The following is a 1,009,590-nucleotide window of genomic DNA, read 5'->3' as shown; positions in this document are numbered from 1 at the left end:
TAAAAAGGTAGTAAATACATTTTTCTTAAACTACACCTAAACAACAATCGTCATCGTTTCATAGTCAACGCTTCGGAATTCCAATAGTATTTTTTTAAAGCTGCTAACAAAACCACAGACCTGTATTGAGGTAACTGCAGAAGTTGGACTGCAGCCAGCCTGAGTCACCTCGATATAGGGACTTTAAGTTTGTTAGTAGTAAAAAAGAATGGATATTGGATTGTTAGCTAAAAGACAGAAATAGAAGTTGATTGTTGTTAGAAATTTAGAATATAGAAAATGTATTACCTTTGATTCGGTTCAAGGCATAAAGAAATTATATTTGGAATGGTATTTTTTGATTTAATGGAATTTAACAGAATCAATTGAAATTTACCCAAAATAGATCTGTATTTATTCGTGACTTTGGTTTCTGTGGTGGCGGGTGGGATACTAAATAAGTTTTACAAGCTTCATTGGGAAATATGGTGAGAGATGAATCTTCTTGCTCCAATGCTGTGCAAAAATTAGAATTTGGATATTTAAGAAATCAATTCAACTGGATTTCAAAATTGAGAAATCTTTTATTAAACTTTGGTTTCTCTTAATGTTAGGGGTAAGAATTATGGGTTAAGAGTAATGATGAGTTTACAAAAATTAAGTATTTTTTTAGCTAATCATGATCTGATTTTCCGCTTTATAAGTTCTCATAAGTCTCTGAATATCTTTTCTGAGATTGAATATAGAAAATGAAAATAAGAAGTCTCTCCCTAAAACTGGGTCTTCAGGGAAAACGGCGGTTCCCTAACGTTCGAATAGTTACTGCCGGTTTCGATATCGCCGTGGCGCTTTAAATAAATTCGAATTTTGATTACCGTCCGTCTTTTTGTAAATCGTACCGTCCTTCGTGTTTTGTGAAAAAAAGTCGCCTGCAACAAAACCGTTTAACGCCGTTCTGCTATCATCCGTTCCGTATTCCGCGTAAGTTCGTGTTCTTATAGACCCGGCGTAAGAAGACATTTAAGGAAAAATGCTGTTAAGTTTTGATTTAAGAGAATTGGTACATGCTTTAGTCTGATTGTTATTTTAATTTTGGTTTTAATATGTAAACAAAAGATCACTCCTAATATTTTTATGTTAGATTGTCTCTGATTATTCAGTCTATAGAAATTTCTACATATTGAAACTGAAAGCCTCCACTTGCAAGACTAGTTGCTGCAGAAATTAGCAATACATATTTCGAGTTTTTGTTTTTGAAGTGTACATAATTTAATAACATGAGTTTTGGTTTGGAATTTGAGTTTACATAGTATTTTATCCCCGTAGTTTCTGTATGGCGTGAATTTATTGTGAAAGTTCATAGTTTGTTCTACACAAAGAAAGCATTATTATTGCCCACATTCAAGACTGCAGATTTACATCCCTGTTAGCTAAATATTGCTCTCAAAGTGTGTGTTATGTAGAGGATAATCGTTTCACATTTCTATGATTTGTCACTTCTAGTAAGTCTTCTAATGAAGTGTACAGTGATTAGGGGTTAGTGGGTATTAGAGTGATATTTGGAGGTTCATAGACCAAACTCAGTGCAATTGTCGAAGCAATATTTAATTTGGGATATTTTTCACTGCATATTTAATTACAGCTGAATTAGTTAGTATGTAATATTGAAGCAGAAATTTAATCACACATTACATTGCATTAATTTAAACTTAAGGATTGAACAATAGAATGTGTTATTCAGCACCGGATTATTGAATAAAAATACTTAACTGGGATTTATTGTTAATGGGGGAGATATTTATACTTCATTAATGGATAGCTAAATTGACAAGATGTTGAAGAAAGTATAAAGATGAACTGGAACACACGGATAGGCCTAGCAAAAAGAGAGATTAACTGGATTATAGGAATTGATTAGGGGGATTGTTGATGGATAGATTGCCAAGATTAGAGGGATTGATGTTGGATAGATTGTCGGGATTAGAGGGATAGATGATGGATAGATGAACTGGATTACTGGAACTGATGATAGATGACCTGGATTAAAGGGATTGATGATGGATACATTATCTGGTTAGAGGGATTGATGATGGATAGATGTACTGGATTATATGGATAGATTTTGGATGGATGGCCTGAATTATAGAGATAGATGAACTGGATTCGAGGAACAGATGATGGGTTGATTAACTGGATTGATGCTGATAGATGACGTGGATTAGAGGGATACATGAACTGGTTTATACGGTGTGATGAGGAATCGATGACCTGGATTAGGGGGATTGATGAACTGGATTACTGGAACTGATGATAGATGACCTGGATTAAAGGGATTGATGATGGATAGATTGCCGGGATTAGAGGGATTGATGATGGATAGAAGAACTGGATTATATGGATAGATTTTTGATAGATGGCCCTGAATTAAAGGGATTGGTGAACTGGATTAGAGGGATAGATGATGGGTAGATAATTTGGATTGATGCTGATAGATGACGTGGATTAGAAGGATAGATGAACTGGTTTATAGGGTTTGATGAGGAATTGATGGTGGATAGATGAACTGGATTAGAGGGATTGATGACGTGGATTAGAGAGACATAAGAAATGGTTTAGATGACTGGTTTATTTATAGTCTCGTAAATGAATAAATTTAATAGTTCGCTCTTATATCTAGTTTAATGTTATATGCCTATCATATGTAGCGTATAACATGCATTACAATCAGGCTAATTCTATTCCTTTATGAATTGAAGTCAATTTGTCTGATTTTGAGCCCAACTCTAAATGAAGCTGAAGTCTAAATAGCTCATCTATACTTTCTACACTAGAATACTGAGCAACTTCTTTTTATTGTTCTATTTTACTTCATTTTGTGATAGCCTTGGTGATTTATTATCAAATTGCTTTTAGTAGCTATTCTTATTTCAAACTTAGACTGAATAAGTAAAAATTGAGCCTATTTATGTTCGAACTGAACGCTAAATTGCTTCTAAAGTAAATGAATAATTTGAATGGCGTTATGAAAACTAATTCTCATTAATAAATTTAATTTTTCTTTTTTAGTAAAACAAAGAAGGAAGTTCTATTTTTATTATGTTGGTATTAATTCAACTTATGAATTATTCGCATATTGTTTTTTAATTTTCATAATTCAATACGCGTTGATCGCTTGGAAAACGCGAGCGTTTTCATCTAACAATGGGGTTAGATGGTTACACACTTGGAATAGAGGTGTGGTTGATTTAAAATAGGTTGATAGAGGACATCATTAGAGGTAAAGGTTTTATATGGATTTGTCCTGGTACTGGCCTGAAGTCTGACATGGTACTGGTCTGAATTCCTGACCTGGTACTGGCCTGAAGTCCTGACCTGGTACTGGCATGAAGTCCTGACCTGGAAGTTTACCAAAGCTGCCAATGACGGCTGCTAAGAACACTTCCAGGTGTTTCCAGGCTTTTTCACTCACTGTCACTGTACTGTTTTGAATCAACAGTTGCCGACCGTGTTGATAAAAAATAATTATCCTAGGGTTTTCAGATGGACAACATATTAGTTAAATTTTAAAACAATAACAAAATTCAAATTTAAATTGCTTTTTAGTTAGGGTTTTTAGGAGCCAATCATCCAACTTTTAATGTTTACATAGAATAGAATGATTATTGCAATACTCACGCTCATGGAGGAGGGCAGTTTTTAGCTTACAAGGAATGCTATGTAGATACTGGAATTTGGCCATTATACAAGTTTCCTTTGAGGAGAACTTAAAACGAACATTCACAAAAAATCAAAATGGCTATACAGGAATTAAAAAGGATAATCTTAGAAAACTAAACCTCCAAACCTTGAACTCGTAGTCTTAATATGTACACAACATGAAAGAAACAAAAAAGTTGTGACCGTTGTCAATATCTGGGTCAGATAGCTTGTTATGTATGGCTACATGAAAGTGTTTAAATTTCTAAGCTCTGAGTAAGGGTATCAATACATAAGATATAGGATGTGATCTTTTCAAGCATTAAGCCAAAGTTATAATTGCTTTCAGTAGTTTATTTTAAATATTATACGGTACAGCATTTTTCTACTATTTGTCATCTTAAATTGGAGGAAGAAGTCTTGAATTTCATTTTTCATATTTCAATCTACTAAAGGTTCATTGACTTATGGCAACTTATACAACGGTACTATAGCCGTTTCTTCCCCCTCAGTGTTGAGCAGGAACCAAGGTATGTAAAAGATTTTTTTCAATTTCAAACCTAGTTCTATGATAACGAGCCAGCTTGAGGGTCCAACTTTTTTTGAAACAGTTCAATGGAGCAAATTTGATTCCATTTCTCATCATTTGACTTTAGAGCTTTGTAACCACCGCTTTCTTAACGTAACAAATAGCTTGCGAGTAAATTAAGATCTATTTCTATAAAATCTAATCTAATTATAACTATTAATCTAATCCGATAAATATAAGAAAACAATTTTATGACATCAAGAAGTTTAGTTCCTTGCAGTAGTAAATTATAATATTCTAGAAATGTAAGATGAACAAAAAATAATGAAAACCGTGTGACTGTTACACCTTGTAGCACTCCAGATGTAAAAGATCACTACATTATTTTTGGGGATCACAGGCGGCTGAAAGGTGCTCTGATAATTTCAGAAATCTTATCTGTTTCACACTCTCCATCAAATAAACATTGTCAGGCTGAAGATTCCGATTCTCTTCAATTAATTCGAAAATATGATTCCATTTTCTTTCTTTGGTGTGTAATTGAATAACCAATATTGTTGTGACCATATATACATCATTCTTATATATGTATTATGTGTGCCAACATATTGACTAAAAAGGTAGTAAATACATTTTTCTTAAACTATACCTAAACAACAATCTACTTCGTTTCATAGTCAACGCTTCGGAATTCCAATAGTATTTTTTTAAAGCTGCTAACAGAACAACAGACTTGTATTGAGGTAACTGCAGAAGTTGGACTGCAGCCAGCCTGAGTCACCTCGATATAGGGACTTTAAGTTTGTTAGTAGTAAAAGAAATGGACATTGGATTGTTAGCTAAAAGACAGAAATAGAAGTTGATTGTTGTTAGGAATTTAGAAAAAAGAAAATGTATTACCTTTGATTCCGTTCAAGGCATAAAGAAATTATATTTGGAATGGTATTTTTAGATTTAATGGAAGATTTTGAATCCGAAGTCTAGATCAAAGTGATCCAGTTGGATGGTGAGGGTAAAATATAATTGAAAATATCAGTGCCTTTTTTTGCTGTCAGTGTTCCCCGAAAATTATCTGATAAACGGATAAGTGGAATCTATGAGGTAGTAGTCACTTTTCTTGTCTTTTTTTTTTAATCGACCCTTTTAGGAATACTGTAGGGTGTATTCATTTTGCAAGGAGCTTTAAATAATTTAATTGTATGCGGTACTGTAGCTCAATCAAGGGCTGATGCCCAAACAAATCTAGTTTCTAGGCAAATATTGATTTTGATTTCAAGTCTATCCGGGAATTTAACAGAATCAATTGAAATTTACCCAAAATAGATCTGTATTTATTCGCGACTTTGGTTTCTGTGGTGGCGGGTGGGATACTAAATAGGTTTTACAAGCTTCATTGGGAAATATGGTGAGAGATGAATCTTCTTACTCCAATGCTGTGCAAAAATTAGAATTTGGATATTTAAGAAATCAATTCAACTGGGTTTCAAAATTGGGAAATCTTTTATTTAACTTTGGTTTCTCATTATGTTGGGGGTAAGAATGATGGGTTAAGAGTAATGATGAGTTTACAAAAATTAAGTATTTTTTTAGCTTATCATGATCTGATTTTCCGCTTTATAAGTTCTCATAAGTCTCTGAATATCTTTACTGAGATTGAATATAATAGAAAATGAAAATAAGACGTCTCTCCCTAAAACTGGGTCTTCAGGGAAAACGGCGGTTCCCTAACGTTCGAATAGTTACTGCCGGTTTCGATATCGAATATGATTACCGTCCGTCTTTTTGTAAATCGTACCGTCCTTCGTGTTTTGTGAAAAAAAGTCGCCGGCAACAAAACCGTTTTACGCCGTTATGCGGTCACCCGTTCCGTATTCCGCGTAAGTTCGTGTTCTTATAGACCCGGCGTAAGAAGGCATTTAGGAAAAAATGCTGAGAAGTTTTTAATTAAAAGAATTGGTACATGCTTTAGTCTGATTGTGATTATCTATTTTGGTTTTAATATGTAAAACAAAAGTTCACTCCTAATATTTTTATGTTAGATTGTCTCTGATTATTCAGTCTGTAGAAATTTCTACATATTGAAACTGAAAGCCTCCAGTTGCAAGACTAGTTGCTCCAGAAATTAGCAATACATATTTCGAGTTTTTGTTTTTGAAGTGTACATAATTTAATAACATGAGTTTTGGTTTGGAATTTGAGTTTACATAGTATTTTATCCCCGTTTCTGTATGGCGTGAATTTATTGTGATAGTTCATATTTTGTTCTACACAAAGAAAGCATTATTATTGCCCACATTCAAGACTGCAGTTTTACATCCCTGTTAGCTAAATATTGCTCTCAAAGTGTGTGTTATTTAGAGGATAATCGTTTCACATTTCTATGATTTGTCACTTCTAGTATGTCTTCTAATGAAGTGTACAGTGATTATAGGGTAGTGAGTATTATGAATTGAAGTCAATTTGTCTGATATTGATCTTTACTCTAGATGAAACTGAGGTCTTTTCAGTTGTTCGTTGGTTGTATTCTGGGTTGTTGTTGTCACCCCTTTCTAAAATTCCCTAACGCGACTTATCCCGTATTCTACCATTCTTGCCAAAATCCCCTCAATAATTTCACGGTTAACCTCGGTATTCCTCAATCGTATTCCTTAATCCCTGGTTTTCACCCTGATCCTTCGCAGGTAATGCATGTCACAATTTTGACATCTGCTACCCTGCTCTAAACAGGGTCAAAACTGGCTGGAATACGGTTAGGCAAGAATGGTATTTTTTGGGGGGGCAGAAATCTGAGCTCTACCTCCTCGTGGTGCCCCCCGGGAAACTGCTCTTATGAGCAGGCTAACAGAGCCAGTACCAATACAACCTCAAATTTAAGCATTTGCAACCTTTGGATGTGGAAACAGTCCATTGGTTTGTGATGCACTGAGGAGTTGATACCTTTAACTATTTAAGATTCCCTCCATCAGCAGTGATTTAACTGCATCTAGGCAGATTGTCAAAAACATCTCCGAGAATTTTTATAATATCTGTAAAACCATTTTTGTCTGTCGTTGATACCAATTGGGATAAAGATATATAGAGAAATGCAAACAATTTTTCAGAAGAAAAGAAGAATCTAATTTAATTGTGAGTGCCAAATGCGATGAAAATTATCAGTTCGAAATAAACACAAGAGTTTTACTTGAAAGTCTTGCGTTCTGTTGCAGACTTACCAATAAGTCCTATAAATACTTGGGTGTCACGTTATCATCGAAACCGTCTTTGGAACAGTATTTTAAAAAGAAATTTGAGTGCACGAAATTTGCTTTGAATGCTTTTAACAAATTAACAGAACATAGAAAAATATCGTTTGGTTTTCAATTTAGTGTATATAAGGAAATTTTCAACTGCAATTTCATATTTTTTAGAAACATTAACCGGGACTACATTGAAATCATATTCTTGGAAATGTAATTCATTTTAAATATTAATTACATAACTTTTAACATATGTCGCACGTCATTCATTACATTGAACCTCCATCATCAGTTTGGTGCAGAGAATTCAACTACAACTAAGTTTCCGTCTCAGCCTGCACTTGCTGACCGAGAGAGGAAGGTATGTGAGTAATATAAAATGTAAATAAACAGTAACACATGAAAAAACAAGGACAGCAAAACTGTTAACTTCCTGGCTATACCACTTACTCGAAAGGCAACAAATTAGAATACGAAATATTCAATCGAAAGTAAACCGTCGTCCATTAATACACAGATGTTTCCACGATCCTGCAAAAGATAAACTAGCCACCCTCTGACACCTGACTAACTGAGTACCTCCTGCACCTAGTTAAGCGAGTTCTGTACAGAACAGAAATATCGGTCACATACCAACATCGTTAAAACTTAACTAGCATTGATTGCCCAAACCAATAAACATGTTCAGAAAAAAGAAAAAAATGTTCAGGAAGAGAAATGAATGGGAAATCTTCATTAGTTTTACTAGAGATTCCTTAATTTCTGTATCTAATATTCTATTACCAAGCCAGGCGTACATTGTACACATTAGGTCGGCTAGATTTGGTGGCTGAGGTTCAGAAAGTAAGAAAAAATTGGAAATCTTCATTAGTCTAGCTTAAACTTCCTTATTTTCTGTTTCCTATATTCTATTTCAATTACATTAGGCCGTCTTGTTTTGGATGTAGAAGTTCAGAAAAAAGGATAAAATGGGAAATCACCATTACTTTTACTATTTTCTCTTTCTGACATTATATTTGTAAACCGTGGGTACATTACACCTAATAGGTTGGCTAGTTAGTTATGTAAAAGTTCAGAAAAAAGGGAAAAAATTGGTAATCACTAGTTTTACTGGAAATTCCTTAATTCCTGTTTCTAAAATTTTGTCTCAAAACAAAGTCAAAGTGAATTTATTTTAGTTGTTTTTGTACACTCAAAATTAATCTTCTATTTTTTATTGAATACTAGGTTTAGAGCGGGTTTAAAACAAAATTAAGACCAAAAGGTAGAAAAAAGATATGTACTTTAATCAAAAATGTTTAGCTTTTGATGTTTCAGTTTACACCATAACCTCCCAACTACAAACAAAACTAGCTTGAACGAGCCATCTTTGCTTTATTAGATAGAGTAGTAGTTAAAATATTTTTTCAAGTATGTTTCGGCAAGTGAGTAATTATGGTGCGATGTAGCTAGTAAGATTGCTTTAAAGGTGTTCAATTCTATCATAACTAATATGTATGTTTTAGTTAATAACGGACCGAGAAATTAAAAGGTAATGTTTATTACTATTTTTCACAAATTTTCTTCCAGCATTTAACAGCGTCATTGTCCTGTTAATAATATAATAATAATATCGGTTGGTGACGGTGTTTGATGAAGACGGTTGCACAAGTTGAATTTGTTTTATTGTGTTTGTATTAGCAAATGTGTTCTTTGTATCTGTCTTTGATTTTGCCACCGCTCTGACCAATTTAGGTATTAATAGTCTTTATCTTATAAATATTACTGATGACATATGTAAGTGTTGTTAGTTTCGGGATCTGGATTTATCCTGTTTACCATTTTGTTGGTCCTAATCGTGGTTTTGAGGCCCTGTTTCTAAAAAAGGTTACGTAGTTTAACTGTCTCTTTTCCGACGTGTATAAGTAGAAGTGCCGAATATGTATCGGTGTTGGTATTAAGTAATTGTTTCATAATGTAAAACCATTATCTTTGGCTGTCGTTATCTTAGAATAGAGATTTGGGATTTAAGAAACAATGGGAAGTGCTTTCTTTCAGGTTAGGTGATGTGGGTAGGATTAATGGATACGTATTTTTGTGCTTTTTATTAGGTGATAGTCTTAATTTGATGATGGAATCGTGTAATCGGTTTTTGTTTTTTCTAAGTGCGGGTGTCGTATGTTTTTGTTGATGAAGTCTATCGTTTTGTTAACGTAGTCTGGGTGTGTTAAGATTATGAGTTACCTTTATCCGCTTTACTTTATACGAGATTATTATATCTTATTTTATTCTTAGATTATTTGCTGTTCCTAGAACCTGATAGGCTGCGTAGTTCTGTGTCTTCAGTTTTGTATGTATATTTTTGATAGTATCAGCAGCTAAGTGATTGCGTGTTCTTGATTATCATGAATACTGCCACTCCTGCGTGGTGTGGTTATTATTTTTGAGTGTATTTAAGTCCTTTGTCATTAGGAGTTGAGAATGTTGTTTTGGTAATGTTCAGACACTGAGCAAACACAAAAACACTAATTTGTAACGTTTTCATTTATGGCTTTTAAAATTTTACTTATTCATTCAAAAATAATTATTTCCCTAAACAAATAAAAAAAAGTACAATTTTGCGTTTTCTGCTCAAATTTGCAGCCCCCCTCAATAATAGAACTTCAACTTGACAATTAGAGACAAATAAAAATGCTGTAAACGTACCAAACCCTTAAAAAAGTACTATGTTTCTATGTGTTATTTGTTATTTCATTATTTTTTCAAAAGATTTTACGATTTAGTTAACATTTGATAACCACCATGTAACCTTCCTCACTAAGTCAGCAGGTGGTGTGCGAGATGGAAGCACGGCGTAGTAATACTTTATCAGTATAATATTTGTCTATCAAAGTAAAATCTTTGTTGGCTTATTGCTCAGTAATGCTATCATGTGGAAGTTGGAAAATATTAGATGGATTTCATCCTTCTTATTCTGGAGAGTGAAAAGGTCAAGGAAATCTGCCTACCACTTGGCCTTTGGAAATGATCTTCAGGTAAGCTTATCCATCATTTAGCACGTTTAAAGTATTAATTTATAAACTAACACCTTTTTTTTTATGGTGATTAATGTTTTCATTTGAATCGGAGTAAATAATATTTTCATTTTCGTAGAAGACAGTTAAAGATTTTTAATGAAATGAAACTTTTTCAGTCAATTTAAATCTTTCGTTAATATTATTAACTCTTTGATTTTTTTTTGGAGGAGGGGCTTAAAAGTTTTCTTTAATGGAATAAGTTAAATTGTATTCAAACGTTGTTTATAAAAAAATCTATTTTTTAGACAACTAAACCTAATTAACAATAAGGTAAAGGTTTTTTACGAATAAAAACTTCGTACTTTTAGAGTGTTAATTCATTGAATTTTAAATTGATTTAAATCTATATATTCTTCGCATTTACGCTCTCCAGAGTGCAGGTTTATTCATGTTAGAAAAAATTTACTATTTCTTTCGCGAAATTCATTAGTAATACAGTGTACTACTTCTACAACAATATTTCTTATATTGTGGTAACACTTGTAATAATGGTAGAGCCAGTGCTTGAACTGTCATTTTTTATTCCTTGCAGTTGATTGTTTAACAGTGTAACATCCTGTTGAACCATTTTCATTTATTTTACTTCTTAAACTTCTATTTTAGAAATTTTGCTGTGAGGTGGTATCAACTTTGTAGGTACATAAATAAAAGGCAGCTATTTTTAAATGCAAAGGTTTTTATTTACTCTTATACCATTTGTACATTTTTACATAAAACACAACTTTTAGGCAAAATTTTCACAACAGTCAGATAAAGTACGTGGCAAATTTTCAACTTAACAATAATAATACATTTTTTAAAATATTTTATTTGACTATTACATGATAGCGGTAGTAGGTGCATTAATTTCTTATGATATTTATTCTATAATCTTAATAAAAGTTAACGTCTTAAACCAAAATTAAATTTTTCTTTAATAAATTATTTTAATCTATACATCAATGTTTTAATTCAATTACAATCTTCTTTATTTAATTTTTATAATATACATAAATTGTTATACATTTTTTTCTGTAGCTTCTTAATGCTAGGTAAAAGTGTTCATCAATGGAAGCCCAAGTGAAAAAGACGTAAAACATCAATCTAGTATGAATATATCAACAAACATTGGTTAGGAATCTATGAAAAAATGTAAGTAGTTATTGTACGTAATGCATGTTTTTATCAAAATTAAAAAAATGCATGTTTTAGTTAATTTTGCATGTTAATTAATGTGAAAAAGTAAAAATAGAACGTAAAAAATTAATAATAATAAGCGATACATTTTACATTAAGGTGAAACATACGATAATATTCTAAAACTATTCTAAAAAAAAAAAATAAAATAAAATTTTTGTCAAGAAAACTGAATGTAGAGTGGTTTATTTCGATTGTTGCGGATTGGAACTGCTTGACAAGTGATTTAGTTAAACTGAAAAATAATTGATTGGTTATAACTAATTCGCATTCATTCTATTTCCGTTAATAAACTATGTTCTTGGGGGTAATTTTATCAATTATTTAATACGATTAAAGTAATGAAACAAAAAACTAATTTTTTTTAAAAATATTATTTGAATCTTTTCCTTTGTACCTGAAAAAGAAAGTTTAATATTTTTTTTGATTTTTTGTTGTTTCAATTTGGATTAAATATTAAACATCAAACGTGCGTGTTAATTCTGTATCATTTTCCAATTACATAAAGCTATAATTTAGTCGAGCTGATGATTTTTAAATTCATTTTCATTGAATAAACAGGTTTAAGTTCTTAAATAAAATATTTTAATCTATATATCAATGATTTAATTCAATTACAATCAACAATTATTTAATTTTTATGAACAATACTTTACCAATTGTTACAGTTGTTTTTCTCAAACTTCTAATTCAAGATAAAACTTAGTAAACACCGCTGATACTAGAGTACAGGTTGCAAAACTGTTTATCAATGGAAGCCAAGTGAAAAAGACGTAAAACATCCATCCATAATACATTTTGTCAAGAATCAATGAATAAAAGAAGTATGTAGTTATTATATGTAATTTGCTTGTTCATTTGTAGCTAATGCATGCAAACTTCTCGAGAGCAACAACTGATTTAGCCGTTAGTAAAATTTTTTAGTGTTCATCATTGGCCTTAGTCGTGATTAGCTTATAATTTTTTAATTCATTTTCATAGAAATAATTCCATAATAATAATGTTAGTAGATTATATGTGTTATTTTATTTTTCCAATCAAATTAATTTTATTCTAAAGGACTAAGTGTGTTTTATGGAAATTTATTTCATTATCAATGAATGAAAAGATTTAGGTTTTTTTAAAAAAAAGTCAATTCTTTAGGTTAATTACAGTTTTCTTTATTTAACTTATATAATATACATCAACTTGTTACTGATGTTTTTCTCTAGCTGCTTAATGCTAGGTAAAACTCACTAAACATTTTAATAGTTTAAATTACAATAAATGTTGATTTTTCAGAATCAATGCTGATGATACCTAGAGTACTGGCTGCAAGACTGTTCATCAATGGAAGCCTAAGTGGAAAAGACGTGAAACATCAATCTCAACATACATTGGTTAGGAATCTATAAAAAAAAAGTAAGTGGTTATTGTACGTAATATGCATGTTTTTATCAAAATTAAAAAATTGCATGTTAAAAAAAAAAGTGTAATTTTGTTGCTAAAAAAGTCTTAAAAATTATTTAATTTATTTTTCTATTTAATGTGTTAATTAATATGAAAAAGTAAAAATAAAACGTAAAAAATTAATAATATTTCATTAATATTTCAAATTGATGAAGAAAATGCGAAAAAATAAAAAGGATAACCTAACAGGAAGGTTACAGGGTCTAGAGAGTGGTAGAAGTAAAAAAGAAAACCTTGAGAGAAGGTTAAAAATGGCTGGCAGAGTCGTGAGAGTGTGCTAGAGCAACTGAACAGCTGGGCGATCTGGTGGGCACTGGCGATCAGGTGAGTTGACTGCCGCCATGTTGCTCTGGGAGGCTATATAACTAAGTTCGCTGGAAGGGTGGGGCAGGGTGGGGAGAACCGTCGAAGCGACAACATCTCCTTACCTACCTCACCTTCATGATTCTTTGGGAGAGAGGTGATGAATGTTAGACTAGACTAGATAAGATAGTTTTGTTTGGAGCGACAGAGCGACCTTCCCCCCTGCATCACTCAAGTCGTACTGACGAAAATTTCCTCTGTTGCCGTATATATAGGGAAGGCTACAGCACTGTTATCTACTTTTTAACAAACAGCTGGTAGGTGGCGCCCTCTGACGGATTTATTTGGAACTAATATTTGTTTCTGTTTTGTGGCGCCCTCTGACGGATTTATTTGGAACTAATTTTTGTTTTCGTTTTTTGTTACTTTTAACCTTTTTTAGCACTTCTTTTTGCACTTTATAATTGAAATGTATATATATTTTTGATTATAATTGAATATGTAAAAGAAGAGAGATGCAAATAAATAATTTTTTTAAAAAAATTAAAGGTTCTTTTCTTATTCTCCTACTAGATCATAATTTTCTTTATATAAAAGTAAAAAACTCATGCAAGATTGCAACATAAACATGCATATTACATATTACTACTAAATAATACCTTTTGTTGGGTTTGATTCAGTTTTACAAAAATTAAAACGTTATTTATTCTGACTCAAAGGAATAGATAATTTATCAAAAAAATACGATTAGTTTATGTTGCAATACTCAGAACGTATAAAATAATAGATAAGTCTACCTGAAAAACAATCCCACACAGGCAGAGAGGTAAGTAGAGATTTCCTTGACTTCTTCATTCTCCAGAATAGGTTAAATGAGAATCTCCTAATATTTTCGGTTGCTGGATGTGAAGTAGGGTCCACAGAGATAATCATTTCCAGATGAAAGCTCAGCATTACTAGGCTGCTACTTGGTACATATAGGGAGGTTACAGCACTCCTATCTGGTGGCAAATATTTACGTTTCCTTTTGTATTTCATTAATTTATATATACATTTCTTTAATAATACATTTAAAAAAACTATGTCCATGTAAAAATAGAACGTAAATAAATATATATTTTTTAACATAAAGGTTTTTAATAATGAAAAACCTAATCCACTAAATAATAATCATTAAGACAAAAAAGAAAAATCTCGAGTGAAAGTGGTATTAATTACACTATTGTCGAATCTTTCATAATTTAACAGTCATTTAATAAAAACGTAAATAATATAGTTAATAATTGGTTAGGTCACACTTTGTTGAAAAAAAAAGTTAATTTTACATAATCAGAAAAGTTACTTACTGAATAAGTAAGTGATGAAGAAGCAAAGTAGGGATGAAACTGACACTTTTATAACAAGATTCGTTCAAATGTATTGAAATAGTTTATTTTCAAAGATTTAACAAATAAAATTGCATTTAAAATATTTGCAGTTATTTACGTCGTATATAAAAATGAATACTAAATATATAAACACAATAAAAGGTTTTAGTACGGGTATTTACTACCCAACAATATAACAATGGAATGTTCACTCACCTAGAAATATAGGCCATCATTTTGTTTGAGAGAAAAACTCAAAATGTAAACCTTCGTGATGTAGAAGACGTTAGTGGTAACATGGGATCGAAGATTGAACCGCAGTATGGATTTTTCACAAGCTAAAATTAACCAATCTAAATTACTTGAAAAAATAGAAAAGAATATATATTTGAAATACAACAGTGAATAGATATCATAGACACAAGCGATTTGAAAAGATAGATATAATGAAAATATAAAAATTGACATGCCCGCACGATCTAGCGGCAGAGTTAGAAACTATATAACTATTTACAGTTTACAATTATTCCGCTAGATAGTGATCTATATACCAAGCTTTTTAATCTAAGCGAAAGCTCTGGACATAGAAAAAAGTTTTATTTTCTGTTAAAAAGAATCTAACTTATATTATCACGTTTGTTGGCAATCTTAGAAAGGAGTAGAGCTTCAGTAATAATAAGTCTTAAGAACAGATGAGTAAATAAATATTTTCTTACTTAATTCTCCAAAAGCCTGTCACCTCCTCATTTCTATTCGAGGTAAGTAGAGATTTCCTTGACTGCTTCATTCTCCAGAATAGGTTTAATGAGAATCTCCTAATATTTTCGGGTGCTGGATGAGAAGTAGGGTCCATAGAGATAATCATTTCCAGATGAAAGCTCAGCATTACTGGGCTGCAACTTGGTGGGGAGAATAGTTGCTTTCCGACCGTCGAAGTGACATCTCCCTAACTATTACACTACATCATGATTTTTTGGGAGAGAATTGGCTTTTTCTATCTGAAAATCATTATTATTCAATGAAATAAAGAGTTCATAAGAGTTAATCTTGAATTGAAAAGAGTTCAATTCATTGACACTACAAATTTTAACTGAACCATTTTTAAGTATGCATTTTTTACTTATTCCTTTAGGAATTTAAGGAATTAATTTTAAAAAAATGAAAATAAAAATATGAAGTTTAATCTTTTTCGATTATGATCTTTTCTTTTTCTTTGATCTTTTACGATGAACTCGTAGCATTGTAAAACATCGTAATAGTATATTATTTGAATCTGAATAGCTCCAACGTTGCAATTTTACTTTCTATTACACTTGTTCTAGTCAAGTTGCACTTACTGCCATAAATTAAGTTTTGATTAAGTTTTTAACAAAAATAAATCGTTTCAGTGTTAATTTCCAAGAAAAAAAATCAATTTTGTTCAAAATTATTTAATTTTAATTATAAAACCTACATTTGGTAAAGTAGTATTCATAAAAAAGTTAATAAATGTGAGTGTAATTTAACTAAAGCATTTATATGAAATTAAGATCTATTGGAGTAAAAAATACATCACATTTATAATATTCTAATATTTCTATTCTAATTCTATTATCTTATTATTATTTTTTTTTTCAAGAAAATGAAATAAAAAAATGTTTAACTGGACTAGAAATAGTTCAATCTGATTGAAAAGATATTCAGAATTCACATGCGCCTAGGACGTTGAATTTTTAAATCAAATTAAAACCTACTTTCCACAAAAATTAAAACTTTTTTCGAATTAAATAGAAAAAATTTAATATTTCTGGAAAAAAAGATTTATTTTCTGCTGTAATATATACATATTACATATATTACGCATATGAAAATACATAAATATACATATGAAATAATAGAAAAGCCTACCTGAACAACAGTTCCACAGACTGAGTGATAGATTTCCTTAACTTCTTTATACTCCGAATAGAATGAATGAGAATCGACTTACATCTACCGGCTTCCTGCTGCATGTAATGAAGAGACAATAGAGATAATAACTTCAGATGAAAGATGAACGTTACTGTGCTCAAGCTGGTTGGAAAGGTCCATGGATGAGAGCACTGGATAATGGACAAGAATATTGCATTAACAATTATAATTTAATTCTCATCTAGAGTAAGATTGTAGAAATCGGAGCATTTTCTGCTTAGGAAGCAGTTCTAGTCCGTGGCAACCAATATAATTCAGTTTTCTTTTTGTTGCAGATAATTAACTTTTTTTATTAAGATTATCAAATAAATAGCTAATTTGCATCAGTACAAAAACCAATAACAATAAGAAGTAGAAGTAGAGAAATTACAAAATAAAATTAGCTATTTTACGACAAACCTTAAGGAATATTCAAATTAAATGAACGGATTGAATAAAGCTAAAGCGTTAACATGTACCATAAAACTAGTTTTTAAGAAGTGCTCAAGCTGGCTGGAAAGGTACATGGATTAAAGCACTGGAAATTGGAAAAGAATATTACATTGTTTCATTACGAAAAGGTTTAATCTAGCTATGATTGAAAATGCATCAGCATTTTCCAATATTTCAAAGTTAAAAAAAATAAACATTGATTCAGATAAAAACGGAGAGATTATTTTATCTAATTCTAACTAAAGCCTCATTTACATGATGCTATTTTCTTGTACATGCAAGAGCAATAATTTAAGAGCAATCTTTAACTTCCACAAATTGTATGCAATTGTTTACACGCGGATATTTATATAAAATTGAATACAAATGTTGAATAGAAATAATTGTCACTTACTTTCGTTTACATCTGTACAATTATGCTGAGATGATCATTGCTTTCAAGTTGACTTGTCTAAACACAGACTTGTACATGTCTGTACTATTTACGACCGTTGCTTCCATTACTGCACGTATTTCCATTGGCGAACTGTAAATTACAACAATCGTGATGCAAGTAATGCTGCACCTACCAGCAACTGAACAGGAATTTGGAGTTTCTGGTTTCGGACCTAAGCAATCACAAACATAATAGGACACAGTAACGTAAAAGATAAAAGATTCAATGAGTACCGGTTCAAGTGTACTCAAAATAATTGTTACAATGTACTTAATGAATCTCCAATTGCCAAGTATTTTAGTGCTATTTCTAGTTACGTTCGAGCAGGAATAATATTTCGCATTGTAGTATTTTGCCTTTGTATAGAAGAACCAATTCTAAATATCAATTAATAAAACTGGGTTCTGTTCACACGAAACATGTTCTTAAAATCATCTTTATTTTCTGTTTGTAACCCCAAACAAAGATTATAGATGCTCCGAAAACTTCTCTTCTTACTATCCATTTTTTGACCCAACTCTTTTTTTTTTACGATGTTTTCTTAATATTTCTTGCCTCAGAAGTACAGTAACGATCAACGCACCCTCACTACATTCATAGATGCAAATAAGAGAGAATAAAATTGAACACAAGAACTGATAAGAAATTATTGTTTGTGCTATTTAAACCAGGACAATATTGAAAGGAAAGTAGAGCAAACATGTGACATTTTGTTCAAACGAAGCAACTCATTTATTGCTGCAATGCTGTTGCACGCAACGGGCAATCAATTTGCATAGTGAAAATGAGGCTTAACACTACAGCTGACTATGTGAGGGAGGTTACATACTGGTTACAAGATATCAGATGTTAATATATTTAAAATAATTATGAGCTGTAAAATATTTTTTGTAAAATAGTGAAATAAAATTAATAAAATCTAGTATGTAGACAGGTCTGATAAACAGGCAATGTTTTAGAACTGAATTTTATATGAGGGGGCACATTTTATGTAAGCAGAAATCACTGAATTTTAACAAGTTCATTTGGGATAGAAAATATTGTAAAATTAAAAGAAATTATTATAAATATATTCCTCCGGTGATTGTTGTCCAGGGGGGCAGTCTTTAATGAAATACATATATACTATTAATATTATTATTATAAAAATACATATATATAAACATACGGATATTACTTAATAAATAATGCGTAAGTATTAAAATCTGAAAAACCTTTAACGAGAATAAAAACTATTCACGCTATTTTATTTCTTGTATTATTGTGTTTCGGTAAAGTTTTGACTGAATAGCGTGTTCGAGTTATAGTTAATTTTGGTCGTTAAAAGTGTTTTTTTTTAAATGGCTTTCTGATTGAATTTCTATTCTTTCAATGATGTCCATACGTCTTCCTTTTCTTTCGTATGTAACAGTGTCATTTTTTATTGTAAATAACGCTGCCTCATTAAAGATTTTGTTTCGGTATGTGCACATATCCTGTTTCTTAGTTGGTTGAACCTAAACGCGGTATAAGGCCTAGCGAGGACAAGGTTACATACGTCCATACATACGTTGTACTTTGAGGAAATGTTGAATTGCTTACCGGTTTTAGCAATTTTATTTGTGCTTAGTATTATTTTAATAATATTGATGAAACTTTAAAGAACAAGCAATGACGAAACGTGTGAAACTGCTTTACATGGATAACACTCAAAATTGCCCATAGAACTGAAACGATTGATATACGAGTATAATAAAACCTATGTGGACAAACGGACTGCCAAACTTACAAACATACGGACTGTACAGATATTTCAATCAGAATTACTCTGATAAATAGTTGACGCTCCTTTCTACGTGACTAACCTCACTCTTCACAACGACCTCAACATCCCATTCGTACAACAAATTGTCGAGACAAACAATCAAAAGTTCCATGCTGTTCTATCTACTTGCTCTAATCCTCTCGGACAGTCTCTCGCCTCATCTGTAGATATCGACTGAATCGTCAATGGCCCCGAGACTTCCTTGAAGTCTGAAGACCATCACCATCAACGTCGGTTTCCTGTACAGTGCTACAGCTGGGTAGCTACACTTCTGCTATTCACGCACTAATTTATCTAATTTCCTATGTATTTATTGTACATATATATTTATACAGATTGTAAATAACTAAATAAATTAATAAACACGTTTATTATAAATTTCTTTATTTCCGAGAAAACAGAGATGTAGAAAATGTTACCCTGTTGCATCTACTCAGAGAAAAAAGACTTGATTAAAGCAGATAAATAATAATAGTAAGAAATAGTAATAATTCTAAAAAAAAATAGTTCTTAGATAAAAAGTAATTTACTAAAAGAAATATTCACAGAGTATGAAATTTGAGCCTTCAGGCAGCTACGAGTTACAGTTATCTGTGCACTTCTGGGCAAAAAACTAACAAAAATGTCTTTTTTAAAAATAATAACTATTTATTTATAAAGTATTTAATAACGATTGTCCTGCAAACTTTATTTCTATACTGGTTCTAACATAAGTAAGAAAAAGATAAAGTTTCAAATGTAGACCAAAATTAAAGTATAAAAAGAAAAGTGATTGAAATGCCAAAGCATTAAAACTTAAGGTATGGTCCTAACTTCCTAAAGTAAAAAACGCTAATCGGGCAATGTTGTGAAAGTAAAATACTATGTTGCTGGAGAAGTCTAAGTCTCAAAAAAATAATTGAAAAGTTGGAGAAACAAAAGAGTTGTCAAGTTAGGTCTCATAAAAAGGTGGTTCGACCATAAGGTGAAAAAGTCATAGAGAGGATGATTAAATAAATTTGGCGATTAAAATTAAAGTTGAATAAAATTCTGTTTTAATAATAATTTTTTGATTGGATTAAATTAGATTAACGAATAATTTTCATACTTTGGTATTAATTAAGTTTATTACATTTTAATAAAAATTAATCCATTTTAATTTGTTTATTTAATCAGTTTCTCTGGCTGTGATTTACAATAGAATGTTAAATGGAATATAAAAACAATTACAAAAACAGGTAAAAATTGTCAATCAAAAACTTAACTAAACTCACCCGGATTCCTAAGTCAGATTAAAATTGTGAGCTAGAGGATGTCTTTACCCAGCAAAATATACCGTTTTAGTATACCATTGGAGGAGATTTGGGCTTCCTAACCGAACCCTTTGGAATTTAATAACTCCAGGCTATTAAGTTGCTTTATCTCGTCTTATTTTTTCTGCGACAATAAAATATGAATATAGGCCAAATTTCTGGAAGAAGAGGAAAAAAGAAGATGTACGGAGAACAATACTAAGTTTAATTATTGTTTCTCATTAGGAAAACATTAAGATTACAATATTTTATATACATAATACATTCTAACGAATAAATGAAAATTTAATTAAAAAATAAAACAAAATTAATGCATTTCTTGCCATGATTGAACATTACACATAAGGCATATAAAAATAAAGATAAATATTGAGCTTAAAAAGCAAACCTTATCAAATTTAATAAAATAGAATGTATAAATATCACATTAAAATTTAATAGAATGATTGGATTTAATGTTAAAACTATGTAATATAAATTAGTAAACACGACAGATATAAGTTATTCGTTAATTTTATTTATTTTATTTTTCCATTAAAGCAAATTTATTATTAATGTTGATTCTGAACAACTTTTAGCATAATTATTTTATTTTTATTTACTCCACAAAGTTTGCTATGGAATAAAAACATTTTAACATTAAGTTTATTTTTTTGAAACAATATATTTTATTTTAAATTTTTATAAATCTATCAGGGAAATTTCATTAAATAAACTAAGGCTAAATTTATCCTGTCTTCTAACAAGTCTCAATTAAATAAACTCTATTGCACACTCTAATTGACGAAATACAATCTCTACAAGAAGTGACTTGTTCATAATTTTTTTTGCTATTTCATATTTGTTGGATATTTTTCTTTTCTTTTTTTCAACTAAGTATAATTTGATCAAGTTTAATTCATTTTAATAATGATCTCGTGGCCATAAATTACGTAGAATGTGTTTTGTCGAATAAGTAGAAAAAATATTGAAAATGTTAGGATGGACCAAGCAAATAAATAAATAAATAAATAAATAAATGGTTTACAGCATAGCCGACATTCAGGAGCTGCTGTAAGTTAGATAATTCACAACACAGATTAATTACAAATTTGGAATGACGTAACTTTGTTCAAGATTGCCAAGAAATATTTACTTAGAAACCTTTTCGGTCACATGGTTAAAAGTTGGGATTTATTCAAAGAAAAAAAGTAATTCTTCTATAATATTTTTGTGGTCAGAATTAAATATGGGTTTATTATCTCGGTTTGGTACTCTTGTACGGTTTTTGAGGCATTTATTATAGAGGAGTTAGAATTTAAAATAAAGAGATCTAGATGAATTGAAAGTTTCAATTTTTAAAACGAACTAATTAATTGTTTTCGTTAAAGATAATTTCAAACTTGATACCTTTCTCCGTTTGTACAATACAACTACTTTAAATCTGGTAAAGCTAATAATAGTCTGAACCAAACTAAATAAGGTAGCCTCCCTGGAACATCACTGAGCCATTATCAGAACATCAAGAAGTGAGTAGTTAGATGTGAGTAATGCCGGGAAGTACACTTAGTTAGCTCTAACTGAAGCCTATAATTTCTTGATGTTCCGAAGTTAACTGAGTTACTATAATCACTTCTTTTGTCTAAACTGCAAATAACAACTTTGAAATTAGTTTGGCACGGCGAAATGGAAATTTAAAAATGTAATTCTTACTTTGACATTGTACCGTGTTTTCTTAGCCTTCGAAAATAGACCACCTGGGTTGATTTTGCCCAATGTCATCTCATGCTACAGGAGGGCAGAGAAATGACAAGGCATATATTACTAACTATTAAAGCAATGAGATTCCTCAATTTAAAACATTGATAGACCATCAAGATGATAGTATCCAGGGCACAGGCTTCAATTAAATAAATAAAAAAAATTCACTTTTTTTAAAACTCTACTAGAAAGATTATAGAATCTAGTGCGCCCTAAATGGTCCAATAGCAATAACTGTTGGTAACCTTAGAACTACTTTCAATGTCTCAGAGAACCAGTCGCACTGTTTGATGCCCTGGACAGACTGATGAGAAAGAAGAAACCTGATAGAAAATCTTTAACATCCTATACAATATAGTCATCCTGAACTTTACTAAGAAGAAGTAATATAAGCCTTCTTTGTTTGTGGGTTTCCCTAAGAACTGGAGGACAACACCTGAAAACACACCATAATTCTGCTAGAAGAGGGTAAGTTTAATCTGGAAAAAATTAAACTAAATATTATAATAACTTTTTCTTAGAAAGAATTCATTATTTAGAACGACATTAATTTGGAAGTACCCAAAACATGCCTATTTATTCCTGAAAACGTGAACTATGTAACATATACCCCGGGGATATGTAATGCACTTGGCGTTCACTGCGATACGAGCTGTCCAGAAATATTTCTTCCGACCACATAAATGAAAAAAAAAATACCTATGCATTTAGTTTTTAAAATAAGTGTCTATTAACTAAAAATTTAAGAACATACGTATTCTCGGCGAAGTGTACCACACCTAGGTAATGTATGCTACAATATTTAGATGCAGCTACATTGAACCAAGAAAAAATTAAACCCATACGTCCGGGGAGAGATGCTAATCAGAAAGTTGTGCGTTTATATGATTTTATTTGAATCTTTTGTTTAATATTTATTATTCTATGTATTTTTTACAACAGTTTTTTTATTTTTATTTTTTGTTCTTAATAATTTTTAGCACTCATCAAAATGAAATTTTGTCCTTGCATATTAAGCACTACCAGATTGCGGTCCTACAGTTGCAGAATACCCCCTTCTGAAGTGACAGTAGACTGTGTTAAAACTAGAAATTTAAATTAACTACTAGCTGTTAATAACAAAAATTTAATGTAACCCGGGAATTCGTATGGGACTAAAAGTGGTCAAGTTACCAGATCCCGGGGATATGTAACGCAGGGAGGCAAAATTCACAATATCTATGCCGCAGTTAACGTGTTAAGGCCATTCTATACAAACTAGAATAAACCTCTATATAAAAATGTTTTTATATCATTTATAAAAGTAGAAAAAAAAGGCTGAAATCATTACCTAAAATTGTAAAAACATATAAATAATAATGTTTTAAAGCTTGTTTCTGGATACTGAAATTCTTTCTCTAACTTCCCTAAAGGAGAATGACTTCCAAAGCAGGCTGTACGAGTAAAAATAACTTATGTTATCCATTAAATTACATCGCTATAGAGCTGAAAAACTCTGCTATGATAGGTACGATAAACTCTCTGATAAAGATATTATAATTATAAAAAAAAAATATAACTATTAAAGGCGGAATTAATGTATTAGTAAAACCTAAGTTTGCATTGTGCAGTATTTGTAATTAATATGTGATTAGATCTAATTTCACAGAAAGAGAGAGACAGCAGAATATTAAACCAAAGATATAAAAATAAATACCAACTTAGGGAATTTCTGTGTAGTAAAACTAAACGAAATTTTTAAAAAAAAATCTAAACTCTAATTGACAACAAATATTGCTTTTGATTTTGCATTAAACATAAAATATGATCTTAAAGACGGACTTTCAGTTCTTCCATTCTTTGTTTGATTCGCTTTCTCATATCTCTATACCTGAAATACAAAATTAAAAATATGAAAAATAACACCTAGATTCAATTTTATTTTAAAAATCACAAAAAAACTTACTTTGAAAGAATCCTTCGTTCATCTCTGGCCTGTTGGCAGTTATACTGTTCCAATATTGCATTACATTCAGAAGTAGTAAGATTGAGAAATTGTGCAACTTCTGGAGAGATCTCTTCGGTCGTAGTTCTGTCCATTAAATATAATTTGGCCACATCCTCGTGGGGTCCAAGCATCACACGAGTCACTAGAGGATATTCATCTTCTCGTAGCATTCGTTGTTCTAAACATTTTTTTAACAATGATAATTTTAAAACGCATGGTTTTGTTTGCTTTTTTTGGATTTCATAGAATTTTTAAGTAACAAGCAAAAGAGATATTATATTTTAGATTTATTTATTAACAACATAAACCAAGATTATGTTAACCATAAACCCATATAAACAGCAAGATTCTAATTAAAAACTTAAGTAGACAGCTGTAAATGTGGACAAAAATAAAAAAGTTTACCAAATCCAAGGTTACTTTCATCTGAATTTAATGAAAGTACTTTGTCTTATGTCTTATATTCTTACATTAAAGCGTTAATATTTAAGTTCCTCAGTGCTGGGAAGTTTAAAAATAATAATAATAATAATAACAATGAAGTAGAGCCTCAAACTTAACCTTTTTCTATAATATTACTTTCACTTGCAAGTCGCAAGAGGAAATAACGTTTGGAATTTTAAAAGTTCGGAATTGTATTTAAGGAAAAAAGAGAATATTCGCATTAGTGCATAGTCTTTTCTTGGCCTAGAAGACATTTAAAATGAACAATCAAGAACAAATATAGCACTTTTTAAAACACTGTAGTAAGAGTGTGTATTCTTATGTATGATAAGGGATACGATACGTACGCTAATTATTCGAGAGAAGTTACAACTAAAGGAAATTATTGGAAACGAGGTTCTAAAATATATTTTAATGAAGGGAGACAACAAATATATGTAAGTATTGCGAGTAACAAAAGGTTACAAGTGCTAAAACTAAATATGAAACAAAGACTAAAAGAAGTACAACTGTTTACATGCAAAATGGCTGAGGCTGAACAATAATAAAAGAAGGACCCATGACTCCAACTTAGCGAAAACCACAGAATGGTCGTACATTAATTAATGATGGGTTAATTCTTTTAAATTGTTAAAAGTTCTTATATATACTTGAGACATTTTTAAGTTCTGAACTTTTTTTTTCACGTTTTAAATTGTAGTTCTAAATAATTCCTCAACCTAATTAATTATATGAACTTTTTTAAATAAAAATCATTGTATTAACCTCCATTGTCCCTGACGACGAACAAGGCGAAATAATCTGGTCTCGAGTCCACTTTGTACTTGTCCAGCATTAGATTGATCACTTCCTGTGTAGACACTAAAGATGTTACCCAGACGGACATTTGAGAACCAAATGGAGGGGTAAAAAACGAAGTTTCTCTATTATAAAAGTGTCCATTGATGGAACATCTTCTTCTGAGTCTTCCAGCCGCCCGACGACGCCTTGCCCCGCTTCGTCTTTTAATTGCTGTATCGCCTCTCTTCTTCTGTCGAGGGGCAACTACCCCAGCTTCTGATCTGGTACCTTCTTCTTCATCGCTATCGCTAACAGGCTTCTACAAGTAAAAGAAAGCAGTATATTGGAATATTGCAAGGAACGGGTCAATTAACGATTGTTAAGTAAGTTACTCTATTAAAAGACTGAAAAATTTCACTTAAAATCGATTATGACGGAGGTAAGAAGAATTGATTAAACCTAAGCAGTAAAGAGAATTGTCATCTCCATAAACCTTTTCTGAGTTGGCTAATAGTTTGGTTAAATGAATCTGGCTACCGCCAGAAAAGTTATCTCATACAAGAAACAATTACGCCAAGAAAGAAACAACAGTGATTTTACTATTCTGAGCAAAATGATAAGAATTTCATAGCAGGATATCAGCAGAACGAGGACAATTAAAGAAACCTGTGAAGATGGTATTGTCACCAAGTACTCAATCAGAGGAGAGAAAAGCAATGATCTTGGATGTAGGATGAAGGATTAGACAGTTAGCCAAGTAAATCAAGCGATATGTTGGACCTCTCACAAGCAGAACGTACACTCCAGGCCGTTGATAGCATTCTAGAGAGTCCAAGTATGTCCCCAACGTCTTGAATTTACTGGTCAATAGTATTAGAGCAGCCTTTCAGAAAAAAATGACGATTTCGGAATTAATTGGTGTCCCAACTTACGTTTTCAGTAGCGCTGATCTATGCTGCAAGTAGTTTTGTTTGAAAGACTGCCAGCTAAACTAGTTTACAGAAATAAATAGCCTGGCTTAACTCATTATTCCCTTTCTCCTATTTCGTTCTGAAGCAGTCCTAGTGCCGTAGAATCCAGACATCGCTTTATTCGGTGTGAGGGCTTCGAAAGATTTTTCGAAGTCATATTACAATATGACTGGAGCTAATAAAACCAGAGCAATTCGCCAGCTCCTCAGGTAGTCTTCAACGCTCCACCGCTAAGTGCATAACACAAGAAGCTTGCATTATTCTGAATAACCACTGCATTCTAACAATGACAGCTCTGGGGCTACAAATTAGTTATAGATATGAATCGAAGAGTCACAGCGAATGAGGATAGGAGTGAAGATTCTTCAACTGTTTGTAATCAAGGTAGAAGAGGTTTAGATGATAAGCAGGTAATACTATAGTTAAGCTTAAGTGACAAATTTATACTAACAGCAGCTGTCAGATTTTCCGGATTACTTTGGCTTCTATCAAAAGATCTAGGTCTTGGTTCCACGCTATCTTCAAAACTCTGAGAATATTGGTCATCTTGTGCACTAGAGCTAGTAGAATTAATGCTACGAGATTCATGCAAAGGGGAAGGAGTGCTGGAATCTTCTGAGCTTTGCCTTTGACTTGAAGTTGGCAGACTACTGGGCATCGTATTGTATAATTTGCTGCCATCATCAATTTGCCTTTCAACCTGAGTGCAATACAGATATTATTAGACTAATATTGTTATTGTTATTATTAATATTTTTCCAATTTAAGGCGCTTCAAAATATGTTCATTAGCATCCGGAGCTTTTTTCAGTACAATGTAAAATTATAATTACTTTCCTGTATATACTTTCTTTGGCACTCTTTAAAGGAAGTGCAGTCAGCTAGGGATCGTGCATATTTTCGATTGACATTTCCCCTGGAGAAATGCACGTTTTGAGGCTCACAGACCAGAAAAAATGTATTTTAAATTTATCTGTATGTATTTATGAGAATGTGAGTGGGACCAATCATGTCGTCAGTGAGTTCTATGTATTGATAACCATAAATTGAAATCGAGAAAACGCCGAGTTCGAACTTAATTTACATGAATCTATTTTCTTTTATCTTGCAAAAAGCACCAACGATTTCCTTTAAACTTTAGAATATTTATTGTATTCATCTAGATCTGTAACTTTTTATTTGAACCATTTTTGGCTGGAAAATTCATTCAAGGTCCTTTTTGATGAAGCGTTTTCCTAAACAGTCCCATTTCAGAGTAATTTACGCCTCAAAACTGCATATTATTGAAATTATTATTATTATCTATATAATATTTATTCACGAAATATCTAACTTCTGATTTGGTAGATTACAATTCACCTGAAGTGAAACTTGGTAGAACTGCTTTTTGTAGTTTTCTGTTATTAGCTAAACAGTTGCGAGCCCTAGCACTTGATAGTAACTTATGATAGGTCATTATTAAGCTTCCTTCAGCAATATCATCACATTATAGTGGACGTCTATACGAGTAATATTATCGTAATATTGAAGTCAACTGAATTTTTTTATACAAATTCTAGGTAGCAAGAAAATTTAAACAATTTAATGTAAAAGAGGAGAATGTCAAGTGTGTGTACACTGTACACATCTTATTTCAAATTAATTTTATTAAAATAATGATCCAAAACTTCTCGTAAAATGACAAAAATAAAAAAGTGCATCACCTGCAACAATTCATCCAGCTCATTCCAAGCTATATTTTTTAAATCAAGTTTTGAAGGAAGTGTGAGACATTTTCCTGTTAAATTTTGCGGATCTTCAACTGGAACAGTCTCACCATTTTTAACCTCCTTATTATTATTGTCATATGGAGGACAACCATTTTCAGAATTTTCATCAGTCTGAAATGAAATAAATGAAAAATAGATAACATTCTGTTCTCGATTTTTTTTTAAAAAAACTATTAAATTAATAAATAAATAATAAACTGAATTTTTTTTGCATTTTTTGGCCACTCGTGCCAAGCGAATCGGCCAGATAATCTGAAATTAATAAAAATAATAAACTAATGAATTAAAATTATTTTTCTTACCCATTAATAATTATTACCTTTATTCCAAATCCGTTGATTCCACTATATCTACAAGAATTTCGCTTCCTTATGGTTACGACGGTACGTTGATCTACATCCTCCTTTAAATGGATAACACCAGACACACCCCAATATATCCTCAGAGAACCTTCTAATACTAAACGACCGTTCACCTTAATAGTACACATTTATCTTAAAATGTTTTTCTTTGCTAAAATTTAATCAAAATAATACTAAAATTTACATTTACCTCTCGGCAACGAATTTCTCCACTTTTACCATCATAGTATTGATTGAAAACTTTTAATTTTGATTCAAGATGAGACCTTAAAAACATTTCATATATAGTGGGGATAAAATTAAGAATAATATTTGTTTCAGAAAATTGTGTTAAGAAATTACCTAGGCATATTTTTGGCAGCGGTTTTATTTTCTACCTTTCCAAAACTGGTATGAGATTCAACTCTAGTGCCGTGTCCATAGAGTTGAGGGCCGAAAAGCGCTCCATAACAAGGAACATGGCAGTATGGAACACCTTTATGCTGTTTTTTTTTTTAAAAAAAAAAAGAAAAAACCTTGTTACTATAAAAATGTAAGATATACAACAAATAAATAGTTTTTTCCAACGAAACAAAAGTCTTTTTTATTGGAAAAACGAAACCTAAAATTCTGACCTCAAAACAAATACGTGGCTAGTGCTAACTGGACAAAGAGCAAGACTTTTTCGCAAAAATAGACATCAATGGCGAAGTTTCTGTCAAACTTCTACAACACATTCGGTATAGATGAGCTAAAGAATGGGTTAATTAGTAAGGTTTTTAAAAGTTCAGTACAGAGAGATTCCATTCATTCATTTCGATAACAACACTCCGATCTTAGCTTATGTTGGCAAGTAGTTACATTCGATACCCACCAAATTCATCCCCTAATCTCGGCTGGTCAAAGCAAATGGCACGTCTCGACACTGCGGTTACTGAACGAGGTTCTGTAATTAGGGAATTAGAATAACATCCGTCGAAATATTGACTCGAATTAGCAAGGAAAAAAGCGAAGTAATCAGTAAGCATGGCAAAAGCACTTGTTACCCCAAACTTCATTTTAATTATTCCATTTAAGTGTTTTGAGTGCATTTTACCGAAATGAAATTTAATTAATTAAACCTTACAATTTTTTGTGTACTTTCGATTTCAACATGAAAAGAAAGAAATATTCAACTTAATAAAAATATAAAGTGCATCACAGATATTTTGTTACGTGTTTATTTAAGAAATAAACTTAATGCAATCTAAAAAATTGTGAAGCTAAGTCATGGTCATGGTCACGTTTAACATTAAATCTTCCAATGAGGGAAAGAAAATATTTCAATTCTTAGGTACGAATAAAATAAAAAGTATTGCAATGAATTCTTATAATAACAAGAAAAGAAAGCTTGAGATATTAATAACTTATGATGATAATAACTGGTGCAACAACAGCCTTTTAATGAAATAGAATGCATTTAGTGATCCCACTAAAAATATAGACACAACAGCAGCTATCGATTGATTATTCATGAACTAGAATAAAATTAACTAATCCGTGCGATAGAGTCTTTGTAAACAGTCACGAAATGATTAAGAGTCAACAAACTCTGGCATAGCTCATTAACAACATTGCACCGTTCCTTCAATTTTACACATACCTTTTTTTTAACATGATATCGATTTTACAAGGTAAAATTTTTGCTAAGTGCGTTCATTCATTTTTTGTCTTCTTTGTTATTGGCTTTCCACCTAAAAACCACTTATGTATACACTGGAACTACTCTCAGTTAGATTGAAGCATACAGCGGGGAGGAAAATTTATTGAGGACGGTTATTTGTGGTGGATGCAGAAAAGATAAGTTTGATTGAGCAGACCATCCTGAATAGCAACTAACTCTAAAAATAATGTGCGAGATATCTTCGTGGGCATTATACGTGATTTGTAAGTGGGCAAAGTAATGAAACAAAAAATGAATGTTCTGTAGTTCTGTTTTCATTTTTATTTTACGTACTTTAAAATGAATGATTCTATTTGCATGGATTTTCCATTCATCAGCTATAATTTCAAATTGCACGGTACTAAGAGGAACTGTCTTCAATCTAAATTAGCTGACAGATGAACATCCAATTTGATATATAATATATATTTTTAATATAAAGAATTAATAATTCTTTTTTCAAAAATTAGCTGGACAAATCTCTCACTGAACGAACAAAAACGAATGATAAAAAAAAAGCATGACTAATAACTGAGATATCATTGATTAAACTGGAAAAAAAGTTATCGAAAAGATAACAAACAAGTTTACGATTAAATAAAAATATTATAGAAAAATATAATAAATAATTAATCTATGTTGTACAATTGATCTTAATGAAATATATTTTAAAGCTATCTTCACAAACAGGGAGATAACAATCAGCGTCTTGATAATTCAATAAGTCCCTCACCTCAGCATGTTGTCCAGGATTCAAACGTTTACCACATTCCTCACAGCGTAAACATTCCGGATGCCAATCATATCCTAATGATTGTTTTCGTTCGGCTGAGAAATATAAAATTTAAAGATTACACAACCTATAAAAGTGAGAATATTAAAACACCATGTTTATGAATAAAACTTTCAATAACATACCAAAATAAACAGGTTTTCCACATTTGTGACACTTCCACATATTACAGCGAGTATAAAGTATACTTTTTTTGGCGAATTAACAACTAGAATGGAAGCACCCACAGAACTTAACGAGTGACGAACATTTTGTTTAAAATAAGAAACTTATTTATCAATAATTTACACGACTCAGATGAATGAATTATTACTAGACTAAATTAATTACCACAATAATCGTACAAAAACTACACTACATTTTGGTATACGAATAAACGAACTTCCTCCCACGAAAGCCACCCCAATTGTGCGAATTTATGAATCACTGAGTGTTCACAACAACGTTTTGATCAGAGCGCTTCATACGATAGCATTACGAACTAGCAGAATGCGGGTAATGATTTTAAAATTTTTAAAAAGCAATACTTGCTAACCGATTCAAATAAATTATTTATCTACATTAATGGAAGAAACAACAACTAAGATCTAGAATGAACTCTGACTTAGCCTCCTCTTCCAATCGCTTTCAAGCTTATAATTTTTACTATTGATAATAGACTTAAATTTAAATTCAGTTTATTAAAAGAAATTTTCTAATATTCCTGTAAATTAATTTTCCGAAATACATAGATCGAGAACCTCTGATAACGTAATATTCTGTTTATAACGCTTTCTCTTTGAACCTTCTTCTTAAACAAAACAAAACAAAATTTATTATCAATAACATTTACTTCGAATGGCTACATTTCAGAGGATTTAAAAAGTAACCGAAACCATTCGGACATTAAACTTTCTTTAACTAACATATAAACTAAAAATATATAAACTATTACCAGTTAAATTCGTATGAAACTCTATTTCAGAAAAAGATAACTGAGGAGGTTTAAGGGAGCAAAACATTCTGACATTCCTATGAAAACCTCATTGAATTATGTTCGGTATTCATAAAGAAAATGAAGGATAATTTAATATTTGGACTGGAGAACATTTTAAATAAGAATTTAAAGGACATTTTTATCAAAATGACATTAAAATTTTAACTAAAACCATTTTATAATTGTAGCTAAACTTCACTTATCATTTCGGTCACTGGAGCGCTGTGTGAAATGACGTAGTCCACAGAGGAGAAGGTAATGGCTGATGGATTACTTAAATATTTCTTGGTTGACAACTGATTGAGGTTACAGTTCAATGTTTCCGAAATAACGGAATGAATTCGCTACGTTTTATGTGTAATATGTTTAGAACTAGCTGAATATTATTTATTATCACTTTTTTTAACATAGACGTTATATAAAATCGCTTTTTTCGATTGAAATGCCGCCAAGGAAAAAGGTAACGTATATTTTTATTTTTTTAATAGCACTGAAGAGAAGCGTAAAACATTTTTAAGTTCTGGTTATGGTGACTTTATTTAACATAATTGCGCTCTTAGCTAACTCTTTTATTTGCAATAATTTCTTAAAGAGAATTTTGGAACTTTCCTAGAATGACTTTAGCTTTTTATTTTAGGACGCACCATCTTCTTCTTCAACCTCTAGCAGTAACAGTTCTTCTTCATCAACATCGTCGTCGTCGTCGTCGGGAAGTGATTCTAGCAGTTCTGATTCTGAAAATTCATCAACAAGTGTAGGAGGCAAAAGTGGCCAGCATTCTTCAGATTCTGATAAAAAACCTACTCCCAAAAAGAAATCAGCATCAGCAACCGTTACGCGAAGTAAATCTGATGCATCTGAACCCGATAAGTCAAAGGAGAAACCTAGCAAAAGTAAACCATTAATTACAACTACTACTTCAAATAAACCTGGAGCTCCTTCCAACACTAGTCGTGTTTCTTCATCTGACTCTGAAGATGAATCCCCTAAAATTAATTCCAAAAGAAAACCACCAGCAAAACCAAAATCATCTGCCACCGTTACACCTGTAGCAAAAGGACAGAATAAGACAACAACAAAAGTATGTTGAGCAGACTTTTATTGTATTTATACTCAGCAATTTTTTTCTTTATATATTTTTATTAATGTCAGTTTTATACGATCCAGGTTAGCACAAATAATTCAGGCGTAAAAAAAGTTAATCCACCTCGCAAGGCAGCTCAAAAATCTGCTAGCAATACTGGTAGTAGCTCTGGCCTTACTTCTAAAGAATTATCTTCAAAAGCAACAATAGGTCCAAAACTTGATGATCAGAAAAAATTGAAAACTAAAAGCATTTTTAGTCCTGATAATACGAGTGATGACAGCGATGACAAAGCCACTCCTCCCCCGCCAAAACTAACTGCTATTAAGTCATCTGCAAGTAAAAATACTCACAATAAAACCAAAACCAAACCCTCACCACAAACTAAATCACGAGCTAGTTCTGTATCTTCTAATTCATCGGATTCATCCAGATCTTCAAGTATGTTCTTACATTATCATGTTTATGTTTATGTTGTTAGTGTAACAAAGTCTATTTCTATTTTTACTTAATGTTTTTTTCTTCAGGAAGTAGCTCTGATTCTAGCCCTGATTCAAGTAGAACAAAAACAGATAATTCCTCTTCAGCTGCAAACAGGAAAGCAAATCAGTTAAAGAAAGAAAAAAAATTTACAGCACCTCCAAAACTTGAATCAGACACAGATGCACCTGTAGTTAGAAAACAGACAAGATCTTCTAGTATGCGTAAAAGTAAACATGTGATTTCGCGAATCGGTAGCGATTCTGATTCAGATACAGGTAAGTCTTATTGAAAATTGGACCAATTAATTTAAAAAAAATACCATTAAGAGCATTATGGCACATCTTTCAGTCTAATATTTGGTATTCAGTACCCTTAAGGAATCTTATCACATATGTACTAGTTCATGTACATGTGGTAAGCTACTCCACTTCTGCAATTATGTCAAAACTTTGATCTGCTCGCAAAACTTTCCTTGTCAGTAGTAAGAGAAAAGTAAACTAATGGAACTAATAATTATGCGCTGCAGTTTTACAGTGTAATAATAATAACAATCAATAGTAATTTATCATTGTTACAATGTAACTTGTAATCTTGTTGAACAAAGTAGTGCGGTGTAAATTAGGGATAGATGGTGTTTTAGTTTAGTGTTTTTAAACATCAGTCGGAAAGGTTTAAAAGGTGAAGGTACTTCTGTAATTGGATATAAAGGCAATTATTTTTAAACACTCAAATTGTATTACATTTTTTTGGCAAATGAGAAATATGGTAAATAAAATTTATTCAGGTACAAGGACCAGCGCAAGTAAATCTCCTGCTAAAAAAGTTGGACCTAAAGGTCCGCCATGTCTCAGAAAACCCAAAAGTGGCCTTGGGGAATACAATCAGCACATAGAATTTGAAGAAAGATCTTCATGTCCTTTTTCTGGATGCGATTCAATTGGCCATCTAAGCGGAAAATATGAGAAACATTATATTCTAGAAGCATGTCCAAGATATCACAATATGACTCCTCAGCAGTGTAAGGTAGAAGAGCATTTAGTTTTTATCTCTTGGTTTTTCTAAATTCTCATTGTATGGCACAAAAAATTGCTAAACTTTCAAATGTTTATTTATTAAATTTCTCATTTTTTATAGGATGCATTAGTTGAAAGAACTAAAAAAGAAGAAGAGCGAAAGAAAGCGCAAGTTCTAGTGAAAGGACAAGTACATGTGCCGACAGCCGATCAGAGAATGTACAGAGAAAAGGTGAAAGAGATGCGATCAAAACATGTGACTAGAGATGATACAAATTCTATTGGAGACTCTGAATCTAAGGAAAGGCAACCAGACTTATCCAAGTGGTCAAATAAGTATGATTTGAAATTATTTCAAGAAGCCCAGGCTGTTGCTAGTGAAGCAATAGTAAGTATACTTATTTCAGAGATATTTTTGTCATTATCTTAATTTACAATAATTGTCCCTTCTAAATTTCACAGGAGGAAGAACTGAGACAATTAGCCAACGTGAATTGTACTAAATATATTGAAATGGGTAAATTTGAAATGGAAGTTTGGTACCAAAGTCCGTATCCAGAAGATTTTGCTCGATTACCCAAGTTATATATTTGCGAATACTGTTTGAGGTACATGAAATCGAGGACGACATTGGAAAGACATGCAGCTAAATGTGTTTGGAGGCATCCACCTGGAGAAGAAGTTTACAGGTTAAGCATTTGGATATTTAACTTCTACTTTCTTTCCTTGAGAAAGTGTTGTGATTTGAGATGAAGAAATATTACCTTAGATATATTCACGCCATATTGTTTTATTAAGTACAAAAAAGTGCATTAAGTTAACTGTTAATTTTGTAAATATATTGTTCACAGAAAAGAGAAAATTTCCGTTTGGGAGGTAGATGGAAAACGATACAAATCATACTGTCAGAATTTATGCTTGCTAGCAAAATTTTTTCTCGATCATAAAACATTGTACTATGATGTGGAACCTTTTCTGTTTTATGTAATGACTATCGGTGACTCTGAAGGTTGTCATATTGTTGGATACTTTAGTAAGGTAAGTAGATAAAAAAATCAACATTAAAGACTTACTCAAAGGCAATATACACTGTAATCTTGAATGATGAACTAATGCTTACATGAAACACTGTGCGCTACATAGCGATAGTCATTGAACTAACGTGGAAGAGCATCTGGAGAGAAATAGATAAGAATTGAACCGCTGGTTTGGGCGATGTGAAATCAATCATGGGACACTGTTCTAACAAACTGAAATATGTTAAGATAATTCTGAAATATCGAGGTTTAGGGGACCGATAAAAAGTAAGATTTAAGAAAGAAATGACAACTATAGTTGATATTACAACAGCTGCATCATAATCTCTTTCAAATTGGCTAAAATAAGGGTGACAAAAGTGTTGGGTGTTTGTACAGCTACATGTAACGTTAACGTCCACTCCAACTTGTAAAGAACAGCGATACATTCAATCCTTCCTTAGCACTTCTCGAGCTGCATAATACGACAATCCTGTTCGCAGGCTGAGGACTTGGTCCAGGATCTTCTGAGTTTAGACCCATCGGCATAGAGTTGAAAGTTATTCACTACACATGACAATTTGTAAATAACACTGCAAAAGCTGTCGCGTAATTGAAGAAATACAAATGTAGGAACTATTATAACCTCAGACATACTAAGAATTATTTTAGGTTTCTGCATTCTTATAGATGGTATCTTTTACCTAAAACTCTCGTTATTTCCTGAATTACAATATTGATAATTTCTCTTATATTCAACTGTTCAGGACAATTACAATAAAATATTTTCTGTTTTCTTGATTGGTGATGACGTTCGTACTAATCTTTATAGCTGCCATTAACTTGACCAGCGTGAGAACTTTTCAATTCCTTTGTTAGCTATAATATCACATATTTATATTGAGTTACATGGATAATCTGTATTTGAGTAAAAGGAAAACAGCCTGAAGGAACTTTGAAACAGTTCTACTTGATTGGATGTTGAAATAAGTTGAATTAATTAAAGTACATGACTTCCTTAGTTGTGGTTGCTGAGTGTAATAACTTTGAAATTGGTGAGTCAAAATAAACTTGTCAACTAATTGGCCGAGAGAGGTCCTCAAGCCACCTACTGGCCCTAATCTATAGCGACTTCTTGTATGAGAAATGTTTGTAAGATTAGAATCCTGAACTAAAGTGCATCTTCCTAGATGTTTGTTGAAGTCCCAATATCCATTCCTTAACATGACATCTCCTTTAGATGAACAAGAGATTGTACAAAGACGGTCGAGGCTTCAGGGCAGGGTTCAGGCAGGATATAGTCACACATTGTTGGTCTCATGATGAATTCACTTTGTAGAAAGTATGGAAAAGTCCCAACTACCTTTTTGGCGAATTTTTGTACTTCCATCGAACCTGGTTCGTTTTGTTAGGCATAGAAGTACTGATATCAAGTTTGAAATCTAACTGCCCTTTGATTCATTCGATCTAGTCGTTCTACACAGGACTTAAATACCACACAACCTCATAAAGAGACCTTCAGTATAGATGGGAACTCAAATTCTAAGTAATATGATTTAAACAAGTTAAAAATTTCAATGATCTCCGATGTAATCGTAGTAATTTATAATTCTTTGTATGTTCTAGGAAAAAAATTCATTTTTGAACTACAATGTTTCATGTATTTTAACATTACCTCCATATCAGCGACAGGGTTACGGCAGACTTCTTATTGAATTTAGTATGTCTTGCGTTCTATGTCATTTTAATTTTTAATAAATATTTTTTAACATGTCCAAATTTTTCTTCATTTATATTATTTTTTAGGTTATCTTTTAACACGTGTGGAAAATAAAATTGGCTCGCCGGAGAAACCATTGTCCGATCTTGGCCTTATCTCTTACAGATCTTATTGGAAGGATGTACTATTGGAATATCTGTGTAATTTAGGAGGCAAACAAATATCCGTTAAAGGTTCAATATAATTTTAAAATGCCATTTTAGAAATATTCTTTCAAACATTTTTGTATAACATTTTTCCGCATTTCCTTTAGATATAAGTCAAGAAATGGCCATAAATTCCTATGATATTGTCAGCACACTTCAAGCCTTAGGCATGATGAAATATTGGAAAGGAAAGCACATAATATTGAAAAAACAAGTATGGTTTTAGTTACTCGTACTTCACTTTTCATAATTACTAATTTATAATTACTAATTTATAATTAAAATTTATTCAATTACGAAATTCAAAATTGTCTAACAAGACTAAATAAAAGTATAATTACTTGATTCTAGGATGTAATTGATGAATATGTAGACAGATCTAAAAGAAGAGGTGTTTCCTACAAAGAAATTGATCCAGAATGTTTAAAATGGTCTCCATATGTACCACCTGATACGCCTCCAGGTAGTTTGATCGCAGATGTTGATTCTGTAAATCCAAAATATGTATTTTTTTCTAATATTTAGTTTTTACACAATTTATCTTGATTTTTTTTTTTTCAATAAATCATGACTTCCAAAATCCTTCTAAAACTAAATATTTCTGTACACTGAAAGAATGGCGAGCACAACAAAAAAACAATTAGTATAGAATACAGCAGCTTAACATCTAATTAATCTTTCAAAGTATTTCTGATTTGAAAATACGTTTCTTTTCACAATTTTAATTAGTAAAAAGTAAAAATTAAGCACATATATTTTTATCTTTTTGCTCATAATATGATTATCGCTTACTGAAAATTGAAGATTAGAAATTTTTAAGTATTCATTGCTAATTGTGGATTGATAGGCCTACATCAAAATGGAAGTTAAAGTAATCTTATTGCCTAATTAGTTTATAGTTCTTGTTTTTCGTTCGTTTTTTAACGGTCTAAATTGCTCTGTGACCAACATATTGTGTCCATCACCTCAAGGCGAGATCACCCATACTATAGAACTCCATCCAAATATTTGAGAAGAATAAAAAATCGAGAGAGTTGACAGGATAGGTTATGTCTCTTCAACAACTGAATTCACTATTATCGTGACATATAAATGTACCTCGCATAATGGCATGCAATACTATGCGTACTCGTTAGGAGACGCAATTAAAGTTTATTTTATCCCTTCGCATAATCTGAAACTGCCATCTTGTTTTGTCAAGAGCTGTCCCCAATGAGCAAGCTCCCAAACCTATAGAATTAAAATTGCCAGACAGAGAATATGGAGAATATCCGTCTCCGTCCTGGTAGGTCATTGTAGAATTTAACTCAGTTAGCTTCCTTTCCCCTTGAGAAGTTGTTGCTTTTCGCTAAGGGCTTAGGCATTAAAAAGAGAGGTTGCAGTGCTTTCCAAGGTATCGGCCTACGCATTACCCGCTAATAATATCCTGACACCCAAGATAAAGTGACTTTATTTTCGTGGCAGTCATTGAGTTTGCCAGTGTACGCCCGAACAATATCTAAGTTGATTTAGATTTAGCGCTGTATTGGCTAGCTTCATTATGGATAGTGTTTGTCCTTCTCATTAATTAGGATATGTTACTGTGTATGTTCTGTTTTCTATTATATGAAGGGAGACAAAAAGCTTTGATGGTTCTGATCTCTTTACCAATATAATTTTCTCTTGCTCAGAGAAATTCCTATTTAATTAAATCTTTTCTAACTGGGTTGATAGACTTCATTTAAATTGCCCAAAATTTTCAATTACAACTAATATTTTTGTCATATTCGAATAGTAATCTGTACATTTTGCAGGCCCGAATTAGAAATTCGAAGGAGAAAAAGGAAAAGAGCTCAAGAAAATCATTTAGTTTAAACTTTATTTATGTTGAGTGTGTGTTCGTGAATAAGAAAGTGTTTTCACTGTTTTTAGTAATGATAACTACTGATTCTTTATAAACGGAAACAAATTAGACACTAATTACTTCCCATATTGCTTGCTTGACAAAATCACGTTGTAGTGTTCAAAATCATATGAATAATTTGTATATATAATAAAGTCAACGTAATTTATTTGTATATATATGAAGGCTACTAAGCATAATGTGATACCATTTGGATAAAAATATATATATATATAGTAATTCTTTTTTATAAAATATGTTTTATTTTGATTATCTTATTACGATCCTTTTTGTAAAAAATATATTGTAATATTAAATAAAATGAATACTATTTTGGCTTATTAAACCACACTTTTAATTTTTGGCAGTTGGCCGAAATAACATGCAGTTTAATATTTATTTAAGACATAAAGAAGAGGTGGCAATTTAACTTCCTTCTTTGGGGTAGAAGGTAAGAAAGTTTCGTTTTAACAAAACCTCAGAACAACATTTTGTTTAAAACATTTTAAAATTGGGAAAACAACAATTTACTGAGGTTACAGAACGCCTGATTGACTGAATCCCAAATGGGCTGGCATTCAATTAATTGAATCAATCAAGTTTACCTGATTGCTTCAAAACCAGGACTTTCAGAATGCACGGCGGCATCTAACTTATATTGTTTCTGAAAACTAACAGGGAAGCATAGATCAATTACTTTTCTATAACGATGACTTTAATTTAAATCAAGAGAAAATTAGAGAGAGCGAAATATGTAAATCTCAATAAGAGAAAAACTTTTAATAATTACTGAGAAAACTTACTTAAAGTTTTGAGCGAAATCAATAAGAGTTATTCATCACTATGTACAGATTGCATTGAAGAAGAATATCTCAAATATATGTAGTATGACATACCCATGGTACACAAACAAAAAAGAGAAACACCTGATACTTTGTACTACTAGAGGCACCCTTTCGGTACGAGGACATCTTCTCTAGCAAAGTTAGATGCTTCAATCCAAAGGAGATTTAACCAATAAAAACGAGTGATCTTAAATCGGCATAACCAGAAAGGACCAACGCGAATAGAGGTCATCAAGACAAGAATATTGAGTAGATGTAAGTAGTGCGCAAAAAGGATATGTGTTGGAATTTAGACTGATCCACATTGTGTTCATAGAAATTAGTAAATATCGCTATCTGGTTGGTAAAAATTGATGCAAAAAAATGGATCAGAGCATTTACTGCACATCATTTAGTAAATAAGAAATAACTAATCAAGTTTGAAATATTCATCTCTACCTTTCATTCAAATTTACATTCGATAAATATTTGATCATTCAAGAATACCATTGTTTATCTAAAGAAACCTGGTTTATTGTTTGTAATAAAGTGTACTAACAAAATAGTTAAATATTTAATAGTTTAAATAAGTTTTAAATTCATAAAATCCTATCTACAGTAAGAAAATTATATTTTTTAATACCAAACGTACCTCAAGGTAACAGCATTTAGCGAAAAATACTAAATTTTAAGTCCCAAAAAGGAGATAACGGTATTTATAGAAAAATTAAAAATTTTGAACTCTTTTGAGCTCCTGTATCAGTGTGCACACCTTAATATTATATTTTTTGTAAATTTGTTAGAAAAAGACTAAATTTGCAAAAAAGACTGTTGGCAGCGCTCTACACTGGGGATTTTACGAACTATATTTCTGCCACTCCTGGAAAGTGGTGCTACCTAGTGGAGCTTGTTATAACTAATTTTTATTTATGTATGAATGTTTTCTGTGTATACATATATACATATACATATACATAAGTATATGAGTCGTTCACTCGCAACTCCATAAAACGAATAATGGAGAGATACGATGAAATAATGTACTTTGTTTTTAATAATTCTTTAAATGATACAAATTCAAATAAATTTACCGTTATCATTTAGCTCGAGGGGTGCTGCAAGGTGATTCATTGAGCCCGCTTTTATTCTCACTATTTGTAAGTGATCTGGTTTCTTTTTTTAAAGAGCATGGCAGTTTGGGAATCGGTCTGAGTGGAGATCTTGATCTGGTGGCTCTCCTCTATGCGGACGATTTAGTTCTTGTAGATGACAGTTGGACGGGCATGAATAATAAATTACAATTATTATCTGATTACTGCAATTCTAATTCTTTAGTTGTTAATATTGCCAAAACTAATATCGTCCCGTTCAGGAGAGGCGGTAGACTGAGGACCAATAGAGCATTCTATTTTAATAATTCTAAAATCAGTATTGCAAAAAGCGTGAATTACTTAGGCGTCAGGTTCTCATCTTCAGGTGTATTCTCCTTGGCCGCTGAGGAATTTGTAAGGAAAGCAAAACTAGCCTCGTTTAAAGTTAAAGAAATTCTTGTATCCTCTAAATCTGACGCTTGGGAGACTAAATGTGAGCTTTACAGAGCGATGGCCAGTTCAGTCTTGTTATATTCTTCAGAGATATGGGCTCCTTTATATACCGATAAAATAGAATCCGTTCCGTTGCAATATTTTAAATCAATTTTCAATTGGCCTCTTCATACTCCTAACTATATTGTGCGCCTGGAAACAGGATGTTTTCATGTCGAGGTGGGATTAGCTGGTGGGCGAAGATTTTAAATATGAGTAATGAGCGACTCCCTAGAATATGTTTGGAAAAGTTAAAGTACTTGGATAAACTCTGCAACAATGACATAAGATTCAACTGGTTCTCGCAATTAAAAAATAAACTATTTACAATTGGTGCTAGCTATGTTCTTAATATTTCAGACCCTAATTTAGTCCATCGCGAAATTTCAAACATAGTTGAAAAAATTATAAACCACAAGGTATCCATAGATATAAATTCTGTTATGAATTCAAATTTCAGTCCATCCTACAGAAAAATAAGCAATTTAGGATTTGGAGAGCCTTATCTAAAATTTAGAACTAATATTTCAAAACAAAAAGTAATTAGCCAGATAAGAGTCGCCAAATTTAATTTCTGCAGACTGCTCTGTAAAGGAAAGCTTTATATATTTGATGGTGAACAACGTTGCAACCTTTGTGACGAACGCTCGCCGGATGATATTCGTCATTTCTTGCTCTCTTGTGCCCCACTCGCCATTATTAGAAATAGATTCCTCACTAGCTACATAGATAGTAATGTAAGTTTGGATGAAAATGTTTCTAATTTACTGATTATTGATAATGCGGACAAAATGGATAATGTTTATTTTTTTGTAATGTCAGGCCTATCTATTAAATTCTAAATTTTTTAATCCAAAAATTTTTTGTAATATCATTTTTTTTTATTTTTTATTTTTTTTTATTTTTACATAAGCAGAATGTCAATTGAATTTTATTATTTTAATTGAAATTTGAAAAAGATAAATTTATTACTATTATTATTTTACTTTGTTTTAAAGAGCATATAATATATTTTATTATATTATAAATTTATATATATATATATTTTTTTTTATTTTGTATTTATTTTCAAGAAATGTATTCTGTTTTGTCACTCAACTCCATTTGTATGAGGAATTCCTCAAAACAAAATAAATAAATTATTATTATATTATTATTATCATTTAGCGGCTACTCCTGTATTTGAGTTGAATTATGGCAACGACGTACATTAGAACATGGAATTAATCAAACTGGCTTCTAAAATAAATTATATATTATTCAATAATCAGAATATTTTTGCAGTTAATCTTTATTATTTGGGAAATTTATTACAAATATAAAAAGCTATGACTGAACCAAGTCAAGCTTTGACACTTAAATTTAAGATATTTCACAAAGTGGAGTTAACGAGTTTGAGCAGTCAACTTCTCATAAATGGCCTAAAAAACTAGTTTAAGAATTTTTTCGGCGTAAATATCAGAACAATTGAAATCAATATTGACTTGAATGTACTTGCACTGTAGCCCGATAGATTACAGACTAACGCTCTTTTTTTCCCCCAACGAGTGTGCATTCCAACCGACATTTTCATGCTCGCAAAGAGCATCATGCCCCTTAAGTATATGCAATACTTCAATTTGAATGTATGGGGTTTTCTTTGATTTTTATCCTTTACAGCACGTCTGTTTATTGTATCCCTGAACGGTTTACGACTTTCGTTTAAAATCAAAGTTACATTCATCAGATTGGCATAGAGATTACAAGTACATTTATGTTTCTTTATCGCGCTACACTTTCTAACTGACTGAGGAAGGTTATATCAAAATGTGATCTGTATGTGTGTTAATCAAAATGTTAATAAATCCTAAAACATTTTGTAAAAATAATAAAATATAAAATTAATGAACCTAGAAATTGTTTAAGGGTACTGTACGTTTCGTGAAGGTACGTTTTAGAATTGTAAAATTGGAGATGAGAAAAGTAAAGTAATCGCCTATTTTTTCAGGCGGGGCTTTACATCCAACTACCAATTAGGTGCCGTGGACGGAGGCGACTAGCAAACATACTTTACTATTAAATTTCTTTTATTAACCATTAAATAAAATCCAAGGCCTACGACCGGGAATCGAACCCAGTACCACAATACATATTAGCATCGCAGGTCTCGCCTCTAACCGCTCGGCTACCGTGGCGTCTTGAGATAGAGATTATTGCCAATTTCAGTCATAATTTTTAATTTATTTGCCAACTTTGCCGCCTATGAACAACTAGCATTTTCCTTCAACAATAACAATTTTTACATGAGCATGTATTATATTTAAGTCAACTAGCTTATTAAAACAAATTGTTTAAAAAAAAAAAATAATAATTCAATTACATAAATTGTGTTAAAAGAATATCGTGTGAGGATTAATAGATTTTTCATTCAAATATCAGTCAAATTATTTACAAAAGAATTGTGCTACTACAAGCTCAAATCTAAAGCGCATGCTGCAGTAAGTAAGGGCTCTTAAAAACATTCAGAGCTGTTCTCAAATTGAATTGCATCTTGAGATCTCTCAAGTGTTAAATCCACAATGTTTTATTTAGTTATTAAGAAGATGGTATGTAGCTTGTTAATTGTAGCAGATTGAGAATGTTCTTTATTTCTAAAAATTTCAATAATTGACAAAATTAACTAGGTTTCATCTTATTGTATGGATATTTCAGTTGATATTAGTACTCGAAATAATTGTAAACAGGTTTCCATATTGAAGTAGCTAACTTGTAGAGAATCAACTCGAGGGCCACGTGCCTTTAAAAGAGAATTCCTTCACGATATTGATTCTATTGTACATTGTAAGTGAGTACGTGCTTCTTTAGTGCCATCGTACTTAACATGCCAAAGAAGAAGAGCACTTCTTTTACACCATGGATGTTTCTAGATAAAAAAACAAAAACAAAAAGATGCCCAGAGAAACTCTCTGAATAAAAATAGAAGTTGAAATTTCGTTTTCGAAGCATCAAACTAGGAATGTAAAAGATAGTAAAAGAGTGAACTAATACTAAATACAAATGAAAACAGAATAGTTATTTGGGCGACCGGTACGGACAGTAATTATTTTATTTTTTAGCATAGAAAATTGAGACAAAAGTGAAAGGAGATTGTTATAATCGCAAACACAAGATATTTTTTCACGGAGAAAACAAAAAATTAAAATGATCTAATCATTTCAAACACAATCTTAGGGTAGGCGCGCGAAGACGCCTACACCCAGAAGTGGAAAACGCGAGAGTTTTAGAGAGAGTTAATCTCTAGTGCCCTTAGTGCGTAAGCCCCACCACCTCGTCAAGGTTGGGCACAAAGTGGGGTCAAGGCTGGAATAGGCCAGGGCCATAAAGAGGGCAAACAAAAGACACCGAGACAACCAACCCCTGCAAGATGAAGATGGAGAAAAATTGATGCTGTAGAGAAGAATATGTAATGTAAAGGATACAGGAAGGCGGTTGTTGCTCCTTCTTCTTGCCGATGAACGAGAACAGCAAAGGTTATAAGATGCGAGGCTACAGAAGTTTGGCGGGAACCAAAACGCGGGAAAAGCATGGCGGGAAATTTAAAAAGAGGGGGCGCCGAGAAAAGCTGAGTTCGACTGAACACTTAGCTTGAAATAAGTGTTATCCATAGGAAGATATCGATTCACTTTATCGAACAATGTAGAAGAGGAGGTTACAGTGGTAAGTGATTGTTGTTGTACGTGTATAGTGTTCTTTGATGTGATACCCATTAAAGCTCTTATAGAAAGGATATTCTGTGTAATTTTGATAACAGCAAAACTGAAGCCATTCTATTTTCCAAACCTAGACCCGTACTTTGGAAAGAAATACACTTGCGAGGGCAGTCAATGCTATGGTCAAGTTTTGTCTGTTATCTAGATCTCACTCTTGGCCGGAAACTTATCTTTGCAGTTCAAGTAAAAGAAATCTTATTAACACAGCGAAAGGCGGCAATCTGAGCATTATTCCCGCTAATCTGCAGATAGTCTAAAGTGACCACAAGTAATGAAGTTGTTGATGTATAAAATAGAAGTCAAATCAAATTTAGTATTTGCCTGCCCCTCATGGTGTATCACCAGCAAGGACCAATATTGATGGTCTCCAGATAATGCAAAAGAAGTTACTAAGGCTGGCAACGAACTCGCCACGATATGAACAAGATTAAAGACTTGCACGACTCCTTATAAGATGGACAAAGTGGGAAAATGGTATTTTTCACGCCACTGAAAAGTTTTTTTTTCTTCTACCAGCGGTTTACAGCGTTTTGTAGAAGCATTGGAAACTACAATGTTGAAGATGGGATCTCAAGCAGTCAGCTTACGGTGCTTTGTTTTTTTATTTTGTAAATTGTCTGATTTTAAACTAAATAGGAAGTTATAGTGAATTTTGAATAGGGTTTTCAAAAATTCTCCCAATGCACACTTGGATTAGGAGCCCTCAGTTAACTGTATGGATTTCGAAGAATGTAACTAGGTAAATTGTTTAATTTTTTTTTAAATAATTTCAATCAAAACAATGTAATGCTCTAATTTTCCGACGGCCTAATGATCCCTTTAGTATTTAATTTCTTTTTGATTTACTCGTATCTTCTCAGCAGGTCTCACAACAAAGGGAATCGTCTAATTATCATTAATTTGTTTTTTATTACTGTTTTATTTTCTTCCTGAATTCCGTTATACTAAAAAGGCAATAACTAGTGTAGGAATTACACAATTTCACCTCTAATAGTTGGCAATAGTTAGTTACACACCCACATCCTCTAACCGCGGTATTTTACCCATGGGAACAATCGACTGTATGAAAGGCAGAAGCTGAAATTAAGTACCTAGTGCTATTTAAATAGCAGGTGCAGTCTGTGTATTATTTGTGACCTCCGGCACAATTGAGATTTTTGTTCCAATGAAAAAAATAAAAGGAAATCAATTCTCCTTACACCGGTGTCCTGCAGGGATTGTTCAACTAACCTCGAAACGAATGTTTGCGGTAAATACAGAATTTCGAAAATTTGTTATGATGCAATAACTATTTGTGACTAGGCTTGGGAAATGGTTGGGGGAATCGCCGAGCTGCAGCTTGCCTGTGCATTAACAAACTGCGCAGAGCTGAGTATCCCGTAGAGATCTCACAAGTTGGCAAACTTTCCGGAAGTGGGAGGCCAAGAATTTCTTTAAATGGCTTGTTAACCTGCTAGGCGCAGTGAAATATCCACTAACTGAAATTGTTCTGCACTAAGATTTTAGTTTTTCTTTTTTCTTTTTTTTTTAGGACATACAACGAATCATGTTCAGAAAAGCGTGCAATGCCTTAAGTACTTATTAAAAATATTAGGTATCAAACAATATGTAATCAAGTTCCTAATTGCAACCCTCCACCTGTCAATTACTTTTTAAAAGTTAAAAAAAATAAAATAAATACAGTATACATACATAAGAATTTCACGTGATTTCAGTTATTAAAGTTTTAATTTTCAAAATTTGCTTCAGACTTGGAATTTTTACTAACTATTACTCTGCTTTAGTGAAACAACTTACTAAAGTAAAAAAAAATTAGTTTTTTTTTAAAGTTCGTATTTCAGTTCGGTTTTTTGGTAGACATTTCATTTAGTTCTGATGTAAAATAAAACACTTTATCCTCAATAGTTTTTTTTTTCTTTTTTGGCATTGGCTTCCGCCATCCAGCCATCATCGTCTAGGTGCTTATCACTAGAATATCACTCAATCTCCATTCTTACTTATAAATACATTCGCTTCACACATTCATCCCTCTACTATACAGGGTGTTCAGCATAAGACTACGGTAACTTCGGGAGGCGATTCTGGGCATCATTTGCAACAAAAAATTCCATATAAACTATGGCTCGATTCGGCTCCGTTTTATAGATATTTTTAATTTTATGTTTTTTCAAGGTGTTACTACTTTTTAGCAAAAAGTTGTCTATATTTCTCAAACTATTAAAGCTACAGCTATTTTAATAAGCTCATTAGAAAGAAGGTTAAATTTCCTTTTAAATAAGCTAATTTGTATTCCAAAATAATAATATTAAGTATTTTACCTTGTGGCCCAAACATAAGAAATAGCAAGTTTCTATTTTTTTCCAAAAACTTTGACTTCATTTTTCTCAAAAACATTTCATATGAAAAAACCGTGCACTATTCAGGAAAAACATCTACATACGATCATCTTTCGAACGGTATACAATAATTGGGGTTATGTTAAACATTGATGCAGAAATCTGTGATTAATTGCAAAAAAGTAGGCCTCAAAACAGCGTCGGCATTATGAAAGGAATTCACCTACCATAAGAATATAGCTGATCAGAATCATCAAATCCAGTACGATTTTTTGCAAACGTGTAATTTAATAAGCGTTCGGAACTCCCTATCAGGAAAACATCTAGAATATTCCTGCCTAGCTTCTCCACTATTCCCATCTACGAAACCGTAGATGTATAACATATCGCGATATTCAATATTCGAATACGTTGGCATAATGATAGCAAAATGACAACTAAATATCTAATAAAATGTAGGCTTTAAACTATCTTTTCTTCTTCTTGTATTTATTTGTTTTTATAAGCCGTATTAGGATAAAACAGTCAGTTTTTAACTTGGAGATTAGAGCGATAAGTAAGTTCTCGGCTTATTCATTAGCTCTTCAGTACCTGTTAATTCCAAAAGTTTATTGAGTAGTTCAAAATGATGATTTATTCACATTATTTGGCATATTTCTTTAATTAACTAAAGAATATCACACAGATCTAAACTCGTTAATCGAAAATCCTTTCTTTTGAAATTGGTACCTAACACTCATTTAACACCATATTCATTTTTCTTCTTTTTATTTTATTTTATTATTTATAATGTAAATTTTATATTTTTGAATATAGTTCTTAAATTAATTAATTATTAAATTACACGTTTGCAAAAAATCGTACTGGATTTGATGATTCTGATCAGTTATATTCTTACGGCAGGTGAATTCCTTTCTTAATGCCGACGCTGTTTTGAGGCCTACTTTTTTGCAATTAATAACAGATTTCTGCGTCAATTTTTAACATAACCCCAGTTATTGTATACCGTTCGAAAGGTGATCGTATGTAGATGTTTTTCCTGAATAGTGCACGGTTTTTTCATATGAAATGTTTTTGAGAAAAATGAAGTCAAAGTTTTTGGAAAAAATTAGAAACTTGCTATTTCTTATGTTTGGGCCACAAAGTAAAATACTTAATATTATTATTTTGGAATACAAATTAGCTTATTTAAAAGGAAATTTAACCTTCTTTCTAATGAGCTTATTAAAATAGCTGTAGCTTTAATTGAGAAATATAGGCAACTTTTTGCTAAAAAGTAGTAACACCTTGAAAAAACATAAAATTAAAAATATCTATAAAACGGAGCCGAATCGAGCCATAGTTTATATGGAATTTTTTGTTGCAAATGATGCCCAGAATTGCCTCCCGAAGTTACCATAGTCTTATGCTGGACACCCTGTATACAACTATTTACATACAAACTTATAACTAATGGATGGATCAGTACTCTATATTCCTGCCATCCTTATAGCTTAACCAAAATTAAAATCACGTAATCCTTCTCTAATCATTTTCTTCCATTCATTCTAATCGGCTATAACTTTTAAATACATTCATATTTCTTTGCTAGCTCTGCTACAGATTTAAGCACTTAGATGTTGCTGGAGAATATTATGTCTTCGTAGCGAAATGGTGCATCTAAATATTTGTATGTCGTCAAACATTCGTTTCCTTTCTACCACATAACGTGGACATATCATTATTACATGTTTGAAATCATCCTCCTCCTCATTGCAATCTACGCAAAGAGGAGAGAGGACCTTTTTGTTGATCCTGTGAAGATACGATCCGCACACCGTAGTTCGCTCTCAGCCTGCTTATTGTCGTACACAACCCAATTATTAGTGACAGTTCCCCTTAAACCATGTTGTCTAGGTAACTGATCTACACATAGTTTTATAGAATCCCCTTTATATTACCATTACTGTAATCTGTCTGCTATTTTTGTAGTGCTGTTTTGCAATTGTGCACTTGATATCCTTATTTACTTAGAAAACTGTTTAAAATAAAATGTTTAAATTAACATTGTGTTCACAGTTAAAACAAAATAGTTAATTTTTCTCCACAATGAGGAAAGAAAATCTTTAAAAAGTGATAAATTCATTCATTAAACAAGGAATACTTCCGTTTCAGATATTTGGACCCCTCTGTTACGGTCGGATCGGTTATGGGCGGAAGAGATCCAATTTAAAATATAAAGTTTCATGCTTCTTCGATTTTTTTTTTCTCCCGTTTTCGAGATTTTCGTTTTAACGAGAGAGAGAGAGAGAGAGAGAGAGCATTCTCTAACGACTTTTTCTGAGAGAAAGTAGAAAAAAAAAGAAAGGGAAAATTTAAACTTTCCCTACTGCCTCACTGAGCCAGTAATAATTGCTACTTAGTGTTTAAAACAACTTGAATTAAGTTAATTCTTAATTGTTATTACTTAAAAGATCCATTAGTTGGCAAAGCACATTCCATTGTTTTTTGTATTTAAAAATAAAAAAAAATCCTCAATAGAAAACGTACATTACCTTGCTTAGCATCTCTCCAGTATTTCCGGTGAAGCACAATTTGATAATTGTTCACCGGAAGGTGAAAGAAAGATGAAAATAGTTTCTTTAAAGCACTGAGGAGGGCCCTATCATTGTAATAATCCTAAAGTTAAATTGACTCGAAACATCGAAGTATCACGCAAGAAAATTCTATTAAGGGAACTACTCAGCGATAAGTTTTCCTTTAAAACGACATTTTAGAGTATCTATAGGCTTCTATAAAAACTATAAAATATAAATAAGCCTTAAGGTTTGAATTACTTGACTTAAAAATATTAATAATAGACCAAAAAAAAAATGTTTAATAAACATAGATTAAAATAAAAACAGTAATATAGCGAAGCAAGTTTTTATTTAAGTTCTATTCAAGGAAGGTTGGCAATGCTGTATATTGCTGGCTCCCCCACTCCTACCACTTTTGAAAGGCGCAGTAAAGCTTCTCAGAGAATCTCGTTTCCACTACTTTAAAACGTTACTGCACGCCTACCAGAGTGTACTGCATGTTAGTTTACAATATATTGCCGCCGTCTTATCACTCAAGTTTTTTGTTGTTTTTGTTTACAATAAAATATTATTGTAACATCGATGTGTTGTTACATTAATCACTTCATTTATTGCTCTTTAAAGAGTTGTTTTCAGTGAGTGTTTTACATTAACAAAAATTTTGAATATTGTAATTTTTGAAAAGTGTTATTTAAAAAAAAAAAAGAATAACCTAACAATTATGTGTAGTTTTTGTTACTGTTAAATTCAGTGTTATTTTCATTTTTATTTATTTTTTAATAGAAATAAATATCATTGGATAAATTTGACTTATTGTTAAGGTAAGAAGATAATGTTTTTTTTTTATCAAATATGAATGCATGTAGGGTATCTAGTTATGAAGTGTATTTTTTTGTATTAATTTGGCATTGACAAATTTTTAGCCAAAACTTTACTTGTCATCTTGATAAAATGTATGCAATTCATGGTATCATCAATTAAATTACGTTAAAATGATCAATTTTTTCAATTTAATGTAAGTTAAGTAATTTACGGTGCGATATTCATTACTGCCTTCTTGATATATGTTACAAAATAATAAAATAAATATAATTTTGTATACTGGACATATTTTTACTAACCAGACATTCATATCAGCTAAATAACTTTTATGTGGGTAAACTATTTTGCTGATTCAAGTTTTGACTTTTTATTGTTCAGCAATTCTCATTTTTATTGATAAGAACGACGTTCTGGGGAAGGGATTAGTGAAAAATAGCTTGTGTAACTGGGCTCTGGATTTCCCGCGCAAAATATCCTTTGGCGCGAGGGTTCAGCCTTCTTATTATTAGAGTTTTTCTCTTTTACTTTTTGTAAGTCTCTGTTCAGGTGCAGGACAGTGATTTTGATGGCAAGAAAACACCATTGAAAAAGACCATTCATATGCTTAAAGATAAAAAAAAAAAAAAAATCTCAGTTATTTCCATTTATTGGCCATCAATGTTTATGAATGGGAATTGATTTGGAATCACTTTGTTTTTAATCAATGCGCCCACTGAAAACGATTCTTTTACATTGTTTATAGTTGTTAAAAGATTGAATTGATTAAATAAAAAACCGGAACTTCTCTAAATCGGAAACAGATGGTTCTAAACTTACGGCTTTTGATTTTACTAATAAAATATTTATCTAGATTTACTAAGATAAAGTAAAATTTAAATTTAAAACTAATCTATAAGTAAAATTTTAGAGTCAACTGCGATTGGCTTTTGGAATGGTTTTTAAAGTCCTCTTTCCAGTCCAAAGTTAAATGAGTCCGCTAATTGAGTCTACAGGAGGCTGCAAGTCTACCAGATGCGAATTAGAAGGAGGAGCTTCATATTTACTCTGGAGATTTCGGTATTTGTAACATAATTGGGCAAAAACGATGTGGGAAACAAAGGAAATATTACCTTACAATAGTATAGGTGGGATTGTGTTAGATTTCTTAGGGGTCCATTGTGGTCTTCTTGAGTGAGAGTACATCCTTCATTTCTATCTTTATTAAGAGCTTAAGGCTGAGCTCCTGAGAATACTTTATATGCTAAAGTTTTTCACCTTTGAAAAGTCATTCACTGATTTCGAGACGCCCTACACAGTGAAGAGTCTGCCGTTACGTGCAAAGCGATTTCCTCATCATCCTGGCAACACCGACACTGGCCATCATCTCATGCAGTTGCATATGCTTCAATGTCCTTCAGTGAGCCCTAGAACAATTAATTAATTAATTAGCCACCGATCGTTATTACCATACCGCTTTCGGCAGGTCCATCTTCATCAATGAACTTTTATGCCAGTCCTAGGGCTAGGATTTTACACTAGCCCATCTATCTTAATTGATAGAACTAGGCTTAAATTATGTTAATAGATAAAATATGCTGCACCTTCGCAGTTAAATTGTAATTACAGTCAAGGCAATAGTTCTGTTAAAAAAAGACATTACGCGTATGCAAGACTATTTTTTTTGGAAGACTGTGCGCGCGTGTATTCAAGTAAAGATAGTCTTTAGTAACAGGAAATCTTATGTCTGGATTCGGCTTGTCTAACGGTTGTGTCCCTATCCATCCGGCACTGGTGTGTGACTGGCTTTAGGTTGGCCTACCTGCTTCTTCCTTTTTGTTTACTTCCTTTCCGTGAACTTGGTACACTAATTCTTTTTTTCTCTCTGTATAAATATTATTTGTTTACTTTTTTTTAATCAACTTATTATTTTAAAAAAATTTAGATCAAAAAATACAAATATGGAGTTAAGTTTTCGTTATTTTAATTTATACATTCATTATTAGTATTATCAGATGTTTATAATTAATGGAGAGCCTCTGTTTTATGTCAAGTTTTTATCAATGACAGCACCATGCACTGCATACTTAATACGTTACTCATTTACTTTTAAATAGAATTATACGTATTGTTTAATTATTTGTAAAAAAAACTGTCCAACATTTTTATCAATACAAAACTTTATTATTATATAGTTGACTTCAATTTGTATAAAAGTTCATATTACTTTTGGCAAAAAGGTGACATCACAACTATTGCAGAATCACGCTATATTCTCTGAGAAAACGTAGAAAAACACAAACTGATAGGCCCGTAACACACTTTTGGTCCACGATCAAATAAATGTCTACCCAAAAGCTAAGAAAGTTACAGAAAACACGAATGTTGAAAATCAGGTATTTACGAAAATTCTTCCTACACGTAATTTTGGTTAAGCACTTTATAAACAAAAAATATCATACAGGTATTTGAAACGTAAAATATTTAAAGTAGCATTTTAGAGGGCTTTACATTCTCACAAATTATCGAGAAAAATGTAGCAATTAAATAAAATAATACTAAATGTAGGATAAATTTCTTAACTAAAGAAATCATTGGACCATTTTTGGCGGGGAAAAAGAACGCAAAAAAATGAGTAACACGCTCAAATAAAACGCTACTTCCGTTCAGCTGATCTGATTCAATACTTGAGTTTCCTGTTTTTGTAATGACGAGGCCGGAAATTGCATTTTAGTGAGAAGTCCCTCTCCCCTTTACCCAAAATTGCCCTCGTTTAAATTTTCTTGGAAAATGTTTAAAGAAAAGGTTATAATAGGTCTATGTATATGCAATTAGTATGTCAGTTGAAAAGGACACCCCAAAAAAAGCAGAATCTACTCAGTAAAGTGACACTTCGAGCTTACCCATTTTATCCTAAAATTGACACAAACACAGCCCAAATTGTAAAGATCACTATTTTGGGCACAAAAAGCCTCAAAAAGAAGGATATTTCTGGGTAAGAATTAATTTTGGATACGATCACAATACTTACAATACCCTTATACAGTAAAAAAAAGAGTAAAAATGTGACGTTATGTCTAAAAATAATAATAAATATAACTTAGTTTATTGTAATAAAATAAAATTTAAATGTGGATCCAAATTTTTTTAAAAAAAATAGCAGTTATTATTTGAGTAAGAAATAAGAGTGTTAGAATACAATGGGGCCGCGTTTGGGGGAGAACTCCTCCTGTGGTATTTAGGTCATCGTCTAATATGCTGGCCTGGATTCCTCCTGGTTATATCAGAGATACAAGGAGATGTAAGAGATCTTTCACCGGAGTATGCAAGCAATCTGTCTAGACCACAGTAACCTGTTAAGTTAGTTTTTTTTTTTGTCTGTTCGCTTTAGTGGAGAAATCACAAAATTACAGTTCATCTTATAAACTAATCTTTATTAAACAGAAATTTTGCCAAAAAAATCTTTTTAGGTACTTATGAGTATTGCACAAAGCAGTGATTGAAAATTTTAAATTCTCCACTAAATTTAGAAACTAAAATAGGACTAGTATTTAGTGATTGCGAGGAAAATACGATTATTATGCAAAAAAATTTGGATAAAATGGATACAAAATGTTTATGCCTAACACTTATTTGGTGGCATCCATTCTAACAGCTTATTACAATCCAAATTATTAATGAACTGGAAGGAAAATTTATAGATACACTTATTCCAAAACAGCTGTTAAACAGGGAGCCAGTTTAACAAACAAAACAAAACAAAAAATTATTCAAAAAACAATTTGTTACTGAAAGTGCAGAAAGATTTGTAAATCAATCATACTTTAATTCATAAAAAAATTATCGTTATCTTGCCAAGATAAAAATGCAAATAGAATAACTGCTGGGTTATAGGTACGCACCTTGTTCTGTTTAGAAGTTATCTACTCCAAATTCGCGATAAGTATTATTCATTTTTCGATTAAACAATTCAAAAATATCTGTACTGAACACTCTCTAAAACACAATTTGTGTCATTGAATTCAAGGCGAACTGAAATAAATTCGATTCTAAAAGAAGTTTGATTTAAATATTTTTGTATTTGTTCAGTATGTTGAACACGAAAGAAAATAATTTTTTTTTACTGTGCATTTATTGTAGTAAAATATTACTATAGAAGGAAAGGTGACGTCATAGCTCCCCCTGAGAACTACCCTCTGTTCTCTGTGGAAGTTTCATAATGCACTTTGTTTATCCGAATAAATCTTTGGCAGCTGTTTAAAAAGTTACGAAACACGCAAAAAAGCATTTTTTTAGACACTCATTTCCGGTGTACTGACAGTTTTTTTTTAGAATTTTTGGTTAACAGTTTTCGAAATTAAATATTTTACTGAACAACATCCCAAGGGAGAGATCCCAAGTTCGAATCCAGCAGCTAGCCCTTAGAATTTCTCTTTCTAGGAGCTTCTTTACAGTTCACTGTCCGGTGATTGACAAGTGTTGTCTGTAACGAGAGAACACTTCCGGAGGCCCAACAGTGCACTGAAAAAAAAAGCTCTGCTCGCTTCAGATGTTGACGCACAAATTACAAAAAGGCATCCACAGTACTTCCGTTTTATCGACTTCAACACGAAACGTTTATTTTGGGCATCCTCTTAAGCGAAACATTTTAGAGCTTACAACTTCGCGTATACAGGAAATTTCCCCCCCCCCCCCCAATCTTCTAAAAACCACTTATCTAACTTAAGGGGAATCTTAAAGCGGATATTCTCAGCGATAAAATGCTGCCAGTCGAGTGGAGTGAAAGTGCTAAAATAGATCCTCTGGGGTCGCTTGACCCTTTTCCAGAAGCTAGAAGAGAAAGGAAAAATTGAGATTTATTCCATTAGCAGTGATTAGTAGTGCCATTAGTTATCAGCGATGACGATTCTAACTAATTCTGGCTCTGCTAATACGTATTTTTTGGGCTAGAATTTCATACTTAAGATCATTTCTGTAAACTTACCCAGATACATAAGCAATTTAAACGTTTTATGTTCACGAACTAATGCATTTTTGTAGGTAATTCTGTTTTGAGATTATTATTTCTATCTAATTAGGAGAGTGCCTTTCACCCAATGAGAAACATTACTACTCAGGATTGTAAGAATGTTCTACTCGTGGAACTAATTACACTTTGCGATTACTGGGCCTCTAATTGCGTTGTACCGTTCACATTGGCAACAAAATGTGAAAATTTGTCTAGACGAATTTGTAATGGGCTTTTAGACGTTCAGCTAGCTTCACTTACGAGTACATTTACCGTTCAACGTCATTATTTTCTTTGAATCTCATTTCGGTCCATGTTACTTTCATCTTTTACTTTTTATAATAGACATTAATTTTTTTGCCGGACTGTAAGTGATTAGTGCTCATATTAAATCACCAGGAGTCTTTTTTTGTGGCTCAAGGCATTCAACTTTGTGAAGTAAATTAGGCAAAATAATGCCTATTTTTTTTTTTTTTTTGTAGGCAGGCTTTACGTCCAACAAAAGAATCAGATGATGTTAATCATCTCGAGATTATTAATTCGGAAGTGAAATCTAAGGCTAAGACTTGGAACCGAACCGTGTACCGCAATACTTACAAGATTTGCAGTCGGCGCCTCTAAAAGGCTAGGCTGACGTAGGCAATAGGCGGGCGTTAAAAGGGTTCCCCGCTTACAAGTTCCGAACGTAAAATGTACACAGTCCTTTGTCTTGTACATTCTAAAAGACAGTTAAATGACTTGGAAATATTCTGATTTTGTAAATTTAAATGCAACAACTGGAGGTACGAAAAAACTTTACTTGGTATAAGTGCATTTTTGCAACAATGCAGATTAGACTTTTTTGAAAAAGGAAAATTCGTTTTAGGACATGCTGAAGGGGTGAATAATTAAAATATTTTTTAAAATTTGGCGTTTGAAAAAAGTATTTGTTTGTTTGTCTGATATTTTTTGAATAATTTCATCTGCAAACTGGAGACTCTGTAGATTGTTATAGTATACTTTATTTCCGGTAGGAATTGTAGCAGCTATAACTTACGCTTTTTTTTGGAATCGATCTATAATCGATCAGGATTATCATAGAATTTGGGGGAGATGAATGTTAATAAAATTACAAAAAATTGGGTAGAGATTGAATTTATAATTCTCTGCTACCCAAAATAGTAGGATTATTGAAGTTAGTTTGTGAAAGATCAGTAATGGCGTCTTCAGCCGACAGATATCGGGTCACCGTGAATGGTTGTACCTTCTTCTCTTCAGATCTCGCCGATGGGGGGATAGCGTGACTTTTTATTACCTTTTTGATTTGATAGAGCGGAAATAAATTTTGCTATCTTTTATTTTCTATTAAACTGATCTACAGCGAGAGATATGGTTGGTTAGACATTAGTTTCTCTGAAGTAAAGTAAACAAGGATTTGATTTGACATTTCTTAATGCTGTCATGCAAACTTTACTAGTTATGTTTTTCTCCGGACTCTGTAAAGTATAATAGTTCATCGTATTATATCATTTCATGCTGAATAGAGCGTAGTGTTGGCAGAATTACCTTTTTTTCCTTATCTGCATCTTAAACTACATTTATAGTTCTTATCTTCCAGAGATTGTTACTTAAGATAATAAGCTTATGTTCTTTCGTAAATCTTATTCTGTACAAATCCAGAATTAATTTAACACTTTTTTCATTCATTCTTGGTTTCCCGTCCGAGACACCTAATTGGGTAGTTTAGACGTAAAGCCCGCCTCAAAAAAAAGGGCACTAGCTTATTTTTTTTAACTCATTCTTGGTCTCAAAAATTAGAATATGTATATAGTTTCGTGGTAATACTCGAAGCAGCTGCCTAACATTCATTTTTTTGTCCAAAGCTAAAAACTTCCTCAGAGAATATTGTCTGTAGTGAGGAACTGTGATGTCACGCTTCTTATACAAAAATTTCTCGTATTACAGTAACCATGTACCCAATATTGAAGTTAACTGACTTTTGTTTTGTGTTAATTCTAATTTTCAAGAAAATGACTGTAAAAGAGTCGTATTTATTGTAGAGTCATATTACTGTTTTAATTCTAAGGCAGTATGAATGGGAAAGTAATATTTACTCTGCACCCCAAAAAGCAATTTAACGGAAGTAGAAGAGAAAACCAAAAAATGAATAAATAAAATGCAATTTCTCTTGGTGAATGCATAAATTTTGCATTAAAAAAAAACATTGAGGCACCGGAGCATGGTTGTAGTAAAAAGTAGCCAGTGTGCTGTAGAGTTGAGATGAGATGGAAGAGTGGGTGGTATTAAGTTTTTGAAAAGGTGGTGTACTCGTGGTGGGGGGGCTCCGCCAGGTAGAGGACACAGAAAGAGGTCCTTTGTTCATCTGGCAGTCTATGGTGGGATTAGATGTCCCTTCTTGCTATAGCTCGACAGCTTTCTTTGTCATTCGTCACATTTTTATTTGACATTCTCTGTAAATTCCTAGTTTCAGTCTGCTTAAAAACAAATAGGTAAATAAATACCAAGTTCTGGTTTGAAACCTATTTACGGTAACGCCCTCAAGTTCTATCTTAATACACCGTTTTCGCGAGACTGCCCATAACCGCCTTTTTTTCTATCTTCAGTTTTTCCTCCAGAAATCCAAGTTTTAAGGGTCGCCTTAGAATGAAAAAAAAGTCATTTAAACAAATTAATCTGTGCGAATTAATGTCTGACAGTCTGTCCTCGGAAGTTCTTATAACTTAGAAACAGCTAAACAGGAAATTACAAACAGTGTTCCACTTACTGAATCTATTTTTCGGCTTTTTACTCTTTTTTTTACAAAAATAGTGCTCTCTATCTGTTTCTGTACATACTGCATACCACTAGTGCTCATTTAGTAAGCTCTATTACTTTTATTGAAGGTGCTCAGCGTGCTCTCTTATTCTGCAGCACCCATTGTAGCACCCAGAAAGAAACATACGTTGTTCTGAACACCCTTCCTTCATCATATTTTTAGCATTCTCTCAGTTCCTCTCTTAAGTGACCTCAGGTTTTATGATTTATTTTATAAATAAGTACCTTCGCTCTGTCTGGCAGGCCACTAATCTTCAGCTGTTTCAGAAGAGCCAAATAGTGCTTGTTGCCGATATCCTTTCTGGCTTTAATCTCTTTCATTTTCTGTGACAAAAACTCCTAAATATTTGAACTCGCTGACTGTCTTAAATTCGTGGAGTCTAAAACGCAAATTTTTTCTCCAATTCTTCTGCAACTTCTTGTTATTCTCAAGTACAACATCTTCTCATCATTTCCTTCTAATTGCCACCCTTTCAGATTCTTAAAAAAAAGACTCCTGCTAGCGCTGCTCTTGAGTGAGCCGATATCACAGGACTTCTTGTAAGCAAAATGTTCGAGACATCCTGGCCATAAATTGTACCATTTTCCTGGGTACGATTTACTCTAATTGAGTATTCGAGCGCTAGATTGTAAGTTGTGGTGAGCAGTGGATCAACTTTTCTCTTCGCATTCCCTGAACCTGCATCTTACAGCAGTAAGTACCATGAGAAAATACCCATTAATAAAATCACAATCCACAACGTTAATCTGGACCATTTCGCTATTTAATCCCTTCCCCAGCTGATATTCTATTTGAGTGACCACAAAAGTTGGAGAAAAGTCCAAGATGACTTCATGACATATAGAAACTAGCAAAAATGATTGCCAAACGCTATTGCTCTAGCTACAGTAAGAGGCTGAGTTGAACGTAATTCTGTAGTAATTGTAGTAATGTACGTTCACTGGAGATTGAAAGTGAATAAATCGATATGCAGAGACAGGCGGTTACGCAAACTCTTCTTCCCTTTCCTTTGCACAACAGCTGAAGGAGTTATTACTTTCTTCGAGTTCTTCAGATGTTCCCGTTATGTTCAAGATAATTGGAATGACCCTATATTAAGGATGAGTGTCCAGATCAGATTTTTTCCAAGGGTTTTGCGGCCTATTGGACTGTGACACTGTGACACAAGCACTAATATTAAGAAGCCCTCAGATTGGCAACAGAATTTCCCACGTGTCCAGTTTTGACCAGGGAGTTTATTCTCCACTTTCCCTAATCCATGGTCTGTAGAAGTTTTTAGTTCTCATGGAAATTCCAAAAACAGTTTATTACTTCCGTACGTGCCTAGCCACTAATTGCTGAAATATTTGAAAACATAACTTTTCCTCACATACCCATATTTAACCAATAACCTTTAGCCCAAAGGTCATTTTTCATGTTGTTTTTCCAGCCAATGTTCACACAGCAATATTGGTGTAAATAGGGTCACAAGCACAAATACTGTTCGACAAATATATTTGTTCCTACATAGAGCAGTCGAAGGTTTGTTTGGGCCGTGCTATACTATTATTTGTACGTGCCTAAACATTAACTAAGAGCGTTAGCATTATTAGCGAACTATAACTATACACTTCTACCAGTTATAGTTTCTACAACTAACTACCTTTCCAGATTGTTCTATAGAATCTTTAGCTTCCACACCTGGAGTTCTGGTACGAATTGCTCCTGTACAACGGGAACTCGAAGCTTATTTCTCTTTTATCAGAGGATATAGTTGAGAATTTTTAATTGTGCAAGGAGTTTACTGATTTACGAACGCGTCATTTTTCTCTAAATTGCGTATTAATTAATAATAATAATTTTTAAAAAGTTTCAAAGATCTTGTGATTTGTAAGACAAAAATGAGAAAGAGTAAAGTTGTAATTTGATATGAAAATCTATCCTCTAAAACAAGATATGTTCCAATAATTCCCAGATTTTTTGGGTTTTATTATTTATTTATTTTGAGGAAAAGACCCAGTTTTGAGATCAATGGATTATGTAAAAGTCACCTGTATGTACGTTAGGGTGTTGATTTACTACCAATCAATCAATTTCAAATTATAACAATAAATGCAAAATATTCCCTAATTTAGACGTTTCACTAACCAAAATTATTTGTTTTTTAAATTCTGTACGAAATACATTAAAAAAGTGAATTGATTTTAACGTTAATTAATCGAAATTTTTCAAAAATGTATATTTTTCTTAATATTTTTTTTTTAAATACAGCTTCTTTAATTACTCATAACTTTGAAAGTAAAAAGGCCATCAAAATGATTCCAACTGCATTGTCCTTTATAGCAGATTATATTTAAAAAATCTTTGTACAATTAAATGTTTTGCTAATAATTTTAGAAGATACAAAACATTTAATTAAGATTTTTTTCTATATATAAAAAAAAAGCAAAACGAAAATTGTTTGATCGATAGTAGCGACCTCTAAAAACATTAATCGATTTTGCTCTAATACGGATGAAACTTTTTTGTTTTTAAAATGAACTTTTATATTCCGCCCGGGGCTTTTGAAAATTTGAAACACCCTAATGTGCGTGTGAATGAGATTCGGTCTCTCCTGAGTTGGTTTTAGGTGCCAAGATTTAACTTTGGCGAGCTTTAGGACGAAAATAGCCAAACGAAAGTGCCACTTTTCCTAAATTGATTTTTTTTTATTTATTTATTTTTAAATTTTTTCGACCCCACACTAGACTTAATAGAACAGAACTAAACAGACGCTATCGACTACTTAAAAGGTTCTTAGACGATAGATCAAAACTTTCTCTGGACAACCAAAGACTGATTTATACTTCTATTTTGAAACCCATCTGGGCGTATGGAATAGAGCTGAGGGGTTCAACCAAACGCTCCAATCTCCAAAGGATTCAATCTCTACAATCTAAAATACTTCGAACTATTGTACACGCTCCTTTTTATGTCTCCAACCTGGACTATATACACTGGACCTTAACATTCCTTTTGTCACCCAAGTTGCTGAAAACACGATACAGAAAACTCCATTTCAGCCTGCAATCTCATATAAATCCTCTAGCTAAAAATCTTTCTTCAAGCACTCTTCCTGATAACCCGGACAAGACGTCTTAAGTGACAGTGTGGCCTCGGTGAACTCCTCTCAAGTGAAGAGAGTGACTAACCATATAATGTTTTGGGAGTGTTACCACTGCGGTAACTTCTCCACTCATTTACTTCGACATGTTCACTGTTATCATTGTTACTTATAGCGCTAACGCGCTGATTGTAGCACAATAAACGCAAAAAAAAGAAGAAAAAAATTCGAAAACTCTCTGATTCTCTTAAAATTTTGTAAACTTAAGATTCATTAAAGTAGCACTTTAAGTTGACAGATTTTTGTTTTTCCCCAAAAGTATAGTTTTAGGTCTAATGGTGACACCTAAACCAAATATTAGTTTTGAACTTTTTATGCTTACTAAATATTCCACGGCCTAGCAAACTCGACTAACATAAATTTGTTAAAATCGAATTTTGTGAGTGCAGGGCATCTTAAAAGGGAAGTAGACACAAAATTTATTTTCTCCATTATTCTTTAATAATATCCAGGAGCAAAGTAACCAACCATATAGCTTTTTATGAAGGTTGCTTCTACCATAAGTGCAGCCCCCCTTTACATTAAAAATGTCCCCCTCCCATGTACTGGGGGGGACTGTTTTATGTGTCTTACGAACCACCTCCGCGAAGTTATTGGTTATAGAGCTAGCTCAGAGGCGGCAGGTCCTCTTCTCCAATATAAATATTTTACTTTTTTAACAAGATGGGAAGAAGTAAGTTTGTTATTTAAGGTACTATATTTACTGCAGGGTTAAAATAGCCCCTTTGATTAATTTATTTGAGGCCATAAAGGGCCGTGCCTGCATTGCGCTGCACATGTTGGCGAAAAAAGAGGAAGGTCTGCCCGTAGCAAAGTCCGTATAAACAGGAAACTGCACGTTCATACGTTACCTCTCAATATTTAATTTACAAAAAGACTCACATGACTTCCTTTTTTTCAGGATTCTAAATCATTTATCATCTTTCTAACTTCGAACGTTTCAGTCACATTTAAATTCTCATCACTTTAGAAGTAATCACCACAGGAGCCGTTTGCCAGGAGATCTCAAAATAACGGATAATTCTATACGTTAAAGCGGTCAGATTTCCCGGTTAGATTTTCATCAAATTTGGAAATTCAGTCTAGACATTTGATTCTCAACAACATTCTACAAGTACAGTACAATAAACACTAATGGCACTTTAGAGTAAAGTCTAAACATCTCCCCTTTCTCTTCCTCACACACCTAAAAGTGGCCTTAATCGATTTTACTGGACAAATTGTAGCCAATCAGATTTATAGATCGAAGTTGACCCAATTATTATAGCAAATCGTGGAGCCGTTTAGAGGAAATATTTTAATAATAACAATAAACTACTGTGACATTTTCGATTGACCGAAATCAATGTGAATTTGATAAACTGTACACATTAAATGTTATCATTTAGAATGTAATAGGAAAACGTTTTGTACATTATTTATAGTTAATTAAATATTAGTTTTAATTTTTTAAAGGAGTACTACAGAAAACAGATGGACTGTATTTTTGGACGTGACTTGGTAGCGAATTATTCTTCTTTGCCTTCAAAATAATGCTTCCATTTACCTTGCTGTTAGACATGAACTCGTGTCTATCATATTTAAATTTATCTATATTCTATTCTCATTTCCATTGTGTTAGCTTCGTCATTTTATCTACATTTTAAACAGGTATTTAGATGTGTTTTTCTTTGTGTTGTACGTTTAATGAACCTTCCTCTATCTATGAGAAGAAGCACGAACATCTACCAGTGCTAAATGCAAGATGGTGAGCGTTTATTTACCCGTATGAAAGAAAAAAGATATGTTGGCATATCCTTTACACTAATACGGCCCAAATGCTTACAGTGATCGACCCAGTGAGGGCTTTAAAAACTAGGTCCTTGAGAATATTTTTGCTGAATATAGCAAGAGCTAGGGCTACAGCATCCTTTCATACAATCGAGCATGATTAACCCTAGAGTACTCGAGGTTTAGCATAATAGATACTTCTTGCCTTTGTTCCTTTTACCATAATTCAAGAAGATCTCAGTAATACGTCATCATCAGCTGAGTTTAAAAATCTTTGCCAGGAAAACAACCGGAAGGAGTTTCTTTCAAAGTTAAAGAGGGGAGGAAGTACTTAAAATTTTACTGCTAAAACAAGAAGTGGGTCAATCCATGAGCATCATGATTAACTTTACCACATTTTATTAATAAGATTGTTTGCTTAATCATTATATCCGTCCTGAATACTAATTGATTATAGTGCTTAGTATCTTTAATAGTCAGAGAGAGAAATGGTAAATAAAGACAGTGAACAAAATATGCTTAAAAACAACGGTTTCCAATCTTGACGTAGTACTACTCCTCGTAGTATGGATAATATATTCAAAAAGACGTGTTTAGAGGTTTTGGACCAGGTAGTAAATAAGCACCTGGACGTGCACAAGCTAGGCGGGAGGACATACGATCTCGGTGAGGTAGGAAAGTAGAAGACAAAAAGAGAAAAAAGAGTCGAGCCTTTTAAAACCGGTTGGCTTGGCTGCAAGTAGACCGGTTTGAGTGAGAAGCTGCGGTTCTCCTGGAGGTTGCTGGAGTGGCCACCATCTTAGCTGAGCGCGTGCTAGAGTACCTACCTAGTGTTTTTGTTTATTTACTGCTACATCATCTAGGATGATGATTCGTTTTGCCTTTTACTACGTCGCATCCAATTGTAGGTAACAACAGACACGATGGACTGTTCAAATTTGAACAGAACTAATTAGCACTTAGATTGCTTGAAGTAAGTGGCCATTGTTTTAGTTACAACTCCCTCCAATCGCTGTTTAGGTAAATTTTCAGTTGAAGAGTGTGGAGCTGCTTCTCGTGAAAGAACTAACGATGGTTCATTTGAGAAAGCAAGCAAACTTTTTAACAAAGGCCACCCTTATACCCTAACTAAGTTGGTAACAATGTGCCTATCTTTATAGTCTCAAAAATTTTGCTACCTTTGACTAATTGAATTTGGCGACCAGTGCCTTAATATAATATATATCTTTTGTATCATTACATATAAATTATTTAATTTCCCTTTTTATGCAAAGTAAAGCGTTTAAAGTTTGCACACAATAAGGTAAGTAAGTGAAGCAATTTGTTTTTGCAAAGTTTTAAGTTTAAATTAGGGATATATTTCAAATTAACTTTCAAATTTATTCGATGTTTGTTGTTGAACCAAATTGAATTGCATCGTTTTAAATTCTTTCTGAACTTAAAAATACTTTATTTAAAAAAGAAAAACCTTTCCTAATACTGAAAATCTATTACATATTGCGATCTATTAAATTAATTTCAGTACCTACTGCACACGTGTGCAAAATACGATACATCAAAACGGTCAATAATCGCCCTAAGTTTCTCTTTAGACCGAATTCCCTCCCTAGGGAGCTTTTCCTATTAAACTTTTAAAGCAGAATTATTTTCCTTCTTTTAAATAACGATATTGCATTTTTTTTTAAAAAGTTAACTAATCTGTCCTTATTTTCGATATTTTTAAATTGAATTTCCGGTTTGATGGATCCTGTTTTTGACGTACGATGTTTTAATATAATGGACGACAAACAAAAAAAATGTTTCTTCCTCACATCGACCATCTGGACATCTTAAATAGAACTAAAAATTCCGGTTTAATAGAATATAAACAAAATGTCGCACAGTCACACAACATTTGGCTGCAAAGGTCAGATATTTATTTAATATCCAATATTCCGTTAGGTTTCATTGAATGATTCCCAAATCTGCTGTGAATTATAAGTGTCTATTGTGGTTCCCTTAAGTGACGAGTGTTGATTTGTTTTTGTAAAGTGCACATTATGTGTTAAAGATGAAGTAACTGTGAATGAAGATGGGTATTTGTCTGTGTGTACCACTAAACCTAAGTAATTGTACCTCATTTATCGACAGATGTCAGCATGAATCCCCAGGTACAGTCAGATCAGAAACTCTTTGAAGAAAACAAAAGGGAAACAGGAGAAAAAGTCCCCAGTATTAGAGTTATGGCCGCCTTTGTAAACAGAGACAAAACATTTGATATTGGTAAACTTTATTAGTGTTTACTTTTTAGAAAGATAACAGAAATACTGCTCTGGCTTTTCTAGACTGCAATTTACTTTTCGGATTAATCCTTTGTTTACGAATATATTCCTTTGTTCCCAATGAAAACAGTTTAAATATATATTATATACACAAATGTCTGGAACATTCCCACTGCATAAGATATAAGATCTTATCCAGCTTTCTTGTTCCTCTTGTAGTATCGTTTATTGTGATTGAAGAGCTTGGTGCAAAAAGGAGTTATCTACAGTTTTTTTAAAATTTTTAGTAGGGACAAAAAACTAAATATGCTTTAAGATGTATTCCTTATGTTAGGCGCCACGGTAGCTGAGCGGTTAGAGCCGAGACCTGTAAAGCTAATATGTATTGTGGTACTGGGTTCGATTCCCCGGTCTTAGGCCTTGGATTTTATTTTATGGTTAATAAAAGAAATTTACAGTAAAGTATGTTGGCTAATCGCCTCCGTCCACGACACCTAATTCGGTAGTTGGACGTAAGCCCTCCGGTATTCCTTATGTTGTGTCTACTGTAAGGATTAGTTGTGATGGGGTCATTTGGGGCTCAATTTGAACATTCTAGGGCATTTTTTAAGCTTCCTATAAGCAAAAGTTATTTGGCAGCTAACTCTTTTTTGCACCAAAATCATAATTTTCAGTAAAACTTGAGTACATATTAAGTACTTTAGTCAACAGATTTCTTGTTTTTGAGCTTTTAAGTGGCATTTTGTGTCTTGTCGAAGCGAATGTTAGATATATTATTATGCCTGTCAAAAAGAAAAATAATAATCTCTACCTAATATAAACATTAAGTAGACCTAATAAAACATTTTTTGTTTGATTGATGGCGTCATCTTTTCTGTTTGGAGCGAAAGAAAGTTATCTGCAGTAGAAAACTCATTTTTGCTCCAAATCTAACCTAGGTTAGAGAATAAGTAATAATAAACGAGTCTGCATAAAGACTCGTTTATGCACCAAAAGATGTAGAATTGAACCGTACAATATGGGGGCGCCACTAAACACATTTTCTGAAAAAAAAATGTAGATAACTCCTTTTTGCACCAAGCTCTTCAATTGAACTCTGTTTTGGCATTTTGTTGCCATGTTTAAGCGCTGCTCTCTGTAGCTTTAATCTTTATTAAATAGCTACACATTGAATCCTGAGGAAAGATAGGGATAGAATGAAGGAAGAGGACAATCTAAGGCACTACGTCTGGGTCTTTCTTTATAATATTTTGTACGGATTAAAAATGATTTAAATTACAATTCCAAACAAGAAGACAATTGGTTTTTGAAATCAGAAGTACCGCTTTGTCGTGAAAATTTGGAGTTTGGAGAAAATTCTAGCGATTTTTCTGTGGAAATTCCCCCCCCCCTCAAAAAAACCTATCAATATGTGAATCGTGATAAGAGTAATTCTTTGTTAATGTTATCATTCATACGCACTTAAAATTTTCTTGTCATCTTTGACTACCAGTGAAATTTGTCGCCTATCAGCTGATCATTCAGAGTTTAAAAATATTTCCTTGCTCCAATTTACCTACTATATATTTTATAAAAAGAAAAGGTGGCCTTCTATTTAAAGATAAACGAGGGTGACTCTAGATATTCACCTGGAGAATCTTTATGGAAACCACCTTGATATTGTGTCGAGCCTACGGTCACATCCATATAATCAGTTTCCTGCCACTTCGTTTTTTTCTCTTAGTCTTTACACACTTCATATAATCTTGAAACGGATGCACTTTATATCTTTTTTTACTGATTTTCTTTAGGTAATTAAGTATTTTTTTCTGTATTCTTTGTTTAGTGGTAAACGTTTAACGATTCAGAAGTACAACCAGAAGACTTTATAGGGGCAAAAAAAAAAAGTGGAAATGAGGTCTATTGTTGAACTTTAAAAAATAATAAAATGTAAATAATTTTTTAGCCTGAGTCACGATGGTAATTCTCTCTTTAATTTTAGACTTGGTTGATTTCCATTTAATATTAATTCATTACACCGTAGTCAAGTTATTTATTGGTTCTTATTTTAAACATTTTCATTAAAAATAATTTTGGGTGATATTTTAAAGGATACCATTTCTAAAGTTTTTTATTTTTTAAGAAGGAAAGTATTTTCATTACAGTCAGTATAGTCGGCAACAGGTCACTCACTTCCTGGAAGGTAAATCTAAATCTTAGCCCAAAGTTACCACCATTCTTCTTTGGTAACTGTCGAGAAGTAGGGATAAGGTTACATTTAAATGTAATGGGTGGACAAACTGTTTATAAAAATTTGAAATTTGACTTAGAAAGTTTGGAATTGATAGTAAAATTTTTGAGTTAGAACTTTTGAGACAAATTGGCAGAACAAGTAGTGTGGTTTTTAAAGCTAATTTTTGGGTTTTGTAAGGAGTCTGTGTAGTTAACTCTTTGCGGCTAGGTGGGTTAAAAACTGACCCCCTTTTGCTTAGCTTTTGCTGCATGGTGGGATATATTTTAACCCACCTCGAAAAGTTGAAGTTATTCATACATACAGCTTAATATGTTATTTAAAGTTGTTCATTCAGTTGGCAGTGCTATGCACCAATGGTAAATGCGTAAATAAGTGAAATAATTTTTTTATCTATTATAAACTTGACCGATAGTAAAAAATGGTGGCACCGCATACTGTTCTATTATTTGGATGCAGCTGTTGTTAATTCATATATTGTTTATAAACAATTGGGTCAAAACATGGAACTTAAACATTTCAAGGAACAGTGCGCTGAAGGACAGTGCTGTACTGTCTGCAAAGTTCCGCTTTGTTTTGGTAAAAAGTTGTGTTTGAATGAACATCATATAAAGCAATAGTTGCATAGTGGTATTATACAATACCAGGGTCCCGCACTAAAAAAGGACTATTGGAATGGTATTAATTTTTTCTTTTCTTTTTGTCGTATTTCGAGAGTGATGATTATTTGAGAGGGATGATTATTTGAGAGGGATGATTACATATGTAAGATAATGGGAATGAATGTTTATTTCCATTTTCTTTATAATAAAAGAAATTCTGTGCAACTAGGGCTTTTATTTTCTTCAAAATCGTGGGCCTCAAAGAGTTAAATGCAGTCTGTAAATAGTTTTCTTTTAAAATTTCACAATTTACTAGCAAAATTTAAGAAAATCTGCTCATTAAAAACAAAGAAAAGCAGATTTTATTGGCCACTAGTTCCTGAGATGTCAATTAAATTGATATCACTGAATTATACAAAACAAAACAATACAAAAACCCATTATAGAAGTGGTATTATTGAAAAAATGGGGGAATTTTCATTTATCAATAACGAATTGAGATATATTATTCTAAACAGACTCGAAATGTTCAACGTTAATTAACGGTAAGGTAGTATTTAGAAGGTTATAGCTAGCTGGAGATGAGAGTAAGAGAGTGATGAAGGGAGGCGAGGAGTGTGCAATTAAAACGGTAAATTATTTTTAGCACCAGGTAGACCAGATGATGAGCAAGAAAGTAGACTGGCTGTCCTTATATCTCATCAATGCTGGATAACTGTTTTATTCTATTAAAATAATAAATAATTTAATCCCCCCAAAACAATTTGTAACTATCGCTACTTTTTGGTAAATAATTAAATTAGTTTAAATAATGATGTTAAACTATTTGTTTGCACTATGTTCTTGAGTATATTTATTGTTACATCAAGTTACAATTATTGTTTGAAGTAAGCAGAGCTAAAACTAAATGAGAGTCAAGTTTCTGGCTGACTATAATATAAATGTGCTTACAGAATATTTAATTTCGACTTATCATTCAGTCAACGTTATTCTTAAAACCGACTAGTTGTTTTGTATGTAAGTTGTTTAGCTGCCTTTAGAAATGAACGAGTCGCTTCTCTTTCTACTTCCAAACTGGGCAAACAAAATTTAATAAGACTCATCACTATAATTTAACAACCTATTACCTAAATTACTACTAAATATTAAACAACGTTCATTACATTTTGATCAAAACATGTGTAAAATACTCTCCCCCACACTTCTACCATGTAATTTGCATGCACAATTTTTTTTAACACAAAACTAATTCCTTAAATGAGTATTAATTATGTTTAAAGAACCCAACTGGATTGATTTTCATCCAATTAATCTCGAAAAACTAGAAAATGCATTCAGTTATGTGCACTTGCAGAAACCATCAATTTCTATTAAAATTTAGTCAATGATTTTAATCTTTTTTCAAGTAATTGAAATACTCATACATTACTCTAAAATTTTAGGACACCATTGTCTTGTTGGGAGCCCAAAAATTAAGTTTTCCAGAAAACTTTTTACAAATAAAAGTTACAGAAGAATCTCTATGTTTGTGAATCCGTTTATTGTGAATCGTTTCTTGAGAAAGTAGAAAAAGTTGTGAGCATTGGATTTAGAAAAGCGATACATAGATTTTGATCAAAAAAATCTAATAAAAGCAGTTAGCATCTTATCTAAATGTTGTTCAGTTCGTAGGTTCTGTAGCCCAAAGATAGACCAATAATAAATCTGTTTTTTAAAAAACTTATTTTGTCTTAATCTAAGCTTCTAAAAAAATGAGGATTTCAAGTGCAAACTGATAATAGAAAATCTACAAGACGGCTAAATTTCCTTTTTTAGAAGTTAAAATAAAAAATACATGAATCCTGTACTGTTTATTAACCTAAACTAGTGTTAACTATTGCAAATTACAATTTAAACATTACTGGGCACTAATTGTAAAATTATAATCAAATAAAAAGAAGAGATTGCATTTAAGAAAGCATTAGAACGTTTATAAATTGGTTAAAAAATGTTTTAAGTGTTAGAAATGAATTCAAGAAATAACTGTTCCCTGAAAGCAGCCAAGCACTTCAGTTATAAGTAATATTTAAATAATGAATTATTAATTTCGGTAGAGAAATATAAAAAGTTATTGGTATTTACTATTAAAAATACATGCTAAAGTAAGTCTTACCTTCTTTTAATGTTATTCCCTAAGTTCAGCTGTGCTGTCCAGAACATAGACATAATTTTTAGAATAATTTAACAACAAAAATCAGAACACTAGTTACACTAAAACTGAAAGTCACACAATTAGAATAATTTAAATACACTTTATGCAACAAAATTTTACTACAAAAATTGATGATAAATTTTTAAAAAAAGGCAAATTAATAAAGGTATAATAGAAAGTAAATGGCGAGGTAGCAGTAACTGGCGAGATCACCTATACCAATCACTATTACCAACTTAACTTCCATAATTGAATTTAAGATTGCTGGAAGACAAACTAAACAAACTCCACCAGTTTTCATAGAACTGGCTTTGTTTCCTAATTTCTTTCAACTTCAGAGAATAAACACATTTAATTTTATTTGATTTAAACCTGGAGAACTATCAATGTTTTTACAATCATTTGCAAACGATATCATCATCACTTTGAGATTTTAAAAAAATAGTAGAATAAATTAGAAGTTTATTGGGTACTAAAAGCGGCCACTTAACTTGCAATTGTATTTTTAATTTTTAAGAATTAGAAGCTATCAGCTAGTTTGGACAAGGAAAGAGTGTTTTCTGACAAAGATAACCACTATTTAGACTAGCCCAAAATATAACTACAGGGGTAGACATTATTCATTTCACTCAGTGCAAAAAACGAAGGAAAAATTAGAAACTAGCATCTAGATTAGAGAGGAAAAGGGGGTTTCCAGTAGTGATAACGGCTATTTAGCTCAGAATTAGATTTTACAAAAGGGGCAGACCCCATTATTTCTCTTATTATGGAAAACGAAGGACAAATTAGAGAATATTATCTTGTTTCACTAAAATAAGGGTGTTCTGTAATAAGAATCTCAGCTATTTGGGTCAACACTAAGTATTACAACAAGGGTTGTCTTTTTTCATTTCAATCAATGCAAAAAGTGAAGGAAAAATTAAGAAATATCGGCTAGTTTGGTCCTGGAATAAGTGTTTTGTGATAAAGATAACAGCTATTTAGACCAGCCCAAAATATAACTACAGGGGTAGACATTATTCATTTCACTCAGTGCAAAAAACGAAGGAAAAATTAGAAACTAGCATCTAGATTAGAGAGGAAAAGGGGTTTTCCAGTAGTGATAACGGCTATTTAGCTCAGAATTAGATTTTACAAAAGGGGCAGACCCCATTATTTCTCTTATTATGGAAAACGAAGGACAAATTAGAGAATATTATCTTGTTTCACTAAAATAAGGGTGTTCTGTAATAAGAATCTCAGCTATTTGGGTCAACACTAAGTATTACAACAAGGGTTGTCTTTTTTCATTTCAATCAATGCAAAAAGTGAAGGAAAAATTAAGAAATATCGGCTAGTTTGGTCCTGGAATAAGTGTTTTGTGATAAAGATAACAGCTATTTAGACCAGCCCAAAATATAACTACAGGGGTAGACATTATTCATTTCACTCAGTGCAAAAAACGAAGGAAAAATTAGAAACTAGCATCTAGATTAGAGAGGAAAAGGGGTTTTCCAGTAGTGATAACGGCTATTTAGCTCAGAATTAGATTTTACAAAAGGGGCAGACCCCATTATTTCTCTTATTATGGAAAACGAAGGACAAATTAGAGAATATTATCTTGTTTCACTAAAATAAGGGTGTTCTGTAATAAGAATCTCAGCTATTTGGGTCAACACTAAGTATTACAACAAGGGTTGTCTTTTTTCGTTTCAATCAATGCAAAAAGTGAAGGAAAAATTAAGAAATATCGGCTAGTTTGGTCCTGGAATAAGTGTTTTGTGATAAAGATAACAGCTATTTAGACCAGCCCAAAATATAACTACAGGGGTAGACATTATTCATTTCACTCAGTGCAAAAAACGAAGGAAAAATTAGAAACTAGCATCTAGATTAGAGAGGAAAAGGGGTTTTCCAGTAGTGATAACGGCTATTTAGCTCAGAATTAGATTTTACAAAAGGGGCAGACCCCATTATTTCTCTTATTATGGAAAACGAAGGACAAATTAGAGAATATTATCTTGTTTCACTAAAATAAGGGTGTTCTGTAATAAGAATCTCAGCTATTTGGGTCAACACTAAGTATTACAACAAGGGTTGTCTTTTTTCATTTCAATCAATGCAAAAAGTGAAGGAAAAATTAAGAAATATCGGCTAGTTTGGTCCTGGAATAAGTGTTTTGTGATAAAGATAACAGCTATTTAGACCAGCCCAAAATATAACTACAGGGGTAGACATTATTCATTTCACTCAGTGCAAAAAATGAAGGAAAAATTAGAAACTAGCATCTAGATTAGAGAGGAAAAGGGGTTTTCCAGTAGTGATAACGGCTATTTAGCTCAGAATTAGATTTTACAACAGGGGCAGACCCCATTATTTCTCTTATTATGGAAAACGAAGGACAAATTAGAGTATATTATCTTGTTTCACCGAAATAAGGGTGTTCTGTAATAAGAATCTCAGCTATTTGGGCCAACACTAAGTATTACACAACAAGGGTGGTCCTTTTTAATTTCATTCAGTGCAAAAAGTGAAGGAAAAATTAGAAACTAGCAGCTAGTCTTGAGAGTAATTAGGGTTTTTCTCGGCAATGACCACGACTATGGAGGCCAGAATTAAAAAGTACAATGAAAGTTGATGTTTTTCTTTTCAATCATTGCAAAGAATGAAGGATTGATTTTTGGGAATAACAGCTAGTTTGGACAGAAAAATAGTGTGTGGCGATAAGGACGTTTACTATCCCAAAAACTAACCTTTACATTCCGTAATAATGGACAACTATTTACAGTTTTCTTTCTAAACTTACAAAAAGGGATTTACACCGAATTCTGTAGTTCCTTAACAGTAATATACAAATAAATGTCGATTATACTCCATAAATGTAGTCAATTAAATAGAATAGGACCTAACACTTCTTACCACTAGATATAAACAGTAAATTACCATCCGGTGATAACAATTTTTCGCAATATATCTTTGAGCTTACAAGCAAAAAGAGAAATATGTAAGAGGATTTAAGTATTTTTTGGGAATCTCTAAAGATGAGGGATAACTGTCGATGGAGGATTAATAAGCTGACGGTATAAACTCCCTAACTGCTTTACAAACCTTTGGTTTATTATCAGATGTATCTGATAAGCCTTTGTAAAGGCTTCTCAGGTATCTTAGAAAATTTGAAGAAATTTAGGGACTGGCTCTGTTGGCCTGCTCAGAGGAGCAGTTGCCCGGGGGGCACCACGTGGAGGTAGAGCTCAGATTTTGGCCCCCCAAAATAATACCATTCTTGCCTTTTTAAAACCGCATTCCAGCCAGTTTTGACCCCCTTATAAAGCAGGCTTATTAGCAAATGTCAATATTATATTGGCATCCATCGCCTGCGAAGGCAACGGGGTGAAAACCAGTGATTTTGGAATACGGTTAGCCGCGAAAAAAAATTTGGCATGAATGGCGGAAAATAGATTATTCGCGTTTTGGGGGAAACAAAAGAAATAGAACAACAAAAACCAACAATACAACAAACAACAACTGAAAATCGAAAAACAACAGGAATGAAACAACAAAATGGAATGAATCAACAAAACAACTGAACCAAAACCAACAACAAAATACAACACAAAAACCTGAAAATACAATATAAAAACCTGAAAATACATAGTAAAAATACATAATATATAAAAATACACAATATACATAAATACATAATATATAAATATGAATAAATATTTGAAATAATCATGCAAAGAAAGAAAACATGCTTAGTAATATAAGAATTGACTGACCTGGTCTGCTCTACTTGGACTGGAAGTTCCGAAGAAGGATATTAGTAGTGGCCATATAAATGAATAATTATGATTCCATTTATTTATAAAATGACTAGTGTCACTTTGTCGTGCACAAAATATATATCATGCACTAAATAGAGTGGCTGGTTGATGTGTAGCTGAAAACCCTATCTAAAAAGCAAATTCTAAACTTTTAATTTTGTAATTACTTTAAATTATCTAACTAATATTGGTCCACCTGAAAACCCTATCTAAACAGCAAATTCTAAACTTTAATTTTGAAATCACTTTAACTATCTAATGTGTTATGTCATCCTTCTTCTTGAAGTTCCTAACATGCCCTAATAAATGGAATCATAATTATGGATAAATCCGAAGTATTTATCGTTGACGGAAAAGATAGTTCGCAAATAAAATTTGGCCAAGTATAAAGAAAAAAAATTTCGATAAGAAGATTTTAGCGTGCCACTCGCTGTAGGCGAGCCTAGAGCGAGTGACACGCTACTAATCGCGGCCGAACGTCATCAATATAACCACTATAACTCCCCAGCCTACCTGGTCTGCTGTAGGTTGGGATATGTAACAATATCTTGCAGTTACATATCCATCGATGTTGCTTCTTCTTCTTCTGCACCGCATCAGGGTAACGCAAAAAAATCTAACGCAAAACATTGTAGCGCATTATATTGCGGAATTTAGAAAAATGTGAAAAAATAAAATAAGAAATGAAAATGAAAAAGTTGAAAGCAATCTCCGATAAAAACACTCCCGGAATTTTAACACTCCCGGAACTTTAACACTCCCGAGCTGAAACAGAGAAAACAAAAAAAAAACAGCCTCCCTTTGGAGGCGGCAAGTGGTTTGTGTCATGTCTGTATGTGTATATTACTTTTGTTATAAAGAGTGCATGGTATACTGAGCTGGGGTAACCGTGGGGTCGCTACTCCCCAGGTAGCTGCATGCATCAGCTACCCCTTGCAGCATTTAATACAGATTTTAAGATTTTTTTTGTTATGCAACTTTTCAGAAAAACAGAAAGTAACCTTTTTCGACACTAACGATGCAAAAAGTTCGAAATTAATGCTGAAGGAAATCTATACTACTATTTCCGGTCTGCAATAGTTGGTTTAAAACATTTTAGTGGGGATATTAACCTGGAAAGCTGGAGTGAAGTATGTATGCCCTTTGCCTATTCAGCTCTTCTGTTGGTTGTCCAAGTTGAAACTCCAGGACCAGGACTTCGGTTCAGGACCGTGTTAACAAAGTATAAACCAGTTTATTAACCGATGAAAATAACCAAATCCACCTAATTCAGATTCAGATCATCTGCCCACTTAATAAAGTTAATATATTCCTGATCGTACGATTACAACCGAACTCTCGACTTTGAAAAACACAAATAACAAATAAAGAAATTCCCAGCAAGTTAAATATCAATATAATGACTTTTTCTTTTCATTAAAGTGATATTTAGAAGTATTACTTTTTTATAAAGCCTTCTAAATTATAAATTTACTTTTATTCCTATATTTATGGTGCAGGTCGAACAATATAGGGTGCGTTCCACTTGGCGACCACAACGACCAAAACATACTTTCAGGCGTTCCACTTGGCGACCGCGGTCGTTGTGGTCGTGGCGAAAACGTCACTAATGACGTCATTATTTTCGCCCACACAACGACCACAACGCCCCATCTATAGAGCTGGGTCGAAGTGGGCGTTCAGAGTTGGCGCAATTTTTAAAACAAAATATGGCGACCGAAAAAATTATCTCATGTAAATGAAAGTATTATTTCATGTAAATAATAGAATGTGTTTCTCGAAAGTCTACAAAAAATAAATAAATAAATAATTACTTATCCCTTTACACACTAAATCACTGAATAACACAAAATCATTTACCTGAAATAACTTTTAAATTCTTCATCTGAATAAAGACCAATTACTCTGATAGCTAATAATACGTGGCCTAAGTTTTCGCTTTTTATCATTGCGATTTTGTAAAATTACATTCCACTCTAATCGGAACTAGATAAAGAACTTTCTAAAGCATTATTAATAAATATCCAACTGTTGCCACAAAAGACATTTTAATTTTATTTAAACGTAAATTTTATAAATACTCCACTAAAATGTAATATAAAAAATTGAATTATATATATTCTTTTAATATAAGTCAACTTTACCAATAATTAATAAAGTTTATTATAACTGCTTATAAATGGGGTTTAAATTAAAAAATAATCTCTTCAAGCTTCTAACTTATTTTCGAGGCCGCCATATGCAATGTTTACATGAACGGTTAAAACGCCCACAGTCCGTTCCACTTGGGTTTTCGATCGCAACGCTCACAAGCAAGTGGAACGGCCAAAATCGCGGTCGTGGTCGTGGTCGTTGTGGTCGCCAAGTGGAACGCACCCATAATAGGTTTAAATGTTAGCTGATTATTCTTAGTTTAAAATGTGAAAAGTCTAGCTTAAATGTTAGCTGATTATTCTTAGTTTAAAATGTGAAAAGTCTAGCTTTGATACCAAAGGATCAAGTCGCTTAATAAAGTGGGATAAAATAGAACGTAAAAAGTATTTCTCAGAAATGTGCTACAAAATTATGTAAGTGTTAGCATTCACCTTCGACTAGCGTTGAGCTAAAAAGAAGGCAAAGAGATCAATTCAAAATGAAATCGGAGTAGCTTTTTTCCGCTTCGTCGTACAAAGGATAATCTGAACTATTTTTACCATTCCATCTTATTCAGTAAATCTATCCCATCTTATCCAGTAAATCTATCCCATCTTATCCAGTAATCTATCCCATCTAATCCAGTACATCTATCCCATCCAATCCAGTACATCTATCCCATCAAAACCTGTACCTATTCCGTCTGATCCAGTACATCTATCCCATCTAATCCAGTACAACTATCCCTCCTAATCCAGTACATCTATTCCTCCTAATCCAGTTCATCTATCACTTCTAATCCAGTACATCTATCCCTCCTAATCCAGTACATCTATCCTTCCTAATCCAGTACATCTATCCCTCCTAATCCAGTACATCTATCCCATCTAATCCACTTTACCTATACCCACTCTGCCTCTAATCATCGTATATTTCAAAATAAAATTTACCAGATGGGACAAATCATTTAAGTGACAAATGAATATTCCAAACTGTTTGCAGTTATATAACGTAATATTTAGCCTACTACGATGCAAATCTTCAGTCTTGAATGTGTGCATTAACACAGCTTTCTTTTAAAAGACAAGCTTGATTAGGCTACCGCATTTTCTTAAACTTTATAAAAACCAAAATAGTTGAAGGTCATTGTATATTTCCAGGTCAGTTGGTCTATGTGTTAGTTTTCTGTTTGAATGTGTAAAAATTAATAACTTACTGAATTTGTAGGACAATTTTTGCATAAAATATTGAACGTGATCTTTTATTTCATATTTAAACCAAAATTTTTGATTGCTAACAGACTGAAACTTGTAAATATCTTTTAAATAATACTTTACAGATTTTTTTCTTATTTGCCTCCTTACTAGGCTGGATCTAAATGAACTCGAACTAAAACGAGAAATCGCAGAAACATTACGAGACAAACGCAGCGACTAATACCGTGCAAATCGATCCCGATACCCGATATGCCACGAGCGACGCGCTTTTCTTTGATGTACTAAAAACCGACGCGAATTATATTCGTCGTGGTTTCAAAAGATATTACCGCGCGGATTACATCGTCGAACAATAGACCCAGCTTTAAGTTTACAGATATTTCTCAATTTCATTATCTTTCAATTCGATCTCAGAAAACAACATTCACAGAATCTTATGAGAACTTACAGAACGGTGAAATCAAATCATATGAGAAGTTTAAATACTTAGTTTTTCTAAGCTTATTTCTGTTCATGACTTAGTGATTTCCAACCCACCTTTGAGAGAAACCCAAGTGTATAAAAGGTTTATCAATTCTAAACATCTTTAAAGAACACAGCTTAAGAAGAAGATGATACAAAGCACAATTTTATCTCTTTAACGATTCTCCCATTTAGAGCTTAAAAAAAATTATCCATTTATCTTTACTCGCAACTAGAGTAACAAACAGCTCGCGAGTAAATCTGTTTCTAGAGAAAATTTAATGGATTTTCTTAATATAAAACTGTTTTGAGCAAACTTTCAGCCCAAGAAGTAAAACTGATTGTAAATTACCAAAGATCAAGTGGCTATACTATTATAGTTAGTTACTATTATTCTCTAAACTATTCCTTCCTATACTCGATTGTAGATACGAATAAGATTGAATTCACTAAGATTCTAATTACGATTCCCGTTCATTAATTTGCATCTTTTATAATAAGTGCAATACTTCATACTTTTAATATAGTACTTATTCGTGGTTGTCCTCAGATGGAACAACTTCTTGCCGAATTTGACAAAAACATTTGTTACCATCCTCAGGACTATAATAAACAGTGCAAAGATCGAAATACTGAGCAAATGATCGATTATTTTAAATCAAATTCTATTTGAAATAGTTTCTCTTAAATTAAAATATTTGTATCAACTTTATATACTAAAACCTCACTAGTTTTCTTTTTTATTAAAACTTAAAAGTTTATTTTTCTTAGTTATATTGCAGACTATACTAGTGTCGACTTCTGATAGCTTTTAAAAGACTAATAGAAGAATGACAATTCTAGTAGACTGACATTAAGATTAAAATGATGTGATCTTATATGTATTTAACATTCAATAAAAAAAAATGAAATCTAGCATCTTTGAAAGAAGAATTTGCTTATTAACAAATTAAGATTATATAATATAGCCTTTTGAGATAAAAATTGAACTTAAATTTAGTAAAGTTTCACGACAAAAAAAACAGAAAAGTATATGTTATTATATATTATGCGTACATACATAATGTATAAAAATATATTGTATTAAGATTAAATAGTTTTAATAAAATGAGTTTATTTCATTGATATAAAACTTAAAATACAATATTAAATCAATAATTGCATTTAATCAAGGCAAGCTTTATTTGAAGTAAGTGGTTATGACTTAATCTTGAATGAGAAAATAATGGATGGATTTTCGAAAAAGTGAAGTTACAAGCATGAGCGATCTTATTTCTGTAAAATGTTAAATGTTTGACTCACTGTTTAGTATTATTTTAGATTAAGTCGAGTAAATATTTAATTACTGACATTGTCAAGTGACTTGTTTAGTTTTCTTTTGTTAAGTTTTTTCTATTTGGGTAAAATGTTTACCACTGTTTTTATTGCATAGTCTGCCGAGTTCATTCAGAATTGTAGATTTAACGGAAGTGAAATTGTGTGCCCAAAAGGATATTTTAAAACACAAAATTTGTGTTTAAATATTTTAATTTTTAAATGTTGTGACACTTACCAAGGTATACTGTGAACAATCATCGGAACCATCTATTCAACTCAATCGTACTGCTTTGATTTCATGTTACTAAAGTCAAAGGAAATACATATTCCTTATTTCTTAACTCCTAACAACAAGCATCATCACAATATGTCTTTTAGCTAACAGTATCCATAATCAACTTATATATATACAAAATATTGTATATATTTTTTTTAAGCTATCAAAACATTTTAAGCACCTCGTATCTGAGATAACTCAGGATGACTGCAGTCCAACTTATGCAGTTACCTCGATACAGTTGCCTTTTGTTTAGTTAGCAGATGAAAAATGTGATATTAGATGTTTATAGCGTAGACTATAATCTGTGATGCTTGCTGCTTAAGTTAAGTTAAACAAATTTATCATTAAGCAACATGAAATAAAAAAGTCCCAATTGAGTGAAGAAGTTAAAATTTATTGTCCTGATTGTTCTAAAATATACGAAGGTTACAAATAATATCTTTTTTTTAAAATAAAATATGTAGCCACAAAATTTGATGTTATTTTAACCCTTCTGTGAAAGCCACAATTTACTTTCCCTAAAATCACTACCTTAATGAACTCAAAACTAGGATATAAATAACAAAGCAATGGTGAACAATAACCGAACAGAAACACAAGACAAAACAAAGACACTTGATAGTCTCAGCAGATTTTTTTCTTCAACAATTTCCTATTTAAATAATACAAAACATATATCCACACATTTACATTTATATAATCTCTTGTTGCTTGCACATCCCTTTTTCAAATACCCAAAATAGATCAATATTACTTTTGCTCAAGATTTAGCCAAACCTTTACCCCAAACACAGTTCCCTTTAAAATGTATTTTGTAATTTTAATAATGTATTTTTTAGTTTGAACCTAAATAAATAAACTCCTTTTTTTCAATGTTATTTTATTAAAATTTATCTTATTTGATGCTCCACATACTTTAATGTAATTTTGTAATTTAACTATTTTATCTCAAAACATTTTTATGTATGTTATCTTAGTTTCTTGCTAAATATATTAATTTATTGAATGTAGATAAAAGATACACTTAATATAAATATAAGATCGTCTTATTTTAATCTGTTACTAAGTCAGAAGAACTCTCAATCTGTATTTAGAAGTCAACAGTTGAGCAGTTCATTGCAATAATCTAAAGTAATAAACTTTTACGTTAAAACAAATTTGTGTTTAAGTTAATAAAGTTGATAAAAATTATTTTAATTTCAAAATAAATTGTTCAAAAAATCTATTGTTGCCTCAGCATTCACTGTACCTCCGAATAAAGTACTAAATAATGTACGAAGTAATATAACGGAAACTGAACCATTAGTGAAATTAATCAAAGGCGTGTTCTAAATTAATCAAGTATAGGATAGGAATCGAATAACGCTAGAAAACTAATAGTAATACTGCAGTGTATCAGCTGAAAACTATGCAATATTTTACAATCAGTATTACAGAATTGTTTGAAAATTCGAATTAAAAGTGCCGTTTTCTATTCAAGAAATACCATTTTGTATCAATAAAACTAGTGAATATAAAGCTGTTTGTTACATTTAGAAGTGAATAAATACAAAGCTCAAAATGTGAAATGTTGAGAGATGAAATATGTCATCTCACTTCACTGAGCTGTTTTCAAATTGTTGGACCTCTGATAGGGCCTCTTTCTAAGTCATAGAAATGGGTTTATGAATTGAGAAAATCGATTATACACTTAAGATGGTGGCGGAAACGACTAGACTACGATCAGTAATAAGTCTGGATAAAAAACATGGCGATAAACCTCACTAATAATCTGATTTACTATTCTGTTAGTTCACCTAAGTGTGAACCCTTTCTGCGATTAAAAATACAATGAAATTAAGACTTCTTCCTCCAACTTAAGACGACAAACAGAGATTCTGTTAAGTTTATTATTTAAAACTGAAGTTTCAGTCTTTAAACAAAATTAAACTTTGGTATATTGCTAAAAAAAGATCACGTACTATATTTGCCCTAAGGCCTACCCAGAATTTAGAAATTTAAACACATTCAAAAAGAACATCCTATGGAAAACAAGACCAGCTGATTTAGCACCGGAATTCTAGCTGGTAAATTCATCAAATTGTTTTTTAAAAATAAATTTCCAAGTAGTTGAAAGAACAAGGTTTGAAATTTTAGTCTGTAAAAGTTAAACTTTTTTTTAATACCTGTATTTCCATATTGTTATTTATGTAAGTTCGTTAAATGTTCTGTTCAAATGAAACAATGACATTGTTTAAATCTCAGAACGAAGATTGCATTCCTAATTGACCAAATATATAGCTTACTACAGTTTTGGAATAATCTTTTCTAATATAACAAATTGTCACGCGTACAACAGGAAATATGACTTGAAACTTGATTGGCGGGGGACTGACTGAAATGAAATTGATTGAAAGTAGTTGGATCTTGAACGGAAGTTGTTAATGAGGAGAGAAAAATGGTTGGACAGTCATTTGAATATTGCTTTCTTGATCTCTTTCAAATTGGTGAGAAAGATAATCGCCTTGAGATTAATTCCGCCTGATTGAAGAAGTAGATGTATCTTGAACGCAAGTTGTTAGTGATGTGAGAAAAGTGGTTGGACAGTCATTTGAATCTTGCTTTCTTGATCTCTTCAAAATTGGTGTGGAAAATAATCGTCTTGAGATTAATTCTGCCTGATTGAAGAAGTACGATTGAAAATAGTTGGATCTTGAACGGAAATGGTTAATGAGGTGAGAAAAGTGGTAGGACAGTCGTTTGAATCTTGCTTTCTTGATCTCTTCAAAATTGGTGACTTTATGTTGGCAAGATTAATTAATATTAATGTTTTGACCGATTTCAAACTATGAATAAACAGCTAACACCTAAAACCTAACTCATTTCGATGTGTACCATAAATTTGAAGAACTGTACGATGTAAAAAGATTAAGTATTAATCAAAATTACTATAATAATTTTCCTATCTTTCTATTTTTAAATATTCCGTTTTTAATGTAGCAACAAATGTATGTACAATACATGTGGTATAGAAATGTTAGACTGCTCACAAATTTTCAAAGAAATCCTCTGAACTTCTCAAAAGAGCTTTTCCGTTTCCTTGTTTTGAATTTGTTTCTTTTGGTTCTCGACTAAAATTCAGATGATTGGATATGGAAAAAAACTATTATCAAAATGGTGTGAAGAAGTATTCGACGTTCAAACTTCAACTAAACTGATCAGTACATAAAATGAATCTCTGAAAGTGGATCAGTTCATCTGAAAGCTACGGTCCTTTGTTGGCTTTCAAAGTTTTTTTGGATAACATCTTGCTGACTTAAGGTTAAATAATGCGTCGAGAATGTCAGCCTATCGGATCAGTAATTTGACACAGAACTATTTTCTCTCACTTAATACCCAATGAAAATTGTCTTAAACCAACTTTGCGACAATTTAGAAAAAGAGTAGTCATGTAACAAAGAAGCTGTTAAAATCATGAACACTAATTTAATCACGAATTAAAATGAACACTATTTATTCAATGATCATTGTCCATTACAAATCATACGCTGCCAGGAGTCACTGCTGACATCGATCTTAACTTGACACTTAACATTAATTCGTATAATTCTTTCGCACCACGAGAAATACAAGTATGTTAAGCAGTAAGTTTTATAAAAGTCACGCGAAGAAAAACTTTACAACAATCAAATTAAATATAAAAATAAATTGGTTCCTAGTTTAAAAAATTTTCCACACATTTCTAGTCATCAAATCTAAAAATTCCATGCGACCTAACTACTTCCGGATTTCTCCAGGTGTTTACTGTTTTATTTTCTTAGAATGCAGTGATGTTTTGTGTAATGTTGTTATACTGGTGACTGTTGATATGGTGTCAGAGTATGAGTGTTTTTTGTGTAAAATACCAAAAGCCTGGGAACCTGAAAACCCTAACTAATAAAAAGCAAATTCTAAACTTTAATTTCGAAATTACTTTAATTATCTAATATATTGTATTGGTCCACCTGAAAACCCTAACTGAAAAGCAAATTCTAAACTTTTAATTTTGAAATTACTTTAAACATTTTAACTAATAGGTTGTCTATTTCCAAAGTAGCTGGTTGATGTGTAGCTGAAAACCCTAACTTAAAAGCAAATTATAAACTTTAATTTTGTAATTACTTTAAATTATCTAACTAATATTGGTCCACCTGAAAACCCTAACTGAAAAGCAAATTCTAAAATTTATTTTTGAAATTACTTTAACTATCTAATATGTTGTTTTCCAAAATAGATGGTTGATATGTAGCTGAAAACCCTAACTAAAAAGCAAATTCTAAACTTAAATTCTGAAATTACTTTAAATATTTAACTAATATATTGTATTTTTCCACCTGAAAACCCTAACTAAAAAGCAAATTTAACTTGAATTGAACTTAAATTTTGAAATGACTTTAAATATCTAACTAATATGTTGTATTTTCTGCTGTAAATAGAAAAATAATCATGCAAAGAAAGCGAAGATGCTTAGTAACATGCAGAATTGACTTACCCCTCTGCTCTACTTGGACTTGAAGTTCCGAAGAAGGATATTAGTAGTGGCCATATAAATGAATAATTATGATTCCATTTATTTATAAAATGACTAGTGTCATTTTGTCATGCACTAAATATATATCATGCACTAAATAGAGTGGCTGTTTGATGTGTAGCTGAAAACCCTATCTAAAAAGCAAATTCTAAACTTTAATTTTGTAATTACTTTAAATTATCTAACTAATATTGGTCCACCTGAAAACCCTATCTGAACAGCAAATTCTAAACTTTAATTTGGAAATTACTTTAACTATCTAATATGTTGTTTTCCAAAGTAGATGGTTGATGTGTAGCTGAAAACCCTAACTAAAAAGCAAATTCTAAACTTTAATTTTGTAATTACTTTAAATTAACTAACTAATATTGGTCCACCTGAAAACCCTATCTAAAAAGCAAATTCTAAACTTTAATTTTGAAATCACTTTAACTATCTAATGTGTTATGTCATCCTTCTTCTTGAAGTTCCTAACATGCCCTTATAAATGGGATCATAATTATGGATAAATCCGAAGTATTTATCATTGACGGCAAAGATAGTTCTCGAAGTAACAGCTAACCAAAATTTGACTAAATATAAAAATTTTTAAAGAAGAGATTTTAGAATGTCACTCTCTCTTATGGAGAGTGACACTCTATTAATCGGCGCCCGGGCGACATTTATATGGCTCACTATAATTCCCCGGCTTACCTTGTTTGCTGTAGGTTGGGATATGTAACAATATCTTGCAGTTACATATCCATCGATGTAGTCCAGAGCGTCTTGGCGGTGGGTGGTGGGAGCAGGAGGCCTCACTCAACTCGTCAATTGGCACTGGACACTTGACACTAGTTAAAAATATTTATATCGCAAACAAATACTTTGAGCGCATGAAATTTTGTTGCGGAATTTGGAAAAACCCGAAGCAATTATTTACTAAAACGCACAGGATAAAATATCAATGATAATAGTTAATAAAAGGTAAAAAAAAGTTCCGAAGCAATCACTCCCGGGGATTTTAACACGAACTCGGTTCCTGTAACAATAGGGAAAAAAGATTAGTGTCACATAGTTTGCATAAAAAAAATAGATTAGATTACGATTAACTATCTAACAATCTAAAGAAAGTAATAGGAGACAAAAAGTTTTGCATTTTGTAGATTGCTACGATCTAAGCAAGAAGGTTGCAGCTCCAGTGGATTCGCAGAGTAATGCGAAAAGTAAAAACTAAACCAAATATAAAAAATCTTTCTTAATTCAAAATTAATCTCTCACATTTATTCGAGATTATAAATAAAAATGTATTTTTAAATGTGTAATTCTTCAGCCAGGAATGTCTAAAATAAATTTGTCGAAACTAAATTATTCAAATCATTTAGGATCTCTACTGTTTGCTCTAAATATATAGATGAATTTTGTATTTAATCTATGTTCAATAAATTAAGAGAAATCCATTCTTATCTGAACTTTAATATTATAACATACCTTTTAAGCTTAATTTTTAATTATAACTTTGATAGGTTCTCTCTTGGTTTAGTATTTATGAATAGTTTTACAAACTATTGAAACTCAAAATGGTGCAATTTCATTGTGGAAACAAGGCAATCTTTCAATCTACTGAAAATTATCAGCACTCAGCTAGAAGGACCAATATGTCCAAAATTAATCTGTAGAAATTTAATTCAACTCTTATAAAAAGGTTCTCTCTAGTTAACTTAAAAAATATATTTATATTCCAATCATTTAGTAAAAGAATTTGAAAATCATCGTAGTTGAAAAAAGGACAGTCTAAATTTAATCTTACTTATTGGAATAGTATAAATCAACATTATTTAAATAAATTAATGCTAAAACTTAAAAAAAAAGTATTCTGTAAATACCTATCACAAATTAATTAAAGACGTAGTATCTTAAGGTTCACTTACTTCTTACAATTTAAACCAAAAGAAATCCTTTAAATTACTAATTTACTCAACTTTATTGAAGATAGTTTTATTCAACTAAGTCTATTTTTACCATGCAATCAATCGAATTAATTGAATTTTATGATTACTTAAAAAAATCCATCAAACTTTTATTACTAAGACTATTGTGCCTAAAAAAAGTCAACAACAGTTTAAAAATATAGAAAATTAAAAAAATATATTCATGTAAATTCAATGAAGTTACCATTCATGCCTGTTGAGACATGTACATATGTAGTGGGTCTATTCTATTTGTTTCTTAGTTTCTTTAAATAAAATTATGTAAAACTCTAATTTTTTTATGTATTATTCTTTCTTTTATAATACTTTATTAAAAAATATAAAAATTTGATGGATTATTATCAATTTAAATTAAGAAAATGTACTTACTGCGTAGAAGTGATGTTACCTCTACCAGAACCAGAGTTAAACTGGTATAACAGTTTCGTGAAGGTAATATAGCCATTGGTACTTTTATTATTATTATTAAAAATATTTTACTAAAATGTAGATTGATTTTTTTTTAATTTCCTGTAATCTAAAAATAGTTTTCTACAACTAAGAAATTTTTTAAATAATTTTAATAATTAATATATTATATTAGGGAATACTTTATGACGTCACACACAAATGGTAACTGCATTATTTTGAGAATAAAAAATTAAATAATTTAATGATTATTAAATTATTTTTATTTATTAATTTTTTTTTTTAATTCAAGTTTTTAAGACGAAGTTAAACAGCTGATCCTCGGATTTTTTTTTTTTGAAACATTTTGTTAAAATCTACTCAATAGATTATCTTTAATTTTGGAAGTTTTCTTATTAAGTATTGAATATATTTAATATTTGACCGGTTTGTGAACTGTAATTTAAGTTTAAGGGCCAGATAAGAGGGAAGTTCTAGAGATAGATCTTTCCCTTAAAACCCCTATGAAATCACGTCACAGGAAGTCGTTTTCAATAACAATGATGGAATATTATGAAGGAAGTTAGGTTACAAAGATAGAAGTAAATTGTTGCAGCTTGTTGCTGATATTATAGTAGTAGTTGTGAGTCAGAAAAATGGCAAATAAAGTTTATTCAAGGTTCTGAGACATTTCTATAAAAACTATCTGAGCCTGACTTAGAAATACAATGTTAAAAACAGAAACTAAGGAATTTCCAGTAAAACTATTAAATTTTTTTTGCATTGTTCTTCTTTACTGATCCTCTCCTAGCCAGTATAATATAGATAAAGTACACCTGGATCTGAAATAGAATGTTAAAAGCAGCGAAATAAGTAATATCCAGTAAAACTAAAGAAGATTTCCTATTTTTCCCTTTTTACTAAACCACTACATCGAAAATTACCCTACCCAATGTGCATAATGTATGCTTGGTTTTCAAATAAAATGGAAACCGAAAAGAAAAGGAATTTTCAATATAATTAATTAAGCTTTTCCATTTTGTCTCTTGTTTCTGAGCTTCTGCTTTGAAGACGAAACGACCTTTTGAGTATGTACAATGTATGCCTGGCATTAAAATAGAACATTACTAACAGAAAATAGGCGTTTTCTTGTAAAAATAATAAAGATTTTCTATTTCCAACATAAAACAAGCCGACCTTTGGTTGACATTGTATGCCTAGCTTTAAAGTGGAATGTTTGAAAGAGAAGAAAAGGAATTTCCCGTTAAACTATTGAGGATTTCCTAGGTTTTCCTCTCTTCTGAACCTCTACATCCAAATCTAGCCAAACCAATGCTAGTACAGAATGCTTTGAAACAGAAAATGAGAAATTTCCAGTAAAACGAATCATGATTTGGTATAGTTCCCTTTTTTATCAGAGCACATGCATCCCAAATTAGCCGACTTTATGTGTGTAATGTGTAGCTTTCCTTCAAAAACCTCTTCTATATACGGGAAATAGAAAATTTTATCTAAATTTATTGAAGACTAACCATTTTTCCCTTTTTCTTAAAGCTCTGCATCCCAAAATACCCCACCCGTTATATATAATGTATGCCTTGCTTTGAAAATGAAATATAGAAACTGCAAATAAGGATATTCCTGAAAAGTCAGTATAGAATGTCCATTTTCCCCTTTTTTTATGACTCCACATCAAAAACTAGTCGAACTAATGTGCATAATTCACGCCTGGAAACAAAAAAGAAAAGAATTTACAGTAAAACTAAAGAAGGTATAACCTTTTTGTCTGTATCTCCGAATTAGTTTATAGTTTACCTAATGTGTGCCTGGCATTAAAATTAAATTTTACAAATAGAAAATAAGGAATATGTATGATAATTTTACGATTTACATCTACATCCAAAACAAGCTGACATTTTGTGTAAAATCTATTGCCTGGATAAAAAATGGACAGTTACAAGCTGGAAATAAGGAATTACATAGAAAACTATGCAATCTTAACCATAGAACATTTTTTTCTAAACCTCTGCGTCCAAATTTAGCCGAACTAAAGTGTACAATTTATGCCTATAATCAGTATATAAATTTAGATATTTAGGGAGAGAGTACTAAGACATTTCTGCAAAACTAACAAAGATTTCTTCCACCATCCTCATTTTCCGAAACCTCCATATTCAATACTAGTCGACCTAATAGGTAAAATGGTTCCGAAATCAAAAGTTAACAACAGAAAACTAAGAAAATTTAGTGAATCTAATGAAGATTATTCTACTTTTTCTCTACTTTGAGTAACTCTGCATTCAAAAATAGTCGACCTAAGATGTACAATATTCGGCTGGCTTAAAAATGCAATGATAGAAACTAGAAACGAGGAAATTCCTTTATAACTGAGTAAGATTATGGCATTTTTCCCATTTTTGAGTTACTCTACATTCAAAAATAGTCGACCTAAGATGTACAATATTCGGCTGGCTTAAAAATGCAATGATAGAAACTAGAAACGAGGATATTCCTTTATAACTGAGTAAGATTATGGCATTTTTCCCATTTTTGAGTTACTCTACATTCAAAAATAGTCTACCTAAGATGTACAATATTCGGCTGGCTTTAAAATGCAATGATAGAAACTAGAAACGAGGATATTCCTTTATAACTGAGTAAGATTATGGCATTTTTCCCATTTTTGAGTTACTCTACATTCAAAAATAGTCGACCTAAGATGTACAATATTCGGCTGGCTTAAAAATGCAATGATAGAAACTAGAAACGAGGAAATTCCTTTATAACTGAGTAAGATTATGGCATTTTTCCCATTTTTGAGTTACTCTACATTCAAAAATAGTCGACCTAAGATGTACAATATTCGGCTGGCTTAAAAATACAATGATAGAAACTAGAAACGAGGAAATTCCATTATAACTGAGTAAGATTATGGCATTTTTCCCATTTTTGAGTTACTCTACATTCAAAAATAGTCGACCTAAGATGTACAATATTCGGCTGGCTTAAGAATGCAATGATAGAAACTAGAAACGAGGAAATTCCATTAAAACTGAGTAAGATTATGGCATTTTTCCCATTTTTGAGTTACTCTACATTCAAAAATAGTCGACCTAAGATGTACAATATTCGGCTGGCTTTAAAATGCAATGATAGAAACTAGAAACGAGGATATTCCTTTATAACTGAGTAAGATTATGGCATTTTTCCCATTTTTGAGTTACTCTACATTCAAAAATAGTCGACCTAAGATGTACAATATTCGGCTGGCTTAAAAATGCAATGATAGAAACTAGAAACGAGGATATTCCTTTATAACTGAGTAAGATTATGGCATTTTTCCCATTTTTGAGTTACTCTACATTCAAAAATAGTCGACCTAAGATGTACAATATTCGGCTGGCTTAAAAATGAAATGATAGAAACTAGAAACGAGGATATTCCTTTATAACTGAGTAAGATTATGGCATTTTTCCCATTTTTGAGTTACTCTACATTCAAAAATAGTCGACCTAAGATGTACAATATTCGGCTGGCTTAAAAATGCAATGATAGAAACTAGAAACGAGGATATTCCTTTATAACTGAGTAAGATTATGGCATTTTTCCCATTTTTGAGTTACTCTACATTCAAAAATAGTCGACCTAAGATGTACAATATTCGGCTGGCTTAAAAATACAATGATAGAAACTAGAAACGAGGATATTCCTTTATAACTGAGTAAGATTATGGCATTTTTCCCATTTTTGAGTTACTCTACATTCAAAAATAGTCGACCTAAGATGTACAATATTCGGCTGGCTTAAAAATGCAATAATAGAAACTAGAAACGAGGATATTCCTTTATAACTGAGTAAGATTATGGCATTTTTCCCATTTTTGAGTTACTCTACATTCAAAAATAGTCGACCTAAGATGTACAATATTCGGCTGGCTTAAAAATGCAATGATAGAAACTAGAAACGAGGATATTCCTTTATAACTGAGTAAGATTATGGCATTTTTCCCATTTTTGAGTTACTCTACATTCAAAAATAGTCGACCTAAGATGTACAATATTCGGCTGGCTTAAAAATGCAATGATAGAAACTAGAAACGAGGATATTCCTTTATAACTGAGTAAGATTATGGCATTTTTCCCATTTTTGAGTTACTCTACATTCAAAAATAGTCGACCTAAGATGTACAATATTCGGCTGGCTTAAAAATGCAATGATAGAAACTAGAAACGAGGAAATTCCTTTATAACTGAGTAAGATTATGGCATTTTTCCCATTTTTGAGTTACTCTACATTCAAAAATAGTCGACCTAAGATGTACAATATTCGGCTGGCTTAAAAATGCAATGATAGAAACTAGAAACGAGGAAATTCCTTTATAACTGAGTAAGATTATGGCATTTTTCCCATTTTTGAGTTACTCTACATTCAAAAATAGTCGACCTAAGATGTACAATATTCGGCTGGCTTAAAAATGCAATGATAGAAACTAGAAACGAGGAAATTCCTTTATAACTGAGTAAGATTATGGCATTTTTCCCATTTTTGAGTTACTCTACATTCAAAAATAGTCGACCTAAGATGTACAATATTCGGCTGGCTTAAAAATACAATGATAGAAACTAGAAACGAGGATATTCCTTTATAACTGAGTAAGATTATGGCATTTTTCCCATTTTTGAGTTACTCTACATTCAAAAATAGTCGACCTAAGATGTACAATATTCGGCTGGCTTAAAAATACAATGATAGAAACTAGAAACGAGGATATTCCTTTATAACTGAGTAAGATTATGGCATTTTTCCCATTTTTGAGTTACTCTACATTCAAAAATAGTCGACCTAAGATGTACAATATTCGGCTGGCTTAAGAATGCAATGATAGAAACTAGAAACGAGGATATTCCTTTACAACTGAGTAAGATTATAGCATTTTTCCCATTTTTGAGTTACTCTACATTCAAAAATAGTCGACCTAAGATGTACAATATTCGGCTGGCTTAAAAATGCAATGATAGAAACTAGAAACGAGGAAATTCCTTTATAACTGAGTAAGATTATGGCATTTTTCCCAATTTTGAGTTACTCTACATTCAAAAATAGTCGACCTAAGATGTACAATATTCGGCTGGCTTAAAAATGCAATGATAGAAACTAGAAACGAGGAAATTCCTTTATAACTGAGTAAGATTATGGCATTTTTCCCATTTTTGAGTTACTCTACATTCAAAAATAGTCGACCTAAGATGTACAATATTCGGCTGGCTTAAAAATGCAATGATAGAAACTAGAAACGAGGATATTCCTTTATAACTGAGTAAGATTATGGCATTTTTCCCATTTTTGAGTTACTCTACATTCAAAAATAGTCTACCTAAGATGTACAATATTCGGCTGGCTTTAAAATGCAATGATAGAAACTAGAAACGAGGATATTCCTTTATAACTGAGTAAGATTATGGCATTTTTCCCATTTTTGAGTTACTCTACATTCAAAAATAGTCGACCTAAGATGTACAATATTCGGCTGGCTTAAAAATGCAATGATAGAAACTAGAAACGAGGAAATTCCTTTATAACTGAGTAAGATTATGGCATTTTTCCCATTTTTGAGTTACTCTACATTCAAAAATAGTCGACCTAAGATGTACAATATTCGGCTGGCTTAAAAATACAATGATAGAAACTAGAAACGAGGAAATTCCATTATAACTGAGTAAGATTATGGCATTTTTCCCATTTTTGAGTTACTCTACATTCAAAAATAGTCGACCTAAGATGTACAATATTCGGCTGGCTTAAGAATGCAATGATAGAAACTAGAAACGAGGAAATTCCATTAAAACTGAGTAAGATTATGGCATTTTTCCCATTTTTGAGTTACTCTACATTCAAAAATAGTCGACCTAAGATGTACAATATTCGGCTGGCTTTAAAATGCAATGATAGAAACTAGAAACGAGGATATTCCTTTATAACTGAGTAAGATTATGGCATTTTTCCCATTTTTGAGTTACTCTACATTCAAAAATAGTCGACCTAAGATGTACAATATTCGGCTGGCTTAAAAATGCAATGATAGAAACTAGAAACGAGGATATTCCTTTATAACTGAGTAAGATTATGGCATTTTTCCCATTTTTGAGTTACTCTACATTCAAAAATAGTCGACCTAAGATGTACAATATTCGGCTGGCTTAAAAATGAAATGATAGAAACTAGAAACGAGGATATTCCTTTATAACTGAGTAAGATTATGGCATTTTTCCCATTTTTGAGTTACTCTACATTCAAAAATAGTCGACCTAAGATGTACAATATTCGGCTGGCTTAAAAATGCAATGATAGAAACTAGAAACGAGGATATTCCTTTATAACTGAGTAAGATTATGGCATTTTTCCCATTTTTGAGTTACTCTACATTCAAAAATAGTCGACCTAAGATGTACAATATTCGGCTGGCTTAAAAATACAATGATAGAAACTAGAAACGAGGATATTCCTTTATAACTGAGTAAGATTATGGCATTTTTCCCATTTTTGAGTTACTCTACATTCAAAAATAGTCGACCTAAGATGTACAATATTCGGCTGGCTTAAAAATGCAATAATAGAAACTAGAAACGAGGATATTCCTTTATAACTGAGTAAGATTATGGCATTTTTCCCATTTTTGAGTTACTCTACATTCAAAAATAGTCGACCTAAGATGTACAATATTCGGCTGGCTTAAAAATGCAATGATAGAAACTAGAAACGAGGATATTCCTTTATAACTGAGTAAGATTATGGCATTTTTCCCATTTTTGAGTTACTCTACATTCAAAAATAGTCGACCTAAGATGTACAATATTCGGCTGGCTTAAGAATGCAATGATAGAAACTAGAAACGAGGAAATTCCTTTATAACTGAGTAAGATTATGGCATTTTTCCCATTTTTGAGTTACTCTACATTCAAAAATAGTCGACCTAAGATGTACAATATTCGGCTGGCTTAAGAATGCAATGATAGAAACTAGAAACGAGGATATTCCTTTATAACTGAGTAGGATTATGGCATTTTTCCCATTTTTGAGTTACTCTACATTCAAAAATAGTCGACCTAAGATGTACAATATTCGGCTGGCTTAAGAATGCAATGATAGAAACTAGAAACGAGGAAATTCCTTTATAACTGAGTAAGATTATGGCATTTTTCCCATTTTTGAGTTACTCTACATTCAAAAATAGTCGACCTAAGATGTTCAATATTCGGCTGGCTTAAGAATGCAATGATAGAAACTAGAAACGAGGATATTCCTTTATAACTGAGTAAGATTATGGCATTTTTCTACTTCTAAACTATTCGGCGTGAACTACAAAATGTACGCTTGGCTTAAGGATACAATGTTTTGAAACATTAAACAAACAGAATTCTTTACAAACTAATGAAGATTATAGTATATTTCTGTTGTCTCAGAACCTTTACTTCCAATACAAGCCGTCCTAAGGTGTACAAAGTATGCCTGTTATGAAAATGCAATGTTAGAAACTATAAGAAAGGAAATCCCTTTAAAATCAGGGAAGATTGTGGCATTTTTCCCATTTTTAGGAACCTCTACATCCAAAATTAGCCGACCTAAGGTGTACAATGTAGGCGTGGAATAAAAACGCAATGTTAGAAACCATAAGGAGACAAATCTACATGCAGTATATATGTATGTATCAGAACGTAGGTCACGGAAAATTAATTTTTCAACCACAAAGTAAAGAGAGTTTCTTATTTTCATTGCTTCTTTTCTGTTATATACTTCCAAAACTGGCCAATCACACATGTACGAACAACCATTGGCCTGGAAATAGTATGTAGATGACGGGAAATTCACTTTTCGCCCTCAAACTAAAGAGAATTTCCTATTTTCATTCCTTCTTTCCTGTTATATACTTTCAAAAGTGGCCAACCAGACATGTACGAACCACAATTGGCCTGGAAGAAGTATGTAGATGACTGAAAATTCAAGTTTCATCCCCAAAGTAAAGAGAATTTCGTATATTCATTGCTTCTTTTCTGTTACATACTTCCAAAACTAGCCAATCACACATGTACGAACCACCACTGGCCTGGAAATAGTATGTAGATGACGGGAAATTCACTTTTCGTCGCCAAAGTAAAGAGAATTTCGTATTTTCATTGCTTCTTTTCTGTTATATACTTCCAAAACTAGCCAATCACACATGTACGAACAACCATTGGCCTGGAAATAGTATGTAGATGACGGGAAATTCACTTTTCGTCGCCAAAGTAAAGAGAAATTCATATTTTCATTGCTCCTTTTCTGTTATATACTTCCAAAACTGGCCAACCAGACATGTAAGAACCACAATTGGCCTGGAAGAAGTATGTAGATGACTGAAAATTCAAGTTTCATCCCCAAAGTAAAGAGAATTTCGTATTTCCATTGCTCCTTTTCTGTTATATACTTCCAAAACTGGCCAACCAGACATGTAAGATCCACAATTGGCCTGGAAGAAGTATGTAGATGACTGAAAATTCAAGTTTCATCCCCAAAGTAAAGAGAATTTCGTATTTTCATTGCTTCTTTTCTGTTATATACTTCCAAAACTAGCCAATCACACATGTACGAACAACCATTGGCCTGGAAATAGTATGTAGATGACGGGAAATTCACTTTTCGTCGCCAAAGTAAAGAGAAATTCATATTTTCATTGCTCCTTTTCTGTTATATACTTCCAAAACTGGCCAACCAGACATGTAAGAACCACAATTGGCCTGGAAGAAGTATGTAGATGACTGAAAATTCAAGTTTCATCCCCAAAGTAAAGAGAATTTCGTATTTCCATTGCTCCTTTTCTGTTATATACTTCCAAAACTGGCCAACCAGACATGTAAGAACCACAATTGGCCTGGAAGAAGTATGTAGATGACTGAAAATTCAAGTTTCATCCCCAAAGTAAAGAGAATTTCGTATTTCCATTGCTCCTTTTCTGTTATATACTTCCAAAACTGGCCAACCAGACATGTAAGAACCACAATTGGCCTGGAAGAAGTATGTAGATGACTGAAAATTCAAGTTTCATCCCCAAAGTAAAGAGAATTTCGTATTTTCATTGCTTCTTTTCTGTTATATACTTCCAAAACTAGCCAATCACACATGTACGAACAACCATTGGCCTGGAAATAGTATGTAGATGACGGGAAATTCACTTTTCGTCGCCAAAGTAAAGAGAAATTCATATTTTCATTGCTCCTTTTCTGTTATATACTTCCAAAACTGGCCAACCAGACATGTAAGAACCACAATTGGCCTGGAAGAAGTATGTAGATGACTGAAAATTCAAGTTTCATCCCCAAAGTAAAGAGAATTTCGTATTTCCATTGCTCCTTTTCTGTTATATACTTCCAAAACTGGCCAACCAGACATGTAAGAACCACAATTGGCCTGGAAGAAGTATGTAGATGACTGAAAATTCAAGTTTCATCCCCAAAGTAAAGAGAATTTCGTATTTCCATTGCTCCTTTTCTGTTATATACTTCCAAAACTGGCCAACCAGACATGTAAGAACCACAATTGGCCTGGAAGAAGTATGTAGATGACTGAAAATTCAAGTTTCATCCCCAAAGTAAAGAGAATTTCGTATTTTCATTGCTTCTTTTCTGTTATATACTTCCAAAACTAGCCAATCACACATGTACGAACAACCATTGGCCTGGAAATAGTATGTAGATGACGGGAAATTCACTTTTCGTCGCCAAAGTAAAGAGAAATTCATATTTTCATTGCTCCTTTTCTGTTATATACTTCCAAAAATGGCCAACCAGACATGTAAGAACCACAATTGGCCTGGAAGAAGTATGTAGATGACTGAAAATTCAAGTTTCATCCCCAAAGTAAAGAGAATTTCGTATTTCCATTGCTCCTTTTCTGTTATATACTTCCAAAACTGGCCAACCAGACATGTAAGAACCACAATTGGCCTGGAAGAAGTATGTAGATGACTGAAAATTCAAGTTTCATCCCCAAAGTAAAGAGAATTTCGTATTTTCATTGCTCCTTTTCTGTTATATACTTCCAAAACTGGCCAACCAGACATGTAAGAACCACAATTGGCCTGGAAATAGTATGTAGATGACGGGAAATTCACTTTTCGCCCTCAATGTAAAGAGAATTTCTTATTTTCATTGATTCTTTCCAAAAGTGGCCAACCGCCTGCCTTAATGGTACAATCTTGGAAACAGGGAACAACGATTTTCCTTTAAAACTACCTGAACTGTCCAAGACTTTTCTCTCTTTGGTGTATCGCAATATCCAAAATTACTCTTTTGGTTTGTGGGGTATATATGCAGTGGTAAATAAAGAAAATAAGGACATATCTGTAAATTTTATGAAGATTTTAGTAATTTCCTTATTTTTTTCAGAAATTTTAACTTCAAATCTAGCTGTTTCAATGTATACATTGTACGCCTGTTAATATAATTTTGTATAGTTTCTTATAATTTTACAATATAATTTTTTCCCCTTTTATTTCGGAAGTCCCTTATCCAAAAGTAGCCAATCTGCGGTGGTGAATGTACACCCCTTGGTAAAATAGGCAATAATAGAAACTGGGAACTCGAAGTTATAGTCAAACTATGTGAGTTTATTCTTTTTTTCTCGTTTTTGAGAAACTTTCCTTTCAAAATCAATGGACCTATGGTGCATAATATTTGCCTGGCTTGATGATGCAATTTTGGAAATAGATAATAAGGAAATTGCTACAAAACTAATGTAGATTATGGAATTTTTCCTTTTTTTGGGTACTTCTACTTCCAAAACAAGCCGACCTACGATGTACAATGTATGCCTGTCACGTAAATGAAATGTTGCAAACTAAAAACACGGAAATCCTTATAAATCGCAACAAGATTATTGTATTTTTCCCTTTTTTACGTAAAATAGACAACAATAGAAACAGGAAACAGGAAGTTCTAGTAAAACTGTCAGAGTTTATCCCTTTTTTTTCGTTTTTGAGAACTTTTACTTCCAAAATAGCCGGCCTAAGGTGTACAATGTCTGCCTGCCTTGATGGTACAATGTTGGAAACAGGAAAGAAGGAAATTCCTTTTAAACCAATGAAGATTATTGTATTCTTCCCATTTTTTGGAACCTCTACTTCCAAAATTAGCCGGCACAAGGTGTACAATGTTCACCTGGCATAAAAATGGAATTGTAGATACTAGAAACAAGGAAATTTCTTGTTGAACGAACGACGGTTATGGTATTTCTCCTTTTTTTGGAACTTCTTCGTCCAAATTCAGTCGACCTAAGGTGTGCAATGCCTGCCTAACTTGATAATACAATATTGGACAAGGAAAAAGGAAATTCCTTAAAAACCAAGGAAGATTATGGTATTTTTCTCTTTTTTGAGTAACTCTACATTTAAAATTAGTCGGCCTAGGATGTACAATGTACGCCTGACATAAAAATGAAATGTTAGAAACCAGAAACAAGGAAATTCCTTAAAAACCAAGGAAGATTATGGTATTTTTCTCTTTTTTGAGTAACTCTACATTTAAAATTAGTCGGCCTAGGATGTACAATGTACGCCTGACATAAAAATGAAATGTTAGAAACCAGAAACAAGGAAATTCCTTAAAAACCAAGGAAGATTATGGTATTTTTCTCTTTTTTGAGTAACTCTACATTTAAAATTAGTCGGCCTAGGATGTACAATGTACGCCTGACATAAAAATGAAATGTTAGAAACCAGAAACAAGGAAATTCCTTAAAAACCAAGGAAGATTATGGTATTTTTCTCTTTTTTGAGTAACTCTACATTTAAAATTAGTCGGCCTAGGATGTACAATGTACGCCTGGCATAAAAATGAAATGTTAGAAACCAGAAACAAGGAAATTCCTTAAAAACCAAGGAAGATTATGGTATTTTTCTCTTTTTTGAGAACATCTACTTCCAAAACAAGGCGATCTACGTTGTAACACAATATCTGCCTGGCTTGATGATACAATGTTAGAAACCGGAAACAAGGAAATTCAATTAAATCCTGGCAAGATTTTTCGATTTTACTCTTCTTCTAAAACCTCATCTAGAACTAGTCGGCCTTAGGTGTACAATGTCAGCCTGGGTTAATGATAGAATGTTTGAAACAGGAAAGGAGAGAAAATAAGTCATTTTAAATTATACAGCTGGAAAATTTATTTTCCCTAATATCTACCGATATAACTGTCCGAATTAATGGATATAATGAACTCTTTTCTTTGAAGTAAAATGTTAAATACAAAAACAAAACATTTTCAGTAAAACTAATGAAGCTTTTCCAATATATTTTTGTTTCTGAACTTCTGCATCCAAAACTGGGCCACCTAATATGTTTGTCTGGCTTTAAAATGGAATTTCAAAAACAGAAAATAACGAGTTTCTAGTTACCATTTTACTATTTTTCATGTACCTCTAAATAGCATAAGTTTCGTATGTGTTATCTCCTAATAGACATATTATTTGCTAGCAGTAAAAATTAATCTAGGCGATGATTGTAAGTAATAGTCAGGACTAACATTAGTCTTGCTTGACTAATTAAATCTTGGTTAAATGTGGACACAATTGTATTATTCAGGACAATTTTTTTAATCGCAATTTTTGTCTTTTTCCCAGCTCTGGGCAGTGTTACAATGATAAATCACTATTTCTTCTAAGTTGTCATTTTGGACCACATTTCTTCAGTCAAGTATTGTACACTATAAAAATTGGGCGTTTATGTTTCCAAACAGGATTTTTAATCATATAAAATAAGAATTGTCAACGGTGAAATGGTTTTATTGTGTTTGATAAAACTATCAAATTTGTTAGTATGTAGAGTTCAAAGGTGGACTATTTTAAAGGGTTAACCATTATTTCGAATTACAAAATAAATAGCAAGAAATGTTTAGAAGTGAATAGTTTTTTTTGTGGAGGGGCCAGATTTTAATTAGATAGATGAATATTCTTAAAAATACATGGTATTTTCTTTTTGAAAACATTTTGTTATTTTTGTGAGATTATAGCAATCACCACCAGGTTGCATTGCTAGTTTTTTGTATTGTGGCTGCCATTTTGAATTAAATTTCTTCTGTGAAGTGTTGTACCCCTATTGTGTGTTTAGTGGTTTTAAAATGTTTTTTTTAAATAGATCTAGGGAAGAAAAGTTACTTTTTGCCATTTCTATTACGCTACATGTTAACAATAATCTCCTATTGAAAAACACGTTAAAAATGAGATAATGTTATCAGGTAAGAAATCAGATTTGTTTTTAGTACAGTCTAACCTTTAATTCGGTAACTCATAAAAATCTGTCAGAATAGTAAACAAATTGTATTGTGTTGCTCAATTAATTGAGGTTACGACTATTCTTGTTCTATTTATTAGAGATTGGGTCTTGAATTTTCAATTTAACAACTTAGTTTCTTTATTAAAACTCAGTTTGAGTGTCTATTGTTTGTTAATTTGACCATATATCTGACTGGTGAAGTTTCTCAAAATATGGTCTTATTAGAATTTTATGGTCAGTATGTGGATTCTATGATTAAAAAAAATAAGATCCTCTGAGTTGTAGGATTAAGGTTACTAACTGTTGAGTCAATGGATTTAAAACAGTTCGAACAGCGCAAACAAATTTTATGTGATAAAAGGTTATGGATCTTTTAAGATTTGAATTTCTGCATGTACAAAATTCTCTTTATTGTATGAGGTACTTAAAAGCCATTACCTCAACTTTTTAGAAAAGCTTGCTTCCTCAATTTAGAGTATCCCAAAGAGAACTTTCGAGATGTGATGTGATGGATGCGTTTACCTCACTTTAATTCTTGTCTCCCAATGAAGGAACCATTTATATGATTCTTCAATTTAATTAAATATTAAATTATTCTGTTATTTACAGATGCTTGCTGATTGATTTGTTATGGCTCCGCTCAAGGATACATCATTCAATTTTTCCAAGGGCCTGCTCAATGGTCCAGGACAGAACAATTGTTTTCTGAATAGTGCTGTCCAGGTATGTATTTCTTAAGAATTGTATCTTTAGCTATATATAAATACATGTTGCAGGGTGATTAGAAAAAGAATTTTTTAATTGAAATACCTCGGAATCTAATTAAAACCGGCTTTGGAAAGCAAATCAATCATATTTCAAATCAGTAACCGATTACCATAATTGTTTTGAAATAAGAAGTGGTACCTTTTAAAATAAAAATAAAATGATAGAATTCGTTTTAATTTCATTGTGTGCCAGGATTTTGTTAAACCGTCCTTGGGTTTACAAATCTGTATTTAATTATAATATTGGTTGATACAGGATTATAATCTGTATCATTAACCAAATGAAATCTCAAGAATTCGGTCAGTTGAGGCATTCAAAATACTTTTAATTTAAGATACTACAAAACAAACTAGTGAATATATAATATAAATATTATTATTATTATTTATACATATATCATTCTTAATATTATGTAGCATGTTTATGATTGATTACTAAGGGAAAACGTTTTGTTTTTGAGAACGTGAGAATGTTAGCCATTTTTATTATAAACACAATTGTTTACTGGAAAGCCAGTTTTGTTTGGAGCTGTCTAATAGAAATGTTATTTACTGAGTAAATAATGTTGCCATTTTATATTTAAATTTTGTATACCTGAAAGGATTTTTTTTTTGTATTTATGGCGGTCATTTGGTTGTGAACACTTTTGTAGTATTTACTTTAATTTTCCGTGCAAGAAGTACAACGGTCGCAACTTGAAGTGGCCTTTTACATAATCTTGTATTTTTAAATACTTAAAAGTTTTTCACGGAAACAGCTTTCGAAGGGGAAACATAGAAGGCAAAATAAATCTTTGCAAGTTATTAATTAATCGGAAGTATAATGTTGTTTGTTCCCGAGATTTCTAAGGAACATGTTTACATTTACCTTTCCGTTTTGGTTTAAAATTTGATCAGAGAACAATGAACCTAGAATGGTTATATGGTTTTGGCGAAGCTGTGAGGAGATTTCACTGTTTCTAGACTAGATTAATTTTACGAGTATTCTAGTAGAAAGTCGATAGGTCCACGTTCTGATCCACTAACATACTACGTAATTTCAAAATTCTTGCCTAAGATTTATAGCTCTGCTTATTAAAAATAGAAGGCAGTAGTCTGTATGAATAACCCATGTCCCCAGGGAGCTATTGTAGATCTCCCATAAGTTTCGAAGTGGATATCCCTTTTGTAACCACTTCCTTGTACCCTTGAACTAGGAGTGTGCGTGGTAGGACCCAACCCTAAAAAAAAAACTGATGTTTAGGGTGAAGGTTAATAGGGCTCAGTGATTGGTTTCATCCATTTCCCAGTACGAACGACGTGTTTACATAAACTGATGAGCATGATTGCAATATGTGTACAAACTAATTTGATGCGCCAAACGGTTCACTGACTATTCAATATTATGACTCATCAAGATATATATATTTGTACCTGTGGGATATAATTATAGGTTTATATAATAATGACACCTGCTGCTTTGTTCTCATAATTTCTGAACGTCAATTTCGGCCGCGTGTGTAGGGCTCACTTTTAGTCAACACGTGTAGTTAAGTTAGTTTTTTTTATTGACAAATAGGGTGCAGTGCTGTCGCTTATACTGATCTAACTAATCTAACTTACTACCCAAATTTAATTGTAGTATTTTTAGAATGTCATTTTTTTTTTTTGTTTAAGTGCTTTAACTAAATAAAAACTACAATAAATAATATAACAAAAATGATTTAAAATATAATAACTTTGCTGTCCAAAATGGAAGTAGAATATAGATGGTGTTTTACGAGCTGTAGTCTAATATATCTAGACACTTTTTTTTTTTCTTCTTATGGAAGTTGAGAAGCAACACCAGACAACAAAAAGAAATCCTGCCGATACAGTGTTATCTAATCCTGTGGCAGTAGGAGGAAGAGGAGTTAGGACGTACAGCATCATCTTTCATAAGTAATAACTAAGCATAGTGACTCCTTCTACACAAGCAACAAGTGAAATGGCTTACTTATCACTTTTTAATAAAACTGAACAACTGTAGCTTGCATGTTATTTAAATTCTTTGATAAAGAGTTGAAAGGATTTTCTATTTTTTTAAGATCGCTCTGGATCTTAAAATTGCTCCAATTTTGGGACTCGGTAAGTGAAAACTCCCACTTGTTACAAAATAAATGTTTTTTCCAAAAACTTTGACTTCATTTTACTCAAAAATATTATATATATGTAAAAAAAAAAACAAAAACGTGCACTATTCAGGAAAAACATACAGTCACCTTTCGAAAGGTAAAAACTGCATTGGGGTTATTTTAAAAAAAATCGATGCAGTCATCTTCGGTGCTCTCTCAGCCTTCAGAAAACCGTTTATACCATTCGGAAAACAAGCGCATGAGATAGAGAATTTTCACCATAGGCCTCTTTCAACAACTTATAGCACTCAGTCGGAGTTTTTTTTTAATTTAAAGCGAAATTTCACGTTGCTCGTGTTTATCGTCACACATGGTTATCGGCACGAGACCTCTGCAGAAAAAATACTACTACTACGACAAAAACGTGTTTTCATCCTGGAATAGTAGACACTTCCAGCTATCCAACGCTTCATTCGTTTCCCACTTCTGCGCGCGCAGTCTCGTTATTTAATAGCCAGATCTCGTAGTTATAGCAACAGTTAAACTAATAAAATCAGCCAACTAAGAAACTATTACAAGTAACTGTAATGGAGGCTTAAAGAAAGACTGGTAATGACTATTTCCTGTAGATCACCTGCTTCTTATCTAGCCGTAATACTTGTGTTCGGTTTAAATAAAAAATGGCAGAAAATAAAAATTAAATGTTGTAACACTGGTTACGTGACTTCTACACTATGAGTGTTAATTCTATTTTGGGAATTGCGGAAGTTATATATACATATGATTGGAAACAGGAAATACACGATTAGATTTCAACGTATTAGGTTACTTCGGGCGTAAACCCAATGGAACATTTTAGTAATCACTTTAGTATTTATGGCTCATAATAAATGATTTGAATTACATTATACGATCAAAATAGTAAGTTATAAGCTGTTGACTTTTCTAAAACAATATAAGTTAGAGAATAGATGTAGCCTGAAGAAAGGCTATGGAGCGTAAAGCTGGGAAATTTATGAAAGAGGACAGTGGAGGGAGGGGAAATACAAAACAACACAATTCAATGTCTTTAAAGACAGCAGGTTCTCTTGTTAAGTTCTAGCTTCCTTCCGGTTTGTATGTGGTATGACTCACACAGTGAGCTAGCTAGTGTGTCGCTCACTTAAAGAAGAAAAAGCAGGTGAACTGTGTTTTGAGTGAATCATTTATACTTTTGAGAACATCTGCTCTTTTTATGAAGCAAAGTTCTTGCTTCTTTTTTTTTTACTTTGGCGACTCACTTTTGAGTGTTACAATTATGTTATTAAGTTTGGCAGATTTCACTTTTGGTTGCGGATCTGTTCTGGAGATGCTGCTTAATCGCCCTCTCCCTTTTTTTTGGAGGGTCACGGCTTATCTTTTCTATATTTCTTTGTGTCCCATCTCTTTTATTACTTCGTAACTTTATCTGGTCCATAGCTCTCATGGAAGATTCTAAAGTACCGTAAATTAGGGAAATTTAAAGCATAAAGTGTTTGCTGTAGGAAAGCGGCAAAAATGTATTTTCCATTTACTTGCTTGCTTGATTTATGGAAAAGCCTATTTATTTTCAACGATGAATTACGTGTACGAGGGTCGTTTGAAAAGTCCGTGCAAAGTCAGAGAGATAGCACTACTGGCGCGTATCGAGGTTATGTTTAGTTAGTAGCATCTCTTGGAAGAACACACACCAAGTTTCAGCCAGATCGGTCTATTTCTTTGTGTTTGGCATTCGTTTGAATCGAGGAAGTCGAGTGATTTTCAAAAAATGGACGAAAAAGAATTTCGTGTGTTGATTAAACACTACTTTATGAAAGGCAAAACGCCTCAGGAGACTAAAGAGAAGCTTGATAAACATTATGGTGACTCTGCACCTTCGATTAGAACAGTTTATAAGTGGTTTCAAAATTTTCGGAGTGGCCATATGGGCACAAGTGACGCTGAACGTTCTGGACGCCCTGTTGAGGTTACTACTCCAGAAATCATTGATAAAATCCATGATATGGTGATGGATGACAGAAGAGTGAAGGTGCGTGAGATTGCTAGTGCTGTGGGCATCTGGAATGAACGGGTACATAATATTTTGCATCAACATTTGGACATGACAAAGCTATCCGCAAGATGGGTGCCGCGATTGCTCACGCTTGACCAAAAACGAAATCGTGTGAAGTGTTGCAAGGACGGTTTGCAGCTGTTCCAGAAGAATCCGCAGGACTTTAAGCGTCGTTTCGTCACTGTGGATGAAACATGGATACATCACTACACTCCTGAGACCAAAGAACAATCTAAACAATGGGTTACCAAGGGGGAATCTGCGCCAAAAAAGGCGAAGACCGTTCCTTCGGCCGGAAAGATTATGGCGACTGTCTTTTGGGATTCGCAAGGAATAATCCTCATCGACTATCTGGAAAAGGGTAAAACTATTACAGGTGCATATTATTCATCGTTATTGGACCGTTTGAAAACCGAGCTGCAAGAAAAACGCCCACGATTGGCCCACAAAAAAGTCCTTTTCCATCACGACAACGCACCAGCTCACACCTCAGCAGTTGTGGTCGCAAAATTAATGGAAATAGGGTTCCAACTCGTTTCACATCCCCCCTATTCTCCAGACTTGGCTCCCTCGGACTACTAATTGTTCCCCAATATGAAGAAATGGCTGGCGGGAAAAAGATTTTATTCAAACGAGGAGGTGATTGCAGAAACGAATGGCTATTTTTCAGACTTGGACAAATCCTATTATTCGGAAGGGATCAACAAACTAGAGCAGCGTTGGACGAAGTGTATAAGCCTAAAAGGAGACTATGTTGAAAAATAAAAAAGGTTTACCCAAAAAAATTAAGTAGTTTTTATTTTTGCACGGACTTTTCAAACGACCCTCGTAAAAGAAAATCAGATGAAAGCTAATATGGGTTTCTTAAAATTCAGTCAGCTGAAAAAGTAAAGTAATTGCCTATTTTTTCAGGCGAGGCTTTACGTCCAACTACCAAATTAGGTATCGTGGACGGAGGCAACTAGCAAACATACTTTACTACTAAATTTCTCATATTAACCATTACATAAATTTCTAACCATATATCACAATTGCTCGAAGTGTGACCTTAGGGAAGCCGAGGATGTTTTCCACTTCTTGGGCCGTTGTAGAACTCTTAAAATGATAAGATTGAGGTTCTTTGGTGCACAGTCCTTATCGGAAGATGAAATGTTAGGGGTATTTGAATGATGTAAATTTGGGGCTGGCTTTATAAGAGACGCTCTAGCCTTATCGTTCCATTTTGGTTAGCCAATTCAGTTACTAATTGGTGGATGGATTTATGATGGTGTAAAATAAAAATATAATTTTAAAGGGAAAAATTCTGTTACTTTTTTATTATTTACCTTCTTTTTTTTGATTGTACAGTTTTCAGTTGAATCTAAAAGATATACTTTCCTTTCAATTATCACTCCTGACAGACCCAATGGCTATGTCAGCTATTACTTTAGTAAAATTTGTTCTTTGTAAATTATCTATGGCTTAAATATATGTTTATCTATCTATCTAAATAAAATCCAAGGGCTAAGACCGGGGAATCGAACCCAGTACCACAATACATATTAGCTTTACAGGTCTCGCCTCTAACCGCTCGGCTACCGTGGCGCCTCTATCAGCTGATTAATTCTATTTTATTTTTGTATTAAAATAAAAATAAGATAATGTAATCATGAATAATAAATTATTGAAGAGACTAGTCATTTAAAAGGGAAATCCTTTTAGAAACACCCTTCTAATTTAGTCACCACTTACTCTGAACTTTCACCAGCGTTATCGGATTCTCTAGATTACCACAGAATAATCGTACAGAAATGAATAAAAATTAAATTATACGTTCTGCTTACCCACATTTTTAGAGGCGGATCTGATCGGGTAAAATAGAGGTCTTTTTTTTTCCTCTGTCCGACTTGTTTTATATTCTAAACAGATGTACCATCCTTTCAGCTGTTAGCGCTACTTCTTTACGTCATCAACTGTTTCCTCTTATTGTCTGTTTCTGTTAATATTAAGGTACAGACAAACCCATAATGTAATGCCATCTGACACCTGCATTTTTAACAGTTTACTAAGATTGCAAATAATATTTACTATTTATCAGCATTGGATGTTGACTCATTAAGTCTCTCTCTCTCTCTCTCACCAGCTCACTTTAGTCACATTATTAATTTATGATAATTTTATGGTTAATATCATGGCCACCTGTTATTGATGTAATTGGTCTAGTTGAGAGTGCGTAGAAATAAGCAGGTTTCAATGATATCTCTAAAAAGACCATCTTTCTTTCACATCTTCCCTAGTTCTTCTTCAGTGGACCTAGCTTTTGTGGTCAGTTGATCTTTCCGTGTCATTGCACCGCTCATTAAAGGCTGTTGGTATAGGACGGAGAGGACAGAGTGGATGGTGCACCAGCTGATGAGAAATATAGTAATTATGCACGCCAGAGGATCTGGCGTTTTATTGTCGCGCCTTTTGCGGCTACCATTTTTCTGCTTACTTTAACCTCTCGACTTATCAAAGACTTTAACGTTCTATAATATTTAAAAAATTATATATTCTATCAAAACTGTTGTAAACTAATTTATTGAACTAGTTTAGTTTTTATTTTGCAAGTTCATTTATAAAGTTAAACCATCGCTAGCTGCACAATTAGTTACAATGACAATTATATTGACACTACTACATTAACCGGCCCTCGGTTAACCGGGATTCGAATTAACCTGGATCATGTTGAGTCATCATACGAACACCTCAGATCGGCGCCGAAACAAAAGTTAATTTTCGGTGGCGATAGGAAAATTTTTTTGTCTTCCAATGTAACATAATTGTAGGCGCGGCAGCGACTCTTTTATGACCTGATTTTCTTGAAGGGTCAAAAAAAGGATTGCCGTCTAAGATAGGAGTTTATCTCTGGGACGAAACAGTAATGTATTAATATGTAATACTGTGTATTCGGTTTAACCGGGATTTCAGTTTTCCGGGGTGGGTATGGCCGGAGGTCTGCCCGGTTAATCCAGATTGTACTGTACTCTTACTGACTGAGATAAGAAGTTACCAAGAGATAACACTCTCTAAGCCATCTCCAGGATTAACTACTCTCTTCAGATGAGAGAAAATCGCGAGGTTCACTGGTGTTTTAATCGCCTAGGACAGTGGTTTTCAACCTTTCTAATGCCGTGACCCCGCAATACAGTTCCTCATGTTGCGGTGACCCCAAACCAGAAAATAATTTTGGTGGCTACTTCATAACTGTAATTTTGCTACAGTTATGGTTCGGAATGTAAATACCTGAAATGCATTATGTATTCTCATTGCTACAAATCAAACATAATTTAAACACAGTGATTAATCACAAAAACAATATTTAAATTATATATTGATAAATATTTATTACTAATTCCAGTAAACAACATTAACGGCCATGACGGCGTGCGTTCCAGCTGAATAGCGCTTCTGCAGACGGTAGCGCGGCTTCTCAGCGGCTAAAGTCATTGGAAATATGTATTTTCCAATGGCTTTAGGCGACTCCTGTGTTTTGGTCCTTCGACCCCCGCCGGGATCGCGACCCACAGGTTGAGAACCGCTGGCCTAGAAGGATGTTCTAGAAGGTGATGATGCGATCAATGGCAGACAACAAGAGGAATGAGATTGTAAAGTTCTGACGAAAGTTTTCATAATAAATTCGAGCTGACAGGACTTACAGATGGAATTTTCGAAACTCTCTCCTTCTCTCTCTACGATTTTATTTTGTCGTCATGCTTTACTTTTTTGTCTTTTTTTTGTCTGGACTGCATGAAATCACCTTTAGCAAATCGATTCTTGACGGACATGACTATATTAAAAAATTATGTTGGATATTGTTGATTACAGTTAATAAATACTGTAAATATTAATACTTCCGTTATATTTTATATATTTAGAAAATAAAATACTTTTGTCTACACAGAATCAGCCAACCGGAAATCAGTTTTCTAGTTACATGAGACTTCTACAATACGATAATTTATCTTCCAATTTTCTGCCTTTTTATAATTGTTTGATTTTGCACCCAGGTATTCTATCAAGAATATCAACTATGGTTTTCTTTCCTACTCATTTTATCTAAATATCACTAGCAAATATCTTACCGGGTCCATCTGATTCAGAGCATTATGTCTCCGTACTTATTTGATGAACATTCTTAACATTTTAGAACTTAATAAACTCTTTAGTAATTAAAATGTTTAAAGAAAACAACCAAGGCCATGGCCTTGAATGATTCAATTAAAAAAAAATGAAAAAAAAAATAGACCTACTCAAAATAATAAAATAAATGATTCACTTTGTTACAATACTTAAAATCGTCCTTGTCAATGACTCATGATGCAAGTATGTCTTCTATTTAAGCTTTGAATACCTTTTAGTAGTACAGATAGACTTCTTGTTATCTAAGTATAAGGTTACACTTCTTTTTTATAAATATATCCACCACAGGCGCATACCTTTACAGCAAAATTCATATTAACTTTTTATTACTAAGCGCTTCATAATTCATATAAGGAGATGGTTACCCAACATCGGAATTGTGAAGATTCCAGCATTATTTAAACTCTCTTCCTGGATATAATGGTTTCAGAATTTCGATATTTTTGCCAGAAATAGTTTGGGAATTTTGGAGAACGTGAGAGATGTGTTTAGAAGATGACTAGTCCAGTATATTGTGAAAGAGAAGTGACTCAAAAAGGTGCCTGACTTACTCAATGGAAGGTCTTTAAATGTTGACATTTTGCCTGCCGGAATTACCTTCCATGTTGGACAAGTGAACAATTACCATCTAATTTCCATTTCTTGTAATCCTTAACTTTGATTCTGGCAACTACAGGTTGAGGAGAACCAGCTCGCCTCCTTCGACAACCCATCGGCTTTATCGTAATCTGGGACTTCCTGTGGTTTGCTGAACCCAAAAAGTTATGGATTTTTTTTTGTTGTTTTTTTTTAGGCTGAGATACCTTCAGGGACATCAAGATTCTTGAAGAATTAGGCTAGTCCATTCCTTCTTTAGAAGTTTTTCAAATTTTGCTTTAGAACTGTTCTTCCTTCCTTATCCATATAAGTAAATTTACATTTAGAATATTATTTGTAGCAACACTCCTCTGTAACAATGTCACAAATTGACAATTTTCAGTATACGTGTAGGTGGGCATTTGATCTATAAGGGTGATCATTGTTCTGTCCATTGTCTAGTATTGGCTGGAGAACTATAGTTCTGTAGTGTTTGTACTATAGTGTGCTATAGTGTATGTACAGAGTACTCAATACCTCCATCCCACTCGATTTTCTCTCTTGTAACCTCCTTCTTTGTCTTCCAGGATTGCCACATTTATTAAGTTCAATATTTTCTTAGCTCTATCTTGTTTTCTTACTTCTTTATCTAGGTGTGTTCGATGGTTTACCTAACCCACAAAGCGGAAGTTTACATAGAAAAAATATATACAAACTTTTTTTAATTTTAAGACAAAGATATATGGTGTGAACTTCAGTTCCTGTTACTTTAATTAGTTGTAAAGCGACTTTAACCGTGAAATAATAGATTCTTCGAAGTACAGACAGCCCTCGGGAAATCATTTTGTGTGGAAAAGTGCTGTGTGGATAATTGATGAAGATTAAAGAAAAAGAAAAAATTATACATCCGTTTTCTAGAATGACGTGAATTATCGTTTCTGTTAGACCAGCCCAGTAAGTTGGAAGTATTTTGGCAAAAACTTTATCGCATGGAACTTCTTCATTTTGTAAAACCTTAAAAAAAAATTATCAAATTGGAACGTTCGTTTATTGCGAATTTTACGCTATCTATGGGCTAGAGTATAAAAAAAAAGTAACGGTTTCCGGTAGAAATTGAAAGTAGGAATCAGGACGATTGCAGTACTTCCTATTTCAAAGGTCAAGAGAAAGTGAAAATTAAGAGATATGGCTAATCAAACAATTTACCTAAATAATTAAACTTCCTGACTGCCTCCAACTTTTGGAAAGGTTGGCCATTACACTTCTTCCACGTATTAAGTCATATTAATACCAGGCTTCTTGATAAGACTAAGGAATTAAAACTGTCCGGTAGGACAGTTGTATAAGGGTTGATCGTCAAAAAGTGCACGAAAAAGCGTAACGTTGAAAAACACCCAACTTTGACAATTTTTTTCTCTTTTTCTACTAAAGATAAAATTCCCAAATTTTCTTTAAAATATGGGGCAAATCCTCCTTTATAGCTGTAATTTTTTTGCAACAACCCAGATCTAATAGGTTTCGAGAAAAAAGTTGCCGAAAATGAGCAAAAACGGCTTTTTCAAAAAATGTTCTTGTTCTTGTTCTTCTTCTTGTTGTTGTTGTTGTTGTTGTTGTTGTTACCTTTTTTGTAAACAACGTACAGCCTAAACGCGCGAACCGATTTTCATGAATGAGGTGTCATTCGATTCGGAATTTTATGTAGATGTGCCTTTTGGGGGTCTCGACCCTGTACATCGAATGGGAGAGGAGTTAGCCCCCTTTATGTAAGGCCCCCTTCAAAATTATTATTACTAATTACTCTGTAAATCTTGGCCCGATTTTGATAAAATTTGGTAGGATGATAGGGTTAGGGCTCCCCTACGTAACATTAAAGCGGCGATCAGCTCTTACACTTGTTAAGGGGAAGTATAGGAATCGTTTCAAATTATCGACACGTGAACCGATTTTCATGAATGAAATGTCATTCGAATCGAAATTTTGTACAGATTTGCACTTTAAAAGTCTCGACGCCGTGCCTCATAAGGAGGGGAGTTTGCCCCACCCAAATAAGGCCCTTTCTAAAACTATTATTACCAATATTTCTATAACGCTTAGTCCGATTTTGATAAAATTCAGCTCGAATAAGTGGTTAAAGCTCCTCTACATTGCTGATGCTCTTGCACCTACTAAGAGGAAGTACTGCAATCGTTTAAATTATCAATGAGTGAACCGATTTAAATCAATGAATTGTCGTTCGATTAAAAAATCTTTGCCTCTTTGCCTAGAAGTTCTGCAATCGCAGTTTATTTTTTTTACTCCTCTTAAAAGGAAGTAATGAAATCGCAGTTTAATTTTGTTATTCACGCACAAATACCTTCCTATGTTATTCAAAACGCTTTTTCAAAAAAAGTTGTTACTGAGGATGGTTTGAGGGACCTTAACGATAATCATTCTTTAAAAAGATCTCTCTAGTGGTAGTTACGGTTCCGACTTACCATCTTATCAGGTTATAATGATAGAATTGCTTATTCCAAATTTAAAAAAATCTGTAAAGCAGATATGTAACTTTGTAAAATAGACAAAAAGGAAAATCTATCCAAAAGGTACAAAAATCTCTTTAACAAAAACTTACAGTTTAAAATGTTAAGTATAAGGGTTGATTAAACGCCAAAAGGTACACAAATCAGCAAGCACCCAACATTTCATTAATTCTTCATTAATATTTAAGTAATTTTACTGCATTAATATTCATTAATATTTTTTAGAATTTATTAGATGTCACAGACCCTTATGCTGGCCACTTCATTTATAATATTTTTTTTGTTATAATTATGATAAATCACACATATGTACATGCATGTTAAAGTAGAAAAAGACAAAGTTAGAGTAGGCTACTGTCTTGAATTCGTCTTACCGAAATATTCCAGAGCACAAATAACACACAGTTATAACAAGTAGATTATTCAACAACAATTATTGATTTCTCTATTGTAATTTAATTTTACTTATAGTAAAATACTGGAATAATTAGCTGTCCTAAAAATATACATATCTTATTTACTTTATATTACATATTACATTTTTTTTTATAAAAAAAAGTTTTGAATTTTTTAGCCTCATAATTTTTTTTTATTTTTTATAACGTTTTTCTTTTTAACCTGTAATTAATAGTTTGATTATTATAAATAACTAGATATTACAGTCAATCTACAGTGCTACTTGAACAAATATTTTGTAGACGAAAATGGCCAGCATAAGGGTCTGTGACATCTAATAAATTCTAAAAAATATTAATGAATATTAATGCAGTAAAATTACTTAAATATTAATGAAGAATTAATGAAATGTTGGGTGCTTGCTGATTTGTGTACCTTTTGGCGTTTAATCAACCCTTATACTTAACATTTTAAACTGTAAGTTTTTGTTAAAGAGATTATCATTAGCATTGCCTTTGGAGATAATCTCATTTTCAAATCTTTCCTGATAGTCTAACAACAAATAATCTGCCACCGCCCTGTTTCTTTTTTTTTTTTTGAGTGTAATAATGAGAGTAAAACAGAACGCTAATTTTTGGTTTTCGACTTTTCTTATTTTTTGTCTAGTAGAGGAGATCTGCGAACAAATATTTTCTATGAAAATTCAGTTTATAAAATTAACTCCATCGACATACATCCTCTGATTAAGAAAAAGGAAAAAATTGCTTTAAATTTTCCATATTTTGGCCAATAGTAAAAGATTTATTAAAAAAAATAAAATAAAGTACATAATCTTTGTCATCAGTGTAATAGTAAAATGTTTCAAAAGATGGCTAAACATAATGGGAGTGATATATATTCTATCTTTAAAATAATACAAGAATAAATTGAATTCAAATAATCCTAAGAAATAATATTCTATTAAGAAATTAAATAAATGTAACTTTGTTTACTTTATTGATATTGTCAAACTACACAGAAGAATCTAGACGTTTAAGGTTAATAGGAGGGTCAGGTCACTTCTTCAAATTGGCGCGTTTTGTATTAGTTGTATACCAAACACATGGCCAAAATATTTATTTCTCTTATATTAGATAATTCATTTATTCAAAAGTTGGCTATACTGCTAGATATAGGGCCAATTTGTACTGTGGGTTTTTGCTTAGTTTAGTAGCCGGCAGCCATCTTGTTTTCATTTTGTTCGTAATTTCTTATAACTTTTTAATTGAATAGGAAGATGAAGTGCCTATTTTAAAGTGCTAATTGTTTATTAAGTGTTCGTTTACCTTATTTTAAATTGAATTACTCTAGTAAGTTGTTTTAATTGTTAAATCCGAGTAAACTTTAAGTGGACAATGAGTGAGGGGAATGATGAGTCAATTCAGAATCAATGATTTCACATTTTTAACAGGTAGGAATGTTTCATGTTTTATTAGCTTTGTTGAAAATTCATTCATCCTTTATACGCTACAATTTTATTGCCCAGCTAACATTTAAGTACTTTTAGTACAAACATTAGAGAATGCAAATTAGTACTTAGTAACGTATGTTTCAATTTTTATCATTTTGATATTTTTAAGATTGAACTGTTACAGTTCATACGTTTCCTTTAACATTGCTGTATGTACTTTATATTTCAAATTATTTGCAATCCAACTGATTTAATGCATACCATATGTTGAATTGCATATCAGAAAATGTTTCAGTTTAACTTTAATACCGCCATTAGAGCTAGTGTCCCTTCAAAGTCTAATTTTCTTTTATAGGTTATGATTATGAGTTTCTAGAGTTCTGAGTTTGGTTATTTCACTGTAAATTGTGGTGTCCCCCCCCCAAGAAGTGTTTTTAATTTTGAAACATGGTTAGTGTTCAGTCCAATTACTAACGATTTTTGTTAACATTAGTAAAACTTGTAGATCTAAAATGATTATCAATGGCTTTATTTTGAGTTTCACTGGAGGTATATTTCCTTTGTCTTGTTTCCTTGAGATCAACTGGAACGTTGTGTTACTGAATTATTGAGTTTTCCCCATAACTTCTATATGATTTTCTGGAATTGAAAATCTTAAATATGAAACATTTTTTTTCAGATAAATTCCAAATGTACTTCTGGGATAAGAAAGTGGTTAAACCTTCCCACTAAAGAACTATTTCAGTGCATTTTCAAGCCTCAGCAACTACTTATCCTTAATTCAAAATTTAAGTAAACTGCTAAATGTGGAAAATATAGGTTGACCGGAAAATAACTCCCTGATGAGTAGTTGGTTTATTTCTAGTATGACGTCATTGATTTCCTTTTTAGCTCTCATTATTTACCTACCTGCAAGTCTATTACTGTTATTGAAAACATTTTACCTAAAACTCAAAAAATGAAGTGAAGTTCCAGTGTAGTGTACAATTCCAAAACCCCATTTGTGAGTATCTGATCAGATAATGAAAGTATGAGTTGAAAAATATGTTGTGCAGAACAATTTTTTACTTATTCTCTTTCTGACAACTTATTCTTTTTAGTGTAAATTCTTGAGTTTCAAAACTATTTCATTACGTATATTGCGACATTTTAAAAAAAACTTCCTCTCCAAATATTCACACGTCATTCATCATGTATGAATGACGTGTGCACTTTCCTAAAATAAATGAATAAATAAATGATTATTTACTCAAGGCTGAGGTGACATTTTTTTTATCATTTCTTTAGTTGGTTTTACCCATATTTTTCTTCTATGTGACTAACGGAAATGTTAAGCTTTACTCATTTTGTCAAGCAAAGTTTTTGATAGTGCCTCAACTTCCTTAATTTCTTAATTTGAATCATAACCGGGATTACTCACTCAAAGGACTGACCAACCATTACTCAGTTCTTACCAATTTTTGGCTCCCTTTTTTCTCTCGAAATCTGGGTAAGATCTGGGTTGTAGTAAAAAATTCGACTTATAAAGGAGGATTTGCCCTATATTTTAAAGGATATTTGGGAATATTATCTTTTATAGAAAAAGAGGAAAAAATTGTCAAAGTTGGGTGTTTTCCTACAGTACGCTTTTTCGTGCACTTTTTGATGATCAACCCTTATACAACTGTTACAAGACGGTTTTAATACCAATGAATGTTGCTGCAGTTGTAAGATTTCAGATCTTTTCGTATTTTCCATGAGTTGTTATTAGTGATTCATTACAGATGTTCTTTTTACAGTAAGATCCTTTTATTAAAAATATTTTTTCAGAAAAAAATTATTAAAGACTCTACTAGGAGATATAATATACGTTTTTCTTTCCTATGATATTATAAAGAAAAATTAAATATGTTGGTAAATGTTGTTCATTCTTTTTGGTGACTTATAGTTTCAATAGGATGAAAAAATAATTACCATTTCAGCCGTGATACATTTATTCTGCCGAGCTTACGACCTAGGGACTAAATCATCTTCAGGGCTAGTTTACAACTTTCAGAACAGACAAGACTGTCCATGAACAGACAAGACAGAAGACACAACAACCCTGTAATGTAAAAAATATTACTTTGTAAACTAGCCCTGAAGATGACCTAGTCCCTAGGTCGAAAGCTCGGCAGAATAAATGTCATCACGACTGAAATGGCAATTATTTTTTCTATCCTATGTTGGTAAAGTTTCCTAGTTTGACGAAAATTCCACAATCGGTAATACTACTTCATCGAAAGGGTAGTACCACTTCATTATTTGAGGTTTTCTCATTGGCTTCTAAGATTTTCTCTAAATTTTCGATGTAGGTGTTAAAGGTTTCTTCGAAAAATTGTAACAATCAAGAGGAAGTTAGTGTTCACGCCCAGTTCTGTTTAGAAAAAGGTTTTTAAAACATATTCTTAACCAGGAATTTTTAGAATAATTATTAATTCCTTTAGGTATATTTTTTAATTTCATAAATAATGATGTAAAGTGTTACTAGATTTATACTGTTATTGTTAGAAGAGGAGAATAATTTAAATATTTCTGAATGTTAGCCTACTTATCGTTCATTAAAAGGGAAGAGTACGTGTTTAAGATGTTCCTGCATGTCCTGTTCGAGCACGCATTGTCGGTAGAGAGCGCTTCACAGAAGTACCATGTATATTATTAACCAGAGTGATGCTTGAAGATGTTTAGTGGTGCTTGGTCGGAAAAAAGAAACGTGTAGCTTACAAATTAGCGAAAGAACTGTTTAGTGCGCATGTCTGCTCTAGCGGGAATGATGTACGTACATTACCTGAACATTTAACTCACCTTTTTTTTTGTGACTAATTAGGTTTTTCTTTTTGTGGTACTATTTGGTCTACGACTCGTTACAAGGCTATCCATTAGATGAGTCATAATCTAACATCTATGGCCGTCATACGTCACCCAATTTCTCTTTCTTCTTTTTTATTCTCTCTCGTTCTTATTACTAGAGTAGAAAATGGTGCACCTAGACAAATGGTCCAGCCGTAACTCTAGTTCTTGACAGGACGTCATCTCCATTAAACAATATGCCACGACTCGTCCGCCTCTTCCTAGTACAACTCACGCTTAGACCGCCATCAAGATGAAGCTATTAACTGAGTGGTTTCAAAGTTTTCTTTAGAATTCTGGCGGCATCTTTTTTTTTCTCTTATAACACCTACTAGTTCTCTTTTCTCTGGAACAGTTCCAGCCAAGGCCGCGACGGGGCAACAAAGGAGCGATTTTACTAAGAACCTCTTTTATATCTTTGGAGAATGATTCTACTATTTAATAGACTATGTAATATCCCAAAGTGACAAACTGTTTACAATAAATCACCTACAATTCTTATGACAGTAATTACTGGAATAATATTTAACGATTCACGACGATTTAGCCACTTCTCCGGTGGGCAGTTTCTGTCCATTAAGTGATTATTAATCTTTTCCAGTTATAATCACCTAACCTACCATAAATTAGGTTTTGTGGCTGTTATATTTTTTTGTTTTTGTTTTTTGGTTAATGAATTTCTTTAAACATTCTGCTTTGTAACATTCTCAATATCCTTTGTTCTTCTTATTCGTCCAAGTGTTTCGCTATATCAGGGTTTTTTGCAAATACCAAATACATTGGAAATACAGTCGAACCTCTCAATAACGGCCACTGGCGGGGGAAAGCAAAGTGGCCGCTGATTGGAGGTGGCCGTTAGAAGGAGGTAGGCAAGTTTCATAATGAAAATATATGGGTTTTTTCCAAACATCTATTTAAAAATTGTTTATTATTAATAGATTTAAAAACGTACATAATTGTATAATTATTGCAGCTATATGATATGCATCAAAATTTTCTTAATTATTCAAAGAAAATTGATCAAAAAACTACATATTATTGACTTAATTAATAATTTTTTATAGTAATCATCACATTTATTCATAACAATAATTATTATTATAATAATAATAATTATCATCATACTATCATCAATTATTAGAAAAATAGGAACAAACCTTTCGGCAAGTTGACGACGACTCGATTTTCGTTTTTGCAAAATCATTCCAACACATTTATTTTCTCTTCTAGAGTTAACCACTTTCGTTTGAGAGACATATCGGAACAAAATAATACTGTTCGTCCAAATAATATTGAAAAATGATTAAAATGGTACAAGATGTATGAGAGCTTATATAGGAAACTTTAGGAAAAACCAGAAAAAAACAAAAACTTGAGAGGGGATAATTATTTTGATCACCGCGTCAAACGAACTTTTAATAATAAGGTGGTCGTTGGTGGGAGGTGAAACATTTAATCCGTTACCCAAAATCTCAATGCCCGCGGTCGTTATGTAGAGTGTCCGTTAGACGGTAGGTTCTTTTATATAGAAAGTGTTTTAGGGGTAAAACGGGGAAATCCAAAAACTGTCCGTAAACGGAGGTGGTCGCAAGTGAGAGTGTCCTTTATGGGAGGCTCGACTGTACTAGAATTAGAACAAATAAACGCACAGGTAGTCATCAGCTGTATAATAATCTCTTATTAACAGCTGTTAACAGCATAAAAAATTAAACCAAACTAACCCAAAAAAAGAATGCACTATTATGCAAACAAAACTACTATTTCTGTTTATGTTATTAGCTGACTTCCTGTAAACTTTCCTAATTCTTTTAGTTTGTGATCTTTACTCGGGAACTATTTTTAAAGTATAATTCTTAAGTAGCCATCACTAACTCACAGACACACATGTTTCCGGTCTATTATTCATTTTTTGTTTTTTGAATAAAATATTGTGTTAGCTATGATTTAAATAGTTGTAAAACAAATCATATCTTTCAAAACAATCATATCAATACTCAGCTTCATTTGCAATGTTTTACGCCATTCATTTGTAAGTAGTCTATTTTTAGTTCGAGACTTTGTAAGGAGGTTAAAGAGGTTCCACTATTATTCTAGAATATTTACAGCCAGCTATTTTTATGACGTAAAATACATTTAGAAACAGGAAACGTTGGATAGAATTTCTAACAAATCTAGCTAGACTTTTTTTTTCAATATCACTAAATTTAGGGCTAATATTTACATTTTATTAACGCGGTAATTATTGATTTATTTTTTCAATTTAAGGTGCTTTAATATCTGAGGTCTTTTTTAATCACTAACGTGTTCTCTCGTCCATTACCGTATACTGAACTGTAAAAGTAAAGGAAAGTAATTGGTGTCGTGGACGGAGGTAACTAGCAAACATACTTCGCTGTAAATTTCTTTTATTCACCATTAAATAAAAATCCAAGGCCTAAGACCGGGAATCGAACCCAGTATACCACAATACATATTAGCTTTGCGGGTTTAGCCTATAACCGCCTAACAAACTTCACTGTAAATTTCTTTTATTAACCATTAAATAAAATCCAAGGCCTAAGACCGGGGAATCGAACCCAGTACCACAATACATATTAGCTTCGCAGGTCTCGCCTCTAACCGCTCGGCTACCTACTGTACTATAAGAAGCTCGTCGGAAGTGAAAAATCTAAGAGCCAAGCTAGAACTCGGGATCTCCAAGTTGGAATCCAGTATTCGCTAACCTCTCAGCTAGCTCTGAATAAGCCTCTTTTGATTCCGGTGTCTCTTTTGAAGACATTTTTACTGTAATGGAGAGTTACAACCTAGCCTTCATCACAAAATTGAAGTAACCACGCTGTACTACCGCACATCATATGAATCTATCACTTTTATTTGAAACATCAACCCTTTTTTGGGGACTGAAGATGATGTGTGGGGGGGATTATGAATGTCTTAGAAACTATAGTAGAGGAACGTAGGAGGCTAAGTTAGAACTATTCATTAAGCCACTCTGGTAAAAATGATTGATCATTATGCTTGATTAGTGGACACATAGACAAGGATCTTATCAACTTTCATGTTTGTAAGTTATATATTACTTACATACATCACTCGCATCATTCATCATCAACATTTCATTAATGTCTCTATTCAGCGTGCTGCCTTTCCTCTTAACCCTTCATTCCTCTAATGATGCTGCTACAGATGTGATTCCCATTTATAACGAACATAACTCCTCTTGCATTGTGCAAGCATTTTTACCATTTTCCAGAATTTTCCGTTACTTTGCGGCATTTTCTTCTTCATATATGTGTGTTGTTGTGAGCACGTTTTTACTCCCGCCGGATTCACACGTCTTATTGACTGGTTAGTATTGGACTTTCTTTCTGTGTCTTAAGGATGATTTCTAGGCTGGTGGTGGAGGGGAAGAATATAGCTTGACAAGTGGATGATGGGTTTTCAGTTTAATATAGGATTAGCTTCGCACGATCTTCTAACAAAGAAGCTCTGGAGTCTGTAGAGTTGATGGTGAAGAAGTGGCCAGTTTCCTTGGACTCGATTATTGTTATTGGTTGTGTTTGGTTAGCAGGGAAAATCTATTGAAAAAGAAAAAGTTAATATAGTTAATATAGATGGTGAACATGATGTTAAAATGCTGTTAATTATTGCAAAGATATTCTGCATTCTTTTCCCACAATATACGAGGGTCGTTTGAAAAGTCCGTGCAAAAATAAAAACTACTTAATTTTTTGGGGTAAACCTTTTTTATTTTTCAACATAGTCTCCTTTTAGGCTTATACACTTCGTCCAACGCTGCTCTAGTTTGTTGATCCCTTCCGAATAATAGGATTTGTCCAAGTTTGAAAAATAGCCATTCGTTTCTGCAATCACCTCCTCGTTTGAATAAAATCTTTTTCCCGCCAGCCATTTCTTCATATTGGGGAACAAATAGTAGTCCGAGGGAGCCAAGTCTGGAGAATAGGGGGGGATGTGAAACGAGTTGGAACCCTATTTCCATTAATTTTGCGACCACAACTGCTGAGGTGTGAGCTGGTGCGTTGTCGTGATGGAAAAGGACTTTTTTGTGGCCCAATCGTGGGCGTTTTTCTTGCAGCTCGGTTTTCAAACGGTCGAATAACGATGAATAATATGCACCTGTAATAGTTTTACCCTTTTCCAGATAGTCGATGAGGATTATTCCTTGCGAATCTCAAAAGACAGTCGCCATAATCTTTCCGGCCGAAGGAACGGTCTTCGCCTTTTTTGGCGCAGATTCCCCCTTGGTAACCCATTGTTTAGATTGTTCTTTGGTCTCAGGAGTGTAGTGATGTATCCATGTTTCATCCACAGTGACGAAACGACGCTTAAAGTCCTGCGGATTCTTCTGGAACAGCTGCAAACCGTCCTTGCAACACTTCACACGATTTCGTTTTTGGTCAAGCGTGAGCAATCGCGGCACCCATCTTGCGGATAGCTTTGTCATGTCCAAATGTTGATGAAAAATATTATGTATCCGTTCATTCGAGATGCCCACAGCACTAGCAATCTCACGCACCTTCACTCTTCTGTCATCCATCACCATATCATGGATTTTATCAATGATTTATGGAGTAGTAACCTCAACAGGGCGTCCAGAACGTTCAGCGTCACTTGTGCCCATATGGCCACTCCGAAAATTTTGAAACCACTTATAAACTGTTCTAATCGAAGGTGCAGAGTCACCATAATGTTTATCAAGCTTCTCTTTAGTCTCCTGAGGCGTTTTGCCTTTCATAAAGTAGTGTTTAATCAACACACGAAATTCTTTTTCGTCCATTTTTTGAAAATCACGGACTTTTCAAACGACCCTCGTAGATTGCTCTGCAAAATATTTAAAGATTTGTTAATTAAATATGTTACGAAAAAATAGCCTGCTTACAACGAATGTCTATTATGTAAGAAAGATTGATTTTAACCTTTTACATCCCGGAAGTCCGGTTCAAATAATTCCCCCTCTCCACCAAAAACAAGGATTAGCTAAGTGCTTAGTATACTTAATTCCCACGCTGTGATCCCTGGTTTGAATCAAGCTGCCGGCGCTTAGTAGAGTTTCTCTTCCCAGGAACTTCTTACAGCTCACAATGTTGTTTACGACGAGAGAACACTGTCCGGAGGGCGGCAGTGCACTGAAAAAAAGATGGCCGGAAATGCCACTTTACTTTTTTCTTTCTTTTTTTTAGTCTCTTAACTTTTTCTTCGACTATGATTTCATTAAAGTGAAGTTCTCATAGAAGTCCAATACTTTTTAGTACACATTGTAAGTTTCAACTTAATTTAATTACGTAAAATGCGGTAAAAGGAAGTCCGGTAAATGTTCACATTTTTTTCTAACATCCGGTATTGATTCCATTTACGTACAATTTTCATTTATATAAGGTTTAATTTTGAACAAAATAAATGCTTTTCATTTATGAATCAGATTTCAATTCTGAGATATTTTTAGTGTCTCAATGTTGATGGAACCACATCCCGATCGCGATAGATAAGTCCAATCTATTTAAGATTTATTACTGGCCATTCCAGGGTCATCTATCTTACTTCGTGGAGGTTTTATCTGTAGTATGTTGTACGGTTTCTAATCCTGTAAGCTATTATAACTTTACTTTTTATAGATAAAAAATCCATTAATATTATCGCAAGCATTTTTCTCCGTTAATAGTTTTAATATGTTTATTTAATGTCGGGTTTTCTATATTTAGTTACCAAAAATAGTTAGAAAACTATTGGAATTTTTGTGTAATTGAAGTAAAAGTTGAGCTGGTACAAATAGACTATAAGTAGTTTCTGTATTTATAAGTTATTCCGTTGATACAGAGGACAACTTTCTCCTGTCGCAATACTAATTGACCAGTTGTCTTCAATGTTAGACTATTTATTTAACTGTTATTGTGTATTAAATTTAATAAATAATTAATTGGGCGATCCCTAGATTGGGTTAAATTGCACTTAGAGATGGATACTCTAAACAGTTTCATTTGAATTTTATTATTATTGCATTTTTTTAAAAAATGATTTAGGGCGCATCAACATTTAAGGTTATTGGCGCCCGGAGCTTTATTTCAGTGCACTGCCGGTTATCTAGAGAGTGTTCTCTCGTTACAGACAACACTGTCCATCACCGGGCAGTGAGCTGTAAGAAGCTCCTAGATGGAGAAAATCTAAGGATCAGCAACTGGATTCGAACCCGGGTCTTCCGCCTGGAAATCCAATACGCTAACAGCATCCCTTTACTTATTATTGTTATTATTATTATGGCGCTACGAATCCAGGAGAAAAAAAAAGTTACAATTTTGGCCTTAGACACTTTCGTTTAAAACACCTCAAGCAATTTTTACTGTAGCCTGGCAATGCAGTCAGTATTTAGTAGATCTCGTGATTTTGATAGACTTTCTGATCGCTCTTAAACCAGCTTGTTGAAGCTCATAATTTTGATCTCTTGCAAGAACTTTCATCTTACAGTCTTCCATCATATTGTTTGTCCTCCACCTTCATCATGTCTGATCATTCTTTCCAACATCCTTGACGTTTAAGTCAAAACTGGACTAAATTATTCTAGTGAAGATCATAATCTTCTTGCAGAATTACCTAACTGGTAGAACCACAATTAAGCAACACCATTGGCCGGAAGGATTCAGCGTTTTGTATCCTCTTTCTAGCTGAAGTTCCAAAATCAGCAAACTCCTAGGATACAGTACTACCGTTTATTTCATTTCAGTAACCTTTTTCTTGTTTTTTGTTTCATTTTTTATTAATGAAAAGTGTTTGAACTTCAGTTTTTCTCACGAGAAGCTTTCCTGTCTACATTCCCACGTCATTAATTTTACTGCGATTGTTTAAAGAAAAAGTCGCGTGCTGCTAAAAATAATAACATTAATTTATGGACACACAATTAGAGAGAGGTTTCATTTTGTTTTTCCCCATTTTATTAATTCAACTAAAGCCCATCTATAAAATAATATAAATCACTAGTATTTTTTAAAATGTTTTATATAAACATGAATTGCCACTTCCTTTTCTTTCACTCTCTGTGATTCATTGGCAATGATTAGATTTGATTCACAATAAATTCTATACATTGGACAGGATTGCCAACTCAATCTAATTATTGTTATTTTTCAGTTTTTGTTTGCAAAAGACAGGAAATGGGCGGGATGATAGAAAATTAAATAAAAGAGCGGATGCAAATATTAGGCCGGATGTTGGACTGGAGTATCATTGAATTTTGTCTTTTGATGAAATTTTAAAGTGTATGTTTGTTAATTTAGTTTTTTTTTAATGTTTCGAAATTATAGTCCTTTTTATTATGAAAGTAAATAATATTAATATTATTCAGTACGGGTTAAGAATGGGCGTGTTTTAATGAAATCGCCAATCAGCTTCATGTTTCGGGTCTAGCCCTTTAATTTCTTGGATTTTCTTTCTCCCTTTTCCTCTCTCTCTTTTCTTGAAAATCTTCATGCAAACACTCCGTTAACCCCCAGCTTCACACGCAAAGTAACTCTGCGTTTTTAGTTTCTTGCCTAATTTGATGTTTTTTTCCTTTTGTTTTAGCTCATACATTTATTTCATTTTTTTTTTTTTTAATAAATAAAAGCTAATCTATCAACATATTTTATTTGATTTTCTGAAAATCCTACTCTACAACTCCCCGCGCGCAGTAGCTCGACAAAATTTTGCTGTGTATGGGGAAAAATTATCTTGTTCCAAGAGTAGCTCCAAGTTTATGTGAAGTGTCATTGAAGAAAAAAATAAAATAAATGCAATTTTGCATCAATGACTCCCTGCACTCTGTGCTGTCTTCTCGTTGGGTCATCAAAGGAATCAGGCTGCAACAGGATAGATTTTCTAAGTACATTTAATCACACAGAATGGGACGGGCCAATCTTTTTGCCGGGCTAAACTTTTATCCAGGGTGTTGAATTCGAGACCATTCACTTATAGTTAGGCAATTACATTCTAAATTTCATTTTACTTTGTAAATTACATAGTCTTGGCAATGCCACAATGTTTAGATCTGTTCTGGTTTTTAAGTTATTTACATCTCTTATCATTTCATTTGATCGCCATTCCCTACTTCTACTGTATTCGTCGTCTCTTTTGTATGCAAAGATTAGTATTTTGATATTTGCTTTAAAATAAGTCTTTTACTTTCTGTTCCTTGTTCATTCATTCTCTTGGTCAGTGTGGAGGGGTGAACTTTTTTATTTCTTTTCCTGGTATATGTATCTTTATGAATATTCATTGAAGCAATTAAAAAAAAAAAACAGGATAATTAGAAGAAAGGAAACCAGAGGAGATGCTGAGAATATGGAGATAGGAGCTCCATGAAAGTGGTGTGGGATAATACCTAAATATTGTTTAATTAAACTAGTGAACCTCTTCCAGTAATAATTGCCTGTTATCACTGGTGAAAATCTTGTTTGTAGGCGAAAGAAGGTCAATGACCTGCTTATTATCCATTCTCTAATAACTTCTTTCTTCTTTTTCAAAGATTTTTACCTGAGGAATTACCGTAGCGTCCCTGTTCATCCTTCTCTTCTACCACAGAGTTCTTTAACTTTCCATTATTTCAAACTAAAAAAAGAAATCCCATCTTCCCACATTTTTCTTTTCTATAAGATTGTCTTTATCTTGTGTTCTGTCTTGGGGAAGAGGAGCTTGGCTTCGTAGTTCTTGATGCCACTTTGGTAACTGCACGCATAAGTGTATAAGCCACCAAAGTGTAGTTTGAGCTCTATAGTTAATTAAATCTTTGTCCATCTGCAGCGAAAAAAAAATATTAGACTTATACGATGATTTGTAGACTAGAATAGACTTGTGCTCGGCCACCTGTTTAGGAAGCGACGTTAAGTGAGTGTTGTTGCCTAGAAAGGAGATCAAATAAACTCAAAACTCAAATAAGAGAATATTGCTGACAAATAAGAGAATATTGCTGACAAATAAGAGAATATTGCTGACAAATAAGAGAATATTGCTGACAAATAAGAGAATATTGCTGACAAATAAGAGAATATTGGGTTCGCAAACGTTTTCAATTTGGGTACATTTTTCTTTTCTTTTTAACATCTTTCGGTTAAGAATTACTGAATGCTTTTAAAGCAACAATGGCACTGCTCTTTAATTTACAGAGTGTTTATATGTTGTTGTTGTTTTTATAATAATAGGGCGGGCAAGAAGGGAGAGAGAGGTTAGCTGATGCTGCCGACGTAGAGACCCCTGGCCACGGCCATCTATTATCTAAAATAATTATTATATTTGTGGGCTTTTAGTGGGGACCTACAACAGAATGCTGTGAGCCTGATGCGCTCTTACTTCACCATCAGGTAGCCTCCACATCATGCTGCCTCCACCCTGCTTAAGATCGTCCCTTCTCTGCCGTTTTTACTGTTCAAGTGACTTGGAAACTGTTGGAGTTATTACGATAGTTCGAAATATATTTAGGTCTACGCTCATTGTTTTTTCTTTTCTTATTGGGTAACAACCATTTAAGAGGTCTGCTCTAATTTTTTTTTCTATGTGCCCATTTCTATTCTTTAGTCAACTCTTTCTATCTTCTACGAAATTTCTATTATTCTAAGAAGGTTAATTTGTTTGCTTGCGAAATTGGCTACCTAATTTGTATCTTTCTTTATGCTGCAGTTGGAAATTTATTCAGAAATTAAGAATAAAACTTGCAAATCGAATAAACATTGGCGCTACTGGATTCTTTTCAATGATTCGTAGCCAATCCATCCCTGTTTCCGCCCTTTGCTTTCATCTCTGTACTCTCATCTTTCTCAGATCCATCTCAGGCGGAGTCATCTCTATTTTCAGGCTCCTTAGGCTGGAAACATAGTGGAACGGCGAAAACAAACACAAGTTAACATATGGGACCGCGCATAGTGGGGAGCAAAGCGAAGATAGAGCAACGCTATCTATATAGAGTAGAGCAACGCGTTATGACATGTTCGATTTCTTCGCTCTTATCGCGCTCAATTTTCTAGGTTAAAATGGGATATTACTGCATTTATTGGTGTAGTTTTTATTAAAGAAACCTCTGTGGGACCAAGAAGGATCTTCTACATCACAACTGTTTGGTGTTGGATAAGAAATGAGACTGGATTAATGGGGTTAACATTGAAATTCGTCTTTTTCTTGATTAATATGCCTTCAACACTGGTTAGTATGTAATCAAATGTTGAAACAGACATTCGAAAATACGCATGAAACTTGCCAGTGATGGAATTCACCATGTTCATGTCCTAGTCCTGTTTATATCATGAACACTACAGCTCCTGCTACTAAGCTGCTGCAAATACCAAATTTTCAAGGAAGAATTTTCGTATAGAAATAATTCCTCCATCATGTTTCGTCGAAAGGAGAACGCGACTAAACTCGTCACTATGTGCATGCGACTCTTTGCTCGCTGCTCGTCGCTCTCTTTGATCTGAAGCAGCTATCATCGCCGCTTTGCTCCACTATGTTTCCAGACTTAGTCTGCTGTACTGCATCCGTTTAGGGAATCTTTCTCCTCCAATGGGAGTCCTAATTTCTGAAAGCCTATATTCTACTTCACTTAAAATTTAGTTGGTTATCATGTCTTAGAACTGTATTCTATTAATCTTGGCTTTACAGTGGCCTCTGTTCCTCCAAAGCTGAGAACCCTCATTCAGTTAGCCTAGAAAAGGAAAATACCAGTTATTCAAGAACCTCAGATATTGTGGCACATAAAGAAAGTAAAAGTAAATGTCCGTGGCATGTACTCTGATATTCATGTGGGCCATTAATGATATTTGCCTATCAAGACGATTCTAGTCTGTGTTGGTCTACGTTTAGACCTCCCATACCGAGTCAGAGAGCTGTATGTAATTCGCTCAGTTTATTCATGTTGCTAGGACAAGCGGAATCTGTTAGGCTATGAGAAGACGGTCGAATCGTAGCCCTGATATGTTCAAACCAATCAGCTAATAAAGTTCTATTTGTAAGTGAAATTGCTAAATAGTTTTAGGTCAACCTTGACCAGAAATTTAGGACACCCAATTATTTTTTTATGCATCTTTACTGACCCCAAAAATAATGCTCTCAAAATTGGTGCAACAATGGCGTTGCACACAGTTCACCAAAGTTGTAATGAAAGCGTTTAGAAAGCCACAATTCTGTAAACTGAACAATATCATTGGCTAATTTCTAAAACTTCGAGTTCGTAATAACCGAACCGATGTACCATGTCGGCCATTATTGAAATCTATTGTACGGTGGCCTTGGGAAAGAATTGTTTTTGTTTTTTTTTAGTAGATAATTGTTTCCCAATATTCCGGATGTTATTTTGATCTGAAGGAATGTCCGGTCTATCCCCTACACAAACTGTGCACTAATCCTCCAGCTTCTATCTCTCGAAGATCTTCTTTCTGAAAGGAAGGTTTCCATGGAAATATTGTTTGATGTATATAGTACACAGTGTATTGTAGATTACTATCAACTTTCTAGATTACGTAGCTCGTCTAGTGTTCTGTGCTAATGACTTGTATAGATTGGGATGTATAGTACATTATTATAACTTGTGCTATTGTTATATAAATCTATTGATAAGATAGTGGATAATAGCTTACAATATATTGTACTTAAATATTACAATACTTTATTATTTATTGTTAATAGACGATTCGGCTTAATTCTATTTTCGCGCAGCTGTCGTAACTCATTGTCTTCTATAAATAATTAAAAATATTTGTTTTAAATATGTAACGGAATTCTTTGTTGAGAGCGCGCACAATAAAATCGCTCGAAGCTACTATTTGAAATTTTGTTTGGATATCGAAGTCGATGATTAAAAAAAATATATATATACCTTCTCCTTGAAGATTCTCATGGAAACTAAACATTTCTGTAAAATCTCTGTAATGGTAAGTGTTAGTACAGTGTACAGATCTAACAACTACAGAATTTTTAAGGCTCATTAAATGTATGACAATGGATAAGCAGGGTGCTTGTGGATCAAAACTAAAGATATGCTCTTTATTTTAATGGAAAATTTTGGGAATCGCATGTTTTACCGGAAAAGAGGAAAAACTAGTTATAGTTAGGTGTTTTCCAACAGATCGCTTATCGCGTGTCCCTTATAGTACAGTTCTATAAAGAAGAGTTCGCAGGATAAGTTTCAATTGAAGGACGCGTCTCTTGCGGGAGGAATATATTTTTGGGAATCTTTGAGGTAACTGAAATTAGAACCACCTGTTTGGTGATAGTGTTGCTTTGATTAGAATAGAGAGATTAGCGAATACTGCATTCCAGTAAGCGGAGATCATGGGTTCGCATCCAGCTGCTGGCCCTTAGATTTTCTCTTCCTAGGAGCTTCTTACAGCTCACTGTCCGGAGTTGGGCCGTGTGTAACGAGTGAACACTGTCCGGAAGCCGGGTAGTACACTAAGAAAAAAGAAGCTCCTGGCTCCAATGGCCTCAAATGTTGACGCACCTTACAAGAAAAAAATTGTTCACAGTTACGTAACATCTAACATGATATCTGAATCATTAACTGAACAGTAGTTACTATCAGTGCTATTGTGAGCAGCGGATAGATTGGGGTTGCCCTAGAGAGCTGTAGAATATCCGCATCATACACATTCCATCAGCTTATTATACCGTCACAAATTGAGACACTTTCCAAACTGTTAAGAATTGGCCGCCGCTACCAATAGCATTGAATAAAAAAAGAGCTATACAAAAAAATTAGGTCATCTATTCTCTCCTGCACAGACCACATTCTTTGCTCCGTCTACCAACATCTCTTCTAAAACTTTCTTCTCCAATCGCTTCTCGCCTTAAATGTCTGTGAATTAGATGTTATTATGCTTTTTTTAATTAGATATTTTTGATTCTGTAGAATCGAAATTCTTGTAGCAGGTTGACTTTCTTTTTATTGATTGTAAAAACTTACCAAATGTGACATTTATTACTGTTCATTATTTTTGGTGACTGAATAATAGTTTCAATAGGATGAAATATGACTTCGTTACATTATACATATTCATTGTAACATAATTAATTGGTAATATAATTGTTAATACTCTGTAAATATGTTCCACAGCCCTGAAGATGATCTAGTCCCTAGGTCGAAAGCTCGGCAGAATAAAGTTTATATTGACTGAAACTGGCATTAATTTTTCATCCTATTGTGACATTTAGTTTAGCCTCAGTAATCTTTTTACAAGAAAATATTTCTTTGTTCTTGGAATAAGTGCACGTCACATAAATATTATTTCTTGTATCTCAAATTTGAATATAATCGGTGAGCGGGAAGTTTCAAGGAAATTTATTAATCAGCTTATTGGGTTTAAAGTGAAACTCTCAATAATTAATTTGGTTTTGTCGCATAAAAAATTAAAATTAAAATAGAAAATTTAATTAATAAATTTTGGTAAAATCCGAATCCTAGTGGCACTTCCTTTTTCCTCTTTTCCTCGGTTGCAGCTGCGTGGATGAAGTGGAAAAAAAATAAAGGATCTCTTCACTTTGGCTGTGGAACACCTGCGGTTACTCTTTGCCCACTATGGTTCCTAACTAACTTGTTTTCCTTCTATTTTTAGAGCTACCAAAAAGCAAACTCTGACTGGCTAGCTTCCAATGTTCTTGGGAAATCTTTTTTGTACTTTGTGGACCCTTTAACCAGTTAAGCGCGTTTGACGTGTATACATGTCAAATCAAATCTCTATTACGGTGCGTTCGACGTGTATGCTCGTTGTGAAAAATATAAAATTGCCATTAACTATAAAAACTAGATATTTTAATAAAATACAATAAGAATATTATTTGGTGGGATGTTCCCTTTATCTTACCAATAGAACAGCCAAGTACTTTATACGGAGCGGGGAGTCAGCCAAATGATAAGTGGTTGGTACATGTTTGGTCTCCGCATTAGAGATTGGGGAATTACGCACACAAATAGAAGCCGTTTTTACCTTAGATAGAGATTCAGACCTGACAGTACGAGCATGATTTCATTTTGCACCGAATTCAAAGCTCTTGCGTCCCTAGTCAACTAGGGGGCCAATGCATACGTGAAGCGGTGCAAGATTTTGAATGAGCACAGAATGCTCTGGTAATCTCAGGCCCCAGAAAAAGTCGCTTGCAGTGACTATTACGACGTTGTAATATTTTGGTTGTTTTGCCCTGGCGTTCGACGTCATTATACACGTCATTGTCTGATTTTAATTCCGCACACTGTGGTGGTGGTGGTGGGGGGGGGGTTAAAACTAAATTTCACGCTAAACTGGTTAAAAGTTTTTAATAAAGTGACACTATTCATCATCTCGCCATGCAAAAATTCATAACTCTTTCTTTTTGTGACTGTCCGCTTCCCATGGTCCGGTCAGAGTATGTAGTAGTTGCCGTAGACAAATTGTTCCCTATATTAAAACTGTCCGGTAGGACAGTTGTATAAGGGTTGATCGTCAAAAACTGCACGAAAAAGCGTAACGTTGGAAAAACCCAACTTTGACAATTTTTTTCTTTTATAGATGCATTTCCTAGATTTACCTCACTTTCGCATATTTTGTCTCTTATTAATATAATAATAATAATTTTTCTTCAAATTCCATATTTATTATTTATGCTTTCCTTCGTCTGCTCAAAGTTGCAACCTTGAGTTTTCCAGATGAATCGTTGGCTACAATTCAAGGAAATTCATTTTCCTCCTTGTCTAGATCTTTATCGCAATAAATTTTTTCATTTATTTCACTAAATAATTATTCATGTTCCTTCGTGCTTTTTTCCCCCTGTGTCCATGATCTAAATATTATTATATTCTATAAAATTATGTGATTATTTTACTTATTTAAAAAAAAAAACTACTGTATAGGATGAGAAGAGAGGGGGGCTCTTGTTGATTGTATTGTTACAAATACTGATTGTGTGCAGTTTTTCTAGTTGATTGGGCGTGGTTAGACATGACCTTAACAGACAACAGACTGTTCGTTCCATTCTTCTAACGATATAATGCAACAACACATGGCTCAAGGTCTCTTCAGCAATATGGGATTGGTCTATTCTAGTTTTTGCGAGTAAAATTTGAATATTATTAAAATAACATTGAATTTACGTGCTTTTGTCAGATTATTTTTATTTGATTGGCAAAAAAAAAAAAAAATTGTTGAGTTTATATGATTGTTTAGTAGTCGTTTTTAGCGATAAACTCTTGATATTGAAGCAATAGTGACCAATTAAAAGGTACAGAATGTGTGGGTTGAGTTTGTATTGTTACCAATCATATTACTTCTGATTTTATGCATCATTCATCATCAGATATTGATTCATTAATCATGGAGTCAATGGCGTGATGTTTGCTGCATCTTTTTTTTGCAATTTGATTTCCTGGAGTTCATTAAAATCACGGATATTAGCTCAATCAGATTGGTCAGCCACCTCAACGATTCAGTTGTTTTTTTCCAGAAGGAAAGACTATTTTAAATAGATTCCCCCACACTAGACTTAAAAGAACATAACTAAACGGACGCTATCGACTACTTAAAAGACTCTTAGACGATAGATCAAAACTCTCTCTGGACAACAAAAGACTGATCTATACTTCTATTTTAAAACCCATCTGGGCGTATGGAATAGAGCTGTGGGGTTCAACCAAACGCCTCCAATCTCCAAAGGATTCAATCGCTACAATCTAAAATACTTCGAACGCTTCATTTTATGTCTCCAACCTGGACTATACACACTGACCTTAAACATTCCTTTTGTCACCCAAGATGCTAAAACACGATTCAGAAAACTCCACTTCAGCCTGCAATCTCATATAAATCCTCTAGCTCAAAATCTTTCTTCTAGAACTCTTCCTGACAACCCGGACAAGACGCCTTAAAAGACAGTGTGGCCTCGTGATCTCCTCTCAAGTGAAGAGAGTAACTAACCATATAATGTTTTGGAGTGTTATCACTGGGTAACTTCTCCACTCGTTACCTAACCATTTATTACGCTATTGTATCATTGTTACTTATAGCGCTAACGCGCTGATTGTAGCACAATAAACGCAAAAACAAAAATAGATTCATCTCCTTTAGTTAAATTAATTAATATAATTAATAAAATATTATTGTATAGGCGCCACAGTAGCCCGATAAGTTAGAGACGAGACCTGCGAAGCTAATATGTATTGTGGTGCTGTGTTCGATTCCCCGGTCTTAGGCCTTGGATTTTATTTAATGGTTAATAAAAGAAATTTACAGTAAAGTATTGTATGCTAGCCGCCTCCGTCCACGTCACGTAATCGGTAGTTGGACGTAAAGCCCGCCTGAAAAAAATAGGCAAAAAAATATTATTATATATAATAACGTATTAGTGATTGTTTTCCTGTTCTAATGTAAGTGGACTATACATTATTTTACAAAAACTTGACTCCGGCTATACTTGGAGAAATAGTTTAAATAGACAGGTGTACCAACAGATTGCAGAGCCGTGTGTATGATGGATGCTTTGATCGGCTGATCTGAGGTTTTTTTTTGGAAGAAAACTACTTCGCTAAAGAGCTAGAACTACCCAGATAGACTGGCGGTAAGGTGGGTACGGTGTTTGGTAAAATGATATCCGTTTTGGAGGCCGGCAGATGTTTGCTGTAAGGTGGTTTGGTCGTACTGAGAAGCTGCAGAGAGAGAAGAACATCTGCTGCACTCCCACAAACTGATGGTTTGGTGGCCTGGACTGCACCATCTACCTGATTCTCTGTTCTAATTTCCATCCCAATTTTTTTTTAGAGAGAGAAACACGTGCTCCAGCCAGCTTCTTGTTCGACTTCCTTTATTTTTAGAATTTCAATATATTTCTTTCCACTTTCACTTTTTTGTGTTTGGCTATTCTTATCAGATCACAATTTTACTTTCATCTTTTTCGAAAAAAAAGAAGGAAGTTTTGCAGTTGTATCAATTTGAGCTCACAACGGAAATACGTTTTTTCAAGGTCCTTTATAAAAGAAATCGTATTTGTTACAAATATATCCTTGTTTCTGAATCTGCATTCATAAAAGTTGCTGCAGTCCACATGACTTTTCATTCATGAAAATCTTTTTATTTTTTTATTTTCTTGTACCTTAGAAAATATATGAAAATAGGAAATCGTTTACCACAGAATTTAATTCAATAAAATGGTACTTTCGCTTGTAACCGAAGACTGGTTATAGATGGCAGGAGTTGCCTCATTAATATAAATTTAGAGTGACCCTTGAACTGCAAGAGCGATATGCTGTTTGCCGCTGACATTTTTAAAAATAAGAAATTCTTTCTCGTGCGCTCGGCCTGGCCAGTGCCTTGGATATCGTTATTGTCACTGTGAGTCTTGTATTTTCTTAATATTATTTTGTATTTAGCGTAATTATTCTCTTTTGTACACTTTTCATTCTACCTTGCTTTAGTTTAGAACATACCTACAATTTTCTCTGTAATAAATCTCTCAAATCTTTTCTGTATCAATCTTTCCTTAAATAAAGGTATTCTTTTGTTTGTTCCAGTACAGTACAAGAGAGAATTTTATTTTGCTCCCTGTCGCCCTGGGTGATTGTCTACAGGACCCTCCCTCCTATCACGAGTGAGCTATCCCGCCAGAGGCGCCCTTAAGGGCATTTCTCTGTTCGGGGCTGGTTAGGGCTATCTGGTGCCCGTAAGGATACCGTCCCTTTCTCTCCTATCCGGTCACACGCTTTATATCAAATTTGTACTTTGACTTACATATTCAATTGTACATTAATGGAAGCACTAAATTGCAGTTAAATGACATTATAAGGCAGGGATGCACAAACTTAATAAAGGTTGGGAATTAGAAGGGCCAAAAACCGCGTCCTATAATTAATTAATGAGAAAAATCCTTTTTTATTTTTAGCCTTTTTAGACCACCTAACCTGACAACCTATCGTGTGCCTTGAAATACCGTTCTTTGCATTCCAAAACATATCAACTGCTTTTTGAAGTATCTTTGGAAATGACCATTATAGTAACAATTACTGTACGTAACAGTTGTTGGTTGTTTGCAAATAGTTTTCTTTTGTTTCAAAGCTCTGAAAATTGATTGTCTTTTTCCTTTTGGACTAAGGGAATGCGGCGAAAACCAGAAACCTCCACGTTTTCTACCATTATCAGACTATCTGTAAATAGTAATTGCTACAAATTCCTAGAGTGTACGTATTTCCTCAAGCGTGAACAATGTTGGCCCTAGGAGATTTCTATTAGAATTTTTTTATTGACCAGTCTAGATCGATTTCGCTTTAGTATTAAAATAAGAAGTAGAGGCTCGCATTTATATTTGATTTATTGAGGGGATTTTGAGTGTGTGTGTAATTTTGAAGGTAATACTTTGAACAGTGAATGTAAAGGAGTAGATATTGATTGTTCTCCAAGAGTAGAAGGATGGTGATACCTACAAGTTACAGGATATGGCGCTACTTTTGGGGATTCGAATTACTGTCAGAATACAGCTAAAGAATACTCTGTTCGAGATGATCGATTTTGATCTCTAATTAAAAAATAAAATAAATAAATTTATTCAGAAAAACGAGAAATCAACGAGAAGATAATCAATATCCAGAAATATTTGGGTCTCTAGAAATTCAATAAACGTGAAACCCTGTCAATTTAACACCAGCTTTTGGGTGTAGTTTTTCACTTCCAAGATAGCTGGACAGCATTCTATCAAGATGAACGGAAGCAGTATAGGGTATTATAAACCCCCGGATAGGACTAGATCTCTTGGTGGATGGCCCTTTTGTTGTCCTTAGTTGGCTAGATCTAAATATGATGCATGATGCTGAAACAGATGTCTTAATATTTACACTTTAACCGAACTAAAAGAGTATAAACTATCTTATTTAGAGTAATATGCCCTTTGATTTCATTTCATAGGTTATATAAAAATACTTACCAACGATTATAACAACCAATGACCAAATGGTGTTGCCCGGCTGGGACTGATTGTGTAATCTTAAAGAACAGTTGGCGTTCCGTTTCTATTTCGTAAACTTGTTCTTTTCATTTCTACAGCTTTATGTGTTGTGTTGTCTGCGGCTGGTCACAGCCTCCTAGGTGGCCTGGCTAAGAGGACCGGGTGTGCATAATCTCTAATCTCCTCCCAACCGCCCACCCTCGGCCACTGTACAGAGTGGTGCAATATGGACGGACGCACTAGTTCCATTTACTGGGAATTACTGTGAAATTCGTAATTCTCTGCCAACAGGCGTGATTCTTCATATCTTTTTCATCTCTTCATTGTTATAGTTCTTTATTTTTGAAGCTTTTTTTTGGGGGGGGGGGGTAAAGATGTAATAAAATCAGATGTTTAACTCTCACGTAACTTGCCTTTACTGCAGCATCCCTAGGTGAAAACAAAACCTACTCAGTCAGGTTCTTTTAGGTTAGTTTTATGAAGAAATAAGGCCGGCCGATAAGGATACCCTTATCCTAATATCAATGAAACCATTTCCCTACGTAGGATATATTCTCCTCCTACATCTTCTCACCCAGGTCCTTCAGGAAGGACCTAAGATACGAGGTGTGGCTATTAAATTACGAGACTATTGCTATAAAACACTTTATTTTAAATTTATAAATATTTAGTTATTATCACCTTCAATATACACCACTCCCCTATCCCTACAACGCTCCACAGCGAATTTACCATTGTTCGAAACAGTGCTGGAAGTCTTTTTCTGTGAACTCCTGCATGACGCGTGCCGCTTTTTCTTTCACAGCTTCAACGAACACTGAAATCGTGTTCCTTTTAATGCAGACTTTGACTTTAGGGAACAGATCTAAAGTCACATGGGGCCAGGTCAGGCGAATAAGGCGGATGGCCTAAAAAACTGGGATGTTGTACTTGGCTAGAAACTTCTTGACAGACAATGCAGTTTAAGCCGGCGCGTTGTCTTAATGGAGAAGAACCCATGACTTGTTCTTCCACAAATCGGGGCGTTTTTTTCCTTATTCTTTTACGGAGTTGAGCAAGCACCTCACCGGTAGTAATGTTGGTTAATTAAAATCGATATTTTCATCCGTTTTTGACGTGGAAGGGCGACCCGGGCGGTCATCATCTCCGACGTCTTCTCTGGCCATCTTGGAAACGCTTGAACCACTCAAAAAACTTGCGCACGCGATACAACATTCATCGCCATAAACTTTTTTTAATAAAAGATAAGTTTCAGTAGCGGTTTCATCAAGTTTCATGTGAAATTTCACGACAATTCGTTGCTCTACTACATGTGTACGTATAGTATCATGTTTTCGGCAAAACGAAACTAACACTTCTTACACAAACGACGGTTCAGGTCAGATGAGATTTTTCTACAAACACGTGAGACGGCCGCAATCGAAAGAGAAGGCTTTACGCTGTGCACAGCTGTCGGTGGTTAGGATTTGGCGCATGCATAGTTCTTCTGTAGCAGCATCAGTCTCGTCATTTAATAGCCACACCTCGTATAGCCGGGAGTTAGTAGTTAAGGATAATCACTCCTTAAAGCTATCCTAAATGTTCTCTTTTTAAAACGTTTCTGACACGAAGAGAGCTCAAAAAAAGGATTTTGATTTTTAAAACTTGGTATCACCAAATTTTGAAAGATCGCAGTGCTTTCCTGGTCTGAATACAGTGGTAATAAATTGCTGGAAAATCTATTTTCAGTAAAATTTACACATCCGATGTGTCAATTTTAGATTAAAATTTTAATGGCGACTGCCATAGAACACTGAAACTTGTACGGAGAAAAGTTGTACTCATTTTTATTGGATAAATTGTATTATTATGAAAAATAATTTCTGCTAAACTTCTATGTTGTTATTGGTTCTAAAACTAACGAATAATTTTGTGAACTTCTAAGCCAAAATAGAAAAAAGAACTACAACAAAAAATCTTGCCATGTCATTCAGTTGGGGGCTTCATGTTGAAGTACTCGTACTTTGTGAAACGTCATCATAACTAAGTCCCTTACTTACATGCCTCTCCTCTCATCAAAACTTCTCTTTTTTTTTTTTTTGCTCGATTTTGTGGGTGGATGTTTTGTCTACTCCGAGAGATGTCATCTTAAATTGGTCCCCGTCTATTTTATTTTTTGTCCCTATCCTTTTCTTCAGTTTTGTTTTGAACAAGTGACATTTTCAACTAAATTATTACAGTCTGATTTGATTTAAATGACAATGGCGCATTCCCCAGATCTTTGTTTTTATTGTGTGGCCTACTTAACATTAGCCTTTTTTTTTAACTTTTAATTTTAGGATCACTTAAAATTTTTAAATAATAAAATAAGCGATGAAAACGTTTTTTTAAATGACTCCATTCTTGAATTAGTTTCAAAATTAAAAATTATAGTTTGGTTTTGGCACTTATCACCACTATCAATGCAGGAAATAGCACTTAAAAGGTATTCCTCCATAAATTCATTTTTATGTTGATCCTGACAAACTATCGATTTCGATATTTCCAGAGTCCAAAATGTTTCGTGACAATTGATCTATTGAATTTATCGAATGGGGGGTCACTAATTCATTGTTTTTAGTTCAGACATTAATTTTTAGTTATAAGATTATTTTTCAATCTTTTCTCAGTAACCTTGAAATTTTTTTCTGCGTTTGAAGAATTGATTTCTGGACACGTAGACACGTTTGAACATTAGGGAAGTATAGTCAATTTATTTTGATTGTAAACAGATTTTTAAAAAAACCAGTTTAATTCTGTCACACCCAGTTTAAGATTATGTTTTTTTTTTATTTATTGAGCCTGTAAATACCGAGTAAGTATCGATAAAATTCGATCCTTCGCCGCTTTTAACAAAATCGATTCCTTCCAACCTCTCTCTATCTATTCCCCCCCAAAAAAATTGTGTGTGTGTGTATGTGAGGGGCTATCCCAGGCAAATACTTGCATATCAGTTTGTAATTGTTAACAGTATTTACAGAGTCTGAAATACAGTACTGATTCCCTCTGATCGCAATTCTCACAGTTCTAAGTGTGGATATTGTTGATTTAAGAATGTTGTGGGTCTGTTTACTGTCCGGTGGAATTAGGCCCAGCTTCTGTAGCTAGCTGAACTAACTCTAGAAGGATTGAAATCTTTATTATCTCTGTTATACCTTGCTTTCTATATAGTTAAGGTTCACTTCGTAACTACTTAGCCAATTTGAGCCATTTTATTTTTAAAACTAGACAAAGATCTGATGTAGGGGGAAGTAGATTAGCCACTTCTTCAGGGTAATTGGCGTCCCTGCGGGTATCCCAGCCTAGCGACATGAGCAACATATACTGTTTCACTCTAATACATTTACACAGTACACATAGGGCATAGTCATCTGCACAAGATGAGGGCATATTAGCTCTCGCGACCGTTGTGCAGATTATGTCATGATGAGGAGGAAACGGCCTCTCACTGGCTGTTCGACAGCGTTGCAATCTAGTGATTGCGCTATGCATCTTTGAGACCAAAGGAGATAGCAGTGCAAAAAGAACTAGTAGGGAAAGTCCTCAACCTCTTCAGAAGGGGAGGTTTCGTCTACTAGACCCAAAAAAGAGGAAGGCACAATAAGCCTCTTTTGGCTGCGGTGCCACGGGCACAGGTCCCACTCCGATAATCTAATCTTAATCGTACTACTTATCCGATTTAAGCCACTTTATTTTTAAAAGTAGACAAAGATCTGGAAAGCAGATTTAGGCATCTAGAAATGTTGCAGCTTCTTCAGAATTTATTTATTTTTATTAAGCGAAATTTTACTCGCAATAACTCATTTGTTTTATTGTCTAGTTTTTATTTTTATTTCTTAAATATATAGTTCTTTGAGTTGACTCATGACCTCTAGACAGCGCTGACTCTGTCTATGGCAGCTAGGTACCTTTTAGAAGGTTTGCGTCTTGTAGCCTTGAACTTAGCAAACAAAGAGGTATACCCCCGACCATTCCTTGTCTTTCTCTCCCACTTAGCATCCCCTATCTTGCCCTTTCTACTTCAATCTACTTTATTATTTATCACTGATATATTTTATATCTTTCAGCCACCATGTACAGTTATTATTATTAGTGACTAATGATTTCACGTGGTATTGTTATCTTTGCTGCAGTTTCCTTAATAATAATAAAAAGACTTTTTGTTTTTTAACCTTCACCTTTCTACATCTTTACTTTCCATTTACTTGTAACCTCAGAATTGTACTTAACGAAAAGGTGGTCTTTTGAAGCATATTAATTTTATAGTACTTAATTCAAAACTTTAAATTTAGAAGCTTAAAATATGGTTTCCAAATCTTTTAAAATATAAGTTGGAATAATGCTCATGAAATCCATACGCTCTATTCAAATTTATTTTGAGATGTAGCGTTATTTAGAGGCACAATATGTAGCATCTTTATACTATAAAAATTAGTTGTCTTATATACATTTTGAAGGTACCATTTCCGGCGGGAGAGGAGAGAGAAATCGTTAAAAATTAACTTTTAAAAATTAACCTTTACTAAAGTTTGTACACGCGTTCAGCCAATGTACCACTCAATTTGAAGAAATTTGATAGGACCACAATTTGGAGCAAAAATTGAAAAATACATTATTTGGTAAAGTAGTATTTTTGATTGGCGATTTTAGTCTGAAAAAATATTGTCAAGTTTGATGATGGGTAGCTAATCCAGATTTTAAAATTTGAACGGGATGAAATTATTCCTTTTCTCTTTTTTTTGGGGGGGAAACTCGTTGGGCCTCAAAATCGATATTTCCCCTGTGAAAACTCGAAATCGATACTTCCTCTTTACTTAGTAAACTAAGAAAATGTAAAAAGAAAATAATTGGTAGTAATTTTTAGAATAAAAGTTCAGAAAATATCATCTCATTGTTAGTTTGCAGTAATAGCATTAATCAAGATGATTAATTGCTTTGCTGAATTAGTGGTACCGCAATTATCTAGTTAGCAGTGAATTACGTGCTGCGGAAGGAACGATGCCATTTGTTATATTTTTATTTGAAGTAGGTGCTGACATCTCTGACGTGGTCTTATTGAGTTCTGTGTATACAATATTCTCCATTCAACATCTTCTCTATTGAATTCTTTTGTTTAAATAGCCATTCGGATTCTTTTAACTCATTCTTTTTTGTAGCAATTGCAGGTGTACGTGAGCTATCATGTGTAACTTGCCGCCGAACAGCTGATAGGGAAAAATTTAGCGTGACAAATTTTAATAACGGTAAATTCAAGTTTATCTGTTAAACTGTCTACGCCGTGTCATGGGGGTGTTGAAGGAAACGGTAGTGATTGGCGGGGGGGGAGAGGTCGAAAAGAGAAAAACTCAGCGCATTTTCACTTTCTTTTCCCCTCAGAAGAAACGTGCAGATTTTTCTTTCTCATACTGGCAATGCACTTTTCCAGCTTTTCTGGAAATAAAAAAAAGTGATTTTCTTTTACTCAGTGGGTCTGAGTGAGGTTGTGTATCTGTCTGTCTGTCTGTCTGTGTGACGTCTCTTACAGCTTCCATTGGGAAGTATTATGGAGCCAAGAGATGCTGCAGCAAATCTATCCTCTCTTCTACCATTTTGCCGAAATTGGAAAGCGAGCTGCAAGTTATTAATTAAGAATTAAATTTGTAGATACATTTTAAGGAAATCGGTTTACCGGAAGTTCTCCCTTCACTTAAATAGATTTTCCACTTTTTAGTTATTTTATTTATTTTTTAAGATTACCATAATTTTTTTTATAAAAAACTTTTTTCAAGCTTAATTTTGGCTAGGTTCTTAGAGATGGGAGAAGTTAAGCTCTCCTCTGCCAAAATGCCTATTCGGAATAATGTTCTGTTCTGTTCTGTTCCTACCGTACAGTTCTATAAGGGTTGATCGTCAAAAACTGCAGGAAAAAGCGTAAAGTTGAAAAACACGCAACTTTGAAATTTCTTTTCTCTTTTTCTATAAAATATAAAATTACCAAATTTTCTTTATAATATAGGGCAAATCCTCCTTTATAACTGTAATTTTTTTGCAACAACCTGGATCTGATAGATTTTGAGCTAAAAAGTTGCTGAAAATTAGAAATTGTTCTTGTTGTTGTTCACCGTTTTTTTTTTGTAAACAACGTAGCGCCTAATCGCGCGTACCGATTTTCATGAATGAAGTATCATTCGATTTGGTATTTCATGTAGTTGTTCTTTTTTGGGGGGTCTCGACGTTGTATATACATTAGGAGGAGGAGTTTACCCCACGTATGTCAGGCGGCCCCCCTCTATAACCATTATTACTAAATAAATAACTCATTAAATAAGTACCTGATTTTGATCAAATTTGGCAGAATGAAGGGATTAAGGCTCCTCTACGTAACATTAATGCACAATGCCCTGCTCTTACACCTGTTAAGAGGAAGTAAAAGCATTCTTCATCGACACGTGAACTGACTTTCATGAATATTTTTGCGTATGAAATGATAACCCTATCCCGAGTAGGATGGCTCTTTACTCTAACTAAAGTATCCTCTAAAAAATGTATTTTTTAAGTTATCTATTTATTAGAACATTAGTCAAAGCGTTCCTTTTTCTTTGTAACTTAGTTATAACGTTTAGTTGTTTAGTAACAAATATTCTTATTAATTCAATCTTATTTATCTAATGAAAACCTCTCTAATTATCCACTTTGTATTGTCTAGTCAGGTAGTCTCTTTCAACCATTAACTAATCGATTGTTTCTTTGATTACAGGTGAGTACGCAGTTAACCTATCGATGTAAATTACTAAGTAGTGAGTAATTCTAGAATTTTTACAAAATTACGTCGATGTCTGTTTTCAAATTATTCGGAGTATCCAGGTTTTAAGTTGTTTTGATGTATTTTTTAGTTCCGAGCTAGAGGCAGCCTTCTTTGACTTTAAAAACCAAAACACTGAAACCTAATGTCGTAATCAACCCATCCTGACAAGCTTTTAGGAGTCTGAAACTCAACTCTGTAACTGGTTTATTAATGAAAGATTAAGGTTGATATTTATAAAATTCAGTCGTATTTTTACCTACCAGTCGTGCGTTTGGATTAAAAACCATCTACTAGATGTCTCATCACAATCTAAATGTTTAACTCTGCTCCAGTCACAATTTTCACAGAGGTGGGATCCTTCCATAGTAGGGCGACTGACGCTTCACTTAATCTGTTGGGCTTACTTACGCGGGACTAAGTCTGGAAAGGGCACTCATCGAGGTCCAGGTATACCGTGTGTATTGGCCAGCAGATGCTAGTAGGATTGATTTTTAAGTTGCACGTAAATAAGTTACCTCTTCATCCTCCCTCAAAAAAACCTTCAAGGGTCTTAAGAAATTAGTTCCTCATGATAGCGGCCAGGACTTCGCTACTGGTTCCGCGTAACTTCCTCAAATGCAAGATATTCAGGATGTCCCAAAACACTTCCCACATCGACCCAAATTTAGGGGTCAAAGCATTACAGATTAGAAAGCTATCCCTAAATTCCAGTTTCTGCTTCCACTTCTTGACACGAAGATATTGAAGAAGAGGAAACTTGCTCCTGGAGATAGTAGCAGCTTTTTCTAAGAAGACCGATCACCAAGCAATGCTTTTTAACTTATTCTAAGCACATAGAATTAAAAAATGCAATAATTCTACGCTTATAATAAGAAAAGAGCTCATTCTACAGTCTTGTGTAGTTTTGGTGAATATTAATTTTAGTTAGATTATGCTAGCTGAAGTTCAGGTTCAAAGGGAAGCTGCGTTCCTCTAATTGTCTTCATCTTTGATTTCCGTCATTTCCTTAAAAAGCAGAGCATCTCAATATTTTGGAAGGAAGTTAGTTTACAACTAGATAAAGCTGCAGATCATAGTAATGATGCTCGCTTGATTTGCTAGCTAAGGTGTTGTAGAAGCCCTACAATATATGCCCTTCCTTTTCTCCTACCTACTGAAAGCGAGTCCCTGGAGTCCCCCTTCTTAGTATTCAGTTTTAGCCCTTTTCTACTTCGCTTGATTTATTTATTACTGCTGCTTGCTGGATTCCCATCTTCGTTTCGGTCTGATAGTGCATCAATATTTTATTGGTTAATCAAATGACTTGTCTCTGAGATTAATTTTACTCATTTATTGTTAGGTGCTTGCTTTTATTGTAACTTTTGACGAGAATTTTTTTCTATTTTTATCAAGTCCAAAAGAATATTTTCAAAAGGGATAAAGTAATATTTGAAAAATTAGAAAGTTGAGTTCCAGCTCGTTTTCCTAGACACGCAATAGTACTTAGAGACGTGCCACATATCTCTGGAAGGCGTGCCTTCTTCTCCTCTTTGGAAAGTTAGTGTGTCTGACTTGAGATGATGAGGGAAACCTTTTTCTCGGATTTTTAATAATAATAATAGATCATTACTGACTCAAACTGTTCATCAACTATTTTCTGTTAAAATAATAAAAAACTAAAATTGAAGATCTTACCTACTTATCTAGTAAGACTTAATTTGATTTTTAAATCTACTCTCGCTTCCTCTCACTTCATCGCTCCTCTCTCACTCTCTCTGCCTACCTACTTTTCTGGGGACTACTTTACCTGATATTTTAATAATAAATTTATTGATCTACCTCTTTTTTTTATTTTATTTTATTTCTTAAAAAGGATAAAGAACTTAATGGCCTGCTTAAAAGATTTTTGAATCAGAATCTCTCAACCGGAAGTGACATTTAACTTATTTATTTATTATTTGAAACATTTTTCCAAAAAAAAATGAGATTTATATTTTGTAAAGGGGTGTGGTTAGCTTAAAGTTTCTCTATTGGGCCACATCGATCTAGTTATCTCGCCTATAAATAGATTAAGTAGGATTAATTCAGTGTGACTGACATTCTAAGTTAGAGTGGGATTTTAAGTACCTTTAAGTAGTGGAAGGTTTCGAAAACTTAATTTATTTATTTTTTTTTACTTTTGTGTAAAATATTAAAACTTTCATACTGCCAGAAACATAGTCTGAACTTTGGACAATTTGGATTCAATATAATTGAATGTGAGAGAAAGGAGGTCCTATGAAGGTCTAGTGAGTCTCTAGCATGATTAAGTTTGAGTATAAGGTGGTCCTGCATATGTCTAGTGATTTGACAACATGGTTAAATGTGTGTGTAAGATAGTGATTTATAAGTCTAGTGAGTCGCCAACATGGTTAAATGTGAGTGTAAGGAGGTCCTATTTAAGTCTTGTTAGTCGTCAACATGGTTAAATGTGAGTTTAAGGAGGTCCAATCATGGTTAAATGTAATTGTGAGGTGGACCTACCATGGTTAAATGTAATTGTAAGGTGGACCTACATTAATCTAGTGAATCGCCAACATGGTTAAATGTGAGTGTAAGATATTGCTACATAAGTCTAGTGAGTAACCAACATGGTTAAATGTGAATGTAAGATAGTCCTATTTAGGTCTAGTGAGTCGTTAGCATGGTTAAATGTGTTTGACAGTCCTACACAAGTCTTGTGAATCGCCAACATGGTTAAATGTGAATGTAAGATAGTCCTATTTAGGTCTAGTGAGTCAAAATGGTTAAATGTGAGTGTAGGATAGTCCTATTTAGGTCTAGTGAGTTATCAACATGGTTAAATGTGAGTGTAAGACAGTCCTATACAAGTCTTGTGAAACGCCAACATGGTTAAATGTGAATGTAAGATAGTCCTATTTAGGTCTAGTGAGTCGTCAGAATGGTTAACTGTGAGTGTAGGATAGTCCTATTTAGGTTTATTGAGTCGTCAACATGGTTAAATGTGAGTGTAAGACAGTACTATACAAGTCTAGTGAGCCGTCAAAATGGTTAAATGTGAGTGTAAGACAGTGTGACTCTCTAGATCTAGAGAGTCGTCGACATGGTTAAATGTAAATGTAAGATAGTCCTATAAAGGTCTAGTGAGTGGCCAAAATGGTTAAATGTGAGTGTAAGTTAATCCAATACAGATCTAGTGAGTCGTCAACATGGTTAAATGTAAATGTAGAAACTGTATTTAAGTTTACAGAAATTGCCGCTAGAGTTCTCCACCGAATGGAGTATAAAGTAAGATTACAACCTATTTAATGGCGGCTTACCAGTCTAGAATATGCCTATTTCTCTATTATCTATTTTGCGATTAAACAATTTAAATTTTCAACTTTTTTGCTTCTGTTAACGTTAATTGTGTAAAACCTGAGGTATCATACCAAAAGAAATATTATTTATGGTATTTTTAAGGAAATTTTTTTTTATTGCTTTAATGGAAAGTTTATCAAATACCTATGGGAGAAATGTTGGAAAAAAATTTTAAATTAATTATTTCATTGAAATTTAAGCACTAGCCAATCACAATGCAGTACGGTGGCTGACTGTGGGCGGGCCATGCCCACCTCTAGTGTAGCCACGCCCCGTCCAATGATAACCAGTTATGGACTGGTCACATTCATACTAACAATGGTGCTGCAATACCTTTCTCTTATTTTTCTAAATCTTTTGTTATTTTCTCATATTTTATCAACTTTTCATTCTTATTTTAGCAATAATATTAATCTTTCGTAGGTATTGAGAAATAATGCTAGCAAATTATTAGGAAAAAAAATCATTCTCAATTTTCAGGAATTATTTTTTTAAGTTAAGATCGTTTTCGAATAGTTTTCTCTAATATTCGACAGTTTCACTTCACTTTCTCATGAAAAGAATCTCGTGTGAAGACTCACATGACTTTTTCTTACTATAATTTACGAATATAATTGAGTTTTCTTGTAATTTAGAATTGCATTAAGAAAAAAGAGCAATGTAATAATAATGCTGATAGAATGCGACACATTCCCTCTGAACCAAACTATTAATTAAGCAATAAGTGCAAGCCAAACTGGCATTTAAGGCTTAAGTACGCCATTAGACCAGCTTCAAATGAATCCGTTTTTCTGATTTGAATTGATTTTCTTTCTTCTTGGAAATTGTTAGAGAAAGTGAAAAGTTTTATCGATATCTTGCTTTAGTGAGTCGTACGCTTGTGTAGTCCGAGTCTGGAAAAATTAATCGATGAGTTTTAGTTGGAGATACTTAGGAAAAGTGGCGTCGCTAAAACGTGGTCCGAACCATTAGTTGAAAAGACATATAGTAAGTGATTAAATCAATTTGATTATCGATTAAATTTGAAATTTAGTTCACTAATTAGATGCCATATGATTAAAAGTACGATTAATTTCGCCGATTAAATGCTGATTAAAATTAAAAACTTTAATCTATTAAATTTATGATTAAATTGTATTCTTAATCAGTGCCCATCTCTGAATCAATGCATAAAATATGTTTCAACAATTAAAGAAATCAATAAAAATCTAACAGTAACAATAATCAAAAATTTCTTTTTATTAGAGCATCAGTCAAAAATTGGCAGACCTGATTTAGGTTCTCATTTTGTCTGTGTCTTCCTTAAATATGAGGTATTTCTGAAAGGTGGCTTTTTACTTAGTCGTCTTAATCTATGTTATGCTAATAAGAATAAATGCATTTCTGAAATCTCGAGTTTTCACGCTTGCCTGAATACAATACTCCAACTTTTAAAGAAAAATCTTTAGTAATTTCCCAATGTATGATTTACTAATAATTTAGAAGAACTGTCTTGTTGTACAAAAATTCTAGGCGAAGTTCATTATTACTTTTTTAATCTCCAAAGTAAGAAATAAATAAATAGATGAAGATATGTAACAGAAAAACAAAAAATTAAGTTTCTATTTTTAAAAAAAAATATAGCGTTACAGACACACCTTCTTAAAACGTTTTGAAATTATCAGCGTGTACAATATATGGGCTTACACATTAAGATAGCGGAGTGCTAACATTGAAACATTACCTTGGCAACAGCTGTACCGTTCCTCTACCCTCACTCAAAACTCGTCCAAGGACTTTGTAGATGGTTTTCTGATTGTAGATCTTAATCTATAATTGTTATTAATACGTAAATTATAGTTTAGTTTGCAATCATAGTTATTATTTTTAATGTTTCTGTTGAAAATAGGTGTAAATAGTTACAGCTGCTTGGTGCGCTGAATGTTTGTAAGTGGTTAATTGTTAATTAGAAATGTTTTCGGGATATCTCTTGGGATATTTATCGTGGAAGGGGAAGGAGTGTATCTCTACTGCCTCGAAACAGAGATGACCAGTTTGGGGTGGAACTATGAAGTCTTGTAAGGGATCATATCATGTTCAGAGTGCTGGTCCACGTAACAATGTGCCTTATAAGCTGATGGTTCCAGACAGGAGCGTTCTGGAACTGAAGCTTGGTAATGGGGGATTGACAAAGAGGAGTCTGTGAGTCTTGAGGATACGGGAAGGCCAGGAAATCTGCAGTAAATTTTAACTGATTGTAAATTGAAGGTAATTGTTCCCCCTACTGGCAGTTAGTAATGTCAAAACTAATCTATATCCCGTACACTTTGAAGCGTAACGTTAAGCAAAGGTCGCACATTAATTTCCACGATTGAATTCATCCAAAACAAGACTTTACTTAGCTCTCTGGGTAAAATTTTTAAAAAATGGGGGGGAAGATGGAGACAAGACTGATCGTTTAGCTCTAAGTACTGACAAGACTGATCGTTTAGCTCTAAGTGCTGCTTTTAGTCCTAAAAACGTTTGAATCATTAGACAGATGTGTGCTCGCTCATCTGTCAAAAAATTGGCCCAAGTCATATTGCATACAGGTCTCTCCTCTGTCTTGTCAGTCAGTCCCTTTATCGTCTTGATAGATTTATTAGTTCCTCTTACTTCTAAGCAAGGAGTACTGCAATCGTTTCAAAGTGTAGAAATCGAAGTATAATGGACAAATGTAAGTTTTAAGGAAACCCAAATTGTGGAAGAAAATGTTATATAATATTGGCGCTCCAATTAACTCATACTAGGCAATTTTATTTTGATATTATTGTCGCTTCCGGTAAAGTGCTGTACTTGAGGGAGAGGAACTTTAGAAATTCTTTTTATCTAAATATTCGATTATAAGGACATTATTATGTTCGGCATTATATCTTGAAACTAACTTGAAGTGGATGACGTAAAAAAATAATTTAAAGCCAATATATTTGTGAATTCAATTACGTAAGTTTGATTACGATTATCATTATTACTGGTTGGTTGTCACTAATTGGACTAGTTTCTGATTACATTTCTCACTACATTTGCTCATACAGTTGTGACGTAATAAATATTAATGCTTTTAATCGTTCGCAATTTACATTCCACTTTTTTATTTTATTTTTTTAATGCGAAGTAGTTATCTTTTAATAGATATTATTTTTATAATAGATTTTAGAATATCAAGGATTATATTTCCGCAATCGTACAGTTTAGTCGGTGTTTTAAATTTTACCTAAAATTTTGTGTTCATCTAACCGGGGGATATGATTTAAATAAATTTTCTCTCATTCTGAATGAAATACTGGGAAGCTGAAAAAATCTCGAAATCTATGTTACATCTCAATAGTTTGTTTTTTAAACTTCCTTTTTCCTGTTTAGACTTCTTTTTTTTTAAATAATAATTATTAGGTTCTAACTTTGTTTTTTAATTTCCGGTGAGTTTTATAAGATTTTAGTTATTGTGGACAGACAAACTTAATTAAGTGATAAAAATAGGAGAACAGAAAGATGTGTACTTTAGAATAGAATAGATTATATTAGGGCGACCTCAAGGCCTACGCCACCGCGAGCCCTTTGGATCTATTGTGGCTCACCCTCCAGACCCGTCCGCTTAATCAGACTCTTAATTCTGGAGAGCGAATCTTGGGTAAAGCTCCTCAGGTCTTGGTTTTTTCATCCCCGAGAAGTAACGTCCTTAGCAACACGAGCCCCTCACACTGACACAACACATTGCAGTGCCGTTTCCTCCTCTTCCTGACAGAACCTACAAAGGCTATCATCTTCCAGGCCCATGCGATGCATGTGTTTTCTGAGCCTGCAGTGACCGGTTAATAGGCCTACAATTATCCTTATAGCCCCCACAGCCTTAGCGGATTAATTCTGCAGTCAGCCTTGGCTAATAGCCTCTAATGAACTCTTTCGCCTGTCTCTGCCTAATGGTGGCAAGCCACAACTCCTGAGACCTACTCTGCACTCATAAGTTAATGGCCGCAGACCTTAACACACTTCAAACCCCCAAAACAGGGCTCCGGGCCATCGAAGTGTCCCGCAGAGCCTTCCCGGGCCAATAGATTTGCCACTTCGTTTCCCTTATATCCTGAATGACCAGGTACCCAAACTAGAAAGATCTTATTTTGGTCACTAATTTCCTTCAGGGCACCCAGACAGTCCCAAACCAGTCATGTGTACTTTAAGAAAATTTATATTTTAGGGCAACAAAATTTTTTTGTTTGGAAATTTAGAATGACACTAATCATTATTAGAATTTCCTTTTTCCTTAGTAACAAGAAAAAGGAAATAAGAAAAATTATAGTTAAAGAAAATGAAAAAGGATAATGCTAATGCATCAAATTTTTGATTTGGTATTTTTTCCCAGAAAGTGAATTTTTCTATTTAATTGAAAATCTATTTCCAAAAAAATGCGAATTTCCTGCATGATTCTTCTCAGTTTTCCCAAAATTTTCTTGAAAAATTAATCGAACTATTTAAAACTCAGTATACGAAATACTCAAATAAGTAGATTTCTATAAGTTTTTCTTGTACGTGAGTTAATCCCACTACTTGATAGTAAGAAAACAGATCTCTTCCCTTGTACTGTTCTTTCACTTTTATTCAATGTACAACACTGATGAGGCAATTTCATGGGCGATCTCAAGAAAAGGAAGAATAATAGAGAAAAACTAGAGTTGAAAAAAAAGGATTGTTTAGTGAAGTGAAGATGAAGGGTTGGTCCTTCACAATGAAAAAAAGAAGAAGGCTAATAGTAAATGGGATATGAGCTAGAACGAAGGTTAATGTGAGCGACGAACCCGTGTCTACAGGAAGTGCAATGGGGTGGTGTTTTCCGGAAATGGAAGCAAAGAAGGGTGTACTCCACCGGTCTGTAAATAGTGTCCTAGATAATGGGCGTTATCCAAGAGATAGTTTCTCGCTTCAAAACTTTATTGTAATCTGTATCCGTTCGATTGGAGAAACAGGTTTTACCTTTTTGTAATTGGCACCTGTCATGATTATTTAATGAAGTTACCTAGTAACCATCTATTATCTCCAAGTCTCCTGCTAACTCTGTCCTTTTGCAGTCGCTTCTTGGTTACTCTTTCAATCGCTTCCTGCGCTTCCTTAACAAACCTCAGTCAGCGCTACAGGTGCCTGATGTGGGCTAAGAACTGTTTTCAAAAGAATTTTTGCACCTCCGTAAGTTGCTAATAAGAGTTTTCTTTTCATTTTCTCCGTACTACAGTGAACCCAAACAGTTGCATACATCTATTAACCTGGCTGATCCCTATGTCTAGGAATCAGGCTGAATTCGTCTGGACAGGTGCGCGTATTCCTCTAAAGAAATGAGCGCCACAGACTCAAGAGGCCATTATCCTCTCACATCGCCTCACTTTGTCTTATTAACAACCACAGCGACCTACCACCACGATTACCACAATAGAATGACATCTTACTAATATGTGCCATTCTTTTACGTTTCTGTGGTTATGGGGGGGGGGAACTGGCACTGAATATTTGTGTCAAGCCACACTCGGTCTTACGCGTCATAATGTGTACCTTAATGTCAATGTGTTTGGGTAACTCTAGGACTAGGCCAGAAGAATGTTTTGCGGGTAATAAAGTGCTTTGAAAAAATATTAGCTAAAGATAAAGCTAAAGCAGAAAGAGTTTCTGATTACTTGATCTTTTTCTATAAAATTGTGAGTGTAGATGTAGATTTATTAGAAGCTGCTTCTCACAATTTTGGAATCTGTGAATCAAATTTTACTCTAAATTGCTGATAGAAGTTCTATTGAGGGAAGAAATTCTGTACTAAATTTTGTACTTCATTACAATTCTCTAATGAAAGTATGAGAAATTTTAATAATTTCTAGTTAGTATTTAATATACAAACAAATTTAGGCGCCATGGTAGCCGAGCGGTTAGAGACGAGACCTGTAAAGCTAATATGTATTGTTGGTTAGTGGATTCGATTCCCCGGTCTTAGGTCTTGGACTTTATTTAATGGTTAATAAAAGAAATTTACAGTTTGCTAGTCGCCTCCGTCCACGACACCTAATTTAATAGTTGGACGTAAAGCCCGCCTGAAAAAATTGGCAATTACTTTACTTTACAAACATATTCTCTTATTAAATGCAATCTCAGTTCTTGATTAGAACACAAGTTAGCTAAACGTTAAAATGCTTCGTACAAATCTTTGAAAAATGAACTCTTGGAATACAAACTAAGCAGCAATTATACACATATCAACCCGCATGCGTAGGAAGAAAACGTAATCATTTGTGGATACACTAGCTGACTCACAAATCCTGAACTGGGAGCGGAGGAATACGAGGGAGATTATATATTTTTTTATAATATTATGTATGCGCGAGTATAATCACTTAACTATACCACATTCCTGTTGGAAACGGTCTTAATTCAGTACACAAGGCTGCAGGAACAGATGAAGAAGAAGGGAGTGGCTGATATGTCTTCTCTTGGAAGAACTACATCAAGTCTGCAGCAGCTCCATGAGATGATGGTGATGGCGAGATGCTGTTATAGTCGCGCGGCCTACTATATCTTTCTCTCTCATTTCTAAACAGCTCTTGTCCTCTCTCTCCTGTTCTGAGGCACTAATTCTACCCTGTAACACTGTTGATTATAAACCAATTTGCTACATTCCACACAATCTGGATCAACCACAAAAAAACAACTAGATTTTGTTGTTCGACTTCTTTAACTACAACTTTATTACATTCTGTGGAAATTTTTTGTTTCAATACCTTAATGAATTAAGGAAGAATAACTCGTGTGAGACATAGGCATCGTTTACTTCCTTTTTCTCTCAATCTCTCTTGCTTCATTTCATGACTCTCTAGCACAACGGGGACATGGTGGAGCCGCTACATTCCTTCATTGATATCTCTTACTACGTTATTCAAAGTTCCTTGATAGAAAATTATTCTTAATAAAGTAGCCAAAAAACTTCAAACAAAAAATGCGCTATTCTGGTCACGCGATTTCCATTAATAACTTGTGCATTTTCAAAGTAATAAGATCGCTAGAGGAAGTGCCTACATGAGCCGGTAATGAAATTGTCTCATCAATTTGGAACACAAATACAACTCTGTAGTTTCTAAAAAAAGGTAACAAATATAACTAGAACAATTTTTTTTTTAAATGCTGTTTTTGCCCATTTTTAGGTAATTTTTCCTCAAATCCTCTTTAAACTGCGTTGTTGCAAAAAATTACAGTTATAAAAGAGGATATGCTCTTTATTTTAAAGAAAATTAGGGAATTTAAACTTTTTATAGGAAAAGAGAAAAAAAAAATTGTAAAAATTAGGTGTTTTTTCAACATTAGAATAGAAAAGAAATTTATTATTCTAGGACAATTGTCCCCTAAGAATAAAAACAGGTACAAATAGAGGCCTTAATAGTTTGGCCTGTGATTATACAGAAAATAAATAAATAAATAAGTATTTACAAAAAGTGAAAATCAAAATAACAGCAGAAATTAAGGAAATAAATTAAAACAATTAGAATTTCGGAGGAAGCTGAATAGACAGGAGATAACTGAATAGAAGGGATTCAAAGATAGAAAGGGTAGGAGCATGGCGGACAGATGAAGGCAAGGAGTTCCAGAGAGAGAGGTAGCACGTATTAGGAAGGGTTTGTCAAAGGATGAGGTACGGTAAGAGGGAATATAGAGATCAGATGAGTGAGATCTGGTATTACGGGAATGTATCGAGGATTTAAACTTAAGGAGTTGAAAAATATAGGATGGCCTTTGAGACTGGATGACTTGGAATAGGAATGAAGCCAAAAAATACTGGCGGCGATAGACAGGAAAAAGCCACTTCAACTCATCGTAGCAGTGCGAAATGCGGGAGTCTCTCGGGAATGCTAATAAATCTTATTTATTACGCTTTTTCGTGCAGGTTTTTTTTGCGATCAACCCTTTACGCAACTATCCTACCTAACTGCTTTAATTTCTCTACCAGCACTTAATTTAATATTATATTGGAGGGAGACCCCCCCCCCATTCATGACATTTAGCAAATGGAGAATCAGAAATACAAAGAACTACACCGAACAAAACAGCATTCCAAATAGGGAAAGGTTAACAATTCAGCCACTCCCGAGTAAATTTTGAATTTGACCCGCATTAAATTTGTTTTCCCCCCAAAAATTAACCACCTGGAAAATAGAAATGGCAGATTGCAAGTTCTGGTTCACTTCTAAGCTATCAATAACGGAAACGTATTGAGGTTACACAACTTTCCTTTGCTATTTCCGGCTTATTATTATTTGATTAATTGCGTTATTTATTCCAACCAAAAAAATAAATTAATATATTGAAAATATTGAAAGTTTTAGTGATTTTTTATTCATTGATATGTCCTTCCTTTTACAAGTCTTAGAAGGAAGTATTGCGGTCGCATTTTCTTTGTGTTTTGTCATTGCCCTTTTTTTTTTCTTTTTTTTTAATTTAATTGATAGCCTAGGGGAGAAACAGCAGCTCTCTAGCTCTGTTTTCCTGTTTAAGGGACCTATGGACAGGAAATATATCCGGTAATTATTCACGAACACGATTAAAAATAATGCTGCTGCAAATAGTTTACAATAGTCGCCGAGGCTTTATTATTGTCATTAAAAATTGCTTTAAAAAAAGATAGTAAATATCTACATAACTTTTTAATTTATTTTTTTATTAAAAAATGACAAATGAAAATATTTTGTTTACGGTGGTTATAAATTGTTCATTCTAGGGGGCCCCAAAAAATTCTGAAATACGTAGATAATAGTTATAAGAGCACCAAAAGGGAATATCATTATCATTAGTAAAGCACTAGGACTTTTTACACGAATGTTTCGGGTTCACTTCTAGCTAGCTGCGTTTGTCCTGGTGTTCGGCAGTGCAATAAGGTACTGAGGGCTATATCCTTGATTAAAGGATGGCAGGAAGCTTTCAATAAATCTGCGAGGCGGAAAATGTATGATTTATCCTGCATCCTGTATTGTGCTATACCGTACACGGCCCTCGTATCACCTTTATTCTACTAAAAGGAAGTAATTTCATTGTTAAAACTTCCAAGTGTAAAGAAAATTCACTACCGGAAATACCGCTTTTCCCCAATTTTTCTCGAAAATGGTTCGCTCCTATTATTTTCTATAATCTGCATAAATATATATTATACAGACACGTAGATCTATAAATTTTTTTTCTGAATAAATTGTTTATGAAAGTTTGTTTTTAAACGAATAAGGCGAATGGCCTAAAAAAAAACTAGGATGTTGTACTCGGCTAGAAACGTCGTCTTGACAGTCAATGCAGTGTGAGCCGGCTCGTTTTCTTGTTGGAGAACCCCGTGACTCGTTCTTCCACAAATCGGGTCGTTTTTTTTCCTTACTCTTTCACGGAGTTGAGCAAGCATCTCACCGGTAGTAATGTTGATTAATTGTAATCGATATTTTCATCCATTTTGGATGTGGAAGGGCGACCTGGGCGGTCATCATCTCCGATGTCTTCTCGGCCATCTTGGAAACGCTTGAACCACTCAAAAAACTTGCGCACTTGATAAAACATTCATCGCCATAAACTTCTTTTAATAACAGAAAAGTTTCAGTAGCGGTTTTACTCAGTTTCATGTGAAATTTCACGACAATTCGTTGCTCATGTTTTCGGCAAAACGAAACTAACGCCTCTTACACAAACGACGGTTCCGGCACAGACAGATTTCTCTACAAACACGTGAGACGCTGCAATCGAAAGAGAAGGCTTTACGCTGCACAGCTGGATTTGGCGCATGCGTAGTTCTTCTGTAGCAACGCCAGTCTTGTTATTTAATAGCCACTCCTCGCATATTGAAATTGAGGAAATCTGTGAACGAGATATAAGTATCACAGAGTTTTTCCCAATCCTAACACAGAAACAATTTTTCTTGCAATAATCTCGTTCATTAAAATATAGGAGTTATTGATTATTAACCAGATATTATAATTAAAATATTCACACTAGTGACTTTACCTATATTATATTTACTTAGGGCCAATAACCTGAATAGTGATATGTAACCTTATATCTTGGGGCCCGTATTGACTATTTCAACCAATCATACTACTTTGATATTGATACATAATGCATATCTTATATAAGTTCTCAGCATAACCTGAGACACCTGTTATCTTGTAGTACGGCACATTTAAGAAAAAAGAAGAAATAATCTATTTATACATCCTGGTGTAGACTGTTTTTACACAGGATAATATCGATTGTCAGTAGTGCAGTAGATCGCTAGTAATTTCGTCTTCTTGTTTTGTTGAATGACGTTTCTGCCGAGCTGTTCTCACGTTAAGAAGGCTGTAGAAGAACAGGCCGAGTAGTTAGAAGATATCTCTCCCATCTACTACATTTCCCACACATACACAAGCACACACTTGGAGCATCACAAGTGTGGGTGGGTAAGTTATCCCTATCCTATGTGCACAGTAATTACAATCCTCTAATGCTGATCTCATTACTGATATCCATTTTTATTGTTACCATATCATAATTGGTAATGTAATATTATTTTACTACTTTAAAACTGTGGTGGTAATTAACTAACTTGAATACTAAAACAGTTCAATTAACAGTTCTTTTTATTCTTATTAAGGAACACCCCAAAATTTTTCTTGTTCATACATTTTAGGGGAGTCCTAGGATCAAATCGCGGAGTACAGTGTAGGGGAAGTAGCTTCTTCTTTCTGGGATCCTGGCGTCGCTGACACTGATCTGGTGATACCCTGAAATACTGGGGTAATATAAGATATATGGAGGATGCAGAGATAGATGTTTACAACTATTAGGGTTTAACCAACCTCTCAGGCAAATCTCACTAACTTAACGGTATGTCTATATTCCATATACAGAAATAATCGTCGGGAAATATCGTTCATTTTAACTGTTGTAGCGTGCATGTTTATTGTATTCCTGACCGGATTCAGATTTAAATCCATCATCAGAAGTTGATCAATCAGTTTGGTGTTGAGATTTCGTCATCACTTACGTTACCATCTCGCATTACATCGCACGCCTCCCTAATAAAAATGACTACTTACTTTAAAAATAAAAAGTTTAATGCATGAAGAAGTGGATGGTCACATGTTAGCTGCCAAAGAGATCCAAATGATTGTTCCCTTCTCCATGCCTGCATTGTTTGACCTCCTGTTTCATTTCCTGTAGTGATCCGTTCGCAGTCCCATCAGGCCCAGGTAATACCAGATTATCATAGCCCAAGCCCAGCTAGTTCCCTAGCTTTGCTATTGGGGAGAACTCAGACAATCAATTTCAGTTCATTGGTTAAGGTCGCGAATATGAATGGAACCAATAATGATGATTGCACAAGAAGTGGAAGTCCAAGATTACAACAATAAGACGACACCTTCTTGTACATATTAAAGTTATTGACTGGAAGGTTATCTTTCTCAATACGTCTTATGTTTTAAACAATAAATTCCCATAATGCTTTGCGTTGTTATATTTTAAGTAGTGTGATTGTATAAGTATTAAGTACTTAGTTGAAGTTATTTGGGTTACTTTAAAGAGTCTGCCGTACACAGTTTGTTTATGAAGACTTCGATTGTGTGAAAGACAGGAGAGTTTGAAGAGAGAGTTGGGACACAGATAACTACATACATCATGTATTCCTGATGTACGTTTTATATGCACACATTGGCTGTCACATCTCATCGCTAGCATACAAACTGCGTATATCTATATGATCAGGAGAGCACGATCAGATGGAGCTAGTCGTGTTTACATATTGGCCATTGTAATATCTATACTTTAATGTTCCTTTATTATGCATAGATGTTCACGTATGTGTTGTGATATGTGTTGAAGTTAGATTGTTTTATTTTAGAAACGATGTTGCAGCTCTGTGAGAAAGTGTTCATGTTATTTTCTCAGTTGTGCTTTTTTCCCCTTCGGTGAGAAAGAGATATATAAATGAATAGTGAAATCATGTTTTCAATTTCTTCAGAGCATTTAAAAACCTAGTTCAAATTCTTCGATTTATTTGATTATTTATTGTAATGATTTGAGGCGCGTCAACATCTGAGGGTTATTGCCGTTATTGAGCTTTTTTCAGTGCACTACCGACCTCCAAACAGTGTTCTCTCGTCACAGACAACTCTGTCCACCATCGGACTAAGTGAACTGTAAGTTGCTCCCATGGGAAGAGAGAAAAAAATCTATGTGCCTCAGCAGCTGGATTCGAACCCGTGATCTCTGCGTTAGAATCCAGTATTCTCTTACCACTCAGCTAATCCCTTCCCCGTTATAATTTCCATTTAGTTGTTTAGTTGAGAGATCACAGCTCTTATGAAAGATTTGGGGCAAACAGCTAAAACCTCATTTCAATCCTTTCATTTAAAAGTTTGTGACAAAAATCATGTTCTATAAAATGGCATTTCAGCTAAACCAATATATTTTTTTTCTGAAATTTGACTTAAATATTGAATTTAAGCAGATCTGTACTAAAACTTGCCGGTGGAACAATCATATAGTGGTTGAGATCGTCTAAAATTTCCCGAAAAAGCGTAACGTTAAAATACACCCAACTTTGACAATTTTTTTCTCTTTTTCTATAAAAGATAAAATTCCCAAATTTTCTTTAAAATATAGGACAGATCCTTCTTTATAACTGTAATTTTTTTTTTTGCAAAAACCCAGGTCTTATAGATTTTGAGCTAAAAAGTTGCTGCAAAATTAGAAATTGTTCTTCTTGTTGTTCACCGTTTTTATAAACAACGTAGCGCCTAAACGCGCGAACCGATTTTCATGAATGAGGTATCATTCGATTCAGAATTTCATGTAGAAGTACTTTTTTGGGGGGGGGGTCTCAACGCTGTATATACTTTAGGAGGGGAGTTTTGCCCCATTTATGTTAGTCCCCCGTCTATAACTATTATTACTAAATAAATAACTCATTAAATAAATGCCCGATTTTGATCAAATTTGGCAGAATGAATGGATTTAGGCTCCCCTAAGTACCATTAAAGCGCAAACCGAAAATGGACAAAAAAATGGTATTTCAATTGTTATTGTGGTCGTATTACAATATTTATAGTTACTAAATGGCACTGACAACTGTGTACGTATTAGATTAAAATGTTTTTATATTTTGGGCTTTGGTAAAAGTTCAACTTTTAGAATTACCGCAGTAGATGCACATGATAAAAGTGATAGAAGCTTTAAGATTTGTGCAACAAAAATTAGCCAGCTAAATTATTCAAGTCTAGAATAGATATTTGGTAGAAAACTTACGAGATCTATTTTTGTACACAATTTCCGTTGGTGCAATAGAGTTTCTCACAATTAGTGGAGTATCTTTTTATAGTCTGGTGTCAGTGGTGCACAATATATCGTACACAAGATGCACAATATATACACTTGTCTTACAATTCTCTCACACGCGCTACAGACCATGACCATGAGTTCTCCCCCATTTTGCAGGAAGTACACCTGAGGATATGTAATTTGGCAGGTTACCTTTCACACAGTGACTTAACCTTCTCCATTATTCTTACTACGCTCATTCTCACATGAATTAAAACTTATCCCACCCCCTTCTTCTTATAATCTACTTTATTATTTTCCTAATTTCTCTTGCAAGTTTTATACATCTTCCTCTACCTTTACTTCCGGAATTGTACTGTTTCATTTCAAAAGTTTAGGCGAAATGTAGTATTCCTTGTTTAATAATTACTTTTTATCTAAATAAAGATTTAATTCATTAATTCTGTTTCTCCTTAAAAGTAGCTGAAGTTCATTGACATTGCATGTAGTACAATTTTATTGCTACTTTTTACTTCTTAATTACTAACGGTATAGAGTTAATTGCGATCATGCTAAGTTTTGAAAAATTTATTTTCCCCGGAGAGGAGACGTTTTGGAGTTTTGTGAAGTGGAAAAAAAGTTGTTTTTATAGAATTACGTCTGTAGAATCATGTTCGCTCTAAAAGATAAATCAAAAGTAATCGAAGTAAGCTGAAAATTAAATTTAAGCCCCTCTGGGGGACTTAGTGAGTCTAAATCCCTTAATCGGAATTTGATAATACATTTTAACATTAATTTACAGTAATTTTATACCTTAACTCTTTGAGGCACACGATTTTAAAGAAAATAACAGCCCTAGTTGCCCAGAATTTCTTTTGTTACAAAAAAATGGAAATAAACATTCATTTCCATTATTTTCCATATGTAATCATCCCTCTCAAATAATCATCACTCTCAAAATAAGAAAAAAGGAAAAGAAAAAATTAATACCATTTCAATAGTCCTTTTTTAGTGTGGGTCACTGGTATTGTATAATACCACTGTGCAACTAATGCTTTATATGATGGTCATTCAAACACTACTTTTTGACCAAAACAAAGCGGAACTTTGCAGACAGTACAGCACTGTCCTTCAGCGCACTGTTCCTTGAAATGTTGTAAGTTCCATGTTTTTGACCCAATTGTTTATAAACAATATATGAATTAACAACAGCTGCATCCAAATAATAGAACAGTATGCGGTGCCACCAATTTTTACTATCGGTCAAGTTTATAATAAATATAAAAATTATTTCACTTATTTTCGCATTTACCATTGGTGCATAGCACTGCCAACTGAATGAAAAACTTTAAATAACATATTAAGCTGTATGTATGAATAACTTCAACTTTTCGAGGTGGGTTAAAATATATCCCACCATGCAGCAAAAGCTAAGCAAAAGGTAGGACAGTTTTTAACCCACCTAGCCCCAAAGAGTTAAAACGAAGTCTAATCGACCTTTCTCTTTGCTCCTCAAAAAATGTGCCCTGGAGCGATGTGTTAACTTAGTTGAAAGGGAACCCAATTTTAACTATAGTCAAACAAAAAGTGTAATTGGGAATAAAAATGTGAAATAAAGTAAATCATAATTTTGCTTACACTACAACTAAACAATTTTGATAACAAACCGGAAGTAATTAGCTGAGTGGTTAACGAATACTGGGTTTGAATCCAGCTAGTGGCTTTTAGAATGCTCTTTTCCTAGGAGCTTCTAACAGCTTACTGATCCGGTGACTGATGTAACGTGAGTGAACACTGAACTAGCTAAAAGTTATGGGCGCCTAAAAGTATTCAGATGTTGACGCGCTTTGAAATTAAAAAACAAAAAGATACTTAAAAGTAAAAACCACTCATCTATTATCATGAATATGGGGGAAAAAAAGCAGATGTAATTAGTTAGGAAAGGGAAGGGATTAGCTTTGCGCGGTTAGCGTATTGGATTCCCAAGCGGAAGTTCTGGGTTCGAATCCAGTTGTTGGCCCATAGATTTTCTCTTTCTAGAAGCTTTTTATTGCTCACTGTTCGGTGATGGACAGTTTCAGTGCACTGGAAAAAAAACTCTGGGCGCCAATAGCCTCAGATGTTGGCGCGCCTTAATAAATCATTAAATTAATAAAATGTAAAAATAGGAAACGGTACAGTACAAAATATTAAAGGTAAAAAATTATTCATATTTTTAAAAAATTATTACGCGATCAGTAAATGTTAGGTTATCTTAAGTTCCCTCGCTGTTTTTTGTATTAAAATAAATTACGACTCTATTTTTGTATCTATTACTATAAAAAATAGATAAGCTAAATTAAACTGAATAGATTTACAGTGGCTACAAAAAGTATTTGCACACCTACGATTTTTGTTATTTCCAAAAGGCAAATGAAATAAATTATATCGTACTGTCTTATATTTTTTTGTTAGTCATTTTAGATACATATTTTATAGAAAAAATTATTTAATTATATTTATGTTTGCCAAAAAAAATTAAAAACTACATTTTAAAACACAAAAAGTATTTGCACACCAAACAATATTCTTGTTTGTTTAATTAATAAATCCGTTCAAAGGTTGATTTAAAATTTTAAATTAGAAATAATTATGTTTTGGTTCCAATTCAGTTGTTAGCAAGATTAACATGGCAAAAACAGCAGAAATTTCAAACACAATTCGCTTTAAGGTAATTAAATTGCGGAATAACAAAAAAAGTTATCGGATAATCGCTAGTATCTTAAATATGAACATGTCCACGGTGCGATACATCATTAAAAGGTACGAAGATAGGGGAACTATTGAAAATAAACGAAGAACCGGTAGACCTAAAGTGTTAAATGAAAGACAAAGAAGAGGCATTGTTCGTCAGGTAAGGGCCAATCCATTCACAAGTGCGGGCGAGTTGGCGAATATGGTCGCGACAACATCTCAGCGAGTGAGTGAAAGCACTATAAGGAATGTTTTGCACTTGACAAATTATTACGGTAGAACTGCTAGGAAAAAGCCATTCATTAGTGAGAAGAATAGAAAAAAAAGACTAGAGTTCGCAAAGAAATATTCAGGCAAGTCAATAGAATTTTGGGAGAATGTGCTCTTCACTGACGAAAGTAAATATAACATTTTTGGAAGTGATGGCCGGCAATATGTTTGGCGAAAGGTAAATGAGGAATTTAAAAATCAAAATATAATTCCGACAGTGAAACATGGGGGAGGCAACGTGATGGTTTGGGGCTGTGTTTCTGCAAAAGGTGTGGGTAAACTTGTGTTTATTGAAAAAAATATGAATGCTCGAATGTATGTAGATATTCTGCGCCAAAATTTGGGCCAAAGTGTTCGTAAGTTGGGTATGGAAAATTCATTTTTATTCCAACACGACAATGATCCGAAACACACAGCGAGAGTTACAGAGGAGTGGATGCTCTATAATGTGCCAAGGAGACTTCACACACCTCCTCAATCTCCAGATGTGAACATCATTGAACATATTTGGCAAATGCTACACGTTAGAATACGAAAACATACAATTTCTAATAAAGATTCACTGAAAAAGGCTTTACTAGAGGAATGGGATAAAATAAGCCTTGATGATATTAAACCATTAATTTGTTCGATGCCTAACAGACTCAAGGCTATAATAGAAGCCCAGGGATTAAATACTAAATATTAAAATTAATTTTTTTATTAAATTTTATATAGAATCAAGATGTGTGCAAATACTTTTTGTGTTTTAAAATGTAGTTTTTAATTTTTTTTGGCAAACATAAATATAATTAAATAATTTTTTCTATAAAATATGTATCAAAAATGACTAATAAAAAGATATAAGACAGTACGATATAATTTATTTCATTTGCCTTTTGGAAATAACAAAAATCGTAGGTGTGCAAATACTTTTTGTAGCCACAGTAATTGTGAAAAGTAAGTTCATGAAGCAAAGAAGCAATTTCCCAAACTCTATTCACATTATGAAAGATCTGAGCCCATATCTTGTAAGAAGAAACGGTAAAATATCAAACAATTTAAACATTGAATTAAAATCTCTCTATTTTAAAACAAAAACAATCAATGAATCATGTTATTAATGAACTTTGGTGGTGATGGGAACATTTTGATAAAGCGCTAATTGCTGTGTTATGCTTCTTTTTTTTACTCTTGATGTTGTGAAAAACTTGTGTGTGTTTGTTCGTGTGTGTGTGTACGTACGTTAGCGTTTTAGTGTCTGTCAGTCTGGGAAATGTGCTATTGTTTGCAACGATACATTATATTCACACCATGTATTCACATATGTATGTATTTATTTTAATATTATTTTTTTGTTTAACAATCACTTGGGATTAATAAACTCTGGTTTAAATTTCCATGAAGCGTAGTAGTCAACATTTCATATTTATTTGGTATCTTGATCGATCTGCTTGTCGAAGCCATCAATTTTGGAAATACAGTTAAGGTTCTTTTTAATACAGTCGTTTATTTGTAAAGTTTATACTTCTTGATCTTAATATAGAGATTCTCAGTAGAACTTAAAACAAGTTTTCACACTTTCATCAACATTTCTATACAAATTCTGGCTTTCAAAAGTAGGTGCACCTCTCTGAATACGAAGGGTGTTTTGGGGTCGATCTATGATAGGTAACAATAATTGAAGGCGCCTGTTCCAAGACACGCAATTACAGCATGTTATGCTGGTCTGTATAACTCCTGTATTTATAGGCGCTGTCTAGCTATACTTTAGCTTTCCATTTTTATCCATTTTTATTTAATTTATTGTGTGAATGTAAATAAATACATCCTTCTCATTAAAAATAATTTAACGATTTTAATGCAAAACATTTTTTTATGGTTCTCTAGTTTTACAATAAAATTTTATTTGTGATAATTTAAAATAAAATTTAGGTATATTTGTTCTTTTATTTTTAAAAAAGTTTTGATATTGATTTGATGTTTTAATTGCTTTTATAATTATAAATATTTTTCTAAATATATAAGCCTAAAATTAATATACGGTTTTTCTATTTTTACAAACTTCAATTTTTTGCCTGTTTAAAAAAAATTGAGGATAAATTTAGCGGTTTTACGGACTGATGTTTTCATATTTAAGCTTTTACGAGGGTCGTTTGAAAAGTCCGTGCAAAGTCAGAGAGATAGCACTACTGGCGCGTATCGAGGTTATGTTTAGTTAGTAGCATCTCTTGGAAGAACACACACCAAGTTTCAGCCAGATCGGTCTATTTCTTTGTGTTTGGCATTCGTTTGAATCGAGGAAGTCGAGTGATTTTCAAAAAATGGACGAAAAAGAATTTCGTGTGTTGATTAAACACTACTTTATGAAAGGCAAAACGCCTCAGGAGACTAAAGAGAAGCTTGATAAACATTATGGTGACTCTGCACCTTCGATTAGAACAGTTTATAAGTGGTTTCAAAATTTTCAGAGTGGCCATATGGGCACAAGTGACGCTGAACGTTCTGGACGCCCTGTTGAGGTTACTACTCCAGAAATCATTGATAAAATCCATGATATGGTGATGGATGACAGAAGAGTGAAGGTGCGTGAGATTGCTAGTGCTGTGGGCATCTCGAATGAACGGGTACATAATATTTTGCATCAACATTTGGACATGACAAAGCTATCCGCAAGATGGGTGCCGCGATTGCTCACGCTTGACCAAAAACGTAATCGTGTGAAGTGTTGCAAGGGCGGTTTGCAGCTGTTCCAGAAGAATCCGCAGGACTTTAAGCGTCGTTTCGTCACTGTGCATGAAACATGGATACATCACTACACTCCTGAGACCAAAGAACAATCTAAACAATGGGTTACCAAGGGGGAATCTGCGCCAAAAAAGGCGAAGACCGTTCCTGTAAAACTATTACTGGTGCATATTATTCATCGTTATTGGACCGTTTGAAAACCGAGCTGCAAGAAAAACGCCCACAATTGGCCCACAAAAAAGTCCTTTTCCATCACGACAAGGCACCAGCTCACACCTCAGCAGTTGTGGTCGCAAAATTAATGGAAATAGGGTTCCAACTCGTTTCACATCCCCCCTATTCTCCAGACTTGGCTCCCTCGGACTACTATTTGTTCCCTAATATGAAGAAATGGCTGGCGGGAAAAAGATTTTATTCAAACGAGGAGGTGATTGCAGAAACGAATGGCTATTTTTCAGACTTGGACAAATCCTATTATTCGGAAGGGATCAACAAACTAGGGCAGCGTTGGACGAAGTGTATAAGCCTAAAAGGAGACTATGTTGAAAAATAAAAAAGGTTTACCCCCAAAAAATCAAGTAGTTATTATTTTTGCACGGACTTTTCAAACGACCCTCGTATTATACAATCATGTGACCTTAAATCGACTTATAGCCTAATCATTAGGTGTTAGGATATAAGAAAGAGGTCGGCTAGAAATTTTTTACTTTAAAAAGGGGGTCGCGGTCGCAAAAAGTTTAAGAAGTTCTATAGTGTCATTTCTGTGCAATGTGCTGCAAACATTTATTAAATATTTATAAGAAATTTATATGAAATCAAAATTCCCAAATTATTGGAAATTGGTTACCGAATGAAATGGAATTTATTTTTTTGTAGTATTTTAGATAAATGGTATTTTTAAATTTGATAACACTATTTTGACCTATATTTACCATCTTGTGAATATATTTAGGTTTGGATAACTACAGTTTAGTTTGCATGTATTGATTACTTTAGGTCTTCCTCACGAGTCTCTGTAAGGTTTCCTTTTATCTGCTGTACTTTCAGGTTATTCTATCTAATAAATTCGGAAAAAGTATTAATGAAAAATTTACACAGAAAAAATTACTTAAATTATATCAATGAGAAGTATTAATGAAATGATGGGTATTTGCTGATTTGTGTACCTTTTGGCGTTTAATCAACCCTTATATTTAAATTTGTAAACTGTAAGGTTTTGTTAAGGAGATTTTTTGTACCTTTTGGAATTGATCTTCCTTTTTGTCTATTCTGCGAAGTTTATAAGATAACATAAGATTCTAATAGGGCGGCCCTTTAAGTCCTACGCCACTGCGGCCCCTTTGGATCTATTGTGGCTCCCCCCACTCTAAAGCTCGCCCTGCAGACCCGTCCGTTTGATCAGGCTCCTAATTCTGGAGAGCGGCTCCCTGAGTAAAGCTCTCAGGGCCTTGGTTCTTCCTCCCCCGAGAAGTAACATCCTTAGCCACAAGAGCCCTTTGTACTGACAGAACACATGCAGTACCGTTTCCTCCTCTTCCTCCTGACAGAACCTACAAAGTCTATCATCTGCCAGGCCCATGCAATGCATTTGTTTTCTGAGAGTGCAGTGGCCGGTATTATCCTTACAGCCCCCACGACCTTGACGGATTAATTCTGCAGTCAGCTTTGGTCTGCAAAGTTAAACATCTTCTTTACAGATTTTCTTAAAATTTTAAATAAGCTAAACAATTTATGATATCCTAATATGGTATTAAATTGGAACCATAACTACCACTTGAGAGTTCTTGCAAAATTTAACCTTCTAATATCTTAATAACTATTTTTCTATATGAAATTCCGAATCGAATGACACCTCATTAATGAAAATCGGTCCGCGCGTTTAGGCTGCTACATTGTTTACAAAAACGTTAACAAGAAGAAGAAGAAGAACGATAACAACAAGAACAAGAACAATTTCTGAAAATCCAATTTTTTCCCATTTACGGGAAGACGTTTTTCTGTAATTCTATTTGAACTACATAGTTTCCAAAAAAAAATTACAGTTATAAAGGAGGATTTGTCCTATATTTTGCAGAAAATTCGGGAATTTTATCTTTTATAGAAAAAGAGAAAAAAATTGTCAGAATGGGTGTTTATCAACGTTACGTTTTTAAGTGCATTTTTTTGACGATTAACTGTTATACAATAGCCCTACCCGACAGTTTTAATAAGTACATTTAAGTTGTAAAATTGATGCTTGGTTATATATTTTATATATTTAATAATAAGAGAAGTGACTCGGTTTCTATACAACAATAGGACTATTTGATGACTCACGGCAGACAGTTGTCTAAAACAAGAAATAATAATAGAAGAACGTTATTGCCTACGTCTATATAAAGATGGCGGACAATCTGCAGTCATGGATACGATAGACTACAAGCAATTTAAACACCCACACCACTATAATCATATCTCTAATCGCTGTTGTAGTAACTGTTGATTATCTTAAGCTACCAGTTTCTCCAATTACTTTATACCATTTTAAATGTATAACAAGGCTAAAACATAATTTTGATTTCATAATATAAGAACGCCTATGCATTTTTTTTACCCACTCATATTTTCGTGTTCTGTAATATTTGCCAATAATCATCTCGATGTATTCTTTCTAGCTGAGAATAAGAGTTTGTCGACTTAGAATATTCTTAACGAAACTGCCTTAAAAAGTTACCGTTAATCTTTCAGAGGTTGTTAGATAAGAATTTCTTTAAAGTGTAAAAGATAAGTAGGTCCTAACCAAACCAGAATTTTTCCTCCAAATTGCCTATACAGTCGAGCCTCCTATAAAGGACACTCTCACTAGCGGCCACCTCCATTTACGGGCAGTTTTTGGATTTCCCCGTTTTACCTCTATACCACTTTCTATATAAAAGAACCTCCGGTCTAACGGTCACTCTAAATAGCGACCGCGGACATTGATTTTGGGGAACGGATTAAATGTTTCACCTCCCACCAACGACCACCTTATTATTAAAAGTTCATTTGACGCGGTGATCAAAATAATTATCCCCTCTCAAGTTTTTGTTTTTTTTCTGGTTTTTCCCTAAAGTTTCCTATATAAGCTCCATACATCTTGTACCATTTTAATCATTTTTTAATATTACTTTGGACGAACAATATTATTTTATCCGATATGTCTTTCAAACGAAAGTGATTTACTCTAGAAGAGAAAATAAATGTGTTGGAATGATTTTGCAAAAACCAAATCGAGCCAAAAGTCAACTTGCCGAAAGGTTTGTTCTATTTTTCTAATAATAGATGATAGTATGGTGATAATTTTACCATAAATTATTACTTATATGAATAAATGTGATGATTATTATAAAAATTGTTATAAAAATTATTAAATATGTCAATAATATGTAGTTTTCAATCATATAGCTAAATAATTATGCAATTATGTACGTTTTTAAATCTATTAATAATAAACAATTTTTAAATAGATGTTTGGAAAAAACCCATATTTTTCATTATGAAACTTGCCTACCTCCTTCTAACGGCCACCTCCAAATAGCGGCCACTTTGCTTTCCCCCGTCAGTGTCCGTTATTGAGAGGTTCGACTGTATTTTCTCTAGCTACAACTTTTAGCTAGTAATCAATGATGTTAGAAAATGAAAGGCAATTACTCATTCATTATTTATTACAAAAAAATAAAAGTCCATTAAAAAAAAACAGTCTCTGAATGACCATTGTGTGTAAACTATCAATTACATTGTGAAAAACTAGTATTTCTTGTCTCATCCCGTTCCTTGTCTTGATGTTCCTTGTCTTTATTGTTTGCTAGCACTTTTCTTCTGCATTAAAGGTGTGTCACAGTTTCCAGGTAAACAGTAATTTGGTCAGAAGTTGTTAGTGTTTTGTGATTTGCACATACCTCTCCCCATTACTTTGACATTTACACTTAATGGGACTTTTTTTTTTCTTTTTTTTTTTTTTTTTGAACGTAGCTTACATTTACACTTGGCGCCAGCGCTTGTAGAATATCTGAAGAATGTTAGCTTTAGAATATTTGTTTTTTGATGTTACTGAGCAATTGTAGAGCAATATTTGTTCATGATTCTAGATTTTAACGACAAATTTCTGCTCTGCAAATTTTTGGGATTTTTAATAGACTGTTGGATCAATGTTTTGGTGTTCCCTAACTATTAAAGAACCAAAAAACTTTAAAACTTGATTTCCGCCTGCCATATCATCGTCCTCCTGCTCAATTTCCTTTTATTTTTAATTATTCTTCAAATATTTCAAAGAAAACACATTAAATTGAATCGAAAATTTTTCCGTTTTCCGTCAATATGAGATATTAGTTTCACCAACTTCTAGAAGTATTTCTGTTATCGCTCATTCTTTATTATTATTCCCTGAATGCATTCATCAAGTCTGTTGCATAAATCTCCGCTTTCCCTGGAAACAGACTGTATGACTGGACTATATGAGGGAAATTAGGATGATATCCAGAAAATTCTGCTCCCTTTTGGCATTGTTTCTCCTCCAACCATCTGGCACTAAAGTTCACAACTCTATGGCATTTTTCAGCCTGAATTTATCCAAGAGATTATTGTCAAAATCATAGTTCTTTAATAAAAACTATCGAATTATAGTATCGATAGATAGTTTGTTCACACATTCACTTACACAGAGGCCATTTACTTAAAATCACTTTATTTATTTATTTTCTTTATCAGAGAGAACTCAAAACAGGATTTCTAGAATACGCGGCACGATCGCATTACCTCCCTAATAGATGCAAAGAAATGATAGTTTTGATTTTCGAAGGGTTGTTAATTGATGATTTTGGGGAATATTGGAGGTGCGGTCAATAATTTCATAAATAAATTTGGTTTCTTCATACCAACGTTTCGGTAAATATATATTACCTTCTTCAAGGTATTGTAAAATTTGTGGAGATTAATGTTAACATGAAGAAACAAAATTTTGTTTATGAATTTGTTGACCGCACCTCCAATATTTCCCAAAATCAGGAGTAAAGAATAAGACAAGGTCAAAAATATATTAAATTTTGAAGAACTTACGATAGTTACAATAGGATGAAAAATTAATGCCAGTTTCAGTCATTATAAACTTTATTATGCCGTAATAAATACAAACATAAATATACCCGACGAAGTATCTTACTTATTGAGTCTTGGACCTAAATTTGCTCTACAAAATTCCTGCAACAGACTTCATAAAATACATTGAATACATCATCAGCGACTCACCTTTAAACGAAAACATGAAAAACATCATCCGAGGAAATACTACAAATATCATCACTAACAGCACACAAAAACACACAAAACATAACACATATCAAACCACAACAAATAAAGAAAACAAAATAATTCCTTAAAGACAACCCAAATATTATTATTACACGGCCTAATAAAGTTTATAATGACTGATACTGGCATTAATTTTTCATCCTATTGAAACTATGATTCAGTCACCAAAAATAATGAACAGTAATTACGATGGTTACCTTTCTAACTAGGACTTAAATTACAAGAAAAAAAACTTGGCTGCAAAGTTAAGTAGTATTAAAACACAGAATTAAAATGTGTTAATATAAAAAGGGACTTAGAAAGAAGTTAGATCTAAAAATTTTGCCAAGGTCTAGAAGTTTATAGAGCAAGTCTATTTTAAAGGGGGTCATTACTGCTAGGTGAACTTAGTAAAGTCACGAATATACAAACTTCGTTCAGTGTACACCGGCGTAGAACGTTCCAGATCATCTCTTTTACCAATAGAAATACTTTTGCTTGATATCTGAAAAAATTAATCTAATTTTTTTGCCGTTCATTTATAATTGATGGTTATGATAATTAACTTTTTCTAGAAATCTATCAGATCTATGTAATTAGGAAAAAATTACTGATATAAAGGAGGATTTGCCCTATATTATAAAGAAAATTTGGGAATTTTATCTTTTATAGAAAAAGAGAAAAAAAATGTCAAAGTTGGGTGTTTTTAAACGTTACGCTTTTTCATGCACTTTTTGACAATCAACCCTTATAAAACTGTCCTACCGGGCAGTTTTAATAATAATAATAACAATAATAATGATCATTTTCGTCTAAGTAGTGAATTTCTAACACTAAGAGAGCATTTACTTAACTAAAAATAATTGGTCCTATTGTATAGAAGAAGGAAGGTAGAGTCCATTTGTAGGGAAGGCAATATCCCCAATTGTAAGGGCACTTAAGGGACAGGTAGTACATGGGGCTAAACACCTGAACTTACCCATCTGTCGGCCCTTACCTTGGCTGTACCTTCGTGTCCAGCATTTCGTGTGTATATACATCACCTGTTAGAGTTCTCCCTGTCTTCTTTGTATCTGTAGTAAATATTTTTCTTTTAATGCATCTTTCTGAATTTGGGTAATGGGAAACTGGGCGACAATCTGTATACTTTTCTATTAAATTCTCAAGGCTTAGACCGGAAATCGAATCCAGTACTCCAATTCATATTATTGTTGCTTTCTAGTTCTTAAATTTTTCCTCAAAGTCCGAGAATTGTAAGAAAAAGTCATACAAGTATTCTCTCCTGATATTTTTTTGATTATTAATATTGACTTTTTTCGAGTACCTTTAAATGATTTATTAAAGGATAACTGTTACTGTCGATGTTGTAGTACTATCGATATTAAGAATTAATTAATCGATGATGATGTAGAAGCGATGTTACTAGGTTATTTATAATTAGAAGGCTCTTAAACTGTTTTGATTTATAATTTTTGATTTCTTGAATAGTAAACAATAAAAAGTACTAATATATAGGTTCGTAATTGTTATAGACATTGAACAGATGTACAGACAAAATAGAAGAAAGAAACAAGTTGAAGGAGTAGAGTCCGACTCGTGCGTGTATCTCCGCCACATCGCGGTAGCCACCCAAACACAATCTTCTGGCCTTTCTTTTATATACCTTCTTCCTTCTTCTTCTACCTTATGTTTCCCGCCAACGTCTGGCAACTTACTTTCCCGCCATTTTTTTCGCGCCCACTCTCTTGTATTCTGCAAAACTTTTACTACTTACTTTAACAAACTTTGGTTTGCAGTTCAACCAATTTCTTCTTTAATACGTCCAATGTTTTTTTTAATTTCTTACATCATTATTTAATAGTGACAATATTTTGTTCTTCTACGTGTTCCATTTCAATGTTAGTAATTTAATTATAATTTACTCGATCAGATGTTTGTAATTAGAGATACGGGCTGGTTACCAAAATAATCCCCTCCTAATTTATGTCTAGGTAAATTTCCCCCACCATTACTTTCATACGATACTTTAAAGCGTGGGTGTCAAATTCAATTAAAACATGGGCTATTTGGTGCAAGAGACAAGATTCATGTTGGCCACATCGCAGTTACTAATTTGATTAAAACTGCCCGGTAGGACAGTTGTATAAGGGTTACACGAAAAAGCGTAACGTTGAAAAACACCCAACTTTGACAATTTTTTTTTTCTATAAAAAGAGAAAATTCCCAAATTTCCTTTAAAATATAGGGCAAATCCTCCTTTATAACTGTAATTTTTTTTTTTTTTGGCAAACCCAGATTTAATAGATTTCGAGAAAAAAAAAGTTGCTGAAAAGGAGCAAAAACGGCATTTGATAGGTACATCATTTCATTGGGACATCACATCCCAAAATGCTCTTTTTTTTAACCTTTGTGATAAGTTTACACATTACACGATACTGAGAGTGACAGAACGTTGCCGGAACTGAGTCAGCGTGTTTATATACACGGCCACAGGCCTTCAGGTAAGGCACTGGGCCATGTGTATACTCGTCTTCAGTAGCTAAAAGGAAATTGTGAGTACGTTATTGCCTGGATCTACCCTAAGCGCTATTTGCTTCGTAACAATTTTTATTTTATTTCAGAACAAAGTGGGCCTCAAAAAAATTACCCCGGGGGCCGCCTAATTGACTCCCCTCTATTAATATGTACTGATGGACAAAATTAGCGCACCATTCAGTTTTTGTTTAGTTAGAATTAAATAAACTATCTTCCGCTTTTGTTTTTGACTACATCACTTGTCTAAAGCGATTTAGGGAGACAAGAGGTCATTCAAGAAGAGATGTTCAGCAGAGAGAGAGAGAGAGACGATAGGTACATCCTAGCTTTGCGAAACAGGAGCATAACGAGAAATGAGATAAAAAGTCTCATAAGGCAAGTCCGAAATGTTTCCATCTCCAGCAGGACTGTTAGAAGAAGAATTAATGAAAGAAAACCTTAGAGCCCGACATCCTGCTCGTGGTCCTCTCCTTACCACAGTTCACAAAATGTCCAGGCTACAGTTTGCACGTGAACATGTGAATTGGACTTAAGACAACTGGAAGAGAGTTCTCTTTACCGATGAGGTGAGAATAGGCCTAAATTCTTCAGATGGCCGTAGTTACAAATGGCTTATTTTTTCAGCCAACAATATTTTGAAAGTCCAAAATTTGCACAAATTGGAAATAATAAAAAAAATAAGGGTGGTGCGTTAATTTTGTCCATCAGTGTAGATAGAATTACCTACCTGTATTTTTATAATCAATTATCAAGATAAAAAGTGAAGTAAATAAGCTCTTACTAGGTTAGTGAAGATGTTGGGTCCTTGCAGATTTTCGACCTTTCGACCTTCTCGATTCCTACACCGGAAGTGTCCGTTTTACAGGAATCTTGAATCCGGAAAAAAGTTATTTTTTAAAAACTGATGTGTTTAAGCGCAGCACAGCTCAGAAATGGTAAAGCTTGGGAAGCTTGGGAAATTTGATGTTTTAAATAGGCTCCACTTTGGGACCAGGTAGATAAGTATTAAGACATCAGGTAATCGGACGTAAAATTATTGTCTTTAGATGGACGTGTGCGTGTGTGCATCACACATTTTAATTTGATTTAGCTGCGCCATTGCACCAAATTTAAGTAGAATTTAATGTACTTTGCCTTGCCTTTGTCTATTGGCTAAATTAGTTTTTAATAACCAGAACGAACAGTTCGTTACAATTTGTGGCTGTAAAAGATGTAATTAAAGTACCACTCCTATTTTTTAGATCGAAGAACAAAAATGGAACAAAATCCCCAGCCTAATGTTTGTCATATATCACGGCGAAATAAGTTCGAGGACATAGTGCACGCTTCCAAGTATTATATAGGTGGGTGATACTTAGAAAAAAAAAATATGAACCTACTTGAATAGAAAGGTCAGAAGGCGGCTGGCCCCCACCAACCTCCTTAAGTGGCCCGAACTAAGTTTCACCTTGATAGCAGCACCATGTTTTCAAAATGGATAGTAAAGTTATAGTAAGAAACCGGTTTTTTCTCCTCCCCACCCCCTACTCGCCATCATCTTTGTTACGTCGCTGTAGCATGTCGCGTAGTAAGTTCGTAGTAAAAACTACGGCCACTATAATAGCCCTCAGGCAGAATGGACAACGTCATCAACTTACGTCTTTTTAGCCGCCAAAATATATATTTTCTAAGGAAAACAAAAAAGTTGTAAGATATCTGGAAGTTCCCCCCAAAAAACGGAAGTTCGGTGTAATAAAATGCATTTTACTTTTATTTATTTAATTATTTATTTAAAAACTTTTCGTCGGCTTCCAGTTTAGCACCTAAATTGAGTAATAAAACTTATTTTTCGTGTATGAATTATTTTAATTAATTTATTTATTTGTGAAGCCTCAGCCATACAAATGAGTGCAGTATTTACGAGGGTCGTTTGACAGAGAGATAGCACCACTGGCGCGTATCGAGGTTATGTTTAGTTAGTAGCATCTCTTGGAAGAACACACACCAAGTTTCAGCCAGATCGGTCTATTTCTTTGTGTTTGGCATTCGTTTGAATCGAGGAAGTCGAGTGATTTTCAAAAAAATGGACGAAAAAGAATTTCGTGTGTTGATTAAACACTACTCTATGATAGGCAAAACGCCTCAGGAGACTAAAGAGAAGCTTGATAAACATTATGGTGACTCTGCACCTTCGATTAGAACAGTTTATAAGTGGTTTCAAAATTTTCAGAGTGGCCATATGGGCACAAGTGACGCTGAACGTTCTGGTCGCCCTGTTGAGGTTACTACTCCAGAAATCATTGATAAAATCCATGATATGGTGTTGGATGACAGAAGAGTGAAGGTGCGTGAGATTGCTAGTGCTGTGGGCATCTCGAATGAACGGGTACATAATATTTTGCATCAACATTTGGACATGACAAAGCTATTCGCAAGATGGGTGCCGCGATTGCTCACGCTTGACCAAAAACGAAATCGTGTAAAGTGTTGCAAGGACGGTTTGCAGCTGTTCCAGAAGAATCCGCAGGACTTTAAGCGTCGTTTCGTCACTGTGGATGAAACATGGATACATCACTACACTCCTGAGACCAAAGAACAATCTAAACAATGGGTTACCAAGGGGGAATCTGCGCCAAAAAAGGCGAAGACCGTTCCTTCGGCCGGAAAGATTATGGCGACTGTCTTTTGGGATTCGCAAGGAATAATCCTCTCGACTATCTGGAAAAGGGTAAAACTATTACAGGTGCATATTATTCACCGTTTGAAAACCGAGCTCCAAGAAAAACGCCCACGATTGGCCCACAAAAAAGTCCTTTTCTATCACGACAACGCACCAGCTCACACCTCAGCAGTTGTGGTGGCAAAATTAATGGAAATAGGGTTCCAACTCGTTTCACATCCCCCCTATTCTCCAGACTTGGCTCCCTCGGACTACTATTTGTTCCCCAATATGAAGAAATGGCTGGCAGGAAAAAGATTTTATTCAAACGAGGAGGTGATTGCAGAAACGAATGGCTATTTTTCAGACTTGGACAAATCATATTATTCGGAAGGGATCAACAAACTAGAGCAGCGTTGGACGAAGTGTGTAAGCCTAAAAGGAGACTATGTTGAAAAATAAAAAAGGTTTACCCCAAAAAATTAAGTAGTTTTTATTTTTGCACGGACTTTTCAAACGACCCTCGTATACACAAAAAAGTAAAAGTAATAATAATAATTAATAATAATCATAATTAAGGAACGGATTTTTATGTATTTAAAAATGCCAAATATTTAATTAAAATATGCATTTATTTTCGTCAATTATGTGGAAAATATGTGATTTTCTTAAAATATTTTCTGGAATATTTAAGTAAATTGGACATTTTTTTTTATGAAAATGGATTTTTTTTGGGGGGGGGCAAGTTATAATTATTTATACAAGAAAAGAATATTTTTACAATTTATAATAATTTATTAGGAACAAAATAATTTGTTTTTACAAGTTATAATGATTTATACAACAAAGAACATTTTTACTATTTATAAAAAGATGTGTTAAATGTTCAATTTTGAAAACTTCACTCTTCGAAATTGTTTGCAACCACATGAAATCTTTATAGATATCTTCCAGGTAGTTTTTCCGCAGAGTGCTCTCGTCAGGCATTTTTTTTCCCAATATAGGTCTCCAAGAATCCTTTGAAATGAGGATTTTTAAGTTTGTGGAAAGGGATATCTGCTCTAACCAAAGCCCGACACAGATCTGTACTCAGAGTAGACTTACTTGATGATGGAGATGTAAGGAAGGCTTGATAGGACGTCCTCTCTTTCTTTCTGTTTTTATTCTCTATGTGCGATCCGGTGGCTATATGTTGGGTGACTTGGGAACGTCGAGAGCAAGAAACGCGCTTGTCACAAGCTGTGCAGTACAAAATGTCTCCATCACTTCGAAAAAGTTCTGCTGGAAACTCGCGAAGATATTTAGCAACCAGTTGTTTGTTTGAGGCCGATGTTCGTGGCATTTCACCCAAAAAAGAATACACTAAGTGACCGAACGAAATGAATTGGACACTTCAACGAACGAGCTGAAAGAACAGACAACGTCAGACAACTTCAAAGAACTAACAAGTGCCCGTCAGTGTTTAGCAGCATTCTGTGTAAATTACAATAACCATTGTACCCACTGTGGTTCACAGTTCCTGTCAACCATCTCCCAATTAAGAAAATATGCCCAAAATGAAAAATATGAAAAAATATGTACATATTTTGATTAAATATGTAGAAATATTTATTTATTTTAATCAAATATGTATAAATATGCGATAACATCCAAATATGTGGAAATATGTGAAATAAAAGTAGACTCAAACGGCTTAAAAAGTGTCAGTATGAATACTTCTAGTTGAAAAACGTCTGTAAATTGCCTAGAAAAAAATATGAAAATACATACGAATCCGTTCCCTAATCATAATCTTCTATAAAAATGAATATAAATAGGCATCAAAATCAATTACTTAACCCCCATACTGTTGAAAAATAAAATAGAAAAGAAAACAGGTAAATTAAATATTAATTAAAATAAGTTGGTATTATTAAAAAGAAAGGAATAAACCCACTTCTTAAAATCAAAGAGAATATTAAATCAATATGACTACTGACAAAAATAATTTAAAAAAATGAAAAACACTAATCATACATAAACTATTCATTCAAAATGAAGGACCTCAATTTATCGTGTATGAATTATGTGGTGATAGATACTTTAAGATGCACTTTAAGGCAGAACTACGTCACAAGTTGCTGAAATTGTGTATCTCCGGTGAAAATACAAAATAGAGGAACTGCTTGATTGCAATACTTGCTCTTTATAATCAGTAAGAGAAGGTAATTATTTAAAGCAGTGGGAAAACCTAGATATATCGTTATCAAAGTGTAGAATAGACGCTAGAAGAGGAAAGTTTTGATTAGCGTTTAAAAATAAAAAACATCCTAATTCGACGAGGTTTTAGTTATGAATGGTAACAATTTTACATGGCTTATTATACTCGTACCAAAATTTCCATTTCTTTGCAAAACAAGAAAGTATTCATTCGCTTGACCTATTTCTTTTCTTTTTCTTTTTAATGTGATTTTAACTAGAAAATTTAGTTTAAAAAGAAATGGAAAATAAATACATAACTGATTTCCACATGAATCGTTCAGTTTTATACGGATCCAATAAATGGACAGACAAACATATTTAGTGATGCAGGGAATTTAAACTTTTATAAGCGTTAGTTGGCAACCTTGCGAAAAGGGTCGGCCAGCTGTTCGATTAATATTTAAATAATAAACATAACCTTTAAGGTCTTAAAAATTAGGATGGCGTGTCCGCTCTTAAAAGAACAGCGTGCTGTGGATTTTCCTGTGTATCAGATTTTATTTAGATTAAGTGAAGTTAAACTGAATTTAGTGACGTTTTATTTTCGGTTAAACCAATTTTCTTCAAATACAAAATTTTAGTTTCAAATTTAATTCTAATTAATGTTTAATGAGGTAGTAAGTCCATATATTACTGGGAACTGGCCTTCTACCTGACTGCCCTACCACCCCCTCCCCCAAAAGTGGCCTTAATCGAAGTATTAGAGAAAAATGTTTCCTATAAAAGTTGTAGAACTATTTGTGAGCTATAATTATACCAAGTTTGGAAAAAATCGGAGAAGCGGTTTTTTAAAAAAGTTTAAAAAAGTGAAAAATCTATTCAGTAAAGTGGTATTTCCGGTGGTCCAATTTTTACTAAAAATTAATAGTCGCTTCCTGTAGTGTCACTTAAACGAAATACCAAATTTGAACATTCTGCGATTCTTCGTTCCCGAGATATAGCGAATAAACACACTGCAGTATAGTAAAGTCAGTCCAAACCTAAGCTATCAAGGCCCGATAGGTTAGACTGAGCAAAATTCTAGGAATTACTTGATCTCTAACCCATCTAGCCTTAGCCGTACTTTTTTAATATAACATTATTCTCTTTTCTCTTTAACAAGCCGAAGGCGATCGGTTTTTGTCGGCAATTTTCGGCACAACTGACCCATGATTTTATTTACAATTTAATATTTAACTTCTAACATGCATACTCACACGACTTTTTTTTACTAATACGTACAATGTTAAATTTACTTGTAAACTATAATTTTGTCCATAGTAGTTAGGAAGACTTTTTCTTACGGCTAGTTAAAAGATTTAAAAATTTAAGTAAAGACATAACTATTTAAATTGAAGGAGAGAAGATTTCAACTGCAATTTAAATTGTGTTCAGACACTTCTTGTCGCTTCAGTTCTAAGGGATTCCATTCTTGAGTTCCACATACATTCTCCAGGGTACAGTTGAATAAACAAGATGACAATAGTTCTCGCTTGATCCCTTTTTGCAGCTGGAAGATGCTGTGCTACCTTAACCTTGCCTTACACTTGTTTATAAGCAGTTAAAACAGTCTTACCAGCTTAATACATTACATCCTGATAGGATAGATGAACGTTCAGAAGAATTCAATGTTTTGTAAAAACTAGCCTAATTAAAAATTGTGAGATATTTAAGTGTTTTCTTTTACAGAGTTACAAGTTATTGTAACATCATTATTTTGCTTTTGATTTTATTCTGATATCGGTTGGTTATTGAAGACTTCTTTTTTTTGTAGAAGGTACAAAATATAGTTCTGTAATAACTAACAGCAACCTTTAACCTCATTTTTCATCTTTTGTTTCGTACTCTTGTTGGAGCTGGAGGGGATGGGAGTTTGGTATTAACCAGCCTGCCATCGTGACATAATGAACATCACAATGGAGTAAGACGTAGAAGATGCTCCCTGAACTCGTGAGCTCAGCGTACGTCTCTATAGAGGGTTCCTGTCTATGTAAGGCCATCTCAGTGCTGCAGTATTGTTCCACTGTATCCTGTAATAGTGCACGATTTTTTTTGTACATATATATTCCTAAGGAAGTATTCTTTTTGGAAATCATGTGCAATTTACGTCACTAATTCTTGGTATTCTGCGGTCAGTCACTTACAGTTTGACCGTCAGACTCTTGTAACTTTTTTCTTTTTCTAAGCCTGCCTTAGTATTAATGTAAACCATATGGTACTTGCCAATGTCGAGCTTCTTTTAACCTTATATTCTGGAACATTCCTATCTATTATTTTGGTTCCCTTCTTTGATTCTTCGCATATCCACCACTAATTATCGTGCTGTCCGTCTGTGGCTTGTCCAGTTGTTGATCTATAGTCGTGTATTTGCAAGCTCCCATTTCTGTGTGGTTTGTTCCATCAACATAAGCGTGAAGAATTCTTTGTTTCACTTAAAAAGTGATCTAGGCTCTTTCCTCCTCGTTAATAAGGATCAACTGAGGCCATTGACTTTTCTTTTTTTTTTTTTTAGTGCATTGCCAGGCTCGGGACAATGTTCGCTCGTTTTTGGCAACACTGTCAGTGAGCTGTAACTCTAAAGCGCAAGTGATGACTGGACTCGGATTCTGGGTCTCACCAGGTCTAAGCCAGTTCCTTGATAATCTTCTACTAGGGCCTCTCGACTAGTTTTATGACGTAAACCTTGTTACCCAAGTCATCATTTCTCCCTCTTAAGCCATTCGTAATATTTTAAAATATTTTTTTAGCCATTTGGCCAAGTTAAAGAAACTTGTTTCTCACTGTTTCTCTGACCATCTGAATTTTTATAGTTATACCCACCTTTATTTCGCTTTTTTTTAAAAAAAAATCGAAATGCTTGATAAGCCTCGTGATGACTATTCGGGCAAAATGGGCTCCAACAAGGTTTTTAGGAACCAATCCAACTTTTTGCAGCCTCCTAACTGTGAGTAGAACAAAAGTACTCTCAATAAACCGCCTACCAATTTTCTAGTGCTTGCTGAAGCCACAGCTTTCTATAGCTTCCCTTAAAAACAGTTTTTGCGAAGGAAAACGGAGAGTTCCAGGTCTAGCCTTACTTTCAATGCACTTTTCCAGTAATTTTAAACCAGTAGCATCCCGCACAATTTTACTTAAGAGGGGACAAAACTCGACTAAATATTGTTTGATACTGAAAAGTAGAATATACGTATAGTAGTCAGTATATTAGGTAAAACTTTTCATTTACTCAAGTAAACAATGCTAAGACTTTCAAACTGGAGACAAGATTTAATGTTGACGCTAGCGTTTTTTTTCCCCCAAAGCAAGCTGCGTGTTTTTTTTTGAACCCATAACAATTTGGGTATTGCTGAAAAGTGGCTTGAGAAAAAGAGACAAACTACGCGATGGGTAAAAAAACGCTCAGCTTCTTCCAGCAATCTCTTTAAAAACGTCCTTTCCCTTACTGTTTGTCCGTCTAAAAATAAGTAAAAATAGAAAACAATTTTTTCCGAACTGCCTTGTTTTCCCTCTCAAAGCAGGAAACTAGAAGAAAACGCTTCTCCTAGAACCAAAGTAAATCTTGTGTATAAAATAAAGGTGAACCTTCCTTGGTTACAGTGTGGTGCGCTCTCCCATTTTAGTCTCCATTTCCAACACAGCCCTACCTGGTTTATTGTATTATAACCCCCACCTACTACTATACAGGTAACTACACTGTTACCTCTCCTCTCCCCTCTATCCAAGCGGATCTCCTCGCTGGTCCCCAAGCTAGTAAACAACTGACTGCCGTACAGTGTGTCCGTCCGTCCGTTTTCAAGTTTTTTGTCCCCTCTATATTAGCACAATGATTTCTTTTATTGGTGTAACTGCTGTGTAACTCTTTTACGTGTATTAAATGATCAAGATGAAGGATCGTGTCAGGACTAAGAAGGCTTTGTTTCAAATTTCTAAGGTAAAAAAACATTTTGTATTCTACCTTCACTGCAATCTGTGGGACTAACACTGCCCCTCCCACTTCTACTCCTAGCGCCATCTATACTCTTCTTACTACACTCAGAACACAAACCAACCTCTCTGTTGTTGTTGTTGTTGTTACCAACATCTACGGCTTCAATCTTGGTTTCAAAAATATTTACTAAAATAATCTTAGATTCGTATAAAATAAATTGAGATTTCAAGATGGTAGTTTTTGCTGCTTGTGTATCATATAAAGTTAGTTCCCCTTATAGCTCGTTAAGGCTAGTGGAATAATTCAACAGGTTGTACATTAATAACTTAAGGAAACCATATGAATTTTAATATAAGAAGGCAGGGAGATTAATTGATCTATTTTGTTTCAACTGTTTCATTCAGCTGATGCAAAGATCATGATTTTCTCAGCGTCTGAATTATCTAATTTGCTTTACAATCTCTCAGTTTTCCAAGTCAACCAATAATAATTTAAATTTATTATTTATTTGTATTTGTGTAATGTGTTTCCTACTCAAATACATCAGCCCCACAAATTAAGATACCTCATAATCGGGAAGGGTTTTAACAAAAAGAGATGTTGTGGACACCATCCTAGTTTCTCTAAAGCGGATTGCAGAATTCCTGCCGACAGAACCAAGGAGGATACACTCTACTCCAGCAAATGCAGAAACTACTAGGGGTTAGGATAAACTACTTTGGGAATCTAGGAGTTCATGCAGGAATCCCTTAATATTAACACCTCCTCTTACTTAAAAAATGCACTTTGAGTTATTCAAATCAGTACAAACTCTTTATCTAATCGACAGCCCCTCTCATTCACATTTACAGATTGTACACACTTTTACAGTCATTCTAATTTCATGTACACGCCCTGGACACTTAAGGTAGTCCAATAGACCTTATGGTGCTTGTTACGCTTCTCCTACTGTAATCCGCATACGCTATGAACACCCATGCTTTTAAGTAGGGTCGTTTCCAGAGCGGGAAACCTTCACTTAACCATCATAGCCTCGATGAACAACCCCCCGCTCTCTGGAAAAGTTTCAAAAACGGGGATCCGGAAGTCAGGAGTAACCATTTCCGTTTCCAATACACCTCTCCTTTCTAATATGTTATCTGGATTCATTCTGAGAATGACTTCTTTTACCAATCTCTCCCAATTAACGAGGAGAAGATTGAGGAAATCGATTGTTGCACAGTCCTCTTACTGTGCTAGCCAACTACTGGTGGCAGTTGGCTATTTGAAACCCTTCATAGAGACCCTTTATTATTGCAATTTTATTATATTTATATTAAAACCTAAATTTTTATATAATTTTCTCCAAATAAGTATGAATTGGGACGGCAGTTTATTTAATAAAATAGTACAGCTATCTGCCACGCCCCCCTAGTAGCAGTCAAAATTGTATATGAATATGATTATCCGGTTTTATTTAATTACTTTAAGTTTCACAGAAATCTCCATACTTTCTCATGCGAGAAGTAAGAGAAACTAATATAGCCTCTCTGCTTTCTCTTTTAATTCTTGAATCTTTTATTTAAAAAAACAAAAAATCTCCACAATAAATTATTAGAGAATCAGCAGACAGCCTCCATGAAAGAAACGGAAATAGATATTGTTTTCTGCATACAATTGCCTAGTTTTCCCACGTGATTTGTTTTTTATTATTCTTTAAAAAAAAATTGTGGGAGATGGCTGAGCTGACTAATTGTCGATGAGAAACGAGCGAGTCTGTCCGTATTGTTAGAGAGGAGCTGTTGCAGAGTGTCCAGTGTACGGCGAACAAAGAGGGGAAGTCCACAGTGCTGGTGGGTGAATGCACCTGTAGCGTAACAGCATTGATGTCCCTTTTTTTGATGACGCTTCTTCGCCCCCCTACCACTCTACTACTCTGGAGTGTTTTTTATTGCTCTAATTACCCTTTGTGTTGGTAGCTTGGGGGAGTTACTGCTATATACTAACTTTCCTACTGCATTCACTCTTCGTAAACTATTGGGTGGAAGAAGGAAGGGACTTTTTGTTAAAATTAGTGAGAAAAAGAATTACAGTCTTGCAGGTTTTCGGCTTTTAATGTACCGGAAGTACGTATTTTTTTCAATTCTATTTAATTTACAACTATCTATTGGCAACAAGTAAATCGGATTGCTTACATAAATAATAAATAAATACATAAATAATAATGGCTTGAAAGATCTGAATGAGTGCCATCCAACGATGACCATCATGAGTCGGCTAACACAAGATGCCGTTGAAGTGAATCCCTTTTCTATGATGCGATCAGGTCTCATCGCGAGGCTATCGACGCTTCAGTCTTCGGCGAGGATTTGAGGGAAGACTAGTTTGGGATAGATTGTTTATGAGCGGGTTGAAGTGTTGAGAAATTTGGTGTAACGGGATTTGGCTAGGTCAAGGACAAAAGGGATTTTTAGATTATTGTAGATAGTGTGATTGCTTACGTAGAAAGGAGCGTTAAGGATTGTGCGTAGGATTTTCGATGGAAAGGATTGGATGCGGTTAAGATTAGCACCTTTGTAGTACCGTACAGTTCAAGTCCGTATTACCAGATTGGGGCTAGTAGAGCTAGCAGAAGTATTTTTGTTGGTAATAGGCAATTTGGAGCGTTTGTCGAGGAGTCTTTTGGCCATCCGGTAACTTAAGTAAAGTTCTTGCAGCTTGAGTCGGGTATGGACGGTTCCACGTAAGGCGTTTGTCGAGGAAAAGCTCAAGATATCGTGCTGTATTTGCCGGAGGAATATGAATTTAGTTCAGATAAACTGGCGGGAGTACCTTGTAGAGGTTGTGCAATGTGATTTAGCCTCGTTGACCTTTATTCTCCATTTGCCAAACCATGGTTCGAGAATATGAAGATAAGACTGGATGGAGGGAAGGGATTAGCTATGAGGTTAGCATACTGGACTCCCACGCGGAGGTCCCGGGTTCGAATCCAGCAGCTGACCCTTAGATTTTTTCTTCCTAGGAGCTTCTTACAGCTCACTGTCCGGTGATGGACAGTGTTGTCTGTAACGAGAGAACACTGTCCGGAGGCCGGCAGTGCACTGAAAAAAGCTCCGGGCGCCAATAACCTTGGATGTTGACGCGCCTTAAATCATAAAAAAAAAAAAAAAAAAAAAAAAAGACTGGATGGATCGGATTGCGTTCACTGAATCTGAATTATGGGATAGGATGTCCATATCATCGGCATATGCAACTGTCTACTTAATTTAAAAATGAAGAAGTAGAAGGTCACATGTTAGCTGCCATCGAGACTCCAAATGGTTGTTCTCTTCTCCGTACCTATAATTTTTTTACCTCCTGCTGTTTCTTGTTGTTCGTAAGAGACAATTTAGAGCGGGAAGTACATCTAATGCAGATGCAGAAGTCTGTTGCAAAGAATCCAATCAGTACGCTGGATTAGTGCTAAAGATTTTTAAGGAATATTTCATTCTGCAGAAAAGGAAGTGAGAAGCTGGATTTACGGGCGGATAATGAAGGATCTGTAATTTGTTTTTTGCCTACAGAAATCCATATCAGATTACTCTGGTGGATAGAAGTAGGACTAGCCACTTCTTCAAAGGATCTTGACGAGTCCATGGAGATTACACTTGCCTAAAAACACACAAAACATTTTTGCATCCACTTGGATTTTAGCTTACTGTGCTTAGCTTTAGCTTAACTTTACACAGTTAGTTTGATTTTGTACACATTACTACCGCCTTCAATTCTATGCACTAACAATTCAAATTAATGGGACCATCAGCTGATCTTTTTGGTCACAATGGATTTGCTATTTCAGACAATCCGAGAGCAAATAGCCTCCGTGGTATTCTGTCCCAAATAAATTAGAAGGAAGTGCCATTCTCCACGTTGATTGGAATCTTGGCATCATTGCAGGTATCACATACAAACCACGAAAATTTGCAATACCTACTGACATTCCTTACTCCATAAATATAGATAATATTTATTAGAATCATCTTACTGAATATTACTGATTTTAATCGTCGTTTTAAATATTTATTGCCAATTTGAGACTTCCCTTCATTATCTGTGGTTGATTGGTGTAGAGAGAGACTTCAACCATCGTAAATTTTCTTTACACTGGTTAAGTGTTGGTAAGGTAGCGTGTGACGCTATTACAATCATGATCAGGAATGTAAAATCAGCGATAATTCTTGCTCAAGGGAGATGTGCAACTATCTAGCTCAATGCACTGACGCAGAAACTCGTATATTGTCATCTTTTTTCTTTTATTTTTTGACATCTTCAAGTTCATTTGCAGGCTGAAAGAGGAAAGAAGTATTGGGAACAATTCACGCTAAATTTCTTAACTAACTTTTTTTATTATTAACCAAAAAAGAATACTGTGTAATTAAATTAAAATTATTTACTGAAGTATATTGTTTACAAAGTACAATAGTATTTACTTTCCAAATTAAAAAAAGAGAAATTTATTGAATAAATGAACAAAGAAATGGGGTACAATTAGGGCGCAACGTTAGCGTAAAATTTCTTTTAACAATACTTGTATTAACATCAGCATTTCTGGTTGCAACAATATTTCGGATAAAAATTAATGAATGAACTGCAAGGTTAATAGTTAATAATTAAGTAAAAATTAAAAAAAAGAAGAATTAATAGTCTAGTAGAGGCTGCCTGCAATCCTAGGTTCCCTCCCACCATAACAGTAAATACTTAGACTTGTGCAAAAAGGCGGTTACTAGGCACAGAAACAAGAGAAACCAGGTAAGGGACTTCAACGCTCTGAAAAATGATGCTAGGTGCTTATTAAAACACCTCTACCTTCCAAACAAATATTTCTTCAGTTTTTTGGGTTATTGCCTCTCTTTGTGCAGGAGGCTATATAGCTTTTGTAGAGATCATATATTCTTTGCTTTTATTTCCATTACGATCGATAATCGTAGGTTTGGGTGCTGAAAATAAGCTACTCTATCGTGTTATTCCATTCTTTAGATTAAATTAGTACCCTATCCCCGTAAATTAAGCAATTTGTTATTAAAAATTCCTTTACAGATGTTGTCATTATAACTTTATCACCAAATTGCAGGTTGAATCAATATGGTTACTGTTTAGTCAATAATTTTAATGGCAAAAACACTTCCTTCTTAATTATTTCTTTGATGAACAGATGGGATTAAAAAAATACTTATTTGAAAAGAAATAGAGTAGATTACATTGTAAAACTACAGGAGGGAGAGCTAGTAACTGGAATTGCAAAATCTCTTACCATCCTTGAACTGTGAGCCTGTGACGTCAGCCTACAATACGAGTATACCACAATCCTGGGCCAAGGTTTTTTCCCAATCACTAAAAGTGTGGGTGTTATTGTTCTGCGTGTGTCTGTATTTGTGCGTAAATGAAGCGAGTTTTGTAAAAATTCAGTGTTGTGTTATTTTTTTCTCAAAATTCTGTTCGTAAACTGTTCGTTTTCAAGGACGCTTTTAATATAAGTCGCCGGAAGTCATTTTTTTGCGATGATTTCCTAATTTTGAAAATATTCTCCAAATCTTTTGATTGGTATAATTAAGATAAGTACTGTACAAAAATAGAAAAAAAAAAGTCGATTATTTCCACTGTATCTCGAATTGTTGTGATGTCAACTCCGTCCATTAACGAAACTTTTGTAGGGCAACGGGAAAATTGTGAATGCGTGATAATCGAAATAGTATTTCCATCTATTTAAGAGCTTACAGCCTAAATTTGTTCATTTAAATTCAGGGTTAGTAGCAAATTAGGCCATTAGATTTGTCATTGTGTGTAATTCATTAAGTAATTATGTAATTAAATTTAGGATGAGAAGATGAGGTAAGTGTAATACCAGAAAATTACAATTTTTTTTTTTGTTTTTAATTAAATTTTATCTTTCGTCATTTCCGCATGACTGGACGATCTCTCATGACTCGACTGGAACTTTGCAGCACAATGACACAGCTAGTACAGTACAGCAAATTACTTCTTTGTTCTTTTCCATACAAACCACTCTGGAGTTTTGTTGGCAATGATTTTAGTATAATCAAATAATCTTAGGTAGTTTAGCTTAATAATAAAATAGTATCCAAGAATGAATTTTATTATTGAGAGGGAACGCGGGCTTACTGGACCGTGTACACATGGTTTTTTAAATAAAACAACAACACTAAAACCCCAGTATACATTGTCATTCATAAGGCACTGGCAGCTACATACAGTGAATTAGTATTAAATAAACAGATAATTGTTATTCTAAAAGCATGTACTCTGCGTACCTGCCCGTTAATGTCTGTATCTTTCATTCAATAAACGTTCCACTTATCCCCATTCTTACCAATCTAACAACTTCAGTTACAATTAAACACTTAATTTGTATTTGTAGTTAAAAAAAAATAATTTAGATTTCGCTATTTAAATAAAATTGCTTTTAGAAATTCGCACAAACCGGTTTCTGTAATGGTAATTCTGTTTATCCAAATGGACATCCATTTGCTCTTTGTTTTTTTTTTTTAATTCACTTAATTCTGATTGCGCTAATATCAATTAAGTTTTCCCTTCTTTTTCTGTAACCGTTCTAATAATTTTATGGTCGTAATCAACTTTCTTTGTTTTTTATTTCTAGGTATTATGGCATCTGGACATCTTCAGAAGAAGTTTTCGAGAATTATCTGGCCACACTTGCATGCTAGACTCATGTATATTCTGTGCGCTTAAGGTATGTAAAATCTAATATTTTTTTAAATAATTATTTCTTATTTTAAATTAAAGAACATTTTCCACTAGACATAGTTATAATAATCCTCTTAAAGGCGCCACAGTAGCCGAGCGGTTATAGGCTAGACCCGCAAAGCTAAGATGTATTGTTGGTTTAGAGGGTTCGATTCTCCCGGTCTAGGCCTTGGATTTTATTTAATGTTTAATATGAGAAATTTATAGTAAAGTTTGTTAGGCGGTTAAGAGACTAGACCCGCAATGCTAAGATGTATTGTTGGTTTAGAGGGTTCGATTCTCCCGGTCTAGGCCTTGGATTTTATTTAATGTTTAATATGAGAAATCTACAGTAAAGTATGTTGGGCTATTATAGGCCAGACCCGCAAAGCTAAGATGTATTGCGGTACTAGTCTATATTCCCAATGGTTAATATGAGAAATTTATAGTAAAGTATGTTTGTTAGTCGCCTCTCTCCACGTCATCTAATTAGGTAGTTGGACCTAAAGCCCGTCTGAAAAAATAGGCAATTACATTACTTTTTTTTGTACTTTTCTCATCCTCTTTTATGAGAGAAGTATGCTGAATAACATCTTTTTACTAAATGACTGCCTCTATAGAAATCTTAGAAATAAATGATTTTAGAAAATAGTTCCAATTTAAAAATTTATATTCTCTACAAAATGAAGAAGAAATTTAAGTGCAAATGAAAATAGAATAACCTATAATTAATTGCACTAAAGACGGAAATCAGAATGTAAAGTTTAGATGGCCTTTAAAAGACTATTTTAAATTAATTTTACAAGGTCAAAATAAAATATAATTTTTTTAGTAATGTGTAGTACGTAGTATGTTTGTTTTTATTAATTATTCAAATAAGATGGTTGACATTATTAATATCAGGTGGATCTGTTTTAAGTTTTAAATAATGTTGACGTTGGGGATCATGTGTTAAATAGGTGACGTCACGCTTTAAACAGATGTTCGTGTTATTTATTTATTCGTAATCTTGTAAGTGTGTTATCGTGTGTATTTTGGTGATAGTTTTGGCGTCTTTCATTGGGTCCATGGATACTATTTTTGGTTTGTTTACAGTATAGTTAGACTTGACAGTCGAATCTTTGAATCGATTGGGTTGATTTTATTCTAAAATATAAGGCTACATGAGCATCTTATTTCTGATGTACTGGTTGTTAAGTTTGGTAAAGGCACAAGTATAATTGGGCTAAAATAGAAAGAATATTCAAGCAGGGTCTTTATTTTAACGTTTATAAGGTTGATTACTTGAATGATGATTAGAAGTAGAAGTTCTTTGATACAATATTGTGCAGAGAAATTCACTGATGATGATGATGGGGAGATGAATGGAACAAGACAAAATGGAAGTTAGTGTGTAAATAAAAAAGGAATATGTGAAGCAAGACCGCTGAAAAAAACCGTAAAAACCGTAACCTTGCATCTCCTAGCAGAATGAGCAATTAGCATGCTACACTTCCAAGATGCTTGGCTCAACTAAGATTCATCATACTCTCTCTAAAAGATCTCCTGATTCCTCATATTTCCTGCAAAATGACGTAGGTGCTTTGTGCGGATTTTTAGATGTGATAAGTGTATTTGATCGTGTTGGGCGTGGATATTCTCAAGTGATAACAAGATCCACTAGCCTAAGTAATCCAGATAATCCAGCAGTGGGTATCCACTTCCAGATTCTTTTTCTCCCCAGGGTTAGCACAGACCAATCTGCAGAAGTATGCAGCATATAATTGCACACATTGAATAGAATAGCCTGGTATCCTCCTTACACTGTACGGTTGGTATTTAGTGAGAATAGAAAGATATGCACCGTTACCTCTGCATGTCTTGTTTTGTGCTCAATTCGTTCAGCTTTAGATCAACCAGACAGGAGAGTTGCATTCTTATGAAACTCCAGCAAAGATCTCTTGGTATTCTGCTCCATTCTTGGATCTACAATACCTCAATTACACTTCAGAAGAGAAAGTGTAAATCCTCGCTAGTTTAATAACGAGAACGCTTCATTTCCCCATTAGTTCATGTAACATTGGATGACAATAGTATTGCTGAGAGAATCGTTGCTAACGCTACAGAATAGTGGGCGCTGTTCTCACCTATCTTAGATTCAGATCTATGTTAGATAAGATCAACTTTCTCCTAAAAAATAATGTGCAGTAATTAGTGCAATCTTCCCGACTTCAAGGGGATTACATTAATAGTGCTACCAGCTGCAGCATTAATTAGCAAATTATAGATTAATTATTTTCTAGAGGATGGAGGATCATTTTCTGTTTTTGAAATTCTTCAAATCACCATCCAAATTCAAAATATGAGGGGTGTGTCTCCCTTACTGCGGCTTACTGTGCCAAACTCCTGTCTAGTAGGTAAACCACTCTTTTTGTGGTGTTACATTTCACCACAGCGTTTACAACGGAAGTGAGTAATCAAACAGGAAGTGAGTTGCCACTTCCTCTTGATCCTGACATAGTCTGCTCAGAGGTTCTTCTTCCTGTCTTTGATTCCTAGCTAGGAACTTTCAACTTACCTATTTGATCCATGGAATTGTACACCCTTGTTTGCCGTACTCTTTTAACCGTCATTACCTTAAAAGACGTTCGCCCTGAGCACTTGGTTTTTACAGCTAGAACACATTCGAGACCAATCGAGTGGCTGCTCCATTTCAAGCAAGTTATTCGGTTGGTAACTTCATTTTCTCCTGATGCCAGAAACCTTTCAAGTGATACTTTTTTTTTTACGCCGGAAAAACTGCATCAAATCTGCTAGATATGATGGATGATTAAATAAAAAGAAAATTTAATTTTATAAAACACGTAATCTTAAATTCTCACTAATTAAAACGGAAATTGCTAAATTGTTCGTTTAATGCTAACTTCCTTACTAAAATACGAAAGATGTTTGTATATATATTTACTAAGGAAGTTACATAGACAGTATTACATATATTGGAACAAATGCGATATAAATCTTAATTATTACATTTGCGATAAACAACTATATTTAACGCAGGAAGTAAATGAGAGGTTATGATGTAGTAATTAGTTTTGCTCGTGCTTTGCATTTATTATTATTTCTCCTCTTACCGGTGAGAAAAGTGTTCTGATCATCGGGACAAATTTTCTTGTAGGTTTAGGACAGGTTTTATAGGTTTCGTGAGTCTGAAAAAGGAGTTTTGTCTTTCTCTCTCAGTTTGTGAATACTCATAACTCAAAAACAAAAAACCTGGGAGGAAGTTCAAAATTGGCATTTTATTAGGGTAAGTATCGTGGGAGAGCGGGGAACAGAAAGCGATCACAATATGTTTATCGGAAGTCACTTATTCAACTATTTTTTTGAAAAACGGTTCAATGAATTTTCTTGTTATTTTTTTTTAAACTAAGGATTCAAGATTGGCGATGAATCGGTCAAATAAAAAACAAACTCGTCTTTTTGCCAACGTTTCGACAAATATATTGACTTCTTCAGGGCCTGGATATTACAAATACAAAACAATTTACAGAGTCAGTAACATAGAAAATCAGTAATACAAAAATAAACAGTAAAATACAATAAATTCTTTATAATTATTGAAAACTTACGTGGCTAAGCGGGTTGGTTGAGTAAACACAGAAACTAAGAGCCAGAACTGGAGAAGCAGGTATATACAGGGTGTCCCAAGCTATATGGATAACGACTTTTTCTCGGAAACTAAGATAGCTAGAAAAAAACTAAAAAATACGTGTTCCGTTAGTTTTTTGTTCGGAATCCAAATTTAATTTGTAAATTTTTTTCGCTGGTTCCAGAAGCGAGATACAGGCACCAACTTCATTCTTTCAAATGGGAAGGTACGGTTTTTATTTCAGAAATAGATTCCTCTATTTTTTAAAAGAAAAATTTACTTGAACGGTTTTTATCTGTGAGCGATATTTTAGAAGTTATGAATGAAAACATGATTCTTATAAGAAATGTCAAAATGATAATATTATAACGGTTTTTTGATAGAATAAGAAGGAAAGTACTATTTTATTATAAATTTTACTCCTCATTAATATTACAGATCATGCTCGAAATGGCTTCCACCATTAGAGATGCATAGACATGCTCTTTCCTGCCAATTGTCCCTTACTGCCAAAGAAATAGATTCGGCTTTAACCGAGTTACAGGCATCTACTATTCTTTGCTTTAGTTCATCTACAGATGCCAACCCGAGCGAGGTGTCACTGAATCGCCCCCCGTGTCGATATAACACGCCCATCAAATTGCCTATCGAGATATCTCTTTACATGCCTGATGGTGTTATATCCATAACGGGGGCTATTCAGTGGCCATCTCTCTCACCGGATTTGACACCTATGGACTATTTCCTTTGGGGATACCCGAAAAACAAGGTGATTATTCATAACTTTTTTCTTTCTTTTCTTATTTCTGCTTATCTAAAAGCATCTCTAAATCTAGATGCATCAGAATCAAGCCGGAATAGCATCTGTAGATGAACTAAAGCAGAGAATAATAGATGCCTGTAACTCGGTTAAAGCCGAATCTATTTCTTTGGCAGTAAGGGACAATTGGCAGGAAAGTGCATCTCTCTGATAGTGGAAGCCATTTCGAGCATGATCTGTAATATTAATGAGGAGTAAAATTTATAATAAAATAGTACTTTTCTTCTTATTCTATCAAAAAACCGTTATAATATTATCATTTTGACATTTCTTATAAGAATCATGTTTTCATTCATAACTTCTGAAATATCGCTCACAGAAAAAAACCGTCCAAGTAAATTTTTCTTTAAAAAAATAGAGGAATCTATTTCTGAAATAAAAACCGCACCTTCCCATTTGAAAGAATGAAGTTGGTGCCTGTATCTCGCTTCTGGAACCAGCGAAAAAAATTTACAAATTAAATTTGGATTCCGAACAAAAAACTAAGGGAACAGTATTTTTTAGTTTTTTTCTAGCTACCTTAGTTTCCGAGAAAAAGTCGTTATCCATATAGCTTGGGACACCCTGTATATACAGATATAGCGGGACTCGAATCCTCGCCAATCTTGAATCCTTAGTTTAATAATTTACGTTCACGTTTTTTTTTGGTATAATCATCGTGTATTTATTGATCTGTAGCGTTTATATGGAACGTTAAGTAAGCAAATTCAAATAAAGGCAATTTAGGGAGAAGGAGAGATTATGCTTTTCTTCAAGTGCTATTTAGTTAAATCTTTTGCTTTTGCTATTTCTAGCTTGAAGAAAATTCTGTTAGGAATGGAGTTTTCTTTTTTTACCTTCACTTATTATGTAAGGAAAGTATAATTGAAAATTTCACGTTTTCGCTAGAGATATCTCCCTATTTAAGTCCCTTCAGTCAGAACAAGTGGTTTCTAGATCGTAGGATATGTGTAAAGAAAGTGATTTCTTGAATTAGAAGTTCGGAGTTAAATAAAAAACCCTTGTTTGACAAAAATTAGGTAGTTAACTGGAACAAAAGGAAGTTATTTGGGATAATACACATTACTGGCTGGGCTGATCCTTGGAGACAGTTCACCTGCTAAATAATATTTTAAATATAAATATATTGGTACATCTAATCTGGATTAAAGGCTAGGAGGAAATGAAATAGTGGATTTCATTGCAATATGTACCCAACTCCTTGCAAAACTCAGATATAAAGAATTACGCAAAAATGATCATTTCTGTGAATGGCAAAGGGAATACTAACTGTCTAAACGATCCCAGGGGCAATTTTATGCAGCCATACACAACCAAGCATACCCAAAGCACCTTGGTTCAACAAGTACAGCAGGCAATTCTACACCATCACATAGAGGTTAAGATTTAACCATAATTATTCACCACATCATCTAGATAGAATTGGCATAGAGATCAACCCAAACTGTTCATCCTTAAAAAAGTTATCTTTAGAGTTGATATTTTGTTGAAATTAACAGCTGTAAGATTAAGGAAGTTTCTATTGTTACAAAGATGGAGGCTGTTTCAAATCAAGGTCGACCTACATCTGTTGCGTAGTCAGTTGAGAGTATAATGAGTTCATCAAGTTAGACATAGAGAATATTTTCAGAAAACACCCTTATTCCGATCTAGGAATCGTAAGAAATAATTCGGACATATCCGGAGGCAATGCGATTTAGCATCATCGTAATATTTTCCTTACTTTATAAGGTTTAACTAAAACTTGAGAATCAGCTTTTCGGTTGATGGATTTTGAAAGAAATTTTGGCTTCTTTTTGTTCTCACTTTCCACCTCCACACCGAAGAGAGAGAGATGCCGAAGAGAGTCGCTAAATCGCTGCGATCTAAATCTGAACAGCCAATTTACAGATAGTTTTTTGTCTTAATTTATTTTTCAGTTGTTCTCATCGAACAGAGACAAACATTTTAAATGTCATATTCTGGTAGACTTTTTTTTTCTTTTCATAACATTAAAATGGAACAGATCTGGCGGCCAACTTCTTGCCATAAAGCTTGGGTGATGAAGAATTCTATTATATCTTTGGCAGTAGACCCGCTGTCATTGCACACCTCATTAAACACCTGTTGTATTCCACAACATAAAATACAGCTCGTCCTCCCGGTCGATCACCAGCTGACACCGTCTTTTTTATTTTAATATTATCATCATAATTTATATTCATTATATTGTCCATAAGATCAAGTAGGCGATTGTTCTTTACTCGGAAAAATATATAGCAAACTGTTCGCTAAAACCAATCTCATTAGAAATATGTAAATAGGATTTACAGTTACTTTTTTCATTTAGAATTATTATTAATATTCATGAGTAACGTTTCTGAGTGCAGAATAATTGCAGTTAATAGATTCTTTTTGATGTTGTTTGTGTAATGATTCGAAGAGTTTACATTATTTTATTGAAGCCTGTACGTACTAAGGCTGCATGTATACCATCAGAGCCATCTGTGGTTGACAATAGGAAACATTCTTCCATTTCTTACGCTTTATTTTACTTTCTTAGCTTCTCAAACAGGAATTATTGCGACATTTTCATATTTTTAAAATTAATTTACACAGGAAATGATTATTTTGAACTTTACAAAATTGAAAAATATTTAAACATGGTTAGGGGGGTGTTTACTGTAGTAGGTCAGATCACAGTCTTTTAGCAGAACTAATTGAAAAATTCTTACTCCAAAGTTGTCATCTTCACAGACATCCAAGCTGATGGCCCTGCAGGCTAGCTACGTTTTAAGAAGCTGTTGTGGGAATGCTTAGAGGTCTCGAACAAAAAATCGCTAACCAATATCCGAATTTAGCGGTTGAAAGAGACCTCTAGGTTAGGATCCTATGTAGCCTTCATGGGGCCTTAACCATTTTAAGACATTCCCAAAATTGTTCACTAGTTAAGTCCATAATAAATATAGCCATGATTCCACCCGGAGCCTCTAGGTTAGGATCCTATGTAGCCTTCATGGGGCCTTAACCATTTTAAGACATTCCCAAAATTGTTCACTGGTTAAGTCCATAATAAATATAGCCATGATTCCACCCGGAGCCTCTAGGTTAGGATCCTATGTAGCCTTCATGGGGCCTTAACCATTTTAAGACATTCCCAAAATTGTTCACTGGTTAAGTCCATAATAAATATAGCCATGATTCCACCCGGAGCCTCTAGGTTAGGATCCTATGTAGCCTTCATGGGGCCTTAACCATTTTAAGACATTCCCAAAATTGTTCACTAGTTAAGTCCATAATAAATATAGCCATGATTCCACCCGGAGCCTCTAGGTTAGGATCCTATGTAGCCTTCATGGGGCCTTAACCATTTTAAGACATTCCCAAAATTGTTCACTGGTTAAGTCCATAATAAATATAGCCATGATTCCACCCGGAGCCTCTAGGTTAGGATCCTATGTAGCCTTCATGGGGCCTTAACCATTTTAAGACATTCCCAAAATTGTTCACTAGTTAAGTCCATAATAAATATAGCCATGATTCCACCCGGAGCCTCTAGGTTAGGATCCTATGTAGCCTTCATGGGGCCTTAACCATTTTAAGACATTCCCAAAATTGTTCACTAGTTAAGTCCATAATAAATATAGCCATGATTCCACCCGGAGCCTCTAGGTTAGGATCCTATGTAGCCTTCATGGGGCCTTAACCATTTTAAGACATTCCCAAAATTGTTCACTGGTTAAGTCCATAATAAATATAGCCATGATTCCACCCGGAGCCTCTAGGTTAGGATCCTATGTAGCCTTCATGGGGCCTTAACCATTTTAAGACATTCCCAAAATTGTTCACTGGTTAAGTCCATAATAAATATAGCCATGATTCCACCCGGAGCCTCTAGGTTAGGATCCTATGTAGCCTTCATGGGGCCTTAACCATTTTAAGACATTCCCAAAATTGTTCACTGGTTAAGTCCATAATAAATATAGCCATGATTCCACCCGGAGCCTCTAGGTTAGGATCCTATGTAGCCTTCATGGGGCCTTAACCATTTTAAGACATTCCCAAAATTGTTCACTAGTTAAGGCCATAATAAATATAGCCATGATTCCACCCGGAGCCTACAGGCTAGGCGAAAACATTCATTACTAACTTCCTGACTTAATTCACCTACGTCATTACTCCAATAAAAGGCTGGCGGCCATTCGAATGATTGGTAGATCTCCAAATGGGGCATGCAGACTGAGAAAACATGCTGTCCTGGTTTTGTTAGAAAGAAGGAAAATCATTGCAGATGTTATAAGCTTTTACGGCAAAGAAATAGGGGGTGGGCAGTTTACTGGTTGGAAAAATTCTATTTTCCAGTAAATTTTATCTGCTAAAATTCGATAATAAAAGCAGATCGATAGTTGCTTTGAGTTTTTTGAGCGTTTCAAATTCGATGTATCAGTCGTTCTGTTGTTAGCATGTACGTAATCTTTTAATTAATTTCAAGATATGAATCATTACACTCAAAATCCTGCCAATATTACAAGGAAATTGCCACTTTATTTAGGAATTATAGAAATAGTTCAAATACAAATTGAATCAAAAATAAAAAGCGGTTTAAGGTGTATTCAAGAACGTTTGAGCAGTTTTGGAATTAAATTCTGCTTAAAAGAAATCCAAAATGGAAACAATGCGATCTATTTCTGGAAGCTAATTAGGAAGTCTGTGGAATTGATCATCTCAGGTGATGAATGTTTTACTTCCGTTTCCCTTATTTTTATCATAGTGTTCTGTGATATCTACATCCGGTGGATTTTTCGTGAGAGATCATCTAATTATTTACATTATAATACTACTTTTGTATTATTGTATTTTTCATACTTCTTCCTGTTTTAACTGTTTGCTCAGTAATCTTTCCTAGGCCTTCCTTCATGAGTATAATGCTTTAAGAGTTCTGCGATGAGACCAGATATTTCTGTGTGCAGGTAGGTATGAATAGAAGGAATCTATGGTAATGTCACAGATAATCTTAGAAAGTAAAGTGACAGTGGACCATTATTCTCACTATTTCTGTGTCGTTCTTGGTTTTCCTCCCTTAGTGTCTAATATATTTTCTTTTTTAGCTGATCGCTTTGTATTCTGGAAATATCATCCCACACCTTTCGATTAAATTTCAAAATATCTTTTCAGAACTTTGGGTATTCGATACGAGGTCAATTCAAGAAAAAAAAAATTGTTTGAAAATTGTAAGAAAAAAGACCAGAGCCTCCCAGGTGTTCAGTTGGAATAATTATGCGTTGCTGGATATTTAGCGATTTCAGCCTGCCAATCAATCGTCCCTAGAAATGACGGAAACCTAAACCTATTGCATTTTAGACGCAGCGTGGAAGTGGTTGAAGGAATACATCTTTTGGAAACGCGTATACCCACAGCCGGAACTTGCCTGGCCAAAGTTGAAGAAATCTTCAATTCCTGACAATGCCTAGTATAATTTTTATTTATTTAATTATGTATTTTTTTTGTGAGTTCTTTCCTAGGTTTTGGTTACCAGCCACCGTGAGAATTTTGACTTTTTTACTTAGCTTGGCCTAATTGTGACTGGTTTACGTTATTTATTTTTTTACTCTCTCCACTGTAAATTTGTTACTAGTCACATTTACTACTTGGACTTCTTCCGAGAATAATTGACTTGCAGGTGTATTTATTGCGTGCTTCATTTTAAAGATTTCATATTGGGTAAGGTCATACTGTAGAATAACGGCCATATTGTAGAATTATGAATTTATTAAAGAGGTACACTGGTTTGAACTGTTTTTTGTGTTGTTGTATTTAGAATAATTTTCTGTATTAGTAAAATTTATTGTACTTGAATACTGTGAGTTAACTTATTAATTGCCATTACAAGTTCTAGAGCCGGAATACAATCATATTCTCGTAAATCTTCAGCTCAATTATTCGGAAAAATTGTTTCGCACATTTTTTTGTTTAGATTACCTGATCGTTTTCCAGCCCCTAATAAACACTTTATTAGCGGTAAGTTTATCGATAATGCGCGTTATTTAATTGATTATTAGAATCGAGTTTTTTTTTTTTTTTTCTCCTCGAAATAAATCTCTTGTCCTTTCTTTTTGTCTGTCTGTCTGAAGTAGGTAATGAGGAGGAAGTGCTAGTGTCCTCTTTCACACACACACACTGGTGACCCCCAAATGCTAGCTCGTCACCTTTTGCCTAAAGATTGTGCCTGCCTGCTTGATCACGAGTATTCATATGCGTCTATACTAACTGAAAGTCTAGTAACTGTTTAGGCTAATATAACAGCAAATATCCTCCTCTGGTAGCAGATAGAGATGTGTTTTGTAGGAGAGTAGTAAAGAGAATAGAAGTTCACCATGTGATTTGCTTTTTTTTTTGCAAAGATAATAGCTTGTAGTAGTGAGGTAAATCTAAGAGAAAGAGAGAGAGAGGAGTGTGTAAAATCTTGAAAGAGGTCACCGTGCTCAGAAAACCAATCACAATGTCTCTACTAGACGGAGTACCTTAACCTCGCCACTGATTGGCTGGCCGGCCTGATGCTGTAATACTTACCTATACCACCTCCATCGCCACAAACGTCTCTCGTATTCTCTCTCTCTCTCTCCAGCAGCAGACATAACCAAAGCTTGTGTTTTATAATTTTCTAAAAGACCTTTTCCCTCCCTCTTAGCCGTTTAGACGTCGTGGACGTCGCAATATACGTACAAGAAGAGACCTAAAAACCGGTTCTACTACTCTTTTACACAACTCCCGCCAAGAACACAAAATCCCGCTGCTAAAAGGCGCGCCTAGTAAACATTATATACTATCCAAACTGATTTATTTTTTAAAAAAAGTGTTTTTATTATTTTTATTTCTTTTACCCCCTACCTTCTGTAACAATCTAATTGAAAACACTCTTACCTAGCCGCAGTTCGATTTGGTGACCTTATTGCCTTAACCTATTGAACGCTATCCAGCGTTCCCTAGTAAATATATACAAAAATTAATTTTATAAAAACCATTACGTGGAACATTCACCAAACCGTTTGGTTAGGAGAGGTGGATAATCCTTTTGGTCCTCGATCTTGATTAGCCTCAGGGACATCTACGGGAAGCATTTAAGCCCTACACTATTCACTACTCTAAGGGCTCATGGCTGCCCTTTCTAATTTTTAAATCTTCGTCTCTAAAACTACTGTAAAGTACTGGAGTATCATTCAAAAAATATGGGTCGTCGTGCTTACATTGCTCTCTGTTGGCCTTCTTTTGAAGCGTCAAATCAGGAACATACGAGGTCTGTAAATTAAGTAATGTAATGAGACTGATTTTTTTAAATTTTTTTATTAAAAAAAAAAATTACAATTCTATATTGTCACCTTCAAAATAACTTCTTCCATACAGCGCTGGAGACGTTTCTTCCACTCCTCATAGCAGTGCTCGAACTCCGATACTGGAATAGCCTTCTGCTGGCCGGTTACAGCCGTTTGAATGTTTTCCACTGTCCCAAAATGAGTTCCCTTGTGGTGATTCATCAACTTCGCGAAGAGAAAAAAATTTAAAAACCTCAATAAACACTTTTACCGAGAGGTTCTTTGAAAAACTTCGAAAAAGGGTCATTCGTGTGAGACTAAACATCAAGAACAATTTGGGTGTTGCAACACGTTAATGCTCCTTGTCACACAGCAATTTTCAATAAACAGAGTTTTTGGCCAGTAAAAACATCCCTGTGGCTTCTCAGTCTCCTTATTCGCCTGACTTGAGTCCTTGTGACATTTTTTCTCTTCCCGAAGTTGCAAAAATCACCTCAAGGGAACTCATTTTGGGACAGTCGAAAACATTCAAACGACTGTAACCGGCCAGCAGAAGGCTATTCCAGTATCGGAGTTCGAGCATTGCTATGAGGAGTGGAAGAAACGTCTCCAGCGCTGTGTGGCTTCAGAAGGAAGTTATTTTGAAGGTGACAATAAAGAATTGTAATTCTTTTTGAATAAAAAAATTTTAAAAAAAATCAGTCTCATTACTTAATTTAATCTTTTAAAGGTTAAACGCACAAAATACTCTAAGCAGCGAATTAGTTACTCCAAATCTATTAGTACTCTAATGTCTCAACCAATAGGATCAGCTAGGGTAGTAGATATATGCATCTACTTGGGTTTAACCGTACCCAAAGGCGTAATACTGCCTGGAGGCACGTTCCAGAAGATTATATTAACCCGTTGCCGTACACTTTTAATTTGATGATCGTGCTCAGAAACACACTTTTTTTTTCTCAATTGTTTATGACTGCCAGATGGAATCAAGTGTAAGTTGTATGTTTGGAAGTAAAAATTATCACATTTGGCCACGGTTTTTCCAAAAAAACTCTCGACGGCTATAACCGTCATTTGCTCATCATGTCATTTTTTCTCTTTCCAGAGCAAATGACGGCTATGACCGTCGTGACGACTATACAGCATTTGCTTTACTAATTCAATAATTAACAAGTGTATGCGTTAGTACACTTCGTACTAACGCTGTACTTTTTTTTTATTAATTAAAATGTGCACGACGGCTATAGACGTCGTTTGCCTACATATCAACAAAGATCGGACGGCTATAGCCGTCATTTGCGGCAACGGGTTAACACTTTCACTTTTAAGGAAACCACTTATGATCTTTTTGAGCGCAATGAGCTTGGCTTCAATTCACTTCCTGTTAAAATATAATTTAATCCATTCGTTTTCAAAAAAGAATTTTCACTTTTATGGCGCATTTCTTGAATTTACATTTGACTGTAGCTAGAACTAAATTGTCTTTTATTTATTACAGAACATTACTATTAAAAAAAAGGGTTACAAGTTAAAGCAATTAAAAGTTAACAATTAATTAACAAATTGGTATTTTATTACGCCAACGTCACACCAGATTTTATTTTAAATATTTAGAGAAAAAAAAATGCATATTTATAAATTTAAACAGTGTACCAACTTAACTCGATTTTTGTTCAACTCGGCTATTACCTCTTTTTTTACGTTTTGATCTAAGTTATGATTTACCCACTTATTTAATATTTCAAATTTCATACAGAGACAGCGTTCGAGACTTGTAATTTCATTCTTGAATTTAAAATTTGGCCAAGAGAGTGGGCTTTCAATATTAACAGTTTCGTAACCATAGCAATTCCGCCTTAAGATTTTTTTTTATGATCACTCATTTTATTTTTTGGTTATAAGAGTATTGCTTAAACTGGCCAGACCAGGCGCTCCACATTAGTTACGTAATCCGCTAATAGAGTGTGTTTTAAAGTAAATAAATAAAAATTAAATTGTGTGGGAAATTGTTTTTAAATAACTTTTTATTAAATTGTTTGAATAGTACAAAAAAATAACCTTCCCACGGCTTCCTGTGTCTTAATAGTTACTTAAGAGTAAATGACAAATGGGGGTCTATTGGTCAAAGGGTGCTCAAGCAAGTTTTTGCAAATTACTTCACTTTACGCCAAAAAAGGTGACTAGGACTCTTGGTTATATACTGATAAGGCTCCTTAATCTGAGTAGATTTAAAATTAAAGTGGTTATAAAGTGAGACCACCTGCAACCTAAAAGATCCAACAGTGGCACCATTAATTGTCAGTGTTTTAGTAAATGGTATTACAAAGTCTGTAAGAATGTACAATGTATTGGTGCATGTGTGTGAGATAAAAGTCACACGCGTTGCTTTTTTTTTTTCTTTCGCCATCTTTTTTTTTCCTTGCATTTTCAGTTAAAAAAAAAAAATAATGCACTTCACCCATTCAATAAAGGCAATATATAGATCGAGACGAATTGATTCTCTTTATAGCAGCATTCAGCATAGTGGGCGTCGTTGTCCTCAAGTCCAAGGACAGTTTCCATTGTTTAGTTTCAAAAAGTTCTACGTCCTTTTAGTCTTTCTTAAATATACCACATGTTTGCCTCTGAGATAGTTGTGGTTATACATAACAATGCCATCTAACGGACAACACACGAACTAATTATTTGCTGACAATTTTGTTTTGTCATCCCAATTTATTAGTAGATTTTCATTACATTTATGAAAGAGAAACGTTCCCCTCTTCAGATCCCAAAACCTACATTTTTGTGGGTTTTCCGTTTTCAAGAAGTCATGATATTAAAACAAGATAAGTGTACGAGGGTCGTTTGAAAAGTCCGTGCAAAGTCAGAGAGATAGCACTACTGGCGCGTATCGAGGTTATGTTTAGTTATTAGCATCTCTTGGAAGAACACACACCAAGTTTCAGCCAGATCGGTCTATTTCTTTGTGTTTGGCATTCATTTGAATCGAGGAAGTCGAGTGTTTTCAAAAAATGGACGAAAAAGAATTTCGTGTGTTGATTAAACACTACTTTATGAAAGGCAAAACGCCTCAGGAGACTAAAGAGAAGCTTGATAAACATTTTGGTGACTCTGCACCTTCGATTAGAACAGTTTATAAGTGGTTTCAAAATTTTCGGAGTGGCCATATGGGGCAAAAGTGACGACGCTGAACGTTCTGGACGCCCTGTTGAGGTTACTACTCCAGAAATCATTGATAAAATCCATGATATGGTGATGGATGACAGAAGAGTGAAGGTGCGTGAGATTGCTAGTGCTGTGGGCATCTCGAATGAACGGGTACATAATATTTTGCATCAACATTTGGACATGACAAAGCTATCCGCAAGATGGGTGCCGCGATTGCTCACGCTTGACCAAAAACGAAATCGTGTGAAGTGTTGCAAGGACGGTTTGCAGCTGTTCCAGAAGAATCCGCAGGACTTTAAGCGTCGTTTCGTCACTATGGATGAAACATGGATACATCACTACACTCCTGAGACCAAAGAACAATCTACGAGTAAACAATGGGTAACCAAGGGGGAATCTGCGCCAAAAAAGGCGAAGACCGTTCCTTCGGCCGGAAAGATTATGGCGACTGTCTTTTGGGATTCGCAAGGAATAATCCTCATCCACTATCTGGAAAAGGGTAAAACAATTACAGGTGCATATTATTAATCGTTATTGGACCGTTTGAAAACCGAGCTGCAAGAAAAACGCCCACGATTGGCCCACAAAAAAGTCCTTTTCCATCACGACAACGCACCAGCTCACACCTCAGCAGTTGTGGTCGCAAAATTAATGGAAATAGGGTTCCAACTCGTTTCACATCCCCCCTATTCTTCAGACTTGGCTCCCTTGGACTACTATTTCTTCCCCAATATGAAGAAATGGCTGGCGGGAAAAAGATTTTATTCAAACGAGGAGGTGATTGCAGAAACGAATGGCTATTTTTCAGACTTGGACAAATCCTATTATTCGGAAGGGATCAACAAACTAGAGCAGCGTTGGACGAAGTGTATAAGCCTAAAAGGAGACTATGTTGAAAAATAAAAAAGGTTTACCCCAAAAAATTAAGTAGTTTTTATTTTTGCACGGACTTTTCAAACGACCCTCGTATAGGAGTGATTTGATTTACAGAGTTATTAGAAAATAGATTCACTTGGTTTTCTACGTTTATTTATGATTAATCAGAAATCAGATATGTAGTCTTAATCCATCGATAGACTGATGTATTATTATTTTTATATTAAATTCCTTCATGATCTTATATTTTGAAACTACATTACTAATTATATGTGTAAAGGATTGGCTTATAAAAATCCAATGCGACGAAACATCTGTGTATTGCCTTCTTCCGTAATTTTTTTCATAGAATGTAGATTTAGGCTTTCATAAAATGTACAAAATGTTACTCTAAGTTAGTGTGAGATGATTTTTAGGGAATATCGAGGTGTGATCATCAATAAAAAACAACTTTTTTGCTTTATACCAACGTTTCGGTAATTTTTACTACCTTCTTCAGGGTATTATAAAAAAGTTTGTGAAGTTTAATGTAGAGCTTATATCATCATAAATGTTGAATTCAACAGTATTTAATGTATAGCTATATCATCAACAGTTATGATGATATAGCTATACATTAAACTTCACAAACTTTTTTTTATAATACCCTGAAGAAGGTAGTAAAAATTACCGAAACGTTGGTATAAAGCAAAAAAAGTTGTATTTACGGTCGAAATAAACCAAAAACCCATTAGTGTGAGATGTTGTTGATGATGATTTTTGGTAAGCTACAGTTGGCTGAGGGCTCAGTTTCTATAACTCAAAAATATACCATCATCTACCTCTACAGGACTCTCTTACAAATATAAATTTTGAAGATGTCGGTGTTTGGTGTTGCATGACCTCTCCTGGGGCATCATTGGTTAGACTAACACGACTGTGGGTTGTTGATGAAACAGAAATAAACTTCTGGGACTGGCTGCAAGTTCACCGTAATGTTAGAAGAGTAAAGAAATTGTAACAGTTAAAATATAGATAATAAATTGGAATTGCTAATAATTAAAAAATAAAGAGAATATCATCATACAGTAATTAAGAAATCAATATTTTTGCTAAACTATTCTTGCGTAGCTGGTAAATTAAATCTGTAATCAATCTTGGTCCTATCTAATTTTAATTTAGTTAGCTTCGTCTTTGTCCAGGGAGACATGTAATTTATATAAATCCGGCTGCAACAAACCAGTATGCAATCGTTGAAGGGAAAAATAAAGGTATAAAAACTACACACAGCAACTTCTTCCAAGGTTGTCCAGACTGGAGGCGGCCTAGTGTTTAGGCGGGAATGGAAAAGCGCGGGAAGAACCGCCTACTCTTAGTTTTGTTTTGTCTCCTTACTGTTTTGCGCTCAAGTGTGCCCTTGTCTTTTGTTTTTTAAATACTTTCCTTTTTTTGGGGCCCCCCCCCTCAGGCATGTAAAATACAAGTCTTTTTTTGCTCTCTGGCGGCTAAAATAATAATTAGTTTTTAACTTCCTCTTTTAAAGTTAATTAAGATTTCATTTCTTTCAGTGGGTGAAACAGAAATGAAACTTATTCTTGTTTCTTAAATTCTTTAGACAAACTTTTAAAGGAACTGCTGACTCTTCAGAAAAACTGAAACCACTTCCAATTTCAAAATTTAAAAAATTATTTTTAAATAAAGCAGTATTTTCTTTCAACGATTAAAAAGAAAACTATCGTTAAATTTTTACTCGAATTTAATTTTCCAACTTCCAATTTATTGTCTAGAGAAACTTCTAGGTCTTTGGTCTACCTTTTATTTGAAAGCTCAAATTGAAACTATAGACTCAGCAAAATGTATAATATGAGTTACTAAGAATCGTTTTGGAAACTGGAGGTCACAAATCACGTTGTGCTTACCACCTGCCTTCCAATTACATCTCCAAAGCAGGGAAGTGGGGTAATGGTTGCTATCATTTCTCCTCGAAAGTCCAATAATCGATAAATGGTTTTTGGTTACAAGGTTCTTGCACTTAAATTTAATCCACCGTCCACTTGATCGATAGTTAGAATTAAAAACATTTTCTTAAATAATTGCCGTTACGTTTAGATCGGTTAGGTCCTGTTCCCAAGATGTCGCAGTCAAAAGAAGCAGTGACGATTCCCCCTCCATGCAGATCTAGAAGGATACTCTCTCTCTGTTTTTTTTTTTGGCAAGTTGTAGAAGGGTTTTCACCAGTCGTTTTTGCTTATCATCTTCTCTGTTCCTGAAGTCTTATACCATTAAACTAACAACAGGACACCGTTCAGGTAGTCCTATAGGAGAGTAGCTATTCGTTTAATAGGTAAGAAATAATAGGATGAAAAAATAAATGCCAGTTTCAGCCATGATAAACTTTATTATACCGAGCTTTTCGGACCTAGCTCATCTTCAGGGCTATGGAACAATATCTAAGACAGAAAACAGTCTAAATTTCAAAAACTGACACCAACAATTTAAACAACATATACGGCCAACTTTCTGCAAAATACTTGACAATTGGCAACACTGACTTCCTCACAACCAAACACACAGACCGATCACACTCAGTCCATGAGCAGACAAGACAGATGACACACCGACCCTCTAATGATGTAAAATAGTACATTGTAAATTAGGTAAATAATTTTGTAAATTACGTTACATTATACATATTCATTGTAATACGAGGGTCGTTTGTAAAGTCCGTGTGAATTGTTGCAAGGACGGTTTGCAGCTGTTCCAGAAGAATCCGCAGGACTTTAAGCGTCGTTTCGTCACTGTGCATGAAACATGGATACATCACTTCACTCCTGAGACCAAAGAACAATCTAAACAATGGGTTACCAAGGGGGAATCTGCGCCAAAAAAGGCGAAGACCGTTCCTTCGGCCGGAAAGATTATGGCGACTGTCTTTTGGGATTCGCAAGGAATAATCCTCATCGACTATCTGGAAAAGGGTAAAACTATTACAGGTGCATATTATTCATCGTTATTGGACCGTTTGAAAACCGAGCTGCAAAAAAAACGCCCACGATTGGCCCACAAAAAAGTCCTTTTCCATCACGACAACGCACCAGCTCACACCTCAGCAGTTGTGGTCGCAAAATTAATGGAAATAGGGTTCCAACTCGTTTCACATCCCCCCTATTCTCCAGACTTGGCTCCCTCGGACTACTATTTGTTCCCCAATATGAAGAAATGGCTGGCGGGAAAAAGATTTTATTCAAACGAGGAGGTGATTGCAGAAACGAATGGCTATTTTTCAGACTTGGACAAATCCTATTATTCGGAAGGGATCAACAAACTAGAGCAGCGTTGGACGAAGTGTATAAGCCTAAAAGGAGACTATGTTGAAAAATAAAAAAGTTTTACCCCAAAAAATTAAGTAGTTTTTATTTTTGCACGGACTTTTCAAACGACCCTCGTATAATCATTGTTAACACACTGTAGATGACCCAGTCCCTAGGGGTCGAAAGCTCGGCATAATCAAGTTTATTATGACTGAAACTGGCTATAATTTTTCCACCATATTGAAACTAGGATTCAGTCACCAAAAATAATGAACAGAAAGAAATAATCCCAATTTTGAAAGTGTGGAGATCGGCGACTTTTAAACTTTTAACAGTCAATATTTTGCAAAAATCAAATAGGTCCTCGTTCAATTAAGACTGATGAGTAACATCAAAATAATTATTAACTTTTAATTATGACTGCTGAATGATAAAAATTTGTTATGAAATAGAAAATAACTTCTTAGAATTTAAATTCATCAATAAATTCTTGACTACATTCTTTAAATAAAAAAATAGTCAGGGTATTATTACTCAATACAAATAGAGTATTTATTGGTTACAAAAATTAAATTCAGTAAAATGTAATTACGCATCGTAAATAGAAAAAAATCCTATCCAAAAAGTATGTAGAAGTTATGAACGAGAGCAAGGAGAGAGCGGGTTGAATGGAAAGAATCGATTTTACTACCGATAGTACAGGAGTGGAGAATGATTCATAAAACTGGACGGAAATTCCCGCTTGAATAGTTTCTAGGTAACCATTTAAAATATCTGACGAATGCACTTCCGAATACCTTTTAATACCTAATGCTGAGAATAGCTAGATTTATTTTATTTTATATTTCCTCAATATTAATTTAAAGAACCGGGTTAAAAGATTGGATCTAGCTGAGAATAACAGTGTGTAGTCCTAGGCGGACAGCGTGAGACCGGAAAATGCTATTATAGTTCTCATTACTACAACCGAGGACCATTCCCATGAACTTCTATTGTTCCAGCCCTGAGTTAGAAAAGAGAAGGGACTCTAGTTGGAAAATGTTCTAAAATCTAAAAACTTATTTACTATTTATCATTATTATTATTTTGTTTACTTAAATAAATAAATTATTTCTAATTTCAGGAGTTATTCTCTCAGTTACAATTCAGCCATGAAAGTGCATTACCTCCTGATGCCTTACGCAGAGCTTTGGCAGAATCTTTCTTTGATCAGCAACGATTTCAGCTGGGCTATATGGACGATGCAGCCGAGTGTTTTGTGAGTATTAATAAGTTGTTCTTATACGATCACTTTCCTGGTTAGAGCAAAATCAGTATCACTCACGCAGCTCGTAAGCTCTGACTAAAACATTCTCAACCGTCAGATTAGAGACGGTTATTTGTGCGATGGATCAACGAGCCACGTGGAATTTCGGGCAAATAATTTCGAAAGATACCATTAATGCAGCCCCCAGATAAACAGGTTTCTCTCCATGCCGCAATACGTCATTGATGATTTTTATAAAAGTGAGAGAGTGAGACGTAGGTAAGGGACATTTCGAGAGCGGACGTTGCGAAAAATTGAGTAACCGCGTGAGTTGATTATTAACTGACCTTATCATGAAGTCAGTACCATCATTTTGTACATTTCTGGAATGGCGAAGTGGATATGGACTATCTCAACGAATGTGCGCCATTGTTAGCACATGAGAAAGGTCTGTGTCGTCATTTCAGCGCAGCGGAGGGGGCCAATAATTATTTTATGCAAACAAATGGCCAATAAATTAGACCTATGCTTCAGTTTAGACCCAATTTAAGTTTTGAAGTTTTTTTTTTGTTTTTAAAATAGATTTTAATTTGTCCCACTTTAAAAATCAATCATAATGTTACAGGAAAACATTCTGCTACGCATCCATTTCCATTTGGCCAGTTCTGAAGCTGAAGACCTCTGCAGTGCTAGACATTGCATACCGCATGTTAAATTCGCCATGACTCTGGTGGAGCAAAGTGTTTGCGGTGCTTGTGGTGCTACATCAGAACCTCTACCTTTTACTCAGGTAATTTTTTTTTTGTTTCTACTTATTAACTGGACACCTTTGGTTAATTCTGAGTTAGAATTTTGTTTTTACTAACCGCACGGCCAAGTCTCTTTTCGGCAGAGCGAGAAACATCATTTTGAAATAAAATCCTTTTATAACTCGATGATTATTTTGATTTAGATGGTGCATTATGTCTCAGCATCCGCTCTTATATCTCAAGCCAAGCAAGTAGCTAGCCCTACACATCCTGATTTATTTGGACAGTTGCTCAAGAAAGCTGGTGGCATGGGAGACATTAGAGATTGTCCGGTAAGGCCAATTTCATTTCCTTCAACATTAACTTGGAGTAGTATTTTTTTTTTTTTTTTTGCTTTTTTCTTCTTTATGTACTCTTTAAAAACAAAACTAATATAGCTTTTGTTCTTTTTATTTGTTCACAGAGCGCATGTGGTGCTAAAATCCAGATAAGACGTACGCTGACCAACCATCCGGAGATTGTTTCTGTAGGCATTGTATGGGACTCAGATCGTCCATCTTTGGAACATATAATGTCATTGCTGATGACTTTGAGGACTACATTGAGATTATCCGATGTGTTTCATACACCATCTCCGGTGCCAACAGCTTCAAACAGTATGCATCAACTTGTTGGCGTTGTCACTTACTATGGAAAACATTACTCTACGTTTTTCTTCCATACAAAATTAAAAGTGTGGATCTATTTTGACGATGCAAATGTCAGAGAAGTTGGATCTAAATGGGAACAGGTAAATATTCTTCGACATTCTTTTTTGTTGCTTTATAATAAAAAAAGGAAAGATAAAACAAAAATAATACCAATACTGTTATTCATAACATCATTTAAATGTCTGCAGGTTGTAGAAAAGTGTCGACGTGGTAGATATCAGCCATTGCTATTACTATTTGCCGCTCCTGATGGCACCCCTGTTGATCCATCTACAGCCCCTAGTACCACTACTATAGCTCCAAGAGCTATGGCCATTGCAGCAGCTAGATCGGCGCCTGCTGGCCAAGTCCCTACTTTGGGCCGAAGATCCTTAACTCCAAGTCCAGAGAAGCCCAGTCTTGCAACTCTATCGCAAAGGAGGGCTGTTACACCAAATCCGGAACAATCGAATGAAAATTCCGCTCAGGTAAAAAGCACTGTTTATTTACTTTTATTGTTTTATTTTTATTACATCTATCAGAGAAAGCTGGCATTTTGCCTTTCAGGCAGGTATCTTATGTAGGAGATATGTACGATATAAAACTCAGTGTTCAGTTTAGTTTAATCACTCAGTTGTTAAATATTTAGCCTTAACCATTAAAATTTCAGAACTACTAACAGGGTAGGATTGATAAATTTATAAAAAAAATCCAAAGTAATTTCTCTTATTTCCCGAAAGAAGCTGCACTTTATCGAGTAGATAAAGTAAATAAGTCCAATTTCAGCTTAATTTATATTACTTTTTTGGTTTAAATTTTAAATACTTAAATGTTTTACAGAGAGTCCTCAGTGAATATCAGAATCTTTCTCAAATGCAAAAGATGATCGTTAACAGAAACCAGTGGGCACAACAAAATGGAAACAATGGTGTGAGTAATGGAGGTGGTAGTACTGAGTTAGTTAGAAGAGATTCCGGTAATTGGAGTGGAGATAGAAACAGTGCATCTTCCTCTTCTTCAACTTCTCTTGAAAATCCTTATCAGTATATTATCAGCAAAATGCATAACAGGTAATAATGGTTGGATTCATTTAACGAACTGTTGCTTTTGATTTTAAAAACAAAGACATTGTGAAATTAACCATACTTAATTTCTTTAGAGTACAAATAGTACCTCGAAGTCCGACAAGTTTAAAAGGAGGCGAATCAAGTTCTAGTGGCAGCCAGTGCGATCCTGGATACGATTCCTACTCATTGTCATCAACAGACAGTCTTCCACTACAGCAGACTCTGAAACATAATTTACAGGTTTGTATTCCTTTAATTGTAAATTGATACAACTTTTTTTTTAAAGGATTATGTGACTTGGTTTAACCTATATCTAGAGATTATTGTGGCACCCGTATGAAAGAGTGTATTCCAGTACTGTATTTCCCGTGTTTTTTAAATTTTTATCAAAATTATTGTTTTATTAAATTTATTCTAAAAAAAATATAGAAAAATCTTTGTAAACGAAAAGTTTATTGGATTATTTCCCTTGGGGGTCAAAATTCAGGATCATTTCTACCTGCATTTTTTAAAGTCTTTAAGACCTTTACGAGTTCTAGATAAGTAATAGTTCATTTTAATTCATTTTCCAGCAATTGGTCGCGGTTAACGGTGAGAAAATTGTTAATGCACATATGGAGTTTACATTTTAAATTCATGTTTTTCTATGCCGTTCTTTTCCATTCGCATGTGCTAAAATCACAGTCTCTAGAGTAACCGTGGTCACACTACATCACAAATGACCAAACATTACGAGCGCAAAGTTTAGGCTAGAGTTTATAAGACATCCTCTGTCCACAACGTCCGCCTAGGTAGGACTGTAAGGATGTTACTTCTCGGGGAGGAAAAACCAATGCCTGTGAGCTTTACTTAGGAGTTGCTCTCCGGAATTAAGAGTCTGATTAAACGGACGGGTCTGGGGGGGGGGGGCGAGCTCTAAAGTTGGGGAGCCACAATAGATCCAAAGGGGTCGTAGTGGCGTAGGCCTTGAGGCCGCCCTATCTAATCTAGGTAGGACTGTGTAGGTTAGATGCTATGAAACAGCGTGGAACCTAGTTAGCAGCTAGAGGAACACACTTATACTTGTGCAAATAAATGACTCATTTGCCACAATTTAAATGACTTCCATTACCTTTAGACTTTCAAGGGTTTAATTTCTTCCGGCCGCTGAGGTTTCAGGGTTCTCTTATGTACTTATTCTAATATTTTCCATTTGGAAAAATATATTTTTTAGGTTTTAGAATAGCTCTTAAAAAAATTTGCGTGTTAATCAATGTTTACTACAATGGGCATTAATGGCTTTATTACATTTCAGCTGGCTCAGATACCTGAAGGGCATCAGTCCCCAGCTTCTTTGGGAAATATGCACTGTTCCAATCGAATTGGACCATCAGGTAACAACTTTTAGAATTAATTGAACTATTTTAAAATATTTCAATAATTACAATTCACAATTGAATTTATTTAATAAACTTTTGATATTAGCTGTTTATACCTTTTTACACGCGTAAATATTTGTTGTTTACAGAATGTGAACGTTTATGTGAAGAAGCAGATATGTTACTGAAACATTCACAAGCAACCGATGACCTGGAAAAGGCATTATCTTATGCAAATGCTGCAGTTGGGAAGGCTCGACAAGCAATGGATGCACCCTACAGCAATCCTCAAGCTGCTTCCGCAGCGAGAATGAAACATAACACGTGCATTATGCAAGCTAGGAGCATCCACAAACGATTAGAAGATCCAAACGGACCAAGGCGTAATTAATTTTAATTTTGGTTGCATTATTTTTGCTCGTTATTTCGTTATTTCAATTATGATGCATTCACAGATAAATATTTTCTGCTTACAGATGGTGAAGGACGTCACAGTCGTGAAGGAAGTGGATGTAGTGCAAGAGGTTCGACAGGCTCTCATTCAAGGCAGAATTCTCGGGATAAAGGCAATCATTCCCGCCAGAATAGTAAAGAAATGCTTATTAATCCCGTCCCAGAGACCAAGTCCAAAGAAATACCAGAGAAATCATCAGAAAAAAGTATTGAGATATATGCAACTTTACCAAAAACAAGAAAAGGTCTTCTTTCCAGAGCAACAAAAACCAAGAATACAGTAGAGGATGAAGAATATTTGTTGTATGACCGTCCTGGTAGAAGTCTAAACAGAAATAATAAATCTCCGAACGGCAAGAAAGAAGAAAAGAGAGCGCGCAGTGAGGATAGAAGTGTCAAAACTCAAAAAGAACAAAAAGAAAAAGAATTTGTTTCAAATCAAATATCAAAAGATGCGAAAAAACAGGTAAAAGCAGAAGAACAAAAGCAAGGCAAAAAGCAGCATAAAATTAGAAGAAAACTTCTTATGGGTGGCCTAATTAGAAGGAAGAACAGATCTATGCCCGATTTACGGGAAGATGAAGTGACTGTTAAAGGTGTGTCAAAGGATGATTCAAATCTTGGAAAAATTGATAAACCGGGCGGCCTTTCAGGATACCTGTCTGAAGGACATTTAGAATATTCTGGCAACCCTAACCTGGAAAAAAGTAAACTAATGAGAAAAAGTTTCCACAATAGCAAAATACTTCATCTGGCTAAAGTCCCTCCGCCGCCACCATTGCGTACAACTTCACAATTAAGCAAATCAGATCGTTCTGGCCTCTTTCCTTTGTCAGAAAATTTTCACCAGAATTGGCAGGAACAACCACAGAGTTTACCACCCATGCATAATTACACAGAAAAGAGTGCTGAGGTTGTTACCTACGCTAATGGCGGATATTTACTAAACTCTAACGCTCACTTGGAAAATAACTACCAGACTACTTTAGTTACAACAGCGCAAGTACATCAAGTAGGATCTCCGCCCATCAGTGATTTTAATAAAGCAGATTTGGAAGAGGATTTCATACTTCCGCCATATCCATCTCCCCTCAACTCAGTTACTCATTCAAGGCAAGCTAGTGAAGAGTTCCCACCTCCGCCTGTAGATATCCAATCATTAACGCCCAGTACACTGCTAGAGCAGTTGCAACAAAAACGCCAGCAAATCTTAAATGAAAATGGTTTTAAAGAGTCATCTTCTTTTGATACCGTTGATAGCACGAATCATAAACAATCAGGAGGTGAGTCTTGGTTGAGAGAATTGCAGGCTAAACAAGCAGCTATCAAAAGTAAAGATAACATTGAGTCTTTGCACGCACCAATAACTCATACAATTGAAAAGCAGTCACCACTGCCTAATCAGGAAACTAACTTTAGAAACCATACAGGGTTTAATAAAGCAGATGGCAGGAAACTAGAAATGGAAAAGCCAGAGGAACAAGTGAGTTCTGTAAAAGATTTGAAATCACGTTTCGAAAATATAAGTGTAAAACCAGTTGAAAAACCATCCACCAAAACAGTTGAAGTTTCCACAGCAGAGAAAATTAAAAGTTCATCACCATCAACATTATCCAATGGAACATCCTCATTACCTTCTGTCGAAAACAAAGTAGAGCAGGAAACTAAATCCGAGGAAATAAAAAGCAATTTAGTTAGTAGCGCTAAGCTAGAGGAACTAAAAAGGAAACCTAGCAAGAAGAAGAACGTTACATTCTGCGAACAGGTAGTATTAGTTGCTACGGCTGAGGAAGACAAGGTTAACAGTTACATACCGAATCCAATTTTGGAAAGAGTTTTGAGGTCGGTGCTTCATCGTGATTCTCCCCATCAAGAAACAAAAGAAATAGCTGTACATTCCGTAGTACCTTTAAAAAGAAACGATTCAGGAAGTTATGGGCAATGTTCAGCTAGAAATCAGCCAGAAGCAAAGGAAAATGGGCAAGAAGACAGAATTATTACAGATTCAGACAAGAATGATAAGACTGTTGATAATGTTGCAAGGGTGAATGGATTCCAAAGAATGTTACCTTCTCCAGTTCCAAGTAGGCAAATAACAAGGACTCAAGCACCTAATCAATTAACGCATTTGCATCAGAATATGTACAAACCTCAAAATGGGCTACCAATAACATCTCAAGCTTCCCTTGTACATAACGGTTTACCTGAACAGCAGATAAATTCAGGGTCAGATTCTCAATATGAAATGCATTCATTGCAGTATTATCCTGAAGATCCAGTTTCTCACTCAAACTGCAACGGATCTCTTCAAAGGGATTCATACATCACTAAACAGATGCCAGACATTGACATGACAAAATATAATTTGCTTACTTCTAGTGGCTTAAAATCAGATTTTAACTCTTTGTGTCAAACAGATTTGGAGCAAAAGAATGTTGTCATGGACCATATGATAAGTGGAATTCCTACTGTTGAAAATGTGGTATATGAACCTAGTGCAATCGCATCTCAAAATTCAAACCCAGGAAATAGTCAACTTCTCATGCAAAATGGGCAAATCCACAATTTACATCCTGTACAACATCAGATAGTTTACAATCAAAATTATTCTAGTCAGAGTGCAAGTAGTTTAGCTTTACCACCACTTAATGTATTGCAAAGTAAATCTCACCCTGTGAATATGGCAGTCTCTCAAACAACTAGTCCACTGTCTCCGAATGCAATGCAAAGTCCTTATCAGCATGTTCCATTTTCAACAAGTAACCAATACGGAACAAATGTACAGCAAAATATCTTGCACGGCCAATTAACCCAACCAAATCAACAAATTCAAAATTTAAGACAGCAACCATTAACTAATTCTCAACAAACAGTAAATTCATTATCTCAGTTACATCAACCGCAAAGAAATATACCTTCGCCTAATGTGCACAATCAAATGTTACAGAATCAACTAAGACAGCCTATTAACAATCATAATAGCTGCTTAAATGGTCAAAATATGCAGCAACATTATCAGATAAATCAAAATCATCAACTGAGTAACGGTTATCAGCAGAAGAACAATTCAGCGATTCAAACAGCGTTGATGGATCAGCAGCTTAATTCAGCATATTCAAGTATTGCGCATAATCAAGTTCCAACTAGTTGTTCTCAGTCACGACCGTATCACCAAGTACCATTGAGTTATACATCCCATCAACAACACATGTTGCCAGCAAATATTCATCAACAGGCTCAGATAAACCACAACAACCATGTAAATGGAACTCCTGCCCAAAATATAAGTTCTAACGCTGGTTTACCGAGCCAAACAGGACAGTTATGTCAAGGAAGTAGTAGTGGCGCACCATCTCCATCACTTCCGCTTAAATCACAATCCTTACAATTCTCTGTACATCAAACACAACAACCTTCACTACAACAGCCATGTTACATGCCATTGCCTCAAAAGGTTCGACCCCATCTCTCTAACGGACTGACGCTTCAGAATAAGTCTCGGCCGGCTACTTTGTATCAACATGAAGCGCCTATACAAGAATATAATCAACAACAGTTGCAGCAGCAGTTACAGATAAAGAAGGATGTTCAGCAAAGATCTGAAGTGTATCAGAGGGTACCTAATCCTTTGCTGAATGAACAGTATGCTCTACAGAATCAATTTGCTGGTAATTCAATTAATTGTACTTACCAAACGACACAAGTTCCTAATAATCAGTTGACAAACTGTAATCAACAACAAAATTCCCAGGCCACTCAACAGCCGGGAATGAAATACTCTCCCTATCAACATCCACCTCCTCCGAGGCAGATGGACCCTGCGAAAGTGCAGAGTACGGTGCGCAGTACAGTGTGCAATCTGTGTAAAAAGAAACAGATAGTTCCGCCAGCCGTTTATTGTACGGATTGTGATTTTTATATGTCAAGGTTTAAGCCAAGGAACAATTTTTGATTTTCTTTTTTTGTTTTTATTACAAGGCTTTTCAAATGTAAATATGTACATTTAATTATGTAAATTATTGTATAGTAATTTTAAGTTTATTTTTTGTACCTATTTTAGGTATGTTAATTTAAAAAAAAAAAAAAAAAATATGTAGAAATGTGATATTCATTGTACTGTTAGGAGTCAAATGATCTCAGATATTATTACTCCCATCTTTTCTTGTAAGTAAATTTTATACATAAATAGAAAGTAGCAAGTAATTTTATAATGCTCTGTTCTAAGGGCTGATTTTTATAATTAAACAAAAATACTATATTAAATTTTGTTGTTTATTTAACTCAACTTGATTTTTACTGCTTAAACATATTTAAAACACCATCAATTGCCCAATATTACTAACAATTTATTTGATAAAAAATTATTATTTGATTCAGTCCTTTTACTTATTAGTTTTTTTTTCCTCTCTCTAAAAAAACTAGAGCTCTTCATAGTATTTAACCAATCTGAACAAATAACTTGAAAAATTAGTTATGAAAAATTGAATAAAAGAAATAAATAAACGTCGTATAAAAGTGAAAATAATTTATATGTCCACTACGATTTTGACAGTTGGAGTAACAATACAATATCTTTTATTGAACTGAATTATTTATTAAATTCAATATGCAACAATGTTACTTTGCAAGATTTTCACTTATAAACTCATAAATAAATTCTTACCGATGAGTATTATTAACACTATTGCAATGTTGCTTATTTGGTTTTTCATACAAATTCAGCTCTTCAGGTACAGTTTATTCAGATCTAAAATGGTAAGTGTTTTGTACGTCATAATTTATGAAGGTACAGACCATATCTTCCAACTGGCTTCCTGTGCTTATCATTTAAAATAAATAGTTCAAAATTGACTTTAAATATTTCCCAGGCAAGACGCAAGCTTTTATTTTGTATACAAGAATTTATTGTACCTGGTTTTAATCTCTGTAAAGAGGACAGAATTGGTTGTGCGTCATTCTACTGTCCGTTTTCCATCTACTACCTTAACAATTTGACGAAAATCAAATGAAAGTAACAAAAAAAAGTTTACCACCATAAAAAAAAGAGTAAAATACCAACACTAGTTGATCTTATTAGTTGTAAAAACAAATGTAGAATATCAAACCAGTTATTTAAGAAAATCTCTTACTTTTTCGACAAACATAACAGTTATTTCACGTACAACGTGAAAGTGGAAATTAAATTCCTCTCACAAAATGATAATTGAACCTCTGTTGATGGAAACAAAACGGAACCCTCCTAGAAATAAATTAAAAAAAAAAATTGAGCTATGATGGATGAAATCAACGAGATCGATTAGACAAGGATTTTGTTTATAAAAATGAATCTACATAGGTAAGTCAGAATATTTTATATTCCAATAAAATATGTTTCAAATTTTCAAGCGTGTTTTTCGGAATTCATGGGTATTCTGTGAACATCCCTAATAATTTTTTCTAGAATAGGCAGCAACTTAATTGAAAGTTTATGTTTCTAACATGACGATTTAATATTTTTCAAATCTTTCGTTAAAATAGATTAGTGGCTGATGTGAATTGGGTCAGTCATGTGAATTTATACTTCATACTCGTATCTTAATTCTAGAAAAAATTTACTTTTAAATTTAATAACACTAATTGAACGATGGAAGTAATAAAAGAGTGGTAAAATGACCTTATTTATTTGTTAACTTAAGTGAAAATTTACCTTCTTGGTTATTTATATTTTCGAACAAATTTTGGCAAACAAAAAATCTGCTCATAAAACTAGGAGCTGAATTTTCAGAGCGATGCTCCGGCATACATATCATATTAATGCACTTTTCTTTAAAACTCTACTAAAACTGGTTATGGGCAGTAAAATGTTGCTGTGAAATTTCATTTCACCAGCTAGGGAAGGGGGGTTTAATTTTTTAAATTTAATTTAGTTACATTTTATTTCTTTTTCATTCATTTACTTGTTATTTTTGAATGAAATTTGTCGGGTTATTAAAAAATAAAATTAGTTTTTTGAGAGAGAAAATAATTTTTTTATTGACAGGTTAGCCAATATTTTTGAGAGAAAGTGCGCGTGTGTACGTCTGCGAAAATGTAGTGAGAGGGAGATGATCATCTGCTCGCCCTGCTGGTAAGCTCGGGAATCTTTTTTCCTGCAAGTCCTGTTGAAACTTGAAAGTTGTGTTTTAAATGATGGGCTACTCAATATTTTTACATAATGTGCGCGATGGGGCAAACTTTTCGCATTGATTTATCAATTGTTCTAGTTTAAAATTGTTTACATGTGAGTTATCAATGCATCCGAATCACTCATTCAAACATCTGGGAAGCCGCTACAATGTTTGACATAGGTACAAACTATGGCTGAAGAATTGCTTGTCGTTTTAAATAAAAAAGATCCTACTTGTGGGCTAGGATTTTCTCTCCTAGGAACACCAGGACTTCCACCTATCATCTATGATATTGTGGAGAATTCCCCAGCTGCCGAAAGTGGTAACGTAAGTAAACTTTCCCTGAGCGGTTTTTAATAACTTTTTTTTGTTACAAAATAAAATGTACGAGAGTTTGCATGGTCTCTATTGAATTGAATTTATTTATTTTGAAAACATATTTATGTTTTTTAAAAGAAATAAAGTTGTTTATAACTTTATTGTGAGGTTAATTTCTTGTTTTTCTTTTGCTTTATTGATTTCTATTCTTATAATGTGTTTATTGGAAGGTTTCCTTAATTGTAGGCGTTGTCATTATTTTCTTTGCTTCTCAGGTTTTTTTTTTTTTTTTTAAACAATTTCATTTAAATAAGCTCCTTAGAAAATTATTTACGTAATGGTTTTAGCACATTTGTATTCCCACAGGAATTTATATTGATTTTTTATCCAGTCAATGCCACTTTGAATTTCAGTTACTTAGCATTCTTTTACAACTTATTTACATATTTTATAATTATCTACTTCTCAAATGGTGCTATTCGATTTAATTGATATTAAATCTTAAAAAGGCTAGCTATTTTTAAATTGTTCATCTGTCAAGTTATTTTACCTTGAGATAATGAGGAAAAGAATAGTTTAGATTCATTATTAGGGATTTTCGTATTATATTTTCACTTTTTTAACAAGGATTTTTGATGTAATAAGACGTATCCTTATATTTTAAAAATTAGAAAGTGAGTCATAGGGATTTAGATGATTCATAGATAATTGTTGAATTAGTACTTGAAAATTGAAATAAATCAGAACCATTTAGAAAATATTAACTAAAGCTGAATTTGATCCATTTTTTGGTTTATTCCTCTCCTCTTCAATACCCGGCAAAATGGATGTTTTCTTAATGTTAATATTTGTTGATAAATCATATTATTTGCTTAATGTTATAGCATGTTCTTGCTTTTGTGAAAACATTGTAAAGGTAATAATGAATGTATTCAGTTTTTTGTTTTTGTTTTGAAATTGAGCTGCTATTTAAATAATTGTTTCTTTTTGAAAAATGCACTGATCATTCAAGAAAAAAAGTGCTGCTTAATTGATTTGAATAATTGCATAGATCCAAACTTTTTTTTTCCTTCTCAGATATCATGCTCAAGAATTTTCGATAATTTCTAAACGTTTAACGTTTTGGTATTATTATTATTATTATTTCTTTGTTACAAAAATTAAATATTTAAGTGAAAAGTGGACACTGAAAGTTGTACATGAATGATTTAGAACTTTCACTTTTTTTTTTTATTTGTATGAATTAAAGGAGAGGAATGGTTTCTAATTATGTTTTCTAATAAACTATAAATCTTATTAGGTGCTTTCTTAAATTGAAAACTATTATAAAAGCAGATCTTGTTTGGAATTTTATTTTTTGTTTTATTTATCCCCATCTTTGAACGCATCTAATAATCTGCGAGGTTGATCGTTAATGCCTTATTTTTATTTTATGAGTATGTAGGATTGTACAAAGTCAATATATATTTTTTAAATGAGTGTTGTTCACGAGTTGAAAATATTTGTTGAATGATGTGGGTGAGTGGTTTAAATGTGAAATAAAGAAGTATATTCCAAAAAGTTATCCGCTGGGAATTGGCAGGATTCTCTCTCTCTCTAAAAAAAAAATCGAAGCTCTTGATACTGGCTTGTGGCTTGACGATTTGCAGAAAATGAATATCTTGTTTGCTGTACAAGACAACGGCTAAAACTGAAGCCCTAAACGATGTGTTTATAACCCAGAAATGCCGAATATGACCTTCGGTTTTGTTTGAATTTGCTCTAGGCGCCACTTGATATAGTGCACTTACTTTAATAGACGTGCTAACGTAGCAAACATTTATCGGTGATTGCAGCAGGTCTTCAAAGTAAGCGCAGTCCTTATTATAGCTATAATCCCAGTATATAATTGAAGTCTTTACTGAAATGAAACAATAAATAAGTTGTGCACTTGGTCCCATTACACACCTACTTCCTTTTAGATATGGACACTTCCTTAAATAGCTGAAATGGATCTCTTGATTTTTCGTGTTTATTTATGGTGGCTTTTATAATAAGTAGAATTTGAATGTAAAGTCATGTGTTTGTGTGTGTAAGATGTGCTAAAGCAGGGAAATCAAACTACTACTTGTCGAATTTGGTCCTCCTGCAATTATTTGACAATTTTTGTGCGATAAAAATGAATCTGAAGCTCTACTTGCCGTAAAAGGGTTAACTTAAGTGATGGAAGGTTTGTTGGAAAATGATTGCAGGTGAGGCATTTCATGATCATAAATATAGGGAACATATACTGGGATGAGCTTATCTCAAATTAAAGTCATTATACGAGTAGAGGATTTATGATTGTATGTTTGCTTTCAATGTGGAATTACAGTGAATTTCGAAGTATCATCGGCATTAGAGAATTTGAAAGATTACCGTATAAGTATGTTTTATCACGGAGCACCATTAGCATGTTTTTGTATCCCGCCTACCAGAAGACAGGGGAGTTCAGAGCTAGAGTTTGCCTAGAATATCCCCAAGTATCTCACATCAGTTACTTCTACAGGCTCCTTTGTTTATTATGTTGGAGAAGCCGTACTCGTAACCGTGGTTTCAAATGTTAGGTAGAGATACCTGTAATAATGCTAAGATTCGTGAAGAATCTTCACATTCACAAGAAGTTCACATTCCCTTAATCGCGTGATATTTGAGATTTTCACAGTGGTTCGAAACAGTAGTTTCAGTTAAATTCGTTTAACGAAGATGTTCCACTTTTCTTATTATTTATTTAATTTATACTTTCAATTTCGTCTAATAAGAGTGTCGAAATTTATTTCTAACTGAAAGAAGAAGTCTTTTGGTCGATTGAACATGATACACAAATTTAGCGTGAAATGTGTGAGGAATATCTCAAAAAAGGAAAGGTCGTGTAATGTAAAGTTGGTATCTACGATTAAGCAATATTGGAGCTTCTGATTCAAAGGTTTGGTCCAAATTTGAGGAAATCAATTGTTGAATAAATGTAATGTTACAGAATAGAATTTTAAGTTGTTTGCATTGTTTTTGGTTGAAAAATTATTCAAGGAAAATTGATTCAGAGGTAGTTTACAGGTTTTACTCTTAAATAAAACCATTATTCTTGGTTCTGTGACAAGCCGTAGTATAGAAAAGAATATTTATTCAATTTTAATTGGATTTATGTTTGTACTCAGTTACATTTAAGATTTCAGTTTTTTCAGTCAATACAAAATGGTGTCTCTCTCTCTCTTTTTCTTCGTGAGTGTGTTTCTGTCTAGATCTGCACCAGAGAAAGTACAAGGGTTATGATGTGGAATCAATGATCTCGACGTATATATAAACAGGGTTGAAACTTTTAGAAGTATCCTCAAAGCTGAGGTTTTCCCTCAATCGAAATTTTCTCTTAGACATTTCTTTCATCTCTCTGTGTCCTTTGCATCCTTCTCTCGCGAATCATTTCTTTGTAGGCTTTCGTCTAGTAAGTCCCTCCATGTTAACTTGGGTCTCTCTTTTTTACCTTCTGCTCTCCACCAAGATTCTCCTCGCTATCTGTTCTCGTTCCATCCTCACCACATGTCCAAACCATCTCAATCTCCTCTCCTCTATACGCATTAACACGTTGCCTCTCACCTCCATTATCTTACTTACTTCTTCGTTCTTTCTTCTTTCCAGTCTAGAAATCCCTGCTAAATGTCCCTCCAAAAATTCTACTTAATAGCAAGGAGTTTCCTTCCATTGGCTTTGAATATTGTCCAGGTTTCTGCTCCGTACAGTAACATGCTTTCCACTATACTGCTTTTTTGTTCTTCTCAGTATATTACTGCTCCACAAAATCGAGTTCAGCATGCCTATCACTTTCCAACCGGAGCTTCTTTTCATTTCTTCAATTGACGAGCCGTTTGCTTCGATGATCGAACCCAGATACTTGAAAGAATTCTCCCTTTTTATTGTGTTCTCATTTACTAAGAGATCCTAGCTGTTGTTTCTGGTAGACATCTACTACGTTTTCCCATAGTTAATTTCCTCTGTAACTTTTCTGATCATAAAGTGAAACTGAGAAATTAAATTTCCGTTTGTCAGAAATATTTTTCTAAGAAAAATGAATCAGTGTTCAAGTGAAAAAATGATAATCTGAATATTGAATTTATATTTCCTGAACCCTGTATTTCAGGCAGTTTATATAATGTTTGGTAAACTTAAATATATTTTGATTGAATGGTCTGTTTATAGAAAAGTGAATGAAAGTTAAGGATGCGTTAAAAGAAAGTTGTTGTCAGGTTGCATATCAGGTTTATTTTGTTACCTGTATAATATAGTGCGAATTTTATGTTGGAAAAAGTTTAATAATTAAAATGTGTGTGTGTGTGTTGTACTTTTTCAGCATAATTCAAAAAGGAAAATTACGAAAAGTTCAAATTTAATATTTTGACTCGGTACACAGTAACACTGATGGAACTGACAATAAGATTTTAGACAGTACCCATGTGGGTAATACACAGGAGGCTAATCGCCTTGATGGTGATGCTCAAAAATAAATAAATAAATAAAAATTAGCAAAACCACTTGGCCAGAAGTGTCACTTAACTGAAAGAATTTTCAAGTTTTCTCAAGAAAAGCTCCCACTGTTTTCTTTAAACTGGGTCCTGCCTTTACTATATATATATTTTTTTTAGAACGTTTTTAAGGCAGTTTAACTGGAGAGATATTTTACAAAAATATCACCTATCTCCTAGTTACCTGTACAATATTATTTAGAAACTCAATATGCAAGGGACATACCAAATTTATTTTCACTAGTTTTGTATTGTGCCATTAGTGTTTTAGCAATTTGTTCATACAAATGCAAGTTAGAAGTAGGAGAGAAGTAGAGAAGTCTTATTGGTGTCCGCTCCTTTATGTTTTCATTTTCTTCGCTAAAATTCTAGAATAAAAAAAAAAATGTATGTATATCAGAAAAAAACGAATAATTAAAAATATTCTTTTATTTCGATATCAATTCCAGTCCCTGCATAAAGCAGAAAAGAAAGTGGGTGAAATGTAATGCATTGCGTTTCTTGTCTGATTCGCCATATCTTTCTTTCCTAAAATTTTTCATGCAGAAAATTTAAATCAAACCAGTTCTTTTCTTTATTTTTTTAATTACAGAAAGTGTTCTGTACTTATTACGTTGATGAAACGTCTGGTATTATTAAAACTTACTGTTTATGTTCACTTTTAATATTCTGTTCGCAGCAAAATGAAAAGTTTTATGTCATTAAAAAGACTAATATTCATTTATATATATTTTAATTTTATTGTTATTATTATATTATTTACAGAATCTTTTTGTATATATTAAACAAACAAAAAATAATACAATTATTGCAGGTTGAAGCTGGCGACGTCATATTAAAAGTAAATGAAACTGATGTAAATAGGCTTAACACAAAAGAAGGTATTAGTATTGTTTATTTTATTTTTTCTTAAATTCGTCCACAATTGTATCAGTATAATTTTTTTACTCATTTTTTCTTCTTGCTAGAATGAAGTATTACAATCGAAAACATATTAGATTCAGAATAAAATTGCAAAATGGAAGAATATCAAACTAACTTTTTTTTTTTTAGTGCTTTCTTAATTGTCTAGACACTCGCTCAGGGTTTTCATTTCAACTTAAACGTTACATAGATTAGGCCTACTTCAGTCATTATGGTTTGAAACTTTTACTCAATAAATATTTATTTTAGTATGAATCGGCAACGTCATACTTCCTTTAAAATTGTCCTTTATTATAGATAACATATTATTTGAATTCATTATCATTTAGTCATTCTAAATATCAATAAAAACTCTGCTTCGATATTTCTTTTATATTTTTAAAAATAAGTAGTTATTGCTGGTTTTTCAGGTATGATTGATTCATTTTTATTGTTTACAGTACTAAAATGTCTACGTTTATGCGAAAATCCAGTTTCACTAAAGTTAAAGAGGGGTAAGTTGCGTCATTAATAACTATTATGGTAATAATTTTATTTTAATTTAAATTCTCTCGCTTGAGGGAGGATAAAACACTTATTAAAACTAAGTAGATTTAGGACATATTATACATATTACACAATATAGAAAATTAACGATAAAATAACTCATAACATACTTATGATTGTAGTAATTAAATTTCACGATAAGTGTTATTTTGGAATTCCTTCGAGAATTCTTACTGACGTCTTTACTAAATAAATTTGCAAAATGTTGTGTCAAATTTCAATCCACCTCCCTCACATTCGATTATCTTTAACATAACTATAACATGACGTGAAGTTGATGCATATTTCTCAATGAAAATTTTATCATCGTTTATATAGTACAGTTACTTAGGATTGATCAAATATCTTCCTTTGACTGTTTTCACAAGTGTTACCATTGATCGCATTTGAAGCTGCAGTTTCATGTTCTCTGGAAAAGTCACTTAGGTAAACGCATACATTTTTCTAAAAATTATATAGTGTTTGAATAAGTAAATCATTTGTGGCTGTTAGCTTTCCCTGAAAAAACAATTTTTTAAATAATTATTTTGCTGTTTTGCGCTATTTCCTCTAGGATCTAGCGCCACAATCAGTGAGGCGTGTTGAGAGGAGTCAGCCAGTGCTGGAACTCTCTGGAAAGGAATTAGGAGCTAGAAGTTGAGAATTGTTAGGATAGGTGGTTGTAGAAAAAACATTAATGAGTAATTAACATTAATTTTACGATTGTGGGGAACATAAAAATAACTGAAGTAAAAACAGATGTAAATTATATGTATATTTAAAAAAAAAACTTCATGTTAGATTATTTCATCTTCTATAAATTGCGAAATAATACCCTTTTCGTTGGTAATGTTACTTCGGCATATTTTACTAAACTTAGTCTATTCATTGACGAAAATCCTACATACGGCATAAGTATATTTTTCAGTGTATTCTAATTGGGTAATGAAACTTTCTTTGTTCATTATAAACCTTTACTTATTTGTACGTTTGTATTAATAATTTAATTCAAGTAATTATTTAACTATGTACACACTTTAAAAATAATTTATTTCTATAAAAAGTAAAGATCTTCGACTCAAATTGTTTTGAGTTTTTTCGGTCATTAAATTTAGATAACTGAAAGTTATCATAAGTGCAATATTAACCATAATTTGTGAAATCAGTCGTGAAATAACAAAAAATCATGAGTAAAAAGTAATTTGATAAATTAAGAAAAACGTTTGGTTACATAACTCAGAATGTAGAGACTAATTATTGCAGATCCGGTGGTGAAGGCACGAGTAAGGCATTATTTATCGTTACCCGTACAATATCGAGGTGAGATGAACTTACCAGAGCTAATCTCTGAGGCTGGTGATTCTGGAGATTACTCACCGCCGCCAATAGTAGAACCACCGCCTCCCGTACATCCTCCACCCCTGGAAGATGTTACCAGAACCAATGGAGATGCAGCGATGAAAGGATCCCAACCAAAATTCGAAGCATTTGTAATGACAGGAGATCGTGTACTTAAAATATGCAGAACACAGCAAGGTGGGTTATTTGAATTATTTTATTATTATTAATAAATGTATATTATTCATAATTATAATATTATGTAATATAATGCAATAACAATATACATTTTTAATATATTTGCAAAAAAAATGACCATTCTTTTAAATTTTTATTCTTTGGAAGTGCGTATTTTTGAAGTCTCATTCGTAAATATCATTGAGGTAAAGGTTCTAAATGAATAAACTTTCTATATTTTTGTTGCTTAGAAAACCTGAAATCAAATCTGAAATTGGAAAATTACAGTAAACTTAAAATTATGGAAATGATTTGGGAATGGGTGGTGAATTCTTTTTTAGAGGACCCTTGAGGTCTAAGTATTGTTTGTTGCCAATGGAGGTCCCAACTCTAGATACAGTTAATATTGAAAAAAAAATAAAATTTTGTTCAGCCTTACTAAATCTAAATTAATATACCATGTATTTACAAAAAATTTTCACTTTTTTTTTCAATCTACAGATAATTGATTTTTGAAAGAGAGATTGTGGATAATCTGTAACATTAAATTTTAAATGATACCACGGGCACCATAATCAGATGCTAGTTGGAAATCACACTCAAAATCTAAACATAACTGCTGAGAGCAATAACTTAATCCCTTTTATCTGTCTCGATGAAAGCAGTATTCAGAATTTACAATTTATAAGGCTAGGGTACAATTAGTAAATGATTAATAATTCAAGTTGAAGAAAAATTTATTATTAAAATCTGATATTTTTTCCAGCTGAAGAACCTAACCGCCAACCAATAAAGGTTAGGAAAATTTAAGGAAACTGAGAATCATGTATTGAGCTTTGAAACAGCTTGTTTCCAGTTTTTGAATAATCAATTATTTTTGAAATTTGCCCATGACCATAACTGTTGAAAAAAATCAGCAGCGTTGTTATTTTTGGTCGCATATCTGAGCTGAGAATAGAGACCAAACCATAGTTCCTTCCCTTATGAATTTTAGATCTTTAATCTGACAAGAAGAGTGTATAGGGACTAATATTAGTGGGTGGTCCAGAATATTGTGGGGACTGGCTAAAGAATTAAAGAATTGAGGCAAAGAGGAAGAATAGTGGATTTTTTGAATTTTAAAATAAATGTTGCAGTTGAATGTAATTGTTAAGTAAAGTAATCGCCAATTTTTTCAGACTTTTAACGTTCAACTAACGTGCGGTTTAATGATTACAATCAATGAAAAAGAGGATTCAATAATAATCAAATTTTCAATTAAAAGTTAATTTTGTTAATCATAAGTATTTTTTGTTTGAAAGAAATCTTAATTAATAACATTGAAATAAATTAAACCATTTTTTTGTAGGATCTGTTCTTCCGAAACAACAACGAAAAGTTGATTCGTTGCGAAACAATATGCACAATTACAATAACCATCAAAGGCATAACTCAGTACCAACAAGTCCTATAGAGGCTGAACGTCATCCAAAACTAAGAACCAATTCAGCTGGTACATCGCCAACACCGCCAGTTGGCGGACCTTGCCCAGTTGGAGGCGGCGGTCCAGCTTCTTTATACGTAGTTAGAACCTCTAAATCGGAGGATCATCTACAAAGTAATAAAGATTCCCTGTCGGCTGTGTCTATTGAAATTGATGACGATGTTACTTCTTCGTTGAATACTTTACTGGATACACGACAGGAAACTGAGACTGAAGATCAAAGAATTGTTTGGACTTACAATGCACCACCTCTTACTGATTCTTCCACAGAGCACACGACATCATCTCCGCATAGGTATGTAAAAATCATTTCTTTTTTTTATAATAATCAAACATCGTGCCGAATAATAATATTTTTTTTAAGTTATGGAGAAAAAGTAGTAGTAAACTTTATTTATTTTTTAATGATTTGATATCTCTGCGATGCTTAATTAACCTGTTTCTTAATTTCTGAAAATAATCTTTATTTTTAAAGAACATTATGATAAAGTATAGTAGCTCAGTTTCACACTCACAAATTCTATTACCTGTTTGTTTATTCACTGTTCTGAAAATTTATAAAACTTTAAAATTTTCTGATGAAGTAATCACTGTAAAATAGCCTGATAATTATTTATATACTTCTTAGTGGCCCTGAGTATTAGATAATTTTGCATGTGACGCATGATCTAGTCATCCTAGATTTTTTAGTACTAATTTTCTATATGAATGTACGAGCAATAGTTCTGTTCTCAATAGATACAAATTTAGTCACCATTTTTTATTCACACTTAGTAAATGTCTAGATGCATCTTTAGAGATTTAATATTTGTACCAAACTTATGTACTCTAGATTATAACGTGTTAAATTGTTTTTTATTTTTTTCATCAGAAAAGTGGAAAGTTGGAACTTTACACTCCGTTTTTTCGTTATCTTACTTCTTATTATATTATTATTTTTATTTCTATCCGATTTTACCTCATCCTTAGTTAACGAAAGAACGTGTGGAATTAACCGAAAACACCATCCATAATCCGATTTCTGATTATATTTCTTTTTATATATAATTATGTGTCAATTGACTCCAAGCCCCTTTAAAGGGTTTTTGAGTCACGTTTCTCTTCCTCGAAGAGATCTGTATTTTTTATAATTCATAAAAAAAAAAAAAAAATTAGAATACTAATTTCAGTACAAAATACGTTTTTTGGTTTGCGGACAGTGAAAAGAATCGCAAACTATATGAAATGAAACACATTTTCGACACGCGGTAATAACCTAGCAAGTTTGAATGCTAATGAAAAACATGTCAAATAAATGCTGGATAACTATTAGCAGTCAGAGTTATGCCTCCTAGAGGAAACATCATACATAACAGGTGGAGCATGTTTTTGGGTAAACCCAAGAAAACAGATGAATTATTTAGCGATGATCTAAAAGATAGTGTTGAAGATTTGTGGTGTCCATTTCTTGTCTGCTAGGCTGAGAACATTATCGAAGTATATTTTCAGATAAATTACGTTATCTAAAATCAAAATGTTAAGTTTTGATCTTGTATCTCATTTCGACTACTTATTTGAAGGACAGTTAAACTTGAAAGATTTTATTAAAAAATAATGTTTGACGGCTGATTCGTTTCCTTTTTTTTTAAATTTTTTAATCACACTATTTTGGTATTCATTATTGATAAAAATAATCTTGAACACAATTTCATTTAGTAGCTGGTTTCATACAATTTTGATTACTCAAAATGTTTTGGCCTTATTGCATTTGTACTGAATTTGTTTGGGTTTTTTGGTCACGAATATTCAATTTTTGTTCGCCTTAATATATTTTAAATTAAGATAATATATATATTTGTTTTTATATGTTTAGTATTAATTTTTTTCAATTGTTAGAAGTAAAGTTCGAATGATATGCATGACTTAAAAATTTCCTTTTTTTTTATTTTTCAAATTAAAGAGGACTTTGTGGGTATTATAGACGAAACATATTTTGAAAGTTATTCCACCTTTACATTATTAATGAATTTTCTTTAATTTAACTTTACTAATACAAATGTAGAAATTGTCCTCAGCTTTTTAGAATTTGCGCAGAATGTAACATGATTTTTTTTTTTTGTATTATAGGTCAGGATCGCCTGCGTCACCCACATCGGTGAGCAGTTCAGTAATGTCTTCATCAACATCATCCGATTCAGATAAAAGAGGTGTTGGTGGAAGTATAGACGCTGGTAGATTAATGCCGGGATTGTGTAGTACCCAGACAAATAATAACAATACTGATCTATCACAATCGGAAGCTGTATCAAATATATCATCACCAGATTTTATTGAAGAAGATTCTGAGATAATAGCGAAAGATTTAGTAATGGAAGTTAGTGATCCAAGCGACAGCGATAGCACTTTACTAGTAAGCGAGACTACGAGACGAAAACGGGCTGGCTCTGACGGCGCCGGTGAACATAGGATTGTAATTCAGGTAATAATAACTAACTTTTTTTTCTACGTATATATAATTTCGTGATGGCTTTTTATATCTATTGGATCTAGATATACAGAAAATGCCAGTCCACAGAATGGATAGAAACTAGCGAATCCGTTCTTAATTTACTAGAACTTCTTTCTTTATTCTACATAGACATACTTATTCTATTCCTAAATATTTAAAGGAATTTAAATATTTACTTAAATATTTATTCACTTTATCCACAAATCTTTATTCCTATTCTATGGATAAAAATTAAACCACAAAAAACAAGAAACGTATAAAATTGATCATCATGCCGATTTTACTCTATATTACCAGCGAATAATAGTTCAAAATTTCTTTATTCTTATAATTATAACAATTAATAAAAAAACAGTGTTTAGATTTTAATTACAATTTAAGTAAGAAACTAGTCTTTTGGTCGGTTAGTTAGTTGCTTTCAGCAACCATAGAATTCTTTATGAAGACTTATCCGGCATCTTTTGCTTTTTAAGCTGGTCCTTCCCAGATAAAGAACTCGTTTCTGGTTAAAAAATTGTTTTCCCTCACGAAATTGATTTTCAAAGAAGTTTTCAGAGTAAACTAGAGTTATAAATATTCAGAAGGGCAGAAAACAGGTCTCTCGAGGCATGTTTTCTGACTTTTGGCAGTCAGTGTTTAACAAGATACGTTACTATGTACGGTGCCAGATTCAAAGTGGAGCCATATGTTGTACCTAGTTCAAGACCATGTTTTAGCTGCCTTCGATATGGAAATTCTAGCTCACAATGTAAAGGTCAACCTAGATGCAGTAAATACTCTGGCACTCATAACATCGAGCAATGCGATATTAACAACAAGAAAAGTTGAAAACAGATATCTAGATTTTCCATAGTGGCATAAAGTATACTCACAGATGGACGAAATTCTGGTCATGTCTTTTATGAATTTCACAGAAATTCTGATTAATATTTCGTTAGATAATTGAAAAAATAATTGTTTCCATGGAATATTTTTATTTATATTTAATAATTATTAATATTTAGATTTTATTTTAATGTTGGATGTACATTCTGTTTTGTGCCGTTGAACCTGATGAATGAGAACAAATCTGGTATGCGGCATTATTTAAAATCCCCCCACTTTTAAATTTTATCAATGTTTATAAGTTTCGGTAACACGGTCTTACTCACCAAATCCTTTCCATTATGATGTTAGACACTGTGGACAACACTTATTCGAGTAATTAAAAAACGTTCTATACTCTGTAAATAGTAAATGTTTTGGATTATTTTTTAGTTGTTTGAATGTAGTGCTTATAATTGTTATTAACAGTATATACAAATGCATTGTAGGTGAAAGGACCTGATAAGCAAAGTGATAGTAGCAGTCGATCTAATAGCCCCCGAGGAAGTGGTCGATACAAGGGCAACACTAGGGAAATGGAGTTATATTCGCCAGATAATTATGAGGTATTTTTATCAGAATTATTCTAGTCACTATGTTTATCTTACACTTATCGTTTTATATTAATGTTCAAATATAACTATTGAAAAATTAATCATATCTTGAAAAATATATATTTTATAAACAGTTTTTAATTATCTTTACTAACTCACTTTTAACTAACTTTTATTTGAAAATATTAAATTTTAAGAATGTATTTTTTTTCTCTAATATTTTCCGTGGTTTTTTGGTTTTATTTTTTAATATTTCTCAATATTTTAAGGATGATGAAAGATTAGTTCAATTAACAGAAGGAGCAGCAAATCTTGCCAAATCTGTTTCTCCTCCTCCTGTAGCTTCTGGAAATGTACATACTTCTGGAGGTGAAGAGGATTCTGATGTTGAATCATTACATAGTTATCATTATAGTCCTAAAGCTGTGGATATTCCATCAGCTGTCAGACTTGCAAAAAGGTTGTATACTTTGGATGGATTCAAAAAGTCTGATGTATCAAGACATCTTAGTAAAAAGTATGTATCATTTAAAAGAAATTACATTTTTATTAGTTAATAAATTATAAAATAATAAAGATATAAGGTTAGCACTTTGTAAGGCAGATTTGAGAATTGAGGAAAATAGTGCAGTTATAGGATTAATGTTTTGTGGGCCGGTAAAAATTCTGAAATGTTATCGAGGATTGGTTCTCGGGGGCGGTTGGGTCTATCTTCCCTTTAATAAGCAATTTTACATTTTAAAATTAGGTATTTAGAGAGAATGTCTAGCCTTGAGAGTTGTTCTTAATAGAAAATAAATCGAACCTGTGTTCATAAAGATTTCTTTTTGTTTACAGCAATGAATTTAGTAGGGCTGTAGCAGAAGAGTACCTGAAATATTTTTCATTTGGTGGTGATACCCTAGATGGAGCTTTAAGAAAATTTTTGACCCAGTTTTGTTTAACTGGAGAAACTCAGGAAAGAGAAAGAGTACTTGTACATTTCAGTAAAAGGTATTTAGACTGTAATCCGGGCATCTATTCATCGCAAGGTAATTTATTAATGTAATTAGATATATGATAATCTGTACTTTTTATTAATAAATTTTTTGTTCTCTCAAACAGATGCGGTACATACCTTAACCTGCGCAATAATGTTGCTGAACACAGATCTACACGGTCAAACGATTGGTAGAAAAATGACATGTAATGAATTTATTGACAATCTTTCAGAATTAAATGACGGTGATAATTTCCCAAAAGAAATACTCAAAAATCTTTATCAGTCAATTAAAAATTATCCTTTGGAATGGGCGTTGTGAGTATCTTTAGATTTATTTAAATTTTTTATAATTTTTTAATAAGCTTCATTAACAGAAGCTTTCAGTTCAACATTAGTTCTTGCCTTTCCTTACGGTGAGTTATAAACCAAAGAAAAGAGGTTGGCTCTCCTTCCCGCTCCTTTTTGAAATTATTTATTAAATCTCGTGTAAAACTACTAGTAAGGTAGCGTTTACTTTAAGTTAAAGTAATGGACTAACCTTTATATCGTCCCGTTTTGATAGTAGTTAGAAAAAAAATATATTTACAATACTTTTGTACCTTCTAAGAACCTATTTCGTGTTCTAATGGGAGAGGTACCAAATCTGCATACAATTGGATAAGATCTATGGATATAAAATCGCAGTGCTTAGCGCTACATTACTAAATTGAATGCTAGTCTTTGTTGGGCGTTGTTGATAAGCCGACAATAGCAGCACTTGAATCTACAAAGACAGCTTCTCTTGCGAACACACCAGGGCATTTTATTACTATGATTCCTAAGCAAAAGTCAATGCCAACCTGCAAACAGGCATGGAGATTTGAAAAACACCCGTCCAAACGTTTTCTCTTGCTAAATTGTCCATGCGTCGGAGTAAATGTGGGTTTATAAATATCCTTGATTAGTTGACCAAAATTCCTTGAGTTCAGTATGATAACTGCGGATAACTTCTCTATAAGCACTTAATTAGGATCTAGATAGTCTCAATTGCCAGCTCTGTATGTAGAATGGAATGGTCGTACAACATTTACGACTGTTCCTAAGTTGCATGATTGATTGCCAAACCTTGGCGAAATTATTTAGGATTACGGGACCTACTTGTGAAGGAAATTCAAGGCGCAAGACTTTTTTTTTTAACGAAACATTTTTTAATACCTATCGTAAATATTCTAAAATACTTTTAGGGACGACGATACCGAAGATCAAGGTTCAGCGAAAGTGGTGAACGAACGAGAAGGATCTACAATAGTACAAACTTCGAAAGGTTTATTCGATGTACCTTCTTCAGCAGCTGCTACTGAATACAAAAAAGGATATGTCATGAGAAAATGCTGCGTAGAACCTAATGGAAAGAAAAGTAATATTTTTAAATACAACTTTACATTTAAATCATTAAATCATATTAAAAAATGAAACTTAACCATATTTACAGCTCCTTTAGGGAAACGGGGTTGGAAAATGTATTATTGTACTCTAAGGGATCTTGTACTGTACCTGCATAAAGATGAACACGGTTTTCGCAAAACGCAGTTTAGTGATAATCTACACAATGCTATCAGAATACACCATTCCATGGCTACAAAAGCAAATGACTATACTAAAAAGCTACATGTGTTCAGACTAGAAACCGCAGATCAGGCAGTTTATCTTTTCCAGACCAGGTAATTAGTTGATTTTTTTTTACATTTTAGAGCCTAGATGGAAATGTAGAACTACGGATAATCTTATGTTGACTTTATTATTTATTTCCGTCTTAAATCAGGATCGGATTAGAGAAATAAGTACGAAATCTCCGAAGAAAAAGTAAATCGTAAATCTCCGTAGAAAAAGTTTTGTTCGGAATTCTTTGAGTGGTTCTTAACCTGAAAACTTTTAGCATGGTTCTTGACTTTTCGTTGCGAAGGTACAGTTAATGGTCTTGAAAATTATTCACAAAACTTTCTTCAATAAAGAAAGATTAAGTGAATATTTTTGGGTTTCATTTTTTCGTCACAGCTTCCTGAGTGAATAAAGACGAACATCTCATTAAGTATCTGTTTGTAAGTATCCCCAAGAGAGCTTAAATGGTGTTCATCAAAATAATCGATAAATTATTAGAGAATTAAGCTTAAAATTCTCTAATTAAAGTAAAGATATTTCAAAACTTAAATTCATTTCCAATAAATTTCTTAATGTTTAATATTTTTCTAATCATTTATTTCATTTTATCATTAATTTCACAGCGATTCGAAAGAATTACAATCGTGGATAGATACGATTAATTTTGTATGTGCAAGCTTCTCTGCCCAACCGTTGCCTGGGGCTGTGGGTTCGCAAAAAAAGTTTCAACGGCCTCTGCTTCCTTCAAGTCTAACTAAATTGAATCTCGTAAGTAAAAAACTTACCAAGAATTTATTTTCAATTAAATTTCAAACAGATTAAAATTAAACCATTAATTTTTGCTTATTACTTCTTCTTTGATGTATTTACATATGATTTTAAACATGAATAATTTATAATTAGTTACCCATTTTTTAGAGGGAACAGTTACGTGATCACGAAACAGTGGTACAAAGACTAGAGCTTGAACTTGAATCTCACAGGAAACACCCTCCAGAAAGAGGATCCAAGCAGTTAGTGTTATATAATTTCCGAGAGAAAGACAACTATTTACAGTATGAGGTAAAGTGAGAAAAAATAATTTTACTTTTTGATTTTTATTCGTACGGTAATGCGAGCGGAAAATTCTTATAGTGTCGTAGCCTAATGGCTGTTTTAGTAAAATAGCTTTTGCCTAAGAAAACAGCAAAATTGACAAGGAAATTAGCTGCGCCCGGTGGGAAAAAGGTATAATTCAAGCAAAATTTTGAAATTGAAGAAAACCCTGCGTACTTAATATTTGTTGCCATATCCGAATGTTTGGTTGATTGCTTCCTATTCCTCCATAAAACTTACCAGTAAGCAGTAATATTGCCATTAAATGTTTGCTAAAATATTATTACTAATTTCATTTTTTTCTATTTGTTTTTGCCACTTTCTAGGTCATCTTCAGAAACCGAAATCTCTGAACTGAAAGCCCTGAAGATGACCTAATCCCTAGGTCGAGTGGTTGGTAAAAATAACTGAAATTGGTAACAAAGCTCTTCTCTGACGTATAAAAATATTATTTTTTTAATTTTTATTTATTTTATTGTATTTATTTATTTATTTTGGCGCATCAACAGCCGAGGTTATTAGCGCCTTGTATTATTTTATTTATTTATTTTAATTCCTGAAAAATGTTTTGAATTGGAAATAACTAACTTGGAAGAATACTTTGGAGTGATAGTGGTACTGCAAGGTGATGGGTAGTACATCTAGTTAATTTATTTACCTACTAACGTAATTTATGGGAGGCCCCAATATCTCTTAGGCAGATTAACAAACACGTTCAGCCAATTTCAGTATAGTTTTTGGTGAAAAATTTGGAATTGTCGAATTTTTCTTAATTGCAGAGTTCAAGCATAAATTTGGATATTCGGTTTTGAAACTTTTTTAATTTAAGGTGCTCAACAACTAATGTCATCATTACCGTCCTTAGTCTCAATGCAATGATGACCTTTATTCTCTGGCCACTGAAAACACTTCTGTCATTGGATTTTATAATTGCAGAAATTTATTGTTTGCAATAAAAATAAATTAATAAATTTTATACTGTTTACTTTAGATTTTTGTTATTAAATTAAATTTGATTTATAACTGTAGTTTGTTGTTTACAGTTGAAACGATACAAACTTTATGTATATCTACTGAGGTCACGAATGTGTCAACTACCAGATATGATCGAAGGATCGGTAATAGAAAGTATAGGCGAAAGTTGCGAAGAACAACCATTAACAGGTGAAGATCAACAGAGAAGAAGCGGAAGTCCAGCGACCAACAGGTACAGTTATAGAGCTGCAATATACGCTAGAGATCCAGTGCCAGATATAGGCTGACGGTTCATTTCAGCATGTGTACTATAAAATATAATTTATAAATATTTTTTTATTATTATTTAATACATTTGAATTTACTCAAAACATCGTATAGGTTAGGATCAATATTCCTGCATTATGGTTAATAATTTCGGATGCAATTACAATTATTTTCATTTAAAATTGATTGCACATTATTGTAATAGATCCACGTAAATATATATTATTAACATATAACAGCACGCAGTAGACTTTAATTAAAGTAAACAAAATTTTAATTTATTGTATTTTTCTACACTGCATAAAAAGTGTAATTACGAGTATTACAGAAAAATTAATATTAATAAAGAGAAAGAGAGTTTGGATGTATGTGAGAGAGAGTGAGAGAGAATAGCTACAAGTTAGGTTACGTACTTTCTAAAATAATATATTAACTCTCCCAGTTAAAAAGAAAGCACCATAATTTTGAAATTAAGTTCTTTAGATACATTAATAGTTAAACAAAATAAAGAAATAAATACAGAGTAGAAACAAAATGTCAGTTTAGTGAGTAGATAAGGTGAAAGTTATTAATTGTTCGATAACATTTGACACAATTTAAAATCACACTTTTTTTTTAAATTGCACTCAAATTGGAAACATTAAAAACATTTTTTAAACTGTTTTTAAAAAATTTAAATAAGAAATTATCTTGTCATATTTTTTAATAAGATAATAGTGAATATAATAGTAAGGTGATAATTGATTAATATGAGTGAATTTACTTTCTCTTCAAATTACTATTTTTCCCCTTTTTATTTTCGATTTTGATAAAATAATTTTGAATTAAATTCTAGTTTGAAAATGTTGATTCAAAGGAATTTTGCTTCACAAAATCATTGATCAGAAAGTTTTGACAAATTCGAGATATTAAGTAAGTTTTTAATTTTCTATAATTTTTTTCAACCCTAAACTGCAGTATTTGTTTTCTTTTTTATAAGTTTCTTCAATCGAAGTCATAGTTATACGTTAACAACTATTCGCTCGGTTTATTCTGAAATTCGGTTCCTCAGAAGTAGCGTAAGAACGCCAAGAGGCTTTATGCAAAATTCATAAAAATGTACATAGAACATTCATTTGCTTTAAAGTGTTTAAAAAAAATTAAAACAGATTCATTAACTGATATTTCTAGTGTTTCTTTGCATATGTAATATTACTACAGTCACAACAAATTATAAACATTTTATTCTTGATTGGTGCAATTTTATTATCTTCATTTAACAATATTTGAGGCAACTCCAATTTGATTTTCTGAGGAATTAATGTCAATTTCAAATAGGATAGGCTTGGTAAGGAAGTGCGAGACAAATGCAAAGTGCTTTGATTTTTAGTAGATCCTTGCGGACCTTCTCAACTTGAGCAAATGTAATAATATGTGTACACTCCCGATAGGTTTGTTAAGGTTAGGAAAATTTCCTTTCTAATTCATGTTAAGAACTCGTATGTATTATTTGCCAGTACTGCACGTGCATGATCGATCAAGACATTTCATAAGAGTATTAACTGAAGAAAAATAAAATCTATTTCCCGTTTCAAGCGCGAAACAATCGTACAGTGCTTGCCAAAAAGTACCTTATTGGTATTTTGGAATTGTTATAACGTAATATTGGAAATTTTTTACCTTCTCTGGTTTTCTAATGAAATAGTTATTCGTTTAGCAAAGTTGATAAAAATAAAAATCCAAAGAAAATAAAATATCTTTCTCCGACATGCGTATAAAGCAACAAAATTTTCTTTTTTCAATCTTAACGACATCGTCATTTCGTCTCGGATATAAGGAAATAGATTATTCTTTAAAGAGAACAGTTTATATTATTTATATTGTTTTCTTAATATCATAGACAAACTGCTGCTAGCTTTTTAATTTTATTACTTTTTTTTTTAAAAAAAAAAGAAGATAAAAATGCGGTATGATCGCATTGCAATAGTATTTTTAATAATTAGAATGTTATCTATTTAAAAAATATATATAAAAACAAAGTTAATGTTTTAGGGGTTCTTTAACATTAGTTTAAATAAACAAAAAATTTCCAAATATATTTATCAAAATAATAAATGTTCCAAATAAAACATAATAAAATACAAATTATAATGTAAACTATTTATTTTGTGATACAAACATCGGATTAAAAACCTAGAAAGAGAAATAAATAAAAAAAAAAAGAAAAAAAAAAGATTTTTGTTAAACAGTAAAAATGAAAACTCCAAGATGTTAAAACTGTTTACAGTTTTGAAGGAAAAAAGTAAAGAATAACGTAGAATAATATTAGAGATAATAAAATATCAGTATTTTTAAGCTTCTATTGGAAAATTTTGATAAATATTTTGGTCATTAACTTCCTTTAATAACATTGTTTTCCAATTTTAGATATGTATTTTACACTGAAGAACCTTAAAAAAATAAATAAAAGAATATATGTGCAATTTTTTGTTTGAAAGGTACAGTTCACTGCGACCTCTCTAGAGCTATTGTATCATTTGCCGCTGGTAGGGAAGCACCCCGTCCGTTTAGATATTTCAGTAGACTCACAGTCTGGCAGGATATGACCTCCTTCAATAATATCTGCTAACGTCCTGGCCATCTAAACTTTTCTTGAATGGTTGTAACATCGAAGTGAGAAGATTTATTGGAATCTCCTCCATCTTCCTCACAGCATTTCCAGGTCTAGGCCAAGCTTCTCAGTCGCTCTCGTAAGTCGACAATGCCTCTAAAGCGAAACTCCGTTACCTAGTGTGCAAAGTTAATAAGCTTTAAGCTAAATTTTTACACAGATCAGTTATACTTGCAGAGTCAAATCCTACCTTCCTCAGTCCTGAGAGGTTGGTCCAGAGCATGAATTTGCTACAAATCTCCTCTTCCTCCTTAAGAGATCTGTCTCCTACACTGCAAAAGTTATTAAAAGAAAGTATTTGGCATCTTACCTTGCCAGGGCGAAGGCATTCTCATTGTCTTCCAAAGCCAACACTTCCAACTCAGGCACAGTTAAGTGCATATAATCTTTTTTCTTTTAATTCAGAATATCGTTATTCGATACAAAAAATAAAGAGAAACTTGAAATGATAATTTTCGCGCAGTTTCTTTGAAAAGATATGACCTGTAATTTTCTTCGCTTCTCTTGAATTTTTAATTTTCATTAGCAAAAGACTGAAACTTTGATCTCATTATTTTATGAATTTATAGTTTTTGTCTAGGTTGTATCTTGAGATAAATTAATTGGAATAATTTTATTAATTTTTTTATGTAGTTGAGGGTTTTTTATATATTTTTATATAACTGATTTTTCTGGCTTACAAAGTTACTTCCTTCCACGTAACTCTGATTTGTCATTCTATTTTATTAATTTAGATTATTTTGAAACCAAATTATTTTTTTCTAGTGTGTAGATATTGAAATACTTTCAAGTTGTCATATGCTACATATGTACACGAAGAAGTAGTTCAATGTATATGTATGTCTTATCTAGCTGCCTAATTAAAGCGGATCATCGTAGTAAGTTTGGATTTGATATTTGGTTTTGGCGTTACAACGGTTGAAGTGCCATTGAACTAAATTGATTAGCACTTTTTGGTGACTTTCTCAATAACGGCTTCAATGAAAAATTTTCCCACGAATCATTTAAGGGTACTTTCAGGGAGGGAGAACGCTTACTTGTAAAATGCCATTTATAATGTACTGAATTATATGAATATAAGTTAAATATTTTACTAAAATTCCAACTTTGAAGAAAGTCAGATGACCAAAAGAATTGCTTTACAAAATTAGATATTTCATTTCTTTACTACTTTTCGAAAATAGTAATTTTTATTCTAAAAATTCATGTTACTATGAATGTCTTTTGATTATTATTCAATGACTTCACGTTACTTAAAGTCACAGTGACGATTCTAGAACTTTTTTCAGCGTCCAGTCATCCAAAACGTTTGATTTAATGGCGAATATGATATAACTGTGAGAATAGTTATGGTTATCAAATTCAAATACTACAATAGAATAATTTTTTTTTTTTTTTGCACAATTAAATATGACGAAAACATGTTGAGCTTAAACATAGATGATAAATATAATTTTAAAGGTAGCAGTGAGCTAAAGAACATTTGAGTTGTTGGATTTTAAGTTTTACTCAGCATAAACACCTTCCTCATTTGCTTTCTAAGTTAAGTAAATTTTGAAAGTTCATGATTCTTCAGGTCTCAAATTATTAGGAGAAGATTGTTTTTTCGGCCATAGTTAGATAAAGTATTTTTTGAAATCTTGTATTAATGTTTTCCGTTTCGGTTACCATTGGTGCCTTTTTTTTAGGACCTTCTGGAAATTTGTAACAATTTATTTAAGAAATATTAAAATAATAATAATGCGAACAGCAAGGAAGAAAATAAAAATAATTCTCTCTTACTTTTCATTTCTTTAAGAAATATTTCCATTTTTTTTTTCTTTGCTTTATTACTAATTTGTCTTACTTTCAAGTAAATGAATAGTTCTTCCTTGTAGTTTTTAAGTGAATTCTGTTATTATAAATTACAGAAGCTCCAGAATAAGGGTACACTATTAAGATTCCAAATTTTAATTGATTATTAAGATGTTTAAAAAGACTAACCACAGCTGAAACATAAAATATAATTTGGGATGATTTCAACTCATGAAATTATTATTTATGAAGCAAAAAAAGAGATCCGTTTACTTCGAAAACACAAAATTGTTTCTATTTTTTGGTTTTGAATTTTACCTATAATTTTATCAATATAAACTTGTTTATTATGGTTTTTAAATTAATAAATTTATTACAAACCTTTTTTAATTTAAATATTTTTTTTTTTTAGTTTTTGTTATTGGTGATTTTATAAATTATTTTTTGGATAATAGGGTACGCAAACAAGGGGCAAATTCTGCAGGTTAAGATAACTGATTGTTTAATCATTGATTGAGATTATCTTGAAAATTATGATTAAAACAAACATTGGCAGTTTTGCTTCACCAGGAATAAGTTTTCCATCTTCTGCTACTTAGCATGTTGCCTATAAATTGGATAGTTTTTTCCATAAAGGTATGTTGTTTTTCTTTCTTTTTATTTTATTATTTTGTTTGTAAATTATTAGTATTTTTATTATTATTTTCATTTTTGTATTAAGTGCCATCTTTGTATTGTTACCACCTATTTTAAATTTCCTCTATTTGTGTGTTTTTCTTTAAATTTTGTTTACCTAATAGTTTTTTACTTTCTCTTGTTTATTTATTATAATTTTTTTAATTAATGCAGATTCTTATGAGGCATCGAAGCGATACAATAATATTTCTTGTATTTTTATTTACAAATTTTTAGTTAAAACGTGAAATATTTACAAATTTTCACTATATTGCTATCAGTTATCCGTCTGTTTTGGGAATAAAAGCTAAACATAAGAATATGCAACAAAATAAATAAATAAAATGCTTTTTATGAAAAAAGATATTGTACATAAGAAAAAAATAAAAAAGTTACATAGAACAAATCTTTACAAAAATTTGATTACAAATCTCACTGATCTAAATTAAAATAAATAAGTAAATACCCATGCACAGCACCCGCATAAAAACATTTGATAAAAAGAAGGTGCTTCTTCTTTAGTTTATTATATTATTATAATAGACTCTATAGAGTTGTAAAATTTAATTGTTTTGCACTTTTATAGAACAAAGAATACCTATTTAAGTAAACATGCAAAAATTTGGTCTGTAGAAGGTGCCTGCCTGTGTTTGATATGCACTTTTTGTACACTTTTATTGTTTTAAAAAAATGCTGTACATATCAACCACTATTCCTAAAATGACCCTTAACCATTGACTATGAGCATTTTAACAAAGTAAAAAATGACTTTGGATCCTAAAAATTGAATCTCACATGCATAGTTGTTCAGACAAAAATCTTATAATTTTTTTTATTGGAATATATTAAACAATAAAAATACTTAAAGAAATCAAACTCTTTTGCAACAGACTTATTTATAAGACCTAGGATGTCTTTTTCTTGATAGGTTGCTTCAATGTTTTTTTTTTTTTTTTTAATCGACTGGTGTCTAGGGTGTCTTTAAATGAGGTGTTGATGGGTATGCCAAACATATTACTAGAAATTAATGTATTCAACTGTACCTTTGCCTTAATCTTTTCATTTATTTGAACATTTTTTTTATGCTAATCTTCTTTCTAAGTTTCGCTGTAATTTTAACTGCCCCGGCTAGATTATTGTTTAAAAAATCGTTGGACTTAAAAATTTGTTTCTTAAAAAAAGTATTGTATTAGAACTAAGGTTTCTATGCGATGGTTAAAGCTAAAGATGAGAGCATTTTTGCTTTGGTCAGCATTACGGTATTTATTTATTGATATCTCCACGCCTTCAATGCTTTAACCCGCAAAGTACTATGTGAGCAGTACATTTTTGTGTCGTTTTGGACGTGATTAGCTACTAAATCCTGCAGTTTAATCTAAATAAGAAGCCTTCTTCTCTCTACAACTGCACAATGTACAAAATGGACATCCATCATAGTTTGAGGCATGTTGGTGGCAGTTTATTCTGGAGTCCAGGGAATGTAGCCACGACTTGTCCACAGATTGAATTATGACATTTTCTTGAAGCTTTGCCCAGCCTGCCTGCCTTTTGATATTTTTTTCCCGCCGGAGAATATGGATACAGTATCTGGCTGATCGTTTATTCTTCCCATTTTAGCCAGCATCCCTCTTATTTGCCTTACGTCCTGCATGAGAAGGAACCCACGGAAAATGATAAAATGTCGAAATATGGAATATATACTTGAATATGTACCTACATTTGGAATGTCCGCTTAGAAGCTAACGTGGTTTAATTTATCGTCAACTGTGAGCCATTAAAAGTCATAGCAGTCTTTTTTGAAGGGTCAAATTTTAAATGCACCATCAATATTTGTCACTCTTCTTACTATAGCCGCTTGCCCATAGTTTTAAGAATTCTGAGAAGGCCTCCTGACTCGTATTTTTAAATAACGTTGACACCATAATATTTCCCAATAAAATAATTACAATCTTTCTAAACAGTCAGACTCTTACTAGTTAAAAGAAGAGGGATTCATTAAAAAAATATGTTACGTACATTTTTTAGATAATCTATAGATATATTTACAAGCAAAATAAATTTTTCTAAAAATTTAGTTGAAAGAAGAACTACCATCCTTAATTAGTTCCTAGTCAAAAAAAGGTTTTACTAACATTTCTAATCATTGTTTTACAACGATCTAAAAAAAATAAATAAAGGAAAAAGAAATGTTGATCTGTAAATACTTCTAGAGCCTGCTTACAGTAACTCGCTCAACGAAAATATTTAAAAATGTTATTGTTTTTTTCCAATCTCTCTTTTTAAAAACTTAATTCGTATAATACAAAAAATTTTGATTTAGTTTATGTTTTATTAGTTTTAATTTATTCCTTATTTTATTTTTTGTAGCTACCAATTTTGCATTTAATAAAAATAATTGTATTACTCGAAGGCTGTTATTTAAATTTATATACTATAAATAGAATAAAATTTTTGACTTAAGAAGAAAATTTAAAATAAAATTACATCTTTCACCTGATTACTTAATAAAATAAAAAAGTAATTATAAGAAAGTTTCAATTTTTATAATTATTATGTCAGTTAGCTTCCTTTTTTGAACTTAAATGCTGCTTTATTGAAGTTTTACTTTTTTGTAAATATATTTGACTGGGAAAAAATCAAATAATTGTTAGTTGTTAATTTTTGTGTATATTATAATTTGCTTTATTTTTTATATTAAATACTCTGATAAGTACTCGTTTTTTTTAATGATAATATTTATTATTGAATCATTTATTTAAAATATTTTTGTGAAGAGGGGATGAATTTTTACCCAACTTTTTTTTTTATTACGCACAAGTTCGTAATTAAAAAACAAAAAGAAAACTAAGTTAAATTAGTGAACTTACATTATAATATGAATAACTATTAAATTTACAAGATTTACTCTTAATCTTTTCTATAATTTATAGAAAAGAGGTACTGTGTGTAATAAATTATAAAATATTGTACAGTTTTAGATTATAAAATATTGTATACATTTATAAATAAGGAAAAACAAAAATGAAATTAAAAACGCCGTTTCTTTTCTTATTAGGAAACAATTCATTGTAATACTTTTTTTAATGAACGAATATGAATGTAATGCACAGTGTCATTTTGTAAATGTAAAAATGAAAATTATATATATTTATAAAACATGCGAAATAAATGTATGTATGTGTATTTATGTGCGCAAGAAAAAAAAAAAAGAAGAAAACAAGATGAAAAGAATTAAGCATTTTGTTCTATGTTGCTAAAAAAAAGTTCATATGTAATAGCACTTGTGTAATGTTTAATTTTATGTGAAGTTCTTTTTATTTATGTTCTTTTTCCAAATTTTGTGTTGGTGTTTCAAGAAATATAGGGTGTTTGAAGTTACTAGTATGCTCTTTTTTTTCGTGAAAACCGGAGAAAAATTAAAAACTTCGAATTCGATACGTTTTTTGTTTATTGTTTTTTTTTTTTAATTTATGGAGTGCCATGTACTAGAAAACAAAACAAAAAAATATTAAACTAAAAAACTTTAATTCAGCTGGTATTGGTAAACAGTTTTCATATTATAACCTGTTCGTGTGAACTCTTCCAATTGGTTTTAGAGTGCCCTAAGTTCTGCGTGATTTCAAATACTTAATCTGTTCAGGTAAATTCAATATTTATATATTCAGTTTATTTAATTTTTTTTTGTTTACAATGCTTTTTCATATTATATTTTTTGTTTTGTAAAATTTGCATGCACTTATTTTAAAATGAATCTAATTGATGTAATAAGATCTTTTTTTCTTGTCATTCTTAATAATGTTACGTAATGCAGTAACTTTTACTCTTGGAACATTGAATCCAACATTTATTTTGGAAACTTGAGTAGTACATCTTTTGAGCAGTTAAAAAAATTATTGAGTATTTTCCTCGGAAGACATGATTCCCTCCATGAAAAGAATGTAGAGCATTGCAAGGTTGATGATGCCTTGGTTTATTTTAAAGTAAGAAACTAGTTACCCATAAAGTGAGGGCTCGATGCAGTGACATTCTGTGACTATCTCAATTTCCTTGTGCCAATCAGGATTTTTTTCATTACCACCATTCTTAACGAAAGTTCTGCTGAACTGGCAAAACTAATACAAAGCCGTTGCACTCGTCATCCCATCACCTAATTACCTAATTACTTTGGTCTTTTTTCTGAAACCCAAACTCCTCTATTAATAAGAATGCCTCAGCTACTTATCTTATTCAATCTCTCGAACCATTTTTCATTTCCCTACTTTCATTACCTCCGCGTACATGTAGTACTGTACCTTCTTTTTCAAGTTCACCACTTCTCTTCTTGCACAGCTTTGTTTGACGAGGGCAGCATGCCTTTTTGGAAGTCTTCATTTAGTCGCAGTTTACCTAATTAAGCCAAGAATCTGCTGCTTAAGAACCTGTTCCAAATCTAATATTCTTTCAGTCTTTAAAGTTGGTTATACATGGATGATAAAAGGACTTGACGTATTTTTTTTCCACTTCTTTTAGTGTATGCACACAGTACGAAATACAATTAATTAGCTCAGGTGAATCCATGATCTATTTACTTTAGTTAAGGAGCGGGTGTAGGTGTAGTGGTTAGGAAGCGTGGATTTATTTATTAGTGATAGATCCTCCGTTCGAATCTTGCGTTTGGCTACTTTTTTGTTTGTTAGAAAAAAATGTTAGTAAGTATGTGCTTTTCCTTTCTGGTAGTTGACGTTAAGCCCTCTCCACAAATGAGTGTTTACTTAACTTTTACTTTAGTTAACATTCAGCTAAATTAATAAGAAGCTAGAAAATCAGAATTCTTCTTGAAAAAAAGATAATTCCAGACAATTTTTATTGATAAAGCATTTACAAAATTAAAATATAAATAATTAATTTAAACACTTTATTATGAAAGGCTTAAAATTTTATTTTACGTTAACAATATTCTTTTAATAGTACTAATATCCTTCTTTACTTCGTTTTTGCGAAAGGAAACGCTTAACTAGTAACTAAAGCACCCAATAAAAAAAATTTCCTATTCATATAAAAAAATGTGCGTCTTTGTGAAAAAAATAAAAATGTTATTGAGTCATACAAATTTTTTATTGTGCCAATAATAAAATGTGGACTAATACAAAATATTTCTTAAATTTATTTATTAAAATATAGAAAAAACAAAAATATTTTTTCAACATTGATTTTTAATTGACCAATTCATTAAGCATAAAATATAATCATTGAACATTAAATTATTTAATTTGGATATATTCAAGAAGAAACTATAAGGGGATGTGTTTTATGCATTTGTCTTTCAGATGTAGACACATTATTTGTTTTTTAATTTTATAATTAAAGGAATTTATTTTTAATGATATTATTATTTAACCAATTTTTCCTGAGAAATAAAATTTCTTGAATTTAGTTTTTTAACATTTGAATTTTAAGCTTAGTACACACTTCATAACAGAACCGTGGAACACGGAGAAGTCTTAATCAATAATAAAAGTCTAAAGTTGCATGCTCAAATCGTATAATTTCTTAGTCGTTGTGTTTGCCCTATTAATTCCAACCAAACCAATAAAAACGTTGCATTAAAAATATTATAAAAAGTTTTTATGTACAATATGAGCAAATTAATTAGAAGAATATTATCTGTGCAAATTTCATATTTAAATAGTTAATTAGAAGTAAAAAGTTCTTCATGGTTTGATTTTTTGACTTATTGAATGTTATTTCATTAATTATTGATCAGCTTTTGTTAAATTCCGTATGGTGAAGTGTCTTTGTTATATGTGGTACAACTGGCGTATAAAGTACGATCTGGCTAGCGTCTTCCATTTAGGACTTAAAAGAATGCACTATTTTTAATCTCAATTTGTTCTTTTGTTTTTTTTTTTAAAGGACCTTAATATCTCTTTCAGTATTATTTCGTATGCAGGACTATTTTCAGCAGATAACATGTTCTGGGTTCTGAACCCAAACTAGAATATATGTTGCGTTCCGAGATGTGGTCGCTAGGTGTGTACTAGGCTTTAACAAAAAACTACATCTTAATATAGTTTATCATTTATAATGCAAAACTTAAAACATTTACTTTCTTCCTTAGAGAAATAAAGAATGGTTAAGTAATATTGAAACCATAATGTACGCTAAGAATCTGTGTTCTACATTTAGTTCCTTAAAAAATAAAAAATAAAACAGAAAAATGAGGACTAAAATAATTGAAAAAACAAATCGACTGTTTAAAATATTTTTTTTATTTTAATATTTTGTTTGTATATACTAAATTTTAACATTTGTGATTTTAGAAATAATAATTAAATAATAAAAATAAATCTAGTGGAGTAGTTGATAATTACAAAATAATTAATAATATAAAATAATTCATAATTAGTTAATAAAAATAATTAAGAAAAGAAAACAAAAAAATAATTAAATCTCAGAATCTTGAATATATTTATAGGTGCTATGCACTTTTTTTTTTGTAATTTATTTGGTTTATTTCAAGTTTATTTTTTATTTTGTTATAACATTTTTATTTAAAATGCACAAATTGTGTAATAAAGGAAAAAGAAAATTTAAACCTGTACCATTAACATTCCATTGTTGGTATTTGTTCTAACCTAATAAAATATATGATTAGTTTGAAACATTTATTCTTACAGTTTGATTTTAGGAAACTTCATTCTGTTCCATTTTTTATTAAATACCTATTTATTAATATTTATTTTCATAACTGGGATAATAGGTACTCCAATTTCGTGTCCTGAAATTCTAGATTTTTACGTTTGCAGTGAATCTTGTTTCCACGCAGCGCACCCAGAAAAGGCATATAGTGCCAAGATTTTTTTACCACTCATTTTTGCTTATTATCTGTTCTAAAATAGTAGTGATTGGTTGTGTCCGTCTATACTTGATGGAACTCTAACGATACGCACTTCATTTCCTATTTCTGGTCGATACGTATATTTACTGCTTTTTACAGTTTAATATGTAAAAAAAAACAAAAAAAAAAAAACAAGCTATCGAATGCGTTAAAGCAGGTATTTTGTCAGGTCTCTTGACATAGGTTTTGTAGTTACGGGCTATACATTGGTATACTAGTATCCGACAGGAAAGTGTGTGGATTTTAGGGACCTGTAAAAGTTGGTGGAGTTAACGACATGCAAGCAGAATGGTTGATTGCAGCTTCTCGCTATTATATACTATACCAGGAATCATGGTCCGAGATCAATGGACTATCACATCTTTCTTTTTGTTTTGGTGCGTTTTTCAATATAAAAGTAGTTTTCAGAGAGCCTCCATGTAAATAGTTCAACGGGAACCCGGAATCTCTGTGCGGGAATCTAGTGCACTAATGCTTCCTTGAAAGTTATTATCTTTTTATTATTTTATTATTTACTGCACTATCCAGACAACGGAAGTTCCGAAAATATCATTTACATATTAAAAAATATGATTAGAACTTCTTTTCTTAATAATATTTGATCTTGGTTTACATACAGGAAAATCAAGAGTTTGGGACGAGAATAATTGGACAGTTTAGTAAATAAGGCAATAAAATAATTATGAGAAGTTGGTCAGTTTCGCGTACTGGATAAGATATTTGATTGTAACCGTCGTAGGACGCATGTTTATCCTATCTCTTGACTTTTGTCCATCGTCAAAGATAGATTTATCAGTTAGCGTAGAGATTTCGACTTTATTACGTTACAAGTTCGCACTATACTTGCAAAGTAGGTAGTGGTAACGGTACATATGTAAAGTCCCCATCTCTTCTGCACCAAACTGAATTATCCACCTAATCTGATGAAGCTGAGCAGATTTTTTTTTGCGTTTTGCTAATTAGTTAAAGTGATTTTCCTTAAACTTTTTGTACGCACTGCGTATATATCAATATAAGCGTTACATATATTTGGAACATTTTTCTAAAGAACCTTTACATAAGCAAGACACTTAAGGGGAGTGACAATAAGCGTTCTTCTTAATTGCTGTTCCAACACCTGCTTTAAATTTATAAATATGAAATTTCCGAGTTAGAAAATTTTCAGTTTATCGGAAGTGCTCCTCTGCAGATAGCAGAAAATTCGTTAATTTTCTGGAATTTTTCTAGGCAAATATAACTGTCATTCAAGTTTCTCAGCAAATCGTAATTATAATTTATTTTTTACTGGTCTGCAACAGCCTCGCCTGTTGATTGTAAGTATTTCTTTTACATCATACAAGATCTTACTTAAATTGGTATAAGATAAAAGTCATCAAAAATTAAAACTAATAATCACTTTATTAAACAAAATATCCCAGATAATAAAACAGCATACGTTAAGCAAAAGCCAGTATCCATTTTTTGTTTTGTTTAATTGGCGCATGTAATTTTGACATAAAAAAAAAGAAAACTATATTAAATAAACGTATTATACACAATTTACGACTAGCAAAGTAACAAAATCCTCTATATATATATATATTTATATAAAAAAAGATAAATTTATTTGTGCCACTGCAACTGTCGGCTCCTGTTGTTTACAAATAAAAATAATAAACTTTTAAATACGTTTTGTACAAATTTTCAATATTTATAAACTTAATAGTTTATATTCAGTGTAAATAAATGAACAGAAGGAAATTGTTTAAAAAGAAATTCTTAAAATAAGAGGTTCTCTGTAAACATTTTATACAATTATTTTTGTATACCGACATGATTAAGTGGACTTAATTTTTGTTTAACCCATTAGGTACCATTAGGAAATTTTTGAGGTTCAAACTAGAGTATTTTTATTTCTTAGTACAACGTTGTTGGACGGCACGGCAAGTTTCATTCATCAAGTCTAAATGGCTTATTTCAATATTGTCTAAATGTTTTACGTTGTCATTTTCACAAATTTCATATTAACTCCTAGCTGATAAAACATTTGCTTCCTGCATTTTGGTAAGTCGCTAAACTGCTTTTATGTGTTTAGTCAAGTTCATACATTAAGTAGGATAACAGAGGACTAACTAAATTAGACTAGCAGAGCAATTGACATGGCATTTGCCAACACTTATAGTCTATATATATAACTTGTTTCACAAGCGCTATATACTATGTGAAAGAATGCAGGAGGTAATTGCTGTTTATATTTTAAATAATAGCGCTCTAATAATGGTAAACGGGTTGTTCGAGGGAGGCGTTCAGCATTAACAATTTCTTCCCACGTAAATGTGCTTTTGATATATTTGACGGAAATGGCACAATCTCAAAGGATACATAAGAGAGAAACAAAGATGTCAGCAGACATTATGTACCAGCAAGCCATGTTTAACACTTTTTGTGCTAAATGTAATGTCGCACACTCCGTAGTGTGTTCTTTACTTCTTTAACATTTTAATTTGCATTTTTTTTTTGTAAATACATTATTACAAAACATCTACTTTCATTATTGCTGAAACGTTATAACCAAGTCCCAGCTCTCCACACGAACACACTACGTGTAAAAATCAAATAATTTTTATCATCAAACATAAAGAATACTCAATTGGACTAGTTTAATGAGTTTCCTTTAAAAAAAAATCGAAGAAGACTTAATTTGGAGCATAATGGGTTAAATTAAAGCCTTTAAGTTTTGACATTTCCTAATTTTATTTTAATTTAATTTTTGACTTGGAAGAACCTCTCACACAGTATTGATGAAAACTATTTATTTCAATTCGTCTTTGAAATAATTTGTTGTTTTGATGCATTTTCTTTTTTACCAGGAGATCCTGCTCTGGACGTAAGAGTTGTAGGTATGACCACACAGGCGCAACATGAAGGCAATTGAAAGGAATCAGTTACTGTTTTACCGTCTTCGTTCAATGCTAGTAATCGTCGATAGATATGTTTCTGTTGACATTCGGTTCTGTAACCAATAGGGAAACCTTCGGTGAAGGCACAACTCTGAGTTCCGCTTGGTGCTCTGAAAAAATAATGTAGAATAAATTTAATTATCAAATAAATTAATTAAAGATTTGCTAGCAATCTACTGCAGGTAAGAAATATAATTTTATTTCAAAAGACTGGTTTTTCTATAGTATAATTGTTTAATCGGCTATCAAACTTACAATGGAATGACCTATCCCCGAAATTTAGCTTGGCATCTTTATCTTATTATTTAATAATAAGAAATGAAACTTTCCTTCTATTCTTTATTAATGTCGGCAATGATTTTATAACCTCTTTTAAAGCAGCGACGCCAAATCGCCGAAATTTGCAAACTCAACTCAAGCATAAACTGAAATGTTGCAACTAAGAACGCTCGGTAACACTAAAAAAGTGCTTATAGTTTGAGAGAAAAGCAAACACATACTTTTGTTAGAGAATATAATGTAATGTAAGCTACCAATAAACTTACACGCATTTTTCAATCCTAATTCCTTGTCTATATTCTCCTTGATTTACAACAAATAACCATTGATTATCTTTATTCTTAGCTGTTTTTGGATAAACAACTTGCTCCTATAAAACAAAACAAAAAATGCCATTATTAAAAGTGTAATCACCAATATATGTAATTGAATGATAAGACACATGCATGGGGTTAATCGGTCATACGAAAATTGCCTTTGAAAGTATTAAATAAAATTTTAGTTTTGTCTTTATATATGTAGATTTAATTTTCGAAATTGACTATTCTTTGGAAATATATTGCTCAATACAGAATATAGAAGATAAATTTTTAAAAAATAAATGTGAATGTTACAGTCAAAAGGAAGACAAAAGCAGTCGTCCAAATGTCAGTAAGTTACTCGCCAACAACGAAGAATGGGTAATGGTTAGACAACGTCAGAAAGAAACTTATGAAACAAAGACAATCGAAGTTTATGGGAAATGATACATACAAATTGTCAAAAGAACCAAACCAATGAATTTTATTGCAAACACAAATAATTTAAGTAATGTACAATATCCATGAAGAGGGAAGAAGAGAGGTTCAAGTTAGCGAACTGTGGACTCCCGAGTCCGAATCCTGCTGCCAGCCCTCAAGATTTTTCTTTTTGGAGCTTTTTGCAACTCACTGTAATCACCGTTGATGGACAGTGTTGTTTCTGTATCAAGAGAATAAAAGTCCAAAAGCCGGTAGTGCATTGAAAAAAATTCCAAACGCCAATGATAATAAAACGCATTAGAGTAAAAAAAAAATCAATGGAGAACAGGTTAAAAAAACATCAATCAAGATGGTTATTGCAATATCTTTTGTGCACAACTATAACCTTAAATAATCTTAAACAGAATGGCTCCACATCAAAGCTAAACCGTTTAGTTGCCGTCTAACATTATTTGACAAAACGGATTAAAATAAAAAAAGGAAATATTATGTAGTGATCGTTCCCTGTATTTAATTATCAATTCATCGAGGTAAAGCTTTAATATTTTAAATAAGAGAAACTATTATAAATTTAGTTTAAAATATAAATCAAAGATAACTTACTACAGATTGGCAGAGTGGATTTTCATCAAAATCAAGACGTTGGGTAAGAGAGTTGTTCAACAAATCATTACCGAACAGTCCATTAAATTGTTTGCCAGAATTTGCTAAAATATTCTCAAGATATTGGCTGGAAATAAAGAAGTAAAATTAAACTTATTTTGTGATGTTTAATTTTCTAAAGTAAGTTAGAGCTGTTTTTACGAATATACTTCAATTTGTACAGTGAATATTTACCTTGGGTAACTGTCCACTGTTTCACAAAAAGTAGTGCCATTGGCACATGCAGGAGTTACTTTCCCAAATTTGGGTGTAAATTTTTGAGCACCGGTATCATCCGGAAATATTAGAGAATCAGATCCTTCGTTTGTTGCTTAATAAAAAGTAATATTGATTACAACAATAATATTAATAAAGTATTAATGCACTGTCACAAAAATATTTACCTCTACTGCCTTGATTACTCCACATTCCCGCTGGAGCTCTGTAAAGCAGTTATTACTCAATTAATTCAGTATTTATTTATTTTATTTTATTTTTTTATATGTTACAAAATTTAATATATCTATGATTATCTCACTAATCAAAGTTTAAAGGTAAAATTGACTCTGGTTAAGTGGTTCGCAAGATAGTTCACCTTCTAATAATCTTCTTTTCAATGGGTTTTATTAATAATCTCAAATCATAAAATGTGTTCCTAATAGTTTAAAATGAAAGAAATTAGTTATAATGCAGGTAAGCACCACTTGACGATCGCTTGATGAAATATTGTTCATCATTGGAAAACTTGTTATATTTGAACAATGTCGTAAGTTCCTGACAGTGCCCAAAAGTCGTAATTTGTCAGAGATATAGCCAGAACATAAAATGGCACATCTTGGTTGCTGAGAAAACGATATGAGTGTTTCAGATATTTACTACATTTTTTTGACAAATGTAAAATTGATTTTATTATTTTGTTGTAGGGTTTGGAGAATGAAATGAGATAATAAACTTAAAAGTTAAACCTTTCCGCACTTTAGCAACAGACGTTAGTAATACATACTATCTCTTCGTTTTCTTTTGTGTGTGGTTCCGGTTTTTATCACGGAATTGCTTCCTGCTTCTCTTTGTTAAGTCTGAAAATTTGAGCAGCGATTGTATCGCCTGTTGAGAATGGCATTATTCGTACCATGTATGGTTAAAACAAAATTTGATCTTTTTTTTATAGTTTATGAAAAATAATGACTGAAGTTTTTTTTTTTTTGGATGATTCAAATAACAGTCTGTCAATTCAGCTGAAAGAACTGGAACCTATGCGCATTTATCAAAACGTGGCCAAGTGCAGAACTATGGGACGGAGAGTAACCATGGTTCGGATCAGCACAGCTAGAAATCTGAAAAAACCTCAACTAGACTAGATCGTGTTGGTTTCCTAGAAGTGCTAGTAATCACACTTAGCTGAAATGAGTAAGTACTTTCAACAGTTCTCATAAATTTATCTTTGCCTTAGTCAAGAGGTTTCCTCTGGAGTTCGTAGCATGAGTAATTATATGTATTAACATTCACTTATGTCTGTAGTCCTAACTTACTACATCCCAGAAGTTTTGAAAAAAATAAACAATGCTTGCCATTTTTTGAAGAGATTGAAGTTTATCTATCATAATGCGCTTGAACTCTATATTCTTGGTGTGGAAAGCTTCGCTGGTTAGAATTTTCAAATTAAATCGTTTCTGGAGTGATAGCTTTTAGTTACTTCTGACGTTACACTGATGGTTCCAGAATAGATGGGAGGGTCTGCAGCAGGTTCTACATTGAAAAGAGATTTCATTTGGCATTGTCTTTAAGTTATTGAATGGAAAAATATTTTACTGGCAGAGATTTATGATATTCTTTATTGTTTTTCCGATGTGCAGGTACGGAACTCGTCTTCAGAAATGTTTTGTTTCTGCTTGGATAGTCAGACGTGCAGTACGCATTAAACTTTTGTGTCTCCACTGGGCAATAGATTCTGGTATGTTCTAATGAAACTGGGGATTTTTTTTTTATCAATTCTGTTCTGCTAGTTCAATTGGCGAGTAAATTGGTGCTTAGGAAAATTAGTTAGAAAATGGGCTGACCAAATTAGGCGCTCATTTCACTCTAACTATAGTGTTACCACTTCAACGTTTTTCATAACTTAGTCTTGTACGTAACTAATTAAGTACAAGTATCTGAAGTTAAAGTTATAAATGATCTTTTGTCTGCTAATAATAAAAATGGAAATTCTTTTAAATTCTGCAAATTACTCTGTGCACCAGATGGTACATTTTATTTATCGGTAGAAGCGCAAATTACAAAACATTATTCTAATTATTATTAGTTTATTTATTATAGTTAATTATTATTACTAGTAAATATTATTGGCTATTTGAGCGTTCTTCATTTTCTGATTGAAAAATGGAATAAAGTCAAAGGCAACTTGACATGTTCTAACCTGTTTGTTTCTTCATTAAGTTGGAGCTTAGCAATAGGTCACGTTTACATTCGTTGAAATTTTATCATATTGTTACTAATTATTTTTTTTTTAAATCTCCTTTTTCTGAATAGAAATCTTTCTTGATAAAGTGTATACTTTAGATTACACTGGCGATACAATTAAATATCTTAGTTTACGGCTTTGTGAAAGCCCTTGAGAAGAACCAGGGTAGGTTCTTCAAGGACACGTAGTTTTACATTTAAAGTTTAATCTTGACTCAGTTAACGACACACTAACGACTTAACGATGTTTTTCTAAATTACTTTCGACATCTCACTATTTAAGTTTAATAATTTTACCGCCGTCATCGTAGACCTCTATATTTATGTTTTAAATGACATAATGCTTTAGCATACATATTATTAAATTTATATTATTCTTAAGATAGCATCCCTTTTCGAGTAGCATTATAAATTATGAACATTGAAATCGATGCCTTTTCTACATTAACAAGCAGTATCGTTTTTCTAAATTTTTGCAGAAGGAATACATTGTATTAAATGAATCACTATTGATCGTTCATTTGCCACATTCCAGATTATCTAATCATTCATTTACTCATTGATTTTTAAACATAATAATCATGTAAAAATACACTGCACTGAAATTTTAATGAAATATGAAGGTAAATGAGCGATAAGCTGGGAAGCTTAAGCTGAAGATAAAAGCATTAGAAAAGCTAAGCTAATGATTTTGAGAAAGTTAACTATGTTTATGGGCAAGCAGGTACCTAACAAAATGACCAGGACTAATCGGAAGTATATTATTGTTAGGAAACTTGATAGGAGATCTGGCATCTATTTCTGACCTTCTCACAAGGCGTGTCTTCATACTGGAGGCGCTTAGGTCGTTGTCTTCGTCTGCCGCAGTTGGTAGCAAGTTAAACGAGCATGCCTGAACAATAAACAGTAAGTCAAAATATGTTCTGTATGAGATAATTTAAATTTTAATTAAATTAAATTTATATTACTTATTAGATTAAGTTATTAGAATGTATTATTAGTAGTTTTATAATCAGGGCAGAAAGTTTAGGTTGGAATTCTTTTCAATAATCCCGGGATAATCTACTCAATTGGAATTAGAACGACAAAGGCAGGCAGGTTCATGTTGGAAGGCATAAGTTTCCATTAATGGCGTAATGTCACTACAAAATTGACCCTACAATTTCGGGTAAAATCCATCTGTAGGATTTGCTACTTCATTATTTCCTTCGTTGTTATTTTTTTAAAATATTTTTGAGGAACATTTTCTTTTCCAAAAATTTCTTTAAACATGGTTAAACTAATGTTGAGATTGTGGTTACCCGCAGGTGTGCCGGGGTGAAACTATTCTCTCAAGCTTATAAATTTTAATAATTTAGAGATCCTTAACCAAAATCTTTACACCCATTCTTTAGATTTAGGTGAAAAACAATCGTAAGCTTTCAAGTACTGGGCGATTTATTGTTTTCCCTTCTTCAGGATGCGGAACTGTTCTAATATGGTGTGTTTTAGTGCGGATATAGAATCTGCAACTCAAATAATACTTATAAGTATACTACAACTGCCCTGATTTAGGTGAGAGCATATATTTTCTTTTTGCCATAGGTTTATCCATAAATGGCTGTAAAAGATGTTGCGGAGATTACTTCTCTCGGTTTTTTTGAGGTTTTTAGTTTACTATTCTTACTACCCATACGAGAAAATCTGTACCTTTGTTATTTGACATTTTTTGGGAACTAATTTATTTCGAGGACCTGTTCGAACTAAGTTGGCATTGCCTTCGCATATTGATAGAATCAATACAATTTAATTTTTAATCTGATGACCGGTCATATAATTGCAATATTTTTCTTCCTCCCCCTATTATATGAAATAGTTAATAAGCCAGATTGTTTTGACTTTACACAAATGTAATTACAGCGATCGTAGCTCAAGGTTAGTAGCTCGTCACTTGTAATAGTACCATGGAATACAGATACCCAGTTATTAACTTGTTTTATACATATAAATTTAGTCTTTTTGGTGCAGTTTTTGACGATCTACTGAACGCTATACCGAACAACTCTAACTCTATACAACTGTCATACCGAATAGTTTTGATTTATTAACAGAATTTATCAGTAAATTTGTTACTATGTATATTATTAGATAGCTTTTGATATTATATTGATTAAAATCCATGTTTATCTGCTTTTTTTTTTAATGTGATCTTTAATTTCATTTCAGCATTTATTATTATGGCAGCATCATTTTGGTTTTTTTTATTTTGTTTTTATTTCCTTCCTCATACTAATGATAAGAAGATCGTGTCAAACATTTGAAATAGATATTTAACCGCAATACCGGAATTTTTGTTTTAATGTACGAATACGTGTGTTAACAGAATATCTCAAAAGAAGAAAGTAACATTTTATTCAAACTTCTTGGTATCGATTTTACTTTTATTGTCATTTCAGTTGTATAAGTTTTGGCCAGAATTTGTAACCATAAGTCCCAACTTCACTGAAGTGATTTTTTTTTTAGTCTTTCAATACTTTTGTTTGAAATGGTTTTCTTTAAACTTCGTGTTCAAATAATACTAATACAACAGGTTCGAAAATTGATGGCTCGTAAGAATTCAAAACTTTAAGCTCCTCTTCTATTCACTTCAAGAGAGAGAAAAAAACAAAACTCAAGTTTTATTGTTCGGTGGGTTGGTAGATAACACTTCCCAACAATGCAGTGGTCATTTAAGCAGTAAAAGACCAAATATAATCTGTATTTTTATTATCGCTGAGACCTGCCTGTACTAGGGTACAATTTGTTGATTGTAAGAATATGGGCTGAATCCACTTAATTCTTCTTTATTTTTCAGCTCAATTAGTAAAGTTCTATTGATCAATTTTATCTAATTCAGACTCCATTCTAGTGTTTAGTAACCCTTATCTAAGCATGTGATTTATGTGTTTGCCATTAATAAAACTACAAATAAGTTAATAGGACTAGTTTGATTACCCACCAACATTCAGCGCCACACTAGTCTCAATTCTTCAAGTTATATCTAATCGCTTCCCAAAATAATTTAATTATTTCTTTTCCTGAGATTACTCCAGCTTAATAATTCCAACAACACTGATATTGCCCACCCTCGTACAAAATAAAGCTTTTAGGTCGCAGTTGATTTGACTCGCAGTTGTTAAGACTCGCATTGTCTTACTTCAAAAAAAGTATAATTTCACTTGACGGTTTTTGAGGAAACCTTTGTTGGAATCTAAAAGATTGCTATCCTCCTCCAATGTGCCATACCTCTGAAATGTCAACTCAGAAGAAAACATATCGCTTTTGTTTGAAGTTCTTTTCATTATAATTGATTTTTAGGGGAATTTTACATTAGCGAAGCTATATAATAGCCAACAAAGAAAAATTCCTTAATTTTAATTCATTTATCTTATTTTTATTATACATTAAATGAAATTGGAGTAAGAAAACGTCGTGTTAGTACTCTACTTAGATTTTACACTTAAAGTGAATGATTTCCCAGGAATATATTTGATAGAGATAAAAAGTAAATGGTATTTCCATTTCCTAGTTTGATATTGAAAATTAATATCACAATCAACTCTAAAGCAGAACAGAGCTTATTACTATAAACTGATGTTAACTATTAACTTTACATTAATATTATTATTTTATTAACAAAGATGTCACTTGACTTCTGTTCTATTAAAGTGTTTACCTTTCTGTATCTCTTCTCATGTTATTCTAACTTCTACGTATTAACATTTTGCGCGGTTATCTTTCTACGTATAATGAAGTTTCTTTATATTGGAACGGCACGAAGTTTATAGCTTTTTTATTTTCTTCAAATATTGTTATGGGAAAGTAACTTCTTTATGAGGAAGTTCTTTTAAACGATGTGTGCAACTGCTTTGATTCTAACCTTGGATTTTCCATTGGAAGTCCAGCAGATACCACTAAGGTGTTCGGTTTCTTCGCCTTATTATTGAGTAATATGAAATTAAGTTTTTCAGGCGGGCTTTACTCTAAGATGTAATGGACTGGTCGAAGGCGGGTATCAGATGTGATTCATTATAAATTCGTTGTTTCTTCACATTAAATGAAATCCGAGATCAAACCTAGTACCGCAGTCATCTTTCGCAGAAACAGATTTCTTTAATTTTCGAAATTCAGAACGTTTTTGTCTTATTACTTTACTAGCCATCAAAACATTCAAATTATTTGTAGTCCAGCCATAAATAATGTTCCACAAAGGAAAAAGTAAAAACAGCAAGTTAGTACCAAGACCTAATAATTCCGTAGGGGGAAGTGGATCGATCAGTCATTTCTTCAGGGATCTTTGCGTCCCTGCCGGTATCCCAGTCTAACCAGAACCCTCACACAATGTACACATAATTCCTGCAAAGATATTGTCTGCAGCTGTTTTGGTTTAAGTATACACAGGCAAACTTATTTTAGTAGAGTATTGTTCATTTTTTTTTTTTTTTTTTTTTTGTGACTGATCCATTAATTCAAGGGAATGAAAGATTACCAATTTCAGTCTTAATTTTTTTGTGGGTTCTATGTCAAAGCTTTCGACTTAGGGCCTTTAGATTTTAGGTTTTACCCTTAATGGTTCGTATATTCTGTCCAGACGGTTTATTTACACAAATTAAAATTGTTTATAAGGATAAGCCCTGAAGATAAGCTAGTTCCTTGGTTGAAATTAGTAAAAATCTTCCTTCCATTGATTTGAGTAGCTTTGTTGACTTATTACGTTCAAGCACTCACATCACATACACATTCACATTTAGCCCTTTGCAGTGGTCCACAATCTTGTACAAACACCTACACTGACACAAACAGTTGCTGCTGCAGTTGAAAGGATTTGATTTTTTGCCATTTTACTCCCTAAGGTCAATATTTACTTAGTATAGCAAAAGTTTGTGGTTTGGCATTAGTTACATAGGAATGGGAAGGACATGTAAATTGCTGCCTAGTGTCTTTACTTTGTAAATTCTATCCTTATCAATAGGTCCAAAGATTAGTTTTTGTCTTGACCCTTGGGTCACCCTTAGAAATCGAATGACCTCATCATTGGCTTACCACATCGCCTACTGATCTTTATTAACTTTTTTTGTAGATGCAGATTTGGGTATAGTGAATAAAATTTTTGCGATCAATTAGTTTCTGTAATTGCAGAAAGAAAAAAAGTCATGTGAGTTTATCACGCCAATAGTTTCTGCCTTCAAATTTAAGACAGAGGTCAATTGAAGAAAGACTAATGTATTTTAAAGATTTATGTAGGCTGTATTTATTTAGAGAAATATTTTAACAATATTTAAATTCCTGTGATTTTTATTTTTGATTTATTTATTTTATTTTCACATATTTATTTCTGCGATACAGGTGGTGAAAGAACTAGGTTATCTAGTCAGCTGATACTTACTCACCACGCAGGCAAGATTCCAAAAATGGAGATTGGTGAGCAAGCAATGTTGTGCTTGTAGGTGGAAATAATGATTTAATATTTGAAGTTCATGATGATTAAGGTACTTTTTAATTTATGTTAAGGAAATTATTTTTATTTTAAGCACGATTGTTCCGAAATGATTATTTTGTTATTCAATTTAAATTTATACAAATTTTATAATGAACTTCCGTACTTGAAAAATATTTGGATTAATTAATTGACATCGGCTCTTGGTGAATAGATAATTGTCTTTCAGGATGATGACGGGTAGCAGCAACTCTGTTGATGTCCAGGTTTGGGACGAAATAGAATAGGGCTGGCTTTTCATGGATTTGTTTCATATTGTTTATATTGGATCCCTTACTGGGCACCACTTTGCTGGATCGATCTTTTTTTTCGGAAACGGCTCGAACGATTTTCTTAAAAAGTCGGATAGATTACATACATGTCAATCGATAACTTCTATTTGAATCTCTTTTCCCCGGAAAAATTCATTTACAGGAACTTTTAAATGAAGAGAGAAGTTTTCTTTTAAGGTACCTTTTCCGTAAAATGTACGGGGCTTCTATAGTATACATTAATAACAATTAAACTTACTTGTATATCAAATTCTAAATTTGAAAAAAGTTGCTAAACTAAAGTTCCTCACACCTAATAGTAATAATAAATGGATTAATTTTTGGATTTGTATTCTACATTTTCAACACTGTTATGTAGCATTTAAAACTGTAGGGTAGGACAATTGTATAAAAGTCAATCAATGCGTCAAGTTTTTAAAATATTGTCTGCGTTTATTAGAAAAATTACTTGTTTTTCAAGTAATTACCATAAGAGGGAGTATTTGATAATATAAGTTATCGCAAAAGATAACATTAAAATTTAGTACTAATTTGTTTCTAATTTTTGATAATACTGCTACTAGTAGTTCACATTAATACAAGAACTTTCCTAGAATCTTACTGAAGGATCTTTTGTTTACAAAATTAAATAAAATTCAGATGCGTTAAATTAAAATTTTCTGTTTTTACCATATTGCTTAATTAAAAAAAAAAAACTTAGTAAATGGGATGTTCAATTAGGGTATTTTTACTGAAAACTCAAAAATCTGTTTTTTGTAATAAGGCATTTTTGACAAAATATTAAAACCTCCTCAGATAACTTTTAATCAAGTTTGATTTGTTATCAGTGCTCACTAGTGCAATTTTTATTATCAGTAATGTTACATGGGGGAAAACTCACGCTTTTCTCTGGACAAACACGTGAAAGTGACAATTAAAAACAATAAAACTAAGGGGCAAAGTTTACGTGCTGCAAGTCCTCTTTTCTCTTTTAATATTTCCGGTTGGGAGAAAAATATTTTTGAATGGAACGAACATGAATCTATTAAAAAGGTTATTGTACTTAAAGTGACAAATCAAATTGGATAAGATAAGTAACTTGTTAATTGTCTTATAAGGTAATGATTATGTCAGAATGTCTAGTTACTTACTGACATTTAATAGACAGCAATAGTACTTCTGATTCAAAATGTCGTCTACGTTTATCATTAGCATAATAACACATTTTTACTGCATTTATGACTATTTTTACAGCTTTGAAATGAAACTATATTTCATAAACTATTAGAAGCTTTATTTTACTTTAAAAAAAAATCTGATAAGTCCCTCACGATATCCTTTTGCCAGATTTCAAGGTTCTATTGTATACATTTTCTTTAAACCAAGAATTTTAAAAAACATTTAACTTTATTAAAATCCAGATTGGTAAAATGTTCATTTAACTAAAATTGACACTTCAATGAAGTCTACTCAGCATTCCAGAACTCTCCTAAAAGTGTATACATTACAAATTATTCAAAGAAAAGTTGTAAAACTATACGTGAATGTATTAGTTATATATAAACTTTGAAGAAAAAAAAATGATGGAACTATTTTCGACAAGATCTCAGAAAAATGAAATCTATTCATCAAAATGGTACGTTTAGTTGAATCTATTTTCATTTAGAAAAGATCTTAACTAATTTTTGAAATTGATTTGAGAAATTGAAATATTTTTCTGAGTTTAAAAAAACAAAGTGTTTGAGAGATAACAACACTCAAAATCATAAAATCGCAGGTAGCTCGTTAAAATAAAATTTTAAAAAAATATCGTAATTTATAGTACTTAAGTGTGGAATTTTTAAATTTGTTTCAGATTTTTCTCGAAATGACTCCTTCGGTTCTCTTTAAACTTGTTGCACTTCATTGCACATGTTAATCCGCAACTTTTACTAGCTGCATTTTTCCTGGAAAATAGGGACATATCTGAGAGGAAGCGAGGATTAGACTTCCCACTAAAGTGCTGCTTAACTGTAATTATGTTTCTGCCAAGCATATAACTTTTAAGAGTATTCAAAGTGCAAATTTCCTCAAGGTTTTCCAGTTTTTTTGCAAGTATCTCTAAAACCAATTGAGCTGAACTGCTTATAATAAATTCTAATGGAGGATTTATCACCTTTACTTCAAACTTTTTTCGTGAAAATTTCATTTACGAGGCTTTCCGTAGAAAAGGATATTCTTGGAATTTTTCGTTCTTATCACCTGTTTGCCTTTACTACCTATTGTTTTTTTAGGTGTGCTCAAAAAATTGTGAGCTATGAAAACCATCAGAATATCGCCTCTTAAAACTAAGAATTAGAAAAAAAAAAGTGTAAAAGAAAGTCGTGTGAGTTTAATGCCAATATTTTATTTATCAATAAGAATTTTTGTTACTGAAAAAAAGTACAATAATGTTAAACAACGAAATTACAAAATATAAATTACAATATAAATTTTTATGAGTTCTGCCAAGTACTTGTTTTAGGTCATACTATACATAAAAAATGAAATTGTTCGTAAAGTGAGCTGACAGCTTTGAACAATAACTATGATGGATTAAATGTAAAGAAAAGAAGTGCATTATTGAGGCAGGTAGGTTTTTTTACTGCTTTGCTATAAAGGTTAGTTTTGATACACGTATTACCTTTTTATTGTTAGTTTACTACAATTATTTTGCCTTAAATTAGGAGCCCTTAAAGTCGTCGTCTAAACATTAGGGGAGGTTAGACAGTTATGTACAAACAATGGACAGTCTTTATTTAGAAAGGTTAGTGACAATTGATGAAGGATGTACTGTTAGAATTTTACTTGAATACTTTTTAGTTAAGTCAACAGACTGATGACATCGGTAAATATTTGCAGTTTTTCTTCTTAACCATTTTTTTTTTCTTTTTAGCATGAGATATTCTTTCGCGATTCCTGGTGCATTTTTAACGTTTTTGGCCTTCTAAATGCTATATTTTAAAAACCCTCCTCTTATACAAAATTGATTTAATGTAATTATTATCAACTTTATCCCATTTTTATTAATTTATAGGCATTTTTTTTGTGTAAGGTGCAAAGGCCTAGTCAAAATAGTTGTATATTTTAATTGGATAATCCTTTAAGGACGATCTCAGGACAATAAATAGCAAAAAAAAATACTGGTCATCAGAGTTGTGATAGAAAGTGCTCATCATCAGCTATCATACCGGTAGTACAATTTCCATTGAAACTTACAGAAATGTTGTGTTGAGGGACTGTGTTATGCGTATAAGTTTACTTTAGAGGCCTTGGATAAACTTGTTTGCTTTTGAATGCGATGAATCTAAATAATAGGATAAAGTAATAACCTCACATAATATATACGTATATACAGAAAACAGAAATAACTATTCCTCGCGGCCTTATGTGCATTGGGTGAGTTTTGACTGTCTGTAAACCCACTCTTTGCAAAGGCACTATCATATACCGTTTGCCAATCTTTTGTGGATACAGTCAACGTTACTTTGTTCTGTGCCATAATATTCCAGCAATGCAATGGACCGATCGGCATTTTCATAAAAAAAAGAAACTTTCGCCCCTTAAAATCAATATTCCTGAAAAATGTTTAAAATAAAAATTATAGTAATGTAAGAAGTTAAGAGTATTTTGTCCGTGCATCAGCTACATCTTCAGAAAGTTTGGCGCCCCGTTAGATATCACAGCCTAACAACTTACTTGACCGAACAGTAAACAGGTATTGATGTGAGCTTTTTGTCACTCAGTTACAGTCTTCAATATCATGTGTATTGCAAATCGTTATTACTGCTCATTTTTTCTATCTACTACAAGCTATTAAATTTCCAACTAAGAGTTTTATCTATCTTTTAAATATGACATTTGATTTATTGCAGAAAGTAATTATCAGTTTCTCCCAGTTTTTACCGAAAGCACTTCTACTGTGGCTTTTAAAATTGATATTAGACTAGAATTATAATCTCAAAAACTTTTTTTGTCTGGAAAACTTGTTGAAAGGGCAGGATGCTGGAATATAGTGCAAATGTAGCCTTTCCTCTGAAATTGTGAAAGTTGCTCATAGATAAGAACTAATCGTAAGAGTGTCTCGCAGATTTTGTTTTCATATTAAGTGAGTGTTGCAGCACTAAATTGCAGCAGTAAATAAAATAAAACACGTATGTGCTTCCACTGCCTTTTTCTTTTTCTTACTGTTATTCTCAAGGTTCTTCTGTTACATTTTTCACCATCAAATTTTCGAAACATATTTATCGATTAAATTAAGCAGATTTTAAAACTGTTCTCTAATCTGAAATAGCCATTCCGAGAGAAGCCCATTCCCAACTCTTTCCTAGAATTGATAAAATTAAAGTTGGAAGGCTTTAAGTACGCAATGGATATATGAAGTAAGAGGAAATTTTAAGAAAAAAAAAATTAAAATAAATTAGCCCAGAAAAGTGATCTGAGGCATTTTCCTTACAAAGTTACTGTCGTATCCCATTTGATTACCCAAAAACATATGTACACATTAAGACTGAGCTTCCTACGATTTGTGATTTCCGCGCTAATGTTCTCACACACAGGTATTTTTTTTACCAGAGGTGAGAGAAATTTAAAAATTCTTAAATAATTTGAACACTAATTCCATTCGAAAATTTTGCAACCTTTTTGTAAAGTATTTACGCATAATTCTGATCAAAATACCGCGTGATAAAATTCATATTTAGATTATGACTGTTATGTATCCCTTATTAATCTGGTTTATTTATACACATTATAGTTAATCTAAAAAAAAAATAGGACCTGTGTAACTGACTTCACTGTCGGTGTAGTTGCAGAATTTTATCCAGAGTATTTAATCATTTTATGTAATATTTACAGTATTTAATCATTTACAGGTAATAACATCTATAGTGGAAAAGTAAACAAACATACGAACCAGAATAAGTAATCCTAAAATTTCAGGATGATATCCCATAGTTAAGTGTCAGATTTCACAGATTTACACGATCACAGGTACACAATTCAAAACAGTTTTTACTTTTTTTATACTCTTAAATTAAGATTTCCTATGATAGGAAATATTTCTGTGTCTACCAAGATTGATAGCAGATCGTTAACTAAGAAAAAAAGCATACCTTGCTAGCTATATAAGATTGGAATTGAGTTCCCCCACCAGAGTGTATGTTCAGTGTTTGCTTTCACCCCTTCTCCTTAAAAACGGAATAATGTTGCTGGTTTAGTATGTTGTTTATTCAAGTAATTAATTAATTTAATTAGGGTTCTTTGTTAATTCACTTTGTGAATCTGATTCTTATCCGATCTTATTTGTCAAGAAATTTAACGCAAAATAGATCATCGTTTTTACGATATTATTAGTGTTCTCTGAGTTATTAGGTAATTGCATTATTTTTTACATTGTATTAGTATTATTGTCAGCAATTTATCTCTGTCTAGTGGAATTTGTTCTGCCTTTTTTTTTTTTTTTTGATATCAGATATTATTTTCAAATTTCCGTTGTGTTTTTAAAGGAAATGTCCGTTTTGAGTTTCTCTAAGTTAAAAAAAGTTCTAGAAAATTGTCTGTTTTGAATAAGAGAGAGAGAGAGAGAGAGCTGTATTTGTGATTAAAGTAACTGAAATACTAAAGATCGTTGGATGCTCAAAAGGATGTAACAAAAATGTGCGTTCTTTCTTTCATATATTGATTAATTTGGAAGGAGTGATTCAATTCAAGTTGGTTCCTGATGGGTGAGCCATCACATTTAAATCTTTATCTATATCTTGGATAGGATCTTTACTGCCTATAGTATCCTCTTTTAGACTACCGGAATATACGAGTGTATATATATATATATATATATATATATATATATCTTTGTTAATAGGCTAATCCAAGACCACACACTCACGTCAGATTGCCTCAGAAAAGAATTTTTGTTTCCAAAAACCCTTCGTACCAAAAAAAAAAAATTGAATTTTTCGCATAAAGTGGATTATTCTTTGAAGAATTAATTGGTAATTCAATTTTTTAAGTCACATTTTTTTGTTTATTATGTAAAAAACCTACGACTTTTGTTGCACCTAAGAATTATGTTTGAGTTTTTGCCAAAGATCCCGACTGTAACTTAGCGATCCAAATTTTACCATCGCAAGAATCATTTTGCTGAAAGATTTTCATTCTTAGATTTTCTAGAACATGTTTCCAATAACTTCTTATGCTCTTGGTTCTTATGCTGGTCTACAACTTGTAATAATTTTCCTAGAAAAATCGATTTAAAGATTCTGATAAGGTAATTCTCTGATAAGGTATAGGGAAACTAAAAAGAGTTTTTCTTTACCTGCTAGCTTATTAAACCTTAGCATATTAAATAAAGAGAAATTATTAAATTTTCTTTCCGCAAAGAAAGCATAGCATAAACTGCATCGAGCAGATGAAGCTTGAGACTCGACTGTAGGGTTTATGGCCGAGCGTTAGTTCTTGCCGAAATAAAACATGTTTGGATGTGAAGCTAATTGGGATAACGCTGGGCCACTTAAAATGTATTCTTTCTAGTTGTTGGTTGTAAATATTTGAATTCAAGGGAACATAGATGGAATTTTTCAAAGTTACAAATAATTTAGAACCTTTTTGGTCAGAGTATTGTTCAAATCATCTTATTTGCGACAAATGCCATTAGTCCGTGATCCAAACTATTGTCCGGCTCTTAGATTTCCCCAATAAATCCACACGCTTCACATTTCCCTAACACTGCTCTTTTGTGTCTGTTTTTTGTTTTGTTTTTTGTAAGAAAAGTAACTTTCATTTGCAATAAGTTGAGGTGTAACACAGTACTGTACTTTATCTTATCTTGACTTTTCCTATACTTTGCGTAGCTGACAGCTAAAATGAATGGATAGTTTTGTGAGTGAAGACGTGAACGCGTTGCTTAATGTACGGAACTAGAAAGCTTTGCAATTGACAGAGAAGATTGGTGAAGGCGAATAGAGAAGTGCAAGTAGTGGGCTATAGCCCAATGAAGAAGTGTTGCACTGGCTCTTTAGTTCTTTTTTCAGATCTGTACTTGGCGAGTACTTGTGGTTGAATTTAACTGGACTATTTCCCATAAAGTTTAACTCTCCTTCTAAGTTGTGACGTCAATGTAAAATTTATAAAACTATCACCGAACTGTTCACTGAACAAGACATCCTTCATTTCGTTTTCACGCAGAACACGCATGGCTCGCGCAGTAGTCTTTTAGGATCCCTATTACTTCATCACCACATGCTTTCTATTGAACTGGAACAAATTGCACATAGTATTGATTCATAAGATTTTACTGAGCTTAATTATTAATACATTATGTTTTTAATCAACGGACTATGGTGAGTGGGTGATGGTTTTAGGTTCCGTGCAATTTTTATTATTAAAAAACAATATATTCATGAATATGCCAAAGGCTGAGAAAAATATCTTCTGAACATTTTAAAATCTTAATGCCATCCATATCTCTTGACTGAATATTTTTGCGTTTATTTTGAGTTTAAAGATGACCCTTAATTTACCCAGGATAGGTTATTGTTAGGTTAAAGGAGCTTTATTTTTAGATTTATCGTGATTTATCAAGAATTGTGGGCGAACAAATAAACGAAAAGAACCCTTCTATTTTTCCTGGGTTAATCTGCTACGTTTTATGCTACGTTTGTTAACAAATTATTATAAAATTTCCAACAGATAAACTAAATTATAGTTTTATCTTTTTCAAATGCCTACTATATTTATAAAAAGGAATTTACTTTGAATATGGAGGTCAATACATAATATGGCCTACCTTTTCACTGTGACGATGCAAACTGGCCATTCAGGTACAGTCTTCTTTATAAGATTATCACCTAAATAGCACATAACCAGTTCAAAAATAAAAAGAAATGTTTTTATTTTTTTGAAGACCTTAACATTGTGAGGGAAAGTTGAGATGAAGGAATATAATAATAGTGTGTTTTATTTTGATCGCATTAAATAGTACATTTAAGTTAAGTAGAACATTACAATCTTAGAAGTGCTAGCATGGAGAACAGTCCATCTGCTGAGTCCATCTACAATTCGGCTTACTTTTCTATTTAATAGATTCATTCATATTTTAATTTAATTATTTTCTACATTTACTTACCATCTTTTTTTCCTTTTACTTTATAATTTTCAAATTTCAATGTAGTGTGTATTTTACCTTGTATTATATTTTTGTACAAGAAAATTTCTATAATTGTACGCTCTGTGGTAGTTATACTGTTTATTCCAATTACGGCTTTTTAGATATTCAATACACTCCTGTTCAGGTAGCTCTCACTTAACAAAGGATGTTTTGTTCCACTTGGTACATAAATGTATATTTTGATTTCTTGTCAAACTATAATTTAGCTTTAATCATGAGTAATTGTTTGGCAGTAGATGATACGCTACTCTGTATAAGTGTCTCTCCTGTGTGTTATAATTAAGACAGATCATTCTTTATACCAGAAGAAGTTCCTTTTTTTAATAATTTCCTCAGCCACAATCTTTGGTAATATGTGTTTAGGAAGCAATAGGACTAACTGAATATAACAGCTGTACTGCAATGTTGAGAATGTGGTAAGGTCAGTACTGGATAATATCTTTGATTTTATTCTTGGTAGCACTCAAGTTTATTGGATACCAAGATAGCGGATTAATAATTGTGGAGATTTCGACTTCACTTTTGTATCCATCCACACTCATCAGCATGTGTTGTGCATAGACCGTAACGTTCTAATGTAATGTAATTTTTTTTTTTCCGGCTCATCGTCTGCGTTGGTCATTAGCGCCAACGTTGTAATGTAATGTGTTTAAATAAATTTGAAGCTACATCGGCTGAACAGAAGTACCAACATACTGAATAGATTTTTCTTTTTAGTTAAAAAAAAATTCTAAAATGGTTTCATTAAAGTGGACATTAATGAATTATTGATATCGTTTTGGTTCGAATTTTAATTTTCAAGTTACTTACAAAAATTGCTATAAGTGGTGTACGTTAGATTTGTTTTCAATAATAATAATACATTAAAAAAAAAAATCTGTATAACCAGAAACAGAATAGAACAGGATTTGTTGTGTCCCCGTCATTGACCTTCCTGGATATACCAAAGGGTTACGTAACTTCCATTAGATATATATCTGTTATAATTTTAACTTTGTTCATATTTTTATCACAAGTGAGGTCTTTTACTCGGAAATTCCTCTTCTGTTTTTTCCCGTCAGTTTTGGCTCTATTACGTCATTGTAAGTTGTACACACGTTGGCTGGATGTTTAGATTCTAAGAATAAATTTAGTTTTATTATGAATGTTTTTTTTGTTTTTTACGGTGAAGGTAGAATTCACAGAGCGGGGTCGGATTCCCAGCGGCGTTCTCATCACAGCAGAGGTCCTTGAGAGCTCGATAGGCGAAATAGATAAATATAATTAACCAGTACTGATAAAATGCAGGTGCGAGGTGTAATAAATAGCAGATTTCAGGAGTTTTGTTACTTTCTCTTCAAGCTTTTAATATTACTTGATGTTCTACAGGCGGCGAAAATCTATTTAGTTCTTTTGATTCTTTGGAAGGGGGGCTTAAAGTTGGAGTTTCGTGATAAAAACTCAATAACCAATGTTCTCGGGAACACGTGCTAAGTATTTAGGCGGTTAAGTTATAAACGTATTGGTAGAAAGTATTGTGATGGCTTCAGATTGTCAAAGTGTTTGTGTATAACATATTAATAATTAAAGAATTATCACAGTCAAGATATATTAGATATATTCAAGGCCTTTAATTAGAATGATACACAGTGAATAGATTAATTAACAGTGAATAAATTAGAATTAAATTAATGCAGATAACTGGAGAAGTATAACAATTAGTCAATATATATACATAATGTCTACTCATTTCTAATTAATTGAAAGTGCTCTAGACATATATAACGCTGTCCTTCCTGTAAAGTTTTTGATTCTGGTTTCTTAAGTTCCGTATGGATTTTTAAATTTCATATGAATCACGGTACTCACAAGGCGATATGTAGCACGTCACTTAGAACATGATCTGAGTTAAAATATGTTTGTATATAGCTTAGCGATTTAAAAGATTTTTGTCAGTTAATTAGAGATTAGAGCTGTCTGAGATTCTGATATACATTTCTTAGGTGAGTAGTTGGTGGGAAGTCTGATACCTTGTTCAAAGCCAAGCTATTTTTAGATCTCCCCTGTACTTTGTCACTCTATACCATTGTATTTAACTGTTCAAGTTGTGGTTAGATGAATCTAAGAGGGAATGATTTTTGCCTGATCTGTACAATTATGTTTTCATATGTGGAATCAATCTGTTACCCTTGTTTAACGATATTTGGGTGTTCTTAATCAATTCGAAAGATCATTATTATTAACAGAAGCATTAAATGTGGAAATTGAAAATAACAAAAGCAGAAGAAGCGTATTAGCTATGATAAAATTAGTCAAAAATCTAAACCTCAATTAGTTAGCGTAGATATAAAATATAGTGCAGTCAAATATCGTATCGCAATAAAAACTCACATCTGTGTCGAACTGAACCCCATCATTCTTATTTAAAAATACAGAAAAATTGACAAGGAAAGTAAGCAATTTAAATGTACTCGAATTCTGACATGTTTTTTTCGAAAGCTATCATTTTACCCTTGTTTTCCTTTTTTCTTCTTTCTTTCTAAGGAACCTCACTTTTGGTCGAATCTATATTTCAGGTAAATGTTCCGTCCGAAATTTATTTAGTACAGTTTAAAGAGAAATCTTAATTTAACGTTAAAATGTAACATAGAAATTTGCTTCCTTATTAATGGAACTTTCCGAAAGTGTTTGCCCTGTTAATAAGTATTATAAATACAGATATTTTTTTAATTCGAAAATATGACTGGCAGATTTAAATTAGGCAATGTACAAGTAGATTTATAATTTGTAATATTCCCCAGCTAATTACGTGAAAATCAAACATGTTTATACCCACGATCTATTCACATACTTATTACGAATCATTCAAATTAATGGATCAATCTTAATGGATGTCATTAAATTTTAGTTTCTTTAATTTTATTCCATCATTTACCAAGATAATAATAAATGGTTTTATATTTTATTGCTTGTGTTACAATTTACAGGGTGAACAACAAAGAGTTCGAGTTAGACCCGGCATAAAACCGCCAAGGACTTTCTTAATTATGAGGAAAAACAGTCATAGGTCTTAGAATTCAGAACTTGAATGAGGTAGGAACTTTCCAGGTGATTTTTTTACGTTTTTATTTAATGGATCTCATTGTACTAATCATCTTTTGAAGTTAATGTTTCTATGAATTTTTTATTGTACTATAACTTAAATAGTCAAAGGCGATAGTATTGAAAACTATTGATAAATAGTTTAAAAATTGTATTGAATAAATTAGAAAAAGCGGAGGAGTTCGGTCACCAGATTAAGATACTGTATGCTACTGTTAAATATCTTTGTGGAATATCATTGATTTCATTTTTGGATCACTTAATCCAAAACATTATATTATACATAATCCGCGTAAATGAGGAGTAAAAACACTTATTTGGAGGAAGATTTTGTGGCAGCCATAAAGCTAGGAAGGATACGGTGATTCAAACCTTACGCAGTAAGTGTGTAAGGGTGGGATGAAGGTGGTCCAGAAGAGGACATGAGGAAGATTCAGTTTACGTTAGTTGCAGGACGTGGAAGATGATTTTGTGAAGAAGAGTAGGTAGTAGAGAAGTCTGGCAATTATTTTGGAGAGAACAAGGATCCACTTCGGTACGTTGAAAAGAAAAAAGAGGTGACTTTAAAATGAGGAAACTAATCTTATAAATATATTTTTTTACGTACGATATATGGAACTTGTGTTAGTTTAACTAATACTGTACTCTCTATACGAAGAAGTGGCCCTACAGATTTGTGCGGCGTGTTGATGTAGTTTAATGTACCCATTAGGAATTAAGTATAGCGACAATACCAAGTTTAAATTCCAGACCCAATATATTTTCCTAGTTAATTCCTTACACTTAGCGGAGAGAAAACTAAGTTCATGAAGAATTTACTTTCCACTTCTTTAGGGATCTTGGCATCCATACCAGCCTAGCAGCGTAATTTAAATTAATTTTGACAAAAATAAGAAAAATATTTGCAAATTTTAGTCCTAATAAGCCGTAATACGGCTTATTTCAGCATAAGCCCCGAAGTCCCAAAGTCGAAAGCCTGGCAAAAAATAATAAAAATATTATGACTGAAATTGAAAACAATTTTTTTTATCAGTGTTTCAGTCATCAAAAACTATGAATGTTTTCTACAATTAATTCTTATATTCATCTCCTTATACAATCTAAAGGAGCTGACAGTTCTAGGCGTTGTTTTTTCAATTACCTTGTATCGAATCATAATCAAAGATCCCTGTAACAATTAATTACAAATTAGATCCGAAAAATTTAAACCAAATATTTTATATAATCAAAATACGATAAAGAAGGTGTTGGTGCAATATTAGTCACCTGATTGCCACTATAATCGAGTATAACCTACCTGTCATATCGTACAGTAACAATAACAGCTAACGGTTGAAGCGATGCACCCGAATCGAAACTTTTGGCAATTAGATGTTAACCCACTTAGATAGATAAATCTTAATTCACGTTTATATGGAATCTAGACCGTAAAGATCAATAAACATGAAAACTAAAGTGGAATTTCTAAAATGCAGGTGTTTGTGTAGTATCGAAGAGGAAAATTATATTATTTTAAATAAAGATCAGTTTGCAGCAGTAAAAAATGAAGGAACTTTAAATACCGTTGAAATTGAGTTTCTGGTTTTATAATAGTTAATAGGCGCACAAAAATTGTAATTCAATAGGCTTGTTTTCCTTGAACAGTTTAATTTAATTGTTTACTAATTATAGAGAAAGGAATAGTTTGGGGTTTATTTATTAATTTATTTATCTCTTGTAGGTTACTTAGCTCAAGTTCATAAGGTGTTAATGTAAGAGCGAGGATACGGGAGCTGTCTAAAAGGTCTGATATAACTTGGAAGATTTCTTATAAAAATAAAAATATTAGGAAACCGCTTCAGTAATTTGAAGGAAGTTCAGAAGGATGTATATTGCAGAGATGTGTTGTTACAGGTGCTTGAAAACAAAAAATGAGACTGTTTTGTTTATAAACTTTGGGATCTCTGTCTTAAGCAGTGGTTAGTATTATTGCTTTTCAGTCTATGATCTTTAAATATTTGTTACTCCTATATATAAGTAAATGTTATTAAAATCTTTTAAAGTTACATGTACTTACATTGATAGCATATTTCTTAAATTTTTAAAGGACTTTTCCTTATTTTCAAAAGTAATTGACCTTTCTTTGGCGGTAGAAAAAACTTTAATTGCATTTTATTCAGACTGTCCCGTAATGTTGAAATCGTGACTTTTGTAATGCGCTTAATTAGAATTTTGCATGTCATATGTATTTTTAAAAGACGTTACTGAGTTGTAAAACCTAACGATTAGGTAGTTAATACGCTTAAAATTCATGTACATTTATTTTTTAAACTTAATGAAGTATTTATAATTCTATCGTTCATAATTTTGGCTTTAATCCAAATAATCCTGTAATTAAAAGTTATTGAAAGTCCAAGCACGACTATTTCTTGCAACATTTCTAACTTAGTCATTTCCTTCCACGTGTGTAAATTTCGCTGTAGTAATTGTAAAAGAGGAGGACAACTACTTCTTGTTTAAATTAATATCCTTACAAAGTAGCAAATTAATCAAATCAATCAAATATTGCCACAACCTCTTTTTATCTTATTTCATTGTCGAACTCTGCTTTTATGCGAGCTGAAATCTAGGCATCTGGGTACTTTTACACACGTTGCTCTGTTCTTTATGCCAGTCACCAGTCACTGAATCAGAAAGATGGAGTACCGCCATCATATATTGCGTTCAACCTTGATTCAGAATGTAGTTCTAGTAGTTTCCTAAACTCGTAGGTTAAATTGTATCGTAAACGGGAATTACTACAAGTTAGTTACCAAATTACAAGGTATACTGGATCTCTACTCTCTATATTCGAAATAATGTTATATAAAATTATCCAAATTGAAAAAAAGAAAAAGGCGCCTAGATATTACGCGGTTAATTAAATTAAGCGCTGTCAAGGTAATTGTAGAAAGTGCTCAGAGGATATTTTTTTTTATTAATAGCAACTCAAAATCGGGGAATTTTAGGTTATACTTATGTGGTTTGGTAGGTTCCGTAAGTATGTCGTCAATCTATTGGCTTTCTGTGACGTAAGTAAAATGTGACTCCTTATTCAAAATGAATTTTTTATAATTTCGTATATTTATTTCAGATATTGAGATTGTATTGAGCGAAACTGTTCTAGGAGCAAGCCTTTGGCAGATGATACATGTAAGTAGCTTTATATATATATATATCGTATATATATTATTTCATCATTGCCGTAATGTTAGTATCACTCAGTAATGAAATTCAGGATGCAGTATATCCTATGGTACAACCTTAAGGCCCAAAGAAACATAACTTCACTCTCCGTAGTCAAAAAGGTTACAGAAGTCCCAGCATATTGGATAATTAATTATCGTAATAGAAAACGAAGGCGTGGAATCAGAAGTACGGCCTTTGACTCCAAGTCTGCTCGTTTTAATCTGGCGATTGATTGAGGAAGCCAGTCCTGCATATTAAAGTTATTTTGTGAAGAAATTTCACAGATAATTCTTTCAGATAGCTCTCGATAATTCAATTAGGTAGCTCCCAATAATTCACTCAGATAGCTCTCGTACAGAGTTCTGAAGTATTATTTTAAAGGAAAGCGTAACCTCATAATTGAAATGCTTCTTACAAATTTACTTTTGGATGTTATTATAGAAGTGATAGGCTACGTGTGCGTAACAAAAGCACCATCAGAGATATTTTTTCATGATAGTTCATTTTATTTATTTCTTTTTTGCTCGTCGCCTGCGAAGGTTATTAGCTAGCACCCTAACTTCAGTTTCCTTCTTATTCATAAGCCACTCGAGCTAGATGACACATGCTATTGTATTATAAGCTTCTACATGCAGTACCTTATTCAGCAAGGTAGAGTGCAGCCTAGTTGATAGGGCATCTTTCCGACATCTCCTCTTACTTCATCGCACTTGTCGATGAGGGGGAGCGTGGATTACTTCATTTTATTTATTTATTTATTTTCGTCAATCATTGGCCACTCTCCCTTCTTTAGGGTTTCTTTATAACTAATGAGGTATCTTAGAGAGAACTAATCTATGTGTTACACTGAAGAAATGCGTCACTTTCAAAGTAAACGCACGTAAGTTTTTTGTAAGATGTATTTTTGAAATTCAGCAAATTTATGTATTAGAGGAAAATGATGTATCAAATTGCCTTGGGTGAAAACAAAAAATAAAATAAAAAATAGAAAAACTTATCATGTGATTTATATGCAGAGATATTCAGCATTAGAGTTTTAATTTTTTTATTTGCTATTCTATTTTCTTTAAAAGTGTGTATGTGTATATAAAAGCAAAATTGACCTTCGCATAATTTAATATTATTCTATAATAGATATTTCTAAGAAAGCTTTCGCTTCTTCTAATAGATCACGAATTGTTTATTCCTCGAAATGGTTTTATTTTATTTTGGCTGCAATCTAATCTCATACGCAGCGCTGCTATCTTCTCTTTTGTGTTTCAAGATTCATTTTCTATTTATCTTCTGAGAGTTAATCTATAATTGTGGTTTTTGTTTTTTAAAGTAGAATGGACCATCCAAAGTAATAAATGATTTTTTGCAATCTTTAATTACTAGTTCTATTTCTGAAATTGCTTCCATTGCCATTTCTAAATACCTATTGCATAATTATAAATTCTAATCAAATTCATAAAATCGAATTAACAAATTGCCTATAAACTATTTGTCGAAAAGGAAGGACTCCATCAAAATTTTTCTTAAAACTTCATGTAATATAAACCTATATTGAAGCCTGTCATTTGATTTGAAACTTTTTTTTGTCTAGTGAGAGAGAAGTGACTTTTAAGTGGTTACCTTTTGATTTAAGAGAATCTAAGACGTTGACTTTACGGATTTCGGAACATGTTGCGCATGCTAGCGTAACTACATTATTTCATAGTTATAGTATATATTTTAATTGTGATAATTGTTGCAAGAGAAAATCTATGATGTTCACATAAATTTTTACTAGCAATCACACGAATTTACAGCACACGTAGATTTACAGAGCATGTAGATCTGATAAAACAATCAAAATTGTAATAGCGAATGTTTAATGATCGTACGTTATAACAGGTACAAGATTTTAGCAAACATCAAACTTAATTTGAAAAATTGTTGAACCACCAGAACCACAGTAATTGATCGATCAAGTTGCTTAAACAAGGAAAGTTTGACTTTATTTCAATGAGATGAGATGTTAGTCTATCAAGGTGACATTTATGCAATATATTGTTCAAAAAAAAAATAATAATAAAAAAAATTAACATTACTGTCGGGCATTATTTTACTTATAAAATAACCTTGAATAACTCTTAAGTATTTGAAAAATCAAGGAAAATATAACAGATACTTGTATTATGGCTATTTAAAAAAAAAATCGTAATTATTTTGCAAATTGCTTTTAATGTGGAGAATTTAATAATTTTTTGTTTCCTTTATTACTTCAGCACATTATTTTTTTAAAAAAAAGAGATCACATATGATTATGTTTTTTCTTATTGTAAATAATTATTGTGAGCTCGCGTTCTTATTATACGTTCCTAAATCTTGCATAAAAGAGGAAGTGTTACGAAAGTGCTGATTTTAAATTTTGAGTTTGTGTACTAAAAAGTTGTTTTTCCCCCATCCCTTCTTTTTTTTGGAAAAGGGATAGTTTTACTATTCTAAGTTTTCGAGTTTTCTAAAATGGCTCTAATGATTTTCTTTCTGAAAAACATTTTTCCATGAAACTTTGTTGAAGAGGGGAGATGCTTAGAAAGAATTGAAGCTAAAATCTTCCTAAATTGCTGTTTTAGTGTGCATTTGTGCAGTATTTATGACTATAAAATGAGTAGCCAAAATTCAGAGTTGGAAAATTATTATTACTTCAAATTATGATCATACTGTACGGCATTTTGTGTTTTCTGTAATTTGCTTGACCAGTGGTCGGCAAACTCTTTAGTCATCAGAGCACAACGATTGAAATTTTTTTTGAGAGTCAGATTTTTTTAAACTTACTACTATTCAGGTAAGGTATATTGTTAATAACTTAATCATGTTAAGTGCCAAAGTGTTGAGAATTTAGCAACACATTATGTTAAAAAGAAGGTAAAACAAAGAAAATGCCTTTTTTTAACAAAACCTATCTTTCGTCAGTGGAAATGATAGTAGCGCCAATCTGTCCCCGGAGGAACAGAGCCTGTGTACTTCTCCGTCCCCAATTCAAAACCTAGTCGCTAATGACCCTCCCTCCAATCAAACCCTTCCGGTGTTATGCAATTATCTTTATATCAATATATCCCGAACTTTTAAGAGGACGAACACTAGAGATTCACTTTTTGGCAGAAAGTATTATCAATTGACAATTTGGTGACTACTAAGATAAACATTGTTACAGGTGAGTGAGTGTAGGTTGAGCTGAGACCAATGGATAAAAGATGAGTTTTGGCAACTTAAGGAATTCCACCTTATCTTGAGAACTGACTGGACGAACTAGTGATCACAGCAAGGTGTTTTTTATTCCTAATACATTACCACAGTTAATGTATAGTTTCGTTTTAATTAGAAATAATCATGTCTCAAATAATTTCCTAAGAACATTTTAATTTATCAAACTTAGAATTAAGTTCTCGTAATGTTTTAGTGGAATAGATTTAGATTAATTACGTAGTTTTTTTGGAGAATAGTTTGGCATGTTTGTCTTGTCTCATAATTCTTTTGTCTACAAAGCGATCAAAGAAGCGTACGAAATTCGTGATCTTTGGATGTAGAACTACAAACACATTTAATTGGGCAAAATTCTCTGTCTGAGTTGTCATCTTTTTTTATTTACATATCAAAAACATTTTTTACTAGATTGATTGGTGAAATGTCATTGATTGTCGACAAAATGTAAATTAATTTTCAAAGTGGCCACACATCCAAAAAATTTGGAAACTTTTGTACTTTACAAATAAGATAGTGGATTAGTGGAAGATTAATGTTAATAATGATTTATTTGAATATTAGTCTTAATTCTGTAGAGGCCTAAAATTCATCTCTATCAACTTAAAAAATTGACAGAAAAGAGTAGAAGCCTTATTTTAAAAACAAGTAAGGCCGCAACAAAATTAGATACATTTTTCCTGTAATTAATAATATCTATAAAAGACATTATTTTTAGTTTTTCATTCTTGGACGTCAGCATATGTGGTGATTTGTTTTCATTTTTGTTTTTCCTTTTTCATTTTTCAATCATATTTCATTGAATGATTCACTGATTGAATTTCAACCTTTATCTGCTATTTTTTTTTAACTTTTATTAAGTATTAGGAATTATAATAATAAAATGACGACCTCATAAACTATCCTCTGTATAATTTTTTTTTAAATTCATGATAATGATGGCGTTTATTTAATACAAAATGTTTACATCGGATAGTTAGTATATAAAAAGCCCTGGTTTTTTAAATTAAAATTTTGATTTGTTAAATTTTCTTATAAAAAATTATATTTTACACAATTATGCCCATGAACACATTTATTTGTTTATTTATAGATTGGACCATTTACCGTAGAATCCAAGAATATTGGTGACTTAGCAGATTTTCAAGAATATTAGTTTATTGAACTAACTCCTAGTCTTATATCTGATGTACCACAGCAGAGTGGATAATGACAGTCTTATGAAATTTTGTAGAAGGTATTATTGGAATATTTGTTTTTCTTGCCAAATACAAGAAAACCGATTATATGTTTTCATAGATAGAATTAACTTTTAAAAAAAAAATCAGTTATTATTCTATAATATAATGATTCAGAAAGGTTAGTTGATTCTTGTTTTTAGTTTTGGCAATGATATTTTATCTTACAGACAAATTCTGGAAGGTTAAGCTGATCGTCCATTTCTTTCAACATAGCTTATCTGGATACAAAATAGAAATGGTTGGAAGTATTCGTGGAGGGCCTAAAGTTCGATGCTCAAAATATGAGGCCTGCGCTGCCTGATCAGGTTGAATAAGTATTTCGCTTTATGCATAGAAGAAACAGTTTGCTAACTTAGTGACAAAGTAATTTGTTTAATTGTGTACATGACAACAAATATTTGTTACATCCAATGTTTAATTGGTACTTTAGGTTAATGTGGGAGATGAAGGAGTTGAAACGTGGCCCTCCTCAGATCACAAAGTTGCTCACGTCCACTAAATTATCAGCGAAACAGCCAAATGAGTCGTTACCTGAAATGTGAGAAACATTATCTCTAGAGATGCCCAACAAGTGGCGTAATAAAGTAGTTTAATGTATTTTTAGTATTTTATTAGTATTTTTTTTAAACTTTATTCTAGTAATTTGACCATTTTAGGTTTTAGTTTGTAAAATATGAGTTACATTTTGATTTATTCCACAATATTAAATTAGGAGTTTTTATTTTAGATGATGTCAATTAAATAATAGAAAAAAAGAAAAAAATTGTCAAGGTAGGGGTTTTTTCAACGTTACGCTTTTTCATGCATTTTTTTACGATCAACCCTTATACAACTGTCCTATCGGACAGTTTTAATTTATTAATTTCAAGTGAATGTATTAATTTTATTACTGTTATGGCAGTCTTGCTTCGGTGAAAGGATTTTGTTTTTTAATAATTTTTATAAAATCACTTAGTCATGAGGAACATGGAGTATATACCAAGTAATTAGAATGTTACAGCTTAATCTACGCCCTAAAAATGGCCTGTTTAAATGTATACATTATGTTGCGGCCTTAGCCGAGCAAGTTTTTTTTGTGTTCTTATACAATATAAGAGAAAATAAGAATTTTGATAGATAGATAGATAGAATTACGATTAGCAATCATGTCAGTATTCATGCTTTCTACATTTATATTAGTTCATGTAATATTGATTTGTGAAATAAAGTAGGTTTTCTATCTATCTATCTAGAATTTTGAAATTTTTGTTGGAAAAATTATGATGAAACCCTAACTCGACTTTATTTTCAATTTCTCAAGCTTCTAACTTACTAACTTTTTCAATGTCCGAAGGTTAAAACATTTTTAACATCAAAAACAGTAATTCTTTACACTGTTTAATGGTAATTGATCCGTTAAAAAATAATTTTTAATAATAATCATATTGAAATATGAGAACTATAGGTATAAACAAATAAAGATAGCGAAAATCAGATACATTGTATTAGAAGTGAAAAAACCCCTTCTAGTAACCCTAGAAGAGAACCGTTTATTCTGTATGTCACAGAAGTATACACAATTATTCATCATAAAATACACAAAGTACAAAAGAAATATAAAATATACATTATAAACAATATATAGTACATATACAATAAAATATAAGACAATATAAAATAATATACCTTAAATATACAATATATAAGCTAAATATACAATGAAATATACATTACTTACATATTTCTTAAAAATTAAATTTTTATTTCAATAGTTTACTTAATTATTCATAAAATATACAAAATCAAAATTTACTAGGATTAATGGTTAATAATTTTGCAGTGAAATGCTATGAATTAATTTTTTTAAAACCTCATAACAGTCTCTGCTTAATAAAGTACTGTGTTCAGTTGGCCATCTACCTCCTTCTAGTAATATCTTTCTAATTAATGGACCGTTTTTGTTCCCAGAGCCTGCAGTGAAACAGAATGTGGTCCGGAGACTGAAGAGTTTCACTGGCGCAAGAACAAGCGGGCGAACGAAGTAGTTGCAACCTAAACAGATATTCACTGACTGCACTGTGTCTGGTTACTTATTGTGTTATAATGTAATCAGATTTGTAGTGCAGTGCTTGCAATCTACTTCTCATGGAAGGAAAGTATTTTCTTGTAACAGCAGCTTTTGGGCTGTTGCTCCATAAATGTTCTCATGAACTTAAGTGTATTTTCCTGTAGTACTTTTTTAAGGTTGGAAGTGGGGAATCTGTGATATACTACAGGTAGATGATCATCCAAAGCAGCATTCTTAGCTTTGATATACGCCATTTCGTTGCCATCAATCCCAGTATGAGCTTTTACTTTTACTCTTGGACAAGAATCCCCCAAGCTTCCAGTCTACTTATACATTGGTCTGTTCAATTAAGAATGAATAATAACTTTTAACAGCAATTTAAATGTTACTTCACTGTCAGTTTTAATAACGTAATAATTTACATTTGTTCCTTGCTCAAGGATCCATTCAGTGGCTTTATGCACAGCCAGTTTCTTCGGCCTGATTTAAGGAACAGTGTTGTTCTAATGTTGTGTTTCAACATCTCAATCGGCAATATATTTTTCGATGAGTTTACAGCCACGAATGCACATACTATTTTTGGTCCCAACTTACTCCTATTAAAAACATCTGTTTGATGTTGATACTTTTACTTAGTATTATGTCCTCTCTTAATATGTGAGGCAACCCATTTATTTTAAATTTATTATTTTTTTCTTAGTAGAGAAAAGATAAAAATAATGCATTTTGATCTCACTTGTTATCATTGTTAATTTTGTATAATAAATTATTATGTGTTCTACAAATGTTTTTTCTTTCCACTGAGTTCTTTGGTCTAACTTATTTGAATCAAGTACAAGTAATGAGAGTTTAAATTTTCAAGGAACCTTCTTTAATTTGGTGACAATTAGGTTTTAGCTAAATGGCGATAGCAATCATATAAACCCCATTGGATTTTCATAACGCAGTATTTTTTTAATTTGAAATTAAATATAGATTTTAAATTTAATTGTATTTATTTTTACTGAGTCTGAATATTTAATAAATTTTGGTTTATTTTTTATCATGGAAAGCTAGTTGTACTGAATTTTAATGTTATAAATTTTGTGAAATATAATTTTTATTGTTTTCATGCATAAAAATCTTCCTGAATGGGAAATACCTTTGCAAATCTAACATTAGTCTAAAAATCAAACGATGATTCTAAATGGAATTCAAATCAAGCATTTGAAAAAAGTATTAAACTTATAATTATGATCAAGAATGTGACTTCAGTTTCTTCTTCATGATCGAATCCTCCAACAAAACAATTTATTTCAAATGGTCACAAAATTCACAGCAGGTGTAATTGTGAAGTATACAATTTACTTAGCTGTTTTGAATGCAATTAAAATCGAAAAGATTACCATAATTCGGTTAGTTAAATAGATTATTCGTCACCTCTATGTTTATCAAGAGAATTGTGTACTTAACAGCCATTTCTGCAATATTTTTCGTACAAAAATTTTTTAAAAACATCCAACAATTAGTTGATTAATATTTTTATAAACGGGGAATTTATTTCAGGGGAAAAACTTGAATGAATAAGATCATATGTATTTGTTATCATGTATCACGCATGTGCTAGCAAAATTAAAGGTTAGTTTGTAGGTTACATTGAATTCATTTAATTCAAGGCTTTTACTCCAAATTAGTGTGCCTTTTACAAATCAGATGGATGCCCAAAATCCCCCTACATTTGCAGATTCTGACAGTCCACTTCGTTCTTTATGTGAGTTTGTTTTTATTTAGAAAATAAATTCTTGAAATTTCAATTGCTTAACTCAGTGTTTATTTGCAGTGCAACCAAAACAAAATTTAGTGAAATCTCCATATCTTAATTTTGATCCTGAGTACGTTGCGAAACCGGAGTTTATTTTCCCCGAAGGCGCTTCAAAACAGAGGGGTAGATTTGAATTAGCCTTTGGTCAAATTGGAGCTTCGTGTTTGATAGGCGGTGCTGTCGGCGGAACTAGTGGTTTTTTCAAGGGTCTTAAGCAGACAACACTAGAAGGGCAAACTGGAAAACTTAGAAGGACTCAGTAAGTACTATTTGATTAAAATTAAAAAGTGAATGTTTTTCGGTATTAGTTTGTTTATTTTGTGTTTGTATAAAGTATTTATCTTTTTTGAATTTCTCGTCCACTACGATTTTCTTTTTCTTTTTTCTTTAGTTTATATTTTTAATTTAGTTTATGAGAAATTCAATTACGGAACAATTTGTTTAGATTATTGAATCATGTAATGAAACAAGGCGCCGCTCGTGCAAATTCCTTAGGAGTTCTGGCAGTAATGTACAGCGGTTTTGGAGTGATCATGTCTTGGGCTAGAGGTGTTGACGATGAACTCAATACAGTTGTTGCAGGAACTGCAACTGGACTACTTTACAAGTCAACAAGTAAGTAATTATTTAATGCTCGTATTCAACAAAATACAATTTGTGTGTACAAACAATAACTTTTTTTATGCTGACAAGTTATGAACCTTGTAAAAGCCAAGAAGGACATTCGTCTGATTAATTTAATGTGACATTATATCGATCTTAAGATTGTGTAGAGCAGTGATGGCAAATCCATGGCACGATTCAAACCTTTTATAGATAAAAATAATTTTTTTTTATAAATTTAACAATATTTCATTTCTCTTTTTAATCACTTGTTTTAATATAAATTGTTCTTTTAATGTACATTTTTTTAAATTATACAACCACATACTATTAAAAGCTAAGTTAAGACTTTCTTGAGAATAGATAAGATCTATTGAACAAATAAATTATACTAAGCAACGTGTAACGTTTAAATAAAATTTACTTATGAAAAACTACTTGGCACCTATACACGTCAAATAATATTTTCAAATTTTTGGCACGTATATCTAAAACGTTTTGCTAAGTAGAGTGTTTCTGTGCATATTATGCCTTCTTTAAATTGTGAATTCATTCGTGAACAGTTTCAAAGTACCATGGTTTTGTCTAGTGATATTGATTTCATTGTGTGACTAAAAAAAAAACAACATGTACATCTACTAAAGCTATGCTTGTTATAAGTGAATTTAGGGGAAGTTGTCTTAAACAGCATTCTTTCCAGGTTGTTCGCAAACAATTTATGGTGACATCTTTGGGAAACGGATATAGGGCAGTAATCTGTAAATGGTGTCAATAGTTGGACGCATTCTAACGACTTTTTCGATTAAAGGGAATTTGGAAAAAGTCAATATTATGCAAATTGAGTAATTAATCTCGAATACCTTCACAAACTTTCCATAAATTCCGTTCTTTTCAACGAAACACTGGATAGGATGTAATCTGAAATGATTCAGCTTATCAAGTTTTGGTTTAGTCATTTGTAAACTACTCACTATGTTACAATAGATATCTAAGGTTCACAGTGAATGTGGGTCGTTTTGCTCAAAACCCCCTTTTAAAATCTCTCACTAGTTCAGACCAACTGACTACAAAAAGTTATTTTCTTACATCGTATTTTATTTAGTAAATCATGATAATTTATTGATGTTATTATCAATTCAACATACAACTGTATTACTTGAATATGAACAATTTTTTTTAAATAATAATGAAACACAGGTGGTCTGAAGAAGTGTGGCATCGGAGGAGCGGTCGGCCTGGGTCTTGCCTCTCTGTATTGTTTCCTAACCTCAAGAGATAGATTACAAAACATGGTAAGCACATCGTATTCTCCTGCTTGAGCGATGTGGAATCACAAGTAAGTTTTACTAATCCACCCTGAATGTAAAATTAGTAAACCATTCTTTAAAACAGTAGAATCAAATACGACTAATATTATTCTTTTCACTTAAATTTTGAACCTAACTATTCAATATAGCCAAATGCTAGTAAGAAAAGTAAAGATTCAAAGGTAGTTTTATTGTGTCATACAGAGTTTAGGTAATGTTTTCTTTGATAAAGAGGTTTTGTTATTGCATGCATTTGTTTTGTAGGATGAGGTTTTGGAAAGTGGAATTAAAATGGTTGATTTTCCTTGTTACAATTCACTTTTATATTAAGTTCATTTGTTTGAGTTTTTTAATATAACTGAATTACAGATTTATACATGTACATTAGATGCCTTAGAACGAAACACCCTAATGCATAATTTATTGAAATTGAGGCTGTTCTGATTAGTAATTACAACTATCTTATGAGATAATCTTTATTTGTTTGGTGGATGAAGCCTTGGGCTGCAGAAAAATGATTTCTGGCTCGTTGTTTTTAAAAATTTTCCAGTGTAATTATACTTTGTATTGGGCTTCGAGTTTGTCTTTAGACATAACTTGAGATTTTTCGCTGATGGCTAAACCATATGACGACCTAGGTACACTTGTGCATATCGGACCATTTAATTATACTTAGTTATGCATAAGTAGAAAAATAGTTGTATAAAATGAGGGGGATCATTGTAAAATTGTCTTAATGCGTATGTGGAGAAATATAAAAGTTGTATTGCAGAATTTTCTCTGATATAATGCCGTCAATACAAGTTTTACTTTCTATTTAAGATAAATAACTCTGTAAACTTGCCATAGCTTCTGAATTGGAATTATATCTGCCTCATTTGAAATGATTATAAAATTTAAAAAACTCAGCTCCATGATGCATTGATAATTTCATGCATTTGAATCTGGGTAGTGTAACGAGTAGCTTCCGTTGTTAGTTAAATGCTGTTTGGCTACTATTATTAAAAATTGAAATAAAATGTGTAAATCATTAAGTTGATTTCACTCAGCTTACTTAATTTGCTAAACCAAGGACATTATTAACATCGAATAAATCTCTTTGTGTAGAAGAGGGGTAGTAAGTAGTATGAGAACTCTTACTGGATATTCAGAAGAAAAAAGCCTGATCAACGAATGCGGGGGAAAAAGATTTATGAGATTCTAGATGAAGAGAGCAATGGTTTTTTTTTCTAAAAAAACTTTGTGGACCAACCACCCGAAAGTAGATGTTAGTAACCTTCTTCAGTGAACCTTGATTAAAAAGAATTCATGGAGAACTAGGACATCACTTGTCCCTCTTTATTGTAACGTTCTAATATAGTGAATCCATATAAAATTGAAGTACTTTTAATTTAGCAAGAGATGAAATTACTTATGTGAACAAGTAAAGTTTCACACACTTTATTAGCTGCAGGCTTAGTTTAAGGTCCTATCTTTTTGTACCCAATTAGTACAATTGTGGGTCACACTAATTAAATAAAAATTAACTAATTCTAAAACTTTACTTATATTCCACTGCTTGTTTCAGATGTGACCAGAACTTCTCTAGTCTTTCTTCCTAAAGTAATATTAATAATTAGTACCAGTGCTAATTATACAAAACGGCTCCATTTTGAATGACAAAGAAAATTCTTCTACCTTATTTAACACGTATTCTTTCTATTCAAATTTTTGTAAATAGCTGTAAAAATTAAATGAATTCTTTGAGTTAAAAGTTTTTTTTTTTTTCTCACAACATATATATTAGAATATGTTGTTGCATTCCTTGGTGTAATTTGTGTTCTTTGGACAGTCGTGATAGTAATTGTTGAAATGTAAAACTAACCAAAATCATTATTGTTTATAAAATATATTTTTCAGTTATAAATTATTGCATTGAAATTTTTATTATATTGATGTACATATTTGAAGTTTTATTTTTCATTGGTGTGAGTTATAGTTCTCTCAAATCAAATATTCACTTTTTTTTTATGATTCTATAGATAATTCTATGTGGTTTGTCTTGACAAGTGTAAATAGCAAAGAAAAATACTGTTTAAACAATGGATACAAGTTTTTGTGTAATTAAACGGTGAGTTCATAAATTTATTGGTAAGTTTGGACATTTTCGAAGCTTTTTAATTTTAACTGTGATCCCATGTTAATTGCTACGGATTGTAAAACTAATAATCACTTTACTCGTATCCTTTAGTTTCTAAAACGCTGTAAAGGATTTGTCTGAGAATTGAGTAACACCAGAAAAATTATTTTTTTAACAGGCGTGATCCCTGGGGTACTCCCTATTATGCTCAGCTAGTCAATGCTCGATATCATCTACTCCACCTCTACTCAGATCCTGCTGGTAAAGTAGCATCTCCAAAGGAATGCTTTGCAAAATTCTAAGCGTGATGTTTTGTACAGTGCATGCTGAAAGGTAGATGTCATAAAATGCTCAAGCTGAATCCTTCCCAATCCCTCCTTGGGAAATTCTGTCAAAATGAAGTATGAGGCGCACTAAAAACCGATACTGAGATTTTTTTGCTCTCCATCGATTCTGGTACAATGACCATCTACTACTCCTCTGATCTATATATATAATTTCATATGTCCTACTTTATGTGATCATTAAAGATAACAGAAATTCTCATTGTCCAATTCATTTAATTTTTAAAGTATTGCCGAACACCATATGATCCTGAGCGATAGTAACCTGGAGGTCAGCAACTTGCAAGAGTTCTGTTCGCTAACAAGGACTCTTAACCCAGTTACCATCTCATTCTTTTCTTGTAAAGAATTGGTACACACAGCGTTCCTGCCTTTGCCCTTTGATTGGCGGATGTAGACACTGATGCAAGAGCCCAATAGTTAGTAATTTGGTACATTTATGTAAAAGAGTCAAGTTTATTATTTAATTACAAAAAAAAAAAAAAAATAGATGTTTTAAGAATTCTCTTTTTTCTTTTTTTGGTAGATTTTGTAGAGTGAGTTTCTAAAATGGAATATAAGCAACATTTAATTTGCTATTAATTAAATTGGTACACAAATTTCTAAAGTTTATTCTTTCATTCGTCACATTATTTGAGGCTTTAGTTTTAGGGGACAATTAACTATTCTAAGATTCTAAATTTTATTATATGTTGCCTAATAAACCAATTAGATTATTTAGGAAGATGACCTAGTATTTTTTATTTATTTATTTTTTAATTTTAATAAAAAAATTTGAAAACTAGTCTTCTACTGTGAAGTAAAAGATGATTCATAAACAACTGGCGACGTTATCATAATTCGGTTGTTATCATATCTTACGGGTGAATTTGTCACAGATAAGCATTTATTATCTGTAAAGAGATAGAATTAAATAAAGAGTGCCGTCAGTACAGATAGTGTATTTAAGTAAAATTATTTTGAAAATTTATTATTTTCTTCGTCAAAGTAATTTCAGTGTGTGCACATTAAGAAGTGATTTTATAACTTCTAGTAATGATATTGGATCGCCAACTGTTTCTATTGTATTTGTTTGCAACTGTTAGTAGCTTAACTAGCTTTGTTACTACTATAATTGCTTGGCTTTATTGGCAGAACTCATTAAACACATGCCACATTTATGAGCTAGATCAGCAAAGAAGTTGCGGATGTATTCTTTATGGTAAATGGGGTTTACAGTACTTTAGAGGAGGTGATATCCGTTATTGTCAATTCGTTGGTCTAGCCCCGACAATCATTATATTGTGGTCAGGTTTAATGGCTATGTATCATGGATATCGTGCCCATTGTTCAATTAGACCATCAAAAGTGACGTTAATCTCGAAAGATGGGCAAGTATTTAATACGTATGAACGTAAATTGAAAATAAAGCGGTGATGTCTGTTTAGTAATTAAATTTTATATTTATTTTATAGAGTTAAAGTAATCAATCCCCAAGTTTGGTCAAGACCTGTTATCATAATCACTTTTATAATGGGCATTCTCATTTCCATTCTATTATTTTCTACTGGGGTTGTCTTTACACATGGTTATGTCACAACATGCAAAGAATATAAAAAGACTGTTGTCAAACAATTGTCAGTAAGTATTTATTACTATTATGAAAACAAAAAAAACATTTTTCCATTTCAAATTAAAAACAAACATTTATTGTGAAAGCATAATGTGCACGAATCAAGTGATTGCCACTTGTTATTATACTGAAAACTGAAGCTGAATACTGAAAATTTATGATTGGTTAAGGAGTAAAAAGTAATTTTTAATACCTATCGTGCGTTAGACGCTACCACCACCTCTATTCGAGTCTTATTCTATTTACTCATGGGCTTCCAAAGCTCCTATTTTTCTTCTTAACTTTGGTTCTTCAAATTTTTGTATCTTTAGTATAATTTGTGTCCACATCCTCAGGTGGCTCTGGCATTACTTAGGTCTTTACATATGTAAAATGTATCATGAGAACAAACAAACAAAAATAGAAATACATTCAATAAAGACTCACCTTTCTGAGTACACATACCTTAATGAGAGATAATTGAATGATAAATATTAAAGTGCTTTTTTTTTGGAAGAAATTCTTACGATGTAAATAAAAGAGACGGATTAGAGACATTTAATTAATTTCGGCTCTAGTTTGGCAAAAACAAAAGTAATTGGAATTTCTTGAACTCGAATTAAGAGTTTGACAAGAATTTGTGGCTGATTCTCATCATATTTAAGCCCACATATCAAATTCAGTACTGAATTTTGTATTTAAAAAATTTATTAAGAAATAAAGTTAGCAAATTCTTACAATATTATTACATTTGCTTCTAATTTTAAGATATTTGTGAAAAAAAAAATTGCGTTTGGAATTTTTTACAAGTTACAAGTTAGGCATTTTCAGTTCACTTTTGAACATGGTTTGTTTGAATTTGTTGAAAATTACTTTTATTTTTAGGCAAGTGGGAATCTAGCAAACTTAGTACTTGATCGATTCACTTGTGGAACAGTATTCGATTTTATAGATTATTTGCAACCAGATCCTGACTTCCTAGAACTAAAATATAGACGGGGAAACTGGATACTGCACACCGACCTTTCATTAACCATTGGTGTGTGGACAACTTGGTTCACTTTAGGACTTTACCTTTGTATTACATTAATTTCTTTTAAATGTACAAGAATTACAAAACATAGAGCAGTTTTAAATACTGATCTTTAGTAAAAGAAAATGTTCTATAGTTAAGTAAGAATGCAAACCTATGATTGGGCTAAAAATTAAACTCGTAGACGTGTTTTTTAAATTTGATTGATTAAATTGTATAGCCTGAAACTACCCTGCAACAAATTTTTGTATTAAATAAGAATTGTTTAAATATATCAATAATGAAAAAGATAGGTAGAAAGTAAGGTACATCTTTACATAAAAATAGGTTTAATTTATTAAGAAAATAGAACCTAATCATCAAAATTTGTGTACATAAATCTCTTTAATGTGTTATTGCATTGTTATACATTGTTATAGTAGTTTTTCTAAATTTTCTTTTATAAAATTGTGCTTATTCATTTATTAAACATTTGCTTTATTTATATAACACTTTGTTGATGAAACTTTGTAATGCTGATACCACTAAATCAGTTATATCAAAAATTAAATAAATACACTTTTTTATTTATTTTACATATATGTTTACATATTTATATGTATATTTACTTGTATTTATTTTTTCTTAATATAAACTAATTATAAAAAGAAATAATTAATCATTGCAATCATTTTTCGAAATGAAAAAAGTACGAAGAAATTAAAAGAAAACCTAAAAAAGAGGTTAAAAATGGCCGCCAGAGGCTAGAGTGGAGAACGAAGAGCAGAAGCCAGCAGCCTAAAACAAGAGTAGTAAACAATTGTAATTACTTCTTAGTATTTTTTATTAATTTTACTTCATATTATGAAATTTTATAAAATTATATCGATACATAAATTGTATTAAAAATGAATCTAAATTCTAAATAGCATGTCTGATTTTCAGATGAAACGAACGTATTAATATTCTTCACTATTGTTTTTCCTAGTAATGACTGCATCAGTACAAAATGGACTTCAATGCAATACTGTGTTATTTGTGGCATTTTCTCTTTTGAAATACTGCCTGTCCATTGGACCCAACAGCAATACATTCATGTAAGTAAAATTGAAAACATTATTAATTGCTTTTCAAATTACCGACAGTACTCATCCGATGAGACAATATTATCAAAGACTGTCATCTGTCATAATTGTATTATCATTTATTATATTAACATTGTGTTTAGCTTTATTGTATTAGAATCTAACTTTAAATTGAACTCACTAGTCTTGAAATTTTGTGCAAAATCTAAATAATCTCTTTTCCCCGAAAGAAGTTAAGATTTTCTTTAACATGACTCTTCTTTTAAATTATAGATTGAGTCACCTAAAATACCATATTCATTGGGCGAAAACCCAACCAAAATAGATTCCCCATATTGTTAGCTTTGAATTAACTGAAATAATTAGTAACCTTACCATATAAAAACTAAAATAGAATAGATTGACGTTTAATGAATCCTCATTGCCTGTTGATAGTTTTTAATACCTTAGTAACTACCAAATTTTTAGAAATAATTCTTGGAAAAAAACGTATCAGATAAATCCTTAAGAGTCATTATTAATTTTACTTAAAATTTTGAAGAGGGAAAAGTATTTTTGATCACTTGATTGTTTTCAGGAGAAATGAAAAAAATAATCTTCGCTACTGATCTTCTTGTAGACTGCCTTTTGTACTTTGTACAAAAACTTTGTACAATCTTTGTTGTCTTAAAATGCATCCCAATGTAGAGTGTGGTGAAAACTTTCTGTTCTTTGGCCTCAAACGCAATACATTCATGTAAGTAAAATTGAAAACATTAAGAATTGCTTTTTTTCAAAAAGAATTAATTATCGACATAATTCATGCGACAATATTGAATATTTTCAATTATTGTTAAATTTCCTAGGTATGGTAATGGTCTGGTGGTCAAGTGGGAGATTCCGAGTTCGAATCCCGTGTATTTTTTATTTGTTAGAAAAAATTGTTTGTAGTAAAGTCTGAGCTTTCGCCTCCGTCCACGACACCTAATTGGTAGTTGGATGTTAAGCCCACCCGAAAAAATAGGCCATTACTTTACTTTATATTTCCATATTCAGTTAGTTGAAGTTAAAAAACTGATTCACGCATTTTCGTGTTTAATCAGTTGAATATCGCACACAACTCAAGACACCCACATGTAAAAAAAAATCTGATACAATGTATTGAACTGTTTCGGAAGTTGCGTTTGATTAACATGAAGGTACCTACGAGTTAAAAACTTAGGATTTTAATATCTTCTTATTCAAATAGACCTTTTTTCCACTACCTTTATGACACCGGAACAATTTAACTATCAATGGTGGTTTTTAAAGATCTGCGACTAAAAAGCTGTTTGATTATTTTCGTCTAAAAGGGGATTTGTGGAAGTCTTGTGCAAGCTGCTCAGGCAAGAAGCTGGGTGTACCAAATACCCTTGCTTTCTGTGTTTAAGGGACAGTCGAGACCGACAAAATCACTGTAACACGAAGAGTTGGCTCACAACCAACTATCTATCGTTTTGTTAAATAGTATTATTTAACATAGTATAATTGTTAATATTTCTTGTCTTAGGTTACTTACTGTTCGTAGTTACTGATAGGCGGCATAGTTCTAAGTCTTCAGTTTTGTATGTATATTTCTTATAGTATCAACCGCTAAGTGTTCTTGGTTATCATGAGTGGTAATGTTACTGCCACCCCTGCGAGGTTAGTTAGTAATGTTTTACGACATTTTCGTAGTAACAGACACTGAGCAAACACAAAACCACGAATTTCTCGCATTTTCATTTGTCTTTTAAGATTTTACTTATTTAAGTATTTGTTCAAGTTATTTGAACCATTATTTCATTTAAAAATAATTATTTCCCAGAACAAATAAAAAAATACAATTCTGTGTTTAATGCTTAAATTCGCACCCCCTATTTAAAAATAAAATTCCGACGTTTGTATTTATAAAAATTAAAAATTTCCTAAACTTACTGAACTCTTAAAAAGTACAAGGTTTCGTAATTTTTATTTAATTATTTTTACAAAATATGTTACGATTTAATTAGCATTTGAATAACCACCATGTAACCTTCCTCACTAAGTCAGCTGGTGTAGTGCAAGATGGAAGCATGGCGTAGTAATACTTTGGACTAAAGTAAAGTCTTTGTCGGCTTGCAGCCCAGTAATGCTGAGCTTTCATGTGGAAGTTGGAAAATATTAGATGGATCTTATCCTTTCTATTCTTGAGAATGAAGAAGTCAAGGAAATGTACCTACCATTGGCCTTTGGAAATGATCTTCAGGTAAGCTTATCCATCATTTAGCACGTTTAAAGTATTAATTCATAAACTAACACCTTTTTTATGGTGATTAAAGTTTCCCTTTGAGTGTTTTTAATAGGAATAAGTTTTAATTGTATTCAAACGTTGTTTATAAAAATGTTACTTAATTTTTTAGACCACTAAAACTAATAAACAACCTTAACAAAAACTTACAGTTTAAAATGTTAAGTATAAGGGTTGATTAAACGCCAAAAGGTACACAAATCAGCAAGTACCCAATATTTCATTAATACTTCATTAATATTTAAGTAATTTTACTGCATTAAATTTCATTTATTTTTTTGAATTTATTAGATGTCACAGACCCTTATGCTGGCCATTTTAATCTACAAAATATTTGTTCAAATAGAACACTATTTCTTAGATTGACTGTAATATCTAATCAACAAACTATTAATCACAGGTTAAAAAAAAAAACTTAATAAAAAAAAATATGAGGCTAAAAAATTCAAAAACTTTTTTCAAAAATGCTTGCACCAACATTCATCAATGATTTTGTTTATTTTATTTATTTATTTTTATTTTTAAATAAAAATCTTCGGTTTAAGTTCGTAATTCGATTAAAGCAATTGTTACTTTATTTAGTAGTCAAGCGTTTTTAATAATAGGTAATAATTAATCTGGCTTTATCGCAAATAATATAGTTTTCTTCAATTCTCAATCTAGGTATTCTTACCGCAGTGTTATATATTTGGAATATAAGATATGCATATTTTTATGACAGCTAATTATACCAGTATTTTACCTACTATAAGTAAAATTAGAGGGACTACATTAAATTACAATTGAGAAATGAATAATTATTGTTGAATAATTTACTGGATATTACCTATGCGTTATTTGTGCTCACAAATACTTCGGTAAGAAGAATTCTAGACTGAAATATTGTTTTAAATCCGTGATTCAAATTTAAACAGTAGCCGACTCTAACTTTGTCTTTTTCTATTTTAACATGCATGTATTTGTGACTACTCAGAATAAAGGGCCTAATAAAGATAAATCAGAAGAATAATTTGGAATAAAGCTATAATAAAGTACCTATTTAATTAAGAAGATATAATATACATTTTATCATAATTATAACAAAAAATAAAATATTATGAATGAACTAAGGGAAGGGATTAGCTATGCGGTTAGCGTATTGGATTCCCACGTGGAGGTTCCGGGTTCGAATCCAGCTGCTGACCCTTAGATTTTCTCTTCCTAAGAGCTTCTTACAGCTCACTGGCCGGTGATGGACAGTGTTGTCTGTAACGAGAGAACACTGTCCGGAGGCCGGCAATGCACTGAAAAAAACTCCGGGCGCCAATAACCTCAGATGTTGACGCGATTTAAATCAATAAAAAAAAAAATTATGAATGAACTGGCCAGCATAAGGGTCTGTGACCTCTAATAAATTCAAAAAAATAAATGAAATTTAATGCAGTAAAATTACTTAAATATTAATGAAGTATTAATGAAATATTGGGTACTTGCTGATTTGTGTACCTTTTGGCGTTTAATCAACCCTTATACTTAACATTTTAAACTGTAAGTTTTTGTTAAGGAGATTTTTGGACTTTTTGGATAGATTTTCCTTTTTGTCTGTTTTGCAAAGTTACATATCTGCTTTACAGATTTTATTAAAATTTGGAATAATAAATTCTGTCATTATAACCTAAAAAGGTGTTAAGTCGGAACCGTAACTACCACTGGAGAGATCTTTTTAAAGAATGATTATAGTTGCGGTCCCCCAAACCATCCTCAATAACAATTTTTTAGAGAAAGCGTTTTGAATAAAATAGGAAGGTATTTGTACGTAAATAGCAAAATTAAAAAGCGATTTCAGTACTTCCTTTTAAGAGGAGTAAGAAAAATAAACTGCGATTACAGTACTTCTCCCTAAAAGGCAAATATTTTGAATCGAATTCATTGATGTAAATAGGTTCACTCATTGATAATTTTAACGATTGCAGTACTTCCTCTTAGTAGGTGTAAGAGCATGGTGGCACTTCACAGCCACGTAGAGGAGCTTTAACCACTTCTTCGTGGTAAATTTTATCCAAATCGAACTAAGCGTAATAGAAATATTGGTAATAATAGTATTAGAAAAGGCCTTACTTGGGTGGGGCAAACTCCCCTCCTTATGAGTCATAGCGACGAGACTTTTAACGTGCAAATCTGTACAAAATTTCGATTCGAATGACACTTCATTCATGAAAATCGGTTCACGTTTCGATAATTTGAAACGATTACCATACTTCCCCCTAATAAGGGTAAGAGCAGAACGTCGTTTAAATGTTACGTAGGAGTGCCCTAAACCTTTCATCCTGCCAAATTTTATTAAAATCGGGTTAACATTTTCAGAGTTATTAGTAATAATAATTTTGAGAAGGGGCCTCACATATATGGGGCTAACTCCTCCCCCATTTGATGTACAGCGTCGAGACCCCCAAAAGGCACATCTACATAAAATTCCGAAACGAATGACACCTCATTCATGAAAATCGGTTCACGCGTTTAGGCGCTACGTTGTTTACAAAAAAGGTAACAACAAGAAGAACAACAACAACAACAACAACAACAAGAACAAGACCAATTTTTGAAAATGCCGTTTTTGCTCATTTTCAGTAACTTTTTTCTCGTAATATATTAAATCTGGGTTTTGACAAAAAAATTACAGTTATAAAGGAGGACTTGCCCTATAATTTAAAGAAAATTTGGGAATTTTATCTTTTATAGAAAAAGAGAAAAAAATTGTCAAAGTTGGGTGTTTTTCAACGTTACACTTTTTCGTGCAGTTTTTGATGATCAACCCTTATACAACTGTCCTACCGGACAGTTTTAATAAGGTAAAGTTCTTCTACGAATAAAAAGTTCGTACTCTTAGAGTGTATTTTGTTGAATTTTTAATTGATGTACATGTATATTTTTCACATTTACGCTCTGCAGATTGTAGTTTTATGTTTAACAAAATTTACTATTATTTCACAAAACTTAACAGTTTGTTACATTGGTGCAGCACTTAAAATTTGACAGAGCCATTGCTTGATTTTATTTGATTTTTACATTTTTGGTTGCTTTCGGTTAATTGGTTGTCAGTGTAAACTTCTATTTTGTATTTAGAAATATTACTGAAAAGAGGTATTAACTTTGTAGGTAAATAAATAAAAGGAATTAGTTTTTAAATGCAGATTTTTATTTACTCTTATACCATTTGTACATTTACATGTTTTTACATAAAACATCATTTCCGTCTGTATCATTTTCCAATTGCATAAAGTTATTTTTAATCGAGCTGCTGATTTTTTAAATTAATTTTCATTCAATCAACAGGTTTAAGTTCTTTAATAAATTATTTTAATCTATATATAAAGTCTTTAGCCTGTTTAGGCTCAGCCATGTCATATACTAGGCTTGTACCATTAATGTTAAGTGGTATATAAATGTTTTGTATCAATTACAATCTTCTTCATTTAAGATTTATAATATACATAAATTGTTATAGCTTTTTGTTGTAACTTAGTAAACATTACAATATTACAAAAAACATTACATTACATTAAATAACAATTACAATACATTACATACAATATTACATTACAATAAATGTTGATTTTTCAGAATGAATACTATTGATACCAGAGTACTGCAAAACTATTTATTTATCAATGGAAGCCCAAGTAAAAAAGACGTCAATCCAATGTGAATATATCAACAAACATTAGTTAGGAATCTATGAAAAAAAAGTAAGTAGTTATTTTACGTAATGCATGTTTTTATAAAAATTAAAAAATTGCATGTTTTAGTTAATTTTGCATGTTAATTTTTTAGTGTTCATCATTAGCCTTAGTCGTGATTAGCTTATAATTTTTTAATTCATTTTCATAGAAATAATTCCATAATAATGTTAGTAGATTGTGTTATTTTATTTTTCCAATCAAATTAATTTTATTCTAAAGGAATAAGTGTGTTTTATGGAAATTTATTTCAATATCATTGAATGAAAAGATTTAGGTTTTTTAAAAAAAAGTCAATTCTTTAGGTTAATTACAGTCTTCTTTATTTAACTTATATAATATACATCAACTTGTTACAGATGTTTTTCTCTAGCTGTTTAATGCTAGGTAAAACTCACTAAACATTTTAATTGTTTAAATTACAATAAATAATGCTTTTCAGAATCAATGCTGGTGATACCCAGAGTACTGGCTGCAAAACTGTTCATCAATGGAAGCCTAAGTGGAAAAGACGTGAAACATCAATCTCAACATACATTGGTTAGGAATCTATAAAAAAAAAAGTAAGTGGTTATTGTACGTAATATGCATGTTTTTATCAAAATTAAAAAATAGCATGTTAAAAAAAAGTGTAATTTTGTTGCTAAAAAAGTCTTAAAAAATTATTAAATTTATTTTTCTATTTAATGTGTTAATATGAAAATGTAAAAATAAAACGTAAAAAATTAATAATATTTTATTAATATTTCAAATTGATGAAGAAAATGCGAAAAAATAAAAAAGATAACCTAACAGGAAGGTTACAGGGTCTAGAGAGTGGTAGAAGTAAAAAAGAAAACCTTGAGAGAAGGTTAAAAATGGCTGGCAGAGTCGTGAGAGTGTGCTAGAGCAACTGAACAGCTGGGCGATCTGGTGGGCACTGGCGATCAGGTGAGTTGACTGCCGCCATGTTGCTCTGGGAGGCTATATAACTAAGTTCGCTGGAAGGGTGGGGCAGGGTGGGGAGAACCGTCGAAGCGACAACATCTCCTCACCTCACCTTCATGATTCTTTGGGAGAGAGGTGATGAATGTTAGACCAGACTAGATAAGATAGTTTTGTTTGGAGCGAACAAGAGCAACCTTCCCCCCTGCATCACTCAAGTCGTACTGACGAAAATTTCTTCTGCTGTCGTATATATAGGGAAGGCTACAGCACTGTTATCTACTTTTTAACAAACAGCTGGTAGGTGGCGCCCTCTGGCGGATTTCTTTGGAACTAACATTTGTTTCTGTTTTGTGGCGCCCTCTGACGGATTTTTTTGGAACTATTCTTTGATTTCTTTTTTTGTTACTTTTTTTTTAGCACTTCTTTTTGCTCTTTATAATTGAAATATATATATTTCTTTCCTTATAATTAAATATGTAAAAGAATAGAGATGCAAATAAATAATTTTTTTTAAAAAATAAAAGGTTGTTTTCTTATTCTCCTACTAGATCATAATTTTCTTTATATAAAAGTAAAACATTCATGCAAGATTGCAACATAAACATGCATATTACATATTACTACTAAATAATACCTTTTGTTGGGTTTGATTCAGTTTTACAAAAATTAAAACGTTATTTATTCTGACTCAAAGGAAAAGATAATTTATCAAAAAAATACGATTAGTTTATGTTGCAATACTTAGAACGTATAAAATAATAGATAAGTCTACCTGAAAAAGAAAGGCAGAGAGGTAAGTAGAGATTTCCTTGACTTCTTCATTCTCCAGAATAGGTTTAATGAGAATCTCCTAATATTTTCGGTTGCTGGATGTGAAGTAGGGTCCATAGATTTCCTGATGAAAGCTGAGCATTACTAGGCTGCAACTTGGTGGAGTAGGGTGGGGAGAATAGTTGCTTTCCGACCATCGAAGCGACATCTTCCTAACCATTATACTACATCATGATTTTAGGGGAGAGAGGTGATGAATGTTAGACTAGATGGCAAGATATGTTGGAGTGACGAGCGATCTACTCCCTTCGTCACTCAAGTCGTGCTGAAGACTACAGCACTGCTATCTGGTGGCAAATATTTACGTTTTCTTTTGTATTTTATTAATTTATATATACTTTTCTTAAAAAATAAATTATAAAAACTATGTCTATGTAAAAATAGGACGTAAATAAAAATATTATTTGTAACTTTAAGGTTTTTATTACTGAAAAAACCTAATCCACTAAATAATCACTAAAACATGAAAGAAAAATCTCTAATCACAAGTAACTTTGTGATCAATACAGAAGCAAAGTGGTAATGGCTCTTTTTACAGAAGGGCTTTACACAACTACCAAAATGGAACGAGGCGACTAGCAAACGTACGTATGAGAAATTTCTCATATTAACCATTAATAAAATTCAAGGCCTAGATAAGGAATCTATCTCAGTACCACAATACATCTTTTGATCAATATAAATGAACGTAGTTTAAAGTTACAGTACCGACGTGTACTTTAAATAAATACTTTGAGAACCCGGCTTTCTTAATTTACCAGTTACTTGTCTAAAATATATAACTTTTATTTAAATATTAACATTTTTCTAAGAAATTTAATGTTAATACTAATTTAATATTCTGAGGAAAAGATATTTAATTTGGTCAGATAATAGATTATTAGATCGAAAATACTAGTCTACAAATGTACGTTGAATATTTCAACCAATTTTAATCCTATTTTTGAAAATGAGGAATACCTAGGTTAATTATTTCTATTCATTTTCTAAATGGAAGATAGTGGAACTGTATTTAATACTTTACAAAATATTAGACTCCTTGTAAAAGTTCAATTGGCGTTTTTTATATTATTAATTTTTCTTAACTATTTAACTTTTCCAAATTTTCTTCTGGACAAGAACTCAACAGTTCTTTTTATCTTTTTTATTACGAAAGAGATAGTGGATGTAACATAATCATGCAGATACAATATTTTCATAGTTTACCTTAATCAGTATTGACAATTCATTTAATAGTAGCTGAAGTACAGGATAAATCCATTACAAAAAGCCTTTTAAAGCAAGAGACGTCTCTTAATGAACTATCACTAGACTGTATAGAAGAAGAAAAAATAGATAAGCCTACCTGAACAACAGTTCCACAGACTGAGTGATAGATTTCCCTAACTTCTTTATACTCCGAATAGAAGGAATGAGAATTGACTTACATTTACCGGCTTTCTGCTGCATGTAATGAAGGGACAACAGAGATAATCACTTCAGATGAAAGATAAACGTTAGTGTGCTCAAGCTGGTATAGGAAAGGTCCATGGATGAAAGCACTAGATAATGGAAAAGAATATTGCATTAATAATTATAATTTAATTCACATCTAGAGTAAGATTGTAGAAATCGGAGCATTTTCTGCTTAGGAAGCAGTTCTAGTCCGTGGCAACCAATATAAACCATTCAGTTTTCTTTTTGTTTCAGATGATTAACTTTTTTCATTAAGATTATCAAATAAATAGCTAATTTGCATCAGTACAAAAACCAATAACAATAGGAAGCAGAAGAGAAATAGTAGAGGAGAAGTAGGAAAATAAAATTTTGCTCAATATTTTTAGCTATTAAATCTTAAGGAATATTTAATTGAAATGAACGGATTGAATAAAGCTACTGCTTTAACATGTACCGTAAAACTAGTTATTAAGAAGTTTAAACTTTTTTCATTAATAAAACAAAATATACATGGATAAAATTTGATTTTATTAGCGATTGGGTTAAACTGTGATAAATAAATTATACATAAATTGTGTGAACCTCATAAATTAAATTTTTTTAAGTATAAAAAAAAAAATTTACACGATATGTAAAAAAATGTTTTGCTTAATTCAAAACAGAAAGTTTAAAGCAGCAGAATTACCAAAAAAAGATTTAGTTTTTTGTGGTAACACTTCATCACAATTAATAATTGATAAAACTGTCTGAAGGACATTTCCACAGGCAAAGAGAATAGACGATGATAGACTTTGTAACCAAAATAATAGAAACCATAATAAGGCGTATACCAGTTAAAGTAATCAACTAAAGCAAATTTAAGAAAAATGTTGCCTTCAATCTTTTTTCCATTTAGGAGAGTTTGTAATAGAAGAAAGTATTAATTTTTAAATAATATCTTAAAACATGCTAATTTCGAAATATCACTAAGCATTAATATTTATTTACCTGAATGAAAAGTGTATCACTGATTTTGTCCATTGTGTGGATGGTAATAGTGCACATTAATAACAATAATAATAATCCAAATAGTGCACTATTTGTTGAATCCCTAATAGGTTTTGTACTTTTATCAATTATGAGACGATAATAATTCATTTTAAATACATACTGGTTGGTTTATCCTCCTTGCAACTATGTTCCCGACTCACACTACACTTACTAACTGTGGAGGTTACATTCATGGCTACAAGATATCACATGGTGTTGGTGTGTAAGATAATAATATGTAAATGATCTGTAAATCATTTTTGGAAAAATAGTAAAATAAATTAATGAAAATTAGTATGTATTTAAGCTTGCTTAATTTTTTTAATTTTAATAATTTCTTGGAATTGTATTTTATATGAGGGGCACGCTTGTGTGAGCAGAAGGCACTGCATTATACCAAGTTCATTTGTACTTAGAAATATAGTAAAATTAAAAGAAATTATTGTATATATGTGATATTATTTAATAAATCTAATGTAAGAATTTTATCTTAAAAGTTGCATGTATTCTCTGAAATATGATATTATTAAATAAGATTCATTTATTCGCAAAATTATAAGTTGAAAATTTGAAACATGTTTGTTTTAATCTTCAAAGTTAATTAAGAATATAGAAAGAAAAAGAAGAATGGTTTTGGAAAAATGCTGGTATAAACAGTGATTGTACTGCTTCCTGGGAGAGACAGCATAAAGTTGATTTGTTAGTAATTTTCATTGTTTCTATTAATTACCCTTTCTCTGTGTTTTTATCAAACAAGGCATTATGGCAGTTAGTTGGCATTAGGTAAGTGTTAATTAATGATACCGGAAGTGAGCTGAAATAAATTGTTTTATGTTGAGAAAAATACCAAAAAAGAATCTTCCTTGTCGAGTGTGCAAAAGTACATTCAGGCTATATAGGTAAGTTATTTTTGCAGGGCGGGGAGGGTGGGACGAACAGTTTTTAAGGTTATGATAAACTGTAAAAGGTATATGATAAAGATGTTAGACTCGACAGGCATTTGTTGTGTGAGATACTTTCTATCTCCCTAACCACTACTCTACATCATGATTCTTTGGGAGAGGTGAAGAGTGTTAGACTTAAAATGTGAAGAGCAAAGGCGCGATCTATCCCCCAACATCACTAAAGTCGTACTGAAGAGAATTTTTTTTGTTCACTAATATATATTGGCGCAGCAGTGCTGTCTGGCGGCAAATATGTGAACTCCTTTTTTAACTTTTTCAATATTTTACGCTCTCTGGCGAATTTTTTTACAACTAATTCTTATTTTTTAACTTTTTCAATATTTTACGCTCTCTGACGATTTTTTTTAGAACTAATTTTTTATTTTTTCATTTTTTTCAATATTTTACGCTCTCTGACGATTTTTTTTTAGAACTAATTTTTATTTTTGAAGTTTTTTATTCAAATCTCGTCAGTTTTTTTAAAAATATTAAATGTTTTATAAGCACTGCTATTTGCATTTTATTAATTAATAAATATTAAAAAAAAAAATTGAGGTTTTTCTTTATTCTGCTACTAAATAATACATTTTATTTATTTTACATAACATAAAACATAACTTTACAATATGAATTCCTAAAGTTAATGAGGATGTACAGGAAATAACATTCCAACTTCCTTCATTTGATGTTCAAAAGAATCTGCCCAGTTTCACTTTACTTGCAACATTGTACAAACCTGTAAAAACACAATAAAGTTACCCTATAAATACGACACTAGTCATTACGTCTAACAAATGTTTGTTCATGATCTTTTGTTGGATTTTCACATTAGTATCTATACTTTGCTAATATTATTATTATTTTTGTCAGGTACCTAATCCACTAAATAATAATCATTAAGACAAGAAAGAAAAATCTCGAGTGAAGGTGGTATTAATTATTCTATTGTCGAATCTTTCATAATTTAACAGTCATTTAATAAAAACACAAATAAAATAGTTACTAATTGGTTAGGTCACTTTGTTGAAAAAAAAGGTTAATTTTACATAATCAGAAAAGTTACTTACTGAATAAGTAAGTCATGAAGAAGCGAAATAGAGATGAAACCGACACTTTTATAACAAGATTCGTTCAAATGTATTGAAATAGTTTATTTTCAAAGATTTAATAAATAAAATGGCAATTAACATATTTGCAGTTATTTACGACGTATATAAAAATGAATTCTAATAATATAAACACACCACTAAGGTTTTAGTAAGGGTATTTTCTACCCAACAATATAACAATGGAATGTTCACTCACCTAGAAATATAGGTTATCATTTTGTTTGAGAGGAAAACTCAAAATGTAGACCTTCGTAATGTAGAAGACGTTAGTGGTAACATGGGATCGAAGATTGAACCGCAGTATGGATTTTTCACAAGCTAAAATTAACCAATCTAAATTACTTTACATATTTTAAATACAACAGTGAATAGATATCATAGTCACAAGTGATTTGAAAAGATAGATATAATGAAAATATAAAAATTGACATGCCCACACAATCTAGCGACAGAGTTAGAAACTATATAACTATTTACAGTTCACAATTATTCCGCTAGATAGTGATCTATGTATATTATGAATTTTTCTAAACCATTTGTTGCTTTTCCAAATTTTCTCCTGGACAAGAACTCAACAGTTCTTTTTATCTTTGTTAACACGAAAGAGATAGTGGATCTAACATAATCATACAAATACAATATTTTTATAGTTTACCTTAATCAGAATTGACAATTCATTTAATTCCTTCGCCCCCACACCCCGTCCGTCACTACCCAAGTAGTCCACATACAAAACTCTAATTTGTAATTCAGTTACATGCCTCATTACATTATGAAAAACAAATGTATAAAATAAGAGTTGGGCGTTATTACCTATTTTCCTTAACTTTTCGATGAAAAATTAAAATAAACTACACAGAACTATAAAAAAGAAGTTAAAACTGCTGGTATAAAATTCAAGTATTAGATCACTGAACAATCTCTAAAAAAACAAAAAATAAATAAATAATGCAGAACACATTTACACTTTTATCTGTTTCACTTTCAAACGTGTTCAAAAGTAAGTTTGAAACAGATTTTAGAACAAATGTATATATGAACATCAAAGATAGCTCATTAATATGCATGTCTAATTATATTTTAATGTATCAATAAATTCGATATGTATTTTAAAAACTTTTTTGTTTTAAGAGCTATCTTACCTTAAAGGAGTCATTCAAGTAGTAAAGTTTGCCAACACTTTCATTTTCTAAAAAATAAGTTACTCGCCATTTTTAATCTAACATTTGCGGTCACAGATAACCCTATAAGTTAATCTGCATTCATATTAAGCTAGCAATTTTTGCTGTAACAGAATGGAAACACTAGTTTTTCAAGAAAATTTACATGATAACTTGATTTTCTTTTACAAACACCCCAATGACCCAATTCATACAATTACTTTAGATTTTTCAACTAGAAATTCGTGTATAGGTAAATAAAAAAATCAAAACGAACTAATTAATAAAAGACATGTATTAAATGTAATTTAATTAACATAATTAACGTTTCCCTCCAACTCTTGGAGCAGATTTCTGTTGAATTTTGGTGGCTTTGGCCTTTTGAGGCTGCTTGACCTGAAAAAAGTAGCATAAAATAAATATGAATATCTAGGTTTCGTGACCGTAAATTATTGAACTAAGGATTCAAGATTGGCGAGGAATCGGTCAAATAAAAAACAACTCGTCTTTTTGCCAACGTTTCGACAAATATATTGTCTTCTTCAGGGCCTGGATTCTACAAATACAAAAATGCAAACAATTTAGAGAATCAGTAACATAGAAAATCAGTAATATAAAAATAATAATAAAAAAATAAATTTTGTATAATTATTGAAACTTAAGTGGCTATGCGGTTTGGTTGAGTTACAAAAACTAAGAGCCAGAACTGAAGAACAGGTATATATATACAGATCTAGTGGGACTTACATGGGAATTTTGGTACTAACAATGGGACAGATACAATCCCAATATCTATTTTATTTACTCTTTTGCCAAAATTGAACATTGTAATTAGTCTCACTATACCTGTTCTTCAGTTCTGGCTCTTAGTTTCTGTAACTCAACCAACCCGCATAGCCAATATATTGTATTTTATTTTTATGTTACTGACTCTCTAAATAGTTTGAATTTTTGTATTATGTACAAAACAAAAACAGAATACAAAAACAATTCTATACAACTTGTCAATTCTATACAATACCATCAGCCATACATACGTAAATAACTAAATTAGGATACACGCTGGGGAAAAATTAAAAGCTGACTAGTTACTGCAGTCGTTTTAGTAAGTTCTTTAAATGCTTAACTGTAGACTTTAAGAAAATAATGATAAATTAAAAAACAATAATTATCGCTTACGAAGTTATCTTAGCTAAGTGTATCGAAAATTCGAATGTTAAGTTAACAAACAATTATCAAATCGAAAAACATTAAAGCATGTCGAAATTCAGACAAGAAAAGATCGATACGTCTGTCCAAAAATCATAAGAGCATCTCCTTTAATCTTAATTCTATAAACATACACCAGCGATCTGTATTTAACGTTTTTTTTTTAAATAATTGGGGGTAAGTTGCTTATTTCTTTGTAGCTTGTTATTGCCATACATATAAATTTTGATAAATCAAGAAATTTGGATTCACTTACTTTGGGTGCTGCCTTCTCTGGTTTCTTCGCTGCTTTAATTGCTTTCTTCTGTTCTTTTGCAGCCCTAAAACCATAGGAAACATTGTAAATAACTCAAGAAATCAACATCAACGCAGATAATTCTTACTCCTGGAATTAGCTCAGATATTAAAATTGTAGTTTTAGAATTAACAAGTTATTTATTATAGGAGAAATACTGCAACAGAAAAAGTTAATATAAAATGGTACAATGCAGCAATAAATAATCAATTAACCTAGTAAAATAATAAACAAAAAATAATAAAATAGTAAAAAGATCAGATCGTCCATTTAAAAGAAACTATTTATTATACTGCATCTCCTCCCCTACTTTTATAACCAAAACTATTGTTCAAAACCAAAAAATAAAAATAAAATCGCAAAAGAAATCTTCATGTACAAATACACACACACACACACACACTTAAATGTATGGAACACTTTAAACAAGTAGGAAATAATTGAATTGATGGTATACCCTTACAATCCCACATTTGCTATTAAGAACAAGTTACTTGGTTTTAATAAAACATTTTATTAAACTGTGGTATTATTTACTTTTTTAATTAAATCTAGAGTTTAAAATTATTTCATACCACTTCGCACACACAGTAACTGCCTTGATGGATAGTAGAATCGTATGAGAAGAATAATTTAAAAGTAGCATTTTCATATGAATAAAGAGGGCCTGACAACTGCATGCAAAAAAAATATATCGTGAAACATTAACTGTCACGCAAGTTAATCTATATCAACAGTTAAATCTTCTAAAAAATAATTACATTTTTAGAAATCGAATAATTCGTTGTTCATTGGTAAGGCGCTGGTAGATTATTTTTTTCCCCCAATGACCAGTGATCGCATCCTAAATTTTTAGGAACCGGTTCCATAAAGTCAAGTGATATCTAGGAACCTATTCTTTATCTTTAGGAGTGAAAACATATCACTTACCTAGCCTCACTTTGCCTTAAAAATACCATTTTTTCACCCAATATACCATTAAAATATAAAATCTTATTACAAAAGTGACGTCTACACTGACTACGGCGGAAGTTCAACCGATCGAAAAAGAATTAAATATCCCTAGATTTTTACAAAATTGGGTTTATTTATCGTAAGCATACAAGCATTAATATTGAAAGGTTAACATGATACATAGTACATGACAGTTTTACATCAAGATTATCTATTCATTCTATTGTATTTATTGTACAAAATATATTTGTAACCCAGGGATATTTCTTTTTTTTCGCCTATAACGAGAGAACAAGTCCGGAAGCGCCTCCAATTAATATATTTTTATTACTAATATTGGGATCTTGGATGGATCATTACGGACCCAAAACACGAACCCAGGGCTCTCAAAAAAGCAAAACAAATACCTTAAATACCCCAGAAGAAATCTCTCGGTTTGCTTACATCATGAGAAATACAGTGCTCAAATTCTCCTAAGGGAAAATAAAAGCAGAACGTTCGTTTGATATGCAGCTTTTTCCTCAAATAATGTTTTTTTCTTTTGAAATGCAATGATTTTCATAAAACTTCGAACACTAATGAAAATAAATCATTAAAATTAAAATTTTTATTAAATGTTGAGACTTTAAGATTCTCTCTCTTGCATTCTAGAAAATAGCAAGACGTTTCTCTTTCTTTCAAGACGTTTAAGCTTTTTATAATTAGTGCACAGAAGATTCTTAACTGTAGCGGAAAAATGCCATTATGCATTTTTTCTTTAAATCAATGAAAGTAATTAAATTATTAATTACAATATTGGAATGCCAACTAATAAGTAAATACATACATTAACATTTTGCAAAAATGAAAAAATAAGTGGTTTTAGTATTGTTTTGAGAAGGAATTCGGGAACTATACTTGTCATGGGAATACCAAAATAGATATTTAATGGTGGAGGGTAAATCTACGGTATTGGGTTACGGTTCTAAGATGTAAGAATGAGAATCTGACCTTCGACATTCGGTTTTGGGGTAATACATAACAATGCGTAATCTTATATAGCAAACTGGGGTAGTCATCCTTCAACCAAAGTTATACAAAAATTTTCCTTAGACTACGAAAAGTGTAGAGAATAATATTACTTACCTAATTGCCTGTTCTCTTTGCGCCTTCCTCACTTCAGGTTTCATGTTTCTTTTGGCCAAGATATCCGTAAGGGAAGCTCCTACAATTGCTCGCTGGAACTTTTGCGTCCTACGTGTTCTTTTCTTGCTTTGTTCCTCTTCTTGCCCTTTTTTGTGTTTTCGCCTACAAAAAAAAAAATGAAAATGAAGCAAATTACAGATTAAAACTATTATAAGGTAGATATTTTCACAAAAGTAGAAATGAAACATACCTGTACAATACTGTCCATGTCACTTTCCTGGGATTTCTTCTCATTAGATGTGAGGCTTCACACTTAGCGTTCAGGAACGTAAATGTCTTAAAGACAATCATGTAATTCATTAGCAACATTAAAAATGAATGCTAGCCATGAACACTTGTCTAGACTGTTATCGTACAAGTGTTCAGATTAACATTTTTCGAAAGTAAATAACCACTTTTCAAAATTGATAGCATTTGAAAATAATGTAATGAAAAACCACCAAAATAGAGTTAGAATATGGATACGAACACTTCAACTTTGGTTCGTAACAACAAAACAATTGCAACTGTTTAACAATGAAAACTAGCAGTATTCTGTGGATGCCACTATTAAAGTATTTTTCCAAGATAATAATTATTTAAATAATTTGTTAACGAAATTTACCTTGCCATCAGATTTGACCATGGTTTTCCCATGGCCAGGATATATCTTATATCCACTATAAGCACACAATCCTATTCTGAAAATTAATTATTAGCATATTATTAAATACATTATCATAAATAAGTAACAAAATAATACAAAGATGTTTTTAATAAATAACGATAACTAAGTGGTAAAACATACTTCATCTTGCTCGTAAGTTAACCTCACTAACACAACTATCGAAAGAATCTGCAGCTGGATAGCAAGTAGCAAGTTACAAATTCGGTGTTGTGTATACCTTTAAACTTTTTTCTTTTTTAATAATTTTATTTATTATCAAGCTGAAAAATAATAAATTTAGATAACAAATAATATTAAAATTAATGTGATTAAATTTTAATGTTTATATTCATTTTAATCAATTTGTCTGGCGCGAAATTCAATTTGAAAAGAGGATTGTCTGTATTCAACGGGTTGCTGTGGCAACTTCTAATTCAAAACATACAGTGCAGCAGCTATTTGTGATGCGATGAACACTGGCTTTCGATTATTTTACTTTATATATTTTTTCTAACTTGAAAAACATCTTTATTGCATGTTAATTTATTTTAACAGAAACTAACTTAGAAATACGTGATAATGGCTACTGTAGGACGACTACACTTGGCAACTCCTACCAGAGAAGATGATGACCTTTACTCAGGTTATGATAATTACCATCCAGCCTACAATACAGCTAATATTGAGCAAGACGAATTCTTACAAGAAGCTCTGAAATCTTCGCATGGAAAAAGAAGTCGTTTGGTCAGTAATTTACCTTTGAAACGCTTATTTACTATCATGAATAACGAAGGATTTTTAATCGCTTATTGAGAAAATATTTCCAGCTTGAAACTAATGACAATATCCCTAAGAAATGACCGTTTTTCTACAGAAGAAATCCAACGATTTATACCTTATCCATCTACATTTAAGTTTACAAAATCTATTTTTCTTTAGGTTAAGAAAGTTCTATACACAACGTGTTCCATTCAGTTATTTCGATTTTATTTTTTGTACTAGTACTTTACAAAAAAAACTAGAAATGGTGTACCATTAAAGCTATAACTTACTTACTACTTGGTTCAGCAGTCCTTAAAGTAGGACCTGGACCTCCTCAACAAGTTTTTCCCATTCACCACGGTCTGTGCCCTTAAGGCGCTATCTTCTCACTCCAACCCTACGGAGATCTTCCTCCACATCATCCAGCTATCTAAGTCGAGGGCGCCCTAATTTATTTAATTTATGGTTCAACAGTCTCAACTGGATTTAGGTTCCTCCATAATATTGACGCATTCCACTTGACCCAAACCTTTATCTTCTAAGAACCATCTTTTGAAGGCCATAACATCCTTCAGCAAGTCGATTGACGTTATATCTGTTATAATAAAATCGAAGGGAAGAATGTTCTTAATCAGCATTTTGTAATATCTCCAAAGTAAGAGAATGATTCAGAGTGGCCGTCATGGAACTTTATATAAGTTTGTAACTCTTGAAGTGCTAGTTAAATGGTATAGAAGAACCGGATTAATTCCACGTTTATACGTATTATTTAGCAACATGAGCCGGAAAGCAAGAGAGCACAAAACTTCTTAGAAAGAAGCTAGACTAAGCATGATGTTTGTGAATTTCAGGTCACAACGGAGAGTGAGATGATGAATAGGATAGATTCTGATATGCAACAGCCTAATAAGCTTACTTCCTTACTCGCTGCCTCATTTACCGTCAGGTGTAGAGGCTGCCGAATAAGCAAATATCCTATACTTCACAAAAAAATTTATAAAGCTAGTTTGAAAGATATTAGCAAATTGTAAAGGCTAATCAACGGGAAACAGAAAGAATAGCCGCTACACTATTTTATATCCTGTTTCAAGTCACTTACTAACCTTGATTATTACCTGCATCGTGTAGATGTCTTTTTATGTGAGCTCAGAGCCCAAGCTCAAGCATTTTAGAAGAGTCCCCTCGCACATTAGTGTTCACAAAGGGATAAAAGCTTTAAAGGAAGCTGCAAAATATAATGTAACTACTAGTACTTGTACACTTTCAGCAGAACTAGCAGTACCTATAGCACTCTCACTCTCTGACCTGGACTACATTCAAAAATGATAGTTCCTAAACAGCTAAAAAAATGTTCTCATAAATAAAAATCTATAGAAGTATAGAAGGACATGTAATAAGTGGTGAAATGACGAAATATTTCAGCTGTCAATGGTTGGTTCTTAATCCAACATTGATGCTTCAGGGCAATTTGAGAAAAAATAGATATTGCAAGTTTTCTGGAACAAAGGAGTAATCCATCAAGACTTTCCCATTGGATTTAGATTTTACTTGCAACACTGCGTATAGTATTTAGATAAACAGAACAATCACATATTTTCCATAAGATGAAATTAGGCCACATTCCTGCAAGCGCACAAGAGAAAACAAATTGTCAAAATTAAAGATTGATTTCTTTTTTACACTCACCTTATAACCCAGTCTTAACTTTACCCTATTACCAATTGTTTAGCAGTTCACGTTTTTTTTTTTAAGTTGAACAAATAATAATTTCCAAAGTGCAGGTCTTTTTTATTATATACCCAAAGTATCGGGCATCAGCATGGAGTCCAAATCAGACTGAAGATGCTTTCACCAGTCAATCACCTTGTTTTTCACAATTCGATCCATTAATAAAAATAAATACTTAAATTGCGTGTTTAATAAAAACCATTATTTTTCTACTGTACCCTCGTGTACACACCATAATTTTTAAATTGAATTATTAAACAGTACTTCTACATTTTAAGTAGCAATATGTAGTAATAATTTATTGGCATGCTTTATTGACATCCATTTTTTTAAGGATGTATTAATTCTGTTTCAGTATACGGGGTATAAAACCCCTGGAACTGCGATGCGCCTTGGTACTTCAACAGGGGTATGGATTATTCAATTTTTTTTCCTACCTTTAAATTCAGCTGAACATTTTGCAGATTAATTATAATAATATTATGTATATTTACTTTTGAAGGTTTCCGCATAAAAATATTAACTATCAATAAAATTAAAATATTTCAAAATAGGTTTTACTTAATTTTAATGTGACAGTATCGTGAAGGAGGTATGCGACCCGTGACGGGATCACTGGACAAAGTTAGCAGACCGATGACTGCAGTAAGAGGGGCCGGTTATACTTCACAACGTGCAGAAGCTGTAACTACTCCTCGTACGATGATGGGCAGTATGCCAATGAGTGAAAGATTTGAAGAACGGTGAATTTTTTGAAGTATATTTAGGACCAGTTTAATCTAGAATGTACATTTCATTATTCAATTTAATATTTCACTTGTTTAGATTAGAAGATAAGATTCGGCGGGTAGAAAAGTCTATTACTGAACTTGTAGATGATTCATGCACACAAGCAAGTTTAGGGGAATTTACTAGAGCTTTAGAGCGAGCTAAAGAGGCTTCAGCAAGAGAGAAAAGTCTAATAAAACTACAGGAACAATCGGGATTAAGTGAATCGCACAATATGGATATAACATATCTGGTAAGAATTAATTTATTTTAAAATTCAATTTTCAGTCACGTATGTTATAATTAGTCAACAATGTTCATTCAGTACATTCTAATAAAGATGAGAATGAAATAGGTACTAAAAAAATATTGTTCAACGTTAATTTGAATCAAGTTGCAAATCTGATCTTTTTCTACAAAAATAAAATAGTTTTTAAAGAACTGTTGATAGTAGGTCCACTTGACACAAGAATGCTTACTTCACTGCCTGCATATGGATTAGATTTTTAGTTAAATCAACTTACGAATCTCTAGTACAATATAAATATCTGTAAACATTACCTAGTCAATGTTATAACACCATATTTCTTATTATTAGGTACTGTTTAACTTGGCCACACAGTATACTAATAATGAAATGTACAATGATGCACTAGGAACGTATACTGCCATAACAAATAATCGCATATTCCAAAATTCAAACCAATTGAAGGTAAATATGGGAAACATTTACGCTAAACTTGGACAAGTGGCAAAAGCTATTAAGATGTATAGAATGGCTTTGGATCAAGTACCCAATACACATAAAGACCTTAGGTAGGTACTTTGTGCTTTGCAGTGATGGACAGAAAATTAAGTGAAATTTAACAAATCAATAAATACAGATAAGGACAAACAAAATTGTCTTAATCCTAACAAGGATGTTGTAATACTATTATTATTTATAATATTTTTATGACTGTTCATTTCTAATCAGGGTTAAAATTATGCATAATATTGGTCTTCTGTTTGTAAAAATGGGACAGTACAACGATGCGTGTGACAGTTTTGAATATATAATGCAAGAAAGACCAAATTTTAAAGCAGGTATATTATTTTTGTTAATCTAGATGAGAGAATTTTAACTTACTACATGTTAATAAGAAAAATCTTGTCACCACTTTCAATACTAGTTGTACCAAGGGCTCCTACTTTTACGTTTCTTTCACATACAACTTTCAATTTATTACAATGATTTTTCTTATATGTTAGATTTCCAGTCGCAATTCTCACTCCTGACAGAATGTTTTAATTAAAAGAATCATCTTTTTAGTACACAGTGGTAAGATAGGTTGATTCTAGAGCACCTGACAAGAGCTAGAGATTTCTTTAAGACTTCAGTCTTCATGACAACATTTTAGGAATACGATCTCTTTCGTCAGATAATTTTTCTTTTAACAAAAACCAAATAAAATATTATATTACTAGCATTTTACAATAATATAAAAGCATTCTTATAGGATTGTATACAGTTCTTTGTTATTACGCAATGGGAGACAAAGACAAAATGAAGGAAAGTTTTTCAAAACTTATATCCGTACCTTTAGATGTGGACGAAGATCGATATAATCTAACAGTATGTTTCTTCACAGATATTAAACTAATTACTATTTATAAAATATGACGTAAATATTTATTAATTAAAACAAGATGATATTAATTCAAGGACGACGATACTACTTTAAAACTTGTGCTAGAAGTTATAAGGGATGATGGATTACGAAAACTGGAAAGAGAACTGCGAGATCAAGCACACAATAGTATACTTACAGCGGCAAAACTGATTGCACCAGCCATTGATAGTAATTTTACCGCAGGTAAGTTCTTTTCCTTAAAGAGTATAAAATATATATACATAATATTTACTATTCTTGAATAGGCTACAACTGGTGTATGGATGCTGTAAGAGGTTCGTACCATTCTACTTTGGCTGGTGATCTGGAAGTAAACAAGGCGTTGATGTATCTGAAACAAAGAGAATTAAAAAACGCCATAGATACTCTAAAAGTTTTGCAAAAGAATAATGAATCCAGATTGGCTACAACTGCTGCCACAAATTTATCATTCATTTTTTACCATGTGAGTTGGTTATCTTTTATCCCCATCACCTTCTTTAGGAATCAAAAAATGAAATTTTAATATAGCCAGTTCGGTCTTGCTTTTTAAATTTGCTGGAGTTAAATGAACTATGTATAACTAATAATTTGTAAAAATCTATGAAGCATGCGATTTAATAAAAAAAAAACTCTACTATGGTAATAACTAAGGAATAATAATAATTGATCAAGAAATACAAGCGACAAGAAACCTTGCTATTCATTAACTTGTGTTAAGAATTTTTTCGATGGTGAAGCAAGTAGAACTTGGTAAGAGCAGCTTTTCCTAAACAACCTATGACATTTTTGCCACAATATTTGGAGTTTTCAGGGCTGAGCACATTTTTAGGTACCTTAAAGGAATTTTCCAGTTAGAATGAGCCATCAGGTTTATATAGAAATTTGACTTCCACTTAAAAAGCTTCTGTCTCGTTTTCATTAAACGAACTGTAAAGAAAAGTGGTGATGACAAAGGGATAACAGCTTTATGAAGAGATCTAAAATTACTCTTCACCTGAAAAACTACCTAATGTTGATGAAGATGGACGAAAATCTGAAATCGCTGGAATAATAAAAAAAAAGATGAGATTACGGATGAAAATCATTATATTGCCAGCATTGTGGACCAACTTTGTGTATAACTATTTATTTATAGGTGACAACAAAGGCTAATAGCACTTCTGAATTTATCTTGAGAAATCCTAAGTGAGACAAATAGATGAACTACAGTCACTAGACATTTTTGTCTCCAAGTTTTTTTTCCCCAAGAGCTTCTTAGATATTTGAGGTAATAACCCTCTATTCCAAATAAATTTTTACATGTTCATTTTTAGCAAGGAGATCTTGATGAAGGTGAAAAATATGCAGAATTAGCACGCATATCTGATGCTTACAACTCTGCAGCTTATGTCAACTTAGGCAATTGTTATCTTGCAAGGGGAGAACACGAGCGAACAAAAGAACTCTACTTGGCTGCTTTAGACAACGATCCATCCTGTATTGCAGCACTTTACAATTTGGGTATTTTTTTTTCTTTAATTTTGTTCCACTAAATTCATTTTTACAGAGAAAAAGTTACTTAATTTATATACTTAACTTATAATTACTCAGGGCTGCTCCATAAAAGATTAGAACAGTATGAAGATGCTTTGGATTACTTCTTAAAACTGCACGCAATAATGAGCAGTCATCCTCCAGTATTATATCAGCTAGCGCACTTACATCAACTAGTGGGCGACATTGATCAAGCAATTGAATGGTAAATATTTCAAATTTCATAAAATTTCAAGAAACGTAGTCTGCACATTTTTGGCAACTAATTTTCTGTCCGAAAAAGGTTTTTACAGTTACTTAGTATCGTTCCAGCAGATCCTAGTATCCTACAAAAACTTGGCGAAATCTACGACAGCGATAATGATAAACAACAAGCTTATCATTATCATTTTGAGGTAATTATTGTACTAAAGAATGTTTTAAACGGAAGGATTTCATTACTATTGTTTGCTTTGTTACTTTAAGGCCTATCGGTATCTACCATCAGAAATAAAAGTTCTAGACTGGTTAGGAGCATATTATGTTACTCATCGTGTACCAGAAAAAGCTATACCATTTTATGAACGTGCAGCTTTAATGCAACCATATGAAACTAAGTGGCTGTTGTTGATTGGATCCTGTCATCGTCGAGCTGGCAACTACCAAGCTGCTCTCAACACTTATAAAAATGTTTTGGAAAAATTTCCAGATAACATTGATTGTAAGCTCTTTCTTTTAAAATAGAAAATTATTTTTTTAAAGTTAGTTCTGTCAGGCCAGGAAAGTAGAATATTTTAGCCAATTATCTTTTACGTGCCACCTTACTTACTAAAACCAGAATGAAATTGGATCAATGGAAGTGTCTAAGTGTTCTAGCGAATACAACCAAATGGTGATACACTTGGTCTACCCAGAGAAAATTTATTAATAATTAAATAATTTTATACATAATATTTCAGATAAATTATTTTATTTTTCCAATTGTCCATATCAAACGCCTGAAGAGGCGTCGGATGTGAACTTTTAAGAGAATAAATAGATGCTAGATAAATCCAATGATAAAAAAAAAAGACAATTGGTGAATTAGCAATATTACCAATTAAAAGACCATCCCCGAAATTTCCAAAGAATTTTCTCTACTACTATATGCTATATGTATAGGCATTCATCAGTCTCAAAATAATTATTTCAGAGCGACAATAAAATCTTGACATTTAGCTATAGGTTCATATAAATATTCATGTAATACATGCAAACTATAAAATAAATAGCAAACACTTGAGGTACTCTGTTTGCGAATATCGAACGATATCTAACAACTCACATATTGCAGAAAACATAAACAAACTCTGTTATAATTTGGGTCAAAATTTGGTAATACAAGCTTTCTTACGTTTTCTAAAATATGTAATATATAGGTAGAAGATCATTATCTTGAAGACTGACAGCGATAGATTCCATTTCAGGAATATCAATATCAGTCGCTTGTCAACTTTAGTCTCTAAATCGCGTGATTCCTCTCACTCATATTTTTTACAATGGATAGAGTTCCACTGATCTCTTTTTTCGCTTATAATAACCTTGAGAATGACCTGTCGCTCTTAGTCGCAGGAATTTTGAATTGTACCAGAAAATATCCAGTCAGAAAACCTTACTAAGATTCTTCTCTTTACAGGTTTAAAAATGCTGGTAAGACTTTGCAGTGACCTAGGATTGAAGGAAACAAATGATTATGCAATGGAATTGAAAAGAGCAGAAAAAGCTAAGGAGGTTCGAGAAAGGATTAGCAGTAGTAGATCGGGTAAAAAACATTACTGGCAATTAATTATTATTAATTAATAATTTGCACAAATTTTGCATCCCAGAAAATACCGCCACACACAATCAGCAACTTTACACTCAAGATTCATTTGTAGATCTGGGACCTGGAAAGTAAAACGCTAATAAATCAATCCTTTAACTTGTAAAAATACGTACCCATCTGCAGTCCCTATCTACGACAAATAACAAACGATACCCAGGACGGACATTCCAACAGGGAAATGCCATTCCATATAAGCACTAAACAGAAAAACGGAATTTGGAAAACTAAAATCTGAAGGTTAACATCAAGGATTTCATTTACCATCGAAATGGACATTGAGCTGTGAGGTACAATCAATAAAAAATCAACGCAGCTCGATTTTAAGCGACGCAGTCGATTACATTAAGACATTTGACAAACATAAATACCTCATTTACTCACGAAAATCGACTCTTCCATAACCAACTTACTGAAAACGGTTACTCTATCCCATTCTATCAGCGCTTTCACAAGCTGCTCTACCCGAAATAATTCAGAGCACAGGTTGAAGAGGACCTTATATAAAGTTATTTATTTTATTTTTTCTTCCCAGCACATCGACAACTTGATCATTAGCACCGGATGGAGGGTTATTATTTGCAAAACAAAACAAATAAATAATGATAAAACTAACCACAATGTAATCAAACTGCGGCATACAGGTTCTCGAAGAAGCAGTGGAAGATCTTCAACAAGCGGTAGAGGAGGATTCAGTCCAGCGAATATTGATTCCCCGTTGCCACCATCTAGAGGCAATACGTCTCGCTATCAGTCACCTCAACAGCAACATATTGGTTAGACAAATTATTAGATTATTAGATAACTATTAGATTTATTTTTAAGGATAACAGCTTTTAAAACTCTAATATGCAGAAACAGAATTGTTACTTATAATATAATATTGAATACTCTACCAATAATGTAATCTTATTTATTACGTTAACTACTTATAAATAATTTAATCATAATACTCCAGAGATACTTGTTTGAATTTTATTTCTTAGAACGTATCTTAGATTTTAATTATAACCACTGATTATAAGCAAATCAAGCGAAATAGGTCAATACAAGATAATAAATTAATTCCAGATGTGTTCTAATTTAAAGCGACATCTGTAAGAGAAGCTTTTAATCTCACTTCTTTGGTGTGGTATTTAAACATTCTGAAGGCACCTGCGGAGCGGAACCTTGAAAGGAAATTAGGTTCAGCCATAAAAACGAACAGATTAGAACGGATGTCATGCAAGTTACAGAGTGCAATTTTAAAATAAATATGAAATTTCGTTTTGTTTTTTTTAACACTTAGTACTTTACCTAAATGAAAGCTACATATCAAATATTTGAAAATAAAATGTTCACTGAAAATGCTAGAGTGATTTTATTGAATAGTTTTTTCGCTGGTCCATTATTTTTGATTAGCGTCTACAACGAGTGTAACGCCAATAGCATATAAACCTGAAAGTTTATATTCTTGTCATTCCAAAATATTATGAAAATTAATTCTACGCCTTACTTTTAGACGCCAGCTACAGTGATCCCCTGGGTCCAATAGAAGAACGTCCAAGAACAGGAATGGCAATACCAAGAACATCAGCTACGGTGCCTCGTACACCATGGGGTGGTAAACAAAGTTTGGATGATGATTTCGCTGATGAAGAGATCACTACGGATCTGTTACCAGAATGAAGAGTTTTACCTAAAACATTGTCTATTATAAAATATTTGCAAAAAAAATATATGGTAGCTAATAAATGAGTTTATTTAAACAAACAATTATTATTTTTGTGAGCTGCATTTGTTCATCCAATTGCTTTACTAACTAGTTAACAAAGTCAACTCTATCTTAAGCTTTCTAGAGTATTTAAAATGTGATTATTGTTTGAAGAAATTCAGCTCTGCTATCTATCTCTATCCTAACTAATGATATGAATGTTCGAATAATATAGTGGCGATAGGTTATTGCTAAGTGTAGTTAATTCTTTTTTTTTTAACAAAAAAGATTTTAAAGCGTCCAAAAGGGAACTGTCGCGAAGAACGAATAATTTCTACCAAATTAAGTCGGACAAACTAATGCTGATCCAGGTCTGACATGCATTAGAAAAAGGGCGACTTGGAAAAACTTTTGACAATTTTTAAGATCTACAAGAAGATTTAAGATCTATCTGTACCTACATCATAATAGAATAAAATATCTATAAAATGATTACAGTATTTTCTATTAAGAATCTTGTTCATTTTTAAAATATCAATCATCCAATTTAAAAAATATGCACCAATAATTCTTTACGCTATTGTTTTCTGCCCGACAAGCAAACCCATTATAACCAGTCCTGACGCTGTTAACAACAATAATCTATACTTATGTTTTTTATTCCGATACTAGATACAATTCTAATTCACGCCCGTATTATGTCATAAATTCTTTTAGATTATTCGTAATTGATTTACACTGGTTCAATGCAGAAATCGTTCACTTTGAATCTTTATTTATTATTATTTTTAAAATAATAATAGTTTTTTCCTTTAAGTACAGATTTTATGGAGTTGTAAACATAGAATTATAATTAAAAGAATGTCTTTTAATCTATCTAAATATTTATAGAACTAATAGTCAAATGTTCCAAACCAAACCTTAAAGTATGGAACTAGTAAGTGAACCAAAAGCACGATGCTTGATCGGAGATAACATAGTTACTTTACATTTAGCCTAGTTTTGTTAATTTGAATAAGCAAATTTACGGATTAAAAGTTTTGACCAAAATGATTACCAACTTCAGTGAATAGGTTTTTTCATTTTTTTATATTTTCTCAAAATAGTCTCTACGATTTACTAACAAGCAAATTTCTACATAACAGTTTTTTACTCCCTTGTTCCGTTTTTAAAAAGCAAATGTAGTTTAGTACAATTTAGAAAATATTAACTAAGAATAAAAACATATGAAGTTTCAAAAACATTTTACTTAACAGATTTTAGTTTTTGTTTTTAGAAATTTTAAGTACAATAAAGTGAAATAATATAAAATTGAAGTCAATAAAACTTGGCTAAAAAATACTAATTGTAAGTTTCAAGAAAACTTAATTAAGTAAATAGCGGAAAGAAGAGGTCAAATCATTGGTGTTTACACGATTTCAAAACAATAAAAGTACGTTTCACAATTTCAAGTATGTAGTTATTCACTTAGAAATCATACCTTCCAGTCAATGTTATATTACAGTGATTATTTTTTTTTGTATTTGGAAATAGAATAAGTTTTACATCACCATGCGATTGACTAAGTTACCAATATCTTCAGGGGTTTAATGAAATTCAGAGTTAAAATTTAATAAAAGTACACAATATTTTTGTAGTAAATGGTTTAATGCATGCAATGTACAAGTTATGATTTAAACATATTTTTAAAAAAGGGCAATTTTATCCGTATAATATTGGTACCATGTTGACCTAGTTAAGTGTTACGGATAATTAGTATTTATTAGAGATTTGCAATGTACTCTTACCTTAAAGAGGGGAGAAAGTTAGATACTTCATTCCATCTAATATCAACCATTTTTGTAAGCCACCTTTTACATATTTCTATATTATTGATGAGAAAACTAAGATTTTCAGTTATAATAATTTCCATTCAATAATTTTTTTTATCTTACTCAGTTCTCTGTAACAAAGTGTGGCAATTAATTTATAAGTTTTTTAATACTCAACTAGTACTTCTGACTCAATTCAGCCAAATTAATCTGACTGCAATATCAATATATTATAAATTATTTATGTGCATTTTAATAACGCATGATATCAGTTGTACAATGAATAAGACCTCTTGTGTAGGTGTTTTTGTTCTTGTAAATTGTATTTTAGCAAATCTCTATTATATCATCGTTAACATTAGTTCTCCGTATACTATTATAAGCAAATATTATTTTTTTACCATTGTCTTTTTTAATCCAGATGCCACCACGCAAGATCTTGCATACATCAATACAAATAGTTTCAACTCTCACTTCAAGATATGTGTAGGCAAGTTTTTAATGAAAAGTTATTTGTTAAATAAAAAAGATTTTAGTGTTATTATATTTGTTTGTCGATAGGTAATAAGATGCGACTGGAGGCAGAGGCAGCAACTGGGCCATTACTTTTGTTCTTTATGAAAGTATTTTTGGCGTGGTTACAAAAATAAACAGTTCAAAAATCATTAATCTATTGAAACTGAGTAATATTTATGCTTGGGTACCTAAGCAGTACAGAAGGCAGAAGACACACCAACCTTGATGTAACAATATAACAAATATGATTAGGTAATGTCTTTAGGTGTAGGACGATTAGTACAATTTTTTTCTCCGTAGGTATTTGCATCGTATGCTTGTGCAACGCTACCTCTCGGTATCTAGGTACAAAACGAGTAAAATGAGACTTTCTACTGTTCTGTGGAATAAATTATTGCAATAAAATCATTATCATTTTCAAGCATAAATCAGATCAGAGTATTGTGGCCCTATTTTCATAATACTGAAATGATATTAGGGCTAACTTTATCGACTTACTCGGGGTAACTATGCTTCAATTATACAAGATGGAAGAAACATATGGAAACTGCTAGTGGTCGTAGGAGGTATCAGAGCAGGTGGGACTGTTTCTGTTATGTAGCAATTAAAATTCAGTAACCAAATTTTTTGAATTGATGTAATACCAAACTCCTTGCAGACGTTTAATACCCACTGCTATATTGCTTTAATTATTAATGTGTTTAAATATTATAATAAGAATAATTTAATTTATATAAAGCGATTATTATTAATATTAAAGTTTGACTACCAGCAATTTTTGTTTTGGACATATTTAGTTTCGCACCTTGCAACGTTAAAGAAAAGCATTTGTATACAATGTAAATTTAACGACTTCTTTTGAATAAAAGTCTAAAGTTTGGTTTTGTCAATCTTGGAAGGAAAATCTGAAATATAATTTGTGGAATTGTGCTATGGAATAAACAGTATGACTATAAAAATATTATAAATTCTATTATTTTAAAGACAGCATACTTTCCTGTCTTAAAAGAAGTATATAAGAAGAAGTATTAAAGAAGTATAAGAAAGAAGACCATAGTTATAACTGTGTATTGTTCATTAGCCAAGGATTAACTCCCATTTTATAAGAACTAAGACTTCTTTTAGATTTTATTTAGATAGTAAATAAGTTCAAAGCAAGTTACTAATTAACAAAAAGCAAACTATTTTAATATATATATATTTTTTTAAAGCAATTCAAACTGAAATTCAATAAATCAATTTTGCTCTTGTATCATATTGAAGCACTATTATAGTAACAAGTGATTCCGCTAGATCGTGTATAAGTCTTAAAAATTCTGATAGTTAATAACTAAGCTCGGGAACAGGTTTCTTTGAATTGCTTAATTAAGCTTAAATGCATAAATCTTGTTTTTTTTTTGTATCTAGCACACGGCTACCAAACAGATTTTTCTAATAGAAAAATAAATAATTACCTTCATTTTGTGAATTAAAAAAAAATTTTTTTGGACATGCTTTTTCGTTAGAGAACACTGCGGTTTACTGGACTGCATCTCTTAAGAGGAAACATCTAATGGCAGAGAACTGCACTCGCATTTGGGACCTCCAATTGCATCTTATACAGATTCACTGAAAGAAAACAGTAGTTCAGAAAAAACAACTTTATAACAACGTCCTCACAACTCCTCTAAAAAGTATTTAGACATATATAACTATGTAAACTTTAAAGAGCAAAGATGAACAGTTTTCGTGAAAAATCGCCAAAACCTCAAATTTGTTGTCTCACTCAAGATAAGATCAACCTATTATTAAATTCTTAATTTTTACTACGTATTAGACTAGTAATTAATATTATATACGATGTACAATCGAGTACAAATGTTTATAAAACGGCATTTCAATTTAAAGAGGATTACTTCCCCTTCAGTGAACGTACGAATGAACTGAGTGATCAAAATAAAAGAAAATATTACTCACCATTTTTGAGAAAAGCAAAACGGACAAAAAAAAACTAACACAGTAATGTGGCACTTTTGATTAACCTCACTTGACAAAAACAATATTTTGATTAAATGAAATATCCAGTTTGACCTTATTGCGACTTTCCTTTTGTAAAAAATCAAATTTAAATCTGAATTTCTCAGTTCAAATCATAACTAATGCAATGAAAAACTATATGAAGTTAAGAGAAATAAGCAGTAACATAAAGTTCAAACCTTTTCTTGAAGGTCACTAAACATTCAAGAACCTGTTGTAGAAATACCTCTTACATGTAAGTTACAGGTGTGTATTAATACAGTACCTACATATGATTACAATAAATAATACTCGATGTGGTAAACTACGCATTCCATTTAAATGTCTATTATATAACAGAAATTTATTTTCCTTCAGTGCCCCTGAGTATTGCGATTGGGAAATTACCAAGAATTTGAAATGTGATTTATTTAAATGTATATAACAAATTGCATTATTTGTAGTAATTATTAAGTCACAAACCATGTTATTAGTTTCAAAGAAAATGTATTTTGTACAAAACCAACTTTAAACATAACTTTTTCACGCAAAATCTGAATTTCGTAAGAAATCGAACCTTGGAATTGCCGTGCGGTAAAAGAAAATAATTTGATTTGCATTGATTCAACCAAATATTCATTACCTCATAATTTTAACTTATGAAACAGCACGAACCAAAGAATTGTGATAACAGGGAAAGTAAAAAAAGAGAGTAGATTTTCAAGTTCAGTTATTTTTAGTGACCTCGGGACTCTTATTTACTGATAATTACTTTTACTTAGTCAGCTGAATAACAAATGGGTTATTCAATGCCGCACAGAAATTCCTAATTTCAGACACTAAGAAATTTATTTAGATAAAGATATGTTCTGCCACCGAAGCAGGGCAACTGAATCTATTTTTTAAGCTATTTCTGGAAGTAGAACTGAAACCGATCAGAAACACTTCAGGCGATATTTATTAAGAATAATTTAAGCACACGACATTCCCTATGTACGTTACACAGAAGGGGTTATCTTAAGGAAGGTTACTGATGGTTATTTTGAATCATATGTTACCGGTACAAATTTAGAAGCATTAATTACAGATTTCTACTAATGGGATCATATCAACTCATTGATAGTTTATAATTAAAGAAAGGGGCGGAAAAAGGGTAGTCTTGTATACTGGAAAGTGTGCTAGTCTCATAAAAGTACATATATGATGAGAGATGTAGGAAAGTGGAAATGTGCATTTATTAGTATCTTAGAGTTGCATGTTAAACAAAGATTATACCTAAATCAAGTATTTCTACAGGACCTACAGGTTTAGAACTCTTGAATAGAACGTCTTTAAAGTGGGAATTGTGTAAATGTGAATGAATGATAATACGTGCAGGTACCAACTAAGAAGTTGCACACAACTACCTCTGCATGAATGTTGGGAGGTGTAATATTGAGTGTTTTTTATTGATAGGCTAACGAACAAAACAAGATCCCAAAATACTGCTGCGGATTAGCTGAGAAGGTCTATCCCAAAAAAAGATACTCTTTATAAGATGTATCTCCTAAAGAACTAAACATACCAAACTTATAAGGTAAGTAAACTGAATCAGTTAACTGCTAACCACGTACACTTAATTGTAAACTCTGTATAAAGACTCACTCTTTTCGTTTTGTTAAAGACACGTCAACACTTGATGTGCGGAGCTTTTTTCAGCATAGTGTCTCCGTACCCACCCAGACATTGGTGATCTCTCGTTACAGGCAACACTGAAGTAGAACTGCTTGTTTTATTTTGTAACATAGACATCTCTGAAATAAAATAAAAACATTAAAACATAAACTGAAGAGAACAGTCTAGTCTGTCTTGCCACCTATTCAGATTAAAAGAGAACTCAAATTGTCTTTTTTTCCCTAGAATTTTAATCCTTCTCTTTTGTACCAAGCACTGTCATGAACAGTATATTTAGTATTTCAATCGGCAACCCTTGAATTTTCAGAAACAATGGCTTGAGGAAGCTTGAAAAGACGTTTGTAAAATATATAACATAAAATACTAAAACTTATAGTTTATTCAATGATCTAACTCTTAAATGAGTTAAGATAAATACTATTTTTAAGAATAATAGTAATTGGTGTATGTGATACATTTTCATGGCCTGAAATTTTGAAATATGTGCATTTAGAACAAGTAAGCGCATACACCAAAAGCCCTGACATTTTCAATTCATGAAGAGAGTATTTCGAAATCTTATTTAAAACACATGCCTAAATAAAATAAATGTTACATTTTCTTATTTATCATATTATTTAAGAGCACTCTGATTTTAAATAAAACACCACCGTCTCCATCAGTTAGACTATAGAAAACTTCACCGTAATTTAATTTTATTTAATTTTTTTATCGATCCAATCCAATTGACAATAAAAGTAAGAATTTTACTAAACCAATAATTGGTGTTTTACAGTACTAATTCAGATTTTAGAGTCTCGATCTAAAATCAGTTTTCCAGAAACGTATAAGAAAAGATGAAGACAAAAGAGGAGAGAGAAGCTTTGCATCTACTATGCAATAAAGCTCAAATAAATCTAAACCTTATAAAGCCAAAAGCTAGATACATGGAGTACATGTAAAAATGTAGCTAGGTACATGTACATGTAAAAAATTATATTTTTAGGAACAGTTCCATGTTTTAGAAAATTTGTCCAAGCTGCTATAATTCTAAAATGAAAAAGGTATAAAGTTGTGTAATTTGGATCAGATTGCTAGGAACTCAAATACATAGAAAATTTTGTTAAAATCCTAGTATCAAATTTATTAAAAATTAACTTACTCTGATCTGTAGGATACAAGCAGAAATCAGATGAATTGTAAGATGAAGGATGGACCAGGTTAACCAGGGCTCCAGGCAAGGTCAAACTATTCTGGTCAACGGTTCCGAGAATTTTCGACATTGATCAATTAAGTCTTGAGTACACCCTTTTCACAACTGTAGAATCTTACAACTGTAAATTATCAAAATACACACGAAATTACATTAACTTATCAACAACTGCAGATTCATGATTTCTTAATATTGGTTACAACGAAAAACACTCGGAGAAATTCTTTTTATTCAGGGCCCTTCTACCAGGGTTTTTGTGCTATTGTCTCCTAAGTTCTCAAAGTGCTAAATGTTTATCGCGAACTGAAGAAAGTAAGATAATCAATTGGATATAAGACAGTGAGTGCCCTTCTCCCATATTCACAATCTGCATAGGGCTTGGCAAAAAAATTGTCTAATCGGCAGTAAAGAACTTTCCTGAACTTTAAAAGAGCTGAAAAAAGCATAAAGCTAAATATAGTCGCACCATATCTCAGAAAGCGCGCAGTAATGACGGAAATGGATTTTGCAACTTTAAGTAAAAAAAAAAGTACTGCAATGAATGAATACTAATATAAGCAAAGGAAACGTTGACAGCGAAAATTGAAAAAGGGAATCAAGCTATATAAGAATGCCTCTGATAGATGGCCAGAACTGTTAGGAAAGAAACAGGGTAAAATAAAATCCAGCAAGGGAGGAGGTAGATGACATTGGGAAGCCAGTCTGCCAAAAACCTGATAGATATATTCTAATAATACGATAGTAGGATCATGGCGAGTGTACGACGGTAATCTGGTAGGTGGATTACTCGTATATTTGACAAGGAGTGGAACCCAGGTGGGGCCGCGAGAAGAGCTATCTATCTCGTGGAAGCAGCTAAAGGTTTGGACATGTAATGTACAATTTGACTCTAAGTAAGTACCGCTCGAACTGTAAAAGGGGGAGGTAGCTCCACCGCAGAAGGTAAAGGGTTACTTTGAACTGCCGCCGCCATTTCAGGCCAGACAAAAATCGCACATCGCCCAATGACAACTTCACATTAACTAAAATTTAGAAATCAGACGATTTTCAGACTAGTTACGAAACTTCGTGTTTCACCGCTTCGTGCACTATTGCAGTCTTGGATACAAAAAGAAAAATTGAGGCATGAATAGTATAGCTTCTTCACTTCATAAGTTAGTGCTGGTTTCCAATTATCATCCAGCTTGCAATAGAAAATTTGAAAGTCAAGAGCACTAAACAAAACTTTTGAAGCTATTTCTGGTAGCAGAACTGAAAGCGGTCAGAAACACTTGTACAAAAGCACTACAGACGTTAAATAAAAATAATTTAACAAAAAACAATATAACAATATAATCCTTATAAATTTATTAATCAACAAATAAATATAAAAATCACTTTATGTTTTAGTACAGGAAGTTAATAAAATTTTTAACTAGATACTGCACTGCCACATAGCAAAGTCATGTTTCCGGTTTAGTTTATTCCAAACCTTGATTTTGTTTTATTAGTTCAGAGTTTCATTATTAAAAAGATCATAAAAATGGTTGTTTCATTAAATTTTGTACAACAAGGACTCATTATCAAATATAATGATTGATTTCATTATTTCAAACAGTCATTTAACATGCTCAGATTCTAAGTCTTTTATCGCTACTGTTAGTCTAGTCTTTATTAAGATAAGCATATTCTATTTCTATTCTATTCTATTCTTGGCTTATTGCAAACAGGAACTAAATTTTATATATTAAGATTTTTCTTTGAAAGACACGATTAGAGGTCTCCATAATCCAAAAAAAAAAGGTTAATGTGCTCATTCTAACTCAAAATCAAAACATCAAAGGGAGGGCAAACTTAATATTTATTTTATTCGAGAAGTCTCATGTGGCCGTTCAACTTTAGTGTAACTTTAAATCTCTTATACTCGTACAAGACTATCAGGTGGCGATTCTTCTTTTTGAAAAATCACTCCATCTTTTAGACGGAATTGACAACCAGCTGAACAGATAATGGTCTATCCTTCATGCGAGTAAAACGAGTTCAAAGTTACCAAATGGTAGGTAATTCAGCGTCATAAAACGATAACGAATTGTTGGGTAGGCTTCAATAATTACAATAGGACTGTTGGGCATGGAATAAAACGGGAATTACTGCCCATAAGTCCCAACTAGAATAACTTTTTTTACGAGGCCTTGGCCCTTTCGGGAATGAACGCCTTGGTTTATATAAAACAGATTGTAGCAGAATAGTTTTTCGTCATTTATTAAAAATATTGAAATCTATTCTGCACAACCCGTATAGCTGTTACCCAATTTTACTCAAATTTATCAGCCAAAAAATGCTTTAAATAATTACCTGATATAGAAATTAGCTCAGTTTAGGTGCACTGGACTCCCACATTGAGTTCTGCGTTCAGCCTCTAGATTTTCACTTCGTACAAGCCTCTTCATTTGTTTGTGTAATTTTTTTTTTTAAATTGTTTAGATGACGGACTGAAAAGCACTCTTTCGATTAGCCGAATTTATCCAAAAATCTTATTGCTGGGAGGGATCCCATCCATGGAGGCTGAAAAAAAAAAATAGATATTGTCTGCTAGTTTCTATGTCTAGTTGTGCTGACGGAAAAACAGACAGCCCAATTTGTAAAAGCAGACCTCCAAAATAGTATTTCCGGCGAGAATTCAAAATGGAAAATGCACATTCGCTCTATTTCTACAGCTCTTGTGCAAAGGAAAAGTAACAAGTAAAAAGACGAGTTTAAAATCTTTGCGTTTGATTCTTAATAGACCAACATTTATTATTTTTACGGATCGCAAGAAGCACTTTCAGGAGAGAATTTAATAATAAATCTGCAGCAATTGGTTTGGTACTTTTGGCTAGTCATTGCCCTAAAAACTAAGAATCCGCAACTTTCTTTAACGACAAACATTGTAATTTTTTGTAATGGAAGTAACCTTTAGGGTGTTAATATTTTTAAATCTACATCATTATTGAGAATAGTAAACATTGATATTAAAAATAATAATGATGTTATTATAATTTGAGATTAATAATTTATATACTGTATAAATGCATATATAACAATAATTTCAACCTCAGTGTTGTTTGGAGGTCATTAAGTTGTTGGTGGTTTGACTAGAAGTTGTGGCAATGTGGGCCAAGGTGCTCCTCTCCACCCCTCACTATGATACTGTTCTGACTCCCATCGCATACATATTACTTGAGACAGTTTAATTCTGCAACTGGATGCTGGGAAAATGCAACTCCTGCAACGATAGCTTCATATTATGTTTTATATAACATATTTGGTAATAATACTTCCATATATTTGGGGCGACACTATTAGCTGCTGACTTTGTCTTTCATTAATTGCCTTTAACTCCACTTATCGCAGTAAATCTGTCTTGTTAACAATGGATCTGTTAAGTACATTTACTTACTTTTAATACCTATTGAAATTTAGAACAAATTAAGACAACTATTTGAACTTAATTAACAAATCAAATGTAAAAATATTTTTATTTTGTATTTTAAGACACGACAACATCTGAGGTTATCTTGGATCTTTTTCCAGGGCCCTGTCGGCCTCCGGAAAGTGCAGTTACAGACAACACTGCCAATCACCGGACAGAGAGCTGCAAGAAGCTCCCAGAAGAAAAAAATCTAAGGACTAGAAGCTGGATTCGATCTCCACTTTAGAATCTAGTGTTCGTTAACCACTCTGCTAATCCCTTCCTTAATGTAGAACTATTGCACTTAAAATAAATGAACTGAATTCATTAATTTACTATTGGCAAACGATATCAGTTAATGGAACCTGCGCAGGAACTGAAACCTCTGCGAAGTTACTGTAAACTCCGCAGTTAAAATAAACAGATTCAGTTCACAGCTTGGATTCAACCAAAACTTTTTTAACACAAAGCAAAGTTGCAAGTAAAAAACTATGGGGCAGTTCAGTGGCATCTGAGCCGGGACCTCGGGCAATTGAGTTCAGGGCGCTTCCAAGAACTAATCTTTGTGGCTTATGATAGAGAGTACCTACCACTTTTGTTGGTTTATAGCAAACTATAACCAACCCAGAAGGTTAACATTTAGAAATTTATCGGCCATTTCCAGTGACCACAGCAGTTATTATCTTCAACACAAGTGCGATCTGAAATCTAAGAAATTTTTTAATTCCAAATAAGAAATCTCTAGATAAAGGCGTATTCCTACCGAATTTTGTACTGTTGCACACCTATACTTTTTTTTTAAAGTCCCCCTTCCCAAATAGAATTAAATACCGATATGTCTAATATTATCTAATATCCTTCCAACTACAAGATAACTAAATACATCTCCACCGTCCTACCAGTAAATTTTAAACAATTGTAGGTGAGAACTATAAAATACATGAACAATTTTATAATTTCTTGTAATTTATACTGCACGACATATGAAAGTGTATTTTATCTCTTATTTTTCTAACCATGGAATGTAAGATATTAAACGTTATTTTAAATACGCTAAGAGAAAAATAATAGCACGTTTTAAATTCACAGGAAAATTACTGCAAATATGATATTATTTTACTCTAAGCAGAATTTTGGTGGATTCACTTTGGGAGTTTATTCTTTATAATTCATTGTACAACAGAAATTGCATTAATTCTGCATCATATTTTTACTTTTTATTCTTGTTCTACTAAAATATTTCTTTTTAGGAAAATGAGGATTAGTCATCGAATTATTTAATAACATTTGTACTTAACATTTTGTAATTTTTATGTGTGTTACAGAAGACAGTTCAAGGTAGACTTTAGTCCTTTTTAAACTAAACAAGCTTTGTGTGTTACTGGATCTGGGCGAGTTCTTTTATGTGTTTAATAGAAAAAAAAAAAATAAAAAATTCAGTTTCAACTAAGACCGTACAGTCATTAGATCTTGGGACAATTAGAGAAATAAAATTATTACAATCTAATTTAATATGAATTCTTAATGTTGAATAATAAAATACTGCTGCTTTTAACTGCATAAAATGAATAAAACCTCGGACTGAATCGATGTTTTCATTGATATAACATTTGTATTCTTTTAGTTCAACTGAAGAATCTGATGTAACTTTCTCATGGTTCAAAATTATTTTGTAATTTTAAGAGAAAAATATACTTTGGATGTAGTATTTGTAACGACCCTCAGAACTACAATAACTGAGAGCATTTTCTTCATTCCCTCTTATCCAAGAAGTAGTTACTTGGCATTTTTTGTGTGTGTGAGAGAGAGGTACCAAAGATTTGTTCAAAAATTAGTTCGACAGAAATGTCTAGTCAAAATAAATTAGGAAAATTTATGAATATAAAAACATATACATTCAACTGCTACATAAAAATATCTGGAGAAATGCAGGTAATGGAAATGCCTTATTAGCTAACTGTTATAATGGGCGTGAGTGAAATCCAACCTGCCTGAGAGAAAACCGTGAAAGACATAGAACTTACACTGCTACACTGATTTGACTATAACTATGAATGCTGTGAATCAATATATGCCTAAAAATTAGATCCCTCATTGTTCTTATTCGGGGGAAACCTCAGCTATTAGATGAGAAACAGGTGATGGATGTCAAACAATCTTTAGATATCAGGTTATCTGCAAAGAAAGGAATAAACTTTTCCGGAACGAGGGGGTGATTATAGCCGGGCACAGGAGACAGAGGGTAGATAAATCTTTTTCTTGATAAAATCATAGAGTTGGTACCTGTTCTACTTGCGACACTATATTAAAAAAAATAGGTGGTTAGGACGCAATGAGGGCAAACTACTTCTTTTTTTTTGGAGTGGGGTGATAAACAGCGGAAGATTGCTGATACCTAAATCAATATCAGGACTAGATCTGGCCGAGAAGCAGCTCTGGATCATGATATACTGGAATTGCTCTAGATCGACTGCCACGAATCGTAACATATGGTAGCATATGATTTGTCATCAAGTTTCAAACTCTTACGTGAAATTATGAATGAGGAGTGCATATGTGAACAAGATATCCGATTCAAATTGACATTTGCTTCTTCCATGAGATGAGTACTTTAGCTTCCATTACTGTTCTAAATGTAGACTTATATCAATATCCTTACCCGATACTAGTTAATGTTATTGTAATATCATTTACACAGGATTTACATTTTCATTCTAACAAATACCCGGGATACACAGAATCCCTAAGGCCCTCCAGCCTTAATTCAAGCTACCAACCCTAAGCCCACTATTGATCTAAATAAACTACACCATAAACTAACCTCATCTCACTAAGAACTCTACCGTGATGTAGGCGCCTCAAAACTTATCTCTGAACCTCTGAATCCGTTGTGGATTCTCTTCTCAATCACATTTAAAATTGATGGTGCAAACTAAAAGTTTGCAGACTTTACAAATTTTACCAAAAATAGGACACATCAAAACAGTACTACCTGAAAATAATCAAAGGAAACCTAGTTTACCTAAACCTATCACGAAATATGTAACAAAACTTAATTCTAACTCTTATAAAATACGACCTTTGACTTAGCCAAACTAAAATTTAAAACCATTCTTAAAAGTAGATTGTTTTTAAAAAAAAAGATGTGGATAAGTTTCTTTTAAAACGCCTCAGGCTTTAGACAGAAGAAAGGTGTTCTCTAACTTACACCCTGACCTACACTACTAAATTTTTACGGCGAGAGAGATTGAGTAAAAGTGTTTTATTTATCAACTATTTGGATAACTAAAACAAAAACAAAAGATTGAATTAAATAGGATACCTCCCCACTACTGTTATAATTTAAAACGAAAATAACAGCAGATAATGAGAGTTAAATTTCCCTCTCCTATAATTTAACATCAAGTACATATCGATAGACTGCAGTAGAACCACTCAGAAACTAAGAAACGCCTGTGTCTCTCTTCTTGCATTCACTGACTGACTGTCTGTCTGTCAATGAGAGAAGAGAGAAAGGATCTCCCTCTCTTCAGCTAGTTTTTGAATGTTACTGTCGAGGAACACATTCAGCCAGACCGGCTGACTACACGATATGTTGTTTCTCCTCTCTCTCACTCTCCCCTCACAGACCACCACTACTACAACCAACGACACAATAAACTCCCTGGCTAGATGGTGGAGTTTAGTACTTTCTTTGCACTCGTCAAGAGTTTGTGTTTCCAAACACTTTACCGAGCGTGTATATTTGCAACAGATAATTTCAATAATACTTATTTTATTTTGATTGTAATTTATTCATTTGTTCTTAAATTTTCTTACTTACCTGTTCTAGTGTTTTTTTATCGAGTGTTTTTTATTTTTTTATCTATGTTGCAAAATTCATTGTGGTGTCTCGTGTTCAGTAGACCAGCATAGAGCGTGCAATTTTTTCCCCAGAATCGCGGAGATTTTTTTGTTTTTCTTTTTTACCTCTTCTTTTAAATTTTCCATTTAATTGTGGATTTACTGCAAGCAGATTAAAACGGATTAATATAACTTGTTGCGGCCACTAAGGTAATTAATATAACTCTAATAAACTGACATTTAAAACAAAGGTTATGGTTTAAACACAGAACAAAAAATCAATATTTAGGTTAGTGTTGCTAGTTTGAAATCTATAAACTGTAGATTTCGCTGCAAATTTATCAAAAACTAATCCTTAATTCTGGAATTCATTCTTCGAGGCTATAAGGTAGATTATAAACATTAAATCTTAAATAAATTTACTCCTAGCAATGTAATGGTAAAACAAAGAAGCTAAGGTGTTGAAACACTCAAGCGGCTGTAATTCTCTTAGTTTTTTCCAAATTGTAAATTTCTATTTCAAAATTTAGTTTACCTAAATGCAGGACAGAGAAATATGAAAGTCAAAATGTATAAAGTATCCTGAAATCGAGCTATCCGTTAAGTTAAACAGAAATTATGAACTTACATGATTAAATGCAGCATGTGTACAAATTGCTGAAGATGTTTGCAGTGGAAGTCTCTAAGTGATTCGTATAGTGAATGGGTGACACTATATTCCGATAGAATGAAAAGGTATATTGGCCGATATCTAATTTACTCAAAACAAGGATAAACTCAAATCACATCTTCCATTATAGCCAAATAATAACCTCACGCTTTGCACAGCAGAAAATAGTGGGGATAATTCGAAGGATTGGATCTGGGATTGGAATTATACTATTTGCATAACTACACCACTAGATCCCCGGCTAATAGCAATTTTTTTTTTTTATGATCAAATCTAGTTGATGGCGATAAGAGACTTTGAAGGATGGTTCCAACCACAGACTAAATAACAAAATTGCATATAATTTCAAAATCGGATTTTAAGTTTTTCTTCTATTCATGGATTACAAAATCACAACTCTTTAAGATATGTTTCTAGCACCAATGTGTTTTCTATGTAAAATACTATTTGAAAAACCTGACACAAATCTTAAATCGTAAAAGTAATTAAATTACAATACATCAAATCAACAATTTAAAATAACTTTAGAATAATTCGCTCAAACTAGAAAAGTTTGAAAGTAATACTTGTGCATTTAATTATTAGGCAATCCTACTTTATATTGCATGCATTAGGCCATATATATGCTCATTATTTTGATTTTCTGCGCTTTATAGAACGGAGTGATTCTTGCCGCAAAGAACTTCCCTTAAATAAATAGAAAAACACAAAACGATTTCAAAACTATGACCTGATCTTCTTATTTTAGTAAGTGAAAAGTACTCAGAATTATATAGAATAACATGTTATCAAGACCAAAACATTCGTATAAAATATATAACGTAAACAAATTTAAACATCTGCATTAATTGAACATCGTTGATAAAAGAACTAAATGCAGGCAAATTTTGGTTACATAATATCATAAAAATAAATAAAATTATGATAATAAAAGAAGAGTAAAGGAATGATTATGTGGCAGAGATGGTTGATATTACACCTAGCCCAACCAGATCATAGCGACAGTAAGTCTACTCCTAGCAAACGTTACGTTCCTCCTAGTTCTTGTTTGGTCTAGTTTCTATTAGTTCATTAGTCTAGTAGTCAAAGTTCTTAAAAGAAGCATTATTATCTGTGAAAACTGGTTCTCTGAATTCAAATCGATTTTTTTTGTCACAAAAATTTTTTAAAAACTTGCAATAAGTTGAAATTTCTGATATTTTACTATTTTATTTACAACTTATATGGATAAAAAAAAACTTACGATTTTTCTTACTAAATCGGGCAACAGGTTGTCCTGCTAATTCTAAGTTTTCTTTTTGTGCAAACGCTTCTAACTGAGAATGTTCGATTATTAAATTTCATCTAAAATAGTTATTACTTAAGTCAAAAATCCAGAACTACAACCGCCTATGTCGGGCTGAGAAATTTTTAGCGGTAATGATACATAAGCCTATTGCAAGATTAGCAACCACATGCTTCAAGAAGAAAAAGAAATATGACATGGTATATTGACATCTTCGGAAACAGAGAACCACTTACCTTGCTCCTTACAAGTGCAAACTAACCTTCCCATTCCTACACAAATATCAAGGCAATTATTTTTGCCAATCTTAGAGAAGATGGTCTACTTCTGTTGTCCTATTTAAAAATCGGAATCGACGAAGCTTCCAAAGATCATATCCACAAAGAGGATATCAGTTTTATTTCAAATTAATTCTAACAGTATTCGATATTGTTCAGTACTACTTTACAAATAAAAGAAGCATATTTGAAATTAAGGCCTAAAAATGGTATCTCCTGATAATTTTTACTTGATTACGAATAATATCACAACTCAGATGAAAGTAGTCTGATTCAATTGTTACCATAAACCCAACACGATGTATAACTTACTCTGCAAATGTAGTTTTGAATATAGTTTATGAGTTAATTTCCTGGGTTTATGGATATTAGGTTCAAGAATCTCATTCGGAATAATGATCTGTGGAAGAGTTCCTCTGCATCTTTATAAAAATTTTCTGACTGTTATTCTGGCATTTAGCTTATGGCCTCGATGTAAGATTTCTACTTGAGATTCGCCAAAGTTTTAGTGTTTCTTCGCTGTTGTTACATAGTTGATAGACGCTTTATGAACTGCAAGCTCTAGTCCTTCCTAAAAAAATATTAACAATAATATATTAATAATAGATTTATCAAGCGAGGAAAAAGCTAAGTTTTCTGAAAGAATAGTAAGTTATTATAAGTATATGCTTCTGCCCCATCCATGGACCCCTAATTGGTAGCTGGACGTTAAGCTCCGTCCAAAAAAATAGGCGATTACTTTACTAATGAGACAGAGTAGTTACGATGTAAAAAAAAAAATATCAATTCGATGGTGTGTACATAGTTAAAAATTCTATTACGATACTTATCTAAAACATCAAGGTTAAGACTTATAGAATTAACGTACGAGTACTTCTCTTGTCTCCTTTTTACTTTTAATATGGTTTTGTACTTTTTGGTAATAATAAGAACAAAAATATGACATCATTATTTAAATGAGTTCATTTTTATAATAAATAAGACCATCATTAGAATGTTTATTAAAATACGTAAGCTAAGTGATTTGAACGCAGCTCAAAAGAACACTTCATTTCGTTTTAAGTTGGCCAGTCCTTTCATTTTGTTAATCGCTATACAAATTAAAATACATGTATTTTATTACTGTAATTTTTTTAATTACAAACTTGATAATGTGTAACATAAACAGATAACAATTTTATCACATTCAAGTATAGAATATTTCATATTCAATTTTTATTTTTTTTAAAGAAGTTTTAAATAAGTTTGTTATGCATAACATGATATAATGTGTGTATAGTTTTCCTGACTTTTTTTTTCCAGTTTCTGAGATTTTCTCAAAATCCATTTTAGCCTGATCCTATGGTTTTCTCACCCGTCATTTTTGGGTATTATTTACCCTCGTCACCAAATGCTAGATATCTCATATGGCAAACTAGCTATCTAACAGGATATAAAAGCATTTCTCTCCTCTCAACGTCTGCAGGAACAGATATTTTCTGATACGAGAGAATTATTTATGTTTCCTTAGAGTCCTAATTTGAAAAAGATTCACTTTATCACAATTAATGAAACGATAATTTTTAGTTTCCAATATATCCAATGCTCAGATTTTTTTTTTTTTTTATTTAAGGCGCGTCAACATCTAAGGTTATTGGCGCCCGGAGCTTTTTTCAGTGCACTGCCGGCCTCCGGACAGTGTTCTCTCATTACAGACAACACTGTCCATCACCGGACAGTGAGCTGTAAGAAGCTCCTAGGAAGAGAAAATCTAAGGGTCAGAATATTGTTTATGAAAACTGATCCTCGCTTTGTTTTAATGCAGATAGCTAGTCTAAATCTAGGGTCAGGTCAAGAGTAATTTGACTTTTTGGAATAGTTTCCCTTTCTCGTTAAAAGCAATTAATATTTAGTAAAATTGCATAGTCTGGAGAAAATGGGCCACATACTACTTACTGATTGTTATTTTTTTGTATTACAATATTATTTTCATATCAATTACAAAAACATCAATATATTATATATATATAAAATCTTCAACTGAAATTTCCATTAATGGCCGTCAATAATGACTAATATCAGTTTTGACTGGACAGGTTCGAGAGAAAGAAAGAGAGAGAGAGAGAAATGGCAGCCAGAACAAGTTGCCGAAAGGTCGGTGCTCCTGTGAACTCTCGCGAGAGTACCGGTCGTTCTTGTGCTGCAATGTAGTGAGCTCTCTGGGCGTGGTGAATTCTCCCTCCAACGGGATACACTCTCTGTTCGCTAACTTCCAACATTTAAAATAATACAGCGGTACTCTTTTCAATAGAGCCACACGCATCTTCAAAAGCATCCTCTTTTGAGTATTATAACTACTTTATTCCTTACAGGATTACATTTTTGTAAGTTAATAATTCAGTCAACAGGTTTCCCGTGCTTGGTTCTGTTATTTGGCCAGCGACTAGAAATGATAGCACCTAATTAATTGAAATATTTTTACCGAAATTTTAAGATTGTCCAAATATGTAAAAATAAGGTAGGCCAATGCGCGATTTTTTTTTTCTTTAATAATAAAAACAGGTTTGTTACACTTTCATTTTTTTTTTTTTTTTAAAGCTATGTCCATTTCCTTATATTCATTAATTTGGGCACTTTCTTCAATTTCAAGTTTAATGTATGTACACTAAACTCCAGGAAAACATGTCCAAAATTGAACGCTTTCTACATTGTCTTTAACAATCGGCCCAAAGTTTCTTTTCGAAATCCTTTAATTTAACCCATTGGTAATTTGGCCATTTATTTCTTTTTTCATTGTTTAGATGTAACACGCAAACGTAGTTAATAAAAGCAATACCTTAGATTAAATACTTTTCTTGTTCCATGCATTTTGTCTAGGCGAATCCCTTCAAATCGTAATTTAATAGTCCTCAAAAACTTTTACAGAATCGCTATATTGCTGTCCTTCCTTATTTGCCATTCAACTATTTACCTGTCCTTGAGGTACATCCTATAAAAAAAAATTGACTGAAAATAATTTTAATTTAATTAATTCTTAATGTTTACTGCTATTGACAGCATGTAAAACTATTACCGAATCGCCTTAGTATATCTATGAACTAGTGAGCAATGCAGTGGGTACGAAATTTACATATAAAATCAGCTGAATTATATTTTAAGTTTCAAAGATTATATGAATGCTAAATTCTATATGATTTATTCAACTAATATTAATCGATTAAGCAATCAAAAATAGCATAAACAAAATCTAATACCTTTATCTTGCTCCTTTGAGCTATTGACTAGTTATTCACATTCGATAACCAAAAATATCAAAACTTTCTGAACTAGATTATTAAAATTATTTTAAATTCTTTAATTATTTAACAAAAACATAAAATGAATAGGATTGTTTTCTGTTTGGAATTATTTTCCACCAAAGTTACTTAGAATTTTGTAATAAACATTGGGAATTTGTGCGATTTCAGCTGAAAATGAAGGTCTATTATGAAGAAAACGTTTTTAGTAGATACAGAAAAGCAAAAAATAATAGGTCTATTTCTAAATTCAATACAAATACTGATTTCTTTAGTGAGCTTTTTAAAACAATGTAAACTAAATTAATATTATTATTTATTATTAAGTGTTTAAATACAGATGTATATAACAGTGAAGTTTGACACTGTAAACAAAAAGAAAAAAAATTAAACAGTATGGATTACTTCAAACATAGAGAGTAAAGTACGTAACTTTTTATAAACATAATAGAATATTCCTAATAATAATCTTCCTTCTTTTTTTTCTCTCTCTCTGTCTCTTATATATTGACAAATAAAAGGAATATGCAATACTGAGGTGAACTAAATCAATAAACTTTATAATAAGAAAAAATAAAAGTTATGGCAAATTAAATGAATAAAAAAATAGCCCACTTTTTGATAACTAATACATAATGCTATCTAAATGTTATATTGTTGAATATTTAACAAACATTTGAGCGTATCCCTTAAATGGAGAGCTTTCACAGTGAAATAAGAGATATTATTAATTTTCTGCAAGGTGTCCACAGTTAATAACAAAAAAGGCTCCGCACTACCAGTTATAAATCTGTGTAAATATTTCTTCGTAAGGTAGTTAAGAGATGGGCAAGCTAAAAAGAAGTGGAATAGGTCATCTGATTCCTTCAAGTTACATAATATACAATACCTGTTTACATCAAATCTAAATTTACTTCCTTGAATACATGGATATATTTTCGAGGCAACTAAATTAATATATAAAACGTGATTTGCAAAATGCAGCATAACTGTTAATGATCTAAAAATAAATGTCTACTTTAAATATATTCGTAAATATTTACTGAGAGCCCACACTTACTTTACTTTTAAAACAAATATTAAATCATAGATGCAAATTTAACCGAAGTGATTTGTATGGACAGGCTTATTATGGGGGATTAATGTACTAATAATTTTATGCAAATTATTATTTTTTTTATTTAAGTACATCTTACTTTAAATACTTTAATGTTTGAGCATTTACTTAAGTGAATGAGACTTTCTCAAAAACGAGAACGGGATTTTCTTCAAACAAACTTACTACTTAATTCTCAAAACTGCAAAGATCTCCTATTTGAATCGAATTTCAGTACACAGTGTAGTTCTGCTTACTACTTAATTTAACAAGAATAAGAAAGACATGTTGCAGAGAGCATCATATTTTTAATCAAAAAATTATTTCGCTAAATTATTTCAGAAAGTTTCAACTCTTTCGCCATCTTCAATTTACACTGATGCTTAATTGATGAAATAAAAATCTTTTTTTGGACTCTAAAAATACTGGATTAATTTTTTGTTTAATCATTGTTTAACTGTTTAATGCGTTATAAATGCATTTAAAAAAGTATATTTCAATTCAAGAAAATTCTTTACGAACCTCTACTTGCACTTTCCAGCAGTTGTACAAGGAAGAAAGTGCCCAAATATTCATGGTTAAATAACTTTTCTTTCTATCGCTAAAGATTGAAATTATAACTTTATTCTCTACATTTGATTGATAATTGACGTATTATTACACTGCAGAGAAAAAAAAAATTATTTCTTCGATAATATTTTTATAAATACATCCATTAATATGAATGATTCTGAATGAGTAAAATATGGAGATCAGGAAACACCTGTATAGGCAATAATCGCCTTGCTCACCTTGGATTCTCCATCGAATGTAGAGCTATTATCAATGATCAAGGCACTGATTTTAACTGGACCCTCCTTTCAACTCTCAGAAATTCGTATAGCCTACAAATAAGTTGATATGCTGTAGATTAATGTACATATTTTTAATTTCATTAGCAATTAATTTGTTTTTACATAATTTTAATGTCAGCATCGATTAAACTTGTGTATTCTATTTTCATAACTGGAGTAAAAGAATTTCCGGAGCAAAATTATTAAAGCTAAATCTAGTTTTATTAGAAAACAAAAATACTTATCATATTCTTAGCTAAAGAAGAACCAAACACATTTGATGTTTATGTCAAACTATATGAGTAAGGTTTGTGAAGACATTTACGAGTTCCTAATTTATTATTACTATTTTAAAATTTTATTTTCAAACATCAAAGATTTTTTTTTTAAAAAAAACTAAATTGCTTGCGTCCTGTATTTTTATTCAATATTTTTTCTTTGAATCTTTTTTTTTATAGTTGATTTACAAAGAATAAAGTTGATGATAAATTAGAATTTGTTCTTTTTAATCAGTATTTTATATACATAATTTTATAATAAACGAGCGGTCTTTTAAATCATCCTCACATTTGCTAAGAACTGTACATGCAGTTTTAACTGAACTAAAACCAACTCTAAAATATCTAAATACTTGTTAATCTGTAGTGACATCCTACAACAATATCAAGTGTTCTATCTTTAAATTGTGTCATAACATTCTATTCTGAACGCAAGATGTGTTTGTTTTCTTTAACCAATGTGTATGAGATGCAATTTATACTTTCTTTCTAACCTGGACAAACGTAACGATTTGTTTTCACAATAGAATTACCAGAAAAGTAGAGAACCGAGAGCAGAGAAGTGAGCACAATAACACTGAGAAGTTCCCGACTGCATACTTTCCCAAAGAAACACAGCCTTCCAACGAAGCTTTCGATAAATAAAGTGGCTTCTTGAATGCGTTCTACTATTAGTTTGTTTGTATTTTTGCTCACGTTTTCACGTACAATAAACTGCTGATTATCAATAGCTCTAGTAATGGATAAGACCATTTTTCCAATAAAATGTATCGCATAATAGTTATAGATCTACGAGTAATCAATTATTATATTAAGTTTCATGAAAACCGTAGGAACTGTTTTCGTGAAAAACACCAAAACTGGAAAAAAAAAATGCAGTAAAATCACACATTCGGATGTCAGATTCTGTTTAGAGGCTTTCTGGCACAAAAGCTTTCTGACTAGTCCGTGGTGGTGGCAATAAAAATGAATTTGAAATTAGACCTTTCTGCATTTTTTTTTTTCGATTTTTGAGTTATGCACCACTCTCTTAGAAAACCAGATACACACAGAAAAGCAATCAGTAAAAAAAACCGTCTTAATGGGCAAAGATGATCTTAATTCTAAAAAGATGTTGCCTGTGCTGCGATAGACAATTCTAAGATAACAATGTGTTGAACAGATGGTAAAGAGACGGATTCGGAGTATTAAATTCATGCATGCTGGGTATTCTACAAAAAAAGACTAAGTTAGTCTCAATTTGGAGAGAAAATACAAACTGGAGCGGACTCAGTATACAAAAATGAAATAACAACACTAATTGCAATTATTCTACTGCATTTAAGTTTGATATGGACTTATTTAAGCAATATTATTTACATAAAGAAATGCTTTATCTTGTTCTAATTCCTATTAACCAGTCATTTTCTCTAAGGAACATTCAATGAAATTAATTGACCTTTGAGGTAGTGTCTAATTACTACAATAATATTGTAATAATACTCAAAACTTCTAAACCTAATTCATTGAAATAAATAAAAGAAAATAAACAAAACATAAACGTTCTCGCTTTCAATGATTTAGTCTTTCAGACAATTACAAATTTATGATAACCTGCCTTTAATTCCTTCACATTTAAACTTGCCTTCACATATGCCTTACAAGGCAACTAATTGAATTTAATAATAATATAACAAATACGTCCCTGCCTTGATTTGTCAATTAATAGAATGTCATACCGGAAAATATTTATATACTTTGTTTTCTTTTGTCAAGGTCTCAGTTAAAAACAAAAACACGAAACAAAAAATTACTTTTTTTGTTTAAACATTTTGTACGCCTTTGTTTGATGTATGTAAATAAAAACAATCTGATAGAAACATTATTGCGAAACTCTTTATGTATTTCTCGAGTACAAGATAGTAATTACTCTTTTACGAACATTTTAAAAGTACAAACTGAACTTTTAGAGGGAGCTCACAAGCAGAGGAAATCATAGCTCTTAGAAACCTAAAATCTATTTGAACTTTATCTGCTAGCAAGAAGAAGTATAGCAACTGTCTGAAATTGAGTTATGCTCGAATTTTATGATGTCCTAAGAGAAAATATACAACAAATTTCATTTTAAAAACAGTTTAATCTTGCGGTTTTGGCAATGTTAAAACCGTTCTGAATCCACAATTGTCGATAGTGAAACTAGTAACTTTACCTGTAACTGTAATTAGTAGCAGGTTGCTTTAGCTTCTTAGTATGACTAAAAACCGTACAGTGCAATTCTCTTTAAGTAGAAAATCTATATATTTGACTTGAAATTAATGAAATTTTTAAAAAAGTCGTGAGTTTAAAGAAAAAATACAATTACTTAAAGGATTACAGATTGCTGCTCGGATATTGTGAAGAGTAGTTCAGCCAGTCTGCTTTGGAAGTAGCTAACCGAGATATTGATATGCACGTTGCCTAATTACGGACATGCAAATAACAGCATCCGGCGTAGTAAGCGAAAGGTGAACGTCCCTAAGATCTTGGCTTATTGAAAATTCATGGACTTAGACCTGGCTAGCACTCTTCCGATTGTTCCATAAGACGAGGGGCACAAATGCTAATTTGACAAATTAGCATTATAACCTCAAAGCAATTTTGGATTTCTTCTACAACATTTTTGCTATATTTGGCAAATAATTTGGTTTCTGTTCTAAAAACAAATTTATACTCACTAATTTTTGAAGAGGCTAAAACAAGTTATTATTTTCTTTTAAACTGATAGGTTCGAAACACTTTCTTCCAATCTCCTCTCTCCTATTTTTGAAAAGATTCTGAAAATATGTTAAAAAAAATATTGTACAATTTCTTATAAGTTTTCAAGTTATAAAATAAGCAATAATTTTATCAAAAGCGATAATCTAACTATATTTTTTTTGGATCAAATGTTTCTATTAAAAGATGATTGTATAATATACAAGTAATCCAAGTTTCACATGAACTGTTCCAGCCGTTTTTGAGAAAATTAAACATATATTAAAACTATCCGGTAGGTGCCTTTTGGGAGTCTCGTTGCTGTACGTCAAACGCGAGAGCAGTTAGCCCCATGTATATAAGGCCTCTCCAAAATTATTATTACTAATAACTCTATGTATATATATATATATGTAAGAAAATCTGGAGACATTTACTTCTTCTGGAGAAAAAAAGAAAAAATCGATTTCTAACTTATCAACCTTACTTTTCAGGATAAACATTCGAACATAATAATATATAAATAACGAAACAGTGTACTTTTGATTTGAATTAAAAAACAACGCTACTAAAAAGGCAATAAAATTTGATTGAATGGAAGCTGTATTCATTGGCTCTGATTACAGTTCTCTTTTATAATAATGGTTGCCAATATGAACAATTAAGGTAATACTCAGTATCCAATCAAGCTCACTGACACAATCGAAACATATAAATAGTAAGTGATACAAAATTTGTATCTGTTTAAGCCGTTCTTATCGTAACAGAAGAGAGATATCAAGCTGGCCTTTTAAATGGAAACTCAAAAGCTGATTCAGACCTTTCTCAGAATAAATTGCGTTAAATATGAGAAAGTGGTTTTAATGATAAATAATACTGTACATTATTTATTTATTAACTCTTGTATCTAGAGTGAATGATTTCAATGGAGACTTGTAATTCTATGTTTGGTAATGTTGGACTGTTGGTCACAGCTAGAAGTTGCTGTTGATACTCCAGCGCCAAGTACAGAGACACTATCACAATTCATACTCGTCGGTATTCAATTTAGAACGCGTTCAACTTTCACAAATCATTAAAAAAAAATGTGTATATTCAATTTGCATCTTTCTTCCTAATTTAGAAACTGTATTTCTTTTTTCCCATCATTTCTCTATTTTAAATAGTGAATAATAAATAATAATTGTTAGCAAAATTGAGAGAAATTTGGTGAGACACACCCACATTACTTTTTCTTACTGAAATAAACACAATTAAATTGACAAAGAATTATTGGAGGGAGTAACATTCAATATGATCTGACTAATAACTTACCCAAAGTGTCGGAGAATCTAAGTGACTTAAAGCAAAGTTCCAGATTTCAACTCTAGCACATGCTAGTATTACTGATAAATTGACACATCTTCTTATTTTGTCCCGTGCTTTTTGGGACAGCAGCATAACTTCATAACATTTCTGCAGCGCTGTGATAGACCCAGCTTTGTGATGAATAACTCAAAACTGAAATGAATCAAAAATATATTAATCCTTAATTTTGCAATAAATTAATCTGACATTTAATAAAGGGGTTAAAAATCACTCCGACAGACAAAATCTCAAGAGTCTCGAACTGAAATGACGGAGTAGGATTCTCATTAAGAATTAAAAAAAAAACACCTTTCGAGGGCGTAGGATCACAAAACCGTAACTTCATCCATTGAAAACAGAAATTCACCGCGATTGCATTACTTCCACTTGAGTGGTGAGGGAAAGAAAAAAACATATATTTAATACACGAACATTAATAATATTGGATTGGCAAGAAATGTTTGAAGGTTAAGATTATGGGATTATTGCACTGTAATCAACCAATTTTCGGATGAAGGATAAATAAATGCTATTTAGGTTATGTCCCCCACTCGACAAAAGTACTGATTATGCAATAAAAATTAATAATTCCTGATAGTAAACACATACCAGATAGAAATAATTATATTTCCTGACGTCCTTTATTTTTCCTTCTATTAAAAATATTTCCAATTTCATTAAGCCATGTTCACACGATGATTTTTGTTTCTTGCATCTAATAGATACAGTTAAGGAGCTGTATGCGTCAGGAAATGAAATGCAGCAGCAGGGGGTCTAGATGGTGCAAGTGATCCAAAATCTCCATGCGTTTCTCTTTTCTATTTTGTGAAATTATTCATTTTTTGTCGGCTTTTTTTCCTGCCATTCCTTGTAAAATTTATCTATCTTTAAGTTAATTACCAATTTACATAAAAACTTTCTTAATTTCACGCATGATTTAAAAAAAAAAAAATTATTTATATTTTTCTATTATTGAGGTCATATTCTATTTTGCAACCTAATCTTACAAAGATGGAGCAGATAGTAAAAAAACATTTAAGGAAGCATTTCGACGAATAAAGGCTTCGTCTATTAAATTCTATCTCTGCTGAAGTTTTGCATACGTATATAGAGAGGCGACATTCGATGAAGTATAACAACATATAAATTTAAGATGGGCTATAAACATACCCTAAAAACCTTAACGTTTGCTTTGCATTAATTGAGATAGATGAAAAGATAAATAAGTACGAGTATATCTAGTAACACGAATTGACACTTAGTAAATGATTTAAAAGTGATAGATGCGTGTGTTTACTGAAATTGCTTCTCTGTAAATAGAACCGCCACTCTGGATAGGTATCATGTAATAAACATCAATGCGAAATATGATACATTCACAACTATGTTTTGGAATAAATTGTCAACCATAATTTCATTAAGAATGTCAGTTTGTTTAAATAATTCTGTAAAATTTTCTATTTTTTTTCGCTAATATTAATATCTGAGGCTGCTATCGTTGCTATTCCACTTTTTTCGGACATGCAAAAAGAAGAGTAGCACAGCAACAGGTCTTTAAAGTCATTCGTGTGAAAAGGAGAGATTAATACCGGGGGAAAACGTGACTTTGTGCGCTTAAAAGCATGCTTCATTGCAAAATGGATAAGAGACAAGATGCTCCGAGTAAGACATAAATTCCATGAAGCATGAAGATAAGGTTAACTTGTAAAAAGTTCTCTTACTTTAATGACTAAACGTTGTCAATTATAAAATCATTACACTTATTAATCCTCTTTGAAAGTAAAAATAAAAGTATACCTTCATTGCCAATATGAAGAAAATACTCAAGATTGGACCATTTTCAATCAATTATTTACTTTTACTTGGGACGATTGTATACTTTTATTTCTAGGAAAAAGGAAATTCGATAATTATAGGGGAAGTTTTTTATCTTACAAAATTACTGACATGTATTCAGCATCCATTTAGAGAAAGAAAGTGTTAACGACACTACTAAAGATGTTTTTGGGTATACAATTATCACCACTCCAATTCTGTGCGTTACAAATTAATGTTGAGAAAATGGAACTTTCAAACGATTAACAAAAACATTGTTTCGCATCTCTTAAAATTGTCTACGTATCAGTTCGCAATATGTTGGCAATAAATACACAATTAATACTGAAGATTTCTAAGCAACATTCTTAAAGTTTCCTTTCTTTTGACCAAAAAGATTAATTACAAAAGACCATTCTTCATCTCAATTGTTTAATATACCTGAATTTACCTGTTAGTTGCTTGTTACTTTCGGCAAGTGACCTATTGCTTCTCAGAGCAGTTTACTAGGCCAGAATTATACATTTTATATAATTGAAGATGGTTGAGCAACGAATTTTCTAATTTTTCACCTTTTCGCACCTCTAACAAATTTAGACAGTTGAAATTTGTTATATGTTAAAGCTTTGAACAAATCTAAAAATTAAAAGAGAAAATTTTAGAACCATTAAAATGCCTAAAATCCGAATTATTAAACTTAGGTATTCCAGGTGTTATCTAGCGGCACCAATCAAAGTAAACCCAGGCAACTGTAGTCAAAAGTAAATTATGTCAGGAATAAGATCAACCGCATATTAAAAGACACTCACTTAGAAATGAACCCTTTAACCTTCCTATTTCATAACCTACAACCCAGTGATAAGAGCACTCTATCTTTTCAATTGCTTATTACTCAGTTGGGGCTTATCTTGTATTCTTCTTTCTTTCTGATTATCCCTGGTAAGAGAAGGTGCAATATGTTGCATTTTTACTGGAAATATGTAGATATATGTATCTTTGAAATATTTTATATGAAATATATTTTTTTGCTACTTTCTTGAAAAGACTAATAACATCCATAACTCCTATCTCTTTTATTAAAAATATTTTCCCACGAAAATTTATTTTCTGGGTCGTTCTAAGGAAAAAATCTCCTCTAAAGTGCCACTTCCGTACAATATACCGTTTTACAAAGGGATGCAATTCTGTTAAGCGTAAGAGTGTGACTGCGTGTAAGAGGGTTTCGAATATTTTGCAATGTTCTCAAAGTGGCTCCAACAATTTTTATCCAACTACGTGAAACTTTGAAGATAGTTCAAAACACATGTATCTGGGAAGTTGACTGAATGAACAATGGAATCACTAACACGAAATTATTTTTAGAATATAAATTGTAAGAAATTGCTTTCTTAAAATAAGTATTTGTTATGCATTGAGAATTTAATTTAGAATTCAGGCAGAATTTTGAAATATTATATCTTCTCTGTTTTGTCAAATGGAATAAGAAAACACAAATATTAAATACGAGTACAATAAAGAAGAGAAAAGTAGAGTTTGGGGTAGTAATGAATGGAGAAAAAGTATTGCACGTGATTATGCAAGAGAAAAACAAGGAAGGCGTAGACGTAGGCATTCTTGGTTAAGGGATCTTCGAGAGTGGTAGTATTTATTTCAAGTGCGGATAAAGTAAAAATAGCCATGAAGAGTAGCCATCCTAACACTTGCTTATAGGAATACTTTTTCAGAAAAACTGTTTAAAGCAGGTTCTAGAGAGAGAAAATTAACACTTAAAACTACGTTTTGATATTAGCATAGCAAGGAGCACACTATGTATACAAGCTTTGTGGCGTGAAAGCGTTCACACAAAAATTTTGATATTTCATTTTAAAGCTGATATAAAGCAATATGGTTTCTTTAAATTGCTAAGTTATGACTATACATGGATATAATAATTTTTATTTTATTTTTTATTTGATGAATCATTCAAACGCATGATTTGAAATCTCTAAGTGTTAGAACTGCTCTTAACCCTTCGTTAATTTAAAACATATAAAAGAAAACTTATTTTACAATTAAATTTAGAAAGGAAAAATAAATTTAAGTATTTGGCAAATGAAATTAAAATTGTGCAACATTTTATAAATAAGTTATGGAGGCACACGATTTACTATCTCGAATACAATAAGTGTACAAACTAAATGTCACACATGTTAGAGTCTTATTGTTTGTCCTTCCACTCCGTCAGATCAGAGTATAATTAGTTTAGAATTATAAATGCTACAAATTGGTATAGATATACACTTATGTAAGAATAGAAAAAATATAAGTCAAGGAGAAATATAAGCATCTAGTGAAGTTATAAATTTTGGAATTGCATAATTTTGAATGAGTTCAAATTAATTGTTTAGTTTTCTCGAAAAATACTTATTTATGTAAGTATATTAAAGCCAGTCTAATGGCATCGATCTGTGGGGTTCAACCAAACGCTCAAACCTCTCCAAAGGTTCCAGGCTTTGCAGTCTAAAATTCTTCGCTCTATAGAAAACACTCCCTTTCTACGTCACCAATCAAACCATTCACACAGACCTAAACAGTTCCTTGCGTCCCACAAGTTGCTAAAACACGATGCATCTTAACACGTCCATCTCATCAATCATTTAATCTCATCACAGTCCACTGATACAACATCTACCTTCCAAAACATTTCCAGACAACACTTCTGAGACGTCTTAAAAGACAGTTGCCTCGCGATCTCCTCTCTGATGACGAGGGTCAGTAGAAAGTAAAATGTTATTGGAGTGTTACCGCTGGGTAACTTGTATATGTTGTTTATTGTTAACGGACAAATCGAAACCCAAATATTAGAAGTGAAATGATAATTCAAAGAAAACGTCAAATTCCAATTTTCCTTAACTTTTTATTTTTACAGTAAACTTGTCATGATGATACTTCTGTCGTCGACCAGCAGGTGAAAATGGAAAAAAAGATAACGTCCCTACTAACCGATACTTAATTTCATTTATGATTAATTGTACATGTTAAAAATACAATTGCATTCCATTCGGTCCTATACTTATGCTCATTTAATTCATTTTGAAAGAATCAAAAAGTAACATGTAAAAAATATAATTGCACTAACATTTTAATTTATTAATCACAAAGACTATTCGAACTTTTTAATCATTAAATGTAATTACATTAAGGTAATTTATGATTAACAAGATAAATGCCAACAAGAATATAATGGTAACGATATAGAGACGTGTTTTTTAATGAAAAAATTAAATAAATAAAGTTGCATACGTTGACATTATTATCTTGCCTAAGTTGATTACAGAAATATTAATTAACATTTTCATTTGAATCCTAGAAAACACTGCAATGTAAACTTTTACAAATAGTTTTATTTTAAAAAAATTATTAATTTTTAAGTAATGAATGATAAGTGAAAGTAGTAACTACTAAACAGTAGTGAGGTTATACAGAAATACTAGTTTTACAATGTAGTTTGTAGAGGGTATTGCAAATAAATAACATTTATGTCCACTCCAATTATTGCACATGTGTTTTCTTCAACATTCCAATTTCGTTTTACAATACAGAATTATATTTGTTTTTAATTTATTTTTATTTATATCTTTAAATATTAAATTTGAAGATCAAAATCACCGATAAAAGGCTGACTAGCAAAGTAACCTAATAGGGACAGTACCGCTACTGTAACACTCAGTAATTTGACTTGGTCTAATTCATTGAGTGTCTGAAAATTTGAACTGATTGGAAATAAACAAGTGTAAGGAACCCACACATTGCGCGGTAAAAAAGAAACGTCAGATATGAAAATGATGCCTTTTTTAATGTGTCTCTGGAAGGCCATACATATTTTCACGTTTACGGCCAAGATAGTATTCTCTAGAATTGTCCATCCTTCTTCCTCTGAAAGATGATATCTAGAATGTCCTCCGCACATTATAAACAACATAATTCAGCAACTTACATTCCAAAACATTACTACGTTTGGGAATTTTTATTGTCTTTAGAGTAATCTTTTTTTATTTAAAAAATTGTCTATTCCTTCTTTTTTTGAATACCAGAGTTTAAATATCTATTCTCTTCTAGTTTGATGGTTTCAATATGACTTACTTTCACTATGTCCTAATTAAAGAAATTTGTATTATAGAATTACCAATTTAGAAAAAAAAAACTTGTAGAAAATATCCTTAAATGTGAATTTTGCAAAACAAGTTTCATGAGTACATTTTAAGTTTAATAAACTTATTTGAAACAATTTTAAGAAAAGACTACTTAAACTTTACCTTTATCTTTTCTCAACCAAGGCGAAAATTTATTACTAGAATCAATACAGAAGATACAAATCTCAATGCAATATAATTTTGTAATTCAGAAAAGTAATTAAAAATTGGAGCAGAAAATATTCACATAACTTTTAACCAAGTAATTAATGGGAATTTTTACATTTCTAATTTCCTCGACTGCTTGTAAGCAGTCTGTAGAACCAGTTCACTATCACAATGGTTATTAGCAAGGGGTTAAACTTGAAAGCGGACGATATCCTTTCACCATATGTTTATAACGAATAATATATCCGCATCTTACAACAAACTTTCATGAGAAATGGGGTAGTCAAATGAAGAATCAAAAATGTCTAATAACGTTCATCATTAATAACTTCAGCTGCATCTTGAATTAGACTGCACTTCCCTACGCAGTCACCGAATCATACTTAGGACTCTACATCGATAAATGTTAAATCGAAACTCAAAAAACTTAGCATTGAACAAGAAGTAGTGATTTACTATACACTAATGAATCTAATCGAGTCGACTCAAGGACTCGAAAGGTAAAATCGAGCATCCTTTAATCTGCAGCTCAAAATTGTTCGCCGAATAATCAATACCTCCGATAGAGAAACTATTCTTAACACCCAGACGTACCACTCAAACATTTTTTAACTCAGCACGCAGGTGATAGTATTCTCAAATCTCTGATAATACCAATGATCTCACTAAATTACTTCTAATTATTATCCGTTCTAGAGAACTCCAGTCGACAACAGAAACTATGCTGGACCCGCAATTTCCTCTATCGAGGAGACCAGTAAACAGAGAATTCGGAGAGTGGCAAAACAAAATCAATGATTTTGGGTAAAAAAAAAAAAACTGTCTCCTCACCAATCCTTTATCCACTTTCTCCAATGCACATACACTTTAGTCACTATGAGATTCCTTAGAAGATACCTAAAAAACCGCCAAAAACAGTTAATAGCTAATTTTTAAGAAGAGTTAAGTTGGAAAATGGAAATTCTTTTAAACATTACAATTTTTGCATTTATAAATATGGATTCACAAATTTTATAATCAAATTTACTGAAGAAAACATCAAAGTGTATTTTTGGGGTGGATCTGTTAAAGTTGACCTATACTTTTTGCAAGAGGACTAACAAACATTAAATGAAGAGGTTAATGAATTTGTTACATAAGTCGAACTCTACGAACGTTGGTTCATATTTCATGCTTCATTTAAGAACATACTCATTACTTCAACATGGTAGTAGCATATTTGTTATTTCAGGTGTATTAAAAACAAAGCGATTTTTGCTGAGTTAGTGTGATATGTGATAGTACCTCTATTACATAAAACTGAACATTATATAACAAAAACACCAGTAGTAAAGTTTCAGTTTGTATCAAGTCCGCTAGGTGAAAAGTGTAGCCTCGAGTTGGTCAAGAGCATGAGAGAAGTGAGTCAAGAGAAAACAGTCTTTGTTTAATGTCACACTACAATATCGGTTTACTCAACTGCGGGGTAATTTTTCAGGAAGGCGAAAACAGAAGTTTTAGTCAAATTTTATGTAAATTAAAAAAAACAAACAAAATGGGCAGTCCATTAACACTACAAAATAAAACGTTCAGCAAAGTCATTCGGTCACTGAATAGAGTTCACCAAAATAAGTACCTAACATACATGTAATTTAAAAATTGAGAATTTAAACATATTTCTTTGTACAATCTTTCAGAAGGGCATATTTAGAAGCCCTCTATTTTATCCACGTGAACAAGTCCGCCCTTAACCTCGTCGTATCAACTTTCGTACAAATAATTTTGCTCATAATTACAAAACCATTAATGGAACTATACGAAAGATAATTTTCGTAGGCCATTTCTAGTCTGGATAATCCCTCGGTTATAAAATACACTAATGCGAGACTAATCATTAATTCAGGAAACTTGGTATTTTTGCAGATAACACAACCCATATTCAAACACAATTCATATTCTATAAGCACATTGGAATGCACATATGTCTGCCTGAAGTAGTTCGATTTTTGCAAAACTGTGAGGCAAACCGTCACGTATACTTAAATCAACTATGTAGAAGACCACGTCCTGTGAATGGAACACTGTCGTCCAATACACTACAATAGCTCTTTTATGCCACAGTGGGATGGTGTTGTAACAACTACATGTCTAATATCCAGTCGTAAAATACCTTTATATCGGTTGTTCTACATCCAAACATATACAATAAACATAACTAGTTATGTTTTAGATCTTTGCTCAATCGGAACGTATGGACGATGAATATGTTCCTACATTCTCAGGGATTCGCTGAGAACTTATTTTGTAGTAACATTTATTTTGGTGTGTTAAGTTTTACCTTGATGAAATTGCCTTAAATAAAAATCTTTAAACTCCTTGCAAGACGAAAGTATCATGCTATAATGCAGTTTCCTTCAACAGAATCATTTTGATACAATGAACATTAATAACTCTGAAGCCATCTCTAATTTAACCATAAATTCCACGTTTAAGAGTATTTAAGATTCAAGATTATTTAATCACATAACATTTGGTAAGAAAATATCTTGTTAATGTTCAAAGTTTTTTTTTTGCTTCTATTTTCATCTTTTCTTATATTTCCATCATCTTCATCAGTATCCTCTAAGTAACGTAAGCTGCGACTGCGAGTCTGGGGAGTTAATGGAGACTTAAATTCAAATGAATCCCTTGAGTCGGACTCTGATTGCCAAATAAACAAAACTTGGATGCTCTTTTAACAAACAATCTTAATATTTCTTCCATCAGGAAAGGATTCTCAACAAGATATAGGCATACTCGTCTTTCTCCCTCCCTCTATAAATGTCCTTTCAATAACCGTGATCTTTAATATAAAATCTGTCCTTTGAAACAAAGGATGTCCTTGATATATCTTATCTGTTTGCCTTACATTCCCATCACGTTCTGTGTCTTATCTTCATCAAAATTTTTTTAGTTGAAATGTTTACACAAAATCTTAATTTGTTTTCTTATGCTTTGCGCTAACTGTTATTCCCAGAAATATCTTGTGTACGAATATGATCTGGTGAATTGAAGGGAACTACCATGATTGATAGAGAGTTCGGTAGATAGGCTCTACCGAGTATACCTCTCCTTTGTGATGCTAGAGTGTTCACCAAAATTTTGGGTGATTTCTAAAATGTTTGTACTTGGAAATCTAATAAATAATTAAACGAAGATTAATTATTACCTACAGAAAAGTAGTTACTTTCACAGGTTAGACATAAATTTAAAAGGAAGTAATAATCGTTAATCGTAGGACCAATAAAAACTATTTTTTATATCTCATTTAAGATTATGATCTCAGAATTATAAAGTCAATTTCTTTAGCTCATTCTAAATTTCTCATAATAAACAATTTTTGGTCCTCCAATATCCAAATCTCCGCGAAAGTCATTTCATCGATTTAAACATAATTCTTATATAATTCCTTCAAGAGTGTTTCAGCCTATCCTACCAGTTGTCCCATTCTTATTCTTTAGGCTAGCCTTTAAACTCAGGCTTGGTAATGGTAGTATATTTTTGTATCCTTTTAATATAATTTGCAATTTATTTTACTTGAAGCATTTTTTGGTACAACTCGTAGTTTCTGAGTTGAAAAATGTAGTGTGAAATGATAGTTTATAAATCAAAGTCAAACTATGGAACTACAGATAAGTCAATCTCTAGTAATAGAAGGAAATGCAAAACCGTCCACAATTATGTTAAATCTAGTATGTAAAAACCCATTTTCAATCCTCTATTTTTTAAATTAAACATTTTTCAATCACTGAATTTTAAAGGACACATTATCCAAGCATTATATAGGTTATAAAAATGCACATAAACCGAAATGACGTCGTAAGGGCTCTCAAAACTACTTCCCAAATTGGCTCAATGAATCAAACATATAAAATTATCATGCTACAGTTATACAATTGTACTTACGAAATTTTGAGACAATCCTTCAAAAGATTTTCTAAAAAACATCAGAAAAGTGTAAAATCCATTCAATAAAGTTGTACTTCCAGTTGTTGAATATTGTACAATCACTTAGCAACAAATTTATCCTTCCTATTATGTATATAAGAACAGGTACTTATTTTAAAAAGGTATTTTAAAGAGTAGCCTGCCAACCTTCCTCAATAACAAGTGACCTTAAGAGAACTGACCTGAAAAAATGTTTCAAATAAACGTTACAGATTAACATGAGTACATAAGAGTATGTACTGTACATGAGTACTAAGTTTCATAAAAATTGGAACCAATTTTTGAGAAAATTAAAAAAAATATAAAAAAGATAAATCCTTTCAAATCATGTAGTACAGTACCTTAATAAGTGGTTGAGGGATTTTCCGTTTACTCGTGGAACTAATAAGGTTTCATGTTCTTGCAATTTTTTTTTTTTAAGAGATGTTTGGTAAACTTTCTCTCTCTCTCTGACACACACAAAAGAAGACAATTAAGATAAGTTCATTAACATGGAAATCTAAACCAAATCTATGTACTAAATTCTACATAATGAATATTATTTATTTACTAAAATAAAAATCTTATCTAAGTGAAAGAAAAAATTAGCGCAACTCTAACCTAATATAAAGTAAACAGCTTAAAACAAAAAAAAAATTACCACGTCTTTGTAATTATTTTGTTTGTTTTAACAACAGTAAGAAATAAAAAGATGTATAGCTATTTATTACGTCACCCAGTGTTAAAAGTGTTCTTGTTTCCGACCATTGACGTCATTTTTTACTATTTATAATACTTATTACTCTAGCGGATTAAGTAAAACCTATTATTTTACATGATAACGCAAGTTTTAAGTTAAGAGGAGATTTGAGTGTAGGTGTCAATGGAATTGACTATCGTTTGAGAATCTTGGTTTAATAACGGAAAAGACCTTGAAAAAATAACGAAAGGAGTGCCCGGTTATAGAGTTGAAGTTCTTTCTTTTTCTAGGACTTTTCGTAGAATTTCTATTAATAAAGGAGCCTTATATCAAAATCCCAGTTTAGTTTTCTGATGTCCATCAGATAAAGAGGGGCGCACATCGAACTTTTTAAAGGTGTGAATGTTACGAGAAGCAAATGCATTACTTTTACTTTTTAATCTATTCAGGACACCTCAATCATTTTATATCACGAGAATGTTTCAGAGAATATGTTAAAATAATTTAGGTAGCATGATCTAAAAGAAGTTATAAAATAAAAAATAATTGACAGGTTCTCCAATGATTCGGTCGGCTCTAAGACAGAAGAGCAGAGTGCCTATCCGTCACAGCCGTCACCGTAAGCATCCTAAGAAAATCTGGAAACAGTCTTTCAGACAGAGCTGGTTGCAAAAAATTTGTGCTGCTGAGATTATAAGAGAAGGATAGTAAATTCCAGAATCTTAATTGTCTCAAACATCTAACTGGCGCTAATTATTGCTTTGTCCGTATCTGATTCTACTTTAACTGTAAAAAAGTAAACTAGTAATTCTTTTTCAAGCAATTAATATTTATGTTTACATTTACCTGAATAGAAACATAACCATGACCACGTAACCTTGAAATAATGTTGAAACTGTTCCTTTCTTTCTTTTTAACTTATATGTCAGCTAAATTATTGTAATTTTTTTTCTTCAATTTTATAGTTTCCTATTTCTTGAACTATAACAACAACAACATAAAAAACAAAATGGAAACTGTTGTCTAATTATTTTTGATAGTTATTTTAAATTTCGTATCCTTTGGATTGTCTTGCATCCATAGATTCAGTTAAACAGAATTTACTTAAGGATTTGAAGAAGAAATTAAATTTAAATTAAGAAAGAGGATGTGCATTACCTTTACATAAAGCCCATTATTGTAAGCATTTCATGGCTCGATCGCTTTTTCTTATTTGTGATTCAAAGAACTCTGGTTGGCAAGATGAAGATCTTAAAAATTATTAACTGGTCTATATGATAAGACCAACCGGCCATTATGCGGGTACAGTATGATTCCATGATGAGGTTATACTCTGTTGTGGTTACAGAACAATGGCTGTTGCCGCTACCTTCTTGATTAGGTTTGGTTATGTGGTTACATATTTGATTTAAATTTTTGTGTCTGTTCGTAGTTTAGATAAGTGAAGGATCTTTGACTGTGTGTATCGCCTCTAAATTATATTTATTTTGTTTTTGTTATTTTCTTTGTTCATAATCCTAGGGTGTTGATGTAGAACGTTTGCTAGAGTATTATGAAATGGGATGCTAATACTGTATTTTCTTATCTGTTACACCATTTTTCTTTCATGTCATTTCACTGAGGCTACTGACTACTTTTAGGCCATTGCCAATATCACCTCTTCATCGCTGTTTACGAAGGAAATAGATTTTAAGGATCTCATTTGAAGAATGAAAGAGAATAAGGAGGTGTGATGTGGTTTTAAACAGTCTCTTAAACGGCGGATAGCTCTCTTATTAACTTTGCTAGAAATCGTTTAAGATGTTTCTAAACACTAAACTTCTCTTTCTCTGACATTCCCTCACTTTAAGTTAGTATCCTTGTCTTTTCTTTGGTACTTCTCTTGGCCTTAACTTTCTCTTGCAGATGTAAATATTAGATTAAGGGATTTAGTTTTGTCACGTATTAGCTTAAATTTAATCTTACCATTAAGTTCGTACATTCTCTCACGGTATTTTTAATTAGTTAATAATCATCTTCTCCGCCAAAAATCAGTCCTTCATGACAATATTAGTTAATTCTTTTCGTTAGATTAAATGCAATGTATACAAATGATTATTCTAGATTTTAAAATGACTTCATTCAATTATAAACCCACTTCAACGATTACAGAACTTAAAAATTCAGAGTTAACAGACTAGCCCAGTTTTTCTTCTATCGTCAATGGAGAGTGAATTCCTTAAATTTTATTCTATTTGGCAGGAAAGCTTAACAGACATTAAAACGACTTTTTGTGAGAAAATTTCTGGGTAACGTAGTGTCAGAAACTAGGTAACGTGAAAGAATGCAACGTAGAGAGTAAAATTACTTAGAAACATATATTTTTTTTTTATCCAATCTAACGAAAAGAATCTTAGTCCCTTTCGAATATTGGTCTTCTCCAACCTGAGAAGTGATTTCTTATTAATAATAAACTTTTCCATGTCAGGAGGCTCCGCTACCTTTTTTCCTTCCTTTTTAGCAAAAAGCGTCCATGGGAACACTTTACATCCTTCAACTTCTTTCATCACTTTCTTTAACGACTTCCGTGAAATAACTTTGGTATTTTCTTCTCTTCCATGGATGGGCGAATCCTTTACGCTGAGTCCCTGCTTGTGTCCTAGTCTAACAACCCGAGATCAAGATTTACACTGACATCCTAAAAACTCACACAATACACATAAGGCCTAACAAAGATAGTAACTAAATGAGTGCAACTGCTTATGATCAATGGATTTTACTTATAGCCACTCCCTTCAAATCCTACAAGAGTAAATTTTGTGAAAGTGGAACTTTGTGAGCCGCAAATCCAATCCATTACTACTTTGTGAGCCCGGAAAGTTTTTATGATGTAGAAGTGTAGGTACCTCTAGGAAACTAAGGAGCAGTTAGTTTGGAATTAAATAATTTAACTCAAATTTAATGTTATTAAAATTTTAATTTAATAATTACTTATACAATCATTAAATGCAATTATTTTATTTTTTAATCCTTGTCTGATTCTCAAATTAATTCAAACATATTGAAATCTCTAAATAATGAATAATATTAACATATTTCTAACATCATGATATTAGAAGTTTGACCCCCAGGTGTCGTTCACTTATCAACAGTCATTCTAACTAATAGTAACAACCATTTAGGTCATTTTAATGCAAACATGGATATTTCATTTCGTCCCTCAGTTAATTTTTATTTATTTGTTTTTATATTTACATTTAGATTTACTAGGCAAATTATCTATATTGTGTTGACCTTGTAATATTTAGTTTCATATTTTTTGGTTATTAAATTTTTGAAAATTGATCTCCAATTTGGATTTTTGTTTTATAAATAAATGATTTCCTAGAACTAGAGCTCCTCTATACATTATTAAAGAAAATTACTAAATGAATATTAATATTAAAAAACTGCTTAATCAAATAAAAAATCTCTTATTTTCAATGAATAAAATACTTTGTGATTTACTAGCAAAAGCTGCTTTAGAATTTAAACTATAACTAAGTAACAACATGATTCATTCATTTTAGAATCTAATCTAAAATTTAGATAGTCGGAGCTTTCAACGAAAAAACATAGACTCACTCGACATTCTTATATTGCATAAAAGGCGTCATTAAATTTCGTTGAAACTTAGAATTTGAAATTTTTAAAAATTGTTTGCGTCAATTTTGTTTTTTACATATTTACTAAAATAATACCGTTCATTGACGAGTAATGAGCCAAAACTTTGGCAGAAACTCAACAAAAGATTCAACACTCATTATGAGATATCCATTTCCTTCAGAAATATTATTGTCTTTTGAGGGTAAATTTTGATAGTCCTGCAACTTTATTTTTCTTAAAAACTAATTCGTTTTCCATAATACAGGACTATAGTTACTGAAATGTAAACAAGGGTACATTAAAATTTAAGATACAATTATGTTAACATGGTAAACAAATTTAAAATGAACTGCAATTTTTTCAGTTACTGAAAAATATCTTTTCTTTTTTATATACGAGGGTCGTTTGAAAAGTCCGTGCAAAGTCAGAGAGATAGCACCACTGGCGTGTATCGTGGTTATGTTTAGTTAGTAGCATCTCTTGGAAGAACACACTCCAAGTTTCAGCCAGATCGGTCTATTTCTTTGTGTTTGGCATTCGTTTGAATCGAGGAAGTCGAGTGATTTTCAAAAAATGGACGAAAAAGAATTTCGTGTGTTGATTAAACACTACTTTATGAAAGGCAAAACGCCTCAGGAGACTAAAGAGAAGCTTGATAAACATTATGGTGACTCTGCACCTTCGATTAGAACAGTTTATAAGTGGTTTCAAAATTTTCGGAGTGGCCATATGGGCACAAGTGACGCTGAACGTTCTGGACGCCCTGTTGAGGTTACTACTCCAGAAATCATTGATAAAATCCATGATATGGTGATGGATGACAGAAGAGTGAAGGTGCGTGAGATTGCTAGTGCTGTGGGCATCTCGAATGAACGGGTACATAATATTTTGCAACATTTGGACATGACAAAGCTATCCGCAAGATAGGTGCCGCGATTGCTCACGCTTGACCAAAAACGAAATCGTGTGAAGTGTTGCAAGGACGGTTTGCAGCTGTTCCAGAAGAATCCGCAGGACTTTAAGCGTCGTTTCGTCACTGTGGATGAAACATGGATACATCACTACACTCCTGAGACCAAAGAACAATCTAAACAATGGGTTACCAAGGGGGAATCTGCGCCAAAAAAGGCAAAGACCGTTCCTTCGGCCGGAAAGATTATGACGACTGTCTTTTGGGATTCGCAAGGAATAATTCTCATCGACTATCTGGAAAAGGGTAAAACTATTACAGGTGCATATTATTCATCGTTATTGGACCGTTTGAAAACCGAGCTGCAAGAAAAACGCCCACGATTGGCCCACAAAAAAGTCCTTTTCCATCACGACAACGCACCAGCTCACACCTCAGCAGTTGTGGTCGCAAAATTAATGGAAATAGGGTTCCAACTCGTTTCACATCCCCCCTATTCTCCAGACTTGGCTCCCTCGGACTACTATTTGTTCCCCAATATGAAGAAATGGCGGGAAAAAGATTTTATTCAAACGAGGAGGTGATTGCAGAAACGAATGGCTATTTTTCAGACTTGGACAAATCCTATTATTCGGAAGGGATCAACAAACTAGAGCAGCGTTGGACGAAGTGTATAAGCCTAAAAGGAGACTATGTTGAAAAATAAAAAAGGTTTACCCCAAAAAATTAAGTAGTTTTTATTTTTGCACGGACTTTTCAAACGACCCTCATATTACTCTTAAATTCAATGACTTCATAAAGACACTTTTTAAATTTTATAAAAGAAATAGACCTTTAATTAACGAAATATATTTGAAACAATAATTTATAACCGGTACCCTAAATAGAACTCTTTGAAATATTTAAAAAAGCAAAATTTTCCAGAATATTCATCATCACCAGACCATATTATTTTCTAAAATAATCACCAAAGTAATATTTACACCTGGCCGTTTATTGTATAACAAGGTGTGGCAATTTTAAGTGAAAACAAGTAATTATAAAATATTAAATATCAACATCTCAAAATGATATGTGTGACCCGGATTTTGTATTTAAATACATACGTACTTATATAAATGTAAGTTTACTCGCTGTTCTATTATAATTTTTTGTACTTTTCATTAGCAAAAAAGTAATTTATCAATCGATAGTAATTTTTTCCATTTATTTCATGTTTTCAGTGTTATCTTGTAGAAGCAAAACATGTTCTTGTGCTTTTATGGGGCAGCCATTGATGGATATGCCGCCCGCCTCAATAGCCGTCTTCTTAAGATCCTGTTGTTCCTTTTTAGCAAAAAGCGTCATGGGAACACTTTACATCCTTCAACTTCTTTCATCACTTTCTTTAACGACTTCCGTGAAATAACTTCGGTATTTTCTTCTCTTCCATGGATGGGCGAATCCTTTACGCTGAGTAGAATGACATCTTGAAATGCGGATGACAATTTTAAGTCTTGGCAAAGATCTTACAACTAATAGACAAAATATACTTGGTTTAGAAGATGTTAAAGTGACCTAACTGTTCTCTAACACTTCGGTGACTCCTTGACAACTGCCGCTGATAGGAAAGTACTGCCTCTCTCTCTTTCCAGCACCTCCCTAGCCCAATTCAAGTGGTCATTTTACTCTTCCCGAAGGTCGATGGTTCAAGGATGAATGTGTCGAAAGCAGAGCTACTAAGGTAGCGGAGCCTCCTGAAATAAATAGTCTTACCCGCTTGACGCAAGTTTGGGAGGGCATTTGACTTCCCTCTCTTGCTGGTAGAAGTGATAAGGATTTTAGGAAGTTGTTGCTCCCGATATATTGGCCACTAAACCCTTGAGATTCACCAAAAGAGCTGAGGCGGTTCTAAGGGTGGTGGTGTACATAGCTCCGTAGAAATACCTAACCTTTCAATTTAAGCCAAATTTCGACTAACTGGGAGATCATATCTGACTACTGGCTTCCCACTTTTTCTAGAACTTTCTTGGGGGTTTATGGTTCCCTTTTGATCTAAGAATACCTAGAGGATTGGGCGTGTGTTCCTGAGTAACTTACCCAAGTGTTATAGGGGAATATGCCTTCCTAGAATCGACTTCAGGAAGTTTTCTTCACAATATTTGTGAGTGGGCAATGGAGGAGTGAACTAGCTCCAGAAACTAGTTAACAGAGTTGTTTCATCACCGGGTATTTAGCGATCCCCCTAGGCTCTAGTGGAGGGGCAAAATAAATCTAATTAAAGATTTAATGATAAATTAATGACCCGCAAAAAAACAAACAAGAATCTAAAGGAAAACGTTAAGCTAATTGTTTATACAGAGAAAGGCTTATAATATCTTCTATTAAAAAAACCTGCCTTACAAGTCTGCACTAACATGAACCTGTCGCATGTATTCTACATTTGAAAATTACAATAATTATAGCAAACTATGTTTTATTTTTTGCAAAAAAATAAATTATTATTTATTTATTCTAAAAGTATTATTATTATAATAAAAGTTGCTGGTTTTTATTATTAATAAAAATGCTGGTCACGTAGTTTAAATAAAAGTTGACTTTTTAAAAAGATCATAATGCCAAAATATTAGCAGTATAAATGGAATATATTTGTAACATTTAAAACAATACTGGTAACAATATAAATTATAACAACCTCCTAAATACAGAACCTAGACTATATTCAACTAATAAAGGTCCTTGTGATTATTCTCATCTGTTAGCTAGGATCTTGAGGAATAAAATCAAAATTAACATGACACCTACACAAACTAGTCAAACGTGCAACGCATTCTGGTGTCTGCAACAGACACTTGCACAGATCTTTTCTTTTCTTTGTGTAGGCAACTATGTTACAGTAATTTTAAATTTTATTTTATTTAGATTTATCAGGTCAAGGTATTTTTTGTCTTTATGATGAAGAATGCATTAATTAGATTGTGAATCTTAATAGAAAAGAACTCCCAATGTTAGATTCACATTACCGCTGACTCATACACTCTTTAAAGGCTAATTTAAAAAAATAAATAAAAATAACAATTAGCAGAAAATAATGATTAACTTCTGCCAAAAGGTTAGCTATTTGTCTATATTTTATCTAGATTAGAAAGAAATCTAAGGATAAGTTAACAAACATTCACCCTACTTGCGCTTATTGTAATTATTAAACTTTTATAAACTCAAGTTTTATAAGCAAACTAAGGATTCAAGATTGGCGAGGAATCGGTCAAATAAAAAACAACTCGTCTTTTTGCCAACGTTTCGACAAATATATTGTCTTCTTCAGGGCCTGGATATTACAAATACAAAAATATAAACAATTTAGAGAATCAGTAACATAGAAAATAAAAAAAATAAAATACAATATATTGGCTACGCGGGTTGTTTGAGTTACAGAAACTAAGAGCCAGAACTGGAGAACAGGTATAGTGAGACTAATTACAATGTTCAATTTTGGCAAAAGAGTAAATAAAATAGATATTGGGATTGTATCTGTCCCATTGTTAGTACCAAAATTCCCATGTAAGTCCCACTAGATCTGTTTATATATACCTGTTCTTCAGTTCTGGCTCTTAGTTTTTGTAACTCAACCAAACCGCATAGCCACTTAAGTTTCAATAATTATACAAAATTTATTTTTTTATTATTATTTTTATATTATTGATTTTCTATGTTACTGATTCTCTAAATTGTTTGCATTTGTAATATCCAGGCCCTGAAGAGGACAATATATTTGTCGAAACGTTGGCAAAAAGACGAGTTGTTTTTTATTTGACCGATTCCTCGCCAATCTTGAATTCTTAGTTTAATAATGTACGGTCATGAAGCCTATATATTCATATTTATAAGCAAAGTTAGTCCTAGCAACTTGCTCGATAAAGGGACTCTAATTGTATTTATAATTAAACTTAATAGTTCAACCAATCCCTTCCACAAATATCCTACTAAAAGCTGGTTATTACACTTACAACAGACAGTGTTACTAATATTTCTTAAAATTTTGAACACAAATAAAAACAAAATCTTAAAACTCCGGGAATTTGAGTCATATTTAATATTTAAGAAACTTGTTCATTACTGTGAAATTTTTATCTTTAACTTGGGAAGCCTATGCCAACCTCTCCTCGAGAACAGCTCTTCATTGAATTTTCTGAGCAACATACGTATTATGTTACTTTAAATAGAAGTTTCAAATTTATAATCACAATATGAACTTTAATGAAAATTGAGGGAGCCTTTCTTTAGTAAATTTCAAAATCTATCTATTCATAAAATCTATTCATCAAGAGGTAATTTCGCTTAGTATTTTATTTATTTTTTTTTCAATTTGGAAATCTATTTCCATATAGATAATTTTTATATTTTTCTACCAGAAGTGCCTTTCAATATTTTCTTGAATAATCTTTTAAATCTATATCTAAATGTGGAATTATTTTAATCTAAATTTTGTACAATTAATAAATTAAGTTTTAGTAAAGTAAGTGTAATGCCTATTATTTCTGGGTGACTTTGTGTCTAACTTGGTGTAGTGACGGGAGGCGACTAGTAAATATACTTTACCATTAAATTCTCAAAATAACTATCACATAAAATTTAAGGCTTAAGGCCGAGAATCGAACCCCACAATGCTTCTTAGCTTTGAAGGGGGAATTTCGTTAAACTATCTTTAAAATAAGTTTTTTTTTTTTTTTAATTTATTTTGTAATTTTTCAATCTGTATACATTGTATACAATCAGTAAATATGGAGATAGTGATGAACTGTTGCGGGAGGAGAGCAGAAGGAGAGAAACTACCCAGCGGTAGCACTCTCTATAGGAGAGAGGAGAATGTGAGGAGGAGAGAGTGATGAACTGGTGCTGGAGGAGAGCAGAAGGAGAGAAACTACCCAGCGGTAGCACTCTCTATAGGAGAGAGGGGAATGTGAGGAGGTGAGTGTGAGGAGGAGAGAGGAGAATGATGATTTAGGTCTTCAGACTACAAGGAAGTCGCGGGGCCACTGGCGATTCAGTCGGCGAGGAGTATTAGGGATGCCAAAGGAAGCGAGAGACAGTACAAGAGGATTAGAGCTAGTCGAGAGAGTAGTGTGGAAATTTTTGGTATTTAGTCTTGGCGAGTTGGTCTATAAAGGGAATGTTGAGGTCGAGTGTGAAGAGTGAGGTTAGTCACCGTAGAAAGGAGCGTCAGCTATCTGTCGGAGGAGTTTTAACTGAAATGTTTTGTACTGTCCTTATGTTTGTAGGTTTGGCTGAAGCTCACAGCTCTAGTCCGTAAGTCCACATAGGTTTGAGAATAGTGTTGTATATCAAGCGTTTGAGTTCTATGGGCAATTTAGAGCGTCGTCCAAGTAGTCTATAAAGCAGTTTCGTACGTTTTGTCATTGCTTGTCTTTTAAGTCTAGTGTGTGGGTTCCACGTGAGTCGTTTTGTCTATGTAGAGCCCAAGGTAGCGCACTAGATCTGTGTACAAGGAAGAGGATTGCTGTTGAAGAGGACCAGGTGGACAGGAGCCCCGCCGGAGAGTAAATGTGGCATTTCTGTGGGTTCCATTTCAATCCGCCACTTCTTTGCCCAGGATTCTATTTTATGTGAGTGTTAAAATAAGATCAAACAATAAAATAGCGATAAATTCTTTTCTAGCTACGTACGCAGCTGAATATAAATCGGTTAAATTAAAAAAAAATTAATGTATACAAATTTAGCACAAATATTTGATTGGCCAATAATAAGCGCCAAACCTAAATCCTTTATTTGTATCCGTGATTTTAATTTGTTCTAATTTAATACAATATTTTTTTGCAATATGTGATTACAGCCATTTTGCAAACCTTATAATAAAATATGTAAAATAAATCACGACTAAAAAAAAAGAAAAAGGTGTACAATTAGTAAAATAAAGGGCGTATAAGAAATATACATTATAGATTAGTTGTACCTGTTAAGATAAGTATTAAATTGTTATAATATTTATTATGTTAACACTCCATGCTTATAAATATGGAGTACAATATGAGTCATTATCATTGGTATCGCGAACACACACACCTTACCTCTAGGGTAAAATTCTTCAACCCCTTTAATTTTTATGACCTACTTTTACCCACTCGTCACTTAGTTCAATCATTTCAGTAAAAGACCTTTTTCTTTTTTTTTTTAATTGAATACAAATATTTAGCAAGATCCGCATTGATGGCCTCTAAAACCAATCGCTAAGAAACATACGTGCCATTTTGCTTTTACGATTCTTTTTTGCAAGGACCTGGAATGAAATTATTATTATTTTTTTAATTACTATTATTTATTAAATTTCTTTTCATTTTTATCAATTTCAATAGGCAATTTCTTTATCTGATTTTCCATTGTGTTTTGAAAAGAAAAAAACAAAAAAAAATGATCAGTTGGTAAATTAAATTAGATTTACAATTTCTTTCATGATTTAAGAACTATAGATTAAGATTTCTGATACAAGTTGCAGAAAAAAGGTATAAAAGGCTAATCTATTGTGACCTACATTTTGTTCTTTGCAAGGAACTGTTGTTTAGAAAAAGAAGGCCTGGGTTTCAACTTTGCAGGCCAATCTCAGTTTTAGCTATTTTGCTTGAAAATGCTGGCTTTAATTTATTTTTAGCATTTCTGTTCTGAGCTATTTTTTTTTTTGGGTGGGGGGGTCTCCATTGCCTGATTTCCAGCTTTCTGAGTTCCTCTTTCACTTCTTCAGTATATCTCCTTCTCTTTCTAGGTCTTCCTACTTTCCGTCTACCCTCCGGTTGGTTTTTATCCAGTTTCTTAACTCCTTGATCATTCTCCATTCTCTTTATATGTCCCAGTTTACCTCTCGTTTCTTTCTATAAAATTTAGGATTACCCCTAAGTATTATGATAAGATTTTACTGTCAGTTATCGTCTCGGGTGGTACCCCCTTCGTGGTATTGACCAACAGGGGCTTTGTATGACCTGATTGACGCATATTGGTCCTAAGGAACTTTATCTACAGTCCAAAATGTTCTATGGGCCTAGATGTCGAGGGCGTCCAAAGAACAACTGCCCAATCCTAATCTAATTATTTTAGTGTTTTTTTAATTTAGAAAACTCCTATCTATTCAATCCTTCCTCTCAATTTTTTACATTCCCAACATGGAGATAATATCTTAGCTATTCCAACCTTACACCTCACTAGTTGAGACAAGAAGGAAATTGACAAAAAAAGGATCGAATAATGTTCTTCAAGAGCACTCGAGCTTTTGTTCAGTTCTAATCAAAAAAACAATTGACAACTAATTAGAAACAACTTGCTGCAAGCAATCATCTTCTAAACAAATCCAGTATTCATAGAACTTTGATTCCAGAAATATTTAAACGCTTCAAAGAGATATCTAGTAATATTATTGGAACTCCTAGGCTGTTTTAAATTAACTGTATATACCCCAGGAAATATTTTCCCTAATTATAGTCCGTTTAAGGAAGAACAAAATGTTAATTAAATTAATTCTATGAATTAGTAAAAAAACTTGATCAAGGGTAATTCTATTTTTTAAATTATTTAATTATTCCTCTTTACGGTCAAATAATCGATTAAACTTGTTGAGTTTTCAGTCTGTTGATTAATTAATCAATAATCATTTATGTTACCGTTTGCTTAACGATTATCAACTGAATACTGAAGAGGCATTGGAGCTTGTTGCAAAGTAGAACAAATTGTAGTCTTGTGTTTGTCTCAAGAAAAGGTCATTTCGCCATTAATCTGGTTTCACTTTGTCCCAGTTCTTTTTATTATTATTATTTGCTCTGTTTGTTTATTTGTAATTTTATTGAATATGGCATTATGATGATGCAAATTAAATAGAAAATGGTTTTATGATGTTAAGCTAGTTATTGCCCATATAGACATCCATAAGTTTGATTTGGAACGCCTTCTCAGTAATTCCCAAAAAGCGAAAGGAGGGATAGTTAGGATTTCCTCTAAAGAACATTTTTTATCCAGATATTTGGATGCCTAAAAGGAGGAACTACGATCCCAAGTTGGATAGATAGATGGATTAGAATAGGGCGGCCTTAAGGCTTACGCCACTGCGACCCCTTTGGATCTATCACTCTAAAGCTCACCCTCCAGACCTGTCCTTAATGATCAGACTGTTAATTCTGGAGAGTGGGTAAAGCTCTTCAGGCCTTGGTATTTCCTCCCCTGAGAAGTAACATCCTTAGCCAGACAAGCCCCTCCTCACACTGACACAAAACGTGCAGTGCCGTTTCCTCCTCCTCCTGACAGAACCTACAGAGGCGATGCATGTATTTTCTGAGCCTGCAGTGGCCCAGTTAATAAGCCTACAATCATCCTTATAGGCCCCACGCCCTGGACGGATTAATTCTGCATCCCGAGTTGGAAGGGAATTTCAGAATCGTTAATTTTATTAAACGGATTTTCCGCTGTGACTTTTTACAAACTTTTCTTTTACACTTAACATTACATATGACAGCTTTTTATTTAGATACTTTTAGGAGCAAAATTTTGGTGTAGCGGTATATAAATAAAGCTTAGCTTTTTAAGTGAGCGATTCCCAGTTCGACTCCACATTTTATTATTATTATTATTATTATTTTTTTTTAGAAAAATGTTAATATTAATAAATATCCTCACCCTTTCACGAAACCTAATTTGGTAGTTGGACGTTACTTTGTACTCCGTATCAAGGCTTACCTTATGCAATATCTATTGGAGAAAAGGCAAGCAAAGTTGCATTTGGGAAGAAAGAAGATGAGTCTGCGCCTGTCTCTGTTTGGTTTTATTTGCACAAAAATGTGCAAGAAATTCTTTGTTTATTTTGTGATGATTATTATTTTTGTGCAGCTATTTGTACAGCTTATTCTTGCATCAGATAAATTTATTTATTCATTTTTTAGTTTATTCCCTTTAAATTATTCCTTAGTCTTTTCTTTTATTACTCTACAACGGTAATAAAACATGGTTTATTGTTTAATTTCATTGGTTGCATAATATGTTGGTTGTGCAGGTAAAGAGGGGTATAGCTACATTATTGCCAAATCCGTTGTGAGAGCTTAGAAGAGTTGACGTGGGTGGTATAGTCCACCAAAGGTGACAATTCTGTTCAATATGTTTGGGAGGATCAGTTCAAGGAAGTGGTGAATGGAAGGACGCCGTCGTTTGGTAAGTATTTAGAGATCTCACCTGTTGTACCTGTTCAGTTCAAGGAAGTGGTGAATGGAAGGACGCCGTCGTTTGGTAAGTATTTAGAGACCTGTTGTAGGCAACAGGAATGCCGACCGCGAAAAAGAAGGCTATTTAGGAAGAAGTTAAGGGACCAGTGCGGTGATAGTTCACAGTTCTAGGGTTTTTGGAACGGTGCGCAGGGTACGGTGTCGATAAAAATCTGAGTTCTTCACAATAGTATCGTCCAGTCGACAATGTCTAAACTGTACAGTCAATTATCAAAGAATTTCAGGGAATGTTAAAGATCCATGTCTACAGAATCTGATCAACGATTTGGATGTTTAATTTGATTTTGTTTTTACTTTTAATTTGTTGTATTTTAGCTAACCGTTTTTAGAAATTACTTACTGCTTCATATTTTTAGGTTTGTTTGACGAAAGATGGAGTAATTCTTTTCAGCAATTTTGGAATATTGGCAGCCGGGATTGATCAGTTACAGAATCTGTTCATTTGTAGAGTATAATGTGTAATTGTGATAGAATTTGGTTGATAAGAGTTTATCTGTTGGTACCCTTAATGAATATATAGGTTTCGTGACCGTAAATTGTTTAAACTTAGGATTCAAACTCGTGTTTTTTATTTGACCGATTCCTCGCTAATCTTGAATCCTAAGTTCCCTTAATATTTATACACAACAACTACAAACTGCAGATTCAGTCTTATCGGAAATGGTCTAACCACTACTTCAGGAATCTAATGGGTACCCCAGCCAAAATATAAACTATCATTGATACTGTCACTTAAAAATCTGTCTCTCACAATACACAGGACTTGCAGATGTAGGTGATGTCTCCATTGGGTTTGGTAAAAGATATGAATACCCCCCCCCAAATAAGAGTGATTACGCTTCTTTGGATTTCAAGATCCTATATCTGTATATGGCGACTCTAAATGTGGAGGCGATAATGTTGCTTCTGAATTCAATATCCTAATATCTCCTTCACTAGTTTATATTTTAGATTGATGTTTCCCTCAATTGTACAATTAGAAATATAGTTTCGAATCCTTAAAACGTGAATTTTAGGTGAACAGCCAAAATAAAAAGTCACCACGATTACATTACTTCCGCTTAAGACAGACGTGAGATAGTAAATAGACAAAAATAGATCTACGAGGGTCGTTTGAAAAGTCCGTGCAAAGTGAGAGAGATAGCACTACTGGCGCGTATCGAGGTTATGTTTAGTTAGTAGCATCTCTTGGAAGAACACACACCAAGTTTCAGCCAGATCGGTCTATTTCTTTGTGTTTGGCATTCGTTTGAATCGAGGAAGTCGAGTGATTTTCAAAAAATGGACGAAAAAGAATTTCGTGTGTTGATTAAACACTACTTTATGAAAGGCAAAACGCCTCAGGAGACTAAAGAGAAGCTTGATAAACATTATGGTGACTCTGCACCTTCGATTAGAACAGTTTATAAGTGGTTTCAAAATTTTCGGAGTGGCCATATGGGCACAAGTGACGCTGAACGTTCTGGACGCCCTGTTGAGGTTACTACTCCAGAAATCATTGATAAAATCCATGATATGGTGATGGATGACAGAAGAGTGAAGGTGCGTGAAATTGCTAGTGCTGTGGGCATCTCGAATGAACGGGTACATAATATTTTGCACCAAAATTTGGACATGACAAAGCTATCCGCAAGATGGGTGCCGCGATTGCTCACGCTTGACCAAAAACGAAATCGTGTGAAGTGTTGCAAGGACGGTTTGCAGCTGTTCCAGAAGAATCCGCAGGACTTTAAGCATCGTTTCGTCACTGTGGATGAAACATGGATACATCACTACACTCCTGAGACCAAAGAACAATCTAAACAGTGGGTTACCAAGGGGGAATCTGCGCCAAAAAAGGCGAAGACCGTTCCTTCGGCCGGAAAGATTATGGCGACTGTCTTTTGGGATTCGCAAGGAATAATCCTCATCGACTATCTGGAAAAGGGTAAAACTATTACAGGTGCATATTATTCATCGTTATTGGACCGTTTGAAAACCGAGCTGCAAGAAAAACGCCCACGATTGGCCCACAAAAAAGTCCTTTTCCATCTCGACAACGCACCAGCTCACACCTCAGCAGTTGTGGTCGCAAAATTAATGGAAATAGGGTTCCAACTCGTTTCACATCCCCCCCTATTCTCCAGACTTGGCTCCCTCGGACTACTATTTGTTCCCCAATATGAAGAAATGGCTGGCGGGAAAAAGATTTTATTCAAACGAGGAGGTGATTGCAGAAACGAATGGCTATTTTTCAGACTTGGACAAATCCTATTATTCGGAAGGGATCAACAAACTAGAGCAGCGTTGGACGAAGAGTATAAGCCTAAAAGGAGACTATGTTGAAAAATAAAAAAGGTTTACCCCAAAAAATTAAGTAGTTTTTATTTTTGCACGGACTTTTCAAACGACCCTCGTATTTTAAATTTATTAATAACAAAATACAGATATTACAGATAGTTAATAGTAATAATTTTTTTTAAAATTTTTAAATAAAATTAAAAAACAAAATCAATAGTTTGTTAAAGCATTTAATGGTGACCCCATGTAAATATTATACGATCCATTTCCGGCCTTCAGTTTCCGTTCGTAACATTGAATAATTTTATGGAGGTCATTAAAATAACCATATGATTAGAGTTTTAAAAAGAATTCTATTCGCTCGTTATTGGAAATCGTGTTTGTCTCTAGCTGAATGTTAGATATTGCCTTTTACTATTATTTTTTTAGTAAAAATTATGTTTTACTATATTTTTTCGTGAATACAGTAGATTCTCTTCTTTCTTTTTTTTTTCCAAAAAGAGGTAGTTTTTAAAGATCAGACCAAGTTTAAGTCCATCTATACAACAGTATTCAAGGCATGTGTCGTTTTCAATATCAAGACAAAACTTGAGTTATATCACCTTGACCCTATTCTCATCTCTGTTACTATTGCACTCACATGATCATCCTATCCTTTTTTTTTTATCTATATATATACATTTATATGTGATTCAGCTTATTTCCGGGAGCTTTTTTGTTTACTCACCTTTAATTCATTCATTCGAAACGTTTCAGGAATAAAATTATTTGATTAGTCCTTTGGATAGTGTCGTTAAAATTCAATTCTTCATTTTATTTTTCCCTTACTAAATACAGGAATGTCTTGCAATCAAGTCGAATTTCCTCATTTCAAAATTTAACCGGAAGTATCCATTTTGACGATTTCCAAAAAGGAAATGGACGTGTGTGTGTGTGTGTGTGCGTACGTGATATCTTAATAATTACAGATAGCAGGAAGCTGTATCTTTATATTGAAAATGTGGTTAGGTTGGCAGTACTGGATAATATCTTTGATTTCATCCGTTGTAGTGCGCTTCTTTTGTCGTAATCCTGACCGGTTTCAAGCCTTTCATTCATCTTCTGAGTTTGGACTGAGTTATTCAGTTTGGGAGTACAGATTTCCGCTTAACTTTTCGCACTACTCTTGCTGGCTACAAAACTTTACATTTTGATTTGGTCCCTCCCCGTGGGACACGACTGTAACTAAGAGATCTAAATCACTTTGCCGAAATTACCATACTATTTCAAAAGTTTTGCGCATTATGAACATGAGTGACAACCGAAACGCCTAAACAAAGCATTATATAGAATGACGTGGTTTGAATCAACAAGCGGATAGCAATGTTGAGTGGAATTGGTTCTCTCAATTGCAGCAATGGCTTTTGCTGTTATTGGCGAATCTGACTTTGTTCATTTGTCGATAGCGGGAAGTGAATAAAAACAGAGGGTACCAGATTTGATTGGAAAATGGTCTAATCATGTTCTTTCGCTCGATGTCGATAGGGCTGTTCATTCTGGCTTCAGTCGCTTGTATAGAGATATCAGTTTATTGGGTCTTAATGAGGAATATATTTATTATCACTCGCGTTTTAGACAAACTCAGGGTGGCCAGCCAGATTTGAGTATCGAGTTATAAGGCATTGAGAATCAGGTTATCATCACATAGACACTAACTCAATCTGCACAATGTGCAATTTAAATAGAACTGAAACTCTAGAACACTTTCTCTCTTTATATGTCCGCTATATTCACCGCTGAGAAGACACTACCTGGGAGGGTTCCCCCATCAATCAATATTCTCAAAGTAAACTCATATGATCGCCTAAATAAGAGCTACTCTTATGAGCCCGTACCGGAAGTGCGGAACGAATAGTTTTCCTCTTAGAGGTATATTTCAATATAATGTACGGTTTTGAAACTTATTAAAGTAAAGATAGCCTTACTATTTTCCTGGCAAATTTTTGAAACTCTTTTGTCAAATGAGATTTACAATATAAGTAATAATAAAAAGCGTGCATTCAGCGATATCTGAATTGCTGATGCCAAGTACAAGTATTATTCTTATAAATAAAAAAAATATATATTATATAATTGCAATATTTTAACAAACATTAAATATAATGGAAATAATTTTAAAAGAACCTTTTAATTATATTAGATAATTGGTCTGTACTCAGTTTGATGGTTGATAATAGCAGTAATCACGGCAATTGGATTGGATAAGAAGTGTAATTTCAGTCAAGTATCCAGGATGGCCACAACCATGACCTTGGCTTTTAGATAACCATCAAGGGCCATTAAACAAAGGAAATGTAAGGATATAATTGGATTAGAAAACAAAGTGATGAGTTTGGCTCCACCAATCAGAGGTTTTTATTGAATCTAAAATGATCAGTTTGTTGCTTCAATTAGATGATCCCCTCCTCCCAAAAAATGCCCCCTCACTTACAATGTCATTTTAGCGGAAACATAATAATGGGAGTGCTGACTATATTGATGCTTGCATCCAAGAGAATTATATAAGAAACGATTTTTTTTTATTTTTTTATCATTGGCTGCAATTATCACCTGGCTTGCCAATTATATCTCTTAAAACAAATAAAATTATTTTTTCACTTTTACGAGTTGGTTTGTATTTAATAGACTTTGTTCTAAGTTGGTTAATTCTTGTCTGCTTATTGGTAAAAAGTGTAGCTTCTGTCTACTTATTTTTGTTAAAGATGCAGGCCTTAATTTTAAAGTCTAATTTTCTGCTTAATTATAAAGTCTTATATTACATTTAAGGCCGGGACATACTTTGGAATACCATAACAGGGAACAATTTGGAACTACCTACAAATTTACAGCTGATATTGATAGTAGCCAATCCAGTAACACTCCAGGCCAATATTCAAACATATCCAAACTAACCGAATCCTCATACAAATATTATCAACAGGTTTATTAAATATCTCCCCCTTAACACCGTAATAATGGCTAAACTGCGGGTATAGCAGGCCCCAAAAAATAAAAAAAGGTCTTATATTTTGTAAAAGTAAAGTAACGCCTATTTTTTCAGGCGGGGCTTTACGTCCAACTACCAAGTAGGTGCCGTGGACGGAGACGACTAGCAAACATACTTTACTGTAAATTTCTTTTATTAACTATTAAATAAAATCTAAGGCCTAGAGACCGGGAATCGAACCCAGTACCACAATTGTATATTAGTTTCGCAGGTCTCACCTCTAACCACTCGGCTACCGTGGCGCCTAGGCTTATATTTTGTTAATTAAACTTTAATTAAGTAACGATTGTTGGCTTATAAAAGGGTTTAACAGATTCAAGTCAGTTAAAAGCCTTTGTGAACCGATTCATATTGGAATACATTTGAGATTTGTGTTATCTGTTGACAACTAACCTTTATAATCAGTTTTGAATGATCAAATGTTTTAATAAATTGAAAAAAAAGTTTATTTCTATTTTTTGATTTTGTTTTTAAAGTAACAATAGCGAGATATAATGAAATAGGACCGTTTGAACACAACCATACCTTGGCAAGTACCTTGACATTACCTGGACACCTCACAGACATTAAGTCAGGCTTAACCAAACTCTTAGACAGTTGTATCCTCTAATTTATTAAAAGAACACCACTGAAATCACGATTCTCAGTTCTCTAGTGACTTACCTGTTTGCCCTATTTGGATTGGGGTTGGGGCGGAGCTAATAAGACTTCCAGGAATAAGTTGCAGGTATTACCAAACAAAGTACAGCGCATCGTCTGGCTAGAAACCATGTGATCAAATACGCAGGAGAAAACTAGAAGCTGGAACTTTCAAAGATTTCATAGACAAGACAGCACATTCCCCCTAGCTTCAGAAGCTGGGCATTATCGCCTACTTGGGCAGAAAACTGATCAATAACCATTAAAACTGAAACTGCCACAGGATGCACTAAATTGCACAACTGCAAAGCTAATATGTATTTGTGGTACTGGGTTCGATTCCCGGTCTGTAGGCCTTGGATTTTATTTAATGGTTAATAAAAGAAATTTTGCAGTAAAGTATGTTTGCTAGTCGCCTCCGTCCACGACACCTAATTGGTAGTTGGACGTTAAGCCCCGCCTGAAAAATTAGGCGATTACTTTATTTTTTTGACTAAATTACACAATAAATTCAATGACCTAAGCCTAAGCGTATAAAAATAGATTTTTTTTTTGTAATGTCTTTTGTAAAGTTTTGTGAAAAGCACGGTTTACAACTTTTTAGAAAACATAATTATTTGATTCTTTAATTAACATGTACAGTTTTAATTGCGACAGCCACCAAGTTATGCGGAAATAATATGTTCTAATGTCCCTTAGCTACTGTTTTTTTATTAAACAATAAAATCTTTATTCACTTATTTACTGTGGTTTCATTAGATTGTAAAGTACCAAGGTGATTGCTGGCAGCCAGACCCGGTGGTGGGGACACAGAGGAGCTTAGAACAATTACAAGGACAATTAAACCAACGACAGAGAGAAAGAAAGCCGTTATTGCAGCTGTAAACGTAGAGACAAATATTGCAATTTATAATCTAATCATCTGTTCTTTTATTGCTACGGAAATCTACGATATTGAAATATTAAATTAAAATTTAATGAACTATTTATATTCATGAGTTATAAATGAGACTTTTTTATCTTTGAAATGATTCATATTTAAAACAAATAAGGTTCGTACCGTCATACGTCATAGGACCTTATTTATTGCAGCTGATATAAACATGATTTAACATTCATAAAAAGAGTTCATCCTTTAACATCAAACTGGCGCTAAACTTTGAAAAATTAAGTCAGTAATAATTGAGTAAGAAAAAGCCGTGCGGGAGTTTCGAACTCAAATCTCTAAGTCTAGCAAAGTTGAAATACGTACAAAAGTAAAAATAATAAGAGACCTTTGCAAAAAAAAAAAAAAATCAAGTTAACTGATGAACTTTCTGTGCTAAGTTCTTTCTACACTTCTAGACATCGCATGACTTCAAGTAAAATACTGATCAAGGAAGTTGGCAGGTTGTGCAATAGATTTGAAATAATGGATAAGAAGTCAGTTTAACGTGAGCTTAGTTCAACTCTTTATAATAAATGTTAATAAGTCTTTTAAAGTAGTTAGCCAGCTGTGACCAGCCAACCGGAACTTGCCTCCCAGCTAACTACCGAACATAATTATGTTAATTGTTTTATCTAGATTATTCTATTTTATTACAAAATATATGTTTATTTTTTTTCTTTTTTACGAGGCGACGTTTAATAAAACGAAACTGTCAAAATATTTATCAACATCTTTATAGAGTCGCGTGAGAATACGTAGATTGCATCTAGTGCAATAATTTCGTATTTACTTTCTCTTTAGGTTCCGTGCTAAATGCATTTCACCGGAAGTCACTTAATTTGTTTTTTGTATTTTTTCCCTTCAGTTCGTGATATTATCCAAAAGTCTTTAAAAAAAAAAAAAAAAAAGGTAATAATAACTCGGAAGTTAATGTGGTTTATTCTAGAGAAAGTAGAATTCTGTCTGGGCAGTTATGGTGGCCATGGCAATTCGACCAAAAGTCTGCTACATTCAACATATTTTCGCACGGGAAGATCATAGATTGAGGGTAGCTCTATAAGATGTATTTAGAATTAAGTAACTACTCAGAAAACTTTTTTAGATGGAGAAGTCTTGATGGTACAAATTCTACCAAGCATTTAAGCAGGAATTTCGCACAGATGCTTCCTGCAATGTAGGTTTACTGAGTGCTTTTCCGGCTGGGACGCAATCTTCGGCACCAGTCGAGGACTCGTACAAGGCTCCTTTTATTCAAAGTGCACTAAACTGTCAGAAAATGTTTGTAAAAAAAAACATCTTATCACAACTTTTCTGTGTATAACAATTAGTATAGTCTGTGGTGAATCTCCAGGTATACATGAAAGAATTTTGGAATGTTTTGCCTGTTAATACTGTTGCCAAGTGCTCTTTTCTCTGTCGTAATGGTACTACGTGGTGTGATCAGTCGGAGGACCTTCTTATATTCGGACAAACAACAACAATAACCCACACCGAAGAAAAGAAAAGGCCTAGGTATAGAAAACTGTGATTCTGAAGTCCTAGGAGCTAGCCTTTTTTTGGTTAATGATGGTTTAGAAGTGTATTTGACCTTCCTAGAAGCTTTATAGAAATCGGGTGGCTGAGGAGAATGTTTCCCTTCTGTGGAGGGAGAGGTGTTAAGGCTTTAAAGTCACTACCCTTTCAACCTAGGGTTATCCTAGAGAGCCTGAGTGGTTACTAGGTGATGGGAAGTAATATGTCTTCTTAGTTGGAACTGGAAGAGAGAGTTTTGCTGCAGAAAATAGTGATCCCCTGGGGTTTTCAAGAACACTAACCAGTGTTCCCTTCTTAGAACACTCTGAATCTTTGAATTTTTTGTAATAATTTTGGAATATCAGGGTAACTCTCTATCTTTAAATACTGGTTCTCTTTCAACAACTTCAACAGCTTGGTTCTGTTTGATTTTCCTTTGATCTAAGACATCTTGTAAGCGAGCTTCCCTGCTTCATGCACAGCAGCATTATTGGCTGGTGGTTTTGCGACACCTGAAACAGCTGAGACAGGAAACTAATGGCACTGGCAGATTCTGTCGGGAGATGGAGAAAACTGCTGCTATCTATTAGCAATCTGTCCAACAAAGATTTGAACATCTAAAATGTTACTAGTACTGGTAACTAACTAACTACTAGTTACTGGAGAAGAATGTACCCAGAATCCTCAACAGTTTACAGAAATTCCTAAATATCTTGGACTGCTGCAGGTATTGTAGAATTTCGCTCACGTGCTTAATATTTTCAGTTATGTAAACATTTTTTTTTTTTTTAATTTATTTGTAATTTACAATCTGTATACATTGTATACAATCAGTAAATATGGAGAGAGTGATGAACTGGTGCGGGAGGAGAGCAGGAGGAGAGAAACTACCCAGCGGTAGCACTCTCTACAGGAGATATGGGAATGTGAGGAGGAGAGTGTGAGGAAGAGAATAGGAGGAGGAGAGAGTAGAGATAGGAGAGAGTGATGAACTGGTGCGGGAGGAGAGCAGGAGGAGAGAAGCTACCCAGCGGTAGCACTCTCTATATGACAGAGGAGAATGTGAGGAGGAGAGAGGAGAGATAGGGGAATAATGGCGTTTAGGCCTTCAGACCTCAAGGAAGTCGCGGGGCCACCGGCGATTCAGTTGGCGAGGAGTATTAGGGATGTCAGAGGAAGCGAGAGACAATACAAGAGGATTAGAGCTAGTCGAAAGAGTAGTGTGGAATTTTTGGTATTTTGTCTTGGCGAGTTGGTCTATGAAGGGAATGTTGAGTTCGTTGTGAAGAGTGAGGTTGGTCACGTTATTTAAACGATATTCTCGATAGTATTAAACACATAATTTACACTAATACAGTTATGATGACGTTAGTTCAGATAATGCAAAAAGAGATTTGAGGTTTTAAAGCCTTTAAAGGAACAAGAACTGAGTCAGGGAGATCCATTGTCACCCTGATTGTTCACCTCTAAAATAGGACTAAATAATAAACTATACTTCCTTTCAAAGTAATCGGTTAGGAAACGACTACGAAGTTATAAAAATGAGCAGTAAATTACAAAAAAAGAGGACACTCCTTAAGGAGAACCAAAAGGAAAGTATTATCTCTACTTGCAAAGAGAAAGGAACTTACTGCGTACACTGTAAATAAATGATTCACTTGATTGAGATATTACTTAGCAGTTTACCAGTAATTTAGTTGTAACAACTTCCTTTTTAGAATGAAGAATAATAATCTTTCGACAGGGAAGAAATTAGCGCAGTGTTAGAGTTCTGGATTCCTCACAGAAGATATCGGATTCGAATCCAGCTACTGGGCCTTAGATTGCCTCTTTCTAGAAGCTTCTTAACACTCTCAAAGTGCCTTGTCCGTGAACTGATTTCGCAAACCTTGAATTGACGTATAAAGAAAAGAATTCAAATTCCTTCGCTCCTGTCCAGGATGCACATGGCTGTACCAATCCACTATTAGGTATCCTTTGGAGATATTTTCTAAGCTTAATGTTCCTGTAACTGGATGATCGGCCCTTGTCTGGAATAAGGAAGAATCCTCTAGTGCTTTGCGTTTTTTTTCTTGAACCAGAAGAAAACTTGTATGTCGGCCGCTGGTCCCAAGTAACTGTCAGTCCAACTCTATAGCTTCCAGGCGATAGATTGATGATTCAAATCGAGAATAAGCTCCAGGAGCTTAATCCAGAATTACGCAGTGCTGGACATCCAAACAACAGTACCCTCCCAGCTCAATCATAGATAGCAGACATCACAAACTATCCTAACATTAAAAAGCTAGTTCCTGCAACTTCCTTCAGGGCTGACCATAGTCACGAAAAACGAAGGAGGATACAGCAAGAAAAGGTTGTCATATCGAAGTCCAATAGCATGGGTTGGAAATGTTGGTTTTTTTCAAGCAAGTGTTTTTTTAAAACACAAATGAGCGAACTAGATGGGATGGAAATAGACTTGAGTGATAAAACAGTAATATTGGAACAAATAAATGTCAGGTAAATGTCAGATTTGTGTTTTCGAAATAGATGGCGCTCGGCAAGAGCAATGCTTCCGTTGTAATCGGTTGAACTTCTAACAAAATTTTCTATTAATTGTGCTTTTAATGACGTATTATAAAAGCAAATCGTTTACAGTATCAAACGTTTTAGGAATAAACGTTTATTGTTAGTTAAAAGTGTGGAAAAAACAAATTATCAACACGTTTCCTTTATTAGTAATTCACATTCGTGAGTTACTTAACAGTTTAGTGATATTTAGCAATAAACTTTTACAAAATAATAATTTTATACGTTTGTCCACATCCGTTTCTTGTTCAACATCTTAGCGTTCTGCATACTTGATATTAAAATCATTTCTCTCGGATTTTACTTAGCACTTTTTTTTTTTTTTTGTATTTTTAACCTCTTTTCACCGGATATGTAACATATGTGTGTAAGTAAATTTGTCGCCCAGTTTTTCAGGCAGGGTTTAACATCGAAGTACCAAATTAGGTGTTGTGGAGATGGAAGGAACGGAAGGAAGCACCTTTATTATTACTATTAGGATTTTGCTTTCCAAATCAAAAAATGGCCACACGGTAACAATCAAAGTCACACTTCCAATAATCAAAATTGTAAGAAAATCGATTGGGCGGAAGTACTTTTATTTGAAACAAATTTTCAATGAACTTTATTTAGACGAGGTTCAAGATGAAGTGAAGTACCTTCTATGGTGTCGTTTTCTCGATTTTTTGTCGTTCTAATTGTCTTGTATTATTCTGTTTTTGTTCTATACTTATTCAAAACTTGTTAATAAATTAATTAATTAATTAATAAAGTAAAGCCAAATTGTGTTATAGTAGAGTTTCAACAGTACCCCTGGATCTTTCAGCAATTTTAGGGCTAATTCCAGTGCGACCAAAAAGAGCCATTGTGGCTTCCAATAGGCGCCAATGTTTTTACATAGAATGCAGGGTCTGTGAAGTGTACCAAGTGTGGATGTGAATGTATGTAGTTGAGGGTTTGTCAGTGGGTACCTAGCCAGAAAGTAACACAGGCATTAAGTATCTCTGAGTGATAAAATAGACTTGAGTGATAAAACAGTAATATTGGAACAAATAAATGTCAGGTAAATGTCAGATTTGTGTTTTCGAAAGTAGTGAGTATCTCTGTATTAGTATCTCTGGAGTAGTGAGTAAACTTTTAGGGATTCCAGGGTAGGTACGTGTATTATTGAGGATGGTGTACCAGCAAGACGCCCAGAATCCTGAAAATGATGGGTGTAATTCCCCTCTACAACGATAATGATCCTTAACATTCAATCGGGCAATATCGGGTAATATCGGGACATATTCTTACGATAGTAAGAGAAAGTTATTCATAATAAATTTCTTGTTTTATTAAAAAAAGAAAAAAAGGCAAATTAAATAGCAATTATTTATTGTGAGGCCTAAAAACAAAAAAATTCAATATCTTACATAAAAAATGTAAGTGAATCATGTAACAGAGAATGATGTCATGACATGGGCTGCCAGGTTGGTAGTTAACAAAACCAAAACTCCCCAAGACGTTATGTAAAATGTGATGTGCCAGTTGGCAGCTCTTTGACGTGTCAAGAAACTTTATTCATGCCTAATTTCTCAATAGATATAACTTCTAGTTTTTTAATTTTTTGGTAATTGGTTCAAAATAAGTGGGTTTGGCACTTCAAATGATTGGTTTTATTGACGTTCTGTTATCGTGATTTAGTTCTTATTTTCTTAAAGGATGAAATTTTTACTAAATATTAATGCATTGAACTAAACAGGTGGTTGGTGTTGCAGTATAAAGTAAACGCCTTAATGTGGTTATATCTGCTGCGTTAGTTAAGTGCAATTCAGTGATATCTGCCTCATTTCTGACTTCAAAATTTTGACCCTTCCTCACTGTGCAAGTGTAGTGCGAGATGGGGACATAAATGAAATCGAAATCTCTACATTAAACTGATTAATCTACCTCTAATGATGCATGTGAATCCGAAAACGGTCAGGGATGCTTGCCACGACGGATAAAATCAAAGATAAACGCCAAAATTTGACTGCTTCTTAGCTCTTCCCCTCCAAATTCCTCCCAATTCCATACCAATATTCTGGAAAAATTGAATGGCCGAAGGAAAATTTATTTAAGGAGAGAAAACTTTCTGACTCATAGCCTCTTTTTCTTGTTTAGTAATTTATGAACTGCATTAAATATACGAGTATACTATAAGTAGATATGATGATAGTGATAATATATATGGTGCGTGATGAGCTGTAAGAGAAAAACTACCCAGAAGTGGCACTTTCTACAGGATATCGATGATGATTTTGATGATGATGATGATGATGATGATGATGATGATGATCTTCAGGACTCAGGCCACTCGCGGGACGATTCAGTAGGCATGGTGGTCTGTCAGGAATGACAGTACAGGCGAGAGCAGTATGGAACTTTTGATATTTCGTCTTGACGAGTTGGTGTACGAGTGGGGATGTTGAGATCATTATGAAGAGTGAGATTAGTTACGTGGCCATTGGCGATTTAGTCGGCGAAGAGGATTATTAGGGATGTCAGAGAAGGCGAGAGACAGTACGAGAGGATTACAGCAATTAGAGAGAACAGTAAGGAACTGGAGATATTTCGTTTTGACGAATTGTTGGAATATTGAGGTCTTAATGAAGAATAAGATTAGTCACCGTAGAAAGGAGCGTCAGCTATCTTTCGGAGTAGTTATGACTGGAATGTTTGTACTGTCCGTATGTTTGTAGGTTTGGCTGAATCCCACAGCTCTAGTCTGTAAGTCCAGATAGATTTGAGTATAGTATTGTGTATTAAACGTTTGAGTACTATGGGCAAATATGGGTCTGTAAAGAAGTTACGCACGTTTTGTCATAGCTAGCACTCTTACGACTAGTGTTGTAAGTCGTCCGACTATGTAGAGCCCAAGACAGTGCATCAGAAGAGGATTGCTGTCGAAGAAGACAGAAGCGATAGGACCCCAGTCCTATAATAGAAATATTATTCTTTAATTTGCTAGGTATTGATAAATTATTCAAGAAACATAGTTCATAGTTATTTTAATTAGTGCTTTTACAACGTCTATCTTAATTATCTCTGGCTTTACTTATCTAATCTCTGTTCAAATCCATACTCCCTAAGCGTTTACGTATCAATCTCCACCAAACATTAAAATTCCTTCTGAATAACTAATCAAAAATCTATTTATGGAAATTTATAAAAAGAGATATTTCATAAGAATAAGGAAAAGCTGGACCAAAAATTACTGAAGATATAGGTTATAATTCCACTACGCCCTCAAATATAAAGTATAACCTTCCTTTATTTATTTATTTATTTTTTTTATTTTAAGGCGCGTCAACATTTAAGGGCACCCAGAGCTTTTTTTCAGTGCTCTATCGTCCATCACCGAACTATAAGCTGTAAAAAAAGCTCCTAGAAAGAGAAAAGATTAGGGCCAACAGCTGGATGCCTTCTTTATTTTTATTTTATTTTTTAAGGGCGTTCCCTCCAAGAATACATATACGTATGCTAAATAGGCAATTAATTCTGGTTCTTTATAGAAATTAAATTATAACTAGAAAAATTGGTTAACAACTTTCTCTACTTGTATTCTAGTTTTCGGAACATTTTTGTTCGACTTTTTTGGGGTGGGAGGAAAGAGTGAGACAGAGAGAGAATTAATTGTTAATAAAATAAAACAGCGTCGTTGGGTTCAAAAAAAAAAAGACAGATAAAGTTTTAAAAATAAGTAGTTTTCATTTAATAATCTTATTTTAAATTAAAGTAAAATGGCCTACTTTTTTTTTTTAATTATAATTAATATCTCCCCAAAATTCCCAATTTAAAGAAAAAAAACCGCACTACCGGAAATGCCAGTTTACAGAAAGAATGTTAAATGTTTTTGGAACATTTAAGCGTTGATTTTAATGCAACAAGATTTTTGCATTGTGCCCAAGAATTACGCTCAGACAGTGTGTATCTTTTCCAAATATCATTCTCGCCTCAAAACTTCCTTCATGAAAGATCTACTTCTAATTGAAACTTCTGTAGAAAAATGTATCTTTATTTTCTGCAACCACTCCAGGTTAGAGGCGCAAAAAAAGTAAGTTTAAGTCTAAGTAGCCACATTTTGGGTTAAAATTTAGTAAAGAAGATTAGATTAGATTAGACTAGGGCGGCCTTTAAGGCCTGCGCCACTGCGACCCCTTTGGAAAACTATTGTGGCTTCCCACACTCTAAAGCTCACCCTCCAGACTCAGACCTTTTGATCAGACTCTTAATGCTGGAGAGCGACTCCCTGGGTAAAGCTCTCAGGGCCTTGGTTTTTCCTCCCCCCCCCCCGAGAAGTAACATCCTTAGCCCCAGACAAACCCCTCACACTGACACAACACATTGCCTTGCCGTTTCCTCCTCTTCCTTCTGACAGAACCTACAGAGGCTATTATCCGCCAGGCCCATGCGATTAATGTACGCTTCTGAGCCTGCAGTGGCCCAGTTAATAGGCCTACAATCATCCTTATAGACCGCACGACCTGGACGTATTAATTCTGCAATCAGCCACGGCGAATCGCCTTTTAAAAAAACTCCTTCGCCTGTCGCGTAAAGAAGATACTTTGCGATTACACCAAGACCCAATTTCGCCTACTCTTCACTTCCTTTCTTTATTTTAATATTGCTTTTTTGTACGCAGTTAATAAATCTACTAGTAACTTGTTCGTATTTTAACCTCCTGAAGAATACACAACGACCTGTACAGACTGACGTAATGGCACGTTCATAGATAAAGTTTTCTTTTAAAATTAACAATCAATAGTGTTGTTTTAAGAGCCTCTCTTTATTGTTACAAATGGCTCTAAACCACTTCAGATAGATAAATAAAAATCAATAATAATCAAACAGTTGCATGATTCTATCAGGGAGCGCTTACCTTGGAATAATAACACCCATGTTTTAACTAAACTAAACAACTCATGTTGCATAATATTTCTTTCTAACTGAATACAAAATTTAGCAACAGTTGTACATCTGTCTGTCTGAAGTATACTTTAAAAATCATTTCTTCACTTTGGGTTGCCTAAAATTACTAGGCAATTTTTGTTCATATTATTTAAAGATGAAGATTCATTATTTGTAAGTAAGAATGGTTATATAATCTGTTAAAGTGATGATCTTATCGAGCTGTTAAAATATTTTCATGAAATTGTAAGTTCAACTTATAAAAAAAAAAAAACTATCTCGACTTAATTTCCAATCTTCTCATCACAGCCACTTGTTTTCCAATTGTTCATAACGTAAATGAAATACAAAGAAAATACAGTGGTACCCTCGGTTAACTTGACTTCCGAACAAATCGGTATTCGACCAAGAAATTCGAGAAAATATTGTCCTGAAATGCGAACAAACATTTGGAACTCGAACACCCGAGATGAGCCGAGTTGTGTCTTATATTTACACTTTTAGATCTTATTTCTTGTTTAGATACATTTTTTTACATAATATAAAAATTAGGCCAGTAAAACGGCATATTTCTGGGGCTTAGAAACGAAATAAACTGGCATAGTTTACATTATTTCTTATGGGATAAATTGTTTCGGTTCTCGACCAAATTGGTTCTCGGAACTGCACTTTCGGAATGAATTGTGGTCGAGAATCGAGGTACCACTGTATTTGGAACTTCTTTATAAAAAAAAGAAAAAAGAGTAAGAAAACACCCCAAAAAAGAATCGCAACTTTAAGCTGCATATTGCTCATTCACATACAAACAAACTATATTGATTAAAAGAAAAGCTTTGAAATCCAGTGTGAACTTAATTGAGAAATAAATTCTATTAAAGCCCACTTTCCCTGACTTCTCAGTTAGAGAAAGTAAATACAAAATACATAAATGATTACAAATATATATAATAAAAACACAATGGCTAATTAGACTACACTATAGTATTATATTTGCGCTGCACACTGTGAGATTGGCCTGTGCACATTGGTTTGCTCTAATAGTAACGGTACATACATTCCTCTGTAGACTATTCAATGTTGCCATACTTACCTACCTACAAGTACGTATATAATAATGCAATTGAAAAAACCATTGTAATTTATTATACTATTCAAGCTAGGTATTGCAATCGTGCAAATTTAAAATTTTGAGTATCAATTTAAACCGGAAGTATCAATTTCGGATATTTTTTAGATAAAATCAGCAAACCGGAACTTCCATTTTACGAAATCGATATATTTTTTTAAGTGTTCAGAAATTTTGTTAAATCAACAACAATGATTCTCTTTTAACAACTTTGTATGCTCGTTGCACACGTGTAGATTCATTACTTTTTTCGTTTTCTCAACGTTTTCTCTCGAAAAATGTTTTATAAGAACAGCGCGGAAGTAAAGATGGTGGTTCAGCTTTCCTCTAACGCAGCGTTTCCCAACCTGTGGTACGCGAAAAATAATCAATAATGGCGGACATAAAAAATTAAAAAAAAATTAAATCATAAAAATATAGAAACGTTTTTTCCTATATAATAAATAAAAATTATTTTAATTAATAATATTATACAGTAAAGTTGTTAATATGTACAGTAATAAGGTTGGTCTGCCTCAAGATATACGAGAAAATATGATAGCACATTTAACAGGATTAAAATTGTCTTTCATGGAGTATTTTCCAAAACCCGAAAACACAAATGATAATTGGATTTCAAACCCCTTCTATAAAGAAAATTTAGGAAAAGCTACAACATTATCGATAAAAGATAAAGAAAATTTAATAGAATTATCATGTGACAGAACTTAAATGATAAACTCTGCTTAAAGACTGGATTGTATTGAGTAAGCTCTATCCAAGTAACATTAGATTTAATAGGTACTTGCAGGTAGTTAAATGCCAAATTAATTTAGAAGATTTTGGGCACAAATAATCCTTAAGAAGAACTTTGTAAATTAATTAATAATTTTGAAGAGAAAAATATGTAAGCAATTTTTAATTATTTAAAAAAAGGTTTTAAAACTAAGATCTTACTGTTTGCAAAGTTTATAAAGTGAACATGAACTTGAACTCCTTTGAAACAGATATATTGGTATCTCTATACAAATAAAGATGATAATAATAGTAAAATAACACACTAATAATAATACAATTTAACATGATGTACCACCAAGTGGTACGCGAGCCAAAAAAGGTTGGGAAACGCTGCTCTATCGTGTCATCTAAGTGTATTGAGCGATCTTGATATCCTCCTCCTAGGTAATATTATCAAAAATCCCAAATTTCAAGAAAATCGATTAAGTAAAACTTCTTCACTGAATAAATTTTCGCACAAATTTCAAGTTCAAAAAAAAAAATATATATAAACGTTTTAATTGCGATCAGTGGGAGCCGTGAGAGGATTCGAAGAAGAGATTTTCTTTTATTATAACTTTTGTTCTAATTTAATCACTTTCTAATTTGTTAGAAGATAACCCTAATCAAATAAGGGTTTGCCAATTAGACATTTTATTCTAATTCGGATTTCACTCTGGCTTTGATAATCTACTTTGCAAATTAATGGACGGATTTGTAAAGTATATTATTTGCCTTTCACAATTATTGTCACTTTAAATGCACATTTTCTCCTTGAATATTATAAGATTTCAAAGTTTGTACAGTGTTTTTAATTTTTTTTTTTATTCTATTTGAATTTGTAAGTTTTAATCTATAAGTATTAAGGATGTTTTCTGGACAAGATCCGCAGCACAGATTCTTCTATTAACAGATAGACAAACAGACACGGTCTTCTTCAACATAACTGCTAGTTAGGCGAACTGGGTTTGGCATCATCACCAATTTCATGACCACAGAATCTCTTCTATACATCTCCCAGCATCTCCTCCTCATCTTTTAGGCTTGTCCGTCATATAGTATCACTTTGCAACTCAGCAGACTTGGGCTAACTCTTCTAGTGAACCTCGTGATGCCGTTGGTTTTTTTTAATTAAGAATTAAATAAACGAACTCAAACGCTTTAAACAGCAAGTTTTTCAGCAGCGTTTTATTATCATTAATGGAAGGCATTTTCTTTCATGGTTGGTTGACTGACGTCAATTTTTTAGTATAAACTCCAGATCAAAGAAATTTTAATGAAGTAAATTGATTAAGAGAACACTTTACCTTTTTCTGCTCTAAAAGAAGAGCAAAATACAATGGTATTTACCAAAGTACGGCTAGTCATTAATAATAAACCAATAAAACGAGATACACATGTTTTTCGAACTATTTACAATCTTATAAAATATCAGATCAAATAAAAAGACCATCTCGGCTAGTAACCTTTATATTCTGAAACACTCTTTTCTTTCTAGTTAGTTTGGAAGACATTTTTAAAATGTAACTTGTGCCAAATAAATACATTTTTTTTTTAAATTTTAAGATATTATGCAACTGCATTTTCTCCTCTGATTTAACAGGGTTTGAACAATATGTAAATTGATTTATAGAAAGGTGCCATACAACTCAAGTCTTGGGCTATAAAATGTACGACTTACTGGAGAAGGTCAACATTTTTTAAAAAAAAATTTTTAAACCAAGAACAAAGTTACAAAAGTTAAATTAACTGGTAGCACAACAAAGTATGTTTAGCAAGATATGGCCATGTTTACATTATGTTCCATATTCATGCTTAAATTAACTTTGGTTTTTTTTGTCAAACAATTATTTTTTCAAAGTTTTTGGACCAAAGATTGCCCAAAAATAAGAGCTTATGAATGATTGGAAATCTGGTTCTAGGATGGAAAAAGCTGAGAAAATTTACAGTTCCAAATGTCTGTCCATAACGACAATGAATTAAACGAGTTTAGGAAACGTCTAATTTTTTGGTTTTGCTTCCCAATGCTACACTAAGAACTATTTTTATTTTGTCCATCTGGATGTTATATAAAAATCTACAACGTATTGTAGTTATAAAATAAGTCTCGAATAGATCCTTTTGCCCCTTCTACGAGAGAAGCTTCTTTCAACATCATCTTCTTTAGCCTGTCTTGTGTTCCTCAGAGCCACCGGAACTAGGCTACTCTGGTGATTTCCTGCTTCCATTCTTCTATAAGCTCTTAAGGCTGGACCTCCTCTTTTCCAGAGTTGAGCTCATATCTGGTGATACTGCTTCTTTTGTTGGTACGCAAATATCAGATGATTCAGATTTCTACTCTTTTCCTGGATCTAATCCTGGATTTTTTTTCTTCTCCTCTACATGCGATAGTTCGTGATAACCTATCTTTAAAATCTCCAGTGAAAACCAGCCTCTCTCTTGCATTCATTCCCACTTGGTAGTTGATTAGTGCTGTTTCTTTGTACTAAACGTTGCTTTACACCCTTAAGTTCTTTATTCTCTTGGTTTCTGACGAGAACTAACTTCCGATCTTCAACTATTGTTTCATTCTTTTTAGAGTTTCACTTTTCTTTGGGTTCCTTTTGTCCTTCCTAGTCCTTCTCAGATTCCTACCTTTTTCGTCTTGCTTTTATTATTATTATTTTTATTTATCTCTCTTTTTATGGTCGAGGTGGCGAAAACTATTCCTTCTACACTGTTGCTTATTCGTGAAATTCATTTTATAGGAAGAATAACCAATGGAAAATTATGATTTCTATTTCTTAATTTCAAATTTCGTATTATTTAGACTATTTAGAATATCTAGACAGAAAACAAATACTCTAACCGAAAAATAATAATAATTTTTAATGTTTGGAAAGCAAGAAAATTTTGGCGCTATTTTCTATTGAAACACAAATAATTTTACTTACTTCAATTCGCCAACAGCTGGCCTCCCGTATTAATAGAAAATTAGATAAGAAGTAGAAATAAAAACAAAATGGAACCGCATTGCACACCTAAATATTCTAGAATGTTTTTTTACTATAAACAGATAAAGAACACATTTACCATCAAGGTTAACTTGTGGAAAACCAATTATAATTGTCATAATAAAAGCGATTAATGTGACGTCAGATTGCAATAAAAGTAGGTATTTATCTTTTATAATTTAAATATTTATCTTTTTAAATTTTCATAATAACTTATTCTATTATATTTATTAATGATCGATAAACATTCCTGGTTATTTTGGTAAATATTGACTAATTACAATTTCCCTTTTGGTATTGTTTGGTTAAATGTGAGGAATTTTAACTAGAATTTTGTTTTATGTTTAATACTTCCGTCTGTAGTCACTATGTACGTCATCTTCAGCTAACTAATTTAATATTAATAATTTAATACTAAAGTACGACTTTAATATATTTTATTTAGATACAGCCATGGGGCTTTAACCAATAGATTTTTCCAATATTTTGAGTTTTCCTTTAAAGACTTTTCTTTCTTTTTTTGAAAATTGTAATGATTACTTTACTTCATTTTAAGGATACTTCTGAGAAAGAGGATAGCTAGGTACCCCTCATTAGGTGCTCCATAAGTAGTATGTATCGAAGCATAACTGGGCGTCTGAAATTCCAACAATGAGAAAATTGAACCAGAGTTTAGTTTTCTCGAAAACCAATGAAATTGATATCTTCAAGTTTACAAGACGAAGATAGTTTTAGAGGTCCACGAATCTAAACTTTTTTTTTTTTTTTTGACATTCTACATCGAACAAAATTTTTACCCCTATCATTGTGTACATAATACAAAGAGCACATTTTCGTAAATTCCAAGCAAAGAAACATGCATGAAATTGCAATAAAATTAATATTGTAAATGTGTAAAGAGAATTATTGGATTAAGGAATCTCTGAATAGCAAAGTACTGCCATTGCTCTCCGATGAAGAGAGCAACTGTACAGTAAAGATTTTTTTAAAAATATTTTTCGACGTAGAACTATAAAAAAAACTCATAGTCATCGATAAGGTCCCCCAAGACTAAAACCAGAAAGACTAAAACTTTGAAAAAGGCGTTTCTGGATCAGAAAAAGACTAACACCGATCGCGATTGCAATTGCATCGTGCTCCAGCTGAACTTATCAAGACTATTGTGGCAAAGATTCTGGATTAACTCCTCACTTAAGCTAATTTTTTTTTTGTTTAATGATTTAAAGCGCGTCAACATCTAAGGTTACTGGCGCCCGGAGCTTTTTCCAGGGCACTGCCGGCCTCCGGACAGTGTTCTCTCGTTACAGACAACACTGTCCATCACCGGACAGTGAGCTGTAAGAAGCTTCTGGTAAGATCTAAGGGTCAGCAGCTGGATTCAAACCCGGGATCTCCGCGTGGGAGTCCAATATGCATCCCTTCACTTAAGCTAATATTATATTAATAATAATTCCAGGTTGATTTTTATTATTTTAATCATAAATACAATAAATGATTGATTATCCAATAAACAATACTGTAAAAGTCATTAGCATCAACACAATTTTAATATTTTAAAGTAACTGCACCGAGAATCACGAATAAAACAAGATTGCATTTTTTCTTTGACTTATTATTTGGTTACAATGCGATGGCAGAGGGGAGAAGAGAGAGAGATTGAATTGCATTGTCTTTCAACTTTAATAATTGTATAAAATTTATTTTGACTGACAGCTGGCAGTTTTGATTTCCTTTGTTACATTCCAAAATTGTACAAATTACAGAAAACAAAAATTGCATCAATCATATAATCAATTATTATCTATATTTAAATATAAAATTTAAACGTTTCTCTACGTTTTATTGGTGAATTTATTGGCGTTTTATGTTATTTTTTGGACAGGTTTCAGGCTTTAATACGCAGTCGAGTTTTCACGGGTAATTCTACTTTTAAGGTCCCTTTGAACACTAAATATATTTTAATCTTTGAGTGAGTTTGTGTGTAAGAGAGAGAGGAAGGAAGCACAACTCAAAAACGAAATGACGCAGGAAGCGGAAAGGTGGCAATCCATTTTTGGGGGGGAAGGGGGGTCAAATTTAATAACTACTGGGTAACTTCTCCCCTCAATTAGTTAGTTCGATGTCAGCTATTGTCATTGTTACTTATAGCGTGTCTAGCGCTGGTGTAACTTTACAAATAAATTAAAAATAAAAATAAAAAATTTTTTGTAATCAAAAAAGATCTATTATTTTTATTCCCCACACTAGACTAAAAAGAACAGAACTAAACAGACGCTATCGATTACTTAAAAGACTCTTAGACGAAAGATCTAAACTCTCTCTGGACAACAAGACTGATTTATACTTCTACTTTGAAACCCATTTGGGCGTATGGAATAGAGCTATGGGGTTCAACCAAACGTTCCAATCTCCAAAGGATTCAATCTCTACAATCTAAAATACTTCGAACTATCGTAAACGCTCCATTTTATGTCTCCAACCTGGACTATACACACTGACCTTAACGTTCCTTTTGTCAGTCAATTCGCTAGAAACAAGATACAGAAAACTTCATTTTAACATGGAATCAAACGCATATCCTCTAGCTCCAAAATCTTTCTTCAAGAACTCTTCCTGGCAACCCGGACAAGACGATTTAAGAGACAGTGGCCTCGGTGATCTCCTCTCAAGTGAAGAGAGTGACTAACAGCCTAATGTTTTGGAGTGCTACCACTGGGTAACCTCTCCAATCGTTTCTGTTATCGCTGTTACTTATAGCAACAAATTGTAGCATAAAAAAACGCAAAAAAAATGTTTATTCTATTTCCTTCGCTAACATAACTAATAAGGACTAAATAATAACTAATTATATGTTAAATTAAATTGTAAATAATATTAAAGGTTATTTATTTGTTTTAATAATTTATCCCACTACCATAGCTGACCTTTTAACATTGAACGTTTCAAAAAAATTTGAAGATTCTCCATCTAGTCGACCTTCAATTGATTCTATCGGTAAATATATTATTAGAGGTTACAGAAGTTTTTTTTATTTTATTTTAATTGTCAAGGATTTTTATTTATTGAAAATTTAGTTAGGTCCGCAATGCTGGATTACATCCGTTGGTTTTTTATCCGCCGTATTTTGTAACATCTCAGAAATTTTATTTAATTAACATTGATCATTATTGATTATTTATTATATTAATTAATATAGTACGAGGATAAGAATTTATGTTTTCAAACTGATAAATTTGTGAAGTCAAATGAATAAATTAACTATTTTGTAAACGATATTAAAAATTTAGCAAACACTTTAAGAAAAAATAAACCTGTGCTTATTTCATGGTTGGTTATTTCTATAGAATTGCATATTTATGATAATTACAGGTATAGTTCACTCGTAGGTAGGTATGTGTGTTGGTTACGTAGGAGAAGACTTCCACAACCTTGGCCATGAACGCTTTCAGCAGTTGTAACAACAAAACCATGAAGGCAATGAAGAACTTTCATTTCTTCCGCCGGCACGCCTACTATTTCCGGTCATCTACCTTATTTTTCTTCTTCCGTCTAACTTTACGATAAAGTAGTGCTGGCCAATAAGATATCTACAGGATACTTCTGAATTATTATTGTTTTTCACAATCTATTTGAGGACAGTTTTAATATTGTTAGATCTAATCTGAAAAGTTTCTGTTTGTAGTTCGGATGGGATACTCGCAGAGAGGTTGAGTTCTTTAAAAAAAGTCGACTTCACCAATGAGAGGGATCTGTTCACTTTATTTCTGAAATTAACTAGGGGCGCCACGGTAGCCGAGCGGTTAGAGGCGAGACCTGCGAAGCTAATATGTATTGTGTTACTGGGTTCGATTCCCCGGTCTTAGGCCTTGGATTTTATTTAATGGTTAATATGAGAAATTTACAGTAAAATATGTTTGCTAGTCGCCTCCGTCCACGTCGTAATTTGGTAGTTGGACGTTAAGCCACGCCTGAAAAAAATAGGCGATTACTTTACTTTACTTTCTGAAATTACCTATTTTTAGGCCCCTCACAGCCAAGTTTAGATTACTGGCTGAGACCAGCACTAGGAGTTGGTAAGGTAATTAGAAACCTTGTGAAGATATTTACAAATAAATTATTTTACGAACAAATGTTACTTCACCAAAATACTAGCACTCTGAAGTATTTCTTATGTGTTACTAAACTTTGAAAAAGCTTTGTTATGTTTGACAATGTTTATTTTGAAATTATTAGAAATACACAATCACAAAGTTGATTTGAAATCATTTTAGTGTTTTAGAGATATGATGATGTCGCATGATTGATTGTGAAAATTAAATTCTTAGATAAAACAAAACAAAAATCTTTCGCAAGAATTTAAATCTAATCAAATTTGATAAAAAAAATAATTACGATTAATAATATGAATGTTAAAAGTAAAAAAAAATTATTTTCATTAATAATGTCCTAAGAGAATTATATAAGGGGGCAGCAGACCAGTTCGCGCCTCAGAGAGGAAGTCAAGTTACTGGATTGGCGGGTGAAAGTGTTTGCAAAGATATTGCAATATATTTTGCACTTTAAAAATGAAAATATTAAAAAGTAAACTTATTTTAAAGCGATCAGTGCTCTCTGCTATTCAGCAGGGGCTACGGTGATAAGGTGCACAGCACTCTTCAAGAGCAATTTGCGCTTTTAGGACCGTTTCCCCCTTGATAATCACCAGTTCATAGATCGTTTCCTCTTCAGTACAGTAAAATCCAGTCAATAAACAATATTAAGATACCCTGAACTCTTCAGTGTTCAACAAATCGAGGCAAATTATCGGAAATGTAGTTCGACTTCCTTCTTTAATTTCTTTTACTGCCCCACCAGAAAAGATGAGGTGTAGAATTTCTGGAGGTCTCCACCAGAGACAGAACAATAAAAATCACAAATTGTAACAAATATTATTAAGACAGCGTACGTAGATATATGAAACAGATATAAACTATATTTGAAAATACTTATATTCACTAAGATATCTTACAAAAAAAAAGAAGTTCCCACTCTTAGAAACCTTCTTTCGTACTTTACGGAGGTTCTAGAATGGGGCAAGGAGGTTATTTTCATCACCAGCAGTTATTAAAGAAAATAAGAAGGATATGATTAATTTTTTTTTTTTTTTGTCTGCAGTCAGCATAAACTCGAAAACGGAAAAATCTGGAACTTTCGAATTTGATATTTCTAATTGGTCCTAAGATGTGGCCCGGAGAAAAAATATTTTGAGCAAAATATGGCAAATGGAAATGTCATTTTACTGAATATATTTTTAACTATTTTAAGATTTACAAAAAACCTTAAGACAGTTCTGAAAGAGAATAGGGTTCCAGCTAACTATACAAGGCCTAAATTTTTCACTAGATCGTTTTCGAATAGTTTTCTCTAATATTCAACAGTTTCACTTCACTTTCTCATGAAAAGAATCTCGTATGAACACTCGCATGACTTTTTCTTACCATAATTTACGAATATAATTGAGTTTTCTGGTAATTTAGAATTGTATTTAAAAAAAGATCAATTTAATAATAATGCTGATAGAATGCGACACATTCCCTCTGAACCAAACTATTAATTAAGCAATAAGTACTAGACAAACTGACATTTAAGGCTTAAGTACACCATTAGACCAGCTTCAAATGAATCCGTTTGGCAAATTCATAGTAAATTGCAGAAAAAGTGAAAAAGGTTTTTACGACCCCGATTATTGCGAGCTATCTATGTTTTGTATGATTCCGAATTTCAATCGATTCACTTTGATCGGAACTATGAATTTCTTTAACGATTTCATTGTCAACAGCTTTCGCAAGAAAATTGATTAAAAGGAGAATTACACTGATCTGTGTACTTGAACAGAAGAAATCAAATGAGCACAGCTGCTTTAGACTGTAAGCAACAATGTCTTAATAGTTTAACAATTAAAAAAAAAAATATTATAATTACTTCTACGAGCCCAAACTGTGGCTAACAATATTTAGGCAGATAATCGATTTTTCAAAAACTACTCTATCTTTATTGATTTCAAAAATCGATAAAAAATATCCTGAATATTAAGTTTTTGATTTATCCACTCATTTTCTTTTTTGGATTTACTTTCACTAATATTTTGACTGAATTATTGATACATATAGAAAGTAGAAAGAAACTACTTATTTAGGGCAAACAAAACAAATTTTGGGCGTAGCTTTTAAAGCTAAAATTAATTTATTCACGATGTTAATCAAAGATTTTACTACAAGCTTTCTAACTTTGAAGTTCTGAAATCACGTTTATTCCAAACGCTCAAACTATTTTTATTTTAATAAACTTATTAAGAAATTAACGAATAATTTTTAGGTTAAATGAATTTAAATTCTTTTAAGAACACTTGTGAGAGAGGATTGTGGGTGGAATTTAATCTTTATAAGCGCTGCTTCAGGTTATGAAACAGTTCTAACACTGTTGACGATGGTTAAGTGCATTGATACCCAATTTGAAAAAACTGAGTTGATTTAAATTTTCGAATAGATTTTCTGAAACTTCGTGTAGATTTAACTAGTGTATAAATATTGTAGTAATATAATAATTTAAATAAGTAGATACTTGTAAATAGATTTATAACTTTTAATTTCAACTATTTCACAAAGAAATTCATTTTATGTTGTTCTAAGGAATCTGAAGAGAATCTATGAGTTAAAAAGCTCTAGAATCCAGAATTCCATTTTGTGGTGGGACCAAACCGTGTATTAATCCAGATTTTCAATGAACGAGAAGAGATTTTCTTCAACTATTATCACCACAATCAGCTGATCCATCAAGTGCAGCCTCTTTTTAAGGGACAAAAAATTTTTCTCAGCAATTTCCAGGCATTGTATCCTCTGTTTTTCTAATTTCCTTTCCCAGATTCCATATATTCTTTCACTTTTTTTTTGTCGTAACTGACTGGTTAATCGTTGGCTTAAATAATCTCTGGGTCTGTTTATCGTTTGAAATATAATAAATTCCGCCTACCTAGTGAGTGGAAGCCAAACTATAATTGAATAGCGTAATCTTGCCGGCAGCTATTCTGCCTTTGTCTGTTCATGGTTACAGCTAAAACTCATAAATTGCTTGGATAAACTATTACTATAGCTATACCTATATATTGAGTCCAAATGGCTGTGTAAGAATTGTTAGGCCACGACGACCACCGCAGAATCGCCGATCTCAAAATGGCTAGTCTACTTTCTGCAACTAATAACATAAGATAGACACTTCTCTTCAAGTGTTAGAGTGACTAAGAAATCTCTCCCCAAGATAGCCTGCCTCAATTTTTGGTCAGCAATGGTTTTCAGTCATCAAAGAATGTTTTGACTGACTGTACGTTTCTTTTTTTGGCTAAAGTGGGGGCCATTTAATATTATTAAAAAGATAACCACGTTTTTGGGTGTTTTAAAGAATGGTATAGAGGCTTTGAATTTGAAATTGTTATAGCCAACTTTGAAGAAGGTTAAATTACTATAAAATGAAGTAAGAGAAAGAATGGCGTTCACGCAATATTTCGTTTGTATATCTACTTTAGATACTATAACATCCTTTAAATGTACTGACTTTCTTGAAATTCCAGGTGGTGCTAAAGGTGTAAAGTCTATGGGCGTGACTTAGGTGCAACAGCGATCTGCGGCCGGCCACACGATGCTAAACTGTACTGACGTGGCTTGTATACTACATCACCATGACAACCATCTGCAGAGTCATCTACAGGACCACAGGGCCCACCACGAACATCAAGTACACGGTAAGATAATTAGTTTATACTTTCGGTTACTTTTGATAGAATTATATAAGATAGTGCCGCCTCTTATGGTACAAAAGGAACACCCAGAAGCTTCACGCAGCTGACTAGAGTTACGCCGTAGTGAATTTCGCAGTAACACCGCAATTATAGAAGCAACGGAAGTAAGCTAGGCCAATTACTTCCGCCTGGCAAGGGCAGGACTGTTCTGACAACATAAAGAATACTTTTCAAGCATGTTACGATTGACCTTACAAGTCTGTGTACTAGTTATAAGCTCTAACATTGTTGCACAAATCAACTTATTCGAACTTAATGCTTATTCAATTTCAACTGAAATCGAAAACATAAAGGGCAATCGATTTTAATTGATTTAATAATATTTTATACATACATTTTTCTTATTCATATACTCTCTCAACACAAAAAGAAAGTAATGTATTGCAAATTCCAGCGCCATTGCTTATTTTAGTTTGACCGGGGATTCCCACGTTCTGAGCAGTTAAAATTTGCCACCAATTCTTTCCTCATACTGCCAGATAGTTCACATATATTAATACAATCTATTGCCTTCACTAATTCTAATATAATAATCAAATCTTATCAGGCTGTAAGAATGATAAACAATTTTGGAATATTCCATAAATTGACATTGCTTTTACAAAGAATTAATTTTTTTTTTTTGTTGGCATTGGCTTCCTCCATACAGCCAGCATCGTCTAGGTGCTTATCACTAGAATATCACTCTCCATTCTTGCTTATAAATACATTAGCTTCACACATTCATCCCCCTACTATATACCGCTATTTACATAAACTACTGCTAATGGATGGAGCAGCACTCTGTGCTCCTGCCATCCTTATAGCTTAACCGAAATTAAAATCACGTAATCCTTCTCTAAGCATTTTCTTCCATTCATTCTAATTCGGCTATAGCTTTTAAATACATTCATATTTCATTGCTAGCTCTGCTATCGATTTAAGCATATAGATGTTGGTGGAGAATATAATGTCTTCGTAGCGAAATGGTGCATCTAAATACCTGTATATATCGTCAAACATTCGTTTCCTATCTACCACATAACGTGGACATATCATTATTACATGTTTGAAATCCTCCTCCTCATTGCAATCTACGCAAAGAGGAGAGGACCTTTTGTTGATCCTGTGTAGATACGATCCGCACACCGCGTGGTTCGCTCTCAGCCTGCTTATTGTCGTAACAACCCATTTATTAATGACAGTTCCCTTAAACCATGGTTGTCTAGGTAACTGATCTGCCATAGTTTTATAGAATCTACCTTTACCACCATTATTGTAATCTGTCTGCCAATTTTGTAGTGCTGCTTTTGCAATTATACCCTTGATATAGGTGTATGGAAATTTATAATTAGCCATTTCCCCACTATTGGTGGCTTCCTTTGCAAGTGTATCAACAATTTCATTCTCTTTTTATATAGGGGCAACAATTAAAATTTTATAAATATTATTATTTGTAATATTTAAATTTATTTAATCAAAATTTATTTATTAATAATAATATTATTAGTCACCAACAGAAGTAAAAATTAAAATCATCTTATGAAAATTCGTATTAAGAGAAACTGGCTCCTCTTCTGCAAAAGATGTTTCTCAAAAAAGTACCCAATATCGTCACGCCATCTGGAACCTTTTCTTTGAGATGAGAATACTGGGGCGGTTGATCGCTTTGTCCATCTAGTATCCGACCCTATACTTGCATTGTTTCCTGCCTATGGCCATATCAAGTTCACCGCCGTCTTAACAGCTGACAATCCTCTTCCTTTAAGACGGAACTCTTGACTTTGTCCGTTCTTCTAAGTCCTCAAAAGCCTTCATTTAAATGATTACATTTATTAAATTTATTTTTTTATAACTGATGCACTGATGCTAGCGGAACCAGCTACGAGCAAATGTATTGGTGTATATTCGCAGCGAAGAAGAGATCTCCCAGCAGTTATACTCCGCACTATTTTAGTGAATACTAGCCAAACACTATACTATTTCACTGTTGACACGTTTTGAAAGATCGCGTACCTACTCTTGCCTCTGTCGTCGAAGTGGATGATGAGAATAATTTGTAGACTTAATAATTGTAATGACGTGAAAGAAGGGAATTGAGTTTACGATAAAGCATTCGGATCATAATTGATGAATGAGATGTGAGAATCGAAATGAACTCTTATGCGTATTGTTATACAATCGAGTAGTTTTTAAATGAAGGAATTGGTGGCAATGAATGTGAGAACGTTTGGATGTACCCCCATAAATCGAGTCCAAAGATCCAAATTGATTTCCACAGTTGATTGAAGAGAAACATTTTATTGTGAAGTGTTAGTTCCGAGCGTTTTACAAATAGTCGCTAAAGTATAGAGTTATTTTAGACTTATTTAAGTTAACATAAATAGTAGAACAAAAATTATACGTTGGATATTCCATAAATAGCATTTAGATTCTGCAACAGTTCGTAATATCAGTACGAGGGGGTACCCAAAAAAAACCGGAATTATTTTTTAAAAGCTATTTATTTACAAATTTTTTTACAGAACAACCTTATCCCCTTCAAAATACTCTCCATTACAACTAATACATTTGTCCCACCGGTGCTTCCACTGTTCGAAACATTTTTTGTAGTCATCTTTAGAAATGGCTGACAGCTCCTTCTTCGTTTTTTTCTTGACCTCTTCAATGTTATCAAATCGGTGACCTTTCATGCCCTTTTTCATGCGTGGAAATAAGAAAAAGTCGCACGGAGCCAGGTCAGGCGAGTAAGGTGCGTGGGGCAGCGGAACCATGCCATTTTTAGCCAAAAACTGTGTAACAGAGATGGCTGTGTGTGCAGGTGCATTGTCGTGGTGGAAGAACCAGTCTCCTGTTTGCCACAAATCGGGTCTTTTTTGGCGAACACTATTGCGCAATCTTTTCAAAACTTCTAAATACAAGGTTTGATTGACGGTCTGACCTGGGGGGACAAACTCTGAATGGACTACGCCTTTGGCATCAAAAAAGCAAATCAGCATTGTTTTGATGTTTTGACTTGACGACATTTTTTTGGTCGGGGTGAAGATGACGTCTTCCATTGGCTCGACTGTTGCTTTGTTTCTGGGTCATAACCATAGCACCATGACTCATCACCAGTAATGACCTTTGACAGAAAGTCAGGATCAGTTTCAAGATGTTGTTTCAAAGCACGACATGTTTCAACTCGATGTTCTTTTTGATTGTCAGTCAGAACTCGAGGAACAAACTTGGCAGCAACCCTTTTCATCCCCAAATCTTCCGTTAAAATTCGCTGAACCGAGCTCCAAGATAACCCACTACTATCTGACAGTTGATCAATTGTCTGTCGACGGTCTGTGAACACCAGCTCTCGAATTTTTTCAACATTTTCGTCGATTCGGGCAGTTGATGGACGTCCAAAACGAGGTTTGTCATCAATCGACATGTCGCCATTTTTAAACCTCGTATACTAATAGGTTATATCAGGGGTCGCCAAACTTTTTGATCATGGACCCCTATATAATTTTTAGAAATCTCCATAGACCCCCATAAAAGTAATTTTTTCAGTTAATTAAAATAAAACTATCTATTAGAAATTAGGTAATGTGTTTGTATATTTATTTTATGATTTTTTAAACATTTATTAAAGTAATTTTACATTGTTTTATGAAAAATATCTTAATGTTGAAATTTAAATACCTTAATATTTTTTTTAAATGATAAGTAATTATAAATAAGACCCTCAATCGACTCCCTGGCTCAGATCGACCGCTAATTTTGTTAAATAGACCCCTGTGGTTCTATATGGACCACTTTGACGACCTCTGGGTTAGATGAACATCAAAACCTCATCAATAAAACCGTGTGTTATTTAAAAAACAAGAAAAGTTCTTGGTTGTTATATTGATTAAACGCCCGCACACCTTTAATTATTACCGAAAATTAATCAAACATATTCGAAAATTTTTTCGATTATGACGGGAAGAGCGAACTAAAGACGAAAAACTCGACTCCATGTATTAATTATTTTCAATTAGGAGTAATCAATGGTTTAATACAATTGCATTGTTATTTGTGTAATTGTATTCCAAGGATGAGATGATAATAGTTTCTCAACTACATCTTAGCGCAATATTATTTATAATTGGGACAAATTTAATAAAGTGTCAAAGCAGACATGATGTCGCGGCAAACCTTTATAAAAAAAGACCTGTCACGCAAAATTTATTTTAAATTACGTAACATCCAATATAAATCCAATATACAACTTACAAATCATTAGGCAATAAAATTTTTAATTATATAGTTAGGCAATTAAAAAAAAAGAAAAAAAAAGGGAATTTCTTATTTTATCGACTTATTTCCAGCTGTCTTGAACCCATTCATGTTAATAGTCGTTAAAACAATCCCAACGCTGCAGTCCTGAGCCGTTCTGGGCTTGGCATCATGGACCAATTTTCTGTGGCAGGAAGGAAAATTGAGAAAAACTGGAGGAGCAGAAATCGGGGACGTCTTCCAGGCTGAAAAGGTTTATAGATACGAAGTAACTTTGCTACCTATTTAAGAGGTTGAGTAATGGACAACGGTAGTGGTACCACCAGTTACTCAAATTCAAGGGAATACTTAAAGGTTTAAGCTTAAGACTGGGTTACGTTAATTTAGGCAGGTGTTGTGTTTTCTAAACAGCCAAGGCTAGCCTTTAAATTGTAATTTCTTTGCAATCCCAGCCAAAAAATAGTTTTCTAAAAATATAACTTGGTCTCGCCACTTTTGAAATGGTTTCTATTTTATTATATCATATTGCAAATAAATCTTTTATCCCCTCCAGTTATAACACAAGTTTATTTTTTATTTTTAAACAACTTTAGTCTGTCGTTTAACGATTATGAAATGAATTTAAAAGATTATGTCACAGATTTCATTAATGTAACTGTTCTAATAATTAATTAAAGTATCCAGCACACTCTTAGCTACAGAATCGCATTCCTATATTGACAAGAATTCTATAACATTCATATCTTTGCATCATCGATTCCTGTAAATTATTCACTCAATTAGAACACGTTTATTTCTACCAAAAGATTTGCTTTTTTTTTTTGACTTTGTAGACTTTGCACGACTTGCAATCTCCGCTTTGTATTCTCCGACAATCAGCTAGGAAAAGGGTTGCGGGGGGCCGCAAAGATTAGGATGACGTCATTATTGATTGTACCTATCACTATTCAACACTTTGTACCAAGTATTGGGTACCATATAAGGTATATAAACGCTCGTGTTCAACTGTTCTGAAGATGTCACAACATTCTTTTACAGAAAGGCCAATCGTGAATCTCTCTTTAATCAATTACCTTCTATTAAAAATAGTAATAATTTTATAAAACATTAATTCTGCCAATCGGTAGGGAAAAAAAACGATCTAAATAGAAATAAATAGATATTTCAAGTTTGGAAGAGAGCCAATTTAGTAAATTAGTATTGAGACAACGTAAAATAATTTAACTGCTATTTAGTAGTAGTAGTAGGGGCATCATAGTTTCAGAAATGTTCAAAGTGCAATGACACTTAACTAAATAGCCTCAGAGTTTCCTTATACAAATATAACTGGACATAAGGATGGGACTGGATGAGCTTTAAAAAAATTTGTTTATAGTTACAAAAATGTTCTCTAGTTTCTGGTTAAATTATGGTAAATTAATAATCAATAATTAACGAAAAACAATAATAATCAGGCTTTAAATATACAATAAGTGCGTTCAACATAAAAACGCGATAGAACTAAAAGTGTCAATTTAATTATTCACAATAAAAGATTACTGGTATGAGAGCTTGCAAACTAAATATTCTTATAGTCTGATGTCAACACTGTGTAACGGTCTTTCGCTTACACTAAATTAATAAGTGTGAAGCCATCTTGGAAAATTCTTAAACGAATCATGCAGAAAAAATGATTTAGATAAATGTTATCGATCTATATGTTTGCAGTAGAATAAGGATAAAGAAAATCCGAGGAACCGTTTTCGGGAAATCTCAAAAAAAGAAAAGAGTGAAAAATCTAATCAGTAAAGTTGTACTTATCCGGAAAACTTTTGTGCTAAATGTATCCCATTTCCTTGGTCTTCTTCGGCACTACAAGGCTGGAAGAACTTCCGACCTCCTCTGCCAATTTTTCTCGATTTTGAGTTTAACTCTTCACCAACTTTGGATCTTCAATGTCTTTAGATTCTTTCCGGCTCTCTACCACAGCATGGAGGACCTAGAATGAGTCCTTTTCTAATTCTCCAAGCACTCCAAAATAGCCTAGCCACTTTTTAGTCTTTCCTTTAACACTAATGCCAACTCTGATCGGTTCACATCCTGTTGTGCTTATCGATTCCTGGTCTCTCTCTCTCTCTCTCTCTGTTGGTTCTTATCCTCTCTATTCATCGCCTTCTTGATTTTGGGCCCCAACGTCTTCATGAATTAAACAGCCGTTCATATTCTTCAGTTATAGCCTCTGTTTCACTCCCATAGATCACTGTAGGTCTTAAAATCGATCTATAGTTTAGCAACTTGGACTCCCAATAATCCGTCAAAGTTATAATCCTTGAAGCACTTCCTGAAGGAATCACAAGCTTGTGCTTGCTCCTGTATTTCTTTACTGCCACCTGTAGCAAGCGTATTTAAAGCAGTTGACTCTCGTAAGCATGTAAATGCTTCAAATTGATAATTAAAAACAAAAATAAAAAAATATAATTATAATAATGAATTATTGTAATTAAAAAAGGTTGAAATTGGCCATGATTTCTCTTCCCTCTTTTTTGGTAAGCTTAATTCCCTAATCCAAAGAAGCTGCACGTTTCTATCGTAAGCTGACGTAAGCTTGATTGAGGAAATATAGCCCTTCATTATGCCAACACAGATAGTTCCGGTGATAAAGATGATCTTGAAAAATGATACAAGATTGCTGAAACTATTTCTAAATAAAAGAGAAATTCAAAACAAGTACCAAACACGAGTTCAAAACCTGAAGAATGTACATGCACATCATCTGAATCAGATCACTTCACTGCACTATTACACTAACCTGTTGAAACACGCTTACCGTGACAAACGAAATTAGTTATTGTTCACAATTACATATCTATTTTTAAAAACCTTGGCATTTACCAGTAATGCTGATAACTACTTTAATAATTCTACATGACGAGATGATATTCATATGCAGCTGGAAATTGCATATAAATCAGTCTAGCATAATGATGTTAAAACTTAGGCAAACATAATGTGTTATTCACTAAACCAAATAGTATAGTAATGAAATAGAATGTAACGATAGAATGCTTGTTATCAAGATGGTTGGCGCATCGATATAACATCTCCTTATGAATGTACCTTTATTGCATTCAGGTCATGGGAATCGATGATTAGATATACTCACTCTATAAGGATTTGACTCCATTTTCTAAGGAGATTTGTACACACTGGTGCATGTATTTAATGATAAATAATAAATACTTGTGCTTATTTTCTTGATTACATTTACCAACTATTTTAATTATTTGTAACAATTTAGCATATTTTTTTTTAAAATTTAGTGATTTACAATTTGTTTATTTTATAAAATAAGTAAATATGATGATGTAAATGGAGCGTCAAAGAGAATGAAGAGAAACTAACCAATGGCAGCACACTATAGGGAGCTCGTTATTAATGATGTTGATAATCTTTAGGCCTCAAGGAGGTTCGGGTCCGTTGACGAGTCAATCAGCGAGGAGGATTGTTAGGAATGGCAGAGGAGGCAAGAGTTTGAAGGAGCAAGCAGAGAGAGCTGTATGGAACTTTTGATATTTCGTCTTGACGAGTTGGTGTACGAATGGGATGTTGGGTTCAATATGAAGAGTGAGGTTGGCCACATGGAAAGGAGCGCGGTCATTGGCGATTTAGTCGGCGAAGAGGATTGTTAGGGATGTAAGAGGAGGCGAGAGTCAGTACAAGAGGATTAGAGCAAGTAGAGAGAGCAGTATGGAACTTTTGATATTTCGTCTTGGCGAATTGTTGGAATATTGAGGTCTTAATGAAGAATAAGGTTAGTCGTTTAGAAAGGAGCGTCAGCTATTCTGTAGGAGTAGTTTTGACTGAAATGTTTGTACCGTCCGTATGTGTGTAGGTTTGACTGAACCCCACAGCTCTAGTTAGTAAGTTCACATAGGTTTGAGGATAGTGTTGTATATTAAGCGTTTGAGTCCAATGGGCAATTTGGAGCGCCGTCCAAGAAGTCTGTAGAGCAGTTTCGCACGTTTTGTCATTGCTTGTCTCTTTAGTCTAATGTGTGGGTTCCAAGTGAGCCGGTTGTCTATGTAGAGCCCAAGGTAGCGCCACCAGGTCCGTGCAAAGAAGTTCATTATTATTAGGAGGAAAATAAAATCAATTTTCCAATCTAGATATTTCCTAGAAACAAAAAACCTACACTTATTTCCTTGCAGGAAGAAACTTGTTACATTGAATTATCTTCTACAAGGAATAAGAAAATACAAGGAACTGCAAGAAAGAAGCAGGAAAAACTTTAAACTGTTCCTTGTACAAGTAAAAATTCAAATTTTCCAGTCAAACTTATGCTCTAGAGAGCCCCAATAAGTCCCATGATGAAAATGAGGACAGATCGCCCCTTCCTTCTAATTCTACTTTCTAACGCCTCAAATTAAATAACTTTTTTGTAAAATAACTATTATTAAAAAAAAAAGAAGTTTTAATTAATCAGGAAAAAAAAGCTGTAACTAATTTAAATAAAATAACTATAAAAATAAGGCAATGTGAGAACCTTGCTGCCTAATTCGTATTCTTTTAGGTAGGCCCTAAATACCTCCATGTAAAGCCTATTAGTCATAATAATAATAATGAAACAAAATAGTTATTTTTTTATTAGGTTCTTCTAAATATTAGTTTGGGAAGTGAGGTGGAATAGTTATAATAGGTCGAGGTAGTTGAATCTTTAAGAGTATAATGACAAGGTTATCGTATTGTAAAATATTTTTACGTATATCTCTATTGATTAATAGTTTATTATCTTTTATATTCAAATAACATATTTGATTTATTTTTATAAATAAATTTCGTATTTTTTAAAGTAAGTTTTTTAACTAAACTGTAATTAACTAAAGGAAGTTAAAATAAAAATTCTCGTGAAATATTTTTTAAAATACGAGTTTTAAAATATACCCAATTCTTAATAACATTATCCCGATAGTAAAAATGTACTAACGCCGAAAGGCCACTTTGATAAAAATGAAAAATCTATACGGTGAAGTTTAATAAATAAGACAAAGGTCCGTAGAAAATGTGGATTAGATCCGTAATGGTGGATATCGTGGGCATTATCCATCGTTGCATGCATTTCCGCGGTATTCTTGACCGGTTTCAGACTTTTCTTCATTATCCGAGGTAGAATTATCAGTTTGGCGTAAAGAATTCGACTTCATTTATGTTTCTATCTTGCACTTGCACTTGCTGCTCTCAGTCAGTGTTAAAAATTAAATCAAAATAAATGATAAAATAATATTGCCCCATTTATTATTTGATAAAATTTTATTAGAATTTAGCCAACAATATACATACTTTGGTCAAACGGTAGCCAGTAAAACTTTTACTAAGGCATGCCCAATCCCAGCAATCCAGGGTATATCCAAAACAACCATTGCAGACCATCAAATATTTCGCTCATCTAACTCATCTAACATGCCGCTACAGAAACCAATCTGCCCATAATTCAGTTACACAAAGATTGTCCTCTCTTAAAATCCCCAATAATAGCACCTAAGACTATAACACCGTTGTACGTTCATACACACGTATAAGAAGCCATTTCTTGTTCTACCCGTCACAGTTGCAAGAGATTGAAAAAGGGTCCATCATGTGATGATGTTTTCTGAGCCTATCTTTTACAAAAAGGCCCGTTTAAGTTGAATTGGGTACTAAGATTGACCAAGATCAAAACTTGTATCTAGATTAAGTCGACTTCTCCATTGGAGATCTACCAATTGCCTAGAAGGGCAGAGACTAATAGAATGGTCTTATAGGTCGCATATCTAACTCACACTTTGTTCAATAGCTCCAGCCCAGCAACTGCGACCGATATTTCTGTACCGGAATAGCCAATTTCCGCCCAAGAGGCCTCCAACTATTAGCAGGCAGCCTAGACCGAAAAGGTAACTCTAAAAAAAGCAGTCCTGCTACCTTCCTCTTCTTGATGCTGCCACAGTCTCGGAAATAAAGTGAGACAAAGTTAAGCATGGCTCCAGTTCATCAATTTCTTTGTCTAATCCGGCACTTGTTTCTGATAACGAATAATTCTTTTACATATCTTATTTCAATAATGCATCCATTAATATGCATTACGTCGGCGGAAGCTGTTACTCGGTAAATCGTTGTCTTCACTGCAAAGGCGATTATTCTTGTTCCAATAAAATACTCATACTATGTAAATTAATGGAGTTATAAGAATGAATGGGTATAATATCTTAGCTATTCCCATTTAAGGATACATTTTTAGGTTAATTTGCCTAGAAGAGCCACAAAAATACTACACACATTAACATAAAATTATATTTAAAATACGGTGGAGAGTTAATCGCCCTATATAAGAAGATGGATTGATATGTTGAATGGTGGGTGTTAAAGAAGGTTTGATATGTACCCGAAGAATATTTTTATGGTAATTTTAGTGGACCCTCCGGCTAGCCCCTCCATAACTACTGGTTTGATTCCCATAGATGTCTGTTACAAAAAGCTCGTCATCAGTTTAGGGTCATCGGTTAAAGCAATTTTTATTTTTATTGATGTTTTTAAAACAAAGAATATTAAACCTGTGTTCTATGAGTCACCTGGACCGAAAAAAAAATATTTTAGTTGTACATTAAGTTACATTTAGGCCATTTTCTTAGATATTTTCTGTCGATTCTAAATTATCTTTCGTTGGTTCTCTGGAAAAGGGGAACACATTAATGACGGACAGACATATTAATTTACCTAATTTACGCTTCAACAAGTTGAGGAATAGAAAAGTGGTTATTGGTTTCCGCTATCGTTCGCTTAGTTACAGATACCCCACCACTATTATGTTACCATTGTAATTTAAATCTCAATTAGAGAGCGTTACTTTGAAGTAGGCAATGCTGACTAGATAGATCGCGTAATCAAGCACATTCGTCTATTTACAGAGTTTGTATTATATTTCCCAAAACGCCCATTTGCTTTCTCTTATTATAATAACTAAAGAGGAAGTAATAAGAGTAAGAATCAATTGGTCTGCACATCTGTGAGTGTGTTTCAGTGTCTGTCTGTCTGTGAATGACCTTGGCAGCTTACCTCAAAGACGAAACATCACAGAAATTTTAATAATTCGAAAAATTTTAATCAAAGTAAACTACGGTTAGAGAAAATCATAACAGATCGTTTTTTTTCCTATGTCATGCAGGAAATCGAGAAAATGAATATCAATTTCCACGTTATGGAGTTTGGAAAGGAGTTTCTATATAACCGGAAGTCACTCTCCTCTCTAAAAAATGAAGTTACCAATAATTACTACATTTTTATGGTAACTTTCTCATTTGAAAGTCTATCTATTAAGGAAGCCATAAAAGTCTAGACAAAGTTTACGGTTTCCTATTACCTTGTTATGATTAATAAAATTCAATGTAAGATGAAAATAAATAGGTGTAGTAATTACTGTAAGAGAAAGTCGAGTGAGGGCTCCCACCAGAATTCATTTTTTTGAAAAAAATCTTATGTGAAGACAAGACTTTGTCTAGCCACAGTTAATATGAATTAATTTTCTATTTATACTAAAAAGTCGTAGATATAAAATTGCATTCGCTTTGAAAGAACCATTTTCGCTATAAATAAAATAAAAATCTAGTGAAATGTAATTCCGCTCAGCCAATTTTTGTTTTAAATTTGGAAATTTGAATAGGTGAGTGGGGGCACCTTGGAACAGTTTTAATTTCCCGCCAAATAATTGAAACATTTATGATTGGTAATTTTCTCCATATGTTGTGGTAGACCTGTTTTATAATTGACAGAGTTCCCCTGCGTTTTCATTGTTTGTAAAGGCAGAATTAAGGAATGTTATATTTTGTAAGGTGGAAGTAAAATTTTTGTGGCATCTTTGGAAGTGTATTGTGAAAATTGTAGTGGACAAGGTGTTAGCATTATTAGACCATATTAACGTTTGGAATTCGTATTCTTAAATCTAGTATTTTTTAAAAAAAATATAAAGTAAAGTAAAGTAATAGCCTTTTGTTTTAGGCGGGGCTTAACGTCCAACTACCAATTAGGTGTCGTGGACGGAGGCGACTAGCAAATATACTATACTGTAAATTTCTTTTATTAACGATTAAATAAAATCTAAGGCCTAAGACCGGGGAACCGAACCCAATATCACAATACAAAATACATATTAGCTTTGCAGGTCTCGCCTCTAACCGCTCGGCTACCGTGGCGCCCTAAAAAAACGCGGTACATATACTAAAATTGGAACGATACAGAGTAGATTAGCATGGCCCCTGCGCAAGGAAATCTAGTATTTACAAAAGTCTATTTGCTTACAAAAAGTGTTGGATATTATATTTTCTTTTATGGAAGGAGAGGGGGCACATTTCAACTTCACAGTTAAAATGTGCTCTCTACCGACCTGCAAGTTTGTGACGTTTTTTTTGTTTAATCGCAGAGAAGGGGAATATGGTCCTAAGCTACATTAAGAAGCGCAACAAACCGAATATTTTGTTCAAACTTCCTAAACCCATCACTTCGGGTGGCCCGAACTGAATCATTCTTGAATTTTTGAACTAGAGTTCAGTGGTTTAAAAAGAGAAAGTAATGCAGTAGTCGAGAGAAATAACTGATAGAAGGTTAGTTTACACCTAAAGAATGTTGTGTGGTACGCGAGCTTCTCAGACCTAAAGTATAAGTCGTGGGCAAATGAAGAATCCTGAAATTGGGCACTATGTGTAAATTTACATGATAGAAAAGAGTGCTTTACACTTTTTTGGGCCATGTGCGTATACATCACGGAGTGTAGAAGGGTTATGTAGCTTGTCAAGGCTTAGTTGGCTATTGGCGAATTAATTTGCCTTTTAAACGGAAAGAACAGCTGGTACCCGCTGTATTTATTTCTAGAAACCGCCTCCACAGAGCTAGAGTCATACATTAGGCCCATAATTCAGATATCTAAATTCAAATAAAACAAAACTTTAAAGTTATTATCTGTAAATGAAAATGAATGCAGGTTCAATCTTTAGTATTATTCTCTATTTTGTTCTTTACAAACTCCTTTCAAAAAAATAAATATTTTTTGCAAAATTCAGTCAAGGTACTAAATATTTACATAGAATCCTATAAACAGTAGAAATAAGTTATTTGTTTTGCGTACAAATGTTGAGGTTAACTTTAAAGAAATAGGATAAGAATCAAATTAACCAGTTTGAACATGTTCCCTTATTGGGTATTTTCAAAATGCCAGCATGTAAATTATTATCTTTATGTTAGATCTAGTTTATTGTTCTGCAATAAAGTTTTGTTTATTTTTGGAATATTTTGATTATTTTGGATTTGGCACAGAAGTTTAAATTTACATTCTTCGATATTTTACTTAAAGAAAATATTAGACGGTCTCAAAAAACTTTGGCAGCCTTTTTTTATCATGATCATCAACTTCCATCTGTGGGCATTTATTTATGTTTTCAAGGGCGCCACGGTAGCCGAGCGGTTAGAGGCGAGACCTGCGAAGCTAATATGTATTTTGGTACTGGGTTCGATTCTCCAGTCTTGGGCCTTGGATTTTATTTCATGATTAGTCAAAGAAGTTTACAGTAAAGTATGTTATTGCTAGACGCCTCCGTCCACGACACCTAATTGAGTTAAGTGGGAGGTAAAGCTCCGCCTGAAAAAATAGGCGATTTCTTTACTTTACTTTATGTTTTCAAGTTCTTATTCTTCTACTGCATCCACTTGGGTGATTGAGATCAACCCTTTTTTTTCTCAGTTTTCTCAGCGGTTTTCTCATAAATCATCTCAATGGAACTTAATCCATGAATTCTTTATTCTCTTCTTCTTCTTCTTCATGGTGCTACAGTCCTATAGTAAGAGGACCTGGACCTCATTTAAGAGAGAGTGCCACTCTTTCCTATCCTCGGCTTTTAGGCGCCATTTTCTAACACCCACCTTTCGCAGATCTCTTTCTACGTCATCCAACCATCTTATCCTGGGACGACCTCTACGTCTTGCGCCCGGGTGTCCATATACCTAGTACTTTTTTAGGAACTCTATTTTATTCTCTTCTTCTAACAAAGATATGCGTCTAAATTTTCTATTAAGAAGTTTTGCTGTGCATGGACCGTGCCTACGTGCGATTATATACTTTTTTGTCCACAAATTCGGCCGTCATAAGTTGACCGGAAATACGAGTTTTTAGTGATACGATTTTTTGTTTTCACTTTTTTTTTGCAATTTTCTCAAAAGTGAATTTCAATTAACTTTTGTACACTATTTCCCAACTTAAATGTCGGTATTTGAATTTGTAAATTCTTCAGAGTAAACTGTTTTTTTTGTGCGTGTTTTGTGTTTTCAATCCCGTTTTAAAGACTGAAGTGAAAATTGAATTCTCCGACTGAAGAACTGTGATTATTTAGGAAGTGTTACGTCATCAACTATTTTTACTTGTCTTTTCGTTGTGCATTCATTATTTGTATTGTCCTTTAACAATAGCCTACATATATGCATTACAATAACCGCCTTTAACAATGCACAGTATAATGAAGTTAATACCAGAAGGGCGCACTGTGTTTGTTATTACCTCCGGGTTGACTAGACCATTCCAGAGAAAATAATGATGGAATTCTTCTTATTTTTTGTTTTGTTTTTAGGTTTTAACCTTCCTGGACAGTAAAAACTGTTGGTTTTCACTAGAAGAAAGTAGAAGTCATAAGAAGGGCCTCGGTCCAAGACACCGTATTGGAAGTCGAAGTGCTTCAAGAGTTTTTCGTCACAATTATTTCGCCGAACAATTTCATTTTGCCACTTTAATAGATGTACGTATTTCCATTATTCAGAAGCGCACGCAGCGTCTGAGGACTGTCTCGACGAAGATGGCACTTTGCTGAACAATCTCTGCGCTGATCCTGACAATATTTTCGGTTGACAAGCTTCCAATCTCGTCCCCTAAGTCTTTGCCTTTGTGTGGTGTACATTATCGAGACCCATGTTACCGAAGATCCAACATATCTCCATCTTCTTCATCCTGCATATGGGCGAAGTTAAACCGTAATGAATTTGGTGAGGAAATACTTAACCTGTTCACCTGTAGAAGATATTCTTTTTCATCACTTCGTTCGTCAATTTCGCGTTTGTTGTTTTCTTTAAATATCATCTACCGAACACGGTGATCGTAGAATTGGAGAAACATCCACCTAGGTAGTAACATCCCAACACTATCGTAGATTCATCAACCTTTCAAATTAATCTTCCCCATCTTCACTTTGCCAATGACTGGCTCAAGAGTTAAATAAATTATTTCAAATAAAATTACTCTAAATTCTATTTCCAATATTTGTGATTGGCTGTGTTAAGGTGGCTGTTCAAGATCAAAGGAGATTTATTGTATCTTAATGGTGCTCCTATCTTGACGATAGAGAGGTTGTTTATTTGCTCGTTATGTAATGCGCGTGTTAAAGAGGATATGGTGCCACTTCATGGCCGAGTGCACCATCCTTGCAGAGATTCGTCGGTTGCACTTGAACTCAGCCTCTTTAACAAAAAGCCAATTCATTGATCAGCTGAATAAGAACTTAAGGAATCTAATTAAATTTGCCCGACATGCTTGGCACTATCGTTTCCAATCAGTTTTGAAATTTAACTTCTGATTTACATTTGTTATTATTCAATTTTTTCACCACTTCATTTTGTAAGATTTATATATTTCTTTTACTGTTTATTGTTGGCCCAAGGAAGAAACTTTTATTTGGTTTTAATCTCTGATTTCTTGTATTCACATCGACCTTCAGCAGATGGACTCGCTCCATGCTGTTCAATACTTTTTTTTTGATGTTCTTTATATTTTCTTTTTCAGTTTTTTTAATAAAGTAATATTATTTTATTATTATTATAATAATATTAGTGATTTTTCTTAAATTAGAAAATATACTTCAGGTTAATCACTTCTTTGATCAAATTAGAATCAACTGTTTTATAGCAATTAATAGGAAATCTTTTACTAATTATTTATTTCCTATCAGATATTTTTATGTCTTAAAAATATTGAAATTAACTTATGATTTTACTCTTTTTTTGCCGTTTTACTTCAGTGAATCTATCCACTGCAATTAGTAAATTAGCTACAAATAGAATATTCGATTGCAGTAATGAAAGAGATGCAGCTAGTTTGGCAGTGCAGGTTGATCATTCAGGCGCAGAGACTGGGGAGTCTTGTTTCGCAGTCTGTTTCTTTTTTTAATGGGGTGGAAATCCGTCGTCTTCTAGAACCGGTTACAGGTGTAGCCAGCTTGGAAGATGGCCTTATATTTAAAAGATATATTCTTCACTATTCCTCCATATCCTCAGAAATCGGGTGGCTAAAAAGAAGCCCAATTAAACGAGCTAGGACTTCAGTCATTAGTACAACTCTTCAAAATATTGTATTTCTGGTTGCTTACGTATTACCAATTTACTTGCACACGTTAAGAATAAGATGAACTAGATAATCTTTCAATTTTAACACAGAATTTATATGGCGTAATGTTTTATTAATGGAATCCTTCAGGGCGTATGGGAACAAGGTATAGGAACCAACCAGTCGTACCAATCGCCAAAGAATTTATTCTCTCCAATCTGAAATATTTTGTTCCGCAAAAAATTCTTCTTACGAAACCAACATCTCCTAATTCTAGAGAAGTTTCCTTCTATCTCGTCCAACCATCTTTTCTTTTTTTTTTTGGTCTGCAAACTTTTCTTCTTCCTTAAGACTTATCCTTGAACACTGCTTAAACAAGAATTGCTTCATCCATTCAGTTGCGATGATTAGAGTCCTTTTTATATAACAACTTCCTTGATGATCCATACAGTCCATTTAGATCCAGATTCTGTCCCCCCCCCTGTTCAAATTGTAGACTAATAATTCTTTTCAGAAATTTTTATTTCCGAACTCTAACCAATCGCTATCACTTTACTTTAAGTAGCCTTGCTTCTGTCGCGTAAACATCACGTAACGGATTGCTGGCTTATAAAATTGATGGTTTTTTGGAGGACCTAATAAAACTGTAACCATGACAATGTACGTTGTAAACATGAAAACAAAACCCATAAAAAAAAAATAAACAGAAAACTCTTCATCCTTAACACAATTTATTATCTGATTGAATTATAATTAGAAACAAAAATGATTGAGCCGCCATAATTTAAAATACAAATAATTGACAAAACTAAAAGAAAATCATTTATTTAAATCAACCTAAACTAGTATTAGTTTTTTAATAGTTTCATAAACATAAAACTAGTTGAATCTATTTAAACAGAAAATAGTAATACTAGTGGGCCGTGACATAATTTTTAAACAAAAATCTAATATTTTTAAATAATTAAATTATAATATTCAAGAGCAATAAATCTTATTTTTTTGGATATAACAATAAATTTCATTTAATGGAGTGAAAAATGAATTTTTCAATTTGTTCGTTAATTTGCTCCATTTTTTTAAAAAAATACGGGGGCAATCAAATTAGGTACAAGTTCAAAAATGGAAACTAAGAAATTCTACTAAAACAGATCGACGTCCAAAGCTTAATAGTTGCACTACATCCGGTGGTAACTTGATATACGCTAAATGAATGGAGGAGGTGCACAAGTTCACCCATCTTTTAGGGTACTGACTTCTGGGAAAGTGCATGCGCAGTCTAACAGTAGATTTTCTGCGCATGAAGGGTGGAAAAAGAGCAGCAGTAATCCCTAACCATTAAAAATGGACGACTTTTCTGGGGTTTAAAACTGAAAATAGTTACGTGTAAACGTTTTGTAATGAATTTTTCGTCTTTGGGGAAAAATTCACATTAATATGAAAATAAATAAATGAAATTTTTCAATCGCTATTATCCGCATAAGAGTGCTAGTTTACAATTTGCAGTTTTCCCAAGAGATTTCCAAAGCAAAAAAATAAAATAAGATAAAAATAATAATCAAAGAAGTAGAAGTAATCGCCTATTTTTTGAGGCAGGCTTTACATCCAACTACCAATTAGGTGTCGTGGACGGAGGTGACTAGCAAACATATACTTTACTATAAATTTCTTTTATTAACCATTAAATAAAATCCAAGGCCTAAGACAGGGGAATCGAACCCACTAAACAGCAATACATCTCAGCATTGCGGGTCTAGCCTATAACCACCTAACATACTTTACTGTAAATTTCTTTTATTAACCATTAAATAAAATCCAAGGCCTAAGACCGGGGAATCGAACTCACTAAACAGCAATACATCTCAGCATTGCGGGTCTAGCCTATAACCACCTAACATACTTTACTGTAAATTTCTTTTATTAACCATTAAATAAAATTCAAGGCCTAAGACCGGGGAATCGAACTCACTAAACAGCAATACATCTCAGCATTGCGGGTCTAGCCTATAACCGCCTAACATACTTTACTGTAAATTTCTTTTATTAACCATTAAATAAAATCCAAGGCCTAAGACCGGAGAATCGAACCCAGTACCACAATACATATTAGCTTTACAGGTCTCGGCTCTAACCACTTGGCACCCGTGGCGCCTAAAATAATAATAAAAATGATCTTTAAAAATTGTTTTGCAAGTGTGTCCACTGTAACACAAAAACGGTAAATCACAAAAAAAATAAATTTAAATTTAATATTTAGAATCAGTGCGTTACGGGATCACGTAATAAGGTAATGGACTAAACCAGCCAATCAGAAGCGGAAATTGGATAGAATTTTACGATTTATTGGGATTATTTCTATGATATTCTTCTATGATGATTTCCATACACGATCTAGGGACAATGAAGATCTATCTATTAATCTTTTCAAGAAATATTTTTTCTAGATAAATTCTATTTAGGTTTTCGAAGACGTGGAACAGCTAGACTTCCCTTTGAGGTGTCATTTAGTGGGATTCATGGTAAATGTAAGTAATATTTACCAAAATGAAACATGTTGCTAAAGTTTAAAGATTTTAAGAAAATTTCTTGACCGTAAGTGTGAATTTCCCAAAGGGTTCTCAACAGTTTTCCAATATTTCCACGAAAATGACTCTGGTTTCTTTAACTTTAGATTACTAACTACTTATTCGGCACGGATATTTGTGTAGAAGTTATAAGCGTAGATCTGTAAGTCAGATATTTCCATTCGAATCCTACTTTTTATTAGCTAGACAAAAAAACGTAAATATTAACGAATGACTTCCGTCGCCGCCATTAACATAACTGCTCATTCATATTAATTACTTTTTTTTAAAAACCGTTTTCCGGTAAAAATTCTTTATTGACAGTTTTGACGTAGATGCAAATAGTGGAGCATTCTTTATAAAGGCATTTCAGTGAATTGTTAATACGTAATATTATTGAGAATTAAATAACGGGTTAATCAATTTCTAATCTTGGGAGATACTGACTCACAAAATAGCTTTTTACCTTTTGTTAATTTTTTTTGAAAATAATTTTTACGAAATAAGTAATATACAATTTTAAACTGTCTTTACAATTCCGTAGGCCGTAGAAAACAAAAATGTACTACTAAAAAAAATTCTGACGTCACTTACGGGGGTGCCCTTTTTTTTTAGGAATGCAGCGTAGGGAATATGCGAAGGGTATTTTTTAAATTCCCTAAACGTTGGCAATCCTGTGTAGTAAATTTTGACTTACCGACTCTCCTCTACTTGGGACTGGAAGTTCCGAAGAAGGATATCAATAGTGGCCATATTAATGTATTTTAAATTTAATAAATTAATACTTTATGTATTAAAGTATAGCAATAAGTCCACGCTAAATTGCTAAACTTTATTACTTGTATTAAGAACAAAGAAGAGCCGTTCGGCGAGCTGCTCTTTCCACCTACATAAATATGGCTACTACATTCCTTGTCCTACCTTGTGTTGTTGTAGGTTGGGATAAGTAGCCAAATTCTCTTGCAGTCACTTATCCACCGATGATGATCACCTGCAGCATCCAATCCGTGCCCACTTGACACTTGACACAGTTTAAAAAAAACAAATATTGTATACAAAACGCAAAACAAACTGACTTCCTAATTAATTATCTCTTTTTTAAACGGAATTTTGAATATCCGCATTATTTGTTTTTTGTACGCACTGGTTAAATAATTGGTTTTAGTGAGGAAATATGCACTCCGGAAATGAAACACTCCCGATTTTGTTTAATTCACGCACTTCCTGGAAAAAATAAAAGTTAAAAATTAGATTGCAAAATAGAAATTCACATTATTAATAAAAATCAAAGTTGGTAATTAATACAGAAGAATGTGTATGGGGTAATCAGCATTTTGAATACGATAATTGCTTAAAAAATGTTTTAATTAAGTAAGAAAATTATCGTATATTTCTCTTACTATGTATATTAAGGAAGAAAAACATTTTGAATGTCAAATTTTCGTTATGAAGTTCTCACTGGATAATTTTAATTCTTGGTCCAGTGAGTCCAAAATATGGTTAGTTTTGGTCTATGCGTGTGTCTTTCAGTCAATCTGTCTATGAAGAGTAGGGTCAGCAAAATTTAATCGTTCTCCTGTCTCACAAAGCTTTATGTATTCCCAAACCAAAATGAAGTTGTCCTACAAACAGCTAGCGCTTTTAGCACAGTCGTGGAATCTACGCCAGAATGAGCATCTCTTTATCAATAAAGCTCCATTTCAAGTTCTACTCAGCTTAGATTTAATTACAATAATATCAGCTGTGGATTAGCTGCTCAGTGAACTTCTTATTTATTTATTTAATGCTTTATAGAAAATACATTCTGTAGCAAGAGAGTTGGCCTCTGCTAGATAATGGAAAATGACTATACATAAAGTAAATTTTAGGCCTTAAAATACGAATATATAAATGTTACAAGACAAAAACAATATATTAAAATGATTTTTTTATAAATGCCACTTGGTTTTAGCCTAAAACTTTCAGTGCCATGTTGAAGCCATCTGAAAAACAGATGGATCACTTTGGTCACTGAAGCCTGAGCCTTTAAGTGACTTTACTTACGTCCAGCTAGGTTTCAGAATGGGAGGGAAAAAAATCAAAATTTATGATCACTCGCAATACTAAAATGAAACTGCATTCATCGCTTCAGTCCACGATAGCCAATTTGGCTGGTATTTCCTACTTACAATTTTTAACCTTGCGCTCACTTCCTTTCCAAAGCAGTTTATTTTTGATCAATCAACAACACGAGCAATCTAATGTGGGGAAAATCAATTATTTGCATGATACTTATTTACATATCTAGTTAGCCATGTAAAATACAACCATCTTAATGGTGACCACATCCTCTCTAGATATACATCTTCTTTTATTAGATTATTATTATTTGTTTTGAAAAGTGAAAGATAGAAGGTTATTTTTTTTTGTACATGACATTCTAAATACCTGCAAGCTATCATCTAATTAACATCTATTTTAAATAGGTAATAATGATACTACACAAAAACAAAGGCGTTAGTTTGATCAATGGTATTGCATAATGCATTCAACATGCAAGTCTGCCAGTAAACTAACATGGTTGGTATATTGTAATCAAAGACACTCTGCTATTTGTACACGTTTACCAATTAGTTTTTTTTTTTTTCTGTTTGATTTGTTTTGTAAATCTAATCAGATTCTAAATGTGGTCAAATTTTTGGTAATTATCTGAATTACGAGGGTCGTTTGAAAAGTCCGTGCAAAGTCAGAGAGATAGCACCACTGGCGCGTATCGAGGTTATGTTTCGTTAGTAGCATCTCTTGGTAGAACACACACCAAGTTTCAGCCAGATCGGTCTATTTCTTTGTGTTTGGCATTCGTTTGAATCGAGGAAGTCGAGTGATTTTCAAAAAATGGACGAAAAAGAATTTCGTGTGTTGATTAAACACTACTTTATGAAAGGCAAAACGCCTCAGGAGACTAAAGAGAAGCTTGATAAACATTATGGTGACTCTGCACCTTCGATTAGAACAGTTTATAAGTGGTTTCAAAATTTTCGGAGTGGCCATATGAGCACAAGTGACGCTGAACGTTCTGGACGCCCTGTTGAGGTTACTACTCCAGAAATCATTGATAAAATCCATGATATGGTGATGGATGACAGAAGAGAGAAAAGGTGCGTGAGATTGCTAGTGCTGTGGGCATCTCGAATGAACGGGTACATAATATTTTGCATCGAAATTTGTACATGACAAAGCTATCCGCAAGCTGGGTGCCGCGATTGCTCACGCTTGACCAAAAACGAAATCGTGTGAAGTGTTGCAAGGACGGTTTGCAGCTGTTCCAGAAGAATCCGCAGGACTTTAAGCGTCGTTTCGTCACTGTGGATGAAACATGGATACATCACTACACTCCTGAGACCAAAGAACAATCTAAACAATGGGTTACCAAGAGGGAATCTGCGCCAAAAAAGGCGAAGACCGTTCCTTCGGCCGGAAAGATTATGGCGACTGTCTTTTGGGATTCGCAAGGAATAATCCTCATCGACTATCTGGAAAAGGGTAAAACTATTACAGGTGCATATTATTCATCGTTGTTGGACCGTTTGAAAACCGAGCTGCAAAAAAAACGCCCACGATTGGCCCACAAAAAAGTCCTTTTCCATCACGACAACGCACCAGCTCACACCTCAGCAGTTGTGGTCGCAAAATTAATGGAAATAGGGTTCCAACTCGTTTCACATCCCCCCTATTCTCCAGACTTGGCTCCCTCGGACTACTATTTGTTCCCCAATATGAAGAAATGGCTGGCGGGAAAAAGATTTTATTCAAACGAGGAGGTAATTGCAGAAACGAATGGCTATTTTTCAGACTTGGACAAATCCTATTATTCGGAAGGGATCAACAAACTAGAGCAGCGTTGGACGAAGTGTATAAGCCTAAAAGGAGACTATGTTGAAAAATAAAAAAGTTTTACCCCAAAAAATTAAGTAGTTTTTATTTTTGCATGGACTTTTCAAAAGACCCTCGTATGTGTTCACTTAGTTTTCTTGCCTTCACCGCCCTAATAGGTCGTGTTACAGACGCTTTTATCTTAATGTTTTTCTTCCGATGTACCACAAGCAAATTACAGATTATATTTATTTTGGATATATGTATCAGGATAGCCTAGCGGTTAACAGACTAGACCCGCAATGCCAATATGTATTGTTGGTTTAGTGGGTTCGATTCCCCCTTGTCAAGGCCTTGGATTTTATTTAATGTTTAATATGAGAAATTTATAGCAAAGTAAGTTAGGCGGTTATAGGCTAGACCTGCAATGCTAAGATGTATTGTTGGTTTAGTAGGTTCGATTCCCCTGGTCTATGCCTTGGATTTTATTTAATGGTTAATATGAGAAATTTATAGTAAAGTAAGTCAGGCGGTTATAGGCTAGACCTGCAATGCTAAGATGTATTGTTGGTTTAGTAGGTTCGATTCCCCTGGTCTATGCCTTGGATTTTATTTAATGGTTAATATGAGAAATTTATAGTAAAGTAAGTTAGGCGGTTATAGGCTAGACCTGCAATGCTAAGATGTATTGTTGGTTTAGTAGGTTCGATTCCCCTGGTCTATGCCTTGGATTTTATTTAATGTTTAATATGAGAAATTTATAGTAAAGTATGTTAGGCTGTTATAGGCTAGACCTGCAGTGCTAAGATGTATTGTTGGTTTAGTGGAGTTTGATTCTCCTGGACTAGAGGTGGTGAGTGTAGACAACAGATTCTCCCCCCACCCTTGGTAAAACAATAGAGCATTTTCAATACATTGATAGTTTCCAAATCTAGGATATCTTGATTAATGTTAATTAAATGAATTGTTTTATTATAAATGATCAATGTGGTAGTTATGTGTAATATTTTTTGTGTAAAATACATATTAGTAAATATTGATTGGCAACACATGAACTATGTCGAAAAGAGGCCTCATTATGTTCTATTTATTTACTACAACATCAACATAGCATTGTTTCAAATATATCTTAAAATGATTTGGTTTTGGTACATTGAGAAATAAATATTGTAGTTTCCCATAGTTGATTTTTTATAATCATTTTTGCTTCATTTAAGTTTCAAAAGCCTTTTAAGCACGTATCAATTAAGTAGATTTTGTAGTCTAGTTTGTAAAAAGGTATAAAATTATCCATTAAATAACTTTTTAAAAATAATATTTCGGTCGTGTTTTATTTGGATGTTGAAAGCGCAGCCGAAAGATCTGTTATTGGAAATATTCCGCAGCGGACTGCATTGCTCTCATTAAAAGAATAATGAAGAAGAAATGGAGTCAGAAATAGCATGAGTAATTCTAAATTTAAAGTACTGGATAATTTTTTTGTTTTTAACTATTACAAAATATGGTAACATCAGATTTTTGTTAAGTCGAGGAAAGGACAAATATGGCGACACTTTATCTGTAAGAGCGTTTATTAAGACATAGCTGACGTAGAAGGACTGAGGATGCGCGAAGAAATCTACAGATTTGGCAAGTATTTGCCAGTTAAATTGCATCATTTATCTTCAGAAAAATTATTTCAGAAAGATGTAACAAAAGATGTATGCTATATCTCGAAATTATAAGGAACTAAATAATAGGAGAGAATACTTTCAAATGGCAAACATTGAACAGATGAATACTCACTAATTTTGTTTAAGAACAAGGAGTATTTATTGTATCCTTGCATTCATGAAGAATTTGATATCGCTAGGGAGAACTTTGATCCTAAATGTACCTTAAATTGGTTTAACTCGCTTTTGAAAATCTTCAAAAAAACGGTTTATATCATGTAATTTTATATACTAGAAGATTTTTAAACTGTTTTTTACTGTGGCGCAAGTACACATGAGGGCCAAGGTCTTTTAGACTGTGGTCTTTTGTTTTTGTTTTGAATTTTTGTGGTCAGCAATGTAACCATTTCCGTTGTCTAAGTGTTCCTTAAAATCTAGCCACTACCTGATGCAGTTACTACTGCACTTAAGCTCACTTGCTTAAACATTCAGATCAAACTTTACTCCTAATTCACTTATTTTCAACACCAGGTTACTATCCAAGAATCGGACATTTCTCAATACAAAATCTCCACAGTCTGACAGAAGGTGAACTGGAAACACCTTCATTTCCTCACAGAATCTGCGAGTATTGTCGCGTTTTAGGCCCAGTTTTTTTTAGGTCTCGTACGCCAAGGCAAGCTACAGATCATTTCCGGTTATAATTACCCTAGGCAATTTTCGCGCCTGGTTTGAGGTCTTAGAAGTAACTCCCAGAGCTTAGTTCTGCTGGCTTCCTTTCTTCTACTTGAGCTCCTATAACTGATTCCATTTAAGTATTCGTGCGCCATGAAGTAGTTTAGAGCTCCTATAAATTCTCCCTATCACTTCTATATCCCAAATCTTTAGTATTTTCTTATCTGTCTTTTTTTTTTGACTCCAGTATCAAGGCTATTTTTATAAGGGATCAACATCTGAGGGTCATTGAAGCTCGGCCTCTTTTTCAAGCTGGCTTAGTCTTCTACCGTTAAATTAGAGTCATTCTTTCAACGCCGGACAATGCGCACTAAATTTCTCCTCATAGATTCGAGGACCATCTTGTGCACAGCTGCGCCTCTTCTTTTCTTTTTAGCACGCACGTGATAGGAGAATAAGTAATAAGTTACAGAATTGTACAATTTATGAAAGTGTATAATAAGGGGAAAAAACAAATGGAAAACCGTCAGCTGATAAGAAAGATTTCACTTCAGGGAGTCCTTAACTCTCCTGTGCCTGTGCACCGTGTCCACGCTATAGTCCCCAATTAGTCTGCATAGATGGTTGGGACTTAATACGCACTTACTGAAGAAACCAGCAGCTAGGTACTTGATGTAGTGTTCTACATAGTCCATGTTGGTGTTATAGTGTTAAAGTAACATGGGCCTAACCACTACCTTGTACTGGAGGAGTTTATTCTCTGGAGACAGTTTAGAGTCCCTGCAGAACTGTGGGAATAGTACTCGAATGGCTGCCTTACCTTTATTGACTCTGTCCTTTATGTGGGGGGGTAAAGGTCAGCCCACGATCCAGTTATATCCCAAGATAGTGGCAGCCCACGGCACAATATACCTTTCAGGTCGTCGAGAAATATTGGGCTTTAGAGCCTATCTCATCCTAGCAAATACTTTTTAAATCATTAAACCCAGTAGAAATATAATTCTTTAAACGGAAAGGCTACAAAGGAATGGATTATGAAAGCTCATTCTAACGTAAAACATGTGTTTTCACTTAGGTTGGGGATGCCTGATCAAATTCAGTGAAAAAGAATGACACCAGAACTATAATGGCGTCGAAATTGATATGTTGGCTCTTTTATGTCGAAAAAGAAACGTTTAAAATCATAATAACGATGATGAGCAACTCATGTGTATGAATTATGAGCTCCCCTCCATTAGTGGTACATCTTAGAACTCTCTAAAACCGACAGGTTTTTATTGTTTACTTTTCTTTTGCATTACCTGTCCTTGTTCAATATAATTAACCTGACTGGGGACTTCCTGCTTTTAAAACAGTTTGTTCAGGTTTGCACTGATTATACACAGGAATAATTTCGTATAAGATCTAATTATTATCTTATATTATTAGTTGGGAAATACGCAAACACCTGTTTAAGAAATTGTTCTTTGTGGGAGTTTTTTATTGGAAACAAAAAGAAGAAAAATCCGGTTATTAATTATTTGTTTTCACAGCGGGAGTCAGTTTTTCTTTTATTTGTCTTAAAGCAAGTTCTCTTTGCTTGTCTACACCAAGTTTCAAGGACTACCATTGGCTGGAAATAACTCGGAGACACTCTAAATCGATTCTCCCACGGATAAGCGATGCCTTTTTATTGTCACAAATATTTTTGTTGCAATATTCTCTGAACGTGTTGGTAAATTAAAAATGTTTTATGCACCCTAGTACATAGATCGCTGAAGCTCTCGAAAAATAATTGTATATATTTACCGTGAAGCCTACGAATTATGGGGGACCATTACTTTGGTAACTAAGAAAAATGAACACCGAATGTGTGTAACAAAAATAATATAAAGGAACCTTAACAGCTAAAACTGTTGGATACTCAGCCCGCAAAGCTAAGATGTATTGAGGGTCTGCATTCTAATCCCCTAGTTTCAACTTTGGATTTTATTTATTGGAATTAAAACTCCTAATATATAGTGAAATATCTTAGCTATTCCCCCTTCAACTACGTCCCCTGATTGCTAGTTAGATGTATTTTGTTTTTGTACAACTATCCATCGCCAGTGAGTGGGAGCAGTTTTATCTGTGACTGCGACATTATTCTGTATTAAATGTTAAGTGAAGTGATGTTTATTTTTACAGAATAGCATTACGCCCAACTACCAAATTAACATGGCATTAAATTGGCAGGATTTCTGTTCTGCCTGTAAGCCAGGGCCGGATTTTCCTATAGGCTAACTATGCTTCAGCCTAGGGCGTCAACATCAAGAGGGGCCTACATTCAAATTGTTAGCAAAATTAAAATTAAGCTATCCTAAAAACAGTACCAATAGCAACATGTTTCATTTAGCATAAATGACACAGTAGAGAGGTATTTTATTATCTCTCATTTACAAACTTAAAAATGGGAGATGAAAGGGCCTCATAAGTGGAATAGCCTAGAGCCTCTTTTCATCTAAATCTGGCCCTGCCTGTAACCTATATAGATTTTACTCATTTTGATGAGGCGCTACGGAAGCCCAGCGGTTAATAGTCTAGACGCGCAAAGCTAAGATGTATTGCGGTAATAGTCTATATTCCCAATGGTTAATAAAAGAAATTTACAGTAAAGTATGTTAGGCGGTTATAGGCTAGACCCGCAAAGCTAAGGTGTATTGCGGTACTAGTCTATATTCCCAATGGTTAATATGAGAAATTTATAGTAGTTAGGCGGTTATAGGCTAGACCCGCAAAGCTAAGATGTATTGCGGTAATAGTCTATATTCCCAATGGTTAATAAAAGAAATTTACAGTAAAGTATGTTAGGCGGTTATAGGCTAGACCCGCAAAGCTAAGATGTATTGCGGTACTAGTCTATATTCCCAATGGTTAATAAAAGAAATTTACAGTAAAGTATGTTAGGCGGTTATATGGAATTAAAACTCCTAATATATAGTGAAATATCTTAGCTATTCCCCCTTCAACTACGTCCCCTGATTGCTAGTTAGATGTATTTTGTTTTTGTACAACTATCCATCGCCAGTGAGTGGGAGCAGTTTTATCTGTGACTGCGACATTATTCTGTATTAAATGTTAAGTGAAGTGATGTTTATTTTTACAGAATAGCATTACGCCCAACTACCAAATTAACATGGCATTAAATTGGCAGGATTTCTGTTCTGCCTGTAAGCCAGGGCCGGATTTTCCTATAGGCTAACTATGCTTCAGCCTAGGGCGTCAACATCAAGAGGGGCCTACATTCAAATTGTTAGCAAAATTAAAATTAAGCTATCCTAAAAACAGTACCAATAGCAACATGTTTCATTTAGCATAAATGACACAGTAGAGAGGTATTTTATTATCTCTCATTTACAAACTTAAAAATGGGAGATGAAAGGGCCTCATAAGTGGAATAGCCTAGAGCCTCTTTTCATCTAAATCTGGCCCTGCCTGTAACCTATATAGATTTTACTCATTTTGATGAGGCGCTACGGAAGCCCAGCGGTTAATAGTCTAGACGCGCAAAGCTAAGATGTATTGCGGTAATAGTCTATATTCCCAATGGTTAATAAAAGAAATTTACAGTAAAGTATGTTAGGCGGTTATAGGCTAGACCCGCAAAGCTAAGATGTATTGCGGTACTAGTCTATATTCCCAATGGTTAATAAAAGAAATTTACAGTAAAGTATGTTAGGCGGTTATAGGCTAGACCCGCAAAGCTAAGATGTATTGCGGTACTAGTCTATATTCCCAATGGTTAATAAAAGAAATTTACAGTAAAGTATGTTAGGCGGTTATAGGCTAGACCCGCAAAGCTAAGATGTATTGCGGTACTAGTCTAAATTCCCAATGGTTAATATGAGAAATTTACAGTAAAGTATGTTAGGCGGTTATAGGCTAGACCCGCAAAGCTAAGATGTATTGCGGTACTAGTCTATATTCCCAATGGTTAATAAAAGAAATTTACAGTAAAGTATGTTAGGCGGTTATAGGCTAGACCCGCAAAGCTAAGATGTATTGCGGTACTAGTCTAAATTCCCAATGGTTATTATGAGAAACTTACAGTAAAGTATGTTAGGCGGTTATAGGCTAAACCCGCAAAGCTTAGATGTATTGCGGTACTAGTCTATATTCCCAATGGTTAATAAAAGAAATTTACAGTAAAGTATGTTAGGCGGTTATAGGCTAGACCCGCAAAGCTAAGATGTATTGCGGTACTAGTCTAAATTCCCAATGGTTAATATGAGAAATTTACAGTAAAGTATGTTAGGCGGTTATAGGCTAGACCCGCAAAGCTAAGATGTATTGCGGTACTAGTCTAAATTCCCAATGGTTAATATGAGAAATTTACAGTAAAGTATGTTAGGCGGTTATAGGCTAGACCCGCAAAGCTAAGATGTATTGCGGTACTAGTCTAAATTCCCAATGGTTAATATGAGAAATTTACAGTAAAGTATGTTAGGCGGTTATAGGCTAGACCCGCAAAGCTAAGATGTATTGCGGTACTAGTCTAAATTCCCAATGGTTAATATGAGAAATTTACAGTAAAGTATGTTAGGCGGTTATAGGCTAGACCCGCAAAGCTTAGATGTATTGCGGTACTAGTCTATATTCCCAATGGTTAATAAAAGAAATTTACAGTAAAGTATGTTAGGCGGTTATAGGCTAGACCCGCAAAGCTAAGATGTATTGCGGTACTAGTCTAAATTCCCAATGGTTAATATGAGAAATTTACAGTAAAGTATGTTAGGCGGTTATAGGCTAGACCCGCAAAGCTAAGATGTATTGCGGTACTAGTCTAAATTCCCAATGGTTAATATGAGAAATTTACAGTAAAGTATGTTAGGCGGTTATAGGCTAGACCCGCAAAGCTAAGATGTATTGCGGTACTAGTCTAAATTCCCAATGGTTAATATGAGAAATTTACAGTAAAGTATGTTAGGCGGTTATAGGCTAGACCCGCTAAGCTAAGATGTATTGCGGTACTAGTCTAAATTCCCAATGGTTAATATGAGAAATTTACAGTAAAGTATGTTAGGCGGTTATAGGCTAGACCCGCAAAGCTAAGATGTATTGCGGTACTAGTCTAAATTCCCAATGGTTAATATGAGAAATTTACAGTAAAGTATGTTAGGCGGTTATAGGCTAGACCCGCAAAGCTTAGATGTATTGCGGTACTAGTCTATATTCCCAATGGTTAATAAAAGAAATTTACAGTAAAGTATGTTAGGCGGTTATAGGCTAGACCCGCAAAGCTAAGATGTATTGCGGTACTAGTCTAAATTCCCAATGGTTAATATGAGAAATTTACAGTAAAGTATGTTAGGCGGTTATAGGCTAGACCCGCAAAGCTAAGATGTATTGCGGTACTAGTCTAAATTCCCAATGGTTAATATGAGAAATTTACAGTAAAGTATGTTAGGCGGTTATAGGCTAGACCCGCAAAGCTTAGATGTATTGCGGTACTAGTCTATATTCCCAATGGTTAATAAAAGAAATTTACAGTAAAGTATGTTAGGCGGTTATAGGCTAGACCCGCAAAGCTAAGATGTATTGCGGTACTAGTCTAAATTCCCAATGGTTAATATGAGAAATTTACAGTAAAGTATGTTAGGCGGTTATAGGCTAGACCCGCAAAGCTAAGATGTATTGCGGTACTAGTCTAAATTCCCAATGGTTAATATGAGAAATTTACAGTAAAGTATGTTAGGCGGTTATAGGCTAGACCCGCAAAGCTTAGATGTATTGCGGTACTAGTCTATATTCCCAATGGTTAATAAAAGAAATTTACAGTAAAGTATGTTAGGCGGTTATAGGCTAGACCCGCAAAGCTAAGATGTATTGCGGTACTAGTCTAAATTCCCAATGGTTAATATGAGAAATTTACAGTAAAGTATGTTAGGCGGTTATAGGCTAGACCCGCAAAGCTAAGATGTATTGCGGTACTAGTCTATATTCCCAATGGTTAATAAAAGAAATTTACAGTAAAGTATGTTAGGCGGTTATAGGCTAGACCCGCAAAGCTAAGATGTATTGCGGTACTAGTCTAAATTCCCAATGGTTAATATGAGAAATTTACAGTAAAGTATGTTAGGCGGTTATAGGCTAGACCCGCAAAGCTTAGATGTATTGCGGTACTAGTCTATATTCCCAATGGTTAATAAAAGAAATTTACAGTAAAGTATGTTAGGCGGTTATAGGCTAGACCCGCAAAGCTAAGATGTATTGCGGTACTAGTCTAAATTCCCAATGGTTAATATGAGAAATTTACAGTAAAGTATGTTAGGCGGTTATAGGCTAGACCCGCAAAGCTAAGATGTATTGCGGTACTAGTCTATATTCCCAATTGTTAATAAAAGAAATTTACAGTAAAGTATGTTAGGCGGTTATAGGCTAGACCCGCAAAGCTAAGATGTATTGCGGTACTAGTCTAAATTCCCAATGGTTAATATGAGAAATTTACAGTACAGTATGTTAGGCGGTTATAGGCTAGACCCGCAAAGCTAAAATGTATTGCGGTACTAGTCTATATTCCCAATGGTTAATAAAAGAAATTTACAGTAAAATATGTTAGGCGGTTATAGGCTAGACCCGCAAAGCTAAGATGTATTGCGGTACTAGTCTATATTCCCAATGGTTAATAAAAGAAATTTACAGTAAAGTATGTTAGGCGGTTATAGGCTAGACCCGCAAAGCTAAGATGTATTGCGGTACTAGTCTAAATTCCCAATGGTTAATATGAGAAATTTACAGTAAAGTATGTTAGGCGGTTATAGGCTAGACCCGCAAAGCTAAGATGTATTGCGGTACTAGTCTAAATTCCCAATGGTTAGTAAAAGAAATTTACAGTAAAGTATGTTAGGCGGTTATAGGCTAGACCCGCAAAGCTAAGATGTATTGCGGTACTAGTCTAAATTCCCAATGGTTAATATGAGAAATTTACAGTAAAGTATGTTAGGCGGTTATAGGCTAGACCCGCAAAGCTAAGATGTATTGCGGTACTAGTCTAAATTCCCAATGGTTAATATGAGAAATTTACAGTAAAGTATGTTAGGCGGTTATAGGCTAGACCCGCAAAGCTAAGATGTATTGCGGTACTAGTCTAAATTCCCAATGGTTAATATGAGAAATTTACAGTAAAGTATGTTAGGCGGTTATAGGCTAGACCCGCAAAGCTAAGATGTATTGCGGTACTAGTCTAAATTCCCAATGGTTAATATGAGAAATTTACAGTAAAGTATGTTAGGCGGTTATAGGCTAGACCCGCAAAGCTAAGATGTATTGCGGTACTAGTCTAAATTCCCAATGGTTAATATGAGAAATTTACAGTAAAGTATGTTAGGCGGTTATAGGCTAGACCCGCAAAGCTAAGATGTATTGCGGTACTAGTCTAAATTCCCAATGGTTAATATGAGAAATTTACAGTAAAGTATGTTAGGCGGTTATAGGCTAGACCCGCAAAGCTAAGATGTATTGCGGTACTAGTCTATATTCCCAATGGTTAATAAAAGAAATTTACAGTAAAGTATGTTAGGCGGTTATAGGCTAGACCCGCAAAGCTAAGATCTATTGCGGTACTAGTCTATATTCCCAATGGTTAATATGAGAAATTTACAGTAAAGTATGTTAGGCGGTTATAGGCTAGACCCGCAAAGCTAAGATGTATTGCGGTACTAGTCTATATTCCCAATGGTTAATAAAAGAAATTTACAGTAAAGTATGTTAGGCGGTTATAGGCTAGACCCGCAAAGCTAAGATGTATTGCGGTACTAGTCTATATTCCCAATGGTTAATAAAAGAAATTTACAGTAAAGTATGTTAGGCGGTTATAGGCTAGACCCGCAAAGCTAAGATGTATTGCGGTACTAGTCTATATTCCCAATGGTTAATAAAAGAAATTTACAGTAAAGTATGTTAGGCGGTTATAGGCTAGACCCGCAAAGCTAAGATGTATTGCGGTACTAGTCTATATTCCCAATGGTTAATAAAAGAAATTTACAGTAAAGTATGTTAGGCGGTTATAGGCTAGACCCGCAAAGCTAAGATGTATTGCGGTACTAGTCTATATTCCCAATGGTTAATAAAAGAAATTTACAGTAAAGTATGTTAGGCGGTTATAGGCTAGACCCGCAAAGCTAAGATGTATTGCGGTACTAGTCTATATTCCCAATGGTTAATATGAGAAATTTACAGTAAAGTATGTTAGGCGGTTATAGGCTAGACCCGCAAAGCTAAGATGTATTGCGGTACTAGTCTATATTCCCAAAGGTTGATACGAGAACTTTATACGAGTAGTTAAATGTGTTAGCTATTCGCCTCCGTCTGCGTCAACTAATTTGATTGTGGGACGTACAGCCAGTCTGCAAAAATAGTCATTATTTTACTTTCACCCATTCCTCTAAGAACCCCGCCTAAAGTTAGCCGCAAAAATGATAAAAGGAAACGAACAGTCCAGAAGTTTGTACTTATAATCGGAGTAGGTCTCCTGGCATTTGGTTATTCTAAGCACTTTATTTTGGCCTTTATCTGGTACTGTGAAATAATTTTCTGAAACTATTGATACTACCTCTTAAAAAGTACATAGGTCTTTTAAGTAAGAGGTTAATAGATGATGATTTTAATTCCTGTATTTTTGCAATAGTTTAGTTTTGTCAAAACTCTCTCTAACATCATTTGGAAGCGAATTTTAAGTCTAAAACACGGCTAACCACCTTCGGTAGAGGCTACCGATGGCCACTGGGTACAGGATTTCCTTAATTGGCAAATAGAAATTCTTTGTTTTGGTGGGTGTGGCCAATTTATTAATCTTATGTTTTTTAATTGGCTCTTCTTTTCCGTACTGAAGATCTATCCAAACTTCCAGTAATTTGAAGAGCCAATTAAAAGCCCTAAATATTACTACAATGGCCTCGTCCACCATAGACTAACATAAAAAGAAAGAGATCAAATGATTTTCATACCTAGAAAATGGGAAATATTTGTCTTAATCATTAAAAAAACCCAAGAAAAACTAAGGTTTGGTGGTAGAGTCGAAACAAAAGTTACCAACAGAAGTGACAAACAACGAACTTAATTTTGATAATTTCTCTGTAAACTAAACTACATTATCAGATGTAGATGACGTGATGGGATAATCAGATTGCATTGTAACCATTTAAATATACAAACTTTCCTTTTTAGCAGTGTTCATATTAATATTATTAGATAAGGCGAATTAAATGCAGCGATTACTTTTACTAATTTTATCAGATACGATCTTGTTGTTTTTTTAAAAGATAATGTTCAGTAACCATTTACTTGTATTTAATCGTTATGAGGTTATTTTATCTCTTAATTACAAATAATTGTGAATGCGTTTGTTTTTAATACGAGTATGTTAATATTGGACAGAGTTATGCAATTTTATGGTAGGACAGATGAAGGAGAATTCCGTAGGTATATATGATAAGAAGTGCGGAAGTATGCGGTAAGTCCTTGAACAAAGAGTGAAGGGTAAATGGGCCTTGATTAAACTTGGAGTAATGTTATCTGGGTGGGGAGATATCACACCTCCAAGAACTACTCAGCGGACCAATGGCCATTGTCAATCAGGGTTATATAATTAACAGCAAATAGAAGTGTAAATTCTTTTGATTTTTTGCCCAACAATGTTGTAAATTCTTCTAAGTATATTTTATAAAAATTTAAACAGCGTTGAGACTCGTAGACAGCCAAGTACCGCCGTTGGAGCTATCCAAAGATATGACTCCCTAAACTTGATCTCCCACCAAATTGCCAATAATTACAAAAAAAAAAAAGAAAACAATGATTAAGTATGTACAATATGTTGGTCACAACGTTCAGCTTCTTGTGAGTTTGGTTTTTGGGAGAGAGGGATTTCTAGGTTCCACACCTAACTCAACATATAACCCAAAAGTCCACCTCCACGAAAACAATTACCGAGAGGAAATAAGATAGTTGTTCTTCCCAGTTCCTATGCAACTCCTGCAACTGTGATTTCTCTTTTAAACCTTACAGAATACAAACTGCAACACATTGGTAAAAGTCTTCAACTAGCACATCGAAACCTGTAAAGGTAATAAGTATTGTGGTACTGGGTTCGATTCCCCCGGTCTTAGGCCTTGGATTTTATTTACTGGTTAATAAAATAAATTTAAAGTCAAGTATGTTTGCTAGTCACCTAATTTGGTAGCTGGACGTAAAGCCTGCCTAAAAAAATAGGCAATTAATTTACTTTACAAACTGCAACCCATTGTACGCTCTTTGATTTTTATCTATTGTGGCGCGCATGTTTATTGAATCCCTGATAGATTGCAAATTTTTGGCATCAGAAGAAGATTAATTAATTTTATGTAGATAGACGTTACCATCCTACCCTTGCTGACTCCAGTACGAGATGGTAACATAAGCGAAGTCGAAATCTCTATACAGGGTGAACCAGTAAGTATTGTCCATAGGCCTACTGTGTGAAGTACATCTAAAGTGGAGTTCAATGACGTATTGGCCAACTTCATATTTTCCTCCGTTCTTGAGTGACGTCACTTTAAAGTTTTTTTCTAAAATCATTACTTTTTTCCAATAAAAATGTTATTACTCAGAAAGTTTTAGTCCGAATTCGATTCTGATGACACGGTTAGAAAGACAGATAAATTTTATAAAAATTGATTCCATTTTGAAGCTTATGTTATTCTCCAAACTGCCTCAATCTTTCTCCTGCATACTGGAAAAATAAAAGTAATAGAAAATTTTTGAAGAAAACTCATTAGGCCCTTACGTGATCATTATCAGACCTAGGTGCTGGCACTTTTTATAAAAGTTTCCTTGTTTAATGGGCTTTAAAGCGGTATATCATTTTCCAGGATTCCTTTCATCTTCGTATGAGAAATTACGTTTGTTTTGCAAGAAAACGTGTTCACGAGCACTCACCAGTGTTATGGTACGATAGAAAATTTTGAAACCAGGGTAACAGATAAGTGATTTTTTGTAAGGCACCTAGTTGTACTGGTTAATACCTAATTCAGATAGAACGATTATCTGTTAGTGGGTTCAAAGGGTTGTTAAGACTTATTTACATTTTTTTCTTTTTCAACAGTGTATTGTGTGTGAAATTGTAATTTGGAGTAAATACAAACTATATGATTTTTTTTTTTATAAAAATAGTACTGGTTTAAAATATTTCCTGACATTTTCTCAAATATTTCAGAATTTAGATTTTTTTTTTAGTGCAATTTGTAACTTTTGACTTCCTAATTTAAGGACAGTCTACATTAAAATTGACTACTGGTCCATCTAAAAGAGTTTTCAATGAATTAAACAACTTGATAAACTAACACTGTGAGTGCTGGTCAACACGTTTTCTTGTAAAACACACGTAATTTCTCATAAGAAGATAAAAGGAATCCTGGAAAATGATATACCGTTTGAAAGCCCATTAAACGAGGAAACTTTTATAAAAAGTGCCAGCACCTAGGTCTGATAATGATCACGTAAGGGCCGAATGAGTTTTCTTGAAAATTTCGATTACATTTATTTTTCCAGCATTCGGAGGAAGATTGAGGCTGTTTGGAGAATAACTTATGCTTCGAAATGGTATCAATTTTTAGAAAATTTATCTGTCTTCCTAACCGTGTCATCAGAATCGAATTCGAAGTAAAACTTTCTGAGTAATAACATTTTTATTGCAAAAAAGTAATAACTTTAGGAAAAAAACTTTAAAGTGACGTCACTCAAGAACAGTGGAAAATATGAAGTTAGCCAACACGTCATTGAACTCCTCTTTAGATGTACGACACACAGTAGGCCTATGGTCAATACTTACTGGTTCACCCTGTATAAAACTGATTAATCTGTCTTTGATATCACATTTTCAATATTGTACGGTCATTGATGGGTAAAACCTTAATCAGTGCACTGCCGATCTCAGAATAGTATTCCCTCGTCGAAGAAGAGCACATTGTTAAACAGCTGACCATGAGCCACAAAAGACTTTTGTGAAGAGAAAATCTTTGAATCACCAGCTGGGCGTTTTAAAATTTTTAATTAGAAAAAATAGGTTCCGTAAATAGGTTAAAGTTATTAAAAACACTTATCAGTCAAAAGATGCATTGCATAAATAGAAAGAACAATGCTAACTTCTGCAAACAGCTGTCATACAACAAAAGACGATGAGAAATGGCTAGAAAAAAAAAAAATGAAAATTATGCAAATTGATTATTTCACATAATGGCTACAATAAACGTTAATTATGATGGCTTTCTAAATTACATTGGAGATGGATATCCGGTTTAATTTTTAAATTTTAATTCTCCCAAGACATAAGGAATGAGAGAGATGGGAAGATAAACCCCAAGACTTCAATCTGTTCGCGTGCACATGCAGTTAGTTAGAAGTGGTGAAACAGAGACAAACTAATGTTTGTTTTACAGTTAAATGTATTTTCTTCCTCATTAATTGCAATAATTGTAATAACTGTAATTATATATAATAACAATTTCTGTTAACTGAACGTGAATAGTGCAGAATTATCAGAGAAATTTCTTGTATCTAATGAATTGCTTTAGTAGGTTTATATCGATTTCAATGATTGGATAATAGTTGATTAATATTAAATATAACTGATCTTTATTTTTTCTATTTACTTCCTCTTAATTATTGCTAACGTGTGTCCGATTTAGGAAAGTTTCGTGAAACATTTCCGTCTTCCGGTCCTCTGAGTGCAAAAAAAAAAAGTGGGGTTCTGTTATCAGTCAGCGGGTTTGTGCGAGCATGGGGCTGTAAGTATGATTGTAGGCCTATTAATTGGCCACTGCAGGCTCAGAAAATATATGCATCGCATGGGCCTGGAAGAGCATAGCCTTTGTAGGTTCTGCTAGGAAGAGGAAGAAACGGCACTGCACGTGTTGTGTCAGTGTGAGGGGCTCGTGTGGCTAAGGATGTTACTTCTCGTGGGAGGAAAAACCAAAGCCTGAAAGCTTTACCCAGGAGTCACTCTCCAGAATTAGGAGTCTGATCAAAAGGAGGGTCTGGAGGGCGAGCTTTAGAGTGAGGGGAGCCACAATAGATCCAAAGGGGTCGCAGTGGCGTAGGCCTTCAGGCCGCCCTAGTCTAATCTATCTATCTATCTTGTGCAAGCATAACGGAAATGAAAACCTCAGCAACTTCAAATTTAATATTTAATTTCGATTCCACAATCGGTTTAGTTACCCAACAATCGAAATTTCGCTGCCAGAGGAGTTCTATCATTTCTTTGCTATCTGACCATTCTCGACATTTTAACTCCCTCGATCAATTATGACGAAATTTTATTACAAAAAATTAATAAATTGTACATTATTTTTTTACAAAAAATTAATAAATTGTACATTATTTTTTAAGTGGGGGTAACTAAAATGTGGTAACTAAATATTTGTAAATTTACATGAAATTCCGTTTTAAAAAAAATATCGATTGATAAAACAAATGTTTAAAAACATGGAAATAATAAGTAAATTTATCACTTACAAATTTAAGTAAACTTTTTTTTACGGCTACGAAACGTGCACTCCGTTGAACGGTTGGAGGGCTTCGTAGAATCCTATGTATCAATACGCGATGGGCAGCATTGAACAGTAAAGGCATAATCGAGAAGTCTGTTTAAGGAGCTGTATATCTTCTGTAAAAGCATAAAACTCAGAAGACTAAGGGCGTGGGCTGGGCATGTAGCGAGGATAATGAAAAGCGAAGAAAACCCAAGTAAAATTATGGAGGAAATTGTACAAGGTTTTTTCGGCAAACCAAGGTTGTGATGTCAAGCTTGTGTGGCGGGTGATGGCAGTGGCAATGCTTGGATTTCCCAATTGGAGGGCGGTTCCGTAGGAACAGAACCTCTGGTGAGCCCATCTTGAGATGGCCAAGCCTCTGCTTGAGTTCTAGTGCCATTAAGAAAAATAAAAAAGGTATTCTTTATTTTTTTGGCAAAAGGTTTCGACTTAGGGACTCGGTCATCTTCAGGGCTTCCCCTTATTGACAATTACGAGTATGATTTGTTTTACATTCTTAAAACAAGAGTTTGGTGAGTCTTCTACTCTGACTGTACAGGGACTAGATAGTCAATAATACACTACTAAATAACAGTCAAGTCACAAATTTCCCACACTTAGAGAAAGATTCGCTTAATTAGTTTTTCTTCTACCCTACTAGGAAGTTGCAATTAATTGCAATAGAAATTATGTGCACTCTTCTTGTCTTTATTATCCTCCAGAATAATTTCTCTATTCACTTTCCCAGTATTATTCCATTTTTTCCAGGACTTCCCTTCTGTTTTACTTAATTATAATTAAAATTTTATCGTATTTCCGTCATTTGAACAGACTCAATGATGAATGACGTCATGGAGGGTACACGTTTTCCAACGAGAGAGAGAGAGAGAGAGAGAGAGAATTATATGTGAGAGAGCATAACATTATTTCAGATTTCTGAATTGTATAACTTCATTCATGCAACCCCCACTCGATACAATAGACTTAATTTTAAGACGAATAACACTTCTGTAGGTGTCTTTCATACTAGCACTAGTTTTATTTCTGCAACTGACGTTACGTCACACTATGTGTAGTAAGTTAACGGGAAATCCAAGGAGCTATTTACGAGAAAATATGGAAAATAGTGAAAAATCCCTTGAACAAAAAAGTAGTTTTTGGCAAAGATGTTTTCTTTAGTCTCGAAACCCAAACATTTAACGCTCCTTAATAGAGTTATTATTCTTCAATGATATTTTTACCGTAATCATATTATCATTCGACAATAGAATCTGTAAAATACCCAAGCTGACTGCCCACTGATGGATAGTATTGTAACAAAAGGACACTCCTGAGGCTGGCAGTGGCAAAGAAAAAAAGCTCCAGGCGTCAATGGCCTCAAGATGGTAACTTGCCTTAAATTCCCCCCCCCCCAAAAAAAACCTCCAGCGGAAACTTGTTAGCTCCTTCACTGACCAAAGATCCTAAACCTAGCCTTCTCACAACCTTAATAAGATGGATGGGTTCCCTTTCCAAAAACGAAAATGGCATGAATCCCAATTTTGACAAGATGTATTCCCCTCAACGACTCGAATGTCCTGTGAGGGAAACCAACCAGTTGTTTGGCAGAGGTCCGTGACATTTAATTCCTAACATCTCACTAATGACTCTTGGCCTGGCTCCGTATTCTTCAATATAACAAAAATGATATGACCGAATATTATTCAGAGAGAGCACTTAAGAGTAGAGTAAACCCACCCGTTTTTGGACTGACAATTTAGCCAATTACATTACTTTTAAACCCATCCTTTCCCAAAATGGTCCTTAGTAGAATTTTACAGTAAAATTCTTTAAAAGGAAATTCTTAGATTTATATGTGTGGTAATTAAAACTGTCCGGTAGGACAGTTGTATAAGGGTTGATCATCATCACTATATAAGGTTTAATATATAAGGGCTGAATCGTACCAGCCCTTTTCCCTAATTAATCTAAATTGTTTTTCTAAACCTTCACTGTACTTCACAGGGTAGTCCTAGATAATGTAGCCTCCCTCTATAGAATAGAAACAAAAAATTTATACTTTAAATAAAACGAGTTAAAACGTCCAGAAATTCAAGGTAAGAGTATTTCACGTGGTTTGATTTCTGACGTTCTTCAAGGAAGTTAATCTAATACCAAGCGCCCAAAATTTGGGCGGGCAAACTCACGGCGTCATTGGTTAGTATATGAATGGATAAATCTTGCCGAAATTCTAACTTAAATGAGGTTACGATAATTAACAATTATTAGAAAAAAATTATAAATGCTGCTACCTGGAGGCCAACCTAGGTACCAGTTCTCGTCGAATTTATCTTCCATTATAATGCCAATAATTATTTAAATAAGAAATTAATAATTATTAACCAAAAAAAGATTACTTTAAGATGATTTATTTTAAAAACAAATTAAAACGGAGTCTAAAACATCAATTTACACATTTCCCTTCCTGCTAATGGCACCTGTCAAGGTCTCCACATTGTTGTTAACTTTTAGTGATAATTTAGAAGTTAGAAAGCCGACTGACTGAAAGACATTGGCCATCAGACCCCGGCTAGACATGTACAAGTTGAAATGGTATTTCGTGACAGTTTAAAGCATTCACCAGGGCTGCCTTTGATTGATCCAAAGCAGCTCTTAAAGTGTTATGCCCACTTTTCTTTCATGTTCTATGCTTTATAATCGAAATTATATGTTACTCAATCGATGAAGGTCGTTTAGAGTTTAGAAAGGTTCTTTCCTTATGGGAGTATCTTAAACTGATGAGAACTTCGGGAACAGTTCTTTACTTTACAAGTCGTGGGAGGAGTTTCTTGTATGTGTAAAAGGAATAACACGTAGAAATTACAGGAAGTTCAAGCCCTATATTTCGATAGGATGCCATCTTGGGTCTAATGCCTAACTTAGTGGACACAATTTCTCTACGGGAAATAGCAGTTTCTTTTAGAATTAGGGATGAGATTTCACAGGAATATCTTAGTAAATTGGATTCTCACTCTGTGATACCGGGTTTAAGACGAGCCTGACCTTAGATTTGTTTCCTACTATGAGCCTTCTACAGCTCACTGTCCGGTAATGGATGCTGTAGCTACTAACAAGAGAACACTGTCCACTGTTCGGTGATTAAGGAGGTTATGTTTGGGGCAGAGAATCTTTTAAGTTTTATCATAGGTTGTCGAGTTAGATCAATCTGCAACTACTGCAGTTGCAGAGTTGAAATCTAATATACGAGGTATGTAAATTAAGTAATGAGACTGATTTTTTAAAAAAATTTTGTTCAAAAAGAATTACAATTCTACATTGTCACCTTCAAAATAACTTCCTTCTGAAGTCACACAGCGCTGGAGACGTTTCTTCCACTCCTCATAACAGTGCTCGTACTCCGATACTGGAATAGCCTTCAGCTGGTAGGTTACAGCCGTTTGAATGTTTTCGACTGTCCCAAAATGAGTTCCCTTGAGGTGATTTTTCAACTTCGGGAAGAGAAAAAAGGTCACAAGGACTCAAGTCAGGCGAATAAGGAGGCTGAGGAGCCACAGGAATGTTTTTACAGGGCCAAAAACTCGTTTATTGGAATTGCAAGGATTGCGAAGTCGAAGATCATTGCATGCTGATTTGTTTTTTCGATATCCAAGGAATTGTCCACAAAGAGGTTCTAACTCAAGGTCAAATGGTCAATTAACACTTTTACCTAGAGGTTCTTGAAAAACTTCGAAAAAGGGTCATTCGTGTGAGACCAAACATCAAGAACAATTGGGTGTTGCATCACGATAATGCTCCTTGTCACACAGCAATTTCAATAAACGAGTTTTTGGCCAGCAAAAACATTCCTGTGGCTCCTTAGCCTCCTTATTCGCCTGACTTGAGTCCTTGTGACCTTTTTTCTCTTCCCGAAGTTGAAAAATCACCTCAAGGGAACTCATTTTGGGACAGTCAAAATCATTCAAACGGCTGTAAACGACCAGCTGAAGGCTATTCCAGTAGGAGTTCGAGCACTGCTATGAGGAGTGGAAGAAACGTCTCCAGCGCTGTGTGGCTTCAGAAGGAAGTTATTTTGAAGGTGACAATGTAGAATTGTAATTCTTTTTGAATAAAAAAGAATTTACAGACCTCGTAATGTACTTAATATAAGATTATCTTATTAAGTGGGAGAATCAATCAAAAAGTGGATGTAAATTTAAATTGAATACAGTTGAATAAATAAAATGCATTTACTGCACGTTACATCGAAGGAAGTTGAAAATAAGTAAACAATTACGTGTTCAGAGCTGCATCCTAGTTAGCTATCTAGAGAAGATCAATTATTAGATATTTAAAAAGAATTTAAATTCATTATTAAAGTTTTAATTCTTTGTTATTATAAATATTGTTATTATAAAATACATTAAATTTTAGTATATTGCAATACAATTATCCGAGCAGCAATGTACGTAACGAGGCTTGGGCAATGATGCAAGAAAACGAAGATCTATTTAGGATACAGGAAAAAGTGTTGCGGAAGATAGAGGGCCCGTTATACCTTAATGATAAATGGTGAGTCTGTAAGATAACGGGATAACTGAAGAGACTATTCGAAGAAACCGACATAGGAAGAAAGATTGAAATGGTTTGGCCACGTTGAGCGGATGTTCAATCAACGAGTACCAAGAAAAAGTTTTATACCAGGAAGGAGAGGCGCTAGATGTGGAAGTTTTCCGAGAGTAGATGACGTAGAAAGGTATCTGCAGGGATCAGATGATGGCGGAAAGCCCGAAGATCGGGATGAATGGCACGCTCTCTCTCTTGATTGAGGTCCAGGACCCAATACAGGATTTGCACCATAAATAATTAATAAACTACTACAATTATGTCTTCAGTATTAAAAAAATAATTATAAAATAAACTCAGAATTGTAATATAATAATTGATAACTTATTAATTTCTGTTCATTTCCATTTAGTTCTTTCATAAAGTCTTATGAAAGAGACTTTCAGATGAACGCCTTGAAATAAAAGAATCGATATATTCCTGACCGTAAACAACAAAAGGTTTAAACTTCCTTGAACACTTATATCACGATCTTATTCAAACCAAATCCCAAGCTGCGTTGTTTTTTTGAAGGTGTACAACAACCCTACCCGTTGCTAGAGACGAAGTTGTAGTTATTAATTTGCTCACCATGTAGTGTTAGTGTACACGGCAACTGAATGTGCGAATTAAAAATAAATTATCTAGAAAGTAAAAATTAAATAGATAATAAAAGGTCACTTAATTTCACCTTCAATTTTATTATCATTTGTGTGGTTAGAGTTTAAATTTAATTATTGTTTGAAATGTCAATAATCTTCATAAGGCGTCAATATAATCAAAGGTGATGGTGCACCTTGGGTTCAATTGTCAAAACATTTTACTACACAATAATCTTTTGGTAACAAATGGTCTTCATGCTCAAAAAAAATTGAGTCATATACAGGGTTATACGGAGGAGTGGTCGAAACTTGGGGAGGTGATTCAGCAGCTTAAATGCAACAAAAAATATTCTCTTCACTTTGGTCCGATTCTCAATAGTGTCCAAGATATTTGCATTTTTAACTTTTCCGTCGATATTCGCGTTTTTCACCATAAAAACGGCCGTAAAGTTTTTATCCCTTATCCTAGATCAAATCTGCTTATTCCAAACGAAAGAGCATTAAATTTCCTATAAATCTGCTTAACCCTGAGCCTCAAAACGTTTTTTATAACAATGAAATTTTTACTTTAATGCCTAAAAATTTCGTTCTCGATGATTTTGTTAAAATTTTCAACTGCATTTTCTCAATGGTTAACGAATCAAGGAATCACATAATTTCAGAAAAAGTTGCACATTTATTGAGCTTCAACATCATATGAATTAACAGAGGGGTGTAAATGCAGAAAACTGAGATTTTGCGAACTGACTTTTCATTACTAATTTACTCAAATATCAATTTTTGGAGAAGGAACAAAAAGAAAAGTAACCATTTTAGTTTTTAACAATTTTTATTTAATAAAACGGAAGTAAAAAATAAAGTAGCAATAAAACGCAGTAGTTGACTACAATTGTTGGTGCAACTTATTTTAATTTTTGTTTTTTTGATCAAAGTTAATTAATAATAATTCAAAAATAAAATGGTTATTTTCTTTTTGTTCCTTCTCCAAAAATTGATTAGTTTTGAATTATTATTAATTAACTTTGATGAAAAAAAACCTCCATTATGTCGTTCAAATATGTTGCTCAAACAATTGTAGTCAAGAAACTAAAAATTTGCCACAATTCTTTCCCACTTCCTTGTTTGAATAGTTCGAACGATTTTTGTAGCAATTTTAACTAGGCACCTGCCTATTGTACTTTTTCACTTCTGTGTTTTATTGCTACTTTATTTTTTACTTCCGTTTTATAAAATAATAATTGTTCTAAACTAAAATGGTTACTAAAATGGTAAAAATTGATATTAATAATAATAATAATAATAATATTTTTATTTGTTTCAAGAATTAACTTATACAAAGGGTTGGTGTGATTGCAATAAACATTACAGTTCATAAAAAATAGAAACATAAAAGAAACTGAACAGAAAGATCTAAGTTCTCAAACAGAATATTTAAATAATACTGAAATATCAATCCTTATCAAAAAATAATAGTTCTAGTCAAAATAAAAATAATAATAATAATAAAAATAAAAATAAAATAAATAAAATAGACTCCATAACAAATTAAAAAAAAAAATACATCTTTCTTTTACAATTCAAATTTTGAAAATGGCAAATTCAGATATTAATATGGTTCATTGATCTAACTTCCAATCCCTTTAAAATATATAAATATATGTCATTAATTTTGCTAATATCAATTTTATACAGCAAAGTCTCCATAGACACATATTCTCCCTGAGTTACAGGAGAGGGATTCATATATTTAGCCAAATATTTTTCTCTAATTTTATTAAATTTGCAACAATAAAAAAGAAAGTGGTAGATATTATCATTATGGTTTAACGAACAAAGAGAACATATTCTGTCTGGAAAAAATTTATAATTTTTAAAGTTAAGGTATAGAGAGGGATATTTTTTATTGAATAATCTTAGTTGTGCAATAATTCTTATCTTATTAACATGACATCTATTAGTTAATAAATACTCCTCTCCAAAAGTTAACGAACTGCAGAGACGGAAATGTAAATTAAACGAAGAGTTCACAACAAATTCAATATCTTTACAAATTAGAGAGTTTTTAAAAGATTCACAGAGACCATTTTTGATATTTAATACTTGCGAACTACTTTGCATGTTCAACACTTCTGCTTTACCAATAGAAATTAAATAAAATTTAAATGTGTTGTACCAATTAAATAGAAGATTAATTTTCTCTAATGCTGCCATTCTATTATAAACTATTTTAGGTAAACAATCTGAGTTCATATTTAATATTTTAATATACCAGTTTACCATTCTTTTAAATAATTTCCATCTACTATGGACTCTGCCTGTCTCCACACGAACATAGGAATCAGGAGTTGTTCGAGTTAAACCTAGGATAGATTTTAAAAATCTAATTTGGCCTCTTTCTATTAGATCGGTGTAGTTACAGGCCCACACCTCAGATACATAAAGCAGGACACTCTCTGCTAGTGAGTCAAATAAACCAACTTTAGTCGACCACTTATCAGACTTGCACTTTCTTAAAATATTTATCACAACTGAATTTGCTACATTAAATTTCTTAATAAACTCATCGCATGCAGCTCGAAATTTTAGGGAACTTGTAAACACGACACCCAAATAAGTAAATTTTTTCACAAAATTAAGTTTAGATGACTTATAACATAAATGTTTAATATCACCCATTTTTGTACCTCTCTGGAAGGGAAGAACAACAGTCTTATCAACGTTCACAGTTAAACCCCACATCTGACAATACTTTTCTAACAAATCTAATTGACACTGTGCATCATTTCTGGTACCAGACAGCATAACAATGTCATCCGCGTATAAGATCATGTTCAGACTTTTATTAGGAGCAACATCAATACCTGAAGACCCATTACTATTAAAGAAGCATACAATATCGCTAAAGTAGAGGGCGAACAGTAGCGGGCTTAAAATTTCTCCCTGTAAAACTCCCTCGGTAAACGGGATCTCCGAAGAAGAGGAATTATCTTGCGAGATGACAATATTCGTGCCATTATAAATAGACATTATTATTCTCAATAACTTGCCATTAAGACCAATACCATTTAATTTACTCCACAACTGAGAGTGAGGAACCGAATCGAAAGCACGCTTTAAGTCTACAAATGTTCCAAATACACGCCTTTTCTTTAATCTTAAATTTATGCTGATGGCTCCAGCCAAGGCGAATATCGCATCTCCACAACCCCTCCCTCTCCGAAACCCCATCTGTTCCTGGGGAATCAACCCTTTGCTCTCCACCCACAGCACAAGTCTATTATACAAAATACTAGTAAATAACTTTGTTATGGAATTGACTAAGGAAATAGGTCTATAATTATACGGATCAGATACATTATTTTTTTTGTGCAAAAATTTCAGTTTAACTCTTAACCAGTCCTGAGGAATTGTCTCATATTTCCAGACAACATTGAAAAGATTCAACAAATAATGTAACCACTGACAATTTAAATACTTAAAACACTCATTTGGCACACTATCCAAACCTGGTGCTTTGTTATTTTTTAAACTTTTTACACAAACCATTAGCTCCTCTAACGTGAAATCTGAATCTAAATCTGGATTAAAAACTGTTAAAAAATTTGAATCTTTATCTATTATCGGCCTAGGCGGAAGAAGGGATCTGTAAAACAATTCCCATTGTTCTACTGAAATAGGACAATTTATATTTCTTCGGTTTCGAAATTTATTAATGGTTTTCCAAAATTCTGACGAGTTTTTAATATTACAGAGTGATTCCCTAATATTATTAAAATAAGAAGACTTACAGTGACTAATGAGCAATCTATATGACTTTTTACAATTAAGATAAATTGAGAGATTGTTCAAATTTTTATTCTTCCTATATTTTCTGTAATATTTATAAGTTTCTCTTTTCTTTATTAGACAATCATAAGAGAACCAAGGTTGATTTTTGATTTTATTTTTTCTAAAATGACACTTTACAATAATATTACTGTTACTCATAGCGTTTAAAACAGCGCTTTTAAAATTATCAGACAGTAAATCAGGAATTTCACTATTATAATAAACAGAAAAATCATTTCCTAAAATTGAGTTATACATAACCAGCTTAGAATTTTGTCTATCAATAATAGTATAAACATTATCAACCGAATCTGAGGCCAAATCAGCCAAGGAAAAATTATCAAGGTTATTAACATTAATACTTAACAATGCACCAAAATGATCAGAAATATCTGAAAAATTCTTAATCTCAAAGTCACAAGTGAATTGCAAACTATTATGAGAGCACCAAATAAGATCTATAGTACTGCATCCATGATCTGATAAAAAACTAAAATTACCTGGCGAATCACTTAGTGAACGACCATTACAAACGAAGTAACCATATTCTTCCATTAAATTCACTAATTTAACACCCCTCGATGACACTACATCATCAAGCACAGAGCGTGTTCCACACATCAACGAGCCTTGAAAGACTTCATCGCTTAAGGAGTTAAGTGCTGCTATTCGGGCGTTGAAGTCGCCACCAACAATGACAGTATTTGAACCAAACATTACTGATATATCATGAAGCTCAGAGGCAAAAGAGTTCAAAAGGACGTCATCAAGGAGTGCGGGTCTCCAGTAATTCACACACAACACAATAATCTCTTCAAAAATTTTCAAACGAACAGTAATCCAATTTTCAGTGCATGATAGAATTTCTATATCAGATCGCAGGATATTTTTCTTAACCAAGATCATTAGTCCACCGCTAGCTCTTCCTCTATTATAGACTTTAATAGCTTTATTAACTACACACTCATAATCCTCAAAAAATTTTGGTCGACAGAAGTCCTCAGTCAAAATCCATGTTTCTACAAAACATAGGATGTGGCAATCTAACATTGAAGATAATTCTGAAGAATTCATACAGAACATGGTTTTAAAGCCCCTAATATTCCAGAAAGCAATTCGTACTTGAGAAACGGTTTCCTGCTGAAAGCTAAAATTATCTGTTGTATTTAACTGAGAGTTTATTGTTTTAATGATCTTCTTTTCCTCCAAATTATTCTTTCCCAACTTTATTAAATTATCATTATTTTGAATTGAGTTTAATAGTTTTTTGGCTCCTTAGAAGATGTACTTTGTTCAAAAAATGCCGGTATTGTGCGTGCTTTAATGTTCGTAATTTTACGTTTTTTAGAAGAACTAAGATCAGATCTGTCAGTACAATCAGTTTCAGAGCCTTCAGAAATTACAGACGCTCCATCTTCCGCTAAATCAGTATCTTTAATTAATAGTTTCAAATCCTGATCCTCTCTGATATTAATAATATCAGCCTGTTCCTGCTTTCTAACTTGAATTAATCCATTTCTTACCCACACATACTTTAATTTTCCTTGTTTCTGTAATTGCTTACATTTTTTGAATAGTTCATAAGTCTCTTTACACATATCCTCTTCTATATAAATTGGAATTTTTTGAGGTGAGAGTTCTGGTACATCAAATAATTCACTCCATAACTTACGTTTATTTACTCTATATGCTTTAAAAAATTCATTTTTTTTTTTTTTTTTACTCTAAGGAATTTGAATATTATGGACGGGTTAAAGTTAGAAAGATGTTTTTTAGCCCTCAATAAGTAATCAATATCATTCATCTCTATTTCAACACCAATGGCGGAGCTTATTACTTTTAATTTTTCAAATAAGTTCTCATTATCATTAAACGGCACATTTTTTATTTTAATTCTATTAGAGTAGTGCAAATTCATAAGATTATTTAAATTTACTTTACAATGTTTCAGTTCTAATTTTAACTGTTGATTCTCTTTTTTTAAAATTAAATTTTCTTTCTTTACTTTTTTAAAATCCTTTTCGAAATTTGAGAAACGCTTATTAATGTTTTCATCCAGTAATTTTATTGAAGAAACAAGATTTTTATTTTCAGTTTTACATTCATTAACGTCTTTTTTAAAAGATAAAAGTTCAGAGTACATATGCTCAATTCTATCCAGCACGGTGCTTATTGTTGCCTCATCCCCACCGCTTACCTTATCAACAGGCATGTTCCTCCCACTAACTATTTCCAACAAATTCAACAAAAATAGATTCTGTTTCTTTTTATTCACAATTAATAAATTAAAAATTGAAATACACTAACGCATAAAACACATTTTAAACTGTAATATAGAATAAAAATCTAATTAGTTTTACAACTGCAACACAACAAAAATTGTAAAATAGTACGGAGCACTAATAAACACGTCTGCACAGTTCAAGAGCACAACACCAACTTGATATTAGAGTAAATTAGTAATGAAAAGTCAGTTCGCAAAATCACACTTTTCTACATTTACACCCCTCTGTTCGGGGTAGGGTTTTATTAAAAACCAAAAAAAAATCCATATGGTCTTGAAGCTCAATAAATGCGCAACTTTTTCTGAAATTAAGTGATTCTTTGATTCATTAATCATTGAAAAAATGCAGTTGAAAATTTTAACAGAAATCATCGAGAACGAATTTTTTAGACATTAAAGTAAACATTTCATTGTTATAAGAAACGTTTTGAGGCTCTGGGTTAAGCTGATTTATAGGAAATTTAATGCTCTTTCGTTTGGAATAAGCGGATTTGTTGTAGGATAAAGGATAGAAAAGTTACGGCCGTTTTTATGGCGAAAAACGCGAATATCGACGGAAAAGTTAAAAATACAAATATCATGGACACTATTGAGAATCGGGCCAAAGTGATGAGAATATTTTTTGTCGCATTTGAGCTGTAGAATCACCTCCCGAAGTTTCGACCATTCCTCCGTATACACCCAGTATAATGGTGGTACGAACGTAGTTTAATGTCTTTATGGATAATAAAACCATTGAGATTTCAGCTTACAAATTGAAGTTATAGGTATATGTGGGTGCATAAGTTTTACATTAGATGATTTTTGGGAATATTAAGATGCGATCAATAAATGCAAAAGCAAATTTCTTTCTTCTTAGCAACGTTTCAGTAAATTTATTAACTTCTTCAGGGTATAGTAAAATTTATGGAGTTATAATAATCATCATAACTGTTATGATGAAACGTTGGCATAAAGAAAGAAATCCGTTCATGAATTATTGGACCGCACCTCCAATATTCCTCAAAATCATCAATTAACAATCGGTCGATAACCAAAACTATCATTTTATATTAAAAGTTTTTGGAATGTTCCGGAAGCCAATTTCGTGAATATAACAGAAAAAAACCGTTGAACCAATGAAAAAGGTTGTTAATAAGCTGTGTGTTAATGTAGTAGTCTTGACTGCAGTGTTGTTAATCATATGGTTTGTAGTATATCAGAATTATTTCTTGAAGAGTAAGAGGACCATGGTGAAGACGAGCAGAAGGGTTTTTAGGTGAGAGCCTGCAGATCTTGTTGGTGCAGATATTCTTCTAGGTCTCACGATTCAACCAACTTACACTTTCAACTATCGGTTAAGGAATTTTCTATTAACACTGAATTCCAGCAACACAATTAATCTTCCTTGTTTAGTGCAGCAAGAGAATGAATTGTTGTTATTTGTAGCTGAGGTTGGTGATAGTTTATCAGTGAAAGAGGCAAAGAATTTTAGAAATGAGAACATTTCATGTACATAGCGAGGTGTTTTCTTCACATCAACAAGCATGAGGAAAGTCAATAAAACCTAATTACTACAATAAACTACACAACAGTTGATGGTTTAACATTTTTGAGAGATATAACAGCCATAATTGTATGAACGTTAAACGAGACGAATTCTCTTTTTGTATTTTTTGAATCCAATTTTTGTTTTTCTTTTTATAACGTTTTGAATGAAACAATTCAAGGAGAAACGGAAGAGTTCACTATTATAAACATCATAGAAGGTTAATTAAATAAAAATTAATTTAAAAAAAAAGCAAACACTTTTATGAATACCGTGTTATTCAAATTAATGTTTTGTATAAGTCCTAACTACTTTCTCTTACTCTTAGAAAGAGGAGAGTACTGTAATCGCGTAGAGTACCGCTTTTGAGATTTTACAGGATGGAACACAATCGAAATATTTGCTGTGCTCCAGGCAATCTGCAGTAGCAAATGATTACATGCAGTCGACAGCTTTAAATACTTAAAGTCGCTTGTTCCGGTTATCCATATTGAAGCTCTTTTGGTCTCTTCAGAAAATATTTTAAAGGATTGTTAGAGAGTGGCCAAGTTCATTAATGTACAAATCTACATTTTGTAAGATTTACAATAGACTATGGCAGTGAAAAGTAGGCTGTTATACGAAACAAGATGGTCACTGCTTAAAATACATGGTGGCGTAAAATTCTTAGAATAATTTATGACCCACTCGTGAAGGGGGATGATTGGAAGATAAAAGCTAACAGAGAAGACAGAGATCTGTAAGCGGAGGAGTCTGCAGTTGGCCTAATCAAAAAGAGAAGACTGAAATGGACAAGTTAATTTTTTTTTCAGCCATTCGTAATATATTCTCATGAAAAAGCTAGTTAGGTTTCAAATGAATCTCAAAGACAAAGCTTTTGCCTAAATATTGGATTTACTACAAGATTCTAACTAATGTCTGAAAGATTCTGAGAGCAGCTTAAAGTATAGATCAAAGTCTAACTTGATTCCGCAAGACGTGCTTAAAATAGACGCTTCCATATCCGCTCTAATTCTAGTAATGAAAGAAATCTCAAAAAGGTCTAATACTCGCCAAGACTAAATATCAAAAGTTCCATACTGCTCTCTCTACTTACTCTAATCCTCTTGTACAGTCCCTCGCCTCCTCTAACAGTCCTTTTTTCTTTTCTTTTTTTATCTACGCCACCCGTAAGTCACGGCAGTTCCGCCATCCGACGTCGGGCTTCCCAGTACACAACTACTAACAGCCCTGACAATCCTCCTGGCCGACTGAATTGCCCATAGCCCAGCGACTTCCTTGCAATCTGAAGTCCATAACCATCAATAACATCCTGTAGAGAGTGCTACAGCTGAATGGTATATCTCCTTCTGCTCTTCCCGCACCAGTTCATCATATTTACCTCCTATTTACTCGTTGTATACATGTATACAGATTATAAAGTACTAAATAAATGAATAAAAAGTCTACTTATTCTGTCGCTTATTCTCATTCAAGATATGTACCATCAAAGTTTGCTCTTCTTGCAAAGAATCATACACTGGAATTGGCTGGCCAGAAGTGACCAAGAGTTCATTTACTCCTTAGGGAACCCTATTCCAGTTTTTTTTCTTCCATTGTTTCTAAATTATCTTTGCCCAGCATCAAAATTTTTATTCTTAGCAATCCATTTTATTTTTAATTCTTATACTTCAACTTCTCAAAGAACATCTTGTACACTATTTGATGAACATCTTTGTGCTTGTTAAGCAAAGAACATTTATATTTCTGCAGATTTTTAAATAACAGCAATTATTCACCAAAACATTCTTACATCAGCATTAAATATCTTGCTTTTAGAAATAATAACACTTAAACTTAATAACGCTTATTGTCTTAGTGCCAATAAAATATAAAATAGAATGATTCTATTTAACTGTACTTAATCGAAAGATAATTTTTTATAATTACATATAACTGGCTATCTCATTCTAGATAATAACTTAGATTAAATATTGAAAAGTAGTATATTTTTTTAATGTTATTTTATGTAGAAAATGCAATAATCTTGAGCAGGAAATAATTAAGAACTGAACTGAAAGCAGATACTAATTTGCAGAGCGAAAGTATTACAAAAACTGCAACTAGTTTGTATCGTACATGTGAAAGATGACATTTTAAATCATCCAATGTTGTCACGATTTCACTAATCTTTTCTAAATCGTAATTAACCAATATGCGCGACTATAACAATCCTAGAAAGTCTTAAAATTTAACATGCCAGAAGAAAAACTAGGATAAAAAAATTCTAGAGTGCATCACTTTCACTAACTTGTAACTCTCTTCCTGTTCCCAGAGCACAGTTAAAAATGATTGTTCTTGGAAAAGCAGAAGGAAATAAATAAATAAAAGAGTACTTTTATGAAGTGTAAAGAAAATTTTTTGGAGTAAGGAGAAAATTAGGAAAAACTGAAAGCACAGTAAAGTTGTTGGTTAACGAGAGAAAGAAAGATTAACCCCATTTTAAGTCAAAATATATTTTTTATCTATTTATTGCCAAGCTTTCCTTCTAGGGACTAGATCATCTTAACGGCTGATATTAATGAATGATTGTAATATGGTTTACAATATGGGTGTAGACTTAAAGCTTGGTGTCTTCTGTTCTGATTGTTGAGATATCCACTACAAATATATTACAATTGTTGATAACTATAAGCCTTGAAGATGTCCCAGTCACTAGTTCGAAAGCTTGACTATAAATCAATAAATAAATTGTGACTGAAATTGGAAATTGTCTCTCTTTCTTTTGGATTGAAACTCAATAAAAAATAAATAAAAAAATGAACAGTACTCTAAAGTCATTTGTCAAGTTTTTAAGATGGTGTTTCTTTAAATAAAATACTATTTCTTTTTAATAGTAGGTAAAAAAAAATAAATATAATAAAAAACTTATAAAAACGTAAAAGCTAGCAGAACTCTTAATGCGAGGAAATGAATTCCGAAGAGAAGAATGAAGAAGTAACAAAGAACAGGATATAAAACAACAATAACAATTACAATAGCTGAAGATGATGCTGATTATGTCGAAACGTCTAATATTTTAACGAATTTATTGTAAAACATGACAAGAAAAAGACCAAAAAGTAGGTGAGGTTTCTGCATGTATTTATAAATATAGTTCTTCTACTCTACGCCATGGCAGTTATGGGCAATCCGGTTTATAGGTAGCCCAACACATTTTTAGAGACTAGTAACCTGCAATTTAGTGCAGCTGCGTCCAGGTGTGTGAAGCGATCATCCCCCTACGGTTCTCATAATGGTGCAATTAGGAGTAGAGTTCGCGAATTCCAAATCGGTTTAGGTGGCTCAAGTAATCATGTCCAGTCCAGCATGCTAGAAAGACATCACAACTCTTAAGAGTCATGCTGGAGCGGGTTCCATCTTAGTACATCTTAGCCTTACTATGACCCGTTTCACAATGCTTCTCTGCAGCATGCTATCTAATCACTTTTATTATTTCTCCAGATAATGTGAATACAGTGTGTCACGCTGACTCTCACATTTTAGCAAGTCTTTGTCCGCCTTCTGGTTGTAATGCGATCTGCAGTTTTGAAGGAACCTACTGCAGAGCCTTAAAAAAAGCCTCTTGCAACTTTAAACATTGTTTATAGAGTTATCAGATAAATTGGTGATTTATTTTCTATGCTTAATTTATTGATAAAGCTTCTAACAAAAATATACATGAGCAATTAAGTTAATAAACTTATTTAAAATAAAAAAAGTACACAGTCTGAACTTTATTTTTTATCAGCTTTTAAAACTTAATATGGTTAATTTTTATTACCGAGTTTGACCGAGTTAGAATTTCCTTTCTATTTATTTTTTATTTCACAAAATCACCAGAGAAAATAGGCAATAAACTCACTACGCGGTCATTTAAACTTTACCGGAAAATAGGCTAATAGTTACTAAAACTAAAATAGTTGGTGGCTGAAAGGTAGTTGACTACCCAAGACTAGAATACAATACTTAGGTTCAAATTCAAAAATATGAATGAGACCCTATAAAATAAATAGTAAATTTATGTAGCCTAGGGAACGGAACAAACTTAGAGGCTTTCTCTGGTCTGAAAACAGGGTACTTTATTCTGTCTGGTACTTTACGATGTCCAAGTCTGAAAAATAGCCATTCGTTTCTGCAATCACCTCCTCGTTTGAATAAAATCTTTTTCCCGCCAGCCATTTCTTCATATTGGGGAACAAATAGTAGTCCGAGGGAGTCAAGTCTGGAGAATAGGGGGGGATGTGAAACGAGTTGGAACCCTATTTCCATTAATTTTGCGACCACAACTGCTGAGGTGTGAGCTGGTGCGTTGTCGTGATGGAAAAGGACTTTTTTGTGGGCCAATCGTGGGCGTTTTTCTTGCAGCTCGGTTTTCAAACGGTCCAATAACGATGAATAATATGCACCTGTAATAGTTTTACCCTTTTCCAGATAGTCGATGAGGATTATTCCTTGCGAATCCCAAAAGACAGTCGCCATAATCTTTCCGGCCGAAGGAACGGTCTTCGCCTTTTTTGGCGCAGATTCCCCCTTGGTAACCCATTGTTTAGATTGTTCTTTGGTCTCAGCAGTGTAGTGATGTATCCATGTTTCATCCACAGTGACGAAACGACGCTTAAAGTCCTGCGGATTCTTCTGGAACACCTGCAAACCGTCCTTGCAACACTTCACACGATTTCGTTTTTGGTCAAGCGTGAGCAATCGCGGCACCCATCTTGCGGATAGCTTTGTCATGTCCAAATGTTGATGCAAAATATTATGTACCCGTTCATTCGAGATGCCCACAGCACTAGCAATCTCACGCATCTTCACTCTTCTGTCATCCATCACCATATCATGGATTTTATCAATGATTTCTGGAGTAGTTACCTCAACAGGGCGTCCAGAACGTTCAGCGTCACTTGTGCCCATATGGCCACTCCGAAAATTTTGAAACCACTTATAAACTGTCCTAATCGAAGGTGCAGAGTCACCATAATGTTTATCAAGCTTCTCTTTAGTCTCCTGAGGCGATTTGCCTTTCATAAAGTAGTGTTTAATCAACACACGAAATTCTTTATCGTCCATTTTTTGAAAATCACTCGACTTCCTCGTTTCAAACGAATGCCAAACACAAATAAATAGACCGATCTGGCTGAAACTTGGTATGTGTTCTTCCAAGAGATGCTACTAACTAAACATAACCTCGATACACGCCAGTGGTGCTATCTCTCTGACTTTGCACGGACTTTTCAAACGACCCTCGTATTGTGGTACTGGGTTCGATTCCCCGGTCTTAGGGCCTTGGATTTTATTTAATGGGTAATAAAAGAAATTTACAGTAAAGTATGTTTGCTAGTCGCCTCCGTCCACGACACCTAATTTGGTAGTTGGACGTTAAGCCCTGCCTGAAAAATTAGGCAATTACTTTACTTTACTTAATAAAATAAGCATTTAATTTTAATAATTTAAAAACAATACTTTTACTTAAAGAAGTCTCCAGAATTAAGTATCCATTGCTTTAAAGTAAATAAGAAATATTCTTCAAATAATTCATCTCTCACATTTCGCACAATTCCTCTTTTACAAAAATAATGAAAAAACTTAGTTAAATAGGGGCAGTGATTATAGCTTTATAATGTAGTAGAGATACGACTTGTAACTTTCAAAAGAAATAAGCTATTAAAAGATAATCCCAAAAAGGCATAAAAATGTATTTGTATTATTAGTATTTTTTCTATATAGTTAAAAAAGATAAATATTGGTTAACGCAATCTAATGACAGCTTTAAAATTGTGCCGACAAATTTATTGTTAAGGAAACAACTGTAAAAATAAATGAACTCTAGTAAATTCTTTACTGTTTCTTAGTAAATTAAGACGATAAATAAAAATTTATAAAACCCAATTAATACTTATGTAATTATGTGGAAATATATGCAAAAAAAAAAAACTGAGCGACTAACTTTATATACCTGGAATATAACAACTTTCCTAAAGTAAATAACTTTTTTAGCTTGAAATATCACTCTCGCAAAAAGATTAGATTGCATTAGAAAGCTGTAAAATGACCTTAAATACATTGCATTTACTTTAATTTCTTTCACCATTTAACTGCAGACTGTAAAAATAATAAAAAAGGTAAACTTAATTCATTTTTCTTTTTAGGAAAATACTAGAGCGATTGACTTTTAATACTGGTTCTGACATCTAGCGGTGAAACTATATAAACAGTTTGACCTTTTTGTAAAATAATTCAACAATAATTTTGTATTGACCCGTTATTAATTAATTTAATTTTAAAATTAATTTTAAATTAATTATTTCACTTAAAAATTTAATAAACAGTTCCTCTTTTAAAACTTAAATCAAATTAAAATTCCGTTTTTTTTTAGTTACTAGTGACGATACTAGATCGCAATATATGTCGAAACTGGAATCATTTTTTTTTACTTTTGATAAACTAAATTTAAATATTGACATTTAACTATATCAATCTGTCGGTCGATCACTGTGATTACCAGTGAAGACCTTGACTTTACGTTTTTACTTAAATATTCCGTTTCTAATCTCTTTATCCGCTATCATCTCGATTCCGTTGTACGAGGAAGTGCTCTCGCATTCAGATTTGTAGTTAGTTTAGCAGTTGATAGCAAACAAAATTTGTAGCCTTAGCAACGGTAATCTTGGCCTACATTTATCATTTGAAATGAACTGATTGGATGGATTATGAAAAATGTCTTAAAAAAGGAAAGAGTTTGTTCGCAAGGGCCCTCAGAGAAAGAAGTGGACCAGTCATTACTTCAGGGATCTTCGCGAACCTGTTGATATCCTAGACTAAGTTGGCCCTTTAACTCTCACTTCTGTTTACAAATGGCCTGCTGAAATAGTGGACTTGTACGGATTTAAATTTCTCGCAGAAGTTGCTCCAATAAAAAAGGCCAATAGAAAGGCACTGGGATGAGCCAATAATTACGGGTTATAAGTAGGTGCTAAGTTACCATTGTATAAAACCACTTTTTTATTATGAGTAATATTTTCTAGAACTTTTAGATCTTAGAAGTATTCTGATACCATCAGGTTTTATTCTCAGTACCAATAAGTTCCATCATTTGTTGGATGTTAAAAGATAATCAGTTTAAGAAGTACTCCAAATTTTTCAGAAATTATATCAAAAAGAGCTTAAAGCTTTCCGAGTAAGAAGAAGTCTTTTAAAGTTTACACCGTCACTTAGAACAAAAGTTCTATCCTATTTTCTAAATTTGTCACTTCCATTTCTGATTCATATATTTTGATAAATATTATGAAGGTTTTTCTTGTGTAAATCCCTAGATGTTATAAGATTTTTGCTTTCAAAGATGTATAAATATTTTATTTTAGCAGTTGTTTAATTATCATTTAAAATAACTGGAATAATAATTTATAATTGAAGGTTAAATTAGATTGCATTAATTAATTAAAGCAAAACTTCTTTTTTTTAAAAAAGAACAGTTTTATAAATAATATTGAATTAATGTCTGTTATAACTAGTAATCTGAAAGAAATAAAATACACCATTTTGTCTCACTACATTCTGCCAATTGTTATTGAAAAGTTGTCTTCATTCTATGAACTCTTACTACATGCGAAATTAAGTAATGCCCATTTAATCAGGCGGGCTCTTGTCCAACTAACAAATTAGGTGTCGTGGATGAAATGAATGGCAAAAGTACTACACTATAAATTTCTCATGTTAACCATTAAACAAATCCAAGACCTAGAAGTGGAATCGAACCACAAGACACAAGACAACTTAGATTGGCAATTCTTGCGTACTCTATTTTCAATTGTAGTTAATACGAGTAGTGGAAGCTTAGAATGTTATACGAAATAATTTTCTTTTCTGATATGAGACTGCTATGAAACTGTTAAGCTGAAAAGTTTGTCCTATCGAAAATTATAAGCCAAAATAAGATCATTCTCGTCTAAGTACCTGGGTAAATCATTACCTTTGCGCAGGCCAATTACCCTAGTCGAAAGGGGTTATTGATTTCTGAAATCGTTTTGGGAATCGCAAGCTTTAAAGTTAATATTATGAATGAGGTGAACAAAAGTTACAGAGGAGTATGTAAAAATTTAAAGTATTTCTCTAAGAACATCAAATGCATTAAGATTGTGAAATTACTTAGGGCAAGAGGATGCCATAAGATTTCTTACTGGCCCACTGGAGACTTAAAAATACCAGCATTACATGAGCTAGGCAACGTAGATCGGTTCAATACAACAACAAAGATTTCTTCAAAAAAAATGTACCTAAGTCAGCACTCGAATGGGAGCACTAATTCTAAATGAATAGTCAAAACAAGGTACTCATCTTCCTGTAAATAGCGTGGATGTTGCCTGAATTAAAGGATCACTTAAAACTCACAACTTAAAATAAACTTTTTTAGAATTATTCAGCTTTTGAATAAACGATGTTCATAGAAAACCCAAATTGAATTCTTTGCTGATAAATAGATACAAAAACACTAGTGATTTTGCATAATTCAGCAATCATAAATGCACATTTGAAAGAAATATAGCTCAACCATATTTTGTTTCCCACAAATTCGAAATTTCCACCAAAGCCACAGGGTCAGAAAACCTCCTCAAATCTAGAAGGCCTATTTTGGGCACATAAAACCCAAACTGAACTATTAACCTAAGAGAATAGTTTAAAGAAAACACTTGAACAAGTCATTTCCCTGGCAAACTAACAAAATCTTGGATTACTATCTAAAGAAAAATTATTTAAATTCTCTGCGTATCCTTCCCCATGAACATCAAACGGAATTGAAATTTTTGAAAATCTAAAACTCACCATAAAACTTCAGTAATAAATACCAAACAACTAAAGTGAACAGAAAATCATCTAATTTACTGAGAAAGAAACAAAAATATAGAAATTTAAGATTGTAATTTTTATTATCATTAAATCCTTTTCAAGTAGTTCGTTTTAATATATTATTTTACTAATTTTTACATTATCTGTTTCAGGTATGTTACCAAAGTTTTAGAAGTACACGTTGTTTTTCCTCCTACAACAAAAAACTATTGTCCACTAACCTTGAAATACTTGTAAGTAACTATTATTTACTTCTTTTTTTTAATTTCACGGGAGAAGGGAATTTCCTTGCTCACTCTTAAATCAAATAATGACTAGACAACTTGGTATTTTTATTATATTTGCTGTCGTATATTAATGTTTCTTATCACTATTTCACCAAAATAGGTTTCTAAGTGGCCGTACAAAAATTATAATAGTTATAATTGAACAACCTAAATGGTTTTATAAGGGCCTCTATACACGTTTGACTTTTAGATAACCATAAGTACGTCAGCACCCTATGCTTGACGTAATGCAACACTGACTAGTGTAAAAAACTTGATATAAATGAATTCTCTTATTAGCGAAATTTGCTTAATTATAAGTATCCATATTTTTTAAATTTATTGATAGAAAAAAATTGTAGCAAAACGACAATGAGATTACTAAATTGGCATCACCTGTTGGAAGTAAAATGTGACATCATAATTGCATTATTGCTATAACGATTACCGCTTCTGTACAGAGGAGTCAAAATTCATATTATTGCTCAGTAGCAAAAGTGTATGTGATGTATTTGATTGAGTTTTAAAAAAGATTACGAAAAGGATGACTAAGTGATATAATAATTCTTTGATTTGAGATTTGGTTTCCTAACAAATAGCAATTATACAAATACAGATAAAAGAGCTATTCTTTTTTTTTAGATGTACATACATTTAAAAAAAAGGTAAGTAAAAAACAAATTAAGTATAAAAATAAAGTTGCATGAAATAGATTTTTAACATCTCCCATTTAGGAGAATCAATATAAAGAATAATTCATTTTTACCTTAAACTTTTGAAGGTTAGTTTTGTTGCCTTCATTCAGCTGCTACAATATTCCAGCTAGAACGCACTGCACTTTTCCATTTATTGCACCAGCTGCATATTTCTTTTCCCTGTAAGTAGATTTTGTTTTGAGTTCAAAAAAAGAAAAAATTTTATATTTTATTAGCCAAAATCATGAGATTGATCTGTGGACACTTCACATCCATTGTGGCTACGAAAATGAATATTGCTTTGTAGTAATGTTCAGTGTAATCAACTTTGATTTCATTGTCTTTTAGATAGAGGATTTTCATTGAAGAATCTTAGTTTTGAAGTTACAAAGAGAAGTCCTTAGGTATAAATAGCCTTTCTACTTTCACTAGTTATTTACTAAAAGAAGACAATGTATAAGTACCAACACAAATCATTTATGTCCTTAGATAGTGGACCTAGGTTTCGATTGCAGGTACGTTTTATAACTAATTAATCAGTATTTATATTCACTAATGACTTATCTCATTTTATGAGCTAAAACCATAAGATAGATCTTCACATCCATAGTGGATAAGAAGATAAAAATGTATTTAAGCAATTAATGTAAATGTAATTTTACGTTTTTGTTGAAGTAATTACTTTGTAGAATATTGTTCTTCGTTTTGGTGACTGATTCATTTATCCGATAGGAAGAAACATTACCATTTTCAGACATAATTATTACTTATTGTGTAGTAAGTACTCCATTTTATTAGGAATTTCCTTTCTAAATTCTTGTATTCAAAAGAAAGAAAAGAAACAATTCTTTGTCTTAAATCATTATTAAGATTATTTATTTGATGAATTATTAAGAATAAAAAACTATATAAGGTATTACTGCCAGCTAATTTGGCTCCATGAAATCTAAAGCCCTGATTTTACTTCCATTTTATACATAATTATTAGATATAAATGTTAAATAACTTAATTTAATTCTTAAGTAAGTCTATTAAATTTAATTTTCTTACAATACAGGATGAATTCTGCGATTATTTCTTCCAGATTGTTGAAAATTATAATATCGAATCTCTGAACTTGAAATTTAAGGACACCATGAAAATGAGGTCAGTTGACGTCATCGGCAAAAATTTGTCTGCCACCGCCTCTTCCTTTTAAATTTAAATTTCACAAATAAATATTAATTTAAATTATAATTGAAATATTAATATTAAAATATTTTTAAAATAAAATGAAGTATTAAATTAGTTAAACAAAAAAAATAAATAAATCGAAATTGGTTATTATTAAATAATTACTCGTTTTAAAGATTTACTGTTTGTAATCATTATAATAATTAATTGATTTTTTTAACGTACACTATTATTAACTATTACTTTTTAAATAATTCAAAAAAATATATATTTCTCTGTTCCAGTCATTGAAAAAGACGCCATAGTTCGGTGTACCTTACTGGGATTGAGAGATATCCATAATTGAAAATTATAATTATTTTTTTAGTGGGCCATTCAGTCATTTTTTTGTTAAGTGAAAATGTTAATTTCAACTAATAAAATAAGTTTTCATTACAGTGAAGTGTCGTTTAATTAAATTAACTTTTTAGGATGCTGAATAATTATAAGGTAATGTACGATCAGATTTCAATCTGAATTTTTTTTTCAACATAATTTTTGGCAATTTGATTTGTTAAATATCGTATATTTTTCTTTTTACCACGATATACGTGATATTATTATTCAAAAAGCATTTTATCAATTCACATTATGTCAAGTTATTTTTAAAACGACATAATATTCATTATTCGCCACAAATCTGTCATGATCTTGTTCCAAGATTAGTGCATAAATTGTAGTAAAAATGGTGTGAAGAAACACAAAATTATTGGGGGAAAAAATGGAAAATGAAATTGGTTACAAGATTCTGAACATTTTCATTGAATTGCTTATTTTGAGGCTGTTTTTTTTTTTAGAGAATTATTTTTAAAATTAGTTATCATTATCTAAAGTTAAAATTTAAAGTTCATAATCTAAAGTTTAAAATTAGTTATCAAATTATCTATTTGTAGAAGTAAAATTGTTTTCATTATTTTAATAGTTTAATAGTTAGTAATAAAAAGTGCATTCAGACCATTTCAGATATCATTTAATACTTATTCACTTCGGGCTTTTCCAACTCGCTAAATCATAGACTTAATCCAGAATTTGTTCTTTAACAATTCTGCATTTACTTTTCTTGGTTATTACTAAAGAGAAGTAATAAAATGTACAGAAATCACATATAACTGGTACCACATCCAAAACAGGGGAATGTTGGATAAATTTGTGCAGACTTGTATCCCATGTATGTTGAACCATTATTATGCTGTGAATATATATGTAAATATTCAATAATATCACTCTTTTAATGAGCCTAATTTTTGTATACTGATCATATTTTAGATTTTTGTATATGTTAACTCAATCTAAGTTAGTAACTATTCTTCAAATTGTAATGTTTATTCTTAATTCTTACTCTATCGTGTCATTTATATAACTCATGTATGACTATATTGGAATGTTGGAAATTGTGAAGTTACTGAAGCATTACATTTATTTTTATGAAGGAGAATGGGTATGGAATTGCTACCATTAGATCGAAGATAACTTTTTACTTGAAGTACATGCGTTTTAGGTACTGAGATCTCTTAACATTTTGGGTTTTTAAATTGTAATGATCCCTTAAAAGCATAGGAGTTTTATTTAATTCTTTTATGATAACAAAAAGAACCTTTTATTATATTAATTTTAAACTAATTGAAAAGATTTAAAAACATTCTTTCCTTTTTTTCAGATTTATTGACGTTTCTAAAAAGAAATTGTTACATAATTAAATTATTTAAAAAATTCATAAATTTTTTACAGTAATGATGATCTTTAGTTTTGAATTGAAACTGTTTCTCTTCAAAAAATGTTATTTTATGAGTTTTTTAAGAGGGGACTGCGGTCTTTATGATTAAAAAGAATCACTTCTTAATAAAGCATTCTATTTTCATTATAATGCTATTTTGATTTGTGGGTAAATTGACAATATTTCGAGCCTAAAGAGATTCTTATCTATACATTATGCTAAGTTGATATTGAACTGAAGAAATTCGGAGCAATGAGTCACATAATACGCAAAAAAAATGCAGCGAAAACCTTACGGGGAATTAAGAAAACAATTATCATAATTTAGATTGATTGATTAGACTTTTTTATAAGAGTATCCAACGTTGAAGTCGGATCTGTGGAAGATTTTCCTTGTCAGAAGTTGCATTGGTAACCCCTCTCACTCACTCTCTCACTCTAACAGATAACACACATACACACTCTGCTTACGGATAATTCGTTGAACAAAATAGGGTTAAAGAGAATAGTAAATCCTGTAGTTGTCGTTGAATTACAAGTAGCTTATTCAAAAGCACTTGTCGTGCAGCTAACTGGTGAAGTGATACGTTCCTGACTAATCTACTTGAACATTTGTACCATCTTTTTTTGTATTTAGCTATATAATTTATTTCCGGATTGCTTTACTTCACATTTAATGAATTAACTTGCCTATTAATAAAATTTAATGCATAGTTTCTCTGGTTAAATTTTTGTTTTTGACCTTCAAGTTTCTAAATTGTTTTCCCTTACTAGTTTTCATGTTTTCACTAAACTTGATGGTTTATTTTCCTCATTTACTCATAATTAGGTGCTACGTTTCTGCAGTATTTTAAAAAAAATACTTTCATTTTCTTTCTACCCTACATTATTCTAGGTCTGGCCAATTGTGGGTTAATACACATAGAAATTAGGTAGGCCCCAACATACTCCAGTCTCATCTTAAGTTTAACCTTAAGCATTTATTCGTACAGGTGTAAGGCAAAAGGCCTACAATTTGGCTAAGGGAAAGCGCTTTTTTGAGGCCACCTACTAGTCTTAAACCTTCTTCCTGCATTTCTTAACAATAAGATATTGAAAAGTAGTCTTGGGAAGAAGTGAATTGCGTCCCAGAAAAATATTTTAGGTCAGTGGCACTCTAGGATAACGCTGATGGCCCAATAATTCATTTCAACGCGTCGTATTTCCTCGGCAGTAAATAAATGCATTGTTTTTTATTTTACTGGTAATTAAGATTTCTTTTTTAGAGAGATTGCTACTAGAATGTTTGAGACCCCGCTTTGCTGGGAAATGATTGTGTTTCTCTGAGGTGGGATCATTGTCACCAGGAATCTTTTGCCTTCCAACCTTCATATTTATTTGCTGTTAGAATGAAAGTAAATAAGCATGATAAGTAAGCCAAAATCAGCCTCTAACAGTTTGTTTTATATGCTTTCCAAGACGTTTTGGATTTCATAAATTCCATTTTAAATCACACAAAATCTATGAATTGACTCTTTTTAAGTTTTAAAAGCAATGCCAAAGTATCCTCTAAGATAGCTCCATTCTTTTACTGTTAGTAAATAAAAGCTACTTTCACCTATTCGTGTGGTGAGCTACTCGATTCTTTGTTGCATATTTAAGCACTCTTTAAATCTGAAATTACTGAGTGCCACTTACTCATATTTGTTTTGCAAAAAAATCGGTGACGTTTTGATTATTAGAGGTTTGTAAAGAAAATATTTCATATTCCGTTATTTAAATGTTGCTTTACTAAATAAAGGAAATGAAGGAGCAATCTGAACTGCAAAAATCTTGGTCAGGAACGTATCTCCTGAGATTTTAGTAGTCGCATATAAAAAATTTGCTCCAAAATAAAACGTCTCCAGTTATCCTGTTATGGACTCCAATTAGAGACCAAGAATTGCTTTCTTAAGAATTATTCTCGCTTTTATTTTTTGTATTTTTTTTTTTTAAACAAACGTTCATATAAAATTGAAAGTTAGAAACATTTTTAATAAAATTATAAACGCCATTACTGAAATCAACGAAAGAGGTAGAGGTGCAAGAGTTTTCTAAACGGGCTTCCCAGGTCTGATTGAAAATACACCTAGTGTGGATTACTGTAAAGTACACAGTGGATTTCAACCACTCTGGTCAGCCTTGAAGTCTCTAGTCTTTTGGATTCTCAGCACCGCTGTTAGTAGCTGCAAAAGGGTACCCTTTAAACTAGCACCAGAAACCTTTAGGCTAATTTGCATGTTCCATTCACTCGCCTAAGATTTTCGCTTCTTCAAACTATTATTTGAATGAAAAGTGGATTTATTTCGAAATCCGTATAATCCATTTGAGTCTTAAATTTATCTTATACAAATGGATTTCATAGAACATAGTTACGTTGTCCTCCTTCACTTCAAATTTCTTTTCTGTAGGTTTGTTATCACAATTATCATTTTTCCTTAATTTCGTATCATTTGTTGTAAAATATTAAATGGATTAATTATTTTGAAAATATCAGACGAAACAAATCTTATCCCTGAGAGCGTCCACTTGTCCGCTCCTAACGGCGGTCGGTCCTGCATTTAAAAATGTTTAAGAAAGAAAGAGATGCCTGTGGTTTTTTTTAATGATTAATTGAGATTAATCAAAAAAGAGGAAGTTGAAAACGGAAAGGAATAAACACTCATAATAATAATAATAATACTGGACTCCCACGCGGAGGTCCCGGGTTCGAATCCAGCAGCTGACCCTTAGATTTTCTCTTCCTAGGAGCTTCTTACAGCTCACTGTCCGGTGATGGACAGTGTTGTCTGTAACGAGAGAACACTGTCTGGAGGCCGGCAGTGCACTGGAAAAAGCTCCGGGCGCTAATGACCTCAGCTGTTGATGCGCAAAAAAAAAAAAAAAAAAAAAAAAAAAAATAATACATGCCCCATATTCAATATTCTTCATGAATAAATAACAACATTCTTGCATAATTTAAATTGGGAGGAATAAATAATAGATTCAGCCACTTTATAGTTGAAACAAAAGCAAACGCGTACTGCTGAAATTTTACAAAGTTGAATTTCCTTATTTAGTAAATTAGTTTCCTTTATAAGATATTGTTTCAAAATGTTTCGATTTTTTATTTTTTGCTTTTTTAATTCAGTTTCTTGAAGTGTAAATTTTATATCTTTTAAATGTCATTGGATCACTTAATGACGTGTAAATCGCTAATAAATTATTATCTTAATAAATTTATGTACGGGAAGAAAATGTCGTATTTATTCCTTTAGGAAAAATTTAAAGATTCATAAAATGAGAATTAAATTGAGGAAGTGAACAATTTTGTTTGTTTTTTTAATACACAGTCTTTGGTTCTTGCCTTGTTTGTGAACCATTACATATATACTTCATATTTTAACTGTTTAGGTAGCAGACTTGTTAAAATATTATTTATAGGTATATTTTATAATGTGTAGAGAGAGAGGTATAATCATTGTGACCTCGAGATTTCTTCTTATATCCTGTATCCTGGCCACTTGACATTTTCTAGACCTGCCAACATCTCAGAATTTGACCTCTAACCACCTGACCAATCAATAGGTCAATAGATAACACATATTACGACGTTTTACTTCTGGAGATTATATTTAAAAAATAATTTGTATACAAAAAACTAAGCGCCTGATTTTCTAAGAAAGTTTAGTTGGCAATGAATTTACAATTAGGTATTTAAATTTGTAATGACGTATTGTTCCTTATTTATTATTTTTTTCGGTAATGGTGCGCCATTTAAGAGTTAATTAATTGCTTATATTATTGCGTGTTCAGTAGAAGTATTTCCATTTAAACAGTGACTTTTTTTTGGAATCACAGGAAAGGAATAGTTAGCGTGAATTCAAATTTCGCAGGAATTTTATTTAAATTTTTTTAAAAATTCGCCTTAACAATTACCATTATTATTAATATAAAAAAATCAACAATTTATGACTCGAGAATTCTGCTTTTCGCTCCTGTATGGCTCCAACATGGTATACAAAAAATCTTTTATAAAATGTAACCTGTTCTGCATTGATTTGAAAAATTTCTACAACCCACTTGGCCTTCACTGTACAGGGCAAGAGCATTTTGTGAACTACAGCTTTTGTTTCTTGATAATTATAAATTGCTTTTTAGCCAAGCCTCAGAATTGGTATGTTATGCTGATTTTTTAAGAGAAATGATTCGATTAGCTTCTTATGTGGTTGCTGTTATATTTTATGAACTGTAATATAGAATTTTGACATTGCGTGAGTTTCCACAAGAATAATTACAATAGATAATAATAACTCTCCCAAAAAATAAAGTAACAAACTCTATAGAGGGTCAACTGTTCCAACTGATGAAGTTATTCGCTAGAAAAAAAAAGTTATTTCTACATTCTCTAAAACAGTTGCAATGATTTTCTTCATAAGGTGTCCATTGTCTGACAATGTAGGCTTATCATTGTATTCAAAAATAAATTTTACTGCCATAATTCTTTTGCTGGCCTTCAGAAAGATGCTTATCTCTAATTGCTCATGCCATTATTATTTTTATTTGATCAATTATTTCTTTATTGTAATAGAATTCAGGATTCTAAAATTCTTAAATTAATTTTCTGGCCTTTAAGAAAGTTTGTCTTAACGGCGCAAGGAGAATATTCTTTTAAGAATGTAGCCTAGCTGGTTTTATTAGAAATAAGTCTTTTATTTTCTATAGTTCTATTCAATGTAGTGTTGTGAAACACTGCTTAATTTTTTTTAAAAAAGAAGATATCAGACAAAAATCTGCTGGAGCTAGATATTATTAATAATAAAAAATTCCAATGACACAAGTGATAATGGCGTCTAAAACAAATTGATTGTAATTATTAAAACTATTGTCAGTTAATATTATCGGTAAAAAATATCAGAAAATAGATTAAAGATTCTTTACAGTAATTAATTAATAACAAACCGGGAAAATCAGAGAAAAAGCCACAGAACAGGCAAATATAAAATTGAATAAAGATTTGGATTCATAATTTCGCTCTCAAAGTTAACAGCCAATCAGATTGTTCTATTTGCCATCTACCCATTTCGTCCATTTGAAAACATTAACCTATCTTTAAGGTTAACTATTTCCATTAAAAGCTTTAATTATTACTTTTTAAATAAAAAAGAACAAAATTATAATAAAGTAAATATATAATTTAAGTTAAAATAGTTAAAAGTGCATCGTAAAAATCTCCTTAACAAAAACTTACAGTTTAAAAAGTTAAGTATAAGGGTTGATTAAACGCCAAAAGGTACACAAATCAGCAAGTACCCAACATTTCATTCAAGCTTAGTTGATATAATTTAAGTAATTTTGCTGCATTAACTTTTCCTTCACATTTTTTAGAATTTATTAGATGTCACAGACCCTTATGCTGGCTAGATCATTCATAATATTATTTTGTTATAATTATGATAAAGTGTATATTATATCTTCGTTTTTAAATAGGTACTTTATTTTAACTCCATTTCAAATTATTCTTTGGATTTATCTTTAATATGCCCTTTATTTTTAGTAGTCACATATACATTCATGTTAAAGTAGAGAAAAACAAAGTTAGAGTCGGCTACTGTTTAAATTTGAATCACGGATTTAACAGAATATTTCAGTCTTGAATTCGTCTTACCGAAATATTCGTGAGCACAAATAACTCACAGTTAATAACAAGTAGATTATTCAACAATTATTCATTTCTCAATAAATTGTAATTTAATTTAGTCTCCCTAATTTTACTTATAGTAAAATACTGGAATAATTAGCTGCCCTAAAAATATGCATATCTTATTTATTTTATATTACATATATTCAACATTGTGAGAAGAACAGCTACATTGAGAATGTAATTGAAGAAAACTATATTATTTGCGATAAAGCCAGGTAATTATTATCTATTATTATAAACGTTTGACTACTACATAAAATAACAATTACTTTAATCGAAGAATAAACTTAAACAGACGATTTTTATTAAAAATAAAATAATCGAAATCATTGATGTATGTTGGTGTAAGCATTTTTTTAAAAAAGTTTTTAAATTTTGTAGCCTCGTAATTTTTTTTATTTTTTATAACGTTTTCTTTTTAACCTGTAATTAATAGTTTGATTATTATAGATTAATAGATATTAAAGTCAATCTACAGTGCTACTTGAACAAATATTTTGTAGATGAAAATGGCCAGCATGGGTCTGTGACATCTAATAAATTCTAAAAAATGTGAAGGAAAAGTTAATGCAGCAAAATTACTTAAATTATATCAACTAAGCTTGAATGAAATGTTGGGTACTTGCTGATTTGTGTACCTTTTGGCGTTTAATCAACCCTTATACTTAACTTTTTAAACTGTAAGTTTTTGTTAAGGAGATTTTTGTACCTTTTGGATAGATTTTCATTTTTGTCTATTTTGCTAAGTTACATATCTGCTTTACTGTTTTTTTTAAATTTGGAATAAGCAATTCTATCATTATAACCTGATAAGGTGTTAAGTAGGAACCGTAACTACCACTGGAGAGATCTTTTTAAAGAATGATTATAGTTGCGGTCCCCAAACCATCCTCAATAACAATTTTTTTGAGAAAGCCTTTTTATATAAAATAGGAAGGTATTTGTACGTAAAAAGCAAATTTAAACTGCGATTTCAGACCTTCCTTTTAAGAGAAGTAAGAAAAATAAACGGGCGATTACAGTACTTCTCCATAAAAGGCAAAGAGGCAAAGATTTTTAATCGAACGACAATTCATTAATGTAAATAGGTTCACCCATTGATAATTTTAACGATTGCAGTACTTCCTCTTAGTAGGTGTAAGAGCATGATGGCACTTCACAGCCATATAGAGGAGCTTTAATCACTTCTTCGTGCTAAATTTTATCAAAATCGGACAAAGCGTTATAGAAATATTGGTAATAATAGTTTTAGAAACGGCCTTACTTGGGTGGGGCAAACTCCCCTCCATATGAGGCATAGCGACGAGACTTTTAAAGTGCAAATCTATACAAAATTTCGATTCGAATGACACTTCATTCATGAAAATCAGTTCACTTGTCGATAATTTGAAACGATTGCTATACTTCCCCTTAACTAGTGTAAGAGCAGATCGCCGCTTTAATGTTACGTAGGGGAGCCCTAACTCTATCATCCTACCAAATTTTATCAAAATCGGGCTAAGATTTACAGAGTAATTAGTAATAATAATTTTGAAGGGGGCCTTACATAAAGGAGGCTAACTCCTCTCCCATTCGGTGTACAGCGTCGAGACCCCCAAAAGGCACATCTACATAAAATTCCGAATCGAATGTCACCTCATTCATGAAAATCGGTTCTCGCGTTTAGGCGCTACGTAGTTTACAAAAAAGGTAACAACAACAACAACAACAACAAGAAGAAGAAGAAGAACAACAACAACAATTTCTGAAAATGCCGTTTTTGCTCATTTTCGGCAACTTTTTTCTCAAAATCTATTAGGTCTGGGGGGTTGCAAAAAAATTACAGTTATAAAGGAGGGTTTGCCCTTTATTTTAAAGAAAATTTGGGAATTTTATCTTTTATAGAAAAAGAGAAAAAAATTGTCAAAGTTGGGTGTTTTTCAACGTTACGCTTTTTCGTGCAGTTTTTGACGATCAACCCTTATACAACTGTCCTACCGGACAGTTTTAATAATAAAGTTTTAAATAAATTGCCTTCATACAGATGGCACTGGCAGGTCATTAGTTTCAATGGCAGTGTTTTACGTGGTTGTGAGATGATTCAAATTGGAATTTGCAAAGTTAATTAATAAGTTTTAAATGAACAAAATGTATTGTTTAAGTGAAATATAACTAATAGAAACATTTTATAATAGTTTTTGGAAACAATAATAGTTTTAAAATGGAAGTTCTCTTATTTCAATGAATGTTAAGTTTGCCAGTGCTTAGAATTTTTTTCGGTAGTGATTTCTTGTTTTAAAATTGAAAATCTTAGTGTTATGTAGTCGTGTTTCTTTTTTTATATCGTGTAATTATTGACGGATTATGTTTATTATAAGAAAAAGTGTTCTGAATCGAAAAATTAACTTAAATTGTAGAGTTCGGGAATGTTCAAACCAATTTAGAATTTCACATTTGTGTGTTGTAAGTTTGAACATTATATTGATTGATTATCATCCAAATATGTTGGAATTTGTTGAGGATCTTGTTACTCATTCCATTTCAAGGTAAGATTTAGTTTTTCGTTTACGTTTTATAATTTTTGAATTGATTTTTTATTAATTTTAAGAAGAAAAAAAAAAAATTGGGTTAAGGTGCATTATGGGATCGTCAAACTGCGCATTCTGGTGTACGTTTTTTCAACTAATGTATACTCTAATTTTATTTTTTTACCAATTCCTTGATTATAATGGTACTTTTTAGGAACTTTATATTGAAAATGAGAATCAATAATACCTGTTGCTTTAAATAAGAATAAACAATTTTAATATAACAATGATCACAACTGTAAACCATTTTTTATTCAACACTTCGAAGGTTGAATGATTTATGAATAATTAGAGAAGATTCTGAATGAGTCGGCCAATTTTGTTATTTTATTGAATTATTAATAATGTGAACATGGTTTAGATGCAGGAAATTATTAATTATCATATCAAGTATTAATTCAGTTTTTCTTTTTATACTTATTTCCTGAATATTTTTATTAAAAAAATAAATTTGAATATTCACTTCTATATGGAATGAATTCATAGAAACATTTAATTGAAATAATATTTTTATCTTCTGCTGTCATGTTTTGATGTTCGAACTTAGATATATTTTTAGATCTTTAGAATTCGATTTGGGCCTAGAATGTGAAAGTACCTATAGATTCTGCGAGACAGATTAAGAGTATTCCAATTATTATCTCTTAGCAGACTAAGTGATGTGTTCTTCCAAGAAAGATTTGGGACTCTGCACTCTCCGTGGATACCAACTGTTGCGAAAAGATCTCATTATGACTATCTATATTGGTCTTAAACATTTAATTAAATCCCGCAACAAAAAAAAAAAAAAATAAGGAAAGCTACTTTTCCGAAATTTTCTTTGAACTCAGGATTCAAACAATTCATTTAGTAAAAAGAGATGGTAAATTATACGGAAGTTTAGATGGAAGTTATCCTTTTTTCCTACGATTTTTCATGAGACAAACTCATACCCATCTACACAGGTCATTTTGTTGTTTGAAAAATATACTATTCTTGACTTATACCACTTGAAATCTAAAATCTGTATGACCGTAATGCTTTTCTTGTCCTGGCCGGTTAAAGAAAGTAAAAAATTAATATACAGGGTGAACCAGTAAGGCCTACTGTCTGAAGTACAACTGAAGTGGACTTCAAAGACGTTCAACTTCAGATTAGATTAGATTGCTTAAGACGGGCGGTTCCACCAAAAAGGGGAAGGAACGCAGGCAATCCAAAATGCCCATTGTTCCCCGCCCACCCCTCACCTCATAAGAGATACCGGGGTTTAAAAACAAATCCGGCTTAAGTCGTTCAACTTCATATTTCGCACTGTTCTTGAGTGACGTCACTTTATTTTTTTTTCTAAAATCATTAATTTTTTGCAATAAAAATGTGTATTACTCAGAAAGTTTTAGTCCGAATTCGGTTCTGATGACACGGTTAGAAAGACAGATAAATTTTCTAAAAATTGATACCATTTCGAAGTATAAGTTATTCTCCAAACAGCCTCAATCTTCCTCCTGGATACTGGAAAAATAAAAGTAATCGAAATTTTTAAGAAAACTCATTAGGCTCTTATGTGATCATTATCAGACCTAGGTGCTGGCAGTTTTTACAAAAGTTTCCTTGTCTAATGGGCTTTCTAACGGTATATAATTTTCCAGGATTCCTTTTAGCTACATACGTTTTGCAAGAAATCGTGTTCACGATTAGTATTAGTTTATCAAGTTGTTTAATTCAATGAAAACTCTTTTAGATGGACCAGTAGTCAATTTTTAGAGTAAATCGTCTTAAAATAAGGAATTCAAAGATTACAAATTGCACTTTAAACATTTACTTTTGATCTTACTGAAATATTTGAGAAAACACTCTTGAGTGCTCGTAAACACGTTTTCTTGAAAAACAAACGTAATTTCTCATACGAAGATAAAAGGAATCCTGGAAAATGATATACCGTTTGAAAGCCCATTAGGCAAGGAAACTTTTATTGATAAGTGCCAGCACCTAGGTCTGATAATGATCACGTAAGGACTGAATGAGTTTTCTTGAAGATTTCCGATTACTTATATTTTTCCAGCATTCGGAGGAAGATTGCGGCTGTTTGGAGAATAATTTATGCTTCAAAATGGTATCAATTTTTAGAAAATTTATCTGTCTTTCTAACCGTGTCATCAGAATCGAATTCGGACTAAAACTTTCTGAGTAATAACATTTTTATTGGAAAAAAGTAATGATTTTAGAAAAAAAAAAATTTAATGTGACGTCACTCAGTGAACAGTGGAAAATATGAAGGTGGCCAATACGTCATTGAACTCCACTTTAGATGTACTACACTCAGTAGGCCTATGGACATCACTTACTGGTTCACCCTGTAGAGCTCAGAATACTTGGTCCTTCACAGAGCTATAAATCTTGCTAATCTTAAATTACGTTTGAGGTAAATGCTCATATAATCTTCTCTATTGTCCAACTATTAATTCTAATTCAATAACTATTTGTAGTTTCAAATTAGAATGGTTATAATTTTCATTTCTAAAATAATTCCACTAACAACAAGAAATAGTTTTGATTGAGTATTAATTTTTGTAGAAGGGCAACATAAATATTCTCGGATACAAACACTTAACATTTATTTACTAGTTTTTATGTACAACACATGGTTATTCCTTTTTGGAAGGGTTAATAATCAATTTACGGATTCTTTTTTTTGACAACTCAAGGACTCCCATTTTGTCACGCTTATTTTTAAATTAGTATATTTATGGGCTGTAATTCTTCTTCATTGCTTATCGTGAACTTGAAACTGGACAAGGAAGTTGTGGGGCTTTATTTTTTATTTTCTTGATAAAATACATTGGAAAGGTGTGCTGATTGCGTGCAACGCATGTAACAGTGACCTCTTTTTGTTACTACCGGGTCACCATTCTATTGTCATTGAATGTAAACTATTAAATATTTTGGCTAAATATTTGTTTAAATAGAAATTTTATTTCACACTTATTGCTTTAACTTCTTTTTTTTTAAATTTTATTATAGTTAGGTTTTCAAATTTGTATTCTCTTTCGCTAGAGTAGTTTCTGTTCATTCTCTAAAACTCTCTCTTAAGTTCTATCTTTGTATCTGAGAAGCTGTAATATGACGTTTTCGAGGCAGACAACCAGAACTGAAGTTTTATCTCATCTACGCTTCTTGCCCGTTGGAAGTAATCTTCACATCTTCTGAGCTAGCCGAAATTGGTGAGATGAGTTAAGGAAAATAGATAAGAGGACCTAGCACCTCGAATTCTCGATTCTCTAGTCTTGACTACAACCGGAATTTTATAATTTTTCATCTTGATATTTTTCTCAAAATCTATTGGGCTTTTTCGAAGGCAGATCTTTCTTTTTTTTCCCCCTTCATCAGGCCCTTCTAGCTCCTTGGGCTTCTTTAGCACACACGATTCCCCAATCCCATCTCATTCCGCGGCCTTCCTTCCTACTATAAACTGTCTCATGGTAATCTTCAGCAATTCTGCTTCAACATCAGCCCATTCCTCACTGCAACTTTGGCCAACCTCTTGGATTCCTTCTGCAAATGACTTTTCTTCTTCTTTTTTTTCTATCTCTTCAATGGGCGCTTTTTTCCCCCGTCCACTCTTTGCAGATAACCTGGCCAGTGCAACATTTCCAGTATGAATGACAGTCAAAATACGTTTAAAATGTTACAATTATTCAATGTTTTTCTTGTGTTGGTGATGAAATCATCTCTGGCAAACTGCCCAGGGCGTACTTTTAGTGTTGCTTTTCTTACTTTAAGATGTTTTAACTTCCTCAATTTCTTCCTTGTTCGCATTACCTATAATCCATTTCTAAGAACTTTAGCTTTGAGAGATGCGAATTTTGGTGAAAGGCAGAATTACAATTTAATTGTTTATTAGCTCTTTTACTCTAGATGCAACATTTATATTCGTAGTGATTTGCTTTCAACGCTTCTTCGTACTTGTCTTGAAGCCAAACTTTCGAAACTCTCTATTCGTTCGGATTTCTTCTCGTTTATGTCCAAATTCTGCTCTTCATTTTTTTGATGTTCCCTCATTCTTTGTTTCATCACAGATTTCTTGCATCAAGGTCCTTACAAGAATTATTTTACAATTATAAGGTGTTATATTTTTTTTTGTGGGTTAACTAGAGTCTAGCCTTATCATAAATCAGTCATGAAATGCCTGGAACTAGGAATTCCATTCATACTGCTCATATTTATATTAACGCTACAGAATCTAAGCTAAGACATTGAAATAAAGTAAATTGACTCTTTGCTATCCGATGTTACAACTCTTATAATTGTTTTCATAAATTATTCAATTACCATCACGCAAACATTTGCATAAAATAGGAGGAGTTGCAGTATTTTTAGTGCAAAACTGATTCACTGCAATTTATTAAAAACATTAGCATTATTAAATTATTATGAAATTTTATGAACGTCCTTCAATAAAATGATTGAATATTTATGCGAAACAAATGATTCATTAAAATTGTGTAGGTTATACTATAATCACTGTTACTATAACTGAAATAATTGTTTTCTTTTATGGTTTAGATGTGTTGTTGGTTGATCAATACTGCCAGCTAAACTAATCTTATGCTAACTAAACTTTTCTATAGATTTTAAATTCAGTGCTTAAATCTGCTCTGAGAGCTAGAGTCAACTTAATTCCGTTTGTACCTCTTAATCGTAGTTCCAAAATATAACTTCGTTGTAATTTGTGGGGATTAAAATGAACCCACAGAAATGCCAACATGCCACGTTTACTCTCTGGCGGGGCTCCTATCCACTTGTCTTCTTCTACAGCAATCCTCTTCCTTGCACAGACCTGGTGCGCTACCTTGGGTTCTTTATTGACAAGGACTCACTTGGAACCTACCATACACTAGACTTAAAAGACAAGCAATGACGAAACGTGCGTAACTTCTTGCTCATAGAACTCAAACGCTTAACATACAGCACTATCCTCAAACCTATGTGGACTTACTAACTAGAGCTGTGAGGTTCAGCCATAGCTACAAACATACGGACATTACAGGACATTTCAGACAAAACTACTCCAGCAGATAGTTGACGCTCCTTTCTACGGTGACTAACCTCACTCTTCATAACGACCTCAACATCCCATTCGTACAACTCGCCAAGACTAAATATCAAAAGTTCTATACTGCTCTCTCTACTTGCTCTAATCCTCTCGTACTGTCCCTCGCCTCCTCTGACAATCCACCACGTCGACTGAATAGTCAATGGTCCTGAGACTTCCTCGAGGTCTGAAGATGTTCGTCGTCATCATTATTCTCCTGTAGAGAGTGCTACCGCTGGGTGGTTTCTCTCCTCTTGCTCTTCACGCTCTGATATATCTTAACTACTTCCCTAAGTACTTATTGTGTATATTATAAGATCGTAAATAACTAAATAAATTTAATAAAACAAAATTTTCCTAATTGGCTGCGGATTTGGAAATTTAACTTTTTCACAACTCTTTTTCTATGTTATTCACTTTCTTCAGTCGTTATTGCGTACTTCTCGCAATTCAGCAGATCAGCATTCAAGAGCCAGCAGTAGAATTCAACTCCTATCCTTGTGGAAATCCACTTAATCTTGTTTAATTGATAGTATTTCCCAAAAGTTGAAATTTATAATAAAACAAATGTGAATTAGAGTATAAATTCTGTTTTAAAACATTTTTATCTGCAAATTCCATACAAAATAGTAATACATTTTTACCGCAGTATACGTGTGAATCTAAAGTAATTGAACCGTGAAGGACATCCATATATAGTTTGTTATCTGTTTGTGTACATGTGTCTGTATGTGTTACATAAATTAGACACAAACCTAACCGACATTGTTCCATCTTTTACTAGAATATGTTTTATGTTTTTTAAACATCAAGGTTGTAAATTTTGTAAATTAAAAAGTCGTGTTGGTTTTAAATTTAACATTACCTCAGGGGGGCCACCCCAGGAGGAGAATGTATGATTTTTGGTAAAAATCGTTCTACCGGATATCCCACTATCGCTGAACTTTTTTGTTTACAGTTTTTGAAAAATAGTTTTCCACCTTTATTCGATTTAATATTGGAAACTGGATACAATTTTAACATTTTCGCTAAGTAAAAAGTAAAAACTACTTTAAACAGCCATACTTCTTTTAAGGCAAATTTCTTTATCACACATAATTACTGTAGATGATGTCTAAGTAGGTCACGTCTGCCTTGAGTATTCAGTAAATAAATTCACAAAGACCAAGCAAAACCAGTCGCTAAAACTAGAGTACATAGATAGCCAAGATAGAAGTAAAACGAACGCGAACTGCGCTGTCCACCTAAAGATAACTGATATTACCCATCGCGAAGTTATTGCACCTGGCCTCAAACTGTTCACTAATCATCTTCTTATCATTCTCTTCAGTTAGATAAGATCATCCTGGACATTGACCTTATTTCAGAATTTTATTTTTAAATCTGCTTTTGAAAAATAGTTTGATTTTTTGTTCAGAGACGAGAATTCTATTGCTTTTTTTTTTAGTATTGTACTAGTTTTACTAAATAGTTCATCTGATTTCCTCTTTCTTTAGTCAAAGGAAGTTTGCTATCTATTACTGAAATCAGTTTTTCAATGGAAATATCTGTTTAAGACATATCTGAAGACCAACTCGTCATTTCCTTAAAACTTTACAATTTGTACAGAAACGAAAATTCAGTGTAATAAATGCATATCAACATTATTTAATGTGTATATTACATATTTACAAATTAAATGCTAAAAGATTTACAAATATTGATACATCTTCCAAATGGAGTTTAGTTCTTTAAAGATCTTGATACAGTCTTAGTATCAGTCTTCAAGTAGCTGTAGGCTCGCCTAGATGGTAATGAGATGTGGATGGCAGAGTGTGAAGGATGAGGAAGAAGTTGTCCGTTAGTTTGGTCAAGTGAGTGTCAATGTCGAGTTCTATGAGTATTAGTGTGTTCGTAGTAAAACATGTGGTGGGCGTTCAGTGCAATTCTCTAGTACTTTATGTAGTAAGTCTGTAGTCTTTTCGCTGGTGTGTTGCTAGCTGTGGGCAAGCTGGATGTTAAAAGAGGTCTAAGATGCATCTTGTAGAACCAGAACAGTGCCAGGAGTGTTTAGAGCGTTGTGTTCCAGTAATTAACTGTTTCAGTCGAGTGTATGCTTGTATGTTAGTATGTATTATATACTTGTATGCTAGTATGTTTTGTGTTGATGTGCAGTCTCCAAGTAGCTTATCAAGGATTACGCCAAATTAGCGCCCTTCTCGATCCTTTTGTTTCCAGGGCGTTTCCCTGATTGTTGAGTTTTACATTAGGATCACTTTATTTAAGTGGTACTGAAAAAGAAAATGCGTAGTCAATGGTTCTCTAGAACTTTATCTAAATCATTATCTAAGAAACAGTTCCAAATCAAAGTTATGGGTTTAATAAACGCATTATCCAAGTTCATAAGAAACCCAATGCGTTCTATAAAATAAGAGAAAACTCGTGAAAGTGGTTCTGCCCATTTAGAGCGCTTCCAGGAGACTGACATTTAATTTTTTAAAGTCGTAGTAGCAGCCAAGTGCAATTAGCAGCACTGCAGAACTAGAAAACGTCATTTAAGTCTAATCAGTGTGTCTGGCCAGTCATGCCATTTAAAAATCATAGAACAGTGGGACAAGCTTTGGGCAACCCAGAAATCAAGAAGGAATTATTGAACGAAAAAAGTAGGGACGGAAATAGTAAGACTAATTATTAATCTATGTCCCCCTAAGAATGCGTTCATCTATTTTTTTGTTAATGACCAGCGCATCCTCCTGGGATGATAAAGTGGCTTTAACTCATCCCGTATATCCCTTCAGTCGAGTCATAACGACCTGACTCTTTCGACTATCACCCTGGAAGATCCAATTTGTGGGAAAATAGGGCTGAGAATAACCTATCACTAGGCTGTCAGGTAGCCCCACAAGAGAGGAGTTGGGTGATCTTGTTTATGAATTTAACACGCCGTGTGCTCTATAAGATTGAAACGCATACAGCCTCGAGATCCTGCGGAGTACAAGCACTTCTCGGGGTAGTTTTTTTTTTTTCCAAAGCCATTGCATTCTCTACAGAATTGGAAAATCCAAGTTGATATCGCGTGTTTCTTCGAGGGCTTCCCGTGTCGCCTTAACTGGAAGAAACGCGCCGCAACACTCACTGTGTACCTTCTAAACTATTTTGCTAATTTTCTAAAACATTTTTACTTTCCCGTTTTTACCATTTCATGATTTCATGCCATCACTAAATGGCAAAACGTTACCCTGGAAAGCGCTCACGTTTTCTAGTTGCGCTGCCAACCTTGCATGGCTGTCACGATGCATTTTAAAAGGTCGCGTTTTTTTTTTTGCTCTCATCTCTTTATTGCGATCAATCTCTTTTATTTTAAAAGGGGTGGGAGGTTTCGAGGAACAAAGATTAAATTTTAAAAATTCAAAACCGGATTTATCGTTGCATTGTTGTTTGCGGAGAAGGGTAGTACAACCATCACTCATTGATTACCTCCTAAAATTTTTAAAGACAACTTCCGTACGATTCATTTTAGAGATTATTTCCTTTATTAAATTCTAATAATTAAGCACCTTCGAGGGGAGGGAGGGAATTTTGGGAGAAATTCATTTTGATATTGAAAAAGTCTTTAATGACTCTGCAAACATGTCAAATGAAAACATTAATTAATTAAGAATTCTTAAAATTTTATTTCAATACTGACATTGAGGGTCAGGTTCAGATAAAAGTTTAATTTTATGAAATTTAATTTCTTTTTTGAATTAAATAAATACAAAAAATGGAAATCCCTAATTTTAGTGTACTTGTTTAATAAAAATAATATCATCATCACTTCTAACTTAGTGATTACTTAGGAGTGATTACATCAGCACACTTAGTGAATTATTCTGCTTTTCGCTTTATGTTTTGTGAAAATTAGGTTTTTCAATAGAAAATATGTTATAAACTCGAAATTTCCTTTAGCGTCTATAAAAATGAAAAAAGAAAAGACTGTTGAATATTGTTTACAGATTTTCTTCACCAGAATATTGTTAGTTAATTTATTAACGAATTATTACATCAACTTTGGAATGCTGGTCTATAAAGATGTGTTGTTTTACAATTACAATAAAATTTTATGATCCTCTAGTTTCGAATTCGTAAAGTGGTCTACCATACTTTAGACAATAATGGTGTATCCACTACAGTTGTACAGTAGCCTCTTGAGAACCGGACCAATAACTCTAGATTCATGTAAACTGTACGCAAGTCATCCTGGATAATTGTTTTCTCTTCTACGTCATTATTTAATTGTTTTTCCTTTGTCCAATTACTTATAATTTCTAATTAATATTTCAGTATTGATTAAGAGTTTTTCAATAACTTTGAATTCACTATACGGATTTATATCTGATGTAAACAGCTTTCACGATGGAGTCTCAGGTTACGAGACGCAGTATGGAATCTATTCGTAGAATAGATTCCATACTGCGATCTTAAGTACAATGGTGGCCTCCGGAGAGTGTTCTCTCATTTCATACAACTATCCATCAACGAATAGTAAACTGTAAGAGGTTTCCAGGGAAAAGAAAATGAAAAGACCTCCACCTGGATTGAACCCGAGATTTCCGCGCGATAGTCCAGAACGCTAACCACAAAGTTAATCCCTTCCCATTTATATCCCTAATATTATTTAAATGGTTAATGTCCAAATAATATTTTAATGAACGATTCCACTATAACAATTTTTCCTTTAGTATTAATTTATTTTTAAATTTATAATAATTTTCCTTTGCCCTCGACATAGTACCAGATTAGCATAAAAGTATTCAAATTACTTGATGATTTTTCGATACTAAATTGGGGTCAGATCATGTGGAAATCATTGATTGCAATTTTCTTGTTCATTCATCGCGTTTCCTGAAATTAACCGTGAAGGGTGTCCTATATGTATAAGTATACATTTTCATAAATTTCCCGTTGGAAAAGGCGATTTTCTTTTTCGATTTATTTTTAATGCATCGACATTTTTCTTCATTAGCGCCTCTAAATGTTGATTAATTTCGATCCGGTCATCCCAAAGGTGGGTAGGTCTGTCTGTTTGGCATCCAGTACAGCATCTTGGTCAGCAAGATTTGTGAAAGAGCTTCAGGCGATTGAACTGTAGCTCTCACAAGCTAATCAATCCAATTGACGTGGGGCCTTCTCCTTGATTTTGCCTACCATTGAAGGGATAGCATTTTCAGGCAGTTTTATCATGTTTACTTTTGCAGGAGTTCGCTGTTGCATGCAGCTTCCTCAGGGTCCCAAGGGTTTTCCATTACTTTCACTAAACAATAGGGACACAATACACTTACGCTACATTCACGTAAATAAGCACTGCAACTAAGGCACACGCACTGCACACCCACGGGCCATCTTCCCTTTTAAATCCAAGGTCCTGCAGTGTAACAGGGGTTGGTCCAACAATTCTAACCTGCAAAATCTTAATACCTCTGGAAACCTCAATTGGAAAATCTAGGAGGCTTAGGGTCCTTGGATTAAAAGGATGTAATGCCAAGAAGAAAAGAAAGATTATCTTATTACAGACCGTCTTACGACGTCGGGTAACCTAAACCTGGAACCTTCGCAGACATAAGTAGCTCTGTCTACATGTATGACATGATTCTAGAAAGTATTACGTATTCGTTACACTAACAAGATGTAATGAGGGTTTTAAGTAATCAAAGTTGAGACAATTATTATCATCAGATTTCTAATGATTCTTTATTGGATTTTTTTATTTTTAATTAAATAAATTTGATAAAATCAAAAACTTTGTTGATATTACTCAAATACTTGTTGCTAATGGAGTCATTATATCGAATGATAAATTAGAACACTAAAATTACCTGACGTAAATGTTATATTTATTTTAATTTTTCAAAATTGACATAAATGCCACAGTCTCCTAGATATATTAGTTGTCGATTGATTGAAAAAACCAGTGATGCAATTATTTATTTAATAATTTATTTATAATTCTGAATGCATTAAACCACACCTCTATAACTATCTATTACACAGTAAATCTTTTCTACTCCTACAACTTCTAAATTTTATTTCAATTATTAGATTATTTTGATTTTCAATATGAACTATTAGTTTAATTAAGAAAAAAACTATTTTTACCTGTAACTTACAACCAACTCACATAATCATACCCTAAGGAAGACGGATAAATTTGTCGAAACGTTGCCGTAAAGACAGAGTTGACGTTTTTTCGTATTTTTGACCGAATTCTCGCTATTTCATTCCTATATACTGATAGTTCACGGCAGGGGTCCCCAAACTATGGCCCGCCGGCCCTCGCCGCACTTCCGGAAGGGACACCTCTTTCATTTTGGTGGTCAAGTAAGAGAAGCACAGGATGCATCCTCACCTACAGTACTAGTTCCGGTGACGCGGGACGCACACTTCACGGCTCCGAAAGCAGTGTAAAATAACAGCAGAAGTAGGAAGAAAGACAAAGCACTATAACTTAACCGGATATTGACCATCTCATTAGCCAAAAGCAGGTCCATAGTTCCCACAGAAATTTACTTGTTCTTTATTTGAAATATTCTATTTGTTCCCATTTTGTTATTAAAACTGTCCGGTAGGACAGTTGTATAAGGGTTGATCGTCAAAAACTGCACGAAAAAGCGTAACGTTGAAAAACACCCAACTTTGACAATTTTTTTCTCTTTTTCTAAAAAAGATAAAATTCCCAAATTTTCTTTAAAATATAGGGCAAACCCTCCTTTATAACTGTAATTTTTTTGCAACCCCCCAGAACTAATAGATTTTGAGAAAAAAAGTTGCCGAAAATGAGCAAAAACGGCATTTTCAGAAATTGTTGTTCTTCTTCTTGTTGTTGTTGTTGTTGTTGTTGTTGTTGTTGTTACCTTTTTTGTAAACTACGTAGCGCCTAAACGCGAGAACCGATTTTCATGAATGAGGTGACATTCGATTCGGAATTTTATGTAGATGTGCCTTTTGGGGGTCTCGACGCTGTACACCGAATTAGAGAGGAGTTAGCCCCCTTTATGTAAGGCCCCCTTCAAAATTATTATTACTAATTACTCTGTTAATCTTAGCCCGATTTTGATAAAATTTGGTAGGATGATAGAGTTAGGGCTCCCCTACGTAACATTAAAGCGGCGATCTGGTCTTACACTAGTTAAGGGGAAGTATAGCAATCGTTTCAAATTATCGACAAGTGAACTGATTTTCATGAATGAAGTGTCATTCGAATCGAAATTTTGTATAGATTTGCACTTTAAAAGTCTCGTCGCTATGCCTCATATGGAGGGGAGTTTGCCCCACCCAAGTAAGGCCGTTTCTAAAACTATTATTACCAATATTTCTATAACGCTTTGTCCGATTTTGATAAAATTTAGCACGAAGAATTGATTAAAGCTCCTCTATATGGCTGTGAAGTGCCATCATGCTCTTACACCTACTAAGAGGAAGTACTGCAATCGTTAAAATTATCAATGGGTGAACCTATTTACATTAATGAATTGTCGTTCGATTAAAAATCTTTGCCTCTTTGCCTTTTATGGAGAAGTACTGTAATCGCCCGTTTATTTTTCTTACTTCTCTTAAAAGGAAGGTCTGAAATCGCAGTTTAAATTTGCTTTTTACGTACAAATACCTTCCTATTTTATATAAAAAGGCTTTCTCAAAAAAATTGTTATTGAGGATGGTTTGGGGACCGCAACTATAATCATTCTTTAAAAAGATCTCTCCAGTGGTAGTTACGGTTCCTACTTAACACCTTATCAGGTTATAATGATAGAATTGCTTATTCCAAATTTAAAAAAAACAGTAAAGCAGATATGTAACTTAGCAAAATAGACAAAAATGAAAATCTATCCAAAAGGTACAAAAATCTCCTTAACAAAAACTTACAGTTTAAAAAGTTAAGTATAAGGGTTGATTAAACGCCAAAAGGTACACAAATCAGCAAGTACCCAACATTTCATTCAAGCTTAGTTGATATAATTTAAGTAATTTTGCTGCATTAACTTTTCCTTCACATTTTTTAGAATTTATTAGATGTCACAGACCCTTATGCTGGCCATTTTCATCTACAAAATATTTGTTCAAGTAGCACTGTAGATTGACTTTAATATCTATTAATCTATAATAATCAAACTATTAATTACAGGTTAAAAAGAAAACGTTATAAAAAATAAAAAAAATTACGAGGCTACAAAATTTAAAAACTTTTTTAAAAAAATGCTTACACCAACATACATCAATGATTTCGATTATTTTATTTTTAATAAAAATCGTCTGTTTAAGTTTATTCTTCGATTAAAGTAATTGTTATTTTATGTAGTAGTCAAACGTTTATTACAATAGGTAATAATTATCTGGCTCTATCGCAAATAATATAGTTTTCTTCAATTACATTCTCAATCTAGGTATTCTTCCCACAATGTTATATATATGTTATGTAATATAAAATAAGTAAGATATGCATATTTTTAGGGCAGCTAATTATTCCAGTATTTTACTGTAAGTAAAATTAAATTACAATTGAGAAATGAATAATTGTTGTTGAATAATCTACTTGTTATTAACTGTGTGTTATTTGTGCTCACGAATATTTCGGTAAGACGAATTCAAGTCTGAAATATTGTTTTAAATCCTCCGTGATTCAAATTTAAATAGTAGCCGACTCTAACTTTGTCTTTTTCTACTTTAACATGCATGTATAAGATGTGACAACTTCAGAATAAAGGGCATATTAAAGATAAATCAGAAGAATAATTTGGAATAGAGTTAAAATAAAGTACCTATTTAAAAACGAAGATATAATATACATTTTATCATGATTATAACCAAATAATATTATGAACGAACTGGCCAGCATCTGTGGCATCTAATAAATTCTAAAAAATGTGAAGGAAAAGTTAATGCAGCAAAATTACTTAAATTATATCAACTAAGCTTGAATGAAATGTTGGGTACTTGCTGATTTGTGTACCTTTTGGCGTTTAATCAACCCTTATACTTAACTTTTTAAACTGTAAGTTTTTGTTAAGGAGTTTTACTATAAAATAAGTTATGTGCAGTGTGCATAGGAATTAGATTAGATTAAATTAGGGTGGCCTCAAGGCCTGCACCACCGCGACCCCTATGGATCTATTGTGGCTCCCCGGCTTTAGAGCTCACCCTCCAGACCTGTCCGTTTAATCAGACTCTTAATTCTGGAGAGTGGCTCCCTGGGTAAAGCTCTCAGGCCTTGGTTTTTCCTCCCCGAGAAGTAACATCCTTAGCCATACGAGCCCCTGTGCATAGGAAGTAGTTCTTAGTTGTTTTTTTTTTATAGTCCGGCCCTCCAACGATCTGAGGGACAGCAAACTGGCCCCCTGTGTAAAAATGTTTGGGGATCCCTGGTTTACGGTCACTAAATGATAATACAAATTCATATTTGCTTAGTTCGGTTTAGAACCGCCATAACTTATGTCCACGGTCAGCTTTATTTCTAGAAATTTATTCGATTTTTGAAGTTTATAGCACTGCTTTCATATATTTTTGGACGATTTCTGACAGAGAAAAATTCATCCAAAATTACCAAAAAGTTTAAAAGGAGTTTGCTTTAGTCAACCTCAATATTGGAAAAAAAAAATTGGGCAGCTCAACTTAAATTTGAAGGACGGACCAAAAATTTAAAGAACTTACTACAGTAATTTGAAATTTTGAGTGGATTTACTACCGCGGATTTGACCATAGTTCCAGCACTACACTCTAGAGCAGTGATGGGCAAAGTACGGCCCGCGGGCCAACTCCAGCCCACGAAAGTATTTAATCCGGCCCGCCGAGGGTCCATCGACATGGATAGTATATGGCCCGCTATAATTACGTTTTGACGGTCGAGAAGTATAAAGTAGATTCTACTTAGTAGAATAATAGATGCATAACCTATAGGTGAAGCTAAACTAGCCGCGTAGTTACACAATTGTGTAATGCTGTAATGTTTTTATAATATTATGATTAAAAGCTTTAACACAAAATGCATTTTTTCTATAATTCTGGCCCTCCTCTAGAATTTCTTAAACTTTGTGGCCCCCCATTAAAAAAGTTTGCCCACCACTGCTCTAGAGTAACGAAACAGCAATCAAAAATAATGCTATTGGGGTTTCTGCAGGTCGAAAAAAAAAAGTCGAAGTCAATTTCATCTCCCTGAAAGACTGTTATTTATAAAACAAAAACGAATTTATATTTGTGGACATTGATTAGATACTGTTTCCCTATTGGTTAGCAAGTAAAAATTTAATTTAGTTTTTTATAGCCAAATAAAAATGCAATAAATGAAAATGAACATTTCAAAAAGAATTTATTTCTTTTAAATTGTTTTTGTTATTGAATAATTGCATTTAAAATTGGTTGCATTTTTTTAAAGAGAAGGAAAATATTGCTGCATAAAAACCTTCAGTTAAGTAATTTTGCATAATTATTATTTACATTCTTCTTTAGTAATTTTTGTGTATTATTTAAGTGAAAGGTTTTATTGCCATTTAGAAAGAAAATTAAATAAAGCTACCGTAATAATTGGCTTCCATTTTATTATGTTGCTTTAGTTTTTCCTTTTTACTTCGATAAGCTGTAAAGTTGTTGAGTTTATTGATTTAAAACAACGTTAAGGTTAAACCATCTATCGTTAGTGGGCTGATCGTTGGTAGGGTGCTCGATCTTTGAGATTTTAGGTATTTACAACTGCGCAAAAGCAGAAGTTGATATTGAAAGCTTATGTAAATAACTTTAGAAATGTGAATGGCTAACCAATTGGATTGATCAACTATTTACCAGTTAAGCGTGGAATTTAGTTATAAAAAAAAACCCACAGTGTGCGGAATTAAAATCAGACAATGACTTGTATAATGACGTCGAACGCAGGGCAAAACAACCAAAAGTTTACAATAGTCGTAATAGTCACTGCAAGCTACATTTTCTGCAATTTCTGGGGGCTTGAGATTACAGAGCATTCAAAATCTTGCACCGCTTTACGTATGCATTGGCCCCTAGTTATAACTAGGGACGCAAGAGCTTTTTTTCACAAGGAAGAAAAGAGCTTTGAATTCTGTGCTGAATGAAATCATGCTCGTACTGAGATCTGAACCTCTGTCTAACATAAAAACGTCATTACGTACACTAGGGTTGAGAGCTTCTACTTGTGTGCGTAATTCCCCAATCTCTAATGCGGAGTTCTAAACATGTACCAACCACTTATCATTTGGCTGACTCCCCTCAACCCTCTCCGTATAAGATACTTGGCAGTTCTATTGGTAAGATAAAGGAAACATCCCACCAAATAATATTCTTATTGTATTTCATTAAAGTTTCGAGTTTTTATCGTTAATGGCAATTTTATACAACGAGTGACGGGTATATACGTCAAACACGCTTAACTGGTTAATGATCTCCACTAGACGACCAGTTGGTGTCAGATTCTTAGCCGCCATTGAGGATTAAGTAGAAGTGTGGTTCTTAAGGAATAACTGCAGATAGAAAAAGGGATGTTTAGGCAAGTCTTAGATGGTGATACTGTTGATGGTCAGCTGGTGGATTAAGACTATCACAGATCAGATCGTTTTCTTCCTATAGTGTAATCTAAATCAGGCCTGCTTCACCATCTCACTTATGGAGAACATCTGAACGTCCAAGCAAGATTAAATGTTAAAAGGAAGTTGGTATTACTGTTCATAAGTCAATGAGCAGACAAGACAGAAGACACACTAGCCCTTTAATGATGTAAAATATTACATTGTCAATTAGCCCTGAACATCGCCTAGCCCCTAGGTCGAAAGCTCGGCATAATAAAAATATATCATGACTGAAACTGGCAGTTATTTTTTTCATCCTATTGAAGTTGGTATATATTGTTTTTTGTTTAAACATCATTGGGGCCTCCTCCAATAGTCTTCTTCCGTTATAACAGACCACAATGGACAGGGAGCTTTAAGAGGCTCCTAGGAGTGGAGAACTGAGGGCATGCAGAACTTGAACCCGGGATGCAATGCCTTAAACCCGTGCGCATGTCTGTTCTCCTCTAGTTTATGGTACTGTAGTTATTGGGGGTAGTAAATCTGTAATATTTATTACCCTTATATTATAGTTAATTTCATTAAAATGTAGCTAAACCACCAAATTTACTGAATTAATTTATATATTTATTATGAAAGAACATTAATAAAATTTATTTTTGTTTCAGGTGAGTTATTTAAGCTGCAAAATTTAGGTCCCCACTATTTTTGTATGTAAGTAAAACTATTCTGTTATTGTCTGAAAGTTTATTACGATTTGCAAATCGAAATTTTTGATCGATTATTTTTAACTTTTTGTCATTTAGTCAACTACTCTTATATTAAATTTTTTTATTTATTTTTTATTTATCCTTTTAATGTAATTTACACCTGTACCTACAGGGTACAATAGGTAAATGGGATAGGTGTAAATGAATAGCGTGTCAGACGTGAATGACGGTCATCCAGTGATGGCCGCAATTAGTCACCCAGTTGGTCACGGGGCCAACGTCGCCTCAGCCGTCTTCGAGGATTGGAGGGTAGCGTAGTTGTAGACAAGTTTGCAGCTAGAGGGTTGGGATGAAATGAGAGTTTTTGATGAAAATTTTTATATCGGATTTTGGCTAGTTCGGAGATGAGTGGAATTTGGAGATCTGTATGGATTGTGTGTTGCTAATATAGAATGGAGCGTCTACTATGCGGCGGAGTATTTTGGATTGGAGTGTTTGCAATCTATTGATGTTGGATTTTTTAGCTGTTCCGTAAAGTTCGAGTCCGTAAGTCCATATTGGCGGTGAGAAGAGCTGTACAGAGTCGACAGTTTGTTCTGTAGTGAGAGTTTTGAGCGTTTGTCGAGTAGTCTAGCTAGAAGTTTGTATCTTTTGTTTAGTTCGGTACGTTTAAGTCTCGTATGGAGGTTCCAGGTAAGTCTCTTGTCTAGGTACACCGCACATGGTCGGCTGGTGGGATAGGTGTATGATGTAAGAAGACAGGTGGTGGAGTTTGACGTTTGAGTGTGAAGACTATGTATTTTGACTTAGTTGGATTAATTTTTATACGCCAGTTTTCTAATATTAAATTGTTTAAACTGAAATTTTGTGTTAAGTATTTTGAAAAAATTATTTAAATACTAACTTACGTCACCTGTATTTGAAAAGATTTTTTATTTGTTTTATTCTTGATTTTGAATGGGAATTCTCAAGTATCTATTATATGAAGATCGATGATTCTTTTGAATAATCAAGGAAAAAAGAACGATTCTAAGTATTTATATAACTGTTGTAATGGATTCACTACTCCATTGAACTATTTAAGATCCATGCTATTCTCTATTCCAAGTGGTTCTAAATAATTATTGCCTAGTTTTTATCCATTTATTCAATAAAAAAAGATGAATAAACTAAAAACGATTCTACTTTGGAGTCGAATAGAAATGGTTGTGCAGGTGAATATTTGCTATAAATCGATCGCCTCTCTTTGACTTTCTAAAAATCAACTCTGTACAGTTCATAACTTACGGTCATCTTAAACTTTAATTTGCATATCATTATCCCCAGACATACAGACAGCTGACTAGAGCCTTGTTACGTAGCAAGGCATCTCCCCACAATCGCCCCCTTTGACGTCATCCAATGGATGGTGTCCAAGATTATATATTTTTCTCACAGTTCCTCGGTACCACGGACTTCCCTCAGATGTTCTAAATTCTCTTGATTCTCTCTCTCTTTTAAGTCTTTCTCATTTTACTCAGAGAATTTTTTTTTTTTTATATATATATTTATTCATTTATTGAAATTTTTTCGTTGAAATTTTCGCAAAAAATATTTATCTTTGTGACGTTCTTTTTGTTGTTATTTATCCTATAACACGTAGAATGAGCTTTCTTTAAATAATTGTTTTCCTGATAAAATCTAATTATAATTTTTCAAATATTTTACTTAATTTCACAAATTTTTCCTTTCCAATAATTTCCACAAGTTTATACCTTAAATATTATTTATGAAATTTAAAATTCCATATAGACAATTTAAGTAGTTACAATTATCTTTATTTACCTCAATGTTTTATTGAATTTATTTGTATTTTATTTTAAATAAAGATAACGGGCAAAAATAAGTTCCTAAAAAATAAAGCACACGTCATTCTTTCGAACTTATTTTTTATCCGAAATTTAATGTACGTCATTGTACTTTCTTCTACCTCGCTGGAATTCCCGAATTTCTTTCTGTCTATCCCTCTCACAAACACGAACCCAAAAGAGAGTACTTGTGAGTGGCTACACACAAAAATCTCTGGGATCTCCAGTTTGCCCTGACCATCAAGAGGCTTAGTGTTTTGCTACTTTAGTTTCAAGCTCCAAGAGCTTGTAGGTTAAGTTTGTGAGTTATTAAGGCGGGTTCAGAATAGCCGCCATATTTTTTCGTCATTTGTTCAGAATTAATGGAACCGATAGGTGAAAGAATTAAGTATATCCAGGAAACGATGCAGTGCATTTCCTCGTGGAGCGGAAATAGTTTCCTTTTAATAACTAACCATCCAAATTGTTTGGAACAGTGTTCCGCAAATGGTGATCCGGAAGACCTTCTGGGGCTTTGTCTACTCATTTAGCAAAAATGGTTAAAATAAAATTTATCCTGATCATAAAATTCTTTCTTTCTTTATTTTAATCTTTTATTGCAATTTACCACTGCAACAAGCAAATATGGTAAAAGAAAAAAAGAAATAAAAGAAAATCATGATTGAAGAAGGCACCCAGTGGTGCCACTCCAGTAACGTGCTTAAGATAAGAGAAGATCACGAGGCCATCTTCTCTTCAATCTCCTTAGAGGATTACCTGGTAATGTGGAGGAAGATAAATGTTCTATGAGAGGGTTAGGATGAGCTGCTGTAGAGTGGAATGAAATTTGAAGAAACGAGTGTTAGCAAGATCTGTAATGAAAGGAATTTTGAGGTCATTATGGATAGTGAGGTTAGATACATAGAACGGAGCGTTTTCGAAGTTTTGCGAAGTATTTTCTGACTGTAATGCCTGGAGGCGTAGTGAGTTGGAACGCTTAGTCGATCCCCATACTTCGATGCCGTATGACCAAATGGGTCGCAGTAACAGTAGATATAAGAGTCTTTTGTTATGTAGGTTAAGTTTCGAACGTTTGTCAAGTAGTCTGGCGAGCAGTTTGTAGCGTTGGTTAGTTTCTTGTCTTTTCAGTCTAGTATGGGGATTCCATGTCAACCGTTTGTCTAGGTGCAGTCCAAGGTAGCGTACTTTGTCCACAGCTGGTATAGGAGTTTGGTTCAAGATGACAGGAGGTAGGATTTTCCGTCTGAGAGTAAATACTATAAACTTAGACTTCGTAACGTTGGTTTTGATTCTCCATTTGAAAAGCCAGTCCTGTAAGTGGTTGATGTGTGTTTGTAGATAAGGGATAAGGGATAAGGGTAAGGATAAAATTCTAAAAAAAACATTCAAAATTGTAACCAATACAGTTGTCTTAATTTTACTTCGAACTCTTACATCGGAAAAATTATTAAGAAACTTTGATTCTAATTGTTCTGAGGATGCACTTAACCATTTATATTATCGATAACACTCATGAATATAATGTTTTCATTCTAAAAAGTTCGCCATATTTATTTAATCTAAGAAATCAAACCGAAGAAAGGAAATCTATCTCAGAATGCACGTGAGCGCTGGCACTTAAGATAGTTTTATTAACGCAAAATATTCATGAACAATAATCAACATTAATTATTATGTTCTTTCTGGAGTTGTTGTTATTAAGCTAAAACTTTTAAAAAAATAGAGGTTTTAATAAGATATTGTCATCACAAGGGGTCCCGCAAGACTTCACGGGGGCGGAAGCCCAATTAGAAGCCAATTGAATTGCGGAACACCCGGTCTAAAGAATTCTAATTACGTTGTTTAAATATAAACTTTAAAGAAAATCGATGTGATAATTAGTTGATATTTTGGAGGGAATACTTTGTCAATTTACTCGGAAATCGTTGCTTCTAATTTTACTAAACATAAGCCTAGCATCCAAGAAAGATGGAAGTTCATCCAAGCATACCAACTTAACTATACTCGTACTTAAAATTCTTTTTTTCTCTAGGAAACTGGATTTTATTTACAAGTTCTGAGGGGGAATTGCGAAGTTAGGTTTCATTTTGAAGGTCATTTCAATGTTAAGTGCAGTTCCAGCTCCATTCTAGTTTTTTTTTTGGTGAGGCAACTGGACGTTTAATAGGAATTCCTGTTGGAGATACTGTCAGTTAGGGTTGTGAAGTGAGCAGCAAGAGGAGCAAATGCGATTCTTTCACAGTAGATTTATATTTTAAATTTATTTATATATTCAAATTCTTAATAAACTGCTCCATTGTTATTTGTTAAACAATACTAGTCTTAAATTAAAACGCACTATTTCTAAGAATGTTAGTAAATATTTTGAAATTTTTCTCTTGATTGGATCACAATTTTTTTGACGTGCTTTATAGTGTTGCTTTTGTTATTTTAATTTTTCCTCCAATAAAACAGAAAATACTTCCCGCAATTATTTTATAAACAAAACACAATAATTTAAATAACGCGTAACTTTTCTTAGAATCTAGAAGTTTTTTCTTTTTTGAAATGCGCAAATTTTGTTGTTTTCTATTTGTGTCCATGACGTGCAAAGTTTTGGTTTCCTATCAAGTGACATCGTCTTGTAGCAGCTGTTAAAAGATAAGAGTGGCGCTTTAGTGATGTATTATTCGACCTAATTTTCTTGCAGCTTTTAAAGTTTCAACTCAATTGAGTTTTTACTCTGTTCAAAGAGTATCAATGTTTTCTTAGTGTCAGCTTAATTCAAAATTAGTTCGAATTTCGTATTTCAAATGACACTTTTCTTAGTAAATTTATTAGCCCCCCACTTCCGCTTCAAACTAAAATCTTGAGGAAAATTGTAAAGTTACCTGGTAAGTAGCTAACCTGACCATTCATTATGTTCCTCTAAAGGATACTTCACCAGGGATTCCTCCACAAAAACCCAACCATCACCCAAGATGGCTGAAAAGATTGTCTTTAGGCTTTAAAAATGAATAAAAACACTCTTGAGGAGTGTCTCACACCCACTCTTCTTCAGTCCTCCCTAGATATCTTCAAAGAATGCTTTGGATAAACGCTCTTGGAACTTCTATCTTGCTACGCACAATCCTCTCATTTGTCGCCACTGAGGTACGGAAATCCACTTGGGAATCCAGTTTGCTAACCACCGGAGCTAATCCCTTCTTTTTTGTGTTTTTTTTTCTTTCTCTGATTGATTTCTTCCTCATTTCCATTGATCATTTCCAGATCACCAATATTATCTTCAGAACTATTGTGTTTTGGAAACTTATCAAGACTTTAATTATTTAAATACAATACGGACAATCACCCAGTTACAAAGAAATATAATTTAAAGTAACATTTAATAGTAACATATCATATAATAATTTATAGAATATACATATATCATACATATATACATATATAGTCATAGAATGTACATATATTGAAATAGAAATAAAATATAGACATACTTTACTTAGTAGATATGCTTTAAAATATATACTATAAATGTACTTTAAAAATAGATATTCTTTACTTAATTAATAAAATTAATGGTATCACAAATAAATGGTAAATAACTGGTACTAAAACGTTTCAATTTGATCGTGTTGGTGTTGAATAAATCGAAATCAGCGGCCCGATCCGCAACTCTTGGAGAATAACTGAACCTACGATGCCATTAGTACCATGGCACACTTTAGAAAACGCTTGTTTTTGTCTAGAGTACTGTTTGTTGGCACATGAAAATTTAACAATGATAACAGTTCAGGGCAGTTAATATTTTGAAAATAAAAATTAAGTCTGTGGCTTGCCTATGAAACTGTAAAGTATTCAAACCAGTAAATTCCATTATGTCATCGTAGGGTACTTCCGTCATGGCTTTTGTCTCTCGATACCAGAGCGATCTTAGGAATCTTCTTTACGGCCTTTTAAGAAATTTCCATAGGATTTTTAACTATATATATATTTATACATATATTTCTTTCATTAAAAACTTAACAATGAACGTATTTAATCATGAACAAATATTACTTCCTTGTTCATTATGTTCAAGTTGATCTACGATGTCCTTACTGATATCACAATAAATGTTTCAGTAAATGATTTGTTTCTTGTGTGCTACAGCTCAGAGAAACGTTACTCCTATTCCGTAATTAAACAAAAGACAAGAGTATTCGCTCAGATGCGCTTAACTCTTTTAAGTGGAACTTGAATTAACAATAAAACTAACAATTTTGTGTGAATAGCGGAGTTTATTTTTCATTTTTCTCTAACTTCTATCATTCTCGAAGTTCTAATTTAAATATTTGCTTCGAAGTATTTATTAGTTCGATTGAGATTTGAGTTATTTGGCATTCTGTAGCCAGAGGAGATCATATCACGACGGAAACTAGTTAGATCCTGGAGCTAGTAAGTTTACCTACTAGATCACCTAGACCTACGGGATGGTACAATAAGCCTCTTGGCTGCATTGCCTTCTAAACAGATAAATTTTTTATTATTTATTTTTAATTCGGAATCTCACTTACACTATTCCTTTGTAATAATATTTTATAGGGTTATGAGACCCAACTCCATTTTTTGTCACATTATAAATTTAATGAATATCCAGTCAGTTCAACGTAGACATTTTTCATAGAAATAAATAATTTTTTGTAAACATCATCTAAGTAATTTTCTTCTTTAAATAATGTAGCCAATTATAAAAACAGGACTTTAATTAAATAAATAGAAAATGATTTTCTTATTATTATGATTATATTGCATAATAAATTATCGATTGCCATTACTTTTCGATAAATCTAATGTCCATACAACTATAATAATTCATTTCCTTTCGCATGCACAGATCGCTGTATCATTGGCTTTGAATACGATTTAATATTTTTATTTCATATATATTATGTAATATAATGCTCAATTCCAAACCTTTCCTTAAAAAAAAAGATAAGTTGATCTAAATCTTTACGAGATTCTTAAATTTTATTTTAAAAAAATAAAAAATAAATAAATAAAAACTCATATAAACAAGATGGCCCCCTCCACAGAATTATTTTGACAGTTTCTAAATGATGGAATTGATGTTTTATAGTAGTTTTAAACAAAAACCACAATCGACCTTTCCTTAAATCGAATGACCTTCTGAGAAAATCTCGATAATTTCTATCCATTAACTAAATAATTGAGATGATTATCAATGAATTTTAAAATATTTACCATTTTTCTATTATAATATGTAAAGTGGAACTATTAATTGAAAAGAAATAACCTCTGGTTCTAGTCTTCTTTTATTTCCGCTCTGACGTCAACCGATTCTTCCTGCACCAGCCTTACTCTGAGCTTCTTATTGGATGAAGGACGTTCAATCGGAAGTTTGCAGATAGAATTTAACAGTTTACTCAAATTTAAAATGGCTCCAACTTACTTCCTTTATACTCGGTTCTCTCGTTGCACTAATTTAGATCTAGGAATTTTTAATTTTTGTATGTTTTACCCAGTTGTCTTTTACTAGTCGCCGCCGCATCTTTTATCTGGACTATCATTTAAGAATTATAGATATTCTTCTTGTATATAACAACTGAAGACTTGATTATCTGGTTATTCTAAAATCTTAATACTTTGATTAAGTTGGCCTTGCTTCAATAATCAATATTGATTCTTCTATATTTTCTTGATTTTTTTAAAAATTATTATTATTTTAGTTAGGTTGTAATATTTTGGCAAATATTTGTGTGCCTATTAGCTAATATTTTTTGAAGACTTTTTGGGAAGATCTAATGTCGTCCCTGCTCTCCATTAGCCTAGGAATGTTTTTTTTGCCTTTTTTTGGCATTGGCTTCCGCCATACAGCCAGCATCGTCTAGGTGCTTATCACTAGAATATCACTCACTCTCCATTCTTACTTATAAATACATTCGCTTCACACATTCATCCCTCTACTATATACAACTATTTACATACAAACTTACAACTAATAGATGGATCAGTACTCTGTGCTCCTGCCATCCTTATAGCTTAACCGAAATTAAAATCACGTAATCCTTCTCTAAATCATTTTCTTGCATTCATTCTAATCGGCTATAACTTTTAAATACATTCATATTTCTTTGCTAGCTCTGCTACAGATTTAAGCACATAGATGGTGGTGGAGAATATTATGTCTTCGTAGCGAAATGGTGCATCTAAAATACCTGTATATATTCGTCAAACCTTCGTTTCCTTTCTACCACATAACGTGGACATATCATTATTATATTTTTGAAATCCTCCTCCTCATTGCAAATCTACGCAAAGAGAAGAGAGGACCGATCCGCACACAGCGTGGTTCGCTCTCAGCCTGCTTATTGTCGTGAACAACCCATTTATTAGTGACAGTTCCTTTAAACCATGGTTGTCTAGGTAACTGATCTACACATAGTTTTATAGAATCTTAGGAATGGTTTCTCACTCCCGAGGGAAGCGCCTCCTATAACACCTCGGAGTCTCCAGTTTTAACACAATTCCATCTTCAACACTGGTCACAATTGATTGGTCTTCAATTGGGCTAGGGAAGTACTGAGAAGACCACATCTTGCTCCCTACGGCGCCAAAATGCTAACTTCTTTTCCCTAAACTGTTCTGATGTCAATCAAAGATTAGGATCTAGGAGAATGAACTATACCTCAATACCCAGATACAGAACAATTTTGTCTGACTTTTTTTTGGTAGAGCTATGAAGAACGCTGTTTTCAATTGTAACATTTTATTATGGTTATCAATAAATAATAAGATAGGCGTTCACTAAGTTTTTAGTAAAAATACCAAGTTTTAAGTAAATTTAATTGCTTAATCTATGGCAAGAGAACTTTAACAGAAGAATTTTGTTACCTATTTGCATAATATGATACTGAAATATCGTTCATGGTTATTATTTTTTTTAATTTTTTTTACTTTAATTATTCTATATTTTCATTAAAATTCAGAAAAATTGACAAATAAAGTATAAAAAATTTAAAGAAAAACTATTTTCCATTTTCCCATATTGTTTTCCCTTACTATCTTTCACACATACACGTGCAGTTTTGTTGTTTTTAAATAAATAAATAATGGCGAGGCCAAATTGTAAGAGTGAGAAAGAGAAAAAGGTAATACAAAACAACAGGTGTGTTTAGTACATTACCTGTCCGCTAGATTGTGTTGATTATAGTGTTGTGTGTATTTAATAGGACCGCCAGAACATTGCTGTACTCGGAGTGTCCAAGTATAAACTAAAGTGCTCTAAACCGGCTTTCCCGAACTGTTCTTCTCCTAGCTGAGATCCTCCTTAAGACATTGTCTTCTTCTTCTTCTTCGTCGTACGTTTCTTCGTACTTCTTCTTCATCTTCAAGTTTTCAGTGCTGTTCGTATATATGTGTGCATTTGTTCATAATTATAATTATTGTAATTTCCATTCTTTGGGTTTTTAAAGTTTTTTACTAGTGTTAAAATTTGATTTAGTTTTTTTTTGGTAATAAATGGTACAAATGTGTTTTAGTGATATGTTAACAACTATTACTTTATCTCATTTTGGGACATTTTCATTTAATTGTCCCAATTTTTGATTTTTTTTTTGTTCTTTGTGTTCATCATCAAAAACACAAACGTCTCATTTGGATTATTTTTTCAATAATTAAGTGAGTATTTATTATTTACAATTGTTGCTTTCCATTGTTAATTTTTCAAATCTATTATAGTTTTAATTTTCTACTATTATTTTGGGTTTGATATATGATTGTATTAACAAAGAGGATCAATATTTTGAATTTTCGTTATTCTGATTACGTATCTTTCGCCGGTCTCAGCTTTTGTCCTGCTCCAATGAAATTTTTTAAAAAAAATCATGGTGAATTAACAAAACGATAAGATTTATATTCAAATTGCCTAAGATAAATTTTTACTTTAGTCATAATCACAATTCTTGTCCGATTGCTGGGGTATTCTTTATTTTTTGGCGAAGCCTAAAATCAATTATTTGTTGTCAATTATTGTGCGATACAGAGTTATTGTGTAGACAAGCGTTGGTGAGCAAAGAACGGCTCGTGGACCCGCAATATTTCTCGTAGAAGCTCTAAATTTGGCCCGCATTACAAGCATGTAGTTGAATTTTAAATTCAAATTCAAATTACTCGTATTTTAAAAGTTTTTGATATAAATTGATGAAGATTTGAAAGTTATTTAGACCCTTTTTCTCCCTTGCCTTCTAGCACCTTACTCAAAGCCAGCAGTTCCGTACAAACAATCAGATTTTACCGTGTCCATTTTGCCAATCCGGCACAATATGCTACTGGGAGATCTCCAACACACATCCCAGATCTCATTAATGCTTGATCAGGTACCCATACCCAGGAGCTTAATCTGAAAGTTCCTACAGCCTCGGCTAGTTGTTGGGGTATCTTCTCTCCCGGGGCGGGCGCAACGTTTTCATAGGAAATTCTCGTTAGGTACAATTTTGCAGTAGCAAAACCTGAAACTGGTCACAATTAAAGGGAAACACGTCATACTATGTGGACATGTAATGTGAACAGAATCTGAGGAGCACTTCATAAATATAATAATTTTTTTAACTTAATTCTTGTTTGTCTGTCTGTCGGCTGTTTAAAAAAGAAAAACAATAAAAATATAGTAGTCGGTCAAAATCCTTTCAACTAGAAATGCCGGTTTATTTTTAGAATACTAATTTTATTTTGGAAATTCCAAAGAAGGAGGAGCTAGGACATCAGTTTCAAAGAATTTATTCCCGCCCGTGCCAATATCTTCCACTGTCAGCGTAAAATATGAGAAAAACTTTAATGTCTGAAATTACCAATTTCCTACTTATTAGAAAATGCTTAAGAGAAACTTTGATGTATCTCAAAATAATTTAGATGACTTAAATTTAAACTTAAGCAAGGATAAAGTTTATTGGCAAATTCTTCTTCTATTTTCCTTTTGTGGAAGGGCATTAAGTTTTAGGCGAAGGCTTTCCTTTTGATTCGGCTAAAGAGATCCTTTGAAGTGTTCATCTTGAAGTCAACCTCACTTTCTAGATTGCCAGCCTTCTTTCACATATACGAGTATTCGTACCTTTCTTTTGTTAACCTCATCTTTTCCTCGTAATAGACATATGAATGTCCTCCTCAATGCCAATCTGCTACTGTATCCTCTTTTCTTTTTGAACTGCCTTTTGTGGTTAACTTCTAAAGATAGTACAAGAACTTGCTGGTAATGATTGCGTTTTTCTACAAATTTCACGAAAGGAGGTTGTAGCTGTTTTTGGTTAATAAACTAGTTTAAGTCCAGCTTCCCTGCGTCAATAATTTCTTTTCCTAGGAGTCTCTTACTGTTTTTACAGTGTGGTCATTAAAGAAAGAGCACTGTCCAGTGGCCGGCAGGTTTCTGGAAAACGCTCCGGACACCAATGATCTCATATGTTGACACGCCTAAAATTAATATGGCTACACATAGTTGATTTTATTGGTCATATTATGAATGTTTTTTTCATTATTTTTGATCACTTCCGGTTTATATCATTGCCAAACGTTGATTCATCAGATTAGAGAAAATGACTTCCACTGTGTTTCGGCCACAAAATGAACTTGCTATCAAGTCCAGCCCTGTGGATTTTAGCCTCTCTTTTATTATATATAGTATACATAAGTATATATCAAAGTGCCCTTATATAATATAGTGGTATAATATACAGGCCGTACGTAATAGAGGTATAAAAATATAAACGGGGATTAAATGAGTTGGGAGGAGATTTGTATCCCTGGAAGTGCCAGATTTCCTTAATGGATTTTCACGATTTTTTTTTTTCAAATTTGATTCTCTTTGCGAATTTTCCCCAAAATTAAATAAATAAATTTAATTTATTATATACTTTAAATTATAGACAAAATCATAGAACAAATTTCGTGCACATATTTTTCCCCATTTTCCTACCAGCACTTTTTCCAAAAGAACTTTCTTAAATAGCATAAAATTAAGAATTTTTTTATTGCTTAAAAATTTTTTATTATTGCAATTAATCTTGGGCATAATAAAAATAAAGACAACAAACAAAAAGTTGTTATTTTTAATTTAAATTTTTATTACGTATTGTTATCAAAGTGTTGGCAGATTACATTGCTGCTCCCCTCCACTCCAATTATCGTACCCACCCTCTTACTTTGGCTTTCAGTTTCCTTTTTTTGAAAGTTTTCCTTTTATTTTTGTCAACAATTTAGATTTCTCTCAGTTTTTTCCAACGCTGGAAATGTTAAGGTCAAATAAATAAGAATATATTTTATTAATTTGTATAAAGTTTCTTTTAAATTTTAATTTATTGCAAATATATACAAACAGCACGAAGTTTTCTTAGTGTGCTTCTTATCGGAACTTCTCCTTTTTTTTGGCTTTTATTCTGAAATTAATTTATTTTTATTTTTCTCAAATTTTTACCAACCTGTCCATGGGAGTATGGAAATGCCAGCCAATATTGTGGACCAACGTTTTCTTAAATACTTTTTCTTTTCTTTTTTCAAGATTTTTCTTCTTACATCTTCATAGTTCTTGGGATATTCGTAGGGAATCCCCAGCCCAAAGAATGCTTAGTCTTGGAACTTGTAGAGAAGTAATTAATGTGTTTAATTACTTAGATTTTGTTTAAATTCTAATTTAACTCTGAAAGAAGTCGTAAAAAAATATATAAGAATATCTACAAAAAAATATCTATTTGAAGAATTTAAATTGGAATCTTTGATAATAAAATATTGAGGCGTTTCAAACATTTACGTCATACGAGGGTCGTTTGAAAAGTGCGTGCAAAAATAAAAACTACTTAATTTTTGGGGGTAAACCTTTTTTATTTTTCAACGTAGTCTCCTTTTAGGCTTATACACTTCGTCCAACGCTGCTCTAGTTTGTTGATCCCTTCCGAAAAATAGGATTTGTCCAAGTCTGAAAAATAGCCATTCGTTGCTGCAATCACCTCCTCGTTTGAATAAAATCTTTTTCCCGCCAGCCATTTCTTCATATTGGGGAACAAATAGTAGTCCGAGGGAGCCAAGTCTGGAGAATAGGGGGCGATGTGAAACGAGTTGGAACCCTATTTCCATTAATTTTGCGACCACAACTGCTGAGGTGTGAGCTAGTGCGTTGTCGTGATGGAAAAGGACTTTTTTGTGGGCCAATCGTGGGCCTTTTTTCTTGCAGCTCGGTTTTTAAACGGTCCATTAACGATGAATAATATGCACCTGTTACTAGTTTTACCCTTTTCCAGATAGTCGATGAGAATTATTCCTTGCGAATCCCAAAAGACAGTCGCCATAATCTTTCCGACCGAAGGAACGGTCTTCGCCTTTTTTTGGCGCAGATTCCCCCTTGGTAACCCATTGTTTAGATTGTTCTTTGGTCTCAGCAGTGTACTGATGTATCCATGTTTCATCCACAGTGACGAAACGACGCTTAAAGTCCTGCGGATTCTTCTGGAACAGCTGCAAACCGTCCTTGCAACACTTCACACGATTTCGTTTTTGGTCAAGCGTGAGCAATCGCGGCACCCATCTTGCGGATAGCTTTGTCATGTCCAAATGTTGATGCAAAATATTATGTACCCGTTCATTCGAGATGCCCTCAGCAATAGCAATCTCACGCACCTTCACTCTTCTGTCATCCATCACCATATCATGGATTTTATCAATGATTTCTGGAGTAGTAACCTCAACAGGGCGTCCAGAACGTTCAGCGTCACTTGTGCCCATATGGCCACTCCGAAAATTTTGAAACCACTTATAAACTGTTCTAATCAAAGGTGCACAGTCACCATAATGTTTATCAAGCTTCTCTTTAGTCTCCTGAGGCGTTTTGCCTTTCATAAAGTAGTGTTTAATCAACACACGAAATTCTTTTTCGTCCATTTTTTGAAAATCACTCGACTTCCTCGATTCAAACGAATGCCAAACACAAAGAAATAGACCGATCTGGCTGAAACTTGGTGTGTGTTCTTCCAAGAGATGCTACTAACTAAACATAACCACGGTACGCGCCAGTGGTGCTATCTCTCTGACTTTGCACGGACTTTTCAAACGAACCTCGTATCTGTGTTATTTTCGCAATAATTAAATTTTCTGCATGTTATAGAGTGGTTTATTACTAAGAGTTGGCTCGTATATAATTTGTTTTGAGTCTTTTGTTAGCAAAGATATATTTGCATATATATATATGACGAGAGAGCACTCCCGGGGGGAGCGGGTGTGCAGTGGAAATTGAATTGAATGAATAATAAAATTGAAATTCAATGACGTCATTCTTTTATAGCTTTTAAAGATTCAAATTCTCTAGAATTCCCTTTTGACTATCTGCTAATGTAAACTTGAGCAAGGATAACAGTAGATAGTAGACAAAAAAAAATAAAAAAAAAATCAGCGCAAACCATATTACTTTTAAAAGCACATATTTTTTTGGATTTATAGAATATATTAACTTTTTGTATTCAATTTGTAAAGTGCATTATTTGCATAATGCATAATTTCTGCCCATTAAAGAAGAGGAATATTAAAATAAATCTTCCTTCTCTCTCAAAGTAATTCTATTGCTTTTCCTCTTCAAAGCCTTCTCCATTATACATGACTTTTCACAAATTGCAAACTCTCGATATGTACATATTTTCAGTCTTTTCATATAGTGAATTTGCAGCGGAAATGGGTTAACTCAAAATTGCAAACGGGAAAAACTGTTGTTGTTATTGCTTTTCCAGGAAATGATGGTGATTTTATTATTGCAAATTACAAGTGTAACACTTGACTAATGATATCATGTGCGGAGCAAGAGATTAGCACAATAAATCATGAGTGCCGTTCAATAGAATAGTGGAAACGCGTAGTTGTTTTGACTCGGTAGTTCATTAAAAAAACTGGTCAGAGAGCTTTAAGTCGACTCCTGGTGATACTGTCTGTCGAATTAATAACAGTAGCTAGTCGATATATTGCTTCTTGCTTCTTTTCAGCTAGTTCAGCGAACTAGATACTGAACGTATGAACTTTCTGGTTACTTATCGACTCTTCAAACTTGCACTTTTGAGATTTAACTCTCCAGTTTGAGAACAATTATGCTTCTAGCAGATAGTAAGTTGCTTTTTAATGATCCAAAATTGCAGAGAGTGATTCACAATCGTATTAGATCTTCCAACCTTTGTTTTATAAGCGCACGTCATTAAATGAAAAGAATAGCTTACATTATTTCGCCTTATTTGTACTGCTGTTTTTCTTTGTGAGCAATCTTCGTCGTGATAAACGTCATGGAGCCGTTTTGTTTGGAGCTCCTTCCTCTTTTGTCTCGTAAAGGTAAGGAAAAAAAAAAAAGAAGCTGCAGACAAATTTCGTAAGCTTTCATCTCCAACTTAGGGAGTGGAGAAGTCAGCGAACACTCATGGACAAGTCAGCAAAGCGATTCTGTGGTCACACGCTTTTGTCAAAATTACTAATCAGTGCAGCATTTTTAGTTGTTTAATGGTACGTGATGCATCGATTCTTCTTAATCGATTTGAGAAGATTTCTCTTGATGGGTTACTAAAATAAATATATTCCATGACTTGTGCTATTCCTCTACATCCCCCTACTACGTACATAGGACCCTTTAGGAGGCTCAGCTCACAAGAACATCCCACCGAAGACAATACTTTGTATTAATACCTAAAAATAATGTGCTTTTCCTCAGGCACCTATATGTTCATTCTAAATTCCACAGTGAATCCACAAGATCCTGCCATTGTGGTTTTTGCAAAGATATTCCTCCATACCATACTTCTACATGCCATAAACCCTGTGAAATTCCTCACCCTTAACAAAACAGAAAAATCTAACTCATCATTTTCTTTTAATTTTTCATCTTTTTACTGGAATATTTATTTTTAAGGAGAAATAATTATTTTTTTGCAATTTAATTTAGATAATTCATTTTCATGTTACGCAATTAATTTGATAGCTTTTTATATTAGTTTAAGTAGTCAAATCAATTTTAAAATCTACTTTTTTTTTAGAAAATCATTATCAGTTCGCTAAAAAAATGTTTTATTAGAATTTTGCAACAGTCTCTAGTGCCACAATTAAATCTGTTCAGAAGTTATACAAATATAAAACGGTAAGTGCTATCAGCACTTACTTATCAGAGAGTTGAGTAGCTAGTGGCATTTTAGCCGCAAAGGTGGGTTGTTAGGGAGAGTTCAGAATAAAAAGAGACAGACTAGAGGATTGGAATTTGAGGATTAGGTACTACGGAATCGTATAGTATTTCAGTTTGTTGATACATAACGAGCGATTACTGTTTTACGCAAGATTTTGGGGTTTAGTTGAACCCCAAAGGTCGTAAATGCAGATAGATTTTGATTAGTAATATATATATAAAATAAGCTTTTGTCTTGTAAATGACCTGATCTAGATCTGTAGTCTAGAAGTAGATTTAGTCGTTTTTTGGGATTGTTTATTTCCTCTCTTTTTAGTCGATTTTGGGCGTTCCAAATAAGTCTCTTGGTCCGATGTACGTACATTCCAAAAATAGCTGATGAAAACTGAGGCAGAATATGGATTTTTGGTTGAATTAAAGGAGGAGGGAAAATAGTTCTTCTAAGAGTAATTGTAACACGATGATGTTAGCTCAATTCTCCATTTTGAGATGGTTCTAAGTATTTCTGTGGGAAATAACTGTATCAGGATCTGCGGAGGGTTTAGGAGGGTCGTGTGCATAGGTAGAAAGGGGTTTTAGATTGGGTTGGCTGGAGTGTAAAACTATGTGTAGGATGGTGCCTAAGGTGTTCTCTTGAGGAAAACTCCAGTTACGTTTTTTTTTTGGAAAGTAAGAGATAGAAGGTCCTCCATTTCTTGAAAGTAGCGGTGATTGAGGTAGGACTGGAGGATAAGGTAAAGAGTGATTTGGAGATAATGAGCCCAAGGTGGTATATCCGATAGAAGGTTTGCTTCACATCTAGGAAACCACCTGAACAACATTATCTCCTCTCCTTGGTCATATAACTGTAGTCATTCTGCACAATTCTTTCCTGTCTAGTGCCATTCTTAGCCAGGACGAAGTTCCTCCCTTATTTCGCTATCCCAGTCCCGCAATGTGGGCATCTTCTGCTTCTTAGAGTCCATTCTACAATCCTTTAATTGTGCTCTCTCATTATGTGACCTTGTGTTCGGCTCATACATCCGGTTTTTGGCGCCCTGGTTACTAAGTCTTGTACACCCTCTTTTTTTTGGGTTAGTACATCCCAGATATTTCTTCTCCTATCTATCCTATTATTCCAGTTCTTATAGTCCTGATAGTTTTTCTCACTTTCTGGATTATTGTAGTTTAATTATTTTTATAAATTCATTCCATATTGTGGGGAGTTATTTATTAAGACACAATAAGGTTGTTTATTTTTCATTAGTTGATTTTTTTTCTTTGGATTATCTAACAAAGTGATTAAGATATGACATACTCCTTAATTGCCCTCTTTTGTCAAGAGTGATGCACTTGAAATTCACACACACACATTGTTTCCTGGTTTAGTTTTCTTGGAATTTAATTTGATTGACTAATCAAGAAAAATGACACCATTACTATGAAACCAAATTTAAAGTGCTTCAATATTTATTCTCTAATAAAAGTAAAACAAATTATTTATGAATTACGTTCTTAGATGATCGGTTTTTTTTTTTGAAGATATTGCCTCCACATTGCACACAGTATTCCATTATTTCTAATTTCATCCCTGTTAGTTATACTAAAATTTACTCTGTTCGGTGAAAAATAAAGAGTTAATTCAAATTTGGCACTTTTCTAAGATAGTAGGTAAATCTTCCTCACTTATTGTTCTTGTATCTGGGTAATCTTAAGAAGATATCTTAAAGATGATCCGGGAGCGTTTTCCAGTCCAGTTAGATTTAACATTTTAATTTTTAGGGCATGTTACTGGTCACAAGGAAGAGTACGGTCGTGTCAAATTTTTGAAACTGAATTTACTTTGTTGACTTGGAAACCCGCTCCAAACGACTTAAACAAACTGAACTTAACTGGCGCCATCGACTGCTTAAAAGACTAAGAGACTGGTCCACGATCTAATCTTTCACAAAATAACAAACTGTTTGATTTACACTTCTATACTAAAAACCATCCTGTACATAGAAGTATTGAAACTGTTGGGTTTAACGAAACGCTCCAATCTTCAAAAAAATTCAATCTCTTCAGTCGCCAATTCTTCGCAGTGTCGTTAAACGGCTTCAATTTATGTTTCAAAATCTAACCATTCATTCAGAATTTGTAAGTCCTGGTTGCTCGAACTTGTTAAAAATAACTTTCATCAAAACTTAGAGTCTCATCCCAAAAAAAAACTCTTTTCTGCCATTGATCGCATCATCACATTCCAGATCATCCTCCAAGGCGAATAAAACGTCAGTGACTGTCGCGATTTTCTCTCCACTGAAAAGAGAACTTTAACCTGGAAATGACTTAAGGAGTGTTACCCTAATCCCTAGGAAACTACTCCCCTCAGTTAGTGCATCTGTATTAGTGTCAATATTATTGTTATTGTTACTAATAGTGCAGCTAGGCTAATATTACTTTCAAAATGAGTAGGAAAAATAAGAATTATCTTTGAAAATATCCGTTTTGAGATACCCTGATCCCTAAATATGAATATTGGGACAAAAATCCCACATCCGCAAGTACCAGTTTATTAAATGGATTTTTCAATTTTCTGATAGTTTTCCAAAAATTCGTCGCATGATTTTTGTTTTTTTAAATTCATATTGCACACACGTAAATCGATATTTTTTTTGGGATTACACTTTTTGCTGGTCCCTGACGCCGGATGACTCTCTATGTGTCATTTCAGTGAAGTTTTACATTCTGAATAAGGTTGGTAAGAATTAAATATGTTTCCAAATACTTTAGTTTCGAGAAATTGTATGCTAATGGTCGAGAATCGTAATAAAAGAATGCACCCTAAATTTTTTAATTAATTCATAGTCTAAGTTTGTACAAATAATAATCAAAGACTATGTTCTATTTTTTATTTTTTGTTTTTTAGATAATTTAAATTTGCAACTTCGTAAATTTTTTTTAAAAAACCTTTCATAATATTCTACGATATGATGGTTAAGTAATCATGGCCTTGAAAATATCAGTAACAATGCTAGAAAAACTATTTCAATATGAATACATAAACTGATATTACATAACTAACTACTGAATTATTTCAAAATATGACGTAGAATCATAATGGTGTTCCACTAATTCAGTAATTACTTATGTAGATTTGTTCAACGGTTGACACTTTTACTCTCATTTTGTTCATAATGAGTCATTCATACTTATTTTATAATTAATGATCGGAAAATGATAATAGATCAATGCCAATAGAGGAGAGGGGGAAATGAGAAACTGAATCTCAACTTGTTAGCCAGTTTTTTTTTAATTTAAGGGCGCGTCAACATCTGAGATGATTGGCGTCTGGGAGCTTTTTACTGCATACCGGATTGTGTTATCTCGTTACACTATCGACCACCGGAGTGAGCTAGCTGTTAAGAGGTTCCTAGGAACGGAAAATTTATTTACTAGTTGATACTATATCTAGGCGAGGTTTAGATTGGATTTAAATGTTGTTTAAAGTATAATCTTTATTCAGGTAAAAAAAAAATTCTGTTAATTGCTTTGATTGGAACGTTTCGGGCTATTTGAACTTCGCGCTCCATCTACCAGTCTACCAATAAAATTCATTACATTATAATACATAGACCAAAACAATGTTGGCCAATAATTAACATACAGGAAGAATTGGACATGCCTCTTCTAGGTCTCCTGTGGGTGTCCCATCCTAACAATACAAACAACTCATTCCGAATGCCCTAACTAACACTCAAAAACAAAATACACTTAGAGCTTGCAATTAATGTGGGTGCGTTTAATACAGGGATCCCCAAACTTTTTTACACAGGGGGGCCAGTTCACTGTCCCTCAGACCGTCGGAGGGCTGGACTATAAAACAATTGCCACTGTCTTTTAAGGCGTCTTGTCCGGGTTGTCAGGAAGAGTTCTAGAAGAAAGATTTTTGAGCTAGAGGATTTATATGAGACTGCAGGTTGAAGTGGAGTTTTCTGTATCTTGTTTTAGCAACTTGTGTGACAAAAGGAATGTTAAAGTCAGTGTGTATAGTCAGGTTGAAGACGTAAAAAGGAGCGTGTACAATAGTTCGAAGTACTTTAGATTGTAGAGATTGAATCCTTTGGAGATTGGAACGTTTGGTTGAACCCCACAGCTCTATTCCATACGCCCAGATGGGTTTCAAAATAGAAGTATAAATTAGTCTTTTGTTGTCCACAGAGAGTTTTGATCTGTCGTCTAAGAGTCTTTTAAGTAGGTGATAGCATCTGTTCAGTTCTGTTCTTTTAAGTCTAGTGTGGGGGTTATTTTAAAGTAAAAACAAAAAACAAAAAACAAAACGGGAACAAATAGAATATTTCAAATAAAGAACAAGTAAATTTAAATCAACAAACTGCTCTGTATTTCTGTGGGAACTATGGGGCCTGCTTTTGGCTAATGAGATGGTCCAATGTCCGGTTTAGTTATAGTGCTTTGTCTTTCTTCCTACTTCTGCTGTTATTTTACACTGTTTTCGGAGCCATGACGCGTGCATCCCGAGTCATCGGAAGTAGTACTGTACATGAGCGACGCAGCGCTTTGCGACACCGCCACATATAGTGCTCCTCCTCTCACTGACCACCTAGTGAAAGAGATGCCCCTTCCGGAAGTGCGGCGGAAGCCGGATAAATGTCCGCGGGACGTATTTTGGGGACCCCTGGTTTAATACATGGAATTTAATGCAAACAATTAAAATTAAATAATCAGAATTTTAATTGTTTTGATTTAATTTTCAAATTTAATCACTTTGGACGATCAAATTCTGGGAGAAGGGAGGAATTGATTAGGGTTTTCCTCAATAATGACAATCCTTTTTACGATGAGTTGAAGTGGCTTTTTGCTGTCTATCGCCGCCAATATTTTTTGGCTTCTTTCCTTTTCCAAGTCATCCAGTCTCAAAGGTCTTCCTATATTTTCCAACTCTTTAAGTTTAAATCCTCGATACATTCCCGTAACACTAGATCTCGCTCATCCGATCTCTATATTCCCTCTCACCGTACCTCATCCTTTGACAAATCCTTCCTAATACGTGCTACCTCTCTCTGGAACTCCTTACCATCATCTATCCGCCATGCTCCTTACCCTTTCGATCTTTAAATCTCGTCTATTCAGTTATCTCCTTTCTATACAGCTTCCTCCGAAATTGTAATTGTTTTAATTTATTTCCTTAATTTCTGCTCTTATTTTTATTGTTTTATCACTTTTTTGTAAATACTTATTTATTTATTTATTTTCTGTTTAATCACAGGCCAAACTATTAAGGCCTCTAATTGTACCTGTGTTTATTCTTAGGGGACAATTGTCCCAGAATAATAAATTTCTTTTCTATTCTGTTCTATTCTACTTTTTATTTCACTTGCTTGCTGTTGGGTCACATTAATATTATATTAATTCTATAATTTAACTTGAATAAAAATCAAATGTAAGACTGAATTACATTTGAAGAATAGAAGTGGGAGATACTTTGTGTTGAAACTCCAGATTGTTTTTATGGATTCTTATTCCCAGAATGGAAGATGGATGAATTGTGTTGGCGTATGCATTTAAAATGTATTTTAGGAGCGGCGGTCAGTTGAGCGTGACTTTTTCTCCGTCATTTCTCTTCCAAAAATAGAAAATCCATTAAAAATCAATTCTCTTATCATTCTCACCATTATCAGCTCTTCACAATTAACATAAACCTCCTCACCACCCTCTCTGCTTAAGAAGTACTCTTCCCGTTTCTTTCTCCTTAAATCTTCACGCTCCATCCATCCAGAAAGCCTAGGGCAAGGTTATTTAGTCAAGGTCATTCATTACAGATTGCACACACACACACACACACACACACACACAACCAATTGATTACAGTAAGAGTGTATGCTGTGCATACTACCAGAGGACTTAACCAGTCCCTCCGTCACCGCAAGACATAATCAAGCAGCATGAATGGGTAGTTGTTATCCAAGAGTAGGGAGGAGCATTTCTTGGTTGTTGTTTGTAGATTGATGTTTTGTTTGCTCAACTCTCACACTGGACATTGTTCCCTGGTTGTTCTCATTATTTATTTAATGTATATATATATATATAAAATATTACTACACGCCATGTTGTGTCTTCTATTTTGTTGATTAAACTACTCAGCATGACTGATTGACGTATCTATATAAAATATATATCAAGTACAACGAATGGCTCCTCAATATTGCGTAATAATATAATAATAATAAAAATTGTAATGGCTTTATTATTTAATTCATTTTATTATTTTAATTAGTAAATATATGCTTTTAAAGCCATAATCAAATTTTGGGAAATATATATTATTCAACGTATTACGTATTATATGTTGCAGTTTATTTAAAAAAAATAACAAAATCTACCTCAAATAAAATCAGCGAAATTAAATAATTTATTAAAAAATATTTTATAGAATTTTGCCATTTTCTAAAATTCTTTATTTAGAAAAATATTTCACTTTTATTTGTATTTATATTTTAATATATCATTTTGAATGATAAAAAATTCATTATCTTATCAAGAATTTGCTTTTAGTGCATCGTAATTATTGTTAGCTGTTTACAAACTGAAAAAAGTTAAAGTTAAAAAGTTACTTTGGTTAGTTATTTAGGGTATATATAATCAATATGTAACTTCTTTTGTGGAGGGGATATTATGATAAAGAAGTATTGTATTGGTTTCCTTATTTTCGATATAAAGCTTACATCCTGCTTGGAACAGAAAGGGTTAACAGTCTTGTTAATATGATTATTTTGACTTTTCGCCCTTATTATTTACTATTTTCTTAAAAGTTTGCCCTTAATAACGCGTAGTCTATAACCGGCAACGTGCAGACCAAGAAGAAAGGTCATTTAGTTGACGATAGCATGACCTAGACACGCCATTGTTCTAGCTGCATAAATAAAATTATTTATTACGTCATTAATGCTTGGATTAGATAATTATTTAGCGGTAACTACCGCAGAACTCTATATAGAACTCTATATGTTCGAATAGATTCAGAACTTAGATTCTACGAATCCTGCTCAAATAAGAGGACAAACGTTAAAACGTAAAATACATTATTCAGCCATTTATTTACGATTCCCTTTGGTTGGTTGTGATGATGCGCCGCAGTCTAGGTCAAGGTTTGCCTCGGCTCTTCGTCGTCTTTATTTGGTAAAAAGGAATTACGTTAGTATTTTCTCTCTCTAATTTATTTGTAAGATGAAATGATTTTTGTATATAAAGGTTTTTAAAGGAGAATCGAAACTTGTTTTAATTGTTAGTTAAAATATTATTGGATAATTGGGTTTAAAATGGTTTTTATAATGAGTGAGCACAAGGAAAATATTAGTAACTTGTATAATGTAACTGTTTCGAGACCTTACTTTAGATTTTAGGCGATTGCGATTTTTTTTAGAGAAATGAGGGAATTGTAAATAGCAAGAGTTATAAAAGAAAACTGAAAATTTATATGATACTAACTATCGATTAATTTCTCTCTCTAATCATATCGAATACTTTGTGACTAACTTCATTTCAAATTTTTTAGACGTAGTTCTTCTAAAATTTATTAAATTGCTCTTTTTTCTTACTATCCTGGGTTATGAGATTCTAATTAATATATCCTAAATTTCGGATCATTCAATTTTTTTTTAAAAAAGGTTATGTACCGGAAATATACGATTTAAAGGTTTCCTGATTCAAAAAAAAAGTTCAATAAGTTGGAACTTTTAATTGTGAATTATTTCTTAAACTCACAATTTTAAGTACTCATAAAATAATTGCAATTCCGAAAAGGAATCAGCTCTTTCCGTATGGGAATCTTAATAGAAACTGCAGAGCAATTTCTTCGGCTATGCATCACTAAGAATTATTCCGTTTGGGAATCAATTCCCATCAGATAGTCCCCCACAATAGCCTGAAATTGCTCTCTTGAAGACTTGGATAACTTGGCTGGCTGACAACTCTTGGAATTGGACCTCAACTTCCCATATGATTCTTGCAACTAGCACTCTAGTGGCTAGCTTTTTTTTTTTCTTTACCTTTATATTTCACTATCAGTTTTGTCGGCGTGCGCCACCTTGATCTATCACGGTTACTGCTACTTTTTAGATAATTACTCTTTACTAGAACGATCGGTTCCGGGCGCCAATAAACTCATGAGTTTGAACACTCCTTGATTTAAAAAAAAGGTACTATTACACTTAGCGGCGGCCACTTTGATCTAGAAATAGGTTTTCTTATCTGCTTATTTTGTCAGTAAAATCAGAGGAATTGGTGGCGAATACGTAGTTCATTCTCAAAGGGTGTTCACATTGATTAGCAATTGAAACAGTTGATTAAATAATCAATCAATGAGTAAATGATTGATAACATTTATCAAGTTATCATTTTTTCAGTATTGATAGGAATTTATCAATAAAAATTATTGATGACATTTTGTTTTATTATTTCCAATCTTGTTTTATTTAATTTTAAATTATTATTTAAATGTAACATTTTATATGAGCATGCGCAAAACAAAATTGACTTTCCTCCTTGCTATTCAATACTTTAATCCGATTATGCAAATTATTCCTTAGCAGGTATGGTGGGTTACTATCCTGATACCCAATGATTGGGGGGTTCTTTCTTACCCGTCCGTTTTGCACTAGTCGGGCTGCTATATGGTGGTATTCTTGACTATTTGCACCAGAAATTTAGATCAATTTAGGTGGGATGCATGTTTTTAAAAATTTATTAATATTACTTATTATTTATTTTTTTGTGTGTGTTTGTTTAACGCGTAGATTCGATTATTCTTTGCTAAAATATGATGCAGCCTTTCTTAGTTTTGTCGATCTTAAGTTCGTACAAATCTTGTCTTGGAAATAACAATGTCTCCCAATTCTTAATAACAAAATGGGGAGTGTCCACATGACTTCCTCTTACAGCTTACGTAATTAGATTTTCTTGAAACTTCCGGTTTATACTAAAAAGTAGTTCGTTCAGTTTAATATTACTATAGAAATGTTCCACATTATGGGTAGATCAACAGTGCTGGATAATATTTCCGATTTTATTTGTTTTAGCATGCTTTCATCCATCATTAGGATCGATTAATGAGTTTTGTGTGGAGGATTCGACTTCATCTATGTTTCATCGTACCCTACAATTGACTTCTTGAGTTAGCAAGTAAAGTAAAGGAACGGGCCAAACTGATTGATAAAATGAGCGATGTAGATGTTCTTTTTTTAAAAAAAAAAAAAAAAAAAAAAAGAAGCATTTTCGATAAAAAGAAATATATATATCGATGAAGTACTATAAGTGGTTCTTCCGATCAATCGATTTCTTTCAGTATAAGTTCACCAAAACAAAATATTTTTTTTTATCGAGGAAAAACCAGGTGTCCCTGAACCTTTACTTAAATCAGTTTTCAAGAAAAGAGTTTCAAACAAATGCTATTGTTCTTATTTGGGTAGAGGAATACGAAGACGTCACGCTTCCGGCCATGCGATTTCCTGCCCATTGGTTATTATTTATTTTTCTTTTCGTTTGACTTTTTATAGCATCCAGTAAATCCATTCTTAGGACGTACGTTTTTTTTTTTTTTTTGGTACATAGTCTGTGGATTCTGTGTACCTAAATCTGTTTCTAACAAACTACCTTTAACAATTTACCTGTCTTCTTGTCTTTTGTAATTTCGCCCTGAAGATGCAAGGAGCTTAACGCCTACTTGGTGCAAACGGATATTTGAATGGCAATTTCTCAAGTGAGGTTCGAGTTATTATTGGAGAGCTTCGAGTCAAGCAAGCTATAATTCCTCATCTATTCATTCTCTACATTCTTGTCCAGTGTTATCCAAAATTTATTTCAAAACATAGTGTCCTAAATTAGTTTGATCCTTTTAGATCTCAACACGGTTTCCACCTGTAAAATTTCTGTTTTCGAGATTTGAGAGACAATTTCTCTGATGTCAGAAATTTGATACGAATGAATAAATTGAAAATAATATACAACACAATATAAATAATACATGTATAGGATGAACTGTAGAATGCTCTGAAATTTATAAATAATGCATCTTAAGATTATTCTATCAGATAGGAACTTCAACATTTACTCTATTACGCTAAAGAAAACTGAGTATATTTTAAATTTGAAACCAAAAAAAAATCTATATAATGCGATATTTCAGAGCATTAATTTTAAATAAACTGGCCAGTATAAAAAGCTTTATTTATTTATTTTTTCAGTAAAAATGTGAAAAATAAAATAAATATTTTCAGCATATTAGGAGTCCAGAAATAATAAAATTGGAAATTCAAGTAAACATCTTAAAGGTTAGCCATCGCTAACCGTTGTCGTCATATTGTAGATTTTTATTTTTATTTTTATCTGATTAAATGTTATATGTTTTTCACATATATAATTCATTAAACGCAATCATAATTTATGTCCAAAAAATGCGAAGTTGATCTAGGACGATGTTAAAAGAGAAAATAATAGTGTTGTAAGGCAGCCGAGCGGTTATAGGCTAGACCCGCAAAGCTAAGATGTATTGTTGGTTTAGTGGGTTCGATTCCCCTGGTCTAGGTCTTGGATTTTATTTAATGATTAATAAAAGAAATTTATAGTAAACTATGTTAGGCGGTTGTAGGCTAGACCCGCAATGCTAAGATGTATTTTTGGTTTAGTGGGTTCGATTCCCCTGGTCTAGGTCTTGGATTTTATTTAATGATTAATAAAAGAAATTTATAGTAAACTATGTTAGGCGGTTGTAGGCTAGACCCGCAATGCTAAGATGTATTGTTGGTTTAGTGGGTTCGATTCCCCTGGTCTAGGTCTTGGATTTTATTTAATGATTAATAAAAGAAATTTATAGTAAACTATGTTAGGCGGTTATGAGACTAGACCCGCAAAGCTAAGATGTATTGTTGGTTTAGTGGGTTCGATTCCCCTGGTCTAGGCCTTGGATTTTATTTAATGATTAATAAAAGAAATTTATAGTAAACTATGTTAGGCGGTTGTAGGCTAGACCCGCAATGCTAAGATGTATTGTTGGTTTAGTGGGTTCGATTCCCCTGGTCTAGGTCTTGGATTTTATTTAATGATTAATAAAAGAAATTTATAGTAAACTATGTTAGGCGGTTGTAGGCTAGACCCGCAATGCTAAGATGTATTGTTGGTTTAGTGGGTTCGATTCCCCTGGTCTAGGTCTTGGATTTTATTTAATGATTAATAAAAGAAATTTATAGTAAACTATGTTAGGCGGTTGTAGGCTAGACCCGCAATGCTAAGATGTATTGTTGGTTTAGTGGGTTCGATTCCCCTGGTCTAGGCCTTGGATTTTATTTAATGATTAATAAAAGAAATTTATAGTAAACTATGTTAGGCGGTTATAAGACTAGACCGGCAAAGCTAAGATGTATTGTTGGTTTAGTGGGTTCGATTCCCCTGGTCTAGGTCTTGGATTTTATTTAATGATTAATAAAAGAAATTTATAGTAAACTATGTTAGGCGGTTGTAGGCGAGACCTGTAAAACTAAGATGTATTGTTGGTTTAGTGGGTTCGATTCCCCTGGTCTAGCTGCTTACATTTTATTTAATAGTTAATATGAGAAATTTACAGTAATGTATGTTTGCTACTTGCCTCCGTCCACGACACCTAATTTAATAGTTGGACGTAAAGCCCGCCTGAAAAAAATTAGGCATTTCTTTACTTTTACTTTAGCCATTAAAGGACGCGATATAAAGTTTTGGCCAAACTCGTTCTATCGGATCACTTAAATACTCCCAAATTAGGTTTTTAAGTGGAAGAAAAAGAAGAAAAATTTCAATCTTAAGCTCCTCATTCTACTCTGAAATTCTGGATACTAGATAGTTTTTAAGGTAGAGATTTCTTCCTTCAACATCTGGCCAGGTTTTCCTGCATCTTTTCTGAATGAAATGGTAGTCTTGCTGAGATGCAATCTTAAATAGTGTGTCTGTCTGTCTATTCATCTTAAAACTAGGGGCCGACTTTTCAGCCTATTCTATTTTTGTTTTACAAAGCTCGCGTGAACAGCCGATAATTCCTTTAAATGCAGTTTTAGCTCAATTTTGATGATAGCTCTCCAAATATTTCTTGATCAGTTCTTGGATGAATAGATTCTCTTGATTTTATCACCTCTTGGAGTGCCAGGGGTATCCTATTCCACTTTTAGACGCTGATGGAGCGAAAAAGACAGAAAAAGAAACTCTAGAAAACGTTAATCTTATTTCCAAGCAGATGTGTATTACGTAAATATTTTTATTGAAAGTTTTCAGATTAGGTTTGAGTAAAACTATCCACTTGTTATCTGACTTATTACTATAGAGGGGCTACTCCCATTAATAGTAATAAAATAAAATGAATAGAAAACTCTGCACAATAGCTAAAAAGAAATAAATAAAATCAGCTACAATAGCAGGTATACAAACTGTAGTTCAAACTCGAATGTAAATTGATTTACCTAGAACTGCAGCTATAACTGGTAGATACCATTCTCACGGACAAGTGATGACGTAGTTTTATGGGAATTTCATTTTCACACTTTAAAAACAAACAGTTTTTCAGTCGGTATTTTATCGGGAAGGGGGGAGAAAACTGTATTGTTTTCATTTTTAAAGTAACTTAATTCAAATTTGATTTAATTTTTAATTTTTAATTTTTAATTACAAAACTAAATTGACTTTGTCGGCTCCTCAGTGATTGCATGTATGTCGACACTGGGATCGATGTTGAAGGCTAGCCCAGCATTCAGAGCTCATGGTTTAGAGGCATATACTCGTATCTACATCTAAAATTTCCCTTCTCTGTTTTCCAACTGAAGAAGCTTTTAAAGCTTTTTTTATTTTTACTATGTACCAATCAAAAAAGTTTTCCTACGAGGTAGCAGATCAGCACTGTTACCTAAAAATCAAAATTAGGTAGCAGATGGTAAGATGCACAAGTTCAGGATAGGTTCAGGATAGTGGAGATGAATCAGACTTCATTACAATGAATGGATTTCTTGGATTGCTGGATATGACTGTACTTTTTCAAGCAACTAAGCTTCACTTCATGTTAAATTCTCTTAGATACTTAAACTTTAAGCTGGAAGTTATTAATAGCAAGATGGCGAAGATGTTAGCTACTTATTATTGATGCGTAACGTTTAGTGACTGGCACCGCTACGTATAGAAATGATATTACCACTTTGCGTACTAGAATCATCTTATTGACTTATTGCCCTAAATTTGAGGCTTTCCTTGAGAATGTTTACAGGCCTCCTCTTCTATACTTTGAGAGACAACCTTTAAATTTCTTTTCATCTTAGAATAGCAACCATCGCATTAGCTATTGTTGTGTGAGGATTCAAAGAAACTAGATTGATTGCTCTTAATAATGCACTTTAAATGAATCAATTTGTGTTGAATTGCCCAAAATACTAAAATATCATTGGTTTGTTTCAGGTAAGTCATTTACATCATTCTATTGGACTAATCCTTGAATATTTGTAAGTAAACCCACTCTTTTGGCATTTTAACTCAATTTAAAAGAACATCAGATTGCATTTGTGTCTGATTTAGAGTCGAAAACTAAGATTTATTGTTGGTTAGTGGGTTCGATTCCAGGTCTAGGACTTGGATTTTATTTAATGTGGTAAATATGAGAATTTAATAGTCGTCTCCATTCACGGCACCTAATTTGGGGTAGTTAAAAAAAGTAGGCATTACTTTACTATTGCCTTTTTTTCATTTCCTGGTGAAGAAGGAAGTCTTAATATTAAACCTCTTTCAGATCATAAGATTAATGCAGACAAATTTAGGAAGTGACGAAATTTTCCTTTTAGAAATTTAACGCAGTAATGTAACATCTAAATTTTTGTGTATTTTCTTTTTTTGGTTCTGCGTAAATACAATACCTCAAGGACAATCAATCGATCATGTTTAATTTGATTATTCATTCAATCAGAAATATCCGTTAGATTATATTTCTTATCTTGAATATTCTTGGTTTTACCAGTAATTTTTTTATCAATGATCTTATGATAACATCTTTCAAGAATTTTTGTTTTTTTTGGAAAGTTTCCTTTAAATTTCTTTTAGAATATGCGGTTTCTCTATTTCCGTAAAGCGATTTTTCTTAATAGCCTAATTTATAAAATTCAAGTATTTTCTATAGAACTATGACGTCATAATTATGAAATAATAAAAATAAACTAAAAAATAATTAATACTGCGTTTTTAATTTCAGTCTATCCAGTCTTGATCTGGTAACAGTAAGGTATATTTAGAGTGTTTAAAATGGTACCAATTAAGTGAACGCTGCGAACTCAGCGGCGCTTTGAACCGTGAAGGTCTATTCAAAACTTTTAGTTTATTTTCCCCTATTATTCATTAGATTTACTTAAAATGGAGTTCTAAAATTTTTTTAACATGGATTTTAAAATTTTTATTTTAGCAGTTTTATGACAATTTACAGTTTTTTTAAAAAAATTATTATTATCGGATATTTATCTCAAACACGAAGACCTTGTAGCTTTTCACTTGCAACTCTTTTTCTTTTTTTTTTAAGAAAATTTTATTTTCGGGTAGTTCTGAGGATGAAAGAGAATTCAGGCTTTTCCAACATATTTTCGCGAAAATTGTTTCTAATTTAAAAGATAATTAAATTGACTAAATTAAAAAGGATTGATGTATTATTGAGATCAATTATTAAGAGATGAATATTAAAGAGATTACTAAGAGATAAATAAGGTTTTTTTTTTTAAACAATCAATAGCCGAAGCCAATCATATTACCTTGGCCTGCAGCAAGAAACAAGAACAGTTGGGGCAATATTACAGACGAACTGCCAACTTCCGGCGAACTTATAAATATAATATTGACACCCTGGGTTTACCCAGACTTAAGTAACTTACATAAGGACAAATTTAAAAGTATAATTCTCTCGCAACCAAACCAGACAGTGACTTTAAAACTATACATACTAACAGACAAACCATCCACTACTTAAAAGCCGAATGGTGGCTAATTTGTAATAACCATAAGGACAAGAAAGAAAAAGAATAAATAAATATATACATATAGATGTATATACAATGACGAGCTTATCCTCCTTAGGTTCGAAAGAAAAATTCTTCGAAGGATCTATGGAGCCATTTTGGATGGCGTAACATGGAGACGGAGTAGTAACGCAGAACTAAGGAGTTTGTACGTGGTAAATGAGGTGAAGCTTGGACGCCTTCTTTTGGGCAGGACACGTAGGCGCAGAATGAATCCCGAGGAAATATCATAAGATAATTAAAGAAAATATATATGGTACGCGACCGAGTGGGCAGTCCGAGGACTGATGGTGTTTCGAAGGATGCAAGAACTCTCCTTGGTGCCCGAAACTGGATGGTGGCCGGCAGCATTGGGCCGGGACAACTGGCAAACTTTAATAGAGGAGGCCAAGATTCGCGCAAGCGAGTTGTAGCGCCAGTTAGAGGAAGAAAAAGATATATACTCGTACACTAGAGACCTGTAAAGCTAAGATGTATTGTGGTACTGGGTTCAATTCCCCGGTCTTAGGCCTTGGATTTTATTTAATGGTTAATAAAAGAAATGAGTCGCCTCCGCCCATGACACCTAATTGGTAGTTGGACGTTAAGCTCCGCCTGAAAAAATAGGCAATTACTTTACTTTAGATGTACAGTCTAGCCTCCCATAAAGGACACTCTCACTAGCGACCACCTCCATTTACGGACAGTTTTTGGATTTCCCCGTTTTACCTCTATGTACTTTCTATATAAAATAACCTCCGTCTAACGGACACTCTACATAGCGACCGCGGACATTGATTTTGGGGCACGGATTAAATGTTTCATCTCTCACCAACGACCAACTGATGAGTATTCTTAAAAGTTCGTTTGACGCGGAGATAAAAAGAATTTTTGTTTATTTTCTGGTTTTTCCTAAAGTTTCCTACATAAGCTCATACATCTTGTACCATTTTAATCATTTTTCAATATAACTTTGGACGAACAATATTATTTTTTCCGATATGTCTCTCAAGCGAAAGTGGTTAACTCTAGAAGAGAAATAAATATGTTGGAAGATTTTGCAAAAATCAAATCGGATAATTAAGAAAACTTTGATGCATATCATATAGCTGCAATAATTATGCAATTACGCACGTTTTTAAATCTATTAATAATAAACAATATTTAAATAGATGTTTGGGGGAAAAAAACCATATTTTTTCATTATGAAACTTGCCTACCTCCTTCTAACGGCCACCTCCAAACAGCGGCCACTTTGCTTTCCCCCGCCAGTGACGGTAATTAAGAGGTTCGACTGTAAATATTATAAGATCTAGTTTATTAAAAACTTATCACCGTGCGTCTGCAGTGTTTTTAAGAGAAGATCAAGAATAGTTGCAACTAGTTTTAAGCTAACTAAAAATTTGTCTTCTTTTTTTTAAATCCAACCAAGTTAAATGACCTTAACACAGAACGGCACAATAAGTTATGTGACCGGTAGAACATGGAACTCACCTCCTCTCCTTAGTACGTACCGACAAATTGCCATGTGCGGAAATTAAATATTAGTTATAAATGCCATTGTTATCAGCGAACAGTTCTTCTTCATTCGCAGCGCATTCCTTCTTTACATGATTTCTTACTCAAATTATTAAGTAGTGGTTCCTCCCCTCTCCCTTTATTTCCAACCAATAGTTTTTTATTTTTTTTATTTTTTTTTAAACAGCAAACTCTTTAAAATAGAAAAAAATAAAGAGAAGCATTTATCTGCTATTTCTTTTAATTCCATAGTAACTGTTAGTACGCACTTGTCCATCAGTCTACAGCGATTCAAATGGCTATTGTTGTATTTACGCACAAACATCAAACAGTCGAGTTAAACTTTCCATGAAAATGAGTATTGATTTTTCCTCTTTAATTAAATACGTCACTAGAGAGATATCTACTCGATTTTTCGGAGCCAAATTTACTTACATATTTCCCTAACACTAAAAATATACTCAGACTTATTTAAAATAAATAAATAAAAATAACTTCCTTACTTAGGGAACCTGAAAACCAATAATTCCGCTTTTAATATACAGGGTGAACCTGTAGGTATTGTCCATAGGCCTACTGTGTGTAGTACATCTAAAGTGGAGTTCAATGACGTATTGGCTAACTTCATATTCTCCACTGTTCTTGAGTGACGTCACTTTAAATTTTTTTCCCCTAAAATCATTACTTTTTTCAAATAAAAATGTTATTACTCAGAATGTTTTGGTCTGAATTCGATTCTGATGACACGGTTAGAAAGACAGATAAATTTTCTAAAAATTGATACCATTTACCTTTGAATTCCTTATTTTAAAGACAGGCTACTTTAAAATTGACTACTGGCCCATCTAAAAGAGTTTTCAATGAATTAAACAACTTGATAAACTAACACTGTTGAGTGCTCGTGAACACCGTTTTCTTGTAAAACAAACGTAATTTCTCATACGAAGATAGAAAGGAATCCTGGAAAATGATATACCGTTTGAAAGCCCATTAAACAAGGAAACTTTTATAAAAAGTGCCAGCACCTAGGTCTAGATAATGATCACATAACGGCCGAATGAGTGTTCTTACAAAATTTCGATTACTTTTTTTTTTCCAGCGTTCAGAGGAAGATTGAGGCTGTTTAGAGAATAACTTATGCTTCAAAATGGTATCAATTTTTAGAAAATTTATCTGCCTTTCTAACCGTGTCATCAAGAATCGAATTCGGACTAAAACTTTCTGAGTAATAACATTTTTATTGGGAAAAAAGTAATGATTTTAGAAAAAAAAAAATTAAAGTGACGTCACTCAAGAACAGTGGAAAATATGAAGTTGGCCAATACGTCATTGAACCGCACTTTAGATTTACTACACACAATAGGCCTATTGGACAATACTTACTGGTTCACCCTGTATATAACTCAATTTCGAAACTTAGGCATTATTTCAGTGCCTGCACCTACGATATAATAGAAAATGCAAACCTAGTAAAAACTTTTACCTTCCCTTTCTTTCAGACTTTTTCGCTTCCTACCGACTTTACAATTCCCACTTCCGGTATGTCCCTTAATATTACTGCAATTCGTAACTCCTTGAACTAAATTCAATAGCACATCAAATGTTGAACATTAATGTATCTTTAAAAAGTAAAAAAAGATATGCGTAATTATTATTTGCAAAAAGTCATTTTAAGGTACGTTATTTTTATAATCCGTTTAACACTTAATAATAATAAAAAAAGGTTGTCTTTGGTACACTTATGACCTAATTCCCTTTCAATAATTTGTCCTCGCATTATGTATGAGACCATTCTAAATAATGCTCCGGAAATTCGTTTTATGCCCCTTAAAGGAGTTCACACAGACAATTTTTAAGATTTCAAGCTGTTCTAATTATCGCTGGAATCTGTATTTGAAGGTTATCGTTCTTCATCATACCAAAAGTACCACTACCGCTTTTCCTGCTATCACTGCTTTAGTTTTGGGCCAACATCTATCAGCTAAGATGTTACCTTATCGATCTCAATTAGTATTATGCATTTTCTTGTAAACAGCTTCGGCGATTTCTATTAGTTATGTTAAGTATGGTGATTAAAATATGTGTAGAGAGATTCGTAATTTGACCCAATATCGAAATAAGTTGTTTTTTCTGTTTAAAGCGCGTTAACATCTGAGTGTTGTTGGACGCCCGTTTTTTTTTACCTTTTCAGTGCTCTGTGGGTCTCTGGACAGTGTTTTCGTCTCATAATGAATTTTTGTTATTTAGGTTAATTTTCGATCGATTGTGTCAAGTAGTCTGGCGAGAAGTTTTGTATCGTTGGTTAGTTTCTTGTCTTTTCGGGTCTACTATGGGGATTCCAGGACAACCGTTTGTCTAAATCAGCGTTTCCCAACCTTTTTTTGGCTCGCGTACCACTTGGTAGTACATCATGCTAAATTGTATCACTTCGTAAAAATGATTGTATTTCGTGAAATTTGTTATTTCGAGTGTGCTATTTTATTATTATTATCTTTATTTGTGAAGAGATACATTGTATCTGTTATAAAGGAGTTCAAGTTCATGTTCACTTTATAAACTTTGTGAAGTGTAAGATCTTAGTTTTATTTAGTTAACAATTAAAAATTGCGTACATATTTCTCTCTTCAAAAATTTTATTAATTTACAAAGTTCTTCTTTAGGATTATTAAATTTGTGCCCAAATCTTCTAAATTAATTTCTTTTAAGCATTCAACTACCTGGAAGTACCAATTAAAGTTAATGTTACTTGGATAGAGCTTACTCATTACAATCCAGTCTCTTTAAGCAGATCTTTACATAGTTATCATTTAAGTTCTGTCCCATGATAATTCTATTAAATTTTCTTTATCTTTTATCGATAATAATGTAGCTTTTCCTAAATTTTCTTTATAGAAGGGGTGTTCAAGCTCATTCCTACTCCTTTCTGTCCTCCAATGAATGCTAACCGCATCGCACGCATAGACCTCGGCAGTTGTCGTGCTTACAACAGTTCTCGGCTGCTCTTTGCTCTGTGCAGTCACCTCTCAGTATGTGAGTGAGTCTCTCTTCGTCGTTTACCGCAGTCTGTTCGTAACGTCGGTTCTCTGGCGCTCGTACGGAAGTGTTTTCCGTTTTCCGCTATTCTCGTTACACCGCACGTTCACCGAAACTGTACGAGTGCTAAGTTTACTACTCTTCCTGTTACACCGCAATTTCAAGTGTTATCCCGTGTTCACTTCTATTCATTACACCGCATGCTCACGGGTACGCAGTTTTCCGCTATTCTCGCTACACCGCATGTTCACCGCTATAAAGAATATTAATGCCTATTTGGCCTTCAATCAGCTCGCGTTTAGTCAAGAGGACATAATCTACGCTCACAAAGGTATCTGGGGCTGGGGGGTGGGGGAGTCGACTCTCTTTTTCCTTTGGGGTTTCCATTTCCTTAGAGCTGTGTCACGCCAGTGTCCACATCTTGCAAGGTAAGCCTTATTATTTCATTCTATGTGTATAATTTCATTTGATTGCCCGCTTAACGAACTACACCCTATTCTATACAGTCCACTTACCGCGTTTGTTTGCAAAGACCAAACAAGGGGTTTGAAATCTAATTATCATTTGTGGTTTCGGGTTTTGGGAAAATACTCCATGAAAGACAATTTTAATCCTGTTGAATGTGCTATTATATTTTCTCGTACATCTTGAGACAGACTAACCTTATTACTCTGTACATATTAACAACTTTACTGTAAAATATTATTAATTAAAATAATTTTTTCTGAATTATAGGGAAAAACGTTTTTATAATTTTTGTGTGATTTAATTTTTTTTAAAAAATTTTAATGCCCGCCATTATTGATTATTTTTCGTGTACCACCAACCAGCAACTCGCGTACCACAGGTTGGGAAACGCTGGCCTAAATAATACCTAATTAATTTTTATTAACAAAAATATTTTTAGTCTCCTTTCTCTTAAAATCTTTTTAAGAAGACAAGAATTGATAAAAGAAAATTTTGACATAGATAGGAAGGATAAAAACTGGAAAATTTCCAGTAAGTCCCTGGAATCAAATTCTTCTAAGAAATCATGCAAAAAATAGAAATAGTTTACGCATAAAACTTTCCAAAAATTTGACTCATTTATGAATTTTATTAATAATAATAATAAAAAAAAAAAAAGATTCTAAGCTACGCAGAGAAATAAAATAATAAAACTAATTCTTGATAGTCTTCAATCTGCCAACTGTTTTAGTGGAAACAATCGGATGACCTCGTCCCGCAGTTGAATAAATATTTTCTTTTAATAGTTCAGACTCTTTCTTACCATCAAATTACAACGAAATAATTCTATTGTCTAAATAGTCATTCTTTTTGGGTAAAAACAGATTTTAGTTTCAAATAGTTTCATCTAGGAAATATTTTTCATTGTGTAGTATACGTACTCGTAGAATAGTTATTAGTGTAGAATTTAGTTTTAGGGTTTACATATGTCACAATCGTTTTTAAGGGGAAGAATTTTTTTATAAAAAAAACAGGCGCACTATGGCGGATATCTTTGATTTTTATTATCCTAAATTTCGCGTAAATTCTCTAGAAAATTGAATGAATTTGATTTATCGCATCTCAAACATCCTGAGGAGTGGCCATAACTGAAGCTGTGTTGATGTTGTTGCTGTCAGTATGAGTGTACTTATATTTTGAGTTGTTTTGATCTGTAAACCAAAATTTAATACAAATGACATTATTAATATTAAGGATTTAAAAAAAAAAAAAAATTATTTCGTTATTTACAATCTGTATAATATAACACATACAGGTTGATCCATTTAAAACGCACCAATCGCTAATAACTTTTTAGGAAAGCGGAATTTCGAAAAAACCCACGGAGTAAACTATATGTTTTTTTTTGTTTAGTTTTCAAATTTTCTACCTCCGATGCTGTATCTTTATTTTTGGCGGAGTTACGGCCAAAAACCCAATTGGGGTTTCATAAAAGCCACTGGTTTTGACAATGATTATGAAAACTACATAAAAAACTGTGAAAAATGACGTTAATTTCGTTTCGATATGCCTAATATTTGTTGAGATATTTAAGTTCAAAGTTACAATTTTATCTATTCGTGAACGGTTTTCAATATTAATTTTCCACCAGAAATACACGTTTTGGGAGCTCCTCTAACTGACAAAAAAAATGTTATTGGTGACGCAAAGTAAAAAAATAATAATAATAATTAAAGATTTTAAAAATGTAGTACAATGTAATGGTTATGGGTGAGTCAGAATACATTTGTTTTATCATCAAATAAAAGCAACTTACACATCATTTTAATGTACCCATTATGCAAGACTTCATGACCTATGATTACGGTAAGAATATCTTGTACAATGAGTAAATAGGGAGAATGAAGGATAAATGGATTCGTGAAAGGCAGGAGGATAGAAAGTGCCCAGCGGTAGCACTCTCTACACAAACTTTTTTGACCCATGGGCCCCTTTTTATAGTCAAAACTTGCCCATGACCCCCAAGTGAAAGAGCTACATAAATGCATAGTATAAAAATAACAAATTTAAAAAAACATTTTGTGATGAGGTTCATAACGGCTCTGAATCCAGGTTCTACCAAACAGGAAGACGGGAAAGCAGTAAACAACTTCTGTACAACAACCCATAATGCAGGATATAAGATTGGGATCTGTTTTTGTAACTAGAATTTGTGGTATCCTTGTTCAAACATTGGTTTAAGTTCCTCATTTGTGGATATTTCAATAAGCTGCTTCTGTATTAGTATGGATTCATCTGAGTTTGTCCACGCGCAAAAGGGTTCAACACCCATTCGGGAATATTCAAGTGAAGAATACTCGTATCTTCAAATCCTTGGTTCAGGTCTGTCGTTAAGTGTTCGACAGTGAGCAAGCAAATCTCTACTTTGCAATTTCGAAAGATTTGGAAACTGAGAACATTCTCCTCTTCCCAAGTTTGGCTTTACAGAAAACGTTTTGCAACAAACACAGATACAACGCTTTTAGTTTTGATTAAATTTAATTGGTCACCTTGTTAGTTTCTAATTTCCATAATAATAAAAATGGATCAAAGTTTTATTATTTTATATTGAACCTCGCGCGGACCCCCTGACGTTGTTCAGGGACCCCCAAATCAATTTGAATTTTCCACGGACCCACTGAATGATACCGGGGACCCCTGGGGGTCCGTAGGGACCACTTTGGGAACCACTGCTCTACAGTATATGGTTTTTAGGCTTTCAGACTGCGAGGAAGTCGCGGGGCCACTGGCGATTCAGTCGGCGCGTATTGTTAGGAGGAATGTCAGAGGAGGCGAGAGACTGTACTAGAGGATTTGGAGCAACTGAAGAGAGCAGTATGGAATTTTAGATATTTAGTCTTGGCGAGTTGGTTGTACGAATGGGGATGTTGAGGTTGTTGTGAAGAGTGAGGTTAGTCACCGTAGAAAGGAGCGTCACAGCTATCTGTCGGCAGTAGTTTTGACTGAAATGCCTGCACAGTCCGTATGTCTGTAGGTTTGGCTGAACCCCACAGCTCTAGTCCCGTAAGTCCACATAGGTTTGAGGATAGTACTGTATATTAAGCGTTTGAGATCAATGGGTAATTTGGAGTTTCGTCCAAGAAGTATAAAGGATAAAATAGACGATATTATCTAGCACTGCGGGCCCAGCCAAAATTTAAAATAATCTAATTTTATTTGGTATTTGTTTTGTTTTTGGGAGTGGGGGGAGAATTTAAATAAAGTTCTTTGAGGAGAGTTCTGCCTCACTCAACATGTTTTAATAATTTGGAACAAAAATTAGAAGAAAAGAAGCTGATCTATTTTCAGGAGCGAATTGTTCACTTATTTTTTTTTACGATTTCCCAAATTTTACTCTATTAAAAACATAAGTAAATTAAATAGGGGCAAAATTAAAAATTTTTATTTTGAATAAATGCCTTTTATCTTCGTTAAAATTAATTTTAGTGAACTTCTAGGGAGAATATACGACGTTCACAATCATTATTGTCAATGAACATTGATTTTAATTGACTCCCCAGAGTAGGATTAGTTAGAAAATTAGTTTGAATCTAAGTTTAGAAGAAATTAATTACATCATTTGAAAAATGAATCTGCATTGAGACTGTTCATGCCCCCCGGTTTTTTAATTCTTTTTTAAATTAATTGTTAATTTGTGAATTTTGTTGTGAACATAAAATATAATATTTACTACTAAGTGATAAGGAGACAAGGAATTTACTTTGTTACGTCTTTGTTTTAAATTGGCTGTAAATTTTCAGTTGAATATTTAAATTAGCTCTTAAAATAAATCATCAAAACGTGTCTTATTTTATTTTTCACCTCAAACGTAATTTTCCTTAACAGGAAAAATATTTGCACATATATTCAACTTTGATTTCTATTCGATCGTATCCAACAGTAGCACTTCTGGTAGGAAAACGGATGTTCTTCTTCTGTCTCACTTACCATTAATATTCATTCATTATTATGTGATAAAATTTTAATTGTCTTATTAACCAGTTAAGCGTGTTTGATGTGTACGCACGTCAAACCAAATCTCTATTACGGTGCGTTCGACGTGTATACTCGTAAAGAATATAAAATTGCCATTAACTCTAAAAACTCGAAATTTTAATAAAATAAGAATATTATTTGATGGGATGTTTCCTTTATCTTACCAATAGATATCTGCCAAGTATTTTATACGGAGCGGGTGGAGGGAGCCAGCCAAATGATAAGTGGTTGGTACATGTTTAGTCTCAGCATTAGAGATTGGGAATTAGGCACACACAAATAGAAACTCTCAACCCTGGTGCAATGCCCGTTTTTACGTTTTAGATAGAGGTTCAGACCTCACAGTACGAGCATGATTTCATTCAGCACAGAATTCGAAGCTCTTTTCTTCCTTGTAAAAGCAATTTGCGTCCCCTAGTTAACAAGAGCAATGCATACGTGAAGCGGTGCAAGATTTTTTGAATGAGCACAGAATGCTCTGTAATCTCAAGATCACAGTGATTGCAGAAAAAGTCGCTTGCAGTGACTATTACTGACGTTGTAAACTTTTGGTTGTTTTGTCCCCTGCGTTCGACGTGTATACACACGTCATTTGTCTGATTTTAATTCCGCACTCTGTGGGGGTGTTTTTAAAACTAAATTCCGCGCATAACTGGTTAACTAATACTTTTAATAAAATCCAAGGCTAAGTCCGTGACTAGAAACTAGTACCGCAATACATCTCTGCTTTGCGGTTCTCAATTTTAGTCGCTTTTAGCTATTTAAGGCGACGTGCCTTATATTAATGTAGTAAGTACCATAATTTTATGTGCGCCTGAAAATTCGTATCACCGTTTGCAGTTCTCCAGAGATTGTGTATATTTATTTTTCTAATTTTATTTATTTATTTTTTGTAAATGCATTTAATTTTTGTAAGCAATAATATTATTAATACGTAACTCTGGGCATGGTAAGAAAGAGATTAACTAAGTGGCCATTGCATGCCTTCCCAAAGTTTGAATCCTCCTTGATACTTTTCTATAGTGTTTTTCTTTTTTCTCGCTCTAAAAGGAAGTCCTCAAAGAGAGTTTTCAGTAGCCCCTACCTGGTGACGTAGCAGGAGAATACCATTTTTTCTTTCCACCCAGGCGGGCTTGACCGTCCAACCTCCAAATTAGGAACCATGGACGCAGGCGACTAGCAAACATACTTTACTATTAAATTCTCGAAATTAATCGTTAAATAACGGAACCCAGTGCCACCACAATACTTCTTTATACGTCACTGCTTCCATGTTGCCTAGTAAAGACTGAACTTCGCCCGGCGGTTGGTTATAGGGAAGGCTTCTTAGCCAAACATCCTAGAATCTTGAAGTGCTTTAATTGCAATAATAATTAAAACATTTAGATCCATGAGCTCCACAGTGCACCGAAAAAGATTAAACAATCTTTACTTTATTTTTATCGATGTTATTCAAAAGCGATAAGGATTTACCTTCGGGCGACCAATCTAATGGGCTACATCAGTAAGTAACTAACAGCAGCTAGCATTAGCTACACTCTTTCTTGTTGAAACTGTTGTTACTAACTCTTAATCTTGGTGATTTGAATGAATAAAACTCAAAAGAAACTACATTTTAGATTTAATTAACCTTGTCAATTTTTAAAGGAATTTTCCCCTAGTTCTTGTTTTAAAAAGTTTCATTTCATCTGTTTATTTATTATTATTTTGCTTTTATTTATTTTTTAACGCGTCAGTGTCAAAGTGTTTTAAAGTGGTCATAGTTTTAGATTCTTCTTTTAAGTAAGGAAATCTTAGTATATTATTTATGGTATTATAATAATATCCGATTCCGGTCAGGGATACCATATACACGCGTGCTACTCTCTGCCTCCTCATACCCCTATCGCAGCAGGCGTTCCCCAAGGTTCCATCCTAGGTCCTATCCTGTTTATCACCTACATAAATCCTCTACCCAAACCTCCTCATGTCAACCTTGCCTTGTACACTAGATGACGTGGCCTTTTACACGTCATCTAGTGTAAAAGGCCACGTCATCTAGGAGAATGGACACCATCACCAACAGACTTTTACTCTTGCAATATACAGACTTACAAAATTCTGCAGCTCATTCCGTGGTCTACCCACGTGAAGTACTTAGGGCTAACTTTAGACAACAAACTGACTATCACTAAGCACGTTCAGGACAAAGTAAACGGCAGGCAAACTGGACTATTATTTCCTCTTCCTTCACGTGACTCCAAAATGACTGTGGTCCAACAAACTCCTCCTCTGCAAAGTAGTCATTAGGCCGATGTTGCTTTACGCTTGCTCCGCCTGGAGCCTCTGACTTGTAGTAGCAACATCAAGAAACTTCAGGACAACGCAAAACGAATTTCTGAGACTCTCCATGACGCACTAGAATTGACTCACTCCACGGAGACTGCGTCCATTATTCACCTGTACACTCCTTTATCCAAAAATCGTCTGCTCAAACTCCTTTCCATCCTAGGCTGCCATCATAATCCACTCCGCCGCGACATTGTCTCCTACAGATCCTTCTACAACATACAGACACAGAAGACTAAAACATATCCCACTCTAACTCTCTACACCAGCTGCAGGCTTTTCCTCTCCTTTTTTCCCTGCATTCCAATCCTCCTCACCAACCTTTTTCTTACCACACTTAGTTGAGAAGGTTGAAATGTATTATACATTTATACTTCTATATTTATTCTATGTATATATTTATTATAATAAATATTTATTCTATTCTATTCGCGTGCTACTACTAAAAGAATCAAAGTTAAATAATATTACTTTAGTTCCTGAAGCAACTTGAAACAAAATAAAATATGCATTTTATTAATAAAGACCTTGGTCCAATGCTAGTTGACACATATTTAATTTTGCAATATAAGAAGCAGTTCAAGTGAAATTAAAAAACCAATATAACGTTAGATTAAAGAAAAAAAATACATTTATAGGGGCGCTTTATTTGATAGCGATTTTGGTTGGGTAATTTATTTATCATTTATTAATGTAAATCGAGTGTATTAATTAGAACGGAAGTTAAATGAGTTAGCTGGAGAGGGGGGGAGGGCGCACTTTAGACGGAGCGGAAATCATTGAAAGTTCAAGGGAGATACAAGCCGATAGATGTCTATGTGTGGTAAGATAGTGGTGACAGACAGACAGAGAGAGATACAGAGACCACTTTCCATTGCTCACCGCCAACTTGATCTTTATCACAGTATCTTCCTTTACCCCCACCACACATTTTGTGTTGTTTGTTTGTTTGTATTGGCCGTAAAAGAAATACACATTATAGTGCCCAGGTTTAATGTCAAGGTGAACATTTCGCGCCAGATTTTTTTTTTTGGAATCGTCTTTTTTATTTACAATTTTTCTTGTTATTCTGTCACATTATTTAGTTCATCTTTTATTATTAACAAGAATATTTTTTTTACTTTGTTTTTATCTTTTAATGTGCCATTATTACGATTAAAGAAATTTAAAGTTTACACTTTTATCTGTCCTATCAGTAACTGAAATAGCGCTCAAGCTGAGCTGCTGTTAAATCTAAGTTAAGTTGCTGTTACGCAACTTACAATCGTGATTTCTTCACAATTAAACGATAATATCTTTGGATAGCTAAACTTTTAAGATATGAATTCCATAATAATATTAACTGTAATCGCATCTCCCACTATTTTTACTGCTGCTTTAACGACTGAAACTTCACTTACCAGCTTGGATCTTGGGTTTGAAAAGATCTTTGGTTTCGAGAAAATGAAGTGTAGAAATTCGGGCGGAAGTTCTGCTGTTATAACTTCGTAGATAAGTACAGTTCCACCTTTTCCGCTTCCGTGCCAAAAGTGAAATATTAGTTATTTCCTAGACCTAGTGCCCTGTAGTCCCTTTTATTGGAGGTGTTCTTCAGGCTTGGAGAATTACGTTTGATTCGACCACGGATCTCACCTTAAAATTTAATCTATGTTGTTGCAATAAAATTACAGTCATAAAGGAGGGTTTGCCCTATATTTTAAAGGAAATTTGGGAATTTTATCTTTTATAGGAAAAGAGAAAAAAATTTGTCAAAGTTGGGTGTTTTTCAACGTTACGCTTTTTTGGGCACTTTTTGACGATCAACCCTTATACAACTTTCTTTCTTTGAAGCTTAAAATTTTGTATTTATTTATATATTTTATTTTATTATCTAAATATTAGTTTAGTTTTCGTCTTTATTTCAGTTTCCGTTTTGGTCTCAGTGCTCAATGTTGTAAAGAAATTTTCATTGAGCCATTTCCGTTTCAATTTAAATTTTCTTTCTTGCATATTTTCCATTTAATTACATGTGTTTTCTCAAATCTCTGTCCAAAAATTGAATAAGTCATCTTACTCCCTAGACATCTCGCCGACTGATTTCAGCTCCTTTTTTACAATGATGAGAAAATAATTATCGACTATTTTCTTGTTGGCAAAGCTGTTGTTGATGATGATCATTTCGATTAAACTGAACGAATATTAATCGATTTAAACAACTCCAAAAAATCCCTTCTTAAATATGCAAAATTTTCCTTCTAATTGAATACTTTAGACTTTCCTCTAAATGTGCGATTTCAGGATGCTTTACAGTCCTACCATAATACAATATTATACATGCTAATTTCAGATTTTAAGAATATCAGTAGACCGAAACTTGATACTTTGACAGAATTACTTTCCATTATTTCCTTGTCCTTTTTTCTTTCTTTAAGGCGCGTCATCTTCGAAGATTATGGGTTCCTGGAGCTTTTCTCAGTGCACTACCGGTCTCCGAATAGTGTTATTTCATTACAGACAATGCTGCCCTTCACTGTTCGTACAGTAAGCAGTAAGTAGCTCTTACAAAAAAAAAAATCTAAGTGCCAACAGCTGGTTTCGAATCCCCGGAGTGGAGTGGACTCCACGTGGAGATACTCAGCTAATCCCCTCCCATTACATTCTCATTTCCAGATCATGACATCACTGGGCCTATATCGCATTTTGTTGACAACTATCAGGGGACATTGATTTTAGGGTAGTTTCTAGGTCAGTAGGACTGATCGTACTTCTCTTAAATTTTTTGTTATTTTTTTAATGTTTTGTTTTCTATCAAAACAAAATCTTAAAGTGATTTTTTATAAATAAGTGATGCGCACTGGCAGACTGACACGTCATTTCCCGAGACTTTTTACGTACAATAAAAACATCTACCAAATAAATGGGAAAACAAAGCGAAGACTAACGAATAATATTATATTTGTCTTATTGAAAAAACACGTAAATAATTTTTATTATTTTTTTTATATATGATTATATTTAGTCGTAATAACAGGAAGTCAAATTTTGTTATTGAATTTTCTCATAAAATACAAGTTTCTCCATTTTCAAACAATTACAGCATTTCCCTTTGTGGTTTTAACCATCAAAGAAAACACTTCCACGCTTTTTGGTTTCAAATCTCAAGAAATATTATTAGAAATTTTTTTTATCTTTGGGCTGCTAACAAACTTAGAATTCATCAGTATCGATAATTAATAGTTGTTCACCATGTAACCAGATTGGCAGGACAATTTATTTTGAATCGATTTCACCAGAATATCGTGCAGATTTATAGTTCTTATCATATATCAACAGAAAGTGCATAGACTTGTTCTACAATCAGAACGTTTCATGTTCTAAGAACCTGTTCCAGGCCATTCTCTCGGGAAACTGATTTAAAAAAAAAAAACGTTTAATTTCATATCGACCTATTTAAAGTAGAAGAGTTTTAAGAGAGATTTAAAGTAGATCTCATTAATGTTTTTTTCCATAATAATTTAAAAGTAATTAAAAAAATCATAATATATACTTCTGTAGATCGTGTCCTGCAAGGAGTTTTTAATACCGATCAAGGAACCCTAAAATTTGCCCCCTGAAAAGCGTGAAAATTTTGTACAAACGCATGAACAAACGAACGACCGTCTGTCGTATGTATGTACTTGTTGTAGTTCACTTTATTGTTCTCTCATTCATGCATTGTCCGGAGACCGGAACTAATGCAAGCAGTTCCGGCCTCTATTTTTCACCAAACAACATACTTCCTGTTTTAACTATTTTGTTGTCTCTTTTATGCAAATAGGAAAAATTAGATTATTGTGTTGATTAAACAAAAATAAATAAATAATCTTGTGCGAGTACACTCACACGAATTTGGCTATCTCTCTCTCTATCTTTTTAAGCGTTAAATCTGAGGTCATTGGCGCTTGGAGTGCACTGCCGGCCTCTAAACATTGTTCTCTCGCTACAGAAAATACTGTCAATCACCGGACAGTGAGCTGTTAGAAGCTCCTAGGAAGAGAAAATCTAAGGGACAGCAGCCAGGATTCGAACCTGGGATCTCCGCGTACTGGAATCCATTATCCTCTAACCACTCAGCTGATCTCCTCGATTTTAATTCTGATTAAAATTAAACTGGTAATAAGGCCACTCAATTCACCCAGACAGCTCTTCAAAGAAAGGGCTGTACTCACTTTAACCACAGTTAAGCGTAGAATTTAGTTTTAAAAAACCCCACACAGTGTGCGGAATTAAAATCAGACAATGACGTGTATACACGACGTCGAACGCAGGGGGCAAAACAACCAAAAGTTTACAATAGTCGTAATAGTCACTGCAAGCGACTTTTTCTGCAATCTCTCTGGAGGCTTACAGATTACCAGAGCATTCTGTGCTCATTCAAAAAATCTTGCACCTCTTCACGTATGCCATTGCTCTAGTTAACTAGGGACGCAAATTGCTTTTACAAGGAAGAAAAGAGCTTTGAATTCTGTGCTGAATGAAATCATGCTCGTACTGTGAGGTCTGAATCTCTATATAAGAGGTAAAAACGGGCATTGCACAATGGTTGAGAGCTTCTATTTGTTTGTGTAATTCCCAATCTCTAATGCGGAGACCAAACAAGTACCAACCACTTATCATTTGGCTGGCTCCCTCCACCCCTTCTGCGTATAAAATATTCGGCAGTTCTATTGGTAAGATAAAGGGAAACATCCCACCAAATAATATTCTTATTGTATTTTATTAAAATTTCGAGTTTTTTTTATAGTTAATGGCAATTTTATATTTTTCTCAACGAGTATACACGTGGAACGCACCGTAACAGAGATTTGGGTTGACATGTGTACACGTCAAACACACTTAACTGGTTAAGTAGCGCATTCCTGAGAAAAGATTCATTTCTTACGTTCTTTGTTCATTTTTATGAAACTACAAAAATTTTGGGAAACATATTCAATACCTTACTAACATCCTCCAGAACCTATAAAACTACACATTACACCGAAATTACACTTTAGAGGCAATCTAAATCCTTTCTCATTTTCCTCTATCTCAAAAAAATAAAAAAAAATCCTGATAAATTATTGGTAAAAAATAATAAAGAAGTTTAAATCAAAATTTTTCGGAAAAATGAGAAATCCAATCTGTTCGGTAGGCATTTCCGGTTGTGGAATTATTTTTCAAATTTAATTTTAGTACGCATTTATACCTCCTGAACAATGTATAAGGAAGGCAGTGGTCTCGTACATTGTACTGAAATGGTACCTTAGAGAGAAGCCTACCCAACCCTCTTTCAACTGAATTTTCTTTAATACGAGTAGAATTTCCCATGAAAAATCATTCAAATAAGAGTTATAGATCAATTTTCCAATATTTATTCCTTTTTCCAGAAAGTACGAATACATAGATCGTGTTTTTGTATCGTATATTTTGCCTGTTAAATGGACAACTTTCAAGGCAGTCTTAAGGTTTTTAATATATTTAATTTCAAAAGTTGTTTTTTTCATTTTTGTGAGCAACCGGAATAAAATAGAGGAACAACTTCTACAATATTCTAAAAAAAAGCAAAAACAAATGCAGAACCAAAATATTATATAATGGAAATAAATAAAGTAAAATAAGTAGATAAATTATTTGGAAAGAAATCTGTCGGTATTTGACAAGTGTATAAAATGTATGTTTTATTTGCAAAATGGCCTCAACCTGTTCGGAATCTTCAATATCCTCCCTCTTCCGTTTTAATTCTCACTTTGACATTTTGATACATTAACAGATACATTATTATTAATAGCTTCTTCTTTTCTTTTCTTTTTTCTTTTTATTCTAATTTTCGCTCGTCTTGGAAAAGGGCAGCAGCCATCGGGCTACAAGAAGCCTGGATGGTCTATCTTCATATAAAACGCGGGTTTTTTGTTGATGTTTATTTACCATACCAAAATGTACGCCGTTCCCATCACAGCCTTCTGCATTTATTATTATTATTCTATTCATATATTAAAAAATACTGCCTTTATTAAAGAATCTATGGCAGATTCTAAAGAATCTATACTAGAATGTTTTTAGTGGCAAATTTCAATGATTAATTATTATTACCAACCCGTGTCTTGGATGTAGCTTTGATTATTATTATTATTATATTATTATTGTTATTTATTTTTTTTTTGGGCGCATCAACAGCTGAGGTTATCAGCGCCCGGAGCTTTTTCCAGTGCACTGCCGGCCTCCGGACAGTGTTCTCTCGTTACAGACAACACTGTCCATCACCGGAAAGTGAGCTGTAAGAAGCTCCTAGGAAGAGAAAATCTAAGGGTCAGCTGCTGGATTCGAACCCGGGACCTCCGCGTGGGAGTCCAGTATGCTAACCTCATAGCTAATCCCTTCCCTTATTATTATTATTATTGCTATTTATTTCTTTCCTTTAAAGCCCGATTCCCATTTCTTCAATTGAAAAGATTTGTATTCATTTATCTATTTTTTGTAGTACTCGTATAATAAGATTTGTATTTTTATTTATTTATTTATTTTTTAATTTACAATCTGTATAAATATATACAATAAGTAAATAGAAGGTGAATGAGATGAACTGATGCGGGAAGAGCAGGAGGAGAGAAGCTACCCAGCGGTAGCACTCTCTATATGAGATAGGGGAATGTGAGGAGGAGAATATGAGTAGGAGAGAGGAGAATGTGAGGAGGAGAATATGAGTAGGAGAGAGGAGAGATAGGAGAATAATGATGTTTAGTTCTTCAGGCTGTAAGGAAGTCGCGGGGCCACTGGCGATTCAGTCGTCGAGTAGGAATGTTAGGGATGTCAGAGGAGGCGAGAGACTGTACAAGAAGATTAGAGTTTGTCAAGAGAGCAGTATGGAATTTTTGGTATTTTAGTCTTGGCGAGTTGTTCTATGAAGGGAATGTTGAGCTCGTTGTGAAGCGTGAGGTTAGTCACCGTAGAGCGTCAGCTATCTGCCGGAGGAGTTTTGACTGAAATGTTTGTACAGTCTGTATGTTTGACTGAACCCCACAGCTCTTATGTCCACATAGGTTTGAGAATAGTACTGTACGAGTATATTAAACGTTTGAGTTCAATGGGGAATTTAGAGCGTTGTCCAAGTAGTCTGAAAAGCAGTTTCGCACGTTTGGTTTTCGTTTGGAAGTCATTGCTTGTCTTTTAAGTCTAGTGTGTGGGTTCCACGTGAGTTTTTTGTCTATATAAAGCCCAAGATAGCGCATCAGATTTGTTCAAGGAAGAGGATTGCAGTTGAAGAGGACAGATGGACAGGAGCTATATATTTCAATAAGCTTTGAAAATGTTTTTCCTTTAAAATGTTAGCCACAATTTCGTGACAGACGATTATTATTCATGTCAGTATTCATGCAGTTCAAAAGTTCACTTTTTACTTTTTGTAAATATATCAAGAAAGTATGTTTTCTATCTATCTATCTATCTATTAAAAAAAACACACTTGACAGGGGACCCAGTTTAACTACCAGACGACGTTTTGGTTTATTTCAAATAATTTGGTATGTTAAATACTTTTCTGATTATTTTAACCGAGAATGTAGCTTTCTAGATATGTGCAATTCTTGCAAAAGGGAGCCAAATATTTTCTATATCTTCCAGTGTAGTTTTGGGAACACCATAGTTCGTGGAGATAACAATGTTCCAGCTTCTCCGCCACCTACAGGTGTATTTCCTAGCTTTCTGAACATTCAAAGCACCTATGTTTCCATCACTAGACAGCGCAGTGTCCATTATATTAGCTTTCATTGTCTGTTTGTCTGTTTGGTGTGTATTTGGTATATTGTGGCTCAAGGAGCGATTATGAAGCTTTAACTGGAAACTAAGAGCTTGACGACATCAATTCTCAGCAATTGTGCTTGTGTAGGTCTTTTGAAGACGGCAACAACTCACACTCATTTGAAATTTATGGGTTCTTTGAGTTTTGAGATAAAGAAGTCTTTCGGACACTCAAATCTTTCAATAAATTCTGCTGGGCGCTCTTGTATCAATTAACAGGTCTTAAGTGGATAGCGTAAAGCGCTTAAAAGTCCAAAAAAAAAAAAAAAAAAACACCCGATCCAATATCAAGCACCTGGCCTGCTCTATCCCGGAGGAGATCTTCCATGAATCTCCTTAGCCTCCCCAAAATCCTGCTACCCTCTCGCCACCTGCATCTTCCAAAATATTCAAAAGATTCAAAGCAGTTTAGTCCACAATACTGCCTCACTAATAGAGTTGGCAGTAGCGCGAAATTACGAACGTAACCCCCCCCGCTACGGTGACTGTTTCCTGTGTACATTGTGGTGGTGTGTGTGGACCAGCGAGAGCAGAAAGGAGATCAGGTGATCCTGGATGGATGAATATATATAACCTTGGGAATAGTTTTTCCTTGCCATTATGTTCACTACGACATCAGTGTAGTACATAAACATCTAAGCAGCACCAGTATATTGTGTTCAGATCCACTTATACGATGCCAGAAGCATGTGAGCATATTAAATAACTATGTGTTTGTGTTAGAGTATGCGCGGATTCCTTAGGCCACTTGTGATGTTTTTTGTTGGCCCCCCCTCTCTCATTATTCACGAGTTTTTTGCCTCTAACGTTCTTTTTTTTTGGTTCACTCGTTTTTTTTGGTTCCTGCATACACTCTTCTCTATAATAACATTTCTTTAGCGAATATTGTGAGGTTGGGCCTCATAAAAAGCGCTTTGAAAAGAAATTTGTCTCCTATAGCATTTTTTTTTATTTTTTATAGGTAATTTTATCAGTTTTATGCATTTCATTTCCTTAGATTGTGGAGAAATAAAGTTTTTTTTGCGTGATGCAAGAGCTTTAATTTCTTTAAATGCATTTTTTTCTTATTCTTAATAGAAAACAAAAATTGTTTTTTGTTTCTGGGAGACAGAGAGAGAGAGAGAGAGAGAGAGAGCGGTGAGATACTGTTCCCTTTGAAATCTGGTCTCATTCCACTGCACTTTTAAGAATAACTAAGAATTAATATGCTTAATATATGATAGGAGAAGAAATCAGATTACTCTGATTACAGGCCTATTCACCGGGCATAGTAAGTTCAGGAAGCATCTGTACTAGGTGGGGGCTTGCTAGCTTGGAACCGTTGCGGAGATTGTGTCAGGAAAAGGTCTCTCTTATCTGTTGTTCAATTGCGTTGAAATCGAATGGTTGCGCTATGAAACCTTAGGTACGTTCACAACGTAGCTGTGAGCATAGATGATTGCTCAGAGATGATAGGAGTGATGCATCAGCGCTTAAAGAAAAACATAATACATTCGAATGTGAGCGTGCACAACGAAGCTGCGACTAGTGACTCATACGCGCTCCTATAAACGAGCATAGATGATAGAATTAAATATTTCATTTTTCCGCTAGCTGAACTCCAGTATCGGAACTTCAAAATGGACGTAGAAAAATTATTTAGTGGTGTCTTTACTCATTATTTTTGGTTATTATTTTATTATTTACTTTTAAACAATATTTTGTTTTTTAAATCGTGCTTACATTTATTTTCATGTGTATTTATTTGTTGTTTTTTTTTCAATAAAATCATTACTTACCTAAGAGTAATCACCAGTTTTTCTTCTATGGTTATAGGATTTCCATGACAATTTTTCCTACGTTTTCTTAATTTTGACCTTATTTTTTCTAAAATATAGTCGAATGTGGGTGGACCCATCCTCACATATTCAAAAAAAACGATCCGGATAATTTCTAAGTTCCTTATATAAATAGTGAAATTCGCCCAAAGTACTTCGTTTTTTATTTATGGGCTGTACATGATATTTTCTAAAGCGTTTTTTCTTTAAAATATACCTTTTTGTTGCTGTGAACATAAAAACTCTTCTTCACTACTCGGGCATGTTGCATGTATCACAGCTCCGTTGGGCACACTTATCAGCGATTATATTTTACTCTAACAGTTATCATCTCTGCTATCATCTATACTCACAGTTCCGTTGTGAACGTACCCTTAGACACTTTGAGAGCAAAGGAGGAACTAGTAGAGAAAGTCCTTAACCTTCTTAGTAGGGGAGGTTTCTACTATTAGACTCAAAAAGGGGAAGGCACAATAAACCTCTTGTGGCTGAGGTGCTGTGGGGCATAGGTTTCGTCCCGCTATCATCAATCTTAATCTTAATATGAGAAGAAACAGTCTTTCATTTACAAAAGTTACGAATATAAAATTACATTCTTTACTTTGTTTAAATAGAAAATTAAGCTAAAATCAGTCCCATAATTTAACAAAAAGACTAAATTATTGTAACTAAAATAAAGTAAATGGGATTTATATGGCATTAAATGAATCGAAAATTAAGACAAACTCATGTTCTTTGACCTAAAGAGGATATTACGTATTAAATGCTTAGTGATTCGGAGTTGGGTGCAATATCTGGACAGACCATTCCTACGACAAAGTTTCTTTAAGTCATTTTAAAGTCTTGACCCTCTAGAATGGAACTAACCCCACTCCTCCTCATATGAGTACCCACAATAAAACCAATGCTTCTTGAGTTAGATTTGAACTCACAATAGAATATTAGCAGGGGGGCCCACCAAACAGTTTGAGGAATACTGATATTTACGAGTATATTAATAGAAATTATAATCGAAATTCCCCTAAATCAAAAGTTCGAGCACCACTTTACTGAAGAAGTTTTCTCCTTATTTTATTTTTTTCAAGTACTCCTTCTTGTTATTTGATTTATTTTTCTAAGAAAATGGATTCTCGATGGGGTTTCGGATTGTGTGCGTGTATTTCCTGTACTAAATACCTTTTGCAATTGATTCTACTGAAGGCCCTTACCAATGATCACGAGGATACGAGAGTACACAAGTTGGTGATTGTTAATGTGCGCTGATGTTCTAAAGGAAATCGCTTGCGTCATAATCATTTCTTGAAAGAAATTCTGTTTAATAATTAATTGCACTTCAAAATTATTATAAAATTGACAGGTAGTTAGATAACCTAATACTAGTAATGTTTCGAAGATTTTTACCCTTGAAAATGAGGCTAAGCCGGAGCCTTATCTCAGTATAGCTTGATGAACGTGCTAAACCTGAGACGTACCTTAAATGAGTGTATTGTCTAAACCCATAATCGATTAGGAGTAGGTTATCAATATAAACTTTCTGATTATAAATTGAGGTTAAGTGATTTTAGTTATTTATTTATTTTTTGCAAAGGAATTTATTTCACAGCCTTTGGGCAGTTATTAAATTGAATTCCTATTAATTATTATTATTATTATTTACTGCACCTGCACAGTATTTAATCTCTTAAACTAATAGCAGTAAAAAATACTTTAAAACAAATAGGTGACATCAACAATCCCACTGAAATTAAGAACAGCAATAAGAGGGTTTCTTCTTAAATGTTTTGAGATCAAATGAAAGCAAACAATGCCATCAAGAGTTTCAAATTCTTGTTTATATACAGCTGATATTTCATGGTGGCGTCTATACTTTCAAATTTCTTGGAGGTTATTAATATCAATAATAGGCTACCCGTTAGACGAAAGACGAATTCGGCAAATAAACCTGATTTTACTAGAATTGAATCTAAATTGGTGTTTATTGCTGAATCTATTTACTTGAAGGGAGGTATTTTTTTTTGTTTATCTAAGCATTAATCCTAGCTTGAGAGGATAGAATTTAAAGTTGACCCAACCAAATAAGGAAGTAATACTAGATCTTGTTGCTCCGATCTCTCTATTCCCTCACACCGTACTTCATCCTTCGACAAATCCTTCCTAATTCGTGCTACCTCTCTCTCTGGAACTCTTTATCTTCATCTTTCCGCCATGCTTCTACCCTTTCCATCTTTAAATCCCTTTTGTTTAATCATCTCCTTTCTACCCAGCTTCCTCCAAAATAATAATTGAATGGATTTACCTATTTCCTTAATTTTAATTCTTATTTTTGAAAATACTTGCCTATTTTTTGTTTATAAATGTCTGAAATATAGGCCAAACTAATAGGGCCACCACTTGTACATGTTTTTATTCTTAGGAGGCAATGGTCCCAGGATAATAAATTTATTTTCCTTCTTTCTTTCTTAATTTCCTTCCAATTTTACTGCAATTTTCTTTTCACTTCCGGAAACGAGAGCATTTCCGTAGAGGATAGTCCAAATCTTCGCGGAAATAGTCCTCCAGCTGAATTAAGTTCGTCTTTATCATCTATACCAGCGCAATGTTACAAGCATCCACCCTGGAATTACTGTCACTTTAGAGGACATATCAGGGAAAGAGGTTATCCCTATTCGGCGATGATGGGATTACAAGTAATCATGCCCCCCTAGCCAATCGGAAGGTCATAGTCGATTGGTTTTTCGTTAAAGAGTTTTGCCACTTCTCGGAGCTGTATTCATCCAGAATACTATCAACACACTCTTTGATAGTTTTAGTTAATCTCTCTTTAACAGTTTGATGAAACAATGATGGGTCTTCAGGCGTAGGAAACTGACAAATCTACTTCGCCATCACTTGCTACTTCCTCGTTACCCAAGAACATTACCAACTGTCAAGTTCAGCTAGCTCTCTGTATACTTTTTACCTTATTTAAAACTGTCCGGTAGGACAGTTGTATAAGGGTTGATCGTCAAAAAGTGCACGTAATATTGAAAAACACCCAACTTTAACAATTTTTTTCCTCTTTTTCTATAAAAGATAAAATTCCCAAATTTTCTTTATAATTTAGGGCAAATCCTGCTTTATAACTGTAATTTTTTTTCGATATAACATAGATTAATTAGTTTTCGAGAAAAAAACGATGCGAAAAATGTGCAAAAACAATATTTTCAAAAATTGTTGTTGTTCTTGTTTGTTACCTTTTTTGGTAAACAACGTAGCGCCTAAACGCACAAACCGATTTTCATGAATGTGGTGTCTTACCTATGAAGTCCAGACATTCATTCAGTTTTAAGAAAAACAGTTAGCAGGTCCAATCAACGATCCAGCTGATATCTCCATTGCCTTAGTTCAAAGGTGCAGCAAGCTTTTTTTTTGTTAGGTATTAATGTGTACGCTTCATTGAGTTCCTGCCCATTATCGTTTAGTTTGGGTAGCATTGGCCTTGTCTTAATGGGAACCCCTTATACACCAACCTCTGGAGCGTAGATTTAGAAATAATAAGAAATGTCCACGATCAAGCTAGGCTGTTGGAATGGCGATTCATTATTACGTATCGGACGGGAATGTTAGGTTTAGAATGTCCAATAATCTTATCTTTTGTTTATTCTCTCTGTAACAGTACTGTAATTTCATTTATTTATGGTGCAATGACCTGTAGGTTTTTTCTGTACGTGTAAATACATTCTGTAACTCCGTGGATTATAATTACATAATTAACGCGTTACTTATTTCTGCCCAAAACTTTCCACTGATTATTATTAATTAATTTTTAATTGCTGTCGATTTTCATTGTCATCGTTTTTCTGTAATCACCGTTGTTCTTGATTTAATTTAATTGTTGAAGCACAGTTGAATTGCTTTTTGTTGCGGTTGGTGTTAGTACAATTAGGAAGGATTGAATTGATTATATCCGGCCAATCCCTAGTCATTATATTAACTGTATAGAATGCAGTCGTGAGAGGGTCCACACTGTCTACTTTTTTTGTAAATAGAGATTCCATTTTTGTTTTTTCTGTTCTCCTTAAAATCAGCTTTTTTTTTCTGATTGGTTAAATCAATAGAAAAATTCGAAGATTGTTCTTTCAAATACTGAGTGCATAACTTTGTACAATTACTACCTCACTTCTCTCCTACGATCTTACAAGTGCACCTCGCCTATGAACAGACAGACAGACACTCTAACAGCTACTACAAGCAGACAAGTGGCTCTAACTGGCCACAGGTCAAGGTTATAGACGTGCGCTTTGTAACCAATTACCACTTATAATAATTTTTGTTTTTTGTCTATATTTTCTAGCTGCAATTTTCTTATTGAGGATATTATTGATCGGTCATCCGTCAACAGTTTTAAGGTCGTTTTCACTTCATTGTGTTCGTCCCTAAATACTGTTCCATTTTCTTTTTTTCCTCCTTAAGAATATGTCCTTAACTTAGATTAACTTCTTTTTTTCTAATTAAACTGTCTTACTTTTAATTAATGGACCGTAGAATATACCCATGTTCGTGCCAATATTCAAGGCTGAATTTTCATCTTAAAAGTCTCCTACGTAATAAAAAGTGGTCCATACAAGATGGTCCCCTCTCGCACCCTCCGTAACACGTCATATATTGTAGCATAACTCCGGAGAACCAAAATCGTGGAAAATTGATATTTCAACTTTGTTCCATAAAGGAAAAATAACCAAACCGGAAGTAACACTTAACTAAATAGATTTTCCAGTATTTTAGTTTTTCCTAGACAATCAAATGTTTTTCCCCCATTTAATGCACCCGAGACTTTTATTAGATAGATTTATTAAGGAAAAATTTCATTTCTCGTTGAAAGGAAAGCTTGAACTGCCCTATAATGGGCCATTTCAGTAATATGGACACCTTTATTTCCTCTAAAACACTAATAGGATTTCAATATGTTACTAAGAGCTCTAAGAAGAAAATCGGATATCTGAGAGTACCTTATTTCCGGATAGATTTTTAGTTTTTAGCATTTTAAGTATTTTTTTGTTTTTTTTTTAATGATTTAAGGCGCGTCAACATCTTAGGTTATTGGCGCCCGGAGCTTTTTTCAGTGCACTGCCGGCCTTCGGACAGTGTTCTCTCGTTACAGACAACACTGTCCATCAACGGACAGTGAGCCGTAAGAAGCTCCTAGGAAGAGAAAATCTAAGGGTCATTTATTACTTATTATCATAAGAAAATATAATCTAAATTTTCTGATCAACTTAAGTAATTAAAAAAAAAATCAAAGAAAATTGTTATATTAACCAATATTTTGTGTTTTTAAACGTGTTTACGTAAAACGGAAACGGAAAATTTGCGAATATTGATTATTTTTTTTGGTTGAAAAAAATATCGATAAAAGAAAATTGGAAAAATTTTTTAAACTAACCTTTTAAGTTTCTTTATACAAGGCTACCAATTACCAAAATACAAAAATTGGTTATTGATTTCCTGTAATACGTAACTTATTAGATGTAGTTGACTTTGAAAAAAGAGCCACTATACGCGTTTCTCTTGATACATTTCTCATCGTTGAAATCTAATTTTATTTTTAAAAATGACATTCAAATGAAGGCGATAGATATAGCGATAACGAGGAAATAGTCCTGCTAATTCATTCTTGATAGTACTGCCTGGAACTGAAATTGAATACAATCATTAGAGAAGGCATTAGTCAGCATACTGGATTCGAACGCGGTGATCCCGGGTTAGTATCCAGCTGCTGGCCCCCATAGGTTTTTCTCTTCCTGTAAGAAACTTCTTACAGCTCACTGTCCAGTAATGGATAGTACTGTCTGTAACGAGAGAACACTATCTGAAGGTCTGCAGTGTCCTAAAAAACAATACAATGCTCCGGGAGCCAATTATCTTAGATTTCGACGTTAAATTTAAAAAAAATAAAAATACCTTTATATTATACAGGGTGACCAAAGTTATATGCTCCACCCACTTTTTTTTTAAACGGCGGGAAATTTCGAAAAAAATAAAAAACACGTATTTAATCATTTTTAGTCTAGTTTATTTTCAGTGATTGACCCATTTTTTTTAAACCCCAATATCTCGAGATTCAGCATCCAACTTTTTTTGTTTAGTACATTAGTCAAGGAAACTTTTATAAAAAGTGCCCAGCACCTAGGTCTGATAATGATTTTTTTTTTTTTAAATCATTACTTTTTTCCAATAAAAATGTTATTACTCAGAATGTTCTAGTCTTAATTCGATTCTGATGACACGGTTAGAAAGAGAGATAAATTTTCTAACAATTGATACCATTTACCTTTGGATTCCTTATTTTAAGACAGCCTACTTTAAAATTGACTACTGGTCCATCAAAAAGAGTTTTCAATGATTTAAAAAACTTGATAAACTAACACTGTGAGTGCTCATGAACACGTTTTCTTGTAAAACTAACGTAATTTCTCATATGAAGATAAAAGGAATCCTGGAAAATGATATACCGTTTGAAAGCCCATTAGGCAAGGAAACTTTTATAAAAAGTGCCCAGCACCTAGGTCTGATAATGATCACATAACGGCCGAATGAGTGTTCTTAATAAATTTCGATTACTTTTATTTTCCCAGTTTCCGGAGGAAGATTGAGGCTGTTTGGAGAATAACTTATGCTTCAAAATGGTGTCAATTTTTAGAAAATTTGTCTGTCTTTCTAACCGTATCAACAAGAATCGAATTCGGACTAAAAATTTCTGAGTAATAACATTTTTATTGGAAAAAAGTAATGATTTTAGAAAAAAAATTAAAGTGACGTCACTCAAGAACAGTGGAAAATATGAAGTTGGCCAACACGTCATTGAACTCCACTTTAGATGTACTACACACAGTAGGCTTATGAACAATACTTACTGGTTCACCCCTGTATATACAAGCCATTCACTGTACAACTCGATTAACTGCGATGAAATAATGGTACATTGTTTTTTTAAAATTCTGTTTATAATATAAATTCAAATAAATTTACTGTTATCATTCAGCGCCTGCCACTGAATTTGAGTTGAATTATTGCAACGACTTACATTAGAGAACTGAGTTAATCAAAATGGCTTTTGAAATAAATTATTTATTATTCAATGGCCGCAATTGTCGTTTAATGGTGTTAATATTTATTATTTGGAGAAATTTATTATAAATAATAAAAAGCTATGGTCTGAACCGACTGTTTTTGACCCTTATATTTAGGATATTTCAAAAAATGGAGTTAATCGATGAAATGAAAGGCTCATATGTAAATATAGTACGAGGGTCGTTTGAAAAGTCCGTGCAAAAATAAAAACTACTTAATTTTTTGGGGTAAACCTTTTTTATTTTTCAACATAGTCTCCTTTTAGGCTTATACACTTCGTCCAACGCTGCTCTAGTTTGTTGATCCCTTCCGAATAATAGGATTTGTCCAAGTCTGAAAAATAGCCATTCGTTTCTGCAATCACCTCCTCGTTTGAATAAAATCTTTATCCCGCCCGAATCTTTATCCCGATGTGAAACGAGTTGGAACCCTATTTCCATTAATTTTGCGTCCACAACTGCTGAGGTGCGAGCTGGTGCGTTGTCGTGATGGAAAAGGACTTTTTTGTGGGCCAATCGTGGGCGTTTTTCTTGCAGCTCGGTTTTCAAACGGTCCAATAACGATGAATAATATGTACCTGTAATAGTTTTACCCTTTTCCAGATAGTCGATGAGGATTATTCCTTGCGAATCCCAAAAGACAGTCGCCATAATCTTTTCGGCCAGGAACGGTCTTCGCCTTTTTTGGCGCAGATTCCCCCTTGGTAGTGTAGTGCTCAGGAGTGTAGTGATGTATCCATGTTTCATCCACAGTGACGAAACGACGCTTAAAGTCCTGCGGATTCTTCTGGATCAGCTGCAAACCGTCCTTGCAACACTTCACACGATTTCGTATTTGGTCAAGCGTGAGCAATCGCGGCACCCATCTTGCGGATAGCTTTGTCATGTCCAAATGTTGATGCAAAATATTATGTACCCGTTCATTCGAGATGCCCACAGCACTAGCAATCTCACACGCACCTTCACTCTTCTGTCATCCATCACCATATCATGGATTTTATCAATGATTTCTGGAGTAGTAATCTCAACAGGGCGTCCAGAACGTTCAGCGTCACTTGTGCCCACATGGCCACTCCGAAAATTTTGAAACCACTTATAAACTGTTCTAATCGAAGGTGCAGAGTCACCATAATGTTTATCGAGCTTGTCTTTAGTCTCCTGAGGCGTTTTGCCTTTCATTAAGTAATGTTTAATCAACACACGAAATTCTTTTTCGTCCATTTTTTGAAAATCACTCGACTTCCTCGATTCAAACGAATGCCAAACACAAAGAAATAGACCGATCTGGCTGAAACTTGGTGTGTGTTCTTCCCTAGAGATGCTACTAACTAAACATAACCTCGATACTCGCCAGTAGTGCTATCTCTCTGACTTTGCACGGACTTTTCAAACGACCCTCGTACATTAACCAAGTATTATATGCAATTTTAAATATTTCAGTTCTCTTTAGTAAGTTCACAAGCATATGACCTATATAAACAAGAATTAGTTATTAAGTGTTTCTCATTTTTCAAGGTTAGAGGTGATAAGATTTCCTCAAGGTTTCCCATATTGCTTGGCAAAATAAAAAGAAAAAGATAAAGATAACCATAGATAGTTCTCTTTCCAGAAATAAATTCTTTGTAAAATAGATTTATTTAATTTTTGATTATATTTAAATATAAGATTTCACTTGTTTATTATATGAAAGGCAAAAATGTTGGATCTTAATTGGGTCTAAAAAAGGAAGTCGTGTTTTTCTTTAGACGTGTTTTTCTGTGACGTCACCTTTTTTTGAAAAATCTTAGTAAACATCAGTTACTTAATATTTAATTATAAAATCCATTAATTAATTACTAAACATAAGGTATTCAGGTTTATAGCTAGCTCTATCCTCCATTCCAATTGTTCTATTCACTCTATGGTTTATTACCATTTTCTATTTACCATAAATGATTGTTAGAAAAATAATTAAATCACATAAACTGAAAATTATTGATGGTTCACATTTTATTTTGAATTTTTCTGTCTTCTCTTTTGTATATCGTTTATTGTTTTATAATTTCTTTAAAACATTGCTATTATATTTCTTTTATTTCATTTTTTTACTTCTGAGTCGTCATTCCTTTTTATCATTTGATGATAACATACATCGTTTTTTTGTATACATATCTATTCACCTTCAAAAATTTCTAGTTTTTCTTAGAAACATTTATTTAAATTATTTTCTTTGTTATTGTGCTGTAAAAGGAGCACTCTAATTTGGAAATGGACTTTCTTTTTTGGGGGGTGACTGGTCCTTATTTCCTGTGCCATTATATTCCCTAGTTCACGTAATGATACGTTTTTTAAATAATTATATATTTTCGAAGAAATTATTGTATTCACAAATACTAGTAACCAAATTCGATAGCATTTTTCCGGTAAATATTCCCATAATAATAAACATTTTATTATTGCGTCAGATGTATAAAGGACTTAGTAAAAGAAGTGAAACCCACTGCAAGATATGATTTAAACAGATAGAAAATTATGGCTACCTATATACCATTGCATTGTCTGCATTGTATTGCTTGTAATTAGGGTAGAGTCAACAGGTGTGAGCACTGGATTTGCATCTTTTAAACTTCCTTCGTGTACCCCCCCCCCCCACCCAGGAATAAATGTTGAGTGAATATTTGGAGAATATGTTCTTGCTTCTAGGCTTAATATTGTGTCGAGTCTCAGAAATTCCATTTAATCCTTAAGAACTTTAATCCAATTAATTCTTAGCCCTTTTTCTAAAATAAAGGACTCAGATTTAATGACCTACAAAAAAATAAATAACCATCCGCTGATTTAATGTCACCATAACGCACCAAAGTTCATAATTCTACTCAACCTTCAAAATAATAAGCGAATTAAGCATCGTAAAAGTTTAATGTTCTAAATAACATATTATTTTTTACCGTACGAAACTATAAATTATTAATAAAATCAGTATTTCTCTCTCACTCTCTCTCTCTAATAATATCTGTTTTAAATTAGTGACGATTACTGTGACAACCAATAAAAAGAACGTTTCCGGTCGAATAATCAGCCGTGCACATTTCCTTAGACCTTGACCTGATCTAAAAAAAAAAAAAAAATCATTCTACCATTAAACAAAATTAATTGAATTTATTTGTCTGAATTTTCTTCTATACATAGTTTAAATGGATACCTAAATGGTTAAATGTGAGCGTAAGGTGGCCCCTATTTAGGTCTAGTGAGTCGTCAACTTGGTTAAATGTGAGTGTAAAATGGACCTATTTAGGTCTAGTGAGTCGTCAACTTGGTTAAATGTGAGTGTAAGGTGGACCCTATTTAGGTCTAGTAAGTCGTCAACTTGGTTACATGTGAGTGTAAGGTGGACCCTATTTAGGTCTAGTGAGTCGTCAACTTGGTTAAATCTAAGTGTAAGATAGTCTCATGTAGGTCTATTGAGTCGTCTATTTGGTTAAATGTGAGTGTAAGGTGGTCCTACATAAGTCCAGTGAATTGTCAGCATGGTTAAATATGAGTGTAAGGTGGACCCTATTTAGGTCTAGTAAGTCGTCAACTTGGTTAAATGTGAGTGTAAGGTGGACCCTATTTAGGTCTAGTGAGTCGTCAATTTGGTTAAATGTGAGTGTAAGATAGTCTTATGTAGGTCTAGTGAGACGTCAACATGGTTAAATGTGAGTGTAAGGTGGACCCTATTTAGGTCTAGTAAGTCGTCAACTTGGTTACATGTGAGTGTAAGGTGGACCCTATTTAGGTCTAGTAAGTCGTCAACTTGGTTAAATGCGAGTGTAAGGTGGTCCTACATAAATCTACTGAATCGTCAGCATGGTTAAATATGAGTGTAAGATAGTACTAAATAGGTCTAGTGAGACGACAAAATGGTTAAATATGAGTTAAGGTAAACCTATATAAGTCTAGTGAGTCTTCAACATGGTTAAACATGAGTGTAATATAGTCCTACATAAGGCAAGTGAGTCTCCGACATGGTTAAATGTCAGTATAAGTTGGCGTCCTTATAAGTCCAATGAGTCGACAACATGGTTAAATGTAAGTGAAAGGTGACACTACATAAGCCTAGTAAATCGCCAGCATGGTTAAATGTGAGTGTAAGGTGGTCCTACATAAGTCCAGTGAATCGTCAGCATGGTTAAATATGAGTGTAAGATAGTACTAAATAGGTCTAGTGAGAAGACAACATGGTTAAATATGTGTGTAAGGTAAACCTATATAAGTCTAGTGAGTCTTCAACATGGTTAAACATGAGTGTAATATAGTCCTACATAAGCCAAGTGAGTCTCTGACATGGTTAAATGTCAGTATAAGTTGGCGTCCTTATAAGTCCAATGAGTCGACAACATGGTTAAATGTAAGTGTAAGGTGACACTACATAAGCCTAGTGAATCGTCAGCATGGTTAAATGTGAGTGTAAGGTGGTCCTACATAAGTCCAGTGAATCGTCAGCATGGTTAAATGTGAGTGTAAGGTGGTCCTACATAAGTCCAGTGAATCGTCAGCATGGTTAAATATGAGCGTAATATAGTTCTAAATAGGTATAGTGAGACGACAACATGGTTAAATGTGAGTGTATGGTGGACCCATATAAGTCTTGTGAGTCACCAACATGGTTAAATGTAAGTGTAAGTTGGTCCTATATAGTTATAGTGTGTCTCCAACTTGTGTAAATCCAAGTGTGAGATAAACCTATATAAATCTAGTTATCAACATGGTTAAATCAAAATGTAGAAATGGCATTTATGTTTACAGAAATTGCCACTAGAGTTCTCCACCGGATGGAGCGTAAAGTAAGCTTACAGCCTATGTAATGGCGGCCTACCAGGCTACAGTATGCCTATTTCTCTTAAGTCTATTTCACCATTAAAAAATACAAATTTTGAAGTTTTTTGTTTCTGTTAACGATAATTGGGTAAAATATGAAGTATCATTCCAAAAGAAATATTATTTATAATTATTTTAATGAAATTTTTTTTTATTGCTTTAATGGAAAGTTTATCAAATACCTATGGGAGAAATGTTGGAAAAAAATTTTTAAATTAATTATTTCATTGAAAATTAAGCACTAGCCAATCACAATGCAGTACGGTGGCTGACTGTGGGCGGGCCATGCCCACCTCTAGTTTAGCCACGCCCCGTCCAATGATAACCAGTTATGGGCGGCCACAGCATACTAACAATGGTGCTGCAATACCTTTCTCTTATTTTTCTAAATCTTTTGTTATTTTCTCGCATTTCATTAACTTTTTTTTCTTATTTTAGTAATAATATTAATCTTACGTAGATATTGAGAAATAATACTGACAAATTATTCGGAAAAAAATTATTTTCAATTTTGAAGTAATTTTTTATTAAGTTAAGATCGTTTTCGAATAGTTTGCTCTAATATTCGACAGTTTCACTTCACTTTCTCATGAAAAGAATCTTCTATGGACACTCACATGACTTTTTCTTACCATAATTTATGAATATAATTGAGTTTTCTTGTAACTTAGAATTGAATTAAAAAAAGATCAATTTAATAAGAATGTTGACAGGATAGACCTTTCCGGTTGGTTTAATTTTAACCCAAATTAAGTCAAATATATGAATCTAATCTAAGTATTAAATTAGATAATGTATTTTCGTTTTGGAGAGTATTTTGACCACACGCACACCCACAAATTTGTTAAAACCACTGGTTTGGGCCCTGAAGATCTCAAAACGGATACTACCTGTGAACAGTCGATATCGAAATTTCGATTCAATCGCAAAGCTTTTACTAGTTGTAAGTCAAAGTATACTATTTATTGATTAATTACTTATTAGCCAGCCCCAGTATTGTTAGATATTTATGCCAATAAATTTTGAAGAGCCTAAAATTTGCTAATTTCGTGTTCCCAAACTTAGATTGCAGTTTGAACGGAGTGTAGCCAAATTCACTTACTGCACACAGAATGAGGCTTGTGTAAAGCATGCTGCGTGGGTAAAATTAGCTGGAGTTATGTTCCTTTAGGATACAGCTAAACCAGAATAGGTTCAAATAATGTAGGCTCTTTTGTTCTATATGTTGTTGGAGATGTCAGGGTTGGACGTTGTTTTTGTTGCTAGGCTGGGTCACCCTCAGAGACACCGTTAGATCCGTGAAGAATTAGCTAGTCTATCCCACAAATACTGTATTTATTTTCAGCATTTCCAGAGACTCTCGCATTTCGCACTGTTACGATGAGTTGAAGTGGCTTTTTCCTGTCTATCGCCGCCAGTATTTTTTGGCTTCTTTCCTTTTTCAAGTCATCCAGTCTCAAAGGCCTTCTTATATTTTTCAACTCTTTAAGTTTAAATCCTCGATACATTCCCATAACACTAGATCTCGCTCATCTGATCTCTATATTCCCTCTCACCGTACCTCATCCTTTGACAAGTCCTTCCTAATACGCGCTACCTCTCTCTGGAACTCCTTACCATCATCTGTCCGCCATGCTCCTAACCCTATCCATCTTTAAATCCCGTCTATTCAGTTATCTCCTTTCTATCCAGCTTCCTCCGGAATTTTAATTGTTTTAATTTATTTCCTTAATTTCTGCTGTTATTTTGATTTTCACTTTTTGTAAATTCTTATTTATTTATTTATTTTCTGTTTAATTCAGGCCAAACTGTTAAGGCCTCTATTTGTACCTGTGTTTATTCTTAGGGGACAATTGTCCCAGAATAATAAATTTATTTTCTATTTCTATTCTAATTCTGTACCTCGGAGGGAAAAGGACCATGTCCATTTTTTCGATTTTCAGATTTTGGCATCATTTTACAAATTTTTTGTTGCTCTTTCTACAGGTGTAAAGCACTATGTCCTATGTTTACTATTAAGCGATTTATGTATTTTTAAAAAGCGCTATGATACTTCATTACTTAAGGGTAAAAGGCACTACATGGGCATATATTTTTTTCACAATGGAGATCAAAATAAAATATTTTAAAATATGGGAGGTTAAGTGGCCATACCAACTGTAATAATTATGGTGAAGAAGTACAGGAAAGAGTACAACCGGAAAAGTGGAACAAAAAATGAATTTGGAAAAATGTCTTCATTTGGCTCCCCTGTAAAATTTACTTTTTGTGACATGGTGCCTTTTCCCTCCGAGGTACAGAATTGTACTTTGTTCTTTTAAATTAATAACTCAATCAACTTTTTTGAAAATTCACTTCAAATACAAGCATCCAATGTCTTCTACTCTTATCAAACAGTTTTACCACAATCTACTCTTGATATTAAAGTTCTGTAAAATATTGATTGATTGTCTTTTACGTTATATCTCTAAAAATAAAATTATATATCAAAATTATCATACCGATTAATATTAATAAAACCACATTTACAATAGATATTTGTGATTTTTGTATTTGTTTTTCTGTGTTGTTTTAATGGTGACAAGTCGAGTCAAATGCAAACATTTTAATGGAATCCGTTGATCAAATATTTCATACCTGGAATTCAAACAAAATGTTAAGTTTCACAAGAGTTTATCATTGGAGTTCTAAATGTATTTGTTTCCCATACCTTGATCGAACATCTTTAAAATAACTTAATTTAATAACTTAATAACTCCTAAACTTAAATTTTGCAATAATATTTTGGTATTTTTTAAATAAAATATCTGTCCGGTTTGGTAAAATATTTCAAAAATTCCTGTTTCTTTGAAGTCTAGGCCCGATCACTGTAATAGCATTTCTTTTATTTTTTTAACTAATATTTTTGGTTTTTGCTATATTTAATTCTAACAGCCATCGTGGGAACAAAGAATTTTTGGATAGTTTTCTGTCTAAAAAAATATAAAATGAACGATCTATATCTGTGTACATATTTTAGCAAAAATATCACAGATTTTTTAATCAATTACCTAAATCACTCAGTTTTATCAAACCAATTACAGTTTATTTATGTTATTTTCTTGTGTATTACATTTCTGTTTAATACAAAAAAATAATTATTTATTTAAATTCTAATAATAAATTAGAATTTGAGGCTTTGTGGTGTAAAGTCCACTGTCTCTCGGTCAAAGTTAACGGAGCATTTAGTTAGGACAGAGCCTAGAGAGCTCTAAAAGTCTTGTGGTGGGCATGCTGACCTGGCTTTGCACGCTGAGGAGATCCACGATTCAGTCGATGGTGGTCATTACAGGTTTAACTTGACCAAGAAATGGACACCACCACACGTTTTTTTTTGCTATTGCAAGGGTGATTTAAGAGCAATTCTGTGGGCTATGCAAAGGCGGCCGGCTTTGGAGGCTGCTTGTGAACGTTGAGCTTTCAGCAACAGGTTAGCGCTATCCGGATATTGTTTGTATAAATCCCTTCGAGTTGCTGTGATTGTGGGTCGGTTGGCTCATTTTCCCTATTCAATATTCTAGCTTAAGACCTGTGAAAGATCACTTATCTATCGAAACGTTGGCAGTTGGGACATACTAAGTAGGTAGGCCCTTTATCTAATGAGTAAACAAATCGGAATAAAGGGAAAGAAACGCCCTCCACGGCCCTTAAAGGTTATTCATAAAAAAAAAGGGCTCCTCACGCTCAAAAAATACCAAAAAGATTTCATTCAAATTTAAATTTTTCTTCTCATTTCCATAAAATTATTTGGCCCAAAAATTATATTCTGGATTTTAATTTATCTCTGTTTATATTTGGAGCATTTATTTTTATATACAGTCTAAAAAAATTATCTGTAAATAAATAATCCAGAGTACTCCAGTTTTTCTGTTACATAACTTTAGTTACATAAAAATAAATTTACCTTTCTTTCCTTAAATTTCGTTTAAAGATTTATTCTCAAAACTTCCAAATATTGTTCATCATTACGGGGGTAATTTTTTTTAAAAAAGATTAGGCCATATTTAGACTGTGAGCTGTTATAGATTTCTTAGGAAAACAAAAGGATTAGAATCTTGGATGCCTGTTTGGAAGTCCAGTGTGCTAACTCTTTCCTAAAAGAAATACGAGTATCTCTAAGGCATCGTTTATTTAGTAGTCTATCAAAAAAAATAAAATAAGATCAAAAATCAAAAATTAAAAAAAAAAATTTAACACCATAGGCCCTTAGAAAGCCTAGACCTCAAATCTTCTAGATTACAGTGTACGGCCTTACTGTTGAAAATGACTTGACAAAGATTTAATGACTATCTGATTGCCTAGGAGAGTCTACAGTGCTTGCCACTTTAATTTGACTTGGCAATTCCAACTTGACTGATAAAATAGGTCAATGAAACTTAAAAATGTTGCTGTACTTAATATTATTTTACTCATTAATTTTGGCGTGGAACGAAGTCTTACTTTGTACAAAGCCTCAATGTACCTTAGAAGCTTTCCCGTTGTATGTAAATATCTGTGGGTTTATGGTAAGGTGATAAAGAAGCTAGAGTTCACCTGTGGGTCCCCTAAGCCCGAATAATTGCCCATCCGAAGTTCCCCATATAACTGTTGTTAGACTAGGGTTACCCCATACCAAGATCCGACGGTTTTCTTTTCTTCCTAACTCCCTGGGGTTCTCTACGAGTAATAGTAGTTATGGCAGGGATAGAAAGCTACAATTCTTGAACACATCATCACCATTAAATATTTATCCCAGTTTTTTTTTTGCTAGTTAACTCCAAGGTTAAAACAAAAAACAAATCCATAATCTTGTTAATGTCTATCCCATACATATTCAAGCGCTAAGAAGATAGACTTTGACGGTGTCCTTCAAGAACTACTCTCTAATACTGTATCCGTGTAAACATCCGCTTCCTTCTTCAATAACAGATAGAGAGTGCGAATTAACCAATATTAGTGAGGGCTAAACTAATAGCAGCATCTTTAAAGAAGGATGTGGAAACAGGATTAATAATTCTTAAGGAGAGTTGATGTAGGAGGTAATGCAAGTTAAACAGGATCTTCAGGCACGCATATTGCAGAGTTAATTATAATATCTTGGTGTCTAATTTATTATTATAGAGGTTCGAACAATTTCCAGTAGTGTGCGCATAAAATGGTTTCGAAAGTTTATAAATCTACATATTTCCTTTATACAAATTGTTATATTAGTGAGATTCAATATTATTTAGCTTTTTAATATTATTAAGTTGAACTTTATTCAGTTTTAAAGACACACTTTAAGAAAAAGGTTACCAATTACTATAAAAAATCAGATGAATTTTTGTCAATTTTTCCCAGTTTTAAAGTGCCAACTTTCATATGTTACTGATAAAAACAAAGTGTTAAAAAATGTTTGTTTGTATTCTTTGTTGCTAATAATGTTATAGTTATTTACTTAATGTTTTATCTGAATTGTGTTTAATTTTTATCTTTATCTTTGTCAATTGTGCGGTCAAAATTCAAAATAAGTTTATAAATTTTGACTTTGCTGATGAATTGCCTCCACGAAGTTGTTCAATACGGAGACAATCTGGCCCAAAGAATAGCTCACATTACGGAAACAAACGTCAATATTTTCTAGTAATTTATTTCCTGAAGTTTAAGCACAGTGATAAGCCTCGAGTTAAACCAATAATCTAGGCAATTCTTCAAACTGTAGTTGATTTTTTTTTTTAATTATTGAAAGATGGAAACTAAAATTTAACATTAACTCTCCTGGAAGTGGACAAAGCCTTCTAAACTCTTCAGGAAAGTGGACAATGCCCTCTAAACTCTTGAGGAAAGTGGACAAAGCTTTCTAAACTCTTGAGGAAAGTGGACAAAGCCTTCTAAACTCTTGAGGAAAGTGGACAAAGCCTTCTAAACTCTTGAGGAAAGTGGACAAAAGCCTTCTAAACTCTTGAGGAAGTGTACTCTTGAGGGTAAAAACCTGGATTCGTGCAGTAAACAATTAACTTCCCTGACACTCGTGTGTGATAATTAAATATTAAACTACTAATTTTTGTGAACAACCAAAACTGCTTTTTGTCTACGAATTAACACGCATTCGATTATTTCCAAGATCAAGCCCTACCCAAAGCAACCCTCAACTATTATATTTCGGGGGAAAAAGGGTTATAATCTAAATTTTAAAGTATTTATTTAAATTTAAATTACAATTGGGGCGGGTAGCGTGCTTCGCGTGAGTTCGAAAATAAAAAAACAAATTGCGATCTCCATCAACGAAAATCGCTGCCTGGTCCTTCCAGCCACTTGTACCTTGTGCTGATTATTACGCTCAGCACTACGCTACGTTCTGACGGAGTAAGTTATTAAAAAACAAAAAAAATTAAATTCTATTCACGCAAAAGCAAATGAAAACTTAACTATTTATAATATTTGTTATCGCTTGAATGGGTCTATAATTAGACCATTTATATACTCTTTGTACCGCAGTAATACCTCTTTCAGCATAATGTATCATTTCATTTTACTGTACAATAACTCTGACGTCAATTCTTCTTTTTTAAACTTCTTCCTCTTTAAAATAAATAAAAAAAGTTAGTTTACGTGAAGGACATCACGTAAACTAAAGGTTTAGGGTATTTTGAAATAATTAATTATTTTTTATAAGGGAGAGTTTTAAATAATTATCTGCCTATTTAAATAAATTAAAAAAGAAGATTAATTTTTTTTAAAAAATTGCAAATTAATACCAAATAATGGATACAAAATATGTTAAAGAAGTTAAGGGTTGAATGATCATTGCCAAGTTCAGGGGTAATGTTTTCTTTATTTTGTTTGCAAAGCTTTCAACATCTTCAAAGTTTGAAGTTATTAAAAATTATAATTTGTTTTACTTTGTTAACATTAAATGTTGATGAGACTTCTTTTCTCACTGTTCACGTGCCTAAATATTTAAATTTAAATTAAATGTTTGATTTTTTTTTGCAAATTTTAATTCTACATTTAGTTGGATTTAAGGCGTAAATACCTGTATGCTTTCTAATACAGTCGACTCTCGATAAATCGAAATCCAAGGGACTACAAGAAAAATTCGAATTATCGAGACTTCGAATTATTAAGAGTTTTTATTATGTATATATGTATGTAGATACGTATATTGAAAATACGTATGAGCTTACCTAAGTTTTAGACATATATAGCTTCAAGTAAAAAAGTAAAAATAATGAAAACGTCAAAAAAGAACAAAAAAAATTAAATATGTATTAACATTTCAATAAATAATAATATACATATGTACCTAATTAAAAAAATGAAGAACAGTTTTTTGTTACAATGTGGCTTGACTTAGTCAAGTGGCTTAGAATTGTAGAAAGCGTTGATGGTGGAATATTGAAAGTTTTGGCGATATCTTTTTCTTTTCGAACCACTTTTCACGGCCGCGATTCTGTTTTCTTTCTCAGACACAGTAAGGGAGACGTGCTTCCCATCGTGACAAACTAAGAAAGAGATCTGGAAAGTTAAACTGGGCTGAAAGGAGGGAAACATTACGCAGGAAATGAACGATAAGCGGAAAATGAGAAGTAAACATTACTAGGGAAAATTCGAATTATAAAGAGGGGAAGGTGGCCTCGTTCGAATTATAGAGCCTTCTCTCCCCCTGTTGTTAAGAAAAGGATTTCGAATTATCGAGCGTATCGAAATACACTGAATTTTTTCGATTTACCAAAGTTAACAGCTGTAGAGTTCGAATTATCGAGTTTCGAATTATCGAGAGTCGACTGTATTGCAACCAACACCTTGCATCCATTTCCTTAATTATAGAAATTATGGGAAACGAAAATTAGAAAGGAAACGAGGGAGAATTTTAAGGGAAAAAAAGATAATCAAAAAGTACGAATTGGCTTTGATGAAAGAGTCTTTTTAATATTGAAAAATGTTTTATGGGAAGGTGATTTAATAAAAATAATAATAATGACGTAACGACATGACGACACTCTGTTGGTGTGGGGGGGTTAACATTTCCGCTGAAACTTTTTCTAACAGCCCCAATTGGTGAAAAAGAAAACCGTTTTATTAGGGGGGGTCTCGGGGGAGACGATGTAGGGGCAAAAGAGTAATCTTTGTAGATAAAATAAAAAATATGACAATAATTTAAAAAAAAAAATAAAGTACTTTTTTTATTATTTTTTTAAAATCACTAAAATAACAGAATATAAACTTTTTACAATTTTAATATTTTGAACAACCAGGAATGTAAAAATTTTCCCAGGCGATGATGTGCATGGTGACCTTTTCCTTCTGCAAATCCTGTTAAAAAACATTTAAAAAAAATAAATAAAAGAACAATTTAAAAGAAATGAAGAATATTATTCATATTTATTTTTTTATAATATTTTCATAAAATCATTGTGCTGAATTAAATACATTTTTGAGATAATATTGATGGTGGTTTTAATAAAATGTTTGTGTACAAGAAAATATTGAAAAGAAAATAATAACTTTAAAAAAAAAATAAATCAAGAAGCTCCAAGATTGGCACTAGTCCAACATTTATTGTGATGACTTTTGACCTTTTGGGATTGTCTTTTTTTAATTTTATTTGTCTTAAAACGAAGTAGTGCTGTGAAGGCGTTTGGTCAGACCGGTCTGACAGATATGTATTGCGGGTCATCCAACCTTATACCAATTGGAGAGACTCTACTGTGTATTATATTCGTCACTTTTTTTTCTGCTAAGAATTTGTTTGGTCGTACTTTTATTCTGATTTTTATATTTTCAACTTTTATTATTCCTCAACTAATAACTGGTTTACTGCATTCTTATGCAATTATTTTGCAATTATCTATATATTTTATCAATTATATTTAATTATCTAAGTTAAAATTTTTTTTTACACATTTTTAAAATGTAATCTCCCCCCTCAAAAATATTAAATTTTTATTTTTTCGTACGAGGGTCGTTTGAAAAGTCCGTGCAAAAATGAAAACTACTTAATTTTTTGGGGTAAACCTTTTTTATTTTTCAACATAGTCTCCTTTTAGGCTTATACACTTCGTCCAACGCTGCTCTAGTTTGTTGATCCCTTCCGAATAATAGGATTTGTCCAAGTCTGAAAAATAGCCATTCCTTTCTGCAATCACCTCCTCGTTTGAATAAAATCTTTTTCCCGCCAGCCATTTCTTCATATTGGGGAACAAATAGTTGTCCGAGGGAGCCAAGTCTGGAGAATAGGGGGGATGTGAAACGAGTTGGAACCCTATTTCCATTAATTTTACGACCACAACTGCTGAGGTGTGAGCTGGTGCGTTGTCGTGATGGAAAAGGACTTTTTTGTGGGCCAATCGTGGGCGTTTTTCTTGCAGCTCGGTTTTCAAACGGTCCAATAACGATGAATAATATGCATCTGTAATAGTTTTACCCTTTTCCAGATAGTCGATGAGGATTATTCCTTGCGAATCCCAAAAGACAGTCGCCATAATCTTTCCGGCCGAAGGAACGGTCTTCGCCTTTTTTGGCGCAGATTCCCCCTTGGTAACACATTGTTTAGATTGTTCTTTAGTCTCAGGAGTGTAGTGATGTATCCATGTTTCATCCACAGTGACGAAACGACGTATAAAGTCCTGCGGATTCTTCTGGAACAGCTGCAAACCGTCCTTGTAACACTTTGCACGATTTCGTTTTTGGTCAAGCGTGAGCAATCGCGGCACCCATCTTGCGGATAGCTTTGTCATGTCCAAATGTTGATGCAAAATATTATGTACCCGTTCATTCGAGATGCCCACAGCACTAGCAATCTCACGCACCTTCACTCTTCTGTCATCCATCACCATATCATGGATTTTATCAATGATTTCTGGAGTAGTAACCTCAACAGGGCGTCCAGAACGTTCAGCGTCACTTGTGCCCATATGGCCACTCCGAAAATTTTGAAACCACTTATAAACTGTTCTAATCGAAGGTGCAGAGTCACCATAATGTTTATCAAGCTTCTCTTTAGTCTCCTGAGGCGTTTTGCCTTTCATAAAGTAGTGTTTAATCAACACACGAAATACTTTTTCGTCCATTTTTTGAAAAATCACTCGACTTCCTCGATTCAAACGAATGCCAAACACAAAGAAATAGACCGATCTGGCTGAAACTTGGTGTGTGTTCTTCCCTAGAGATGCTACTAACTAAACATAACCTCGATACGCGCCAGTGGTGCTATCTCTCTGACTTTGCACGGACTTTTCAAACGACCCTCGTATTGCTCTCAAATTAGTTCAAAGGGTGAACGTTAAACTGGATTTTTGGATAAAAGTGACTTGGGTTGAGAGCACATTTAGAGTTTGTTAAATTGAGATCCTCTAGATCTTTTTCTAGTTTCCAGCTATCGGTGGACACAAGAACTATTTGGCGATGTAATAGTTAACAAAAAATTTGAAGCATATAGGAACTGATAAATCCCTAAATAATTAACTTGTTAAGATGATGTAGAGTTTAATGTACGGATTACAAAAGGCTAGAAGGTAGGACAGTTGTATAAAGGTAAGCATATTAGTAAGATGCTGCATCAATATAGCTTCTGGCGGAGAATTCTCTTCACTCGGGGTCTTGTTTTGGCTCTTTGGAAGAACTTAACCCAAGACTGTCTCCAAGGCCTCACAGCATATCGGTTATGGAGTTCTTTAACTTTCCATTCTTTTGACCTATCTTCGTTAGTGCTCAGTCGTGGATCTCTTTTTGCAAGTTGAGTGCTGAGAGTACCTTCTATCTGTACTCGCTTGACGTGCCTTAAATTTAAAAAAATTAATAAAAAAATTGGAGTATAAGCTGAGAGAGTAGTAAAAAATCAACTAATTATTTATTAAAACCAAGCAGAGACTGGCCTGGCTTGTTGATTACCGGGGTCTTTAGCTGGGAATCACCAACAGTCCACTGTTCACAGACTGGCTCTCACAGACTGGTTCTGGAGAGAACATGAATAGAACTGGGCGATATGTCCTGGGGGTCAAACACACTAAGACTATGATGCCTTGGCTGTGTAAACAAGGAACCGAAGGGACTCTGTGCTGGGGTAGAAATCAGATTACTCCTGATTACAGGGCTATTCACAGGGCATGGGCAGTTTCAGTAAGCATCTGTACAAGGTGGGGGCTTATTAGCTCGTATCCGTTGTGCAGATTGTGTCAGGAAGAGGAGGAAACGGCCTCTTACTTGTTGTTCGATTGCGTTGCAGTCAGTTTTGAGAGCAAAGAAGATAGTAGCGCAAAAAGAGCTGAGTAGGGGAGGTCTACTAGATCCAAAGGATAGGGCACAGTAGGCCTCTTGTGGCTGCGGTTCCGTGTGGCATAGGTCCCACCCCGATAATCTAATCACTTATAATAACCAAAACCAATTTTTGTCTTCTTAAAATTGTCGAAAAATTGTTTGGGAAATCCAAACTGAAAAATGTCTCATCTTTCTACGTCGTCGCCTGGATATTGTACTGATAACTTTTTTTTTACTTTAATTACAAAAATCTGGACTGGCAAGCTTCAGCATCTGGTTCTACATCTTGGTAGTTCTTACTGTAAACAATGTGGATTTCCCTCAATGTGGTCCATTGAATGGTAAACAAGAAACTGTATTTTTTTTATAACCTTAAAGTTTCTTGGAACACGTACTACAGAGACCACCTGTTTCTTGAACGTCCTTGAACCTCCTTCCAGTCCTTCACAATTGGACGTACATACTCCTTTTTATGGTATCCTTTATGGTATGGAGTTCTCTGTTTATGTAAGTTTGCATTCCTCTTGTAATGAGAGTGGTTAACACAGTGATGGTGTTGTTTTGCTACATCAGAAGAAACTACCACACCACTTTTGTCTTCAGACTTTGTAGACAGTTCTGTAGTACGTTTGCAGCACCTGGTTTTGTAGCTTCTGTTTAGATAAATTCTTCCCAGCTTCTTCTAATCTTTCTTTAATTCTCTTCATCTGTTCAAACAATTGTGAAAGAAGTCGTTATGTTGATTATGGCGGGCATTGCAAACAACCATATCCGGTTGAACGTCACAAAAACTAGCTAATAGTGTGTTGAAGGTTTAACTTGAATGTTAGATAAAATTTGCCAAATTAGATTTGTAATAATCGCCAAAGATTAAACTGGCCCTATGATCTAGTAAACTATTTAAGATTGTCTCCCGCCTGGAGGGTAGAAATTTACCTGAACTATTTATACCACTTATTATCTCTATTTCAAATAAAGAAATAACCCAATTACAGACTGTTTACTTGAAGCGTTATATAAGTACACACACATATAGCTAATTACAACTAGCCAAGGTCAAAACGTTATGTAAATATACAAATATCTATTTTTTTCATAAATTTTATTTAGGCCACTTAATATGAATACTAATTGGAGAAAAAAGAAAATTATTCATGTCTTTGTTTCACAAGTTTCTTGTAAATTTAGCTGTTAGTTCGAATTTATTATATTAAAACCCTACCCCGGAACAGAGGGGTGTAAATGCAGAGAACTGGGATATTGCGTAACCGACTTTTCACTGTTATCAAATAATTAATTTTTGGAGAAGGAGCAAAAAGAAAAGTAACCACTTTAGTTTTGAACAATAATTATTTAATAAAACGGAAGTAAAAAATACAGTAGCAATAAAACGCAGTAGTTGACTACAATTGTTGGTGCAACTTATTTTAATGACATAATGGAGGTTTTTTTTCTTCAAAGTTAATTAATAATAATTCAAAAATAAAATGGTTATATTCTTTTTGTTCCTTCTCCAAAAATTGATTAGTTTTGAATTCTTATTAATTAACTTTGATGAAAAAAAACCTCCATTATGTCGTTAAGATAAGATTGTCAATAATATTAGACGTGTAGATTCATCATAAATTAGACATAGCGACAATTTGAACAATTTTTGTAGCGATTTTAGGTACCTACCTATTATTGTATTTTGTTACTACTGTGATTTTAACAAAAATCATCGAGAACGAATTTTTCAGATATTAAAGTAAAATTTTCACTTGTTTATAAGAAATGTTTTGAGGTTCTGGATTAAACAGATTTACAGGAAATTTAATGCTCTTTCGTTTGGAATAAGCAGATTTGTTGTGGGATAAAGGATAGAAAAGTTACGGCCCGTTTTTATGGTGAAAAACGCGAATATCGACGGAAAAGTTAAAAATGCAAATACCTATTATCTTGGTCACTATTGAGAATCGGGTCATATTGGATAGAATATTTGTTCCATTTGAGCTGCTGAATCACCTCCCAAAGTTTCTACCTCTCCTCTGTGTACACTCTGTATAATTATAAAAAAAAAGTAAAGTAATGCGTATATTTTGCTCTAACGTGAACAGTGGCGATTAACAAACCAACTTTACTATAAAGTTCTCATATTAAACATTAAATAAAATCCAACGCCTAGAACCGGGAATCGAACCCACTGAACCAACAATACATCTAAGCTTTGCGGGTCTAGTCTCTTAACCGCTCGGCTACCGTGGCGTGGCGCCTGTATGTATTTATGTAAAAGTGAAAATCGCCGAACGCTGAACTTGATGGATTTGGTCCCATCAGGTGACCTGTGTTTAACTTCTCGGCCAGCATCCTTCCACTTATCCTTCTAAAATGTGCCATTTTATTGAAGTTTTCTCGGAAATGATGCCAACTATTTTTTTTTTATCCCTGGTATGAGAAAGAACAAATTTAATGCCTTCATACTTTTGCCCCAGCAGCCTTTCAACATAGTTACAGGTCTAATCAAACAGGAAGCGGTGCTTCAAATATTGGCCACAATCGTTCTTCGCTTTTGCTTAGACTCAAACTCTCATTGAATCTGATCTTATTAATAAATTTCTCTATAAACTAGAGGCAGTTGAACAGATTTTCTCAATTAAAGAGATTTGCGCCAATAAATAGTTTAAAAAAAAAAAAATTATTGACACCAGATTGTATATAACAACTAGAATATAATCACAATCTGTATTCTACAATGGATCTACTCAGCGATGTCTTGTCTTACTTGCATTCTAAATTCAATAATAAAGCTTCATTTGAATATCATCCTTCAGAATATAACATAAATATGCTAGAAAAACTAATATTTCCAGTTTTAAAGTCCATAACTTGTATTACCTGACCACGATAACTTGTCAATCAGCAAAATGTTTCTTCAAGAACTAAAGATGTTATCTCTTGATAAAATGAACATCAAAGTGCTTTTTTTTTATAGCTTTTATTTAAACCTTACAAAGGTTTATCTCATTGCATTTTTTTTTTTTTTTAAATAAAAGAAAATCAAAATTAAACAATAGCGCTTTATTTGAGGAGTAATTTCACTGATGAGATCTTTAGTGAAGCACTTGGTATAAAATATAATTCCAGATATTGACAAGAATCAAATCAAATATTCTTTAAATTAAATTTATTATTATTAAATTACGCATTTAAATTGTTATGTCTTATTTTATTTTTCGTATGCAATCTAAAAACTTAATACTCCAAAATCAAACAATCTATCACCCTTGTTGATACATAAATATTAATACCTATTCGGTTAAAAAAAACAAAAAAAAATTATTGTTTACAATATTTAATCTAAAATATCAATTACCTGGCCAGATATCAATTAAGGCTATTATCAATTCGTCTGATTAAAAGTAATTTCAATAGTGGATATAAAATCAAATCGAAATGTTTACCTTAATTATTAATTATCTCTTACTTTTTATATAACATAGTGCATTCCTCTGACAAGTGTTTCAAGAGTTTCCTATGTGTACACTGAATACACTGAACAATATCCTAGAATATATTCGAATATTAGGATCAGAACTCGTGTATTCATTGTTAGGCTGTAATATAAAATGTAGGTCGTTACAATATTGAAAGAATTAAATTTTCTTTTATTAATTAATCTGATTTCTGAATTCTCCTCCAAAGGGATGTCGTGAGGTCTCGTGAGATCTGTGAGGAGAGGTGAAATAATAAAACATTCTTTAGGGATAAATGTACTTATAATTGGAAATGGGAATTTTAAAGATATTATCAACTTTAACAATGAATAAAGTTTTTTATTATTATTATTATTATAAGAATACTAAGTTTCACAATAAATTTATAGCAGAAGATTGAGCTTTTTGGTCAGTCTGGAGAGTAAAAACATTTCTCACAGCTCTAAAGCTCACTTACAAGCTTTACTATTTCATAATACCAAAAATATGATTATATTTCGGGCAGCCTAAAGGTCTTAATATCTTTAGACTTTTCACCCAACCATTTAAAAAAGTCATGCCCTTTGGATCAATGAAACCCTACCCAAAGGGGAGGCGACCAAGAATTTGACCTACAGCTAACTGTTCCTTAGTTCTGTCCAACCTTGGGAAAGTCGGAATTCGGAAGTAATATATTATATTTCAGAAAATAAAATAATACCTAAAAGAAATAAATTATTAATTTGAGTACACATTACAAGATAAATTCCATTTTTACAGAAAGTGCGGGAGATAGTTGATTTTCTTTTCAATTTCCTGTCAAGAAAATTTACAAATTTTCTTGAAAAATTGTCATCCTCCTTAATAAGAAAACAATATTACGTAAGGTGTTGATACTCACAATGCTAATTAGTTTAGAAATTAGTAGTTATACTGAAAAATATTTGGATTTAATTTTTTTTCTTTTTTTACCATTGGCTTCCGCCATACAGCCAGCATCGTCTAGGTGCTTATCACTAGAATATCACTCTCCATTCTTACTTATAAATACATTCGCTTCACACATTCATCCCTATACTATATACCGCTATTTACATAAACTACTGCTAATGGATGGAGCAGCACTCTGTGCTCCTGCCATCCTTATAGCTTAACCAAAATTAAAATCACGTATTCCTTCTCTAAGCATTTTCTTCCATTCATTCTAATTCGGCTATAGCTTTTAAATACATTCATATTTCATTGCTAGCTCTGCTATCGACTTAAGCACATAAATGTTGGTGGAGAATATAATGTCTTCGTAGCGAAATGGTGCATCTAAATACCTGTATATGTCGTCAAACATTCGTTTCCTTTCTACCACATAACGTGGACATATCCATTATTATATGTTTGAAATCCTCCTCCTCATTGCAATCTACGCAAAGAGGAGAGGACCTTTTGTTGATCCTGTGTAGATACGATCCGCACACCGCGTGGTTCGCTCTCAGCCTGCTTATTGTCGTAACAACCCATTTATTAGTGACAGTTCCCTTAAACCATGGTTGTCTAGGTAACTGATCTGCCATAGTTTTATAGAATCTACCTTTATCACCATTATTGTAATCTGTCTGCCATTTTTGTAGTGCTGCTTTTGCAATTATACCCTTGATATCGGTGTGTGGTAATTTATAATTAGCCATTTAAATTAGAACTTTACAAAAAACCTTCTGCATTTGATGCACAAAATACCTTATTCACTCCTAAAACTACTTCGTAATTAGATGTTTCAATTTTTCCTCTTCTTTATTTCTAACATTCGCGGAAAATTTAAGAGTAAACTAACCCAAACAAAATATTGATTAGCATACGAAATGTCTAAATCATTAGGATGGCACTGGCGTCTTCAGTTCAACAAGTACTGTTATGGACAATGAAGTGAGGAGTACAGTTTGCGCGCCAGCGAACAATATCTTCTTAGTAAAGGCAAAAGTAGCTGCAGTGAATACTAAATCTAAATGGGTAACACTGGCGGTAGGCGCCCTATCGCTTAGAGTGTGTACACTTTCAAGTTTAAAAAATAAACAGACGATTCTAACTAACGAAGAGACGAATGAAATTCTAACATATACTGGCAGTCTCCAAACAACTGTCACTGAATAAGGAATTATTATCATCAAAAGAAATAAAAAAAATGTCTTGTAAAACCAATATTGGTCTTTAGCAGAGCTTCTCAAACTTATTTCGTCTACCGCCCACTTTTTGAGAATTCAATTATTTTCTAGCGCCACCTTAAAGTTGTTAACTTTACCACATCTTAAAAATCACAATCGCAATCATTACTTTGACTTAATTATAGCAGGCCATATGAGTCTTATCCTGTTTCTCAGTACGAACTTGCATTTTAAATGCTACTATTCTAATGAGAGCAATAAAATGCCACTTTATAAATAATATTTAGAAAAACTAGTATTAATTTTATTTTTTTTTTTAATCGTTTATTGGAATTTACCACTGCAACTGTTGTTGCAACAAGCAAATATGGTAAAAAAATAAAAGAAATTCATGAGTGGAGAAGGCACCCAGTGGTGTCACTTCAGTAACATGCTTTGCTCTCACGATAAGAGAAGATCATGAGGCCATCTTCTCTTCAATCTCCTTAGAGGATTACCAGGTAATGTGGAGGAAGATTGGTGTTCTATGAGAGGGTTAGGATGAGCTGCTGTAGAGGAATGAAATTTGAAGAAACGAGTGTTAGCAAGATCTGTAATGAAAGGGATTTTGAGGTCATTGTGGATAGTGAGGTTAGAAACATAGAAGTTTTGCGAAGTATTTTCTGACTGTAATGTCTGGAGGCGTAGTGAGTTGGAACGCTTAGTCGATCTCCATACTTCGATGCTGTATGATCAAATAGGTCGCAGTAACGGTAGATATAAGAGTCTTTTGTTATGCAGGTTAAGTATTAAAATTAAAACGAACATTTCAATTTAAATTTTAATACTAATATAATGTGAAGGGATGAATCTGAAGATTTTTAACAAGTTTGGTTAATATCAGGCTCGAATTTACTACAAAAAACAGCCGTAAGTCTCCGCTGTTCGGTAACATGCAAACGATTTCCCTTTCTAGTTAGCAGCGTTACCACAGCACTAAATCCACGTTTAACACAAATACGACCATGGGAATGCCATCAAAAAAATCGTTGAACAATCGTCCACAATCCAGAGTACAATCGCGGGGGATTGGCTTTTGTAGCGAAAAAATCAGTCAGAGCGATTTTTAATTTCCATTTGGAGATCTTAAAAAAAAAAGAAGTGTTTTTTAGTAACGTGATTCTTCCAGCTGAGGGATTTGGGTTTATTTAATTTCATTTATTTATTTTTCTGATCCAATATGCAAGAGTGGTAATTTATGATTTGCAGCGATGGACGGTGCTAGAAAGTAAACAAATACAGTATATATGTGTAAAATACTAGCTTCTCGCAGGATGAAGGGCATTGATCTCTGCAGAGAGGGAACCACGCCGAGAGAAACGGCACTTGGCCAGTAGTGGAGACTGCGACAATCTCCTCTCATAATATTCTCTTCCAAATGTCCTGCCAATCTTATCTCCTTTACATTCCTTCGGCATTAGATAATAACTTCACTTATTGAAGGTTTGACTTCTTAACGTTAAGCTTTCTTTCGTCACTTCAAGGCTCTCCATTTTTAAATTTGTTTTCCTTTTAGTTTATCTTATTTATTTAATTTATATCTTTGGTTGAATTAGGAACTTTATTGGCGTTTTGATATGTGTTCTTTAGATAGCGTTATTCGGTAAGTTTGCAGATAGAATTTAACAGTTTACTCAAATTTAAAATGGCTCCAACTTACTTCCTTTATACTTGGTTCTCTCGTTGCACTAATTTAGATCTAGGAATTTTTAATTTTTGTATGTTTTACCCAGTTGTCTTTTACTAGTCGCCGCCGCATCTTTTATCTGGACTATCATTTAAGAATTATAGATATTCTTCTTGTATATAACAACTGAAGACTTGATTATCTGGTTATTCTAAAATCTTAATACTTTGACTAAGTTGGCCTTGCTTCAATAATCAATATTGATTCTTCTATATTTTCTTGATTTTTTTAAAAATTATTATTATTTTAGTTAGGTAGTAATATTTTGGCAAATATTTGTGTGCCTATTAGCTAATATTTTTTGAAGACTTTTTGGGAAGATCTAATGTCGTCCCTGCTCTCCATTAGCCTAGGAATGTTTTTTTTGCCTTTTTTTTGGCATTGGCTTCCGCCATACAGCCAGCATCGTCTAGGTGCTTATCACTAGCATATCACTCTCCATTCTTTCTTATAAATACATTCGCTTCACACATCCATCCCTCTACTATATACAACTATTTACATACAAACTTACAACTAATAGATGGATCAGTACTCTGTGCTCCTGCCATCCTTATAGCTTAACCTAAATTAAAATCACCGTATTCCTTCTCTAATCATTTTCTTCCATTCATTCTAACCGGCTATAACTTTTAAATACATTCATATTTCTTTGCTAGCTCTGCTATAGACTTAAGCACATAGATGTTGGTGTAGAATATTATATCTTCGTAGCGAAATGGTGCATCTAAATACCTGTATATATCGTATTTAATCTTCATAGTTTAAAAACAATTGTGATATATCGAACAAAAAAAAAAGGGGATTTCGAAACTAATTATCATTTATGAGTACAAAGCTCAAAGCTCTGTTGAGATGCATTAGCTTGTCCCTACATTGCGTAGTGCACAAATAGTGTTAGTGAAAACACTGTACATCGTAGGTTTTTCAGAAATTTCTGAGGTCTGTAGATTTTGGCCACGATGAATCTGCTAACATTGGCCTGAGGAAGTGGAAATTGGAGATTAAAGGAAGCAGACCTATCTGAAATGTTTCGAGGGGTTTTTCGGAGATGATTTACAGTGCAGTGGAAAGCTGGGGAAAAAATCCGAGAAGCTGATGCGCCTCATAATTTGTACTTTTATTCTTCACCACTATTGGCGCAAAAGGACCCATTTTTTTTTTACCGATTCATGACTTCATTGAAAAGTGATTCCTGCACAGTGTTTGGACAACCTTTAAATTCCCTAACCACTTCTCAAAGACCAGAATCCATCCCCTCCCCGTCCCAGAAAAACTGGTTACAGAATGTGGTGGTCGGCGACTGAGTCACCCACAACCAATCAAATTAATAATCTTTTATTTTTAAAAGAAAGATCAAATATTAATAAAATGCCGGAAGTGTTGATTCATGTTTTTATCGATAGCAGAACTTAACAATAAAGCGGTACGGGGGTTTACTCTTAGCACCAGTCGTGTTTATGAATGAACGGAGAGAAATAGTTCATGTTTCTGTGTTTAGTAATTTGTATGTTTTATATATGAGGCTAGTCTTTTGCTTTATTTTCTTTAGATCCATCGATAGGTTGGCACAAACAGGAACAATATCGATCTTGGTGGTAAGGTCATGAACTTACGTAGATATGTACAAATCGATTGGTGATTCCTTAGCTCTCTCTCATTCGCTAGCCCTTAGACACTGATTCATTTTATATTCTTAGTTCAAACAACTTTGTTGAAAAATTGTTGTTGCTAGTGTTGCTGAGTTTGTCCATCGTAGCACGCGTTTCTTTTATATCCCTAAATGGTTTTCGGATTTTCATCCATCACCAGAGTTAATCTGATCAGTTTCCTGGAGAGATTTCGACTCCAATTATGTATCCGTCTCACCTAAACTTGTTCAGTGAGAATCAAAACTCTTAAAAAATTACTAGGTTTTATTAATTTTCATTTTTGAAAAATGTTTTAAGATTCATTCACATTTTGATAAACACACATACAAACCATGTAACCACCTTCCTCGGACGGAAACGCAAGTAAAGTCGAAATCTCTACACCAAACTAATTAATCTACATGCGCGTTTTGACGTGTAAAATCAAAGAAAGTAAATATGAATTTATCTGCTTTAAAAATGGTGTTCTGTGATAGTTATTTTATTTACTAAAGAAAATAATATTTATTTTTACTAATATTAACACACCTTTTTTTTAACTTGAAATCCATCAATTAGTACATATTTACATCTAAAGTAAATATTGGTGAGGAGAGTTACCTTTTTGATACAAATATAGTGTGTAGTGTAACTAGAAATGATGGAAATACTCCAGAAAAGAAGTTAACAACGTTATTTCACCCTTGAATTATAGTACCATCCAAAATTGAGAGTAACATTAAATTAAAATTTGCGTGTACGAGGTGTGGCTATTAAATAACGAGACTATTGCTGTAAAACATTTTATTTTAAATTTATACATATTTAGTTATTATCACCTTCAATATACACCCCTCCTCTATCCCTACAACGCTCCATGCGAATTTACCATTGTTCGAAACAGTGCTGGAAGTCTTTTTCTCTGAGCTCCTGCATGACGCGGGCCGCTTTCTCTTTCACAGCTTCAACGGACTCAAAATCGTGTCCCTTTTACTGCAGATTTGACTTTGGGGAACAGATCTAAAATCACATGGGGCCAGGTCAGGCGAATAAGGAGGATGGCCTAAAACTGGGATGTTGTACTTGGGCTAGAAATGTCGTCTTGACAGACAATGCAGTGTGAGCCGGCGCGTTGTCTTGATGGGGAACCCCGTGACTTGTTCTTCCACAAATCGGGTCGTTTTTTTCCTTACTCTTTCACGGAGTTGAGCAAGCACCTCAGCGGTAGTAATGTTTGATTAATTATAATCGATATTTTCATCCGTTTTGGACGTAGAAGGGCGACACGGGTGGCCATCTTGGAAACGCTTGAACCACTCAAAACCTGCGCACATGATACAACATTCATCGCCATAAAGTTCTTTTAATAAAAGATAAGTTTCAGTAGCGGTTTTATCAAGTTTTGATGTGAAATTTCACGACAATTCGTTGCTCTACTACATGTGTAGTAGTATCATGATTTCGGCAAAATGAAACTAACTCCTCTTACACAAACGACGGTTCCGCTCAGACAGCTTTCTCTACAAACACGCTGCAATCGAAAGAGAAGGCTTTACGCTGCACAGCTGTCGGTCGTTAGGATTTGGCGCGTGTATAGGTCTTCTGTAGCAGCATCAGTCTCGTTATTTAATAGCCACACTTCGTATTTCAAATAATAAGTATGTTAATAAATAAACTTATTTGAAACATTTCGCCAAAAATATTAATACTACTGCTTCATTAGAACTTATTTAAGTAAAAATGAACAAAATAATTATTTTAAAAACCTTCATTCAGTATTATTATCTTAGCCAAATTATGTAATCAGAATGATGTATATTTATGTGAACCCACGGGATTACCCAAACAATAGCTAAGAGAAAATTAGTTTAAAATACTATAAAATATGGGGAGAGCTACTAAGATTGGCGTGCTGGACGTTCCGAGGTCGTATGTCCCGTTATAACTTCTGAGGATGCGAATCTCTAGCACGCAATTAGTTATAAAACTACATTGAAATTACCAAAAAAAGAGCTAAATTTTACAACTACAAATAGAATATTGTAGAAATTCATTAGCATTCATTAAAATTTATTATTATTTATTTTTGAAAATATATTTAAATTTTGCTTAAATTTGAAGATAACAGTCTTAACATTGTCTCAATTAAACAACCTTTTTTTATAAATGTTGCTAAACATTATTATTATTACGTACTGATTATACAATAGTGATGTTTTTCAGAATGTCGTTTTCTCATAAGTTATTTTGTAAATAAGTTACATAATACCAGAACTTAAGGGTGCGCAAAATTTTGATGTAAAATACGCAGAAAATTCTATTAAAAATAATATTTAAAAAAAACACAAATGATGAAAAGCGTAGAATATTTACTAGGAAAGACGTATTTTAATTCTTGTATTACAGATGTTCGTGCTGCAATTATGTTAATATTACGTGGTAAATAGAGTTTTTTTTTATTAAATGAGAGATGTTTGTATTAATTACAAGCTCTGTTCTTAGTGAAATTGAGTTTAATATAACTTGATATTACGAGGGTCGTTTGAAAAGTCCGTGCAAAGTCAGAGAGATAGCACCATTGGCGCGTATCGAGGGTAGCATCTCTTGGAAGAACACACACCAAGTTTCAGCCAGATCGGTCTAATTCTTTGTGTTTGGCATTCGTTTGAATCGAGGAAGTCGAGTGATTTTCAAAAAATGGACGAAAAAGTATTTCGTGTGTTGATTAAACACTACTTTATGAAAGGCAAAACGCCTCAGGAAACTAAAGAGAAGCTTGATAAACATTATGGTGACTCTGCAACTTCCATTAGAACAGTTTATAAGTGGTTTCAAAATTTTCAGAGTGGCCATATGGGCACAAGTGACGCTGAACGTTCTGGACGCCCTGTTGAGGTTACTACTCCAGAAATCATTGATAAAATCCATGATATGGTGATGGATGACAGAAGAGTGAAGGTGCGTGAGATTGCTAGTGCTGTGGGCATCTCGAATGAACGGGTACATAATATTTTGCATCAACATTTGGACATGACAAAGCTATCCGAAAGATGGGTGCCGCGATTGCTCACGCTTGACCAAAAACGAAATCGTGTGAAGTGTTGCAAGGACGGTTTGCAGCTGTTCCAGAAGAATCCGCAGGACTTTAAGCGTCGTTTCGTCACTGTGGATGAAACATGGATACATCACTTCACTCCTGAGACTAAAGAACAATCTAAAAAATGTGTTACCAAGGGGGAATCTGCGCCAAAAAAGGCGAAGACCGTTCCTTCGGCCGGAAAGATTATGGCGACTGTCTTTTGGGATTCGCAAGGAATAATCCTCATCGACTATCTGGAAAAGGGTAAAACTATTACAGGTGCATATTATTCATCGTTACTGGACCGCTTGAAAACCGAGCTGCAAGAAAAACGCCCACGATTGGCCCACAAAAAAGTCCTTTTCCATCACGACAACGCACCAGCTCACACCTCAGCAGTTGTGGTCGCAAAATTAATGGAAATAGGGTTCCAACTCGTTTCACATCCCCCCTATTCTCCAGACTTGGCTCCCTCGGACTATTATTTGTTCCCCAATATGAAGAAATGGCTGGCGGGAAAAAGATTTTATTCAAACGAGGAGGTGATTGCAGAAACGAATGGCTATTTTTCAGACTTGGACAAATCCTATTATTCGGAAGGGATCAAAAAACTAGAGCAGCGTTGGACGAAGTGTATAAGCCTAAAAGGAGACTATGTTGAAAAATAAAAAAGGTTTACCCCAAAAAATTAAGTAGTTTTTATTTTTGCACGGACTTTTCAAACGACCCTCGTATAAGTGAAGCCACAACAGTTTTATCTTTGATTTTGTACGTCGTAGCTAGGAGTCAGGCTGTTCCGAAGAGGAGTCTTGGCGGATATCCTCCGGCCGCCAACCTTTTTTGCGGTATTTCTGCCTCCTGTGGGGTCATTGAAAAATTCTTTCTCCCAGAAGTTCACTTCTACTGGTGGTTGTGGCATCTCCAAGTCTTCTTGAAGGGGGCCTACCAAGTTCCTTTTAATCACTAGAGCTTTAAAATGGAACTTCCCTAAATAAAATCAGTGCAATAATGGGTCCTTTATTTAATGATTGCTAAATAAATTAAAAAATCTACCTTTAAACAATACATATATTGTACTTTAAAGAGAAATAGGTGATCAGAATATTATATTTATTTATTTATTTTTATTTTTTTCATAACTTTTTAATTTCACTGAACAACACTAGTTAATACTAGGCGATAATAAACTAGAAAGACTCCATTACTGTGGTAAATAATTTAGGTAGTTTTCTAAAATGAACGATAATTGTTAGTGTTTAAAGAAAAAAACCAAGATCTATGTGTACAGTAAATATTCTAAATTAACCATAATAATGTCATGAAAGAAAATACATTATGAAAATTAATACACGTGTATTATTATTATGGAAATTGTTTTTTTTTTAAGACTCGGATCGTATTGTTCCACACTTTTAAGAAAATCCTTTCCCGCACTAATTACGCAAATATTAATTAATAAATCCAGACGATAAGCATTTAAAAATTAATTAGAATTGCCCGACAGGACAGTTGAACGTCAAAAACTGTACAAAAAAAGCGTAACGTTGAAAAACATCCAAACGTTGACAATTTTAAAAAAATCTACAAATTATAGGGCATATTTATTCTTGGTAATAAGTTTTTTGTCCCCAACCATATAGATCATACAGATAATTTATATGAATGAATGCTCACCTTGTTAACATCAATGTTCAATGAACATGTACGTATTTTCAATCCATGAATTGAATGGAACATATATCTTAACTTGAATGGATTGATTCAATAAGTAGTAAATTAATTCCTCATAATGGTAATTTGCCAGGTCATGACCTAAATAATTTTTTTCTCCAATTGTTTTATTACCTCCTCTTTATTCCATTAAGGCCGTTATTGTTGTGGTCCATAAATTGCAGCATCAATTAAATCATGACAGTATTTAATTGTCCGTGAAATTGTTCGAATTAGGAAATTGTGATTGAAGAAGAAAAATAATGCTATCTATGACTTTTTCTTTTACGCAGAAGAATTTGAAGTAGAGTTCAAATTAACTTCAAAGATGGACATCTTTTTTTTTTTCGTAATTAAGAGTTCAAATGATTGATAATTATAATCTCAATGCAAGTTCAGTGAATGCTGAGTGCAATAAATTATTAAAATTTGGCTTATAGTTAATCTCCTTCAATTTGGGGGTGGCTTTAAGATGTTTATGATGGGATTACATATATTTTAAAGCAGGGGTATCAAACTGGTGGCCCCCCGAGGTGATTTCTTGGTGTCCCACGATGTACTGAAATAAAATGAAAATAGAAAAAGATTTTATAAAGGAAATAGCGCTTAGGGGAGGATCGAGGCAATGTCGTACACACAATTCCCAGTTTCCGGTAACTACTGAAGACCAAGTATACACGTGGCCCCAGGGCTTGTATAAACACGGTGACTTAGTTCCAGTGACTTTTGGAAGCGATATGTCTGCCACTCTCAGTGGAATTCCAGAATCATTTGGTTTTAAAAGACGAAGTAGGAATTCCCAAAATATATTCTTATATATAGGTGAGAAATATTCAAAAATGTTTGCCGTACAAATTTTGTGTTATTTTTGGAGTATTCCCTTGGGTGAGCATCTATTTCCGTCAATGAAATTAAATAAAACGGCATACAGATCAAGATTTACTGGATAAACATCTATCTGCCTTAATGAAGATTGTCCGTTCTCAGTCTCTGAATCCAGATACTATTTTGGAAACTATGAAAAAAATTGTAAATATGTTGTGGCCCGCCTGTTGCACCAAGTGGCCTGTGGTTTAATTGAGAGCAACATTAAATGATGATAATTTCAAAAACAAATTTGTATGTAGATTGTGTAAAGAAGAGGAGCTAAGACACTTCCCTTCTCCGACTTACCTTCAAACCTTAATACTTACCTCTATTTACACCTTCGCTGACTACACTGCCATTCTCTCCACACACTCTGCCCTATCCTCGCAGTACGCTCACTACAGTCCGACCTTCACTCAATAGAACCTTGGTTAGAAAACAACTAAGTCTAAATACATAGTCTTCACACTCAAACATCAAACTCCACCATCTGACTTCTTACATCAACACCTATCCCACCAGCCGACCATGTGCGGTACCTTGGAATGTACCTAGACAAGAGACTTACCTGGAACCCACATACGAGACTTAAACGTACCGAACTAAACAAACGATACAAACATCTAGTCAGACTACTTGACAAACACTCAAAACTCTCACTACAGAACAAACGACGCCATGACACCCCTGTTGTAAAGAAAACAGTTCTCATAGCCAGAGTTAGCATTGAGTAGACTAATCTTTCCTAATTCGGAGGACTTCATAACATTTCTCTGAAATAGAAATGAAAAGCGGTTTTCGTTCTTTAAAAGAAGGAAAACTCTAGAATTATATTTTTCACCACTTTGTAAATTAGTTTTATAGGAAAAAATGTGTTAAAAATGCGGAAAATTGGTACAAACAGAATTGGCAACCAAGTGAGAACAGATTGTGCCATCAGAATGCGCTCATTACCAATTTGTTTGCTTTTCTGGTTCACACCAGAATAGCAAAAAACATGAGTATCGTTAATTGTTAGCAACAAATATACCAGTTACATTATGTTAACTGTTGCTAATATGAAAATAATTAGGATTTTAAGGATTTAGTTAAATAGTATTTGCTTGTTTTTATGTTCATCTATTTTTATTTTGTTAATTAGCATTAAGTTATTTTTAATGCTATTATTCAATCAAAATGTGCTAATAAATGAGGTGTAGTTAAGAGAGTGGGGATGCTGTGGTCCATATGTGATTTGGAGACATGCAGTCTTCTACTCTCAATCTGTAGCGTTACGTTTACTTTGTGCTTTTACCTGCCGGGTAGTGCTGTAATTTGTAACAGTGCACTATAGTTCTAGTTTATAGTGAAATGTAGTGCTGCTTGTGTGGCTACCTCATGACGGAACTATGCTCCTCAATCATAATTCATTAGATAGTAGGTGAGTAAGTCAAAAATATGGTACCTATCTATGGAGAATGTTGGCAATCGTGTTAAGTTGGTTGAAAATGTATTTAGATCAAACTTGTCTTGTGGTTCCCAAAAAAAACGAAGCTTAAATTCTATTTAGAACGAGTGTAGGTACGAGTCTGTTTTGGTGGTTATTGTCTTTCTGTAAAGCAATATTCTTAAAATATCGAAACGTCTGTGTTTTTGCCGTCTTTTTTTTAATGGTTTAAACCATTAAAAAATTGAATAAAAGAATACCCACAAATAAATTGAATCGTTACACATTAAGGAGCTAAAAATGTTTTTCATTTTCTTTTAAAACTCTCAATATTTTGATAATTCAAAAGATTACAAATTGAATTACACAGGAGGTACCTATTTTTTAAAATAAGTGCAGTGCTCTACCGATGGTAAATGTAAACAAAATGAGCTCCTGCTGTTTTCCCCTCCACTCTGATTCTTAAAATCGCTATACTTTGTTCCTTTAAAGTGTAGGATCAATGTGTAAATGGAGGTTATTTTATATCACAGTAGATGTGAAGTTCAAATTAGGTGGACGGAGTCAAATAACTGACCATACTTAAGTACAAATTTCTCATATTAATATTAAGTTAAATACCTAAATCTAGACCACGATTCGAACCCAATACCAATAAATACATCTTAGATTTGCGGGCCTCACCTCTAACCGCTCGGCTACCGTGACGACACTGTTACGTAATAGAACGTCTTGTAAATGGTTCATCTAATTCTGTACAGGAAGTTTTCAAATTTCTTATTGATTTCCCTCTTCACCATTTTACCATCAAGATCATTTCCACCCGTAGACATCTTGAACAATTCAAATACTTAAAGCTAGTTATGGGGGACATTAAATTATGGCTCGGCTGTGTCCTAATAACCTACTAGCCCAAACACTTCATTTATCTAAATCACTTCAATACCCGTTAAATTAATTTAATTATTTTATTTGATTTACTGCACGTGAACTGCATTCAACTGATTTTTTTGTTTTATATTGCAATAATTTGTAGTAAACTTTTCTTTACTTTATTTTTGTCTAGACTCTCGTGTAAAATAAATTTTTGATTGCTATTTATTAACCAATTCCTTACTTTACTTTGTAATTCAAATTTTAGGTCTTGTCCTAAAGCAGTTAAATTACACTGTTAATTGTAAAAATATTTTTGTAAATAATAGGATCTTTGCGTGGTTTTCGTAAAGCCTCCATGCTGCAGGGAAATTTAGGTGCATGCAAATGAATTTTCTTTGCTCTACCAACACAATCGTTAAATAAAAATTGAATGATATTGTAGATCATCTTTCTAGAGCTAAATTTTTTCTTAATAGCTCATAGAAACCTTCAGTCTCACCTCACCTCCTTAGAAAATTGGTTCAAAAAATGGGCTATCAAACTGAACGAAACAAAATCTCAAAATATTACCTTCCCTCTTCGACGCATCACTCTTCCTCCTGTCTTTTACAATCTTATTTCTTTACCAGTAGTCAACGTAGTCCGCTACCTTGGGCTTTACCTTGACAGAAGGCTTACATGGAACCCTCATACTCGTTCTAAGAGTACAGAACTCAACAGACGCTTACCGACAACTGAAAAGACTACTCGACAACAGATCAAAACTCACTTTGGACAGCAAAAGACTTATATATATGTAAGTATATTAAAGCCAGTCTGGGCTTATGGCATCGAACTGTGGGGTTCAACCAAACGCACAAATCTGCAAAGGATCCAGTCCTTGCAATCTAAAATTCTTCGCTCTATAGTAAACGCTTACTTTCTACGTCACCAATCAAACCATTCACACAGACTTGGAACATTCCTTTCGTTGCTATAAAACACGATACAGAATATTCCATCTTAACATTCAAACACATCATAATCCACTGGTACAACATCTATCTTCAAGAACATTTCCAGACAACACTTCCAGACGTCTTAAAAGACAGTGGCCTCGCGGTCTCCTCTCTGATGAAGAGAGTCAGTAGAATGTAGAATGTTATTGGAGTGTTACCGCTGGGTAACTTCTCCACTCTGATATGTGTGAATGTTATTTATTGTTATCATTGTAGCTTATAACGCAAAATGTGTTGATTGTAACTAAATAAATGATTTAAAAACAAAAACAAAATTTCTTTAAAGTTGAACTTTATGCTAGATTTGGCATAAAAAAATGGTTATTGAACAGAATTTAGCTACAAAGTAAAGGTAGGGTACGTAATAAGTGAGTCGCAAATCACTTCCGGACAACTGGAACCAAAAATACTGTAATGCAATCAGAGTGAATTGAAAATTTGCTTTGCTCTTCATTGCTGGTTGACATCACTAAATCATAATATCGATCTAAAATATCTGATTAATAATAATAATAATACCCTTAGATTTTCTCTTCCTAGGAGCTTCTTACAGCTCACTGTCCGGTGATGGACAGTGTTGTTTGTAACAAGAGAACACTGTCCCGAGGCCGGCAGTGCACTGGAAAAAAGAAAAAAGCTCCGGGCGCCAATAACCTCAGATATTGACGTACCTTAAATCATTAAGAAATAATAATAATTTGCCTTCTAGATTTCCTGTAGTGATTTTTCAGAACAACTGAAATCTTATTGTTTCTAAACGGAAATAGAAGAGAAATTTTTTAATAAAACAATGGCGTGCAGCCAATATTTCTCTCAAAAAAATTGAAAGTGGATCTTTGTCTTACTCGTAAATAGGTTTAAACAAACCGGAACTCGGATCTCCATTTAATTCATTACTTAGAATGAAAAAAATATATAAATGGAAAGCTAAATAATAATATTTTGTTTGTTACAGTTATGTCCGGCGACGCAGGAGATGATAATCTTATAAGACAGAATATTCTCAATGGAACTACAGGTAAATCAATATTTTGTGTATAACCTAAATGATTTTAGTGTGACAGTTATTTGATTAGGGAACAATTATTCTACTGCACGTGCACTTATGATGCAGTAGAATAATTATTGCACTGAAAAGAATTAAAGCTAAATGAATCCATGAATGAAGCAAAACCCCTACTTAACAGACCTAAGAACTCCTCCTAGAAATTTGGTATCAGCCATCCCAGATTACTTAAAATAAAAAAAAACCTAAACCTAAAGTCTAAAACTTAACCTCATTATGATACCTACTAACGTAGCCATAGAAATAAAGGCTCCTTACCAAAAAAAGGGATTTTCTAGATCGATTTATGGAATGTAAACATATTTTCCCAAAACCAGGATTCGAGTATATTCACTTATCTATCTGGTCACAATAAATCCGCCAGTTTGTGCTGATAAACATTTCTCAGCTGGTAATTACCAGGTTAATACCGTTACTCTGTCCTTCCTCATTGATCGTACTATACTAAACTATCCATTAAATTATTTCGCTGAAACAGAATTGGATAGTACTTTATTGATGAAGATAACATAGATGTAGGCAGAGATAGCTGTGATTATTTTATTGAAATTATAATTAATAATAACTGTTTCTAATTGATATCAACAAACAAACTGTGCTAATAGAGTTCAAAGTTCAAAACTACTACCTAAGGTTTTTGTTTAAAATAGTTCTACCATCAAAATTCTTATAATAATCATAGCTCTTACACTTCAGGTATTATTTTGTTTTTTCATTTAAGGCACGTCAACATCTGAGGTCATTTGTGCACTACCAGGCTTCGGACAGTGTTCTCTTGTTACAGACTAAACTGTCCATCACTTAATAGTGTGCTGTAAGAAGCTCCTAGCAAAAAAATTAAAAAAAAAATTAAAGACAAGCAACAGGATTCGAACCCGGGATCTCTGCGTGGGAATCCAGTATAAGCTGATCCCTTCCCTTTTAAATACTATTAAAATGTTTGTTATTACATTCATAATAGCTTCTTCTACTCTTTTAATTGAATAACTACCTCTAAAAATTAATTAGGAAAGGGATTAGCGAATATTGGATTCAAACGCGGAGAGGATGAGTTCGAATCCTACTACTAGCACTTAGACTTTCTCTTCCTAGGAGTTTTCTTACAACTTACTGTCCGGTGATGTCTGTAAAGAGAGAACACTGTCCGGAGGCCGGCTGCCAACACTGAAAAAAAGCTCCGGGCGCCAATAAACTTCATTATAGTTCTATTTGTAAAAGAAAAACTAAATTCCTGCAAGGAACAGAATACAACTTACAAAAATTAGTAATTTCAAAAGTGATCGGTCAACAATCGCAGAGTTAGAATTTCTGAGTATCCCCACCCCTCTACACAAAAAAATAAAAGTCTGTGAAAACCATTATTGCAAAATCATCTCACAATGATGTCTCTTCTGCCATCAGAAGAACCTCCTTTACCCAGCTGCACAAGAAGTCTGTGTAAAAAACTAAATTCAGCGCTGATTCCAATTTTACTGCGGAGCCTGTGAATTTCAATAATTTAAACTAAACTATTTAGTTAGCACAGGATAACAGAAAACCCTGAAATTGCAAAGTTAAATGAACCCCCAACCACGTGATGCTCCTATTAAAAGATCTGGTTTCCATTTTGTAATTTCCAATTTATCTGGGACTTCCCAGAGTCTTTTTTTTTTTTTTCTACATTTTTTAGTTTTATTTAAAAGATTTACAAAACTCAATACCTTCAGGATAAATCCCATCCTATCATTCTATTTATCTTAGTGTATTCTATTTATTTTAATTTTGGGAAAATATGGTAATTCCAAAGATGTGGATGGTGTCGCTGAGTTTATCCGTCGTAAAATTGCTGTTTTTTTCTCTACTTCTGACAGGATAGGAATTTGCAATTTTCAGTGAAGAGAATTTCACTTCAACTATATTTTTGGTCACACTTTATAATTGCTGCCAAAATTGATCAAGCGCTTCTGAGTATATCTTTAGTACTCTAAAATAGTCTTTGCGCAGACATCTAACTTGTTATGTGCATTTCTTCTTTTTTCTGTGTCAGTGAATTCACATTAAAAAAAAAAAAAGTTTAAACCAAACTCTCTACATAAAACTGTTAAATCAACCTCTGGTGATGGATGAATATACTAAATCTGTCAGGAATTTATAAAACATACTTTTTCTATGAAGGATAAAATACAGCAATATCATCCCAGTAATGCGGATTTAACCATATTTGCATAAGAAAATAAAATATTCTAAGATAAATAGGGCGCCACAAGGCCTAAATGTTTTAAGCTTTTTATCTTTTAAATAAATACCAAAAATTAAAAATTAAAAATTGGGTAATTCCCAGATAAAATACAAAAATTAAATCCAAATCTAATAATTAGTGATTTGATTTTCTTGTTTTATTATTACGTCACCGTAATATTATAATAATTTGGAATCAGTGAGTAGTAGTTAGGGTAATCATAAAGCTAGTTATGGCCGAAAGGTTGGCGAAAGAAATAATTAAAATTAAATGAGTCCATTATCATAAGACTGCCCAGAATAAATAAATAGATATTTATTTAAAATTTTACACAGAATAGACTTTTTTTTTAAAAAAAAAAAAAAAATTAGGTATTAGTATCTCACGTGACTAGACTTGAAAGACAAGCAATGACAAAACGTGCGAAACTGCTTTACAGACTACTTGGGCGACGCTCCAAATTGCCCATAGAACTCAAACGCTTAATATACAGTACTATTCTCAAACCTATGTGATTAGAGCTGTGGGGTTCAGCCAAACCTACAAACATACGGACTGTGCAGACATTTCAGTCAAAACTACTGCCGACAGATAGCTGACGCTCCTTTCTACGGTGACTAACCTCACTCTTCACAACGACCTCAACATTCCCTTTATAGACCAACTCGCCAAGACTAAATACCAAAAATTCCATACTGCTCTCTCTCTATTTGCTCTAATCCTCTTGTACAGTCTCTCGCCTCCTCTGACATCTCTAATACTCCTCGACGACTGAATCGCCAGTGGCCCCGCGACTTCCTTGAGGTCTGAAGAACTAAATCTCTCCTCTCTCCTCCACATATTCTCCTCCTCACATTCCCCTATCTCAAAATAGAAAGTGCTACCGCTGGGTAGCTTCTCTCCTCCTGCTCTTCTCGCTCCAGTTCATCTCATTCACCTCCTATTTACTTATTGTAAATACAGATTGTAAATTACAAAATAAATAAAAAAGGTATTAGTAACTAGTTTTAGGGCACCCAGAATGTGAGGCAATTCCTCCGGCTATAGGTTGTGGAATTGTTTGAGGTTTATAACTAGTTCTTAGGGGTGTAATAGTGGTGGCAGAGGGGAGGGATTGAAATTGAAAACTATAAAGGAAAAGGTCAAATAGCAAAGCCAATTAGTACCGTAGCAATGTACTGGTTAGAACTGGTGAATTTATTATTTGGATGACATTTCTAATTCGAGATAGTATTAGATAGGTAATACAAAAATTCTGTAGAGGTTGATGTAAGGTCGGTATTTATCTTATAAAGTTTTAAATAAACAAGGATCGATCTTGTATTGTATTTCTAATTTCTTTCACTTTCTTCTTCTTCTTAGTCAATCCTCGTCTACCTTTCAGTGTCGAGGTACTTTTAATCTATAAATTTTCGGTCGTATGAGGGATTGGCCTATAGCAACCTATCCTGATGGAGGGGCTGCCTCCTTATGGCTATCAGGTTCGCCATAACTCCTTAGGGACGGTAGCCCTAAGTTGTGTACTGTCTGTACCTTGTGTGTAGTGTAGGAGTTTTTGTGGATATGTTTAGTGTACTGTTCTGGTGAGTGTGCATGGTGTACTGAGCTCAGGTTACCCCGTGAGGTTGCTACTCCTTGGGGGGATTCTTTCACTTTCATTAGATAAAAAAAAAAAAGTTGTCTAACTTGGACGCTTTAGCCAATCATATTTCAATGTCAATTAAAACACACACCACTTAAAAAATAGCACTAATTTTCATGAATGTAACAAAATACAACTTCTATTTCATTTAAATTACAAAAAAAAAAAAATTAAACCCTAAAATCTCCTCAGAACCTGCATTTTAAAAAATAAAACTCTCATTAATGCAAACTTATATTTATTATATGATATAAGAAATGTGATAGACACCATTTATACTAGATGGTTACTTAAATATTTAAATGCCACAAATTTAATTACTTTGATACATCATGCAATCATTAAAAAAATAAATAATAATAAAATGCTGTCTGCATTTTTCACCAGTGAAACTGATATTTCATTTTCTTTTTTAATACCTTAGATGTTTGCAACTATATCACTTCGTTTTTTTTAAATATCTTTGCCAATACTGAATTGATATGTTAGTAGGTAATTAGATGTGTTCTTAACTTCATCTCTAAGTTTTTCAGCTTCACCAGGAGTGACGACGACTCCAGACTATACTGACAATCTTATCAGACAATCATATTTCAATATTCTTTTTTCTGTTACTGTTAGTTGACTCAGGGGAAGACTTAACCTTCGGGACTCACCTCCTTTTAGATTCCTTCTGTTTGTTACTATCATTTTGATGTTTTGTTAAGTTTAGAGGAGATATTTTAATTACAATAGAAATATTGTTTATATTCACCTCCTTATTATTATTACACTACATTATCATCATCTCCAGTACTACTTTTTTTGGGCATTGGCTTTCGCCATACAGCCAGCATCGTCTAGGTGCTTATCACTAGAATATCACTCACTCTCCATTCTTACTTATAAATACATTAGCTTCACACATTCATCATTCTACTATATACAACTATTTACATATAAACTTACAACTAATTGATGGATCAGTACTCTATATTCCTGCCATCCTTACAGCTTAACCGAAATTAAAATCACCGTAATCCTTCTCTAATCTTTTCTTCCATTCATTCTAATCGGCTATAACTTTTAAATACATTCATATTTCATTGCTAGCTCTGCTATAGATTTAAGCACATAGATGTTGGTGGAGAATATTATGTCTTCGAAGCGAAATGGTGCATCTAAATACCTGTATATGTCGTCAAACATTCCAGTACCATACAATCCATTGCCTAACTTGTAGATACTAAACAGTTTTGTGCCAATGTAGGTTCTTCATATACAACATGCATGATATTTACAACGTAAATATCATGTCAATTATAAGAATTTATTTTATTAATACATATATACATTTGTCTTTATTTTATATTATTATTATTATTATTTCTTTATTTATTTTTAAATTAGGAGATTATTGGTTTATTCAAATACGAAGTGTATATTTAAAATAAAATTATTTAAGATAAGAGTAAGCAAAGAGACGAATAAGTACGAAAAGTGGCCGCTAGGAAACGCCAGCTCCTAGTTAACAATCTTATAATGTACATGCAGATTAAAATTATGGAGAAAAGATGTAGCAATTAAATCACTGAGCATTTTTACCTTCTGTTAGAATATTCCCATCTTGTTAAACTTACAATATATCGAATGTAATTTATCATCTTTCAGGACAATTATTAAGTATTTTCTTGTGTAATCAAATTGTAGTTTATCTAAATTGTATCTTTCATTAGAGAACCCACTCCATGCCATTGTTGGGAAAACCCAAATAGTGGCCTCGCTTTTCCTTGGGTAGTTCGAAATTTTATTATTATTTTTTTTTTCTGGAGCCCGTATAAGAACCTGGCTATCTTAATTGTCTTAATTAAAGCTGTCCCTATTCCTTAGGAAGGAAATACACTTGCTACTGCTTCTTGAAGATACTAGGAGGTTCTCGCTTTACAACATCCTGTATTATCAGTAATAGGCAAAACGAATTCCCCCCTCTAAGACCAGATTAGATGACTTAAGTCTTCTACCACAGTTTAAAAACATGAATCTATCAGCGGCGACCGCATTCTAAACGTTATTCTCAGATCTTAAAACTGAATTAATTGGGCTAAAGTTTTCTGGATTTATCTGAAAGTTTTCTGGATATATCTGAAAGTTTTCTGGATATTTCTGAAAGTTTTCTGGATATTTCTGAAAGACACAAATTTTCCAATATCTATCTCTCAACCAAAAACTTCTTCAAACTGACAGTGAACTCTCAAGAAGTGTACTGCCGTTTCTTCTACTTTCTGTCAAACATACTTCGTGGCCAAGCCTTTGCTATTCCATGTGCTTAACAAGTTGCTATTGCCCATCAAGAAGAGTACGCCGTTTCTTCTACTTTCTGTCAAACATACTTCTTGGCCAAGCCTTTGCTATTCCATGTGCTTAACAAGTTGCTATTGCCCATCAAGAAGAGTACTGCCGTTTCTTCTACTTTCTGTCAAACATACTTCGTGGCCAAGCCTTTGCTATTCCATGTGTTTAACAAGTTGCTATTGCCCATCAAGAAGAGTTATCTTCAGTAATGCTGTACACAAACATGTCTTCAGGGGCTCAAGAAGTAGTTTGATGTTGGTTCTATTTTGGGTTTAAAGCACCCTGTATAATCTAGTTCATTATCACACTTCATTCCTCGCCCCAATATATTATACTCTTACCAAACTAGTCTCTACTTCCTTTATTTAGTAAACCCTTTTATATCAAGATTTTACTTAGGAGGCTGTGAATCTTTGGTTTTATAGCCTTTCTCTGCACAAACATGTAAAGTAGCCACTCATTCCTGTCATTTCTACCGCTAACAGCATAGTTTTATGTATCCTGCATGACTATGAACGCGGCATATGCATGACTATGTATCCTATATTTAATACCCGAACTTAAAAAGTATATAACAAACACTAGAGCTGGTACTGAACAAATACAGCGAAGTGGTTGCTTTGTTATTGAGGGTTCTTTGTTCTTTGTTGAGGGTTTTTGTTTTTTTTAATTTTTACTGTTCACCATAAAAAGGGTTAGAGAATAATTTCAATTATTTTTCTGCAGATTTAAAAACTTATTTTGGGAAATTTCTTTCCCCACTCCTCGAAATCAACCTCACACCAATAGTTAGAGAAAATTAAAAATCCAGAATACCTACAAAAATAACAGAATAACCTTAACCTCTTTTGTTTAGGGTTGACGTCGTAGTTAGCTGACCTAGATCTACTTTCCCGACCTTGACCTTAGCCCTTCTACCTTGATCCCTTGTAGTCGAATAGAGTAAGCACGATTTTACACATGAATTTATCTCACGGAGAAAAGCTCCCTTTTTTCTTATTTAGTTTTTCCTCCCAAGGTCACCTCTCCCAGTAATCAATTTGATGTTCGTGCTAGGTTTGACTTGAGTCACTCAAAACATTAATCAAGTTCAAATTATCATCAATCTTGCAAATATCATTTATATTATAATGTTATAATATTGTACCTTCTTTAAACTAACCAAATGTGGGCGGGTTTGGTGATGTTGTTACGAGTTCTGACTAGTAAGAGAGAGAGCCCAACGTGTAACTAATTTATATTTATATCTAATTGGAAAAATATTAATAGTAAATATGAACTTCTGTCCGTGATATCTAATTTGGTAGATGGAGCTCCGCCTAAAGAGAAATAAACGATTACCTGCAACCAGGGCCGGGTATAGATGAAAAGAGGCCCTAGGCTATTCCACTTACGAGGCCCTTTCACTTCCCATTTTTAAGTTTGTAAATTACAAGAGAGATAATAGAATACATCACTAAAACAGTGCTTTAGTGTTCACTGTTTTTAGAATAGTGTAATTTTAATTTTGCTAACAATTTGAATGTAGGCCCCTCTTGATCTTGAGGCCCTAAGCCTAGTTAGCCTATAGGAAAATCCGGCCCTGCTTGCTGCTGTAAACAACATGGCTGAAGTGATAAAGTTGAAGCAATTAGGAAAATCTAAACAATAAAAATAAAAAAAGATGGACATCTTGGGTTCCCATTGGATGTTTATTAACGCAAGGTGAATTATTAGCAAGAACTCAACGTTTTCTTATTAAATTCTGGAGGAGTGAGACACAAAAATAGCTCTACTAATGATCCAATTTCTTAATTGATTTCCTACCTAGCTTGTTTTTCAACTTTTCTCAACAACAGCGATGCTGTAGGGCCATTTGGCTGTCTAACTTCCAAAGTGGGTAGTTACTTATAAAATGGTTATTAAGGAGGCTGTCTGTGATTTGGTTATACCTTTATCAGATCCCTTACGGTCTTTGAGTTTATGAAGGTATCACTTATTAATCGGGCTCATACCTAAGTTTATTTTTTCGGATTAACGAACGCGAAACTTAGAACTTCATAGCCATTAACATTTCCCATGTATTTGAAAGATTAATGGACACAGTACAACCTAAACCCCATTGAAAAGTGTACTGCCACAGAACCACAAACTTATACTTCATTTGCGTAGTATCTTTGATAGGATCACTACAATATATATCCCCAACTACTTGCTGAACGTTCGCAAGTTACAGAAGTAAACTAAAAAGTCTTGTTTTTTCCATTTACTAGTTACTAAAATGTTAATGAGTGAATTAATTTATCAGTTCACAATATATTTTCCGCGACCTCCCCGTGGGGTCACGACCCATAGTTTAAGAAGCACTGAACTAGAGCATTAATGTTCTTAGATCAAACGCATTTCTGCCGAGGAGAGAGATACAAGCCTCTAACAGAAAAAACTGAAAGTATATTATCCTTGTCAGAAAGCAAACTCAGTTTTTGTCTTCAGAAAGAGCTGCGGGAACTCGAATATTATCTTAAAAAAAAAAATAAATAGTTCAGAGTGTTATTTTTGGCGTACGTTAAGCAAACAGCTTTCCTGAGGGAGTTTTCGCTTTTCTACAATTAAATAAACAGAAATACAATAACAAAATCTGATGGAATGTGTATAAATTTCTACAAGTAGTGAATTCTCTTTTTTAAAATCTATAAAATGGAAAAATTCACTAATCTTTATCATTAATAACAGTGGAAAGTGATAATAACGTTGTTATTCACAACAATTGAAATATATTCAATTTTAAGATAATAAACAACATAACTTTCTTGCTTTGCAATCTCAATATAATAAGGTATACTGTTAAACAATCGAATGTATGTCATTTTAATTAAAACAAATGGTAGTTTGCGGTCTTTTCCTTTAAGCTAGCCACTAGTTATTTTCCTTATTTCAAGGTCTTTACCAATAACAGTAATTACTTCCTGAAGATACTTCTTCATTTAATTTTATTACCGCTATAACTTATTATTTATAACATAATAAAAATAAAAATTGTTGATATTTCACTCTGTTGCTTCGAGAATTATGCATTCTTTAACTAGTTAATTTTTAGCTCTTTAATTTTAGACATTAATAGCAATAAATTTTACAGAAATTTGAAATTTATTACTTGTCAGTACTTAAAATAACTCAAATTTATTTATTATTATTATTTTTAGCATTTTCTAAATGCTAAATATGTAAATGAAAATAGTAAGACAACTACACACTGAATAGTTAAATTTAGTACATGTCGTGCTACCTAGTGGTGAACATTGTAAACTACGTTTCCATAAATCGCCGCTAGGAGCAGCAGTAACTGGGGAAGGTTTTAAATTCAATTTTCCTCACTTCAACTGACTTAGGAATTAAATGACTATCTTGAGTGTAAAAAATAAGTACATATTCGTTAAGAAAGGAACTTGTTAATCTAAATTCAGCTAAATAAACAAATGTGCTATTTAAACGTACATACTTAAAGGTACATAATGCATTTATTTCTTTTTTTATATTCTTTCTGAATCCAAACTACTTTACTTTGAAGTGCTCTAGGTTTCGTTTTTTTAACTGATATATTAATAAAGATCTTTCATCTACTGATTGCTATTCATTTAAGAAGTTAATTAATCTTTCTGTACTTTGTCTTCCACCCAGTTGGAATCTTAAATTATTACTCTTTTATAAAGTGTATTACAAAAGTTAATGAATTAAGTTTTGATCACCGTCTAAAGAAGTATTTTTCAAATTGTGTTTCTGTTATGAACAACCGAGTTGAATAGTTGGTCGTCGGCATTAGCGTAGTGTAAAAACATAAGTGAAAATAAACCTTTATCGACCGTCTTATGTTTTGTAAAGCATTCAGAAAGATGATGAAGTATGGATAAGAAGATGAAATTTGGGCGAATAAGTTCACTGCGAACGTTTAATAACAGAATGTATAGGTCAGTGTTTAGTTTTAGTTAATAGTTTCCCATTAATGATAGTAAATGTTAAGAAAAACATTAAGTGTACTTGTTCTCTTGTATTTCTTCTCTATTAAGGCAAACAGCCATGAACTTTAGCAAGCTTCAAACTTTAAAGAAAATCCATATGTTATTTTCAATCTTAAATCTGAACTACCTCTTCATTAAATAGATATTAGTTTTATGCTTTGAAAACAGTTAAAATTTCTTTACATTTTGCTAGTACCTTCCAGTTACTAACTATTCTCTGATCTTTGACTCGGACCAGCCCTAGTGCTCATGTGTACTTAATCTGGCCTTAAGCCTAGGTTTACCTAAGTAAAATTTGATTAAATATAAATTGTAGATTACATTTACAAGTGTGTCAGGCATATCTGGTCCCAAAGAAAGTGTGTTTTCAATAATGAATCTCATATAGTCTGAAGAAAGAGTAAGATTGTTGGAATCAGTAGTAAAAGTTTATTGTGCTTCAAATACAACTGTAAACTAAGCGGTACTGAATTTGTTTGCAATTAAAAATTAATAATTTTTTAAACAGTTTGTGCTAATGATAAGTATCGAATAACTTTTTAATATAAGAACATGTCCAGCTAAGGGTAACTTGTCTTTTAAGAACAGAAGTGCACTTAATTTTGGCAGACAGTTTCTGCCATGCTAAGTACGCCATTAAGCAAAGACAAAGTTTTAAATTTACAACATTTACTGGCTGTTTGGTAAGTTTGCAAGACCATTCTAGTGATAGTTTATATTTTAGTTGCCGTCGACATGTTTTCTTTTCGAGTTGGTGGTGTCCAGTCTCTTCTAAAGACATGTGGTATTGTCCTGTCCATAAAGTCTTTTATTTTAGGTTCTTCCAGCTCCAGGTGGATTTGTTTGAATCACAGGACTCTCCCAAGGCGCGTTGCACTGCTTTTTATTTTTGGGTAACTTGAAGGTTATTCGTTGGGAGTCTTACCAGCGCCCATGCATACGGAACAAGCGTTACTTTTTTAAAGACTAAGTATAGATGTATGCAAGATTCTAGTGCATTGAGGTTTCACAGCTATCGGTCAGTTAATTTTGGATAGAGCTGTCTGAGAGTTTGGGTAAGTTTGTTTTAATTTCAGTGAAAAGTGTTAAGTTCTGATTTGTGCCATGTCGAGTTTAAGAGTAAATAAAGATTATTACTACTGATAAATAATTGTTGCCTATGGACTTCTTACTTGTAGCCGAGTAGCGAGGCTTACTTTCTATTTTGAAACAAACTCTCAGAATGGAGGCTGAACACTGCAATCATTTAGATTATAATAAATAATTATGAGGGAAGGGATTAGCTATGTGGTTAGCATACTGGACTCCCACGCGGAGGTCCCGGGTTCGAATCCAGCAGCTGACCCTTAGATTTTCTCTTCCTAGGAGCTTCTTACAGCTCACTGTCCGGTGATGGACAGTGTTGTCTGTAACGAGAGAACACTGTCCGGAGGCCGGCAGTGCACTGGAAAAAGCTCCGGGCGCTAATAACCTCAGCTGTTGATGCGCCAAAAAAAAGAAAAAGAAAGAAATAATTATGAAGCAACTTTTTGATATTTTGTATTTATTATTTAATGCTGAATTCCTAGTTCTCCAATAAATAATTATATTGAATTGTTTTGCTTTCAGATACAGAACTATCCTCGCTGGAACATGTCGGTAAGTACATAAAGATTATATTTATTATTTTGAAGCAAATTCTTCTATTCAAGGGACCTTATTAAAAGAAATATATGTGTGTAAATTAATCCGATTCTAATTGACAAATATTCTTTCGTCTTTTCTTTTTTTTTTTTTGTCTTGCCTTATCAGGACTCCTCAACTACTTCTTTTCTTTCCAATTTCTCCAGAGCAACAAGATCCTTACAGTCTCTCTTCTCTCGTATGGCCCACTGTATAGCCCCTAAAGCAGTCTAAACTGTTCACGTGCAGTTTTTATGTAATCATATCCCTCTTACTTCCATCGTATCTTACATCTCAAATATTTTCATTAAGACCTTGCTTTCCTACACCCTGAGAGGTCATTCTCTTTCATTGGCAACCAGTTTATGTAGTAGCCATAGATGGTTAAAGCTCTTAATCTGATTTTACAGCAATTTGGCTTCCATAAATAGTTCAGAACTTTTTCCCTGGTATAGAACCAATTTTAAAAATTGTTTTGAAATCGCATTAATTAAACATTGTGGTTATTTTATCGATTCTGAGTCATTATTTGATAATTGATGTTCAGTAGTCGAAGCTAGCACACTTCTTTGTCAAACATCCCTTGGTATCTTTTCTTTGCTCTAGGTTTGTGAAAATTATTTTGAATTTCGTTGTACTTTTTTTTTGCTTAGACAGAAACCATTTCTATTTTAGTATTAAAGGATATTTAGACCACAAAGGAGCCAGGAAAGGAGCTAGTACTCCCTTCATTGGCCCGGAACCAGTCCTGGGGATCACTAGGGGTGCAGTTCGTGAGGCTCTCAGAGACTGGATCTGGAGAGAACATGAAAAGTGACTCTAGGTTTGGGCAGGAATCAGATCACTCTGATTACAGGCCTATTCACAGGGCACGGAAGGTTCAGGAAACACCTGCACAAGGTAGGGCTTATTAGCTCGGAATCGTTGTGCAGATTGTGTCAAGGAAGAGGAAGAAACGGCCTCTCACCTGCTATTCGATTGCGTTGCACTCGAGAGACTGCGCTACGAAATCTTTGGTACCTTGAGACCAGGGGAGATTGTAGCGCAGAAGGAACTGGTAGGGAAAGCCCTCTACCTTCTCAGAAGGGGAGGTTTCACCTACTAGACTCAAGGGAAGGCACAATAAGCCTCTTGGTGGCTGCAGTGCCGTGGGGCGTGGGTCCCGTCCTGTCGAGTAAATCTAAATCTAGACCACAAATTATATTTTTAAGTTTCGAACACTGAAAAATCGAATTCCATTAAAAGTATACTCGGTTATTTCCTTTTTTTTTTTTAAATCTCAATCTAAAACTAAGTGCGGACCTACAGCTGTTCTTTTTTAACACGCCTTTCCAGAAAACTTATACAAGAGAAGGGCATCCATTCTTAATCCAAAAATGGTAATAAATGAACGTTTCCACACTAATAGAGGTATATGGTTCCCCATGCCTTCAACAGATACCTTACCGCTACCTAAGATTTCACAACTTCTTTTTCTCTCAACACTTCTTCGTTTGATTTAACAGATCTCAAGTCAGTCTTTACTCCATTCAGATTACTGAAGGCCGCATAATTCCAACGCCATGAAGTAAATACCTACTGTGTATTTCCTCCATTTGTCCTAATTACACTGATATCGCATTTGCTTTCTGTATTTCTTGTACAATTGTAAATAATTTCTTTAATATAGAATTACTGATAATCATCTTTGAATTTCAATAATTATTACAGATTCCTAAGCTAGGTTTATCAAATTTCTTATCTCTTCTTATTGATAATATAGAGCTGCTAATATTATTAAGTTCGGTAATTAACTATAATTACATAACAGATGTGAAATGGAGATTAAAACTTTTTTAAATTAACTCGAAAAACCAAAATAAATAGAACCAATAAACAGACTTTTTTTATTTTTATTTTTTAGAATCCTTATATAAATGTCCTTATATTAGGTTACATATAAACACTTTTTCGGAGAAAGAAAAATTATTTTTAATAAACATATTCATATAAACAAACTTTATTAATACTTTTTATTGTTTACATATCAATATCAATGATATTATTATATATCTTATGTACTTATAGTGGGGATACATTTTAATGTTATTTAAGTGTGAAATTTAAAGTGCCTAATTTTAAAAAATAAACAAAAGTTAAACAGCATGGAATAGTGGAGAGCTTTATTAATCAGTTAGCCAGTGGTAATAGCCAAGTGAACTTCTTCACATTTGAAAAGTGTCTGATGAATTTATGGATAGTATTGAGAGATCAACAAGTGCAACGCCTCACACTACATCAACACCTCCTCAGTGGCAAGTTGTGTCTAAAGACTTATTGACAACATCAGCTTTAAGTGATTTACCAGCTTTATCGTCGAAAATGTTGTACAAACTGGAAAGAAAGGATAGAGTATTCGATAAGAAATTAATTCAGTTGATAAAGAAACGTAGAATACTGTATGATGTAGTTTATCCAGTTGGTATTAATCAAAATTTTAAAACAACAGTGAAAATGAACTGGTTTTCCATTGGTAAAATTATGAAAACTACAGGTAAGCTTTAAACAATTATAAGTTTAATGCCCTTAATATTGCAAAGCTCAGAGCATTTTTTTTCCCTGTAATGTATGCTACAAAGCTCCTAATAATGACAATGTAAACGAAATACCTATTAGTACACGGGACTCCAACACGAAAGTCCCCATCGAAAATTGTAAAACATGCTTATCTAACTGTCTTCTTATTCTCCTGACAAATAATCCGTTCTAAAATAATAGTTGCTGCAATACCTAACAGTGAACTCCTAATCAATTCAGTTCTCAACATCTATCCTTTGCAGCCACAACCACATGAACTTACAGGCCAACTTTTTTAAGTTGTCCAACCCTATTACCAAAATCGTCCATTGAAGTTCATCCCGATTACTTGAACCGCAACTCTTATTGAGGCTGTCTTGTCGCATATCTAGCTCAATTCGGGACCAATAGCTTCTTCGTTTCCTTTAAAACACTCTTGAATGACGTTTCAATCCCCAAAATTACGCCTTACAAATAGATAAATTCATCCGGAATGTAGGTTTTGTAATTTTGATTTTTCAAAACAACTTCTTTCTAGTAAAAGATTCGCAGCTTCTTAGATTTTTGGATCCCTATTGTACCTAAGGATATCTACTGCTTATACACTACCTCCTAAACAAAAACTTACCGTTTAAAAAGTTAAGCATAAGGGGTTGATTAAACTCCAAAAGGTTCACAAATCAGCAAGTACCCATCATTTCTTTAATACTTCATTGATATCATTTAAGTAATTTTACTGCATTAACTTTTCATTAATATTTATTTAAATTTATTAGTTGTCACAGACCCTTATACTGGCCATTTTCATCTACTAAATATTTGTTCAAGTAGCACACCGTTTGTAACAACAAGAACAAGACCATTTTTTGAAAATGCCGTTTTTCAGCTCATTTTCAGCAAATTTTTTCTCGTAGTCTATTTAATCTGGGTTTTGCCCCCCAAAAAATTACAGTTATAAAGGAGGATTTGCCCTATTTTATAAAGAAAATTTGGGAATTTTATCTTTTATAGAAAAAGAGAAAAAAAAATTGTCAAAGTTGGGTGTTTTTCAACGTTACGCTTTTTCGTGCAGTTTTTGAGGATCAACCCTTATACAACTGTCCTACCGGACAGTTTTAATTCTCTTGTTGGAATTATTCCAATAGGACATTTATAACAATTTTTTACTGCAGGTAATGTGGGTTTTAAAAAAGTGAAGAGATTTAAAGTTTGCCTTATTTAGTCACCTTTCCAGAATTAGATCGAATCTGTAACAGTTTTATACAGGATGAGCTCTGCAATTTTTTTTTAAAAAAAATCCTTGCGAAGTTGTGTCAAGGCTAGTGACGAAAGTGATTTAAAATACGTGATTTATTAGGGCTAATGATGATTCCATTATGTATTTTATATTAATATAATAAATATAGTGAAAGCTGTTCAAACAAGATGGTTGAAAATTAGAAGAGACTATATGGAAGATAAATTTGAAGGAAGGAGCGAATTTGAAAGAATAAGTCCTTATCATGCTCAACTTGAATTTCTGGATCCTTATATTCTAGATTCAATACAGTTAGTTATCTATTTTTTTCAATAATAACCAAAATTTTCTTCCTAGGAGCTTCTTACAGCTCACTGTCCGGTGATGGACAGTGTTGTCTGTAACGAGAGAACACTGTCCGGAGGCCGGCAGTGCACTGGAAAAAGCTCCGGGCGCTAATAACCTCAGCTGTTGATGCGCCAAAAAAAAAAAAAAAAAAAACCAAAATTTGATAAATTTAAAAGAATCTGCTTTTTTAATAACGAGTTTCTTGAGTTATTATTGTCATTAAATTTGTAGGTGGGCATCAACTAGCGATGAATGTTTTATGTTACAATACGTTATGGATGAATCTAGTTTTGATGATTATTGTTATCACAACTATCTATTCAATGATCCATTCATAACAACATTTGAAGAATTTCTGGAATTTGCACATCAATTTCTAAGGATACCTCTACATCCAGAGATTTTACGTCACAATTTAAAAGCAGAAATTCGTACAAATAATGTTGAATTGAAAGATTTAGTCGAACATTTCAAATGTTGTTGTAAACTAAATCATGAAAATTATTATAGACATACTTTAAGAAGTAAACGATATTAATGAATTTTCAATTTGTTATTTTCGACTTTGTTTTATGTTATTCCATTTGATTAGAGAATTTTTGAAATAGTTTCTATTTTTTAATGTGCACTTTATATTCTTAATAAAATTTTATGTTATGTTATATAAATTTTTGTGAAAATAAATAAAGTTTATACTCAGTGTTCACCTATTCTTTCAAATCTATTGTAATTGGAAAAATAAGAATATTAAATAAGAATGCCTAAAAAGAAGTATAAGTGCTCATACTATATAGTTCATAGTTCAACATAGTGAAATATACTATGTACGCTCATTTTAAAGAAATACATTCTTTTGAATGTATCCGTAGTCTGCCTCTATTGCCACATTCTTGTCATGACTTGTCAGAAATTAGATGGCCAGGTTTTTTAAAGTATTGATTTTAATGTTAGCCATTGGGTAATTCTTCACACTAGGTATATCAACTTCTTCTATTGCTCCAAGCTATCTAACTTCACTCCAAAATAAGACATTCTTCAGAATGTATGGTTAATTTATTTTGTCATATTTCTTCTCATCAGCTTCTGTATAGATCATTCTCAGATGCACATCTCGTAAGATGACTTTTCATTTCCCTGATTTCCACGGGCTAGCACAACCTCATTGGCAGTGACGTTTCAGTGATATGTTTGTTAGGAATAATGTTCTATCATCTATCATTGAATTAATTTTTTTCCATTAGATAACAATAAAGTAATTATATAATTTGTTTATATGAATTTTTCGATAAAATTATGCAGGGTTACGTCAAGGGAGATTTGAGATTTAAAGCTCCCAAAAATTCTATTTAAAGTAACAAAATTTCATTCTTCTTTTAACCCTTTAATTTATTAACAAACAAATAAAATTAAACATATATTAATTTTCTTAAATTAAAGTTAATTTTTTAATTGTCTTTATCAATGTATACACATAAATATTGAAAAAACAAAAACAAAGCTTAAGAAAATTAAAATAAAAATATTTAATATTGGTGCCTTGATTCGTGGCGCAGTCTAGTGTGGAAAGTTAATACTTTGTTAGTTTTACTGTTCCCCATCAGACAGCGCGAGAATGCTTAACTCGTTTAATTTTCATAACCTTCTCTGTTTTCATTATTCGTAGTGAAGTCAGCATAAAATTATACTTATAATTATGATTATTTTATATTACTAATGTTACTTCCGTTTAATTAAAGAATGCATTTATCATTTCTTTAATGTTTCTACTAATTCTCTTCAATATACAGGTAAGAACATTAAAATGTATAGAACAAGTAATATATAAATGTCTTAACAAATATTTGGAAAAACGAAAATATTTATGATGTAACTTGTGATGAAACAATAGCTATTATTATTCTATCGGTTGATTCGATAATAAAGAGGTTTTACTCTTCTCAGTTCTGAACAGAATTTTCCATTGTAGTAACTGGGCATCATAGCTTTAACCTTTTGCCTATTGTACATTTAATTTAGTGTCATTATTTGACTGAAGCGTTAAAATAATTTCATCGTTTCTCCGTTACCATTACAAAAATGTTCTCAAACTCTTGATGAAATTAGTTGGAATGAAGACTAGGACAGGGAATTGGTTTGGGTTAAAAGATAATATAGCCTCTACTTTTGTTTAATGTTAAAGGCTAATATGTTTATTAATAAGGAGTTTAAGTAATTGTGGACTAGCTTTGGAGCATCAAGATATACCGTTTGGAATTATGTTTCTGTTAAGGTTTTCTTTTTAGTGATTACTTGTTTATTTACTTTTGTTTAAAGTTTGCAGATTTATTTATGAAGGATTGCGTTCTTTTGTTGTGAATTAACTTATTTTGGATACAAAATTAGTAGTAAATTGTTGAAATATGGAAGCAGTTAATCAAAATTTTATTTGATAGTTTACCTATTGTCTGTTTTAGCATTGGCGTAATAGATAACATAGTTTGTTTCATTATTGTTTTGGCAATATTTACAACGAAAGAGAACACATTATGGGAATTCCAGGTTTTATTTGGTAAGTTGTAAAAAAAATTCGCTGCTCAAAATGATAGGCGAACGGATTTTGCAGTTTTAAAAGGCTGTCGAAATCATGTTTAGAGCCGTTAAGTTTCACAATTAACGCAGTATTTTACATTATTTCTTCTTGTACGTATGTCCAAAAACTTAGGTTTATGTTGATGTGTTTCTCACTTTTTTTTGGGCTCTTAGCCACTACCACAACTTGATAAGCTTTCAACTTAGCATTCGTTAGTGGAAAATGCAATTTTACTAAGTTATTCCAACGATTTTTCCTTTAAGTTGGTTTAGTAGCTAACAGGCCCACATTAAAGTTGCTTTTTTTTTTTTGGTGCAGTTCTGGGTTGAAAAGTTGGGTTTGTCATTTGCATCCTTGGGTTTCATTCTTTTGTCGTAACGTTTCAGCCAGAGGAAATCTATTAGCTAGTTGGAAGCGAACTTGGGTCTTCTTCAGTCCACTGGACATAAATCAAATAAGTCAAAATAGGAAGAAAGAATTTCTAGTGAATGTAGATGAGAAAAAGTTTGTTACGATCTTCTATTTGATATCGTCCTCCAACAAATTTGAAGCGTATCTCTCCAATACCGACTCTACACCCTATTTCTATTCTATCCTCCTAACATATCCATACGTTGTTGGCGGAGTTTCCATCCCATTATCTTATTTCTGGCTCTTCGAGTAAGTTATTTACTTATTCTCGTTATTTGAACATATTTTAAAAATAGTTCATCATTGCTTTGCATGCAATTCTTTTTTGTGAACTCGCGCTTTAATGTTTTTCATGCTATTTTTAATTTTCTGTTTCTAATTTACTTACCAAACCATCTTGTATTTTCCATTTCCGACTGGAAAATCTTCATTCCCCATTGTGACTTCTACAGAAATCCTTCTATGCTCGGAGATATGATCATTAAAATAGTTTAAAAGAAAGCTGTACTTCTTAAATTTGTACAATTGTGTATGAAACTAATTTTCCATAATAATGTGGATCCCATAGCGAGTATATAACGATACACTAGAATTGTATAGATAACTAGAATTACTTCCCCTTCATTTTGTTTTGTATGTCGATGGGAGTCACCATTTAAAGTGAAAGCCCGTTCCCAAGAGTTTTTCAGTAAAAAGGAAATCAAAAATTACCAATTATAAAAGATCAAGTAGTGTAAAAGGAAAGTAGTAATTTAGTTAATGAAAGGAAAAATTAATTATTCTTAATAAGAATTACGCAAATAATATGTCCGTTAAATGATTGTTTGCTAGCAATTTGTGTTCATAATTTGAAGATTCATTGAGCATGATGGTCAGTGGCTGGATAATAAGATTTTAGTGATTCACTTTCCACCTTGAATTCTGGCTGTATCAAATTCCATTTTTGTTTGTTTGTTTTTTTTTTTTTTACTTCCGATTACTTATGGTTAGCAAAATTATTAAAAATCTATGCTGCGAAGGCCTCTCCCTCGAATGATCTGTGTGAATTGGAAGTGAACAGTGTGCAGGAACTAGGAACTTGGAGATGAGGTTAGGTAACATCCTGGATTTAGTAGCATGTTGCTGGTCAAAATATGTACCTTAAAACGAAAGAAGAACTATTCTATTGAGAGTGTCTCGAAAGGCCTGTTTTGTTGTTCTGTTGCAATCAAGCGAAAGAGGCGATCAACCTGACCTTACCTTACCATCTATACAACAGTTCCTTAAGATTTTAATAACATAACAGGCCTGTTAATCATATGGAATACAGTAAGTATAAGTTCTTAGTAGAACAAAAGAAATTTATGGAGTTCAGAATTCTTAAGCAAACTGTGTCTTCAGACTAAAATTTAACCACGTATAAATAGAATCAATCTTGACCTAGACCCAAAATGTCTTTGCAATTAGGAATCTATTATAGACGCTAACGCTTAATTTTAACTTGTGCACAGTTCTCCCAATACGAGAGAATAATTTTGGAATACATCAGCAACTCTTGAGTTTCTATTACCGCCACATTTCACAACATTTGTAAACAGTCGACACAAATCATGGATTATTCTTTAAAGATAATAACATTAAAATTTAAATTATTCCTTCAGTAATTTTAAGGGCAAAGACCCAGTTGACTAAGTTGCAATTTATAAAAGATTTAAAAAAAACTTATTTGCAACATTTTTCTTGAAAATTAATTTTAAATCTATTCGGGGAGCACAAAGAGATCGCTCCCACTACAATGTATAATACACATCTTCCTTCTGAACGTAATGCATAATGGATAGAGGCTTTTAATCAGACAGGAGGACTACTAGGTTATTTGAAATCATGGATATGACCGGAGGGATATGTAGTTCAGTTTAACCAGCGCATCTTCAGAAAATATCCTTACATTTTTCGAAGATTTTCTCGTAAACTACGTCACAACTATTTTCTTCGATCCTGAAATCTGATTAATGTAAAAAATCAATGGATTTTGAAAAGATTTTGGAAGAGATGATTCCATGTGAACTGCTATTTTCATAATAATGTCATTTTATTTTTATGTAGGCAAATTAGGTAAATAATTAAAATTTGAAGAAACTTATAACAAGGACAAGACATGGAAATATCGCATGAGCGTTACTCGCCAGATGTATGTGTATATTCCCCCCCCATTAACTAGTTCGTGAACTAATTCTGTGTTTACATAATCTCGAGTTATCTCACGAATGTGAAGAGGTCATGTACTTTGGAACTCGGATAGGCGTTGTTGGCAGGCTTTTTTTTGTGTCATGAAAAGCACGTTCATGTTCCCTGTATCATAATGGTGAAATTGTTATACTGGTAAATAATTTCACGACTGATTAGAGAGATAAATGTGTTATCTATTTCTTTCAACGGGTCAGTCATCTTCTTTTTATCTTATCAGTAATGCACACGTATTATCTTTTATTCTACATTGGTAATTATAATAATGCATAATTTTCTAATTTCATTTCTGTGTTAGTATTGGTTTCAATAGATAAGATAAACAAACTTCATTGTAGATTTGTACAATTAATAGCAAACATAAAGTACCAATGAACAATTTCAACGGTACGCTTAGGATGGTAAGAATAGAGAATGCAGAGAAAAGGATGGAAAAAACCTGCAGCTAGAGGAGAAATATGGAGTAGGATGTGTTTAATTCTTTTGTCTGTAGGGAATGGAATGATCATAGGTGGTTATGTCCGTGATGATATTTGCAGAGTGGGTTAGGATGACAATCTAGAGTGGAAAAAGAGTTTCTGCAGATGATTTTTGGATAAAGGGAGTGTACGAGGATTATGGATACCGTCTACTGGTGTGAGTTGATTCTATTATGTCGTAGAGCGTCTGTTGCAAATTTTGAGACATTGGTTCTACATTGTCTGGAGTTACTTGGTGTTACAACTACAGGACCAGGCTTCAAGGCGTAGAGTAACAACAGGCTAATATCTGCTTTGTAGAGGAGGAGTTCGTTCGGTATAGTCATCTTCGAGTCTCGAGCGTTGTAGTCAGTTTTTTACCAGAGAATTCAGGTGAGTTTGTAGTTCAAAGTTGAGCTGAGATACTTGACGTGGTTTAGAATACAGGATCAGAGTATTGTTATGTCTAACTTGTATGATGAGAAAGCGTCTACGTTTAGTTTAAGAGTACGGCGATAGTCTTCGCATGGTTCATTTTGATGTTTCCTTTCATTTGCTTCCACATGCGGTGTTTCCATGTCTTGGCCTTGTTATAAGTTTCTTTAAATTTTAATTATTTACCTAATTTGCCTACATAAAATAAAAAGGTGGTAACTTACATTACTGTGAAAATAGCAGTTCACTAAGAATCATCACTTCCAAAATCTTTTCAAAATCCATTGATTTTTATATTAATCAGATTTCAGGATCGAAGAAAAAACTACGTTGTGACGTAGTTTATGAGAAAAATCTTCAAAAAATGTAAGGATATTTTCAGGAGATGCGCTGGTAAAACTGAACTACATATCCCTCCGGTCATATCCATGATTTCAAATAACCTAGTAGTTCTGTCTGATTATAAGCCTTTATCCAATCTATTTTGCATTTCATTAAGTGATGCTAAAGTAAGTCTGTTGGTGATGGTGTCGATTCTTCATGATGACGTGGCTTTGTATACGTCAGGGTAAGATTAATTTGTGAGGAGATTTAGGGAGAGGATTCATGCTTATGATGGGATCAGGGATAGAACCTTGAGAATGATTGTTGCGATTGGATAGGAGTATGGAGAGACAGATTTTAGGCGGATGACAGACTTAAGTATTATGGGCATACATTGTTTTAGAGGATTCGTTTGAAATTTTGCTTATTACTAGATTTTATTTATTTATTTATTTTTTACATTAGATGGAGTGGAATTAGGAGAGAGTTACAACTAAGAGCATCTATAGTTAATCTTTTATTCTGTCCCACAGATCATCATCAGATGATTTTAACAACTTTAAATGAAACTTTACCAGGCGGTATTTTTAAAAAAAAATATTTTTGATGTAATTAGATGAATATTAGGTAGTCAGTCTACTCAGTAACTTATTTTTCTGTGGGAACAAAGTAAAAACAATCTGATTTTACCACTTTTACATGAAATGATTATTACATGATTTCTCAGTGGCTGTTTCCTCTTCTTTCTTTCAAATCTTGTGTAGAGGTATCTTTGCTGCTATATGATTCTTAAGGCAGTAGTTGCCAAGTAAGAAGTTCTGCCTTTTTTTGGTATAATTCTTTAGTAAATTTAGCTGAATACTAATTTTTTAAATAAACATTTTAGCTGTTTCTATCTAGAGTTACCTCCCACATATTAGAAATCTTTGTCCATACGATTTGATTGCTGCACTCTTGCAATGCTTTCAAAGGATAGGTGCAGTGAAAGTTCCATTGTCTTAAGAGGGTCCCTGCCTCGCTATCTTTTCCCTGAATTCTCAGTTCAGTTTCCAAACAATCTTAATTTTAGTTAGGCCCTGTTTCTTGTCAGAATGTCCAAGCAGCTCCTTGTCAGTTTTAAGTTGGACTTAGCTGGTTGGCTGTTTACCCGGTTATTAAAGTTCCATCCTGGAGCAGTTAACGTACTGTAAAGAATCGGTAAAATAGGCTCCTCCGATCCGAAAGTGTTTATCGAAGCACTATTTAGAGGTAATTGAACTAAAAGTAGACATCAGATTTGAATGGCTCTAGTTATTTGGTCGCTCCTTGATCTTCATCTAAACATTTCAGGTACCCAGTCACAACATCTAAGCTCTATAGTGCAACTAAATTGAATTAAATGAATCCCTTAGAGCTTTCTACTTAAATAGATAACTTTTTCTAAAATATTTATTTAAATAATCGTATATTGGAATTATAATATTAACTTAGAACATAGAGTAGGCTATGTTCTTCAAGTATATTGTAATTAGTGAAATAATGTTATTACGCTGTAATATATCTATTGTAACAAGGCTTTCACCTTTAGTTTATTTTCTGTTTTAACCAGATATGTTAAAATATAATACTGTGGGGAATGATGAGTATGTAACAGTGCTAACTAGATGGGCCCTCTTTACTCATCGGCGCTTTATTTATTTAGAAATTTTTCCAGGCGTCCTCAATGTTTACAGACGTCTGTCACTTCTCTTTGGCTCCGTCTTGACCCATTTTTACTTTATAAATATTAACTAAGCCCATACATATATTTACATTTTAAATATGGTAATAGTCGAAAAGTTTTTTTTTTGAATTATAGGATTTATTTATTTTTTTTCTTCTACTTGAAGTATGGCCTTAATAACTTTTTTTATGATGATGTGCTTTTACAACCGTGATTCCTTAACTGAGAGCAGTTGATGTACTCCGTTTGGGATACTCACCTTGTCCAATTAACTGCTGCTATAGGAGGACCTCTCGTAGATGTTAGGTCTCGGTGTTTGGGAAAAAAACCTCGTTCTTATACTTTTTCATTCGGACATTGAAGCTAAAGCGCAAATTTTTTCTTAAAAACTGGATTTGGGGTTGTTAAATGACAAAAGAGATTATGATGATTAAAAACAGGGAGAAGACAAAGTCATTTCCTTTTATTTTCCAAATTTTCTACATTTGTTATAATTTGCTCTTCAAGTAGCTCCATCATTAGGGCTTTTGTTTTATTTTATTTTTTTGTTTATAAGAAAATTTATAACTGCTGCTCCGCTGGCCAAAAAGATATGAACAGTCTGACGCGGGAGAAATCACCTAGTGGTTGACACTCACTCCACACTAATTCAGTGGACATTAGCCAAACACTACACCACTTTATTGTTGATGTTGTGGAATGTTAGTGCGAGAAGTGAGTGGAATTTGCGATGATCGGTTCAGAGATTAAGTCACACATGAATGGGCTCTGGAGATCAGAGCAAATTGTTATGTTTCGTATGATCCCCATAAATGGAGTCTGTAAGTCTAAGTTGGATTTAGGAGTTTAGACAGTAGAATAGTACAGTACTTTGTGGTGCTTAATGTGTGTGTCGAGCGCTTATCCAATAGTTTCTTGTGTAAGAAGTAACGTTTTTTACTTGCGTTTTCTTTTTAGCCTTATAAGTGGGTTCTAGGTACAAGTATTTGTCTACAAAGACTTAGGTACTTCACTGAATCAATGTATATGTGATGTGAAAGACAGATGAAGGTTATATTTCTACTTGTATTTAACTTATTCTGCGTCTAAGAAACCTCTGAAAGGTGTTGTTGAAATTTAGGTGGGTTTAGGACCGAATAGGGATATACTCGTACCTCATGAACCCTCAGTAAATCCATTAGCACAAACTTAATTTTCTCCTCAATTTTTCAGTCCACAATGTTAAACCTCTTAAAAATGTATTTACGCACTGTTTTTGGGAAAGACCAATCGCCGTCAGGGTGACGATTTTCTCTGTCACAACTTGGATTATATTACATTTCAAATATAATTGAATATTTGAAATAGTTTTAGGCATAGTCGAGGAACTTATCGAACTGAGATTATTTATTTATGATCTTTCTAAATTGCATGAGCCCATGATCCATGGTTCTCCTCAAGGTTTTCTTCATGAACTATACCAGTTCATTACAAAGAGGGTCAATTATCTCGATTAACTAAAACAGAAAAAAAAGTTATTGTAACTTTATGATGCAATCTCGTTCAGGAAATCACCTCTTTTAATTACCAATTAGAATGGTAGAAAATATAATGTTCCTCAATTGCAATTAGCAATAACAATTAGCTTTTTAATTTTAAATTTAATTAATAAACATCCCTCGTACTAGGTTTGAGTTTATATAAAAAAAAAATATTCCAAAATATTATCTTGTTTGGAAGAGTTATTATCGTCTGCCATTTATCAATTAACATTCAATATTGCTTTTAACCTCAATTGGACACACGCTGATTTATACATAACATGTCCTCAACATCGATTTAACCTCAGTTTTGCGTACTTAACTATCTCTAAATGAAATGCTAAAATTTTCTTGTTGAATTTGGTTTCGGATCAATAATTCTTCAAGAACTGTGGGCAAAAAAAAAAATATTAAGATTTTAATCAAGTTTAGTTTAACATGATGTTTAAATAAAATACTTAAATACGTTTAGTTCGATACAAAAATAGAAAATACTACGATCGGACAATAAATTTCATTTTAGTCTACACATTAATAAATTTAGTGATCTTTTTATTTGATCTATGTATGAGACTGATTTATTCTATTGATTTATTTGATATCATTAAACGTACAGATCTTCAAATTTTCTGTTGACGTGCTCCTTTCCATTGCTTCCCCTGTTAAAGTGAAGTATGTTATTAGTGTTTTAACATGCCAATAATAGATGAGTCCCTCAAAGAAAGAACAGTCGCCTTAAATTTATTTAATTCATGATACTTCCATTTAGAAGTAAAAAATAAAAGTAGATAATTATTACAGGTGCTTTTTTTTACTATTTTAATGTTATTGGTGTCGATTTGGGCAAGTTATTTCTATGAGACAGAAATAAAAAAATGGCCCCCCGAAAAATTAAATTAAATAAAAGCATATCTACCTGAAATTATGGGAATAAAAGTCAACATTTCGTTCAAAATATTGATTCATAAAATCCAGTTATTCAGAGGCACACATTGCATTAGACTTTTTACTTAACTCTACTATTCGTTCTTCAGGAGGTCCAAAAGATTCTAGTTAATGTTAAACAATTTCTTCAGGGGCTGTCTTTCATCTGTCATTGAATTTCTTGGAAGGGCAGTTAAAACGGTTTGTCTGATCCAGGAATATTGTGGGTCCTATGGAAGGTGTTTTAAAGAGAAAATGAAGCAGCATGTATTGTATGAAATGTGCATCAACTCAACGTAGGCATAATTAATAAGGTTGAAAGTAAAGAAAAATAACTTTAACTTACCTTTCTAAGTGTCCTCTTTGGAGATTTATTTTTATGGAACTTAGTTCGAATCTTATTTATGAGCGCAGCATCTTTTGAATAGCTCTGAACTGAAGAATTGCCGTTAACCGATTTTCTCATTATGTTCTCTGTATTTATAACAAATTTTCTTGTTCATTTGCTTCTTCATATTTGCTTTCTAACTCCCAACATGCCCTTTTACTTTGACCTGAAATAATAAAAAAATTGAACTTCAAGCAAAGCTTCAATTTTAAAACCATTTTTGAATGTTACCGTGTAATATTGTACGTAATATTTTAGTTTTAAACTATCTGTAAATAAATGCAAGCAGATGAAAGACATCTACTTCAGTAATCTTGGCATCTATGCAGGCGTTCAATCCACAAACTTAACCGAAAACATGTTTAAATCACTAATGGTCACAGAATACACTGGGCGGATATACTGGTACTTGGAAAAATGCTTGTTTGCAACTGCTTGGGTTTGCGTACTTACAATAATTGAACACTAAGTTCAACGTAATACACGATTTGCAAGCGGCCATATAGTCCTGACCTATTTTTTAAATTGCACTTTAGGAAAAAAAACTTGAAGACTCACTTTTCATCAGGAATACTAGTAATTTGACTGGATTGTACCTACCTCATTAAAGATATTTATAATATGTACCAAGCTTGTATTATTTTATTATGTCCAGTTTCAGATTTTAATAAATCTCCGAGATTAGTTGATGCAAAACAACTATCTTTCAGTACTCACTTATTCACTATATCTGATTTAATTCTATCTGGTACTTGAGCACATGTTGATTGTTTACTGTTGAGGTTTCCTTTTATTCCAAACCTAACCTACAAGACTTTTATAAGTACACTTGCTTCCAATAGTTGGCAACACTGACAAAGAGGCTATCAAGTTTTTGATTACAAGATGGCCGTGATACTTCCAAAGTCATTGTGGATCCGTATTTAAATTCAATTTTATTGTGACTATTCATTGTTTTGATGTATATTACCACAGTAGAATTGCTTCTCAATTGCTAACGATATTATTGAAACGATCTGGTAATAAATTTGCTATTGGCATTTTAGATAAAATGTACTATTAATTGGTAAGTGTTTCTAACTTGAATTATAGAATTAACATTAAGTTTTATTAGGCTAAATCCATTTTTTTAAATAGGCTTTTCACTGATATAATTAAATAATGAATATCTTTCATCGAGAAAACTTACAATCAAAAAACTAAATCATTCAGGAATGATCTCGAATAAGTTTTGTAAATAAGTTCTTGAAATATTTTGTTATAAATCAATAATCAAGTAAAATTTTCTTTACATACTAGGTTTTTCAATGTCGTTAGTCATTCTTATTTCAGTTTTATTATGTTTTAACAGCTGGATGCATATTTACAATTTTACATTTTTACAGACTACGTCATATCTATTGTTTAATTCATGGTAGAATCTGTAAAATCTTTATGCGTTAATAGTTTCTAATGTAATCGGCAATGGCGACTGCTTATTGTTTTAATGCATTATTTTCATTGATTTATAGATTTTTTTACATTCTCTTGCTAGGTAAGGAAAGTGCTGTTTTTACATCTCTCCTTTTTATACTTCTTTTCCTGATTATAATTCGATTTTTATTAGACATTATTTTACTGAGGTATAGGGCTTTCCAAGTAGATGGTTGCTAATTGTTGCTTCTACATATTATGACGTTTTAAATGAATATGTTCATTATTTTAAAGAATCGTTGAGCATATATAATCTGAAACGTAGTGAAAAACTGCCCTAAGCAAAGCGTGCCTTTCATGATTGCAAGAGATTCCTCCGACGTTCCTGATGCTTTAATATTGAAGTTGTAGGTCAATTTTTTCTTTAAAATATTTATTTTTTTTTTATATTTTCCGTAATCGTTTCATCAATGAATTGATTTCCATAGACCTTGATTTTCTGTTCCGTTTAACAAATGTTGAAAGCTCATCATGCTGATAACTAGGTTAAGGCATAGGAGAACTTGGCTTTTAAAGTTCCACTGCGATCTTAAAGTATCTGCTGAGGCTGCCTTATAATATCGATTGCTTTTTAGATCTTATTTGTGAGATTATTAATGTACTGGGTTGAGCTAGTATTTGCCTGTGAGATTCGCATAAACCAATTATATTTGCACGTATCCATCTACCAATCAGTTAGAATCACAATGCGGGCAATTATTTGGTTTTAAGCTTAATCCCAGCTTATGTGAGCTGCATACAATTCATAAATTAAGGTTGATACAGTAGCTAGTTTGTCGTAAAGATCGCTGTTTTAAACATCTTCAAATAAGTTTAAATTATTGTACTTTTTTTAAAAAAAGAACATTTTGGGTGACTTACCTTATAGTGGGAATGTATATTTCGGTTTTAATTTTGTATATTTACATTAAAAGAGTAACGTCCAATGTTTTGGCTTCATGAATATCATGCCAGAATTAGACTAGCCATGCCTAAGATAACTGCAATAACTTCTTTTTATTACTGGAAGTAAACGCATCTATAAATTTAAAGAACATTTATTTTTAGTTTTATGATCTATTACTGATGGCACACTTCTCAAACTGTTATTGGCTCGCCTACGCTGATCCGCATACTTTTGATTTCTTTTCTCAATTCCTAGGTTAGAATAATTATAATCCAACATAATTCTTAATCCTAGGCTTTTATAGTGTCGAGGCTAAGCAAGTATTTGTTTTTTCTCTCTCCAGAGCTTTTGCAATTCTATTGTTACTTCTCTGTGGGGCAGGAGCAACTTCTTTCTTCGCCAAGCTTTTCCAAGCGTACATAGCTATCCCAAACACAAACAAACGATGTATAGGATAAAAATCAAGTCCAGAAAGATTCTTAGTTGTCCGAACATACCATAACCATAACCTTTCGTAGGAAATAACCAAAACTACTCTACCATTAACCTTTTCCAAGCGAAGATCCTGAACTGTTCAGCCTTAAGCTATTCGTCTGAAGATGAATAGGTATTTTTTTCTTCTCACTAACTCTTGAAAAAGTTGTGTAATTCCACTCTGGTGGTAATTCCTGTACCCAAGTTTTACAAAATGGTTTCCTCTTTTCTTAGAATTTATAATCTTGGTTCAATATAACTTCTTGCCAATGTTCACTCCTTCATTCTTAAAACGTGGTTAAACATCGTTCTTGGCCTATTGTTTACGACCTTCGCCCCAGTCTTTACATTTCAAATTCTTTTGTTGCATTCATTCCATGACTTATTTTCTCAAGTAGCGCATTTCCAGAACTTGGAACACCTTTTAGTTCTTCACCGTTATAGTCCTAAGATCGGTATGAATACAGTCTTCAAAGCGATCTTGATCTCTTTCTTTTCCTAAGAAAGTTCATCCTCTAGTCTTTTTCCGCAGTTGTCGCTCTTTATTCTGAATAGGTTTTTAATAGAGCCCTAGATACTTAGAGGACCACCTGCTGGCTTTCTAACCATTAGTTAATCTCTATATGATGCTCTTCTTGTTCGTTTGCCATCGCCTCGGGTTTTAGGGCGACAAATACTTCTGTTTTCCCTAACCTGTAATACTGATCAGAACAAATATGAAGGCTTTTCGTCTTCTCCGGATACAGCTGTAACTTTGTACTTCACGCCTCTTTCTTAATGCACTTTAAAACTCATTAAAATTATTTCATAATACATTTCCCCTCTCATGAAGAAATGCATTATCGTCGCACACTAATCTTACTAAATGGTCATGTCGACATTCTTAAGTAGACCATCCACTAAATATTCTTTCTTTCCACACCGACTTTTTTTTTTATAGTTCCTCTTTGTTAAAGTTCTTTTAGTACTTTCTTATGTTTACTTTTAAAGAACCAAACTTTGTTGTATGCATGTTTGCGTTCATTTAACACTGTCTTAGTGTTTTGGCTGGTAAGATTTCTAAGCTTCTTGGAAGATGTAACTGATAACCACTTTTCCCTTTGTTTTCTTTGAGGAAATTGAGTTCCTATAAATGTTGGAAAGTTATTGTAGCTATTTCCGGGTACTAAATTACAAAAAAGAAAACATGTTCATCCGCTGAATAGATAGCAAGAGAATAGCAATTTTTAGCATTATTATCTATACGATGGAGAATATTTAAGCGACTCTAGAAATCATAGGTCAGACAGTGATTGGAATGACGTCATTTGTCAATGGTAAATCAATCGAAGAAACAATTCTCTTAATAATAACCATACCCAATTAAGTTTACATCAGTACTGTCTTGATAGATGTATCTATTTTTTAATTGAGATATCTTTTTATTTCTTTTAGTTCATTCTCTAATTGTAATAATAGTTTCTGTTCAACTAGAGATATAGATAATGTTGTTCATCTATTTATATCGTCCTTATTAATACTAGATATAGTTCGAAGTCTCTAAATCTTTCTATTATTACTGTCTTTTTATGGATTTTTTACTATGATTTATTAAATTTATCGCTGATAGAGAACTTTCTAGTTTTCATGTCATTTGTGATTATTTCAGTACTGAATGAATATATTATGGGCAACAAGGTCTATAGTTAGGAACTGTACTATAGAGGGGTGCCTTCCTAAAAACTCCGCAAAAATAATAGAATTGGTCCAAAAAATATTTAGAAATAGCAGAGCTAGCTTAGAAATATGAATGTATTTAAAAGTTGTAGCCTATTATAATGAATGGAAGAAAATGATTAGAGAAGGATTACGGTGATTTTAATTTCGGTTAAGCTATAAGGATGGCAGGAATATAGAGTACTGATCCATCCATTAGTTTGTATGTAAATAGTTGTATATAGTAGAGGGATGAATGTGTGAAGCGAATGTATTTATAAGTAAGAATGGAGAGTGAGTGATATTCTAGTGATAAGCACCTAGACGATGCTGGCTGTATGGCGGAAGTCAATGCCAAAAAAAAAGACAAAAACAAAAAAAAATTCAATAAATGCAATCGCATTGCATGCATATGTTTGTTCTGGTAGTTGCGTGGATAAGTATAGTTCAATTTGAATGATTGGCCGTCAGGAGTAACTGTGCAGTTAATTAACCAGGGAAGGTAAATTGCTGAGCTATCCTATTTTCTGAATCTATTTCTGGCTTCCACTGTAGCCCAGCAGCTGAAGATGTTCTTGTTGAAGAGAATTATCCCTGGGGAATCTTTGATAATATTACTAAAGCTTTAATGAGCTTCGCTGGTGTCGTCACTTAAAGTACTGATAGAATCTGCATTAGAATTAACAATCAATAATTTGAGACAAATAATCAAACTGTAATCTCTTGATGAAATCATGTTGAAATTACATAAAATCTCAAAACAGGTTATATTTTTATTAGGTACCGCTTATTTTCAAAACTTTTACCACACGCCTGTGATAATTCTTAAAAATAAAGAGATTGGATTTCCCCAGCCATTTCACAGAGCTTGACTCTCTCTACACTTTGCCAGACAGTCTTATTTAACTACAGCCAATAAACACACTCCTTAGGACTTTAGAAAGAAATGTTATTAACACTTCTTTCCTGTAATAAATAAGTGAATATTAAATCACAGCGTTCTCCTGTAGTTGCTTACTCAAATTATGTTTTCGGGAATTTATTATTAAATGACATTAATTTTATCTTATTTCTTTCAGAGTTAACTTTATTAGAAGATTTATAGTGTTCTCGTGGTTCATTTTACTAGCTAATAATTTAGAACATCTGATCGCGTGATTTCATCACGTGGAATGGGGAAGGGGCACAAACTTGTACGTTTTTTATACTTTACTATTTTTATAAATAGATCCATAAATTGTCTGTTAATATATTGTTCATCCATTATCTATTTTATAAGTTTGTGGTGACTTCGTAGCTTCGAACCACTTCTTCTATTATGTACTGTTACTTTCTCAGGTTATTCAGTTATTTATTTTTTTCTTTTAATTTTTCTCTCGCCTCTACTAAAGAGAGAAAGTGTTTTGCGATCTGTTGAATTTTTGCAATTTAGGTTTTGCCGGAAGTATAGGGATTTTTTCTTTTTTTAAAAATACTTTGTAATTTTGTTTTGCTTGTTAGGTTGAATTCTTTGTGAACTAATTTTTATAAACTCACAAATCTCCATAACATCGAGTACTTTATACCGGAAGTCACTCTTAAAAAAGGGAAATGAAATAGCTTATCAACTGGCCAGGAATGGAGCTAACACTCCTTTCATTGGCCCAGAACCAGTCCTGGATGTTTCACCAAGGTTGCAGTTCGTGTGGCTCTCAGAGATTGGATCTGGAGAGAACATGAAAAGAACTGGGTGATGCTTCTTACTGTGTAATCAAAGAACCAAAGGCCTAATCGCAGGGCACGGCAGGTTCAGGAAGCACCTGCATAAGATAGAGCTTATCAGCTCGGAACTGTTGTACAGATTGTGTCAAGGAAGAGGAGGAAACGGCCTCTCACTTGTTATTCGACTGCGCTACGATATCTTTGGAACTTTCGAGGCCAAGGGAGATTATAGCGCAGAAGGAACTGGTAGGGAAAGTCCTCAACCTCTTTAGTAGGGTAGGTTTCATCTATCTATCTATCTATCTCCCTGGCTCAACAACCCTTAGTGGGTCCTGGCCTCCTCTATTAATTTATGAAAGTCGGTTAATTTATACGTGACGGTTTTGTGCTGCCGCTCTCCAATTAGAAACCCCCAGTAGGCTTCTTGCATCGTTGGCTACTCCATCTTGCCATCTTAATTTGGGTCTACCAACCTTCCTGCTCTGGCCCATCTCTCCGTTCAATATTTTTGGGATGGGGACTGCCTCTCCCATTCGGGCTACATGCCCCGCCCAGCTAAGCCTACTAAGTTTTATTATCCGCCCAACATCCGCTTCCCCAAACAGCTCATATACCTCCTGGTTCTTTCTTATTCTTCATCTGCCCTCCTCCCTCACGGGTCCAAGGATTCTTCTAAGAATTTTCCTTTCGAAGGCAAGAAGGTTGCGCTCACTTGCTTTTGGAAGGGTCCATGTTTGGGATGCGTACGTGAGAACTGGGCGGATTAATGTTTTGTACAGCCTGAACTTCGACTTTCTAGATACTAGACAGCTTTTAAAAAATTTTACCAGGCCGAAATAGCATCTATTGGCAGTCATGATTCTCCGTTTTATTTCTTGATTAATTTCATTGGAGGAATTGACTTGAGAACCAAGGTAGATGAACTCATTCACTCTTTTGAAAGAGGATGCTCCTATCTGGATACTTTCTCCCCCGGGGCCTCCACCACCCCCAACGTATAGATATTTCGTTTTTTGTTCATTTACCTCTAGGCCCATAGCGGATGAGGCATTTTTCAGGGCAAGGAAGGCATTCTTCATTGCAGGGAGAGACCGTGCTATAATATCCAGGTCATCCGCGTAGGCCAGCAATTGGACGGTTTTGTTGCAAATAGTGCCCGTGGTCTGAATTTGGGAATCTCTTATAACTTTTTCTAGAGCAAAGTTGAAAAGGAGACACGCGAGAGCATCTCCTTGCCTAAGTCCTTTACTCGTTCCAAACTCAGGGAATACATCTGATTGCACTCGTACCACGCAAAAAGCTGCTGAGGTTTCATCTACTAGACTCAAAAGGGGGAAGGCACAATAAGCCTCTTGTGGCTGCGGTGCCGTAAGGCATGGGTTCCGTTCCCCTTTCTAATCTTAACTCTTAAAATATGGAACCTAAATTAAAGTCTTTAGAATGATCTAAAAAAATGTCTACCTTGAAAAATTAATGCCTAATATAAATGGTAAATAAGAAACTGAAATAGTACTTTACAGAGCCACCCAACAAACCTACCCGACTTCCTAAAATCTCCTTAATCGCATTATCCTGGAAAGATGTACATTAATAACAATCTTAAGACAAACTTCCGTTCAGGTGGAGCAATACAGTAACAATAGAATTGGTAAAAATAACCAAGATTAGTTAGATCAATCAGTTTTATAAATAGAAGCAATAAAAATAAAATTAATTAATTAAGAACGTTTTACTATCTGCGATATGTATAGGCAAATCTAATCAAAATGGTAAATATAGAAACATGATTGGTCTGATAAGGTAGAGAATATCAGCAGTGACCGCACTTGCTATACGTATATCGTATTTATCATTCTCATTCATTGATCGCAAAGTTTATTATTTATTAAATATTTGTTTTTGTCCTTGATTTTATTAATAATTCAATATAATGGAGAAGTGTTGTAGTTAATTTTGGGGTGAAAATGAACCGGAAGTGTCGTAATGGTAATGTGAGTGGATAAGGGAAGGTTGGATAGACTGTATGAGAGAGTGAGATTGTCTAGTAATAGACATAGTAGTGGTAACACTAGACTAGCCAATAGTATTAGGGAGGTTATTTATTTATATAATGCTAAATGTATTAAATTTAGCCCATTTAGAAATGCTATTAACAAAATTTAAGGACAATATTCTAAAAGTATAATAGTATTTGGCACACATTTTCTGATAGTTGAGTCTAATCATTAATATCGCTGTCTCACTCCCTCTCTCCTGAAATAGGGTTCTCCCCTCCACACACTCTCATTATCCCTCTTACATGTCCTTTGGACCAGTAACTTCTTTTTTAATGAATTTAATAAGATTTGTTAATCCTTCTTCAAACAACTTTGTTGGCTATCGGCCATGTTTTCTGGCAAAAAAAGATCTTTTTAAATAATTGCTTAATTCAATTTGTTTGTTTATAAACTACTATTTTGAACCAAAATTTTTGTTCTAACAAGGGAACAATATATATATATTTATACGAGGTGTGTTCAAAAAGTAATGGGAATTTTCGTTTTTTGAAAAAAATATTTATTTATTCATCTACATTAATATTGTCGCCTTCAAAGTAGTCCCCTTCGCATACAATACACTTGTGCCAGCGCTTTTTCCAATCCTCGAAACACTTCTGAAACTCGATCTTTGTGATAGCTTTCAGCTCTTTCAGCGATTCGCTTTTAATGTCATCTACGCTTGTAAAACGACACCCTTTTAATGTTCTCTTTATGTTTGGAAATAGAAAAAAGTCACATGGAGCCATGTCTGGCGAATATGGAGGCTGGGGCATCGTTAAAGTTTTGTTTTTGGCCAAAAATTCACGAACAAGCAATGAAGTGTGAACAGGTGCATTATCGTGGTGCAAAATCCATGAATTGTTTTGCCACAAATCCGGGCGTTTTTTCGGATTGCTTCACGCAAACGGCGTTGAACTTGTAGGTAGTACTCCTTATTGATTGTTTGACCTTGTGGCAAGAATTCATGATGCACTATGCCATTAAAATCGAAGAACACAGTGAGCATAACCTTCACATTCCACCGCACTTGTCGAACCTTTTTCGGTCTTGGCGATCCAGAATGCCTCCACTGGGACGATTGATCCTTAGTTTCGACATCATATCCGTAAACCCATGTTTCGTCACCTGTTATAACACGTTTCAGTAGATCCGCATCGTTGTCGACTTCATTGAGTGACTCTTGAGCAACTTCCATTCTCCGCTGTTTTTGTTCGAAATTCAACAATTTTGGAACAAATTTTGCTGCCACACGTTTCATACCCAAAACATCCGAAAAAATTTCATGGCATGAGCCAATTGATATGGCAACATCATCAGCGACTTCTCTGATTGTGATTCGGCGATCGTTCATAACCATTTCTTTCACTTTTTTCACGTTTTCATCGGTTGTTGATGTGCTTGGACGTCCAGGTCGTTCGTCATCTTCAACGTTTTCGTGGCCATCTTGGAAACGCTTATACCACTCGTAAATCCTTGTTTTACTCATAGCAGACTCACCATATGCCTTTATTAACATTTCACACACTTTATTACACTTTATTTCATTTTTTACGCAAAATTTAATACAAATTCTTTGATCCATTTTTTTTAACAAACAAAAATCGCCAAGCTCGAAAAACACGTCTAACCTTAACGGCTGCCACTTAAGAAGTAAACAATGAATATTACTGAAAATTTTATCGTACTTCAGGGGCATGTGTACCAACATAATAAAAAAAAAAATTTTACAATCAGACTCTCCAAACCCGCGAAATTTAAAAATTCCCGTTACTTTTTGAACACACCTCGTATATCTAGCAATAACAAACAAATCTTTATCTGAATTTATGTATGTGCGTGTACTTGCCAATCTGGTTTCCTGCAAATGATATGGAATTGTTGGAAGTTTATGGGGTATTTCCTAGTTATTGAACCCCCTAATATAAACAAGAAGTTTATCTCCATGACGATTTGGTTTTTCCTTTAATTAATTAATCTATTCATTTTAATTTTTAAAATTAACTTAAAAATTGTTAAAAAAACAAAAAAAAAATTATAATTTTCAAATCTTTCGAAAATCGTGCCTATTTGTGGAATGTTTTTAATGCAAGGTCTTTAATATATTTAAATTTATCAACCATTTTGTGATTTAATGGACAAGATATTGCTTGATCTGGAATTTACGAGGGTCGTTTGAAAAGTCCGTGCAAAAATAAAAACTACTTAATTTTTTGGGGTAAACCCTTTTTATTTTTCAACATAGTCTCCTTTTAGGCTTATACACTTCGTCCAACGCTGCTCTAGTTTGTTGATCCCTTCCGAATAATAGGATTTGTCCAAGTCTGAAAAATAGCCATTCGTTTCTGCAATCACCTCCTCGTTTGAATAAAATCTTTTTCCCGCCAGCCATTTCTTCATATTGGGGAACAAATAGTAGTCCGAGGGAGCCAAGTCTGGAGAATAGGGGGGGATGTGAAACGAGTTGGAACCCTATTTCCATTAATTTTGCGACCACAACTGCTGAGGTGTGAGCTGGTGCGTTGTCGAGATGGAAAAGGACTTTATTTGTGGGCCAATCGTGGGCGTTTTTCTTGCAGCTCGGTTTTCAAACGGTCCAATAACGATGAATAATATGCACCTGTAATAGTTTTACCCTTTTCCAGATAGTCGATGAGGATTATTCCTTGCGAATCCCAAAAGACAGTCGCCATAATCTTTCCGGCCGAAGGAACGGTCTTCGCCTTTTTTGGCGCAGATTCCCCCTTGGTAACCCATTGTTTAGATTGTTCTTTGGTCTCAGGAGTGTAGTGATGTATCCATGTTTCATCCACAGTGACGAAACGATGCTTAAAGTCCTGCGGATTCTTCTGGAACAGCTGCAAACCGTCCTTGCAACACTTCACACGATTTTGTTATTGGTCAAGCGTGAGCAATCCCGGCACCCATCTTGCGGATAGCTTTGTCATGTCCAAATGTTGATGCAAAATATTATGTACCCGTTCATTCGAGATGTCCACAGCACTAGCAATCTCACACACCTTCACTCTTCTGTCATCCATCACCATATCATGGATTTTATCAATGATTTCTGGAGTAGTAACCTCAACAGGGCGTCCAGAACGTTCAGCGTCACTTGTGCCCATATGGCCACTCCGAAAATTTTGAAACCACTTATAAACTGTTCTAATCGAAGGTGCAGAGGTCACCATAATGTTTATCACGCTTCTCTTTAGTCTCCTGAGGCGTTTTGCCTTTCATAAAGTAGTGTTTAATCAACACACGAAATACTTTTTCGTCCATTTTTTGAAAATCACTCGACTTCCCCGATTCAAACGAATGCCAAACACAAAGAAATAGACCGATCTGGCTGAAACTTGGTGTGTGTTCTTCCAAGAGATGCTACTAACTAAACATAACCTCGATACGCGGCAGTGGTGCTATCTCTCTGACTTTGCACGGACTTTTCAAACGACCCTCGTATTTGCGGTAGTGAACATGAAAATTTGTTTACACACTCCGATAGAAACTAAAAGATGCATTTACTCGTATATGCTCGACTGGTATCATTTTTTTAATTGTACTTCTAATCGATCATATTTTTATAAATATTGATAATGTTAATTCTTTAATTTTATTCTTCTTTGAAAGTTATTTTAATCTTAATTAATACGCTTAACTCGAATGTTGAAATCAGTTAGCGGCTTTCTTTTCCCCATACTTAACTCTTGTCTTGGCCTTTCTATATACGTTTGTATTGACCTTGAATAAAGTATAACAGTCGCATTTGTTATGTCTGACTTGTGTTTATATTGTTATTTTGTGTGTGGTTGTAGCTGGTTCTTTTTTCCTGTATGTCAGTTTGTAACGGGACTCCCGTGTGCTGGAGTTCGTAGCGGTTTTTAAAATTCTTTGAATTTTCATGCTTTCAACTTTAACTTCTTTATAATTATAATATACCTTGGCGAGATGGGCTTAATGTAAATCTTTTCTTAAGGAATAAGGCTGGTAGCCGAGCGGTCAGTGATTTACCATGTGGTAGTCATCATCTTTCTTTGAAGTCCACTAGTGATTAATTTTCAAGTTCTGGGTTGGCAGCAAATGGCGGTAACACTAGCTAAAGATATGGGAAGAAGCTCTTTCACAAAAAAAAGGAAATGGTGTCCATTCTAAAGCAAGATCTTGCTGGATAACCAGTGCCTCTAGTAAGCTCTAGCTTCTCTCCTTAAATGAGAAGCCTTACTACGTTTTCTATTATTGCGGAAATGAGATGGCTGCCCTCAAGTAATGCGGCAGTTTTGTGAAGGCGTGTTAGAGGAGGTGTGATTCTTTTAGCTGCCTTCGGCGCTGGTTAATTATGGTTTAATAGTGGAGTAACCCAGAGTTATCGCTTTATGAGCCTCCATGCTGTCAGGAATTGGACTCCCCTATCCTAGATCTTGTTCTGTTCCAATCATCATGTGGGCCACTCTGTTTTTTAAGTAACACTGGTCATGGGTACGATTGTTGCCAAAAAAATGGATGCCTCAATTATCTTCGAATTTCGTTCGGAAACCATCTGTACTATGATCTGAGTCTCATAAAGTTGCATTTAATTTTAACCTACTAATTAATATGAGTTGGCACCCCGGTCCGGAATCGTCGCACGGTTATTTTCAACAGTTGTTAATACTCATATCGATGTAGGTGGCAACCTTGTATTTCTTAAATGTTCGAGTTTTTCAAGTGGTTGGGTTGGCCCTATAGCTGCTAAAACTGCTGCCTCCTTGTCGTTCTAACAGCAGAATTCCTTTGAGCTGGATCCAGGTTTTCTTAAGCCGTTTTTTTTTTCGTATCATCTTCTCTGGTCTCAAGATGCCACCAGTTTTTCCTTTCCAACCCCAAATCAAAGATACACATTCTGGATATAAGAGTTCCTTTTCTGTTCGCACTGGCAGAACGACTGCCACAAAACATTGTCCTATCTTCTAGGCTACACCTAGCAGAAATATTTTCTAAGTCTATCGATCGTACAAAGAAGGTAAGGCCAAATCATGGTCGGCTAGGGCTCATAGATGGATAAATATTGTATAGCCCCAAAGTGGGGCTACCTGTTCTGCTCAAATACTCAACAGGGCGGTTCTACCGGATCTAAGCCACCATATTTGGAAAATTGTTGCAATGGTGTGTACAAAACCTAAGCCTATTAAAGCCGTACTGTATCCGTAGTGCTGTGGATGTACAGTCAGTACTAATAGACGTAAGTAACTAGGGACCTGTGCATGTTCAATCATTCAAAAACTAGGGATCTGTACATGATCAATCATTCAAGAACTAGAGACCTGTACATGATCATCATGCAAAGCAATACATCTCTTTAATCCGATATTTTCTACTGCTGTATTTAGGTGTGGTTAATATTTTTTGATCAATATTGAAATTAACTATTTAGGTAGGACCAGCAGCACCTGTTGTACGTCATTACCTAATTAGGGCATCATGATATATCATTTCTCTAAATATTATCATTTAAACTATTATCACGGACAATAGATCTAATAATATTGATGCGTGGGAAGTAATTCTTTCAATCTTTCCTTCCTTTGTATTCACAGTGAAGCGGAAGTGCTCATTTTGGATAGTCCTTCGGGTTTGGAGGACTTCCTTTTAGATTGTTATTAAAAATCTCCCTCACTCTCTCTAGTTCTAAAGTGCAATTTAATCATCATAAATAAATTACAGTTATTGCAATTTCCATTCAATCAATTTGTCTACAGAATATGTCCAGTGAATGACGTCAGATTTCAAATAGTTATTGCTTAATAATCTCCATCCAGTTTTATATTATGCAGTTCTTTCTTTTTTTAAATGTATAACTGTGAATTTTATTGCATAATACGTGTTTTAGTGTATGGCAGGTTTGTTATTATTTATACAGTCATACTTTACATAATTGCCACTATATTATCCAAATTTAATGTAGATAAAAATCTTGAGAAGTTGATAAAATGAGGAATATTTAGATTAAACTAGGGCAATATGGCTGTGAAAATATGTAACTAGGATTGCTTTCAATCTCATTTTGTATAACTGCTGATCGTATTGTGGCCAGTTCTAACGGTGGGCTCCAGTAAACCATAAGTTTAAAAGAGTTTACATAACAGTAAGCTATAGTTTGTCGTATGAGTGCCCAAATAATTGTATCTACAGGCATTTTCGTAAGGAATTGCTCTTCATATTGTTAAGTATTGTGGTACTGGGTTCCATTCCCTCGGTCTTAGGCCTTGTATTATATTTAATGGTTAATAAAAAGAAATTTACAGTAAAGTATGTTTGCTAGTCGCCTCCGTCCACGACACCTAATTTGGTAGTTGGACGTTAAGCCCCGCCTGAAAAAATAGGCGATTACTTTTACTTTTACTTCATATTGTTACGCTTGAATACCCTCAAGAGAGGTCACGGCTCTGAAAGACAATCTGGGACTACTTCCTTACAACCTCATCTAAAATGAGACCTGGTTGTTGCGTACGGTTCTTGCTAGAATTCTTAGTTTATCAAATAGAGCGGATGAACATGAATTTGTATATCTTTGTTCTGAACTTTGATTTGCTGGATATAGATCTAGAAACTCGTCCGCCCTTATCAATTTGATAAGGATTCGAAAGGATGTGTTCTATGGTACTTAGAGTACGTTTACAACGGAGCTGTGAGTATAGATGCTAGCAGAGATGATAACTGATAGAATAAAATATAATCGCTGATTAGTGTGCACAACGGAGCTGTGATACATGCAACATGTCCGAGTGAAGTTTTTATGTTCAGCAGCAACGAAATGGTATATTTTAAAGAAAAAACGCTTTAGAAAATATCATGTACATCCCATAAATAAAAAACGAAGTACTTTGGGTGAATTTCACCATTTATATAAGGAACTTAGAAATTATCCAGATCGTTTTTTTGAATATGTGAGGATGGGTCCACCCACATTCGACTATATTTTAGAAAAAATAAGGTCAAAATTAAGAAAACTTTGGAAAAATTGTCATGGAAATCCTATGACCATAGAAGAAAAACTAGTGATTACTCTTAGGTAAGTAATGATTTTATTGAGAAAAAACAAATAAATACACATGGAAATAAATGTAAGCACGATTTAAAAAACAAAATATTGTTTAAAAGTAAATAATAAAATAATAACCAAAAATAATGAGTAAAGACACCACTAATTAATTTTTCTACGTCCATTTTGAAGCTCCGATACTGGAGTTCAGCTAGCAGAAAAATGAAAAATTCAATTCTATCATCTATGCTCGTTTATAGGAGCGCGTATGAGTCACTAGTCGCAGCTTCGTTGTGCACGCTCACATAAGAATGTACTAGGTTATTCTATAAGCGCTGATGCATCACTGCTATCATCTCCGCTACCATCTATGCTCACAGCTCCGTTGTGAACGTACCCTTAGTTATGCTAGATGAGAGATTTATTGTCTGTGCGAAGTTAATGATGAGGTTCTTCGCAGGATACTTTACTGGCGGTCTAATCCTGATTAAGCCTTCTTAATGAGTTTTGATTATATTGTTTTATATTTGTTTTAACTTATTTTCTAGCTGTTCTATAAATTAATTAAACTAAAAACTCCAAAATTAAAGGCAAAGAAAAAAAATAATAAAAACAAAAGAAATGTGATAGAAAAGTCAAAAAACGTACTTCAAATTAATTACGGAACACAAATTAATATATAACCATTCAAATCGAAGCTTAATTGTGAAGGCGGAGGTCACCATTGCAGTCAGCTGATTGTAACCTTATCAGAGTATAACCTTTACACAAAACATATGCAACACTCCTTAGTACTCTAGATTGGGCTTTGTTTTGTACGTCGCACCTCGAGTTTTCTGTTCTTTTAACTAGTTGTACTTAACCGGATCTGAAGACGAAGCAGATATGGTTAAGATACGTCACAGCCCTTAAGAACTAAACCTTGAATTGTGTATCCAATATTTCTCATTATATCCATCTTTTGATTCACACTCATTCTAATAGCATTCGTTTTGAGCTATCCACAAATAAGTATATAGATGCTATTAATTTCTCTGTTGAAAATATGAATATTAAAAAAAGTAAAACTCTCCAAAATATAAGAATAATTTTGTTGTTGATAACTAATGATTACATTATTGTTTTATGTTGATAGACGCTCCAAATGAGGGCATGTACATGTTGTGCGGCGTGTTCATCGCCATGGTGTTGGTGGCACTCATCATTATACTACTGGCTGTCACCATCAGGTAAGTGCATTCTTATTTTCAACATTGTTTTCATCAGTTTCCTGACCCAATAAATATTCTTTTCAGATTGTTATTTGGATAAGTAAAACACTGCCAAAATTGTACAAATCTATTTACATTATTATTTAAAGATTTCTTTATATATTTTCTATTGAAGCTTCTAAAACATTTGCTGATAATTACTCATCTTTTTTAAATTTTGGAAAGTAGGTACATTTTATAGTTTTTTTGAATAAACAAATTGTAATTTATAGAAATGATTAACGTACACGTTTCCTGTTTGTGACGAAAAACAGTCGGTGATTTTTTTTCTCTCATCTTAGAATCATGAAATATTAAAAAGTTTTACGCTTGGAACGAATGGATAGTTCACAAAGTGATGCACGAGGTGTCTTGATGCTGCTTTTGAAGATCTTTTCTATTTTGGTTCTAGTGTTCTCGTAGTTAACCTTTCTTTTTATATATGGTCTTAGGTTAGGGGGTTGCCAAAGTGATCGATATCGACCTTTAGCGATCGATCCTGGTTTGAAGGTCGGTGGAAAAAAAAAGTTCCATTATAAATTTCACATCCAACGATGTAGAGTTTTTAATAAGTTATACCAAATTTTAAGTCTGAATGAACTTATTTTTAAATTTATGATTTATAGTAAAGCACCAAATGTCTCTTTAACTTTTAGATCGTGTAGTCAATATTGCTTTTTTTTTCTATTTTAAAACGTTTTCACTGAATGAAAGCGAATTCAGTCCAGAGGTTTACTGAAGATATGTCTGAAAGCGTGGCAAATATTTCAATTTGACATTGAAAACTGCAAGTTTTCCGTCCTAATACTTCTTTTCTTTTTAAAAAGCTTCAAGAGACAAAATTTCATTTTTTTTTCTTTTTGTGGTAACTCAAAGTGCATCATCTAAAGTTTTAGGCGCCAAGAGCTGTGTTTTAGTGCACTGCTAGCCTCCGGACATTGTTCTCTCGTCACAGGCCAATACTGTCCATCATTGGGCAAGTGACCTGTAAGCAGTGTAGGTGTAGGTTTTTAGAGGTTTAAAGGGTACTGTGAAAATATTTGAAAAAAAAACAAATTTCTTTAATTTGTGACATCACAAAGAACATATTTCGTCATTTTAAAAATCATCTCGTACATCCTCTTGTGTTCCCATAACCTAGAAAATATTGGACAAATTCCTCTTTTAGTGTAACAACTAGGTGACGTCACCTTTTCTTCCTAAAACCCATTTTTAGTACAATTTTCCCTTCAAATATGATCAAATAAAACCTTGCGTGAAGTACTTCATTCACCTTTAATATATTTTGACATCGTATTTTTTGTACATAAATACAACCTTTGCCATTGATTGGAAAATATCTAAGAAAGCCTGAATGTACCACGCCCACAAACTGTGTGTAGGATGATGCCCTTTTCTGTGCCCTTTTAAGGATAAAGGAGATAATTTTTTTTATTTAAAGGGAATTTCCCTTAGGGCAAGAAAATTATGGATTATTTGTTCTAAATTTTTCTCTTTTCAATATTTTTAATTACTTTTAATGTTTATTGAACCGCATGTTAGGAAATCCTTCACCGCCATTGACATTGCCACTTGTGCCTGTCTGGTAACTTTTTTCCACTATTTAGTTAGCATAGATAAAAATATAAGCATTAACATTTATCTAGACGTTCGTCTAAGTCTATAATTTATTTTAAATATTAATAAAAGTCTCGTTTAAACACTCTAAAGACTTCCTTTACAACTTTACTAAACGTTTTTAGGTAACCATTTGAGTCACATTAAATTCTTACCAATATTAGACAGTTTGTTTGCGAATCTAACCACCTTTTTCCCAAAAAACCCTATTCAACCCACCAATTGAAAAACCACCATACTTGGCTTCAGTAAATCTAAACCCAAACACGTGTCAGGATCTTCTTTTTTGTAATAGTTGCCGGCCTATAACTAGTGAGCCAAATAGTAACTTAAAATGGGAATAGTGCCAACACTAATTGTTATATCTATTTCTATAAAAAACTATTTTGGCGCTTTTGTCTCTACTAAAATAAATAATTTGAATCTAAATTAAATCTTAAAAGTTCTAATATTACCTTTACTCACTCTGAATATAGATTACATATGAGTTTGTAGACCTTCTACCATATCGCCAGCTGCCACGGGCAGCTAATTTTTGATTTCCCATTGTAGAGTATTTATTCATCGTTTGACTGATTCATTCATCCAAAAGGTAGAAAAAAAGTATTGTAAATTTCAGTCATTTGACTGAATAAATTTCAGGATATATGGCTGAAATTGACCATATTCTTTAGTTCTTTTCCTCAATAATATTCAAGACTATAAAATATAAAATATTTCGAAGTGCGTCTTATAGAACGGTTGTTCGAATGTTCTAGAATATTTTAGGCTGTCCTTTCTACTCCCTGAACTGGGCGCCGATTGAACTTAGTTCATTTGCTCAGAGAATATTTACTTTTTCTACACAGCTTCACTTCATTGTTTACCATTATATTGGCTGAATTTAACAATATTTTTAGTGCAAATTCCAATTTGAACAAATAATAATTACGTACATTGTGATGAGAGACAATCGTGTGTGAAAGAATTCACGATTGATTTTCTTCTACCAATATCCATCAATTAAACGATCAAGTTATTTTAAAAGTTTGAAGTATCCTATAGTTTAAATTCATGTCGGAAATCGAATGTTTTATGTTGGAAAATCGATAACTTTCGATGTACTAAATTAGAAGCAAGATTTAATAGCAGCGTAATATTTGTTGTTTTCTTCTGTACACATGTCATGTTTGGGTCAGGAAGTTAATGTTGGCTCGCTAAATATGAGTAAAGGAAGTTGGTAAACACTCGAGTTCCTGTTTAAGCCAAGTTTTTGTTTTGCAATTTTATATCCGTCAAACATTAAGCACGCAAACTTCATTTTTAAAGTTACAGAAGTTTATAGTTTGTTTCATGTTAGTCGGACTTAGTTGTGTCCCTTCAAAACTTCAAATTATTAAGTTCGAAACTAATTATTTAAAATGGTTTATCTGTTGTATTAAGCCGACCGAAATCATTTGTTGGCCTCTCAAATCATTGGCCGTCACCGTTGGAAATTGGCCATCGTTAAAACTTTAAAAGAAATTGGCCTTTAAGGCTGCCAAAGTTTTGCTTCGTTTTTATATAAATATAGCCCATTTTGCATTTATAAACTTTTAGTTATTAATTTTAGGCTGTGGCTAAATTAATTTCTGTGGATAGTTGAAAGTGGAGCTACTTTATTAAGAATTTCAACCAAGAAAGAGTGTTGGCTGAAAATTTACTCTCATGGGCTTCTAAACCTGATGGGCTGTCCTAGAATGTGTTGTGGTCACTGAAATCGGGGTGTTGGTAGAGGTCAGAAGAGGAAAAATCTTCAGCCGACCTTGGGTGTGAGGGGATTATTATTTTTTTTTTTTTTAATTCCAAACACATGTGTTAAGATTAATATTATCGATATTCATCGTCCAGCCAGCGGATATTTACTTTTATCTGAAATCTAAATTCTAGCACATCTACTTGCTTCACAGTAGCTGTTCATTATTTTTGGTGAATGATTTATTGTTTCAATAGGATGAAAAAAACAATGTCAGTTTTCAGTCGTGATACATTTATTCTGCCGAGCTTTCGACCCCTAGGGACTAGGTCTTCTTCAGGGCTAGTTTACAAAGAAATATTTTTACATTACAGGGTTGGTGTGTCTACTGTCTACAGTCCATGTCTTCAGTCCATGAACAGACAAGACAGAAGACACACCAACCCTGTAATGTAAAAATATTACTTTGTAAACTAGCCCTGAAGATGACCTAGTCTCTAGGTCGAAAGCTCGGCAGAATAAATGTATCACGACTGAAATGGCAATTATTTTTTCATCCTACTTGCTTCACTTTACTGTTACTTATCCTAAACCTTCAACACACCGGTGTATGGCGTACTTAGCATACTTATAGCCCCGCACTAATTCATCTTCTTGCCTATATGATATCTTGTAATTACGGTTCGTCCCTTATAATTATTATATCGACTTAATCAACTCGTATACAACGAATTCGAAGCATCTAACTTTGTTGGAGAAGATATAAGGTCTTCGTACCAAAAGGATGTACGAGCATTTTCCTTTCTTTTTCTTGGGTAGCATGAGCAAATCATTATTTTATGTTTGAGATCCTCCCTTCTTCATTGCACTCTGCATATAGCGAGTTGAAGATCTCGTATTGCATTCTGTGCACCAGATATAGCCACAAACTGTAGAATTAGATCTCAGCCTATTTTAGCAACTAGCCTTGCTCGTTTTGGTAATTTGGACAAATCTTGCTCGCTTAAAATGTTCCCTTGTTGCTATTTTTTGTAGCCTGCAGGTATTGCATTTTGTAATCTTAGATCCTGTGTTGGTAACATGTAATTTATACTCTTATACGAGGGTCGTTTGAAAAGTCCGTGCAAAGTCAGAGAGATAGCACTACTGGCGCGTATCGAGGTTATGTTTAGTTAGTAGCATCTCTTGGAAGAACACACACCAAGTTTCAGCCAGATCGGTCTATTTCTTTGTGTTTGGCATTCGTTTGAATCGAGGAAGTCGAGTGATTTTCAAAAAATGGACGAAAAAGAATTTCGTGTGTTGATTAAACACTACTTTATGAAAGGCAAAACGCCTCAGGAGACTAAAGAGAAGCTTAATAAACATTATGGTGACTCTGCACCTTCCATTAGAACAGATTATAAGTGGTTTCAAAATTTTCGGAGTGGCCATATGGGCACAAGTGACGCTGAACGTTCTGGACGCCCTGTTGAGGTTACTACTCCAGAAATCATTGATAAAATCCATGATATGGTGATGGATGACAGAAGAGTGAAGGTGCGTGAGATTGATAGTGCTGTGGGCATCTCGAATGAACGGGTTCATAATATTTTGCATCAACATTTGGACATGACAAAGCAATCCGCAAGATGGGTGCGGATGACCAAAAACGAAATCGTGTGAAGTGTTGCAAGGACGGTTTGCAGCTGTTCCAGAAGAATCCGCAGGACTTTAAGCGTCGTTTCGTCACTGTGGATGAAACATGGATACATCACTCCTGAGACCAAAAAAGGCGAAGACCGTTCCTTCGGCCGGAAAGATTATGGCGACTGTCTTTTGGGATTCGCAAGGAATAATCCTCATCGACTATCTGGAAAAGGGTAAAACTATTACAGGTGCATATTATTCATCGTTATTCGACCGTTTGAAAACTGAGCAAAATTAATGGAAATAGGGTTCCAACTCGTTTCACATCCCCCCCTATTCTCCAGACTTGGCTCCCTCGGACTACTATTTGTTCCCCAATATGAAGAAATGGCTGGCGGGAAAACGATTTTTTTCTAACGAGGAGGTGATTGCTGAAACGAATGGCTATTTTTCAGACTTGGACAAATCCTATTATTCGGAAGGGATCAACAAACTAGAGCAGCGTTGGACGAAGTGTATAAGCCTAAAAGGAGACTATGTTGAAAAATAAAAAAGGTTTACCCCAAAAAATTAAGTAGTTTTTATTTTTGCACGGACTTTTCAAACGACCCTCGTATTTCACCATGGCTTCTTTGCAAGCAAGCTTACTATTTTGCTAGCCCTATCACCACAGTGACCCCTTAAATGTTTTGAGGTGACAACGATAGAGTAATCTCAGTAATATTCATTGTTTACGGGCCAAGCAATTCTTTCTTCAAAAACTTAAGATTGTTTGCATCATATTAAATTTTCAATAAATTCCGAATAAAATCGTACAATTCAATGAAAAGGCACTTTTTTCCCCCAAATAAATTATATGTATTCTCGACGAACTTTTAAAAACATCGTAGGAATCATTTTTGGAGAAATTCTTTAAAATAAAATAGTGAAAAACTTCGTATAATATTGCTGAATGCTGTGTAACAAGTAGAGAGGTACCGAACAAAAAATCAAATATGTTTACCAAATTGTAATATACTCGTATATGTATATATATTGAAGATCAACAAGTCGTATTTTGCAATCTTTTACAATACATTTACGTGTATATATGTCTTTTTTTATGTATATATTTATGTTCAATGCCACCAAATGCGTCTTTGTTTAATTATATGTATCAGTATCGTAAACAATCAATAATTAATTAAAAATGGGTACTGACAAAGCAGGAGCGAGTATGGCGTGATTGATTATTTTAACATCGGTTAATTTTGCTTAACTTTTACTTAGAATACTTAGATAATTAGTTTACAAAAAAAACCGGAAGTAGGCTCGATCGTATTCATTTCTGGTAGCTAAAGTGTGCTTGGGACTACGCTAAAACTGTTACTAGAATTTGGTAAGCGTACTTTCAAGAAAAAAATTCTAACAATTAGCCTTCAACAAGTCGAGGGATTCTAGAAAGAGATTCTATGGCGGGAAGCTGGGTCCAAGTTACGGTTCCTTTCACAGTATTATTGTATTTATAGCAAACAAATAGTCTTGAAATATCTTTTTTTTTTTGTAAATTCTAAGTTTCAAGGCAACTTAATTACGTAAGCTCTGCGGTAAGAGAAAGTTGCATAAGCGAACAAAGTCAGGTTCTTTATTTAGTTGTTTGTAGTTGTAGTTTCATAAATCGTTCGTAATTTAATAAGTATAATTAACAACATATATATTTTATTAAAAAACTATGAACGAAAAATGCAATATAAGGCGGACGAACGGTCACTCGGATTTTGTTTTTACTGCAATTTTTAGCTATCTACGTAATTGGAATTTTCTTCAAATAATTTTGGGCGAAAAAATTGCCTATTGCCAAATTTGCTTGGTATTTAGCATTTCTGGTCTATCAAATTCTTTCAAAATGGGAAATAGCACTCGCATTAGTCAGTTACTGAGCTGGTACATCACTGGTACACATCCAAACCTTTCCCTTTAGAACTACCTTAAGGAGTATTTTCTTTGGGAAATGGTTAAAAAAAAATTATGGATCTTCATGTGAACTGTGAACGAACATATGAATTTTAAAGAATATTGTTTTAGTCATTTAATAGAGCAAATCCTTCCCTAAAAAATAACGTTGCTGTAAAACGGTAACTTCTTGTAGGATGCTGATTTTGTCAACAAAAAAAGGTTTTATTTATTGGATGGCCCTAATTTTGTAATATCGAATTTTGAACTCTTTTGATTAGGGGTAAGGGATTAGCTATACGGTTAGCGAATTTGGATTCCCATGCTGTGGTCCCAGGTTCAAATCCAGCTGCTGGCACTTAGATTTTTCTCTTTCTAGTAGCTTGTTTACAGACAGCACTGTCTGCCAGTGTTGTCTGCAATGAGAGAACTCTGTTCCGGAGGCCAGCAGTGCACGGAAATAAGCTCCGAACGCCAATAACCTCAGATGTTCTTTCGCTTTAATCGTAACTCTCTCGATTAAACTCGAGACTGACTCACACACAAAGACAGTGTAATGGAAACTTTACTTGAATTGTGTTTTTTATTTATAATAAATGCAAATTTTCTTTACTGCGTGATGATATTAGAAATAGTGATATTCATCTATTAAAAAAATAAAAAGTTTAATCAGTGAAATACGAGTCGTCTGGCTTATATCTGTCAAGCTGGGCAATTTTCTCCTAGTTTAAAGACAGACTAGACATTTATCTATGCAGCACGGCGTACCCGGCTGAGATCTCAGACCAGCACAGGGACTATCTGCGAGCTCCCCTCTTTCTAGGAACTCTCCGCCGCTGACGTCAGTACACTTGTCGGAAGTTTATTATCTTTTTCTAAAAAAAAACAAAAAAGTAAACACCAACGTTTGGCCAGCTTCCACAATATTTAGATATCAGATCACTTTAGACGGTAGGACGCCTGTTTCTGCAATTGGATGCTGCATCTGTCTCGTTTCCTCTTTCCAAAACAAATCATTAATTTCCTCCCCCGGCATATTTTGTTTATTTATTAACGTTTTGATTTAGGTTACTAGTAGACATGTTCATGTTTTATGTTTTGCGTCACTAACTTTTTTGAAAAAAAAAGGACTTAAATGTGTTGAAGTCAATTCTGAAGCTTCTATTTCAATGTTGTGTAATTTAAAAAAATTACACGTTATCGCAGAACTTTAATAATGAAATCCATCACAAACTAAAGACAAGGTGTTAACCAAAATTTTACCACAAAATAGGTAATTTTCGTCCATTTACTCCCTGGATATAACATCAAAAGATATTGCATTTTAGTTGTATTCCCCTGCATTTGATTCACTATCACCCATTTTTCCGAGATAAAACAAATATTTATTTATAAATATAAATCATAATAAATAATATCCGAAAACCTTATATTTAGAAATTGATTAAATTTGGACCAGTACATTGATACGGGATGTACTGATCTGAGATCTTGAGTTTATTTTGGTTCTTATTTAATATTACGCTGATCACGGTTTTAGTTCGTTAACCCTAGACACAGATATAGATTATACTATCAGAGCGCTGCTATTTTCAGCTGTTCTAGATACTACAGCATTTCGAACACATAGACTTGCATTCGTCATTGGATTTTATGTGACGTGTTACGATCTGAGAGGGTATTTTTAAATAAATTTGTAAAAAAAAACAAATTCTGGCATAGTTCTTACAAATATTTCTTTTACGACGTCTTCATTTTTAAGTTTTCGTGTATTCATTAAACAGGAAATGATACATATTTTATTAATATCAATTGATTAGCTCCGAATTTTCTAATAATTATGACAAGATATAATTGGCTGGCATTATAAGAAGTCCCGGAATTAAATTCTTATTTAAGGCGCTTCAATATCTGAGGCCATTGGCTGGCACCCGGAGCTTTTTCTCAGTGCTTTGCTGGCCTACGGCGGCTCATCTCCTTATTCTACAAGAAGAGCTTTCAGCTGAATTCAAACCGGAAATCTCCGCGAGGGAATTTTTGAGTTTATTCATAAGTTTCATTATCCTATTTTGATTTGACCAGAACTGAAACTACATTTCGTATTCAAAACTAAAAATACAATTATACTAGTCTATTCTCAGCTATTTATCTGCAATCTGATTATGGGTGCATTGTTCTAAAGTTATAACAGCATCTTTAGCTGTTTAAATTATGATTCATTGAGTAACATGTGTTTTCCAGTTTTAAATATTCTCATTCGAAGTGTGATAAAATGGAAATAGCTTTCAACACTGTATTAAAAGCCCTAGAGCGTAGTTAATAGCATATTTCAATTAATTATCTGTACTTTGTAAGAGTACTAAAAATATTAGAAAAATACTGATCTATTTTAACTAATTAGTTCTTAAAACTAGGAATATTTACTCTTTGCAACAAGAATAAATGGGCAAATAGCTAGTACGATTGACTAGAAAAAAATATATATTTATGAAATGAGCGTGATAAAACTCCCAGCATCCCTTCTCAAATGACATCTATTTAGAGCGCATTCAAGCACACTGTTCCAGAACATTGTTGGGTGCAGTTTCCTCATAAATCGTCGATAACAAATGAGGAAATATTCCACACAAAAATTGCAATTTCTCTTCACAGATTATTTAACTTGCGTACCTCAGATCGTGAATCTGGACGAATTCTTTGTATTATTCAGAATAAAATCAATTTATTTATCAATTAAATTATTAAAACAAATATTGGTTTGTTAATTACAATAATTAGAAGATTTGATTCTTTAATTTATTTAAAATAAAAACATATTAATACACATGTTACAAACATATTAACTTCCTTTGACGTCATTCCAAAAAAAAACGGAACTTATGTTAGGAGTTTCACTAAATCAGATATTCAATGATTATTTGCGGAAGCTGTGTTTTTGTTTCTTTGTTAGTTAAATATCTTTTTCTGTGGTTAATTAAGAATTACCTAATTAATTACATATTAATCTTAATATTTAGTGAAATCCAATAATTATGCTGCAAAATATTAAATCAGATATTCGATAATTAATATTCTTTGTTATCGATTAACTAGTAGCTAATCAGTTTTATTCGTTACATAATTGAGAATTGTCCAGAAGTATTGGAACGTCCCAATAGTCTGACCTCAACCTTTTCAATACTTTTTATTCCAATTCGATGCATTTACTTTCTTAGCTATTAACACAATATTATTATTATTTTGTAATGGCGCCGTATTATCTGCACGCATCTTATAGCTTGCTTTCTACGTCCTCCGTTGGTAATAGTGAACTCTGCCTTTCAGTTTTTTGGTTCCTTCTAGAACGAGTGTCGTATTTGTAGTTTTGTTATTACTTTTTAAATAAGATGTTATTCAAAATGAAGTATTTGTTTTAATTGTTTCATTTATTTTATAAATAATTAAATGTTTAAGGAAAAATTAAAAAAAAAGAAATTGCTGACAGTAAATAATAGATATATATCCTTGAATATATAGGTATATATTTGTGATGTAGATTGTTCTAGTACATTACAAAATAAAAAATGAAAATGTGACAATTAATGCATTTTATTTTAATTTTTTAAACTTGATTTTCATAACTTCACAACATTTCTTTCAACAAGTGAAACTGATAAGTAGCATAAAAACATGAGTAGCATTAGAGAGGAGAATTCACCCAATGGTAAAGCTCCCAAAAGAAGAGTAGTTCACTATTGTGCCTCTGGCACTTACTTCATTGAGAAGATCTCGTGGCCACCGGCACTTCAACCTTCTTGTAAGATTTCCGGGCGGTTGCATTGAGTTAGGGTGCAGGTTAGGTTGTGAGGGGATTGAGGCGACGTTCCGAGATCTTGCAGCTTCAGAAACATTAGGGAACAAGGAGATCTTGATGTTAGGTCCAGATAGATACAAAGTAAGAAGCATTAGCGATTCGATGGAGTGTTTTTGATTGAAAAGTTTGTATTCTATAGATATTAGAAGCTTAGGCTGAGCCCCAAAGTTCCATTCTGTAAGTCCAGACAGGTTTGAGCCTCATTGTGTAGATAAATCGTTTATTGTTCTATAAAAGTTTAGATCGTTTGCCGAGAAGTCTGAGAGAGAAGTTTGAATCGCCTGTTTCAATTCTTTCCGTTTAAGGCTAGTGAGTTGATTCCAGGTTCAATTCTTTGTCCAAGATGAATCCTGGGTACCTAACACAATCTGTTGTGAAAATTAATCGTACTTCTAAAAATAAATAAATATAGTTACGTATAATTCAATTTTTCACTTCATATTTCTTTTGAGATCTGGTGCTTTTAGTAAGGGAGTTCAAAAACCGATCTTATCTTAAACCTAACGACGAAACATTCAAACAACAGAATACTGAAAGTTAAGATTCTTATTATCTAGTAATATATATTTATTTGTGGAAAATTCACCAATAAGGCTACAGTTTGTGTTTGGATAAACCGATTTTCTATGAACTACCTTTTTCCTTTTTAAATTTTATGTTTCTTTATAATTAATAACTGCTTTAAAATTGTATAATTTACGAGAATAGCGCTTTAGAGAGAAGCCAAAAAAAAAATCTGTTTTCCCAGAATTTCATTTAAGATCAGACTTTCCCATCACGGTTAAGTCATGTCGCTTGTTTGTTCTTGGAAGAAAATTACGATTATAATTTGATTATTTAGGCGCCACGGTAGCCGAGCGGTTAGAGGCGAGACCCGCAAAGCTAAGATGGGCTCGATTCCCCCGGTCTTAGGCCTTGGATTTTATTTAATGGTTAATAAAAGAAATTTATAGTAAAGTATGTTTGCTAGTCGCCTCCGTCCACTGTCACCTAATTTGGTAATTGGACGTAAAGTCCGCCTGAAAAAAACAGGCAATTACTCTACTTTTTACTTATAATTAGCTTATTTAATACTGTTACTGGCTTTTGTTAGTAATTTCAGCAGAAATTAGTAAGCTAATAGCTTAGTAAGCCCCTTCTCTTAACCATTAACTGATTCATCTAAATTATGACTCATCATTATGTGAATGCCCTCGGCCCCTTTCTAAAATTAATTGTTTTATTATTTTTATAATATTTATACTATCTAATTAATCTCTTACACAACTTTCTCTTGCCGAGGTTTCTCAGTGTTCTAGCTCATAAAGGTTGTTTTTTTTTTTTTAAACATGGTCTTTTTATCGGCACATTTAATGCTCTTTAACCGTATATAAGTGATAAGTAAACAGTCTAACCAACCATCTCTTCTCTCTCCGATGTACACATTAATAGGATATTCCGGGACAAAATGTTCCTTCAAATTATTGCTGTAGATCACAATGAGCGCCAAATAAAATCTCAAATTACGGAACAGTCGTTATAGTAAACTGCTATTTCCGGATTTTGGGCCAAACCAGAATTATCTTGTTCTCCTGATGTATTTACGATTCCGTTTTGGTGGTTACTCTTTTTTTTGGGGGGGGGATCCTTTGTTCCCTACAATTTCTCTACATTTTGTTTTAGTCTTTCTTTAAATAGTGGGTGGTCTACATTTATTGTGCAATTTTAAAATAATTTTTAGTGTGAATGTCTGACAGTTGATTGCATTTTTTATTTTTATTAATGTTTATTAGATACAAGAGTCTGCTTAAATGCTTGGGTAAGTCAGTATCGTGTGTAATATTGTGGAAACACCTTAATCCTACCATAAAGCATATGCCAATCAATTATAGACCAACTTTTAATACTTAAAGGATCGCCAAAAAAGATATTTTACTTAAAAAAAAAACAAAAAAAACAGAAGGCTACCCAGTTGAAATAACCACGCTTACCATGTAGCTTGCAACTGATTCTAGAAACAATCATCATCTCACTAAATACCTGATCTTGTTACTACAATAATTCCTACTTAAACCAAAACAAAAATTGTTAACTTTTTTACAACCTTTTTGTACAATAAATTTGTCCTCATAACGGTAAGGGAACTAAATCGAATCTAGCTTCTTTTTTTTATCGATGTGTTCAAAACCCAATTTCTAGATAAGGTTGATAAGGTTAAACTTCCTCGTTAAAAAAATAAATAAATAACTGGTCAGAGAAAGAGACAGAGAAAGATAGAAACAGAAAAAAAGACAAACCTTCAACGTTCAATCAAAAAAGAAATAATATTTATTTAAAAATAAAATAACTTATAGTCATAATCTTTAATTACTGATGTTAAAAACGTGATGCAACTAATTGAATATATGTGAATATGACTGTTTGGGAATCGAATGGCATAATCGATAAATGCGCCTTACAGAGGTAATTTTTTCTTTTTTTAATCATTTACTAGAGTTATTTTAGTTGATGACAAAAAAAATCCATGGCAACTTCACAATATGTCGTACGTAATCTCATTTTTGTGGGTCAATTCACTTTAGATTAACCAATTTTTGAGAATCTTTTTCCTTGATTTTAAACAGACTACAATCGATTTGGTGTTCCGCTTCATCGTGAGACCTTGCTGATGGATGATACCCATTATGCGTCTATCAAAAAGATAGTTCTTCTTTATTGAAATCTGTGGCTAACTTGAAACTCACCTAACTCCTCGGACATTCTCTCTAACTCCTCTACCTACTGCAAACGTACAGTTCTCATTTTTTTACACAAAAATAATATAGATATTGGTCTTGTGATCTGTCGCTAGCTGGGTGCGGTAGGGAGGGCCTTGAAAATAATTGCAGTCAGACAGACCACGCCTGTTTGCCACATGTGAAACGTTCTAGTAACAGATCTCCTAGAAACTACTGTCCACCGGAAATCGTTTATTTGGAAATAAAAAGAAATTAATATTAAAAAAGAAGAAGAGATAAATGACTAGCTGGGCTTTTTTTTATGATTCTGTACTTCAAACTCTGTTTTGTATCTCACAATTGAGACTGAGTTGAATTATTGAACAGTAAAAATTTTATATTTTTAAAGATTCTGTAATTTTTAAAGTTAGACTAGACACAGTAACGCTATACATCAGGCATGTGCTGATTTGCCTAGACTTCGGGCCAGGAACTACATATTACATCAAATCGCGGGCCGGATTTTGTTTATAATATGTATAATAATAAAATTGAATGTGAACTGATTTCCATCATTTTTATGTTACTTATTTATTATAATATATAATAGAATAAAATTTATAATAAATAATCTACCTGGTATAAGTTTGGGACGTGGATGGACGAATAAATAAGTAATATACGTTGTTTACTAAAAAGGTAACAAGAACAAGAACAATTTTTGAAAATACCGTTTTTGCTCATTTTCTCAAAATCTATTAGATCTGGGTTGTTGTAATAAAATTACAGTTATAAAGGAGGATTTGCCCTATATTTTAAAGAAAATTTGGGAATTTTATCTTTTATAGAAAAAGAGAAAAAAATTGTCAAAGTTGGGTGTTTTTCAACGTTACGCTTTTTCGTGCTGTTTTTGTCGGTCAACCCTTATACAACTGTCCTGCCGGACAGTTTTCATTATATTATTTTAATTATTATTTTTATTATATCTTATATATAATTTATATTGAATACATGTTAAAATATCTTTAAGTTTCCGAGGTCCATGTACGTATATAGTAAGATTTGAAAACTCTTACATAGCCCGGATGAAATCACATCGAGGGCCTTATATTTGCACATGTCTGCAATACATCTTAGCTTTGCGGGCCACAACTCAAAATCTAACTTGGACGCCCTTAAATCAATTTAATCTCCAGTCTTAAGTTTCCTTATATTATTACAAATTAAATAGCTCCTAATGTAAATGGTTTGCAAATATTAGGTAAGAATTCTTATATTTTGTTTTTTTTTTAGTTCTGACAGATTCTTGTGTTTGTGTACAGATTGTTCTTTTTGATGCTCTTTACTGGGCATTTCTGATACATGTTTGGACATGTCTGATAGCATAATCTCTCTCTCTCTCTCTCACTCTCTCTCACTCTCTCTCTGTCACACACACACTTACAAACGACAGTTACCTTAAAACAAGTTTTTCGTTCTTAGTAGACCTCCTACAAAAAAAAAAAAAAAAATTAAACCAAGCATGTCAACATTTTTTTAAGAAACAAAATACTAATAGGCCGTCTTTGATTCTACAAAATTCTGCCCATACTAGGAGGGATTCCGTTTAAACTGAGTGAGTGGTTTGCAAGGGCCAGATTTTTCTTCCAATAATTGTTGTTAATCATTGCTTGAATGGTAACAGTTGACATTTTTGGATGCTGCATCTAATCACTTTGCACAGAACTATATTCTCTGTATTGAATGTCTAAGATGTTGCACTGTTTTTCCAAGAGATCCTCAAAAGATACATAGGCGAACGCGGCCAGACCAAGAAGCTGCAGGCTTTTGAAGGAAATGATCTGATACCTTTTTCTCTGTACTGAGTGAACTCGAACTTATATTTTACTCTTATAATTATTCACCTTAATGGTATTTTGTTAAATTAATTACACACTTTCAACAAATTAAGGGATTAATGCTAGTTATTTGAAATAAAAAATAATGAAGAACACGATGTCATAATGAATCATGAATAGAACGCAAACGTTGGCTATAAATAGTTAGGTGTGGACATGAGGGTGGGGTGAAGACAGGGTTTGATGATGAAGTAACAATAGAAGCGACACGTGTGGTGTTACCTCGCGCTTCTTGGCACACACCGCCCTGCTGAACTAAGCATTCTGCTTACCGCCATTATCTGCTGAGACTAGCTATTGTTCAATTAATTCGGACGCAGCGTTCCTAATTTTAGACCTATACATGCCTGAAAACCTCAATTAATTTTCTTTTCTTTTTTTGCTCGGCAATTTTCTGGTGTTTCAACTTTTTTGGGGCCAATGGAAAGTTTTTACTCGGTAACAATAAAGATGTGGTTTAAAAAGCTCGCCTTTATTACTTTATTTTTGAGCGGTTATCCCCCACTAACTTGAATTAACGTTAAACCCAAGAGCATCCTTCCATTTCTTTCTGTGTCTTCAGAGTCGACGTCCTGCAAGCTTTTCTTCATCCTTCTCGATATGATTTTTCCATCTCTTGCCCTACAACCCCCTTCGTTTTTCCCAATTTCTTACACGGTTTAAAAAAAGACTTCATGGTTTAAATGAGAAAAAAATATATTGGATAAAACCTCGTGTGAATTTTTGCGGTAAAAAGCATTTCTAATGAGAAATCCAGGTTGAATGCATTTCAGTTTAATTTTACAGTCGATACCTCAATTTTTTTGTGGTTAAAAAACTACTCCGTTTCACTAATTTAATAAGCACCACGATAGCTGAGCGGTCAAGAGACTAGACCCGCAAAGCTTAGATGTATTGTTGGTTTAGTGGGTTCGATTCTCCCTGTCTAGGTCTTGGATTTTATTTAATGGTTAATATGAGAAATTTATAGTAAAGTATGTTAGGCGGTTATAGGCTAGACCCGCAAAGCTTAGATGTATTGTTGGTTTAGTGGGTTCGATTCCCCGGACTAGATTTTGGATTTTTATTTAGTGGTTAATATGAGAGAAATTATACTGAAATAAGTTAGCTAGTCGCCTCCCCTTGTACGCGGCCCCTATCTTGGGTGGTTTTGACGTTAAGCCTACCTTAATAATTTGAACTATAGAAAATTGTCGTACTTAAATTTGGGTTGGTAGAACTTCTATTTTGGATATCGATTACGCCTTGTATTCATATTGATATTTAAATAACGCTTGATCTTATTATAGTTTTTCTAGTTTAATTATTTTTAGTCAAACTACCTTATCTACCCATCTTGAGCAGCGTGGAAATGTAAATAAAAAAGATAATCTTTATGTTAGATATGTTCGTTGACAAGTACTTAATTCCGTTCTTTGAAATGTTCATTTAAGTACTTCCTTATCATGTATCCTAAATCCTCTTCTCCTTAGCAGTTTATGCAATAGTCAAACGTCAAACCAATTCATGTTCTTTTTCTTATCCGCTTATCTCCAATTTAGACGTTTTTTTTAATTATTTACTTCTCTTGACGTCAGACTGAGTAATTTCATGCTTAGATTGGGTAAGTTGCTATTTTTACCAATTACCCAGCTGCCTGTCAGTAAGATAAACGGCATTGATTAAATTACACGATTTGATGTACATAATTTAGTAAGGTGATCGTCTAAAGCTTGCTAATCTGACGTATTGCCTGTAATACTCATCATCCCGTAATACTACTAGATCTCTAATTCCCTCACACCGAGCCTCATCCTTTGACAAATCCTTCCTAATACGTGCTACCTCTCTCTGGAACTTCTTGCCATCATCTGTCCGCCATGCTCCTACCCCATCTATCTTTGAATCCCTTCTATTCAGTTATCTCCTTTCTATTCAGCTTCCTCCGGAATTTCAGTGGTTTTAATTTATTTCCTTAATTTCTATTGTTTTTGTTATTTTCTCTTTTTGTAAAAACTTACGTACTTATATTTTCTGTTTAATCATAGGCCAAACTATTAAGGTCTCTAATTATACTTGTTTTTATTCTTAGGAGAAAATTGTCCCAGAATAATAAATTTATTTTCTATTCTATTGCTTACGTTAAGCTAGAGCTTCCTTTTCCCTGTTCTCATTGGTGGAAAAAAAAACATCAATTAATAACTCATAGAAGTCCATTTTTAAGACCCAGGCCATACCACCTAGCTAGGCAATTTCCTCGAGGATGACTGCTGACAAAAATATCTTTAGAGGAAAGTATTGCGACTGTGGAAATTTTTCTGTTACTAGTTTTTCATATTCTTTTTGTCGTCTTCTGAGTCTGGAAAATTGGTGAGGTTGTGTAAGCCACAGCATAATAACATCTTTCTTTCTTTCTTCTTATCTAAATATTTTGTTTTTAAAATATCATTTATCTTTTACAACTGCAGTATATTTCTGCAACAAGTGAAGCTGTTACAACATGATACTTAGTGTAAATACATGAGTAGCATTAGGGAAGAATTCACCCATTGGTGGGGAACTCCCAAAGACATTTTTATTTCACTGGTACTTACTTCAAATGTCCACCTGCGCTTCACACTTCTTGTAGGATTTTTCTGGCAATGCATTAAGTTGGGAAACTAGAGAATCACGGGATCTACCAGCTTCAGAAACGAAGGGAACAAGGAGATCTCAATGCATTTTTTTATTAGTTAAATTTTTCTACAAAGAAAGAATTTCAGCATTTTTAATTGTATTAGGGAATACAACTTTTTTATTACATTTTAATTAACAAAAAACAGCGCTGTTTTTAATTGAGTAATAGTAGATTGAATGAATCATCAGTTGATAGATTATCTTCGCAGATAAATATTACGTAGTTCATTTGTTTTTAAACATAGCCTAACAAATGGAAAGTTCCTACGTTTTAGCGTTGCTTTAACAATCAAACACTCGCCAATCCACAAAGGGATGAGCTTATCTATTATTTAAGAATTAAACTTGGCAATCGATAGGTCAAGGTCGTGTACGCTTTGTATTTTATAGTGATAACATTAGTATTTCATATTGTTACAATCGACTTTATCTAGTGGGCGTTTGGCAACTATTTCTTGTTTTTCTTTTCATACGATTCATATTTGATTTGATATTTGGCATTCCTTGTAAGGAGAACTTTACGTCAAAGGTTCTTTCAGTACTTTTTTATTATTTTGTTTAATGTTCCTCTGTCTCTCTCTGGCCCTTTGACCTTTAGGTCCAATGTAGACTTCCAGCTTTTATGTCAGCATACACTCAATTTTTATTTTAAATTGTTTGCGGTCCACTGTATGGAAATAAATTATTTAAAAAGAAGGTTTAGCTGCTCCTTTTTGAAGGATAGAGAGCGAAGAGAATATTTAAATAAATTTCCAGTAACAATGTCCAATCAAATAAATAAATTATATTGGTATTTCTGCAGAGGCAGTGAACTTGTACAGCTCAACTGCAAAGAACAGGGCGGATATAGTGCTGGTAAGGTCAAGAACTTCGAACCCCTTAGGCTTCCGGTTTGATAGACCAGAACAGCGCCTCTGAAATGCAGTCTTATCGATCTCTCAGGGGGTTTGGAGGCTTTCATAACTCAATTTATTAATCCTAAACGGAAGTAAGTGAGGGAAGGGGGAAGTCCCCCCAATTTATATGGATTTTTGCATAAAGAATGCAATATTTTCTTCAAATTGAGTATTTCTTTTTTTCTTTTGGCTGCAGTTTCGAGATTTATACTAAAATCGGGTTTTGAAGTATCAAATTTGAAGTTTCCACAAATTTCCGTTTTCACTTAGTCGCTTTTCTGGAATTCATTATTATTTTTTTAACAGCGATCTCAAAATCTGTATTTCCGGTGGAAATTAAAAGATTGCACAAAAACTATACTTCCTTTTTTTGGATGACATAAGAGCAAAGAACATTTTTGATGTTTTACAATTTGACTTAACTTCATCTAGATAATTAATTCTCTTTACTTCAAACTCAGATTATAAATTCCCAATAAAATGCAGTGAAATGAGCCATTTCACACGACCTAGTTACGATTCCACCTAACGTCCGCGAACAATATGAGAGAAATTAGAGCACCCAAGAAAACAAGTGTCCTCGATGCATTGCTATAGCACCCCCTCAGGTCTTCTGAAAGAGATTTCTTTCAACATCACCCTGCTGACGTAATGCTGTGGGACGCCTTACAAACGGACTAAATAGTTCTACGCTAAATAATGCACTCTAATTTCAGAAATGTTATTGTAAACAGTAACAAATATTATTATAGTACGTATTGTTAGTCATAAATTATAGAGAGAAAGATATTAAATCATTTTTTCATGAAACACAACTGCCATTTCATGGCAAATGTTTAATTTTTACAAGATAAGGATGCATCATGCTCCTGCAATGTTGTTTATGCTGTAGGATTGAAAAATGACGTTCCTAACCTAAATTCTTTCAATAAGAATTTGTTTAGATGCAATTTACGTATGAAATAGGGGAAATGATTCTGAATTGAATTGAATTGTATGCTTGTGAGAAGCCAACATTCTTAAAAACCGTTCTAAATGAGTCAGCATTTATCATTTTTAGATCGATATAGATTTGGTTTTAAAGCCAATTATGGTATTATGTAGCTTTTGCAACACGAGACTTTTTATGGTTTTTACTTGAACTTTCTTGTAACTTTATTAGGCATTTATTGCGAACTTGTTGAATTTTTAAAATTTCGAATTTAAATTTCCGTTTGAATGGCTTCCTTGTCCGAAAAGTGGGTTCAAGACAATATTGCTTTGTGTATATGCAAAATATCAAAAAACAGGGAGCGAAATTTTACATCTTAACTTGATCCTTTCCAAGGGATGCTGCAATAACTTGTAAATTCTTCAACCACTTTACAAATTGTTATTTCATTTTTTAAAAATAATTTTCCCTAGAAATGGTTCAAATTTTCTTTTAGTTCTGAACTAACATTACGCTTATTATGGTCTACAATTATTATTTGAACATTTTTTTGATAAAAATAGCATTTTTCCGAATAGAGCGCGGGAAACCCTACTTTTTCTAAAGTACAAATCAATATAGTGTACAGCCTTGTGAATTTTATTTATTAAGTATAGTTGAAAGTGTTAATAAAATTTCCGTTGTTAAAGAAAATATTCCTCAAACCCGAAGTACTGGTCTACTGAATGGATTTCAAAAAGTTATTGGGACTTATTCGAAGATGTCAACCGGTCTATTTTTTTCTAAGGGTTTTCAGGTAGTTGCTAGCTACAGGTGTCCAGATATAGGAGTACACAGTGCACTAAATTGGTATTGGCACTTTAGAGGCCTCTCTTAGAAGTTCCCTAAATTCGAGTTTTTATAGAATACTGTTTCGAAGTTTTTCATAATTAGCATATAAAGTATTAAAGAAATGGATTCATTTAAAAAATGCATACAGTTCCGTGATGCTTTTGAATTTGGGATTTTAATCGCTAAGTTTCAATAGCTAGCCCCCCCCTGATGGTACCCCCAATCCAAATTTAAAGTTCCAACTTCTTGCAATATCCCCTTTTCTTTTTGAGATTTGAATCTTATTTTCTCTGAGATCATTTTTTTTTTCAATCTCAGGAGACTAGAAAACGTACAATTTTCAGTGGTAAATACATATACAAATTTTGATCATCATTCTTCTCACTTTTCTATTCAAATTTCACTTTTGCATTTACATACAATATGTTTTAAATATTTATTTTCCATTTATTATTTCTGCTAATTAACACGTAGCATCGTGGCCAGATAATTGGATGTTATGAACTTGATTAAACGAACATTATGCACGCGCCAAGGTTGTCAACCTGTAAAATAGTCGAATTTTATAAAAGATGTCCACCAATGAACCAATATTGCCAGTTGCATGTGAGTTCGTGCTGCATTTCATTTCAGTCTATCTTGAGAACATTCTTTCTATTTATTTTCTTTCTTCGTGAGTAGAGCAATCTGTTTTGGAAATAGACATGTGATTCGTCTTCAATCAGATATTTTTTCTTTTAATTAAAAATTTGCCAAGAAGTCTAGGTGGGAGAACGTTTTCTTGGAGACACGTTGTCATATAAAAAGGCCTTGAAAGGGGCAAACCAGCAGAACGCGGCTATAACCTCTACAATAATAACTTTATGCACGGTCAAGGATATATATTATATACTTTCTATACGCCCATTTTATGTAAATATAGAACAATTGTGGCGATAAATCTCTAATCAGTATTATTATATACTAAGCGAAAACGACCTGTTAGTAGCTGAAATCGCGCTCTCTAACTTTTTTGACAAATTAACCAAACATAAATTATAATTTCTATTTATTTTTTTAATTTTAATTTGCATATTTAAACGATAAATTATAAAGTAGACTAAAGACAACTAAAAGTAATTGAGTTAGAACGATTGCTTGCATTGTTTTGGGTTTAAGTACCGTTAATAGCCACTTATTTTCCTTTTTTCTTTTTGGGTCTTTGTGGGTTTTTTATAGTGTTGGTCTAGTGTACAGATGAGCTTCCCCCCCCCGTCCACGACACCTAATTCGCAGTTGGAACGTTAAGCCCCACCAGAAAAAAAATTAGATTACTTTAGGATGAAAAAATAACTGTCAGTTTCAGCCCTGATATATTTTTTATTGTGCCGAGCTTTCGACCTAGGAGCCCTAGGTCATCTTCAGGGCTAATTTACATATCCATGAGCAGCCAAGACAGAAGACACACCAACCCTTTAATGATGTAAAATATTACATTGTCAATTAGCCCCTGAAGATGACCTAGTCCCTAGGTCGAAAGCTTGGCGTAATAAAAAATATATCATGACTGAAACTGGCAGTTATTTTTTTCATCCAATTGAAACTATGAATCAGTCACTAAAAATAATGAACATTAGATTAATGTAGGATTAATAATAATGTATAATTAAAAAATAATTGCCATTTCAGTCGTTATACATTTATTCTGCCGAGCTTTCGACCTAGGGACTAGCTTATCTTCAGGGCTAGTTTACAAAGTAATATTTTTACATTACAGGGTTGGTGTGTCTTCTGCCTTGTCTGTCCATGGACATAGAGTCCATGAGCAGCCAAGACAGAAGACACACTAACTGGCAATTATTTTTTCATCCTATTAAAACTATGAATCAGTCACCAAAAAGGATGAACTACAATAGATTACTGTACCTACTTTACTACTGGTTTTCAGTAGAAGACTATATACCCACCTCAAATTTCTATGAAATTGTTTTGACAATTATTATCTCATTTTGACGTTGTTATGTTCTTCCACTCTTGTTAGGAGGTACTGAATTATCAGATTACATTTCAATTCATAATAGAATATTGCATATTGGTGACTTAGAATAATGGGATCTAGAATACTCTTATGATGAAGAATCATTAAATATATTATTGACTCATTCAGCTCATAAACTCAATCTTCAGTATTGCTTCACCTGGATCATCCACTTTCTTCAGTCACTCACTCTTTAGCCAAGGCGCAAATTGAAGGCGCTTGGATAATGACACGCTCTTCTGTAGCTTGGTAACGGAACGTTTAACTGCGCAGCGATTGGTTCTTGAGTCGCAGTGAGGTTGTCTGATCATATTGTGAACAGATGGTTAAAGGTAATTACCCAAAAAGTCATGGTCATTCGCTAAAACGAGTTTTACAGCTTCATTTAAATTGTGGGTTCTCTCGTGCATCTCTGTTCAGAGGTGCACTGAGTAAAATGTTCTAGGCGCCAATGAGAGCTCATTTTTTTTGGATTCACCTTAAATAATAATATAAAATCTGGAGTAACTGAAATCTGGAATTGCTAAAACATTTCAGGATTTCTGTTTTCGTCATCAAAATTCTACTTTAAAATGCAAATAACTTCTTTAGCTGCGTCGCAGTTGAGAACAACTCATTTAACATTTAAATTTTGTTTTATTTATTAAAAAACAACATTTTTATTTGGAATTTGTTGTTTTTTTTCTGAAAACTCTTTATTTAATTTATTTTTATTTATTTTCAATAAATTATCAAAAATAGCTGTGGGAAGCTGTTGATATTTTACATAAATCTGCTGCGAAATACTCTCCGATTCTCTCTTACGTCAATTAACTTCAGTCATAAATGAGAAATTGTTTCTCACAAATATATAAAGAAATGAGGTGGAAAGAGAAATTAGTAGATAATTAATTAGAAATTATAGTTAAAATAATTCTGTATCGTAGTCTAGTAGCCGTTGGTCAACTCTAGAAATGAGCGTCACGGATTCTCCAGTACACAACCAAAATTGCATTTTTTTGGGGGAAAAACAGGAAAAATGTTCCAGTTAGTTAAAGCTCATCATTGTATATTTAAAGTAAATCGAAACTCTAGTTTTCGAGAAAATTTAAGTACCAAAAAATCTCGCGTGATTTGCTTAGTCAAAGTAGCATTTTACTATTCTTTATACGCTTTTAACGTTAATTTTCTGAAATTCGTAGTAATTAAAAAGTGATAGGCACTTAGGTAGTGGTAAATGTAAAATTTCTAGTAAATCTATCCAGTAATTCAAAGTATCGTATTGCTGCTAGAAGGATTTCAGGAAGGACTTGGTTTTGGAAGCTCTAGTTTATCAAGTTTGGGCTTGTTTGGAAAATGTATTTTTACATTTTAACCCCTTAATGCACAGTTTTTTTGAAAAAACCGCCATATTTTATATTTGAATAAGTAAGTGTAATAGCTTACAATCCCATGTAAATGATAAATATCTATAAAACGATAGCTTTTCTTTGCTTTCACATTATTTTCAATTCTCGATTATATTCGAGAGTGAAAAATTATAGTAGCATAAAGTGCAACGCCGCTCGAATTATCTCGAGTGTGAACAGTTTGGCCAGTTTAGCGCGCTCGAGTTAACTCGAGCGTGCACGTTAAGGGGTTAATAGTAGGTAAACGCTTTAAGAGTGTAGGTTAATTTATATACCTAGGGTCAACAGTAGAAAAAGATGGTTCCTTCAAGCAGGAAGTAGAGAGGAGAATCAGGGAGGCGGAAGAAAGTAATAGGCCTATTGAACCCAGCGCTATGGAGCGGAAATTTGGCACCCAGAACCAAGTGGCTGAACTTTACATTGATTCTCCAAAGTATCCTATTGTGGGTGTTGAACAGAAGACAGCGTGAGAGATACCTGGCAGTAGAAAAGGATTTCTGGAGGAGATATGGCAGGAAGTTTGGAGGCGGTACAAAGTCTCGAACTAGAAGATAGGAGTGGAAAGGGGACGGCTTGGAAATTAGTAAGATTAAAGGGCACTTACGTTGTTTGGACATGTAAGGAGTATGGGTCCAGAAAGATTGCCGTAAGGTGGTGATGGACAGCGAATTGGATGGCCGAAGAAGGAGAAGAAGACCTAGAAGTAGATGGAGAAGATGATGTTCGGACGGAGGATGAGGCAGAGGATTGTGTTGCTTGGAAGAAAGCATTTACACTCGATGGCAGAAGGGAACCACAAGTTGTTGAAAAACGCTAGGGAAATTTTACATTTTCTTTCCTGCACTCCCTAATTTGGCTGGATCTCTCTCATTTTTCTTCCGAATTTCCCATCTTATTGTACGCTATGCCAAACTGTCTTAAACTAAGCCTTAACCTAAAACCTAAACCAACAAACCTAAATACTAAATAGTGCCTCTAAAATTACTAACCTACTTTTAAGTATTAATTGTTCCGAACATAAAAACTCTGACTCCGCGTACAGTTCGGGCCAAATTTAATTCTAATTTGGCTACGACCATAAGAATGTTCTCTAACTACACGTTAACGTTTTCATATTAATTTTAGAAAAGGAACAGTAACAGTTTGCTGCGTGTTTCTTAAAGCGTGAAGAATACGATGTATGTTTTGATGATGCACGCTGCCGACGGATGATTCTCCCCAGTTCTATCTAGTGATTCCGGTTTTTTGTTTTGTTTTCTGTTTGTCTGTCTGTTTCTTCTTAATAATATATAATATAAGAAAATGTTGCGTTTTCAAGGGCAATGTTAGCTCGCAGCCTGTGGATGCCCTTGTAACTGTCTGGAACTGCCAAATTACACCTCGCTCTAAATATAGCGAAATTCCTTTATTATTATTAAATTTAAATAAAAAAACTAAACTCAAGTTTTTGTATGGAATTTTAATTAGATAAATGTTTTACTATTAATTATATATTTTTTAGGTTTCAAAAATTAATAGCATGCTTGTCTTTCCATTATTTTTGCTATTATTTTGTTTTAAGGACATCAAATATAGTACTATCGATACGTAATAGTTCCATTTTAAAATTACTTGCTTCATTTTGACTCAAGGATTCAAATGTGTATGGTTTAAATAATGTTCTAATTATTCTGAAAGTGTCGTTACTTTTATCGAAGATATGATTCGTCATAGCATGCTTGTTGTGGAACATTCTGCCCTTCTCTGTTTCTTCAACCATCAGCAGAGGTATAGAGAGTAAATTTTACTTCTATAGAGTAATGTGAGGATAAATAGTTGGAATATGGTTTAGCAAATCGTGTGCCATAAAAATTCAGATAGATCCCCACTTTTGGCAGTATGTACAGCTTCTTAACTCCAATTTTAGCACAGTATTAGTTGAAGTATTGGTGGGCAAATCGAATGTTCACGTTTTGTAAATAAGTAGGACATTATTACTCATCTTCGTCACCATCGATGGCCATTTCTACCACCAATTATCGCTAGCATTCTGCTAAACTACGCCAATTAAAAAACATCCAATCATCTCTTAACTACAAACCAAAAGCGCTGACTCCTTGCACAGCCTTATGATCACCTGCTTCTCTTTCAAAGATACATCAAATTTGTGGCCATCTCCACCATCAACTCCTTCGCCTTCAACAAAAAACAGCAGCCCAATCTTTAACCTTTATAATGGCCCCAGGGCTTGTTTTAAAAAATATTTAAGGCCTGTAACTAATTTTTTCACATCTTCTGGCTCTTACAGGTGACTTAAATTTCAAAGCGAGTTTTATAAACTATGCGAAATTTCGCCTCCATTATCTCACAAACTGTTCCATCGTCTGAGTTTATATTTTACTCGTGTATAGAGACTAATATTGTGTGTATTGTCATGTAGAACTGAGCAATGTTACTCGTGATATTGAGACAAATTTAGAGTGAGCTTTAAACTATGAAAAAGTTTAGCTTCCACAATCTCTACAATCTATTCCATCGATTGAATTTATTCTGTATTCATGTTTAGAGACTAATACAGTGTATAACTGGTCCGAGTTTTCGTAGTTAACTGTTTGAAGTAAAGCGAGTTATTGAATGTTAAATTTCTCTCGGTCTCTGTTTTTTAAACACAGAAATGTTTAGCTTTACAGGAGCTTAAAACAAAATAGGTTTTTCCTTTAACTAAACCACACTTCCGTTTGGTCATTCAGAGAATTTTTGTTTCCATGACAATACCCTATAATCCTATATCGAGAACGTAAACATCATTTGTCGTGCAATCTGTGTTTACATTGTGATTGTTAACACCAATATATTTTCATGTTTTTTTAGCTTCTTTTTTTATATCCATAAATTTAAAATGGCATAAACTAAGTGAAATGTTTAAATTTTTGCAAATACCTTGGCATAATAAATTTACCAAATAGAAAATAAATAATTTATTTTCTACTAAATGATTACCATTAAGCGGAGAATGTGTTCGCGAATAGACTGTGCACATATTTTGTTCGTTTTAGTTAAACCAGAAAAAACATCACTGATGTGATTAAATCCATTAATCTCATCTGTTACTTTAAAATTCTTGTTCTGTATCACTTAAATGTTTTTTCTTAAAGACAGATTGCTGCTTATATTGTTGGAAACAATTTGAAGGAGTTTATAAAGAGAGGGCGATGATTGTGCGGAGGTTCTGTTAATCGTAATTTATATTAAGAGTTTTGTGTGTATTTCCTACATTCTACGTGTGTTTCCTTTTGGTTAAAGATGAAATGTTAATTTTTTACTAAAAAGTTTACAATCCAGTCTCACTGACAAACAAAACTATTTGTCAAAAGAAAAATGGCGTATTTTTTATTTTTATTTTTAAAATTTGAGCCAATACTCCGTCTTATCCTTTAACCTTTCAGAACTCCAGAGCAAAGTAATTTTGCATTGGATGAAACTACTTAAATACGAGGTCTGTACAAATTAAGTAATGAGACTGATTTTTTTTATTCAAAAAGAATTACAATTCTATATTGTCACCTTCAAAATAACTTCCTTCTGAAGCCACACAACGCTGGAGACGTTTCTTCCACTCCTCATAGCAGTGCTCGAACTCCGATACTGGAATAGCCTTCAGCTGGTTGGTTACAGCCGATTGAATGTTTTCGACTGTCCCAAAATGAGTTCCCTTGAGGTTTGATCCCATTTTCTGGAACGTATCATTACTGGTGACGAGTCCTTGGGTGTTTGAGTACGATCCAGAAACCAAGCGCCAGAGCATGTAGTGGCACACTTCAACCTCTCCAAGGCCCCCCAAAAAAAAGCAAGGATGGCGAAGTCAAAGGTCAAAGTGCATGCTGATTTGTTTTTTCGATATCCACGGAATCGTCCACAAAGAGTTTCCTCTACCTCAAGGTCAAACGGGTCAATCAACACTTTTACCGAGAGGTTCTTCGAAAAAACTTCGAAAAAGGGTCATTCGTGTGAGACCAAACATCAAGGAACAAGTGGGTGTGGCATCACGTTTAATGCTCCTTGTCACACAGCCAATTTCAATAAACGAGTCCTGTGGCTCCTCCAGCCTCCTTATTCGCCTGACTTGAGTCCTTGTGACTTTTTTTCTCTTCCCGAAGTTGAAAAATCACCTCAAGGGAACTCATTTTGTGGACAGTGGAAAACATTCAAACGGCTGTAACCGACCAGCTGAAGGCTATTCCAGTATCGGAGTTCGAGCCACTGCTTTGAGGAGTGGAAGAAACGTCTCCAGCGCTGTGTGGCTTCAGGAGGAAGTTATTTTGAAGGTGACAATATAGAATTGTAATTCTTTTTGAATAAAAAAAATCAGTCTCATTACTTAATTTACAGATCTCGTATACTTGGTAACAAAGTTCTAAATGCTGAATTTTATTTCTCTTCTATTAATTTCTATTAAAATTTACTTACAATTAACAAAAAGATGAAGGTTGAAATGGTGGTTATGTTGGCAATACTGGATCGATATTGGTTGATTTTATCCGCCTTAGCGCGCGCGTTCATTGTTTATTTTATTAGCAAATAAACTGCGAAATGGTATCATAATTGAAGTCGAAATCTCTGCACCAAACTCTGATGAACGTTCGAAACCAGTCAGGGGTACAATAAGACGGATCAAAAAATCAACGAAAAGATGAAGAGATTAACAAACCATAATGTATTTCAATATTTCTGTTTGAAAGTGATTTTGAAAAAGAAACCATTTTTTTGTTTTTCTTTTATAGACTCTTTTCCGGAGTTAGGGTTCAACAAAATGTGTGTTTCCTGTACAAATTTGGCTTGATCACAGTTTCCTTTTTCTTTTCTCTTACTTTTATAAGTAAACAGCGGAAGTCTCTGATGAATTCAGAACGTGTCCTTTCATGGAAAACTTCCTGCCTGAGTAATTCATTTACTTCCTTCTTCTTATTGAACTGAATGAGTCAGTACTCGTTAATCGGACGGAATATTTCTGCTTGCAGTGTACACTACATACTTACATATGTCTCAACGTTGAAATGTTTACAAACTGTCCATCTAAACATCACTAACATAGAACAGTCTTTGAATTTATAATAACTGTAATGATTATGATCTTGAAAACTGCATAAGTAGCTATAAGGTTCCAAGGTAGTTGTATTGAATGCCATCTGCTAACAGCAGTCGCTGTAGTAAGAAATAAGTAAAGTTGGGGGGGGCTACAATTACAAGTTTTACAATATCATCATGAATTTTGATGATGCCTAATCATTGTAAAACAATAATAATAATATTATTGATAATCTTCTCGTCTGGAAAGGCGGAAAACGAAAAAAAATTAAAGAGATTCTGATGCGTCATTTCCTTGTCAACAATTCCCAGTACCAACTCCGTATTTAGAGAAGGCGTCCGCGACTTGTAATACTAGTTTCTCTTTGCTAAGACCTCTTTGTCTGTCGTTTAATCCGTATCGAAGGAGACACCCCTTTTTTTAAAACTTGATGTCAGTCTGCTGACGTCATCAAATGTAGCTTCCTCAACAAATTTCTGATGCTTTGTTTCAATCTTGTTTCTACGTATTATCATTTCCTCTTTGCTGCGATTTATCAGATATCTTGTTGTTTCTTTTTGGTTTTTCATCGTAAATCCTAGCTTTAGATGTTTAGTGGCCAAAAACTAAGTCTTAAAGAATTAGTGTTTCTGTTCTGGAGTGCAAAGCTAACCTAAGCACTAAGACACTCGAAGCTATCCAATTATGCATTCGAAACCCAAGGTTGCAACCAAAATCCCTTAACTAGTAATATTATTTTAATAAATGAATTATTTATACTTTATTGAAATATCTGTTTTGTGTAATTCGATTTCAGACTCTAATCAATTTAATCAATTAGCTGAATGGTTAGCGAATACTGGATTACGTCGCGGAGGTTCCGGGTTCAAATCCAGCTACTGGCCCTTAGATTTTTTTTCTCTTCCAAGTGTACCTTCTTACAGCTCACTGTCCGCTGATGGACAGTATTGTCTGTAACGAGTGAAACACTATCCGGGCGGGCAGTGCTCCGAAGAAAGAGCAGTTTTCTTTTCTCGGTTAAACCATCTCCTTCTGATCTCAGGATTTCCCTCTACACTCCTTTTCACTCCTTCTTATTAGTCACCCAAGTAAATGATCAGTTTTCATTTTCCCACGGCACTTTCCCCCCTTAACGACTGTTGTCGTTATACAGAAGGAAGGAGAGGCTTCCAATTAACCTAGTTTTTCCGATATTTCCAGAGTATAACGGCACGAACATCTTCTATTTTTCTAAACATCTCTGACCTATTACCTGGTTTATCTTCGCTTATTAAACTGTTTTTAATATTATTATTAATTATTATTAGTTGTACAAAATGAAAAGTAATTTACTACGACATAAAAAGGATTCTTTAAAATAACTTTCCTAAAAATTATATTCATGAATAATTTTTACAAAACCATTTTGATAATGTCCTGTGTAATTTCCACACACTTTCTAGGCTGTAGTCTCCTGGATTTTCTAAACATAATCCTGTTTTCTTTGACTACTGCCGAAACTAAATTTCTGGTTTTGTTCTATTTTCAGTGAAATTTTCAAGTTGGACGATTTCATGCAATTATCTTTATTAAATACAGGGTGGGGCAAAAGGTATGAACCGGTTTTAAAGGGATGTAAAACAAAAACAATTCAACTTACAGAAATTATGTTTATATTGTTTAATTCAGTAAAGAATCTAGTTTATTACATTAAGTTTGAAAGATGATATCACGTAGGTGGCGGCCGTCAGCCGCGATGCACTCTTGAAGGCGAATTCTGAAGTTTTCAACCGCTCTTCTGCACATTTCGATGGGTATTGCCGTAACTTCCTCTCTGATTCTGTCCTTAAGTTCTTTCTGGGTATGTGGACGATGTTTAAAAACATTTTCCTTTATGTACCCCCATAAAGGACAAAATCAGAGAGGAAGTTACGGCAATATCCACCGAAATGTGCAGAAGAGCGGTTGAAAACTTCAGAATTCGCCTTCAAGAGTGCATCGCGACTGACGGCCGCCACCTACGTGATATCATCTTTCAAACTTAATGTAAAAAACTAGATTCTGTACTGAATTAAACAATATAAACATAATTTCTGTAAGTTGAATTGTTTTTTTTACATCCCTTTAAAACCGGTTCAAACCTTTTGCCCCACCCTGTATTTACCTTGAGACGTTTATCGTACGAAAACTTTTTTTTAGAATAAATATGCCCTGTGCACAATTTTATTATCTCAAAATATGAAGGTTTGGTGCCTTTTTTGAGTTCCAAAAAAAAAAAAAAAATGGTCTTCACAAATTTTGTCGCATTTATAGCGGCAGCCAGCTTAACTCAGAAACTGAAAGATCGTAAAAAATTCACTCGTATACCGGAAGTGCTGAATCGTTTTTTCTGTTAAGTTTTTTTTTCAGGTTTTCCTCGAATTTGTTAAGGTTTTTCTTCTTTTCTTTTGCATAGAGGTCTCCTTCCCCCCAGTGTTATGAAATTCTAGATTAAAACTATTATTCGTAGCCGTGAATGTTTATTGCATCCCTCATCAGTTTCGGGTTTCTATCCACCGTCATAGGTAGACTAATCCAGTTTGGTGTAGAGATTTCGACTTCACTCACGAATAACGTCCCTACATTTGGGTTAAACCCTATTTATGAATACTCGAAACTGGTTAGAGATACAATAAACATGCATGCAATCCAAGATATTATCGAGTACTCAGAACTTAACCATATTTAAATACTATAAATATTGACGAACTATATCTGAAAGTCCTATAAAGACAGTTTTAAGAATTCAACATGTTCTACTTTGTAGATTTTTATTGTTATTTAGATGTAAATAATATAGGTAATCAAAATATTTACTGTAAACTACTATTGCGGTAAATTAATAGTTATGTTAAGGCTTAAGATGGCCAGCGGCAGGAGAAACTGCAGTTTTATGGTCTTATCACTTAATATGGTACCAGAAATCCGCTATCCGTGTCACATAACTGGATATCTGGTTTCTTTCTACATTGAGCCCATCTAGAACTAACTACGCTTCTAGAGACGTAAATTTGTAGAATTTCTAACACCAGAAAAATTAACTACACGCTAATTGATGAATAGACCGGCATGTTAAATTTTTCGTTGGTACATTCTGAAAACAGAGCTTCAATCACTTTTTTTTTTGAACGCCCCAACTTCGGTTTATAGTTCTGCTGTCTACATAATTAATATCTGTTTTTTGGGATTTGGGTTTCCATGACGTTGAATTTTTTAGTTTTGGGAGCGATGTCTGGCCTGTTTAAATGAAGTACTAGTTTAACATAACATAGATCTGCGAAGCTAACATGTATTGTGGTACTGGGTTCGATTCCCGGTCTTAGGCCTTGAATTTTATTTAATGCTTAATAAAAGAAATTTACAGTAAAGTATGTTTGCTAGTCGCCTCCGTCCACGTCGCCTAATCGGTAGTTGGACGTTAAGCCCTGCCTGAAAAAATAGGCGATTACTTTACTTAGTTTAATGTAACATAATAGTCATATTTGTACCTGTGGGTGAATCAACACTATTCACCATTTGATGATTTATTTTTGTAAAAATAAATATTTGAAGTAAAATCTATCACTTCTAATTGGAACAATATCGTGCAGTGTGTCCACACCATTTATTTTTATTGTTACTTAGTAATCAAATTAAAATAGATTTCCTTATCAGTGTAACATTCAAATGATAACAAAAAAAAATTGTTTGTTTAAATATACTTAGAAATAAATAAAATATGTATGTGTATATATATATATATAAAAAACTTGACATATATATACATTACAAGGCCATAATGAAGTTGGCAACAATACATATTCAAGGTTATCTATCCATCATGTTTACACAAAATGCAGAAATTATAAGAGTTTAAAATTATTTTTTCAATAAATCAATTTATATTTAAAACAGCTGAATTAGAAGAGATGATGATGTCTAGCCATGTTTGATCTTTAAAGTAGAACATTATTGGTTTACACTTGTGACTTAAATCATATTTAGTCACCAAAATTGGGTGTCAGTTAAAAACTTGGACTAGTTCCATGACAAAAATAAATTGTTAAAAAAACTGTTATATTGTTAGCTATAACTTAACAGTTTAATGGCCTTAATTTTTGAGCCTTAATTATCCAGTTAAATAACTGATTTCAGCTATAAACTCGCATGTTTATTATTATTAAAAACATTATTTCAGTTGTAAAACTAAATCCAGCTGATAATCAGTGGCGATTGGCTAGTTGGTTGTATTTACGTGTAAAAAAAATAAAGAAAACAAACTTTGTTTACAATATCGGGCATCTTGCCATGTTTTGTCCAGCGGTAAGGAATATTTATTTTGAGAATTAACTGACGTTGACAAACTTAGAATGTGCGCGTGCGTGAATTACTTAGAAAACCCATTTTACGTCAGACAAGAAACGTATATTTATTATTTTTTAGTAAAAGTAATATCCTTGTTCCTTAATTTCAGCTACTTTGAATATTAATTACTTTTCTTAGACATGAAGAAGTATTTTTATACTTCAGTCTAGATTTTCAACATCTAATCTTGCTTTATGAAAATAACTACAGGTCTTCTCCGACGTATAAAATCTTTTGATACTGTCCAGTTCCAAGAATCGTACCACAGATTAGGTTGATTATGTGATTAGGCCTGGATTTAATACCAATTATCTAGCAGATAAGTTAGAGCTTGACATAACTGACCGTTCGTTAAATTCTTTAAGGTAAACCTCTGATGATAGATGAAAATCCAAAATTGATTAGAATTTTTAAAAATAACCATGCGGGTAATGGCAGAAATGATAATAATAATATTTTTTTAAAAATATTTTATTGAAATTGGGGACTGCAACAGTTGTATAATATATTATAATATATTGTCGTGAATGAAGATAGGAGAAGGCACCCAGTGGCGACACTCCATTAACGTGAATAGATGCACTATACTGTTCTTATGAGGAGAGTAGATCGCGGGGGTCATCTTCTCTTCAATCTCCTTGGAGGATTACCAGGTAGTGTGGAAGAAGATAAGTGTTCAATAAAAGGATTAGGATGAGCTGCTGTAAAGGGATGCAATTTTAAGAAACGAGTTTTAGTAAGGTCGTTAATGAAAGGGATTTTGAGATCATTATGAATGGTAAGGTTAGATTGACAGAACGGAGCGTTAAGAAGTTTTGCGAAGTATTTTTGACTGTAATGTCTGGAGGCGTAGAGAGAGTTGGAACGTTTAGACCATCCCCATACTTCGATGCCGTATGACCAAGTTTTGTAGCGTTGGTTAGTTTCTTGTCTTTTCAGTCTAGTATGGGGGTATTCCATGTCAACCGTTTGCTTCTAGGTACAGTCCAAGGTAGCGTACTTTGTCCACTTACAGGACTGGCTTTTCAAATGGCGAATCAAAACTAACGTTACGAAATCAAAATATATAGTATTTACTCTAAGACGAAAAATCCTATCTCCCATCATATTGAACCAAACTTCTACACCAACTGATAATTGTTAAGACAATAATAATTGAATTTAGGGGAGGGATTAGCTATGTGGTTAGCGTACTCGATTCCCACGCGGAGGTCCCGGGTTCGAATCCAGCTGCTAACCCTTAGATTTTCTCTTCCTAGGTGCTTCTTACAGCTCACTGTCCGGTGATGGACAGTGTTGTCTGTAACGAGAGAACACTGTCCGGAGGCCGGCAGTGCACTGAAAAAAGCTCCGAGCGCCAATAACCTCAGCTGTTGATGCGCTAAAAAAAAAAAAAAAATTGAATTTTTTTTATTAAATCTTAAAATTTATACAGGTATTTTGTTTTAATTGCTATAAATCAGTTAAAATCTTAGTGGTTTTCAACTTTGGTAGTTCAGTAGTTTTAGGGAATAACCCCAGCGTCTCAAAATTCTTCTAAAATTAGGTTTTTGGGTGAGGGTAATATTTTTTAAACTATATATAAAGGGGGTGATAGATTGAATTCGTAATTGATGTCAAAGCAGAGAAAACATTTCACTAAAATTAATATGTACAGACCCTGAAGAAGGTAGTAAAAATTACCGAAACGTTGGTATAAAGCAAAAAAGTTGTTTTTATTTAAGACCGCACCTCGATATTCACCAAAAATCAACTAAAATTAATGTAAAAAAGTCAATTTTAGTAAACAGTAACTTCATTCTTATCAGCCATGATGTCCTGTTTTATTTGACCGAATAAACAAGAGGGTGATATACGTAAAGTTGATACTTTTATATTGCGGAAGTTGCGCTACAAACGGTCAACAGGATCGTCAGGTCTGTAGCGGAGGAAGTGGTGACCAGTTTGTGTCGGTTATACTCACTGCAGGGGCAAATGTGTTGCAGACGTTTACAAGGGATGACAGGTGGGTTCCCAGCTGGAAACGGGTCGTTACAAAAGAAGGGTGAAAAAAAAAAGACGAAGAAATCTTCTTAGGGGAAACGAACGATATACGTCAGTAACGGTAACCGCTTCCATGAGCACCTAAATTAAATAATTGTCCCTTACTTTGGGAACAAAACATTTTGGCTGGAGATTTCGACCTTAAAACATTCTTCTAAAAAGATTGGGTTAGACCTGGGGCCTCTAAGCAAGCGGGGGGGTTTCGACCCAGTATTGTTGGGGCAACATTGCTGATTTTTTTTTCTCACTACAGTACTGTACAGAGTCTATCCCTCTGCAAGGGAGCTTGATTATTCTGGTTTTAAGGCTTCAAAACTTAGAACTTAAGTACAGCGATATGTTTATACGTTGTACGAACGATTAAATACGTTAAAACTATGGTTCGAACTTCCGGTTTCAGCCATAACTTAGTGTCGTAATGGAATAGAAAGTTCTGGAAGAGGTTACGTTCGGTTAGAAACACTCTTTTCTACTTTCAGAACATTTCCTGCGCACAAAATGTGATTTTTCCTTATTTTTATGCGCTAGCCACTTTCCTGCTAAATGTTCTAATAGTTCAGAGAAACTACGATGTGAAAAACAATGAAGGTAAAGCGTGTATATTATCTGCCAATCAAAAGTATTGGAAACAAATCAGCGGTCTTTTTATTTATTTACTTCCTGGTCGAAAGTCATTTCTCTCAACTTCGACCTCTACCTTGACCATAAGGTCGATTGATATTGACCTTAGTCTGTACTGCGCCATTACGAACTCGTTCAATACAAGAGGTGTTTTTTTATACCACTTCTTAGTGGCCACCTATTGGACAATACGACTGTCCATACTCGGAACTCCTTCCAGTTTCTATCCAAATATGGCCAATTCCAAGTAAGGTGCAACTAGTGATTCTTCTGCTTCCTGATGCACTTTCTAGGAACATTTAAAGCTTTACCCATCCTTAGTATGAGTCAGTTTTTTTTTTTTTGCAATATGCTCCAGAACATCCTGAGGAGGCCAAAGAGCCTTAGCCTGGCCATAAGTTCATGTAGCTGTTTAAAGTTAGTAACTTGGACTTCCAACTTCTTCTGGTACTGAAACCCAAATTTATGGATTATACAGGGGTGTCCCATTTAAACGGGCCCATTTTGAAATAACTCTTAAACGAAGGGAGATATCAAAAAAACGAACATAAACTTTGTTGAAGTATTTTCTCTCTAGTTTGTGATGGTGTTAGTGTTATTTTATTTTATTGCCGCCTTACCCCTTAAATCGGGGCTAGAAAGTGGCGATTACCTTTTGACCCTCCACTGTTTACTACTGTATTCAAAACTATTGAAGAAATGTCGTTAATTTCACTTCAATATTTCAAACCTTTGCCGAGATATTCAATCATAGAGATTAAATTTTCGTCGTTTTAGTTCGTATTTCTCTGTTTCAAAAACTATAATTAAAAAGCGGATTTTCTTATTAATCTCTAATGAATTAAAACTGTCCGGTAGGACAGTTGTATAAGGGTTGACCATCAAAAACTGCACGAAAAAGCGTAACGTTGAAAAACACCCAACTTTGACAATTTTTTTCTCTTTTTCTATAAAAGATAAAATTCCCAAATTTTCTTTAAATTATTGGGCAAACCCTCCTTTATAACTGTAATTTTTTTGCAACCACCCAGATCTAATAGGTTTCGAGAAAAAAGTTGCCGAAAATGAGCAAAAACGGCTTTTTCAAAAAATGTTCTTGTTCTTGTTCTTCTTCTTCTTCTTCTTGTTCTTGTTGTTACCTTTTTTGTAAACAACGTAGCGCCTAAACGCGTGAACCGATTTTCATGAATGAGGTGTCATTCGATTCGGAATTTTATACAGATTTGCACTTTAAAAGTCTCTGCACCGTGCCCCACAAGGAGGGGAGTTTGCCCAACCAAATAAGGCCCTTTCTAAAACTATTATTACCAATATTTCTATAACGCTTAGTCCGATTTTGATAAAATTCAGCTCGAATAAGTGGTTAAAGCTCCTCTACGTTGCTGATTCTCTTGCTCCTACTAAGAGGAAGTACTGCAATCGTTTAAATTATCAATGAGTGAACCGATTTAAATCAATGAATTGTTCGATTAAAAAATCTTTGCCTCTTTGCCTTTTAGGGAGAAGTACTGCAATCCTAGTTTATTTTTCTTGCTCCTCTTAAAAGGAAGTACTGAAATCGCAGTTTAATTTTGCTATTTACGTACAAATACCTTCCTATTTTATTCAAAACTCTTTCTCAAAAAAATTGTTATTGAGGATGGTTTGGGGACCGCAACTATAATCATTTTTTAAAAAGATCTCTCTAGTGGTAGTTACGGTTCCGATTTAACACCTTATCAGGTTATAATGATAGAATAGCTTATTCCAAATTTTAAAAAAATCTGTAAAGCAGATATGTAACTTTGTAAAATAGACAAAAAGGACAGTCTATCCAAAAGGTACAAAAATCTCCTTAACAAAAACTTACAGTTTAAAATGTTAAGTATAAGGGTTGATTAAACGCCAAAAAGTACACAAATCAGCGAGTACCCAACATTTCATTAATACTTCATTAATATTTAAGTAATTCTACTGCATTAATTTTCATTAATAAGTTATTTTTTAGAATTTATTAGATGTCACAGACCCTTATGCTGGCCACTTCATTTATATTATTTTTTTGTTATAATTATGATAAATCACATATACGTACATGCATGTTAAAGTAAAGATAAAGTTAGAGTAGGCTACTGTCTTGAATTCGTCTTACCGAAATATTCGTGAGCACAATTAACACACAGTTAATAACTAGTAGATTATTAAACAATAATTATTCATTTCTCTATTGTAATTTAATTTAGTCCCCCTAATTTTACTTATAGTAAAATACTGGAATAATTAGCTGTCCTAAATATAGCATATCTTATTTACTTTATATTACATATATACAACATTGTGGGAAGAACACCTAGATTGAGAATGTAATTGAAGAAAACTATATTATTTGCGATAAAGCCAGATAATTATTACCTATTATTATAAACGTTTGACTACTACATAAAATAACAATTACTTTAATCAAAGAATGAACTTAAACCGACGATTTTTATTTAAGAAATAAAAATAAATAAATAAAATAAACAAAATCATTGATGTAAGTTGGTGTAAGCAAAAAAAGGTTTTGAAATTTTTAGCCTCATATTTTTATTTTATTTTTTATAACGTTTTTCTTTTTAACCTGTAATTAATAGTTTGATTATTATAGATAACTAGATATTACAGTCAATCTACAGTGCTACTTGAACATATATTTTGTAGACGAAAATGGCCAGCATAAGGGTCTGTGATATCTAATAAATTCTAAAAAATAACTTATTAATGAAAATTAATGCAGTAGAATTACTTAAATATTAATGAAGTATTAATGAAATGTTGGGTACTCGCTGATTTGTGTACCTTTTGGCGTTTAATCAACCCTTATACTTAACATTTTAAACTGTAAGTTTTTGTTAAGGAGTCAAAACTTGGCTTTAAGTGTACTTTATGTTTGTTTTACGAGTATTTGATATCTTCCTTCGTTCAAGAGTTATTTCAAAAGTGGCCCGTTTAAATGGGACAACACCCTATATAATGGTATCAGTATAATCTTTTTTGCATTTCTTAGGCCTCATTGCTTTAAGAAATTTTCCTCGATTGTCCCCCTGTCTTTATTGGATCTTGGCGATTAGTGTTGGACCCAGAACCCATTTTGTCGAATTCTTTCTGGATAATGGACTCCAATACTTCAGCCATGAAGTCCTCTTCGATCTACCATTCAAGAATTCTTTAATTAGTTAGGCATTTTCCTATGCCCGCACTATGTGGCCAAAGTGTTTAATTTCTTTGTACAAGACGTTGTTACTCAAACTCCCTTTTCTTGATTCATCTTCCTAAGGACGATCATATTTGAAGATTAGTGTAGCACGGACACTGGAAGTACATGGATTCTTTTCAGCACTTCTATATTGTTCTGTCGGAGGTATTTTTCACTTTCTTTTTTACAAAACTTACTTCTCGAAGGCATTCCTCCAAATTTTTCACCTGGAGTGGCAGAAAGAATTTTCCCGTTTTTCGTTTTTGGAAATTTTAAAAGATATGAAAACTTTTGAGGAACAGAGCGGTGATAAACATGTTTTTCATCCTTAAAGGTCTTTGCACAATTTGAAAATTTGGCTCATCGTAGAAGCTTTACGATGTTTGGGTGGGGGTAGGTGTTGAAAAAACATTTATCCATCCTTAACAATATATGCTAATTCAATTTGAGAAACGATTTCCGGGTACTTTAAGCTGGTATTTTTTTTTTTTTTTTTTAATTCTAACTGTAGCCCCACCTATCTCAAATTTGAGCCTTGCTTTTTAGTTACTTTGTCTGTAAGTGTGTGTTATGTGTTAAGTGGTTAAATTTGTTGGCCACGTAATTAAAATAACACTGGGTGCTTTAAGTTTATTACACAATAATATATCAATTCCAAGGCCTTCATGTTTCAGTAAAACTGTATACTATCAGCTGTTTAAAAGGCGTCGATAATGGTTATACATTGTCTTATTGTCTAACTGGCCAATCTAATATTTTTTCAAATTTATATATTATGTATTATACATTAACTTACGTAATCCTTTTATGGTTGTAAGTTTATCATACAGGAGCGAAGTAGTGTATTGCATGTCTACAAATACTATGTTAGTGAGTTCTGCTCTAAAATATTTTGCGTTCTATTTAAACAGCGAATGAAGGAAGAAACTTATGTTTTGAACCGCTCCCTTAACTTTTTAAAAATTAATTTCATTCTCAACTCGAGAATAACAATTTCCGAAAATTTCTTTTGGAGCGTCTTTTCCAAGTTTAGGACTGAGCGTTGAATTTCCCAGCACAATGGCTTTCAAATTTCCATGATTTATCTCATAACAATACAGGAAGACTTGATCGTGCACTTCGGTAGACTAGTCTTATTTCAAGGTTAAGGAGCAACATATCTGGTTGTTTTCTACCAGGAATTTTTTATACGAGCAAAATTCTTTTTAGTGGCGAAGATACCATTAAGTTGAAGGTTATTCACTCCAGTGGCCGTTGAAAAAGGGACTTTTAAGAAGTAAGAGGTAGTGTAAAGTTCTTGTTTCATCCCAAGATTTTCTCTGGCATCGTTTAGCTCAGTGGTTCTTAACCAGCGTTCCGTTCTATATCTCCCACTGTGAACCACGTATTGATATGGAATTTTGTTCTCTTGTACATTTTGTTTTTCTCAATTATAAGCTATAGTTATTTTGTGCACAGATCTATAAATGTAGAAGATATAATGGGTTGAAAATTTTGTGGGTCATGAAATTCTGTAAAATTATGGCCGTTCTATATCTCCCACCGTGAACCACGTATTCGTATGAAATTTTGTTCTCTTGTACACTTTTTTTTTCTCAATTATAAACTATAATTATTTTGTGCACAGATCTATAAATGTAGAAGATATAATGGGTTGAAAATTTTGTGGGTCATGAAATTCTGTAAAATTATGGCCGTTCTATATCTCCCACCGTGAACCACGTATTCGTATGAAATTTTGTTCTCTTGTACACTTTGTTTTTCTCAATTATAAACTATAATTATTTTGTGCACAGTTCTATAAATGTAGAAGATATAATGGGTTGAAAATTTTGTGGGTCATGAAATTCTGTAAAATTATGGCCGTTCTATATCTCCCACTGTGAACCACGTATTCGTATGAAATTTTGTTCTCTTGTACACTTTGTTTTTCTCAATTATAAACTATAGTTATTTTGTGCACAGATCTATAAATGTAGAAGATATAATGGGTTGAAAATTTTGTGGGTCATGAAATTCTGTAAAATTATGGCCGTTCTATATCTCCCACTGTGAACCACGTATTCGTATGAAATTTTGTTCTCTTGTACACTTTGTTTTTCTCAATTATAAACTATAATTATTTTGTGCACAGTTCTATAAATGTAGAAGATATAATGGGTTGAAAATTTTGTGGGTCATGAAATTCTGTAAAATTATGGCCGTTCTATATCTCCCACTGTGAACCACGTATTCGTATGAAATTTTGTTCTCTTGTACACTTTGTTTTTCTCAATTATAAACTATAGTTATTTTGTGCACAGATCTATAAATGTAGAAGATATAATGGGTTGAAAATTTTGTGGGTCATGAAATTCTGTAAAATTATGGCCGTTCTATATCTCCCACTGTGAACCACGTATTCGTATGAAATTTTGTTCTCTTGTACACTTTGTTTTTCTCAATTATAAACTATAATTATTTTGTGCACAGTTCTATAAATGTAGAAGATATAATGGGTTGAAAATTTTGTGGGTCATGAAATTCTGTAAAATTATGGCCGTTCTATATCTCCCACCGTGAACCACGTATTCGTATGGAATTTTGTTCTCTTATACACTTTATTTTTCTCAATTATAAACTATAATTATTTTGTGCACAGATCTATAATTTTAGAAGATATAAAGCAGTGGCTCTTAACCGTTGTTCCGCGAATATGGTCCAAGTGTTCTGCGAAATTTCAATTTTAAATGTATTGAAATTTAGAAACTTAGGCAAGATACGAAAACAAAAAATTGTTCCTTTATTTTTAATTTGAATTTAATTTTAAGTTCTTGCTAAATACCGAATTTCAAATTATTTAATGTTAGTGTTCCTCGAGAAAAATATATACATATAATTGTGTTCCGCGTCTATGAAAAGGTTAAGAACCACTGGTTTAGCTCATGTCCAGTAGTAGCAATAAGCTTCCGAAAAACTCTATTTCGGCTATGAACTTTACATCCTGTAATAGGGCTTATTTTATCCAAGGATCCTGGGTAGATTAGGATGTTGGGAATCTGTGAAACAAAGTTTCTTACTTGCATACGATGCAGTCAAAAGAATTTTAGTAGAAGAGCTTGCTTGGACGGCCCAATCATTTACGAGAAAGGAATGAATTTAGACCTGAGGCATATCAAGTAAAAGATCATTACGCCCATTTTGCCAATGTAATTTGGTATATATACTTGGGAGTTTCAGTATTCAGGGATAGGAATACCGGATTATGCTTCTAAGGTGCCACCCTTGGAGCGATGAAGTTGACCAGTGACACATTGTTTTAGGTCCCGCTACGTTTAGGCTCCAAACAAAGGTAAGACGGACTTACTCATAAACTGTTACAAATGAATCATCCAATAAATTTAAATAAATATTAAATTAAAATAAATTTGTTACGTCATTCTATGTTTTAATAAAGTAAATTATGATTCATAGAATAAATTTTAGCTTAACTATAGATTAGTTGGTAGTAAACCAACCAATTCTCGTAATTCTCCTATCAGACAACTCTCATTATCTAAATGAACACTCCTATGTTACAAAAGATAAAGTACAAAGACCTAGTTTACCACATACAACGGCCAAAATACATCCATTCTCATTACTAAGATAATCCTCTTCTAAAGAATAACTTACTTGGACTGACAGTGCTCTAAATAAACAAACAAAGAATGGTCAAATTTATGTATTTGTATTTGGGAGAGGATAGAGGAGGGAGAGAGAGACTACCTTACATATATTTTCCTTCAGTTTATTTATATTTAATACAAGAATTAACGTTTTGGAAGTGTCCAAATAAACAGAAAGAGCTGCCAGTTCTTATGTTTAGATTTTCTTTTGCTTTCAACAAATTGGAGTTTTTAAAAAAAGGAGTTAACGGTTTCAGCACACTCTGGGAGATAACTAGCGCATTGTGTTTTTCTTAAAAAAAACAATTATCTATGTACAAAAGAAATGGAACTATATATCTAATCTCTATTTGTATGGCTCTAATAACAATTAATATCTGGTTCAAGGTTTCATTTTTGTGACTCCCCAACTAATTTTCTGTACTGCAGCAGTAATTTTAAATTTAAAAGAAAAAATTTCGCAATTATAATTTTATTTAGTTTGGTCTCTTTATTTCGAAATTTTGATCTAATTAATTCTCTTTACAGTCTAGAGTGTCTAGAATTTCCTCAATCTAAAAACAAGATCAGCTGTGAATAGGCAAAAAAAAAAAGGCAATTGTACTTCAATATATCTTTTAATCAGCTGTCAATAATTTGAGCTTTATTTCCTAAGTTTTGGGTAATATTTGTAACAAGTTATTTGTATTGAGAATTTTTCTTCTTTGTAGAAAACTGGAGATTTAGAAAAAGAAAAAAAAATCAGCCTCAAGATAAGACATAACCTTCCACTGTATATAACCTGTCTACAAATTACCTCCACAAACACAGACCCCTGGTGCGCTGGTCGTACGTTATATTTAATTGCTGTTCAATATTTTTAGTGACTGATTCATAGCTTCAATAGGATGAAAAAATAATTGTTATTTCAGTCGTGATACATTTATTCTACCGAGCTTTCGACCTAGACACCAGGTCACCTTCAGGGCTAATTTACAATACTATTACAGGTGCATATTATTCATCGTTATTGGAACGTTTGAAAACCGAGCTGCAAGAAAAACGCCCACGATTGGCCCACAAAAAAGTCCTTTTCCATCACTGACAACGCACCAGCTCACACCTCAGCAGTTGTGGTCGCAAAATTAATGGAAATAGGGTTCCAACTCGTTTCACATCCCCCCCCTATTCTCCAGACTTTGGCTCCCTCGGACTACTATTTGTTCCCCAATATGAAGAAATGGCTGGCGGGAAAAAGATTTTATTCAAACGAGGAGGTGATTGCAGAAACGAATGGCTATTTTTCAGACTTGGACAAATCCTATTATTCGGAAGGGATCAACAAACTAGAGCAGCGTTGGACGAAGTGTATAAGCCTAAAAGGAGACTATGTTGAAAAATAAAAAAGGTTTACCCCAAAAAATTAAGTAGTTTTTATTTTTGCACGCACTTTTCAAACGACCCTCGTATACTGTTTTACATCATTGGAGGTTTGGTGTGTCTTCTGCCTTGTCTGTTCATGGACTGTTCATGGAGTTCATGAACAGACAAGACAGAAGACACACCAACCCTGTAATGTTGTAAAACAGATATTGTAAACTAGCCCTGAAGATGACCTAGTCCCTAGGTCGAAAGCTCGGCAGAATAAATGTATCACGACTGAAATGGCAATTATTTTTTCAGCCTATTGTTATATTTAATGGTAGTGCAAAACTATTTATAATAGTGCAATACATAAGTTCAGACTGTTTTGATGTACAAATAGAACGTACGATAAATTTGTGACGTTCTTTTAAATTGCATTTTTGATAATATGCGATCAGATCCTCTATTGTATAGATTTGTCTAGGTTGGGCCTAAGAAAGCGTATTTCCGCTGGATCCTCCCCATTGTGTAAGCCATCTAAGTTGGTTAATTTTCTTTTTAAACCTCATCGACTAACTTTTCATTTGTATAAATGCAAAAAAAGTTTTAGCATTGAGTATCTTTAAAAAGCTTTTAAAAAAAACATGTGTTATCCTGGTTTTTGTGCAAAGTTCTTAAAGCTGGTTCTGATTCAGCGTCATTCATTCATCATCCCTCATCAAATGCTATCCTCGCTAAACTCCAGAAATGATAGATGTGACTGTTTACAAAGAGGGAAGTAAAAGAGAGCCGAACTGGTTTGCGCGGGACTCTTATTGAATAGCAATTCACAAATTGCTAATCGCACTTCCTCATTTGCTTTTCTGAGTGTCCTTTTACTTCCTTTCCATTATTCCCTCTCTCTCTCTCTCTCTCAGCCAAAAACAAAAACGCGATTGATATAACCAACTTGAATGGCAGCCAAAAAAAATAAGAGATAAACTTATTACGACACATAATGATAACACTGTCTAATGAATTAAACATATATTCATTCTAGAAAACAATAAGGTTGTTATGACCTATCAGTACTGGGTGACACTTGTCCCAAACAAAATCTTGGGGGGGGGGGGCTAATAATTTTTGAGAACAGTTTACAAGGTATTGAATTACTTTTTTGGGTAAAGGAAGTTGACCAGGAAGGATCTAATCGATGTCTTTTGATGACGGAAATCGATCATGATGTATCGAAGTCCTTGTCAACATGTTACCATTTATAGATTGTGTGGACTTGTACATGACTGGTTGCAAATGGTTTACTGTACATTAAGTACTTCATTAATATTGTTAGTGTTGGTTTGTACAATATGCAACTGACCTTACTTTCATATCTTCTATATACCAAACTAACACACATTAGAGACATAATATTTAATAATTATTGTAATTATTATTGAAATAACAATATTATTATTAAAGGTCATACTTTTATTGATTTATTTGAGGAAGTATTTTGTGAAAGTACTTACTTTAGTACTTCAAAGCGCAACTTACAACACTCCGTAAGCATTCTATTAATTCTACTTCCGTTTACTTTTATTAAAGGAGAAGTATTAGGATCGTGTTAAATTTCCGCTAATGATTATCGATCTAAAAGCCTGTATTTAAAGTCCTCCTACGAACACGAAAAAGAAATATTTAATTAGAATTAATTAATTTACTAGAAAATAATCATGGTACATCCTCAAACTGATTGGCAGGAAATAAGATTAAGAAAATTATCTCCAAAATCAAGTGTTTGGAGTTTAACACATAGTGGTACCTTTGGCGGTAGTGCATGTCTTCGAAACTCATGAAATAATCTTGATTTCAGACTTCTGTAGCAGAGTTCCACTGCCTGTTTGTCCCGGCACTCATTCTGGCCAACTGAAATGGTATACCGCGATTCTTTTTAACGGAACAAATATTTTCATTTCCTGAATTCGAATATAGCTAACTTCGGCATCAGTTCTATTTGAATTGGTTACATGACCGATTATATAACTGCTGAAAGAGGATTTAGAGGTTAAAAAAAAGGGTGTTGGCTATCAGAGAAAGAGAATGGTTATCCCTCTCAAATGCCAGCCATTTCTAGGGCTTCCTCGGTAGCCTTGGTTACCAGGTATTTGGATTACTCTTATCTCATCTTTCTAGTTCTCTTTTAATTTGGAACCGTTTTCTTCAGTATATTTTTGTTTGGAAACGAATGTTTGTACAGCGTGACGGGTGTGATCCATAATTACCAGCTTCTACCAGTTCTTCCTAAGAACTTCTCTCTAGAGATTCTGAGTGAGTGGCAGTGGTTATAAGGAGCAGGAAAGACTTTGTCTGTTTGTGAACATTTATAACGTTAAGTTCTGTGTTAAGAACAATGAGACGTTCGGTGCAATTCGTAGTACTTAATTTTGAAAAAAATCAGAAGTCCGCTACTTCGGTTGTTAGGTGTAGACCATAATTGGTCTAAGGAGTGTCTTGCTGTGCTGTACAGTACAAGAGTGTTACTTGCAATAAGTTGGGTTTAGCCGCTGGTTTCTGATGCTACTTGGATAAAGCAAATAGGAAATTAAGGTGTTGTCAGTTAGTGTTTTGAACGGGGATACCCAGAGGGATGAAATGGCTAATCCACCTCACCCCAAGAAGAAAACCTTGATTTTCACTTGCCTAGAACAAATCGTATTCCTCTTTTCGAGAATAATCTCTCTATATCAAGATTCTTAAAAGCTAATCTTATTTTATACGAATATTTGATTTAATTATTTCAAAAAAATTATATCTAGTTATATTTCTGTTACTTATGGCCTGGAAATTGATGCCCTTTGCAATCCTTCCTAAACCTTTAAACCTTCTCAAACTCCTCGCTGTTATTTCCGTTTTTGCGAACTCAGTAAATTGGTAGAGCCCAAACACTAACTGCTTAGAGTTTGGTAAGAGTTGCATAAAATAAGCAATAGATAAATCTTTATTAACAGCTCACCTGTTAGAGAATAAGTTACTTCTTCTTCGTTTTATAGCTAATATCCATAAATAATCCATGAAAGGCAAAAAGTGAAAGAAATCTTAAATTCAAATCCGGATTGCGTGATTAGATTTCACGATCTTCATTTTAGAAAATATCTTACAAACATTTGACGTCTTTTGTTCGTGATTTTTCTTTTATATTATGTTACATGAATACGTAAATTGCAAAGAAATATATTTGTTTGTTTCTTAACATTTTTTTGTCACTTATGGAATCATACTTGAAAATCAATTAAGAATTGTCAGTTTCATGTATCTTTTTGGTTTGAATGAGTCATTATTTAGTAAATATGTGCAGTCAATTATTTGGTTTCTGTATCAGATTGCTATTTAAATTTTAGATTTATTTATTTTTTTAAAATCTTTTATTGAAATTTACAACTGCAACAACTGTTGCTACAAGCACATGTGGTACATGATGTAACAATATCATGAGTATGGATGGGAGAAGGCACCATAGTGTCGCTCCATTAACGTGCTCTTACTGCTCTCACGATGAGAGAAGATCACGAGGCCATCCTTCAATCTCCTTAGAGAATTACCTGGTAATGTGGAAGAAGATAGGTGTTCTATGAGAGGGTTAGGATGAGCTGCTGTAGAAGAATGAAATTTGAGAAAACGAGTGTTAGCAAGAACCTGTAATGAAAGGGATTTTGAGGTCATTATGGATAGTGAGGTTAGGTACATAGAACGGAGCGTTAAGATGTTTTGCGAAGTATTTTTGACTGTAATGTCTGGAGGCGTAATGAGTTGGAACGTTTGGTCGATCCCCATACTTCGATGCCGTATGACCAAATAGGTCGCAGTAACAACAGGTATAAGAGTCTTTTGTATTGTAGGTTGAGTTTAGATCGTTTGTCAAGTAGTCTGGCGAGAAGTAACGTTCGTTAGTTTCTTGTCTTTTCATATACATTTATTAAACTGAATTTTTGTTTGACTTATTTATTAAAATACAATTTTTTTCTTTTAAGTAACTTTTTCTTACCCCCCTGAAAGAGAAGTATTGCAATAGTGTAACTTTCAACGGAAATACCCATTTTGTACGTATGTTCATCCATCTGTGCTTTATAAATTTCAAATTTAATATTTGGAATTGATGCCATCATGTCGAGGGCCATTTTGCTCAATTGATGGTTGTTTTTTTCGGATTTCTGGATCGCGACCAATTCGCACATTTTACAGGACAATATTTCCTGAAAAAATGAAAATTCCAATTTGATTTTTCTGAACATAAATAAACAATGAAAACTAGAATTAATTAAGGCATTACTTGAAGTCTTATTGCTAGTGCTCTCGTAACAAAAATATAATATCTTTAATTTATACACTGTTGATATTTGTCTTATGCACTATCTTGGAAAGTGGCGTAACATTTGGGACACATTTAAATATATAATACACCCTAAAAGTATTATGACAATGACAATGAAACAGAAAGTGGTATATATATGTCATTCTTCTACTTAGAATTACAATTTTTTTTTTCATTTTTATCAGGAAACCAGTGGTATCTAGTATACTATCTAGTATCCAGTGGTGGTATCTAGTAATACTATCTAGTACATCCAGGAAACTCATTTCATCAGCCTAAATTGGGGCCACTTATTTTATTTTTATAAATTATGAATTTTTACTTTGAATTTGAAAACGATTCTAAAAATTTTTCTTTTCAACTTTATAAGCTTATTGCTAGTGCTGCACGAGAAACGAGACAAATCTCGGTCTCGGTACCGAGACCGAGACGAGACTTGAGCAACCGAGACCGAGATCGAAACATGATATATATCTCGTCGAGAAATCTCGGTCTCGTCTCGGTTTTTCAAATATTAATTTTTAGCTACAAAATTATAAAATTGTGTTCATTATTAATAAATAATCATTACGGGTATTGAATTAATTATTAAAAGATACGATTTTATTATATATGTTCAATATTACTACATCTATTTATTACTACACCAAGGCTTAAGACCGGGAATCGAACCCAGTACCACAATACACATTAGCTTCGCAGGTCTCGCACCGCTCGGCTACCGTGGCAACCCCCTTCGAATTACATAATTTTTACATAAATTCACTAAATTTCACTATTCATAATCTTTCATTCATTCAATTTCATAAATTTCACTATTAATAATCTAATACTTTGAACTTTGATATTATTTGAATTATATTTTAGAATTTTGGAATTAGTGAATTTGAAAAAAAAGACTATCTATGCACCTAAAAAATATTGCCACAAATTTTTCGTTTTTAAGATACTCTTTGCCCAAGCATTGATACATAAAAGAGCTTTTACTGAGTCAGAAGTTAGAGAAGATCTTCTATTGGTCATTATCATCGCAGCTTGCGAAAATAATCTTTCCGATGGCACTGAAGTTGCACAGATACTAAAAATATCTTTCGCCATTCTAGACAAATTTTTGAAGGAATTCTCAAGTGTTTTCCACCATTCTAAAATGTCAACGTCTACTGGTGCTTGGTCTAATTTGGTATAATTAATTATTTCTGTCTTCCATGCTTCGGTGATATTTGCTGATTTTTGAGCAAATGGTGCAAAAATATTGATGCACTCGTCGTCGTCGTCAAAAGGTGAATCATCAGATTCTTTATCTTAACCAACAGCCATAACTAATGGAGCGGGAAGTTTGTTGGGAGGTGTATTTTTTATTTCACGAATCAACTTGTTATAGCAGGCAGATATGTTATTTGGGTCTTTCATTTGGCGCGTTTTTAACATCTTTTTGAAATTATATAAAGATATATAACAGTAATAGTAATATATGATGCATTGAAGTGTAAGTAGTTGTCTTCTTTTACACACATTTTCATTACCAATATATAAATTAAAATAATTATTAGAAAATAATAACATTTTTTGAAAAGATTATTAATAGCAAACCACTTTTAATACTTAAACAAAAATTCAAAAAAACCGAGACCGAGACTGCATAAAGTCTCGCCTCGTCTCGGTCTCGTGTAGCACTACTTATTGCACAGATATAGGACTTTTATTGGGATAATTTTTTTTAGCGAAATATTACGTAAGACAGTTTGAGGGTGGTAACTAAATCTTGGGCGATCCCAGGTCAACCTGGGTGTTAATGATAGCTCAGATAAACTGTTCTAATTACGGTTCATTGATGCATGAAACAATTTAAACTTTTGTTATTTATTTTATAATTCTAAACCAAGATCTTCTGAAGAATGCATATTTACATTTTATTTTAATTTTTTAGCAAAATTTGCTTCCAACTAACGTGACGGAATTTGTTCTCAAATGTTATTTATTTAGTTCCGGCCCTAATAGCGGAACAAAAATTATTATTATTTATTTTTATCGTGAAGGAATTTGGTTTTTCAATTAACTAAATTATGTTCAGTTTAAAATAAAAGATTAGTAAGAATAAGACAATGCCAAGATAAGGATTTGTTTAATGTGAATTCAAGATAAACTAAATGTTGGTTTTTTTTAAGGAAAAAAAGATTATGGCCAATTTCAGTTATATTTTTTTATTTATTTATTTATTTTGTAAAACTTTCGCCATCTTCAGGGCTGTGGAATATACGAGGGTCGTTTGAAAAGTGCGTGCAAAAATAAAAACTACTTCATTTTTTGGGGTAAACCTTTTTTATTTTTCAACATAGTCTCCTTTTAGGCTTATACACTTCGTCCAACGCTGCTCTAGTTTGTTGATCCCTTCCGAATAATAGGATTTGTCCAAGTCTGAAAAATAGCCATTCGTTTCTGCAATCACCTCCTCGTTTGAATAAAATCTTTTTCCCGCCAGCCATTTCTTCATATTGGGGAACAAATAGTAGTCCGAGGGAGCCAAGTCTGGAGAATAGGGGGGGATGTGAAACGAGTTGGAACCCTATTTCCATTAATTTTGCGACCACAACTGCTGAGGTGTGAGCTGGTGCGTTGTCGTGATGGAAAAGGACTTTTTTGTGGGCCAATCGTGGGCGTTTTTCTTGCAGCTCGGTTTTCAAACGGTCCAATAACGATGAATAATATGCACCTGTAATAGTTTTATCCTTTTCCAGATAGTCGATGAGGATTATTCCTTGCGAATTCCAAAAGACAGTCGCCATAATCTTTCCGGCCGAAGGAACGGTCTTCGCCTTTTTTAGCGCAGATTCCCCCTTGGTCTCAGGAGTGTAGTGATGTATCCATGTTTCATCCACAGTGACGAAACGACGCTTAAAGTCCAGCGGATTCTTCTGGAACAGCTGCAAACCGTCCTTGCAACTCTTCACACGATTTCGTTTTTAGTCAAGCGTGAGCAATCGCGGCACCCATCTAGCGGATAGCTTTGTCATGTCCAAATGTTGATGCAAAATATTATGTACCCGTTCATTCGAGATGCCTACAGCACTAGCAATCTCACGCACCTTCACTCTTCTGTCATCCATCACCATATCATGGATTTTATCAATGATTTCTGGAGTAGTAACCACAACAGGGCGTCCAGAACGTTCAGCGTCACTTGTGCCCATATGGCCACTCCGAAAATTTTGAAACCACTTATAAACTGTTCTAATCGAAGGTGCAGAGTCACCATAATGTTTATCAAGCTACTCTTTAATCTCCTGAGGCGTTTTGCCTTTCATAAAGTAGTGTTTAATCAACACAAGAAATTCTTGTTCGTCCATTTTTTGAAAATCACTCGACTTCCTCGATTCAAACGAATGCCAAACACAAAGAAATAGACCGATCTGGCTGAAACTTGGTTTGTGTTCTTCCAAGAGATGCTACTAACTAAACATAACCTCGATACGCGCCAGTGGTGCTATCTCTCTGACTTTGCACGGACTTTTCAAACGACCCTCGTATTTTACAGCAACAAGATCCTAATTTACATTAATTTTATATAAAAAGAAATAGTAAAAATTGTATTTCACTTTTGCTTAATTAAAACTGTTTCCGATAGGACAGTTGTATAAGGGTTGATCGTCAAAAATTGTACGTTGAAAAACACCAAACTTTGACAATTTTTATTACTCTATTTCTATAAAAGATAAAATTCCCAAATTTTCTTTAAAAATATAGGGCAGATCCTCTTTTATAACTGTCAATTTTTCGCAACAACTCAGATCTTATGGATTTCGGAGGAAAAAGTTATCGAAAATGGGCCAAAACGGCCATTTTCAGAAAATGTTCTTGTTTTTCTTCTTTTTGTTGTTACCCTTTTTGTAAACTACGTAGCGCCTAAACGCGGAACAGATTCATTAATTAGCGTATTTATAATGGACAGCACTGTTCTGTTCACTAACCAGAACTCGTTAAATCCATACTCAGTACCTAAACAGCTAAGGCAGAAGGAAGGCACACCAATTTTAACCTTAACCTAGTAGAAAATATTATAATTAATAATAATTATAAGGTAAATAATTTATGTAAACCAATTTTATTTTTGTATAAAATTAAGGTAAATTATAATCTTTGACTGCAAATTTTCTTCCACAGCCCTGAAGATGACCCTAGTCCCTAGGTCGAAAGCTCGGCAAAATTTAAAGTCATGACTGAAATTGGCATTATTCTTACTTCATTTTTGAAATCAATTGGGTTTTAAGAAAAAATTTTATTCGTAATCTGCGGTTACAGGAAGTCGCGAGTGTGTTCGCATCGAAATTGGCGTTTTATTTTGCTTTTACATGAACTCAGATGCCCGCAAGTGGGAAACTTCTACTCTTGAGTTTAAATACATTTGTTTCAGGCTATTTAAAGTATCTTTCCGGTGTAAATAAATTATGTATGCCCATTTCCTGGGTTTTGACCCTCTGCGTTAATGTTTTGAAGCTTCACTGTGTAAGTGACCGTAACTCTTAATTTTTTTCGCACCTAATTTTAAAATAAATTAATTCGTTACGACAAATAACCAGTCCTAGCAGGGAAATTATATTTCAAGTATTTTATTTGAATGACGTTAATCTTAAATTCTCTTTCTAAATCTATCTAAAATTGAATAATCCAAAACAGAACACCACGTCAGTTGGATATTAGGCATGCGCACTTGGATGACGACTTCTGGGTGATGATTCATGTAGAAACCTGTTCTGATCGTCCCCGTTCTCTATAATTCGTGTTCCCCGCTTAACAATCTTGTCACTGTTATATCTATCTTTGAAAAAGTAATACTTATTTAGCCTAGTTTTCTAATCATCTATTTGTTTTCAATATTTTCAATGAGATAAAATGTTCTCAACAGTATTTTTTATTATTATTTCTGATTTATAATATTGATATTTGTTTCTGGGTGAATTTTTTTTCCAGTAAAGCTTTTATTAGGATCTCGTTTTGCTTCTGACTCATGTGACGTGCCAGGATGTGGTGAATTCAATTTTAAACATGGAGAGTATGTGTCCGTGTGTTTTGGGATAATTTCTGACTCTATGCTCTCTGAATCATTTCCTATCTTTAATGAGTTGTTCTACCATCATCATTTTAATGAATAATGTTATTAATGGAATATTAATGTTCTTCAAAGAATTTAAAGTTAATGTAATTTAAACGGAAATCATCATTTTTAGCGATGTTGCAAAATTTAAAATTTAAATTGTAAATTTAACGCACCTTTCTACGGTGACTAACCTTACTCTTCACATCGACCTCAACATCCCCTTCGTACACCAACTCGCCAAGACTAAATACCAAAACTTCCACACTACTCTACTAGCTCTAATCCTCTTTTACTGTCTCTCGCCTCCTCTGACATCCCTAAGGGTACGTTTACAACGGAGCTGTGAGCATAGATGATAGCGGAGATGATAGCAGTGATGCATCAGCGCTTATAGAATAACCTAGTACATTCTTATGTGAGCGTGCACAACGAAGCTGCGACTAGTGTCTCATACGCGCTGCTATAAACGAGCGTAGATGATAGAATTGAATTTTTCATTTTTCCGCTAGCTGAACTCCAGTATCGGAACTTCAAAATGGACGTAGAAAAATTATTTAGTGCTGTCTTTACTCATTATTTTTGGTTATTATTTTATTATTTACTTTTAAACAATATTTTGTTTTTTAAATCGTGCTTACATTTATTTTCATGTGTATTTATTTGTTTTTTTTTCAATAAAATCATTACTTACCTAAGAGTAATCACTAGTTTTTCTTCTATGGTTATAGGATTTCCATGACAATTTTTCCAAAGTTTTCTTAATTTTGACCTTATTTTTTCTAAAATATAGTCGAATGTGGGTGGACCCATCCTCACATATTCAAAAAAACGATCCGGATAATTTCTAAGTTCCTTATATAAATAGTGAAATTCACCCAAAGTACTTCGTTTTCTGTTTATGGGATGTACATGATATTTTCTAAAGCGTTTTTTCTTTAAAATATACCTTTTTGTTGCTGCTGAACATAAAAACTCTTCTTCACTTCTCGGACATGTTGCATGTATCACAGCTCTGTTGTGCACACTAATCAGCGATTATATTTTACTCTATCAGTTATCATCTCTGCTATCATCTATACTCACAGCTCCGTTGTAAACGTACCCTAACACTCCTCGCCGTCTGAATCGCCAGTGGCCCCGCGACTTCCTTGTAGTCTGAAGAACTAAATCTCTCCTCTCTCCCACTCATATTCTCCTCCTCACATTCCCCTCTCTCCTATAGAGAGTGCTCCCGCTTGGTAGCTTCTCTCCTCCTGCTCTCCTCCCGCACCAGTTCATCACTCTCTCCTATCTCTCCTCTCTCCTCCTCACATTCCCCTCTCTCCTATAGAGGGTGCTACCGCTGGGTAGTTTCTCTCCTCCTGCTCTCCTCCCGCACCAGTTCATCTCTCTCTCCTATCTCTCCTCTCTCCTCCTCACATTCCCCTCACTCCTATAGAGAGTGCTACCGCTGGGTAGTTTATCTCCTCCTGCTCTTCACGTACCAATTAATCTTAGTACTTCTTAATCTTAGATTTACTTATTGTATACAATGTATATACAGATTGTAGATAAATTAATAAATTGTAAATAAGCTTATTTCCTAATTATTTTTGGCTTTGTCCATTAATGAGTAAAATTATTCTTTATTTAAAGCATAATTGCTTGATTTTATTGTTTTTATTGATTTATTCAGTGGACTTTTATGACTAAGTTGGGTGTTCATCTTATAACTTGAAGTTTTTATGCTAATTAGAATCCGACGCGAGTTGGTTAATAGTAGAATTATAATCTGAAGAGCTGAGTAGAATAGAAATTAGGGACGCGTTAAAATAAACTTTTAACCACTAGATTGATTCACTATCTATTTGGATGAATCGGTGGAATTGAATCGTTGAATCATTAAATAATAACTAAATATTAGTTATCTTTTTCGAAGCCGGAGTCCCTATGAGGGAATCCAGCGCTCCAGCCACTCTGTATTTCTGTATTTATTTTCTTCCCCGAAAAAGTTTACTGAAATATCCATCCAATCACAGCAGAATGTTCCTGCAGTTACTGTGTCCCCATTTTTCTTTTTGCACGCTCAACGAGCTTACTTTACGGAAGTCGATTCTTTTGTTTAAAAAAAAAAAAACTAACTGGTAAATTGAACATTAAAAACTAAATAAAAACTATAATTACTAACAAAATAGTAGGAAGTGAGTCACCAGCGGTATTCATTCATTGGTGAAGTATACCGGATGTAGATCTATTATAATAGAGCGGCTTGCAGGTCACGTGAAAAAGTCACGGCCGATCGTGGTCACTGATTTGGCCATTGCAATTTATAACATAATCAATATATTTTTTTTTTTTTACTAAAACTAATCATTTAATATTAAAAAACATTGCAAATCCCTTCAAAGGATGGATTTTGGTGAGCGATCCAAAAAAAATGTTCCATGATTCCCCCCCTCTCATAAAAGGGCCATTTCCTTTATTTTCAGTAAAAGGGAACCTAGTAATCGTGACAAATTTGACTTTTTACTAGAAATTAACCTCGTGAGGGTCACCAGATCGTGGAATAAATCTTATAGCGCGTGGGGGTCTCTTGTAAACAGGATGTCTTAAAACGCTAAGGTTCCAAACCTAACCTTGCTAACTGTACTCGTATATCCGTAATACTTCGAACATTATTCGACTAGAAAACCTATCGTGACTTTATTAGAGTATTTTTTCTATTTTTAAAAATTTTCTAAAAAATAATTTCATCTACTTAAAACTTCGTTGCTCTACTTCCTCCCCTTAATCGTCTATTTTTTATTTTTCATAAAATGTATTTCAATATTTATTTTGAAGAATCTATGAATTTTGAAAATATATTGTTCAATCTATTCAAGATTCAGACTTGATTCATTGAATCTAACAACATCCTTTGATTTACGAGTATATTTTACTGACGAGAGAAGATTTATGGCAACACTTCCGCATTTCTTGGAGTAATTTCAAGAAAATTGATCGTTTTTTTACTTTTATTTCAGCAGGAGAATAATTCTTTTTGTAAATAGTTTTTCCAGTACTTTTCACGTGTGAATTTGGTTGTGTTACGATCTATGTAGCAGAGTTAAGAACGCATTAAGATCCAAAAAATGGACGCTTTCTTTTATTGAAAGTTGGTGCTACTTTTTAAGAAATTTACTTTCTCTGAAAAATTATTTAAAAATAAGTAAATTAATACTTTTAAAGAGAGAGAGACCGATAATAAAAAATATTTAAAAAATAGTTCTGTTCAGATTTTCTTGTCATTCCTTATAATTATTACTGTTAATAGGCTGTCATTTCATGTTGGAGGCGAATCTACTTTCCTTATTATCATGCCATCTTCTCGTAGATGATGATACTTTCTATCGTTCAACGGATAAGGAATTGCAGTTTTTACTTTTCTCTTACTGCTTTAGAGATAAACGGAAGTTCCAATTATAGTGATCGTATCCAGTACTCTTTCACCGGAAATAGATCCCATCCTCTCTTTGGCTCTGTGGCTGTCTGTCCATATATATGTGACTGAAGGTACTAAGTCTTATTGGACTTGAGTCTAAGTTCATCGGCGCATCCTAATGGAGGAACGCGCTGATTGTTCTGGTAAAAATTTTCTGCTGAAATTCACTGCTTTTTCTTAGTGTTTGACCCCAAAAACAACTAATCTGTTATTAACAATACTATTGTTATTGTTTGTCTTTAATGTTTCAATATTTACTATATTTAAACAAATAAAATAAATATATATATATTTGAACATAAAATTTATCAACAAAACAATAAGTTTTTATAGTCTCCATTTGTTGTCTAGCGAAGCGGATAAATTATTATGTTGTAATTGTTTATTATCTTTTAGAATTACTATTTTTCTGGTCAGGTATTATAACTTTCCAATATAGGTACAATTATTATTGTTCTTGTCTTTGCTGTTCATCTGGTTTGTAAAAATCGTATTCCTATTACCATGTGTTTTTGTTTAGCTAAACAATAACTTGGTAAATTAGAGGTTACGTTGCTATTCACTGTTATCCCTGCTTTGCCGTTCCTTAAGATTATTTTTTTAAAGAAAAGAAACAAACTGAAATTTTATTTGAAACAGCTGGTTTGACTAATTAATTTAAAAGTCCAAGAATATGGATTTTTTTAAGGGGAGGGATTAGCTATGTGGTTAGCGTACTCGATTCCCACGCGGAGGTCCCGGGTTCGAATCCAGCTGCTAACCCTTAGATTTTCTCTTCCTAGGAGCTTCTTACAGCTCACTGTCCGGTGATGGACAGTGTTGTCTGTAACGAGAGAACACTGTCCGGAGGCCGGCAGTGCACTGAAAAAAGCTCCGAGCGCTAATAACCTGAGCTGTTGATGCGCTAAAAAAAAAAAATAAAAATAAAAATTAAAAAAAATGGATTTTTAAAAGTAATTCACAAGGAATATTTTTTTTTTTTTAGCTTCTCTCTAAAGTGCTATTTCAGTTTGGTGTACGATTACAACATTTTTGATAATATCAAGAGCAATGTTACAAATATCGATTACAAATTCCATGGAAAACGATTAACGAAAACTTGCGACCTCCTGCCTAACGTGATTTTTTACCGAAAAACCGAAATGTTTTTATTTACGAGGGTCGTTTGAAAAGTCCGTGCAAAGTCAGAGAGATAGCACCACTGGCGCGTATCGAGGTTATGTTTAGTTAGAAGCATCTCTTGGAAGAACACACACCAAGTTTCAGCCAGATCGGTCTATTTCTTTGTGTTTAGCATTCGTTTGAATCGAGGAAGTCGAGTGATTTTCAAAAAATGGACGAAAAAGAATTTCGTGTGTTGATTAAACACTACTTTATCAAAGGCAAAACGCCTCAGGAGACTAAAGATAAGCTTGATAAACATTATGGTGACTCTGCACCTTCGATTAGAACAGTTTATAAGTGGTTTCAAAATTTTCGGAGTGGCCATATGGGCACAAGTGACGCTGAACGTTCTGGACGCCCTGTAGAGGTTACTACTCCAGAAATCATTGATAAAATCCATGATATGGTGATGGATGACAGAAGAGTGAAGGTGCGTGAGATTGCTAGTGCTGTGGGCATCTCGAATGAACGGGTACATAATATTTTGCAAGAACATTTGGACATGACAAAGCTATCCGCAAGATGGGTGCCGCGATTGCTCACGCTTGACCAAAAACGAAATCGTGTGAAGTGTAGCAAGGACGGTTTACAGCTGTTCCAGAAGAATCCGCTGGACTTTAATCGTCGTTTCGTCACTGTGGATGAAACATGGATACATCCTGAGACCAAAGAACAATCTAAACAATGGGTTACCAAGGGGGAATCTGCGCCAAAAAAGGGCGAAGACCGTTCCTTCGGCCGGAAAGATTATGGCGACTGTCTTTTGGGATTCGCAAGGAATAATCCTCATCGACTATCTGGAAAAGGGTAAAACTATTACAGGTGCATATTATTCATCGTTATTGGACCGTTTGAAAACCGAGCTGCAAGAAAAACGCCCACGATTGGCCCACAAAAAAGTCCTTTTCCATCACGACAACGCACCAGCTCACACCTCAGCAGTTGTGGTCGCAAAATTAATGGAAATAGGGTTCCAACTTGTTTCACATCCCCCCTATTCTCCAGACTTGGCTCCCTCGGACTACTATTTGTTCCCCAACATGAAGAAATGGCTGTCGGGAAAAAGATTTTATTCAAACGAGGAGATGATTGCAGAAACGAATGGCTATTTTTCAGACTTGGACAAATCCTATTATTCGGAAGATCAACAAACTGGAGCAGCGTTGGACGAAGTGTATAAGCCTAAAAGGAGACTATGTTGAAAAATAAAAAAGGTTTACCCCAAAAAATTAAGTAGTTTTTATTTTTGCACGGACTTTTCAAACGACCCTCGTAGTTTTACAATTTTTCTTTGTAAATAGTTCTATCGTTTTTTTTCACCCAATCTTACGACCAGACCATTGTCTACCCACATTTTGTAACTCTATACTTTATTCATAAAATACTATTTACTCAGAATTTCTGAGTATTTACATTTAATGCAAGACCATGTTCATTATTTCGAAAAAAAATTCTCAAATCGGGGAAGTAATATTTAACGAATATAGCTTCTTATTTAATTTGGAAAATGGTTTTTAATTTCATTTTAAATTACTTAAATTGAATTTTCACCAAATTGAAAAAAATCTTTTGCTTATATTTCCAAGTGCTTTAACTATTATGGAAACTCTTATCGAATTTCCTTGAGATATTTTTTTTTTTGCTTTCTTGAAAAAAATACTACTGATATTGCCTTTACAAAAAATTGAAGAGTGACCTCTAAGTGGGCTTTTCATTTTTAGCAAGTACTTCCATTACACAAGAATTAAATGCGTAGTAGAATTTGTTTTTTATTTTATTAAAAATTTAGACGCGCCAACTCTTGTTATTAAAGAATTAAATGAAACTTATGGTTTTCAAATAATTTGTTTATTGTTTGAAAATCCAAGCTAAAGTTGGATTGGTAGAATTACAATTCAAAGTTAACGTGGCTTTTCTGCGAATTGGGGGGCGAACTTAGCCTGTAAGTTCAATATGGGGAGAGGTAAATTTAGGTTTTAATTTCATAAATACTTGAATTGGTCAATACTTTAGAGTGCTTCACGTCACCGCGTTTATATCCCAGGCTAACAATATTAGAGCATTTTCTCAATGCACTTTCAACTTCCAGAAAGTGTACTCTCGTTAAAAGACTACATTTTCCAACTCCATAGACAGGGTCCGTGTGGCTAAGGATGTTATTCCTCGGGGGGAGGAAAAAAACCAGGGCCCTGAGAGCTTTACTCAAGAGTCGCTCTCTAGAATTAAGAGTCTGATTACACGGACGGGTCGATTATGCTGTACGAGCTATTAGTTCCTACCAGGGCCAATTCCAAGGTTGGTTTGGGACTGTCTGGGTGCGCTGAAGGATTAGTGACCACAATTAGGTCTTTCTGGTTTGGGTACCTGGTCATTCAGGACATGAAGGAAACGAAGTGGCAGATTTATTGGCCCGGGAAGGCTCTGCGGGACACTTCGTTGGCCCGGAGCCCTATTTTTGGGGTCTCCAAGTGTCTTAAGACTGCGGCCATTAAACTATGGGTGCAGAATAGGTCTCAGGAGTGGTGGCTTGCCACCCACAGGGCAGAGACAGGCGAAAGAGTTCATTAAAGGCTATTCGCCAAAGCTGACTGCAGATTTAATCCGTCAAGGCCGTGGGGCTTTAAGGATAATTGTAGGTCTATTAACCCGGCCACTGCAGGCTCCGAAAACACATGCATCGCATGGGCCTGGCAGATGATTACCTCCTGTAGGTTCTGTCAGGAAGATGAGGAAACGGCACTGTACGTGTTGTGTCAGTGTAGGGGGGCTTGTCTGGCTAAGGATGTTACTTCTCGGTGGAGGAAATACCAATGGCCTTGAGAGCTTTACCCAAGAGTCGCTCTCCAGAATTAAGAGTCTGATTAAAAAGTCTGGGTCTGGAGGGTGAGCTTTAGAGTGAGGGGAGCCACAATATATCCAAAGTGGTCGCAGTGGAGTAGCCCTTGAGGCCGTCCTAGTTTAATCTAACTACCATGGACAGTGAGCTGCCCTTAGCAAGGGATGATCTGGATTCAAATGGACACGCTCACATTCTATACACTATTTCTGGATGCTTTAGGGATCCACTATAGTTTTTATTTCCAGATCTTATAGCCACTGCCATTACATTCTACCACCATATGTGAACACTATCCTCCCTTACACCATTCTAGTTCTGTATTAAATTTACTTCCTCATTACATATTCCTAGGCCTTGTGTAGTTTTCCTAAAAACTTACGTCATTCTTCACCACTTTACAAAACTATAATTTATTAATAGATAATCCATTTGCCTTTGCTATCGGAAATCAGGTGTAACAAGATCCTGATCTTTAGGCAGGTAGTGGTGGTAGCCATTACTTCCTCAATTGATTTATCTCTCGTTTTTTATTATTTCTTAATTAGTGAATAAATCTGTGCTTTTTTCAAAAGCTTTAACTTCGTAAAAGTGTTACCTAATTTTTGTGTTTATTTAGAAAACTTTAGCTTTTTTTAAACAATTTTTCCTATACAATTTAGTTTATTACTAATAACCTTGAATATAGTTAAAAAGAAAATTAGTTATGTAAATAAAATCTATTGTTTCCTTATATATATACATATTTTAAAGCATCCATTGCTTTTTTTATTTGAATTTTTACTGTATTTAACATCAGATAGGAATAACAATATTTGGTGAGTTTTTATTTATTATTATGAAAAATATAAAATGAAAATAGCGCCGAGTTTATGAGTTTTATTCAATATTTTTAGAGTTTATGCATTCAATTTTCCAATTGGTTTGTTGAGAAGTTTCCACGTTTTCGTTTTTCTTCGTTTGTTTGTGTTTCTGGTTTTGTTTTTTTATTCCGTATGTTTCCTTTTATGTAGTGTTACCGAATATTTGGACATAAATCTTGTTTAATATCTTCTTTTTATTGACTATTAAAATGAACAAACTTATAGCATCATCATTTTTCAAGTTTATTTTCTAATTTTTATTTTTAGTTAAACTTTAATGACTTTTAAATTTTTACTGTTTTTGATTTTGGTTGTTTCTGTTTTTTGCCTGTTAAGACTTGATTTGTAGACTTTTAACTGGATTGTTTGGGGCTTCCGTCAATAATTAGACACTTTAAAATGTGGTGTAGCCCGCAATGCTGGTTGATATTTGATTTTTTCCGTCGTAGTGCTCGCATATTTATTGTATCCTTGGTTTAGGACTTGCGTCTATCATCAGAGGTAAATTAGTAATGTACGAGGGTCGTTTGAAAAGTCCGTGCAAAGTCAGAGAGATAGCACCACTGGCGCGTATCGAGGTTATGTTTAGTTAGTAGCATCTCTTGGAAGAACACACACCAAGTTTCAGCCAGATCGGTCTATTTCTTTGTGTTTGGCATTCGTTTGAATCGAGGAAGTCGAGTGATTTTCAAAAAATGGACGAAAAAGAATTTCGTGTGTTGATTAAACACTACTTTATGAAAGGCAAAACGCCTCAGGAGACTAAAGAGAAGCTTGATAAACATTATGGTGACTCTGCACCTTCGATTAGAACAGTTTATAAGTGGTTTCAAAATTTTCGGAGTGGCCATATGGGCACAAGTGACGTTGAACGTTCTGGTCGCGCCCTGTTGAGGTTACTACTCCAGAAATCATTGATAAAATCCATGATATGGTGATGGATGACAGAAGAGTGAAGGTGCGTGAGATTGCTAGTGCTGTGGGCATCTCGAATGAACGGCTACATAATATTTTGCATGAACATTTGGACATGACAAAGCTATCCGCAAGATGGGTGCCGCGATTGCTCACGCTTGACCAAAAACGAAATCGTGTAAGGACGGTTTGCAGCTGTTCCAGAAGAATCCGCAGGACTTTAAGCGTCGTTTCGTCACTGTGCATGAAACATGTATACATCACTACACTCCTGAGACCAAAGAACAATCTAAACAATGGGTTACCAAGGGGGAATCTGCGCCAAAAAAGGGCGAAGACCGTTCCTTCGGCCGGAAAGATTATGGCGACTGTCTTTTGGAATTCGCAAGGAATAATCCTCATCGACTATCTACAGGTAAAACTATTACAGGTGCATATTATTCATCGTTATTGGACCGTTTGAAAACCGAGCTGCAAGAAAAACGCCCACGATTGGCCCACAAAAAAGTCCTTTTCCATCACGACAACGCACCAGCTCACACCTCAGCAGTTGTGGTCGCAAAATTAATGGAAATAGGGTTCCAACTCGTTTCACATCCTCCCTATTCTCCAGACTTGGCTCCCTCGGACTACTATTTGTTCCCCAATATGAAGAAATGGCTGGCGGGAAAAAGATTTTATTCAAACGAGGAGGTGATTGCAGAAACGAATGGCTATTTTTCAGACTTGGACAAATCCTATTATTCGGAAGGGATCAACAAACTAGAGCAGCGTTGGACGAAGTGTATAAGCCTAAAAGGAGACTATGTTGAAAAATAAAAAAGGTTTACCCCAAAAAATTAAGTAGTTTTTGTTTTTGCACGGACTTTTCAAACGACCCTCGTAATTGCCTATTTTTTTCAGGCGGGGCTTAACGTCCAACTACCAATTAGGTGTCGTGGACGGAAGCGACTAGCAAACATACTTTACTGTAAATTTCTTTTATTAATCATTAAATAAACTGCAAGGTCTAAGACCGGGGAATCGAACCCGCTAAACCAACAATACTTCTTAGCATTGCGGGTCTAGTCTATAACCACCTAACATACTTTACTGTAAATTTCTCATATTAACCATTAAATAAAATCCAAAGCGTCTAGACCGGGGTATCGAACCCAGTACCACAATGCATATTAGCTTTACAGGTCTCGCCTCTAACCGCTCGTCTACCGTGGCGCCTCAGAGGTAAATTAATCAATATGGAGTGGAGATTTCACTTAGGTTACCGTCTCGTACTTCACGTGCTGACTGTTTATAATCTAAAGTGTTCGATCTCTGTTTCTGTGCCACTACTGTTTATCTGTAGTTAATCACTAGTTCCCAGTTTTTGCATAATTCTTACAAAACTAACGTAAAGTTTTATAAATTTCATTCAGTATTAATAAGTTGGCAAATACTAGGGAGTGCTTATCCCTGATCTCTTCGGCTCCCCCCTCTATTCCTAGAACTTCTCTGCAGAGCATTCTGAGAGAACCATTTTCAAAACCACTATACAGCAGGCGCCACAGTAGCCGAGCGGTTAGAGGCTAGACCCGCATAGCTAATATGTATTGTGGTGCTGGGTTCGATTCCCCCGGTCTTAGGCCTTGGATTTTATTTAATGGTTAAAAAAAGAAATTTACAGTAAAGTATGTTTACTAGTCGCCTCCGTCCACTGTCACCTAATTTGGTAGTTGGACGTAAAGCCCCGCCTGAAAAAATAGGCTACTTTACTTTACTATTTTACCTCTATACAGCGTTAGGGTGGCAGTGAATGGCACAAGGCTTTAGTTATCCTTAACAGGTGGCTTCCATGCTCTACCTGAGGCTTCCCGGTAAGCCTGGATAGGTTACCAGGAGTTGGAAGGGAAATAATATACCCTGACCTAGGATCAGCCTGTCTGCGCTCTTCATCAGAATAATTAGGAAGGAACGTTTGAGGGAATAAGTAAAGTAAAGTAAACGCCTATTTTTTCAGGCGGGGCTTTACGTCCAACTACCAAATTAGGTGACAGTGGACGGTGGCGACTAGCAAACATACTTTACTGTAAGTTTCTTTTATTAACCATTAAATAAAAGCCAAGGCCTAAGACCGGGGAATCGAACCCAGTACCACAATACATACTAGCTTCGCAGGTCTCTCCTCTAACCGCTCGGCTACCGTGGCGCCTCATTTGAGGGAATAATTTTATCGTTCCCTGAGATTTTAGTAGAAAAGAACCTGGATGAGATGATTACATCATCTTGGTTAAGTGAGATGCAGCTGGGAAGTCGACGTATTAATTGTACTTAAAAAAACATCCGAAACGCATAGCCGTGGCAGATTTACATTATTATAAATGAAGAGCAATTCATTTTGATAAAATATTTCAATTTATCTTTGTTTGAATTAATTAAGATAAGGTGTTAATTGTAAAGAAAATATATATATATACTCGTATAGGAATATCATTTTGCTACGCAATAATGCTGTTTCACTTAACCATGTTTTACTCTGGTGCATCGTGCAGAGGTTTTTACCAAAAATATCTGTTTTTAGATCTATTAAATTCATCTGTGTGCATGTCTGTTTGTGTGTATGGATCCAGTGTAACCCAAAAGTCGAAAGTTCTGTTTTACTGAACCCATTTTTCTATTTTTTAGATAATTTTGTGGTGTAATGGTTGCATATATTATAATTATAACTTTTAGCGGTAACAATTTCTCATGTAAAACGCCATAATTAGGGTAATAAGTACGAGGGAAGTGAATAGCTATTAGGCGCGATTAGAAAGTAAAATCATGTTCAAATTTCATAAATAACCACATTTAATATGGGCTTAAATTAACCGCTTATTTATATTCGTTAACCCATCATACTTGTCCGTCTCTATCTGTGATTATAAACGACCTCGATGATATATTGCTTTCGACTAAGACCTTGATGAAGCCTCCTCTCACCGACCTAAAAAGCGCATCTTTTTTCGTTAACAATCCTCCACCAAGACCAAAAACTCTTTCTCAATGCCTCTTTCTTTAGAGAAGAGGAACTGTTATAGAACCTTGGTTTCAATTCATCTTAAATTATTCCATATTTGTTTTTGTTTTTTAAAGTTCTTCTGACTACTTCTTTTTGCCGTCTTCCAATTGCACAAGAATAGATGCAGTTGTTGTTGCAGGAATCTTTGTGTAGATCTTCATAGTGTCTTAGTTACTGAACTAATAAAAAGTATTTTTTACTTTCTCAGAAAACATTAGAAGGCACAGAGGAATTATTGTGCCTATACCAAATTTTCGTTAGCTCGTAAGTTATCAAATAAATGTATCAGATTGTGTCTCGGATTCTTGAACAGCACACCTGTGGACGTAATGTACGCAGAGGCTGGCGAATTACCGCGCGCTTATAGAATAGAAGTACTGTCCGATCGATATGTCTTAAAAAAATTAGCTACGAACCGGATAATTTATAATAAAATAAGCCAATTAAATACCGAAGTCCTCACTCACAAATATTGGACAAAAAAGAAAGGCCCCATTTACACAGAAAGTTTTATTAGAATCTCTACCTTTAGAGATAAGGTATATTCTAATAATAAGTTAGATGTGTACAACTTAAAATACGAACATTTATTGAGCGAATTAAGTGTTAACACTTCCTTCGACTTGATAAAGGTACCGGAAAAGATGAGAACCGCGGCCTTCGAAGATTACATTGCTTCCCATTATCCGGGCTCATATCGTTTATTTACAGATGGGTCCAAAATCAATAATAAAGTCGGAAGTGCTGTGTATGATCCGGTTCGGAACTATTTTACGATAATTAAATTAGAAGATGAGGCGTCCATCTATACAGCGGAGCTAATTGCTATTTTAACGGCTTTAAAATATATTTATTCGTTGTCGGAGAAAAAATATACCATTATTAGTGACAGCCAGAGTGCGTTGTGTAAATATCACATATACACAACCAGTCTGCAGGAATGAATCACATTATCGCAGAGATTGTAGAAACTATTGCCATTTTTAAAGAGAAGGGAGTCTGCATTAATTTTTTGTGGGTAAGGGGTCATTGTGGTATAAAAGAGAATGAAATTGTTGATACACTTGCAAAGGAAGCCACCAATAGTGGGGAAATGGCTAATTATAAATTACCACACACATATCAAGGGTATAATTGCAAAAGCAGCACTACAAAAATGGCAGACAGATTACAATAATGGTGATAAAGGTAGATTCTATAAAACTATGGCAGATCAGTTACCTAGACAACCATGGTTTAAGGGAACTGTCACTAATAAATGGGTTGTTACGACAATAAGCAGGCTGAGAGCGAACCACGCTGTGTGCGGATCGTATCTACACAGGATCAACAAAAGGTCCTCCTCCTCTCTGCGTAGATTGCAATGAGGAGGAGGATTTCAAACATATGATAATGATATGTCCACGTTATGTGGTAGAAAGGAAACGAATGTTTGACGATATATACAGGTATTTAGATGCACCATTTCGCTACGAAGACATTATATTCTCCACCAACATTTTTGTGCTTAAGTCGATAGCAGAGCTAGCAATGAAATATGAATATATTTAAAAGCTATAGCCGAATTAGAATGAATGGAAGAAAATGATTAGAGAAGGATTACGTGATTTTAATTTTGGTTAAGCTATAAGGATGGCAGGAGCACAGAGTGCTGCTCCATCCATTAGCAGTAGTTTATGTAAATAGTTGTATATAGTAGAGAGATGAATGTGTGAAGCGAATGTATTTATAAGGTAAGAATGGAGAGTGAGTGATATACTAGTGATAAGCACCTAGACGATGCTGGCTGTATGGCGTAAGCCAATGCCAAAAAAGAAAAAAAAAGAATTATCAAATAAATTAGAATTTTAAAGCTTTGAAAATAGATTTTGTGAAAATAATTTTTGTAGAAATTTTCAATATTGATCCACCCTAAACTTAGCGAAAAGAAATCTTTACAACAGGAATTACTATTTAGCGGTTTAGGAGGGGATATAAGAGTGCCTAGATGTTCCGCCATTTAGATAGATTCCTGGGAGATTTCTTCAAGTAGCCATTGTTATTTTTACCATCTACTTTTTTGTGTTTTTTTGAAAACGAATTATAATTATTTAAACTGAAAGCATTTAAAAAAGTAATTACCCCTTAACGACAACTATATTCCTTATCAGATCAGTCCTTCTTGTAAATTAAAACTAAAGGGAAAAAAAAATTATGAAATTCTTTACTTTTTTTTCTTTTTTTACAATAATAATAAAAATAATAGAGAATAAAAAAAAAATAACCAAGGTTAGACAGTGAACAATGGAAGATGTGCAGGTGGTTAATTAGTTGGATCCCCCACTCCTTGAAACTCTTTGCAAATATCTTGCCGGACAAGAAGAGTTCAATGTGCGTGATGTCACTGATCTAGTATCTGCTAGAAGCTAGATAATGGAGCCTTATTGTTCAGAAAGAAATGGGAGATTAGTACAAATTTCGAATATAAGTTTTTATATACCCAAAAGTAGAACATGATTTGGTAATTATTTGCAAAATGTAATTACCTAAATAATCTATAATAATGACTTGCAAATAAAAGCTACCTACTCGTATGCAATTTCTATTGCTTAACTAATCTAAAATAGTTTCTGTAACTAACAATTGCTTATAAATATTACTTAAATTTTATAAACTATTGTATAAGTACAAAGGTAATTGTTTTAACTTTGTATTCTCTAAATTAACTCTAATCAGTTCTTAATAATAATCTATTAATTTTTTTATTATATTTCAATAAGTTAAAAATTTACTTTTTCTGCAAATAAATGATGAGCCCATTATTACACTAATTTTAGTGAAAAAAAGTTTATAAACTAATTAAAATAATATAAAGATTTTAAACATATGAAATTTTAAGAGTCACGTGCCCTGTAACCTAAGTGAAACCTTCTCACTTACAGTGTCTACTAACCTCACAATGTTGCGTTTAACTTCATATATTATTAAATGAATGTATTTCTAAAAATTACTATTCCTGTAATTATATCTATTGGAGGAAAGTAATGGATAACTTACGTAAAACTTACTAGTGTAATAGTTGCAACTAATCAACAGCAAGATTACCTACTACAATGGAAACTTGTTCACTGCCTATGGTTATTGCTATGGTAACAAATTGTAAGTACAATAAATATCTATAATTATTATTACTAAAAAATGATCTAACAATATAGTCTGCCATTTTAATTTGTTTCTAAAGTTTTATGCTTTAAAACTTAAGTTCATCCAGAGTTCGAAATTCAATAACTTACATAACCTTTAGCGGGGTAGTCTTTTTCTTTTTAGTTGATATTAGTCTTCCGAATTATTGCAAGATTTTAGACTAAATTTATTATTTGAATCCTTGAGGAAAGAGCATGCTGTTTCAAGTAATGCTATAACTTGGTTTCAGTATGTGAAAAGTGCACTTCTCTCTCCTTGTGCAATGAGTAGGTTATTCCTATTGTGTGTCCAAATTTAATGAGCCATAGGTTGCACTTCTTTGGGTATTAATACAATGCTATTTTGCTTTATTCTTTTTGAGGCGTTCCTTCATTTTATGGTCTTCGATTTATCATCTTTTCTGGATGTTTATTAGAACATCCAGATTAAATTTGGGTCATTTTTTACCTTTTAGTGTTTTGATAAGGAAGTGAACAATATGTGGAGCTTCTATTCTTGTGTTAAGTTCGTCTCTTTAAGTAGTTTTTCTTTTTTGGACTTTTTGGTTTGTTTTGTATTTAAATGAAACCTAACTTTATCTACTAAAACATTACTAACTTTTATGGGTTCAGCCATCACATTACTATGATATCAGAGAACTTCTACCAATAGCAATTATTGTTTTTATGAATTTGCTCATGCGATATTTCATGCTAAAAGCTTTGCCATTTTAGTAGACTTGAAAAGATGTAGTTTTACAATCTGTTTTAAGTGACTTGTCTAAGAACGCATTAAGCCCCTTTTTTCTGTCAATGAGAAACGAGCTACTCATTTTGTGAACTTTTTACCTGACCATTCCAAGAACTTGGGATATATATTTGAAGGTACTGTCTAGTGGATTGGGTCAAACGTGTTACAGGTAGATAGTTTGAAGATTCGTGTCCATTTCTTGTGTGGAACATGTCTAAAGTAAAAGATATATTGTCATATGTAAATTTTTAAGTTTTCTCAGCATTGACATTCGTGCCTGTTTATTCTGTCAAGGAGCTTAATCCCGTTCAGTTCAGACAACCTGTACCTAGTTTGTTAAAACGTTTATTTCTAGTTATTTACAATCTGCAAACCTAATGGTAAATCTGCCGAGTTTTGCTAATTATCTTGAAATGACTTGAGTAGAAAAACGTGTATCTTTGTAGAGGTTCTTCTGTTCCTCGGACAGTAGCTCTGTAGACAGATGGTGTTTCTGGTAGGATTTCTATGGTTTTGTCAGGCAGGAGACTTGTTAGTGTTGTAGGGATTGTAGCAAGTGCTTAGTTCATCGTATAATCTTTTCTTAAGTTGCTGTTGTATTAGTTTTCTTTAGAATGTTAGTTTTAAAGTCGTGTTTGTGACATACTGGAGGTTGCGACAATGCATAACAGTGCATATAATATAAGTAGTATTTGTCGGTTTGGTTGTTCATCAAAGTTGCAGTCCTTAAGTCCCTTAAATAGTCTTTATTGCTAAAACTGTTTAGTAGGGCAAGTTTAGTATAAGGGTTTGTCGACAAAAACTGCATGTAACTTGCACAGTGTCCAATTACGGAATTTTCAAAAATTGTTCTGGTTCTTGTTACCTTCTTTCTGAACAACTTAGCGCCTAAATAACTTGAAGATAAAGGTGTTCTTTATTTTCTTTACGTCTAGTTTAGGACGTTTACCGAGTAAACGTTTAACTGGAAACTATCTTGATTTCAACTAGTCGCAAGTTTTTGGTTATTGACTGGTTCATGTTAGTTATCTGGCTTTTTAGAGTCCGAAGTAGTGTATATTTTTGTGATGTAGCCAGAACTTTTAACTTTAAAAACTTCATTTTGCCCCTAAAACTAGTTAAATTTTGAACTTTAATAAAATGTTTTGATATGAAATTCCTCCATGATGATCCAGTATTCTGGCAATGAATTTGCCAGCTAAGAGGGAATTTTCCTAATATCCATTATTTTTAACTAAAAAGGGAAAACAGAAGTTAATTATTTATGTAAAACTCTACCTAAATTAACATCACATTGCTGAATACCATTTATTTGCAATATTTACTCAACAAATTATACTTAGTTGTTAATATAAATCTCTATAATCAACTTAGGAATTTTTTACTGTCTAATTGATTGTAATTCAGTGTAATTGTGATCAATTGTAAAACAGATTGTAAAACTACATCTTTTCAAGTCTACTAAAATGGCAAAGCTTTTAGCATGAAATATCGCATGAGCAAATTCATAAAAACAATAATTGCTATTGGTAGAAGTTCTCTGATATCATAGTAATGTGATGGCTGAACCCATAAAAGTTAGTAATGTTTTGGTAGATAAAGTTAGGTTTCATTTACATACAAAACAAACCAAAAAGTCCAAAAATAAAAACTACTTTAAGGAACGAACTTAACACAAAAATAGAACCTCCACATTTTGTTCAGTTCCTTAAAAAAAAGACCCAAACTTAATCAGGATGTTGTTAATAAACATCATCAGATCAATGCACCCTGAAAAGATGATAAATCGATGACCATAAAATTAAGCAACGCCACAAAAAATAAATAAAGATAGCATTGCATTAACACCCAAAAAAGTGCATTTAAAGTGCATTTTTTTTTTTGCAATTGATTTTGCTGAATTGATTTCTAAATTAGCCATCATTGCTGTTCCTCTGCAAAACTTAGGAAGATGAAATAGTCAGTAAAGTTTTGACTTTCGGTTGTGGGGTGGATTTTGAAGCTAAAGTTGATGGTCTGGTAAAAGAAGTTTTTCATTTGGAAATTAAAATGTTGAAAAGTTCATCCTCTTATACATTTAGGAAACTGAGGAAATGTCCAATCTGGGCCTACTTTAACACTTGGTAAAGTTATCTAGGCTTTCAAATCTTTTCTTCTACGTTCCTATCATCATTTAGTTAGAAGATCTATTCATTATTAGATTCTCGGTATCTTCATTAGCTTGTCTGGCCCCCAGTCTTGTTTCATGGTTTCCCAGTAAGAACTCTCCTTACACAGTTCAGCTGTATAAACTCCTTACTCTTTTCTGAACTCCAACTGAAGAAATCTTAATCCTCTAGCCCACAAATGGTTCAGGTCCCATAAGAGGGGATACTGTGTTTTCCAGCCTGATTAAGGTGATCGCCACCATGTTTCTTTTTATGCCAATCTTGGTTACCCAATTCTTAGTCCACGTAAATGGATGTGCCGGCCACCAGATTTAAGATTGGTTGGTTTTAGTGTTCCATGTTAGTTTTATGGCCATTTTTCTGAGAATCAGTCCTAAAAATGGATCCTCTTTTAGTGCATATGAATGATGTTTCTTCGCAATCTACTCTTCTCTCTTATTGGACCTAATGATTACGTTCCATTCTGAGAATTGCCCAAAGTGGTATGCTTGTCCTTGAACTTGGTTCAAATACTTTCTACTATAAATAGATGCTAAAATAGAGTCGAGATTCTTTTCAATATTCTTGTTATTCTTTACCAATTTATGACATCCAGTTAACACTCTCTTTTTTATCTTTTCATAAGCATTCTTATGAATGAATTTCGTAGTAGTTTAAAATAGAATCTTCATTTCCATTAAGTAGAGGAACTGGTTCTTTTTTTATAAAACCCTATTTTCACCAAAAAAATGTTTACTTAATCTTTCTCTAAATTTAGGTGTTCCAAATAATTTGTTACACCACTTTCAGCACGTAGCCCACATCCTGTGTGCTGCACAGGATTTCCTTTCTATTAAAAGAAAATTATGCCCGTATTTTTAATGAAAAATGTTTATTTACATTTTTTTGACCAGTTATAAACATTGCTGCTACATTGCAATATTCGTAGTAAGTTGTAGAGGAAGTTACAGTAGTTTTGTTAGTGATAACGAGTTCCGTTCAAGTTTCCGTTTTTTAAACTATATAAATGAAGGCAAGAATGTTTTTATTTCCTGTTGTATATCGTTCGGGGTTGGGATCTCTTTTTAAAATAATTGAGAGAATGGCCATGCAAGAGAGGTGAAGAGCCATTGAACTACCACAATCTTCCAAGACGTTGCCTATTGTACTAGCCAAGCTTCTGGGCGAACCAAAAAAAAACCTACTTCTATAGACGAGGACACTTACTTTGAGGAGTCGGACACATGGTCAAGGGAGCTTACATTGTCTCTTCCTTCTTGGGCCATGTGTGCAAGCTGCTGATACTTGGATAGGTTTTACTTCTTCACACAACATCATTGGCCAATTTCCGTGATGAACTTCTCTGCAAATAAAATTGAAATTAAGGAAAAATTTTTTTGATGATATTTAAGTTACTGAATTGTGTGCTAGGGTAGCTGGTTGTTGTTTTTTTTTAAAGAACTTGATGTAGTTTAAAGTAGTTACTCTACAGCAATAGCCTAAACTGCATAACATTGACTTAATTTAATAATTTATTGTATTGATTCAAGCAAGCATGATAGCGTTGCTTTGATAGTCAATTGGCTTTACAATTCAAAATCAGACTACCAGAGAATAATATGCTTTCTGTTCATCGCAAGCGTGTTACTGGAAGATATTGAGGATTCTGTAATTTTCTGCAAAAAGTTTGAAGTAATGTAATTGAGCTTGGATATGCACATCCAGTTTGAGTTACATTAGTTCTAGATAAGGTAATATGCTACCTTTCGACAATGAACATTCATTTTATGGCAATTTCTCCAAGTAATTCTCTAAATAGCGATAGTGGCACGAATTAGTGCCTCCCAGTTGGTATCTAGGTACCCGTAGTTGTTTGTTAAGCTTCTAATAAAGTAAGCGTGTAGATTGATAATTTTATTGTTTTCAGTAAGATTATGGGGGAAATAATTTTGATCACAATTATAATATTAAATAATTTGACGAACCATTAAGAGGATTAAATGTGTTTCTACGATAAACTATTTGTATGTTTCTGGTTATAGTTAACTTTCTTCATTGCACAAAATCATATAAGTAGAAAGGCTCCTAGGTATGCTAGAAGATCTTAGTAGTCAGAAATAGAAGTTTAAATTGAAGTTGGTATTGCAAAATATAGATGGTTTGAATAATAGCTCTTTCATGACCGGCTGATGTTCCTAGTAATGGACCAGCCGCTTTTTCAGGCTTCTTGTCTTGAACTTGCAGCATTCCCCAGAGTAACTTGATTTTCGCAAACAGTTTGGGGACCCTCAGCTTACAGATATTCGTAAAAAATACATCACAGTACTTTCAGTCGTTGTTGATATCAATTGCTAGCAGCATCAGATGAACCCTCAAAACATTGTCCCCCAACCGCTGGAGTTAGGAACAGTGCTCTGTTTTCTGTGACGTCACTGATTGAAAAATATTCTGGGGGGGGGCGGAATAAGGATTTTAGGACGATCAATATATCAAACCACCACCTGTATGGCACTATGGCGTCATTAAACACCTACACTTGCACCCAAAAAAAAGAAAAAAAAATGTGCTATTTTTGGGTGAGATTCTTGATTCACTAATACCAATTATTAACCTGATTATGAAGGCTGTGGTAATGAATAGATTATGATCAAGTATCTTATTGATTTTTATACCCTGTTTATTCAGTCAGCCTGAATTATCCATTTTGGTACCCAGAATTAACTGTAGAATTATTTTAAGGGAACTTAGCTGGCTAGATTTTCTAAAAATTCTATTAATAATTCAGCAATGTAGTTTCAAAGGATTTAGCTAACCATGTTTACATTTTCTACTTAACTACTTCGTTGCAAGTAGTCTCACAAATAATGCTGACTTTACTGCAATTACTTCTTAGAATATCACTTTACTGCTTAGAAAAACTTGTTTAAATAGTTACCAATAGTGAATTATTTAGCAAAACTAAATATTTATTTCTTGGTAGACAAGTCTTTTATTCAATAGTTATAGTTAAGCAAAAATTAATCTATTGCATCGCAGCGTTTTAAACAAAAGAACAATTAATTATAAGATTAACTAATAAATGTTTTCTTAAAAACGTCTTAATTCTAAAGAAATCATATTTCTCCTTGACAAAGCATTCAGTTCTCAATCGCTCACTTCCGGTTTGTTGCGCTCGTTTTTATTCCATTGAAAATGTGGTTACGTTGGCAGTACTGGATATCTTGGATTTTATTCGCCATAGAACATATGTTTTATTGTATCTACGTCTGGTTTAGGGCTTTAATCCCATCGTCAGAGGTAGAATAATCACTTTGGTGTTGAGATTTCGGCTTCACTGAAATGAATATGAGACGAAAACATAAGTGAAGTCTGTTCAGATCATTATACCTCTAATGATGGGATTAAAGCCCTAAAATGGCCGGAAATACAAACAAACTAAGACTGATAAAGATCTAAAGACAAAAACAAATGGAATTGCAAAAATTTTGTGAACGCAAACTCCCTTGCATATTGACTAATAAATTATCGAAAGACAAATTATACATTTCGCACAATAACTTGCCACAGTTAAGGGGTAAACGTGCTGACCTTGTGATATTTTTATTTCATTTTAATTGCCATTTTTAATTACACTACATAATTATATTACACTATATTTTTCTATAATTAGAAAACTCTCAATAGATAACTAAAAACTATTAAAGAAATCTAAATTACTTCTTTTTGAGTTGCATTTTTTTTTTTTTTTTAATCTAGATAGATTGGGTATTAGCCAAATCAATTTAATAATTAGACTACATTTGACGCATTTACTGTTATCTACGATTGTGAATCAATCCCAAAATATTGGTCTTCTTTGTTTGGTGTTATTTTTGGAACTCTTTATCAGTGATTGTGGTACTTTAAAGGAATTCTTTACCATTTAAAGTAAGTTTTATTTGTAGCATATCTGATCTAGATAAGAAAATTGTTGTTCCTCTCTGCTGTTTAATGTAATATTTAAGCAGTATCCGAACCTGATCTTATATTACTTCTGTGCTAGGAGAGGAAGCGAATTAAGAGGAAGTTCTTCAGAGAGATTTTTTACGCGTCGTTTAAAAAAGTATCCTAGTCTAAGCGTACCAAATTCAAAGTTTAACAACGGTTAGGACATCAACAGCGATGTTTTTTTTAAAAAAATAAATAAATAGAGCGGAGATAACGGTAAATTCGATGTTTTGTTCTAAAATCGATTGTTATATTGGATGAATCATTTAATCGCCAAAAGATATGGTGACTAAATTCTGTTATATTGCTTACCTTGAACAATACATTTTGTTTTTAAGAGAAAAATATTTAAAGAAAGAATTTAGGAAAGCCTCTTATTTATTGGAGACAAAACTGTTGATAATTTCAGTCTTTTCTGTGTAGTTACAAATAATTTTACAGTTTGAGGTATTATTCTATAAAAGGGCATTAACTTGTATTTATCTGCCCAATAATACTGGCCCTTTTATCTGGCTTAAGAAAGTTAACAATAAGAATTCTTATTGGTTGATTTGCTAGCAACACTCTGTTTTGTCTTTGCTTTGTTGACCCAAGCTACTTTTTTTTAATTATTTTTTTAATTTAAGACCCTTCCATATCTGAGGTTATTGGCTCCCAGAGTTTCTACAGTGCACAGCCGTTCTCCGGACAGTGTACTAGTTACAGACAACACATCATCGGACAGTGCACTGTAAGAAGCCCTGGAATCCAATAACCTGTAGGTTGCCAGCAGCTGGATTCGAACCCGGGATCTCCGAGTATGAATCCAGTATACTTAATCTATTCCCCTTATCGAGCTTACTACAAACTATTCTCTAATTGAGTTGAAATATTAATATTCCAAATGAGGAAAACAAACACATGTTACCAATATTGATCAGTTTATTGTAACAAGTCTAATAATATTAGGGTGTAATGTAATATGCTATAAAATGCTATGGTTCTTTTATAAACCCTGGAAAATCGAGAGTAATTTTCTAATCGTGCAGCCCCTACTCGAGACTATAAGAATTATTTTTATTTTACTTGATTAAATTTCCTGAACAGATTATTTCTGTTTTTGTGGCCATGAATATTGCCGTTTTGTTTAAAATACTCTTATACCTGTTGTTACTGCGACCTATTTGGTCATACGGCATCCAAAGTATGGAGATCGACTAAACGTTCCAACTCACTACGCCTCCAGACTTTACAATCAGAAAATACTTCGCAAAACTTCTTAACGCTCCGTTCTATATCTCTAACCTCACTATCCATAATGATCTCAGAATACCTTTCGTTAAAGATCTTGCTAAAACTCATTTTCTCAAATTTCAATTCTTCTCTAAGCAGCTCATCCTAACCCCCTCATAGAGCACCTATCTTCTTCCTCTAAGGAGATTGAAGAGAAGATGGCCCCGCGATCTACTCTCCTCATAAGAGCAGTACAGTAAGAGCACGTTAATGGAGTGTCGCCACTGGGTGCCTTCTCCCTATCTTCATTCACGACATTGTTATATCGCATTTGCTTGTTGCAACAGTTGTTGCAGTCGCGAATTTCAATGAAAGATTAACAAAAAAAAGAAAGAATAATATCGTAAACTCAAGGGAAGTATTGTTCATGTTTTTCCATTGCAGGAAAACTTAACATTTTTCCATACTCGGAAACAAATAACCGGATACAGAAGAAAATTTGACTTATATTTGGATTTCCTAGTTAAAATCCATCTGGTATAACGAATTTATTTAAATCACCAATTAAACAAAATTTATTATTTTGAAGAACATTTACTGGTGCCATTTTAAGTCTTAAGCCATTTTAAAAATGAACATCCAAAGATAATATCATTGATTTCATCAGTACAACCTAGTGGTGGGGATATTACTAGTTTTACTTCTTGAAAGTCAGGCCGCCGACATGTGTTTTGCGAGAGGATGGAGGATCACGTGTTCACTTCGTGTCTACGCCATTATCGCATTTCATTATGACGCACAATGTCAAATTTGTCAACCTTATACTTAGCATATGGTGACCTGATTTAAGAAAAAACACAGAAACAGGCTAGTGTTTATATACTACTTACCACACCTATACCAGTGGTTTTGATGAAGTGGCTAGCCTCTAAATCTGCCATTTTGGTGTTTCATGTTCCGTCTCTTAATAAACTGTAAAATATTTACGAGAAAACGCGAACATGATGCGTATTATCTTGTTTTAAGTTATCGAGAAAATTGTTTTCGAATGCCATGAAAACGGAACACCGAAACCTTGTTTATACCGCCTTGATAAAGTAAAAGTAATGCCTATTTTTTTTTTCAAGGCAAGCTTTACGCCCAACAACTGCCTAATTAGGTATCGGTGGATGGAGGCGACTAGCTACTTTATACTAGTACTGCTAAATTCTCTCATATTAACCATTAAAGGTATAGACCAGGGGAATCAATAGATCCTAGCTTTGCAGGTCTCTAGTCCCCAAACATTTGTGGCTCCTCTTTGTTTAAGCGCTGATAATTTACTTAAATTTAGGTAATGTTCATTTTTTCTTTTTACCATCTGTGTAGTAGAGGTAGCGGAAATTTGAATGAGTTGCGAAAATTCTATAGAAAATTTGCCACAAATACGGAAATTGTAAGAAGACAGAAGTTCCCTCCAAAAAAAGGCAGAAGAATTTACTCAGTACCAATGAGATGTTTCCTTAGATAGAATCCTGGTCCACACTATTTTACCAATATATCAGTTTTCCTTTTAAATTCCAATCTACTTCCGGGAACACTAAGAGAGTAAAGCACGCCAGCTCTCAATACAATATCAGCAATTGAATCCTATTTAAAGAGATTAACCAATTTTTATTACACTTGTAAGTCGTCAAATGAAAGTGAGTAAACATGAATTAGGTTAAATAAAATTTGAATAAATAAATAATAAAAAACCAGCTAAAGAGAGGGGGGAAGCCATTTAAAATATGGAGTACGCCTGGGTAACTGATTCAGCGTTATCTGATTATCTGCAGTCGGGGGATTTAGTGGAGGATTCAGGCGCCCATTATTGCGTAATGATTTTTGACATTGTTTCGACGCAAAAAAAAATAATAATAAAGAAGAGATTATGTCTAGTTTATATCTTTCTCCGACAAATAACGCATCAGGTCTTACCAGTTATTATTTTTGATAGTGGCTAACTAGTTTCAACTAGTGCTAAGACTATTTAAGGGATTAAAATGCTGTCTAGAACTAGATTTTGGGCTTCATATCATTCTACATCTTTGCCGGATATCAGGTAATCTTTCTGTTTGTTCCGGTTTATTTTGTAATTTAATGGTTAGATTTTTTTTGTAAACAATCAGTTTCTGGCCGAGTGGTGTAACTAAACGTCACTTTAGATTGGACTCAGCATGAGATTAGTTACTAATATAATTCCTAGTTATTTTTGTCCAAATTGAAATACTCGTATTGTAAGTTTAACACAATCTGTTACTTAGTTTTAGTCAGAGAAAGTTAATAGTCGAAATCGATTCATGGCCACCATAAAATGAGATGGAAGTAATCCCGGAAAGAAAAATCTCAGCTAGATATATATAATACATTTATTACTGCAAAAAAAATAATAAATAAAATAAACTAAAACAGAAAGATAACATAATAATTATCATTAAAATTTCCACTAAGGATTACAAATTTAAACAAACAATATTTTAATTAAGCCCCCCCCTTAAACAGAAAAAACGTAAGAATTTTTGAGGGTAATCTTCAACAATTACGTCAGGCTATCGAGGTTGATTTGAGAATTTTAAGTATTCCTAAAGTGTAATTAACTTAATGGTTCAAAAAAACTGTTTTAACGCTGGTAATTAATTTTTGGTTTAATTAATTATATTCATTTTTTGATTAGAAAAATTGAAATTTTATTAGTTCAGTTCTACTTTAATTTATTGATTCATCGTGGTTAAAAGATAATATCAGAATTACGTCACTAGTAAACGTCATCAAATTTGATTTATTATTTAATTTCTAATCGTTTATATATTGTTTTTTTATCAATGAAAATAACTGGAATAGAAATTCAATCAGTAACAAATGGGTCAAAAAATTTAAAATAACCTTTAGTTAATTCTGATTTAGTTATTTTAGTATATGTTCATGATTTCTCTCTTTGCAACTGAAAGTGCTATTGGTTCCGTCACATATCATTCGAATAAGTATTAAGGATTGCAAAAATTAATACTAATTAGAGATCGCAATTCTTCAGGTTCTTTGGAATCCTGATGTTAGTTATCACCTTAGACAGTTAGCAGAGCAGTTTTTTATGACACCTTCATTTAAAAATAATAATTTATTATATACTGTAAATCAAAACCATATTGTTAACATCTACAGAACTGAATTTCAGAAAGAACAAGATGAAAAAGGGGCAAACTTAGGGATTTTATGATCAATAGACCCGTTTTTCTTTTTCCCTAGGCTTCAGGTATAGTTTAGATGTTGCCAAATCTACACGCATGCGTGTACCAGTCGTACTTGTTTCATTTGATTTAGCTTTCAGGTTGTATACACTAAGGGACATCCCTTAATGGCGGTCACAATAAAGAAAGATTTCTTAATTTCTCAAAAATGGTACCCTAAAGAGTGTTTAGCAGCTGTCGATTGGTTGGTTTTCATTTTAATCTTTTCCTGAAAGCTGTATTCATGATGGCTACTAGGGTGAGGGTGTCGATGAGAAGGGTCGTCTCCGTCAATTTTAATACTCTACTGAGGTCTGCACCAAACTCGTCCCTAAAAATCAACAGTCGTAGTTGGGATCTCAAACCGCAATTCTCAAAATCGCATCATCAAACTCTTCACTATTCATCTCGGATAGATAGTTAATAAATCGAGCATCAAAGCTGAACTTTACACTATCCACTACTTCTCGCTTTCCGTCAATGATCATGTACGTTTGCCTATGTCCTTTTTATACCGCGTATCATCGCGGAATCATGAATCTCCACTCCTGAAGCACGTGTAGTTAAAGGACTCTCTAAGGAGTCTTCGTGATGACGTGCTTTACCCTTGTATGATGCCTTCTAACCAAAGGGGGGTGCCTCTAGCAAAAGGACATCCTGTGTCTAGCCATTAGTTTTTGCTCCCACATATCTTTTAGTGTCTTTGAGAGCCGTGAGGATGAATCGCATAAACGATTGGTCAGAGGGTACGCAGTAACTGTTTCTAGCCAGTAAAATTACTTGTTCTATAGCTATGATTTCAAAATCAGACCAAGAGCAACACTTGTATTTTTCATGTTCGTTTGTTGTAAGAAGTATTCATTTACTTATTCTTAGATCATTCTTGCTGCTTAGAAGAACATTTTCTTTCTCTTTATTAGGCCTATTCATGAATTCACACCTCTCCAAAACAAAACCTCCTCCTTAAAACCAGTTTTCGTGGAAAACATGTTTAAATTGAGAGCTATAGTTTAACGTGTCAGTAACTTATGTTCACTAAATGAAGCAGAAAATTTGCTATTTTCAAAAATAAAATAAAATAAGCACTTTAATTAATTTGTGGGAACTGTAAACATCATTTCAGACAGATGTATCCGCAATCAAATTTTCGTGAAAACGCGTTTTAATAAAATATCAAACAAGTGGGGGTAAAACAGTTATCGTTATTCTGGATGGGATATTTGTATCACCGATATTCTGTTATTAGCGAGTAGTAGTCTCTCTAAATGAAATAAAATTATTGGGATTTCCCGCGATATTTCGTTTTCGCGCAAAAGAATTCGCAAAGTTTTAATGTTATGTAGAGGGCGGGAAGGTGCTTGAGTTGAGACTGACCAATTTGAAGGTCCTCATAAGCATGATAGCCAACGATTAACTTTAACAAGGAAAGTTGAGATAATTTTGCAATTATTTTTTTTGTAGTTGTTGGCTCTCTGTTATTAAGGTAACTATAGACATCTAGACGGACGGACAGGTTACTAATTATAGGCTACAACCTTAAAGAGAAAACACTTTAGAGAAGTAGAAGCCAATATTTGCATTTTTTTAATGTCCAATTTTTGCTGCAGAATTGATGCACTCGCAAACTCTACAGAGTAACACTCATTAATCATTGACTATAGAGGCTGCGCTAATTTTGCTATCTAGTGAAAGAGAGGTTATCGTCATGTAATTCCTGCTATAATTAATAATCGTCCCCCTCTCTTGATGTGCGGAAAAAGGTCGAGGAATTTTTTTCGTGAAGACCAAAAACAAAAAATTGGTGACATTGAACTGATTACAAAGTGATAAGGGATTTTGTATTTCTTGTCTTTAATTATGGAAGAAAAGATGTGGTGTGAATTACAACTCTGAAGGCTCTGATTTATTCATTTTCTTCGAATTTCTATTTTCAATTCATATTTTCTTACTTACATTGGTAAAACTGTACATTAGGCTGAAAATTGTACTTCAGAGGTCTTCCCTCTTCACCACCCCAAAAAAAAAAAGAAGCACGAAGTATGAGCTTTATAGCTTTGTGTGGCTTACTTTGGTCATATAAAGTAATCACTTACTTTTTTTAAGGCGGGGCTAAACGTCCAGCAACCAATTAAGAGTCATTGACAGGGACGGAAGCTCATACTTTTACTAAAAAACAATTTTTTTCTAACAAATAAAAAGTAGTCATACGCAGGATTCGAACTAGAGATCTCCTCCCACTTAGAAAGCCACGCTCTTGACCACTGGACCCGCCCCTACTTTGGTTATCAGAACTGAGAGATCAAAACAGGAGAGACCTTGCCCTAGAATCTTAACCTCCTAACTTCTTTTGCCATTTTTTTTTTTATCCTTGGATTCATACAAGTTTTGCAGAAATGATTCAATTTCAAGGAATCATTCAAGAAAATTTTATACGAAGTTAGGATTTATGATTGAGAGAAAACAAAACCCTTACAAATGCGTCACCATCCAACATTTATATTACGATATTACGCCAGCTTGTTACAATTCAAGGCGGTCTCAGCTTTTATCAGTCTGTAATGGTCTCGTTTATGAATTGATAAAACATTCTACGTTGGAATATTTTAGTGTGGGTGTAAAAGTTTCACAAGTTGCTGGATTGTGGATATTATTTTTAAGTAAATAGTAGATAAGAGTCTGCCCTCGGAGGGGGGGGGATCAATGCAATAAACTGCATTCTGTATTTTATTGCAGGTAGTCAAATTAAAACTTGGACAATTTATGCAACATTCTGATGTCCTTAACATGAATCTACGTGGGTTATTTGGATATCTTACTTATTTATTTATTTTTCTTTAATGATCTAAGGCGCGTCAACATCTGAGGTTATTGGGGCACGGTGCACTTCGGACAGCGTTCTCTCATTGCAGGCAACATGTCCATCATCGGACAATGAGCTGTAAGAAGCTCCTAGGAAGAGGAAATCTAAGGGTCAGCAGCTGGATTCGAACCCGGGACCTCCGCGTGGGAATCCAATACTCTAACCCATAGCTAATCCCTTCCCTTGGATATCTTAGTGTTCTCCAGTTTGGAAGGGATTGAGTTTGTATCAACTATCCAACACGGATTCCAAGCTTCGGATTTTCATCCATTCTCAGAGTGTGGTTCATTAAATCTGTGAAGAGAATTCACCTTTCATTAATTCTCCTCCTTTATCTCATTTTTCACTCCTTCAAAATTCACTAGCTGAGTTAATCTCCTGACATTCTTTTCGCCCAATAATTCAAATTCTTAAGAGAAAATTTTGTGTGTATTTTACCGGAGAATTAGTACTCTCTCTTACATGAGAAACTAGCAAGAGAAAGTTTGGTGTCCTTGTCAAAATTTATTATGGACTTTTTTTGGAATTTCGCATTGAGTGAATCCTTTATTCTTTCATTTATCGATTCTTCACCAATTATTCTGGAAAGGCAATATTATTAAGCAAACTATCTTTTTAAGAGTTACAGTTCCAAATGTTGGCAATATTTTGAAATGAAGAAAATTTTTAGGGAATTTTGAGCCCCATTATTCCTGCAAACCTTTTAAACGCAACCAATTTATTACCAATCGCAACGTCTCTTAACCGACTCTCTAGTTCCATTCTTGAAAATTTTCCCTAAAAATAGAACTTAATTGCGTCACCTGTTGCTCACAACTTAATAACTGTTCTCACAATTATGATTCATACAAATAATATGAATGTTCTAATTTGTGATAACAAAGTAATATTAAACTTAGCCTTGCGAATTCTTTTTCGTGTTTGGAATACTTTCAATTTCCTATTTCTTATAAGCAACTCTATTGGTCTTTTTATATAATCATTTTTATTAAGTATGACGTGTTCCCTAGTTTCTTGCATCAATAAAAGCACATGAATTTGGAAAAACCTGTGGAAAAGCTGGTCTCAGATATAATTTATTAAATTGAGGAAAGTGTACGAGTATCTTCTTTTTCTAATCTTTTTCCGTTTTAACGTAAATTTTTGTTATATTTCCTTCGTGAATTTTCCTTAAAGAAAACCTTTGATCAAAAAAGTGATTACGAATCTTAGAAAACATTTACTAGATCCTAGTTTCCTGCTGGGTAAATAAGTTTTCTCCTGGTCGTGTCCAAAATCCTTGAAAAAGTCACTTGCTTAAATGGAATCATTCACCGGCCTTGAAACTTCCAACAATACTGGCCATCAGTTTGGTTACAGACAGATGCACACAACCATAGTTTTAATAACTCCATCACGCTTTAGATATCGCCAGCCTTTCTTCTTTCAGGAGAATTTGTGCTGTACAGTTCTGCCTGGAGATTCGTTTCACCTAAGTAAAAAGACAAATCTGATTTAAAGGAAGGAAAATTAATTGCCAATTTCAAGCATAATTGGCCAAGCTTTCCACCTAAGTACTAGCTCATCTTCAGAGCCTAAGTTTCATTTGTTCCTCGAAGAACCAATTTCTGGAACAGCTACTCTTGGTTATCTTTATCTTACATAATTCTATCCTTTATTTTGGAGATTTCAGCCCTGTCTGCTGGAAATTTATTGGCTTATTCAATTCCTATATTTGAGCCAATGTAAAGAGCTCACTTAAAAGACTGGCGTATATAGCCAATCAAGATTTAATATTCACCTGGTAAACAGCCAATCAGAGGCGCCAATCAGACCTGCTGCATATCTTTTTAATTACCTTTTTTAAAAAAACTCTCTTTACCAGTTATAGTAAATAAAAGATAAGAGCTCTCCTCCGAGCTAGGGAGAGTAATAAAATCCGCACGGTAATTATCGGCGCATTATTACCTTATAATTGAAGTAGTTTATTGGTTACCCCAGCTTGTAATTTTATCTTATCACACACTTATACTAACGGCCGACTCAAGTAAACCATCCAAAATTGAAGATAACTTCGTTAAGTATATATTATTATAAATATATTACATAATTGCAAATCATTTTCTGCCCCCACTCAGATATATGTTCGCTCAGTACCTGATATGATTTAATCAGCATCAATAATACCAGTAGTTAGTTCTATTCAATTAATTAACTTTAGTTCGAGTGTTGAGATGGCCAGGTGGCGAGCGGCGGACAACTCCATTCTCTTGTTAAATTGGTGAAATCTTTTCCTCCAGTTTTTTAATTTATTAATATTTTTTATTGAATTATTCTATTATTATTTTTTTTAACAATGTGCTTTTATTTGGATGCATTGCTTCCATCAAATACATATATTTGGTGAGACTTTTCTTTACTAAACTATTAGATAAAAATCAAAAGCCTAAACCGGGGAATCGAACCTACTACTACAGTACTTTCTTTGCTTTCTGGGCTGTGCTTTTACCCACTCGGCTATCGTGGCTACAGGCTTTGGTATTCCCACGAATGTCTCATATAATATAATGCTCGATGTTCGAGCCTCCACTTTTTTTCTTTTTAAACGCATTTTATACTTGTTAATTGCTAGATTGTAAAACTGCATATTGCACTAATATAACATTTTTAACTCATCCCTACTTCTCGTCTCATGATGGAATTTAAAGTTTTGAAGCTTCTAGTAAAGCTCAACTTTTGTGTACTTATTAGTTTTGTACGTTTTTTAGTTTATTTCAATTAATCATGTCCTACAGTGCAAGTGAAACTTATATCGATATAATAAGTGCGTAAATATTTAGAGAACATCGAAAACACCATTGTTTATTTAAAACGGAATAGTTTAAAAATTTGGCGATAAGTTTAATGATTTTTAAAACTCGTATTATTTTATTTTTATTTATTATTTCCTGTTATTTTTTAAAATGTATAAACAATTACAAACTCTAACTTCCTGGTTCAAATAATGCATATATAGGTGTGGGCATTCATACTATTGTTTAATAGTATTGATGCGAGCCATTTTGAAAATCATTATTAACCTTCCTCTCTATTATTGTTTACAATTTAGGCCTATTATTAGTTATTATAATTATTTTATTAAGGCCATAACATTTTAAGTTTTGAAATTGTTAAAAATTATTTCTTTCTTTTTTGAATTATGGGTTTATATTCTTATTATTTGAAACTGGCTACACCTTTCAGCTGATAAGTGTTTATCTTTAAGAGCTCATCGTTTAAAATTATAGTGGCAGAGGTTCTGTGGTGGCTATACACTCCTTGTAGAACCTTCTCAATTTTTTGAACTTCTCAGTCTCACTTCTAATATCCTGAGATCTCAACACTCTCGAAGACATCACCAGCTAAGCTTTTATCTTTTTATCAATCCTCTCCAGAGGATCATTTCAACTTCCGCTGCTGTCCATTGCTAATGATAACCTCCTTGTTCCTGATAAGACCTTCTTCACCACTCCAAAGAAGCTGTACGCTTATCAGTATCCAACCTTTGCAACCATCTGTGACGATATTGTGAACTTTTTATTACCCGAAAAATACATTTAAAAAAAATTAATAAGTTAGTAAAATTTTAATTTATTTTTAATTTCATCTGCTTTTATCGTAGCATTCTTGTAATTGATCTATTATTGATTACAGCTGTTATAAAAACACAAAGCCATAACACTTGAGACAGTTTAATATGGATTGAAAAGTGTTTTGGATTTAAATTGAACAAATTAATTGATAACGAACAAATAAAAAGGAGATAAGGCAGATTAGATTTTTATATAACTGTACAATAGATATTCATATTGTGGACTTAATTTACTACAATCGATATTGTAGACTATGATTTAGTATATCTGATAAATAGCCTCTCAGTACATCGTATCTTTTACAAATAACTTCAATCGATCTTTGTTTCATATTTAATATTTTCCCCTCATTATTCGTCATTTTGCGATTTCAATTTTTATAAATTAATCCTTCTAGCTGTTCACCTTTTTGTTTTCTTAATTATTCTTATCTAGAACTTTCATATTGTTTTATAAATAAGGCAAGGTAATATTATGGATAATAATACCAAGAAAACTTATTACTTCTATTAGATCCCACCAGGGGAGTCGACTTTACTATCAATTGACCCACAACAGGAAATAGTATATTACCGAATGGATTTTCCTTCTTTCATTTTTTCTTTTCAACGATTTCCTTTAAACTTTTCTTCACATTGAACTATTTGAGGTAATTTTTCCAGAGCTTTTTGGAATTTAAATGGCTCTTCTTAGGAAATAATGGTTGGTTATTCTTTTCTCTGCAGTGAAAAATACCATTTCAAAGTTTAGTAATTACCATTTCAAATACTTAGTCCATCAGAATTTTCAAATGATTAACATTTTCTGTAGATTCTTGTACTTGCTAATTCCTTGCAGCAATCTTGAAGGGTTAGTTTGATTTTGCAGTTATTTTACACTCGGCATCACAGCAAGGTTTCTTTGATATTAGCTAATGTTGAGATTGGTTCCCAATTAGATATCACAACTTTAAAAAAAAGAACTATTGCATCATATTTCAAATAAAAACTCCTTTAATAATTAAGATTGCGTGAAGTAAACATCTGAATAATAACGAATAATATTAAATTCAGGACTTGACGGTTAAAAATCTTCTTTTTTTTATTTGCGTAAAGAAGTTATCAATTAAAAGAACTAAATTTAGTCATATTTGTTACTAGTCATAAAAATTAAGCATAACTGTGAAGCAGTATTTGTTCTAGATGTTACGTCAGAAAGGATTTCGGCAAGGGTGGGTGGTTCATTGATTTTTCTCACTATTACGTATATTATAATTTCGACGTCACAATGTCCCAATTTTAAAGGAATATTTCCTTCTTTTAATAGAATATTCTTCCAGAGTAAACATTCATTTTCATCTAGCTGAAAATATCCTCTTCCTTAAATATCCTTTTAAAAGAAAATACTTGGCTTTAGTGGCCCCAAAAAAACCTAAATATATGTAAATAGGGTTCTTTAAAAAAAGAGTTGGTGAGGGATGCGGAGAAAACTTCCCCTGTTTATCTTGTGATATATATATATACATGTATTTTTTTACTACAATTTAGTGGTAAAACACCAAGGCCTAAGTAATAGTTCTTAGTGTAGATAACAAAATTATTATCAAAATTAACAGTAAACTGATTTAAATAGTCGTAGTTTTTATAGTGTTAGTAATAGTTGCGAAATACCTCCTTTATATTCTTGCATGAGCTCCTGTAACATTATGTTCTACTGATACAAAAATTGTATTTTGTCGTACTTTTTAAATCGTTTAAATGTTTTAAATTCTTTAAATTAGTTTGGATTTTATTATTATTAATAGTTTCTATTATTATAATTATTTATTCGCTCTAAAAAAAAATTATATACGAGTATTTGACCTTAAATAATAAAATATATTTTTTCTTGTACATATTTCATTGCTTTATTTCCAATTTGAGGAAGAATTTTATGGCTGGGAAATTTGTTAAATTTTCGGAGAATCATTGGGAGAAAGTGCTCATTGTTCGATTATAAAGAAAAGGGAACTCTGTTGTGAGATCTGTGCTAGTTTGAGCTGCAAGTTTTCTGCTAAGTCGAGCTCCTAGACCACCTAGCTGTCTGTTTTCTTTATTTATTTTTAAACATTTCCTTTTATTGTCTCTGTTGTACGGGGATAATTATTCTTCTTTCATCTAAATGGACCATTTGGTGCAGCATATTATATTTAACGTTCTGCGATAAAAAAAAAACAAAAAAAAACATCGAGCTCATGTCAATATATTGAACGTCCAGTTTTCTTTAAATATAATTTTACTGAAAAGAGATTTTTCCGTTTCTACCAGTTTCCTACGCCAAGAAACCCGAATGAATTCTCTTTTGAAACATTGTTACACTAATTATGAACAGGTTTCGAAACATAATTCAAAAGAGATTTCTCAAAATATAGAAGAAAAAAATTACATTTGTTTCACTCCACAAATAACCTTTTCGTTATTGGTTGGTATAGTTTGTTTATACAGTTTTATTTTGAAGGTACGTGAGATTGACGCCGAAATAAAAACAGAATTCGAGGTCTAGAAATCTAGAATTAAACGGTTGTTTGATGGTTCGTCTATTTCTAAATAAAAACTAAAAGATAGGCCTAGATAATCGAATCACACTTGTTGAATACGATTGAGCATGTATTCACTGATAAAATTGTTTTGGACTAAAAAACAAGGCCCCCTTGTATTCTAAATTTTTTTACGTGTCTCATATTAAATATTTTATTTAGTATTAATTTAATAATGGGATAGAATTTCTACAATTCTCTAGGTTTTCTACCAAATTCCTACATTAATAATAGGTAATCATTGTGACTCAGTTTTGAAACTGTTTTTTTGAATTAGAAAGAAATAATTGAAATTAAAACGGAAACGAAAAATAACTGGACGCTTCAAATTTAAATTGTATTTAGAATGGATCCCACCAAGTTCCGAAATTCGCCTATAACTTAGCTATCAAAATGTTTCAGTCGGAAATAGCTACGAGGGTCGTTTGAAAAGTCCTTGCAAAAATAAAAACTACTTAATTTTTTGGGGTAAACCTTTTTTATTTTTCAACATAGTCTCCTTTTAGGCTTATACACTTCGTCCAACGCTGCTCTAGTTTGTTGATCCCTTCCGAATAATAGGATTTGTCCAAGTCTGAAAAATAGCCATTCGTTTCTGCAATCACCTCCTCGTTTGAATAAAATCTTTTTCCCGCCAGCCATTTCTTCATATTGGGGAACAAATAGTAGTCCGAGGGAGCCAAGTCTGGAGAATAGGGGGGATGTGAAACGAGTTGGAACCCTATTTCCATTAATTTTGCGACCACAACTGCTGAGGTGTGAGCTGGTGCGTTGTCGTGATGGAAAAGGACTTTTTTGTGGGCCAATCGTGGGCGTTTTTCTTGCAGCTCGGTTTTCAAACGGTCCAATAACGATGAATAATATGCACCTGTAATAGTTTTACCCTTTTCCAGATAGTCGATGAGGATTATTCCTTGCGAATCCCAAAAGACAGTCGCCATAATCTTTCCGGCCGAAGGAACGGTCTTCGCCTTTTTTGGCGCAGATTCCCCCTTGGTAACCCATTGTTTAGATTGTTCTTTGGTATCAGGAGTGTAGTGATGTATCCATGTTTCATCCACAGTGACGAAACGACGCTTAAAGTCCTGCGGATTCTTCTGGAACAGCTGCAACCGTCCTTGCAACACTTCACACGATTTCGTTTTTGGTCAAGCGTGAGCAATCGCGGCACCCATCTTGCGGATAGCTTTGTCATGTCCAAATGTTGATGCAAAATATTATGTACCGTTCATTCGAGATGCCCACAGCACTAGCAATCTCACGCACCTTCACTCTTCTGTCATCCATCACCATATCATGGATTTTATCAATGATTTCTGGAGTAGTAACCTCAACAGGGCGTCCAGAACGTTCAGCGTCACTTGTGCCCATATGGCCACTCCGAAAATTTTGAAACCACTTATAAACTGTTCTAATCGAAGGTGCAGAGTCACAATAATGTTTATCAAGCTTCTCTTTAGTCTCCTGAGGCGTTTTGCCTTTCGTAAAGTAGTGTTTAATCAACACACGAAATACTTTTTCGTCCATTTTTTGAAAATCACTCGACTTCCTCGATTCAAACGAATGCCAAACACAAAGAAATAGACCGATCTGGCTGAAACTTGGTGTGTGTTCTTCCAAGAGATGCTTCTAACTAAACATAACCTCGATACGCGCCAGTGGTGCTATCTCTCTGACTTTGCACGGACTTTTCAAACGACCCTCGTATTTACAAAGGCGACTGTTTATTTTTTTAATTTTTTTGAGCACGAAAATGATTCCAACGATTCCTTAAAGCATCTATTTTCGGTGGCAACTAAAATATCGAATCCGAATTGGATTCAATTGGACCAACTTTCTGTTGAACGGAAATAAGTAAAAATCAATTAATATACAATAAGTAAAACATAAAATTTCATTTTATAATTCGTTATAATATACGTAATTTATTTACACAAATAATAATAATGATTAAATCTTTATAGCAGTTTTCATCACAAATCTTGGACAATATCTCATTGTGACGTCAAACGTACGGTGTACAATTACCGCTGCAGCAGCTATCGTTTAGATAACGATTTCATTTAGTTTGGGGTGGTAGATATGTAGCTTTATAAGCCCCAAAATGAGAGAACAGTTCCAGTGTGTAGAGATTTGACTGTAATCATGTTGAACTGTTCAGCAGATTTCCAAACCAATGATGCTACTTATTTACTGTTTTTAAAATTCTTAATGGTAGAACTAAATGGAAGTCAAATGTAAGTTTAGTTTTTATAATTTTTACCTTTTTTAAAAAAAAAATCTTTAGCGATGAATAGTTAGTTGATAGTTAGTTATATTTATTTTATTAGAGTTCACGAAAACACTATTGCTTATCACTCTCTGTAAAGTAATATAATGCGAGTTTAGTATTGTTTACAAAATAGCTGTTTATTGTTTAGAGTGCTTGTAAAATATTAAAGGTTACCTATAGTGAAACAAAAACGTACAGACTGTGTTTTGGTTGGGTAACTAGTCACCTCTCCTTCTGTTACCAATTTGATTTCAAACCATATTTAAATATAAATTCTATTATTACTTTATAAAATGATCATTCATTATTTGGAAATATGGGCGTTGTAGTTCATCTTAACTGGCTAGAAGGTGTATAGGTACTTTAGAGTAAAAATAAATCTCTTTTTTATCGAATTCACTGCAATGAGAATAAAAGATGTTTAATGTTGGAGCTATCTGGGTGCAAAAGCTTTAAAAGAAATTAATATCCGCTCAATAAAACGCTTTATAAATGGTTATAAAATTTACATCGGAAATAATAAATCAGTAAATAAATGTAGATATTAAAGGTTAGATTGAATACACACAAAACTAAGCAAGTCGAGGTTGTTTTTTCTTTAAATCATTTATTTAGTTTACAATATCTTACCTACACACATGAGCAGCAAAAAATATTTTCAATAAACGTAGTAGTAGTGTTCATTATAATGAGTAACTTTTACAATAAAATAAAAAGTTTACTTATTCCATTTCCGCTTTGTTTGTTTTTGTTTTTGAAGTTCTAATGAATTTGTTCAAAATTGGTGTGTCCCAATTGGGTACAGCTAGAGGATCTTACTTATTTGAATCATATAAGGGCCCTTTTTATTTAAGGGGTAAATTTAGAGGCAAGATTTCACTCTAAAGGGCTTCAAGGTAGGGCTTTTTTTTTGTGTCTTCTTCTTAAGGAGCCTGGAGAAGATAAACTCGCCTCTAATGTGCCCAGAGTCGGTATACTGTACGGTTCTAACATTTCTGTAATGTGTGATTACCAAACTTTGCAGTTGGATGGTTATCAGAAATGGTGCTGCACAGAACGAGTAGTAGTAATTATGTAATGGGGAAACATTTTATGCCAAAAAAAAAGAAAAATGGTTTTCCTTAAACTGGGATTTTCAAAAAGGAAAGCATGATGCTATATTTCCACCTCATTTTGATGCTAAAAATAGTCAAATAGAATTAAATAGAAAACAGTAATTTCTATGGAATCGCTTATTGTTCATGGGAAAACCACCTTTGCGAATTGTAATTTGTGTGTAAAAACGACAGAGAGTGGGGGCGCGTTTTTTTTTTTTTACCTATTTAACCGTCCAGGGTTGCCCCCCTCCCCTCCTCTAAGCGGTTGTTAGTACATCTATGTTGGTGAAATACGTTAAGACAGACACACCGGGTTGAAGTGGGGGCGCTATAATCATGTAGTGGGGATAGTATGGCTAGTCTATATAAGAGCATCCCTACCTCTAGGTGAACCTCAATTGTTAACTAGTCCGTGTTATACTTCAAATGGTGGTATTGAGACGGAGTCATAAGGCTCATATCTTGTTCACTCTCTACGCGCACAACTGGATATTCGCAGTTTGTTCTTAAAAAACTAGAATTGTGTCTACTATTATACAGAGTTCCAAGTGTTGTGTGCTGTGAAAATTTTTTTTTTTTGGAAAAAAAATTAAACTTTATTAATTTTTCCAAAAGAAGAAAACTCTACATAGTGTTCGCGTTTGTTTTGTGATGAGTAGAGAGTGAACTGAACTTAAGTCTGTGATATAAAAAAACCAAAGAAACGAATAAAACAAGTCGCTTCGTCTTTATTTATTTAGTCTATAAAAAGAAGGGTAAAAACTATTTGTTTTAGTGCAAACTTTAGTCTTTAAAAAGTAAAAAAAAAAAAGATGTCTACCAAAAGTGTCAGCTTTGGCGGTGTGATAACTTATCCAAATAACAATAATAATATAACAAAAAAAGATGAGAAAACAAACAGTTTTCGTAGTCGTTTCAATTGTGGAGTCCTTAGAAGTTCCTTGAAGATAAATGGATCACTAATCTCTGTACGATTGGTTTCCAGTAAGCTGAGGAAACGTGAAGACAGTACAGTGGTATCCAACAATAATAATTCCAACATAAACCATAATAATACAGAAATAAGATCTGTGGCCGCTACCATAACCACGACTGTACCGCCGCAACAACAACCAGCTGTACAGCCACAACAGATGGAACCGCCGCCATTTCTTTGGAGGTACTCAGACTATTCAAACTCCTCACAGTTGAGCATCGCCACCAATAACGATCAGGTGAGTCTCAAGTCAACTTAATAATTTATAAAAAAACAATAAACCAAGCATGCGTAACAAGGACAAATTAAAATTTAAAAAGGAATTTCAGTTAATTTTATTGATCATAAGTTTGTTCTGAATCCAATTTACTTGAGAACTCTTTAAGATTAAAAATCATCCAAAATTTTGCAAAATATATATTCAGAGTATCATAATCTCGTTTGGAGTAACTAATTTCAATTTCTCTTGTCATTGTTATCATTATTTTTGCATCGTAAATAAAGATTTTGGATTCCCTGTGCTGAAAAATAAAATAAATCACTCTGAGTTTGTATGAATCAATCTAATAATCAATCAGAAAGCTTGAATATATATATTGTTTATATTCAAGCATAGATTCCCAACTACTGGTTTTCGATCAAAGTACATCAACCAGTTCAGCCACATTTACTTGCTCAGATATTTCTTAAAATTCTCTAAACAATGATTACTCTTGCAATTGATGTTTACCCATTTTATTATTTCTGGATAATATTAAAGTAAACTAAAGTTTAGTTGAGATTTTATAGGTTAGAACTATTAATAATTCATTTCAAAGTATTTTGTGTTTTCAAGAGCAGACTTTTTAAAAAAGAAATATGTATGTTTTAAGGTCAAAATAACATTAGTTAAATCAATGCTTGGTTTATATGATAAACTTTTGTTTTTATGTTTGGTGGAATATTTAAATTATACGGTAGTTCTATTTTTTTTTAAATCATTCATAAATTTTAGTAGCATACTAATTTGGCCTTTTTCATTGATAATTTTTAACTAAAAAAATTAATTTGTGTTAATTCAAATCAAACAAAACCTAGAATGAACCTGTAGGATGTAACAAAGGTTTCCCCACTGTAACTAAAATTGCTTGTTTATAAAGAAAAAGTGCCCCAAATTAACTGTATATGTAGGTCACCTTTATTTGGTTAGATAGTTTGAATAAACCTGTATTTTCACCCATAATAATATTAGTAGTACATAAAAGATAAAAACCGTTAAGATATTATAAACTGAGTTCTCACGATAGAACTATTCTTTTCTAATCTACTTTATGTGCGTTGCCCTTGAAATCTTGAAGCTGTGTGAGGGTAACTGTATAGTGAAGTATTAGAAGGGCTGCTGAATGATCTGTAAAGGACGAAGGGGTGGGGTACCTTTTGATTTCTAAAGGAGAACGTTTAGTACTGTTCCCTTTGTTTGTAATTTTGCTTTTTCGTTATTTCAAGGTTTAACTTTTGTGAAATGAGATTTTTAGTTTAATTATAAAATATTTGTGGGTAAAAAATTGAATAATTAGTTGATTGTTTTTTAAATGCTATGTAAGAGATTATAGACTCTCCTGGATTGAAGCTTAGTAGAAGTTTTCTACCCCATGAAGCGGGACTGACAATCATTCCAGGACCTTTTAAAATCTATAGCCACCATACTTGAATACCTCTGGTCACAATGGATGGGCGAGTTTGGTGAGTTGAGGTCAGGTACATAAAAAACATTGGCCTAAGTGCCCCCAACATTCATTTAAATATGAATGTATGGAATGGGTCTGTCAAATCCCTTAAAAGAGATTTCAAAAATAGTTGGATGTAAATGGTCTAGGTTGGCAATGAATCTGGGCTCGTTCCAAGCTACTGGATATCTACCATCTGCACATTGATCAAACCCTTTTATTTGGGGAAACTACTGGGATAAGGATGCAGCACTGGGTGATTCCCTATCCCTAGTCAGAGAACTGAACTCCCCTTGCAGAAATAGAAACCATTCTTCTTCTTTGCCGAACTGTCCCATCAAGTTCAGTCTAGTCACAATTAAATTTCTTATTTTATTTTTATTCGTTCGGAGTCTCACCTTAAACTTTTTGTGTTGGAACGTAAAGAACAATAAAATATGATCTTATTTCTTAACGCCGTACCTCCAAGTATAATATTCAAGGTGCAAATTTAACTAGGTATAAAAAAAAATAGCGAGAATGAATCATCTGCTACCTTCATTCATGTTAATAAGAGGGCGGAAGTTTTTTTTAATTTTGTTTTGGCCTCAAACAGCTTTTCACGGTCTGCGAACATTTCAAGTTCATAGTAGAAGGAAGGCGGGCGAGGGGGGGAAAAAAGGGGCAACTAGCCAAAAACTGTATGCAATTTTACTATATGTTACTATAAAGTGGGTCATTCATAACTACCAACAGCAAATATCCCTATCCTTTTGGTTGAACCTACAAAAATGTTGGATAAAGATCCCATTAGGGTTTTGTTTGAATATAAAAGAAATGGGTACACCATCGTTCACCTCTGTAACAACTGTGTATACTAATCTCTGCCATTTTTCTTTTTTGTTATCATAGACGAGGCTGGTACATACAAATCTACCTTGTGAGGAGACCACAGAGTGTAAAGGTTTCCGAAAGAATCTGCGTGGAAAGTGGAGACGTTTAGTGAAGAAGAAACCACAACAAGAGGTCTATACAATACCGGCCGAAATAAGGGATCAATTGAAACAGATTTACGTTTACTGACGATCGTAATTTCTCCTAATTGTATAAATTGTTTTTTTTCTTTTTTCTTTTATATATATGAATGAATAAGAAAAAGAAATTAAAAACAAATTGTGATATGAAAAAGTAAACACTACTTTTTTAAAACTTATTTGATTTTAAATTTAGAAAAAGATGTAATTGGCTTTTCACAAAGTATTTTTTTCTCTCTCTCTCGAAGTAAATTGTGACGTAAGAGGTAATTTTTCTTTTTTTCTTTTAAAAAAAAAAATCATTCCTCAAGAAAACAAAAAAAATCTTTATTCATAAATTTTGTGTAATTAAATGTTAGGACAGGTACCTTAAAGTAAAATTATAAGGTTTACGACATCAATTTGTTGTTGAATTGTGAAATGGATTAAACATATAAGAAAGAGATTAATATTTAAAATTAAAAAAAAATTATATTTTGTAAATAAATTGAGTAGTCCAAAATTTTTTTAGTGAATACTTAAGTTTAAGCTTTTAATTATTAATTAAAAAAAAATAAATTTTACTTTTTGTACAAATGAAACTGATTATTTTTCACCTTTTAACTGAAAAAATTAAATTAACATTTTAAGAAAAGTTTCATCCAGTATTTTTATAATTAATACTTATATAAACAAAAAATATCTTTTGAAAATTTTTAGTAGAAAACATATTTTTCCATAATAATAATAAATACTCAAACAAAAAAATTTATATATTAAAGAAATATTGAAACTTATTTCTTTAATTTGTTCTTGAAATGGAAAAAGAGAAAGTAAGAAGGATTCCTGTGATATTGTGATCGTGTTTTTCTCCTAAGCCTAAAATTGAAAGAAATAATAATAACCTTCAATCGCAGAATATAATTGGTCCAAAATGAGGAACACAGGGATTATTTAGTAAGAAATTTTTTTGACTCATATTGAGTTTTATTCTTAGAGCGAGCGAAAGATAAATGGATAGTGCTAAAAGAATTTAAGTTATGTATTTGTTGTAAGTAAAAGATTCTCCACTACTTCGTTGTTTCTTTTTTTTATCAATTGGTTTTTTGGCGTATAAATATCTTTTCCATCCATGTTTATCGTAAAAAAAATGCAAAATAGATTGTGTCATTTAAATAATTTTTAAAAACAAAACAAATTAGTTGTTTTACTAAATAGTTTAATTATTAACTTTAATTTTTTCTTTCTCAATGATATATGGTATTGAATCAAACAAAGAATACCACAGGAAAATATTTTTTTGTATTCTGGTTCTAATTTTTTTGTATTATTGGAGGTTGCCAGCTCTTCGGGTGTTCTTCGGAACTTTGTCTTAGTTTAGTTTATGGCTCGTCTTCTCCAAATCGGGTGGAGTTGAGGAATTTCCTGATAACAGGAGTCCTATAATAAGAAGCTATAAGGCAGCTTAGAGTTTCCGTTAAACAGTTGAGCCCTAAGCTATGCAATTTCAGTACTCGTGTGTCAGCATCTCAAGTCATCTGATGGGTTTTTATTGTCTGGCCTCTTCAGAGTTGCAGAACTGGATGAGGGATCCCTAAGTCGAGATTTATGCAACGCTCTAAGAAGATTTAATTTTTCAAACTGCACAGTTTACAATTTATTGAAAAGCGAGTATATTGATGTGATTATATTATCTCAGTAGTTTGAATACAGTAGTAAGCTTTACTTCTAAACATTTATTCCATAGTCTTCTTATGTTTATCATTTCCACGTCCAACATTTACATAACTAACATCCACTCCAGTTGGTAGTCATATTCTAGGGTTAAAGAAAGCCCTAGCATCTGTTCAGAGTTGGCGACCCTATTCCATTAAAAATTAACCCCACAAAAAAATAGACAGCATACTGAAACATGGTTTTACTTATAAACATCTTCAAGTTTATAACTAATTAATGTAAAACAAAGTTTTATTAATTTAATTAAAAAATATATAATATATATATTATATATTAAAGTATTTCTACTAATATTTTCTAATAATAAAAGAAATATATTACTTTGGTTTGTTAAAACTTGAAGTATACTTGAATACAATTTTCTCTTTCAGTTTTGTTAAAAATATCTTGGAACCAGAATATTATGTTGAAAAAGAAGGGGATGAGGGAAAAATGCACTTATGTAAAATAACTATTTAAAAAAAAATAACATCAGAGCACAAGAAATCATTGATTACTACTTTGTGTCATGATTAATTTGATTAGGTTCTTTTTTTGTTAATGAAAATATTTTTTTAAACTTAGAAAATATGTTGTTCTGATAATTTGCTCATTGGTTAAGACTTCTTTTAGCTGCATTCCGAAATTTAACCTGAAAGATCGGCTCTCTCAGTTGTCAGTTTTGTGCAGAGAATGTGATCGTCCAGATTCAATTGTAAACAATGTGCAATGTAAACAGTGGGTGAGTTTGGTTGTGAGTTTACTAACACTTGTTAGCTATAAATCGTTATTTGTGCAAGCATTTATATTCTTTTATCTAAAGAGGAATCCTGTGTAATTAAGTTATTAAGCAGGGGTACCCACACATGGATACAATCTAAAACCTTGCTTAGTCCATTTAAATCTGTAACGTTTTCGTTCAAAGAAATTGTAACTCAGGTAATTGCACAAAGATTTTAGATTAACAATTGCTATCTAGATATTCTAATATTGTCTGGCAATAGTAGAGAAAGCAATTAAGGTGGATATAAAGCGTATTTTAACTGTCCGACCACAACCTCTAATAGCAACAAACCATGCAATACCAGCGCCATTACAACACAGTGGCATTCACAACCGATCATCTTTTGCTGCAGTCCATCTGGGTTAACAAAAAAAAAAACTCCCATCTCATGCTGTAACTTTGATGAGTTAGAAATTGCCACCAATCCCAATTAGTTGCACATTAAACTGTAAGGCTATCATATTCTCTAAGAAACAAATCGCCCAAGAAATACAGTACATTCTAATTTTTTTTTTTATATATTAAATATATATTTATAATTGCATTTAAATAATTTCACAATTGAATACATTCAAAAGTAAAGAGAGTCTTAACTGAGCATAAGGCACAAAGAAACAGGAAAGAAAAAATAACACTAGTCAATTTTATTGCCAACATATAAATATCTCAACATGTATCAACAATTGAGAAACAAAATTAATGTAGAAATCAAATATTAATTGCATTTTTAATTTGTTTTGCTTTCTAAAGTTACGATCAGTATTTTTAAGTTCTAAAAATTATTGGTTCAAATTTATTGCTATTTGGAAAAGGAAAAAATAAATGATACTAAATAACGATTGTTAATAAAATTACTTTGTGTATTATAAATTGTGAAATAAGTTTTTTTTTGGTTATACGCTGTCTAATTAAGTAAATTTGTAAAATAAAGTAAATTGAATGAAAGAAATTTAAAAACTGGCATGTATGTTATGTATATTTATTTATTTTTAAATATATGTACTATAATCTTTTAATTTTTAGGTGAGGAAGTTGAAAAATACAAAACTTTTGTGATTGTGATGAATAAAACAATTTTTTTTTGTTCAAATTACTGTATTCCCACGAATTTTATTTATTTTTGCTGCCTTAAAAGAGTTATTAATTTAAGGTCACCAGCTAAACTGACTGAAGAGTGAAATGGTTCAAATTTATTAAAAATAAATGGAATAAATCTCTCCAAAGGAGGTTCAGACTAATTTTCAAGATAAGGAGTATATAACTTAGTAATGATATGGAGAAAATCTTTAAAAAAAATGTAATTTATAATTCTAAGAAAAAATGAGAAAGACAAACTACAGTTTGAGTGCATAAGATAGGTATTTAATTTGCAGATTCCTCAATAAATAAAGCAAAACTTTTGCTAAACCAAAAAATGTCTCCATTGAGTGGGGCCATCCACTTTAATTTTTAAGTCTTTGCTAGCACTTTGTTCACCACAATTATTTCTGCTCTTTAATAATATTTTCTAGTTTATTTTAAGGTATTAATTCACTCATTCTAAGCATGTGTGTACATGTATATATAAGAGCTTGAATTACTTAAGCAGTGCAGGTTAAGTATCGTTATCAGTTGTAGCCTCCCAGAACTGTACCGACCCTAAACTAAGCCGTCTTGTTCCAATATATTTTCTCATGTTTCTGTTAAATTGATTTGATCAATGATAATCTGTAACAAGTTTACTGAGCACTTGTTATAATGCATCTGAATAGAACGGGGTGTTTTTCAAATTTTTGAGCTATCAAGTTTCTACCAACCATCAATAATGTATTGAAAAAGCTGATATTTATTCTTCACTAAGATTGTTTTAAAACCGCAAATTCTTACTAGAAAATTCAGCGAACTCAATACATAAATGGATATCCATCACGAATGAGCTAGACACTTGGAAAACAGGTAAATGAAAATAGTTTTATCCATTTGCTTTTCACTCCCTCAGCCTTGTTCTTTTCTTTCTTGTCAAACCACATTCTGAACGATTTCCATTTATGTGGAATAACCGTTATATCACGGTAATTGATTGAAGCAACTAGAAGAAATAGGTTTACATGTTTCTGGAAGAACTGATAATCATTAAACTAAAACTATCTTGAAAATGATGCATTGTTCGAATCATCGGTCTATATTCTTTAAATTCATTCTGTAAGTTTGATTTTGTCGAACAGAATTTATTGAACAACAAAAGTAGATAGTGGAATTGAATGAACGTACGAGGCACTGATATTTAAAAGGTGAACTGTTGGAAGAATTCTATAAATTTTTAAAGAAATTTTCCAACTTAATCGCGTTAATTTACAATCTAACGAACATTTTAACGATGAATCATTAAATAATTACTAAAATTTTGATCTAGATCACTTTTGATTAGTGGATAAGAAGGTTGTCTTGTTTGTTTATGGTTTCTCGAAAACTACTGCAGCAATTTACGTTAAACTTTGTACCATTACTGAATATATCATATTCTTCATTAGTTTGATTGAAAACTATTTTCTGAGATATGATTTCCAAGAGGTTTTTGGAGTGGTAGTCCAACTCCATTATCTGCCTCATAGAGCTGTTTGAAGATTTTCTAGGCATTTGATTAGAAATTCACTGTCTTAATTGCCCAAATGCAATCTAAAGTACGTTTTAACGTTGTACCATTAAGTACCTACGAAAATTTCAACTCTGAACTCTTTTGGTTGATGGATACTATAGTAATGTATCTAGTAGCACCATTATGTGTTATGTCATATCGTACGTTATATATGGTAATAAGCTGATTTATAATTGTGACCAGATATGTAAAACAGTTCGGAAGAAGTGTTTTGTTCTCTCAGTAAACCAAATATACTATAATACGAAAGTTGTCTGGTTTGTTTTAAGGTTGCTCGAAAACGACTGTACCAATTTGTTTTAGACTTTGTACAATTACTGAGCATATAATATTCTATTCTTTTTATTGAAAACCTTTTTCTGAGGCATAATTTCAGAGGTTTTTGGAATGGAAGACCAACTCTGGACCTTCACTCTTAGTGAATCTGTACTTAAGATACGGATCTGTTCTCATTTACTTAATTTATGGTTCAATCACTGATAGTTTATAACGTAACCAAATTTTCAATTTTAAAGGAAATCTATCAAGCTAATTTTCGAGAATCGCCAAAATAAAGTCGCACGTAATAACTTTCTATTTTCGTCTTAAAAACTCAATTCAAAAAATTAATTTAGACTAAAACTAGGCTAATTTAAGTAAAAAGAAAAAATTGATAATTAGATGGAACAATTTTATTATTAAAAATAACACATGTTCACCATCCGCTTTTGACGTCATAAAGTATTCCCTAATAAATAACAAAAAATATTTTAAGTTTAGAAAACTTCTTTTTAGTCATTATTTCATGAAATTAAATCTAATTAAATAATTTTTAATAATATTTGTAATGCAGCACATATGTTGTACCTCATATAGTAACTAACGGCCATATTGTCATTTTTACTCGTGATCTCGTCCAGGCAACATCGTAGGTGCTATGTAAGTTCATTTTTATAATTAACTATGAAAATATCCCATCAAATTTTTATTGTTATTAATGTAATAATGAAAAAGAAAGAAGATAATATAAAAATTTCTTATTTTACATAATTTTATCAAATTAAAATCGAAAAAAGAGCTGCCTGACAAAGAGACTTGTTCCAACAGGCATGAGCTTTTAATTCTTGGTATTAATTAGTGTATTTTTCGTTAATTATCAATCTTTTAGCTACTATTTAACTGTTTTTATTAATATTTTAGGATAATTTAGTTTTACAATAAAAATTAGATGGGAATAAAGGTATTTTACTTAAATCTATAAAAGAATTGTTTGCTCCCTTATTTATTGCAATGCTTGATAAAAAATCTAATTTAATTGAAATCGCCCCAAATTTAACTAAAGTTGCCCCAAACTTATAACTGAAATTGGCCCCAATGTAAATTAATTGCATGAATCAGGCATGAACTAATTTTTAGTGAGGTAATTTTTCATGCTACAGCTAATAAGGTGCTACAACCTTATTGCTGGAATTGCTTCTACCTCCAGTAATGCATGTTATCATCTTTTTTGCTTCTTTTTTTTTTTAGATATTTCTTAAGTATCCTCAGTTTGGTTATCTTGCAAATAATTTTTACTAATAATTGTGTTTTCTTATTATTGCAGATACCGAGTTCAGAAGTGTTGGAAGTCTCCAGGAGTGACAGCTAGCAAATTTTTCAACCCTTTAATAAGATGAACTGCCAGTGCGTTTTTAATTTTAAAAAAATAAAAATTTCGTGGGTATCTTCTAGTTGTTTTTTGCCTCTATTTCTGTGTTGGTCTCCCAAGCAGGATATTATTCTCAAAATTTGAGAAGCAAAAACAGGACCATAAAAGTGATAATTTAGATCTAATTACAAGTGTTATAGAGTTGGAAAGGTGGACTGTTAACCTTTCATATTGATATCTTTACGAGTATGCGTATGCTGGAAATAGTTTAAGCTAAAATCTCATAATAAAAATAAAATATTTACAAAAAATAAAAATAAAAATTATTAATGCAATTTTATATAATGATGACGCTTTTTAAATTATCATTGAATTACCTAATTTAGCAAAATTAGTGCTCAAATCGAAATAAGTAGACTTTAGGTGTTAGTTATTTAGTTTCTATTTTGAAATTTGAATCGGGTTACAGACTTTGATATTAATGAAACATGCTATCACAAAGCTGCGATAAAATATTACATTTACAAAGATTTTCTCTTTATTTTGTAATGGAGAAGGGATGGATTAATTATTTACTGGACTCAATTTCAAAAGTTTAGGTTCAACAGAAGGTAAACTGACTAGTATTCTATGGATGGATTTAGGCTTTTTGTAATGTTTAATTAGGTTTACAACTTAGTTATAACTCTTTAGAGAGACATCCTCAAGGAGACTTGAGGGCAGAATATAGTAATGCATCTAAGGTGTCATAACTAAGTTGACAGACTATACATATGTTATTCTAAGATATCAGAGCGAACTACAAAATATTAAACGATCAAAAAAATTATATAAATATCTGGAGTCTTCTGAAGGCAACTTTTGGCTGTAGGAATTCATTTTGAAGCCCCTACTGTACCTTCCGAAGCCACTACTCCACTACTTGATCTATTACAAAACAGACCAAACGATTCAACGATTTCCTGTTGACAAAATACCGAAACAAAGGAATTGCAAACCACCAGTTAGTGCTTCTTTTGCTTCTACATTCAAGGCACTAGGCTTCTCAGATAACAGTCACCGCTTCAACAAGCCATTCTTTGCTGTGGTTTTCCTGGTTCAGTGCAGGCTTCAAACTCTTCCTGTACATCTCACTTCCTCAAAAGCAAACCATCCTCTCTTTTATACATCCAGTCGCAACTAATCTTCGCTCCAATTCAATCCACACACAACATCATCAACCATCTTCACCCAAGCAATCCTCCGCAGGACACACTGCTCTTTTTATTTTTTGAAAAAAGAAAAGAATCTAGCTAAAGAAAGAAGGCTTTTTATAATGAAACGATGGCACTATAACTAGCCTCTACTCATAAACAGCTTCCGTACCATCATCTACGTACGCCATTCTGAAGTCTACTTCTTCCATCAGATCAGAACTAACTTTTACATCGATATCCTCGCAACCAATTTCTTCCGCCACCTCCTAAAACCATCACAATCATGGAACCTATATTCTACTTGACCAGAGGCTGCCATTGCTAGCCAGGGAAAATTCCAGTCTGATTTTTGCATAAATCTCCAATAGTGGTAAAATTACGATTTTTCTTTAATAATTTGGGATTGTTTAACATATTCTATATTTCCGAACCTCACCTTTAAATCAATGCTGGTAATGTGTTATGTGATTCGTTTCAAAATTCATGCTTTACCGTAGAATCTGTAATTAAGAAATTTAAAAAAAAAATCGAAATTACCTATGGCCACACACAAATGTACTGAATATCAGTCCACTTAAACTGTAGATAAGGGGCTCTTCCCTCATTATCGCCCAATCAGTTTGTTATAAGGGGTAAATTGTTAGAATAGAAATGATTATTGCAATTCTCACACTCATGGAGGGGACAGTTTTTAGCTCACAAGGAATGCTATGTAGATACTGGAATTTGGCCATTATCAGAGTTTTCTTTGAGCAGAATTTAAAACGAACTTTCACCAAGAAAACAAAATGGCTATATAGGAATTAAAGAGGGCAATCTTATAGTAAACTAAACCTCCAAACCTTGAATTCGCAGTCTTAATATGTACACAACATGTAAGAAACAAAAACGTTCAACTTGTCAGTTGTGACTGTTGTCAATATCTAGATCAGATAGCTTGTTATGCTTGGCTTGTTCTATATGAATGTGTTTAAATTTCTAAGCTCTGAGTAGACGTTACAATACATAAGATATAGGATGTGATCTTTTTCAGCATTAAGTCAAACTTATAACTGCTTTCAGGCTAAAAGTTTCTTCCTTCTTTTTAAATATAAAACGGTACAGCATTTTTTTTTTTATTTGTCATCTTAAATTGGAGGAAGAAGTCTTGAATTTCATTTTTCATATTTCAATCTACTAAAGGTTCATTGACTTATGGCAACTTATACAACGGTACTATAGCCGTTTCTTTCCCTGCAGTGTTGAGCAGGAACCAAGGTATGTAAAAGATTTTTTTCAATTTCAAACCTAGTTCTATGATATCGAGCCAGCTTGAGGGTCCAACTGTTTTTGAAACAGTTCATGGAGCAAATTTGATTCCATTTCTCATAATTTGACTTTAGAGCTTTGTAACCACCGCTTTCTAAACGTAACAAATAGCTTGCGAGTAAATTAAGATCTATTTCTATAAAATCTAATTTAATTATAACTATTAACAACGTCAGATAAATACAAGAATACAATTTTATGACGTCCAGAAGTTTAGTTCCTTGTAGTAGTAAAATACAATATTCCAGAAATGTTAGATATATATAAAAAAAAAAATTATAAAGGTGTGTGACTATTACTCTTTGTAGCACCCCAGATATAAAAGATAACTAGATCATTTTTCGAGTTCACTGACGCCCAGAAAGGTACTCAGATAATTTCAGAAATCTTATCTGTTTCACACTCTCCATCAAACAAACATTGTCAGGCTGAGGATTCCAATTCTCTCTGATTAATTCGAAAATATGATTCCATTTTCTTTCTTTGTTTGGTGTGTAATGAATTGAATAAGCAATATTGTTGTGACCATATATACATCATTCTTATATATGTATTATGTGTGCCAACATATAGCCTAAAAAGGTAGTAAATACATTTTTCTTAAACTACACCTAAACAACAATCGTCATCGTTTCATAGTCAACGCTTCGGAATTCCAATAGTACTTTTTTAAAGCTGCTAACAAAACCACAGACCTGTATTGAGGTAACTGCAGAAGTTGGACTGCAGCCAGCCTGAGTCACCTCGATATAGGGACTTCAAGTTTGTTAGTAGTAAAAAAGAAATGGACATTGGATTGTTAGCTAAAAGACAGAAATAGAAGTTGATTGTTGTTAGAAATTTAGAATATAGAAAATGTATTACCTTTGATTCCGTTCAAGGCATAAAGAAATTATATTTGGAATCGTATTTTTTGATTTAATGGAAGATTTTGAATCCAAAGTCTAGAACAAAGTGATCCAGTTGGATGGTGAGAGTAAAATATAATTGAAAATATCAGTGCCTTTTTTTTGCTGTCAGCGTTCTCCGAAAATTATCTGATAATGGGATAAGTGGAATCTATGAGGTAGTAGTCACTTTTCTTATCTGTTTTTTTTTTAATCGGCCCTTTTTGGAATACTGTAGGTTGCTTTCATTTTGCAAGGAGTTTTTAAATAATTTAATTGTATGCGGTACTATAGCTCAATCAAGGGCTGATGCCCAAACAAATCTAGTTTCTAGGCAATTATTGATTTTGACTTCAAGTCTACCCGGGAATTTAACAGAATCAATTGAAATTTCCCCAAAATAGATCTGTATTTATTCGCGGCTTTTGTTTCTGTGGTAGTGGGTGGGATACTAAGTAAGTTTTACAAGCTTTATTGGGAAATATGGTGAGAGATGAATCATCTTACTCCAATGCTGTGCAAAAATTAGAATTTGGATCACTTCTGACTAAGAAATCAATTCAACTGGGTTTCAAAATTGAGAAATCTTTTATTTAACTTTGGTTACTCTTTTTGTTGGGGATAAGAATGATGGGTTAAGAGTAATGATGAGTTTACAAAAATGAAGTATTTTTTAACTCATCATGAACTGATTTTCCGCTTTATCAGTTCTCATAAGTCTCTGAATATTTTTACTGAGATTGAATATAATAGAAAATGAAAATAAGAAGTCTCTCTAAAACTGGGTCTTCAGGGAAAACGGCGGTTCTCTAACGTTCGAATAGTTACTGCCGGTTTCGATATCGCCGTGGCGCTTTAATTTCGAATACGATTACCGTCGGTCTTTTTGTATATCGAAGGCAAGCGCGCGTCGTTCGTGTTTTGTGAAAACAAGTAAAGGCCGCCTGCAACAAAACCGTTTTACGCCGTTCTGCTATCTTCCGTTCCGTTTTCCGCGTAAGTTCGTGTTCTTATAGACCCGGCTTAAGAAGACATTTAAGTAAAAATGCTGTTAAGTTTTGATTTAAGAGAATTGGCACATGCTTTAGTCTGATTGTGATTATCTATTTTGGTTTTAATATGTAAAACAAAAGATCACTCCTAATATTTTTATGTTAGATTGTCTCTGATTATTCAGTCTGTAGAAATTTCTACACATTGAAACTGAAAGCCTCCAGTTGCAAGACTAGTTGCTGCAGAAATTAGCAATTCATATTTCGAGTTTTTGTTTTTGATGTGTACATAATTTAATAACATGAGTTTTGGTTTGGAATTTGAGTTTACATAGTATTTTATCCCCGTAGTTTCTGTATGGCGTGAATTTATTGTGAAAGTTCGTATTTTGTTCTACACAAAGAAAGCATTATTAATGTCCACATTCAAGACTGCAGATTTACATCCCTGTTAGCTAAATATTGCTCTCAAAGTGTGTGTTATGTAGGGGATAATCGTTTCACATTTCTATGATTTGTCACTTCTAGTAAGTCTTCTAATGAAGTGTACAGTGATTAGGGGTTAGTGGGTATTAGAGTGATATTTGGGGGTTCATAGACCAAACTCAGTGCAATTGTCGAAGCTATATTTAATTTGGAATATTTTTCACTGCATATTTAATTACAGCTGAATTAGTTAGTATGTAATATTGAAACGGGAATTTAATCACACATTACATTGCATTAATTTAAATTTAAGGATTGAACAATAGAATTTGTTAATCAGTACTGGATTATTGAATAAAAATACTTAACTGGGATTTATTGCTAATGGGAGAGATATGTTTACTTCATTAATGGATAGCTAAATTCAGATGAAGTTGAAGAAAGTATAAAGATGAACTGGAACACATAGATAGGATAGCTAAAGGAGAGATGAACTGGATTAGAGGGTTAGATGATGGATAGATGAACTGGATTACAGGAATTGATGAAAGATGGCCAGGATTCAAGGGATTGATGATGGATAGATTGCCGATATTGGAGGGATAGATGATGGGTAGATTGTTGGGATTAGAGGGATAGATGACGGATAGATTGTTGGGATTAGAGGGATAGATGATGGATAGATGAACTGGATTACAGGAATTGATGAAAGGTGGCCAGGATTCGAGGGATAGATGATGGATAGATTGCTGGTATTAGTGGGATAGATGAACTGGATTACAGCAATTGATGATAGATTACCTGGATTAGGGGATTGATGGTGTTATATAATCTGGATCAGTGGGATTGATGATGGATAGATTGCCAGGATTAGAGGGATTGATGCTGGATAGATGAACTGGATTATATGGATAGTTTTTGGATAGATGGCCTTAATTATAGGGATAGATGAACTGGATTAGAGGGACATATGTTGGGTAGATTAACTGGATTGATGCTGATAGATGACGTGGATTAGAGGGATACATGAACTGGATTATAGGGCTTGATGAGGAATCGAAGACCTGGATTAGAGGGATTGATGGTGGATAGATAATCTGGATCAGAGGGATTGATGATGGATAGATTGCCAGAATTAGAGGGATTGATGATGGTTAGATGAACTGGATTAGAAGTATTGATGTCCTGAATTAGAGGGATTGATGGTGGATACATGAACTGGATTAGAGGGATTGATGACGTGGATTAGAGAGATATAAGACCTGGATTATATGACTGGTTTATGTTGAGTAAATTTAATAGTTCGCTCTTATATCTAGTTTAATGTTATATGAGTATCATATGTAGCGTATAGCATGCATTACAATCAGGCTAATTCTATTCCTTTATGAATTGAAGTCAATTTGACTGATTTTGAGCCCAACTCTAAATGAAGCTGAAGTCTAAATAGCTCATCCATACTTTCTACACTAGAATACTGAGCAACTTCTTTTTATTGTTCTATTTTACTTCATTTTGTGATAGCCTTGGTGATTTATTATCAAATTGCTTTTAGTAGCTATTCTTATTTCAAACTTAGACTGAATAAGTAAAAATTGAGCCTATTTATGTTCGAACTGAACGCTAAATTGCTTCTAAAGTAAATGAATAATTTGAATGGCGTTATGAAAACTAATTCTCATTAATAAATTTAATTTTTCTTTTTTAGTAAAACAAAGAAGAAAGTTCTATTTTTATTATGTTGGTATTAATTCAACTTATGAATTATTCGCATATTGTTTTTTAAATTTCATAATTCAATACGCGTTGATCGCTTGGAAAACGCGAGCGTTTTCATCTAACAATGGGGTTAGATGGTTACACACTTGGAATAGAGGTGTGGTTGATTGAAAATTGGTTGATAGAGGACATCGTTAGACGGTAAATGTTTTATATGGATTTGACCTGGTACTGGCATGAAGTCCTGACCTGGTACTGGCCTCAAGTCCTGACCTGGTACTAACCTGAAGTCCTGACCTGGTTGGTACTGGCCTGAAGTCCTGACCTGGTACTGGCCTAATTTTGGACATCCATATCCTCGCAACCAATTACTTCCTCCATCGCCTAAAACCATAAGAGTCAAGGAACCTATTTTCTACTTGTCCAGAGGCTGTCATTCCTAACCAGGGAAAATTCCAGTCTGATGTTTGCATAAATCTCCGTTGGTGGTAAAATTTCTATTTTTATTTAATAATTTGGGATTGTTTAACATGTTCTATACTTCCGAACCTCACCTTTAAAACAATGCTAGTTATGTGTTATATGATTTGTTTCAAAATTCATGCTTTACTATAGAATCAGTAATTCAAAGAGTTTTTAAAAAAAATCAAGTTAACTATAGCAACACACAAATGCAGTGTCATTATCCCCCAATCACCGTGCAGTTTGTTGTAAGTGGAAAAATGTTAGAATAGAAATGATTATTGCAATTCTCACACTCATGGAGGGGACAGTTTTTAGCTCACAAGGAATGCTATGTAGATACTGGAATTTGGTCATTATCAGAGTTTTCTTTGAGCAGAATTTAAAACGAACTTTCACCAAGTAAACAAAATGGCTATATAGGAATTAAAGAGGGCAATCTTATAGTAAACTAAACCTCCAAACCTTGTACCCGTAGTCATAATATGTACACAATTTGTAAGAAACAAAAACGTTCAACTTGTCAGTTGTGACTGTTGTCAATATCTAGATCAGATAGCTTGTTATGCTTGGCTTGTTCTATATGAATGTGTTTAAATTTCTAAGCTCTGAGTAGACGTTACAATACATAAGATATAGGATGTGATCTTTTTCAGCATTAAGTCAAACTTATAACTGCTTTCAGGCTAAAAGTTTCTTCCTTCTTTTTAAATATAAAACGGTACAGCATTTTTTTTTTTATTTGTCATCTTAAATTGGAGGAAGAAGTCTTGAATTTCATTTTTCATATTTCAATCTACTAAAGGTTCATTGACTTATGGCAACTTATACAACGGTACTATAGCCGTTTCTTCCCCCTCAGTGTTGAGCAGGAACCAAGGTATGTAAAAGATTTTTTTCATTTTCAAACCTAGTTCTATGATATCGAGCCAGCTTGAGGGTCCAACTGTTTTTGAAACAGTTCATGGAGCAAATTTGATTCCATTTCTCATAATTTGACTTTAGAGCTTTGTAACCACCGCTTTCTAAACGTAACAAATAGCTTGCGAGTAAATTAAGATCTATTTCTATAAAATCTAATTTAATTATAACTATTAACAACGTCAGATAAATACAAGAATACAATTTTATGACGTCCAGAAGTTTAGTTCCTTGTAGTAGTAAAATACAATATTCCAGAAATGTTAGATATATATAAAAAAAAAAATTATAAAGGTGTGTGACTATTACTCTTTGTAGCACCCCAGATATAAAAGATAACTAGATCATTTTTCGAGTTCACTGACGCCCAGAAAGGTACTCAGATAATTTCAGAAATCTTATCTGTTTCACACTCTCCATCAAACAAACATTGTCAGGCTGAGGATTCCAATTCTCTCTGATTAATTCGAAAATATGATTCCATTTTCTTTCTTTGTTTGGTGTGTAATGAATTGAATAAGCAATATTGTTGTGACCATATATACATCATTCTTATATATGTATTATGTGTGCCAACATATAGCCTAAAAAGGTAGTAAATACATTTTTCTTAAACTACACCTAAACAACAATCTACTTCGTTTCATAGTCAACGCTTCGGAATTCCAATAGTACTTTTTTATAGCTGCTAACAAAACCACAGACTTGTATTGAGGTAACTGCAGAAGTTGGACTGCAGCCAGCCTGAGTCACCTCGATATAGGGACTTCAAGTTTGTTAGTAGTAAAAAAGAAATGGACATTGGATTGTTAGCTAAAAGACAGAAATAGAAGTTGATTGTTGTTAGGAATTTAGAATATAGAAAATGTATTACCTTTGATTCCGTTCAAGGCATAAAGAAATTATATTTGGAATCGTATTTTTTGATTTAATGGAAGATTTTGAATCCAAAGTCTAGAACAAAGTGATCCAGTTGGATGGTGAGAGTAAAATATAATTGAAAATATCAGTGCCTTTTATTTGCTGTCAGCGTTCTCCGAAAATTATCTGATAATGGGATAAGTGGAATCTATGAGGTAGCAGTCACTTTTCTTATCTGTTTTTTTTTTAATCGGCCCTTTTTGGAATACTGTAGGTTGCTTTCATTTTGCAAGGAGTTTTAAATAATTTAATTGTATGCGGTACTATAGCTCAATCAAGGGCTGATGCCCAAACAAATCTAGTTTCTAGGCAATTATTGATTTTGACTTCAAGTCTACCCGGGAATTTAACAGAATCAATTGAAATTTCCCCAAAATAGATCTGTATTTATTCGCGGCTTTTGTTTCTGTGGTAGTGGGTGGGATACTAAGTAAGTTTTACAACCTTTATTGGGAAATATGGTGAGAGATGAATCATCTTACTCCAATGCTGTGCAAAAATTAGAATTTGCATCACTTCTGACTAAGAAATCAATTCAACTGGGTTTCAAAATTGAGAAATCTTTTATTTAACTTTGGTTACTCTTTTTGTTGGGGATAAGAATGATGGGTTAAGAGTAATGATGAGTTTACAAAAATGAAGTATTTTTTAACTCATCATGAACACATTCTAATATAATTTAATTATTAGAAAAATACTTTTTTAACTATAATATAATTTATTAAATTATTGAAGCAATAAATACATCTCCACACTGAATCAATGGCTAATCTGCATGCCCAGAAGGCCAAAAAAAAAAAAAAAAAAAAAAAAAAAAAAAAAAAAAAAAAAAAAAAAAAAAAAAAAAAAAAAAAAAAAAAAAAAAAAAAAAAAAAAAAACTCATCATGAACTGATTTTCCGCTTTATCAGTTCTCATAAGTCTCTGAATATTTTTACTGAGATTGAATATAATAGAAAATGAAAATGAGAAGTCTCTCTAAAACTGGGTCCTCAGGGAAAACGGCGGTTCCCTAACGTTTGAATAGTTACTGCCGGTTTTGATATCGCCGTGACGCTTTAAATAATTTCGAATACGATTACCCTCGGTCTTTTTGTAAATCGAACGCAAGCGCGCGTCGTTCGAGTTTTGTGAAAACAAGTAAAGGCCGCCTGCAACAAAACCGTTTAACGCCGTTCTGCTACCTTCCGTTCCGTATTCCGCGTAAGTTCGTGTTCTTATGGACCCGGCGTAAGAAGACATTTAAGGAAAAATGCTGTTAAGTTTTGATTTAAGAGAATTGGCACATGCTTTATTCTGATTGTGATTGTCAATTTTGGTTTTAATATGTAAAACAAAAGATCACTCCTAATATTTTTATGTTAGATTGTCTCTGATTATTCAGTCTATAGAAATTTCTACACATTGAAACTGAAAGCCTCCACTTGCAAGACTAGTTGCTGCAGAAATTAGCAATTCATATTTCGAGTTTTTGTTTTTGAAGTGTACATAATTTAATAACATGAGTTTTTGTTTGGAATTTGAGTTTACATAGTATTTTATCCCCGTAGTTTCTGTATGGCGTGAATTTATTGTGATAGTTCATATTTTGTTCTACACAAAGAAAGCATTATTAATGTCCACATTCAAGGCTGCAGATTTACATCCCTGTTAGCTAAATATTGCTCTCAAAGTGTGTGTTATGTAGGGGATAATCGTTTCACATTTCTATGATTTGTCACTTCTAGTAAGTCTTCTAATGAAGTGTACAGTGATTAGGGGTTAGTGGGTATTAGAGTGATATTTGGGGGTTCATAGACCAAACTCAGTGCAATTGTCGAAGCTATGTTTAATTTGGAATATTTTTCACTGCATATTTAATTACAGCTGAATTAGTTAGTATGTAATATTGAAACGGGAATTTAATCACACATTACATTGCAATAATTTAAATTTAAGGATTGAAGAATAGAATGTGTTATTCAGCAACGGATTATTGAATAAAAATACTTAACTGGGATTTATTGCTAATGGGGGAGATATTTGTACTTCATTAATGGATAGCTAAATTGACAAGATGTTGAAGAAAATATAAAGATGAACTAAATATGATAGTAGATTTGGATAGAGTGGTTTATGACTTAGATTATAGATGAACTGGATTAGAACTGGTTTATTTATAGTCTCAAAAATTAGTACACTTTTAATAGTTCGCTCTTATATCTAGTTTAATGTTATATGAGTATGATATGTAGCGTATAGCATGCATTACAATCAGGCTAGTTCTATTCCTTATGAATTGAAGTCAATTTGTCTGATATTGAGCCCAACTCTAAATGAAGCTGAAGTCTTTTCAGTTGTTTGTATTCTGGGTTGTTGTTGTCACCCCTTTCTAAAATTCCCTAACGCGACTTATCCCGTATTCTACCATTCTTGCCAAAATCCCCTCAATAATTTCACGGTTAACCTCGGTATTCCTTAATCGTTTTCCTTAATCCCTGGTTTTTCACCCTGATCCTTCGCAGGTAATGCATGTCACAATTTTGACATCTGCTACCCTGCTCTAAACAGGGTCAAAACTGGCTGGAATACGGTTAGGCAAGAAAGGTATTTTTTTGGGGGGCAGAAATCTGAGCTCTACCTCCTCGTGGTGCCCCCCGGGAAACTGTTCTTTTGAGCAGGCTAACAGAGCCAGTACCAATACAACCTCAAATTTCAGCAATTGCAACCTTTGGATCTGGAAACAGTCCAATGGTTTGTGATGCACTAAGGAGTTGATACATTTAACTATTTAAGATTCCCTCCATCAGCAGTGATTTAACTGCATCTAGGCAGATTATCAAAATCATCCCCGAGAATTTTTATAACATCTGTAAACCCATTTTTGTCTGTCCTTGACACCAATTATTATAAAGATATATAGAGAATTGCAAACAATTTTTCAGCAGAAAAAAAGAATCTAAATGCGATGAAAATAATCAGTTCGAAATAACACAAGAGTTTTACTTGAAAGTCTTTAAACAGTGAGAACTCAGGAACAATGCACTTAACTTCCTCTGTCCTGTTTGTGGTTATTACATTTCCCGATCCCCAACAAAAACATTTTGACGTCACTAAGTAGCAGTGTTTTGATCAGTTTGAAAGCAAGACCTTGCTCATGTTTAGTACAAAGTCAAGTGGAAGCGATAGCAGTAATGTTGGCCCCATCTTTATGGGTCTTGTTTGAGAAACCATGAAAATGTATTTTGAGAAGATGTTTTCTGTTATAGACTTGACCATTACGTGGAAAAAAACTAGGATGATATAGACTAACAAGGAACTATATACATATTTATATACTCATTTTAAATTATCCTTTATTTCATATTACCATTTTTTATTTTCTCATTAATAAGAAAAGTAGTTGTTTTAGCGAAAATATAGGAAACCCGAAAATTGGCATGAATCGATGTTGACATTAACAAATTATCTCAAAAATGTAAAAATCGAAACTTTATATTACGATTTGACCCCGTCAGCTGACCCCCCAATTGAACTTAGTGATCATGATCAATATGGCTTGTACCGCAAGTATCCTTTTAGCAAATAGAATTTTTACATGTTTTTTTCGAACATCTAACGATGGTACTGCGTACTTCAGTTGTTTTACAACGTATTTATGAAAAATCGAGTAGTTTCATTGAATATTTTGTATCCTCCGCTGTTTGAGGACCAATTTGAGATGATCAAAGTATATACAAAAAGAAAGAAAGAGACATGTCAGATCTATCGATACGTCCTATGACAGTTTATGAACAACCCAAACTGAAGCATTCAGTCAAAATGGTACCATTTTGTACAGCTCTACAGCAAAACGATCTTCTATCTCAATAAAGTTACCACCAAAACGAAATCTTCCAAATAGAACTCAAAATTTAAATACAAACCCCAAACAGCATTCTATAAAACTTTCTTTTATAAAGTTGACAAAGCACTATTAAATATTGAAAATATATTAAATTTGTGATTTGCAAATATCTCGGTATCTATTCACTGCATATATATTAAATTTGGTACTATCAAAGAAGCTCTCAAACGCTAAAACCATGACGTATAGAAACATTGAATGTACAACGGAAATATACATGAAGTAGATATCTGAAAAGATCTCGAAGTACACAAATTTGGAATTGTGAAATATCTCGTGGTTTATTGCTCAGATCCGTAAGAAATTTCGTTTTATTAAAGACGTTCTCAAACCTTACAATTGTGTAAAATAGAAGCATTGAATGATAGAGAGAGGTAAGTATCCTAGACAGTTGACCTCGAAAGCCAGATGGCTAGGGAGATTAGTAGTTGATCTCCCTGTACCTCCTTAAGCATGCTCCACTTTAAACTCCTGTTTGGAAAGAGCTAGCAAAAGTTATAGCTTTTCCAAGCAAGGCTAGCCCGCAGTAACCAACACGCCGAGCACTCACAAATGCATAATTTATACACACTAACAAGTCTAAACTGCTCAGGTAAGAACGAACTTGGGCCCAAAAATAAGTTGAGTTTTGTAAATTCTAATTTCAGAAAGAAAAAAAGACTTCGAAGTATCTTAAGCAGTAGCCACATCAATTTATTGTATTTATCTGTGAAATATTTGTTGTAATAAAGTACACTTAACCAGAAATTATTATTTAAATTAACCTTTTAAAGATAATTATACAATACTAGACATTCGTCTCTTATAACATTGTGTAAGATATCAAATAACAATATTAGCAATAATGCCAACAAGAGAGAGAGAGAGAAAAGGAACTGTTTGTTAGTTTAAAAAAAAATTATTCAATTTCCGTTTTCTAATATTCCAAATCAAAGTCAGGCTTACTTCACACATTAAGTGAGCTAGTTTTAGATGTAAAGTGGGAATTCTTTCCTACGTTTACTGAAGATCCCCTACTTTCTGTTTAAAAAATTATAATTCAAGCAAGGAAGTCTAAATTTGGATGGTGAGTATCAGAAAATAAGGAAAAATTAGCTTCAGTTTAGCTTGAATTTCCTTATTTCCAGTTTCTAATATTCTATTTTCAAGCCAGACTTACAATGTACACATTAGGTCGCCTTGTTTTGGTATGTAGAAGATCACAAAATGGAAAAATTGGGAATCTCCATTATTACAGCATGAATTTCCTTATTTCCTATATCTAACATTTTATTTTAATGCCAGACCTACAATATACACATTAGGTCGCCTTGTTTTGGTATGTAGAAGATCACAAAATGGAAAAATTGGGAATCTCCATTATTACAGCATGAATTTCCTTATTTCCTATATCTAACATTTTATTTTAATGCCAGACTTACAATGTACACATTAGGTCGCCTTGTTTTGGTATGTAGAAGATCACAAAATGGAAAAATTGGGAATCTCCATTATTACAGCATGAATTTCCTTATTTCCTATATCTAACATTCTATTTTCAAGCCAGACTTACAATGTACACATTAGGTCGCCTTGTTTTTAATGTAAAAGTTCAGAATGCATGGAAAAATTGGAAATCTTCATTAGTTTATCGTGAATTTCCTTGTTTCCAGTTTCTAATATTCTATTTTCAAGCCAGACATACAATGTATACATTAGGTCGCCTTGTTTTGGTATGTAGATCACAAAATGGAAAAATTGGGAATCTCCATTATTATAGCATGAATTTCCTTATTTCCTATATCTAACATTTTATTTTAATGCCAGACTTACAATGTACACATTAGGTCGCCTTGTTTTGGTATGTAGAAGATCACAAAATCGGAAAAATTGGAACTCTCCATTAGTTTAGCGTGAATTTCCTTATTTCCAGCTTCAAATATTCTACTTTAAACCCAGACATACAATGTATACATTAGGTCGCCTTGTTTTGGTATGTAGAAGTTCAGAATGAATGGAAATATTGGAAATCTTCATCTGTTTAGCTTGAATTTACTTATTTCCTCTTATTAATATTCCATTTTAAATCCATACTTACAATGTATACATTACGTCGCCTTGTTTTTAATGTAAAAGTTCAGAATGAATGGGAAAATTGCAAATCTTCATTAGTTTATCGTGAATTTCCTTATTTCCAGTTCCTAATATTCTATTTTAAAGCCAGCCTTATAATGTTTACATAGGGTCGCCTTGTTTTAATACGTATAACTTCAGAAAGAATGGAAATTTGGGAAATCCTAATAGTTATCCTTGAAATTCTTTATTTTCTGCCTCTACAATGGTATTTGAATGCCAGGCGTATAATATGCAGACAAAGTCTGCATGATTTGGAAGGTGAGTATCAGAAATAATGGGAAAATTGTAAATCTTTCATTTCATCTGTTTAGCTTGAATTTCCTCATTTCCTATTTTTAATATTCCATTTTAAAGCCAGTCATACATTGTACACGTTAGGTCGCCTTGTTCTGGTATGTAGAAGTTCAGAAAGAAGGGAAATATTGGAAATCTCCAATAGTTTAGCTTAAAATTCCTTATTTCCAGTTATTAATATTCTACTATAAAGCCAGGTTTACAGTGTATACATTAGGTCGGCTTGTTTTGGTATGTAGAAGTTCAGAAAGAAGGGAAATATTGGAAATCTCCATTAGTTTAGCTTGAATTTCATTATTTCCAGTTATTAATATTCTATTTTAAACATTGTAGACATACAATGTATACATTAGGTCGGCTTGTTTTGGTATATAGAAGTTCAGAAAGAAGGGAAAAATTGGAAATCTCCATTAGTTTAGCGTGAATTTCCTTATTTCCAGCTTCAAATATTCTACTTTAAACCCAGACATACAATGTATACATTAGGTCGCCTTGTTTTGGTATGTAGAAGTTCAGAATGAATGGAAATATTGGAAATCTCCATTAGTTTAGCGTGAATTTCCTTATTTCCAGCTTCAAATATTCTACTTTAAACCCAGACATACAATGTATACATTAGGTCGCCTTGTTTTGGTATGTAGAAGTTCAGAATGAATGGAAATATTGGAAATCTTCATCTGTTTAGCTTGAATTTACTTATTTCCTCTTATTAATATTCCATTTTAAATCCATACTTACAATGTATACATTACGTCGCCTTGTTTTTAATGTAAAAGTTCAGAATGCATGGAAAAATTGGAAATCTTCATTAGTTTATCGTGAATTTCCTTGTTTCCAGTTTCTAATATTCTATTTTCAAGCCAGACATACAATGTATACATTAGGTCGCCTTGTTTTGGTATGTAGATCACAAAATGGAAAAATTGGGAAATCCTAATAGTTATCCTTGAAATTCCTTATTTTCTGCCTCTACAATGGTATTTGAATGCCAGGCGTATAATATGCAGACAAAGTCTGCATGATTTGGAAGGTGAGTATCAGAAATAATGGGAAAATTGTAAATCTTTCATTTCATCTGTTTAGCTTGAATTTCCTTATTTCCTATTTTTAATATTCCATTTTAAAGCCAGTCATACATTGTACACGTTAGGTCGCCTTGTTCTGGTATGTAGAAGTTCAGAAAGAAGGGAAATATTGGAAATCTCCAATAGTTTAGCTTAAAATTCCTCATTTCCAGTTATTAATATTCTATTTTAAACATTGTAGACATACAATGTATACATTAGGTCGCCTTGTTTTGGATGTTGCAGTTCAGAAACAAAGAAAAAATTGGAAATCTACTTTAGTTTAGCTTGAATTTCCTTATTTCCTGCTAAAACCTTTACTTATAAGGTAAATTTTTTCTGTTTGTGTCTGAAAAAAGTTTCAATGTGATTTGAAAATTTAATGTCAAATGTGTTTGCTTATTTTGTATAAATTTCCAAACATAAAGAACTATTTTTAGTTAAGTTAATATTTTTTTTATTCATTTTCATCAAAATAAAAAAATGATATTAGTACTATTTATGAACTCAACATAAGGTATACCCTCAATATTAATCTTATATATTCTATTGAATACAATACAATATAATAATTGTATATTCTTTAATTAAATATGTATTATTGGGTTCAATGAGTTGTCCAATAAACGTGCAAAAGTAAATTGGTGTGCCATCTAGCGGCGATTAATCAAACTACAATTCTTTTGTAGTTATTGCAAGCGCCACTAGATAGCCTTGGTTTGGGCAATTATTGGTTGTTCTAAGTAATTGTTTCACAAAGTAAACCATTATCTTTGGCTGTCGTTATCTTTGAATAGAGATTTGAGAAACAATGGTAAGTGCTTTCTTTCAGGATATGTGATGTGGGATTAATGGATACGTATTTTTGTGCTTTTTATTAGGTGATAGTCTTAATTTGATGATGGAATCGTGTAATCGTTTTTGTTTTTTCTAAGTACGTGTGTTGTATGTTTTTGTTGATGAAGTCTATCGTTTTGTTAACATAGTCTGAGTGTGTTAAGATTATGAGTTACTTTATCCGCTTTACTTTATACGAGATTATTATATCTTATTTTATTCTTAGATTATTTGCTGTTCGTAGAACCTGATAAGCGGCATAGTTCTGTGTCTTCAGTTTTGTATGTATATTTTTAATAGTATAAGCAGCTAAGTGATTGCGTGTTCTTGATTATCATGAATTTGATGAATAAGTGAATGTTACTGCCACTCCTGCCTGGATAGTTAGATGTTCATTGTTTTTGGTGTGGTTATTATTTTGTTGGGTATTTAAGTCCTTTATTATTAGGAGTTGTGAATGTTGGTTTGGTGAAGTTCAAATGGACACTAAGCAAACACAAAAACACTAACTAATAGCATTTTCATTTATGTCTTTCAAGATATTTCTTATTTAAGTACTTTTTAAGTAATTGTAATAATTATTTCCCTGAACCAATAAAAATAAATACATATTTGCGTTTTCAACTTAAATTCGCAGCCCTCCCTTAATAGTAGAACTCTAACTTAACAATTAAAAATGCTCTAAACGTACCAAACATAGTAAAAAGTACTATGTTTAGTAATTTTTATTTCATTATTTTTTCAAAATATTTTACGATTTAATTAGCATGTGTATAACCACCATGTAACCTTCCCCACTAAGTCAGCAGGTGGTGTGCAAGATGGAAGCATGGCGTAGTAATACTTTATCGCTATGGACTAAAGAAATTCTTTGTTAGCTTGCAGCCCAGTAATGCTGAGCTATCATGTGGAAGTTGGAAAATGTTAGATGGATCTTATCCTTTCTATTCTGGAGAGTGAAGAAGTCAAGGAAATCTACCTACCACTTGGCCTTTGGAAATGATCTTCAGGTAAGCTTATCCATCATTTAGTACGTTTAAAGTATTACATCATAAACTAACACCTTTTTTATAGTGATTAATGTTTTCATTTGAGTCGGAATAAGTAATATTTCCATTTTCGTAGAAGATAGGTTAAGATCAATTTACATGTACAAAGTGCTGTACCCATTTTTAATCAAATGAAACTTTTTCAGTCAATTTAAATCTTTAATTAATATTATTAACTCTTTCTTTGATTTTTTTGGGGAGAGGCTTAAAAGTTTTCTTTAATGGAATAAGTTTAAATTGTATTCAAACGTTGTTTACAAAAATGTTTTTTAATTTTTTAGACAACTAAACCTAATTAACAGTAAAATAGTTATTTTACGAATAAAAACTTCGTACTTTTAGAGTGTATTTAATTGAATTTTGAATTGATTTAAATCTGTATATTTTTCGCATTTATGCTCTCCAGAGTGCATGTTTATTCATGTTAGAAAAATTTATTTTCACTTTCGCGAAATTCATCAGTAATACAGTGTACTACTTCTACAACAATATTTCTTATATTGTGGTAACACTTGTAATAATGGTAGAGCCTTTGCTTGAACTGTCATTTTTTATTCCTTGCAGTTGATTGTTTAACAGTGTAACATCCTGTTGAACCATTTTCATTTATTTTACTTCTTAAACTTCTATTTTTTATTTAGAAATTTTGCTGTGAGGTGGTATTAACTTTGTAGGTACGTAAATAAAAGGGAGCTATTTTTAAATGCGTAGGTTTTTATTTACTCTTATACCATTTGTACATTTATATATTTTTACATATAACTTAAAACTTTTAGGCAAAATTTTCACAACAGCAAGATAAAAGTACATGGCAAATTTTTAACATAATACATTTTTAAAATATGTTATTTGATTATTACCTGATAGCGTAGTAGGTAGATTGATTTCTTATTGGCGGAATAAAGAAATAGGGTCAAGTTACATAAGTGCAAATATGATTTTGTATTATTTTCCAATTGCATAAAGTTATTTTTAGCCGAGCTGATGATTTTTTAAATTCATTTTCATTGAATAAACAGGTTTAAGTTCTTTAATGAATTATTTTAATTTATATATAAATGTTTTAAATCAATTACAATCTTCTTAATTTAATATTTATAATATACATAAATTGTTATAGCTTTTTTTTCTGTGGCTTCTTAATGCTAGGTAAAACTCAGTAAACCTTTAAATTATTTTAATTACAATAAATAATGTTGATTTTCAGAAAGACTACGGTTGATACCAGAGCACTGCCTGCAAAACTGTTCATCAATGGAAGCCCAAGTGAAAAAGACGTAAAACACCAACCCAATGTGAATATATCAACAAACATTGGTTAGGAATCTATATTAAAAACAAAAAAAGTAAGTGGTTATTGTACGTAATGCATGTTTTTATCAAAATTAAAAAATTGCATGTTAAAAAAGTGTAATTTTGTTACTAAAAAAGTGTCTTTTAAATCTAAAATTATTTAATTTATTTTTCTATTTTTTAAATTAATAATAATAGGCGATACATTTTACATTAAGGTGAAACTTGCGCTAATATTCTAAAACTATTCTAAAAAAATTAAATTAAATTTTTGTCAAGAAAACTGAATGTAGAGTGGTTTATTTTGGAACTGCTTGACAAGAGATTTAGTTAAACTGAAAAATAATTGTTTGGTTATAACTAATTCGCATTCATTCTATTTCGAATAATAAACCATGTTCTTTGGGTAATTTTATCAATTATTTAATACGAATAAAGTAATGAAACAAAAAACTAAATTTTTTTAAAATATTTGAATCTTTTCCTTTGTACCTGAAGAAGAAAAGTTTTATATTTTTGTTGATTCAATTTGGATTAAATATTAAACATCAAACGTGCATGATAATTCTGTATCATTTTCCAATTACATAAAGCTATATTTAGTCGAGCTGATGATTTTTAAATTCATATTCGTTGAATAAACAGGTTTAAGTTCTTAAATAAATTATTTTAATCTATATATCAATGTTTTGTATCAATTACAATCAACAATTATTTAATTTTTTGAATAATACTTTACCAATTGTTATAGTTGTTTTTCTCTAACATCTAATTCAAGATAAAACTTAGTAATTTCAATTACATTAAATAATGTTGATTTTCAGATTAAACACCGCTGATACTAGAGAACAGGCTGCAAAACTGTTTATCAATGGAAGCCAAGTGAAGAAGACGTAAAACATCTATCCATGAAACATTTTGTCAGGAATCAATGAATAAAACAAGTAAGCAGATATTATATGTAATATGCATGTTCATTTGTAGCTAATGCATGCAAACTGCTCGAGAGCAACGACTAATTTAGCCGTTTGCAAAATTGTTTAGTGTTCATCATTGGCCTTAGTCGTGATTAGCTTATAATTTTTTAATTCATTTTCATAGAAATAATTCCATAATAATGTTCGTAGATTATGTGTGTTATTTTATTTTTCCAATCAAATTAATTTTATTCTAAAGGAATAAGTGTGTTTTATGGAAATTTATTTCATTATCATTGAATGAAAAGATTTAGGTTTTTTAAAAAAAGTCAATTCTTTAGGTTAATTACAGTCTTCTTTATTTAACTTATATAATATACATCAACTTGTTACAGATGTTTTTCTCTAGCTGTTTAATGCTAGGTAAAACTCACTAAACATTTTAATTGTTTAAATTACAATAAATAATGCTTTTCAGAATCAGTGCTGGTGATTCCCAGAGTACTGGCTGCAAAACTGTTCATCAATGGAAGCCTAAGTGAAAAAGACGTGAAACATCAATCTCAACATACATTGGTTAGGAATCTATAAAAAAAAAGTAAGTGGTTATTGGACGTAATATGCATGTTTTTATCAAAATTAAAAAATTGCATGTTAAAAAAAAAGTGTAATTTTGTTGCTAAAAAAGTCTTAAAAATTATTTAATTTATTTTTCTATTTAATGTGTTAATTAATATGAAAAAGTAAAAGTAAAAAATTATTAATATTTCAAATTGATGAAGAAAATGCGTAAAAATAAAAAAGATAACCTAACAGGAAGGTTACAGGGTCTAGAGAGTGGTAGAAGTAAGAAAGAAAACCTTGAGAGAAGGTTAAAAGTGGCTGGCAAAGTCGTGAGAGTGTGCTAGAGCAACTGATCAGCTGGGCGATCTGGTGGGCACTGGCGATCAGGTGAGTTGACTGCCGCCATGTTGCTCTGGGAGGCTATATAACTAAGTTCGTTGGAAGGGCGGGGTAGGGTGGGGAGAACCGTCGAAGCGACAACATCTCCCGACCCATCATGATTCTTTGGGAGAGAGGTGATGAATGTTAGACTAGACTAGATAAGATAGTTTTGTTTGGAGCGACAGAGCGACCTTCCCCCCTGCATCACTCAAGTCGTACTGACGAAAATTTCTTCTGCTGCCGTATATATAGGGAAGGCTACAGCACTGTTATCTACTTTTTAACAAACAGCTGGTAGGTGGCGCCCTCTGACGGATTTTTCTGGAACTAATCTTTGATTCCTTTTTTTTGTTACTTTTACCTTTTTTAGCACTTCTTTTTGCACTTTATAATTGAAACATATATTTTTTTTCTTACAATTAAATATGTAAAAGAATAGAGATGCAAATAAATATTTTTTTTAAAAAAAATTAAAGGTTTTTTTCTTATTCTCCTACTAGAATATAATTTTCTTTATATAAAAGTAAAAATATCATATAAGATTGCAACATAAACAGGCACATTACATATTACAACTAAAAACCTTTTGTTGGCTTTGATTCAGTTTAACAAATTTTACAAAAAATAAAACGTTATTTATTCTGACTCAAAGGAAAAGATAATTTATCAAAAAAATACGATTTGTTTATGTTGCAATACTTAGAACGTATAACATAATAGATAAGACTACCTGAAAAACAATCCCACACAGGCAGAGAGGTAAGTAGAGATTTCCTTGACTTCTTCATACTCCAGAGTAGGTTTAAAGAAAATCCCCTAATATTTTCGGTTGCTGGATGTGAAGTAGGGTCCATAGATTTCCTGATGAAAGCTGAGCATTACTAGGCTGCTACTTGGTACATATAGGGAGATTACAGCACTCCTATCTGGTGGCAAATATTTACGTTTTCTTTTGTATTTCATTAATTTATATATACATTTCTTTAATAAAACATTATCAAAACTAGGTCTTCGTAAAAATAGGACGTACATAAATATATATTTTTTAACATAAAGGTTTTTATTAATGAAAAAACCTAATCCACTAAATAATAATCATTAAGACAAGAAAGAAAAATCTCGAATGAAGGTGGTATTAATTACTCTATTGTCGAATCCTACATAATTTAACAGTCATTTAATGAAAACATAAATAAAATAGTTACTAATTGGTTAGGTCACACTTTGTTGAAAAAAAAGGTTAATTTTATACAATCAGAAAAGTTACTTACTGAATAAGTAAGTGATGAAGAAGCAAAATAGAGATGAAACCGACACTTTTATAACAAGATACGTTCAAATGTATTGAAATAGTTTATTTTCAAAGATTTAATAAATCAAATGGCAATTAACATATTTGCAGTTATTTACGACGTATATAAAAATGAATTCTAATAATATAAACACAATAAAAGGTTTTAGTAAGGGTATTTACAACACAACAATAGAACAATGGAATGTTCACTCACCTAGAAATATAGGCCATCATTTTGTTTGAGAGAAAAACTCAAAATGTAGACCTTCGTAATGTAGAAGACGTTAGTTGGTAACATGGCATCGAAGATTGAACCGCAGTATGGATTTTTCACAAGCTAAAATTAACCAATCTAAATTACTTGAAAAAATAGAAAAGAATACATATTTGAAATACAACAGTGAATAGATATCATAGTCACAAGTGATTTGAAAAGATAGATATAATGAAAATATAAAAATTTACATGCCCACACAGTCTAGCGGCAGAGTTAGAAACTATAACTATTTACAGTTCACAATTACTCCGCTAGATAGTGATCTATGTACCAAGCTTTTAAATCTAAGAGAAAGCTCTGGTCAGAGAAAAAAGTTTTATTTTCTGTTAAAAAGAATCTAACTTATATTATCACGTTTGTTGGCAATCATAGAAAGGAGTAGAGCTTCAGTAATAATAAGTCTTAAGAACAAATGATTAAATAAATATTTTCTTACTTAATTCTCCAAAAGCCTGTCACCTCCGCCATTTCTATTCGAGGTAAGTAGAGATTTCCTTGACTTCTTCATTCTCCAGAATAGGTTTAATGAGAATCTCCTAATATTTTCGGTTTCTTCTCGGTTTTATTCTCCTACTAGATCATAATTTTCTTTATATAATATAAAAGTAAAAATATCATATAAGATTGCAACATAAACAGGCACATTACATATTACAACTAAAAACCTTTTGTTGGCTTTGATTCAGTTTAACAAATTTTACAAAAAATAAAACGTTATTTATTCTGACTTAAAGGAAAAGATAATTTATCAAAAAAATACGATTAGTTTATGTTGCAATACTTAGAACGTATAAAATAATAGATAAGACTACCTGAAAAACAATCCTACAAAGGCAGAGAGGTAAGTAGAGATTTCCTTGACTTCTTCATTCTTCAATCCCCTAATATTTTCGGTTGCTGGATGTGAAGCAGGGTCCTTGGATTTCCAGATGAAAGCTGAGCATTACTAGGCTGCAACTTGGTGGAGTAGGGTGGGGAGAATAGTTGCTTTCCGACCGTCGAAGTGACATCTCCCTAACCATTACACTACATCATGATTTTAGGGGAGAGAGGTGATGAATGGTAGACTAGATGGCAAGATATGTTTGGAGTGACGAGCGACCTACTCCATCACTGAAATCGTACTAAGAAAATTTGCTCGTGTTGGCGTATATATAGGGAGACTACAGCATTGCTATCTGGTGGCAAATATTTACGTTTATTTTGTATTTTATTAATTTATATATACTTTTCTTAAAAAATAAATTATAAAAACTATGTCTATGTAAAAGTAGGACGTAAATAAATGTATATTTTTAACTTTATTATTGAAAAAACCTAATCCATTAAATAATAATCACTAAGACCAGAAAGAAAAATCTCTAACCACATGTAACTTTGTGATCAACACAATTAGCAAAGTGGTAATGGCTCTTTTTTCAGGAGAGCTTTACATAACTACCAAATTGGAACGAGGCGACTAGCAAACGTACTTAAGAAATTTCTCATATTAACCATTAAATAAAATTCAAGGCCTAGATAAGGAATCTATCTCAGTACCACAATACATCTTTTGATCAATATAAATGAACGTAGTTTAAAGTTACAGCGCCGACATTTACTTTAAATAAATACTTTTAAGAACACGGCTTTCTTAATTTACCAGTTACTTGTCTAAAATATATAACTTTTATTTAAATATTAACATTTTTCTAAGAAATTTAATGTTAAAACTAATTTGATATTCTGAGGAAAAGAGATTTAATTTGGTCAAATAATAGTTTATTAGATTGAAAATACTAGTCTACAAATGTACGTTGAATATTTCAATTAATTTTAATCCTATTTTTGAAAATGAGAAATACCTAGGTTAATTATTTCTATTCATTTTCTAAATGGAAGATAGTGGAACTGTATTAAATACTTTACAAAATATTAGACTGCTTGAAAAAATTCAATTAGCGTCTTTATATTATGAATTTTTCTTAACTATTTAACTTTTCCAAATTTTCTTGTAGATAAGAACTCAACATTTCTTTTTATCTTTTTTATTACGAAAGAGATATTGGATGTAATATAATCATGCAGATACAATATTTTCATAGTTTACCTTAATCAGTCTTGACAATTCATTTAATAGTAGCTGAAGTAAGGATAAATCCATTACAAAAAGCCTTTTAAAGCAAGAGACGTCTCTTAATGAACTATCACTAGACTGTGTAGAAGAAACTGATAAGCCTACCTGAACAACTGTTCCACAGACTGAGTGATAGATTTCCTTAACTTCTTTATACTCCGAATAGAATGAATGAGAATCGACTTACATTTACCGGCTCCCTGCTGCATGTAATGAAGGGACAACAGAGATAATCACTTCAGATGAAAGATAAACGTTAGTCTGCTCAAGTTGGTACAGCTGGTTGGAAAGGTCCATGGATGAGAGCACTGGATAATGGAAAAGAATATAACATTAATAATTATAATTTAATTCACATCTAGAGTAAGATTGTAGAAATCGGAGCATTTTCTGCTTAGGAAGCAGTTCTAGTCCTTAGAAACCAATATAAACCATTCAGTTTTCTTTTTGTTTCAGATGATTAACTTTTTTCGTTAAGATTATCAAATAAATAGCTAATTTGCATCAGTACAAAAACCAATAACAATAAGAAGTAGAAGAAGATAAGAGACGTAGAAAAATAATATTTTCTTAAAAATGAAAAATTCTGCTCAATATTATTAACTATTGTACGACAAACCTTAAGGATATTTAAATTAAACGAACGGATTGAAATTAAGCTAAGCGTTAACATGCACCGTAAATCCAGTTTTTAAGAAGTACAATTTTTTTTCCATTAATAAAATCAAATATATCTGAATAAAGTATGATTTTATTAGCGATTAGGTTAAATTGTGAAAAAAATTATACATAATTTGTGTGAACCTCAAAAATGAAATTTTTTTAAGAATAAAAATGAAACATTTTACATGATACGTATAAAAATGTTTTGCTTAATACAAAACAGATAGTTTTAAATCAACAGAGTTACTGTTTTATTTGATTGAAAACGACACGAATAAATTCGTAATTTCATTTAACAATTAACATTACAATTAATCTTAAACCGTTATTGAAAAGAAATTATAAGATATATATACAGATTTAAAGGAAAAGATTAATAATCAAAATAAGTTTTAGTTTTTGGGTAAACACTTCATCGCAATAAATAATTGATAAAACTATTTAAAAATAAATTCTTTATACTCCAGAATAGTCTTGATGAGAATCACTTCCTAATATTATAGGCGTACGGCTGGATGTAAAGAAATATTGAATAATATTCAGAAGAGGCTATTGCGTTGTGCAATAAGACATTTTAGTATTTTAGTACTCATAACCTATTAAAAAAAATTAAGTATACCTTTGTAACCAAAATAATGGAAACGGATAAATAATAATGGAAACTTGTTGTGTTTGTATGAGCGCATTTGTCTGGACAGACTAGTTTATAAATACGGCTGTTGTCATAAGGGTATTTAATAACTATGGAATGGAAATAAGGTGTCCATCCAATAATAATCAACTAAAATAATTTTAAAAAACGTCAACTTCACTAAAACCTATCTTTCACTTTTAGAAGTTTTTTTTGTAACAAAAGAAAGCATTATTTTTTAAATAAAATCTCAAAACATGCTTATTTGAAATATCACCAAGCATTAACATTCATTTGTATACCTGAATGTAAAATGTATCGCTGATTTTGCCTATTAGTAGTACTCTGTTGAATCCCTTGTAGGCTTTGGACTTTTTACCATTACCAAACGATGATTAATCACTTTTAATACACATTGGTTGGTGAATTCTACTTCAACCAAGATTCCCACTCACACTACACTTGCTGACTGAGTGAAGGAGGTTACATATGTGGTTACAAGATATCATATGGGGTGTGTGACATTAAAATGTTAGCGAAGTGTAAAACATTTTTTGAAAAATATTGAAATAAAATTAATGAATACTAGTGTGTATTTAAGTATTGTGTAATTCTGTTAAATTGATAATTTTTTAGAATTGTATTTTACATGAGGGGCGCGCTTATGCAAGCAGAAAACACTGAATTATTCCTGATCATTTGTACTAGGGAATATTGTAAAATTAAAAGAAATTATTATAAATATTGATACAAAATGTGTTATTACTTAATAAATACCGCCTAAATATTCAAATCTGGAAAACTTTCAACAATAAAGAACAAGCAACATACTAAACAACATTCATGCTTTTTTATTATCTTCATTATAGAGTTTCGGAAACTCTCTCTTTGATTGAACTTTAAATGTCCGAGTTATCGTTAATTTTGGTCGCTATTTTTTTTTTTAAATGACTTTGTGTTTGTATATTTCTATTTTTCTATGTTGTCCATACGTCTTCCTTTTCTTTCTTATGTAACAGAGCCACTTATGTTTGTATGAGCGCATTTGTCTGAACAGACTAGTTTGTAAATACGGCTGTTGTCGTAGGGTATTTAATAACTATGTAAACATTGAACAGAACAAATATTTGAAGATGAAAGTGACCAGCATAAGGGACTGTGACATCTAATAAATTCTAAACAACATTAATGAAAAATTGAATGCAGTAAAATTAATAAATGGTGTAATTTTTATTAAATTTCTGTACTCATAAGCTTTTTCGAATGTTTCTAACTGGCTGAAATTACAAGCTGAAGTACGAGTGAAATGTTGGTACTTGCTGATTTGCGTAATTTGGCGTTTAATCAACGTTTATGCTTAACTTTTTAAACTAATTTAAACAACTTTTTAATTTCCAATTCTTTTTAATGAAACAGGGTTTTATAAAATCATTGTTAGTTTTAAAAAATTATTATGTTGATTGTACAATACGAAACTTTTTTCCCCCTTGCAAACCCTGTAAACAGTTCATATGTTCTGTTTTGATCTAAACAGAAAGTAACATAACCCCAATGTTTGTTTCTGAGATGTAGAGTTTTGGATGTTTGATCATATATGTGTGTTTTAAAATAAAATTTCCATGATTATTTAGCTAAAGTGGTGTAGTTTTAGTGGCAGTTCTCTTTTCGATAACCTACTACTGGAACTTAAATGTAAGCTTTTTATCTCGCAACTCATTCTTTAACTTGATAACAGTGCTTATCCTATGCCCAGGGGACTTAGCAGTAAGATAACATTTTTGTTTCAGTTATTTACAACTGCCGTGTTCTTCGAAAGGAATATATTTAAGATTCCACTAATTTAACAAAACTCTTAAAGAAATGACAAAAAATAATTTAATGGAAGTAACGCCAAGCGGCGAGAACACTAAAACTAATCTGATAATTAATTACCTTCCTCAGGACATGACACAGGGTGGATTCATAAGATTGTGCCAATCTGTTGGAGAAATTGATAGTTTTAAGTTGGTAAAAGATAAAGATACAGGCATCAATCTTGGTTATGGTTTTGTTAACTACTGTAAACCAGAAGATGCAGCGACCGCACTAAAAACTCTCAATGGGATGCAGATTTCAAATAAAACCATAAAAGTTTCGTATGCCCGTCCCGAAGCTCCGAAAAGTATTAACTTATTTGTATCTGGTCTACCTTCCTCAACTAATCTAAGCGATGTAGAAAAATTGTTCCATAATTATGGGCGTATTATCGCTATCCGATTATTATTAGATGAAAAAATGGGTGAAGCCGAAAATAGTGGTAAAGTTAATGTAATAGCGTTCGTTAGGCTTGAAGAGAAATCTGATGCAGAACGAGCCATCAAAGAATTAGATGGGTCAGTACCTCCAGGAGGTAAGGATCCACTTTCAGTTACTTATCCAAATGAGAATGCTAAAAAGTTGAATGCTTCAATTGCAGAATACATGCAAGGAAAAACACCTTCTAAAAGCACAATTTTTACACCTTATTTGCCCAGTCATCTACAAGGCACCGGGGGCAAGACTAGTGTTGTAATAAACAAAGGAGTTAATCGATTCACTCCAATGGGTAATAATGCAACTTCTAAAACTTTTCCAGTCGGGCAGGGCCATGTAGTTTATGTGTTTGGCTTGGATGAGGATGCAGGAGATGCAGATCTATGGGAACTGTTTGGGCCATTCGGACCAGTTCAGTCGGCCAAAGCTGTACGAGACCCAATTTTGGACAAATGCAAAGGATTTGGTTTCGTAACAATGACTAACTACGAGGACGCAGTAGAAGCAATAAGAACTCTTGATGGTTTTCCACGTGGAGACAGACGATTGCAAGTATCTTTTAAAACAAAGAAATCTACGGTAAAGAATCTTGCAACGACTGAACCGAGTGTGGTAGCGTAGTCTATGAATTAAAAGAAAAAAAGATATAATTTTACAATATTGTAGTGTAAATATCCTCTCCTAAATGTGCATTGGTTACTTATATTAAAACGAAAACAATTACTAATATTTTATTGGTATTTGATAGTATAACCTCATATTGATAATTCCCTAGAATAAGAAGTATGAAGTAAATATATGCACTTTTATGAGGTAAATGTTGAAATGTACAAATGTTTTTAATATGACAAAAATATCGCGTTTTATAAAATTTAATAAACTTATAAGAGTGACCGTAATCCAATAGTATGTGTATTGTGCTTTTTATTTTAAATTTTATATCTTGATATTTTATTTCTGAAATGTTCCAATATCAAGAATAAATACGAAACCCGTCCATAAATTAGAAAGTTCTATTAGTGTTTCACTCTGTAACCAAAAAGGGAACTGTACCAGGGAACTAAGCAATGAAATAGTATTTCTAACAATTCATGTCATTTTTGTAGCCAATTTTCTAGATCTGATAGAATTACTCTTTTTAAAATGGCTGCAGATTGTATTTTGTTACTATCTGAAATTCCCATTAGATTCTTTGAAGCTTTTATGCCCGACAGATGGATAAAAAAAGGACCCTTCGAGTAATGAGCAATTAGCTGTTCTAAAACAGCAAATTTCTGGAGTCCGTTCGGCACCTTATGTCCAGGTAGGTAAATGTTAAAAGAAATTTTCTTTCTTTTCTGTTCTTGTTAACTAGCTGAATTTTTCCCTTTAAAAGTCGCTGAATAAGTAAGAATATAATTTTATATAAAAAGGAGCATTCCTTTCGCATATTTACTTTATTCTTTAAACTTAAATCTGTAGCAGCCATTTCCTCTTTCAAACTATTCCTCTAATGATCTTTTAGGCTTTCTTTGTTCTTTGACCTCCACTTAATTTTTTGGGATATCTCATGGGACCCCACTTCCGATAAACTAACTATCTTAAGTTTTTTTGGAAAGAACTGAACTCCAGCTTGTCTAATCCTTTCCGATTTAATTTCCATGTCATTTTCGTTTCCAGCTCTAGCTACCATATAAATTGTTTCCTTGAAATTAATCTTCAAACTTCGCAATGAAATAAGGAAGCTTTCTAATCATAAATTCCGAGTCCTCTTAACATGGGGATCTGATTATTACCTAAGAAATTGACTATCATCCATTCCCAAACATCTATTCAACTTTGCCAGGAATTCTTTAACCAGGAAAGAAGTCAGGAAAGTAAATAGAATAGGTGGTATGCAGTATCCCTAGGGACAAATCAAAGATAAATAGAAAATAAAACGTTAAACTTGTGATATTATTATTATTATTGTGCATTGTGAAAATTATTGCAATTTGTTTTTAATCTAAATACCATTTAAAATAAAAAAGTTGAAGAAGGATTTTTTGGCAATAGATAGAGAAGGTCTATCGATAGAGACTGTTGCTGCTCCACCTTTCAATATAGTATGATTCTGCTCATTGTTCATGAGGCAAACTAAAAAACTTAAAAAACTAAATTTTTAATCGTTTTAACCAAAATGGATTTTTAAAAATACTTTCTCTATCATCGCTGAAAAAAACCTAAGAATATCCTGGCAGATTTTGAAACCTTGTACAGAAATGTAATTTAATAAAAAATGTTTTATTATATGTATTTAATTAATTAAGTAAAAGATGGAATTTTTGTAGTAAATGCAAATAAATGCATATTGGAATGTTTTTCCCATGTATTTTTGTTTTTGTTTTCAAACGTTTAATTTATTATTCAATTTTTCAAAAAAGGTAGTAAGGCACAAGATGTAAAGAAATTAAGTTGTTTCCAATGACACCAAAATGGATGTGTATATATAAAATTTAAACTTACGAGGTTATCAATAGCAAAGTATAGATGTATTAGTTAGAAGTTATGTGTAGAGGAATGGCTGCAGAGCCAAACCCTAGTGTCCAAAAACATCTATTTTATACATGTACAGTGTAAGTGTAGCTAAGTTGTTGTGGCCGAACACAAACATTACTATTGATTTTTTTTTTTGTTTTCTAAGAAATAAAAAGTAACTATGCTTCAAACGAACATCAGAGATCTCCCTCTTACAAATCCAACTTGGTGACCACTACACCAACACCCATCTCACAAGATCTAGTTTATTTCAGACAATTAGGTAAATCTATGCTTTTGGTGTGGTTGGATGTCAAATTTATTTCTAAAGGTTTCTGTTTTTCGAATGTTTTACCTGGTACATACCAAATCTTACAAAGTATTAATTCGAACAACCTAATGAAATAATAATAAAATTAAGGACTCGGTAGCTGCCTCTCAAAATTTGAAGGGGTATAATAAGATATAGAATTAAAAACATCTGTGGCTTTGTGTGAAACTTTGTGTACAATAAAAGAAAATTTTATTTTTAATACAAAAAGTGTAAATGATATTTCCTCCAAGACATGCATCAATGATATTTAAATTATGTATTTTCATATTAGCTGGGTGTTTAATTACAAGCCCCACTAATGAATGACATTTAATTATTTCAGAATATATCTTCTTATTACTTTACCTTATTTAAATAAATGTTGGTTGGCATATTTCCCATTTAATAAATATAAAATTACTTCTACGTCTTTTCTCTTTCAATTATTTATTTATTTATTTGTATTAATCATCTGTTTTCTTAATATGAGTTAAACAGAAAATTTCATAGGCGGGCAAAGTTTTGTTTGTAATCGTTTTCAATACCATAATATTCTTTTTGTATAAAAAAAAAATCTGTATTTTTTTAAAATAACAAGTGCTTTACAAAAATTATTTGTTATGCTTAATGAATGACCCATTAATAAATTGACCAAGATTAAGTTATTCCAAAGCCAATTAATTATGAACCTGCTAAGATTTGACAAAAAATATGTCCCTAGTCTCAGATATTAATAAAATGATATTACAATTTAATAGCTCTGTAAGCATATGAAGAAGTACCGCTGAATCAACAGATTTGGTTGTTATTCTTACAAAAATAAATCAATTATGTACCTCATTAGGATGATTGGCATAAGTCAATGCCAAGTGTGGTATCTGTCAATTTTATTGCTTCAGGTGTTTCACAGAAGATTTTAGAATGTATTCAATCGGAATGAAGTCTCGAGATGCTGTCCGAAGGGTATGTTGAAAAGCCAGCTTGTTTTCCTCGTTACTGAAGTTTATGAAATTCTTTAATGAACTAAGGAAGAGCGGGTCCAAAACTCATCATCCGGATTTCGTATTTGCTTGAAGTCTGTAATGAGAAATTAATTTCATATTGCACATCTTTTCCAAAATGGATCAACTATCAGAATCGCTTAGCAAAATTGGACATTTGCCTTATGAGGCTATTTCTTTTATTTGGTTGACAGTAAGAAAACCGAAGCACTTCGGTTTGGTACTTTACTTCAGATAAATAACAAACTAAGGGTTCCATGAAAATCTGTGGGTTAAAAAATTAGTTTATCCTGTCCACAATGACCTCAAAATCCCTTTTATTAAAGATCTTCCTAAAACTAGTTGTCTCAAAATTCAATCCTTCAAAGCAGTTCATCCTAACCATCTAATCGAAAAACTGTTAACATTGTTAATCTGTTAAATTAGAAATAAGTTAATACATAGTATATCAAGTAACTTAATATCTTTTAAATTTTGACATTTAACGACATGAATGTACTTGAAAGATTATTCACTTTCTGTTACCGTACTCTCCCACATTTATTTAATTAGACTAACAACAGGTATAGTTCACAGATTCACTCAGATACAAAATTTTTAATATACATAATAAATCATGCCGTCATTACGAAGAAGTATTCAAAAAACTTAAAACTTACCAAGATTAACTTGTAGTTTTTTTTTTTTTTCAAATTATTTGCTAATTAGTATAGTTTTAAGTTTCATTTATACGTTCATGGTTGATCTTCAGTGTGTAACATTAACCTTAAGAATTAAAGTGAGTCTTCCATTTTTTTCTTGTCCTGCAAAAAGAAACAACAAAAATTTGAAATGAAGAAATTTTACATCAACTTCATATTTCCCTCTAAGTGAAGAATACTAGTTATTTCTAGAAGAGCGCAGTACTGCTGAGTTTACAGAGTACTCTAACGTTGAACTTTATAAACCTAAGGGGAAAAAAGATAGTATACTGTATTATGATGTATTGTGTAACCTCCGTTAGTGCTTTTTTAATACAAGGGTATAAGTTTGAAGTGATAAAAATACTTCTGTAGTATGTAGGCTTATGATTATTCAAAAGGATTCCTTGTGATTCAAAAGAGAGTAAGGATCTTTATCAATAGTACGTTTCTTGCCAAATATAAGAAGGTATGGCATCTCTACTGGAACATTATGAACAGCAGTATGCTGTTTCTACGGCAGATTTCACTGCTAAGTTGGCTAAATTATCCAAAGCAGACCGAGGTAAGTACTCAGCTTTTACTGTGTAATAAATCTATTCATTATTCTGGTTGAAACATTTTGTTTTTTTTAACAATAGCCGACAGAAAGTTTCTACTGCAAGAACTTGATAAGCAAATAGAAGAACTTAAGGAATTGGTAATGAATTGTTTAGAAATTTGTGAATTCACTGGAGACGGCCATAGTCTCTAGATTATTAAAGACTAAGGTTTTACTCTAATTTCAGCTTGAACAAATGGATCTAGAAGTAAGAGATGTAGAAGCAACAGTGAGGCCAAAGTTGAAAACTAGAATAGACAGTTATCGTGCCGAACTTACTAGACTAGAACACGAATTTAAAATAAAAAATTCAACTAATTCCAATGATGGTAAATATTTCAAGCCAAAATTTATCAAAATGTTTTAAAGTAAGGTTTGTAATTCATTATTCTTATTTCTTAAATTAAGGTTATATGTCACAAGGAGAACTGTTTGGCGAGTTGAGTTTACGTGAAGAACAAAAACAAAGATTGTTAGATTCATCTGAAAGAATTGAACGAACTAACAATAAATTAGTAGAATCATATTCCATACTATTGGAGACTGAAGATGTTGGAAATAACATTCTGCGAGATTTGCATTCACAAAAGGAAACTATACAGAATTCTAGAGCTCGAGTAAGTATTAAATATTATATACATGGGGGGTTTGTGTGACCCGTACCTTCCCAAAACTTGTTCCATTAACACATTTAACCGAAGTACTTAAGCGTACTGAACAGTGTGCTGGATTTTTAAAAATATATCAAAAGTTGATCCAAGAAGTATGTTCTTGACGTTACCTGCTTACATTTAAAATATAATAATGGCGAGTCTTACTAAGTAAACACCAGAATGTCGGAAGAAGCTCTTTCACTTTTGTTCCATAAAGGCTGTTAACCAAATACACCCAGATCCCGACTTGCGTCGATTGTTTTTTTTTTTTTGCCTTTTGCGCTTGCAAATTAGCCATCGCTTCAAAGTTGGGTCGTTCATTACTTTTCATGGATATAAAGTTAGTTATTTCACGTAGCTTATGTTTGTAAAAAGGGGATTTCCCAGTTAGTGTCACCCAGAGCTAAATTTGGTCAATTTTTTGTGTGAAAGAAGTTAGTATTGAAAACCAGCTTTAAATGTTATTATCTACAGTGAACGATCAGCTTAATGCGCAAGTGATGAAGAGCATAAACACACCATGAAACAATTACTGGAAAAATTATTACATTATGATGGCTATCGAAAATGTTAACTTATCATTGATAGAAGTAAAAAAAAAAGTATATGAACGGAGTTAGGAGTGAAATATGGCCAGAATGCATTCCTTGAGGATAAAGAAGACGTTAATGCTGTACCAATTGTATGTAAAAAACTTTTTGAATCAGCTAGAGAAGCAAACTTTGAAGGTATGGAGGAGGATGATATTAATGAGCTATTGGTATCACAAGATGAAGAGCTTATTAATGAAGGGTTTGATTGCTTTGAAGCCGAACCTGCTGCACCCAAAATGATAAGAGAAGTAAAAAGCTAACGACGAGACATATTTCAGAAGCGATGCAACTCATTTCACAGGCAATGGAGACATTTTCAGTTAATGATCCCGACGAAAATCTTAGTTTAAAAGGGACAAGTTCCGTAGCTGATGCTATACATTGTTACAAAGAACTTCATTCAGAAAAACAAGCGGTAAAAAGCCAGCAATCATTGGATGATTTTTTAACAAAATCAAGACGAAAACCCAATTAGTCATCACAAGTGGTAGAATGTACAAGTTTGAAATAATGAAATATCAAATGCAAAAATTATAATTTTTGTTGAATTATTTTTTGTTTTATCTAATGTATTCTTTTCATGAATAAAACATTTTTGTTGCAATAATAACATGTGTTGTTATTACTAATAATAATTTGAATTTTGCCTGCATTAATTAACAAATTAACCTGTAGAAATGTATGGGAAAAGCTGGTTTCGATTTGCGTCTTCCTTTTCAGGTCCCAATTAACGACGCAAATCGGGGTCTGGGTGTACTTCAGCGTAGTGAACAGTGGTGCTGGATTTTCAAAATAATATTTCAATGAGAGTAGAGGAATAATTAATTCTAAAAAACTACATATGTATTAAGAAAGAAGTCAGTTACCTGCTCAGGTGCAGCTTGTTCAAGAATCCTTAACAAACCAGTTTAGTCACTCTAAGTATATAGTTTTAAATGCAACTTCCCAAATATTAATTTGTAGCTTCTTTCAATAATTAAAAAGAAATTAATGTATTTACAAAAATAGAAATAAAATGTTAGAAAATTAAAGTATTGAAGTAAAACAAATTAGTGAAGTAGGAGATCCTGCTCTCTTATAATTTAGCAATAAGTTTAATAATTTGTGACAGATAAATCCATACTAATTCAACTTAGAAGATTTGGCTAACAAATGTATTTTAATTCCATTTAAAAAAAATATCATTATAAGCTTATTGATTGCGAAATAAGGAAAAAGAGATACAGAAAACAAGTTAGAGATTTCAACTAAAACAGTGGTTCTCAAATTTATAAACTGTACCACGATTAAGAGGCTTCTAGGATGTAGTAGTATGAGAGTTATTGATTTTTTTTATTATATTATCCTGTTGGAGTTCAGTGCAAGTTTGTCTTGTCGTTGATTGTGTAGGGAATGTCTTGAATTTATGAAAATCTCCATACCTAAATCTGCCAAGCCAGTAAATTACCAGCTCACACAGAACAAAACACTACCGAATTGCGGGAATCCATGCGTGTACAGGGCAACCTATTAAGTCTTCAACTGCTCTTTTTACCAAGATGATATTCCAATATATATGTTGAATTTTAATAAAAAAGTTTAGGATCATCCGGAACCTATTATAGTCACTGTTCTCGACGTTCCAGCATTAAAACATCACGGGGTATATTATGTAGATCCTAATGGATCTATTGTGCCTGTCACTATTGCTAGGTAAGGCTAAACATTCTACAGCACACAAAATGATGAAGTCACTACCATGGTAGCCTTGATAACAATGCAACCCTTTCTCTCCAAATTTAAAAGATGACATCTCAAATTTAGAATAAGAGAGATACTAGGAAGAGTTAAACTTCCCTATTTGACAGCAGAAAGTCAATTGATTAACAACTTGTTCCAAAAAAACCACTTGGTTCAAAGCAATGCAATTTAAATAATGTCCATAATATATATATACATATATAAAATTAATAAGTAATAATTATATTTATAACATTACAGTTGCGAGAAGTGGATACAGATTTGAGTAGAAGTTCCCGTATTCTTGGCGCAATGATGGCTCGAAGTCGTCAGCATAAAGTGGTCATAGCTGCTGTTGGTGTTATACTAGTCATTGTTATCGCATTCAGCATTTACTATTCAATCATTAGAACGAGGTAGTTTGTTGCGATAATTAAGAAATTTAATTAGCTTTTTAAATTAAAAAGAAGTGTTAAGAGGTTATTTCACCAGTTTTAATTGTATTTTTTTTTTTTTTTTTTTTGCGCATCAACGGCTGAGGTCATTAGCGCCCGGAGCTTTTTCCAGTGCACTGCCGGCCTCCGGACAGTGTTCTCTCGTTACAGACAACACTGTCCATCACCGGACAGTGAGCTGTAAGAAGCTCCTAGGAAGAGAAAATCTAAGGGTCAGCTGCTGGATTCGAACCCGGGACCTCCGCGTGGGAGTCCAGTATGCTAACCTCATAGCTAATCCCTTCCCTAAGTTTTAATTGTAAATAATAAATTTCTAAAAATTTTATTTTGTTCTTTATATTATTCAATTAATTCTATTTATAATTCGTTCGTGTGTAAATGTTGCTGTATTAATTGATAAGTTTTATGATTTAGAAGTTAATTGATTGCTACATTTTCGTTATTTTTTTTTTAAACGTGGCACTCGTTAATATGTTGAAAAAAAAAATGCGTAAAGATTTTATCGAATAAAATGGGTGAGTGTATCCGCAGTGCCTGGTTATGTAGTCAACACCGAGAGTATTCCTCAAAATAATCTCATTTCAAACATTTAGGACATGAGAGAAGTTTCTTGAAATTTAGAAGGGGAGGAAGAAGAATAGTCTGGTTTATAGCAGTTTTAGCTACCTCTCCTACATTTGAGAATATTCATTATTCAGTAAAAATAATTCAAATCAATTAGGAATCTTCTACTAACGGAGCGCTGGTTTTTATTTGAGAAATGTAGATTTTTGTATTAAAAAATAAGATCAGTTTGTGATCTGAAGCTTATAGTGTGGTGTTCATTTGTTTGCTTATGAAATCCCGGCTTAGCTTAGTATTGATGTCTCCGCCTTGTTGCGCGCAGCCCTGATTCTGAAGTCGGTGACTAAAATTCCGTGTTTCTTCCGAAACCTATAATACATCTTGAGTCTATTCTCGTTGAAATTCTGAAGGAGCTAACATAAGCAGAATAAATGAATTAATCGGAATTTATAAATTAGATAAAGCCGAACACTCAAATTAAATTGATTATAGAACACCTTGCATATGCATATTTTTCAATATTCTCATATAAAGAGGTTTTAGCGTTTATTTTGGGGTAAAATAGTGCAGCAGTTACCGAAGAACCAAAGCAAGTTGTTCTCTTTGATCCTAAATTCGAGTCCCTCTTTAGAGTAAAGTTATTTAAGGAGTTCGCACAATGGACTTTAATTTCCACTTACAAAGGTTAAAAGATAAAGAAAAAAAACATCCAATATTATGGTCGCATAAACCTACGTTGTGAAGCAGTATTGCGGATCTAACCCCAAAATTATATTCGTATTCATCATTGGCGTACAATACATTTGGTAAATTGAGTATTACAAATTATTGTAACATTTGTTACCATTATTGAAAAAAATATTAATTAAGTAGGTGGTATAAATCAATGTAAGACTAGGAGAATTTTAAAGGATAGATTTACAACGGGTATCACATTAACGAAAGAAAGAATAGTGTCTGAAATTAACATTATTCTTTCTTCCCTTTGATTCATGAACCAGTGACCAAAAACGATGAACAATATCTTCGACAACGGGTATTATATCATTTATTTTTTAATTATTTATTAATAATTTTAATCATTGGCGTTTTTATTTATTTATTATAATTTTTTTAATTTAAAGCATATTGTGTTTTTATAATGACGCTAAAATGTGTCACTGTTAACTGTTTCAGTTAAAAGTATATGTGATTAAAAAAATATGTGGTGAAATTTTTCATTTATTAATTCTTTACAATTGTACCCCATAATGTTATTTTATAACTGAAAAAAAATTGATGTGTATAAAATTGTTGCAAATTTAAAAAGATAAATGATGCGAAAATTTAAATTGTTAATGAAAATAACTGCTGAGTTAAATATTATATATAGAAAATGAACTAAAATTTAAGAAGATATGTATCTTCCGATTTCTTATGGGAGAGGAAGTTTAGAACAGATTGAAACTACTTAAAATAATTATATTAGGATTTTGTAGAAAGTCATAAAAATATGTATGTAATTACCAAAATGATACGTTTGAAAAGTGCACGAACTGGGGAGTGACCTTTTGCTGAATTCTAGAATAGGGTTTTGGATTTCAGTTAAGCTTTATTAATGGTATACCCAGTATGATTTTTACTGGAAACAGTTTGCGATTTCTTCAAGTCTGGCAGGCTAATGCTACTTTCCTTCTTCAGAGATTAGTTCATTTGATTTTGGTTGGTGAGTAGATTTTTTTTTTTCAATTCTGATTTACAATTTCTGACTCATACCACTTTGTCTTCTGGTCTTAGATCTTTTTTTTTTTTTTTTTTTTAAATTTTTTTAGAGTCATTCTCTTGAAAACTCTGATGGACCAATCTCTGTAAAGATGTTTGTTAATAAAAACCAGGCAGAATGAAAGAAAATAAATTTTGGGAGATACATTTATTGTTTTGGTAAGCACAATGCTTATCCAACTATTCCACCGATTTGCAAGGAAAAGTAGTAATAGGTATTTTTAGTTTAGTAATTGTTTAATGTAAACTTTAGGCACCCGGGCTTTCATTCAAATGTGGACTAAGAACTCTTTGGTAGATATTTCTATTGAAACATCATTGGTATGTGAGAACGCCATCGAGAATTCTTAAAATTTGGAACCGAATCAGGGATCAGCAAGCTTTCAAATTTTAATTCTGCGATTTGGAGCATAAGAGAACCAATATGGGCCATGCTTAAAAGCAAAATGGACTAATTATTGCCTAAGTGCACTTTCTTTCCCACGTTGGTTCCCCACTTTAACTTAAGATATAAAACTAAACTTTTATTTCATTCAAGATTGTCCAACGATTTATGTTGTAACTGTTTTAGAACTTATAAAGAAATAACTCCATTAAATTATTGAAAAATATAATAATTTTATAGTGATCTAAAGCTCGAACAAGGATTTTTATTATTTAAAAATGAATACATATTGTACTTTAAGAAAAATTAATATTAATTTACATTTTAGATTTGATTAAGAAAATTTCGAAATATTACATGATTGCACTAAAATTAAAGACAAGTACAGAAAAATATTTTAAGAAAATTTGTTTTATAAATTGAATATCTATATTACATTTTTAATGAACTAGTGTAAACAAAATTAATAGTGCAATAATAAAGGAACATTCCTAATGTGACACTGTACCCATGAAATGTATATTATAAGCATAATAAAGAATATTTAGAAAATGTCGGCAGTTTTGAAAAGTAAGAAAACATAATCTTATTAGAAGAATTATAATATTTTCATCAATAAAGAGGCCTTTATTAAAAAAAAAGTAAAGAAGTGGATTACTTAATAAATTTTGAAACGGAATGTTGCATTTTAATGTTCGATTTTTTTTATTTTTTTATTCTATGAAATTTGTGCTCCAATTATAATTTAAAAAGACCATCCCATAATTTTTAAAATACTTTATTTGATTATTATAAATTAAAGTTATTTCTATTTTAAAATATTAATGTCACATTTATGATTAATAAAGGATATTTTCAATGCATTCATTCTAAATTTGTATCTGTGTGAATATTTACTGCTTTTTAAATGTAAAATAACCATTAAATCTGTGATATATTTAAGACATTTATGTATTTTACTAAATAAATATTTCCACAAGAATATTGTTAAATATTTTCAGCTTTTATAAGAAATAATGAAACTACAAAAAATTTGATTATATTTAATTATTATATAGTTGTAATATAATTTTATTGAGTGGATTTGATTGCATTAAAGAATATCTATCTGGGAAACGATTATTTTTATGCCTTGGCAGTACAAGAGCAAGTAAGAAACTGTTAAAGCAGGGAGTTATAAATAGTTGAATTAGATAAAAGTCACGGCTACGCATATTATTTCCTAGACTAATGTGAATCAAGAATACAAACAGCTATTGGTTAAAGAGCTGAAGAGCTAAATCTAATACTTGAAACCCGCTTCTATAAGAAATCTACCGACTATTTTGCATCTAGGAATACCTAAGAATGGGCTAGACTTCTGATAACGGTTTAGCCCAACATAGCAAAACAATTGTTTTATAAAGTTTAATACATTACCTCGAATTAGAATGAGGGATACCAAATTAAGAGAGGAAATTGCTGGTCAACTCCTAATATTATGATACAGACATCTAGCTGAGCAACAGTAAAAAATTATCACAAAGTTGTATTCCTAAATACCTTCCACTTTCTCAAAATCTAATTAGCAATTGGTGAATGGAACTCAATCTCCAGTAGATCCTGTATAATTTAAATGTTAGTGCAAATAATGTTTCAAAATTCAAGAAACAAAATGTTCAATTGCCTTCACATTCGTTCAAAACTTTTTTTTGAAGATGGCTCAATTCCTCTTATTAAACAAATTCTTGAATATTCGCAGCTTACTGGCCGTAATTAATGATGTTGAATGCAAATATCTTTCTCAAGATTCGTCCATTATTGACTTTATAGAAGTTCTCTACGACTTAGTTTACTAGGAGAAAGTTCATAGTGTACAGGTTTTTAAATTTGGGGAGATATGGACAATATTAAGAAACAATTCAACAGTTGACAGATTCGCAATCACAATTAAGGATCATCTGCGGGAGCTATTGCACTTCTTTTGAATGGATAATTTGTAAATCGAAATTTGTTTTAAGACTGCTCCAAATCCTATTAATATAGATTTTTGAAAGTGTTCTCACCAGTTTGTTTTCTTTCAAATTGAAAAGCAGAGTTTTATTAACTTTAAAATTTGTTAATCTAAACATGGCATGTTTTTTTTAAGGATGCAGTCTTTAAAACAGCAGGCTTACAAATAAAAATTAAAAATGCTATTGTAATCGGTCGGTAACAAATCAATTAATTTTTTTCACATGCATTTTCCTGTATTTCATTATAATTTTTCACTTTTTTCAAGTTAGAAAGCGTTTGCATATTAAGAAACCAATTGCAGTTTCCTAACAAATTTTGCCCACGAAAGATAAATGATACTACAACTAATGGTGCAAATGGAATAAGCTACTGAAAACTACCTTATAAAACATCAATTTAACAATCTAAATTAAAAGTGCTCTTCACTTTATTCTTCGAACTTCACGATGGAATTAAAATTCCTTGCAACTAAATTTTAAGTGAAATGCTTGTAAGTATACCTTAACTACTACAAAAAATTACATTCGAAGATTAAGCAGAAGCGAGAGATTTTTACAACTCCCGATGTAACTTCTGGACCTCAGAGGAATCAGATTGCAATAATACAGCAGATAATAATAAAATTATAAATATTTCCTAGTAAATAAAATATCAATCAGAAACAGTCATAAAAAATAAAAATAAAATAATTGCCAGACATGTACTCATAAAAGTTACAATAGCAAATAATGTTTAAAATGGTTCAACGAAGAGGGTAGACCGTAGAATCACAATGAAATGAGAAAGAAGTTATAAAAGCAAAAATAAAGCTGAAGGCCGACTAAATATTAATAGCATTCAATCACAAAAAGATAAGTTTACAGCAACTAAGTTCATTTTTGGTGACTGATTCATTGATTTAAATGGAAGAAAGATTATTGCCAATTTCAGTCATTATTTTTTGCCAAGCTTTCAACCTAGGGACTAGGAAATCCTCCATTATTATGCAACCATTAAGCTAAAACAACAACTTGCAATGAAAACCGTCTCATATCTTCTAAATTAGGAAACGCTGAGGGAAGTGAATTAAGTAACATCAAGCGACATTACAATCATGTTCATTTCGCATGTAAAACTATTTGTGTAACTAGCAAGAAGATTTCAAAAATAGTAAGCTAAGTCCATAAAGGAACGTCCAGTTACGTCTGATCATAGCTTATATTGATATAATGGATATATTGCACTGCTTATATTGACTAAAAAACATTACGGGTGACAAATAGGAAAGATTACTTGAGATAATAATAACTGGCTTCGCGTTTAACTAAATTTAAGAATACATGCTCTTAATCTTCGTCAACAAACAATGAAAGGAAAATAAATACTTAAAATTCAAGTAATAAAAATAGGTGATGCGAAAAAATAACAAATTGTGTTCGTGCCAATTCAAACGAGAGTTAAATCTTCAACCAATGTTAATAAAAAACTAAAGACATTACTCGATTCAGTGAATGGCAAGTTCCAATCAAAGCTCCTATGGAAGTGAAGTTCTCCAAGGAGATGTACTACTGGTGCAAGGAACTGAAGAGGATTGTACTTGTTTAGCATGAAACACGGTTATTCCTTGGTACATCTAGCAATAAGTACTGTGATTATCGGGTTGAAATTTTCAATAACTTGAAATTTTATTTGATAGTTAATTAAAGAAATTAATTGTAATGAACGTTAGCAGTGGCCTCCATCCACACCTAATTTGGTAATTAGATGTAAAGGCTGCCTGAAAAAATAACTAGGCTTTGCTAGTACACAAATTTTAACTTACTATATACATATCCAACTCAAGGACACATATTTTTATAATTATATGTTTAAATTATCGTAGGATTTTTAATATTAACATGTGTAAAATGTATATTTAGTAACGTCTCACAGCTATTTATTTATAATTGAAACCATACAAACTTGTGACAGGCAGAAGATTGTTTTACCAAGATTAGTTGCCTAATGACAAAGGAAATTTGTATAAATACGATTTAAAGAAAACTGGCAAGTACTACTATTTTTTGGAAGAGTTTTCGGACAATAAGGGTAAGCCTATTAAATACAATACGATGTATCGATGCCTTTTCTTGCTAAGATGCATTTTTTTTTTCAATAATCCAGAAGCTCAGTGAGAAGCTTCTACATCAAGATGCTTCACCGTGGACTTAGAAGTTGGAAAGCAATTTTCTGGATTTGTAAAAGAAAAGAAATTAGAAGCTTGGACTTGTCAAGTTTTATGCAAAACCTGTAGATGTAAGAGATATCTTTCGAGACTTGCAAAAGCAGTTCACTGGTTGCTACAAGCGGATAATAATTTTCAAGGAGACGAGACAAACAAAATGATGAGCACATCGAACCTCCATTATGATAATAAATTTTATTACTTGCTCTCATCTAAAGGGTACTAAGTGTAATTATAATCTTTAATTACCAGTAATAAATAGATCGCTGCAGCCTATGCAATAAATTTAAAAGTGGGAACGAATTGACTTTAACTCTTTGTCTTAAGGCGTAAGAACCTAGACACTCACTGAAACCCTTGCACACAATTTGCAATTCTTAATTTTTAGGAATATAAATTCTGACTGGACTCACCTGGCAAACTTAGTTAGTTAGCTTGCTCTTATCTAGATTAAGGACGCTACTAGCACAAGTAAGTTGATAACTTCAAGCCATAAACTTGTTTTTAGTTACCTATCCTACAATGAGTGTCGACCATCAATCCAAATGCATCCCCTAAGTTAATAAACAACTTATATAATATCATTTCGCTTTGAATTTTGTTGCTTAAAAATGAATGCAACTAAATTAGATTCTCTGCTTAATCCGCCATATTTTCTGCAAACAGAACATAAATGGTAAATTGTGAACTTTTAACTTTATTTACTAATTAGAAATCCAAATACGAGTATGTATGTAGTACTACCCAAGGGTGACCAAACTCACCTTAACATATTTAAAGGATATTCGCAGAACCTTCGCCTGGTCAAAAAGAAAGCAAGCTGGCTGGGCTGCAATAGCCATCTCTTTCAAAGTCACGAAGTGGAATGTTGTCTCTAAAGACTAGCTTCGAAAGAATCAAAATTTTACAGCTCTATCTTCAGGCTTCAAAAAGCCTGCTGAATCAAAGCGGAAAGAAATCATTCATAAAAGATTCAAATAACTATTAATTTACTCTGTTAATAACCTTTTATAAGAAACTACACTCTATACTTGGAAAATTTCAATTCAAGTAGGAATATTTAAAAAAATACTGCAAAACAAAAAAGAATTATTTTAGATGTGCGGTGCAACAAACTTTATATAAATATAATATATAATGGTAATTATGAAGAATCTTTTTTTTTTTAGAAATTGTATAATTCTAACGTTCTTATATTTACATCTATTAAAACTTAACAATAATTATAGCAATTTTTATAGAATGGAAATAATAGAAATAAAATATAATTTAAGCCTTCTTTTTTTCTTTAATAAGACAAAAGTAAAGTTTTAAAAAAGTTTAACTCATACCGCTTTACTGCGCAAAACGTTTAAACTCAATTTACATTTAAACAACTACGCATTCTTCTTAGTCTTGAAAGAAACTTGTAGACGTCTGCTTCCATGCTGATATCCATTCAACACTTGAATCGCTTTCTGAGCATCTTCATAGTTATACATGGTGACAAATCCAAATCCTTTACATTTATCTGTAACTGGATCTTTGACAACTTTGGCCGATTGTATATTTCCAAAGCGAGCAAACAAATCCCACAATATAGCATCTGATGCACATTCATCCAATCCAAATATGTAAACTACATGCCCTTGATTTGTGCTAGAAAGATTTCCCATAGGAGTTCCTACAGGGAATAGGAAATTTCCAATCGGCGGGGCAGTGAAACCATTTCCTATTGGTGTAGGATGTATAAAACTATTCCCAATTGGCGCAGGAGGTGTATATCCATTCCCAACTTGAGCCGTAGGAGTATATCCAACGTTTCCCATGGGAGAGTAACGGTTAACACCTTTGTTTATTGGAATTCCTTCTTTACCACCAGCTCCTCCAATGGATTTTGCTTTTAATTTAGGCGTAGTTACAACCTTTTTTGTTTTTCCTTTAATGAATTCTGCAAAGGAGGCGTTAAGACGTTTAGCATTTTCAGTGGGAAACATAACAGTTAATGGTTCAGTTGACCCTTCGAGCACTGTCCCATTCAGCTCAGCAATGGCTCGTTCTGCGTCCGCTTTCTCTTCAAACCTTACAAACCCTAAGGCGTTCACCTTCTGTGCGCTACCTCCTACAGTCTTATTATCATCTAATAGCAGTCGAGTGGTAATGACACGTCCATGTTCACTAAATAAGGATTTCAGTTCATGTAAATGCATTGTAGGTGGTAACCCAGACACAAATAGGTTAACACTTTTTGGGGCATCTGGTCTAGCATACGCTACTCTAATGGTTTTATTCGAAACATGTATTCCGTTTAATGTTTTTACAGCAATTTCAGCATCTTCTTTTCGGCAATAGTTAATAAATCCATACCCAAGATTCTCTCCTGTATCTTTGTCTTTTACTAATCTGAAACTGTCTATTTTGCCTACTGGCTGAAATATTTTCACAAATGCACCCAAAGTAATATCTGGTGGAAGGTAATTGACAATCAAATTAGTTTTGCTAATTTCGTCGGAATGATCTACTTCCATCTCTGTATTTGTCATTTTTATAGTTTTAATTATAAATTTGAGCTAAATTACCTCTACAAGTTGGATCCTCCAAAAGCTTAAGGAATGGATTTAAGACTTAAACAACTTATGTTATGAAATAAATGAAATCCTTTTTCTAATTAGCAACAGTACGAACTAAACAATAATGTTTTGTTAAAATTTAATTCATTTTTTTTATTCAACTTTGGATTAACACTAAAATGTAAACATACATATAACCACCACGAAAGAAGGTTAAATCAATAACAGTGAAATAACGAATGCCTCTTAGGAACAATAATATTTGAATTGACAAATTGGGAGTTCAAATTAATGTTAACTTAGTGAGTATATTTAATATAATTAAATGATTCTGGAAAATTTCTTGCTTCGATTTACTTTATAAATATTAATGTATAAATTAGCATTGTGCTGCTATCTTTTGTAAAGTTTAAAAATTGATACATTTTAATCTAAAAGTCACTTTAAATCTAATAAGAAATAAAAAACAGTTATCTAGCTCAAACTATATTCTTGGGGTAGTTCATTGTTAAATTTGATGGGAATATGGTTTGCTTCTGATGCAAGTATGAATTAATATGAGATTAGAATCAACTAATCTTTTATTTAGTAATGTCGACAGGTGTAAAGACTTTCTAATTTATACATTGAATCAAAATAAACAACATTTTTAAAAATTAATAAATCAGTATCATTTATAATTGACTAAACTTCTTTCTATTTCAAATATTGTTCATTGTTTTTGGTACTGATTCGTTAATCCTGAAGGAAGGAAGATTAATGCTAATTTCCGTAATTATTTTTTTTATTTTTGCCCAGGTTTCAACCTAGAGACTAGCTCATCTTCAGGGCTGAGGAACATACTTTACAGTTGAGTTGTAATGTACATTAAGAACAAAATTTATCTCAATTCCCCGGAGATTTCATCAGTAAGAATTTTATGACAAATTAGATTTTCAACTAGGTTCAATCAAGAAATAACAAGGTTTACGAAAATCTTCACTATCACACATATTGAACAACAATAAAATGACAAATATAGAGAAAACATAGTTGACAGACCATTCTGACGAAAGCAAAAACATTTTAGATTCTCTTGTTTTAGGATCAGACGTTAGGATCCCATCATGAGACACCGTAAAAAGTGCTAGTTTCCAAATAAGCAGGAAAATCTGATTTAATCTACTTATTCTATTTAAAAAATTAAATGATAATTTTGTAACGATGAATATGAAACTTCTGGATAATTTGTCTGCCATTATACACCTTTGGAGAATTTAAGTATACTGTGATGAATTAATCGTGTGTTTGGCCGTAGTTACAAACAGGTTGTAATGGTTTGCAGGGTCCAAGATGCAGAAATTTTTTTTTAAGTTCGACATTTCGCACTCCTTTTTCTGGTTCTAGGAAAGGATTCAAGAGGTATCCTAAAAGTAGATCTTTTTTAAAGTAAAGGACTCGTGACCATTCCAACCAATTACAAGTATTGTATTTGCAATTCTTCTACCAAAGAGTATTAATAAAAGGTAAAAAAGGTAGAAACAAGAAATTATAAAGAACTATTGGGTGAATTAAGATAATTGGGTTTTTGGAATTGCTTCATTTTGTTGTTGTTAAAATAATTGAAATTGTTCTTAATGACTTTAAATAAAAATAATAACAAAATTAAAAGATTTTTTTTTACCTTGAAAGGTTATCAACTTTATTTGAGAAGTGGTAATTGAATAACTGTGGTGGGACAAACCTTTAGAGTTGAAAATGGGCTGAAACTTTCCCACTGATAAGAGAACAGGTGGAGCGCTCTGTAGGGGGTGTACACCCCATACAACCCTACGGCCCAAATAAAAATAAGTTGGGGTTATAAAGTTGATTTTTTTTTTTTTTTCTTTCTTTGTAAACATAGCCTATACTTCAGGTTTTAGAGGGTTATAGTATTTTTTTGTGGCATACACAGGCCTACTTTTTAATTTGTGATCGCACTCTAAGTTCGTGTTTGTGCTTAGTTGCTTTACTCTTGAAATTAGAACGGTTTTAAGCCTCTTTTAATACATATTTAGAGCCGTTTTACATGGTGAGTCTCTGTTGTTTTATAACTTTTGGAGATACATGCTTTTTTTTCGTAGATGACAAATTATTTTATATTCTTATTCACTTTCTGGCTTTTTCTAAGATATATATATATAAGGTAGCTTAACTAAGTGAAATAGTTGAAGAGCCCTATTTATTTAGCCGAATTTCAAGGCCCACAATATTGAAAATTTTGATAACTCGTTGATGGATCTGAATTTACTTTCTTACAATAACATCAACTCTATTTAAACTATTCATTCCTCTCCTTATTCTTTATTATTTTGAAATAAACTATTCTGCAATCACTATAAAAGGAGGTTATATTTATTACCAACATGGTACCTTTTAAAAACTCATTTCTGTAACAAAGCTTAACTAAAACTATAACGTTATGATCTATGATTACAAAATTGATACAAAAATGAATAAATGTTTATTAGATAAAGATCAAATAATTAAATGTTTCAATAGCGTAAATAATATTTACCATTAACAACTTATCGTTTAATAGAGGAATAGACGGTACCCCCGGAAGGTTAAAGGTAGGTTGCATCGTGGGCAGCACGTGCTAAAACAATATGTAAATGAACTGTACTCCCATTGGTTAATTTGCATTAAAGAGTAATTGCATGCTTAGGCACCTATTAGTTTGTAATCAATGCAACAGATAGCACTCCATGTCTGAAATTGTATTGATTTAAGTGGTTTAGTTTCAAACTGGTTCCAATAGATGTCGATTGTTGTACTATTACTTACTAATTTGGTGTTGAGTTTAAAATGATTTTACACCTAGATAGCACTTAAATGCTCCTGTTTCTCTGGCTTGTTCCACGGGAATGACCATAGCATTTGGAGGGCCTATAAAATAAATTATTTTTCTCTTTTATTATTTTTTGAAAGGGTTTATGAAACTAAAACATTAATTTGACATAAAGAATGAATCTTTAGATGTAATTACCATGTTCTACAAATAGAACCTTGGTTAAACTTTTAAAAATCTACTTTTCCGTAGTTATTTTTCAACAAAATAGTTAATTAAATAATAAAAAAATAGTATTTTTTGCAGGAAAGTAGATGATCTTTGTCGACTAATTGATGAACGTAGTTAAGAATATTTTTAAACTGCTTTAACTTAAAAACAAAAAAGACTACACTATGCTGTTACAGAAGTTGCAGCAACTGCAATTATTGTCTGATAAAAAATTGATCGATTGTTCAGAATCTTATTTGCAATAATCTTGTCCACAGTATTAGATTCTCTTCTAAGCAAATATTGTTTGGTAATTCGTTATTCGAATTATACGACATTCCAATCCAATACATTTAGAGCAAATGAAAACTAATAAACTAATTCCATCCCTATATGGTTTTTTTAACTAATAAGGGGCAAATATTAGGGATTTATTTTTATCTTGTAGAGATAATTTTAAATTATAATGTAATTTATAATAAACTGATAATTTAACATAATAAGTACCTTTACAAAACTTACATCAATAAATATCTTTATACTTAGCAAAAGGAATCTTCAGGAATGGATAACGTTATCCCAGCTGTTTGCAGAACTCGCTCTGTAGTTATAACCTCCACTACGCTGTTATTAAGGCCGTGGCAAATTTAACATATGATTTTAAACTAAAAAGACCTATTTGATTTTTTGTTACTATTATTTATTCTTTATATATTTTGGAATATGCAGTTTATGTAAATATTTTTTTTTCTTTTTAAAGAATAAGAAAATTAAAGTGTTTCCATTAAAAAAAAAGTAGCTGAAAGATCTCTTGGGGGGGGGGGAGGCCCAGCCTGAAATTTTCGACTCCAATTTTCGCTGAAGAAAGCCTAAAAGTAGATCTCATAAGATAAGCAGATTGTTATCTTTTTTGGACAGCCAGAACGTACTAAAAGCTTAGGCAGCTTACAAAACTATCTCAACCTTTGTTTGGAAATTTAGCTGTAGTAAAAAATCCAATGCATGTTCTAACCTGATTAAAATAATTAATTCATAATTCTGGTTATGATTGTGAATTCTGAAGAAAATTGCTCTCTGCCTAAACTAGAGAACTCCACTAAAAAAGTTACCTGGATGGGCAAACTGAATATATTTCTTTACTACAATCTCTTAGATAACCGTTCTTATGAATATAATATCTTACCATCCATTTATCTGACGACATTTCCATTTCATAACGTCTATCTGTAGGTAAGAACAAAATTTGATGACGATTACCTCTTACTGAAGTATAATTCTTCTAAATCAACAAAATTGATTCATACATAAAGTTTTAAATATAAATGAAATCCTTGTTAATGGTTACAGTTAACTGAGAGATTTGGAAAGGCATTGCTGGATTGTGATTAGAAGATGTCTTAGTTCTTGACGCTACAATATTTTATCTAGATCTTACAATGGCAATATAAAATAAGCTTTTAACAAAGATCTTTATAGGTACATAAATGTATATAATATAAGTAATTTTTATTAAATACAGTAACAGTACAAAAAAAAATTGGATTGTTTTATATGGGCGCTCCAATACGGGTAGTTCAAATATTTTTCTTCTTTTTTTTAATGATTACAAGTAAAGATTTTATTATTGTTTTTACATTTATTAGCGTTGTGTTGATGGCGTCTTAAGTCTTTTCAGATGTTTTCTGCTAATAACCTGCATTTATCTGTGGAGTGATGGTCTATTCCCCATTTGGGGTCTTTTGCGCCCGCTACTTCAGAATCTGTTCTCTATTTATTATTTTTTTAAATTGTGCTCGACAGTTACGATTTAATATCTTTCTTCCACGTTCACTACGGCTGAAATTAAGAATCTACTTTCCTTTTTCTTTTCAAAATACTTGCCTGTTTTGTTCTTTTCTTAATTGTTTCCAACAACCTGCAACAAAGGAGACCAATCTTTAATTAGGATTCAAAAGAATGAAATCTGGCGTGATTCATTCATAGATCTGATTCTTGTTGCAATATACATTATTGCATCCATTGTGCACAGATTGAGACAGAAGGAAGTTTCACAGCTGTATTGCAAGTTCATATGCAGCAAGGTGCAATTGAATTCATTAATAATTAAAGAAGACCTCAGATTTAACTTAATAACTAATTTGGCACGATCACAATGAGGACTTAGCCAAATTATTGAGCTTCAAGAGTAGAATGTATTGAAGCCTAAATCGATACAGAAGATTGGAGAGAAGAAAAGGGGCAGAGAAATGCAAATTTGTGCACCCCTCCATTAGGCTGGTGGGTGACCCTGAGTTAGAGTCAAAACCACTTCAAATTGAAGCCCCCCCCCTACTGTACATTTTTCAAACCCATAGTCTTTGCGTAATCTCTGTTACAACTTCACTCTGGAATTAAAACCTCCAGAAGGGTGTCGAAAAAAGGGGTGGAAAAAATTGGTAAGTTATTACATTGCAAACGTCGTTACAATCTGAGCTGGGCCCAGCCAAAACTACCTTCCTTAATGCCACCAGAAGATGGAGGAAGCGAAGGAAGTATAGTTAATCCTATTCCAGTTGGATATCTTCGTATTAATAATAACCCTTGACAGTCCCCTTTCGTTTGCAGGCTAACTACCAAACAGTTCTTCAAGGTTTAGAAAGACGCTAGCGCAGGCAATCTTACTGCCTTTTAGCACCAACCTTATCTGAAGGGCCTGCAGACTTTTATTAACAAATCTCTAAAACTCATTCCACACGGCTACGCATAGATTAGATTTCTAAATCAGTTCCAAATAACTTTTAGTTACGTTATTGAATCCTCTACAAAATAAAGTAAAAAATGTATAGCAATAAATTTTGGGGTGGTTGCTGATTATGAAGCGGAGATTTGGAAGTGAGAGATCCTCAGTTTGAATCCTACATGAGCTTTATTTGTTAGAATGATGTTAATACTTTAAGTTTGTTCTTCTGTACCTGTCCACCACCCAATTGGTACTTGGATGTACCAACTGAAAAAAAATAAGCAAATACACTTTGCTTTATAGCAATGAAATGATTATGTGCCGTAAATATAAAGTGTGACCCGAAGCACCAACCCATTGCCTTTGCCGTTTTAAACGGAGTACTGGGTTACAGTTGGAAAGTTGAAGAGAAGATTTGAAATCTGGATTAAGATTACTAGATTAATGCGGGATATAGTGGAACTGGGATAAGCGGAATAATTCGGAAATGTTCGATGGACTTTAATAATTGGAAACGAAGAAAGAAGCAGTGACGATTATTCCAGCTCCTTGAATTGGAAGTGCTGTATTTACTTACTTAACTGTTAGAGAGTTTTGCGGATTACGACATTTTTCACTGATAGTTAAAATGTTTTTGTAAATTATCAGTTTTCTAAGAGTATTCAGTGTAAAAATTCCGTCTAATCACCATAGAAGAGTGTCTCTTCTGTTTAGTTCTTATCTTTTCAATCATTATGTAGGTTTCAACTCATAGGAGGTTGCCATTGATGGCCAAGGTTTGCCAAAAAAATTTAAAACAAATATTCATTACCAAAGATCAACAAAACCAGTAAGTATTTTAAGTAAAACAAAAAACCTAAATTCTTAAATAACTCACAAACAGAATTCTGAAATTGACTCCTGTCGTTGACAGGAGAAATGATGAATCATAAACACAGAATGCACTCCTTTGGTTTGCATATGCAACAGGTTTCCTGTTGGTGAGAAATGTTTGTATGGATATGTGATGTTTGTAAAGGGTATTTTGAAAACACAACTAGAGTACTCGCTGTTTACAATCTAAGCTAGAATATCGAATCTAAGCTGGATATCTCTTCAACTATCACTATCTAGGATTGTTAGTTTCTTTGAAAGGAGATTTTCCAGAAAGTGGCTCCATTTTCTTAAATTGTTTATGCACTTATTGCACTAATAATATGCAACATCTATTTTTGATGCACATTCTTTAGAAAAAAATTGGATAAGGGGGCACTTCTATTAGGTTTTGAGAGAAGGTTTCCCTCAAAAATATGTTATTTCAATGTATTGTGTAATGATCGCTACCACATTTTAGTGAAATGCCCAAAATATCGTCCAATTAGAAACCATTTCCTTCAACATTATAACCGACATATCTTGTGCCTGACGCTATTAACCAACTGAAGAGCTTCCTGCCAATCCTACATGTTAAGTTACTTAAGATTACGAGCTTTCTTAATACTTACCCATTATTATTTATTTAAGATGCATCAAAATCTGAGGTCATGGGAGCCCATTGTCCAGTGCAATGCTAGGCACTGGACAGTGTTCCCTTGTCATCACCAAACAATGAACCTCTAAGAAGCTTTTAGGAAGGGAAAATACGCATGAAAATCCACTGCGCTAATCACTGATCTCTGCCCACCCATTATAATTATTATTATTTATCTTTAAAATAATTTTTTTGTTTAGCCATTTTACAAAGTAGTAGGGAACGAATCTTCAGTTAATTTTAATCTGTTATTTTGTAATGTCAATACTTTGTAAATATTTTCTAATTTAAAAAAAGGGAGTGGATTCATTGTAGGGTTCAATCCCATAAACATTTAAAAATTATTATTAAGTAGAGTAATGGCCTATTTTTTCAGGCGGCCTTAACGTCCAACTACCAAATTAGGTGTCGTGGACGGAGGCGACTAGCAAACATACTTTACTGTAAATTTCTTTTATTAACCATTAAATCCAAGGCCTAAAGACCGGGAATCGAACCAAGAACCACAATACATATTAGCTTTGCAGGTCTCGCCTCTAACCGCGCCTTAAAAATTATTATATATCAATATAGAGGATTAAATGTGTTAATAAAATTCTAATATTAATGAAAATGTCACTTATTAATAGAAAACTTGTTTAAATAGATTTTCCACATGGAGATTTCCCCGAACTACAGTTCCTAGTTTTTCCCTTAACGGAAGTGCATAATTTAAGCTTGGAAATTGTAGCGACAGTCATGTAAGTGTGCACAATGGACGCAGGAGACCTTGAAATGTGTATAACTGTTGAAAACTCAATTAGGGAAAATTTGACCCGCTCTTAATATTTCCTCTTTTAAAAGAGATAGAGAGAGGGCACGAAAATGTAAAATTGTGCCTAAAACGGGGTGAGTATTTTGGATATAAGGCTGGGAAGGAATATGAGAAAATGAGGAAATTCGATTGAGATGTAAAGAGAGAGAAGGAGGCTGGTGTTTTTCCGATGGAAAACCCCCTCGGGCATGGCCGACCTCCATTAATATTGGACTACAAGTGGGGAGCACTTTTCTCTTTTATTCCTACTTTTTACCCACTCCTGTTGCTGATGTAAGATGAAGGGTCCCGGAAGTGAAGAATTGTTAATATAGACGGAAATTAATGTTCAGATGCCCAAAGAGTGGGTACAGAAATTTATTAGCGACCAAACTGTAAGTATTCATACACATGAACTGAATATCCCTGACACGTTAAGCGCTGGAAGATCAAACTGTATCACAAAGCCTCAAACACTCTATGGATATTGTCACAATAATGGATAGACAATAATTGTTCCGATGTTTTAAGAGAAGGTTGGAAAGAAAAGAGCCGTAACGTCGTGGATGGTGAATGCCGTAAGATGGACCACGGATGTAGGGCATTCATACTAAGCATCACATCTAAGCACGCGTTTGATTTGCACAAGGACGGGTATCGTGGACTCTTTGAGGTAAGTTGAGTTGGAGTATTCAAGCCGAGAACCAGATATCCGGGACCAAAGGGGAAGTTTTATTGACAGACGTACTTCTGTATGGCCCATCTGGGCGTATGGAATAGAATAGAATAGAAAAGAAATTTATTATTCTGGGACAATTGTCCCCTAAGAATAAATACAGGCACAAATAGAGGCCTTAATAGTTTGGCCTGTGATTAAACAGAAAATAAATAAATAAATAAATATTTACAAAAAGTGAAAATAAAAATAACAGCAGAAATTAAGGAAATAAATTAAAACAATTAGAATTTCGGAGGAAGCTGAATAGAAAGGAGATAACTGAATAGACGGGATTTAAAGATGGATAGGGTAGGAGCATGGCGGACAGATGAAGGCAAGGAGTTCCAGAGAGAGGTAGCACGTATTAGGAGGGAATTGTCAAAGGATGAGCGGTGAGAGGGAATATAGAGATCAGATGAGCGAGATCTAGTGTTACGGGAATGGATGGAGGATTTAAACTTAAGGAGTTGAAAAATATAATGATGGCCTTTGAGACTGGATGACTTGAAAAAGGAAAGTAGCCAAAAAATATTGGCGGCGATAGACAGGAAAATAGAGCTGTGGGGTTCAACTAAACGCTCCGAACTTCAAAGGATTCAATCGCTACAATCTAAAATACCTCCTAACTATTGTACGCGCTCCATTTTATGTCTCCAACCTGGAGTATACACACTGATCTTAACATTCCTTTTGTCATACAAGTCGCTGAAAACACGATACAGAAAACTCCACTTCAACCTGCAATCTCATATAAATCCTCTAGCTCAAAATCTTTCTTCTACAACTCTTCCTGACAACCCGACAAGACGCCTTAAAAGGCAGTGGCCTCGTGATCTCCTCTCTAGTGAAGAGAGTGACTAACCATATAATGTTTTGGAGTGTTACCACTGGGTAACTTCTCCACTTGTTACCTTATCATTTATTACTCTATTGTATTACTGTTACTTATAGCGCTAACGCGCTGATTGTAGCACAATAAACGCAAAATAAAAAAAAAAACTTTTGTATGGTTTGGAGGTTAACACTCACTGAGCGAAGTTTCACACAGGAAGTGGGAGTCACGTTTGGGAGGAATGGTCCTTGGTAGTCATCATTATAAAGACATCCGAAGAAAAATGTCTGTTCGTGTTAAAAGAAATGAGAAAAGGTTAGGACAGATGAGAATGGTTAATACGCGTCTTAATTACCTATGAAGGATACTTACTGAGGTAGGTAGGTTGCACTAGGACGGGTCGTGGACTCTTGAGGTAACTGGTGAATTCAGACCGAGAACCATATACTCGGAACCTAAGAGGAAGAAGTTTCCTACAGTATTCCAGGTGGAAATTCACGTAATAGGAAGATGCGATCGAAAAGTCGTTATTTTCAACAATCAGGGCGCCGAACTCCTGTATTTTCAGCACGAACATGGTCTGGAAAATTATATCCTCTATTTTTTTTAAGAGAGAAATGTTTCCCTTGAATTCTTGTAGAACTCTCATTAAAAATCTTTCAACAGAAATGAAATAACCTTGGAGTTTAAAAAGTAGGACGAAGAAAGGAGGGTATTTGGCTGGGAGCGGAGGAAATCAGGTCGACCAGGATGGAGTGAAAGGCAGGCAGTAATGAAGGGTGGATTTGTTTTTTTTTGCTCTCTAAGAGAGAGAGGAAGCTGGGAAGTAAGAAAGCAGTAATAGTCCAAGATGAGGAGGGTTTGAATTATGGACAAAAAATTGGTAAGAAGATGTGGAGGCGGGAGGTGCTTGGCTGCGTAGAGGCGGCCGTAAGTGATGGCCGAAGCAATTAAAAGTCTTAAAAAGAAATTGAGTTGGTAGGACGGGGGCGGCCCTCCTACTGCTGCCACCCTGTTCTGCCTCCGGCCCCCAATCCTTCTTACATCTTTTCCCTTCAAGGTTTTTAATCATACTTTCGCCCTTCTGAAGCTTGGTCGGCGTTTTAAAAGACTTTATATTTGGCCGCCGCGCTTGCAAATAGGGGGCGCCACTCCGTATCCTTCTCTTTTATATATATTTTTTTTTAAACTTCCATTTCCTGGAAGGCCTCCATCATTCAATTTTATTCTCATTTTCTCTTAACTTCCTTTTTTCTTGAAAATACCCCAGTGGTTAGCCCGGCCAATGATTAAATTGCCCGTCGTTCACTCCAGTCCAGACAAAGAGTGCTTGTTGGCCTTCAGCCGATCTGCGCACTCATTCATAGACTGTAACAAATTTTCTGAATTATTTGTTCCATTTACTTCCGTCCATAACTGAATCATATCCTCTCTTTATATTGCACTAAAGTTTGTGAATGGCAAATAAATAAATGAGGGAATCTAAAATTATTTCCTGTAAAAACAAAATTACCAAAATGTTGGTGACCATTGCATTACTTCCTGTGACGAGACCAGCAGGAGAAATAGGATACGATATAAATTCGGACATTCCTCTACAATTTCTTCCTAACTCCCACAGCAATTCATTGTAACATCTGTACTGAAGAGAGAGACAGGGAGAGAGAAGGTATGGCCAAGGGTGCAGTTAGTGCACAGGAAGTAGGGAGTTCATTGTTGATCGGATGGCATTCCCCCCCTCCTCCTGCGGCTCTCTTTGTTGTGACCCCTCCAGTTAGGCACCTCCACCATTTTGTAAAACCAAATCAATATGTTTAATATGACCAATGAAAGAGAAACAACTAGGCGTTGTTTTGCCAATTCTCTTTTTTATTCTCAGCGCCTCTACAAAGTTATTAGAGCATAAATTGTTTTGTACTTTCTCTCACTTAGACAAGAGTGAGAAGGTTTCGAAACGGAGGAGTTCTCAGTTAAATATCTCAATATGAAAACAGTGCCATTACAGTTTAGTTTACGCTCTTACCACCTATTCAACATTACTATTCAACATGACGTAGTATTCTATTGAAAAATGTCAGTTTACCGAATGTGCGACGCATATTAAACAAATAGTTTGCTTTTTCTGTGCTAAATAGATCAGTTAAATGTTATCATGTGTACAATTAATTACAAAAAATGAAGTACTATTTTACAGCTGAAGAAACGCTTAGGATGGGCAATGAATAAAGTATGAATACAATAATAGAATAGAATAAAGGATAGAAAGACCTGTGGCTAGAGTTAGAAAGACCTACAGCTAAAGGTAGAAAGACGTACAGATAGAGGTAGAAAGACCTACAGCTAGAGGTAGAAATACCTAAAGACAGAAAGGCAGAAAGACCTGCAGCTAGAGGTAGAAAGACGTATAGCTAAAGGTAGAAAGACCTACAGATAGAGGTAGAAAGACGTATAGCTAAAGGTAGAAAGACCTACAGCTAGAGGTCGAAAAACCTACAGCTAGAGATAGAAAGACCTACAGGTAGAGGTAGAAATATCTACAGCTAGAGGTAGAAACACCTACAGCTAGAGGTAGAAAGACGTATAACTAAAGGTAGAAAGACGTATAGCTAAAGATAGAAAGACCTACAACTAGAGGTTGAAAGACCTAAAGATAGAGGTAGAAATATCTAAAGCTAGAGGCAGAAAGACCTACAGCTAGAGGTAGAAAGTTAGAGGACACGTTTAATTCTTTTTTGGCTGTAGGGAATGTAAGGATTATAGGTGGCTATTTCGTAGCATCTAGAAAGGATGTCAGTTCTAGAGTGTAGGAGAGTTTCAGCAGACGGTTTTGGACAGCGGAGAATACTGGGATTATGGAAGCTATTTCATAGAATGAGTCGATTCTAGTAACGTCGAGGAAAGTCAGTCGAAAGTCTGGTATTCTCTAAATCCGAAGACAATTACCCTAGAATTCTATCTGAACTTGTATATCACATAATACAGTCGTATCTCTTTGATATGAAACTATTTTGAGGATAATTTGATTTAAACGAGATTCTAGGAGTCGCCACGTTTCCTAATAAGGTGTACCACTTTATTGTTTAGTGAAGCACGTGAACATGTACTATATTGACATCAAATATTCTTATTAGTACAAATTTCAAGTTAATCACGTTTATTGTGTTGTCAATCAAGATTTTTGGGCATCCAAAATGGATTTATTTACAGGAGTACCTGCATTTAAGAGAGTATAATCGGAATTAAGTCACAAGACAGGTCAGATACCAAAACTTTAGATAAATAATATCTAATTGGTTCTACCACAAGTACGGCTAATTCTAGAAGAATGGTTATTTAAGATTTCAAGTTTGTGCATGGATCTAGCCAGAGAATGGAGTTCATGGTGAACGTTTCAGCAGTTTTGGCTGAATGCGATTATAGCCTAACTTTAGGTTTCATTAAAACCGACTAACACATTTATACCCTATTACTAACAGATACCACTCCTGTACCGTACTGCTTTACCAGACACACCTCAGAGATACGATTCTCCAGTTTGGATAACAACCTAGCCACACAATGACGAAATCATTTCCAGTCTTTCAAAACACAAGCAAGGGGGCACTAAATGACCCCAGTTTTCCCCGCCAAAAATTCACAGAGAACTCAAAATGTACACTCTCATGACTTAAATAACAGTAAAATTTTTTCCCATTCAGCAACTCAGAGAGCCCACTTGTTCTCTGGAAGGTTAAACCCAAAGTAAACCGGTACTTTATAAATCGTTTCTTTTCTATTAAAACAATAATTGATATGACCCATATTTTATAAATAATAACAAAATATTTATAAGCTTAGTTAACAACAAGAACAATATTTTGTAACATTTTTACTAAGACATTATTCTTTTTCACTTGATTCTACTAAAATAAGCCTTCAACCGATCGCCTGTCCATCGAGGCGCTAACTATATACTCCCTCATTCAATGAGTAAGTATAGAGCGAGATGGGAACATAAGTGATGACGAAATCTCTACACCAAAGCAATTAATCTATCCCTAATGATGGATGAATGCCCTAAACCGGTCAGGGATACAATAGACATGCATTATACCTCGGATAACATCATAGATATATTCTTTAGCAAAAGATCAACAGTCAACTTATTACTAAATAAATTAGAAATTAACAAAAATTGGGTATTATTTGAAGTCGCCGAGTGCACTATAAAGATCGTCACTATAAAGTTCTTTTCACGGCAAAAATAAATATTATAATAATCATAAATAATAAAATTAAATCAACTTTAATAACTTGAATAAGTCAAATTTATAAACTTCTCAGTTTAAAGTTACTTAAAACCAACTTACCATTTAAACACCATTGTTTTTTGATTAGGTAGTTGTATCAAGTATGAACTTTCAAACGAGTTAAGTTGCACATCCCCCTCTTCAACTCTGAGTAAATACTCGGGCGGTACCTCTTCTTTACTCATCTCACTGTATATGGGCTTTTTTTTTCGTTTTTTTTAATTGATAGCTTTTATTATTACTTAACTGGGATTTTGTCATCATTTTAGCTCACAAGTTGTAGCTGTAAAAATCAAATTAAAATTCATTAAGTACAGTTTTAAATATTTAACATTTAACAATAGGCAAGTTGAGTAAAATAGTTTCCTTACTCGAGTGGTAACTACCCGCAAGACATTCATTCTTTGCATTTAATGCAATTTTAAATTGACTAAAAGGATGATTGGCTAAAATTGTTGCGCTTGAAGCGTTATCATTTTTACTGGAAATCTTTCACGTTGTTCAAATGTTTAGTTGTTTACTGCAATCCGCGGATTGCAGTAAACAACTAGTTTTATAGATTTACAGACAAACAACACCTTATGCAATTATTGCCTAGTTTAGAAATGCTAATAAATGTACGAGGGTCGTTTGAAAAGTCCGTGCAAAAATAAAAACTACTTAATTTTTTGGGTTAAACCTTTTTTATTTTTCAACATAGTCTCCTTTTAGGCTTATACACTTCGTCCAACGCTGCTCTAGTTTGTTGATCCCTTCCGAATAATAGGATTTGTATAAGTCTGAAAAATAGCCATTCGTTTCCGCAATCACCTCCTCGTTTGAATAAAATCTTTTTTCCGCCAGCCATTTCTTCATATTGGGGAACAAATAGTAGTCCGAGGGAGCCAAGTCTGGAGAATAGGGGGATGTGAAACGAGTTGGAACCCTATTTCCATTAATTTTGCGACCACAACTGCTGGAGGTTTGAGCTGGTGCGTTGTCGTGATGGAAAAGGACTTTTTTTGTGGGCCAATCGTGGGCGTTTTACTTGCAGCTCGGTTTTCAAACGGTCCAATAACGATGAATAATATGCACCTGTAATAGTTTTACCCTTTTCCAGATAGTCGATGAGGATTATTCCTTGCGAATCCCAAAAGACAGTCGCCATAATCTTTCCGGCCGAAGGAACGGTCTTCGCCCTTTTTTGGCGCAGATTCCCCCCTTGGTAACCCATTATTTAGATTGTTCTTTGGTCTCAGGAGTGTAGTGATGTATCCATGTTTCATCCACAATGACGAAACGACGCTTAAAGTCCTGCGGATTCTTCTGGAACAGCTGCAAACCGTCCTTGCAACACTTCACACGATTTCGTTTTTGGTCAAGCGTGAGCAATCGCGGCACCCATCTTGCCGATAGCTTTGTCATATCCAAATGTTGATGCAAAATATTATGTACCCGTTCATTCGAGATGCCCACAGCACTAGCAATCTCACGCACCTTCACTCTTCTGTCATCCATCACCATATCATGGATTTTATCAATGATTTCTGGAGTAGTAACCTCAACAGGGCGTCCAGAACGTTCAGCGTCATTTGTGCCCATATGGCCACTCCGAAAATTTTGAAACCACTTATAAACTGTTCTAATCGAAGGTGCAGAGTCACCATAATGTTTATCAAGCTTCTCTTTAGTCTCCTGAGGCGTTTTGCCTTTCATAAATTATGTTTAATCAACACACGAAATTCTTTTTCGTCCATTTTTTGAAAATCACTCGACTTCCTCGATTCAAACGAATGCCAAACACAAAGAAATAAACCGATCTGGCTGAAACTTGGTGTGTGTTCTTCCAAGAGATGCTACTAACTAAACATAACCTCGATACGCGCCAGTGGTGCTATCTCTCTGACTTTGCACGGACTTTTCAAACGACCCTCGTATGTATTGTGGTACTGAGTTCGATTCCCCCGGTCTTAGGCCTTGGATTTTATTTAATGGTTAATAAAAGAAATTTTAAGTAAAGCATGAATTGCTAGCCGCCTCCGTCCACGATACCTAATTTGGTAGTTGGAGGTAAAGCCCAGCCTGAAAAAATAGGCAATTATTTATGTATTCTCCCTTAATCTCTACATTAATGTGATGAACATAACATGTACGCAGACTCCCTAGAAAACTATTGTATATTTGGTCATTAATTGATACCCCTTAAATAAATTAATTAATAAATAAAGTCGAATACATAACCAATACTTCTCCAAAATTCTCTCCATAGTTTTTGCTTTTGGTATATCTTAAACTAGCATGAAAATTTCAATTTATTTTAGAAGTTATTGCTAATATTAGCTTTTTTTTATATATGGGGCACCAGAGGCGAATTTATAAACAGCAATGTTCATCGGAACCCATTTTGAGAACTGCTGTTCAATTGGAGTGGGTCCTTCTCAGATCATTATTGACGAATATAAGTTATATCCATATCCCAGATGAGGTGTACGTGGTCGGCGATTATTAATTGAAATTCTTAGTTAATACTTAATTATGTGATTAAATTAATACGTAGCTCAAATTACGCAATAAGAAAATTTCAACAAACTAAGAAAAATATTAAAGTTCTTTAAACCACGTTTACATTAAATACGTCATCAGGGAACTGAAGAAGGAAAACAAGGAATCTACTTCTTTCGCACCACAAGTAATACTTAAAGAGGAATCGTCAAGCGATCGCGATGAGTATCATCCGTTGCCGGAGCTTGTAACGTTTTAATAAAGATTGGAAGAAGTGGGGGGTTATTGATGTTCAGAAAGGTAAGTGACCTCCATTAATGCGTCACATTTAATGTTAATACGCAGTAGGCAACGGCTAAGCAGATCGATTTTAATAAATGGAACAAAACATAAAACCAGTTGTTAGAATCGCTAATCTAGAAACTGATTGCAGCAATGGTGGAGCACTTTTTTGCTGCTAGAGAGGGGTGCGTGTTGGGTGAGCGGGTAAAAAAAAAAAAACAAACAAACTGTCAAATAAAAATGGCTGCCTAGAGCCGAGCTCGGGGGGGTGTGGGGAGCTAGGTAGGGCTCTGTCGCGGGGAGAGATTCATAAATTCCCTTTTTCCAAGGAGAGAAACCCTTCCTTGCTTTCTGCCGTCCACTCAACATTTCGCCCTTTTCTTTTACTTCCACGGCTGCCTTTTCCCTTTTAAATTAAAGGAAATAATTTACAGGGCTTGATGGAGGAAACAGAATGGATAGTGTGGGGCGTAGAGGAAAAAGAGAAGAAGAAGGTTGGATATGCCCTAAGGGTGTGTTCTCTTCTTCGCTGCCGCCGCCACCCGGTGGGTGGAATAATACAGAGGGAATTTTTAATTCAAGAATCGGATGAGACAGAGAAGAGAGAATAAGAATGAAAGAAAGAGATAGTGGCGGACAGAAGGGTGTAGAGCTAGTTGAGGAGTTACTCTCTCTCGCTCACTGCCCCTGAGTGGGGGCGGCGAACGACAGCAAGTGGAGGCGGAGGCGCGCTTTTCATTTCTCAGAATAAGAAGACGATATAGAAGAAGTGGAGTGTAGTAGTGACGTCAAGTTGGAAAAGTAGAAAGATCTCTGGCAGATATTCTGATGGTCGGTCGGAGGTCGGAGTATACGCATCAACAACCTCGCGGACCTCCACAAACCCTTCTTCTCTCATCTTTTTACACCAATTACTGATCCGTACTGATTCTGACACCCAGCATCCACGCGCCACCACCATCCCCTTCTTTCCTAGTCACTCTTTTATAGATGGAAACTTTCATAAAAGTCCTCGCCAGTACTGGGAACTAGCCACTCTGTTCAACAGTAGCGGCGAGAAAGTTGACTCTTAAGAGTGGATAACAGACAAATATCGTGATTCTCTTTCAATCTTCACCACTCAAGCTGCCCTCTGTAACAAATACCCTCTATGGCGGGTTTCCGGGTGCATCTGGGCTGTTTTTCTTCAGTTATTTTAGGATAACATTCATAATGAACACATCTCAGCAACTGAGACATGGCCATATAAATAAATATCGTCACTCTAAGTAACGATCATTCTCGCCTAATTCAGCTATTAATATAATTTGTTTACGTAATAACTTTTTTCATTCCCTCAATAAGAGAAAGCGTTGAAATTGTGATGCTTTTCGATTTTGAATTTACCCCGGAAAAACAAGTTTTCAGGCCCCCCCAAAAAAGTAGTTTTTACAAAAAGACATGAATGACTGGAGTCAGCCTAACTTAAAAACAGAAACTAAATAAAATAGTTTAAAATTTGATTAGGTACACTTACGTTGAGAAATCGCCAAAGGGCGCAATTGAAGAAGCGAACTAATTGACAGATTTCCATTAGCCCTTTTTAATAGTCTATAACTAATAAATTACCTCTCGGAACAGTTACCTCGTTTCACGAAAACGGTTTCTATGATTATTTATTAAACATGGTATATATTTATTAGATTTAAGTAGTTCTAAAACTTTTATTTCAAAGGTTTTCTCAGAGAAATTCTGTTAAAGACACTGCTGGGTTTGTTTAAAGACACTACGGTTTGCGGTTCTAGCTTTACGTACTCCAAAATATGTCAGACAATAATGCACGCTTATCTCCTGACAAATATTAATGATTAAGGCACCACGGTAGCCGAGCGGTTTAGAGACGAGACCTGTAAAGCTAATATATGTATTGTGGTACTGGGTTCGATTCCCCCGGTCTACAGGCCTTGGATTTTTATTTAATGGTTAATAAAAGAAATTTACAGTAAAATATGTTTGCTAGTCGCCTCCGTCCACGACACCTAATTTGGTAGTTAGACATAAAACCTGCCTGAAAAAAATAGGCAATTATTTTACTTTATTAATGATTAAACAATATAACGAAATTTCAAAACAAGAAGAAAATTGACCCTAAAGGGCTATTTCAAGGAAAAAGGACTTTTCAGATAATTTTCTGAAACTAGTACTACTTTAAAAAGTGAACGCGTGCAATATTATAGTAGCAAGACGAGTTGCAATGGCCCTATTAATACTGTACACACAATATAATGAACAAAAATGCATATAGTTATTAATTTAGCCGCAAAAAGCAATTATTATTAATACAGGAATGGAATTATTTCATACATTATTAATAAATGACAAGTAATAGTCAGATAATCCTAATTTTTAGATTTTAATTGAATTAAATAATAATTCAAGTTACTGATTATAACAAATAAACAACGGAAATTTCGTATTAGGATTTTTTTTATTGACAATTTCATTTTGAAAAATAAAATTTCATTAACTAACCACTCACACTGTTCCAATTTAATACAATAAATTCTCTAATTAGGCTTTAAATTTATTATTGATAATTCAATAAAATTTAACTAATCATTTTAATTAAAATAAAATTAGCTAATTGTAAAAGTGATTTAGATCACCATTCATTTAATTAGTTAATTAGATTTTGATTAGGGTTTTACAATTAAAATTTAAATTATCTGATCGAATTTGGAGGACATGTGGATTAATGATTTGGCTGCAAAATTAGTGAAACTCTGGCTTCAAAGAAAAAGGATGCTTAATTTAATTACAGTTTAGAATTCATTTTAGGATTTAGAGAATTATTGGTAACAAATTTCATTTTTTGATTTAATTTTGTTTTTAAATAAATAAATATGGATCTATATTTCTCTTTTAAATTTAAATTTAAATTTTGTTGGTACCTCATTACAGACAACAGTGACCATCACCGGACAGTGAGCTGTAAGGAGCTCCTTGGAAGAGCAGCTGGATTTGATCCCGGGACCTCCGCGTGGAATTCTAGTTCGCTAATCCCTTCCCTTACTTATACATTGTATGCATAAATTTGTATTTAAATTTCATGATCGCCCTGGGCAAAAACAAAAATCTTTTCACCACTACACTTCCACCCAATTTTGGAAGTCGGTTGGTTGACGTGGCGACTAACTGGGTATGGCATTATTTATATGCACCACATACTCGGCCTAAACTTAGCTGACAACATTGCCTGGTCTTTGCTATCTCTTCGTTAGACCACCATGGCCACAGAAAGAATACAGTACTTAGAACATGCAGATATGGATATATCTTTCTACATCTGTTAAGGTTCTTCGTCTTCTTCTTCTTCAAGAACAGTGTAGGGTGTACTTATTTTTATTTTTCTGAAGTAACAAAAAAAAAAAAACACACCCCAAACAGTCATTGACGGGGGACCAGCAGCTAGTTATGACGTAGCAAGTGCAAGGGGAAGATTTAGTAGTGCGCGTTAACTCTCTTTTCAAGTATGACGCACTCCTGGTCCAACAAATAGCTTAACATCATCCGTTAATCATCCCCTCCTCCCGGTACCTTAGACTGTAAGAGACAAACCTTACTTCTTTTATTTCTTCATATTGATCTAATGGCTGCGAGGGAGTAAGAGAGAGGCCGTCTTCTCCAGGACGTTACTCATCAATGTTCCTTCTTCCCATTTCTTATTCTCCTGCAGCCTCCCTAGCTCTTCTAATTTATCTTCCCCTCGATTTCCTTACTGAAAAACCCTTCTTTTTATCATTCCACACTGATTGCCTACCATTCCCTCATCTCCTCCTCGCTAATTTCTTCATTTCTTATTCTTTATTATTTATCTTTCCTTTTGTTTACTTTTCCTCGCTGCTTAATAAGAGAGAAAAAAGAAAAGTAGAAGGAAAATAGAAATATTACAAGAAAGAAAACCCAATGCCAGACATTACGAAGAAAGAAGACTTTTCATTTAATCTGGGTTACAATACGAAAATTTTTCCTTTATTTGTTTAAATCTAATTACACCCAGGTCAATTGAATAATTAACTTTTATATCAAATATAAAAGTTTTTTAAAAAATTCCTCTAGAGCGAAAAATCGATGGTTAAATAATTTTGACACTAAAGAAAGGATATAAATGTTTTATCGATAAGTAAGTTCTTTTTTATTCTTGCTGGTTATTCAGGAGAGATTATAAATTTAAGGAGGCGACTAGTAAAAGTACTTCACTACATAGTTCTCATATTAAGCACTGAATAAAATTCAAGACCTAACCTGTAGAGGAAGATCTGCGTCAGACCGGTATAAGAAGATAGCGCACCAAGGCTGAAGATCGTCAAGAATGGGGAAACTAATTGAGGAGACCAGCTACTTATCTAAGGACTGTCACACCTAGGGTTGCCAACTTTATAAAGTTCCAAAAAAGAACACCATAAAAAAAATTAGGTACATTCAGGGCAATCGACAGGATTTTGGGGCCCGGGAAAATACAGGGTGTTCAGCATAAGACTACCGTTATTTCGGGAGGCGATTCTGGGCATCATTTGCAACAAAAAATTCCATATAAACTACGGCTCGATTCGGCTCCGTTTTATAGATATTTTTAGATTTATGTTTTTTCAAGGTATTACTACTTTTTAGCAAACAGTTGTCTATATTTCTCAAACTATTACAGCTAAAGCAATGTCAATAAGCTCATTAGAAAGAAGGTTAAATTTCCTTTTAAAAAACCTAATTTATATTCCAAAATAATAATATTAAGTATTTTACTTTGTGGCCCAAACATAAGTAATAGCAAGTTTCTAATTTTTTCCAAAAACTTTGACTTCATTTTTCTCAAAAACATTTTATATGAAAAAACCGTGCACTATTCAGGAAAAACATCTACATACGATCACCTTTCGAACGGTATACCATGAATAGTGTGGTTATTTTAAAAATAGATGCAGTAATCTGTGATTAATTGCAAAAAAGTAGGCCTCAAAACAGCGTCAGCATTATGAAAGGAATTCAACTACCATAAGAATATAATTAATCAGAATCATCAAATCCGAAGGGAAGAGATTAGCTATGAGGTTAGCATACTGGACTCCCACGCGGAGGTCCCGGGTTCGAATCAAGCAGCTGACCCTTAGATTTTCTCTTCCTAGGAGCTTCTTACAGCTCACTGTCCGGTGATGGACAGTGTTGCCTGTAACTAGAGAACACTGTCCGGAGGCCGGCAGTGCACTGGAAAAAGCTCCGGACGCTAATAACCTCAGCTGTTGATGCGCAAAAAAAAAAAAAATCATCAAATCCAGTGCATTTTTTTGCATTTTGTTCATCGTTAAATCAATAACCTGTTGACCTATTCAGTTCAGTTAGAACAGAAAAACAACACGTCAAATGAAGAAGTCTCAGAAGTCTGAACTTAAATCAAAAAAACAATATAATAAATTAGATTTGTGTGAATAATATCTGAAAAAAAGGACAAAAGGCGTCCTTTCCTAATTAAAGAAAGGACAAGGACAACCAGGTGTTAAAAAAGGACTGTCCTTTCCAAAAAAGGGCAGTTGGCAACCCTAGTCTCACTCTTTTTTTAGTTTTCTAAAAAGCACTTTTCTTTTGACTCGTATATTTTCCCGGCAAAAAACTCGAATTGCAATACTTCCGCTTACCGGTTGGCGGAAGTAATCTTGATAATCTCAAAAGAAGACTACACTAAAAAAAATGGGTCAAGTCTAATTTTGACGAAAATGAGTTTTTAGCATCATTATTGTAGTTCAATACACAAACTTTCAGATGGGTCATCTTAGTTGTGTTATGGTTTTAGTCTTAGAGTTATAACCGCTGGAATAAACGGGCGAAGTCCATCCAAAACACGGACAGAAAGAGTGAAGTCCTGCAGGTGTGCATTTCTAAGCTGTATTAATTTCTTTGTCTGGTTTTATGAAAGTTATTTATGAAAGGTAGGTATTATAATTTACATAAGTTCATTCAAAATAAAAGCAGAGAATTTTGTAAACAATATTATTATTTTCTGAAACTCAATTTGTCATGAACACCCTGTATGATAGACGGCTCCACAGATGAATAGAAATTTTGTCGCGGGGAGTTGCATGGAGTTTATATAGTAAAATATGATCTCTAAATTACATTATATTCTTATTTTCACAGTCTGATTCGAGGGTTATACTAAGAAACTGGACTATAGACATACAGACAAATAGACACAGAGGCCCCCAATTTGTTCGATACTTTTAAGGAATACTAAAGAATAGTCCATTCAATGCACTGTATAAATTACAAAAGCATATTTCAATAAACATTGAAACTGCAAACGTTTCAAACTTTAAAGTTGCTCTCCTGAAAAATCTATAAAATGGACTTAACCCTTTCTTCCTGTATAGTCTTCGACAAACGTTTAGTCGATAAAAACTCAAATCGAAACTGTGCTACGATTGCAACACTACCGCTTACCAGTTGGTGGAAATAATCTTGATAATCGTAAATATAATCACCAAACTTTTAAAAGATATCGGCCAAGTAACACTACAATTTCACTTTGAATTCTTTGTAATTACTATGGAGCTTCATTTAAGAAAAATACCTTTACGTTTTAAAGACTTGGTAAAAACGCACATTGTAACCAAAGGTACATTATACTGATTGGTTAGAAACATAAAAGTAAATCTTTTGGTTTATAAACTTACTTTTACAAAAACGTTTTCTTAGGCATGATACGGTAATGAAAGGTAGAGCTTACAACTTGTAAATGGAAATTTCTTACAATCTTCAGCTGACTTTTACTTTTATGGGTAAAACTTGAGTTTTAAAACAGTTGGCTAGTTTTATATCTCCTCTCTTTTTAGCTCTATTCTTTCCTTCATCGTGTGTCGTTCAATTAGCTTCAGATTCTGCGCGTTAGAGGTTAACAAGTTCACGTTTATTCATTAAGTACTAGGAATATATTCAATATAACTAAATATCTATAATTCCATGATAATAGTAAAACGTAGAAAGAGAGAGAAAATCCTGGTCTAGATGCTTCCTCCAAGAAGTAACTGTCAAACCCGGCAGCAGATTGTGGATAGAATTTCGAATATAGTGATTGGTTGCAACATAAAACTCGAAATCTAACGAAAAAGTTAGCGGCAAAGAAGTTTGTCACATTATAATGGGTTGAGACCCTCCAACGGCGCAGAGCAGCGTTTCCCAAACTGTGGTACGCGAAAAATAATCAATAATGGCGGACATAAAAAATTAAAGCATAAAAATCTCATAGAAACGTATTTTCCCAATAATACATAAAAATTATTTTAATTAATAATATTATACGGTAAAGTTGTTAATATGTACGGTAATAAGGTTAGCCTGTCTCGAGATATACGAGAAAATATAATAGCACATTCAACAGGATTAAAATTGTCTTTCTTGGAGTATTTTCCCAAAACCCTGAAAACACAAATGATAATTGGATTTCAAACTAAAGAAAATTTAGGAAAAGCTACATCATTATCGATAAAAGATAAAGAAAATTTAATAGAATTACGTTTCATGTGACAGAACTTAAATGTTAACTATGTAAAGATCTACTTAAATAGACTGATTGTAATGAGTAAGCTCTATCTAAGCAACATTAAATTTAATTGGTACTTATAGGTAGATGAATGCTTAAAAAAAAATAATTTAGAAGATTTGGGCACAAATATAATAATCCTAAAGAAGAACTTTGTAAATTAACAAATAATTTTGAAAAGAAAAATACGTACGCAATTCTAAAAATTTTAAAGCTAAGATCTTACACTTTACAAAGTTTTTAAAGTGTACATGAACTTGAACTGCTTTGTAACTGATATATTGGTATCTCTATACAAATAAAGATAATAATAATAGTAAAATAACACACTTGGAATAACAAAGTTCACGAGATAGAATCATTTTTACCAAGGTGGTAAAATTTAGCATGATATACTAGCTACCAAATGGTACGCGAGCCAAAAAAAGTTGGGAAAAGCTGGCGTAGAGGATCTATGAAATCGGGTAAGAGATCGGGGACAGTCACGATTAGTGCTGCCACTTTGAAATGAAGCCTTTAAAAACGGGGCATGGACAAATTAAAATTGCCTTACATTCATTTAACTTTTTACATATAATTTCTTACATAGAAATTTACTGTACTTACAATTTTGTTTGCTAACTGGGGGCATGGTAGGTAATCTTGCTGTTGATTAGTTGCAACTATTGCACTAGTAAGTTTTACGTAGGTTATCCATTACTTTCCTCCGATAGATATAATTACAGGAATAGTAACTTGTAGAAATACATTCATAATAAACAAGTTAAACGCAGCATTGTGAGGTTAGTACATACATGTGTAAGAAGGTTTCATTTTGGTTACAGGACAGGTGACTTACATGGGTGACTGTATAATAATTAAAAGGTGTGGCTCACTTATAGTTTTAAATTTAAATTGGATTTATTTATACAGTATATAATATAATTAATGTAAAAATGAAAACTTACTAAATAAGCACATGCAGAAATAGTGCATGAAGCAATAACAGATAACTTGACTTTCAACAACTTGTAATTGAAATTTGAACATACTGCACTAGATTTAGCAATAAGAATAGGCTTATTGTTTGGATAAAATAGAAATTTAGGCAGAGAGCTTATTTTAGCCTTTAATTAAAAAAAGAAGTTCATTGTATTTAATGACGTCATTATAATTTGACGGGGATTCATCGACCATGTTTTTTTTTTTTAAATTCAAATTAATTTACACGCCGGTTGGTATGTTGATCGTTCGGATGGTTGGTTCTAGGACTGGGTAGGGGTTGAGCGAATGGTTTTTAGAAGTAGATAAGATAATGGTTTCTATCAACGGTGGGTGCAAGAAGGGTTGTTTGGAGCTTTTGAGGACGATGGAGCTGCAGAGAGCGGAAGAGGGTGTTTTCTTATTAAAAGTGCCTACATCAGAACTTTTTCCAGGGTGAATGTGTGACGATGCGAATATGAATGATGAAGTACAAGTCGTCTGGAGAAGTAAGAGGTTTGGAGAAGGGCGCAGGACTATGCACAGGAATGAATGCAGAAGATGTAGTAGGCTGTTTCAATAAGATTTTATAGAGGAATATGGGGGGTGTGCGACCGGTACATTGAAGGAGTTCAGGTTTGAGCCGAGATAAGAGTTTTTGAAGACGGGAAGAAAAAGAAAAAGTGAGAAAATTAAAAGGGAGTCTCTCCTTCTTCGTCGGAGCCCGCGTCTATTTGGAAAGAGGCCAATCGATAAAAATGTAGATTGGTGGGAAGGAGGCGGCGCTCGACAAGGCCGGGGGCGACAGAAGAAGGAAGTAGAGACAGGGTGATCATGAAGGCAGTGGTGGTAGGTCTCTTTTTATTCCTTTTCTTCTTTCCGTTGCCGGCAGTGCAAAGGGTGGGCCAGTTGTGCTTTTGACGAGGAGGGTAAAAATTTAATCTCCCGCTCCGGCCCCCGATTTCACCATCTTTATTTTCTTTTCACCCCCGACCTGCCGCCCCCTCCCACTGTTATTCTGTATTTTTCTCTTGGTCTCACCACCCACTCATGCTCTCACTGTTGGTGAAGATCGCTGGCTCTTTCTCCATCGCAGTCTACCATCTCCTGGAGGAAGGGATGTTTTTTTGTTGGGGGCGCGCGCGGTAATGGCGTCCTTTCTGATTCTTCTCCTTTAATACTTCCATTTCTGAGTTACCGACCCTCGCCAGCCCGAACACCCCCTCACAATCTTATCCAGCACGCCTTACCCACACACTAACACAATCACAATCACAAAACACGCACACTAACAAAAGAACACACTTTTTAAAAACTTTACGGTCCAGTATAGTCTTTCTTTGTAAGAAATTGTTAATGCTAAAGTCTCTGCTCCCACTCAGCCTGGTGAAGACATCATACTTCCTTTTTTAACGCTGATATTTATGGAAACCAAAAAATAAATAATAAAGATTTCCTTTAAAAATATTCATCCATTTTCTTTTTTTCTTAGGTTTTTAATAATAATAATTTAAAAAAAACAATAAGTTGACTCGGCTGGGGGTTCAACCAAACGCACAAATCTGCAAAGGATCCAGTCCTTGCAGTCTAAAATTCTTCGCTCTATAGTAAACGCTCCTTTCTGTAGTCACCAATCAAACCATTCACACAGACTTGAACATTCCTTTCGTCACACAAGTGGCTGAAAACACGATACAGAAAATTCCATCTTAACATTCAAACACATCAAAATCCACTTGTACAACATGTATCTTCCAGAACATTTCCAGACAACACTTCTAGGACAGTCTTAAAAGACAGTGGCCTCGCGATCTCCTCTCTGATGAAGAGAGTCAGTAGAATGCTATTGGAGTGTTACCGCTGGGTAACTTCTCCACTCTGATATGTGTGATATGTTGCTTATTGTTACCCTTGTTCCTTATAACGCAAAATGCGTTGATTATAACTAAATAAATGATTTTAAAAAAAAAGTTGACTCGATATAATCACTACCTGAATCAAGATCTATACGAGGGTCGTTTGAAAAGTCAGAGAGATAGCACTACTGGCGCGTATCGAGGTTATGTTTAGTTAGTAGCATCTCTTGGAAGAACACACACCAAGTTTCAGCCAGTTCGGTCTATTTCTTTGTGTTTGGCATTCGTTTGAATCGAGGAAGTCGAGTGATTTTCAAAAAATGGACGAAAAAGAATTTCGTGTGTTGATTAAACACTACTTTATGAAAGGCAAAACGCCTCAGGAGACTAAAGAGAAGCTTGATAAACATTATGGTGACTCTGCACCTTCGATTAGAACAGTTTATAAGTGGTTTCAAAATTTTCGGAGTGGCCATATGGGCACAAGTGACGCTGAACGTTCTGGACGCCCTGTTGAGGTTACTACTCCAGAAATCATTGATAAAATCCATGATATGGTGATGGATGTCAGAAGAGTGAAAGTGCGTGAGATTGCTAGTGCTGTGGGCATCTCGAATGAACGGGTACATAATATTTTGCATCAACATTTGGACATGACAAAGCTATCCGCAAGATGGGTGCCGCGATTGCTCACGCTTGACCAAAAACGAAATCGTGTGAAGTGTTGCAAGGACGGTTTGCAGCTGTTCCAGAAGAATCCGCAGGACTTTAAGCGTCGTTTCGTCACTGTGGATGAAACATGGATACATCACTACACTCCTGAGACCAAAGAACAATCTAAACAATGGGTTGCCAAGGGGGAATCTGCGCCAAAAAAGGCGAAGACCGTTCCTTCGGCCGGAAAGATTATGGCGACTATCTTTTGGGATTCGCAAGGAATAATCCTCATCGACTATCTGGAAAAGAGTAAAACTATTACAGGTGCATATTATTCATCGTTATTGGACCGTTTGAAAACCGAGCTGCAAGAAAAACGCCCACGATTGGCCCACAAAAAAGTCCTTTTCCATCACGACAACGCACCAGCTCACACCTCAGCAGTTGTGGTCGCAAAATTAATAGAAATAGGATTCCAACTCGTTTCACATCCCCCCTATTCTCCAGACTTGGCTCCCTCGGACTACTATTTGTTCCCCAATATGAAGAAATGGCTGGCGGGAAAAAGATTTTATTCAAACGAGGAAGTGATTGCAGAAACGAATGGCTATTTTTCAGACTTGGACAAATCCTATTATTCGGAAGGGATCAACAAACTAGAGCAGCGTTGGACGAAGTGTATAAGCCTAAAAGGAGACTATGCTGAAAAATAAAAAAGGTTTACCCCAAAAAATTAAGTAGTTTTTATTTTTGCACGGACTTTTCAAACGACCCTCGTAAACTTCAACGATTTCAATTCTATTTTCCATTTCTTTCTCCGTTTTAATGCATCAGTAATATAAGAAATAAAGTTATAAAGGAACAACTACAAAGGTACTAGATGTCACACAAAAGGTTGATCTTTTCACTCATTGTTAAAAACAATGAGAAAATATAAGAAAATTGGAGCAAGATTTGCCAGATATGAGGAGTTTTCGGCAATGAGGACAACTATACAGGCCAGCACTAAATGTTATATCTAGGATGGATCTTTTTCTATTCACTCACAGCTAAAACCGAAGGAAATATAAGAAAATGCGAGCAAGATAGGCTCAGATATGAGGAGTTTTCCGGCAATGAGGACAACTATACAGGCCAGCACTAAATGTTTTGTAACTAGGATGGATCTTTTTCTATTCACTCACAGCTAAAACCGAAGGAAACATAAGAAAATGCGAGTAAGATAGGCTCAGATGTGAGGAGTTTTCCGGTAATGAGGACAACTATACAGGCCAGCACTGAATGTTATATCTACGGTGGATAAGGCAGGATTATAATTCTAAATCAGCGAATTTACAAAAAATAATTAAATTTACAATTAACAATATTCTTAATCAGTAATAATATTGATAACTTTAATAATTTTATCCGCAAAGTTGCGTAAGCTTTAATTTAAAGCTGTAAGCGATTTTCACAGTTCGGATTTATCGATTTCCTGTTTAGAATTCCACTTCAATTTGTGGAACCTCAATGACTAACTACTCTCATGAATTAGGTCCTCTCAGTCTGTCATTGACATTGTGCACTGTATAAACGGAAATGAATTTACCCAATAAAATGGCTAAAGTCCTCATTTGTGTTCGGCATTTGTTAAATGTTTTACAATTATAAATTTGGTAAGACTGATTTTTTATTGATTGATTTTTGGTTATAGAACATAGGAAGCTGAAATTTGGGTCTTGAGACAGATCTCTGGATGCTCGAGGAGCTGACGGAATAAGATGCGCACAAGTAAAGAACATTCCGGAAGTTTTTTGCCCCCCCCCCAAAAAAAAACACGAATGTAGGAGATTGATTAGAATATTTAAGAGTGATGCTCTCCAATCGATTGGATTTGATTGAATCATGAATTTATTTAATTTTAGTTAATCTTAAAAGCACAACACTGACAAGCGCAATCATTAATAATGGCAGCAAGGTTATAAAAAAAAAAGATAAAAGTACTTAAAGTCAGAGATAGTACTTACCATAAAGTTTGGACGTAGTCAGATCGAGAGTTAGTCCTCTACTGGAATCAGTCGTCCAGTTCTGTGCCGGTGATCTGAGCACTAATTATGGCCCCCTTCATAATATTATAATGATGTGACCCTTAGTGCCCTGGAGGTCTGGCCACAGAGGAAGGGCAGTAAAAGGTCCATCTGATCCCCCCTCTCTTCTTCACATATGAAAGGGGGTCCACACAGTTCCCAGGATCCTGGACCAAAAAAAAAAGAGAAAAGAGAAATATAATTTTTTAAAAAAAACGTTATTTTTGAAACAATAGCTAGAACTGGTTATTCTGAAAAAGAATGACAGGGGTCCGAGAATAAGAAAGAATCTTGTCCCTAACTATAATCTCCTATTGTCTTAATTGAGCGGCCAGCGGGCCGCTTCTACAATAAAGGGGTTGTTACAGACCAGAAGAGGGGTTGTTGGCTTTGTGAACCCCCAAGTGGAGGACCTTGTGTCTTCTCTATCTGAGAACCGGTTCTTGGACTTGGACCCTCGCTCTAACATTAGTTTATTTTCTTTCTTTTACACCTGTATATTTTTTAAATTTTGAAGATCAGAAAAAGGGGGATAACTAAATCATAGGATAGTCTACCCTATTGTCCTGTTGGTGATGTCCATTATCTTAAAGCTTTGTGGATGTTTAGTCTTTTGTCTTATTAATGAAATCTCTCTAAAAAAAAAGAAGACTGTTTGTTTGTAAAGCGGTGTCTTATATTAACATCTGCTCGAATAAAGTTTTTCTCTAATATTAAAATTTAAATAATGCATTTAAACAGAGGAAAATGATGCTAAAATTTATTCTACTTTATTTCAAAACAATTTTGAATGTCAATTTTAATAATATCTTTCTATATAGTTAAAATTAATAATCATTTCCAGTTCAAGGTGTGCTCTTAATTAAAGAAAAAGTGGAATATCTTGCTCATTTTCTAGAGAGGGTAGAGAATCGTGACAATTAGAACTTTTAAAATCAATAAGAAGTATAAGAACTTTTGTTTTTTCGTTGCTGAGGATTTTGGCTTTATAGTCCACTACCCACCCGATCTAACTAACCCATTCAAGGCGACCCAACATTACGAAGAGGATAATAACCATTTTTAGCGTTGGTACGAAAGGTGGCTAGTGGCAAATCAGAAGAATAGGACATTAAACAAACAATAGGTAATTAGTAGGTCATCCGGGTAGTACTTCGAAGGCGTATCTTTGATGATGCTTTGGTACTACAATAAATTTAATTAAATGTCAAATATTTTACATAGTATGGTGAAAAGGGCATAAATATTAGTTAATATGGATATTTATTTTTTAAAAATCCAATTCTTTTTCAGTGTTACAATAAATTATTATCATTATTATTATTTAAATCTTTTATTGGAATTTACTACTGCAACGGTTGTTGCAACAAGCAACCTGATAAAAAGAAAATAAAAGAAAATCACGAGTGGAGAAGGCCACTCCAGTGGTGTCACTCCAGTAACGTGCTTTGCTCTCACGATAAGAGTAGATCACAAGGGCCATCTTCTCTACAATCTCCTTAGAGGATTACCTGGTAATGTGGAAGAAGATAGGTGTTCTATGAGAGGATTAGGGATGAGCTGCTGCAGAGTGGAATGAAATTTGAGAAAACGAGTTTCAGCAAGATCTTTAATGAAAGGGATTTTGAGGTCATTGTAAATGGTGAGGTTAGATACAGAGAACGGAGCGTTAAGAAGTTTTGCGAAGTATTTTCTGACTGTAATGCCTGGAGGCGTAGTGAGTTGGAACGCTTAGTCGATCCCCATACTTCGATGGCGTATGACCAAATAGATTCGCAGTAACAGTAGATATAAGAGTCTTTTGCTATGTAGGTTAAGTTTCGAACGAACCATAAATTATTAACAATAAATTTTAATTTAATAAATTAATTTAAAAAAAAATAAATATTTGATTACAAGATTAGTTTAGACACAATTAAGGGCTAAAACTATGAAAGGGTAGCCCTTGGTGTCCAGGTGTTGGATTGTAGGGCCAACATAGCACATAGTTAATTATTGTTTGGTGGACTGGTCAAACCAGTTTACAGTTAGGGACACGTGGGGTTAGCGGTCCACGTGCAAACTCATACTGTGGCAGATGTAATATTTAGAAAACCGGTTTTCTAAATACATTCGAAACCCTTTTTTTTTTCGTCGGGTCATCTTCTCGGATAAAGGGTATCATCTATGTCCCTTGTATTGTCTTTATAGTAGTAGTGGTAGAAAACCAGCCAGATGTATTGCTGTACCAATAGCGTATTCTAGCGACAACAATAATTCTTCATTGTCTCTTTATTGATAAGTTGTCGAAATATTGGGCGGTAGTTGGTCTAGTGGTTATGAAACGTAGATTAGTAAGTGAGAGATCCCTAGTTGGAATCCCGCGTATAACTACTTTATTTTTGTATTTGTGCTTTATTTAAGAAATATTCCGCAAAAAAACCGATTAAGGGCACTTCTTAAGGCAGCGATGGGGAACCTTTTGAGCTCGGCGTGTCAAAATTTTGGAAAACCCTACGTAACCACTTTACGGTAATTGATCTGAGGAAAGTTTACAAGATACTTATTCTCAATTATTACCGTAATTTCTTCAAAGTACTCCACCAATCGCTGTATTATTTAAAATAATAATAATTTTTTGCCTCTGTCAATACGTGTCACCCAAAATGAGTTCGCGTGTCACCTTTGACACGCGTGTCACCTTTGACACGCGTGTCATAGGTTCGCCATCACTGTCTTAAGAAGTAGGGTAACTCTAAAGAACCAATTTTTCTGAACTGTTCACATCCTGGAATTAGGAGTGTGGCCGAAATTCTAACTTTGGCAAGAACCACGTGACCGGAAAAGCAAGTTTCCCGAACGGTTTTCCACAAATTTTTCAGCTTTAAACATTTGCCATTCATATATGAAAGGCTAAAATGTTTATTTGAAATTTTCGTACCATTTTAATGTCATTTTGGATTAGAGGAGGGGATTTCCTCTAAAGTGCTGTTCTATTGAATTGTACAGTATTACCAAGTAATCGCCTATTTTTTCAGGCGGGGCTTAACGTCCAACTACCAATTACTAGGTGTTGTGGTCGGAGGCGACTAGCAAACGTACTTTACTATTTCTCATTTAACCATTTAGACAAGGACCTGTCGCCTGGTGGCCTAAGTATAAGAATGTTTCCTTGGAGCTTCTTCTGCTCCATGTCGAGTGATACGAGTCGTCTGTGGCCAGAGAACACTGTCTGGAGGTCGCCAGTGTAACAGTTAAGGCTCAGAAAACAATAACAATATTGGAAAGCCTTAAATTAATACAAAATTAATATTCTTTTCATGAAAATTGATTTTAAGGAAGAACTCTAGGATGTCTCGCTTTCCTTTAAAGTCCTTTCTTAGGGGTGAAGCCAATTTGCTTTTTCCAATTGTAAAAAAGAAGGGATAGAAATCAACAAAAAGGAAATAGAAAACTCCCTTCAAGTTTCTGCTGCACTCCCGCATCTCCTGATCTACTTAGACTGGAGTAGACCCTCCGCTTTTACAGCTGATCAGTATGTAAACACGCATTAACCAGTTGGCAAAGTAATTTAGGCCCGCCCCCCCCTCACTTACACAATGCACGAATTCACTCACCAATCTTGGTACTAGAAGGGTTGAGGAAATGCTCTTTTTCTTTCGATCCTAATGGAGACGATGAAGCCAGAGAGTGGAGAGACGTCGGCAGAACTGTCTTGCATATTGCTTATTTTATTTTCGGTCCAGACAGAAGAGTGAGTAACAAAGTTTAAAGAAGGAAGAATCAGGATCTGGGAAGCTGTGCCACTGTCTAGCTCGCTCGTCCTCCTCCTCCTCCTCAATATCTCCGGTCCTGTTCTAGCCTCTTTCTTCTTCCATTTCTTCCAACGCCTTATTTCTTCATGATGCAGGAACTTGGTGGAGGAGTAGCAGTCCAAGGATGCTATCAGTGGCGGGCAACAAGAAGAAGAAGAAGAACTCGTGGAGTGACGTGGATAGAACGAGCCACCCTCCTCCACTAAAGGCGGGGTTCGAGGAGTGGTGGACCTTCTCCGCCTCCAACTTGATGCTACTTGAAGAATACTGTGTATTCCTCCGACTGTCGTCCTGTCTTTTCCACCACTCCTTACAAGCTTTTGTTCTCTGATTGCCAATTTCTATTTCCATTAGGTCGCATTTTAAGACGGGAGCATTCATTCATTCCTTCTATTCTTCTGTTTCACTTCTTCTCTCCATGTGCCGCTGCCCACTCCAGCCTCCTAAAACTTTTCTCCGTTTTCTTTTTAGCCAACTCAATCTCCATTTTTATCACTTTTTACAGAAACTATTTAAATACGACTTATTCATTCTTTTAGCACCATTTTTTTGTCTTCCATTTTCACTTTCTCTTCATTCTGGCGAGGACTAGTGATCGTGACTTGTGTTTTTGCAGAAAAAACTTGTCTTGATGTGCCCTGACCACACACACAAAAGAAATTGTTTTTCCTATCGCCATTTTACCGCACAGTTACGAGAGCGGAAAACCCATCTTTGTGACTTAGTACTCTCCGCAAACTCATTTATAATTGCGTTTAAAATTAGATTGCACGTTATACAGGCTGTTCATTTTAAGACGGCTCAAATGCATTTCATGCTTAAACGGTTGATCTGAGCGAAAAATGGTAGACAAAAAATTTGTTGCCAGTCACCTCTAGTTTCAGAATCTAGATTTAAATTCCTGTCCGCACACGCGGCTGACGCGCGACCAAAAGTGAGGGTTCGCAGTTGACCCCAATTTTCATATACACAGTTTTAAAGAGTTTAAAAAGTTATGAAAGAAACCGGAAACCGCAATTCGATATCTTCAAAATTCACTAGGCCATTTCAAAATCTGGTATTTATTAATCATATTTCAATTTTTTAACTTGTTATCAAAGAGAAAGAAGCGCACGAGATAGAGCATTTTTATGTATTTTTTCATCTCCTTTCTACTAAAAATATTGCCAAGGCAGTAAATCAAGTATTTTTCTTAATATCGGGAAATAAGTTGTTTTCTGAGTGATTTTTCTAAGAAAAATCAAATGTTAAGAGCCTTATATGTTCTCAAGCATACAAAAAATGGCTAAAAATTAATTTTACATCTGTTACAAACAAGAAGGTTTAATAATTATTTGGTAATTTAGGGAGAGTTGCGTTTAATTACCAAAAAAAATTGGAAACCTCCTGCCACATATTTACGTGATCAATATCTTTCTTGTAAAGGATCAAACTTATTCCTTAATTTATGAAATAATGCACTTTCGCAGCTTGTGAAGCATGTACTGTGCCTTGAAAGGTGCCTCCTTTGGCTCACAAGACAGGTTAGCCAGGAGGTTATCAACTGCTCTCTGTATCTGAGGAGGCACCTTTGAAGGCACAAGTATAAAAAAATAATCAACTTTTTTAAAATTGAAAAGGATTTACAAATTGAATTCTAATTTGGGAAAATATTTGTTATAACAAATTGCAATCATTAATTTAGATTTCATGATTATTTAAAAGTCAATAAATAGCCAATCAGTTAAAATTTGGTATAAATATTTAGCGATTTAAATTAATTAAAAATTCAATTTGAAAAGATAATAATGGTGACATTAAAATATGAAAATATATGTAGGTATGTATAATTTTACCAGTATTTTACAAAATATTTATTTGTGTTAGTGTATTTTGGTGGGGGGTGGCCATTTTGCTAATTTAAATTTATTGGAAGGAGGGAGACGGAACAAAAAGCTGCCCACTCTTTTTTTATTAATATTTGCAAAACTCCTAACTACACACGATATCTACGGCCAGTGGAGTAGGGTAGCTTAATTCATGTCATTAAAATGGAAAAACATCATTATGGAAAGCAATTAAAATTGATAATAAATTTTAAATTACTAAAATTTGAATAGAGGGGGTAATTATATTATTATTTATTTTTTGAAGGGCGGGAGAATGGTATTAGGAAGGTTTTCCAAGATTTTGAGCGCGTATTTGTGATGGGAAAAGCGGTTGAAAGTACTGGGCTGAGGTTTTAAAGGTTTTTCCCCACATAATAATATACAAAAACCATTTCCCTCCCCCCCTGTGCCCCCAAGTTGTGTCCCAATTTTTCCTACTACCATCAATTTTCCCATACTAAACAATATTTTCGCTAACAGACAAATTATAATGATTACAAAATTTCAAATTAAATTCAAATCTGGGAGAAAGGGAGAAAGAATTACAGGAACAGAATGGGTTTATAACATTACCCATCATTAATTTCTACAAAATTTTATTCACACAATCTCCTCTATCCAATCTCCAATGTCCAGATGGAGGAGGGGAGGAGCTCTAAACCTTATGGATGGAGGACGGGAAAATATGGAAATTAGTACAAAATGTGGGTGTAAAAACACAATTAGTAATATTTTCCAAATGTATACCTGTGCATATTCTGTCTTTATTTGGATCTCGACAATTTATTACTAAAATTTTGTTTTTTTGGGGGGTGGTGTCGCCACAGCTGTGGATGCACAAAAATATTTAAGCCACATAACAAAACTGGTGTGAGTAGTACAGGAGATTACACATATGTGGCCTATATTTATATGGATGGAATTAAAATCCAAAGGGATCCAGATATACATGTGGAATTAAATAATGGATTTGTGCTAGGGAAAATTGAAATAAAATTGAGTTTCAATGTGGAAGTTGGGGACCATGAGGGACATATGGTGATAATTATTTTTATGTTAATGACGAATTGCACCGAATTTATGGCTTACAAAAATTAGTTAATTATGGAGTAAGTTAACTCAGCTTTATTTGGCACAAATTTTTAAATTGTACTTTACTTGAAAAATAAACATCATTCCGACAGATTTGAAAATTTTTTGGTTGTAAGCTGTTGAGAAAAAATAAATAACATTTTTCTTTACACTATTCAAGCACTCCAGCTAAGGCTAGCATTGTAGGTGAAAACGTGTGCTCTTTGTATATCTATCTATATATTCAATAAATTAGAAGTTAACTAAATGTTCTTTGTCTGTAGTGTTAATTTCAGGTGTTCGAAAATTTCTAGTTCATTTTACCAGAGTAAGCTGTATCTAAGTAGTTGTTCTTTTTACTTTAAATTATATGTATCTGTTCTTTATATATCATTGTTATGTACTTTAATTATTTTCGAGTAATTCGGGATGTAATGGTTTTAATTTGATATTATTTAATGTGCAGGACAGTCTCCTTGCCACAAAGATGTATTTATCTTTAAGCAAATAAAATGTATTACTATTATTAAAAAGAAAAATAATTAACTGAGTTCAAATTTAGGTTTTAAGCCATTACTATCTAATGGTTATTTTGATGTAGCGAGCCACACAATTCTGTTGCAGATCTTTAGTGTCTTGGTAGAGAAGGGGTACCATTAAGGTGGAAACAGCTGATAATCGTACTGGAATCCAAGTTACCTAATTAGACTTAATATCTGCCAACATTCTGAAGAGTACAACCAGATATACCCAAAACGAAATTCTTACGAGATGCCTTTAAAACTTCTTTCTTACTATATTATTGAAGTCTCTGAAGACACTTTGCCCCATCTGAAGGTCTCTAAAACTGTGGTATCAATCAAAAACTCCAATTCGCTAATTAGCGTGATTGTAGGACTTCCAATGACAGATGAGAAGACAGAGTAAATAATAATATAAAACATTGCATCCTTGTTCATTCTTTTTGGTGACTGATTCATAGTTTCAATAGGATGAAAAAATAATTGCCATTTCAGTCGTGATACATTTATTCTGCCGAGCTTTCGACCTAGGGATTAGGTCATCGTCAGGACACACCAACCCTGTAATTGTAAAAATATTACTTTGTAAACTAGCCTTGAAGATGACCTAGTCCCTAGGTCGAAAGCTCAGCAGAATAAATGTCATCACGACTGAAATGGTAATTATTTTTTCATCCTATTGCATCCCTATTTCGCAAAATATCTTGTGCAAACTCTGTCTTGGCAAGAAACTGAGCTACTGACTGCATTTATTACTTATTTGAAATTAATTAAAAATTAGTAAATTTATTGCGCATAAAGAATCAATGGGCCTAAAACAAAAGAAAAATTTGCTTCATTTAAATATTTGGAGAAAATCAATTTCAATTATACAGGGTAACCATGGTTACAGGCTCCACCCACTTTTTCTTTTAACGGCGGGAAATTTCGAAAAAATAAAAAACACGTATTTAATCATTTTTAGTCTAGTTTATTCTCAGTGATTGACCCATTTTTTGAAACCCCTGTATCTCGAGATACAGCATCCAACTTTTGTTTTTCAAATGGAACGTTATATTTTTTGTTGCATATTTTTGTAGTATTTGAGCTCCTAAAAACAAAAAAAAAAAGTTTTTTGAAATCGGTTAGGTTTTTCAAAAGTTATGGGTATTTAAAATATGAAAAACAAATTTCAGTTTACTGTCAAAATTACGTTATTTTTTTTTAAAGAATCTATTCAAACTGGGCACAACCAACGGATAGGCAAGCCAAAACTCTGGACGCCCACGCTTTGCTTGTAGCAGCACTTATCGTGGCGAAGTCAAGATCTAGGCAGGCTAGAAGTATTCGACGTTCAGGTTGTTTTTTCTACAAACGTTTAGGTGGAGTTATAGGAAATCAACTAATCGGCACATACTTCTACAGAGAGAACTTAACTGGTGAAAGGTATCCAACTTTTTTTTCAGAGACATTTTGCCAGTTCCGCTTGAAGATGTTCATCTACAACGTCGGATAGATATGTATTTTCAACAAGATGGTTGCCCGGCACATAATGCGAGAGTTGTTCGAGGTTACCTGGACAGAAATTTCCATTAAAAGTGCGTAAGGACTCATTGTCCCATCCAATGGCCACCTCGATCTCCGGACTTGACCCAAGTGGACTATATTTTGTGGGGATACCTAAAAAATAAAGTGTAAAGTGTCCTTAAACCCGTGGCTTCAGTCGATGATCTGAAACGTCGAATTACTCTAGCCTGCCTAGATCTTGACTTCGCTACCATAAGTGCTGCTACAACCAAAGCGTGGGAGTCCAGAGTTTTGGCTTGCCTATCCGTTGGTTGTGCCCAGTTTGAATAGATTCTTTAAAAAAAATAACGTAATTTTGACAGTAAACTGAAATTTGTTTTTCATATTTTAAATTACCAAAACTTTTGAAAAACCTAACCGATTTCAAAAAAAATTTTTTTTTGTTGTTTTTAGGAGCTCAAATACTACAAAAATATGCAACAAAAAATATAACGTTCCATTTGAAAAACAAAAGTTGGATGCTGTATCTCGAGATAGAAGGGGTTTAAAAAAATGGGTTGATCACTGAAAATAAACTAGACTAAAAATGATTAAATACGTGTTTTTTATTTTTTCGAAATTTCCCGCCGTTAAAAAAAAAGTGGGTGGAGCATATAACTTTGGTCACCCTGTATAAGTGGCAAAAATTTGTCACAATAATGGAAAGCTCTTTTAAAATAGCCTATTTTGGTTAATTTCCCTTAATGTTCTTTTATTGTTTTTATTACCAGAATTACAAACAATAACACTTGTTTTTTTTCGTTTGCGAACAATTATAGATAATACGAATTTGAAAATACAAAAAACATTAATTTAGTTTTATATATACTTTGTAATTAGAGGGAATAACATTTAGAAAACAAAAAACAGTTTGTGTTAGAACAGTCTGTGGGGCCTAAATAGTGCTGGGTCTTCAAATTAACCGGAGTACAGGAATGGAGGAGGCAGCGTTGTTATTTAAATCCTGTTCCATAACGGCACCCACAAAACAGCACCAGCAACAACCAAAATGGTTGATATTGGTTGTATTGGTTATAGAAACAGGGAAGCATGTATATATATATATATATATTGGTTGAATGGAGATCAGCTGGTTTTGGTTTTTGTGTCCTCTTTATTATCACGTGATTACATAAAGAGAGAGAGAGAGAGACAGAGTTGAATACAGTTTTACTTTATTTGTTTACAAATGTATTTGCCACATATATAATTATCTTTAAATTAACCAATTGTATTTTACAAAATAATCTCTCAATTTGTTTTATACAATTTTGTTTAATAAAGTATGTGATGGCTAATGGGAGTACGTACCTAACTAAAAGTATTCTTTGTCTACACTATAATTAGCAACACTTGAATTTTCTAAACTACATTAAATGTATGTGTAAAAGCAATTAACAAGGCCCAATTTAAATTAACGATAAAACATTTAAAATAAATAAATTAACTCACTGAATACATCGGTAAATTTATATATATATACAAAAACCAATTTGAATATTTTGTAAATTGTTGAAATATTTTAAATTAGTCATTAATTAAAATTGAATGTAATTTTGTAAAACACAAATTTTATTGTTTAAATTTAAATTTTGTAAATAAAATATATAATTTAATGGTAATTTAATTGTGAAAGTGTTCTATCTCTCTGTGAATGTCACCATGTCGCATATATTGTGTACAGGTAGCAAACGGAAATATTGTGCTCTGTCAAATTTTAAAATTTAACAGAAAATTTTATTTCGGCAAATTTCACTAAAAGAAGATCCATCATTTTTTGTCCTTAATTAATTTGGATCATTTAGGAAAGGCGAAAGTGGGTAGAGGATCTAGAGAGGGATAGAGAATTTAGAACGAGAATATATATGCTCTAATTAGAAAGAGAATAAATTTAATTAGAATTTAGAAATGAATAATTATTACAAGTAGTTATTTGTTATTAACAGTGCGTAATTTCTGCTCTCGTATTCTGCTATAAGATGAATTCAAGATTGAAACTACGTTTTAACTCGGGGATTCTCAATGATGAGTAATAAACCAACTCCAACATTCCTTTATTCTCTGATAAAGCGGGGGTGTAGGTGATGATTATACAGAATAAAAGGACAGAAGAATAATTGAGTAATTGAGTTAAAATAAAAAAGCATATTTATTACTAATCATGAAGATTTAATACATATTAATTTATCATTATTTAAAAAATATGCACGAAAAATGGCCAAGTATACTGCAATAAAAGGAATAGGATTTCAGTCCGTTGAAGCTTGTAAAAGAAAAAGCGGCACGCGTCATGCAGGAGCTGACAGAAAAAGACTTCCAGCACCGTTTGGAACAATGGTAAATTCGCATGGAGCGTTGTAGGGATAGAGGAGGGGTGTATGTTGAAGGTGATAATAACTAAATATGTATAAATTTAAAATATAAAATGTTTTATAGCAATAGTCTCGAGGCTAAAAGACCGGACTGAAAAAGACAAATAATCAAATCTTATTTACGAAATTGAATGCAAAGACTGTCACAAAAAATATATAGGCGAAACATCACAATATTTAAAAAAAAGACTGTACCAACACTCTTACGACACAAAACTAAAAAAAGAACACCAACAGCACTTTCCTTACACAGCACAGAAAATCATCACACTTTCGATTTTCCAAACACAAAGATACTTAAATCAGAAACCTACACACCGAAAAAAGGAAAGTGCTAGAAATGATATACATATCTAAGGCAGAAAACAGTTTAAACTTCAAAACAGACACGAACAATTTAAACAACACATACGCAAACTTACTACAAAATACTTGGACAATTGGCAACACTGACTTCCACACAACCTAACACATATCACACATAGACCGATCACACTCAGTCCATGAACAGACAAGACAGAAGACACACCAACCCTGTAATGTAATAGTATTACTTTCTAAACTAGGTAAATAATTTTTGTAAATTACGTTACATTATACATATTCATTTCAATAGAATCATTGTTAACAAACTGTAAATATGTTCCACAGCCCTGAAGATGACCTAGTCCCTAGGTCGAAAGCTCGGCAAAATAAATTTTACCAGACTGAAATGGCTGTTATTTTTTCAATCCCATTGAAACTATGAATCAGTCACCAAAAAGAATGAACAACGATATCAATTTTGTTAAAAGAACAAAAATTCTAGAACTAAATTTTATATGTTTTTAGTATCTTCTGAAAGTATTCGTCGAAACTGTTCACAGGCAAATATTAAAGCACTCAGGAAGTACCAAGAGTAGTCATAAACTTTTTTCAAAACGACTCTAAATGGCTGAAATTACGAACGATTCTAAATGGTTTACGAACGATTCTAAATTGCTGAAATTACGAGCTTAAAGTATGAATGAAATATTAGGTACCGGCCAAGTTGTGAATTTAATTTAATTCGATTAAATTTACTTTAAATGTGGGGGCGTGGATTGAGATCTTCTAAAGTGATAACAACTAAATGAGAGTCAAACGTCCGGAATCCGGAGGAAATTCGAAGAATAAAAAATTTTCAAAATCGTAGTAAGGGAAGGAATTGTTCACCAGATTTAGTTGAATTCTTGTTATTTATCCGATTTATCTTTTGAATAACTTTACGAGTATTTTGGTCGATAAACTAAGAAATAAGTTGGATAATCTGCCACGCTCGTAGAATGTACAACTAAACGAAGACGCGAATTAAAAGTTGTATCGTTGAAATGTGTTTTAAAAAAAATAACACTTAGGCTAGATAATTGTGAAAAACAAAAGAAACATCAACACCTTATTGTTCCTCTCTTGAACGTTTTTGTTTCGGGGCTGGTTGAATGGGACTGGTTAGAAAGATGGAGAAAGGAGCAGGATGTTCGCCCTGTAGTGTGTGAGTGTGTCTCCGTTTACAAGACGATGTGTGGCAAGCCCACCTTTCTCTTGTGGTCTAAGAGGATGGATCGCCTTAGTGAAATATCGTCGCTCACATATTATAAGAATATCCACCGTACTTAGGCTCTCATCCCAAAAACCGGCTAGGAATATAAAAGGCAGTGGCATAAGGAAGAAAAGTGGTCCCATTAAAAACTTTTCTGAGACCGCCTTCCCTTTACAGACCCTTTACAATGTTATATTCTTCTGTTACCTATTCCCTTGGGATCCTATTCAGTTACCCTTGCTTGCCCTATAGTGTTTAACCGCCCATTAATATGGTGCTGTAAAATACCCCCCAACCAGACGCATGGCACTTTGTTTTCTTCTTACACCAAAACAATACTGTGATGCTGTTAGGATGCTCTTTCCGTTCGCATGGAACAGTCAAGAATTTATTATCTTTACAAAAGAAAATTTTAAAAATGTCGCTCCTTGTTTTTTTCTAAAGATTTCATTTTAAAAAGTAATCGAATAATAAGTAGGATTATTTAACAGGAAACCAGAGCCGACACGAGGACTTAACACGACTTCCTATTCAGTTAACGAAATTAAAATTGTCTTGAAACTAAGAAAAAGTACTAAGAGATGATAGGCCTAAACGACGATATGTAAAACTCTACCGCAACTCCGGTCAACTAAGATTAACTTCCAACTCGGAATTACGGCAACACCCTGGAGTTGGTCTCATAATTATTATATGAGTAGTACGACTGAACAATTTACTGAAATGGCACACTAGAGATAGGCGCCACGGTAGCCGAGCGGTTAGAGGCGAGACCTGCAAAGATAATATGTATTGTGGTACTGGGTTCCATTCCCTCGGTCTTAGGCCTTGTATTATATTTAATGGTTAATAAAAGAAATTTACAGTTAAGTATGTTTGCTAGTCGCCTCCGTCCACGAAACCTAATCTGGTAGTTGGACGTAAAGCCTGCCTGGAAAAGTAGGCATTACTTTACTTTTACTTTTTTTTACACTAGAGATGAGGAGCTTAACACTACCGTTTTAATAATCAAATAAATATCAAAAATTATATAAAAAAAAATATGTAGTTACTCTGACATAAACGTTAGGTAAAAATACTGAATTTAAATTATACGAGACTTAAACGTACCGAACTAAACAAACGATACAAACTTCTAGCCAGACTACTCGACAAACGCTCAAAACTCTCACTACAGAACAAACTACGACTCTACAGGGTGTTCAGCTTAAGACTACGGTAACTTCGGGAGGCGATTCTGGGCATCATTTGCAACAAAAAATTCCATATAAACTATGGCTCGATTCGGCTCCGTTTTGTAGATATTTTTAATTTTATGTTTTTTCAAGGTGTAACTACTTTTTAGCAAAAAGTTGTCTATATTTCTCAAACTATTAAAGCTACAGCTATTTTAATAAGCTCATTAGAAAGAAGGTTAAGTTTCCTTTTAAATAAGCTAATTTGTATTCCAAAATAATAATATTAAGTATTTTACTTTGTGGCCCAAACATAAGTAATAGCAAGTTTCTAATTTTTTCCAAAAACTTTGACTTCATTTTTCTCAAAAACATTTTATATGAAAAAACCGTGCACTATTCAGGAACAACATCTACATACGATCACCTTTCGAACGGTATACAATAATTGGGGTTATGTTAAAAATTGATGCAGAAATCTGTGATTAATTGCAAAAAAGTAGGCCTCAAAACAGTGTCGGCATTATGAAAGGAACTTACTTATCGCTCTAATCTCCAAGTTAAAAACTGATATGTTTTATTCATTAGCTCTTCACAACCTGTTAATTCCAAAAGTTTATTGAGTAGTTCAAAATGCTGATTTATTCACATTATTTGGCATATTTCTTTAATTAACTAAAGAATAACACACAGATCTAAACTCGTTAAACGAAAATCCTTTCTTTCGAAATTGGCACCTAACATTCATTTAACATCATAGTCATTTTTCTTCTTTTTATTTTATTTTACTATTTATAATGTAAATTTTATATTTTTGAATATAGCCCTTAAATAAATTAATTATTAAATTACACGTTTGCAAAAAATCGTACTGGATTTGATGATTCTGATCAGTTATATTCTTATGGTAGGTGAATTCCTTTCATAATGCCGACACTGTTTTGAGGCCTACTTTTTTACAATTAATCACAGATTTCTGCATCAATTTTTAACATAACCCTAATTATTGTATACCGTTCGAAAGGTGATCGTATGTAGATGTTTTTCCTGAATAGTGCACGGTTTTTTCATATAAAATGTTTTTGAGAAAAATGAAGTCAAAGTTTTTGGAAAAAATTAGAAACTTGCTATTTCTTATGTTTGGGCCACAAAGTAAAATACTTAATATTATTATTTTGGAATACAAATTAGCATATTTAAAAGGAAATTTAACCTTCTTTCTAATGAGCTTATTAAAATAGCTGTAGCTTTAATAGTTTGAGAAATATAGACAACATTTTGCTAAAAAGTAGTAACACCTTGAAAAAACATAAAATTAAAAATATCTACAAAACGGAGCCGAATCGAGCCATAGTTTATATGGAATTTTTTGTTGCAAATGATGCCCAGAATCGCCTCCCGAAGTTACCGTAGTCTTATGCTGAACACCCTGTATACAGCTCTTCTCACCGCCAATATGGACTTACGGACTCGAACTTTACGGAACAGCCACTAGACTGCAAACACTCCAATCCAAAATATACTCCACCACATAGTAGACGCTTCATTCTATGTTAGCAACCACACAATCCGTACAGATCTCCAAAATTCCACTCATCTCCGAGAACTTGCCAAAATCCGATATAAAAATTTTCATCAAAAACTCTCACTTCATCCCAACCCTTTAGCTGCAAACTTGTCTTCAACTACGCTATCCTCCAATCCTCGAATCCTCACTGGATGACCGTCATTCACGCCTGCCACGCTATTCATATACACTTATCGCATTTACTTATTGCACCCTGTAGGTACAGGTGTAAATTTCAATAAAAGGATAATAAAAAATAAAAATTATAAATAATTTTAAGTAATTATTGAAAATTTAAAATTTTTCTTATTGAATTAGCGAAGATACCACTTAAGTTTATTCAAGCTTTTTAATGACTGACTTTAGTTCAGAACTGTTTAAAATATCTCTGAACCTACCATGTCATTCTAGACTGAAATTCCACGAGCTGCTGATAATCATAATAACGAACAGTTGAAAAAGAAGAGAGAATAATGCAAAAGAAGGCTGGAAAATTAAGCACTTAATTTACATTGTTTTAAATTAGTGCTTTTTTGCTGGAGGCCAGGGATGGGGGCCAAAGAGAGAGAGAGAGAGTGGGAGGGGGGGATGGAAGGCTCAGTTACTATTTTAAAATACAGGGTGGCCGTTTTCAGTTACCATTGGATACTGGCGAACAGAGGGACGGTAGAAGAAGAACGCCGAGCTCAACATCAGAGCTGCGAACTGAAATATTAATATTGATATACGTTCATCCTTTTAATTAAATATGGTAATTAAATAAAAGCGCAGAATTTAAAGCCAAGTATTTACTTGTGGATAGGGAAGGTACCGCCGGGAACTGGGTTTTTCCATCTTTGTGGCACGGCCTTGGCTATAAAACTCATACCCGGAGGCAGTGGGGAGTCTGGAGTTTAGTTTTCTTTTTATTTTTTTTATTTCTCCATTGGGATAGGAACATCGGGGGTGGGTATAACTGACGTAGTCTTGGCTGGCCGCGGGGTGGGCCGAGCAACAGAGACAGAAACAAGGGTGGTGTTCTCTCTCTCTCTTTCTCTCTCTGTAAAAAAAAGAAGGGAGAAACTGTTCATTTATTAAGAAAGATGGAGAAGCCAAGTGTGGAGCCGGCGAAGTAGGGATTGGTCGGCCTACAAAAGAGCAGAAGAAAACGAGGCTTTCCACTTCTTTCCTCCAGGGTTTTATATTATATAATGAGAGAAGAGTTGAAGAAGTAGACCCCGAAGAAGAAGAATAAGTGGAAGACGGGGGTAAAAAAGCAATAAAAAGGGAAAAAGAGTAGGGAGATGGCGCCTGCTTGGCCGAACCGCCTCTACCGTCTCTCTCCGCTGTCCCTTTGCCACCCCCGGCGCTCTCTCTCCGTGCCTTTTATTTCCCTTTGTTCTTTTTTAACGTCTGGTAATTGCAATCTCCCCGTACTTTCCTCAACGCTCCTCTCGTCCTTAGTTTCGCGCTAAAACTTCTTCATGGCCCCAGTGTTGCCGCTTAAGCCCTTGGCGCGTACACCAAGAACAGAGAAAGAAAAAAGAGACCCTTTCAAAACTCTACCCCGCCAAAAAAATAAAAATAAAAATAAAAGAAGTCCACTCCTTCAACAGGAGACTTGCCACAGCCTTCTATACCAAGATGTTCCTCTATAGGAAATAATTATAACAATGGTTTTTCTTAGTATTTAACGAAATACTACGCCAGTGATTAGCAAATTATTAATTTAAGAACCTGACAGTAATGAGTACAATAATGGTAGAAGGAAGAAAGATGATTGCTAATTTCAATAATTATTTCTAAGGCTTGGTGCAAGAAGTGCCAATGTCAAAAAAAGGATTACCAGTGACGTCCTCTTTGGTCTACCTGGAGGGGGAAAAATATTGATGCTAAATTTTGACATTGGCACTAGTACGTTTTAGTAACTCAGTTACTACTTTGAAATTGACTTTGGCACTCCTTGCAAGAAAAATTTGGATGGTTAATATACCAAAACAGATTTTTTACTCATTTTTACCAAAATCTGACATTGGCACTTCTTGCAACAAGCCACAGATTTATTTTTTGCCAAGCTCTCGATCTAGGGTATTGAATAGTACAATAAATCCCTAGTAAAATTAATTAAAAAAGTTAGGGATATTTTTTTTTCTAACATCTCTAAGTTGGTAAAAGGTAGAGTTGCGTTGGTAATAAATGTTCATTTTCGTGTCTTAGTCTCGGTAAATCAGAAAAAAGAGGTTAGTGACAAAAAGTTATGTGATTGAACCAAACTTCTGGGGAAACTAAGCGATGACAGAAGCAATCAGGGCAACTTAGAAATCAAAATCCCACAACGGAAGTTACTTCATTATTGAATGGACTTTTAAACTTGACGAATCTTTTTGGAAAATGCATGCGACGACATTTTCTTTAAAAAATCTTGTGTACTACATCTATATTTTTTAATAACTGTCCAGGAAAATCTGGAAAAAGAGTGAACTGAGGAAGGAAAGTGGTAGTTCATTTCCGTGTAATGAGCCAGTGTTACAATTCGGGAAATGTTATTAAGAATTATTAGTGATTTTGTGTTTATTTCCAGAGATTTAAAAATTGACCAATTAGAATCTGGCGTATTGTGGGAATCATGTGCAAGCCAGAAATTTGAGATTATATTTTCATATTTAATTTATTCAATTACTATAAATAACAATGGCCATAGAATGGGTAATAAGTACTGGAGCTGGAGCCGGTGGAGTGCCTGTCATACAGCCCCATCTTGGTTCTCATCTTACGAAACGAAATGAAGGGAGCTGTCATTGACAGTGTCAAGGGAAGCCAGCGAGCATTCTTCCTTCTTAATGGACGTTTTATTGGATAATTTCGATAATCACCCCATTCTAAAAAGATCTAGATTGTCAGAAAGTCCTAAGGAAGGGTTAAGGGTGAAGAATTGAAGTAGGACGATGCGGCGGAACTGAAGAGTGGTTGGTAGAAGACGACAAGACAAGATGAACTGTTTCATCCTGCACCACTCCTCCTTTTCTGCTATACTCTTCTCCCTCGAGGTTGTTCTTTCTTTTTTGGAGCGCAGCCGATTTAACCCAAGAGGGGTGAATAAAGTCCCTTTCTTCGTAACCCTTTAGGACGTTTAAAATCTACTATATAAGATTGTGGAGTGTGGGGAAGGTTAAAAACAGAGACAAGTTTTAATTTATAAAGATCAACTTGCACAAGAATAAATGAGGACGCTTCCAGACGGGAGGGTATCCCAGAGACTTGGTTGATCCTCCGAGTAACCCCCAGATGATGTAGATTATTTATTATTGATAAATACTTTTCTTTTCTTTGTTTATAATCAGCTAATTGTTATACATATATTTTGGACTTAGAATAATATGACGTGAATGAAATTTTGAAGAAGATACTCAGTGGTATCTCTTCATGGCGTTGAAATTAGTGAAGGTGGTCACAAGGCCATGGGCGCTTTAGTCGTCTAACAAGAGTATTGGGTAAGGATAGGCTTGAAAACTGATGTTCAAGAAGAACATGATGATAGAATAAAGAGTTGTGGGTTCTTTGAAAGGTGAATTTCATCAGAATCGGACACGCAGGATTTTATTGAAGACCGTAATCAGGAGTATGAGCGATTTTTCGAAGGATTTTTGGATGGTAAGGATTGGAATTCAAGTAAAGCTTGGAATGCTTAGCGGAAGCCCACTCCTTTAATCCTTAAGTCCAGGTCGCAGGCAAAGTTTTGTAAGTTTAGATCTTTGTCTAGTAGTTTTTAAAACCCCCGAAGTATATTTTTTCAAAACTGTTATTAGTGGAAAATTGAGTACATCTTAAGGCAGGTTGTTTAATTTAGAATATTAGAATTATAGAAACAAAATTGCTAAGTTATATGTTATCTTCATTTTTTTACAAAGTAATTTTATTTTTTTAATTGTTGAAATGGTAAAATTGTTTCTGTAACTAGCAGTGGTAGATAATCTTACTGTTCGTTAATTTCTTCTTTTGCATGATTTAGTTTTAGGTGAGTTATCTATTAGTTTTTCTACAATGGATTTAATTTTTACGGGAGTATTTTAGGAAAATATTTATCGCTTTAAATTAAAATTTAACGTGATATAAGGTTTTCAAATTTTCTATCGGTTCCATCTTGTAGGTGTAGCTTTTACGAGTTCTCACTAATTTTTTAGGCGATTTTTTCCACTTAATAGGGCATAAAACAAGAAAACCTGACGGAAAGGTGATGACTAAGGTTTTTCTAAGATATTAGAGCAGAAGGAAAAGCTGTAAAAGAAAGCCGAGTGGCCAGTAGAGTAGAATCTCCAGGACATCAACAGGTCTAGAAAAGCTGTTTACAGTGTGAAGAATGAAGGTATCCCTAAGAACATTAGCATGCTGCCTGTGTCCGAGTGGAAACGTGCCACTCCCTTTCCAGAAGGTTTTCCAAATTAAGAAACATGGTGTAAGTTGTTCTCCCGAAAGAGTAAAATGTAAAAAGGTCTAGGGGCTATTGCAATTTTCTTGTTGTTTCTTCTCAAGCCTTTTCCAGCAGCGTTTGTTCAGGGCACTATGGTTTCCCCATCTCCATAGATATAGGGGTGCATGATGTGCTGCCACCCTCCGGCCAAGGATGGAGATGAAAGAGGGGGAGGTAGAAAGCAGAACTGGTGGCGTACATTTCATTTTCTTTTTTGGAGGGAAGCGGCGGAAGAAGTGAGACAGTGGAATGATGAGGATATCTTCACCCTTCCTGTCTTTTTCTTCCGCCTTTCCCAGGTTGGCCAATCTTATTTCCCAACCCTTTTTACAACGCACCCTATCAGCACAACTCCTGCCGCTTCTCAACCTCTTATGAAGAAATACAGAAAAGATTGCTGCATAGGAAAATGGGGGAGCTGCTCGGCCGCCTTCAGATGGAAAGCCCCCTCCTGCTGCCCCCCCCACCCAGGTTTGTAATAACAGTTGAGGGGATGGAAAAAGTGTTCAGTTTATTTAACGAAATGCTTTTCCTTTTTCCCCCATCACTAAACCATCGCTAGCTTTAAAAAGGAGAGAAAAAACAGAATGAAAACTGGTGCTTTCCATTTGCAAGTTCAGCCAATCGTTCATTTCTAAATACTAATCATTGGGGAAAAGTTTTATTTCCGCTCCTTTTTCCATATTTTTAAAGAAAACTCAAAACTTTACTTGCTATTTATTCTACCAAAACTCAACGGCCAATCATTATTCTGGTTTAACTCTAAAGAAATTAATATTTTTTTTAAAGATTTTTTACTTTTCCTTACGGCTTATTTAGTTGGCGGAAGTGAATCGTGAAAGTTTCTTTAATGAAGAGAACAAATTCGAAGATCGCAGATGGCTAAAACTTTATATTTTTTCACTTTCTCTGTTAGTGAAATCATTGTAATCGGGCCGATTTTCGATTTTGATTTATCACCGGGAAAATTCCTTTTAATTTTCCGGAAAAGGGACTTTTTTTTTTACAAATTCGTCGCTCTCTCTGTCAGTCTATGTGAACGTGTACGTGGGTTCTGTATTTCCTCAGTCTGAATGTAATCTAATCTACTGTAAAGAGTAATGTACAGCTTTGCAGCAAAAGTTTTTGTTAAAAATATAACTAAAAATTTATTAGTTTGAATGAAAGAAATAAATTAGAGCCTTAAGAGTAGTAGTAAGAAAAAGTCATGTGAGTGTTCAGGTCGAATTTTTAATTAAAGGTCAATAAAGGTCAATAATAAAAAAAATAAAAAATAAAAATAAAATAAATAGCCCTTAAGTTTGGTTCAATTAATAAGTTACAATGTGAGATATTGAAGTTACAAGGGCGCAAAACCACCCAAGCAGAGATGTATTGCGTTTTAGTAGTGTCCATTTCAGGACTTGGAAAACTAGTTATTAAACTAACGTATTTCTACAAAATATTTCAGACTTTTTTTTTTCTTTTTTTTAATCGAAAATACAAATTTTGGTTACATATTAATTAATTAGTATGTATTATTTCGAAATTAGGCCTTTCTAAATATGGAATATTTAATCATTGTTCGATTGTGTATAGTCGATTGATCGAATAACGTCCACATGCAACCTTACCAAAAATTTTGAAGTTCATCGTTGTCTTCCTGCACTCAGAGTGGTATTATTTCATTAATTTTGTTACATTCTTCCCCCTTTTTTTTTTTTTTTTTAAAAAAGTATTTATTTATTTATTACAAGTAATATTTAAAAAAGTTATTAAAAGCACCGGAGACAAAGTACGTGTTAAGTGGAAAAGTCCAGCACTTTTTACTTGTTGCTATAAAAAAGCTTTCACGATATAGTAAAGTTAATGAATTTTGGTACATGTACTGCGCTTTAAAGAGAGAGAGGGTGAATGAGGGAGTAAGGGGCAGTGTGGGAGAGGAGTGAGGGGGTTATAGAGAGGGGGAGAGATCCTTCATTTCACTGTAAAAAGTGAAACTTTATACAAATATTATACTATTTTTTAGAACAGATGCATTACTATTGAACGTTGCAATGCTGCGTTCTTTTCCGCTAATTCTTCGTAACTGATGTAAGGAAAAGACTTCCGGCCATTCGTTATGTGCGCTGTCACCTTCTGTAGTAGAGCAACAGTGTCTTTGGCAGTAGCCAGAAGTGTTTTCACACTAAATGTAGTCCAAGATAGAGTCACCTTTGTCCTGAAGTGTGGCCCAGTATGGCGGAAAAACGATTAAGGAAAATTAAGAAAAAATAAAATAAAACTTAGGATGGAAGATTTGCGAGGAATCGGTCAAATAAAACACTCGTCTTTTTGCCAACGTTTCGACAAATATATTGTCCTCTTCAGGGCGTGGCTATGCGGGTTGGTTGAGTTACAGAAACCCGCATAGCCACGCCCTGAAGAGGACAATATATTTGTCGAAACGTTGGCAAAAAGACGAGTTGTTTTATTTGACCGATTCCTCGCAAATCTTCCATCCTAAGTTTAACAATTTGCGGTCACGAAAACTATATATTCATAAAATAAAACTATAACTTTAAAATTGTTTAAGACTGCCGAATATTAAATAAGTATCAACCTTCCGCGATTTTCAGTTTTTAAGTTATACTGGAGGTAATAGGAGTGCTTTCACGTAGTAAAGTTAGCTTCTAATCAAGCAAATAGTCAAATGGTGTCATCTTGAGACCAACAACCCAAAAAATTGGTTTAAAATTTAATAATGGCCCACCATTATTAAATGTTTCTTAAGATGATGATGGTTATAGCAATGCTTGAACTTACCGCAAGGCATCGATGGTACAAACAGCAGAGGCGAAGCAGATTCAAAGCAAACCCCCCTTGGAGATGCTAGCGACAAATTAAGGGGGCCTGTACATGTACACCATCCGATCAGCAGATTGCAAAGAGAATCTAACGGAAGTGGGTGCATATTTTCTCGTGTAGAACATGCCAGGCATTTCCGTTCCTGCCTGATGTTGTAACAAAGCGAAATGTAAGCCGCCGTCCATGTTACCCTCGATTACCTAAGCTCAAGACCCTTGGGAATTGGTATTGCTGATAGAGACATCCAGACAATGATACAGAATCTTTTATCTACAGAAATTAAAGAGGATTGAGACAGCTAGTAAACAGTATCATAGCAACAACATAAGAATAGGAAAATGAATAGTTCTACAGTGAATGTCGGGCCACTATAGGATACTAGGTAGCGAGCAAATTGACGGCTGGCTAGAGGTTAGCAGCTAAAGACAAATTCATTGAAGAGGATGGGCAAAACTACTTCCCGAGGAATGAAAGGATACTTGGAACAACTCCCCGCGTTCTGTTGGTGTCTTTGGCATTCCGGCTATGTCTAATAAAAGCACCTGCGCCGCAAAGGAGACACAGACAACTGTCACAGACCACTTTGTAATCGAGATAATTTTTACTGGAGACCATTTACCTCTTTGCCACGAATTTATGGATGAAATCTCATTGCTGCTAAAATCAAAAAATGGTCATGGAAGTTACTTAAACAGCACACGCACAAATAGAAGTAGAATTTACAAAGAAAAACACATTTCCGTTCTCAGGGGACTTAGAAACGAATTACGGAGAAAAATCGAATAGAAAAACTACTCGATTACCCAACTTCCACTTACAAGGGTTGAAAGACAATGATGATGATATTACTATTGCGTAATATAAATTAAAAACATTAAGTTTAATCAAAAAAGAGAGATAAGAAATGAGATATTGCATTAGTGATGACGTCGAGGAGAGAAAGATGGACAGAAAAAGAGAGAGGCAATGAGAGAGAGGAGTGGACGCTAGTGGTCAGTTAAGGTCAACCAACCTAATGCCAGCTCCTATACTATTCAGTCCCAGTAGGTTGGAAATGTTTAATAGGATTGTAGAAGCGTCCTTCTTTTAGGACAAAAGGAGCAAAAAGAGCGGTCCAGCAGGGAGTCAGAAGCCTTGGATGGTAGTGGGGAAGATAAAGAAAAGATCGAGAGAGGTGAACAATTTTTGGCCAGTAATTTAGAAGTGATATTAGTCTAAAAAAAAAAAAAAAAAAATGGTCAGGATGAAGGAAGCCATTATTAGTTTATCGGACGGAGAAGGTCTGTTCCAGACTGGGCCGCCTGGAACTGGAAACACAGAGGTATAAACTATAAGAGAAGAAACATTTTATTGGCCGTATTCTCGCTGGACGAATCCAGTCTCCAGTCTGGAAACGTGTGCTTGCTCCCGGTAGCACCTCATTCTTCTAGCCCCGGGACTCCCCCGCATCCAATAATCTCCCCTCTCACTATATATATATATATAACGTATATAAAAGTTAATTAAACGCCTTCAACTTTTCTAACACAAAACACTCTTTATGTCTAACTCTTTTGTCTGACTTCCTCCTATAAGGAATTGTAGTAAACCCATCTACCGCCCCCAAATACACTCACTGGCATCTACAACTGCAGAACCTTCTGGTGTGCAAGCAGATACTGGCCCAGCTTCTTCTTTTTCCCCACCTCCATTCACCACCTTCCACTGTCTATCTCATTCTAAAGCTCCAAGGGTGGCGGCAGTAAGATACAAATATTTCACAAAAACAAAAACCTCCCTCCAAGTTCCACAACCTTCCGGCTGGGGGCGGCTATAGGCTTGAACTGTATTCTGGCACTTTGACAATAAAATCTTCTTTCTTCTTCTTCTTTTTTTTTTCCTTCTTATTCTCTCTTTCATTGTTGGCGGCCATTGTGAGGGAAATGATAGGAAAGAAGATTCGCTCTAGAGGGAGCCAACATAAGAAAAGAAAGAGACTGGAGGAAGACAGAAGCTCTTTCCCCCTAAGAAAGTACTACAATAGCTGTTTCGATTAGGATCACGGTTCAACGAAGCGCGCCTCAATGTCAGCACGTTTCCCTCCAGACAGCACCTACACCCCCAACCTGCCGCCATAATGTTGAAAGATATTAACTTGGTCTTCAATCCATAAAGCTTCTAATAAATAAACAAGTCAATCATTTTAAACTAAAACAAAATTATATCAATAAATTGTAGACGATAAACGCTTTGTGGATCTTTTAGTGTGATTAGAGGTTAGGAAGGAGGCTGTTAATACTAAGAGTGATAACACAGAAAGGGATAATGCGATGAGATTTGAACAAAGAATGGACTAGGAAGCTCTTCCCTTGTGGCCACAGGATAGAAAATAGGCGACTCTAAAAGACACCCAACTACTGTAGCCGAACGGTTAGAGGCGAGACCTGCAAAGCTAATATGTATTGTGGTACTGGGTTCGATTGCCCGGTCTTGGGCCTTGGATTTTATTTAATGGTTAATAAAAAGAAATTTACAGTAAAGTATGTTTGCTAGTCGCCTCCGTCCACGACACCTAATTGGTAGTTGGACGTTAAGCCCCGCCTGAAAAAAATAGGCGATTACTTTACTTTACTTACTTAAAAAGGCACCCAATGTGAAATGTGTTAGTGTTTGATGTAAAGCAGAGTTTGTCTGTGGATTCCCAAGTAGCTGCATACATCAATTACACTAAATTTTTTTTTTAAGTTTTAATTAAGTCTAGAAGTGACAGTATATGTATTGGTCACCACAATTAGCGTGGTCCAACTCCTGGAACAGTGGCTTGTCAAAAAGAGGATGTAAGTAAATATGTACACACAGGAAACTGAAAAGCTAATATCAAAATTAGAATATTATTACGGAAGTAAGAGTGGAGAGTGAGTGATATTCTAGTGATATTGGCCTACCCATGTGTATTAAATAGTGTATAGTGTAAATATGTATACGTAGATGTAGAATTGGTCGTGCTTGTGTATAGCTTCTAGTTTCAGTTATTAGGGCGAATGTAATTTATTGAGAGAATGTGTTCGAATAAGGTTAGTAAGCACATAGATGATGCTGGCTGTTTGGCGAAGGCAATGCCAAAAAAAAAAATAAAAGTCCCTAGAAAATTTTAGACTTATTGTAACCTCAAATTCAGATTTGAACTTCTCTTTTAAAATTCACTAAATATATTTTTACAAATGAATCATTTGAGCACGCCAAGTTTAAGTTAAATTGCTTTAAATTTTGAAATAAAATATTAAGAAATTGTTTTATAAAGATGCACTTACTATTTATAGATTCTTCACAAATTTGTAATTTTAGTCTCGCTATAGAGGTGGTGAAACTGTAATTTATACTGAAGTGGTACGTTACAGGTAAGGAATAAGTGATAAGTGATTTAGAAAATTTGAAATTTTCTCTAGTAAAAAGCATAGTACAGCCAATAAGATCTTTGCTAACGTTGGTTTAGAGATTGAATTTAGTGGTGAGTTCGTGCCTTAAATTAGGGTGTCTGCCCATGTTTTAAAATTCTTGAATAAGAGTCTCGTAAGTTTACTCCCACTGAATAAGACGATCTACGTCAATAACTGTTTCCTGATTCGCTCAAAGTGAAAAAGCAGGAAAAGAAAATAAGGAACAGCCCATGGCAGTAACCTTCAGAAGCAATTACTAAAAGTGGTATTACATTTGCTTGGATATATTTTCCAGAAAAGGTAAAAAGAAATAAAAATGCCGGAATTTATTTAACTTCAAACCAAGAGCTAACAAAAGAAATTACCAGCAGAATCAACACAGACAACTAATGATCAATTAAAACAAATTAATTGACAACAGGCAATTAGAGAGAGATAGAGAGAACATTCTCTCTCGTTCCTTTTCTATTGTTAACTTTATTTTCTTTATTATGTGAAAAAGGTAATGAATTTGGTGAGTAACCCACTTTAAAAATAACTGGACTCATTGATTGTAAATTTTGGAAATAACAAACAAAATTGCAATACTCATTTGCAAAGCCCTGAATTATAAGTTAAGTCGAGAAAAAAAAACAAAAAAAAAACTGTGAATACTTCCGGAAACTAATGAATAAAAGGGCAAGCAGTTCTCAAAGGCCGCTGAAGTCATTCAATGTCGAAAAAACAGCCATTTCGTTTTAACTAGACTTAAGCATTGGCCGAGGAAACGGAAGGAGAACATAGTGCTGAACAAGCTCGAAATGGACTCAAGATAGTGAACACTTCCTTGTGGTACTTCTACATTATAGTAGCTAGAGGATTGTAGAAAGGGGATTGCCTTGAATTACTTGGAAATTCTGTGAATTAAGTAAGATCTGAGAATTTAGTAGGATAGTGCTAAGTAGGAAAGACTTAAGCGTCTGTAGAAGACGTTTGAAAGCCTAGCGAAGTAGCAGTGATAGAGATGATGCAGTATAAAGACTTCCGGTTCATAATCGAGTGAAAGCTGACAAAACCGAATTATCGATTTTTTTTTAAAGACTCATTTTAGTATTTCAAACAATTCTAGAAAGCGAAAAAAGAAAAGTCAAATCGATTAATCTATAACAGGAAGTGATATACCGTCGAACCTCTCAATAACGGGTATTGGCGGGGGAAAGCAAAGTGGCCGCTTATAGAGGTGGTCGTTAGAAGGAGGTAGGCAAGTTCATAATGAAAAAATATGGGTTTTTTTTTTGCGAACATCTATTTAAAAATTGTTTATCATTAATAGATTTAAAAACGTACATAATTGCATAATTATTGCAGCTATATGATATGCATCAAATTTTTCTTATATTATCCAAAAAAATTTATCAAAAAACTACATATTATTGACTCTCAAACGAACTTTTAAGAATAAGGTGGTCGTTGGTGGGAGTTGAAACATTAAATCCGTTTCCCAAAATCCGATGTCCGCGGTCGCTATGTAGAGTTAGACCAAAGGTTCTTTTATATAGGAAGTGTATAGGGGGTAAAACGGGGGAATCCAAAAACTGCCCGTAAATGGAGGTGGCCGCTAGTGAGAGTGTCCTTTATGGGGAGGCTCGACTTTATTTAAAAAATATATTTTTATTTTATTTTGTATGATCTTTAAAATTAATTAAGCAGTCACAATTGAGATAATACAAGAAGTAAATTTACAACGATTTAATTTTTTCTACATACTAAATTGACAGCTTCTAAGTGACACCGAAATCATGGATTTTTAAAGAAAGATTTAAAAAATAACCAAATAAAGAAAAATAAAATAAATATAAAAACAAAAATAAATATATAAAAAATACAAAAAATAAAATAAAGGCGGCTTAAATGAATTCTAATTACATTCTTAAACGAACTGGGATTAAATATTATTATTATAATTATTATTAATCCGGAGAGTAACATCGCACTCCGACACATAAGTGAGATCTGTTGTCTTCTAACTGCTGCCAGACAAGTAACAATTCCTTAAAAATAGAGGCCAGATAAAAGTGAATATAAAATAGAAAGGATAGCTATTCCTGGGCCAGTTCTTTCTAGGACTATCCTTGTCATTTACAATTAATTCAAGAAAAGTGACAAAGAGAGAGGCACAATGAGTAAGAAAGCCAGTGTTGCCAAAAAAAAACACACAAAGGGAATAAGAAATAGAATAAAGACGGATAGAGAATGGAAGACACAGAAGAATTTAATAAAATATACAACAGGGAACCTTTTTATCATTAAACAATTTATGACAATCTTGATTTGTGCAAAAACCTATCTTTTTTGTGTTCCTTTTCGTTGCTCTACTTTGGATGGAAATTCTTGAACTCTTACCAAGGTTGAATTCAACTTTTCACCGGGAAATACATCGCTTGAATCGTTGAATGGGCAAAAAACTGTGATTACAACAACAATTATAATAATTAGTAAAACTTTATATCGTAATAGTGAATTTTTATTGAAATTCAAATGTTCAGTTGTAACTGACAGCTGGTAGCATCAACCATTAGGCATTAAAAGGTTATGACAGTAATTCTTACGTCACTAGCTACCCGTAAATTTAGTTTTAATTAAATTTATAATTTGAGAGTTATCTACGAGGGTCGTTTGAAAAGTCCGTGCAAAGTCAGAGAGATAGTACTACTGGCGCGTATCGAGGTTATGTTTAGTTAGTAGCATCTCTTGGAAGAACACACACCAAGTTTCAGCCAGATCGGTCTATTTCTTTGTGTTTGCCATTCGTTTGAATCGAGGAAGTCGAGTGATTTTCAAAAAATGGACGAAAAAGAATTTCGTGCATTGATTAAACACTACTTTATGAAAGGCAAAACGCCTCAGGAGACTAAAGAGAAGCTTGATAAACATTATGGTGACTCTGCACCTTCGATTAGAACAGTTTATAAGTGGTTTCAAAATTTTCGGAGTGGCCATATGGGCACAAGTGACGCTGAACGTTCTGGACGCCCTGTTGAGGTTACTACTCCAGAAATCATTGATAAAATCCATGATATGGTGATGGATGACAGAAGAGTGAAGGCGCGTGAGATTGCTAGTGCTGTGGGCATCTCGAATGAACGGGTACATAATATTTTGCATCAAAATTTGGACATGACAAAGCTATCCGCAAGATGGGTGCCGCGATTGCTCACGCTTGACCAAAAACGAAATCGTGTGAAGTGTTGCAAGGACGGTTTGCAGCTGTTCCAGAAGAATCCGCAGGACTTTAAGCGTCGTTTCGTCACTGTGCATGAAACATGGATACATCACTACACTCCTGAGACCAAAGAACAATCTAAACAATGGGTTACCAAAGGGGAATCTGCGCCAAAAAAGGCGAAGACCGTTCCTTCGGCCGGAAAGATTATGGCGACTGTATTTTGGGATTCGCAAGGAATAATCCTCGTCGACTATCTGGAAAAGGGTGAAACTATTACAGGTGCATATTATTTATCGTTATTGGACCGTTTGAAAACCGAGCTGCAAGAAAAAAGGCCCACGATTGGCCCACAAAAAAGTCCTTTTCCATCACGACAACGCACCAGCTCACACCTCAGCAGTTGTGGGCGCAAAATTAATGGAAATAGGGTTCCAACTCGTTTCACATCCCCCCTATTCTCCAGACTTGGCTGCCTCGGACTACTATTTGTTCCCCAATATGAAGAAATGGCTGGCGGGAAAAAGATTTTATTCAAACGAGGAGGTGATTGCAGAAACGAATGGCTATTTTTCAGACTTGGACAAATCCTATTATTCGGAAGGGATCAACAAACTAGAGCAGCGTTGGACGAAGTGTATAAGTCTAAAAGGAGACTATGTTGAAAAATAAAAAAGGTTTACCCCAAAAAATTAAGTAGTTTTTATTTTTGCACGGACTTTTCAAACGACCCTCGTATGATTCACTAGAACCCTTTAGTGAAAGAATTTTTAGCTGCAAATATTTTTAATGAAAGTAATGGTTTATTATGCGTATAAACAAAGAACCTTCCAAAGATTTGAGTGTTCCCTGACATTTTTTTTGTCCGTGACTCCTAAGCTTGAAACTGTTCAGTTGGTTTCAGGGGTTCGAACTTACTGCTTGTGATCTACACATATCGATGTTTTCTATCAAATCGAATCACACTATTTGATAAACGAAATTCGTCAAACTGTTTTTCTTTAAAAATTTTGATAAAAAAAAAAGAAACTGCAAAAGCTGCACATTAAGTTAAAATTAGATTTTCTTGGGTTATCTGTCAATGGAAGGGTTCCTTAGATATACTCCCGATTAAAGATTTATGTGTATAGGATTAAACGACATTTCTGGGCATGATAAACTAAGAACAAATTAGCAGATTGCTACAAAGCAAAGCTGATGTGAAATTAAACTAATTTATGTAAAATTGTCTTCAGCAGTCCCCTTAGCTTCTCTCCTGCACTTTCTAATTCCCTCCATTACGAGGAAATAAAGAAGACAAAGAACTTAAAAAGAAGAATGTACGCAGAAAAAAAATAAAAAAAAAGCAAGAAGAGGACCTAGCTTTAGAGTTCCGTTTTACCCTCGACTCTTTGTCAAATGAAGAATAAGGGTTGACGGACCCAATTCTGTTTCATCGCTGTACCCTTCCGCAGCCCTTTTCTGTTCGCTTTATTTGCAGCACATAAAACTAATTACCGGCCCTTCTCCCTTCGCTTTGTTTTCCTTTTAAATTAGCCTTTCGACTAGCGACCGGATACTAGTATAGTTTGGTGAGATACCTACGGCCGAGAGGGGAAAGCGAGTGTTACAACTCCGCACTCCTTGAGGGTTGCCGCATTGAAATCGAAAAAGTTTTCGAGTAATTTTTCTTTCCTTGGGCTAGGGCCCTTGATACTCTATGTCTACTACAGTCACTTCGATAAATTACCAGCTGGGAGGTAATTTACCTTTAAAAAGGGCATACCATTGCAATGAGTAAATTATTATTAAAGTTCAATTAGTTGAAAGTAACATCTTTTTAGGAGTCATTTATTTAATAAATCTGACTAATTTCGAAGTATAAGTGTGTTTACGCCCAAAATTTGTTCCATATTACTTACTAAAACTCTGAACCAAAAAAATGTTTCGAAACAAAAATTATATTAAACGCTGGAGATCTTTCAGCAGAGACATAATGTTATCTAGAGATATATTGAATAATTCCATGACCAGATCTTACAGCTTTATGAAAAGAAAAAACATCTTAGATGAATTTCAGGAAAAATAGTAAAGAAGTTAAACTGTGAATACTTTGAATTATTTTGACTTGTTTCTAGTTTTGGTAAATAGATTTTTGGATATAGAAACTGTGTCTTTGGACATAGATATAGAAACTAAGGCATAATATGCGAGAATAAACCAACCTTCTTATAAAGTAATGGCCTAATCTTTTAGGCAGACTTTAGGTATAATTGTGCTAAAAATTGCTTGCACTTAGTAATTGCGCTAGGTCAGAACAAGTAATAAATGTCTACCCAAGAAGGGCAAAAGAAGGAAAAATGTAAATTAATTAGCAATACATTTCCTTCCGGTTTTAATTAACGTTTTTCCTGGTTAATAATCACGTAAAGGGGACTGGATTCAGTCTTGCCTTAAATCGAACTAGTCACCAGCGATTTCTGTTATTACTAAAATACTGTTGTTCTAGGATGTTAACTATTTTTAATCTATTTCATTGTTCTGTGCAAGTTTAAAGGTGTGGAGGAGAAGGTTGGATAAGGCGGAAAGATTGTTGTTGTTGTTGTTTAGTTCAGTAGACCTAGCGGTGGTTGAAGGAGAGAAACTAGCCTGGCCGACAGTTTTCCTAATTAAAAGTTTTTCATCCTCTCTTCCTTGACTGTACCTGAGGGAAAGGAAGGGCTAGCTTAGCAATGCCGGCAGTAGGTGGTGGGATTTAGATTCTTCGGAAATCCTGGAGCCAGAGTTTTAGTATGGGTGTGGGGAGTTTTCAGAAAAGAGAGGGAAAAGATTGTTGGTGAGAAAAAGTGTTTTTCCTCTCTGTCCAGCGTTGGAAAAATCTATATCACCATTAGGAGGGCATATTATATTGGCAGCTGTATCAATGATGCCCAGGAAGCTTCACAGTGGAGAAGGTTGGTTCTGACGATGAGGAGTACGGGCTCTAGAGAGTTCTCATTGGGACCGGTTGGACGCGACGCCCTGGGTGTCGTTATAAGTGGTATGAGAACACTGGGGATCAACTTGACTCTCTAAGGCTGGGGAAAAAGCTAGCGCTACCCACCATTATCCCAAAACTCCTAAAAGCTCACTTTCCCCATTTTGTCCCAAAACTTTAATTCTCTCTTTCCCACACTGTATCTTCTTGCAGACATTCAAAATCGGAATAGGCCAGGGGTAGGAGAACACAACAGAATCGGCGAGGAGAAAAGTATGAGCGGATATTTTTGGGTGACGGACTAAGAAGAAAGTGGGAAAAAGCGAAGAGATTTTATAACTTCGGAAAAGGAGCCAACTGCCGGCGGCGTGCTTGGTGTTGCCCCTCACAGTGGGGGCTGATACAGAGAGTGGGAGAGAGAGAGGGATCATTAATAAAGTAAATAATTAATGTTTAAGAGTTGGACGACGTACATTTATCCAAGAGTCTTGGTCGGAGACGGCGGTCGGGGGCGGCAGAAGAGCCGTCCTTCGATCTCCTTCGTTCATCCTGCAGTGCACACACTCAGACAGTTATTTTAAAATATTCCCCTCCACTCCTACTGCAACATCCAGGCAGAATATCTGTTTCACACCCTGTCCACTTCCTTCTTTACTAGGTTTTCCATCCTTCTTCTAGTTTTTTGACGAATAGAAAACAAGAAGAAGAAGAAGAAAAGACAATTACTACTCCGTTATCCTTTACTCTAACATATATCTTTCTCTCCTCTCCGCCTTCCTTGTCACTTCCTGTTTATTACTTCCTTTCACTGTATAGAAAAGGCGGGAAAGAAGATAATTTTGCTGAAAATAGGATTAATGACCGCTGCTAATTGGTCAGATTGTCGCCTGTTTTCTCCCTCCAATCAACTTTAAATTCAAGTATTTTAATAATTAAGTTTTTAAGAGATACGAAATAACAATCAACTTCATTACGTCAGCGATGTAAACACTTTAGAGAGTGAAATTGGCGCCAAGTATAAAGATTTTTCACAAAATAAAAATTAAAAACTCTAGGAATACGGAAATACTTGTTCAGAAATGATATTTTTAAACCTATCCCTATTCCTCCCACCCAGAATGCCCTAGAACGGATCTTCCCGAATAAATTTATCAAAAGTTATAATCATAGGATACATTTTTGAGAAAGTTCTAGAAGAATGAGAAATAGTGCCAAACTAGCCTTCAATATAAGACTTAGCGGCTTGCAAGGACTAGATAACGAACTTGGTCTTATTTTCGCTCTCATGAGCAAAAAAAAGGGCACTTAGTGTCTAGCTTCCCCCATTAGACTGTTGCTAGCCTAGGCTAACTGAAGCAACAAACCTCGGTTTAGCTCCGAACACCTCGGCTTCCACTGCTTCCTTCGCCTTTAACCGTGGGACCTGATTGTTACTTTTTTTTTAACCTTTACTGAGATTTCTACAACTTTCCGGAAATAAATGCAACAAACACAAGACATAAGACTTGTAATAGTCCATAAATGAGTGTGCTGATAGGCGAAAAAGGCCGACAAGCACACACCGATATGACAACTAGAATGACGGCGGTAACAGTCGCAGTATGGTTCACGATCATCACATTAGACGACGCGACGCTACTTACGCAGTTGGTCGCGTAGCCACCAACGCTTTAAACATCGTGGAAGATTAGTGGGAAGAATAGTGTTTGAGAGGGCATGCCCTAAAGATTCATGTGAGTCGATAGTTGGGAATAGAAATTTAATTAACGGGATTTGGCAAATTAAGAATCAAAGAATCAAATTAAACACAAGGTTTAATGAAAATCCATTTAGTAAAGAACTATTTCTTCTAGGCGGATTTTAAACGTTATGTTAGGGGACACCTCGTTTGATCCATTATAATGTTGCAGCTTCCTGCAATTCTCGTCTTTGAGATATTTTGTTTTCACACACGCAGACCATTTTCGGCAAACTCTTTTTCAGAATCAAAAACCTCAATACGACTTTTTCTGGTGAAAACAAATCAAAATTCGCTTTGATCTTTACTTAAAAGAGAAAGTACGAACTACGTAAAGGGCTACACGAATCTCGAAGTTAGAAGGGTACCCGAAGCAAGGTTTCACATCCAAATGTAATATCAGTTTTGAACTTACATTGTTTCACCTTTGACTTGTCTTCACGCACTTAAAAAGTAGTACTGTTAGATTAGAATTAAGAATAAGACGAAGGTAATCTCAAAATCCAGTTATAACTAGGTCTCGGATGCTGTTCGATCAGATAAAAGAAAGAATAGAAAGGGGGACGCCTAAAGGGGAAGGTAAGTAGCGCGAAGAGATCATTGAAGACAAGCAGGTGTCCGCCCCTAGTGGCCGCAGAACACTCGGGAGTTTGACCCCTCCAGTTTCTGAATTTGAAACAATAGGGACTAGCCAGTGGTGGTATTCTTGTCTAGTAATTGTTCTCACAGGAAGTACGAAGAGAATGGTAACACAGGGTGTTGTCTGCCAGGGAGAATGGACATAACCCATGGACCCATTTAACGACAGTAACTATACCATGGGAAACTTCGAAGACCCTATCACAACTAATTAGACTGACCCAGTAACTACTTTATATAACGTACACGCATATCATTAAATATCTCAAGAGTCTGAACCAACTATTACATATCACTTAAATAGTGTTGGAGCCTATTTCCGGTATTTAATACAAAAATTAGGTTAATTTTAGAAAATAACTCAAATGAGATCAATATTTAATATACACGGCACCATTATATAGAGTAACACCAGTATTATCAACTGTAACAAGTCATAGAAGATCGAAATCTAGGCAATAATACAAACAAAACAAAATTCAGTCTGAAATGGACCATAATCTTTCTACCCCGAATTAAATAAGAATTCAATGAGCCTCTGAATACTAAGATTTAAAAAAAATTGAGGAAAATGGGCAAATTTAAAGATATGAGAACTTTGCGATTTCGAGACCAGGATATGTTAGCGGGAACATGTTTTTGGAGGGAAACTTCCTGGACCTTACGAAAGAAAGGGGGAAGGTTTATGCTCGACGTATGGCCTGTAAGGGGTGGCTAAATAAGCCACTTTTGGTTAGCGGTCACCTAGACAACAAGAACCACATCACCGAATCTGAATCGAGGGATTGTTACTACCGAAAATCTTTGTTTGTTTTTTTAATTTTCAGTCATCAGTCTTGAATTAACTTGTAAGCACCTAATACGTCTTAGGAGAAGTTGACGAAGCCCAAGATCTCTGATCTCTGCAGTTGATTATCGCATCTAGTTCTATCTGAGAAGACTATGGGTAGCTAAGTCGTCTTACTAATTATCTTAATTCTTCCTTTAGCCGTTAAAAAATCCGCGTAACTTTAAAAAAACCCGCTGAAAATGAAGGAAAAACATATAAAACCTCCCTTCTCCATCTGTATATTCAATCAAAAACATTATTGAACAAAAACGAAATATTAGAACAATTTTAAACTAAACAGAGAATTTAACTTGGCCAGAATGATGGTACTGGTTTCAAAGTTATCCCGTTTGTATTAATATCCAATGGGGATAAATCTGTTACCAAACCAGATTATGTTATCACAATATGATTTCATCGTGATTCAATATTGTGTGCAATGTACTATAGAGTAGAGAGTGTAGGTGTGAGGGCATGCAATAACTTTACGAGAGTGACTGGGGGATGGCTAAGGGCCCCACCCCCAGATATTTATACTGTTTATACCAACACTAACATAAATTTTGCCCACACACTTCCGGGCTCTCAACTTTTTTTTTTTTTTAAATTTATTTACAATCTTTATGCGATCTGAAGAGGGGCCAGAGAATTAATATAAATAAATAAATAAATTATATATGTATATAAATATATATTTATAAATTTATATATTATATATTTATTATAACCTTACAGTTTGCCTGTTTAATTAAGTCAGAAAGTCAGATGGTTTATTGTTTGTCAATATTTTGCACTCTAGATATTATGACAGTAAGTGTAGAGGGAAACGGAAAGATCGCTTAAGACGAATTCTTCATCGATAGAAAGAAATTTGGCAGCTGGGATTGTTCCCGCTTTCAAGAAACTGCAAAAATATGGTTTTAAACAAATCCCACTCACCTGCTGTACGTATCAGTGGTGAACCCAATGGTCCCGGAGGAGCTAGCTGGTTTTTCCCCTCAAATTTGATTTTTCTTGGCATAATTGTTCACCTCACTGCCTGCAAACATATTTTAGAAGCTAAATAAATAACGTTTTTCTGCAACCATGTAGGGAAGTTCTCATTACTCAATTAAAATCAGCTGTGTAATGCCCAACTTCCCACACTAGTGGGGAAAAATTCCCATTAGTGTCACTTTCCGCACTAGTGAGTGGAAAAACTTTATTGTGCTTCCTTGATATAAGAAGTTTTGTTATTAACATAAATATTTTCTGTAAAACTTTAATAAGCTTATTTAACGTAACTAAATAATTAAAAAACGAATATTAAACAATAAAATAAAAATTGAAAGGAATATAGAAATAAAAATAATATTTTAATAAATAATCAGATATTTTTAATTATAACAGTTAAAAAGGTTATAGTGTTACCTTATAGAAATTTAAAATGGATTCTAGTGATGCCTGTTTAGAAAACACTCCTCCATCAATAAAAGAAACAGCAGAAAATGTAATAAGTAATGTAAATACGTAAGTAATGTGAATAATTGTAATATAACAATAAATGTTTATAATAAATAAATTACTTTTTGTAGACTGTAAAAATGAAATTTTTAATTTTTTTAGTTAATAACCCTAACGGTTGCAAAAAAAATATAATATTTAACTCGAGCGTCAAGTATTTTCCTCACACTCGGCAATTTGCACTTGCACGTGCAAACCCTACCTCGCGTGAGGAAAAGTACTACTTTCCACACTTGTTAAATAAATAACTATTTCTATTGTACTTTTTATTTTTAATAAATAAAATTTGGTTCTTTACGTGGAAATCATTAAATTTAAAGGCCTCGGGCACATATTACGCGAAAGGGATCTTTGCTGGAATATAAGTTCTTCACGTAGTTCACTGATTACTTCGACTAAATGAAGAAGTCAACTTAAATTTAAGCATAATAAAACTTATTGTTACGCCTTAATCAAAACAATTTTTACGTTAATCCGCAATGAGTTGTGCACCTCACTGAGTTTTGTGAGAAATAAAAATGCTACGAAATTAAGCGGGTGCTTAAATAATTTTTTGGTAATATCCATTTCATTGCTACAATTTGATTTTAAACTCATTTTTAGGCCTTCAGGAAATGTTTTAAATTACGAGTAAATTACGCACTCTTTTGAAGTGCCTATTTCACTACCTTAATCCCCGTTATTTTACCAAACTGATTCATTTGTTTACTCCTGAGTTAATTGCTGTGCCGATAAAGATTACATCGCCTTAGACGTAATAGGCCTTAGTTGCGCTATTACGCAGTACAATTGGATCGCTCTGGTCAGAGATTGATGCCCGCCTTATCGTGATAAGGCAACCTGCCGAGGCCTTTAAATTCTATTATAAAACTACGATAACAATTTAATATTCATCTAAAGGTAAAGGGTAAGGATTAACTTAGTGGTTAGTGTACTGGAATTCAAAACATGGATCCCTTGTTCAAAACCAGTCGTCAGCTCTAATTTTAATTTTACAGCTGTGTCTGCGATATCTCCAAATAAAAAAAATAATATTTCAAAGCGCAGTTAAAATATTTATTATTATATTTTAAAAAGAGAATATTTATATTCTCCTTTTTGAGGATTTGGTTGAAAAAAATATGTTAAATGTAAGAAAGGTCGCCTTAAAGAACCAAAAATATGGATGGTTTTGGATGCCGACTGCAAGGTAAAGTGCAAATAAAAAGGTAAATTGCATTGGTTCTACCAATTGGTTCTACCAGTTGGTTTTAGCAGTTGGTTCTACCAGTTACAGAATATTGTCCTAAACGTAAAAAAAATTGGAATAAAACTACGGAGTCCAGCCAAACATTCTTACATCTACCAACTCCAGACAATACAGTTCCAAATTCCGGACTACGTCTTTAACAGAATCCACTCACTCCGATCTAAAAAGTACCATTTATTCAAGACCCTAATCTCCTCACCCGATACAAAAAAGATTCACTCTCGCCCATCCGCACATCCTGGCCCTCCTCATTGATCCAGCTTTCCATCTTCTACTCTTCCTGACAATCCCAAAAGGTCGATTACATTTTTTTTTTTTGTAGTTTTAATTATTTGGCAAAAATTTTGAGTTTTGCAGGAAATTCCGAAACAAGTGGGTGTAGATCTTGAGGGTGTTTGTGAGATTTTTGAAAAAAAATTATCAACTTTAGAGCTCAGTTATAAATACAGTAGAAAAACATTAAACTAATCTGAAATTGGCAAGAAAACATTGGCAATGAGGATCAATTTAATGAGTTCAGAAGTTATCTCAATAAACAATCATTTTAGATATATCTGTAAGAAATAACCACCCCCATCTGTCTATCTGTGGCGAGGATACTAGCCTTGGTGGGGGTGGACTCGGAGGCGGCAGTCTGGACCGGCCTTACCCACACTACGACTTCTACAACTGACACTAAATACCACCACTACAGCATCTTATTTTAACGTGCAAAACAATTGGAAAAACCATCTTATTTACATTAAATTTATTACTTACATTTAAATTTTACCCTACATTTACTTTTAATTGCTATTGCTTACTGGGTGACCCGTTTTTATTGCCGATTCGTCCTCCCTTTCTAGCTCATTATTTTATATTCAAGTTCCGAGCGATTTTTGCTTTTCAATCTCTATTTCCTCTCCTTTTTTCAAATTAACATCAGTTAATTATTTTAAAAGTACTGAATAATTTTGATAGAATTTAAGAGTGAAATAAAATCAGTAATTTGTTAAAACTGATCATTATTAAAGTTGACGATAAATAAATTGAAATTTCAAAAAATGCTGTAATCAACCTTCTGTTTTTGGTAGCCGAAGAAAGCGGAAACTCTCGGTTTCCAGCAGGCTCTTACAGGTGCATAATTAAGAGAAAGCGGTAACCGCCTACTCTATCCTTATCTCTATCGTCATTATCGCAGATTCTCTTCTCTACAGATTCGTTTTCCCCCTCTCGTTCAAGTAAAGAAACGAGCCCATCTTATGTTTTCATCCATAAAATAATTAAAAATAATTTTAGACGAAGGATTCAATAGAAGAAGAGTTTTTAAAAAGGAGAATAAAATTTTAGAATTTAAAGCACGTCTATATCTGAGATCTTTGGGGCTTGGAGATTCTGTCAGTTATAGACTCCGAAAAGTGAGCTCTAAGAAGCTCCTAGAAAGAGAAAATCTAAAGGCCAGCAGCAGGATTCGAACCAGGGACCTCCGCGCTGGAATCCAGTATTCGCTAACCATTAAACCCTAAGCTAAACTAATCCTTATTATTATTATCACAAATGGTGTGAGCACAAACTAAATCGCCGTTGGAGAGGGCTCTTCATGAACCAGAAGACCTGTTACTTAGCGGTAAGAGTGTTTTGATAGCCCAATTTGGTCAGAATAGATGTGTGAAGGCGAGCTAAAATATGCTAAGCCAAACATTATAAGTATCGACTATCATTAAAGACCTTAACATGTACTGTGAGCGGGATAATATCAATGAAAGTGTGTACAGGCTGGGATACACGCATTGACACCAAGATTGCTGAAAAAGAAATGGTCTAATTGGTCCACTCTACCACATTCTTGGAGCTACAATACTACTTCTACTGCTTCCAAAAAAAAAAGAAGTTCTTGTACGGCCTCCTCCTTAAAGAGTCCATAAACCATGGAAGATGGTGACAATGAGCTCAAGTTTGCCTGTAGGTAAGATAAATCTAAATGCACAAGATCAACTACCTTTTCCCGTTCTAAGTTTAAAGTATGAGGTACAGTATAAGGGGATAGTTCGTGTTGCTAGACTGGGATACCCGCTGGAATGTCCCCGATCCCAGTACGAGTGGCTACTCTATTTCACCCTACGGAATAAACGGAAGTCATTAAATAGATTGCATTGGATTAAATGAGCAAAGAAATGGTCAGAGACGTTTAGAGGGAATGAACCCTTTGATTCTCTCTTGGTTACATTAGAACATTAGTTACATTCATTACTTTAAACGAATTGAAATTTCTCTATGGTGAATTAATTCAAATAGAAAAAAATAACAATATTTCTTTGAAAAAATTTAAAATGTCTAAAATTTAATGACGCAATTATTTTCTTTGGTAAGTGTTGATGATGGATATAAATTTCCCCCCCACTCCTCTCTTAAAGTAAGAAAAACTAAAGGGTGACGTAGGGCTTTAAAACTCACTCCCCTCCATCTAAAAAGTCTTTAAGAGCCTGTTTTTTACGGCCTACACACAGAAAAAACAAATGGCTGTCGTTTTTTCTCCATTGAAGGTCCACAGGGCGTATCAGAGTGGCACTGTCGCTGGGGGACGGCAAGTGAGGAGGCGGTTTTTCTTGGCTGGCAATTACTTGCAAGATAAATGAATCTTCTTAGCTTGGAGGCGCTGTGGCCAAGGGTAGTCTCCCTCCCCTTTTTTGGCCAGCGCCAAGCAAAGAGAAGTGGATTGGAGGCGGCCACACAGACAGACAGAGAGAGAGAGAGAGAGAGAGATGGAAATCGTGAAGTAAAAAGAAGCACTGGGCTCGCTCACTCTTAATGCATCACTCTTATTGTGTATAAGCAGAACAGCTAGCGGGGGCGGCAGGCTTTGATAGAGAGAGAGAGAGAGGCAGTACTGCCTCTTTCGCACTTATTCTCCACTCTATTCTCAAGTTTTTCAACGTCCAAACAACACACTTTGGCAGCCTCCAAGTACGCACTCCACGTCCCTTAATGGAGAACAAAGTCTTTACAGTTATAAATCGGCTACGGCTTTTATTCTCTGCAGCGATTATTATTTGATAAGCGACAAAAATCCAAATTGAAAAAAACAACTAAATTTTAAAAAAAATTACTGTTAATAATATGCAGACAAAGTCCACAATGTTCCAAAGAAAACAACCAACTGGATTCTCATGCGGAGATCCCTGGTCCAGCTGCTGGCCATTAGATTTAGTTAGGAGCCTCTTGCAGCTCAGTATCCGATGATGCAGCGTTGTGTTTAACAAGAGAATACTGTCCAGTGACAGACAGTGCACTGGAAAAAAATGCACCAGGCGCCAAAATAACCTCAGATGTTGACGCAAACATGCTATCCATCGAACAATGAATGCAAAGTCTAGTCCACCACTACTATTCTGCCAATAAGCGGCAAGCTATTGGTACTGTCCTTGAAAAGAAAGAATTGCAAATCATGCTAAATTTCCTATTGATTCATTTTCAAAAAATAATCTATTTAGATACAAGACAGGCTTCTCTCTAAAGTGCAATTTAAGTACAATGTACGGTTTCGCATGTCATTTATTATAGTGTAGGTTTGATGAAACTAGAAACTCTACAAAACGGAAGTTTCATTTAGAATTAATGAATTTCCCACATATTTAAGATTTTCTTTTTATAAAGTTTCAAGAATTTTCTCCAATCTTAGTATTTACGAGGGTCGTTTGAAAAGTCCGTGCAAAAATAAAAACTACTTAATTTTTTGGGGTAAACCTTTTTTATTTTTCAAGTCCCCTTTTAGGCTTATAAACTTCGTCCAACGCTGCTCTAGTTTGTTGTCCCTTCCGAATAATAGGATTTGTGCAAGTCTGAAAAATAGCCATTCGTTTCTGCAATCACCTCCTCGTTTGAATAAAATCTTTTTCCCGCCAGCCATTTCTTCATATTGGGGAACAAATAGTAGTCCGAGGGAGCCAAGTCTGGAGAATAGGGGGGATGTGAAACGAGTTGGAACCCTATTTCCATTAATTTTGCGACCACAACTGCTGAGGTGTGAGCTGGTGCGTTGTCGTGATGGAAAAGGACTTTTTTGTGGGCCAATCGTGGGCGTTTCTCTTGCAGCTCGGTTTTCAAACGGTCCAATAACGATGAATAATATGCACCTGTAATAGTTTTACCCTTTTCCAGATAGTCGATGAGGATTATTCCTTGCGAATCCCAAAAGACAGTCGCCATAATCTTTCCGGCCGAAGGAACGGTCTTCGCCTTTTTTGGCGCAGATTCCCCCTTGGTAACCCATTGTTTAGATCCCCCTTGGTCTCAGGAGTGTAGTGATGTATCCATGTTTCATCCACAGTGACGAAACGACGCTTAAAGTCCTGCGGATTCTTCTGGAACAGCTGCAAACCGTCCTTGCAACACTTCACACGATTTCGTTATTGGTCAAGCGTGAGCAATCGCGGCACCCATCTTGCGGATAGCTTTGTCATGTCCAAATGTTGATGCAAAATATTATGTACCCGTTCATTCGAGATGCCCACAGCACTAGCAATCTCACGCACCTTCACTCTTCTGTCATCCATCACCATATCATGGATTTTATCAATGATTTCTGGAGTAGTAACCTCAACAGGGCGTCCAGAACGTTCAGCGTCACTTGTGCCCATATGGCCACTCCGAAAATTTTGAAACCACTTATAAACTGTTCTAATCGAAGGTGTCAGAGTCACCATAATGTTTATCAAGCTTCTCTTTAGTCTTCTGAGGCGTTTTGCCTTTCATAAAGTAGTGTTTAATCAACACACGAAATTCTTATTCGTCCATTTTTTGAAAATCACTCGACTTCCTCGATTCAAACGAATGCCAAACACAAAGAAATAGACCGATCTGGCTGAAACTTGGTGTGTGTTCTTCCAAGAGATGCTACTAACTAAACATAACCTCGATACGCGCCAGTAGTGCTATCTCTCTGACTTTGCACGGACTTTTCAAACGACTCTCGTATATTGTATTTCATGCAAATAAATCAATCGATAACTTTAATTTGTAAAATTTTCCTCAAATTATAATTCTTTTTGGAGGAGAATTCATTCAAGACTTTTCTCTATAGTCGTTTCTCAGATATCTATAGCCTTCAAATCGCATGGACAAGAATTATAGTTTAGTTAAGTTACCAGTTTGAAGTAAACTTATAGTTTAGAACTTTTCGAATTATTAGTAAGAGAAAATTTTATGGTGTTCACATTGTTTTATTTAAAAGAAAATTAAATTAAAAAAAAACTATCAGAGTTTTGCCCGCCTTGTTTTGCTCCTACGAGTTCTGATATTTAAACAAAAATTAGTGTAAAATTGTGTCCCTTTGTTTCATAATTTTGGCCAAATCTAATTAGTTAAAGATTAAGAATTCACAAACATTAAAAAAATACCCTGATTAAAAAAAATAATAAATTTTAAAAACATATTCCGTTTCATTGGACTTATTTAAAAGCAGACACAAGTAGAATTTGGTTTCATTTTATTAATTAAACAATTAATAATTATTAAACGTTATCCAGTCAGAAGTTTATTAACAAATAAATATAAAATAAGAAATTTTATTTCATATTTACTTCCACAGAGATGCAAATTTATAAAAACCTTAATTATAAGGGTATTAATGCACAACTATTGGATTTGAGCCCTATCTATCGGGCATTTCGTGGTACTAAAGTCAGCCAGTTTGCTGTAGCTATTTTTCTATCAGGATAATTAATTACTGGGGCTTAATAAAGCGGCAAAATTTCCAATAAAAATTATTTGTTAATTTGTAAATTTAGTGTGAACACTCACCAATGTTATCTTACCCCAACTTCTATTAGATTACTAAATTAAAAAAAAATAATAAACATCTCTTAAAAAATTTGTTTTTCAGATTTTTTTGTTTTGTTTTTCTGCAATTGCGGTAATATTTCTTAATCAATGCAGTAAAGATCATAAATATTTATGTTGTATAGTGACCAGTTTAGGAGACCAGCACTGGCTACCTGGTAGTCTATGTATCAATGAGTTATTTATGGTTGTGTACATAGCGCTTGGTGGAGGCTAGGCATCCATTGCCGTCTCCAATGTCATACTGTCGCGTCACATATATGGAGGTTCGATCGTTATGTTGCAACATTAAGTTTGGGTACATTAAAAAAATAAAATAAAATAAAATCAAGCAAAGCAAAATAACTAAGATCGCGTTTATATTTAATTGCTTTAAATTGGCTAAAATATGCAAGGCGTTATTAATTTATTAGAATTTATTTTTGTATTAATTGTAGGACTAAATTATTTGTCAACCACCCCTCGCAAGAGACTGCCCTTTACATTTAGATTTCGATTCTTTGAAGGAATACTCATTTTTAGATCTACTGAGTACGTAAAAGGTGATTTAATAAATTGATCTAGAGCCAGTGATAGAATTGGAAATAAGCACACTGTTGGTGTGCTGCAAGTTGCGTACCCGGAGGGATTTTTAGGGTTGACCCTGTCCCAAAAGTAGGTAACAAACAAGTTTACCAACGGCAATTATAAGAAAATGTAATTAGTAATGTTCGCTAATTGATATAGAAGATCGACCTTGTCCTAGAAGAATATCAATGCTGGTTAAGACCTGGAAGCGTCACTTCTGATTGCATATTTACACAAATATGCACATTGTAGCAAAAAGCTATGAATATAATTGGGAGTATAATCTATTCACAATTCTTATGATAGAATTTACCGAAAGAAAGCAGTTAAGTTCAAGTAAAACATACGCTTCACTAGAAGAGAGAGATGCCCAATCAGAAGAAAAAGATTGAGGCAAGATGACCCATTGTCGCTTGAAATACTTAACATAAACCAAAATAAAGCTGTCGGGAAAAATATACAGGAAATTAGACTTAGTTTCTTTTATAAAGGAAGATTTCGAGTTCTTGGTCATAAGGAGCGAATGTCCCTTGATAGATTGCCTATAAGGGTGATGTATGGGAAGGTGTAAGAAGAAAGAGAACAAAGGAGGCCTACAAGGAGAAATGGCAGACTCTCATGGATAAGATTCAGGTCCTGTAACCGAACATGAACACCAGAGGAAGAAGAATGCTCATTAAAGACTCATTTAAGAAATTCCAGCTGTGAGAGAGGGTTCAATGGCTTTATTTTCCTGCTTTTATACAGAATCGTGGCTACATGGTTGCCCCTGTTGTTCTAAATATAATGGCAACTAAACCAAGAAAATTGGTCATAAGATTAGATTGGATTCTGTGGGACTAGCCACTCAGCCTAATACAGATGGAATCTTTTATGAAACATTCGTTTAAGCCTCCCTTTCGTTTAATTAGACTCAGAACTCCTGGGTAAAGGCATCAGTTTTGCTTCTCCGAAGTGCAGCAGCACTCTCACTCTGAGAAAATATGTACATTGCCGTTTATTTTGATTCCTAATAACAAACTTATCAGTTTTTACACGATGCTCGTGGCCCGTAAATATGCCTAAGGTCATCCGATTGGCCGCGTATCAGTGTTGGGTTAGTTCCGCAATAAACTTAAGCGAATGGCTAATATTATACAATATATTATAATTTTCACGTGCCAAGAGTCCTTGTGTGCACACCCGCTTTGATGGCAGCACTTTAGGCCATTTTTAGAAAAAGAGTTGAAGCCCTATCCCTAACTCCGCATATCAAAAGATCCAGGCAAGAAAAGTTAGAATTGATAGAGTGACTCGGAAGTACGATATTACTGAAGAGTATTCTGAAAAAAAAGAGTTTTCCGCAATTTTCATGCATTTTTTTTACGCAAGAATTTAATTTATGAGTGCTCCTGGAATCGGGAGAGATTTATGTATTCCTCTAATATGTAATCTCGGTGAATTCTACGTTTTTACCACTAATACAATATTATTACAAGGTAACATGGAAGTTACATGCAGTATGTATTGAAAAATCTTGTGACTCAACTAGACTTTTCGTTTTAATGAACTTAAATCGGAGAAACTGTTACTAAAAACAATAATAAAAAATATCTTTTAAATATTCTGTTCTAGGGTAGAAGAATATTCGCTAAGAAATGCCAAGTTAATAGCGAATGGACTACTGTAGAGTGCTGCTACCTTCAGGCAGTTTTAGCAACTACTTAGAAAAAGTCGGTAAGGTAGATCTAGTATAAGCACTGGATGTTACTTTATTTTCATCCTTTGTAATAAATTAGACTCGAAGAGAAAGTTAGTATTAATTATAAATCATTAATTTATTAAGAAAATTATTATGAACAAAATTAATTATGCATTTTTACTTTAGTTATTGTGAACTGGGCCCTTAAAGAATAGTTTTACATTATATATAGCTACTGTAACAATAAAATAATCAAAATAGGGCTGATTAGTTCGAAAATTTGTATAATTAACTGAAGTAACATGAAATTTTAAATAGAGATTGCAGATGTTTCACAGTTTATTGAAGTATTGGCGTTAATGGATCGTACAAGTCCCAAAATCACTAAGCACCGAAGTGCATGCACTTTGCTTTCTATTGAGCTATACATAATCTCTTGGTGACTTTATCTCCTATACATGTACATATGAATGTGTTCATATGTTAAACCTATGGAATAACAAAGGGTGAGGTTGGCAAAATATTGTTTGCAAATCTAGGCATGTTCATAGAAAGATAGGGGTAATATTTGATTTATGGTTGGAGATAATAGGATGATGTGAAATTGAAAAGGGCTTCCAACTAGTTTTGGATTATATATATCATTTCTGATTGGTATAGTTGTCATAGCTTAAAGCGTGTATGCTTTGTAAACTAGCTGACATAAACTCAGAGCAAATATAAATTTACTTAAGTTGGGGGGAAAAAAATCATACAGAGATTAAAACAAGCTACAGCATGCTACAACATGTTCAACATTTTAACTGAATGGAGCTAAACATCCATAATGTTTTAAAACGAAATGGACAAACCGATATTCTTCTCGAATTAGCAAAAGCTATCAGAATTAAGAAAGGTTATCTTCACCTATTGACAATTATCAGAACAGCAATGCTATGAAATAATTTTGAAAGCCCTCAATCCAAATTAAGATAACTATAAAAATCTCAGAACCTGTGAAGATATATCCTTCTTCAACAATAATCGTTCTTTAAAATCTCCCTTGAATTTTGGGAAGACTGACCTTAGGAGCCCCTGCGATTTCCCACAGTATATGAGAGTGCTATCACATTCTAGGCTCGTGAAATAAAAACGACAGTTTCGAGTCATGCTCCAGATCTCTTCCAGTTATTGTTAGCCTAGACAATCATGTCTAAATTATACTAAGAAAAGTTAATGGACACATTTGGTTTTATACAGACAACGCCTAGATTCTAACTTTGAATATGTATTTCAACATACAAGGACTCAGTAGCCTTCCACTAACAATCGCACTTTCGGTATGAACTGTTTGAAAATGGATTAAAACAGATCTCTAAAAAAAACTTGGAGAAACTTACAGCAGAAGGAGATCCTTTTAAAATAGAAGACTGTGCAAAAACAAAACAAATACTGTCACCTAGAAAGAGGATAGACCTAAATCTTCTGAAGCACATAATAATTTAATTCTTCCTTAATAAATCCCACAGTTCCTTAAATAAACGACACAAACTAAATGTAAATTGAAGTTGAAGATGTTCCTGATTGAAAACAATGACAAACACTTCCAGAGCTAAGAAGGAAATAAGTTGTTCATCATATTGGAAAAAAAAAACAATTATTGCCTGATTTCTCTGTAATCAGAATATTTTTTGATTGGATACCACTTGATGGTTTGATTAGAACCTTAGTAAAACCCTTTTAAAACGTAACTCTTGAAAATAATATAATCTAAAACATTTGGGAGCAGATTTTTCCTACCTACGTGCTAATTGTCAGACATTGTGTCCTCTGTACATGACCTAGTTCTTCAATTTTCTTTTGGAAGTAATCAACGAGGAGAAAACGATTTATGGTAAGAAACTGCGAAGAGTAAAAGCAGTCTCAGAAATTAATCAGCTCTACACTTAAATATAACACCAAATTCTTAAGAATATTATGTCAAGTCGAGTAGAAAAAAATCCTGATTTAAGAAAAGTCCATTTTACAAGTTTGTAATTTCAGGTAACGTTTTTGTTTTTTTAACCATTTCATAAAATGTTAATTAAACCATGTAAACAAATTAATTAAAAATTATGATTTTCATCAAAATTAGGAACAAACCTAATTATGTTTTATGTTGTGTTGAATGAGCCAAATCAAATTTTAACTTTAGGAATAATTAAAATTTTAATAAACAGAAAGTATAAAATAAATTTATCAACTCCAGTGTATGGATTTTTTAAAATTTTGAACTAACATTTTTAGTTAATGAACTAGAAATTAAATTTGAAATCAAAAAGAATAAAATTTTGTTCACCTCTATAAGAAGCTCATATTTTAGACCAATTTATGTTCCCTTCCTTTTGTATAACTAAGTTTTCCAAAGAAAATGGGTGTTAAACCAAAAAAATTAATCTAAAACAAATTTATTAAAAACAAAATATAAATATAAATCGCTTAATAGTTAAATCACAATAGTTAAAACAGTTATACTGTTCTGTCTTTTCGATTATTCAAGAACTGTTTCATAATAAATACAATCAGGTACATACTAAATTAAAGGTGTGAATAACACTTCTAATCATCTTCAGGCAGTACAGGAGTACAAAAATATTCTATGTAAGCCATTTGATTACTTTCCGTTTTCACAATAAATTGTACACAAAGTAGTCCATCTTTCCCAGTTTGCAATGAAACTTTGGCAGCAACTTGTAAAGTTTTCAAAGCTGGTTTTATTTGAGCATATTTATACCTAGATTCGGAGATTTCATTTACAATAAATTCTTCTATCATGTCTGCCTCTTTTGGTAAAGTAATCTCACACTTACCAGCTGTACTTCTTGTTGTAATAATTAATCCAGGTTTGTGAGGACTTAATAAAAGGTCAACAAATTCTGAATCTGCATCTAAATCACACATAACATCCTTAAATCCTGGTCCATCTACTATCATTTTCGCTGATACTTCGTCTGATGGTAGGCTGAAGTGTAAAGTTTCTAAAGCATCCATAGTCTTAATTGAACAATCAGTGATAACATCATCTTCAACTAATACCAATCTCAATGGCGAACCTTCTTCTTTATAGTATAGATTTAAGCTAGCCGCTCCGTCCATAATATTTAAACATTCCATTAATAATTTCAGTTCTAATCTGAAACTTACTAATTCATCTTTAATTTGATACTCTTCAAATATGTCTTCGCCAATGAATGCAGCTGCTTGTAAACATTTGGAATCTTCAACAACAAATTTCATGCCGTTTGCACTGGCAAATACTGCTGCTATTTCTTTAAAATGTATACATTTTAATAGTTGTGACAGATTTTTTATATTATTAATCTTACCTCGTAAAACACATTGTTCAACATTTTCTTCAGGAAACATGATAGTTCATTCACTAAAACCCCACTAAACGTTAAATGTAAACCTAAGAAGATAGCACAAATGAAACCTTACCTCAGTCACAGTGAGGAATGGTAGACACATGTTATAGTGAAATATCGATTCTATGTCTATATTGAGAGCGGCGCCCCTTTTAAATTAATTTTTATAGTCTAACTTTCTATTATTTCATTTTTTGTACCTTTTTTTAAATTAAATACTCTTATAAATTTACGAAGCTTAATTCAAAAATTAGTTATGATTAATTTCCAATTGTAATTATTAATTGCAATTCCGGCAATAAGTTAACATTCAATTAAAATGTGATAAAATATTCTCTCAATGAAAAAAATATTTGTACTTTCTCTTCACTCTTCGTGAAATCAGTTTGCTTTAAATTTAATGGTTTCATTTTGTGAAACCATACATTAGTACATATGTAGAATCAACTTTAAACACAATTAGAAGTGGGCAAGTGTTTTAGGGTTAAGTTAAAATTGTCATCAGGGCCGGATTTACCTATAGGCTAACTAGGCTTCAGCCTAGGGCCTTAAGATCAAGAGGGGCCTACATTCAAATTGATAGAAAAATTAAAATTACACTGTTCTAAAAACAGTGAACACTAAAACACTGATCCGAAAATAAGGAGAAATTCTACACATATGACTAATGAAAAAACATAAAAAAGTATTACAAACTTAAAAATGGGAGGTGAAAGGGCCTCATAAGTGGAATAGCCTAGGGCTTCTTTTTATCTAAATCCGGCCCTGACTGTCATAAACACTTATTGGATTAAACTACCCATCTGATGGTACGGATCTAACATTTGTAAAAGTAAGTGACATTAAAAAGCATTCATAGAATAGAAATTCTGATGTTAGCTAAACAAAATTGCAACTTTGTAAATGCAAGAAAGCAAAAAATGCAAATTTAGCTTTAAAATAGTTACTAGCAATTCCCAGTCAGGAGGAAGCGCTATTAGTGGCAAACAATGGAACTAGAAATAGTTTTCTCCATCAACTGATAAAAAGTAATTGTTTATAGAGTATTGTTCAACACTGTTGGCGATTCGTTCATTAATTCAAAAAGAAGAAAGAATATTGTCAATTTCATTCATAATTTTTTTTTCTAAACTTTTGATTTAGGGACTAGGTCGTCTTCAGCCAGTAAAGTTAGTACCCAAAAAGTCAGGAAAGAGGACAAACCAACCTTAGATGTGGCCATATTATTGTCAATAACATAAGCCATAGAGATAACGTAGTCCCTCAGTCGAAAGCTTGGCAAAAAATAAAAAATAATGACTAAAACTGGCAAGATTCTTTTTTCTTTAAAGATTTTAGATAAAAATAAGCGAATAATTAATGCAAAAAAGTTGTTAATTGCTATTTTTAATAAATTATTGCAATGAGAGCGTTAGTTTTTTCATTTCATAATTGTTTATTTATAAATAAAATGTTAACAAAACCGAATCGTTTAGTAACTCTGTTGGCTGTTAAATAACAATTGAATTCATTGGATAAACTTTTAAAACTTTGTCCAATTGGAAAGTTTCACAGCCTTCCATTTTATGTGTCCCAAAAGCTTAAAATTCCCCAGACCATAAAACCTAACCCTATTAAGTGCAGAACTTGAGTGAAGTTCTCAAAGTTCCGCCCTAACCTCCCCTATTTTCTCATCATGAAATTAGGAAAGCCATATTGGTTTTCCCTGTAAGATAGTTTGTGAAGGGGGTTGCTAGTGGGTACGAGTCCACCCTAGGTACAGATGTTTCCCGTTAGATATAAACACTTTCCCGATTATTTCTCTGTTAGAGGCTACTGTTGGGAAATGATGGTTACAAATGCAATGAAAATTCCCTATACAGGGTGAACCAGTAAGTATTGTCCACAGGCCTACTGTGTGTAGTACATCTAAAGTGGAGTTCAATGACGTATTGGCCAACTTCATATTTTCCACCGTTCTTGAGTGACGTCACTTTAATTTTTTTTTCAATAAAAGTGTTATTACTCAGAAAGTTTTAGTCCGAATTCGATTCTGATAACACGGTTAGAAAGACAGATAAATTTTCTAAAAATTGATACCATTTTGAAGCATAAGTTATTCTCCAAACAGCCTCAATCTTCCTCCTGGATACTGGAAAAATAAAAGTAATCGAAATTTTTAAGAAAAATTCTGGTCTATCTCTTTGAAATATTTTAAACAAGTACTATTTTTATAAACAAAAATTCAAATGTACTTACTCCAAATTACAATTTCACACACAACTACACTGTTGAAAATGAAAAGAATGTGAATAAACCTTAAATTTTTTTTTTAAGTGCTATTTGTGACCTTTGACTTCCTTATTTTAAGACAATCTACTGTAAAAATTGACTACTGGTCCACCTTAAAGAGTTTTCAATGAATTAAACAACTTGATAATTAACACTCTTGAGTGCTCGTGAACACGTTTTCTTGCAAAACAAACGTAATTTCTCATACGAAGATAAAAGGAATCCTGGAAAATGATATACCGTTTGAAAGCCCATTAGGAAACTTTTATAAAAAGTGCCAGCACCTAGGTCGGACAATGATCACATAAGAGCCTAATGAGTTTTCTTAAAAATTTCGATTACTTTTATTTTTCCAGCATTCGGAGGAAGATTGAGGCTGTTTGGAGAATAACTTATGCTTCAAAATGGTATCAATTTTTAGAAAATTTATCTGTCTTTCTAACCGTGTTATCAGAATCGAATTCGGAGTAAAACTTTCTGAGTAATAACATTTTTACTGCAAAAAAGTAATGATTTTGGAAAAAAAAATTAAAGTGACGTCACTCAAGAACAGTGGAAAATATGAAGTTGGCCAATACGTCATTGAACTCCACTTTAGATGTACTACACACAGTAGGCCTATGGACAATACTTACTGGTTCACCCTGAATATTTTATAGAGAAAATAATCGATAGTATTCCTGGTTCGACAAATCCATTTCTGCTCCGTTTCAATATTGCAGACTACGTTCTTTTATAGATTATAGTTAATCCAAATTTTTTTTTTCTCTTACTGTGATAGGAGGAAGTATTGATATCGCGTCAAATACCCGAATTGCGTTATCACTGGAAATCTAACGAAGGTCCAAAAAAGCGTCTCTTATTGAACAAATTGGTCTGCATGTATGCGAGTAAGCAGTTTTTTGATGAGCATTACTCAACAACCAATAATTGTCGGATGTCCAAATTTAATAACTTATTTAGAAGCAACCATCGGACCTGACAATTGGCTATAAGTATTTGGACCAATCATCCAACAGGAAATGATACTTAACTTAAACAATTATTCGTTTTCTTGAGATATTTCCGGAAGCAGTTCATACGATTTTCTTTAAGCACCTTACATAGCTACGTTGTTTACAAAAAAAGGTAACAAGAACAAGAAGAAGAAGAAGAAGAAGAAGAACAATTTCTGAAAATGCCGTTTTTTCTCATTTACGGTAACTTTTTTCTCGAAATATATTAGATCTCGGTTGTTAAAAAAAAAAATACAGTCATAAAGGAGGGTTTGCCCTACATTATAAAGAAAATTTGGGAATTTTATCTTTTATAGGAAAAAAGAGAAAAAAATTGTCAAAGTTGGGTGTTTTTCAACGTTACGCTTTTTCGTGCAGTTTTTGACGATCAACCCTTATACAACTGTCCTACCGGATAGTTTTAATGACGTATAAGTAGTTCTATAACATTTATTTAAAACATTTTTTTTTGATTAGGTGCACTTTTGCATTTTTAATGACTCTTGTTTTAGGTTTAGTTAATATTATTAAATCTTATCTTTATTTTATATTTTTACGGAAAATTCCTTTAAAAAAAAGAAGAAGTTCTTGTTTCTGGATTTGATTGGACGAATTTTCGGTTAAGCCTTATTAATTATTAATTGATGACAACCAACATTCGGTCTTAAATTCTAAGATTCGCCTTGAAGCAAATCTGCGCTTACTCGAAATTCTTCGATTTGCATGTCCTAATTCCCGAATCCATTTCTTGAAAGCCCGGATTTTTTTTTCTCAATGTATTTGGGGTTGATAGAAAGAAAAGTCTAGTTCCAAACTAAGGGCACTAGCCCTCTAGCCCTCAAGAAAACCACCGTAGTAGTTTATGCGGTACTTGGTGTGGTTATAGTCATTATTAATCATTTATATGAAACAAGAAATAAAGATAATGTACTTCCAAAACTTTCTACCGCCCTTCTATGAGGGCCGTACTACATAAGATGAATATAGTTTAGGTCAGACACAATAAGGTTGTGTGTTTGTTGGAAAAGCAAGTTTTAGGGAGAAGAGAGTTGGGTAAGGCGCCCTTAAATCCGTATTAAGGGAGGCCCCCATTAGGGGGCCAAAGTTATTACATGGCCTGTATTATATCAAACCCAGTTCCAGGGGGGCCCCGCTTCCTTTTTCCTCACTTGGTCTGGTGTACAGGGAAACATGCACAAGATTTCTCCGCCCCCAAATGTCTTCCTATACGCCCCCTTCACCTCCATGTACTCCTTTCACTAAGAGAAATTTATTCAGCGTGCTACTCTCCTACCCTCGGATCTATGGGGCAAAAGACCTTCTAGGGAAACACCCAGCCAGGTCTTCCAAACTACCCATCCCCTTAAGATTCCACAGATTTCTCCTTCCTCTTGCTACCCGGAGGAAAGAGACACGCAGCGAGAGCGGGTGGGTATATCTACTACCCCTATCTAATTAACGACACGAATACCCTACACAGATTTTAATGGCTGTCAGGGCCAAGTGGTACAGAGTATTACTGGTGTACTTTCTCTACCCTATCTAGCAGTACTCTGGGCGGAGAAGGAGCCAGAGATCGTCCCAGTTCCTCCTCTTAGTTTTGATAAATATCCTCCACTAGCACTTCCTGAGGGCCGCCTAATATTCTACATTACACAGAAGTTTACCCTGTATTTCCCAGTCCAAGCTGTTCTACATCCTCCTACTCGTTCAGGCTTTGTTACAGAGTATCCCAGGAATTCTAGTTTAGAATGGTGAACGGTTTTGGAGATTTTCCCTTAAATCGATCTAATGTAGAAGGGAATTTAACAAATTAAAGTGGGACTTTAATATTATATAATGGAAAAAGAAGTTTCGAAATACTCCCTTAAAACATAAAAAGAGCTTACACTATGCTCACCCTCTTCAAATCCGCTGAACTCGTAAGACTAAAAGTGCAGAACAAAAAACAACGCAGTTTTTTTTTTGGTCAACGTTTCGGCAAATTTATTGCCCTTCTTCAGGGCATGGAAAACAGTTTTCTGTAACTCAACTAATCCGCATAGCCACACCGTGAAGAAGGCAATAAATTTGCCGAAACGTTGGCAAAAAGTCTGAGTCTTTTTTGTTTTTGTTTTGGACCGATTCCTCTCTAAATTGAATCCCAAATATAAATATTTTACGATCACTAAAAGTTAATACAAATTCATATTGCAAGTGCTGTCTAGATACTTGTTTACTTCTAGTTTTAACCGGAAATAACCTTTTAGATGTCAGATATTTTTGAAATTGGGCAAAATGTATGTGTGGGTTTGTAGGTTACATATTTTTTTAAAAAATAAGGAAATGCTAGTAAATTCAAAGTTTATATCTCAATTTAGTGCTACCATAAGGTCCGGTCACAGCCTTTTAGATAAAATTAGTCCCCGGAAGTACCATTTCAAAGAAACAAATTGTCAGTTTATTGGTATTTCACCAAAATGGGCTACATGATTTTTTTTCTTTTTTAAATCTTGACGAGACTTACACGGAATCCTCATACTCGACTTAAGAGGACAGAACTCAACAGACGCTTCCGACAACTGAAAAGACTACATGACAACAGATCAAAACTCACTCTGGACAACAAAAGACTTATATATATAAGTATATTAAAGCCAGTCTGAGCTTATGGCATTGAACTGTGAAGGTTCAACCAAACGCTCAAATCTGCAAAGGAACCAGTCCTCGCAATCTAAAATTCTTCGCTCTGTAGTAAACGCCCCTTTCTACGTCACCAATCAAACCATTCACACAGACCTAAACAGTTCCTTTCGTCTCACAAGTTGCTAAAACACGTCACAGAAAATTCCACCTTAATAGTCAATCACATCACAATCCAGTTGTACAACATCTATCTTCCAGAACATTTCTAGACTACACTTCCAGACGTCTTAAAAGACAGTGGCCTCGCGATCTCCTCTCCGATGAAGAGAGTCAGTAGAATTTAGAATGTTTTTGGAGTGTTACCGCTGGGTAACTTCTCCATTCTGAGTGTTGTATGTTGTTTATTGTTATCATTGTTGCCTATAACGCAATAAAATGCGTTGATTGTAACTAAATAAACGATAAAAAAATAAAATAAATTCTTTACGAAAGGAAGATCTGAGAGAGGTGACCTCTAAAGTTACATTTAAGTGTAATATACTATTCCATGATACCTCTACAATACTAAGTATGCATTCAATTTAATGCATTTAAGTATGCATTTAATTAAAATTCCAAATTTAAAGGAAATCGGTTGAGCAAATTGCCATTTCATTGCAAAAATGGTACTTTTTTTTTTAAATTTTACAAAAAAGAGGTTCAAGAAAACTTGATTAAATACATTAAGTGGCAATACGAGAAAATTGTACGAGTTTTCAAGATTTTTAATTTAAAAAAAAAGACAGAATTTCGAATAAATATTAATTAATTAACTAGATGACGAAGCTGTACAATTTTACGTCATTATTTTAAGATAAAACTGATTTTTTTTTGTTTGATTATTTTTTATTACGTTCACTTAACCCTTGTAAAGGAGTAGTATTAAAACTGTCCGGTAGGACAGTTGTATAAGGGTTGATCGTCAAAAAATGCACGAAAAAGTGTAACGTTGAAAAACTCCCAACTGACAAAAAAAAGTAAGTAAGTAAAGTAAAGTAATCGCCTATTTTTTCAGGCGGGGCTTGAACCACCATTTAGGTGTCGTGGACGGAGGCGAATAGCAAACATACTTTACTATAAATTTCTCATATTAACCATTAAATACAATCCAAGGCCTTAAGACCGGGAATCGAACCCAATACCACAATGCATATTAGCTTTGCAGGTCTCGCCTCTAACCGCTCGGCTACCGTGGCGCCTCTCCCAACTGACAATTTCTTTCTCTTTTTCTATAAAAGATAAAATTCTCAAATTTTCATTAAATTATTGGGCAAACCCTCCTTTATAACTGTAATTTTTTACAACAACCCAGATATAATAGTTTTCGAGAAATACGTTGTTGAAAATGGGCAAAAACGGTATTTTCTGAAAATGTCTTCTTCTTCTTATTATTGCAATCATGCTAAGTTTGAATTTTCGTCTTTAGTCCGCATGTACTCGTCTTGATTAAGAAAATTGGGAAAGTTTTCGCTCGGTAACCCTAGAAATGGGTGCCTTTAATAATAATTATCCACGGCTAAATAATAATTGCGAGAGAGAAGAAAGTTAACTTACATTGAATTGTAAAGGTTTGTTAAATATTACCGAAGCTTTCGTTAGCCTGAATGGGTGGCCAGGTCGTTATTCAAGAATAAGCCTAGGCTAACCTTGTTCACATCCCCCCTCTCATCCCGCTTTTAAGTCAAGGAATCCATGGAATTCTACAGCTCTCTGGAACTAGCCGCCTCCATATAACCCTTTCTATAACGCCTATTGCCAACAGGACTTCCCAACAGATCCGGAGAGAGAGAGAGATCAACGCTGGGGGAAAATTGTAACACCGTCTCCTTTTCGCTGCTCGCCGAACTCACAACCACTTGAACCCTGTAGCAGGAAGGACTAAAGCCTAGATAGGACTTTTGATACATGGCCTAACATAGACAGCTTTCTAACTATTTTACATTCTAAAACGGCCCGGACTACTAACCCCCGGCTCCAGATTCTCCACCCATTATTATAATATAACAGTTTCTCTTAAAGATATTGCTCCAGGGCGGCGCCACTCTGCGGCGAACTGAACTACAAATTATAATTCCATAGATTAGGCTTGTTTTAACTTTATTTTGATTTATAATAAGCTAGCTGCTATCCCCACTATCCAATTGGATTAATTAAACTAATCTGTGAAGTTATTTATTCATTAACAATTGGACCAATTATTTTAAATATGGCGTGCGTTATGCATCACGGGATTAAACTTTTAATTTTGTACTAAAAGATTATATAGAAGGCTGGGGATAGTTTACCACAAAAGTTCGTCAGGATTATCAACAGGATTTTGGGCAGAAAACCATTAACTTTTGGAAATTCATACAATCATTGTTAAAAACAACATCAGTTTTGTACTTTCATCTAACTATTCATAATCAGATGAAAAAGTTGAATTGAACTGATTAATAAACTGATTAATTCCTCTGATGATGGATTTAATTCCGAAAGCGATCAGGGATACAATAAACGCGTTCAACGACGGATAAAATCGAAGATAGTATCCAACCCTGAGGACCTATCCACAATTTCAACAATAGCGATTACCGGCTATTTAACAAAGACTTTTTGATAAAGACAGATCCACTCTCTTACTAAGCTATAAATATTGGCCACCCATTACCTTTCGTAGTTTGGATCTCTGTTGAGAGCAAAGAATTTTTTAGAGAGTGTTAGACACGACAAGGACAATATCTAGTGGCTGATCTTATGGAGTTTTTTTTAGATTGGAGAGGTAATTATTTAATACAGGCATCCTGTACCATTAAAAAGAAATGGCATAATCCCGGTGGGCACATGTCAAATGCCTGTGGACTCAATCTTGCCTTGGGCCTATTCAGTGGATTCAGAAAACAGATCTTTTACCCAAAGAGAGACAAATCTTAGGGTTCGTTTTGGCCTGAGAAGGAAGAATGTCTCTCATATCCTGTTTGGGACGATGTAATCGGCTAGTTTTCAAACTATGGGCTTTAGCCCATCGAGAACAGAGACGACAATTGCGCGAAGAGGACTTATGGGATAAACCCTAGGCTTTTACGAGGACGGCACAATAAGTTCTTGGCTTAAATATTACCTAGTTATGACATATTACCTAGCGAGTAGTAAGTAATAAATAACTGGCGCTGCAGGCCCCTTGAATTTCTCTATCTACGAGCTACTTACAGCTCTCACGGTGATGGACAAGTTGCCTGTAAGAGGAGTACACTGTCCACAGCCTGATAGTGCACTGAAATAAGCTCAAGAAAAGAGGGAGCATTCGCGTTACCTCTAGTAAAACTTTTAAAAAGACTGCGGAAGATTGGTGTAGGCTTATTGACTATTATTGCCAATTCCATCGGACTAACGTCATTGTAGACATTCCAATCGGCACTCCACACTTGTCTTACAACGTAATTCCAGACTTTCCTTGTATTCATTATACTATATAATTCATTTCTTAAAATTAGAATAAATATTCGTAATTTGTGTATAAAATAAGTTATAGTTTAGCGTATTGACTTATTCTAAACGCTACCATTTAAATATAAATTATGTGTAGATATTGTTTGTTTTGTAAGGGTGGCGAACCCGCTGAAAGTTTCCGATAAAAGAAGAAATGGCTAGTCCACTTTCTCTATGGGCAAGAAGTAACTTCCTTGACATTCTAATTGCTTGTACAGCTTGTCAAGTCTTCTCTATGTAACAAGGAACAGATGCTAAAGAAGTAGAAGTAGACCATCTTGGAAAACACGTACAGAGTTAGGCCTAATACAGCGTCCCAATAGTGTGATGTTATGGCAAGAATACGGGTTGTGGCCCGGAGCGGAGACTCTCGGCTGTGGATAAAGTTTTCTTATTAATAATTCCCTGGGTTCACTCTCATCCCTGGGACCGACTTAGCCAGCCTGCTAAAACTACCTCGTCGCTCCTTGCCCGTATTTCCTACAACCTAGAGTTAGTCCAACAATAATTAATAAAATGATCCAGCAGCCCGGAATACCCTTCAATTAAAACTTTGTTAGGACGACGGGTGTAAGGGTGTGGAGGTTCTAGTATAGAAGTAGTAGAGGAACACCCTGTGCGGCAGTAGTCACCAGAGTGAAAACGAGGTTCCTCTTCTAGCCAGGGATGGGGACGGTGCCTCGTTCCACAGTAGTCGCTCCTTACTTACAGAACAGAGAGAGGCGCGGAACGGCGTGGAGCAAGGAGACGGGATTAATTAAAATATGCCATAACTTGGCGGTTTGTTGGACATTGTGACGTGGGACGCCATGTTGGAACTTACCCACCATTCGCCGCCTCCTATTCCTGAGACACATGTCGTTCCCTTCCTCCTTCTTCTTCTTCTACTGCCTCCTTCTCCTTTTTAAGCAAGGAGTGTGCTCTCTGTGTGGTGAACACTCAGCGGCCCCCGCCCGCTCCCAGGCACTCTCCAAGTTGTTTTACCCCCTCTTTTCACCAAGCCGCCACCGTCGCCGCCTCTCGCTCCTTTCGTCTCTTTCCAACTGCTATCCTTCTCTAACATAAATCATTACTACTAACTCCTTTAGAGTGCGCGCTTCTTCTCCACCACGTCTGTTCTGCTAGCAGGAAAGAGAGAAACCTTCTAGAACCTTCTATTTCACGCCGAGCCTCCACCACCCGGGCCGAGCCCAATTTATCCTTCCTAAGTCCGCCACTCCCTTCTTGCAAGCTTCCCCTTCTTACATAATGTTGTATTTCCAAACCAAGTTCTCCTATGAGTTTTACGAATATAATAACATCATACTCATATTTATATACTCTGAAGAGTGTAAACAGTTTATAAACTTTTTTTTTGGGGGGGGGGGGGTTTCTAAACCCTCTTAGGATTTTTTATCATCAACATTCTCCAGCTTCTATTCCACACATGTTCTAGAAACCCCAAATACTAAAGCATATTTCCAAATGTTACATTACACCCGGGAAATCTACAGAAAACCTTACCACCATCTCTCTTTCAGAACTGCCCTAAAAAGAATTTCATTAGATAACTTGCCTATTAAAGTTATAGAGCTACGGATACGAAGTTAGCTGAAATATCATAGGAGGCAGTTTAAGAAAATCGCAAAAAAAGGAAACAAATACTCTGTGAAGTGGTGCTTGCGGTAGATAGTTTTTAATCAATTGCTAAGTAATCAATCGCGGGTCTATTGCTGGGTTCCAATCGAAATGCATACCTATAACTTCCTGTAATTTTTAGATTTATAGAGAGTTTCGTTCACAAATGTATTTTCAAAAACAAAAAACTCCAACAGTTAGCTTCTTTCCCAAAAAAGAATTAGGGACGACAAAAAAATAAAAAATATTACGGGAACAAATGATTATTTGTAGATATTGTTTGTTTTGTAAGGGAGGCGTACCCGCTGGAACTTCCCGATAATAGAAGAAGTGGCTAGTCCACACATGTTCAAGTCTTCTCTATGTAACAAGGAACAGATGCTGAACACGTACAGAGTTAGGTCTGATCTTAGATCTTAGAAAAGAAATAAGGAGATTTTTACTATTAATTTTTAGAGCATTTCTGTTTGTCTGTCAATGCTAATTAAAAGGAAGTTTTCGTTTTCAACTTTTACACCGGGAAATATTAGTTTTTTAAGTTTTCCTTAAGACCGATGTTGTATTTTTATTTTTGTTGGAGTTAAGGCTAAAAAAAAACTGATCGAGGTTTTAAGGACCCCTAGCTTTGACAACGATTATGAAAACTACATAAACCCCGTTTCGATATCCCTAACAATAGTCGAGATATTTAAGATCAAAGTTACAATTTTCTCTGTTCGTAATCGGTTTTCGATATTAATTTTCCACCAGAAATAAACGTTTTTTGAGGTTCTCTCACTGCAAAAAATGTTATTTGTGACGCAAAGAACAAAAATAATAATAATTGAAGATTTTTAAAAAATGTAGTGGTAATGTAATGGTTGTGGGAGAATCAGGATAAATTAGTTCTATCATCAAATAAAAGCAACCGTCACATCAATGTTAATGTACCTCGTATGCAAAACTGCTTGGCCTATGATTACAGGGTAAGAATACCGATCACGAATAAGATAAAATTGTAACTTTAATCTTAAATATCTTGACAAATATTAGGGATATCGAAACGGGGTCAACGTCATTGTTCACAATTTTTTATGTAGTTTTCATAATTATTGCCAAAACCAGTAGTCCTAATGAAACCCTGACCAGCTTTTGGCCGTAACTCCGCTGAATACATCCATATCCTAAAGCAGTTTAATAGTTCCCGTCACCTTTTTCCAATTAAGACCCGGCAACTCCTAGTTTCCTCTCTTATATTCCCCCATTTCGACTATGGTTGGTTAGTGTTTGGCGCGGTCTTTCTGGTGATATTGAAGCTAAGCTCAAGCGCCTCCATGAACTGCTTCATAAGATTTATTTTCAGCATTCCAAAGAGACTCTCGCATTTCGCATTACTATGATGAGTTGAAGTGGCTTTTTGCTGTCTATCGCCGCCAATATCTTTTGGCTTCTTTCCTTTTCCAAGTCATCCAGTCTCAAAGGCCTTACTATATTTTTCAACTCCTTAAGTTTAAATCCTCCATCCATTCCCGTAACACCAGATCTCGCTCATCCGATCTCTATATTCCCTCTCACCGTACCTCATCCTTTGACAAGTCCTTCCTAATACGTGCTATCTCTCTCTGGAACTCCTTGCCATCATCTGTCCGCCATGCTCCTACCCTTTCTATCTTTAAATCCCGTCTATTCAGTTATCTCCTTTCTATCCAGCTTCCTCCGAAATTCTAATTGTTTTAATTTATTTCCTTAATTTCTGCTGTTATTTTTATTTTCACTTTTTGTAAATACTTATTTATTTATTTATCTTCTTTTTAATCACAGGCCATACTATTAAGGCTTCCATTTGTACCTGTGTTTATTCTTAGGGGGACAATTGTCCTAGAATAATAAATTTCTTTTCTATTTCTATTTCTATTTTCAAAATGTAAACCGTGGCAAGAAAAAGTCGACTGTGTTCACACAAAGATTTTTAATTTTATTTTTTCCCTTATTGACAGAACTAGGAATGTAATTGGTGGGGTTTAGGTGAGTCAATGACTCGTGTTAATTAGTGAAACTGAGATGAGTTGCTAGGAGAGAAAGTGGACCAGCCTGAAGAGAGAGCAAGATATGAAGGGTTTGATTGTTGAGTCTGTGTTGTGAACACATCAATGGCCATAGTGGAGGTAGCTCCAATTATGGTCTAGGCTAAGTTTAGCGTCGAGAGATACCACTGCGCCGCTCGCCACTGGTCACTAGTAGCCTGGGGGGGGGCCACCCCGTCCGTGCAGCCCATGGTATGGTCGCAACATGGTCTAGTCCTGGCTCAACGTTACACTTAAGCTCTCTCTGTAGTAGTTGGTCATTCTCTCAATCGCGCTGCTGGCTGTAGTACTACTAGAGACCACCCTCTCTCTCTTAGTCACTCTGTCTCTCTCTGTCTCTGTCTCCTCCCCCACACAATTCACCTTATCTTAGTTACACTGGACCTGGAGGCGGCAACCGGTGGGTCAGTATTGGGTTTCCTTGCAATTCGCTTCAATTTGTATACCAATTAATACCACAGGTTTGTCTCGTCTCGTTTACAAATTCTCTCTTTCATCCTCTACCACAGAGTTAGCTCCTTCTTCCTTCCTCAAGATAGCCACTATTTCTAGGAAAATTGTGCTCAAGAACAACATCCTGATCTTAGTAATTCTACTTCCTTATTTTGGTTGCGCTATTGTTTTCAAGCTTTTAAAGCTTACACGCTCTTTAAACTTCCCTAAGTTTACGATTGTCTGAAATAAAATAAATAAATAATATATATATTATATGAATGGGACAATCATTCATATACATCATATTCTGCTTTATCGGAAGTAATAGTTTTAAAATATTTTTAAAATTTTTTTCATTTTATTCAAAAATTTTTCTTTTTATTCAAAATCATTTGACCCTAAGGACAATTCTTCAAACATCTTGCAGGTGACTTTTTTTTGGGTTTATTCGATATGTAATCCAATTTCCTCTCTACCGTTAATCGATTTTATTGTGTTTTATGCTTCGTTTAAGAGCTGCAACTGAATTTAATCTGAACTAGAATCGTGGCATCCTTAAAAAGGAAAGATGTGCAAGCTAGGCCAGAAATGGGCCAGTGGTTCCCGTTGTAGAAAATACAGCTTACATTAGCGCTGTATCATGTTCAAGAACGCCAAGACTCAAGCAAGTTCAAGCAAGTAATGACGACCTGTAGTTCAATTCCGGATTACTAGCTCCCAATTTTAAGTATCATTTGCTAGCATACTGTAGGCATTCTTCAAGTAGTTGGGACGAAATTTCGCCTCTTTGATCACACAGCGGGTTTCATATCTATAGTCACAGCCTCTATAGATGCTCTATAGATCCTCAAAAGGTAACTACGGGCAGTAATCTTCTTTAGCTTGACTTGCGTTCAGTCAAGAAGGTTGAGCGGGGTTCTTTTCAGAAAATTTTGGCGTGCCTTATCCCAGGTATTACAACTGTTTAGGATGTCTTTCGTGTCAGACGTTCTTGCTATAAAATATGTCAATCTAATTCGGAGGCGCCTTCTTTTAGGTCGAAAAGAAGAGCTCTCTATTTGTTGAAATCACTTTGTCAGCGATGGGATTCCATCTCTGATTCCACTTCAACAAATATTGAAAGTTTGAGGAAATTCAATGGACCTATTTTTGTGAATACCACAAAAAAAACATTAAAATGGTTCTTTTTGTGGTTGAATACTCTTTGAACTCGTGAGATTTTGAAAATCTTTTAACTCTCCTTTAAAATATTTTAGGAAAAGAACCGTACATTATCCTGAAATCACCCTAATTCTACTTCTATTCCTCTCTTTCCCAGAAGTGCCCTAATCAAAATTTTCCAGGAAATGTTCCAAATAAATGTTCGACCAAGAGTTCAATTTGGGTACCAAGTTTTATGGAAATCGAGAAAATTTTACAAAGTGAACAATTAATTTTTGTAAAGCGGTATTTAAGGATGAAGAATCCTGATCGCTAAGTTAAAGTCGGATCACTTGGTGAAATCGTATTGAAGCATTAAGTATTAGTTTCTGGAGAGGAAAAAAATAATTCCAGTAAGAACCTCTCACGATGGTATTCCTGGGTTCGAATCCTGCTGCTGCTCTTTAGATATTCTCTTCCTAGGAGCTTCTTACAGCTCACTTTACGGAGGCCGCCAGAGTTCTGAAATAAGCTTTGGGCGTCAATAGCAATCTTCTTGCGATTCTTTGTCCTGGAGAAATTTTGTTCAAATTCATTTACACAAAACTCAATTTATCAATTTTTGTTGATTTAATGGTTGATTGATTGTTTGATTCTTCAGTTTGGTGACTTCAACTACGTTGCGGTTTTACGCGGCAAGCCCGACCACAATTTTCAACAGACATCTTCAATATGCAGCTTTTACTTTTGAGTTGCAGATGCTCCTAGACTGTGTACAAGCATTCTTCTTCTGCACCAGAGAGGTTTACAAGTAAAACCTAATTAGGAAGGTTCTGGTTGAAAAACTCTTCTTCCACCAGAAGGTAATTAGGGTTTAACAATTTCTACTTGAAACAATAAGACATTTAGCAGGCTAACTAGCTGTAGGATGGGTATTAATAAAGCTAGATTAATAGAATATTGTTCCAGCAAATAGTTCTAGTGTGACGCGTACAATTGTTTCTAGGTTTTGTTGGAGCCATTATCCACTGCTCAGGGATTCATTGCCGCGTATATAATTCATTTAGAGTTATAGAATGCAGACTTGTATAAGTGTTACGGCAAGTTTAGCTTGATTGACGGTGATATATTTGTGGCTCAGCTGCAGCCAACCTAGCTGTCTTCAGAGTATTGTTAACACTCTTGTCTTCTTTGGTACCAGTAAGCGGGTAAAGCGGGGGAAGATCTCCTGTAGACGATTGTATGTCTTGTTGTGAACGTCTTTTGTTGTTTATTGTAAATCTAATATTGAACAGATTCCTTCCCGTCTCTTATACAGTCAAGCATAATTCCACTCTCGTAGAAATGAAAGGAGATTTCCTTCTACAACAAAATCTCCTGGGGATTATTATGGGGGGTAAATATCCTTTTGGGAACATCATGGTTTAATCTGCTCTTCAAGTTTGTAGAGCTGTAACAACTTATTGCGCACCACCAATAAGACAATTGGCATGGATGAGTCCAAGAAGTGGATGGGTGGAGGCTGTAACGCTGGTACATCCTCATCCTCCTCGGCTGTTCTCTCTTCTACCGCCAACTTTATATCCGACCACATCTTCTACAGTCGTCTTTAAACTAGAATCTATTACCATATTAAATATGTACTTTCAGCTAGGAATCTCCCCCCTTCACCCCCAGCCTGGGCTTGTAATATACCCTCAGTTCACTTCCTTGCAAAGCCTTGAATCTCAAATCCCATCTTCATTTACTCCTTATTCCTTTCAAACACCCTCGCTCTGTATAATGTATTATAAGGGCGGATTCCCTATAGTGCTGCTATATTCTCCGCTTCTCTCTTATACATTACACCAAGAGTGGTATGCTTGCCTGCTGTAGCCGAGGCTTTTCCCTTGTAAACCCCTTAACCAGGTAAGACGGTAACGTTGCCAAAACTCCTTGTACCATGGTCTTCTCTAGTAAAGACCTGCTCTACTCCGCTATTAATTACAAAGACCTGACACTAGAGCCAGCTATCCTCTCTCCTTTAACTAGTCGGCTGAACTACTTCTCCATCCCCTGTCTAGCAGCTACCTTTACTTCTTAGCCCTGAAGTATATTGCCTTCCCCTTAACCTCTTCTCCGGGTGCCTAGTTAATCTTATCTTCTGTCTCCTTCTCTCTCTCTATCTCCATTATTCTCCTCGCTTAATAACTATTATCTAATCCTCTACACTATTATGTTCAAAGTTCAATGTTAGCTCATCTTATTCAAACTTTACAAAGAAATTCTCCAGAATTTTGATTCTTTAACCGAGCTACTAACGGTTATATTACCGTTTTTTGAGATATTTGAAGACAGATAGTCAGTCGCACCCTCCAACACACATGGAGCAATGTGTGAAAATCACTATTTTTCATGTTAACAGCCATGAAAACTTTGAAGAAGAAGCCCAAAAACTTGACTACGAAATGACCCTCTACGAAGCATTTTAAACCTTGATCTCGAAGCCAGCTTTCCTTTTTATTTCTTTACATCTTCAGTGCCGTTGAACTTGATACCATTCAAAGCTTTTTTCATTGAAGCAAACAGATAAAAATCCATTGAAGGCTAGCTCAGGGCTCTTTCTTGAAAAAGAAGCACACCTTTCCTCCGCTGACCCGGAGACATTTCCTCCGGAGACATTTCATCAGTGCAGGCTTGACTTTGTTCTCAATCTTGACTTTCTTCTCTTCTTGGCTGAGTACTACAGGATGTTGATAGTGCGTTGCTCCTCCAAAAAAGAAATCACAGGAAATCGAACCACTTGCACTTCCTCTCGTCGCTTTCGCTTTGCGGCCATTTTTTAACTTTTCCATCCCTTGCATGAAAATTCGCCCGGTTCACTATTGTTTGTTCATCACACAGAATATTTCTGACGGTTGTACATTTTTCGTAAGTAACAAATCGGATCACAGAACGCTGTTCTTCAAAAGTACTTCTAAGAGCGGACACGCCATCGTAATTTAAGACGTTAAAGGTTGTGTTTAAATAATAATCCATCAGCTAACCGACACTCTTCACAAGGTTGCCAACTAATACTTACAAAAGTTTTAATGCTCTGCATTTAGCATCGCATTAACTAAATATGTTTGTTTGTACATTTATGGAATGGCCCTCGGATGCAATGTGCATGCAATCTGCATATATAAAATTTGGAAATCATTGAAACTGTTTTTAGTAGGAATAAAAAACCAGTTAGATGAAGGACAGTTACTAAAATTATTATAGGCAATATTAATGATTTATTTCATCCTGGGGGAAGGAAATTAACTTTATTACTGTGGTCGTTGGAGGGAAAACTGGCGGCTAATGATAACATACGGAGAATACGATGTTATAGTTATTGTTAGGGTGGGTTGGTACGACTTGCATTATTTAGTGTTTATGGACTCGGGTTGGTATGACTGTCTGTGAATGTACGTACCGTATAAGACTGTGTACTATATCTACGTCTGGTAGACCCTAGCATTAATGTTATTCCCGATAGTCTGTCATACATAATAAATTTGCTTGATTACTCTAATTATATTCACATTTATTAAGATTTAATTCTTAATTGGTTCTTAACTTATTCTCTGCACACACTCTGACTCTATCCTCGCATTACGCTCACCACAGTCCCACCTTCACTCAATAGAACCTTGGTTAGAAAACTGGCGTATAAAAATTAACCCAACTAAGTCTAAATACATAGTCTTCACACTCAAACGACAAACTCCACCACCTGTGTCTTCTTACATCTTACACCTATCCCACCAGCCGACCCATGTGCGGTACCTTGGAATGTACCTAGACAAGAGACTTACCTGGAAACCCCATACGAGACTTAAACCTACCGAACTAAACAAACGATACAAACTTCTAGCCAGACTACTTGACAAACGCTCAAAACTCTCACTACAGAACAAACGACGACTCTATCCAGTTCTTCTCACACCCAATATGAACTTACGGACTCGAACTTTGCGGAATAGCTAAAAAAATCCAACATCAATAGACTGCAAACACTCCAATCCAAAATATACTCCACCGCATAGTAGACGCTCCATTCTATGTTAGCAACCACACAATACATACAGATCTCCAAATTCCACTCGATCTCCGAGAACTTGCCAAAATCCGATATAAAATTTTTTTATCAAAAACTCTCCATTTCATCCCAACCCTTTAGCTGCAAACTTGTCTTCAACTACGCTCCAATCCTCTAAGACGGCTGAGGCGCCGTTTGCCCCTTGACTAACTGGGTGACTAATGGCGGCCATCACTGGAAGACCGTCATTCACGTCTGCCACGTTATCTATTTATACATTGATCACATTTACTTATTGTACCCTGTAGGTAAAGGTGTAAATTTCAATAAAAGGATATTAAAAAAAAAAAACAACTTATTCTTAATGGACTATCTTGTTCTATCCAGTCCTATTCTTGCAGATCTAGTCTTTTAACTTACTCTTGTTAAGAGGAAGTATTGCAATTGTGTATAAGTTTTGATTTTCACGGGAAATATACGTTTTAATAGGAAAAAAATTGGGGTTTAAACTTCAGTAAACATGTATCGCTCTTTCCATGATCGGCATTAAAAAGTTAATAAAACCAGGAAAACCGCCAGAATTCAGGATTCATATTTCGCTTAAGCTCGACCAAAAGGGCAAAGTAATAAAGTTTGGGTCAAAAGCAAACTACCGAAAGCTCTACCTGCAAAATCATTTGTTCTGCAATTTTAAACTTCTGTTAAAAAACGCTTAAACGATTTTTTTTGCCCATTCTCCCTAATAAAAAATAGTTTTATGGTCGACTCAAATTTTCATTATCAAGTTTTCACTGGAAACTTCCGTTTAAAGATCTTCTTTCTTTTTTTTTTTTAACAACATATTTTTTATGTAAAGAATTCTACAACAGATCTCCTGGTAGAACAAGGACGTCTTTACATAAATGTGTATATGCATTGAGTTAAGGCCTGCGCGTATACTTTGAGTTGTACTCGTGAACAGCGATGACTGTCATGGCGTTACAGAGTGCTATTACCTCTCGAGACATATAGATAACCTCGGGAATGTCTTAGCGGGTTAGTGGAAGTGGAAAGGGGTTGGATGAGCGGATAAGAAAAAAGGAGCTAGTTTTACAGGAATGCAATTTCCGGTAACGGGGATTGGCTGCTTCGGATTCGAAGGGAACTCTAAAGATTGGTTTTTATTTTATCTCAGTGAGCGTTAGCCTTAATGGGGTTCGTGGGCAGAAGGCGGACGTCACGCTTCCGTGCGACCGTATTTCCTTTATTGGGGTGAACATGTATAATATTGAAGTCGATTTTCTTATTTTTTAAAAAAAGGAAATCTAATTTTGGGAGAAAATTTTTGTTTGGGAAATAGAAAACTTTATTTTTGTATTTTATTTTAAGTATAAGTACGAAAAGAATGGTAATATTTAGGTAAAAAATAGAAGCTAGAGGAAGGAGTTGAGAAGGTAAGGCTTCAGCGAGAAAGAGGCTTTGTTTAAAGAGAGTAGAGAGATGGCTAAAAGTGAGAGAAAGGAGGTGTAGGTACGGATCGATGCTGAGCCAAGAGGAGCTGCGAGGTAGGAAAGTCTGGAGTAGCAAACGGCAGCCACCTTCTGCCGTTGTGTTGTTGAGAAGTAACGATTGAGCACCTCGGTAGCTTGAGAAACGGAGATGTAGAGATAGCGGGCAGAAGGGTGGAGAAGCTGAAGCTGGGAGGGTGGAGAATTCTAGTCGTCTCCTCGAGCAGAGGAGTTTAGCCGCCATCTTGGCAGTCAAGATGACAGGTGACGTCACGTCTCCCAGGGCAACCAGGGTTATATAGGCACCCCCCTCCCCAACACACACACTCACTCACTGGGTTTCTCTTGCTCAAGCCCTCTTTCTCTTGTCTCCAAGCAACAACACAGAACTCTTCTCTTTTAACTTAACATATCTCCACCAGCCAAAGAGGGTGGCCCACATCTTTTACCCACTCGAACTTATTTGCAACAAAACTCATGCTCACTATGTTCACATTTCACTAAAAGGGAAGAACTTACACGAAGGAAGTTCTATACGCGCGATCTGTGTCGTACAAGTTAGGGTGTAGGGAACGAGTGAGGCGGCTCTCTGTTCAGACAAAGATGCTGCATCAATATTATCAGTAAAGGGCGGAAAGAGGAGAAGAAATAACAAGCTGCTAGGAAAGACGAGGGAGTGAGATATCTTAGGACAGGATTGGAGGTGAGGGTCTAAGGAAGGAAGTAGAGTGGAATGAGTTGGAAGACATTTGGCTGGCAAAGTCTAAGTTTGTTACTCTTCAACGTGATGCCCTGATCTCTGTCGCGCCCGTCTACAACATTCGTACCCATTACCCATACCTCCAACCATGTATACAGCACCCAGTCGCGTTATGTCTTAGTAAACGCCCGTCTCTTATGTTGGCAACTTTAGTTCAGATACTCTCGAACTAGCTGAGAGCAGAATCTGATGGTACAGAGAGTGTGGGGGCAGGGGAGGCGGCAAAATATCTTCGAGTGTAAGTCATGTGTAAATTGATATTGTCGAGAGATGATCCCCTAATGGGCTCCTCCAGCGAAACTGGCGCAGCATCATTCCCTCCAACTCCATTCTACTTACAAGTAAAGGCAGCAATAAGAAGAGAGAGAGAGTTGCCTAGCTTTCACTGACACAACCATTACTCTAACACTTGCCACATTATTAACTTATTAGATACACTTGGCTGTGGCAGTGCTAGGAGGGTTTCTCGAGCCAGCCCACAGTTAGGATATGTCTAACGTTGAAGGAGGTGAACGCTTCTTACCCGTGCTCACAAACTCCATCATCTCTTACGCGTCTTGGTAATCTAATACATGAACACTCCTTCTAGTCTTAACTACATAGACACCTCCCAGACCAAAGTCTAACTTGAAACTTGAGCACAGCATGGATATTCAGTGTACTACATGTTATGAACAACCTCATTATTATTATTATTAATAAAAGCATGTATAATAAAGCTATTTCTAATCTGACTATATTTCATTCTATAATATTCTAATACATTTAAGTAATAAGGTAATGGAACTTAAACTCAATATTTAGCAAGTATAAGATTTACATTCAACTCCATATCCGATTATATCCGATATAAGTTTAAAGGTCCATATTATATTGTAATTCGACTAACAATCTCAGCATTAAACTACGTCAAAAAACCTCAGTGATGGTATCCTAAATTTTTAGGAACCGGTTCCATAAAGTCAAGTGATATCAAGTGAAAACAAATCACTTATCTAGCCTCACTTTGCATTAAAAATACCATTTTTTCCCGCAATATACCATTAAAATATAAAATCTTATTACAAAAGTGACGTCTACACTGACTACGGCGGAAGTTCAACGGATCGAAAAAGAATTAAATATCCCTAGATTTTTACAAAATTGGGTTTATTTATCGTAGTCATTAATATTGCAAGGTTAACATGATACATAATATATTACAGTTTTACATCAAGATTATCTATTCATTCTATTGCATTTACAAAATATATTTCTCTTTCGCCCTAACCTCAGCAGTGTACACTATTACGACACAGATTACGGTGTGGTTGCAATTTTGCACGGCTCCCGGACTTAGGTAGTATACAGTTGCAATATTGCAGGGCTTTGGCGCACGATTCATAATTGAAGTCAGAGTAGTTCATTTATTTTTAATAACCGGTTCCCTAAGGTTTCATAATTTGAGAAAAAAAGGGGTTCGCGCGAACCGGTAGGATGCCAACACTGGTTACCCTACTTGGGACGCTAAAATAAGGTTTAGATAAAAATCAACTCCAACAGAAATAATTCTTTGGAATTGATTTTTCAGTTATTTTTTATTTTTACGCAAGCATATGTAGTGTTATGAGTAACATTGATAGCATTGCATACTTGATCATGTAAAAAAATAAGCGCAGATGCTCTCTTCAAGGAGCTACCCAGCGGTAACACTTCCTGTTTTTGCCGAGCTAATTACTGTCGTCACTCGATGAAGAAAACGTAAGACTACTGGCGTTTCAAGCGCCTGTGAGGGTTAACTACGATAGTGCTAGCTGAGAAGTGATGGACAAAAGGAATTAGAGTGGGATGCTGAAATTTTGTGAATGGCTATCAGATTGACGAAAAGAATTTCAATGTCTGTATGAATGGTTGAATTAGATTGGTATAAGGGAGTATTAACTATTGCACGAAGGATTTATGATAGAAGGGATTGTATTCTGTGGAGGTTGGATCGTTTGGTTGAACCCCAAAGTTCAATTTCGGACATCCCAGTAGGTGAAAAATAAAAAGAAATTTTGAATTTTTTTTTAAAACCGTAGAAAAGCGATACTCTCTTTTATTAGAATGTCCATTTCCGGTCGATGTATTTTGAACGAAATTTTGGTTCCGGAAGTGCTGTACAAGTTTGAACTCCCTACGATGTTTCTTTTTTGGAGGGGGTTGCAAGGTCACAGATCATTAGTTTTAAATTTTGTTTATTTTCTGGGTATCTAAAGGCGTTCCCGGTGAAAATTTGGCATAATCACAGCGCATACTCTTACAAGAAACTAGAAGAGAAAGAGAAAACTAACAAAAATGAGAGAAAATAGTTTTATTTTACTGCAGAGACAAGGTCCTAGATAAGGTTCTAAGGGTGATAAAAACTAATGGAGCAATGTTTTCTACATCCCTAGTGGTTACTAGGAGGAAGAGGGTGAGTTACAAATGTAGCCGGGTGGTCTATTTTATTCCCGCCGACGAGGGATGGTCTTGGTTTGGTACTGGGGAACGTTTAGCTCTATCCGCCTGGGTCATGCAGCTCTACTGGCCTCCTACTTCCGGCAATCTTTCTACTTTCTCCCTCATCATTATCTCTCTCACTCTGCACCTATCCCCCCGTTTTGGAGGAAGCTCTAAACCTTGGCAATATTTCAACCAGGACTACCCAGGGAGGCTCACTGTTTCCTCACCGCCACACCTAAAGTTCTACCTTCTGGTTACGGCCATTTTCATGCATCTTTTATTTCTGTCTATTAGACTTTCTAATTTATTTATTTTACTTTAAATAAACTTTATTGGATTTACCCAGCTGGCCAATTGCAATCTTTTATTCCCGTCTTCCAAAGGAGGTACATTGTTGGAGGAAAATATAAATCTTTCTTTTGGACAGCATTATTCTTTAAGAATAATAAATAATTTTTTTTTTGTAAACTAGAATTTGCATTAATAAATTTGAAATTTTTTACACCAAACTGATTAATCTAGCTCTGAATTATGGATAAAAGTTCGAAACCGATCAGGGATTCATTCATCAAAGATACTCTCTAGCATTGCGGAACTACCCCTCCCCGTTTCAGCTTCCCATCTTTGTTGCACTAGTGTTGGTTTACCTTTACCTATTTGAGAAACCTTTCTAGGACAATTCGATTAAAGGGATTCTAGAGAGAAGTCGGTTATTCTTCCCTCTAGACTAATATTTCAGTTTAAGAGGACTCTGTGACTTTTTGTTGGTAAAAAGTTTTGACAGAATTCCAAGCTTGAGGAATAATTGGCTACCAACACTGGTTTGGTCGCCGCTTAACTCTTTGAGGCACACGATTTTAAAGAAAATAAAAGCCCTAGTTGCACAGAATTTCTTTTATTATAAAAAATGGAAATAAACATTCATTTCCATTATTTTACATAATCATTATTCAAAATAAGAAAAAAAATAATTCCCATTTACACTCTGATCTAAATATTCCTCTCGTTACTGAAATAGCCCAGTCTCGATAAACTCCACTCAAATCCACACAGTCATTACAATCCTCTGATCCACAACATGTCTATCAGAACTCTTCCTTCAAATCCTCAACGTAGGCTAAAGCGGCGGTGACCACGCGATCATCTCAACACATAACGTTAGATCTTAAGTTACATCGTTAAGGTGTACACATGTGTGTATATTGTGTAAATTATATGTGTAATATACAGGGTGAACCAGTAAGTAATGCCCATAGGCCTACTGTGTGTGGTACATCTAAAGTAGAGTTCAATGACGTATTGGACAACTTCATATTATCCACTGTTCTTGAGTGACGTCACTTTAATTTTTTTTTCTAAAATCATTTACTTTTTTGCAATAAAAATGTTATTACTCAGAAAGTTTTAGTCCGAATTCGATTCTGATGACACGGTTAGGAAAACAGATAAATTTTCTAAAAATTGATACCATTTTGAAGCATCAATTATTTTCCAAACAGCCTCAATCTTCTTCCGGAAACTGGAGCAATAAAAGTAATCGAAATATTTTAAGAAAACTCTTTAGGCCCTTATGTGATCATTATCAGACCTAGGTGCTGGCACTTTTTTTATAAAAGTTTCCTTGTTTAATGGGCTTTCAAACGGTATATCATTTTCCAGGATTCCTTTGATCTTCGTATGAGAAATTACGTTTGTTTTACAAGAAAACGTGTTCATGAGCACAAAACAGTGTTAGTTAATTAAGTTGTTTAATTCATTGAAAACTCTTTTAGATGGCTCAGTAGTCAATTTTTAATGTAGATTGTCTTAAAATAAGGAAGTCAAAGGCTACAAATTGCTCTTTAAACATTTACTTCTGATCTCACTGAAATATTTGAGAAAATGTTAGGAAATATAATTATTTAATTATTAATTAATTATAAGTAATTTCTCATACGAAGACAAAAAGGAATCCTGGAAAATGATTCACCGTTAGAAAGCCCATTAGACAAGGAAACTTATATAAAAAGTGCCAGCAACTAGGTCTGATAATAATCACGTAAGGGCTTAATGAGTTTTTTTAAAAATTTAGATTACTTTTATTTTCCCAGTATCCAGGAGGAAGATTTAGGATGTTTGGAGAATAATTTATGCTTCGAAATGGTGTCAATTTTTAGGAAATTTATCTGTCTTTCTAACCGTGTCATCAGAATCGAATTCGGACTAAAACTTTCTGAGTAATAACATTTTTATTGCAAAAAAGTAATGATTTTAGAAAAAAAAATTAAAGTGACGTCATTCAAGAACGGTTGAAAATATGAAGTTGGCCAATACGTCATTGAACTCCACTTTAGATGTACTACACACAGTAGGCCTATGGACATTACTTACTGGTTCACCCTGTATATTGTCACTCATTTAGCATTTTTGCTTATTGTATCAATGTATGCAGCTGCGAAATTCGTTAATAACAGAAATAAAAAAATAACCGGAAGTGCCACGTTTCTGAATACATTTTGCACTTTACTGATTGTCTTTATTTTACTATCTTCAATTTGCCTCTAAATTCATCTATAGATTTATACAGGGTGTTCATTTTAAGACGGCTCAAATGCATTTTATACTTAGCGGTTTGACTAGATTAGATTTCTTATTTTGGAGAGTACTAAAAAAATGAGGTTTATGCGCGCCGATGGCATCAAATGAGGGGAAGAATATCTGAGGTCTGCAGAAGAGCCATTCGACCAGATCAGATATAGAGAGCAGTAGATAACCTCCTGGCTAACCTGGTTTGCGAGAGCTGGAGGAGGCACCTTTAAAGGTACAGTTGCACAAGCTGCGTAAAGTGCATTATTTGATAAATTAAGGAATAAGTTTGAACCTTGAAGTGTAGGATATTGAACATTTAAATATGAGACAGGAGATTCCCAATTTTTTGGGTAATTAATCGCAACTCTCCCAAAATTACCAAATAATTATTAAACCTTTTTATTTGTAACAGATGTAAAATTAATGTCTAAGCTTGTGAACATCTAAAGCTCTTAACATTTGATTATTGCTTAGAAAATCGCTCGGAAAACGACTTATTTCCCGATATTAATAAAAATACTAGCTTTACTGGCTTGGCAATATTTTCAGTAGACAGGGGATAAAAAAAATACATAAAAATGACCTATCGCGTGCTCTTCTTTCTCTTTGATAACAAGTTAAAAAAATTGAAATATGATTAATACGTAAATGTCAGATTTTGAAATGGCCTAGCACCTTTAATTTTGAAGATATCGAATTGCGGTTTCCGATTTCTTTCATAACGTTTTACACTCTTTAAAACTGTGTATATATTAATAGTGGTCATTTGCGAACTTTTACTTTTGGACGCAAGTTACATATTTTGAAACTAGAGTTGACGGGCAACAAATTTTTCCTCTTTCATTTTTTGCTCAGATCAATAGTTTAAGCAAGAAATGCATTTGAGCCGTCTTAAAATGGAACACCCTGTATATAAAATTTTCTATTGACCGAATCCACGACAACGTAGTCCCATAATGTTAAATGTTTTAACGGTTTCGGGATGAAAAATTTGATGGAAGTGGAGGACGAAGGAAAGTAGTAAAGGCGTGGTAGGAGCGGCGCTCAGTTTGTAACTATCAATTGGATGAATTTGTCTTCATCAACCGTTGACGGACTCGCTTTTCTCCAATGAGAAGGCGGCACGCACACAATACAAACCGGTTGTAATATTGGAGGTGATGATGTATCTGGTCGCTCATTCGCGTTCAGTGTTAGTAAATCTGGGATACTAGTGTAACGGCTGTAAATTCTGAATATCTCTCTCTCTCTCAGTCAACTGAACCTGTATCTGTCTGTCAGTCAGTCATCATCAAATCATCATAAACTCACATACACGCGCGCGCGCGCCCACAATGCTGCGCTTTTCACTCAATTCGATTTAATCAAATCCTTTGTCACACCAATCAAGCCGCCTCTTACAAATTTAAACACTCATACACCAATACGCACGTAGAATTCAACTTATACAGTTATAGTTCTGTACAAACAGGCGTAATCAACGCACCTGCTATACTGTAAACTTCACCTTAGCACCCACATAGTGCTTACACAAACCGACCTACCTTATCTTTAGTTATAGCGGTTGATAAGACGGCTAAAAGACCAGTATTGTGTATGGATGTCTTACTATAGACTAAGTTATCACAATCAATCTCTCTTTCTGTCTCGTTTATATGAAGTATTTGCACAATATGCAAACCAATTGATTTAATCAATATTAATCGCTATTAATTAATAATCATGGTTTGTGTAAAATTGATTTATATAGTAAAATCATTTTACCATCATAAAATTGGAATAGAAATTTAGCGTCTATATGAATCAATTTCAATGTCAGGTCGATCACTTGATGATTCTGATCTAACTCTTAGGTTTCCACTTTTAAATGTCACATTGTCATAACGTCTTTTGCCTTTATTTAAAATATAAGCCATAATTTTAAAAATATTTACTTTTTACTATCATTAGAAATAGTCTGTTAGGGCATTGCACTAAAATAACACATTAGATGAGAGCAATGAGCTACCCATTCCCCCAAAAATGCCCTCCCAACAAAACATTTTCTTGGGAAAAATTGAAATAAAGGAAGATCTGTAGATCTAAGTTTAGGTAAACAATTTTAAGAAAATTGTCGGAGGAATTTTCTAGAAATTAAAAGAAAAATAGTGAAAATGTTATTCAGTCGAGTAAGAAAATATTAAATAAGTGGAGTTTTCTTCAAATTCAGAAATTTAGATACAAATTTAACCTTCCTAAATAATGGTACTTCAGAGCGAAACCTACCCACTTCCGTTTCCCTTAGTGCCCTTAATCAATTTTATTTCCAAGGAAAATTTTTCAAATGAAAGTAAATTGGTCTGCATAGTATGTAAAATAAAAGTGGAGCTTTTTAGAAGAACCTCCTAGCTTCTCAGAGTGGCGTATTTTTGGACTAATATAAGGCGAAGGGATTCATGTTAAAGTTGATTACTTTTGGGTGAAATCGAAGTAGAAATTTCTTTCCCAGATAATCTTTAAAATTGTGCCTAATTTTTTTCAGGTGGGTTTTTCAGGCAAACTTCACTTATTTTTTATTATTATTTTTGGTGACTGATTCATAGTTTCAATAGGATGAAAAAAAATAAATGCCAATTTCAGGCAAGATATTTTATTGTGCCGAGTTATTGACCTAGGACTAGGTTATCTACAGGGCTAATGCTATTGAAAAACTATAATATTTTTTAAACATTATTATATGTAAGGTTGGAGTATCTTCTGTTCTGCCTGCTTATGAACTTGAAGACAGAAGATACTCTAACTTAACTATAACCATGCACAAATATCATATAGATAAGAAGACCTAGTCCCAAGATCGAAAGCTTGGCACAATAAATATCAAGTCTGAAATTGGCATTTATTTTTTCAACCTAAACTTAAAAGTTCTCATATTAACCATTAAATAAAATCCAAGGCCTAGACCGGGGGAATCGAACCTACTAAACCAACAATACATCTAAGCTTTGCGGGTCTAGCCTATAACTGCCTAACATACTTTACTATAAATTTCTCATATTAAACATTAAATAAAATCCAAGGCCTAGACCGGGGGAATCGAACCTACTAAACCAACAATACATCTAAGCTTTGCGGGTCTAGCCTATAACTGCCTAACATACTTTACTATAAATTTCTCATATTAAACATTAAATAAAATCCAAGGCCTAGACCGGGGGAATCGAACCTACTAAACCAACAATACATCTAAGCTTTGCGGGTCTAGCCTATAACTGCCTAACATACTTTACTATAAATTTCTCATATTAACCATTAAATAAAATCCAAGGCCTAGACCGGGGGAATCGAACCTACTAAACCAACAATACATCTTAGCTTTGCGGGTCTAGCCTATAACTGCCTAACATACTTTACTATAAATTTCTCATATTAACCATTAAATAAAATCCAAGGCCTAGACCGGGGGAATCGAACCCACTAAACCAACAATACATCTTAGCTTTGCGGGTCTAGACTATAACTGCCTAACATACTTTACTATAAATTCCACATATTAAACATTAAATAAAATCCAAGGCCTAGACCGGGGGAATCGAACCCACTAAACCAACAATACATCTTAGCTTTGCGGGTCTAGACTATAACTGCCTAACATACTTTACTATAAATTTCTCATATTAACCATTAAATAAAATCCAAGGCCTAGACCGGGGGAATCGAACCCACTAAACCAACAATACATCTTAGCTTTGCGGGTCTAGACTATAACTGCCTAACATACTTTACTATAAATTCCACATATTAAACATTAAATAAAATCCAAGGCCTAGACCGGGGGAATCGAACCCACTAAACCAACAATACATCTTAGCTTTGCGGGTCTAGACTATAACTGCCTAACATACTTTACTATAAATTTCTCATATTAACCATTAAATAAAATCCAAGGCCTAGACCGGGGGAATCGAACCCACTAAACCAACAATACATCTTAGCTTTGCGGGTCTAGCCTATAACTGCCTAACATACTTTACTATAAATTTCTCATATTAACCATTAAATAAAATCCAAGGCCTAGACCGGGGGAATCGAACCCACTAAACCAACAATACATCTTAGCTTTGCGGGTCTAGCCTATAATTGCTCGGCTATTGTGTTGCCTGTACTTATTTAATTAGAGACCAAATTTTATTTAAAAAAAAAAAATACTCTATTAACACCACTATAAACTCAAAAGTAGTGGTGAGCTCAAATTATCAGGCAACAAATAATAAAGGGGGGATGTGGGTGACTGAATGCGATTTTAAAACCGCGATAGAGTATGGTAAAGTGCGTCATTGACTGTCCTAAAGATGGCAGCATAATACACGTCCCTTACTTGCGAGATTTATTGTCTTTCCTAACCAATTAGCGGGTGCTGAACATTTTATTTTTATTTTTAAAGAACTATCCAATAAAATTAATTGCGAATTATTAACTCAAGGTTTAGAAATGTCCAAAAATTTTGAAACTAACTAAAACATCTGATATAATTTAACTTTTCAAAAATTATTATTGATTAACAATTTTTCTTTGTGATTACATTTGTTTTTTTGGGATTAGAAGTATCCTTGTGCAATCTATTTTGATTTTAGGAGAATTATTTATAGAAAAATACTGTAGTTAACCTAGAATATCGTATAAGAAGGTTTCTCTTAGGTTTCTGAACAGAAATGCCTAAATTTAAATTTTAAATTTTAGATTCACACGAGACTCAAACGAACTGAGGTATAAAATGTTGAAAAGACTACTCGACAAACGATCAAAACTGACCCTGACGAACAAAAGAAAACTATATACCGCTCTACTTGCCCCAATAAGGACGTACGGAATACAACTCTAAGGAACCTCGAACATCAACCAACTTCAAACCTAACAGTCTAAAATCCTGAGAACAATAGTTAACGCTCCCTTCTACATCTCCAAACACATAATACACTCTGATTTAGATACTCTTCTCGTTTCTGGAAATAGCCCTGATCTCGCTACAAAAAACTCCACTCAAATCTACACAGTCATTACCAACTTCTCTGATCCACAACATGTCTACTACAAGCACTTCCTTCAAATCCACAGCGCAGACTGAAGCGGCGGTGGCCACACGATCATCTCAACATATGACGCCGACCTCCTAGGATGGTTGCTGTGTAAGCTTGCCAACTTGACGGAAATAACGGCTTCCATCACTGGATGGTCGTCATTCATCACTACATTCATGTCTCTAGGTGCAAATGCAAGGGCACGAGTGTGTACGAGTATGTATAAGCCTATATTTGCGTACATATGTAACATAAATGCACCGTTTCCTTGCCTTCAACTCTTTTGCTTATTGTCATTAATTACAGTTTTAAAATAAATAAAAAATACAGAAAAAATATATAATTGTATTTATTATTACTGAAATTTCCCTAAATGAAAAACTGTTGGAACGCTATCCGACATGACACCACTAACGGACAGAGGGGAAACGTTTTTGATTAAGAGCAGCTGGAGGAGAGAAAATATTTCATTAATCCCTAAAATTATCTAAATGTCCATCACCAGCAAATATTATTTGAAATGAGGCTGATTACTAATATTTTACATCCAATCCAATATTTTAATCTCTTTCCAAAAACTCGTTGTTAAAACTGTATCCTAATATTGGTCAAAAATATAATATGCATGGATTTATTTAGTCAATATTTGGTTTAGAAAGGATATTTTCAAAATTTATATAATGCGCAATATGCATGTTTGTCTGTATGTGTATGTACAGTACGTATGTATATTATACATTGACTGCTACATAATCAACAGTCAATGTATAATATATAGAGATATAATTTGACCATCACTTCTCTCATATCGTGCGTGGACCGTACAAAATGCAACTAAAAAGTGTTCGTCTAATAAAGTACTTATCTCCTCTAAACATATGAATCCTAGCTTGACGTCATCATATTAAAATGAAAATAATTGCAGAGATAATGTATGTTCATTAATAAAATAAAAATGGAATTTAATTATCTGTCTAAAAAGTGGTAAATATTCCGAATCATTTACTGAGTTTGTCCAAATCTAAATAAATATTTATTCATTTCAAATTATTAGGATAAATATTAGTATGGCTTTATTATTAATATTAACATATGATTGATTTTAATTTAGTGATTGGTCGGATGTGACGTTTTTACCTTTTCCTTATAAAACTATTAATTCGACATTCTCTTTTCTTTTGGCATAAGTGTTTTTAGTCCCCTCGAAGTACCAAAAGTGTTTTTTTTTTATTAGCCTATGTGTATGTGTTAGCCAGTGGCTTATTCATAATTTCGACCAAGGCTTAATCAAACTTTAGGCTACCGAAGTTTTGGCTCTTGTAGTTTTATTTTTTTAAAATAAACTGAATTGAATTGATATTATTGCCGATGCAAATAATGACGGCGTACTAAACTGCGTACAGATAACTTAAAGGAAGTCACAGAATTAATGAATTTAAGGAAGTATTATGAGTGAAATTATTACGTCATGTGTCTAAAAAAATGGGCATATATTTCGAAATTTGTATAATTTGCTTACACATCTCGTCTAACAACCGACTATTTGAGCAGTCAAAAAATCGAATTAATGGTTCATCCGCCGTACAGTCCTGATTTGGCACCAAATGACTTCTTTTTGTTTCCGAACGTCAAGAATAAATTACGTGGACAACGATTTCCGTCGGCAGAAGAAGCCGTTGATGCATTCAAAAACCATGTTTTGGAGGTGTCTCAAGCGGAATGGAAAAATATGCTTTGACAAGTGGTTCGAACGCATGCAGAAATGTATAGATCATAAAGCAGAATATTTTGAAAAACAATAAAGTCATTTTCAATGACAAATTACTGTTTTTTTTTTATTATTAGGCTCAAAATATAAATAGTGCCCCTCTTACGTACATACGTACAGCTTAAATTTAAGTTAGTAAAATGTTGAACATCTGAATATTTGAACAGAGTAGTTTAAACAAATACCCTGACCTACAGTTGGATAGAAGCTAACGTTTCTTTGTTCGATTGGATATGTAAGGCTTTTCTAAGAAGGAGATACTTTAGGGGTAACCAGTAACGCTGTGCTAACCGAAAAGAGATGAAACTTAATTGTTAAAATGTAGTAGTAATGCTTTTAAGTGAGCAAGCTGTGCTGCAACTACAAGAAATGTTATTCCGCGACCTGAACAAGAGCCCTACCTTAAGATGCAGCTTTTTCAAAAAAATGTTTTTATAAGAAATACTTCATCGATTAAATATTCGATTAAAATTATTCATGTTCACTGTACAACTCGATTTAACTCCATAAAACAAAAAGGCGGAGAAATACGATGAAATAATGGTACATTGTTTTTTTAAAATTCTGTTTATAATATAAATTCAAATAAATTTACCGTAATCATTCAGCGCCTGCCACTGAATTTGAGTTGAATTATTGCAACGAGCACTGTGTCAATGCAAATGGCTTCTGAAATAAATTATTTACTATTCAATGGCCGCAATTATCGTTTAATGGAGTTAATATTTATTACTATTTGGGAATTTTATTATAAATAATAAAAAAGCTATGACTTAACCAAGTGCTTTGGCAACTTAAATTTAAGATATTTCAAAAAGTGGAGCTAATCGATTTTTACAGTGAACAGTGATTTTTACAGCATTATGTGCATTTGTTCCTACATTTTTTGAAATTAATTCCTTTCAACTCTAACGATACGTAACACAAACTTAAAGAAACTTCTTTGGAGAAGTCTCTAGTAATGTTTAAACTAATTGCAAGGGACCCCTCCCCAAAATATGGGATTGCAATTTAGAAAAACATCAACCTTTTTTAAATTAGAACGATTAAAATTGCTGGAAAATTTGCATATTGTTTCCATTTTAAATTAAAGTCAACGAAGATTGGCACTTTAATTAAATCGCCTTGACATTTTCTTATATTTTAATAAAATGAATTAATTGTTTATCGCTAGTACAGTTTGGTTGCCATAAACTGAGATCTCTAAGGAATTATAAAGGTATAGGGCACGGTTCTCCTTTTATCAAGTATAGTGTGCTTCCGAAGCGCTCAAGTTAAGGGAGAATAATAAGTTTTGTATAGGGAAATGAAGTATATAACAAAAGGGCTAGCCAGGAGTTGGTACAAAAGGAAAAGGGTTTTCGTTATAATAATTGATCCGTAAGAGTTTTATAAGGAGGTTGGGGGGGTATGTCCGTCCTGGTGGAAGTGACCGCTAGGCTTCTCTCTAGGCAGTTCGAAAGGGTTGAGCTCCTCTTTCCCTCATCTAATGTTTCCAACTTTAACTTTGGGTCCGAGTAGAATGGACAAGTGGGAGAATGGTACAAGGGAGGTGTGCCAGGGTTTGGTGGTGGATAAGTCCACGACATTTATCTGACCACTCTACTCCTCTGGCTGCTGCCCTTATGGCTAGTTCTCCGACCCTAGGGTTCCCCACCCGGGTCTACCCCCCCCCCCCCAAAGTAATGCACAAGCGTAAATCAAACGTTAAACCGTGTTGAACTTTACCAGATTCTGACCAGAATAAAGATAGTGCACCCCCCCCATAGATTGGGCGGGTGTGGCCTTCTCATCAAACTAACCGAGTCTTGGTTGGATCTCACTTAGCCAAAGATCGTTCAGGGATCTAAGATTCTGCATCTAGAATGGAGGCCACCTTGATCATGGCCTATCGTAAATTCATTTAGACTCTCTATATTTCTCACGTTAATTTCCATTCGTTCGCCCCTATTTTTAATATTTATTCAGATGCAACTTTCGTTTCTGCATTCTTTTTTTGCTCGCTTTATAGCTCGCAGTGATTTGAGACAAACCCGTGAACTTAAGCTGCCGGTACGAAGCATTCATTCCAGCAAACACTAGCCAAAGAAACAAAACATTCATGCAACTTCTCTCGCCATAAACTGAATATCCGAGAATCCTAGGGTCTGCAACCATCTCAACACCACTTTAAATTGTTAATATCGTAGATGTATGAAGCGGCAGTTTCGAATGGAAACCCAGCGTTGCAACCCAGTCGCCCACAAAATCAAATTTCTTTAGGATAAGTTTCAAATTACCTTCATAATAATAATAAAAAGAAGAAGTTTTTGTAAAACATACTTGGCCTCTAACTAGGTAAGGAAAGTATAGTAAACATGCCAAGTTTTTGGAATTTAATTTTACGTGGGAAATATCCGTTTTTGAGTTTCTCTGTATACGAAATTGTGTTTAAGTTTGTGTTTACAAATTATATATTATATTTTATATATTATATTATATTTCCTATAAACCACAAAAACTTCATACTTCGATAGGGTTTCTCCAGGATACCAGACGGAACTTACCGATTGCAATTCCATTACCGGAAGGTCACTATAATTCTTCCCCCTCTTCCTGATCAACAATCTCACGATTAAATTTAGCAGAAAATTGATCATGGCTAAGAGAGAATGATGAGGGCGCTTAATTCTGCCGGTACGAAGCGGTAATACACCTGACAAGTCGAAGAAAACATTCACACCATAGTATTGTTGAGAAGATATCACTATACACAGCGGAGGCTCAGTTCCCAGTTCTGCGTGACGATCTCCTACCTTATGGAGATGGACTAATGGAGAAAAGCAGTCAGAATAAGCAGTCTAGAGAGAAGGAAGATTGTGGAAGTTATTATTTTGAAAAGAGGGTGAGAGGATGGTTTGTGCATTTTGGGGGGGGGCAGTGATTAGCAGAGAGTCCTCTATCTTGGAGATGAGAAACGTTGGGCAGGAAGAAGAAACGAACACTGAAAAAGATTTAGGATTGACACCAGTGGTGTCCGAGTGGAGGAGGCGTCAAATAGGAATTTTTGGATACCCCTCAAAAATTTCAATTCTTTTGGAAGAACCCTCAGTGGTGTGGAAATTCATTATTATGAAAATTTATTTCTAGATTTTCTCAAAGATGGCTGATTTGATTTCTCAGGAAAATTCAATCAAAACCATTTCCGACATAGGTGGTTGGTTAAGCTGTTTAAAATAGTACTTCCGCTCAAGTACTATTTAATTAGGCTGTACGATCCCAACTCTTATGTATTGTTATAGAAGATAAAATAAATCGGTTAAACTTCTGAGTACCAAAAAAACCTTAAGTACCCATCTTACTGAATAGCATAAATAGAAAAACGAAAAAATCGCAGGGCGATAAAACAGGATACCCGGTGTAGGTGCCACTATCGGAGACCGCGACGACAATAAGCTGTTGGTCCAAATCAGCGACACCGAAGAACCATTTTCCTAAATCAATGTTTCGGATTTTAGTTTATTTTTTCTCAAAAAACTGCTTCTATTATTTCCTTCAAACTTAGCATTTCCACTGCGCTCAAGAAGCTCTAGAAGTTTAATTTCAAACATTTTCCGATGGAAATTCTATTAATTACACTTTTGAAAGAGAGAAGTTGTGAGAGCTTTCCTTTAAAGTATCATTTCATTGCAATTTATCGACTCAGTGCCCATTAAATATCATTAATAATTAAATAAGTAATCAACATTCCATTTCGAGAAAACTGGTGTCTAAAAGAAATACCAGTTTAATGCGTAGAATGTTTTAGATGGCGGTTGAAGAAGGAAACTGTCTTTTAAAAACCAATTCTAAATTTAAACAAAAATTTAATTACGCCAACAACGCGAACATAAGGAATAATAGAGAAGAAGAACCGTGTAAGTTTAACCAGATTTTGTTGTCTATTATTTCTTAGGAATGAAATTATGAGATTAAATTATCTAAAAATAGAAATACCTGCCATCTTAATCTTTTGAATAAATCAACAATAGGATACTTATTCACTGTCGGTGTAAAAGCAAGGAAAAAAGTGGCAAGGTACGAAATATTAGAGGCTAAAACATCTCAGAACACTCTGAAAGAAATCAATTTAAGAACAAGAACTAGCTTACTCACTTAGGAAACCCAGATCCCTGAAAGCTAGACGTTAAAAGTAAGACAAAGGAGTCCACAGAAGAAGTTAGACCAAAGTCCTCGTGAAAGGAAAGATGATCAGAAATGCTTTTTACCAGAAGAGAGATTACGGCTAGCCGAAATTGAAAATCCGTATAATAATGTCGTAAGTTATCTGCCTAGAAATCGCACACCTGTCTAGCCAGTTCTTTTGCTTTGAAGTTAACAATATCCACCACCCTGCTTCTTAGAAACGTTCTTCTGGGCTCCTAGGAAACAAAAAATCTGAGAGCTACACGACCGGTAGAACTGGGACCCAGGAAAACCAGCTTGCAAGTCTAGCGCGCTACAACTCAGTTAAGTTCCCTTACCTGTATTCTTACCAATTATTAAGAAAGAAATAATAAAAAAGAATAGCGATATAAGTGAATATATTAATTTGCTTTGAACGAACTGAATTTCCAATTTTTTCTGCGGCTTATTTTAACCTAAATTTGAGGGCGGCAGTAAGTTTGTAAATAAATAAATAAGCAGGGGGTGTTTTAAGTAAACGTTTGTTAGCTCTACATAATTTGTTAAGTAAATAAAGTCTGTTTGTATATGCATCAATATCACAGCTGAACATGTTAAAAGTGCAATGTTATTGCAAGTAATTTAATTGATATTATTATTATTGAATTGAACCACAAAATTATTTTATCAAAATAGAGGAAACGGTAATTAAGTATTAATTGTTGAAGGAAGCAGAGATGGGATTACAAATATTTGTACAGGAAATTAAGTAGAGGAAGGCAATTGGCAGTAATTATCGTGGAGGTGGCCTTGGGTTGTTGGGGATAGATTTTGGAAGGGAATTCTGTGGAAACGATATTAGGGATTAATCCTTTATGCGTATCCTTTAGATCCAAGGGGTAAATCCTTACATCACTTTGGATGGCAACACTCACAATCAGAACTTGAACCATAAACCAAAAATCACTTTTGCACTACACTAAATCAAAAATCACACCAGAAATACGGAATAAAACACACAATTTTGCGGAGGAAGGCAAATCAAAGATGAAGAAGCGCTCTACAGCATCAGTCTGAGTGGACCCGAACTTTTTCCACTACCTAAAACACCCGACTGAGCTCTAGTTACTTTTCTCCTCTACACTCTTCCAGAAAGAAAAGAGGGGATTGGCGCCGAAAGAGTGGAGAAAAAGGGAAGCAGAAACAGAAAAAAGTAAAAAAAAAAAAAAACCCAAACAAAAAAAAATACAGGAAAAAATGCGCCGACTCGCAGATTTTTCCCGCAGCATCCTCCCTCTCATTCCAGCCAACACCCTTCTATAGTGAAAAAGAGTGGCACTAGAGAGGGGTGGCCAGGAAGAGGGTGAGGAGGTGAAGAGAGGAGATTTGTTGGGGGAGCCTCACTGTCTCACTCTCTCTTCGTCCAACACCAGAGCGAAACCTGCTTCTATCTCACTTCCTCCATGGAGGGAAGATGAGGGGTGATAGGATGTAGGCTGGAGCCGGCGGTGAAGTGGTGGAAAAAGAGAGTACTGGTAAAAAGCGGTCAACACGCAGGGCGCCATTATTTTTTCCCGCCCCCGCCTTTTCTAATGTTATACCCACCCGTCCTCTTTTTCGTTTAGTGCTTTTTACCAGGAGGGAAAACTTCCTGTAGGTACATGCGCGGCACAAGCATCTAACATTGGCTGGTGACACTTTCAGGAAAAAATAAAAGGAAAAAAGACATATACATATATACAAACATACATGTCTCCCCTTTTTACCATAACAATTGTGTTAAGATGAGATGTGGCTTCCTCTCTCTCATTTGCTCTCTAGAAGGCCCTACAGTACCCGGCTACTCCCTAAAGGTTGGCAGAAATCTCCAAAAGGGCCTGGGGTAAAAGAGACTGGACTTGAAGGCCTGAGTTTTAATTTCCATCGCCTGCATTCTCTCCTGTTCTATTCCTCTCTTGTACTCCAGGCATTACCTCTGTTATTCACTGTTTTTCCTTTGCCTTCTTTCCGACTTCCTACCCTCCCACACATCTTCCACTGGATATCTCCACCTTTCTTTATATCACTCTTCTATTCTGTACCTCAGTAGTCTGCCACAAGCCCTCAGGGTTGAAACAATAATCCTGCAGAGTTATTTCTTTCTTCAGTGATCCTTAGTGTTCAACGGAGTTAAGCAGTGCTAACGTGAGGAGAAGGGAGACAAAAAGTGCCAGGAATTTAATAACATTAATTAAAGACTATCTCTGTGCTTATTTAGAAGGCAAAATAAAAGGAGAATGACTATCCCTTCCTTAAATAAGGCTCAAATTTCCTTAATCCCAAATTGCCGACCATTATTGTGATTTCCAGATGATAATTTGTGTAGTAAGTACTTCTTAAGATATCAGCATAGTTCTTAAACCATGAGTGGAAAATCAGTGGGCAATTTAGCTTGCAGAAAAATTTTTCATCCATCTCAAAAAAAGAAAATAGTTATCATGCTTGTTTTCATTAAATTCTCCTAGTTTAGGTTTTTACATCCTTTCTTCAAAGATTGATTTCATCAGGTTCTAGTATAAGAGATAAAGCTGTAACTATCTTTTAAAGTTCTTCTAACTACAATGGTAGATTTTCCTGAAGAAAAACTATCTAATGTGACTAGAAAGCTCTAGAAGTGGTAATTTAATCTAATTCTACAAAACCAAGAGCTGCTGAACCCAGTTTCTAAAGATGAATTCAGTCTGAAACCAGTTTTGCATGACAGAGGACTCATTACTAATATTCAGCAAAAACTGTTACAACTTTGATCCCTTTTCTTTCTTGATTATTCAAGAAATACTGTGCTTTCTGCAAGTACTAATCCAAGAATTTGCTGATTATTTTCACTAAGTATCTAAAATAATACTATTTTTTTAATGAATCTTAACTTTGCTTACTTTAATAGACTTTTAAAGAGGATTTGATTTGTGGAATATAAATTTAGGCCTCTCTTTCTGTCATTCAGAAGAGAAATGATTCAGAAATTCAATCGGATTCTTTTATGTTTGAACTTAAGATACTCTTTGTTGATTGTCTTGAAACATTCTTAAAACATCACAAGTAAAGTAGAATTAAAAAAAAAGTAAGTTTCTCATATTTCAATGAGAAATTGACAGTATTAAAAATAAACTATGTTTTGTTCTTTGTTTTTAATCTTAATTTTATTTCTGCTGTTATTCTGTATTTCAGAAATAAAGGGTTCTTTAAAAAGAAAACGTGTAATTCCTTTTCATTTCACCTTCAATCAATTCAGGAATCATTATTTTATGTTAAAGCTTGAATGATTCTTTATTGAATTCATTTGAACTCATTGAAAATAATTTTAGGCATTCTGCATTGAAAATACTATCCAATTTTGCTTTAAATCACATCATTTTCAGAGCTTTTATTCCAAAATTTCCTTTGTATTTTCTATTTTCCGTTTCAAATGAAAATTCTACCTCTGAAATGAGAAAGACTGATGTATTATGGATTCATTGATAAATTTTAAAATTCCATTTCTGTTTTGGCTCTCAGGATTCACTGATTCCTAGGATTATATTTAGCAGATTATTTTCTTCGGATATTTACTCAGATCCTTTTAGTTACAAGTAATCCTTACAAACTTTGTTAATTTAGAAGAATCCCTTACATCTTGCAAATATAATTCTATAGCATTGTTGTCTTGCTTTACTGAAGAGTTGCTTGTAAACTTGCACCAATCTTAAACGTTTTTATTCCCTTGGTGAGAATAACTCGAACTACTTAACATTTCTATAAAGATGCAGCTGATTAGAATTTAAATTTCTTCATCATAGAATTTTTGCGGCAGACATCGACCAAATTTCTGTTTCTTGCTATCTTAATACAAGCATTAATACAACCCAGCATGTTCTGAATATTTGGGTAACAATTTCTTTGACTTCCTCGGTATCGATAACCCATCCAGGTTGTCTCTGATCTTATTACTGCAAATTTTTTACCTGATAATTATAGTCCATGTGTGCAAAGCCCAATCTTCCGCTATTCAAAGTCTGTTCTAGTAGTTATTTCCTTTATTATTAACAATTTGAGTTCCTGTTATTATTTTACACATTTAGATTCATTCTAGATAAATCTAATTTCATGAGCTCCTTTTTAAATTTTCTTAACATTCCTTAATGAGTGAAATTAAGTAATAAGACAGCTTTATTATTATTACTGTTACTCAATTCTGATATTTCTTCTTGCTAAGGTAAAGTTCATATTATATAGTCTTCCGTACCAATTTAATTAATTATTCTGAATTATTTTAAGCAATAAAAAGTTATTCAGCTTGCATTAAAATTACTTCACGACTGATGTTACAAGTTATTCTAACTTCTTTGTTGTCTGTCCATCCGATAGTATAATAATTTCAATTAAATTGAATTTAAATAAATAAATAAATAACTTCATTGATTTGTAAAACCGCAGGAGCCATTGCTTCTCAAATAAAGAAGTAACAGATTCTGGAGGTGAGAGGACTTACACCAATTGTTGGCTCTTCAAATGATCATTTTTAGCCTCCATCACAGAGTAAATATCTCGTGAATATCGCCGTCTTAGTCTGGAATTTTCTGAGAGCTGGTCTATTGAAGAGTTAAGAGGTGTTGAGGGAAGAGAGTCAAACTTATGCATCATGAGATGATCAAATTTTGATTGAAATGTGCACTTTTAAATCAGTAAAGTTATTGCAGACTCTAGGGAAAGTTCTCGACAGCTTTCAGTACAATAATCTTCATCAGCTTCATACAAGTATTAAAATGAACCCACAGAAATGCCAGCATGCCACGTTTACTCTCCGGCGGGGCTCCTGCCCACCTATCTTCTTAAACAGCAATACTCTTCCTTGTACAGATCCGAGAGCGCTACCTTGGATTCTTAAAAAAGACAAACGACTCACGTGTAACCCACACACTAGACTTAAAAGATAAGCAATGACCATATTTGTGAAACTTCTTTACAGACTTCTTGGACGACGCTCCAAATTGCCCATAGAATTCAAACGATTACTATTCAATTCTGTCCTCAAACCCATATGGACGTACGGTCAAAAGCTTTTGGGTTCACCTAAACTTACAATCACTGTACAAGACATTCCAGTCAAAACTACTCCGATAGATAGTTGACGCTCCTTTCTACGTTGACTAAACTCACTCTTCACAATGACCTCAACATCCCATTCTTACAACAACTTTGGTTTTATTCAATAACTAAATTGCTAAAACCTGTTTCACAAAGAGCATCCAAGAAATGTTTATGTAAGTACTTATCGGTTTAAAGTTAATTTTGAGCTCTGACAAGGAACCTTGTCAGGAGGTAGTGGTTTTTATTTATTTCTAGTCGTTTTAATCGAAATGGTACCTCGTCAAATGTTTGTCCATGTTGCTGGTACCATGTGCAGAACTAGGAAACTCAGTCTAAAGATGTAGACTGGAGGACGAATGGCGCACCGAAGAGAAAAAGATCATATTCTTGACACTGCTAAACGTTCTTTTTAATTTTTCAGTTTTGTAATTATTCTTCTAGAGAATTTGAGAGAAGCGATTTAAATTGTTAATAAATTTTATCGCTATCTCCTTTAAATCAAAATTGAAATTAAACCAATGGTTTGATAGTTAAAATCTATAGACTTAACTTTGATTGCTTTGTCGAAGTAAGAGCTAAATGTTTTCAATTCATCTTATTCTGAAAATGGCGGATTATTCTATAGTTTATTTGGATAATGATAGTGATAATAATCTACTTAGAGCTTTGGCCCCCTGAGATTTAGTGTCATTTCGATACTGACTGGGAAAACAGCACTGCCTGACATGAATCAGAAGACTAGGTAAGTATACTCGTACATGTTGATGGAAGGAACGCGATCGTTGTTTGGGAAAAAGAAAGCCAAGGACAATCTGCTATAAATAATTAACTAAATCAGAATTTACCTGCGGTAGTTCTGAAGGTAACCAGAAGATAATGGTACTCACCTGTAACAAAGAAGAATATTTATTACAAACTTGTAAGGAACAATTTTTGGGACAAATTTAATTTGCAACCTAATTTGGTAGTTGGAATTGTAAAACTTGCCTCAAAAGGTAGGAATACAATTTTAAATGAGGGCATCTGTCTTGAATGTATTATAGACATCCTCCGGAAGATCAAAACAATAATTGGATTGCTGGCACTATTATGATGGCTGTGAATATTATTTAGAGGAAGTGTAAATAATAATCCCAGTTTAGTATCCCAAATATTTTCGTTTCCTTTTTCTAATAACAAAATATTTCCGTTATATTGTTCATCATTTAGCGTTTCTTTTCTTAGATTTAGGCCAGCTTTGGATTAGCATCCATCTTCTTAGATAGAGTCAGGTTTAGGTGGTAGAACTGTATGAACTTCCATTATTACAGCTTCCTCCTCAGGGATACTAAGTATAGCACTTCTCGACAAAACTTCAAAAATTGAAAACAAATTTTTCTGACATTAACCTGATGAACGAATCTCTGATGATTGATTAATATAGGAAACAGTTTTGTGTAATGATAAGTAAAAAATCATTTTTAAAATCCATAATGACCTGAAAATCTCTTTCATTAAAGATCTTGCTAAAACTCATTTCCTTAAATTTCATTCCTCTACAGCAGCTCATCCTAACCCTCTCATAGAACACCTATCTTCCTCCAGATTACCAGATAATCCTCTAAGGAGATTGAATAGAAGATGGCCCCGCGATCTACTCTCAACATAGAGCAGTAATAGCAAGTGCACGTTACTGGAGTGGACCACTACTGGGTGCCTTCTCCTATCTTCATTCACGATATTGTTATATTTTATCACATTTGCTTGTTGCAACAATCGTTGCAGTTGCAAATTTCAATAAAAGATTTTAAAAAAAGTCTTTTAGTCATTGAATATTGAGGATTACTTTCGGATTAAAGAATTGGTTCGTGCAATGTTCTGTTCAATTGATTCTCTCTTAATCAAAATTGCTCGAACGTTACAGAACCTTCCTCTACGACTTTATCTATGTACGCAGACGATATAATGATATTATCCTCCAACAAAGACATTAAACCAATTCATTATGGACTTACAAACATCCATTGCCTATGACAAAATGCTCCTTCAGTTGGCTAACGGTAGATGTAAAGATATAGAGTGGCTATAAGCCTAAACTAATGCAACAACCTAAAAGATTTATGGCAGTTCCCCTCAACCACCCTAAAGTGTACAGTTCTTAAGTGTGTACGAGTAGCAATTATGTATGGGTAAGTAAGGAGTTAAAGAGTTTCTCCTGTGGGTTAACTGCACCCAAATAGTTGTACAGATCAACTATCTCTGCCTAATGTGCGCAGATTGTGCGTTCGTATTGTTAGAATGGGATTACTTTACAAGAACTTCCAAGATTTCTGCAGAAGTGGCCTAGCCTGTTTTCCCCTTGCGCGGTTTTTGTAGGCTTGGAGATTGGACACGATAGTCAACAGGCTTACTAGGACCATGTCATGGTGTGGACAGATTTTTCACCAAGTGGAAAATAAAAATTAACCCCTTAAAAATGGAGGCTATTCTTTTTTACCAAGCGCAGGCCCGATCTTGGATCGACACGTACACTTGAGGGGACGGATTGTGCCGTGGGCTGCCACTTTCAAGTATCCTGGAGTTTTACTGGATCGTGGGCTGACTTTTACGCCCTACATAAAGGACAGAGCCAATAAAGGCAAGGCAGCCATTCGAGTGATGTTCCCGCTGTTCCGCAGGGACTCTAAACTGTCCCCAGAGAATAAATCCAATATCGCCTCGCTGCAGATCGTACAAAATAAATTCCTCAGGCTTGTCACAACTTCCGCCCGCTATACCCGTATTATAGAGTTACACTCTAACACTAACATGGACTATATAGAACACTAACAATCAGGTACCTCGCTACTGGTTTCTTCAGTAAGTGTGAATCAAGTCACAACCATCTATGCAGACTAATAGGGGCCACGGTGCACAAGCACAGGAGAGTTAAGGACTCCCTGAAGTGAAACTTTTCTTAGAGGTTGAGGGTTTTTCATTGTTTTTCCTCTCATTTCTTACTTTTATACTATAGTAACAATTTATGTAATTAGCTGGAGGTTATAGTATATATAACACCTTATGTACATATGTATATACTTTCAACTATTAATTAAATTTTTATCTATCTATCTATCTCGTAGACTAATTTCCAACCCAGTAGTATTCAAGTAGAGGATGAATACAGTTATTTTTAATAATGTTAAATTTATCGATGTGAATTACCGCATAACTTCTTTTAATTAAAAATCCCCCCTTCTTTAAAACGGTTTCCATAGAATAGAAAAGCGCTAAAGCACGCTTTTAGTAGCTTAGCGAAAAGTATTAAATGATTTGGAAAACCTAATGTAGCATATAACTAGATAAGTATAATGCAGCCAGTTCTAGTTATTGAAAGGAGTAGAAAATTTTCATCAATCTAATTTTGATATTAGATTTTAGGGCTACATCAGAATTTATTGGGAAGGCTCATATCGCTGATGTACACTATTCACATCTCTCCGTGCTTACAGGTGCGCTTATTTACTGATTATATGTGAACGCGTGGTTAATAATCTACCCCCAATCATCATGCTTCCTCATAAATATTATTAATACGGTATAAAGTTTGAAATTATAGTTGGATGAGATCATCAGTATAGCGCCTATATAGTAAACCAGCAGTCATATCGATGAATGATGGTGATGTCATTTCTCGCCATAGTTTCAACTGATAGATAGATAGATGATGATGATGTTATTTAGTTTACAAGATAAGCAATAACCAAATGGTGTGTAATGTCACAATCCGTCATTTATATTCAGGTGCAAAGAGTGTACTATGGAAAATTGCACGAGAAAATGTGGTAATTAATAGGCTGGTAATTTGTACAAGAGTGTTAAGTTTAAAATGGTAACAAACATTCGCTGTGTATTTGTGTGTGTGTTTGTTAATACATAGCCCAGTATGTATGTAATAGTAGCGGCTCACTAAGGATATGTAGAGGCATATGCCCTTTACACGTATGTGTGTAATGTATGTATTAACTTTGCATATATGTCTGCCCTAAAAGAGGGAGGCAAAAAGGGAGAGAACATTCTCTCACCTTAGGTTCCTCTCCCTGGATTTCATACACTTCTCTTTTATACAGGCAAGCACAAACTTATATATATATATATTTCTCACAATCACCCCAAAAGAGGGGTTTAAAAGAGAAAGTTGGAAACAGGGATTTTATTAGACAAGGGCGTGTGGTTTTGTAATTAGGAAAGCATCCGAAAAACAGGGAACTATGGGTGGTATATCCCGGAAAATATAACATGTAACAATAAGATTAACAATAACATTTACAGAATCATTAAATCTGTGCATAATTTCATTTCTTTTTTACATATGTTTACAAATTACCAAATTGCCGGTGCATTTTTTCCCATGTTTTGCATCCATTAGTATTGCACTTGCAAAACATTGCTGCAACAGATTTTTACCCTAAAGAGAGATTCATTCTGTTCCAGCGAAATTGATCTGGCTTTCCGGAATAACATTATCCGGTACAAAAGGATGTGTGAAGGTGCAGGGTAATACCTCGGAACTATTCCTCACAAGGAAGGGCTTGCGGCAGGGGGACCCTCTCTCCCCATTGCTGTTTAATTTAGCACTAGAAAAAGGCTGTAAGAGCCATACGGACAAGTCCCAATGGCACAATCTATAATAGATTAAGCCAACATATGGCATACGCGGACGATCTCGTCTTGTCAGGAGAAAGCAGAGCAGCGCTGGCGGGTTCTTTTCTAAGAATTTGAAGCGGCTTCAAAGAAACTGGGCTTAAAATGTAATTCAGACGAAGATGAAGTTTGTAGTGTGTTCTCGAAGAAATCTGGGCTAGTGATGAAGCGCATATATGGGCACCTTACAATTTTGAGAGGGTTTCATCTTTCAAATATCTGGGGGCCATTTAAACCGATAAGAATGAAGTTAGAGTGTAGAAATAAAAGGCAGGTTATCGGCAGGCAATAGGTGTTTCTGGGCACTATAGAAGATCTTAAGTTTTCGAGAACTAACAAGGGAGGCAAAGCTGATCGTCTACAAAAGCATATTGAGGCCAGTGGTTGCGTATACCAGTGAAACGTGGGTGTTAACCAACGAGAATGAAAGACTGCTAAATGCTTGGGTGGGAGAAGATTCTAAAGAAAATCTTTGGCCCAGTGAAAGAAGGGGAATGGTACAGGAATTAGGAAGAACAAGAAAATAAGAGGAGCTGTACCAAGAGCAATATTCAGTTAGATTGAGATGGCTAGGGCATTCAGTGAGGAGGGAAGATTCCAGACTTCCCAGGAAAATATGAATGAAGGGTGGAGCGCGATGAAAAGAGGAAGACCGAGGATTAGGTGGCTGGATGATGTAGAGGAAGATAGAAGTCTGGGAGTCTGCTATGGAGGTTCAGCATATTGGATTCCCACGCGGAGAGCCCAGGTTCGGATCCAGCTGCTGGCCCTTAGATTATTCTCTATCTATGACAGGGGTGTCAAACTGGCGGCCCCCGAGGTAATTTTTTGTGGCCCACAACGTTCTGAAATAAAATGATAATAGACAAAAAATTATTATCGCTTAGGGGGAACATCAAGGCAATACCGTACACTAAATTCCCTCCCTCGTTAACCCCTTTAGCTACAGAAGAGGAGTATATACGTGGCCCAGTGCCTTACCTGGAGGCCTGCTGACGTGGTATAAACTCGCTGACTCAGTTCTGGCGACTTTTGGAGAAGCGATATGTCTGCCACTCTAAGTGGAATTCCAGAATGATTCGGTTTTAAAAGACAAAAAAAGAAGTAGGAATTCTCCTTAAATATATTCTTATGTTCTCCAGTCTTTGAATCCAGATATAGCAAAACTTGTACGGGGAAATCGCTGGTATAAATCGAAAAAAGAATAATTTTCGTTTTATAAATACGTACAATTACATCATCTCCATTTACGGACAGTTTTTGGATTTCCCCGTTTTACCCCTATACACTTTCTATATAAAAGAACCTCCGTCTAACGGACACTCTACATAGCGACCGCGGACATTGATTTTGGGGAACGGATTAAACGTTTTACCTCCCACCAACGACCACCTTATTATTAAAAGTTCGTTTGACGCGGTGATAAAAAGGATTATCCCCTCTCAAGTTTTTGTTTTTTTCTGATTTTTCCTAAAGTTTCCTATATAAGCTCCATACATCTTGTACCATTTTAATCATTTTTCAATATTACTTTGGACGAACAATATTATTTTTCCCGCTATGTCTCTCAGACGAAAGTGGTTAACTCTAGAAGAGAAAATAAATGTGTTGGAATGATTTTGCAAAAACCAAATCGAGCCATCGTCAACTTGCCGAAAGGTTTGTTCTATTTTTCTAATAATAGATGCTAGTATGATGATAATTTTACCATAAATTATTACTGTTATGAATAAATGTGATGATTATTATGAAAATTGTTATAAAAATTATTAATTAAGTCAATAATATGTAGTTTTTGATAAATTTTTTGGATAATTAAGAAAAACTTGATGCATATCATATAGCTGCAATAACTGCAATTATGTACGTTTTTCTATCTATTAATAATAAACAATTCTTAAATAGATGTTTGGAAAAAACCCATATTTTTTCATTATGAAACTTGCCTACCTCCTTTTAATGGCCACCTCCAAACAGCGGCCACTTTGCTTTCCCCCGCCAGTGTCCGTTATTGAGTATTTTAATAATTCTCACTTTAGTATATTAATTTAACAAGATTTGTAAATGTGATGTGGCCCACGTGAATTTTGTCTGTAGCACCAATTTGCCCGTGTTTTAATTGAGTTTGACACCCCTGATCTAGGAGCTTCTTACAGCTCACTGACGAGTAAAGATAGAACACTGTCCGGAGGTCGGCAGTGCGACCGAAAAAAAAAAATCTCTGGGCGCCAACAACCTTAGAAGTTCTCGCGCCTCAAATTAAAAAAAAAACTATTAGGTGGGGAGTGAACAGGTGAAAGAGGAAGGAAGTGACAATAACTAATTAAAGCGTTCAATAATGAATTGGAAGAGATATTATCGCTGGTGTGAATAAAGTGTTTGGGCGGGAAGGCGGGAGTTCCAAGTTACACATATTATGGGGGTGATTGTGTGCGCCGGGTCCAGTGGTGGAATCTAGGTCTCTTTGATGTTGGCTAATGTGGAGAGCGCTTGTTTTGACCCTATTGTCATTATGGCAAACTATGACAACAATCATTAACACATAGTCCTGGCACTTCACAACATTGGCACATTTATAACACCTCCAGCTCGTCCGAGCAAACCATACTCGCTTTCCCCCATACTCACCCATTTTAAACCAATTTCCTATCATGGTTTGCATAATTTAACAATAAATTTTAGTTAAAAGTTTACATTTTAATTTTTTGAACGTTCATTTCTCCCACCCGCACCCACTCATTACTAAGAAGAAGTAAGGAGATCGGTGGAATTTTCGAAATTGCGTTTTCCCCGTTAGTATTAGTGTTGAGTTCGAAAATAAGCCGACATCTTAGAAACTGCTTCCATATAGTTCGCGATTTTGAAGCTACCTTGGCCAGATTTTTATTTGCTACTGATGGCAACGCTTCACCCGGGAAGAAAATGAAACCATACACCGCGCTCAAAGTGCATTGTTGCCATATTACTTATCAATTCAGCGAACAGACGTTCACACACCCTGGAACCAAGGTATCACCTTCCTCAAACCGCAAAGCCAATGTTTGTCCAGACGATTTCTTCCCACAGACGATGCTTCCAGACAAAACATTATTAATGCATAGCTAACATCTTGCTAGATCTCATATCGGTGCTTATGTAAACCCCAAAATTGTATAGCACTTCGAAATATTACTATTCCTCGAAACCTGGTCCAGCAATTCTCACTCTGTCAATTCGATAGCAGATGCTGAGATTAATTTTAATGTAATGTACGTTCTCACCATTTGTGAAATATTATATCAGTTAAATATAAAACTAAATCTCTAATTATTATCATTATTTTTTAAATTTATTTTATTTACAATCTGTATAATATAATATATAATAAGTAAGTAGGGAGAACGAAGGATAAATGGATGCGTGAAAGGCAGGAGGAAAGAAACTGCCCAGCGGTAGCACTCTGTACAGGATATGGTTTTTAGGCCTTCAGACTGCGAGGAAGTCGCGGAGCCACTGGCGATTCAGTCGGCACGTATTGTTAGGGTTTTCAGAGGAGGCGAGAGACTGTACTAGAGGATTGTAGCAACTGAAGAGAGCAGTATGGAATTTTTGGTATTTAGTCTTGGCGAGTTGATGAACGAATAGGATGTTGAGGTCGTTGTGAAGTGTGAGGTTAGTAAATCTCTAATTATAAAAAGCACTCTACTGACTAAGAAAATGTCATTTTTCAAAAAAGGTGTTCTGGTTTTTCACCTGAAAATGGTTCCTAGATTATCTTGGAACCAGAGTAAACAAGGTCGATTCCTTCTAAAAATTTTCCAGCTAACTTTAAGCGGGGTTCTTAGGAATGGGTGAAAGTAGAATAAAGTAATTGCCTATTTTTCAGGCAGGGTTTAACTTCCAATAGCCTAATTATATGTCGAGGACGGAGGCTTATACCAAGCATACTTTACAATAAATTTCTCATATCACCCATTAAATAAAATCCAAGACCTAAGACCGGGGAATCGAACCAGTACCACAATACATCTTTAGCATTGCGGGTCTCGCCACCGCCTGGGTAAAAGTTATTCTCTCCTATATAGTCCCATTTTAGTATATGAAGACTACACGGAAAAAAAGGGGTTAAGTCCAATTTTGACGAAAATGAATTTTTGGCATCATTATGTAGCTCATCGCACAAACTTTCAGATGGGTCAACTTAGTTTGAATGTAATGGTTTTAGTCTCAGAGTTATGGTTAGATAGAATATATGGCGTACACTGAGAAAACGGGTGAAGCCCATCCAAAACATGGACAGAAAGAGTGAAGTCCTGCAGGTGTGCATTTCTAAGCTGTATTAATTTCTTTGTCTGGTTTTATGAAAGTTATTTATCAAAGGTAGGATATATTATAATTTACATAAGTTCATTCAAAATAAAAGCAGAAAATTTTGTAAACAATATTATTATTTTCTGAAACTCCAATTAGTCATGAACACCCTGTATGATAGATGGACTAGACTCACAGATGAATAGAAATTTTGTCGCGGGGAGTTGCATAGAGTTTATGTAGTGAAATATGATCTCTATATTACATTATATTCTTATTTCCACAATCTGATTCGAGGGTTATACTAAGAAACTGGAACATAGACTTACAGACAAATAGACACGGAGGCGCCCCAATTTTTAAAAATATTTGGTTTGATACTTTTAAGAAATACTAAAGAATGGTCCATTCAATGCACTGAATAAATTACAAAAGCATATTTCAATAAACACTCTGAAACTATAACGTTTTCAAACTTTAAAGTTGCTCTCCTGAAAAATCTATAAAATGGACTTAACCCTTTCTTCCCGGGTAGTCTTCATATCTTAAAGATTCTAAATCCAATATAATATTTAAGTAAAAGAAATGGCTAACCAAAATTCCGAATAAGAAAACTGTCGGTCCCAATAGGAAGTGAAGTACAACTTCATTTAGTACTGTGTAAATTTTCTTTGCAGACGCCCAAAGGCTTAATTAGAACTTGGCACACCATCATTAGTTTTGAAACTTTACAGGAAATATTGATTTCAATGAGAGGAAACTATGACGACACAAGATCTTTATCTGTACCATTCTATTATGGTGAAGTCACGAAAATTTAATGACGTAAGTTGCAGTAAGAGAAAGTCGTGTGAGTGTGCTCAATAAATTAAAAAATAGTCAACATTAAAGGAAATAGAGAGCTATTAAATTGTAGCATTGAAGAACTTTGATTTTTAGTAATACTAATCTGATTAAGCTAACATCTACTTTTAATAGAATTAAATCTATGCTAGAAACATATTTCAGGAGTTTGGTGAAAGGAGCTTTTGTAATGCTATCTGAATAGTCAAGATTTAACAGTACCAAAACATTACCAATAATTCAATTATGGCATTAAATAACTCCAAGGAACTTCGTAGTGTTAAAGTTCGGAGAATAACATTATGGAATCACTTTCTAAGTGTACATTTACCGTTTAGGCTACATTTACCAAAATAACATATCTTTTGTATTGTTGCATTGTATGACAGTCCAAAAATGTACATTGTTTTAATGTGCATTAATTTCATTGATGAAATTTTGAATTTCTAGTGAAAGCAGTGACAATCAATGAAAATCTCTTTAAAGGATTTGAACAATTTTATCTGCAAGAATAATAATTAAAAAAAATTAATCTTAAGATGGTCCAAAATAAACTGGAAGCCCTACAGCTGTAAATCAATAAGCGCCTACAAAAGTATCATCTCAGGGAGCCAGTACTCCCGCACGATCAGCGGAGAGACATCACGATGCGAGTAGATCGAATGTAGACTTCTGCCAACATCAAGGACAAAAGCGCTGATTGGCGCTGAAGCGGTGATCAGGCCAATATTCTTTTCTGAATACATAGGTTGGACTTTAAAAGACAACCTAATGACCTAGTGAATGATTGATTCTGGGACATCCATAAATATTTGCCAACATCTGAGGTTACCGGATAGTGAGCTGTAAGAAGCTCCTAGGAAGAGAAAAATCTAAGGGCCAGCAGCCTGGATTCGAAACCAGGATCTCCGCGTGGGAATCTATTTATATAATACACGTAACCTTCCTAACTGTTTCATAAGATTTATTTTCAGCATTTCCCACTACTACTGATAAGTTGAAGTGGCTTTTTCCTGTCTATCGCCACCAGTATTTTTTGGCTTCATTCCTTTTCGAAGTTACCCAATCTCAAAGACCATCCTAATATTTTCCAACTCTTCAAGTTCAAATCCTCCATTCATTCCCGTAATAAGAAAAAGTAAAGTAATCGCCTATTTTTTCAAGCGGGGCTTAACGTCCAATTAGGAGTCGCGGACGGAGGCGACTAGCAAACTTAACTGTAAATTTCTTGTATTAACCATTAAATAAAATCCAAGGCCTAAAGAACGGGAATCGAACCCAGTACAGAATGCAAATTAGCTTCGCAGGTCTCGCCTCTAACCGCTCGGCTATCGTGGCGCCTTCATTCCCGTAATACTACGTAGATCTCGTCCGTCCGATCTCTATATTCCCTCACACCGTACTTCATCCTTCGTCAAATCCTTCCTAATACGCGCTACCTCTCTCTGGAACTCCTTAGCATCATCTGTCCGCCATGCTCCTACCCTTTCCTTCTTTAAATCCCTTCTGTTCAATTATCTCCTTTCTACTCAGCTTCATCCGAAATTATAATTGTATCCCTTTATTTTATTAATTTTAATTTTTCATTTTTGTAAATACTTATTTCTATTTATAAATACAGTGTTACCTCGGTTTTCGCACGACTTGACTTCCGAACAAATCGGTATTCGACCAAGTAATTCGAGAAAATATTGTCCTGAAATCCGAACAAACATTTGGAACTCGAACACCCGAGATGAGTCGAGTTGTGTCTTATATTTACACTTTTAGATCTTATTTCTTGTTTAGATACCTTGTTTTTACATAAAATACAAAAAATTAGGCCGGTAGACCGGCGTATTTCTTGGGGCTTAGAAACGAAATAAACTGACATAGTTTACATTATTTCTTATGGGATAAATTGTTTCGGTTCTCAACCAAATTGGTTCTCTACTGCACTTCCGGAACGAATTTTGGTCGAGAACCGAGGTACCACTGTTAGGCCGAACTAACAGGGCCTGCAACTGCACATGTACTTATTCTTAGGGGACAATAGTCCCAGAATAAATAATTCTACTTCTTAACCGCACAGTTAATCCCTTACCACTCAGTTTATATTATCGTAAAGCACATGTTTAGCAACAATTTATCCAAAATAAAGTGAAACAGAGATCGAGGGATTCTTCCTTAAATTCCCCATCATCAACAGTTTGTTCCAGAAATGTGTTTATTTTTCAATTTTTTAAATATTATTGATTCTAAGCACGATTCGGCCATTTGTTAGATTGGTTAGGGGGATTATGCTAGAAATGGTTGTTGTTTTAGTGGATTTAGCATTGCTTAAATTTTCTATACAATTGTTCAAGTTTTAAGTTGTTATTTTTTTCCGTATGTTGGCAATGCCGGATATTGTCAGTTGTGTTTTTTGTTTCCACCCTGTATAGGCTTGCGCTTTAAATACAATGTGTAGAAACGGTGGCAGTTGGTTTTATGTACGCATTTATTATCACAGTTTCGCCAAAAATGCCGGACATCCTCCACTCCTCTGCCGGATAATGACGTCTCCCTCCCTTCCCAACACTCCAATGTTTGAAAAACACTTGTAAAGTAGGAGAACGGGGATTGCTCTCCTCGGATAACTATGCGTGCCCAGCATTTGTTTGTCTGTCTCTGTGTCTATGTGTGTGAAAACAAAAGAGGAAACTGGAAAACTGACTGGAAAGCTCGTTTATTTTCACTACAGCACTCACAAATCCATGCTGACTGGAGCCAGTCCGTGCAGACATCCCCACTAATCCTCCTCCTCCTCCGCCGTCGATATTCCCAAATCGTATTGCTTGCTCTCTTTTCACAGCGGACATCCAGTTTACATATTTTTGTTTGAACAACTCTTCCAGTTCCAGCATCCCCGCGGCTCTGCTCTAGAGCAGAGAGCTGGAGGAGCTCTTGTTTCTGATGATGTTTTTAGTTTTGCAGGCTAAAAATGGAAAGGGAATGGAAAAAGCGATTTTGCTTTTTGAATTTATAGTCCCCACTTTAACAGGAAATTGTAGCCTGCTGTTGTAGCGGACAGTAGAAAGAGGTGCTTGTTGCCTACATCTCTTCCCCAACTCAGCTGGTGTTTTATTTCAAACTGGGAGAAGAGTATTTTAAAACAAATTTTACCGTCTAACCCTTTACAAGTAGTAGAGGATTGTCCAAAATGATTTATAGACGTTTTTGTAGTCATGTTTACTATGTTTTGGATTTTGTTGGAGTTTTCACAATTTTAGCGCTTTTACAATTTGGTTTAGCTGTTCCATTGTCACAATGGTTTTGTGCGGGTGGCTGGCGAGTGAATGCGTTCAACTGTAATGTCAAGAACTTCACACTATAAAACCAAATATGCAAACCCTCAATTACTTCTGCACATTGGATGTCCTGTGGAAAGCTTTTAAATCAACAGCCACCTCTTTGCATTTTATTACAAACACACTTGTTAAAGCACAAGTTTTAAAAGCTACATCATAATATAAAATGGTTTTTCCCGGCCACATTCTCTAGTCAACTATTTTAAAACACATAGAGTTTTCAAACACAGCTAGAGCAAATAGATTCAACCAGATGATTCTTTGAAAACGAAAATGAATTCACCTTTGTCACTGAGCCAGCTCAAACCAATCAGTGTTAATAAAATTCATTTGTTTTGTGCATACATTTTGAAAATAACTAGAATTCATTCCATAATGACCACTTCAACACTTCGCCGCTAAAAATAACATCATTTTACAACCTAACCTAACCGGAAAAAAAAGATAAAAACAATGTTTTTTACATTGATAACAGTAGAGAGGTTATTTCGGGGCAGACCTTGCGATTGTTGAAGTAAAATTTCTTTCAAAGGAATTTTTTTAATAATCTTTTATCACTTTTAAAATGTTTTGGGTCCGCAACGTTTGATAATATCTTGTGATTTTACCCAGCAAGTGTATGACAGAAACATAAGTGGAAATCAAATACGTTACACCAAGCTGATGAATCAACCTATAATGATGAAAGAAAACGGAAATAGTAAGAAGCAATACAAAAATATGAGCAACGAGGGATAAAAGAAACTATACATTTTCAATTTCCTGGCGGAAAAACAAGGAGAAAACTGTTTGTTTTTATAGTTGGCTCTAGAAAGAAGTTATTTCTTACTGCCGGCTCCTATTTCTCCTCTTCGAACTTCTCAACAGTTCCTGGGTGAGTTGTTGCATCACTAGGAATGCTGCAAGGCCTTATCTGGTAACTAGAGGAGGACACGATACATCTAATTAAAGGACGCAGTGCAGAATAACCTCCCTCCCAAAAACAAAAGTTGTGTGATAAAGCAACATTTCTTTATCATAAGTTAACATTCGCTACAATTTAGTTATCCACCGATCTTGACCGAAACTGTTTTGGGTCAGAAGGGATTAAAGCGAAACAACGCTAAGCTGTCCACGACTCTTGGTTTGATGAGATACGTATTTTAGAAGGTACTCATCTGTGAGCGCACCAAACCTGAGCTAAAAACATTTTCTTCAGAGTTCAGTAGTACCAGTGGTCTCCAGTGGAAACTCTGTGCCAAACATTGGAAACCATTGTACAATAAAAATTAAAAGGAACTTTACACGGTCTATCGGAACAGCAGTCAGAACAAGGAATTCAAGTCTGATTACCCGTGAAATGTACAGGACTGTCTTTGTGGTAAATGTGATTGACTAATTTTTGTAATAGCTGAATGATGTTGTGGCTCAACTTCGGGTGAGACGATGACAAATGGAAACCGCTGGCAGAAAGCAATGGCAAAAGATGTATGTGTTGGTCCTTGGAGAATCTTTGCGTTGGCGAGAAGTTCCAAATTTAATACCGGAAATGATCGACCAATGAAAATACCAATTCTGGACTTCCTCAGAAGATTGAGCCAAACAATATGATTGACAAGGAGCAAATTTGCAGAAATTAGAACAAATGAATAATGTAAAACAAAAGCGGAAATATTTTTTTGATAAAATACTAGGATACGCTGCTAATGGAGAGCAAAGAAATTATAGTTTTAAATTCCTTTTCTCCAGCATCCAGATCAATTCTTACCAACAGCTGGTGAACTAGGTTGCAGAAAAAAACTGACGGATGGAATGAAGAAGTCAAGTTTTCTGCACCAAACTGATGACTCAGTGAAGATGATCGAAATTCGAACCCGGTTAGAAATAGACAAAATACTTCATTATTGGACGGATAAAATCAACGATACGTCAAAGTACTGCACATCACATTTTTATCTTTGATTTGTCTTATTTATTTATTTTCAATTTTCTAAAATTTGTGACTTTACATTAAAATTCTGGAACTATTTAAAACAAACTCAAATGTTGCTAATTTTAAGGTAATTTCTGCATCAAAAACAACAGCATATTCCTGTACTGATAATAGTGATAATAAAAATAAAATAAGTAGTAAAACTGAATAGAAGTAGCTAAGTTTAATTAGTTTGCATCCATGTCTACATTGCCAAATGTTTAAGCGCTGTTACAGCCACCATTCTAGGTTATATTTCTAGGATTTAATACTTCAGGGAAAGTGTTTGCAAAATAAAACTATAGAGTGAGTGTTCAAATAAACTTCTTAATAGCATTTATCCTGTTTGTCTAAAGAAGTGGGGGTTATATACCTTACAGTTCATTTGTGATTCTCTTATCAAGTTCTATTAAACAGGAGTTTACAATTATAGCAAGTAACTAGTTGAGAAATCCTTATAATGTTCCCATGGTTTTGTGTTCAAATTAATGAAGTCTGTGGTATTTACTGTTCATTTGATTGGCAATCAACATCAGTAGCATCCATATCAGAGGTTAAATACTCTCAGAAAAGTGTTAAAAAGTGTTTTCCTTGCAGCAGTCTTTGAAATCGGACACTCTTTTACTTCCAGGTAATGTTTAATATCAGTTTGGTGATTAAATATTGAGGCTTAATTATTTCACTTAAGGTTAACAAGAGAAGTTACTTAATTTGTTTAAAGAAATATGAATAAAACAGCTTTTTTTCGAGCTAAATGTCTAAATGGCTGACATATGACTGGAATGGATTCGAGTACTTTTTGTCATTTAATTAACTCTTACATTTTAAACTGTTAAATGTTGTTAAGAAGATAAGAATTTAAAAAAACATTTATACATAGCTTCATTACCTATTCATGGTCACTAACGTCCTATTTCTCTACTTTTGCAGCATATGATTGAATTTCGAAGCACAATATATGGAACTCACGATAACGCACTGCATGAAAGACCGCACCTGGAATCATAAGATTTTGTTTAAAATCGTATAGTAATTACCTAAAAGAAGTAGTTTTCCTACTAGAAGAAGAAATGTATCACCCACAAGCAGAATCTACAGTTGGTTCAAAGAGAATTGTCTTACTGGGAAAATTTTTACATAAGATAAAGTGTTAATGTAAAATATTAACTCCATAATTGTGAAAATTATTTATGTATTTGGTTTTCTTTTATTTTTTTGGAGGGCTTTCAATTTAACTTCAATGAAGAAACTTGGAGGCTTAACTATAACTACACAGCTTTCATTAATTCTTTTCATTGATGATCAAGAAAAGTTATGAAATCTAAAAAGAAGTTCGTTGCAATATCATATTTTGTAATTAGAGTACATGAAAAGTAAGGTATGTTGAACAATTAATCTAAAATATCCTTAAAATAAGTCTGACCTAAAATCATTCTACTTTTTCCCAACCCACTTTAAACTTCATAATTTGAAATCTCCTAACAATTCAAAAATTAAGTAAAACCACTTTTAAGTTTTGATTTTTCTTTAAAAAGAAATAAAAAACTGACAATATTTCTCTAATAATTAATAATTAACTTCATAAACGCCATTTTTTGTTTAAATAATTCTAGTCAACTCAGCTTCCATGGACCTTTATTTTACTCATCAATTTTCCAAAAAGTTGACCGTAAAAAGTACTAAAAATCTTTGGTGATTTTAATGTTTGTACTTTATTTAACACATTGTACAACATATTTTATTAAATCTTTTAAAATTACTCTAAATAATTGTTCAATTAAATTTACTTACATATCTGAAGATCTGATTCCATAACGTGACGTCACTAAGACTGGTCTCCTAACTTGAATTTATATACATATACAATTAGAATTTTGTTTTTTTTTAAATTCTATTTAAACTAATTAGTAAAAAGTTTTTAATTATTAATTTTGTTTTGTTTTATTCATTAAATTAATAATTTTAATGATTCAAAATAAACTCGTCACTATATTTAATAACTGATAAAAAAACACAATATTTAAAATTGATTGTATTAATTAATTTTATTTTTGTTTTTAATGATTATTATAATAATTAATTTTATTTTAAGTTTATTAATTTGTATTATATCAATTATTTTGAAACAAATGAACTTTTTTTTCAAAGACGCCATTGTTCTTTTCCAGATTGGCTGTGTGACGTAATTTCTAAATTCTGTATCCGTTTAATCCGGTGTTTTAAAGTGATATTTTTATGTAAATGTTGTAAAATTATTAATAAAACTGTATTTATATATTAGTTTCGAGTAGTGCGTTCATATTTAATCCATTAAATATTTTCCTGGCCAATAATAAGGTGAGTTCAATTTTTCAGCCTTGAATGCATTTTTTTAATGATCTTTTTAGCATATTTTTAATTGTATTTATGGATATTTGGATCAACTAATATTCTTAAAACCATGGATTGAATATGTTTCCATTGATTCGTAAGTTAATTTGGTTTTTAAATATTTCTGAAATCACTTAATATCTTAATGAACAAATCTCAAGGCCAAATCTGAATGTTCATATAATTTAAGCATATTTAAGATTTCTTATATTATTGGGTACTATATTTTTTTGAGTGAAATAATGTAGCAATATCAAGGATAATTGATTTTATTCATTGATTTTCTTATCTACTTTTCATTTTACGATTTGTTCTTTTATTAACTTCTTTTGAAGTTCACTTCTACTTCATTTGGCCACATAATCCAAAGTTAGGAAGTTCCATAATGTAAATTAGAATTCTTATTTAATTCAAAGATTTATTTTAATTGACTTATTCCAGAAAGATTTCATCGTTAAATAAGTTAACAATGTTCTGAATTACTAAGTTGTGAGTTCTTAACTGAATCTGGTAATTTAGTCGATTTATTTTCAGTTTCTATCAATATTTTCTTACTTTGAAGTTCATCAACTTTGTAACAGACTAATAATGGTGACTTTAATTATTTTTGTTCTGGGTTATGTCCATCAAAAAAAAAAAGTTAGCTTTGTAAGATATTTTTAAACAGAAAAGCCACCTGAAAGAATTTTCTCTTTGCTAGCTTGGGTTTTTGTCAAGAAGGTACTGCCGTTTAAATGTGTAAAATATAATTGTAAAGATTTTTGTAATGGAGTTTATAACTTATTTTTGGATAACACAAAGAAATACCTTTGGATGATTCAAAGATATCTTAAAATTGCTATAAACTTTGATAAATTTATACTTTGAAAAATCTTAGACTGTTTAATGTTGCCATTTTGTTTAACTATGAGCTACTTCTTAAGAATATAACATATTCTATAAAAAATCATTACCACTTTGAACTGATTAGTTATATAATACAATATAACTAACTTGGACAGGGTAGGTACAGAAACAAGATGGTTGTATGAGATTATTTGATAAAATTATTTAGCCTAAAGATATTGAATGACTTTCCATACAACTTTAGAAGATAAAATCTTAATGCATTTATATATATTTAAAATTGTAGCTAAATTTAATGATGCAGTAAATAAATTGTGCAGCTACACCAGTCGCTGTTTCATGGCCCCATTACTTTACGGTTTTTGTATATTTCTTAATGTTATTTCTTTTTACTGTTAACCAAGAACATCTAGTTCCAGGTTATTGATGTGATTCCTTTAAAATTTATTCTGTTTATTTAAAAAAAAGAACTGCTCAAATTAATATTAATGATGGAATTAAGGAAAAGTGTTGAAAACTTATCTCTAGGCTTCCATATCTCATTTTTACAACGCTTTTTGATTTATTCAATACACACGCATGTCGTTGCAATCAGAATGTATAACGATTTTGCTTCCTAATGTAAGGTAAGAACTTACCAGACCCATCTATGATCTTAGACCTCCCTCGCACTATTCCAAATTAACAGATTTGGTGCCATCTTATACCGGATTTAGTCCTGCGGTCTTTATTAGACATCTTTCTATCATTTCTTGTATTTCATTCTTTTCCTTTGTACACAGAAAGGTTTCCGAACCGTGTAGCCGATAAACGGTCCAATTTCACTTCTTAATCACTGAGTACATCACTCCTCCAATATGTTTTCTCACAAGCTCATTTCTTCCACGTCAATAGTTTGCTCCTTTTCATTGCTCGTTGTTTAACCCTCTCATTTCCTTAGATGGAGAAAATAGGCAAGATACAGAGTAGTAGTCCAGTAGCCTTTCTCTTCTACAAGCTGCTGGTTATACTTTAACTCAATTCTCTTTCTCAAATTTTGCCAAAACCTCTTTACTCTAAGAAATGTCTTCCCTTTAAAGAAGCAGAACAGTGCTGTAAATGTAAGATAGTCTTCTCTTAATGAGACAATCGGCTTTAAATTGAATTGAGTTTTTTTATTACATTATTCTTCGGTGAATCGTAAGTGATTACTATGTTACTGCAAAGCTAAATCCACTACGATATAGTAATAATATCTAATATAGTAACTAATTTTAACTTCTTTCGGAGTCAATATTTCTTTATAGAACAAGAGGCATACATAAATACATAAAGTGTTTTTGTGGGCGTTTCGATAGTGCATTACTCTTTGTGATTTAGCAGAACACTGTCGCACACCTTTGCTAGGTACACTTGAGTGTTTGAGGAGTTGTTTGTGTAGCTTTGCTGGGATGTCTTATTTAATCTACAATAACCTATGCTTTTTAATAAAAACAAGAAAAAAATCTTTTATTTTTAATAATTCAAACTTGTAGTATAATATTCATCATATCATTACGACAAGGAAATGATTGTACATTTTCACTCTCCAATAATTATATGATTCTAAACACAAAACACAGATAATCGTAGACTGTGCAATCGATGTTTGTTAGTTTTAAGCCTCTTTGTTTAGAAAAGTTTGCTTCTATTCGTAAATGTTTCAAAACAGCTTGTACCAAATTTTACTCCGTCAATGGTGAACTCAATTGAATGCTAATATTGAGCTCATGGTTACCATTGTGAATCATCCTGAGGTACCTTTACCACAAAACTGATCGGTACCCTCTGAATCTTCTTCAGCTGGTTCGTCATATCCATGTACTCATGTTCTATCAACTCAGTATCTACTTCTGGTTTGTTAATTCTCCAGCACAACCTGCATTAGTGTATCCTGTTTGATCCGAACAATTTTTTCCTTCCAAGTGAAAGCCTAATTTCTTTGTTCCGTTCAGATATCTTAGAGTTCGCATAGCTGCTTTCCAGTTATCTTCTCAATAAATATATAGTTATAATGGCTTGTTCTGCTTAAGGCGTTACAAATGCAGGATGTATTAAGAGATTAATTCTGTGGCTTGGTGCAATAAGTGCCAATGTCAAAAAAAGGATTACGAGTGTACGTCCTCTATGGTCTACCGGGAGGGTGGGAAATATTGATGCTAAATTTTGAGATTGGCACTGGTAAGTTTTAGTAACTCAGTTACTACTTTGAAATTGACTTCGCCACTCCTTGCAAGAAATATTCTGATGGTTAATTTATCAAAACAGATTTTTTACTCATTTTTACCAAAATCTGTCATTAACACTTCTTGCACCAAGCCACAGATTTATTCAAGGAGATTTTGATAAAGTTTTTAGTAACCTCTGCGCTTACTTTAAACTTTAAAGTCCACATGCAAGAAATGTGGATAGTGGTTGGTACTTGTGCACATTATAACTTCATCAATGTATTTTTCTTGATCAAAAGAACTCATGAAAACCCATTCTTCTGATTCGCACTTCTAAACAACTGTTTGTTTCTCCTCCCAGGTCTTTGTTCTTATAATCTGTATTTAAAGTTTCAAATTAAAAGGAAATGAAAACAAAATTATCATCTTCATAAAACTCCGTGTCGTGTTTATCTTAATTTTTTCTTTTAATCAATTCTACCGTCACTTTCAGAGCTGTTGCATTCTAATGTTTCATTTTTTCATACATTCCATTGTCTGGAAGTTTCTTCAGTCCCTATTTAACCCGTACATTTATTCTTATTTCCTTGTTCTTTACTTCTGATTGTTTTTATAAAAAAAATCTTCCTCCAAATTCCTGTTTAAAATGCACTTTTTACATCAACATGGTGAATCTCTAATCTTCTTTTTGCTGCTTGCTGAAGTTTTATTGAGCTTGGTCTTGTAATTAGTAAAAAGTCCCTGAATAAACCATGTACTTCATACTGCTGCAAGAAACTCTTCAACCATCCGCGCTTTGTATTGGTTTCATTGTCTAGATTGATCTATTTTCATTGTAAATACCCATTTAATTTCAGGTATTTTTAGGTTTCTTAGGTCGATTTGCGAATGTTGATGTATTATTATTTTCAGTTGTTGAATATTATTATTTTTCATTGCACTAATGCTGCACTTTTATCTTTGTCTCTGAGCTGCCATTAAAAGAAGAAAACCGTCTGGATTTTTATATCTGCAAGGTGATTTTTCTGTACCTGTTTGGACATCCTCTCTTTCTGTGGATTTTCTTGGATCTTGTCTTCTACAGTTAGTGAATCCTGGACGAGTCTGTTCGATAGAAATTTTTTCTTTGTGATTGTTCTCTTCTTTGGCCTGATCTTTTCCTTGATATCTTTCATATAGGAGATTAATCATTTGAGATTTGACTTCATTTATACTTCCGTCTCGTACCACACTTGCAAGTGGGTCAAAATTGAGTAGAAATTTAGAGCACTCTGATCGTGCGAACTTCGACAACTATTGTGCTCCTTTTCTGAAGCTAACGAAACCCCTCCAACATGCCGTCCGGTCCAATTTAAATGTTTTTAAGTAAGATACATCTGATAACTTTTCAGTTGTCTGAATCTTTCTTGGATAACAGCTACGGAGTCTGTCAGACTATTGTATCTAAAATATATTTATTTTGATGTTTCATCTTACTTAATTAAATAGAAATAGATAATCAGAGGCGTTTCATTTTGCGTAGCACTTTCATATTTCCCCATATATTGTCGCTTTAGATTTCCCACAATTTTCTTGAAAAAGGTTAACAAGATTTTTTTAAAACTTCCTTGTACCTTTTATTAAAAAAGTTTGCTTAGGTTTTTCTTTTAAATAAAAGTTCAATTTTAAAATCCTCTGATGACCCTTCTAAAAGAAGGCATTTCTATTGTCATGCAATATTAAAAGCACAGCAAGAACTTCAAATTAGAGGCACTTAGTGCAACTTAGGAAGTACAATTTTATAAAACAGACATGTATTTTGATACTTTTATAGGATTTTCTTGAAAAAGGTTCCTACTATTTGTCAGAAACTTCATGTTATCGTAACTGCTTAATATTTACCTTCAGTCACTTTTATCTGGGGATTTGGAATTTATTTCTAAAATTAAAACCATAGTTACCGGGTTGATGCCAAACCGAGCACATTCTGTCATATCTGACTTCAATTTGGAATGCTTAAATTAACTCTGAACATTTTATATATACAATATCAAAATTTGGTTAAATTTTTAGCAGCAAATATACGTAACATTCTATAATTTATAAATAAATGTTATTTAAAGTCTAGTTTTAAACTTTTGACAGAGCCATTTATTTATAATACGTTATGAGAATATTTTAAACCTTCCAATCATTAAAACGGAAATAGAATATTTAGGCAGTTGAGAGAAAGGGAAATTTATATTTGCTGTTGGCCAGAGCAGCAGCAGCATGCTGGTAGTACTTCCGTTTCCTGGTAGGTACTCTGAACTAAGTAAAGAGTAATCTCCCCTCTTGGTTTGTGATGCTGACTAAATTTAAAACAAGGTGCTAGCTGTTTCTATTTGGGGAGCAATTAAGTGATTTACGAATAATATTGTAGAATATTCTTGGCATAATTTTCTCCTAGACTGAAATCTTCTGCTGCTAAATGAAACAGATGTGAAGCACTGATTTTACATATTTTTTCTCCTTGCTATTTTTTTTAATCTACAATTAAATGGTGGAGATCTGAGTTGTGCCCATAATACTTCCTCCAGGAAGCGTCTTTAGGAGAAGGAACAGTTGATCTCTTCTTTTGGAAATCGAACTGGAATTCTTCTGCCTATACCTGCTGATGGCAGTGGTCTCTTATAGTCTCTAATATGCAGCGCTATCCTCCCCCCCATAACTTTTTGAGCCCTGAGACTGGTTACTAACCAAGGCAATTTATTTTTTTTTTCCAGGAGGTCGTGGTGCCCCAGCTAAAGAGTGAAGGTGAGTGATGATGAAAATTATTACTTAACACTGTCATGTTAAGGGCCGTTGTAAAAGTATATCAAATTTCCAGAAAATGAAAATTTATTTTCTCAGTTCATTAAACATTCACTTTGAACAAACATTTTAACTTTTCCAATATTTTACTATTCCTCTCTTTCTCTACACCAAAATATTATTTATTCTCTGGAATTGTTATTCAACAAAAGAAAATACTAACAAATTGTATTAATACTGACATTGTTGTATATTTTCGAAAAGTCTGTTGGTTGATTTAAAATGGCATATTGGATTGGGATGGGGAGGCCCGTTGTATGGAATGACTTGCGATGATGATTCAACCGACTCTGGGCACCGACCATATGATTCTATTCTCCAGAGAATCATATAGATATATTCTTGTATATTTGTAGGAAAAACAAACAAAATTCATTTGATTGGAAATTTTGTTTAACGGTTCATTTATAAAATCGACACAAGTGTGTATGTGGGTATGGATATGACAAGGGGAAAACAATATTATATATGTATATATAAATATAGTTGTTTAGTACATTTCATTTTTGGTTAATTTAGGTCGTATAATTCACATGGAAATATTGTTTTGTTGTATGCATGCCTGTCCTTGGTATCTATGTATGCAGTGTAGTTGCGAAAATATTTATTCAACAGTAGGAAAGTCCACTTGGGACATTAAATTTCTCACCAAGTGGTATGTTTGTTTATCTGTGCAAACATTATAAAATAGCCTCTCCTCTCTCTTTCTATATAACAAAACGCTCCATTATGTTGCAACTCTGCGAGTAAATTTGTGCTAGCAATTATTTCCATGCATACTTTTTATCAAAATCTAACTTACTACTTCTTTACATATGTTTGATGGTAAATTTTTTTTGTAAAAAATAATTGTCTTGTGAGCGGGGGCGGGAAATGGTTGTTTACACTTTACACTGTTTCAGACACTTCCTTTTTTATTCTTCTACTTCCTCATTACTAAAATTCTATTTGCAATTTCCTGTAAATTCTCATAGTTTTGTTGTTAGTTTCCTTTGTTACTTCTCTACATGAGAAACACGACTAACGATGAACGGAAATTTAATTATCGAATACAGGAATCAATCATTAAGGTTCAGTTTTGTACTCAATTTCCTTTATAAGTGAAATTAAATTTACTACGTAATAAAAAGCAATTTAATTAATTTTTTCTTAGCAATTTAGAATATAATAATTTATGTCTCTTAAAAAAATTTCAATGGAATTAACTAGCTTTCTTGAACATCTGGTAGAGCGAGGAATATCAAATCATTTTATGCGTCATAGCTTGCTCATACTTCCACATTATGGAAGGACAAGCTCCTATTACCGTCAGGCATGGAGGAGCATATCAAGAGTTGTACGAGGAGCTGGAGGCCGATCCTATTTTGGGTCTGCCTTCGGATTTTATGACTCCAAAATATAACTTCGACAAGCCGTTCAAAGTCTGTATTGGAGACCGGGAGGCTTGGAGACGTGGACCCCCAGTGGTGGGAGATTCAATGTGGTACACTGATGGCTCCAAGATGGAGGAGGGTGTGGAAGCGGGAGTGTACGGGGTGAAGCCGAAATGTAGCTTTTCGGTTAGCCTAGGGAAACTAGCTACAGTTTTTCAGGCTGAGCTAACTGCAATTAGGTTCTGTGCTACCGAGATTGAAGGGCGAGGAATTATTAATTCTAAGGTCGTAATTTTCTCGGATAGTCAGGCTGCTCTACGGGCAATTAGTTCGTATCAGGTTAACTCAAAACTGGTTTGGGACTGTCTGGGTGCCCTGAAGGAAATCAGTGACCAAAATAAGGTCTTTCTGGTCTGGGTACCTGGTCATTCAGGACATAAGGGTAACGAAGCGGCAGATTTATTGGCCCGGGAAGGCTCTGCGAGATACTTCGTTGGCCCGGAGCCCTGTTTTGGGGTTCCGAAGTGTGTTAAGACTGCGACCATTAATCTATGGGTGCAGAGTAGGTCCCAGGAGTGGTGGCTTGCCACCACTGGGCAGAGACAGGCGAAGGAGTTTATTAAAGGCTATTCGCCGAGGCTGACTGCAGAATTAATCCGTCAAGGCCGTGGGGCTATCAGGATGATTGTAGGCCTATTAACTGGCCACTGCAGACTCAGAAAACACATGCATCGCATGGGCCTGGCAGATGATAGCCTCTGTAGGTTCTGTCAGGAAGAGGAGGAAACGGCACTACATGTGTTGTGTCAGTGTGAGGGGCTCGTGTGGCTAAGGATGTTACTTCTCGGGGAGGAAAAACCAAGGCCTGTGAGCTTTACCCAAGAGTCGCTCTCCAGCATTAAGAGTCTAATTAAAAGGACAGGTCTGGAGGGTGAGCTTTAAAGTTAGGGGAGCCACAATAGACCCAAAGGGGTCGCAGTGGCGTAGGCCCTGAGGCCGCCCTAGTCTAATCTAATCTAATCTTGCTCATACTGGAACAATTCTAACTTTTTTCGTATTTATCTTTCAAATTTAGAGATAGAATATCAGTTTTGTGTTGAGAATGTTTTTAAATTGACACGATATTGTGACTTTTGACTGAATTCTTCTGGGTGAATGTCAACATTGTCAAAATAAGATCAGATTCAGTCAATGCTAAGACGATTAGTATGGTGACTTTATTGTCGTTACGTCAGAATTCTTTTATGATTGTTAGGTTTTCAATGTTGTAATAGATATTTATAAGATAATAAGTTTACCATAGGCGCCAAGGTTGCCGAGCAGTAAATAGACTGGACCCGCAAAGCTAAGATGTATTGTTGGTTTAGTGGGTTCGATTCCCCCGGTCTAGGCCTTGGATTTTATTTAATGTTTAATATGAGAAATTTACAGTAAAGTATGTTAGGCTGTTATAGGCTAGACCCGCAATGCTAAGATGTATTGTTGGTTTAGTAGGTTCGATTCCCCCGGTCTAGGCCTTGGATTTTATTTAATGGTTAATATGAGAAATTTATAGTAAAGTATGTTGGGCTGTTATAGGCTAGACCCGCAATGCTAATATGTATTGTTGGTTTAGTAGGTTCGATTCCCCCGGTCTAGGCCTTGGATTTTATTTAATGTTTAATATGAGAAATTTACAGTAAAGTATGTTGGGCTGTTATAGGCTAGACCCGCAAAGCTAAGATGTATTGTTGGTTTAGTGGGTTCGATTCCTGGTCTAGGCCTTGGATTTTATTTAATGGTTAATATGAGAAATTTATAGTAAAGTATGTTCGCTAGACGCCTCCGTCCACGACACTTAATTTGGTAGTTGGACGTTAAGCCCCGCCTGAAAAAATAGGCGATTACTTTACTTTAATTAGTTTTCCTTTGGAGAATGACTGAATAACTAATCTACTTCTGAGAGCATCAACTCTTTTGAAATTTGGTTTTCTTACAGTTAAAGTGGGGTATAACAATATAGGAATGCTATCAATATTGATTTATAATATATAAATGTATAATAAATAGTGTAGTGACGGAATCATAACTCAAAATAGCACCCACAAGATGTCAAAAAGTAATTGTAAATCAAATTATACTTTATTAAAATAACACACAAAAAATAAAAGAACCTAACTTGTTGGTTCTCTGTCTACAACTGCCATACGTCGGCTCCCTTTTGTATTTTTTACGTTATTTAAGTTCACACACCTTTGTTATTGCTCTATGCAAAATTCTGGAATTCAACCACAGCACCCAAGTTCATGTTACTAAAGTCTGAATATCATTCGAATTGAATTTGCTACATAAATTTTTGCCTGTTAGACAGTAAAGTGGATTAGTATCTGAGTAGGAGCCACGGTAGCCGAGCGGTTAGAGGCGAGACCTGCAAAGCTAATATGAATTGTGGAGTACGGGGTTCGATTCCCTCGGTCTAGGCCCTTGGATTTTATTTAATGGTCACCAAAAGAAATTTACAATAAAGTATGTGTCGCCTCAGTCCACGACACCTAATTGGTAGTTGGACGTAAAACCCCGCCTGAAAAAATAGGCAATTACTTTACTTTAATAGTATCTAAGTCATTTGGAGAGATTCACGTGTACATTAGGATTGAATTTGGAAAGTCTCACTTGATGCTGTTGGATGATTAGTGGTTTTTGGATAGGTTTCATGTAATCATCCGACCATGTGGGGCTAGAGGGTTTCACAAGTCTTCTCCTTAACGAGGTTTTCAACTTACTTCCCGCCACTGAAAGCCGCAAGTTCTGTTCAACCTAAGGATATATACAGGAAATAAGGGAGTTGTTCGTACAACAACAACTACAGCAATGTCTTCACATCCCCTTCTAGTGTTGTTATTGACGGAATAGTTCTCCTCCATCCTTAATATGATTGTATAAGGGAGCTTGCTAGAGAGAGCTTTAATAAATATCTTGGGCTTGACTCCGTCTTATAAACCCACCTCAGTGACCTTATAACACCTTCAATATCAACTTATAAACATGTTATACCCAATATTATTTGTATTAAATTGATATTTTGTCACTTTAGTTGTGATTCACTTTGTGAACGGAATAAGCTGCCCGATTTAAACTCCATTTTATAGAAAATCAAGTAAACTTCCTTCGACGTTTAGGCATTTAAATTCCCATAACTGGTGACAATTTCCCTTATATACGAATTGCCCAAATTGTAATTTATACATCACTTTCTCTTGAGAGGAAATCAGGCACCTTTTCAATGTTAAAGGATTTGCTTGCAACACAATTTGAACTCCTTTAAATTCCCAAAAGTGTCTTTAAAATCCACTTTAATCGCCGTATTAGTAATCACGCTTTTAAAATACTTTTCACAATAATTTACAACTACTTTTTCTTTTGGTCATTATTTATTCTAAGCTCAAAAATACATCTGTTATTAACACTCTCATGACCTTTCCTTGCCTCATTTACGTAATCGAACATTCATACGCACTTTTTCCGCTCAACGTAACCGTCTCATTACTGTTCTAATGTCCGTCCCCTTCCTGATAATACAAGTTCTAAAAACGGTACTGCGATTTCCTCGTGGTGCATTAGGGTTTGGAGCGCCCACCTAGTTTTTTTTGGGAATTTCGCTCTTATCACAGATGACATCAGTTGACCATTTACTTGTTACTAAAGTACCTGCCGGTAAAAAAAAAAAAATATTAAAATAGAAATAATAATTTAAACTTGTTCTCTGGTAACAAAATATCCACCCTAAAAGCGAACTAATGCCCAAGATCTTTTTTTTTGTTCACAGTGCCCTAAAGGGCAAAAAAAGGGTTGCTTACTACAGAGGGGGGTCGATGCAGAAACCACCTAGCTGTGACTAGTTCTCCTTACTAGAAATGTGAACCTTTTTTTTCTTGAAGTAAATTCCTCTCAGATTAGTTAATTTACATTTTTTCCACGTTATTTAAATTACTTTAGGAGCTTGAAGAAGGGAAAAAGAATATGACCTTTGTGACCAGTTTTCGAGGGAGGGTCAACTAAGGTCATGGGATTTGGAATAGCAGTCCAAAGGTCCTGCCTTTAAGTATGGATACTTAATTTATATTCAGTGACCAGTTTTTTTTTAACGTGAGAAATTTAGGTATTTTGAAATATGATATTCCATTTCCGCTCTTATTATATCCGGCCACTTGTTGCTAACACATTTCGAGTTTGTAAGAGAATGTATGGTGATGGTTTTGAAATCCCCTTAGTCCAAAAAAGTTATTTTCAGTTAAAAAAAATACGAAAAAATGCGAATTGAATAGCTTGGTATCTAACAACTTGCCCGAAAACGGTAAAATCACGGTACATCCAAACTTAATTTTGGACTTAGTTACACTAAACAGAGGGTCAAAATCTCTCTATTAGGTGAACTCTGCTGAATGTTATTGGTGACGTGGACGACTAGCAAACATTCTTCACCATAAATTTCTCATATTAACCCAAAAGATCCAAGGACCTAGATCGGGAATCGTACTCAGAACCAAAATACATCTTAGTTTTGTGAGCCTCCCCTTCCAATCGTTAGGCTATTGTGGCGCCTCCTAAGCTACAAATCTCCCTAGTATTCCTTTGAATGTGTACTTCTGGGGGAACACAAATTTCCGCGTCATATTTACGCGTCTCAGGAGCAACCGTCCATCCTTTCTTCTATAAATGATTGGCCATCGACCTTTCAGCACATCAGTACTCTTAACACTGTACTGCCAATGCTCGAACTTAGTCAGTTATTGCCAATGTGGAGTCATATTGACTCCATAATTTATTTTTATCTTTTTTTTTTATATTGATTTCAATTTTATAATAAAATTAGCATTAAAGGATGAGAAAGAATATCAATTAAGAACGAAAAAACGAATTTTGTCCACACAAATCGGCTTTAACATTTCACGCAGAAGGAATTAACTTCAACTTAGGATCGCAATAATTTCAGTATTTTCTAGAATCCTGATTGACTGCCTTCTGATCATGGACCTTTTCATCTTTTTAATTACATTCACTATTTTTTCAATTACTGTGCGCTGTTGACACGGATCGGAAATTACCCTATTCGCTGCAAGTTTTTACTGCAATTCGGACAGAAAATCAATTCTAGAAAGAGGCTTTTTTTTTGTGCCTTGATACTTTCTATGAAAATTTATCAAATAAGCAAATTTAGGCAAATGCTAATCATGAAGTCAAAATGACTCCTATGATTCAAGTAAACTAATCTGCAAAAAGAAACTAAGAATTCCATGGTCTTCAGCTCGTGACAGCTCGAATGGTGAGAGAGTGGGGATAGCATATCTAAGAGCATTTTGGGATAGCTATGAGATGTGCGGAAACAGAGACCATTCCTATTTTTTTTTGGAGTCAAATTGACTTCGGATTGGCAATGCAGAGTTAAACTCATGTTCGCTTAAATGATATCATATGCTAGTCTAATTCCTTCCGTATCCTTCCAGTGCTCCTACAACTTTTTTCCCTCCCTAGGAAACTGTTTTGTGATGCTGGCAACACCAGATCATCTTGAGGTTTCCAGTTTAGCCCATTCCTTAGCTATTTAACCAGTTAAGCGTGTTTGACGGGTATACACGTCAAACCAAACCAAATCTCTGTTTCGGTGCGTTCGACGTGTATACTCGTTGTGAACATTATAAAATTGCCATTAACTATAAAAACTCGAAATTTTAATAAAACACAATAAGAATATTATTTGGTGGGATGTTTCCTTTATCTTACCCAATAGAACTGCCAAGTATTTTATACGGAGGGGGATGGTAGGAGTCAGCCAAATGATAATTGGAAGGTACATATTTGGTCTCCGCATTAGAGATTGGGGAATTACGCACACAAATAGAAGCTCTCAACTCTTGTGCAATGCCGTTTTTACCTTAAATAGAGATTCAGACATGATTTCATTCAGCACAGAATTCAAAAAGCTCTTTTCTTCCTTGTAAAAAAGCTCTTGCGTCCCTAGTTAACTAGAGCAATGCATACGTGAAGCGGTGAAGCGGATTTTGAAAGAGCACAGAAAGTTCTGGTAATCTCAAGCGCCAGAGATTGCAGAAAAAGTCGCTTGCAGTGACTATTACTGACGTTGTAAACTTTTGGTTGTTTTGTCCCCTGCGTTCGACACGTGTATACACACGTCATTGTCTGATTTTAATTCCGCACGCCGTGGGTTTTTTTTAAAAAAAACTAAATTCCACGCATAACTGGTTAATGCCTGTTGTACTGACATGTCCGGATTTAAAGAAAGCTTCCCGGTCTCTTCTTCTTTTAAATCCTTTCTCGAACAGTCGCTTACTAATTTGGAGATCCTATAGGAGCAACCGGATTGAATTAAACTAAATTATTTTTTAAAAATCCCAAGAATGGATTAGGTCATTGACAAAAGGGATATTGAGGTCTGTGTGGAGGGTTAAATTGGATACATAATAAGGAGCGTTGACGATATGCCGAAGGACTTTAGATTGAAAGGATTGGATTCTTTGAATGTTGGAAGGTTTCGCAGAGCCCCACAGTTCAGCTCCGTAGGTCCAGAGGGGTCTTAGTAGTGTCTTGTATAGAGTCAGTTTGTTATGTACGTTCATGGTTGATCTCCGCCCTAGCAGTCTTCGTAGTTGTCCGTATTGTCTATTGAGTTCTTGTCTTTTCAGTCTAGTGTGCGGGTTCCATGTAAGTCGACTGTCTAAATACAGTCCTAGGTAGCGTACTTGTGTGGAGGTCGGTATTTCTCTGTTGTGTATGAGTAGTGGGGGGCAAGTTTGTCTACGTAAGGTGAATGTTATCTGTTGGCATTTGTCTTCGTTCAGTCTCATTTTCCATTTTTTGCACCAAGAGGAAATGAGATCAAGGTGTTCTTGGATATATGTGGAGGCTTCAGATGGATTGGGATTTGAGGATAATATTGCGGTATCGTCTGCGTAGGTTGTAATTAAGGTATGTGGGTGCGTGGGGATATCAGCAGTGTACACTAGATATAGGACTGGGCCAAGGATGCTTCCTTGCGGGACGCCGGCTTGGATGTGCTTAGCATCAGAGAATTCAATGCTACATCTAACCTTGAAGTAGCGACTTGTCAAATAGGATTGAAGGATTTGGTAATAAGGAGTGGGAAGGAACTGCTTCAGCTTGTACAACAGTCCTGGGTGCCACACCCTGTCAAAAGCCTGTGCTACGTCCAGGAAGGCACCTAGACAGAAATCTTTTTTTTCTAAAGCAGAGGATATTTTGTCCACTACTCGGAAACATTGTTGTATAGTGGAGTGTTGGGATCGGAAACCAAATTGGTGATTAGGGATAATTCTATGGGATTCTAAAATTGGAATTATGCGTTTAAGTAGGAGCTTTTCAAGGATTTTGGATAACACTGGGAGGAGACTAATGGGTCTATGAGAGGACATTTCGCTAGGATTTTTATGAGGTTTGGGAATGAGGGTTATAAGGGAATGTTTCCACTGAATGGGGAAGTGAGTGGTCCGTAACACAGAATTATAGATGATGGTTAGGAGAACTATGGCCTTTCGGGGAAGGTGGCGAATTATTTCGGAGGTGATAAGATCATGTCCTGGGGATTTTTTTAAAGGAGTATGGTCAATGAGATATTTCACTTCAGAAGGATGGAAAGCTTTGGGGGGAAGTTCCAGAGGATGAGGTATGTCTAAGTTTTGGTGGACATGTTGAATATGAAGAGGATCAGGTTGTTCGGGATGAGGAGTGAAGGTTTTCTCTAGGTAAGTGGCGAATAAGTTAGATTTCTCTCTGTCGCATCTGACCCACGAACCATCTTCTGAGCGAATGGGAGCTGGAATGGTGTGGTATTTTAGGATTTTTCTGGTGGCAGACCAGAGGGAATTGTCGTCGGTGGAAAGGGATTCCAGGTATTTGCTGTACTGAGAGGATCGCCAGGATATTAATTGCTCACGTAGCTGGTTGGTCAACTGATTGAATATTCTTTTGTCGGACGGGTAACGAGTGCGCTGCCAGCGGCTCCTTGCCCGCCGTTTGGCTGAAATAAGGGAATGAATGTGAGTAGGAAGTTGTTGGCTGGGGAGTGGGGGACGTGCTTTTGGAGAAGAGGAGGCTTGCTGGATTGCATGTTGGATATTGTTTGTAAGGTACTGTACTGCATCTTCTACTTGCTCAGCGGATTTTAGGGGGATATTTAGGTTTAGGGATTGATCAAGGATGGTTTTGAAATGATACCAGTTGACGGGACCTTGTATCAGGGAGGGTCTTGAGGGCTTAGGAATAGGTGATATATTAAGGGTTAGGAGCACTGGGGAATGATCAGAAGATAGTTCGTTCAAGGACTGTGCTGTTGTGAAAACAGATCCTACACCAGAAGCGACAAAGAAATCAACTAAATCAGGAGCACGATTTGGATCTGAAGGCCAATAGGTGGGATGGTCGGGAGAGAAAAAGGAATATCCTTGGGCAAGGATTAAGTTGTTAAGGAGACGGCCACGGGAATTGACAAGTCTACTACCCCAATGGGGATGTTTTGCATTGAAGTCTCCTCCTGCAATAAATCGGCGACCGAAAGATTGGAAGAGGGAACTCATTTGGGGATAATAGATTGGGACGGAAGGGGAACAATAAACTGCTGATATGGTGATAGGAAAAGGAAAAAATTGGAGCGATATTGAAATGGATTGATAGGAGTCGGTGAATTGTGATAGGTGCAAATGGTGCTGTAAGGAATTAGAGGCTAGGATAGCGGTACCACCTTGAGCTCTCAGTGCTGTACTGTCGGTTCTGTAAGTAGTGTAACCGTTTATGTGAAAACGATGTCTGTCGGTCAAGTGAGTTTCTGTAATAAGTGCTACGTCAACGTTTTTGTCATTCAATAATATTTCGAGTTCATGTTTATGTGTCAGTAGTCCGTTTGAGTTCCAGAGAAGAACTGTGAGAGGCTTTGAAGATAAGGGATTCATGGGTTAGGATTTGGGAGAAGTCGGGATACTAAAGTAGTAAGGAGTGAAATAAGGGGGGTAATAAGGGATTTAAAATCGTTTAAGAAGGACGCTAGTTGATGAGAAAGATCAATAGCAGGTGGAGGTAAGGTTGAGGGAGTAAATAGGGGTGTAGGATTTGTTGGGATTGGAGTGTTGGGAATGGGTTTGGGTCTGACTGTGGCACTGGCTACTTGGGCGTAGCTGGTAGTCGGCTTTACTAGTCCAAGAGTGTTCGAAGCTGGGAGTGCAGGGTTGAGACTCCCTCTAGTTGCTCTGATTTGAGGTAGATGTGAAGGTGTGTGAAGCGACTGCCTAGCATCAGTTGATGCTGTCCTCGTGATTACCCTATTTTCAGGAGTGAGCTGTTGCGCCGCCGTAATTTGCTTTATATTTCTTTGCTTTTGAAGCTCGCGATGTGTGACACAGCCTTTATAATTCGCTGGATGCGCCCCTCCACATTGGGCACAGGTGGCTGGCATGTTTAGTGGTCTTGGACATTCCGCAGAAGGATGAGCTCCAGCACAACGCACACATTTATGAGGATGGTTACAATAGGTGCGGGTATGGCCGTATTCCTGACATCTCACACACTGGGGTATATTAGTTCTTCTTCGAGGCTCCTCCACGCTGATTTTTGTATATAGCACATACTGCAATTTAAAAATATCAGAACTATTTTTATTTTTGGCCAAGTCGACGAAGAAGAGGGGAAGAGGCGCTTTGGTTCTGGGGTGCAAGACTGGGTGCACTCTTAATACCTGAAATTGCTTTTCTTGTAGCTCTTTTTTAAGCTCTCCAACCGGGGTTGAATGATGTAAACCTCTGATTACAACCCGGTAGCATTTATCTTCATTTAACTGATAACAGTGAAAATCAAAATGACGTTCCTGTAGGTATTTCACTGCTTTTCTGTAGCTATCGCTATCATTTGCGTAGAGCAAGAGGTCGTTAATTCTCGCTCTACAATAGAAATGTTCATTTCCAATTAAAGAAGTTAAATGGTGGCAGAAATCGACGTAGTTTTGAATATTATTTATCATAATTGGGGGAGGTTTCTGTGTATTACTATTGTTATTGTTGTTATTATTATTAGTTTTCGCAGATGAGGAAGGCACCCCAGCTGGGGTTATTGATGAGGTACTATCAGAGTCTGTGTTCTCTTGTGTGCCCTTTTTTATTTTATTCTTTGGTGAGATAGTTTGCGCGCTAGTTTTTTTGTAAACTCTCTTCCTCCTTACTGAAGGAGGCCTCATTGATACTTCTGAAGTATCAGATTCTAGAACAGTGTTGTATGCAGAAGTATCCATCAGAGCACCGCCCAATCCGACAGGAGCTGTCTGAAGGGCAGCGTCAGCACTACTCCGAGCGCTCATTGTAGCCCTATCAGGGCGGAACTAAAGTATAGCAGTTATCAGAACGGCAAGGGAGCTCCCCCACCACTCTGTACTTCAATAGATAACTAACTAGTAGTAATTATTGGCTCACCTTACCATAACATTCAAGAGTCCAATGATCCCCACTACTCTCTGCATCAATGTTCAGCACTACGATTTTACTATTAATTGTTTAACTATTTACAGTATTTACAGAAGATAAAGAATTAATTAACAAAAACTATTTACACCATAAGAAAGAAAAACTCAAAACGAATATGACTGTATGAAAATCTAAATAAAAGGATGAAAAAAACTCAAGTAAAAATGTAAAAGATTGCGGAGAAAAAATGGTTGTACACTTCACTCGTCAAATGTCTAACCATACATCCTAATCCCACAGCACAAGCCTTATCCACAACAACCCATCCCGACAGTCCTCCACGACGCCTGAAACGACGTTGGCCCCGTGACCTTTTACCTATTTCCTAAACTTCCTTCCAACCCCTAGAGAGTTCCAGCATTGGCTGGCCCCTCTCACCATGCCTTCCCGATTGTGGCGCTGGATCCTCGGGTTCAGCCTACAACCTGTGCCTAACAAATTGATGAACGCATTTACTTGATGTATGTTATATGTATACAGGTTGTAAATAAATAAATATATACAATAAAAAAAAAAAAAAAAAAAATCCCAAGACTGAAGTAAACAATTTCCTCTAAAAGAAAAAGACTTAAAAAAAAAGAATTACGCCTGCAGTAGATTTTAAATGGACGTGGTACGCGTTGTAAATAAGATGTATAAATAATAAAGAAATGTGGATTTACTAAGCAAATTAATGAAATATTTACAAAGGTCTATAGTGACATTTCTCTGCCACAATGTACCTATTCTCTTTGCATAAACAAAACATTCCCCCTCTCCTGGAATTACTTTCATTTCACTAGAAACTCCATTTTGTGTCTCATGTTCTCTAACATTTGTTTAATATGAAATAAACAATGCCATTTTGTACATTTTAATAGGTTTCACGTGAAAAGTCTATTAACGTTCTTCGTACAGAGTATAACTTTTAAATATTTCTTTTACTTTATATTTTAGAGTTTCACAAAAAAGTTCACTTTTTCTAATCTTTTTCTTTTTTATCATCGTCAGATACTGATTATTTTTTTTATTAATTTGCACAAAATAATTTTCGCATACAGTTTTGTAGATGAATTTGGATTAAAAATTAAATTTTATTATCCAGAGACTGTTTATTATTTAAAGTAATTTAAAGTTTTTGACAAGCTTGTCATACAAATTACTGACTTTTGGCAAAATGTTTATTCTAATTTAGCTTTTATTATAAAAGTTTTCATTATTTATTACTCAACTCTTGGAAAAGCTGTGAAAATATAATTTCCCTTCTATTTTATAATATTTTATAACAAAAGTTTAAACTGTAAAATTTATCTTGAATCTTTGAACTGGATTTATTGTACTTATTTTTAATTTATTTAAATTTAAATCTAAATTAAGTAGAAAAAAGTGTATATCTATTTAGTAAAGGGTACTTTTTGGTCTTCTTATGTTTTTTGAATTTAGAATTTCAACTTGAATTGTAGTCAGCTTCTTCACACCCATCTGATTGATTGATTGATTAATCTCTGATAATAGGTACGAGGGTCGTTTGAAAAGTCCGTGCAAAAATAAAAACTACTTAATTTTTTGGGGTAAACCTTTTTTATTTTTCAACATAGTCTTCTTTTAGGCTTATACACTTCGTCCAATGCTACTCTAGTTTGTTGATCCCGTCCGAATAATAGGATTTGTCCAAGTCTGAAAAATAGCCATTCGTTTCTGCAATCACCTCCTCGTTTGAATAAAATCTTTTTCCCGCCAGCCATTTCTTCATATTGGGGAACAAATAGTAGTCCGAGGGAGCCAAGTCTGGAGAATAGGGGGATGTGAAACGAGTTGGAATCCTATTTCCATTAATTTTGCGACCACAACTGCTGAGGTGTGAGCTGGTGCGTTGTCGTGATGGAAAAGGACTTTTTTGTGGGCCAATTGAGGGCGTTTTTCTTGCAGCTCGGTTTTCAAACGGTCCAATAACGATGAATAATATGCACCTGTAATAGTTTTACCCTTTTCCAGATAGTCGATGAGGATTATTCCTAGCGAATCCCAAAAGACAGTCGCCATAATCTTTCCGGCCGAAGGAACGGTCTTCGCCTTTTTTGGCGCAGATTCCCCCTTGGTAACACATTGTTTAGATTGTTCTTTGGTCTCAGGAGTGTAGTGATGTATCCATGTTTCATCCACAGTGACGAAACGACGCGGATTCTTCTGGAACAGCTGCAAACCGTCCTTGCAACACTTCACACGATTTCGTTTTTGGTCAAGCGTGATCAATCGCGGCACCCATCTTGCGGATAGCTTTGTCATGTCCAAATGTTGATGCAAAATATTATGTACCCGTTCATTCGAGATGCTCACAGCACTAGCAATCTCACGCAACTTCACACTTCTGTCATCCATCACCATATTATGGATTTTATCAATGATTTCTGGAGTAGTAACCTCAACAGGGCGTCCAGAACGTTCAGCGTCACTTGTGCCCATATGGCCACTCCGAAAATTTTGAAACCACTTATAAACTGTTCTAATCGAAGGTGCAGAGTCACCATAATGTTTATCAAGCTTCTCTTTAGTCTCCTGAGGCGTTTTGCCTTTCATAAATTATGTTTAATCAACACACGAAATTCTTTTTCGTCCATTTTTTGAAAATCACTCGACTTCCTCGATTCAAACGAATGCCAAACACAAAGAAATAGACCGATCTGGCTGAAACTTGGTGTGTGTTCTTGCAAGAGATGCTACTGACTAAACTTAACCTCGATACACGCCAGTAGTGCTATCTCTCTGACTTTGCACGGACTTTTCAAACGACCCTCGTAAAAGTCCGATAGCGGTTAGGATTACAGAAAAAACAAAGCATGCATGTTTAATACGTTAATAACAAAGCAGATCCAGCATTGTGGACTACTAACCACAGTTTTCAATGTACTTACTTATTAACATGACCGCTCGAACGTGCTGGTTGTTTGTTTGGGGTTACCCTGTCAAGCGAGTCCGTCCATATAGATAAGAACTTTCCACCCATATTCAAACTCTGAACTGTGTTCTCTCGATTCTAGTCCCACTGTCCATCACAGGGAGAAATCTAAGAGCCAACAGCTAGATTTGAACCTTGAATAATCCGCATGAGAAACCAAGTACGCTAACCTACTTTAGGTCTGTTCGACTTATGGAAGCTTCTACGATCTGTTTACAAAACTGGTAGCCTGATTTGATGTGTCTGTCGTATCCCTCTATACCTAATTAAACGGTAGAAGTAGAAGGTGAAAGATAACTTCTTTCTAATGTCCACTGCTGTACCAATTTCAGTTAGAACTGATATTGACAGACCCCCCATCCCCAATTATTCCCATTAATAAATATCCCCCCCCCCCATTATTGCTGATTTGGAACAACCATAATGGGCTCATTTCCAAAATTTTGATTCGTTCTAATAATGCAGTAATTTGGATGGTTTTTGTCCATTATATTTGCCTAATCAAATAGCCGATCATCCCTTTATAATACATATGTTTGACAACACAAACATATTATATCCAAAATAACATATGGCATTTTGGAAAGGCACAAAGCCAAAAACAGGGCATATTCTAATTGTGATTGTGAGTATGTGTCCAAGAGAGAGAGAGAGAGAGAGAGAGAGAGAGAGAGAGGAAGGACTCAAAATTTGTAAGTACCACCTAATATGTTTGATATGCGGGTGGTTGACAAATTTGACGAGTTATAATATGTGTATGTGTGTGTATGTAAATATTGCAATGTGTTTGTGGGTATTGCAAGCAATGGATGATGCTGTGATGATGCCATTGCCAGGAAATATCTTCCTCTCACTCTGTCATCATCGGCGGTTTAGGCGCTCGTTACTCAACTTTAACCCTCTTGTGAGTGAGTCCTTGCGCTCTTGCGTCCTAGACAATCATACATCAAAACAAGACCTATACTATTCCGCTATAAACCGGAACTGGACCATATTATGTATATAGAACACCACATATTATATAATAAATACACGCCCCCTTTCACATCCTTTCACTTCATATCAACCAGCCTCAGTGAAGCTCAGTGCAAAGGGATCTACGTCATGGACAAACACTACGTCATCATATCTAAACAGCAGGCTCTAGTCGACCCTCTCCTATGTATAGGGCCATACTACCTCACGCTCTATACTTGAATTGAATATGGTTGCCAAAACTTAACCACCCTTCGACAAACCTATCATCCAGAAGGGGAGTTAGATCATTTGAAACAAGAGCGAATGAGCGTGGCAAGAGAAAGAATGTTCTAAATGAAAAACAAGAGGCTCCAACTGAGAAAAAGGGGGCCCAACAACAAAATAACGTGCCCCCCCCCATCACAGTTCAGGATGGCCGTACTCTGCCAGAGGCTGCCAGAAGGGGAGACTCTCTGTTTACTGGGTTTCCCTTGCCAAAAAAGAGAACCGTTTTTTTGCCCTCCAATTCTTCTCCCACTCTTTTCCATATCCATTTTATAAAAGCACTTGTGTTCAGTTTCCTCTAAGTCAGTTTCAATCTAGTGTTTGATTCCTCTTCGGCGCTACAATTTTTCTTTTTCTTTTTACTTCATTTTTCCAAATCTGCTTTGCTTTTTCATCTTCAGTTTGTGTCTAGATCCAGTGATGGCTTCAGCATTATTTATGTCTTTTACAGTAGTCCCGTTGTTTTCATTGTAAAAAAAAAAAGAAGAAGCAGTTTGACATAATGTTAGTTTATCTTCTGGGAATCATATTTCCAGAATAAAATAGTCCATTTTAGATGTATGATTAGATTCCAGAATGCTGAATCATTCCCAAGTTCATGTGCTTTCTTGTGTATTTTTTATCTATTTTTAGGAAAGATGTGTAGAATTTAAATTCTAGTTATGAAGTTTCTGTTGCAAACAATAATATTCTCTTGAACATTCGAGAGAGTTCAGGGTCTCATTGGCTCTCCACTTCACTCTACATAGAACTTGGTTTTAAAAAAATTAGGTCGTCCTTTCTCTATATCTCACCTTCGGTTTTAAGTCGTAGCTTATCACCGCAGTGCAAAGTGGAGAATCTAAAAAAAGAAAAACATCTTTCAGTGAGAAAATCGTTGCTGAACTTTTCTTTGTTTTTCTTTTTGTTTCAAGTTTCCACGAAAAGGGCTCCAACGATTTTTCTTTAAGATTCGTAAGCTCATTGTACAAATTGTAGGCCTATCACTTTTATTTGAAACATTTTCCCAGGAAAATCCTACTTAAGGAAATTCTGAGGTAAGAGGTGGTTTGGGATTAGGTTCTCTTAAAATGTTACTTGAGAGTAAAGTGTGGCTACCTTATTCCTGTTTTATAAATAGGAGATTAAATAAATTAGAAAAATCGGTTCAGCTATTAGTGTTACCCTTTACGGAAAACCTTGTTAGATGTTTGGGTGATTTTTCCCCATACTAATTTTTAAGTTTCCAAAAAAATTAGAAATGCCACAGTTACCAAATAAGTATTATAAGTATCACAAAAGGGTTGCCAGTTATTAGCTGATTTGCATTTTGTTCGGTAATATTGGCTCATTTATTGGTTAATAGTTTTTATAAATATTGTTTAAAAAATTCACCATAATTTTGTCTCATTTTCTGACATCTTTAGATACCCAAAATTTTGATTTTTTATTTTTGTCTTTGTGTGTGACTTTTTTTTTACCGGCTACAGTTATCGGATAGAATCTTTAATAATATTCTTATTCAAACATTGTTACTTTTAAAGTTAACTCGTATAACACATTAAAGTTTTTCTTTTACATAAAAAGTTAATAGAAAATTGAAAAACACAAACTAAAGAGAAAGATTGTGGGAAGCTGTGAGAAAAGTGATTGTTTTTGGATTTTCTAAACTGTTTAAAAAAAAAAAAATAATAATTACAATAATCTAAATGATTTTTGGAGAATATCGAGGTGCAGTCATCAATAAATACAACTTTTTTTGCTTTATACCAACGTTTCGGTAATTTTTACTACCTTCTCCAGGGTATTATAAAAAAGTTTGTGAAGTTAAATGTACGAGCTATGTCTGGTGACAGTTATGATGATATAGCTTTACATTAGTGCTGCACGAGAAACGAGAGAAATCTCGGTCTCGTCTCGGTTTTTCAAATATTAATTTTTAGCTACAAAATTATAAAATTGTGTTCTTTATTAATAAATAATCATTACAGGTATTGAATTAATTATTAAAAGATACGATTTTATTATATATGTTCAATATTACTACATCTATTTGACTTCGAATTACATAAGTAAACTAAGCAAAGTAAAGTAATCGCCTATTTTTTCAGGCGGGGCTTTACGTCCAACTACCAATTAGGTGTCGCGGACGGAGGCGACTAGCAAACATACTTTACTGTAAATTTCTCATATTAACCATTAAATAAAATCCAAGGCCTAAGACCGGGAATCGAACCCAGTACCACAATACACATTAGCTTCGCAGGTCTCGCATCGCTCGGCTACCGTGGCGGCCCCCTTCGAATTACCTAATTTCTTGGGAGGTGTATTTTTTATTTCATGAATCGACTTGTTATAGCAGGCAGATATGTTATTTGGGTCTTTCATTTGGCGCGTTTTTAACATCTTTTTGAAATTATATAAAGATATATAACAGTAATAGTAATATATGATGCATTGAAGTGTAAGTAGTTAGTTGTCTTCTTTTACACACATTTTCGTTACCAATATATAAATTAAAATAATTATTAGAAAATAATCACATTTTTTGAAAAGATTATTAATAGCAAACCGCTTTTAATACTTAAACAAAAATTCAAAAAACCGAGACCGAGACCGAGATATCTCGACGAGACCGAGACTTGAGTGACCGAGACCGAGACCGAGATCGAGACTGCATAAAGTCTCGCCTCGTCTCGGTCTCGTGCAGCACTACTTTACATTAAACTTCACAAACTTTTTTTTTATAATACCCTGAAGAAGGTAGTAAAAATTACCGAAACGTTGGTATGAAGCAAAAAAAGTTGTATTTATTGATGACCGCACCACGATATTCCCCAAAAATCATCTATCAACAACGGGTCGAAAAAACCAAATTTTCTTATGAAAAGTAATTATTTGCAGCATATTTACGGATTAAATTTGAATCTAATCAACGGATTAGACGTATATAAATTGGTTAAATGAGAGTTATTGTTTAAATAGAATTAATTTGATCAAACTAAATGTTATTGTTTAGTTTACCAGATGGAATTTAAATTGTATTATTAGTAAATTAGATTTACTATTTGTCTTAGTTATACAAGAGAGCTCTCCTCTCATTCTATCTCATTCTAGTAATTCTCTGTTTGTTTTTTGAATGAAATTTAATTGATAAAAAAAAGTTTGAATAAGAATTTTTTGTACTTACTCATTCAGCTGGAAATAACGAAGCGATATTCTTAAGAATATTAGAAGAATAAAAAGTTACATTCAACTTTTTATTCTTCTAAAGCCCTACAGAAATACAAAATTTACAATAATGACCCAAATTGCGGATTCGAAAAATTGTGACATTTCTAGGATAGTTGGAAAAAAAAAAAAATACAGTTTATATCCTTCAATTTAAAAGGGAATAATTAGGATTTAGTCCGTTTTGAACATCCTGGAACGATGATTAATGGAGTTTTTCTTTTGAATCCAAAAATTTATTCCGAAATGCTAACTCTGGGAATTTTGTAGAGGAATTGAGATCGAGAACTTTCCCACCACTGCTTTTTTTTTAGAAATGCTGATTAGGGGGGAACTTGAATGTTAACCAGCTATTGGAAGGAGAGGGGAGATTTGTGATCCAAAATTGTTGGCAGGGGGGAATGAATTACGTAAAACTTTTTATTTTTGGTCAGAATTTCGTTCGAAAAAGTGGCCTAAATACGTCACAATTTACTCAGTAAGGGGGACACTTCCGTTTAGTCGAATTTATTTAAAGTTACTAATACTTCCTTTTTAATATACAATAAAACAGTGAGGCCACACATTACCCTTAAATGACACCTTAGAGATCTTTGCCCCAGAACCGACTGGACAAGCATTTCCCTGTGAAAAATTGTTCCAAATTTAAGTTATGTAGTTCTTTAAGTGAACAGAAAATTGTTTGATTCAATGCAGTAGTATTTCCGTTACACTGATTTGTTTTTCCCAACAGCTTCTCGTTCAATGGTTGAATAGAGTTGAAATGTTCGTTCAATTTATATCAACAAATACGTCTCTGAGTTAGGCTACTTACAAACAAACCAAACGCATAAACTATTTGTAAAAAATCACTTTTTCGAACCCAGAGGTCCTCAAGATGGACATTTTCTTTGAAAACTCAAAATCTGAAACTTGCACGATCAAAACAGCTTTCCCCCACCCAAAAATACATCAAGTTTATTGGTATTTTTTCTAAATTTAAACGGGAAAAAATTGCTTACTTAAAATTATTGAACCACTCGGTAATTTCAAATTATTGTACCATATTATTATAATATGCATTATTCTCATTTAAATTGAATATTAAATTGCTCTTTATTTAAAATTTATCAGTGAATTCAAGTTAAATTCTTCTTAAAAGCTAAAATTGCAAAATATTAAATTTGTACAAAAGTTTGGCTGATATATTTTGTACAAAATAAATAAATAGACGTTTAAAATAATACAAGAAATAATTCATTTATTCAAAATATTTTACATAATAAAATCTAATTTTGACAAAATTATAAATTCAATTTATTATTTATAGAATATAAAATAAATGATAATGAAACGAAATCATTTTAATAGAAATTATATTCATTTATTATATTAATAAATATGGCATAAGTTCATTAGAAATGGTGTAAAAGATAATATGCGAACTTATTATGTAAACTGTAAACAATATTTTGCATGTCATAACATGCATACGTATGTATGGGCACATTTATGCTAGGATAAACTTTACTAAATTTATTCCATATTTTCACCAAAATTTGTCAATTTTAGGTCAATTTATGGACAGATAGATATTTAGGTACAATCTCGAGTTATTAAAAGTATTTTAATAACTCGAGATTGTAGGGCAAGTTGCAGGGTTTTCCTTTTTAGGACCGTAACTAGTTATGTTATCTAAATTTTCTTTTATTGTTCTGACTTGATATTGCTCTGGTTTTTCTACTTAAACATTTTAAAGCTTGTAGAAAACTTGACTAAGTTAAAGATCGTTCGCTCATGAATCGATTATAAGGGAATCTCAACCAGATTGTCTCAGTGGTTATTAACTTAGGTCCAACTTCATTGTATTTCTGTTTTGACATCGACATCGTTGTAGCTATCCAAAGAATGTTGTTTTTTTAAAGGCCCACAAAAAAAAATGTCTAAAAAGTGACTTTGTCTTGTGGATTTTGAGTTCTTCTGGTAGTAGTTTATTTACCGTACACTTCCTCTTTAGTGACCGTTTAGGGAATAACAGTACATGCACAGTGAATTTGGAATTCCTAGTCTAACACTGTCCTGTACCCTTTTATGATCAATTCCATGTCCATTGCCAATTACTACTGAAGATGGCTAAGTTACAAATAGCTATTTGGGTGGTTCTCGATGGCTAAATCTGAATACAAAGTTCTGCACACTTTGGTTGACGACTTCCTTCTTTTCACCAGCATTAACATCCTTGGAAATCTAAAAAAAAAATTATTTTTTACCATGGATTTCGCTAGCCAATCCTCATGTACTTCTAATATCACATTCATTGGGCAAGAATTTTTGTTGATAAGAATACTTTATTAGTTTTTGTTTTATTCTTAATTCTTCCTCTTTAACCATTTTTTTTTTTATTGGCTCAACCGCATTCTATGCTTTTCTAAGATATGATGATGCTAGAGGCGCCACGGTAGCCGAGCGGTTAGAGGCGAGACCTGCGAAGCTAATATGTATTGTGGTACTGGGTTCGATTCTCCGGTCTTAGGGCCTTGTATTTTATTCAATGGTTATTAAGAGAACTTTGCAGTAAAGTATGTTTGCTAGTCGCCTCCGTCCACGACACTGGATGTTAAGCCCCGCCTGAAAAAAATAGGCGATTACTTTACTTTTTTTTGATGATGATGCTAGATTCTTGAATTTTTCTTTTCTTAAGAAATTCTTGTTCTTGAACCTTTAAATTTATTTCTTTTATTACCATTATTATTTTGTTTGTTTGTATATACGGCATGATTTTTTAAAACATCAAAACCAAGCGGCTTTTCCCTTGATTTTTTGGATTTTCCGTTTCTGGAAATATTAAAAATGTTTATAAGTGTTACATGTTGTAATAAAATAGAAAATAAACACACTAAAATCATTTAAAAACGATAAATGATTTTTGCAAACCAATTTTGTATTACAAATTCAAAATTTTGCTAATTTTTTTTTGCTTAGAATATGATATGATTTCCAAAATGATTATTGTTATAATTATTACAAGTTTTTTTTTTAGAAAAATTCATCTTATATTATAGATATTAGAATTGAATTTATTAAAAAGTTCAATAGAGACAATTTTAGTTAGGTAAATTCGGCTATGCGTGGGCCCTGATTCAATGCATGCACTTCTGCCAACGCGGCCTTTAGTTTTGCCTTAACTTTCTGTATCCCATGCTTGGAGTGATTCTCCAAGATAATTTATTTAAAATATTTTCATTATTATTTTTTCTTAATTTTTTTTTATTATTTCTTTTACTGGTTAATTTTCCAGAGCTTTTTTTGATTCATATTAATTTTATTAATTGATTTTCAAAAGTTTACTTTTGGTATTAACTTGAAAGCTCTTTCTTTCTCTTGAAAGTTTTGTGCCATTTTATTGCTACATCCTTTTTGTATTTGGAATTATGCGAAAGTCTTTGATCTTCTACATGAGCAGGAAAAATGGATTCTTTAAGGAAACTAATATAAGAAAGTATCGCCTTTATGTTATTAATTAAAGGAAAAAAATGACTCCTTCGAGTTTTCGTACAGTCCTTGGAAATCTAGAAATTTCATTTTAATACAATTTTTGCTAGATTGTTTTTTTTTTTGGGGGGGGGGCTAATGAGGAACAGAAGAATAAAATATATTAGAAAATTTGAGATTTGCGGAAATGTATAAGTTAAACAAAATCTCGAGAAGTATTACTACGATGGACAGTCAGTCATATGAGTAGTGGTCACAACAGAACATTTTTATTTGGTTTTATCCAAAATAAGTGGGACTTATTTTGTGACGTATTAGCTTGCATTCTGAGGGAATTGAGAATGAACCAATAGTTATCTAATATAAGTGAATGCAGCCATAAATTTACCGGTGTTTCATTGGTTGGAAGTAAAAAGCTATACTTCTAAACACACGTGTATAGGGTACGTTAGGAAATGTAAGTTAGCCTGTTATTCAATATATTATATTAAATAAATGTGCAACATCATTGCACTTCATGTTATATAACAGCTCTCATATTCACTTATAAGTGTGCATTCGCAATTATATATGTACAATAAATAAACATATGTACATAGTTAAAATACATGTACATATTATAATATTGTAGGATCTATGGAAATTAAACGTGATCAATTTAGTTTGTGATATTATATACATACATGATATTTCAATCGACTATAGCTTCAACTATTAGTTATATAACATTTCCTATTCTCTCTAGATAATTCTGGGAGTTTTCCTCAAATTTAAATTATACTACCTAAATTTTGTTCTAAGAACATGATGTAGAACATTCTATGCATAATTCTCACATTCGTCATCAAACTTATTTGCCAAAAAAACTTTAGAGTTTGTACAAATAATTATTGTTCGATTCAGCAGGGATGTGCACCTTCTTAAGTGATATTGTTGTGATTAGAAGGTGTGGAGATTATAAAGTAAAGTAATCGCCTATTTTTTCAGGCGGGGCTTAACGTCCAACTACCATTTACTAGGTGTCGCGGACGGAGGCGACTAGCAAACGTATTTTACTATTTCTCATTTAACCATTAAATAAAATCCAAGGCCAAGACCGGGAATCGAACCCAGTACCACAATGCATATTAGCTAAGGCGAAAGATTTATGCGTTTTGAAGAGAGACCAGAGTGAATGGAGATTATATTTGGGTAAGGTTACTGTAAGGTAACTGCAATGGAGGCTGGTTGACGCTAAAAATCTTTTGAATGTAACATAATTTAAAAACATGAGTAGCATTAGAAGGGGGGAATTCACCCAACGGTGAAGCTCCCAAAAGAAGAGCAGTTCACTATTGTGCCTCTGGCGCTTACTTCATTGAGAAAATCGCATGGCCACCGGCACTTCAACCTTCTTGTAAGATTTCCGGGCGGTTGCAGTAGGTTAGGGATGTGTGGGGATTAAGGCGACGTTCCGAGTTCTTGCAGCTTCAGAAACTTAAAGAACAAGGAGATCTTGATGCTAGGTCGAGATAGTTACAAAAAGTAAGGAGCACTAGCGATTCTGCGGAGTGTTTTTAATTGAAAAGATTGTATTCTATAGATATTGGAAGCTTAGGGCGCCACGGTAGCCGAGCGGGTTAAGAGGCGAGACCTGCAAAGCTAATATGTATTGTGGTTCTGGGTTCGATTCCCGGTCTTGGCCTTGGATTTTATTTAATGGTTAAATGAGAAATAGTAAAGTACGTTTGCTAGTCGCCTCCGTCCACGACACCTAGTAAATGGTAGTTGGACGTTAAGCCCCGCTTGAAAAAATAGGCGATTACTTTACTACTTTACTTTTATTGGAAGCTTTTGGCTGAGCCCCAAAGTTCCATTAAGTAAGTCCAGACAGATTTGAGCCTCACTTTGTAGAAAAGTCGTTTATTGTTCAATAAAAGTTTCGATCGTTTGTCAAGAAGTCTAGAGAGGTATTTGAATCTCTGTTCTGTTCAGTTCTTTCCGTTTAAGTCTAGGTTGTAGATTCCAGCTTAGATTCTTTGTCCAAGATGAGTCCTTGGCATACCCAACACAGTTGTAACCTTTCTTGAAACATTAAATTGTAAATTATGTCAGTGTTGTGGAGATGAGTGTTGGCAACAGATTTGGCTATGAACACAACTTTACTATTCGTAGTTAATTTTTATTACTTTCAGATGTACAATAGAACGTTCTTGTCTACACTGTTGGCAACGGGTTACACTAGTTTTTAATAGTGGGCGATATAAGTTAATTTAAATTAATGCTAGAGTTTATTATTTCCAGTTTTAAGAGTTCATTAATTTCAAAATTAATTAGGAATATTGTAATATCTAGTCAATTAATGTTTTACATTTTGTTTAATAGCGCGAAACCATTAAATTTTAAGGTAAAATGAAACTTTGAAACATAGGCGCACAGATATTTGTCCCACTGGGATCTAAATTAGAGCCCCGATCCCATTAAATTTAACTTATTTATGGATTCCTCCGAAAAAAAGAAGAAAATTTCTGCACTTTAGCTTCACGGTAATTAAATGAGGACCAGTTTTAGGCGGCATATTCAGTTCTGTGTTTTAACCAATAAATTTTCAATAAATAACTGCAACAATATCGTCTGGCTGGCCATGTGTGTTCTGCAATCTCATTGGTAGTTAATTGGTCCAGGTGTTTTTGGGGCTAGAATTGTAAATAAAAGATATATATTCCTGGGTTAGGTTGACGTTGTATCCCACTATCTACGTATGCCATACCCGATGGCATTGTTAAACCAGTTTTATGCCTCCATTTGTAAGTACCACGTGCGTTTAATTATCCCCCTCACCTCTTGACCATCATTGTCATCTCCCTTCTCTAAACAGCAAAAACCTCATTCTCAATATGATTTGATTAAATTATGAATATAATGTTACCATTGGGTTTTTACTTTGTATTTATCGTTTTTCATTTATTGTGCACAGTTTTCATTTTTCTCTTAACCACTGGTCCGATGGAGGTCGTGCGATCGTGCTGATTTGTGATTTGTAGTTTTCACAGGGAAAGCCCTCCGGAAAAGTTAGTTTTATTCACTTATCCCTTACAACTCTCATCTAAAAGTGCTCTAAAATTGATTTTTCCACAATCTGAAAGTGGTTAATCCAAGCTTCACTTATTTAAACATTACTTTAAATTCCTCTAAATACGCCTATATTGGACGTGGAGGCAAGTGAACTATCCACATTTTTTATATGTCTTGTAGTCCCTGCGGATATCCTAGGCTTACATCACAATCGAGGCTTAGACTGACACATCAAACACTCCAGTTCACCTCTTACACATTTAACAGTTATAGTTACCTGCATTCAAGGTTTTCTTTTGCTATTAAGATTTGTTAAGATTTGGTAGAGGATAAGAAAAGATTAATGTATTTCTTGAATGAATGTAGTGCAGTTATTTTATGAATGACAATTTATTTACTGGGTGAATAATACAAAATTTTGAATTATTATAACTAGTAATCTGAACGGAGTTCTTAGTTCCATTCTTTATTTTGTTTTAAGATATTAAGATTTAAAAAAAATTAAAAAACGGGACGGGACCTGCGCCCTACGGCACCGCAGCCACAAGAGACTTATTGTGTCTTCCCCTTGAAACCTCCCCTACTAAAGAGGTTGAGGACTTTCCCTACCAGTTCCTTCAGCGCTACAATCTCCTTTGGTCTCAAAACTATCTGCAACGCAGTTGAACTACAAGTAAGAGGCCGTTTCCTCGTCTTCTTGACACAATCTGCACAACGGTTCTGAGCTGATAAACCCCTATCTTGTGCAGGTGCTTTCTGAACCTGCCGTGCCCTGTGAATAGGCCCTGTAATCAGAGTGATCTGATTTCTGCCCAAGCCCAGAGTCTCTTTGGTTCTTTGTTTACACAACTAAGGTCATGACACTCTATGCCGTGTTTGACCCCAGGAAGCATCATCCAGTTACTTTTCATGTTCTCTCTCCAGATCCAATCTCTGAGAGCCTCACGAACTGCACCCTTGGTGATCCCCAAAACTGGTTCCGGGCCAATGAAAGGAGTACTAGCTCCATTCCTGGCCAACTGATCAGCTATTTCATTCCTCTTAATCCTCACATGACCCGGCACCCATTCCAGCCGAACATTATTTTGCCGAACCCAGTTGTTCTAGGGCCTTTTTACATTCCCAAACCAGGGAAGAGGTGATTCTGAAGGAAGTAAGGGCCTTAATTAGAGTAAGACATTGATTAGACTGGACGATCGATATAATAACTTCTTCGTGAACTTTGATAAAGCTACATGAGCCATAAAGTTAGGCTGCTAATAATCTAACGTATTATTGGGTTAAAATCGAAATTACAGACGCCTGCATCTGAACATGACCACTAATTTAGGGAACCGCAATAGATGATCCAGGTCGCAATGGATTTTGCTTATAGCCTTTTTCTTTATAACGTAGAATGAATTTATTATATTAGGAAAGTGATTAGCTGAGTGGTTAGCTTACTGGACTCCCTCGCACCAGATCCTGGGTTTGAATTAAGCTGTTGGCCTATAAATTTTTCTTTTATCTAGTTGCTTCTTACTATCCGACAGTGGACAGCGTTCTCTAAAACGAGAAAACATGTTCGGAGGACCACCCTTAGATGTAGATGTATCATTAAAAAGACAAAAAAAATTATTTATCTGAGAAATGGGATCGTGCCTACCCCCTTTTTTGGGGGGGGGCAAGACTCTCAAAACAGATTTTTTTTTTGGCATTGGCTTTCGCCATACAGCCAGCATCGTCTAGGTGCTTATCACTAGTATATCACTCACTCTCCATTCTTACTTACGTATAAATACATTAGCTTCACACATTCATCCCTCTACTATATACAACTATTTACCTACAAACTTACAACTAATGGATGGATCAGTACTCCATATTCCTGCCATCCTTATAGCTTAACCGAAATTAAAATCACCGTAATCCTTCTCTAATCAGATATTTTTTGTAATAAATCGATACAGAAAATACTGTCCTTTTCTAATAAGGGAAAGAAATAGAGTGCGTTGCTTTATTCATAGGACAGCAAAGAAATCGTAATGACAATCCCAATATCGATATATATACAGGGGGTTCATTTTAAGACGGCTCAAATGCTTTTCATGCTTAAATAGTTGATCTGAGCGAAAAATGGTAGAGGAAAAATTTGTTGCCCGTCACCTCTAGTTTCAGAATATGTGACTTGATTTTAGATTCCTGCCCGCATACATGGCTGACGTGCGACCAAAAGTGAGGGTTTGCTGTTGACCCCCATTTTCATATACACCGTTTTAAAGAGTATAAAAAGTCATGAAAGAAAACGGAAACCGCAATTCCATATCTTCGAAATTAAAGGTGCTAGGCCATTTCAAAATCTGGTATTTATTAATCATATTTCAATTTTTTAACTTGTTATCAAAGAGAAAGAAGCGCACGAGATAGAGCATTTTTATGTATTTTTTCATCTCCTGTCTACTAAAAATATTGCCAAGGCAGTAAAGCTAGTATTTTTCTTAATATCGGGAAATCAATTGTTAAGAGCTTTAGATGTTCTCAAGCATACACAAAATGGCTAAAAATTAATTTTACATCTGTTACAAACAAGAAGGTTTAATAATTATTTGGTAATTTAGGGAGAGTTGCGTTTAATTACAAAAAAAATTGGAAACCTCCTGCCACATATTTAAGTGATCAATATCTTTCATGTAAAGAATCAAAGTTATTCCTTAATTTATCAAATAATGCACTTTACTTAACTTGTGAAGCATGTACTGTGCCTTCAAAGGTGCCTCCTCTGGCTCGCAAGCCAGGTTAGCCAGGAGGTTATCAACTGCTCTCTGTATCTGAGGAGGCACCTTTGAAGGCACAGTACATGCTTCACAAGTTAAGTAAAGTGCATTATTTGATAAATTAAGGAATAAGTTTGATCCTTTACATGAAAGATATTGATCACTTAAATATGTGGCAGGAGGTTTCCAATTTTTTTAGTAATTAAACGCAACTCTCCCAAAATTACCAAATAATTATTAAACCTTCTTGTTTGAAACAGATGTAAAATTATTTTTTAGCCATTTTTGTGTATGCTTGAGAACATCTAAAGCTCTTAACATTTGATTTTTCTTAGAAAAATCACTCGGAAAACGACTTATTTCCCGATATTAAGAAAAAATACTAGCTTTACTGCCTTGGCAATATTTTCAATAGAAAGGAGATGAAAAAAATACATAAAAATGACCTATCGCGTGCTCTTCTTTCTCTTTGATAACAAGTTAAAAAATTGAAATATGATTAATAAATACCAGATTTTGAAATGGCCTAGCACCTTTAATTTTAAAGATATCGAATTGCGGTTTCCTGTTTCTTTCATAACTTTGTATACTCTTTAAAACTGTGTATATGAAAAATAGGGGTCAACTGCAAACCCTCACTTTTGGTCGCGCGTCAGCCGCATATACGGCCAGGAATCTAAAATCAAGTCACATATTCTGAAACTAGAAGTGACGGGCAACAAATTTTTGCTCAGACCAACCGTTTAAGCATGAAATGCATTTGAAATGAATTTTAAAAAGAGATTGATTTTTAACAATTAATTTTCTGTTCCAATCTATTGTGCATCTACTATTAATAAAATCAAAGGGCTCAATATTTTGAAACGCCATCAATTGAGGATATTAAAAAAACAAGCGTAAACCAACGAGATCATATTTTCAATTTCAAAGATCAAATGATTACAATTTCCAAAAACAATCAGAATCCGATTAGGATGTTCGATAATTTATCTACACTTTTGCAAACAAACGTAATTAAATTATTAAAGTTTATTATTAAAACGTAACAAATAATTAATATAGTAGAAAATTGATAATTAAAACTATGTATATGAAAATTGGGGTCAACGGCAAACCCTCATTTTTGGTCGCGCGTCAGCCGCGTATACGGGCAGGAATCTAAAATCAAGTCACATACTCTGAAACTAGAGGTGACGGGCAGCAAATTTTTCCTCTACCATTTTTCGCTCAGATCAACCGTTTAAGCATGAAATGCATTTGAGCCGTCTTAAAATGAACACCCTGTCTATTTTTTTAAAATGAATTTAAATCCAAATTAAATTAAACTATAAAAAAAATGTCTTTTGATGCCAAATATGGTATTTGATTTGAAGCCAAATATTTAGGACCTTTGGCGAGATGATATTTCCCATTCAGTTTGTGATATAATGATCACTTTGAAATTCGATTAATTAGTTAGATTTCACCTGTATTACACGGGTGAACGATTTGACGCTTCACTAGTTTGTGACGCTGTTAACGTTGCTTGTCAATGGCTCTATGTATCTCTATCGCTCCCAGGTCATCTTCATATCTCCCTCTCTCTCTTTCTCGTCGCTCGCTCTCTCTCTCCGATATTCAAATTTGACATGTCGCATTATCTTGTTGCCCGCTGCCATTATTAGCGCTGAGGTCTCTCTCTTTTGCATTTCCAAATTACCAAATTTCGGCTCTTCCATTTTCGGGAAATAATGACCAAAAAAAATAAAAAAATAAAAACAAATAAATAAATAATAAAATTAAAAGAATATTAATATTTTATTTTAATCAGAATGATGTTGATCCGGTAACCTACTGGAATACCTTCTATTGACTTCTCCCTCTTAGTTCTCTGAAGGTTTCTGGAACTGAGGGAACGTCATACTGCAAAAAAAAGTACGAGTAAGAAAGGTAAAGTAAAGTAATCGCCTATTTTTTCAGGCGGGGCTTAACGTCCAAGTACCAATTAGGTGTCGTGGACGGAGGCGACGTAGCAAACATACTTTACTGTAAATTTCTTTTATTAACCTTTAAATAAAATCCAAGACCTAAGACCGGGGAATCGAACCCACTAAACCGACAATACATCTTAGCTTTGCAGGTCTCTTCCTGCAAAAATGTAGAAGGGGACTGAATAAAATCCACCCCCGGTTGCAGACTGTGTAATCAGAATGAAAGTCATAAGACTGTTCAGATTTTATTACCAATAAAGTGATAAAACAAAATTAACACAAAATCAATAGAAAATAATTCGTAATTAATGTTAATCTATGTTTACAAAATTTAACCCTTCTCCCACTTTTCACAAAATTTCCCACCATCCAGCGGGATTTGTTTAACAAAACTGGGGCACACTTTATCCAAACAAAATTTAATTTCATAGAGATTCAAAAACTTATTTCTCTCTCTCTCTCTCAAACTATAGAAAATTATCGCAGTTTCGATTTTGTGTATCAATTATTAAAATGAATTATCTGTAAATATATTTTCGTTTGACAGTTCGTTAGTGTTAGTTGATGTGATTAGAAAATAGCGTGGTGCTCTTAAAATAAAGGCTGTACGTCTGAGAATAGAGATTGGCGAGGAATCGATCAAATAAAAAACAAACTCGTCTTCTTGCCTGGCGTGGCTATGCGGGTTGGTTAAGTTACAGAAACTAAGAGCCAGAACTGGACGCCCTGAAGTGGACAATATATTTGTCGAAACGTTGGCAAGAAGACGAGTTTGTTTTTTATTTGGACCGATTCCTCGCCAATCTTCAATCCTGGGTTTAACAGTTTACTGTCACGAAACCTATATATTCATGATGGTTCCTAAGTTCAGCACTTCTTCCTTAGCTTTGATTCTCTCAAATGAGGCTGTTTTATGCATAATCAACCACTAATACGTGAAGTTGATTATACATTGCAGCTCCATTGAAGTTCCAATTTATTCTATCCTTTCTCTCAGCTTCAAAAATTTACTAGACTTCTTGTCTGGTAAATCGGTGATTAGAATTGTCCAGTAGGGTTCACTTTCGAAATCTCCTTTCCACATCAAATCTTAGAGCATTAAAATATTTCTGAGAAAACCAATTTAATAATTTAACCAAATTTACAGTATGCTTCGTTTTATTTTTTTTAAATATAATTGTAGTACCTCATTATTATAATGAGCCGTTCAATGCACAAATCGATCAACTCCACTTTTTGAAATATCTTAAATTTAAGTGTCAAAGTACTTGGTTCAGTCATAGCTTTTTATATTTATAATAAATTTCCCAAATAATAAAGATTAAAACCATTAAAGACACACATTTTTCTGGTCATTGAATAATAAATAATTTATTTCAGAAGTCATTTTGATTAAGTCAGTGCTCTAATGTAAATCTCTCAAATTCGGTAGCAGGTGTTTAATAATAAATTTATATTATAAACAGGAGTTTAACAAAAACCATGTACCATTATTTCATCGCATTTCTCCATTTTTTCTGTTTTATGGAGTTAATCGAGTGGAAGGCTCATATACAAGTAGAATTTTTGGGTATCCCATTATGTGGGCCGAACAAAACCATCTCCCAGAAACTCCTTTACTCTTTGTTCGCACAAAGTAAGCCTTCCAGGGTTTCCCATATTCCCTTACTTCTCCTTCAAAACTCACTCCTCATCTTTCAACTTCTAGCCAACTATTGATGGCAAAAACCAATTTTGAACTTGGCATTTGCAATATTAAGTTGGGTAAGATGTTTGAGATGAACCCGTGGTGGGGTGGAAGGGTGTGGATGGGTTTTGTGTGGAATGAGTTTGGTGGCTATGGGTTTTGTAGAGAGATTGGCTTGGAACACATGGGTGTTCTCAACTATTCAGCCAGGCAACTCTGGGTTTTCACTAGTTATATTGCGTTGTTGTAGTAGTAGTAGTAGTTTGAACTGGATGTTGTTGTAGTTGTATGTGCGCGCGCCATGCGACGTGGGTTTGTGTGTCGCAGGGTTTAACTTTTGCTATTAGAAAACCCACCTCCCGTTTCTCCCGGCCTGTGTTGTTGGCCAGGCTGTCTTTCGCTCTTGCTATCTGGTAAGAGCGCGCGCGGAATAGATAGAAATGGCGGCGGGGAGTGTAATAGATTTTGGCGGGAGAGTTTATAAGTTTGCGTTGCGCTAATATTAGTTGTACGTGAATTATGGAGCAAGCAGGTCCTGCCTGGCCTGTGAAGTGAAAGAGTGATGGAGAGGGGGGGGGAGGTTAGTAGTTGGTGTGCTCCAGGCAGCACAAGTATAGGAATGATAAGAAGGGGCGGCGAAGAAGAACTAAGTGGAAGAAGAGGGTGGAGGCTGACAGAGGAGGCTGATGGTGCCTGATAGTATGATGGCTGGGGACACAGCCAGCAAACTTACCTCATTACAGATTCTTGATTCCCCATATACTGTGTACCACTTCTCCTTATCTATCTAAACATCTCTCCTCTCTCTCTCTCTCTGCGGGCTCTTTCCACCCTCTTATGCAGCTTCCAACTCCTTCGTCTTTGTTTAAAGTGGTCGGGCCCAGGATGAGATGCTAACGGGAGGAAGTTGCTGCGCTGGGACGCCAGCTATATGGTGGCTGCTATGGAAGCGAAGTACAGTCTTAGACAGAACTTTATACCACGTCCTCATTTTCTACAACCCAGACTCCCTTTGCAAGTCACTCCCTAGATACTATTTCCCTTCATCATTCTGTCCCACTCATCTACCTCCATCAGCCTCTATCTCCATAGCAACAACGCTTCCATCATCTTACCTCTTTTCCAGATTTTTTTTTGTTTTTTGATCCATTCTTCTAACCCTCGTATAGTTTTTGGATTTTCATCTTATTTTTTGAGACTAGCTAAGTACTTATTCTAAAAATTTAATAAGGATTTCAATTCATCAATCGATGCCGCCAAGGTTTCCGTTCAGTCTCGATTAACTGGAAGTAGTACTTTACTAAATCGATATATCACTTATGAGTACTTTGAGTAAAAAAAAGTTTGTTTTTACCAATGGGTCTGGTTATGAACCCTCAAAAACCCCAAAAACGAGATTCACAGGTAGTTAAAATGTTACATTATATTTGAGTTTGGTACCCTTAAAGAGACCAAAATGGCAAAACCAGGATTACAAAATCAATTTTTAGTAGAATAAGGGAAAGTTACATGTTAAATTGAAAAATGTGTTTAATAAAGAGGGACTTCCCGTTTTTTTAAAAAGGATTTAAGGCGTGACAACATCTGAGGTTATTGGCGCCCGGGGCTTTTTTCAGTGCACTGCCGGCCTTCGAACAGTCTTCTCTCGTTTCAGACAACACTGTCCATTTTACCGGACAGTGAGGTGTAAAAAGCTCCTAGGAAGAGAAAAATCTAAGCTGGATTCGAACCCGGGGACCTCCGCGTGGGAGTCCAGTACGCTAACCGCATAGCTAATCCCCTCCCTTAACTTTCTGTTGATTCTTCTAATTGGAATGTTTGTTACACTTTTAATTACAATTATATTATACGATAATTACAAATATGTATTATCTTTTGATGACCGCAAACTATCAATATTTAGGATTGAAATTGCGAGGATTCGGTTCAAATATAAAAAAAAACGACAACTCCGTCTTTACGGCAATGTTTCGACAAATTTATTGTCTTCCTCAGGGCGTGGATATGTGCGAGCATGTTGAGCTACTGGGAAAAAGTTAGAGATGAAAACAAGTCGTTTGAGTGTTGATTCCAGATTTTTGGTAAATAATTTTGGGACCCAGAACAGGGTTCCCTAGTAAAAAAAACCCAATTTTTCAAAAATTTGTCACGAATATAATAATCCTGCTGAAAAAAAGTATCGAAAATCTCAACTCCTAGTTTAAAGCTATGACACCTATCTTACAGCTAAAGCTAACCTGTCTCCAAACTACTCTTACTTTTCCCCAAAGGCGTCGAAAGCCTTGCATGATAGAGAACGGTGTCCTACTTCATCATTTCATCGGTATATACTTAGCCTAATCATGTTGACCATAATGATGAAGCTACACCATTGTAACGCTCACCTCAGCATAATTATGCTGAAGTAAACTTTATAGTGACGTGTGAACAAGTTCCTGCTTATCCACCTTTACTTTCTTGATTTGAAATCAAGATTTCACGAAATAGGTATTAACATTAGAATGTGATAAAGAAAGGGGTACCAAGGCTGACCTACCTAGACCTTTAACAGTCCTAGACTGGTCTGTATACTACGAGCTTGAAGGGTGCTAGGGACTTAGCAGTTACTGACCATCACCCTTGGGAAAAAAGTCCTGTTTAATTTTAATTTTATTCCTGTTCTAAAATTGATATTAGTTCTACATATTTAAATAATGCCTAACTAGTACTTAGGTAAATCTACATGTTCCTCTTGTTGGTAATATAATCGTAGGTCCTTTGGGGGAAAAAAATCCAGTTCTATTTGACGTACTATAAGCAGAATATTCACAAGTAAATTGTCCAAGGTCAAGAAAGGTTAAATATACAATTTACCCGTTTAACAATGGTAAAGAGAGATAGTGGGATAGATAGGGAGCTAGCTGGGCTTTCCAGGGCAAGTTATGGCCAACCCAGGTAGGTGTAGGATTCCCTGGGGAAGAAATATTGGTTTTGCGGTTTTAGCCAAAGGTGTTAGTTGTCTAGCCATTCCCCTAAACTCTACTAATCGATTTATTTGGGTCAAATAAATAAACATGGTTAATCGATTATTAATATTATTATTTTTTTTTTTTACTACTTCGTAGATTTAGGATTTTAAGGTTTTTGCCGCAAGTATACAAGTTTGGGAGCCACCCTGAGTCAGGATTTTTTTAAAATTTATTTTTTACAAACACGCCTGATGGGAGTAAATATCTGCTGTATTTTTTTTTGGGGGGGGGGGTATTCTTAAGTAGGCGGTAGCCGTGCGGTTACAGGCATGGTCTACCTGATCTAAGATGTATTGTTTAGTGGGTTAGATTTTTGGTTTAGGCCTTGGATTTTAATTAATGGTTAATGTGAGAATATTTATAGGAAAGTATGTATGTTTATTACTCAGGTTTATTCAGTTCACTGGGCGATTAAGTCGCCATGCTCTCTAGTGTCCTGTCGCTACTTTTTTTGGTTATTGTTCTATTATCCAGCAATCTTTAGCCGGATTTGTTGGTCTTGAAGCCTCGGTACCTCTTATGAGATGAGCATATGAGGTGTGCGGGCAACAATGACCATTTTGGATTACCTGCATTCCTTCCCCTTTTTGGTGGCACCGCCCTTCTAATACAATCTAATCTAATCTAATATGCTATCATAAAAAAATTAATGATTAGAAGTGGGAATATAAGTTAGGAAGGAATTCATAGAGGATTTGCTACGTATAAAAAGGAAATAAAGGACTTTCTACTTGGAATATCAGCAAGGATATATTGCCGAACAGAATTTTTTTTTGAAAAAAAAAAAAAAAACAGGATAGCACAAGTTACTATCTGGTATGTGAGCATTTCTGGAGGTCCTGAAAATGAATTTCGAGCAGTCCATCAAACGCTGAAAATATCTTGACTATCTGGGTATACCATGATGACTTTCCCAAGAAGGAAAATGTAGATGCATTAAAGGATATGATCTTTGCACTTAGAGACTTCTCAGAGGATTGCTTCAGAGGCAGGCTTCACCAAGAATTTTGCCTTGGGATAGTATTATTTGGAAGAATAAGTAATAAATCTGTTATAACTTAAAATAGAATCATTTATTTTAATATTATAATAAAATTAATTGCACAAGTTCAATTTTATTGCATAAGAATAAAGATAAAATAATCGATTAATGTATTTTATAATAATTTCTATTCAATTTATTACATTAATTTTGGTCATTTGCGCATTTACATCTGTATTTTGGGTCCAACTAATGTAATTTATTATATACTAGTATTATAAGTTGAATTATTAAACAATTATTATTATTATTGGCAATTTATATACCTATATATTTTTTTACAAAAGTTTTAACTTTATTGAACACTTACAAATTGATTTTACAATAAATTTTGAAATTACTATTTTACAATCCAATATTTCTTGCAACAGCTTTGGTAAAAAGCAATATCCATGGAAATTGAAAGCCACACTGGACAGCGAACTGCGTGCTCTGAATTTTTATCATCATCAATTTTTGGAGTTGCAATCTTTTTAATTTAAGGGACATCAACAGTTGTGATCATTTACGGATAGTAAGCTGTAAGGAAGAAAAAATTTAAGAGCCAGTAGTTGGATTCGAATATGGGTTCTCCGCTTGGGAATCCAGTTCGATAACCTCTTTATATTGGGTTTATTAAATGTGAGTTTATTGACTGATAAAAGTGCAGCTTAACTTTAGTAAGAACAATTTTCTGTGAGCACTTTTTCTGCTGTATAAGTGATCAATTTTGATGCAGAAGACGAAGATACAAAAATCTCAATTGTGGTGAAGATGAATTAAACAGTTTATAAGGAAAATATTTAGAAATATCACCAAATTTACAACTTTCAAATCCAAATTTTACAAAATTTCTAAAATAAATACAATATTTTCTAATTATTTACCTAAATTTTTAAGGGCAAATTTTATTTTATTTTCAACCGTTTTTCCCCGACTTAAGTTTGCCATAAGCTTTTCCCAATCAAAATTTTCTTTCAAAATTCCAAATTCCCTGTTACAATTATAACTGGGATGACAGATGTATAAAAGTTGATTGTCAAATTGTGCATGAAAAAGCGTGATGTTGAAAATTGACCCAAATTTGGCAATTTTTGTTTCTGCTGTTAATCTTAAGTGAGATTTGTATGCAAAGCGGTGTTACTTTATTCTCATTTTATCCATTGATTTGATTCTCCATCAGCTTCATCCCGTTGCTCAAGAATTGTGCCCTTTCTCCTTATTATGTGAATAAAATGGGTCTAATGCTGCTCTTTTAAGTATAAAAAGAAATTGAAACAATATACGAGGATCCTCGTATAATTTATCTAAAACAATTGTTTGATTTAGCAGGCTTTACATGTTTGAAAGATAAATCAAAAAGCTCTCCATCTCATGATTCCAATCCTTCTTCCTCATCGTTCATCCACGTCAAACGGGGTCTTCTGGCTCTCCTCTTAGCCTGCCGCCATAGCATGCATCTGGGGAATCATTCTGTCTCCATTTCTTTCCTCTTGTCCCAGCCACCTTAGCTTACCTGTAAATGTAGGTTATGACTTCATCATCGCACGGTTACCTAAGTACGGATCCTTTATTGCCCACCTTCATTTATTGAGGCATTTTTCTGAGCACTTTTCGTTCCCTTATCCCTAATCTACGGATTTGACTTTGTCTTGAACTTAATTTTGTAAGAACCCGTGTTTCGCTAACTGATCATCATCTCAGCAGTAATAGAAATGTAATAAATATACTTTTCTCTCGTAAAATTTAATAGAAACAATATTGTGCTCAAAATAAATTATTACCTATGTTTGTTTAATTAAATAAACTGAAGCAAGTCAATGATTTAAACTCATTTTGGTACTTGACCAGTTAAGAGTGTACAGGAACTTGTTAAAGGCTTTAGCAATATTTCTTGTTATAATGTTTGCAAGTAAAATGTGGCCAAGAGAAAACTTGAGTAGAGCTGAGAAAGGGTTTCGCTTCATCACCGCCCCTTGTACGCCTCCGGGAACCTCCTCCTCACTGCTTGGGAAGTGTACAACAGCGCTTCTACTTGCTTGCTACGAGGTGTGGTTGGCTAGGAAATACTGGCATAGGCTTTAAATTTTGTATTAGAATGTACCTTGTGCTCTATGTAGTAGCCGCTTACTCTAAAGAGTTTACGGAGGAGCGGTGTACGACTTGCTTCAGCGGTATTAAACATTTCTCACCGCCATTTCTCAAAGATAGTTTCTCTTTTCTCTTTCTCACCATCACCCACTCACACACAAGTGACGCCTGTCTGCTTTCTCTTCTGCTTCCAACAAGAAGCATTAGACTTTCATTTCCGCCTTTCGGTGGTCCTAGCTAGTATACCTCTTCGGGAATCTTACCAACTCCTTTCTCCCTGGGGGGGGGGACTTCCAGAAAATCCAAAATTACACTTCGGAGGGTGGCCTGCAAATATCTCACGCAATCTCAGCCTCTTTCTACCCCCTGTTAAATTATCCTATTTTGTCCTACACCGTTATAAACATTTCTAAGCTCACCACCATCTTGGAAATATTCCTGCATTCCTCTGGGAAGAATTTAGAGTTTGGCGAAACTGGAAGTGCTAGGCGGAAGAAGTGAGGCATCCAAGTTAAGCTCATAATCCTAGGATTTCTCCTAAAAAGGACTGAGTACAAAAGATTGGGTTTAACTTTCCATCCCTTGTTTAATATAGAACCCTTCATTTCTTCCAGAGTAAAGAGGATGTTCAGAGCAAGAGGAAGGAAGGAATACTCCTGTGGTAATGCTTTCCGCACTCGAAGAGAACACTTCTTACCCCCTTGTTTAATATTACCATCCTGAAGCCTTGAGTATTTACTTATCTACTTCTGCATCCTGCGAAACCCGACTCATATACCTCCTTTTCATATACAATATTTGGTTTGAATGGTTATTCAAGCTGAATCAGTACTTATCCAATAAGGATGGGACTTAAAACATACCGTATATGTCTTTTACAGTAGTAGTAGGTACCCTTATAAGGGGAGGGGGCCCTTATCTACCTTGACTTAGAGCCAGGCCCTAACCAATATTTCACCCTTAGATTTATTAGTTCTCCAACGACCCCCTACAACATTATACGTCTGCAACAAATTTTGTATTTCTCTAAATATTAAACGAAACTTGGACAAATATTTATATTTTAAAACCTAATTGCAACGCTGCAATTTATGTGGTTGTTTTCAGAAATATAATGGAGCGTTTATTAAAAATGGTTAATATAAGTATTTTGAGTTGATTAAGTAAGTAAAATTTACTTTTTTTTTTTTTTTAATCTTTTATTGTAATTTACCACTGCAACAGTTGTTGCAACAAGCCAATATGGTAAAAGAAAAAAGAAATAGAAGAAAATCATGAGTGGAGAAGGCACCCAGTGGTGCCACTCCAGTAACGTGCTTCGCTCTCACGATAAGAGAATATCTCGAGGCCATCTTCTCTTCAATCTCCTTGTGGAGGAAGATAGGTGTTCTATGAGAGGGTTAGGATGAGCTGCTGTAGAGGAATGAAATTTGAGAAAACGAGTTTCAGCAAGATCTGTAATGAAAGGGATTTTGAGGTCATTATGGATAGTGAGGTTAGATACATAGAACGGAGCGTTAAGTAGTTTTCGAAGTATTTTTGACTGTAATGCCTGAAGGGTAGTGAGTTGGAACGCTTAGTCGATCCCCATACCTTTTACCTTATTGAAAATATAATATTTAGCATTCTGTAAGGTTGGCTATAATGTAAAGTATTAGTATTGTAAATAAGGTACATCTTTTTGTAAACATTACATTGTACAAATTCATTTTCGTACAATTATTGTATTATATCTATGTACATTGTAAAATATGTTCCATAGCCCTGAAGATGATCTAGTTCCTAGGTCGATAGCTCAGCAAAGTGAGGCATTATTCTTTCTTCCTTTAGGATTAATGAATCATTCACCAAAAACAATGAACAATAAGTGATCAAATAAAAATCCTTAAAATTCGAGTAGGGTTAGTTTTTAAAGCCTTGAAAGCTTCAACTTATCCAAGTTTACCAATAAATTAGAGAAACTAATGAAGCGTTATAGTCCATCATTTATATAAATAACTAATGCTAGACGCAGTTAGAATGGTAGATTTGGTCAGCGAGGAAGCTGAAGCTGATAATATCTACAAAGTGAACCTCGAGAGAGTGAGTGAGAGGGAGATTGTCCGCTGTGTCTGTGTGAGAGGAGAACAGGTAGACTACTTAGACAGTCAGTTAGCGTTACGTTAGTTTAATGAAGTTTACGACGGAACGGTAATGCATATCTGTACAGTCAAGAGGTCCTTACTTAAGCACATCTGTCATTGTTTAAACTTTACCAACTTTAAACTTTACCATGGAACCTAATAAATAACCAGTTTTAAAGTAATGCTTAAATATATTAATCCTTTAATATATATTTATCGTTTAAAGTTCATCATTAGAATGACTGAGCAATTCATTTTAATATTTTGACTGTTTATTAGATCTTCTGATAATCTTAAAGAGGTAAAGTTGAACTGTGCTACACCTTCTCATTATATAGTTTGTGATTTTTAGTTGGAAAATGCGTAATTTTTTAAGTTCTGTAGGTTTTAAGTTCAATGCACAGGAGCAAGACCATCAACAGATGCAGGCCAATTCTTCATTTCCCTGCCAAATTTGTCACCCAAATCTAGTGACTAGGGTGAATTTTCCAACAATTAAATGCTTCAGTTTTTCCCAAAGCATCTTTTTGTGCGGGTGGTTGGTTCTGATGAATGAAAAAGAATCAGTAGGAAAACGTGTTCTTTGGTGTTTATCCAGTTCTGGAGCTAAAAAGAGTATCTAGGCTCCACCAAACCTTCATAGCGGATAACCATCCTTGATATCCTTGCAAAGTTCAAGTCCTCTTCGTACTGCCTTCTTCCTTGCATTTTGCTTGCACCAATGAACTAATTCATCTCTCAAAATGTATTAAAAGTACCTTTCTCTCTGTTTCAGTGGTTCTAAAGAAGTGAGAGAGCAGTGGGACTTATCACCAGGTAAGTCAGCTTAAATTTATTTTCTTTTATGACAATTTTATTATTTATTTATTTATTTTTTTAATCATTTATTTAGTTACAATCAACGCATTTTGCGTTACAAGCAACAATGATAACAATAAATAACATTCACACATATCAGAGTGGAGTAGTTACCCAGCGGTAACACTCCAAAAACATTCTACATTCTACTGACTCTCTTCATCAGAGAGGAGATCGCGAGGCCACTGACTTTTAAGACGTCCGGAAGTGTTCTTGAAGACAGATGTTGTACAAATGTATTGTGATGTGCTTGAATATTAAAATGGAATTTTCTGTAACGTATCTTTTGCAACTTGTGTGACGAAAGGAATGTTCAAGTCTGTGTGAATGGTTTGATTGGTGACGTAGAAAGTAAGCGTTTACTATAGAGAGAAGAATTTTACACTGCAAGACTGGATCCTTTGGAGAGATTTGAGCGTTTGGTTGAACACCACAGTTTGATGCCATAAGCCCAGACTGGCTATTTATTTTTGAATTCGGAATTTAAACAATTTTAACAGAACTTCAAATCTGGCTAATTTTAAACGTGTCATACAAATATTTGTCCATATAATGTTATATAGAACAAAGTTAGGTTGGAATGGGTGCCGGGTCATGTGGGTATTGAAGGGAATGAAAAAGCTGATCATCTGGCCAGGAATGGAGCTAACACTCTTTTCATCGGTCGTCCGGAGCCTGTCCTGGGGATCACCAAGGATTCGGTTCGTGCGGCTCTCAGAGATTGGATCTAGAGGGAGCACGAAAAGAACTGGGTGATGTGTCCTGGGGTCAAACACAGCAAGACCATGATGCCTTGGCTGAGTGAGCAAAGAACCAAAGAGACCCTGTGTTTGGGCAGAAATCAGATTACTCTGATTACAGGCCTACTCACGGGGGGCACGGTAGGTTCAAGAAGCATCTGCGCAAGGTGGGGCTTATCAGCTCGGAGCCGTTGTGCAGATTATGTCAGGAAGAGGAGGAAACGGCCGCTCACTGGCTGTTCGATTGCGTTATGAAACCTTTGGATCGCTGAGGTCGAAGGAGATAGTAGCGCAAAAAGAACTAGTAGGGAAAGTTCTCAACCACTTTAGGAGAGGAGGGTTCGCTTACTAGAACTAAGAAGGGGCTGGCACAATAAGTCTTCTGTGGCTGCGGTGCCGTGGGGCGTAGGCCCCGTCCCATCTATCATCTAATCTAATCTAATCTAATGTTATATACAAAACTTACTCTTAACATTTTGGATTATCAAAAATTTTAACTTCAAGGAAAGCGATCTATTTACGATCAAAACGTAAACCAAAAAAAAGGAGATACTTTAAAGTTACTTCTAACAGAATGCGCTTCTATTTCCGCTTCAAGCATCTTTTTTTTTTTATTTTTGGCAACCCATTTTTTGAGGGGGAGGAACAACTCAAAATAGAAATCGTCCTGGGATAACTAATAACTAATAAATTTCAACACCCAAACTGAGACCTCAGTATTATAATTGTGGCTAAGTGAACCTAATTTGTCTCAATTTCCGCAATAATCATTTCCCAAACATGTACTATAAAATCAAATTGTTATCAAAATTTGGCAAACAGAGCTGTTGGGGGGCGCTCAGTATTCTAATAGTAATTAAACTAAATATTGTGTACCAATATTTCATTAATTAATTTTAGGCCAGCGCCATACTGGTTTTTCTAGGGAGTGTTGCTCTACGTAGAGCCCGTTATTTGATAGAAAATTTATGTAACAATAAAATATTGATTCATTTGTTATTTATTATTACATATAAATGTAATAATATAAATTTAAAATTTATTACATACATATATGGTTTTCCATTTATTGGTAATATTACATTGCAATAATGTTCGCTAATTGCTGGTTATGATAGTTTAATAGTTAATGGTTTATTTATTACTGATTGTATTTCTGAAATATATTATTGGTACATTGAGCATTTATGTAATCAGCTATGTAATATTTATGGTTAAATTAGATTCATTAGTTTTGTACAAGATTTGTTAGCGATTTATTGCTTAAATGAGCGTATAGAGGTCATTGGTTTTTCCCCCCCCAGAAAAAATTAGTAATAAAACCCGTAATTTTAATTGGAGAAAATTGGAAATTTAGTTTTCCTTTACAATGTTAAGTGGGAGGGGATGGACACTAGTTTTCATGATGGTCTAAACAAATCGGAATCTATTTTGGACATGAATCTGATTCAGCAAAAACGCGTTGAATGATTTTTATTTGTTTAAATAAGAAAAATGGTTCAAAGTAATGTAATTAATAATAATTTTAATACGTAAATATCGGTGAGAGGTGACAAAGGATTCGCATTTGACATTTTGATATACAGGGTGAACCAGTAAGTATTGTCCATAGGCCTACTGTATGTGGTACATCTAAAGTGGACTTCAATGACGTATTGACCAACTTCATACTTTCAACCGTTCTTGAGTGACGTCACTTTAATTTTTTTTTCTAAAATCATTACTTTATTCCAATAAAAATGTTATTACTCAGAAAGTTTTAGTCCGAATTCGATTCTGATGACACGGTTAGAAAGACAGATAAATTTTCTAAAAATTGATACCATTTTGAAGCTTAAGTTATTCTCCAAACAGCCTCAATCTTCCTTCGATTGCTGGAAAAATAAAAGTAATCGAAATTTTGTAAGAAAACTCATTAGGCCCTTATGTGATCATTATCAGACCTAGGTGCTGGCACTTTTTATAAAAGTTTCCTTGTTTAATGGGCTTTCAAACGGTATATCATTTTCCAGGATTCCTTTTATCTTCGTATGAAAAATTACGTTTGTTTTGAAAGAAAACTTGCTCACGAGCACTCAACAGTGTTAGTTATCAAGTTGTTTAATTCATTAAAAACTCTTTTAGATGGACCAGTAGTCAATTTTTACAGTAGATTGTCTTAAAATAAGGAAGTCAAAGGTTACAAATTGCACTAGATCTGATAATGATCACGTAGGGGCCTAATGAGTTTTCTTAAAAATTTGGATTACTTTTATTTTTCCAGCATTCGGAGGAAGATTGAAACTGTTCGGAAAACAACTTATGCTTCAAAATAGTATCAATTTTTAGAAAATTTATCTGTCTTTTTAACCGTGTCATCAGAATCGAATTCGGACTAAAACTTTCTGAGTAATAACATTTTTATTGGAAAAAAGTAATGATTTTAGAAAAAAAAATTAAGACGTCACTCAAGAACAGTGGAAAATATGAGGTTGGTCAATAGTTCATTGAACTCCACTTTAGATGTACTTCACACAGTGGGCCTATGGACAATACTTACTGGTTCACCCTGTATATGTAGCGGACATCGTCCTTACGTTTTGATTAAATTATATATTTAGAATTCAAGTAGCGAGAATTCGGTAAAAATTTTTAAAAAACCACAACACCGTTTTTACGCCGTTGTTTTGTGTAAATCAACCTGCTCGCACATAACCACGCCCCTGAGGAAGGCAATAAATTAATTATTAAATTAATAAGGAGTTCCAGAGAGAGATAGCGCGTATTAGGAAGGATTTGTCGAACGATGAAGAACGAAGTGAGGGAATATAGAGATCTCGGAGGAACGAGATCTAGTATTACGGGAATGGATCGAGGATTCGAACTTGAGGAGTTGGAATATATCAGATAGCCTTTGAGATAGGATGACTTTTTGGAAGAGGAATAAAGCCAATAAATATTTTCGGCGGTAGACAGGGGAAAAGCCACTTCAACTTTGATTTTCTTTTTTGGAGAAGAATAGGAAGATTAGTAATCAACTATTCACCACTTCTCTCTCCTACTCACGTTTTAAAGATAGCTCATCCAATTTCTACTCTTTTTCTCTTCCTAAGAGAAAATAATGTTTTTCAAAATCCTCATGTAAAGAAAAAGTGCAACTTGGGTGGGTTTCTCGTTTATGATCGCACAGAAAATGCACACGTTTTGAAATATACTAATTTCGAACAAGGATTTTTAACAATTGGTCCTTTTTGAGTGGTTAGCCTAATTCCCAAAACAGAAAATCTAATCAAGTTCAAATTTAACGTTTAGTGTACCATCTAGGACCCGAAAAAAATAACGATATGGCCAATATTAGCCAATTAGAAATACTTTATTGAATACCCCATTTTATAAATTTTTTAAAATTTATTTTTAAATAAGGGACTTGGCAGTAATTAGATCGTAACCCTGCCAACATCCTACTCCAACTACCCAAAAAACATTAGTCTTCCTCACTACCATTTACAACTCTATTCTCAGAACTACTTACTACCCTATACTCTGGAAATTTTCTACAGTTCGAATGATACCTAAGCCCAACAAACCGACTCAACTACCTTCTTCTTATCGACCGATAAGCCTACTGCCTCTCTTGAGCAAAATATTCGAGAGACTTCTGTTACCACGCCTCCACGAAATTACAGAATCTCTCGGAATTATACCGGACCATCAGTTTGGGTTCAGAAGCTGCCACTCGACGATCCAGCAGGCCCATCGTGTTGTAGACACCATCGCTTCTTCACTCGAGCGAAAACAATACTGCGCTGGAGTATTCCTTGACGTATCGCAAGCCTTCGACCGAGTCAGGCACGAAGGTCTACTATGGAAACTCAGACGCATCCTTCCTATCACTTATTACCTCATACTCAGCTCTTATCTCTCTGACAGATTCTTCCAAGTTCTTCAAGGCACTACTCACTCTTCCATCTATCCTGTCCTTGCTAGTGTGCCACAGGGAAGTGTCTTAGCTCCTCTACTTTACACAATCTACACTGCCGACTTACCTTCTAACCTTAATACCTCTATTTACACCTTCGCTGATGACACTGCCATTCTCTCCACACACTCTGACCCTATCCTCGCAGTACGCTCTCTACAGTCTCACCTTCACTCAATAGAACCTTGGTTAGAAAACTGGCGTATAAAAATTAACCCAACTAAATCTAAATACATAGTCTTCACACTCAAACTCCACCACCTATCTTCTTACATCATACACCTATCCCACCAGCCGACCATGTGCGGTACCTTGGAATGTACCTAGACAAGAGACTTACCTGGAACCCCCATACGAGACTTAAACGTACCGTACTAAGCAAACGATACAAACTTCTAGCCAGACTACTCGACAAACGCTCAAAACTCTCACTGCAGAACAAACGACGACTCTATACAGCTCTTCTCACACCAATATGGACTTACGGACTCGAACTTTACGGAACAGCTAAAAAATCAAACATCAATAGACTGCAAACACTCCAATCTAAAATTCTCCGCCACATAGTAGACGCTCCATTCTATGTTAGTAACCACACAATCCATACAGATCTCCAAATTCCACTCATCTCCGAACTTGCCAAAATCCGTTATAAAAATTTTCATCAAAATCTCTCATTTCATCCCAACCCTTTAGCTGCAAACCTGTCTACAACTACCCTACCCTCCAATCCTCGAAGAGGCTGAGGCGCCGTTGGCCCCGTGACCAACTGGGTGACTAATGGCGGCCATCACTGGATGGCCGTCATTCACGTTTGACACGTTAATTGTTTATACATTTATCGCATTTACCTATTGTACCCTGTGGGTACGGGTGGAAATTACATTAAAAGGATAAAAAAAAAATAAAAAAAAAAAATAAGGGACTGATTAAGAGCGCCCTTATAAAGTGCAGAATACACAAATTTTAAACTTCTAAAATAAAAATAAAAAATGAGATGTTGATTTTCAATTAGGTTGTAGTTAATCAAGAAAGAGTTGTTTTGAGTGTTCACAATTAATTTGTACGTGAGTTTTGGGCTGATAGTTTGGAGTTGTTTGTTTTATTAGCCTGGGATAGCCTCAGAAGGCCAAGATTCCTAAACTAAATTCACCAACGATACCTGTAAAAGTCTATATTTGTATATACTCGTTTTTTTTTTATTCAACCTAGAAAATTGGTTTCGTATTACTGTAATTTGATTACGATTTTGTCAAGTACTCGTAATTAGATTTGAAAATTAAACATGACTTTCTGGAAGGTAGAAAACTAAGTTTAAGTTAGGTTAGAAGTAATTTCTTATTAGCTGTTTGCTGCTATGACATCATATTAGGGTAAAGTTGACAGGTACCATGTATATTTAAGGGCAAGGATATACATTATAAGGTATAATATCATCGGCAGGATATACCCGTGTTTATATGTAAGAGAATTTCCATATCCTCCGCTAAATGCCTAAGACATACACATATACGTATTAAGACAAACTAAGTGGATATACGAAGGAATTTGAAGATGTCTACTGTGGAAATAGTGTTATACTTGCGAATTGAGGATAGAGTGCCTTGACGATGAACACTCTAAATGTGGAAGTGGCGGGTAATGTCAGCCCGCACTTTGATAACACAAGGGAGGGAGGGGAGGCCCGCCAGGACGCTATATGGGCTGTGCTACCTTCTCAGCCCAGCTCCACCTTTCATCTATAATTAATATAGCCGGAGGCGGCTCTAGTAGAGGCGGCACACTACTTCTCCACCTTCTCCAAGGTGCTTGCCATCACCCTTTCATTAACATGGAAATTCCTTGGCGCACCGTGCTATTAATCTTTAAGGAACACTACTCTCTTGCTGCCTCCATGCCGCCTCCTTCTTCGGGGCCGCCTTCCTTTCCGCAATTTACTTCCACCTCCGTCATCTTAGTTCATATATATATAGCTTCATTTTCCCACCACCACCATGCCGTCCTTTCTGTGGAAAACCTCTCACCTTCTAAAACCAAGAACAGCTCCAGGCTCTTTCCTATTATGTACCTTAGTCTCCTTACTTGGTGATTAGTCATTCATACACATCAACCTCTTCTGCTCCCATCTTCCGACATCGTCCTCAGCTAAGAGAGATGGCTGCTGCTGTTGATGCTGTAGTGAATATACGCCTATACTAACTATATACCTGGCAACTCCAGCCCAGAACTCTATAAATACATTCAAGCGGTATCTCAGTACTCTACGTACATCTCAACGTACTCTCCTTAGTCTTAAAGTCTTACACCAACCCAGCTTCTTACCATCGCATATAAACTCCATTAAGGAATTTTAAACATCCTCTTCTTTGTACATAATTATACATATTTACATGGAGAGTAAGTGTGTATAAGAGAAAGAGAGGGTGCTATTATATAATTTAATAATTAACTAAACATTATATAATCTGAAATTTAATTAACTTGAGCTACCTTTATAATATTCACCATTATCATCTCAAATTATGTTTATTATATATTCCAAATGAAATGTAAACTATAATATGAATTGCTATTCGAGATACGCAAAAGGAAACGTTCAAAGATTCATTTAATGCCCTAAGAATCGTCATCTTGCTGAACTAAATAGGTAATAAATAGAACTTAGGGTTATGTGAAAAACCCTCGTTAATCCATAAGCAATTTTCCTTAACAATGATCATTTTTCAGAACGTTCAATTTTTTCCGAGCAAATGTGTCAAATACGAAATTTGTTATATGCAATCACGAAATTTCCACACCTGATTCAAACGGCAGGAAGTTAACTCACGTTACTGAATGATCAGAATACTAGTCGATTGAAATTGATTGTTCTGAACATATTGATACCCTAACAGAGCCTTGCTAGCCCCAATCTCGGCACACAGTTCAGTTAATCGCTCAAATCTTAACCGCATCCAATCTTCTCCAATCGAAAATACTACTCACCATCCTCAGGCATCTTTCTAAGTTGATAATAGACTGTTCATTATTTTTGGTGACTGAATCATAGTTTCAATAGGATGAAAAAATTAACTGCCAGTTGCAGTCCTTATAAAGTTTATTAAGCCGAGCTTTCGACCTAGGGACTAGGTCATCTTCAGGGCTAATTTACAATATACTGTTTCACATCATTAGAGGGTTGGTGTGTCTTCTGTGAATGAACAGACAAGACAGAAGACACACCAACTCTCTAATGATGTAAAACAGTATATTGTAAATTAGCCCTGAAGATGACCTAGTCCCTAGGTCGAAAGCTCGCGGCATAATAAAGTTTATAATGACTGAAACTGGCATTTATTTTTCATTCTATTGATAATAGACTCTAAACTGACCAGAAATTCCCACTTCTCCTTGCCCTAATCCCACGTTACAACAAGTTTACATTCCCAACTATCCAAGACCCTATAATCCGGTCACATTATCCTGACCAAATTGATCCATTCCTCTGGAATCCTTACAGAAGTCAGAGAAGTCGATAATAGAAAAAAAAAAGGACATACTACGAGTTCACTTCATCTATTTCCTGTATCATTCACATCGTCTGATTCTAGGATCAATGTATGCTGAATGGTCGAAATGCAGAAATATCCGTTTTTGAAATTCACTGAGTTCTAAAAAAAAAAATTGGTCTCTTTGTATATACCGCATAATCGATTTCAACATGATCAATTTCGAACAAAAATACTCGCATTTCAGCTCAAGTGATTCTTTCTTTAAACCTTAGATTTTTTTTAGCACTAATTAATTTTTGCTAATATTACTGATTATTGTATCGTAAAAAAGTGTAGAACGGTACTTTAGAGGCATGACTTCCTATCTCTCTCAGAATGGTTCCAAAAATAGGTTTCCTTGAAAAATAATTGCTGTAGTTATATTTGTTTGTAGAGAGCGTACTCAGTATAACGAAAACTGTATGGACCGTTTTCGACGAGTAAACTACAAATTCGCCCTTCCTGTAATGCTATGTTTTTCGAGCTGACAATTTTAGCAAATCATAAAAGTGTTTTATAATCGAATTAAACTTTTCCTAAATCAAATTAAATATTATATTATATTAAGCAAAGTAAGTCATTTTTTAGCCCTAATACTTTTTGCATTAATATGCCCATTTTTCCCTCTCGCTGAACCTTCCTTTGACTAACTTCGTACCTCATTACTGTTCTATCGCCTGAACCTAGTTTCCACCAACTTGCAACTACTTATCCCTTATAGAGAAATTAAAGTTATTTCTACAATGAGTCCTTACTGCTTGAAATCATTACAGTTAATGTCATTATATTTTGCTTGCCAGTATATCTGATTAATTGATCTAACGCGATTCGCGCCTGCGCATTTATAGTGTAATTTAAAAAACGGTTTGAAGTGAAAATTCAAGTCAAGAACTGTACAAAAGTTGAGAAAAATGATTTAAAAATTTCTATCATACGTCAGTCAGATGGATGTTTATGGCCGACAATGGGACGGAAATCTCCCTAAGTGCATCCTTTACCTTGAAGAAAACTCATCTGCTGTAACTCCTGAAGTATTCAAGAATTTTCGGTCCAAGTATACTGGAATTTCCAAAGACAGACTGGAAAATGTTAGCAAAAAAGGAAAAATATGTTTTTCTCTTTAGAAAACAAAAATGTGTCTGTTAGGACGTTGTTAGTTATTATAATAAAAGGAAATGGGTGCTTTTTCCACTGCAGATCCTTATTTTTAAAGTTGGTAGACGTAGATTTCTTCTTTGGGAAATGTTTGACCATCGTTGAACGGTTTTAAAATGTAATAATTTCAGTTGTGGAAACTTGGAAGAAAGAAACGGTTGCGGTCCGAAGTAGGGCAGAATAGATAATGTCTATTGGTGGCTGTGACTTGTCGGAGATGGGAGCCGTGCATTGCTGGAAGCCGGGAGAGCTGGTTATGCAGGGAAGAGAGCCGTTCTTGAAACCTGGAGGGGCTGGAGTAACACAGTTACTTTTCGTCGCCCCTTACTTTCTTACATACGCACCTTTCCTCCTTGGAAACGACGCAGAACACTTTCTCCAATCTTCTGCTTCTTCTTCTACTTCTGTGCGCACGCGTTTTCATTCTTTGTCCTGAGGCGGAGGCCAGGAGTTTTGGTAGGCGGGGAGAATGACGAGCAAAATGTTGTTAGGCCTTGAAACATACAGCGCGGTGGAGCTATGCTGGAAGGTAAGGAGGCGAACTCCTGCTAATGTTTAGTGACGAGGGAGTGTGAGGATTCTCTCCCAGTTTCTACCATCTCTTCTTGCCTTCACGGTGCCTCCTTTTCCTCAGAAGGAATATAAGGAAGAGTAGCAGGTCCCCCAGGAATAGTAGACTTTATCTCTTATACAGTTCTCTTTCTCCGCTCTCCTTATCATCTTATTCCTTTTCTACCATCCAGACACACCTAGTATGTAGAATATTAAGTAACTTTAGTCGCGGTGGGGATATACCCACACATACAAGAAACACAGCCTTCCTCTCCATCTAAGCTGATACTCTCTTTCCTCTTCTTCTTCCAATTCTCCCCCTCCCCTACCAATATCCATTTAACCACGCCTCTTTCTAATAAAAGCGCATGCGTAGCCACGCCTATTTTTTACTTTTATATCTTCGCATCCGTTTTCCACCAGAAATTCTTTGTCTAAGTGTAAGTGTGGGTGCGACTGTGCGTGTATATAGTAGAGATATGTGTGTCTGTGTGTGTTATGGTCGAATGGAGGGGGGTACCCGTACCCGAGAGGGGAAGTATGTGTTACAGCAGTGGTAGGGGCAATGTAGGGGTGGACAAGTAGTGCAATGTGTGAGCGCGCATCAACTCGAGACGCCTAGGGACAAGATAAATAAATCCTGCTTCTCCTCCATATTTAATTAACTCGGAAATTGGTTCTGTGCAGAATCTCCGAGGAGCCTACAACTCCCTGCCTCCTGCTCACATATTTCACCTTATGTTTCTAAATTTTTCTATCCTGATTTTTTTTTGAGCTTATATAAATTTTTTGAAGCAATAAAAGAAGGAAATTGAGCTTTGAAATCTAGTGTAAACTCTAACATGGCTTTCCACTTATTTCAGGGTTTTCTTTATTTTATCACCTGGTAAAAATTACAAAGTCATCGTGACATATATTACTGAAACTGAAAAATCTAAGGAAACCTACTTCACCTCTTTTCTCCAGAACAGCTGTATTATTATTATTATTATTATTATTATTTAAATAGAGTAATTTTATAAAAAAAAGTCTTCGGGAATTTCCCACTTCCGGCCATTTAATTTCCATCAAACTTTTAATTTTAATAACTCGTTTAGATCTTTTTAATATCATATAAGTTATAAAACTTTAAATTTCACAAAAAACGGCACTTTTAGGAGAAACCTAACTACTTATTTCTGATTGTAATCAAAGTATTTTAAATCTTATCGATTTATTTCAAAATATCGATCTAGTGTGAGACCGATATATCTTCATTTATTGGTAAAAAAAAAAGCTATGATTTATCCAAAATTGAAAAGAAATTTTGGTAACTTGAAATTTAAAATTAACAGACAAATCTCTTTTTCGACCAATTTCCACACTAAATTCGTCCCTTAATTCAACTTCAGATTAATTTTACGACTAAATGCAACTGATAGTGCCCTGCAGGCTTGTTGTACGCAGCAGCTACTGAGCGCATTACAAACCCTCGGGTTCCTCGAGTACAGTACACCGTACACAAGCATATCTACCGTACGCACACTTCGCTAAAGCCTCGAGAGGAGAAACAGGTCTTAGAAGGCAGCTCCCACCACTAGGCCTGGGAGCTGTGAGCTCGATAAGACGCTCTTCTTAGAAACTGCTATCACGGAAAATCTGGAAAGCCCCCCAAAAAAAGAAGCCAGATCTGGAATTGGAAGGCTGCCACAATGAATCGAAAGGAATGGCGGAAGTGGATTGAGGAGACCCGTTCAAGGCTCGTTTGTGAGCTATAGCGCCAGTTGATAATGATGATGATATGAAACTAAAACTCACGATGCACAATAGATAGATTTATTCAAAAAAATCATCATAAAATTTTGAATAACAGACTGTCAGAATGACAGGAATTTTACGCCCTAAAAAAGGCGTAAGGCCGCCCCCCCCTCTGGTCCTTAGCACCTGAACCATATCGGAGAATAGTCACAAAATAAATGAATAGAAATTCTAGATCTGAGGATTTCCTATTTTTTTCAGACGGGTTTTACGTCCAACTACCAAATTAGGTGTCGTGGACGAAGGCGACTAGCAAACATACTTTACTACTAAATTTGCTTTAATTAACCATTAAATAAAATCCAAGGCCTAAGACCCAGGAAATCGAACCCAGTACCACAATACATATTAGCTTTACAGGTCTCGCCTCTAATCGCTCGGCTAACGTGGCGCCTACTCAGATACCAATCCACTTTACTGTCCCATAGGCAAAAATTTATGTAGCAAATTCAATTCAAATGATATTCAGACTAAGAAACCAGTAGATTGTAATGGATTAGGGCGAGAGCAACGTTTGAAAAAAGGCCGACAAAAGTAACATGAACTTGGGTGCTGTGGTTGAATTCCAGAATTTTTTGAATAGAAGGGAATAGAATTCCATTGAATTTTTTTTTAAAGACCTAAATTATTTCGAACCCAGTACCACATATTTAGTTTTACAGGTCTCGCCTCTAACCGCTCGGCTACCGTGGCGCCTTCTAGATCTGATGATTTCTCCCACTTAAGATGATTATAGATTTATAGACCTGTAATTTATCATCTCGAAATTTATATTAAATAATTATAATTCAGTAAATTAGTATCAGAAGAATGACTCTGTAAATGAAATTGCGTTTTTGTTAAATTTATGTAAATTTTGTGTTTCCGCCCCCTCTCTGGTCTGTTAATAACTAATAAAAAGTTTCCGGTTGAAAAGAGATGATTTATTTTTCACTTCATTAAATTTAATTATTAAAGTTAAAATTGATAAATTTTGTGAAAATCAAAGAATTTAATATTTATAGTAGTATCTGATGACAAAATTTCCAATTCCATACGCCTATTATTTTAAGTGCCTTGTTCAATGAATTGTTAAAATACTATTGGTGTGGATGTGCTCATTTATGGATATTTATTTTATTAAACAAAGGTTAAACGTTTTTCTATTGGGATGCAATTGCTATGGAATTTTCTGTTTCAGTTATATCTACGCTCTAATTCCTTTACCAAACTCGGTAATACATTATGTTGAATACATTAGGTATGTGTTAATAAATTTCCAAATAGAGTTAATCAAATAAACGGGTGAAAATTTCCCCTATTAAATCTAGAAAATTATCAATTTTCTACTATACTAATTATTTGTTACGTTTTAATAATAAACTTTAATAATTGAATTACGTTTGTTTGCAAAAGTGTAGATAAATTATCGAACATCCTAATCGGATTCTAATTGTTTTTGGAAATTGTAATCATTTGATCTTTGAAATTGAAAATATGATCTCGTTGGTTTACGCTTGTTTTTTTAATATCCTCAATTGATGGCGTTTCAAAATATTGAGCCCTTTGATTTTATTAATAGTAGATGCACAATAGATTGGAACAGAAAATTAATTGTTAAAAATCAATCTCTTTTTAAAATTCATAGGATACAGGGTGTTCATTTTAAGACGGCTCAAATGCATTTCATGCTTAAACGGTTGAGCTGAGCAAAAAATGGTAGAGGAAAAATTTGTTGCCTGTCGCCTCTAGTTTCAGAAAATGGGACTTGATTTCAGATTCCTGCCCGTATACGCGGCTGACGCGCGACCAAATGTGAGGGTTTGCAGTTGACCCCCATTTTCATATACACAGTTTTAAACAGTAAAAGTTATGAAAGAAACCGGAAACCGCAATTCGATATCTTTAAAATTAAAGGTTCTAGGCCATTTCAAAATCTGGTATTTATTAATCATATTTCAACTTTTTAACTTGTTATCAAAGAGAAAGGAAAGCACGCGACAGGTCATTTTTATGTATGTTTTCATCCCCTTTCTAATAAAAATATTGCCAAGGCAGTAAAGCTAGTATTTTTCTTAATATCGGGAAATAAGTCGTTTTCCGAGTGATTTTTCTAAGAAAAATCAAATGTTAAGAGCTTTAGATGTTCTCAAGCATACACAAAAATGGCTAAAAAATAATTTTACATCTGTTACAAACAAGAAGATTTAATAATTATTTGGTAATTTTGGGAGAGTTGCGTTTAATTACCAAAAAAATTGGAAACCTCCTGCCACATATTTAAGTGATCAATATCTTTCATGTAAAGGATCAAACTTATTCCTTAATTTATCAAATAATGCACTTTACTTAACTTGTGAAGCATGTACTGTGCCTTCAAAGGTGCCTCCTCTGGCTCACAAGCGAGGTTAGCAAGGAGGTTATCAACTGTTCTCTGTATCTGAGAAGGCATATTCTGAAACTAGAGGTGACGGGCAACAAATTTTTGCTCAGATTAACCGTTTAAGCATGAAATGCATTTTGAGCCGCCTTAAAATGAACACCCTGTATACAGGGTGAACCAGTAAGTATTGTCCATAGGCCTACTGTGTGAAGTGCATCTAAAGTGGAGTTCAATGACGTATTGGCCAACTTCATATTTGCCACCGTTCTTGAGTGACGTCATTTTAATTTTTTTTCCAAAATCATTACTTTTTTCCAATAAAAATGTTATTACTCAGAAAGTTTTAGTCCGAATTCGATTCTGATAACACGGTTAGAAAGGCCAGAATTTTACTTTTATTACTTTTATTTTTCCAGCATTCGGAGGAAGATTGAGGCCGTTTGGAGAATAACTTATGCTTCAAAATGGTATCAAATTTTAGAAAATTTATCTGTCTTTCTAACCGTGTCATCAGAATCAAATTCGGACTAAAACTTTCTGAGTAATAACATTTTTATTGGAAAAAAGTAATGATTTTGGGAAAAAAAATTAAAGTGACGTCACTCAAGAACGGTGGAAAGTATGAAGTTGGTCAATACGTCATTGAACTCCACTTTAGATGTACTACACACAGTAGGCCTATGGACAATACTTACTGGTTCACCCTGTATAAAGAGAGAGAGATGAGATCTCAGAAAGGGAAGTTATGAACACTCTGCAACTAGATTCTAAAATTTAGAAATCAATCATCTTTCATCTTGCCTAAAATTCTTTTCTTCATTTCCATGTCTTTGACGGTGATAGGAGCGAGGGTCAGAAAATTCACTACACAATACTTATCACTGTAGGTGGATAGACTAAAATAGGAAACAGTACCTTGCATCCTGTCCAAATAAATGAAAAACCTTTGATAGTCTAGTGGACATAATATGCAAAAATTTACGATATTAGCTAATATCGATAATTGTATCGGACGTAGCTCGCATGGTCATTGCACTCCTAACCGATTTTAGGACTTTCACCCATCATCAGAAGTAAATTTTAATCAGTTTGGTGCTGATAATTAAACTTCACTTATATTTTTGTACTCACACTACGGTCGCTAACTAGTAAAGTAGAATTTTTCACATTTCATTTTTCATTTTATTCTAAAATGACGTTTTAAAGGAAGCTAATAAATTACCTCTCTCCCCCAGGACGATACTTAATTAAATTATTTTGGAAAAAATGACGAATAAAATTTCAAAATTGTAGAAAATTAAAAGATAAACCAATAAAAACTGGAAAAAATATTCAACTTATCCGAGAATAAAGGATTTTCTTGCTCAATAAATGAAGGATAGTTAAAATGAAATTTCAAAAGTTTCGAAACTGATTTGAGCTTAACCACAAATAACACTAATCAATTTAAAGCTCCTTAAAAAACAAAGTTTTGTAAGCACACAAGTGGCAGTAACTTTAAAAATAACCACCTTCTTCACAAGAATACCGCAAACGTGACCGCACACTGTATCTACCGCCCAAGACTGATTACTGATTCAACTGAAAATAATCCATCGGCTCGCTTTACTGAAAACTAGTTCCGTTTTATCAATAAATAAATTGCCCAGAGAACTGATCAGGCCAGATTTTTTTCCCAGAAGGTCATTGATACCTTTGACCTAATAACTGGTTAAAACGTAAGACCTTAACATTGACCCTTAGAATTTGTATACCTTTGCCCTTTAAACGAACCTTCTCACAGAATAATTCGAATTTACATTCGCAACCCTTTTTTTCTTTTATTTCCCTTATGATGGCAGTATTTTTATTAACACCTGTCGGTCAAGCAGGTAGTTGGGCTCTTAAATTTGGTCGCCACCCTTTCTTTAGGACAACTTAACGTGTCAAACTTTAAACTCTTTATAATTTTACTTAATTCTAAGGTATTTTAATGAACAATTTTCCCCGTCTTGTTAACTGAAAACGGATTAACATTTGTAATAGATTTTTCTTCCTGGTCACAGCGATCGTACCTAAGTTACGAAGTTGAACATAGTCAGATAATTATTAAAACTGTCCAGTAGGACAGTTGTATAAGGGTTGATCGCCAAAAAAAACTGCCCAAAAAAGCGTAACGTTGAAAAACACCCAACTTTGACAATTTTTTGTCTCTTTTTCTATAAAAGATAAAATTCCCAAATTTTCTTTAAAATATAGGGAAAATCCTCCTTTATAACTGTAATTTTTTTTTGCAATAACGTAGATTAAATTAGTTTTCGAGAAAAAAACTAGGCTAAAAATTGGTAAAAACGGCATTTTCAAAAATTGTACTTGTTAAACATTGTCCGGTAGAGGTCCGGTAAGCACGAAAAAGCTGAATGCCGAAAAAACACCCAACTTTGACAATATTTTAACACCAGTTCTTAATAAAAGTTTGCCATTTTCAATTTTTCTTTTAAAAATTAAGAGCAAATTCTTCTTCATAACTGTAATTTTTTTTTTTTTTCAACTACGCATATGTTAATTAACGGTTATATATTAATAATATTAACGGCTCCAAGTATGTAAAGCCCCTCCTTTAAAACTGTTATTACCAATAATAATTCAGTAAATCTTAGCTTCAACTCTGATAAAATTTGAAAGGAAGAAGTGGTTAGGAGAGCTTCACCTTTGTGACATTAAAATGTTATCTAGCTCTTATTCCTAGTAAGGGGTAGTATTGTAATCGTTTCAAATGGTCGAAGCGTGGACCAATTTTCATGTATGATGGGGGTCATTTAATTCGAATTATAATTGGTAGTTGGACGTTAAGTTCCGTCTGAAAAATTAGGCGATTACTTTACTTAACTATTAATTCGATTTTTTTTGTTTTTAAAGTAGTTTTGCTTTTTGTGTTGTCTCGACGTTGCAGATACTTTAGTAGAAGGAGTTGGCCCCACTTAAGAAAGTATTGAAAGTGCACTTAATTTAAATGAAAAATCGAAAAATGCTCGAATTTAATTTTCCGATAATGTAATTCCATCGGAGCTTTATTAAAAAAAAAGACACAAGCTCATTATTAATTTTTCAATACCTAATTAATGATGTATCTCCGATGAACAAATTTTAGATTTCATTTACTCACTGATTACCGTCCACGACACCTAATTGGTAGTTGGACGTTAAGCCCCGCCTGAAAAAATAGGCGATTACTTTACTTACTCACTGATTAAAAGAGAGAGGAATATTGAGACAAAAATTGTATTGAACTCTGGACTAATTTTCTAGAAAATATTTTTGTTGTTGATTAATCTAACAGTAAGGGGACTTTGTGAAAAGCAAAAGCTGTATTAATGTCAGCCATCCAGTTGTGTGCAGCCTAATAATGAAATTAGGCTACTTTGTTACTTCGTAAACCTAATATTAACATTTTTAGCCCAGATTAAAGCTTTCAACAGCACAATATCAATTGTTTGTTTGTATGTACAAGAACCATTACGACATCAAAAAGTGTGTAAATGAAATTAAACTGAATCATAGTTTGTATAAAGAGTGATGTACACTCGTATATGTGAGTCAGTAAGTGCGAGTTTTAATGTTTTAGCTACAAAATTAAACACAAACGTGCAAAGTATTATAGTGACGTGCAAAATAAGGGAATGTGCAAAAGAGAGAGGGAAATAGATTATTTTAGTAGACTCTGTGGCCGGCCCAATTACCCTTTAGGGCTAGTAAAATGCAACCTACCCACTTTTGCACAAAAGTTCACGCACGCACATACTTACACGAAAACGATCATTGTGCTATAGTGTGTTACGTTTCCACCTGGGACTGGTTATAGGACAAAGATAATCATTAATGTTTTCAGTATTAAACAAGTCTACCTATATAACATACATAACATACTTTGACATTGTTATGTTGTGTTCCACTATAGTAGTGCGACGACGCAACGTTAGTTAGTTACACTTTAAAATGTGGTAATAGAATAGGAACGAACTACTATTGGTCTCTCAAGCTTCCTTTGTGACTCCACGCTATTTACATTATCTACCATGTACATTATAGTATATACAACGATGTTGTAAATGAGATAGACATAACTATTTTACTAAATACTCGTCAATACCGTCGCGTTATTGTTGGTCACGTACCGTAAATACAAAATTATGTAAATAGAACTGTTCCTTCTTTCAGAGTTTACATTTAATCACACGGCCTCCTTGTTCTTTAATCATCGAAATGGTTGCATATTATATTTAAAATATCAGACTGTCATTCATGGTCAGCCAATTCCTTTTTATCCTTCAATTTTTATATATTTTGGTCTAATAATTGCCACATAAGTTAATACAAATATATTTTTTCCCCCGGGTCATATCCCCGATAGTGCTCTCTTAATCCCCTTGTTGCCATCAACTATTTCACAGCCTCCGCCATTCCTAGGATCTGCCCTGTTTTTCCTCCTTTCCCATTTGTTAAAGCTGCGGCTTCTCTTGGACCAGTGAGTCCATTAAGTCCATTAGTCTTAAGTCACCATTTTACGCTTTTTATTTTTCTCTATTTCATAGAGAATGGTCTTCTTGACTCTAGCTTTCTTCCTAATTTCGGAGTTGGGAATTCGCTGGAGCCTGAATATACCACAACTTCTCCTCCAAAAGTCCATTTCCAGCTACTTTCTCCACTTCTGGGCAAACGTCCAGTTTCTTTGCTGCGTATGTGGCTACACTTTACACGAATGAGTGGTTAAATATTCTTTTTATGCAGATTAATACAAAATATAGTGAAATAATCGCCTATTTCTTCAGGCGGGGTTTAACGTCCAACTACCATTTACTAGGTGTCGTGGACGGAGGCAACTAGCAAACGTACTTTACTATTTCTCATTTAACCATTAAATAAAATCCAAGGCCTAGACCGGGAATCTAACCCAGTACCACAATGCTTATTAACTTTGCAGGTCTCGCCTCTTAACCCGCTCAGCAACCTGGCGCCTTTTACTAAAAAATAAAAAGTAGCCATACGCGGGATTCGAACTGGGGATCTCCCACTTACAAAGCCACGCTCTTGACCACTAGACCAACACCTGCCTCAGTTATGTATGTATGTAGAGATACATACATATGTACATTAGTTACGACAGAGAGCACCAATATGGTAACATTTCAATCTTATCAAGCGGGTAGTGCTTCTTCCAGCGATTTAATGCGAACGTTAAAATATCTCATTCAAAGAACTATTTCCTTTGCTAAAAATTCACTTACTTCGTCCAACCATTTCGAATATCTGACTTTCAGTCAAATACTTATAAAATATACAACTAATTCTTAGTATACCTACTTTTATACGTTAGAAATATCGAATACTATAATTAATTACTGCAATGAGATCTATTAACATCTGATTTGAATATAACCCAATTACAAGGCACTGCATTCTATATTTTTTAATAGAATAAATAAATATTTGTATTTATGTATTTATAAATTAAATATGGGCCAGCTAACTGAGAGCTATACCCACGTTGATATATATTTTATTTAAATAAAGTTCAGTTCCGAATAAATTCATATATATTACAAAATATATAAATATATATGAATATACAGGATAAATTTTAAAGTCAAATTATTTAATTTCTGATATTTAGTGCCCGGTCAGTCCACAAATCTATCCGACTCTATTTTTTAATTGGACTTGATTACTTGGACATTTAAGACTTAGTAATTGGGAGCTGACACCCTCAAATTGATAGATCTTGAAATTTGATTTCAGTAATCTCTTCCGCTACCATGGCCGCTAGCATTTTCAATAAAAATTTTCAACTGTTTAAAAAAAATAATAAATTAAAATTATCGGAAATAATCGTGAAAAACATCAGCTGATGAAATGAAAGAAAAACAATTGGTTTTAATGTTGATTTAATGTAATGACGTAACAGCTTTCATTTAAATATGTTGTTTTAGACCCATCTCCTCTGATTAAAATTACGTTTCCCACTAATTTCAGAGACACAAAATAATAATAATAATAATGGTCGAATAATTTTGTTTATAATTGGAATTTGGAAAATGAGTTTTTAGTTTTTCTGTAGCAGGAAACGGTGGAGAGAACGTTGTTTTTATACTTCCGGTAAATATTTATTTTAAACGACATGGTTTGTGTGTATTGAAGCAAAATTACAATTTGGGATTAAATTTACCATTTTTTTTTAAATTCTAATGAACATCGTTTTTTTACTTAATCTTATTTGGGAGAAATTTTGAGTTTCCCACTGCAACACCTGTTTCCACGACAGCTAAGGGCGAATAAATTTGAAATTTTATCGGAACGTCAGTTTGTGTAGGTATATGTGTGGGAACTTCCCATTTCAAAAATCTGATAGTGAGCGGGTGCAAAGCCTTCAGTTGCACTTTAGAGAGAAGGGTGCATCTTCCAGAAACTTCGCTAAAATATATGCTTTTACGGAATAAATAAATTAAATATAATTTCACTTTCTGCACGAGTAGTTAGAATTTAAAATTTAAACTTATTTAAATCACCTGAAGATATAAAGAGCCAATCGCAGCGTAAGGCAATCAATAAAAAAATCTATTGAATTTCGTGTAAACTTTGTATAGATCTTGATTGGCAGGATTTGAAGAGATTTCATCTATATTAAAGGGAAGGATCTCATTAATTCGGTGCAAATCGCCACATTGATGCGTATTTTTTGCAGGATTATTGATAACTACATTCAGTTTTCTGGTAGTGATAATTATGTTATCCCTGACATTGTTGGTGGCTCATTGAGATTTTGTGGGAAGTTTCGTCATGATCGTTGTTTAGTAAGTTGCATCTCTTATAATGTTTCCTGTAGAGAGACATTGTGTTATGGCGCTCAGGTCTGGGGGTTTCGTGCGTTTGAGGTACTGGAAAAGTTTCAAAGATATTTTATAAAGAAATTATTTGCTTTACCGTCCGCTACCCCAAACTACCTTCTGTCCATAGAGTTTTGTTTGGAACCGCTGGAAGTATATACATTCAATCTCCATGTAAAGTATTGCCTTAAGGTATTATCTCTTCCTGCACACAGACTTCCTAGAATAGTTGCTCTTAAAATAATTGAAAAGAAAACCTATTGGTACAAGCATTGGCTTACTCTCTTCCAATCAAATAACCTCAGTTTTGAAGGCTCTTTGGATTCCTTGCATGGTTGGCGTGCCCAGCTGGATTTGTTGTCCAGAAGTATTAAGGAGTCTCATCTGGAGGAATGTGTGAACCGTGCGGTTCAGTCGGAGCGTTTTGTTCTGTACAGATACTTAATCGCAGAATACAGACATAGCACCACGGCAGAGTTTTCTGAAAGTTTAACATTCCTGGAATTACGCTGGTTTCTTAAGCTAAGGGGAGAACTTCTCTACTTAAATTATAGGCCTTGGATAGACAGAGACCCTGATTTGGAAAAGTGTTCTCTGTGTAACTGTGGTACGCGAGAGGAGGTGTATCACTTTCTTGGAGAGTGTCCTTTGTTAAGAGAATTTCGCCTTGTTTATTTCCGTAAGAGTACACTCTCCAGAGAATATTATTTCTTCTTTAACTGGCCAATCAGATCCTCGTCCAATTATCCGTTACGCTCGCCATGCTTGGAAGGCAAGGTACTCCTGGATTTCCGATATGTAATTCTGTTCATTTTGTTTTTTCCCACTCTTTATTTTGCGTTTGATTGAATTTGATTTAATATAAAATTGTACTTTATATCTCAGTGGAATGGAAAGAAATTATTAATTTACTTCATTTTATTTTAATTTTATATTAATTTACTTCATTTTATTTTAATTTTATATTAATTTACTTGATTTTATTTAAATTTTATATTAATTTACTTTATTTTATTTAAATTTACTTTATTTATTTTATAGAATATTTCGTATTTTTTAATTTGTATGTAAGCAGTGCTCTCAAGCAGACGGCTTTGCCATTGCTTTATTTATTTTTTAAATCTACTTTGGCTATGTATATATATGATTTCTCAATAAAATAATAATAATAATAATATTGTTTCCTGTAGATCAGGAATAGTTAGTTACAACAATTTGGTATTGGTTGTATGATGGTTTTGTCTAGCGTACTAAAAATCTAAGGGAACTTTTACCAGACTTATTGACGTAATCTTTAATATCACGAATAATTAAAAGTATTCATTAGGTTTTATCAGCTGCCTTTTAGGGCCCATTTCAGGTGTCAGTTCAGTTCAATTCATCTGCATTCTGACAATTTGAAGTATCTTCGTGTTACCCTGCACAGTTCAAAACAAAAGTTATCCATAGTTACTTCTGTTGTTGAATATTCATAAGAAGGTTACCACGGACGGTTACCCCGTGTTTCTATTTGTTAAGAGCAACATGGTGGTGTCCGGACGGTGTTGAAAGGGAACCTACTAAAGTTGACAGGATATACCTAGAATTTACTGCGATATGTGCACACATGGAAACACAATCACTATGAGGGTGTACAATTTTAGAATAGTATTTGGAAGTTGCAAGCACCAAAACCAAAACCGGTCAGCAAGTACCCTAAGCGTCCTGTAGTTTATGTTTAGGGGAGCTGGGAACATATAGTGCTCACTATTATATTGCGTGCGGAGTTACTTTTAGGCCTTGGTCCGGACATAGTTGGAACTATTATTATGGGGCAGCCTCCACTGCAACATAACCGTCCGCCACCCACACCCTGGGGTGTGGTGCGTATACTAGGGTTTTGTTTCTCCCCTCTTTTCAATATCTATGCCAAACTCTAGAACCCATCATTTGCTAGCCACCCCTCCTACAACAAATATGGAGGTCAAAGACTCTTATGGTTGTTCCTATGACGGCCATTATGTCGAAAACTGTTTTTTCCTAAACCCTTTCCCAAGTTCATCAACTTGGTAACCCAGTTCCATTACCAAGGGGGAACTTCTTTAAAGTTTGTCTACAAAAATTAAACGACAATTTAATTTGAAAGCGATATACAGTTGAATATAAGATCGATTGAGATTAATCGAAATTTTCAATAATTATTCCTCAAAAAAAAAGAAAGAAATTTGGATTGATTTAAGTAGTTAAAAATCAATAATAAGTTAAATATACTTTTATATAAATGTATCTTTTATTCAAATAATTATTTAAAAAAATATTTTTGGAACATTTCTGACGGGGATGAGAATGTCTTCCCTTTGAAGCGTGATTCCGGTGTAATTTACGGATTTATTAACAAGATAATGTTGTTGGGGAGCTTAACTGCTTGGTACTTTGCATTGCATAATTTGGTCAGAGTGTGAACTATAAATATACAGCTAATTTGTATGTTTCTCCAACGCCACTGCCATCTAAATTCCCAACATCAAACTATTATTTCCTTATTTAGTTACTCCTTGGTTGGCAAAAACTAGTTCTAGCGGCAGTACGAGAATCAGATAATCAAAACAGAGTCTGATCATAAGAAATGTGTTAATTAAGTTGGGTGCTAAATCAAAATAGTTATTTGAGATTCTATAGTTTTGTAAGGATAGTTTTAGTTTTAACGCTAGTGTCCAGTGCGCGTATAATGGTGGTGAATGCCAGTCCAATCGATCGCCTTCGTATGTTTATGTGTTTGGTCAACTCCACTAACACTGAGAATGGTCGTCGAGCTGTCCGGACAGTACAGTCACACATCCAGAACCTCTAGCACTGTGTACACTCTGATTGTATAGCAGCCAGCCTATCATCCTGGGGACTATCCTATGCCCTAGACTAGCCTAGCTACAAAACACATACACACACACAGAGAAACAGGGTCTCGCCTGTGGAGTATAGCCCCCGATGTAGTGGCCCTCCCTGCCCTCCGCACTGGGACAGTATTGGCCTCCACCACGCTACTCACCCCCGGGGACCATTTGTTATCATTTCAAATAATAACCACCCCCCCTGGCCACCCACATTGGCGGCCGCTTTAGCCCATTGGAGGCGGCACACTCTGATATTGTGGATAATGTTGGCTGAGTCTAGCTTTATGCTATTGTGCCATCATGCTTTTTAAATACTAATACTACACTTCTGCTTTTGTTTTTCGATCGCTACTTCTTCAATTTTTTTTGTATCCCTCGTCACAGGAAGTATCAGGCTCTTGCTGTTTTTCAGTTTCAATTGTTTTACCGGAAGCGGTACTTTGAAGGTACCGCTGTACACAAAAAGTGGTTTTTAACAAATGAGTTTAGCATAACTCAGAAATAAAATCTCTTGGAAAGTTTAAATTTGGTATTTGGCTGAAAAATGGGATCAAACCAAACTGCTTTTGGGCAAATCCAGCCTTTTGAAAGTGCATTTTATGGAACAGATTTTTCGTATTTGTACCAAATTTTTTTTTTCGGTACCCTTTTTCTAAGGTTTTTGGCTTGTCTTTTAAGTCTAGTTTGTGGGTTTCATGTTGGTCCTTGGTCTATGAAATTCACAAAGTTCTTTGCACCAGTTCAAGAAGTTCAAGAAGTTAGGAGGTCAGAAATCTCAACAATAAGTGACCGTGGGGTGCTGCCATTTTTTTTTGAGTTTTTTCCATTTAAGTCCCCATTTCTTCTTGGCCTCTGGTTCAACGAGGTGAAAGTGGGTCTTTCATATGTCGGAAGCTGATGAACGGTTTGTACTTGGTACAAAGTATTAAAGATGGGAATTCAGGTATGTCTGATGTGTATACTGGGTACAGAACTGAGCCTAGTATACACCCTGCGTTACCACTAGAGAAAGAGGAATTAAATGATATTAAATTAATATAATAATAATGAATTTCTACGCCTAACGTTGTATTATCAGGCATTTTATATGTATACTTATGTATACGTGCGGTACCTTAAAATGTACCTAGACAAGAGACCTACCTGGAACCCCCAAACGAGACTTAAACGTACTGAACTAAACAAACGATACAAACTTCTAGCCAGACTACTCGACAAACGCTCAAAACTGTCACTACAGAACAAACGACGACTCTATACAGCTCTTCTCACACCAATATGAACTTACGGACTCCCATTCTATGTTAGCAACCACACAAGCACTCATCTCCGAACTTGCCAAAATTCGATATAAAAATTTTCATCAAAAACTCTCACTTCATCCCCCAACCCTTTAGCTGCAAACTAATCTTCAACTACGGCTACCCTCCAATCCTCGAAGACGGCTGAGGCGCCGTTGGCCCCGGTGACCAACTGGGTGACTAATGGCGGCCATCACTGGATGACCGTCATTCACGTCTGCCACGCTATCTATATACATTCATCCCATTTACTTATTGTACCCTATTGTGGGTACAGGTGGAAATCTCATTAAAAGGGTAAATAAATAATAATAATTTTTTAAAATATTCTTTTTAATTTTTTTGATTCATCTTTTTTTATTTTCTGTATTTCTTATGATAAATTTTGTAATAAACTAGGTAAATGTATTTATGACTTGGTTGGAAAGTTGAGACTAGATGAAATCTATTAGCAAAATTACATAATCGTTGTAATACAAGAACTAATAGCACCAATCTGTATAGAGATCTCTCCAGTAAAATATTGAGAGTTCGATATTTACTTAACTTGATACGTTGAGAAGATGCTGAAGGGATAGATTATTAAGGAAACTATAAGATCTTTGGACTTGAGTCACTTTAAATGAGTTAATATGATACCTTGATCTCAAGCGCTATCTGGTAACTGCAATTTCCTTTAACACTGACAAGGCAACGTATAATTCTCTCTGTCACTATCTCTATCTAGAAGTTCCTCTATCTCTATCTCACGCTAAATGTATTACGTGTTCATAAACAGTTTGCAGAAATAGTCACTTAATACCTCAGGTTTATTTAATGTAAGCATCAGCCATCTTTGCTATTAGGAGAGTTATTAGAGTGGGGGAGTTAATGAAGCAGATCTCCTACAACAAACTTCCATCTTACATAAATACGAAATTACATAAATTATTAATCATAAATTTTTACCTTGCTTCCCAAAAGGAAGTATTTAAATCTTTTAATTTCGATTTTTAATGAGTAATCGTAATCCATTTATTGAGGGAATCCATTGATTTTTTTTTTGCTTTCCATTGATACTTTTTTTTTCTTGACTTTGTGCCGGAAATGAGTGTATTGAGACCCCATAAGTACATCTTCCTGTTTTTATTTATTTATTTTTTTAAATAAAATAAAAATGGGTTTTACAAATAATAATTATAATTACGCCCAATATTTATAGTGAGCATAACCCAAAAACAAAACATCGTAGTGTTCAAATTTTATAATCGCATCAGGCGCCGCCTCCACGGTATCCGGCAATAAACGCAGATTACCGGAAAGGCTACTTAAAATTAGTTCGTAGGTAGGGGCTAAATTTAAGAATTTTTAGCATTTACACCTGCATTTCAGGTAAAATTTAAGTTTAATTCAACATTTTTTACTTGATTCCAATTGAAAAGTTCATCCTAAAATGAGACAATTCTCAGAAATTTAAGATGAGGGCTTCCATTATGCCGCGACATAGCCTCCTCCTACAGATCCTTCTATAACATACAGACACAGAAGACTAAAACATATCCTACTCTAACTCTTTACACTAGCTGCAGGTTTATCCTCTCCTTTTTTCCCTGCATTCTAATACTCCTCACCTAACTTTTCTCTTACTTCACTTAGTTAAGAAGGTTGAAATGCAATATAAGTTTAATTTATACTTCTTACATTTATACTTCTATATTTATTTTATGTATATATTTATTTCTTCTTATTCTTAAAATAAGATACCATCCTGGGCTCGAATCCAGGTATAAGCGTTTAGTTGTTATTTCCTAGAATTTTCTTACTGCTCACTATCACGTGATGGACAGTGTTGTCTGCTACGAGAGAACACTGTCCAGAAGCTGGACAGTACACTGAAAAATTAAAATTATTTAATAATGATAATAATTTTTAACGAACAATTTTATTGGAGAACAATAAATAATGTTTCATTGGTAAAAACCAACCGCCCAACTGGTGACCTTTTTACCCAAAGCTCAACAGGTGATAAAGAAAAAAAAAAGGGTGCAGTTTTTTTAACCCTTGGGAAAAAAATCCAGTTTTTCTAGTTGATTTGATTAAAAGTAGCGAAATGGTCAGTGGTGACAAAGGGGTCTTTTACTAGCAACGAGGGCCTAAGCATTGGGTTCATGTTTATATATATATTTTGTTACCTGGTGGTTAACCGATTCGTATGGTTAACTGATAACATAACAGCGTGTGAGGAGTTACCGCTACCCATTGGTGGCTCTCGTTCGAATCAATTGTTAACCTCTGACGCCAAGTAAATCACGTGGCCTGCGACTTCTTAGTCGACGGTTGGGTAGATATTAGAATATGTACTTGCCGGGACCCAACAATTCGAGTCTATAAGTCCAAATCGGTATCATTAGCGGGAAGTAAATCATTAAAAACTGAAATATCTATTCATTAATATGGTCCTTCCGGCCTAAATCTAGATTTCTCGTCTTCGGAAGGTCAAATGTCTCCCTACCGGAGATTGTAGCATCTGGTAATCTTAACGAACTTTCTAGGTTTATTCAGTGCACTGGGCGATTGAGTCGCCAAGCTCCCTAGTGTCCTGTTGCTACTTTGTTAGGTTATTATATTAGCATCTGGCAACTTTTAGCCGGATTTGTTTTTAAACCCCGGTATCTCTTATGAGATGAGGGGTGGCGTGGGACAATGGGCATTTTGGATTCCTTCCCCTTTTTTTTGGGTGGAACCGCCCTTTTAATACAATCTACAATGGTCCTCCCGGCAGGAAGAAAGAATAATACCAATTTCAGTCATTATTTGTTTATTTTGTCTAGGCCTAAATTAAGATTAACAGCGAGACGGGACCTATGCCCCACGGCACCCCAGCCACCAGAGGCTTATTGTGTCCTCCTCCTTTGGATCTCCTACTAAAGTGGATGAAGACTTTACCTACTTTTTGCGCTACTATCTCCTTTGGTCTCAAAGTGATAGACCGTCTCCTCCTTCTCTTCTTTCTGACATTATTAGCACAACGGTTTCGAGCTGATAGGCCCCCACCTTGTACAGGTGCTTTCTGAACCTGCCATGCCCCATGAATGTTGGCCTGTAATCAGAGTAATCTGATTTCTACCCAAGCCCAGAGTCTCTTTGGTTCTTTGTTTACACAGCCAAGGGCATGACACTCTTGCCGTGTTTTACCCCAGGAAGCATCACCCAGTACTTTTCATGTTCTCTCTCCAGATCCCAGTCTCTGAGAGCCTCACGAACTGCACCCTTGGTGATCCCCAGGACTGGTTCCGGGCCAATGAAAGGAGTACTAGCTCCATTCCTGGCCAACTGATCAGCTATTTCATTCCCCTTAATCCCCACATGGCCCGGCATCCATTCCAGCCGAACTTTATTGTGCCGAGCCAGTAGGGCCTTTTTTCATTCCCAAACCAGGGAAGAGGTAGTTCTGAAGGAAGTAAGGGGCCTTCAGTGCAGCTTGTCTGTCCGAAAAAAATGCAAATCTCCCTATTTCTAAGATTCATTCGCAGATTTTCCTCAGCGCAAGTGCCTATGCCTATAATGATAATAAAATAATTGGCATTATTCTTCCTCCTGAATTAATGAAGTAGCCACCAAAAACAATGAACAATACTTGGTACTTTCGGTTAATTTTGAACAAAATCATTATTTTGTCGCCTTGTGTTGGCCAACAAGCAAAGTATCGTATTGATACTTAATACCATTGTTCATTATTAAGTTACGGCGTACAGACAGACAGACAGAGAGAGAGTGAAGGAGAGAGTGAGAGAGAGAGTGTGAGAGAGAGAGAGCTATTTTCGGCAAAAATTCGAAACAGGAAGTTTGACTCGATCTCAATACTTTCCTTAGCTAGAACAGGAAACAAAAATGTATGCTGTGATTTCATTAAAAACAATAAGTGATTAACATTTACCGATGGTTGTGTCAATGGGTGAGAGGCAAAGTGTGGAGGTAGTGATGAGGTTGGCACTATGGCTTGATTGTATGCCATAGTGGAAAGCTAGGACTATTACACAAGTAAACTAGTTAAGGGAAACTTTGGAAACTAAATTCTACTGGCTGGAGAAGAGGTGGAAACTCTCTACTGTTTCCAGAGTACCAGAAGAGACTTGCAATGTAAATTAGAAGAGATGTAACTATAACATTGTATAGGTAACAACTGACAAAAGACAATTTATTACAATAGACATGGTGGCAGAACGACAGAGCGCCCCCCCCCCAGCTAAACGTGACTGGGGGCGGCCCTATAAACGACGACGCGAGCAGATAAGTCCTGTGTCCAAGTATAATGAAGCTTTATTTCCGTTATATGTCACTATATTATACAGTTTTCATATTTTCTCATAATGTTGATTTCTTGCCCGTCAGGTATTTTAATGTCATACTTCAATTTTCTGAATAACTACAATATTTTACAATGAAATCTTCATTTCATTTTGATTCTCTCTAAATGTTCAATTTTTCCTCTAATACTTAACACAATACTTTTCAACTTGTTACTTTTATGAGAGAAACTGTGGTGCAATCTGTTGGCCAGATATAATTAAAATGATTATTAAATTAATAAACCTTAATTAACATTAATAAATAACAGAAAATTTAAAAATTTATTTTTACTTTATTAGAGGCACGTCAACATCTAAGGTTATTGGCGCCCTGAGCTTTTTCCAGTGCACTGCCGGCCTCAGGACAGTGTTTACTTTATTATTATTATAATAAATGTTTTATTAGAACATAATCTGTTACTTGTTTTTTGTTTTCACACATTTAGTGCCTTTTGATCAAATTTAACGATTATTTACATAAACATATAAATACCCACAACTTTATTAATAATTTGGTAATTACAAATTATTCCGTGAGTTCCGCAGCCAGTGTACTTTGATGTGTTTCAAAGTTTGTGTATTATTTTTTAGTGATTTCCATAAAATTGTATTAAAAATTAATTGCATATTATTGTAGGCTACTGTCTAGTGTTCATTATACTTAAATTTGGTGAATTTTTTGTGCACAAGAACTATTGTTACTTCCACTTTCTCGAAATCAAAGTTTCTCGAAACCGGAAATATGTCTTTTGTGTTTCCTTGAGTTCTAAAAAGTTAAATTAAATTAAAAACTAAGTATGTATTAATTACTGCTGAAAAATAAATGTATCCATTCTCAAAAAGCTGCTTCATGCAAGAAGTTAATACTGTTGTAAAAAGTTACCATATTAATTGCCTATTTTTCAGTCGGACTTTAGGACCAAACTACCTCAAATTAGGCGTCATAAACGGAGGCGTCTACCAAACATATTTTGCTATAAAATTCTCATATTAACTTAAATAAAATCCAAGACCAGGGGAATCGAACCACTGACCAACAATACATCTTAGCTTTGCGGGTCTAGACTATCTAACCGCCTAACATACTTTGCTATAAAATTCTCATATTAAAGATTAAATAAAATCCAAGGCCTAGACCAGGGGAATCGAACCCACTAACCAACAATACATCTTAGCATTGCGGGTTTAGTCTCTAACCTCTCGGCTACCGAGGCGACTAGAAAACATACTTTACTACAAAATTCTCATATTAACCATTAAATAAAATCCAAGGCCTAGTCCAGGGGAATCGAACCCACTAAACCAACGACACATGCGTGTCTAGCCTATAACCGCCTAACATACTTTACTATAAATTTCTCATATTAAACATTAAATAGAATCCAAGGCCTAGACCGAGGGAATCGAACCCAGTACCGAAAATAAATTACGGTGTCTACCATCAGTAATAATTCTGCGAAAAGATGTGCGTTTTGGGGGGAAGATTGATTTTTATGTTATTTCTGCAAGAAGCATCATCATTTTGTCTAAGAAATGTATCTAATATTAGAACCTCTATTTAATACCCAAATACTTCTTACTCTATTAATAGTGTAGAATACTAAGCAAGGTATAATGCTTTTGGGACAGAGTTCTGTTATCCAGAAGGAATATTGTGTGGAAATAGAGGACGCGTGATTATCATTTGTCCGGCTTAGTCCAGTCGATGGTGAAGGCCTGGGCAACTCGTTAGCACGCACGTGACTTCATCATGACCCTCAAGCCTCTAAGACGTGATGTCACGTTATATAGTGGGCAGAGAAAGGCGAAAATTGCGGTGGAAGCCCCTTAGTTGTTTTGGTTACTACCAAAACTATCCTCTACTTCCTTCCCAATAGTAACCAATGGGAATATCTTATTCTCCCTCTCATTTACTCTATCTTTTAATCCTATATCTCTTTCTCGGACACTCCTAAGTTGAGGCCATTTACATTTGTTTTTTTTTAATTAATTTTTTGGAACGTTTTGATGGAAAAATTACTATTTTTTTCCTATTTTTGAGGACATTTGTATGGATAAGAAAATTTTGATAATATCTACCAATGCAGGAATAAGAAAATTTTCTTTCAATTCTGTTTTGCCCATTTTTATTTAGCAACGTTTTTCTCCAAATCTATTAGATCTACGTTGTTGTAAAAATTTACAATTATAAACGAAGATATGCTCTACGTTTTAAAGAAAATTTGGGAATTTTCTCTTTTATAGAAAAAGAGAAAAAAATTGTTAAATTTGGGTGTTTTTCAATGTTTCCCTTTTTCGTGCAGTTTTTTGACGATCAACCCTAAATAAAACTGTCCTGCCCGAACAATTTTTAATAAGTATTTCTTAATTTTATTTGATATTCCTAAAGATGTGCAAATTATCTTCTATATATTTGAATATCTTATCAATTGGTTTGTTACAATATTATACAGCGAGATAAGGTTTATAAAGTGAGTTTGTAAGGTATATACTAGATTCATCTAGTGAGCCCAACCATTCTATATATATGCAAATTATCTTCACATCGATCTTTCTCTCCATAACTTTACCTTCATCAAGCCCTTTCTTCAAATTCATCTAGAAATACACCCTTCTACTAGAGGAAATATTAACTATAAATTTTTATTATCATTATTTATTATTAGATAAAAATAAATAATAAATCAAAAAAGTTTAAAATTTCTTGTCTACTATTACTTTTTAATTCCTCTTACTCTGGTAAGTGAGAGAAGGTATTGTAATCGTGCAGATATATTCGTCTTGAGGTCCTCTGAGTCCGAAAAAGTAGTTTTTACAAAATGGTTTGTGTGTGTGTATGTAACCTCACTCTAAGATAAAAATAATCACAGAAAAATCAAATTTAATATTTTTGCCTTAAAAGTAAACTGAGCACCTAAGTTTACGAAATAAGGTTTTAATCAAATTTGATCCAAACTGGTTGTACCATTTTACTGATTCAATTTCGTAGTTTTTCCTAAAATGGTTCCTACGAGTTTGTTTCAACTTTAATAGTTATTTATTTAACAAGTGTGGAAAGTAGTACTTTTCCTCACACGAGGCAGGGTTTGCACAAGCGAGCGAAGCGAGGCGAGTGCAAGTGCAAATTGCCGAGTGTGAGGAAAATACTTTACACTCGAGTTAAATATTATATTTTTTCTGCAACCATTAGGGTTATTAGCTAAAAAAAAAACTAAACAGGAATCACTAGAATCCATTTTAAATTTCTATAAGGTAACAATATAACCTTTTTAACTGTTAAAATTAAAAATATCGAATTATTTATTAAAATATTTTTTTTTTTTTTTTTTTTTTTTTTTTTTTTTTTTTTTGCGCATCAACAGCTGAGGTCATTAGCGCCCGGAGCTTTTTCCAGTGCACTGCCGGCCTCCGGACAGTGTTCTCTCGTTACAGACAACACTGTCCATCACCGGACAGTGAGCTGTAAGAAGCTCCTAGGAAGAGAAAATATTATTTTTATTTCTATATTCCTTTCAATTTTTATTTATTTTTTTAATATTCGTTTTTTAATTATTTAGTTACGTTAAATAAGCTTATTAAAGTTTTACAGAAAATATTTAATAACAAAACTTCTTATATCAAGGAAGCACAATAAAGTTTTTTCACTCACTAGTGAGGAAAGTGAAACTAAAGGGAATTTTCCCCACTAGTGAGGTAAAGTTGGGCATTACACAGCTGATTTTAATTGAGTAATGAGAACATTCCTACATGGTTGCAGAAAAATAAGTTTTTTTTCTAAGTTGCTTCATTTTAGGGCACTTCTAGGTGAAATTTTAAAGCGCCACTTCAATGCATTTTATGAATCTACCTCTTAAGTTTCTAAAATTTCAATTTTAGATGAAAATAGGATAATTCCGGATGTGTTGTTTCATTTTTTCCTCCCAAATTCTAAGATGTATGTCCATTATGCGTGGGTGGTTGAATTATGGTATATTATTTCGTTTGAATTATTCATGATTATATATTTTACTTTTCTCTCTTTTTCTTTTCAATTTTGATATTTAAGATGTGATGATATGGTGGTAGTTGGATAAGATGGTTATCATGATGGCAGTGTAAGAGAAAAGGCCGGGCAAAGGCGGCAAGTATTGATTCTGGCGGCATCTCCTTGAGAGCCTGTGCGACTTGTTGTTAGCAGCGCGGTAGAGTGTAAGAGCGGGGGCGGCTAAAGTTGAAAGAGAGGTACTCTGAGGGGGTGGAACTCCAAACTCTAGTGAGCAATCAGAAATGGAGGCAATACATACCCACGGGCCACCTTCGCTTCATATATATACACCGCAGCATACTCATACGTACGGCCCATATACTCTTACATAGAGGATCTTATGTATATTTCCTTCTCTGTCTTACCCTTGTTAATTTCTAACTCCTTAGGATGGTACTAAACATTCTCCTTTCTCTTACGGCTCGATAAGATTGGAATCACGTATATACATACCCGAACACATACACACATTTACCCAAACTTACACACCACTGGGTTTTCCTCACTTAACATACAAAATCAAACCCATACTATCACATACTAGACCAAGTGAAGATCTTTAGCCTCACAGTGAACTGGTAAGGAATAGTGACGATGTGCACTGGTAGTGGAAATGATGAGAGAGTAGGGCAGAATGAAGTCCCGGGGATTCTGTAAGACATCCAATCAAGGCAGGCCTCCTGGAAACATCTCCACAGCAGTTTCTATCTCTTCCCTTCACATTCCCTCTACACCCTTCACCTAGCCAGGAGTTCTATCCTGTGAGTTCTACCCACTATACCTCCGCTACATCACTTTCACATCATACTAGTTCATCTTACTCTATCCTCTTTACATTTGATCAAAGTAAGAGAGGTACATATATAGTTGAAGAAGCAGCAAGCATTACCGGGGCCGACCAGCTCTAACATAGTGGATGGTATTTCTTGAAGGAGCAACACTAAACCAAACTACCAAGTATCTTCCACTATATATTACATTCACCCACTCTCAGTAGCAGATAGAGTGCTCGGGTACTCATCTTTGTTCCTCTATTTCCACAATGTTGGTTCTCATTTCAGTATCCTTGGTACTCACTCAATATCCTCTCTATCGTTCCCAGCAACTCCAATCCTTATAACCGCCTCCCCACACACACACACTTCCAGCTCCTTCATCTATTTATTCCTCCAATAAGTGTACTCATAGTAGAGACAGAAGACAGCATCTTCACAGTGAAGAGCTAAAGATATTTCCTCTGACTTACCCATTCTGGAAACATGTCTTCTGATCTTTACCATGAGTATGCCACCAGTATACTAAACCATCTTTTCACCTATGTACGGCGTATTTAAGTAACCATATTTCTGGTTTATATTCAAGGCATCACCTAAAGATATATGGTGTAATATCCTTTGAGATAGTTCAATTTTCTCTCGTATTCGGAATGGGTTGGTAAAAAAGATAAGATTTTGCAGAATCCAGATATTTGCCGTTACTTACAACCGATTGTCTTATTTTTTACTCTTTGAATAACTACTTCCGCAAAAAGTTCGAAGTACTTTTTCTCTTAGAATAATTAACTAACCTAGAGTTTCTTAATCTAATCTATATAATAATCTTAATGAAAAAGTAAACAACCTCTTTGTGAACCCCCTTGGAGTGCCTTAAAGTTCCCTGATCGTTTCGCAGTCTCAACGTTATATTGAAAGATTACTACCGAGTTTTTAACTAATCGTGATTCTCCCTTAATATCTGGCAATGATCAAATATCCAATACCAGACCTTCAGGAGGTGAGGACACTGTGAAAGAATGATACATCGCCTCTAATGCTACAGCGTTCTCCATTCTTTCGATGGTATTCAGGACACCAGTTACAGGATATTCAGCAATCACCGCCGCCAGAAATGTTAACTGCTTCTTTTCCAATTCCTCTAAGTACTTAATAGTGTCCCAGATTAATGCCTTCTATAAAGCTCTTGGCTCTTGGTCGACAACCTCTTGCCTCCGTCCAGAGCATGCCCAACTCACTCATCCCTTCTCTTTTTATTAATCCCGTCACTTCGAGATCATCAAGGCAGGTTCGGGTGCCCGGAAAACTGTGCTAGACTTTCCTTTTGCAAATCCTTCATTCAATCCCTGAATGTATAGGGATTCAGAAGGCCAGAACTAGGGTTGTCCCAACTTACTATAAAACTCCTTCATGGGGATTGAATTGCTAATGAATTGTAAATTATAAATTTATCTCAACTGGTCAAACATTTACAGATATCCGCACCATTACTGTGCATCTGAACTGCATCGTTTGCATTTTTCTCTCGGCAATATATCTTTGATCATTTCATGACTATTTTTGTGGACGTAATTTCCAATGAATATGCCAAATAGAAATTTTAAATTTATCCAAGTTCACACACACACACACACACACACACATATATATTTATATATATCATATATTATACAGGGTGATCCATTTAAAACGCACCAATCGCTAATTACTTTTTAGGAAAGCTTATGCAGTCATTCATAATACTTAATACATCATAATTTTTTTAATAAAATGTTAAAAGAACGAGGGATCTCCCTCTGAGAAAGCCACGCTCTTGACCACTAGACCAACCCCTGGCAAGATACTCCTACCGTAATCACAGGTCAAGAAGTCTTGCGTACTGGGTACATTAAAATAGTGTGATGATTGCTTTTATTTGATGATAAAACATCAAATAAATTTTTTTTTTTTTTTTCTTTGCGTCACAAATAAATATTTTTACAGTCAGAGGAGCTCCCAAAACGTGTATTTCTGGTGGAAAATTAATATTGAAAACCGATTACGAATAAAATCAAATTGTAACTTTGATCTTAAATATCTCGACTAATATTAGGGATATCGAAACGAGGTTAACGTCATTTTTTACAATTGTTTGTGTAGTTTTCATAATCATTGTCAAAACTAGTGGTCCTTATGAAACCTCGATCCGTTTATCGGCTGTAACTCCGCCAAAAATGAAGATACAGCATCGGTTGTGAAAAATTTGAAAACTAGACCAAAAAAACATGTAGTTTATTTGTGTTTTTCAGGATTTCCGCCTTCCTAAAAAGCGAGTTTTAAATGGATCACCCTGTATATTGATCCATATCTTATCCCGATTCTGCATTGTAAATATTGTTTTACTCAATCACTTACACGTGCACACAATTAAATATTAAACAATTACCAAGATCCGCACTAATTTCAAAACGGAAACATTTTGGGGGTGTCGGAGGTAATTGGTACAGAGAGCTCCGGTGGCTGTTAGGTGGGTAGAAGTATGCGCGGAGGATGTGCTAGAGAGGGTTAGGAGAAGTGGCAAGCAACAGAGGAGGTGGGTAGGAGAACAGCAGTGGGCTGTTTGAGGAAGTTAGAAATGGCGACGATTGTGATTTCCGGTAACGAACTCATTGTCCCCGCGGGGCCCCCGCTTTGGACATACTCTCATATAATTGTAAAAGGATAATTTGTCATCAGCTAAATTCGCTAATGAGCTGCAGTTTCACTAGTAACATAGTTACTAACACTGTTGCAATTTGGTTGCAATACTCCTGAGTGTACGATTTGTTCGCGGCTTCATCTAACTGCTTTTCTCTTTGGGTATTCCGGCTCGTTTTCCTCTCTTTTATACACTTATACAAACACACACATACCCACCAACATATAGCGGGGCTCTCTTTCTCCTTCAAAATTCTATCGGGGCGTGTAAAATTGAAACATTTGATTGAAGAGAGAAGAGAAATAGTATATTTGATGGTTGTATGCGTTATGTACAAAATATACGCTATATATATATGCAAGCGATTGTGTATCTCCATGTGATTGTGTATATAAGAGATCAATATAGAATATATTGGCAACAACATCCTTCATATATATATATATATATATATATATAGCACAACACTTGTGCACGCCCAAAATTGTGCGCACAAAACTCTTGTCCAAGTGTGCATGTGTGAAAGTTATGTATATGTATATATGTATATTGAAGTGATTGGTCGAGCGGATGATTTGTCCTACCCCTTTCCCCCTGTAGCACCACTAAATTCAATACAATTACCAGTCTTTTGTTTGCTACCCCCTCTCACCAATAAATGGACTATTCCTAAATTCATTTCTGAATTGTATATGTATATATCTATATTATATTCATATTTTAATTATTTATTAATTTTCCAAATTGAGGTAGGAAATATTTATTACCTTTATTTTAGGTATGTACCTAATAAGCCTTAATTAATTGCTGCAGTTATTTTTTTTAAAATTATGTTTGTATAAATGTGAGTTCGAAAAGTTTTGAGTTTGATACAAGCAAAGGTTGTTTTAAATGAACTGTTTAATCGTTATTTTATGGGATTAAATTTTTAAATTAAGGATAGTTCTTTACTTAGACCGAAGACTTTCTTGGAGCCCCCGCACTAGACTTAAAAGTACAGAACTAAACAGACGCTATCGACTACTTAAAAGACTCTTAGACGAAAGACCAAAACTCTCTCTGGACAACAAAAGACTGATTTATACTTCTATTTATTTTGAAACCCATCTGGGCGTATGGAATAGACCTGTGGGGTTCAACCAAACGCTCTAATCTCCAAAGGATTCAATCTCTACAATCTAAAATACTTCGAACTATTTGTAAACGCTCCATTTTATGTCTCCCAACCTGGACTATACACACTGTGACCTTAATATTCCTTTTGTCACACAAGTCACTGAAAACACGATACAGTAAACTCCACTTCAGCCTGCAATCTCATATAAAATCCTCTAGCTCAAAATCTTTCTCCTAGAACTCTTCCTTGATAACCCGGACAAGACGTCTTAAAAGACAGTATGGCCTCGGTGATCTCTCAAGTGAAGAGAGTGACTAAACCATATAATGTTTTGGGAGTGTTACCACTGTGGTAACTTCTCTACTCGTTACCTTTTCATTTATTACTCTATTTTAAATATATCGTTACTTATAAGGCTAACGCGCTGAGTGTAGCACATTAAACGCAAAAAAAAATTATTTGAGAGCTATAATTAATTTGTTTTCTTAATTTTGATTATTTATATGAACAAATATATATAACATATATATATATCAAACAAAAATATATTTCTTTTATAAAAAGAACTTTGGTTCATTTTTTATTTTTGTTCTGACTAAACTGTGCACCATATTCAAATAATGGTTTTGTCTAACTCTTGGTATAAGACCAAATTCTTTGGTCAAAACAATCAAAATACATACGAGGGGGTACCCAAAAATAACCGGAATTGCGTTGCCGCGCATGGAGCTTATGTAGTACGCATTTCTGCCGCTAGACGTGTATAGCGCAATTCCTTGCCAGTTCAGTCCTGCCTGTGTTGTCTGCCTGGCTTGTTCTGTTCATCTGCAGTGATTGTTTTTACCAGCGCTGTTTTGTTCTTTTTTCGTTTTTTATGATGGCAAGTTTAAGTGAACAACGTGCAGCTCTGAAATTTTGTTTTCTACTCGGCAAAAATGCTGCTGAAAGTGTTTTAATGTTGAAAACAGCTTACAGAGATGACGCTATGGGAAAAACTCAAGTATACGAGTGGTTTACTCGGTTTAAAAATGGCGACATGTCGATTGATGACAAACCTCGTTCTGGACGTCCATCAACTGCCCGAATCGACGAAAATGTTGAAAAAATTCGAGAGCTGGTGTTCACAGACCGTCGACAGACAATTGATCAACTGTCAGAGAGTAGTGGGTTATCTTGGAGCTCGGTTCAGCGAATTTTAACGGAAGATTTGGGGATGAAAAGGGTTGCTGCCAAGTTTGTTCCTCGAGTTCTGACTGACAATCAAAAAGAACATCGAGTTGAAACATGTCGTGCTTTGAAACAACAGCTTGAAACTGATCCAGACTTTCTGTCAAAGGTCATCATTACTGGTGATGAGTCATGGTGCTATGGTTATGACCCAGAAACAAAGCAACAGTCGAGCCAATGGAAGACGTCATCTTCACCCCGACCAAAAAAATGTCGTCAAGTCAAGTCAAACATCAAAACAATGCTGATTTGCTTTTTTGAAGCCAAAGGCGTAGTCCATTCAGAGTTTGTCCCCCCAGGTCCAGACCGTCAATCAAACCTTGTATTTGGAAGTTTTTGAAAAGATTGCGCAATAGTGTTCGCCAAAAAAGACCCGATTTGTGGCAAACAGGAGACTGGTTCTTCCACCACGGCAATGCACCTGCACTCACAGCCATCTCTGTTACACAGTTTTTGGCTAAAAATGGCATGGTTCCGCTGCCCCACGCACCTTACTCGCCTGACCTGGCTCCGTGCGACTTTTTCTTATTTCCACGCATGAAAAAGGGCATGAAAGGTCAACGATTTGACAACATTGAAGAGGTCAAGAAAAAAACGAAGAAGGAGCTGTCAGCCATTTCTAAAGATGACTACAAAAAATGTTTCGAACAGTGGAAGCACCGGTGGGACAAATGTATTAGTTGTAATGGAGAGTATTTTGAAGGGGATAAGGTTGTTCTGTAAAAAATTTGTAAATAAATAGCTTTTAAAAAATAATTCCGGTTTTTTTTGGGTACCCCTCGTATATGTTTAAAGGTCTAAAATAGAGAGGAATCGGTCCAGAAAAAGAAACAACTGCTCCGTTTATTTGCCAACGTTTCGACAAATTTATTATCTTCTTCAGGATCTCGATATTACGAAGTATAAATAAACAATTCACCAATTACAATATTGAAGCACAGGAATGAAAAAAATAACATCTTATTAAAAAAACAGTTTGGAAATGATATAATCATTGGAACTTAGGTAGCTATGCAGGTAATTGGTGTATAAAAACGGAGTTGTTCTTTATTCTGGACCGATTCCTCGCTATTTTGATTCCTTAATATAAATATTTTAAGATCAATAAATTCTAATACAATTCCATAATAAAAATACAATATTCTGGCAGGACCCGTGTTTGTATTTAAAAAAAAATAGCTTATTATGGTTTATGAAACGTTTTTTTTAATCCCGGTTTACACATGTTTTATTTTACAAGTACATCATGTATAAGGTAGGTTTCACTTGGGATTAATGATGTCGCCAGTTTCCCAGTCTCGACATTGGGAACAATTAATCAGGGAGGTACTAGGAGAGAGGTACTTGTACTGGTAGTGCACCTATGTCATCCCGGATGATACCCAAATATATCCAGCCGGAGAAGAGATGGATTCTCCATAAACATTAAAACCATAAAACAACAGTTTTGTTAGATGTTCTGTTTGATTAACATTGGATCAACATCCGGCCATGTTTGTCAAGTTTGAATGTAACTTGTTGTCCACGGGAGAGTTTATTTCGATCACCCACTCTTCGACTAGTCTGGCCGAACATGTGCATTATACTCCCCTTGTTTTACAATGTTCCAATTGCAAAATGAACAACTAAATGCATTACACAACTAGTGCTGATAAAATTGCCACAATGAAAACGAATGCAATTCTATTCGTTTTAGTTGTTTCGTTAACTTTAAACTCTTCTCCGTCTCCCTCTATTTTAACATTGTGTATATAAAATTTTGTTATGTTGGTAAATGTTAACAGTTTTCCAAACGGCCAGCAACTTGTTTTACACATTACAATCGTTGTTATTGTTGCAGTTGTTGTTATTCTATTGTACAATTATATATTAACAGCCATACTATTAACAACATAAAACATTTTAGAAAGTATAGTGTGCTTAAATAGTTATTTAGGGCGAAAACTACTATTTTCGTTACAGCACCAACAACAATATCAACTCTGCTAGCGATGAAGTTGTTATGTTTACAATGTTTCTAAACCGTATGCTGTGTAAATAAATAAACACTTTTATTCACTAGTGAGAATAACTTTCCTGTATTCTAGTCTAGTTTTATCAAATTAACACATTCAATTTGATTTTACAGCCTTAGTGTGGTTCATGTTTACAATATCTCTAGTTCTAGTTAATTAACTAGTGATGTCACCAGTATATCACTATAAAAACAGTTTATGTCACTATTAATGGTGGGGTCAAATTAATGACGTCAAAAAAATGATCATTCTTCTTCTACAGAAGCTCCATAGTCCTTAAATCTTTCGTAGGCGCTTGAGATTCACCCTTATAACTCATAATTTCAATCTTAAAGGGCCAAGTGTCGTACTTCATATTCATACGAGGCAATCTAGTAACTGTTCAGCATTAATAATAGGGTGGTATCTTGTAATGTCCAATTACTTGTCTGCCCAATTTCTATGTCTTTATTGAGAGGGGCCATTCTGCCCCTTTTTTTTTTTGTAGTTTTATAGTTCTAGTTGTCTAGAATTTAAATTATTCAAACTTTGACAGGATAAGAATTTCGATTTTTGATCGAAAATACTCATTTTGAGATCCATTGAGACTAATAAAAAAACAAAATTATTTGTATTTATTAAATAATACTTTTGTGGTTGATCCCCTTAGCATGGACTTTGACATAGAATGTTGACAAAAAATATAGTACATAAATGCCAGATACAAAAATATGCAAAATAATAAATTTAAATTAATGAAAACAAAATTATATCAACTTCATCAGAGCTTTTTTTTTAAATATCTGTCTACGTCACATCTTAGCTTTCATTAGCTTTCTTAGCTTTTAAAAAATTACCACTCATTAAGTAAAAAACTTTTATTTTTGAGGATAATTTGACATAATCATACATAGCATTGATTTGATGTACAGAGTTAATAGAATATAGACACACATACACTTCCATCTTGTACTGGACGGAGCAGTGCGCAGAGCAAAAATCCAGCTTGAAGGCACTGTTTTCAATAAAAGCGTACAACTACTTGCGTACGCAGATGATATAGATTTGATAGGTAGATCCCTCAGTGCAGTCAAAGAAGCATTCAGTAGTTTTCTTGGGTCAGGTAAAGCTGTTAAAGTTGTTTAATTTATGTGATGATCGGAAAGACTGAAAGACCTGGCAGCAGAAAAGGAAGTGCAGTAAGGAGTTCTGAAAGTTTATTTTTGCATAGAGTGCATATATTGCAGCTATCGAAGACTTAATAGGTACAAGAGCTGCAATAAATGTTAGTCTTATTGAGATTAGCTAATCTAAGCTGGGATATTAAACGATTTTTTTTTTCAATTTTGATGGAGACAAGCCAAGATAGATGCTGTTCAGTTTAAATCAATTTTAAGTTCCATAGATGCTTTAGATTTTATCCAGGGAGAGATCCCGTTATTCTCAAATCCCTAAATTAAAAATTTAGATAGAAAAACAACTTTGGAATGAGTGCTTAAGTAGGGGTAACACCTATACGTAATTGACCAGATGTAAATACAATATTTTGTACCGTCACTTCAATCTTGCACTGGACGGAGCAGTGCGCAGAGCAAAAATCCAGCTTGAAGGCACTGTTTTCAATAAAAGCGTACAACTACTTGCGTACGCAGATGATATAGATTTGAAAGATAGATCCCTCAGTGCAGTTAAAGAAGCATTCATAAGTTTGGAGAAAGCTGCTCGTGATATAGGACTGAGAGTTAATGAAGAAAAAACAAAATATATGTGTACCGAGACTGAGCTACTTAATCAAATTACAGTAGCAGGACACACTTTTGAAGGAGTGGATAGTTTTGTGTATCTTGGAAGCCAGGTAGATCGCAACAATAACATGCAGTCCGAAATAAAAAGAAGAATTGTTGCGGCTAATAGGTGTTTTTTTGGTTTACATAAATATATGAGTTAGTAGGCTCATATCACGCACTTCCAAGATAAGGATATACAAGACACTTATCCGTCCTGTGTTGACCTATGCTTCGGAATGCTGGACTCTTACCAAAAGTGTTGAGCAAAGTTTGCTAAGGTTCGAAAGAAAGATTCTCAGAAGGATCTTCGGGCCTGTAAAAGAGGGAGAGTCGTGGAGACTGCGATCAAATCAGGAGCTAAGCCTACTGTATAATGAGATGGACCTAGTACGATTTATTAAGATTGGCAGGCTTAGATGGGCTGGTCATGTCGTCCGAATGGGCGGAGACGAAACCCCTAAAAAAGTGCTTGAGGCACAGCTGTTTGATAAGAGAAGAGTAGGCAGGCCTAAAATGAGATGGATAGATGGTGTGGCTAATGATGCGAGGTCCCTGCTGGGAGTAAGAAATTGGAAATTGGCAGCGCAAAATAGAGAGGACTGGCGCACAATGTTGAAGGAGGCCGAGACCCACATTGGGTTGTAGCGCCATGGAAGAAGAGAAATAAATACAATATTTTGTACCGTCACATAAGTAGTCTGGGCAATAATGATTTTTACAAATTAGCCTGAATGTGGGGTGACTCGCATAGCAAAATTAAAAAAAAAGGAATTAAGTAGCTCCATTTTACAAAATAAATTTTCTAGTTTTTAAAGATTCTCTACTTATTGCTCATACTTTGTTCTAAAAATTTCTATTAGAAACATTTTTGCGGGAACGTCTTGGTGATTGGACAACCACCCCATCCCTCTAAAGTACTATTTAGGTATAATGTATCAACACATTAACTATATATTTGATTAAATAAAATTGAGTAAATTTCATGCTAATTTAGCTACGTAAAATGCGTTAAGAAAAAGTCGAATAGATTTTCTTGACGCATTTTCTTATTTCTGTTATTCTGCATTTTTATTTGTTATAATTTGAATAATTTTAAGCTTCTTTTATAGTAATTTTAATCAAATTTATTCTTTAGTTTCAGGTGGAGTGTATGAGTGTTAAATTTCCGGAAGTGTTTTTACGCGATAGTGTTTCATTAATAAATAAATAATCTTTATAAACTAGTGCGTTATAAAATAAATATAATTCGGTTATTCCAAATTCCGGCATAAATAAATGCGTTACAGTACATTGTTATGATTATTTTAAACTGTGTCTGAGTGTCCAGTGTCCTATGTGAGGAACAAGAGTTGCTCTCCAGCATGCTCCAATAAAGGTAAGCTGTGAAAGTACCATTGTTTTTTTTATCACCTGTTTAGAAAAATAATCATTATCTTATTAATGACTGCATCTTACTTTAGTTTTGTTTGCATTCGACTTAAATGGATATTTTAAATTCTCTTTCTTCTTGGAATTATGCAGATTTTTTTATTTATTTCCCATACAAAATGGAGTTTTGTTATCTTAAATGCAATGCAGATAAAGTGCATAATCTGACGGACAAAAAAGTACTTAGGGCCAACTTTGGACAACAAACTGACTTTCACTAAGCACGTTCAGTACAAAGTTAACGCAGGCAAACTCGACTAGTAAGACTATTATTTCCTCTTCCCTCACGTGACTCCAAAATGACTGTGGACTAACAAACTCCTCCTATACAAAGTAGTCATCAGGCTGATGTTACTCTATGCCTGCTCCGCCTGGAGCCCCTGACATGTAGTAGCAACATCAAGAAACTTCAGGACAACGCAAAACAAATTTCTGAGACTCGCAGACAGACTATCCACGACTCACTAGAATTGACTCACTCCACGGAGACTGGGT

At 33.7% G+C, this 1,009,590-nt stretch overlaps 14 protein-coding genes, 11 long non-coding RNA genes, 1 other non-coding gene and 1 pseudogene across 109 annotated transcripts; 17 read left to right on the top strand and 10 right to left on the bottom strand.

Annotated features, from left to right (window-relative positions):
- The first annotated feature begins 7,727 nt into the window (after positions 1-7,727).
- On the top strand, positions 7,728-13,141 carry LOC141451435 (uncharacterized). 4 transcript variants are annotated; one of them, XR_012456781.1, is made up of 4 exons: positions 7,728-8,971; positions 10,340-11,627; positions 12,341-12,496; positions 12,954-13,141. It is a non-coding gene; the product is annotated as an uncharacterized lncRNA (long non-coding RNA). The 4 variants fall into 4 exon arrangements; XR_012456780.1 differs by lacking the exon at positions 7,728-8,971 and having other exon boundaries at positions 8,980-10,454; positions 11,528-11,627; XR_012456779.1 differs by lacking the exon at positions 7,728-8,971 and having other exon boundaries at positions 8,980-10,454; positions 11,514-11,627.
- LOC141451434 (uncharacterized) lies at positions 12,922-18,438 on the bottom strand. Of its 2 annotated transcripts, XR_012456777.1 has the most exons (7): positions 17,880-18,438; positions 17,568-17,781; positions 16,679-16,872; positions 15,508-15,789; positions 15,008-15,129; positions 14,222-14,425; positions 12,922-13,060 (listed from the first exon to the last, which is right to left on the bottom strand). It is a non-coding gene; the product is annotated as an uncharacterized lncRNA (long non-coding RNA). The 2 variants fall into 2 exon arrangements; XR_012456776.1 differs by having other exon boundaries at positions 17,568-18,437.
- A 2,451-nt stretch (positions 18,439-20,889) lies between these two features.
- On the bottom strand, positions 20,890-38,210 carry Rassf (Ras association family member). Of its 2 annotated transcripts, none has more exons than XM_074122810.1 (10): positions 38,071-38,210; positions 31,172-31,266; positions 29,100-29,239; positions 28,948-29,023; positions 28,715-28,870; positions 28,330-28,506; positions 27,079-27,327; positions 25,642-25,975; positions 24,391-24,610; positions 20,890-24,315 (listed from the first exon to the last, which is right to left on the bottom strand). In XM_074122810.1, exons 3-10 carry the CDS (start codon positions 29,105-29,107, stop codon positions 24,255-24,257), a joined length of 1,281 nt encoding a protein of 426 aa, XP_073978911.1. In that variant the 5' UTR covers positions 29,108-29,239; positions 31,172-31,266; positions 38,071-38,210; the 3' UTR covers positions 20,890-24,254. The 2 variants fall into 2 exon arrangements, with proteins under 2 accessions (XP_073978911.1, XP_073978910.1); XM_074122809.1 differs by lacking the exon at positions 38,071-38,210 and adding an exon at positions 31,357-31,814.
- On the top strand, positions 32,446-39,957 carry chm (lysine acetyltransferase chameau). Of its 4 annotated transcripts, none has more exons than XM_074122806.1 (13): positions 32,447-32,667; positions 32,845-33,288; positions 33,375-33,732; positions 33,819-34,049; positions 34,559-34,797; positions 34,909-35,175; positions 35,250-35,476; positions 35,639-35,825; positions 37,430-37,523; positions 37,610-37,756; positions 37,837-37,943; positions 38,081-38,192; positions 39,534-39,957. In XM_074122806.1, the coding sequence occupies exons 1-13, from the start codon at positions 32,650-32,652 to the stop codon at positions 39,581-39,583; spliced, it is 2,481 nt and encodes an 826-aa protein (XP_073978907.1). In that variant the 5' UTR covers positions 32,447-32,649; the 3' UTR covers positions 39,584-39,957. The 4 variants fall into 4 exon arrangements, with proteins under 4 accessions (XP_073978909.1, XP_073978907.1, XP_073978908.1 ...); XM_074122807.1 differs by having other exon boundaries at positions 39,523-39,957; XM_074122805.1 differs by having other exon boundaries at positions 38,081-38,218.
- Positions 39,958-50,996: 11,039 nt separating this feature from the next.
- Positions 50,997-218,142, top strand: ec (ubiquitin specific peptidase echinus). Of its 5 annotated transcripts, none has more exons than XM_074122801.1 (13): positions 50,997-51,482; positions 101,504-101,617; positions 189,158-189,250; positions 209,441-209,575; positions 210,189-210,353; positions 210,516-210,644; positions 210,776-211,102; positions 211,211-211,489; positions 211,842-212,071; positions 212,161-212,308; positions 213,363-213,441; positions 213,576-213,809; positions 213,903-218,142. In XM_074122801.1, exons 2-13 carry the CDS (start codon positions 101,525-101,527, stop codon positions 217,829-217,831), a joined length of 5,841 nt encoding a protein of 1,946 aa, XP_073978902.1. In that variant the 5' UTR covers positions 50,997-51,482; positions 101,504-101,524; the 3' UTR covers positions 217,832-218,142. The 5 variants fall into 5 exon arrangements, with proteins under 5 accessions (XP_073978902.1, XP_073978901.1, XP_073978905.1 ...); XM_074122800.1 differs by lacking the exon at positions 50,997-51,482 and adding an exon at positions 100,680-100,856; XM_074122804.1 differs by lacking the exons at positions 50,997-51,482; positions 101,504-101,617 and adding an exon at positions 114,668-114,927.
- A 1,797-nt stretch (positions 218,143-219,939) lies between these two features.
- Positions 219,940-284,775, top strand: Efa6 (Exchange factor for Arf 6). Of its 40 annotated transcripts, none has more exons than XM_074122756.1 (38): positions 219,940-220,352; positions 225,690-225,756; positions 226,240-226,293; positions 227,588-227,860; positions 229,188-229,617; positions 231,429-231,780; positions 233,124-233,240; positions 233,498-233,745; positions 234,066-234,259; positions 234,333-234,525; positions 235,434-235,606; positions 235,682-235,910; positions 236,472-236,616; positions 236,767-236,910; positions 237,987-238,918; positions 239,021-239,097; positions 243,085-243,265; positions 243,479-246,944; positions 253,031-253,302; positions 254,016-254,669; positions 254,748-254,922; positions 255,705-255,913; positions 256,017-256,188; positions 258,010-258,144; positions 262,603-262,745; positions 264,860-265,016; positions 265,278-265,369; positions 265,508-265,614; positions 266,060-266,215; positions 267,897-268,014; positions 274,156-274,261; positions 275,991-276,228; positions 277,383-277,441; positions 280,656-280,767; positions 281,796-281,939; positions 282,111-282,248; positions 282,374-282,481; positions 283,891-284,775. In XM_074122756.1, the coding sequence occupies exons 1-15, from the start codon at positions 220,215-220,217 to the stop codon at positions 238,203-238,205; spliced, it is 2,976 nt and encodes a 991-aa protein (XP_073978857.1). In that variant the 5' UTR covers positions 219,940-220,214; the 3' UTR covers positions 238,206-238,918; positions 239,021-239,097; positions 243,085-243,265; positions 243,479-246,944; positions 253,031-253,302; positions 254,016-254,669; positions 254,748-254,922; positions 255,705-255,913; positions 256,017-256,188; positions 258,010-258,144; positions 262,603-262,745; positions 264,860-265,016; positions 265,278-265,369; positions 265,508-265,614; positions 266,060-266,215; positions 267,897-268,014; positions 274,156-274,261; positions 275,991-276,228; positions 277,383-277,441; positions 280,656-280,767; positions 281,796-281,939; positions 282,111-282,248; positions 282,374-282,481; positions 283,891-284,775. The 40 variants fall into 40 exon arrangements, with proteins under 40 accessions (XP_073978857.1, XP_073978847.1, XP_073978881.1 ...); XM_074122746.1 differs by having other exon boundaries at positions 256,004-256,188; XM_074122780.1 differs by having other exon boundaries at positions 255,705-256,188; positions 275,991-276,053; positions 276,164-276,228.
- LOC141451427 (uncharacterized) lies at positions 225,691-233,050 on the bottom strand. The gene is made up of 3 exons (XR_012456774.1): positions 232,683-233,050; positions 226,456-226,754; positions 225,691-225,839 (listed from the first exon to the last, which is right to left on the bottom strand). It is a non-coding gene; the product is annotated as an uncharacterized lncRNA (long non-coding RNA).
- Positions 249,133-268,078, bottom strand: spz (Spaetzle domain-containing protein). 2 transcript variants are annotated; one of them, XM_074122785.1, is made up of 7 exons: positions 267,938-268,078; positions 257,967-258,130; positions 255,186-255,223; positions 254,977-255,112; positions 254,743-254,869; positions 253,666-253,769; positions 249,133-253,230 (listed from the first exon to the last, which is right to left on the bottom strand). In XM_074122785.1, the coding sequence occupies exons 1-7, from the start codon at positions 267,974-267,976 to the stop codon at positions 252,978-252,980; spliced, it is 861 nt and encodes a 286-aa protein (XP_073978886.1). In that variant the 5' UTR covers positions 267,977-268,078; the 3' UTR covers positions 249,133-252,977. The 2 variants fall into 2 exon arrangements, with proteins under 2 accessions (XP_073978886.1, XP_073978887.1); XM_074122786.1 differs by having other exon boundaries at positions 258,045-258,130.
- Positions 284,776-285,576: 801 nt separating the features above from the next.
- Positions 285,577-289,454, top strand: Tim23 (translocase of inner mitochondrial membrane 23). Of its 2 annotated transcripts, none has more exons than XM_074122798.1 (5): positions 285,577-285,740; positions 285,810-286,050; positions 286,237-286,406; positions 287,592-287,686; positions 289,269-289,454. In XM_074122798.1, exons 1-5 carry the CDS (start codon positions 285,683-285,685, stop codon positions 289,272-289,274), a joined length of 570 nt encoding a protein of 189 aa, XP_073978899.1. In that variant the 5' UTR covers positions 285,577-285,682; the 3' UTR covers positions 289,275-289,454. The 2 variants fall into 2 exon arrangements, with proteins under 2 accessions (XP_073978899.1, XP_073978898.1); XM_074122797.1 differs by having other exon boundaries at positions 285,579-285,740; positions 287,592-287,730.
- A 1,588-nt stretch (positions 289,455-291,042) lies between these two features.
- LOC141451419 (uncharacterized) lies at positions 291,043-300,484 on the top strand. Of its 3 annotated transcripts, none has more exons than XM_074122789.1 (8): positions 291,043-291,534; positions 291,619-291,784; positions 292,641-293,589; positions 293,756-293,864; positions 294,430-294,588; positions 295,974-296,097; positions 299,740-299,864; positions 300,298-300,484. In XM_074122789.1, exons 1-3 carry the CDS (start codon positions 291,200-291,202, stop codon positions 292,902-292,904), a joined length of 765 nt encoding a protein of 254 aa, XP_073978890.1. In that variant the 5' UTR covers positions 291,043-291,199; the 3' UTR covers positions 292,905-293,589; positions 293,756-293,864; positions 294,430-294,588; positions 295,974-296,097; positions 299,740-299,864; positions 300,298-300,484. The 3 variants fall into 3 exon arrangements, with proteins under 3 accessions (XP_073978890.1, XP_073978888.1, XP_073978889.1); XM_074122787.1 differs by having other exon boundaries at positions 293,713-293,864; XM_074122788.1 differs by having other exon boundaries at positions 293,713-293,864; positions 295,898-296,097.
- On the bottom strand, positions 300,153-304,361 carry LOC141451426 (uncharacterized). 4 transcript variants are annotated; one of them, XR_012456772.1, is made up of 5 exons: positions 304,038-304,294; positions 303,041-303,154; positions 302,820-302,925; positions 301,555-301,900; positions 300,153-300,404 (listed from the first exon to the last, which is right to left on the bottom strand). It is a non-coding gene; the product is annotated as an uncharacterized lncRNA (long non-coding RNA). The 4 variants fall into 4 exon arrangements; XR_012456771.1 differs by having other exon boundaries at positions 301,555-302,925; positions 304,038-304,361; XR_012456773.1 differs by lacking the exon at positions 302,820-302,925 and having other exon boundaries at positions 302,959-303,154; positions 304,038-304,293.
- A 3,208-nt stretch (positions 304,362-307,569) lies between these two features.
- RpL24 (ribosomal protein L24) lies at positions 307,570-311,860 on the bottom strand. Its single transcript, XM_074122799.1, has 6 exons — positions 311,723-311,860; positions 311,540-311,615; positions 311,126-311,211; positions 310,876-311,037; positions 308,758-308,821; positions 307,570-307,688 (listed from the first exon to the last, which is right to left on the bottom strand). The coding sequence occupies exons 1-6, from the start codon at positions 311,725-311,727 to the stop codon at positions 307,614-307,616; spliced, it is 468 nt and encodes a 155-aa protein (XP_073978900.1). The 5' UTR covers positions 311,728-311,860; the 3' UTR covers positions 307,570-307,613.
- Positions 311,861-312,009: 149 nt separating this feature from the next.
- LOC141451417 (intraflagellar transport protein 88 homolog) lies at positions 312,010-321,622 on the top strand. Its single transcript, XM_074122784.1, has 16 exons — positions 312,010-312,325; positions 314,427-314,480; positions 314,651-314,814; positions 314,897-315,092; positions 315,438-315,655; positions 315,816-315,925; positions 316,339-316,454; positions 316,545-316,695; positions 316,758-316,957; positions 317,808-317,994; positions 318,085-318,232; positions 318,311-318,422; positions 318,493-318,727; positions 319,682-319,807; positions 320,512-320,643; positions 321,369-321,622. The coding sequence occupies exons 1-16, from the start codon at positions 312,161-312,163 to the stop codon at positions 321,533-321,535; spliced, it is 2,481 nt and encodes an 826-aa protein (XP_073978885.1). The 5' UTR covers positions 312,010-312,160; the 3' UTR covers positions 321,536-321,622.
- A 14,469-nt stretch (positions 321,623-336,091) lies between these two features.
- LOC141451422 (uncharacterized) lies at positions 336,092-732,073 on the top strand. 5 transcript variants are annotated; one of them, XM_074122795.1, is made up of 9 exons: positions 336,092-336,231; positions 400,716-400,886; positions 585,008-585,070; positions 596,913-596,942; positions 628,483-628,576; positions 722,548-722,776; positions 725,136-729,671; positions 731,271-731,289; positions 731,954-732,073. In XM_074122795.1, the coding sequence occupies exons 2-7, from the start codon at positions 400,784-400,786 to the stop codon at positions 725,304-725,306; spliced, it is 690 nt and encodes a 229-aa protein (XP_073978896.1). In that variant the 5' UTR covers positions 336,092-336,231; positions 400,716-400,783; the 3' UTR covers positions 725,307-729,671; positions 731,271-731,289; positions 731,954-732,073. The 5 variants fall into 5 exon arrangements, with proteins under 5 accessions (XP_073978896.1, XP_073978894.1, XP_073978893.1 ...); XM_074122793.1 differs by having other exon boundaries at positions 731,227-731,289; XM_074122792.1 differs by having other exon boundaries at positions 731,204-731,289.
- On the top strand, positions 413,373-413,478 carry LOC141451583 (U6 spliceosomal RNA). The gene has a single exon (XR_012456900.1). It is a non-coding gene; the product is annotated as a U6 spliceosomal RNA (small nuclear RNA).
- On the top strand, positions 439,748-445,639 carry LOC141450624 (uncharacterized). Its single transcript, XR_012456197.1, has 2 exons — positions 439,748-440,217; positions 444,211-445,639. It is a non-coding gene; the product is annotated as an uncharacterized lncRNA (long non-coding RNA).
- On the top strand, positions 458,749-468,292 carry LOC141451414 (uncharacterized). 2 transcript variants are annotated; one of them, XR_012456760.1, is made up of 7 exons: positions 458,749-458,763; positions 461,638-461,718; positions 462,114-462,416; positions 462,533-462,628; positions 462,795-462,961; positions 463,504-463,592; positions 463,904-468,292. It is a non-coding gene; the product is annotated as an uncharacterized lncRNA (long non-coding RNA). The 2 variants fall into 2 exon arrangements; XR_012456759.1 differs by lacking the exon at positions 458,749-458,763 and adding an exon at positions 461,304-461,555.
- Positions 596,949-602,888, top strand: LOC141451421 (uncharacterized). The gene is made up of 3 exons (XM_074122790.1): positions 596,949-599,499; positions 600,929-601,070; positions 601,339-602,888. The coding sequence occupies exons 1-3, from the start codon at positions 599,199-599,201 to the stop codon at positions 601,643-601,645; spliced, it is 750 nt and encodes a 249-aa protein (XP_073978891.1). The 5' UTR covers positions 596,949-599,198; the 3' UTR covers positions 601,646-602,888.
- On the bottom strand, positions 609,645-612,880 carry LOC141451425 (uncharacterized). Of its 3 annotated transcripts, XR_012456769.1 has the most exons (6): positions 612,665-612,880; positions 612,023-612,230; positions 611,669-611,906; positions 611,367-611,411; positions 611,002-611,141; positions 609,645-610,728 (listed from the first exon to the last, which is right to left on the bottom strand). It is a non-coding gene; the product is annotated as an uncharacterized lncRNA (long non-coding RNA). The 3 variants fall into 3 exon arrangements; XR_012456767.1 differs by lacking the exon at positions 609,645-610,728 and having other exon boundaries at positions 610,735-611,141; XR_012456768.1 differs by lacking the exons at positions 609,645-610,728; positions 611,002-611,141 and having other exon boundaries at positions 611,143-611,411; positions 612,665-612,879.
- Positions 676,913-683,528, bottom strand: LOC141451428 (uncharacterized). The gene is made up of 2 exons (XR_012456775.1): positions 682,564-683,528; positions 676,913-677,179 (listed from the first exon to the last, which is right to left on the bottom strand). It is a non-coding gene; the product is annotated as an uncharacterized lncRNA (long non-coding RNA).
- A 17,672-nt stretch (positions 732,074-749,745) lies between the features above and the next one.
- LOC141451412 (uncharacterized) lies at positions 749,746-753,478 on the top strand. The gene is made up of 4 exons (XR_012456757.1): positions 749,746-750,035; positions 751,282-751,420; positions 752,192-752,311; positions 752,763-753,478. It is a non-coding gene; the product is annotated as an uncharacterized lncRNA (long non-coding RNA).
- Positions 752,618-778,688, bottom strand: LOC141451406 (ELAV-like protein 1). Of its 17 annotated transcripts, none has more exons than XM_074122731.1 (9): positions 776,335-778,688; positions 764,972-765,115; positions 764,148-764,388; positions 756,890-757,224; positions 755,613-755,978; positions 755,237-755,373; positions 754,738-754,860; positions 753,960-754,155; positions 752,618-752,869 (listed from the first exon to the last, which is right to left on the bottom strand). In XM_074122731.1, the coding sequence occupies exon 1, from the start codon at positions 778,441-778,443 to the stop codon at positions 777,298-777,300; it is 1,146 nt and encodes a 381-aa protein (XP_073978832.1). In that variant the 5' UTR covers positions 778,444-778,688; the 3' UTR covers positions 752,618-752,869; positions 753,960-754,155; positions 754,738-754,860; positions 755,237-755,373; positions 755,613-755,978; positions 756,890-757,224; positions 764,148-764,388; positions 764,972-765,115; positions 776,335-777,297. The 17 variants fall into 17 exon arrangements, 12 of the variants coding, with proteins under 12 accessions (XP_073978832.1, XP_073978837.1, XP_073978831.1 ...); XM_074122736.1 differs by having other exon boundaries at positions 755,613-755,814; XM_074122730.1 differs by having other exon boundaries at positions 755,613-757,029; positions 757,104-757,224.
- On the top strand, positions 759,175-763,822 carry LOC141451408 (ELAV-like protein 3 pseudogene; annotated as a pseudogene).
- On the top strand, positions 765,173-771,592 carry Vti1a (Vesicle transport through interaction with t-SNAREs 1a). Of its 3 annotated transcripts, XR_012456756.1 has the most exons (6): positions 765,187-765,557; positions 765,634-765,692; positions 765,781-765,922; positions 766,002-766,210; positions 767,560-767,745; positions 768,820-768,957. XR_012456756.1 is itself a non-coding variant. In XM_074122742.1 (5 exons), the coding sequence occupies exons 1-5, from the start codon at positions 765,464-765,466 to the stop codon at positions 768,976-768,978; spliced, it is 648 nt and encodes a 215-aa protein (XP_073978843.1). In that variant the 5' UTR covers positions 765,173-765,463; the 3' UTR covers positions 768,979-771,592. The 3 variants fall into 3 exon arrangements, 2 of the variants coding, with proteins under 2 accessions (XP_073978843.1, XP_073978842.1); XM_074122742.1 differs by lacking the exon at positions 767,560-767,745 and having other exon boundaries at positions 765,173-765,557; positions 766,017-766,210; positions 768,820-771,592; XM_074122741.1 differs by lacking the exon at positions 767,560-767,745 and having other exon boundaries at positions 765,222-765,557; positions 768,820-771,592.
- Positions 778,689-780,359: 1,671 nt separating the features above from the next.
- On the top strand, positions 780,360-1,009,037 carry LOC141451413 (uncharacterized). The gene is made up of 5 exons (XR_012456758.1): positions 780,360-780,520; positions 854,494-854,595; positions 923,215-923,245; positions 964,533-964,573; positions 1,008,803-1,009,037. It is a non-coding gene; the product is annotated as an uncharacterized lncRNA (long non-coding RNA).
- Positions 782,743-859,802, bottom strand: Rad1 (Radiation insensitive 1). The gene is made up of 6 exons (XM_074122740.1): positions 856,878-859,802; positions 845,154-845,203; positions 844,683-844,782; positions 808,160-808,386; positions 792,411-792,633; positions 782,743-783,404 (listed from the first exon to the last, which is right to left on the bottom strand). Exon 1 carries the CDS (start codon positions 857,942-857,944, stop codon positions 857,138-857,140), a length of 807 nt encoding a protein of 268 aa, XP_073978841.1. The 5' UTR covers positions 857,945-859,802; the 3' UTR covers positions 782,743-783,404; positions 792,411-792,633; positions 808,160-808,386; positions 844,683-844,782; positions 845,154-845,203; positions 856,878-857,137.
- LOC141450623 (uncharacterized) lies at positions 915,461-917,293 on the top strand. Its single transcript, XR_012456196.1, has 3 exons — positions 915,461-915,699; positions 915,999-916,446; positions 917,237-917,293. It is a non-coding gene; the product is annotated as an uncharacterized lncRNA (long non-coding RNA).
- Positions 1,009,038-1,009,590: the final 553 nt, after the last annotated feature.

The sequence above is a fragment of the Rhodnius prolixus genome, unplaced genomic scaffold (genome assembly GCF_049639745.1).
Source record: "Rhodnius prolixus isolate KJV_2025 unplaced genomic scaffold, Rpr scaffold_8, whole genome shotgun sequence".
Lineage (NCBI taxonomy): Eukaryota > Metazoa > Arthropoda > Insecta > Hemiptera > Reduviidae > Rhodnius > Rhodnius prolixus.
This window is presented reverse-complemented; position numbering and strand designations above follow the sequence as displayed.

Bases quoted from the DNA above. Each gene is read 5' to 3' on its own strand.
- Rassf (XM_074122809.1), bottom strand. From the start codon at position 31,396: ATGTGGAAGTGTCACAAATGTGGAAAACCTGTTTATTTTG. The intron at 29,024-29,099 runs GTAATTTCTTAA...AATGTTTTTAAG, and splicing joins GCTGCCAAAAATATGCCTAG to GTCTCATCTTGAATCAAAAT. The intron at 24,316-24,390 runs GTAAGTTTTTTT...TTTGTATTTCAG, and splicing joins GAACGAAGGATTCTTTCAAA to GTATAGAGATATGAGAAAGC.
- chm (XM_074122805.1), top strand. The intron at 37,757-37,836 runs GTTCAATATAAT...CATTTCCTTTAG, and splicing joins CAAACAAATATCCGTTAAAG to ATATAAGTCAAGAAATGGCC. The intron at 37,944-38,080 runs GTATGGTTTTAG...ACTTGATTCTAG, and splicing joins ACATAATATTGAAAAAACAA to GATGTAATTGATGAATATGT.
- ec (XM_074122801.1), top strand. From the start codon at position 101,525: ATGGCTCCGCTCAAGGATACATCATTCAATTTTTCCAAGGGCCTGCTC. The intron at 210,645-210,775 runs GTAAGGCCAATT...ATTTGTTCACAG, and splicing joins GAGACATTAGAGATTGTCCG to AGCGCATGTGGTGCTAAAAT. The intron at 211,103-211,210 runs GTAAATATTCTT...AAATGTCTGCAG, and splicing joins TTGGATCTAAATGGGAACAG to GTTGTAGAAAAGTGTCGACG.
- Efa6 (XM_074122749.1), top strand. From the start codon at position 220,215: ATGGCTGAAGAATTGCTTGTCGTTTTAAATAAAAAAGATCCTACTTGT. The intron at 233,241-233,497 runs GTATTTTTATCA...CAATATTTTAAG, and splicing joins ATTCGCCAGATAATTATGAG to GATGATGAAAGATTAGTTCA. The intron at 234,526-235,433 runs GTGAGTATCTTT...AAATACTTTTAG, and splicing joins TATCCTTTGGAATGGGCGTT to GGACGACGATACCGAAGATC.
- spz (XM_074122785.1), bottom strand. From the start codon at position 267,976: ATGGGATATCATCCTGAAATTTTAGGATTACTTATTCTG. The intron at 258,131-267,937 runs GTTCGTATGTTT...TTTATTGTTCAG, and splicing joins TTTTAGGATTACTTATTCTG to GCATGCTCGTTTAACTTGCT. The intron at 255,113-255,185 runs GTAAATATTTTT...CTTTTTATTAAG, and splicing joins GAGTAATCAAGGCAGTAGAG to CAACAAACGAAGGATCTGAT.
- Tim23 (XM_074122797.1), top strand. From the start codon at position 285,683: ATGGATGCCCAAAATCCCCCTACATTTGCAGATTCTGACAGTCCACTT. The intron at 286,051-286,236 runs GTAAGTACTATT...CAATTTGTTTAG, and splicing joins GGAAAACTTAGAAGGACTCA to ATTATTGAATCATGTAATGA. The intron at 286,407-287,591 runs GTAAGTAATTAT...AATGAAACACAG, and splicing joins ACTACTTTACAAGTCAACAA to GTGGTCTGAAGAAGTGTGGC.
- LOC141451419 (XM_074122789.1), top strand. From the start codon at position 291,200: ATGATATTGGATCGCCAACTGTTTCTATTGTATTTGTTTGCAACTGTT. The intron at 291,535-291,618 runs GCAAGTATTTAA...TTTATTTTATAG, and splicing joins ACGTTAATCTCGAAAGATGG to AGTTAAAGTAATCAATCCCC. The intron at 291,785-292,640 runs GTAAGTATTTAT...TTTTATTTTTAG, and splicing joins CTGTTGTCAAACAATTGTCA to GCAAGTGGGAATCTAGCAAA.
- RpL24 (XM_074122799.1), bottom strand. The intron at 311,212-311,539 runs GTAAATTTCGTT...ATTGTCTTTAAG, and splicing joins TGGTCAAATCTGATGGCAAG to ACATTTACGTTCCTGAACGC. The intron at 308,822-310,875 runs GTAAGTAATATT...CTATGGTTTTAG, and splicing joins CAAAGAGAACAGGCAATTAG to GGCTGCAAAAGAACAGAAGA.
- LOC141451417 (XM_074122784.1), top strand. From the start codon at position 312,161: ATGGCTACTGTAGGACGACTACACTTGGCAACTCCTACCAGAGAAGAT. The intron at 315,656-315,815 runs GTAGGTACTTTG...ATTTCTAATCAG, and splicing joins AATACACATAAAGACCTTAG to GGTTAAAATTATGCATAATA. The intron at 318,728-319,681 runs GTAAGCTCTTTC...TTCTCTTTACAG, and splicing joins ATTTCCAGATAACATTGATT to GTTTAAAAATGCTGGTAAGA.
- LOC141451422 (XM_074122794.1), top strand. From the start codon at position 400,784: ATGCTAAACTGTACTGACGTGGCTTGTATACTACATCACCATGACAAC. The intron at 400,887-585,007 runs GTAAGATAATTA...TGTTTGTTACAG, and splicing joins CCACGAACATCAAGTACACG to TTATGTCCGGCGACGCAGGA. The intron at 585,071-596,912 runs GTAAATCAATAT...TTTTGCTTTCAG, and splicing joins TATTCTCAATGGAACTACAG to ATACAGAACTATCCTCGCTG.
- LOC141451421 (XM_074122790.1), top strand. From the start codon at position 599,199: ATGGATAGTATTGAGAGATCAACAAGTGCAACGCCTCACACTACATCA. The intron at 599,500-600,928 runs GTAAGCTTTAAA...TAATAAATATAG, and splicing joins TAAAATTATGAAAACTACAG to TGAAAGCTGTTCAAACAAGA. The intron at 601,071-601,338 runs GTTAGTTATCTA...TTAAATTTGTAG, and splicing joins TATATTCTAGATTCAATACA to GTGGGCATCAACTAGCGATG.
- Vti1a (XM_074122741.1), top strand. From the start codon at position 765,464: ATGGCATCTCTACTGGAACATTATGAACAGCAGTATGCTGTTTCTACG. The intron at 765,693-765,780 runs GTAATGAATTGT...CTCTAATTTCAG, and splicing joins TAGAAGAACTTAAGGAATTG to CTTGAACAAATGGATCTAGA. The intron at 766,211-768,819 runs GTAAGTATTAAA...ATAACATTACAG, and splicing joins TACAGAATTCTAGAGCTCGA to TTGCGAGAAGTGGATACAGA.
- LOC141451406 (XM_074122728.1), bottom strand. From the start codon at position 778,443: ATGACAAATACAGAGATGGAAGTAGATCATTCCGACGAAATTAGCAAA.
- Rad1 (XM_074122740.1), bottom strand. From the start codon at position 857,944: ATGTTTCCTGAAGAAAATGTTGAACAATGTGTTTTACGAGGTAAGATT.